The 880,877-nt window shown below is 43.4% G+C and overlaps 2 protein-coding genes, 1 non-coding gene and 1 pseudogene across 5 annotated transcripts; 2 read left to right on the forward strand and 2 right to left on the reverse strand.

Moving 5' to 3' along the window:
* The first annotated feature begins 151,012 nt into the window (after positions 1-151,012).
* On the forward strand, positions 151,013-689,985 carry LOC126419844 (cytospin-A). 3 transcript variants are annotated; one of them, XM_050087094.1, is made up of 17 exons: positions 151,013-151,347; positions 347,438-347,538; positions 462,944-463,207; positions 599,479-599,764; positions 628,256-628,414; positions 632,066-632,217; positions 637,959-638,199; positions 642,554-642,820; positions 642,941-643,129; positions 643,542-643,667; positions 643,782-643,925; positions 647,321-647,483; positions 664,225-664,443; positions 674,779-675,027; positions 685,739-685,882; positions 687,653-687,927; positions 688,014-689,985. In XM_050087094.1, exons 2-17 carry the CDS (start codon positions 347,444-347,446, stop codon positions 688,101-688,103), a joined length of 3,063 nt encoding a protein of 1,020 aa, XP_049943051.1. In that variant the 5' UTR covers positions 151,013-151,347; positions 347,438-347,443; the 3' UTR covers positions 688,104-689,985. The 3 variants fall into 3 exon arrangements, with proteins under 3 accessions (XP_049943051.1, XP_049943053.1, XP_049943052.1); XM_050087096.1 differs by having other exon boundaries at positions 664,225-664,440; XM_050087095.1 differs by having other exon boundaries at positions 664,228-664,443.
* Positions 170,005-170,122, reverse strand: LOC126420009 (5S ribosomal RNA; annotated as a pseudogene).
* On the reverse strand, positions 426,869-426,943 carry Trnap-cgg (transfer RNA proline (anticodon CGG)). Its single transcript has one exon. It is a non-coding gene; the product is annotated as a tRNA-Pro (tRNA).
* Positions 689,986-761,884: 71,899 nt separating the features above from the next.
* LOC126419226 (uncharacterized) lies at positions 761,885-879,342 on the forward strand. Its single transcript, XM_050086362.1, has 6 exons — positions 761,885-761,961; positions 803,638-803,842; positions 835,669-835,829; positions 853,856-854,122; positions 862,907-863,029; positions 879,226-879,342. Exons 2-6 carry the CDS (start codon positions 803,698-803,700, stop codon positions 879,334-879,336), a joined length of 807 nt encoding a protein of 268 aa, XP_049942319.1. The 5' UTR covers positions 761,885-761,961; positions 803,638-803,697; the 3' UTR covers positions 879,337-879,342.
* The last annotated feature ends 1,535 nt before the right edge of the window (positions 879,343-880,877 follow it).

The raw sequence follows: 880,877 nt of genomic DNA on the forward strand, positions 1-880,877 counted from the left end.
GGCCAAATGGTGACCTAAAACTGCGAAAGTTACAATGTGTCTGTCATGTGCAGAAACGAACAGGTACTAGACTGCGTAAAATCAGGCAGAACTCTTCTACCAAAAAAGCTTGAAGATGCGAGACCATTAGACTACGTTTGACTGGATGAGAAGCCACTACACAACGTGTGTTCAGCTGCTTGGTGTAAATACCGGACAAAGCTGAGGCAGCAGGATCCGAATGTAATTATAGAAACAGTCCCTGAAGCAGCTGGATCAGTAATAAAGCTAGTTATGTAGACATCTAGAACATTCACATCTTCTGAAACAGTGACTCAACATAAATTAGTCTTTCAATAATATTGTGTGGACCAGGGTGCCCAAAAACATTTGTGGGCTTGAAAACACTAAGTATTGAGGTCAATGATGCTTTGATCAGCTTCAGTGGCGGAAATACAGGCGGAATAAAGATTCTGAAGCAATTTGGAATAAAATCTGGCCCGTAATGCAGAAGGAATGGATGACAGTAATAAGCCTGACATAGAGTAGCAACTGAAGGAAATGAAAACAGTTATCACCTGGTCCGGATGGAATCCCAGTTCAGTTTTCCAGAGAGTACTCTACAGCGCTGGCCCCTTACTTAATTTGCATTTATATATCTCTCGCCCTGTACAAAGTCCCAAGCGACTGAAAAAAGGCGCGAGCGACTCCCCCAAAATTGCACACTATATCCCTAATATCGGTATGTTGCAGAATCCTATAACATATTCTCAGTTCGAATATAATTAATTTTTTTGAGACCGAGAAGCTTATGTCCACGAATCAGCATGGTTTTAGAAAGTATCGCTCGCGCGAAAATCAACTTGCGCTTTTTTCACGTGATACACTGCGAACCGTGCATCAAAGTCACCAGGTAGATTCCATCTTTCTAGATTCCCTGAAAGCGTTTGACACGGTGCCCCATTGCAGACTGTTAAGGAACAAGCATATGAGGTGAGTTCACAGATACGCCAATGGCTCGAAGACTTCTTAAGTAATAGAATCCAGTACGTTATTCTCGATGGCGAGTCTTCACCAGAGGCAAGGGTATCGTCAAGAGTACCCAAGGGAAGTGTGACAGGATAAATGATTTGGCGGACAGGGTGGGCACCAATCTGCGGTTGTTTGCTAACGATGCCGCGGTGTACGATAAGGTGTCGTAGTTGAGAGACAGTAGGAAGATAAGACAACTTAGACAATATTCCTAGTAGGTGTGATGAATGGCAGCTAGCTCTAAATGTAGAAGAACGTAAGTGAATGCGAATAGGAAGGGAAAATAAACCCGTAATTTTCGGATGCAGTATAACTGGCTCCTGGACCTAGTCAAGTCGTGTAAATATCTGGACATAACGTTGCAAAGCGATATGTGGAGGAACGAGCATGTGAGAACTGTGGTGGGGAAGGCAAATGATCGACTTCGGTTTGTTGGGAGAATCCTAGGGAAGAGTGGTTCACCTGTAAAGGAGACCGCGTAAAGGACGGTGGTGCGACCTATTCTTGAGTACTGCTCGAGTGTTTGGGATCCTTACCAGGTCGTATTGAAGGAAGACACCCAAGCAATTCAGAGGCGGGCTGCTAGATATCTTACTAGTAGGTTCGAAAGACACACAAGTGTTACGGATATGCTTCAGGAACTCAAATGGGAATCCCTGGAAGGAAGGCGATGTTCTTTCCGAGGAACACTACTGAGAAAATGTAGAGAACAAGCCTTTGAAGCTGACTGCAGAACCATTCTATTGCCGCGTGAGGAGCATCCGAGAAATTGGGGCTCATACAGAGGCATATAGACAATAGTTTTTCCCTCGTTCTGTTTGCGAATGGAACACGAAAGGAAATGACAAGTTGTGGTACAGGGTACCCTCTGCCACGCGACGTAAGGTGAATTGTGGGGTATCGACGTAGATGTAGAATCTTCAAAGAAGTGAATTGATAGCGAGGTCCCAGAGCAGATATTATGGTCAAAAATACAACAAAAGGAGCAAGACGGAGAATGAGACCGAATCTGGTTGATCCTGAGGAAGATAAAGATTACAGAGCTGGAGAGTTTTAGACTGTCTCTTCACCCAGTAGTGTCAACATTAAAGTGCGATTTCTGAAAAACTTCGTTATTTGCAAATGTTTACCATTAACTGCGAAATTACTTAAGCTAAAGTTGCGAAATTTTTGGCTCTTACTGACAGCGGTATTATGTTTTGTGGATCTTAAATAGTAGAGATAGCTGTCATAGTTTGTAGTATGAAGGCTTTCACGACCGGATGACATATCTTCTGGTAAACCTTGCGGGATGTAAGGTCGTGATCCATGAAACTCTTCAGCTCCTAACGTTTCGTCCAGTGCTTCGCTGGACATCTTCAGAGGGGTGTTTCTCCTCCGGTGAGTCGGCAAGACTCACCGGAGGAGAAACACCCCTCTGAAGATGTCCAGCGAAGCACTGGACGAAACGTTAGGAGCTGAAGAGTTTCATGGATCACGACCTTACATCCCGCAAGGTTTACCAGAAGATATGTCAAAGTTTGATCATAAAAATATTTTTTAAAGCTACATAAATTTTTAAGACACCCATAAAAATACTCATATGTTGACTCCTAACTAAGTTGTCGATTTGATAGTAGTCCAGTCAATGTGTAAGATAAGACTATATATCCTGGAAAAGTTTCGTTTTACTACCTTGGGTAATTGCTGAGGAAACTGCATATAAATATGTTAAATTTAACATTATCAAGATAGGACATCGGTACTGCTCTTCAATGTAGCTTAGTGAAGATTTGGAGAACTGAAGGCGGGCTAACCGCATCTCTTGAGTGTGTTTGCTCTGCGTTACGCGCGGCACGGTAGAAAGTCAGGCGTGCACAGGTGGATCGCGAAGGTCGCCTCCACGCCCCACTAGTACGTGGGCGGCCGCTCCTCACATCAGAACCACAGTCCATTGCCGAGCAGTGCTGCCCTGCCCTGCCAGACGGTGGCGGTTACTGTGAGACGACACAGTTCCGCATTAGACTACTCTAGTTGTAAGTAGGCTGTTTAGGTTTTTTTATTGGTAACGCCACCTCTGTATGAAAATCACTGGCTGTGCTGTGTGCAGTCTGTGGCTGCTTTGCATTGTTGTAATACTCGCCATTGTAGTGTTGGGCAGCGGCAACTGGATCTGAACAGCGCGTAGCGTTGGGCAGTTGGAGGTGAGCCGCCAGCAGTGGTGGATGTGGGGAGAGAGATGGCGGAGTTTTGAAATTTGTCATGAACTGCTATATTTATATATGATGATATCAAGGTAAATACATTGTTTGTTCTCTATTAATATCTTTCATTTGCTAACTATCCCTATCAGTAGTTAGTGCCTTCAGTGGTTTGAATCTTTTATTTAACTGGCAGTAGTGGCGCTCGCTGTATTGCAGTAGCTTGAGCAGCGAAGATTTTTGTGAGGTAAGTGATTTGTGAAAGGTATAGTTTAATGTTAGTCAGGGCCATTCTTTTGTAGGGAATTTTGAAAGTCAGATTGCGTTGCGCTAACAAAATATTGTGTGTCTGTTTAAGCACAGTCATGTATAATTGTTCAAAAGGGGACGTTTCATAGTTAGAAAGTTAGATTCCGACTATCGCTGATTTTTTTTTTTTTTTTTAAATTCCTCAATTTTGATCTGTTCAATGTCATAGGGTACACCATCTCTAAAACGATACGTATCCTAAGACTACAGATTTTTAAACGTTAAACGTAACAATCATTCGTCAGACACTTCAAAAATAAGTTAAGGATATACTGTGTGTCATAAGGCAGAAATAACTACAAAACTTAATGTGTTTTTAAACAGATGCTCTACATTCAGTAAGAGTGGTCAGTTGTATTTTTTAAAATTCACTGGCGTTGACATCGTGTATATCACAAAATACAGTCTTCTGAGCACATGCGTGAAACGATCTCCCTGCTTCTTGAAACATTTAGTGACTCAAAGACCATGATTATCTGAACTCCTCGCAGCATTCACATTTCAAAGAGCAAGACGGAAGCTATCTACCGCTTCTTCCACGTGTCATCGGTGGAGTAGAACAAACATTCTCCCCAAAGTGCCTCCGCGGAAGAAATCAGTTTGTGTTTAGGTCAGGCAAACGAGGAGACCGTAAAACAAAAGCTCTACCAACAATTCTTTTCACAACGACGGGCACTGCATAAATACCTTCGCACATTTCTTGAAAAGTATGCGGGTGTAGACACCATCATGTTGGCACCACAACCTCTGCGGAGCAATAGAAAATTTAAAAGAGAAACGTAAAAAGAAAAAGAAAATTAACTCTAGACCTGGAATGGAACACTCTAACAAGAGTATTCTAAAATGGTTCAAATGGCTCTGAGCACTATGAGACTTAACATCTGTGGTCATCAGTCCCCTAGAACTTAGAACTACTTAAACCTAACTAACCTAAGGACATCACACACATCCATGCCCGAGGCAGCATTCGAACCGGCTGGCAGTATTCTAACTCTGCCTACTGCAGCAACTGGGCAGTGCGGCTGCTAAGCATTGAATCAAGACACTTGTCGTACATGTCATTACAGTGTTGCCAGACAGCTTTTGCTTGCAGTCCATTTTTATAGTTACTATTCAAGCAATCGTTCTGTGGCTTCAGTGTTCGCGAATTTTTGTTCACCCTGTATACTGCAGGTATAATGATCAGCAAATAGTCCTGTTATAAGTTTGTAACATTGTACTTAGGTCTAGAAAGTACACTTTCCTGATCGGTCACCTGCCGAAAGCTCGTGGTTCGCGCGTTATCACATGACTAGCTTCCGTTTAATTGAAAGACGTAACAAGTGTTCGTAATGCTAATGAAATGCCAGATATTCCGGCAATATGTAGTAAAGAAGTCTAATCTGCCGACGCGAACGCTTCGTTGAGCATTCATCCCCAAACGTAACTCGGAAGAGGGCAACAGCCTCCAGTGACTAGATCAATGTGGCGAATGTCAAGATGGAAAATTTTTGTTCAGCGTTAGTGGCGAACCTCGCAGGAGAGCTTCTGTTAAGTTTGGAAGGTAGGAGACGAGGAACTGGCAGAAGTAAAGCTGTGAGGACGGGGCGTGAGTCGTGCTTGGGTAGCTCAGTTGGTAGAGCACTTGTCCGCGAAAGACAAAGGTCCCGAGTTCGAGTCTCGGTCCGGCACACAGTTTTAATCTACCAGGAAGTTTCATGTCTTTGTCATGTTTACAGCAGAACAACACACAATGAGTTCCTCGTAGAATCTAAATTTTTGGTCCATAACTGATTACATGGCCAATCGTACTTCTTGAGACATTTCTACAGAGATTTATAAACTCTGACGTCTGTTTGCAGTTCCTGTCAGTTACACTGTGTGCTGGGCCGGGACTGTAACTCGGAACCTTGCCTCTAGCCGGCAGTTTCCTTCCTCACGAAGGTATGCAGCCACCACTCACTATTCGACCCGTTTTCACGTCCACTCTTGACTGTTCACTGTTTTGCAGGGTGTATACGAGCCGGGACAACCGGGAGAACCGGGAAAAACCCGGGAATTTTTTCATCCGGGAGAAAACTGGGAAAACACCGGATTTTTTTAGAATTCCGGGAATATTTCATCGTTTTAGTTTTCTGTTAAATTTTTGTAATTTTAACTGGTAAGAACCGATACTCTAACAATGGATATTACTGTATCCCGCTTCTGCAGAATAATACTTCAACAATAAAATATAAACGAGAGAAAATAACGAAAGCCGGCCGTGGTGGCCGAGCGGTTCTAGGGGCTTCAGTCCGGAACCGCGCTTCTTCAACGGTCGCAGGTTCGAATCCTGCCTCGGGCATGGATGTTTGTGATGTCCTTACGTTAGTTAGGTTTAAGTAGTTCTAATTTCTAGGGGACAGATGACGTCAGATGTTAACTCCCATAGTGCTCAGAGCCATTTGAACCATTTTTGAAAAAAACTTAATTAACTTTAATTGCAGAGCAAATACGCCTTGTACAACGACGACACACAGTGCTCATGCAAGCGTGTGCCAACAGCAAAATGTGTCAAAGGCTTTAGGAAGACAGATGCAATGCTTCATAACAACAAATTGCCTCCGGTAAGCGTGAAGTCAACTGTTTACATTAGATTCGTTTTAGCAGTTACGAGCGGGCTCATGCACATGCGCAGTTGTGTCGCGTGTGAGGAGTAGATTCCCTCGATTCTGGCTACAGGAATGTGGCTGTTGGCTGTGCAAGCGGTCGCAGCAAGCAGCTAGATGCTACTGGGAAAAGATGGCGCCAAATTCATATTCTTGAGGGGGAAAAATGTGTTTCACAAAGCGCCTAGCATCCAGCGCACGTTGGTCTGTCGATTATTCGTATGATTTTGAAACCCCTTCCTTGTAAGTTTTTGAACATTTTTGAATACATTTTAAGTTGATTTCTGAAAGAATCATAAGTTGATCATTGAATGCGTGCGTAGTGCACATGATGTCTCTGTCAGGAGAATCCTCGTCGCATCTAGAAATAAACATTCCACAGGCAAAAGGGGACGGGGCTCTATGAGCTGAGCGGAGTAAAGCCGAACGGATGAATGCCAATCGCTGTCTCATTATGTGGTTGATTAGGTTTGCGAATGATCAGCGTTGTTATAATTACTAGCGAAATCCATAGATTCAGACAACCAGAATGGAAATAAGACTAACAGAAGTAACAGGTGAGTAAGATCACGTATTATCTTCTCGGTGAATCCAAGAAAATTAAATTTTGACAATTTTGGGCCAGATAGCTAAACTAGTAAAGACCAGTTGTCAGGGGCTTAAGTTCTATTCTGGAAGTAACGCGGAAAACGTGTTGTACGAATATGAAACAACGCCTAACCGGAGAATAATCGCAGGATAACTAAACCTGTGATTCTGCCAGGGTTAGTGAAGTTAACCGGCGAACAAATTTTGACAATGGCAGGAATAGCTACAGCATTGGTGATTGTTTGTTAGAACGAGGAAGGAGAAGAAAAGGGGACATCACACAAATTATGGAAGAATAAGACAATTCCAAATTTATATAAAAATTTCGTAATACTACTTTTCGACCTCATGCTGGTGCGTCTGAATGAAATGTGAAACTATTTCCTAACATAAAGCTTTTTGCTTGTAGTAGGGCTCATAGGCATTTGATATTGGTACTTCCTGAATTATATTCTGTCGAGCTATATAAAAATGACCATTTGTGCCAAAACAGTGTCGTTTATTAGATGTGTGTTACTAAATTGCTGCAATATTAGAAAGGCCTATTTTGTTTTATCTAGCAGACAGTGACAAAATAGACGTAATCAGATCGAGAAACCACACCAGTCTTGGGTATTATTCGTATTAACAGCTTCTTCAGTTTTAGACGACGACATTTCGATTTTTTCATGCAGCAAAATGTTTGATGGACTTTGATGAGGTAATAAATTCTTTCGCAGAAAGGAAAGCACGCCATGTAAAGCTGTAGCAAGATTACATAGAAAAAAATGCTAGGAGCTAATTGAAGAAATGTGTATTTATTGCTTGACTCTTAATTGGTTTTATGTATCCTATATTTAATTTTGTCACACAAAACAGCAAGTTATTAGCTAATAGACAATAAAGAGTGCAAATTTTCTGAAGAGTTCTTTTTATCCCGATTACAAATAATCCCATTCGCTATTAACTGCGAGTTTTTTTTAGAGGGGCAGGCTATCAAACCGGCTGACTGGGAGCAGGCGAGGCACCACAGGACACTTGAATTTCTACAGTCCTGCGTAGGTCTGATGGCATCCATTGCAAAATATACACGTTTCAGTTCCACAGAGCGAAATAAAGTGACGTCAGAGTGAAGAATGCTGTCTGAAGAGACGTGGCACTGCTCTTTGGCACACTTACGATCGAACGACACGTCTTACATTTCCTCGAACACACATGTTTTATGTTTCAGGCTTTTCAGAAAGATATGCGCTACAAGGTGAACATGTTTTTGAAAATTCGATTTTTTTTAATATTGACCCGGTTCGCAAATACCGTAGATCCGGGGATGATACGCAAGCAGTCTGGTATATAGTGGGTAGTTTTCACGTGACCGGTGTTTACATTTAGTGATTTTGCTGTTTCTCCCTCGTTTACTCTCACGTTAAATGAAAAAAAAAACGGATGTCTGTGGTCGGGAGCTATCAGGTGAATTAAAATACATTCACATAATTACAGAAGGCTAAAATATGTTATTAGTTTCAGATTTTATTTTATTTTATTTCTACCTTCCCTGACCGTGAAGTAATTTTTGTCTGTTTGCTAAAGAAATTTGGCTTTTATTAACCTTTTCCGCAGAGGCAGTATGTGTATTTGAAACGAAATATTTAATTCAACAGTACCGGTACTAGCTAGTTTCAACTGTTCGCTGCATTTCAAGTGCACGTTTTCATCTTCTAGCACGTATGGCATTATGCCATAATAAAGAACCAAACATGATGTAATACAGTACTGGTGCTCCAAGAAAATTTAAATCCCGAAAACCACACTGAAAAGCTTAATATCAGGTCGAAGTCTACTTCGTTCGGAATCTGGACATACGAATGTGCACTTTAAATGTGCACATTTTAGTATAGTTCACGAAATTCCGATGCTCTTGGGGTATCCTCTGTTGTCTTGTTTCTTTTATGACATAATGTATTATCTTTCAATGTTTTATACGTACGTACTTACGGGCTTCCTACGTCATGGTAGCTGCGCAAGCGCAGTGTCGCCTGTTATCTGCGCTCTCAGGCAACTGCTGAAACGAACCTATTTCTAACAAGTCGCGGGAAAATATTGTGAATGGTGGTTTGAAAGGCGTTACTTTGAAAGTAAATATCCTTTTACGCAAGTTGAACTATGTACGAGAATGTAGCATGACCTTCTTAAATCACAGAGCGTTTGACTCTCATTCAAAAATTAGCTCCAAGATGACGAGCCATTTCGAAGAATTTCGAACCCTGAAGATGAGACATTTGTCATTATTAAAAATTTTACTGGCATATCTTAAGGGTAACACGCGGAAAAAAGAACATTATATGCAAACGCTTAGCTTCTCTTGCACCTTTTTGACCTTAGAGACCAATATTATATGTCAAAGCTTTTCTTGTAACACTATGTACATATTTAAACTATTAACTTTCCCTGTTTGTGTATTCGCGCTACTTAACAATGATGTTGCTGTTAGATGACTACATAACGTGTCCTATGCTCTGAATATCTGCCGTCATCGGCTGGCGAGATCACGTGACATGAGCTTTAACTGGCTTACAGAAGCGCATCTCAATCTCGTTTTCAATGGAAATGGAAATGTCGTGTGGCTAGGGCCTCCCGTCGGGTAGACCGTTCGCCTGGTGCAGGTCTTTCGATTTGACGCCACTTCGGCGACCTGCGCGTCGATGGGGATGAAATGATGATGATTAGGACAACACAACACCCAGTCCCTGAGCGGAGAAAATCTCCGACCCAGCCGGGAATCGAACCCGGGCCCTTAGGATTGACAGTCTGTCACGCTGACCACTCAGCTACCGGGGCGGACTCGTTTTCAATGATTCGGAAAGTAACATGCGGTGTTTGGTGGAATTCCAATGTATATTTCATAATAAGAAAATACGCAGCGTGCATGTTGTTGCACATCAAAGATATTTCCAAAACGTGTCTTTTTTCTTGAATTTCGTTTTCTAAAGTGCCGGGAAATTCAACGCCCGTGTATAAAATGATAACCATTCAAAGGATTGATAAGTTTAGCATGGAAAATATTTCACTTAACACGGAAAGTGTTTTTTCACCCGGGAGAAAGTATATTTTTAACCGGGAAAAATCCGGGAATTTTTTTTCCTTGTCCACGTATACACCCTGTTTTAGTATTTCACCTATCCTGGCTTCCTTCTCGGCACATCTTAATATGTGGTTCATCTTCTTCGTCTCCGCATGCAACAACAGTGGCGTCAATTAGTCCCACTCGATGTAGATGTTCCTTTCTTAAAAAGAAACTTATTGAACTTCATACTTGCTTCATTTGTATGAAATAGATATTGTTTGCTTGGTATTCAATGAGCTGCCGGGGCAACACGCATTGTCTCTGTATGATGATTGGCTGTGTCGTCAGTTCCTCTACTCCATTCTTCTTGCCACGACATGCCCATCGTTAAGCCACCGTAGGAGACCAGTCTGTGCGGTACCTTTGGGTGATGTGGTATGCCGGAAGCTGCACTTTCTTAGGCAATTCGTCAGCGTCTTCGTTGATGCGAATGCAGCTGTGACCTTCGATCGAGTTTAATGACATTGATCGAAATTCATGACATATTTGAGCTGATTTTGCAGACCGATGAATTGCTGAGTAACTTGATAGACGTCAGGGTGTTTGCTGCTGTTGTTGCTGCTTCTGCAAAACGGGTTTTAAGGGTCGTGATTAGAAACTGAGACTCCGAACCGACAGCAAAACTATTTCCTTTGCGGTTTACTGCGTGCTTAACTGCTTCTAAAATGGCTAACACCTCTGCCTTGATGGCAGACACGTCTGTGGGTAATTTGCAGAATCATTGAGCTTATGATTCACGCTGTAATTGCAAATCCGGTTCCATTCGCATCGTCAACCCTAGTTCGTGCGTAATATTCCGGCGTCTTGTTGCGTGTTCTAGAATTTAGTATAATGCCTTCACAATATCTGAAGGGTTATTGCAAGTATCATTCAGTTTCTCGACAGTCATTTGTCTGCATCGCAGCTGATTAAATTCCCTAACACCGTAGAGATGGAGCGTACGCCACTCTCAATTGTTTTTTTTTTTTTCCTGTTTCGTAGTAATCTAAGACTTAACGATGTGGGCTTGAGCTGGGTTCGCACCCCAGCGCGCGCCCCCGGCCGGGATGCGTCACCTCCGGGATACTGGAGACGTGTGACGTCAGCGCGTCGAGTGACGCGAACACGAGCCGTCCGGGCCCCCTCGTTGGTCACGGCGAGGGCAAGGGGTGGGGTGGCGGGCAGAGGCAGGTCGGCTTCCGGAGCTCGGCACAAATGTCGTCGCTGTTGTCCTGTTTACACCGAGCGATCTCTCTCACGAGATAGGAGCAGCGTTACTAAATGATTAAAAAGCGGCACAGGTTTTCCCGCCTTATTCATCTACAGTCACTCTCCTATTGCATTCGCATATTTAGCGATGGGAAGACATTGTATATGCCCTGCGCGCCCTAATCCCCCTTACCTAATTCTCATGAACCATACACAAGACACAAGATGGTGACAGGACAGTGGTCGCAGTGTTTTCTTTGAATAAAAGTTCTCTAAATTTACCTAACTGGGTTTCGCAAGAGCTACGTTGCCTGTGTTCCAAAGATTCTCATTTTAAGTTCCCCGAGCGTTTCTGGTACATTTTCGTGCGGGTTGTGCATTTCTGAATTCCTTCGATGTCTGTCGTCATGCCTACTTCGTAAGGACTTCGAGCACTAGAACAGTACTTTAAAGTTGGTCACACCGTTGTTTTTCATGCGATTTCCTTCACAGATGTTTTGAGTTTTCCCAGAACACACGCAATAGTTGTCTTCATCTGTCATTCCTAATACTAACATTACACGTTCGTCTCGTTCCTTGTGACTTCTTAGTATTACTCCTACAGAGTTACATGATTTCATCTGTTTGTGGTATCCTCCACTGATCTTGTAACTAGGTATTATTCGGTTCCTTCTCTTCTATATGTTGTTGTTGTTGTTGTTGTTGTGGTCTTCAGTCATGATACTGATTTGATGCAGCTCTCCATGCTACTCTATCCTGTGCAAGCTTCTTCACCTCCCGGTACCTACTGCAACCTACATTCTTCTGTATCTGTTTAGTGTATTCATCTCTTGGTCTCCCTCTACGATTTTTGCCCTCCACGCTGCCCTCCAATACCAAATTGGTGATCCCTTGATGCCTCAGAACATATATAGGCATTCTTAAATTTACCCACATCTCAAGAGAGCCGCCATTCATTATGTGAAGTGGGAATTTCGTCAAAGTCTCTGCAACTCCTTAAACTTGAAATAAATTGCTCAGGTCGGTAGCAACGACTATTTGGACAGCACCTAACCTTGCGGCTGGTTGGTTTTTGAATGGTACCGTAACCACAGAGGGGAAAGAATGAGCCCGACGCTATAATGTATTACGAAATACACTGGAAGTGCGCCTGAAATTGCCTATATAATCATTTGTCTTATTTGGAGTTTAGTTTTGCACGACTGTACGTTATAACACAGTTTTTCTGCCGTAACGAGTCGCAGTTTTCAAAGATTATTAATATTATTACATTAATTTATTTGCGACGCGTTTGAAGCCACTGGTGCTCGTCATATGGCATATACAAATCACTCAAATATTTGTTACTAAAACGTTTCTCAGATTATGTCTAGTTAGTTGTCAGGGTATTGACAGGAATGGAAAAAGTCGGGTATATTTCTTACAAAAAAAAGACATTAGATTATATATATGTATAGTGTGTGTGTGTGTGTGTGTGTGTGTGTGTGTGTGTGTGTGTGTGTGTTTTAAGTTGTTTGCAGCTAATCAGGTAATGTCTTACATCGCTTCCCAACCTCTATATTTTACTCCCTTCCTGTCCCCCTGTTGGAGTTAACTGGAGTCGATAGCTTCCTTGACACTTTTCTGGTATTCACCTCCATACCCTCCTAGACCATCTACTTTTGTTAAAGATGGCCACACCATAGCGGTGTCCTCCTCAGTAGTTTCTATTATGTTCCACTTTATTTTACTCGTTAGTTCATTTTACTCGTGAGTTCATTTTACTCGTTAGTTCATTTTACTCGTTAGTTCATTTTACTCGTTAGTTCATTTTACTCGTTAGTTCATTTTACTCGTTAGTTCATTTTACTCGTTAGTTCATTTTACTCGTTAGTCGATTTTACTCGTTAGTCGATTTTACTCGTTAGTCGATTTTACTCGTTAGTCGATTTTACTCGTTAGTCGATTTTACTCGTTAGTCGATTTTACTCGTTAGTCGATTTTACTCGTTAGTCGATTTTACTCGTTAGTCGATTTTACTCGTTAGTCGATTTTACTCGTTAGTCGATTTTACTCGTTAGTTGATTTTACTCGTTAGTTGATTTTACTCGTTAGTCGATTTTACTCGTTAGTTGATTTTACTCGTTAGTTGATTTTACTCGTTAGTTGATTTTACTCGTTAGTTGATTTTACTCGTTAGTTGATTTTACTCGTTAGTTGATTTTACTCGTTAGTTGATTTTACTCGTTAGTTGATTTTACTCGTTAGTTGATTTTACTCGTTAGTTGATTTTACTCGTTAGTTGATTTTACTCGTTAGTTGATTTTACTCGTTAGTTGATTTTACGTGTGGTTTGATCCTGAGACTAAAGTAATTAGCCTTTAGTAAACCATTCAGTGACGAGCAGATTTTTATTTATTTATTTATTGCCAAATTATAGACCTGTTACCTGATGTTTAAAACAGGTCGTACATCTTACAATTTTCGTTTTTCATCTTTTTACAGTTTTCTTTCCTTTTGTTTTATCTACAACATTTACAAAGAATGATAATTTTCAAATTAACAATTTAAGGTTGAAATATAAATAAAATTTTGTTGTTTTTTTAAGAAGAATATAGAAAGAAGATAGGATAGATGAGAGATTTGTTAGTACCATCACTGAGTGTGACTGACGGTGAATTCCTCGGAATGGTTTCATCGAGCCGTTGACCGCCAGTCACACACACACACACACACACACACACACACACACACACACACACACACACACACACACACGGTTATTAGTAGAGAAATAATGTTGTTTATCCTATTTGTTACTAATCCTATGTATTAACTACTTCAGGTGCGCATCCATGTACAGCATTTGGTGTTTCCTTGGCTGGATTGCCAGCAATTTGCTTATTTACTGTCACAACTCAGCTTCCTCCTCCTGTTCCTCCTCATTGTCACTATTTTCGCTGTCACTGTGGGTATCGCTGTTCATCCTCTGGACATTTCTGTTACGCTGCACATATGCATGTCTGTGATGTCGTGTCCGCATATACTCTTCATGTGTTGTTTTTAAAATACTGTTTGTCAGTGCGTTTAATTGTGCCCATTGTTCTTCGTCTCTTATTGCTGTGTATATATCTATGTCTGTATCTGTGTAATCTAAGTGTAGTGTATGTCTATTGTTCGCGTATTGCCCGCAGAAAAAGGCAATGTGTTCTGGGGAACCTTCTTCCCCGTATGTGCATGTAGGTGTCTGCCTCAGACTCAAGCGGTTTAAGTGCGTGGGATAAGGTCCGTGCCCGGTTAAGAAATGTACCATATCGCGGCTGGGATCGATGTCTCATTCTCAACCGCTCCCTTATGTCAGGGAGGAAGTCGTACAGTCTACGTCCCTTATCACTTACATCCCACTCACCTTGCCATATATCCAAACAGATGGTAATTTTCGACACTCGGACCCATGCTTATAAATGGATATACATTGAACTATATGAAACGAATCCATCATATCTGAACGGGTTGCGTTAGGACGTTCAAACGGCACGGTTTGTCGCGGGGAATGATGGGAATTGGTATGCGCTGTATGGCTTGGTTTAGCGACGAAGCCCACTTCAATTTGAATGGGTTCGTCAATAAGCAAAATTGGCTCCTTTGGGCGACTGAGAATCCGCATTTCGCGATAGAGAAGTCTCTTCACACTCTACGGGTGACAGTGTGGTGTGAAGTATTCAGTCCCGGAATAATCGGTGCGATATTCCTTGATGGCACGGTGAGTACCGAAGTGTACGTGAAGGCTTTGGAAGATTTCATCCCATTATCCAAAGTGACCTTGATTTGGACAAGATGTGGTTCATGCAAGACGGAGCTCGACAACATCGAAGCAGGAGTGTGTTCGATGCCCTGGAGGAGCACTTTGGGAACCGTATTCTGGCCCTGAGGTACCCAGATGCCATTGGTATTGGGTCTCGATTGGCCGCTATATTCTCCTGATACGAAAACATGCGACTCCTCTTTGTGGTGCTGTATTAAAGAAAATAACCCCGAAAACATTGCTGAGTGCTGAGCTGAAAACAGCCATTCAGGAGGTGTTAACGTTCTGACAGTTCAACGGGTCATGCAGAATTTCGCTCGTCTGCGCCATATCATCGCCAATGACGGCAGGCATATCGAACATGTCATAACCTAATTCCAAATATCTGTAGCGACCTTTACACATTGTATGAAATGTGTGCACGCTGTAGTTTGTAACTAATTTACGTTTTTTCTATGTAGCTCAATAATTGTCACCCTGTAAATTCTAATTTCTTACATCATGTCTTTCTTTTGTTGCTGGTTGTATTTCTCCAAAGGAATAAATTTAATTTTCGAATGACACGTTTTCTTCGATGAGTAATGCATAAGAGACATGACTCTGTGCGCGAGTTCTCAGACAAGGTATAACGGATCACGGTGTACTTTAGACAATAGCGTGCCGTGTCCGAGTCGGCTATCTGGGATAACGAGCTGTAATGCACACTGGAACGTCTGGAGGTGTAGCCAGCCTACAGACAGGCGCGCTGACCGAGGCGTAGGACGGCGGTCTGTGTGCCTGGGCCCGGCTCGTGACGTCACCACAAGGCTAGGCTATCAAACAATTAGCGCCCGCAGGGACGTGGGAGGAGCGGCATGGAGCCCACGCGCGCTCGCTGCCGGAGGCTGGCCGGGACCACAACCACAACCACACCAGCTCTGCCGTGTCGGCCGCCACGGCTCACCGCGCTCCTCACGCCGGCGGGACGTTCGACGTGACGGCATACAGTGCCGGCATCACACTGCGACGACTGGCGGCACTCTGCAGCGGCCGTTGTCCACTTTATTTCGCCAACGGGCGCGCGTAAAATTCCCGCTTCAGCTCTGTTAAAACGCACATTTCCTCCATTGTCCATATTCTAGGCATGTTGTTCTGTCTCTGGCGTGCATTAATAAAACAATATCCGTAAAAATGTAATAAAACAAGAAGGAAAGATACATGTCAATTCAGTAACGACATCAGATAATAAGTTCCCAAAATCGAACAAGCTCACTCCTGATACAGAGTGCGTTTATATCTGCACATATCAAATACGACAGAAATTCTTTCTGTTAATTTGATAAGAAAGTTACACACTTTTTAGCAAACGCGAAGGTGGAAAAAATAGGATACAGCTGGACCTGAATCCTCCTAGTATCGAATCGAGCCTTACCACTCGGTAACGTTCGGTCCCTACTAACTATGCTACGCTTAGGCGCTGCCACTATCGACCTTGTATTGTATGTCGCGTCCCGGCACAGCCTCACTATACCAGAATGAAGTGCGAACTGCGTAGCGCAATCGGGACGTTAACGACAATGGGTTAGTTATAAATTGGTGTCAACCCTTATATCGGAGATGAGAGGGAGAGAATCTCCTTGGTATGAAGCAAATAAGTTTCCTGAAAAAAGGTTACAAAATTGGAACAGGCAGAAAAGATTGGTTAGTTTCTATAAAGTTTATTCTCACATATACTTACGTGAGGTGTTGGACTTTAAACCCCTTAGTAAGATTGTCTGTTTATTCGGACTTGCTACTGCAAAGCTAATTGCCGGTACATATAAGAAACAAGTACAAAGCAATCACTTGTTCGTGGTTAGCACTGAAACCTAAGTAACTGAGACAAAGACTGACAGCCTCCGTTCAACGCTATTCCAATGAACCTCTCAAAATCCTACTAGACTTGCGGTTCCTGAGTGTCCACCAGTCTATCACCGTCTTCTCGTAGTTGAAGTCTTCATCAGCTGTATCGGCTGCTATGGGCCTACCCGGCCCCGCTGGCGTCTCCCTGCGGAATCTCCAAACTGCCGACACTGGCTCTGAATCTGCATCTGAATCTCTACTTTTAGCTATTCCGCTGCCTGGGCTTTTATTTTGTTTCTCGTGTACTTGGGCGCACACGAGTTAATTTTGTTTCACACGACCCTTTCATTTCTAAGTGATCGGATTGCACAAGAATGCCTATGGTTCCACACGACACTCTCGTTTCTAATAGGTCGGCTTGCGCAAGAATGCCTTCGGTTCCACAAGACACGTTCGCTTCTAGCTGCACCCAACTTAATTTGGTTCCACACGAGTCTTTTCTGCACGTGACTGACACACTCTTGCTGTATTATCGTCTTCCATTACACAAGTCTGAGTCGTGCTGCTTCCTCTGGCAGAAAGTCAAACACTAAGTTATTTGATCAACAAGCCATACTTGGCAGACTCCGCCGCTTATCTTGTCCCTACGTCCTGGTGGACTATTTCTTAATGTCGGCTGGCTGTTTGCCTATGGAGCCTGGACTCTTATTATGGTCACAAAAACAAGAATAAAAATTAAAATTTTCTACGGTCACATCTATGTTGAGGTTCTCTAAAGGCTTTAATCTCTGATATGTTATTGACAGTTACAACAGATCCTAACAACACTGATGCTTTTTTCGTTGATGTTCAATTTGCTGTTCCATTGAAATGGCTTGCTTTCGTAACAGGCGAGTCTTAACACGAAAGTAACTAAATACGAAAATTCTTTAACCACCAATAACGACGCATCACCTGACATTAAGTATGCTGGTGATTAGAAACAACATACATTTGTAGGGTGTACAGTATAACATAAAATCCGCCGAATGTGGGCTTCTACTGAGCCCGACAATTAATACAAATTGGCGTGTAGCGTGTTCTGTTTGTGACGTAGGGAACGTTAGTGGCTCTCACTGACGTGCCTATAGCTTTTGAAAAGGGTGTGTCCATCACTGCATTTTCGGAAGGTAAACTAGATTTTGCACAGAACTTCGTTCACACCATAAAAAAGAGCTGTTATTTATCCTCAGTAAAATCAATCAGTTGGAAAATAAAAATCTCATAAGCACATTAGAAATCACATCAGATGTAAGTAAAGCTGCAGGTAAGCACTAATTAATCTAGGCATCTTCAAATAAACAGTATTTAATGTGTGTAATCAGGTACTCATGGATGATTTTAGATACAAATCTAAAATTGTGGATACTTATATATCAGTAAATTATATCATTGATTGTGTTATATAATAAAATATTACAATATTATTACAGTATTCTTTGTTTATATTTTAGTTTGTGACACTTGGGCATTTGGCTGCATCTCTAGGTCGTAAGTTACTGTAACGCAATAAAAAACAAAAATGACTTTAAAGCATTATATTTAGCCTTTTATGTCTTATTGAGAACTTATTTATAATTTATTCAGAATCTAGGTGCACTGCTAGATCACAATGAACAAGACAAGGCAGTAATTGTCATCCCCCATTTTATTTCTAATGTAAGTTTTTAGCGTCTTTAGGCTTTCTGGGGTCGCAGTAGACACTGGTAGCGTGGCCAAAATAATGCTTTTTTATGAAACGGGAATACTGTTCATTGCACTGATCAATAGTTTTTGTTGAAGTACCAGGTTTTTGCTGTACAGTTTTTCAATGGTGGTGCTATATCCGATATTCACTCAGAAACACTGTGCCTGAATTTTCACCCCACAAATATTCGTCCTACCTGTTAAAGACATTCTTTTGTGATGGAATCATTACTGCTTTTCTCAGGCAAAAGCATCTGAATCTCTTCGTTTCTTCATGTGGTTTAAAACGACCATCGAGTTCCGTAATCATATGTTCAATGAAAGGATAAAATAAGTTTCGGCGGTAATATATTTCGGCAGTTTCTCCTGGGACTTTGCTACGCTTGGTTTGCCTTCCAGTCATTCTTGGAACAACTATGTCACTTTATCTCATCTGTTTTGCCTGCTCTAAAAGGCTGAGAATTGACTTCCATTTCGAATATTTTGCAAAGTAGTTTTTATTGTTTTCACATAGCTGCAAGCATTTGTCAAGTCCACATTGACTTTTTGCATTACTTTGTTTAGGTTCGGTGTACGTCGAAAAACTTTGCTTATTATAACTTCTTCTTCATGTGCCGTCTCCTCTAAGAAGGTTGGCTGTCATCATGGCAATTTCTGATCTTGATTTGGCTGATCTAAGGAGTTCTGACGTTGAACAGTTGTACCAATTTTTTAAATTGTCAATCCAGGATGTCCGTCTTCTACCCCTCGTTCTCTTCCCACAAATTTTCCCTTCTAGTATTATTTGCAATATTTTGTAATTTACTCCCCTAATAACATGGCCTAAATATTGTAGCTTCCTTACTTTAATAGTTTTAATTAATTCTTTTTCCTTTTCCATTCTTCTTGGGACATCTTGATTAGTAATCCTCGACACCCAACTAATTCTAAGTATTCTTCTATATGCCCACATTTCAAAAGCTTCTAAACTGTTCATGTCCTTCTATTTCAATGTCCACGCTTCCATTCCGTATAATAATTTTGAGAATACATAGCATCTTAGCAACCTCATTTTTGTGTTTAAACAAATGTCTCTCGAACAGAATGCATTTTTCATCTTATTAAAGATACTTCTGGCCTGTCCTATTCTCGATTTAATTTCTTCTGAGCTTTCAATCTCCTCATTTACAATTGATCCGAGATATTTAAATTTACGTACTTGATCGACTCTTTCCCTATTGATTGTAAGATTTTCTTGTTGGTGTGTTTTAGATATCACCATGAACTTAGTCTTGCTTACGTTAAGAGTCAAGCCAAATTCTTCACTTTTTTCTGCGACTTTGTCAAGAAGTAATTGTAGATCTTTGAGGTTTCCAGCTAGTAGTGCAGTGTCATCAGCAAACCTAACATTGTTAATGTTTAGCCCATTCACTTTAATGCCAGCTATTTCATCTGATAGAGCTGCCTGGATTATGTCTTCTGAATACATATTAAACAATAAGGGTGAGAGAACGCAACCTTGTCTCACACCCCTCTTTATTTCTATATCATTCGATAACTCATTTTCTACCTTCACGGTTGCGGTTTGATTGTAGTAGAGGTTATATATAATGCGGATGTCTTTCTTATCAAGTGTTTTCTTTTCTAACAATTCTATGAGATGATCATGACGAACTTTGTCAAATGCTTTATTATAATCCAGGAAGCACACATATAGTGGCTGGTTAACCTCCATACATCGTTGCGCTAATATGTTAAAAGCAAACAATGCTTCTCTTGTACTGAGGGAACTTCTAAAACCGAATTGTGTTTCACTTATACCTTCTTCTACTTTTTTGTATATTCGTTGGTGTATAACTTTTAGAAATATCTTTAAGGTGTGACTCATTAAGCTTATTGTACGGTGATCATTACAAGTTTTGGCATTAGCCTTTTTGGGTAATGTAACAAAGGTAGATGTCAACCAATCCCTAGGAATAATTCCCGAATTATAAATATCATTAAACAATTGTACAAATATATCTATATGGTCTATTCCTATGAGTTTCAGGATGTCATTTGGTATCTTATCCGGTCCAGGGGCTTTTCCTGTCTTTGATTTGTTGATAACATGTAATATTTCTTCTTTCGATATGCTTGGTCCTCGTTCTCCGATCATGTTATCATAAAATTTTTGATCTTTTCTTGTATCTTCAAATAGTTCTTTGACATATTCTGTCCACCTGTCCAGTTTACCTTTAACATCAGGAATTATCTAACAATAAACTTGTACTTTTCTTTTTATTAAGTCCAGCTAAATCTTTAACTTTTTTGTGTAAGTTGAAACTATCATGTCTTGTTTCATAACTCTCAATTTCAGAGCATTGTTCCTTGTACCATTCTTCTTTTGCTCGCCATGTTTCTTTTCGTATTTCTGCATGTAATCTTTTATACTCACTTTCATCTCTATTTTTAAGTATTCTTCTTTGTTCCGTCAATTGTAATATCTTCTCTGTCATCCACTTCTTTTTCATGTTGTCGTGTTTGGTCGCCATTGTGTTTTTACATGCATTATTTAATGTGTCTTTTATAAGTTCCCATTTGCCATCAATGTCTTCTGTTTGATTATTCTTTATCCTAACTAATTCCTTATTAATCTCTTCAGAAGTCTTTTGTTTAGTCAAGGGGTCTCTTAGAATAGTTGTATTTATATAGTCCTTCTTTTGTTTGGCTTTCAGTTTCACATGGAACTTTGCTACTAAAAGGTTATGATCAGAAAATATATCAGCTCCTGGATATGTTTTCACACCATGAATAGAATTTTTGTACCTCTTGTTTATAAGTATGAAATCAATTTGATTTCTGCAAACTTCTTCATTACAGTCTCTTGGTGATTTCCAAGTATAAAGTCTTCGTTTAGGGAGTTTAAAAAATGTGTTTGTAATAGACAGATTGTTTTCCTGGCAAAATTGTGACAGCAAATCTCCTCTTTCATTTCTTGTTCCTAAACCAAAAGGTCCAATAAGATCACCTTCACTTCCTTCACCTATTTTGGCATTAAAATCTCCCATGATGATAATAATGTCTCTGCTTTTTGAGGTTCCTATTGCTTGTGTTAATTCTTCATAAAATTTTCCTATTTCTTCTTGGTCTTTGTCGGCTGTTGGAGCATAGATTTGGATTAAATTAATATTTGTTTGTTTCGTTTGTAAATGTAGACTGATTACTCTATCTGAGATTGGTAAAATGCTTTTGACAGATTTACTAGCATACTCATCTAAAATTATTCCTACCCCATTCCTGTGCTGGCTATCAGAATTTCCCGAGTAATATACTTTCATGTTGTCAATGGTCATTTCTCCTGAGTCAGGCCATCTTGTTTCACTTACACCCAAAATGTTAATTTTTAGGCGTTTCATTTCTTGTATAACATTATTTACTTTGCCTGGTTGGTATAATGATCTTACATTCCAAGTTGCTATTGTTGCATTATTTTTGTATTTACTTGCGGCATTGTTCAAGGCTCTCCCCCCCGGAGATCCGAGTGGGGGAGTTGAAACTCCGGATAATTTGACATTGAACCCTGCCATGATGAGTTTTCCTGGGGATATCCATTGGATCTTTAATGCTGTGGTTTCCCGTTGCCTTCAGCATCCTATGCCGTTGACCACCCTTGGTGATTCTTCCGTCTTTAGGAGTGATTTCTCACTCCAAGGACAAGAGGGTGCCCTTGCTCTACCAGCTCATCCGCCCTCTAGAAGGTCGTTGACTTAGTAGAGGGTTCTCCTTATCCCGGGAGAAACTCGGTCGCCAGAGCCTCGTTAGCGTAGCAGGGGATACCACGTGCCGGAGAGGTTGACATTTGTGTGGGAGAGGCTATTGGTGACGCATCCCACACCTTTATTATAACTAGCAACACAATAAACCGGCAATTTTCTAAGGTGGTCTGCTGTTTGTGCACTTGAGTGGGGACATCCCTGCTAGCACCGTCTTGAAGTGTCTCAAGTGTAGCGCGTACTACGGGAAGCATTTCTGCAAATCCCGCAGTTCACATGCTATTCGGTCCACCGCGTCTCACAGAGGGAGATAAGCGTCGAATGAGAAGTTATTTTGCAGTTCCATATCATAGGTATCTCGCATGAATGCGCTAGAAAACTAAATTGAGAATGTGCGCCACACAGTGTACGTATTGTGCTCTTGGTTATCGTTCTGAAATTGTTCTCAAACCTTGTAACCGGCCGCTCATCACTGTAGTGCCATCAATGCCTTGCCCAATAAACCTATCCATATCCACGTTAAAAGAGATCTGTTTTATCATTGTTGCCAGTGCTTGAGCTGAAACATCGTGTGCATAGATAAATTCAAGAATATGTTCCCTGATGATAGAGATTTCTGACTTTCCAGTTTCATAGTTTTTCAATCGTGACTAATCAAGAAAATGGACACGAAGCTCAAGCTAGATTGAATCACGACGCCCGAAAGTTTCACCGTTAATTGTTGACCAGAAGCTACATATTCGACTGACTTCAGTCCGTGGCGCACATAGCGATGTGATGGGAGGGTTGCGGGAGAGGTCCGGGGAAGGCAAATCCCAATTCAGGGCACAGCTGTCGTTTGCTGTACCGCAACTCAAGGTTTGTTGCTACCTAAACCAATTGCGGTGCGTGACTACTAACTTGAGGCAGGGGGGTTCACAAAGCGGATATTCGGGTAATATTAGTGTTGTCTGCGTAAGATAAAGGGCGGGGGAGGGGGGGGGGGAGATCAGGACACCCCTGAACCCTCCTCCTTCTTTATATATGTCCATGTTGCTTCTTATTGCTTCCATTTTACATGGTAAGTTGCCGAAATATCGCAGAATCTATTTTGTGTATGACGTGACAAAATGGCTCCTGAAATAACGGGAAGAGACGTGGCGCTCCACGGGTTTCGCGACGTCTGCGTTAGCCTAGTCGTCCCGTGTGACGAAGGCGTTGTTGTAAGAGTCCGTACGGAGGATGTTTCGCTACAGGAACTTGCCGGACTGCCCATCTTCGATTTTCTTCATATTTCAGCGACGCTGTCCGGATATGGATTTCCTAAAGCAGTACGATACAACTCACTCCGAAAAATCGACTGTGAAGATAAGGTGGTTTCGGATTGGTGTTAACTGCAAAGTTTTTAATATATTTGCAGGTAGCTACGTACATAGCGTAAAACGTCGGATTTCGTTGCGAAATTTGCACAGTATTTCATAAGCCAAATGAAAGACTTCTCGAGGAGCTGTGACCGAAGCCACCCATTTACGCAAATTACAAGACGAGAACAGTTCAATCTCCGCAAATAAGAAATTTTTTTCTGTCTAATACGAGTACTTAGCATTTTAGCGAATTGTAACTGTGCCTATTCGTATGACTGCAATGATCCGCTTACGTATATTGTCCACTCGCCTGTTTTACTTTCTCTAATGAAATCTGCGAGTGGCATACGTGGCCGGGAGTTCCCTTCTGGGAAGTTTGGCCATCTAGTGCAAGTCACGACGACACGAAATCTATCCCTCTCCCAAGCGGAGTAAATCCCCAACCGGTCGGGAATCGAAGGCGCCTTGCTAGCGAGTCAGCACGAGCTTTTGATTCTTTCCCTAACAACCAGTAAGTATAGGAAGCTGTAAAGACAAATATTGCTGAGCGACAGTGTTAAGTCACAGGTGGGGAAATAAACCGTGCATGAATCTGTTCCGAAACATTCTAATATGGTTGATCGGCGGTCAAGCAGTAGTCAGATGCGGTTTGGACACGAGTACTAGGCCATTACCAACATGCGCCGTGACAGCAGGGCTACAATGGATCGACCAAGGAGCGCCGGTGCACCAATGCTGCTATGAGGAAAAGTTACAAACTTGATGAACCGTCTGTCGTTGTACTGTGTAACTGTGACTGACTGACTGACGTAATGCTTTTATGTTGCGCCAGCAAGATCTTTTATTGAAATGTGATACTGTATATAATACAAGTAGAGGTGGTTAGGAAAAATGAGGCGCAGTGCCTGTGATGTTCGTCCAAAAACTGATTAAAAAAGTGTACCAGTTCTTCCTCCTCCCTGTTAGTAATTACAAGATGCGTCAATGATCATCGTGAAGTGTGATAACGGATTTAGGGCTTAACACTTTGCCGTCCGCACGTCTTGTACAAATGTATTCGCTCGGCGCCGGCAGCGCTAGTTCAGATTACTTGGCTTGTTGCCGGCCGTTCTTGACATTATCGGGAGATTATAAATTGTTAAGTTTTACTAATCTCGTCGTTAGTTTTCATAAGTTCACAACCCTGTTCGCCTACTTTCATAAAATTTAGAAGATATACATACGTAAATAAATACAAAATTTGTTTCTTATATTTATTTGCATTGTCTTTCCTACTTAGTACTTCGGTTCCGTATGATATGGAGAAAAACAGTCTCCAAGATGTAACGCACATAGCACATACATGGCAGTTGCTTCGTTATCGTCTATTCGTTTTGGAAATAAGTATTAGCTGGTGTTGCTTTATGTGACTGGAAAGTCTGTCAACCGAATCATGAGACTTACGCGATGTAGTGGCAACCACCAAGTTTTCCTCAGAAGCAGTTACATGGTTTTTTATCCACGAATCAGTCACTTTCAATAAAAAAACGTGAAATCGGAGACTCTTGTGGTCTGTATTGAAATATTACCATGTACGGAACGCATTAAATAATGCTAAATTCAACAGGTAAACGCAAACCTTCTTTGACCGTTTTATAGTTTTTCTATATATATATATATATATATATATATATATATATATATATATATATATATATATAGGGTAATAACTAAAATATTGGTCTGCCCGATCCACTACTTTCATGTATTTGTTGTAGTCTAATACATTTTCAGGTTTTTTTATTGTGTAATTGCTTTTTCTACATTTTCTTCGGCGTTATGTATTGTAGAGATCATTCGTATCGTTTTAGTTTTCGAAGCTCTCCATACCTGCGCGAGTGCATCACATTTCCTTTGATGACAAGCTTTAAACACATTGGCTTTTGCGCGCTTTAATTTTTCCGGAAATTCAATATTTTGCCGTATCGTTCCACAAACTCGATTTTTCTTTTCGAGCAACTTCTCTGCAAGTTCTACACAGTTACAGTAATTATCTATGTAGAGGTGGTGCCACTTTCCATAAGAAAGTGTCAATAGTTCCATCACTGTTACTGCTAAAGGCTGTCCAGCGCCGCTATATATCTTGAATGAGGAACTGTGTCCAGTACTCGAATCACACAGCATCCGAATGAGTATGCCATATTTCGTAATTTTCGACGGATTGTAAACTTTAAAATTCAACCGTTCACACCACGGTATCATTCCTTCATCGAGATGTTTTGACTTTAATTAAAGGTTTCTTTAAACTTTTTGGAAAAATAATCAATTACGAACTGCACTTTGAAAAGCTTGTCGGCATTATCCGGTTTATTGTTGTTGGCGGAAAAATGTAAAAATCATCTGTCTGAATCGGTTGCGGGACATCGTTTTGCGAAATATCGCTGTGTGTATCAACGGATTCGTTGACCAATAATCATCGATCCTTGCCTTTTTTACAATTCCCATAAGGATAGCAAGCTCAAACCATTTTCTAAGTTCGGGTCCCGTAACGTCGACAAATTTGACATTTTTTGTCCAGCTTCTTCTATTGCAATTTTGACTGTAGTATTTGATGGTTTCGTTGCTAATGTATTCAAACAGATGGTTCCCGTATACAATTCTATGATATCCTCGACGCTCTGTGTATCTTTGGGAAATAAGTTTGGACCGGGAGATCCTTCAAATTTATTATTGGTCCTCAGTAAAGCATAGTCTGTCTTCTTCGTCTGATTCATTCGAATCAGTTGGCAACCGTAGCTTTCGCCGAATTCTTAGTGGACGTATTTCACTATCTTCCGACGATTCTGCTTCACTTTCATTTTTTTTGTACTCAATGTCTTCTTCCCACTCGGCCAAGTCGTCGGAAACGTCAGACAAGACGTCCACGTATTCATCGTAACTAATCGCAACGTCTCTTGCGTCATCCACGGCAAAAGGGCACGTATTTGCTGACGTAACTTAGTGTTACCTAAACAAAACACCAACAGAATGCAAAACATACTAAAGTGCTGTTGCCGGCCACTGCGCGATACTATCACACGACACCACTGTGGTATCGCCGGCCGTTGACCGCTATTTCGCGCACGACACCACTGTGGTGTCACCGGACGGCATAGTGTTAGTAGTCAATAGAAATCTTGTTTCATATTAAGAACATTTCGTGAAATAGGGCGGAATTTTTATTCTCTGGGGTTTACATAAACTCTTAGGAATGTGAACTTAAGATCTAATGGGTGTGTAGGACAGAAATAGAGCCCACATATACTTACTTGGTGTAAAAGTAGCTCTAAACAAAAAAGAAAAACGAAGAATAAACATCAAACCATCGAAATCAGCTACTCGTCCAAGGAAGAAACAATGCACTTCACTGGTTGGTCCCTTATTCGGAGCATCTGGGATCTAGAGGTTCTTGAATTCGACTCTTGTACGGACGACCAGTTGTCAGTGTGAGCACAGGTGTGATTGGTTATTCTATAGTCCTACGGCATCTTGGCATTGTCTCTTCAGTTCGACTGGCTGTAGGCTCGCCTTATCTTCGATCTTCCTGAACTGGAAGAGTGCTTTCGTGCTTCGGCGTTGGTAAGGTCCGTGTTGGTTTGGCTCTTTCAATGAATGCCCTGAAAGTTTTTCGACTTTGCGGGATATCTATAGTATGGGCATTACGTCACAGTACTTGGTAGGGCCCAGTATAAGGAGGTTGCAGGGGAGCCCGTACGGCGTCTGTGCGCAACATGAACCCTGTGTGTTCCTCGTAGTTTTATTCCAGACTCTTCCCCTTCGTTACCAAATTGGTATCCTTCGATGCCTTTAGATGTATCCTGTAAATTGATCGTTCTTTGTAATCAATCTTGGCCATACATTTGTCTGCAGTTCGGTTCAGTAACTCATAATCAGATCCACCCATCTCATCTTCAGCGTTATTCTGTAACACAGTCTTTCGAAAGCTTCAGGTCCCTTCTTATCTGAAATGTTAAACAATGTAGAGTAACAATAACACGGCGTCTCACTTCCTTTTGAACCATTGCTTCTGAAACGTCCACTTTGAACAGTTATACACGACTGTGCTTAAACTGACACACAATATTTTGTTAGCGCAACGCAATCTGACTTTCAAAATTCCTTACAAAAGAATGGCCCTGACTAACATTAAACTATACCCTTCACAAATCACTTACCTCACAAAAATCTTCGCTGCTCAAGCTACTGCAATACAGCGAGCGCCACTACTGCCAGCTAAATAAAAGATTCAGACTATGGAAGGCACTAACTACTGATAGGGATAGTTAGCAAATGAAAGATATTAATAGAGAACAAACAATGTATTTACCTTGATATCATCATGTATAAATATACCAGTTCATGACAAATTACAAATCTCTGCCATCTCTCTCCCCACATCCACCACTGCTGGCGGCTCACCTCCAACTGCGCAACGCTACGCGCTGTTCACAGCCAGCTGCCTAACACTACAATGGCGAGTATTACAACAATGCAAAGCAGCCACAGACTGCACACAGCACAGCCAGTGATTTTCATACAGAGGTGGCGTTACCAATAAAAAAACCTAAACAGCCTACTTACATAGAGAAAACATAAACAGCCTACTTACACTTCCCTTTCATATCCCTCAGTTCTCGTTACTGCAGTCCGGTTTCTGTGCAGTTGATAAAACAGCAGAAGGAGAAAATTCCATCTTCTTTGCTGTAAATAGCGATTCGCCTTTCTTTACCTTCTCTTAAAGGCAAGTCGTAGTGCCAGTATTTCCTTAAGTGTTTCTGAATTTCTCCGGCACCCAAACTGAGTCTCCATGCTTCTGTAAATAAATCATATCAGTATTTTTCAAGAGTGTATTATTAAATGATGGATAGGTAGTATTTGCACACGTCAGCATCTGCCTTATTTGGTATTGTAATTACTATTCTCTTCATGAAGTCTTAGAGCATTTCGTCTATCTCCTAGTGTGATGAAGAGGGCGAAATAAATTGAGCTTGACGAATCTTGTATCGGAGGAGATTCACAAGACGCTTGAGCCAGAGGGAGAGGTACACGTGAGCTTTTGTACCGCACACGTGTCAGCCTTTGCGTCAGCGGGGAAGACAAGAAAAGCAAGCTTTCTGTGCGGGTGCTGAGACAGCGGGCAGGGAGGGCGCTGCGCCGTAGAGTGGTGGCAGCTTTACAGCCTGGGCGAGGGGTTGCCGGGTTACGAGGCGCTGGTGGATGGCCTTCCGCCCAGTGTCGGCACCACCCTAGCAGGTGCCCGGCTGGCCTCCACGTGGCGGGCCTCCGGGCAAACACGAGGCCGAGGGGCGCCATAGAGCAGGTCGTGAAAGCCTTCCAGCCGAAACCATTTCCGGCGCATATTAGGTCGTTCCCCTACCGTCAGCGCATCCAATTCCTTCGTTCTACGTTACATACGTTCTGCTATCTCAAGCTCATGGGGACCTTTCCGAATTGGAAGTTTTTGAAATAGGTGCAGTAATGTGCAAGTAAGAAGGCGGGTTCGTGATCCGTCTCGTTCGGAGAAATAAAAGGAGAGTACTTTCCTGCTTCGCCAATGTGCTGTCATATGGCACACGTTCAAGGCCTTGACTATAATTATAGCTGGCAGCACCGGGCCACCGTTTCTGCTTTTGACTAACTAGAGAACTTTTTATACTAGCAAAACTATCACTGTTGCTTCTTAACGTAGTAGCTAGCGTTTTTGATGAATGCCAGCTATGATAAACATTACAGTAGCAAAGTACATTAACCATAGGCCTACCTAACACAAAATGTCGTAGTATCATTGTGCGTCTTACACGAGCTACAGGCAATTACTAACAGACTTGAAAGACCCGTCCTTGCTGAAATGTCTTCAGAAACGTCATTAATATCTTCACAATTGCAGTACTTAAATTTCACAGCACTCTTCAAAAGTCTTGACAGCACACTTAGGTTCACAATAACATTTTCGTCGTTATTGCTGCTCAGAATACTACTAGGCTTGTTCTTATTACATTCAGAAAGCGAAAGTTTACATTTAGAAGCTCTGCCTACAGACACAGTTTCCGGGAGCGACTTTTGAAGCAACTCATGTGTATCATTCGGCGCACACGCGCGCGCGCATGAAATTCCGAAATCATGTATTATCAGATATTTGTTTACATTTGAACCATAGCCTTCTAGACATGCCTCTACTTTGGTTCCGGGAGTCAGTGCCTTCTAGAAAACACCTGTGTCAACGATCCGTACGTAACGACGGGAAAAACGGAAGAACAAAATAATGCAACACGTATTCTAACACACTTCAAACTGACATATGGGTGTGGCGCCTGTGCAATATTACGTTCAACCTCAATTTTAGAACAAACGGAAAATGAAAATGCCCATAAACCATACGTTTCTATAGACCAAGATATTTTTTCAAATTTTTGGTCATTTTCATGAGTATGTCCCCTTAATCGCAGTTATAAAGTTGATCACCTTAAAGTACCATCTCATTAACACTGACATGTTTTGGAAGTGGAATGTTACATTTCGTTCATAAATTCAGACTAACTTGTCGCTTCGATCTCCTTCCCTTGGTATTCTTCTTGACGGCCACACCATCTCCGTCTTAACCGTACTGGGTGAACCAAAACTCCGATAAACTTTCAGAGATAGTAACTGAATAAAAAGAAAATGGCTCTGAGCACTGTGGGACTTTTGAAGTCATCAGTCACTTAGAACTACTTAAACCTAACTAACCTAAGGACATCACACACATTCACTCCCAAGGCAGGATTCGAACCTGCGACTGTAGCGGTCCTGCGGTTCCAGACTGTAGCGCCTAGAACCGCTCGGCCACTTCTGCCGGCAGTAATTGGATCAAATTAAGTCTAGGAAACTTGGTTCTGACATGCATATCTTTAAAGCTATGAACACTTACGTTCGCTACTGTTGAAACACATCTCTTCTACTGAATAAGTGCTCATGGATCTTAAGGTATGCATGTTAAACCCATGTTTCCTAGACAACTTTCCATCGTTTTGATCCACACTGTCACCTCTGAAAATTTTGGTTAATCCTGTGTAGTATATTGAATAGTCAAAGGTTACGACAGATGTTAGGCAGTTATATTCCTTCTGGAATTGCACTTCAAAGATGAAATGTGATCACCGGAAAACGGCGAACAAAAGGCTTACGTAAAAATAGTACTTCTGCCGTCAGGACTACGAATTTTCTTCCTTAGTCGTGTAGTTAACAGCTTGTACAAAGGTGTTAAAATCTAGTCTTCGTAGATACGCTTATAAATGTTGGTCCTGCTTCGTACTGTTTTAGGAAAAGAGAACTACAAAGTCCAAGAAGATATAAATGAGTGTGTACGTACTGTACAACAATTTTATAAATACTTGTCGGAGAGGTCTCTGTGGGACACGTACAGCAAATGTAATTTCAATATACTCTTCTAGTTCTTAAGAATTGCATTTCGACAATTTGTTTTTCTCTGTTTTTCTATGTACAACTCAGATTACTTCATATGTAAATCATCAGTAGTTATAATAATGTGAACATCAAATGTAGAACTGTGGTACTCCATGAAGGCGATGAGGTAGGTTCCTCAAATTTAGGTTGTGATGTATTTATAGTCACAGAACTGAACACTATTTTCTGTGTGAGTTTTAATATCTGAGTTTTTGCGAGAAGTATTGAAATTTGTGTATTACGATATGTTGACATTAAATTTTATCTATACCCAAACATATTTCCCTGTGATTTGTTTCTTTACGGGAGTCTGTTTTCATGAAGTCTCCTGTGTAACTTCCTTAAGACGGAATGTGACTAATTCAACATTTCTCTGAGTATTTTTGTGAAAGTTACCAGCGCGTCTTTGGACTATGGTAGAGTGTATGATGTCATTTGCCTTTTACATGGCGTTTATTTCTTTCACACTGTCAAATTTATCTGTATTTTAAATCTTCCACCGTATTATACATCTAACGCTTTTATATTATAGGATCACAAGTAGCAGCTCTTGGTTAAGATTTCATTTCTTTTCAGTACTACTCATGACAAAATTCGATTTTATTTTCTCGTCCTGTACAGTACTGCACAAAATATCTGGGTCAACTGTTAGTAATCTGGCGCCGAGGCAAGCCTCTATAATGCGGTACACAATATCCACACCGTGAAATTGCTGGAACTCCCTGGAGCAGGAGTCACGGCGCCGTGCGAAGCGGCTTCCAGAAAAGGCAGGCAGCGTTCTGCGAAGCTGCAGATTCCGGCTTGGGCGCCGGCCAAGGCTGAGTCACGCCGTGGGCGTCGCTCGGCGCCGCCGCGCGGCGGACCTCCCAAACCACGAACTCCGGACTCGCACTTGCGCTTTGGAAATTACTGCCTTCCCTCCTCAGGCGGCGGCAGAGTGGTTGTCGAGGCGAGGGAGTCCATTATGCCACGGCCGCAAAATTGCGAGGCGTGTATTGTGCCGGAGTGCATCCTGTCACGGTCGCCAGATTGCGAGCTGTTTACGCTTTGAAATAGTCTCTTTAATTCCGATGGTGTCTCGGTACTGTAATAGGCTTTTGTTAACGCTGCCGGATCTCCATTGCAACTGGAATCTATTGTCTTCTTGTCTGTACTGTTGAACGTGCATGTTTCACCATACGAAGTTTTATTACAGTCAAATTACTTCAGAAGAGACTTCCGAACTCAGAAATATTAACATCGAACACAAATTTAAGTCTTCTACAGCAAAGCTTTTCTACTCAACTGCCAGTCTACGTTCAGGTTCTTCATTACTTGTGACGCACTGTTATTTTGATGCCCAAGTAATAAAAGCAGTGTACTTATTTTGCCGAATCATTTGCTGACGTAATCCCCTCAGCATCGCCTGGTTCGATTACCCATCATTTACTGTAGCTGACATTAATATGATAGTCTGTTTTAAAGATACTGTGCATTCCATTCAACTGCTGTTTAAAGTCCCTTGCCTTCTCTGACGTGTCATGATACACGGTTATAGTTCTAATAAATTTTCCTTCAGCTTGGATTGCCGGCCGGGGTGGCCGAGCGGTTCTAGGCGCTACAGTCTGGAACCGCGCGACCACTACGGTCGCAGGTTAGAATCCTGCCTCGGGCATGGATGTGTGTGATGTCCTTAGGTTAGTTAGGTTTAAGTAGTTACAAGTTCTAGGGGACTGATGACCTCAGATGTTAAATCCTATAGTGCTCAGAGCCATTTTTACTAGACAGCAGTGCCTGTGTTATTCCGAATTACGATGCAAAGGTGTTTCGCACATGAATGCATGTCCGAAGCAACAGGCACTGCGGCGACTGCAGCCATTATGAAGTACGTTAAATGTATTTGCAGTTGAGAATATGGACAACTATCAGTTGTACCATGGAATGACAATGAAAATACAGGAGTTTACATATTGAATGTAAGAGTAAAAGTTGTATATACACCTATGACGACATATGGATATTTTGGGTGTGGCCGTGTGTCTTGCCCGGATAGCCAAATGGTAAGGCGACAGATCCGGGCCGGAGTCCCGATCTGGCACAAATTTTCATTGTTATTCCATTATACAGCTGACTGCGGGTACATTTAATGAAGTGTCTTTTGCAGCTCTGTTCAGCTGTGGTGTCCGTTAACACATGCCACTGACCATTTCTAAATTAGGATAATTTTTAATAGCATTTCTAATCAACATTTAAGTAAACTCACCGGCAAAATAGTACTATTCATTGGATAAATAGTAAACTATTCATTGAATAAATAGAGAAGTATGATTAAATGTGAGGTGCTGATGCTGTAATCATCACTGTGTGATTGTGGCGGACACGATTTTCTGTCGAACAAGATGTAAAAGTTGTAATTAATCAAGGAAAAAACGGATATAGATACGTAAGTTTCAGAGGTGATACCTATACTGCACCGGCTATCATGAGAGACATCGTTTGCTGAAATTGCATGAACCGATTAAAATGTGTTAGTAACTTCAGCAGTTATAAAGATATTGAAATTATTATGTCGCTGGATGCGCCTCATTTTTCAGGGATCGCCGGCGTGCACAGGTTTACGTTAGCATTTGATTGTAAATTATTACATGAGGATCATTCAATAAGTAATGACCCATTTTTTTTTAAAAAAAAGGCATTAACATACATAGACGAAGGTCCTTATTGGTGCTTCACATTTGATGTGTGTTCTGTGCGCCGGTGAAGTTTCTAACAGTTCTGACATATGGCAGAGCCGTAATACAGCGTAAAAATGGCGTCTACATAGGACTCACGTTACAAGCAGCGTGCTGTTTCTGAATTCTTGTGTGCAGAGAAAGAAACCGTGGTGAACATCCATAAACGTACGTGTGCAGTGTACGATGATGTTGCAGTTGATAGGAGTAAAGTTGGCCGACGGTTAAAGAAAGTTACAGCTTCAGGAAATGCAGAAACAAAGCTCTATAATGAGCCAGGATCGGTACGTCCTGTCACAGCCACTGCTCCAGACAAGATGAATCGTGCAGATGCCATTATTCGTGCTGACCGACGCATCACAACTCCACAATTGGCTCTACAATTTTCGGCCAGCATTGGAAGTGCGTCTGCAATGATCGAGATTGTGGGATATTCAAAGAGGTGCTTACGATGGGTTCCACGAATACTAACAGCGGACTACAGTAGTGACATTCTCATTCGCACAAAAGAAGAAATTCAAGACAACCGCCTCTGCCGGAAAAGTCATGGTGACAGTCTTCTGGGATTGTGACGGCGTCATTCTCGTGGATGATGCCAAGAGGGTCAACCATCAATTCAGAGGCATACGTAAAGATTGAATAAACTCAAGAACCGTTTCCGACGTGTTCGATCGGACAAGAATCAAGCAGGAATCTTGCTCCAACATAATGCACGCGCCCCCCCCCCCCCCCCCCCCCTCCGCCACTACTCCGCTCCCGGGAACACACCGCCGCCAAATTGCATTGGACATCATTGCCTCATCCACCCTACAGTTCAGACCTGGCTCCCTCGGATTTTCATCGTAAGGCCTCTTAAATATTCTCTAGGGGAATACACTTTGAAGATGACGAGAGCGTCAGTCATGCAGTGAAAACATGGCTACGCCTACAGACGAGAGCTTCTACCAGCAGGAGTAAATGCTCTACCACAATATTGGCGTACGGCCATAGAACATGATAGAGACTACGTAGAAAAATAGGACATGCACAAGACATGTTGATGCCTGTTGCCACCAAATTCTGACGCCTAACAATAAATAAGTTTTGAGACAAAAAATGTGGGCCTTTACTTACTGAACGACCCTCGTAGATTCTCAGAGAGCTGTAAGAAGCCGTATTACAGTTTGTCTCAAAGCCCTCCATTGTGGGAAGACAGTCGGCCCTCGTAAGCGATCGACTGGTTGTCCAAAGTCCCCACACCGGGATTTTCCCCGTATCCGGCCCTTGGCTGACGCTCTTGCACGTGACTCGCCTGGAGCGGCCGCGGCGGCACTTGAGGCCGCACAGCTTGGCAAACGAATTCACCTTATCTTGGGTATTAATAACCGCTGCAGCTGTATTTAGTCCTTTAGTGACTGATTACTACCGGTTTCGTGGCACTGAAAGCTCCATCTTTAGGTGGTTTTTCATTCTGGCCCAAAATTATTTCGGGGTTGTTATTCCTTTTGAATCTAGAGATATATTCACCTGGAGTCGTGTCTTTAGTTTCACGAAACCTGTAGTGAACCAATAATAAAGAACTAAATACAGCTAAAGTAGTTATTAATACCCAAGATGATACTCATAGCGGTGGTTGCCCTATGTACTACGTTGCCTTGCAAATTCATCTTATTTGTAAGAGTTCTAGGCGACCGATTTGCTTGCCTGCATACGCGCGACGTTGCAAGATGACAATAATTGAAGTGTGGGTTGTGTGAAAAAAATGTTGCAGATGGTCTTTCGCTTCCTGTATTTTATCCTTAATAACTCGAGAACTTCAGAGGGTCGTTGTGGGTTTGGGGGATAGCATAGTATTTGTTAGTGATAAAGCATGTGCATAGTATTAGGAAGATCGTGTTGACGATTTACGACAAAGAGTTGACAGCTAAGGGGAGACAGGCGGTGCTGGTAGCGGCAGTGTGTTTGCCGTGGTAGCCGCAGCGGCGGCCGCATTCCGTCACGAGGCGGCGCCTGTGATTAGGGCGGCGTCTGCGGCCGTCGCGGCGCCACGCCGCCTGTCATTACGGCCGCCGCATCTGCCGTCTCCGCTGTTTTCTGCTCTGCACCCCACGTCACGCCGCGGCGCTGCGATTCTGCATTCTGCTACGCTCTGGGCACCCTGTAACCGTTACAGCGGACCTTGTCTCCCGTCCGTGAGTGATACACAAGACTGCTGCGTCAAACGAATTTCAACCCAGAGGTACGAAAGCTCACGTATTGTTCGAATTGATGGTCTATGCCGTAGTAAGAAGACTGGGGAAAATCGAAGGAAATAAAACACTTCGCAGCAGGTAGAAGTGCGTGACGGGCAAATGTTAAACTAGGACGAGTCACTCTGAAAAATGGTCAAGTTTGATCTTTCGGAAGCAGAACAGATAAACACTCTCTCTCTGTGTGTGTGTGTGTGTGTGTGTGTGTGTGTGAGAAAGAGAGAGAGAGAGAGAGAGAGAGAGAGAGAGAGAGAGAGAGAGAGAGAGAGATAGTAGCGCTGTAGAGCATATAAAATGCACGCTATGCACTCTTTGCATTGTCAGGTGCCTGACGAGCACCAGGGACCCGAGTCGTTGCCAGCACTACTTCTGTTTCTTTTCGTGCTGCCAACCTTCCTCTTCATCATTCAGAACTTTTACTATCTTCTTTCCTTCTTCTCTCTCAGAATAAACTGAAAAGTGTGGAAATAATGTAAGATACTGTGTATTGTTTGTGGACAAGTAAATGAATAATTAAATTGGGCTCACTAGAAAATGACCAAGAATAATGAAAATATAGTGAGTATTGTAAAGGAAAAATGTAATAGAAAAGTAATTGGAAAGAGAAATATGGATGTGAAAGGTAAGAATACTGGAAACAAGGTAAATGAATGCTGTAGTATGACTAAATGTAAAAATATTTTTTGAAAATAGGGATAATTATGATGTTGAAAAACTGTGTGTGTCAAAAACTAAGGAGATGAACCTGACTAATGTGTATAAGATAGATATGAGAGGTATGTGTCTAGTGCAATCAAAAGGGTTGACAGAAATCACTTGCAATAGGATATGAAATTATTGTCCTGATCTTGATGTATGTAATGACCTAACTGGGTGTGGAAAAGTAATGACAAATGAGTAGTAAAAATACTTTATCCTAACTTGATCCCTAATATGACATTTAAATTTTTCTGTATTAATGATGTGTATATGACCTGATTTTGTTTTGGTGTAAAGAATAATTTAATATTACCAGTGTCTAATTGCTGTTTCAAAGTTACAGGTTTTATGTTTTATGCCATTAATGCAAATTGTACCAAAGATGTGACAGAATGATGAAAAACTTGGAGATGATGATAATAAACTGCTCAAAAATATGTTGTTGGGCAGCAAAACAAGACAAAAGAATAAAAATTTTGTGATCCTGAAGTTGAGGGCTACCAAATATACTATGTGAGCAGTAGCCAAAAGACTTGCCATTGTGGGGCAAGAAGTTGATAAGTGGTCACGAACTGCCAAACCTAGAGGATGGGGCAGTGTGTCAATTTAAAAATGTGTTTTCTTTAGTGTTTTTAATCTAAATTGTGTTTTGTGCCTAAATGTTTATAGATAAAGACTGCCAAACCAATAGTGGGCAGAATGTGTAACATGGACTGCTAGTGCTGAGGCAAGCAGTGAAGTAAGTTAGGTTTATTGGTCAATGGGTTATGAACTGACTATTCTTACTGAAGGCAGTGAAAAAGTTATTGTAAAATATACATGCATTCTTATTCAAATGGATGTAGATGTTTTCATACTAGGCTTTTTGGAATAAGTTAAAGTTTTGGACTGCCCTGTTTTAAAACACAGCAGTGATGATTAAAGATAGGTTCTGAATATGTTAGTGTGTTTATGTGCAACAAACATTTTGGACTGCTATTAATGAAGAGCAGCCTTAAAGTTAATTATTTGGAAAAAACTTGCAAAGTTACTTTGGTATTTAAAGAGTCAGTTGGGAAAGGTTCTCATAACTGTTTGTGTAGATATTTGTGCACAAGTGAATGCAAACTGAAATTTTCAATATTTCATTAATTGCTGAACCTTGCAAAATGTACTATGATCATTAACATGCTTGTGTGTCTGTTAATATTTACTTTCTTTGAAAATATTGAAAGACAAATTTCTGTTTTGTTGAGTTAGAATGTTCTGTGCTGTTGTATATGTGTATTTTCTTTATTTTATTTGAAGGCTATTCTTCTAATAGGTAGATTAGTTTGTGTACTGTTTGTCTGTTTTTTGAACTGTGTGTGTATGAAATGAACATGCTTAGAGATATCTTGTGTTACGATGCAAAATTAGTTTCCTTACACCAGTCTGAAAATGAAAATTACTTTAGATGCTTTGTTTTGAAAATGTTTTTGGAAGAAGTGTGTGAATTTCTTAGTGTATGTACTGTATGTTTGTAATGTGTGTTTTTTTTTCTCCCAACTGAAGTTGGATGGTATAATTTTTTTTTGTAGCCAACACCACTTAGGTGTTATAGATGTTTCTTTGAAGTACCCTTTACAGGAAACTTCAACGAAACATGGGGCATGTGTAACACCATAGCTCTAATGCTGTGCTGATTTATTTTGCTTTTGTTTAATTTAATGTTACATTGCTGTGCTTCTGTAAATGTGTTTGATTGAATAGATAACACAAAATTGTATACTCCTTTCTTTGTACAAACTTTGACGTCATGTTTTGGTTCAATAAAAAGTAGTGTATCTGCAATTTATATTCTGTGTCCCATTTGGAGGGAACAAAACTTACTGTATATGATTGTAATTTTGTGTGAATAATTTTTGGTAGAAACGTCAATATGTGCAAATGTTCTGTTTTATTTAATGTATTTGATTACTGTTATGTAAACTGCTGATCCTCACTTAGGGTTCTTAGTTAGTTTGTATGTAAAAGTTGTTGTGGTTCCCCTTGGGAACGGAACTGTGTAGCGCGCGCAAAGTGTGGCTGGCCTATGTAGAAAAGGTGGAACTGATAGTCAGTCGGAGACGAGCTACCAAACCGTGTACTGCCATGTAAAAGATGCATATTGTGCTGGTTCCGAGAGAGGATTTTTCTGCTACTTTCCAATGCCTCGGATGGATGGATAAATAGCTGGAACTATTCTGGAATTTGTATCTATCATCGCCACCAAGAAATGACAGTCCAGCAATTCTGCCTGCAATTCCACCTACCAACATGCAGTTGCCACCACATTGCGCAATCATTGCAACGTAATACTATAAGGATGTACAGTGAAGGATCAGCTTAATGGATGTGCTAATGTGCTCAAATATAAGGTAATTTATATCTGAATTTATGTACCTACCTTGATTTTTCTCCTCATCATAACACCTCTCAGGTTCCTCTCCGTTTGAACTAAAGTGATATCCGAGTGTCCTTACTAAATGAAATTAAAGCCTAGAGTTTTGCTAGTTAATGCCTCTTGAACTTAGTAAAAAGAAAGTTAAAGTTAATGTGGCAAGAGAGTGAGGAGTGAGTTAAAGTAAATGTTATTTGCTGAAAATAATTTTCCTATTAAAACTGCTGTTTAAAGTGCTGTTGCTAACTTCAAAATTAAAAGTTCTTAAGACTGAGGCTTATAAAGCAAATGATCACATTGTTGTCTGTAGTAAATTCTAAAAGGTGAGTCAGTTTCTTGCAATTTGGTCAGCATTGTGTTTCGCTGTAGTAAAAGTGAGAAAGCTGCAGTTGTGAAACGTTATATACTCATGTTTGCTAAGTGTTTGTCTATCTTGTGTATTAGAAGTGCATATTAATAGTAATGTTATAAGCCTTTATGTAAGCCTGAAAGTAATAGGGTGTTTCGGTATCTCTTATAATTTTGCAAATAGTTTGTGCTGCTCCAGTTGTTAGCTTCAATCTTAAAACATGTGTGTGTGCCAGAGTTCATTGCACTCGCGTGTGGCCAAGTCTAGGTTGTGTTTGTCCGTTATAGTTACTTATACCTACTTTCTTAAACGAGAATGTTAATCATTCTCTTGCCAAGTTAGGCTGGCGACCGTTTCCTTTATACGTTAAACAGTGCAGATAGGCAAAAATCTTGTTTGTTACCGTTCGAATATTTACGTAATTCTGACTTTCATTTCCGATAAGCCACCTCAGTTAGGTACAACACGGTCAACATAACAAAATTCCTCTCAGAGGGTAACACTGCTCTGTTGCTTTGTACCATAGTTGCTTTTACAAAAAAGTTTTATGTCACAACCTGTTTCTAGCATTGAGGTTATGGTACAGTAGTAGCAGACAGGAGAGTTATACTCCGAAACACCACTTCCGCCACGAAAGGGCCAAAGACTTCCCCAACCAAAGCTGTGAGGGATGTCGACCAAATCACAGTTTCGCGAGGTCTCTGCAGCTCCATGAAACTGATTTCGTTCTTACAGCCAACCAGGAACATAACTCAGGCACTTACACTGCGCAATTCCTACTTCTGTTGACAGCATTCTTCTGCGAAGAGCTACATCATGCCAGGGTTTTTCAAAGTTAATTTCGATACGATTCTGGAAAACATGGACTATCTTTGGAAAAATCTCTCGCTCTTCATATTAGCATTGTATTCTGCTACAACAGGCGATTTAGGATTATGGGAAGACCAACCCATAATCTCAGAGTCTATGTCTGGCGCAGACAGTAGCCAGAGGACGAGTCGACGGGCGCGGCCATGGTAGATACACTAAATTTCACGATGATTTCCCTTTTCATCAGCTTCCTTGAACGTCACAGCTGTACCACCAGGCCTCTCGGCAGGCTGACATTTCACTGCACTATGCAGCCCTATTTAAAAGCCACCAGCATTTCGCTGGGCCATTACAACCCTAACGGCTGTGTTCTAACAGTGTCATTACATGATCTTAAGACAGTTCACGAGGTATGATGCTCTCTCGGCAAAAGGAGTCCAGAGCAGTCGACTGCAGGCGCGTGTGGGTGCAGCGAGCGGCGGCTGACAGGAAGCGACCAATTGAGTAGTTAGCCGCTGGTGGGGGTGGTGGCGGCTGCGTCTGTGGCAGCGCAGGAAGCTGCGGCAAATGTCAGCCGTTGGCCTTCACTGCTGCCGTGGCGCACCGCGCCGCCCGGGAAACTTCTGCCCGGCAACGCTCCTGTCTGGGATACTTCCACGTCAGTCGAACCACTGTGCTTGGTAATCGGGATATACCCGATAAATAGGACTTTATGGTAAAGGATGTCGAGGTAAAATATTGGCTGGAAACGGACAGACAAGACCAGACAGACATCTTAGGGGAGTGCATAATGAGGGGTGTAGTGTCAGTGATTCATTTGTCACTGTCACCGGCGATCACATGATGCTCTGAAGGCGTGTTGTGATACGTGATATTTATACGTCGGAAATGTTCTGGTTTCTCCACTTCGCACTATGCTTTCTAGCGTCCGCGGCTGTCCATTCACTGTCTCCTAGTGACAAAATGACAATATGTAAACTCAAATAGCAACAGTGAACTGCAGATGAAGTTGCTGTCGAGAAATAAACCAATATCAACCGGAATACCAACACGCAAAAGAAAAACGCTACCAACTTACACACCGACCTAATAATTCGCGTATACACTCTGAACGTTGCTACAATATTGTGTGCAGTTGTACAAGGTGTTGTATGTTGCTCGGCTCCCCCCGTCGGAGGTTAGTCATCCCTCGGGTGTGTGTGTGTTGTCCTTAGCGTAAGTTAGTTTGTTAGATTAAGTAGTGTGTAAGCCTAGAGACAGATGACCTCAGCAGTTTTGTTCCATAGGAACTTAATACGAATTTCTTTCTGTATGTTGCTAACATAAGGAAAAAAATGTTTCATTTCATAGATATGAATAAGGCAGTTAAAGACGATTTCATATGCTAATGGATTTTCAATCCATTAGATCAATAAAAAGAAGACTATCTTCTAAGATAATTCGTAGAGTCGGTATTGCCTTCCGTGTTTCCATTGCTTTTAAAAATCCATGTGCAACCATGAGTTACTACACTTCAGCACCTACCTCCTTTGGAATTGGATTTACTACGGTCTTCTTCAAGTCAAAGAGTATTTCGCGTGTCTCGTAGATCTTGCACACCAATTGAAATAATTTTGGCATGTCTGGCTCTCCCACGGATCTCACTGGTTTTGAGGGAATGTAATCTTCTCCAGGGACCATTTTTTTTTTCCACTGAAAGTTTTCAGTGTTGTGTGAATTTCTTCACGCATTGTCGTATATATCTCGTCATCTACTTCCTCTTCTATTTCTAGTATTTTTCTCAGGTTTTTCCCTGTATAGATTCTCTATACACGATGATTTTGCTAAGTGGAGCAGACTGCAGGAAATGGCCCCTGTCGGAAGAAGAAAATGTGTTCCGAGGGAGGTACACGGACTGATGGAAAGCACACCCAAAAATATATGAAGGTAGTGGGAATATTGTCGGTAACAGTGGCTTACATCCACCTCAAGAGGCCCATAACTTTCATGAGGGCGGCGCACTCTTGCATCGGTTCTGGGCTACATAGTGGACTGCTGTCGGCGACTAACATTGTCACGGATGTGTGTCGTGTCGTCTCGCTCTGGGAGACGATGGCCCTATATATCAATCACGAACAGGCTGACATGGTCTCCACGCAAGAATTTCTCTGCCCGGGGCTGGATGCTTGTACTCTCTTCGTCATTTCATCACCACCACCACCACCACCACCACCACCACCACCACTCGTGATAGTGGCTAGATTGGAACGTGTAAAAAAAAAAAGACTTCGTATGGGCGCTGATGGTCGCGCAGTTGAGCACCCCACAAACCAATCATCATCCACGTAGAAACAGGGAGATGGCAATGGGCGGGCGGCGGCCGGCGGCCGGATTTTAGTGGAAAAAGTATCTTCGCTGACAGCCAGGAACTTCCTGGCAGATTAAAATAGTGTGCCGGACATATCCAAGTATTTATTACAAATGGTACGAAAGATTAGCAGAATCGGCAACTTAAAGTGCCACGGTCAACCTGCCACATCGAGCAAGAGCCTAGTTTTTAACGATCTAATTGTGAACGACATAAGCAGTTTAGTCCACTTGGAAAAGGGTTCATTAGACTGAATAGTGAACATATCGTCCTCTACATTTATCTGATGTGTATTGTTTAGGCGCGTTAACGTATAACGCTAACAGTAGAACCAAATGTGGTCCACAAAGGCACTGAAGTACTCTGCGAGGATCAGTGATTAATATGAGTTCACTCTTCTGTTGTTACATGTTCATTTGGTCGGGGCAGTCTATATCACCTGTATTTTCGTGATATTTTTGTAATAATAGTTCAGAGTTGTGAACGCAATACATTCATAACTGATATATTTTCTTTTTATTTTAGGTAAGAAACTTTACTGCAGCGCTGTGGCCTTTGTTCGTGCCTGTGAGGAATTCAGAAGGTAATGTGAGGCGGCTTTCTAGTTTACAACAAACAGAACTGCACACCAATCACCTAAGATGATACACGAGACGCGTGTATCATAATCAACATATTATGAGGCTTCCATAACTGCACATGACTGCTGGTTTTGATAGTTCAGTATTGTGTGAAGCTCGCGCGTATTACAATGAGAGCCTCTAAACGTGGAATAAAAAAAATTACTTGTTTCACGGCCTGTCTCCCTCAACGAATATCGCGTTATTCCACGAAGCGTCAAAGTGAATGCTGGAAAATACAACGTAACATATCACTATGTGTGTTATATATAAGTGAAATCCACGTCTAAAAGCAGAGTGCAGATAGCTAGAATTACTACAGGAAGCTGGTCAGTAATTTCTCATCTCCACTGTTTCATGTATTATATATATTAACAATTTCTGTTGACTTCACTGACACTTTCAACGTTCATGCTTCGCAAAACAGAATATGAAGAAAAACACTATCGCGGTTTCCCTGACTGTTTAAAATTTATTTTCAATATTTACGTTTTGGGCTATGGTCTAGTGGTACTGACATAGACGTTATTGCGCATGCGATAGAGATATAAGCATTGGGCCAGCGGATGTAAAACTACCATAAAAATTATATGCTAATATTAACATTAACAACATAATAATAATAATAATAATAATAATAAAATCAGTGGCGCATAGTTATATTGGGCCGCAGTTTAACTAAGACGGATTGGGCAATCGCAAAGTTTCTGCCAGCCATTCTGTCCGTATCACACAGTGGAGAATAACTGAAAACAGTTCTTTCAGTAGCTATTTAAGACAGTTCTTATTGTGTCTCTTGATTATTAGTATTCGTGCAATGTGTGTTAATGTCCGTTGTGCCTAAGAGTCCAGTATCTCTGCATTGATTACGTACCGTTTTTTTGGTTTCCAGGCTGTGAAGGGTAGTCAGTTTTCTGCAGCTTCCAAATTCTGCGATGTTCTTTGAGTCTGGTGTGCAGTGATCTACATAGTCTTGTTGTGTCGTGTGAACTACGCTCTTTGCACCTGGTGTTACAGCCTGCACTCATGTCATTAGGTATTACCTGTAAATAAATTATTGCCCGTTGTCGCTTGTTTTATTCACTACCATTCGTTCGCAGATTTTCCTCCGTCTACAGGTACATCTATATAAGAATATGACGTTCACGACCTGTCTTTAGTACTGGCACGGAGCGAAGTGGAGCAGTGTTTAGTACAGTGGACTCACATTTAGGAGAACGAAGTTTCAAATTCCATTTCCGCCTTGCAGATTTAGGCTTTTCGTGGTTTCTATATATCACTTAAGGCAAATAACAGGATGGTTCTTCCGAAAGGCACTGCCGATTTCCTTCTCTAATCCGAGCTTGTACTCAGTGTCTAATAACATCGTTGTTGATGGGACATTCAAATGTAAACCTCCTTTCCTTCCTTCGTACTTGCTCATAGTAGGCCTAACACTATGTACAGTGACATTGATGTTCATCAAAATATCAGAACGTCATTCCAGAATGGTACTCTGTTGCCATCAGTCCTATTACGTTTACTAAACTACCGTTAAAATCTTGCGTGAGAAGTTTTTCATTTTAACAGTGTTGGATGACTGCTCGGACGGAAACCGGAAATATTTTGAAATATGGCAGAGACAGTGCGATCTGTACTGGAAGTTAGACGAACAGTCCTTCCTAAAATGAGCAACGACTAACATACTGTCTGGCTTCAGATGATCAGTACGATTCATTGACATCCGGAAGCAACCGTCTGGAGCTGTAGCTGGTTAGTCTACCCAATCGAATGTGTTGCAGGTATTCAGGTAACTAAAAATGGAAACGGCACATGGTAGCTTCCTGCCAAAATAAAGAAAATATACTCAATAGGCTACATCCACAACGTGTTGTTGCATTTGCAGGCTGCTTCTACATACCGGACAACTTCCGCGTACCTGAGTACATCTCGGCGAATAACTGGCTCACGTAACAGATAGTTCGCCTCTGAAGGAATGAATAGTATTTACCATCCCGTCGACACTTCCTTTCTCTATATACTTGGAACGATTTCTCCGCCTCTTTTTCATCCTGACAAAGTGGTATGTTCCTGGGTTGTTGTTCCCTCCATACCGCTTGTAGGTAAATTAAACAAAAGATCTTACCTTGCTCCTTGGGAATTCAGTTTCTTCCCTCGCGTTATTTAGTTGAATATTTTACTGTAGTTACTCTGGATGAGCGTTTTTTAAGCGTAGCCAACATCAGTTTAGTGAGCTTACCATAGCGTATGGCTCCTTTCAGCTTAAACCTCCTAACAGGAGCCATCTTTTTTGTTTCACCGTGTACCACAGGGTCATAACGACCCAAGTGATTTACATGGGCTATATTACCCGTGTTTAATTTATTTTGACTGACATAGAAACGTAAATTACTTAACTGAAAACAAGAAAATTACATGAGCAAGCACTTCTAAATGTTCGTTCCATCCTTTACCTTCCATAACATTTCGCTTCAAACAAAGCAACTCTTAGTCTTTGCAGACAAAAAAGAAAAATAGCTTCTGCACTTCCCTGAGGTTTCTTCCACAGAACATACGCAAAGGAGCGTCGTCCACGTTTTTGCCCTCTTCACACGTGTACTGAAAGAGGAGGGATTTTGCTGCGCCAACTTTTTTTTCTCTACTGGAGATGTTCCCAATTAAAGAAAAAATTGTGTTTTGTAGCCGGTTTCTTTCTTCCACTCAGGATTTAAGTCCAGTCAAACTGTGAAAGCCATCTAGTCACACTTTTGTGCTTCGGTCGACTAATATATCCTCGCTTAGTATAGTCAAGGTTTATAATAGGTTTTAATGCCTCACCTTTACTTACTTCCCTCTTTCAAATGCGTAGTACGCAGCAATGTCACTCTTAACCTTTTTGGGCTGTAGGGCACTACTGTGTCTGACTGCTGGAATCCGAATAGACTTGAAGCTGCAGTTCTTCCATTCCTACGAAAAATTCTGAAGGTAGTTCACGATGATTTTCTCTAATTGTTCCAAGCCTAGTCATCTGTTATAGTTCTGATTCCGTTGCCAACAGAAAACTTGTGAAGAAACTACGTGTTGTGATGTTTTTACCATTCCTGGAGAAATTTTGTAAATTTAAAAACTACTCCTTTTCCTTTGTTTATTTCTCTTGGCTGGTCTTAGACATTCCTTCTGTGCATCTGAAGGTTTGTGACTATGACTATAATATTATTGTTGTGCTGTCACATTAAGCCCATACCTTCCTGGTTTTGAGGAGATACACTGGCGAAACGGCCACCTACAACCAAAGGTTACCTGTTGTTATTTAACTGTAGTATGCGTTTCGTAAATACCGTCCAATTATTGACCCATGTTTCAAAACCATCCCTGATAAGACCCAATTTGTCAGGGCTGTTCTGTCGGCGCTGCTGTGCATGATTGAACGGAATACAGCGTGATATCTCTGTAAATCGGGTCCTAGCCATATAACTACCGAAAATATGTCGGCTGTGCTCTTCGCTCCATAAATGCACTACACCCTCAATGTGGCATTTGTACATTCGTGAAACTATAAGGCGCCGAAGAAAACACTCAAATTCTTCTCTCAGGATCTATACCATACCTTTTTTGGTAGTCCACTTCAAAATATACTGAAAATTCTGGACTTCATAAACAATTCATATGCTAACTGCTGGGTACATTACTTAAATTATGCCACGTTGAATCTGGGCGTCTTCAGTAGGTTCCGCGCCGGCCGCTGGTGGCCGAGCGGTTCTAGGCGCTTCAGTCTGGAACCGCGCGACCGCTACGGTCGCAGGTTCGAATCCTGCCTCGGGCATGGATGTGTGTGATGTCCTTAGGTTAGTTAGGTTTAAGTAGTTCTAACTTCTAGGGGACTGATGACCTGAGATGTGAAGTCCCATAGTGCTCAGAGCCATTTGAACCATTTTTTGAGTATGTTCCGCAATGGCTGCCTCCCTATAATCTAACATAATTTCCTTTCTCCGTCTTCCTTTTCCTTTTGTGAACCTGAAAACAACGGGGCTACTATTTTACGTGTTTACTTACATACTACTTTATATTATTATTATTATTATTATTATTATTATTATTATTACTATTACTGTTCTTGTAAACAGATGGTATTGAAATACTTCCTTGAAACCAATGATCTGAAATATCACCAACTTTATGACCAAAACTTTCTAAATCATCATCTTTATGATCATATTAATCGTCCTCATCAGAATCTCCACCTGGTTCACTGCCTTCACGAATAATCGCATTACTCCCACTGTCATCAGTTTGTATTTTACTTAACTACTCCTCTTCATTCAAAATTACTGGTATTTTAGGGATATTCAAATGCTTCCTACTCATAATGTAATTCGATGAAACGCTGAGGCAAAACACCAACATGTCAACACACACAAGGTGAGGCAAGAAACCCTGATGGTGGATGCAAGATATGCAGGAAATATTACTTTCATTGTTTCAGGTGTTTCATTTAATTAATACCTGTTTAACACAACAGCCGTCATTCTATTTTCATAATGTTAAAATCAAGAACCACGCAATTGCGATCATACTAACGCCAGTGACACTCGGAGCAAAAACCATTAATTTTAATGTGTCTTAAATATAAAACTGAAACAAACGCAGTTAGTTATAATTGACTCAGAGAGGGAGAGAAAGTGATATATTTTGAAAATGGTAGTTTGTAACACAAGGGAGGTATGTGTGGTATGCTTACGGGTCATTTTGACCCTAGTGGTATTAGGAAGTTTAAGTAGCAATGCAACTAACAATAAAATATTGATGGCTGCAATTAAATCAACAAAATGTAACTGAATTTCCTGGCATCTTGATACAAGCTTTTTTCTGTAAATCATTTTCAAGCGAAATTCTGTTCACATCTACTTAGATTTGATCCGACTGCGGCTTGCTCAGATGTTACATTTTCGTGAAGAGTGGTCTTACTCCGTTGTAAATTTACCTTTGTAATGGTTTGTAAAATGTACTGGGCAGTCCGATGTGGATTACTTAGTGGGTCATTGCTAGTTTTCCCTGGTTTTAGAATTGCTAGTGTTGTAGTGGTTTTACACGTTACACTAATCAGTTAGTAATTTTATGTTTGACGTATCTTAATCAACTGTACTACATGTCGCGGTTTGCTGTATTTGCCATATACTAAATACATTACTTCTGTACCTACGTTCAAGTGACTAATTGCTGTTGATACGTCCGCCTGATAACGAACGTATTCACATATGTTTTATTTGTTTTGTTTGTTTGGAACCGATCTAATGAAAGACATGGCCGTTTCCCGGGTGATGTGCATCGATCAGGGGTCCAACGCGCAATTATCCCAGTCGCCTGCGGTCGCTGTTTGCACAGCTTTGTGTTACTCGGCATACATGATTAGCGCACACTGCCGGGCTGGCGTTATGAGTTTGCAGGGGACCAAACGAGTATCATTCGAAGAGACTCCTCGTATTACCACTGCGTAGCATATCTCATCATCTCATTTTTACATCATATGCCTTGGCTGCCGTCCACTTTAATTACGCAGAGACCGGGTGAAGCAGAGGACTCCTACCAGTAAATACAGTAGCAAATCGTAATTCCGAATGCAAATTGGAAGTGACTTTTCATGCCTAGACATGGTAAATTTAGCGAATGTCGTTTCAAGGTTCCAGGGCCTAAGGGAGAAATCTCTTACAGTGACACCCTTGCTACAACGAAAACCCAAGTTACCAGCGGGTTCCTGTCGGAGCACAAAAAGAGAATATATTCTCTTTAGAAGACACAGACAAAGAGGTGAGGAACCAGCTGCGTCAGTATTCATTCCGCCTTCCTCAAAAAAGAATTTAGCATGCGAACATATTTGCGCTGTTTTAACACAGAACATTTTAAGTCTTTTACCAAGTCTCTCCGTAGTCAACCTTCATAACCAGCATCTCCATCTCACAACCTGCCTCTCTCTCTCTCTCTCTCTCTCTCTCTCTCTCTCTCTCTCTCTCTCTCACACACACACACACACACACACACACACACACACACACACACACACACACACACACACAGTTTTCCTTTATCTCCCGCTGATTTACAGCATATCCCACTGCAACTTTCTCCTCTCTTACACTGTCCCTTTTTGTCTTCCTTTCCCGCTGTTACTGTCACCCCTATACATTTGCAGCTTGGAAGCGGGGGAGGCGGTTCCAACTTACTTTTTCCCCTATACCCAGGTGCTTAAAATTTCTGTCCAACGTACGCCCTCTCCTACGTGTCAAAATTCGCCGCATGGGAGGGTCCAGACCCCTCTCCCTTCCTCCCAAAGCCATGGTCTACACTCAACCGTATTTTTAATTTCCACCGTCTCCTCTGCTTTCTGTTTCCACTGCTGTTGCTTCATCTCTTTCTCTTTCGCTGCCACTTCGTCTCTCCCACGCCTATCTTACTCTGCCACTGGCATTGTCTGTTACTCTCTTTCAGTACAAAAAAGCGCGACTATGTTCGCACGTCAAAATTTTTGGTGAGAAAGGCGGAGTGTAGACGAAGCAGCTTGTTCCTCACTTTTCTACCTGTTTTGTGCTCGCGCATGAAAATTTGTTGGCTGGTTCTCTTCTTTTCCGTGCTACAGCTGTCTGTGCTGCTTATATAAAAATAATTCTATAGGCACTAAACTTTTGACCATTCATGTTGTGGCTGTGCCCTCTTGTACTGTTTCGTGGTTCCTGGCTGGATGAGGAGAGGGTGTTGGTATAAGTGGGTGGCCGGTTTCCTTTCACTAAAACACACAATGCACGCGCGGTTAAAATACACTATATTACAGGAACCACTTAAGTACTTAACTTCAATGATGTCCAGTCTGAAACTCTGTGGTTAACAGCTGTCAAATAACATGTACTAATTCTTTAATCTTGTCCATGTCCATGTAACAAGTACATGCAATGACTAACATTCCCTCACAGCCAGCTTAGGTGCGAGGCAACGACTATCACTGCGGAAGAAAAGAGCACTGTGCGACGTACTGAGGTGCAATGCGAACTGATTCCCGCTGCAACGTGCGTGTTCTCAGGCACCTTGCCGCGGTTCGCGCCCCCCCCCCCCCCTCCCCCTCACCACCGAGGTTCAAAAATGGTTCAAATGGATCTGAGCACTATGGGACTTAACTGCTGAAGTCATCAGTCCCCTAGAACTTAGAACTAATTAAACCTAACTAACCTAAGGACATGACACACATCCATGCCCGAGGCAGGATTCGAACCTGCGACCGTAGCAGTCGCGCGGTTCCGGACTGAGCGCCACCGAGGTTCGAATCCTCCCTCGGACATGGGTGTGTTGTCCTTAGCGGAAGTTAAAGTTAGATTAAGCAGTGTGTCAGCTTAGGGACCAATGACCTCAGCGGTTTGGTCTCATACGATCTTACCGCAAATTTCCAAATCGGAATTCGACACCTGCATGTCCTTAGACACTTACGAACAACAAATAATTATGTATAATATAAGGTTGACACAAAATCGTTCGCTTTAAATTTTTTCTGCACGCTTATCTTAAGAGGAAAAATGTTACTGGAAATGTTTCGTGAATTTGCAGTCTTTCAATTTTTACATAATTTTTGGCAGTCATTTCAGATTTTTTTCAGTCATGTGTAGACCATTTTTAGGCAGTTTCATGTCATTGTAGTACCACTTCCGGCATATTTGTATAAGCGTGAAGTGCCCATTATACAGACACACCTCGTCATAAAGTTTTATTGGTGAAAAATGGCTGACTAAAAATATGGTTTGATGACACTACTGCGATGACACCAGAACTCTTCGCATGTGTTTACTACATAAATTAAAGTAAGATTTACGCCTCAGACTCTGATGAGCCAAAGCATCCTGACCACCTGCTCACTAGCTTGTTTATTCGTCTCTGGAATGAAGTAAATCACTGATTCTGCATATCAGAGATCCGACAATTTGTTGGCAAGTTTGTGGAAGTATGTGGCACTAGGTGTTTACGCTCAGGTCATGTAATTCTCGTAAATAACGGGCTGCTGAGTTGCGTACGCAGTGATGGGGTCCGACGACGACCCAGATTGGTTCCATAGGATTTACATTAGGCGAGACTTCAACGTGCGTTCACTGTAATGCTCACTGTAATGCAAACCACTGGAACACGGTTCTGGCTCATGGACACGGACAATTATACTGCCGAAAGGTGACATCGCCACCGGGGATGTTATCAAATATGAAGGGATGCAGGTGGTCCGCAGATATCAACGTGTCTCCGAGTATTACCATAGGCCCCATGCAAGCGCAGGAGAATGTCTTCCTTAGCATAATATTGCTCCTACCAGCCTGCGTCCACAGTGTTTCTGTAGACTACCATTGACCTAGTATAGCAAAAATGATTCACCAAAGAGCCGACCCGTTTCCATTGGTCTATGGCCGAATTCCGTTTGTGCCTTGCTCAGTGCAATCTTAACGGACGATGTTGTTTGGTCAACATGTGAAAACGTGGTGTGGTCTGCTGTGGAGTTCAATGTTCAACCATGTACGATGAATGGCGTGCTCCGAAACACTTCTGCGTGCACCAGCATTCTGCTCTTTCAGCAGAGATGCCACAGATCACCATCTGTCCTACTTCACACAGCAGACAAGCTTCGAAACCCCACTTTCTGTGAAGAGTCATGGACGTCCAACCATTTAGTGCCAAGTGGTAGTTCCACTGTCCTTCTGCATCTTTCCGTAAATACTCACGACAGTAGCACGTGAACATTCGACAAGCTTCATCGTTCTAGAGATACTCGTTCACAGGCTCTGCGTGGTAATAATCTGCCCTTTGTCAAAGGAATTTATCCCAATAGGTGTCCCCATTTAGAGCTCATGTCTTCGCTAGGATTATCCCTGTCTCCTCCACGCGGCATCCGATGTCAAGGTGGGCAGTGGTCATAATGTTTCGGCTTATCAGTGTACGTTATCTTTGAACCTCTGGATCTCGATATCAGATGATGATGCCGAAAAAAGTTTCGTAGCTCCCCCAGAATCTTCAGAATATACGGTAAGAACTTCGATCATCAGCCTTGAACAAAAATTATTAGAAGTGTCTATCCTCACACTTGGTACTTTCCGTACCGAAAAATGATTATTTTTTTCCTCAGTTTCTCAGGAACTGCCGGTGAGCATATAGTGCTTTCATAATACGCCTAAGGTCCATCCTAGACCACAATTCATGCAAACGAACTAACGGTATTTTAGATGTGTAGCTGTAGTGTAACTATTTTCCTCCCACATTGTCTTCAGGCATACGTATTTTGCTGTTGTGCGACAGCGTGAATGGGACAGTCCCAGTGTGGCTGGGCGCCTAACCGTACAATAACCCTGCGTTCGGTGTGCGGCGGCGGTGGGGTGAGTGGATTGCTGTAGCTTGTTGGGAGGGGGGGGGGGGCGTGAACCACGGAGGGGACGAAGCCTCTCCATCGTTTCTAGGTCCCAGGTTCAATACATACATAAAAGGTAAACTAACTTTTGCGAATGATTTTGCATTAATTTCACAATCTAACAAGTTGCTGAAATGAACCATCTTGGGGGAATAGACAATAGAACAGATCCTAGGATTTCAACTGAAAAAATCATGACTACAAAAGGCAGCAAAGTGGGTAAGTACATAAGTAAAATCCATCGAATTAATAAATTTAAATCCTTGGAGAAAAAAAGTAGCAGAATGTACCAGAAAATTTTGCAGTATATGCAGGACAGTAAAATGGAAAAAATAATTACTAAATCAAAATACATAAAACAAAGAGTGCATATCTAGCAACACAAATTAACACTCATTACTTTATAAGCATGTAATACATAAAAATGAAGTATAAGCCATTGAGAATATAAATTACTGGCATTTTCTCCACAGCTTCACTTGTATATGCGGTCAACATTCACAATGAATTCGCCTCCTCACAGTCTCCTCCATTTCCCCCCTCCCCTTCACTCTGTGCATCCCTTCTTCTATCCATCTCAACCTGCCGGTTTTTTGTTTTTTTTTGTTTTTTTTTTGTTTTTTTTTGGTTTTTTTTTCCTGACAGGTGTGGTGTCGTGTAAAGCTGGTTGCGTTGGTAGGCCTGTACTGTTCCTACATAACATGCCTGCCTTGTAGTAGGGCAGCTTATATTCCAGACGCCAGAATAAACCGTTTTTGGAATGTATCTCTGCTCCTATTGGAGCTAGGAGGTTATAAACCACACATACAGCTGCAATACTAAATATCGACATCCGATTTTATCACTGTGGTGTGTGGCACATTACCAGCTATGAAACAGCGTTGTGGTAAGTCAAATTATAGTGAAACCGGCAAGTAATATAATCTCTCACGTTATCAGTAAAAAAACGACTGCACGTCCTTGCTAATCCGCTTCGCCACTACGTCTGGACTTTAGAAAACCACCTCCCCCATCTTCGTGGCTACGACCATCATTACGTAGTTACCTTATTGAGGAGTGCACTATGCCACTGCCAGGGTCATTAGATTGCTGGACAGAGCCAATGGGGATGTGGATGAGGCGCGTCTTAGCTGATCACTCAGCATTGTAATCCATACAGCGAGCAACGCGATTTAATCTGAAACACGTAGAACCTGCAGTTCGCGGACCTACCTGCTGTTGAGCCGAAGATAGCTTAGGTTGACTGGTTTGACCCAGTATATCCGAGGTAGCCGCAGGTTCTAAGCCGTGATGCCAAGTCCTTGATGTATGGGGGATTGGATAAGGATGATTATTAGTCATATTGGTGTTTCATTTCCACCACGTTTGGCGAGTAAATACTGAGGGGGAATTTTTATTTGGGGCTCTCGACTGCAATCTCTTACTGACTCTGGGGGCATTTATAGGGCAGTTTACACGCAGTAATTGCAGTGCGGTCTGCCATGGAGCTCTTGCAGTTTGCTAAATAGAGCATTTTCATTAAAACTGAAAAACATTACACTGTTTATTACTAACATTAACTACAGTCGATAACACAAATTCTGACGCGTGTTTCCTAACATAATACTATTATTAGCAAGGCACACAGATATATATATATATATATATATATATATATATATATATATATATATTAATGTAAGACTACATAGCTGCGAGAGTGCGGATAGAACCAAATCCAGAAATGCCATACAAAGTTTTGTGTGTGTAATAAATTGTGATGAGTACCAAGCCTGAAAATTTAACACCATTATCTACACCTCACTTTGGAGAGAAGCTTAGAATATATATAAGTGAGGTGTAGATAATGGTGTTCAATTTTCAGGCTTGGTACTCATCACAATTTATTACACACACAAAACTTTGTATGGCATTTCTGGATTTGGTTCTATCCGCACTCTCGCAGCTATGTAGTCTTACATTACGATAGATCCACTGAAAGACTGCTATGTCTACGAAAATTGTTTTGGTCACCAGTTTTGAAGGTGCAATTTAAATACTTTATTTCAGCTTGTCTAGAAAAGTGCCAGCAGTAAATTTACTTTAACAGTTTTCAGGCAATAATTTTACTTGGAAACAAGATGGAAGCAGACTGAGATATTCTTATATGGCTTAATGGCTGCCATCTTTACCTTGAATAATTATGTGAAGTTAATACTCCAAATGGTTCAAATGGCTCTGAGCACTATGGGACTCAACTGCTGAGGTCATTAGTCCCCTAGAACTTAGAACTAGTTAAACCTAAGGACATCACAAACATCCATGCCCGAGGCAGGATTCGAACCTGCGACCGTAGCGGTCTTGCGGTTCCAGACTGCAGCGCCTTTAACCGCACGGCCACTTCGGCCGGCAGTTAATACTCCGATAAAGCAAATTTAAAGGTAAGAAATCTCATTAAATTGAACTTTACAGCGACATATCAAAGCGACCACATTTCCTCTCTTCAATTCGAAAGTAAACAATTATTATTGAAAGTTACTTTTATATGACACTGGAAGAGTGTCGTAACAACAATCACTACGATCTTTCGACGACACAGAGTGACACAAAATTTATATTTAACATAATGGACAGGGAACTTTGGATTAGTATGACTTTTGGACAACATGCTAACAAATTATTTTAACAAAACAATATTAGAAAGTTGCCAAACCGTGGGGCTGATTATAACATTCTAATACACTGCTATATAATGTTAATATGAAAATGACCTGCCTGGTTCGTTGCAGTGGAATTGGTGCTGAAGTTGGTGCTTGCTGTATTAAAATTTGGATTGGCTCGTCAAGTCTCCAGTGATGGAATTAATTAATAACTACCACCCACTTGCGGTAGCCAAATTAACTAGATGTATCACCGGATCCATATTCAATCATATAAAAGTAGTCGGATATTCTTGCTATCCGACACGAAATAAACTGGAGAAGAGTTCAGGAACTATAAACCACCGCCACATCAAACATTAAGCACTTCCACTCCGAATTGTCATTGCTCAAGGATCACATCGTTAGACATTGCACGTCACGATACGCGCACTGTCAAGACTGGACTCCCTTGCGGTGCTCGCACCAAGGTCATGCAAAAACTGTGAAATGCATTGAGCCAGTTGCTGGGGTTTTATGCCGTTCCATTCTGGTATGGATCGCGGTAAGAGAAATTGCTTAAACACGTCGGTGCGGGCTGTATGAATCTAGGCTTGTCTTATCGATCGCTGCGGAAGCGATACGAAGCCGGTTGTAGTCGTAATTCAAAGCCGATTCCTGAAACTTTGTAGTCAGGCTTTCACTATGTTGTATGTACCTTTCGTAAATGCCTTCCAGTTCAGTTTCTTCAAGATCTCTGTGACGCTCTGCCATTGGTCAAGCAAACCAGCCATCATATGTCTATTTGTTGTTAAGGGTTCCCATACACTCTCTAAGTGACATCTTTTGTACACTGATTGCATATCCATAATATTCTACAAATGAACAAAAGTCTGTCAGATGGTTTACATGTGACTCAGACTGTATAATTATATTATTTCATATTCCCATAAATTGTTACTTTGATATTTTTGTGATTCGATTGATGCAGAAATTATGACTGATATTTTAGTCATTGGATACTACGCCTTTTCTTTTCGTGACATGCAAAGATCTACGTTTGAGGATATTTAAACTAAATTACCCATGTTTGCACCACGTTCGAAGATGTGAAAAAAATATTTATTTTCAGACAGTACTTCATTATAGGTAGGTGCAACGTTTACGAAACAGAGGTGTTACAAATTAATATAGATAATGGACGGCAAAGGACACAACGTACTTCTCTGGGAAACACCTGAAGACAGTCCATGTATCGATGGCGCTCCGTCCGAGATAGCATGATGCATTTTCCCTACCAAGAAATCCACAGTTCAGTCGTAAATTTCGCCTGATATTTCATACGACCATGCTGTCGATGCTGATAATATCCAAAGCAATGTAAAAACCAACATTAAACATCCTACGATAGCTCCACCGGACAGATAAGAACAAAGTAACGAAACAGATGTTCTTGTATTTCTGGAAAAATCGAGGCAATTTGCGTAGTCAGTTAGTTAGTAGTATTTCATTATGTTATTACATTGTATTGTCGGTTCTTCGTATACTCTTAGGCGAAGAGCACTCAAGTGCCATTACCCAATTTCGTAGTAAGTACGCTCAATCAAGAAGTCAAAACAAGCAAACACGCACCTGTGCTTATCCGTAGATATTCCACCGTTTCTGAGAAACGACGGCCGAAGTTTTCGCCGTAATTTATATGCGTTTTAGCACGGGGACGCTAATCGAAGCGGTGGCACAGTGGCTAGCGTCGCGCCCCGTGTTCCAACACCCGGTTTTTAAATTTTATTTTATTTAGTTTGTCTACCTATGCTCGTAGAAGGTTCCTAAACAGATGTTTATCAAATTAAGGGATACGAGAGCGTTCGTTACATTAACTGTGAAATTGCAACTCGGTTTCACAATAAGTCATACATTTACAATGTAAAATGTGTGTGTTTGTTTGATTTGTTTTCAATGGCTACAGTCTTGTTAATTTCTCGTACTCCCTCATTCTTCCATCAGTTTTTACATTTTCAAAAATGGCTCTGAGCACTATGGGACTAAACATCTGAGGTCATCAGTCCCCTAGAACTTAGAACTACTTAAACGTAACTAACCTAAGGACATCACATACATCCATGCCCGAGGTAGGATTCGAACCTGCGACCGTAGCGGTCGCGCGGTTCCAGACACAAGCGCATAGAACCGCTCGGCCACGCCAGCCGGCTCTTACATTTTATTCTTACGTTTATTCTTCAGGAAAATTTAGTGCATTCCTATGTATGCTACACCCTAGAAACATTCGGAACATAGAAATCGCGAAGACCACAAACATCGCGCAAAGGCAAATTTACCGTAGCGACACTTCTTCGTACGAAAGGAACTTGGGACAGAAATGTCGTTACCAATTTTGAAGATTTCACGCATTGACAGTAATATCGTCGCAAGCTACGCATAACGGATCAATTTACCGAAAACTGGCGCTTGCGGTTGATTATGAATCAAGATACACTACAGGAATTTAACCGAAAACAGTTACATGTAATTTTATCACTCTTCTATTTTAGCAATTTGTTCACCAGTTAGACAGTTCGTAAGCGAATAAGGACAACGTTATTTCGACATACAGTGGGAAACATGGGTATGTAAATGGAAAACTGAGACACTAGCCATTGTGCCACTGCTTCAGGTGAATTTCATCATGCGCTAGAAGGCACATAGAGTACCTCGAAAACTTTCACTCTAGTTTTCGCAGAAACGGTCGAGCATCTACGGGTAAGTCGATACACGTGTTCGCTTATTTTGAACCCCCTTTCAGTGAGCGAAAATCCTGGGAAATCGGGTTATGGCACTTGCAGTCATCTCTTCATTAGACGCCCCCAAGCCTGGTCAAGAGACGAAGAACAGTAATCCAGCTGGCAGTAGATGCCGCAAACACCGGCCATTGGCTGATCTAAAGTGCAGACCTAGGATTGGACAGTACGAAGATATAGTAGTACGTGGGACGTGTACAGAGACAACTGGCCGCGCTACGCCGCGGCGCCTGGAGCTGGAGCCACGGCGTGTTGGCGGCCGGCCGCGTTCGCTTCTCGGTAACGGTGCGACCTTGTTCAAGGCCAGGCGGGCGACGCTGATTTACGGCTTGTTTTGCGAGGCGCGCCCGCGGCCACACTACGCCACGCCACACCTGTCCCCAAGGCGCTACTCAGCCTGCCGCGCCTGCGTGGTTCGGTGTCCCCACCTGTAACTGGCGTTCTGCTGTCACAGTACAAGCAGGGGCGACACGGGGGAAGCTACTGTTACTACATCACACACACACACACACACACACACACACACACACACACACACACACACACACATTCATTTTACATATACTCCCGTACGGTCCATGGCGGAGTGCCGGAGGGCGTACTATACCACTACTAGTCATTCATTTGACTGCAAATAGAGCGAGGGAAAAAACGACTGCCGGCCGGTGTGGCCGAGCGGTTCTAGGCGCTTCAGTCTGGAACCGCGCGATCGCTAAGGTCGCAGGTTCGAATCCTGCCTCGGTCATCGATGTGTGTGATGTCGTTAGGTTAGTTAGGTTCAAGTAGTTCTAAGTTCTAGGGGACTGATGACCTCAGACGTAAAGTCCCATAGTGCTCAGAGTTTTTTTTTTTTTTGAAAAAACGACTGTCCATGTGTCTCCTCACGGGCCCTTGTTTCACTGCCCGACAATACAGGGTCAAAATGCGACATACTACCTGCAGCTTAGGCAGATGGAGCAAATTGGTTGGTTCTTTTTGTATTCGATGTGGTCTGTGGTGGGCCTTAAGGTGCTTACTTAGGCACCATAAGTTCACACGCGAATTCAGAAAAAAATTTTACTATACTTTCGCCGTCGCCAGCTGACCAAAGCCCAGACGAGGATACCAAATGGCTGAAATTTTTACGATCAAGATTTCATAACAGCCTTCAAAATATGCGTGGTATTTTTATCCATTACCAAGTTATGGAGGTTCAAAGTTACACCACTCATTCACGTAAAATCCGTACTGATCTGCAGTATGTTTTCCGTTATTTCAGTTTCTCATAAGTAAACTATCTGAATTTTACTGACCTATATATTTCTTGAGTTACAAGCCCTGCTGGAGCTGGGAAAAGCCTGACTGCAAGAGGAGTACAACCTGCATCAATTTACCTTCCTTAGCACCTTAAAAATTTCTTTCCAAAAATTTTGGCATGCTAACATATTCACGCCTTTTTATGGTGTGTGAGAGATAAGGATAGGGATGACTTGAGCGGAATGAGTGAGAAAGGCCAACTTGGAGTGCATAGGTATGAGTGACTTACAGCGGTGGACTAGTGCGTGCGTGTGTGTGTGTGTGTGTGTGTGTGTGTGTGTGTGTGTGTGTGTGTGTGTGTTGTGCGCCTTGCGTTTTGTTGCGTTGCGTTGTTTACATCTAGGAGTGTCTGAGGTGAGTTGCATGTTAACAGAGCTCACAAACCAAACTTTTGGGAACATTTTCCAAGTTGGTGAGGAAGATAGAATGAGGCAGCTACAGTCCCACATTTCAGTCAGTCTTTTGAATGAACAGGGACATACTCGCATTTGTGTGCTCAGTTGGTCTTATATTCGTGGACTTAAGACGAAATGTACGTTGGTGAAAGTAGAATCGTTCTGTTATCAGCTGCAAATGCCGGTTCTCTAAGTTTTCATTATAGTGCTTCGTGAGAAGAGCGTTATCTTCCCTCCAGGGACTCCCAATTGAGCTCACGAGCTTCTCCGCATACTCCGTTGTTGATTGAAACTACCACTAACAAATCTAGTAACACACCTCTGAACGGCTTCGAAGATTTCCTTAAACCTGACCTGGTTGGGATCTCAAACACTCGAGCAGTATTCGAGAACGGGAAACGTAAGCTCTGTGCGCGATCTGGTTTACAGATAAGCTAGAATTTTCCCAATAAATCGAAGTCGACTATCTGGCTGGGACCTCAAGTGATCTTTCCAGTTCATGTCTGTCTGGAGCGTTAGGGCTAGATGGTTCATCAGCGTGACTGTGTCACGCGGTATACCCTAAAGCCGTCGGCACACCGACGGTATTGTCGAACGTCGACGTTGAGGATGCAGAGTTCAACGTGCTGCTCAACGCTCGAGCTGCCCAGAATGTTCTTCAAACCAATCGCGGAAAATTGTGGACCAGTGACATGGCGCATTGTTGTGAAGTCCATGAATGAATGGCTCCAAATGGTCTAAGTAGCCGTTCGTAACCATTTCCAGTCTGATCGGTTCAGTTATACCAGAGGGCCAAGTAATTCTATGTAAACACAGCCGACATCATGATTGAGCAACCACGAGCTTGGGCAGAGCCTTTTCGAGAACTTCTTCCATGGGGCTTCTCGCCATACTCGCATCCTACAATCAGCTCTTACCAGCTGACGTCGGGACTTACCTGACCAGGCCATGGGTTTCCAGTCGTCAAGGGTCCAACCAATATGTTCACGAGCCCAGGAGAGGCGCTGCACGCGATATTGTGCTGAAAGCAAAGGCACTCGGGTTGATCGTCTGCTGCCATAGCCCATTTACGCTAAATTTCGCCTCACTGCCCTAACGGATACATTCATTGTATGTCCTGTATTGTTTCTGCGCTTATTTCACGCAATGTTGCCGCTGATATCTCTGCGTAAACGCTGCTGCTGTCGGTCGTTAAGTGGAGGCCGTCGGACATTGCGTTGTTCAAGGTCAGAGGTAATGCCTGAAAAGTGGTATTCTCGGCAAGCTCTTGATGACGTGATGTCGAAATACTGAATTCCCTACGTATTTGCGAAATACAATGTCCCATGCATCTAGCTCCAACTACCATTCCATGTTCAAAATCTGTTAATTCCCGTCGTGCGACCATAATGACGCAGGAAACCTACTCACGCGAATGACTTGAGTACAAATAACGGCTCCGCCAATGCACTGCTGTGTTATATCTTCAGTGCGCGATACTATCGCCATATGTACATGGGCATTTTGATATTTCACGACTGTCATCTCAGTGTATATGTAGACAGATTTCTGTCTAGTTTTCTCTAGCATTCCCATACCACTTCCCGCGACAACTAAAACATTTATTAGAGTAGATCTTGCCTATGCTCCCCGCTGTATTGTTTCTGCATAGCTGTAGTCATGAATCCGCAGTTGCCGCTAACAATCAGTCGCTGAAATCTCCCGGGAAGATCGCGACCGTCGCGTCTTGCCTATCGGGCAGGCGTAGCTGCTGCCGCCGCCCATTTCCGTGCCGTCGTCCGGGACCGGACAGCGGACACTGATGTAATTTGCCGCCGCCACGGGGCACGTAGCTTGCAGCGGGGTTCGCTTTGTTCTCGCCCTCCCGTCGCTAATCGTTAATCACTAACGGCTCCACGATACGGCGAAATGGACATGTACATCGGTAAGATTCCTAGATTCACCAGCCCTATTCCCGAAATGTAGGGTGAAAACCTTACGAACAATTTATTTCGTGGATGAAGTTCATTTCCCCAGAACCTGGCTCTGCCTTCCCTACAACTACACTACTGGCCATTAAAATTGCTACACCACGAAGATGGTGTGATATGCAAATCATTAGCTTTTCAGAGCATTCACACAAGGTTGGCGGCAGTCGCGACACCTACAACGTGCTGACATGAGGAAAGTTTCCAACCGATTTCTCATACACAAACAGCAGTTGACCGGCGTTGCCTGGTGAAACGTTGTTGTGATGCCTCGTGTCAGGAGGATAAATGCGTACCATCACGTTTCCGACTTTGATAAAGGTCGGATTGTAGCCTGTCGCGATTGCGGTTTATCGTATCGCGACATTGCTGCTCGCGTTGGTCGAGATACAATGACTGTTAGCAGAATATGGAATCGGTGTGTTAAGGAGGGTCATAAGGAACGCCGTGCTGAATCCCAAGGACCTCGTATCACTAGCAGTCGAGATGACAGGCATCTTATCCGCATGGCTGTAACGGATCGTGCAGCCACGTCTCGATCCCTGAGTCAACAGATGGGGACGTTTGCAATACAACGAACAGTTCACTGACGTCAATACAACGAACAGTTCGATGACGTTTGCAGCAGCATGGACTATAAGCTCGGGGACCATGGCTGCGGTTATCGTTGACGCTGCATCACAGACAGGAGCGCCTGCAATGGTGTACTCAAAGACTAACCTGGGTGCACGAATGGCAAAACGTCATTTTTTTTTTCAGTTGAATCCAGGTTCTGTTTACAGCATCATGATGGTCGCATCCACGTTTGGCGACATCGCGATGAACGCACATGGGAAGCGTGTATTCGTCATCGCCATACTGGCGTATCACCCGGCGTGATGGTATGGGGTGCCATTGGTTACACGTCTCGGTCACCTCTTGTTCGCATTGACGGCACTTTGAACAGTGGACGTTACATTGCAGATGTGTTATGACCCGTGGCTCTACCCTTCTTTCGATCCTTGAGAAACACTACATTTCAGCAGGATAATGCACGACCCCATGTTGCAGGTCCTGTACGGGCCTTTCCGGATACAGAAAACGTTCGACTGCGGCCCTGGCCAACACATTCTCCAGATCTCTCACCAACTGAAAACGTCTGGTCAATGGTGGCAGAGCAACTGGCTCGTCACAATACGCCAGTCACTACTCGTGATGAACTGTGGTATCGTGCTGAAGCTGCATGGGCAGATGTACCTGTACAAGCCATCCAAGCTCTGTTTGACTCAATGCCCATGCGTATCAAGGCCGTTATTACGGCCAGAGGTGGTTGTTGTGGGTACTGATTTCTCAGGATCTATGCACCCAAATTAGGTTAAAATGTAATCACTCGTCAATTCTAGTATAATATATTTGTCCAATGAATACCCGTTTATCATCTGCATTTCTTCTCGGTGTAGCAATTTTAATGGCCAGTATTGTAGCTGTATTCGGTCGTCCGACTCGTGATCTCTCCGTACGGTTACTATCAGATATTTCACTGTTACTACAAACTCCAGTGGTTTAGTAACGACTTCTTTATACCTACATTTCTTCACGAACGTTTACATGAACCATAGAAGTTGCATATGCCGAAAATATAGTCTGGCAGTGTTGCTCGGAAAATTTTGCCGGCCACACGAATTGCAGCCACATTTTCGGGAACGTTGCAGGCCACTGTTGCCCGGCAGTGTTTTCAGCAATAAGTTGGCGTTCTACAGGTTTAGCGCGTAGTGGATGAAAGCGAGCATCTGCGCTGGTAGCTAAATGGTTGAGTCAGATTAAGTCGAAATGTTTTGAGTTCAGTTCCCCAGTCGGTCCTGTGAGTTTTTTTTGTCATCATGCTTTTCGGATCTAGCAACGTTTTGTAAAGGGGAGAAATAAACAATTGTACCGTAGTTCTTAGTCCAATTTAAATGATATGTCCCAATATAAAGGACTGGACATGTGAGTTCGAAAGTCTGGGGTGGCAAGGGTACGCTCACGTTCGCCCACACACACGCTCTATCTGGACGTGTGATAACCAAACAATCTTCACAGCAAACCAGATCATATGGTGTGTAGAAAAAATTACATATTTAGCTCCTGTTCTTAATATTCGCCGTTTTATAGGGCATATGAATATTGGAACATTGTTTTCGTCCTGGAAATAATTGCCGACGCTGTACAAATCTTTAGAAATTGTTATAGTTTGCAATTTTAAATTTAACTGCGGATATTAATTAATGAGTGAACACATTCGCTATGGCATGTAGTCTTAGTGACATTAGCGCACCTTAGTTCTTTAAACCCCTGCGGCTGCGGCATCAGTGTGAGGGTCTTGATAGCTTTAGGAATACGATGTGTCGAAGTAACTCCTACGAAGATGTAAAGCCACAAACTATGTTAAATTATCAGTTATTGATTGTTATTTAATAGTATGCCTCGTGTCCTCTTCTCCTCATACGTAGCCTCTACGGCAAGAATTCCGTGGATTCTTGAATCTGGAGTTTCAGGAGCTCGGATTCAGCTGATTTTTACAGCTGTTAGCGCATGTTTCTAGTGACACGGGCTCGACTTCTGTGCCAGCCGTTGTGGCCGAGTGGTTCTAGGCGCTTCAGTCTGGAACCGCGCGACCGCTACGGTCGTAGGTTCGAATCCTGCCTCTGGCATGGATACGTATGATACCTGTAGGTTGGTTAGGTTTAAGTAGTTCTACATCTAGGGGACTGATGACCTCAGATGTTGAGTCCCATAGCGCTCAGAGCCATTTAAACCATTTTCGACTTCTGTGTTACTAAAGCAAGTAATGTGTGTTACTTATGCTTCTTATGGTTAGGTATCGCCGGGCCATTAAATTACGAGAAAGTCCGAATAAATGTACGGAATAAGTAGATAAAACACTCGTAGTTTCTTCCTTCCTTTCCTCCTCCCACGCCACCCCTCCCCCTTCTCCTCCATGCAAAATTCCCCATCTCTAAAGCTTTCAGTACTCTCCGGTGCTTGTACTGACAGCGCGATATCACCCAGAGTAATTGCGTGCTCCTTGCATGGCATTGTGATACACTTGAAGTGCGCTGCCATGAGAAATTAGCAACGAGTGATCCAGTAAATGAACTACACTTAGCACAAATCTCGCCGGTTAACACTGGTGTTCATGAAGGCACCTCGACGTTCCCTAGATCTACGATAGAGTGCTGTTATGAGTAGAACTGTTCCTTCTGTATAATCACTGAAGGACCCGAAGCATCTTGCCCTTTGGAAGGCGTTCCCTCTTTACGTTTTTCCGAAATCATGTGCAGTATACCTGTTGTACTTCTCCAGCCGCACTAACCACAACAGTAAGTGACTGTAAGGATCTTTTCCCGAAAACACAGATGTATTTTATGGAAATTGACACCGACAGCACAATGCTACGAACTTAGAGATAAATGAACTTGATTGCGTGAACTGACTTAAAACTTCTTGAGGACTCCTGATAAATGTTCAGCGTGCATACTAGTCTCTCTCTCTCTCTCTCTCTCTCTCTCTCTCTCTCGAGGCGGGGAGGGAGTGATGGGGGGGGGGGGGGGCTCCTACCTATGGCCTGCCAGGTCAGGTTGGCGGCAGGCTGCGCAGCTCATCTACCGCGGGGCATCAGCAGGTAACCCCTGGCTGATGAAGACATGGCGGGGCACGTCGCATCACGTCACGCAGCGCCCTGGCACGGCGTGGCGCCTAATTGTAGCCCTGGCACAACTGCCGGCTCTAGCGGTACCGGTCCCGCCATCTGGAGTGCCACCGCTCCGCTCCGTGCAGGAACGTCACAAGCGCTGCCGCCGTACGTTTGTGGCTATCCACACTCAACTGCTCGATGGGTCGAAATGGCGAGATACGGCGCTCAATTACGTCTGTTGCACTGCATCAGCAGTGTCGCCGCGGTTGACCCTTATTTTTAGTGTTTCGCGGGACAGTGGAACGTGGAGTAGTTCGTGGTCGAGTACCTGAATTACCCATCGCTCCTACTCAAGAGATGCAGTCTCGGCTTCAGCGTTCCAAGTTTGTGATAGAGTATGCCGGATTTAAATCGAGCAATATGCTGTAGAGAGCACCAAATCTAGTTACCATTTCTCCAACCGGCACCACCCTCTCAAAGGGGAATTCACCTGGCCAGGCGCCCAGCACAGAGACCAACTGCAAGCTATTTGTTACACAGAATGAAACAAAAATACATTTAAAAATGGAGACAGGTTTGTAACAAGACAGGCCATATTAATATTAGGCCAAAATCTGTCGGTTTTGAATTTTTAATGTACGTACTCGTGTGAGCACGTATCATGAACTAGGGAATCGTGGATGAAAGAAGGGAGGACAAAAGCCACAATGATGAGATTAAAGCTGGCAGAATAGCCCACGCGATGAGATATATATATTATTCAGACGGTTTTTGAGAACAGCCTATTTTTCAAGAAACTTACACGGTCACCAACCACTTCAAAATTAGGATCATGAAGTGATATTACAAGCTTTTTTCTGTTTAAGGAACTCACGTAGGAGCAGGTGTATTTGTGGGAGAGTGGGGGGAGACTGCAACACTACTGCAAGGAGTAAACTGTATAACAACTTTTTTAGCGTCCGTACTCGTTCGTTGACGTACAGGTAGCAGGTACATCACAGCTGTATGTTACTGGACAGGACGTCGATGTATCGTTCACAAAAACGAAATCAATAACTCGGCTGAACACTGGAAAGCAGGCTAATATAGGAAGACTCCTTATCGCCCGAGAACAGTTGGCAAATGAACATTTTTGACTTAGGTCTCATGTCCTCGTCGAGTCACGTGCGTTTAGGGCCAGTGCTGTAACGAGATCCGTAGAAATAGCGCAGGGGGTTGCACAGTGGTCTTGCATTCTGGAGCACTGAGGTTCCAATTCCCGCTCACACGTCAAGATTTAGGTGCTTGGCTGTGTCCCTAATGACTAAATGTGATGTTTCCTTTGCCTCATTGTTGCCGTATCCGAGATTGTGCTCAGAGTATGTTGAGCTTGTCAACGGGATGTTAAATCTTAAACTTCGTTAGTTCCGTCACAGGAGGTAGAGGGTATGATTACGTAGAAGGGAGCACGAATTATGAATAGTGCTTTCCTTAGCTCTGGCGAAAGTAGGTGCACCGGTATACACTAAATGAATCTCGGAATAACACATATGGTTAAGTAAATAATTACGTACGTAGCTGTCGGCTACGTTAGCGTATGATGCAACTGTTCACTGCTGTTAAGCCTCTGACTTCCTAAGATGATGCTTAGGTGTTTCGGCTGGAGACAGCGGAAATACTGTGAACTGTCCGTCCAGCTCTTCGTGCACGCTGCTGCCTGCCAGTAATTTCTCGTCAATGTAGGAGACAGCTCTCCTGTTAAAATCTGAGCAGTCACGTCACACAGTAGCATCCGTGGTTGAACCGTTGTTGTCAAGGCAACTAGAAGCAATAGAAGCAATCCGACAGGCCCCGTTCAGGGGGGTCCCCTCTGCTATTGCCTAATGCGTCTGACGTCATGGGAACAATGGTCTACCGCCAGTGTTCAACACCAGCCTCGTGAATTGCTTTGTTAAGTGTTGACGTACGTTATTGAGTGTCGCTTAAATATGATTCTAAGAAGTTAACACTTACGTGTTATAATAACCACATTCAAAGACTTAACATTAAGAGTTAGAACATGTTAATGTCTTCATAAACAAGTACGGTAGATCAGGATGATGACGGAACCCACTGATGATTTTTATTCGTGCCAAGTTTTTTGTTTTTCCTGTTTCAGATTTTGTGTTCAGATACTTTCTTCTAATGATATTTCTAAAAGTGCGTTGTCATTTATCGACGTTTTCCGAAAGATGGGGAATTACAGCGCCCCGCTTTCCACACAAGCCCAGGTTCTTTCACTCCTCCGTGCGTTCATCCCCTCTACAACAACGGATCTTCCTCCTTTCAAAGCCTACCTGTTTCACAAAGAAACCCCTTTCCTCCTCAGAGGAATTCCATATACACAGGCAGCGCAGGCCGACCAACACAGATTGACCAGTGCCAACCTGAAAGGTCGTGCCGCACACGGCACAATGTGTCGTGAACACCAACCAGGATCGTGTGGCCACACGGCTGCCTGTGCTGGCCACAGTCAGTTTCTGAAGGCCGTGCATATCAACAAAAAACTTCCACATTAATTTTGAACCAAATTATTGTCCAAACAGTGAAATAGGTAAAATTTTCATGTGGAAATTCTCCCTACGTTTTGGAGCGACCTCGCTGTACGCATCGAAAGGTTACACTGATGCATATCATGAACAACAGTCCTGCCAAACAAACTGTCATCAGGTATGTTGGGCGACAACTCCTCTCGTTTGCCTCAGTTATTTATCGACAGCGCTTTCTGCAAGACCTTTGAACGAGGGCCATGCAGAAAGTAAGAGATCTCTTAGTCTATGGCGGCGATGGGTGGGACTACAACCGCCATCTTGGTGCCATAACGTTCCTACACTCAGTACGCATCCAGCGGTGGTAGCGTGTGGTCAGTGTGTGTGCTAATTTGCTTCGTGTGACGTGTTAAAATATGCGCTGCAATAGAAAATCTCTTCACTTGGGAGGCGCGTTCTGTGATTAGCTATTTGTTCACAAGACTCTGCAAACAATTGAAATTTGTCGCGATATTCGTGATGTGTACGGAAAATGAGTAATGAGTGAAAGCTGAGTGAGGCAATGGTCAATGATTTCAAAAATGAACGTACCAGTGTTCACGATGAGGACCGCAGTGTTTGGCGTAGCTTGACGAACTGGCGGCGGAAAATCAACGATTATGGAACTTCCGCAACAGTTCTCCCAGATTCCACAGAGTTAGGTGCATGAAATTGTGGCGGAGAAGCTTGGTCGTCACAAATTTTGTGCTAGGTGCGTTACCGAAATCCTGACGGAATCCAAAACAGAGACCGGCTGCAGCACTGACCTTCCTCGAAGATCACGAGAAAAAAATGGTAACAAAGTTATCGATCGTATCGTTATTGGAGATGAGACTTGTATCAAGCATGTCAATTGTGAAACAAAACACAGTCGATGGAATGGGGGACACACACGTAGTCCCAAGAAACCAAGGAAGTGTACCGTAGCATGCCATGTATCCAACATGATGATGGTACGACGACGAAAATCTCACTACTCCGGGCCCCAGTCAACAGATTGGGATCGTCGTCAGCATCGGATTCCGGGGGCTTACGGACATCATGAGAAGAACCGGAGCTTCTCAAACTCCCTCAAGACCAAACGCAAACACTACATCGGCACACTCGACGTGAACACAATGATGAAGACAGGAAAGATGAAACCTCACAAACACTCTCGAAAAATTTCAAATCATAATGAATACTGCAAGAAACACGATTCACAGACGAAGACCGTTTCAACACGGAGAGCTTTAGAATATACAAAGGAAAGCCATCGAGACAACTGAAAAACCCACGGCTTTTTGGCACAGGATTGGCAGTACACAGGTCCATCACGGACAGCATAATCGACTTTTCCTCACCAAGTGAAAGAATCAGCACCATCACAGTAAAATCAGCCAACAAATCCTACACAGTAATCAACGCACATGCACCGACTAATGACTACAACAGGGAAAACCCGGACGAAATTGATAACTTCTGGACGACAGTGGAAGAAACTATAAGGAAAATTCCTACACATAGTCCAAATAATACTGGGAGACTTCAGCGCTAAACTCTGAAAAGAAAAGGAAAACACACTCCACACAAGGAGACATACAAAAATGGAAAACACCTGATAGACTTCTGCAAAAGCCACGACCTCGCCATTATGTCAACAAAATTCAAGGAACCAACACCGAAACTTACCACATGGAAATTCCCTGTCGGAAAGCAAGAACTACAAATCGACCACGTAATAGTCTAGAGAGACTGACAACAAGAAATTTTGAACAGACACACACGTAAAGGGTACTTCGAATCAGACCACCACCATCTACTACAGATCAGGATTCGTCTCTTGCCCAAGAAAAAGCTCCAGAAGAACAAAATTGTTAGACCAGATCCAGAATACCTTACTTTAAACCAGACACAAATATTAGACACAATTAAAATGGAGAAAACGACAGACTGGACACAACTTTCAGGAAGAATCCGAGAGGCCACGAAACCAGCACAAGCGCCAAGCACAAGAAAACACCGTTGGTGGAACCACACATGACCAAGCTATTGACCAACGAATCAGTGCATGGAAAAAATTTAGTAACCATAAATCCCCACAGAATCTGATGAACTTCCTGAAAACACAGAAACAATGAAGCAAAATCATTCGCAGTGAAAAGACAGTATGATAAACGGCGACTGACGGAGATCGAATCGGACTTTCTCAAAGAACAATACAAGAAACTTCTATAGAACGTTCCGAGAAAATATGACTGGATATCAACCATCCAGGAGACGGGATGGAACCCTAGAAACCAATACAAAAAACAATTCTGACATTCTGGCAAAGTACTTCCAAAAACTTCTCAACACGGAAGAACTGATGACAGAAACGAGCACGTACAATTCAGATAGTGAACATCCAACTCAAAAAGAAGTTACAGAAATAATAAAGTTACTCAAGAATCGTAGAGCACCAGGAGAAGACGGCATCATAACGGAAATCTGGAAGTTAAAAGTCCCAGAACTCACCAAATACATCCACAGGATCTTGGAAGATATCTGGGAAACCATGAAAATTCTTCACCAGTGGAAAATTGCCCTGATACACCCACTACACGAAAAAAGGTGACAATACTGACCCGAACAACTACAGAGGAATATCCCTACTACCGGTACACAGAAGATCCTCTCTAAAGCTTTACTAAACAGGCTAGAATGCCTGACCGAGCACTTCATTGGGGAATACCAAGCAGGCTTACGTAAAGGTCGGTCTTGTGCAGAACAAATTTAGAACCTCAAAATGATTTTACAACACAAACAGAACCTGTTCATTACCTTTGTTGACTTCAAAAAGGCGTACGACTCTATCGACGACCGGAAAACTGTCTTCAAATTCTAGCTGAGTACAAAGTAGACAACAAAACACGGACTATCAAAGAGAAACCTTGACCAACACGACCTCCAAAGTAAAGTTCTGTGGGGAACTATCAGAGCCCTTTGAAATTCGCTCAGGTGTCCGACAAGGCGATGGACGTTCACCTCTCCTTTTCAATCTAGTGTTACATTAGGTAATAAAAGAACGGGAAATAATACAACAGGGGATAACCTCAAGAAACGTGCAGATTAAATGCCTGGCTTTTGCAGACTATTTGGCAATTGTCACGAAAGGTATAAACGAAACAAAAGAAGATATTGAAAAAAAAACACGAAATCGCTTCCAAAACTGGAGTACATATCTCTTATGAAAAGAGACAGTTTATGAGCACAAAGAAACTCTCATCTCTGAACACAAAGTACGGCACGATTTACAAAACACCATGAATCAGCGGACATAACAGACTCAAACGAAGAAAGAAATACTAAACTGGACAAGGCATACAAAGTAGTGTGGAATCGTTACAACAAGAAGTCTCTCACAAAAAGCCAAATTACGCCACTACGACACGATGGTGTTCCCTGAAGCACTGAATGCGGCAGAGACGACACTAATCCTAGAGCATACACGTATCAGGCAACTAGTAGAAGTAGAACGGAAAATACTTAGGAAAATGTCTGGCGCAACTAACAACAATGGAAGATGGATCAAGAAACATACAGAGGAACTATACAAACATACGGAGACAATGACAGAAAACATTAGAAATCGCAGACTACAATTCTGTTGACACCTATACAGAATGCCATCACACAGACTGACCAAACAGAAACCACTAGAAACAACAAATGGTTGGCAAAGGTAAAAAACGAACTGAACCAACTCAACATCACACCAGACACAATAAACGACAGAATAAAATTCAGAAACTCATTTAAAAAAGTAAACTACATGAGACACACTGTGCCAGCCATGTGGCCGAGCGGTTCTAGGCGCTTCAGTCCGGAACCGCGCAGCTGCTACGATCGCTGGTTCGAATCCTGCCGTGGGCATGGATGTGTGTGATGTCCTTAGATTAGTTAGGTTTAAGTAGTTCTAAGTTCTAGGGGACTGATGACCTCAGATGTTGAGTCCCATTGTGCTCAGAGCCATTTTTAAGATAGCTTGTCACAAACGAGCAGGCGTAAAATGGACCGAAGAACGCAAACAAGATCACAGCCAGAAGGTGAAAGAAATATGGGCAACCAAAAAGGCAACCAAGATGAAGCCGAAGACACGAAGCCGACAAGAAGCATGGATAGAGGACCGGAAACAGAAACACAGCAGGCGAATGAGGGGAAGTTTGGACAGCAAGGAAAGCAGCAAAAGGAATTGGCCATGTAGTTTAGTCTAACTGCACTCTTTTAAGGGCAAAACACCGATGATGATGATGATGATGATGATGATGATGATGATGATGATTGTACGTGATACGATGTGATGTAATGACCGCTGAAATGTCCGAACTGTTCCTCCAGTGTTGCTGAGTCCATTAAAAGCAGATTGAGACCAACGGTGTGCGAATGTGTGGGGTAACTGTGGACCACCAGCTGTCGAGGCCGGTGCACTCTGTGGCGTGCACCGTATCGGGGGCGAACGGCCGGAACTGCGTGGGGAAGCAGATTGCGAGCGCGGCGTGACACCCCGGCGGGTTTGTGGGTCAGCCGCGGCGGCTGGCAGCGCGGAATGCCGGCGTCTGCACGCCGCGCCACCCAGCTGGTAGCCGACGCCGCAGCTCCGGCCGCCGCCGAGTCGCTGCCTCTCGACTTTGCCGTCAACTCGGTTGAGAGGCGTGTTATGCACTGTCCTGTCACATTGTGACAACCTGTCAAAAGCATGCATTACCACTTCCGCGGCGCGGATCATTGCGAGATGTGCAGGAAGAGTGTCTGTGTGGTTCTGGAAGGTGCCGACAGGGATATCGAGTCATGCAGACTCAAGTGACGTCGCCAGCTGCACTAGGGTTCGGCGCGAACAGCCCGATCGACGTGGTCGCACACATTCTCGATTTGGTTTAAACCCGCGGAGTTCGGTGACAAGGAGAGAAAGGTAAAATGATTCTGATGCTCTTCGAACCTCGAACGTACGCTGCGAACTATGGTGACAAGATTCACTGTATAGATCTCAACGTGCCCAGGGAAAAGAGTGCATATAGGGGTCGCTATGGTCTTCAGTGATAGACCTATATTGTGTTGATACATGGAGCAAACGGAATTCATCTGGAAAGGCCACCTATCGTAACTTGGTGGACGCTCAGTTGTCGTATTCGGGTGCATTTCCAGCCTTCCTCTCCGATAAACAGCAGTTAGCATGGATGCATGAACCAGGCGCCCGTCGTGAAGGCTCATACGCAGCAACGTGAAGCGTCGTTGAGGAGACACTGTTGGTAGCACGTTAGTTCATTTGGGCCGTCAGGTGCATGTGGATTCGTCCTTGCACATCTCTCTCCGCAGCCGTTGTTCACCCGTGTCATCTGTGCCCCGTGCTGCACTACAGTTCCCTCGTCGCCGGTGTTGCATATCGCCATTTTGCAATGCGCGATATGCACTATGTGATCAAAAGTATCCGGATACCCCCAAAAACGTACGGTTTTTTTATATTAGATGCATTGTACTCCATTTCAGCGACCTCAGTACTCATTAGACATCGTGAGAGAGCAGAATGGGGCACTCTTCGAACGTGGTCAGGTGATTGGGTGTCACTTGTGTCATACGTCTGTACGCGGGATTTCCACACCCCTAAATATCCCTAGGTCCTCTGTTTGCGATGTGATAGTGAAGTGGAGGGACTCGTACAGCACAAAAGCGTACAGGCTCACCTCGTCTCCGCGCTGCTGCTACGGTCGCAGGTTCGAATGCTGCCTCGGGCATGGATGTGTGTGATACCATTAGGTTAGTTAGGTTAAACTAGTTCTAAGTCTAGGAGACTGATGGCCTCAGATCGTAAGTCCCATAGTGCTTAGAGCATTTTTTTTTTTACCTCGTCTGTTGACTGACAGAGTCCGCCGACAGTTGAAGAGGGCCGTAATGTGTAACAGGCAGACATCTATCCAGACCATCACACAGGAATGCAAACTGCATCAGGATCCACTGCAAGTACTACGACAGGCGGGAGGTGAGAAAACTTTCGAGCGGCTGTTCATAAGCCATACATCACGCCGGTAAATGCCGAACGACGCCTCGCTTGGTGTAAGGAGCGTAAACGTTGGACGATTGAACAGTGAAAAAACGTTGTGTGGAGTGACGAATCACGGTACACAATGTTGCGATCCGATGGCAGGGTGTGGGCATGGAGAATGCCCGGTGAACGTCATCTGCCAGCGTGTTCAGTGCCAACAGTAAAAGTCGAAGGCGGTGATGTTACGGTGTGATAGTGTTTTTCATGGAGGGGGCTTGCACCCCTTCTTGCTTTGCGTGACACTATCACAACACAGGCCTACATTCATGATTTAAGCATCTTCATGCTTCCCACTACTGAAGAGCAATTCGAGGATGGTGATAACATCTTTCAACAACATTGAGCACCTGTTCATAATGCACGGTCTGTGGCGGAGTGGTTACACGACAATAACATTCCTGTAATGGACTGGCCTGCACAGAATCCTGACCTGGATCCTAAAGAACACCTTTTTGATTTTCTGGAACACCGACGTCGTGCCAGGCCTCACCGACCGACATTGATACCTCTCCTCACTGCAGCACTCCGTGAAGAATGGGTTGCCATTCCCCAAGAAACCTTCCAGCACCTGACTGAACGTTTGCCTGCGAGCGTGGAAGTTATCATCAAGGCTAAGGGTGGGCCAAGACCGTATTGAATTCCAGCATTAGCGGTGGAGGGTGCCACGAACTTAATTTCAGCCAGGTGTCCGGATACTTTTGATCACATAGTGTACTTTAACTAAGGCGGCAAGCGAACAGTTTACAAACTTACGCGTGTTGGATCTGCTTCTATCTTTGGCTCGAAAGCCAATAATCGTTTTCGCATTGTGGAAAACTGTGAAAACCGTGCAGTCGTTGTCGCGTCTACTCGACGCGCTGTATATACCCTCCACTGCTATTGCTGGCACCTGCCGTCTGTGAGTGTTTATTCCACGTAGTCGTCGAGCACAGGTGCTGGTCACATCAGTGTGATGGAATGGTGTGTTACGTTGTTGTCGGAAGACCTATTCTCTTTGGGGCTTTAAAACTGAAGACGACCCTTTGTACCTTATTTACTCAGTATTTTCGACAAACATAACCGTTACGGGGCACTCGGTATTGAACTTAATTACCGGCGTAGCCATTACAAAAATACTACTTTCCTAATCTACCAACTTGAGAATATAACCTTACTCTTGATACCACCATTTGAGTTGGTTCTCTTTCCTGAATAAATTCTGCTCTTCTACATTATCTTGAATAGTCAAGGTGACTGTACTGCCAAAATAAGGAACAGCCGTCGTCTGAAGAGGTGCTTTCGTTGAGAAATCAAAGTAATACCATATTGAACTGCCACGCCTCGCGTAGGCTGTTGGGGGGCAGAGACAGCCATTTGCCGTAAGGCGGAAGGGTTTTGTGAAACGGAGTCTGTGGAATAGTAGTAGTGACCACTCCGCCCCGAGTCGGACACGAATTGGATACGGGAAAGAAAACATCACGAGTGACAACATTATTTGGTACTTCGTATCACTAACAACTTGGTTCCTCTGATGTTAAAAACTGCAGGTGTACGGGGACTATAGAGCCGGCAAGAAGAGCGGTAAAAAAGACAGGCGAGCAACGAGCTCAGAGTTCACTGAGGATAACGAATTACAGGAATATGAAAACCACCACCTCGGAACGGGCCGCATTGGGTACGAACTGCGTGCGCGGAAGAATACATGCGGGCAATGAAACGTTTCAGGTAGTAATGAAACTGTACTGGAATACCCAGTACTTGGTAACTACTAAATACGATAGGCAACAGCCTTAATCCTGCACGTGCCTCTGTATCTCTGCATACCTGTATCAACATACACCCATTTGAACCTGGTTACTGTAGTCAAAACGTGATCTTTCTTCACGATTTTTACAGTTCAAACTTTCCTACGTTACCACCACATTCACAATTTCTTGATGCCCCGGATTTGTTCTGTTGGGACAATTAAAGCCTTAGCATTTATTTTGTAGCAAATTAGTAAAAGCATCCTTAATGGTACAATGTGACTTCACGCACTAGGTTCAGCAAGGGCTCAGCAAAGCAGAGTGCGTTACATTTTGGTTTTGACGACCATGGGGGTAACATGAATCTTATTTGACCATTGCGTTCTATCTTTTTAGTGAGTTGAGTGTTAGACGTTGTTTTAAGCAGCAGGACACTTGGCCATCTATTCAAACATAATTATCTCCTTTTTCTCTTCTCTAAGTCCAGTTGTACGATGAAGCTCTCTCCTCTCTGATTTGAATAATCATTAACTTTTTATTTCTTGTCAGAGTTACCCATCTAATCTTGAGCATTGTTCTGTAGCACCATGTTTCAAAATCTTCTGTTCTTCTATGAACTGGCTATCGTCCTCGTTTCATTTCTGTATTACGCTACACTTCAGACAATTACTTTCAGCAAAGAATTCCTAGCAAGTAATTTTATATTTGATTTTATTTTTTTCTACTATTTTTTCCAATGAAAACATGTTTCTACTTCCAATCACTAATCGCATTAAAATGCGAGTAGTCATAATGTAAAATTAACGTCAAAGCAAAGCAAATACCGTCTTGTTTCTAGAGATTAAACTGTATATATAGTGTGTGTGTTTCATTTCACAAGGCATTTTGCATACCAGATTTTATTTTTCTGCAATATTAATAAATATAGAATGATTTTAATTTAAATTAATAATTGATTAACATATGTTAATAAATACGGAATTCAAATGAAATTTTAAAAATTTGTTACAAACGAGATCCAAACCGACGACTTCTAAGCTATGGCATTCAGCTACCAGCATCTATGTTAAAAAATTTCTTCTAGTTGACAGTGGTCGGAAATCATCTAATTTTCGAAGAGTTATTTAGGTTTTCTTTTTAATTGCGTTGCACTGCGTTAGGAAACTGATGGCCAGGCGCTGACGTTCAAATCGTATAAGCATGAGGCAAATCTGAGAGCGAGAGCAGTCGGTAATCTCATCTGGGCTGAAGAAATCAGAATAAAAACGGCCCTCACATTCCTTCGCTTTCTTTCCTTCCGAATATCCTGCAGAGAGCTTCGGCGTCTCTCCCATGACCCCCAGTGCACCTTAGCCGGTAGGCACTGACACTCCACGTTCCGCTGACCGTTATTTCAACCACGTGGGTTGGAGTCGGCGATCTCCACGTCGGGCGTCACCGCACCGGGGACAGTCTGGGATACGCAGGAAGATCGATAGTATTCCGTGTAGGACTTCCCTGCCGCTGAGGCAAGAGCGAGTAAAAATTCTGGCCTTAGATATAAATGCATGGTTTCCTGCAGCCTGTGTCAATCTGATTAAAATCCTTCTGCGTGTACTGTCGTATCATTTTACAAAATACTGAAAGATTTAAATACTATAATAAACTGACGTTTCGGCCGTGTTGCTGCGGCCATCTTTAGCTGAGGAATTGGTGAAAGTATTCCTTTTCTAATCATGTCACTAGACCACTGACGTTTATTAGATTTTATTTTTCAGAGGGAGGGGATAGGAAGCTGATGAGTTGCAGTCAACTTGGGGGGTTACACGGCGTGTCGGCAATCAGTGGCGCCCTACGAATCAACGAGCTTCTCGGAACGGGGACGGGAACGGCAGAGTTTTCCTACTGTTAGTAGCGGAGAAACGACGCCGGTTATGCGTCCCGGCCACGGCTGTGTCCGGTGAGTCGAGCTGCCCTGCGATCTCAGGCGCCCACTCGTCTGGGATTGCTGGCAGCCAGAGCGCCGGGAACCTGTAGCCGCCTTCCATGTTCTTGTCAGACAGCTTCAGGATTTTGAGTGCCTCTCCGATTTTGCGTGTTCACATGTAAGGCGGTCTTCCAATTCCACGTGCCTCCTGACACTCCCCAGTCCCAATGGTGCTCCGCTACTGCTGCTGAGTTGTGCTGCCCCAATCGATCATAGTGCTCATGCTCTACTAGATGGGTACTAACAAGCCTTTGGGTTTCCCCGAAGAAGGCGGCACTGCACTCTCGCTGCATCTGGTATCTATCTGCAGCGTTGATGTATGCTTAATGGACGGTACGAAATGCTAGATATTGCCCCCACTTTGGAAAACTGGTTTAATGCTTCTTCGAAGCACCTTCATTCCTCGACCACTGACGCTCTTGACGTAAAGTAACCACACCATGGGGACCATTTCTTTTTTCATTTTTTGTATGTGGCTTCCTACTGAATTCAGCAATTCTTGTTGTTACAGTGCCCTATCCGATGGCTCGGAAGGTGTTTTGCAACTCTCCAAAGTTTGATATTTTTACAACTGACGAGGTCGGCTCGAGCGATCAACGTATATAGGATGGAACAGCGTGTACGATCCAGTAGACCGTGTATCCCTGTTTCGAAGCTAACTGTGTAGATGGAGTTATACAGAGCTTAAGGCGCAGTTAGCGCAAGTGCATGCATAGGGTATCGGGTTCAATAATTGTTGCTCTCGACACTGAGACCATTCGCCCAGAAGCGCCGAATACTGAAGTTACGACCTGCAAATGGTCAGCTGAACGCTGCATGACCTGGGGAGATTCCTTTGCTGCCGCACGTGTGGTGTAGGTGATAAGGTGTAACATCTTGGTGGGTCTTCTACGAAGAGTTGAGGAGTCTGCTCAGTAGGGTCTCGAGGGCAGTTGGTTAATTGCAGGGTAATTACCACCTTCACCGTTCACGCTACGGACCGTGACGAGATAAAAGTGCGCTATGAAGGGGTTGGCGCGAGGGCCGGAGGCCATCACCTTGGCGGAGTTCAGTGACTTCACGTTGCAGTCGGGCGAGAATCGATTCCGCGGCAGTCGCAGCCAGTCTTGGGCGTGTCTGTCTGCCAATGGGCGGAGGGCCACTTTCTCCCGCTGGAGACCCGCTTTTTGTACTTTCCACGCCGTGGTGTTACGGCCGCTCGTCGGCCCAGCGGTTGCAAAGAGGTGTGCGTATTTTCATTTTGGCAGCACCCTCCATCACGTTTTGATTCCAGACAATTAACAAGCTTCCCAGTTAAATGACACAACAAATGGGTCAGACATACCCACGCACAGGGCCGTACCAAGGGGATGGCGAGATTGGTCTCCACCAACGCCGCAAGCATTGAGTAGCAAAAACTGTGCGGAAAAAATAAAGATGAAACATTTTAAAAATTAAACAAGACAAGTAAGCCATTTCTTACCCCCCCCCCTTGGGTTCATATCTTCTCACTATGAGGATGATTTCCTTGGGCGAACTACGTCGTTGTCACAGTATAGTTTCGTGAAAGTAGTCTCACAAAGAAGAGAGTACTACCGAACAGGAGTTAGCCACTAACTTGATTTATTTGGTAACTAGATATTACTAGCGGCTGCACTCATATATCAGTAGTTCCATGAAAGAGTTTCTAGGGGTTCCTCTGGCTCACTTCGTTATGGAAGTGACATTTTGCCACTAGAGTAACACATACCAACGGTTTCTTTCTTCCATTTCAGCGCTTCACGATGCCTACAGTTTTCATCCGTTCTCCTTATGATGCCTAATTGGTTATCAACTTAAATTAATGGCTCGTAATCTAGTGCAGTCTCACTGAAGTGTCCCACGCTCTACATGTAAATCCACGACGTCTCTCCCTTTGTCGTACACCGTTTAAATGACCCCTTCCTTCGTGAGTCTCCAAGCGTCTCGGAAGCTATAACAGATGCGCGACGCTCAGTGTCTAAAATTCTAAGAGCCTGTGGCTTCTAACGTCTCTCTCTCTCTCTCTCTCTCTCTCTCTCTCTCTCTCTCTCTCTCTCTCTCTCTCTCTCTTAAGGTCGCTTGACGTTTTGCAGCAGACCTGAGATTACGCACAGATTTTGTGGGTTCGACTAACTTTCGCAACTCGAAATCTGTTAGAGCTTTGCGCTAAATCAGGCTAAGCGGGGCATTTCGTAAAATAAATAATATTAATTTATGTTTCTTAAGGCTTTCCAGTGCTGTAGTTTTAAAAACGGTTGTCGGACATACCAGCAGATTTAATTATCGTATCTCCACACTATTTCACAGCAAAAACTGTACAGCTTCGCCAGGTGGTGCGGCAGGGCCAATTAAAATTTCACAAACCGCGTGCACGAGTAAACGATGCATTCGCGGCGTCACTGAATAATCTATAAACAATGAGTCGCCGCATGATTTGAAACACGGGCAACAAGAGCGGTGTACCTCCTTCCTGGTGGAATCACTGGAACTGATCGGCTGTCGGACCCCCTCCGTGTAATAATAGGTGCTACTTATGCATCGTTGTCTACATCTTTGGGCGGGTTTTGTGTCATCTCTGAACAGCCAAAGGAACTGTGTCTTCGGTACAAGATACACAGTCAACGTCTATCTTCCCGAGTTCTGGGAACCGGGGTGATTCAAAACTTTTCTTTGGTGTGGCTGCGTACTTACTTATATCGCTTTCCGGGAGCACGAACAACTCTGAAAAGTGAAAATGAAGGTGGGGTTGCCACTTCTTACATTGAGAGGAACACAAATTTAAAAAACCAAAAAATGCAGTGATCAGCAGTTCGGGGCTTATACTCCAGAAGGAGAAAGTCAGAGGATGTCGATAAACATCGTCAGAATACAGGGTGTTTCAAAAAGGACTATACAACTTTAAAAATTCATTTAAATTCGTAAAAACTGAAAGAAGATATAGAGCTGGGTGTAATGTTATTTTGTAGGTAAACACATCAAGGTTTTTGTACTTTAAAGTAAAGATGTTGTACGTAACTTCCGTTGGTTATCCTGCACACATCCCATCAGAGGTCAGTTCCTTCCCAAACTCGCTGTAGCATTGCAGGTGCAACTTCCTCAGTGGTTGCGGAAATTCTTGCTACAAAATTCAGGTAGAGAAGCCGGCACAGGAGGTACAAACACGATATCCTTGATGAATCCCCATAAAAAATCGAGTGGTGTCAGGTCTGGGGAACGTGGGGGCCATGCAATTGGCACGTTACGGCCAATCCATTGACCTGGAAACAGGTCACTGAGAAAATGCCGGACTTCAGCCAGGTAGTGGGGCTGTGCACCATCTTGCACGAAGTAAACATTTCGTTCTAGGTCATCCTCATCGATCTCTGGTATCAAAAATTGTTAAAACATATTCAGGTATTCTATCTCGTTGATTCTCTCACAGAAAAAAAAGGGGCCGTATACTTTGTTCTCCCTCAATGCAGAAAAAACGGTCAGTTTAGGGCTATCACGATCAAGTTGCGAGGTTCGATGTGGATTTTGACAGCCCCAGATCCTACAATTAAGTTTAATTCTCACTTCAGTGAAAAGTCGACTCATCAGAAAAGATGATTTTTGTCCAAGAAATGTTCATCATCATGTAATCCATGTAACATATCCGCACAGAAGTTCTTGAGAGCAATTTTATCAATGTCTTTTATTGCTTGTACGATCGTCAATCTGCCGGTTTCAGACGCAAACTGTTTCTCAACACACGCCAAACGGTCGTACGTGGGATATGCAGTTCACGAGATGTACGCCGTGTCGATTTCGTAGGACTGTTAACAAAACGTTGTCTCACTCGGTCAGCGACGTCCTCAGATGTGCTTGGACGACCAGATGATTTCCCATGTCTTACCGAGCATCGTGTTTATCACTCTTAAATTGTAGGCCTACTAGGAGTATCTATAGCTTACTTGGTACGGAAATTACGCTAAAATGCTGTCGCAGACTTCGATTCTTCAAACCAAAACACACAGCTAGTACGCATGGGTCCAGTGAAGGCAGCCATCTTTAACGCAATTGCCGCTAGCACCCCTTACGGCGCGATTCGGCATTAGCGAACTAAACGAGACAAGACTTCATGTAATTCCCTACAAATTGACACTACAATCACCTTTGTAAATACTATATGAATTAATTTATAACTCTTCAAAGCTGTAAAGTCCTTTTTGAAATACCCTTTATAACGGACCTCTCAACAGATACCCCTCCGTTGTGGTTGCATCTACGGTACGGCTATGCGTATCGTTGAGGCACGCAAGCCTCCACACCAACATACATTAGATAACGAAATTTATCGTAAATAACCTATCACATTAGAAGAAAAAATGACCTTCACTGCCCATTATTAAAGCTGTCAGTACCTCAGAAAGAAGTTAGATATGCAGCAACAAATACCATAGTACGTGTGACAAATCACTAAACAATTTTTAAATCTAACCTAAAATCATTTCTCCTGGATAACTGTTTCTATAACATGGACGAATTTCTGTTTAAAAACAGTCTGAGAAGAAAGCATAGTTTTTAAGATAGCTGCACGAGTAGGACGAAAAAAGAATTGTTCATCAGTGTTACTGCTAATCATGTATCGTGTATACTTGTAAACTGGTTAGTTTCCATCACTTCGATAAGAGTCGTTCAAATCTTTTGTGATACACGCAGTTAAATAACTTCAAAGCGTGCTCTAAGGAACGTCTAAATAGCAACTTACTCCAACATTGCTGCCTTTCAATCTTTATCCTAAGTCAACTGGCGCCTCGAGTGTTCCTTGCACCTGTAAATTAGTGACTTCCGACATTGCTGCGATATTGTACGAACAGTGGATGTCTCTTCATAACACCTATCAGTGTTCTTTAATGGCGCGCTGGTCTGATGTGACGCACTGTAACGAGCAGCTAGGTGTCTCCTCAATACACAAGGTTCTTTCCGTTGTGTCTACAACGTGCTCTTGTAAACTCTAGCAATAACGGATTATTTACTGATAACCACGTAAATGCGTTTAATTTTAGGAATTGCGTAACTGTGAGGAATTACTGCATAGTACTAACGACATGCGAAATTGAGTTAAAAATGTGGAAGTGCCATGCGCCTTGTTAAAATGTCTTATTGCTTGTCTGCATTGAGTTGGTTTCGTAATTTTAACACCGCTCTCCGTTACTGTGTGTGTGTGTGTGTGTGTGTGTGTGTGTGTGTGTGTGTGTGTAATGTGCCGGTAAGTGACTGGGAAAGCGAATAGCTGTGCTCCTTACGACCTTTTGACACTGCGGGTCAGGTGTAAGTTCTTGATACGCTGCGCCGGTTCGCCTGCCCGTTAGGCAACGCTTGACACTCCCGTGGCGCGCGGGCACCAAGCGTTCCCACAGTCAGGCTGTAGGCGGGCTGCACTCCTGGGCTTCAGTAGACCCGCGTTCCACACGTTACGTAAATATCCGCGGAGTACATTTTAATTTCAGATTATTTAGCATTTTAAATCCATACTAAAATAATTTTGCGGAGTCCGTTCTGTGTCATCGCGAATAGAAATATGGCGTGCGAGAACGAAAGCTGGCAAAAGGAGAGACGGGGGCGCTACAGAAATTGATGTGATTCGGTATTGCAGTGCATGTGTTACTCGATGCACTGCGGCGACCACAGCCGTTATGAAACACATCAAATAAATTGGCGTAGACACATGGTTGACGACATGCGGTAGTTCGGGTCTGGCCATGAGTCGTGCACGGATAGCCAAATGGTAGGCGACCTCTCCCGATAAGCGGGAAATGCGGGTTCGAGTCCCGGTCCTACATAAATTTTCATTGTCATTACATTCTGCTGCTGACGGTAGTCCTCATTCGCAACTGCAAATTCATTTGGTGTGCTACATGAATTGAGAAGAGCTAGCGTTACTAGAGCACATTGAGAATATCATTACATGACTAATATAATGGCTGGTGCATAAGACATGGTCTCATAGCTATAGAAGTACTACAAATTCTAGTTTTTATTACTGTTGATAAACAAGTATTTTTAATTGAGTGCATTAATGTATGTCTGTGTGAAAACGTCAACGGAATGTGAAACATTACTGTTCGTTCCTTTAACGTTTGTTATCATTCGTTTCATTTAAAAACCATCCACTTTACTATCCAATAAACGATAACACTAAATTACTGTTCTCCGTGCACAAGACAACTTGAGGACTGGAATAGGGAATCAGATGTTGAGGTACTCCAATCTGTCACTGCGCGGCACTGTTGTTTTTGATATTATTATTATTATTATTATTTATTATTATTATTATTATTATTACTGAAAACTTTGGTCGCAACAATTTCTGACAGCAGCAATTCACTCATCATTTTATATTTTTTATATTGTGGATGGCGTAAGATGTGTAATGAAATTTTCTAACAAATTAGAACACATTTAGTGGATAAAGTGCAGACTTAGTGTTCCCACTCCCACTCATGTACTGAACATACCATGACAATACACAAGTTTTACAACACAGAAGACAATTTCCTGGAACCATTTATTGCGACGGATAACAAATGATTGAGCTGTTAGTAACATTTTCATCTCGATAAGTGAGACAATCATCATTCCTAGCGATATACCTTGTAGTCCCGCCTCAAAGAAATTCATCGGATGAGACTGAAATTGCGTACGCCGTCTTCTCTTAGTAGGCACATTGCTAGATGGAACCTATTGGAACAACGTTAATACCATAGAATAAGCTGTCGGACGAATTCTTTCTGAATGCCTGTAAAATATGTTTCGACTTCATCTATGTGTGGGAGAGAAATGTCGAGCATCAACATTACACGTTCTCTGAGCATCCTGTGATTGATAGTGAACAGCTCGCTGCAGTTTTCAGAATGAGGGAATATGCGGAAAAAGGCTGTCAAGTTTCGTATATGTACCCTGTGTTGTCAATAATGACAGACGGCCGCACACTGCATTCTCCATCACGGATATTTCACCATCTTCAGTACTTTCTTTCTTCGTCACTCTTCTGACGCGTTTGATGCAGCCCGCTATGAATTCTTGTCCTGTCCGTATCATCACCTCAGAGTGGCTCTTACATCCAAAGTCCTCAGTTGTTTGCTAGATGTACTCAAATTTGTGTCTTACCCCATAGCTTTTGTCCTTGACAGCTCATTTTAAGTACCATGGAAGTTATCCCATGATTTTTTAACACACAGGATATCGTCCTGACCATTCTTCTGATAACTAGTTTTCAGGCACTCCTTTACTCACCGATTCTGCGGAGAACCTCATTCCTTACTAAATATGTCAACTTAATTTTCAGTATATGCCTTTTCCACATCATCCTGACCTATTTTTCTACAGACCATGATGCAGCCGCGCGCAGCGGCCGCGAGATTAGAGGCGCCATATCACGTATCGGTTACAATGTAGCAGAATTTCTTCACTTCTTCGCTCCAGTTTCGATAAATTTATCGCTAATTTCATTTCCGCTGATCATCATTATTTACCACTTCCTTCAGTTCATCCTCAGTCCATATTAGACTTCATTCCATTCAGCAGATCCTGTAATGCTTCTTCACTTTCGCTGAGAATAGCAATTTCATCAGCGAATCTCATCATTGATATCCTTTCCCCTGAATTTTTAATACCATTCCTGGATCTTTTACTTAATTCATTGCTTGTTCGATGCGCCGGTTAAACAATGGAAGGGAAATATTGCGTCCTTGCTTCATGGTTTTTATCCAAGCGTTTCATTCTTGGCATTACATTCTTACTGTTGCCTCTTTGTTCTTCTAAGTATTGTATATTAATCATCTTTCCCTGCGGAGTATACCTATAATTCTGAGAAGCTTTTAAAGATCTTGAACCACATGACGTGTTCTAACGATTATCTTAGGTCAACAAATATTAGAAAAGTGTTCTTTCTCGTAAGTCCTGCTTTCATAAGCAATCCGAAAGGGATAGAAGAGTGAGGAAACATAGGACTAGTATAGTGGAGTTAAGGATTCTAATCCCCTTCCGGCTATACAAGTTGGTTTTCCCTGGTTTCTCTAAGTAAAAAATGGGATGGTTTCTTTAAAAAGGACACTGAATAGTTTTTCTCCATTCTTTCCCAATAAGAACTTGAAGTTCTTCGCTAATCACCTCTTTGTCGACTGGATTTTAAGCCTCATTCGTCATTTTTTCAGTTATCAAGCTAACGTCAGAGGGGTCTCCGGTGGTTGAACCACAACTCCTTCTCACTGTTCTTGTCTAAATTTTCGCAAGTTACTCTGTTCAGCAATCTAGTACTGCCAAGTAAGTGCAATACGTCCCGCATCTATGTTCGGGAAAGTGTGGATGATCTCTAGTGTCGCTGATTTTAGAAAATACGTGAAAAATCATGCGATTACAAGAAGTAGCAATCTTGAAGAGGTTGTTTTATGAAATAAAATTTTTTTAAGATTAAGATTCATATAAAGTCACTATTGGTGTATTCCAAATAAATTATAATTTACATACTATGCCGATTGGAGCTCTCAGGATATGTTGTCATAGTCGCCACATATAATATACCTGAAAAAAAAAATCATCTCGAACGATAAACTGTTTTGAAAGACAGTAGTCTGATGGCAGTCGTTCAGAGCGGAAGCAGCTGCAAAGGGCCGTCACATTTATATCGGATTCCACTAGAAATAAACGTGGTTTGATACCATAATGTCCTGGCCTACTTTTTTGAGAATACTGTAATCGTATCAATAAACTTTCAAGGAAAGACAGCTCAGGAGCAACTGAAAACGTGATGGCAGCGGAGGGTGTTACTTTATCTTTTATGTACTGTACCCTTCTCTGAATGATTTCAGAAATCTGCACTATAAATTCGCTACTTCTTGCTCATTACGTCCAGCCCAAGATTTCTGCAAAGCTGACGCTGAATATCAATCGGCACAAAGTGTGCTTACACTCGAAAACGTTACAAACCTGTTCTCTGCCAGTTAATGTAACTCCACCTAGGGCTTTGGAGCATGGGACAGCGGCTGGTCGATTAAATTAATAATACTGTACCAACAGTCGTTATTTTGATACTGTTTTAGTAGGTAACCAGTTTCGGCGTTCCAATCACGTCATCTTCAGACCTGTCGTATGAATGACAAAAGTACCGCTCGGGCATGTCTTGTTGCCTCGTCTTACACATCTACGACTGGCACACGTGGTCTTGCGGTAGCGTTCTCGCTTCCCGCTCACGGTGTCCCGGATTCGATTCCCGACGGGGTCAGGGCTTTTTCCTCACTCGAGATGACTGGGTCTTATTGTGTCATCATCATTCATACCCATTACGGTCGCAGGAAGGCAATGGCAAACCACCTCCGCTAGGACCTTGCCTAATACGGCGGTGCGGGTCTCCCGCATCGTCCCCTACGCTCCTCGGAGTATGGACTCTCATCATCATCATCACTGGTACTTCATATTTAATGCGACATAACTGGCGCGACGAAATTGGTTGCCTAATAAAATAGTCAAAATATCGGTTGTTGATACAGTGTCATTACATTTCATCCTCTACCACGCGGCAGAATGAATCACATCGCTATCTTTAATGCTACAGCTGCGATACTGAGCAGGATCCGGCAGTACCAAGTGTCACATACGGTACATACATCCTGTATCGCTCACACATGAACAAAATTCTTCGTCGTTAGATGACACTGTAGTAAATTTAGTTGCTAGAAAACTGCTGCTCAACAATTTCTATGGTAATATAAGAAAGGGAGACGGAGCTGAAAGTGCTAAATGCTACAAACTACAGTAGAACCCCTCTAATCCGTCACCTTTTGGACCGGGACCACGGTCGGAACGTAAAAAAGGTCGGATAATCCGAAAAATCTAATATTTATTGGAAAAAATATAAAAGATATAAAGTACAAAAAATTAAACGATTTAAGAACTAAAAGACGTCTACAGTAATATAAAAAGATGTTTTTTACACAGTGTTACACAATATATTAACTAAAAAACGTCTACACACACTGTAATATGTATTGGTTTTAAAAGGAAAAACGACAAACAAATTATAGTACTGTACTTAAAAACGTATAAACAATATATATATACTGTAAACTAAAAAATGTTTATACCACTGTGTATATAAAAAAGGATTTTTATACAAAGAAATAAACTACTGTATGTATAAATGATTTGACTGTATGGATTGTTTTTACAGTAAAAACGAAAACAAATTACTTGGAAAAAAGTCAGTGATACATTTTTGTTTAGCAGATGTTATTCTAGATGTAGCTGCAGTGTCCCATTTTTTTATCCACAGAACGTCCATTGGAGTTGAAGTTTGATTCTGTTCGATGTATTGAAGGGCGATGTCAAAAGCGTTTTTTGCATTGTTGTGTGAAATCTGGGTGGGGGGTTCGTCTTCGCCGTCCGAGTCCTCATTCACAGTTTCCTGGCTAACAGCGGCAACAATCTGGTCGTCATTGAGTTCTCCAAAAGTGTCACAGGCTTTGTCACATTCGTTGATCCACTCTTCAACTTCATTGGCAGGGACGTTCGGCTCCAGAGTTTGTAGATCTTTAACGATTTCCAGTGTGTCGTTTTTCTCATCTTCGGTATGCTCATTTTCAGTGGCCAAAGCTTACGCCACGATTTACGGAGTGTGTCAGGTTTCAGTTCATCCCATGCTGCAGCGATTGTGTAGATAGCATCTTTGATGTTCAGGAATTTCATTGCCTCAAACAAGTTATGACCTCCTTCAGATTTTTCCAAGACTGAGCTGATATACTTTCTGCGATATCGCCTTTTTCACCATTCGATAACGTCCAGATCCATTGGTTGGATGAGTGTGGTCACATTAGGAGGCAGAAAGAGAGCTTTTAAGTCCCCTTTCACCAAATCTTCCTCGAATGGATGTGATGGTGCGTTATCCAAAAGCAGTAGAGCACGAACAGGCAGATTTTTTTTGCTTCAAGTCTTTTTCGACCGATGGCACAAACTCTTCGAAAAACTAGGATTTAAAAAGGTTGCAGTCCATCCAAGCAGATTTTTGATTGCGGTAATAAACCGGCAAGGAAGATAAGTTTATATTTTTGAATGCCCTTGGCTTCTTAGCTTTGCCAATGACGAACAAGGGGAGCTTGTGGGTACCATCTGCGTTACTACAAGGAATAACTGTTATTCTATCTTTCATAAGTTTCGTTCCTACCACGGATTCATTTGAAGCCGCGAGCGTTTTTGCTGGCAACATTTTAAAGTTCAGCCCTGTCTTGTCGATGTTATACACTTGGCAGGGTAACAGTTCATTTTCTTCTACAATTTCTTGAAACTTAACGGAAAACTCCTTAGCAGCTGCGGCATCGGCAGATAGTTTTTCACCGGAAATAGAAACAAATTGGACACCATGACGAGTTTTCCAACGATCAATCCAGCCTTCACTGGCAGTAAATTTACTTTCGGCTTCCAGTTTTTTGTACAAAACTATCGCTTTTTCTTTGAGAATTGGCCCGGATATTGGAGATCCTTTCCTTCTTTCTTCACAAAACCACATCCACAATGCGTTATCAAGCAGTTCAAGTTTAGGCTTTTTTAATGTTTTGCGATTCTTCAGAGTGTTTTCACCATCAGTCGTAACTGTATAGAATTCAATGTCTTCCCTATTCTTCCTCCAATCCTTAATTGTCGTAAAACCTACGTTCAGTTCCTTTGCAATTTTTTGGAGCGATTCTCCTTCGTCCAGTCTTTGTAGCACTGCTAATTTTTCATTTAGTGAAAGAGTTACGTGCTTACGTTTGAATCCAGACATGTTGAAAAACAGACAACTGTACACACAATGAATCTACAGTAATAAGTACTGTAGAGAACACGGAATAAAGCAAACGACGACGTTTTTTAATCCCAACAAAGGATAAAACTGCACAATAACGCACGGTATAAAAATATGCACAACGATAGACACAACAACAATGGCCCGACAGGCGTCCAGTCAGTGATAAGTCGGCACAGGCTCGCGAGCCTGAGCATGGTCGGACTAACCGGAGTGACGGACCATCCAAGGTCGGATTAGAGTGGTTCTACTGTACACACTAGTTATCGCCTCGCCACGCAAGCGACAGCACTGAGTGGATGTTTGGAGACGATAGTGTTGGGATGGCACAGTATGGTATGGCAGGGCACAACACCCACTCCCACGTGACATTTCAGTACCAGGAGGCTAGCCCAACAGGTGGCCCGCCGCCGCCGCCCCCCGCCCCCCTCTTCCTACTCCGTCACCCATCCACCGAAACGCCTATTCATTAGCCTAAGCTAATCTGACAAGGGAAGATCGTTTTATGTCTCGTTTAGTGAGGAGAAATATATACCAGCACGTGTCGGATTTAGACAGCGCGGAGATCAGAACATATAGAGACAGCAAGTTACCATTCCGTGATATTGCTGCTCGCGTTGGTCGGAACCCCACGACTTCCACACGAACACGTAATCGATGGGTTCAGCCGTGCCATACTGAACGCTGCGCAGAATCTCGGGGACACCATGCGATTGGTACCCGATAGGACGGGCACTTTATTCACTCGGTTGTGCAGGATCGTCAGCGACGTCACGTAACTAGAGTCGGGAATATGTTGTTTGCAGAAAAAAACAAAAAAAACAGCGCCGGGAGCACCACCAGCTGCGAGCACGACTACTATTATTGGACAAGTACAGGGGGGCACGCCGATAGTGGTGCGTACGACTATAACGCTCGACGCTTCAGTGGCACCATGTCATCTTTTCAGAGGAGTCGCTGTTATCCACACAGCATAACGATGGACACACTCGTGAGCTGAGGCTTCAAAAGGAAGGGATGTTACCAGCCAGACTGCTTTAATCATCGTCATACGTGCCCAGCACCTGGCGTATTGGTATGGGATATTACAGAGTACCCAATAAAATCACTAACTTGGTAGTTTGGGCACGTCTCTGACGTATTGAGGCACTTGGCAGCACTCTGTTACAGGCCTCCATGATGTCATCGGATAATGCGTTGCCCACAACACTCGCTAGAAGACATGGACAGAAAGTTCAAACAGCATGAGATTGCATGAGACCCGATTGCTCGCCTAGTTTGACCCGTTGCTGCCGCCAGATGTGGCAGTTCCGTTAACTCAATTTCGCAAATGGTCCACCTCCAAATCACCTACTATAGCATACACGCAAACAAGTAAAGTTTCGATGCTCCCTAGCCTTCCCGCTAGTAATCGGATAACGTGCCAGTTAATTTAGAAATGGACTCGAATATATTCTGACGACGCTTAAATAAGATCAAACAATTATTCTAGAATTTGTAAATCTGTGGTAAGTTCGTATAGGACCAAACTGCTGAGGTCATCGGTCCCTAGGCTTACACACTACTTAATCTACCATTGGCTAAGAACAACGCGCGCGCGAACTGGAACCTCCGACGGGGGGAACCGCGCGAACCGTGGTAAGGCGCCCCAGACCACGCGGCTACCCCGCGCGGCCAATTATGCTGCCTTCCTGAAGTGTTTACAGTGCCGTTTCCGATTTTTCCCATGTCCCCCATCATCTTGTCTTCTCCCCTATATCGTTTCACAGCTGGACTAGGTAATTTTCTTTTTGTAGAACCTTTTTTCCGTTTGATGTCAAAAGTTTGTGGGCTAAGTACGTTCACGGGATACGTTTAGCTTGTTTATACCTATGGTTTTCACGTAATTCAAAATACGTTTTGAAGAAAGTGGCAAGCAAAAGCGCAAAACACTACCATCAAATTATATATAGAAGTCGTCGAGCAGCTTAAGACAGATAATCGTCACTATCTTCTAAAGGCTATGCATTGTTGTTGCAACGACTCCGGTGTAATTTGTATTATCCTTCAAATTTCTTAATAATTTTGAGACTTGGTTACCTGCACTTCACTTCGCCTTGGTTCTCTTTCTCACGATATTTTATTTCCGTCCAACTGGTTCTTACTAGTCTTCACCAAAGCCACATCTCAGTATCACTTATACTAAGCGTTATATTCTGTTTTCAGCAGTGTTAAGTTTTCACGCCCTTACAGAAGCATGACCCAAATGAATTTCTTCGTAAATTGCTTTTTTGTCTTTTCCTTTCGAAATAACTCATTCGCAGGTACTAGCCTTTCTCACATAGAAAGCACGTTTTGATCGTTGGTAAGGTCTCCGAATCACAAAATTTGTCACTTTTTTTCTATTTTATACCTAAAAATCTTGTAACAGTTGCAATCGTTTTTTTATTTGCTGCCTGCTGTGAGATGCTACCAATTCGGACTAATTCGAGTGAGTCTCAGTCCGAATTGTTGAAAGCAAGAATTACAGAAATATTTTCTGAAGTTATGTCAAACTGTAATTCGGATTATAACACAGTGTTACAGTAACGGAACTGTAGTTCTTGAAATACTTCGCACTATATTCAATTTAAATACAGTTTTGACTGATCGCGGAGATGGAATATAAAACAACTCTTCATGATGGATTCGGCATGAAGGATTCATCGTCGTTGCGTGCTTGCTATCAAAATAAGGGGGGAGCAGATGGGAAAGAACAGGGTGCGGAATACATATTACAATGAACAACCTTGTCACGAATCATGTCGGGTACTGTAAGGTGGCGTTTCATTTCGCTAATTCAGAGTTACTTGAGTCTGAATTTGTGAGGGTTTATTATATCATAATTTTTTTACGTAACTTCACAGCGGCTGTAAATTTAAAAATTAAGTTATGCTTACGTTTCTCACTGTCATCTACTAACGAACATAAAACTCAAATTTAATGCGCGGAAAGGGCATTCCGTTGACTTTAACGACACATGTATTTTGCTTCGATAATTGTCATAGATTTTTCTATGGACAGTTCACTTATCTGATTGGGTGTCAGTTGTGTCATACGTCTCTACGCGAGATTTCCACACTCCTAGACATCCATGGGTCCACTGTGTCCAATATGATGAAGTGGAAACATGACGGGACACGTACAGCACAAAAGCGTACAGGCCGACCTCGTCTGTTGACTGACAGAGACCGCCGACAGTTGAAGAGGCTCGCAATGTATAATACGCAGACACCTATCGAGACCATCACACAGGAATTCCAAACAGCATTAGGATCCACTGCAAGTACTATGACAGTTAGGCGGGAGGTGAGAAAACTTGGATTTCATGGTCGAGCGGCTGCTCATAAGCCACACATCACGCCGGTAAATGCTAAACGACGCCTCGCTTGGTGTAAGGAGCGTAAACACTGGACGACTTAACAGTGGAAAAACGTGTGGAGTGACGAATAACGGCACACAATGTGGCAATCCAATGGCAGGGTGTAGGTATGGCGAATGCCCGGGGGCACATCAGCCAGCGTGTGCAGCGCCAACAGTAAAATTCGGAGGTGGTGGTGTTATGGTGTGGTCGTGTTTTTCATGGAGGGGACTTGCACCCCTTGTTGTTTTGCGTTGCACTATCACAGCACAGGCCTACATTAATGTTTTAAGCACCTTCTTGCTTCCCACTGTTGGAGAGCAATTCGGGGATGGCGATTTCATCTTTCAACACGATCGAGCACCTGTTCATAATGCATGGAGTGGTTACATGACAAAAACGTCACTGTAATGGAGTGGCCTGCCCTGCTCAGAGTCCCCACTTGAATGCTATAGAACACCTTTCGGATGTTTTGAATCGCCGATTTCGTGCCAGGCCTCACCGATCGGCTTCGATACCTCTTCTCAATACAGCACTCCGTTAAGAATGGGGTGCCATTCCCCAAGAAACCTATCTCGTGATGCAACGTATACCTGCGAGAGTGGAAGCTGTCATCAAGGCTAAGGGTGAGCGAACACCATATTGAATTCCAGCATTACCGATGGAGGGCGCCATGAACTTTCATTTTCAGCCAGGAATTCGGATACTTTTGATTACATAGTGTAAGTCAAGTAACAGGTGAAATTGCAACCACATTTGCCAGGACTGCAAGGAACGCAATCTCGCGCTACGCAGTGGCAAAGCGACTGTAGTGAGGTGGTCTCGTTGCCCACGACCAGCATGTAAAGTTCCGTTGACACTCGGATAGCTGCATGATAGTTTTCGATGGTGCCAAGAGGATAGGTTGTGGAACAACGATGATTGGGGTCGCGAGCTCTTCTGCGATGTGTGCTGATGCAGTCTGAGTAACGATTCTGGACATACGCTTATGTGGCGCGAAGTGGAACGCGTAATGCACTCAGGAACACTGTCGAACGTGATAATTTTATTGGTCCAGATGTTAGGGTGTGGGAGGCATAATGTTTCATCAGCGTACTGACCTCCAGATCTTTGAACACGGTACACTCAACGGTCACTGCTAATCTGACACTGTGTTCCTTCCCCATGGGGGTCTTGACGGATGTATTCGACCATGACTCTTTGTTATGAATGACAATGCTCGACGCACCGAACAGTGTAGATGTAGCAGCTTTTGGAAAGAGAGGATATTCGGCGAATGAACTGGCTTGCTCACTACCCAAAATTAACTCCGTTGGGGAGACGTAGTTTGGCATGCAGCTGCTCTGGTGGATTAATGGGAAAGTCTTCTTCCCGAACTTGGAGCTAGCATGGGAACACGTGGCAGACATACTTCGCCGTCCGTGGTGACCACACACCCTATTAAGAACCATGTCCCACCTTCTGTAACATCCCGGCAATAATCGTCACGGTGGCTGTAGTGTCACTCTTATCTTTGAATAAGTGTCATTTGCGTTCGTCTCACTGCATATTTCTTTGAGCCACCACGTATACTACACTGCAGCTGTTCTTTCTATCTGTGATCAAAATTTCATCGAACTATGTTACTTAGCAATGACATACCATCCGAAAGCTACTTTCGTCGTTAAGTTTTGCGCACCAGTGTATTTTGTAGGCACTGGGCGCTAAAGTGAAATGGTCAGGACGAAGCATCGGAGTGATGATATCGTGTATATAGTGAATCGCGGTTAAGAGGATATGTAGCTCCCGGAGCAGAAAGCGCAGATTGGCTCGTGGGAGGAATTGCGCGGGTTCGCGGTGGCGACCTTCGCGGCGCTAATTACCGTTGCGCAACGGGAAGTGGCGGTGGCGGCCGCTGGTCCTGCGGAGAGAAACTAGCCGTGTCGTGAGTCAGCGCCTGCAGCCCAGCCCAACTGAGCTCGGCTCGGCTCGCCAGTGGCTACCCGGAAGGCGTGCGCCGAAGAGGGACCTGTTTCCCTGTCCGTGTCCCTGCGCCGTGTCCCGCCCAGCCGATAGCTATCTGTCCCAGTGCGCCGCTGCCACTTTCTTGCTCGCCCGAGTCGCTACTTCTAGGTACTCTGACACCAGTGTGTCCAAACACCGTCACTCTAATAACGCCAGCCGTATCTCTGCAGCCACAACACACAGTTAGTGGTACCAGCACCGACAAAAGCAGTTCAACACTTTGAAGGGAGGGTCCGATGTAGATGCGAATCCATGCTTACCGTAATTTCACAACATTTCGCAGACAGGGCCGGGTTTTTAAGTGTTACTGTACTTCCTTAGGCGTAAAGGTATCTTCCTATTAGGTTTCTGATACAGATTAGAAAATTTCGTCAACTGAAAGTTTGTTTTGTTTCTAACCAAACATGTTTCTCCTGTGTATACTACGCATCATCAGGGGCCTGTAATATAAAGAAAATTACTTAATTATACATACATGTTGGGTGTATACTGATTCCTGGTAGCACTTCTAAATCATCTGTTTACAAATGTGTGGTTGTGAGTTATCAGGTACTTCAATTTTTCTGTTCTTTTTATGTATTACCGAATGTCATTGAAGTTACGGCTGTATTTCTTTATGATGTTACACATAGCTAGAGATGCGCAAAGTAACTTGGACTTAACGCCCTTTACTTGGCAAGTACTGACTCGTTACGCAGGATAGTTATTTAAAATAGGTTAGGCGTCTCTTAGCTGGACCAAAACTTAACGCTTTGGCTGCTGGGAGCGAGTATAAGGTACTCTACCGATCCCGTCGCTCTTAGTATTCCCTACGACAGACAAAAATTTCAGTGCACATATTGTGTCCGTTAAACACTGTAACTTATGCACGCTGTTACTGCCTAAACCATATTGTATGATAGCACAATTGTATATCATATGTTATTTTACCTCATTTCGATGTATTCAGTGTAGAGTGTAGACCAACGTACTAAGAATTAATTTTCTATTACTGCCCGTGGGTGAAGTACTGGCGAGCTTGAAACAACCACCGAAGATTGTAGTGAGCGGGTAATTAGACACATTTGAATTCTGTACCCTTAAGAAAACTGTATCAACAGTGGGTAAATTTCTGCCAGTATTGAAGAACAAGATAAACCAGGGTTTAAGTGCTACCTCCTTGACAAACGTATTAAACACCGTGGACCTGAAGTGAAAGAAGGTAGACAATAAGACACTTCCTTAACAAACGCGCAGACGTAGCGTCCTGGCGCCCTCATTTCTTAGCGCAAAAGATACACTATAGAGGAGCTGGCATCGAAACCTATTTAGATGAGACGTGGATAGAAAATAACCTCAGCTGTGGTAAATGCTGCGGAGCGAAGGAGTGACGGATGTTTAAGCATGCGGAAGAGTCTCCAGAACGTTCCATTATAGGAAGTGTATGTAAAAAAAAAAAAAAAAAAGTTGAACCCCATTGTTGGACTAAATCCACGCAAAGTGGCTATTAGTGGCAAAATGAATTCCGCAAACTTTCACAGATGATATGAGGTGGTGCATTCGTACCTTCCATCACGATCAATTATTGCGTTGGATAATGCGCCATACCAATGCAGGCAGGTCGAAAAATTGTCAAATATAACACCCAAGATTACGGTGATAGAGTGGTTACAGAATATCCGATGGTACCATAACATTTGGAAGTAGATTTATTTTCTCAAAACAGGCGCGCCAGAGACTCACTTGACCTCGACCAATGGACCACCGCTGAAGGTCATAAAGTTATCAGAGTGCCGCCTTACAACTGCGATCTGAATGGTGTTGAGTTTGCATGGGGCGAATTAAAAAAAAGAAAAAGAAAACTCAGAGCGGAGCATGACAGAATATATCTGCCGCAAATAAAATAAGAAAACCCCCACCAACGCTCCCTACCAGTAAGCCACCACCGAGAGCTGGGAAGCCTACTGCCGAAACGTGCACGGTTAGCAGGAAGATTACTACACTCATGCTCATAAATTAAGGGTAATGTTGATGCATGGTGAAACAACGCTCTGGAGGGCGGTTCGCGGGTTTAAATCACCTCGGGGTATGACCATGCGGTGCATTCGAGTGCGGTCGTCGCATGGTGGCGCTGGCAGCAATCCACATAGGCAGAGGTGTGTTGGTGCATGTCAGTGTGCGGTGCAGCGAGTAGGTGTGCAGACGTTTTCAGACGTGCTAATGGTGACAATGCATTGGAAATGGCTCAAAGAACACACATTGGTGACGTTATGAGGGGTAGAATATTAGGGCGACTGGAGGCTGGTCAAACACAGCATGTCGTAGCGCAGGCCCTCTGTGTGCCACAAAGTGTGATCTCAAGATTATGACAACGATTCCACCAGACAGGAAACGTGTCCAGGCGCTACAGTACGGGACGTATACAATGTACAACACCACAAGAAGACCGATATCTCACCACCAGTGCCCGCAGACGGCCACGGAGTACTGCAGGTAGCCTTGCTCGGGATCTTACCGCAGCCACTGGAACAGTTGTCTCCAGACACACAGTCTACAGACGACTGAACAGACATGGTTTATTCGCCCGGAGACGTGCAAGGTGCATTGCACTGACCCCTGGTTACAGGAGAGCCCGGTGTCAAGAACACAGTACATCGTCATTGGAACAGCGGTTCCAAGTTATGTTCACAGATGAGTCCAGGTATAGCCTGAACAGTGGTTCTCGCTGAGTTTTCATATGGCGTGAACCAGGAACCAGATACCAGCCGCTTAATGCCCTTCAAAGGGACCTGTATGGAGGTCGTAGATTGGTGTGGGGTGGGATTATGATTTGTGCACGAACACCCCTGCATGTCTTTGACAGAGGAACTGTAACAGCTCAGGTGTATCGGGACGTCATTTTGCACCAGCCCTCCTTTCCAGAGTGCAGTGGGTCGCATCTTCCTCCAGATAGATGATAACGCACTATCCCAGGGAGTTGCCATCGTGGAGGAGTACCTTGAAACAGAAGATATCAGGCGAATGGAGTGGCCTGCCTGTTCTCCAGACCTAAACCCCATCCAACACGTCTTCAAACCCCTAGGACACTTCAGGAGCTCCGACAGGCATTGGTGCAAGAAAGGTAGGCTATACCCCAGCAGCTGCTCGGTCACCTGATCCAGAGTATGCCAACCCGTTGTGCGGCCTGTGTATGTGTGCATGTTGATACTATCCGATCTTTATATCGGAGTATATGCGCAGGAAACAGTAGCGTTTTGTAGCACATGTGTTTCGGGACGGTTTTCTCAACTTATCACCAATACCGTGGACTTACAGATCTGTATCGTGTGTGTTCCCCATGTGTCTACGCTATTAGCGCCAGTTTTGTGTAATGCCACGCTGAGGAGCACCACATTCTGCAATTGTTCTTAATTTGAGGATGAGTGCAGGAGCACGACGGGACAGTGTGATGCGAATCGCCGTAAGGCATGCCCAGGCGGCAGCACCGCAGAATCCGAAGACTCCCGCAGAGATACGGCCACAGACGATGGTAGTGGAAGCCACGAATAGTTCCGTGGAATTTTACTGCTACCTATTACGAGGGAGGATCGGAAAGTAACGCACATTAATTTGGCTCCACTGATATTGCAGCTGGAATGTTGAAATTATCCGACGTTATAGTTTGAAATTTGGGCCACAAAGTATATTTTGTTTCCATGTGCATCTGTAGCGAGAACAGCCTGAATTACAAAACAAACATGGCGCTCATGGTATTGTCGTCAATTTGTGATGAGCCGTGAAATGTGGTTCGATCTTTGTGGGCCAAAGGTCATAAACCAAGTGAAATTCGTAGGAAAATGTGAGCCGTGTATGGGGACGACTCTGGGCCGTAGCAATGTCCCTAGTTGGTGTGCATTCTTCCAAGAGGGCCGTGTGAACCTTAGTGATTCGCCACGCTCCAGGACTCGGGTAACAGCTGAGAACCCACAGAACATCAGAGCCATGGGGGTAGCAATTTTGAACGACAGGCATTTGGAAATGTGAGCCGTATCGCAACAGTTCAACATCTCCTATGGTGCGGTGTACGATATTGCTCATCACATGCTGAAAATCCGTAAAGTTGGTGCTCGCTGGGTGCCTAAGAACCTGATTGACGATCACAAGGGCCAGCGAATGATAAGCCTGAATCACTTAACACGTTACGCTGCAGAAGGGCAGGACTTTCTGAAAGGAAACCTCACTGGTGACGAGTCGTGGGCGTACCACTACATACCCGAAACCAAGCAGGCCCCTATTGAAAGGAAATGCGCTGGTTCCCCAGTATGAAAGAAATTCAGAATGACTCAGTCTGCTAGGATAGCGCTTGTGACAGTGTTATGGAATACGCGTTGTTACTGGTGGGCTTTTCAGAACACAGGACCACTGTGAGCGCTGCAGCATACATTGAAACTGTGGTAAAGTTGCGTCGTGCCCTTCGTGACAAACGCTACAACGTTGATGATAACGTCTTCATGACATTGCTCGCCCCAATGTTGCTGCTCCTGTTCGTGATAAAATAGCCAGATTTCAGTGGGAGGTGCTCCAGCATCCACCGTACAGTCCGGATCTTGCACCGCCAGACTTTCATCTGTTTGGTGCCATGCAGAAATTCCTGGCCGGGCATTGCTTTGCGACAGATGTGGAAGTGAAATCAGCAGTCTGGATTTGGCTATACTCTAACCAAACGGACTTCCACGAACACGGCGTACTGAAACTGGAAGCAATATGGGAAAAATGTATTGAGAACGTTGGTGACTGTGTAGAAAATTTGGTTAAATATGTAAGTACATGCGTGATTTTTTGTTACCTATTAAACTTTCGGGTAATAAATTATTGTGCATTAACTTGGCGACCTTCCCTCGTACTTAGTAACACTTGACTTTCTTTTTCTTTCAAGTATTACTTACTTCATGGCTGTGAGATTCCGTTTACTTAGACATTTAGGTGATGCATACTGTCGTGTCACTTCTCCGATGCATTAACCGATTATATATTAGTATCTTCTGTGAGCTATAATCTGGCTGCTCTGGAAGGAGGGGGCAAGTCTTTTCCTAGCAGCCCGTGTGCTAAGAGCTAACTGCAAGCTTTCGCGCCCGGCAACTTCCGCCAGTGTCAGTTTAGCCGTCCATCCGCATCACATACACGCCAACTCACTCTTACCCAGGCTGCTGACTTTTAGTGAGCGACAGACTTAAAAATGAGGAGACAGTGGCCAGGTGCGCTCAACAGCGTGGGAGTAGAACTTCGAATGTTCGAAGATGCTGCTGCTTGGAAACGACATTGTGCGTAAACGCTTGTCACCCCGGATGGTGTGCTTCTCGGTTAATGTTTCCAGATCCATTTTGCAGAGTTAGCGACTAATCGTTTAAAAAACAATTGTTGAGAGATAGACGTAAAAGTGGGAACAGAGATAAGAAGGAGACTAAATTTTTCAGTCACTATATAAGTATTATTGTGAATGAAGTCAGTACACTGGTGCAACTACACTTACTGGAAAAATAAAGGTGCTTCTTAAAGTTTCTAGTTTGAAAAGTTGTCATAAAACTGCACTACTGTCGGTAAAAAGTGAAACAGAATCGGTGGTCTGCAACACGTCACGGTAAGAGAACGCATGGAACGGGAGAACTGCAATCAGTTATTTAAGTGGCAGAGAGGTAGCGTGCAAGTAGGTCCAACAACGTCCTCTTTTTGTGAGACTGGAGATGTCAGTGTTACGCAACGCTCAGTCGGTGCGGAGCTGTCATATGAAGTGAAGTGGAAAGTGTAACGAAGTGCCACGATGTCTCGCCGTCATCACAGGGTGAAATAATGGCACGTGAGTGCGTTCGAACGGGATAAAATGACTGATCTCCGGGACGCGGGTCTGTCGTTCCGTGACATTGCGACTCGTAGTAAAGGTCATGCTGCTTCACAAGTGACGCGTATATGGAACCAGTGGAGAGAAGAGGATCGTACACAGCGCCGACAGGGTACTGGACGACATAGTGTGACCACAGCGCGATATGACAGCCGTCTTGCCCGCTAGCCCGTAACGGACAGAACAGCTGGCGTGACGGTGGAGCACCGCAACGGACGTGGACATGTCTGGGTCGACGGTTAGATATCGTCTTCTCAGATTGGACTAATAGCAGGCATGCCATTGTGACTGCTTCCGTTGACCAGAGCCGACAAACGTCGCAGACTGCAATGACACGTGAACGCAGAGACCGGCGTGCTGTGGCAAAACATGGTGTTTTCGGACGAGTCTCGCTTCAGTTTGTCCTACAGTGACGGCTGCATACCCGTCCGACGCCGCCACGGTGAACGCAGTCGGGCAGACTACTATTGAGCGGTGTAGCGGACATAAGCCCAATGTGATGGTTTGGGGCGCTATTGCCTATAACGCAGGATCTCGCCTCCTATGCCTTGAGGGCAATCAGAACAACTACCGCTACATCAAGGAGGTTTTACAGCCCCAGGCACTGCCCCTCCTGCAGACCCTTCTACTTGCCGTGTGTTAGCACGACAACGCCTAGCCGCATGTGGCGAGGAATATGGAAGCCTTCTTACAAGAACGACTGGTACCAATACTTCCCTGGCCTGTCCGTTCTCCTGACAAATCGCGCATAGAATGTCTGGGATATTGCCCGTCGGCAACTTGTTCGTCCAAGTCGTCCTGAAGCCACAGTTGATGCTTTGTGAACGAGTTTGCAAACTGCGTGGCAGAGTATTCTACTGCAGCATATTCAGGCCCTCTTTGATTCCATGCCACGACGTCTAACCGCTTTGATTGCAGCACGTGGTGGCGCTATGCCGTACTGAATTTCCACAGCCAGAGTGCATGTAAAAGTCTGTAAATCTGATTATTTGTGTAGTGTCATGTCCCTAATCGGTGGAATAAATTTCGTTGTGATAACATCGCTCGCTCTTAAGTGTTTCATTTTCTCCAAACAGAATGTGATCTGACCCCTGAATGTGCCACACAGAGTATTTGCGAAACTCTTTGGACCACGGTAATTGGGTTTGTGTTTTGCAGCCCAGTAATTGTGACTGCTGGGTGCCATTTAACTAACAATAAATCAATTCGTGCATATCAGAGCCCTACGCTACAATGGTTTTCTCGTAGCAGACATCGCCTTGACTACATAGTGTGTAGTTGGAGAAGTTAATGTCTGTCTCCAAATGTATGGAAATGTAATTCATTGAAAAAAAAAAAAAGAGTTGTAAAGTACATGCTGGTTATCGTTCGATTTTATAACAAAGCAACAAGATAGTTACGTGCATCCTTGAAGGCGTGCAGTAAAAACAGTGTCAATATTTTACAGAAACATAAAACTGGATTTCCTAATAAATGTGACTCAGTCGCCTGCAAAAAATTCTTAATTAAAAAACGGGATTAAAGAATTAAATTCGAAGAAATATACATACAATAAAAAATGACGTGCTTGGCATTCCTTAATAATTATAATGAAAATTTGAAAACGGAAGACAGACCAATATTAAAACTTGTTAGTGCAGTTAATATACCTAAATAGCTTCTCTTCAAATTTTTTGTATCTTGTCTCGAAATAAGCACACATGCTGAAGCTTAGGTACACAGAACGAGGGAGCTGAGAACGTCAGTGAGCAGTGTGCAGGCGCCTTGAAAGCCCTTCCGCGTAATGTTTGTTACTGCAAACGAAAGTACGAAACTAACAAATCAGCGGGCAAGAGTGGGATCATAACCATTGAATTGGGAGTATTAATTCACATAATGTCCACCTAACCAGGTGAAGCCATTATTTTTCGTGTTTGGAGATAGCTTCCAGTCTAATCGTATCACATCTGTAAATGTTGGTTTCCTCTGAGGCTGCATTTATCTGGTTTTCATAGTCGAATTCCATACCAGTGTTTGGTACTTCCATATGACGTTATATGGTATCGTTTTCCTAAAATTGCGCTGTTCGCAGAACGTTGTTCCTAGCTTTAAGTTATAAAGTCTCTCGTCGGTAGGCTCAGTTCACTGACTAAGCGATGCTAAGCCGCTCTGATGTTAAGTCTTCAAGTTCTTGGCCTGCTGTTCCATTTCGATGGGTTTCTTCATGGAGTTTTTCGTTAGTGCGTTCTGCATCTTACTGGTGATACTTTCTCGCGAATTTGTTCCTAAGTTTTCGCACATAATCCAGCATAAGTCACATTAATTGGAGACTTGCCCGTAGGGCTATAGTCATAAAGTTCTATCGCGACTCAACTACGGATAACTCCGTAGTAATCCAGAAGTGCAAGCTATGAAGGTCGTTGAGCAATTCGATTTTATACATTTTATTCCTAATCTCCCATGTGTAAGATTTAGCGTAGCAGTTCTAAAAGAAATTTAAAAATCTGAGCCCGTAACAGCTACCAAATGAGATTCTGTGTATACTGTCGAAGGCCTTTATTTTTGGCCCCTGTGTACCTCTGAGGACGCTGAATTTCATTTGACGATGGCTATTACACGATCCAGTAACTGTGAGCACTGCCTGTGTTCGACGTCAGCGTGAAGTGACCACTCACAGACGGCACGTGGCAGCGCTACCAATGGAAGGTATGCAAAAGTTTGTCCGGGGGACGTGGAAACAGTGCAGTCGTTTTCGTAACAGAGCGATTTATCTGACGTCCAAAAGGGCATGATCATTGGTTTTCGGGCCAAGGGTAGAAGCATCTCGGAAGCGGCTAAGAATTTAAGCTGTTAACGCGCCGCCGTGGTTAAATTATACCGTCATGGAAAAACGGTGCTATCCAAAACCGGCACCGAGGCAGGTATGGTGCACGACGGACCATAGGCGGTAAAGATGACAAAGACTGAAGATCTATACGAGCGAATAGACGTGTAACTGTCGATCAACTGACCGGCCAGATGAACGAAGGTCCCTTCAGGTAACGTTACTGCGTTCGGATCTCCGCAGTAGACGCCTGTTACATGAACCCATGCTGAATGCTGTTAATTTACGCCTAAGATCTGGAATGTGCACGCCAATGTCGCAACTGAACGTCCAATGAGTGGAGCCAGGTTGCCTTCTTAGGTGAATCATGTTTTGTCCCGCATTGGTGTGAAACATCTGAAAAGAAACACCCTGCAACAATTATCGGAACGACCCTGGCCGCAGGAGGGGGCGTTGTGGTGTGGGGGATGTTTACGTGCCTTTCTCTGGGCGATCTCGTCATTCTGGAAGGCAGAATGGATGAACAAAAGTATGCATCTATCCTTAGGGACCATGTACACCCCTACATGCAATTTGTTTCTCCTCGTCACGTTGGCATCAACCAGCGGAACAGTGCAACGTGTCACAGCTCGCTGTTTATGATTTTGTCGTACTCCCTTGGCTTCCAAACTCCCCGGATTTTACTCAATGGAGAATCTGTGGGACCACATCGATCGGGCGGTTCGCACCATGGATCCTCAACTGCGGAACGTAGCGCAGATGGCCGCGGCTTTGGAGTCGGCACGGATCCAGATCCATGTCGGTACCTCCCAGAACATCACTGACACCATTCCTCCACATCTGGCAGTGGTCCGCGCTGCGAAAGGTGGTTACTCAGGTTTTTGACAGATGGTCACAGTAATGTAGCTGGACAGAGTATTTACAAGTCGTGTTTTAGGTTTAATATCGCCAGCAATTAGATACACAGACGTGAACACAAAATGGCGACGTACGTATGAAAGACTGGTGTAGTTCAGTGAAATAAATTACCGGGTCAGTGGCGGCACCGGTGTGTGAACCTGGAGGAACGCGGATACGTCTTTCTCCTTTACCCTTTCTGCCCCTTCCAGCGGGCTCTCTTTGAGTTACGGAGCCCCTCACTCACATATCACGGGCTCGTTCATCACTTCACATCACATTACTGCGCAGCGAAACCTGTCCCTCTCTTTTTTCAGTGAAATGAATGCCGCGCAGCTAAAGTGAACGGGTCAGAAGCGGATTCCATACCGCGCAACAGGCGCCCTCCCCCTTCCTCCCCCTCCTACACACACACACACACACACACACACACACACACACACACACACAGCAGGTAGCACACGGAACGTTTACGCTCTCCTGTAGACAGAAGCAGCTAAGGGCAGTATGCGTCTTTGTACATACGACTGATCGTTACTGAATTTCGTGGAGAGACGGTGAATGGCATTTTGTTCGCGCTGTCGATCGTGAGCGAGACGACGTACGCTTTAGGAATTTCAATAGTAGATCATTCCGTGATGAAGGACGCGCCTCCCGCAGCGTTTCCTAGTGGATTTGGATCACCATCACCATAATGGTTGAGCCGTGGCGATAGTCCTTTTAGATTGTCCCCTGCCTTCTGTAGTTGTACGTGTTATGGCGCCCCATTTCCCTCCGTGTATCGATCGACCCTCCTTGCGAAACATCATATCTGGCGGTGCAGCGAGGTGGTGGCGGCGGATCGGAGAGGGAGCCACGTGCCTAATCCTTAAAAATGTTCTTCTATAAAGAGCAATAACTGATCGTGGACCTCATCAAACTTTTGTTTGAAAGTGGAGCACAGAGACTTTCAACTGTTTTGTTTGCACTATCCATTTCCATTAAAACTGAAAATACTTGAAGTTCAAATGGTTCAAAGCACCATCTGACTTAACAACTGAGGTCATCAGTCCCCTAGAACTTAGAACTAGCTAAACCTAACTAACCTAAGGACATCACACACATCCATGCCCGAGGCAGGATTCGAACCTGCGACTGCAGCAGCAGCGCGGTTCCGGACTGAAGCCCCGAGAACCGCTCGGCCACAGCGGCAGGCATACTTTAAGTACTTTCTGTTGCTGGGAAACCTAACGATTTATCAATAGTTGTTGCTTAACTGCAATATAGCCTGCAGTCCGTTTCACCGCATCTGCAAGAACATCCGAGATTACAGAGACGTCGACATTGTTATTATAATCGCTTAGTAAATTCTCTTCGACGTTCACAGCTCCTGGGATTTCTTGTACTTACAATTCAACAACAACACGGAGCTCACTAGTAATGAAACTGCGGGGCTCACAATCTCAGTCGACGTCACACTGACAATATTCTGAGTTCATTACTTCAGTAACAACCCTGTTTCCAGATAAAGGAATACCACTCAAGTACCTGTCAATATAAGGAGACTCACTCTGTTCATTACTTCAAATGGAGTAGAATTATTATGAAGTATACAGGCTGTACATAAATTATTTATTTTACAAGAACCAAACATTGTACAGATATAATACATATGTCATTTTGAAGAGAAACCCTTGACAGTTTTTATATACCCTCACAGCGTCGTTCGGTAATATGCCAATAGCGCTAGTCGCAAACATGGCGAGTTCAGGTGCGGAGCGAGTTTTCTGTGTGTTAAACAAACACAAGTATGCTACAGCTGTTCAACGGATGTTCGGAACAAAGTACGGTAAGAAGCCACCAACAAGGAAGGCCCTTTACCACTGGCAGGAGTTGCTTGTACCCGGCAAAGAGAAGCGGACGTCCCAATGTGAGTGAAGTGAATGCGGAGTGCGTACGAGAGACATTCGTAAGGAATCCAAAGCAATCGGTGTGTCGTGCATCCCGTGAACTCAGAATGGCTCCAATGATTGTACGCAAAGGCCTGCGACAGAAGCTGTCTATGAAACCATTAAAACTGGAGCTAGTGCAGAAGCTCAATGACGACGACAAAGACAAGGGTTTTGAGTTTTGTTCGTAGTTGCAACAATTGAATGAGGATGCAGCACTCATGGTTCGCATATCGAATGTCTGTAAAACAAACTTTCAGAGATTCTCTTCATAATGCAATATGCATGACATCTGTATAATGTTTAGTTCTTGTGCAATAGATAATTGAGTGTTCACGGACTTCATATACACCCTGTACCTAATCCTCGTGCCCCAGGAAAAAAAATTCCAAGCAATCTTGATTAGGTCTGCATTTTAACATTTAGTTGACTTTCATACTTTTTAGGCTTTCGAAAAGACCGAAAAACGATATTACTCACGTAATGAACTCTTCTGGAAAGACAAACTGTCTGTTACCAGCTCGCACTGCCGAACGAATGTTTAGGAATCTTTCTGGTATATTATCCAGAATTCTGAGATTCATTCCAAAACCATATGAACATTCTTCTTTTGGAATTGTAGTGTTCAGACATCAAAGATTTCAGTAACGAGTTCAAAAAAATTAATTTCAATGGCTCTCATGAACACATTTCAAGGCTTCAGCTGTTAGTCGTGCGCTTCGGTAATGCGGTGCGTTGTGGTTACGCCACTTTCTTTGTGTAGCTCCCTTACTTATTATGAACTCACTAGGCAGCGTAATGAAAACTTCCTCTGTAACTTTAACACATTTGGCACGTCGAACAAACCCATGCATTCTGGTTATCGTCTGCTGGATTTACGAAATACGTACAGACACGCAATTCTTATATTTAACTGTGCAGTTAAAAAGATATTGTCACATCTTCTTTTAGTTGTAGAGCAGCACCACCCCAAGGAAATTCCATCATTTGAGAAAACAAAAAGTGAAAGCTACTGTAAAATGTGTCTTAATGTAAACTAACCGTCTGTTCGAAATCGATAACGATGCTATTTAAATAAATAAATTGCATTGTCAAAAGTGGCCATCGGCCTTGCCGCAGTGGTAACACCGGTTCCCGTCAGATCACCAAAGTGAAGCGCTGTTGGGCTGGGTGACCATCCGGTCTGGCGAGCGCTGTTGGCAAGCGGGGTGCTCTCAGCCATTGTGAGGCATACTGGGAGCTACTTGATAGAGAAGTAGCGGCTCCGGTCTCTGAAACTGACACACGGTCGGGTGAGCGGTGTGCTGAGCATGTCCCTCGATATCCGCATCCAGTGAAGACTGGGGTCTGAGGATGACACGTCGGCCGGTCGGTACTGTTGGGCCTTCAGGGCCAGTTCGTGAGGAGTTCAGTTTTTTTATTGTGAAAAGTGGCTAGTTGCCGTTGTCTTCTTTTTAAGTGAATTTATATTCATTTCATTAAAACCTCGCCGCCTATCACACCTTAGAGCAAGAATTGAAAGGAAAACAATGCGCGTTCCCGCTCGGCGATAACGACTTTGCTAACAGTGGTACCTGCACGTAAATCTTACAATAAAAGGCGTCCAATGAGTCCGTCGGTCGGTTTTGGCGCGTATCGGACATGTTAGTAGTGCCAAGCACCGGTTACGTCAGCATTTCCCCTCACGTGTCTCCGTACACCGCAACGACTAGTCTTGTAATTTAGGTTTTTGTTTATCATTTTCAGCAAGTAATTGTCGTTCAATTTCCCCCCCCCCCCCCCCCCCCCCAGTGCAGTCGGAGTTGTTATTTTGAGCCACGTATAATGGCTACACCCAATCAAAGAGAAAGATTGGACGTGATGAAAGCTCAAAGACTCTCACACGGTGGGAGTAAAATTGTCTTACTACAATTTCAAAAGAATAACTTCAAATATTTTCCGAAAATTGTGAAAAAAAATATAAAACAAAAATATCGCCACTAGATACTGCCGTTTTGACATTGTAATATCGGGCGAGAAATATCGCCGACAGATATCGATATTTTTTGTAAGAAGCATCGATGCATCGATATTTCATCAATAGTCCTTGTACAGACCGCTTTTTGGGTCTCTTGAACAGACAGTGAGCTGAGTATCACACAAACGTTGTTCACGGTACGCCTGCTGATGCCTATAGACGACATCTTCGATAACAAAATATATCGTAAATATTGTTTCTGGCCATACAATAGCGATTTTTGTATATCGGTTTTCAGGTTTTTCCGCAGTTTCGAACAATGTAACAAACAGAACGTAGCATACAATCGCCGGCCGGAGTGGCCGAGCGGTTCTGGGCGCTATAGTTTGGAGCCGCGCGACTGCTACGGTCGCAGGTTCGAATCCTGCCTCGGGCATGGATGTGTGTGATGTCCTTAGGTTAGTTAGGTTTAAGTACTTCTAAGTCCTAGGGGACTGATGACATCAGATGTTGAGTCCCATAGTGCTCAGAGCCATTTGAACCATTTGAAATCATCCAACCCTGTGAGAGGTTTTTGGCGTGTAAAGTTTTTTTTGGAGAGGAAAAGCATGGCCCTTGCACATGTTCGTTTTCGATTACACTTTCTTTGCTTACACACACACACACACACACACACACACACACACACACACACACACCACTTTTATGGGGGATCCCAAAATCTGATTTCGTAATCAGATTTCCCGGTGCTGCTTTTGGGTGATAACTTCAAAATCGATTCTGTAAATCTGTTTCTAGTTTCCGGTTTTTCAATTCCGCAATAGATTATCGCTCCCATGTAAACGCGACCGGTTTCGAAACTTGCTTGGGCTGTCAGTTCTCGTTTTTCAAAATTTTCGGATATTATGGACGGAGTGGCTTTCTGTACAATGGAGGATAAGTAGAAATATTAGACTGAAGGTGTTTACGGCCTCGTCTAATTGAAGCGAAATAGTGTTTGTGGTGACTAGATCAGAAGCTGTAACAACTGTTTTCCAGGCGCAGTATTTAAATGAGCTAGCAAATCCGCTTCGGACCGTGAAATTTAAACACGACAGAGAAAAACTGTTTCTGAAATTTGGTTTTCGTCTTTCGGAAGATGCGTCGCTTGTGAACGTAGTGACATGCATTGCACTGTTCTTACCAAGATCTGACATGCTTCTGCGCGTGTTTTGTGCGTATCTCGGAAAACATTACAAACCTTTTCTTGGCAGTTTCCCAGCGCTTCGAAAAAGTAATATACTTCATACGCAATGTCCTTAAACTGTCGCTTAATATTACTCAAATTCGACATGATGCACAATTTAAACGCAAACTCATCATTGGCAGTTTCCCAGCGCTTCGAAAAAGTAATATACTTCATACGCAATGTCCTTAAACTGTCGCTTAATATTACTCAAATTCGACATGATGCACAATTTAAACGCAAACTCATCAACTCACTCCCGCACTTTTGCTACAACAGCAGAAAGGATGGATGTTGCGATGGGAGAGGGGGAAAAAGCCATTATGAAGGGAGTTATCACGTGAGGATTGGAGTACTGGACGAATGTCCTTGAGCCGCCTGGCCAGCATGAAGAGAGTATAAAAGGAAATATATAGTACTGTGGTTGGCATCATCGTGCCACGATGAAGATTGTAAGTAGAAACTCCGAACGTTGCCTTCAGTCGTTGAACTGGAGTGATGCTGTCCTGTACTTTCCTTTCTCGTTTTAATCTCATCGTCTCTACGTACTGTAACCATCCGATGTAATATGATAGTCATAGTTTAGTCTTTGCCGTCTTAACTATTCTTCTGTACTGCTCCTTCCAGCGCAATATTAACTGTTCCTGGATGTCGTACAAGAACAACCAACTTGTTTCTCCATCTATTCTTCTTAGTGTTTCATTTCGTACCTAGTCTGTCCAATTACATTTTAGCGTTTTTTGATAGCACGGTATTTTAAGTAATTGATCTATAAGTTCTGTTTTTCGCTGATTTCTTACGGACCGCGTCGTTCCCAATTTCAATATTGAGCAGTTCGCTGTTCCCGTTTCTTCTACTGATCACCACCTTCGTCATCGTTTTATTTAACATTAAAGCGATATTCTGTATGAGGTATATTCTTCATTATAACTGCGTGTTAACTTAAAAGTCGAATGGCAAGCAATTTTATTGCAGTGCTGCAAAGAGCAGTGAAAGCTTCTTCTTCGTAATATAATTAGCACCGATTGTTTACAGACAATTACACTGAGTATGATTTACGAGAGATAAATTTTATGGTGATACACAAAAACGTACGAATGTGAATCATCCTTTATGAAAATGCAAATGCTTCAATATAAAAGATACGTAGCACTATTAAAGAGAAGCTGTTAGGCACTGGCACTGTGTAAGGTGGTGCAATGGTAGGACAATGGACTTACATTAGCGGGGACGCGGTTTAAATCCTCGTCTAGCCAGAGACAGTGAGATTTTCTTATATGAATCGGTGGTGTTTGTTCTTTCGGACATGTCCGAATGAAAACACACCACGCATTTATGCAATTGACTCGCCTCGTTGGGCAACCTGTCCACCTTATTCAGTGCAGATGAACGCTTACGTCTGACGTCCTGCGGGAATCTCGCAGTAGCGAGCATGGAGGACGGGGATATGGACTGGGGATAGGTGGCGCAACGTGTGAACGTGGGTCGGTGGCGAGGCGTGCCGGGATCGTCCGCGCAGTTACCGTAGTCAGTATGTGGGTGGCGCGGCGGTTAACGCAACTGCCCAGTAAGCAGTAGCTCGTGGGTTCGGATCCCGGCCCGGCACGCATTTTCGCTTGTCGCCGCTGGTTTTGCGTGAAGTCCCTATCCAGCTGACGTCAGCTGTTCCTTCCCCCTCCTTTCCCTTCTCTCCCTTCACATTCAACTTTCGTATATTGAGATTTTCCGTGGTTTTTCTAAGTCACTTAAGGCAGACGCTGTGATGATGCCTTGTAAGACTCCACGGCTGACTTTCCTGCGTTTCTAATGACCTCATCTTCGACGGAATGCTGGACTTAGTCTACACCCTGTAAGGAAGAAAGATCTAAGTAAAGAAATAATTGAAAACAGTGACTTGGAGCGGTATTTTTCGTCCAATATCATCCTACAATGTCTCCAACAAAGCCTTACCAGACAAATATGAGTGTCTGATTACGATATCTAGAAAGGAGATAAGAATAGCTGACGTCCTGCTATACATTTAAAGCTGTCGAAACAGTAGCCCCGTAGGACCGAGCAGCCTGGGACCCGAGAATCGACGAATAGCTCTCCGGTATGGGAGCACGTACGAACTCGGTCTCTCCAGAGGTGCAGGTCTTTCGCACCGGCTCGTATTTCAGTGGCCAGCATTGCTTACCGGGATCTGTTTACAACAGATCCGATACGTTACGATGTATGGCGGCCGCGGTTAGCAAATGGGCCAGCCAGCACTGAGCATGTCCACTGGAGAAAGCTGCGGCGGTCGGGATACGTGAACCGGAATTCCTGTGCTCACGTACTCAATTCAGTTTCTGCTGGCATACTAACCGCGACACAGGGTACGGTTACACACACTTACTGCGTACACCATAAGAATAAACATGATGTAAGCATTACACCACGTATTCTTCCGCGTTTGTTAGAATCTCCTTGGATTTCGTTTTACGTGGCGCGGAAGCCAAGCTATCTTAGAGTCCAATACGACACTAAGTATATTATTTATGCTCTGCGTCATGCGCACATATATTCAGCGATAATGCGGGATTGCAACTTCATCCGCGCAATTAACTCATACAGCGCTGGCCGGCCAGCCAGCTGGACAAACTAACCTACAGTGACGTTTAACATTTGCAGTCAAGACGAAAAAGAGACGAGCACTGAAACAATATAGATTCGAATGTCATTTAATTTTTGAACACAATGAGATAATATACAGCAAAATTTCGGCATTACGCTCGCTAGGTGACCATATGGAAAATATACCATGTTCTCCTTCTAAGTTAACACAGTTTTGGTGTTAAAAAAAAAAAGAGTAATGAAAATGGCTAAATTAAACACCGGGTAATATTTCTGCTTGAGCTATATGTGATGTAAAAGCGTATTGCAGGGATTTCACCATATTGAAGCCAATGAAGGTAAATAGTCTCCTGGTAATCTCAGAGCTCCTTCCATACCCGAATCCGAGAATACAATTCAGTACCAGAACTGTCACCTGCCACGTTGATAAGGAAGCGATCACTAACTGAATCCAGGAAGTCATTCAAGCGCCACACATTCCCGTATTCGTTAATCACGTGCTGTCCGCTTTCAGCAGTGACGTGTAACAGAACTTCATGTATTTACAATACGTCTGGCAGCTTAAATGTCGTACTATTTCGCGCAGCAAATTGCCTAACTTCACTCCAGATCAATCCTGTTGTGTGTAGATTGCAAAGGTACGCTAGCAACTTTAAAAATTCACCATTTTTACGGTGCGCTCGATGCCGTTTCCTGTGTTTCTACTACGCTTCTCACTTTGGTTTAAAACAATGAACGTACTCCAAATGAAATGTATTTCATTTTTATTCCAAAAATTTAATTTGTAATGTAATGTAATGGGTAGCTTTGAGGGATGAAGTAGTGAAGGCAGCAGAGGATCAAGTAGGTAAAAAGACGAGAGCTAGTAGAAATCCTTGGGTAACAGAAGAAATATTGAATTTAATTGATGAAAGGAGAAAATATAAAAATGCAGTAAGTGAAACAGGCAAAAAGGAATACAAACGTCTCAAAAATGAGATCGACAGGAAGTGCAAAATGGCTAAGCAGGGATGGCTAGAGGACAAATGTAAGGATGTAGAGGCCTATCTCACTAGGGGTAAGATAGATACCGCCTACAGGAAAATTAAAGAGACCTTTGGAGATAAGAGAACGACTTGTATGAATATCAAGAGCTCAGATGGAAACCCAGTTCTAAGCAAAGAAGGGAAAGCAGAAAGGTGGAAGGAGTATATAGAGGGTCTATACAAGGGCGATGTACTTGAGGACAATATTATGGAAATGGAAGAGGATGTAGATGAAGATGAAATGGGAGATATGATACTGCGTGAAGAGTTTGACAGAGCACTGAAAGACCTGAGTCGAAACAAGGCCCCCGGAGTAGACAATATTCCATTGGAACTACTGACGGCCGTGGGAGAGCCAGTCCTGACAAAACTCTACCATCTGGTGAGCAAGATGTATGAAACAGGCGAAATACCCTCAGACTTCAAGAAGAATATAATAATTCCAATCCCAAAGAAAGCAGATGTTGACAGATGTGAAAATTACCGAACTATCAGCTTAATAAGTCACAGCTGCAAAATACTAACACAAATTCTTTACAGACGAATGGAAAAACTAGTAGAAGCCAACCTCGGGGAAGATCAGTTTGGATTCCGTAGAAACACTGGAACACGTGAGGCAATACTGACCTTACGACTTATCTTAGAAGAAAGATTAAGGAAAGGCAAACCTACGTTTCTAGCATTTGTAGACTTAGAGAAAGCTTTTGACAATGTTGACTGGAATACTCTCTTTCAAATTCTAAAGGTGGCAGGGGTAAAATACAGGGAGCGAAAGGCTATTTACAATTTGTACAGAAACCAGATGGCAGTTATAAGAGTCGAGGGGCATGAAAGGGAAGCAGTGGTTGGGAAAGGAGTGAGACAGGGTTGTAGCCTCTCCCCGATGTTATTCAATCTGTATATTGAGCAAGCAGTAAAGGAAACAAAACAAAAATTCGGAGTAGGTATTAAAATTCATGGAGAAGAAATAAAAACTTTGAGGTTCGCCGATGACATTGTAATTCTGTCAGAGACAGCAAAGGACTTGGAAGAGCAGTTGAATGGAATGGACAGTGTCTTGAAAGGAGGATATAAGATGAACATCAACAAAAGCAAAACAAGGATAATGGAATGTAGTCTAATTAAGTCGGGTGATGCTGAGGGAATTAGATTAGGAAATGAGGCACTTAAAGTAGTAAAGGAGTTTTGCTATCTGGGGAGCAAAATAACTGATGATGGTCGAAGTAGAGAGGATATAAAATGTAGGCTGGCAATGGCAAGGAAAGCGTTTCTGAAGAAGAGAAATTTGTTAACATCAAGTATACATTTAAGTGTCAGGAAGTCATTTCTGAAAGTATTCGTATGGAGTGTAGCCATGTATGGAAGTGAAACATGGACGATAAATAGTTTGGACAAGAAGAGAATAGAAGCTTTCGAAATGTGGTGCTACAGAAGAATGCTGAAGATTAGATGGGTAGATCACATAACTAATGAGGAAGTATTGAATAGGATTGGGGAGAAGAGAAGTTTGTGGCACAACTTGACCAGAAGAAGGGATCGGTTGGTAGGACATGTTCTGAGGCATCAAGGGATCACCAATTTAGTATTGGAGGGCAGCGTGGAGGGTAAAAATCGTAGAGGGAGACCAAGAGATGAATACACTAAGCAGATTCAGAAGGATGTAGGTTGCAGTAGGTAGTGGGAGATGAAGAAGCTTGCACAGGATAGAGTAGCATGGAGAGCTGCATCAAACCAGTCTCAGGACTGAAGACCACAACAACAACAATGTTTTTCTAGTTCAAATCTTCCTTTATCTTATGTAAAATATATATAGTTGAGAATTATTACCTGTAATGAAACCCAGAATTTTGCGTGCGATATGTAATTAGAAACAATATTATGTGCATTTTTCATAAAAAAATGATTAAATGTAAGTTACTTAGGACATATTTGAGGAATTTTATGTTTAAATGATAAAGATATTAGAACTTAACAAAAAACTAGAAAAACAGAGGTTCTAACCCGCGATTCTCTGAATAACCGATTGCCATTCGTGAATGCTATCGATTGCACCATAAGTTTCGAGATAAATAATGGTTTAACTTTAGTAAACACAGTTTCTTGGAAAACTTAAAAGCCGATTTTCTCTGTAAACTTCTGAAAAATGTTAAAAACGATCTGTTTCTCGACAAAAATGGTTCAAATGGTTCTGAGCCCTATGGGACCAAACAGCTATGCTCATCAGTCCCCTAGAACTTAGAATTACTTAAACCTAACTAACCTAAGGGCAGCACACAACTCCCAGTCATCACGAGGCAGAGAAAATCCCTGACTCCGCCGTGAATCGAACCCGGGAACCCGGGGTTTCTCGACATTTTTAACGCAGTTCCACCTGCTTGTTTCGCTATGGAGCAGGAAACAGCGTCAGCCATTTTTCCAGTACCTGTTACCAGCACGATAATCAGAGCACAAAGCGTTTACAGACTGAGACTGTGCATTATTACTGAAATGCGAAATTCATAACTAAAGTATGATAAAGAATAAATCAGATGGCTGTCAATACATTACAATATCGTGAAGTTTCTTTTACAGTAACACAGCAGTAAGGTAGCTAATACAACAGTAGGACCTACTTCCAAGAGCGTAAAACCAGTGTACGTGTGCTACGGCTGCTGACGATTCATCGCGTTCATGCTTGTGTAGATCAGGTTAATTCTATGTGTACAGACGCTTCAAAATATATAAAAAGGCGCTTTTAATTAATGATATTTATAAATAACACACAAAAATTTACTTTGTAGTTTTTAAACACTTCTGTGTTCCAAGAAAATTAAGACAAACCGATACACTTCACAACTTTTCTACCGCTTGATGGCTGAGACCTGTACTTAGGAGAATAACTGGGAAAGGGAGGACGAATAGGCGCTTTGGGATGATTATTATTTGTAGAGCTTTTCGGTTCAATTGGAGTGGGGTACTGGGACAGATAAAACGTAGGACGGTTCGCAGGAAAACATTCTAGACTTTGGTTATCGGATGGGGATTTGTAGGAATCCACTTGATAGATTAGGGGTACACTACACGAAGGAAGCAGCTAGTCTGATAGCAGAACACTTGCGCAGTGCACATGAGGGTTTTTTAGGCTAGGCGGTAGTTAGAGGTGCTCCGATGAACACTAACCAGTCGATACGCAGCAAGGGATGTCAGATCGCGCTCAGAATAAAGAATCTTCGACTATTAAAACTTTATCAGTAAGCTTTAGGAGCGTTCGTAACAAAGATCCAGAATTTACTGCCCTCCAGGAAAGTTCTCGAGCTCATATTGTTCTTGGGAGTAAGAGCTGACCGAAACGCTGTGTGGAAAGCTCTGAGGTATTTAGCGAGTCGTGCCACGTATATCGGAAAGACAGATTAGAGGCCATACGAGAGGGAGTTTCCATCAGTGTTGACAAAAATGTCTCTCTTCAGGTCGAACTTGAATGTGGCAGTGAAGTTGTATGGTCGAGTATAACAGGCGTAGGTGAAGCCAAGCTAATGTTAAATGTTTTTATCGGCCACCCGATTCCACTGTGACAGTTTGAGACATTCAAACAATATCTACGGCCAATAGCGCGTACATACCTAGACATGTAACACTGGCTGGAAGCGACTTTAACTTGCCGAGTATTGACTAGGATGTTTATGGAGCCATTGTGTGGGGTACACACACAGTCATGCGAAATACTTTTGAACACGTTTTCTGAAAATCGCCTTGAGCAGCTAGTTCGGCAGCTCACATGCAATGGAAATACCTGAGACGTTGCAGCTAGAAATAGGCCGGACCTTATCGACAATGTCAGTATAGAAACGAGGATTAGCGAACATTATAGCAACTATGCTTACGAAAGTTAATAAATCAGCCAGAAAACTAGGCGAGTCTTTATGCTAGATAGAGCAGATAGTCATTAGCATTTCACGTAGAGTGAACTGACTCACTTACACCCAGTAAAATAGCTGTAGAGAGGTTTGGGCAAAGTTCGAGCAGACTGTAAATCGTGGTCCGGCGAGTTACCTGCCTAGTAAGTGGACAAAGGATGGAAAAGAACTACCATAGTATAATATGAAATTCGGAAGATGCTGAGGAAGCAGAAGCTGTTGAACTATCGGTTCGAAAGAGATTGCACAAATGACGACAAGCAAATGTTACTAGAGATACGTGCGTCTATGAAAAGCATACAACTACCACCACCGTCATACCTTAGCAAAATATGTGGCAGAGAACCCGAGAAAATTCTGGTCCAATGTAAAATTTCTAAGCGGGTCCATCGAGTCACTCATTGACGAGCCTCGTGTGGTAGTTGAAGATATCAAAACGAAAGCCGAAGTTTCAAAGTTTGCGTTCAAGAAATCGTTCACCCAGGAGAACCGTACGAAGACAGTCATTTGACCAGCAGACACACTGCCGTATGAACGACATAGTAATAAGCATCCGTGGCATACAGAAACAAGTTACAGATTTCGAAGCAAGTAAGTCACTAGGTCCGGATGGAATCCCGGCTCGGTTTTACTTCGAGTACTCTGCTGCATTGGCACCTTACGTAGCTTTCACCCACAACGGGACCCGGAAGCTACGGATATTCGTGCCATAACCCCTCAAGCAGAGGCAACAGGTGACCTTAGGGCGTAACTTGACTTCTTGGCCCCGGTGGGCACACAGTACATCGACAGCATTATTTATCAGTGGAATTGTAGCGGTTTCTTGCACCACCTGACTGAGCTGTGACATCTTTTAAACACTTTGCTGTCTTCTGCCATGCCCTTCAGGGGACTGTGTTTCCAGCAACATGGGATCCAGCCCTTTGTGAATACCGGGGATATTATAAGAATCCTGCTACCTATGACAGCGTGGCGCAGGGTTTGCACATATGTCTGTATAGCGATCATGTGCCTCTTAATACACCTTTGGAGGCTGTGGCTGTTTGGGTAACGGTATTTCAGGGTTTTGCGATCGGAAATGTTTACTTAGTTCCCGGTGAAGTGTCTCGAAACATTGTTTGCATTTTTTTCTCAGCTCCCCCTCTCCCCCTCCCCCCCCCACCACCACCACCTTTCCCAATCTTGGATGATTTCAACATCTATAACCCTTTGTGGGGTGGATCCAACATCAGTGGCCGCAGTAAAGACCTCGCAAACTTACTAGCACAAATTTATTTTGGCCTCTTGAATATTAATATCTCCACACATTTCAGTGTGGCGCACGGAACTTTCTCGGCCATTGACCTTGCTATTTGCGGCCCTTATCTTCTCTCAACCATCAACTGGAGAGTACACGATGATCTGTGTGGTGTTGACGGTTCCTCATCTTCCTGCCCTCTCCCTCAACGTCACTCCCGTAGACGCCTGCCCAGATGGGCTCTCGAGAATGTTGACAGGGGTGCTTTCGCCCTTGGCTCCCCACCGCATGGAGATATCGATAATTCAGTCCAGAATAAAACTACAGCCATTATTTCGGCAGATGATTTGGCGATCCCCTGATCTTCGGGTCCATCCTGATGGAAGACTGCCTTAGTTGTCATCAGAAATGGCAGAGGCCATTAGAGATAGTAAGTGGGTTCTCCAGCACCATAAGTGGTATCCTTCCAAGGAGCAGCTCCTTGCCTTTAAACGGCTCCGTATCCTGGTCCGCCACCTAATAAAACGGCGGAAACAATGTTGGGAACGGTACATTTCAACTATCGGACCACGTACTTCACCTTCGCAGGTTCGGGCAAAGATCAGACGTGTCTATAGATATCAGAAACCAACAGGTGTACCTGGTATTATCTTGAATGCACTGTCTATACTGAGCCAGACGTCGTCGCCCAACATTTTGCCCCGCATTATGCTCGAGCTTCTGCGTCTGAGAGCTACCAACCCACCTTTCGTGTCCTAAAACAGTTGGTGGAGCGAAATCAGTTGCCTTCAATTGTACGTCACTTGGAGCCATGTAATGCTCCATTCAGGGAGTGGGAATTAGTCAGTGTCCTGGTCAGGTGACTTGATACAGACCCAGGTCTGTATTGCATACATAACCAAATGATCAGGCATCTATCAGTGGATTGTCAACGTCATAACATTGCCATTTTTAACCGCCTCTGGAGTGACGGTGAGTTCCCATCGCAATATCGAAAAGTAATCGTCGTCCCAGAACTGAAACCATGTAAGCACCCTCTCGAGATGGACAGTTGGCGCCCAGTAAGTTTCACCAATACTCTCCGTAAGTTGCTTGAACGTGTGGTGAGCTGGCAGCTGTGTTGGCGTTTTCAATTTCAGGTTCTTCTGGCTCCATCCCAGGATGGTTTCCGCCAAGGCCGTCTCCCTACGAATAATCTGCTTTACCTGGACTCTGACATTTTGCCAGACATTTTATAGTTGTCTTACTCAACCTGCAAAACGCTTATAACAACACATGGTGACACCACATCCTTGCTACCTTACATAAGTGGCGTCTGAGGGTCCACTCCCGATGTTTATCCAGAACTTCTTGACGCACCACACAGTCCAGTTAGAGTTAGTGCTTCCCACAGTATCTTCCGCATCAGAGACTAGGGCCCTGCAGCAATCAATGGTCTAGCAGCAGCTATGGAGTCCTCAGTATCACCCTCCTTGAATGCTGACGCTTTCGTCTCTACTATCGCTCCGCTAGTGTGGGTGTCACGAAACGTCGACTGCAAGGTGCCATACGAAAGGCACAGACATGGGCTCTCACCCATGGCTAAGGGTTTTCAGCCGCCGTGACTTGCGTAATGCACTTCTGTCAACGTCCTACCATTTACCCACAACCAGAAATTTACCTTGACGACCAACTACTCAGTGTGGCGGAGAATTACCGCTTTTCAAGACTCGTCTTTGATTCTCGGCTAACGTGAACTCATAATCTTCGCAAGCTTAAGCGAAGTGCTGTCTACACCTTAATACACTTCGCTGCCTGAGTAACAGCAGTTGGGGTGCAGATCGCACCACCTTCCTGCAGCTTTACAAAGCCATGACACAATCTTGTCTTGGTTATGGGAGTCTGGCATATGGCTTGGCATCTCCTTAGCATTATGGATACTGGATCTGATACACCATTGCGGGATTCGACTTGCGACAGGAGTCCTTCAAAATACCCCTCTGAACAGCTTATTTATGGAGGCTGGACTCCCTACATTGTAGATCAGGCGCCAACAGCAGCTTGTAAATTTTGCTACCCATGTCGTACCTACCCTAAGCATCTGAACAATCATCTCCTCTTTCCAAACATGGAAATCGATCTCCTGCAATGGCGGCCCAAATCAGGGACTATGCTAGCAGTCCATGCTCAGTCCCTTCTCTGAACTCCAGTTCTTTCCTCTTACACCTCTCTTCTGAGCCCACTGACGTACATCACTGTGGTGAATTCTTCGGCTGTAGCTTTGTCTTAACCTGTCACAAGGTCTAAAAGGTTGTCATTTCAGAGGCCGTTCACCACCAATTTTTCTCCATCATTGGTTCATCCCAGAGTTCATAAATAGTTTTTACTGACCTGGTGGTTGCTGGTTACGTAGGCTTAGCTTATACTCAAACGGGACATACTGAACTGCACCCGTTGTCGGATGGCTGCAGTGTTTCAATTACGGAGTTGGTAGCCACCTCTCGTGCTCTTGAGCATATCCATTCCTGCACCAGTGGGTCCTTCCCATATGCAACGACTGCTTGAGCAATTTGCAAGTTCACGACCAGTGTTACTCTCACCATACTGTGGTCTGTACTATCCATAGTTTCCTGTATGCTGTAGAACAACGTGGACGCCCAGTGGCCTTCAGGAATTAACTCGCCAATAGCCTGGTGTAATTGGCTACCTGTAAACTCGCTCTCGAGATCGACATTCTGGAAACATCTCTGATCAGTATTACGCCGTCAAGTTTTAGGAACCTGGAATATGGAATGGCTCACTCTCTGCCAAACTAACTATGGGTGATAAAGAACAACATGAATCTGGAGGTCCGCCATGCAGGCCTCTCGCAAGCACTCGACTGTCCTTCGCCCGCTCCGCAACGGCTATACTTCTCTGGCTCCTGGTCATCTCCAGTATCGCGAGAACCCACCCCACTGTCGTGGCTCCCGTTTGACGCTGGTCCACATTTTGCTGAACTGTTCTAAACTAGCCACCCTGGCGGCGGACTCTAAATGTCCCTGACTCTCTACAGTTGGTGTCAGGAGACAATGCCCCAGCAGCTGATTTAGTTTTTCGTTTTATTCGTCAAGGGGGCTTTTATCAGACTCTTTAAGGGAGCGTCACTTAACCTAATCGTCTTACTGAGGGAATAGCAGAACACACTGTTGCCTCCTCAGCCCAGACCGGGCAGCAGCTGTCTGGGCTTGGTGAGCCATGACCTCACCCTATCTGCTCTCTTTACTCGTCTTTCCCCTCTCGCATGGTCTGTTGGACTTGTTCATCTTCTGTATCTCTGTTTTCTCTTGCCCTGTCAGTGTGTCTGGTCTTTACGAGGGAATTTTTTAGGGAAGTACCTCTGGTACATGGTGGATAGTAGGAGATGTATATTCTCTCATTCCACTCTACTTTGGGGGAATTGTGGTAGGACCACTGTTGTTATATGTATTCATAAATGATTTGGCGGTCGGTGTGGGCAGCGGTCTGCGTTTGTTCGTTTATGATGCTGTGGTATACGGTAACGTATCGAAGTTGAGTGACTGTAGGATGATAAAAAGATGACTTAAACAAAGTCTCTAGTTGGTGTGACGAGCAGCAGGTGGCCCTAAATGTGGGAAAATGTTAGTCAACGCGGATTAGTAAGAAACACAAACTGGTAATGTTAGGATGGAGCATTAAGAGTTTATTGCTTCACATAATCGCATCGCTTAAATACCCCCGCGTAACTTTGCAAAGCAATATGGAATGGAACGAGCATGTGAGGATTGTGGGAAGGGAGGAGGAGAATAATCAACTTCGGTTTATTGGGAAAATTTTAGAAAAGAGTGGTTTATCTGTAAAGGAGAAGACATCTATGATGATGCTGCTGCGGCTTACATACTGCTAGAGTGTTTGGGATCCGTATCAGGTCGCATTCGAGGAGCACATCGAAGCTATTCTGAGGTGGGCTGCTAGAATTCATAATGGTAGATCCGAACAAGAAGCTAGAAACCTCTGGAGGGAAGACGGCATCGTTCTTTTCGAGGAACACTGTTGAAAAAATTGGAGATCCAGCATTTGAAGCTGAATGCCGAATGATCCTACTGCCGCCACTATGCACTGCGCTTAAGGACCACGAAGATCATATAGGAGAAATTAAGGTTCATACAGAGGCATAAAGGTAGTCGTTCTTCCATGGAACGGGAAAGGAAATGACCAGCAGTGGTACAGGATACCCTCTGCCACGCATCGTACGGTGGTTTGAGGAGTATCTATGTAGATGTGGATGTGGATTTAATATGGGATACGGATACCTAGGATGGGGATCAAGGCAAGTGCGAGAGAGGGAAGAAAGGCAAGAGATAGGGAAGCGCAGAAGTCTGATAGGGTGGAGCGAGTTAAATCTGAACAGGAGGGGTGAACGTCAGGGTGGATTTCGTTTCGGTATGTTAAAATTGATCGGATAGAATATGGAAAGTGTGTTACGCACATTGCGTGTAGAATGTGTTAGTGAATTAGAGTTAAGGGGCGTCGTCATCATCATCATGATCAGTATAAAATACACGGAGGAGTTTAACACGTTCACGACACCGCTGAGAACTGTTTCTCGCTGTGGGGCTGCGCCCGTATTCATGAATTCCTGCTTCTGGCGGTCTATTCAAACGCCCTAGGCCACTACTTTAATATATTGAGCTTTTCTTTTCAAAGTCCGTTCTTTTAAAAGAACGACGAGTCACATAATATAATTTTGTACTAAATTAATCACAAATTATGTGATCTGCTTTCCTCACGTCAAAGGGTCACACACAATTGTATTCATAGCTGTCTGTTGCGGCTGGGTGATATTTCATACATCATAGACGGATGGATCGCTGGTAGCGTAATTAGTAGACTGGAGCAAGAGCCGCCGGTGGAACATGCCTCCCGATGGGAAGGTGAGCCACCGTCGGTATACGCCTGCGTGAACGTGTTAGTGTCGGCGAGGAGACGGGGAAAAGGATGAGCTAGGAGAGGGTAAGCGAATTCCAAAAGCTAGACGAAATGCATGGCGTTAAAGAATTTGGAGGGACTGATAGAATGTCAGTGGGACAGATATCCAGGCAGAGTTTGCCTAGGAGAGAAAAGGTCGAACCAAGGCATTTTTGGTGTGGAGGGTGGTGGAGAGATCCAATCCCCATTTTCACCTGGTCAGTAGTTTTATTGTGGGCATTCCATTGGTTGGTTAGTAGGTGGGGTTTTAGTATTCGTTTCTGACCAAAGGTTCGGCCGAGATAATATAGCGTGTTTATTAATTGGATAGGGTGGTCAAAATACAAGGTAAGCCATGAAGGCGGAAACTGTGGATTGTTCATCGTATAATTATTATATGTGTTCAGGAGGGATTAATCCGTAACATCTTAGTCTGTCATTTAGATACCATGTGTCGTCAGGCGCATTTTCTGTTTCCGAAGACACTTGCAGTTCAGTTTCTTCGATATGTGGGTGGAGTCTGTCCAAATAAATAACACTCCTCACGCCGTCTATGCGACTCGCAGTGTCAACGGGACGCTACGGTTCGTTTCCCGTTAAAAACAAAATGATTTTAAAAACTTAATTTTACTTTCCTATCCGATATCCGATAAAGCCGTCCTAAATTAGTCTAGTGCGTTATTTTGCTCTACAGCTACATGGTAATAGGGACCGAAAAACACTAAGAATAACCAGTACCCCAGCAGCGACTGAACAGCGCAGCTGCGTGGCGGTAGCACTTCAACGCGTACCAGGGCGGTGCTGTCGCAGCTTGAATACCAGTAATTCCGCGTGTTTTACCCCCCCCCCCCCCCCTGTTAATACATATTGATGAAACGTATATCGCACGAGACTAATTAGGGATCGCTCTATCGAATGGGTACATAAAATTGCGCTACAAAGATAGTTTCGTTTGTAACTGAAAACAAACCGATGGTTTCTGTCGACATTGAGCGTCGCATGAAAGACGTGACGAGTAGTACTTGCCTGGGCTGGCTCCAGCTACACGAAGAAAATGACAAGTACTTGTCCAAACAACAGAAAATGTGCCTGACGACTCTTAGGAGGGACACCCAATATATAGTTGCTGTACCGAACGAGAACGACGTTAGTCTCGTGAAAGATTTAAACAACACAGCTATCGTAGCGGCTTACGTACACTATGTGGTCAAAACTATCCGGACACGAGGCTGAAAAGGACTTACAAATTCGTTGCGCCTTGCATTGGTAATGCTGGAATTCAATGTGGTGTTCGCCCACCTTTAGCCTCGATGACAGCTTCCACTCTCGCATACATACGTTAAGTCAGGTGCTGGTCGGTTCTCTGGGGAATGGTAGCCCAGCCTCCACTGAGTGCTGCAATGGAGAGAGGTATCGAAGTTGGTCGGTGAGGCCTGGCACGAAGTTTGAGTCGGCGTTCCGAAACATCCCAAAGGTGTTCTACGGGATTAAGGTCAGGACCATGTGCAGGTCAGTCCATTAGAGGAATTTTGCTGTCGTGTAACCACTCCGCCACAGGCCGTGCATTATCAACAGGTGCTCGATCGTGTTGAAAGATGCATTCGCCATCCCCGAATTGCTCTTCAACAGTGGAAAGCAAGAAGGTGCTCAAAACATCAATGCCGGCCTGTGCTGTCATAGTACCACGCAAAACAAGCGGTGGAAGCCCCCTCCATGAAAAACACTACCACACCGCCTCCGAATTTTACTGTTGCCACTACACACGCTGACAGACGACGTTCACCGGGCATTCGCCATACCTACACCCTGCCATCGGATCTCCACATTGTGTACAGCGATTCGTCACTCCACACAACGTTTTTGCACTGTTCAATGGTCCAATGTTTACGCTCCTTACACCAAGCGAGTTGTCGTTTGGCATTTACCGGCGTAAAGTGTGGCCTATGAACAGTCGCTCGGAAGTTTTCTCACCTCCCACCTAACTGTCATAGTACTTGCAGTGGTCCTGATGCATTTTGGAATTCCTGTGTGATGGTCTGGATAGATGTCTGCCTATTACACATTACTTCCCTCTTCAACTGTCGGCGGTCTCTGTCAGACAACAGACGAGGTCGGCCTGTACGCTTTTATGCTGTACGTGTCCTTTCACATTTCCACTTCACTATCACATCGGAAACAGTGGAGCTAGGGATGTTCAGGAGTGTGGAAATCTCGAGTACAGACGTATGACACAAGTGAAACCCGATTACCGATTTGAAGTCGACGAGTCCTGCGCAGCGCCCTATTCTGCTCTCTCACGATGTGTAATGACTACTGAGGTCGCTGATACGGAGTACCTGGCAGTAGGTGGCAGCATAATGGCCGGCCGCTGTGGCCGAGTGGTTCTGGCGCTTCAGTCCGGAACCGCGCTGCTGCTACGGTCGCAGGTTCGAATCCTGCCTCGAGTATGGATGTGTGTGATGTCCTTAGGTTAGTTCGGTTTAAGTAGTTCTAAGTTCTAGCGGACTGAGGACCTTAGAAGTAAAGTCCCATAGTGCTTAGAGCCATTTGAACCATTTTTGGCAGCATAATGCAGCTAATACGAAAAAAGTTTGTTTTTGGCGGTGTCCGGATACTTTTGATCACATAGTGTTTAATTGCTGTATCGAATGGCAACGACGTTCCAGTCTCGTGGACACTTTAAAGAGCACTATTATCGTAGCGGCATACGTACGTAAACTCATGAGCTATCGCTTAGAACGTCGTTCTCGACGGGTTGATTTTACACCGCCCATTGCACAGTAAACAGCAGATCAAAGAGATAGCCACAGCCGTCACCACTGTCCAGTTGATGGAACCCATTGATGTAAACCGGGAACATGGTGGCTAATTACCTTTTCTGGGCGAGTTAAACGTTAGTATATGTGTCTCTTTCTCTTAAATAAAAACAGGTTCAGGCTTTCGTGACTTAATATACTAAGTCATTCGACAAAATTGGAGTCAGAATTTAAAATAGCTGTTGAAGAGTGATGCTTAAATAAATTTTCGCAAGCTGATCGGAGTTGTAAGCTGTTGTTATATAATATACATGATATTGCAAAAAACCTGGGCACCTATTTGTTACACTTTCACTATTCAGTTTTGTCAAATACTCCTACATCTGTAAGAACCTTATGCTACGTGTTTCTGTCTGTCTGTACAACACATTGTCCCGCGCTCTTCGCACGCGTGTATTTTTCCATTTCCATTCATACATCCCCCTTTGTTGCTTGTGTGCTATATTTGTATGGCTTTGTCGGTCACTGAAATAGTGTGGGCACAGTGGAATTACTGCTGTGTCATTATAGTGCGCTCTTTATATATGGTGTTAAAGTTACGGCCACGTCTAACATGTTAAAATTACTGGCGTCCGTCATAGTTTATTTTGCAGATCCTAGACCTTGAGAAGGGGGTCCGCCTTGCTGTTCGTGTGGCGCATCAAACTATTAAATGCATGCTTACTACAAACGCTGATACTTACTTTTTAGATACGTGCAAATCTGTCAGATTTTACCAATGCAGTACTGAAGCGTATTAAGTTCTCCTCGATATTTAATCTTATCTAGCTGGTATAATTGTAGCCGTGCTCTTTACCTTCTTAAAATACATCTGCGAACATTCTATTATACATCGATTCGGAAAGCTGTTTTGTTGTACTTATCACCAAAGTCCCACTTCTTGGTCAACCTTCTGTAATTTTTATGAAATGCTTACCATCCGATGTAGCAAGGAGTGAAAATACGTAATTTCATGGATGCTCTTGTGACGCGTCGAATTATGAAATAAGCAACAACATTCAGCTGAAGGCGTTTACCTGAAGTACGGGAGGAGTGAGTGTTTTGGAAAAGTCAGAAAACTGTTACAAAAGAGTGGTCACAGATACTACACTTACGTGTGTGTGTGTGTGTGTGTGTGTGTGTGTGTGTGTGTGTGTGTGTGTGTGTGGTGGAGTAGCAAAAAACGTCGTTCATCCATCAGATAAAGATACCGGGCAGTAACTATCACTTTCCCAAGTCCTTTAAAACCTACCGCCTGATAGCTCCTTATCTCTGCGAAGTTCATGAGAAAACCTCTTAAATCTAGACCTACCTCCGCTGGGCAGCGGTGATTGGTTGGCGACGCGGTTGCCTTGTAATTCATAGATCTTATCCTTGGCCGAACAAATGGCGGGAGGCGAAACGTGCCGCAGGGCCGTGCGAAAGCAGCTTTTGTTTCAGCGCGAGATTTTTCTTTCCTCGGCGTAGAAACAATAGAAGTCTCTATGCGGAAGTGCGGTCATGCGTACGAGCCGCGCGTGGGACAGATGCAGACGTTGATGACGGAAAGTGGACGACCACATCTATCCCGCTAGAACTCAGCTCACAATATTTCCTGTCAGTGAGGTGAAAAAGCCTCAGGCGCTACCGCTAATTGTCGGTGGGAGATAAAAGCGTTTTGCAGGGACGGAAGGTCGTGAGCCTGCCGCTAAGGTGGGAGCTGCCACGAATATCTCAGCGTCGTAATTACCTTGTTCACCTACTTACCATCCGTGAGACCGCTAAAATTGCGCATTATGCAAACATTTCGCAGAGCTTATTCAAAGGCTTGTCGTGCCGTAGCGTGTATTAGCCTCCTTAAAAAGAAACTAACAAAAGGCCAAGCGAAACGCATAAAAATTTCGTAGTAGGACTTGGAAAGAAGTTGAATTCGGTATGAGTGGAATCTGTCCGGCGATACACATGCAGCCCTGACAGGACGTTCGGGTCTGCAAAGGTATAAACGCATAGTTGGTACTCGAGACTCTCACTACAAAATCGGGTCGTCTAAAGTGGGAAACGTCAGAATGGGGATGGACAGGACAAATTTGTCGATACCGCTTTTAACAACACGTTATGGTGTCCATATCGCATCTTACATTTATTCACAGTGAAGAAATATCGGCTTCACCTACATACGTATGAGTCACAGAAAAATTTTTGTGCTCTTGATTATATGTATTTAACGAAGAGGTCGTGCTGAAAAAACAATGCTTCCAAATTTTTTATATGAAAGCTCTTGAAATTCTCTAATAAAATAAAGTTCATTAACATTCTACATCTTTATTCTTCATGAGCCGGCCGGTGTGGCCGTGCGGTTCTAAGCGCTTCAGTTTGGAACCGCGTGACCGCTACGGTCGCAGGTTCGAATCCTGCCTCGGGCATGGATGTGTGTGATGTCCTTAGGTTAGTTAGGTTTAAGTAGTTCTAAGTTCTAGGGGACTGATGACCTCAGTAGTTAAGTCCCATAGTGCTCAGAGCCATTTATTCTTCATGTCAACATATTTCTCAACGAAGTCACTCTGGCGTTCTGTAAAATGTTTGAATTTTTCTGACGGAGCCACGACGTCACCTCTGCTTGCACCGCTTCATCATTATCAAAGTGAAGTCCTCAAAGGTAATCTTAAAGTTCTGGAAACTGATACTGTGCGAAGTCAGGGCTGCGTGGAGGATGAGCTGTGGCAGTGAACGCAGGCATCGGATTCTTGCCGATGTCGCAGCGCGCCAATGTCACAGCGCTTGCATGTGGTCTAGCGTTGTTATGCTGAAGGAGAAGGTGCTGCATGTGTGAACGAACTCTTCGAATTTGTGCTTTCAGTTTTCTGAGGGACTACAGTACGCTGTTTTTCACGCACCGACACAAGACACTCGCAGTCCTACTCAGACAATAGATAGGCCTACACGTTGCAAAAGGTGGGGTAGAAGATTTTATTCTTTTAACTGCTCATGTGGTTTGAAATATTGGAAAACGAAGTTTTTGCCAACAAAATTTGCGTTGGCTAAATTTTCCGTGGTCAAAAAAAAAACACTAACAATTTCGGACTTCTATCAGTTTTCTTTAAAAAATACCCTTCTTTTCTACACTTAGCGCTTTGATGCCTATTTCCTTTTTAAAGGGGCACAAAATTGTCTCCAGATTTGATTAAAACAACATTTTTCTGCATCCAGTACCAGGAGTGCCAGGGTTCGTCGAAACATACCAGTTTTTCAGTTTTTGAGAATTTCTATTTCTGTTCATCTAGCAGAAGTATTATGTCATTTTGAGGAATTGAATATCTCACTCTGCGGTATTCTGTTTCTACATGTACAGTCGCGTGATTCCTGGCGATCCACTTACTGTGATTCATACATTTGTAATCGAAGTTAATCTCCAGGACATTATTTTCATTCCGGTCCTATGCGCATTTATAAAACTAAATAATTTACTCATTATCTTATGTATATATTAAACAACCTGCGAGAGGAAATTTAACAATTGCTAGCTGAAAAAAAATCGTAGAGGGAGACCAAGAGATGAATACACTAAGCAGATTCAGAAGGATGTAGGTTGCAGTAGGTACTGGGAGATGAAGAAGCTTGCACAGGATAGAGTAACATGGAGAGCTGCATCAAACCAGTCTCAGGACTGAAGACCACAACAACAACAGCTGAAAAAGGTAAACCAAAATAGGTGGCTAATGATACTTGTATAAAGAAAAGATGCAATACAAATGAAACAGAGGTAGCGTTATGATAATCAAAAAGATAGTAAGCTTTACTAACACTTCCTATTATCATCACTTCTGAATGCGTGACTATGTATTTCAACCTTTGGCGCACTTAAAGTGGATATGTGAGTCAATTGGGACGTTTTGATGAGCCGAGTTCCTCGGTGTGACAAGAAACACCTTGATCATTGGGATCAGGGTAGGTAGATACCGGCTCCCACATCGACCTGTTCTTCCAGAAGAGTGCCAGCCTGTTCCAGTTCGCTGACTTCGACGTCTGTGTCCTCAGTGTCCGTAACATTTGCTTCGTCACACTCGTGATATAACAATTCGGGCACGCTTTCACATTTGACTCCACGACCGTCGTTGCAAGTGGAAAAACATTTCAACCCTGCTTTTCTGCAGAAGCGCGCTCCGCCACAGCTCAAGTTACAGCAGCACGAAACAACGTGGAAGTACTGACCCAGGCGCTAGATTTTGGCTCATTACAACAGGGCTCGGTCTGTGGTTACTTGAGTCCAGCCCTATTCCTCAGGAGGTTACAGTTTTTCGTCGAACTGTAGGTTTTCTTGTAACTATGTAACGAATTACGTTACGCAGCATCTTTTGCGGGTGGCAACCTTGTAAGAGTAGGTTTCGCGAAAACCTGGCACTGCAAATCGTCTGGCGTCCGGGAAGAGCTAACACCTCCGCAATACAATGCGATAGTAAACTGTTCTCCGGCTGTTATTCTTTCTTCAAGAGTAGTGTGTGGCTTCTTGAACGTGCTAAGCGCTGAGTGCAGTGTGGAGAGTTGTGTGTCCGTTGGAACAACGCCACGCTCGGTCTAATAAATAGTTTGAGAAATATAAGAACATTTTGTTACTTAAAATTATTGTGTTGAGCCTGATACCAAACAGTTAAGTAGAAGTCTTGCAGCACCGTGAGGAACGTAAGGCCATCATCATTTCTGTACCGAGAAGATTGTTACACCCACGAACACATGAGACGAGACCCCATCACCAAGTTCAGCGCAAAGACTGCGGTTGCGTTTTAAAGTCCAAGGAGAACGTAGGTCCCCACTGGATGCGAATGTCCGGGCACAACCTTTTCTTTTCCTCAAACATTTTCCATTTTCCATTTGCGTTAGTGTTTCATCTGTAGGCAAGATAGTCTGTGTCGAAGCAATCCAAGCTACATGCTATATAATCAGCAGAAACAACATTCTTTCTATTTATTGGTTAATGTAACGTGACGAGATTAGAGCCATCAGGCCTTCTGGTACACATTTTACATTACATTCATTATGGTAAGCATGCTATGAATTACATCTAATATACAGCATTTTACAATATTTAGAAATATGGTTCAGAAGAAAAGAAAGAACAGTTTTCATAATTTCATGCCAGTACAGCAATAAAGACAAATTACTGGAAAGCAGACTCAGACCATGAGCGCTAATTGCAATTGACATAATGAATACAAGAGAAAGAGGCATGTGATAAAATACAACTAGTGAAGTAGGGAGAAGAAAATTGACTGACTGGGAAACGAGGAGGGAAAGAAGTAAAACTTGGAAAGGCGGAGGCATTTGCTTTTGTAAAAACGTTAAGAGGGTGACGGAAGGAACTACTTCAGTATTCCAATGTATAGTTTCTGCATAAACACCGCGGGTTTGTAACGCGACTACATAGATCTGAAGACGAAAGTGTGATCGAAACTAGTCGTACTGTGACAGTAATATGCAAACTGAGACGAAGAAGAATTTTTTTAAATTTCAATAGTTCCTGAATTATCTCGTAACAAATATAGTTCACAATCCACTGAAGCATGAACTTCAGTTCTTCTGTCCCGCAACGGGACTAGATACTAGAACAGATGGTTAAGTTGATACTACATTGTCTGTGATAAGGAAAGATGCACGTTACACGTACTCTCTGACGTTTTGGGCAGCTGACAGCGCCCAAAGCACAATCATTTTTTATTGTAGTTAATACCGTCCACTACCTGTGCCGAAAACAAAGCGAGATGGCGCCGTAGAACAACACTGGTCCCATTCCAGGCGACAGCAGCTAAAATCCCATCTGGCCATCCAGATCTACATATTCAGTGGTTTCTTTAATTCTCTTGCGGACGTACGCGGGTTCCTTTCCCAATTCTGACTCGATCCGAGCTTGTGCTGCTTTCTCATGATCTCGTCTTTGATGGAAAGTTAACTAATTATAATTCTTCTGTACTGAGAACTTTTTTATGGCACAGTATAAGACAGCGCTTTCTACGCGTTGAAAAGGGCAACGCATGATGGTATTTCCAGTAAAAAGTCCCGACAAAATAGATACGTGAACTCTGGTCTTGCTAGGCCATAGCGTAGCCGTAGCTCCGTTGTGTGTGGCAGTGGAGGAAAATCTGCTCCGTGCCAGCAGCCTCCGCAGTAAACATTTACGAAATTGGACTATTGTTCCTAAATATGTCACGCAATGTGCTGGTATGCTTTGTATACCGCTGTATTTGCCGCTTACAGAGAGAAGGAATCCTTGAAAATTTAAACTTTTAGATTACAAATGTGACCTCGGTCATCAAAGTGAAGTACATTGAACATGGGGGCAAAACACGTCATTCCTTCGTGCTGCAGCTTTTGCCCGAAAATTTGCTTGGATATCGTGAGCAATTAGAGGTATTCTGTAATAGCTAGTAGCTGAAGTAGCAGTCGGCTTTCTCGGTTTATTTTGATTCTTGGTATCCTTAAGGAACGTATCGATGGTATCGATGTTGGACAGTCACAGGAGACACTGAATCTCGTTAAAACAGTTGGGTGGTTGTTGTGTTTGGTGTTTTTCTTTTTTTCAGCACGAAGACCAGTTTGAAGCATATCTTAGTTGGTCTAGTGCTAGCCTCATCTCCGCATAAGTAGTACAACCCACACCCTCGTGAAACTGCTTGTAGACAAGTAACGAAATGGCTCTGTCAAGTTTTCTCGGCGAGATTAATGGTATGCTTTTGGTAGTTTAGCAGAGATATTGGTTCCATTTTAAGCAAAATACTTAGACGACCGACGTGGACGTTTTCTTCGGCTGCTGCGATGTGTTCTCAAGCATACTGGCCGCTTGTACGCCAGCCACACACGTTAGAGTCCTGGAGGTGATTACGCATAAGAACTCAGGTTGCACGACTTGGAGACGCTAATAGCGGTGATCGGAATACTGCACATAAAGTGGAATCACTAACTTGGCTGAAAACCCGAAAGCGGATATGGATACGGATGGTTCCTTTGATAGGGCTTGTTCCTTGTCTCATGGGCCTAGCTATTTCGCTATTGACAAGCTGTGTCCTTACTACACTTAACGCCACCCTAGTTTTTTCTTACTAGTTTCATTCTGCAGCATAACAGGTTTGATCTACATCATCTAACTATATAAAAAATACCTTGTTCAAAATAGAAAACGTTCTTTTGTTACATGTGGAAACTAATTAATAATTGAAGATTATAAAAATAGTACCAAAATTATTAGCTTTCGAAACACCGTCTCTTACAAACGACGTTTCGTCGAATTCCTGGGTAAGCAATTTTTCGACGGATCTTTGATACATAAGGGGCGATCAAAAAGTTTCCGTTTGAGGGCGTTGCTGCAGCGTACATGTAATGAAGCGTGACTGTGATGCGATATATAATCACCGATATGGAGGCATTCATGTCTTTCCGAAGTGCGCGCGTTAACTGAGGAAACATGAATTATGGCGACGTTATTACCAAATGCGTCCAAACAGCGCCAACATGCTGCTCTTCTTTTCTTGGCTACCGAAGGACGAACACCGGTAGACATCCATCGGAGAACGAAGAATGTATGTGAGGCAGCATGTCCCTCGAAAAAGACCGTTGTGGGACGGTGTGCCACGTTCTGTGTTAGTCTCGATTCGATCCAACACACCGGTCGACGCAGAAGTTCTGCCAACTGAAGTAGGAGACACTCTACTATCCGCCCTATTGTCCCTACCTCTCCCCAAGCGATTGCCACACTGCTGTCGGACGAGGCTGTGCAGCAGGCAGCTACGGACTTCTGTGCGGAGGAGGATTCAGTGTTTTACCAAACTGCTATCTTCAACGTGGTACGTCAGAGAGATGATGCACCTGAATGGCATACCGGTTCTGCACTGTTCGGCATTCGAACGGAAACTTCTTGATTGTCCCCTTACACATATACATACAAACTCAGCCAAGTCATCGTATGGTGCATGGCACAGGGCACCTTGTACCTCTACTTGTCATTCCCTTTCCTCTCTCACTCGCAAATTATTTATCCTGTTTTCGCTGTGCTTACGCCATATGCACATTTTCGCCATAGAATCGTTCAGCAGCCAGCTGCAAATGCGGGTTTTACAAAATTTCTGAATAATCCTTCACAAAAAGAACGTAGTCCTCCCACCAGGGATTCCCACTTCGGTAATACTCGCGTGTTGTTCAAACCTACCGGTAAGAAATTCAGCAATCCACTTATGAAGAGCTTTGATGTCTTCGTTTAATATGACCGTACGGGGATCCTGAACACTCGAACAACACTCAAGAACGGATCACGCTAGTGCTGTATACGCTTCTTTTTTTTGTAGAGGAGCTACACTTCACGGAAATTCTCCAAATAAGTAGATGTCGAATATTCGCCTCTCCTACTACCGACCTCGTTTGCTCGTTCCAGCTCATATCGGTTTGCAACGTTACGCGTACATATTTAATCTTAAGAGTCTGTGCAAGCAGCAAACAACTCATACTGTATTCCAACATTACAAGATTGTTTTTCCGACTCATCTGCATTAACTTACATAGTTCTACATTTAGAGCAAGGTGTCGTCCATCAAACAAAGCAGATACTTTGTCAAAATTATCCTGCTGTGACGCAACCACGATACTTCATCGTGTACTGCGGCATCATCACAAACGGTAACAGGCTGCTACTCGATCTATCCGTCAGATCATTTATGTATATAGAGAATACGAACGGTATTATCACACATCCCCATGGCATTCGTAGCGGTACCTTTCTCAATGAACAGTCCCTGTTTCAGAACCACGTAATAGTTCCTGTTAGTTCAAAGGTTTTTGAGCTACTCACATATCTGAGGACCTATAACGTATGCTCGGACCTTTGTTAAATCTGCAGTGATGCACTATGTCAAACGCTTTCCGGAGATCTAGGAATATGACTCGGCCTGTTGCCTTTCATCCATAATCGACAGAGAGCCGATAGAAGGGAAGGAGAGTTTCGCACAAGCGATGGTTTCTAAATCCATGCTTATTTGGGGACAAAAGCTTCTCTTCCTCAAGGAAATGTAATATAGTCATATTTAGCGTTTGCTCACGAACTCTGCAGATAACCTATGTTGAGGCTAATAGTCTGCAGTTCTGCGGGTCCGTTATTTTCCCATTCTCATACTGGAGTCATCAGCGGTTTCTTTTATGGCTTGGGACTTTGCGCCGAGCAGAGATTGGTGACAAACGAAAGCTAAGCAACGGGCCAGTGCTATAGGCTGCTTGTTGTAAAACCGAACTGGGATTCCTCCTGAACCTGTCGTCTTTGGTCAAAAGAAAATTCGCCTCAAGTTAAGATGAGTGGAAAGCACACTTGTTCCACTGAGAGAGAAATCTGAGGAATTCATACGTAATGTAGACGTCCATACGCTGCTGAGTAATATGGTAAACAATATAGGAGGTATAAGTTGACTCACACTTCCGTCACCGCTTCGTAGATAAACTTCGTAATTATAAACATCATGTGCTTTCCGTTTATAAAATGAATAGAATTTTCTGTCCATACGATTACGGGCACATGTTACACACTTGAGGCAGAACAGCATGACCAATACCCTCCGCGATATAAAATGCCGACGTTGTGGACACGTGACGCCGTTAAGGAAATATATAATTATGTAAATTGAAGGTGGATGGGGGAGAAAGAAAAGGAACTGATGGCATCGGCTGCATGGGGACTTGATGCGGAATCGAAGAGAGTGAGAACGTGTACCACACCTGGACGCGAGCCTGGGATCTCCTGCTTACTAGGCAGTTGCGCCGTCCGGACACAGCGTTCATCGCAAATGAACGGACTGTCTCGGCACGCTCATGGGTGCCAGTTCTGCGCCCACAAAACTCTACGGGAATAGCGTTACTTTCACATAGACAACCGACGCTCCATATCTCCGCAAACCTACCATGGACTTCGCGAATTCATGCCTCTCAGAGTCGCTGTTGTCTTGCGTTCTAAAGATGGATCAACAGGATATTACGGAGGCGGCATTAATGTTTGGGTCATCCCTGTATATTTCTGTAACATAAACGTCGAGAAATAGCCGAAGTTCTTCATGCACGCGCAGAGTATTCCAGTACTATTCTAATAGTGTTAAAGCGTTACGTCTTGTTTGCCTTCAAACTGTAGCAACCTTTACAACAAAATTATTTTGTACTGGAAGTAAGTTCATAGTGGATGCTAATTATTTGAATGCCACATTGTTGTTAAAGCACAATTTCTCTCGTGCATAAATGAAACTCAGAACAATTTAATAGCTTCCAATATATTCTCTGAACTTACTAGGTGGGTCATTTGTGGTATTGTGTTGTGGACTCTTCATTTTTGTCTTTTTTTCTGTATTACATAAGGCGTCAATGCTATAAAGAATACTACCCGTAGAAAGTAATAAATTCGTAATGCCTACATACTTTATTTTTGTTTGTTACAGGTGAGTAGGTGTCCGGTTTCACGCCCATGACCTTCCATCTGTCAGTCCTGCGGGAAGTCGTAAGTGGTAACTGCTATGTTGAAAACTATATTGCATGATTTTCTTATCGCCTTATCCCGCTTGCTATTCGTAAAATTGACAGACGACTGCTCCACCGCAGTGTCTACCTTATTTTATACAGTTTTTGCAGCAGTGTCAAATACGTCATGGGAAAAATGGAGCCAAGCTCGCGGTAATCAGAATTGAAAATCAATTGAAGATGTTAGTGGCATAAAACTAAAAACGCGTTTTGCGACCAAATTTCTAATAGACGAGTAAGTGACCCATGTAGTGTTCCTGTAGCACTTCCACCGGATGACGAGTCTCCGTTAACCTCAAAATTACTTAATTATCAAAAATTAAAAAAGACTTGTTGCATTTAATACCATAATAAATCGCCAATTTAAATAACAGTTGCAGTTCGCCATCGAGGATGGATATAGTGTCCTTAAAAGTCGTTTTCGGGATTTCCTCGTGGTCTTGCTTCCATCAACAATTGACTTCCTGAAAGTCGACAAAAATCGCCAGTGGTTCAGAAAACATCAGTACCGGCGCAACATAAGTGAATGGTATCATCCTGTCACGTAGCACGAGATGAAGGCATCCTTAGCTATGTTGAAGATCGCAGTACATTCGATTTTGCCTAAACACTTAGCTGTGGAAAAGATCTATCCCAGATCGATTCTGTACAATTTGAGCGATACTCAAAAACAGGCTGGCGTTATTTCGTGCAAGTGCGTGCTCAAACAATTCGATCCAGGAATTGCAAAACGTAACAGGAGACGAAAGTAGGTTACAATCATACCAGCCGGAAACAAAGCAACAGTCAACTGTTCGAATGCTCCAAGATTAGGTGAAATAAACGAAAGTGGTTCGTTCATGATTCACTTCTAAAAAAAAAATTGATTGCATGTTTCCGTTGTTCCACTGTACCTGATGCGATCATTGCATTAGAAGATATTATAACCGTTAATGCTATATGATATAAAACAATTTGTTTGCCCCAAGTCACAGATAACATCGACAAATAACCGGAAATGTCGCATCATGCTTAATCATGAGAACGCCAGCTGGCACATACGCATTACTTGACGGAGAAAAGCGTGGAAATAGTGTCTCATTGCAGGCATTCGCCTGATTTTTCGCCTAATGGTTTCTTTTTGAGTTCCTTTTCGTCAAAAGCTATACTCTGAGAAACAATGTAAGACGATGTCGTTTTAGAATGTACCAAACAGTACGTTGCTTCGTCGCGTAACTTCCTGTACCTTGGTATACGGTAGATACTGAGCGCACAGCAGCTGCTGCTTTTCATTTATCTTGCGACTGAGGCGGAGCTTACTTGCTTCATTATGACCCTCTGCTTCCTGCTCCAATAATAGTTTTGAAAGTGTTCAGTGTATGAAATGGGCGCCATGATGAAAAATTATTGAAACTGATCTCCATCTACGTGTGACCCGATTGTAATCGGAAAACACAATGTACAATAACTTTAGACTGTTTGAAAAACAAGAAAGAAAAGAAAAAATGCTTCTTCAGTTTTCATGTGTTTTCGTTGTCTCAAGATTATACCCTGTTAGTAATTATTTTCCTTAAATGTGTCTTTTGACTCATATTCATTAAACAGTCTTGGAAAATTTAGCATCAGCTATCAACGTGGTGCAGATCACCTTGCTCATGTCGATATCCGTCCACCACTGATGGGAGCTGTGAGTTTCACACTTAACTGTAAGCTCGTCAATAGTCCTGTAACTCTTCTTTTCGACTCTTCATTTCTGTCCCATTATTCAGTGCGAATTCCAGAGAGATGAGCAATACCGAAGCACGTGTTAGACGAAAGGACTTCTGTAATCGATTTCAGAATTCTTCTGATGAATACAAACGGTGCTCTGCGTTCTTTGCTAAAAGTTCGACGCAGACATCCCGTTTTAGACTGGTTGATGTACAACGCTAAATATTTTGACGGCATTTGGATGTATTCGTTTCTTATCTATCGTGTAATAGAACAACATCCGCTTGCTTTAGTGTGTCTTGTAAGAACATACAGCAATAGTTATGTATGGTTGTCGCAAGATTTTTCTTTTCATTTTTCCATTTCGTCATAAAATCGGTAATTTCAAGTTTCCACGACGAAGTTGTTTAAAAAAATACTCTGCATCTGAGGCAACATCCGCTCTACTTCGGTGTACGACCAGTTGTGACTGTGCAGTTAGAATGGACCGCTACTAGCGATGAGTTGCGCCCCAATCCCTCTCCGGGTGATTGTCTTTTGTTGTTTCCCTAAATCACTACACGTGAATGCCTCCGACGATTTCCTTCCAGATACTTCACCTAGTGGTGCAGAACTCCAATCTGTAATATCATCAACGCCGGCAGAATATTGAAATTTACTTATTTGGTGTGTTCGCGTCTGTACTAAACCGATAGTGTTTGGTATAATGTACGTAAGCCTATACGGAATGTGTCGCTGGAGAGCAGTTTTGTGACAGAGTAATAAGACAGTAGACTGTCGGTAATTTGATATTCAAGCGACCTAACGAAAAGGGCAAATGGTTTACATTTTACGAAATGGTAACTGATCAAGGTGGAAGCTAAGGCGAAAGAAGAGCACAGATTAAAAAAATAGCTTTAATAACCTTCATATTTCTTTCAAAAAAGTGGAAAAGCAGAAACGAACGACTAAAACTCAAACATGGCCTTACCTACTTCATTTTCAAACGAAAAGCACATACAAATTTCCAAGAATACATAAGAAAACGTCAGTTTAATTCATTTTATAATGCTCAACAGACGGAACAATGAACGCCCGTACTTGCTCGAAGTTACCTTAAAAAAGAAGCTGCTTCTTCCGCTTTTTCCGTTTCTTTTTTTTTAATTCATAGGTATGTTTTGTCCTTTAAGTTTTCTAACGCACTCCAATAAGCGTTCTTAAAGACCCAGGAACTCACCCTCCCGGATCTGCTTCCTCTCTCCGTATGAGATGTTTCCAGCAGTCTTATCGTTTTACCTCAGCTTTATCGACAAAATCGCGTAGATGACACAATCACGAAAATTTTCGATATTTTATTTTTTCCCTGTCTCCGCTTGAGTCATATTTTAGCTACTTTGAAATGTTCTTATAACTGATTTGTACACTATACTAAGTCACGAATTATTGACAGATCAAAGAAGGGTTGCGATGAGGTGAATGACGAAACTTTTATCCAACGATTCATGAAACAAAGTTACCAGTGTTAGATAGCCACTGACACTGACAGTGTGTTTGCGCCACGGTCTGTCATGTTAATCACTTCGATTTGTCAATTTCGTAGACCTATCGAGGAATTTTCAAGGGACTGGATAAACAGTTTGATACAGGAATTCTGTTCATCGAGGTTCGAATTAGACAAGAGTCGACTGTAGTTTCTCCTGTTTTGCTTTCGCTATATTTTATCCAATCTCTGTGACTTTACAACAGCACGACACTACACTGACGATGGGATTGTGTTCACTAGATTCTCGCCAAATGATAGGCGTGGCGGGGCACATAGTAGAATAGTGTCAGGGTAACGTAAAGGTGGGATACACGGCGCCTCAAGAAGCTTAACGTACGGGCTCGAGCAGTTCAGCGCGTGATATGTCGATTGTGTTAATTCTTGCTACAGCGCCAGCGCGTTACAGAATGGACCCAGCATGCTGGCCAAGATCCGCAAACGCCCTTTCCCTGACCTCAACAATGCGTGACCTGCGTGCTAGAATTCATAATCATTCGTACTTACTAGCTTTCCCCACTCACAAATATATTCGCTTATCTGTATGTGTGAGCGAGCGACACGGGGGAAAGGGGAAGAGGTCGACACATGTGTGACGCGTCATGAGTTATTTTACGGGATGACGGCTGCTCGGAATCGCACGTCGCTCCTTGCCACATTCGTTGTATGACTAGGGACATTTCGCTTATGCGGAGTAATAATAATCATTACGTACGCGATGCGGAATTCGCGTGATCCGGTTGCTAACGTAGAGTTCGTTGCCGAGTTCTTTCAACGGCCGGCAGGAGAGTTCCAGTGAGTGAGTGGGTATACATGACAGAGGATCCTGTACATGTTCCTTACCTTAGCGTGTGCTCTCGGAGGCACTCCTTGGCTGCGAAAGAATCTCTGCGTGCCTGCGGTATGTTACGGTAATCTGAGATGCGGAGCGAACCGCTTTGTTTGCTGTCTGGGGTTACGGTACTCGCCAACACAAAAACTAGTCCGGTACTTGAGTTATGAAACGACCAATAGTGTAGCAAGCAGCACAACGGATAACGGAATCGTTAGCGGTCATACTTGAACATACGATAGTTTTTTTCTTCTAGTAACTAACGTATGCTTCGGCCTTCCTTCAAAACACCACGCTGTTATTGAATCCAAGTTTGTGTCGTCTCATTAAGAGAACAAGTACCGTAATTGCTGTGGTAATGGATCCATAACGTTGAGACTCTCTGAAATACATTTTGTTAATTACGGTACTCATCTTCACTGTATATCAATTTCTTACTATTCTACCCAGATGCAAGTGCATTATCGGAGAGTGAACAGGGTCTAGTTCTCCAAGGTCGAACTGCGACAGGTTAACGAGAGCTAAGAGCTCGTTACACTAGCTTACGAGATTTCAACATTTCACTTGTGTTTTATGACTGCATGTAACGTACTTCGTACAGGCACGGCTCCAGTAGTACTTGTCGAGTCGGGTTCCCTTGGCTGCCAAGAAAAGTGCAGTACATTTCCTGGTACGATACCCACAATTTCAGTAAGAAATGTGGTTGGAGTGAACTATTGCATACGTGATATGATCTGAAGTCGATCTCTGACCGCCGAAAATTCTAATTTCTTACTGCGATCGTGTGGGTGTACTGGAAAATAAACTGTATTCCAAATAAACATCTGAACAATTACTGACGTCTCCGGTATGACTAAAATGCTGTTCCTTCCAAAATATGACGATCTAGTTAACTTTAAATAAGTCGTAAAGACGCCGGTCGACCCACAATACGTGTAGCTCAGTGGAGAAGTTACCACTATAATTTTTGACAGCTGATCATCGTAAGTATGAGGGTTGTTTCGAAAGTAAGTCCCTATCGGTCACGAAATGGAAACCACTGTGAAAATCAGAAATGTTTTATTTGGAACATTTATGTACACCTTCCAGCTAATTCTCTACATAGTTGCCGCTCCGACTTAAACATTTGTCGTAACGTTGTACCAACTTTCCAGTACGCTCGTCACAGAAGGCAGCCGCCTGCGCTTCCCGCCACTTCTCTAAGTTAGTCTGTAGCTCTTTGTCTGAGCCAGAATGTTGTCTTCATAGCCAGCGGTTCATGTGACCAGAGATGAGACTAAGGTGGAGCCAGTTATGGACTGTATTGTGAGAGATCACACACTTTCCATAGAAAACGCTGAAAGAGCATCCGCATTGTCCCTGCAGAGTGTGGCCGGGAATTGTGGTGAAGACACTGTTTTCTACGCATTTTTACGTGCTCAGTGTGCGACGAAAACTGAAATGAGCGATGTGATGAGACTGACGGGCATCTACAGACACTGCCCAACACATCCGTGCGAAACATCGGATTTTTCTCTGTGGTTTCCATTTCACTTTCGACCGGACCTTACTTTTCGAATAGTCCTCACTTACGTGCATGATGGCATTATGAAGGTTGAGCGATAATGCCGGAATGACAAATTAGTTTCACTGTTATTGTTTTCATCGATAGTACAGTTATTTACAAATTCAAAATATGCCTAAAAGACATACACAAGACTTTGTAAGTGCCAAACTGATTTTAAGGCCCGAAATTCGGCAATATTGATCATTCTTGACCACAAGGACAACAGTAGTTCATATCACTGTCTTACACAGACCCCTCTGATTGTTACCTATAATACATATTCTCCTTCCTGACGCTTGTGTTGAGATGTTTGGTGGTAAGTCCACTTGCTTGAAGAAAAAAAAAAGTTAATGTACGTGGTACTGGCTGTGGGGACGATGTACGTTCACATCGGAGACAGCCTGTTAAACCGATTGTGTTCACGCAGGTGTTAACATACCGGACATCCAACCTAGACGATGGGTCACAAATCTGTGTTCTACCACTCTCATAATGATTTTCCTGTAAGTCATTATAAACATAAACTGTTCGCCCAAGATCTCCGAGGCTGGATTCCATTCCTGGAGTATAAGCGACGTCAGCGCAGTAACTACGGTGGCAACTTGATCTAACAGATGTGCATTAGACCAGTCGAGAGCAAGCAGTGTTAAGTATGGTCGACTATAATATTATTTCACCTGGAAGTGAGGGCGTTTCAGTGGATTTCTCGTTAGTTTCTATCCTGATCGGTCACGAGGACACGGTGAACCACTTCACGCTGAGCCATCTAGAAACCATTCACAGTGTTAAGTTTTCCTAAGTTACCACTGTACTTGTTTACTGTAACATCACTTCTTGTTTCCGATAATGGCCACGGGAGCCCAAGTGCAATAATATCGTGGTCGGGTAGCAGTGCCTGGAGTGTGTAGTTGCTGTCACAAATCACAATGGAGCAAGATATCTAAATCAAGCTTTAGAAATTCTTGAAAACATTTTGAAGAACAGAAAAGTGTGTCCAAAGTTCGTCGCGCACACCTTGACTCAAAGAAAACGACGCGTGGTCGCCTTCCGCGAGATGTTCGAAGTGCAAAACTCGAAACGGGTCTTTTCTGGAAAGGTCATGACTGGTAACAAGACTTGGTGTCATCACTGCGAACTTACCAAAAGAAAAAAAAGCAGACATCCATATTCAGAATCAACACCTGGAAGATGTGACGCACAAGTTGAACAACATTGCAAAGGAGGACTTCCATAACAGTTTCACTTTATTGTGTGAACATTAAGTGCGTTATATTGAAGGGAGAGAAGTGACACAGATTACGTAGAACATCTGAAGCATTAAAGCAACAATCTTAACTTTCCTCTATTTTTTTATTCATCAGATCTCGTAACTTATTAGACGTGGTGGTGGTGGTGGTGGTGGTGGTGGTGGTGGTTCTTTTAAGATTATTATAGGTCAAATGTTGGAACACGTGAGGCAATACTGACCTTACGACTTATCTTAGAAGAAAGATTAAGGAAAGGCAAACCTACGTTTCTAGCATTCGTAGACTTAGAGAAAGCTTTTGACAATGTTGACTGGAATACTTTCTTTCAAATTCTAAAGATGGCAGGGGTAAAATACAGGGAGCTAAAGGCCATTTACAATTTGTACAGAAACCAGATTGCAGTTACAAGTCGAGGGGCATGAAAGGGAAGCAGTGGTTGGGAAGGAACTGAGACAGGGTTGTAGCCTCTCCCCGATGTTACTCAATCTGTATATTGAGCAAGCAGTAAAGGAAACAAAAGAAAAATTCGGAGTAGGTATTAAAATCCATGGAGAAGAAATAAAAACTTTGAGGTTCGCCGATGACATTGTAATTCTGTCAGAGACAGCAAAGGACTTGGAAGAGCAGTTGAACAGAATCGACAGTATTTTGAAAGGAGGGTATAAGATGAACATCAACAAAAGCAAAACGAGGATAATGGAATGTAGTCGAATTACGTCGGGTGATGGTGAGGGAATTAGATTAGGAAATGAGACACTTAAAGTAGTAAAGGAGTTTTGCTATTGAGGGAGTAAAATAACTGATGATCGTCGAAGTAGAGAGGATATGAAATGTAGGCTAACAATGGCAAGGAAAGCGTTTCTGAAGAAGAGAAATTTGTTAACATAGAGTATAGATTTGTCAGGAAGTCGTTTCTGAAAGTATTTGTATGAAGTGTAGCCATGTATGGAAGTGAAACATGGACAATAAATAGTTTGGACAAGAAGAGAATAGAAGCTTTCGAAATGTGGTGCTACAGAAGAATGTTGAAGGTTAGGTGGGTAGATCACGTAACTAATGAGGTATTGAATAGGAGTGGGGAGAAGAGAAGTTTGTGGCACAACTTGACTAGAAGAAGGGATCGGTTGGTAGGACATGTCCTGAGGCATCAAGGGATCACAAATTTAGCATTGGAGGGCAGCGTGGAGAGTAAAAATCGTAGAGGGAGACCAAGAGATGAATACACTTAGCAGATTCAGAAGGATGTAGGTTGCAGTAGGTACTGGGAGATGGAGCTTGCACAGGATGGATTAGCATGGAGAGCTGCATCACACCAGTCTCAGGACTGAAGACAACAACAACGACAACAACAACGACAACAACAACATAGGTCAAAGGAATATCGTACCATAAGTCAAACTGTCAACCCGGTGATGGTCTGAACGCTAGAGTGCTTTCCTACGCGTATCTTATTGGTGAGACTTTGCCTCCCTTCGACTTTTGACTTGTCGTATCTAGTTCGTTTATAGGAAGACGTACAGTTTAACCACGCTGCAGTTCGGCCCGTTTCACATTAACAAAAATTGCAGAGGTTAAAAGTGATAAGTGACACACAGACATCTGCTGATCGAATTTGAGATTGATCTTTCAAACCACCACGACTGCTTAAATGAGATAGTACGATGTCGTCTGACCGCTACACTCAAAACTTTTTCCCCGAGCTCATTTTCAGTCCGCATTTTCTCCTGAACTGTACGCATGATGCACTGAATGCCAAATACCGTATCTGTCTGTGATGTAATGCACGAAATATGTTCAGCAACGTGCCGCAATACAAGCTTCTTCGCTGAAAGACTATAAAAAGGTTGCGGAGCGTAACGGCGAGTGATAAAAGACAGCGATCAGCAATTGACCCTTTAAGTATCAGTTCCCAAAGCTCTCGCCGCTTCGGTCATGCCCAGACAGTTGGCTATTGATCAGAGAATTGACGCTTGATGTAGTGATGCGATTCGTCACCGCCAACGGTACTCGAACTACCCACCTTCTTATACAATATCAGCGCGGCGTCGCAAGTTGGTTTCACCCAGTTGCGGGAGCGGGTAGCATGTAAACATCGTTCGATTAGAAGGGTTTTAACAGATCTCATTCTTCCAATAAGACCATTGTACAGCAATAACGCCAGAGGAATAAGAACGAATAAAACTGATAGTATTGCTGAACAACAAAAAGGCAAGTCGTCGGACAAATGTGTGTTGTCGCCGACATTTTTACGTGCACATGATTGACAACTTCAATGTATGAGAGATGGGAAGGAGTTTCTTATAGTACGTCACAGTAGCCCAAAAGTCGTGTTGTTGAAAATTAATCATTTCATTCGAGGAAGAAGATCACGGAACGAAATTTTAGAATACTAGCTAAATCATGGAACCAGTGAAAGATGATATAGAAATAGTTAGTTAAACCAAACCTTTGGTTATCAATAATATCGTTAAAATAGAATTCACTGTTTCCATAGTCACAGGACCGATCATTGTTTTAGAATTTCCTTTGGAGCAATGCAGAGATGTTGGAGAGCGGAGCTACGTGGTAAGTTTTACTCCAATTTTAAGAAGTATTTGAAATACCATTGTAGCTTCACATAAACGAAAACGTAAGTTTGACAACCGACATAAAAAAAGGTAGTTCTTGCAGACTGGAAAGGTGTGGTCAGTCTTTCTCTGTGAAGGGAGTGAAGAAATCGGAATAAATAGGTGCCTGAATTTATTTCAACAACACAGTGCATGTCTATGGGTCCAACACGTTGTTCCATAACTAAACATTGAGACGGGTAAATAAGGTAAAAGATCTGTAACAGAGGTAGAACAAGCTTAAAGAAATAAATGGCGATGCTGATGATCGATGATGCGAGTGTTGAAGATACCGGTAGTGCTGGCGATGTTGGTAATGATGGTAATAGAGATGATTCCGAAAATACGGCGGCGGCGGCAGCAGTTTTATGGTTATGGATGCCCTCAATAATCGTGATAGCGATTGCAATATTGATTTCACAAGCTGTGACGTAGTCGTGAATAGGAAGTGATCCCGGAAGTACAGAATATTTCATTCCAGTAAGTGGTCACAAACAAGTGGTCGACTGAAGATTTCGGCCCATAATGACAAAAAAATGTTAAAATGTTTGTGAAATCTTATGGGACTTAACTGTTAAGGTCATTAGTACCTAAGCTTACACGCTACTTAACCTAAATTATCCTAAGGACAAACACACACACCCATGCCCGAGGGAGGACTCGAACCTCCGCCGGGACAGCCTCACAGTCCATGACTGCAGCGCCTTAGAAGCTCGGCTAATCTCGTGCGGCCCATAATTACAATCTTCAGACCTTGCGGGAAACGGGAAACAAGATACAATTCTGATAATTTATGTAAATTATCAAACGATGAGAAGTTACTTATTTAAAACACGAGCTTGAAAATGTGATAAAACATACTTCATAAAAGAAAAATCCATACATTACCCCAGTATGATTAAGCTGAAGTGTCATCCTCATAAGATCCTCATAAGTTAGCTCTGCATCATTGAACGGGTACGTCACTGCTGAGGCACAAAAAAAGTACTTTCGTGAAGTATACGCGTCAAGTGTGTGTACTGTACTCACTTTGGACAAATACGTATGTACAGTTAAGTAAAAAAACACGCAATTAAAGGAACTATTCTGCAACTAAAATGTGTTGTTACAGAATACCTACACGCTGCCTGAAAAGTGAAGCACTTCGCGAGTTGAGACTGTATGTGATGTCATTTCTTGTTCATAACCTTGTTGTTGTTTCAGTATTTACATTATTGAGTCAAATTTACTACTTCACTGTATGAGCGTAGTTATCAGTATGACGTTGCAGCTCCTGTGGCGTGGCTGCATTCACTGATACGGTTGAGAAGGATCTCACAAAGCCGTTTCATCCTCTCCTGAGGCTCACCATCGTTGTTAACGGTCCATAACACCCCGTATACTGGCACTGAGTTGATATCTGGGCTAATCCCACACACGTCCTATCTTGTGCTATCTGTACTTGACGAATCGTTTTGTCCCAAGTTCCCTCGACCACCGTCGGCCGTGACCTGAAGCAGTACCTGCTAGCTGCCCACACCACGATGCGAGCAGTAACACCGCTGTGCCTCTCCGAAACATTGGAAGAATGGGATGGCTAGCCGCCATACCCGCCGACGGTGGTAGTCGGGGGTAGTGCAGAACCGCGGCTCAACGCTGAACGCAATGCGCTGTTATTCTTCAACTCACTCTATGCTTCCCAGTCATGCCAACATTCCAAACTCAGCCGTTTGTGTCGTGGTGTTCAGGTCGGCCAACCCTTTGTGCGGTAATTCGATAGTCCGGCTGCTGCTGATCTGCGACTAGTGTGAAGCGCATTACCCGTACAATGTGCTTTTGATGCACAATACGGCTATCCTCCGCTGGCATGACCAGACATAGTTGGCCGGAACCATGGCGACGATACGTCAACCCTGAAGTTAGCATGTAGTGAAACATCAGGCCACTGTCAGATCCAAATACCCAGCAAATATAAATCTTGCACAATTAGACCAGCCAGCGAAATAGACTCTCCCAATGCGAGGCTCGTTTCAAAACCTATCTCACACTACTATGTGATACCACCGTATCCCGCAGTGATCACTCAAAATCTGACGCTGTTCATACCACTTACATATCCTACCAGGCCTGGTAACTACACCAAGTACGAACAAAAGTAATGGAATTTGGTGCACTTTTTACCTTTCACAGAGATTTGCAGCTCTAGTCTTTTACACTTCGTTAAATAAGATTGTGATCGGGTTAATCAGTAGAAAAAATGTACTTGAGAAGAAACTAAAACAATACGTACATCATATATGAACAAAAGAAAAAAAGCAGTTACAGTTAGTAATACGTCCAGTCACCCACAGCGTAGATAATTGCTTCACATCTGCGAAGCGTACGTGAAACAGTCTTCCGCGTATTCATGTGGAAGAAACCTCTACATGCGTCGAACTTTGCGTTGACAGGTGTTTCAAAGTGGAAATCATTTTACTTGCAACTTCCTTTTAATGTACGATCATACATTTTCGATAGGATTGACTTCAGGCAACTGTGAGGGCCAATCCAGTGCTTGCACGCGTTTCTCCTTTATCCAGTTCCTTTGAAGCCTGCTGCGGTACTTCGGATCATTGCCCTCCTGCGGTATCAAATCTTATGTTTTGTCGATGAACCAACATATGGCAATGGGCATCGAATATCTTAGATAAATTTTAACGTCTTCTGTGCATTTAATTCTCGGTAAACACATGCCAATTGCCGAAACGCAAGTTTGAGAAAGATCACCAAATATGCATTACGGACACTGCATGAAGGACAAAAATTCTCTGTTGGATTGCGAAAGAACAGCAGCTTTTACCACCTGTGTGTAACGCCGACCTCGATCATACTTGACGTACATAACTGACGATGGTGTGTTACCTGCAGAAAGTTGTATTGACACTGGACGACGCGTTGTTTCGTCTCACCTCTCCATTATTTCGTCACTTATTTAGAAAATATAAATTCTCTACTATCTTCATCTGGTTTTCCTATTGCTAACAGGTCTGAATGGACGTAAATCGATAGATCGGAAAGTTTTTGCTATCGTAGGCTGTAATTAGAGAGACAAATTCTGTCGTAGTATTTCTTGCGGATGATGCCATTAGTGGTAAACCAGGTGCTGACAGGTGTGAAAAGAGTCGAACTATCAGTTTAATGAGTCACGGTTGCAAAATACTTAAACAAATCTCTACAGACAAATGGAAAAACTGGTAAAGCCGACATCGGGGAAGATCAGTTTGGATTTCAGAGAAATGTAGGAACACGCGATGCAATACTGATCTACGATTTATCTCAGGAGATAGGTTGAGGAAAGGCAAATCTACGTTCATAGTATATGTAGACTTAGAGAAAGCTTTTGACAGCGTTGACTGGAATACTTTCTTTAAAATTCTGAAGGTGGAAGGGGTAAAATACAGGGAGTGATAGCTATTTACAGTTTGTACAGAAATCAGATGGCAGTTAGGACAGTCGAAGGTCACAAAAGGGCAGCATTGGTTGAGAAGGAATGAGCCAGGGTTGTATCCTATCCTCGATGTTGTTTAATCTGCATATTGAGCAAGCAGTAAAGGAAAGAAAAGAAAAATTTGGAATAGGAATTAAGGTCCATGGAGAAGAAATAAAAACTTTGAGGTTGTACGGGAAGGAAAAAAGGAATAAAAGTGAGATAGTGTTAATACTTTCATCCTTCTTTACCTCCTTTGCATTACTGCAGATGACGTGTCACTCAGCACATTTGTACTGTGCATGCAGTACACGTGAGGTGCCTAGTTGTCGCCACTGCCCTGTGTGGAATACAGAAGCTCTTGTACACTTCACTAACCTGCTGTCTTCATGATGATGTCCCCAGCGCAGAAAACAGCACGCAGGTCGTGGATTCTTTTTTTTTGAGGCTGAAATTAACTTCGCAAGGAACTGCTGCTACGAATAAACTATAACTCATTTGGGCTGCTACTCGCGTTTTTATTGATATAGACACGAGAAACTATTCTTGATCACAACGTATTGAACAAATCTTTCCACAGTCATTATATCTGGCTAAAATAACATGAAATACATCCTGCCACAGACAACATGTCTGTCTACTGGAACCATCGGAACTGGAGAATAAAATTGCATGAATCAAATACTAGTATTACAGACACCATGTCTGTACCTAGCGACGGTCGGAACTGTAGTAAATAAAATTGCATGAAAGAAATACTGCTATAACAGACAACATGTCTGTCCGCTGGAACGGTCAGAACTGGAGAGCCGGACTGCCCGAGACACTTGGCGCGCCAAGCCAGCAAGGCGTGACCCGAACGCCACCAAAGTGCATCGGCAGTAATATCGTCAGTCTTTTGTTTTAGTAATACTTTGATTTTAATAATTTTGAAATGACTGTTTGATAGCTGGCTGTTGAGAGATGTTTATTTTAAAAAAATGAAGTAATTTGGATGACAGGTTTAATTAATAATAGCAACTAAAGTTTAACGTTTAGGCGCCCTACCGCCGAACACAGCAGTCAATCACAGAGCAGCAGCATCATGCAGGCGGTCTTTCTCACGGGAATGGTGCCGAATCTAACATCTGTCACAGGTACCTCATCCAGCATTGCGTCATCTCTATGCTTCTTGCATCTCCACTGCCCTGGGAATAGCGTCCTGGAGCCTAATACGATGCTGAATAAGCCAGAAATATTACAGTTTGCCGATGACATACTAATTCTGTCTGACAGCAAAGGACTTGGAAGAGCAGTTGAGTGGAATGGACAGCGTCTTGAAAGGAGGATAGAAGACAAACGTCAACAAAAGCAAAATGATGATAAATGTAGTCGAATTAAATCAGGCGATGCTGAGAGAATCAGATTGCCATCACCTGGTGATGACAAAAGTTATTGAGCCTAAAACCAAGGCGCTATTTTACTCCAATTGGTAGAAGGCATGATGCTGCTGCTGCTGTTGCTGCGGTTGCTACAATATTCAAGGAGAGATGCCGGAGACAGTGTTTTGGCGGTCAGAGACGCGACCTCTCGGCAGATGAGTCATTGTGGCGTGGCATGGAGTTGCGCGGCGCGGCGCTGCGCTGTTTGTTATCGCGCGCGGCAGCCGGCGCTGGCTCGGCAGTGGGGGAGGCGGCGTGGCCCGGCCCCTGAGCGCGCCACGACCCGCCCGATGCAGCCGCGGCCGCAGCGTCAGCCGCTCCTCAGTTTAGCCGAGCGCCCGCCGCCGCTCTGCACGTGACGTGCCGGGAAGAGAACAGAGGCGCGGCATGCGGCGCTCCGCGACGCCTCCGCCTCCGGCAGCGGCCCGGCGGCCGGCCGGCGCCTCCCTGCCCGCTAAGCCACCTGCCGCGGGGACCGCCAGGCCGAGACCGGCTGCTAGTGCGGGACGCAAGCCGGCGACCGGTCCCGTCCGCGAAACGAACAGTAAGGCGGCGGCCGGTCCATCCTGTCCCAAGACGAGCGCCGATAAGCCGCCGACCGATCCACCCTGCAGGACCGCTGCAGGCGTCGCTAATAGGAAGCCGGCAGCTGGCGCGAGGCCTTCCGCGCCGCCGTCGCCGCCGTCGAGAGCCGCCGCGGTCAAGGCCGCTGCGGCACCTGTCGCTGCCGTGGGCGTGGCCCCTAAGGTACCTGCTGCGAGCGGTCGTCCACTGGCTGCGCAGGGGGCGTCCCCGTTCACAGTTGCTCGTGTCGTGTGCTGCATCAAATTTATTCAGTGACCTTGGCCAGTTATAAGCAGAGAGGGAAAGCGCTCACATCTCTGGCAACTGGCCGGGATAGTTTATTGTTCACGAAATCCTGTACATTCCTACTTGCGGCCGGCATAAAATGTTTATCGAAGTATGCCACGGTAATACCCTATCTGCTGGCTGTGGTGGTCTTAATTCCTTTTTTGTGATTTTTGCCTTTACGCGTTTCGTAATTGCACTATGACGTAGCTATTATTATAAACTCAGCAGTCTCGGATAATACAGCGAAAAATTTCAATTTTCAAGCGCAACTTACCACACTTCATTCCACCCAAGTGTCTGAATTACGTCTTGTCAGTTTACTCTGTCGAACGCATGATCGAAGTCAACAGCGACTAGTGCCCCACGCACTCGGCATGCCGCTGCTAATGCGATGATATCTCGGTAGTCACCTAGCGCCGTATGTGCGTTACTCTTCCCGCCGAGACGTGTTTGATCTCTGAGGAGTCTATCAGAAATTGAAGACCGCAGGCGACCACCAAGGATGCGTGCGAAAATCTTATAGCCGCAGTTCAAGAGAGTGAGTGGTCTATAATCTCCTGTCGCAGTTCAAGAGAGTGAGTGGTCTATAATCTCCTGTCGCCGGCCGAAGTGGCCGTGCGGTTAAAGGCGCTGTAGTCTGGAACCGCAAGACCGCTACGGTCGCAGGTTCGAATCCTGCCTCGGGCATGGATGTTTGTGATGTCCTTAGGTTAGTTAGGTTTAACTAGTTCTAAGTTCTAGGGGACTAATGACCTGAGCAGTTGAGTCCCATAGTGCTCAGAGCCACTTTATAATCTCCTGTCCTTCTGCCACCGTGTGGTTTGGGTATCGGGATGATGATACCCTCCGTGAGACCCTCCGCGTCTTCATTACACCTTCCTACCGTCGTCCATATTGTCAATAGTTCGCTATTGCTGTGTTTTAAATTCCACATACGCTACACTACACTCAAAAAGCCACCTTACATTGTGTTGCGGAGAGTATTTAAGATACCATCATCATTCACTTTTTCCCTGTTGCATTCGCGAATGATGCGTCGGAAGAATTTCTGTGGTTACGCTCTCATCTGAGCTCTCATTTCACAATTTTTTACCGTCTTGCAATATTTACGTGACACGTGTGCAAGAAAGTAATATGTTAACAAACCTTTTTTCCGCTATCAGAGATGAGACAGTAAGCTGTTCAGAACGGTACACAATCGCAGCGGGGATTTTCCACATGGTCGACGTACAACGAATTGGAATCACGTTCTGTGAATTGATACATGTTTTAGGAACGTAAAATAATGTTTATCTGAAAGTCAAAAATCCAACATGGCGTGCACATGGAGTGCCATCAAATCGTACTTGAATGTCAAAACAGGTGCTGCGGAAATAAAGCGCGTAAAGCGCATGGTTGCTGACCTACGTAAAGTGTTACCTAGTGTCCGAAAGTTACCAGGTGGTTCTGATCATTGTGGTTACATACCAGTTTCATTTCCCCGTACACTGGAGTGTCTGTGCAGTGAAAATCTCTTACTCAGAACGAATATTATTTGTTTTGTTCGAAATGTTAATTCGAAACGTCTCCATTGTTTCTCGTTCTTGGTTTTATGTGGTGCGTGCTAATCCAGAGCCGAGAGACGACTCCGTCAATTGCCTGTCAAGGTCTCAAGACTTGGCTGCGTAACGGATCATCTTATGCAGCCAAGTCAGCTGCTCGTTCTGCACAAAAGATTCGCGATATCAAAAACAAAACTATTCACGTTGTTAAAGACGTCAGGCGTAACTTGCACGTTATATATAGCTGTTACACTGATCATAACGGTTGTTTTTTCTCTAGCAAAATATAAGTCCCACTCGTTACATTAAAGGAATTTGCGGACAGCATCTAGACGTGGTATCTAATACAATGAGTAATAAGAGATTGTCGTCTTATTTTAGTCGATAGTTCGGTCGCTGTGCTAACACGTTCTACTAAACAGGTTGAAATTCACATGGAGTGCCAGCAAATCTTACTTGTAAATTCAACCATATGAAAACCGCAATAACGTAGCCGGCAACTTTTACTTCACATTAGCCATTCCTCTTTTTCTTTTTCAAAATTTGGTTGTTGTTTTCTCGAAAATATTTATTTGGCCAGCGGTACTGATTATATAACCATTACTGTGGTGATACAGGAGTTTTACTCAAAACGTGTCTGTGAAACGGAACTAAGGTCTATGCACCGATTAGTAAGATTTCTTTGAGATTAGGGCAGTTCCTTCTGGCCATTTAAAAGGCGTCCCTTGTTTTTCCACTTCCGGGGAAATAATTATCCACCTATCAAAGTAGTATCCTAATAGACGTTTACAGTAATTAACGAAACAACGAGAGCATCTGATGCGGTGTAGTTGCAACCATTGTATAATTAAAGGTTCCTCTAGTATAGCTACGATTGTACCGCCACACCAATTCCCATTGACTGCAAGGACAAACTTTGGGTAGTTCGTTCAAACCACACGAATCATCAGCTACTTCGCCTGCAAGCACTGTGGTCCAGCGTTCGTTAATCGTTGTCTGTTCTAATTACGACGCATTCTCGCAGTGCGAAAACATACGGTTTTATGCGATGACAGCTCATACTTCAGAGGTAGCTTACGAAATCTCTTTCCACTTAAAATTCCACTGTGTCAGAAGAGATAATACACAACAGGATTAAATACTTCTGTCCTCAGAGAAATATTTTGGAACGCAAACCGTACTTATGAATGCACCTGTGGCACTTTTTGATATATTGAGTTCTTAAGGTAAACTATATCGGAAGGTGGGATCATTCCTGTAGCAAGCTCATTGTCGCAATGTTGCGTTATTGGCGTGCAGTGTGCTTTGGCTTCTGCTTATCAGCACGCTGCAGGGCTGCGAGGCTATCGGTGGAAGTACGTCATGCTGCTCTTCGTTAACCTGATCTGGCTAGATAAAGCTCACACCGTGCGACAGAGTAGTCGCGCTTAAGTGGACCTTGTGTGCTGACAGAACATACGCTGTATTTGTACACTAGTGCCAATCTAATAATCTGCTCAGTTTCTACGTTCGAATAGCAGCAAGTTACAATCGAATAAGCAAGTTACAACCGAATAAGCAAGTTACAACCGACTGAACTGTTAACTGTTAACGAAATCTTTGGAGTTCTCATCTACGCGAAATCTTCGTACATCGACAAAACTACTAATGTAGCCATAAACTTGTACACTGTTTCTGGCAGAGAGAAAGATGTAGTGGGTTATAATGAGAATTAGAGCGAAACAGGGCATCTGTAGACAGGTAGTCGGTTGACAGTATTTGTGGTATTCTGTTGAATCGTCGTTCACTTGAATCTTCGTTCAGTTGATCACTTGCTAGGTCGAAGTAACGTGCATTTTCTGTCTTAATGTAATGCCGTACAATTGGTAACAGAACTAAGAGAATAATTAAACAATCTGCACCTAATCAAAACTGGACATATTTGCCACGGGGAGCTATCCACTATCCTTTTCTGTAGAAAAAAAAGTAGGAGTATGTATTTTCCATAAGTCGATTGCTGTTCTTATTGTTAGAAGCTGAGGTCTTTCGGGCAGTATTGTAGATCTTCAGATGGTTCAAATGGTCCTGAGCAGTATGGGACTTGACATCTGAGGTCATCAGTCCCCTAGACTTAGAACTACTTAAACCTAACGAACCTAAGGACATCACACACACCCATGCCCGAGGCAGCATTCTAACCTGCGGCCGTAGGAGTCGCGCGGATCCGGCTGAAGTGCCTGGAACCGCTCGGCCACCGCGGCCGGCCATAGATCTTCACACCTGTTAAATAGTGTAAAAGTAAATGACAGTTGTTTCCAGTCCGGTGTTTAGAATATTACAGAGCTAAAGAAATTCATACGTAATTAGAATAGTTTTCGTACATTCTTGTAACTAAGGAGTAACTAGTCTCAACGGAAATAAGAGTTTCATCGTTAATACGTGTAGAGGGCATTCGTTAACAATATAGGCTTTTACGCCTATCAAATTTACCTTAAAATTTTAATATAAACCGATAGCATACAATTATGGCTTCAGTATTTGACAATCAAACTGAGATTCCCGTTAAGAATGGCTACTCTGTAATATGAGAAATGATATGTAACATAACTTTAATATTGTAATTATATAGAAATTTTTTAGTTCCGTTACAAACGCAGGGTTACAACAAATTGACGTCTGTTTTTATTTTGTGTAATTGAGGAAGGACAAGCGACACTGCACGGAACCAGTCAGTTTGAAATAATAAAAACAGCTAGTGTCATTCCATTTAAAATTTTGGTATGTTCTTACATTTCGTATTAATTTACTGGATACTATGGAAGACACTTGTCCAGTAACATTTGAAACACTTCGGTTCTCTTTACCCTCTCAAATACTTTCTCGTCATCAATAAGAGCATTGTAAGGAGGTACATGAAATTCCTACAGTTTTTCTGTTAACTATATAGTGGGGAAAACACATAATGTGCACTATCTGCCGTTACGGCAAACGGTTGAGTGCATAATTGCTTTTGCTGTTAAATCAACTCTTCTCCGGAAGATCTTGATATATACTTCGTACACTGTGCGTAGCGAACTTAAGCTTCTGTAATTTGCACACTACTGGAATTTTCCACTCACCTCGTACACGTCTGAATTTCCACCAAGGTTTTCAAAAAAAATTAAAAATATTTCTTTATGTACAAATAAACAGTTCAGAAGTTTTATGATCATAACCTGGTACCTTTTTATTCCTCACTGTTCAATGAAGCTGTATTTATTTATTGTTATTGAATTTACGGAAATGTTAACGCCTATAGGATTGCTGTAATTGTCGCTAGAATTCGAAGTGCTGTTTCTCTGCAGTCATGAGGCTGTCCAGTCAGACGGCTGTAAACTGGCGTCTCGTGGCGGCCAGACCTCCCGCTGAGAACGGGGACGTGATGGAAGCCTGGCTGGAGCCGCCGCCGCCGCGGCAGGGCTCGCGCTGAATGGGCTGCGCGGTGTCGCTTGTCACAGACACTGTTTATCTGAAGTGTTACCTGCACGAAACAGCACAGGCACAGATTTCCTCCTGATTACCACGTTTCCTCGAAACTTAGTGGAAGCAGCAACACAATGACTTATGGTGTTACTACGAGAAACACAACAGCAAGAAAAAAAAGGGGGCCGGGCAATGAGGGAGGAAAGTTAAATCTGTTGCGTATTTTACATTTTTAGTTCGTTCTGAGGCTGTTATCCGTCTGTATGTGGAATAGCTTACACACGTCGCGGACAGACGGAAAATGGGTTGGTGCCTATCCAGAACGGCTTACAATAATCTGAAAATTGTTAGATCAACATGACAATTTCTTTCATAATTGTCGAGTCTCTCTGTCTGGATCAACGGGCAAAAAGGAAGGTCATAATTCTGTGACCATGTACAAGCCATTGCACTGGCGTCACTCTTGTCTCGGCTGCAGCGTAATTTTATTTGGCACAACTTTGTTGAGACTGCTAGATGTATGTAGTATGGTAACGGGTAGGGCCCGCCCGGTTGGCCGTGCGGTCTAACCCACGGCTTTCCGGGCGGGAAGGAGCGCCTGGTCCCCGGCACGAATCCGCCCGGCGGATTTGTGTCGAGGTCCGGTGACCGGCCAGTCTGTGCGTGGTTTTTAGGCGGTTTTCTATCTGCCTCTGCGAATGCGGGCTGGTTCCCCTTATTCCGCCTCAGTTACAATATGTCGGCGATTGCTGCGCAAACAAGTTCTCCACGTATGCGTACACCACCATTACTCTACCACGCAAACATAGGGGTTACACTCGTTTGGTGTGAGACGTTCCCTGTGGGGATCCACCGGAGCCCGAACCGCACAATAACCCTGGGCTCGGTGTGGGGCGGCGGAGGAGTGGACTGCCGTAGTCGTCGTGGGGTCGTGGGGATGTGGACTACTGCGGCTGTGGCGGGGACGGAGCCTCTCCGTCGTTTCTAGGTCCCCGGTTAACATACAATACAATACAATACAATACAATGATAACGGGTGTAACTAACTATGCAATAAATCAGCTGTTCGAAATAGCGAAGGTGACATAATATGTCTAAGTTAAATTTTTCGAGAAAAAAGTTATGGGATGATGGCTTGAGCTTGAATCACACGCAAAAACTTAATTTAAGCAAAGTTAAATAGAAAAGCTCTTCCTTTTCGTAATTTTATTCGTTATGAGAAAAGAAAGGTGAAATTTTTGTAAGTCTTACACCCTCGATTCAACGAAGTTAAATATTTTATAAACTGAATACTGATCAGACGAATGACTGGTATTCACTAGACAAATCTAGATATTACAGTGTAATGTATTATTTTGCGTATTTATTACAATATTAGTGCAGACAGAATAGTATCGCTTAATCTGCCAGCACTCTTAACGATACTAATGTTACGAAAGAAATTCAAACATCATTGATACTGCCAAATCGTACTTAAAGAAGCGGGCAGCCTTAATGGCTCCGCATCAGTAAGTCGACAGAAAGAGCTAGTGTCCCAAATGTCAGAGGCATTTACTGAATTTTGACAACAGATTTTACATGGTGACTCCAGAATGTTTTCTGTGCGCTTTGGGGTGGATATGGCCGCGAATGTGAACGGTAATGCCAAAGTGGGTTAGACTGAAAATTTTTTACGTTTTGCAACACAATTATTAAATGCTATCTAAAAAAGACCCACATCGCTCTTCATTTTCATTTGTCTTCTAAGAATATTCCAGATCACTTGAGAACATGCAAAATGAACATTCAAAAAATCTTGAAACTGTTAATATTTCACGCTCAAGGACTCTCGAACGCTAAAAAATACTTTTAAGTACTCATGAATCCAGTTAAGTACTTAACGACAATGCCCTGATATGAAATAAATTGCCTCCATTTATTCATTTCTATATGCGGTAGAAAGAACATTCGGAATATCTCGAAACATTCATAAATATTCGAGAACGGTAAAGAAAACTGGGCAATAATCTACAATACCCCGGAGTACTTTAGGATATCCGACACTATTTTACAACATTCGAGAATATTAGTTAGAATTCAAAAATACTCGTAAAATCTCTAACATTATAAATATCCAATTTTTTCCCCCTAGAAATACATACTGCTGCAGGGGTGGATTGCGGTGTTACGGCAGCACGGACGGACAAACCACAGTTATCATGCGTGTATATTGATTTTAACCATCTAAAACTTACTGTATTTCAGTATAAAAGGAAATAGCCTTCGTGTTCAAAACATTTATCGTGCAAATATGCCATAACAAAATTACCAGACTGTATGTGCATTCCCAAAGATGAACTGTCATGCTTCTTTGTCATGCAATTAAGCGTCAGCCTAATCTGACAATGGAGTACATAACCAGCTGTTTTCGATTTAAATATTAGGCTTGTAGAATCGGGACTGAAAGAAAGTTTACTATTTCTGTAGCCACTTTCTCTTGACATTCAAGTTCTAAGTAATTTTTATTCTCTCGTATACTGTTTTGTAGACTTAAATGGTAAACACTCCAGTATATCCATGTCTGCGTACCATAGGTGCACTTAATCATTCCTTGCACACGGATTGACCGCTGTATTACAGGAGATATATTTGCAGACACGGAGTAGATTTTCGTCTGATTCCAGGTAGCATTCTTGCTGACTTAATCTGATGTTCGGTGAAGCAGTGTCCTTAATGACATTATTCAGCTCGAAGGGGTTGCGATTTCTTCTACCCTCAGTAATTTGTTGACTATCTTTAACAACGCGACCTCTTTATCCACACCTCTCCATCGTAAGCTCAGTGACCGCGGTGGCCTTTGCTGGTGAGCCTTTGTTTACGAGCTTTTAAGCCCGCCTGACATTCTTCCCGGTCGCGAGATAACACATGTTGATCGATCGCAGGCGTGCGTGACTGCAATGCTCCTCGCGCTCACGGAAGGCTCTCGCCGAAATTACGAGCCCAGGAATAGCTTTCTGTGTAGGAGCTTGATCCTTATCGCTCTTCATTGTGCGCAGCAGAAATAAGCTGTGCAAACATTTCTGGTACACAGTCGGCGGCGCTCACCGGCAGCATTCCTGCCCTATCACCTGTGCGGTAGGGGAGAGCACGCAGGTTGGAATCTGTCACTCACTGTTGCCTGTCAGCACTTGCTACGCTTATCACTCACTGCTCTTCTGAGCGATATCTGTAGGCGCTTAGCGCCGCGTCACAGGCACAATCTCCCTCTTGTAAAATAGCAAGGTACTTGTTCTCAGTGGAGTGGTCCTTTATCCTGTGCAGGACGGATCAGATCTGAGCCAATATAAGCTTTTTATGGGCCAAGAAACTAGTCATATGTTGTGTCCTCCCTCCAAAACGACCCACAGTACACCCTGATCCAGAGCTCTGTTCAGACGACCAGTTCCTCGGTGTTGTAGCACAGTCTCGTTTCTTGGGCCTTATTTTTGAGATGGTTGCCCCACATTCGCCACCTAAGGACTACACGTATGCAGAAGCTTAATGTTCTGGCCCACAAATCTTTGGGTGCAGACCGTACCACTGTTCTCCACCTTTACCGTGCTCTGGTCTTGTCCAGACTAGATTATGGTAGTCAGGTTTATGGTTAAGCGTTTCCTTCCAATCTGCAAATACTTGACCCTCTTAACCACTGCGGGCTGTGTCTGGCGGTTGGTGCCTTTCGCATAGCCGCGTTGACAGTCTTCTCGCAGAAGCGGCGATTCCCCCTTCACACATACGACGGAACCAGCGCCTGGTTTCGTATGCAATCGCCATTCGCCAAGTCCCTGACCATCCCGTGTACGCAGTCCTTTATCAAACGAGGGGTGCCTTCCTCCTGACAACCGGCCACGGGTGGGATTGCTGGTTCGACTGCGTCTCACTTCCCTCTGTCGGGATCTCCATCTTCACTCACTACAATAAGTCCCGTGTACTTCCTATCTCCATTAGATGGTGCCTAGACTATGGATTAGGACAGGCCTGTTCCAGGGACCAAGGTCTCTATCGCCCCTACGGTTTTCCGTCGTCTTGTACGTGCCATCCTTGCAGAGTTTCAGGGTGCCACTATCTTCTACACTCATAGTTCTAAGACAATAGGTAATGTGATATACGCTTTCGCGTCTCCTACTGGCTTAGAATACCATTTATTGCCGGGATCATGTAGTTTGTTCACAGCAGAGGCTCTAGCCATCCACAGAGCCCTCCATTTCGTTTTTTAGGCGTCCCTCCACAGTGTATTAATTTGTACGGACTCAATGAGCAGCCTGCTGACTGTTGACCGATGATACTCTCGTCACCCTTTGGCCTCTGCTATCCATGACCACCTCTCCGCCCTACGCCGTACCGCCTGCTCCGTTGTCTTTCACTGGGTCCCAAGTCGTGTGGGCATCCCAGGGAATGAACTGGCTGACCTTTGGGCTAGAGAAGAAGTTATTTACTTACCACCATTCCCTTTCATGATTGCAGCTGTGGATATGCGGATCTACGTCAAATATCTTTGCTCAAAAGTGGAATGACATCTGGTGCGGACTGCCCACGGTAATGAACTGTGCACAATCAAGGAGTCTGGCGTTCTTCCTTTCGCCCCTCTCGGAAGTAGTCCACTGTTTTATGCCGTCTACACATTGGTCGTAGCAGGCTCACCCATCGTTTCCTCTTGCGTAACGAACCGCCCACACAATGTAGTATCCCACATATTGGTGGAATGTCCCCTTCTTTTGGCCCTTTCTGCTAATTTTGGTTTTCCAAATTCCTTAATTTTAATATCAGCAGGCGATTCACTGATGGTTGAACTGGTCCTCAGTTTCCCCCGTAAAGCGGTTTTTATTTGCAGATCTAAGGTTTTGCTTTACTCTTGGGACAGGGTGGTTGTGGTTGGGGCCTCTCTTCATGTCTTCTCTGTCTGGGACCCGATGACCACTCCCTAATGGAAAGACCGCTCTTTTTTCCCCGTTTTTGGATTTGCTCTCACCTTTCATGCCATTTACTGCGTGTGTTTTAACTTTATTATTGTATAATTGGACTCCCCTGCCTGGATCCGTCCACTTTTAGTGGATCCTCTTTCCTCCGTGATTAACTTCGGAATCGCGAGAGTGATGAGCTCGCTGTTTGGCCCCATAAACACTCTCAATCAATCAGTTGTATGGTGCGTCAGAACTAATAGTAAGTATCGTCCCTGACGGTCCTGTTATCCGCAAGGTCATACTATGATTGGACCATCGTCCGCAAATGCAACGAATGAACTCTGAGAGGATTAACATCTTCCCTTTGATTTAGTAAGTGACCACTTAAGTAAAATTATGTCATCCAAGTGACTGCCATTCTCTCGAACGCTTGATGATAGCCTCTCTCACAATGGTGATTTTTTTATCAGGACCTCCCGGATTTCCCTGGCGTATTTCCTGTTCTTCTGAAAGTTGTAACATGTTGTCGGGTCGTATTGCAATTTGAAAGTGTGCGATTAAAATGGCGACACACGTCACCTACCGCATCGCAACGCGGAAATGGCGGACCGTCCTGAATTTAGTGGCGTACACGCCGTCACCTTCCCACCACTGTCACTGGTTTAATAACTAATACAAAAACGTCCCTTTCGCGTATGTCACCGTATGAAGGGCTGTAGGTCTTCATATAATAATCCCTATGGCATTCATGTCGCTACTGGACTGTATCACTGAGCGTGCATCAGTTGCGACATTTTATAGCCAAAGCGAAGCTGTTCTCGTGAATTTTGTAGAACAGATATTGGAGAAAAGCTGTCAGAATATCTGCTGCAATGGTCATATATCGCCTATAGGGATCATCACAAGAAGACAACGGAGAGAAGGGTTCGTACAGTTGCATAGTCATTTTGGTCTCTCTGAACACGGAAATAAGTGAGAGGAAGTACACTGAGTCACGCACTGTACTTTTCTTACAGAATACACAATGTGTTCGTATTCGATGCCCAAACTGACATAGTACGACGGAGCCAACAACAGATACCTTCAGATAAGCAATGAGGTGTCGGAAACGCACACAGTGGGCACCAAGCATGCATAAGTACGCCCGTGGCGAAGGAGATAAGTGAGAAATACATTCTTCTAACATCGTTACACCGAAATTGATTTCAGGTCTTCAGTGTTGACACACTGACGCCTGTATCGAGCCAATAAACAGTCTTTAACGCTGTAGAGCCTGCGTGACGGTCGCAGTACGCAAATGGTGCGCTGTGTTAGTCGATCACATTATTAATGTCCTTCGGTCGGCTTGTCGTAAATTACCATGAAATGAGTAGAATAATCACATTTCCTCCCTCAATGCACCCGTCGCCGTCTTCCCATGTGGAACTGATGCTAATTTGTCCTCATCGGAGGCATCGGAAAAGCTTGCAAGTTAAAATGCCGATCATTTTGTTCTCCACAGCTGATTTATTTTTATTTTAATCAGGACCTATAACGTTAAAATAGGAAGACTTCATTTCAGAACTGCGTTCAAGAAATGGTGATAGATGGAGGAGACGGTATAATATTTGGCACTTCCAAGATATGTGGTCATCGGTTGTTTGGTTGAGTTGACGCGTTTGTGGAATCACAGTAGCTGGAAAGGGCTAAACAACCAGACCGTTTGTCCATCACATTACGAAATATTGTAACTTAAAGAACCTTGTCTGTCGAAGTAAGGCAGATTCCGTGGTCACTGGATAAAGATAAGACTGCAGGACACAAAGAACGTTGTTCGGTGATAACATGTACTAACAACCGTGCGAGTCCATGTTACAGGCTTACATATCATCGGAAATTTTTGGTACAGTGGCCCAGATATCAGGGGCGTTATCTGCGGAATCAAACAGGTTCGTGCGCGTTATAATGGTAGGAATGGTTGTACAATGAAATGCCTTAAGTCATCCAGTGTATATCCTGTCACGATAATTAGCAACTGGCATCAATGCTGAAACTTCCCCTTTGCATGTAAAGAATGACTGCTGGTAAAACTTTTACGTTACGCGATTTTGAAACTTCAGAGTGAAACTGAACGTACTGAGACTGTTTCCTCTTTACTTATTCTGATCGTTTCTAAACTGACACAGGTTCGAATCCTGCCTCGGGCATGGATGTTTGTGATGTCCTTAGGTTAGTTAGGTTTAACTAGTTCTAAGTTATAGGGGACTAATGACCTCAGCAGTTGAGTCCCATAGTGCTCCGAGCCATTTTTTAAACTGACACACGATATTTTAGCGCAACGCATTCTGACTTTTAATAATACCTACAAAAGAACAGCCCTGTCTAACAGTAATCTATACCTTTCATGAATCACTTACCTCACAAAAATCTTCGTTACTCTAACTACTGCAATACAGCGAGCGCCAATACTGCCAGCTAAATAGATTTCCTTTTTCTGACGGACGCACTTCCAGATCGTCCGCTCATATTAACATCTCAGAATTCTGGCACGTCTCTCCCCACATCCACCACTGGTGGCGGCTCACCTCCAACTGCCCAACGCTACGGTCTGTTCACATCCAACAGCCCAACAATACACTAACGAAAAACTTCAGAGTCCAACCAGCGACAAACTGCGCACAGCACGGTCAGCGATTTTAATACAGAGCCCTACGTGGCGTTACCATCATAAAAACCTAAACAGCCTACTTACAATGCTTATAGAAGTTCTCAGACGCGTATCCATAAAGTTTGCGAACGGGAAGGAGTGCTCTCCAATCATGCATGTTCTCAAGTTTGCTGGCGGTGCAGTGAACAAACGCTGATCCGTAATGTTTCCTCGGACATTGAGTGAACGGGTCGTCGGAATTTGTGGCAAGTGCCGGTTATATGTGGATACACGGTACTACGGAAGGCTGCAGAAGGGCTTCTCTAGTATTGGTAGAAAAGGATATGCAGAAACACTTCGGTCGCTGTCTCGCAAGAGAGATATGTGATGGCCCCATTCATAAGTTCTTCACAAAACGCCTTTCCCGATTTCGCTTGGAAGCTAGCGTCATTTGCGCCTAACATTTCCCACGGCAGTTGACGTCATGTTGCTGAACCAGACGATAAAATACAAATATCCTTGTTTGAAAGCACGAGTCTTGATATTATACCGCACCAGTTAATTCTCCTGGATCTTCGCAATAGTGGATCATCGCGATGCTTCTAAAGAGAAACGGCTTCAAATGCGAACGAATGACCTGTGTAAATTTCGGCTGCATCTTGAATGTTACGTAAAGCATGAAAGAAATTCAGAACAATTCTAAGTTCAAAATTGTTCAGTATATGAAGGTTTATTTACTGCAACTGTGTAATATTCATAATTCCAGTTGCTTTACTTTTCATTCTAATTAGATTTTCCTCTGAAATTCGGCCATCAGTATCACCTTCTGTTCTTGCTTTCGTGCTATAGTGTATTTATCGCCGTCTGTTGGTGACACTGCAGGTTGCACTTAATGTTGTTTCCGTATAAAATGGATTTTTACGAATCCAGATAATTAATTTCTGTTGATTAGTGTCACAGTTTTCTCACGTCCTCAGGCTTTGTTAAAGTGAACCATAGGTACACTGTTTTTTTTTACAAGCGTGTTCACACAGTTCTTTTCCATTCGGCATCCTAAAACCGAGTGGGAACGTGGCGCATTCTGTGGAACGTGAAACGTTTGTGACACACGCCTAAACATGTATCCACTTGTTACGGTAACGGAGCGCCCAGTGATCGCGAACATACTAGTTAAGCGGCGTTGCATTCTGTTGGATGTCATGTTTTAGTATTTGACGGCTAAGCTAAACGTTAACTGTTGGTGTGAGTGGTTACTGTGAGAGAAGGTGCTGTGCAAAGCTGTTTTTCAGCTGGTGCGAATGAGAGGTTGGGGGAGAGGAAGGGAGGCACATAAAGGAGAAACACTTTGCTTAGCCTGGAGAAACTCTGTCGATTCGGGGCCCTTTTTTTATTAAAAAAAGCATCCAATAATTTTGTCTGACTGGAATTCATTCCACGACAAATGTATTTAAGAATCCAGATGTAAAAAGCTTGTTAAGTGACAAAAGAAATATGCATGGGAGGCGGTGTCGTTTACGTCAGAAAAAATTACAGGTTTCTATTACAATCCTCTAATGTTCTTAGCATACATGAGAGTGAGGGCGTAGCAGTTAGACACTGAACATATATTTCAGGAAGCAGAGTACAAATACCCGTACCGCCATCCCTAAATCGCTCAAGGAGAATGACAGCAATATAACTGTCTATTTCTACATCCATACTTCGCATACATCTGTGAAGTGCACGGCGGAGCGTATTTACCAATGTACTATAATCACACCACTGAAAGAACGTCCTTACAGTTCACGCCCGTGGAGGGCATTGTATGGAGGTACACTCTAACGCCATTCCAAGCTCTGCAAAATGTAAATGTTGCCGTGGTGGTGGTGGTGGTGGGGGGTCCTGTTAACAAAACGTTTTAACAAAACGTTGTAAAGTGTCGTAATGTTAATTTCAAACCTATGTGATACGCTCTCCTGCACGAAACTGAGCAGGGGCACTACTTTGAAGAGAAAGTCTCGTTAGCTCGTATATAACTGGCGATGGTACGTCGAGGAGGAAAGGGCAACGGTGACCCTTACATACCTTTTGTCGAATGTCGTCGCATGAGTAACGACAGCTCTGAAAATTGTCAACCTTCGCGGATAAAATAACGAGGGAGACTGTGCTGTAGATTCACAAGAATCAACTTCTGCTTTTGCGACTTCAAGAAACACCTGAGTGCGCGTTGCTAAAACGACGGAACTCAGTAATTTTCGGGAAGACGTAATTCGGCGACATACGTGAATTGAAGAGCCAAAGAAACTGGTACACCTGCCTAAGATCGTCTAGGGCCCCCGCGAGGACGCAGAAGTGCCGCAAACACGACGTGGCATGGACTCCACTGATGTCTGACGTAGTGCAGGACTGTCCATAAATCCGTAAGAGTACGAGGGGGTGCAGATCCCTTCTGAACAGCGCGTTGTTAGGCATCCCAGATATGCTCAGTATTGTTCATGTCTAGGCAGTCTTGTCGCCAGTGGAAGTGATTAAACTCAGGAGAGTATACCTGGAGCCACTCTGTAGAAATTCTGGAGATGTGAGGTGTCGCACTGTCCTGCTGGAATTGCCCAAGTCTGTCGGAAAGCACTATAAACATGAATGGATGCAAGTGATCAGACAGAATGCATACGTACGTGTCACTTGTCAGTCGTATCTAGGCGTATCAAGGGTCCCGTATCACTCCAACTACACATGCCCCTTACCATTACAGAGCCCCCACCAGCAGGAACAGTCCCCTGCTGACATGCTGGGTCTATGGATTCATGAGGTTGTCTCCATACCCGTACAGTTCCATCCGCTCGATACAATTTGAAACTAGACCCATCCGACCAGGAACATTTTGCCAGTGATAAACAGTCCAATGTCGGTTTTGACGGGTCTAGGCGAGGCGTAAAGCTTTGTGTCTTGCAGTCAAGGATGCATGACTGGGTCTTCGGCTCAGAAAGCCCATATCGATGATGTTTCGTTGAATGGATCGCACGCTGTGACTTGATAGCCCAGCATTGAAATCTGGATCAATTTGCGGAAGGGCTGCACTTCTGGCACGCCGAACGATTCTCTTCAGCTGTCTTTGGTCTCTTTCTTGCAGGACCTTTTTCCGTCCGTAGCAATGTCCGAGATTTGGTGTTTTTAATGGATTCCTGATATTCACTGCACAATCATGAAACGGTCGTACGGAAAAATCCCCGATTCATCGCTACGTCGGAGATGCTGTGTCCCATCGCTCGTGCGCCGTCTATAACACTACGCTCAGACTCGCTTAAATCTTGGTAATCTGCCATTGTAGCAGCAGTAGCCGATCTAACAACTGCGCCAGACACCTGTTTTCTTATATAGGCGTTCTCGACAGCAGCGCCGTTCCCAGCCTGTTAACATCTCTGTATTTGAATACGCATGCCTATGCCAGTTTCTTAGGCGCTTCAGCGTATTTTGACTGTTACACGTGGAAAGAATATCCTACCCAGAAGTAGCTTCGTATGTAACCACGAGATAATAAATTGTTTTTCGGAGGAAAAGCCGTCCTTTGAGTGATATTGCGAATGGTAGGGTTTCGATGAAAAACGTTCTATGGAAGAAGAATTCTGCGTAATAATTTCCCTGGAAATGCTGTTTATTGGGGCAAGTACCTGACTTTGTTAGGTCGACGAAACATGGGTAAATACTTGCCATTGCAGACTGACTGCCAGGATTGATGACACTGCACGAGAATCAGTGGAAGGCTCATTGGAAAAGGCAGTTCGCTCATTTTTCTTATATGCCGGGATAATGTTAAATGTAAGCATGCAGATGTACATGCATTGTGTTGTACAGGCGCCGGATGTCAGTTTGTCGGGTGGAGTTCCATGCAATTTGCACTTGATCGATCAATACAAGGACGGTTAATAATGTCTGTCTGATGACGCTGTCGTTGTCGTTCGATGATGTCCCATACGTGCTCTGTTGGATACAGATCTGGTAATTGAGCGGCCAAAGCATCATGCTGACACTCTGTAGAGTTTGCTGGGTTACAACAGCAGTATGTGGGCAAACGGTATCTTGTTGGAAAACATCCGCTGGAATGCCGTTTAGGTATGGCTGCACAACAGATCGAATCAGCAGATTGACATACAGATTTGCAGTCAAGGTGCGTGGGGTAACCACGAGAGTGCTCCTCGCATCCCGGACGAGAGCTGTAGATGGGGGTCCAGTGTGTCTACCACACAGACAGGTTGACTGAAGGCCCTGAACTGGCCTATTCCTAACTGGCGCCGAGGCAGAACCAGCTTTCATCAGAAAACACAAGAGACGTCGACCCTGCCCTCCAGTGAGGTCTCGCTTGACACCATTGAAGTCGCAGATGGCGGTGGTTTGGGGCCGGTGGAATGCACGCTACAGAGCGTCTGTCTCGAAGCTGTCAGTGAAATAACCAATTTGGAATTGTGGTGACATCTGCTTCCCTCACGGTAGTACCACGTGACCGTCTGGAGCCTGGTCGTCTTGGGACCTTACATTACCTTACATTCTCGTGACCACCGCTGCCGGTACTCACGTACAGTTGCTACGTTTCTGCCAAATTTTTCTGCAGTATCTCAGAGGGACATCCATCTTCCAGTTGCCTATTACGCGACCTCGTTCAAACTCAGTGAAGTGTTAATAATGGCGCCTTTGATGCTTTAAAGGCATTCTTGACTAACATCGAGGGACCACGTTCAATCTCAGAGGTAACTGACGCTGACAACCGTTACAGAGTAATTTAAAGAAAACTTGATTTGCATCCTCATAGTGGGTTACTAGCGCCACTCTTTTACCATTGGCGCGAAAATTTGAATAGACTTGTTTCAGATGTAGAAACACGCTACCAACTTTCGTTTATGTCGCAGAACTTATTGGTGTTTGCAATTTTTTTTTTCGTTCGTGTAGTAATTGGATACTCCTGTGAAGTGCACAAGGAGAGTTAGGATCGATTTAATGCCCCCGTCATTTTAAAGTCACAGCGTTTGGCCAGTCTCAAATAATTGAATCGTCCACGGGGCATTACACACTAATCCTCCTTTCTTTCCCATAAGTGACGTCTTTAAGTGAAGACGGTTTACCACAAATGAGGACGTCGTTAAATAGTGCCGCTTCCACTGGAGTAAAGAACTTGCCTCGCTCTAAAGCATAAATGGATGATCGTAGCAGCTTGTTTGTTCTCAAGAAGTGTGAAGTAACAAAACTTGGGGGAAATCTGCGTAGTGTCCAGAATTCTCAGTCGACGATACAGTAAATGCATGGGGAACACAAGTTGCCCCAAAGGCGCTTCTGCCTTGTGTCATTGGGAGAGGTCTGTTTATCGGGTGATAACACGATGTCGGTAATTACCCACTCGACGCTCGCGAGAAATAAGGTCTCGTTAACTGCTTTCCCCGGCGGTGACGAAGATACCGCGGCGTTGCTTTCATACATAGCGTGAAGGAGTCAACTCATCGGCTCACGGCGCCATGAACGTAATTTTTACTTACAGTCTATAACGATCCTCCAGAACGAAGTTTCGTTTCGCGTTTCTGTGTGCTACACAGTGTTCACAGTTCAAAATTTAACGGAAAACAGAGTGAATGTAAAAAACTGGTAACAATAGTTACAGAGTACAGAAATTTAACATGCTCTTAGACTTCCGTATCTCAGACTGAAGCAGTTAATACTCTACAGACTGCACATCTCCGTAGAGGCTAGGGAACTGGTCTTATCGACTGGTTTACATAAATCATAGTGACAGGAAAGGCATCTGAATGTTGCTTCCTCCAAACGCTATTATACCAAGTCAAATGACGCAGTTGTTAAGGGTACTGCCTTGTAACTGGGAAGGAACAGGCAATTTTGATTTCGCTATTCTGTGGTTTACTTGAAGAATCACTGGATGCGGATATGGAGGGGCATGTGGTCAGAACACCGCTCACCCGGATGTGTCAGTTTCCGAGACGGGAGCCGGTACTTCTTAATCAAGTAGCTCCTCAGTTCGCCTCACAAGGGTTGAGTGCACCCTGTTTGCCAACAGCGCTCGGCAAACCAGATGGTCACCCATCCAAGTGCTAGCCCAGCCCGACAGCGCTTAACTTCTGCGATCTGACGGGAACTGGTGTTACCACAGCGGCAAGGCCGTTGGCATTCTACTGAGACAACTTAGCAAAATCTGCAGATCTTGCTTCAAATGGCTCTAAGCACTATGGGGCTTAACATTTGAGGTCATCAGTCCCCTAGACTTAGAACTACTTAAACCTAACTAACCTAAGGACATCACACACAGCCATGCCCGAGGTAGGATTCGAACATGGGACCGTAGCTGCTGCGCTGTTCCGGACTGAAGCGCCTAGAACCGCTCGGTCACAGCGGCCGGCTGTGTTCTTGGAGTACGTCTTGATAATTCCGTTGGTGTCAGACCAGTAATACACGGATTTGCGTGCAACTGCAAGGGGAGTAAGAGCGTGTTTCGAACATTTTCGTGATACAATAGTATGACTTTAGACATTTATAATGCAGATTATATTTCTGCTTTCAGTGCATATATTACAATAACTTGAATGATAGACCCTTTTGTAGATCTTTTTTCGTATGAATTACGCCAAAAGTGGAGAACATGAGTAATTTCGTGATTTTTGTTACAGTCTGTAAACTTCGTAATGAGCTCAGGCGCCCTAGGTCGGCTCGCTAGGTGTCGTTAGAAGTCAAATATACTTCGTGCCCTTGCTCACTGCTCCCAGTGCTTCCTCTCTACGGTGGATGGTATGAATGGTATTAGTCTCGAGCTATGCGCCACAGAAAGTGTTGCCAGCACTGTACGATGTGACGGAAACTGATTCATTAGCACTACCCATCGCTATCCAGGGGTCTGTGTGCTCCTAACCATCTACCCGCAAGCCAAGGAGCTGCGTTTGCAGAAACGTTTACAGACTATACGTCTTAGCTCAAAATGTAGCAGTAATCTCATTTTCATAATTTTTACGAATATTGTGACGAGTAAAATTAATTAAAAAGGTACTGGTAATCGATACTGCCTCGTATATGATGGAGGCTGGGAAAGCAATATGTAGCTGAAACAGTAAGTATAAATTAAACCATATATTCACTTTTTTCCTAGTGAAGATGTCTTGAAAGTTCCAGCCCGCATCTAGACACCTACCGCCAGATTCATCTTTGCGACCACAACACTTTTATCCAAATGTGGTACCTGGATAAATTCTGCCACTTTTGCTGTGATTATTTTGATCAAATCAAGTGGGTAAAAGACGGCAAATTCCCGCAAAGTTATTGAAGTTAGCATGTATTTTCTTGATTCTATTAAAAAGGGTTATGCTATTCAGTATAGTTTTCGTCCAGTTGTTTTCATTGTAATTATTGCAATTGCTGAATCAACTGACTTTATTCGGTTTTATGTCGTAGAAACTTTCGGAGGCATTGATGCGGCTTTCATTAAAGACAGTCCGTTGGCATTCAAGGAAACGGATTTTAGGAAAAACATGATTTACATCAAATGAAATCTTGCATATTTCCCTCCGGTAATAATGATACTTCCTCAGGTCAACCACGAGTAGAGCCCTTCACAACTTTTGAAGAGGTCCAGAAATATTTGGCATCAACTTACGAAGAAGTGGAAGTTGAAGGAAAATATAATCTTACCATATAACCAGATCAAATCCGGATTTTCAGTTTATAGAGTTCATAAAATTTATATTTATTGGCGAAAATGCAAAAGAACTTCTAGGTTGGCCTCACCTCATTCGAAATTTCTTCACTTAAGTATGCACGTGACATTTTATATGTACAAACTTGTTCTCTCAGATAAACGCATGAGCCCAAGTTAATAAAACTTGGAGAAGTTCGTTGTTGTGTACTGTTTTATAAGAAAATAGATACAAATATAGAATTAAATTTTGATTCCTCCCATTCTTCTTTTTGGTGCCTCATTGTGCATGTTTAGTGATACTGCACGAATGCATGTACGTTTTACGATCTGGTAGTGCATGAAAATCCGGCCCCTACTGAAGACAACTCTGAAGGCTCAGAATCATTCTGTTCGCTCGAAGAGCGTTAACGTGACTTTCTCCAGTGGCGCTGGTTAGTGTACTTGAGAAGTGCAAAGTTGCAGCATACCTCACATAGCGCGTTAAGTGGTAAGAAGGTGTGTCGTCCGAGCCACAGGTGGGGGGCGAACGAAGGGCGTATTACCTCTTACGGGATCATGCGTAGTACTGCACTTTGTGTTCAAAACAACCTCCCGACTGAAGGCACTTTCCTTTACTTGGCCGTGGCATAGCGCGTAATTTGGTCATGCTGTACACCGTAAACAGTAGCTGATACCGCAAGCATTTCTCTGTCGACATGCCTTTCGCAATTTTTTTAGTTCTGAACAAGCGCTGCTGGTTTCACACTCGGCTGTGTTCATTTAGGCGTATTCGTCATCCTTTCCTCCGAATCGCCTGCATCGACCATAGTACGTGACGTTTTCTTATAAGTTACTAGTCGCAGATTTTTACGTCTTTCATTCCTATTCTGACGGACACTAAAAACTCCAGGGTGTGAACCCACATTAATTAAAGGTATTCTTTTGTACAGACCGGTTACGTCGCAAATTTGTGAGCCTTCTCTACCTCCTTTCCATTTCCTTGTGCTTCAAACCTTTCACATTTTTTATGTTCGTATTCATGGATACGCTAGTGCTTTTTTCTTTTTTTTGCGCGCGCTAGTGTTTACCTATGTATGAAAACATTCTTTTTGTATTGTGTTAAGCGATTATATTCTTCAGAACTGTTGTCGGTCGATTTTGCATTAGTGAAACATTAGTTTCATTTTTATTCTTTCCTCGTTAATTACATGCCTGGCCTTAATCATTTACGTTTTTTCTGAACTATTTTTAAACGTCTTTATTATGATGGCCACCTACCCACTTACTCCATTAAGCGAACGATGTTCTTATTCATGGTGGTGGAGAACTGGTAAGAAGCCGGCCGTTGTGGCCGAGTGGTTCTATGCGCTTCAGTCCGGAACCGCGCTGCTGCTACGGTCGCAGGTTCGAATCCTGCCTCGGGCATGGATGTGTGTGATTTTAGGTTAGTTAGGTTTAAGTAGTTCTACGTCTAGGGGACTGATGACCTTCGATGTTAACTCCCATAGTGCTTAGAGCCATTTGAACTAGCGAGAACGAAATGCAGTTTTCCTATTAATTTTTCTGCGCTGCCATTAGAAGTAGTCAGTTCAGTACTATTAAAGGAAACGTAGTAGAATATTGATAGGAGCTTTCGCCAATCGAAGGTTTACATTCTGTCGTTATCGTATATGTCCTTAGAGGTCAGCCATAAATAAGGCGTGCATCATAAACAGTTAAAGACATCGACAAATGTTCATGCCTTACGTTATACGTGCTTTGCTGTATGATTAACATACAAAAACTTTTGATCCAGTTAAATAAAGGAAGCAATCACTTTCCTTTTTGTTGCTATTAAACGATTTCCTTTCACAGCAGAAACTAATGGTCCTTGGAGGAACTACTTCATAGATAGAACATCCGTGATTATCAGAAATATCAGTAGCTCTAAGAGATCGAAATCTGCCGATGTAGCGCATTTACGTCGCCGTTGCGCTGTTGTATAATATTCGACGTGAAACTTTTTGGAAACTTAAGTATGCTTCGACAAATGGCCTTTAGTGACTTCTTGACCTCAACGGAGCGATATAAGCTGCAAAAGATATTTTTTGATTGGTATTACAATGTTGTTCAGTGAAAATAATTGAAACTGCTAGTAGATCCGGATTCGAAAAAAGCGAATTACCTTCCTTGGGATATTTCACAAAGAATATAGAACGACTCCCATAGTTTCTGACATTATGACGCACTAACTTCCGCATGGTACGCTCGATTGTGTGTGTTGCCATGTCGCATCATAAGTCATCATTCAGGAGGGGGAGAGGGTGAAATTCCTCGCGTTGTATTTAGTGAAATTTCGGAGATGTTCGAGATAGAAACCAGAGTACGCCATATGAAGAACTCAATCACTCATTAACGCCATTCTTCAAACAGTTATCAGAACATGGGAAAAGGAAAGTCAAGGAATCCAAATTGACACAAAAATGTTCCGCATGAAATGTGTCATATCTGTGGACGATCTTGCAGTCCTCTCGCATGAAAAGATAAAAAACACGAAATACTGGTTTGCAGATTTCGTACGATAATACTCAGTAGACGGAAAGATCATCACATGACAATCACGCCTCTAATGGTAAATATTTAGGAGCAACTGTTCAACCATCAGTGATTATGTTAAAAGCCGATCAAGAAAGAATCAGACTTCATATAGCATTCATGCTCACGTGTGATCATTACAAAAAAAGGTTAGCATCCATTAACGGAAAAATTAAGGCACTGCACCAATCACAGTTCCAGAAACACTGTGGCCAGTGGAAACAACCGTTTGGCAGATGAATAAAAATTTAAAAAAATAGAGAAACAGGAAAACTGGATTAGAGCATCGACTGGAACATACGGAATCTGCAGCAAAGGTCCAACTGAAGTCAGGCTCTCCTTTTGGAGTAACACTCACTGCTCGACCACTCGCCTGCGCTGCGAGTAGACCCAGTTAGATCCAATTTGTCGCGCAACCTGTAAATTAATAGCCTGCTTCGTGGAAATGTATTGAATTCTCCTGTCCATTTGTGTCGAACCTGTTCGGCATTCTTCCTTATTGTGTAAGTATCCACTTCCGTTGATCGTCTCTTAAGTTACCATCCATGATTATCGAAATATTTGAAAAAAAAAAACCCGTATCGGAAGAAATAAAAATGTAGTATACCCACTGTATTTCTACTTCTTCCCCCCATTGTATGATTGGCATCTTCATTTCTGGCAAAGACACTTTTCTGGTTATCTTAAAGTAGGAAATACAGACAGTGTGATTCTCTGGCGTTTAGTGTTTCTGCTCATCTGTTCCTATAGCCAACTCGTCGACGATTTCCAGTATTCCCCAGCGCCCGACGCATATCCTGGGCGACAGCAGAGTTAATACAGTCTTTCATTTGGTTGGTTTCTTCATCAGAATAAAAGACTTGAGTGCTCTTTGTCCTGCTCCTAAGTTTAGACCTCTAAGGCATCATTGAAAAAGTCAGGAGATCGCACTACAGGCAGCGTAATTCGTGGCTGTAGCAAAGAAGTTACCTCCCCCACAACGACGACGCGACACTTCTGGGATTGTAATTTGACACTCAGAATCTACTGAAAGAGCAAGACACGAAGAACCAGTAATGGAAAACAGGTTTACAGGTTCCGACAACTGGTGCAATAAAGCACAGTGTTCGTAAGTTGTGGCTGAACAATTGAAACATAAAGAACAACACAATTGTACAGATTCTGCAGAATGGGAACAGGCCATTAGAACGAATGCAATCAAACCAACAATTCAGAGCGCAATGGAAGAATCGAAAAACACAGTTGTAAAGATGCTGATGGAACGATCGACTCTATAATAAGTTATTGCAAAAAGATCGCAGAGGCAGATTACAAAATGATTCATTGTGGCGCATATGGTATACTGTAACATATGCGCGAATTATCATCTGCAACTGGTAAATAACTGGTAGAAAGATAAACCCGAAAACAATGGCCAGAAATATACTGACACACTTGAGGCTTCCACGTTACCTCACACTGAAACACAGTACGCAACACGATACAATCGTGAAGGAAAAAGTGGGTGTAGATCGTCGACATTGTTATGTCAGACGACAGCAGAATCGACGGAAAAATAGTTGGAGAACCTTAAAAAATACAGAGACCTAAAAACAGAACCAGTGGTTCTCGCATAAACCAATAAGTGTTTCCAATAGGTCTTTGCATAGACTGTGCAGTGCTGAGAGCTTAGAGGACCCTTGAAAACCTTAGGCAAAACGTAATCTGCCCACTTCGCAAGGCTCTACTCGCAGTATCACTGGTAATGGTTATTTATGAAACCAAGGGTAGTACTGCTGTCTTTTACGTCAATAAATATCAAATTAATTTTGATATTCATTGTCTCCTGACTTGCATTTTCCCCTTGGAAAATTTGCCATTCAGTTGCGTCCCTATTTATCTGACAGAGTGAAACCGGAAATTTTGAAGCTTGGTTACAAATGACCACTTGCTGGTGATGCATAACACACTTACTGGTCACTGTCGTGTCGGAAATGTAATTTACAGTGTTGTGTAATTTAGTGAGAGAGAACTGTCCTTGCGTGATATCCTCTCTTTTTTGTTAGCGTTCAGCGCAGCTCAGTGGCGCATTTGCCAGTTTGCATTGTACCGAGAGCGCAGTGAGTTAACGCGTCCGTGGCGCCGACGCTTGCGAAACTCGAGAGGCCGTCGGGTCACGGCAGAGATTATTAATTTTTTTTTAACCGTTTGCGGGGCCGAGTAAAGGGTTGCAGTCCGCAACCAATTATTCCTGTGCCCGCTTCGCACCCATTAACCCCTTTATTGTTCAGATGGTATCGTCACTGCAGGCTTCGATTAAGCGTTTGTGATGCAGCTATTACGTATCGTAATGGGAGGTGGGTAGCGGGGATACGGCCCGGGAAACTCGTACTGCCCACAGTTCGTCGACGTTGTCGTCGGTGGTTCCTGTGCCTTGCAGCGTTTTAGATCGGCGGGTCTATTACGCACTTACGGCAAACATAAGTAGCGCTGCGGCTTATTTTAGCTGGAGATACCGATGAGACTCATTTTGCACGAGAGATAACGTTGTGACGTGGGAGCGCTGAGACAGAGGTTTGCTAACTTTATACTATGTCAGATTTCTAGAGGAGCGTCAGGAGTATTTTACTCAGGATAAAGCTCTCAGGACATTTTTAACAGAGAGCTGAACGTACTAGGGAAAGATAATGTGGCGGTTATCCGTTGCTTTCCAATCAGCCGTTAACTCGACCCGACCGCGCCTGCAAGTATCATCATAGATGCCGTTCCAGCATACTCGATTTCCGGCAAGTGTGAGTACTGGAGGGATTGTTACCGTCCCGCAGAATGAAGATTCTCTGTGTACTGTACTAACCCCAACAGAGGGCTGAAGCGTCCGCTCCATGAACCGTATTGGTGATAGTCTCACACGCCGCTAAAACCTTCATCACAACTTCGACAAGAGGCTCTTATGAGATCCGACACCTCCGTCATGGCTGTTGACGGGCTTCACAAAGAGTGATAGGTAATGCTGAAGGAGACTATTCTAGATCATTTGGATAGATCGAGTCAGGAACGAGGACTTCCTGAAACATGTCCAAGAGGAAAAAAGTGTAATAAGGAACATAACGAAGCGAGGAGTTGTAAATCATAATGCAATTTTAATACTGTTTATACGTTCGGGAACAATTATGTGTAAGTGGACTGTCGAGAATCGTGTCACGGTCTTTGAAAGCTCTGTTATGTCAATTGATGAAACGTTCGTGACCCCTCCATATTAGGGTTCACACTCGTCTTTAGTCGTAAATGAATAATATAGATTTATTCAGTTTTGCGTTCTCAGACAGACGTCCCATAGCTACATCTTACTAGCTCAGGCGGACCAAGTGCTGAGAAAGATAAACGTCGCTGTAAGAACCGTTCCGGGGAACAGAACTAGCATAGTGACTCCAGACTCTAACCTTGGCGCAATGGAGTACGGCCGTTCATGGGTTCAGCGTGATGAATTACCGCATGTTTGGAAAATAATGTATCATGTACTGACGAAATAAGGCTGATTCTAAATGTGTTGGTCACAAGAGCGTATTTCTGGTTGTTAGTTGACAGTAGTCCGTATCTTGGAAAACTGGTCCACGAGTCTTACACATTGCCAGAAGTGTCTCAAATACATATAACGATTGTTGTAATGTAAAATGCCAAAGTAGGTTCCCCAGCATTGAAGAGCAACTAAAGCAACAGCTTTTTCAGAGTTGAGATAGCGTACAGCGTTAGATTCTTGTTTGGCGATAGTGGCTCACAAGGATCGATTTACAGACTGCGACGTCGTAGGCCAGAGACGTCCCGCCCTCTCACCCACTCCCCAACTCGTTTTATTTTTACTTTTGATGTTTTTAGTTTTCAGACCTGTCTTCTTGCCCTAGAAACTTAAGATTCCACAATACAAAGAACGTGAGCAGTAATGGAATTAGTTAAAATTACACGTATCATGGACGCTGCACTTGCAAATTACGTCTCAGCTAACAGCTACCTGTCAGCTAACAGTTACTTTTCAGCTGTGGGAAAGACAACTATATCCGAGCAAAGGAAGGAACAAGCTCAATATAGTCATGTTTGACATCAAAGAGGTACGCAGACATACGCCGTACACATTTTCACCTTAGAACAAAGATCACCAAACCTATTTCACAATGGGCCGAATTCCTGACATATTGAGCGTGCGATGCATCGTCATCATTTCGTTCAACACAACGAAAGCTCCGAGGACAAAAGACGAGACACTAAGTTTAGTATTCCATGTTAATCATGGGTGAGTGGCGTGCAACGCCAAAATGAATCGAGCACAGCCAACAACATAACTATTTAATGATATAATTGCCAAATAAAGCGACTTCAGCAAATATGTAATTACATTGTACTAGTAGTGTGCACATCTCTCTCAATCTAAGCAGCAAAAGAAGTTAGTGAGCTTCGTGGAACTAACGTTTGTCTTTGTGCTATCATCAATGTTTGGTTTGGTATTGCTGCGTCCAGTCAAGAGAATTGTTTCAAAATGTTCATCAGTCACGTTCGATATACTGAGTTAATATATATTATGTTCGAAAATGTTTGCTCACAGATATAAGTTGTTCAAAACACTGATGTCAAATTACTTCAGTTTCGATACCTCAGCATCGGGTACGCAGAGGTAAAGCTCAACAAGTTTTCATTCTCTGTGCTTCTCTTACAACTCATCATTAAGGTGCAGATCGATGAGCTCCAACTGTAAATCAACTGGCACATCATCGAGGTCACAATCAAACCGATTCTGGAGCAGAAGTAGTCAAGATAATTTTTTCTTAAAGTCAAGGGTGACATCTTGAAGAAATGTAACACGTCACTGTTCTTCAAACAATGACAGCATCCTCCGAAATCCTCTGATTCTGTAGAGACCACAGACAATGTTTTCCTTTTCCTGAAACTTCTGGTTCCTTTCATTCATGCGGGTTGTGATGTCGACCAAAAGTTAAATCTACGACAGTCACGTAAAATCTGACAACTGTGGATCAGCTCTTAAATTTTTAAGTGAGAAGCATTCATTTCGTTGCGGAGCTTGTAAAAACGAAACAAATTCACCGCAACTGAGCCACCTCACTGCTGTGGGCTAAGGCAGGTCACATACTCAGAATAAAATTTCTTCAAGAAAAGAGCGAAACTGACGATGGCGGCGAGCATGTCCCCTAATGAAGTTAACAGCAGATACGACTGGTTTCAATATATATCCATGTCTTTCCCACAATGTGCTTGTGATGTGTGATGCATGTATGAAAAGAGCGCCTGTAATTTGCCACTTAAATGAGTCCTGATCACTGGAGACTATAATCTAACGCGAACAGCAGTCAGGAAGTACACGATGTGATCAAATGTATCCGGACACATACGTTCTTCATATTAGATGCATTGTGCTGCCACCTACTGCCAGGTGCTCCATATTAGCGACCTCAGTGTTCATTAGACATCGTGAGATAGCAGAATGGGACGCTCCGCAGAACTCACGCAACTTCGAACGTGGCCATATGATTTTCACTTGCGCCATACGTCTGTACGCGAGATCTCGACACTCCTGAACATCCCTAGGTCCACTGTTTCCAATGTGATAGTGAAGTGGAAACGTTAAGGGGCACGTACAACACAAATGCGTACAGGCTGACCTCGTCTGTTGACTGACAGAGACCGCCTTCAGCTGAAGAGAATCGTAATGTGTAATAGGCAGACATCTATCCAGACCATGAGACAGGAATTCCAAACTGCATCAGGATCCACTGCAAGTACTATGACAGTTAGGCGGGAGGTGAGAACTTTCGAGCGGCTGTTCATAAGCCACACATCACGCCGGTAAATACCAAACGACGCCTCGCTTGGTGTAAGGAGCGTAAACATTGGAGGATTGAACAGTGGAAAAACGTTGTGTGGAGTGACGAATCACGGTACACAATGTTGCGATTCGATGGCAGGGTGTGGGTATGGAGAATGCCCGGTGAACGTCATCTGGCAGCGTTTGTAGTGCCAACAGTGAAATTTGGATATGGTGGTATTCAGGTGTGGCCGTGTTTTTCATGGAGGGGGCTTGCATCCCTTGTTTTGCGTGGCACTATCACAGCACAGGCCTACACTAATGTTTTAAGCACCTTCTTGCTTCCCACTATTGATGAGCAATCGGGGGATGACGATTGTATCTTTCAACACGATCGAGCACCTGTTCATAATGCACGGCCTATGGCGAAGTGGTTACTCGACAATAACATTCCTGTAATGGACTGGCCTGCACAGAATCCTGACCTGAATCCTAAAGAACACCTTTTTGATGTTCTGGAACACCGACGTCGTGCCAGGCTTCACCGACCGACATCGATACCTCTCCTCAGTGCAGCACTCCGTGAAGGACGCGCTACCATTCCCCAAGAAACCTTCCAGCACCTGACTGAACGTATGCCTGCGAGAGAGGAAGCTGTCATCAAAGCTAAGAGTGGGCCAACACCATACTGAATTCCAGCATTACCGATGAAGGGCGCCATGAATTTGTAAGTCATTTTCAGCCAGGTGTCCGGATACTTTTGATCACATAGTGTATCTGCTCGGGTGAACATATAGTATTCTATACATAATACCTAAATTTAAATGTTCCACATCGTTTTGTGCTACATGCGTTTATCAAGCAAATTACAGTCCCGTCGGCGGGCTGGACGAATTGACGTCGCGTGCGGCATTAAGGACCGCGGGCCGAAGTCTGTTGATTCCTGCCTTAGAATAAATGCCAGACAGAGACGACCTATGCTGGTTATTTATACAAAGCAAAGAAAGTAAATTAATTTTAAACTAAAATAATGAACACAAAGTTAGAAAATTAGCATTATACTGAAAACTCATCGTTAGTTCCTTTTTGGCATATTCGGAAGTTTGTCATCAGAGTTAGTCCTGCTTCATTTCTCTGTCTGTTTGCAGCACAAATAATGCAATACGTCTTCTTCGGAAAGCATTAGTCCGCAGATAATTATTTTTTTATGGGCATTTACATCACAGAGTCCACACTTGCATATTTTGCAACCACACATTTTCGCACTCGCATTGCCACTTTTCTTGCCACCGTCTGTGTCCTCTACTTCCTCCTTTCCCTCTATTGAGGAAACGTAAAATTAATTTCCCAGAAATTTAACCTTTAAGATAGTAAAATGAGGTTAGCTAAATTTCATGACATTACAACTTAAATACACAGTACTGATCCGGACATTACCATTGACATTAGCAAGCAAAAGTCTTTGAGATATTCAGGAAAGTAACTTCTACAGACACATTAATACCTGTCAGTTCCCAGCAACCCTGTAAGACACAAAGGGGCTTAAGTTCCATTGTGCAGCGCCTATAGTCTGCACTACAGACCAAATCAGATTTTGAAAACGAATTACACATGATTAAAGAAATAGCATACAGTAATGATTATAGCCCTACCCTAATTGATAAGATACTCATTAAAAAGAAAAGAAGATAACAGCACTTTCGTAGCCTCTTCAGAAAGCAGTAAATCACATTGATGACAAATAGACCCCGTGCTATATGTTAGTGAGACTTCATAGGTACTTCACAGCAAACTAGATTCCAGGAAATATACCAGCTTTGTATGCTAGCAATTCACTTGCCCACATTCTAATCAACAGTAAAGACAAGATACCTACCTTTAGAACTGGCTGGAATTTATAGGATTTTCTGTAATCTGTGTCATGCATTATATGTAGGTTAATCAGGTAGCACTGTACATACTATACTGACTGAGCATGAACGGAGTTAGAGACTGAAAAAGAAAGATTACACCTTTGCTGAACATGCTCCGAATGAGTGTCGATCTTACGTTACTAAAAGTGATATTTCCAAATCGAATTTCTGTTTATCAATACATACCTCTAAATTCTGCTATCAGTAAATAACAATCAAAAAATACTGACTGAATCTTTAATGACCAAACACAGTTCAATTAATCGCTCTTCCTAAAGTAACAGCAACCAGTTAATGTTTTTATTACCATTAGATAATTTAATATTGTGGGGCGGCGGGTGGAATTATAGTTATTAATGTTGTTCCTATTTACACTGTTGTTTGCCGTTCTCAACACTGGCTCTCTAACTACAATATTGGCAACCAGAAAGTGATTAGCAAAACTTGAAGCCTGTAATTAGAATTCCTAGTGCCCACTTCATCTGAGACATAAATTTATAGCTACAGCTCTGAGGAATTAGGAGATTGTCTGGGACTCATAATAAAAAAAAAAACCATTCTCTCTAAAGTGTTCACTATATTCTGAAAGTCACAGACCAGAAAGGAATCCACACAATCCAACTACCAGAGCAGTTCAGAGTCTAATGCGCTGATGCAACTATAACTGTTCAAATTAAATGTTTAAGTGAATGCTCGCCATAATTTGATGATAATGTTCACCAAACGCCACGCTAAATAATGGTAGAATGTCTGTCCCGCGGCGGCACGTGAAAATACGACATATGCAAACTGAAGATAGTTCATTAAAGTCACCCCAGAATTAACACTTCACTCGAAAACGATTTCATGGTTACGTGTATCCCGAGTAACTTATTACGGCATCCGAGGCTGTTTATAGCAATGATACCGACGCGACTCCCGGCACAGGTGGTGGGCTAATCAGCGTCTGGAGAGAACTGGGGCCTTCCTCTCTCGCGCAGCGTTCATATATATAAGCCGCGGTGCGGACGGTTAAGGGAATGCCTGATCAAATCCGCTCTCCCGATGAGCCGCTGGGCTAGTAATGCACCACTTTAAGTTATCGAATAAATCATTGCTTCCTTTGCTGGTGGCCGATGAAGCTTTCAAATTAAATGTGCAATCAGCACACAGGTAAGTAATCATAATAAAAGTCTGACGTAGCTAAGTCAGCCGGCCGCGGTGGTCTCGTGGTTCAAGGCGCGCAGTCTGGAACCGTGCGACTGCTACGGTCGCAGGTTCGAATCCTGCCTCGGGCATAGATGTGCGTGATGTCCTTAGGTTAGTTAAGTTTAAGTAGTTCTAAGTTCTAGGGGACTGATGACCACTGCAGTTGAGTCCCATAGTGCTCAGAGCCATTTGAACCATTAGCTAAGTCAAATATTTTGGGTGAGAGAATTAATTTAATTACACTACACGCAGTAGACGAGCTCTGAACTTGCCCTTTGGAGATACGCTATCGCTATAGTTTTATAGTTATTCAGTTGAAACTTCTCACATCTTTATCATTATAGCGGATCTCCCTTCTACTTAAACATCCTAGCTTTATTTATTCGCCTACTTAATCTATCTTGCTTCCTTAATTTCTAAGACAAAAACCAGAAAATCATGAATTTCAACTAAAATTTTAATTTGTGAGATCCAGAATACTGTTTCTACTAAATTATTATGAAAAAGGAATCTAAATATAAATTTTTAAGTTTCTAGCTCTTTTCTGTTGCGCCAATGATTTTTACAGGAAAACGTCCAAATTTCGAAAATGGTTGAAGTTATTGAACGGATATTCAACCCATATTGATTTAGTATTACTCCTGACATGCTAGAAACGTTTCAGGTTATTTACTTGATTTTTAAAGTATTGCGCAACATTTATGACGTCAGAGCTAGTTACAGCGGACTGGCTGGCACACAATGGAAAGACTGATGTGAATTTTATACGGCGTGAGTAGGCTGCTTCCCTACGATGTGCTTGTTGAAAGTAGTATAATTGTTCTCATTCGCGATTCCATAGCCTCTCCTCCCGCACCCACTTTTTGGCCCGTTCATCCCATTCAACCGTTATTTTGACCATAGTCTGTCCTGATACTCACTTCTGAACTGTTTTTGCCCCGTACTTCCATGTACTCCTAATCTTAGAGTATAAAGTAATACAATGATTAGTTTGTTCGTAGCTTTTTGAATTTCAATACGCTTGTCTTGTTGTGTAGATACACTGATGAGCCAAAACATTAGGACACGTTCTTAATAGCTTGTTTGCCTGTCTTTGGAAAGAAAAAATCACTGATTTTGCGTATCAGGCATCTGACAGTTTGTTGGTTGTTCATGGAGGTATGTAGCATTAGAGGCCTACGCACAGGACATGTAATTCGTGTAAATAACGGGCCGCTGATTTGCGTATGTGGTGATAGCGTCCGATAGCGACCTAGATAGTTTCCATAGGATTTACATAAGGCGAATTTGGTCGCCGAGACATAAACGTGAGTTCACTATAATGCTCCTCAAACCACTGTAGTACATTCTGGCTCAGAGACACGGACAGTTACACTCCTGAAAGATGACATCGCCGTGTGGAAAGACATAAAGCATGAAGGGATACAAGTGGTTCGCAGCCGTCAATGTGTCCCCGAACAGTATCACAGGTCCCTTGCAAGCGCAGTAGAAGGTATCGCAAGATATAATACTGCTCCCGCCAGCCTACATCCGTGGGGCACTTCACATTTCGAGCCGCTGTTCATCTTGATGACGGCGTTTGCGGAGACGACCAACGACATAGTGTAGAAACAATGGGAGTCACCCGAAGAGCCGACACGTTTCCATTGATCGACGGTCGAATCACGATGGACTCGTGCCGACTGCAATCGTAACTGATGATATCATTGGGTCAGTGTGTGAATACGTAGGAATGCTCTTCTGCGGAGCGCCGGCCGGGGTGGCCGAGCGATTCTAGGCGCTGCGTCTGGAACCGCGCGACCGCTACGGTCGCAGGTTCGAATCCTGCCTCGGGCATGGATGTGTGTGATGTCCTTAGGTTAGTCAGGTTTAACTAGTTCTAGGGGACTGATGACCTCAGAAGTTAAGTCCCATAGTGCTCAGAGCCATTTCAACCATTTTTCTGCGGAGCTCAATGTTCAACACAGATGAACGGTGTGCTTCGAAACCATTGTGCGTGCACCAGCATAGTGCTCTTTCGGCAGAGATGCCACAGATCACCATCTACCCTACTTAACGGAACAGACAAATCTCCGCACCCCACGTTCTGTGACTAGTCGTAGATGCCCAACCATTTAGCGCCTAGTGGTAGTTCCACAGTTCGTCTACCCCTTTCCGTAGATCCTCACGACAGTACCACGTGAGCATTAGACCAGCTTCGCCGTTTTCGAGATACGTAAGTGTAGAACTTCACATACCTATGGAAAAAAAAAACACTTCGTACAGCTATAAACTCACGCTGTTGTTGTGTGGACTATCTGTTTAGTCTTACGTTACGAGGAAGGCGTAGAAAGCTGAAAGCTGGTTCACAACTAACTATGCAATATTAATGGGGTACATCAGTACTATGTTTCTAGGTGTTCCTCCAAGTACCGTCGGAATATTCCATAAATCACTAGAATTAAATTAGTGTCTCGAAATTACTCTTCACATCAGCCAGGTTGGCCAGTTTGTTTGAGTTGATAGCGACGTTTTGTTTCCGTTTTCCTTCTCGCATTCGTCGTTACCGAGAGTAGCAAGTTTGCGGCGTACTCGAGCTTCAGGAATGCTCTTTTGTTTCCCGCTCAAAGTGAGCCCCTATTTCTTCCCGGTTAAAATTTCACCGCACAGTTTCCCCCTTTAGCATAATCTGTAATTTTCTAACTGAAATACCTTCCAGCCAGTACTTAGCAGTCTGCCACATTCCACGGTAATTTTGGGGTCTCTCCCGCGCACAGGGAGCAGTCCTAGCTGGATATCACGCAGCGGGAGCGGCAGACAACTGGGCGCTGGAATGTGTCGTGACGTGACGCCGGTATGACGTGACGCGTCGCGTTGTGGCGCACGTGTCATCTGGCTTCCAGACGGCGGCGTTACGTAAAAGGCGCGAGCAGCGCTGGGAAGCCGTAGAGCGCCCTCCAGCGTTTAGGGGTCATCCGCCGCGCCGGCCTCCGTCGCCGTCTCCACACCACTGCTGCTCCGCAAGCCATTTCGCAGTGCTGCTCCGACAACTTCCTCGGCTGCGCTGCATCGGCACTCACTCTCTCTCTCTCTCTCTGTCTCTGTCTGTGTGTGTGTGTGTGTGTGTGTGTGTGTGTGTGTGTGTGTGTGTGTGTGTGTGTCGGCTCTCCGTTTGCCTGGCATAGTGCAGCAGCTTGACGTGGCGTGGACGCAACAAATCGTTCAGTCTCTAGGCAGAAATATTAAGCCCTACTGCCTCGGTAACAGTCTATAATTGCTTAACTGTTGCTGGTACTGGATTTTGTCCACACACTGACATCAAGATTATGTTCCATAAATGTTCGATGAGATGCATATCTAGTGATCTGGGTGGCCAAATCATTCGTCCGAATTGCCCAGAATATTATTCAAACCAATCACGAACAGTTGCGGACCACTGACATGGCAGTCATTTGGGAATATGAAGTCCCTCAATGGCTGCAAAGGGTCTCTAAGTAGCCAAACATAACTATTTCCAGTCAGTGATCGGTCCAGTGGGATTAGAGGACCCAACCCATTCCTTGTAAACACAGTCTACGCCGACATTAAGTCACCACCAGTTCGCACAGTGCCCTGTTGACGATTTGTGTCCATGGATTCGTGGGGTCTGGCCATACTCTAATTCCACCGTCAGCTTTTACCAACTGAAATCGGGACTCATCTGACCAGGCCACTGTTTTCCCGTCGTCTACCGTCCATCAGACATGATCAAGAGACCAACGGAGGCGCTGCAGGCAATGTCCCCAAAGAAGTGTTCCTGATAAATATCAACGACATAGGAAACAATCTGAGTACCCGTCTTAGATTATATGCAGATGATGCTGTTATTTACCGTCTTCTAAAGTCATCAGATGATCAAAACGACTTTGAAAATTATTTAGATAAGATATCTGTATGCTGCGAAAAGTGGCAATTGACGCTGAATAAAGAAAAGTGTGACGTTATTCACATGAGAACTAAAAGAAATCCGCTAAATTTCGCTTACGCGATAAGTCACACAAAACTGAAGGCTCTAAATTCAATTAAATACACTCCTGGAAATTGAAATAAGAACACCGTGAATTCATTGTCCCAGGAAGGGGAAACTTTATTTACACATTCCTGGGGTCAGATACATCACATGATCACACTGACAGAACCACAGGCACATAGACACAGGCAACAGAGCATGCACAATGTCGGCACTAGTACAGTGTATATCCACCTTTCGCAGCAATGCAGGCTGCTATTCTCCCATGGAGACGATCGTAGAGATGCTGGATGTAGTCCTGTGGAACGGCTTGCCATGCCATTTCCACCTGGCGCCTCAGTTGGACCAGCGTTCGTGCTGGACGTGCAGACCGCGTGAGACGACGCTTCATCCAGTCCCAAACATGCTCAATGGGGGACATATCCGGAGATCTTGCTGGCCAGGGTAGTTGAGTTACACCTTCTAGAGCACGTTGGGTGGCACGGGATACATGCGGACGTGCATTGTCCTGTTGGAACAGCAAGTTCCCTTGCCGGTTTAGGAATGGTAGAACGATGGGTTCGATGACGGTTTGTATGTACCGTGCACTATTCAGTGTCCCCTCGACGATCACCAGTGGTGTACGGCCAGTGTAGGAGATCGCTCCCCACACCATGATGCTGGGTGTTGGCCCTGTGTGCCTCGGTCGTATGCAGTCCTGATTGTGGCGCTCACCTGCACGGCGCCAAACACGCATACGACCATCATTGGCACCAAGGCAGAAGCGACTCTCATCGCTGAAGACGACACGTCTCCATTCGTCCCTCCATTCACGCCTGTCGCGACACCACTGGAGGCGGGCTGCACGATGTTGGGGCGTGAGCGGAAGACGGCCTAACGGTGTGCGGGACCGTAGCCCAGCTTCATGGAGACGGTTGCGAATGGTCCTCGCCGATACCCCAGGAGCAACAGTGTCCCTAATTTGCTGGGAAGTGGCGGTGCGGTCCCCTACGGCACTGCGTAGGATCCTACGGTCTTGGCGTGCATCCGTGCGTCGCTGCGGTCCGGTCCCAGGTCGACGGGCACGTGCACCTTCCGCCGACCACTGGCGACAACATCGATGTACTGTGGAGACCTCACGCCCCACGTGTTGAGCAATTCGGCGGTACGTCCACCCGGCCTCCCGCATGCCCACTATACGCCCTCGCTCAAAGTCCGTCAACTGCACATACGGTTCACGTCCACGCTGTCGCGGCATGCTACCAGTGTTAAAGACTGCGATGGAGCTCCGTATGCCACGGCAAACTGGCTGACACTGACGGCGGCGGTGCACAAATGCTGCGCAGCTAGCGCCATTCGACGGCCAACACCGCGGTTCCTGGTGTGTCCGCTGTGCCGTGCGTGTGATCATTGCTTGTACAGCCCTCTCGCAGTGTCCGGAGCAAGTATGGTGGGTCTGACACACCGGTGTCAATGTGTTCTTTTTTCCATTTCCAGGAGTGTACTTAGGGATTACAATTACAAATACCCTAAATTGGAATGATCATATAGATAATGTTGTGGGTAGAGCCCAAAGACTGAAATTCGTTGGCAGAACACTTCGAAGGTGCAACAGGTCTACTAAAGAAACTGCTTATACCACCCTTGTCTGCCCTGTTTTGGAGTATTGCTGTGCGGTGTGGGATCCGCATCAAATGGCACTGACGGATGACATCGAAAAAGTGCAAAGTTTTGTATTATCGCGAAATAGGGGAGATAGTGTCACAGACGTGATACGTGAATTGGAGTGGCAATCATTAAAACAAAGGCGTTTTTCGTTGCGACGGGATCTTGTCATGAAATTTCAGTCACCCGTTTTTTCCTCCGATTGTGAAAACATTCTGTTGGTACCCACCTACATAAGGAGAAATGATCATGGCCATAAAATAAGAGAAATCAGGGCTCGCACAGAAAAATTTAAGTGCTCGTTTTTCCCGCGCACCATTCGAGAGTGGAACGGTAGAGAGACAGTTGACAGCATGAAGGTTGTTCAGTGAACCCTCTGCCAGGCACTTGATTGTGGATAGCAGAGTACTCACATAGGTCTAGATGTCGTGTTGATAAGCCGGCCGCGGTGGCCGAGCGGTTCTAGGCGCTTCAGTCCGGAACCGCGCAACTGCTGCGGTCGCATGTTCGAATCCTGCCTCGGGCATGGATGTGTGGGATAACCTTAGGTTAGTTAGGTTTTAGTAGTTCTAAGTTCCAGGGGACTGATGACCTCAGATGTTAAGTCCCATAGTGCTCAGAGCCATTTGTCGTGTTGATAGCAAAGGCATTCGCGTCGGCCGTGTGCTACCATAGCTGATTAACGCCAGATTTCGCCGCACTGTCCTATCGTACGGTTAGGATAGTTCTGTGGTTGTTTCACTTAGTGTTGCTTGTCTGTTAGCACTGACAACTGTACGCAAACGCCGCTGCTCCCGGTCGTTAAGCGAAGGCCGTCGGTCACTGCTTGTCTGTGGTCTGAGGTAAATTTGGTATTCTCGGCACACTCTTCACACTATGCACCTCGGAATACTGAAATCCCTAACGATTTCCGAAACGGACCTACCATGCATCTAGCTCTGCCTACCATTCCGCGTTGAGTTTCTGTTAATTCCCGTTGTGCGACCATAATCACACGGAAACGTTTTCACACGACTCACCTGAGTACAAACGACAGCTGCGCCAATCCACTGCCCTTTTACACCTTGTTTTTACGCGATACTACCGCTATCTGTATACGTGAATATCGCAGTCACACGACTTTTAGAACCTCAGATAAACTGCAGAAACACGTCTGGCACATCTGTTATTAGATTCACCAGATCAGTAACAACAAAATAAATGGAAATCGTGCTTTACTTTAACCTCGTGTAGTTTTGCGATGGCTTCATATTAGGGAATCCGCTGAAATTCGGGCAATATGTTTTATTAGCCGTAACTCCGTAACTAAAAATTTGCGGAACTATGTTTATTTGGACTTTTTTCTTACGTTTTATTTGTAGAATAACGTATTATAATATTGCATATCCTCGGGACCACCATGTATTTCGACAATGTGAGGTGCCATTGATATCGGGATTTCACAGATTGGAATGGTAGTCAGGTGGCGCGGCTTCGCAGCCGATAGACAGTGTTTTATGAGTTTCTGATACGTATTTATTTACAGAATATAGAAATATTTAAGTGGGATAATGCCTATTGCCAGCACCGCAATGAAATTAGATTAAATAAGAAATTCAGTGGTGGTTGTTGCAGGAGTCTAGAGCAAGTAATTCACGAGATATCTTAGTTTGAACATTGTAAACGACGACAGTTGTTTGTTCAGTGTTGTAGAACAAACGAATGTGAACTTGACATGGATGCGTATGTGCAGCTCTACACAGTTGTTAACACGACTCCGAAGCTGTCGTGAAGTGGTACATTACTTGTGACGAACGAAAGACTAATAGTGTGTCTCCGTGGTGTCTGGCACGTAAAGAATCCATATATCCTCGAAGCCTGTCCTCAAAACGAGCACCAGCATCAATACAATCTTGGAGTCTGCCATGAAACCGTCGCTGCACACGTTCTGGCATTTCAGCGGAAATTGCAGCGCAGGCAGCAGTAATGCGCCGTTTCATATCGCCTGTAATTCTTTGAAGAGGTTGACGTCTACTGACATCCTCATTTAAACTACTTTTAGGATTTTACTGTCAGTAGGCATTGTCCCATTTAAAAATTTTTAACTGTTGTCAAAACTGCACTTCCATCAACGTCTCAGTCTGTTTATTGACTGCAAATAAGCTCCCCTGCCTACAATTCAATTCTGTAAAAAACAAATATCGATAGTGCCGGCTGGGTCTGAAACACGTGCGGTGCAAGTGTTAGGTGATTCACCCTGTGTAGTTGGCGCGAACGGATAAACAAGCCAACCGTTAAAACTACTTTGATATGTGGAAGAACTGTGCGAACGTGTCGCCCTGTAAAGAGCCTATTTCTGGCCGGATGTCAGACATTTCAGAAGTAAATAAGTTCGCGGATCGACGAGATACTGCGGGCGCCGCCGCAGCAGGTACGTAATGAGCAGTCTGGGCGGAGTTGACGCGACTCGATATTACAGGCTACACGCGAGCCGGAGCAGCTACATTAATATCCACGTAATGGGCATAGCGGCCGTGAGGTACGAGCACTGTCCCCCGTAGGTTGGGACAAGCTAGCAGTGCTTGTGGGGCGTGGGAAGCGAAGGCTACCAATTAACTGGCCGCTAACACGTCCTCTCGCTAACTGGCGCCATGAATATCTCGCACTCGTTAATGGAGCCAGCGCAGAAGCGCCACCGACGCCACTTGCCTGCACCTGCACTTAATTTGCGACCGCTCTGATTGAGCCACTGGCCAGTAGCCACGTCCAGGTATGACGTCCATCCTCAAGACTTGGCGTGGGCACTCGTGTCCTCCCCTCCCCCACCCTCTTTGCCCGCCTCTTCCGCACGACCGCTCGCAGCACCTCTCGTTCCTCCTACTTTCCTTTCCCTCCCCGCCCCTCCCATCCTCGCCCAGCACGAAGGATACAAGTTCCGTATCTGAGCAACGCCTTGTCTCGAGGCTATTTTACAAGCTGAAAGCACATGCTGCAGGCTTGGCGTCCCGAAGAAGTTGGTATTTGCATACTAGTAGTCGAAAGCCACGCGTAGGTACAGCTTGTTAGGTATAAACTCTGGCCGCGGTGGAAAGGTCCAACGAATGTTAGTTGTGAAATGCAAAGTATCTGATTGTAACGTGGCTATTCATACAGCTGCAGGAGGTTATGCGAAGATCTTAATGCAAATAGTGGTGGAAAAACTTATTCCGATATATTCTGTGTATACTGCATGACTTCTCACTCATTCTCGTCGACAGGCATTCTGTAATATTTTTCTTCTTTCCCAAGGAAAAAAAAAAAAAATCTCGACCAAACTAGACTCTTCGTACAAGTCTGGCGTTAGTATCATCAGCATGAAATACATTTTCAGCATGTTTTAAGAACATTGGTGGTTGGCCTCGCACCATATAGTAATCATCTTTCTACCACAAATTTCTTCGCTTAGATCTGGTGTCCTATCTGGCCATTTTTGCATTAATGGAAAGGAGGAGACACTGGTTCCAGTCCCAGGCAGCTAACCATTGTGGCGCCAAAATGTTGACTTTCGTGCCAGAGCACGACGAGTGTCTGTTTCGGGGGCGACTTAAAAATTATAGTGTCTATTTCAATCAGTTTCTAGATTATTTTATTTTCTTTCTTTTTATGCTCCTCCTTACTGGACAACTTCTGAAGCGATAAGGGTCGACATAAAGAGGCGCACTCATGCTGTTCACGTATATCGAGATACTTCATAATTCATTAAAAATGTCATTCGGCTAACATCGTGTTTGTCTTTAATTCAGTTTTTTCTCTGGCGATGGTTCTCGTTTTCTGGAGACTAAATCTACAGTACAGTCAAATGAATTTTGCAATGTATTCTCTGATAACACACAACACAGTTCACTGTCTCTGTGCGTGATAACGGTACTTCGATCGTTTCACTGATTTCTTCCCTTACCGAACACACACTGTTTAAGGGCGCTCATACTCGAGGGCAACGAATGGATTTCCAAAACCGTCCAGCTTTGGATGTTAATTTATGATAGTCTGTCATTTTATTTTCTTTAATTATAAATAATTCAATTTAGTCGTGGAAAGCTGGAAATAACAACGAATGAAAATAATTCACTTGATTGCCGCATTGTGTGGGGGTGGGGGTGTTGGTCGCTCAAAGGAAATGAAATTCCTGTGCAGATAAGTACATCTTCCAGTTTAATCTAATGTTTCCTTTCCCTTTTCGCGAATATTAAATGTGTCAGTAAAATCAGTTTCGCTAACAATTGGATGTGAGCCTGGGTAGAAATGTCGTTCTCACAACACAAATTCGATTAAGTTACTATTTCGCATATCTGACAGATTATGGAATAGAAATGCTTTTAAATAGAAATTAATGGATTGGACGATGCACCACCTCCAAGTACTTAACATGCCTCTCAAAACTGTGGAATACTTGGTCAAGATAGCTGTTTAATGAAGTATGTACTGCAATTCAGCGGATTTGAACGAAGTGTAGTTGGTATCAGCGTCAACAGATTGTTATTTTTTCTTGCAGCGTCGTAAAAACCTTGGCTGTGTTGGCAAATAGGTTAGGGACCGAGTTCTCTTGCGCACAATCCACCCCCGCTCCATCCTCCTCCTCTCGCCTCCCCTTCCCTTCTCCTACTTCTTGATAACCGGTTCATTCCAAATAGAAATACCATCCTTGCGCCCATGAATTCAGCATTTCCAGGATCATTACGAAAACTCACTAAATTCTGCCCCCGATGATGTGACGTATGTCGATTTTAAGAACGGAAAATCCACAACTCTATGATAATCTTTGTGATTTCAGGGAACTTTATTAGTAGCAACAGAGCTAGTGATGGTACACTCTTTAGGGATGCCAAACTGGTGCCGCCGTATCAGAATTAATCAGATATTAAAAAGCTTTTGAGGCTAGCAACGATATTCCTATAGCAATTAATTTGGACTAAAGTTATTTCATTAGTGATTTTGTTTTGCTAGAGCAGAGGTGGTGGTTGTTGTTGTTGTGGTCTTCAGTCCTGAGACGGGTTTGATGCAGTTCTCCATGCTACTTTATCCTGTGCAAGCTTCTTCATCTCCCAGTACCTACTGCAACCTACATCCTTCTCAATCTGCTTAGTGTATTCATCTCTTGGTCTCCCTCTACGATTTTTACCCTCCGCACTGCCCTCCAATACTAAATTGGTGATCCCTTGATGCCTCAGAACAAGTCCCACCAACCGATCCCTTCTTGTGGTCAAGTTGTGCCACAAACTTCTCTTCTCCCCAATCCTATTCAATACTTCCTCATTAGTTAGGTGATCTACCCATCTAATCTTCAGCATTCTTCTGTAGCACCACATTTCGAAAGCTTCTATTCTCTTCTTGTCCAAACTATTTATCGTCCATGTTTCACTTCCATACATGGCTACACTCCATACAAATACTTTCAGAAATGACTTCCTGACACTTAAATCTATACTCGATGTTAACAAATTTCTCTTCTTCAGAAACGCTTTCCTTGCTATTGCGAGTCTACATGTTATATCCTCTCTGCTTCGACCATCATCAGTTATTTTGCTCCCCAAATAGCAAAACTCCTTTAGTACCTTAAGTGTCTCATTTGGTAATCTAATTCCCTCAGCATCACCCGACGTAATTCGACTACATTCCATTATCCTCGTTTTGCTTTTGTTGATGTTCATCTTATATCCTCCTTTCAAGACACTGTCCATTCCATTCAACTGTTCTTCCAAGTCCTTTGCTGTCTCTGACAGAATTACAATGTCATCGGCGAACCTCAACATTTTTACTTCTTCTCCATGGATTTTAATACCTACTTCGAATTTTTCTTTTGTTTCCTTTACTGCTTGTTCAATATACAGATTGAACAACATCGGGGAGAGGCTACAACCCTGTCTCACTCCCTTCCCAACCACTGCTTCCCTTTCATGTCCCTCGGCTCTTATAACTGCCATCTGGTTTCTGTACAAATTGTAAATAGCCTTTCGGTCCCTGTATTTTACCCCGGTCACCTTTAGAATTTGAAAGAGAGTATTCCAGTCAACATTGTCAAAAGCTTTCTCTAAGTCTACAAATGCTAGAAACGTAGGTTTGCCTTTCCTTAATCTTTCTCCTAAGATAAGTCGTAAGGTCAGTATTGCCTCACGTGTTCCAGTGTTCCTACGGAATCCAAAATGATCTTCCCCGAGGTTGGCTTCTACTAGTTTTTCCATTCGTCTGTAAAGAATTCGTGTTAGTATTTTGCAGCTCACCAGATGGTAGAGTTTTGTCAGGACTGGCTCTCCCAGGGCCGTCAGTGGTTCCAATGGAATGTTGTCTACTCCGGGGGCCTTGTTTCGACTCAGGTCTTTCAGTGCTCTGTCAAACTCTTCACGCAGTATCGTATCTCCCATTTCATCTTCATCTACATCCTCTGCCGTTTCCATAATATTGTCCTCAAGTACATCGCCCATGTATAGACTCTCTATATACCCCTTCCACCTTTCTGCTTTCCCTTCTTTGCTTAGAACTGGGTTTCCATCTAAGCTCTTGATATTCATACAAGTCGTTCTGTTTTCTCCAAAGGTCTCTTTAATTTTCCTGTAGGCAGTATCTGTCTTACCCCTAGTGAGATAAGCCTCTACATCCTTACATTTGTCCTCTAGCCATCCCTGCTTAGCCAATTTGCACTTCCTGTCGATCTCATTTTTAAGACGTTTGTATTCCTTTTTGCCTGCTTCATTTACTGCATTTTTATATTTTCTCCTTTAATCAATTAAATTCAATATTTCTTCTGTTACCCAAGGATTTCTACTAGCCCTCGTCTTTTTACCTACTTGATCCTCTGCCGCCTTCACTACTTCATCCCTCAAAGCTACCCATTCTTCTTCTACTGTATTTCTTTCCCCCATTCCTGTCAATTGTTCCCTTATGCTCTCCCTGAAACTCTGTACAACCTCTGGTTCTTTCAGTTTATCCAGGTCTCATCTCCTTAAATTCCCACCTTTTTATAGTTTCTTCAGTTTTAATCTACAGGTCATAACCAATAGATTGTGGTCAGATTCCACATCTGCCCCTGGAAATGGCTTACAATTTAAAACCTGGTTGCTAAATCTCTGTCTTACCATTATATAATCTGATACCTTTTAGTATCTCCAGGGTTCTTCCATGTATACAACCTTCTTTCATGATTCTTAAACCAAGTGTTAGCTATGATTATGTTGTGCTCTGTGCAAAATTCTACCAGGCGGCTTCCTCTTTCATTTCTTAGCCCAAATCCATATTCACCTACTACGTTTCCTTCTCTCCCTTTTCCTACACTCGAATTCCAGTCACCCATGACTATTAAATTTTCGTCTCCCTTCACTATCTGAATAATTTCTTTTATTTCATCATACATTTCTTCAATTTCTTCGTCATCTGCAGAGCTAGTTGGCATATAAACTTGTACTACTGTAGTAGGTGTGGGCTTCGTATCTATCTTGGCCACAATAATGCGTTCACTATGCTGTTTGTAGTAGCTTACCCGCATTCCTATTTTCCTATTCGTTATTAAACCTACTCCTGCATTACCCCTAATTGATTTTGTGTTTATAACCCTGTATTCACCTAACCAAAAGTCTTGTTCCTCCTGTAAAGGCGCTACAGTCTGGAACCGCACAACCGCGACGGTCGCAGGTTCGAATCCTGCCTCGGGCATGGATGTGTGTGATGTCCTTAGGTTAGTTAGGTTTAAGTAGTTCTAAGTTCTAGGGGACTTATGACCACAGCAGTTGAGTCCCATAGTGCTCAGAGCCAATTGAACCAAAAATTGTTCCTCCTGCCACCGAACTTCACTAATTCCCACTATATCTAACTTTAACCTATCCATTTCCCTTTTTAAATTTTCTAACCTACCTGCCCGATTAAGGGATCTGACATTCCACGCTCCGATCTGTAGAACGCCAGTTTTCTTTCTCCTAATAACGACATCCTCTTGTAGTCCCCGCCCGGAGATCCGTATGGTGGACTATTTTACCTCCGGAATATTTTACCCAAGAGGATGCCATCATCATTTAATCATACAGTAAAGCTGCATGCCCTCGGGAAAAATTACGGCTGTAGTTTCCCCTTGCTTCCAGCCGTTCCCAGTACCAGCACAGCAAGGCCGTTTTGGTTAGTGTTACAAGGCCAGATCAGTCAATCATCGAGACTGTTGCCCTTGCAACTACTGAAAAGGCTGCTGCTCCTCTTCAGGAACCACACGTTTGTCTGGCCTCTCAACTGATACCCCTCCGTTGTGGTTGCACCTACGGTACGGCTATCTGTATCGCTGAGGCACGCAAGCCTCCCCACCAACGGCAAGGTCCATTGGTCATGGGCGGGGGAGGGGGGGGGGGGGGTAGAGGTGGTGTACCATATAAATAGTAATTATACCCCGGTATAGAAGCAAATGCCCACAATTTTTGCTGATCGTAATGCAATTAATTCAAAAGTTACTAATTTTCGCCTTGATGATGATTTCCGTTGTGAGTCCTTTGTACAAAGTTCGAATGATCCTTCGGCCACGAATACACCAGAGGAACGGTTCTGGCCGTTAAAAGAAGCCAGTGTCTGTCAGTCTAACGTAATAGAACATGCGTGCTGAAGGCCGTGCAAATGAGTACAGTTAAATTCTTCGAAACCCAAGTTTTTAAATGGCACACACAGCAAGAACTATGCCATTAAGAAGCGTTTCTGCAGCTGGTACAGTCAGTCTCCAGACCACGCGGTCCTACTCTTCAGGCGCCGAGATGAGACAGTTTATCTGAGTGCTACAGGCAGCAGGAGATGAATAAAACATAGTTGATTACAAATAGTTAATGATCTTGTTGCTCGCTTGTTAAGACCATCGGATCATCCGGAATTGCGATGGCAGCGTGTAATTACAATAGCATCCAGACCGCAGAAGCCTCCATACCGGCGCTGCGATAATCTACCACGTTCTACTGCCGTGTACCGTAAATAGACAAAATTTATATTGCTCTCCCTGTTTTATTTTTTCATTTTGTAAGAGTCCTTTGATTACTTAGGTTTGTGGTATTTTCTTGATTGATCGAGTGCCGTCTCCCGGTCCAGTAATACGTCTTGTGTCCAAGAACTGTTGCCATCTGTTCCAGTGCATTTCTACCTTGCTCACTCGTGTGAGCTTCACTGTTAATTTGTGGGTGTTTAGTGATAATATGCATACTTCAGTTGTTCAAATGGTTCAAATTGCTCTGAGCACTATGGGACTTAACATCTATGGTCATCAGTCCCCTAGAACTTAGAACTACTTAAACCTAACTAACCTAAGGACATCACACACATCCATGCCCGAGGCAGGATTCGAATCTGCGACCGTAGCGGTCACGCGGTTCCAGACTGAAGCGCCTAGAACCGCACGGCCACGCCGGCGGCGTACTTCAGTTGTGGTACACCTGATTTAGTCCACTGTGATCGTGAAGCCAAGTTCGAATCACACATGTAGTTAGACATAAATCCAATGCTTTAGGCACCAGCGAGACTATGTCAGGTAGGGGTGGCAGTTTCCAGACCGAACAACTGGGAACGCAGCTTAACCTTGTTGAAAAACGTATACATGATGATGAAGCTAAGAAAATAGGGATTAACGTACAAATGCTGGTTAAAATAGTGCGCTGCTCAAAACTTGACGTGATGGACGGCTGAAACGAAGACAGCAGCTGCATTCTACCATTTGGTTTATGACTGAGGCGGTGCAGTAGTTAAAATTCTGAGCTCGCATTCGTGAGGATGGGAATCTCAAATCAACGGTCGGTCAACGTGATATTGCTTTCCATTGTTTCCTTGGTTTCCTCAAATTAACGAAGCCAACAGAATAGTTCCTTTCCGTAAGTGGTGGATGACTTCGTACCCCAGTACGAACTAGTACTCCATCCCTGATTACCGAATGATAGATCGGACGTTAAATCGCAGTCTTCCTTTTATCATTTGGCTGGCATTTCTAAACTCAGGTATCATGATGGCACTGGATGACAAGCATTTCCAGTCCCGGTTATAGTGATAGAAGTGATTCTCTGCAACAGCATCTGACCAGGAAAGCGAGGACATCGGCGATGTGTAGTTGCTCATCGAGAGATCATGTATCAATATCAACTGTTAAATTGAAAAGTTAAGAACAGTATTTTATGTGGGTGTCGAAAAGTGGGGGATGCTAAATGTGGCAGCCCCTTCAATGCTTCTTCGGGGGAATATGTTTTGTAACGGCAACGGATTTTTCTACAAACTGTTAAATTTATGCCATTCAGTATGTAGGTGGTTGACAGTACCTTCTCGTCGAATGTAATGGTTATAAAATCGGAGCAATCTGGTAGACAAGGATGGAACAGGAAATGCGATAGCCGGCCGAAGTGGCCGTGCGGTTATAGGCGCTGCAGTCTGGAACCGCGAGGCCGCTACGGTCGCAGGTTCGAATCCTGCCTCGGGCATGGATGTGTGTGATGTCCTTAGGTTAGTTAGGTTTAACTATTTCTAAGTTCTAGGGGACTAATGACCTCAGCAGTTGAGTCCCATAGTGCTCAGAGCCATTTGAACCATTTTTTTGAAATGCGATATCGCCTTTCCGAAGGAATTGTGTACGTATTGGCACAGAGAGAAATAGAAAAACCACGGAAAACTTCAAACTAGACGGCCGAAAGGAATTTGGACGCCGTTCCTCCAACACGAGATTCGAGTGGCTGAAGCGAACCACCACCTCTGTTTTGCACAAGAGAAACTCAACGCTAAACTGCACAAGCATTCGTGCTAATATACTGCAAACTTCAACTGAGCATCTTACACTGTGCTGTTGTACAGCCTTTCTGGAACCTAAGATGTGACTAGGATGTAGCTGCGGGGCCCCCTGTTCTTGGTGCTGTTTCCACAGGAGCGTGGTTTTGAATCGATATCACGAGGATATTCGGGTTGGAACGTGTTGAGCAACAATTACATAAAACCTACGTCTCCCTAGTGTGTAGATGCTTGTTTTCTGATTTAGACTTGTGGAGTTACTTTCGTTATGCCAAGTGAGCGAACGCAACGACGATGAGGTTTTTTATTATTTTTTTATGGCAGTAAAACTCTGAAAAAGAAATAGCGACCTTGGGCTGTGTTGTTCCGTGTTTGGAACTGAGTCGTGGAGAAACTGTTACCGAGATGTGTACCATTGACTTCATTGTGAAGTCTTGTTGATCTCAGTACATATGCTTAGCAGCCAAGAGGAATCAACAAGAAAAGTTGGCACATGTAGGCAGGAAGGGGGAGGATATTTGGGGGTGGGGGGAGGGGGGGGGGGCGGTGGCGACAGAGCTCCGAAGTTCGCCTAGCTACCGCCATTGCTAAGGCACTATAGAAAAAAGCAACGCGTCGATACCCTAATATGCCTCTGCGACTCGATAGTGATTATGGACTTTCCCATTTTTGCGCAAGTAGATAGATGTCGTAAGGGTTTATAATGGATTCTGTAATGACTGCAGCGGGATCTATGTTAGAACGGGCCAAATATGATATTTGAGTTACGAAGTGGGAGCGAAACGACTTGTTCTGCGGCGACCGATTTCGCAATGGGGCCGATAGCGAACACCGTGGTATCCGCAGGAGAGCGCTTTCCGTTCGCAGTGTGGCGAGCGCGCGCTCTTGGCCAAGATTAACGAAGCCGGCGACCGATGTGTAATTGCAGGCCAACGAAGCGTGACCCGTCCATTAAGGCTTTTGAGGCGCGGGGACGCTTAGCGCGTACCGTCTGGTTCCCCTAGCAACGCCAGCTCGGCCGCGCTTTCCAGATCGCTATCTGCAGGCGTGTTCGACAGGATAGCAGACTGCGACCGACACGGAAATGTCGCTCAGGCGGCCGCGGGAGTTTTTTCTCGCCACCTACGCAGGCTCGAGTGAGAGGCGGCGGCGGCGGCGGCGGCTGCTGCTGCTGCTGCTGCTGCTGCTGGGGCTGCGGGCGGCGCGAGCACAGCGGGGGCCACTGTGGTGGCCGCGTCCGCGTCCACGTGCTCGCCGCGCCGCGAAGCGCCGGCCGGGGTAGATTTCCCAGATACGCGCTACGGCGGCGGGCTTCGCGAGCTGCGGCACGCAGTCTCGCAGAGCTCCGTGACGAGCCACGAGCGCGTATGCAGAGTGTTAGCTATGTAACTGCTCAGATCCAGGGAGAACATCTCCCCCGTGTCCCTAGTATCCCACCTACAAACTCGACAAGAGGTCGAATGGTGCATGGCGGAGGGTACCTTGTACTGGTCTCGTTCACTACCTTTACTATCGTATCACAAGTGGAACGAGGGTGTCTTTGCCTCAGTAGTTACCCTAATTTTTTTCTTTAGCTTTTCTTCCTGAGACGTACGTTGTTGACAGACTAGTTCTGCAGTCATGGCTCCCCAAACTTTATCAATTGTGTTTCGCAGGAGATCACCGTTTGAGTTCACCGAGCATTCCCTTAATAATCGCGTGTTCACCGAATCTACCGGTAATAAATCTACCAGCACTCATCGGAAATCCTTATGTCTTCTTTTAATCCGTCAAGAATATCTATGCTAATAATCTACATGCGGACACTATTATAGATCAGCTACATTTTCCTAAATTCTCCCAATAAACCGAAGTAGACGATTCACCTTATCTACTAACCGACTATAGGTGCTCGTTCCATTCTCTATCCCATTGCAGTCTTATGCTTAGGTATGTAACAGACGTGACTGTCCAGCAAATCACCACTAATTCCTTACTCTAACCTTACAGGTTTGCTTTTCCTATTCATGTGCATGAAATTACAATTTTCCACATTTAGAGCAAGATGTCATTCATGACAGCTAGAAATTCTGTCAGTCATCTTGTATCATTCTACGGTCACTCAACGACAACACCTTCCCATACACCACAGCAACATCAACTAAGAGCCGTAGATTGCCGCTCAACCTGTCCGTCAGATAATTCATATGTGTAGAGAGCAGAACTGGTCGTACCACAGTTCCCTGGGGCACTTCTGACAATACCCTCGTCTGTGATGAACACTCGCCGTCGAGGACAATAAACGGGTTTCTTTAGTGTGTTTCCGAACCATTCACAGATCGTGAAACCGATTCCATATGCCTTACCTTCGTTAAGTCTGTAGTGAGGCACCATGTAAACGCTTTCCATAAATCTACGATTATGGGAGCTGACCGTAGGATATCACGTGAGAAAAAGGCAAGCGGAGTTTCCGCATGAGCGATGCTTCCTAAACCTGCTGATTTGCGGACAGAAGCGTTACTCTCCCAAGGAAATTTATTATATTCGAACTCAGAATATGTTAAAGAATTCCTCAGTTAACCGACGTTAAGGATATTAGTCTGCAGTTTTGCGGGTCCATTCTTTTACCCTTCTTATATACAAAGTCGCCTGCACTTTTTTTCCAGTCACAAGGAACTTTGCACTGGTCGAGGGATTAGCGATAAGTGCAAGCTAAGTAAGGGACCAATGCCGTAAAGTACTTAGTGTGAAACCGAATAGATATGCCTACTGGACCTGGCCACTCACCTATTTTCAACCCTTCAAATTGCTTCTCTGAGCCATGAATGCATGTGTCTGTGTATTCCGTACGACTATTACGGGTAAGATAGCCTATGTGCCTCTTTACGCGCCCTGGTGTGTCCCGCCTTATCGTCATAATCATCATTGACAAAAGTGATGTACGTTGCTGGTAGCACAATGGTTACACTCTCTACGTCGTACACACCTGCTCTAAGTATGCGCAACTGACTGCCGCGAAAACCACTTCGCCTTTTTCCCCAAGAATTCTCATTCAATTTGTTATTCTCTGCAATGTGGTGTTCGCTTAGAGCATCAGTGAACACATTAAGTTTGACTACAGAGATCAGTCAGTGCTGAGATACATCGTTTATCGGCTATCCCGATTCGGCACTTTAGCTTTCCTCTATAGCCCTATGAAACAACCAACAATATACACACAAATCAAAAAAGTTTTGCATCACCTCGGTTCCGAGAGTTCCGGAACTTGTACAGATAATTGGAACAAAGATAAACGTTATTTCAGACCTTTTATTGCTCATGGAAACCACACATTGCATGTTGTAGCACCATACAGCGGTGGTCCAGATTGCTGTACACACCGGTACCTCTAACCCCCAGTAGCACGTCCTCTTGCATTGATACAGGCCTGTATTCGTCGTGGCACACTATCCACAAGTTCATCAAGGCAACGTTGGTTCAGATTGTCGTACTCCTCAACGGCGATTCGGCGTGGATCCCTCAGAATGGTTGGTGGGTCACGTCGTCCATAAACAGCCCTTTTCAATCTATCCCAGGCATGTTCGACCATGTATGGAGAACATGCTGGCCGCTCTAATCGAGCGATGTCGTTATCCTGAGGGAAGTCGTTCACAAGGTGTGCACGACCGGGGCGCTCACCAATATGCTGCCGATATGGTTGCACCATCGGTCGGAGGATGGCATTCGAGTATCGTACAGCTGTTACGGCGCCTTTCATGACCACTAGCGGCATACGTCGGCCCCACATAATTCCAACTCAAAATAGCAGGGAACCTCCACCTTGCTGCACTCTCTGGACAGTGTGTTTAAAGGCGTTCAGCCTTATCAGACTGCCTCCAAACACGTCCCCGACGATTGTCTGATTGAAGGCATATGCGACACTGATGAGTGAAGAGAACGTGATTCCAATCCTGAGTGGTCCATTCGGCATGTTTTTGGGCCCATCTGTACCGCGCTGCGTGATGTCGTGGTTGCAAAGGTGGACCTCGCGATGGACGTCGGGAGTGAAGTTCCGCATCATGCAGCACATTGTGCACAGTTTGAGTCTTAACACGACGTCCTGCGGCGTCACTAAAAGCATTATTCAACATGGTGGCGTTGCTGTCAGGCTTCCTCCGAGCCATAATCCTTAGTTAGCGGTCATCCACTGCAGTAGTAGCCCTTGGGCGGCCAGAGCGAGGCATGTCATCGACAGTTACTGTTTCTCTATATCTCCTCCATGTCCGAACAATATCACTTTGGTTCACTCAGAGACGCCTGGACACTTCCCTTGTTGAGGCGCAGTAGCTAGCACACTGGACTCGCATTCGGGAGGACGACGGTTCAATCCCGCGTCCGGCCATCCTGATTTAGGTTTTCCGTGATTTCCCTAAATCGCTCCAGGCAAATGCGGGGATGGTTCCTTTGAAAGGGCACAGCCGACTTCCTTCCCCATCCTTGCCTAATCCGATGAGACCGATGACCTTGCTGTCTGGTCTCCTCCCCTAAACAACACCAGTCCCTTGTTGAGGGCCCTCCCTGGCACAAAGTAACCAATGCCGACGCGGTCGAACCGCGATATTGACCGTCTAGGCATGGTTGAACTACAGTCAACAAGAGCCGTGTACTTCCTTACTGGTGCAATTCCTGAAACTGATCGTTAGCGTAGCGGTAGCGTTACCACCTACCACGCAGGGGGCCCGGGTTCGATTCCCGGCGGGGGACTGGGTATTGTAAGTTCATCATCATTTTCATCATCATTGACTCGTAAGTCGCCGATGTTGCGTCAACTAAAAAGGACTTGCAATACAGCGGTCGTACTCCCCCGAATGGGGCCTCCCGGCCAACAATGACATACGATCATTTCCATTTCCACATCTTTGGCGGGTTTAGTGACATTTCTGAACAGTAAAAGGGATTGGGTCTGTGATACAATATCCACAGTCTACGTCTATCTTCCCGAGTTCAGGGAACCGGGGAGATGCAAAACTTTTTTTTTTTACATGTGTGTATTTCCTAGCCGATGGCTCTGTCAGTAGAACTTGAGAAGCTACACGGTCCTATTGCATACTGATGCAGCTATGGTCTAAGAAGCAATATATTTATTTTTTGTTGTTTCATAGGGCTGTAGAAAGAATGTGAATGCCGAAATAGGGTTACCCAACAAACAATATGTGGACTCAGTACTGCATGTGTATTCATTCCCATTACACTTCCCTTAGCATATGTTACCCTTTCGTGTCATCTTATAGCGACATGTTAGCATCCTAGCAGTGCGTTTCGGAATTCGTTCCACGTCCGTTGTGACGCTGGAGCAACACTCCAGAATTCGTCTCACTGGCTTCTTGTGTTGGATTCACTATGCAGTCGCAGTTTAGCTTCCACTTTACAACAAATCACAAGTCTTCCATTCGCTTCTCTTAATACTGATTTTGTGTGATCGTCCCGCTTCATATCCCCTAAATACTCGTTCGACCTGACCGGCTCAAGACGTTCACCACTATTCGCGTAATCGGATGTAGCTGGGTTCTTTCTAACTGTTATAGGCAATATCTTAAATTTATGTATGGGCTGTTTAGGAAAGATTTCCTAGGTTGTGGCCCTAATCATAATTTTGTCAGAATGGGGGACCACCTCAAATTAATAACCCCCATTAATAACAAATTAAAACAAACCGTAACACCCTCTTTCACTCTTTTATAATATTGTTCTACAGTATAAATTTCTTCCAAAATACATTAATAGGATGAACATAAAATTCGTATGAGAATCGCTAGTTTACTTTCTCTAAGAAGTCATAAATGTTAACGTTTATATTACTCCACAAAAATGACATTGTTTTACGGGGTTTTGGTGATGATTCTTTTTTCGGATATTCTCTATATTACATCATCCAGATAAACTATTCACAGGTCTTGCACAAAAGACTCTTTAGCGCTGTACGTAAATTGAGAATTACTATTTCCAAAATTTTATGAAACTCGGACAAAACAACTTTTTTTTAGGCGTGACTGTATTACAGAACTAAATAAAATAATAGAATTGGGGAGACAAAAAATGTTTGGCCTAACTTGACCGAAAGAAGGGATCGGTTCATAGGAAACATTGCGAAGCGTGGAGGGATCGTAGAGGGAGACCAACAGATGAAGACAGTAAGTAGATTGAGGAGGACACCTGCTTATTGTACAAGTAAACTGAGCCTAATGTATCTGGGAAAACAATTAACGCCCTCATTAAGTTGCATACAGACAGTCTAATTTGCAGTACTTATTAGGAGATGATGACATTCGCACAGGAAAGAGTACCATGGAGGGCTGCATCAAACCAATCTTCGGACTGAAGACAACAACGGAACCTCGATAAATGGTCTTTTAATAGAACACCTTTTTTATAGATGCATGTTTGCTAAACAATATAAAAAATACAACTCTGTAATCATCACAAAATGGTGATTACGCTTACATCATCTTGAAACTGACAATTCAGTGTATTCCTCGTAAAGATTTCGGCACATGGACTGTGCTTTCGAACGTCAGAGTCGAGCTTTCAAAGTTCAACACGCCGCTGACCGATCAGAAACGGTGTGACGTGACGTGAGTATGCTTTTGTCTCAACATGGTGCACGCGGTCGCAGCGCGCTCCAGTGGCAGTTGTCCGTTCGAGTCCTCCCTTGCGCAAGGGCTTGTGTGTTGTTCGTAGCATAAGTTACTTTAAGTTAGTTTAAGTAGTGTGTAAGTCTAGGGACCGGTGACCTCGGCAGTTTGGTCCCCACACTGTTTACTAAATGTGTCGACGACTGGAAAACCGTGCCCTGGTCGGCTGAATCGCAATTTGATAACTGGTGGTAGGTTTAGTGTGTGACGCAGACTCCGACGAAGCCACGGACCCAAGTTGTCAACAAATCACTGTGCAAGCTGGTAGTGGCTACTTAATGATGTGGCCTGAATTTACATGGAATGGTCTAAAAGAACCGGTCATTGACTGGAAATAGTTTTGTTCTTGGACTTGGTTCCCGAACAACGGTTGAATTTTGATGGATTACAACGCGCGATGTCGGAACACTGAAGAAAATTTTAACGGATGATGAGACCTCCAGATCGCCCGAGATGAATCCCATCGAAAATCTGTGGGATATAATTGAGGGGTGAGATTGTGCACAAAACACTGTACAGGCAACACTTCTGCAATTATGGACGGCTATAGAGGCAGCATGGCTCAATATTTCTTCGAGAGACTTCCAACGACTTGTAGAGTCCATGCCACGTAGAGTTCCTGCATTACGCCGGGCAAAAAGAGTTCCGACACGATATTAGGAGGTACCTCATGACTTTGGACGCCTCAGTGTACAGTAACAGCCAACGGAAGGGCTATCGTATTTGAGTATTTGTCGTCTGTGAAGCTCGAATGATGCGGCTTGTGGAACGAATGTAGACAAGATATTTGAGCAGTTTGTTAGTGAGGTGTGTAGTGAATTTCGCATGTAGCGAATTAATCGACTTTGAACGTGGACTTATAATTGGTGCAGGATGCGTGTCACAGATTGTACAAGAATCCATGTTTTGCGATGTCAACAATGTCTTTGCGGGAATTTAAATATAGTTGAGACAGTGTTACCAACCACATAAATCCCCGCACAGGACGAGCACTGGTGGTTGAACGGACGTAAAGTCGTCTCCGCAGAGCCATACGGGGCTGCGGATGGTCTTCTAATAATGCTGAATGTGAGGCGCCAGGAACCCATTTATAGGAAGACTATGCGAAGAGAAATGCGCTACATAGTGCTGAGCAATCGACGAGCGACTCATGTTGCTTTGCCTTCGCGTGACTACTGGCCACTTACTGTACTGCAGTGTCTCGACTTGCTCCTCATATCTCCGTAACATTCTCCAGCAAACGCTTTCCCAACATACTGAGCGCCGAGGCACCTTTTGTCACACTCAGTCTAAATTTGCAGCAGTATTATCCTTAGCAGCGAAATGTATCATTGACGTGTTAATTCGGATCTCGCGGGCTCGAAAGCCGCTGTACCAGGTTGTTCGAAACTTTGTACAGAACATGGACATCGTGTTATTTGTCAGTACAGCGGCTGTGTAGAAGCAAAGCTCACCGGTGCACCTACAAAGGCGTGTTTAAGTAGCTCCGCAGCGCAACAACGGATGACGAGCTTCTGCATTTTTTGCTGCGGCTGGCCTTCGGGCGCTTCGCGTCTCCCAGTGGTGTCGTTGGGAGCAGCGCAGCAAGAACAATAAGGAAGAGTTGCGGCGTGCAGGTCTGCGGATCTTCCCTAGTCACCGGTGGCTCTGATGAGACCGGGGTTGCCAGAACAGCCGGCCGCTGGCGCGTGGAGGGGCTCATGGCTCGCTTGCAACTGATTTTATCTGTGGCCTGAAGTGAATTAGGCACCGTTGCCCCAACGAGCAGAGCATCATAAACCCAGTTGCGGCTCACTGGTCTTTGCTCTGTAAACGTAACAGAGGAGCCTATAGAGCGGTTTGCCGGGTCCAACGTTGCTATTGATGTTTTTAACGTAGTCAGTCTCTCGTGTAGCTAGGTACTCGTGACACGAAATTACTGTCTCTAGCGGTCGTACTGCCGCCACTGGTGTAATCAAAGGCAATGTGTAATTCGGGAAAGATTCGTTGTAAGGGACTATTATTTAATATATTTCATTCTTTCTTTCAGTGATTCCTTGGGTTCCGCCACAGCGTAATGTAGACAGGTTGCTGTTGCGACTGCCGCGCCGGCTAAATATGCTTAAGACGAGCTACTGGCGCCCATTTACGCTTTTTTTCTTTTTTAACAAACTGTAGTTAATTATTTTTCTGGAATGAGTGGTGAAACGTAACAGAAAAAGGAATAAGTTGTGAATTAGCTCGGTTAAGCAACCTGTAACATAGATCTTACCGAAATATGTAGGCCTACTGCATTAGTATATTAAAAAAAAAAAAAAGTTGTGGCGATGGAAAATAGATTTTTTTATGAGCTACAGCTTCCTTTTATCAGACAGGACTGAAGCTGCAATTGGAAAAAAAATCTCAAGAAAAAGAACTACTAAATCCTGTCATCCGTCTATCCCTACTTGTGATAATCCTCTCACCTCTGCATACCTCCCACATCCAGCGTCCCCTATAATTTGTTTTGGGTATTCTAGTAATCTTTGCTACAATTCTCCTTTTTTTTTTTTTTTTTTTCACGCTAATCGCTGCCATCTTAACTATCCATGGGAACTGTCACAAATTATATTTTTCTTCTGCGCCTGTTACGTGGTTCAAATGGCTCTGAGCATTATGTTACTTAACATCTGAGGTCGTCAGTCCCCTAGAACTTAGAACTACTTAAACCTAACTAACCTAAGGACATCACACACACCCATGCCCGAGGCAGGATTCGAACCTGCGACCGTAGCGGTCCCGCGGTTCCAGATTGTAGCGCCTAGAACCACTCGGCGACCTCGGCCGGCGCGCCTGTTACTACATTCTAAATAAAATTAAACTGAAAACCACAGTCAAAAAATTATATTTTCTCGCTGATTTTGTTTTCAATTGAAATCATGGTGTGTCGCTTACTGAATTTCTAATGCCACAACCAGTGTCTCAGTTGCCATGTTACACCACAGGTTCGGTGCTGTGGTGTACTGCTAGTGTGCGATAACGCTACCAGTCTCTCAATTGTCATAATACCAGATGTTCCGTGCTGTTGTGGCGTGATGTTACTCTAGCTGCTCCTCGTCCTGTGTTGATTGCTGTGACAGAATAACCTGTAGCGTAGTCTGTTTTCTAGCTTAGGCTGGAAGGTGATGGTCTGCTTAAAAGTTGGAGAAGACAATGAACGGAACGTGAGATAAATTTTGGTAACAGGTTGACCTGTATCGTGTCCCCATATTAAAGTTCGTACCATATTTTACACTCTCCCTTATAAAATATAAAACTGCATGCCACATTCAGATAAACGTATCGTTTAATACAGTGATCACCGAGGAGTACTTAGATGCGTACCATGTAGCTACATTGTTTATAAGGTACGAAAAATAATGTGCGATACTAACTCGTACCATGATGTCCAATCTCCCTGCCACATTATGAAAAGGACTCTGAATGTATTTTCCAGAGTTTGTCTAGTATCGAGATTGTAAGGCGCCTTCGTTTTTGAGCGTTGTCTATTGGCCGTAGTTCTCCTGGGAGTAGTGATTTGTACCTCAAGCAATAAGCTCTTGCTTTTCTTTCAGTGTTTCATGAGTTACAGTAGCTAGAAGATACAGGGTATTGGTTTTCTGTTCTAGAACTAGGTCGTATGCAGTCGCTTCTCGCTTCTCACCCCTCTACGAGTAGGCCTTACCTTCCACAGCTTACTACATCTGCTATTAGAAGACGTTGTTACCGTAGGAAATCTCCTGTAGGAATCAACATGAATTTCACAAGCAGAGAACTGCGAAACTCTCCTCGCTCTCGTCGTCTGAGATCCAACGAGACGGATTCCAACAGCTCCGAGTTATTTCTTGACGTTCGGAAGGAATTAGAAATAGCTCCGCGCTGTGGTTTGGTGAATGAAAGAAAACTTCTAATAAATTAGACGAGCTTTGTGGCAGGATTTGGGAGTTCCTGTCACAAAGAATGCGACATGCTGTTCTTAACGGACCAAAATCTACAGATACTGAAGTAACTTCGAGAGAACACCTTGATTGTGTTCTAGGGCTGTCACTGTTAACGCTATTCGTAAGTGATCTAACAGATGATCTCTGAAGATACTGTTGCCTGTTGGCAGTTGACGCCCTTTTGCGTAGGCTGGTTTCGACGGCAGAAAACTATAGCGAAGAATAGGAATATCTGCAGAGGATCGGGTGTTGGTGCAGTGACTGGCAGATGACACAGGAAGGTAAATAAGTATAACGTGTTGCGCTATAAGTAGGCGGAAAAGTCCATTGCTGCTAACAACTAGGTTGCTGATAAATCATTGGAAGCGGTTCTTTAACAGTCAGTCTGATTTGATAGCCAAGTTACGGTGATACTCAACAATCTCAAAGAGGAGTTGTACACCACAGAATGACTGATAATATTCAAAGATCTTGTGTTAAGAGTAGAGTGAAACGACATTACTTCTTACCGCAACTCTTGCTAAACGGCCACTACAAGGAAATCAGAAATGGTGCTCACATCTGTGTTTACGGGCCGTCACTCTACCATGCACCATTCGCAAATGAAACAAGGAAGTCAGGAAATGAAAGTGGAGACAGAAGCACGCTTCCGCCCCCACACGCAATAAGATGGATACATGTCGATGTAAGAAGTTTTATGTGCTTACTTATTTAGAATATGGCAGTATAAACTGAAGTGCAGCTATAACTCGTGAATCGTGTAATTTTAAAAGTAAGTAGATCTGAAACACTAGATCAACAAATTAATATCGTAGCTGACAATTCAGAAAAAACTTTATTTTCATGCTAAGCCCGTCTACTACAGCGTGTTAGAATGTGTTAGATGGTCTGGTGTTCATTGCCACAGTCCCATGTTCATTGCCACAGTCCCATTGAGAATACCAAGCCTTCCCCTATCGGTTGAGGCTTTCTGCATACCTGCCGTAGCCTGTGCAGAGTGTACGAGGTGCATTCAAGTTCTAAGGCCTCCGATTTTTTTTCTCCGGACTGGAAAGAGATAGAAACATGCGCATTGTTTTAAAATGAGACCGCGTTCATTATCAATACGTCCCAGAGATGGCAGCACCGTACGGCAGATGGAATTTTACCGCCAGCGGCGAGAATGAGAACTGTTTTAAATACTTAAAATGGCGACGTTTTCCTTACTTGAACAGCGTGCAATCATTCGTTTTCTGAATTTGCGTGGTGTGAAACCAATTGAAATTCATCGACAGTTGAAGGAGACATGTGGTGATGGAGTTATGGATGTGTCGAAAGTGCGTTCGTGGGTGCGACAGTTTAATGAAGGCAGAACATCGTGTGACAACAAACCGAAACAACCTCGGGCTCGCACAAGCCAGTCTGGCGACATGATCGAGAAAGTGGAGAGAATTGTTTTGGGGGATCGCCGAATGACTGTTGAACAGATCGCCTCCAGAGTTTGCATTTCTGTGGGTTCTGTGCACACAATCCTGCATGACGACCTCAAAATGCGAAAAATGTCATCCAGGTGGGTGCCACGAATGCTGACGGACGACCACATGGCTCCCCGTGTGGCATGTTGCCAAGCAATGTTGATGCGCAACGGCAGCATGAATGGGACTTTCTTTTCGTCGGTTGTGACAATGGATGAGACGTGAATGCCATTTTTCAATCCAGAAACAAAGCGCCGATCAGCTCAATGGAAGCACACCGATTCACCGCCACCAAAAAAATTTCGGGTAACCGCCAGTGCTGAAAAAAATGGTGTCCATGTTCTGGGACAGCGAGGGCGTAATCCTTAGCCATTGCGTTCCAAAGGGCACTATGGTAACAGGTGCATCCTACGAAAATGTTTTGAAGAACAAACTCCTTCCTGCACTGCAACAAAAACGTCCGGGAAGGGCTGCGTGTGTGCTGTTTCACAAAGACAACGCACACGCGCATCGAGCTAACGTTACGCAACAGTTTCTTAGTGATAACAACTTTGAAGTTATTCCTAATGCTCCCTACTCACCTGACCTGGCTCCTAGTGACTTTTGGCTTTTTCCAACAATGAAAGACACTCTCCGTGGCCGTACATTCACCAGCCGTGCTGCTATTGCCTCAGCGATTTTCCAGTGGTCAAAACAGACTCCTGAAGTGGACTTCGCCGCTGCCATGGAATCATGGCGTCAGCGTTGTGAAAAATGTGTACGTCTGCAATGCGATTACGTCGAGAAGTAACGCCAGTTTCATCGATTTCGGTGACTAGTTAATTAGAAAAAAAATCGGAGGCCTTAGAACTTGAATGCACCTCGTATTAATTGTCTTTCAAGCACCTCGTGGTAATTCGATGTCGGCTAGTTTTCCCACAGGTCTCATGAGGATGTGATGATGTTAACAGGCATTGCTATTTCACGTTTCTGACCACTTCTGCTCACGCTGAGAGCGACTGCTTGCAGCGATTCTACCAATACACAAAGGTGAGGGAATGGATTTTAATCGTCTTTAATTTTACACGAATTCTGCCTGTGACCATCTAACTACCGCACTTTCGAAGAATGTTAAGAGTATCACAAGTGTGTGTTATATGTTGGGGAAACATTAAAAAGTTTATCCTCCCGTTATACACGGTGATCTCTTATAATAAGCCTTCCTCCCTTTCTTAATTTATCTTATTATTCACATCGTCGACGGTACAAGTCTGGTAACAATAATCTCAGTATAGGTTACTAATGTACAGTAGACAGTGAATGGATTACGGTAGCTTTTATTTATTATTTATCTTCATCGCAGGTATGCAACAGGATATTAACACATCCTTCTAAATGTTGATACTTAGACATGCCTCCGTACATGTTAAGGTTCCTCCTAATGGCTTACTACTTTCTGTTCATGAAATTATTGTTAATAGCAACTGAGTAGGCAAATGCGTCCTGTCTGTTTCAGTAACGTACTAAAACATCTTGGTGCATTGTTGCCGTCTTTCGAAGAGGAAGACAAAAGAATGTAGTCGAGATAGGTACTGCATTATTATTATTATTTCCTTCACTTTCTCAGACGTTAAGTCCGGTTAAAAATGGAGTGACACGGACCTCGATCAAGCGTCACTTCCTTTTAACTGTACGGTATGTGTTATATTGCATTTAGGAACTTTCGGGTAATTGAACATGTATCAATAATTACGGATTTCTGTAGCTGTATATATATATGTTTGGATGTAGCTGTATTGCGTTGATGTACTGGTGGATATTGTGTGGTATGACTCCTGTAGTTGATAGTATAATTGGTATGATGTCAACTTTATCCTGATGCCACATGTCTTTGACTTCCTCAGCCAGTTGGTTGTATTTTTCAATTTTTTCTCCTGTTTTCTTTTGTATATTTGTTGTATTGGGTATAGATATTTCGATTAGTTGTGTTAATTTCTTCTTTTTATTGGTGAGTATGATGTCAGGTTTGTTATGTGGCGTTGTTTTATCTGTTATAATGGTTCTGTTCCAGTATAATTTGTATTCATCATTCTCCAGTACATTTTGTGGTGTATACTTGTATGTAGGAACGTGTTGTTTTAAAAGTTTATATTGTAAGGCAAGCTGTTGATGTATTATTTTTGCGACATTGTCATGTCTTCTGGGGTATTCTGTATTTGCTAGTATTGTACATCCGCTTGTGATGTGATCTACTGTTTCTATTTGTTGTTTACAAAGTCTGCATTTATCCGTTGTGGTATTGGGATCTTTAATAATATGCTTGCTGTAATACCTGGTGTTTATTGTTTGATCCTGTATTGCAATCATGAATCCTTCTGTCTCACTGTATATATTGCCTTTTCTTAGCCATGTGTTGGATGCGTCTTGATCGATGTGTGGCTGTGTTAGATGATACGGGTGCTTGCCATGTAGTGTTTTCTTTTTCCAATTTACTTTCTTCATGTCTGTTGATGTTATGTGATCTAAAGGGTTGTAGAAGTGGTTATGAAATTGCAGTGGTGTAGCCGATGTATTTATATGAGTGATTGCCTTGTGTATTTTCCTAGTTTCTGCTCGTTCTAGAAAGAATTTTCTTAAATTGTCTACCTGTCCATAATGTAGGTTTTTTATGTCGATAAATCCCCTTCCTCCTTCCTTTCTGCTTAATGTGAATCTTTCTGTTGCTGAATGTATGTGATGTATTCTATATTTGTGGGATTGTGATCGTGTAAGTGTATTGAGTGCTTCTAGGTCTGTGTTACTCCATTTCACTACTCCAAATGAGTAGGTCAATATTGGTATGGCATAGGTATTTATAGCTTTTGTCTTGTTTCTTGCTGTCAATTCTGTTTTCAGTATTTTTGTTAGTCTTTGTCTATATTTTTCTTTTAGTTCTTCTTTGATATTTGTATTATCTATTCCTATTTTTTGCCTGTATCCTAGATATTTATAGGCATCCGTTTTTTCCATCGCTTCTATGCAGTCGCTGTGGTTATCCAATATGTAATCTTCTTGTTTAGTATGTTTTCCCTTGACTATGCTATTTTTCTTACATTTGTCTGTTCCAAAAGCCATACTTATATCATTGCTGAATCCTTCTGTTATCTTTAGTAATTGGTTGAGTTGTTGATTTGTTGCTGCCAGTAGTTTTAGATCATCCATGTATAGCAAATGTGTGATTTTGTGTGGGTATGTTCCAGTAATATTGTATCCATAATTTGTATTATTTAGCATGTTGGATAGTGGGTTCAGAGCAAGGCAGAACCAGAAAGGACTTAATGAGTCTCCTTGGTATATTCCACGCTTAATCTGTATTGGCTTTGATGTGATATTATTTGAATTTGTTTGGATATTAAGTGTGGTTTTCCAATTTTTCATTACTATGTTTAGGAAGTGTATCATTTTAGGATCTACTTTGTATATTTCCAATATTTGTAGTAACCATGAGTGGGGTACACTATCAAAAGCTTTTTGGTAATCAATGTATGCGTAGTGTAGCGACCTTTGTTTAGTTTTAGCTTGATATGTCACCTCTGCATCTATTATTATTATTATTATTATTATTATTGCTGCTGCTGCTGCTGCTGCTATCCGACGGTCCAACAAATGACCACGTACCAATTTCGATTACTTATACGTTATCTCCTTTCCTTCCATTACTACTGCACCTGTTCATTACGTTTTTTCGTGCTTTCTTACGACCACTTCATGCCAGTTTAGTTTTTTCTCTCCTACCTTGAAATAAGTCGATATTCAAAACTTTTTTCGCTAAACGCATCTGTCAGTTATTTCCTCAGCTTTTATTTTTTCCTAAATTATTTAGTATTTCATGGGTCTAATTTGTTGACTTCTTATTCCACAAATATTTGAAGATCTTTTTAGTTAATCTGTTGCCTTACTCCGATTTAATGTCTGAAGAATACCAGCCTCCTTTTTCTCATTACTTCTGGTACGTTCCCTATGTTTCGATGAATTTGATTGTGACTTTATTTCCAACAGTGCGTAGTTTTTCCTCGTGGGCCTAATATTTTCCTAACGACTGTGTTCTAATGCCGTACTTTTGCGTTTGATTGGTTATTTCCATTAAAAGATTATTTTTGTGTCGTATCAGCTGTCACATTTTCAGGAAGTATAGCAAAGTCACCCACAAATGCGAAACTGTTTATTCCAACGTTTTTGTTTCCTCTTGCCAACCTTATTGTTGAAATTTCATATTCATTTAATGTTTCTTCCAAATTATCATTATTTTTTCTAGAACACATTTAAAAAGAATTGGTTATATACCGTCACCTTTTGTGCAGGTGTGTCTATTTCGAAGGGCTCAGATATTTTTCCTGTAAATTTCACTTTAGAGACTGTCTTTAAATGTTTCACGAATTAGATTTTCTAATTTAGAGTGTACACAAAATTCTCGGATTATTTTATCCATAGTTCGTGTGTCAGCGGAATCGTAGCCTTTTTTTAAATCAACAAACGTTACTAAATTACCTTTTGAATTCAGTAATCTGTAGCGCATTATTAACTTCAGGCTAAATATTTGGTCAGAACATGATCTGCCGTTCCTAAAACCACCTTTATATTCAGCGCTGTCCGGCGCAATTTCTTCCACGTGTGGCAAAATCTTGGAAAATATTTGACATACAGCTGGTAGCAAAGAACTTCCTTTGTATTCGTTAACGTCTTGTTTATTGCATTTCTTATGTACTAGATTTATCAAGGCTATCTTGCACTTTCCTGGAATCCTTTTTTGTGTTTTCCAGATTTCCTCATCGGTAATAATTACCTGTAGTCAACGTAATTGTAGGTTGTATATCCTCATTTCTAATAGCTTACTTAAAAACTGTTTTCATTCACTTCCAAAGTGGTTACCACTTTGGAAGTGAAAAATAGAGAGATATTACAGTGTGTGTGTGTGACTGTGCCCTTGGTGTTGCTGGTTTTATTCAAACACGATATTATTGCGCTTGGAAGTCATCTGAAACACTCGATGACTCTACAGTGACCAAGTACAGCGCTGACAAGAGAAAACGCATCACATTGTCACTGATTTCAGGTCGGTTGTGCACATACTGTCAGTCCCGATGACGCGCTGACTCCCGATAAACCGACCGGGACGCCCTCTCTCCCAGGTGCGATAATGTCGTGGTCGACTGGTTCATAGTTTAGTTTCCCCCTTGCATGTCCACATGGTAAATACACTACTGGCCATTAAAATTGCTACACCAAGAAGAAATGCAGATCATAAACGGGTATTCATTGAACAAATATATTATACTAGAACTGATATGTGATTACATTTTCACGCAATTTGGGTGCATAGATCCTGAGAAATCACTACCCAGAACAATCACCTCTGGCCGTAATAACGGCCTTGATACGCCTGGGCATTGCCCATGCAGCTTCAACACGATACCACACTTCATCAAGAGTAGTGACTGGCGTATGTGACGAGCCAGTTGCTCGGCCATCATTGACAAGACGGTTTCAACTGCTGAGAGATCTGAAGAATGTGCTGACCAGGGCAACAGTCGAGCATTTTCTGTATCCAGAAAGGCCCGTACAGGACCTGCAGCATGCGATCGTGCATTATCCTGCTGAAATGTAGGGTTTCGCAGGAATCGAATGGAGGGTAGAGCCATGGGTCGTAACACATCTGAAATGTAACGTCCACTGTTGAAAGTGCCGTCAATGCGTACAAGAGGTGACCTAGACGTGTAGCGAACGGCACCCCATACCATCACACCGGGTGATACGCCAGTATGTATGGCGATGTCGAATACACGCATCCAATGTGCGTTCACCGCGATGTCGCCAAACACGGATGCGACCATTATGCTGCTGTATACATTACCTGGATTCATGCGAAAAAAAGACGTTTTTCATTCGTGCACCCAGGTTCGTCGTTGAGTACACCATCGCAGGCGCTCCTGTCTCTGATACAGCGTCAAGGGTAAACGCAGCCATGGTCTCCGAGCTGATAGCCCATGCTGCTGCAAACGTCGTCGAACTGTTCGTGCAGATGGTTGTTGTCTTGCAAACGTCCCCATCTGTTGACTCAGGGATCGACACGTGGCTGCACGATCCGTTACAGCCATGCGGATAACATGCCTGTCATCTCGACTGCAAGTGATACGAGGCCGTTGGGATCGAGCACGGTGTTCCGTATTACCCTCCTGAACCCACCGATTCCATATTGTGCTAACAGTCCTTGCATCCGACCAACGCGAGCAGCAATGTCGGGATACGATAAACCGCAATCGCGACAGGCTACAATCCGACCTTTATCAAAGTCGGAAATGTGATGGTACGCATTTCTCCTCCTTACACGAGGCATCACAACAACGTTTCACCAGGCAACGCCGGTCAACTGCTGTTTGTGTATGAGAAATCGGTTGGAAACTTTCCTCATGTCAACAGTTTGTAGGTTTTGCCACCGTCGCCAACGTTGTATGAATGCTATGAAAAGCTAATCATTTGCATATCACAGCATCATCTTCCTGTCGGTTAAATTTCGCGTCTGTAGCACGTCATCTTCGTGGTGTAGCAATTTTAATGGCCCGTAGTGTAAAATGTAGAAAAAGTAAGTTTTCACTTCTGATCCCGGTACCGTAGAAACTTAAACAAAGCGGAAAGGTAGCTATGATAGTGTGGGGAAAAACCAAAATAGTCATGCTGTTCGCATCTTTAAGCAGCAGACTTCTGTTCCTGGTATCAAATGAAGATGTCTGTGAAACGCGTATACGAAATTTCAGCGTACTTTTGAAGGTGATCCGTCTGTAGTAGCGAAGTAATGACACTCGAAGTACGTTAAGCGCTACACGGACTAAAAGGCGCCGTCCCAAAATCACGTAACTTGGGCTACAGGAGGTTTTGCGGACAGAGTCCTCGTTCACAGGATCCTAATGCTCTCTCCGTAGGTGCCTGTACTCCATGACGGTGTCTGCCAGTTGCACGCTGCGTTCGTAGCAGCCAGCCAGCCAGCGCCCACTTCCGCCCCTCGCCCGCTGCTGTGGCGCCGGCTGCAGCCGCTTAGCTGCAATTAGTGCTCGGCTGCCAGCCCTCTAACCGCTCATTACCGCGGCTGCAAGCTGAGGCCTCTTAAAAACACCTCGCGCGCGATAGGTCCGCGCCGCCAAACGACGTGCGACTGGTTGCACTCAGCTGCACAAATTACTCCCCGTACACGTATAACTCTCAAGCTGAATTATTGTCGTTTGTACTGCGAGAGAATTCACGTTGCCGTCTCTCTTTTTACTTCTGAAATTCGGTTCACAAATGACGGCGTTTCGCGCAGGTCGTGACACGGATGGCGATGTGAAATGCCGGTTCCAAGCTGGGCCACGCACATACACGTCTTTGCACTTAAAGAATCAAGTATCATGTATGTCATGTCTGTCGCTTGCTCACGTGCGCTTTGTCGCGTACCACCATCAAATGGTTCAAATGGCTCTGAGCACTATGGGACTCAACTGCTGTGGTCATAAGTCCCCTAGAACTTAGAACTACTTAAACCTAACTAACCTAAGGACAGCACACAACACCCAGCCATCACGAGGCAGAGAAAATCTCTGACCCCGCCGGGAATCGAAACCGGGAACCCGGGCGTGGGAAGCGAGAACGCTACTGCACGGCCACGAGATGCGGGCGTACCACCATCAGCACAATAACTCGCAACAAATGTAACAGACATTTAACAAATAACTCGCTACGATCACCCGTAATGCTCGTGTTGGCTACGATCTCGACAGCAGATCGTTCGGAACACTGCCGAACGCTCATTGGCTGTCGGAGAATTCATGACATAGGTGCGCAGAGCGAAACTAAACTCGGCCGCCATCGCTCGTGATTCCATCTGCAGTATCGGTATTTCTTTTTGTGTCCACGGTATGAACACTAACCACCCTAGTCGACCCTGTGCAGTCCTGATCACTACCGCAACCAATTTAGAATTTTGTAATTAAGGCTTATTATACGACATACATAACCCTCTGTGTGCGCTGTCCGCGTCAGAGGCGAGTAGCAGTCACACAAGAAAGTTTTCGAGTCATAAAAGCTGCATTAGAGATATCTAGAAGATATAACGAATAAAAAAAAAGTCCCAGAGTAAAATTAATCAGTCAGAACAGGTTGTCAAGGGACGAAGCATAGAGATACGGCAGATCTAAGGCATACTACGACCTGTGAAGATCACGTAACGGTCTCTTAATTTTTACATCCCATTGCACTGACTAGCAAACATTTTATGGTGGAATCTTGTTCTTGGAACCGGAGCTAGACTTGCAGTAACAACCTACACTCGCCTTAGCAGCGACCCATATATCCCAACATTGAGTTTTGTTTTGTTGACGATTGGAACGATGCAGAATTAGCGCCTTCACAGGAGAATAGCAATTTTTCTCCGTTGGACTGAGCTATTACTGCTAGGATTGCTTGGAGCATTGCTGCTACTCAACGCAGTGCTTACTTGGTTTAATGTTTCCTAACGTTAAACGACGTTATTTAAAATTCTGCTTCTTCACTTAAGCTTTCCAAATATCGCAACTATAAGCTTCTGTGAGTTTCAATACCTTTGAAGCGAGTGAAGCAGCTCAGTTATAAAGACATTAGTTGTTCATCCATCCATAGTCATCTACAAATTGATAAGACGTTACTTTAACCGAAAAATGTTTTTTTTTTTTAAACAAATTCATACGTACTGCAGTATTATCTTTTACCCCATTCGTTTGTATCACGCCACCGGCCATTCCCACGCTATAAAACGTGACTCGGCACCTCATCACTTTTGATGATACGTTTACCTCAAGAAAGGTGACAGAGGCGAGAATTAACCAACTCAGGTACTCGTAATGCTATTTTACTCTAATAGTCATTAAACTATTGTTTTTCGTTAATGTTAATTCTTTACCATTTTCAAATAACAATTTTGTAGAATGAATTCGCTGTAGACGGCAAATTATTCTAAAATTATACACCCTTTTCAAAACGTTGTTTTCTGTTTTTGTTTGTTTACTCTTTGTAAAAGTAAGTTTAGTCTGGCCCGTGTTTCACGATCGTGAACGCTGCAGTTCTGAGGTAATTGCTGATTGTCTCCTTGTTGTTCATAACAGATTAGTAGATTTACACACATGGTGCAGGTAGAGTCCCCAGTTGTCTAACCAGATTTACACTGAAAGCTCCGTTACTGTTTTCAATTAATTCTATTAAACATTTTCTGTAATTCGAAGACACTGTCCGTTTATATGTATGGAAAAAAAACACAAACAGCTAAAGATGGAGCGCGTATGTGAATAATACACTAGTGGCCATTAAAATTGCTACACCACGAAGATGACATCCTACAGACGCGAAATTTAACCGACAGAAGAAGGTGCTGTGATATGCAAATGATTAGCTTTTCGGAGCATTCACACAAGGTTGGCGCCGGTGTTGACACCTATAACGTGCTGACATGAGGAAAGTTTCCAACCGATTTCTCATACACAAACAGCAGTTGTTCGGCGTTGCCTGGTGAAACGTTGTTGTGATGCCTCGTGTAAGGAGGAGAAATGCGTACCATCACGTTTCCGACTTTGATAAAGGTCGGATTGTAGCCTATCGCGATTGCGTTTTATCGTATCGCGACATTGCTGCTCGCGTTAGTCGAGATGCAATGACTGTTAGCAGAATATGGAATCGGTGGGTTCATGAGGTAATACGGAAGGCCTTGCTAGATCCCAACGGCCTCGTATCACTAGCAGTCGAGATGACAAGGATCTTATCTGCGTGGCTGTAACGGATCGTGCAGCCACGTCTCGATCCCTGAGTCGACAGATAGGGACGTTTGCAAGACGACAACCATCTGCACGAACAGTTTGCAGCGGCATGGGCTATGAGCTCGGAGACCGTGGCTGCGGTTACCCTTGACGTGGTATCACAGACAGGAGCGCCTGCGATGGTGTATTCAACGACGAACCTGGGTGCACGAATGGCAAAACTTCATTTTTTCGAATGAATCCAGGTTCTGTTTACAGCATCTTGATGGTCGCATCCGTGTTTGGCGACATCGCGGTGAACGGACATTGGAAGCGTGCATTCGTCATCGCCATACTGGCGTATCACCCGGCGTGATGGTATAGGGTGCCATTGGTTACACGTCTCGGTCACCTCGTGTTCACATTGACGGCACTTTCAACAGTGGACGTTACATTTCAGATGTGTTACGACCCGTGGCTCTACCCTTCATTCGATCCTTGCGAAACCCTACATTTCAGCAGGATAACGTACGGCCGCTGTTGCAGGTCCTTTATGGGCCTTTCTGGATACAGAAAATGTTCGACTGCTGCCCTGGCCAGCGCATTCTCTAGATCTCTCCCCAACTAAAAACGTCTGGTCGATGGTGGCCGAGCAACTGGCTCGTCACAATACGCCAGTCACTACTCTTGATGAACTGTGGTATCGTGTTGAAGTTGCATGGGCGGCAGCTGTACCTGTACACGCCATCCAAGCTCTGTTTGACTCAATGCCCAGGCGTATCAAGGCCGTTAATACGGCTAGAGGTGGTTGTTCTGGGTACTGATTTCTCAGGATCTATGCACCCAAATTGCGTGAAAATGTAATCACATGTCAGTTCTAGTATAATATATTTGTCCAATGAATGCCCGTTTATCATCTGCATTTCTTCTTGGTGTTGCAATTTGAATGGGAAGTTGTGTATCTAAATCTAACTATAATGCACTGTGTGATCTACACTGATGACGGGACTCTAATGACACAGCACGCTGATGACTTGTTCTGTGTGTGTGTGTGTGTGTGTGTGTGTGTGTGTGTGTGTGTGTGTGTTTCATTCCCCCTTGGGTAACAGTCGTCATTCCTACGTTGAAACTTGTATAGTTTCGTTGTTGGGGACTACAAACCTTGTTCTGCCGCAATCTTTTTTTGTTTCCTTACTTCACATACTTAGTGTGTCAGGTTAGTTATATCAGCGAGGTAACAGCCAGTTTCCTCTGCCATTCTTTTCAAAGTGATACTCGTCCGACTCGGATGATAAAGACAATGGCCAGAAGTGAAATTTCAACCAACCGTTCTTCTTTCTTTCTTTCAATCACTGAACAGTACAAAACTGCGAAAGCAATTGAAATGAAGGCAGTACAGCCGGAGTGCTTGGCGTAACTTAAGTCTCGTAACTGAATGTCGGCGCAGTTGTAAAACCAGCTGTAAACGCCCACGCAAGAACATGGCAATGCTCTGCTGATAACTGTCATTCAGTGTCGTTTCCGAAAGTCGTTTATTGGCGCGGCGATAGTTTTTAGTCCTCATTTCGTAGGCTGCACAACACGAAACTCCTTACTGTAAGGCGGCCGATGTGGCAGAGCGGTTCTAGGCGCTTCAGTCCGGAACCGCTCTGCTGCTACGGTCACAGGTTTGAATCCTGCCTCGGGCATGGATGTGTGTGATGTCCTTAGTTAGGTTTAAGTAGTTCTAAGTTATAGGGGACTGATGACCTGAGGTGTTAAGTCCCATAGTGCTCAGAGCCATTTGAACCATATGAATCCTTAATGTAAACATGGAACACTTTTGATAGGTTCAATGGGCTGAAAAATCCTGAATTACGTGTCAGTTTTATATGCCATCTAGGGAATGACATAACTTTTACATATCAAGTGCACATTCAGACATATTTTTACAGCATGATAGACAGGCTCTTAACATTTAAACAGCAGGGCAAAGGTACAGTGATGCTCAAGACGTTAGAGTCCTTGTGATCGGTGTATATCGTTATTTACGTCAGGACGAATCAGTAATCATGGCTGTGACTGTAACTTTTTTCCATAGCTTCGTCGGCTCTAATTAATTACTATATTCAATTTTCCAAAAGCAGAGTTGTTATAAAGAATTTTTATGGGGAGGGAGAGGGAGAGGAACGAGTCGCAGACGTATCAGAAATTCGACAAAAAACTAAAAACAGTCTGACTGTTGTTGAGACAAGAAGTCAACTCTTTCAAAAGAATAATAGAGGATGGCAAGTTCTGTGACGCGGATGAGACACTAAACAGTTACATTTGACCATCCAGAAGTGTCACACAACTAAGCACGAAACGTCTAGGGAAGCTGACGTAGCAATAGTAAAGTTTCTGACACTAAATATTTAAAACATTAATATGAGGACTGTTCAATAAAGAACGATCATAATTTTTTATGGTCATAATTTCTCGCACTAAAATTCAGTCGTATGATTTTCTGTTAGCTTAAATGTGCAACAGACTCGCCGTAGTAGTTACATTGTTGGGACTGTTGGTTTCCGCCTGTGAGAGGCAGGCAAGGTCAGAAATGTTCAATATCGCCTACCGCTGCAATCGGCGCAACACGCGGGGAACAATATGCGGCTTTGAAATTCTGCTCAAGTCTCAACAAATCTCCAGCAGAGGCATATGGAGAGTCTGTTCTTCGGTACAGCACTGCTCGAAGGTGGTTTAAAATGTTTAAAGAGGGGAGACAATCAATTTCCAAGGAAGGTGGATCCGGTGCTCCAGTTACTGCCTTTACGGAAGAAAACATCAACACTGTTGCTGTCATTATGAGAGGGAAAGAGAGAATCGACGAATCACCTTAAACTAACTTTCTGAAATACTGAACGTTTCATTGGGTGCCACTACATGTTGGTGACAGAAAAATCACACATGGCACGTGTCTGTGCGCGATGAGTTCCAAGACTGTTGATTCCCGAACAAAAGGACATTCGCGTGCAGGTCTGCATGCAGTTAAAGTTGATGTTAGAGGAAGATCCGGAGTTTCTTTCAAATGAAATCACTGCTGATGAAAATTCGCTACGTCATTTCGATCCTGGAGAGCAAAAAGCAAAGCTCAGTGTGGAAATCTCCTTCACCAACCCCCCAAAAAGCAGAAGTGGTTGCTTCTGCTAGGAAAGTTACGGTCATCTCATTCTTTGGTATTCTTGGAATGCTTTATCGTCATGTTGTACCTGCACACACATCAATAAGTGCACAAAACTACATGGATGTCCTGAAAACATTGTAAGTCCATATCAGGCGCAAAAGACCACATTTCCGTGAGGCAGGCTGGATGATGCACCACGATAATGCGCTGCCGCATATTGCCAATGTTGTTGATGAATATCTTGCAAAAATCAACGTGAAGTGCAGCCCTCACCCTCCCTATAGTCCGGATTTAGCCCCATGTGACTTTTCTGGGAACCAAGAGATGAATACGCTAAACAGATTCCGAAGGATGTAGGTTGCAGTAGGTACTGGGAGATGAAGCAGCTTGCACAGGACAGAGTAGCATGGAGAGCTGCATAAAACCAGTCTCTGTACTGAAGACAACAACAACAACAACAACAACAACTTGAAGAAACGCCTCCGTGGGTGGCATTATCAATCATCAGAAGCAATTGTGAAGGCTGCGGAGGCGATTTGAAGGACCCCTAAAAAAATGATTTCCGGCATGTATATGAAGAGCGACAGAAACGCTGGGACAGGTGCATCGCATTCATGGGAGGCTACTTTGAAGAGGACCATCAATACTATGAGGCTGAGTAAAGGTATGATGTCAAAAAAAATTATGATCATTCTTTATTGAACAGCCCGCGTAGCAGACTCGACCTACTTCACAATGCTCTCGTTTCCAGTATAGTGGATGAAGTTACTGAAATAGTATTGCTGCATTTGCATCAAACCGAGGCGCTGTTCGACCTAGTGTAATTAATTCATTGTCACAATTTGCACACAAAGATATGGACGTCCTTCTTCCCTTTCGAGTGGAGTAGGCTACATCCTGAAACTTAACATGACGAAATTAGAAGAAACACACAACACTTTTATGTTGTATATGATCTGATTATCAGTGGCATCGTGGCATGGTTTGACATGACCACTCACTGTCCTCAGGTAATGGGACACCAGTGGCCTAAAAATCGAAAGAAAGCTGCGTAACAGATTAACTCAGTCTAAACATAGTAAATGCCAACTGTTTGCCGCACTGGTAAAACTTGTTCCCGTCAGATCAGTAACGGTGGACCTTCCGAGCCTGTTAGGGCGGACTTCAGTTTTAAAGAAAGTAATTATCCAATTTTGTTTCCGACACTTACTTGCTAGTAGGACATGCAAAAGAAAGTGCTTGAGGTAGTGCGGTTATAAATATAGAATTCGACATAAACGGAAGAGTTAAGTTTTATGTACAATGTGTTTCAGGAGAGACAGTAAATATTTTAAGAGCTGATAGTGTACATTAATCGGAATAACATATTCCATACAACACACATCCAATTTGTTGTGTCTAGACAAGACAGCCTAGACACAATGAGAGGAAGCCGAAAGGCACGCGCTAAGTTAAAGCAGGAGGGCGTGAGGTCTGAAACAGGATACGTAAAGAATGCTATAAAGAAAAGTACGTAGCTTCTGGAATACTTAATTTTAATCCATCCTTGTGGTACATCTGGAGATTGTGGCGATACAAGTGAGACTCTTTAGATACATGCAATGTTACTAATGGCGCCTTGCTAGGTCGTAGCCATTGACTTAGCTGAAGGCTATTCTAACTATTGGCTCGGCTAATGAGCAATGCTTCGTCCATGTAGTCGCTAGCAAAGTCGTCCGTACAACTGGGGCGAGTGCTAGTCCGTATCTCGAGACCTGCCTTGTGGTGGCGCTCGGTCTGCGATCACACAGTGGCGACATGGGGGTCCGACATGTACTAATGGACCGCGGCCGATTTAAAGCTACCACCTAGCAAGTGTGGTGTCTGGCGGTGACACCACACAATTTCTGTTGGTTAGAGATGAAGCTGGAAATGGAAATGTCGTGTGGCTAGGGCCTCCCTTCGGGTAGACCGGTCGCCTGGTGCAAGTCTTTTGAGTTTACGCCACTTCGGCGACTTGTGTGTCGATGGGGATGAGATGATGATCAGAGACAACACAACACTCAGTCCCTGAGCGGAGAAAATCTCCGACCCGGGACCCTGGGCATGATAGTGCGTCGCGCTGACCACTCAGCTGTTGGCGCGGACAGAGATAGAGCTGTTAGAATATAATTCAAACAAATAGTAACTGGAGACGTTCAGCAACGTCAATTGGTAAGGTTCACAGTTGATTTTATAACTATCACCTCTATTTCAATCCGCTGATTAATGATCTTGAAAACGGCACGTGTTGCTCATCTGACAAGAGGACCGCGCCTATTCGTTATCATTGATTTTGTCCAGATTTTGGTTTGTGTAGTGCTCTGCCAGAAATGAAAATGACTGAAGTGGGAGCTACAGATGAACAAGAGTTTAGAAAAAAATCGAACTTTTAGAGCAGGTCTGGCGAAGCATGAACCATTCATGCTAGGATAGTTTCCAGACACACGTTGGCGCAGCGAAAAGAGCACAGAACCGAAATCCGAAGGTCGTCGGATCGAGTACCTATACACAAGGTTTTCCATTTTTAGTCTTTACGTTACTTACATTACAAGTAAACAGAGGTAATGCTCAATATGATGTATTTGATGCGATGAAACAATATGTGCAGAGCAGCAAATTTCTTCTGTTAGTTGACCTGTGGAGTGACAGATCCTCAGTTCTACGAGTTTCCGAGATAAATTATCGCCGACGTGCAGAATTAAAGTGGTGTTCTCCGGCCCGCGCTTTCCTAAATGCACTCCACTATTGCAAAACTGCGATTTCCTATTTTATCGTCAGCCAAAGAATTTAATCAAACTTAAAAACTGCTATTAACTCATCCAGACAGTAGAAGAAATCGCGTCTCGAGAAGACTACATCAAGATATGTTTCATTGAACATCGCCAGCTATTCTTTCCAATATTTGGCGAAATAATGTGTTACGCATGGGTTGCTGCCGAATCGTGCGATGAGAGAAGTTGGTTTGTGTGTAGTTACTTTAAAACAACCTGGTAATCGTAGAAATACTGCTTTTATCAAGTGTGCAATATGCCGGGAAGATAATTGCTTCCTCTGTTTTACGGTGAATATTACCCTAGAATGTGTAAATCGTAAAAAGTATGTAATTTTCTATACGAAGCTCGTGCGTGGGCCGTACAATACCTTCTTTGAAATTTGTCAACCCCAATTTGCTTTTGCCTTTCCTTTTATCATAATTTGAAATAGAATATATTTACCGTTATTTTGGTTTATTTGCAGTGTAAAATTAAAAGTTTCAGCATAGGGATTCGACTCCAAAACGCTCGGATTATCATTTTGTGCTCTTTCTGCAACGCCAACCGCTGTTTCGAAACGATGCTAACTAAATGGCTCATGCCTCACCCAACCCGTGCCAGAAATGCTGTTTTTCTAAGCCCGCGGTCCCTTTGTGAGGTCGTCTTGGCGTTATTCTATGGGGACAAAGTATTCATAATCCAAACGATCAATTCATCTCTTGTGTTCACTTTTTCTGTGTAGACATAGGCATTCAACCATCCCCACAGGAAAAACCTAGAGGGGTAAGCGAAGTCCGGGGAATATGGTGAAAAGGAAACGTGATAATTCCTGCCGTTACGTCATCTGTGAGAGTTTTAGATAACGTCACGCGAAGACTAGAATGCATAGTGTTTCCGTCGTGCTGGATGATCATACCCATCCCTGTTGCCTAAGACACCTCTTCCAACAATGATAGATGCTTGTTTTCAAGTGAGCCGAGATCATGATGCCTTGTAATATGGTATGGTAACGCAACATGCTCAGTCAACAGCTTATCATAACGTGCCACACATTTACAGGGAAGCTTTCTGTAAAATGTCTCCACGAAGTTACATGGATTTGCGTTGGACAACCGATGTGAGTCAGAATTGTATTGATACTGTCACCATTGAAAATGGTTTCATCACTAAATAGCATTGATGGGATTACTCACTGATTTGCAATTAGCCAGCGAGAAAATTCCGTTCTTCTGTTTGATCTGCTTCTCGAATGCGTGAAATCTGCTGTAAATGGTAAGGAGAGGCCGTGTATACGTTAAAGTCCGCCGTATTCCTTTTTTTGGAATACCAATAGATGCAGAATTCTTAGTGTGCTTCCTGAATGACTTATACCATCTGAATGTCTTGCCCTTCATCTACACTCAGTCCATTTGTTGGTTCATGTGAGATGCGACTGCTGGGTACTGCACCAGTCTCACGCAGTTCGGTATAAACACGGTAAACACCAGTAAACTTGGTACTCTGTAGTTAGGAAATTGTCTACAAGCTGCAGCACTGTTCTGCATTGCAAAACACACACACACAAATACCTTATCGGCATAGTCAGCATTAGCAAATAAATGCAGCATGCTTAAATGATACCGCAGAATTTGCAACGTAGATCAGTTGCAGTTAAAACATTAAAGTGGACTCAAGCACAGCTTCACAAATTGCACTTCAAAAAAATCTATAGACTCAAAGCAAGTGGTGTCTGAACACTCGTAAAGAAAACTTACCTGTGTAACCAGCTGTATGTCTGGAACCAAGGAAAGTTGGTCTTATGTTCATGGAATATTTTATTCGAATTGGTTGATTCTATCAGCTCCTAAAATATTTACTGCTTCTCATAATACATCATGTCCGCCTCCATAGCTGAGTGGTCAGCGTGGCAGAATTCCATGTGCGGGCCCCGGGTTCGATTCCCGGCTGGGTCGGAGATTTTCTCCGCTATGGGAGTGGGTCTTGTGTTGTCCTCATCATCGACACGCAAGTCGCCGAAGTTGTGTCAAATGAAAAGACTTGCACCAGGTGACCCATCCACCTTACGAGATGCCCTCGCCACACGTTGTTTCAAAATACATCATAGGCAATTCAGCGTATAGCGCTAACAGTAGAAGTGTAACCCAAGCCTGTGTCTAATGTGGTCAAAAAAGGTATTGATTAATACGGTTTGTGACTTTTGGTCGTACTTGTTAACGTGGTCTATAAATTTTTCACGAGTTGCACATTCTTGCTGTGTCTGTATTACATTCTGTTGGTGCAAACACGGGAAAGCACTCTTGAATCTGGTAGTGTGTGGTTAGGAAATTGTCTACAAGCTGTAGCAGTGTTTTGCATGTGAAACTGATAAATTTTCTTTCTCTTTCAGGTAAGAACTTCTACCGCATTGTTGTGTCCTCCACTCCTGCCTATGAGGAAGGTAAAGTAAGCCAGCTTTCTCGTTCATACATTGCCGATGAGGGTACGTGTGACTCCAACATCATAATAAAAAGTACGGGCGTTTTAGAATTCTACATGACATCTAGTTAGAATAGTCATTATTTTGTGACGTTCGCAAGTGTTGCAGACGGAGCGGGAAAAAAAGCCCCTATTGAGCGATATGGTGCAGTGGATAAGGAGTGAACTAAAATCCTGGAGGTTCGTAGCCTTCCTCGTGAGGCAGTTCCTTCATTAATGATCCCAATAACTCCTTCAGCAGTAATTTATTGTAGTTGCGATGCTGTCACTCAATGAACATAAAGCTTCTTATCAACATGGACAAGAAACACTGCGTGACGCCAGAAGGAGACTGTGTGCAGTGTGTTATTCCTTACTTGTACTTGCAAGGGGACCGCGTCTGTTGGTCATCACTAATTTCGTCCAAATTTACGGTAACTGCAGGTCTCGACCTGAAGAGAAAGTGATGGAAGTGAGAGCTACAGCAAAAAGTTGCCGCCTTGGTGCGGACCCATTTACATTATCGTGGTTTCTAGGAAGAGTAGATGACGATAATCCAAGGACCGTAGTTTGGAGTCCTTCATGGGAAATAAATTTTTCTTTATTTTCTTTTTCTATTACTTTCACTGCAAATAAACCGAAATAATACTCAATACATTGTACTTACTAATATTTTCGTTAAATCCATGAAACGGAAAGGAAAAGAAAAAGAAATTGGATTGCAAATTTACAAGAAAGGATTGTAGTTACAGCTGCAAATAACTCCCCAAGGAGGCAGTGTACTTAAAATGTCTCATCAGGCAGATAAGTAGAGAACTATCATTCTTCGACATCAATCGAAATACTCTTCTTTAACGTCACGTATAGTAAAATACGTAAACTCGTATGTTCTCTTTCCTGGTTTCCAATCCCAATAGACCTACACCGAACCCTGGAGCATAGTAGCACTAAAGCAATTTTCGTGAAACCACAGGATAGGAAAATTATTGCCAACAGTCCACTTGTGCCTACAGGAGAGCACAGATTGTTTTGGACCGTAGATTGAAAATGTGGTGGATGAGTACGCAACAAAATACACACAGAAGAGCCAAAGAAACTGGTACACCTGCCTAACACAGTGTAGGGCCCCCGCGAGCACGCAGATTGCTACAACACGACGTGAATTGGACTCTATTAATGAGTAAAGTAGTGCTGGAGGGAATTGAGACCATGAATCCTGCAAGGCTGTCCATAAATCCGAAAGCGTACGACGGGGTTGAGATCTCTTCTGAACAGAACATTGCAACGCATCCCAGATATGCTCAATAATGTTCATCTCTGGGGAGGTTGGTGGCCAGCGTAAGTGTTTAAACTCAGAAGAGTGTCTCTGGAACCACTCTGTAACAATTCAGGACGTGTGTAGTGTCGCATTGTCCTGCTGGCATTGCCCAAGTGCGTCGGAATGTACAATGGGCATGAGTGGATGCAGGTCATAAGACATGATGATTACGTACGTGTCACCTGCCAGAGTCGTATCTAGACGTTTCAGCGGTACCATATCACTTAAACTTCACACACCCTGCATCATTACGAAGCCTCCACCAGCTTGAACAGTCCCCTACTGACATGCAGGGTCCATGGGTCCTTGGATTCATGAGGTTGTCTCCATACCCGTACACGTCCATCCGCTCAATACATATCGACCAGGCGACATGTTTCCAGTCATCAATAGTCCATTGTGTGTTGACGGGCCCAGGCGAGGCGTGAAGCTTTGTGTCGTGCAGTCATCAAAGGGTACACGAGAGGGCCTTCGGCTCCGAAAGCCCATATCGATGTTGTTTCGTTGAATGATTCGCACGCTGACACTTGTTGATGGCCCAACATTGAAATCTGCAGCAATTTTTGGAAGGGTTGCACTTCTGTCACGTTGAAAGATTATCTTCAATCTTCTTTGGTCCCGTTCTTGCAGGACCTTTTTCCAACCGCAACGACGTCGGAGATTTGATGTTTTACCGGATTCATGATGTTCACTCATGAAATAGTCGCACGGGAAAACGCCACTTCATCGGTATCTCGGGGATGCTGTGTTCCATTGCTCGTGCGCCATAAAACTAGGTTGAAACTCATTTAAAACCTTGATAACCTGCCATTGTAGCAGCTGTAACCGATCTAACAACTGCGCCAAACACTCGTTGTCTTACGTAGGCGTTGCCGACCGCAGCGCCGTATTCTGCCTGTTCACGTATATCTGTATTTGAATACGCATGTCTCTACCAGTTTCTTCGGCGCTTCAGTGGAGGAAACTCGCCGTTACTCCATCAACATCTGGTAATCTTACATCATCCTGATATACAAAAAAGACTGTGATGAAGCCCCACGTGCAGGACAACAAATCTCCTGTTTTAATTGACTCGTGGTGAGGACAAACAAATGAACAATTATGCGACATTTTTCGAGATGGAGGAGGATTTCTATCATACAGTACTCAAGTAATTTCCTCGGAATTTGTTCCGCTAATCGATCCCTGCGATGTAAATTTTATAGTCATATGAAGAATTTGATCAAAAAGATTTTAAACTGCATTTGTTTCATCGAGAGAGAAGTAGAAATCTTACGAGAAGACTGCATCAAGATACATTCCATTGAACGTCACCAGCTGTTTTCGCCAATACTTGGACTGGTTTTCTGCCAAGCTGTGCGATAAGAGAGAACCTTTCATGAAACTAAACCAAGTTAATTTTTCTTCAGAAATTTTAAAACAACCAGGTAATTATAAAACTGCGGCCTTCACAACGTGCGCAAGATGCTGAGGAAATTTATTCATCCCCTGTTCAAGCTACGAATATCAATCCAGCATGTGTAAATCATCAATTTTCACTAATAATACTTTTTTCTATATACGAAGTTGTCGTGAACGCCGTACAACCCCTTCCTCGAAATTTATTTGCGATACTTCATTTTCCTCTGCCTTCTCTTTTCCTGCCTTTTATGAAAATATTAATAACACGTTCAGCATTTTTTCAGTTTATTTGCGGTGTAAGTAACTTACAAAAAGAAAATAAAAAGGAAATTGATTCATCCAGATGGACTCCAAAGCGCGACCCTCGGATTACCGTTCTGCACTATTTCCGATGTACCAACTGGTACCTGCAAGCTATGCTAACATTAATTGTTCAAGTCTTGTCCGATCCGCGCCAAAAATGCAATTTTTGTTTCCGCCATCTGGAACTCTTACTCCTGTCATTTTCATTTCTGGACAAGACGTGGATATATCACAGATATGGACTGAACGGCGAGTAGACTTGGTCGCCTTGATAGTTCTTCAGCACTAGGCACGTATATTCACTATTTCAGTGTTTATTTCTGATAGTAACTGGAGAAATCAGTGTCGCACATTCGCGTATTTTGTGTGTGCGTAGTCTCTTGTAGCAGGCAAATACCTTGAAGTGACAAGAAGTCATAATTCAGTATTAACCACTTTACTCTCAATACAATTCGGCGTCGTAATCAGCTGTCACTAAACGAAATAACATGCTACAAATGTCGCAGTCATTTTTCAGAAAATTGTAAAAACAAGAATCTTTCATTAATTTCAATAAAGACCACGCGAGGTGGTGCAGTAAGCGACACTTGCCTCGGATTCGTGAGGATGGCTGACCATCCAGATTTGGGTTCTTGCATCGCTTATTTCTGGGCCGTTAGTTTATACGAAAATTCCAGTTAGTGTCCCTCCAGTGAGAGCTTGTACTCGGTTTCCAATGACCTTGTGAATGTGAAAAACTTCTTTCCGTTTTATTAATCTCTCTTTGGGTCACATCTTTTCTAACATAGGTGGTTTCTGTAACAGCATTAGTATTACCACAAGGGCTGCTCAGAGTTCGCTTTAAGAATGACTGATTTTCTAATCACTAACTGGTAAATAAGCTGCACGTTAACTATAACAAGAGTGGCAATATAATTCGTGACCAGAAATTATATTCTTGTAGCTAGTGTTACATTTAAAACTATTTTTTTTTACATGTGTTAGCAGGTTTGTTATTCGTCTGTGAAATAGTAAGTTTTCTGGAAAAAAACTATTTCGCAGCAGATTAAAATTTGCTGTTATACCGGTCAGATATTTTACACTGTAGGGCAAATGAGAAGCCTTTTGTTGTTTAATATTGACTTTGAGCCACTGACAAATTCGATAAAGCGTAATAATTTTTTCTCTTAGTTTTGCAGCTATGGACGTACGTATCTTTCTTAAACTGCAGTGGCTCATGTAGGATGATTTTCTGTAGCCAATGTGCGTATTCTGAACGTGCGGTGAAAAAACCAGAAGAGTCATCGTCGCCCAGCCCCCCCCCCTCCCCCCCGTCCTCACGGTTCTTTCGTAAGTTCGTGCATGAGGCCCCAACCTATTGCGGCCCATTCTTCATACCCTGGCTGCATTTTCTTCCCCCTGCCCCCCCCCCCTTCTTCCCTGTCCCCGCTCCTTCCCCCACCCCGTGCCACCTCCTTCCCCCCCCCCCCCTCTCGGTGTTCTGATTTATGTCGATCTGGCGGTCCACCTGGTTTCGTGTATTTGGTTGCAATTTTGTTCCTTTTGCCTCTGCCCTTCTGGCGTTTTGGTCCCCACTTGAGGTCTGACATCCACTTCAGAATGTCCTGTTTCTAGTGTGAGCCATATAGGGAAGAACTTCCTCCCTGGCATCTACGGTGTGGATAGCTTCCCCCCCCCCCCTCCCTTTACTTCTCCCTTCCCCACTGTAGCCCCTTTCAACCCTGCTATTGCCGTTGTGGCAGAGCGGTTCTAGGCGCTTCAGTCTGTAACCGCGCTGCTGCTGCGGTCACAGGTTTGAATCCTGCCTCGGGCATGGCTGTGTGTGATGTCTTTAGGTTAGTTAGGTTTAAGTAGTTCTAAGTCTAGGGGACTGATGATGACCTCAGATGTTAAGTCCCATAGTGCTCAGAGCCATTTGAACCATTTGCCACCCCGTTATGTCGCCAGCGTGTGTAGCCAGTCCGTGTGGTGGGGCTGTTACATACCCCTATGGCTGAGCCCCCAGCGGATGTGCGGATCTACGTTAAATCTCCCTTTGCACAACAGTGGAATGCCATTTGGAGCGCTACTGCTCATATTAATAAACTCCGCACAATCAAGGAGTCTATTGCAGTTTGGCGCTCTTCTTTTTCGCTCCTCTCGGGAGGAGTCCACTGTTTTATGTTGTTTACGCATTGGTCATACCCCGGTCACCCATTGTTTCTTCCTACATAACGACCCTCCCCCACAATGTGGTTGTGGCGCCCGACTGACGATATCTCGACGATATCTCTCAAATTGGTGGCATGTCCCCTCCTTTCGGCCCTTCGTGTTAAATGTAGTCTTCCTGCTTCCTTAAATTTAAAATTAGCAGATGATCCATGGTTGGTTGACCTCGTCCTCCGTTTCCTCTGTGAAAGTGGTTTTTATTTCCAGATATAAGGTTCTCCTTTAATTTTGGAGCAGGGGCGAGTTGGTTGTGGTTGGGACTTCTTTTTCAGTCTTCACGGTGTGTGCCCCTTGACCGTCCCCCCTCCCCCATCTTTTCCCAGTTTTTAGATTTGGTCTCAGCTTTTATAATTTGACTCCCCTGACAGAAATCGTCCACTTGTAGCAGACCCTCTTTCTCGTGTAACTCGCTTTGGAATCGCCGGACCCATACCCCTCTCTATTAATCAATCAATCAATCATCGTCCCACCCACCCCCCGACCCCTCCGAAAAAGCTGTAAGACATTAAGGGGGAATTTGCAGGGTGTTAAGATGTTACGATGTTGATTTTTTTTTTCCCCTCTAAAACTAGTAACTATACACAGTAAACGTTGGAGAAACTATCACAGCTAGTTTTTCAGGTAGATTAATTACGCCACAACTGTTTTTGTAACAAATGGAGTCTTCAGTCGACTGAAAGTTCGCCAACAGTCTCCTTAACTGATTCTCACAAAATGGCAGAAACGTGCCGTTGCCATGACTCAGAAATATGTAATGGTGCTACATAACGGTAAACGGACATTTTGGATCACGACGAGCACGCTGTAAGACTTTTCCGACTGCTTGGTACAAGCACAGCCGTCAACACATGCAGGGTACATAACATCCTTCTGTGCTATACGTTATTCAGCTGAAGAACACGAAATGATCAAAATTGTACGAGGCTTACAAGGTGCTTAACTCCGGTGTTTGAGCAGTTCAATTACACGAATTTTCCATTCCAAGCTTTCACCTATATGTACTCTCAACATTTTTTGAAGCTCTACTGTCTTCATCTGCTTGACATCACCTAGCGGTCATGGGGGCCACCAGACGAGACCGTGTGCAGGACGCTTAACCCGGTAGCAGTTGGGCGCGCAGTGAGGGCACTTCCGTCGGTTTGCCGTGAGGTTTTTTTTTTTTTTTTTTTTTTTTTTTTTTTTTTTTTTTTCGGGATATTTCATGAGGTCACTCTGAACCACTTGACTGGATACCCGCAACTGAACTGAAAGCATTCACAATGCTATGCGTTTCCCTTCGTCGCAACTGTAACGGTTCACTGTAACGTCACTACGTGTTCGCGATAACGGCCACGGGAGGACAAGTGCAGTAATGTGGTGGTCCAGTAGTACTGACGTCCTGGTGCAAGTGTTCCAATTGGGCGCCTCTTCGGCGACTTGGGTGCTGACAGTCAAGCCGAGCCGCGCAGCGCTGTGACCGGCTTGCGCTGCGCTGCGCCGCTCCGCGCTTTGCTACGGCGCGATAAGCCCGCCCAGGCGCCCTTGGCTCGCGTCTGCCTGCTCGTCGCTGTCGCCAGCTATCAGCATTGCTAGGTTTTTCTGCGCTGGCGCCACGTCCACGTTTGTCCTCTGACCAAAACTCCCGCGTCACCAGTACGTACAGCGACGCCTCCGTCATTGCTGTCACCATGTCCTCAACTGTCGTCTAGAAATGAAAGTAGACAGTAAATCTTCTCCAGTCAACTACAGTCTCTGCATAGTGGAAAGCCATCTGGACCCGATGACACACATGTAAGATTCTGGAAACACAATGCGAAACAACTTGCTTCCCCCCTCCCCTCCCCTCCCCTCCCCCCCTAGCAGTGGCGTATTGTAGGTCGCTGGAACCTTGAAAGCGCTAACCAATTGGGCGGGGGGAGTGGGGGAGGAAGGGAGAGGAAAGTTAGTCCCGTTTTCAACAAGCCTCGTCGAACTGATGCAAATAATGACAGGCCTTCATGTAGTAGAGTTCTGGAACATCCTATAGGTTCACATATTATGAGGTTTATTCAGACCTAGATGTGTCTATAAAAAACTACATGGATTCTGTAAAGAGATTTTGCAAAACATTGCTTCCTCTGTTCGTCGATGGAATCGAGATCCTCTTCGTCATAGGCGCCCAGGTTGATGCCGTGACCCTTGACTTCTGGAAGGCATTCTTTGCAATACCGCACTGACGTTCAGTGCAAAAAGATATGAACTTAACGAGTATCAGGCGAGATTTGTAACTAGATCCGGAACTTCCTAGCACGTACGACTGAGTATCTTAATCTTAAACGGGATTAAATCGAAAGGTGTGAAGTTAATTTCTGGGGTACCCAATGCAGTAGTGTATAGAGCCATTACTGCTCAGTGTGCGTGTGTGAATATCTACTATTCCATCGCAAGTCCTTTCCAAGTTTTAGCGAAAGTGTACGGTGCGCCGTTTTGGCTATCAGTGAATCTTCTGTCAAGTTAGTGTTTTTTAAGTATTTTTAAGTGTGTTTTCAGTCCACATTTTTATCACTGACTGGCCCCGACAGTGGTATCTACTCCTGACGTCAATGGCGGGGAGAGCCACCGAAAGCTCTAGTGTTTTTTCGAAATGGCGCGGCTTGAAAACCGAGAAAAATTTATTAATTTGTGTTAAGCGACCGGCTTGTGGATACTGTCGGAAGCTCTGAGAGCTCTGTTGTTTAGACGGCGCTGTTGTCTGTAGGAACGTTTCAACCCCGGAAGGGGGAAGCAAAATGCAGAAACACCTACAGAGGATCGATGGCTGGTGCAGGGACAGGCAGCTGATCCTGAACGTAGGTAAATGTAATGTAATGTACTGCACGTAAATAATCTAAGAGAGAATCTGCTACGCGATTGCGCTATTGATGAAAAATCGCTGGAAACAAAAACAAACACAACAACCGTAAACTTAGCAGTAACCCTCTGGAGCGCTCTAAACAAAACATGAATATTGTAGGAAATGCAGGTGCCAGGCTTCATGGGCGTAGTAAGAGCTGCTCTTCAGAAGTGCGAAAAAATTTGATTTTACTGCAAGGATATAACGATTAATCTGCTGCATCGGAACCAGAGCACGAAAATAACATCGATAAGGTAGCTGGGGAGGCCAGGAGTATAAAAAGAATTAGACAACGATGTCCCCCATCTCCATCCTTAAAGTGTTCATTAAGAAATCTGTTTAGATCGTGATGGAAAAGATAAAGTGAATAAAAGCAAGAAACGAAAGAATATGTTACATCAGGTTTGTTGATGGCGTGGCGATAGTTGCACAATCCGAAAAAGAAACTATTAGAATGCTGCAAGTGCAATCATGCACTCCTAAATTACGTAAATTAAAAGTAAGCAAACCGAAAAACAGAAGTAATTGTAGTGAGGAAAATTGCGAGAGGAATTAAAACCAGTATAAAAATCGATGACGCCAAAACTGATCGTGGGAAACAATTTTGTTATCTCGGTAGTATAATCACAAGAGACAGAATGGAATTGAATGATTCCATTCGCAAAACAGGCATTTTAGCCAGCAGATGCATGAACATTGAGTATATAAAATTTTCTCGGTTTTCAAACAGCGTCATATCGAAAATACCCTCGAACTTTCGATGGCTATCTCTGCCTTCGTAGTAAGCGGTAAAACCCACTGACTGCCCGGGCTGGCACGGTTTTTCGCTTATATGGCCACCATCACAGTTTCTGGCATCAATCAGAGAGGGCCGAAGTGACGCGTGCGCGGAAAAGTGAGTTGTGCAGCTCGCAGGAGCTCCAGTCCGTCGCAGGACAAGTGACGTCATGTAGCGCGAGGGACCGGCGCCACGTTTGAAGCTGTCGCTCCCGCCTCCCTACAAGCGTCAAGCATCCGTCGTTCTTTCTTTCCATATCCAAAGTCCGACGCTCAGGTCCTACTAAGTGTGTACTCCGGTCTCAGTTAAAAATTTTTACTGCTTGTTCTAATCTCGGCCGCCTGCTTTACAGTGGAATCCCAATACGTTGACGCATGAAACAAGACACTCGGTTTTCTCAAATTGTATTTTGTGTCATTTCACCAGAGTTCAGCTATGGCCGACTTGTCAATCTCCCATTCTTAATATGCCATTTGTACTCAGTACAATGCTCCGTAAGTGTGCAGATTGTTTTACCTATGAGGGTCATTCGGAAAGTAAAGAAAACTATTTTATTTTATACGCGACTGTGTCACCCTCTCCATCCTTCCCTGCCGCCGACCGACCACGAGCCTTGGTACTTACCTGCTTCAGTTTGGCGGCAGCTACGATCCAATACGGTTGATTGAAAACTGTGTGAGGTGCGCAGTGTTACTGCTTTTTAAAAAGGTTAAAAGTCAGGCCCACAGAAATTAATAGACAGATAATTTTGGTTTACGGTAATGTAATGAACAAAGCGTCAGTTCGGAACTGGGGGTGAATGATATTTAATGGCGCACGGAAAAATGTTCAAGACGGAAGATCGCTCGGACAGGTCCTCAGTTGTGACTGACGGACTCAAACCAGGGATTGAAACAAAAATTCAAAGCGTGTTTCAGGTAGGCGACTGCACTCATTCTTTCCAGCCATTTCAAGAACTACGTTGTACAAGACTGTTAGTGCAGATCTAAGCTATTAAAAGTGTGTCAGGTGTGTTTCTCAAATTTTGTCAGACGAACACGAAACCGAACGAATGGCAACTACATTGACATTTCTCAGTGCTATGAAAATGAAGCTGATGAATTTTTTAATTAAATTGGCACCGATTATGAGACTTGGATATCACATCTGACACCAGAAAAAATGCGCCAGCCAGTGGGAAGGCATCATTCGCTATCCCAAAAAAATAAAAAATAAAATTTTGAGCACAACAAAGATTATGTCTGCGGTGTTTCGGGATCGCAAGGGTGTTCTGCTCATCGGCTACATGACTAGAGATGAGACCATAAATGCAGCGACCTACTGCCAGGCGCTTCAACGACTTCGGCGCGGAATGCCAACCAGTGGAATCATTCTCCTTCGCGATAGTGCACGTCCGCAGGCAGCGGGAGTGACATAGGACTTGCTTCAGCGGTTTCAGTGGGAAACGTCTCAACATCCACCGTGGAGTCCGGACTTAGCCTCAAGTGATTATCATTTATTCCCCAAATTGAAAGATTTTTCAAGTGGATGAGCTTAAAAAAGCCATTAGTTAGTGGTTCATCAACTTGGCGGCAACTGAGTATACAGAAGGCATAGAAAATTTGCTAAAACGGCACGATAAGTGCTAAATGTGAACGGTGATCACGTAGAAAAGTACCTTGAATATCGAATTGTATGTATAGTATAGTTTCGTTTAGTTATATTACATAAAGATTTCTGTAGGAAAAAGTTCTTCACTTTTCGAATGCCCCTCATACATAGATGCAGCCGCCTTCGCAAGGGACAGCATAAGCATGGTGCACACGAAGAGCTACGTTGTGTTTAACATGGCGTAGCATATCTCGTATCGTGGGGGCGAGCCAGAACATTGGTCTCTGCCCGTATCTGTGCAGCACGTGTACTACCTTTTTGCTCGTTGCCCCTTCAGCTCGGCAGGAAAGCAGTTAGTTTGGCCTCTTCTGCCGATTCACAAAGCGTCCTTCATCAGTGGCACCTGAAAGCGTTTGCAGTGTCTCGTTGTTGTCGGGCAGAGCGACTCACCGGAACCTGCCGTCACGTCCCACGGCTGACAGCAGACAAGGCCTGTGAGGGAACTCTAGAGCCAGGACGGGCTCTGGTTTCTCTGATTGTACCGTTAGCACCTGTGTGAGGTCGCGGCCGCCGGGGACGCAACACTGCAGATTTACATGTCGCGTCTGGAGGGGGCTAGGGCCGTGGGCGCGTCGCTCAGCTGGTGGAAGAGGCAGAACTTTAATCGCGCACACCTTACAAGAGAGAGGGTAGAGCGAAAGTTTCCTTCCTTGGCAGTGAAAGGTTACACCAAACTGTGACAGATAAGAATATCATTTGAAGCACATGAATTACTGAAACCAGGCACATTTATCTATCTTCCCACCAAGCCTCTGTCATCTGGTGGATTCACTTGCATTAAGAAGACCTAGACGATTTGTACGTAATGTTTCTAGCAAAGGCATGTGGCTGCTTCGAATGCGTAAACAGTAATGTCAGTATCTTTAGCTACTACGGGCTGCTTTTCGATTCGTATTTCCGTTGGTTGCCTGCGGTTCTTGTAGTCACTTACTGGACTCTGTAGTGCATTCTAGTCACAGATTTCGGCAGAAGTGTGAAAGGAAGGGAACATGAGAGCGGAACCGTCTCAGATGCAAATGCCGAAAACTAACGAGCTCTTCCCTTGCCATTTTTTTGTGTGGAGTTCGCCGCTTTTCGGAGGGAACTAAACAGTCAGAATACGTTACCCACATCGTTGCGCGATAACGCTGAAGTTGCGTGGTGCGCTGCAATGTATGCCGAAGTGGCATTGAGACTGATCGCTGTGACAAGTACTGAACGGATTGTATACGGAGATAAATTACAAGCCCGTCTTTCTCAAAGAACGACCAACATGGCGCAATAGTTTGCTATATTTCTCGTGAGCAGAAGTAGAATTGACGTTCCTCGATGTGCGTTACTCAATAACCTCCAATACAGCATAATAATACAGTATTTTGACGTTGTCGTTGTTTCGTTTACAGCGCTAAAGGAAGTTTAGAAGAATCTGCGGTCTCAAAATGGACAGCAAGCGCTTTCGTACAAACACTTACACAATAATAATTCTCTATGAAGGGAGAACTAAGCCAGCGAAGTACAAGAAAGGGTACACAGATCTTCCCGGTCCTTTGTTTCTTACGGGTTTCCACATCCGGAAATGACTGAATATTTATAGAAAGCTATGTCCATCATATTAAAGTAGCCAACCGCATATCGTGGATCTCAACATAACGCAGGTTTTGGCATGGTCACTCACTTGCCGCGCGCTTCATAGTCCCCTAAATTAAAAAGAAACTTGCAAGGTTATCAACGTAATAAGCATTTTGCTTACGAGCCGAATAAATACTTGCACAACTGTGCAAAAGTATCAATCATCGATGTTCAGCATAAACTCACTTCAAACGTTCCATATATGCAGTACGCAAATTCATCTGCTGATTGTAAATAAAACAAAATATCGTTGCTGGCACTTAGGCGCTGTTACGGCATTCCCTAGTAACTAAAATTGAATATGAACACCGAGCTAAGTGGTGCAGTGGTTAGCACACTGCACTCCCATTCGGGGGTGGGGGGGGGGGGGGGGGGGGAGGAGAGGCGGTTCAGATCCCCGCCCGACCATCCAGACGTGGGTTTTCCCTGGTTCCTCTGACTCGCTTATCCTTCCATAGACCACAGCCGATATACTTCACCAATTTGAGCTTGCGATACATCTACCTATGCCTGATCTCTCTCCTGTGGGACATAAGGCGCATTTTCTCTGGTATTTCGGCAGATATTTGGAATGTGTACCTGGAGTCAGTCCAAATCAATCCTGCTCTACACCTCTTTCACAAGACGCCCAGCATCGATGGAAAACGTCCGTTTGTTTCTCGTTAGAAAGAAAATGATTTATTAAGTGAAGTTTCTCGTGACTATTCGATAGAATGACTGTAGTAAAATATTCGTTTTGTCGATATGTTTTGACAGTGTCAGTAAAACACGAGGAATAACCAGTACTCCAGCAGCGAATGAGCAGCGAGTACTACCGCAGATCCCATGGAAGCCGAGGTGAATGACCCCCGTAACATAATACAGCTACCACCGACCTGGATCCGTGGCTCGCTGCATGTTTCGAGCAGTCATTCGCCTGGATCCGGACACGACCACCGATCTGATTAAACAATAAATGGAAATCATCCGAACAGGCGACACGATTCCATTTATCTGTGGTTCAATCCCGATGATCCCGTGTCCACTGTAATCATAATTGACGATACTGTCGCGTCAACATGGGAACACGTAGGGATCCTCTGCTGCAGAACATTATGTTCAACACTGCGTTGAACAGTGTGCTCCAAAACACTTTTCTGCGCCAGCACTGTACTCTGTTGTCAGACGTGTTGCAGATCGCCACCTGTCGTGCTTAAGAGTGTGACAAGGCCTCCGATCCCTACGTTCTTCAACCACTTTCCACAGGTGCTCGCGACGGTAGCAGGAGAGTAGCCCACCAGATTCGCCGTTTCCGAGATGCTCGCTCCCAGGCACGGGGCCACAATGTTCTGGCTTCTGTCAAAGTCGCTTAAGTCGGCGGATTTTCGCATTTGCGCCACTTATCGTCTCTAGAATGATTGCCCGTCCGTCTCTGTTCAGCTCATATACTTCTCTCGCCACAGCATGTGCCCTCTGCGATACTAGGCAAGCTACAGCCTCGCGGTGGGCGGTAGTCATAAGCTTTTCGCTAATCAGTGTATAGTACATGGATTAAAATACAAGATCGCTTAAATTCCTTTATTGAGTACTAGTTTCAGCTCACTGAGAAGCTGTCTTCAGATCTAAAACACAGAAAATTGCATAAAAGATGTGAACAACAGTATCATACATTTTGTATTTCAACTTCGATTCTATGATACACACCAATAAAAATTACTTAATGCAGTATGTATTAGCCAACATGCACTACACATCGTCATAATCTGTTGAGATGAATCGCTCTCATAGTCACGTATGCACCGAAAAATTTTATACATCTTTACAAAAATAAAGACATACAAAGTAGATTTGGTACGTGTATAAAGCTCCAGTGATACCTAAAGAAGGTCGTCACATTGATATAATTTGCAACATACATGTATCCAGGGCTGTTATGGCCACACTTGGTTACATGCAAGGAGACTGAAAGTGGTAAAAGTCATATAGTCCGTGCTCGGATGTGAATATGGTGCATCACTCACAACGCCAGTTGCAGAAACAAGGAAGTAGCTGTACTACGGTTGTCAGACAACTCGCCACGTATGTAGCGTTAGTGCTACACGTAAACGCTGTCTGATGACGCTACTAACAAACTAAGTTTTGCAAAGCCCTGCCTCTATAATAATGTAAAGAACAGTGACGTAACGAACTTTCTGCTAGATTTACGTTGCATGAAATTTAAGGAACTATGTTCAGTTTTCCACAATCTCTAGTAACCATATACCCAACGTAAACTGCTCGCTAACTAATACAAAACGAGGACATAATAAAAAGAAGGAAATTAATATGCTCAGACTTGAAAGCAGTGGAATATTTTAACATACATTAGGTATGTATACTGCCAATGATAAAAATATTATAAATGTCAGTAATCAAGGGAGTAATACTGTAACCCAAAGTCTAGCTGCCAATTACTATTAGCGTTTTAAATGGCTTTAATTACAAACCAGTAAATAGATAGAACCTAAGTCGTGCAATTGAATCATTAGCTGTTACTTTTAGACAGTTACAATGATTGAACTTCAAGAATAGAATCGTAGTACCTTGTACCTAGGTTTTTGCTATAGATTATATCGTCAAATACAACATACGATGAAAGTCAGAATACAACTTAGCTGATGTACCAATATGCATTATTTTGCTCATTTTGTAATATCTGTTCGTAAAGTCAGTCATATTCAAACCAACTTTCAGAGGACATGGACAGACCTATACACCAAATCAAGTTTAACGTCTAGGTGTTAGACACAATAAATAGATATCGGGTAAGATAACTGTTTCACTGCTTCATAACAGAAGCGAACGGCTGAAGTTTATAAATGTTGTAACCTGACCTGCAGGTGCAAAGTACAATCAGCATTGTATGTGGACGTTATTATGAAACCTAACACATATAATAGCAAAAACGAAAGTGGCATACTTACAGCGTTAGATATTAATTACAGTTGTAAGTAGCCTTTAGCTTACGTATGGTGCAGAACAAGGTATCGCCTGATTGTATGTGTAAAGGGACGAACTGAATGAAATATATTCGAACAGCAAGGTTCGAAGACCTAAGCCACAGATACAGACCAAATGTAGATGAAGATATAAGTGCTAGATACATGATAAAACATCGAGTGAAATGAAAATGTCAAATACCAACGTGAACTATTATTATTAGAGAATCTGATCACAAGACTACATCCACATCTACTCTTCGCAAGCCACCTTACGGTGATGAACATCTCGAGCACGACACATCGTGTGATTATTTAGGAGTAGTATTAAGAAGTGGTATGAAATTGGACTAACACTTAAAATCAGTATTAAGGACGACGAATGGAAGACTTGGATTTGTTGGAAGGGCTCTGGGAAAGTGCGGTGCATCTATTAAAGGGAACTGTAAACGAGGTGACAGTGGCAACAACTGTAGAATGTTGTTCCAGTACTTAAGTGGACGTGATAGACACCTAAGGAATTCGGAAATGCTTAACAAATTGTTACAGTGATACGAAAGTGTAACAGAAATGCTCGGGGAACCTGAATGGGAATTGTTGGAAGAATGTCGGCATCTTCCAGCAGGATAATTGTCCGTGTCACAAGGCAAAAATAGTACAGCAATGCTTTGAGGAGCGTGTTTTGGTCATCAAATTCGGCTTATCTGAATCCGATGAAATCCAACTGGGGTGCTGTCGGGCGCCAGTTTCGCGCCCACAGACCAACCGCCTGTCCGTAGCCATTGGTTCCAGAAACCTCTGGAAACCTAAGTACTTGTTGAATCCATGGCACGCAGAATCACAGCTGGTTTGCCTCCCAGAGGTGGACGAACACGCTAGATGGTCATAATGTTTTGGGTCATTAGTGTAGTTTTCGTTTATCTACATTTGAAGGGAGCTGCCAATCATTGCGTACATCGCAAATTTTATGGAAATTGTTTTGCATTTTCTTACGACCGTCCCAGCGATACTTCTCTGTGCAAAGCAGCTTGGTCAGTGAACAACGTCACACTGCTGCTGACGATCCTGTCTAACCTCCTCATCGACGGGACATTAAACGCAGATCTCGGTTGTCCGAATACGGAGGCGGCAGTGGTGACGTGTTAAAGCGGCGACTGCGTTCGGCGCAGCTGCGTCGCGGTACGCACTGTGCAGAGTGACGTGGGACGGCGGCGTGGGTTGGCGGGCGTTGCCAAACTCCGCCGGCAGGGTGGTCCCTGCCTGCCTTGCTGCCTGCGTCTCTCTCTCTCTCTCTCTCTCTCTCTCTCTCTCTCTCTCTCTCTCGGCTCATACATTATTTTGCATTTTTGAGCTGCGTAAGAAAGTGACATATGTACGGATTTACGGCTTAAGGAGGGAAATACGTGCAGAAGATGCGGAGGGAGAAAACGCTTAGTGTGTCGCGTTACTTTTTTACGTGCTTTCTATGCTTAATTACTCGTATTTTGTACTGCATGGCACGTAGCCACAGTCTTGTAAAAGATTTATTGCGCCATGCAGCTTTTCGTAGTGGATTCGACTTAGAGTGGAATGTTAAACTGGTGTCTCTTTTAATTTACTGGTTCTCTGTGTTACAACACCATTTTCGGTGAAGGGATAGTATAAGATCATAAAATCTAAAATTCGAGCCGAGCCGACGTGCCTTCTCTTGCACTTTGCGAAAGTCTCACACTAAAACCAGCCTGCCATGGAACAGAACTTCCACTGCTCCCGTACTCTGATTAAATTATTTTCTACATATATTCTTTGAAGATTTACTAATATTTGAGTTTGTTATTATGTTAATTAAATATTGCTATTATTACTTCAGTAAAACTGTATGTGGTACAATATTGCTGCAATTGGTTTAACAGTACAAATAATCTAGCAACGCTGTGCAAGTTCTAAGCTACATACGTTCGATATCTTACGAACACATTAAAACATAACTAAATGAACCTTGATATTGTTCGTGAAAATAAGTGTGCTTTTAGCTGTCACTTAGTTTTTCATCGTGCTGCTAGGTCAAATGTGATAGTCACTTTCTGGTATGAAAGTCTTCGTCCAATCAAAAGCGAGGAACCATATGAATTGGGAGCATATCTTACGCTGCTCATTGCCAAACACCAAACAGAATATATAATTATTGACTGAAATACAGCACCAACAGTGTCAGTGACTCATTATTTCTTGATCAGCAAAACGTTACAACACGTGATTTCTATCTGCATGAACGTTAACTATGTTTTTTATCCTTCATTTTAATAGTATTAAGTGTTCTCTTCCTTAGTATAAACCTTAGGTGGCAAACTTTTTGTGGATATTGTCCGATGTCTGATCGGAAAGTTTGGGAAGCACGGTTCTGATTTTTCATAAGGCCGAGTCAGCTTAAACTAGAACAGTATATAGCATAATCGCCTCGAATCTAACGGAACACATAAGCTATCGTGATCTGATTGCCATTAGTATCAAACTGTGGAAGTGGTCATTCATGTGTTCGAAACTTAACGGTTCAAGGCAGGAAACTAAATTAAAACATTTCCTAAAATAGGAAATGATCGCGGTGTCGGTTGACTAAACTGTCAGAATGACGCTGCAGTCTAACACTGCTACATCCCTAATGAAAGAGGATTGGGGCAACTTAGTTTTTTCCGAAATTTTTAAGAATCATCCAATAGCAGTAGTATGTAAGTGTTGAAAAGTTTCGTTATCACCTTAGTTACTACTGTCTGATTCGGGCCAACAGTATGTAATCACTCTTCGTAAGTTACTGGAATTTTCGGTTAAGTGCGGATTCTGATTCGTCTTTCGGTTTTAATTTTTTTAAGGCGGCGACAAGGTAGAGATTCATGTGCTGTTCCTGTTGTTCCTACAGAATGAAGAAAAATTGTCACATTCGGTGTACAGCTTCTCCTTGCTAAAGTGTTCGATTCTTTGAGTAAATCTTTTGTGTCGTATACGGGTAGCAGCCTAATCTGTTTGCCTGCTGTAATACAGACTAATATTATAGAGTCAAGGAACTTTATTTTGGAAGCAAAATTACGCATGACGAACAAAGCAAGGTCGATGTAAGACGCAGACTAGCACAGAAAAAAGAGGGCGTTTTTCTCAAAATAAAGTCTGCTGGTATGTATTGTTCGTCTACATGGGACCCTTACCAGTTGGGTCTGATTCAAGAGATTCAGAAGGTCCAAAGAAGAGCGGCAAGATTTGTGACTGTTACATTTAGCCATCGCGAGAATCTCATAGAAAGTTTGAAGTGGGACACTCTTGCAGATAGACGGCGCGCTAAACGGAATGGGCTGCTCACTAAATTCCGAAATCCGAGCATATGCAGAGCATATATTACTACCACCAACTTTCAAATCGCGCAATGATCACCATTCAAAGATTAAGGAAATTAGAGCTCTTACTGAGGCGTTCAGTCGTTTTTTCCCTCGCGCGAAAAGCGAGTGGAACAGAGGGGGTGGAAATACGACTTTGGCGCGAATTGTGCCCTCCGCCACACACCGCTTGGTGGCTAGCGGAGTATGTATGTAGGTGTAGATATGGTATCAAACAGAGCTTAATTTGAGGTAGCAATTTCTAGCAATGCGTGTTTGGAGAAGAGCACTATAGGTAAGTGAATCATGTTTTGTGGAAAAATCGGAGCAGAAGAGAATCAAACCATTTGAACTGCAGTTATATAAAAGCATATTAAAAATTTCGTAGACTTTGAAGATTGGAATGAGGAGGTTCTCCGCAGAATCGACGACGAAAGGAACATTACAAGGAGGGACAGGATGGTAGAACATGAGTTACGACATCAGTTAATAACTTCCATGGTACTAGACCCAACTGTAGATCGTAAAAACTGCAGAAGGCAGAATGTGGGCTATATCCAACAAATAAAAATAATTGAGAAAGTTGGCTGTAAGAGCTGCACTGAGATGAAGAGGTGGCTCAGAAGAGAGATTCGTGGCGGGCCGCATGAAAGAGAGAGAGAGAGAGAGAGAGAGAGAGAGAGAGAGAGAGAGAGAGAGAGAGAGAAGGGGGGGGGGAAATGCTGGTACGGTACGGTACGGTATGGCTCGTTCCTTACAGACACGACGTGGAGAGTAGCAGAGAGTATGCTAGCGCTGCGCAGCTGGGGAGAGCCGCACGCGCCGCTATTTCCGTCCGTGGGGCGCGGCTGCGGCCAGCTCTGGGGCCGTGCCTTACGGGAGTCCCCCACACTGGAGCTGCTTTTGTGATGCCCTACAACTGTCCAGCCACTCTCTGCAGAGCGCTACACGTACAGTTGCCTCGTCCAACAGGGCCCTGTAGAACTAAGTTACAGAACGGTGACACAGCGTTTTGTTCAAATATGCACCCTGTTACCGAACCTTGTTATGGTCTAAGCTCAGCGGACAAAATATTAGTTACTCCCATAAATAAGCATGTGGGTCGCTTTCGAGCTCTGTAGGCCGTCTGTAACTGGTATCAGGAACATAAGTGATCCTCTTCCACCACTCAACCTTCACACACGTAGAAACAGAGACGGGTGTCACGTCTGTCAGTGACAGTCTATTTGAAACCGGTCGTTGGATGGCTACTGTCACGAAATGTAGGTCCACCCCATCCCATTTCAGAGCAAATATTGCTATGGACATTTAGAGTGGAGTTCCTCGCATAAGGTCGTTGCTCACAGACACACATACTGGTACAACTGCACGTCTGCAATACACAAACTGGACAGTTGCAGAGTGGAGGCGTGTTGTGTCGTCCAAACAGTTGCAGTTTTTCTGCTTTCCAAATGATCCAAGGTCCAGAGTTCACCGGCGGCCCAGTGAGGCAGACCTACCACGGACTAGGACTGCTTATCAGGTTGCCATGAACGAAGAACCACGGTGTTTATTTTAGCATTCTCTGTACCAAGTGTTGTCCTTCCTTCTATATCTCAATAATGAAGATGCTTTGGACATTCTCGTCGTTCCAAAGTTACGATTGTGTTCGCAGAGCTCCTCGGATACCGTTCGTCATTTGATGAACTCTGAGGCACACTACCACATCTTACTCCCATTGAGAGCTATCTGAAATAGTAGATGAAATGCAGTAGTCAACGCCCCGCAGTTTGGTACCTCTGCGGTATATAATCTTCAATCAGTGACCTCGGATACAACACATGTAAGAAATTTGTGGACACCCTTCCTCGCCGAATTGAGGCCACTAGGAAGCCAACGTTACACGCTGTGTGTCTCCTGGAGGTGACTTTTTGTGTGGTATGCTTACATGTGTGTTCAGGCAGGATGCTGCGACGTATATTACATCGGCGCTTGATGACAATGGTAGGCCACAGAACAGCGCGTCCTCATCAACTCAGTTACTGATGATCAGATCAATCCTAAGATCTATCTGGATGACAATAGGATCAACGTGCAGACTACGTTATATTATTTATTTTCACGTATGTACTCCGCAGTCCAAAACACGGTATTTCGCAGATGGCACGCGGGAAGGAAGACGTTTGGCTCCCTTCAATATGGATCAGAATTCATGTTGTTTTCTGGTAATTATTGTAGGCATACGTTACAGATACTGGTGTCCTTCCTGATTCCTTTCCGACAGTAGACTGTCGGACTGCTTCTCACCGCAATGCTCATCGTCCCGTCATGCCACTTTGATCATTTCTAACACATGTGCTGCCTAAATAACCCTCTGGTGAATGGTTTGTATCTCTTCCGTTAGTTAAATTTGGCAAGGGTCCTACATTGGCTAGCTACACTGAAAGATTGTCCAAATGAGAATACTGAAAGCGACCACTCTCGTGCGTGAATTACGCTTCCTCAGAATTATTTCTATAAATTAGCGTGGCAATTGCCTTTTCCACGACTAGACTGGTTGGTCATTCTAGGCATAAATTCCCGCGCATTCGACAGCAAATTTTTCGTGTTCACAGTTCGACAACACGAGCCTCTCTGTCAATTTGAGTACAGTAGGCACATTGGTGTTGGAGACATTTTAGTGTTGCGATTCAATAACAACGTAGAAAGTGGTTCCGAATATTTACTGTAATACACACAGGCCATAGCAGAGTGGTTAGCGTCGCTGTCTTTGGTGCGGAAGGACGCGGGAGAGATTGGCGGTGGATTCTCAAATTTTTCTGATGCGGGAAAGTCTGGTACGGGGTCCAAATGAGTAGCTGCCTGGTTACATAAGCAGCGACATCGTCAGGATTTATCTAGTTGCAATAACGACTGAAGGAACTGTTAGTCGCATGTCCCCGTACAACACATCGCTCCTCGTAGGCAGCAGGGGTGTTTCTCTTTCGCGTAATGCTCCACAATATAACTTGTGCTTTGGTTAAAAGATAAATTCTCAGAGTAGGAATTAATAGTAAATGGCTTAAGGGGACATTGTACGTGAAATTCGTTGGAATTTAACGCGCTCACCAAGTGCCGCTCAACACCAATAACATCCTAGATGTCCATTGTGGGCCAAACCGGCAATGACTCTTACCATAAAAGGTGAATGCTTCAATAAACGCAAGTTCATCATAAGTAAATCACTAACATACTTCAACGGAATGTCATTTTTTTGCTCCTGAGTAGACTGGTTGCATTTTCATCAGGTCGACGAAGCAGGGCAAAAAGAGACGGATAACATTTCAGATGGTGGATTCCATACTGAAAAAAACATAGCAATTCCTGCAGGAGAAGCCTCGAAAGTAAATTTTTCAGTAAAGATGCATTGCGAAGATAGAGGGTGTCTTTAGAAGCTGAGGAAAGATCGTGAAGACTCAAGAATTTCAGTAAAAAGGTGGTCAGGTAAGTTTTTTAAGCAAGATCAGTAATTAGAATCCTGTTTTAATCAAGCTGTTCCCCTTTTTGAACGTGGAGTTGAAGAGTCGAAAATTCTCAGAAACGATGTGGAAGAGTACTAGATAAACAGAAAACTGGAAACATAACGCCACCAAGGTGCACTCAAAAAATACAGAAGAATGATCAAAATTTATTTATTTAAGAGATTAGATGCACTTTTTATATTTTGGCTTCTATTGTTCGAGTAGACTTAACCGATAAGTGAAGACATTTAATGCATCAGTTAACAAAAAAAAGTATTACGTATTTTCAACGACAAAATAAATGGAAAAAAAAGGAATGAAACTTAGCTAATGTGGTGTTTAAGATAAACGTTAACTAAATAGATGGTGGCTTTAGCGAAGGTAAAAACACCAACGAGAGAGTTCTAACATAGCTCTTGATCATGGAAGCAAAATTAAAGAAAAATCAAGATACCCTCATGGGACTTGTCGATCTAGAAGAAGCGTTCGACAGTGTGAAGTGATGCAAGTGTTCGAAATTCTGAGAAAAATACGAGGAAACTATAGGGAAAGCCAGGTGATACAAAACATGTGCAACAACCAAGAGACAGCAATAAGATTGGAAGACGAAGAACGAAGTGCTCGGATTAAGTAGGCTGCCAGAAAGGGATACTGTCTTTCGCCCCAACTGTTCAAACTATACATCGGTGATGCAATGACAGAAATAAAAGAAGCGTCCAAGAGTGAGATTAAAATTCAGGGTAAAAGAGTATCAATGATAAGACTTGGAGGGGTATTGGTATTCTCAGTGAAAGTGAAGAAAAATTACAGATCTATCGGGCTTAAAGGCCAGTCTAATGAGTACAGAATGTGGATTGGGAATAGGCGAAGGAAGGAACGTATGGAAAACATAGACAAGAGAAAGGAACAGGATGATAGGACATCTGCTACGATATAGGGGATAATCTACGGCCGTAGAGGGGGCAGTACAGGGGAAACACTATAGGGGAAGACAGAGATCGGAATACAGCTGGCAAATAATTGAGGACGTAGGATTCAAAGTGCTACTCTGAAATGAAAGCGTTGGCACGGAAAGGAAATCGTGGCGGGCCGCATCAAACCAGTCGGAAGAATGACGACTCAAACTTTATATCTGTATACTTTCAATACCGCTAGATGCTATAGTCTTTAATATATTCCATGAAACTTTCTGAGATAATCGCTTTTCGTGAGCAGCTGTTCCACCGGATGAACATCCAGATAAGATTCACCACCCACCCTCCAGCTTTACTTCCGCCAGTACTACTTCTCCAGTTTTCCAAACATCACAGAAGTTCTTCTCCTTTCCTTACGGGACCAGCATTCCTGGAAGAAGCATATCGTGGAGAAATGGCTTATCCCACAGCATAGCGCATTGTTTCCGGAATGAATTTTCATCCTGCATCGATTTGAGCGTAGAGATCCTGGATTTGAGTTCCGGTCTGGCATATAGCGTTAATCTGCCAGAAGGTTGAAAATCGCCGCACACTCGGCTACAAAGTGCTTAATGAAATAGGACAATAAAAATAAACGTACCTTAAGACCTCTTGCGGTTCCTTAACGTCACTGAACGTAAACGGCATGACCGTATAGCCGGGTGACGTGAAAGAACTACGAAAAGCTAAAACGCCTAATGCGACATCTAAAGCCAAGCGTCTGATGCAAAGGACGGATTTCTTCACCCCACAAATGCCACGTTCAGGAACCAGTGCTGGCCAGCGTAGTTAAACCTGTCAGGCGCCTTGAAATACGTGGCCTGAGACGGCAAGGGTTATTGTTGTTGCCTGTAAATAAGGCCGTTTATCCTACAAGCACTAGCTGTAACAACCGGCCGGAGCGGTAATGCCTGGACGCGGGGTGCGAAAAGGCGCCGCCGATCGTAAAAGAAGTGACACGTCGTTTTTTATAGGGCACGCCCGTGCTTTGTGCTAAAGTGCAGGCGAGCGCGGAGGATGGATTTGCATTTATTACGCTTCAGGAATCTGGGCCACTTCTCTGCTTGCAGGTGGTAGCAGTTGGCTGAAACAGCAACCATGCTGAAACAGTGACCAGAAGAAGCGATTATGACAATTTTTGGTTTGTGAGACGTTCAACTGCGCGGTCATCGGCGCCCGTACAATGTCCCAATCTTTACGGTCCAATTTTAGCCACGTTCACGGATGATGATGATGATGATGATGATGATGATGATGATGATGATGATGATGATGATGATGACCACACACCCAGTCCCTGGACAGAGAAATTCCCCAACCCAGCCGGGGATCCATAGGCAGCAACGCTAGCCACTAGACCACGAGCTGCGGACCAGAAGAAGCGAAGAGCCGTTATAAACATATCTTTGCCTTCTCTATCGCATACTTCGCATTCTCTAAAGCTCCCTCTAATACGAGGGGCATTCAGTAAGTAATGCAACACATTTTTTCCTGTTGGCAAGTTCGTTTTATTCAGGATCCAAAACCCCACACTTTTGGCTACAAAACCCTAGTTTTCAACATAATTTCCGTTCATTGCGACGGTCGTATGCCACCTTACTGGGAGGGCCTGTATGCTCGCATGATACCACTCACTGGTCGACGTACTGTTTCCCGCGGAGTGCATAATTCATTGGGCCAAACGGGTGGAAGTCGGAAGGTGCGTGATATGTGGGCTGTAGAGTGAATGAGGAAGACCGGTCGAATGAAATTTTGTGATCTGCTCTCGGGTGCACAGGCTTGTATGAGGCCTTGGGTTGCATTTTTATGGCGGCGAACACATTGTCAACACCTTCCAATTTTCTGGAGTCACAGCTCTGTGCGGCTGGCCGGCACGCTGGAGATCTGGTAGCTCTGCAGCAACCTTGCTGCGATGATGACTTAAGTCCCGTCCAACGACTTGCCGTGCTTTTGTTCACTGTCAGGTTCCCGTAGACTTCAAGTGCCTATGAATATCGGCGATACTCGGGTTTTCCGCGAAAGAGAAACTCAATGATATCGCTGTGCTTGGAACGCACCTCCTTTACAAACGCTACGGTAGCGCGACCACCTATTAAAAATTCATGAAACTATAAGGGCAGAAACGGGGATATTCCACCAAATCCCACGGCAAATTCCGCATTTTTTCAACCGTAACTGTCCGAGAACAAAAGTTATTCATTACCTATTGAATGGTACCATGGGGTTGTTCCCAGATGTCTTAACACATATGCTATCATCCTGATATTCTTATTGTTACTATTTCCTGTATATTCGCTGATTCTGCCTAGAGACTCCTCATTCTTTGCCTTATCAGTCCACCTAACTCCTATCATCCTTCTGTAGCATCACATCTCAAACGCTTCGATTCTCTTATTTCCAGTTTTCCCATAATCCATGATCCATTAACACCCAATACTGTGCTTCAAACGTACAGTGCTGAAATTTCTTCCTCAAATTAACGCCCGATGCTTCATACTAGGGGACTTCCTTTGGCCATGAACGCTCGGCTATTTAAGTCGTCCTTGCTTCGTCTTGTGTTGTTACGCTTCGAAGGTAGCAAAATCCCTCAATTTCGTCTACCTCGATTCTTTGCTATTATTATACTTAAACTATCATAATCATCAATAACTATCAGGGATATAAAAAGCGTTGGATGTGTAAAACTGTGGTCCGATGTGAGAGATCAGCTGAAGGATCCGGTTAGATAAATATAAAAGCGTGGGCTTCCATTTGAGTAAAATTCTTCTGGGTGGGATGCCGTCATAAAGTGATGGATATAGACTGATATCGACTCTTAACTTCCCAGCTTTCGGCACGTCTAGTTCAGTCTGCAGTCATTTACTGACAGTGGTTAAACGCAAAAGAAAGATGAGACGTTTGTGAAGCAGTTAGTTCGCGGTGATGTAGTTGAACTGAGTGTACGTAAAGTTGAGGAACGCATTTACACAATGCATTTTGAATGAACGAGGTGCAGAAAGGGCCGACCTACAGCGACGACAGCCAATGATTTATGAGCGTGTGGGCAGCGCCTAATATGGCGCCAAGGTAGTTGCGCAAACACCAGAAGGCAGTATCTGCGTTACGCTGTACGTACGGCCGGTGTGTTCTTGCGGATAGGTTGTTCTCATTCGAAGGCTTCTGCCGAAAACAAAGCATTGGCCTCCCGTTAGGCAAGAACCCGGAGATAACGTATCTACGTTGTTGTCTGATGCTGTATGCGACTGACGAAGACTTAGCGTGACTCACTGAAGTAAAAAGTTGGTTAAGTATAGAATTCCAGTGTATGCTGTGTTCATCATTTGTGGCGAATGAAATCTGTGAGCTGGACAGATTCTCGAACCTAGGTGCATCAGTTACACCACCCGTAACTGTAGGTGTGCGTGATCAGGCCAAGTCATCTACATTTATACTACGCAGACCCATTGTGAAGTGCGTGGCATAGGAAACGTCCCATTGTACCAAATACTACGGTTTTTCCCGTTCCATTCAAGTATGGAGAGCGGGAAGAATTACTGTTTAAATGCCTTCATGTGCGCTATAATTAATATACTCCTGTCCTCAAGATCTTCACGGGAGCGATACATACGGGGTTGTAGCTATTCCTTGAGTCACCATTTAAACCCAGTTCTTGAATCTTTGTTTGTAGGCTTTCTTGGGAAGGTTTACGTTCGTCTTCCAGTATGCCTATTCAGTTTCTACATTATCTGTGTGTCACACTCCCACGGATCAAACAACCATGTGACCATTCGTGCTGCCCTTCTCTGTATACGTTTAGTATCTCCTTTGTAGACAACTTGCATTTTCCCGTGGCTGAACCCATATGATCACCTTTCATATCCTTACCAAGTGTTGCATCGAGGTATTTGTGTAAGTTTACCGATTTCAATTGTGACCCACTGATACAGTCTTAGATTACTACGTTTCTTCGTTTTACTGAGTGCACAGTTTTACATTTCTGAATATTTAAAGCAAATTGCTAATGTTTGCACCACTTAGTCTTATCAAGATCTGACTGGATATTTATGCAGCTTCTTTCAGGCAGTGCTTCGCTATAGGTAACTGTCATCTACAAAAAGTCTGAGGTTACTATTAGTATTGTCCAAATAGTCATTAATATTAAAAATGTGCCGAAAGGCCCCAATAGACTTTACTGATGCACACCCGAAGTTACTTCTGCATCTGATCACTCTCCATCCGAGATAACCCGCTGCGTCCATATGATTCTAGTTTCGATAATAAGCGTAGATGTGGTAATGAGTCAAAAGCTTCTCCGGAATAGAAAAATACTTCATCTATCTAGCTGCCTTGGTAAATTTCTTTTAACATGTCACGTTATAAAAGTGCGAGCTGCGTTTCACACTATCGATGTTCTCGAAATTCATACTAGTTGACGTTGAGGTCGTCCTGTTCGAGACCCGTATTATATTTGAGCTAAGAATATGTTCTAAGATTCTACAACAAATCGATGTCAAGGATATTGGACTGCAGTTCTGAGGATCATTTCTACTTCCCTTCTTGTAGACTGGTGTGGCCTGTGCATTCTACCAGCTACTGGGCACAGTTTCGATCCAGAGGGTTCACACGATGGACCGTATTTAAAAGAGCGACCGCAAATTCAGTATAGAATCTGACAGAGTCCATCGGTTCCTGAAGCCTTGTTGATTTCTAACTATTTCAGCTGTTTCTCAACGCCACTGACAATTCCTTCTCTCATCTTTTCACTTGGTCGGGGATGAAATTGAGGGCGATTCTCCAGGATTTGGTAACTGAAGAAAACTCCACAAACCAAGATCGCTGCAAAGGCATTTGATTGGATGACCGGTACATTGCAGTTCGCCTCCCTAGTACCAATATCAAAAACGTACAGTGAGATGATAGTCATTGGCTAGCGAAATGATGGCTGCGATATTGATGGCAACAGTATCGCGTACACAAGGTATAATACGGCAGAGCATTGGTGGAGCTGTCATTTACACTCCGGTGATTCATATGAAGAGGTTTCCGATGTGGCTATGGCCGCACGACGCGAGTTGACAGATTCGAACACGGAATGGTACTTGGAGCTAGGCGCATGGGACATTCCATTTCGGAAACAGTTGTGGAATTCAGAATTTCGGTATCCACAGTGTCGAGAATGTTCTGAGAACACTTAATTTCAGGTATTATCTATCACCACGGAAAGCGCAGTGGCTTACGGCCTTAACTTAAACACCGAGAGCAGCACGTTTACCTAGTTTCGACGGTGCTAACAGACAAGCAACACCGCGAGAAATAACCGCAGAAATCAATATGGGACGTACAACGAACATATCCATTAGGACAGTGTAGCGAAATTCGGCGTTAATGGTCTGTAGTAGCAGACAAGCGACGTGAATGCCTTTGCTAACAGCACAACATCGCCTGTAGAAACTCTCCTGGGCTCCTGACCGTATCAGTTGGACACAAGACGACTGGGAAACCATAGCGTGATCAGATGAGTCCCAATTTCCGTTGGTAAGAGCTGATGGTAGGGTTAGTGTCTGGCGCAGAGCTCACGAAGCCACCGACCGACGTTGTCAACAAGGTACTGTGCAAGTTGGAGGTTGCTCCATAAATGGTGTGGGCTGTGTTAACATCAAATTGACGGGATCCTCTGATCCAACTGAACCCATCATTGACTGGAAATAACGTTCGGATACTTGGAGACCATTTGCAGCCATTTGTGGGCTTCATGTTCCCAAACACAGTGGATCTTGTATGGATGACAATGCGCCATTTAACCTGGCCACAATAATGTTGACGATTTGTTTGGACAACATTCTGGACAGTTCGATTGAATGACATGACCACTCACATTATCCGACATGAATCCCATCGAACATTTATGCGACATAGTCGACAGGTCAGTTCGAGCACAAAATCCTGCACCGACGGCTCTTTCGCAGTTATAGACGGCTATAGAGGCAGCATAGCTTAATATTTCTGCAGGGGACTTCAGACGGCTTGCGTGCATTACGCCGGCAAAGAAAATTCTGAAAACATAGTTAAGCATTTCTGCTTTTGTTTGCTGTACCCCCAGTTTGTTCCAGATTGACCCGCATTTGAGTGAAAGCTAACTTTGGTGTTACTAATAGCCTCCTCAAGGCAAATGTTGGAGATCCAGTCGTGCACTTTTAAGAAAGAAAATGGATTCTCAGAAATCGGAATGAATTTGTAAGGGAAGCACACGTTAATGCGTCGGGCAGATGTGAATTATCTTTCCGCCTATAAAGGGTGCCAAAAAATTACATATACAAATTATTAGTGTTTCGACGAGATAACAAAAAGCCTTTCTTATGTGAGAAAAATGTCAAAGGTGACACGTTGCACACACTACGACAGGACATCCACCGCTTAACACTGCCTGCTCACAAACTGACCGAATGCACATCCCCGTTAATCAGTACAAACAGGCACTGTAGTTACGTTGCTTATTCACCAGGAATAAAGTAAGACTGTTAACATTTGGGGCAGAAGTTGTATGAAGCGCGTGGTATCACTATGTGAATATACTCTTGACATACGCCCAAAGCTACTTTTACGCCTGAAAATCTCTCGACTTCAGACTTTTTTTTCCTGCATTGTGGATATTAAATTCTACCCTGCCTCATTTGTATGAACGGCAACGTGGAGCGGGCGAGGAGGGTTACTGCACTGTGGCAGACGTTGCACTGCTCTGGGAAGTGTATGGCCCTGCAGCCGGCGTCTGCTTTATTGGGGGCGGGACCCCGGCGACAGCCGCTGCTGTCGGTTATGAAGTGCAGGCCGGCCTGGCCGCAGCCGAGCGGAACCGCAGCGGCGACGTCCGCTCACAACCACCCGCGATTTGCTGTCCGTATTACTTCCCCCTGTCCGATAATGGCGGCGGCGGCGGCGGCGGCACGACTAATGGCCGCTGTTAGCCGGCAGTAATGTCCGCTATTGCGGGCACCGCATGCCCGTCCGTGGACACGGTCTGCAAGCTCTCGCAAGGAGACACGCCGCCAGCCTAGTGCCGTGCTCAGATTGGCGGCGCATCTACAGAACGGGCCAAATAAAACAGGCCCAGAAAATCTGCTATGTATATGAAGTACAGTGTGTGTGTGTGTGTGTTTGTCTGTGTGTGTGTGTGTGTGTGGCAAGTATCAACACTGTGTGGTTTATGATCTTCTAGCTCCAATAGGAGCACAGATACAAAGACAATGGTATTTCTTAAGCCCCCGCTATACAGTTCGCCGGCCGAGGTGGCCGAGCGGCTCTAGGCGTTACAGTCTGAAACCACGCGACCGCGACGTCGCAGGTTCGAATCCTGCCTCGGGCACGGATGTGTGTGTTGTCCTTAGGTTAGTTAGGTTTAAGTAGTTCTAAGTTCTAGGGGACTGATGACCTCAGACGTTAAGTCCCATAGTGCTCAGAGCCATTTGAACCATTTTCTTTAATTTTTTTAACGGTATTGAAGACTCTGACACCCTCATGACAAGTGTGTTATAGGAGAAGTATCGGACTGCTTCATCAGACTTTTGTGTGTGTGTTCTTGGGTAGGCGAAGCTTGTGATGGATAAAGGTTGTCATGGATGGAAAGAGGAAGCATGAGGGACGGATAGGGAAGGAAGGGGGCAGCTGGATATTGACAGAGGAACTAGACAGAGGAGATGGACTGAGAGAGGGGTAGGAGAAGATGTACCCAAAGAATGGGAACGAGCAGATGGACAGAGTTAGGGGGGAGGAGATGTTTGCAATGTCTGTGTTGAACGTGTATGCAAGTGAAGCCACGGAGATAAGGCGAAAATTTGCTGCGGATTTGACCCCTTTTAACGAAAACGACAGTTTTTATTCTCTACAGGGCCCATTTCGCGCCATTTTGCCACAAAGCTTTGCATAACAGGCTTTGCTGATCATTTTGGAACTTGCAGTCCTACACACTTGCACAAACAGTTCTGCATAAGTTTTCCATAACATGTGCTTCACATAACAGTGAGGACGCACTGCTTTATTGTGAACACCGCTTTGTATTTCATTCAATTGCTCACTAAGCACGTCTTCTCTTCTCCCTGCTCCTTTGTCATTCATGTGTAATGACACAGCGAAATACTCTAAACAGAACAAGTGGGAGATGAGCATGCACAGGTTTGCAGCAGCAACAGATTACTGCGTACAAATAACGGTTCCCAACATTTTCATCTGATGGGCAGATTACTTATTCATTAACCCTTTGAGTACCAGAGGTTTCTGCTTGAAGCCTTCATTTTGTTAATATTTTTTAAGTACCGGAACCAGTGCTTTTCGCATGAAATCGACGATGCTGTTGCATCTCTGGTGGTACACCTCGGTACTTCTACGAATCTGGTGCATTGTGTTAGTCCCCTACAGCCGGCGCGAAGATTGTGCTAAGTGATTATAGAAGATGGTGACATTTGATTTTATTTATAGCGATCATATGGAGATCATTAACAGTTAAAGTAAATATATTAAATTGCTATAACGTAAATTTGAGTTTTTGCTACAGCTTTTATGAGGAGTTTCAAAATCAAAGCAATGGAGTTGTATGTACCTTTGAGATAAATTATTTTATTTTTGGGACTATAATTTCTTTTAGGCATGAGATGTGATACTGTGTCCTGGAAAAATGCGAAATTTATATCCCATGAAGTTATGGGAGGATGAAAACAAAATGTTTCAGCGCTTCCAAAGTGAAACCACCCCCTAAGAACAATTGATAGTGTACTCTTCCTTTTTGCCACTTTCTTAACGGTCAGTTTTGCAAAAAAATTTAAATTAATTTTTTTTATTTTATTAAGAGTGAAAGAGTTAACAAGGGTCATTTTCCCGTCGGACTTGGGTTTTCCCGTCGGACTTGGGTATTCCCGTCTGACTTGGGTATTCCCGTCTGACTTGGGTATTCCCGTCTGACTTGGGTATTCCCGTCTGACTTGGGTATTCCCGTCTGACTTGGGTATTCCCGTCGGACTTGGGTATTCCCGTCGGACTTGGGTTTTCCCGTCGGACTTGGGTTTTCCCGTCGGACTTGGGTTTTCCCGTCGGACTTGGGTTTTCCCGTCGGACTTGGGTTTTCCCGTCGGACTTGGGTTTTCCCGTCGGACTTGGGTTTTCCCGTCGGACTTGGGTTTTCCCGTCGGACTTGGGTTTTCCCGTCAAGTTTTGTTTAGGCCTCCCTTCTGGAAGCTCCACCGGAAACCTGTAAATACAACTGCAAACATTTGCTATCTGGTCGCCGAGCATGTCACAGAGCAGTGTGTGCGGCCTCGTAAAAGAGTGTGTGTGTGTGTGTGTGTGTGTGTGTGTGTGTGTGTGTGTGTGTGTGTGTGTGTGTGTGTGTGTGTAGTTCTCTTTTGCTATGGAAAACTGAAAGAGTTAACAAGAGCATATGTTGTGAATGAATGTGAAGAGCTCAGCTGTTACCTAGTTTTGTTTCAAATAGGAGGGACGTAATCAGCAAGGGCGAGCTAGGTGGAGTGAGGTCTCGTATTAGAATATGGACACATCTGCTAACTGGAGCTGGTGTTCGATAACAACTAGGCTGACTTGGGGATGTCTTAAGCCAAATATTATTTTTTTTCGTGCAAAATTGTCATGTTTTTGCGTGTGTCCTTCTGCCTTTTAACTTGTTCCTCGTCAATTGGTGAAAGAAGGTACAGCAATCAGTTGCAACTTTGGTTTATTGTAGCAGATCAAGATTTCGATAACTGAGTGATCATCTTCAGTGCAGCAAACAAAGTGAACATATCAACCGTTATTTTGTATAGTCCTTCGTGGACTATACACATCCGAAGTTCAAGTTGCAGTCCAAAGCAACGGCTGAAATGTGTCAACTTTATTTGCTGCATCGGGAATTGTCACTCAGTGACAGAGGTCTAGATTTTGCAACAATAAACACAAGCTGCGACTGGGTGCCAGTACCTTCTATCGCCAAGTAAGGAAGGTCCAGGTGTAGTCAAATTTATTTATCGTGTTTGTTGCGTGGATGAGATACTATAAACTGATTAGAGGCTGTGTAGTGATTGTTTTCGGTGCTCGCTCTATTAATTGGTTCTGGAGCTTTTTGAGTGTGGTTCGATTGCACAGGACATTGATTAGGCGTACAAAAAAAATTATTCTAACGATGTCCCGCTGGTCAAAGCGAGGTTGCCGACAGTTTTTTTAGCCTGGTAGTGCATACGCAGCACTACCCAGAAATAATCCAGGCCAGACAACAAACGTTCCCGAGAAAGCCTTCGGTGCAATGGGTCGCGTAATTTCTCTAGCGGTTCTCTCTCTCTCTCTCTCTCTCTCTCTCTCTCTCTCTCTCTCTCTGTGTGTGTGTGTGTGTGTGTGTGTGTGTGTGTGTGTGTGTGTGTGTGTGTGTGTGTGTGTGTCATTACGAGAAAAAGCAGCTTTAAATCGTTAGTTTATTGTTTCCATTGATGCCCTGAATTGTTAGATATTCATCATAGTCTCCGTGACAAAGATATTTGACTAAGCGCTTGTAGGGGTATTATGCTGTTATCAGATTTTCTTTAACGGAGATCTTCGACGTCATAGTTCCTTCAGAGTGGCCGACGACAAATGCGTTATATTTACATTTGTGACAGGAGCAGAAGAAAAGAAAAAGGAAATGTACTTCGGTGAACTTGTTACAGGAACTGCAAGTCGAGGACGTAAAGTCTCATGAAAATTACTTCAGAATGGCTCTAAATACTGTGGGACTTAACATCTGAGGTCATCAGTCCCCTAGAAGGTAGAACTACTTAAACCTAACTAACCTAAGGACAGCACACACATCCATGCCCGAGGCAGGATTCGAACCTGCGACCGTAGCAGCCGCGTGGTTCCGGACTGAAGCGCGTAGGACCGCTCGGCCATCGTGGCCGGCACTTCAGAATGGACGAGAGTACATTTCAATATGTGCTCAGTCTAGTGACTCATCACATCAGCAATCAGAGCACTCACCACAGATATGCTATATCCGCAAAAGGATTTACCGTATCACTGCGATTTTTTGCGACAGGAGAAAGCTACTCCATTATAAAGTGCTTCACCTGACTCGTACATTTTCATCCGTTTAGTTCTAGATGCGACGTACCACGTAAATTTCGTAGCCATGTTGATAGTCATTACATGTGAGACAGCTGAAGGTGTGGTAGCACTCGAAGCAGTTACATTTCTTCTTGCACTAAACAGAAGAAGAGCGCATGTTTGATCATATCCAAGACGACGCGCTAAATTTCATCAAAGAAAGTTTGACCAAGGTGTAACTTCCACAAGGTTCGTCATTAGACTATCAATTTTTTTCACAAAGAAACTTTGTCAAAGAAAATTTGATAGTGTAATACCGGCCTTAATTTCCAAAACATGGCAAAAATTTCATTTTTCAACAGGGCAAAGTACACCGCATTGGCAACTACAATTTAGAGCATTTATTAACTACTGAAATCAAAAACTTCGTAAACCTTCCATAAGTTAGTCAGTAGTTACTAGCTTCATTCACAAAAAAGATAAACTTTTCTCAGCTTTGATGAAGCCGTTTCAAACATCCACTACGTTTAGATGCATGGTCAATCGTACGTTTAGATGCATAATCAATCGAAGTTCAGTACGTGAAAAACACTGTTTCACATACAGAGTGACAGTTACTGAACTACATGAAAAAAAAAATCGTAACTTCTGGACGGTTTGCATTAGGACGTTCAGACTGCACGGTTGGTTGCGGGGCATAATGGAAATTATTGTGCGCTGTATGGTTTGGTTTAGCTGCGAAGCCCACTTTCATTTGGGTAGGTTCGTCAGTAAGCAAAATTGGAGCATTTGGAGGGCTGAGAATCCGCGTTTCCCGATCAAGAAGTTTCTTCGTTCTCAACTGATGACTGTGTGGTGTTCAATGTCCAGTCACGGGATAATGTATACGATATTACTTGATGGCACGGTGACTTCCGAACGGTGCGTGAAGATTTTGGAAGATTATTTCATCCACATATTATCCAAAGTGACCCTGATTTCGATAAGATGTGGTTCATGAAAGGCGGACCTCGACTCCATCGAAGCAGGAGTGTGTCTGGAGGAGCACATCGGGGACCGCATTCTGGCTCTGTGGTACCCAGAGGCCACTGGCGTGAGCCTCGGTTGGCCGGATCTAAACACAAGCGACGTTTTTGTGGGGATATGTTAAAGACAAGGTGTGCAGCAATAACTCCAAAACCATTGCTGAACTGAAAACAGCCATTCAGAAAGTCATCTATTGCATCGATGTCCCGACACTTCAGCGGGTTATGCAGAATTTCGCTATTCGTCTGCGTTACATCATCACCAATGATGGCAGACATATCGAAAGTGTCATAACCTAAATACGAATATCTGCAGTGACGGTTACATGTTGAATAAAGTGTGTGCACGCTGTAGTTCGTAACTAATTCACGTTTTTTTCACATAGTTCAGTAATTGTCACCCTGTAAATCCACCCCACAGTGCGTGGTGGATGATACCTCGTAGCACCACTGGAATTTTTCTGCGCTATTCAGTTCGTGTATTCCTATATTCGTACTTATCTTAGTTAACTTATTCTTACGATCCCTACGCACGATGTACGATGGTGGCAGCAAAGATCGTTGCACAGTTTTCACCGAATACTCTCTCTGCATCCGCAGAAAAACTCCCTCCGTCTTCCAAAGATCTCGACGTAAATTCCCCGGCAATCTGAGTTACACATTCGTGTGCCCTCTTCCGTCCTATTTAGTACCTAACAGATCCTCTCTAGATTGTGTCATGTGATGCTTACTTGATGAGGTTTCCAAATAGTGGTACAATACTCTAGGACTGGTCTCTGTAGCATCATGTATGGTATGTGCCGTAGAGATTGACTGCACTTTCCCACAGCCTTGCAACAAATCGATCATACATTCGCTTTATCTGTTACAAATTTTAGTTGTTAAAGCCATTACACATCGCGTCCCTCAGTACTACTTTGCCGGCTCCGTGATACTTATCGTATATGTAACCCAGTTCAAAAAACATTTGCCATTGATTACACCAATTATAAATCTTTTGTAAATCGTTCTGCTTTTCCTTAGTATCGTCGAACGACTATACTTTCTTGTACCCAATAGCATCGCGAGCGCAGAACCTACTGCTGCTGACTCTTTCCGATAGTTCATTTGGATGTATTCAGAACACTGGAGGTACTATTACTGTGACATGGGGCACATACGATGTTACTTTCCCCTTCTGTTCAATATTCGCCGTGCGTTGTAGCGCACTTCGTTGTGCAGATTTTAAAAACTGAGTAAGTGGCATATGTGTGAAGACAATGCGAATGATTACATCTCGATTATTAGTCTATAGTCTGCCCCTGGTAGCTGAGTGGTCAGCGTGACGGAATATGATGCCCAACGGCCCGGGTTCAATTCCAGGTTGGGTCGGAGATTTTCTCCGCTCAGGGACTGAGTTTTGTCGTTATCATTATTTCATCCCCATCGACACGCAAGTCGGCGAAGTGGTGTCATCTCGAAAGACTTTCACCAGGCGAACGGTCTACCCGACGGGAGACCCTAGCCACACGGCATTTCCATTAGTCGATAAAGTTGAATTGTCTCGAAAGAATTTCACAAATGTAGGAAGACTGAATCTACTTGTTGATCTGCATGCATAAGGGACAGTTAAATGTAAAGCTACAGATGGGAAAATGTAAGACTCTTTCTCTTATTTGAAATGTAACTACTATAACTGCTAATACAGTTATGCCACTGAGAGACAAGACGGTCATTGTCTTCACGGAAAAATGGTAGTTGTTGAATGCAGGACCGTGGTTGTATCTACGCAAGTACCTCTTCGTTCTAAGCAAATCGAGGGCCACGAATAACTTCCTTCAGGACTCCAAAAATATCGAAATCGCACGGGGAGAGGTCAGGGCTGTATGAAGGATGTGTAAGGGCTTCCCAGCGTAACAACCTTGGCGACGTGGTGTCTGCATTTTGTCCACTACGCTGCAGAAGTTTCGCTGACTTACACGTCCTACATACAATCCCGACCTCTCCCCATGCGAGTCTATATTTTTGGAATCCTGAAGGAAGACATTTGTGGCCGTCGATTTGCTTCGGATGAAGAGGTACACTCATGGTTACAATCATGGTTCCTTAGGCAACCGAAGACATTATTTCCATGAAGGCATTGGCCATCTCTTTACTCGCAGCAAATGTATTAAGAGTTGCGGCGTTTAATTTTGAATTAAACTTTATTCCGTCTGTATTGCTTTCATCTGAGTGCTCTTGAACATAGTTGTAAAGCGTAATGAGTGAAAAGAGTGAGCTGTTTCTCACATGAGCAAATTTCTCAGAACCTGTTGCTTCTTGTAAAGCAGCTTATATTTTCTTTGTCTAGCAGTATTAAAAGTCCCAGTCTAGAAAATGCACCAACTTAACGCATCTTATCGACGTTAGAGATAAATGTAATTTCGTGGATCAGTCATTTTACCGTTTACAGCCCAAGACGTTCCCGATAAATATTAGCTATTCAGTATGAAGTCCATCTGGAATCCCGTCGGGGCATGGTGCAGTGTTCGATTGGACTTGTCTTAATTTTGTTTTTTAATACCTGGGGTCGCTTGTGTCAGTATCCTTTGTCAGTCTGTGCGCCGTTCGAATATGAGAACGACAGTACTCTCGTGCGTCATTAAATTTGTAAAATATGCTGGTTTTGAGTGCTGTCTTAAGTTGCTACAAGAAAAAAGCACCATTGTAAAAGTATTTTCCTTGTCACGAAATTTCATATTTAATTCTACGTGCCTTCGATGTTTATAAGTTTGACTAGAAAAAGATATATGTTCATCTGGCGAGAGGGCTCTTGAAAGCAACACTTACCTTCCTTTTTTAGGCATTAGGAGAGAGTAATAAAGTAGTGGTAGTAGAAGCAGCTGCTGATGATACAAGCTCGCCACCGACAGCTGCCGCCGTCGACGCGATGACAGCGGGCTGGTTAGAGCCGACGTGTTCAGGTGAAGTGGCAATACAGGTATTACTGCCAGTATTTCACTGCTTCCGTGTTACCTCTATTAACGCCAGCGAGTTAAGGGCGGTGCATTGATCTAACATTGCAGTGCGTTGTCGTCTCTACCTTAACGACCTGTCTTTCTCGTGGGAGAGTTCCGTACGCTTGTTGGCCAACAACAACACGTTTCGTGCACGCTGGTTCGATGGTAAGAAAGAGTAATGAACGAAAAGAAATATTTTTCGTGCGGTATTCTCCAGAGTGGTACACTACAAACTATTGTAATAAAAGTTCATTCATTTTCTATTGTTCACTATCCATTAAAGATAACATGCTGCGTTCTCCTCACCAAGAAAGCCTCAGCAGAGTCACAAATTTTGTTCCCTACCCCTTACAATCGTACCAAAGTTAATAATTTTTGGCGTTGTATCCAATCGAAGGCTTTTCAGAAGTGAAGAAATACTGCATCTACCCGATAGCCTTGATCCGTAGTTTCCATGATAAATTTACGTATATACTCTGAAAACCACTGTGAAGTGTGTGACAGAGGGTCCGCCCCATTTCTACCAGTTATTAGGGTTCATCTCCATTCCATCCACGTATTGAGCGCGAAAAGAATAATGGTTTAAATGCCTCTGTGTGCGCTGTAACTATTATAATCTTGTCTTAACAATCCCTAAGTGAATGATACGTAGGTGAGTTGTAGTACTTTCTAGAATCATCATTTAAATTCAGTTCTGGAACCTTTGTAAGTAGCCTTTGTCACGATAATTGACGTCAATCTTAGAGTGTCTGCCTGTTAAGTTTCTTCGGCATCTTTGACTTTCTCTCACGGGTCAAACAAACCTGTCACCATTCACGCCCCTCTTCTGTGTAAACGTTAAATATGCCCTGTCAGTCCTATGTGGTACGGGTCCCTCACACTTGAACAGTATTCCAGAATTGGTCGCTAGAATGATTTGTAAGCTATCTCCTTTGTAGACTGACTGCATTTTCCCAGTATTCTACTCATAAACTGAAATGTACTACCTGCCTTAACTACGACTGAGCCTTCGTGATCATTCCATTTCATGTCCCTGCAATGTGTTACATCCAGAAATGTGTAAGAGTTGGCAAGGTCAAATTGTGACTTGTGTGTTATGGAATACATCGTTTTTCATTTCGTGAAGTGCACAATTTTAATTTTATGGTCATTCAAAGTCATTGTAGTTTCGATAATAAGCGTAGATGTGGTACAGAGTTGAATGCTCTTCGGAAATCAAGAAATAGTGCATCTACTTCACTGCCCTGATCCAAAGTTTTCGATATGTTACGTGACAAAAGTGCGAGTTGTGTTTCCCGTCATAGATGTTTTCGGAATTCATGCTGGTTGACATGGAGGACGTCATTCTGTTAGAGATACCTCATTAGGTTTGTTCTACAATAAAGAATATCCTACAACAAATCGGTGGCAGCTATATTGGACGGTAGTTTCTACTACCTTTCTTGTAAACTAGTATGGCTTGTTATTTCTTCCAAGTACTGCGCACGGTTTTTTGTTCAGTGGATCTGCGATGGACTATTTAGGAGAGGAACTAACTCAGTCGCAGATTCAGTATACAGGGTGAGTGTTCCCACCGTATAGAAACTCCAGGGATTGGTCAATGAGAGGATACGCAACAAAAATGGTCTAATGAACTTCAGTCCGGAAATGCATGGCTTCCGTGCTAGAGACCATTCAATCATACTTCTTTTAAAGAGACTGCAGTCCAACACGCGCTGTACCATACAGCCACAATTAAAAGTATGCTTTGTTTCCTCCTAGAGTGTTCCACTGTTCCTCATACGTCATGCACTAGCGCCCTCTCTTGCCATAGTAATTGAAAATGTTTTTCCCATTCACTTCTCGTGCTGACTCACCTTGTTGTGGATGTGATATAACGTTTTATACACAATGGTTCCGTATTCGAATCGAGAGTTTGCCGACGTGGTGTTTATTTACGGAAAGGCAAATGGCAATGGGCTGCAGGCAACAACGCTGCGTCAGGAGACGTATCCCCGCCGGCAACCACCACAGCATTCAATGTTTTCAACAGCGTTTTACCGTTTATCTGAGACAGTTTCGTTTCAGGAAGCAGGAAATCGTGACGGACGTACACAAAATTTTCGGATACCAGACTTGGAGGAAAATGTGATTAACACTGTGGAAGGCGACCGCCGTGTCAGTAATTGTTACTACCCTTAACTCTTACAGTGTGTGCACGACTTGCTAGCGACAGATTTTCCACATCGCGATCAGTTTTGTCACATGGTTTCTTCACCAGGAACCGTAATTCAGGCATCTGCGTCATACATTGTACTCAGAGACGAGGCCGCCTTTACGCCGGGTGATATCTTCAACTTTTAAAACTGTCAAATGTGGGATAGTATGCAGACCCCACGTAGGAGGTGACAGCGAGTCATCAGCGTCGGTGAAGCCCGAATGCTTGGGTCGGGATAATTGGCGACCGTATTGCATGTGACCTAACAGGCCGGAACTATCGGCGTTTGTTCCGGGTGACTGCCTCCTCTGCTGGAGGAAGCGCCATTGATGATTCGAGGCGTTATGTGGCTGCTACATGTTGGTGCTCAAGCTCATTTCGCCGTTAACGTCTGGACGTATCTCAATCGTGCCTTCCCTGGTACATGGATCGGACAAGAGGTCCAGTTGCATGGCCTGCTTGTTCACCGGATCTCAACCCCCTGCGATTTCTGGTTATGGGGCCATCTCGAAGGAATCGTGTATGCAGAGCCAATTCCAGATGTCGAGGCACTGGAGCAGCGTATTCATGCTGCCTTTGACACTGTTGGGATATAGACTGGGCGATGTGAATGTGTGAGACAGAACATACTACGGCGCGTATGAGCGTGCGTTGAGGCACATGGAAATAGTTTTCGACACGTACTGTGACTATGGCTGCATGACACAATGGGTATTGTGCCGTAGTCTCTGTAACAATGTATGACTGAATAAATGGTCTCTAGCGTGGAAACCAAGCATTTCCGGAAATAGGTTCATTAGACCTTCTTTGTTCCGTATCTTCTCATCGATCAATCCCTAGTGTTTTTATACGATGGAAAAAATCGCCCTGTAGAATCTCATTGGGATTCCATCGGGCCCTGGTGCTTTATTCAGTTTCATCGATTCCAGCTGTTTCTCAACATTACTGCCAGTAATACTTCTTTTCAGTTGTACGAGGATTAAATTGGGTCATTTCTCTTGGGTTTTGGTCCTTTGAAGGAACCTTTGAAAATAGTTAAGCATCTCTGCTTTTGCTTTTCTACTCTTACTTTCAGTTCATACTAACTTCGGTGCCACTAAGAGTCTTTACGTGAAAGATCATTTGACAGTATTTTGCTGGAGTACTCATTGCACTCTTAACAGCCGAACATGTCTCAGTGAGTATCTCTCTTCTATGCTTTGTTTTACACCTGTTATGCAGAGGTCTGTTTCTTTAAACATTTTTACATATTCATGGATACTCTGCAAATCACATGTAAGTGCCTGGCAGAGGGTTCATCGAACCACCTTCACAATTCTCTATTATTCCAATCCCGTATAGCGCGCGGAAAGAATGAACACCTATATCTTGCCGTACGCGCTCTGATTTCCCTTATTTTATCTTCGTGATCGTTCCTCCCTATGTAAGTCGGTGTCAACAAAATATTTTCGTATTCGCAGGTGAAAGTTGGTGATTGGAATTTCGTGAGAAGATTCCGTCGTAACGAAAAACGCCTTTCTTTTAACGATTTCCAGCCCAAATCCTGTATCATTTCTGTGACTCTCTCTCCCATATTTCGCGACAATACAACACGCGCTGCCTTTCTTTGAACTTTTTCGATGTTCTCCGTCAGTCCTATCAGGTAAGGATCCCACGCCGCGCAGCAGTAATCGAAAAGAGGACGGACAAGCGTAGTGTAGGCAGTCTCGTCTCCTTAGTACGTCTGTAACATTTTCTAAGTGTCCTGCCAATAAAACACAGTCTTTGGTTAGTCTTCCCCACAACATTTTCTGTATATTCCTTCCAATTTAATTGGTAATTGTAATACCTAGGTATTTAGCTGAATTTACAGCTTTTAGATTAGACTGATTTATCGTGAAACCGAAGTTTGAGTTCCTTTTAGCGCTCATGTGGATGACCTCGCACTTATTATTTAGGATCAACTGCCTCTTTTCGCACCATTCAGATATCTTTTCTTGCAGTTTGTTTTGATCTTCTGACGACTTTATTAGTCGATAAATGGCAGCGTCATCTGCAAACAACCCAAGACGGCTGCTCAGGTTGTCTCCAAAATCTGGGGCCTATAACACTACCTTGGGGAACCCTAGAAATCACTTCTGTTTTACTCGATGACTTTCCGTCACTTACTACGAACTGTGACCTCTCCGACAGGAAATCGCAAATCCAGTTACATAAGTGAGACGATATTTTCTAAACCCATGCTGACTGTGTATCAATAGACCGTTTGCTTCGAGGTAATTCATTACATTCGAACTCAATATATGTTCTAAAATCCTGCTGCAAATCGACGTTAACAATATGGGCCTGTAATTTAGTGGATTACTCCTACCACCTTTCTTGGATATTGGTGTGACCTGTGCAAATTCCCAGTCTTTGGGTACGGATCTTTCGTCGAGCGAACGGTTGTATATGATTGTTAAGTATGGAGCTAATGCATGAGAATACTCCGAAAGGAACCTAATTGGTATACAGTCTCGACCAGAAGACTTGCTTTTATTAAGTGATTTAAGTTGCTTCAGTACTCCGAGAATATTTACTTCTACGTTGCTCATGTGGGCAGCTGTTCTTGATTTAATTCTGGAATATTTACTTCTTCTTTAGTGAAAGACTTTCGGAAGGCTGTGTTTGGTAACCCTGTTTTCACAACACTGTCGTCGATAGTATTTTCATTACTATCGCGCGAAGAAGACATTGATTGTGGCTCTGAGCTCTATGAGACTTAACTTCTGAGGTCATCAGTCCCCTAGAACTTAGAACTACTTAAACCTAACTAACCTAAGGACATCACCATGCCCGAGGCAGGATTCGAACCTGCGACCGTAGCGGTTGCGCAGTTCCAGACTGAAGCGCCTAGAACCGCTCGGCCACCCGGCCGGCATTGATTGTCTTGCCGCTAGCATACTTTACATACAACCAGAATCTCTTTGAATTTTCTCTCAGCTTTCGAGACAAAGTTTCGTTGTGGGAACTGTTATAGGCATCTCGCATTGAAGTCCGCACTAAATTTCGAGCGTCTGTAAAAGATCGCCAATCTTGGGGATTTTGCGTCTGTTTAAATTTGACATGTTTGTTTCGTTGTTTCTGCAGCAGTGTTCTAACCCGTTTTTTCTTTACCGCATGAGAAACGGGCAAGTCCGGTTTCGCCTGAACGATGTTTCCGGTATCCATGGTGGTTGGCATGGGGAAGTTCTTCTGTTGGATATACGGCGTTATGTTTTAGTTCAGAATATGTTCTAAGATGCTACAACAGACGGGTGTCAACGAAAGAAGGGGTCAGCTTTGCGGATCACTTGTGGTACCCATCTTCTATATATCTTCCTTCCAATGTCTGGACACAATTTTGTGTTAAAAGTTATCTACCTTCAAAAATAGGAGCTAGCGTTACGCTCATCCAACAAGTGTTTCCATTCCCCGGATAGGGAACAGCTGCAGAACGGGGATTAGCGGACACGCCGCGTAGGCAGTGACCGGTGAGTGCTGTTGCCGGTGCGGCCCACGTGGGCGGCAGGTGGTGCCATCGACGTGGCTGGCCGGCCGTCAGTGGGCCGCGCAGCGCCTGGCTGGCCGCCCACGCACCACATCCTGCCGCTCCGCGCCGCGCCGCTTCCTGCTACCGGCTGGGCCGGGCTGTCACAGCAGCGTCACGCCCTCTCCACAACAACACGCCGTTTCCGAAACTCTGACCTTTCGTGGGCTCGATAAACGGGTGCCGGTCGCCTCTTATATCACCGTGTTGCAAGCCCTCTTACCTGTAACACGAAAATTGTTCGACACAATATCGCTTGTAGTTGTCAGCAAATTTATTATTTGCGATTGCATTTACACAGTTGGTCACTTTCAAGCTTCTGGAAGCATAAAACATATCGTTATAAAGGGTATTTTAAAAAGTGTCACATTCCTGCAGGCGGTGGTATCGTATTTGTCAAAACTCAGAAGGCAACCATATCTACAACCATACTCCGCAAGCCACCCTACGATGCGTGGCGGAAGGTACTTTGAGTACGTCTATCGGTTCTTCCTTCTATTCCAGTCTCGTATTGTTCGTGGAAAGAAAGATTGTCGATGTGCCTCTGTGTGGGCTATAATCTCTCTGATTTTATACGTAGGAGGGAGCAATATACTGCTTGACTCCTCGGTGAAGGTATGTTCTCGAAACTTCAACAAAAGCCCGTACCGAGCTACTGAGCGTCTCTCCTGTAGAATCTTCCACTGGAGTTTATCTATCATCTCCGTAACGCTTTCGACTAAATGATCCTGCAACGAAGTGCGCTGCTCTCCGTTGGATCTTCTCTATCTTTTCTATCAACCCTATCTGGTACGGATCCCACACTGCTGAGCAGTATTCAAGCAGTGGGCGAACAAGCGTATTGTAACTTACTTCCTTTGTTCTCTTATTGCATTTGCTTAGGATTCTTCCAATGAATCTCAGTCTGGCATCTGCTTTACCGACGATCAACTTTATATGATTGTTCCATTTTAAATCACTCCTAATGCGTACTACCAGATAATTTATGGAATTAACTGCTTCCAGTTGATGACCTGCTATTTTGTAGCTAAATGATAAGGGATCTTTCTTTCTATGTATTCGCAGCACATTACACTTGTCTACATTGAGATTCAATTGCCATTCCCTGCACCATGCGTCAATTCGCTGCAGATCCTCCTGCATTTCAGTACAATTTTCCAATGTTACAACCTCTCGATATACCACAGCATCATCCGCAAAAAGCCTCAGTGTTCTTCCGATGTCATCCACAAGGTCATTTATGTATATTGTGAATAGCAACGGTCCTACGACACTCCCCTAGGTATGATAATATGTGCTGAAACCAATACTGTTTATCTGAATTTAAAAGCTTTATACATCTCTTGTCGGTTCACAACGGCCTTGCCGCAGTGGTAACACCGGTTCCTGTCACATCACTGAAGTTAAACGCTGTCGGGCTGGGCTATCACTTGGATGGGTAACCGTCCGGGTCTGCCGAGCGCTGTTGGCGACTGGGGAGCACTCAGCCTTCGTGAGACCCATTGAGGAGCTAGTGGCTACTGGATGGACAAGTAGTGGCTCCGGTCACGAAAACTGACAACTGCAGGGAGAGCGGTGTGCTCACCACATGCCCCTCCATGTACGCATCCAGTGACGACTGTCAGCTGACGATGACAAGGCGGTCTGTCGATACCGCTGGGCCTTCCAAGGCGTGTTCGGACAGAGTATTGGTTCACTACTAGTTTAGTGAATAAGGCACATCCTCAAGTCCCAAACAATTGACTTAAAGCCGATGCAAAAACACCTTTTGTTAACCTACTTGGACTAACTACACTCCTGGAAATGGAAAAAAGAACACATTGACACCGGTGTGTCAGACCCACCATACTTGCTCCGGACACTGCGAGAGGGCTGTACAAGCAATGATCACACGCACGGCACAGCGGACACACCAGGAACCGCGGTGTTGGCCGTCGAATGGCGCTAGCTGCGCAGCATTTGTGCACCGCCGCCGTCAGTGTCAGCCAGTTTGCCGTGGCATACGGAGCTCCATCGCAGTCTTTAACACTGGTAGCATGCCGCGACAGCGTGGACGTGAACCGTATGTGCAGTTGACGGACTTTGAGCGAGGGCGTATAGTGGGCATGCGGGAGGCCGGGTGGACGTACCGCCGAATTGCTCAACACGTGGGGCGTGAGGTCTCCACAGTACATCGATGTTGTCGCCAGTGGTCGGCGGAAGGTGCACGTGCCCGTCGACCTGGGACCGGACCGCAGCGACGCACGGATGCACGCCAAGACCGTAGGATCCTACGCAGTGCCGTAGGGGACCGCACCGCCACTTCCCAGCAAATTAGGGACACTGTTGCTCCTGGGGTATCGGCGAGGACCATTCGCAACCGTCTCCATGAAGCTGGGCTACGGTCCCGCACACCGTTAGGCCGTCTTCCGCTCACGCCCCAACATCGTGCAGCCCGCGTCCAGTGGTGTCGCGACAGGCGTGAATGGAGGGACGAATGGAGACGTGTCGTCTTCAGCGATGAGAGTCGCTTCTGCCTTGGTGCCAATGATGGTCGTATGCGTGTTTGGCGCCGTGCAGGTGAGCGCCACAATCAGGACTGCATACGACCGAGGCACACAGGGCCAACACCCGGCATCATGGTGTGGGGAGCGATCTCCTACACTGGCCGTACACCACTGGTGATCGTCGAGGGGACACTGAATAGTGCACGGTACATCCAAACCGTCATCGAACCCATCGTTCTACCATTCCTAGACCGGCAAGGGAACTTGCTGTTCCAACAGGACAATGCACGTCCGCATGTATCCCGTGCCACCCAACGTGCTCTAGAAGGTGTAAGTCAACTACCCTGGCCAGCAAGATCTCCGGATCTGTCCCCCATTGAGCATGTTTGGCACTGGATGAAGCGTCGTCTCACGCGGTCTGCACGTCCAGCACGAACGCTGGTCCAACTGAGGCGCCAGGTGGAATTGGCATGGCAAGCCGTTCCACAGGACTACATCCAGCATCTCTACGATCGTCTCCATGGGAGAATAGCAGCCTGCATTGCTGCGAAAGGGTGATATACACTGTACTAGTGCCGACATTGTGCATGCTCTGTTGCCTGTGTCTATGTGCCTGTGGTTCTGTCAGTGTGATCATGTGATGTATCTGACCCCAGGAATGTGTCAATAAAGTTTCCCCTTCCTGGGACAATGAATTCACGGTGTTCTTATTTCAATTTCCAGGAGTGTATATGACAAAATTTTAATTGCATTGTAAACAAGAGAGAGGCCACGGATCTTTATTTTTTTTCTTTTAACGTGAAGGGTTTCCTTCAATAAAGAATACATGTCTCATATCCTCGTGTGATCATATTTCTGCTTCTCAGCCTTCAATCAAAACAGTTAAATGAAGATTTTTCCCTTAGGAATAAAAGGGAATGAATACTGGAAATGAACAAGAGAGTGAATGTAGATGGCAGGGAGTGGAGAGTGTGCAGTTTTGAACGGAATGGATTGGTTGGAGCCTTACTTACGTACTTACTTATTTATTTATTTATTTTGTTACGATGGGTTAACTCAGAAATGATCTCATGATCTCTAAGAACGGAAGTCGGATGTATTCACCACTGGGGAGAGGACAAGTGGTGTGTGTGTGTGGGGGGGGGGGGGGGGGGGAAGGGGGGGGGCGTGGCTGCAAGGAAGGTGCGACGCTTCCATATAAGTGCGGCTGCATGCCAGGATTTTTGGTGGATGGGGAGTCCACTGCCAGCTGGATTGGATTTTGCAGGAGAAATAGTGCAGCTTTTCCAGGTATTTGAAGAGATGTAAGTGAGCATACTAATGAGATAATAAGTGCAGTCGCTTCTCAGAAATTGCGAAAGAGAAAATACTAGTCTCAGAAACAGTGTGTACAAACATGATTTACGAAAGAATAAACGTGTTCAAAATTACTCAAGTGTATTGCTATCTATGGAGGTTTGTGACAGTTTAAATTAATAAAGACGAGAAATTTGTTTCAGGATTCTCCCTGAGTTTACTGAACGGCACTTGACCCATCACCTGGTATTGAGCATTCGTTTGCTCTCATGGAAGTGAAACAGTAGTTCTTCCGTTGATCAGTGACGCTTTCCTAAGTATATTTATCGCCGATCCTCAGTACAGTCGCTACGCGTGACGAAACTCAGTTATCTGAGAGAGATAAGAGGATGTTTATAAGATGACGGTATTAAATGATCTTTTCACTGCGGTTGAAACTTACATAATTTGTTGTGGGTACTACTCGTTGATGAACAGATGCGAAGTGTTTGTTCAAATGGCTCTGAGCACTATGGGACTCAACTGCTGTGGTCATTAGTCCCCTAGAACTTAGAACTACTTAAACCTAACTAACCTAAGGACATCACACACACCCATGCCCGAGGCAGGATTCGAACCTGCGACCGTAGCAGCAGCGCGGCTCCGGACTGGAGCGCCTAGAACCGCACGGCCACCGCGGCCGGCGAAGTGTTAGTAATACACGGTGAGAACAAAATCACTGCACGACTGTTCGGAAGCTAATGAGGATAACGAAAACAAAGAAAGTGCTGTCACCAATCAAAATTAGGTGACTGCAATAATTTATTTTGTTGTTACCAGTTTGGAAGCTTAGCCGATGGGCAGACGGCTGCATAAGTTTTTTGTTGAAATCGTATAACATTTCTCAGGTACTGTGCATGATTCATGTACAGTAATACGAATTAAAACACTTATTTTGAACATTATAAAGAAGACAGACTGTTTCAGACATTACGTAACTTAAGATAGTTGACATGATGTATTTTGCACGAGGCGTATTCGAAAACCAAGCATCGTTCGATTGTAAAAATGATATATTAGTTATTGATGGTTTTGGTTTTCTGCAAATGATCTTCGTTTCCCACGTAATCGCCGTTCACCCCAAATCACTTCTGGTAACATTGCTTTAGCTTCTTCACGCCCTCAGAAAAGTAGTTCTCCGCTTGAGAATTGTACCAGTGGGAGATGACGGCATTGATTTCAAAGTTACCCTTAAACTGTTCTTCGTCAAGCAGTTGTTTCAGGTGTAGGAAGAGGCAGTAGTCGCTGGAAACGATGTCGGGGATGTTGGATCGGTGGTCTAAAAATTCCTAACCGAATATTACCTTCGATACGGGAGCGGAATGTTTCTCGGTGAGAATTTCCGGTACCCACTTGGTACGCAATATGCAATAGCCTAGCTTTTCCGAAACTCTTAAGTAAATACTGGTGCGGCCAATATGAGGAAATTAATGAGGCAGAGCATCAGTCTGTATGACTAGTTATTTGTCAACCTGCTGCACGATTTCATCGGTCAGGATATGAGCCTTCATCGTGCATATTCGTACGGCCACTTCAAACGTCTCAATCCCCCTCCACTCAGCAATAAAGCCCGTGAACTAGGGATAACTCCAGATTAATCTGACCAGCTGTAAATATTTGTGCACTCAGAGGACGCACTTCGCGATTAGTGAAGTGATTATTGCTTGCTTTCACCTGCAGTTAAATGACTGGGAAATCAATAAATTTAGCTAAGTAAACAATGAACAAATTCCACAGCCGTTGTGCAACGTTGAACAAAGTTTTCATCTGTCAACGTTGAAGTATAAGCAAACGAACTTTACTTTCAGGATACGCACCGCGTTATCGTTCAGCCTGCACACCTTCTTTACGTGAGAAACGGTAAATAACATGAAAGTGTATGCGTTTGTCAGAAAAGAGTCAGACTCCAAATATTTAAACAATTCATCTGACACATTTATGACTCATCCACCTGCAACAGACTCTAAAGCAGGGCTTCCCAACGTGTGGTCCGCGGACTCCTTAGGGGTCCGCCGGCTCTTTCTAGGGGGTCCGCGGCCACCCTTCACCAAATCGTGTAAAATAATGAGTAAAATTATTTAATAAAAATGTGAAAATAAAATTCATCACTTTTTTGTGTGAAAAACATGTGTACATTTACTTCAGGTCGTATTCCCAAGCAGCCTTTGCTGTTCCTAAGTGAGAACGCATACACAGTTTAGTGCCCGGAGAATGCGGCTTCTCTGATTGTTTCGCAACAATATGGGGGTCGTTTGTGCGCCGGCTCACGGCGGTAGATGCGCTGAAACCTTTTACGCATGCGCGGAGCGAGCTTCGTCGACCAATCACAGCGCTCGCTGGTACGTATGCGGCCCCAGGCATCATTAAAAGTTAAACTTGCTTTGTCAGTGCACTACCTATTTCATAAGTCGATGTTTAACCTTCAGGTTGTTTTCATTCATCTCTAAACCAATGACTACTTCGGGGGGAGGGGAGGGGGGAGGGAGGGAGGATCGTTGGGAACATGGAACTTGCATTAAAAAGCTTTCAGTTCCCATGGGTTTCGCTCTGAAATTTAAAGTTCCTGTGCTCTTGTCTGACTAGGGGTCCGCCATGGATTTTCGACTGAAGAAGGGGTCAACCTGCTGAAAAGTTTGGGAAGCCCTGCTCTGAAGAAATCTCTGCTTACGCGTCGCCATCCACACGCTATAAAGGTTGTAGACATTGACGCAGGCGGCCAGCATTCCTTATACCAGAAGGCCCAATCTCTGTGAAAGTGACTGCTGATGTGCTGGTATCTCGCGAAATAATTTTTTTATGGGCGAGATTCTGTCCTCACACTTGGGCCTACTGTTACGTCACGTTTCAGTGCGGAGGAAGCTAGTGATTTCGATGCGGTCTGTTCAGCCACATCATTGTCGTTTCGTCGCTTACGGCACTCCGCCCCACGAGGGGCCGCATCGCTCGCACCCCGCCGCCACCCACGCTCCTCGCATTAACCTCCATTCCGCCGCGGCCCGGGGCCCGCTGTTGCTGCTAAATATTTAGCAGCTCTTTCTGGCGGCGCGCGTTGGCGTGAAAACTGTTGCGGCGCAAGGCGTCGCCCAGCTCATCCCTGCTGGCGTCATCTCAGTAAGTACCAGGCGTTGTGATCTCACCAAACTAGCCACAGTTTGCAAATTGGCTAAAAAGTTTTAGCAGCGTTTAGCAGTTCACTGGAGGCAGAAAATGCAAGATAAGCAATAGATAAGATTTTGAATCGTCATGTACTAAAACTACCATACTGTATTCAGTAAATCGAATATATAATTTCTTGTCTCGCATAAGTGGAATGAAAGTGAACTAAAAGAATTATTCAAATAAAAATCTATTTTATGCCGCACGTTTTTAAAACCGACTTGAAAGTGTAAGGTAATTCTTCCAGCCCTATATACATTTCTAAATCCCATACAGATTGTCCTGTAAAATTCATGATTCTGAATTTTTAATAGCTACAGTATAGTTACGTAATTTATAACGAAAAACGTGGGGCGCATACAGTAGATAATAGTAGGGAGGTGAACTATTCATGCAGCAGTTACGTACTGCTTACGTCCCACATTAGTTGTTATAAATCGTGCAAGTATTTCGTTACATACAATACCTTAACAGTCAATAATTTTGCACGACTATCTGTATGATGCATAGAAATCTGCGTAGTTCTAGGAGAATTACTTTATAAATTTTAGTTAGATTTAAAAAAGTGTTATATAAAATTTTTTATTTAAATTTTTTATATTTGGTCTTACGTGTGTGTGTGTGTGTGTGTGTGTGTGTGTGTGTGTGTGTGTGTGTGTGTGAAATTTTTCAAACATTTTGATGAGATTACAATGGTGACATGTGGTAAATGTCTGGTTTATTTCAGTTTTTCTTCACCTGAGTCAATAAACATATTGCGTCCTCTTACGTACACCTTGTGAAAAGACAGCGACGGTAAAAATTGTGTTTCGAACCCACACAGTCGGTTACCAGCAATCTTTCTTCCCGCAAAAATTTTTTGACTCTTGCAGGAAAAGGGAGAAACAGTAGTGGTACACTCCCCCACACACCGGACAAGAAGGGGAAGTAATATTGCAGGCCGTCCATATCTGAGCTTTTGGGGGGGGGGGGGGGGGGGGAGTTGCAAGTATCTGCCTCATTGGGAAGTTAGCTTAAAATCAGTTGCAAAATTTGTACCGACACACACGCAAGAGAGCGAACTAATAAAAAGTGTTAATAAAGATGACACTGGAAACAATTTCAATAAAGAGACAGGGGCCCGCTGGAAAAAATAAAATAAAATACATTACAAAAACAAAACAAACGACGCACCACGAAATACTTATTCCAATGGGACGGAAATCGGTAAATGTGATGTACATGTACAGACAAACAAACGAATACAGTTTCAGAAAAACTGGATTGTTTATCCAAGAAAAATAGCTTCACGAACTGTGCATGTTAGTAACGTGTTCTTTCAGCTCCGGCCCGTATGCAAGCACTGCTCGACTTGGCCTTGTTTGATACAGGCTCTCAGTTATTGAACCATATGAAAAAACGCGAATTCGTTACAGACTACGGCGTGCGCACATTTTATTCAACATGTAAACGTCAGATAATTAGATTTAGGTTCGATATGCCCGCCATCATTTGCGATGTGACGCAAACGAATAGCGAAATTCTGCATGTCCCGCTAAAGTATCGGAATTTCGATGCTGTCGATGACCTCTTGAATTGCTGTTTTCAGTTCAGCAATGGTTTTTGGGTTACTGCTGTAACCTGTCTTCTAGTCCCATGAAAACCTGTCGCATGTGTTCAGATTCGGAGAATATGGCGGCCAATGGAGGCGCATGTCAGTGCCCTCTGGGTACGCAGAGCCAGAATGCGGTACCAAAAGTGCTCCTCCAGGACGTCAAACACTCTCTTGCTTCGATGGAGTCGAGCGCCGTCTTGCATGAATCACAAACCATCGGACCAGGGTCACTTTAGATAATGGGAATGAATCATCTTCCAAAATCTTCACGTACCGTTCGGTAGTCACTGTGCCACCAAGAAGTATCCGATTATTCCTTGACTGGATATTGCATGCCATAGAGTCAGCCGTTGAGCGTGAAGAGACTTCTCGATCGTGAAACGCGAACTCTGTCCCCGAAATGTGCCAATTTTGTTTATTGAGGAACTCATCCAAATGAAAGCGGGCTTCATCGCTAAACCAAACCATGCAGCACATACTAATTCCCACCACGCCCCGCGGAAAACCGTGCAGTTTGAACGTCCTAACGCAAACCGTTCAGAAGCTATACCGATATTATTTCATAGAGTTCATTAATTGCCACCGTCTAGAGTTCCTGGATGTCCACCGGAGGGATATTGTGCCAAATTCTGTCCAATTGGTGCGTTAGATCGTCAAAATCAATACTGCTCGAAACGTTCTCAGTTGGGGCGAGGTGCGGTGACCTTACTGGCAAAGGTAGGGTTTGGCAAGCATGCGAACAAGCAATAGAAAGTCTCGCCGTGTATGGGCGAGCATTATATTGATGAAATTTAAGCGCAGGATGGCTTGTAATGAAGGGCAACAAAACAGGTTAAAGAATTTCGTAAGGATGCGGCGAATAACAACTAAAGTGTTCCCGCTGTGAAAAGAAATGGCACCACCAGACGATCACTCCTGGATGTCGGACCGTATAGCGGGCGACGGTATGGTACCCCCTGCTGTCCGGGGTTTCTCCAGGCACGTCTTCACTGGGCCACGGGTCGAAGCGGTGCTCACCTCTGAAGACAATTTGACTCCAGTCAACACGATTCCAGGCCGAAGAACGTACAGACGCGCCCTGGACGGCGGTGGTATACCAACCTGACTGTCGCCCGCCACCAGCAACGAGGAGTTGGGGGCGCCAATTCTTTCGATAACAGGACTCCTTTGGTTGTCATCCGCGGCACGATATTGAACGCCCTGTTTTGTTGCCCTTCGAGGCCAGCCATCCTTGGCTTACATTTCAGCGAGATAATGCCCGCCCACCCACGACGAGAGTTTCTACTGCTTGTCTTCGTGCTTGCCTAACCATACGCTGCCCAGCAATGTCCCGTTCTCTCTCCCGAATTGGGAACTTAGGGAACATTATGGACAACCTCCTCGAATCATCTCAGGATTTGACGATATAACGTGCGAGTCGGGCAGAATTTGGCATGATATTCTTCAGGAGGACATCGGACAACTCTACTAACCAGTGCCGAGCTGAATAACTGCTTTCATAAGAGTCAGAGATGGATCATTCCATTATTGACTTGCTCGATGTGTGAAACTCTCTCTTGGATAAATCATCCAACTTTTATGAGATTGCAGTCTTTTTTTGTCTTTACATGTACGTTACATCCACCGATTTCCGTCCCATTCAGGTAATTCCTTCGTGGCGCGTCCTGTTTTTCCTCGAGTGTATTTAGACAGTCACTGCACGAACGCAGCCCAGCATGACGACGCTAGCTTCAATCCTGACGGCAGTATATTGCAAACAAAGCAGTGCTGCAGGCTGGCTGTTAAAGATGCTGTAATGGAGGTGGTGGTGGCGGTGGTTGATGTGTTTTTGAGTTGCGATCTTCATTCAAAAGACTGGTTCGGTGCAGTTTTCCTGCCTTGTCTGTCTTGTGCAACTGTCTCAAATCTCAGCCTAACTATTGCACCACCCATCCTTTTGTACCTGTTTACTATTTTCACAAGCTGCAACATAGCCGCTACATTCCAGGATGTGTAAAATTTTTCTTTTATTCCTCTTTGCTATCACACACATCGTTCTCAGACTATAGATTTTGTCCAGTTATTGTCTGGATGTTTTAACTGAATTTTATCATTAATTCAACCCAAACATTCACTGTAGCAGTAAACTTATTAGTACTGTACTTCATTAAAATTGATAGCAGGCTGCACGCTGTTATTACTATCAAATTATACAGTTAGTTAAGAGGGTTCCTCTAGAACAGAAGTGTGTCAACACAGCAAGAAATAATCGGTAGCATTTAGTAAGAGTACAACATTAGTAACAGTTTGATGTGTGGCATTTGGTGATCTATTCCTAATAAGTGAAGTCCAAACAGTTTTTCAGATATTGCTGATACATTGTATGATTGAAAGTAATCACGCAGAAGAACGTTTAATGGTCAAAGTTCTCCGGTACAAAACTTGCGAAACTTTGCGCTGTAGCTTAATTCAGGGACTGCACTAAGCTGGCTGCAGACACTGAACTGTTATCTAGCTACAGGATTGGAACTGTGTGTGTGTGTGTGTGTGTGTGTGTGTGTGTGTGTGTGTGTGTGTGTGTGTTTGTGTGTTCATAGTGCGTCATCTTCTCTACCTGTCAGTAGAAATGCTGTGTCCCATCGTTCGTGCGTCGACTATAACACCATGTTCAAACTCGCTTAAATGTTTACAACCCGCCATTGTAGCAGCAGTAACCGATCTAACAACTGCGTCAGACATTTGTCGTCATATATAGGCATTGCCGACCGCAGCGCCGTATTCTGCCTGTTTAAATATCTCTGTATTTGAATACGCATGCCATACCAGTTTCTTTGGTGCTTCAGTGTATAAATATGCAATTAAGTGCGAACGTGGAATGAGATAAAAATTATTCTGGGTTTATAAGGTGTTAGGTTTTTACATAACTGTGATAAAATTTGAGGATTGAGGACAACCGTGCCCAGCCATCTTGATTTACGACTTTCAATAATTTCTATTTCCGTGGAAAAAGTCATTGACAGTCTCTTTCCCCTATCCGTGTCAAGTCCTATCTTGGCCCGTCTCTCATTTTCTCATTCTCTCCCCCTCCCTCCTGTTATGAAGACAGCGTAGGGTGGACGATATCACATGTTGACGCCTGTACTTGTTTTCTCCAAGCGACCTGGTTGCTTCCTAGTGCAAACTTGTCGTTTTTGTAAATTAGTTTTATTTATATTGTTACTGAGAGCAAACCCACCGACTGGATGACCAAATCTACAAAGTGTATCTCAAAAATATATGGGTAATGAAACTTCCCGGCAGATTAAAACTTTGAGTTTTAATCTGCCAGGAGGTTTCATATCAGCGCACACTCGGCTGCAGAGTGAAAATCTCATTCTGGAAATATGGGTAATATAGTAAAATGTTTAGCACTCATGTATAAAAAGTCGTGATGATCCATAGGTTACAACTTGACTAAAAGAATGGATGTGTTGATAGGATATCTTCTGAGGCATCAAGAATTCGTATAATTGGTAAAACATAGAAGTGTTGTGTGATAAAAATTGTAGAGGCATACAAAGGGATGTGTACAGTAAGCAGATTCATATGGATGTAAGTTCCAATAGTTACGCAGAGACGACGAGGCTTGCACAGATGGACTAGTATGGAGAGTTGCATGAAAACAGTTTTCGGACTGACGTCGTCGTCGAAACAAGAACACCATAATACAGGATCAGTGGTGATATATTGCTAAGCTACAGACTTATAAACAAGCGAAGTTGAAATTCCCTCCAGATTACTAGTTACAGCAATCGTTTGTATGTTAGTTGCATGCAGCTCCCTTCACTTTTGTGACATTTCACGGTTTGGCAGACAGTGCGGTTGTAGTAAACATAATTTAGAGAGCCATAATTTTCGGCTCTGTTATTGCGTAACCTGCAGGTGCAAGCGCTTTCTGTTGTCGGAATAGTGGACTTTTATGTGCAAGCAGCTGTGCTACAACATTTACTAGAAATAATGAGCAGGGCATACGATAATTGCTTCCAATCGGCCGGTCTCCGTGTTCACCTGGGTGTCGCAACGTTATTGTGCTTTCTGGCAGCTATAAATTACCAGTATACAGTGATTAATGGCCCACATTCCCGACTTTAATTGCCGTAGACTTCCTGAGGATATGCTTCATCTCGGCTCCAGGCCCAAGACACTTCGGTGAAGACGTCGCACGCACGCCAGAATATACACGCGTTGTGTGTTGTCATGTGAACACTCAAGTTTCCCGTGCCTAGAGATGCAATGATCCCCAGTGTTTTTTGGATATAATCGTGGAAACAATAAGCGCAGGAGAGTATGGCGTTCGAAGCATGCTGTACTATTTACCCTATTTACCTTTGCTTCGATGGAGTGTAAAAGTGCTTTACATAACGACGATACATGCCGACAAATAGCCTTCCAGCAGCACACAGAGCGATTGGTGGATACTTAAGACACTGGTCTCCTACAGCAAAGTTGCAGGCTTCAATTACCTGTCCAGCTATGCAGTTCACGACTCTCCGTGATTTCCCTATTTCGATCCATGCAAATGACGGAACCGTTCCCTGGAAAAAGTCGCAGGCAATTTAATGTCTTGTCTCTTCGTAGATTCCGATTAGTCTCAAATGACCTCGTGGTTTACAGATCCTTGACTTTTAAATTTCCTGTCCCTTCTTTCAGTTAACTAGAAATCCATAACAATTTTGGTCATTAATCTTGCGGACCTAATTACAGTAAGCGATGAACAGTTCAAAGACGGAAGCTTTAACACTGTTGAGTGTAGAGTTCCGTATTTTCGTCCAACACCCATTCAGCATTTACCAAAATTCAGGGATCGTCTTATTAGGGGACCACACAGCAATCGGATTTTCGCGTTTCTTTTAAATATTTATGGCACAGGAAGTTCAGAACTCAAATGCTAATACCCTCTAAAATTCTCGAGAAAATGGACTAGAAATTTTCCGACGTCGTTTAATACGCGTATGTGCACTCATTCTTTCGACAGCCAGTATGGCTCTATGGTACAGTGCTCTCCCTGCCATGTGTAGGGTCTGTGTTCAATTCATGATAGATTCAAATTTTTAAATAAATATACATGTTCTAAGAGCGTTTGTGTGAGATTTAAAAACACAAAGGTGGAAAAATCAATTTTAATTTTTTAAACTTAAACAATCGTGATTAAAAATCTTTAATACAAGCTCGGGAAATAAGAATTTATATTTGGAATGAAAACTGGATTTTTCTGTGTCACACGTAATTAGAAACAAGAAGACGCGTATTTTTCGTAAAATGTCTTATACACGCTTTTAATTGCGCAAATATATACAGTTTTAATCTGCCAGGAAGTTTCAGAGCCACACTGCTTGTCGAAAAATCGTCCTTACTCTAGGCAAGTTTTGAAGTAGTGGGGTGATCGACATCAAGGTTCTAAATTTCAATTACCATCAGTATAAAAAAAATTACAAAATTCCAATTGCCATAATGGCAGGTAACGTTCTCCAGGCTGACTATCACAGAATATAAGCGTGATTCTTCAATCCAAATCCTCCGTTTCCAGTCGTCCACTGTCTACCGGCGTCGCCCTTCACACCACCTCAATTTTCGCTGACCATTGATTGTAGAAATGTATGGCTTATGAGGAGCTGCTCGAACATTGCACACCATCCCTGTTAACTCCCCACGCACAGTCATTGTGTTAACTGAACTTTCGGTAGCATTTTGAACTCACAAATGATTCCTTCCGCTGATTTCATGCTCTTTTGTTTTTGAACGGCCTTCCGCAAAGTCCTTGTCGGTCAATACATGAGGTACGCTGGTTTTGGTGTAGCTGTAGTTTCTGCTGCGCAATCAAATCACCAAAGGTCGACTTGTCTGGTCTATTTGACTCCCACGTGTCATCCAATGATTACAGTCGGGAAGGCGTTCGCAGTTCTGTTGCCAGGTTTCAGCTGTGAAGCACTGACGGCTGCAGGCGAAAACAGCAGTCGTCTACAGAGCTGTGACAACAATGAGGCGTTCCCATAGAGTCGTTAACAAAATCGCGTTAAGTTATTGGTTGAGATAACAAGCCCGCGAAGCTGCCGCGCCCAGCTCGGCGCAACTGTCAGTGATCAAGTTATGCCGAGTAAACTATAGTCCACGTTAGATGTCATTGACATCTTCTGACAAAGCCATTCTGCTGTTTCTACTCTGTACTGACAACACAATATCCCCCGCTTGCTTTTATACTGCCGGATCCGCCTCTTGTGACATGTGGTCAGTTAAGCTTTACATTGGGGTGACAGGATACTTGTGGTCCGATAGTGTATCTAGATCTCCTTCGGGGTAGGTGGATGACCGATGCGTTGGAAGAAATGGTAAAAAGGCATTGATACACTGCACAGCTAGAACATTATGACAATGGACCTACTATCGGTATAAACCCGTTCAGGCGATAGCAGCGTCACCTGGAGAGGAGTTACTGCTAGTCAGACAATCGCACGGTGCATGTAGTAACACTGAGCGTGCTGTCCGCGTGTGGAACGAGGAAGGCGCCCAATCTATTTGAGTTTGACCGGCAGATAAAGATGGTCTGGAGCTGTACGACTTTTCGGGTATTCGAGCAGTGTTGTGGCGAGTGTCTTCTATACGTGGCGAAACCAAGGTGAAACGACGTCCAGACGTCCTGGCGTTGGGCGGTCATCCCTCATTGCAGATGTCTGACGTCGTAGACTGGACAGCCTGGTAAAACAGGACAGGAGGTGAACTGTGGCGGAACTAATACCAGACTTCAATGGTGGGTAGAGTGCGAGTGTGTCTGAGCACACAGTGCACCTAACGATGAGCCTGCGCAGCCGATGACCCATGCATGTGCCATTGTTAACACCACGACTCTGGAAATTACGACTGAAATGGGCAAGTGACCATCGGAATTGGACGTTGACGCAGAGTGCGAGAGGGTTGAATGGAATCCCGATACCTTCATCATCATGCCGATGGGAGGGTGCGAATCCGTTGTCTTCTATGGCAATAGATACGTGACGTCTGTACCGTGGGACGGAGACAATCTGGCGGCGCTTCCATTACGCTCTGAGGAATATTCACGTGGGCATTTGTGGGCCCAGTGGAGCTCCTGCAAGGCACCGTGATGGTAAAGATGTACCATACGCTGGTTGCAGACGACGTACAGCCCCTCCTGACGATCATGGTTCCCGATGGCAGTGGTATTTTTCAACAAGATGATGTTCAAAAATGGTTCTGAGCACTATGCGACTTAACTTCTGAGGTCATCAGTCGCCTAGAACTTAGAACTAATTAAACCCAACTAACCTAAGGATATCACACACATCCATGCCCGAGGCAGGATTCGAACCTGCGACCGTAGCGGTCACGCGGTTCCAGACTGAAGCGCCTAGAAACGCACGGCCACACCGGCCGGCCAAGACGATGTGTCATATCGCAAAGCCATAGGTGTGATGGAGTGGTTCGAAGAACGTGGTGGCTAGGTCCAATTAATGTGCTGCCCCCACCAACTCGACAGGTCTGAACCCGATCGAACACATCTGAGACGTGATTGAACGTGGCGTTAAAGCTCATGGTGTCCCTCCCCGACATTTATGGGAATTAAATGACTTTGGTGTGCAGATGTGGTGCAAGCTCCCTCCAGCGACCTACCAAAGCCTTAGGGCTTTCATGGCACGACGAGTCGCCGCTGTTATCCGTGCCAAAGATGGACGTACTGACTATTAGGTAGGTGGTCCTTAATGCTCTGCCTACCATTCGCGTGAAATCTTTGTTTCGATGTTCACGAAATAAAATGGATGTATCATTTCGGTGTTTCAGTTAATATGACCTTATGATGACCTCAAAGATGCAACCCGGTAGCACAATAACGGCATTGACTTAGCTATCAGTTTGTCTTCGCACGTAACTGTCACGCTGAAGTAAATGAGACGCAGTCAGTAATGTTATCAAAGACAACACCCTCCCCACGGTGTTCTGCAGTCCTTAGGAAGAGGAAAGTTATCAGTGGACTGGCAGGCCGGCACGAGTGTGTGTGTGACGTTGACCAGCGGCTGTGGCGTGGGCGGCCGCCCAGGCACACGCCTAATTTCATTTCCAGCGGCCATAAATCATGTGGTTTGTTATTCATACGCGGCACGCCCTCGGCCGTATCGGCAGTCCCGAGGATGGCGTAATTACACGGGCGGCCGCGCGGGGCCGGCCGGCCCTTGATCACACGGCCAGCACAGCACAGCACAGGCTGTGCCCGACATGTCGCGTACGCCCACGCAGGCCGACCGCCGTGCCAGCTTCACGGGGACGTGGCGCTGGGCAGAGGCGGCCGGTGCACGCACAGCTCAATTACGTCACAGGTCTGACCCTGCACTCCGTCTCTCCGTTAACTATGCGTAGGCCTGCCATACGTCGTGGTTTCTCCGGATTTGTCCTCGTTTTGAGGGCGACCGGGGCATCCTTGGTTTTTTAATACACCTGTACAAGGTAAACCCCGACCTGTTTTTGCCTATTGATATGATTAGAAATAAATAATTTATTAAAATCTTTGTTAAAATTAGATAAATAAAGATTGGTCCTTAGGTAGCTCTGTTCGTTTTGTAGTATAAACACCAGCTTATCCTCCACAGACTGTGTGTGTCCCGGAAAATACACTCCAAGATAAAAAAAAGAAAAGCGACGCTCCACGAAACAATTGTTCGTTCATTTCGGTTCATCTGCGGACTTCAAAGTGCAGAACGGTAGAGCAAACAGACGAACACAGTGTTAAAGAGTACCCACTTGCAACACTCCACGGTGACGTGAGGACTTTAGCCAAAATGACTCAGTGCTCCGGACTGGTTGTCAAATTTGGGCGTTTCTATTTGAGTGTTGATACTCTGTTTCCCTTTAAAACCATTACATACACAGATTGCCATAAGGAGGCTAAGTAAAAATCCACTTCGAAAATTAAGTTACCAGTGAGAAAGTCATAACTATACACACACACACACACACACACACACACACACACACACACACACGTATAATTGACCCGCCAGGTTATCCGAGGGCACTGATGCGCTGCTTCCTGGACTCGGGTAGGTGCGCCGGCCCTGGATCAAATCCCCCCAGCGGATTAACGACGAGGGCCGGTGTGCCGGCCAGCCTGGATGTGGTTATTACGCGGTTTTCCACATCCCACTAGGTGAACACCAGGCTGGTCCCCATATCCGTCTCAGTTACACAACTCGCAGACATTTGAAAACGTTCACTCTGTTTTAGGGCTTACACTAGGCGCAGACAGCTGGGATATCCTACTTCCGTCCCGAGGGGTAGGGGGCGGCGACAGGAAGGGTATTCGGCTTCACTCTGACACTAACATCGCCACATCCATATTAAGGCCGACCCCGCTTTGAAATTGGACAAAGGTCCAACGAAAGTGATGAAGATATACTTGTATAATTCTCCATTGACCTACAGGCACTGCGCCCCATACCATTAAACTTTGACAGCTATTATACCATTAAACTTCCTAAAACCTGTAAGTATCAGCGATAACAGCTCTAGTCCTGTCCTGACGCAACTGTAGACACGTCAATACAGAAAGAAAATAATGCGACAGCTGACTGTATTATAGTGTCATATTTGTCTTCATTCTTGGGAAAACAATGAACATTAATTCAACTAGCGACCTTCCCCGGTTTCACATGGGTAGTGTCTACTATCTGATGACTTATCTGACGTAGCAGTAATAGATTAGCTTCTTCGTTCGGTAACTCTGTCCTCAAACGGATATCAACTGGATGGCCTCCATATCTCTGTGTTCTCAGGATTCTCCTTTGTTTCTTCCTCACTTCCCATATGTTAGCATTTAAACCACCTCCCTCCTCCCCCCCCCCCCCCCCTTCTTCTTCTTTTCCCTCAATGGTTCTCTGAAGTACTCAGTTCCTACGTAATATTTATTCCATCCAAGATGTTTTGCTCTTCTGTATGACCCTCATGTAGTTCCTCTTTTTTTCCTACTCTGTTCAACACCTCATTTCTCATTTGTCGTCCATTTCACTTTCTCTATTCTTATCCATAACCACATTTCAAAGCTTCCTGAATATTTTGTTCTTCCTGACAGTCAACGTTTCAGAACCAAAAGACAACACATTCTACACACAACTTTTGGCGAACCTCTTCGTAAGTGTAATCGAGTTGCTTATGGCTGTCAGTAAACTTTTCACTCTCTTGAAAGCTCTTTCCTGTAGAGATTCTGCGCCAAACTTTGTCCGTCAAGGCATCAAGCTTGCCAAATATCGTAATGGCAATCTCTTACAATACCATTCCATCTAGTGATTTATGTACCATTACGAACGACCTACAGAATGCAGCAACCAAAGGAGGGCGCATTCCTTTGTTACTGCGCATCAATACAGCATGCAGCAAACACCTGTTAACGCTGTCACTGTAAAAGTATTCACAGTTAGGCATAAGTGTAGCGCATACATTAGTTTTACTGCTGTAGTTGGCAACCTTCACTTATTTCTTGGAATCCAGATCAGAACTTCTTTTGGCCATCTTTCTGTCAATTGTACAAACCACCTTAACTTTTCTCATAACTATTTTACTTAAGTCTCCCATTCTAATCTGCGTCCTAATTCATTTATTTGCTTTCTTGCCTCTCCCAGTAATTTGCAACGGGCATCTGTTCATCAGTCAATGAGTCCTCATCAAATTTTGAATGGTCTCCGTGTTAAAAGACCGCGTCCCACTCTCATGAGTCAAAACTGTTAATACAGACTCTTTGTAAACATAGTCTCATACACGTTAAAAGCTTCATTTTCAAAATTTTCTTACTTCACTAGCAGAACTCAAGGTCACCTTCAGTTTTTTGTCAGCTGGCTTCGCTGTCAGTCCAGAGGTAGCAATCACTTGGCGCCGGTAATAAATTGTAACAATTTTTTTCAGATTTGGGAAACTGAGTTGTGTACTAAGACAATTTTCGGCAGATGAAGTAATGACTTCTGGAGTGATAGTCAAAGCATAATTTCTTGGACAGAGAAAAAGCAGCGCACTACATACTGATTTTCATACGTCGTAACTAGCATTTTCTAGTGGGCGATCTGTTGTTAGCACTATTATCTTAAGATTCGCCACGAGTTTCGGGTGTGAAAGTGAACTTCCCACTCTGAAAGGAATGAAAAAAAAAAGAATAATTTGATGAACTTGATACATGACTTCCGATGTGCAAAGGTGGATACCAAACCAAATTATGAAGCCATTGTTAGAAATAAGCAGAACCAAAGACTCCATTGACTTATTTTTTGGTTTAGTGAAAAACGTAAAAAATAAGTTTCCGTTAATTCAACATTAACGAAGTATTGCAAATAACTTGTCACTTTAATAATAGAAGTGTTAATTGTTTTACTGTCTAATGTTCAATTACGTCGCAAACTTTCAGGGTATTTGGGTGAGAACACTGTCCGGTCACGATAATGTGACCAGCCGCCAAAAACCTGAATAACCAACCTCAGCAGCGCAGATCGCTGCGAGACGTGCAGGAAGAGTGTCTGTGAGGTTCAGGAAGGTACCGACCGAGATATGGAGCCAAGCCGACTCCATTGCCACGACGAGCTGCGCTAGATTTCTCGGTTGAGGTTCCATGGCGCAAACAACCTGATCGAGATGGTCCCATAGATTCCCGATAGAGATCAAACCCGTAGAGTTCGGTGGCAAGAGGAGTACGGTTAACTCATCTGGGTGCTCTTCACTGCGACCTGTGTGACGTTGCATTGTCCTGCTGGTAAATGCCATGCTGCCGAGAAAAAAGAAACAGCGTGGGTGCATGACCCATGCGGCTGTGGGAAGGCCAGTTCGCTAAACACTTCTTGAGGAGAGATGATCCGCAAGGATATAAGCATACTTGGGTTGATCCAGTGTGCCTTCCAAAATATCACCCAAGGAATGTCCTCCGGCCTGCACCCTCCCGACGATTGTTGCAGGCTATCTGTCCGATGGAGCGTAAAACGTGATTCATGTCGAAAGGCCACGTGTCACCAGTCAGTGGACATCCATTTGCGGTATTGGCTTGCAAATTCCAGCAGTCAGTGTGGGTGCGTGAACAAGGGGCATGTCGCTGTGGTCCGTAAACAGCAATGTTCGCTAAACAGTCGCTGAGGAAGCACTGTTGGCAGCACATTGGTTCATGTGGCCGGTCAGCTGCTCAACAGTTGCACGTCTGTTGACCGGTACACATCTCTGCAGCCAATGATCGTTCTCTTTGGACGTCAGATGAATCTCTTCGTTTTCCGTGTCGCCTCTCACCCAACCCCGACGTGCTTTACATACGCTCGACGGCTAGTGCTGCCACGTGCTGCGTGTGATTGGTTATTGCACGTTGACGTGAACACAGGCAGTGGTAACATTAATGTGACCGGACCGTATATATGTGATAACGAAAATGGAATTTGCGAATTGCGTACTGATTACTATATAGGAATATACTAGTTCGTCTGCAACCCTACATAAACATCTGCAGGGTGAAACAGTGGTACGAGAACTCCGAACTACGAACTTGTGGATTGGGGGTTCTGGCGTCTTTCGTGATACCAACATTCCACATGAGGATTAAACGTGAAAGAGGAGACAAGAGTTCTAAATTCGTATACATTACTTGTTATGATAATGGAAGAAGTGTTGCGAGATAAGGATAACCGTACTTTCTTTTCACATTACTCGTTTTCTTCAACTTCTTTTGGTTGTAGAAAGTGGAACGACTGCAGACATGAAGAATTTTAAATCACGACCGATTTTTGAAGCAGCCTTCTAGGAAGCGTTTCTTGCGTCGCCGCTGCCAAAGTCGCCTCCTTGGAATTGCAAATGGTCCTCGAAACACAAGCGAGAATATTACGGAGAATGGATGTAGCTGTCCGCCATTGTTTGACACCGTGATGGTCAATGACAGCCATGCATGTGCGTCATGAATTTTTCATGCTACATTCTTTCGAAAGCACGCATTATCCGTGTCTAATTAGGAGCTGAGTGGGCCCGTCCACGTGCAGATTGTGAGAAAAGCATGTGGTAACTGTACTGTGGCGACGCCAGAATACGGTGTTGTGTGATAGATAGCGCAGGGTAAAATCAAGTCATTCGCTTCCATACGGAAATACACCGCCCGTCCAAAGCGTTCCGAGAATGATTTTATTCGTAACGAATAAGAGGCGTCAGCGCAGTAACCATCGCGCCAGCTTGAAATAATAACTGTAAACGACACACATGCATTCGACCAGTCAGTTGCGAGCAGCCAGCGTTAAGTAACGGAAAAGAGGCCGTAGTGTCTTGTCAAAAATCGCAATGCACAACTTCTGTAGATAAACTGTTAAAGATATTCTCCGGATACAGAAAATATAGTTCTTGTGAAACAACAACGAACTCTTCATAAACATGAATAATGAGCGCTTTCCACAGGGAGTCTCAAACTGATTTCATATTGCTAGATATCCTGAAGACTTCTGGCACCGTTCCTCACAAGCGAATTCCAATCAAATTGTGTGCCTACGGAGTATAGTTTCAGTTGTACGATTGCCTGCCAAGGTCACAGTTCGTAGTAACTGACGGAAAGTCATCCAATAAAACAGAAGTGAAGTCTGGCGTTCCCTGATGAATTGTTACGGGCCCTCTGGTTTTTTCTTTTTTTAATTCTATACAAACGATTTAGGAGGCAATCTGAGCACACTAGTTGCAGTTTTTGCAGATGAAGCGCTCGTTTACCGTCTAATAGCCATCAAATGATCAAAAACAGTGTCTAAATATCTGTATGGTGCGAAAAATGGTAACTGATTCTAAATAAAGAAAAGTGGGGAGCGTCCGCATGAGCACTGAAAAGAATCCGCTAAATTTTAGTTGAACTTTAAATATCTCAAGTCTAAAGGCTGTAAATTTAACTAATTACTTATGGATTACAATTACACACAATTTAAATCGGAAGGATCACACAGAAAATGTTGTGGGGAAAGCGAAGCGAAGTCGGGGTCCCTATACCAGTTAGGTCGTACCAAATTGCTAAACATACGTATACTTCTAGTGAGGAAACTAAATTTCTCACTGAAATGTCAGTCGCACAGCGGAACAGAGGTAAATGAGTAACTAACCATTCAGTAGAAACAATGTCATATCAACAAGTTACTACACCCTTTTCCAAATGGATCAGCCTTCTTAGTTTAAACTGCCTTTCAGCTAAGCCACGCTCCTAAAGCTGCACCTTTTTTACTTAGTTTGGGATATAGTAATAGTTTTTATTTCATGTAAGTTTACTGATGGCTAGTTACTTACGCGCAATTCCATTGAATTAAGGTGCGTAAAGAATACTGTAGTCAAATAATCTGGAATACGAGTTTAGATTTTATGGCACCGAGTCCACGTATTCTTGTTACCGCTCTACCCCAAGCTGTCGGCACAAGAGTTGGTTTTGATGTGCTTAGATATATTATGCCTGTAATCGAATTAAACAATATTTAATGGGTGTTTTGAAAAATATTGCATTATATTACCTGTCAACGTTAAAGATTTTTTAGTATTTGCTAAGACCGCCTAGTTTCTTCGGAATCCTTGTAAAACAAATAATAATAGTGAATCAGTATCACTTGCTGTACGTACATTAAAATTCAGTTTGACTAGTAGCATGCCATATCGATACGCTATTAATTACTCCGTACATGTGATGAATTTTTTGTGCACAGCTGCCTCCGTCGGAGGTTAGAGTCCTTCCAAGGCGGGTATGTGTGTGTGTGTATGTGTAGGTGTGTGTGTGTGTGTGTGTGTGTGTGTGTGTGTGTGTGTGTGTGTGTGCGTGTGTGTGTGTGGTTGTGTGTGTATGTGTGGTTGTGTGTGGTGGTGTGGGTGGTTGGGTGGGTGTTTTGTCCTTAGCGTATGTTAGTTTAACGTAGATTAAGTAGGGCGTAAGCCTAGGGACCGATGACCTCAACAGTTTGGTCCCATAGTAACTTACCACAAGTTGATTTTTTTTTCTTTTTTGTGCACATCGGTAAATAAGAAATTAGTCGGGTTCATTTATGCGAAAGTAGTCATCTCTCTGGCACTAACTGATGCATTTCAAACAGATCCGATGTGTCAATTAATTAAATTCACACCACCTTCGCTATTCGCGATACGTGACATTCCTTCATCGTTTTCTTGTACTGCGTACTGCTCATACACGCTGACAAGTCAAATTCTTATGATCACCGCTTTAATGGCATGTTGGTCCATCTTCGGGACACAATACAGTAACGGTTTTGCATGGCATGGATTCCATAAGTGTGCGTTAGGATCCCGGAGATAAGGACGCCAGTTTCGTACGTACCGGTCACGCAGTTGCCGTACATTACTGCCCCTGGTATGGGGGGCGCAGATATGGCGCTTAATAGAGCCCCAAATTTCTTTCTTTCGGATTAGATAGAGCGTATTTGGTGACCAGGACATCAACGTGGGTTCCCTTTCGTGCTCCTGCAAAATCTGTAGCACTATTCTAGTCCCGGGACACGCACAGTTACCTTGCTGGAAGCTGTCCTCGCCATCGGGGAACACATCAGGCATGAAGAGATGCAACTGTCGGCAATAATGTTCACTTAATCCACAGCTGTCATGGTGCCTTACGTTCCTAGCACGGGACACACGGAAGCCTATGTGAATCTCCCCCATGACATAAAGCTTCACTCACCGACGTGCGTCAAGGTGTGGTATGTGCTTTGCGGAGCTTTTAACGCAAATGAGGTGTCTCCGGCCCTACAATAGACTTAACGTAACAAACAGATCTGAATCATCCGAGTAGGTGAGACATTTCCATCGATTCAGGATCCAATATCGAAGATATTCTATTCACTGCGCACGTAATTGTTGATGTCGTTGTGGCAGCATTTGAACGCGGAGCACCATGTTCAACTCTGTGCGTTGAGCGTCTCCTCCGAAACACTTCTGCCTGCGCTAGAATTGTACTGTCATCGGATCTGCCGCGGATCGCCGCCTATCGTGCTTTACAGAGCTGGCAAGCTTTAGACTACAATGAAGTGTGATGAGGCATCGATATACAACACGTTTTCGCTTCTGGAATGAAATTTTCACACTGCAGCGGAGTGTACACTGATAAGAAATTTCTTGGCATATTAAAACTGTGTGCCTTAACGAGGCCCGAACTCGGGACCATTGCTTTTCGCAGGCAAGCGCTCTAACGACTGAGCTATCCAAGCACGACCCACGGCACGTCCTCACGTCTTTACTTTCGCCAGTACCTAGCCCCCTACGTTTCAAAGGTACTAATGACAAGCCACTAGTAGTGGCCTTGCTGTCAACTTCAAACATGAAAGGTACATGATCTTAGGACGATATATTCCTGGTGGTCCCAAGCACCGCGTATGGCAGTTCATTACAGGTGGCGATGTTCACGATAACAGGCTCTCATTCCGGTGCCGTTGGGACCTTTGTCAGCAAATGTGGGCCAGTGGAGACTGCTTGGTATTGCTTGATCACCCACAGCAGTCGTCTGCCGCTGGTGTTGGAAACCGTTGAGCGTCAAGCCGTTTGCTTGGTTTTGAAATATTCCTCCAAAAAAAGATCACACCAGGGAGTCATATCAAAGTGTTAAGTCCCTCTGGGTTGGTGGTAAGAAGCGATAAAGCTCACCTGGCGATTGGTCGTGTCAGCTGCCACCCATGCAGTTTCCAGTGTCTGGAGACGTTGCAACTACTGTTGCTGTTGGCAGAACTATGTGCGAGAAGTATGTGCGTACAATGGCTGTCCCACTGCCTGCTGCGGGTCTGTTCTTACGATAGTAGATGAAGTTGGCATCATGGACGCCTACCCTCGTTTTCAGGTGTGTTTGTCACCAGCCAGGCGGCAGTGGCGTGATCTTAGAGAGACTGACGGAACTCCACTTGCTGCTTGTGAACGGCATTGGCATTGGCATTGACATTTCACACGCAGCTGACCATTCCTCTGCTGTCAGTAGCCTAGTTGTGGCTGTGGCTGTTGCTGTTGACTTGTGGAAGCCTGGACTGTCTGCACTACTGCAGCCGTGATTTGTTGCAGAAGTTGCTTTAGCTCTGAACCAGGGCGAGGATCGCTGTCACGATTTGCAGCAGGTGAACTCGGTGGTCGAATGCGCGGCAGGGTGGGGGTGGGGGGGCTGTTACTGATAGCGTGACCGAAGACGCCGGTTGTTGACTATTGTGCTTTATTGTTACGTCGGCAGTGATTTCTTGTAAGCTCAGGCTCCTGGTGTGGTGGACGGGTAACTTGCTGTGCGCCGTGCCTGGTCCATTGCGGCCGGTCATTTGTTGTTTTGAAGTCTGTAACGTCGTCAGTTTAGTCTGCAACTGTTTCGTCTTCTTCCCGGACCTAACTGCAGCGAAGGGCATTGCAGAGAGCACTGCTGCATCAGACCTCTTCTTTGGAGGTATTATGGTAATGCCTCGTTTCCTTACTACGATACACTTGAAAGCTGTGCATCCTCTATAAACGGCAACACGAGCGCCACCGCAAGTTCATGCGGTTCGTTGTGTCGGTTCCTTTCTGGAAAGTGCAGTCTGCGCTGGGACATCGGCAAGCGTATTTAACACACGTGTCAGGTATGGCGCAGTGTTGGGCGACACGGCCTATCCCTCTGGCACCTGAAGCAATGGGGGAGCCACGTTTGGCGTGCAGGCCTTCCACCTACTCGATGAACATGATGTGTGTCTGCTTTTTGTTGAAGTAAAAGTTCGGGGCCACTGCAATGAGTACTAGTGCATCAGAGTTGGTCTTTGGCCGCTTCATTCGAGTGAAAGTCGCGATAGCGCATTTTACTTCAGCCAGGAAATTCTTGATGTCATGTTACGAGAATTTCAATGGAAACGAATGCGCGACCATCGACGAAGTTCTTGACGGAGTAGCTCGAGTTAATTACTTTCGAACTGCATCAAGAAAGGTGGTGGTTTCGGAGTTACAGCCGACGTTACAGTTCCTGTCGGCGCCGTCGAACTCTGAGGCATCCTCGGTAGCCAAGCGTCCTAAAGAATACGACGTCCGCAGCGACTGTGTTTGCTAGAGGCGACGAGATATACCGGCTCATTTAGGTGTTTTCTTAAGCCCTGTACATCAGTCTGAGTGTGTGTGTGTGTGTGTGTGTGTGTGTGTGTGTGTGTGTGTGCTGGTTGTGCAGTAGTGCGCCGGTGACTTAATCGTTTGCGCGAAGCCGGATTTGCGGAATGTGCAGTGCTGGATGTCCCGGATTTAGCCTGATTTTCTAGGGTTAACTGGGAGGTATGACTGTGCTGCGTAATCCGTCTCCGTCGCCGGGTCCATTATTCTCCCCTCGTTGCCCTCTCCCATAGCCTGATGGTAATGCGGCGGCCGATTGCAGTTTCCAACGGGCCTGAGACCGAATGTCGCCGACCGACGGATCCCAGAGTGTCTTAGGCCGAAGCAGTGTGTGCATCGCTGGCGTCTGCTGTGCTCGACATCTTACACTCAACTGTAACTGCTCAGTGGCTGTGTTTCTCCATTCGTCTGTGCTGCGGTTATACAGATTATACCGTTTTAATACATAAGGGGGGAATAAAACCGGATGGATGTGAGATACAGCAAAATGTTTTAGATAGAACTGTAGGTGGCAACGAGTGTCACGCATTGCAACTAATGACCATGATCTTGAACGTGATTTTTCAAGATGATTTTGAGGCGAAGGTGATCCTTTTTAAAATGGAACCCTAAAACCCAGGTAACAGGTTCAGGATAGGAAATGATCAAACATCAACACTTGGAAGGGAGACCTCACCAGATAGTTAGTCGTTTTCACCAAATTAATATTTATTTAACAAAAACATACTGACCAGTTAAATTACAGATTAATAACATGAAACCATCATCATTATAGTGACACATAAAGTGACAAACTATTGAGATTTACCAACATAAGCAATGGGAAACGGTATTCAATACACACGAAGCATTTTTGTTTATAACAGAAACAATTTGAAACGTAATTTACAAAGTTCATGAGTTAATCCCGCCAAACACCACAGCCTACAACACTGGCGGCAGTTGCTCAACCCAGATATAGCTCCCAGGAACAAGGCAACTGCTAAACGTTTGCTAGGTATGGCAGACGACGCGGCAAAGCGCTCCCACTTCAATAACTTAGGCCTTGGGCGTTGGGCAGGATACCGCCAAGGTAGCGGCCCAGAAGTCACGGCTGCAAACACCAAGGTAGACTCGCGTGTATCGCAATCAACATAATTCACACGCGAGGCGGCACCCTCAAACAATAACAGAATATACACCACAAATGATGACTCACCTTAGCAAGATAAATACAACTTGTAACCCTAGATAAAACAATCAAAGTCAAACTTAAATAAATAAACTAATATATATACACGCCTTCACAAGGCTTTCACTCAGATTAGGGGAAACTCGCTGAGATTGATACAGATACAATTAGAATGGATTTGTCGTACAGAACAGTTGCAGCTTAACCATTAAGCAAGGCAAAAAATATCACTCGGTAATAGCCCTACGTACTTCAATTATGACTAAAACACGTCAGCGTAGGTTAGAATGAATACACTTTACTAAATCACAATTAGATTTCAAATTGATACCCAGTACCTGGTTCAGTACCTTGACATTGCCACTGGGTACAGTGCCACTCACCGGTGTTACCGCTTAATTCATAACATCGCACCCCAAGAGGGTGCTCACAAGCGGTTTACCAATTAACATAATCACGTGGCATCAAAGACGACGCACTAAAAGCCATTGGCTACTCTGAAGCCAAGGCACACGTGGATTATCCTTCTTACCCTTCAAACAACGGGAGGCGGCTCCCGTCACCAGAGCTCTCCACCTTCTTTAGCGGCTGCCCAACATTCGACAAGTCACTCGGCGACTTGGCTGGGTGCACGCGTTGACTATCCCACTGGTGCCAAAGGTAAATAGGCCAACAAACCGAGTCGCCACGGCTCAAACACTAGTATTTGATTTAAGATTTAAAAAGAGCGGCAAATTTTAAGTATAAAATGATACATTATTCAAGGTCGTGGCTAGTTCAGTGAAGGTCAAATAAGCAAATACGTTTGTAATTCTTGTAGGCGTTAACTCTGAATAGAGGAGAGATACAACAAAATACAACGTTAGATGCAGGTTGGAAGGAGCTTAAGGGGTCACGCATATTACCAATAACCACGATTTTGTAGGTAATTATCGAAACTCATTCGAAGGTTGGGTTTTGTTTTATGGTAACTCCTATTTGTGACACATTTTAAAAGAGCAAACAGAATTTGATCTTTAAATTTTAATTGAAACGTTATTGTGGCATTTGCAAGACAGAACAAACAAAATATAAAACGTAGATAATTTAAAAGTCGCTGAAAGTCCTCTCGCCTCTCATTCATCTGGATACCCCTCCCAGTTTGTATCTAACATTATAGTTTGCTGTATCCCTCCTATACTCTAAATTAATCCCTACTAGAACAAAAACGTTTTTGCTTATTTTACCTTCAATAAACTATCCTTGACCTTGAATAATGTAACATTTTATACGTGAAATTTGCCGCTATTTTCAAATATTGAATCAAGTATTAAGGTTCCCATTTTAAAAAATCACTCGAACCTCCAAATCCACCTTGAAAATCACGTTTAAGGTCACGGCCGTTACTACTAAAGCGTGACACTCTTTGCCACCTACAACTTTTAGATGAAACATTTTGCTGTATCTCATCTCCATCCCAAATTATTCCCCATTATGGATTAAAAAGGTCCACACTGTATACTTTCCTTACTGCGCTACGTGTCTCAAACACCTCTAGGCGGAATTAAATATAGCAGTGAGGATCTGTCTCGCACGTTCCACATCGCACGTAGCAAAGAGTGTGTGGAATTTGACTGTGGCCATGATTGGGACGTCGCGTTCCTTAATGGTAGTTCCGAGGTCGGACGAAAGGTATGATTAAGAATGCGTTGAAAGTTCCATGTGTACAACCGGAAAAATCCAGGTTTGAGTTGAGGTTCAGACCGTTAAGCTGATTACACTCATTAAATCATTGCAAGAGCTGGTCTGCAGGTCACGAGGGAGGTATGCCTGCCTTCTCTCTCTCTCTCTCTCTCTCTCTCTCTCTCTCTCTCTCTCTCTGGGTGGTCAGAAAATGTCTGAAACGCTTGCTGTGATGTTGTAGGGCGGATTGTACTGAGACATAAATGTTAAGAAAAAAATTCGATACGTTGCGCCGTTTCATTGTTATTTAGCATAGAATTTAGCCAATCGGGGCGTCGCGCGCTCACATTCAAGCGGCCTGTCAGCGGCGGTGTTGCCCAACGAGTGCTTTGTCTCGTTAGCTGAAACTTGAATTTACGCGCGCGACGTTCTGATTGGCTAACTTCAGTGCTAAATAACTCTGAAACGGCGCAACGTATCGAATTTTTTTTTTCTTAACATTTATGTCTCAGTACAACTTTCCCTACAACATCACTACAAGTGTTTCAATATATATTTCTGTCAGGTCTTGGGTCTTTCTACTCGAAGCTAGTAACAAAGTCTTTGAACATATTCTTCTATTCAACCTGCACAAGCACCATAGTCTTCCAATGCGACATAAACGCCACAACCTGCACCGTGCGTACCCGTCACCACATGGCCACTAGTTTCGATGTAGGTTTTATTCGTAATATTCACCTCGTTAGATTTTGTTTCAGTGCGTTAAGCGAGTAAAATGAGAAGTCGTATTCTGCTGTCGTCTGCCCCCGCAAGGAAATGAAGATGAAGAGAAACGAAGGATCAGGGTTGTTTAGAGGTTCATTCAGTGTTGATCGGCCTGTTTAGACGTCATCTATTCTGTAGTTCTTGGACAAGCGTCGTAATTTTTTTTGCTGATTTTTCGACTGCTGTCATAAAACAAGTGGATACTGTGTACTCAGTTGGCTGTCTAATTTTGGGAGTGCAATGTTGTGACAACAAGGAAATGCCGGAAGCAGCAAGACTGCCGCACAGGTCAATCGTATCGTCCTCGGCTGCCCCGAGTCTCGGTGCAGTCTGGACGTAGCCCTGGCCGTTAGCTTTACGAGCGTCGCCCACCGCGCATTGTCCGTGGTCCGCGCCTAACGGGAGTGCCGCCACACCACGTTTTGCGGCTCTGCCAGACAGCCGGCAAGAACTATACTCCACTACATTCTGCTTCCTGGTGACCTGCCGGCCTAAATACGGAAACACCCTGCTTCTGCGCTTGTGCACCGCTCAGTCGTCCAGCGGTCGGCTTCTCTCTCTTCCTGGTCGGGTTTAGTCATGCTGCGATTCTGATTTTACGTCCAAGACGGTGAAACGAAGTGGCACCCGTGGCGCTACGCTAGTGTTAGCCACACGAAAGTCCCACAGATAAGCGGTGAAAAATTTCATAGCAAGCACATACTGACAGGTGAGAATACGGCCAAATCGTTGCTGCAAAATAGTTATAGAAGAATGGAAAAACTGACAAAGTTGACTTCAGGGAAGATGAGTTTGGATTGCGGAGAAATGTAGGAACACTCGAGACAATACTGACCGTGCAAACATACTGATTACAGCTTTTGTTGTATTGGAGAAAGCTTTAGATAATGTTGTCAAGAACACGCTCTTTAAAATTCTGTAGGTAGTAGGAGTAAAGCACGGGAAGCGGAAGGTTTTATATAACTTCCATCTATACGACAGTAGTAAGAGTCGAGGGGCATAAAAGGGAACAGTGGTTGTAACCTATCCTCCATGTTGTTGGATCTGTACATGCAGCAAACAGTAAAGAAAATCAAGGAGAAATTTGGAAGGGGAATTAAAGTTTAGAGAAGAAATAAAAACTTCACATTTTTCCGACGACATTGTAATTCTGTCAGAGACAGCAAAGGACTTGGAAGTGCAGTTGAACAGAATGGATATTAGCTGAAAGGAGGATACAAGACAAACATTAATCGAAGCAAAATAAAGGTAATAGAATGCAGTTCAATTAAATCAGACAATGCTGAGGGAATTAGATTAGGAAGTAAGACACTAGAAGTAGTAGATGAATTTTGCTGTTCGGGCAGTATAAAAAAAGAAAAAACTGGCGAGGGCTGAATTAGAGGGAATATAAAATGCAGACTGCCAACATCGTGGAAGTATTTTCTGAAGGCATGTGTCTGGACTGTAACCCACTACAGGAGTAAAACGTGGACAACGAGCAGTACAGAAAAGAATTGAATTGAAATTTTTGAAATGTCTTGCTACACAAAAATACTGAATATTAAATGGACAGATCGAATAACTAGCGACGAGGTACTGACTCATATTAGGGGAAAGAGAAGTGTAGGACACAGCTTGACTGAAAGAAGTTACCAGTTAGGACATATCGTCCGGCATCCAGAAATAGTGAATTTGATAATTGACAAAAGTATGATGGGAAAAATTGGGGAAAGAGAGATCAAGGCGTCAATAAACAGTAAACAGTTTCAAACGGATGCAGCTTGCAGTAGATCTTAAGCGATGAAAAGGCTTTCTGACGATAGACTAGCGCGGAGAGTGCTGGTACAGTGGCTCCCAGCCATTCTGAGACCAGTACCCCAGAGTGCAATCATGTATTAGCTGTTAGTCCGCCCCCCTTCCCACACTATCAACTATATCGCCTACCTAAATTTTAGAATGAAAAAGGATTTTCTTTGAACAAACGACGGACTAACCAATCAGTGAGACAATTGGTACTATTTATTTGTAACCACTTTTTCTTACAGAAAGACGAAACAGTCTTCAGTGCTCTCTACAACTCCTCCTCAGAAAATAATGCTGACTATCCACATTGAGGAAAGACAGTTCTATTTAAACATTAAACAGTCTTCTTCCTGCTGCCACTTGTTTCACTCAGACTTGCATCCCCATCTAACAACCCCCCCCCCCCTCCCCCCTTCCAGGGGGCTCACCGCTCTTTGACTGGTTCGTGCTTGGCGACCATGGGCCCCAGCCTTTGTAGCATCATTTCCCTTCCGTACTGCATGTCTGTCCTATTTGTTATTTTTCTTCCCCTCCCTCGAGGAACATGGCTGGGATTTTTTTGGGAATGTGTTCTGCATTTTCAATAGTCTTATGAACAGTCTCTCCACGGTCTTTCGTTCCGCTTTTCTTTCTTCATTCCCATTCTCCTATTCTTCCTCCGCTTCGTCGTTTGAGCTCAAACGGTCATCTTCTTTTGCTGACTCGTAGATCATCTTCAATGCTATCGCCATGTGATACCATCACCCAGCCGATCTCCATGTCGCCGATGCGCACCGCCAGCCGTTTTTGTGCCTTGAACTCCGCAGACCGACAGAAGGAGAATGCCCGATGCCTCTGTAGATTTCGTGGAGCAGGATCCTCCACCCTCTGCCGCCGGAAGCAGGTGTCTTCGAGGGCTAGCACTCGGCAGCCGCCGATGTGACACCCCTTTATTTTTTGTGCCAATACCCACTATGGGCATCTCGCTGCCGTTGTTAAGCTTGTTCGTTTTCATGATGCGCGGTGTGGGAGCTCTGTGTTAAGTCCGCGGTGTGTGCATCATGATTCTCCTGCAATGAAACGTTCGCGGCCGTAGTTCCAAAAAAAAAAAAAAAAAAAAAAAAAAAAAAAAAATACGGATGCTCGTGGAATTAGTGGAATTAAAGCGTCCTCCAGGAGACGAAATTGCGTCCTCACAACCGCTTTGACCTCCCGCATTATTTATCGGTCTGCTTTGACCTTCTCCCTGGGGATGGTATTCCATCTCATGGGGGAGTCATGCTGTTCACCCGGGATGACGTTCATAGTCAAACCATCTCCCTGACTACCCTGCTTCCTGCTATTGCAGTCTGCATTTTCCTTCACTTTGCGTCTTCCCTGTGTACCGTTTACATCTCTCTGTCATTCGGTGTCAGTGGGTCAGATTTCCTCCAGCTTATTGGGCAACTCCCTCACCCCTTACTGGTGCTCTGTGACTTTAATGCGCACCATTCCCTTTGGGGTCTTCCCAGAACCTGTCCGAGAGGAGCTCTCTTGGCTGACCTTCTCAATCAACTTAATCTCATGTGTCATAACACGGGAGGACTCACGTTCCTTTCAGACTCCAGGCACACCTTTGCACTGCCCGCCTTGTCCATCGTCTCGAGTGGTCCGTTCTCTCTGACACGTACTCGAGCGACCATTTCCCGTGTGCTATCCATTTGCTGATTCCTATCCCGCCTACGTGCACACCTAAATGGCAGCTTTGTAAGGCCTGCTAGAGGCATTACCCCTCCCTGGCGACCTTCGACGAACAACATTTCCCCAGTGCTGATGATCGGGTTGACTACATTCCTAACGTTATCCTTACCGCCACAGAGTTCTATTCTTGAACTTCATCTTTGCCTCACCGTGTCCCGGTCCCTTCGTTGACTGAGGCATGCCGCGACGCAATTCGCGTTGGGACGTGCTCTCCGCGTTTTTAGCTGTCACCCTACGATGGCAAACTGCATTCTTCGGAATAGGAGAAAACCTAGTTGGATTTCATTTACTAGTGCTTTTAACAGTTTCACTCCCTCTTCCGTCATGTGGGCTAACCTCCGATGGCTCTCGGGGGCCATAGTCCATTCCCCATTTTCCGGCGTGACCGTAAGAGATGATGTCCTAGTGGACCCTATTGCTATTTCACCTTGGGCAGTTGTTTTGCGGAGATTTCGAGCTCCACCCACTATCACCCTGCCTTCCTCCATCGAAAACGAGTGGAGGCGGCTCGGGTGATACCCTTCTCATCTCAGAATCGGGAATACTAGAATGTCGCCTTTGCGGTGAGGGAGCTAGATCATGCTCTCACTTCATCCTGGTTCTCCGCCCAAGGGCCACACGAAATTCACATTCAGATGTTGCTGAATCTTTATCTTGAAGGCAAGCTCTTTCTCCTTAATACGTACAACCACATCTGGGCAGAGGGCACGTTTCACAGACGCTGCTGTGAAGCCATTGTCATACTCATACCAAGCCCAGTAAGGATAAACACATTCCTTGTAGCTGCCGCCACATACCTGTCACCAGCTGGGTGTGCAAGGTGATGGAACGTAAGATTCATGCACGGCTGGTATAGTGGCTCGAGTCTCGCAATTTACTTATCACTGCACAACATGGATTTCGGGGGCGGCGTTCTACAGTTGACCATCTCGTCACTTTGTCGACCCATGTCATAAACGGTTTACTGCGTAAATACTAGACTGTGGCAGTGTTTTTCGATCTGGAGTGCTGGTATCATCTGTACTCTTTAAACGTGGGGATTCTGAGGTCATATGACCCCCTTTCCTCCAGGAATTTTTAAAAGACGGAGTTTTCAAGGTACCTGTGGGGACTGCCTTGTCGGACACCTTTATCCAGGAAAACGGTGTGCCTCACGGTACCGTCTTGAGCCTCGTCATCTTTCCCATCGCCATTAACCCTATTATGGCCTGTCTCCCGCCGGGCATCTCCGGCCCTCTTTTCGTTAACAATTTTGCCATTTGTTGCAGTTCTCTACGGACTTGTCTCCTTGAGCGGCGTCTTCAGCGTTGTGTCGAACGTCTTTAATCGTGGAGCATCGATAATAGCTTTCGGTTTTCCACTGACAAAACAGTTTGTAATTTATGGCAGCGCAAATAGTTTCTTCCACAGTCTTTACATCTCGGCCCTGTTGCTCTTCCATTCACTGAAACTATGAAATTCCTGGGGCTTGTGTTTGATTGAAAACTTTCTTGATCCTCCCACATTCTTACCTGGTCGCATGCTGTACCCGGTCCCACAGTGTCCTACGTATCCCCAGCGGTAGTTTCTAGAGATCGGATAAGACTATCCTCCTCTGTTTGTACCAGTCCCTCGTCAGTGTTAAACTAGACTATGGCTGTTTCGTTTATGCATCTGTTTGCCCACTGGTGCTTTTACATTAGCCCCCTTGAGTGTCTCTGTGCAGAAGCTGCCGAACTACCGCTATCGTATCGCCGTGATTTTCTCCTCAGCAGATACGCATGTCGTTCGTCTCCCATGTCTGGCCACCCGTCCTATGCCTCCTCCTCCGATGACTCCCTTGATAGCTAGTGTGGGGCGCATCCCTGTTATCCCTGTTCTGTTACCTCGTGGAGTTCGCTTCCGGCCATTGCTCCAGCAGCATAATTTCACGCTGTCTGCCACTTTCCCAATGGGTGTGAACCCTTCACCACCTTGGTTTCGTGCGCCAGCTCTTGTTCACCTTGGACTTCACTCGCTTTCTAAGGGCACTACTCCAGACTCGCTCTATCGCCGTAAGATTCTCGGCACTCGCACGGAACTTCACGGTAGTACCTTTGTGTACACAGATGGCTCTCGGACTGCCCGTGGTGCCGGGTGTGTCTTCATGGTTGGCACCGACGTTTTTTGGTATCGGCTTCCGGAAAACTCCTCAGTATTCACAGCGGAGCTCTTTGCACTGTATCAGGCATGCAGTACATCCGGCGACACAGGCTTTTGAATTGTCATTTGCTCCGACTCTCTGTGCCTTCAGAGCCCTGTGTGTTGTACACTTTCCATCCCTTAGTGCATCGGATCCAGGAAAGCTGTCACGTGCTCACTCTTGATGGAGCCACAGATGTTTATGTAGGTTCCTGGTGACGTCGGTCTGACAGCAGGTGGTGTTCCTTTGGCATCACCACTGGTCGTCCCTTCGCGGGAACAAGCTAAGAGTTTTTAAGCCTCTCCCGGCGCCTTGGACGACCTCCTCTCGGTTCTCTCGCTGTGAGGACATAATTTTGGCTGGGGTGCGTACTGGGCACTGTCTTTTTAGCCATCGCCATTTGTTACGTGGTAATCACCCCACCACTTTCTCATTGTCTAGGACCTTCGTTGTTTCTATGGAGTATTTTTAAAAATGCTTCTCCAAGTTCATGTTTTTAGCTGTCTTTCCTTCCGTCGATTGGGCTTAACGTGTAGTCGTTTGTAACGCCTTTTTTGTCGTAGTGTTCTGTGGTTGTGACATGGGCGCGTATGACCCAAGTTGCTTTTGCGCCACAAAACAAACATACATCCGCATCAGAAATCAGCTGAGTTAGAATCTACATCAACATCTACATTTATACTCCGCAAGCCACCCAACGGTGTGTGGCGGAGGGCACTTTACGTGCCACTGTCATTACCTCCCTTTCCTGTTCCACTCGCGTATGGTTCGCGGGAAGAGCGACTGCCGGAAAACCTCCGTGCGCGCTCGAATCTCTCTAATTTTACATTCGTGATCTCCTCGGGAGGTATAAGTAGGGGGAAGCAATATATTCGATACCTCATCCAGAAACGCACTCTCTCGAAACCTGGACAGCAAGCTACACCGCGATGCAGAGCGCCACTCTTGAAGAGTCTCCCACTTGAGTCTGCTAAACATCTCCGTAACGCTATCACGCTTACCAAATAACCCTGTGACGAAACGCGCCGCTCTTCTTTGGATCTTCTCTATCTTCTCTATCAACCCAACCTGGTACGGACTGATGAGCAATACTGAAGTATAGGCCGAACGAGTGTTTTGTAAGCCACCCCCTTTGTTGATGGACTACATTTTCTAAGGACCCTCCCAATGAATCTCAACCTGGCACCCGCCTTACCAACAATTAATTTTATGTGATCATTCCACTTCAAATCGTTCCGTATGCATACTCCCAGATATTTTACAGAAGTAACTGCTACCAGTGTTTGTTTGCTCTATACTTAATGTCTGCGAATCACTTGATTGCTGGATTTTTTGAACCTCTGAAATTACAGAAACTGGAAGACTGCCAACGCTTTGTACCGGACAGTTGCCAATAATAATAATAATAATAAAACAAATATGCAGAAGAAAACAGGAGAAAAAATTGAAAAATACATCCAACTGGCTGAGGAAGTCAAGGACATGTGGCATCAGGATAAAGTTGACATTATACCGATTATACTATCAACTACAGGAGTCACACCACACAATATCCACCAGTACATCAACGCAATACAGCTACATCCAAACTTATGTATACAACTACAGAAATCTGTAATTATTGATACTTGTTCAATTACCCGAAAGTTCCTAAATGCAGTGTATCATATACCGTACAGTTAAAAGGAAGTCACGCTTGATAAAGGTCCGCGTCACTTTCCATTTTTAACCAGACATAACGTCTGAGACAGGAAAGAGAAATAATAATGAGTACCTACAACTATGAGAAGGCTTTGTCATGAGGTGTGTGTGTGTGTGTGTGTGTGTGTGTGTGTGTGTGTGTGTGTTATATATATTTCAGTTTCACAGTTTAGGTCCGCCCGGATGGATGTGCGTGTTAAAACGCTGCTTTCGGGGCGGGGAGGTGCGCCGGCCCCTGATCGGTATGCGCGGCGGTTAACGACGAGAGTCGGTGTACCAGGATGCCTAGTTATGGTTTTTAGTCGGTTTCCCTGCTACCTTTAGATGGATAACGGACTGATAAGAAAGTATTGCTTGAGTTACACGAACCGTAAATGTTTAGAAAACTTTCCCTGAAATTACACACCACTAGCTGGAGTGCATATGTTCTGTCCTGGGGCTAACGGGTGGAGACGGGAAGGTTAATCGATCACCCTTTAAAGCAACCATGTCGCATCTTAAATAACTGTGCCGACCTTGGCCCGATGCGGGATAAAGGTACAAGAAAGCGATTGTCTCACTTTCAATGTTATTGATGCATGGTAGAAAATAAGTTTGTATGGTGTAGACTATTTGAGGCAGATGTTCGTACATTCATTTCACAAACTGTAACAACTGCCAGCGTGTTCCCTGTTACTGATAGTATTTTTAAAAACAGGTAACTATTGATAACTTACGAAAGCAGTATTACAGTCTCACGAAATAGTAATGATTGTTATATTTTAAAAATAATTTTCCTTTGTGATCGAAAGACAATTTAATCATTTTGTTTTTAGGTCTCAGAAAATTTCATTTTACCCGTCGGAGGATAACTACACCCCACCCCACCCCCCCCCGCCCCCCCCCCCCTCCAGCCCAGACTGGGAACTACTGTACTAGTGCATTTGCATTCCCCACTGTTGCCTTGTAATGTCCGATCTCTGCGTCATTGAAGTAAGGCTGACTCATGTTTTTCATTCTCTGTTTTCCCCTCACTGCTCACTGCTCTCGTTTCTTCTTGCCGAGTATTCTTCCACAAGATCGCACACGCGTCGGCTAGTTAAAGGATACACTTGCAGCGGCCTCGCTGCTGGAGTGTGCTGGCGTGTTGGCCGTACGCGGCAAAACCGCGGAAACCGCAGCCTGCTGCCGGTACAAGGGAGCGAACCCGAGACACAGGGCGGCTGCGTCACTGCCGTCTGGGCTTGCCTCTTCGGGGAAAAGAGCGGCACAAAACGGTAGCAGCGGCATGGAGCGATGGGGAGAGGGGAGGAGGGACGGCTGTAGCGCCGGCTGAGTCAATAGCACGTGCTGCCTCCGCGTTCGGGGAGAACTTCGCTCTCCGCTGTCCCAAACCTAACGGCGCGCTGTCTGGAACCAAAGTGACGCAGACTCCTCCTTGCAAAGACTGCACAAGGCAGAAGAGTTTCCTGTAAAAACAAACTGCTGCAAGGTCCCAAATACACCAATGAGTAAAAACATTACAATCTCTTGCTTAATAGCTTGTTGGTCCAGTTATGGAATGCAGCACAGCGGCGGTTCTGCGTCCCATGCATTCGACGAGTCTTTTGTAAGTTTCTCGAGGCGTGGCGCACCAGTCGTCCACGTACAGGTCACGCAGTTCACGCAAATTCAGGGCCGGTGGTTGTTGGGCAGGCACCTGATAGCGTGCCACTGCGTTCACAAAAAGCGATTCTGGTGGGAATGACATTGTGAGTTAACTTCCCTTCTCCTGGAAACACTATAGTGCAGTAGTCGCCAAAATATTTTGCGTAAGAGCCAATATTGATATTATAGGGCTACATCGCAGGCCGCTAGGAAAAGCCGAGAGGGAGGGAGTGGATAAAGTGGTCACTCAAACAGAAATTTCAGTCTTCACCAAACCATGGTGACTGATACAAGCTTACTACTTACACATTTCGATTCTACAGATTATAAGGTATTACACAATATATTTTTAAGTGAAAAACAAAAGAATATATTGGAACTACAAACATTTGGCTTCAAATGTGATTCATCGACCAAGCGGCCCGTTACCATCGACCAAGCGGCCCCTTTACCCTTGATCCGTGGTCCAGTCTCGATTATCTTGTGACAATTACAATCGTGATCGATGTTCTTGTTGGGTCAATATGGAAACATGTAGGGTCTCAGTGCTGGAAAGGGACATGCCCACTAATGTGCGCCGAACGGTGTGCTCCCAACCACTTGGGCCTGTAGCAGCGTTGTACTCCGTCGTCAGATCCGCCACAGACAGCTTCCTATCCCGCTTTAAAGAGAGGGCAAGTCTCAGAGCTCCACGTTAGTGCATTTCCTCATTTACATCCCGTATTGTCATTAGAATGACTTTCACTCGTCCCTGCTCCATCTAGCATACTTCTCTTACCACGTCACGTGCCGACAACGCGAGTAGGCAGCATTCAGTCTCTCTGTGGGCAGAGGTCGTAAAGTTTACACACATCACACATTGAGATCAGGAAAGAACCCACAATACTAAACTACAGGCGTTCGCTGGGAACCAGTTAACAAGATGAAAAATGTCAAAAGGAACACACAAATGTTTTTAAATATGTTAGTTGTAGTTCAAGTTGAAGTAGTTCCTGCGATATTGACTCCAAAATTAAATCAGTCTCCGTTTGATGCGATGCACGCAAAGGCAATCTTGCGTCCATGATCAACTTTCATTGAATCGAAGTACCACCTGTAGTCTGTCGTGTAGCAGTATGAGGGATTCTAACGGAAAAACAAATACGATGAACCCAGCCAGCAGAAATAGATGTCTACGTTGGACTTAAAGATACAGAAGAAATTGTCGCGTCTGAAATAAAGACAAGACCTACGAGGTGTTAAGAGAACGCTGTAAGGAAGTTAAGCACATCCAATAAATTAGTTGAATCATGTTGGGAGAATGGGCGAGGGTATTTTCCCAAATACAATGTATGACTTCAAAGCCGCTGGAAAACGTTGTACAGGAAGGCTGGTTGGTTAGTTGATTTGGGGGAGGGGACCAAACAGAGGTCATCGGTCCCATCGGATGAAGGGAGGATAGGGACGGAAATTTGCCGTGCCCTTTCAAAGGAACCGTCCCGGCATTTGCATGAAATATCTGGGAAATAAACGGAAAACCTAAATCAGGATACCCGGACGTGGGTTTGAACCTTTGTCCTCCCGAATGCAATGCAAGTCCACTGTGCTAACCACTGCGCCACCTGGTTCGGGTACAGAAAGACCAAAGCAAAGATGCATAAATCAGTTTTGACATCCATGAACATAAAACAGTCTTAACAAAACTAATCAATGATGAATAATGACAAATCCGATAATACTGTTAAACCGCGGCAGTGCGGGTAATTTTGTTTCGTGGCATGTTCTCATCCAAACTCTCAAATGGATATGACGTGTAGTCACTGGTTAGTAGCCTTCTCCTCAGTGTTTCTGGCGTTTGAAAGGCTTGGCAGCTGCGCTGATCAAAATTAACTATTACACAGTTTTAACCTGATCATTGAAGCACCGAAGTATAAACGTCCTCTGCTAGTCGGTTTGTGTCAGGATACACGAAGTAGTCGATGATATGGTAATGAAATAATTCCATCATATGATATTGGAACATTGCGTAATTATTTTTTCCATAATAGGTAATATTATCGACTGGAAATATTTTACTTCCGTGTAATGTTCCTATGTAATGTGTGATAGTTTCGTGTACTAATTTAATCACTAAATTGCGCACCTCAGTTTTTTCAATCGTTATCTGGGCAACATAACTCAGGACGCTGAAACTAATCGGCACGATTAATTATTATTAGCTCCATTCTCATAGGAACGAAAAGTCAGTGGTTACGAATGATCAGAATCCCCGTCAAGAAACTGCTGTAAAAATTTGGGCAGTGTACACACCAAAACTGTGCAAATGATCTTGCTACTGTTTTCACTAAGTGGAGATGGAAATGTAACAACTAACACAATTTTCACAAAACCTTGAAACTGATGACCAGGTACTGCAGCTTACGTTTTAAACTTCAACACACCCTGTATTTCTTTGACAGACAGTAGAACATGGCAACACGGATTGGGAAAGCCTAATCTACGATATGCTTAGCATTGCAACTTGAATACCTAACACTGCGACTTTCGGCGGGAGATAATGCGCACACACGTGTGTCTATATAGGCTAAATAATAAAGCAACCATGAAAACCATACAGAAATGCATTAAAATATGACAAACATACTGCAAAGTCACTGGTTATCCATCTGTTCCATAGCCGGCGGCCATAGTGGGAGATATCATGTTATGATGTAATACACTTAGGTCAGTCTGTAACACGAAAAATGTGGTTCAATAAATTCTTTCTCAGCACTCGATTGTTTCCAGTACCTTACGACTTTTTGTGAGGTATTTTTAAACTATGTTAATATATAAACTGAAAACTGGTAACGTTAATTGGCGGGTGCTTGATGCTGTTAATTGTGTTTCTGTCCAAAACGGGATGCATTTGAACGCAGAATCTCGTAAAATTTACATAATGGTAAACCACAACTATCGTCCCGTGTTACGGAAAGTGCTGGAACAATAGCTAGAGCCTATCCAAGTTCGCCAAGCAACGCGAAGACCACTTCCTCGCATGGTGAGTTGATAACAGGTTCTTGGGATTCTGATGGATTCTTAGAACAAAAATAAAGCGCAAGTGGGCCCCTATTTTGCTCCATTAGCAGATCGTTAGAAACACTAGTTTATTCCGTTAGTGGAACATTAGAATCCAACCAGTACACCCTAGATTTTTCAAAAAATCTAACTCTCGTGTATAAAACAGCTCCAAACGTCTGATTACTTTACAAAAGAGTAAATGACTTAAGTATTTGACGAAAAGCATATAAGCGAGAAAAAGTGAATAAAATGTTTAAAATTGTGTGTAAGTAGCTAAGTCGTCCCATTCTCAGATACTGGATAAATGTAGTGTGAGTAATCTGCGTGTCGTGAGTTACGTTGTCTTAACACACCTGTACAGTTTCTTACTGCAATACTTGCCGTAATATGTTAAACGTTTAACACATGTAAGATTATGCCTCCAAATGAGCAGATTATGAAAGTGCTGTAAATTTTTAAAATTGGTCAATAATTCAATGAAATACTGAAAATCAATTTTTTCTGGCCCTGGAAGCCGTTACGTAAGCAACTTGAATTTTCAACCTGGTCACATGAAACGGGTTAGCCATTTACTAATGTAGATTTCTGTCCCCGCTTTAATCGAAAACTACAAACGTTCGAGAGTGGCACACGCGAACTTGTTGTTTCATCACGTCAACACTTGAGCTTAGTCGGATCTACCTTCGTCAGTCCTCTTAATACTTAAGATGTAATTTATATTTCTCCCACCGCACTCCATAAACCTTACCTTTTGGATCTCATTTTTTTATTTTCGTATTGACCAACGAGGATCACATAACAACTAAAATTCTTTTCCTTTCTTTGTTCGCTGTTTTTCTAGTACTCCCCAAAGTTCTCCCCATATTTTTTTTTTTTTTCCTTTCGTCAGTGCATGTTGCTCCAGATTTCTTCACACTAATTCCTTGAAAGACTTCTAAAACTGTTATTATATGCTTAAAAATGTTTATTATTTTCGATTCCTTTACGTTGTTTATTTCTAGTTTTTTGCTTATTCCAGTACTCCAGGCTATTGTCAATTCCTTTCTCCAGAAATGCAGTTTACTTCTTTCGTTAGCTTGTTTAAAGTTACTCGGTAGAGGTGTCCAAAGAAGATTAACCCTCGCTTAGCCATTGCTTCTGATATTTTCTTTATATTTTTGTAAATCTGTGTACCTCTCAGTTTCGTACCATCTACAGTTGCTATCGCATCCATTATTTTGCTAATAATTTGTCTTCAAATTTTCTCACTTCTCTCCAACTTACAGGTCGTCGATAATCATTCACATGCGTATAATTTTGGTCCTACGGCTGTGATATATAGTGTTCTGGTTTAGTATAAACGGCAATCAAAAAGTTTATGAGATCGTTGCTAAGGCATATTTGCAACGTAGATACGGTCGCAGGTTCGAATCCTGCCTCGGGCATGGATGTGTGTGATGTCCTTAGGTTAGTTAGGTTTAAGTAGTTCTAAGTTCTAGGGGACTGATGACCACAGAAGTTAAGTCCCGTAGTGCTTAGAGCCATTTGAACCATTTTGCAACGTAGAGAGACTCTGATGGTGTATAAGCACCGACATGTAGGTAGGTGGTTAGTATGGCATTCATGTCTTTCCATCGTGCGTGCGTTAAATACGAAAACGTGAACTATGGCGACATTAATACGAAATGCGTCCAAACAGGATAACGTGCTGTTATTCTTTTATTGGCTTTCGAAGGACAAACACCGGTAGACATCCATTGGAGAATGAATGTGTATGGGACAGCTTTTCTATTGAAAACCACCGTTGCAGAATGGTGCATATCGCAAATGTCGCAGCGTTGAAGTTCGCCAACTCAAGTCGTAGACATTCGAGCACCCGTTCTATGTTCCTGATACCTGCTTGTGCGATTAATACGCCTTCGGTCCCTTAAAAAAGACCTTGAAGGGTCAACGCTTCCTGTAGGACGAGTAAGTGTAGCAGACAGTTCAGCACTCGTTAACGTAGCTGTGTTTTACCAAAGGGGTATCTCCAACTTGATGCTTCGCTGGGATGATTGCCTCAATGGTCACGGTTATTTGGCCTGATCGGCATACCAAGTTTAGACTTCACGGGCTTCGAACGGAAGTTGTTTCATCGCCACCTTATGTTTCTAGATACGCACTTCTTGTTGTAGATATTTTTTGTCAAAGTATATGCTTCTTACATTTGTCGCATATTTTTTCTAGTCCATTCAGCTTTATGGTTTTCCAAATTATTTAAATTTACTCGCTCACTTCATATCTCTTAGTTTCTATGTATTTAGATACATTTTTGTCATGAATATTGTTTTTTGTGCTGAAATTGAGAGATCTAGTGTATTCGCAATTCTTGGTAGAAGATTTGAGTAACTGCTTCTGTCCGATTTTCTGAAAGTGTGGCCAAGGCCACTGAGAGTCTGGACAGGGGTCGGGGCAAGATGTATGATTGGATCACATTTCTAAACATAGCAACCAAATTTTGTTATTTTAAAGAAGGTCTGACATGATATGATATAAACATAACTAACGACAGTGCGCGGTGCAAATATGTTCGAAAAGGCAGCGCACGAAAAAGCAATTTTTCAGGAGATCACACCTCGGGTTCTGTAGATCAGAGATAAGGGCTCAATTATTTTGCATAGCCCTGGGCCTATCGATCATTTCTGTACCTATCGGAAGAACTGTCATTCTGTAGCTATCGCGTAGTAGAAGATCAAAATTTAAACATTACATACTTTCTCCAGTCTAGGAAAACGGAGCAAATCAGTTCGTTCTTGAGCATTAGACCTGGTCTAAGGTGAACCTTAGACAGTTTATAGAAGCACCTTCTGTTCATGGGTGATTCCTGAAAAAAAATTGGAAGAAACCATTTTTGTGTACGAAAAGTGAAGATGGCTACTTCTATACTTTGTCACCTCAGTTCGTAGAAGTAGTTACTACACGTTCGTAAGATATTTTCGTGGGAAACTTTTTTCGATACATTATCAGTTACCAACATTCAGAGGTTCAGTGTTGTCGTACTTACGCAGTAAATTATGCACGTACTATCCGATCTGAGGTGCATATGTTGTGTTAACGGACGTTATGGACATAAAGAAACGGTTCTACGGTAGTCGTAAGGGTTCTGAGATCACCAAACTGTTTTTAGTCAGCATTTTTTCACCATTAAAACTTATTGACACTTTATCTGCGTATAACGGGCTTTTCACGCCTACACATATATGCCCAATACGATCGTACAGCGAGAATCTTAACATGTCTGAAAAGAACTCAAAATGAGTGCAAAAATATTTGACAACATCTTTACTCTTTTATAATACAAATTATAAGCCAGGCGTTTTCGATGAATAGATATCGCTACGCAACGTATTGAGAAAATATGTAAAGTAAACGATTTCGTGTTAATCTTATAAACAACTAAGTACTCATAATGTGTGTCGAAGTACATGAATAAACTGTCAAAACTTTACTGACGTGTAGAATTTATTTCGTATACACTGAGTACGCTGCTGTAACAAGAAAAAGAAGGGAACCGGTGGAAAAGTGCTCGTGTCGGATCACAAAAAAGGCAAATATGTTCCCTTGGGAAAGATTTTTTGATAGAAACCGGCATCGTCGCAAAGAATTTTGGAATGGGTACGTGTTTTCTGCTTTCTGTGCAGAAAGAAAGAGAGAGAGAGAGAGAGAGAGAGAGAGAGAGAGAGAGAGAGAGAGCGGTGGGTGACAGAAAGTGCCAGTGAAGGAGAAAGAGACGAATGGAGACAATAGCAATGACAGCTAAAGACAGAGGAGATGTTGATTCACAGTGAGAGATAGTGGCAGTAAAAGAGATAGGAGATACACAGAGATAATAGCAGTGAGAGAAACGTAGAGAAGAGACAGTGGAAATAAAAAAGAAGAATTGACACTCTAAATAGACTTGGTGGGAGGGGGCCTGGATCCTCCCAGACAGGCGAGCTTTAACATGTAGGTGTGGGGGAGGACGCATTTTGGACGAAATTTTAAATACGTGGACTTAGGAGGGAAAAAAAGAAAAAAAAGCTTCCTCCGCCCCTCCCCTCCCACCCTCCAAGAGTTTTTGTGCTGCCCAGGTATAGTGGAAACCGAGGCAGCGTCAAGGACGAAAGGAGACAGTGAGGAACGAGACACTGTCTTTGGAACATACCTAAGTCAGTGGGACAAAAATGAGACTGATGAGACTGTGAGGGAGAGACTCAGATAGTGACAGTAAGAGGGAGATGCTGTTGTCTGAAGACGTCGCGACAAACAGAGACTGGAGAAAAGGATTCAGAATGTTCTGTGTCAAGAGAGCGAATCGAATGTGTTCGCATACCGAAATCTTTTCTGAGAAAGGGAAAATTGGAAATTTGTGGTAAAGTCTTACGGGACGAAACTGCCGAGGTCAACGGACCCTAAGCTTACGCACTACTTAATTTAACTTAAACTGACATACGCTAAGGACACACACACACACACACACACACACACACACACACACACACACACACACACACACGCCCGAGGGAGTACGGACCTGAGAAATTTGGTCCCCTCTCTTCTGTCAGTGTTTTCAAGAGCAACATAGTCGCCTTGACGCAGTCCGTCAGGAGCGCTCTTCCGCTGGTTTATACTACGCTAGTATACGCTGCACGAGATACTGCTGGCAAACTTCGAGCGAATTAATAGTTGTTCATGGTGCAATAGGTTGAATCAGAGTGCGCTGTAGTAAACACACTTGTATCACAGAGCCACTATGGACAGTACTAACTTTGGCCGGTGTGGCCGTGCGGTTCTAGGCACTTCAGTCTGGAACCGCGTGACCGCTACGGTCTTCTTCTTAAGTTGCCAATCCTAAGATTGATTTGCAGCAGCTCTCCATTCAGTGCGATTGTCGGCCAGCCTCTTCAATTCCGTGAAACTTCCGCATCCTAGGTCCTGCATTATCTGGCTTATGTACTGTCTTCTAGGTCTGCCTCTTGCCCTTTCGCCCTCCACAAGGCCTTCCGTTATAGTGTGGAGAAGACTTTCATGTCTCAGAATGTGTCCCATCCATATATCTCTCCTCTTCTTGACCGTCTTCCAAAGAACTGGAACTTCCTCCGCTCTCTGCAGGACTTCTTCATTTGTCATCCTGGCCGTCCATGGAATTTTTAACATCCTTCGCAGACACCACATTTCGAATCCTTCAATCCTTCTTCTTTCGTCCTCTCCAAGTGTCCAGGTTTCGCTGCCGTAGAGAAGCACACTCCCAACAAAGGTCTTTATTAACCGCTTCCTTAACGACAGACTTACCATATTTGATGTGAGGAGTCCTTTCGTTTTATAGAATGCAATCTTTGCCTGATTTATTCTACTTATTACATCTTTCCTACTACGACCATCTGATGTTATTCTGCTTCCCAAGTAGACAAAATCTTGTATTTCTTTCAGCTTCTCTCCATTCAGCCTTATATTCGTAATTGCTTGATTATTTTGTTTGCTTGCAACTAAGATTTTTGTTTTTGACTTATTAATTTTCATGTTGTACCGTGTAGCAAGAGTGTTTTCCATTTCCTCCAACACTACTTGTAATTCTTCCTCATTTTCCGCTAGGACAGCAATGTCATCCGCAAAACGCAGCATATCAACTATTTTTCCCTGGATCCTGATTCCATTAGCTTGTCCTAACTTTTCTCTGACCTCGTCCATTGCTTTCTGTATGTACATATTAAAGAGGACAGGGGAGATTGCACATCCCTGTCTCACACCCTGTTTAATTTTTGCTTGTTGTTGATGTTCCCCACATCTCACTATTGCCACCTCTTCTTTGTATATGTTCCATATCGTTCTCCTGTCCTTGTACTTAGCTCCAGTTTCCCTCAATATCTGGAATAGTTTTTTCCATTCAACCTTATCAAAGGCTTTTTCGAGGTCAATAAATGCTATGTAGGTGTCCTTTCCTTTTTCCATTCTTTTTTCTATTATGAGCCTTAGGGCCATAATGGCTTCTCGCGTACCTCTCCCTCTTCTAAAGCCAAACTGGTCTTCTGTGAGCATGCGTTCCACGTTCCCTTCAATTCTTCTGAGGAGGATGGTCGTCAAAATTTTTGATGCATGTGATGTTAGGCTGAGGGTTCTGTATTGTGCACACGATTTTGCTGGCATTTTCTTTGGTAATGGAACAATAATACACTTTTTGAAGTCCTCAGGCAGCTCTCCAGTATCATATATTTGGCAGATTAATTTATACAATTTATCTTTTATTTCTGTTCCAGCTGCTTTGATGATTTCTGCAGGCAATGAGTCAATTCCTGGTGCTTTTCCGTGCTTAAGTGCCTGTAGTGCCTGATCAAATTCAGACCTTAGTATGCTGTCTCCTAGTTCATCTTTATCTACTTCGTCCTCACTTTCAATCATGTCATCTTGTACGTTGTCTCCATATAATTTCTCTAGGTATTCCTTCCACGTAAGTGCTATATCTTCATGATTATACACCATCTTATTATCCTCTCTTATTAGGGCATTACATCTAATCCTTTGTCCTCCTGAGAAGAAGCGTTTCACTGTTTTGTATGCTAATTCAAGGTTCCCTTTCTTCAGAACGTCTTCAACTTCTTTGCATCTGTCTTCAAGGAATCTTTCTTTTACTTGCTTCAACTTCCTGTTGATTTTGTTCCTAAGCACTCGGTATGCCGTTTTCCCTTCTTCCGTTTCATTATTTTTGAGCTTCCTTCTTTCCTCAAACATAAGTATTATTTCATCAGTTATCCACTCCTTCCTCTTTTCAGGTTTTTGTTTTCCAATTATCTCTTCAGCTGCTTTTATTAGGCCATCTCTCAAATTTTCCCAATGTTGTTCTACATTCTCTATAGGATGCTGTTGAATTAGATCCTTAGCCCTTTCTTGGAACTCCTTCTGCGTCTCACGGTTTCCAAGCTTCCCTATATCCGGTTTTCCATTTCCTATTTTCTTCCTTATGCATTTGAACTTGAGTCGGCATTCCGCAACAACCATGTTGTGATCACTCACAATATCTGGGCTTGCGTATGCTCTAGAGTCTTTTAGTTGATTTCTAAATCTATTTTTGACTAGAATGTAATCAATTTGGTATCGTTCTCTATCCCCTGGTGACTTCCAGGTGTATCTTCTACGGGGGTGATGTTGAAACCACGTGTTTGATATTATCAGTTGATTCCTGTTACAAAATTCTATAAGTCGGTCTCCTCTATCATTCCTTTTACCAAGGCCGTAGCGTCCAACAGCTGGCTGTACGGTCGCAGGTTCGAATCCTGCCTCGGGCATGGATGTGTGTGATGTCCTTAGCTTAGTTAGGTTTAAGTAGTTCTAAGTTCTAGGGGACTGATGACCATAGTGCTCAGAGCCACTAACTTCGGCTGCATGTTGGATGCAGTGTTATCCTGTATCACAGAACATACGAACATTCGAGGATGTTACACAGAGTGTGACATATCATTGCATTGTATTTAGAAAGTGGATGTCATCGAAGAAATACCGCGAAGTGTTCCGATACAGAGCAAAAGGTTTCTTACAGATGTATGAGAGTAACTGTTCCTAATTTCCTAATGGCGTAGACAACAACGTAAACATCACTGATCAATAATACAATGTCTACAAATGCTTCGTCTTCTACACAAAAGCCAGTGCTCACAACTCAGAGTTTACATGCTCTTGCTTCAGTTGTTGCTCTCACCACGAAAACGATTTACTGGCGTTAGTTTGTCGCTATTGGTCACAGAATATTTTCTATGAAATTTGTTTATTTAGTTTTGAGTTTTAAAATACGTAGCATTGTTTTTCTACGAATGTGGAGAGAGACAGGCTTCATAATTGCAGAACTGACACTGAAAGTTAAATGTGCTGCCACGAGCACGTAATTTTTTGCATTCAAATTTCTGATTTCCATACATATTTTCAATAGAATTACTATAGACTGCGGTAGCTACGAAATTAAATAGCGTTTTTTCCTTTGGAATTTTCATATATTTATGATAATTTCATAGAAAGAAAGCAGTTAGTAGCACACCTGTGTGATGTGCCCTTGCTAATATCATGCTCTAAATTTCCCACTCGTTCCCCAGTGAAGACTTTCCAGCACTTTCGTTAAAATGTAGTTTCCTTCACCTTAATGCAAGTTCAAAACGACTCATTACTGGACATTCGTTTGCTAAGGAGTATGTTTAATTTTACGCCCTCCGTTATTTCGGAAAAATAATAATAGCTATTTTGATACACCTTGTATAATGTTCTGTTACAGTCAAAATTATTTGGAATTTAGCAAGACAAAAGTCATAAACCGTGTCTCTAGTTCCCATCTGAGTCGAACTAACACACCAGTCGGATGGAAGGGTGTGCAAAGATTTGAATAGATTGAGAAAGAATATGGCGCCATAACGTTTTCATGGAGTAGCAAACTGAAATAATAGAAATGAACTGATCTGGAAAGTAGTGACGAAGACATTTATCAGGATCCCACACCACCACAGCTAGGGAACGAGACGATAGCTCAGCCGTGGTCTACACGGAAAGGGAGAGAACTGATACGATAGACAGACTTGCAAGTTAGGCATCACATGCTACTCAGTAATGAATTACTGTAAAACGTATGCGAGCTCCACTTAATTTTATTTTTTAAATTTAATTTTCTTTCACTTCAATTTGAAACGAAAGGCAAAGTATTACACTGATGTGTACATTGACGAAATGTCTGATGATGGTAACGCTGCGTTATGGAGTGTTCTGATGCCACTAGTTCCCTGGCGTGACCACACATTTCAGTAGATAGACGTCAGTGCACTCGCATGTAAAACGCTGTGAGTTGTGCAATGAGTAGCGTAGTACAAGCTACTTCACTGTGACACTATCAATGGTGCTTTGGGAGCCTTTTGTTCAGGAAATGTTCGGATCAGGTCACCAAAGTCTGGTTGCCTTGCCAAATTTCATTTAACTTGAGCCAGAGTGCTGAATGACGTCTCTGTTTCAGTTACAGACATGGATAGAGTATAAAAGATGCTCATAGCTGCATATACATAAGCTCGTGCATCTTATTCAAGAGTTCCAATCGTTCCAAAGTAATATATTCAAAGCTAGAAGTATGAATTGATCTTAAATAATTCATTTCTTATTCGAAACCTGTTGTGGCATCCTTATGGTATTCATTGATACATAACGTGCATGCTTCAGCGACCTGATATTTGACTATTTCCATAAAATCTAAATGTTTCATCTAAAATCTTTACTGTTTCATATCACGTTTTCAAGTTAGATACTAGACTGCCAGTAATGACATAAAATACATTTTTCGTGACAAAATATTGTGAATTCATATCTTCCCACTACATTCTTCGTTTCATCACAAAACGATTTCCTCTCCTTAGTGCGCACCTCTGGAAATTCAGGATCAATATTAACTGCACCGTCAACAACTTTCGATCAGGGAATATGACGTCTCAATTTTCGCGAAGATGTTTCAAGTCATGTAATAAGTTCTCAAAGTGTCTTACCTCAACGTCAGTGGTAGTATTTCGAGCTTGCAGTAATTTGCTTCTGTAGTCAGTTTGTACCAACTACTGCAGATAAACTGATGCCATAATTAAACGCTTCAATGATCTAGCATAACCCAAACCACCCAGTATCACGAACGTGTTTCAACTGATAAATTTAACTGACTAAGATTATCAACAGCAATGACAATCTTACCCGACTGAGCTGCAATTGGTATTGCAGAGTCAACTCGAGCACTCCAACGGGTGTGTCACACGGAATATAAAGAACTTCCAGCACACTGTTACACGATTGGCCACCGTTGTGGACTGCTACTGAACAGGTTGTAAAGAAGCCGAATCACTCCGGAAAAAGCATCTGTGTCATGACAGGTCTCAGCTGCTTGTACTCCACATAATGCTGTAACAAGCACACAGGGAAAGTTTTGCAAGAGGATATCACAGAATAAAGTGTGACTGAGCTCCTGTATAAGCCCCTCTAATATTTCTTCCTTAATTATAACCCTGTCTGCGGCATTCACTAATAGGAATTGAGTGTTTCACAAGTGTTGATCGAATTAAACTTGCACTAACAGCTCTCGTTTTCTGATTACAGTCTACGAATTCCGAAAACCATTTATTTCATACTTATCAATTTCCTTCTAGAAGTAAGTATAACGCAGAATGAAAATTGTTTGTTCAGTGTGATTTGAATTAGAAATTGCACCAAAAATAATTGAATAATACTTCTCATTTCCTCTCGGTTTCAACATAGCATTTATTTCTTCTTGAGAAGAAATAAATTCATTTTGAGTATCACTTGTAAAAGCTTTCCAGCTTCGTGTTTTACTAGAACTCGATCATAGTGACTCAAGAGCTCTAATATGCTGAGGAAGTATCCGTCATTTGGATCTCCAACTTTCAGAGCTGATCGTCCTAAGTTCAAGCTCCTTTGAGCAAGAAATGTCACATCAAGTCACGTGACAGTACCTATGTAACCTGACCATTGTACAGACGGACAAAAGAACATCATTACCTCTTTACTTCAGAGCATCAGCATGGCCAATACACCCGTTTCATGTAATTTCAGCTCATCACTTTTACGATTCTTCCAGGACGACTGTACAGAGATGGAAATTTGTATGCTGTGTCTACTCTTGGATGCAAAATATTTTCCGTGTACTCGTTTTTCTTGTATAATCACCTTGGGATGGAATCAGAAGTGCCTTATCTTCCAGTATCGTTGACAAACCTACCCGATTAGAACGATGTTTCGCAGCTGTTGGCGTGTATATTTGTTTGGAAATGTTTCGGTAGGATTTACAAAAACATTCAAAGCAAGCGCATTTTCTACTCCATCACAAGGTGGTTTTAGTGCACGGCGGCTAAAGAAAATATTGTGCATCCAAGATTAAACATGAAATACAATTGTGTGCAATTGGTCGGTATGACTCATAAAACAGAAGAACCGAAACGGAAAGGAAGAGTTAGACTGGTGCGGGGATAATGTTTTTTTACTTATTCTATGATACAAAATTTATTTTAGAATAGCTGTCTGATATTTGTCAACTGACATATTTCTGCCATAAATTTCCCAATATTGTTATTAGTGTTTACAATATATACTGGTCATGGATTTATTGTGTATGGTATTCAGAATCAGTAAGAGACGTATTTAATAGTGTATTTTGGTAAGCACATATTTCCTTTTGTCGCATCCGAAATATCGTCGTAGTCCCGATTTTGATTCTCGTCAATGAAACGTTACATTAGTCTCGTCGACTATCTTCATGGACTTTACGAATTAATGCTACAAAACAGATGTATGTTGATGTGTGCGGCTTTGCATTCCGTTAATGCACTGTGCTCCTAAATAAGGGTTCATGAATGGTAAACTCGCGAACGTGTTCCGAACTACCGAATGGACAATAGTTTTTTGGCACGCAGTAACGCCTACACTGCTCTTAACAAGATCGGTGAGAAGTGATTCAGCACGTGTGGAAGCCTAGAGTTTTCGGCGTGGTCGGAGACGTGCAGATCCAATTGCTCTATTAGTAGTCCGTCAAAGTATGCACAGAAATGGCCATCAGCAGAAGCGGAAGCCCCACACGTTACGGAAGTCACGTGGCGCCACTTGGGGCTTCCCCGGCTGTCCGGAATCGATACCCGCCACGTGGCGAAGATGCTGCTGCATCGCCATGTCCACACCGGCTGACTCAAATACCAGGTGCTGTGTTTGAGGAATCACTTCCTTCCACGAATACGGTTTCTGATCTCATTTTATAATGGTCAGCGAAAAAATAATACGCTCGTGCCTTTGCATCACGAGCCATGGCAGAATTCTGATGAAAGACAATACGAAAACAACGCAAAATACGAGTACATGCAACGACAAAGAGTCGGTTATTTCAGTGGTAACTCTTTACATTACGTGAGTTAAGTTCCGTGGTGGCCTTGGGGAAACATAATGTCATCAGCGTTTATTGTGTGCTTCAAAAGAAGCTGACGTGCGTAATTACATTTGATGAACATCTCCCCCCCCCCCCCCCCCAACAGAGTGTTAAAAATGTTGACACAAAGATACAATTTAACGCTATTCTTGATTTTTATATATAGCTAAAAAGCTCCATTATTAATGCATGTAGGTAATCTTCAGTTTGCTTTCGCTTATATTACTTCCAGTTTTTGTTTCAGTCGTGTCGTCATTGATAGTGTAATTCCATCTACTCACTCTACAGCATTTGTAACACTGTCGCCTTGGTGCAGATCTTCCCATTACTCACCTTCTAGTTGTTTAGGCTATATGTGATAGTATTCTCGGTTATGTTACGGGGGGTTTGTTGCTCCTTCTTATGGCTGAAATGCGTCAGGTAAGAATATGTGAAAACGTAAAGTTTCACCATGGTTACAAGTCTAGATGAAATTACAGGTTCCCTTATAACTGTCAGGATAAGTCTCATCAAAGATCGGTGGGAGGCAAGTTAACGGTACCTGCAATAGCAACATGCCTAACGAAGCTTTGCATTAAGACTTGGCTATCTGGTTGTACACATTTGTGGATAAAGTAAGATCGTCTGGTAGTTGCTGCCGCGTAATCTGAAGCAACATAAGCTGGTCCCTGTGAAACTTGCTGGCAGATTAAAACTGCGTACCGGACCGAGACTCGAACTCGGGAATTAAAGCTGTGAGGACGGGGCGTGAGACGTGCTTGGGTAGCTCAGTCTGCAGCCGACACGGTAGCTCAGCGTGTTCGGTCAGAGGGTTAACTACCCTCTGTATTAAAAAAAAAAAAGCACTGAGTAAACGGATCAACGAACAACCTGAACGGGTGTCATCGGACGTCGGCACTAAGCAAATTCAACGAACAATATAGAACAAAATGAGATCAACGACAAAAAAGTTGGTAGAGCACTTGCCCTCGAAGGCAAAGGTACAGAGTTAGATTCTCCGTCTGGCACACAGTTTTTATGTGCCAGGAAGTTTCATATTGGCACACACTCCGCTGCACAGTGAAAATTTCATTCTGGTCCCAGTGAGTTTGTGTAATAAACACTGAAGTGTGAGAAATTTCCCAGTTCTCTCGTGTTTAGATACTTTCGTATGTATTTACGACCAGTTATTTTGGGGTTTTTGATACTAATTTGCAGGGGAATTTTGGAACGTATGTTATATTTGAATGTTACGAAATATCTCTAAGAAATCTATCTAATTGACACATGAGGAGCACAGATTCCGATTCCTAAATTTTCATTCTTGTGAAGCACAACTGTCTCTTTATACACACGAAATAATTACTGCTATCGCAAGGGGATATCAGGTTGGTTCCATTGTTTCTAAATTTCCAGATGGCTTCACACAGCGTTGTTCCCAAGTGACTTGTAATGAAACTCTGCGTTCTCAATTGGGCGACTCGATTCGTGATTTCCTGTCAGGGAGTTCATAATTTGAAGTCATCGACGAGAAGTCATCTAGAGAAGCCGAAGTGATATCTGGAGTTTCCCAAAAAACTGTTACAATGTTTCGTTGTTCTTAATCTATATAAATCATTTAGGAGACAATTTGAGCTGTCGTCTTGCATTCTTCGGAGGTGGTGCTGTTATTTGACATCTCCTGAAATTGTCAGAAGACAAAAACGAATTAGACAAGACATCTGCTTGGTGCGAAAGTCACAATTGACACTTAAGAAATAGAACGAAAACTTGTATGAGGCCCTGCACATGAATACTTGGAACGTCCGTTAAATTTCGGTTACACAGATTCAAATGTTGTTAATTCAAGTAAACACGTAGGAATTACAATGAGAAACAAATTGGAAATATCGCGTAGCAAATATTATGGGGGTGGCGAACCAAAGAGTGCGTTTTACTGACAGAGCACTCAGAAGATGCAGCAGGTCTACCAAAGTGATTGCGTGCACTATGTTGGCCCGATCTCTGCCGGAGTACTGCTTCGTTGTATGGGATCCTTACCAGATAAGACTGAAGGAGGACATCGAAAAAGTTTGCAGAAAAATGAGAGGCTGTGACGTAAACGTGTTGGGGTAGCAATGATATGTGGTCGTTGGCATTATTGCCCGGCAGAGCCCGTTTGGCGGTGATTGGGCGCGTGGTGCAAGTCTGTTTGACACGACGTCGGTGATGTCTGATGGAGATGATAACCTCACAAGCACCCAGCCCCGAGTGAAGAAAATGTGCGCAGTGGCTGGGACACGAACCGAGGGCCCGTGATCTACATGCATGGATGCCAGCCACCAGACCACTAGTTGGCGATTATTAAAAAAAATGCTTGTTCATTGTGGTCAGGGCTTTTCACGAAATTTCACTCACCTGGTTTCTCGTCCCAATGCCACAATATTTCAGTGATTCCCACCTGCATTGGGAGAAATGACCATCGTACTAAAATAAGACACACATTCACACACTGCCGGCCGGTGTGGCCGTGCGGTTCTAAGCGCGTCAGTTTGGAACCGCGTGACCGCTACGGTCGCAGGTTCGATTCCTGCCTCGGGCATGGATCTGTGTGATGTCCTTAGGTTAGTTAGGTTTAAGTAGATCTAAGTTCTAGGGGACTGATGACCTCAGTAGTTAAGTCCCATAGTGCTCAGAGCCACATTCACACTGGAATATCTACGTATTCATTTGTCCTGCGTGATATTGCAGAGTGGGTCGTTAGGGGAATAGTCTGGCAGTCGGTTCATCGAACCACTTCCATAGACTTACGTGGAAACTACAGAGTTGTGATGTAGATGTAGAGTCCGCTTCATGTAACTCAGAACTTCAGGAAGCGGAGGAGCCTTACGAAAAGGAGAGATTAGAAATTGACTAAAACCGCATAAATCTACCCTCCGGGCCACAGTACTGTCCTGGCTTTAATCAGCAAGATGACAGTAACATCTCCCTCTAGCTTTTAAAGCAACTCTCTTTAAATGGTTGCAGATGTTACAGCAACAATGATTCTCAGCTCTGCTGTGCGTATCTAAATGAGCTTTTTTTTCTCGTTTGCACATGGAAGTGTCCTACGACTGTTCGGGAGCGTTTTTCCTTCTCTCTTGCCTCCTGATGAGCATCCCTCTGTTTTTGTGCCGTTTTCTCGGGAGAGTAACTCGTCGAGGAGCTGTGGCGCAGCTGTTTCTTACGCCCAGGGGACCATCTGCATGACATCCTGACTTACCCACGGTTGGTGCATGCCACCGTGGACGGATGTTTAATCTGCGGGTATTCTTAAAAAACCTGAAAACCAAGAAAGTCCACAAAGATAAACTTCAAAGAAATAAAAGCTTTGTAGAAAGAGCGGAAAGGCGCTTGCGTGCGCCCGATGTCATACGGATGTGATTTGTGACGGCAGGTGAAATGTCTGGTACGATGTACATAGTAATAGGGCGCCTAAAGGAAATAGAAAGTGCAAAATCATATCATCTACCACTGATGGCACAGAAAAAATTTGAATATGGCACAGTCTATTACTTGCAAGTCTTCGATGAAATTGTATTGTGGAGCGATGAGTCGTCTCGACACTCTCGATTATTACTCTTACTCGTGTCGTTTTTGTTCGGGAATCAAGGTGTGCGGACAAACTTTGCGCACACTTCTGCCTTCCTTACAACATTCTGGAAAATGTCTTCAACACTTGATTTAGAGATGCTGCACCATTGTGATTTGTGACACAACAGTCCATACGCGGTACGACCGCATGTCCAGTGCTTAGCAATTACTGCTCACAACTGACTGGTCCAGAACGCTTCTGTTGTTCACAGTTGTTAGTTCAAGCTGCCACCTTAGAGCGCTGACGTCACTTATGTACCAGGAATAAAATTAGTCTCCCAACTTCCTGGACGGACGGTGTAAGTTACCAGTTTACCTAGGATTTGTGTGCTTTGTGAGAGAATTTCACTAGATTTCAATAAAATCTATAACACCTCTTGAAAAACGCACCTTCATGTTTGCTAGTAGGACTGGAAATAATTTCCAGTGCGTTAGTTTATTCTGTTTTCTGTTAAATATGGTGATGACGTATTTTAATCGGGCAGACTCTCGTTGGTGAGTTTTTGTATGTCTAGCTGTTGCAGACATAGACTACTAAACGGGCGTCTTGTTGAACTACAGAAGGCCGGCCGGAGTGGCCGTGCGGTTCTAGGCGCTACAGTCTGGAACCGCGTGACCGCTACGGTCGCAGGTTCGAATCCTGCCTCGGGCATGGGTGTGTGTGATGTCCTTAGGTTAGTTAGGTTTAAGTAGTTGTAAGTTCTAGGGGACTGATGAACACAGCAGTTAAACCGAAGATTGCAATAATGTCTAAATCTGATAGTTGACAATCAGTGCATATGGCGATTTAACGCTTAAAACAGTGATCAGTGGACTTACAACTTTACATTTGCTTGGAGTTGATCAAATCGTCTAAGCCTTCATAAAGTATAGCATAAGTACTCGACAAATACGGATTTCATCAATGTTATGTGAACTAATTGATGGCTGCAGTCGATTCAAAGTGTCTGATCCTGAAGTTCCCATGTACTAAACGGTATTTGTAGCTACGTGGAATGTAGCTATTGATAAACCAAACATGACACCATATCTCAATATTTATTTCGTGAACAACTCATAAAAGATGGACATGTTTATGCACTGTTGCCAACTTTCATTTGGTTGAATTACAGAAAAATTAAAAATAGTTATTGCAAGGCCATGCGAACTACCACATCAACATGTCACTTTAAAGTGACGCTTGGCATCTACCACAAATGTATTTAAAAACATCGTCCTCCTCACCAGTTCAAAGGATGTGAAATCACAAAACGCCGTGTAAAATGTATATTGTAATAAAGTTCCCTCAAGGCAACCGCTGTTTCCAATTATAGTAATATTAACTTAGTTTCTCTGCTGCATATTAAACTTGGTTGAAGGTATATTAAGGTTGTAGCAACCATATCTGAGCCCAGTGTTATGTCCTCAAAATTGTTCTGTGTCTTAGCAATATAAAATAAGTGAAATATTTAAAAAGCCTGAGAATTTATAACATACCTTCAGGATATGTTAGTGCTGATTCCAAAACTACTCTTAGAACTTGCGAGTCTGGATTATTTCCGATGTTACAAGGATTTCATATTCTAATCTATATTTTAGCAATACGAATCCAGCAGATGCGCGTGGATTACAATATCGTATATGTAAAACACGACCTTTCGTCGTCCAGCATATAGTTAATAAATTTTACTTCTATAGTGAGTCTCAGAATTGAATCTGATTGTCACGCAACAGCTTTCTTCGTTCATTTGTGATACAATTCTGGAATCAGCTAGCAGTACTGTAGTACAGTCATAAATACGTCTTACGTATAAAAAATGGAATTCATTTCATTTTAAATGTAATCACGTTCAAAGAGTTCGTTGTTAGATGCCACGATCGACTTTCTTTGGATAGTAAATTAAGAAATTATATCACAATTTTCAGTGCGAAACCCTTCGAAAACTGGCTGAGGTGTGCAAATTGAACTCAGGAAAGGCAGAAGAGGTAAATAAATGAGTTAGAGCACAGACTGGGAAAATTAAATGGAGATGTTCGGGATGTGTAACCAGGAGAATGGAGGGTAGTGGGTCCTAGAAGTTCTTCCTTGGCTAAGGAAAGACTGAGGAAACGACTTAGCGGAATGTAAGAAGACGACGTTAGACAACATGTATTAGCCGAAGATCACAGTGGCTTGATGCGTGAATGTGTCTAAAGGCGGACTCACTTCACCACTGCATGACAAGTGGCTGATTGTTTACACATGATAGATACATGACAAGTAACAACTGTACTCAACTTCCTGTTGATTGCAGTATTTGAGTTTCACTTTGGGGTTCAACATAAAGCACTTCGGGTATCGGCGTCTGTAATCAAGAAAAAGGTCCAAAGGAGCAGCGTTATATATTCTAGCAAAAATTGTTTTATTCCCGATTAACTGGTTGAAAGATATGATGATTTGGACTTCCTCTCCGGGTTCACTTAGACTTCATTTAATAAACGAAACGCTATGCCCATTGTCCTCCAATACCTTCACATTGCAGTAACCTATCTGAGTGCGCAACCCCTGCAATCCCGTCGGGCGGCAATTTGTGAGACGTAGCTGTCGTGTGGGTTGTCTGCGTGGTGTGTGACACGCCAGCATTTGGTCGAATGGTGTATGCGTCTTTAAAATCTGTGTGGGTGTTAACGACAAGGGGGTCAGAATTAATGCGCTCATAGTGCATTTTATTAGAAACGTTTTTTCAAAAAAATCCACGGAGTTACAGGGAATACGAAGTAATGCCAGAGACTCTCCGGTCTGTAAACGAATTCCTATCTTACATTGCAGGACCAGTCTGTATTTTGTGGATGTGTTCTGAATTTCACCTTTACCAAAATTGATGCAGCACAGTGTGGTAATAGCTTGTTAACTACTGCAATATTGCGGTGTAATGGTGGTAAAGTTAAAACAGGTCCAAGACTTGAGACTTTTAATAGTAGGGATGTTATTGCCTATCGTACGTTACAGATTGGAGAGGTATATAACAGAGAAAAGTTAATGGTACAATGCGTAGGCCTATGATAATAGTGTAGTGAGATGATAATTCTTAACCTAATGTTTGACCTAGTCCGATTAGCGAGAGCCCAGTTTCTTTTTTTCTTCTGTAACCAACTGTCAAATAGGGATAAATTTCATCGGGGGCATCTATATTTGCTGATTTTTTAAATTTTCTAAAACAACGGCACATATAGTCCAGTCAAATAGCAGATATACCTTGCAAAAGGTGGGGTAGAAGAGTTTATTTTTTCAACTCGTTCATATGGTTGGAGAGATAAGAAAACCGAGTTTTGCCAACAAAATTTCGCTTGGGAATACTTTCTTGGAAAATTTCGGCCTTTTTTCAGTTTTTTCAAAATGTTTTTTTGCTCCTATCGCTTTAACGTCTACATTTTTTTAAAGAACACAAAATTCTGTACAAATTTGATTCTTGCCATTTTTTCTACTCCCAATATCTAAGGCGCTACAGCGCCTCAAAAAATACCAAATTTTCAAATTTTGAGCATAGTGCCAAGACACCTTATTTTTGAACACTATTTTTTCAGTTTCTGTTTGTGTAGTGTAAATACCTCATGTTACATGTTGGAATTTAACACCTCACTTTCAGGTATTCAATTTCTCTGTATGCAACATGAGGATTGCTGGGCACCCAACTATTGTGATTCTTACATCACTACCTGAAGTTCAATATGGGCCACCTCAGCCCTGGTATTTGTAAAACTATAAATATAAAAATACATCATTAACACACACACACACACAATAAATGGTCTCAGGAAACTGAACTATTATTAGCTGCAATAGGCAACCTAATTAGGTAATTATTCTTGTGTATGAAAGCCACACAGTGGAAATCAAAAATAAGTAGCTTTATTACAATTAAAATGCATTGTCAGCTACTAAAAAATGTTGACAGTTCTGGGTGTGTAATACTTGTAATATCGCACTTTAGCGCACTTGAGACAGATATGAGCATCACTTCCACCGTTTTGATGGGCGAGGTTCCTCAGTGTCACCAGAAATACCTCGAGTTACGGATTCAGGGCCTGTACATAGAGTTGATCCCAGATTGACCTCTTCTTTAAACAGCGAGTCAGCCTCAGGAAGTTAATTGATTTCGTCAGCGGTTTCCTCAACATCCTCCATAACATCTTCTTCACTGTCTTCATACAAAAATTTTGGCACGTTTTCACAGTTGAAACCAATACATTTCTTGCAAATTGAAGAACATTTCAAACCCGCTTTTCTGCAGGAGCACGCTCCGCCACAGTTCAGCTTGCATGAGCATGAAACAATGTGAAGAAGTGCTTCAGGTGCTGGATCTTGGCTCATTATAGCGGGTATTGGGACCGTGGTCACTGTGATTCCAGCCCCATTTCTCAGGTGGTTTCCAGTTTCCCATCCAACTTTGGACTTGTTGGTAAGTCCGCAACGAATGATGTTCAGCATCTTGTGTAGGTGGCAACCGTGCAAGATTCAGTTTGCTTTTTGTGACAGACTTGGCGAACAGCTGGTATCGCAAATGGTCTAGTGTGTGGGAACTGCTGACACCTCCACTATACAATGCGATAGTAACCTGTTCTGCTGTTATTATTTATTCACGGGTAGCATGCGGTTAATTGAATGTGCAAAGCGCTGAGGTTAGGTGTTCATTTTTCGTAACAATATTGCAGTACTTAATTTTTCCTTGACCAAAAAAAAGCGGATGTTGTATCACATCGCCGGCCGGAGTGGCCGCGCGGTTCTAGGCGCTACAGTCTGGAACCGACTGACCGCTACGGTCGCAGGTTCGAATCCTGCCTCGGGCATGGATGTGTGTGATGTCCATAGGTTAGTTAGGTTTAATTAGTTCTAAGTTCTAGGCGACTGATGACCTCAGAAGTGAAGTCGCATATTTTGAAAAAACTGAAAAAAGTCCGAAATTTTCGAAGTTTTTTGACTGCAGAAAGTTTTCCCAAGAGAAATTTTGTTGGCAAATCTTTCCAACCATATGAACGAGTTAAAAAAATAAACTCTTCTACCCCACCTTTTGCAAGGTACAGGTTTTTTTCTGACAGTTTCACTGGACTAATATGAAACGAACACTGAAAAAACAAGTAACTTTATTTCCCTTCGGAAGTATGGCATTTTCATGGTTTCGCAAGTCAAGCATTAATCGTGTACACGAAGAAACCAATGCAAGAACAATATGTTCTCAAGCTTGGTCTCCTAAAACCACTCTCTCTGTATGTGTAACTCCTTTGGAATGGTTCCTTCGTTCAGATATGATACATACATTTCGTCAGTATCACACAGTAGTATTCGTGTACTGCTAATGAACTGTAGAATATATGCGTAAAACACATCAGTCATTTAGATAGTTAAAGGCTTTTCACAGTTCATTCAGATAGTGGTACTTCGGTGAATACTGATAGGCTGGCAGTGATGTGGCAGTATCACTGGGAAACTTTGTTTACTTAACACTACTATTACTCATTTGTGGAGTGACTGTTTTTTCTCTCTTCTTTGAGGTTCTTCCTTGGGATTTCTTCCGTTCTACAGCAGTGTATTATCGCCTGCATTAATACCACGCGCAGTCATAAAGTTTTAATTATCAACTCCAAGAGATCAAGCTGAGACCATCAACCTTGGCGATGTTATTTCTTCTTTATATTTTCACTCTCCATGAGAGATGACTTGACGGGGCCGGAGGTGTCGGTTATAAAAGTCTAAATTTTGGGTGTTCAGGAAAAGATCCACCTACAAAATCACATCATTAGTCTGGAAGTGCGTGCCAAGCAATGCTTTCTTGATCTGAGGGGAGAGTGTGAAGTCTGGAGAGTATGAGAATCAGGTAAAATTTGGTAGTCCAGAGATGCAGCATGTGTTCCTTCGGCAAAGTTGGCTGGGATATTATCGTGCATCGAATACACCCCGTGGGACAGCTTCTCTCGACGCTTTGCCTTTGCCGTGCCTATCCCATCATGCGCCAGACACTTCTGCCTCCCGCACATCATCGGCGTCGAGTTGGTAGCTAGACTCCAGGCGCTGTTCCACGAGAGACAGTACGTGCCGACCGCTGAGAGCGCACCATGGGTTTGGCAGCACTACGGCCTATAAATACAAGTGCGACTTTTGACAAAGTAACCCCCAGCAGACACCTACTTCGCCGACAAGCAGTGCCCGCATCAGAGGCAATGGCGCTGCAGTCGGGACTCTAGATGACATCCGCGGGTCACGAGCGCACCAAGCACCGCTAAGGATGTTCAGATATCACCATAGTATCGATGACTATACAGATGAGTAGTAGTCAATTCGTACAGCGATACTACTCCAATGAGTACTCCAAAGAAAAGTATCGACACCTACTCCTATCGTATTTATTTATTTTTTTTATTTTTTTTCCCAAAAGGATTAGCACACGTGTACTAGGTATTATACTTGCTTCCTTATTTTATGTAGTCTTACAAATCACATTGAATACTATTCACGTTTTCGGAGGTTTCCCAAAAAGTACATGCAGCAATTTTTAGGAGACAGCTTACTTCTATTGTGAGTATAGTTGGCCCAGCTTTAGAAAATAAACTCTCACTAGGCACTTACCCTGCAACGGCGATAAGATATTCTTAGGCATATTTCTACAAAGGTAGAAAATGTCTTTCTGCCTTCCCATTCTGCAAATGGATTGCTCTTTAAAGATGTTGAAGGGTATGACAAATAGAGAGATACTTGCACACTTTGTTTCCATTTTTTTTCTGTGCTCGTGCGCTAGCTTTGCGTCATGTTTCCAAAAGTAGTATTCCTGTGCTACAATAGACGAAGCAGCATCAAAGTTGTTCATAAACCATACTTTCGAGGTGCTGTGTCGCATACTTTTAGAACGTGAGCTGCTGGTTTTTAAAACCGTGGGTCCAATAAAGAAGAAATTGCTACATGGTCAGTTTATTCTTCCTTCCTTCTGCTCTCTAAATAAAACACCGTCCGTACGTTGTTTGACATCTGCTGAGACTCTGAGTAAGAATGTAGAATTACTTTAATGTTATTAGAAAGAAAAGAAATTCAAGAAATTTTTAGCAGTGTTCTTAAGGGTTTCATGCACGGATTACGAATTTGTCGTAAATGCAGGAAATGCGTAAATTCTAAGTGTCACTATGGGTGTCGAAAAAGACGTTTCCCAGCGCTGTACTACTTAATTCTATTTTCCGTATATTATTTCCGCAAAGGACCTTGTAACTTCGAAAATCAAAATGATAGTTATTCCTAGCTAGATGGTGGTGGTGGTTAGTGTTTAACGTCCCGTCGACAACGAGGTCATTAGAAACGGAGCTCATGCTCGGGTTAGGGAAGGATTGGGAAGGAAATCGGCCGTGCCCTTTCAAAGGAACCATCCCGGCATTTGCCTGAAGCGATTTAGGAAAATCACGGAAAACCTAAATCAGGATGGTTGGAGACGGGATTGAACCGTCGTCCTCCCGAATGCGAGTCCAGTGTGCTAACCACTGCGCCACCTCGCTCGGTCCCTAGCTTAGACAGTGAATGATAAATTAAATAGCTGATCAAAAGTTAAAAGTTAATCCAAGAAATAAGCCTGTACAGGTACAACCATTTTCTATCAGAGGACGTCAATAGCGAATCAATAAAAGAAAGCTTTCTATTTATCAACCTTTATGAAGAAAAAACATATTTGTATCAACAATCGAGGCTCTTACAGTAACTTTAGCCGCTTAATCAGTTTTTTAATTAATTTAAAAGAAAGAAAAAAATACTTCTGCAGCGTTCACAAACATGTTTTGAGATCAAATCATGATCAGTTCAGTACACTGAAAAGAAAAAATAAACAATTTTCAATTTAAAAACACAGTACGTGCATGAAAGAATCAATTAAGCACTTACTTTCGTTCATCACAGTGAAGATCTACCTTTTTGGCAACGGAATGCATTTTGGATACGTATTTTTCACATTTAGAACGTGTTTTTGCAATTGTTGTGTCTTTCAGATGACATTTGTGGTGGCATCGTGACACCTTTGCCTTTCTTTGGCTGACTGCGTCCCGCTGTGACTTACACTGCAGATTCGTCGCCCCTGCTATAATTTTGAAAGTTTTTGCGAAGGAAGAACGTTGTCCATCGCAGTCTCCAAGCTCTCTAGAAAATTTCTGTAATTCATTTTCCTCTTTGATTTGATTTATGCCATGCCGAGTTGTTACATAAAATATCGATGCACCATGTTGCTACTGTATTTAGAACGGTTTGTCTAGAAAAATATCCAGATTGTCTTCCTGTTTCACGGTTTTCTTCGCGACCATCCTCTCTTCTTTCTGCTTCATCATCATCCTCCGTTCGCTTGTAGTTTCATGATCGGATATTTCTTCTCGGGCTTCCAGCCGCGTTGGGTGGTTAAAATCTCACGAGCTTTCTGCCGCGTCATTTGCTTCCTGTAACGGCTGGTTTTCTTTTATCATTTGAAGAAAACTACTGCAGATTCGCATCGAATGCTTGTCGAAGCTTTCGGCGAACATGCTCTTGGGAAAAAAGTGTTCCGAGTGGTTCAAAAAATTGAAAAGTTGTGAGTTTGACGTGAAAAACGACGAGAGCGAGAAACCACCGAAAAAGTTCGAAGACAAAGAATTGCTGGCGTTACTGGATGAAAATTATATTCAAAGTCAACAGTAACTTGATAAACATTTGAATGTGACGCAAAAAGCCGTTTCCCTTCGGTTGAAAGGTATGGGAAAGGCGCAGAAAATGGGAAAATGGGTTCCGCATGAACTGAATGAAAGACTGCAAGCAAATTGAATGACCACTTGTGAAATGCTGCTCGCCAGATACAAAAGAAAGTCCTTTCTCCATCGAATAATGGCAGATGAAGAAAAACGAATATATTTTGAAAATCCTAAGCGTCATAAATCATGGATGAATCCTGGCAAACCATCGACATCCGCTTTGGAAAGAGGACAACGCTTTGTGTTTGGTGGGATCAGAAGGGTGCTATCTATTATGAGCCACTAAAACCTAGCGAAACCGCTAACACAGACCGCCCTCATCAACAAATGATCGATTTAAAACTAGCATTACGTGAAAAACGACCGGTATGTGGAAAAACGCAACACAGTCCTATTGCTCCATGATACGCCCCATCACACACATAAAAACGGGTCAGGGAAATGATCGAGGCTTTTTCTCCAGACTTTTCTCCGCCCGATTATCATCTGTTTCCATCAGTGGGACACGCTCTCGCTGAACAACACTTCAATTCGTATGAAAATGCACGAAAATGGCTCGCTGACTGCTTCGTTTCAAAAGAACAACTGTTTCTTTGGTGCGACATTCATATCCTGACGGAGAGGTGGGAGAAATGTGTAAATAGCAGCGGAGATTATTTTGAATAAAATATTTATCAGTTTCAAAGAACAGAGGTGTAATTATTGCAACCAAATTCCGGTTTCATACTTCTACCTCTGGTAAAGATGGAAAAAAATGGTAGCGCTCGAAACTGGTAATAGCTGGCTGGCTCCAGTCTCGTTACTGTCATTTTTTTTTCGTTCAGTTGGAGTGTTTACTCCGTATGTATATAAAATTCGCTAATACAACTGTCATTTTTTGTGAAAAATTACTTCTAATTACATGTCGCACACAAAAATCCAGTTTTCATTGCAAATATAAATTTGAGTACCAACCTTCTACAAAAATTTCATAATAACGAATGTATAAATTTAAAAAGAAAAGAACGTAATAAATAATTTTTTTCCGTCCATGTATTTTACGGTTCACGGAAATGCTCTTAGAACAGGCACCGTTGATAAAAAATTTGTCTACCACGAATCGAAGCTAGCGTCCACCATGTGGCAGGCAAGCACTCTACAACACACATTGCTTGTCGAAAAATCGACTTTACTTTAGCGTATTAAAATTGGTTGGAAAATTTCAAACTGGAATCTCTCGAGAATTTTCGAGAGTTGTGTGAAACTGCTTTGGTAGTTTCATGTTTGAGTTCTGAACTCCGTGTACCACAAATATAAAAAAAAATTACAAATTCGATTGCTGTGTGGCCTTCCTGTTAGTACAGTTGGAGGCGATGGATTTGGAATAGATTTTGAGTGCTAATGACGGGGAAATGAGTTAAGAGTACGTACATTTGCCGTACTACGTTAGATTTGCACTTTGTCTAACAATAAGACGAGGGTACTAAACACATCACAAGTTCAGTTTGACAGGGACGGATGAAAGTGAGTGACCACTCCCGCATTCATCTTAATCTGCTCAGGGATATCATGGAAAAGCAAACTCTGGATGGTCAGACAAGGATTCGAAGCCCGCTTATTCGGAATTAGTCCAGTGTTAGTTTACCTTAGCTCGATCATAAACACAATTTTAAATTAATGGACGGCAGAAGAATTAGCAGTGTTTACAGATCTGTGTTTTCTGTATGCCTCATAAGATGAATGTCAGGGTGGCATTTAGAAAAGGGCACTGCCGATTTTCTTCGCCAATAGTTTTTGCAACGGAGCTTCGAATGAATCCTCTTCGATGAAATGTTAATCTTCAATATTTCTTGGTAATATTTTCACTAGACAGTAACGCTCACAAACATAAAAAAATTTTTAATCATACCGTTATTTGACGACGTTGATTGTTCTCTAAATACTTAGAGTAGCGCACGAACATGCGACTACAGTTCGACGCAGGTTGTCGATGTGTTAGATAATTTGTGTTTGTCGCCTGAAAACGTAGTGAACTACATAAATTAATCTACGAGATCTAATGAAACCGTCTAAATAGTTTATTTTGGTTACGTTTGAACCCTATTCATTTGAAAGGGGTCATGTACATACCTACAGAGGTGTACATAGCAGACCAAAATTATTTCAGGTTACTGATTCGATTCTCACTAGGCGCAACATCTTTGCTTTTAGTTTTATTTCATTCCTGTATTTGCAAGTATTATCGAATAGAGATGTTACATGAGAAATACTGAATAATAATTTTCAAATGAAAACCTGTTTTATTTTTAACTACTAACCTCATGAAAAGGAGAGGCTTCTTACTGTTCAATGTGTAGGGTGAGTCATATGAGACGTGACACCCCTCTTATTTCGTAATCGAAGTTTCCGACAAAGGACAGTACGCTATGGAGTCACGTACTGTGGTATGTAATATTTTAGGTTGGTGCATAAGTTCGTTGCGTTTTTCCGTATGTTCAGTAACCACAACAGCTACGCATATAATAAACAGAACAGATACTTCGGTCTTCAATAGTATATTCTCTTTCACTATTTACAACGGTCTGGAGTAACTTCTCGAATCCGTGATTGTAGAAATCACATGCTTTTCAGGCGAAGAAACTGTCTAGCCATGTTCGGAGTATATTTTCATCCCGAAAGGAAGTTCCTTGAAGTTAGCTCGGTAAAGAGCGGAACAGGTGAAAGTCTGAGGGCGCAATATCGGGTGAATAAGAAGGGTATGGAGTGACTTCCCAACCCAACTCCTGTATAGTGCTTTTTTGGCACTCTAGCAGAACGCAAGAGGGGTTATTGTGAAATAGCATCACTTCATGCAGTCGTCCTTGTCGTTGTTCTTCGACTGCGACTGCATAAATGTCAGCAGAGATGGTTACACCTCGGGGAAGCAATTCGTAGTGTCACACCGTCGCTGTCCTACCAGATGCATAACAATAACTTTTGTGGATGCGCACAGGTCTTTGTACGGGGAGTTGCTGCGTTGTTTGGGCTCAGCCTCTCCTTTATTTCCTTATGTTAGCATAAACACTCCGTTTTTCGTCACCAATAATGATGAAGCTTAGAAACGTGGAATGATAGCATTTAACCACATTTGCCTGTTATCGAGTACTCTGACGTGGGTCATTGTGAGTTAATACCTTTAAATGATCATCATCAAACCCCGAAGGACTTCCTGAACCTGGAGGGCCACTAACAACTTAAAGATCCTCCTCAAAACGAGAAAACCGTTTTCTTGCTGTCCTCTCTGCAACGGAATTATCCTAATACACGGATCAAATGTTTCTGGCTGACTTCGCTGCTGTCACCCATCTACTGAACTCGGACAGAAAAATATGTCGGAAATGTTCCGATTTCTCCACTTGCCACTCCGTTTTCTAGCATCCACATCCACCCGCTACCTCCAGATGATAAAATGACAATAAGTAAACTCAAAGAACAAGTTAACTACAGTAAAAAAATGAAAAATGACAATCGATAAATAAACCCACAGCAACCGGAATAGTAACATGCAAAAAAAAAAAAAAAAGCGCTACGAACATACGCACAAACCTAATAGAATCTGAATTCTTGTATCGATCGAGATATTGAAGCAGTTAATATATTTTAAAATTTCAACGGCATTCCCGCGGTGATAACACCGTTTCCCGTCAGATCACCGAAAGTAAGCGCTGTCGAGCTTGGCCATCATTTGCATGGATTACCGTCCGGGTGTGCCGAGAGCTGTTGGCAAGCGCGGTGCGCTCAGCCCTTGCGAGGCCAATTCAGGAGCTACTAGACTGAGAAGTAACGGCACCGGTCTCGAAAACTGACAAAGGGCGGGAGGGCGGTGTGCTGACCACATGCCCCTCCGTACGCGCATCCGGCGACGCCTAAGGACTGAGGATGACACGGCTGCCCGTCGGTACCGTTGAGTCTTCAAGGCCTGTTCGGACGGTGTTTGTTTGCGTGTTTTTTTTTAATGGAATGATATACTTTTTTAAATGCATCCGAAAGCAATTGAAAATACGAGTACAGTGGTATAATATTTGTTAATTCGCAGGTTCAAACTCTTCACAAAGGAATGCGAAATGTATTCTAAAATTGAAAAGCAAGTGGGCCGAAATCGGTTATTGCGTTGTAAATGCACTCACGCCGGACCACGCCTTTGTATGAAGCCTATCGATTGGTAACTTGTCGACACTCCAGAACCAGAAGAAACTGCATTGTCTATCGGCAGGTCATTTCAGCTTCAGCATTCTTTCAAGCAGGCGTATACACCAATGAGTAGAAGTTAGACACGCTAATTTTATACGGCAAATGTCAAATAAATCTTATCGAAATGGGAATGGAAACCTGCCTGAAGAAGCTATTTTTTCAACAAAAACCTGGAAGCATGTGCACATTTGATATAGTTTCCCTAAGAATCCTCTGATGGGCCAGAAGCTAGGACATGCCGTCGTTCCGTATACAAAACTCGTAGGTGAACCTGTATCTGTGTCATAGAGAAAATGAGATTTTATCTTAGTACAGTAGGTCTGTCTTGCAGCATATAACGACCGAACCTGACACGAAAGTTCTGCCTGGCGGCGTTTACACAAAATAGCAGGCTCTAGTCTCATTGCTTTCCAGTTTTAGTGCATTTCCCGGACCTTTTTTTTTGGAAAATTTTCAACGTTAATTTTAATTAGCGCAGTATCATTGAACAGTCTTTCCAAGAGCTATTGAATTCAGTAATGAAAAAGTATACTGTTCCATTAAAAAAAAAAATTCTTTCAATAGCTCGGTTGATACCAGAGTTCAGCGCATTATCCACACAAAACGTTACGTGCCCATCGTCACTGTGTGAACTGCGAAAAACGTCGTTTCGACATCTGGAACCGTTCAGGAAATATAAGGGATGTTACGTCTTACGTGACTCATATATTTCATATTCGGCATTTTTGTTGGGAATTTTTGTTTGCTCTGAATATGTAAGTTTTCATGTAAATAATAATTCAAAAGTAAAATGTCATTTTTACCAAAAAATTACGCTGCAGTATGTCTCAATTTGTGATCGGGTGAAACGAAGGCTATATACACAGCTACTGACACTTGTATAAGCATTCCAATTTTTATATACACAAAAGCGCTCGGAAATAATGGAAGTCAATCTCTTAAAGAGTTTTTAAGAAGCGCATCGTACACTAATTTTAGAAATTTGTCTGGGCAGTGATCGTATAATTCCTGCATGAAGAAAATTGGGGGAGGGGCAGTCGGTAAGATCGCCTGCAGTGTAGCCGTGTATGCTGCCAGCAGTACATTGTAGGCTGTCTGGTTGTCGTATCGAAGATGTCGGAAAAAAGAGCCCGTGGCACTGCTTAAAGGGTCCTTACAGGCTCAGTAAAAGTTTAACAATATCGACGCTAGCTCAGTATATTAAAGTAGATTTTATTGCGCAATACACAGCGGTTCTTGCCGAAACGGAGAGAAATTAAAGTCGCTTCGAATTTCCGAAAGAAGCGGGAAAAAGTAAATGATTAAATACCAGGAAGTGAGGTGGAAGACGCCGATGAAAGCATCGTAGAGTACTTCGAAAAACAGAACTCGTGATTGATCAGGAAAAACGAATAGCTCGTTGTCCTAAATAGCCGAAGAAAGTGGAAATCAAAGTGTCATGACAATTAGCTTAGGTTACATTTTATTTATAGCAGTTCTCAGAATTGTCTCGCTCAGCTCAGATCTCCAATGACCATAAACATTTATTTTTCTTACAACAATTGCCACAGCACAGACATCAGATGATGTAAGCTTGCAATCAGTAAGTAATTGTTTTATTTGGTTTCCGGTAGCTGTCTCATTAGATAGATATCATACGGCACATGTACGCGATAAATTTGACAGGTCACTTCTTTAATTTGTAATTAGTTGTTGTTGTTGTGATATATGAATCCATGTTGTTGTGAATGAGCCGCTAGTGCGTTAAAATGTTCACTGGAAGCTACTGTGACTTCTTTTGCCCGTTCCGCATAATTTCTGCTTATGTTTCGTAAGGAAGCCAACTCAGTTGCAATACACGCGAGGTCCATATCACCGAGCATAGACATGTTCGCCACGAAGGCAGATGCGTAGGAGGCGACTCTGCTCCTTCATACTGAGCGGCTGCCAAGTGGAAAAATGAGTTCAAATTTGGTCAGAAGCGTGCCGCTACCACAGAAATTACTGCAAAAATGCATAACAAGGTCATGGAGGATTGCCGGCGGGAAGTGCGTGAATTTGCTGAAGCTGTAGGGATGTCATCTGAACGGATATATCACATTTTAACAGTGGAATTCGATACGAGAAAATTATCTGCTAGATGAGTGTCGCGACTTAACGCAGGATCAGGAACGCATCGGAATGGAAGTATCTGAACAGTGCCTTACACTTTTTCAGAACGACCAACAAGGTTTTTCGCCGGTTTGTGACCACAGATGAATCTTCAGTCCACTACTGTACCCAAGACAGAAAAAATGTCACAACCATCAAAGAAAGCAAAGGCAATACGATCGGCCGGAAGACTCGTGGCGCTAGTTTTCTGAAAGAAGAAAAGTACTCCGCCGATAGATTGTCTTCCTACTTGACATACATTTACAGTACTACTCTAACCTAGACCAACTGCAGCAAAAGATGAGCCAAAAAAAGACGATGTTTGGCAAAGGAGAACGCCACATTTCACCAAATGCGCGCCCGCACACGTGTCGTTGCCACGGCAGAAATAAGTGAACCAAGATAAGAATTGTTGCCGCTCCCGCCTTAACTCGCCTGCTTACGCTCAGTCAGACCTCGTCTCTTCCCAACCTCAAAACTTCCCCCGCTGGACGGAAATTCCCTTCAAACGAATAAATGACAGCCCAAGTTACCGGTTATTTTGCAAGTCTGGAGGAATCTGATTTTCGAAATGTGAACAAGGCATTGGAGCGTAGCTAGAACAAGCGCCTTCATGTACTAGAGACTACACTGAAAAATAGTTTTACTGGGGTAATTTCTTTATATTTGATTCCGAGAAGGGTCCAGGGTTCGATTCCTGGCCTGGTTGGGGCTTTCTGTGCCCGGGGAGCGAGTCTTTGTGTTGTCGTCGTCATCATCATCATCATCATCATCATATCATCATCATCATCATTCGTGACAGTGACTAGACTGGATTGTGTAAAAAAATTGGACACTGTAAAAATTGGGTCTTTCTACGGGCGCTGATGACCGCGCAGTTGAGCGCCCCAGAAACCAAACAACATTATTCCGAGAACTTTCCAAACTACCCTCGCATGAACTACTCAGGCACAGACATGATACAGGATGGAGTGGCGTTTCGCTATTTGTCATCCAAGCTCAGTTCGACTCGATACCAAGCAGGCTTAGGCTCATTGTTGCTGCCAGAGGTGGCTGTTTTCGGACTAATTTTCGCACTCTGTTTTACCTGCAAATTCAGGGATGCGTTGATACTAACTAAGCATACATCATTATTTTTGAAACACTGTAGCTCTTTGTAAATAAATAAATAAATAAATAAAACAGAGTAAGTGCCCTACTGAGAGTACAAACTCAGTTCTGCGGTTCGATTTCCGGTTGAGCCGAGCATTTGTATTCAGTGTTGTGGCAGTGTTGACTTTCCAAGAGATTACGACATGGAGAAGGTAATGATTGCGCCACTGTGTCACATCGCTCGCCACGTGTTAACTGGCGTGTTTTGGCTTTTGCAGGGTCCGATGCCGAGCCCGCCCCGCAAGAGGTCCCGCGTGCAGACGCCCTCGCCCGTTCCTCAGGTGGTGACCAGTACGCCATCTAGCTCTGCCAGGGAAAGGTAAGCAACAACTACTACTCTCTGACAGTATCTTACCGCCTGTCTGCTGCTTAGTGAAGTATGCATTACCCTTAGCTGTATTTCGCAGATCGACACCAACGTGCTTACCTCACATAGAATTCGTGCACCAAATTATTTCGTCGTTTCTGCACATACATCTGTACTCTGCAAGGCAGTGCTAGGTTTCTGGCGTAAGATACTTGTGTTCCCATTGTCTGCTAGCCGCTTCCCTCGTCCTTTCATGAATGGCGCATGGGAAGAATTAAACATTGTGGCGGTCTGCTGTCGGGGAGTGATTTATTGATTGGTCGTGTACTATCTCATTTGGTGCCTTCCCCATTCTGTACGCCAACGAATAATAATAAAATAAATGTCAAGTGAATTCTCTTTTGTTAAACTTGGCCCTGACTAAAATGCTTTGCATCAGTCTCTGTGGACATCAGTGTGGTGCCTACAGTCGAATAGTAAAAATGTCAGTTACCTAAAAACAATCATTAACTCAAAAGAGTAACCACCTTGCGCAGTTCGCGATTACTTCTCAGTAAAAGCTACTGCTTCAGAGTGTATTACCACAAATTAAAGTCATAGATCTGACTGAACAGTCACTTCAAACTACGCAAAAAAACTAATAAATTGCTCTAACGCATTTTAACTATACATGTCCATAATACACACATCAAAAAAAGTGTTGCATCATCCCGGTTCCCAGAACTCCGGAAGATAGACGTTGACTGTGGATATTGTATCACAGACACAGTCCCTTTGACTGTTCAGAGACGTCACTACACCCGCCCAAATATGTAAACAACAATGCATAAGCAGTGCCTGTTAAACGGAGGGAGCTCGACAGCCGATCAGTTCCAGTAATTCAACCGAGGAGGAGATACATGGCTCGTGTTGTCTGTAGTTCAACCATGCCTAGACCGTCAATACCGCGGTTCAGTCGCGTCCGCATTGTTACTTTGTGCCAGGAAGGCCTCTCAGCAAGGGAAGTGTCCAGGCGTCTCGGAGTGAACAAAAGCTGTGTTATTCCGACATGGAGGGAGTGGAGAGAGAGAGAGAGAGAGAGAGAGAGAGAGAGAGAGAGAGAGAGAGAGAGAGAGAGAGAGAGAGACTGTCGATGACATGCCTCGCTCAGGCCGCCCCAGGCTACTACTGCAGTGGATGACCTCTACCTATGGATTATGACTCTGAGAAACACTGACAGCAACACCACCATGTTCAACAATGCTTTTCGTGCAGCCACAGGACGTCATCTTACGACTCAAACTGTGCGCAATAGGATGCATGATACACAACTTCATTCCTGACGTCCATGGCGAGATCTATATTTGCAACCATGACACCATGCAGCGCGGTACAGATGGGCCCAACAACATGCCGAATGGACCGCTCAGGACTGTCATCACGTTCTCTTCACTGATCAGTGTCGCATATGCCTTCAACTAGACAATCGTCGCAGACGTGTTTGGAGGCAATCCGGTCACGCTGAACGCCTTAGACACACTGTCTAGCGAGTGCAGCAAGGTGAAGGTTCCCTGCTGATTTGGTGTGACATTATATGGGGCCGACGTACGCCGCTAGTGGTCATGGAAGGTGCCGTAACGGCTGTACGATATGTGAATGTCATCTTCTGACCGATGGTGCAACCATATCGGCAGCATACTGGCGAGACATGAACCCTATCGAACATGTCTGGGATGGATTGAAAAGGGCTGTCAATGGACGATGTGACCCACCAACCACTCTGAGGGATCTACGCCGAATCGCCGTTGAGGAGTGGGACAATCTGGACCAACAGTACCTTGATGAACTTGTGGATAGTATACCATGACAAATATAGGCATGCATCAATGCAAGAGGACGTGCTACTGGGTATTAGAGGTACCGGTGTGTACAGCAATCTGGGCCACCACCTGTGAATGTGTCGCTGTATAGTGGTACAACATGCAGTGTGTGGTTTTCATGAGTAGTAAAAAGGGCAGAAATAATGTTTATGTTGATCTCTATTTCAATTTTCTGTACAGATTCCGGAACTCTCGAAACCGAGGTGATGCAAAACTTCTTTGATTTGTGTACAAAACAAATACTGTGCTCCATGAATGTCAGTTCAGTCAAAACTGGCGTGGTACAAAAGGAGTGATCCACATCAGTGTGTGAAGAATAAAATACTGCGATCGAATGTAGATAATTATATGAATGCGTGGTGTATGGTCTTTCGGAAATGTCCGAAAGGATTGACACCACGCATTCATATAACTGATTTGCCTCGATGGACAATGGATTCACCTTCTTCAGTGCGGGTGCACACGTACGTCCGACCTCCTGCGGGAATCTGAGTAGCGAGCATGGAGGAAATGGACAGGGTTTACGGATAGGTGCCGCTCGGTGGGAGTTTGGGTCTGCCGTGAGGCGTGCCGAGGTACTCCGCGCAGTTGAGATAATACTGTGTTTCGGATGGCGCAGCGTTTAAGGCACCTGCTTAGTAAGTAGGATATCCCAAATTCGAATCCTGGTCCGGTTCCCATTTTCCCTCGTCGCCGCTAATACCGTTTAATGTCTCGATGCAGCTGACATCAGTAATCTCCTTTTCTTTCCTCCCCTCCCTCCACCTTAAATTTATATAGAATGTACATAAAAAATAAATTTATGTTCTTAGTTTGGCAGCAGTGACCTCCCAATGTTCTTTTTGGTTGATAAAATCCCTTGTGTGTACGATGTACTCCAGGATTAAAATAATGTAGTCCCGGTCGTTCTAGTTGGTCACAACCTCCGTATCAGCTGTAATTTCCCACATTTTCTCGTTGTGTTCATTTCACGGATCGTACGTGGGAGGAAGTAATAGGTTGCACTCTTCTCGCAAGGTACTGTCTTGGAGTTTCTCTAGCAAACCTCGCCGTCACCCACAAAGCCTGTGTTGTTAAGACTGCCACTGGAGTTTGTTGAGCATCACTTGCTAAACTATTCTGTGACTTTATGCGCCGCTTTTCATCAAATGTTCTGTTAACTCTACTGCGTGAAGTTCCCAGACTGATAAACAATACTCAAGATTTGGTCGAACCAGTCTTCTGTAAGCCTCGTCTTTCGTGGACGAACTGTTTCCCTAAGACTCCTGCTATGAGTCTCAGCCTGGATTCTGCTTTCCCAACAGTTTCTTTCATGTACTCATTCCACTTTGGGTCGCTCCAGATGGCTAGTGCTAGCTGCTTTACGACATTTATTATTTTCATTGATTTAAGCCGGCCGAATAGTCAAACCCGTTAACGCGCCGTTTCAGGCATAGGCAGAGGTGAGCTTGCTCTGGATCGATTCCGCGTCACGGTTTAACGAAGAGTGCTGGTATGCCGATGTAACGTATGCTTCCTTTCTGGCAGATAATAAAGTGCGAAAAATAATTAAATCGACCAGAAACTATACAATGCATGAATAAATGCTTGCCTCGACAAAGATAAATTACAGGTGGGATGGCACGATGTGGTCACTGTTATGACATAGAGACAACCTTGTAAATAGAACAACCACAGCTATGAGTAATCATAATGGATGTTAATAAACCGCTGCGTTTAGCCCTTTATTTTTAGATCACTACCGGTTTCGTGGCAAAGGCACGTCTTCAGGTTAACATACACGGAAGAGAAAAAGAAAGATAGACCTGGCTAATATCGTGTACGGCCCCCACGAGCACGCAGAAATACCGCAACACGACGTGGCATGGATTCGACCAGTGCGTAAAGTAGTGCTGGAGGGAATTTACACCATGGATCCTCCAGGGCTGTCCATAAATCCGTAAGAGTACGAGGGGGTGGAGATCTCTTCTGAACAGCACGTTGCAAGGCATCCCATATATGCTCAATAATTTTCGCGTGTGGTAAGTTTGATGGCCAGTGGAAGTGTTTAAAATCAGAAGAGTGTAGAAGCCACTCTATAGCAATTCTGGACGTCTGGAATGTCGTATTGTCCTGCTGGAATTGCCCAAGTCCATCGTAATGAACAATGGACATGGATGGGTGCAGGTGATCAGACAGAATGTTTACGTACGTGTCAACTGTCAAGTTGTATCTAGACGTATCAGGGGTCCCATATCACTCCAACTGCACAGGACCCATACCATTACAGAGCCTCCACCAGCTTGAACAGTCCACTACTGACACGCAGGGTCCATAGATTCGTGAGGTTGCTTCCATACCTCTGTACGTCCATCCGCTCGATACAATTTGAAACGAGACTCGTCCGACCAGGCAACATGTTTCCAGTCATCAACAGTCCAATGTCAGTGTTGATGGGCCCAGGCGAGGCGTAAAGCTTTGTGTCATGCAGTCATTAAGGGTAGACGTGTGGGCCTTCGGCTCCGGAAGCCCATATCGATGATGTTTCGTAGAATGATTCACACACACTGACACTTGTTGATGGCCAAGCAATGAAATCCGTAGCGATTTTCGGAAGAGTTGCACGTCTGTCTCGTTGAACGAATCCCTTCAGTCGTCGTTGATCCTGTTCTTGCAGGATCTTTTTCCGGAGATTTGATGATTCACCGGATTCGTGATAGTCATGGTACACTCATGAAATGGTCGCACGGGAAAATCCCCACTTCATCGCTGCTTCGGAGATGCTGTATCCCATCGCTCGTGCACCGACTATAACACCACCATCAAACTCAAATGTTGATAATCTGCCGTTGAAGCAGCAGTAATCGATCTAACAACAGCCGCAGACACTTGTCTCATATAGGCATTACCGACCGCAGCGCCATATTCTGCCTGTTTACATATCACCGTATTTGAAAACGCATGACTGTACCAGTTTCTTTGGCGTTTCAGTGTATAGCTAAAACATTAGACACAAAAAGCGTGGGAACAAAGTTCCAACGTTCATCGTCCGTCAGAACAAAACACAGCTAAAAGACCGTATGTCATGGAATAAAACAGTCGGAATCCGATGCGATGAGAGGATCCAACCACCGTATCAGAATCCAGTTGTTTTATTCCATGACATACCGCATTTTAGCTGTGGTTTGTTCTGACGGATCGACTTTGAAGACAGGAAACTACTGCCGTGACATCGAATATAAAAGTTTTAAAGTTCATTGACATAGTGATCGGTAACTTGACTGTGTAGCGCAAAAGTGTAATGGTCGTTGAAGTCGCTGGTTGGACTCTCGCTAGTAGCAACTATTTTTTTTCTACTTTTGTTAAAGATCCATATTTACTAAAAATAAAAATTTTACGCAATAATTCTTGAAGTGAATCATGTTGTTTTAATAGAATTATTTTTGTATTTTTCGTTATTAATCGAATGAAAAGGCGAAAATTAATGAAATACTTTGTTTCTATAGATTGAACAGTATTACTGATGTATATATTTTCCATTTATCAACAAGTCATTTCGTATGTTTGTATTAAATTTTAATTCGTTTTCAAAGGAACATTTCATGCTAGGCATTCAGCGACCGACAACAATGTCAGTAGGATTGAATTTTTTTTTTTTTACTTAAAATTGCTCGAAAATCTACTAAACTTAAAAGGCGAGTTCTTGGAACTTCTTTCTTTGAGAGTTTCGTATTGGTTCAGGTATTTATGTCCGGACACTGACATTCAAATCCTAAGGTATGAAAACAATCTTTGGGCCAGTCAAGTCTCTACCTCAGATATTATAGAAGACGGAATTTGTGTAAAATTGAATATAAATATGGAAGACTGTACCCAGTATCCAGTTCTCGCGGCTTTTTTCAGGCTTCTCCTCAGGATGAAATGCAAAATTAATGACAAAGAAAAAGTCTGTCAAAGCTGACTGGTCGCTGTTTACTGCACTGATATTCAAGCAAATCGTCTTTATCCGTTGCTTGCCCACACTATTGTTCATGGTATCATGTTGGAAATTCTGGCGAAAATTTAGTCAGTCGTAGAAAAAGACAAAGTTAAGTATGAGCACCGAATCTCCGTTCCGCCATTGCTAGCGAGACTCGGTACACACGAGACTTGATGTCCATATAGTCCTGCCCCGTGGCGGCCGGAGGTGGAACTTCGTGTCGCGTGCTGCTATCTCGCGGCAACAAACTGCACTGCCGGTCTCTCGCCGCAGTACTGCCATCGCGTAGGTAACGGGGAAACTAATATCCAAATAACATTTTGTTAGTCTCTAGTGGTGTTCTTATTTAAGATTTTTTTTGTAGTAACCGCAACAACTAAACTGCCAAAACTTACCTACTGTCAGCTAAAATTACAATGAATCACTTGGCATCAAATGAATAACACGATGTTGAGAGCAACTACAAAAACTCAAGGTGTTCGCAGGCTGCTTTATGATTCTTGAGGGGATTTTTGTTCTGCTGCAACTACAAAAATGCGTGATGTCTTTCACCAGTCGCGTTTTACTTTATTGAAGTAAAGCATCATCAGCAGTCTGTAATTAACTTATTTACATATTGGTTTGCTTTTAGATCGAAAAAAAAGTTCGTTAAGATTAAGTTGATTTGTACTTACGGCGATTGCCGGATGATTTCTCGGTTACATCGGGAAATGCCGTCTGCTATCACATCGTCGTTTTTCTGCGTTAGATACAGATAATTTTGGTCTATCTTTTAGTTGTGTTGCAGCACTATGCAATGTATTTCTTAAGCACATTTACATATTGATAGATTGCGGCCGTTACGTATTTTTCAATAAACTACGGGAGCTTCATTTTCTCACTCAATGAGGTACCGAATCTTGTGCAAATGGGGCACATTTTATGCTGTTACATGAATAGTACAATCTCGTATTCGGTATGAAGCATAATAAAGGATAATTTCTAATTAGTAGTTGACAATGAAACTCGTAGCTTGCAGTTTTCTTCCAATACAGTTACTTCACCTATTGTACACCACCCAGTAAATGGTCAAACTGAAATTCGTATGTTCAAATCCCAGCTATTTCCATCTTTTGTAATCAATGAACTTCCATCAACGTTTTATCAACGTGCTCTTTAAGAGCCTGGTTACTTTTCGTAGTGGATACAGCAAAGTATAATTCGGAAGGCAGCTGACAGGGTAACGTCGATAAGAAGGTGCTCCAACCAGTGTTTGTCAGAACAGAGAATGAAAATACCATGGCAGAATTACTTAATTACGTAAAAAAATTCTTGCGTACTCTAAAAAAATTATATGAAGTACCAAATAAGCTCTCTGAGTAATACAGAAATTGTGCAAGCATTTGTCGTAATGTAAAGTTCGTTAGAAGCGCTAATACGTGGATTTTGAGAGGTCAGGACACTGTAGTTTTTCTTCTTGACTTTAAATTTCTCAGAAGCATGTCGAATTTACATTCAAAAAAATATAGCCATGCTAACTCCAGTGTAAAATATACTATGGAATATTTTCCAAAACGTTATGCGAATATTAGAAAAACTCATCTGACCTAATTAAGATGGCAAAGGTGTTACGTATTGCAACCTGATAGTCTTGGATTCGTAATTTTCTATGTTTGAAAAGCACAAAATAACCGAATCTCAGTCCTTTATATACCTCATCAAAGGCTACGTGTTTAATTTGTTACCCCTCTTCTATAGTTCCAGATTTATCGGGTATTTAACATTCTCGTTTCCTTTCATCTGTAGCCAGTTGATCATCGCTGCTGACGTACTGTCATAGGCTTCTTTTCATCTAGTAGGACCGAGCAAAGAACTTATTTGGCCCATTCTCCCAAATAAAATTCACTCCCCGTGAATGGAAGTTTCTGAAACACATTTAACCAAACAGACGACGTACGGCAACTGCGCAGTAAATAAGTAGAATTCGCCAGGTAGGGACAGAGTAAACTCAGTGAAATATTTGCTAATAAGTACTGGGGTTCCCAACATTAGCAGAATAGCAAGGCACGAAAAGTTTTGTAAATATTTACCAAATGATTGCTTCAAGTTGTAAAGCTAAATTTGCCGTGTCAATGACAGATTAATCAAATCTAAGATGTACAATACTACAGACATGAACGGCTTTCTCAATTCTTTTTGAGGTAGACGTGATTTTAAGTTAAAAAGTAACACATATTCTAAAGTGAGATAACATATTTCTCGAGACAACGAAAAATATGGGACTGAACAACATCCTTACAGTGCACAGAGATTCCATTCTGTGTGTTGTCGGCAAAATAGCGTACTGGTACTGCAAATTTGCTGGGAGTAGATCCGTATCTCAACTAAAGGTAGTGACAGCACGAGTGGAAACACTGTTTCCACTATTAAGTTTTACTGCTTAAACAGAAAAATGCTGGGTGTTCAAGGAGAGTCAAAATGTGTGTGTGAATTTTTAAGTGAGCAAATTGCTGACGTGATCGGTCCCTAGACTTAAACACTACTTAAACTAACTTTTGCTAGGTACAACACAAACACCCATGCCCGAGGGAGGACTCGAACCTCCGACGGGAGGGACCGCGCAGTCAGTGACATGGCGCCCATGGAGAGTCGGGAGGAATTTTAGAAGAGCAAAGGCAGTAAAACCAATTGTAAAATCACCATATGGGCCAATTTCTGAAGCCAATCTAGTTAGTTTCCGTCCCCAAAACTTTTAAGAAATATACTCCATATCTCACACTGAATGACGATACTCCATGATAAACACACATCATTTTGCACGATGTGTTATTTCGGATAAGAAAGCATGTGAAATTTGCGTTGTAGATGTATGCTGCCTTCTGAAGGTGAACTCAATGATTCTCCTTAATCAGTTTAGATTTTGAACATAATTTTTGCCATTGTTTAATTCTCAATTAATCATGGCAGACATGACAGAGTTTGGAGCGAACGTGGATAACATCCTGTTGAGCGTAAATGAAATTATTCGTTGATCCATTACATGAAGTTCACATGTCCCATGTGTACTAATTGATGCACGTGTTGTCACACGGCAGTTGGCTTACACTATAAATTACTAGATATACCCACACAACAAATATTTTTTGGAGTGTTCCCCATCAAAACTTCTGCCAGTCGCTGACACTCCAAAGTGATTTTGCATTTGATGATTGTTATACCAATTAGGTCGTACCTCACATGTATCTACACAATGACTGTAGCCATTGTGAAGAAACATGACCTGCATAAAGCATAAGAAATACTGAATACAGAAAGGAGATAGTTTTGAACATTTTTATTGCTTGTGTCCATGAGTCCTCCACCTCCTCCTTAGCATGCAATTTTTTTGTACTGTAGACCTGCTAGTAGCAACCTACGGAATATTTAGTTCATTTTTGAGGAAGATGGTCTTGTCATGAGTCGTTGAATGTATATATATTCGTCGTCGTCGTCTGTAAAACAATTACGTACGCAGGTTTTCAGAGTCTATTTTGAGAAGGCCACTGCAGATGTGAAAGAAGCTAGTTGTGAAGCTGCTTTTGCCGTAACCCGTTCGATTTTGTTTTCAAAGAGTCCTAAGACTGATTTGATCATGCTCTCTAGTCCGTCTTTTCTGTTCATCCTTGCGCTAATACCACACACTTTTGAAACTGCTTACTGCATTAAAGCCTTTGTCTTCCTTAAGCTTTCGTACCACACGCTTGCCTCCAATTGCCTGACTGACTACCTCCAAATAGTCACGGTGCCATCAAGGAATATCGCACCTATTATTCCGTGACTGAACATTGGACACCACACGTTCACCAGTTGAGGGTGATGAGACTTGTCAATCATGAAATGCGGATTCTCAGCCCCCCAAATGCGTCAATTTTGCTTATTGACGAACTCATCGAAATGAAAATGGGCTTCGTCGCTAAACCAAACCATACAGCGCACACTAATTTTCATAATGCCCCGCAGCCAACCGTGCAATTTAAACGTCCTAACGACAACCGTTCAGAAGTAACGGCGAATTTATTTTATATAGTTTAATAATTGTCACCCTGTATATTCTACGACAATTTCGCAATTTGCAAATAACAATACACACCCATAGTTGTTCTCTTTTGTTGACTCCTAGTGATCACGATTACATGACAGAAAGCCCTGACGAAGCTACGACTTCGAAATGTAAAAATACTGTGGAGCACAGTAGATTGTTTTTGTCATTAGGCTGCCCATTTATTTCACTGTCTCGCCTTATCAAGAACAGCCACTTTGGCTACCAGGAAATACAGCACGCAAGTACTGATCAAATTGTGTGTGTTTCTAAGCACGCCTGGACCACTCACGTTGCTTTAATTCAAAGAGCGAAAGTGTGGCGACTGGAAAAGAACAAAGATGCTGTTACACACAGAACTGTTTTTAACCAGGAGTAACTGCGGAAAACAGTCTCTCTCTCTCTCTCTCTCTCTCTCTCTCTCTCTCTCTCTCTCTCTCTCTCACTCACACACACACACACACACACACACACACACACACACACACACGGCTTACTAGAGAAAGTTTGTTTCAGTAAGTTTTTCAGAAATAAGAACGTCGGATGAGCCCGTTCCTGTCACATTCCCGCGCGGCGCGGCACGGCTGTGTTGACACACATGCGGGCCGGAAGTGTGGAACAGCTGTCACTGGCTCGCACCTCTCGGCACGTCGTGTCACCACGTCGCTGGCGGGGGTGGCGAGCCACACACACACACACACACACACACACACACACACACAGGCTGTCGGGCCCGGTTGCCACACGCGGGTGCCGTGTACCGCTGCCTATCTGCGCGCACGTGGCCCAGTTTCCCAATGCACGTGCCCCACGCTACCGCAACTGCACCGTTGCAGTGGCCTATTTTCTCGGTCACGATCTGACCGAACGCAACTAGCGACCAACCGTTGCACCAAAGACAGGCGAGAATGCAATAAATGTTGATTCTGGAATTATTTCCTGCCTGCTATGAATCGACGACTGTATGTTCATTTCAACATTCTCGGTCCACACTTCTAGATCTTCACGATGAAAATGTTAGTGTACGCACCGGTGGCCTAATGTTCAGCACTAGATGACACTCAGCAAAGCATTAGAATTAAATATTGCAAGAGTTTCACCTCGCCTGTCACAATGACACCATGCGTAATTCCGTTTGCCGCAGTCGATTTCTTACCTTTTCGGTATTTAGTAAAGCGTTCCATCTGACATTATAATTTCTTCTTCTATTCTTACAGGTAGAAATACAGAGTATTGCACCTTGAAATCCTTGACTGTACATTTACTTAAAGATATTACCCCTACAATGAACGCATTGCAGCTTCAGTAACTAGGTGAGATCACGGGGCAAAATATTAATGCCCCCCCTACCCGCAGAAAAAAGAAAATAGCAGACTGGTCGCTTTCGACCTGGAAAGGTGACACAATTGCAAAGAGGAGCACCGAGCGAGGTGGCGCAGTGGTTAGCACACTGGACTCGCATTCGGGAGGACGACGGTTCAATCCCGTCTCCAGCCATCTTGATTTAGGTTTTCCGTGATTTCCCTAAATCGTTTCAGGCAAATGCCGGGAAGGTTCCTTTGAAAGGGCACGGCCGATTTCCTTCCCAACCTTCCCTAACCCGAGCTTGCGCTCCGTCTCTAATGGCCTCGTTGTCGACGGGACGTTAAACACTAACCACCACCACCACCACCACCACCAAAGAGGAGCTATCCTACTCGGTAGTGCTCACAGCAACACTGAATTCAGTTGTCCACTTCTTTTATTGACAGACTGTCCAGCGTGTCTGCAAGTACTAGTGTACGACTAGCAACAGTGTAACATACAGGAAGAAGAGTGGTCGTGAAAACAACCTAAACGACAGGGGCTCGAGACGCGTGTCACGCTTAAACGACAAACCCGACACCAGTAGTGTGTAATGTCTCTTGCAGCGATCTCTCCGCGATATTTTCAGAAATTTTATAAATTATATAACTCAGTACATATCTCGAAATATCTCTTCTTAATTTACCGATTCTGAAACTTTAATATACAATGATTATCAATGCAAAGTAGTTTCAAGCCCTATTATTCCTTGGAGCGTGCATTCACTCCATTGAATAGCTTCTCTGCTATCTATGTTTTCTCTTATGAAAAGAAGGATTCAGATCTTGCCGATTAGCCGTGAAAGAACGAAGATGTATATGTATGTATTGTTGAACTAGTCGCCATCTTGATGAGATTATGTATGAGAAGGAATTTAATACAGGAACTAAACTAAAAGTGTGTTCGCGTATTCTTTAACTGATTATTATTGACAGTGTCTGCTTACTACGCTGTGTTGCGCGGGATCCGTGGTGCGTCTGATTTACACTGGACGAACGTGCCGTTTTGTACGCTCAAGATATCCAGTTTATTACTTTCAATAAATGGGCTAACACGGTCTTATCTGCAGATATCCGGTCTTCTCCATGTGATCACCGAAAGTTAATAATTATTGCAAATGTTTTCAGGAGATGGACTGACAATTTTCGTCGCACCGAGACTTCGAAATTGCTTCACTGCCTTATGGAATTGAAGTTAAGTTCACTTTAATCAGGATGTTGTTGTTCTGGCGAGTCATTCCTCCTGTGTACAGACTCCTTGAGCAGCCTACAAGCTATCGATCAGAGCTACCCTTGCCATACTTCGGTAGGGTTCATTCAGGAGTCCATCTATGCCCTGGTACGGTCCCGTAGTTCGGTGGTGTTTGTTTGGACCTCAGGACACGTCGGAATCCCAGGCAACGAACCTGACGACAGGCTGGCCAGCCGGCCGCGGTGGTCTCGCGGTTCTAGGCGCGCAGTCCGGAACCGCGCGATTGCTAGGTCGCAGGTTCGAATCCTGCCTCGGGCATGGGTGTGTGTGATGTCCTTAGGTTAGTTAGGTTTAAGTAGTTCAAAGTTCTAGGGGACTAATGACCACAGCTGTTAAGTCCCATAGTGCTCAGAGCCATCTGAACAGGCTGGCCAAACAGGATACGCGGAAACCACTTCTGGAGATGGGCATCTCCGAAACTGACCTGCGTTTTAGTCTTACGCAGCAGGGTTTTTCGGCTTTGGGAGACGGAATGGCATAACAGTAAGCACAACAAACTACGTGTCATAAGGAGATTACGAATGTGTGGAAGTCTTCCATGCGGTCGTCTCGCAGATAATCAGTTGTCCTCTATCGGCTCCGTATTGGCCATACGTGGCTAACGCACGGTTACCTCCTCCGTCGCGAGGACCCACCTCGGTGTCGCTGTGGCTCACAAATGACGGTCGTCCACCTCTTGCCGAATTGCCCACTTTTTGCCGCCCTGTGGCGGACTTTTAACTTTCCCAGCACCCTACTTTCGGTGTTGGATGACAATGCCTCAACAGCAGCTTTAGTTTTAAGTTTTATTCGTGAGGGTGGGTTATATCATTTGATCTAAGTTTTAGCGCATGTTCTTTGTCCCTTTGTGTCCTCCACCCTAGTGCTCTTAGGGTGGAGGTTTTAATGTGTTGCACAGTGGCTGGCTTCTTTTTATTCTCATGGTCAGCCAGCGATGGTAATCTGCTCTCTTGTTTTGGTCTCTTCTACATGTTTCTTGAGTGTCTCTGTGGTTTTCTTGTCCGGTTTTGTCCATTTTAGTGTTTGTTGCCCTTATGTCATTCTTGTGGTTTACTCCTTTCTTCCAGCTGTGTTTTGTATGTCTCGACTATTTTGCTCCCACCCTTCAGGAATTATTTTAATCGGAACGAGGGACCGATGACCTAGCAGTTTAATCCCCCCTCCCCCTCTTTTAAACCAACCAACCAGTCTTCTACCTCAATTAAATTTCCGTTTGCCTTAAACATTTGTTTAATTTCTTTTCTCGTCGTACATTCTTTCAATTATTTAATCATTAGCGGAACTATGTCTTACAGACTAGCACTACTGTGGTTGGTGTTGTCTTCGTGTTATCTTGGCCACGATAATGGCTTCACAATGCCGCTCGTAGTAGCTTACCGGCATTCTTATTTTCTTAGTCATTATTAGACCTACTCCTGCATTACGCCTATTTTATATTGTATTTATAAAGCTGTATTCACTTGAGGAGAAGGACTGTTCATCCCGCCACCGAACTTCACTAATAAATAGCCACTACACGTAACTTCAACTTACCCATTTCCCATTTTAAATTTTCTAACCCACCTACACGATTAAGGGACCCTACATTCGGCGCTCCAATCTGTAGAACGCCTGTTCTCTTTTTCCTGTTGACATCCGTCTGCGTAGTCCCCGCCCCGAGATTTGAATAACTGACTATTTTATCTCCGAAATATTTTACACAAGAGGATGCCATCATCATTTAACCCACTGTACACATTAATGTCCTTGAAAATAGTAATGGCCTTAGTTTTCCTTTGCTTTCAGCTGAGCCCATTAACAGCGCAGGAATTGTATGCTGACTGATGTTAAAAGGTCAGATTAGTTAATTATCCAGATTATTGTCCCTGCAACTACTGAAGAGGCTGCTTGTCCCTTTTCAGGAACTACATATTTGCCTGGCCTCTCTTCAGATAGTCCGCCGTTGTCTTTACACGTACGGTACAGCTGTACAGCTATCTGTTTCGTTCAGGCACGCAAGGCGCCCCACCTTGGTTACGTCTATGGTTCATGGAGCACACCAGCTGTGCCTGTCAGTGAATGCAGCTTTATCTCATCCAGATCTCGGGCCAACCTTGCAAAATGAAATTAACTCCGTGGACATTTGGATTACGTCTATGGTTCATGGAGCACACCAGCTGTGCCTGTCAGTGAATGCAGCTTTATCTCGTCCAGATCTCGGGCCAACCTTGCAAAATGAAATTAACTCCGTGGACATTTGGATTCGGGTACGTCGCAAAAGTCCGTTTCTCGGTACGGTGAATACGTCTGCATGTAGCCAGTGGGGCAGACAACACCAACATGGGCAGTACCTGGCAGGTGACTGGAGAAGTGTAGTATGGCTCGATGAGTCCACGAAATCATCCACATTTTAATCCCATGGAAAAATGTCTGGGAGTACTTGGAACAACTAGTGAAAATCAGCAGACGTCTTCGCAATGTGACAGCTCTGCGGCATATAATTACCAATCGATGGCTTGTGCTTCATATAGCGTACCTGAAGAAACTTGTGGAATCTCATCCTCGCCGAAATGAGGCCATTTTGAAGACTAGAGGCGCTGTTAAATGGTATTAGCATGATTCTTTCTGTGAGTGAAACCATTTACGATGTTTTAACCGTGTACTGCGTTAGACATGTGAAAATAGTATTTCGCTTAATGACAGGAGATTGTCTTTTGTGACAATCTTATCAGCAGGCTAGTACGAGGGTAAGTCAAATGAAAACTTTAAATTTTTTAAAATATTATTTATTTTCAGAAGTGGTACAAAGCTGTATCATTTTTCAACATAATCTCCTCCATGCTCAATGCAAGTACTCCAGCGCTTACAAAGTGCATAAATTCCTTTAGAAAAAAATTCTTTTGTTTGTCCGCGCAACCACTCATGCACCGCGTGGCGTACCTCTTCATCAGAACGGAATTTCTTTCTTCCCATTGCGTTTTTGAGTGGTCCAGACATATGGAAATCAGTTGGGTGCAAGGTAACTGTTGTACGGGCAGTGTGGGGCCTTGCATTGTCATGTTGCAAAAGGACACCTGCTGACAGCAATCCACGTCGCTTTGATTTGACTGCAGGCCGCAGATTATTTTTTTTTATTTTTTTTAATTTTTTTTTTAAGGAGGTTCATGCACGTAATGCTCCATCCACGTAATGCTCCAAAATGAGGCCTGTTTCCTCCCAAAAGAGTGTCAGCATAACCTTCCCTGCTAATGGTTCTGTTCGAAACTTCTTTGGTTTTGGTGATGAGGAATGGCGCCATTCCTTGCTCGCCCTCTTCGTTTCCGATTGGTGGAAGTGAACCCAGTTTTCGTCCCCATTAACGAGTCTCACTAGGAAGCCATCACCTTCTCGTTCAAAACGCCGAAGTTCTTCACAAGCATCAACATGTCGTTCTCTCATTTCAGGAGTCAGCTGCCGTGGCACCCATCTTGCAGACACTTTGTGAAACTGGAGCACATCATGCACAATGTGGTGTGCTGACCCATGACTAATTTGTAAACATGCTGCAATGACATTCAGTGTCACTCGGCGGTTTTCCTTCACGATGACTTCAATTGTTGCAGTGTTCTGTGGAGTCAAAACACTGACCTGGACAAGGAGCATCTTCCACTCAAGTCACACCATTTGCTAACTTCCTACTCCACTCGTGGACTTGCTGCTGTGACAAACATGCATCACCGTACTGAACCTTCATTCGTCGATGAATTTCAATAGGTTTCACACCTTCACTACCCAAAAACCGAATAACAGAACGCTGTTCTTCCCTGGTGCAAGTCGCAAGTGTGGCGGCCATCTTTATATTGATACTGCGACGGCGTGTGTGTGTGTGTGTGTGTGTGTGTGTGTGTGTGTGTGTGTGTGTGCGCGCGCGCGCATCTGCACTATGCTGCCACCTACAGGCCATTCTGCAGGCTGTTTGTAGCACGCTTGCCAACTTACAGGATAACGGCGCGAAATTTCGATTTGTTATTAAAAATTTAAGGTTTTCATTTGACTCACCCTCGTAGTAAACGTAACTTGGTTATCTGAACAGATACTTCGTGTGTTTAAATTTTTGGTGATTACTCGTACAGATCCCTTACATAACACAGCATGGTACAAATCAGCCACGTAACAATTGTGTACAGACAAGAGTCTGGAGCTATGTTTTGTTGCAGTAATATGTTGAGCGTGTACTTACTGGATCGCAGTGTCTCTTTTTTATTTTTACTTTTTTCCAAGTAGATTTTCTAAAAGAAAAACATAGAGATTTGATGATAGCTGACATCTAGCTGGAAATGAGTTATGTGGAGTCTGACACGTTTATTTTTGGCTAGTAAGTCATAGTTGTTTGGAAAAATTGATGTAATTGGAATAGACTGGGCAAACAAAAGAGTGTTTTTATCCATGGATTGAGAATGACAGTACAGAAATAGATATGAATGGCACTAGTAAAGAAGCTAGGACAAAGTGTCGGACAAGACAGTCCTCCCTCTCCATTAATGTGCTTTAAGTGTAGAAAGTAGAATACAGACAACGAAAAGAGGCACCCTAGTAGCCCTACGACATTCTGAAAGGGACATGAACTATATTTTCAGTTGGTGGCTTTCCAGGGTATCAGACAAAAATTTTGACATAAACAAGACTAAAATAGTGGTGACACACAAATCGTACAATGAGGGAAAACTTTGATAGGCAATAAGGCAATGAAATACTGATGCAAATAAATGAATTTTACTACTTGGGAATTACAGTAACAGATAACAAAAAGTATAATGGATATTAAAAGAAGAACTGTAATGACAAAACAAGTCTCAAATAAATTAATGACACTAACTACCAGTGGGCATTGATGTAAATCAATGTGGAAAGTTCAAAATTTATGCCAGACAGGGATCCAAACCTGGGTCTTCAGCTTCCTAGGCAGATGCACTGACCACTGCGCCATCCAGACACGGTGGTCGTTGCGACTGCACGGATTACTCTATAGCATGCCTTCCGTCAGACGCAAATTCCCAGCTTATCCACACCCTAGTAATGTAGTGTCTGAAAGAACAGACATCACATATACAATTAGGGTGAAGACGGCCAATGATCACTTCAGTGTGGGGTACAAACCACGCTCGAACTCTTACCGGAATCGTTATTTACACAGATGGATCCCAGCAGGGGAATGCTCTTAGTTCTTCTGTGGTTTTCCCTGATAGGGTTTCTAAGTGCGTCTTCCAGAACAATTTACAAATTATGATGCGGAGTTATATGGCATTCTAATGGCACTAGAGAGAGTTCACAGACATCACCGTACGAGTTTTCTTGTCTGTTCAGACTCTCTTAGTGCACTGCAAGCGCTTCACCAAATGTATCCGGTAGACCCACTGATTCAGCTCATCCATGACTGCTTAGAGCGGCTCTAACGCCGTGGCAAGGGGGGTGATCTTTTTCCGGGTACCTGGCCACGTTGGGATACAGGTTAACGACATGGCTGATAAAGCTGCCAAGGAAGCATGTTGGGATGTTGCTGTCCATCAATGTCCCATCCCGTTGCAAGCCATTATCTCATTTTCTGACAGATGCATCATGCGTCAGTGGGAGACTGAATGGTTGCAGGTGTCGGACAACAAACTGCGGTCACTCAAACCGACCACAAAAGCTAAAAAGCTTGGAGGACTTGGTGTCAGCCTCGCCGCTGGAAGGAGGTTTTGCTTACCAGATTGCGCATCGGGCATAGCCCTTTCACACATGGATTCCTCCTCCGGGGGGAGGATCGACCTTTCTGTGAAGTTTGTGGTGTGCCACTTTCAGTTCAGCATATTGTGGCTACGTGTGTCCGGTATACTGATAATAGGGCAGGCCTTGGCCTCACTGGAGATCTGCCGACTGTCCTCGCAGATACCGATACCAGTGTTAACAGAGTGGTGAAATTTTGTGAACTATCAGGCCTCATCCCTAAACTGGTGCGAAAGAGCGGCAGACTTTAGTACGTTATAAACTGCTCTGCATGTGGGGACAGCCTTCGTCCCCACCAATGAGATTTACTGTTGATTTTTCGTCAGGGCGCTGATGACCGTGATGTCGAGCGCTCCCTTAACCCAACTCATCATCTTACCAAAATCAACGGAATACTGCGAGTAATGAGGATAATGGGCAAGGGTGCAACATCAGTAGTGGGTGGAAAAGCTAAGAATTTGGGTCTGGCGGGAGGCGTGCCAGGGTAGTCCATGAGTTGTGGTGACCACTGTGTCTGGGTGGCGCAGTTGTCAGCTCATCTGTCTAGTAAGCAAGAGATCCAGGTTCGAATCCTAGTCGGGCACAAATTTTCGCCTTTCCCCATTGATTTAAATCAATGGTCACTGGCATTTAATGTCATTAATTCCGTTGTCTCCTGACTCAGAGTGGTATGGGAACGAAGTCTTTCGCGACGGCACTTATATGTAAAACATTCTCGGTATTCTTGCCGCGTCAGTTCGGGATAAAATCTCAAGCTTTCGACGATAGATATTTTATCCCGAATTGACGCGGCAAGAAAACCGAGAATGTTTTACATACTGATTCACAGTGACTGCAGGTCTTCAGAAAGATAACCACATTAAAACAAAAAGCAAAAGTGAAATTGATAAAGATATCTAAATGGAGCAGTTCAAGCTATAGCTGTCAAGTGCGCACTCTGTGGAAACACGAATAGAAAAATGACATGCAGTATAGCTGTGGCTAGCGAACAGAATCGCAGAAACATCAAGGGTCAAAAAATAGTGTAATCGAGAAATATTAAAAGAAATGAATGGGGAAAAAATATGTTAATGTGATAAGCGATGAAAAATTAAATTCGCCTCCTATTTTTGCATAACTTCAATAAAAATATGTTAAAAAGTAAAACCATGGGGAAAAAGTAGGGGCGGGTTTAGAACATGAATTTTTGAAAGCCTTAAATCACTGGAATGAGCTGCAGCAACTACAACCAAATAGAAGGGGTGACGAGGGACAGTAAAGGAAGTCGGTATCAACAAGGCGTTGCCGTAAGTGTCCGATGAAGAGGCCACGGCTGTAGATTATCACCTCTTAAAGAAAGATAATCAGTTCCCGTCGATGTTACTAAGACAGCGTCACACGTAGTGGACCGGCGAAACAAGTGTTTCAGAGACGTCGATTTAGACAGTCAGGACGCGTGTGGGGACTGTCCGGCCAGATGCGCGCCGTCAGCCGGTATTAATAGGCGTGACACGCAGTGTCGCCGCGTCTTTGACGGATGCCCTGCCGCGCTGCGTCTCGCTCGTCACTGCGGGCGCGCGGCGGGCTGCACTGCGTGCGGGCAGTTCCCACCGCACCCGCTCCTCAGCGCAGAGACGAACACTACAAAAAGTACCGAACGCAGCAACACCGAAAGACACGGATGTTTTCACTGGCTGCGTCTCAACAAGAAACGGAACTGTCTCGGCCGTTGGTACTCGCCTGCGAAGTTATCCGTTGCACTGACGATCGTGTGGGAAATTGGCAAATACACATACATACTCTTACGTCCAGTAGATAGTACCATCTCGTCCCAAAGACAATGATTGAACCACTAGGGATTCTACAACTCACAATATGAATATTCGTAAAAATTGCAGCTGTTAAATCTCGACAAACGTCGAAAGAGGGTTTCGTTAGTTCCAGTAAACTACGAGGGTCGTTCAATAAGTAACGCCCCACATTTATTTAATAAGCCATTAATATACATAGACAAACGTCAGTTTAATAAGTCACGGCTGCAAAATACTAACGCGAATTCTTTACAGACGAATGGAAAAACTGGTAGAAGCCGACCTCAGGGAAGATCAGTTTGGACTCCGTAGAAATATTGGAACACGTGAGACAATACTGACCCTACGACTTACATTACAAGCTAGATTAAGAAAAGGCAAACCTACGTTTCTAGCATTTGTAGACTCAGAAAAAGCTTTTGACAATGTTGACTGGAATACGCTCTTTCAAATTCTAAAGGTGGCAGGGGTAAAATACGGGGAGCGAAAGGCTATTTGCAATTTGTACAGGAACCAGATGGCGGTTATAAGAGTCGAGGGGCATGAAAGGGAATCATCTGTTGGGAAGGGAGTGAGACAGGGTTGTAGACTCTCCCCGATGCTATACAATCTGTATATTGAGCAAGCAGTAAAGGAAACAAAAGAAAAATTTGGAGTAGGTATTAAAATCCAGAGAGAAGAAATAAAAACTTTGAGGTTCGCCTATGACATTGTAATTCTGTCAGAGACAGCAAAGGACTTGGAAGAGCAGTTGAATAGAATGGACAGTGTCTTGAGAGGAGTATATAAGGTGAACATCAACAAAAGCAAAACGAGGATAATGGAATGTAGTCGAATTAAGTCGGGTGATGCTGAGGGAATTAGATTAGGAAATGAGACACTTAAGGTAGTACAGGAGTTTTGCTATTTGGGGAGCAAAATAACTGATGATGGTCGAAGTAGAGAGGATATAAAATGTAGACTGGCAATGGCAAGGAAAGCGTTTCTGAAGAGAAATTTGCTAACATCGGGTATAGATTTGAGTGTCAGGAAGTCGTTTCTGAAAGTATTTGTATGGAGAATGTATGTATGTATGTAAGTGAAACATGGACGATAAATAGTTTGGACAAGAAGATGGGTAGATCACATAACTAATGAGGAGGTACTGAATAGAATTGGGGAGAAGAGGAGTTTGTGGCACAACTTGGCAACAAGAAGGGACTGGTTGGTAGGACATGTTCTAAGGCATCAAGGGATGACCAATCTAGTGTTGGAGGGCAGCGTGGAGGGTAAAAATCGTAGAGGCAGACCAAGAGATGAATACACTAAACAGATTCAGAAGGATGTAGTTTGCAGTAGGTACTGGGAGATGAAGAAGCTCGCACAGGATAGAGTAGCATGGAGAGCTGCATAAAACCAGTCTCATGACTGAAGACCACAACAGACAAAAGTCCTTCCTCGTGCTTCACATTTGGTGTTTGTTCTGTGCGCCGGTGAAGTTTCGAACCGTTCTTGCAGATGGCAGAGCCGTCGTACAGCGTCAAAATGGCGTCGACATACGACTCCCGTTACAAGCAGCGTGCTGTTACTCAGTTCTTGTGTGCAGAAAAAGAAACCGTGGTGAAGATCCATAAACGTTTATGTGCAGTGTATGGCGATTCTGCAGTTGATAGGAGTAGCACGATGGGTAAAGAAAGTTACAGCCTCCGGAAATGAAGAAATAGAGCTCCATGGTGAGCCATACTCGGGACGTCCTGTCACAGCCACTCCTCCAGACTTGGTGAATCGTGCGGATGTCATTATGCGTGCCGACCGGCGCATCACAACTCGATAATTGGTTATACAGTTGTCGGTCAGCATTGGAAGTGCGTCTGTGATGATTGAGACTCTCGGACATTCGAAGAGGTGCTTACGATGGGTTCTACCGACGTGGCCGAGCGGTTCTAGGCGCTTCAGTCTGGAACCGCGCTGCTGCTACGGTCGCAGGTTCGAATCCTGCCTCGGGCATAGATGTGTGTGATGTCCTTAGGTTGGTTAGTTTCAAGTAGTTCTACGTCTAGGGGACTGATGACCTGAGACGTTACGTCCCATAGTGCTCAGAGCCATTTGATGGGTTCCACGAATACTAACAGCGTACCATAAGATTCAAAGAAAGGCCATTTCATCTCAATTGTTGGAGCGTTTTGAGACAGACGAAGAGACCTTTCTGTCACGGATCGTTACGAGGGTCGAAATCTGTGTGCACCACTTTGCGCCGGAAACAAAAAGTCAGTCCATGGAGTAGCATCATCCTCATTCGCCACAAAAGAAGAAATTCAAGACAACCCGCTCTGCCGGAAAAGTCATGGTGACAGTTTTCTGAGACTGTGACGGCGTCGTTCTTGTGGATGTGATACAAACAGGATCAACCATCAGTTCAGAGGCATACGTGGAGAATTATAAAACTCGAGAACCGTTTCCGACATGTTCGATCGGACAAGAATCCAGCAGGAATCTTCCTCCAACATAATGCACGCCCACGCACAACGCCCCTCGGGAACACATCGCCAAATTGCGCTGGACATCACTGCCTCTTCCGCCCCACAGTTCAGACAGGCACCCTCGGATCTCCATCTCTTAGGGCCGCTTATAGGTGTTGTACGGGGAACGGATTGCGAAGATGACGATGGTGTCAGTCATGCAGTGGAAACATAGCTACGCCTACAGAACGGGAGCTTTTACCAGCAGGAGAATACATACTCTTCCACTATGTCGGCGTAGGGCCGTAGAACGTGATAGAGACTACGCAGAAAAATAGGACATGGACAAGACATGTTGATGAATATTGTCACCAAATTCTGACTTAAAAATGAATATGTTCTGAGAAAAAACATGTGGGCCATTACTTATTGAAAGACCCTCGTAACAAATAAAGTAGTATTTAGCGCGAGAACTTTAAACCGTTTTAAACGAGCGACTTAGTGGTCAAAACATATTACTCGAAGTGCTTGAGCCTTTCGTACCAACAGTCAACAATGTCGCGAGTGTTAATATGATGTCAGTGATCTATAGATTATGCCGAGTGTTGTGTTCTAAATTTTCGAGTATGCTGAACACTGAGCATAAAATAGGGGAGAGTAGTGGCGTCTGCTAACGACGGAAATTAGCCTATTCTGGCCGAACTCACTCATCTTAAGAAATGGATTTCGTGCTTTTGTGTCTCCTTAAAGTTCTTAGCTTTGTCTTTGTGACGCGTTGAAAAAGCTCCACGAGGTGCTGATATTCTTCCTACTGGGCTACCACTACGAGAGAGATGAAATATCTGTACGCAAAATGGTATCTACGTTTTCCAGAGAAAAAACCTACTCTATGCATAAGTAATAACTTAAATAGACAAGCGTGATAAAATTAAAATTATTTCGACAGCGTAAAGTCACTTACTGACGAGAAAATAATGTTCTATGTTACTTAGCACTTAATCAGAAAACAAGACGTACAGCATAAAGTAAGATAGCGCTAATTACAGGGTGGTTATAATTAAACTTTCGCTACTTGAGCTAATGTAGACGGAAAACTGTTTACCGTATGGGTGCCCAGTTGTATAGCAGTGATGATCAGACAGTACACGACAGGATATGCGTTGTTGGTCGTGTTAGTGTTCTGACTCGACCGTAGACACCGGTACGGCTGCGGCGGCTTAGGATGAAACCGTAGCACCAGTGTGCGGTACGGTAGCCGAAAGTTAAAGTGAATCTAGACAAGACGGACAGGATTTTACTCGTAAAGCTGTTTTATCAAAATAGTAGGAGTAGTGCTGCTACTCCTCGCGAGTCGACGCATTCGAGGAGTACGGAGAGATCCCCTTTCCGCACCGGGATTGAAGAATATGATCTGGAAGTTACAATTAACTGGCGATTTGGGAAGTGCTCCTCGTAGAAGCCGACGGCCTGTTGCGCCACAAATTGTACAAGTAGTTATTGATGCCATGCCTGAGAATGCTGTGCACAGTGTGCGATTTTCAAGCAGTGCGCGACCAATGTCACGACAGCTGAACATTCTGTATTCCACTGTTCCAAAATTGCTGTGAACGACTGTGAAATGGTATCCGTGCAAATTTGACAGTACTCACCAACTTTTGCCACGTGACACAGACATTCGACTATACCTTGCTTAAATGTTTCTTGCAAAGGTTGAAGACATTCGGACTTCGACTATTTTATAGAGTACTGAAGTACACTTCACGCTCACTGGGGCAGCGAACACTCAAAATTGTCTCATTTGGGATCACCACCACCAACAATCGTTCATAAAGTTCTCATGCATAGTGCGTCACTGTGTGGTGTTGCTTCACGGCACAGTTCATGATTGGTTCACTTTTCTCTGACGAACTCGGACACAAAGTATATACAGTGTGAACCGCACACGGTACTGTGATGTGCTTCGCCAACTTGTGATTCCTGTTCCACGAGAGAGGGATACTTCGGAGTCGATTGTTTTGATACACGTTGGAGCTCCACCTCACATTCTTCGTGGTGTCACTCAATTTCTCCGTAACACATTTGGAGAAAATCGATCGTTTCACCCAGATCATCAGATCTGAACACGTGTGATTTCTGGTTGCGGGATTAACTGAAGGAGAGGTTTTATGAACGCGACACTAACACACGTAAGAGGTTGAAGATAATCGGAACAAGGGAGTGACTAACATCCCACCCGAAATGTTTTGCGCAGCAGTAGAGAAATTTTGTAGTGTGGTTCCAGCCTGTCGTGGATGCAGACATTGACCAACGTTTATATCCTGAAACAAAAAAAGTAGTACTCAATTAACAAATGTTAACGCCTCCTTACCCATGTGGAAATCGGAATGTTTCTTTCAACGGTATACTCGTTGTGCCTGATCCACGTTCGATGTGTTTGCAAGTATATATTTTCTCGAGCACATAAACGTATACATTTTGAATGTACGCACGACACTTTTCCTACCCTTCCAGAGTTATGGACTGTAGAGAATTAACCACACCTATGACAAGGACATCCACTATGAATTTTTCTTTATTGTTAATAAACCGTAATATCGTTACATTTTGTTACTATATTTCTATCTTTCCGCAAAAGGAATAGTTTTTCATAAGCACATTTTCACCTTTCTGGTGCCACGCTGCCAGCAGACAGCTCTCACATGCAGAATTTTGGGGCTGATGTGTAAACGAAAATGACAACCACAAACGTACAAGACTCAGTACAGAAATGAAACACCAGGGACGCTGTAATAAATTCACTTTACTCGAGTAGTGAATTGAGAGAGGAAAGCCGATTGTTTAAAACGGGCTTTTACGTGAGCCGTGCAACGTCCGCTTAGTACACAGAGGCGTTACTTGGAGAAGTATACATTTCATCCAAGTTTTCTTCTAAGCAAACTAACGTACCACGCTAAGTCTGCGATTTATTGATGGTAAAATACGTGAACATCTAGACCCCCACAAATCACCTTACGGTGTGCAGCGGTGAGGACCAATGTTGGTGTACCAATGTTATTAGCCGCTGCCCACCCTCCGCCCTCCCCCTCTCCCTCCATTCTTTCCTCTCTCCCGTTTCCTGTTTCATTGCCGAATGGTGCGCAGGAAGAACGAATGTCGCGAAGACTCCTTGTGAGCTCTAATTTTTCCGATTTTCAAGTCGTGGTCATTTAAAGAGATGTACATTCCAAACATTCAGTCAACTCCGCATTGAACGTACGCCTTCGGTACTCTCATTGTAAATTTCTCCATAAGGTAGAAGTTTCCTCTATTTGTGTCTGCGACTGTACAGTGCAGTTTGTTGGACACCTCCGCAACTCCATTGCACTTTCGAAACGAACACATATGGTGGAACGCAACGCTCTTCGATGGATCTGGTTTTTTTAATCCTACCTGCTAAGGTTCTTAGACTAACAAAAGTGTTAGAGAATTTGTCGAACGAGTCTTCCGTAAGCTACTTTAATGTAAGAGTTAAATTTCCCTACCGATTCTTCCAGTAAGTCTCAGAAGGCATCTCCTTTTCATACAACTATTTTATGTTCATATGGCTCTGAGCACTATGGGACTTAACATCTGAGGTCATCAGCCCCCTAGAACTACTTAAACCTAACCAACCTAAAGACAGCACACACATCCATGCCCGAGGCTGGATTCGAACCTGCGACGGTAGCAGCAGCGCGGTTCCAGACTGAAGCGCGCAGAACCGCTCGGCCACATCGGCCGGCTGTATTTTATGTGATTATTTCGCTCTTCGCGGTTTCTTCATATATTTTACGACTGTTACTGTTTGCAATCATTTATCCCCAATAGAACAAACGAATATTAATTGGTCTTTTCGCTTTTATACGAAGTACGTTAATTTTATTCACACTGAGAATCAGGCACTAGTCCTCAGAAGCCTGCGTCGATAATCTGCAAAGTTTCTTGCATATTCAACAGCATTGCATAATTGCATACCACGGCAGTTTCCTGGTGTTAGGGTTATGTGGTATAGAACAGCATTATCCGCGAAGAGGCCCACACAGCTCCCGCGACATACCTTTCGAATTCAACCCTTCACCAACGACTTGGAACTTCACCTGGTAGGAAGACCATTATTTATCCAGCTGCTTCAAGGAATGTCAGCAGTTATCGCTGAAACAGTTTTCGGTTAAATCGGTGTCTTTTTTTTCCAACGCCAATTTAAACGAACTATTAAAAGCGACCAAAATAATGGTTTATTCCTATTAGTTCCTGTAATAAATGTAGAAACAGAACGAAAATTGAAAACTTTTGACTGCTCTCAGTTTCAAAATACATAAAATCGAAATACTCGTATTAAATTAAATAGCCAAATAAAATAAAACTTGGTCCGTCCACCGTTCGCTGTTTTTCTCGAAAAGTGATAAATGATTGACTTCTACAAAAGATTACCAGTATTCTCCAAATGATTCTGGATTTTTGAAACCCTGCTCCAAAATCATGTTGTAATCGGGGAGTGCTAAAGGGTGAAATCTGAGGTTGAAGAACTCATTCGTTTTCATTTGTCTGTTTTCAGTGGCAACAAGAAGATAAATGCATGTTTTGTTGACAGAAGCAGCAGATCAGCAGCTTTCTATTTTTATTGTGCACTATGAATGAACTGTTAAGCTTTACATTTTCTCCTTATATTGTGCCACAAGTTTGTTGTGGCTTCGTCTGATTTTAATCTTTTAAAGGAAAAGGAGCATAGTACTTCATTGATATCGCACTTCCTAAAATTACTTCCAGACAAGGGATGTTGCCATTTTGTAATACAATTGATACCGTATGATGGGAGTGAGTAACCACTATACAAACCAGACGGGACAAGTCTTAAAAACATTTACACGCAGACAATCTAACAGACCACTCTACATAGTTACAGTACTGTCGTAGCAATGCTGTATTAATTTGTATGCCATGTGCTTCTTGCTCGTTTCTGTCGGCATTATTATTAAAATAGCACTGCTTGCTTTTTCATGTTCTATAGTGACGCAATATTTCAAAGCAATGCAAATTTTACGAATAAAAAATACTCGTTCTTTAAAAAAGGTTTATTTAAACACGAAAAAATATAGCACTGCTGTAATGTCTAATTGATTAATGGGTTTTTTACCTGGATATTAGTAAATAATAGGAACACGTGTTATAACAGAGATCAACAAATACCGGTTTCTCAAAACTAAAATAGTTACCAGTTTTAACCGCTCGGTTTTCCCCATCCCTAGTTGGTTCCGTAAGCTCGTATTTCGGTCACTAAAAGAAAGTGCGGAGATGAGTAGAATACCTTCCGGAAGTTCAGGAACACGGGATCAATCTGCAAACTATGAGCACAGAGCTATGTTATTATTCTGAATTGATTGTACTACTTCGTAATGTCGTTTCTGATGTATCCCTCCTGTCCTTACACGAAGTATGACTGCTTTGTATGTCGTAAGTCCCAACACACAAAATTCTCGGCAATATGCGACTTTTATACTGTCGCTGCAACACAGCGCGATGAACGCCACAAGGATTAATCGGGAAACAGTTGTTTATTCACACGCGTATGTAACTCAATGTTTCTTCCGAATGCCATTAATTCAAGATACAGTCTTAGTCTTCGGGAGGAAGTGTTGCCTACGGACTACTGTATCCGTCTACAGTGCACGGAGCGAGCTGACGTGGTTGCGACCTTTCGACTGGAAGACTTTGGAGTAATGGCCGGACATTCCAGGTTTGGCTCTCGCGCTACTTTCGCCTCCTTGAAGGTTCGTGGACCACGCGGCCGTCTCTCAAGCTGTGAACGCTGGTCGGTTCACAGCTCCAGTTGCATCGAGCCACTCGTAAGAAAATGTTGCACTTTCCGGCATTGACGGCGGCGTGAAAGACGCTGCTCACGGCACGTCCTGGTTTCTACGTCTACATGGATACTCTGCAAATCACATTCAAGTGCCTGGCAGAGGGTTCATCGAACCACCTTCACAATTCTCTACTATTCCAATCTCGTATACTGCGCGGAAAGAATGAACACCTATATCTTCCCGTATGAGCTCTAATTTCCCTTATTTTATCGTGGTGATCGTTCCGCCCTATGTAGCTCGGTGTCGACAAAACATTTTCTCATTCGGAGGAGAAAGTTGGTGATTGGAATTTCGTGAGGATTCCGTCGCAACGAAAAACGCCTTCCTTTTAATGGTTTCCACCCCAAATCCTGTATCATTTCTGTGACACTCTCTTCCATATTTCGCAATAATACAAAACGTGCTGCCTTTCTTTGATATTTTTCGACATACTCAGTCAATCCTACCTGGTAAGGATCCCACATCGCGCAGCAGTATTCTAAAAGAGGACGGACAAGCGTAGTGTAGACAGTCTCCTTAGTAAGTCTATTACATTTTCTAAGTGTCCTGTCAATAAAACACAGCCTTTGGTTAGCCTTCCCCGCAACATTTTCTGTATGTTCTTTCCAATTTAAGTTGTTCGTAATTCTGATACCTAGGTATTTAGTTCAATTTACGACTTTTAGATTGGACTTACTTATCGTGTACCCGAAGTTTGAGTTCCTTTTAGCACTCAAGTAGATGACCTCACACTTTTCGTTATTTAGGGTCAACTGCCACTTTTCGCACCATTCAGATATCTTTTCTAAATCGTTTTGCAGTTTTTGGTCTTCTGATGACTTCATTAATCGATAAACGACGGTGTCATCTGCAAACAACGTAAGACGGCTGCTCTGATTATCTCCCAAACAGTTTATACAGATAAGGAACAGCAAACGGCTTGTAACACTATCTTACGGAACGGCAGAAATCACTTCTGTTTTACTCGATGACTTTCCGTCAATTACTACGAACTGTGACCTCTGACAGGAAATCGAAAATCCAGTCACATAACTGAGACGATATTCCATAAGCACGCAATTTTACTACCAGGCACTTGTGTGGTACAGTGTCAAAAGCCTTCCGGAAATCCAGGAATACGGAATCGATCTGAAATCCCTTGTCAATACCACTCAGCACTTCATGTGAATAAAGGCTAGTTGTGTTTCAGAGGAACGATGTTTTCTAAACCCATGTTGACTGTGTGTCGATAGACCGTTTCGTTCGAGGTAATTGATGATGTTCGAACACAATACATGTCCTAACACCCTGCTGCATATCGACGTTAACGATATGGGCCTGTAATTTAGTGGATTACTCCTACTACCTTTCTTGAACATTGGTGTGACCTGTGCAACTTCCCAGTCTTTGGGTACGGATCTTTCGTCGAGCGAACGGTTATATATGATTGTTAAGTATAGAGCTAATGCCTCAGCATACTCCGAGAGGAAAATAATTGGTATAGTCTGGACCAGAAGAGTTGATTTTATTAAGTGATTTGAGTTGCTTCACTACTCCTAGGATATTTACTTCTACGTTACTCATGTTGGCAGATGTTATCGATTCGAATTCTGGAATATTTACTTTGTTTTCTTTTGTGAACGCATTTTGGAAGGCTGTGTTTAGTAGCAATGCTTTGGCAGCACCGTCTTTGATGGTATCTCCATTGTTATCGCGCAGAGAAGGCATTCTCTCATCGCGTGAAGTCCACAGCGTGAAGCAGGTCTGGTAGTCACGGTAGCCTGTCTACGTTTTTCGCTGACTTCAAACTTTACCTTTTTCATATTCTCTTGAGAATCCTCTCAGATCGTAGAGGTTTCGAATGCTACCGCGGTATCCTCAATATTGAGAAGGGGATAAATGATCTGACGTACAGGGTGAGCAGCAGTCCGCGGCTGTTTGGTGGTGATAATATCGTGTACTGTAAGTTCAAGTCGTGTAGTGACTGTAGATACAAGATGACTTATATAAAATTTCTACTTGTTGTGATGCCTAGCAGCTAACTCTAAATACAGAAAAATGTAAGTTAATATAGATGGGAAAAACACTCCCGTGCTGTTCGAATACAGCATTAGGAGTGTGCTTTTTGAGACTGTCTCATCGACTAAATATTTAGGCGTAACCTTGCAAAGCAATTTGAAACGGAACGAGCATGTGTGGGTTGCAGTAGGGAAGGCGAATGGTAAACTTCGGTGTACTGGGAGAATATTAGGGAAGTGTGGTTCATCTGTAAAGGAGACCACGTGTAGAACGCTAGTGCCACTCATTCTTGAGTACTGTTCCAGTGTGCGGGATCCTCGTTTGGTCAATTATGGGGAGTCATCGAAGAAATCCAGAAATGGGCTGCTAGATTTGTTGCCGGTAGGTTAGGTCAGAAAGCAAGTATTAAGGAGATGCTTCTGTAGCTCAGAAGGGAATTCTTGGAGGGAAGGCGAAGTTCTTTTCGAGGACCACTGTCGAGAAAATTTAGAGAATTTGAACCTGACTGCAGAACGAGTCTACTGCCGCCAAAATACATTTCGCGCAAGTACCACGAAGATAAGAGAAACTCGGACTTTTGCGGAGGCATAAAGACAATCGTTTTTCCCTCGCTCTATTCGTGAGTGGAAGAAGAAACGAAACGACTAGTGGTGGTACAGGATAGCCTTCGGTGGCTTACGAATTATGTATGTAGATGCAGATAGAGGGGGCAAACGCCAGCCTTACGTCTCTTTGTACCGTATGATTCAGGAAAGGATTTAGATTGATGCAACTCTATTTAGTTGTTTCATATCCCTTAATAGGTTAATGCTGGTACCAAATATAAGTTGATTTAGCTGTCCATTTTGTAGTTACGTTTCTGTGGCTGCTAAACGTGCGAGGTCGAAATACTTGTTCATCACTGCAAACTCTGGAGGCGGACGCTCGCTCTAGATCTCTTAGAACAGGCGATAATGCTTTGCAGTTGCTCGCTTATGTAAAAATTCTGAAGATTTACAGTAAGTTTATAGAGGGCCACCCGTTCCTATTATATTAACATACAACCCACACAGAACATAAATTAAAGGTAAATTGTAAGTTAGCCACTACTTGAAAAACGTCTGCGCTATCATCTCTGAATTTCTCAGGGATGTATTGTCTCCAACGCTTTCGTTGCAGTTGCCGGGGTACTACCAATGTCGTCCTCCGTATAGACGTTGCGACCAGACAATCCTGTTTCATACAGTACAGAGGTACCAGTCGGCCAGGAAAATAAAATGCAGACAGCGGAATCGCCTTTCTGTGTACAGCAAGGAATGAGAGCTGTCTTGCACTCGTTTCTTACTTTCTTGCGGATATCTGATGTATCATCGGAACGTGTCGCTAGCAGAGCACTCGCCTCTGGTAGTAAAAGGTAGTACTGTGGAAGTGGGGTTGTTGGACTGATAGGGTGTAATCATTCATGAATAAAGAGCTATTGTATGATACCCATCCGTCTAAGTTTGAATTATTGAACAATAAAGTGTTCTAAGTAGTATCTGAAGTGTGTGCACTCTCACTCGCTTCCTACAAACGTCTGCTCTCTGTTGCTGCATCACCTCCGCTAAATATCCTAAGAGGCTTTCTCCTTCTCACCCCGTTATAAGGAAATTAGCAGATGTCAGCCCACCGTGTCGTCAACGTCCTGATGCAACACACAGGCCACACATTCATTCAAAGCTGGTGAGACGCGACGTGATGCAATGTCCCGCGGCTGTGTCACGGGCGCTGTGCGTGGTGAGTATGATCGTGGGTCTGCTACCTTGCTGCCTCCAGACCTGCCTGTGAAGGGCTCGATCTCCGGCAGGTGCCACAGCTCCATATCGCTGTTGGAGACTTTTACTACATAAAGGAACTGTGGTGGACCACCGCCTTGTTGCAAAATGTCTCCACTGTTGGTGTAATCCTCACATAAGCCATTGTTGCAGCATACCCAGGTACACAAAACCAGTCACAATTTTGACCACAAAGAAAAATGGTCAAACTTTTGAAGAGGAGACAATACAGAGACATCAGTTTTAGGTGAATAAGGAATGTGTTCGATAACCGCGTGTTGATGGCCTGTGCCGCAAATGCGCATCTTCTGACGGTTCTCCTTCCTGATATTTGGTACGAAATCGTCGCAGAACCGTCACAACTCCACCACATTTGGCGAAGTCAGAAGACACAAAACTCCCACATCGCTCCGTTATACGTAATGTTCCGCAATACCTGGCACCCAATAGCGCACTGTGCAACTACACCACAGCTCGTATTGCGAATCGAAACTTTAAAGGATGCTCCATCGACTGATGCGTATCATTTTTCTGCATATTTTTTAGTTTCCTCTCAGTCGTCTTTTGAAACCCCGCAGCTACTTGTGAATAAACCCATAGTAGTAAATTTCTGTACAGTTTCCCTCTAACGTCTCCTCCCCATCCACTTATCCCCTTCCGCTCACCCCTCCTCGACGAAGTCGTTCAACGACCTGATATTGGACTACTGTTGGACCACCAGATCCAGTTTGTCAGTAGGTTACGTGTTCAGAGGAAGAGCTTTATACCTGACCCGAGCTGAAGGTGTTCCTGAGGCAGTGAAAGCCTGTGGGGGCGCCATTTGATGGAGTGTGGGAGGCGAGGCGGTGGGTGCAGCACCACGCTGGGTGTGGGAGACACACACATATGCAGGCAGGCAGACAGACAGACAGCGCGGGGCCCCGGGGCATCGTTCGTTATTCCGGGCCGGCGCGGCGCGCTTCCGCCGTTTGTGTCGCCGTCCGCCGCCTTGCCCACGTGATTTACCGCCAGACGCCTCCAGCCGTGGCCGTGTCGTCACAGCGACGTAGCGGCGCACTTTCAGCAGCCAGCCACCACCAGCTCTCCAATTCGCCCAACCCTACACCGTGCATTCCTCTCGGAAATCGTAACGCCGCGTAATATACCCTGTGCATCCCTTCACCATAGAGTCCATAGTATAGCGCTCTCCTGGGAGTGAAGTGCATAGTTACATTACAACGTTTGTTAACTAAAAGTGCCAATGCGCATGCCAACAGACCCTGCAGTCGCGCTGCAATCAGGCAGGAGTCCCTGTGTAAGATGCCTAGGAATGAGTTATACACGCGACGATCGTATACGGACTCGAGCAGGACGTTAGTAGGCACAGAATGCCAGGTAGACGTGTCAGGCATTTCTCTCAGTCAGTCCAGTTGGAGAAGGGCCTAATCATCGGCCGGAAACCGCAGGCTGGTCGACACGCCGTGCGTCTCATCAGCTCGATCGTTCGGAGTGTTTCGTTAGGAGATGTTGGGAGCAATTGACACTTGCAACGTACCCGGTCTGGAACGAGCACAAATACGACGAGGCGAGTATATCGACGGATCGTGCGGCAAGCGATCGAGGATCCTACACTAACTCGCTCCACGATGCAAGCAGACATCGAGTGCTAGCTGTCCACGAACTATTTCCAGACGCCTTGCAGACGCAAATTTGCAATCCAGGCACCCGTGTCGTGTATTGCCGTTAACAACCAGACATCGGCGACTATGTCTACAGTGGTGCCAAGCCAGAACTACATGGACTGTCACACATTGTCAAAACGTGATGTTTGAGATTCGTTTTACACATGGATGATAGCCGCATACGGGTGCAGAGACAACCTGGTGAATGGAAAATTCCATCCAAGCTGTCGCGTGTCACACCGCCCGCACAGCCAGCGTAATGCTCTCAGGGGCCATATCCTACGATAGCCGACCCCCTCTAATTGCGGTGCGTCGAACCTTAACGGACCAGCATTTTGTTGATGACGTTCTTCAACCCCATGTGGGTCCTTTCCTATGTGGTCTGCCGCGGGCAATTTTCCGGCACGATAATGCTCGTCCCCATACAGCTCGAGTTGCCCACGGCTTCCCAAGTCATTCATGTTCCAACTCTTCCACGGCCAACCTGCTCGGTACCGGATCATGTTGCGGCATGTATTGCAGCGAAAGGTGGTGATATTGATGTTACACTGCACTCACTGTATTTATTTACATGTTTCGACGTTGCGATCTGGTGAATATCTCATCTGTATCGTTATGTTTAGTTAAGTTCCACGTCGATCCGATGCTCTCCTACTCCTGCGGTATTTTCAGTATCCCTGAGTGTGTACAGTCCAAATTTTACGAAGACAGACAGACACTAATTATCTAGACATCTCGTCGACAACTGCAACGTAACACTGTGGTGTTAACCGATTTCCATAGGACAAATTGACACAAGTTTTGATATTAACGAAATTTTGATCCGGTGACGATCTGTTCCCAACATAAGTCTTCCTGTTGCAGACAAATTAATAAGACCGTGAAACTACTAAATACGGCATGAGAATATGTATCCTACTGGCTACTGTAATTGTTGCAGATATATAATTTAAGGGCCGACACTGAGATAAATTAACGAAGGCGAGATGCGAAGAATAGTTACGTCAGTATTGTGTACAGCATATTAACGTGTTACCACTGGATAGTAGGCCATCGCCGTCGGCGATTGCATCTTCCAGCAAGATAACAAATGGCTCTGAGCACTATGGGACTTAACTTCTGAGGTCATCAGTCCCCTAGAACTTAGAACTACTTAAACCTACCTAACCTAAAGACATCACACACATATCCATGCCCGAGGCAGGATTCGAACCTGCGACCGTAGCGGTCGCGCGGTTCCAAACTGAAGCGCCTAGAACCGCTCGGCCACTCCGGCCGGCTAGCAAGATAACAGTTCGTGTCGCAAGGGCGTACTTGTTTTAGAGTCGTTTGATGAGCATGGCAGTGAGCTCAACATTGTCTTGTCCATTAAATTAGCCTGATGAGGACTCAAGGTAATAGGGCGCTATTGGGCGCTAGTTCAGCGTCCACAAACATCCGCCCCGTAATTTACGAGAATTGAGTGGCCTGTCCATAAAGTCTGGTGTCACGTTCCTCCAGAAATTTACCAAGGACCTAGTGAATCCATGCCACAGCGAACCGCTCCTATATTGCGTTCCTAAGGTACAGCAACACTGTTAACCAAATAGTCATGTTTCGGCTCATCACTGTAAAGCTCAGATGTTAAAAATGGTTTATCGAATAACCATACAAGAATTCTAAATTCTATGAAATCTTTCCTCTGCATTTTGTGTCACAAAGACTCTAACTTATATGCCAGTTATTGGCCTGAACATAACTTGTAACGTGCCGGCCGGGGTGGCCGAGCGGTTCTAGGCGCTACTGTCTGGAGCCGCGCGACCGCTACGGTTGCAGGTTCGAATCCTGCCTCGGGCATGGATGTGTATTCAAATGGTTCAAATGGCTCTCAGCACTATGGGACTTAACATCTGTGGCCATCAGTCCCCTAGAAGTTAGAACTACTTAAACCTAACTAACCTAAGGACATCACACACATCCATGCCCGAGGCAGGATTCGAACCTGCGACCGTAGCAGTCGCGCGGTTCCGGACTGAGCGCCTAGAACCGCTAGACCACCGCGCCCGGCATGGATGTGTGTGATGTCCTTATATTAGTTAGGATTAAGTAGTTCTAAGTTCTAGGGGACTGATGACCTCAGAAGTTAAGTCTCATAGTACTCAGAACCATTTAACTTGTAACGTCATATGCTCACTGCGTGCGCTGCCCAAGACACCGTTGGGAGAAGCGCACACAGATGCAAAGTTCTGCACGGAGCTCCCTTTCCTCCTCTTCTGCTATAAATTCGCGTTCTAGCATTTTGGCAAGCTCGAATATTGGAATACGTCAGTACCAGCTGTATGCGCAGCACTGAAGTTATCGTAAGTGCCTAGCTTCATTTCCTGCAACCAACGACAGAGCGAAGCAGAAAGCTTCCAACAAAAGCAATGACGTTCCCGAAAATAAGTGGCCTTACCTTTAACTATACGTAAAGATTCTTTTTTCTCTCTGCAGATAAAATCAGTGCTGAAACGGAGCTTCCGTTCCTGATTTGAAACAAATTTCAAACTCTATCGCTGAAGCAGCTACATATTGTCTGAAGATAAGCTACATATTCAACATTTATTCTCTGCAAACCACTGTGAAGTGGATAGTAGAGGGCACTTGCTATTGGGAGACATATCTGGTCTTCTTCCCGTTTTTATTCGCTCACGGAGCGCGCGAAGAATGATAGTTTGAATGCCTTTGTGCGGGTTGTAAATTAGTCTTAACAGTCCGTACGGGAGCGTTACGTAGGAGGCTGTAATATACTTCCAACTGCCTCTCTCAACAGTTTTCCCTGGAACTTTTCCAGTAGGCTTTGACTGGATCGTTGGCGTCTATCGTCTTGCGACACTCATGTTTTGTTTAGTACCCCCTAGTTGTCATATTTGGACCGAGTCATACACACTTGAGCTGTATTCGCACGAATGTCCTGTACGGAATTTTCTTTGTAGATTGATAGAATTTCTCTAGTATTCTACCAGTCAACAGCAATCTAACACGTACTTTACCTACGACTGAGCCCATGTGGTTGTTTCTTAAAGGTTGTTACACCCAGGCATTTGTATGCACTGATCTATTCCGACTGCTACTCACGATACTACAGTTTCCCTTTACTATCTTTTTATGTTTTGTAAAGTGCAAAATTTTACATTTTTGAACATTTGAAGCTAGTTGCCAGTTTTTACACCCTTTTGAAATCTTACCAAGATCTGATTAAATATGTGGCTAATTTTTTTGAGATGGGATTTTGTTGCTGTTCACTGAATCATCTGCAAAAAGGCTTGGACTGGTGTTAAATTGTCTTAGAGATCATTAACAGTAAACAGGAAGACCCAAAGCCCCAATACAGTTAATAGGTGCGTACCTGAAGTTAGTTCCGCATTTGTAGACGAGTCTCCATCCAAGACAAGATGCTTCATCTTCTCTGCGACGTAGTTCTCAATCCAATCACAATTTTTTTTGTACCTCATATTACGTACTTAAAATTGGTAAGCGTTGGTGTGCCACTGAGTCAAATACTTTTGAGAGGTCGAGATGTACTGCATCTACCTGACGGCCTAGATTCGCACTATTAGGAAGTCATAGTAAGAAAAGCGATCATTGCCTTTTCCATGAATAATTTTTGTGGTACGGTTGTGGTGGAGGAGGTCATTCTGCTCGGCACAGATGTTCCATCGGGGCCCTGGCGCTTAGTTCAATTTTAACAATTTCAGCTGCATCTTAGCTCCACAACGCCACTGACTGTAAGTTCTGTCTCACTTAACTTTGCAGTGTTGCGAGATTTGAACTGCGGCAGTAAACCTGGAGTTCTGTTTTAAACGAACGTTTGGAAACAAAGTGCAACACTTTTGCTTCCCTGCCGTCTATTTCAGTTCCTGTGTCACACGTGAGTGTCACAACACTATAGCTTTGGTGCCAATGATAGCCTTTCCATCATCGTCATTAGTGTTCTGCTCGAAGGCAGGTTTTAACCTGGTACTGTCCTGTCTTCTGCCGCCATCATAAAGTCTGCATAATTTCCACTTCCCTTTATGTCGTGTATCATCTTGTATTTCTTTCTTCCTCTAAACCTCTTCCCACAGACTAGTCCTTCCAAATCGTCTGTTAGCAAGCACTCTCTTCTCATCGAATGTCCATCCAGTTCTTCTTCCTTTCTCTTCCAACCCCTGGCAGCCTTCTCCTCTAAACAACCCTTTCATTACTCACTCTTCCCATCCAGTTTATCCTCTCCATTCTCCTCCACATCCACTTCTCTACTGGTTCTAGCCTCTTTTTCATTCTCTCGTCTTATTGTCCATGCCTCTGCACCATAGACACTCCAAACAAAACACTTGCCAACCCTTTTCTTCAGTCCTTATCACATAATGATCTCCTCTTTCTACTGAATGCCTCCTTCACTGTGGTGACAAGGATTTCATTTTTGGTTCTGTGAAGTCTGTCGGTAAGTTTCTGCTGTACGTGAAACAACGTGATTCGCATCGTCCATTGAGTGCCGGTAAGCGTTTCTCCATTGCGAGCGCGCGTTAAATGATACAGGAGTGTTTGCTGAAGTAGAGCGGTTGGACGGCTTGACCCTGTGTGAGCTGGATGGCTTATCAGGTCCGGCATTACGGGTCAGCGGCTGGGGCGGCACTGCTCCCAGAGGCTGCCGCCATGCTGTCCGCTCACGTGCGGCGTCTTGTGTTCCACTTGGACGACGTTCTGTCGTATGGCCTCGATTCTCTTCAGTCTACCTCGAACCCCAACCAAGTACGAGACGCCACTATTAACATACTCATCGTAAACAGCGGGTAGGCTATATAAAAACAGGAAAATCTCCCAGGGTTCACAACCAATTGAAGATAGAATGGCGAGCCCATTTGACTCTCCTGTAGGTTCATTTCATTGCGTTTCAACATTCTCTCAACAAAGAGCCTCCAATGCAGCAAAGTTTGTATCTGTACGTAAATATTAAATATATTTTATCACCTACGAATTTTTCTCCACGCACTCTTTCGGCTCTCTGTTCTCAAAGACTGCGCCGATACCAAAGTAGTTTATTATTACCAGGGAGACGAGTTTTTTAATCAGCACCACCATTGTCTCACAAAAACACATGATTACTCTGCAATTCACAATTAAGTGCCTGGCAGTGGGTTCATCGAACGAACTTCGAACTATATCTCTACCGTTTCACTCTCAATCGACGCGCGGGGTGAACGAACACTTCAGTCTTTCCGTGTGGGCTTTTATTTTATTATGATAATCATTTCTCGCTATGTAGATGGGCGTGAACAAAATATTTTCACACTCGGAGATAAATGTCGGTGATCGAAATTTCATGAGAAGGTCCTGGCGCAACGAAAAATATGTATTAATGATTCCCTCGTACCATATCTGTGGCACTCTCTCATCTATTTCACGATGACACAAAACGAGGTGCTCTTGTTTCAGCTTTTTAGATGTTCGCCATCAATTCCATACCGCGCAGCGGTACTCCGGAAGAGGACTTACAAACGAAGTGTCCAAATGGCTCTGAGCACTATGGGACTTAACTTCTGAGGTCATCAGTCCCCTAGAACTTAGAACTATTTAAACCTAACTAACCTAAGGACATCACACACATCCATGCCCGAGGCAAGATTGGAACCTGCGACCGTAGCGGTCGCGTGCTTCCAGACTGTAGCGCCTAGAACCACTCGGCCACTCGGGCCGGCGAAACGTAGTGTAGGTAGTCGCTTTAGTAAACATGTTGCATCTTCTATAAATCTTCTGCCAGTAAGCTGCAGTCTGTGGTTCGCTGTCCCTACAACCTTATCTATGCGATCGTTCCAATTTCAGCCACTCACAATTGTAATCCCTAAGTAATCAGTCTTCGGATTTGTGTGATTTATCGCGTAACCGCAATCTAGCGGATCCCTTATAATACTCATGTGGGTGACTTCACACTTCTAATTATTTAAAGTCAGTCAGACCATTGTCAATGAGCTCAAAGAAATGTGAATGAACCAAAGGTAAGTTAGAGATAGCATCCCTGTCTTCTGTACGTTATTCATCAAGAATGTTCGTGTTCCCAGAAACTGAGCCACAGAGCACCGAAGTATAAATAATGTATTTATAATATTCCCTGTCCCATGTATCAGGGGGGCAGTGTTAAATGATTACATTAATTTATGACACTACAGCAGAACTAAAGAATTTCCAGTTTATCGACGAATGATGATAACAAAAAGATAATTATGAATGGAGTCATATGATAAAATGCCCTTATAACTTACAGTACAAAGAGGCGCTGCGGAAGAAACATTCCTTTCTCCCCCTTGGTAATATCCGAACAGGAAAGGGAAATAAAGAACAGAGCTTTCTGCAGCTTCAAGTTGAGTATGTTCCTGTCTAGTCGTTTGGAGTGATCCAGTACCTCCACTTGCCCCCGATAACGTAGTAATAAATACATTGACAGTGCGTTCGTATAAGGCGTTTTTAAGCTCTCAGCTTATAGAAAATTGTTTTCTGTTCGCGTTTCATCCTTTCCATGATTAGAAACAGTCAGACAATCAGAGAGAGTGAGTGTGTGTGTGTGTGTGTGTGTGTGTGTGTGTGTGTGTGTGTGTGTGTGTGTGTGTACTGTTAAGGGTTTCACGACCAGGACCGAGTGAGGTGACGCAGTGGTTAGCACACTGCACTCGCATTGGGGAGGACGATGGTCCAGCCCCGCGGCCGGCCATTCTGATTTAGGTTTTCCGTGATTTCCCTAAATCGCTCCAGGCAAATGCCGGGATGGTTCCTCTGAAAGGGCACGGCAGACTTCCTTCCCTGTCCTTCCCTAATCCAATGAGACTGATGAGCTCGCTACCTGATCTCATCCCCCAAACAACCCAACCCCAACCTATGACCAGGAAATTATATTTTCGTAGTATAATTTTCCCCATGAAATCATTCTATGAGGCGGCGGGTGGAGATGGGTTTGCAATCGACGCACACAGAAGATACATAAAATGATTCTTTTTCCAATGAAAATAGCCTTAGATGAAGAAATTTGTCCAACAGAGAATTGTCACGCGAGAACGGAGTCGATTATCGGTCAAGAGGCTGCCGCAACAATTATCTACTGCAAGATATTAATGCTCCTTTCCAAATTGCTACCTGAAGAACATACATTACGCCAGAATTATTTTCTAGTTGCTTCGAAGGGTTGAGCCTGGATGGAAATCTAGTGGATCAGAGCACATACTTCTTGGCTGTGGTACATGAGGGCGGCGGTGGTGGTGCATTATGACGCCAAGCCAAGTTTCGTAAAGGATATTAAGTTTGGACTCATTAGGTATTACTGCGATTGCCGTGGTCAGAGAATGAATTACATTTTATCATCGTTTGTTGCGATGTTTAACCTCGATGAAGATGAAATCGTATTTCGTCTTTATGACCAGAGCTACAGTTAAGTTTGACAATGCTACGCGGAAAGAAACCTATAGCGTCCGTAGAAAAAAAACTTTATCAGGATTTACCGGAGCTACTAAAGGAAACTACAGAAGTCTTAAATGAAGGATTTGGCTTCTCGGTTGTCGAAAATTAAAGTCTGATGTCCTAATTCACGACGAATTCTTTCATTCTACAAATTCGATTTTGTGTATACGATGGTAGTCATTAATGTTTTTGCGGTGTTCATATTTTTGTTTGTTTGCATGTAAGTGTCTGCAGCCCTGGCACACATTGAAGTCACCACACCATATTATCGTACCACAGCATGAGAGAAGCCACAACAAAATGAGTTTGCATCAACACAAAACACCAACTTCTTAGAAGAAATAAAACTCTATATACACACACGCAAATATCTTCACGAACATACCTACTTAAAACGTAAAAATTGTCTTGATGACTTCAGTGAAATTATAGACCACGATGTGCGCCCCAATAGCTGAACGGTCAGCGCGTTGGAATACCACGCACGGGGGTCCGGGTTCGATTCCCGGCTGGGGAGGGGGATTTTCTCCCCTCAGGGACTGAGTGTGGTGCTGCCCTCATCATTTAATTCCCACTGTCGACGTGTAAGTCACCTACTGTGGCGTCGCACTCAACAAGACCTGCACTTGGAGGTCGAACTTCCCGACTGGGAACTCCCGGCCACTGACGCCATACGATCATTTCCATAGAACACGATAACGGATGGAACAAATTTACAGGCAAAGACATCACCAGCGAACATTGGAAAACAATTTACTACTGCCACACACAGTTCCATAGAGAAGTCAACTACACTGCTGGCCACCGTAAATGCAACACCAAGAAAGACAAGAGGTAGCACAACAAAATTTATCTTGTAGATAACATGTTGACCAAGTATCAAATGACTACGTTTACAGACGTCTGTGACATGTGGTTCCTGCCAGAATCAGTAGCCAGAGTAGCCGCCATTGTTGGAGATTACCGCTGCCAGACATCTCGGCATTGAGTCAAAGAGACGTTGGATGTGTTCCTGAGGTACAGCAGCCCAAGCAGCTTCCACACGTTGCCAAAGATCATCTGGTGTGGCAGCTGGGGATGTAATCTGGGTCACTCGTTGAGCAACCATGGACCACATGTTTTCTATCGGCGAAAGATCCGGAGAGCGAGCCGGCCAGGGAAGCAATTCAATCTGGTTATTGACGAAGAACCTTTGGACAATGCGTGCCACGTGTGGTCGCGCGTTATCCTGTTGAAATATGGCTGTGGCCGAGCCCTGAAGGTAAGGAAGGACAACTGGCTCCAGCACCTCGGATATGTAGTGCCGGCTATTTAAAGTACCGGCAATGCGTACTAGAGGCGTGCGAGAGTAATATCCAATACCGCCCCATACCATAATACCCGGTGCAAGACCAGTGTGGCGGTGCATTATGCAGCTGTCCAGCATCCTCTCTCCACGGTGTCTCCACACTCGAATCCGACCATAGTGGTGCTGCAGACAGAAGCGTGCCTCGTCAGTAAAGACAACGTCATTCCATTCTGCCGTCCACATCCGTCTGTCATCACACCATTTGCGACGGAGACGTCTGTGGTTCTGCGTCAATGGTAGACGAAGCAATGGACGTCTTGCGGACAGACCACTCTGCTGTAAACGGCGTCGAATGGTACGCGCAGACACTGGATGATGCGTTACAGACGCAATGTGCTGTGCTATGGTTCGGGATGTCACTGAGCGATCCGTCACTGCCATGCGCACAATTTGCCTATCAGCACGTGCAGTGGTGCACCGAGGTGAATGCGATCGACCACGTCGGTCCGTCGTACCCTCCTGCATCCAACGGTCACATATCCGCATTACAGTTGTTTGGTTTCGTCCAACACGACTAGCGATTTCTCTGTATGATAATCCGCAATCTCGGTAAGCCACTATCCTTCCTCTGTCGAACTCGGATACTTGATCAAAAGATGTTCGCTGTTGTCTACGATGCATAACTGATCGTCTTGTGAAACAACCACAAGGTAAACACACGTGCCGAACGTACACTCGTCGAAATCGCCAAGCCTTAAATGGCGCTATGAGGTGGCGCCACAGGCGCGCGTGATGTGCGTCTGCGCTGAAATTCTAATCAGTTGCGTATCTCATCGCTGCAAACCCATGGTGTAAATTTCACTTGATTCGGATGCTTCCTTCAGGGTGTTGCATTTACGGTGGCCAGCAGTGTATGTAACTATAAAAGATGGTTCACTTAGCTGTCAACTGAAGCTATCGAACTTACGGAAAATATTACAAGGTCTTAGCGAATATTGCTCAGCAAGAAATTGTGCTGATGAGAATTACATATGTAGCGAAAAAAATTTTGTCTGCGCTACACCTAAGATAGTCACAAACACAAGTTACATGTTAGATAGAAACAGCGTTAGCGGTATATTACGAAAGAAGTACTATAAGTCCATATGTTTGCAGATGGCTTGATTATGGCCATGGAGGCCAAATAAGCTTATAGCATCAGAAATAATAAAAGGTCTTTGAATATAGCAGCGCTTTGGTTTACTGTACAAATAATGTCCCTACAAGATACAGAGCAAATAGCGATATTAGGCCGTCTGCTGTGACCAGTGACTTACTGAGCATGGGATATGTGACATACTACGTTAACAGCGTGGCGACTTAAACATCATATAATTAGCGAAAAGATTATGAGAATTTACCACTTATCGAAAAAAGTACGTCTAATAGCAACTTTACGGTCAATCATACATGAATGAGAGAAATATTTCTTGGTAATAAGACGAATGGAATATCTTAAAAACAAATCGTATAGCTGTAATTAACACAACGCACAGGACGAACTAAAAGGTTATTTATCATAAATGAATCCTAACTAGTATTGGAAATCTTAAGAGAAACTCCCACCGCACTCCCTTCAGATTTGGTGGTAAGATGGCCCAGTGCATATCCCGTCAAAAACTGAACACAGATCAAGTATGAAAACAAGAAGAAGGTGTACTGAACTGTGAGAAAAGAAGCAAAATAGAAACAGTGAACGGTCCAAGCTCAAGACGTGCAACATCAGCCGAATTGTACAGTCAGGGTATCCTAGTTGTGTGGTCACAGTGTTGGACTGCGAAGGTGGCGATTCGTGTTCAAATCACCCACATGGCCATTTTTGTTTCGAAAAATTATAAACTGTCCGTCCGGTCATTGACGCATGATTGTGCGGTGGTGTAACGTCCGTTTGCAACAGCGAGGTGGAATGAAGGGACCTCCAGAAGTACACAAGTTCTATATGTTACGACCCTTTCTGTTCCGGTTTGGACGTTCTGCTCTTTAATACATTTGTTGTAACATACAGTAGAAAATGGTTCAAATGGCTCTGAGCACTATGGGACTCAACATCTGTGGTCATCAGTCCCCTAGAACTTAGAACCACTTAAACCTAACTAACCTAAGGACATCACACACATCCATGCCCGAGGCAGGATTCGAACCTGCGACCGTAGCGGTCACGCGGTTCCAGACTGACGCGCCTAGAACCGCACGGCCACACCGGCCGGCCACACAGTAGACCCGTTTATTTGTTGTTTTCATTTCTGTGAGAGATCATATGCGGTGACTCGCCAGTTCTCACTACTCACCACATTTACTTGCGACGGTAATATATTCTTACCAGTGTATAGTATAACCACTGCTAAGACTACAGAAGGAGAATAGACACGTCAGTGACCGGTCAGAAAGTTCAAAATTTTGTGAAAAAAAAGGGGACACGAGGGAGATTTGAACTCTGATCTTCCGCTTCATAGCCCAACACGGCCATCACACAACCACGACGCCATGCTTGTGGCAGATAGCTCGATGATGATGATGATGATGATGATGATGATGTCCCATACTCCGAGGAGCGTACGGAACGATGCAGACCCGCACCGCCGTATTAGGCAAGGTCCTAACGGAGGTGATTTGCCATTACCTTCCTCCGACCGTAATGATGATGATGATGACTACGCCACACCACCTAATCATCTCGAGGCAGGGAAAATCCCCTGACCCCGCTGGGAATCGAACCCGGGACCCCGTGCGCGGGAAGCTAGAACGCTACTGCAAAGCCACAAGCTACGTACTATGAGTTAGAGGGCAGTGTTTGTTTACAAGCACGGTTGACTGTCCAGACATTACAGTGGCGCGCAAAACTAATAACAGTTTTGATATAGGACAGCTCTGATTCTTCATAACACTAAAGGCAAATAACTTCTATAGACAAACTGCTGCAGTGCTCAACATGAGTAAGAGTACTGTGGCAGGATATCGTCAGACGATTCAAAAATGAGGACCATGTAGACTCTCTATCTCAAAAGGTCCAACTAAAGAAGTTGGGTGGACGTGACAAGAGGAATCTGATACGAAAAATAAGAGTGTATATTCAGTGCACCCAAATTAGCAAGCAGGCTAGCTTCTAAACGAGGCTGGAAGGAATTTACACCTTCAAACGATTCGCAGACCATTGAAGAATAGTGGCTAGAGTGGAAGGGTGGCTAGGAGAAAACTGTATGTGAATGAACAGAATCGAAAGACGAAACTGGACTTTGCTAAAAAGTTTATTACAAAGGAAGAAACATAGTGGAACGACATCATTCTTACCTACGAAAGTAAATTTAACATTTTCATGTTGGATGGGCAAAGGGTGGAATGGCGGGAGAAGAAAGAAGACTGTAAAGTCACATATGTCAAGGCGACTGTAAAGCATGGAGACGGCACGGTTCTTGTCTGCGGCTGTATCTCCACATTTGTTGCGGGCGAATTAGTGTCCATCGGCAATATTATCGACAAATGTCTGTCTGAACATATTAAAAAATAATTTGCATGAAAGTGCTGAATAATGGGGATATAAAACACGTCCATGTTTCACCAGGACAATGACCCGAAACGTAAGGCCCACAACGTGTAGGAATATTTGTTGTAAAACTGCCCGAAAGTCTTACAAACACCATCTGCAGCATGAGACTCCAACACTATTGCGAATGTGTGGCGAGAAATAGAGCGACGTACCAGAAACACTGCAATATCTCCCAAAGAAACTTTGAATCGTCGGTTGAAAGAACAATGGGACGGTCTGCGTACTGGCTGTTTAAAAAAGATCAAAAATGGTTCAAATGGCTCTGAGCACTATGGGACTTAACATCTATGGTCATCAGTCCCGTAGAACTTAGAACTACTTAAACCTAACTAACCTAAGGACGTCACACAACACCCAGTCATCACGAGGCAGAGAAAATCCCTGACCCCGCCGGGAATCGAACCCGGGAACCCGGGCGTGGGAAGCGAGAATGCTATCGCACGACCACGAGCTGCGGACTTAAAAAAGATCACTAGCAGTATACCGCAGTATTTGAAAGAAGTGATACAACAGAATGGCACCCGACAAGACGCTGAAACACCCATTTCACACAACAATTTGACTTGAAACGATTAGTTCTGAAAAGTGTCGGAATGTTAAATTAACGTGAAAATAGGACAGAGTTCTATTTAAATCGTACTATTAAAGAACTTTTATATGGTATATTAATAAAGTTTATGCTACTATTTAGAAGACAAATAACGTAATATAATACCTGTTTTGTGTTAAGAATAAAGTTATGATGCTACAAAGTAAAACCCTCATAGTGTGCAAATATTAACATTAATCACTGTTTGATAAAATAGGCACTGCAGCCATAGTGGGAGACACGGTAAGCAGTATGAATTAAAAACATAGCCCAAAGAAAACGAATGCTAAATCTGCTAAAGAGAAGAGACAGTGTTTTGCTTCCCGTACAAAGCAGGGCTTCAAGATATAATTTCTTTCGATACCAACGAATGTATGACAACAACCAGCGATATGAACAAATGTAATTAAAAATGCGTTTCAAAAAGTGACGTCACAAGCAACTGGTTAATGGTTTCAAATTTCTCTTGACTGGAAGCGACTGTGGCCACTCCCATCCTGCAGCTTGCAGCTCGAAGCGAAGCTACTTTCGGGGCGGGCTGTAGTTCTGGCGGCCGCTGCCGCTTCTACGGGTCAACACGCTGACGACGACGGCGGGCGGCCCTGCCAGTGTGTTGTGTTGTGTTGTGTCTGCCGCTGCAGTCGGCCGAGCCACTTGGCCCTGCTGCCGGGTGCAAATATTTGGCTGCCCTGCTGGCCCCGAGTGTTATAACTCCGAATGCAGCTGTCGGCCGGCTCAGCTCGCAGCGGCGCAGTGAAAAACGAAAGCTGTAAGAGGATGGAGGCGTAGCCAGTGGCTGGGTCGTAGCGGCACAGAGCGTGGGGGCGGGAGGAGGGGAACCCTGCCGTCTTGTTTAGCAGAGGGAGGGCCAAAACAGTGCGGATACTGCGCGGCTAATGATGGACAGTGTACCTGGATGAACGTAACAAAGTGACTGACAGTTTATCAAGGAAGAGGCAGATGATGTCCTTTGTCCGTTCTCAGTTTCGCGCAGGCGCAGTATGGCTGCTGTAGCAGCAGCAGCAGCGTGGTTCCGCCCTGAGTACCCCCCTGTACGTCAGTATGTTCCTCACTAACGTGTGGTATTGAGTTTGCTTTGCAGAATCGTCATAATCTTGTCACTTTCCTAAGCTACTTCGGTCAGCTTCGCACATTCCAGAAAATATTATGATGATGATGATGATGATGATTGGTTTTTGGGGCGCTCAACGCCGTGGTCATCAGCGTCCGTATTAAGTCCCAATTTTTACACAACCCAATTCCAGAAAAGAAACACTCGTAAAGAAACCAAGCATGTAAGAACGAATCACAACAAATGTGTTCCTCAGCCGATAAGTAAACGGCAGTTTGGTAGTTTGATGTAGAATTTTTGGGTATAAGGACTGCTAGTTAATAAAGACTTTTTTCCCTTCAGGCGATCCAAACACATCCCAGCAGGTCTGTGCCGTCATCAGTAGGTTTTCTTTATTAAAATCTGGGGAAATGTGGACGTATTTTGAGTGATAACTTATCTATGAAAATTAGACGTAAACAATAGTTTTTGTTTTTTGTCATTACCTTAATTACACACTGTACGCTTCTGCAGGACCATTTGTACATTACCGCCGGCCGGAGTGGCCGAGCGGTTCTAGGCGCTACAATCTGGAACCGCGCGACCGCTAAGGTCGCAGGTTCGAATCCTGCCTCGGACCTGGATGTGTGTGGTTTAAGTAGTTCTAAGTTCTAGGGGGCTGATGACCTCAGAAGTTAAGTCCCATAGTGCTCAAAGCCATTTGAGCCATTTGTACATTACCAAGAACTGGCAGCGTATCGTCTGCAGCCAAACGATGTTACTGTGAATTTGGTTGGCAAGTTAAAACGTAGCTTTATATTTAAACGTAATTTTGCTGTGCCAAGCTATTACGCTCACATATTTGCTGTTACTTAAGTTTCGCTTTGGCAGGTCCTTTTTTTTTTTTTTTTTTTTTTTTTGCGCTCCCATGACTTACTGGAAAGCGTACAGAAGTACTACGCTTATTTTGCAAAATTTTGTTTATAATGAACACTTCGTTTCGCCAAAACACAGCGTAAATGATGTATTCCGTGTCCTGCCGCAATTCAGCTCGGTACCTGCAGCAGTTAGAACGTGCGCAGAGGATACTGCGTCCTAGATTTGTCTGGCTGATGTCTGATTGCTTCAGAACAGAGCCTTTCAGTGAAGCCGACGGCTACGATTTATTTTCCCTTATTGATAATTGACTTCGCCACCTTCAGACAGAAAGAAGTTTGCCCTACTGTCCGCTGCAAGGCGGAACTTTTTTTTTTTTTTTTTTCCTCGCCGCAACAGCTGTCGGAGTGGGAGAAAAATTTAACTTCTCCCTATAGCTCTAGCATGGACGTGTTTCCTTACAACAAAATGAGTTTTGTTTCCAACAGTATGTCAGTTCCTTGCCAACACTACAGCACTGGTATACCATTTCTCGGACTTAAAACTCAACTAAAGCTTGTTTACAACGGTCCGCAGCTCGTGGTCGTGCGGTAGCGTTCTCGCTTCCCATGTCGGGTTCTCGGGTGCGATTCCCGGCGGGTTCAGGGATTTTCTCTGCCTCGTGATGACTGGGTGTTGTGTGCTGTCCTTGGGTTGTTAGGTTTAAGTAGTTCTAAGTTCTAGGGGACTGATAACCATAGATGTTAAGTCCCATAGTGCTCAGAGCCCCATTTGAACCATTTTTGTTTACAACGCCCTGAAAGATGGGGGGGGGGGGGGGGCGGCATGAGGGAAGCAGTCTCCACCCATCAGCTCAGAGCATCAGCGGAGTGTGAAACTGTGTGTGTGTGTGCGATTTCGTCGCACATTGCTGAGATAAGTTCTTACTGGTTTTACACAGCACGGTACACAATTATTGTATTGTTAGATCGCCAGTCTTGGCCGATGCTGGACACAAAACATTAACAAGCCGAAGTGGACCGACTTCGGTCGACCCTAAACTAGCGACTTCTGGTTCATGACATTATGAACAAATATTACAAACACGGAGGAAATTCTACACAAGGATCACTGAGTGAATCGTTTTACATCCTACGGAAGCTCGGAGCTGTGAAGGTAAAACTGTCCTGAATTGGTTTAGTTTGAACACATCAGTACATTACTGTACATGGTCCGGCTGGAGGTGGTTTGCCCTTCCCTTCGCGTCCTCTATTGAGCAAGCTGGCGCAGTGATAGGGCCGAATTCGCAGTAGAGAGGACGGCTGTTGAAATGCTCGTGCGGCCATCCAGATACAAATGTCGGAATGTTTCCTCTGAAGAGGACAGGGCCGATTTACGCCAAGTCCAGTTAGAGCTCCGTCTCTAACGACTTCTTCGTCGACTGGAAGTTACACCCCCATCTTCCTTCGATCTGTGAAAGAACTCACCCAGCCGACTATAGGGCGATCTACCAGTTAATGTGGACTCTGGCTCATGGTGGCGTTATTCACACTTCCCATCACTGAGGTGAAAGAAGGTGACGGAATGAACCAGCTAAAGATCAGAGCCTAGACCTTTGAATTTGTAGGCTGTATGGTTCAGATGACTGTTTTCAGAACATTTTACTTGTGACGACGAAGAAGAAGAAGAAGAATAAGAATAGGAAGGGGGGAACGATGCGTCGTCCCCGTAAATAGGCGACTGCAGTACGTGATGCGTTGCGTGCGAACACACACACTTTTATCCTACCGATTATTTGCCATCGACATGAAGTGTAAATTTCATTATCAGACGAGCAATCGTAAGTGGTACTTTGCATGGTCTAGCCACTGCTTCTCCACGTACTGTGCTACAAGCAATTGCAATACAATGTACCGAAACGATTCGTTACTGTCTACTATTGTAATAAAGTATAGTGAGAATGTGAGGCCTGGTAGGGATGAGGGATGACAGCTGTACTTTGTTCGTCGCAATACGGAAGCCAACATTTCGCTATTTCTCCACGTTATTTGTTACTTGATTTGGCTCCTCCTTGCCGCGGAATGCGAACCACGTCCTGTCAAGTGCTATGGCCCACGGTTGTAATGGTACGTGTATGTTGCAGTCTCGCTGGTCGCACTTCGCGGTCCTGTAGTGTCCAGTGTCCAGTCTGGTTTTGGTTGTCCACACTTTCTACTTGTTAACATAACTCTTTCCCCCGTACTTGCACGTCCCTGTCGACGCGACGGCTCGGCCGGCATAAAGACGCGTGCCTGTATGACCTGAGATCTCTAGACTACTCGTACAAAAATGTGGCGGCAGCCTGGCTCAGCCGACAGTGTATTCAGACTACGATGGCAGCGTGGTGTTCCTCGTTGGGCTAACCCCATCTGAAGTACGAGGTGCATTCAAGTTCTAAGGCCTCCGATTTTTTTTCTAATTAACTACTTACCCGAAACCGATGAAACTGGCGTTACTTCTCGACGTAATCGCCCTGCAGACGTACACATTTTTCACAACGCTGACGCCATGATTCCATGGCAGCGGCGAAGGCTTCTTTAGGAGTCTGTTTTGACCACTGGAAAATCGCTGAGGCAATAGCAGCACGGCTGGTGAATGTGCGGCCACGGAGAGTGTCTTTCATTGTTGGAAAAAGCCAAAAGTCACTAGGAGCCAGGTCAGGTGGGTAGGGAGCATGAGGAATCACTTCAAAGTTGTTATCACGAAGAAACTGTTGCGTAACGTTAGCTCGATGTGCGGGTGCGTTGTCTTGGTGAAACAGCACACGCGCATCCCTTCCCGGACGTTTTTGTTGCAGTGCAGGAAGGAATTTGTTCTTCAAAACATTTTCGTAGGATGCACCTGTTACCGTAGTGCCCTTTGGAACGCAATGGCTAAGGATTACGCCCTCGCTGTCCCAGAACATGGACATCATCATTTTTTCCGCACTGGCGGTTACCCGAAATTTTTTTGGTGGCGGTGAATCTGTGTGCTTCCATTGAGCTGACTGGCGCTTTGTTTCTGGATTGAAAAATGGCATCCACGTCTCATCCATTGTCACAACCGACGAAAAGAAAGTCCCATTCGTGCTGTCGTTGCGCGTCAACATTGCTTGGCAACATGCCACACGGGCAGCCGTGTGGTCGTCCGTCAGCATTCGTGGCACCCACCTGGATGACACTTTTCGCATTTTCAGGTCGTCATGCAGGATTGTGTGCACAGAAATGCCAACTCTGGAGGCGATCTGTTCAACAGTCATTCGGCGATCCCCCAAAACAATTCTCTCCACTTTCTCGATCATGTCGTCAGACCGGCTTGTGCGAGCCCGAGGTTGTTTCGGTTTGTAATCACACGATCTTCTGCCTTGATTAAACTGTCGCACCGACGATCGCGCTTTCGACACATCCATAACTCCATTACCACATGTCTCCTTCAACTGTCGATGAATTTCAATTGGTTTCACACCACGCAAATTCAGAAAACGAATGACTGCACGCTGTTCAAGTAAGGAAAACGTCGCCATGTTAAGTATTTAAAACAGTTCTCATTCTCGCCGCTGGCGGTAAAAATTCCATCTGCCGTACGGTGCTGCCATCTCTGGGACGTATTGACAATGAGCGCAGCCTCATTTTAAAACAACGGGCATGTTTCTATCTCTTTCCAGTCCGGAGAAAAAAAATCGGAGGCCTTAGAACTTGAATGCACCTCGTAACCTTGAGCTACGCTACGTTGTTCTCCGCTCCGATAGCGCTGCGCCAAGTTAGGATTAGGCTTCAGCTGCAGCGTGAGCGTATTTTAACAGTCGAAAAAGAAAACTGAGACTCCGATAAACCCAGCCGCACGGTGGCGACGGATTGTTTTTTTGTAAATGGTTCTCAATAACGTTCATATAGTACGCTTCCCGCCTCTTTCGAGGAGGCACTTGTTTCGCCGAGGAACACGAAAGAACATACGAATAAAAAGTCGACGACTGGCGGAGCAGAGAACGATGAAGAACTGAAACAAAAACGCTGTGTGTCAAACATTTACCACGACAGTTCGCAAGGAGACGGCGCGAATTTCAATGCTTCAGTGTGCGTTTTATACTATTTGCGCTAGGTCAACAAGAAAACACCTGCAGTAGGTCCTCTCTCAGGTAGCGTAATGGCACCCGTTGGATGTTCACTGCAGTAGACGACCATCCGCTGAGCGTAGTGTAAACAAAGTATAGCGCTCAGAAGTTTTATGACCTTTAAAAATATGGAGGTGGCGACTTGGAAAAAACTGCATAAATGTGGTTCCTGATGTTTAAAGTACATTAAAATTTCTCTAACAGACGTATACGATATACGTGATACCGTGAAACAGTCGACTGCGGGCTTTTACTTCCACTGCAATATAATTTCGTTTTCTATTACTTTCCGTTGCACATTTTCTTAGATATCTGCTTCATGACCAGCTGTAATTTTTTGTGGTCTTCAATCCGAAGACTGGTTTGATGCGTCTCTCCATGCTGGTCAGTTCCATACAGACCTCTTCACCTCCGTAAAACTGTGGCAATCCACACATTTTGAACCTGATTAGCCTTGGTCTCCATCGACAATTCCCCAACCCCCCACCCAGGAGACTTTATTCCATTTCCTGGATGAGGATTCATTGTTAATTTTAATTTTAATTTTAATAACCAACAGCCTCAGTTACACCGTTTGCTGTTGATAATTAAAATTAATATTTACACAGTTGCTGATAGGGCCGCGAAATGTTGAAAATATTTAGGATTCATTGTCGTTAGGTATGTGCCCTGTCAAATGACTCCTCCTTTAACAAAGTTTCCCTCTATTAGATTCAGTGCTTTTTCATTAGGAGTTTGATCAACCCATCTAATTTTCAGTAGTGTTCTGTGGTAACAAACGCCCTTCTTTCAGAAATGCTTCCCTTTGCTACAGACAATCCGCATTTTATGTCGTTTGCACAATGGCACTAGTTAATTTGCTGCCCAAAACCGCAGAATCCTTTTAGTAGCTTATTTCCAGCTCGAATTCCCCCAGCTTCATTCGACTACATTCAATTACTCTTCTTTTCCTTTTGTTTCTGTCTGTTTTATGATCTCTTCTCAATACGCTACCCATTCCGCTCAACTGCGTTTCCAAAACCTTTGCCGTGTCTGACAATACTACACTCCAAAGTTTTTTTCCTCCTCCCTTAATTCTAATCTCTCTCCAAATTACTGCAGTATTTAAATAAAATTAAGCGCTCGAAGCTAGAAGCAGTGTTGTAGTTAGGCGCGAACTTTGATCATAAGTTTTTGCTGTAATACGTTCAGAAAAATACATCATATACTCTCTCTCATATACTCTCTCGTAATTCGTGGCCTTTACTTGCCTGATGATAGCACATTTCCTCGGTGCATTAAAACACAACAAATCTCTACAAAGCACTCTAAGTAGCGTTTGGAGACGATCAAAAAGATGTCTAAAAGACGTCTAATTACCGTTGCAGTAGAGTACGGTTGTGATAAGAGTGTACAGTGTCCGTTGTTCAGCTGAACCGACTCTGCATAGTTTGGTTCAGTTCCTTTTTTAATTTTTGGCGGAATAATCGCGTCAACTCTCCATGACGTGGATTACTCTTTGCCCTATACGACACATGAAATAAGAGATAATTCCACGTTGCACGAGACTCACCATAACGATATTCAGCAACAAGAACTAAAATCTGAAATGTTTGTTTTGTAACTTTTTCGATAAAGAGTTGTTCTCTTCTACTCGTTATTTTTCACAAGACACACTTACCTAGTAAACATTTATTCACACAGAATTGGTGACCGTTGGACAGAGGCTGTTCTGGTGCAGCCACACTATTAGCGTGACTGTGAGTAAAGAGAACAAACTATAAAAGTACTCTCACTGCCATTGCGTCACTCACTGCTCCCCTCTGTTGGTCAGGATACCACTGCACACTGATTCATATGTGACCCATGCGTTCGTACTACTGATCTTAAAATAACCACACTGTACATGCTATCATGCAATAGATCCACTCGTAGGCACGGATTACATTCGGATACACAAGTGTTTAGAGACGAAAGGGCATGGCACTCACTGCTAGTTGAATTTGATGGACAGGCATTAAATGTGGTGGTCGGTATGACCACACACTAGTTCAAACTTGATAAGAACATAATTGGAAAACCTGAGCTTTATAGATGCAATAAGTTCTCCTATTCTAAATACTTGTAATTATTCTGCAGGGTCTGAGAACGGTCAGTTCGCGGTGCGCAATGCAGTCGTAATTCTCAGTAATAAAATCGTGGTCTTTCTTCTAAATTTTCGCTGCCATCGCCTGAAATACAGCTCAATTCGGCACTACTGTTCAAAGGCGGTTTACACGATTCGTAATTTTATCTTCTTCAGAAAGACGATATTGCCTGTATAGAAATCATTTCACAATTGGAAACAAAAGTGCCGCAGACAGCCGCGTATTTGTAACATCTCCTGAAGTGCATGAAAGAGCAATATATGGCAGCGTGACGATATAGTCTCGACAAATGACGATCACAGATCAAAGGAACCACCGTGCCATATTCTGTGAAAGCACAGAAAAACCTGGCAGTGAACAGAGCACACAAGCTCTCTGTTATAGGACGATTTCTGATATCCTGCGCGGACGGGATTTTTAAAACTTGCAGACGGCGCGACAGGTCGCAGCTGTGTGTGTGTGTGTGTGTGTGTGTGTGTGTGTGTGTGTGTGTGTGTTAACGATCGCTGTGTGGAATAAGCGCAATTGGTGTCGTATATGGTGACAAAGGGACAGTCGTCAGCTCAACGAGCTTAAATGTCTGGTCACAGAGAAGAGACGTGATGGCCTCTGCCACTTTCCCAGAGGTCAGTGGAGAGCAGACCTACTTGCAGCACGGTGTATGCTCAACAGGACACAATAGGCTGTTGAGAGAGCGCCTCGCGCGTCCTGAATAATAACCAATAAAAGATGTCTATGTTAGCGTGGCGGATAAGCTGGTAAGTTTCGTATCTGTTGCGTCCGTCTTAAAGCACTGAACGGAGTAAGATAGGTATGCTACGAAGTACGCAAGTGTAGACCGTTCTGCAACCGCTGAAGAAAAAAATTGATGGTATGGATACGATATTGAAGAGTTAAGAGTCTGACAGGCACATAATATTCATGCTAAGTAGACATTTTCCAAGAGCTCCAGAGGATAGGATTATGAATAAGGCAATAAACTTAACGTCTTCTGCCCTAAATGTTTCAGTATTCTTGCTCGGCGACACGCGGTTTTGCATTTGCAATGGGTGTCACACTAAAAATCTAAAGTCTTCCCTGTCAGTCATTTGTCAATCATAAGATTTGTCACTTACGGCTTCTTTCACGTGTGGCAATGTTCTTAACATGAGAAAAATGTCAAGTTAAAACCGTTCTTCAGAGTCCACAGTAGCTGACTGGATGTGTCAGTTCCAAGCTCGGAAGAAGGCAAGGGTATACCATTCCAATACTACAATACCTAGCGTAGCGTGAATCAAAGTTAGAATACGCTTATACAGTTCATGTTGTGACCTGATCGTGGTAGTAGTTATATGCAGTAAATAAGCATTTACCTCTGCCACAACATCGTTTATTCATTTCGTCATCAATCTGGGATCGTTAATCCTACATCTTCAGACATTCTGTTCGCGTTCGCGTGTGCTCTGTTTACAACGCGCTGAAAGCTCTTCGCAGCAACCTGACAGTTATCATGGTCTGCAACACGGTATCAGGAAGGAAACATCCAGAAGATGTAGTAAATCATCAGCACCAACACCTCATCGTCTACACCATAGTCAATAATTACATCATAGGCACAGTGATTGACAAAAATGGATCACAGGCTACCACATGTTGAGTAGACTGAAGCAGATGCATCGTCCCAGATAGGCTATTTCTATTACGGGTTTGGAGATTACAGCGCGGCCAGTCCGACGAAGCTCTAGAAATAAAGTACTAATTAATATTATCATGTGCAGCCAACGGCGTATTTGTTCTCAGAGATTCAGAATATTAGTGCTATCTAGAGTGGAAAAACTCCCGCATTGAGAATAAGTAACACATCAAGAGAGTGAAAGATTGTAGATACTCTGCTAAATCATCGATAAAAAGTTGAAAGTATATGCAGACGTGCAAGTCAATTGCAAGTAAAGCATCAAACTCCTGAACAAAACAACACGAACTGATTAAGAAATTAAGCGCATCAATGTCATAGCGCGATCTTTAGTACTGCCGGTTGTGGGTCAACGGGCTCAGTGAAGAAGATTATGAAAACAGAACAGCGCGCGCGCGCACGGGGCGTTCCAGAAGCGCATAAACTGTGAAATGAGGACAGCTGTAGCTTTTATGAAGGCCCGTTTTCTTCGGTTGCGAATCGCAAAAATGGCCTCCAGTGGGCAGTATTTCTCCTCAAGTTGGACAATATTTCCAACATAGGTACTATACGTTCGAACACTTCGTGAAAGCATTGTTACGCAGTTTCTCGAGACGTGATGGGACGCCTTTGCAGTTACATGATACAGATTGTTGAGGGCGTGCAAGAGCTACAAACCACAAATCGGTTTCGAATTAACCCAATACATCATCAGACCGCTTTCAGGCTTTCGTCAAAACACGTTATGTTGGTTTATAGGTGAGTTGCCCTACCATAAACAGTAATTCACAGCTACGAACGTGTGATAAAAATGGTTGTCCTACGGACTTGTCTTGCATGAAACTTACGTCAGATATCCACATGTAAGATTTATTTTTATACGTTTTCTCCAACGATATATATTCGTGTAGTTTTTAGTATTTTCGCACTCAAACTCGTTGATTTTCATTATTAAGATGGGCCTCAAAACAATTTACTAATCCACACCATGTGTTTTGACTGATTTAAAACACACAAAAACAACTACGGGGTTGTTACAAAGTACATGAGTGTCAAAGATGCTGCTGTGCAAGGATACGTTACAAACTTACGGCATTTCGGGAAAGGAAACATACATTAGTGTCATAATAAATTCGAAATGTATTTTATACTAAATGCTGGGCGTCAAATACAGAGAAATAAATGGAAACTTGGTAAATTACAGCGTTACAAACTTACTTTATAAGTTGGTAGAGGAACAGAAACGTTGAAAAAGGATTTAAAAACCTCGTGTGCTCTTTGAACAGTGCTGACAACAGTACATTAAAATTTCGTAATGTTTAGTGTCATGTACATACAGTTTCGTAAGCGTCGAAACACTTGATGCGAATAAGCAATTTGTTTTGTGTTCAGAGAAAGTCCTTAATAAGTACAACCAACGGGCGTTTGAAAATACAAAAACTGCATGAATGTGTTTCGTTGCGGGAATGCTGTAAAAAAATAAATTCCAGGCGGACATTTGCTGTACGTTGCAGTACAACACACGTCTGTAGCGCAACCATGTGTATTACTCGTTCAAATGGCTCGAAGCACAATGGGACTTAACATCTGAGGTCAGTAGTCCCTTTGACGTAGAACTACTTAAACTTGACTAACCTAAGGACATCACACACATCCATGCCCGAGGCAGGATTCGAACCTGCGACCGCAGCAGCCGCGTGGTTCCGGACTGAAGCGCCTAGAACCGCTCGACCACAGCTGCCGGCTTACACGTTTGTAAATGTGAACTGTTTATCCTAGGGGAACTCACCAATAATCCAACGTAACATGTTTCGACGAAATTAGGAGAGCTGTCTGATGATGAACTGTATAAATTCGAAACTGGTAACGGTTCTTTTTGAATAAAGTAACCCACAACGAAATTATGGCTGGACGCTGTTGACGCCACCAACAATGTGCAATAAGTTCATTTCTCATGTTTATTGATACACAATCTTGTTCAAACAATACGCTATGCTAACTCTTAGATACAATATGTCCTCTCATTTCGTACCTTCCATGTCAAGGATAGCTTGTAACGTAATTTTTAGTGGTTATGTGTAGCCCTCTAACAGAAGTTTCTTATTTACATGTCATTACAAGTGGAAACGTAAATTGTCACAGATTTTCAATATAGATTTCGAACAGTTGCTGCCCTACACTTAAGAGTATGTATCTCATACATAGGGAGTTTGTACGGGTTTGTGTGACGAAGATACCTTTTCCTCTGCGCAGCATCTCAAAAGTAGCAAAACTTGTAATGAAACGACTAGGACTCTCGTGATCCTGTTCAGTAAGTTGCTGTTATCTTAAGGAACGTGAGCGTACCAGGAAATGAGCGAGAAGTTCCACATTTCATTCTCTAAGCGAGTCATCAAAACGCTAATGAAAGTTCTGCTGCCTTGTTGTTATCCTAATAAGGTTTGTGAAATGTTCACAAGCAAAGCTCACTTCGGTTGCTCGAGTACTGTTCCAGTATACTTATACGGCATTATGTGTTTGTTCATCGTGGCCTACATTAAATAACGTAAGTTCTGTTATCATAAAGAGAAAATGCACTTCAATTTTTCATCATTTGTTGCGGATGAACTGCTAAGCTGATTTTTCAGAGATACAGTATCTCTGTGATATCTTTTCCGTGTAGTATTCTTTGACATGTAACTTGATCAAGTTTGTTTTTAACATTGCGGAGAATAGTCTCATTTGGAATAATTTAAAATTATTGTAAGTCTCTGAGTTTGAGCGACACTCAGTTCATGTAAGTAGCTAGACCATACATATGTATTTCTAACGTATTTATTTTACATGTTCTTGTGCAAAAGCGCTTGCAAATTTCTTCGCACTCACAACGATATTTTATTTATTTGCCAATTTAGAGATATAGCAAATTACGCGTAGATTTACTTGTTAAAAAAAAAAGATCTGTACTTACTTACTGTCCGAATTGAAAATACGTAGGCAAAATAAGACACGAAAGCTTCGGGTGTCACGAAGATTTTGCGCGAAGCTGCACTTTACTTCGGAAAGTAGGTTGCTGCTGTTGACCTCTATCTATATTTAGAAGATACGGCATTGCGTGTAATTGAGATTGCTCGTGCAAAACGATAACGCATACATATTAAGTTTGATAAGCACGAGTGACGCGTAGCTGTCACTCAAATTGTGTAAATACTAATGTATGTACTTCAACTGCCCCCCATGAACATCTCACAATATCGCAATAAACTCCCTGTAAAACAGTTAACATCTCGCGGAAAATGTAAATGCGACAAAAGACGACTTGCAAAATATTATAGTATCCCCTCTCCACAGGGGCGTGTGTGTTTCTTTTGGGAACTTCCGCCAATCTTAATCAGATGGAATTGATTCTGGAAATAAACTAGACGATTTGTTTCCCATTACATATATTTCTGACAATAGAGTGAGCTAGCGCTATTTCTTGTTTTCTGTGTGTGTGCTTGTGAGTAAGGGGGGAGGGAGGGTGAAAAAGTTGCGTGGAAAAATGTAATAAAATTGATTTATTTTACTGCCTTACACAAAATTTGCTTGAAACTTGTTTCACCAGTGCCACGGGCACTAAGTTCACAGCTCATCAATGATTTTGCGGTGTCTGTGTGCTTCCGCGTTTACTTAGTACACAATGAAGCGTCTTCGCTTCATAGTAAAAATCATAAACCGTTTCACCAGGAGATAATGTTTCTTTAACGCGAAAGTTAAACACTTAATAATTATCTTTGTATTACTTTGAATTTGCTTTACGATTATTCTTTCAGACATAAAATTCAAAGTGTCTGTTATCTAAAGTAACCTTGTCGCTCACCTGTGAGAATCTGAAAAAAAAGACCTGTTATTTTTACAGAATCTTACAATAATCAAAACTGAGGTTGAATGCTGTTAACAAAACAGTGTGTTCTTCTGACCTCTGCTTTGAAAAACATGTAACGGATTTTCTTGACGTGATTATTGTGTGTGCATATAGTACAGGATGGACAGACAATTTAATCCAATCTCTGAACCAGCGTGTGTCGGGGTGTAAATATTGTCGTAAGGACTGGGCAGCATTCTCGTCACGCTCTTTTGTGTGTCACGTTTCCTGTGCGACAAATGCCGACGTGGCTCGTACCGTGTTCGGCTTACAACAGTGTTGTGGGAGCACTGACATATACAGCTCACATCTTATATACACTTGACCGATTAACGTAAGATTTTTACACGATGTTCTAATAAACATTCGGACGGTTGTTGGCAGTAATTTTTTTTAACGATAATGTCCAGGTTTGGTGTTACAACCGCTTGCGAGAAAGAAAATTTTGGGCTGAGCCATGCTGTAAAATCGTGCGTTTTTGTTTTCTGGAACTACTATAGCAGGGCATGTAAACTGTTAGACAATACTGATTCTCCCATAGGTATTCTCTCTCCTTACATGTAATTTTGAACAACAATTGCTTTGTTTTCTTCCTCGTCGCCGGTTTTAAACAAAGCAGGAAACTTGGATTTAAGGTTCATCGGCTTATTTTTAGAATATTATTGCGGAATCTGAATCGTCTGAAACTTTACAATCGCAATTACTCTTAGATTCAAACGGTGCGCTCACTGAAGCTACTAACCTTAAAGATCCAGCAGATTGAGAGATCTCTCGCATACCAATGGTCCTAACACGTTTACCTATTCGTTTCAAATTACTTCAGTTTCCAATCAGTGTTACCTTTCCGATAACAAACAAGGCTTAAAGGTCAAAGGAAGGGGAGAAGATTAGATGGACAGTGATGGTGAGAGGGCGGGAGAGAGAGAGAGAGAGAGAGAGAGAGAGAGAGAGAGAGAGAGAGAGAGAGAGGGAAAAGAGTTTAGGATGAATACCAATTCCCCCACATATTTAGCAACTGCAAAATATTGCCGGGTTTGCTAGTGCTAAACTTTCAAAACGCTTTAGAAATAACACCACTGGTTAGAATGACGCCAAATTGCAACCAACGGAATATTATAGGAGGAGGACGAGAACATATGGCAAAGGAAAAAAAATAGCGTGAAAATTGATCAGTAGATGGCGCTGTATGTGTCAGAATTCATAAATGAAAACACTTGTCATGCGTACGACCCATTGAAATTAGTATAAACACGCTGATACACGGCTTTTCCTCCTTAGGCATCTGAGATATACGCCACGACTCTCAATGCAGGATTGCGCTCTGCTTGTAAAGCTGTATTACAAGAATGATGACTGTGCATACGTCGTCTGTAGAAGTTCCGGACACTGAAGGGTTTGAAAACAGGCGTTAGTCTGATGACTACCTTGGCTCTGGAGAAAATGATTCGGTAATTCGAAAAGACGGGTTCTTTTGGTGTGCAACTTGGTAGAGGGAGGAAACGAATTGACGTCTGTGGAAGCAGTGGCCACAGCAACGCAGGAGGCAGCTAGAGGTGATGTGCAAACGAGTAGTGCATGGAGAATTGGCCGAACATCGGACATACCCGTGAGCACGGTGCGTAAAATTCTAAGAAATATCCTCCTCTGCTATCCATTCAAAATTACCCATGTGCACGTTTGCTTCCTGTTGACTTGCTAGCAAGAGAGACCTTCACTTTAGAATTTCTTGCTCACGTGGAAGTGGACAATGGATGACCGTGGAAGATTTTGTGGACAGACGAAGCCCACTTCTCTCTGAAGGATATGTCAATATATACAGAATTGTCCAATATGAGCAACGGAAGATCCACGTGCAAATCAACCAGTATCACTTAGCCGTGAAAAGGGCACTGTGTGGTGCGAGTTAGCGGTATCATTTATCATAGGGCCATATTTTTTTCGATCGGCCGCGATAGTTGAGTGGTCAGCGCGGCGGTCTGTCACGCCAAGGGGTCCGGGATCGATTCCCGGCTGGGTGTTGTGTTGTTCTCATCACATCATCACCAGTGGGAGGCAACGGGAAACCACCACTGGAATCACTTCCCTAAACGCTCATGCGGTGGACCCCTCTGACGAGGCTTCCCCCATGTCAAGACCTGCCGTAAAGCAGAACAAAAAGTTAAGTATATTTTTTTCGAAGAGACAGGTGCTTCCGGTCTTGTTACCTGTACCGTCACTGGTAAGCGCTATGAGTGTCTTTTGCGCAACCACGCCATTCTAGCTCTCCAACTGTTTGGATGGGATCATTTTTATACAAGACGGCGCACATCCGCACATTTCCAATCCAGTTAAGCAGCTGCTGAAGCGCCATTTTGGAAATTTTAGAATTATCAGCCGCCATTTCCCTACAGCGTGGCCGTCCGATAACCTGATCTTAAACCGTGTGGCTTCTGGCTGTGGCGCTATTTGAAAGATGTTGTGTTCAGTGTTCCGACTGCAAACTTAGCTACATTGAAGGCACACATTGCGCAACATATTCTGAACATGACCCCGGAAACACTTCGATCAGTTGTGGAACATGATGTTTCTCGATTTCAACTTCTTGAAAACGATGGACAATATATTGAACATGTTTTGCACCAGTCACATGGAAATTCATAATCCGTTTTGATTTGGAATTATGCTTTCTATGCGGTTTATGGCCTCAGGACATTTAAAAACCGATTTTTTCCATCCGATGTGATATGACCTTGACGTGCTGGATGGGCTTAGGTAGCTAGCAGTATCACTCACATCTCTACACCTATGTACACAGAGTAGTAGTTTGTTGAACGCCAAACGCACACCCTAAGCATTGTTATATGGTTCATTTGTAGTTGACCACTATTAAATTATGATGCTTACAGCGCCATCTATTGCTACATTTTGTAACTAGTTTTTTTTCTGCCATAGGTTTCCCCCCCTTCTCCGATAATATTCCGTTGCAATTTGACGTCATTCTGACCAGTGGTGTTATTTCTACAGAGGTTTGAAAGTTCAATTATAATCACCCCGCATACACTTCTCGGTAATAAAATCCAAAATTACGCAATATGCTGATCAAAATTTTCGTATGATTAGATAATTATTGGTGTGTGCCTGTGGAACTTCCGAGGCTCGTTCAGGTGGAGGAGTTAATTGAGTGTTATTGGCGAATGACATTCGCACGTGCTAAGAAACCAGTATCTAAGGCAAGTTGAATTATCTGAAAAAATAGCAGTCACATTAACATGAAACAATACACACTAAAGATAAATGTGACTACAGGAAAGCATCGTCATTATACGATCGTAATTAATTGCAGTAAGAGCAATTTCCAGTTAGCGTGAAGAATGGCAGCTATCTTAAAATGCAAACAAATGCAAGGTAACGCTAGTAACAAAAAGAAAAACCAGATAGTTAGCATACGGAGCATGTCACATCCTATAAAAATATACAAGGTAAACATAACCGAAACCGACAAACTACAGGGTCAGATTCCTGACTGAAAATGGGCGAAAAAAGTTCCTATGATCATGTGTCTGGAAATGCATTGTTTCCACGGTAGATGGCGCTGACAATTGAAAGTTCCTTTGACCACGCGCCGTGTGTGTGTGTGTGTGTGTGTGTGTGTGTGTGTGTGTGTGTGTGTGTGTGTGTCCAAGCAGATGGAAACTGTGAGAGGAAGCACGGCTATACCAAAACAAGTACCCTCCATGCACGTTCGTCTTTCAGAAAGGATCCACGATCACACAGACGCCCAAAAAGGGTAGAAATGTTGTGTGACGGGGTTGGTGCTTGTGAGGGTACTTGTTTTGGTATAACCGTGCTGCCTCTCGACCGTTTACATCTGCTTGGCCGTACACAAACACCATTTCTCTCGTTCCCGGTATGAATACCATTCTGCTGCTTGCATTACGCTGCGTCAGTCTCACAGCTGCAACACACATGGAGCACACGGCACCCGGTCAGACGAACTTCCATATACGTCAGCGTCATCTGTTGGGGCAACGATGCATTTCCGGACACACGTTCATAGAATCTTCCTCCCCCCCCCCCCCCCCCCCCCCCACTTACAGTCAGGAATCCATCTCTGCAGTTTGTCGGTTGTATTAACGTTAACTCTGTTAAAAAGGGCGATATGAAGTGAGACGAGCAACCAAAATTAGTATCAGGAAAGACGAATGGACGACTTCGTTCTGTAAAATGCGATGTGCCAGAAAGCGAACAGTTTTGAAGTCATTAATGCGAGCAATTCTGGAGTATTGTTCCATCGTTAGGAGTCGTTATTGAGTAGGTGTCACAAGAGGCATCGAACGATTTCAGAAACGCGCTGCTAATGCAACAAGTTGGTGTTGCCCAGAGGGAAGTGTAACAGAAATGCTCGTGGAACTTAAATTGCAATGCTTGGAAGAATGACAGCGTAGTTTGTGCGAAACACTGTAGAATAAATTTGGCGAGCGTGCATCTGAAGAAGACCAGACGACCATTATCTTGGCGTCATCGTGTACCTGGCGCGGGGATAAAGAGAATAAGAAACCAGAGATTTGGACACGTGCAGAGGCTTAAGACTCATTTTCTCCTTGCCAATTACGCAATTGTAACAGTGTACCACATTCGTAATACTGATTCGAATGCAACTTGCAATGGCTTACGGAGAAAATCCGAGGACGTAAATACTGGGAAAAAGTAAGAAATTGTGGCTTCCGTTGCTTCGATTCGTCGATTATTGGTTGCAGGTTTCCAATTTAAAGTTCTTCGTACAGCTGGCTATTACGGGTAGACGAGGGCGCGTTGAAAAGTATCGCCTCCGATTTTTTGATGCGAAAACTCTTAACGCTTGTGAAAAAACAAACGTTATTAATATTCTACAGCTTTTTTCCTCATGTCTACGTACTTATTTCTCATGTCTACATACTTATTTCTCAACATCGCTACCCTGGCGACGAACATATTCTCCCAAGGAGAGACCAGTTTGTTGATATCGTGATTAGAACGTATGATTTTGTTGATGAAACCACGTCTCACCTCTTCTTCATCGCTATCAAAGTAAAGGTGTTGTATAAGTTTCGGAAACAGATGTAAATAGAATGGGGCCATGTCGCGGCTGTATTAAGGATGATGGATGGCAGTGAACTCAAGGCTTCGAATTACTACTGATGTCGCTGCGTTCGTGTGTGGTCCGCCATTGTCACGCTGAAGGAGAGAATGCTCAGTGTGTGAATGAACTCTTCGAATTCGAAACTCGGATTATAGCACGTGTTTCCCACGCGTCGACGCAGTTGCGTTACACGCTACAGTTCGGAGCCTTCTAGCGAGAGGGCGGCAAATATATAGACGTGAAGGATAAGCAGTAGAATGTTAATTTAACCAAGTTTTGTATGAAACTGTATTTGCTCAGAGCACCTTGACTGCTCCACTGTGTAACCCGGCGTACAGAGCTGAGAAACAGGGTTGTGTAGTAATAAAGGTGTGGCACTGTCACGTAGGAGTCTAGCGACCATTCCAGTATATATGCATAGGTTAAGCTGGCTAGGTCGCATAAGTAGTCATACAGCAGGTGAATAATGTCTTTATTCATCACAACGTAGGCATGACACGTTTCGGATCGCAGTGAGTTGTGTAGTGCTACTGTGACAGCCGTTTTAAGGGTCGGCGGGGTAGGCGCTAGGATTCCGCGACCACAAGGGGAAAGCGGCTATGAACTGGCGGTGCGGTGCGACGCGACCTACTTGCAGGTCCCGGCTGGCTCTGCCGCTGTTCGCTGCTGGACTGTTGTTCTGTCGCTATTCTTCCATTTTCCAAAATTTCACTGAGGTGACTCGATATAGTTGTCAGGAACTTGAACTGCGTTTTAGTCATCAGCTGTACAAATTATACTTTAGGCTTTTAACTATTTCGGTCGTAGGGTCTATCATGACAGGAAAAGACTAGCGATTTTTCAGATGGTAAGCAATTCGTCTTTTCCCTTAGATGAGTTGAAAGTCCTCAAAGTTTATAGAAGTTTACTTAACCGTATGTAGTAACCACTACTCTAAAAAGCATAAAATTGGGCTCAGAATAGTTCATCTACATCTACATGATTACTCTCCAATTCACATTTAAGTGCTTGGCAGAGGGTTCATCGAACCACAATCATACTATCTCTCTACCATTCCGCTCCCGAACAGCGTGCGGGAAAAACGAACACCTAAAAATGGCTCTGAGCACTGTGGTACTTAACATCTATGGTTATCAGTCCCCTAGAACTTAGAACTACTTAAACCTAACTAACCTAAGGACAACACACAACACCCAGCCATCACGAGGCAGAGAAAATCCCTAACCCCGCCGGGAATCGAACCGGGGAACCCGGGCGCGGGAAGCGAGAACGCTACCGCTCGACCACGAGATGCGGGCAACGAACACCTAAACCTTTCTGTTTAGATCTGATTTCTCTTATTTTATTTTGATGATCATTCCTACCTATGTAGGTTGGGCTCAACAAAATATTTTCGCATTCGGAAGAGAAAGTTGGTGACTGAAATTTCGTAAATAGATCTCGCCGCGACGAAAAACGTTTTTGCTTTAACGACTTCCATCCCAACTCGCGTAACATATCTGCCACACTCTCTCCCCTATTACGTGATAATACAAAACGAGCTGCCCTTTTTTTGCACCCTTTCGATGTCCTCCGTCAATCCCACCTGGTAAGGATCCCACACCGCGCAACAATATTCTAACAGAGGACGAACGAGTGTAGTGTAAGCTGTCTCCTTAGTGGACTTGTTGCATCTTCTAAGTGTCCTGCCAATGAAACGCAACCTTTGGCTCGCCTTCCCCACAACATTATCTATGTGGTCTTTCCAACTGAAGTTGTTCGTAATTTTAACACCCAGGTACTTAGTTGAATTGACAGCCTTGAGAATTGTACTATTTATCGAGTAATCGAATTCCAACGGATTTCTTTTGGAACTCATGTGGATCACCTCACACTTTTCGTTATTTAGCGTCAACTGCCACCTGCCACTCCATACAGCAATCTTTTCTAAATCGCTTTGCAACTGATACTGGTCTTCGGATGACCTTACTAGACGGTTCGTAACCGAGTATGAAGGGAATAGTGGAATATAAGTTACATCGAATGTTACACGATGTGCTTTTCGTTGTATTCTTCGAAGTTTTTATCTACGCTTTTGTTCGTTGACGTTATCTGTTTGAGACATTCATGACGCTATTTCTTTCAGACTCGATTATGAATTCTTGTAAGCCCAGGCATATCCCACCCATCGGGTACGGAGAATCTTGGCGGTATGGTGGCAGCGAACCGTCAGCGCCGGTTCAGCCTCAGTGTGTTGCACGGGCATTATTGGCGACCAGGCATCCTTCGGCAATGCCACATTTCCTGCACTTTCAGCGTGCCTTCCTCCCCTATTCGAAGACGTCCCTTTGCTGGTACCAAGAGTGAGGTGCTACTACACTGTGGTGAAATCTTCTATCTCCACCTTCAGGTGGCTGTACCTCCCTGGGAACGCACTCACATGTCCGTACTACCTATTTTGCTCCTTATCCTTCCAGGCATCGTCTGATGCACTTTCTCCATTTATTAAAATGAACCTGTATAATTTGTATAAAAGCAGAGTAAGAGTTCCAGACAACCCTAGTCTTATCTGTTGCCAGAATGCGACCACCCCTGCCTGTCTATAAGTAATCCATCCTTTCTTGGCATATTAATTTTGTTTTAGTATTCACAAAAAATTGCTTGTATCGTTGCACATACAGCACTAAAACACGTAATTGACTTAGTGACGGACGGTCTACTTAGCCTTCGGTGTCACCCCCCATCCTGCTTCAATCGGCGCTTTGAAAGGGCCGCTTCTGGATGTCGGTAAACTTGAAAGTCTGTGAGAGACATTGCAAAACAAAACAAAATATTTTTAATAAACTTATCCATATAGGTCAATGGCTTAGAATTTTCCTTTACTACCCGCCTAGAAAACGCGCATTGTGGTAGGAGGAGGAAGGGGAGGGGGAGTGCGTAGTGATGACTAATCAGTTATTACAGTACTCATTTTGAATAGTTGGATTGTTTAGGAAACTACCGAATGAATAATACATTCCTATTCCTGCACACAGAATGTTTGTCGGACATTGATTGTACACGAGTCTTTGCCACTTCCAGAGTTGGAATACCAATATACCAATTCGCCACCTCTGCAGAATTTAGGTTAGTTGTCAATGACTTTGTGGTCGATGTTTCAACGAGAAGGGAGAAAAGCACCAGCTTGGCAGTCCATCAAATGTTCACTGTTTTGCCTGTTTTGTACGTACGTGAAGAGCCTTGCCAAGAGTGCCTTGTGTTCAGTCTCACTCCAACGCAGTCTAGCAATCACTTATTTTATGGCAGTGTTTTGTAATAGTGTTTTGCAACCATGGAAGACTTTTATTCCAACACAACTAGTGGGAGCCCTTCGTGTCACCAGTCTAGGCCTCATGGAGCCGCAACGTAACGGGATGGTAGTTGGTCTCGTGAAGCCATTTTTTTCTTTGTTAAGCGACTTTGGAACACCAACTATTCCTAATATAGTACTTCGCAAATGTGTGTCCTAACAAGTTTCAGTGTATACACACATTTGATATTCGGAACAAATTAACAAAAGCATGTGAAACGTCGTTTACACAGAGCCGTGTATTTCCGTTTGCGACAGACGTTCGTCAGCGTATCGCGTCGTCAACTGACGAAGTCACATCAAACGAAGCGTCTTGATAAGTAATTGGCGCTAATAGATCCCGTAACATTTATCAGTCAGGATCAGCAGGACTGTAAAATTATGAGCTGACGTAGCTATTGTGAGAGAGAGTATTTTAAGGAATTCTGCGAGAAATTTCCACTTAACAGGTATCTTAAAATGTGTATATATGTAGCAAAGTAATAAAAACAGGTAGTATCTAGTTTCTACATTAATGGTTTGATATGGGACGATCACGTATGAGTATTACGTAAGGCGAATGGAAGTCCTACATTTGTTGGAAGGGTTCTGAAAAATGCAATGAATCTGTAAAGGAAATCGCATATCAATCGCTACTGTGACCAACTCTATAGTACTGTTCCAGTGGAGTCCGTATATAAATGCCCAGGAAACTTCAGTTAGAATCCTTGGATGACAGACAAAGTTCCACGAAACCTGGTTGGGTAAATTCAGAGAACTTGTAACTGAAGGAAACTGCTGGACTTTCATGCTGTCACCACTGTATTCTTGCGTATGGACCACGAGAAAAAGATCAGAGAGACTACGCCACGGACATAGGCTCATACGGTGTGTCCCAGTATGAGTGCTCAATATTCGGGGCTGTGACAGTAAAAATCATTCGAAGCAAAAAGTCTAGTAAAAGTGGAGTCTAAAATGCGTATGTCAAGAGCTTGTTCGGTAGAAGTGAAGTGTTTCACAGTAGCGAAGATGCTCAGCTCTTACGGTATGCACTTTCGAGACCACGTTCACTAGAATTTTTGGCTTCGAATGATCGTTCGTGTCATATCCCTAAATACTGACCTACTCCTCCTGGAACACTCTGTACGTTGTGCGTGTAGATTCGCTCGTATGGGATGAAGGTCCATCCCACATTATTGACTTAGTTTTCTCTTGCAGTCAGGTACTCTTGGAATCATAGACACGTATTCTGCATCCTTTTTATTTCTGGCATCTCTGTTATTTTGCTGCTCAAACAGCAAAATACGTCTATTACTCTCAACTTCCCATTTGGTAATCATAAGCCTCAGCTTCACGTACACTCCATTATCCTTTTCCAACATTCCTTGTCGTTCATATTGTAACTTTTTTTCAGGACCATTCAGTTGATACTGAAAGTTCTTTTCCGTCCCTAACAGAATTACAGTCTCGTCTGGAAGCCTACTTGATATTTTTTCCCCCTCTTTTAATTTCTATGCACTGAGTATACTGTAATAAACATTCGTAACGATACGCGGAACTGGTTATCATACACAGTAAGTGCCGATAAAAGCATTTCAATTTTTCGGGGTTCGGTAATGTTCAAACGTACATACTATCTTCATTTGTGTCTTTACTACCGCTTGTGTATTGTGTATAGGTATCTCCGCGTGAACGCCACTGAAATAGACAGCTGATAAACCGATTTACAAGTTGGTGGCGCCCTCTATCGGTAATGCTGCACTTCGTTTCCACTCTCGTAGACATACGTTCAATCAGGTGCTGGAAGGTGTCTTGGGAATGACACTCCTCTCTTCACGAAGTGCTGCACTGAGGGGAGAAAAAAATGGCTCTGAGCACTATGGGACTCAACTTCTGTGGTCATCAGTCCCCTAGAACTTACAACTACTTAAACCTAACTAACCTAAGGACATCACACACATCCATGCCCGAGGCAGGATTCGAACCTGCGACCGTAGCAGTCGCGCGGTTCCGGACTGAGCGCCTAGAACCGCTAGACCACCGCGGCCGGCGCACTGAGGAAAGGTATCGATGTCCGTCGGCGAGGCCTGGCACGAAGTCGGCGTCCCAGAGGTGATCTGTAGGATTCAGGTAACGACTCCGTGCAGCCCAGTCCATTCAAGGGATGTTACTGCCGTGTAACCACTCCGCCACAGGCCGTGCATTATAAACAGGTGCTCGATCGTGTTGAAAGATGCAGTCGCCATCCCCGAATTTCTCTTCAACAGTGGAAAGCAAGAAGGTGCTTAAAACGTCAATGTAGGCCTGTGCTATGATATTTCCACGCAAAACAACAAGGGGTGCAAGCCCCCTCCATGAAAAACACGTCCACACCGTAACACCACCACCCCGAATTTTACTCTTGGCACTACACACGCTGGCAGATGACGTTCACCGGGCATCCACCATACCCACACCCTGCCTTTGGGTCGCCATATTGTGTACCGCGGTTCGTCACTCCACACAACGTTTTACTAATGTTCAATCGTCCAATGCTTACGCTCCTTACACCAAGCGAGGCGTCGTTTGGCATTTACCGGCGTGATGTGTGGCTTATGAGCAGCCGCTCGACCATGAAATCCAAGTTTTCTCATCCCCCGCCTAACTGCCATAGTACTTGCAGTGGGTCCTGATACAGTTTGGAATTCCTGTGTGGTGGTCTGGATAGATGTCTGCCTATTACCCATTACGACCCTCTTCAACTATAGGCGGTCTCTGTCAGCCAACAGACGAGGTCGGCCTGTACGCTACTGTTCTGTACGTGTCCCTTCACGTTTCCACTTCACTATCACATCGGTAACATTGGATCGAGGGATGTTTAGGTGTGTGTAAATCCCGCGTACAGACGTACGACACAAGTGACACCCAATCTGACCACGTTCGAAGTCCGTGAGTTCCGCGGAGCGCCCCATCCTGCTCTCTCCCGATTTCTAATGACTACGCTGGCCGCTGTGATCGAGCCGTTGTAGGCGCTTAAATCCGGATCCGCGCTGCTGCTACGGTCGCAGGTTCGAATCCTGCCTCGGGCACGGATGTGTGTGATGTCCTTAGGTTAGTTAGGTTTAAGTAGTTCTAAGTTCTAGGGGACTGATGACCATAGATGTTAAGTCCCATAGTGCTCAGAGCCATTTGAACCATTTGAAATTTTCAGTTGTTGCAGGTCGACTTGTGTTTCTTATATCCAATTATTCTTCAATTTGCTTGCATTAACAACGTTAAAAATTTCTTTTTGAGTCTATTTTCATCTATCCTACATTAGTGTGCATAGAACTGTAGACGTCTTTTCCTAAATTTATTTACAGTTCTGTCTGTCTGTTCATAGGCTTCCCAAATGGTTCAAATGGCTCTGAGCACTATGGGACTTAACTTCTGAGGTCACCAGACCCCTAGAACTTTAAACTACTTGAACCTAACCAACCTAAGGACATCATATACATCCATGCCCGAGGCAGGATTCGAATCTGCGACCGTAGCGGTCGCGCGGTTGCAGGCTGTAGCGCCTAGAACCGCTCGGTCACCCAAGCCGGCCATAGCTTTCCCTTTACAGGATGTGTGACACAGATTCATCCGAAGACCAGTATCAGTTGCAAAGCGATTTAGAAAAGATTGCTGTATGGTGTGGCAGGTGGCAGTTGACGCTAAATAACGAAAAGTGTGAGGTGATCCACATGAGTTCCAAAAGAAATCCGTTGGAATTCGATTACTCGATAAACAGTACAATTTTCAAGGCTGTCAATTCAACTAAGTACCTGGGTGTTAAAATTACGAACAACTTCAGTTTGAAAGACCACATAGATAATATTGTGGGGAAGGCGAGCCAAAGGTTGCGTTTCATTGGCAGGACACTAAGAAGACGCAACAAGTCCACTAAAGAGAGAGCTTACACTACACTCGTTCGTCCTCTGTTAGAATATTGCTGCGCGGTGTGGGATCCTTACCAGGTGGGATTGACGGAGGACATCGAAAGGGTGCAAAAAAGGGCAGCTCGTTTTGTATTATCACGTAATAGGGGAGAGAGTGTGGCAGATATGATACGCGAGTTGGGATGGAAGTCATTAAAGCGAAGACGTTTTTCGTCGCGGCGAGATCTATTTACAAAATTTCAGTCACCAACTTTCTCTTCCGAATGCGAAAATATAATAAAGTAAGAGAAATCAGAGCCCGAACAGAAAGGTTTCGGTGTTCGTTTTTCCCGCACGCTGTTCGGGAGTGGAATGGTAGAGAGATAGTATGATTGTGGTTCGACGAACCCTCTGCCAAGCACTTAAATGTGAATTGCAGAGTAGTCATGTAGATGTAGATTGTCTCGGGGGACAGCGCCTCAGATTTTTCTCAGAATTTTCCTGTCTTGTTTCTCTATGTTGTGTGTCATGAATTTTTGTCATTTTTCTGTGGTTTCTGCCGCATACAGGGCTTCCGGTAAAGAACAGTGTTGTAGTGCCGTAGTTTTGCATTACGAGATATTGCTCTTTTATTGTAGTGCTCCAAATTTGTACTCATTTTCAGTGTGAATATTCTTTCTTTGTTGGAGACTGTGTCCAGTCATGTGGGTAGATGGTTTGTCCTAAGTACTTGATGTGAGTGACCGGTGAGATTTTTCCATGCTGTGCTTTCAGTGGAAGTTTTCCAGTTGATTTGGTGTCCTGAACTGAGATTTTTCGTAGGAAATTTGGGGTCCGGTTTTACGGGAGATTTCATGTAATTTATCAAGCGCTAGTTTGGCTTTATCCTTGTTGTTTGTTATACAGCAGTGTCATCAGCAAAGTGACTTTTTCCTTCTTTTTTTCCAATTTGACCACGTTATGATACGCGTTGCCCATCATCTGATTAGTTTTGCCAGTACGATGTTCAACAGGAGTGGCGATAAGCCGTCTTCTTGTTAGACTTTGTGAAAATACACATAAGAGAGAGAGAGAGAGAGAGAGAGAGAGAGAGAGAGAGAGATGGGTAGCTAGCTGGCTCCGCTTTGGAGACTGCAGCAGCTGTGCAGCCATTAAATAGGTCACACACACACACACACACACACACACACACACGTTACGATAGGAACTTAACGAACAAAAGAGTTCGTGGCTGCTTGCGGCGGACACCTGGCGCCGTTGTGCAAGGAGACACCTGTGCCTCCGTTCCGCCCTGCTGTGTCCTGTTACGCCTGCCCGCAACTCGATAGGGCGCGCAAGTGTGTCAGCATCGCCGTTTGTCCCGGTCAGGTGCCCGCCTAATTCCAGAATCAGACGCTAAGTGAAGTAAAAGGACGCCAGGCGTATCCTCATTCTGCCAGTCTCCAATTTAAATATCCTGTCCCGCTGCAGAGGCCTGGACACGACAGAGGCCTGGTTGCTCGCTGCACGTGACCTGTTGTTTCAGCAGCCATCAGATGCTCGTCACACGGTCAGGCTGTGAGGAGTATCGCGAGCTACTGTTCATGTGTGCAGGAGGCTTACCAAGGACTGTTTTGTATCGTGAAATGAAATAACGAGATACGCAGTGTTGTTTTGGTTGTTGCGGTCTTCAGTCCGAAGACTGTTGGGAAGTAGCTCCCCCGCCATTCTGTCCTGAACAAGCCTCTTCAGCGCTGCAGAACTACCGCAACCTACTTCCATTTGTACCTGCCCACCATATTCAAGCCTCGGCGTGCCTCTGTAAGTTTAGCAACCCCCAGCCCCCCTACCCCGCCCACTTCTTCTCTCTCTCTCTCTCTCTCTCTCTCTCTCTCTCTCTCTCTCTCTAATTTCCATAACCTAACTGATGCTTCCTTGACGCTGCAGGATGTAATCTACCAAGCGATTCTTTACATTTTTTCCTTCCGTTAGATTCAGTGTCGCCTCATAAGTTACTGGATCTACCACTTACACCTCAGCATTCTTCTACGGCACTACGTTTCAAGAGCTTCCACATTCTTTTTCTCTGAATTGGCTTTCATCCAAGTTTCACTTCCGCACAACGCTACACTCCAGATAAACACCTTCCTATCACTGAAATTTACACTGGTCAGGCAAAACATTATGACCACCTACTTACTAGCTTGCCTGTCTTTCGAACGAAATATATCACCGATTCTGCGTATCAGGGATCCGAAAGTTTGTTGGTAGGTTTGTGGTGGTTTGTGGCGTTATGTCTTCGCACAGGTATGTAATTCATGTAAATAACGGGCCGCTGATATGCTTATTCGGCGATGGCGCCCGATACCGATCCAGATGGGTTCCATAGGATTTACATCAGCCGAATTTGGTCGCCGAGACATCAACGTGAGTTCACTATGGTGCTTCTCAAACCACTGCAGCACGGTTCTGGCCCCGAGACACGAACAATTATACTGCTGAAAGATGACATCGCCGTCGGGGAAGACATAGAGCATGAAGGGGGGAGGGGGTGCTGGTAGTTCGCAGATGTCAGCGTGTCTTCGATTGCTACTACTGGTCCCATGCAAGCGCAGGAGGAGGCCTCCCATAGCATGATAGTGCTCCCACCAGCCTGCGTCCGTAGCGCGCACGTTTCGAGCCACCGTTCACTTTGATGATGGCGTTTGTGGAGACGACCAGCGACCTAGTGTAGCAAAAATGTGATTCCTCCGAAGAGGCCACTCGTTTCCATTGATCGGCGGTCGAATCCCGATGGTCCCTTTCCCGCGCAATCGTGACTGACGACGTCGTTGTGTCCACATGCGAACACACAGGGATGATCCGTTGCGGAGCTCCATGTTCAACAGTATACGATGAACGGTGTGTTCCGAAACGCTTGTATGTGCACCAGTATTCTGCTCTTTCGGCATATATGCAACAGATCACCATCTATCCTACTTTACAGGGCAGGCAAACCTTCGAACCCCACCTTCTGTGAAGAGCCGTGGATGTCCAGTTATTTAGCGCGTAGTGGTACTTTAACTGTCGTACCTCTCTCCGTAGACGCTCACGACTGTAGCAGGTATACATTCGACCACCTTCGCCGTTTTCGAGATAGTTGTTCACAGGCTCTGCGTAATAAAACTCTACCCACTGTCAGTCTCTTATCTCAACTGAGTTCCCTAAATCACTCCAGGCAAATGTCGGGATGGTTCCTCCGAAAGGGCACGGCCGACTTCCTTCCCCATCCTTCCCTAATCCGATGAGACCGATGACCACGCTGTCTGGTCTCCTTTTCCAAACAACCAACCAACCATCTTATCTCAACAGATTTCGTCATTTGCAGCCCATATCTTCGCTAGGATGATTCCCTGTCCGTGTCTAATCAACACCGACTCAAAGGAAGGCCTCGGCGCTTGTTCTTGACGTCACGTCAGCTAGGCACGGCTAACGCCAGGTCTGTTGCAGGCATACTCATAATGGTGGTGTCTCCCTCTCTGACTCAGGAAAATGTGAAACTTTGGCGATAGTTGACCAACACACATTTTTCTGGGAGATTTCTGCAATCAATTAATTGTGCAATTCATTACACTTCTTAACAAATAGTGTACTCCTGAACTTAAATTTCAATCTGTTTTAAGGATTGACATACAAAAACAACGTCATGGTCCAGCAGCAACAGAATTCGTACTCCTTTACTTTATTTGTAAATCTGAGGAAGTTACGTTTGTACTGGGTTTGCTTTTACAAGAAACTGTAAACATATTGGTGCTCTCCTTTAGGTATCTTGGTTGACTATGGGGTGAAGAGCACTGAATGTTAATGAAATATCTTGGGATTGTACACGTTGGGGGAGGGGGTGGGGGACAGAAGAAGAGGCAAAAGAGAGATACTTGATTTATCAAATAAAATTTATCTTATAAAGTTTCTCCTTTCAATTGCAAGAGGGGAATATTTATCTTTTCTAATGTGCATGTTTAAAAAAGTTTAAGCTCAGCAGTATTTTCGATGTATGAAGCTATTTTGTTTCCTATTTTGAATTCCTTTCGTTGAAAACGACTGTAATCTAATGACTGGCAACAGTTGGACATTTACACATGTAAATTAGTTCACATTTCCAGTGACGATGTCAAACGAAAACAAATAAATAAATAAATAAAAGAAACGATTTCATTGTAAGAGGGTTGGGGTAAGTTTCGATAGCAAAATGGATCAAGTAAATATAGTTACTTGAATGTAAAATTTCCGAAGCGTGCAATGGGACAAAGCGTCTTTTCATATTGATCTACGTTTGTTTCGACAGGATTTGTAGCTTTACGATAGTAAGAAAATCTTTCATCTAAATAAAACTGCAGAATCCAAAACAATACCAAACATTTTGTCCAAAAATAAGAGATTTATAGTGATAAGCACGCCGAGGCGTTTCTGCCTGCAACAGACCTGGCGTTCGCCGTGCCTAGCTGACGTGACGTCACCAACAAGCGCCGAGGCCTTCCTTTGAGTCGGTGTTGGTCTGGTCCGCTTAAATGCTTTTGTTACCGCGTAACGTGCCCGCAACGCTACCCGGCGACACCCAACGTCGCGGTGGACAGTGGCCGCAATGTTCTGGCTTACCAGCGTATATTAGGTGTTAAGAAGCTTTTCTTTCCCTTCAGATATGCTTTCCTGCTGTTGCCACTTCCCGTTTTATGTCCGCTCTACCTACGCCATGATCACATAGTTTGCTGCCAAAGTATCTAAACTAATGTACTTTTAGTGTCTCATTTCCTAATTTCATTCCCCCACCATCACCACATTTAATTCGACTACCTTTCATTTCCCTTGCTTTACCTTTGTTCGTAGTCACTTTGTAACTTATATGATGACATTATTCAGTCAATTTAGACGGCAGCAACGAATTCAAAGATGAGCTGTTTGAGAAGGGGCACAGGGCTGTAGCGTTTTCCGCATGGTATTGAAGCTGTTGCACCGAGCAAGCTGTAAAGGTAACCCAGGAGATATCTGAAAAGGGAATTAAAGTGCAGCGCGAAGAAATTAAAACAAATATAAGATACTGGGAGAATTAAGAAATGAGAAACTATAAACAAGTTGAATCAGCACGTAAAACTTGCACCCCAAATATATGCACAAATAGAAAGTGCATTTGATGTTCACTTATCCAGGAATAGATTGGTAGTCAGGGCCTCGTATTCTTAGCCAGTCAACATATTGTATAATACTTAATGTGGTGTCACCGCCAGACACCATACTTGCTAGGTGGTAGCCTTTAAATCGGCCACGGTCCGTTAGTATACGTCGGACCCGCGTGTCGCCACTATCAGTGATTGAAGACCGAGCGCCGCCACACGGCAGGTCTAGAGAGACTTCCTAGCACTCGCCCCAGTTGTTCAACCGACTTTGCTAGCGATGGTTCACTGACAAAATACGCTCTCATTTGCCGAGACGATAGTTAGCATAGCCTTCAGCTACGTCATTTGGTACGACCTAGCAAGGCGCCATGTGCAGTTACTATTGATATTGTGAATAATGTACAGTCAAGAGCGACGTTCACCAGTTATGGATTAAAGTTAAGTATTCCACCAGCTACGTCCGGTTTTCTAAATTCTAATTTCCTTGCCCTGTTCCAGACCTCACGCCAGCCTGCGTGAGCTAAAACGCGTGCCTTTCGGCTTCCTCTAGTAACCCGGTGTTGGCTCTCCTGCCAATCCACAACGCTTAGAAAGTGTATTTTTTTGTAGAAATATACAATTTTAAGTGGAACAGTACCTGTTGAGATTAACAGACTAAAATTAGGCTAAATTAGAATGTCAGTGGTGTTTGCTGAAGACTTCTTGGACAGTCGTTTACGAGATATCGTATTTTGAAAAGTTTCTGCACCGACACTTGTACAATACCTTTGGTAGCACACAATAAAGAACTACGCAAGTGCATACACTAATTACGTGAATTCTGACCAGTGATGAGACAGCTTACCATCACAAGTTGTATTCAAAATGACTACCCCCAGCAGCAGCATACCCTTCCAGTTCTGGTAAGGAACCACTGCTAACATTTCAGCGGAGATGCCTGAGCAGGCTGCAGTAATACGTTGCTGCGTAACATCGGGTGTAGTTGATCTACCCTTGTAGACAGCGTCTTTCAGCTGTACCTACAGAAAAAATTCTACAGGCGTCAAATCCGAGGAACGGGCTGGCCAAAGTAAAAGTTCTCTGCGTCCAAGCGTACGACGTGGAAACAATTCGTGTAGACATGGTATAGTCCTTCGTGCACTGTGGACTGGAGAGGCACCATGTTAGTGCGACAGGTTCCTCTTGGTCCGCAGAGAATCGTCTTCCAGCATTCTTCTGTTACGTTGTCTAGGTGTTATCCTATCACGTAACTGGTTGAGGAGATTGACAAGTAATTGCCGAAATGGTTGACGTCTGTTGGGTTATCTTGCCGCACATATCGTACAAGAACGAACTGCATTCTTCTTATACTCTCCATCACCATGAGCATGTTGTTTTTTTCTGCGTTAGTAAATCCATGTTCACTCACGACCTACTGCGTGGACTGTCACACACTAATTGACAAAGAAGTCGCAATGCACTCAAGGAACACACATGTACACCGTAAGCAAAAATAACAACATCGTAGGCAGATTGAGGTTTTCACTCTGCAGCGGAGTGTGCGCTGATATGAACCTTCCTGGCAGATTAAAACTGTGCCGGACCGAGATTCGAACTCGGGACCTTTGCCTTCCGCGGGCAAGTGCTCTACCAACTGAGCTACCCAAGCACGACTCACGTCTTGTCCTCAGTGCTTTACTTCCGCCAGTACCTCGTCTCCTACCTTCCAAACTTTACAGAAGCTCTCCTGCGAACCACGCAAGACTAGCACTCCTGAAATACGATATTGCGGAGACATGGCTTAGCCACAGCGCACACTCCGCTGCAAAGTGAAAATCTCATTCTGGAAATATCCCCTAGGCTGTGCCAGGAAGTTTCAACAACATCGTACTTAGCAACTACGCGGGTTGAATGGCAAAGCAATTGGCGGTGTACAAACTTTTCAAAACAGTATATCTCGTAAACGACTCGCACTAGGATCCTGCAACAAACACCACTGACATTCTAATTTACCCTACTTTTAGTCTGTTAATGTGAAAAGGCATTGTTCCATTTAAAAAGTGTGTGTTTGAACAAGACATAAACTTCCTAAGTATTATTACACTCTGTTGATTGGCTAAAAATACGAGCCACTGACTAGAAATCTGTTTTCTGAAAACCGCACATCAACAACATTTTCCACTTCCACAATATTTTCGGTGCAAGTTTTAGCTGATTCATCCTGTGTAATATGGGAGTTTAGCTATTCAGGTAGCAAAATAAGTGACGAAGGCCGGAGACGAGAAGATATTGAAATGCAGACCGTCAATAAAGACATATCTAAAAAAAAGTAATTTCTTAACATCGAATATAATTTTAAGTGTTGGGGAGTCCTTTTTCTGAACTTGGTTGTCTGGAGTGTAACCGTGTACGGAAGTGGAACTTTGACAAGAATCAACGCACGCAAGAAGAGAATAGCTTGTAAACTATGATGCCATTGAAGATTGCTGAAGATTATATGCGTAGGTCGAGTAACTAGTAAGGAGGAATAGGGGAGAAAAGAAATTTATTGTACGTTACTAAAAGAAGGGATCGGTTGATAGGATGCACCCTGAGGGAACAGGGAACATTGAATTTGGCAATTGGGGAAAGAGCTTGGTATAAAAATTCTAGGAGGAGGCAGCCTTTACTACAGTAAGCAGGTTCAGACGGGTGGAGGTTGCAGTTCTGATAAAGGTGTCATTTCTGCTTCTCCAATACCTTCCATGCTGCATTTTTCGAACTGTGCATTTCACGGGAATTTATTTTGTTTCTTTGTTTATTTGCGCGAGCAAGATGTTTTCAAGAAATCTGGTCATCCCTCTGTATCTTGAACGGCACAGTATCTCACAAGTTTTTATCCATGGTAGTACATTTCTTCTTCTTACTATGACTCATGTTGCGTGACTTTCTTCTGTACTTTCATTTCCGGGCATTTAAAGTCCACTGACACTACTAATGGTTGAACCTTGTAAACAAAGGTACATTTCAATTAAGTTATGTGTGCCAGAATTTTTAAAAAAGTGGAAGTGACGAAGGTTGACGAATTCATTTAATATTTTTCTGCATTTAACATACTGCAAACAGCTGAATGTAGCAGCTATCAATCAGCGAAAAAGTGCAGAAGAATTTTTGAAAATAATAGACTTGGAAATGAGAGAGGCGACAACGCGTTGATTACGGTAGAAGAAATCCAGTACGTTACGGATCCTTGAAAGAGGCTCAGCGAAACGAGTTATCCGACATATCTTTGGCTCTGTTCTTAACGCCCACTAGAGCTGCATTCCGAGATAAAATCACTTAATCTCTTAACACTGTTTGCAAGCACACGCAAACTAACGGGATTGTATTGGCGGGACAAGAGACTCTTGTGTCTTGTCAAGTTGCGGTAGACAGGACCGCCGTGCTGGCTGGGGTGGGCTAGTTGGAGTGGGCGAGCGCTCCCACGAGTTTCAGCCTGTCAGAAATGTATCAGTCCGCCAAATACGTGTACATAGAATAATTTCAGTTCTGCGGGTATCTGGCGGTATAGCATCACGTAAGGACCTATTTGCTAGACAGCGGCTGCTGCGTTTCTGTACTCCGGAGGACAGGTCGGTCTCTTAAGTTACGTTGTGCAAGACGCGACAGTTGGCTGCGACTGCGACGCTGCCCCCTCCTCTTTTCCCACCCTGGCAGACGGCGACACGGCCGCAACACGACAGGAGTCGTCGCTGTTTCCCAAGCTCCGGTCGGCGGCGGCGGATTCAAATACATAAGAAAAATAAGAATTCCGATTTTCTTGCTGTAAAAAATACTGTATGTTAATGCAACAAAGTTACATCGGCTCCCAGAGTTAGTTTTTCGATACAGATTCTCCTTTTACTTTAAAAAATTGAAAAGTATCCCTTCCGGTTTTGCGTGTTTTTTTCGCTGTATATTACTTCTCTATCAATTGTGAGGAAAGTAAAAGGCACAAAAAATTGATGTTTGCGTATCTTACAGTTTCACATCACAGCTTGATAATGAGGTGTCTATTTTTCCGATATTCGTCACAGTTAAGCCGATACTTAATTTACAAGCGACCTACTGCATAAAATTTGAATTGTGTACAGTGAAAAATGTGGTCGCTGGCTACTTTACGTATGGTTCACGTTAGGTCATACATCGTTGCCGATGAAAAGAAGCTAACATATCGAAATTATTTTTAAAGTTGAGATCAGAATGATATCGATCTCCGTTTCCGAGTTTTGGGCTCATATATCTACGGGAGCGTCGCGACTAGCCGCCAGTTCTGTCGACGCGCAACGAGAATCGTGTGGTCATCACACGATAGAGAATGCATTTGTTTTGTTTCGCTGACACATTTGGACCTAATGAAACCATTTTATGTCATATATTTCTCCGGTATGAGTTAGTAATATTTCTCCATATGCTCTTGACAATTTCATTTAAAATGCCACGAAATGTAGGTTTCTTAAAGCCAAGTGATCAAGCAGAACCCATTTTCTTGGTTTTGCTGAGGCTGTTCCAAGCTTTCATTCTCGTTTATTTCTCTGATACGAGTCCCGAATATTCCTCCATCTGTTTTTGCACATTTCACCTAAAATTCCAATGAAAGATAAGTTTATTAACAATAAGCGCAATATAGCGTCATTGCATTGTTTCAAGTTCTTGACAACAAGATAGGGTTACACCTTAAACATCTCTAGAATTTTCATTCTGAACGTCTACAGTATACACTGGCAGAAATGTGGAAGAAATAATGTCCGTGCTTGTTCACAAAATTTCCCAAAATTATACTTGTCAGTTTCTCCCATGCAGAAACTTTTGGAACAAGCTAAGGCAACTTTCATAGCCGACGGACTCTTTATTCCCATCCAAATGAACTTCCATATTCTTATATTCTGACAGCATACATCGTTATGGATGACATGAACATTTAATCTTGCCAAGCTGCACTCAAAAGATGACTCCAGGATTTATAAAAGACGAATTTCAATTGTGAACTGTGTCGGCCAGAAGGGCCTTGTAAAACAGTAGTGCACTTTTGGCACAAGTTTTTTGAGCACCATCTTCTGCCAATGAATTGAAATGAATGTGAGAAATTACTTATTGCAGCATACTGTTTGCGCAATCTGTTGTGAAACGCCTTCCTCAAAAACGAACATCTATTGATTACAGAAAGCTGTACAACAATCTGATGGTGGTTTTTCACAACTAGAAGGTATCATCAAGACACCAATCTACCGTTTACTTTCAAAGTGAAGGTATTGTAAAATGTAACTTTCTCATTGTGCTTTACATTGTTCATTTTATAATGTACTTGCCGTTTTCAGTTTTTATCGTCACAAAAAAGAGTAATGCGAAAATTGACCTTCAAGTTCATTTTCATCATTCTACATGTGCATGGATTATACTGATTTTCATAACAGGCCTGAAAAATTTGCATTAATGGGAAAATATTATATATTTCACTCACCTGCCAGTTTCAACTGTGCACCAATTTCTTCCCAAATTCTGTCTCTGAACATAGTGTCTCTATATTTAGGGTTCTTCAAATCGTAAAGGCAAGGATGTTGCGAGACCAGCTCACAGAGCATCACATCCTGTGAGTGGCTCATTTCGGTTTTCCTTGACTGGCTCGACATCTTTCTGGCAGCCGTACGTCTTTCCAGTTTCAACTGTGCACCAATTTCTTCCCAAATTCTGTCTCTGAACATAGTGTCTCTATATTTAGGGTTCTTCAAATCGTAAAGGCAAGGATGTTGCGAGACCAGCTCACAGAGCATCACATCCTGTGAGTGGCTCATTTCGGTTTTCCTTGACTGGCTCGACATCTTTCTGGCAGCCGTACGTCTTTCCAGTTTCAACTGTGCACCAATTTCTTCCCAAATTCTGTCTCTGAACATAGTGTCTCTATATTTAGGGTTCTTCAAATCGTAAAGGCAAGGATGTTGCGAGACCAGCTCACAGAGCATCACATCCTGTGAGTGGCTCATTTCAGTTTTCCTTGACTGGCTCGACATCTTTCTGGCAGCCGTACGTCTTTGTGTCGTCCGACTTCCGTCGCAACACTGCTCACTGGTGCAGTGCTGCGGCAGCTGCCGCAACAGTCGCGCGTCGCATCCCAAACTCGAACTGCGCATGCGCCAGCAGGCAACTTCTGACGTCACGTAGCGACCCGTCGTTGTCCAAGACGCGACGCACACTAGCGACTGCGACGGGTCGCTACGTGACGTCAGAAGTTGTCCGCTGGCGCATGCGCAGTTCGAGTTTGGGATGCGACGCGCGACTGTTGCGGCAGCTGTCGCAGCACTGCACCAGTGAGCAGTGTTGCACCGGAAGTCGCACGACACAAAGACGTACGGCTGCGAGAAAGATGTCGAGCCAGTCAAGGAAAACTGAAATGAGCCACTCACAGGATGTGATGCTCTGTGAGTTGGTCTCGCAACAGCCTTGCCTTTACGATTTGAAGAACCCTAAATATAGAGACACTATGTTCAGAGACAGAATTTGGGAAGAAATTGGTGCACAGTTGAAACTGGCAGGTGAGTGAAATATATAATATTTTCCCATTAATGCAAATTTTTCAGGCCTGTTATGAAAATCAGTATAATCCATGCAGATGTAGAATTAGAATGATGAAAATGAACTTGAAGGTCAATTTTCGCATTACTCTTTTTTGTGACGATAAAAATTGAAAACGGCAAATACATTATAAAATGAACAATCTAAAGTACAACGAGAAAGTTACATTTTACAATACCTTCACTTTGAAAGTAAACGGTAGATTGGTGTCTTGATGATACCTTCTAGTTGTGAAAAACCACCACCAGATTGTTGTACAGCTTTCTGTAATCAATAGATGTTCGTTTTTGAGGAAGGCGTTTCTCAACAGATTGCGCAAACAGTATGCTGCAATAAGTAATTTGTCACATTCACTTCAATTCATTGGTAGAAGATGGTGCTCAAGAAACTTGTGCCAAAAGTGCACTACTGTTTTACAAGGCCCTTCTGGTCTGACACAGTCCACAATTGAAATTCGTCTATTGTAAATCCTGGAGTCATCTTTTGAGTGCAGCTTGGCAAGATTAAATGTTGATGTCATCCATAACGATGTATGCTGTCAGAATACAAGAATATGGAAGTTCATTTCGATGGGAATAAAGATTCAGTCGGCTATGAAAGTTGCCTTAGCTTGTTCCGAAAGTTTCTGCATGGGAGAAACTGACAAGTATAATTTGGGGAAATTTTGTGAACAAGCATGGACATTATTTCTTCCACATTTCTGCCAGTGTATACTGTAGACGTTCAGAATCAAAATTCTAGAGATGTTTAAGGTGTAACCCTATCTTGTTGTCAAGAACTTGAAACAATGCAATGAAGCTAGCGTGCGCTTATTGTTAATAAACTTATCTTTCATTGGAATTTTAGGTGAAATGTGCAAAAACGGATGGAGGAATATTCGGGACTCGTATCAGAGAAATAAACGAGAAAGAAAGCTTGGAACAGGTTCAGATGCCTCAGCAAAACCAAGAAAATGGGTTATGCTTGATCACTTGGCTTTAAGAAACCTACGTTTCGTGGCATTTTAAATGAAATTGTCAAGAGCATATGGAGAAATATTAGTAACTCATACCGGAGGAATATGACATAAAATGGTTTCATTAGGTCCAAATGTGTCAGCGAAACAAAACAAATGCATTCTCTATCGTGTGATGACCACACGATTCTCGTTGCGCGTCGACAGAACTGGTGGCTAGTCGCGACGCTCCCGGAGATATATGAGCCCAAAACTCGGAAATGGAGATCGATATCAATCTGATCTCAACTTAAAAAATAATTTCGATATGTTAGCTTCTTTTCATCGGCAACGATGTATGACCTAACGTGAACCATACGTAAAGTAGCCAGCGACCACATTTTTCACTGTACACAATTCAAATTTTATGCAGTAGGTTACTTGTAAATTAAGTATCGGGATAACTGTGACGAATATCGGAAAAATAGACACCTCATTATCAAGCTGTGATGTGAAACTGTAAGATACGCAAACATCAATTTTTTGTGCCTTTTACTTTCCTCACAATTGATAGAGAAGTAATATACAGCGAAAAAAACACGCAAAACCGGAAGGGATACTTTTCAATTTTTTAAAGTAAAAGGAGAATCTGTATCGAAAAACTAACTCTGGGAGCCGATGTAACTTTGTTGCATTAACATACAGTATTTTTTACAGCAAGAAAATCGGAATTCTTATTTTTCTTATGTATTTGAATCCGCCGCCGCCGACCGGAGCTTGGGAAACGGCGACGACTCCAGTCGTGTTGCGGCCGTGTCGCCGTCTGCCAGGGTGGGAAAAGAGGAGGGAGCAGCGTCGCAGTCGCAGCCAACTGTCGCGTCTTGCACAACGTAACTTTAGTGCTAGTCTTAAAGGAAGGCTGTCGCTAATGCGTGCTTGGGGAGTACCCCTACGACCCATAGCAAACCAGACGGACGGTCAGCTCAGCTGAAGCAGTGAAAAGTGAACAGCGTCGATGTGTGAACTTAACCACAACCATCAACAATGAGATTAAATAATATCTTCGGAAGAGAAACACTTTAAACAAGATCTAACAAGAAGACCACGTAACAAGCATACGCAGAAGTGCCATGTTATCTTTTGTATTTAGACGAGGCGAGATTGAAAATGTTATACCAGAGGGAGCTAGTAATGAAAATAACATTGTGCCAACCAAGGTAACTCCAATACATGAGCCTTTTGAAGAAGTTACACAAATCAGCAGTAGTGTTTATCTATTACACATACGATAAACTACGTAAAGCGTTGTCTTCTACAGCAGAATGTCATTCAAATTCGAACCGACAATGTGTAGCTCATTTACTGTGAGCATAACAAACAAATTGTACATAATCCTGTTACTGGTGCTGGAAGCTCTTGTTCATGTCTTTTTTTCAGTCCTAAACAATTCAATTCGGGATTTAAACTCCGCCTTCTGGAAAACACAGTGTTTCTTTTTATATTTATCGAAACACGTTTCGACGCCTATGTATCATCTTATTTTTATACAAATAGTATATAATTTTCATGGTTTTTAGGGTTCTGTGTCTGTCTGTAACCTTTATAGGATCGCTTTGGTGTCTGTCCGTCCCAGTGTTAAGAACCAATTTTCTCAGCAACGTGTAGACTTACCAGATTCAAATTTATGTCAAGTCTGTGGTTCCTTGCCAGTTGAAAAATCTTAAGCTTCTAAGCCAATGCACTCAAAATATTCGGTCATTTATGACACACATTTTGTAGTCGAAAATTTACTCAACGCCTGTAGGGTACTTCCCGTTGACCTAGAACTATGAAATGGGGGAAGAAGCAATATTTCACACTACAAATAAAGTAAATAATCTGAAATTTTGTAAATTGTAATTATATCACATAAAAAATGTCTTTTGCCTTACGAACATACACTGCATTCATCGCCCGTTTACATATGATCGGGTTATGGGGAGGACCTACTGCAGAGATTTTTACGGTCTTGGAATTCCAGCGATCAATATCTTGCCAGTATCGATATCGATAACAACAAAGATCTTTTAGCTTTATGGCTTTTTTAGGCTTGAAAACATATCATCTGCAAAATAGTTCCAACAACTTGTTCAGAGAGTTACTAATTTGGAAATACTTTTTCGGAGAGTAGTTGTGGCTTACGTCCTGTGCTTCTATTCTCCGTCCTTCTGTACATCTGTGGTGTTTTTCCTTTTCTTATGTTGTAATTAAAGGCACTGTTTTTCGTATCTTTGCACTTCACGTTTACCTAATATCACAGGTTTTCAGAAGAAAAAAAAGATATAGGCCAAAATTTGTCGCCACAGTACAGAAAAATCAACATCATCTGCAGATAAATTTAATAGAACTAAAAACTATAAATTAACTTCTATTTCATATCAGTCTGTTTATGTAGGCCAAACGGGTAAAAGTTCTAAAGCTAGATGTTCAAAGAACTCCAGCGTCTTAAAAAGTTAAAGTGCAAACTCGACTTTGGCAAAACATGTCACCGAGGAAAAGAACCACCCAAGTAATATTGAAAGAGGTCTGAAGTTCCTTGCAGAAAGCAGTAGACTGTAGTATAAACTTACACTAGAACTACCATATATAAAAAGCACGGTAGTACAAGGAAAGTATGATCAGAACGAATATACAACGTTATCAACAAAACAGTGTTTGCAACACTTCATGAATTATAAAAAGCCACTTGTTCCCGTCAAAGATGAGATCATTAGAGACCGAGCACAAGGTCGGACTGGGAAATGATGGCGAAGGATTCCGGGCCACCTTCTTTTCGAAGAAACGTTTCCGACAATTGTCGCACTTAATTTCGGGAAACCATAGAAAATTTAGTCCGAATGCCCGGACGAAGATCTGAATCGCTTTTCGCCTAAATGCGAGTCCACTCTTAAAAAAAAAAAAAAAAGATTGCGCCATTTGGCTCCGTGCAAGCGCTGGCGACCTCAGCTACAGAACTAAAACTAAACTCCTCCCGAACATGCCATGAAGGCCCAACGGTACCGACCGGTCGCCGTGTCATCCTCAGCCCACAGGCGTCACTGGTTGCCGATAGGGAGGGGTATGTGGTCAGCACACCGCTCTCGCGGCCGTATGTCAGGTTCCGAGACCGGAGCCGCTGCTTCTCAATCAAGTAGCTCCTCAGTTTGCCTCACAAGGGCGGAGTGCACCCTGCTTGCCAACAGCGCTCGGCAGACCGGATGGTCGCCCAGACCGACAGCGCTTAACTTCGGTGATCTGACTGGAACCGGTGTGACTGGCCTCAGCTACAGAAACAGAATTAAAAAGAAAAGAAAAACAACATGTCTGCCAGCTCCGCTGGTGTTGAGGGGTAGTCGCTTCCTGCACGCCGATGTCTTCTGAAAGATTAGCAGCAACAGGTGGCCGACTGCGCAATAGCCGTCCGAATGTGGGTGAAGGCTAGTGAAGCGAACGCAGTCCTCTGGGTCCGGTGACAGCGGCCTCCCAGTTAGGAACGATCAGATTCGCTGCTGGCTGGCTGTGCTGTTCTGCTCCGCTGGTGCGTGTGAGGGAGAACGGTGTCGTGCCACAGCGGCTACACACCAACTGGGGCACGTCACAGTATAGCTGGCGTGCTCCAAGGCTATCGTGCAACCAGTCGTCGCTAAAGACTGTCAACCGTATAGGCTTACCAGTAATAGTCAGTTAAAAATGTGAAAATAACAGGTGTTTTGTGAAATGATTTTCGTAAAAATAAAAAATGAAATAGATTGCAGAAACATTTCATGCACCTATGCTCAGTCATGTACAGAAGACGAGGTGCATCGAATGTTTCTCTAACCTATTTTATTTCTTATTTTTAGACAAATCGTTTCACAAAACATTTGACCTGTTTATTAAAATTGTTTTCATTTTCAAGTTTTATTCAGAGTTCGAAATATATTTAAATACCGACTGGTATTCTATAATTATTAAGAGTCCAGTTATCAACAGAAGGCTAACATGTTTTGATTAGTGTCGTAAATTCATATTTTTATTTTTAAATATGAAAGAAAGAATTCCACAATTACTACACCAATGAAATCTCTTTTGTGCGCAAAAAATCTCGGCGTTGGAGGGTTTAACTGGTAGACTCTCCATTTACGTAGCTAGAAGCTCGCTTGTGAAATATTTCTATTTTCTTCATATCACCAATCTTTCGTAATTATCCTGATTTCTTTCAAACAATTAAACCTTTATTTTCAAAACAAGTCCTGAAGCTGATCAGCCGGCCGGTGTGGCCGTGCGGTTCCAGGCGCTTCAGTCTGGAACCGCGTGACCGCTACGGTCGCAGGTCCGAATCTGCCTCCGGCATGGATGTGTGTGATGTCCTTAGGTTAGTTAGGTGTAAGTAGTTCTAAGTTCTAGGGGACTGATGACCACAGCAGTTAAGTCCCATAGAGCTCAGAGCCATTTTTTGCAGAAGCTGATCAATTTTGTACCCCGTTTGTCCATTTCTTCGTTTCGCTGTGAAAATTCGAACAAAAATTCATTCTGTAATTACTAGGTAGTCTTCTTCTCATTGCGCTCAAACATTTGACGAAATATGCGATCGGGTATCCGGTAATGAATTTGTGGGTTACGCATATTTTTGTTAGTAATAAAGACACTCCTAGTTTCCCATTTTCGTCAGACGCGTTTTTCACCAATGCAGATTGAGAACTTCGTCTCTAAATGAAGGCGATAAACTGTAGCAGTCTTAACGCTCGCAAAAATTACGTCATAATCGTTGAGAATGGAGTTGTAGCTCCGAAACGTGTTCGACTAAGACAAGATACTAAAATATGAATAACAAAAATATTCACTAACTGCTATTGGTATCAGGTAGGCAGTAAGGCAAGGAGATTGAGTCGAGCTTCTGATTTTCAATTATATACTTCAGGAAGTGATACGCAAGTCGCGAAACGGAATGAGAGACGAAGATTGACTTACATGCATGCCTCAAAGAACCCACTGTTGACGATCCACAGCTCTACGAAATACCTCGAAATTAATTCGCGGACAGCGATTTCCTTGACATCAGCTATGCTACGTATAGATCTGAACCCGAATCTCCTGCTTATCACGAACGGTAGCCTTAACCATTTTGGCTTCTCAAACACGTTCCCTAGACCGACCCAAACTTCCATATGCCCCACTTCCTAAATCCTTGTAGTTGGGTTCACTAAGTTCATCACCTAATACTTGCAACATTACTTGATTCCCGCAACAGGGACAATGAGGCAACGAGGACAACTGTAGGCTCGTAGATCTATACCTAGTACAACTGATGTCAAAGAATTCGCAGCCAGCAAATTTATTTCGACGAGACAAAGGTGTTAAAATGGGGTTATGCTTGGCTATAGAAACATGAACTTGACACTTCACTATCTGGCCTGTGCACCTGACCACGCATTTTTTTCCAGAATAGCTACACACTTGCAGAAAAAAAACATTGAACTTAGGTTTAAGCAACAATGGCAGGACTCCAGAGCCCCTACCCAGAGAATTTAATTTATCACAAACATTAAAACGTCAGAAGGCACGGAAATCAAACGGACGGATAAGTTTTAACTATCGAAGAGAGTGAATAGAGCCAAACACTTTCGATTGAGAAGCATTTGCATCATGTATCAAAAAAATGGAAACGCCATACCAACTAACCCAAAATGTCTAAAGAAAAAAATAAGTATCATTTGAAACCAGGATGCAACTTTAATGCACAGTGTTATGACTGAAAGCCCTATATGCGGCAGAACACCTTGCAATGAATAGAAAAGGTCTGATAGATAAATTTGAAATAATAGTAAATCAAATCTGAAAGAAAATCAAAGACCCGATCAAAGAAAATTATGAATTCAGGCGACGATTCAACGATTAACTATATGGGCATGACGAAAAAGTCAGACACCATCGTAAAGGGAGGATAGTCTTCTATGCTTCCTCGCCCGTGTGTAATCCTACAACATTGAGTAAGCAGATCGTCCGTTATTTTCTCAAGAAGGCAACCAAAAACGTGCGGCTCACTGAAATAGAAATAGAGCTTGAAGAATGGGGATAACATTGGAGGATATCCATGAGCGCATTCCGCTCAAGAAGAAACTCAAAGAGCAACTTGGTTTACAAGAAAAAACAAAACGAGAATCTAGCAAAACATGGACTGAAGCAGGGAAGGAACAGCGCAGAGACGAATGCAGTAATACTGCGGTAAAGTTAAGGCATAAGGAAGAGGAAAAGCACAGCTCTAATAGTATGCCCCAGAGATGGCCGATTCGAGGAGGTGGAGGAGGAAGAGAATTCCTAAAGTAAGTTAGCGTCACGGATATCCCCTGAGGATGTGACTGTTAATTAAGTAATTTGTTTTCTGTGTCCCGTAATCTTAGACATAAATGGAGAAAGGCGAGGGAGAAGAGGACGTCAGTCATACCTTCGTAGCGGAATATAATATTTTATTGACTCTAACTCGTCGGTAACGCAGTATGCTTGGCGCTAAACTGTAGAGATCAGATTTCGTTCAGAAGCTTTTGAGCCCTTTGATTTCCAAAGGAAACAACAGGTCGCGGAAGCTTTTGAGCCCTTTGATTTCCAAAGGAAACAACAGGTCGCGTGACTGCAGGGCATTTTGTGCTGCTGCAGGTGCGCGCTGAAGTCACATAAATAAAACAGGAGGCTACACAATAAAAGCAGGGGTAGCTATCAACAGAAATGCCCGGGACCATTAAGCTCGCACGGCGAGATACGCGCTTTATCTACAATCAGGAACGTGGCCACAGAACGCGGAACGCGGAGGCGAGAAGAGAGACGTCTGTTACAGAACATGTGCTTGATAAATTACGTGCTGTGAAACTGTGAGGTCACGAGATCGAATTCGGGTCGGACCACGGAGTTTACCTTTAACCTAGCCTTCACCTCTCGTTGACTGGAAGATTCGTCAGTAACGACAATTCGTTCGGATTCCACATTTAACCGACGACAACGCCCCGGTAGGGTTACTGGACTATGTTAGGGACACTGAAGTCGACGAAGTGACGTCAAGTTGGAAGACTTGCACCAAGCTGTGAGCCACACAAAATTATTACAACGGGAACAATACCTCCCCCTCTCCCCCACTTTCAAGTCGCATAGTTGCTACTTTCTTACTCTGGCGGGTTTTCTTTTGTTGGGAAAGGCACTGTTTAACTATCGTTACCAATCGAGGCAAAGCACCGAGGTAGGCAAACTTATCTTTTCGTCTGATTTTCGCATTTGAAAGCAGCCTACCACGCCGTACGTTCATAAGTCACTACAATGCACATGCAGACTAACTGAAACGACCTCCGTAATGAAACGCACGGTGAACCACTGATTAAATTTTCTTGTAGATTTTCAGCTCCCTTGTGTTTCGTAATGGTTCTTTTATCAGCGTCATTCGTCAAAATACAACGAAAACTTTAATCCCATTAATTTCATCACGTTATGCTGCGCTTAGCATTCCTCTTCAAACAGTATGCCCATGATTAGGTCCAAATAGTTCAAATGACTCTGAGCACTATGGGACTTAACATCTGAGGTCATCAGTCCCCTAGAACTTAGAACTACTTAAACCTAACTAACATAAGGACAGCACACACATCCATGCCCGATGCAGGATTCGAACCTGTGACCGTAGCGGTCGCGCGGTTCCAGACTGAAGCGCCTAGAACCGCTCGGCCTCACCGGCCGGCTGTCCATGATTAAGGGTAAGCAAGAAATTAGACTACAGGAAGAGAACTACTACAGTCTTCAAATTAACATTTTTGAAAGAGAAATGTTTGTACCCATGATATTCATTCCCTCCCCTAATTCATGCACATATTGAGAGACGGAAAAATGACTGCCTATCTTACCATATACGCACCATAATTTCATTTTATTATCATCCAATTGCAATATATGTGATAGCCACGCCGTCTTTTTGGAATACGGATTATTTTAATTTACCCAGTAACGTTTCACGAGATCTGCGTCTCTATTACAGGGTTCGGAATTCCCGGAGGATTTTCTGTCAAATTTCGAGTGGGCTACAACGACCTGTTCCGATCTTAGCAATACGCCTCCAGTATCGCGCGATGACCCTAGTCATGTGTACTTAATAAGGACTCCAAACTATGGAACAGTACGGTAGTGTCCGTCGGCTGTAGTCTGTACGGCGAAAGAAAAGCACTGACCATCGGCACAATGGGTTAGTTGTCTTGCTGCAACCAACCACGTTCTGCGATCTTGTATGTCTCTCTTAGTGATCGCAACTCCGTAAATGACATTGGTCCAGCCACCACAGTTTTGTTGTTCTTGGCTGAAGTCTAGCAACAGTGCTACAACCTGTAAGTGTAGCGTCTTCTCTACGGTTTTCTTGTTGGTGCGCAGCACTGACCCAGAATCCTTCCAAGTCTTCCATTCACCTTCCTCAATGCTGATTCTGCGCGATTGTCCCGTTTAAAATAGCTTCTTAGTATTACTATTCAATAGGTTTATGACATGACGTCTCAACATGTTCATCACGAACGTTGTAATTGGACGCGGTTGGTAACTGAATTTGAGGACTCCAGATACTGAGCTCAAGCGTAATGTGATATATCGAATAGAATAACCCACTCTATGACAACCAGCATCGATTCCAAAAATATAGATAATGTGAAACGCAACTCGCGCTTTCGTCACACGAGATCCTAAAAGCCATTGATCAAGGCAGTCAGGATACAGTCTTTCTTGTTTTCCAAAAAGCGTTTGACTAAGTATTACATCTACCCTATTTATCAAAAGCACGATCGTACTGGAGTATGAAGCGATGTTAGTAAATTCAGGCATGCCCCAGGTAAGTATGTTGCAACGCTTGCTGTTCGTAGTGTATAGTCATGACCAAGCAGACAACGGTAACAGTGTTGGCAGACTCCCCGCAGATGATATCTATAATAAAGTACTGCTCGAAATTTTATGCAGAGAATGTTTGTGCAACTTTTTCAAAGTGGTGCAAAGAGTAGCAGCTTGCTTTAAATGTTCAGAAATGTAAAATTGTGCACTTCAAAAACACAGAGATGTAGTACAATATGACTATGATATTGACATATCACATTTCGAATCGGCTAACCCATAAGAATACCTTGCTGTAACACTATGTAGGGATATAAAACGGAACGAGTACCATAGTTTCAGTCGCAGGTAAAGCAAGTGGCATACTTGAGTTTGTTGGTAGAATACTAGGAAAGTGCAATCAGTCTTTAAAGGACACTGTTCACAAAACACTTCTGACACATGCTAGAATATTGCCAAAATGTGTGGGAGCCGTACCAGACGGAAATAACAGGGGATGTTGAACATAAACAGAGAAGAGTAGCACGAACGGTCACAGATTCGTTTGACCCATGAGACCTTGCGACGGAGTTGGTGAAGAAACTGAATTACCAGACGCTTTAAGATACATTCAAATTATCAGAGAAAGTCTGCTTAGAAAGTGTGAAGAGCCAACCCTACTACACACATCAAATAAGCTTCACACCACCCCGATTCCAAGAAATGCTGAAGATAGACGTTCATTGTGGATATTGTATAACAGACGCAGTCCCTTTGACTGCTCAGAGATGCCACTAAACCCACCCAATGATGTAAACAACCACGCACGAACAGCGCCTCTTCGACGGAGGGGTCCGACAGCCGTTCAGTTCGTTATTCCACCAGGAAGATAGTACACGGCTCGTGTTGTCTGTAGTTAAACCATGCCTAGACGGTCAATACTGCGGTTCGATCGCGTCTGCATTGTTACTTTGTGCCAGGAAGGGCTCTCAACAACGGAAATGTCCAGACATCTCGGAGTGAACCAAGGCGATGTTGTTCGGACATGGAGGAGATAGAGAGAGATAGGAACTGTCGATGACATGCCTCGTACAGGCCGCCCAAAAGCCACTACTGCAGTGGATGACCACTAACTACGGATAATGGCTCTGAGGAACCCTGACATCAACGCCATCATGTTGAATAATGCTTTTCGTGCAGCCACAGGACGTCGTGTTAAGACTCAAACTGTGCGCAATAGACTACATGATGCACAACTTCACTCCCGACGTCCATGGCGAGGTCCATCTTTGCAACCACGACACTATGTAGCGCGGAACAGATGGACCCAACAACAAGCCGAATGGACCACTCTGGATTGGCATCACGTTCTTTTCATCGACGAGTGTCGCATATGCCTTCAACCAGATAATCGTAAGGGACGTGTTTGGAGGCAACCTGGCCAAGCTGAACGCCTTAGACACACTGTCCATCAAGTACAGCAAGGTGGAGGTTCCCTGCCATTTTGGGGTGGCATTACGTAGGGCTGAAGTACGCCGCTGGTGGTCATGGTAGGCGCCCTGTCGGCTGTACGACACGTGAATGCCACCCTCCGATCGATAGTGCAGCCATATCGGCAGCATATTGGCGAGGCATTCGTCTCCATAGACGACAATTCGTGCCCCCCGAGACATGAACCCTATCGAACATGCCTGGGATGGATCGAAAAGGGCTGTTCATCGACGACGTGACCCACCAACCACTCTGAGGGATATACGCCGAATCGCCGTTGAGGAGTGGGACAATCTGGACCAACAGTGCCTTGATGAACTTGTGGATAGCATGCCACGACGTATACAGGCATGCATCAAGGCAAGAGGACATACTACAGGCTATTAGAGATACCGTTGTGTACAGCAATCTGTACCATCACCTCTGAAGGTCTCGCTGTATGGTGGTTCAAAATGCAGTGTGTGGTTTTCATGAGCAATAAAAAGGGCGAAAATGTTTTTTATGTTTATCTCCATTCCAATTTTCTGTACAGGTTCCGGAACTCTAGGAACCGAGGTGATGCAAAACTTTTTTCGATTGTGTACAATCTTTTAGGTATCTCTCACACAAAGATAAAAAGAAAAACAAGATTAGACTAGTTACAGGGAGCACGGGGTTGTTTAAGCATTCATTTTCCCCTTGCTCCATACATGGATGGTAAACCGTGATGACTGGCACAACGGTGCACACTCTCTGCCGTGCAGTTCACAGTGGTTTGCAGAGTATGGATGTACACTACTGGCCATTAAAATTGCTACACCAAGAAGAAAGGCAGATGATAAACGCGTATTCATTGGATAAATATGTTATACTAGAATTAACATGTGATAAATTTTCATGTAATTTGGGTGCATAGATCCTGAGAAATCAGTACCCAGAACAACCACCTCTGGCCGTAATAACGGCCTTGATACGCCTGGGCATTGCATCAAACAGAGCTTGGATGGCGTGTACAGGTACAGCTGCCCATGCAGCTTCAACACCTTACCACAGTTCATCAAGATTGGTGACTGGCGTATTGTGACGAGCCGGTTGCTCGGCCACCATTGACCAGACGTTTTCAATTGGTGAGAGATCTGGAGAATGTGCTGGCCAGGGCAGCAGTCGAACATTTTCTGTATCCAGAAAGGCCCGTACAGGACCTGCAACATGCGGTCGTGCATTATCCTGCTCAAATGTAGGGTTTCGCAGGGATCGAATGAAGGGTAGAGCCACGGGTCGTAACACATTTAAAATGTAACGTCCACTGTTCAAAGTGCCGTCAATGCGAACAAGAGGAGACAGAGACGTGTAACCGATGGCACCCGATACCATCACGGCGGGTGATACGCCAGTATGGCGATGACGAATACACGCTTCCAATGCGCGTTCACCGCGATATCGCCAAACACGGATGCGACCATCATGACGCTGTAAAAAGAACCTGGATTCATCCGAAAAAATGACGTTTTGCCATTCGTGCACCCAGGTTCGTCGTTGAGTACACCATCGCAGGCGCTCCTGTCTGTGATGCAGCGTCAAGGGTAACCGCAGCCATGGTCTCCGAGCTGACAGTCCATGCTGCTGCAAACGTCGTCGAACTGTTCGTGCAGATGGTTGCTGTCTTGCAAACGTCCCCATCTGTTGACTCAGGGATCGAGACGTGACTGCACGATCCGTTACAGCCATGCGGATAAGATCCTTGTCATCTCGACTGCTAGTGATACGCGGCCGTTGGGATCCAGCACGGCGTTTCGTATTAGCCTCCTGAACCCACCGATTCCATATTCTGCTAACAGTCATTGGATCTCGACCAACGCGAGCAGCAATGTCGCGATACGATAAACCGCAATCGCGATGGGCTACAATCCGAACTTTATCAAAGTCGGAAACGTGATGGTACGCATTTCTCCTCCTTACACGAGGCATCACAACAACGTTTCGCCAGGCAACGCCGGTCAACTGCTGTTTGTGTATGAGAAATCGGTTGGAAACTTTCCTCATGTCAGCACATTGTAGGTGTCGCCACGGGCGCCAACCTTGTGTGAATGCTCTGAAAAGCTAATCATTTGCATATCACAGCATCTTCTTCCTGTCGTTTAAATTCCGCGTCTGTGGCACGTCATCTTGGTGGAGTAGCAATTTTAATGGCCAGTAGTGTAGATGGTGGACGCAATGTAGTCCCGCGAATTTCGATGTTGCGGTCGTGTGGCAAGAGTGTCGGTGGCCGAAGGTAATTGGGCGACGTTGTTGTAATTACGCTGATGGTTGCTGTGGTTGGGAGGACAGACAGTGTGTGTTCCGACGAGGGCGAGAGTAGAGTAGAGCAGAGCAGAGCGGGCGCGGACTGCTCGGGGGCGTGGGCCACGGCTGCCGCGTGTGCTCCCGTCTGCACGCAGCCGGGCAAGGTCGTCTGGAAGGCTGCGGGCCGCGCCATCCCATCTCGCCCTGGCTCGTTGCTCCTCCTCCTCCGCCGCCGCTGCTCTGCACGGCGTTGCCAAACTCGCGCCCGCCTGCCCCTTCCCATCGCGGCGCTTCAGTGGCACCCATCTCCTGCGGTCTCTTTCCATATACTACTTTGGCCTTAATAGGCGTCGATCCAAACGGTCATAAATCAGTATTCCTCTACCCCAGTACCAAATATTTGTAAAAGCTTCTGTATTGTTACACACACTGCCTGACAAGATGTAGCACATAGAAGAAATGGTCGCATGACAGTGTAACGTCTTCCACGTGCACACCGTCGGCGGTTACGTGAATTAAAAGAGCCTCAAATCTCTGACATGTAGTGTTATCAGCACACTCCATAGGGTGTACAAAGGCCATGAACTTAGTCAGATGTTGAGTGATCACTGTAAAGAACACAGAGATGCCGTGTACCGTGTGAGACAGCGCTATTAGCACCTGCAGCAGTTTCGAAGAGGTATTACTTGATCAGCTGGTCGAATCGAGCAACTCTGGGGGCAAACGGATGTGACAGTGGCTCGACGCTGGTCTGCATGGGCAGGCATACTCAAAGTTCCAGTCGATTACCGTATTGTGAACCGAGCACATCGTAACCTGCTCCTGCCATCCCAGAACAAGTAACGGACTTCCTGAAACACTGAGTCAGCCCGCACCATTGATCGGAGACCAGCAGCAGTCGGACTAGGGAGTAACCGTCCCGCACATACACTGCCGTTAACACCACAACACTTAACGACTACGTTTGTAGTGGTGCCGTCACCTGGCAGCACGAACTGCCGATGAATGGGCCGCATTCTGTTCAACGATGAATCGCAGTTTTGCCATACCCCAAATAACGGTCGTCTTGGCGACTACATGGGAGAGGTTCCAGTCTTCGAATGTTTTGGAGCGGAGCAACGGTGTTACTCCTGTCCTCGTGGTATGGGGAGCCACCGTGTATGACTTGAGGTCGCGGCTTATAGTGAATGAGGAAAGTCTGAGAGCAAAATGGTATGTTACGGACGTCCTGCGTCCTCTTGAGTTATGTCTGATGCGACAGTATCGTTTACCATTTTTGAACGAGACAATACTTGCCACACATGCCACGTGTCTCTGTGAAATGACTGTGTGATCTTGAGGCGCTATTGTGGCAAGAAGGATAACCAGATCTTTCCCCTACAGAGTATGGGTGGGACCACCTCCGATGTCAACTCTGTCCCAGTGCCCGTGTCTGGGATGTCAAGCATCAGTTACAGCAGTTGTGCGCCATCTTGCTTCAGGAGAGGCTACAACGGATTTTTGATATATTTCCCAACTGACCTTGTGTACACATGCAGGCCAGGAGGCCGAAGTGGCCGTGCAGTTAAAGGCGCTGCAGTCTGGAACCGCAAGACCGCTACGGTCGCAGGTTCGAATCCTGCCTCGGGCATGGATGTTTGTGATGTCCTTAGGTTAGTTAGGTTTAACTAGTTCTAAGTTCTAGGGGACTAATGACCTCAGCAGTTGAGTCCCATAGTGCTCAGAGCCATTTGAACCATTTTTTTAGGCCAGGAGGAGAACAACGTCGTACCGATAAGTGGCCTCATACTGCCAACTTGTTTCTGACTTTGACCACGTTATGCATTCACCGAAATACTTTTCTGAGTGCTTCAATTTATTTTTCAGGTAGTGTATATGAGTTTTCGTATTAGGACTATCTACGTATACTGAAGTTAAAATCTTTTGGGATATTCGGCCTCGCCGGCCGCGGTGGTCTTGCGGTTCTAGGCGCGCAGTCCGGGACCGCGCGACTGCTACGGTCGCAGGTTCGAATGGATGTGTGTGATGTCCTTAGGTTAGTTAGGTTTAAGTAGTTCTAAGTTCTAGGGGACTGATGACCACAGCTGTTAAGTCCCATAGTGCTCAGAGCCATTTGAACCATACTCGGCCTCGTCATTTTTCCTCTAAAACGATCGACGTTTCGACGCCTCTGCTGGGATCTTCCTCACGATATTCCGGTGTCCACTACTGCCAAAACACAGAGACGAGTGTCGCATCCTCTTATAAAGGGGAGTTTTCACGCGTTCGTGCTGGAGAACTGGTAGTATCGGTTAAAATTTTAACGGCCTAATAACCTAAAAGATATTAACTTCAGTGACAACGGCCACGAAAGCCTGCAGACTTACATCTGCGTATACGTCTGGTTACATGCTGCTGTCAGGACTTACTTAAAGAGAAATGGAGAAACTTTGTACAGTCCGACCAGTACGCATTAAACCTCAGGAGCAGACAGAAGAGACTGTAAACTCGTGCTTTTGTCAGCGGTTCTCTTGGGAGATTGGCTGCTCTTCAAGGAACAACGAAAGAGATGTCTTCCGTGCTCTGGCCTGGATACAAGCTATGCTGAGTTTCCTAAAAGAGGGATATAAAACTCGTCGCGCTTGTGTGTGTGTGTGTGTGTGTGTGTGTGTGTGTGTGTGTGTGTGTGTGTGTGTGTGAATGCGGAAAATAATACACTGGTTAGTCACGTCGCACTGTTAAAGATAGATACGATAAGCACAGAGGAGATGGCATGAATTACGGAGAGATCTTCCCGTCCGCCTACATGTACGGGAATTCCGTCATTAAAGAAACAGTTGAAATAGCTATAGATAAAAATTAACGAAGACGCAGGTTTTGAACTCGGCAAAGCCCGGGAACTACCATCGGCGGCACTAAGTAACTGTCGGCCGCAGACAAATGAATTCATCGAGATAACACCGATGGGGGATCGAAGCCAGCAGGCATTCTGTGCGGTCCGCGGCTAGCTGCTGTACACTCCGTCTCCACGCATGCCGAATCTGCGGTTCACTTCTCCAATAGACGGCTCTATATGTCAACGTTCGTTGCGCTTGCTCTGTACGCCTACGCTTTTCTAACGAACCAGCGTATACGTTTATACAAATTTGCAAGCCATGACTCCGCCTCATAGAAATATTGTACAGTTTAAACAGTAGTATCAGATGCTATTCTCGATAACCTATCGAGATTTGACAATGTTGATTGGAATACGTTCTTCGATATTCTTAAGATGCCAAGAATGAAAATATAGGGAGCGAAAGGTTATCTTCAACTGCAGACTGCAGTTACCAGAGACGGAGGACATGAAAAGAGGAACATTAGTTGAGATGATAGACTGTGCTGTAACCTATCACCGATGTTGTTCAATCTGTACGTGTAGTGAAATATGATGGAAACAAAGGAGTAATTCGCATAGCGAACTAGAGTTCAGGAAGAAGAAACAAAAGCCGAGGTTACACGATGGCTTTCTAATTTTGTCAGAGACGACTTGGAAGGGCAGTAGAACGCAGTGGATAGTGTCTTCAAAAAGATCATATTGTGAACACTGATCAAAGTAAAACAACGGTAACAGACTGTGGTCGAATTCAATCAGACGCTGCAGGGGGAACTGGATTAGGAAATGATAATAAAACGTAGTAGTATTTTGCTATTTGGACAGTAAAATCAGTGATGACAGTGGAAGGGGAGAGGATATAAAATGCAGAGCGATAGTAGGAAGAAAAGCGTTTCTGAAAGAAAGGAATTTGTTACCACGGAATATAAATTTGTGTTAGATAATCTTTCCTGGAGATATTCGTCTGGGGCGTACTGTTGGACGGAAGAGAAACGTGGACAACAAGCAGTTGAGACAGGAAGATAATAGAAACTTCCGAAATCTGGTGCTCAAGATTGGTTAGATGGATGGACAAATAAGACATGGTTGCGAATCGAAATGAGGTGTTACAGACATTTATGTGGTTTGTTCTTTTTGGAGGGGGGGGGGGGGGGGAGAGAGGAGACCAGACAGCGAGGTCATCGGTCTCATTGGATTAGGGAAGGACGGGGAAGGAAGTCGGCCGTGCCCTTTCAAAGGAACCATCCCGGCATTTGCCTGGAACGATTTAGGGAAATCACGGAAAACCTAAATCAGGATGGCCGGACGCGGGATTGAACCGTCGTCCTCCCGAATGCGAGTCCAGTGTCTAACCACTGCAGCACCTGGCTCTGGTATTTATGTGGTACAGAAGAACTAAACAGAGGGAACCGGTGAGAGGACGCATTCTGAGGCTTTACGGTACCTAAGGAAATTACGGGAGTGGGAGAGGGTGAAGAAAGAGGTGTAAATTGTAGAAGACGACGAGGTTTACCTACAGTACGCAACTAGAAAAAGGTGTAGGTTGTAGTCATTGTCGAGAGATCAACAGGCCTGTACAGGATAGAGTACCGTGGAGAGGTGCGTCAAACGAAATGAGTCTTCAGACGAAAGATCTCAAGACAGTAACTTAAATATCTTTCAGCTATCTTGCAGAGAATAAAATGGTATACAAGCTACCTCCCCACTCTCCTAGTCTGGCCTCTTATTATAGCAAGGGAAGCGATGTCCAGCTAGATTTCTCTGGCCACTGATAAAGGCTCGCCCGGAAGGTGGGGATGGGAGGGTTCCAGGACTGGATGCGAGGCAGCGCGCGCCGTGTTGAGGAAGGCGCCGCCGCCGGCCCAGTGGGCCTCATTAAGATAAGCCGCGGCTCGCGGCGCTCGTTATCGGTGAGTTAGTGCCGCGTCGCAGGCGAACCGCGGCTTTATGGCACGGCAGGCCCGCCTAATGAAAACCAGCGCCGTGTCAGCCGGCGTGCTTTCTGTCCACGCACGTACACTGCAGGCGGCGATCGCCAGGTCGCTGACCGCACCCGCGGCAAAATCGCTGCACTGCAGGCCGCGCCACTTCCTGCATCTCCCAACTTCGCTCTTACGGGGTCCGTAATTTTATTATACAGGGTGTCTCAAAAGAAACTTTGATGTGTCAGAAAAATAGAGGTAGAGTTCTATCGACAATTTTTTTTATTTATTATTGAAATACGCAGTTCAGGAATATACTTCTTAAAAATAATGCCTTTTAAATGCAATCCAGCATGCCTAAGGCCCTCATCTGAACGATGAAAATAATTTTGCATGATGGCTCGGAATGTGGACACTGGGATGGCTGCCACTTCGCTGTGAAAATTTTCTTTCGGTTGCTCAAGAGAAGTCGGGTTGTTGACATACACTTCAGACTCGACACAATCCGATAAGATAAGTCCTTGGGGGTCAAATCAGGACTGCGTGTGGGCCAAATTAAGTCACCCCTCCTGGATATCAGTTTGCCTGGGGAAAATTTCACGAACTCTCCGTATAGACCCATTGGACATGTGTGCTGTGTCTTCGTCTTGCTGAAACCATGTTCTTTGGTTATAACCAGGAAAGTTTTACAAGTCAGGCAGCAAAAAGGCATTTAACATCGTCACATAACGTTCCAAACTCACTGTTACTGCACGACCGCAAATCTTCATCGAGCCGACTTCGCAGTACGTATGTTAACTTTTGGGGAATGAACGGGTTTCTCATGCTTCTGTTCAGGATTCGTTGCTCTCCAGTAGCGGCAATTTTGCTTATTGGATTGACAATTCAGATGAAAATATGCCTCGTCAGATAACAAGATATTGTTAAATGAAGAGCACTCAGACACACCAGTAACAAACTGCAACCGAAGTCTGGCATCTTGAGGCTGTAATTTTTGCACCAATTGAATTTTGTAAGGGTGCAGTTAAATATGATTGGGGAGAAGAGAAGTTTGTGGCACAACTTGACTAGAAGAAGGGATCGGTTGGTAGGGCATGTTTTGAGGCATCAAGGGATCACAAATTTAGCATTGGAGGGCAGCGTGGAGGGTAAAAATCGTAGAGGGAGACCAAGAGATGAATACACTAAGCAGATTCAGAAGGATGTAGGTTGCAGTAGGTACTGGGAGATGAAGAAGCTTGCACAGGATAGAGTAGCATGAAGAGCTGCATCAAACCAGTCTCAGGACTGAAGACAACAACAACAACAACAACAAGGGTGCAGTTTAAGATCTTTTAGCGGAATTTGGTGCAGTGATGGAATTGGTTCAAATGGCTGTGAGCACTATGGGACTTAACTTCTAAAGTCATCAGTCCCCTAGAACTTAAAACTACTTAAACCTAACTAACATAAGGACGTCACACACATCCATGCCCGAGGCAGGATTCGAACCTGCGACCGTAGCGGTTGCGCGGTTCCAGACTGTAGCGCCTAGAACCGCTCGGCCACCCCGGCCGGCGGTGCAGTGATGATCTACGCACATTTAAAGAACCTGCACCCTTACGAATGGAAAAGTTAGCATCGTCACGAACACGCCGATTTATACTCTCCACGGATTTGTCCGTTCTTTATTAGCTTGGTCGCCCGGATTTCCGTTTGGACAATGCTGAAACGGTCTCCTCAAACGTTTTGATCCATTTTCGGGTAAGGGTAACACTTGGAGCATCATTTACATTATGCAGTCCATTATCACTGCAAAATTTACTCTGTGCTACAGTCACCGAATCACCGTTTTTGTAAAACTCTCGCACACAGAACGCGCGGTCATCTCCCGGAAAGCGCCCCATATCAACTGAATTCGTAAAGGCCAAACAAGCGATGAACGTACCACCCACTCTCCTGCCATTTGTCGCGCATGCGCAGAGACCTCTTCAAAATAGACACCCTGTATAATGATCGATGTCGAGAGAATATAAAACACAGATCGGAAGTAGTGAGAAAAGCATTTATGAATACGGAATCGTGTTTAACGCCGAATGCAAAATTTCGAGGACTATTCCGAAAGTAAGGTCCGATCGGTCGCGAAATGGAAACCACTGTGAGAATTAAAAAAATGTTTTATTTGCTACAGTTAGCAAAAACTTCCAGCTACTTCTCTACACAGTCGCCGCTCCGACGTACACTTTGCCCTAGCTGTGTACCACCTTTCCAGTACCCCCGTCATAGAAGGCAGCCGCCTGTGCTTCCTGCCAATTCTCTACGCTTGTCTACAGCTCGTTGACCGTACAAAAAGTCGTCTCCAAAGCCAGAGGTTCACGCGAGCAGATATGAAACGTAGGGGCATCCAGTTACGGGCTGTATTGTGGGTGACCAAACACTTCCTATCGAAAACGCTGCAGGAGCATCTTCATTGCCCCTGCAGAGTGCGGCAGAGAGTTGCCATGCAGGAGGACACCCATGACAGCTATGTTACATGGGTTGCTTGACATCAGTCGAAGTCTCTCACTTGGCCCTCATACTTTGCGGGAGACACTGTTTAGCTAGGCATCTTTATGTGCTCATTGTGCGGTCAGAACTGGAGAGAGCGAAGCGAAGCGAAGTGACGTGATCGACGGGCATACTAGAGACACTGTCCAACACATCTGTGCAAAGCTTTATGGGATTTTCACTTCCGCTCGATCGGACCTTACTTTCCGAATAGCCCTCGTATGTTTAGAAAGTTTTTCTGAAGGTATTTGTGTGAAACATAGCCTTACACGGAAATGAAACGTGGATTATAAATAGCAAACACACGGAGAGAATAGCTTTCGAACAGTGGTGCTGTAGAAGAATCCTGATGACAATATGGGTACATGTAATAACTAATGCTTTCGCTGCTGTGGGTACGTGTACACGTCTTGCTACGCCGTTCCCCAGGTGCTGTGGACGCCGCTTGGGTTTCACTGCAGTGCTATGGACTTCATCATGCGTCCTGAGCTGGTGACCCCTGACTGTTGCGGACAAGTTACTTCCACGTTTCGACGAATAAAAAAAGTTTCGAGTACTTATCGGAAAGCTTATGAGAGTCATTACGTGTTATCATTTGCAAAGAAAAACTCGGTTCAGTATCATGAATCGTTCATGGAATATGACGTTTGTTAGGACCCCGTGTTTCGCGATGCGCAGGGACGTGAATGGGCGCGTCACGCGCCACCGCCTATCCGATGTAAAACCCAATAAGTCGTAAACAAAATGTGACGTCGCTCTGCTCTCAGTTTTAGATAAAATTTCGGTATTTTTTTCTATATTTCGTATCCTGCAAGGTATGAGCTAAAATCAACCATTCGCAATTCGTATTTACCTTTGCAAACTCTTTAAAATTTCGTGCAGTGTTTTACTTAATTTGATGCTGCGCAGAATGTATGGCAGATAATGAAAACAAATTCAGTTCTTTATCGAGTGATGATATCAGACTGGAAGATATCCAAAAATCTAATTGTTTCGCCCAATAGTTTCCGAAAAATCGGATAATAAGTATGGTCACAACGCCGTCTCTCAGCACAGGTATGAGCGTTTGGCGAACAGTACAGCCAAAACAAAGACCCCCCGCAGCACGGAATGCAGAGAGCACGTTTGTAGGAGCGACAGGGTTTGTGAGGAAGTACTGAACAAACTGGGGAAAAAAATTGTGGCACAACTTAACTAAAAAGAAGCAATCGGTCAAAGGGATACATCCTGAGGCATACAGACATCGTAATTAGCAATTGAAGGAAGACGTGTCTGAGGTTAAAACTGTATAGCGTGACCAGGGCTTGAGTGCAATATAAGTAAATTCATACGGTTGTGGGGGTTGTAGGTAACAGGAACTCAAAACTAAAAACCGTAGTATCATGTGACTATAATATCAATGAGTCGCTGTTGGAATCGGCCAACTCATACAAATTTCTGGGTTTAAGACTTCGTATGGATGTGAAATGGAATTATCACGAAGGTTCAGTCGTGAGTAAAGCAAGTGGCGGACTTCAGTTTATTAGTAGAATACTGGGAAAGCGCAGTCAGTCTACAAAGGAGATTGCTTACAAGTCACTCGTGCGGCCCGTACCAAATAGGACTAACAGGGAACATTAAACGTTTACATATAAGGGCAGCACGAATTGTCACAGGTTTGTTTAATCCGTGGGAGAGTGTAACAGATACTGAAGGATCTCAACTACCAGACTCCTGAAGATAGACCTAAACTATCCCGAGAAAGTCTATTAACAAAGTTTCAACAACAGCCTTTAAATGATGATTCTTGGAATATAGTACAATCCCCTACGTATCTCTCACAAAGGGATCGTGAGGCTGAGATGATAATGATTAATGCACGCACAGAAGCATTCAGTCAATCTCTCTTCCCGCGCTCCATACGTGACTGGAACGGGAAGAGACCCTAATAACTGGTACAGTGGGACGTACCCTCTGCCATGCACCTCTAGGTGGTTTGCAGAGTATAGATGTAGATGTAAACTATGCAAAGATAAAAAGACTTTCACAGGATATAGTCACGTAAAGAACTCCCACAGACTAGTCTTTGGGCTAAAAACAAGAATAAAAAATACTACAAATTCTCGTATTAACCAATATATTTAAGCAAGTATGTTTGAAAAAGAAAACAACAAGATACTTCATAACGACAGACTATATCTCTTGGAAAGACGAGAATAGTGGTACAACGCACGTTAATGTTCGCGTTGAAACTTTCCGCAAAATATTCGAGGAATGAGCTAAAATTGGAAGAAAAACCGACTAGGATCGTGTATTGGGCTGCAAACGCTGCCAAGTAGATATCTCGGACTAGGTTTGGTCTCGTAGCTGGATGAATAAAGTAGGGCCAAGAAGAAATACGTTTTAGGGGGTTAGCAGCGTAGAGCTATGTTCTTCCTGCATATAAACCGAGAGCTTGCCATGACAGCTCTACTCGGCGGAGTTTACATCTCTGTAGCCATTTCGGCTGCGTTGCCTTTTTGCTTCATAACATTTTTCGAATTTTTTGCGAACATTTAAAGCCAACTTCAACGTGCGTTATATCACTGTATTCGGATTTTCAAGGGCTACAAACATCATTCCATTTAAAAAACAATTTTCTTCAGTATTTAAGGTGATAAGAGCTAAGAGGATTAAATTTGCAACAGAATTATGCGCATTTCTGCATATTATCACCTATATAAACGTCCTATCGGTATGTTGAACCGTTTAGGAAATAAGAGGTGCAAGTTTTAAATGTTCACCTGTATATGCTTTAGTGCCCTAATAAATTGGATTAGTAGAAAATGTCTAGCGTGTGTTGGAAACTGGTCATTTTATGGTGTACCTGTTTGGTCTATAAATAACATAAGATAGCTGTAGAAGTCTCTTCGGAGCACATGTCCATTTTGCCCGAATGCTGAAGGGTGTAACTTCAGGTGCTGGAAGACAGTGTGTCTCCCCAGAGTCTAGAGACTGTAGTGTAACGACGTAAGTTTTGAATAAATGATTTTCTTTTGACATATGACCATGTGCAGACTTCGTCACCTACGTCAGTTACAAAACACTTCAAAATTATTTAAAATAATTTTAAAGTTGTCTCTGAATGAATGGTTCTTGAACGAAACTGTAATTAAAACATCATCATTTGAGTCGTATGCGCAGAATTACGTCACTCAGTCCAATTGGTTTGCGCAAACTTTTTTTCATTTTAGATGTCGTTTGTTTCTTCTCAGAAATTATATTAATGCAAGTTACCTGCTTTAATAAATATTAAAACCACATTGAATAAACTTTTAAGACTCAAACTCGAGATGAACGTTGTCAAAAACTAATAATCTTGTCAAATAAATCAGTGATACTTCTTCCTTAATATAATTCTTCATAAATAAATTCTCAGAACACGTATTTAAACTTTTGTAGTATACACTAGTTTATTATCTTCATATATACTACATATAGACGTGAACATGAGCCTTGACAAAATAGGACTGAACATTTACAACATGAGTAAACTTTCTATGACGTCATTGTTGTAGAAACATTACAAATTCTAATTTTTTCACTTTTTAGAAGCACGACGCAACAGCTCGGTTTCAGGATCTTCTGTTGCTCTTCGGCTGTCGACCCGCGACGTATAGCTTTGAAGATGCTGTCCCCGTTCGTTGCGCCGCCCTCTCCGTACATGAAACATAAAATAAATACAAAACTTCAGATGATTCACAACCATTACAAATATTACAAAATACATAAACAAAACACTAAATGAAACTTATATTCACCTGCAAACTGGGCTGACACTGGTGGATGGGTGATGCTTCAATTTCGCGTCCCACTACAAGACATAGCTTTCCATTTTCATTCTAGACATAAAAAAGTGGACATGTCAGTCTGTGACACGCGCGAGTGTAAAGGTACATCAAAATATTCACCCCATTATATAATAAAACGCATGATATCGGAATTAAAGATTTGCAGCAGGATAACATATAACTCTAAATGCGATGTTGCGACATGTTCCTCGGACAGAATTACAGGCAGGACGAAAACAAGATGGGCCGAAGAGCGAATAAGGTTCCCAAGTGCGAGTGAAACAATACTGAACAAACATTAGGACCGGGGAAAAGGCAAAATTAATTATTATTATTATTATTATTATTATTATTATTATATTCCATCTGCATCCTCTTCTTTTATCCAATCACCCAGCTCTTTGTGTGTAGCTGCGTTAATCCTGCTCTTGCTAATCACTGATTCTGACGACATCCTGCGCGACTGCTACGGTCGAATCCTGCCTCGGGCATGGATGTGTGTAATGTCCTTAGAACTACTTAAACCTAACTAACCTAAGTTCTAGGGGACTGATGACCTCAGACGTTGAGTCCCATAGTGCTCAGAGCCATTTGAACCATTTTTTACATCAATCCGGGGTGTGCTGCAGTGGCTAAATGGGTGTCAGACTAAAAGTCCAGTTTCCAAACCTCACTCGATGCTAAGAATTTTCCATTTATCGCCGCTTCTTTCATCATTGTCAATGATTTGTTATGGGAAAAATGCCAAGCTGCATCCATGTTAGTCTTCCTCTTTAGTTAATTTGCCCCCTTTTAACTGAATGGGTAATGCAGTTAAAAGGTTGGAGGTAAACTGCGGTATACTACCTACAATAGGATCATGCATCGTCGAGCTATGTGGTGTTCTCAGTCATAAAGGAGATCACGTTTTGTACAAACACTCGTCAGCACTTGTTCGGTGTTCGTCGTTACGCTCATCAACAATCGAGCGTGACGTGTCGCCAGTAGTGTCCCTTCAGTCCCAATGGCGTTTGACTCACTGGTAAACAAAATTCTCACTGGCTGCAGCCGACGTTCTGGGTCCAGGTTTGTGTGTTTGACACATGTGGTACTTCGTGGCTTGTTATTAAACGCATATTGGAACATTTTTAATATGTTCCGTGTTAGATATCTGGCAGTTCACCGACCTTATTCGAAGCAAATTGTACAGCGCATTTCGCCCTTTTGCCAACTTCAAGTACGAATGATGGTGGCATGTTGACTAAATGGCATTTCGCAAGACAGTATGCCGAAAGTTGTTGTTCTGGTTTTTAGGAAGAAAAAATTGTAGTTCAGTCTCAAAGGAAATAAACATTACAGAAGCTTATGGCGTCTTTGAGCAACATAGTTCGCAGTTCGTAGGGGTTTCTTTAGAAATACGCCTGTGCCAAATAAAAGTATGGCTGGAGGTTCTTTCGATTATTGGCGGCTTGGGTGCAGTCGCAGAGGACGAACGAGTCAAGTGAATGCAACAGAGTAAACGAAATACAGCTATGACTGTGTAAATATGCGTTAAGGCAAACCCATATTTTTAGAGGCGACTCTTGCTTACACCAACTTCAATAAATCGAATTTCGCAATAAATCGAACTGCTCGTCAAGTTCGTTAACATAACCTCCATAAATCGAAGAAATCCTGTGTGTTTTGTCGAAGCCACTACTGTGGCAGGTCGCAGCGTAGAGTCAGCGGACAACATTCGGTAATTCGAATTATTGCGTCAGTTGTTCAGATAATTGTTTCGTCATTCAACTCTTTGTGGCACTCCTTTTGCTCACGAACGCATAACTTACCACAGTTCATAAATAAGTTGTAAAAATGACTTGAAAGAAGTAAATGCGTTAGACTTCCGAAGAAAAGAAACGAGTTATTGAACCCCTGGTGGTGGAAAAACAGGATGCAGCGGAAGGTTTCGGGATTCAGTCATCCACGCTGTCCACAATCACGAAGCTGAACGGTAAGACTGCTGAAATGTATCATAAGGAGGGAGGGACAAAGAGGACCGGCTAACTGAGTCTCCTCCTCTTGAAGAACGCTTATTTCAATGGCCTAGTCAACGTGGAGGTCAAACTCACATGTCGGAGGTTATGTACCTGAAAAAACAGCTTCAGTGATTTGCTGTTAGTTCGGGCACTGAAGGGTTTGCAGCAAGTGGGGGAATGGCGCACTAAATTCATAAAGACAAAATCTCGTTTTTAAGAGGATTTGTCGTAAGCACTCCCATTTTGTACACACCGAATGTTTAGCATGGTAAAATTAATGAAAGTGCAGTTTTCCTACATATTCGCGGAATATAGTGTGTGCATTTCGATTGAAATAGTGTGTGCATTTCGATTGAAATATTAAAATAAAAAATAATGAAACTGGTAAAACTTTATTCTGAGTTCTAGTTATTAATTTCTGCCTTCGTGAAGAAATTAGTATGTTATTGAAACTACGTACACTCTGGTTCCACTTTTTCCTGATTTCATCTTAATCAAACTCGCGTTAAATCGAAATCCGTTATTCGAAATGCTTGTTAAGTTCCTTGAACTTACAATTGTTTCAGTCGAGGGTGTAGTGTTGACAACATGTGAGGTAACATGCTTTCAGTTTGCGATTAAAACATGACTACTTCCAAGCGAAGGTGTTTCACAGGAGTACAATATATAGAGAAAAACAGGATAACGCTGACAAATTGCACAGCATATAAGAGGTCAGTCGCGCGCCTTGATGTTTGCTCTCCTGTGCGCATTCCACTGGCAGCTAACAGCTCTTAAGATACCCCCTCCACGACCTAACGGCCTGCTGACGTGCCTACGCCTTTCGCATCATGCAGAGTTCTCTTCGGGGATAAATACTTAAAAGGTTTACGATCTCTGTTCCTTTTAACCGGAAAGCCCTAAAACTTACCTGCAGTGTGCTGCAGGATGCTGTAGGATGGAGGTAAAGTGTCGAACGTCCAATCAACATAGAGTACGCAAGAGGACTACACTAGCATTCACTGGGTTACTTACGGATGCGGAGGAGGCAGACACAGTTTTACTGTATTTAGATAGAACTATGCTGCGTAGGGACACCAGTTTTCATCCTGTAGCTTCTTCTTACACACACACACACACACACACACACACACACACACACTCTCTCTCTCTCTCTCTCTCTCTCTCTCTCTCTCTCTCTCTCTCTCTCTAATATATACACTCCTGGAAATGGAAAAAAGAACACATTGACACCGGTGTGTCAGACCCACCATACTTGCTCCGGACACTGCGAGAGGGCTGTACAAGCAATGATCACACGCACGGCACAGCGGACACACCAGGAACCGCGGTGTTGGCCGTCGAATGGCGCTAGCTGCGCAGCATTTGTGCACCGCCGCCGTCAGTGTCAGCCAGTTTGCCGTGGCATACGGAGCTCCATCGCAGTCTTTAACACTGGTAGCATGCCGCGACAGCGTGGACGTGAACCGTATGTGCAGTTGACGGACTTTGAGCGAGGGCGTATAGTGGGCATGCGGGAGGCCGGGTGGACGTACCGCCGAGTTGCTCAACACGTGGGGCGTGAGGTCTCCACAGTACATCGATGTTGTCGCCAGTGGTCAGCGGAAGGTGCACGTGCCCGTCGACCTGGGACCGGACCGCAGCGACGCACGGATGCACGCCAAGACCGTAGGATCCCACGCAGTGCCGTAGGGGACCGCACCGCCACTTCCCAGAAAATTAGGGACACTGTTGCTCCTGGGGTATCGGCGAGGACCATTCGCAACCGTCTCCATGAAGCTGGGCTACGGTCCCGCACACCGTTAGGCCGTCTTCCGCTCACGCCCCAACATCGTGCAGCCCGCCTCCAGTGGTGTCGCGACAGGCGTGAATGGAGGGACGAATGGAGACGTATCGTCTTCAGCGATGAGAGTCGCTTCTGCCTTGGTGCCAATGATGGTCGTATGCGTGTTTGGCGCCGTGCAGGTGAGCGCCACAATCAGGACTGCATACGACCGAGGCACACAGGGCCAACACCCGGCGTCATGGTGTGGGGAGCGATCTCCTACACTGGCCGTACACCACTGGTGATCGTCGAGGGGACACTGAATAGTGCACTGTACATCCAAACCGTCATCGAACCCATCGTTCTACCATTCCTAGACCGGCAAGGGAACTTGCTGTTCCAACAGGACAATGCACGTCCGCATGTATCCCGTGCCACCCAACGTGCTCTAGAAGGTGTAAGTCAACTACCCTGGCCAGCAAGATCTCCGGATCTGTCCCCCATTGAGCATGTTTGGGACTGGATGAAGCGTCGTCTCACGCGGTCTGCACGTCCAGCACGAACGCTGGTCCAACTGAGGCGCCAGGTGGAAATGGCATGGTAAGCCGTTCCACAGGACTACACCCAGCATCTCTACGATCGTCTCCATGGGAGAATAGCAGCCTGCATTGCTGCGAAAGGTGGATATACACTGTACTAGTGCCGACATTGTGCATGCTCTGTTGCCTGTGTCTATGTGCCTGTGGTTCTGTCAGTGTGATCATGTGATGTATCTGACCCCAGGAATGTGTCAATAAAGTTTCCCCTTCCTGGGACAATGAATTCACGGTGTTCTTATTTCAATTTCCAGGAGTGTATATATATCTCTGGCACTTACATAGTTCCTCAAGGCCATCTTTAATGATTCACCAAACGAGCGATCAAGCCCAGTATTATTTGGAAAAAGTCCACACAATACCTTAATTACTATGGTATGGCATCTCCGTCTCACCTTTTTGGGATGAGATCACGTGACTGCTGGTACTCCCTCGAGTTGTAGCCCTTGTCCTTGGGTAGCCCTTGTAGATACTGATCCTATCTACGAGAACCACGAGACTCGATATTTTATCTCCGAGTTCGGCTTGCTAAATCTGCGATTTCCTCTGTCGCTGTTCGTCTGGTAAGTCATGTGTTGACCCACCCGAGAAAAATGGTTACCCCACCATTTTCACTCCATCTCACATTGCCAATTGCCGCTGTAGTTTCAACATGTGCACGCGTTTGTTACGAACAGATGACGCAAGCTGTTGACAGCACGCCTATCTTGCATGCAGCAGCACTTCCGAGTTGATGTACTCGACTACGATGTCAGTTTCTTATTGTTGATGCTGTATTAATGATTTTATATAATTTCTGCGATTACATAGTTAAAATTACAGTATCATGAAGCCGCCACGCAGCTAACGTGAAAGTGGCAACAGTAGTACTTACAACTACTTCGATATGGAAATGATTGGCATTTCAGCGCGTTTGCATATAGTAGATGGGCGAATCGTCACCACCGTTCTGCATGGAAGGAAATATTCTGCAGTGGGTTTCTCATTCAGAAACTGCATTGGAATCTTGTTGGTTGATTTTATGAGAAGTTAGTGTTATGCATCGCCTAAAGAGTAGAAACGTCTACTTGCACCTGGTTGATTTCGACAGCTGCAGGACTGTGGTTGAGATTATCGCATTGGTCAAGATGCTATGTCTGCCATGCTAATATGGCTCCACGTGTGTACCGCCTGGGAGTACAAATGTATTGTTCGCAAAGCCTGTGCGGGATCGTCCAGCTACATCATGCCCCTGAGTTAGTGAATGCAGTTCTTTACACCTAGAAAAGTACACACATGGGCAGTGCGACGACTCCCAGAGCACCATAAACCGTTAGAAATACGGTCATGGGTTGTGGTTTCCCTTGACGCAGTAGCAGATAGCAACTCCCCGACAATTCTACGTCCAGCAATAACACTGGACGCTTGGTGGACCCTTGTCGCCTCTTCAGACAAAACTGGTTCAGCGTCCAGCATCACAATGGCCGTAACAGTGTTGGATAGTCAGACGAGATGGCACTTCACTAGATTCCATTTGTCATCGCCGTGTGGACCCAATACTAGGCGTGATGGAATGTGGTGCCATTGGGGGTACACAACAGGATCACCTCTTGTTTGCATAGACTACTTTGGGCTTGTGGCTGTGCCTTATTTTCCAGTGTTCTGAGACCTTACCTTTCAGAAAGATAACGCAAGACCGCATTGTTATCCGTGCTCCTCTGACGTAATTCGTTACAGAGGTTATTCGACTGTTGACCTGGACGGTACATCCTCCAGATGTCTCATACATTGATAGCATCAGGAGAGTCTCGCACACCAGAGCTCGACAGCCACTAAGATTGATGAACTCTGCTGTAGGGCTGAAGATGCATATCTGCTGTTGGGGCTCAGTTCGACTTATTGTCGAGATACGTTGTTGCAGATCTATGTGCAACATTTTGTGTGCAGTATTCTCCCAAATAACCTACACATTCATTAATGTATTCTTGCTAGTATACTGTATTGAAACAGCAGGTAATTCTTGGTTGTTCGCTATCCTTGCCAGTGCCTAGCAGTGTACATTGTGTTCGATATATGGGAGGCGGTGAATAGAGACGTTAATCAGACGATTGGTCACGATTTGTGCAGGAAACGGGTGATCGCGAGTCTGACGCGAGGTGGTGTCCAGCCAGTGCGCAGCAAGCCGGCTGGCGGCAGTCAGGACACCGCGAAGAAGCAGAAGCAGCAGCAGCAGCCGCCGCCTCGGCGGCACCAGCTGGTCCCGGCGTCTCCCGCCGTCCCAGTGCGGAACCTACGCCCGAGGGATCTGCCGCCTAATACAAGGAAGAAGCCGCCAGTTCCTACCGCCGTCGCCTCCAGGAACAACCTCCGCGGCCGCACGCCCACGCCCAGGTCAGTACGCAATGCACACGCACGTTCTTTAACTGCCAGTTTCAGAAAAATGATTATAATCCTAACTGGTTCAGCCGCACATTGGCTGTCTTCAGCGTCTACAAATGAGAAAACTACAGGAAAATCTCTTGTCTTTTTCTTGCAAATAAAAATCAAACTAATGATAGGAGACCTTACAAACTGGACCTCTTCTTCTTTAATCATTCTTAGAGAATTTGGGGGTCTTCCTAAAGTAGTACAACACAGTCTGTTACACATACAAAGGGAGCAGTGGTGGGGGGATGAGAGAGAGAGAGAGAGAGAGAGAGAGAGAGAGAGAGAGGTATCCTCCCAAACCCCTAGATGGGTTGCAGCCGAATTTGTCACAGGGTCACAACCTCCTAGCTCCAATACGAGCAGAGATATGGGTACAAACTTTTTTCCAGTCCCTGCCATATAGTCTGTCATGCACTACAGATGTCGCATGTGGGAATAGTACCAACTATCTTATAGACGGGTTTGCAGGATGGCGTGCAAATCAGGGGCAAGAGTTGGCTCTCTAGCCCCCTGACATGTAGGCTACACTGCATGACAGATATGTTGCGTAGTATCAGCCTGCTTTCTGAATCTATTTTGCAGGGGCTACACTTGGGCATGGGCATGGTTTGGGGAAAGCTGAGACAGATAGAGGACGACATGGAAAGAGAGAGGGTGCAGTAGGCGATGGACACAGACAGGTGGAGAGGATGAGGTGATAAATAAAATAGAAAAATTCGTCTTTGAAGGTAGAAGATTCTCGACTGCTGTTAAGCACAGTACATTACAAGGTTATTAATTGTCCAGCAATGACACGCTCTTCATTTAGTAAATGGACTTATTTACAGTAATAAAAGTACACACACATGGGCAGTGCAGTTTGTATTTACTCCTACACTCCGTATCTTTTTATCAAATCACAATTTTTATGAAAATAATTTATTTATCCTATCAGGTACTGATTGCAAGAAAGTAAATTAAAATTTGATGGATATGTGAAACCCCTACTGTGAAAAGATAGTTACACAGATAGATAATACTGTTCAGTATCTAGAAATTAAAAGGTATTATTTCGATTTGTTATTCGGTGTTCTTGTATCAAATTTTAATTTGTCAATACTCGCATTTTCATGCAGTTAGTAATTAAAAGTAGAAGGATGTTATCTATGAGGGTAAGTCACTAACTATCTGCAACAAATTTTTATAGTTTCTTATAGCTCGTCACCCTACTTGTACATGGTCCTCCATTGCACATTCTTTCCGAGACCCACGGGGGGGGGGGGGGGGGGGGAGAGCTGATTGGAGTTGATCAGAGCTGAATAGATGGCCCTCTTCAAGTGCACCCATTTCCAGTGATAACTCGTTTCAGAAACATCTCACCTTCGTTAGCATGACGGTGCACTGAGTGCTGATAGCTTTTCACAAGGTTACATTGTGCTCTTTATAGGGTTGTTTTGGAGTCCATGTCGCCAGACTGGGTGATAAGTGAGCCTGTTATGCACGATTACATATGCAGAACCATGCAGAATCTGTATATATAATATGTCATACTATTAGGGATCACTCGTCCGCTATTCAGAATCATGGCACTGACTCGTTTAGTATTGGCATTAGTTATGGCTGCTCTGCACTCTCTATATTGTTCAAGCTCGTTCGACCACATTTGACCTATTCAGTCCACTGGTAAACACTTTGCTGTGATAAAAGATTGTTCCCATATTGTACTGAAAGTCTTCAATGAAGCTATGAATTACTGCCCCCACGCGCCCCCCGCACCCTTCTGCCCCCACGCGCCCCCCGCACCCTTCTGCCCCCACACGGCCCCCACTCCCTTCTGCCCCCACGCGCCCCCCGCTCCCTTCTGCCCCCACGCGCCCACCGCTCCCTTCTGCCACCACGCGCCCCCCGCGCTCCCTTCTGCCCCCACGCGCCCCACGCGCTCCCTTCTGCCCCCACGCGCCCCCCGCTCCCTTCTGCCCCCACGCGCCCCCTTCTCTGATTACAGACTTCTGTTGTTCTATGGTGCAAACATTGAATCTGCCAGCAGTTATATATATTAACTTAAAAATAATAAAGCGGTCTGAAATCTTATAATGTTAGGAGAATTTTCCGAATTTTTTTGGAGAACTGTGTCTTACTACTGTAGGAATTTTATGTCCAATAACTGATGTTCACATTCTGTTAGGTTGAAAAAAGTGTAGTTAATGAAACAAAAATCAGTTCCACTCTCGAATGACCAGTGGGAAAAAGAACACCTATGTATTTCTGTACAGGCTGTGCTTTTCTTGTTTTATTACGAAGATCGTTTCTGTATATGTAAGCGAGAGTCAACAAAACATTTTCGCATTCGGAGAAAGGCGGTGATTCAACTTTTCTGACAATATCTCGCAGAAACGAAAACGCCTCTCTTTTAACCATTGCTACTCGAGCTCGTGTATATTAACCGTGACATTATCTTCCCAATTTCGCGCTAGTACAAAACGATCTGTCCTTCTTTGAACTTTTTCGATGTCAGCCATCCATCCATCCATCCATCCATCCATCCATCCATCCTGTCTGGTAAGGATCCCAAACCGCACAGCAGTACTCCAGCAGATGTCGGACAAACGTAGTGCAAGCAATCTCTTTAGTGGATCTGATTCGACTTCTGAGTGTTCTGCCAATAAAACAAGCTTCCTGGTTCACTTTCACTACAAAATTTTCTGTGTGATGATTCTTATTTTAGTTGCTTGAAATTGTGATATCTAGCTATTTAGTTGAATCTGCAACCTTCAATTTGTGTGAATAACATGTAATGATCACCAACATAAATTTAGATAATACTATAGTGTCAGTAATAAAATGAAATGTTAGTTGTTGTTGTTCTTCTATAATGATATCTACTGATAGTCACAAGGCATCACAGCTATAATGGGCAATATGATTTTCCATTGATGAGTAGATTTATGATAGAATAATTCATAATATACACTACTGGCCATTAAAATTGCTACACCACGAAGAAGATGCTGTGATACGCAAATGATTAGCTTTTCAGAACTTTCACACAACGTTGCGCCGGTGGCGACACCTACAACGTGCTGACATGAGCAAAGTTTCCAACCGATTTCTCATACACAAACAGCAGTTGACCGGCGCTGCCGGGTGAAACGTAGTTGTGATGCCTCGTGTAAGTAGGAGAAATCCGTACCATCACGTTTCCGACTTTGATAAAGGTCGGATTACAGCCTATCGCAATTGCGGTTTATCGTATCGCGACATTGCTGCTCGCGTTGGTCGATATCCAATGACAGTTAGCAGAATATGAAATCGGTGGGTTCAGGAGGCTAATACGGAACGAAATGCTGGATCGCAACGGCTTCGTATCACTAGCAGTCGAGATGACAGACATCTTGCCCGCATGGCTGTAACGGATCGTGCAGCCACGTCTCGATCCCTGAGTCAACAGATGGAGACGTTTGCAGGACAACAACCATCTGCACGAACAGTTCGCCGACATTTGCAGCAGCATGGACTATCAGCTCGGAGACAATGGCTGCGGTTACCCTTGACGCTGCATCACAGACAAGAGCGCCTGTTTTATCGATTGTGTACTCAACGACGAACCTGGGTGCACGAATGGCAAAACTTCTTTTTTTCGCATGAATCCAGGTTATGTATACAGCATCATGATGGTCGCATCCGTGTTTGGCGACATCGCGGTGAACGCACATTAGAAGCGTGTCTTAGTCATCGCCATACTGGGGTATCACCCGGCGTGGTAGTATGGGGTGCCATTGGTTACACGTCCTGGTCACCTCTTGTTCGCATTGATGGCACTTTGAACAGTGGACGTTACTTTTCAGATGTGTTACGACCGGTTGCTCTACCCTTCATTCGATCCCTGCGAAACTCTACATTTCAGCAGGATAACGCACGGCCGCATGTTGCAGGTCCTGTGTGGGCCTTTCTGGATACAGAAAATGTTCGACTGCTGCCCTGGCCAGCACATTTTCCAGATCTCACCAACTGAAAACGTCTAGTCAATGGTGGCCGAGCAACTGGCTCGTCACAATACGCCAGTCACTACTCTTGATGAACTGTGGTATCGTGTTGAAGCTGCATGAGCAGCTGTACCTGTACACGCCATCCAAGCTCTGTTTGATGCAATGCCCAGGCGTATCAAGGCCGTTAATACGGTCAGAGGTGCTTGTTCTGGGTACTGATTTCTCAGGACCTATGCACCCAAACTGCGTAAAAATGTAATCACATTTCAGTTCTAGTATAATATATTTGTCCAATGAATACCCGTTTATCGTCTGCATTTCTTCTTGGTGTAGCAATTGTAATGACCAGTAGTGTATTTCATCATTACCTATGATAAGTACACTGACCAGCCAGAACATTATTACCACCGACCTTCTATCGATATAAACCCGCCCAGGCGATAAGTCCCCTGGCGAGGAATGACTTTTAGTGAGACACACGCACGGCACATTCAGTATCAGTGAGCCTACCGTCCATATGTAGAATGGGGATTGCGCACGATGTATGAGAGCAGATCGTGATGGGCCGGAGGCTTGACACGAGCATTTCGGAAACTGCACGACTTGTCGGGTGTTTAGGAGTGCTGTGGAGAGCGTCTTCAACACGTGGCGAAACAAACGTGGAACCACGTCCTGACTTCGTGGGCTGGGAGGCCACCCCTCATTACACATGTCGGACGTCGTAGGCTGGGCAGACCGGTGAAACAGGACAGGCGGCGAACTGTGGCAGAATTAACATATTTTTAATCAAAAATGGTTCAAATGGCTCTGAGCACTATGCGACTTAACTTCTGAGGTCATCAGTCGCCTAGAACTTAGAACTACTTAAACCTAACTAACCCAAGGACATCACTCACATCCATGCCCGAGGCAGGATTCGAACCTGCGGCCGGAGCGGTCTCTCGGCTCCAGACTGTAGCGCCTAGAACTGCTCGGCCACTCCGGCCGGCTAACACATTTTTAATGCTGGGTAGAGTACAAGTGTGTCTGAACACTCCTAACGGCGGACCCCAGCAGCCGGCCACGACATCGGCAACCGCGACTGATCATCGGCAACCGCGACTGATCATCGGCACTGGACGCTGGCGGAGTGAGCATTGCGTGGTCTTATGAATCCGATACCTTCTTCATCATGTCTCTGGGAGGGCTCGTATCCGTCGTCTTCCAGAGGAACAGCCCCTTGCCACCAATACTGCGGGACGGAGACAAGCTGGCGGCGGGCTATTATACTTTGGGAACTAGAGATGGGCAAACTCGTTCATTCTTGGGAAGTAGTTCACTGCTGATCGTTCTTTTTTGGGAATCGTTCATTTTTTACTCGTTCACAGTCCATTTGTGCTTGGTATATGTTTCTTATGAAAAACTGAAAACTAGTAGTGTACGTAACTGAAGGATGAAGGGCACCAAGAGGGGTCACTTGCCTCCCTCCCTGGAGTTTTTATTCATTACAGAATTTTGGAAGTAATTTCTGTGATTCTGCAGAACCTCTCGTTTAGCCAGCTGTAGCGTTGTGTGGCTGGTCGCAGGAAAATAATGTAGGTGGTGTACGGAAAATCGGCCCCGAGTACAGACTGCCCACCAATTACGGACGGTGTGTTGCCAGTTACGAGCAGATACAACAAACAGACAAACATGTAATAATTTGGCAGAGAAGAAATAACAAGCTAATGGAAGCAACAATTGCGAAGCAATCGATGTCGATGTGTAGAGAGCTGGAGAAGAGAACATGAAAAACTCACGCCACGCGCATGGGCTATAGCTCATGTAGTCATGTAAACCTGTTGGTGGCTGTTTCCCAACTTAATAGACCACAAGTGTCTTGTATAAAATTCTTCGATTCGACTTCCACTACATAGCTATGGTACGTTGTAAACAATAATCGTTTACACCCTACATATACTTCACGTTGTCTCTGGGTTCGTAGGCGAAGTAGAGACTTTACGGAAGCGTAAAATAAAATGTGGTTTTCTCATCACACTTGCGTCACACGCTTAGTAAAAACTGGGTTTTTATGTTGCATTTTTAAAGTTAATATACCAATAATAATGATAATTAAGTTCGCAGTAATAAAGTTTCTGGTTCGAAAGCTCCTTCTGAACAAATGTTTTTGAGATAATAAGTAAATACGATTTTATGGCAGTCTAAGTCTCTTCAAATGGAGAGGCACCGCTTTTCCTACTGAGCCAAAATGAGCCACAACCCACTTTTTTTTTCTTTTTTTTTTTTTCAAAGAAACCAAACTAGCAGGTAATGCAAATTGGAAACAACCAAACTTAAAAATAGTTAGAGCCTTTCTAAATGTAATGTTTTGTATATGAAAGACACACGAAAATCGTTTTATATGAATTTCTTACACTTAAAATTAAGCAAATTATTGAAACTTAGTTGCTAAATCAAGTCGATGAAACCAAAAAATATATGAATAAAAAAAACTTGCCTTGTTATAAGTATGTCTTCTGCTGTTTATCGATATAATGAAGTGAGCTGATATACCCTTTTGTTACCTGAAAAGACGTACCTATACATACAACGTAATTTTTATGTAATTTACGTAACTATAAAATACTTTTTTGATTACCGGTCGTGGACGCTGAATAGCCAGAACCAAGAGCAAGAAGACTTTGGAACACATGTAAAATGGGCGAGCGCAGTGAACGAAACGAGCATCTGGATACTGACGTAACTAGAAGCAGTCGGCAGTGGAACTGAAACAGGTGGTCATGCGAAGAACGACGAGTGCGGCCGAGGGAGACTGAGACGAGCACGCGACCGAGGCTGGAACGAGTCGCCGCGACCGAAGTGAACTATGAACCGATCGTTCCTTGGAATTCGTTCCTGGGTCCTTTCGTTCATCTTGGTGAACTGTTCCTTTGCACCCGTTCGTTGGCGAACTACCCATCTCTACTGGGAACATTCACGGGCAAGGTGTATCGTACACTGGTTGCAGACCACGTACACCTCTCCATGACAATCGTGTTTCCCGACGGCAGTGGCACTTTCCCAACAAGACATGCCACAAGGCCATGAGTCTGATGGAGTATATCGAGAAACACAACGGCGAGTTCCAATTCATGTGCTGCCTCCCCACCCCCCTCAACTAGCCAGGTCTGAACCTGACCTAACACATCTGAGATGTGCTTGAACATAGCGTCAGACCTCATCACTCCTCCTGCCCGAAATTTACCGGAATTAAGTGACTAGTGTGTGTGTGTGTGTGTGTGTGTGTGTGTGTGTGTGTGTGTGTGCGCAGATGTGGCGCCAGCTCCCTCCAGCGACCTACAAAAGTATCAATGGTCCCATGCTACGACATATCGCCGCTGTTGCATGTGCCAAAGGTGGACATACCGACTATTAGGTAGGCGGTCATAATATTCTGGCTGATCAGTGTGTATTGCCTTGATATTTGTTGACACATGATGGTCTGTGTTACAGAAGCAGATAGTCACTACAAATATTATTCAGTAAGCAGCTTAGGCTGGTAATCGTGACGTCTTTAAATATATAAGGGATGTGGGGCACTATCTATACAGGGTATTACAAAAAGGTACGGCCAAACTTTCAGGGAACATTCCTCACATACAAATAAAGAAAAGATTTTATGTGGATAAGTGTCCGGAAACGCTTAATTTCCATGTTAGAGCTCATTTTAGTTTCTTCAGTATGTACCGTACTTCCTCGATTCACCGCCATGATTTCATACGGCATACTCTACCTGCGCTGCTAGAACATGTGCCTTTACAAGTACGACACAACATATGGTTCATGCACGATGGAGTTCCTGCACATTTCAGTCGAAGTGTTCGTACGCTTCTCAACAACAGATTCGGTGACCGATGGATTGGTAGAGGCGGACCAATTCCATGGCCTCCACGCTCTCCTGACCTCAACCCTCTTGACTTTCATTTATGGGGGCATTTGAAAGCTCTTGTCTACGCAACCCCGGTACCAAATGTAGAGACTCTTCGTGCTCGTATTGTGGACGGCTGTGGTACAATACGCCATTCTCCAGGGCTGCATCAGGGATTCCATGCGACGGAGGGTGGATGCATGTATCCTCGCTAACGGAGGACATTTTGAACATTTCCTATAACAAAGTGTTTGAAGTCACGCTGGTACGTTCTGTTGCTGTGTGTTTCCATTCCATGATTAATGTGATTTGAAGAGACATAATAAAATGAGCTCTAACATGGAAAGTAAGCGTTTGCGGACACATGTCCACATAACATATTTTCTTTCTTTCTGTGTGAGGAATGTTTCCTGAAAGTTTGGCCGTACCTTCTTCTAACACCCTGTATAATATTTTCTCTTTCTTAATCGATTCGCGTCCACCTGTACTGCGGTATAAATTGTGAGATCGCAGGAGATTAACTTGATGTATCAAAGAGAGCGAAATGCTGAAAACAAAAAAAAAAAAAAAAAAAAAAGCTATCGTAAGTTTCCTTAAGTTGAACTGGCACCCGCTGGATAACTGAACTCCTGATAGTGTAAGGTGATATGAATCTGTCGCTGTATTGTGGAAGGTTATAATAGCGGATAAGGACGATCACGTAGGGCAAATAATTTAACCTCAGCATGATGTGATCGTGGTTGCTGTCGGTGTCACGTCCTGTGAGAAGGAGAGCCGTGAGTTTACGACCTCCGCGACCTTTGCCAGCAAGGCGACGCGTTCCGGCTTTCCTTAGCCAGTTTGGAAGCCACTGACCCTGGCGAACGCAGTTCGTTGCCCGGCTGGGCTGTCTGGGCGCTGCGTTTCCTTTTTGTTTTTACCTCAGGTAAAAAGACGTCAGCGTCTGGCCCGCGTTGTCCGTGTCGGCTCTTCGGCTGATTGGTCCATTGCAGCGTTCTGAGGAGAGGGTCGCGTAAGCGTTGTTGTCAACGTTGGCACTGCTTCACCACTTGATTTGAACCCTCGCCAAGGGTTCAGATACGTTGAACGAATAGTAACACTACGTTATTACTTAAGTTACATGAGTTGCTTAAGACAGTGTATTGTATGATGGTCGTACCTCTATTACTTCGTAAAAGACGTGGCCGTTAAGAACGTTGTCCATATGTTCATCGTTACTTCCATTGTTCGAGGTTACCCACTTCTCTTATCGAACTTGATAAAAAAGAGTTACTGCCAGCCTCGTAGCACATACACATTAAACGCACGCGCACACACACAGAGAGAAAGATAGATCGATCGATAGATAGATAGAGAGAGAAAGAGAGAGAGAGGGAGAGGGAGAGGGAGAGAGCCCGTGGCAGAGTAGGCATCCCTTATCTTCTGAGGCTTCAGCACGTGGCTAATCTTTTAACGAACATCGTGCCCAAACTGTTGGTCATTGTGGTCGTATGGCTGACTACATGAATTATGGAAACTTCAGAGTGCAGCTACAAAGTAAATGAGACTATTCATGAAGGGTTCATATTCAAAAGCTTCTGCGCGGGGGAAAATAGTCGACTGACGAGAGTGGCACTACTGCTTATGACCAACCTAACTGCGTCTTTTGCAGCAGGTTCTGAAAGAACGGCTTTGCTATGTTAGGTTGACGGGTGCTGGCGCCCTTTATGCCGCCACATTCACATTGCAGGTGTTGCCCCGTACATCACGATGTGTCCTTTCCTACAACGGCTCCGAGGGAAAACACCTTGGCGACAGTTTGTAACTCGTTAATTCTATGAATTACATAATATGAAATAAATGATGACTAACTGAAACCCTCAGCTGCCGACAGGTGTTGTTGACATACCTCGATATGGACAGCTGAAAATGTGTGCCCCGACCGGGACTCGAACCCGGGATCTCCTGCTTACATGGCAGACGCTGTATCCATCTGAGCCACCTTCGTCTGTGCGAATGCGCACAGGTTGCCCAAACTCTTACGGGAATCGCCAAAGCGTGCGCGAGTAATGAGTGGATGGGCAAATGTCTATAAAGTACATTACATATGTAGAATTGAGGACAGTTGGGAATGTGAGTCTCACGGGAAGCGTGGAAGGGATAAGTCCCTGCAGTCGCGCTATTCATCTGTGTCCTCGGTGACTCAGATGGATAGAGTGTCTGCCATGTAAGCAGGAGATTCCCGGTTCGAGTCCCGGTCGGGGCACACATTTTCAGCTGTCCACATCGAGGTATATCAACAACACCTGTCGGCAGCTGAGGGTTTCAGTTAGTCATCATTTATTTCAGGGAAAAGCTGCACGGTCGTCAACAGTATTCCGTTCTTTCGAGAACATTACTGTCTTCATATATACATAATATGAATTACATAGGCGTCAAAATTTGGGAAAAATACCTCCATATCTGAGGAACATAATTGCGTTATACCGGGTGGTAATGATTAAACTTTCTGTATTTAACACGTTATTATACGGAAAGTAAGTACCGTATGAGTACCCAACTCGGTAGCATTAACGTCCAGAGAATGGGGTGCATTATTTCCATGCGTCACAGCGCCACCATCGAGTTCCAGATATGTCACAAGGCTCCTTGATCAGTCTTCGTGATTCATAGTGTGACACACCTGCAACCGACCAGTCTCAGTGCACTTTTTGGAGTGTCAACGTGAGCGTGGACAAAAGGAGCAGGACATTATTGGTGGATCTCTATTATCAAAACAACAGTAATGCTGCAGCTGCACTTCGAGAATACCGCCGGCTGAAAAGATTACGGAAGGGTCCTCTTTCTCCACCTGCAATGCGGAGCATGATGAAGAGGCACCACAGATAGTTAATGAAATCGCTGTTCCTATGGCAGACAACGCTGGACGCAATTCCCCGTCGTCAGGCAGTGCGCTTGCTGCGCCACGACAGTTGAACATCCCGTGATCCACCGTACAGAAGGTGATTCGAACCACTCTTAACCAGTATCCGTACTTGTTGCACCACAGGACGCACAAGGATGTGTTGACTTCGCTCTCCACTTTCTCGCAAGGATTGAAGTTGACGAGGGCTGGCCCTGGACCATTGTGTGGACAGACGAAATTCATTTTTCTCTGACGGGTGAGGTGAACACACAGAATTGCCGAGTGTGGGGATTTTCACCTCCAGTCACTTTCCATGAAGTTGCTGTGAACGTGTCACCGCAGCTACGATCATCATTGGAACATTCTTTTTTGAACAGGTTGGCACTCAAGAATCAAAAGACTTGCAGTGTGACTGGCCAGCGTTACTCTGATGTGCTTCGCCAGCATTACATAACACCCCCCCCCCCCTCTAAAGGAGGGAGACGCATTGAATTCAACAGTTTTCATGCAAGATGGGGCCCTCACCGCACATCGCTCGTGAAATTTACCTGCTTCTTCGAAACACGTTTGGAAACGATCAAATTATTAGCGGATCGTTTCCAAACGCTTGGCCGAAAAGGATCACCTGGTCTCACTCCCTGTGATTTCTGGATGTGGGGCTACCTGATGGTCGGGGTTTACCAGGGCAACATTTACATACGTGCTGATCTGAAGCGCAGCATATTGCAAATTTGTGGTAAGTTCCTATGGGCCCCAACTACTGAGGTCATCGGTCCCTAGGCGTACGCACTACTTAATCTAATTTAAACTAACTTACGCTAAGGACAACGCACACGCACCCATACCCGAGGGAGGACTCGAACCTCGGAATGAAGGGAGCCGCGTGAACCGTGACAAGGCGCCTCAGCAAACAGCGCAGACGCGCAGCATATCAAGAGAGATAACCAGCATACCTACGGACATGATTCGGTTTGCTGTGCAGAATGCAATCCTTTGCTTTCAGACTCTCATGGACACTGATGGGCGCCATATTAAGCCCGTTTTTTAGCAGTAATGGTGCCGGTATATAATGGTATGATGTACCGTAGCAGCATATCAAAAGTGTTCCAGGTAAATTAATTCTGCATTATTTCTCTTCCCCATGTCTTTGGCATTAATGTTACCAAGTTTGGTACTCGTACGCTTATTAGTTTCCGTGTTAAAAGGTGTTAAATAGGGAAAGTTTAATTATAACCACCCGGGACACCTCTCGGTTGCCCTCTAGAACACCCACAAAATTAATATTTAATTTTTGGTACCGGTGCTTCTAACTAATGAGGTTTTATAATCAATACTGGGCTTCAGTTAATTTTACTTAATTTTTATATAGTCCTTGGTTCCTATGCGGGTGTTACACGACCCAGAAAGGAACTCCCACTGGACCAACCTCTGCAGGATCAAGCCGAGATATTGTTGGCCGAAAGGTAAACTTACTGGACACCGAAAAACACGTCCTCTGGAAATTTTCATGTAATTTACTTATTTATTTATTGCTGAAGGTACAGCCAGGGTGAGATTTGCAATCTCAGCCGTCCTTCACACAAGTTTTTTGTGTTGAAACCATCGTATGTGACTGCAATGGGCGAGCATTCAAGGCGAACCCTTTGCTTGCACAGTGATCTGGATTTCATCTGTGCAAGCAAACAGGATGAGAGGCAGGGTTAAGTCAGTGGCACCAGATAACCTCGTAGCTGCTAATTGACGAGTGATAGCCTGACGGAGCGACGCTGTTGCTGCACTTCACAACGAAATGTTCGACCCATCTTTATCTTCGCACGTTACTTTAATTTCCGCGTCATCAGAAACCACAGATATGTGAATTGTTCCGAGTACTCTTATCAAATCGCCGACCGCTTGTAAATGTCGATATACGCCTAAAGCAGGCAGTGATCTAGCACCAGTTACGATTTAAATAGATCGTTGGACGGGAGTTACATTCCGGATCGTTAACCATCATACGTAACCACAACACCGTCACGTCGGCAGGCATATTGCATTGGCCGCACGGTCACTGTCTTATTAGATGCTGCTTGCTGCCTTTATATCAGTTCTTAGGCGCCCTCGAAGGAAAAAAAAATCCTCATGTTATTGACTGAACGTTTCGTTATGTTCATTTTGAAATACTGATATCTAGAGTCACGACTCTTCTATTGCTTCGTTACAATTTCGGTATACATCTATGCACACTGCAACAACTCTCACTTTGCGCACTTTTACAACATGCGGAAAACGCCTACTTTATTTGTAGAAAATAGCTGTGGAAACACCTGCAATGACAACGGAGTTACTCGCACGTCTCATCCGAAGTAACATATCAGAAATAAATCTCTGAATTGTAGTTGTCCGAAGGGGTGTGTGTGTGTGTGTGTGTGTCGGGTTGGGGGGGGGGGGGGGGGGAGGGGCTTCCTCTAACCTTACCTTGCGATATACTAGATTTTCTTTAATTCATCTAATTTGATTTGCGGTCAGAACCTACAAGGCTTAAGGATCAGTGAGTTTTCTATCTTGGTGGATGTTCTCCAGTACCTGTTTAAAATGGACTTCTAAAAAATGCAGGGAGGAAACAGCGCTTTCCAAAAGGGTGCTGTTACTGGGAGTAGAATATGGTCAGTGAACGCTTGCATTGTGTCCGTGAGCCGACTGGCTGACCGCCCCCAATTTCTTAACTTTTTTTGGGGGGGTGGGGGGCGGGGGGTGGGGGGGGGGGGGGGGTTGGCAACTTGCAGGGTTGAGGAGCTGGTTAGCAGATCCCACATTCTTTGGAGGAAAATCGAATGGTTCTGAGCCATAGGATGTGTTTGAAAGTGTCCAAATTTTGGAAGTAGGACGTTAGTAATACATGGAGATCAACAAAGCATATTCTTCCATTGTAGTGTTAAATTTGTGTGGCGGATGACTACGAAAATGGAACAGACAGAGGTGTTCAAAGGTGAAGCGGACACACGCGTATTACTCTTCCATATCACTATAGGGACCTCCATTCGTAACCTTCCCATTCAACGGAGGATTCACCGTAAATCGTCACGTGTGGTTCTGGTAGACATTATAGAGCTGATAACCAATAATACACCATGAACTCTATTTCATTTCTCAAGCAAGTTAAAGAGTGATGGAAATTTCTTCTACCAAATTGACCAGGGTTTGTAAGAGTATTCACCTGAAATGGCTTAGAGACATAACAAAATAAGCAGATAAAGAGATCTGTTCATTTGTTGATCTTCATCTTTCAATGAGATTCATCACTATTTAATTCAAGAAACAAATTGCAAAACTGTAGTATGAGGAGGGTCAATAATCCTCTGAAACTGAGGGTAAAATCTTTCAGGTTTTTAGGCAACGTCACAGTCTTAAATTTCTTTTCACATTTGATGTTTCATGCCCTCTGCTGGCATTTCTTAATTTATCGCCAGATCCGATATATTTTCATAATCAGATTCGATATGATTTTATAACCAGAGCTTAAGACCTGTAAACAGCTGCACACAGTTTTTATCTCGTAACATGCAAAATCATACGAGGACGACATACTTTCAGAACATTGTCACTCGCCTTTTCCTCGCAAGTGTTTTACGCGTATTTATACAGTATTTGAGTTACCCGAGTAACATTTGTTGCACGATATTGACCTCTACCTGCCACACGAAGATTTGAGCAAGACTCTACAATGAAACATGTGAGCATGGTAGAGATGTTTTTAGCAGTTGTCAGAGCGATCTGGATCTATCGGTCATGGATAGGGAGAAACTACGCTGCTATTAGAATATAAGCGAATGGCAGTCGTATCTAAGAAAGCGCTCGCCCTGTTAGTGGAAAATAACTGAATGGCAACAGATCACTCGAGAGGATCTCCACGGCGAGGGCGGCTTCTTTTTTGTGTGGGAGGCGTCGCATTTCCGGATGACACAGTGGCCTTCCCTACAGTGTTTATAGCGAGGGCGCGCCAACAACGGCGTCTTTGTCAAGGGCCGTACAGTGGTGCCATTATCTGGCTCTAACCCTGGGCGGTCCTGAGAATCGAAGCGAAGAGGTTCAGAGAACACGTTATTTTATGCTCCGGAGTTTCCTGTTTTCACGGAGACAGCATATGCCGGGAAAGTATGCAGTTTTGCGATCTTGTAACAGGGGGAACGGAGGTACGTTGTTAGAAATAAACTGATGTATACTGACATTGTCACCTGACTCCTGATGGTGTATGTTCACCAGGAATAGATTGCGTGTCCTAGGACATCTTAATCGCCGGTCTTAAAAAGTAGAAACAAACAAAATAATTGCCGCTGAAGAAGTAAGTCTCAAGCGCATCTGAATATTACACTTCTTGCTTGCTTGTCAGGGCACATGCCTAGATGGCTATGTAAACATTCGGCAGCAGAGTGTAATAAAACTAGCACTCGAGCACAACGTACACTTCGCTTCCTCGCAAAACCATTTTCCAATAGCCGTATGAAGTGCTCGGCAGAAAGTGTTGAGTTACAAGTGGGTAACTGTTGTGCGCAGCTAGTGTTTCACACTGCCAAAGGTCTGGGCATCAGTTGTATACGCCAGGGCTCCCCAGGCGTGGGAAGCGCCGTTGTAACCGCACCTGCTGGCCAGCCCACCTGCCGCACGCAGGAAGAGGGGTCTTCATACCGAGCAGGTACCATCGCTCTCCCACAGTCTCACTTTCAGCACCAGGCGCCGTAAAAGATTTTTAGACATCAACACTGGTTGTTTCGTCATTGTGCGCCTTTTTCTTTTCTCGTGAGCATGATAGTGATCCCATAACAAGTCGAGCTTTAGTTCCGTTAAGCTGTCCTCAACCGTAAGGGCGGTTTCAACATCACAGTGCTTTATCTAGGCATGGACTTCCTGGAGGTATTACGCCCTTTCCTTCTTCCACCTTCAAAATTTCAGAAACTCTGTTTATTTCTAACTCCTGGTACGTGTGAGATAGGCCATGACACACTGTAAGTACCTCGGTACTGCGGTGTCCAAAGAGTACATAATACACAGCGCGAACTCTCCGGTGAGATCGCGTGCTGCGTCTTCGCTGGTAAAAACACGGTCATGACTGCGTTTCACGTGCACAGTCTAGCGGTAGTCTTGATTTGAGCTGCCAATCCGGACTTCTTAACGAAAGAGGAGAAACAATCTGCTTCGTTCCTGGTTAGAGTCTTTCATTTACCGCTTTTCTTAGCTCTTTGCCAAGTACATCAACTGGAATCGAAGTTCTTGAGGAATTGTCAAGAGACACAGTTGCCACGAATCTCAAAGGTACTCAACATTTCGAGTCTCGCAGAAAATCGAATTTAAAGTATGAAGTACTAAGATATGACAGTGTTTTGCCCGAAAACTATCATAGTGATTGTTTCTTCTTTCGTCCTTGTAGGCAATGATGCATTACGTTGTTGAAAAAACTCGTACGTGTGCATACGTTATGTGAGCACTGCTATCCTAGGAATTATGTAGCATATTATCTAAGAATCGTCGTACGTAAGACTATATCTGTAAAAATCCCTTTGGTTTTGTGTAATGGGAACTAAATTACGCTGTTTGTGAACTAAGACGATGGAGAGGCTGATGACCTGTGTAAAAGCGGTTTGAAACACTTGCCTAGTCTGCAGAGAGAAGTCAAAGGAGAAGATGTGGCAAGGAAATATTTAAATACAGTATACTTTAATGTGAGCAGTATGCTACGACTAGGAAAGATAATAGCACTTTTTTATGAACTGATTAACAAAGTAAATAAATGATTAAGGCAAAGAGGGGGAAAAAGTCACTGTGTAAAAGTTTGTTTGTCCTGTGGTAATCATATTAGGCATTTTGGATTGGGAAAGAGGATGCTGTGTACTAGAAATTCCTTCGCAGTAATGTGACAGTAACGGATAGCATTTATTCCCAACAACTCAGATTCTTGCCACAACAATTGAAGGAAAACATCGAGACATCTGAGAATGTCTTGAGGGCTGTTGGAACACAACAACACTGTCCCAGACGACCATAACATCTACATCTACGCGATTACTCTGCGAGTCACAATAAACTGCTTGGCAGAGAGTTCAGTGAACCACCTTCAAGCTGTCTCTCTAGCGTTCCACTCTCGAACGGCACGCGGGAAAAACGAGCACTTAAATATTTCTGTACGAGCCCTGATTTCTCTTATTTTATTGTGATGATCATTTCTCCTTATGTAGGTGGATGCCAACAGAATATTTTCGCAATCGGAGGAGAAAACTGGTGATTTAAATTTCACATAAGGAAAAAGCCGCCCAGGAACTAGACTCGACGATTCCACGTTCTCCCAACCTTGCTCTTCCTGTCTGATTTCCCTCGTCCTTCCATCCGCCCCCGCCACATTGCCTGAGAGAGAGAGAGAGAGAGAGAGAGAGAGAGAGTGAGAGTGAGAGTATTTTCGAAGAAGTTGCGTCTGCCGGGAATGATACGTTACCATGAAAAAAATTGTAATTATGTTTGTTACATAAAATCAGTACTTCTGACACACTGTGTGAACGTGCCTCTTTTTCTTCGTTTTTGCCCTTCTCGTGTCTGAGTGAGTAGTTCGCGGCCTGCGGTACTTGAAAGTCAATACAACTGTGGCCTTATTCTAGAATCTCGTAGCCCCCCATAGTGTTATGTAAGCTACGAGAGGCATCGAGAAAATAAGAATACAACAATTGTTAGAAATCGAAAAATGAATAATTTTAATTGAATCTGATGTGGTACGTGGCAAAATTGAAACCAATGCATTGTTGAAGCCAGCTTTTGTATACTCTCATCGTATACCGTCCACTCCATCTCTTCAAAGCCAATTTGTTAAGTCTCAAACATCACCTCATCGTTCGAAAAGCGCTGTCTAACCACGAATTTCTCCGATTTACTGCAGAGGTGATAATCAGAGGGTGCCAGGCCAGAGCAGTAGGGTGGATGAGTCACATTGTCCCATCCAAACGACACGAGCAGATGACGAGTAAGCAGGGCGGTATGGGGTCTGGCGTGTCATGATGGAGTCAGCATTCCCCTCCTCCTGTCTTTGATTTTTTCCTCAACTTATATTGAGTCTCACAGTATTCAGCAGCATTGATTGTGGTCCCTTTTAGCACGTAATAGACCAACATGAGCCCTTTCCAGTCCCAGAATACGGAAGCCATGATTTTCCTCTCTGAAGATTGAACTTTCAACTTTTTGGAGAATGGAGAATGGGTACAGCGGCGCTGCAGAGACTGACTTTTTGACTTGAGAGTATAATGACACACACACATATTTCGCCCTCAGTTGCAATAGACTCGCGAGAGGATTCATCCGTAGTTTTAAAACGTATAAGAAATTCACGTGTTCCCATTGGCGATATTCTCGGCGCTGCTGGTCAACATTTTCGGCACCCACCGTGCACATAGCTTCTTAAACCAAAGTCTTTTTGATAAGATTTCACCTAGGAGACTTCGTGAAACTTGTGGAAAGCTTTCTCTCAGGGAGTGAATAGTCACATGACGATCACAGCGAACTTTTCTTCAACCTGCTGCATAAGCTATTCTGAAACAACGTGGTCTTCCACTTCTTTCTTCGTCGTGGTTGTCGGGACGACCTTGCTTAAACAACCTAATCCACCTGTAACATTCTGACGAGTCATTATCTTGGGTCCATAAGTTTCCATAAGTTGGCGGTGGGTGCTGGCCGCCGATTCTTTAGCCAAATTGGGGAACCGAATGACAGTCTCTCACACCTACTGTAGGTGGAGCAAAGGGAGAGCGCACTAGATAACGTATTATGCTGCTGTGACATAATTTCGTAACTTATTGCGGCGCTCAAGGTGTCATTCGACCCTTACGAACCTCTCTAAACGTCGTCGGTACCAACTCTGAAAAAAAAATCAATGCATTGCATAGCCCTTGCATTTTTAATCTCTGGATGGTTTTAGAAGAATAATTCGAACTACTTTCTCAACAGTATGAAAGTTGTTCAGTTAGTGAACTTGGTCTCGAAGTGCATCACGAGATTGTTTGAAATAGTGGTATGAAATGTGACTTTTCTATGGCTAACAAAACATTGTTTGAGATGAATTCGTTAAGCCCAGAAGAGTACTGAAGAATGGTGGTATTACAGGAGGGAGTGCCTCCGGTAGTGTAAAACGGAACAAGGCTGTGGGAAGACAGGAGGCCGAAATCTGTTTCCAGGCAGAGATGGCGTAGTGTGACGTCACACCCGTTGCGGATGCGGTGTGCGGCGGAAGTTGCCAGCAAGCGTGACATTCTCGCGGTTCCTTGTAGCGCGAAGGCGTCTGGATGCGGCGTAACGTTACACCACATGACAGAACCACCATTCCACACAGTACAGTACGAGGCAGATTCGGGTTTTACGTTCCATCGACAACGCGGTGATCAGGGACGGAGCATAAACTTAGATTGGGGAAGGAAATGGGCAGTGTTCTTTTTAAGGAAATCTACCTTAGTCTATTTAGAAGACTCGAAGAAACAAAAATCTGGGTGGCCAAGTGGGGATCTGAACCGCCGTCGTCCCGAATAGCATGAGGAAGCGGATCACAGATTTGCTATTGCTGCAAACTCGTTCTGTCGTTAATATGTATGTCATTAGCAGATCTGCCACGTCGACGTAGCGACAAGTGTTTTAAGAGAAGTATGTCAAACGCGGAGGTATGCTGTTAGTGACAGCTTCGATGTTGCGACCATGGGGGCATTGAGTAAATCAAAAGAAATAAAACAACTAACCGTTGCTCTTGAGGATGATTAAAACGTGTAGAGTTGGTATTAAACGAGAAATGTGCAGCAAATCCTGGTGGAACAGTTTGTGATTACGCAAGTCTGTAGTTCCAAAGAACAGCGGAATAATCAGTTTATTTTCAGACACAAGTAACATTGTAGTAACGTGTCAGTCTCATGTAATAAAATTGTCTGGAAAGCTAGAGAACATGATGTAGCCTAGTACAAATATGAAATTGCTGTTTAACCGTACCCTCAGTAAATGTGTAATGTGCACTGACAAACAGCTGTCCCATTCAAACTACTCATCATAGGATGCTATTCCAGAGAAAATATTGTTAACATACTTACGCCCTCTTATAATTTCAACTGGGTTTCTCCTGCACCATCTAGCTAATGAGTTTTCGCTGTCTTTCCGGAAACGGCATATACAATATGTGAAAAATAATTATTCACAACTTACAACATTGGTCGGGTTGACGTCGAGACGATTGTTCTGATACTGGACACGTGTGGTCCAGTAAAGTGACTTAGACAAAATTTCTAGTTGGTGTGACGAATGACAGCTAGCTCTAAATGTAGAAAAATGTAATGCGGGTAAGTAGGAAAAACAAACCCGTAATGTTAGGATACGGCATTAATAGGGTCCTGCTTGACACAGTCACGTCGTTTAATATCTGGACGTAACGTAGCAAAACGATAAAATGGAACGAGCGGTGTGAGGATTGTGGTAGGGAAGACCTATTCTTGAGTACTGCTAGAGTTTTTGGGATCCCTAACAGGTCGGGTTAAAGGAAAGCATCGAAGCAGTTCAGAGGCGGGCTGCTTCATTTGTTACCGGTAGATTCCATCAGCGTGCAAGTGTTACGGATATGATTCAGCAGCACAGGCGGGAATCCCTGGAGGGAAAGTGACATTCATTTCGAAGGAAGCTGCTGAGAGAGTTTAGAGAACCGGCGTTTAAAGCTGTCAGCAGAACGACTCTACTGCCGCCAACATACATTTCGCGTAGGGACCACGGAGACGGCGTACGAGAAATTAGGGGTCATACGGAGGCATATAGACAGTCGGTTTTCACTCGCTGTATTTGGAAGTGGAAGAGGAAAGGAAATGACTGGTAGCGGTACAGGGTACCTCCGCCACGTGCAATAAGGTGGATTGCGGAGTTTCGATGGAGATGTAGGAACAGCGTCAAATTGGACTACAAAAGTCCCCAAGTCACAGAGTGTGTGCGTCGCTCTTTATTCTCACAGTTTCTAAATGTAAAATTAATGTCTGTAAAATTTACCTCGAAGTGTTGTGAATTCTAACAAGATAAAATTAATAGTTTGATCGTTTGGTTTCTGGTCTTTCCACCATGAAACTGCTGTAAGTGTTAAGTTTAGATCAATAGCATCTACAGATTTCGTTTTTTTCTTTCATTGCTCTCACGAAACGGCCGGCGAAGCAAGGGTGCGAGAGGATACTAAAAAAAAAAAACCTTAGCGTGGCGTCCATACAAAGTAGCTTAGATGACTTTCATAGGCCACTTTGAGATTTTTTTTTCCATCTTTACAGACTGCAAGTGTCCTGTACCAAATTGTTCGTACTGGCTTCCCCTTTGCGACTGTGTGGTACGTCGTACTTTGTAAACAGTTATCGTTTACAATAGATAGAACCTTAACAGGTTACGGCGCATCCTTCACGAATGAGTCTCTTGGTAAAAAATAAGTGCACGGTACGGTTGGAGTTGGAAAAGTGTGACTACCGTGACGCTATGTACCGTTAGAGAGCGCGGACGTTCTATCTTCCATCTCCTTCCCGTGTACCTCGAGGAGTTTATCTTGCGTATTCACGTGGCAAAGTTTCGTCACTGTATTTTTCCAAGGATCCTAATATTTATGAGGAAATGCTCTCTTTTCCACGTACCTTACTTTGACTATTGTGTTTCGGTGGTCTATCGATTTGTTATCTTTGCATCATATTTTGCTGCTCGTCTTGAACTACTTCGTCTGCACTTCCCGTAATATTGTCTGGAAGTTCTCGCTACAAAGCTGCTCAATAAATTCCTTGCACCTTTGGTATACGACATTGCCGTATGACCGTTTTTGCATATGTTTTCTCCTAAGGCTTTTGCCATAGTTAGTAAATAATTAACAAATAGTAAATAAATAACATAAATCAGACTAAGATTAAATTAGTATCGCTCATTGACCCAATTTTTGACAGAACTGAACACATTCTTTCGTATATTTTTTGACGTTAAGAGGAATGGTTCCTTTTAAAACCATTAACTGCGCAACGTCTTCTGAATGCGCTAAGGGTTTGAAAATGGGTTTAGGGACACTGAGTACGCGTTAATTACGTAAACGCGTGACCGGGGCTCCACTTGCAGCTGGATATGGAGTGTGCCGGTGTCAGCAGCGGCGGACGCCCGCACCTGGAGTCCAGCGCGGCGCTGTGCCGCGAGGCGAGGTTGCGCAACGAGTCCAGCCGTCCAGCTGTCCTGGTGGTCCGCTGCCGCAGCCTCCAGTGCTAGCGAGAGGTGCCTCGCGCCGGTCCCCTCTCCTTGGAGTGTCTCAACAGTTCCGTCACTTCTACAAAGGCATCTGACGTAGCGGTACAACTGCGGCTGCGCACCGCTGTTCTGAGCCAGCCCAGTGCTGTGTGCAACACACTCCAAGGCCGCTGTAAACAGTCAAACAATTTGTCGAACTTTGTTTGTTTGTCAAATTACTTGGCAGTGTGTAGCTTTGTTTTGTATGCTGGAGACAAATTTTGATTGACGGCTTATTTGACAAGATGTCGGATGATGATCGTGCCGATGTCTCGCCGTGCATTTTCTTCTGCAAGCGTTTCTCTCATTGTGTCGTTACTTTCCATAATTGTGTGAACCATGATCAAAATAGTATCTGGATAAAAACAGAAGACCTCAGTCAAATTTCAAAATAGTGAACTACATTTTCCACAACCGCATATTAAGCAGGAAGACGTTAAGAGGAATTAAAAACAAAACTAAGTCCTCCAGTTCTTTCACGGACGATGTGTGTTTTTTCACGTTGTCGTACTTGCATGAAGTTGCAAGAAACTGCTTCGGGGGATTGATATTTTGAGTTCTTAACTTCATTTACCACAAATATAAGATATTTATCTTTCAATTTCAACTATTGGTTCAAATGGTTCTGAGCACTATGCAACTTAACTTCTGAGGTCATCAGTCGCGTAGAACTTAGAACTAATTAAACCTAACTAACGTAAGGACATGACACACATCCATGCCCAAGGCAGGATTCGAACCTGCGACCGTAGCGGTCGCTCGGTTCCAGACTGTAGCGCCTAGAACCGCACGGCCACTCCGGCCGGCTAATTTCAACTATTCCCTGGAGCAAGGATTTTTATTTTTTTTACACACACAATGCTAAAGACAGTGCAAGGAATGTTTTGTTCGCATCGGTAGCCATTCCCACTAGTGTCAAAATACTTCGCGTAAGCGTGACATGTGATTCAGAAGTGAGGTTAAAATTGACAAAGTTTCTTGTTGCGCTAGAGAGCTTGTTTGACAACCGCCTGAATGAGAAACAGAAAATTTGACAAATGACTTTGATCTTTTACAGCAGATTGGATTTCCCTGTCTTGCTCAGCAGTGCTAGTCCTCGACTAGATGTTCGTACCAGTTTATTGAAACTTAACTTGCTACATGAAATTATCACATTTGTCATTAAACACATTCCGTTGTAATACATTATTTCCTAGACTGAGGGAGGAAATACCCGGAGGACATACCGTCTTGCAAGGAGGCAGCACGGCAGTGGGATTTTTGTAATTCTTTTTTTATATTTGTGGTAAATGAAGTTAAGAACTCAAAATATCAATCCCCCGAAGCAGTTTCTTGCAACTTTCGAAAATTCGCGAGAAAACGAAAGTTTTTCGGGGTGTCGTTAATTCCGTAACTCACGTTTCTCACATTCTACGTTACGAAGGGCCCCGTGGCCCTGTGGTAGTGCTCACTTGCGTTGTGGGTGGCTCAGGTTCGGTTCCTGGCCAATACACCTTTTGAAATAAAGGTGCATGTTCTACGTGAAGCGTATAAAACCGAAAAATAAATAACGGTAGCGCTCGAGACTGAAATCGCTGGTTCGAGTTTTGTTTCTGTCTTTTTTCCCCCCGTTCAGTTCCAATACCTACGTCATTTAAATGTAAAATTCATGAAATACATTCTCATGATCACACACCCGACTGGCATTTTTTATGAAAAATGCACATCATATTATTTCTAATTACATTTCCAGCACAAACATTGTTTTCATTACGAATATGAGTTATTTAGTACTGATCTTTTATAAAAGATTTTTAGTAAAGACATTAAATTTTAAAAAAGACATCACAAATAATTTGTTCTTTTTTACGTATTTGTGCCTCCGGGAAATGCTGCTAGAATACGCACCTTTGTTTGAAAATTTTCAGTGGCTAGGAATCGAAGCCAGGCGGCCCACACGGCAAGAGAGCGTTTTACCTCAAAAGCCACACAGCCACCGACAAATCAACCTTGAGTTAGGGAATTAAAGACGCTCAGAAAACTTAAAAGTCTATTTTCTCGGTAATTTTTTGAGAGTTGCCTTGAGAACTGATATTTTAGTTCTGACCTTCATGTACCATAAATATAAAAAAATACAAAAAATCCGATTTCGGTGTGGTTCCTTGTTAGTTTAATTAAAAAGGGAGGGGTTTTAAGTTTCTTTTCTATCGGACACCCGTAGACGGCCGCACATGGAGAACACGACCTGGCCTATTAGCAACGCAAGGGACGAAGTGCGACGGAGTTTCCTGGCGCCCTATCAGCCAGAAGTAGGCCCGCCTAAAGTATGCCGTAGGGGAGACGTATAATACGTGCTGAATGTTGAAGTAGGAGCATGCTAGGTTCGTTTAGGGGTTAAAGAATATCCCCAGACTTAAGTTACTCCTCCAGCGCCTTTAACAGTACTGGAGAAGTTTTGGGAGGAGACAGCACATTAAAGAGAAATGCTGTTAGCAGGAGAAGAGGATGGTCACTGGCACACGTGCATTGTGCTCACAATAAAAGTGACAGTTGAGCTTGGAACGTACACGGTGACTGACTGGTAAAGTGTTCCATATCAAATACTGGACCTGTTACCTATGTGGGTATGTTGGTCGATGGAAGGAACGGACTGCGCAAGGATTAATTAAAATTAATAACAGTTGTTTCCGTAGGAACTTTGTCCTGATGCAGTAGAGACGTTCGTCCCAGTCGCTTCGAACTATTGCCTTGGTCAGTCTTCGTGGAAATTTTTGCGGAGTTGCAAGGAACCAGTTTCGAGGTGATGTACTGGCTGTCAGCGGTGCCCGTTGTCCAGTCCAGTAATTTAATCTCGGCGTCTTTCTGAATGCAGGTAGTTTTGCATAGGACGGTTTGTGTCAGAAACCGTTCATCGCTAGGTGGCTGTGGATTCTGGTGGGGGCGCGAAGACTTTTTGCGACAACTGTACCCACATGCGATTTTTCGCTTTTTAATTGTAAAGCGTGAACCAAATATAGACTTCTGATGATGTAAGGCATCCCTGATTTAATGTTCGATTTCATAGTCATTCCCTTCATACTCCTTTACCTTTCTGCCAAACAACTAATACTTAACAAAGCACACCTCACGAATTAATCGCAGTCATCTGCACCAAACAGTAATGTGTAAGGTATAAATTGACGAAACTTCACCAGAGATGGTGCGTAACATGGGAGAGTAACTCATGTTCCATTTGGTTCGCTGAACAATGCTGTGAGTTACCCAGACACTAAACGCTGCACCGACTATACATTATTATTATTATTTATTAGCCTTTTTTCTGTTGATGGCTTGTTAAGTTACACATAACGCTTCCCTACCGAGCGTTGTGAACAGGTGGTTTAGATATTAGACTCCCACTTAGGTGGAAGAGGCTGATTCACTACTAGGTTTTGTACGATCTCTCGTAAATCACTTACGGCGAATGTCGGCATGATTATTTGGAATAGATCACTGGGACAGTGCTCTATCTAATGATCTGGGTGCTTGACTTAAGGTCATCCTTCCTCCTTCCCTCCGTTAGTCGTCCCATGGAAGCAAGACTTCCTTATCTCCACTGCGGTCTAGAGTTCTTTATTCCTTTCTGACTTGTCTCATACATGGTCCATCGGTGAGATACCTGATCAGTGCAGCTGCTTGTATCACACTCAAGGGATATGGGCAAAGTGATGTGTTATGATGACATACAGATGCATGAGTAAGCCAGTGGCTGTGGTCGTGCTTAGGAAAACACCACACACGCCCCCACGATTCCTGGACGGAGCAGGAACCACTTTCACGTAGCGGGCACTTACTTCCGCATCAGGCGATGATCCATCTTCGGCCGGTATCCGGCGCGTAGGACTGTTGCGGTATAGCCGTTGTAAGGATGTGCGTCCTATCGCTCGCTGACGGGGAAGTGTCCTTACTGCCTACACGTGGTGAGAAGTTGACGAGTAAGTCGTGTGTCAGGCATTGTTCGGTTAACGCAGTGACGATCATCAGATACTCGCCGGAGAAAATTTTTGCGTGGAATTTTTTGTTTTCCGTCTTGTGGCTGGTTTCATGCGGCCCGCCACGAATTCCTTTTCTGTGCCAACCTCTTCATCTCAGAGTAGCTCTTACAGACGACGTCCTCAGTTATTTGCTACCATGGAGGTTTTGCCCTGATGTCTTAAGCTAGGTCCCATCAAAGTGTCCCTTCTTCTTGTCAGTGTTTTCAACATATTTTTCTCCTCGTCGCTTCTAAGGAGAATCTCCTCATTCCTTGTCTTTTCAGTCCACGCGATGTCCACCATCCTTGAACAGCACCGCGTCTCAGAGCCTTCGGTTCACTTCTTTTCCACTTTTCCCACAATCCGTAATTCACTTGCATGCAACGCTGTACTCCTACCCTACATTCTCAGAAACTTCATGAAATGAAGGGCTTTGTGTCATGCTAGTATACTTCTTTTGTCCCGGGATGCTCTCTTTGCCAGTGCTAATCTGCATTTTATTGCCTCCTTTTACTTTCAGGGTCGTAAAACTCCCGGTTCTCAATTACTATCTTAAGTTTATCGCTAACCATATTTATGCTACTCCTCATTACTCAGACATTGTTCGGTTTACTCTCAAACCGTATTCTCTACTCACTAAACTGTTCACTCCATTCAACGGGTCTTGTAATTCTTCACTTCCCTAGACGGTAGCACGCGATCAGCGAACCTTATCATTCAGATCTCCTTGTATTTAGCTCTCACCCCTGAAACTTTCATTTATATCGAGCATTGCTTCTTTGGTGAGAGGCCTCATTACAGGTCTTTCTCAGATGTCTGAACATCTTACACGATTTTAATTGTTGAACGCTTTTTCTAGGTCGACGGCTCTTATGAACAGGTCTTGATTTTCCTTAAGTCTTGCTCCCATTTTCAATAGCTACGTTAGAAATGCCTCTGTGGTATCTTCATCTTTCTTAAAGCCAAATCGATCGACGTGTAATAGACCCCCATTTGCATGAAATAGTTGAATGGAAGTACTGGAAGAAACATTTCATCCATGTTTCGAATACTCTGGTCCCAGAAAAAGAATTTATACGGTGGGCAGGCCAAGGCAACACAAGGCGAGGAAAATGAAAAGGCTTCTGTTAGCCTAAACTTAATTCACTTCATTAGAATAAAAACACGTGTATTTCAATTTATCACTACAGTATTCGTATTCAAGCCTTACGCTGATACGGTCTTACCAGTGTAAAATGGTGTGGTGTTTGATTTCTTTTGAAACCACCAGGAGAGAATCTCAAGTCGTGTAGGACCGTACGTAGCGCGATAATTCTACGCTATGTAGGCCCTCAGAGTAATTCGTACATATATAAACAAATATTCAGACATGCGATTTATCGTGCAGAAACAGCTGGCTCCATAAGTTTCCACACACACACACACACACATACACACACACACGTCGTGATACCAAAGAGCAAGCGGGATTTCAACCTTCTTGATTGAGCCAGTAGTTAACAGTAGTCAAAGTTCGAACATTGCTTTCTCCAAATAAAAACTTTTTATGCTGCTGGATAATCGCTTTTTGTCTGTTTGAAAGACAGAAAGCAGTTCAGATGGTTTACGAGCAACCTTTCATAAGAACTGATTTGTCTAGGGAAAGCAGACGATCCACTTCATGACTCGCGATAATGAAGCAGATGTGTACGGAGACAGTCTGAAATGAGCGATTTCGTGTTGAAGCCGCCGCTGTCTTCGTTGGCCAAAATATGGTATCCGAAGAGTCACCATATTTTTTGGAAGCGAGCGTAATATTGTCCCTTTTTCGTTGAATGTACATGGGATAGATGCCAGACGACACCCTGATATAGATTATCGTCGTCAACAAGTAGTGGTCCGTCACTGCAATATTGTGTGTGTGTGTGTGTGTGTGTGTGTGTGTGTGTGTGTGTGTGTGTGTGTCCAGCAACTCCATTTATCGCCGTGAGCACAACTCTAGAATTACCACAACGGGTCCATTTCATTTAAAAATTCGCGGTGACCCTGTTCTGGCTTGGGGCTGAATACTTGGTGTCTTTCTGTTAACAATTAAAGAAATTCCGAACTTAGAGTGCTTGAATATGTGAAGTCAACATGCGTAATCGATCCACACGATACCTCGCTGTACGAGACCAAATTGTTTATCACAGTCTGCAGACCTCTGTTGATAGATCAGTTTTTTATTCAGGGATCAGCGTTGTGAATAGTGTATATGTCGTATGTGGCATTTGGTACTGGTAACGCAATATCTCAGTTAAGAGTCGCATAACGCAAGATGCCACTTAGGATTTATGCAACGTGGGTACCTCCACAGATGACTGCGATCAGCCTTTACTCCGTTCGAGGCATGTAAGCCCAACTCTCACCGGCAGATTTGTAGCGGGCTTATCATGAGGTGGTGCCGTTGGTGACGTGGGCCCTCGCTCCGGAGCTGATGGCGGAGTTCGCGGAAGCGGCGAGCGGCGCTCGGCGGATGCTGAGTCAGTCGCGCCCACCGGGGCTCTCCGCAGGCGACGTGGCCGGCCGGGGTCGTCCGCAGCCGACTATAATAGCCACCAAACCCTGGCATTACATACGACAAAAATATGGAAACACCACAAACTCAACAATTACCATTCCTAATGGGATGTAGGAAAACCGTTGGCATTCAGGACAGCTTCCAGTCATCTCGGAATCAGTAAGTGTAGGTCCTCAATGGTTTTCAACGGAATCTTACACCATTCTTACTGCAAAATAGTGGCAAGTACAGGCAACGATAAAGGAGGTGGATAGAGATCACTCTTTGTTTATGCATAAACACTATCCACCATCCCCGTTTGGTCGCTGGCACCTTTTACACTAGCCCGGTTGAGAGTTTGTATGCTGAAGCTGCTGAACTACCACTGTCCTACCGCCGTGACTTTCTCCTCAGCAGGTATACATGCCGGTTTGGCTGACATGCGTGGCCACCCATACCATGCCGCCTCCTTTGATGGTTCCTCTGATTGTCAGTATGGGGCGCGTCCCTCTTCTCTGTTACCTCTTGGAGTCCGCTTTCGGCACTTGACACGCTGGCTTAACTACACACTACCTGCAACTTCCCCGGTAGGTGTGGACCTTTCACCATCTTGGCTTCGTGAAGTGGCCACTATTAACCTTGGCCTTCATTCGCTTCCTAAGGACACTACTCCAGCCTCGCTCTATCTCCTTCAGTTTCATGACCTTCGCATGGAATTTAGCGACAGTAGCTTTGTATACACTGTTGGCTCTCGGATTCACCGTGGGGTCGGCTGTGCCTTCGTCATTGGCAGCCTTGTCTTTCGATACCGGCTTCCGAAACACTGCTCAGTATTTGCAGCCGAGCTCTTCGCCCTGCATCAGGCCGCGGAGTACATCCGGCCACACAGCCTTTTTAATCGTGTCCTCTGCTCAGACTCACTCAGCGCCATTCAAAGTCTATGTGCGCTGTACACCGCCCATTCCTTAGTGCAGCGGGTCAAGGAAAACCGTGGAGCCGTGGTGATGTGTGTGTGTGTGTGTGTGTGTGTGTGTGTGTGTGTGTGTGTGTGTGTTCCTGGTCATGTCGGTCTGCCAGGAAACGAGGCTGCTGACGCTGCTGCCAAGGCTGCGGTCCTCGTACCTCAGCCTACTAGTTCCTATATTCCCTCCGATGATCTCTGTGTTGCCGTCTGTCAGAACGTGGTGTCCCTTTGGCATCGCCATTGGTCCTCACTTCATGGGAATAGGCTCCAGATTATTAAGTCTATTCCAGCGGCTTGGACGACCTCCTGTCGGCCCTCCCACCGGGAGGAGGTCTTTTTAACTAGGTTGTGTATTGGGCACTGCGTTTTCAGCCACTGTCATTTGATAAGTGGCGCTGCTCCGGCACTTTGTATACATTGGGCCCAAGTTTTAACTTCCGCAACTTCCTGACTGAATAACCATTTTCTAACCGTTTGCGTTGCCAGTTGGGTTTGCCGTCTGAGTTAGCGGCCGTTTTAGCAAATGACGCGCGGGCTGTCGCCGGGGTTTTACTCTTTATCCGTCAAAGCAATATGGCGAAGGCCATTTAATTTTTAGTTTTGGACCTCCGTTACTGTATGGTGTCTTTCGTAGCCCCTTCTCCACGTCCCTGCTTTTAGCTGTTTTCTCTTATGTCAATTGGGGTTGACGTCTAGTCGTTTTGAACTCCTCCCTGCCTTCGTGTTCTATAGTTTTGACTTAGGCGCGTTTGACCCCAGTTGTTATCGCGCCCTAAAAGAAAACAAAACCTTTCCTGCACGATGCGAGTTGTGTGAACAGGAACCGTGTCGTGTTGGAACACGGCATTACTAATGGGGAACAAACAGTCTACCATGAGACTGATCTGATCAGCCAAAATGGTGACATAATACTCAGCAGTAACGCGACTTTGCAGAGCGTGTTTCACTTTTTGGGGGTAACTCGGCCAGAAGTTACAAACAGTGTGAAACAAGACTTGTCCGACCAAATGACTTTCCTCCATTGCTCCATAGTCTAGGTTTTATGACTTCGGCAACACGTTTACGGGCATTTTCCTCACTGATGAACAGTTTGGGAATTACAGCTCGCCGTGCAATACCCTGCTTATGGAGCTTCCTCCGTATTCTTTTGATGCCGACGGGGCTCGCGAGTGCGAGACTCAGTTCTGCTGTGACTTCTGCAGCTGCCGTCTTCTAATTTTTCGTCATTATTTTCTTCAAGAACCGCCCATCGCGATCACTCTGCACACACGTTGATCAGGAATGGCATGGCTGAACGCTCGTGCCCTGTCCCGCTGTTGCTTGTACGGCACTACGTTACGCGTGAGCAAGGTGCAGGCTAGGCGTGGAGAGGACAAAGTGGGCACGTGAGCCGGTTAGGGCCGGCGGTGTAGTGCTGTGCGCTCACGCCTCTTTCAGCTGGAGGTCGCTGCGTCGGCAAGGCCGTTGCTCTGTTGGGAAATGCGCTGCCGCCGCCGCCGCATGCAGAATATGCCGTTGGCGGCTCGCCTGGCGCGGTCGGCGGTCGCTGACTCGGCCGGAAGGAAGAATACAGCCATCTGCGCTGGAACAGTGCTGTGTTTGGAACTGGCCATTTTGGATATGGAATTGGCCTGTCTTCCTGCGTCGTGAAAACCTATTCACCGAGGTGGTTGTAAGGGAGAGGATATGTAGAGTCTTTAAATACGTGTCATTTCTTCCTGAAACAGCCGCTATTGTTTACTCTGTTTATTAGGCTAGAAATTGAAGCGGTTTTATACTCGGACTAGTCTTCATAAGGCAGTAAACATCTTACTAAATATGATTGGGAGTTTCCTGCTATTTTTAGAATTAGTGATTGCCTAAAATAAGGAAGGATATCAGGAAAATCAGTTATTTTACACAACAAAAAGAACAACGAACTCAAACAACGTACATCTCTTAAAGGATAAAATGGGTTTTTTCTAGATGGAAAATCTTATTACTGAACAACCGACATCTGCCATCGAACTTTTTTTACTGCTCGACATAAATAGTAACTTGAACTTCGAAGTACGCTCACCTAGAATTGTGCACACTCAATTCGTGCTGTACTAAGACGATGCCTTCCAAAGACGAAACAGTGACCGATAACGTCTGTCACATACGCAAATATTTCAAAAGGAAATTTACGAAATTTGTGGGAAGATCACATTATGGGGCGCCATCCTTCGTTTCCTGCTAGTAGTTGGACTTACGCTGTAAATAACAAGTAATAATCTCGTGTTCCACAGGGACTATTGCGACTTTTTCTGTTTTGGACATCTTTTGTATCAGATATCTTCTGTCTATCCCATGGAGATGAATTAAAAGTGTAGTGTGGTGGTGGTGGTGGTGGTGGTGGTGGTGGTGAGAAAACGGAGTGGGTGAATCCTGGTGCTACTACTAGCGTAGTCTAACAGTGTCGCATGCCCTCACTCTACGAGATATTTCGGAGAAGTTCGCTGTTCAGTCCAGGGATTGAGCTTAGAGCCTGTTTATCACGAGCTCTACGCCACAGTCTCTCTTCTCCTTTGGATCAAATACCGACTGTTAGTGTTGTAAGTACTACATTGCTGTTGGGGGCGCATCCACTGGACGCCGTTTCGTGGGGACCCAGTTTTGTGCTGGGAGAGCTAAGTAGTCGCTGAAGGAAGGAGGAGGAGGAGGTCGTGGTGGTGGTGGTGGTGGAGGAATAGATTTGAAGGGTAGTAAAATAGGAAGGAGGGGACTCTTAAGGGAATCTGATTCCATATCAAGCAAAGACCTACTTTACACCTGCTTTACGCTGATAAAGGCGAAGTAATGAGAAGGATTGAATGAGATAATTAGAGGTCGGTAGGAGGGGGAGGGGTGAAGGACGCAAAGTCAAAGTTCGCCCTGGCCGCTACTTGATCTAGTTACGCCAGTGGTGATGGTGAAAACGTTTCCACCCTCGAGATTCCAACCGGCTGCGCCAGATTCAGTCGCGCACCACACAAGCACACAAGTATTTTTTCGCGCCCTAGGGGTACGAGCGGCTGTAGCGACGGCACACCAGGTGAGAAGAGAGCTCCGCAGCAGGAATGTCGACAGAGCGAGCTGTGTTTGCTGCGACAGCAGCTGCCGCGCCAGGGCGACAGTGAAAGCGGCGGAAGTGTCTGCGGACGTGCTGCTTTCTTGGCCGGCTGCCCGCTCGCTCTGCAGTTCGTTCCCTCCCCCCCCCCCCCTCCCCCCCCCCCACCCCGCCCCCGCCTCGTGGCACCGCTGAGGCGCTGTCGTGGGAATCACTGTGCGGGCGGTCGCTTGCTTTCCGTTCCTTTGCTTTCCTTTTCCGACACAGCTGTTCTCGCTCCTGACAACGAGCAACCACTTTCATGTCAGCTCCACGTAGCTGCAAACGTGCCTCGAGACAGGCAGTAAATGGACAAAATCAGAATGTTTCAATGACCTGTGCCCGCGCTAAAGCGATCGAGATTGCTCATTTCTGAAGCGTTCTCACAAGTGAGGTGTACATGAAGCCCCTTTTACGCGAGCGACTTTTTTGTCCCAATGGACTAATAGTGGCAACTGAGGGTTCTGCAGCGCCCGTACTGAGCCTCGCCTGTCACGGGTGGGCGTTTCCGTTTACACGCCAGCGCCAAAATTGCGTGTGTAGTGATAACTGTTGGGGGTCCTGTGTGGCACTTACCGATGAAAGCGAGATTATGCGAGACCACCCTATATACGAAAAAATCATAATGTAGTATGAGAATGAAGGTCAAAGCAATAAGAATTCAGTGAAGTCTAGAGTATAGTGGGCGTTTCTGACAAAGTTCTTATGGTAATTTGTCCGCGCTCTGGAGAACGGAAGGGACAGTGTAGTGTTCTCTAAACGTTTCAACACAGGTTAATTGTTGTCTTTAGCAACTGTAAGGAAAGTCTTCTTACGACCACACGCGTTTCACTTTATTTTAAAGCATATTCAAGTGATCACTGTAACAGAACGCTTTTTGTCTCTTAAATTTTTGTTTGCAATGTTCATTAACGGTTCACATGCTTTACATGTTTTTATTCTTTTCGTTGATTCCAAATTTTTGTTGTTCATTGCATTTTCCTCGTTTTCCACGTGTAGGTGTTAAGTTTTTGCACACAGTACTTTCACTGCACTGAACACACTTCCATTTTCGTGTTGGGAAGTACCACTGTCCTCTCGCCATTTTGCGCGTTTTGGTTTGCTATTACGGAGTGCGTTAGTGTTTTTTTTTTTGTTCTGATAGTGGTGGAAGCATCTCCTATCGCTCTCTCTGTGTTTGTTTTCCGACTAGGGAAAAGAGAGAGAGAGAGAGAGAGAGAGAGAGAGAGAGAGAGAGAGAGAGATTGCATTTTTATTTTTTATTACGTTACTGGGGGTGATAATCTTCGTTTGGGTGTTTGCGAAGGGAACTAACATGTCCTATCTACTGTCGGTGTAAGTTACTGTTTTAGTATGCTACAGTGGTGAATGATCTAGGGAGAGGATGTTGCCTCGCTTGTTATATTACTTTGTGTGTCCACGGTGGTTATTCATCAACAGTATGTTTTATTAGTTTCAGGAGCATCTTGTTGCTGATGTTAGTTTGGCCATTTATTGTGTGTTTCTTTTCTATTATTGCTTTTTGAATTTGGATGTCTCGTTTCTATATAGGTGTAGGCGCTATTTCTTGTTCCTGAATCTGACTATTTCCATGTCCTTTTCTGTTGTGGTAGGGTGGTGGCTTTCTTGGTTCAGGTGTGCTTCAAATGTTGAATGTCTGGTACCATATTTCCATGCCTCTTTCGTGGTCCTTAAATGTTTTTTAAAACGTTCCGCTTGTCTGTCCTAGGTGTTGAATTCATTTCACAGAATAGAATCGCAAAACTAAAGTCAGACTCAACAGAAAGGTTCCACACAAAAAGTAAAAATGTACTAAAAACAGTTGAACACACAGTGGGTGACAGACAAAAAAGCCGCGAAGAGTGGCCGTGCTGTTTGAGGCGCCATGTCACGGCTTGCGCGGCCCCTCCCGCCGGAGGTTCGAGTCCTCCCTCGGCCATGTGTGTGTGTGTGTGTGTGTGTGTGTGTGTGTGTGTGTGTGTGTGTGTGCGTGTGTTCAGTTTGGTCCCTTAGGAATACACACACACACACACACACACACACACACACACACACACACACACACACACAGTATAAAATACAAAATGACGAAACAGTTAAAAACTCCGATGAACTAATAAATCACGTAAAAACACTTATTTATTCCAGATGCAGCTACTTTGATCGCATTTGATGTAGGAAACGTGCGCAATCCCAGTCAAAGAAACAATCAAGGTAATGGAACAACACTAGATCCTTAAAATTAGTTACCACAAGAACACACAACAGAGATAAGTACACTCCTGCGCCTCATTACTGACCACAATGACTTAGAATTCAACAAAGATATCTACCTACAAGAAGGCGGCGTGCCAATGCAATCCCTAGTTTCAGAAAAGTTATAAACATCTTCATGACAAAGTAGTATTATTTTCCAAAAAACAGTACCTGCAGAACACAATATACTGTATTAGGGGACACAAGGATGACATCCTCTGCTTGGTAGATGAATCAGAAAATGAAATAGAACTAATAATGCAGAGATACACACATTACACAAAAACATATAGTTGATCTCAGAGATGGAACACAGAAACCAAATAAATTTCCGAGATAGAAATCACAAAGAAAAATAAACAACACTCATTCAGCATATACAAGAAAAACACAACAAACAATATTACATCAGTCATCTAACCATCCACAGGGCCAAGAAGAATTTGCCCTCATACATATGATCCGTAGATTAAACAAAGCACCACTTGACAAGCATAACTATAATGAGTTGCACGTAATTATTCACGCAGCAAAAAGTGATGGACACCAAGGATCTCTAGTAACAAAACTGAACAAAAAATCCACACAAACATAAAAATAAAATAAAAAACACCACACACATCCAGAGACTCTCCACCACCACCACCACCACCACCACCACCACCACCACCACCACCAATGCAACTACACAACGAGACAACAACATTGCAACTCAACAGACAAGCTAGGGCACAGTCACTTAAGGAAACAGTGACACACAGAATTGGTAAAATCCTCAAGAAATAAGGAATAAAAATAATACATCAAAGCAATATTTAATACAGGAATGTCTAATAAAGGAAAATAGTTTTGCGTATACCAACTATCTAGCATTTAGCAACTCCAGTGCAACAGTTGTGACACCGATACTTAAAGCAGACACAGAACTTCTGGAATAAGGTACAAGGATCACGAAAGAGGCATGGAAATACGGTACCAGCCATTCAACATTTGTAAACACATTAAAAATTTTTGCATCACTCCAGTTCCCAGAACTCCTGAAGATAGACGTTGACAGACACAGTCCCTTTGTTCAGAGATGTCACTAAACCCACCCAAAGATTTAAACAACCATGCATGAGCAGTGCCTATTAGACGGAGGGGATCCAATAGCCGATCATTTCTGGTCACTCCACCAGGAAGGAGGTACACGGCTCGTTTGTCTGTAGTTCAACCATGCCTAGACGGTCAGTACCGAGGTTCGATCGCGTGTGCATTGTTACTTTGTGCCAGGAAGGGCTCTCAGCAAGGGAAGTGTCCAGGCGTCTCGGAGTGAACCAAAGCGATGTTGTTCGGACGTGGAGGAGATACTGAGGGACAGGAAATGTCAATGACATGCCTTGCTCAGGCCGCCCAAGGGCTACTACTGCAGTGGATGACCGATACCTACGGATTATGGCTCGGAGGAACCCTGACAGCAACGCCACCATGTTGAATAATGCTTTTCGTGCAGCCACAGGACGTTGTGTTACGACTCAAACTGTGCGCAAAAAGCTGCATGATGCGCAACTTCCCTCCCGACGTCCATGGCGAGTTCCATCAATGCAACCATGACAGCATGCAGCGCGGTACAGACGGGCCCAACAACATCAAGAATGGACCGCTCATGATTGGCATCACGCTCTCGTCACCGATGAGTGTCGCATGTGCCTTCAATCAGACGATCGTCAGAGACGTGTTTGGAGCAACCCGGTCAGGCTGAACGCCTTAGACACACGGTCCAACGAGTGCAGCAAGGTGGAGGTTCCCTGCTGTTTCGGGGTGGCATTACGTGGGGCCGACGTACGCCGAAGGTGGTCATGGAAGGCGCCGTAACGGCTGTGCGATAGGTGAATGCCATCCTCCGACCGATAGTGCAACGATATCGGCAGCATATTGGCGAGGCATTCGTCTTCATGGACGACAATTCGCGCCCCCATCGTGCCCATCTTGTGAATGACTTCCTTCAGGATAACGACATCGCTCGACTAGACTGGCCAGCATTTTCTCCAGACATCAATCCTATTGAACATGCCTGGGATAGATTGAAAAGGGCTGTTAATGGACGACGTGATCCACCAACCACTCGGAGGGATCTGCGCCGAATCGCCGTTGAGGAGTGGGACAACCTGCACCAAAAGTGCCTTGGTGAACTCGTGGATAGTATGCCACGACGAATACAGGCATGCATCAGTGCAAGAGGACGTGCTACTAGGTATTAGAGGTACCGGTGTGTACAGCAGTCTGGACCACCACTTCTAAAGGTATCACTGTATGGTGGTACAACATGCAATGTGTGGCTTTCATGTGCAATAAAAAGGGTAGAAATGTTGTTTATGTTGATCTCTCTTCCAATTTTCTGTACAGGTTCCGGAACTCTCGGAACCGAAGTGTTGCAAAACTTTTATTGGTGTGTGAAACACCTCAGGCAAACAAGCCATCACTCTACCACAATAGAAAAGGACATGAAAATAATCAGATTCAGGAACAAGAAACATCACCTACACCTATATATAAGAAATATTTCTCTGACTCTTGATCATACTTCTCTGCAACAAGTCTGATATTACTTCTGTGTCCGTCGATGACTGTCCTTGCTGTTCCCCCCCCCCCCCCCCCCTCCCTCTCTCCCCCCTGGCCAGCAAAGAAATCCTCGCTCCAGACTCAAATTCTGACAGATACCACGTGTGATAGTACTTTCGTTAATAAACGTTGGAGTGTTACCCATAGACCTCCAGAAGCCAACAAACACTAATCACTGAGCGTTCTGGTCGTGGACGGAGACAGGATTGATACTTCCTGCTATGGCATTGGATGCGGTGGCCGTAGTGCATTGTCGTTCATGGTGTCTGTCAGACGCCACGAGCGGCCATATGGAGCAGCGGCTTTTCTACAACGACTGACTGCTGCTGTTGTTTTTTTCCCTGTATTTTTTTCTGGGAAAACCCGACCAGCGCTTCACTGTGCTCGGGAGAAGCAGCTGCTGACTAAGCACCAGGGGGCGCTGTTCGTCATTGCACGCCCCAGTTTGAAGTTTTAGGCCGTCAGGCTCAAGAGCGTTAAGGGCCAGCGGAAGGTCGGCTGCTGATGTGCTTTGTGTGAACGCACGGACCTCCATTGAACATTTCCCCTCGTTTGTCAAGCTTTTACGCGTTCTTCAGACCACTATATCATATTGCCTGCCGATTCTGTCGAGTCCTGTGTCGCGGAGCCTGTTTACTTGCCAGGTTGCAGCCTTTTGGGCGCCTCTCATAATGCGCATAGTGCTGGCCACCCGGCATCGTTTAAATTTCTCGGTATGGTTTGTAGAAGGTGAAGAGGGCTGGTCCTACTTTTGATAAAGCTCCATGCGTTTCCTTGGATGATCGTGATTTTCGGGCGTATCACGACTGTAGAATTTATTTTCGAAATATGCTTCTCGATATTCTAGAACCAGTTTGGACCCAGAAACATACGGTTTGGACACTTACACCATATAATTTCGTACATAGTTTTTAGTGCAGCCTTTGCGTTCTCCTGTTTTCTGCTTACTGATCGCCTCGCTTTCTTACTAACAGTTAAAAAAGTATGTTGTATTAAAACACCAGTTAATATGTACGTTGTTTCTATACTCTATAAGTGTTCTGGAACACATATAAGAGATCAAATTACTACTGAAAATTGGTCAGGACATTTAGTACATGTTTTGGTGCAGCAACGCAGTATCACGTTAAAGAGTATCTGAAGAGGTGGTTTTTAACTGCAGTCGTCTCTCGATAATTTATAGTTCAAGGGAGCTCAGAATAAGTTAATTCAGAGATAGATTTAACGAAAGTTTGATTGACCAAGATGGAATTAAGAAATTGTCGAAGTAAAGATACCCGATACAAACACGGTTAAAAAAGCCTCAATGACCTCCAGCGTGCTTGGGAGGCACATTTTCTACTTTGATTTATGTCCAAAATGCGGGTACACCATACTCTATTCTCGTTGAGGACGTACATCCGCAACGTCGCTAATCGCTAGGTCACCTGTTCTGAAGTCTATATCTAAAAGATTACGCTGCAATTCACAGTTAACTGCCTCCCATAGGGTTCATCGAAGCTCCTCCCAGGTATTTCTCTACCGTTCCACTCTCGAACGGTGCACGGGAGAAATGAGCACTAAATTTTTTATGTGTGAGCTCATTGTATTGTGATGATCATTTCTCCATATGTAAATGGACGCCAACAGAATATTTTCGCAATCGGATGAGAAAGTTTGGCGACTGAAATTTCACGAGAAGATCCCGCCGCAACGAAAAGCATTTTTATGTCATTGACCCAATTCGCGTATCATGTACGTAGCACTGACTTCCCTATTTCGCGATAATACAAGACGAGCTGCCCTTCTTTGAACTTTCTCGATGTCCTCCGTCAGTCCCATCCGATGCGGATCCCACGCTGCACAGCAATACCCTAGAAGAAGATCGTACAAATCAGAGATGGAATCCATATTTGTTCTTTGTCTTCTTCCATGACTTATTCGATTTATCGGTGTTCGAATTAGCAAGATCGACTGTATCTCCATCACGTCAACTGCTCCAAGCCACTTAAAACGTAGGTTTTATTATCAAAAATTAACTTTATTTCCTAACTCCAAACCACATGTCAGTCGAGAATTACATTCACAAGACGATCGTGACCGATTGGAATTCCCGGCTGGTGGCTAAAAATAAATTCAGTTGGAGACAGGAACAGCAGCAGAACGTCAACGCAGATTCTGACGCGTTTCCAGGAGTTACACTCCAGGCGGAAATGCTTGGCATGGTTATTTGGAGCAGAGTTACACGTGTTCCCTTCCTCAGTGCTCCAGACAATGGAGTTCGGTTACAGTGGTCGAGCAGACTATAGTAATGATCCGTAGATGACTAACTACGTTGTCTAATGAAATGAATCACATTTGTGCCCGTATGCTAAAGGTGTGTTGGCAATTGGAGGCGGTTGCGCGGTGTTGTGTAACTGTTGTAGTTGGTTTGAAATGAAGAGTTTCATCGCTGTTCTGTCCTTTGACCGTCGCCTTAGCGAGGACCGTGAAATTATCAGAGTTGAACAGGGTAACAGTTTTGGCATTCACAACTTTCAAAGTTACTGTTTCCCTTGGTGAAAGTTTCGGATCTTCTAAACATTTGGAACAGGATGTGAAGTCTCCGGATTTTAACTTCTCACAATCAGACTACCTTTGACAGCTTAGAACGAAGTGCCAAATATCAGGAACTTCATTCAGGCTACCTAACTGCTGCATTTCTCGCGCGTGAAGTGCTCATCCTAATGTTTCCCACAATTGTAATCTTGTTCCGTCAACGTCACAGCGAATCACAGTTTTTTTACACCGTTTATCAAAATAGTCAACGTTACTAGTACGAACTGTTGTTAATCAGCTGATCCTGATCAACTCCCAGTACTTCATATTGGTGAAACAGTTTTTAATAACTGTCGCTAGTCACTTTTAACCTGAGACATATGTAGTATCACAACTGTGGCACTACTGCAAACAGACTGCACTCAGTTAAATTGAAAGATCCGACAGCTGGACTGGAAACAATCTGTGATACCTTAAATAGGCTCTTCGCAACATTACCGAAATGTCAATGAAGACAGCAGTCTCCAGACACGAGTTTATAGATGTGAAAGCTAGAAAGTAGCACCACAGTGAAACACAGATTCACTGGAAACAAATGCGGCTTCTTCCGACTAATAAACGTGGACAGTTCATTTCTTCTAAGAGCACGTGGCCCATCTAAAACGTAGCTCCCCGATCTTAAACGAAAGTACCTCGGGGAAACAGAGATGCTGCCAGAATGAGATTTCCACTCTGCAGTGGAGTGTGCACTGATATGAAACTTCCTGGCAGATTAAAACTGTGTGCCGGACCGAGACTCGAACTCGGGACCTTTGCCTTTCGCGGGCAAGTGCTCTACCGTCTGAACTCCCCAAGCACGACTTCACGACCCGTCCTCACAGCTTCAGTTCTGCCAGTACCTCGTCTCCTACCTACCAAACTTCACAGAAGCTCTTCAACAGAGATGCTGTCATGAAATCATGAGCGCTTGCGAGAAAATAATTTCCGTTTGTGAAAATATGAACTGCGTCTGGAATAAGCATCTTCCCGCGAAGAATTCCCATTTTAACAAGTTCTGAGCAACTTCCGGAATTCGTTAAACGTACAGTGTTCTTGACTGATCAGTGCAATAGCTGCACCATAACTTGTTGGTAACCAGTTGGTGCTGTCATTAGCTCAGTTCTCTCCAGAGCTAACCACGGTCCTGACCCTTAGAGGAATATTTAAAGTTTCACTTATCACCTCAAAAAATGAATGTAACACGTGGTTTGTTTCCAAGTCTACAGTCCTGTTGCACGATGAAATCACCTGAGTGTAATATTGCACGGTAATTCGTTTTTGGCAGTATAGGGGAAAACAGACTGGAATATAACCGACAAATAGGCTGCATGTGATCCTCTGAGAGGAAGAGGCTGGGACAGAAGAGCGAGTCGTGGCTGGCCGCAACAAACCATTCCCAAAAAAAAGCTGCTTCTGCCGGTGTCTCTGTCCCAGATCTCTGCGTTGCATGAAGAACTGCTTTCCAGCAGCCTCATTGGCACGCTTTCCACACGTTGTGGAACTGAATTCCAGTTACACTTCACACTGAATGCATTGCGGAATGAGCCCGTTTCTGAACTCATATTTAATGACAATCTCTTACGCAGAGAATAACCCCGGATGACAGAAAAAGAATCCAGATCACTCCTGTTAACAGAAAGGTTAAGGCATCTGATGCACAGAGCAACAATACTATCGCTGACGCCCACCTGTAGCAGGACCCAATCTGTGACGTACCTGAAGGAAAAAAAAATCGTGTCATCACCATCCAATGGTTTACGAAAAATCATTAATATACGTTTGAACTTAAAAAACATTACAGATGATTTTATTGGAACATATTGCCAATGTACATGATCGAGAGGCAAAAACACCGAATGATAAATTTTTACGTAGGTATTTACCTCCACTCAGTTCTGCCTGGGTTTTCAGTTTCTAACGTAACTTGATAACCATACAAATGTTTCCATTTGATGGTCATAGTTCTCTTTCTCTACGCTCTAAAATGTAATAGAACTTCTGTATCTTGAACATTTCGTGCTCACAAACGTTGACACAGGATGGCACTGCACTTTAACTGTTACAAAGTTAAACTGCCTTGGACTAAAAAATACTAAAACCTGATTGGCGGGCTCCGCCGCTGACATAAGTAACGTACATTAATTGAAGTACTTTGAATTATTGTTAGTGCTTAAACATGGTTAAATTTACAATAAAAATTATGCTTTTTACGTACGTTTCAGTATTGGCAAAACTTTTCCAAAAAATGGAAATTCTCTTCGCATAAACTGAGACACTGTTAAATATGATTTTCTGTAAAAAATTTTATTAGTTATATTAAAAATGAGTTTCAGAAACCATTAATTTATTTTCCAAATATGAAATGATTTTTATGACTAACATTTTATCTGAATTTAATTTTCTAATGAATGTTACGTATTTAACACTTCCAGAGTAAACAATTTGGAAATGCGATTTCAGGAATTGGTGTCAAAGCGATCTTTCGAAATTTTTGTGTGAAAGTAGATTCACTTAAAATAATGATCTGAAAGCGGGAAACAAGCTCGTTTGACCTTCAAAAGTAACTGTTCTTGTCTTCAGTCCTGAGACTGGTTTGATGCAGCTCTCCATGCTACTCTATCCTGTGCAAGCTTCTTCATCTCCCAGTACTTACTGCAACCTACATCCTTCTGAATCTGCTTAGTGTATTCATCTCTTGGTCTCCCTCTACGATTTTTACCCTTCACACTGCCCTCCAATGCTAAATTTGTGATCCCTTGATGCCTCAGAACATGTCCTACCAACCGGTCCCTTCTTGTTGTCAAGTTGTGCCACAAACTCCTCCCCAATTCTATTCAGTACCTCCTCATTAGTTATGTGATCCACCCATCTAATTTTCAGCATTCTTCTGTAGCACCACATTTCGAAAACTTCTATTCTCTTCTTGTCCAAACTATTAATCGTCCATGTTTCACTTACATACATACATACATACTCCATACAAATACTTTCAGAAACGACTTCCTCACACTCAAATCTATACCCGATGTTAGCAAATTTCTCTTCAGAAACGCTTTCCTTGCCATTGCCAGTCTACATTTTATATCCTCTCTACTTCGACCATCATCAGTTATTTTGCTCCCCAAATAGCAAAACTCCTTTACTACTTTAAGTGTCTCGTTTCCTAATCTAATTCCCTCAGCATCACCCGACTTAGACTACATTCCATTATCGTCGTTTTGCTTTTATTGATGTTCATCTTATATCCTCCTTTCAAGACACTGTCCATTCCATTCAACTGCTCTTCCAAGTCCTTTGCTGTCTCTGACAGAATTACAATGTCATCGGCGAACCTCAACGTTTTTATTTCTTCTCCATGGACTTTAATACCTACTCCGAATTTTTCTTTTGTTTCCTTTACTGCTTGCTCAATACACAGATTGAATAACGTCGGGGACAGGCTACAACCCTGTCTCACTCCCTTCCTAACCACTGCTTCCCTTTCATACCCCTCGACTCTTATAACTGCCATTTGGTTTCTGTACAAATTGTAAATAGCTTTTCGCTCCCTGTATTTTACCCCTGCCACCTTTAGAATTTGAAAGAGAGTATTCCATTCAACATTGTCAAAAGCTTTCTCTAAGTCTACAAATGCCAGAAATGTAGGTTTGCCTTTCCTTAATCTAGCTTCTAAGATAAGCCTTAGGGTCAGTATTGCCTCACGTGTTCCAACATTTCTGCGGAATCCAAACTGATCTTCCCCGAGGTAGGCTTCTACCAGTTATTCCATTCGTCTGTAAAGAATTCGCGTTAGTATTTTGCAGCTGTGACTTATTAAATTGATAGTTCAGTAATTTTCACATCTGTCAACACCTGCTTTCTGTAACTATAAGTAACTATAAACTTAAATTAAACTGAAATGAACGATGATCATAATAGCAGTCATCTATAAAATAAAAGTGTTACGTAAGCGACCCGTGTTTCGGTATGCTCATCAGACCTGGCATCGATAACAGCATAATATTATTTCCTGCTTTGCTACGTTGCAACTTCTCTCAAAGAATCGATACGGTTTCAGGGAGGGAAAAAAAAGCCTTATTGTGAACCACAGCTAGCCTTATTCACGCAGATTGTTTCACAAGCGGTGTTCGAGAAAGGCTGTACGACCTTATTGCTACCACAATAGTCTTATATCGTGAGAATAAGATAGATAGAGATCAGGCCGCAAACAGAGGCGTATAGAATAGAAAGGGAGAGAAATAGTTAATACTGGCACAGAGTACCCTCCGCCACGCACTGTACTATGTAGATACAGATGCCTGCGGCTTTTGGCCCAGCGAGTGCAGCCGCACGCTACGCTGAGACGCTATCCTTGCTGTATGCATAACAAACAAGCGCAAGAACTGCATCCTACTGGCCTCCTTTCGTGAAACTTTCAGTTTACGTCACATCTATTTTCGCTGTCTTCTCATATATGGGCGTATACTGTGGACGCCAACAGCAGTCACCTCTGGCCTGAGTGGCCGAGCGGTTCTAGGCGCTTCAGTCTGGAACCGCGTGACCGCTATGGTCGCAGGTTCGAATCCTAAATCGGGCATGGATGAGTGTGATGTCCTTAGGTTAGTTAGGTTTAAGTAGTTCTAAGTTCTAGGGGACTGATGACCTCAGATGTTAAGTCCCATAGTGCTCAGAGCCATTTTAGCCAACAGCAGTCACCAGCAATTATCCTAGTTAGTGCCATGGATTCCGTCAATTATAAAGGCCTACACTTCACTGAAGCATTATTATTATTATTTTACCGGTTGAAATTTTCGACGACTGTTTTATATATTTCCGATAGTAAAATTCAGTCGTCAAGTGCATGTTTATTTTTAATACACTTGCCGATTTATTTTTAATACACTTTACCCGACAAGTTGTCATATTCAGAAACTTAGTATTGTTTTAGCAGACGTCAGTATATACTTCGTAGAAGCATAACGTCATGATGTGTTCAAAAATGTACATATTGTTTGGTAGTAGTGTAAACACAGGTTGACAATTCGCAGTAACTGGATCACATCTATGTATTTGTCAAGTTGTGGTCTTATTATTATTATTATTACTATTATTGCTGTGGTTAGACTTTATATTTGTAGATTTTGTATTACGCTAGGAGGAGGAACTGAGTAAGCCGTACAATACCTACCATCATTCAGCAGATTTCTTGGTTTCACTGAGTACAGCTAACGTACTTATTTCGTAAATTTCATTTATGTTCTATTGCTGGTATACCTGAAAATAACTGCATTAAAATTGGAGCGCGTATGTGCGTTGTAGCTTCAGATGAGCTATTGTAGTGGAACTGGATTTGAGCGACTAAATAAGTGCCGGCCGAAGTGGCCGTGCGGTTAAAGGCGCTGCAGTCTGGAACCGCAAGGCCGCTACGGTCGCAGGTTCGAATCCTGCCTCGGGCATGGATGTTTGTGTTGTCCTTAGGTTAGTTAGGTTTAACTAGTTCTAAGTTCTAGGGGACTAATGACCTCAGCAGTTGAGTCCCATAGTGCTCAGAGCCATTTGAACCATTTTTTTTGACTAAATAAGTTATTTCTTGAGCTTGGAGGAGGAAGTAAAATCTGACACACAGAGACGATGTACCATTAGGAAACTGTAGGGAGTCATTTAGTTCGACTCTCTCTTTATCATGTACGAAATTAATGAACCACAAACATGGAATGGCAGACAATCCAGTAAATGTTCTTTTTGTTTCCCATGAGACCACTCAGTCGTAGTGATAAAGAAAAGGCAGACTGCGTGCGACGTTGAAACAAAGCAGGAAACGCACAGAACCGCGGACAGGCGCACTGCTGTTGCTGATGTCTGTCCTGCTTGAATGGGGAGATACTGGCGCCTGCACACGTTTCCCTTGTGATAAGTCTGATTGATGAATGCGTGGCTTTGGACCTTTTCCCTGCTCTCCTTTGCACCTGCGTGAAATAGCTACGTGCACCTGTATTTAACGGAAAATTGCACAGGTGCTAAAGCACCTTAACGTTCTTCCTCGTAGACCGCCTCGTAAACATCATCCCAGGCTAGGGAACCAAACAAGCAGGCGAGGGGTGTGAGCCACCCTGAGAAGTGGCGTGAGCCGTGACTGACTGGGAGAGACCTTGCAGCAGCTGGCTCCCGCTGCGGCGGTCGTGCGAGGCACATCAGTCACATGCCCCATGCCAGGGGTGCATGTGAACGTGGGCGCACGGTTTCCAGGAGCTGCCATCCGAGTTTGCCTGGCCTACCCTGACCGACTTCCAGGAGCGAGCTTTTCGCTAACCGTGGCTGTTTCTCTCTCTTTGCTCCACGGAAACCACAGGCCGCAGAATCCCCAGAACCTGCCGACCCTGTGGGTTCCTTCTTCAACAGCACGCTGTGAATAAGCTCGCGCCATGGCGGACAAACCTAATGCTAATATTAACAGTCGGTCAACATTTACCTACGCCTAACTCTATGCGCCGTAAGCCACCTCGAGGTTTGTGGCGGAGGGTACTACTTTTGCCACTATAATTTCTCCCCTTCTTTGTCTGTGGGAAGAAAGACTGCCGAGAAATCTTCGTAAGAGCTCTGATTTCACTTTCTCGGCATGGACATTTCTTGAGATATGTGGAAGGACTCTTCACAACTCTTTTTGGCGTAACGTTCTCTTGCTGACTAAACGATTCCTTGACGAAAGGTCCCGTATTTCGTTGGCTGTGTAAAGTGATCACATCTCTCCGGATGCGGAATGACACTACACAGTCTGAATGTTAACGAGAGCTAATTATCCAGAATGTGACTGATGGGGAACACTTCTCATCACTTAGTGCAAGTTACTCGACTAGTTCTTGGTTCAAATGGCTCTGAGCACTGTGGGACTTAACATCTATGGTCATCAGTCCCCTAGAACTTAGAACTACTTAAACCTAACTAACCTAAAGACAGCACACAACACCCAGTCATCACGAGGCAGAGAAAATCCCTGACCCCGCCGGGAATCGAACCCGGGAACGACGACTAGTTCTTGTTTTCTGTTTCTATTAAAACAGTCCGCCACATTTTCGTGTCGGTAATTGCATTGGAATGTGGTGATCCTAGCGAAGCAGAGCTAACTAGAGAGGGCGATTCGGCGCGCTACTAGTTCGGCTCTTGATGGGGATATCCGTTCTGATGCACCGTCCTCATCTTGCGAGAAAACTCAGCCGAAGTGCGATGATTGCGACGCCGCATTGTAGGCGAGCGCTCCTGAGAGCAGTCCACAATTTTCCTGAGGGCGTCTATTCTACTTTGACAAACGGCTTTGCCGCAGTGCTAAACATGGTTCCCGACAGATTACCGAAGTGGAGCGCTGTCGGGCTGGGTGGTACTTGGATGGGTGACCATCCAGTCTGCCCAGCGCTGTTGGCAAGCGGGATGCACTCAGCCCTTGTGAGGCAAATTTGCGAGGTGCCGGGGCTAGCAGTGTATTTAACACTAAATTCTTCTCGAATCTTCATATGGAAATGATGCTCTAAGCCCCCCCCTTTTCTAACTCCGACTTTTGCTGTTGCACATGGATTAAGAAGAAACGTGAACTGACTGTAATCGACCCTGCAAGTGGAGTAGAAGAGAGTTTGGCACCTGCAATAATTTAATTGGATAGAAATTAAGGAAAGTTTCATTAATGTAGTGAGAAATGAAAGGATTGCTCTACCGATTAACAGAATGAAAGTTCTGTCCAAAATAACAATTTGATTTATTGTAACTAAACTCAAAATAATAAACAAAACACACGAAACATTTACAATACATCAAATTGGATACTCAAATAAATGCTGTGAAGGTGAAGTTGTACATAAACTAGATTGTTACATTTATGACAAAGTGGTATGTGGAGCTAATTCCTTGCAATTCAAATCTTAAGAGAAACACCCAGCCAACCCAACATTAATTGCTGCTACAGTAGTGATAACTCGGACAATGAACACCCAAGACAGAACAAAGTTAGAAAAGACGAACAGGCGCGCTCTGCTGAGCTCTGATTATCACCTAGGAAAATCCCTAATCTGCCGGTGCTGCGGACATACATTACCAAGCTGTCTTCTTAACTGCAAGAAAACGATCTGGCGTACCGGAGGCGATATCTGGTTGCTTCGACGTCCCGTCGTGGTGATGATAATGTCGCGAGTATAGCCCGAAACAACTTCTCCTGGTCTGGTTGTTCCAGACTAAAGACTTCCTAGCAACACAAATACGCTTCTGAGGGAGACGGAGAAGGCTCGCTACACAATCACGGACGATAGAGTGAGTGATTTTAACAAGAGAAGTTACACAGTAGCTCCGGTACAGTCAACTTTAGCCAAAACTGCTCGAGACGGACAACATAGGCCGCTTGTACGCAGAACGCTCAATTGCCAACTGCACTCGGAAAGTTACGTTGAAGTCGAAACTTCAGCAACTTCGTCAAACAGTTACAATTAAATGAAAGTATACTAGACAGCCAACAGAGGGCAGGCTGTCCAGAGCAGCGAGAGCTCAGTCTTGTAACCTACTCCGACCGAAAGGCGAGAGCCGACTCTCTCAAGAGCACCCGTACAAGCCGAACACAGAACATTGCCGCCCCCACGACAGTGGTCGTGGTTAAACGTTCCAATCAGCAACTCGAAAACCGGCGGAAAATTCCCCTCTATTGCCGACGCAGTACTATTCCACCAATGGAGATACTTGGCATCAATTTCTGCGCCGATTTTGCTACGTCACAGAGCTATTCCCTGAGCAAGCCAATCACAGTTACGATTTTGCAGAAAACGAATTTGTCCGCCAAGACTGCCTGGGAACACAAGTCATTCCCACGCCTCGCTGGTAGCCTGCCAGAAAATGTTTTCACTAAGTTTCTGCGAAGTAATGGAATCTCTAGCCCAGCCGCTCCGTCAGGCCCCTGTGGGCGTGTCGCCGCCGCTCTTACGACAATGTCGGCGTCTGGTAACCATCCAATCGACTCCCTCACACCTGTCGGCTTAACCCTTTCAAGATCAGCAGAACCCGCCTGTCACCGGACCACACGGGTGACGAGAGATGCTGCGTGGGAATTCCGCGTGTGAAGGAATAGCGACTTTCACCGCATGCAATTAGAGAGGAAAATCGAATTACTCAGAGTAAGAGAAATATGAGAGGGGGCTCATGCCACCTCTCAAACTGAGGAACTGCTTGATTGAGAAGTAGGGACTCCGGGCTCGTAAACTGCCATATGGCCGGGAGAGCGGTGTGCTGACTACATGCCCCCTCCGTATTCGTATCCAGTGATGCCTGTCGGCTGAAGATGACACGGCGGCCGGTCGGTGCCGTTGGGCCTTCATCGCCTATTCCAGCCGAGTTTTTCCTTTGGCTCCTCTACTTCAGGTACCAGCAGACGAAGTGTAACGCAGTTCTTGAATTTTTGTTCTTTTGTCTAATATCCGCTTAGAGTACTGGGAAGAAATTCGTAGCTTGGTCCCGACTTTCGTTCATGCAAACAACCCTTCATTTTCTAAATCTTTAAAGTGTTGTTAGCGAGGTCTGCGCACCTTTCATACCATTTTATGTATTTATTTTATTTATTTGTTTCTATGTATGTAATTCTCCGGCCAAGCACTATATGATACTGTGCGGTAGTGACGCGCTGTCGGCGTCGCTAACCCAAAACGAGAACATACAGGTGTTTCATTAAGGACCAGAGAAGACCAAGATTTGACGAATGCCAAGATCAAAATAGGGAATCAGCAGGTACATGGAATATCAGAGAAGTAAGATAGTTAACTGTAGTCATTGACGAAGGATTGCAAAGCTTGCATTGAAATTTGGAGGAATCAAAAGGAAGTGCCAAAACATGATCCACGTCATCGTAGCCGAAACCACTGCAGTCTTCAGTAAACACATAAGGTATCCACGCACATTTCTCCTGCCTTGTGTGCACCGTCTATCTGTCAAACGATGAAGAACAACAGTTTGTAAACCAAAAAGAAAATACACGTGAATACGCTACCATTTTCATAGATAAGGGACCTTGTTCGAGCTGAACACTTCATAATGCATTAAAAATCCGATACTATTTTTGGAACGAAGAAGTAAAATAAATAAATCCTAAGTTTAGAAACGTCACCTTTATTTGATAATTTTATGACTGTGATGTCCAATACGAACAAATTGCTGAGAGAGTTACGACGAGGAAGGTAGTCACTTGCAAAATGCCCCTCCCCCACCACACACGGAAAACACCTTCTGCAGAATGTGACATAAAATGACTATCGGGAGAGCGATCATCATAGACATAATTTTTATTTAATTGTCTTCATCGTACAGCTTTTTGAGTAGAATTATTGATTTCGGCTATGCGATAACCAACTTCAGACTTTACAAAAAAAGTGAAAGAAAGTAAATTGCTTGCTTCTACATTAAGAGTTTAGAAACAAATGACGAAGTTTCTGTTATAACACAATACACCTTCAATTCTCCTGCACTGCAACAAGGTCGAAACATGTAAAAATAACGAGTCAAAACTGCCTTGCATGTTTCAATTAGTTTCTTATAGGACAGAAAGCAATCTTAGATGTCGCTGAAGCATGCATAACATTCAAATAAATTTACAAAGTAATTAAAAGGAAATTCATTTAATAGCACGGTTCTTTAAAATTTGAATTGGATACAAGAAATAAAGATTTATTGTTTCTAAATGAAAGAGGACGAATACGTTCTACACATCGTTAAACATTAAAAAAGTAATCTTACTTTACTGTGTACATCTAACAATATTTTAAACAAATGTACTTTTAATGAATGTCATTTTATTTACTTTGTATTTTTATTTGAGCGTTATGCACGCATCTACGCCCTCTAGGACCATTTTGCGTCCTTATGTACAGGGTGTAACGGGTATAAATCCAGGTATTTCTATTGGTAACTGAGCACGGTGTACTAAACAACATTACATCAGTATTTACATAATATGCAGAATAACAGTAGCTATTACAAGTCTTGTGTTTTTAGGTTGTTTAGTATCTCCAAGTACTTGTGCCAGGGGCAAGCCATTGATGCTTATTTGCCCTGAGAAGCAGCTCAGGATGAAGTGCGGACGTGTAGACGCAAAAAAGTTAGTCTGGCCTGACAGATGTAGTCTACTTAGTCATGTAGTTATAGCCGTGCAGAAAACATCAGGTCGTAAAGTTTGTGACGTGTTTGTGGGAAGACTGTTCGACGCAGAGGAAAAAGCAACGAACACACTGGTGTGTGTACATATGAATGTACCACATACGAAGACATCTACACCTACATACGTTAGACCCTGTATAATTGGTTGAAGTATCCACGGCAGGTTTGGCTCGTGTCAGTTTTACATGTTATGACTTGCGGTGCAGAAGAATGAGAGGTATATTGTGTTTTTCATCTGCCATTTGTTTTTAATCTCTCAGTTTAGTAGCTAGTAATGTAATTTCTTTTATTTCTGTTGTAGACTCGGGCGATAAGTACTTCATAGCGGAAACCGGTAGTTCTATTCAAAAGCTGTGCGATCAAGACAGTTGAAGGGAAACTATACACCCACTCAAGCTTACACCTTTTCAGAATAGTTCTACCCCTCCCGCCCAACATCACCACATACAAGTGTGTACTGCTGCGGACCCGCTCTTCAGCGTCAGTGCTATGAACGACTTACATTTACACTGATTTGCGTAATCTCGTCTGGCCTAGGGTTACGGCCTTTGCACCAAGCAAGTTACAGCCTTTTGAACCGCATTTCTTGTTACTGGTTGCTAAAGAGAAGAGAGTTTTGAGGACTGTATCGCCGCTTGCGGTGCGTGGTGTGCGGGTGTCCGCCTGTGCGCGCCTAATCACATGCGAGTTGCTCCGCACGCAGCTGCGAGCAGCGCCCAGAGGGCTGCTACTGCCTGCCTGCCTGCCTGCTTGCTCACGGCGCCTCGCGAGGGAGACCGGTTTGGCAGAGCGCCCTGCTTACCCCATACACTTCTTTTGTACAGTGGCTGGCTGTGTGCACGAGACACCACCTGACGGAGCTACAGGGCTACATAAGCCAGATGAGGCGTGTTCCTTACTCGGTTAGTGTCTTCGTATCTGTTAAGGCTGTTGTTGTATAAGGTGGTGGTAGTGTGGCTAGCGAATGTACACTTGGGCAGAAATAACGCGGTAAGTCTTACTTTGTTTATGTTAACTCTTTGAGCACGCGCTATCATCGGCATTGCATTTTGCCTTAGCTTATTCGCGGTGGCTCAATAAGGAGTCGAGGAGACTGGCATTAAATCCCCGCCCGGCCATAATCTTGATTTAGGTTTTTCCGTAGTGTCCTTAAATCGCTTCAAACAAAAGCCGGATGATTCCCCTTTTGAAAGGGACACGGCGATTCTTCCCGCAATGCAATTTGTGCACCGCCTCTAATACATTTCCAACAGAAAATTTTACCGCGATTAATTTCTCCCACGCCCCATTCCTTTCGTATTGTTTCTTATAAGTCCCAGTGTAATCTATCTTTTTCTTCGTTTCTTGCACATCGCCATCGCCATCACCTCCAGCGCCATCATCATCATCATCATCATCATCATCATCATCATCAACAACAACAACAACAACAATGACGACGACGCCGACCACAACATAGGTTAATTGTTCCTACTTGTCTACGATATATGATTTAATTAACTCCATAGCTCACATAAATTCCAACTATTTCAGTCGTTAATAAAATACTGTTGTTCCATTAATACGGTCTGGCACATCCGTTGATGAGAAACTTTATCACAGAGAACTCACAGCCTCTTGAGCCCATTTCAGCAGCAGCGTGAACTAGAAAGTAGTGGTAATGAAGTACGCGGTAAAGCGAGGTAAACCGTCGATTTACTGTTACGTTTCTGGAAAAAGTCCAGATCACCAACAGTAGCAGAAGCTATCGCGTGTGACTTCGATATTAGCAGGATATGTCTTAGTAGAGCTAATTAAAGGCCTCGATTGCTAGTCTTTTCCAGAATTGGGCTTCCCACTTCCACAAGTAGTTCTCAGTGGGGACAGATTAGAATTTAGCGCCCCGTTGACGACGATGTCGTTAGAGACGGTCCACAAATCTCGGAAACCATGTATCTTTGTGACTAGACATGGTTTTGAACCATCATCCCTCCCCTAATGTGAGGCAGTGTGCCTAGCACTCGGATGCTTCACTTGACAAAGACGTGTAAACAGAGCGCCGTAGTACTGTTATTCGTTGCACTACTCGCTCAAACTACCTGGCAGACCCAAATGTTAAAGAAGAGATGCTATTGATACGTTATAGTGGTAGTTTGGTGTTGTAGTTGTTGTGGTTGTGGTCTTCAGTTCTGAGACTGGTTTGATGCAGCTCTCCATGCTAATCTATCCTGTGCAAGCTTCTTCATCTCCTAGTACCTACTGTAGCCTACATCCTTCTGAATTTGCTTAGTGTATTCATCTCTTGGTCTCCCTCTACGATTTTTACCCTCCACGCTGCCCTCCAGTACTAAATTGGTGATCCCTTGATGCCTCAGAACATGTCCTACCAACCGATCCCTTCTTGTTGTCAAGTTGTGCCACAAACTCCTCTTCTCTCCAATTCTATCCAATACCTCCTCATTAGCTACGTGATCTACCCATCTAATCTTCAGCATTTTTAGGGGAATATAATGCGATGCGGAAGCCTGAATCGCTACTGTTTCAAAGGTAACGCCTCAATGGGCACCGGGCGTTATGAAGTTTTAAAATGTCGGAAGCTGACGCACAGAAAACAATAAGATGTTAGTGTCGCAGTTGGCTTCTGGAGTCGTCCTACGGCGAAGGACACGGCAGAACAAGGTCGGTATGTTTGTTGCCACGTTGTCGTCTGGCAGCCTCCACCTTGTTACGCTTTAGGTAGCTGCTTGTTTTTCAAACACCACCGTGTTCGCTCGTCCCTGAAAGATGCGCGTGTTGCGGATCTCTGTTTGCGTATTCGCGCTTAGCGACCTAGTGTTTGTTTACGCAGCTGCGAGCTTGTTATACGACGCACTGAGAGCTGTAGCGTCCCAGGGCAATCACATCGCGCTTGCTAGTTGCCGCTGTCTCCGTGTTGAGTGCAACTAGCTAATATTTGACGACACGTTTTGCATCGACCAATAGACATGGGGTACAACCAGTCTTTACTCCCCCTACGGTTTAGCGTTGCACACACAGTTACAAAGGCGCCAGTAGAAGTGGTCTTCTGAACACTGTACTCGCAACACCGTGAAGAAATCGTCCTCGAAACTTGCAACTCACGCCACGAACAACGATAAATGATTCATTGATGGGGTAGTCAGAAAAACAGTTGTATAATAAGTTTCCAGAAGATTTAAATTAGTTTGCGGATAAACTGCATATTTTCAAGCAAAAAAAAGATATTTTCTTGGCAAACTCCTAATATCCGACAAACACGTCAGGTACATTTTATTGTGGTTTCTAATACTATTACTGTAACATAGAAAAGTGAATGAAATTCATGAAATGTTGTTGTTATAATGGGGACTTAAGATCATTATTTGATTTTGAGGTGGTTTTTTTTTTTTTTTTTATTTTTTATTTTTTTTTTTTTACGTATGATTCTAGACGAATTCTGGGATAGTTTATTACAGTAGGCATCGGTGGTTGCATTAATAATCTGAAATTATGTCACGCAAGTACAGCGATAATTAATTTATTATTTGTGATGGTGGTGGTGGTGGTACCATGGAGGGACATGTTTGATGTAGTGGTAATGTTCCCATTGTCCTGGAGACTCAGAAGTGTAATAAAAGAACACGGCTGCAAACACACACAGAGAAACCAAACTTGCAGCCTAAAACTCTAGTGGTGCTAATCCATTTAGGAGGAACATGTTATTAGTCATGCAGTTGCTGTTGCGTTTGTAGTTTAAGTTGTTTAACCCTGTCTAACGGCGATGAGCAGTGAACTTCAGACTGTCATACCGACGTAGTCTAGCAGTACTCACTCTCTGAAATTTGCTTCTTTTATTTTTTTCCTTATTTCTCCAAGGGCTCTAAGCACAACTGACGATTTTGTAAAAGGAATGGAGAGGGATTTTCCGTAGTTTTAACATAGCGTGCTACTCGTAAGTGTGCCTGTGTCTTAAGCGTGTGTTATTTTTAATATAGATTATATTCATTAGTGTTCTCCATAACGTCACGAATTTCGGAAATCATCTCGTCAGGCGTTCATAAATTAGAGCAGCGACTACAGAGTACAGTTAATTATTACGAGAAAGCTTTTGACAATGTTGACTGGAATACTCTCTTTAAAATTCTGAAGGTGGCAGGAGTAAAATACAGGGAGCGAAAGGCTATTTAAAATTTGAACACAAACTAGATGGCAGTTATAAGAGTCGAGGGACGTGAAAGGGAAGCAGTGTTTGGGAAGGGAGTGAGACAGGGTTGTAGCTTTTCTCCGATGTTATTCAATCTATATATTGAGCAAGCAGAAAAGGAAACAAAAGAAAAATTCGGAGTATGTATTAAAATCCATGGAGAAGGAAAAAAAAATTGAGGTTCGCCGATGACATTGTAATTCTGTCAGAGACAGCAAAGGACCTGGAACAGCAGCTGAACGGAATGGACAGTGTCTTGAAAGGAGGATATAAGATGAACACCAATAAAAGCAAAACGAAGATAATGGAATGTAGCCGAATTAAATCGGGTGATGCTGTGGGAATTAGATTAGGAAATGAGACGCTTAAAGTAGTAAAGGAGTTTTGCTATTTGGGGAGCAAAATAACTGATGTTGGTCGAAGTAGAGAGGATATAAAATGTAGACTGAAAATGGCAAGGAAAGCGTTTCTGCAGAAGAGAACTTTGTTAACATCGAGCATGGATTTAAGTGTCAGGAAGTCGTTTCTGAAAGTATTTGTATGGAGTTAGCCATGTATGGAAGTGAAACGTGGACGATAAATAGTGTAGACAAGAAGAGAATAGAAGCTTTCGAAATGTGATGCTACAGAAGAATGCTGAAGATTAGATGAGTAGATCACATTACCAATGATGAGGTATTGAATAGAGTTAGGGAGAAGAGAAATTTGTGGCACACCTTGACTAGAAGAAGGGATTGGTTGGTAGGACATGTTCTGAGGCATCGGGAGATCACCAATTTAGTATTGGAGGGCAGCGTGGAGGGTAAAAATCGTAGAGGAAGACAAAGAGATGAATACACTAAGCAGATTAAGAAGGATGTAGGTTACAGTATGTACTGGAAGACGAAGAAACTTGCACAGGGTAGAGTAGCATGGAGAGCTGCATCAAACCAGTCTCTGGACTGAAGAGAAGTACAACAACGAGCCAGCCGGGATGGTCGAGCGGTTCTAGGCGGTATAGTCTGGAACCGCGCGACCAATACGGTGGCAGGTTCAAATCCTGCCTCGGGTATGGATGTATGTGATGTCCTTAGGTTAGTCAGGTTTAATTCGTTCTAAGTTTTTGGGGACTGATGGTCAGAAGTTAAGTCCTATAGTGCTCAGAGCCGTTTTTACAACAACAACAACAACAACAATTTTAACTCTGCTGCACGGTCTGGCCGTGTGGTTTCAGGCGCTATGTCACGGATTGCGCGTCCCCTCCCGCCGGCATGCCCCCTCGGGCATGGCCGTGTGTGTGTATTGTTCGTAGCATAAGTTAGTTTAAGTAGTGGCTGAGACTAGGGACAGATGACCTCAGCAGTTCGGCCCCTTAGGAATTCACACCCACATATGAACATTGTAACTCTGCGGTTTCCTGGATGCCAAGATTGACTACTTTTATGTTACTTGAAGAGAACATGTTGGGGGTTAATCAAATAAATCTAAAATCATTACTAATTGTAAGAGCTAATTGTTTTCCCGCTTGTATGGTAATGAATGAGAGAAACTTTCCCGAAACATTTGATGCGTTTAAAAATTATTACCTTTCAAATATTCCGTTTGAATGTACAGAATGAAAAAAAGTACGTGCGAATGTTCTTACAAAAGACCAAAAGACGACGTACACACACACACACACACACACACACACACACACACACACACACACTTAAGTGTATTCATAAACTCCTTTCCAAAGCTGAATGGCAGATACATTATCGTTTTCCTTTATTTCTTTATCGATAGTCACATTAAAATTTATGAAAGCCGAAATCCCACATAACTGTCACAGTTATCACGTGCCCTTTGCTTTCGACTGATTTGTGAGTACAGTTATTGCATGCTTCTTGCTGGTCATTTACGGAATCGTAGCAATCAAATCCTGTTTTTGTTTATTACTTCAGTGAGGATTAAGCTTCCGGATGTCGCAGATTTGATATCTCTCAGAAGTTTCCGCGTCTTCAGTATCCTTATCTTACATGAGGATTCTGTGCGTAACTGTGTGATCTTTTGACCATTGCACAGTTCTAATGTTCTGAATCAGATAATCGTGGTAGCCTTGGAATGATCAGAGTTTTTCATATTTGATTTCGTCAGCAACTACCTGAATAGTGAAGAAATTACAGCTATCGAGATAACTAGGCAAAAGTGCTTAGAAAGCCGTAGCTTTGTCCACAGTTTTACGTAGTTAGCTCAGTACTAAAGCCATATGGACTGCCACTCTCCTGTCTAAAGACAGCCACTAAATGAAAATAAACAATATGCAATGTCATTGTGTTGGTGTATTCTGTACAATTCATTCTATAATGAAATATACCGTGCAATTTAAGAACTTGAATTAGCGCTGGACTGACAGCGAAGCAACTCTTATCTATACGATTCTTACGCTAGAAAACTGGGTAACAAACAGGTAAAGTGTACATGGCATCTTGTTTATGGCCTCACAGAAGTGTCTCTTTGGTAACACACGAGGACATTCGTACCTAATATTCAGTATGACGTGGAACATCACTTAGGAAATCGGATTAGAAAGGTGCAGTGTGCTTGTAGCATTTTCTTACAGTTAAGCATTCGATTATAATGTGAGAAGTGTGCTGTCCATTACTACTGTTCAGCCGAGATGTAACGACACTTCCAAACTGACCATTTCTTGTAACAAGTGTGGCGCGGGGAAAGACATTCAATCCCGTGAGGTTCAGTAGCACCGGACTGTATTGTGCATATTTTGGGTGTGAATGAAGCGATGAATCGTTGCTTTGACTAATCACGGTTGTATATGGGGATGTGGGTGAACGAGAAGGGTCGTATCACAATCTCAGTATTAGAAAAAATGCAAATTTGACTTCATAATTAAAACGTAGTGCGCTCTTGATATTTCGAAAGCCAGTGTAGTATTGAGCTGAGAGGAATGTACTGTATATGCGAGCAGTGAGAAGTGACAGTGGAACAGTCATGTTTTGTATACTGATTCTGGGACTTTAGCATTAATTTAACTGCTGTATGATAATTAATTGGAACCCTTAGCTAGCGACAGGCGTTGTTTATATACCTCGATGGGGACAGCTGAAAATGTGTGCCTTGACCGGGATCTCCTGCTTACATGGCAGACGCTCTATCCATCTGAGCCACAAAGGACACAGATGAATAGCGCGACTGCCCTTGCACGTTTCCCGTGAGACCCACATTCCCAACCGTCCACAATCGACATACGTAATGTACCTAATAGACATTTGCCCATCCACTCATTACTCGCGCACACTAAGGTGACGATTCCCGTAAGAGGTCGGGCAACCTGTGCGCATTCGCACAGACGAAGGTTAATGGCTGGGTAGCCTTTAACTATATAAATGAAGATAGTAACTGTTCTCGAAAGAACAGGGTTTCAATTGATTATAATTTAATCTAGAGATGCTGCACGATCATCAATGGTATCTGTTTTTTCGCGAACAGTTACTGTCTTAATATATATAACTGCTGCATGTTCTGGAGTTTCTATGTTACTTACAAGAGCGCTCGCCGTTCAGAAATGACTTTGTTCGGTTTTGTGTACGTCTCAGAGAATAGTGACCGACAAAATGCAAGGTAGCTGTCTGTGTCACTGGCTGATTACCTCGCAGTTTAATATACTACAGATAGAACAACATGCTAGCATGTGGAAAAGGGAAGAAACGTGCGATTTTCGTGAACGTCCGTTTTCGTAGACAGCATGGCTGGCTTACAGCTGCGGGAGGAGAGCGCTGCGGTCGCGAATTACGTAGAGGAGCACGTGACGTGTTATGTACCAGCTGGTTTCCGAGCGTGCTTCGACCACTTTAGAAACCACGTCTGGCGCGTCCCCTGTGGGGTCGGCTTTAGGCGCTGTACGCACCAGGGCTCCCGGCGCTCTCCTCGCCGTGGCGTCCCACGCGGCTGTTTACCGTGGCCTGCGTCAGCGCTGATAGCGTGGTTATCAGCGCCGCACGGGCCGCCCAGGCGCCGCCCCTGACCACGCGGCGGGTCTGTGGCTCGCGTGCTTTCATGTCGCCGGCACAAGTACGATACGGACCTTCTGCAAAATTTTGTTGTCGGGCTGGTGCTGCACGCCACGCTATTCTTGTACCGTACCATTTTCGGACGTCGTATATTTGCTCATTCCCGTGGCTGCTTTGTGCGCCAGGGAATGAGCTCTTCCCCGGCTTAGAGGTAACAGGCAGGTCCCCTTAAATGCATAAAGGTCTGGGCATACGAGCCCAGATATAGGTCCATTGATTTCCCCGTGATGGCCATAGTTTTCAGCCATTCATTTCAGAAAAACTTGCAGAAGTTCTCACAGAAAGCGGCACGTTACAGACACACTGCAAGTCGGTGCAGGAAATGGCCAATGTGTAACACCCCACCCGTTGCTTGTCCGATTTTTGCATGTGTTCGCCCCTGACAAACAACTTACAGAGAAATTGGGAGTGGAACTGTACGCAAAAATGGATAACGCTAGATTTAAATGTGGCCCTGTCACCCCTAATGAATCTGCGGTGGTAGTGTTTACGATAACTCACACCTATTTTTACTTCCAAACACGAACGATCACGAACACTTAGGGTATTCAATGACATCAAACACATACACAAAAATAAAATAAAGCAGAAGGGTGAATTCAGGATCAACTACTGAAAGTAAAGGCTCTACTGAATCACATTAATTGTATTATAACACTCAGATCAATGCTGAATAAAACACAATGAACAATTTACAAATTATCCTCCTAACTGGCATTGGCAGTAACTGTGTTGAAATCGGTCTAAAACGCGATATCTTACAACATATATACGAAGAACCACTACAGTCCAAAGTACCGTGAAACCTCTGTGGAAACAGCAATTGCAATTGATCCAACTATTTAACGTTACTCCTAACACAGACCGAAGCGAGAGCGATCTCACCGTAATATTCCTGTTGTAGCGGCGGTCTCCGACGGCGACGGCGCGGCCGTGCGATTGGCGTGTGGCGTCTCTGAAAGTACAATACTACAGTATTCAAACACCAGACTGCTGTCTGTAAACTTCTCTAATTGCGACAATGTTTCCGTCAGCAATGAGCTGGCGCGGCTAACGTCCTCTCAGAACGAAAGACCAAGAGGGGAGACGACTTGGCTAGCCCAGCACCGAAGACCTCTACCGAGAGTCCAGCAACATCGCTCTTCACCTTTGTTTTCTCACCTCAACTTTTACCGAGCGAATCACATCACTAGAAGCTCTCAAAATACCCAGTTTGCCAGTGCCGACCAATGTGCGGCCTGGGGATAGAACTTTTCCACAATTCTTTTATTTCTACAAAATTTCACAAGTAAACTCCGCTCTCTCCGGCTGGGAAGAACCACAGCTGTGGGCAATAACACGTTTACTGGAAGTTTTCTCTCGAGAGACTACTCTAGATTTTCCTGGCAAGATTCCTCGTCGTAGCGAAACAGATTCTTGCGTTGAAAGGTTGTTATTCGCAACTCCTGGCCTGCCCCACTTGAGTTACTCGAAGGCGTAAAATTAGTGGGACATAGGCGAGAGCACGCACAGGAAATCTCGTCCAGCTATCCACTGCTCTGTTTTGGTAAACACTTGAACACCAGCAGCCGCGCGTCCCTCAGAAGTTGGCGGCCGCTGTGGCCTCTCTAAACGGATTACAGAAATGCACCAGTTCACCATTCATACCGTCAGGCTGTAGCCTTCGGCGGCTGGGCGGGGATGTAGCCGAGCTCTGTCTCGCGTACTGCCTTTCCGCAAAATCTTATAATTACAAAATCGCGGAATTCTCGCGTGCCGATGCGTTTCCATATAGATTTCTTACACCGTAGTTTGGAGTATTACTCCAACAAAACCTAAAGTGTCATTTTAAATGGACTCATGTAAGGTGCAAGGCCGTTGCCACCTTACAAACGAAAATGTCTCCGTTCTGCTGCCTCTGGATCACGGGGTCCCGGGTCTGATACCCGGCCGGGTCGGTGATTTTCTCTGCCCGGGATCTGGGTGTTTGTCGTTTTATTATCATCATCACCATCATCAACCGTGACAGAGGCTCGACTGGACTGTGGAAAAAAAATTGGACTGTGTAAAAATTGGGACTTAGTACGGGCGCTGACGACCGCGCAGTTGAGCGCCCCACAAATCAAACATCGTCGTCTCCGTTCTGCTTCTTGTTCTGACAGCCCAGAATGGTTAAATTTGAAATAGCTTCGTGGAGCGGTCTGGAGCTCGCGAAATGGAGGAATCTGCCGGCAGTCCTCGTTGGGTATAGAATTCGTTTTCCATGTGGGGCGGATGTCATGTTTCCCTAGCGTACTTCAGTTGGGAAAAGGTAAGTCCTCGAGTTCTCTCCTACCCACACGGAAATTTATGAGACTACGTAAGAGGCATGGATATCGAGTTGATTCATTCTGGTTTTCTAGGCACAGAGACGACAAATCAGATTGTGGACCGAAGTAACTAATTGGATGGTGGTGTTTAGTGAAAGAGTCGGGCTTTGGAAACGTTTTTATTGAAGCAGATACGTTATATTTATTTGCTGGGAAATGCAAGTATTGGTGTTACCGTGTGATCCATCTCCTGTCGACTTCAAACTATATTCTTGTTCTGTTGTTGGGGAGGCTATCGGTGGGGGTTATTGGGACCTAGTTGGAGGCGAGGTATGGGCTGTCAGTGGTGCACATTTTCCAATCCACTAGTCGGATCGCGGAATGTACTTAAAAGTCGTCGGATTGCTATACGGTTTGTAAGGATTGAAATTGACCTGATGAGAAGTTAACCATGCCTCGCGAATCAATGAGGGTGCGACCCTCATTTAGACGGATCTGGTAGTGTAGCAGACCAGAGAATTAATCCTGGTCCGCCAGTGAACCTTCACGTTTAAATTTGTGGATCAGTACGTCGCGTAATTTGTCTGTAGAGGAACATCTCAGCCTGTCCGCTGCAAGTCTTTTGATCTCTGCACAGCTGCTGCGACCTACATCACCATCCAAAATTCTTACCTCACACTCATCGCTCCACTATGAAATTCACTATTCCTTGACGCCTCACAGTGCGTCATGCCAACCTCTCTCTTCATTTAGTGAAACTGAGCTAGACTTTTTTTTTATCCCCAATTCGAACCTCCTCGTTTAGTGATGAGCTGCGATCCTACCCCACTCTCTTATAAGCTACTAACCTACCTCTTCGTCCTTCGACTCTTTCAAACTACAGTTTAATTTCTGCAAAAGCTGTAAATAACTCTTCGATCCTTGCATTCTGTCGCGCATCACTTCACAAGTTACATTTAAAAAAATAAAAAGTTATAATTATCTGCAAGGTTAGTTTCCCACGGCCGTTCACTAAAACCTTGTCATAATGTAGCCGCTCCATCACGTTACTTATAAAACCAACGTTTTGATCACTGCAACAGACGCCCGAAACATTGATTTTATATATGCGTAACGACGCGGGCGCATCCTCGCAAACGTTTTAATGAAGGTCCGCATTATGTCGGCCTTAAATATAAGAATGGTTACTACGTCCGATAATTCCGGTCCTATTACCCTTTCAGAGAGATGTTCTCACCATTTGAATATGGTCACGTTCAGAAGCCTGTACAATAAAGCACCGTCCTCAGTCACAAATCTCGGACGGTGGTATTTCGCATATTGCTAGCCCAATTCCGAAGTTTCAGCGTTAAAAAAAGTTGCACAAACAGAGCTGGTCATGGATTTTATCACAATTTTAGATACGACAGGGTGCAATGAACTCGGCGCTGAACACCTTTTAAATTGTGTAGTATAATTTTAGATAAATATTGCTACGTTGTCCATGTGGGATTAGGTGACGGAAGGAATTTTTAGTAGACAACGATAAACTAAGAGAATTCCTAATGGTATTATGACAGACGAGATGACACTCTGCCAACTCAACATCTGTTCAAACTTGTTTATCTCATTGTGTGTCATACGGAACATTTGTATAGCTCGAGAGTGCCAGGCTAAGAGGTCCGCGACTCGTCGCCTGTTGGTCTTCGCATATTTTCTTTCACCTCTGCTAATGATATGTCAATACAAAAAATGCAAAGCTGTCCCGTGGTTCGGAGTCCATGTTAACCTGTTGGTGCATCTGTAACTGGCGGAGGGAGATAAGAATATTCCACCTCTAATAGGACCAGCAGTACCATGCTCGGAAACCGCTGTAGACTCAGACCAACCTAAGGATATCGTACTTCTGCTTCATGGAGGGGGATTGAGGTATTTTGCTACTTGACAAATCATTCTTGAAAAAAGACTTCTAGGAAGGGGCTAGTGCTACTAATGTTTGGTGCGTTAAGCAAACGATTCGACTGGAGTGAACATATCTGCTCCCTGTCTTACAAATGAAAGAAAAGATAAAGAGGTGAGTCTTTGTGTAGGGTCTATTTGACGTCAAGGCCATTAGAAACATAGCACTGCCGCTAGTGGGAGGAGGACAGAGAGAGAACTGATCGAGGCTTCTTTAATGAACCCTTCACAGCATTAATATAGGGGACACGGGGAAAGCGTAAATTTGGATGAAACAGCTCGTTGTGGAAACGGCATAACCTGCTCAGTGAATCTTTAGTAGAGGACATGGGTTTCATGCTGTCATTATGTCTCCTAAAGTTTACTGTATCCAAAATGAAACTGTGACTGAAACTAGTCCTCTGCTAAAGACAGTATTCGCTAAACAGCTTATGGTGCTTCCGCCATGGCGGAGATTTGCGTTATAAAGTTTGGCAAACAAAAGGAATACGGCTATCATGGAGTGAAACTTTAAATTAAGCACGTAGCAAGTTACATTTGCGGGAAAGAGCATAATTCTGGAGCTGGCATGCAGCGTCCTGTCTTAACTGCCGCCGACCAAGGTACCATTTGGCTTGCATAAGGTTTGCTTTATTTACGGCTGAACAGGCGTTCCACATCATACATCTGTGGAAATCAGCATTAATTTATAAATCTGTCTAGCTCGGGCTTGGTAATTCCAATACCACCAACATTTTCTCCGCCGTCTCCCCGTCGCACTTGTGCTCCAGGTTCCTTGGTGTAGTGAGCTACATACAGTTGTGGACCAAGGTTGGTAGAAATTGGTCCAGGCGTTAGAAAGCTACCCTCCTATGTCACCACGTTCCCATCCCGACCACAGAAAAGGGTGTTATTTATGAGCTGTATCGCTTAGTAATTTTTACAAATTATACGTGAGAGAAGACTGATTGTAGCTACTCGCTGTGAGATCTAGACCATTAGAATTCCTAAGTGCTCGCCGTCTGCGGGAAAATGCCGCACGAATCCAAATTTAGAGCGTTGCAACAATCGTTCCGTGACGTCTCTTCTGCTAAGTAGTTAGTAAGCACCAGTTAATAGCTACTCAATTAGCATACAGTACTTGCTCCGTGACATTGCCCTACAACAGTCTCGAGATGTACTATCGCTACTGTACATCACTTAATAGCGGCCAGGCACTACTGGAAATTGCAAACCGCCGACAAGTGAATACGCGGAAGCGATTGGCAGCGATAAATCCTAGAAAGTGACTCACCTGAATTCCTGTGCCAGCTGTGACGAAATTTTCAATAGAAGATTACGTTGCGCCAATCCACGTAATGGATACCTCCGCGACGTGGAAGTAAACAGCGCCATACGGGGCTACTGATGACGTGAGCAGCATCTGTGCCGCATGAGTATGCAGATGTTTGGTGTTCAACGCATATTGGCTGACATAAATGGGGTAGGGCCCTTGGAAACGACGAATAAAGCTGGTTGCGACGCACTAGCAAGCGTCGACTTTAAGTAGTGATGAATTTTCTGCCTGAGTGTTGTCATGTAAATGACTCTACCTGTGTTACGAAGATGCTGAGTATGTTCAGGCCGGACGACTCAAAAGAAAAATAGCGTCCTTGCGTTAGTGATTCGGACTAGTTCCACATTAACGTTTCTGCTAGTGACAAGTAAAGCCAAAACAGAGTAATTGAATTATTTTACGTTAACCCTCATTCGTGTCCGTTCTCTCCAGTCGAGGTTAGGTAGGTTACGTCAAACGCATCTACCTACCTAGGGAAGTGACACGTAATTAAGAGGAGGGAGGAACTAACATTCGAGAGAAAAGGAACTCAAATAGCTGACTAGCGATACAGCTATAGGCATTCCGTGGTCTGCTTCTCATTTGAAGTAAATGCTGCGCTGGATCCCTAGAACTCGTTTATCTTCGTAGAGTCCAAACCTGGTCCGCGTCTAATGATCACGACGTCGATATGACAGAATTAGCGACATTATAAAGAAATGAGAGAGCTAGAGAGATTTAGAAATACATAAAAATGGCTGGGGGGAGAGAGCGAGCTCTTGAAAAAATTCGTTTAATGAAGCAGTGATCGAATTTCCGTAATCTTCACTTATTTGTAGACACAATCACTTTTTTATGAAATAGGCGACCTTCAGATACTACAAAAAATAATAAAAAATTCATATTAAGACCTCGAAGCAAGTAATCAGAGTTAAAGTAGGTCTACTTCTGAGCTAAGTAAAGTTTTTTTTTTAAAATACATGCGAATCATGCCTGAGAGCGGCATTTAGCGAACAAATGTTAATGCGCTGTAAGGTAGGGATACAACAAAGTGTACTTCTTCCCTTGCTATTTGTACTGTATGCGTGCATCATCTACACTGGAAGCACCAGAAACTGGTATAGAAACGCGTATTCAAATACAGAGATATGTAAACAGGCAGAATACGGCGCTGCGATCGGCAACGCCCGTATAAGAGAAGTGTCTGGTGCAGCTGTTCGATCGGTTACTGCTGCTACAACGGTAGGTTATTAAGATTTATGTGAGTTGGAACGTGATGGTATAGTCGGCGCACGAGCGACGGGACACAGCATCTCCGAGGTAGCGATGAAGCGGGGATTTTCCATTACAACCATTTCACGAGTGTACCGTGAATACCAGGAATCCGCTAAAACATCAAGACTCCAACATCGCTGCGGCCGGAAAAAGATGCTCCAAAAGATGGTTCAACGCCGCAGAAGTGTAATCCTTTCGTGAATTTCTGCAGATTTCAGTGCAGGGCCATCAACAAGTGTCAGAGTCGCGTTCCGTCAACAAGTGTCAGAGTCGCGTTTCAAATAGTATCGATCGGATGGATGTGTACGGGTATGGAGACAACCTCATGAATGCATGTCAGCAGGGGACGTTTCATGCTGGTGGAGGCTCTGTAATGGTATGAGGCGTGTCCAGTTTGAGTGATATGCGATCCCTGATACGTCTACATAAGACTCAGACAGGTGACACGTACGTAAGCATCCTGTCTGATCACCTGCATCTATTCATGTTCATCGTGCATTCCGAAGGACTTGGGCAATTCCAGGCAGGACAGTGCGACACTCCACACGTCTAGAATTGCTACAGAGTGGCTCAAGGAACACTCTTCTGAGTTTAAACACTTCCGCTGGCCACCAAACTCCCCAGACATGAACATTATTGAGCATGTGTGGGATGCCTTGCAACGTGCAGTTCAGAAGAGATCTCCACCCCCTCGTGCTTTTACGGATTTATTGACAGCTCTGCAGGACTCAGTGTCAGTTCCCTCCAGCACTACTGCAGACATTAGTCGAGTCCATGCCACGTCGTGTTGCGGCACTTCCGCATGCTCGCGGGGGCCCTACACGATATTAGGCAGGTGTACCAGTTTCTTTGGGTCTTCAGTGTATAAGACTATCTCAGCTTTTGACAACTGTAAAGTATGACAATTATTAGAACATCATTTCAGTAAATTATATGTAAAATGTAACAATATCTTACCGATCGTTAAATCGGTAAAACCATATTTTAAACGGAGAAAGGTTACTATAGTAAAAGAAGCAAAGGAGTCCTTATGGTGCAAATTTCCGACGCCTGATGACGCTGTAATTGTGACTTCAACATATTGTAATGTTTATGACGATCTGTTCAGTGAGGTAGTCGCTTCGGCGTACATACATGCTTCAGCTGTTGATGGTGCCACCAGGCGACAAAGTGCTCCACTGCGCCGTGCGGACTGCGTCTTCACTTCCTAGCATTCGCCCAGCAAATGAAAAGAGAGCCGGAAGAGAAAGTGTCACCGAGTTGTAGCCAGAAGTACAGCGCCATCAGCCGTAGGAAACGTGCACCATAAGCTTGTAAGTGTATTGGAGATTATAATAGCTTTGAATGGCTCTAACCTCTGACGATTATTCCAGTATTGGAAGAAGATGAGTTAGGCAGAGAAATACGCCTTGGACCACGACCTAATGTCCACAAACCAAATGTCATCAAAATTTCTCGCGTTTCTACTGGGAAGAGCCAGTGGGAAAAATGCAACATCTAAATCTTTCAGTGGGAGCTCTGATTTCTCTTAGTTTATTACGACGTTCATTTCTCCCTGTGTAGGTGGAAGTCAATAAAATAGTGTGCCATTCAGAGGAGACAATTGGTGATCGAAATTTCGTGATACGATCTTGCCCCAATGGAAGACACCATTGTTTTAAGTTATTCATAATTGTCATCTCTAGGTATGTTGCTGAATTTAACAACCTTTCAGTTTTTGTGATTTATCGTGTAACCGAAATTTATCGCACTCCTGTGCGGGACGTCACACTTTATTTTGATCAGGCTCTATTACCACTTTTCGAACCTCGTTGCTTGATCCATTTTACATTTAGTTTTGATCTTGTGATGACTTCACTGGACGGTAACCGACAGCATCACGTGCTGGCAGTCTAAGAGGAATGCTCAGATGGTCTCCAAATTCATTTATTTGATAGACGAATATCAGCAGAGATGTTACCAAAGTTCTCTGGGGTACCAGAGACGTCGCTTATATTTCAGTCGATGACTTCCCGTCAGTTCCTACGACCTGTGGCGTTTCCGACAAGAAGTCACGAATCCAGTCGCACAACTGAGACGATAGTGCATGGTCATGCGATGTGATTAGAAGCCACTTGTGAGTAATGGTGTCACAAAGGCTTCCGCTAATCAATGCAAATAATAATAAAACTGTAAAACTGTCGCTTCTGTCTGTCTGTCTGTCTGTCTGTCTGGACACACTGATCTCCCAAACTATCAGACAAATTTTCATGGGTTTTCATAGGTAACCTGAGCGTGGTTTGGGGGCAACATATAGGCTTTATTGCATCAGAGTCAGAACTCTGAAAAACAGATACCGTTATTTAAAATTTTATCTAAAATCGTCTACACGGCTTAGCAGTTCGGGTGTTCAATCATAAGTGACAAATGTACTTACGAGAGTTTAAGCGGTGAAATGTTACCTGTAGAAAGACAAACCAACACTGAATTTACTTGGTCAGGATATATGGATTTATTGATTTTGCTTTGTACATTAAAAATTTAACAACGCTTTGCTGCTTTCGATAGGTTATGTTTATATTCTTCGCTAGGAAAAACGAATTTACTATGTTTGCTTAGCGATTTGAGTGCTTTCTCATTGCCGGACGGAGTCGCCGAGCGGTTCTAGGAGCTACAGTCTGGTCGCAGGTTCGAATCCTGCCTCTGGCATAGATGTGTGTGATGTCCTTAGGTTAGTTGGGTTTAAGTAGTTCTAAGTTCTAGGGGACTGACGACCTCAGAAGTTAAGTGCCATAGTGCTCAGAGCCATTTGAACCACTTTTTTTTTTTTTTTTTTTTTTTTTTTTTTTTTTTTTTTTTTTTTTTTTTTTGCTCATTACATTTTGAATTAGTTTTGCATACGAATAAAAGTGTATAGAAAACGGTAGAGTCTTTCTGAATACACCAGAAAGGCTAAAAGACAGAGGAGTACGCAGTCTTCGGAGTATTGTGAAGATAGTGAGACGAGGCATGCTGTGACTCGAGAACACCTAGCTTTAACTCCTTCTGAAAGCGAGGCGCGATGCAAGTCTGATCGAGAGCATCATGTACTGTCTGGCTCCTCAGAACCTTTCACCCATAGAAGCTTCAAGGTACGTCTCTGCAACGTAATGTCGCGAAAATCTTGACGGGAATTGGCGCAGGTGAGCGAGTTTTTATACCCCGAATCCCGGTTATTGCTAAAAATTAGCCATTTCCCATTTAAACATGTACAATCCCCAGTGAGCTTACGTTATGCATGATGATAGGTAAAGCACGACGACAGACTGTGTTGCTGGCATAGACCTTGGTGTCAGTTGCTTTCGCACGGCCGGACGGCTTCCTTTACGTGGCTTTCTCCTATGTTAGTGAATCGGACATGCTCTTCGTTCATGATCCCGATAATACATGAAACGTTATATACAAAGAAGCTTTATAAGTGAAAAATGAATTCCACGTGTACAGAGTCTCGGGCACAGCTGTAAATAAATTCTCTGGCAATTTCGCGTTTTACGTGTAGAACGGAATAAACTTGTTCTCCACTGTCGACAGCACTCGTTACTTCACGTGAACAGAAAGCCGCTTGGATTTCACAGAGAAGTTAGTTTCTGAATATGTGTTGGTTCTGTAACAATAGATCGTTCTCTTGGCCTTATTGCATGATGTTGGAACATGGTATTTATATTACTAAACGGCTAAGTCGATGAGCCGGTCGCGGTTGCATCTTGTCTAGGTAAAGGGTTCCAGGGGCGGGGCAATAAAAATTTGATTTTCTCTATTTCATATAATTATTGACCAAATTTAAAGATAAAAACTTCAGCGTCACACACAGTTAGATTCTTCGAAGATTCGGGGTTGGGATGACGAGGGGGAAGGGGAAGGTTTAGGAGTGTGATCTGAAATGCTGCCACAAATTGGACGCGAAGAGTAGTGGTGTATGACTCAGCAGATCGGTGTGACGCGAGGGAATTTTTTTGTGCTATAGTGAGCAGCGGGCTGGTGACAGGAGGCGGCTGACAGGACACAGGCAGGCCGGCTGCCGCGGTCCGTTTAAGGGTCGCGTTTGCAATGCGCGCCGGCAGTGGCGGCGCTCTGGGCGAATGCCAAGCAGGCGGCGCGGCGCTGCGCTGCGTGGCTTTGCGTGCTCAGACCGTATATGGCCGGGGCGTGACCGGTCGCTACTGCCCCTGCCCCTCCCCGCTAAGGGCAGCGCTCTGGCCTGTAGCACCACCACTCCCTGCACTTTGTCTCGCTACTGTGCCCACTGGCCTGGGTCACAAAAGGAGGTGTGTCAGTCTTCTTACAAACCAGCGGAATTCGGCAGATGCAAGTGAACTGGGCAAAACTCACAAGAACCTTTTCAAATATTGGGCTATAGTAGAATCTTGAAGGTCAGATGGAAAAAATCTGATGACTAATAAACATTTTGAATTTCTATACGTAGCAGGCATAAAAATACAAGAAACGAGAGGCTGCTTAATAGTTGGACAGAAAGCGTGACAGGGAAGTAGTAGTGCAAAATCGGGAAAAGAAAAGACACTTCTGGTGCAGTTTGATGAAAAGGACTCGGTTGATGGGACACATGGTCAGACATCAAGAGATCACAAATTTAATGCTGGAGGGAAGTGTGTATGTGGTGGGGCGGTAAAAATCATAGAGCGAGAGAGCGAGACGTAGAGACGAATCCCGCAAGACCACAACATCACTTTTTTTTAGAAAGTATTTTGTAAACGTATTTTCCAACATGTCATTTCCTAGCGGCGCATGTGTGCTACCAGCGTTTGTCCTGATGCCAGGAGCTGGTAGGTCAACCTTTCCGAAATCCTGCTAAATGGTTTGTGCCGGGAGTCTACATGGCGGGCTTCCTCAAGACGGCCGAAGTTCGGAACAGCCTTCGGAGAAAAAGTTCTTAATCTCCTGTCCGGACACAGCACTTTACGGAAGCGCAACAATAGGAAATGGGCAACGACAGTGCCTTCATTTCAGCTTCTGATTCGGATGGGCTGGAACGTCTGAACGTTAAATACGGTCTGGAGCTCCCGAAACCGAAGAGCCGCCTGACAGCTCTCGTGGAGTTGAGGTGGCAACTCGTGGGCCCTCAGGAGCGGTGTTTGTGCTTTAAAATAGGCAGCATTTCGGAAGTCATATTAAGTGATCGTTTGTCATCGGTGAGGTTGTGCTTCCAGTTCGGAAATCCTGTAATTCATTCGGAATTGTAGTCGCTTGTGCGGATTAGTGAGCGTCGAATTGTCCGATAAAAAAGTGCCTTGAGAGCAGAGCGTGGAGCGATTAGCTAGCTGGAGGGGACGGACTTGGCTCGGATTAATTGATACCGATAAATTTCATATGGTTTTGCCCAAATTTGAGTGTGATGTTTTTGCGTGACGATTCCCCTGTTGACTTTGCTCTATATTCTTAAATCGTTATGGTCATTATCGGCGGGACTTACAGGTGACCACATGGGGTGAGTGCATAAACTGTAAGCAGCCAACATATTCCAGTTCAGTGTCCGTATTTCGGAATCTTTCGTGAAAGTACGAGACATGTTCAGAAAACAAGTGTGCTGTGACCATAACGCACCGCTCTTTTTTCTTTTTTTTTCTTTTTCTCTTTCTTCAGGGTTGCCAACACTGAGTGGTAGACGGGGAGGGGAGGGGGGGGGGGGGGAGGAGAAGTAGCTCATCTGATCAGAGCGAGATTGCAAGAACGTGACAGTACGTAAACTCACGCTGTAGTGCCTAGGTACGTGAAAGATATCGGTAAGAGGGAATAACAACTACCGAAATTTGTTCGTGATTCAAAACCGTTTCAGACGAATGTGAACAGACAGTGTGTGTTTGAGTGGTGTAGGGAGTTCAGTGGAGGCAGAACAAATGTCCATGACGAACTGAGAAGTGGAAGACCTATTTTGATTGTTGAGTTGGTACAAAAAAATAGAGTAAATTTTTCGTGAAGACCACCGATTCCTGCGATGTTTCGCCAACTCTCCAGAACTCTTATACGAGACATTCACACAAACGCTGATATGTCGGAAACTGTGTGCAAAATGGGTCTCAATACAACTGACAGAGCAGCACAAGAAAAATCGCGTCTGTAGCGCCGCCGAGTTTCTTGAGCGACTTGAATTGGCGGAACTGGAAGGCGAGGATTTTCTGAGCTCTATTGTGACTGGAAGTGCAACGTGAATGACTCATTACACTCCTGAGACAAAAGACTGTCATCACAATGGTGTCATGCCAATTCCCCCTATTCTAAATAATTCAAAACCACAATTTCGGGCCGAAAAAAAGCATGACCGTAGTGTTTTGGGACTGAAAAGACGTCAATTTGGTCTGATTTCTGCCTCAGGGAGAAACCATCAATGCACAACGATATTGAGAGACCTTAAAGAAGCTCAAAAGAAGCATTCAAAACAAAAAGAGGGGAATGATGACGAGAGGAGTATGCTTGTTGCTCGTCCTCACACGCCCTTAGCCACCAAGGCGATCATTGACTCTTTTCGGTTGGGTTGTTTTGATCCACCCCCAGTATTTCCTTGACTTGGCGCCTTCAGATTATCATTTTTTCATCTCTCTGAAGGCATACATCAGTGGAATAAAGTTTTCATCCTACGAGCAGGCGCAGAAAGAGGGGACAGAGGTGGCGGAAAAGTTCTTCCGGGAGTTCATAAATTCTTGGGCCACGGCTCTCCTCGTGCATTGAACAGGACGGCGACTATGTCGGAAAATAGTCAACAAGCGTGTTTACAATATCTTGTAATTTTTTTCAGATGCGCTATTAGATGGGTAGATCACATAACTAATGAGGAAGTATTGAATAGGATTGGGGAGAAAAGAAGTTTGTGGCACAACTTGACCAGAAGAAGGGATCGGTTGGTAGGACATGTTCTGAGGCATCAAGGGATCACCAATTTAGTATTGGAGGGCAGCGTGGAGAGTAAAAATCGTAGAGGGAGACCAAGAGATGAATACACTAAGCAGATTCAGAAGGATGTAGGTTGCAGTAGGTACTGGGAGATGAAAAAGCTTGCACAGGATAGAGTAGCATGGAGAGCTGCATCAAACCAGTCTCGGGACTGAAGACCACAACAACAACAACAACATAAAAATCTAGTACACTTTCCGAACATGACACATCGGTAGACACTTACAGGGCTTTTAGTTACTGAATTTTGTATTGTGGAGTTTAATCCTGTCTCGCGGGTGATAACGAGGCTGGGAATCCTTATTAATACTTTATTTAACGTGCGCAGCACTGCAGAGAATTGATCCGGGTTCGCTGGTAAACGTTAACAACTAAATCCGCGGAGCGGTAGGTCGCATAATTCATTTCGCGCGCCGCACGTGAGCAAGACCACGTGGATTCGAACCATGCCGCGAGTGGGAGTTCGCGCGATGCTGCGGAAGCCCCGAGGTACGGACGAAAGGGACGTTTCTTTTTGTCAGGAGCGCTGATTTCTACTGAAGTTAAATGTTGACGATACGCAGTTGAGGCAAAAAGAGAATAGAAACTTTTGAAATGTGGTGGCTAGATAACTAAAATGCGGAGGTACTGAATCGAATTGTCGAATACAGACATTTGTGGGACAGGTGGACCAAAAGAAGGGACCGATTGATAGGACACAATATCAGGCATGAAAGAAACGTCACTTTGGTAAAGGAGGGAAGTATGGGAAATGCAATATGGTTGACGACAACTAGCGGGATGAAATATATGTACAGTGGAACTGTTACGCACAGATGGGAGAGATGTGCGCAAGATAGAGCATGGACAGCCCTGCTTCAAATAACTTTCTAACGACGAGGAAAACAAGTGAGTACAGTTTCGGCTACTGCATTCCGGAGCTAGATTTTTTTTAGAGGGGATTGGGGGGGTGGGGGTAGCTAAATTCACAGGAAAAGGTAGCATTCCGTCAACCATGAGATCATTAAAGATCGAGCGCTTGTTCGGTTAGCCCAAGGATGAGGGATGGGAAAGGATGTCAGCTGTGTTCTTTGGAGTGGAAGCATTCCAGCTTCGTCCTAATCTATACGAGGGCGCAGTGGAAAATCTATATCTGGAATGCCGGTCGCGTTTGGAACTCGGTTTCTCCCGAACGCAGGTGCCGTATTTGAGTCACTGCGCGCCTGCGCTCGGTTAAGGCATTCCGTGGTTGTACTAACATACCGATTCTGTTGAATAGGCAGCGTATGTGTCGCGTATGAGGAATGCCTTAACATTGTGAAACCTTCCTTCGTCTCGTCCCTGAGAAAAATAAAAGCTGCGTCGTGTGAAGTCTTGAAGAGCCACCGCGGCCGTAGCCTAGGTGCTTCTGGCGCGCCAGACCAATTGCGAGACTTCCTGCTCCGAAGACTCGCAGGAAAACTGTATTGCCATACGGAGGTGAATCTTTCGCTCTTCTGCACGTTTTATAATGATAGTAATTTGTTGCTTGTCTCGCTTTGACCTGCGGGGCAGGGTTACATGTTCTGTGCTCCAAAGCCAATGGCTAATGGCAAGTAGCTAATGGTTCCACTATCTGATAAGAGACATCCGCACACCCAGCACGTGCACTCTAGAAAACAGGGAAAACTAATGGGAATTCCACGATCACGCACGAGAACCTACATCGGAATTTTTGTAACCGTATTGGAAAAACAGCGTTGTCGATCTCTAACGGTCATTACCTACCACCTTCAGAAATTGTAAACACTTTGGAAAACCATATCTGCCAGAGAAAATGGCTGTTGGTCTACGCCTGATTCTGCGAGTTACCAGTAGCTCTCGAAAAGCATTTAAACGATGGGGTCTTTCAGCATATCAGCATGAGGAGCAGAACGCATGCAGTCTTCCGCACGTGTCTCTAGGACGTTTAATAAGTTTATTCTCATTGGTTGCTGGCAAAAAATCACTTGCCAAACTACCATACTCCGAACACAAACCACTTTAGACGGATTGGATGATGACTAAACTCATCAGCTCAATTCCGCTGGATGCAGTCTCGTGATAAGAGGACTGCGCTTTTTGGCCGGGAACGATCCGTTACAGTTTATATCATGCGGTAAGTGGTGGTCGTTTTTTAATACGGTAAGTATCTTCACACTTAACTGTCAGGCGAGTAATATTGCGTGTAGCTTTAACAGCCAGTCCTATTCGATTTTTATGAAGCGTTAATCTTAGATCTGAGCTACCGAAGCACGACTCACGCCCCGTCCTCACAGCTTTACTTCTGCCAGTATCTCGTCTCCTACCTTCCAAACTTTACAGAAGCTCTCCTGCGAAACTTGCAGAACTTGCACTCCTGAAAGAAAGGATACCGCGGAGACATGGCTTAGCCACAGCCTGGGGGATGTTTCCAGAATGAGATTTTCACTCTGCAGCGGAGTGTGCGCTGATATGAAACTTCCTGGCAGATTAAAACTGTGTGCCCGACCGAGACTCGAACTCGGGACCTTTGACTTTCGCGGGCAAGTGCTCTACCAACTGACCTACCCAAGCACGACTCACGGCCGGTCCTCACAGCTTTCAGGTGAGCTTCTGTAAAGTTTGGAAGGTAGGAGACGAGATACTGGCAGAAGTAGAGCTGTGAGGACCGGCCGTGAGTCGTGCTTCGGTAGCTCAGATGGTAGAGCACTTGCCCGCGAAAGGCAAAGGTCCCGAGTTCGAGTCTCGGTCGGGCACACAGTTTTAATCTGCCAGGAAGTTTCATATCAGCGCACACTCCGCTGCAGAGTGAAAATCTCATTCCGTTAATCTTAGAGTTACCATGCATGAAGGCTCTGGACTGTGCGGCTGGTCCCGGCGGAGGTTCGAGTCCTCCATCGGGCGTGTGTGTGTGTGTGTGTGTGTGTGTGTGTGCGTGTGTGTGTGTGTGTGTGTGTTTGTCCTTAGGATAATTTAGGTTAAGTAGTGTGTAAGCTTAGGGACTGATGACCTTAGCAGTTCAGTCCCATAACATTAAAAAAAAGGCTCTGATTGGTTTACCTTTTAAATCGCATATATCTGGAAATCACACATTCTATAGTAAGAAATGGAGTGTGTTTGCTGTCTATTGATTCAATATTCTTCGTGTAGATCGCCAGGGCAACCAATTACATGTGCAACACTGCTTCCTGTGTAGCAGAGTTCACATTGACGGTACAACTCGGGAGATATTGCTCTGTGAAGTGAATGTTGTTCGTATATCGCAACGCTAGGAAAAGTAGTGTCGAATCACAGAAAATGGCTTTGATTTCAGACTCGATAATGCAGAGCTTTGAATATGTCTTGAAAATTTGCCCCAGACAACCTGCTTAGCGAGAGTAGACACTTCAACCACAGGGCTACATGATCACCTCTCCAAGTCCTTTTCCTCGTCACTCATATTTTCTGCTATTATTTTCGAACGTGATCCCAGGTTCTACCAGAGGAGGCTTGGGAGTAACATCATCGGGGAATGGAACTGGAGGTGCACTGTGGTTTATCATGTGGTAGTGGTTTATACCAACTAAATCACATTCACTAAAATGACTCGATGAAATGGACAAAACATCAGTGAAATGTAGTGACACGAACAGAATCATTGAAATCTGATGATTTGATCCATTAGAAGCAGTTTGTGAAATCCTGTGATAGTAAAAGCAAAGGGTTTGTTTACAAAAGACTTCTCTGCTGCCGGCCGCGGTGGTGTAGCGGTTCTAGGCGCTCAGTCCGGAACCGCGCGACTGCTACGGTCGCAGGTTCGAATCCTGCCTCATCCTGCCTCGGGCATGGATTTGTGTGATGTCCTTAGGTTAGTTAGGTTTAAGTAGTTCTAAGTTCTAGGGGACTGATGACCACAAATGTTAAGTCCCATAGTGCTCAGAGCCATTTGAACCATTTGACTTCTCTGCTACCAATCACGATTATGTTTCATTTATATTTTGCACGATGCGTTTCGGGAAATGATTCCCATTCTCAAGTGCATTTTTCTCTGTATGCTACGCCATTTATTTGTGATGTTTTTGATATACGGCGTTCTGCATGTTTTTGTTGACTTTACTGCAATTTTTAGTTGATTATCGATCTTTATGCGACTAAACAGGCTGATCCAGTTGCAGCTGCCAATGTCGTTTTATGCAGCCGGCACTACGTCTGAGTCAGGAACGGTATCCAGGAAGGCGACTGTCACGTAATCGATGTAAGCTCTCTTTGAGAGATTTGGGCGCGTGTTAGCAAACGAAATCGTACTGAAGAAAAAAATGTAATTGAGGATTGAACATAAGTTATACAATATTTTTGGAACCAGAAATGCCTTACTTCTGCCATACTTACCATATCCAAGCGTCTCTGATCTTCATTTGTGTAATTAGCGATCTAGTCATACAGGTTTTGGACGTCTCCATAAGTTTATTCCATTTACAGTACTTGATCTTGTGTAAATGGTTCACAAACCTTAAGTTATAAAATGTTTCAAAATTGTAAACAACGAAATTAACAGCAGATGCCAAAATGGGGAGTGTGGAAGTAAGACGTTTCCTGTGTACAACACAATAAAAAGATTAATATATGACTTGCCGCGTCATTATTCTAAAGTAGTTTCATAAATAAAATATGTACAATAAGGTGTCTTTGTGTATGGTTCAAATGGCTCTGAGCACTATGCGACTTAACTTCTGAGGTCATCAGTCGCCTAGAACTTAGAACTAATTAAACCTAACTAACCTAAGGACATCACACACATCCATGCCCGAGGCAGGATTCGAACCTGCGACCGTAGCGGTCGCTCGGTTCCAGACTGTAGCGCCTAGAACCGCACGGCCACTCCGGCCGGCGTCTTTGTGTAATTTAGCAGTTTACCAGTTACTATTTTGACAATTTGCTTCACATCTCCAGAGCCAAATGGCCAACAATATTATTCTGTCGTGGGGTTGCATAAAACATCATCGTTGGGGGCAGCTGGATCACCCTGAACATTAATCTTTTTATTAGCGAAATGTTTCATATAGAGCGTGGCATTATGCAGAGCTGAGACATGGGCAGTGAGGAAAGAGGAAGGAGGAAGAATAAAAGCATTTTAGATGGAGGATGGAAGGGCTAAAATGGGTATACAAAGCGAGAAATGAAATGTTGAGAAAAGGGGGGAAGAAAGAGAAATTTTAAAGTTAATCAGGAAGACGAGACACAGTTGGCTTGGATACTGTATAAGAGAAGATTGTTTACTGATAGATGCTATGGAAGGAACAGTTACAGGAGGAGGAGGAGAGGAGGAGGAAGAAGAAGAAGAAGAAGAAGAAGAAGAGGCTGAACAAAATACCATATGGCGGATAGTATAAGGATAGGAAACAATTATGAAAAAAAACTGGTAGGTTAGGAAATGATATAACTGCATGTGGAGACCTGTCCAAGGGCAGAACACCGATAATAGTGGGTTATATATCGGAAAGTTGTTACTTCCACACTCCCATTTTAATATCTCCTGTTAATATCATTGTTTCCTATGATGAAACACAGTTTATAAGGCAATTTTTCTGAACCATTAACGAAGGACAGAGTACTATGAATGGAATAAATTTACAGAGCCATCCAAAACCTGTGTAACTAGACCGCTAATTACACAAAGAAAGACTGGAGACAATTGGATAAGCTGACAGAAGTTAAGTACATATTGATCCAAAAAACTGTGTAACTTATGCCCAATCTTCACTCGTATTTTCCGCAGTAAGATTCCGTTTGCCAACAGTAGCCCAAAGCTCTGAGAGGGAACTTTCATAGATTACGTGGCTATCGCCTCTCTATGCCGTTGCTGATTCAGACGTGTTGTGGGTTGCATAAAACAACTTCAGTAGGGGCAGCTGAATCACCCTGTGCAGCTACTTCATTCAAACTTCGCCACTTCTACTTGTGGTTTTCTTGTGGTTCATTTGTGCAGAATCTCGAACTATTGAACACAACACACAATTTTCTGTCCATAGTATAAAAACACTTCCTTCCGTAGGTGTAGCAGTCATGAGCTTCGCCACGCAAGGGGGGTAGATTTGACTGTCGGCAGGTTGACGTTTACCATATTTAGTCACTCTGGGATTACATTTCAGCTAATCAAATTCAGCTGGTGTAGAGCTTTCAGCTAGCACTCCATACTAATGCTTGAATTTAAACTCGTCGTGTCGAAATGCAGGCTATGCCGCCAACGTTGAGTTGAAATTCGGAGCTGTAGCAGCTAAAAAACTGGAGACATTTTGTACATTTATCACATACCCGTGATACGGAAACAGGAAGCCCTACGTCTGCTTAAGGCAGGAGTGGACTTGCCTACAGCCGGCCGAGTGGGTGGCCTCCTTTAAGCCTCCGTCCCTTCTCGGATTCTAGCCGGAGCGACCATGCCGTCGCGTTAATGACCACCAAAGCGGGTCGCCCTTCGGTTTCTGACTGCGGAGGGGAGGCAGGCCGGGTACAAAGAAAGCCAACTTTCCTCGCCAGCCGTCTGCAGACTAGCATGCCGGGAGAAAGCAGGGGCTGGGAACGGGAAGCGCTACTGCAGGCCCCGGCTGTCCGGCCCCCAGCTCTAACGGCCCGGCTAGCAGCTGGGAGATGCTCAGGTGTTTTGTCTGACACGACGTCACTGGATGTCTCCAACACAAAGGCTGCTGCAGCACAGCTGTGGAGGGCGTCTAAGGAACACGTTTCTTTATCCGATGGTCTACTAAGATTCAGACGTACTGAGAGTTCAAGGGATCAGCAAATGACAATACTGAGACGAACACTTACAGGAAAGAAAGACAGCTTTCGTGGCGCTATCGCCGTACAGGGTATTCATTGCCAGTATTTGAGATGGATGTTCACGATCACCGCCCTCACGACCATTAATGCCTGATTTCAATAACAGCAGCTGGTAAAGGTGGTCCTTTTTGGAGAACATGAGGTCGTCATTTGCCAGTTGACGTGTTGGGCTATTTACAAGGTTCTCTTCCAATGACACGCAGAGAAAATCTCTTTCGCATCTTCTAAACATAGCAAGGTCTGTTCTCATCGCCGAAGTAGACACACGAGCCAAGATAGCTTCTAGAAACACCGATCATGTAAAAGGCAACTCGGACTGCTCTCACATGGTATCGTGAAAGCCATGGATCAAAACCGTCACACAGATGCAGCATTTTTTTGACTTCCGAAAAGTATTTGCCTCAGGAGCTTCTAAACGGAAGTGGAGTCTTACAGGATGTCAAGCATAACTTGTATAATTATATTGAGGATTTTTTGGTAGGAAGGAACGCAGCATGAATCCTCGATAGCTTCAGAAGTAACTTCCATTGTGTCCTAGGGTAATGTCTTGCGACGCTTGCTGTTCCTGTACTACGTCAATGATTATGCATACAACAGTAACCTCAGACTTTTCGCAGACGATGCTGCCATATACAGGGTGTTCGGAAATTTCCGTTACAAACTTCTAGAGCGTGTAGAGACGATGATTTTAATTCAAAAGTGTAACGCCTCCAGGGAAAGAGAAAAGTGTCAGAGTTGCTTGCCCTGGTATGCGAGACAGTAGAGCTGATAACGTTTACTAATATGGACACTTGTGGTGTCGTAGACAAAGTTTAATTTACGAGACTCCTGTAGAGGCAGAGGAAGATCTGTCACGAGTTCTGGCCGCTGCGATAGACATTGGAGTGTCACCAGGTGGGATGGAGGGTGAGTACCAAAGCATGCTTCGTACGTACAATGCCTGTAACATGGTTGACGGTCGCCACATCGAGCCGTTGTAATGCGTCATTACTGTTCTGTAGGTGCAGAATGCTGGGTTCTTTTTTGTTGTGGAATAATGTAAACACAAATGTGTTTAAATGATGAATGGATGTTTCTTTAAGTTTCCTTTCGAATTGTTACCCAATAATTGTTCTGCGTCACGCCTAATTCAACTGCTCAAGCAGATGTGGATGAGTTAAACATCTGAATTGAAACCGTTATAGAATGGAAACGGCACGCTTCCAGACATTGGTTCCTACTCAAAACGTTATGTACTCACGCCCCATCTACAAGTCCTAGAAGTGTGTAAAGGGAACGAAGCGCTATTTGAAAAAAGCTTCACAAATATTCGATCGCCTCTTTGTTCATATTTCAAAGCGGTGCACATATTGGCATCTTACTTCAAAATGTCAGAAATGTAAAACTGTCTATAGTTCACAAAACGAAGACATGTAGTATTCTAAAATATCAATTAGTCACAACAATCGCCGGCCGGAGTGACCGTGCGGTTCTAGGCGCTACAGTCTGGAGCCGAGCGACCGCTACGGTCGCAGGTTCGAAACCTGCCTCGGGCATGGATGTGTGTGATGTCCTTAGGTTAGTTAGGTTTAAGTAGTTCTAAGTTCTAGGCGACTGATGACCTCAGAAGTTAAGTCGCATAATGCTCAGAGCCAGTCACAACAATCAGCTGATATAAAACCTGGCGTGACAACTTGTTGTGATATGAAAAGGAGTGGTCAGATTGATTCAGACGTCGGTAAACCGGGTGGAAGACTTCGGTACACTGTTAGAATACTAAGACAGTGCAGTCAGTTTTGCAAAGAAGACTGCGTACAAAACACGTGTCCTATAATACAGCGCAAGTGGAGGGAATTTATACCCGATGGCCCTGGAAAGCGAAGAGTAACACGTATGGTCGCGGATTTGTTTGACCCTTGGGTGAGTGTCACACAGATGCTGAAAAAACTGAACTGGCTTAAAATAAAATGGATGTTAATAAATAATAGTAATTTATTGAATGATTAGTCCGCCCGTTTAAGTGAATGGTCAGAGCGTCTGACTACCATGCAGCGGACTTGGTTCCGATTCCCGACCGGGTCGGAGAACTTCTCTACTAGGGGACTGCGTATTGTGTTGTCTCCATCATCGACAAGCAAATCGCCCACTGTGGCGTCAATTCAAAAGACTTACAGCTCGGCGGCCCAACTTCCGCAGGTGGAGACTCACGGCTATCAATGCCGTACGATCTTTCCATTGACTTATTAGTAGGATAAGAGTTGTGGAATGTACTGAAGTATCTCAGATTATGGCGAGGACCTTCTATCGGAACTACTTGCCATCTACTACTGACAAATGGTTGATGCGCTGGACTCGTGTCCCTTCGGAAAATGCTTTAAATACGCGTCCAGGTATCCTTTCCTTATCTGTATTACCATTAGTTTCCGCCGAATCGCATCATAAAAGTCCGTGGATGGTTTCTGCAACAAAGTACTCGGCCGATTCTCACTACTCATCCCTTTCCCTTCCTCCCAACAATTTACTTAATGTAACGCTCCGGCCCCTATGATATCCATGCCGACGAGACAGTAATACTGTGCTGACGCGAAATACCCTTCGGTTTTTGAAGGTGGAGTCATGGAGTCTTACTGTGTTCTCCCCATCCCTACAAATACAGGGAATGGTAGGAAAACAGGCCAGTTTGAATATAGCGTAACAGGCCTAGGATTCTATTGTGAAACATTTTCAGTCACAAAAACGAAACTCTGGGTTTGCCATTTCGCGTACTGTTCATGTTTTGAAAATGTCGTCTTCTATGTGGTCAGCAGTGTTACGTTGACACTCATAGTTCGCGGTGTAAACCGTTCACGGCACGTTCAAGCATCTGTATTGGAATGTTTGATTTATGCGGGAATGAAGTCTTTCAGTTCCGCAATTGTGTAGACGTCTACCATACACCCTGTGTTTCAGGAACCCCAAAGGACGTAATCACAGACTGGTAAGTCGCAATATCTGCGAGGCCAAAAAAGTCCCCATTCCGAAAGTGATGTGGCTACCGAACACCCTTTTTGCTGCCATTTTGAGCACAGTGAGACGTAACATTATCTTGCTGAAACCAATACTCATTTGCAGAAAACAGTTCGAGTTGAGGTGCGAGGAATGTCACCCACGGCAGCATACCGCTGAGATGTGACTGTGATTGTTGGATCATGTTCATCCTCAAAAAAGGAAAGGGCAATTATGCCCATTGAAGAGGTAGTTTACTACACAATGGCTATCTGAGTGTGAAGGGGTATTGATGAAGTTGGTGACGATTATCCTCGCACCAGTAACGGCGGTGGTATTTGTTTGACATAACCAATTAGTTGAAAATGTGGGTCGCGACTCATCCATAGCAAATTTAAGAAGCCTTCAGTGTCCCTAGTTTTGATCAAGTCAGTCATTCACTTTCCAATATCACTTTCATTTAACAGCTGCACAACATGCATTACGGCTGTAACTTCAAATCATTCCGTAACATTCTGTGCACACAACGACTAGACTTCGCCACTACTGCCGCAATTTGTCCCTCACAACGTTTTGGTCTGTTCGTCACAACATTTTATACCTGCTCTATTCGTTCCTGTAAGCGACGACTGCTGGCGATTTCAGCTTAACTGCAGTTCCTTTTGTTTCAAAGATTTTAACTCAATACATGTACCGGTGGTACAGTATCATTGCGTCTAAAGTTGAAACAGCGACAGTATTCCCGTCTAGCAGCAGCAACATGGTCTCCATTTTTATAAATGGCCTTAAGAACCGCTGCAGCGCTCCATCTCAGCACATGGCGCACCTACCTGAAACATATAACAAACGTTCAGGGTTCCCAGTACTACCCTTCCACTTTTAGAGACTAATTAAATCAGCCCGTTTTTCTGCCGCACCCTGTGTAACATGGCGTCGCGCCCACCTTTAGCGTACAACAGATGCCTTCAATTTCGATAGTAATAATAATGCAATATGTTTTAGCATAAGTTCCAAGAAGCTGTAAACCAAAGAAATGCATCATTTGAAAGGCATTCTTCCGAAAATTTGACAAGCACATATGTCGTGCAATTGATTTAAGAGCAGCAGTAGCAATACTCTCTCGTAACTTGGACACTGTCATAATTCCCACGATATAAAATCGGAATTTGCATTCATCAGAATCAGTATTTAGCTTAGCACTAAGATTAAAAAACACCGGTCTGTACACTGCGTATGCGAGAGCATGAATAATGGGAACGGTATTAGTCTGTCGTTTCCGCCTACGTTTGGGAACTCAGTGTGTAATTTGTTGTTGTTGAGTTCCTTGACATTTTCGAGACAGTTTAGTATTCGTGCTAGTTTAGTCTCAGAAAGTTGGCTGTGAAATTTGGAACTTGTCTTACTTTAAATAAGGTTCTTCTAAAATAACCGAAGGAGGTGGCTCTGATGTCAGAGCCATGGACTCGCATTCTGCGTGACGACGGTTGAAATGCGCGTCCGGGCATCTGGATTTACGTTTTCAGCTATTTCCCTAAAACGCTCCAGGCTGATTCCCTTGGAAAGGGCACGGTAGATTTCCTTCCACACTCTTGAAACAGTCAGAGCGTGTGCTCCGATTCTAATGATACTGATGTCGACGGGACGTTAAAGCCTAGTCTTGTTGCTTTTACTACCAAAATACTTCGGGTGGGTCTTGATCCCCTTCAGACCTCCACTCCAGCCCCTTTTATTTTTATTTATCCGCGTCTATGTCTGTGACCTTACTTCCCACCTTTCTTGTTTCACCTACGAGGCGCTCCACGCTCTTAAGCGTTTCTCTTATCTCGGTGAAGCTGACTGAGATGTTAACACAGTAATGTTGTCACAGTGCGTTATCAACGCCGAATTATCGCTTGGGTGCAGTGCCTGACAGCGCTAAGCCACCACTGCCAGCACACACGTTGCGTTGTTGCGTCATTTCTTGGAGATGCGCGTCACTGCTGTAGCATGGACGGGAAAAACTAGCGGCCCACCGTGAACTGCTGGCCAACCTTTTCGGAAGAAGACGGACGAAATTTAACATCAGGGAGGCTGAACTCTGTTTTTAATCTTCTGATGAATATGAGGAGTGGACAGATTGTGGAATTTTAAGAAACTCGCAGTAAATTGAAACGATAAAGTGGATTGCGGATGTGAAAGAGTACCTAATGCAACCAGACTTGATGTAACAGACAGATTTCTTTGGCAGAAAATTCACGAATGAACAGCTGACTCGACATGGAAACCCAAAAAGACCGGAACAACTCGGTTTGACGAGCGGACGAGAGCCCATTGTCAGAAAATGAAAGTAATGTGGACACAACGGAAAGCTAAAACAAAACTTTGAAAAATACCCCTCTGATATTGCGGTGGTGATGGTGAGGTTCGAAGTTTTACCGTACTGTTCGTAACTGGAAGTTTTGCATACGTTCCTAAAGCTTTCCAGAAAACAGTGTGTTGACAATGGATTCAGATTGCAACTGAAACGCACCGAGTCCACTAACAAGGAACAATATTCCCGGTGAATGCGAATATGGCCAACATGTTGGAGTACTCGTACGAGTGGGTGCAACAAGAAGTAGCCAGTGATTTTAAATTGGCTTGTTTCAGGAAACAGGGTTGGGATATGGCCCAGTATCTTGCTGAGCGATGCAAGCCATAGTCTGGATTTTATTCCGTATTTACAAAGGCGATGTAGAGAGTGAATATGAACCTGTAATTACCTATTCCATTCTAGGCAAGGAATGTAACGCTCATCCACAATTTAGTGGTGAAACAAAGTTCTGTTTCATCGCTATCACAACTACTGCAGTACCAAGACACATTGTGCTTGAAGGCACGCTTCCTGTGTGGTGCTGTCTTGCGCCTTCCCTCCTACATCCCACAAACAGTTTTGTTACCTCGTATCTTCATTTACACTCTGCCGTTCCTGTACGTTGTTCTTTGTATGCCTAGTGGTAGTACCTCATCGAGTGAGTTGGTGCAGTGTTTAACACAGTGGAGTCACAATCGAGAGAATTGTCGTTAAAGTGGACGTTAGGCCAAGCAGAATAAGATTTTCTGTGGTTCATCTAAATATTGTCGTGTGAGAGAACGCTGATATGATCGCTTTAACTGGGCCACGGCCGATTTATTTCCTAGACCCTGAACAACAGAGGTACTGCTCAGGCACTAAAGATGCAGTAGTGTTTCCTTTCCTGGCTATCTTACTTTTACGGAAAAATGACGATTTTACAGTATCTACTTGTGGGAATGCAGACGGCTACCTGGAGTGTACAAACATTTTTTTGTTTTGATTTTTTGCTACACAGATACTACCTCTTCAGTGGTAATGTATAATTTTGAGTGCACAGTTTGGAACACAGTTTGGAACACAAGTTACCTGTTCAACTCGTGCATTAGGTGTAATACTGTCTAAGCAAGAAGCCATGTAAACGGATCTGGCCTGTTTTGAGTTTTCGAAGAGGTAAAGTGGGGAAAAAAACTTGATGCCAATCACCATAGCAACCACTTACGATTTACATGAGACGATGCACAAAAATAACCAACGCAGCTTAGCGCCATTGTGAGCCCACGACCGTGGCCTGTGAACCGGCACGTTCCCCTGATGGAGCACGAGCTGCCCTCACGACTTCAACAACACGTACCGACGTGTCTCCAGCGCACGCACCGTAGGGACATTAGGTGTGAGCGTGTGCACACTTTGTTTTCCAGATAAGGTTCCATTCTTCACTCACTCGGCTACCTTTCTTTCTGCCATTTACTTCTTTTTCTCTATCGAGAGCTAAGCGTTGGACCAAACATTCAAAGGTCTCGCTGGCATGTGACGCGATATTAACCTCTGGCAATACTTGTCATGTAAGTGAATAAATCAAGGTGCAGCGTGTTTCGAATCTACCGTGTAGCCGAAATTAACGTGAACCGCTGCTCAGGTCCGCTGGACACAAGCGAATGCCGCCTCCGATACGACCTTGCCTGCCACGGCACTGTTGCCTTCGTCTTAAAAGCACTGTAACTTTAATTTCTGTAACTGATGCAGTGTATGTGAATTGGAGCAATACTGAAGTGTCACAACCATCGAAAGTACCCAATTCTGATTGTCTCTGATGTCTTCGAATTCTGTGAGGCAGTAATTCTGACCTTTCCTCCAACGCCTATAGTTGTTAATTAAACCGAAAATTCCTCTTGTGGCTCCTGCCTCAAGTTGCAGTAACCATTTCTTCGCTTGAGCTGTTACTTATAAAATATCTCAGCTCATGGAGTGTGATGGAAATGAGAATTAGTTGAAAGTACTCATTGGTGTTGATCAACAACTATTTATTTCCAAACTGGACACGTAGCCTACAGTTATTAACGGACCTACTGAGATAAATGCTTTCAGTCACAATCCATACTTTCACTTCGTAGTAATATTGTACCTTAAGCTTTCAGCTTCATCTTTTTTTTTATTTTTCCCTTTTTATTTTTTAGCAAATGTGCTGAAAGTTAATACAGAAGGCAAAAGTCAAAAGTTGGCCAAGTAAGCCAACGTGTCAAATGTACCTTATTAGCATGGACAATAGACGCAGAGGGAAGCACCAAAAGATGGAGCCGTAGGATTCGAACGGCGTAGTGTAGAGAAAACAAAACAGTGCGGTTCAATGGCGACGGTGTTTCATAGTAAATTTTAATTATAGAATACAGTGACAAACCAATCAGTGCAAAGGGAAAGATTAATGTAGTCGTAAGTTGGTAATTTAGAGCTTCAAGTAACATAACGGAAAGAGAGAGCATATTTTCTGAACATGTCGGAATAGTCACAAAACAAGATCGACACCGACTACGGCTAGGCAATAGTAAATACCCCAGCCAGATGAAGCCGTTTGAAACAGTGTCTGAAACGTTTGTCTAGAAAAGACTACACCTCTACATATCTGGAAGAGGTTTTTTAATGATACAAGACACTGGTAGTTAAAATGATATTTATGGTACTTGTTGCTACCACACGACCTTCGGTAGCGACGTAGCCTGCTGTGTGCTGTGGTAAAACAGGTCCTCCAGGGGTCGTGCCCATTCTTAATAATACTGTGCGCGGGGGCCTGTTATGCTGTGGTGGCTGCTGATGGTCTGTAACTTGTCTCCCCGTTGCATCTCAGCTGTACTGTGTACGTTTCAGATTCTGAGATCAAATCGAAATTCATCCACCTGAGCCGTTATACAGGGCGCCTCTCCTAAGAGACATCTGACTCATTTCTCTCGTGTTTCGGCAGATATTTACGATTTCGTTTTTGTGATGTGTTGCTGGTGTCAGCCTGAACATATACTGCTCATCAGGTATTTCATGCGACACCCATTGTCGACAGGAAGTGTCGGTCTGTTTTCTGTTTCAACCCCAGTGATTTTTAAAGCGGAATATTTCTCGGCCATTCGACAGAGCGGTTCCAAGTTAGTCTAGTGCGACGTTCGTTTCATCGATATGCATGAACAGGGACGGTAAAACATGAAGAATAGCCCCAGTACTCCAGCAGCGACTGAGCAGCGCCGCGCCATGGCGGTGGGAGTCATCAGTGCTTGAGTACTGGCTATTCTTCATGTTTTACCGTCCCTGTTCATGCATATCGATGAAACGAACGTCGCACTAGACTAACTTGGAACCGCTCTGTCGAATGGCCGAGAAATATTCCGCTTTAAAAATCACTGTGGTTGAAACAGAAAACAGACCGACACTTCCTGTCGACAATGGGTGTCGCATGAAATACCTGATGAGCAGTATATGTTCAGGCTGACACCAGCAACACATCACAAAAACGAAATCGTAAATATCTGCCGAAACACGAGAGAAAATGCGGAAACACACACTGTATTTGGCATCATAATCGTTAAGAGCCAGTCTTGACAAAATGCATCTTCAAACACTCAATGGAGGTTTTGGCGTTATCAGAATTTTCAGATTGCAAACGAAGAAGTGAAGACCTTCGTGTTCATCCACCATGAGTCCCACCCACACCACCACCACCACCACCACCACCACCACCACCACAGCCTCCTTTCCATCATATTGGTGAATTAAAGACGGAGTACTTCTCTCCTTCAAAGTTGTCTATGACACTCCCACACAACAGAGACCCAGATAGCGTCTTCGTGACGTTACCCTATATACGAGTACATCACACAGCTACCACACTTCATAAATCATACAGAGAAAATATGAATCTAAAAAAATGATTTTCGTCAGCTTATAATCACTGGGAATACTCTTTCCTCGTAGCAGCAGTAAAATTCCAGTTCATTGGGGCAAATCTTTCCGATCCTTTATGGTGCTAGCTCAGCTACCCTCATTCAGTTCCCTCTGCAGCTCGATTATCATTATCTTTTGGCGACAGGTGCAGTCGTGTGAGAGAGATACTGCACCTTTGTCAAATCTGTACGGCAGTCTCCCCCCCCCCCCCCCCATATCTTGTCACTACCAGCGATACCCCAGACAGAACACGCTCCTCAGTCCCGAGTTCCCCAGACAGCAAGGCGCGGAATGCACCCACTTCTTGTACGCGTAAGTAAACCGGAGCGGCGCGAGAGCTGTGAAAACCGGTCCAGCAAACAAACCCGACTCGTCTCCAGCGCTGGAAGTTCCTCCGTCTGGACACGGCGTCTGCTCACAGGAGGGGGGGGGGGGGGGGGGGAGGGAGGGAGGGGGGAGAGAGAGAGAGAGAGAGAGAGAGAGAGAGAGAGAGAGAGAGAGAGAGAGAGAGAGAGAGACCAGGCCAAAAATTACACCCTCATTAGCTTCTGGAGCAGCGCCGTTCTCCTCCTCAATCATGCTACTGCGATTCAGGCCGACTCTACGAACAGGCGAACAGGCTCCTCGGACCCGCACTGTTTTTTAGCATGACGTGTGACTGCATCAGTTAATAGACACAATTCAGTGAATACTTAGCTAACAGTAGTTTCTTAGTATGTTTTTCCTGCAACGCCAGCACTTCAATCACACTGTTTTAATATTTTCCTCAGCGAATTCAGTTATCCCACATTTTCACATTTTCTTAATTACGTAAACTTGCTTAACCGAAAGCTGTTTCACATATATTTCGCAAACACTGTAGATGTAAATGTCGATTGCAGCGTGTTTCACATATTTGACAAGTACTGTGCATACATTGATGATGAGTGGAGATAGTGAGAAGTCTCCTACAACACGGAGTATTGTGTTAATGGAAATTACTTCCCTCATTTCATCAAGGAGACGGCATCAGGTCTTGAAGAGAGAAAATACCAGAATGCAAAACTTGCACGGTTTCAGTTTCATCGCTTCTTTCCTCCAAACTTTATACTTCCATGATCACGTGTTAATGTATCAGTTGCTTTGCCCTTCTTTCTCATATATTGTTTATTGCTAACATGATTTTTTAAAAAAAACTCGCAGATGGAACACAGTGAAAGATAATGACAAACTTCTCACTGGTTATCAGAGTGAATTTTCAATTTATAATAGAGTGTACATTGATTTAAAACTTCTTGGCAGATCAAAAATATGTCCCAGACTGCGACTCGAATTGGGACGTTTGCCTTTCGCATGCAAGTACTCTACCAACAGAGCTATTCGAGTACGACTCATGACCTGTCCTCACAGATTTACTCCACGAGTCACGCTTGGATAGCTCTGTCGGTAGAGTACTCCATGAAAGGCAAAGGTCCCAGATTCGAGTCCCGGCCTCGCACGTTTTTTAATCTGCCAGAAAGATTTCTCGCCAGAGAAGAAACAAATTGCACTTTAGTTTACTATCTTTTCAGAGTCGATTGTCATTCAGCGCTGAAAGAAAGACTTTTCGAGTTCATTTTGTTCAATTACTGAGCTGCTAAAATTGAACAGATCAGGATTTTTCAGGCCATATTGTGCAGGAACAGAAATATTACATTTTGAAATATACATATACGTATTAATAAAGATTTCTAGCTATTATGTGACAAGTTTGACTATATACATTGACTTCAGCTGTATACGTGTATTTTCACGAGCTATGCAGTGGCTTCCACAAATAACATCGTTCCCTCAGGAAAAAATACAGTTGATTCAGCATTTCGTCAGATAACATATTGATCACTATTACCTACACAGGAAAATACTGGCTTCCCTTCCGTGCCGCAACGTCTGGGTGTTTTCAGCTCTTCGTGGCATATTCAGCTATCATTTTTACGTATGATTGTCTTATATGTTGTATTCATTATTTGTTGCCGAGTTTTACATTCTGCCAAATCAGCAAGGCAGAGATTATTTTCTGAAACTGAGTGTATTATGGAAGTTTGGCATGGTGACTGTGTGGGAGTAAGTTACGAATGAAGAAATACGGAATTAGATCATGTCCAGATGCTAAATTTTTTGACGGTTAATGTAATTTCCACCGCTGTTAATATGTTTAAGTGAAAATGCTGTCGTACCGTAGTTTTCTTCAAATTAAGGGTACTTTTTGAGAAGCTGCACTGGAGAAAACTGAATGTTGCCGTCCTTGAGGTAGCCCCACAACCAGAAATCACAGGGAGTGAGATCAGGTGATCGTGCTGGTCCAGCGTTTGGAAACGATCGGCTAACAATTAGATCGCTTCCAAATGTGTTTCGGAGAAAAGTAGGTAAACCTCACGAGCGCCGTGCGGTGGGGCCCCATCTTGCATGGAAACTGTTGAGCGCAGTGCGTGTCTCTCCTGTAGGGCAAGTATGACATGCTGGCGAAGCACATAGCAGTTGCGCTGGTCAGTCACATTGCTCGTGTTTGTCCTTGAGCGCCAACCTGTTAAAAAAAAATGGTTCAAATGACTCTGAGCACTATGGGACTTAACATCTATGGCCATCAGTCCCGTAGAACTTAGAACTACTTAAACCTAACTAACCTAAGGACAGCACACAACACCCAGTCATCACGAGGCAGAGAAAATCCCTGACCCCGCCGGGAATCGAACCCGGGAACCCGAGCGTCCTGTTCAAAAAAGAACGGGCCAATGATGAACGTACATGTGAAGCCAGACCATACGGTGACACGTTCACCACACAGAGGAACTTCAAGCACAGTGACTGGAGGCGAAGATCTCCACACTCCACAATTCTGTGTGTTCATCTCATCCGTCAGAGAAAAATGAACTTCGCCTGTCCATACGATGGTCCAGGGCCAGCCCTCGTCAACTTCAGTTCTTGCGAGGAAGTGGAGAGCGTAGTCAACACGTCCTTGTGCGTCCTGTGGTGCAAGCTGCTGTTCGATATGGATCTTGTACGGATACTATTTGAGAATGGTTCGAAGCACCTTCCGCACAGTGGACCAGGGATGTCAGCTGTCGTGGCACAGCACGCGCACTGCCTGACGATCGGGAATTGCGCGCAGCGTTGTCTGCCATGGCAACAGCGATTTCATCAACCACCTGTGGTGCCTCCGGACGTCGGTCTCTTCCCGTAGCGACGCCCAGTTCTCCATTTGAGTCGAAAGACTTCATCATGCTCCGCACTGCAGGTGGAGAAAGAGGACCCTTCAGTAATCTTTTCAGCCGGCGATATTCTGGAAGTGCAGCTGCAGCATTACTGTTGTTTTCATAATAGAGATTCACCAATAATGTCCTGCTCCGTTTGTTTACGCTCATGTTGACACGCCAAAAAGTGCACTGCGACTGGTCAGCTTTGTGAGACTATATGAATCACGATGACTGATCAACGTACCTTGTGACCATAGTTAGAACTTCATGGTGGCGCTGTGGCGCATGGAAATCATGCACCCCATGCTCTGGATGTTAATGCTACCAAGTTTGGTACTTATACGGTACTTAGTTTCCGTGTAATAACGTGCTAAATACAGAAAGTTTAACTATTACCACCCGGTATAACGCAGTTATGTTCCTCAGATATGGAGGTATTTTTCCCAAATTTTTACGCCCATGTAATTCATAGAATTAAATAGGTGTCTTCCCTCGGAGCCGTTGTAGGAAAGGGCAGATCGTGATGTACAGGGATACACCTACAATGTGAATATGGCGGTAAAAAGGGCTCCAGCACCCGTAAACCTAACATAGCGAAGCGGTTCTTTCAGAACCTGCTGCAAGAGATCCAGTTAAGTTGGTGATAAGCACTAGTGCCACTCTCGTCAGTCGACTATTTTCCCCTGCGCAGAAGCTTTTGAATATGAGCCCTTCATAAATAGCCTCATTTACTTCGTAGCTGCTCTCTGAAGTTTCTATAATTCATGTATTCAGCCATACGATCACAATGACCAATAGTTATGGCGCGATGCTCGTTATAAGATTAGCCGCGCGCTGAAGCCTCAGAAGGTAAGGTATGCCTGCCCTGCCACGGGCAATATCTCTCACTCCCTCCCTCCCTCCCTCCCTCCCCCCCCCCCACTTCTGCGCGAGCGCGCGCGCCTGTGTGTGTGTGTGTGTGTGTGTGTGTGTGTGTGTGTGTGTGTGTGAGAGAGAGAGAGATGTGTTTTCTTTTGACTACTTTGCCAAATCAACTATTCCTTCAAACCTCAAGATGTGTAATTTCTCAGCATTACAACGCCTCGCTGAAAATTTAGTGCAACTTTTTACATTCGACAATTTTAGCGAACACGCAGAAATAATTTCCGAAATTTGTGGTAAGTTCTGTGGGTCCAAACTGCTGTGGTCATCGGTCACTAGGCGTACGCACTAGTTAATCTAATTTAACCTAACTTACGCTAAGGACAACAAACACACCCATGCTCAAGGGAGGACTCGAACCTCCAACGGGGGAAGCCGCGCGAATCGTGACTAGGCGTCCTAGACCGCGTGGCACGTAGAAAATATACGAAAATGCTGGCTTCGTGTTGGGTATTTTTGAAGTACTCGACTGGAGATAACGAGTAAGAAATTTGTTTAAATGCTACTTCAAGATTATGTTGCCACTCGGTGGTTTTTATCGCATGGAAAATGTTGTTCGTTGCGCCACTATAGAAGAGGTGTGACTTTGTCGTGTTGATACTGTGGTCCGTCTCGGATGATGCAGCACGACTAAGTAGTGGCGCTTAAATGTCGGCGCCAGGCTGTTTAACAGGCGTCGCTGTACGTCAAGCAGACGGTCGCCCGCTGCGCCGGGCTTGCGTCACGACAAGGCGGTTTCTGCCGCCACTTAACACTCGCTCCGCACAGCAGCGCAGCTCCCTTCACTTCTCCGTGACGCGTTCCATTTGGAAACACTTGGGATGGCTGCAGCCTCGTGCGCCAGAGGACGACTTTCTCAAGCTCAATTGCACGATGAACGACCCAATCTTTTTGCTTGAGACTGTACCTGTGTAGCAAACTGACCAGTACGCATGGAAGTTTCTTCTATCTCGGTGCGCCCATGGCCTGTTTGCTTGGCAGATATTTAACACTCGTTCGCTCATCAGACTTACTCAAATCAGTTGCGTTGCTTCTCGTTAACTGTAGTGTTGAAACTAATCACGGGAGGCTTTGCATGAAACAGTCGGACTCTCAAGAGTTCAGAGAAGTTTCTTATCTCTTCATTTATACCTGGTGTCAGACATCAGTCTCAAGCGTGTTAGTCGTTATTTAGAACTTCATTTATAATGAATCATCAAAGACTGTCTACATTCCTTTGATGAAGAGGACAAAACATCAGTTATTTATATTTCTCAAGTGGCATAAAGGAAGAAACGCGAAAGAGGGCTATTGTGATTATTCTTCGTGATGTGAGTGCGGTCTAAAACTCATCTATTCAATGTTCTGATTATCCTAGTAGCTCTTCCACAGCGACCATTGGAAGCATGGACAACAAAATCCTCGAGGTTGTGTTGGATGTCCAACGAAGACAAAATTTCCCAAATGAAATGCCACTCCATATCGTAGACAGGAAATTCATCAGATAGGTAGTTCTGTAAGTGGGTAGTTCGTTGAGTAGGAGGGTAAAGGATGCTCCAGTTCCCAGTGTTAGGTACGTAACTGGAAGACACCTAGCATTTGAAATGATGTTTGGGTTAGGCATATACAGATGGGACATGGAGAACAGCCCTCACGTGACTGAACAGGAATATACTTTTTAAGTGGGTAGGCAGTTCTGTGTGGCCATTACCACTCTCTCTTCCGCGACACCCTCATCAGCACAGAGTAGCACTCAGAGGTCATGTCCTCGATAACTAGTTAGATATATTACAGTCTCTTTCATCTACATATTTTTCCCTATGTAGCTTCTTCTAGTAACACGGAAGTGATTCCTTGATGTGTTGCCGCAATGGCGTATCAGCCTGTCCCTTCTTCTAATCTATATTTTCACATATTCGTCAACGATAATGCAGACGATCTTTTATTTCATATCAGTCCACTTTAGGAAAAAGTTGCAATATCCAGAAATAATTGCCGAAAAGGATGCGGGCTAGGAGATTGTGTAGAACAGTGTAGCAGCAATAAGTACCGAAAAGATGGCGTACATCGTGCCCGTGCCGAAACTGTGAAAAACCTTCAAGCGAGAGGAACAGTGAACGCTGATAGACGATGTTTCGGCTATATACAGACCTTCCGTTTTGATTACTGTGTTGTAATGTTTTGTTTCTCCATTCCACGAGAGGGACTTCCTGTTACATGTGATTTTGGTGAGTTGGAAGGCCAGTTCTGCTTCGTTTCTTCAAGGTTCCATTTCCTTCTTCTCGAAGGCACGCCAACCTATCCATTCTCAAAAGATTATTGAATTATTGGACTACCTCTGTTTTTTGCACTCCCAGTTTAAAATGTTATGGTGTCTTTTTATGTCTTGGTCTTTTCGAAGGAGATTTTGACACTTTTTTTTTTTTTTTTTTTTTTTTGCTACTTTTTGAAGTTCAGTGGCCGTTGTTTGGCTTCTTCCCAGGTCTCGGCTAGTAGGCCGTACTGTCTTCAAAGGCTAGAAAATTAACTTTGATGCCTTGGTTTTTTTGTTTCTAGTCGGATTCCACTATGAATCTTCGTGTTCCCCTCTCTGGCTACCTTTTCTAGGTCGCAGTTGGGAGAATCCACTTCCTTGCCGTAGACTAGTATTTATCTGAAAATCGTCAGTTGTTCCAAATTTTTATTATTATTATTAATATTATTATTTCGTGTGGCTCAAAGACCTGGTGCAAGTCTTTCAGTTGAACGCCATTTACGTGACTTGCCTATTTACCCCAGTAATCCTACCGGGGAAAGGGGACATGGAGTTTAACATGGAATCCGACGCACGTGTCGTTCCTGGTGGATTTTCACACGGCTAAGAGATGAAGACTGCATTAAATGCAGACTGAAAAGTTTCAGTGATTCCATCGTGATTCATTGAAGACCTGCATCTATATATACCGCTGTGTGAGGTATCTGACGCCAATGTCCATCCGTCGTAGTGTTCGTTCAGAAACTGACTTACTTGAGTCTGCGTTCAGTGACCGCCGCTATTCCAGTTGGGTTTTTCAGTAACAAGGTGTAGCACTCGTTTCCGGCTCCTGTCTGTAGGGACCTTTTGCTACGATTGATCGTACGACTTAACGGTACACGTTGGTCAATCCCCGTTACACTGGCAACTTCGTTCACGGTGTGGTCATGGACACGTCTACACACGATAGCTCCTTCGTGCCGTTCTGTCACGTCTCTGCGTCGAACCACCTCGCTGCGATGATTCCGTACAATTTAATGGCACTTAAGCACCACTTCACTGCCGTGATTTAAATCAGCAGTAGTGTGGCGCATGACAGCCTGATTCCAGTTCTGCACCATTCGTAGCGCTCAAGAGCGATCACAGTGATCTTTTAAGGGGTTGACTAGAATTTTCCCCGAAGCGCTTAGCTTTGTGAAAGTAACAGCGTGGGATATGTCGGCTGAAGTGGCCCCTTGTGTCTGTGTCGCGCCGCCCTGCCACGCCGAGTCGGCTGCGCGCGCCTGCGCGGCTGCGGCGACGTTGCGTCCGTCAGGACAAGTGTTATGCTAATGGGGCACTCGGGCGCTGTGATTAGCGTAGGAGGCTGCGGCTGGGATGACGCTGTGACCTCCTTGTGTGGACTGCTCCGGGTACAGACGTCCGAGCAGACGCCGCCCAGTTTTATGTACTCGCCTTTACTTCCAGGCCGCCAGCGTGGGATTCGGTTTCACGGCTGCAAGGTCATCTTTCTCGGTCTATAATTGGCCCGTCCTAGCCTGAGATGGGGTAAGCACGGACAACTAGCTCATCTTGGCAGTTTCTCGAATTTTACCATTAAAGTTAACGGGCTTTTCTGTTGCATTTCCGTACTACTTAGCATTTGGTGCGACGTACACCTGTGTCATCCCTTAGGTCTTTGCTACGCGAGACGCTTAAGAGATGAGGACAGCAACAGAGCAGATACGTAGTATGATTTGTAGTTCTGTTAGGTAGTATTAAGTTGTTGAAAGGAATAGAAGCAAACTTACTAACACGGATGCTTTATTATGAAGATGCACCAGAATAGCTGCTTATAACGCCAGATATAAAGAACACACAAGAAGCAGCGAGAATGGTCAGTCGAGCTTCTTTCCAAATTTAAGAAATCAAAACCACACTGCTGATACCACCTAAAATACACTCCAAATCCTCCACAGAACAACAATGAACATTCTTGAAGAATTGAAAAATCTATATACACACGAGAAAATAGTCACAAGAAATATTAAACGAGCATACAGAATTTAGGCAAATACTATCTCAAATATGTTATTGTGCTTTTAGAAAACGAAAGTAGATAATTCTAAAATAACCTATGCAACAACCAAAGTTAATAGAGACCAAATTTAGTGAATATAACATCACTGTTCATCTGTATAATTTTTGTAAACATAAAACGTCGCAAAACTCCCAAACTACTGTCAAGCTATAATTAAAGTATTATTTTCAATATATTAACGTCATTTACCATCTAATTAAAACATTGACAGTTACAAGACAGTTAGCTAACGACCTAATATAGACATCACATAATTCTAGACGTGAGTGCAATATAGTTAGTTAAATACAAATGCCGTTCACATCTATACGCGTTCTTCACGGGGAACTTGACAATGCTAATAAATGCCGAAACACTCTGTCGTTAATAAAGATTAATGGTTGCTTTATTTTCATACGTTCATTAAGTTAATTGTTCTGTATATATCTCTTCTGTTGGAATTCCTCGAACGCTTCACTTTACGAGTTTACGAGTTCAGACCACAGGAAGATATTTAAAAAATGGAAAGAAACGCGTTGGAGACTAGTCTGCTACTAAAATGAAGAGAGCCGGAGAGACATAAAAGATGACAATCGTAATGCTGAACTTACAGTTGCATACAACTAGCTAAGTAAATGATGGCAAGGGGAGACCTCAGAGAAAAATGTTCTCTCTCGGTATTGTTCTTATTAAACAATTATCTGAAAAGTCATGTAAGTCATAATGTTAATTATTGAATGTTGGTCTCGTGATTTTGAGCCGAAAAGAAAGACATACTGTTAGAACTGAGCGTCAAAAAGATGGGGTAAGCAATCCATTTGTCATTGATACTTGCCTAATTCATCTGTTGGCATTCTTATCTACTATTCTGTCCCACGGTGGTGGTAACGATAACGATGATGTTGAAAATACGAGTTGTCCAGTGTTGTAATAATAATTTTCGTGTGAATCAACGGCCTGGTGCAAGTCGTTCAACTGAACGCCATTTCGGCGACTTGAGTGATAGAATTCCTCTTTCCTTCAAACAAGGGGTTAGTCGTTAATTATTTGATTACTGATGAGAAGAGAAAGCGAAATTACCTTAATGATGTGAGATAGAAAAAGAAATCGGCATAATCGTTGGTCGCTGAATGGCTGCTAACAGTGTGATGTCCGTCGGTGAATCCATATTCCAATGTCCGGATGGGCTTTGTAAGGCAATGCTTCTTTATACAATATAGGACTTCGTGCGACGAATGTAGAAAGAATGCAGGCTGTGTTATTGACCACCCGGTATGCACTTAGGGCTGCTGTGATGGCGGTCTGTCAATGGTATCACCGTATTACTAGCACAGTCCACCTTAAATCGTGGCTTTCCTTCATAAAAGCTGTAAAAAGATTGAGATAAGTCTTAGGACAAGGAATCGCCATGTTGTTGTTGTGGTCTTCAGTCCTGAGACTGGTTTGATGCAGCTCTCCATGCTACTCTATCCTGTGCAAGCTTCTTCATCTCCCAGTACCTACTGCAACCTATATCCTTCTGAATCTGTTTAGTGTATTCATCTCTTGGTCTCCCTCTACGATTTTTACCCTCCACGCTGCCCTCCAATACTAAATTGGTGATCCCTTGATGCCTCAGAACATGTCCTACCAACCGATCCCTTCTTCTAGTTAAGTTGTGCCACAAACTTCTCTTCTCCGCAATCCTATTCAATACCTCCTCATCGCCCTATACTGAACGAAAAGACATTTCTTCTAAGATGGTGTTACTATTTAAAGAAATAAAAAACCAAAATATCACCGTCTTGTAATAGTCGTCGTGCTAGAAGGAGCGCGAAAACGAATCTTAACGTCATTGAAAGGTGAAGGTTAGGGTAGAGGCAGATTGAAGTATTGTGGTCCGAAAAAAGAATTATTTCACCTCCAAGATATAAACAGACTCATCGGTTGAGCGCTCCTGCGAATTAACGATCAATCTCGCGGAGGAGGTAGTACCAGATACGGCTACAAGTTGAATATGTCATTAGTCGTAGTATGTCGTCCTTGCAGTGCTCGTGAAACAACTACAGCCTCTCATAGCTTGTAGTCTTTTTTTCCGATCAGCAGTAATAGTTCTGACTCTAAATGTGAGCTCTTTACCCAGTGGGCTTCAAACGGACTATCTGAGGCAGAGTTGATGGGCGGTCACATTACACCAGCAAGTGCTTGAATGAGACAAGCTACGTTTAAAATTGCTAAGCTCTTGTGTAATAGCAGCTGGATCGGTAGTAACCTTGCTTGGTGTACGTCAAAATTACCGAGTATTCCCCTCCACTCTTCTCTCCACCCTCCCTCTCTCGAGCGCGTGCGTGTTTTCGCAGTCGTCCGTGCGGTACAATATTTGTTAGGTGCGAAGTCTTTGGAGAGCACATTGCACTTGCGTCGCCTGACAGGAAGTCGAAGTCGTAAATGACGTCGGTCGTCAGCAGCTGCCTTATAAGCAGGTCAATTAGCGAGCTTGCTTCTCCTGTATGGGCTGCTTACGCGAGCGGTTAGCACCGCGACGCAAACGGAGACCCGAGGTCACGCGATGAGGGCATTCGCACCGTGGATTGCCCCGCTTTTAAGGAGTCAGCTGTATGCGAATGGACACACAAGCCGTAGCAGCTGCCAACCAAAACTCGTCAGACGACAAAAGGTCTTACTGAAGATTAGTTACTCCCACAGTAATCATGATAATAGCACAGAATTTTTTTCCAATGCAAATGAAACTGTTAGCGACCATCCCCATAAATCTTTAGTTCATTTACGGGACCAAACTCGTGTCCAGACCTCCGAAGGTCGCCATGAATGTGAAGGTGAGACAACCGAAGACCTGAGCAATAGTGCTTATATTGAAATGTTTCCAGCTGAATCCCAGAAAAAATTTCTACGATCCGTAAGCTGATAAATATTCAGGCGATAAGAGTCATGACTAGAGCAAAATAGTTAAGCGTTTAGTATTTTCAGCACGTTTAAAGTCTTTACGTTTGTATTTTCATAAATTGGTTATAGATTAATCGAGACCACCGACTCTTGCAGCCTAAAGTATGACTGCACGGCTTACCAGGAAAATGTCTGTGAAAAAGTTAGTGAAGAAAAGCACTTTAAAGTGCACATACTCCGTAACACCGTCAAAGACAGCAGCAGCGCGAAGAGAAGTTCTGAAAATAACAGCTGACAAACGCTGTTGCTTGACCAAAGAGGTCCAATCATTCTTCAAAGAACTTGCGTGGATGGTGTCCCGTTGGAGAAGTTTAAGAACCCATGCTTCAGACAGTTCTTGGAGAAGTACACAATACGTCCAGCTCCAGATGAGTCTACTTTGAGAATTAACCAATTAACCCTCAACAAAATGCGACTTAGTGTTGCTGACCAAAATCTCTGGGTGCCCATAGATGTGGGTAGGCGTTATGTTGCACATGTTGTAACTGGCGTTGTAAAAGTTAACGGCTCTGGCGAAACGTTGCTCCTAACTTGTGAAGCTCTCGAGCATGGATACTTGTATTATCGTATCTGTTCTCTCTCCAGAGTAAACGGTTCTACAGTTGCCATTTTGTTCGACAACCCTGTGAAGCTACTGTGGCCGGATAGTGTGCACAAACACAACGTTATACTGCTAGTAACAATGGTGTTTCATACATGGCTAAAGCAGCCAAGGGGCTACAGATTCTCTTACCCTGTACAATGTACATCACTTGCCTTGCACAAGCGGTACACAGAGTTACAGGAGAGGTGCTATCAAATTACGTTGATGTGGACAAATTAATTTCCTGTGGCAAGAAAATCTATGTGAAAGCTCTGGTACGGCTACAGAAATTACAGACACAAACACCTTCACTGCCCCTACCCCCCTCAATCTGTTCTTGCACGACGGAGTTCTTGGCTTAATGTTGCTGTGGCTTATAGCACGAACTACGCCAAAATAAAAACAGGCTTTTGTAAGCATGACAGCAATGAATAAAGTGCTAACAAAACTGTGGCAAAGGTCTTTACAGATACTTTGGCTGGAAACTTGTCATGCATCAACGCCAACATTTCAGTGCTATGAAAAGCCAACACACGACTGGAAGCCGCCGGCATTCAACTGTATGAAGCCGTGGATATTGTGCAACATGTGCAGAGGAAGTTGGCTCGAGCTCGTGGTCATTTGGCTAACAGACGGTACAACAAATTGCAAAATATCCTCCAGCGGAATCCTGGTTACTCTAAAGTGTCAAAGTTAGTGACAGTCTTTCTGGGTTTGCCACACTATTTGAAGACAATGACCCAAAGCTGGCCTGCAGTGATTTCGCAGCCTTCAAATAAACTCTTGTGACGTACTGTGGTACGGAGAAGAGTTTTACCAGATATAAAACTATCCTCACTGACAATTGAGAACCTGAAAACGCACCCTGTGATACAGTGCAACTGTGCAGAAACTGAAGAATGACAAGACATGGTAACCAATTTGGAATACTTTAAACAATTGGTGAGCAGTAGTGAAAACGTGGTTTCATTGTTTGAATGCTTTCATTTATTTCGTGTTTCTTTCACACACATGCAGACATTCCAAAAATAAGTACTAGTTAGTTTCAAACTGTGCGAAACTGTATTTGAAATGGTTCAGAAGTGAATAATGTAGTTGATGGTATATAAAAATTCAACAAGAACGTTTATTTAAAAACTTACATAATGTCAAATTTTATATTTTAAGTTCATATGCAGGTTTTAGGTCATAAGTTGTTGCATAATTCGATGGTTTTTAGGTCATTAGAATCCGTACCCTAGCCCATCTGAACGTTAAACAAGCGAGACTCCCTCTGCTCCATTGCAGCCACATGCCTGAGCCCCAAGTCTGTGCAGCAGTAAGAGGGTCGTGAAGTACTGTTTTGGCACTGAAAACGTACATTGTTCAATGTTTCAAAGTTTCTGGTTTCTGACCTGCACCTGGTGCCATCGATCTGTTTGCTTTGAAAAGTTTTATGTTGCGATTCAGAAATGCTGTGTAAATAAATGAAACGAGTGAGAGTTTCATAAAGAAGTAGCGTAGACCTATTCTTTCACTTCCTAACTGCTGGGCTTTATTTTCTTTAGATTTTAAATTTGGCACAGTTGCAGTGAAGTAAATTTGCAGAAGATGCTCTATTCTTCGACGTGATTGCCTTGATTAAATTGTTAATTAACTGTTAATTGTTGATTAACTTGTTTTAACAATAATTCTTCAGTTGCCTAGATTTGTGATGTTGATTTTAAGCTGTATTTATAGTCGCAGATTGAGTGCACAACTGTGTGAGTTCGGCACATACGTGATGAAATTACTTGCCTATTTTTCGCGTGGAATATGTTATCGAACAAGATCCCAAAACATCTAGGGCATGTATGTCCACCCCCACCCCCTCCCTCCTCTCCCGTTGCTTTCAACACACGGCTGTACAATACTTGAACTCGGGCGTTGGCAGTTGCGGTGAGGTGGAGCGAAAGTCCAAAGTCTGTACATTCTGGAAGTTACAACAGCGTACAATCAGAATTGTGGCCCAAGTTTTCATGGTAAAGAGGTTAGTCGGAGCTGGTAACTTTTTAATGTACATTCTTCTCCGTAAACTGTGAGATGAAACTGGTGATTCCTTGTCAGATGCCTGTGCCCGCAAAATACACATCCGACGATGATGGAATGTTCTATTGTTTGTTCGGTTACGGTTACGGTGGTCAACTAGGGATACCCTTAAGATACCAGAAAGCTTCTGCTTTTTCAGTATAAGGCGGCGATTTTTCCTTTATTAGAGCATGTACTCAGGCGTAGCCGTGACAGTGGCGAATCCATTTAGTTATTTGGGACCGCGTTTCACATGCCACAACTTGGGCATCTTCCAGTAACGTCCACCTTGTATCATTAGTGTTTCACACAAATGAGTTCGGTATTGGCCGCTTCGTTCACACACACACACACACACACACACACACACACACACACACAAACACAAACACACCACGCTTGGAAATACTTCATTTTTTATTATTTTCTGTCTAATCTCCCTCAATTTATAGGGCTGTGGTTGGATAAGAAGAAGTGGCAACTCTGCCGTAACATGAAGGACGTGCATCCAATGGCATGCATACTGTCTGTATTTGATAGCAGAAAGCCAGTTGAAGTAGTGCAGTGAGCGTGAACGGCTGTGTTTGAGTCAGTTGCAGTGTGTACTGTCTGAAAGTGCGGGAAGCCAATTAAAGCGCCCGAACTGTATGTTTAGGAAACCAAATAATGTGCATGGGTCAAGATTGAAGTGGAACGTGGTTGGATCGCACATCGTTTTCAGTGACTGCTTGAGGCGTGTCGTGATGCAGCATTGCCATACTGTACGATGGCGTTGCCATACTGTACGATGGCGAGGTAGGTGAAGGTGTTTCGAAATGGCAGGGATGTCATTCAAGACAGGATGTATTCGGGACGTCCTCCCTGGACAGCATGACAGTTGAGCTCCTCGCTGTATGTGGATCGGTGATGGACTGCATTCCATCATCCTTCATACCACACTGTGAACCCCGTGCAAGAGCTCCTGCGTATGTGGGGGTGGGAGATACTGGAGCATCCGCCTTATTCACCCGATGTGAGCCTGTGCCGTTACGGCCTATTCGCCAAAATGAAGGAAACTCTCAGCAGCATTCTCTACAACACAATAGACGACCTCGTCCATGTTACAGGGCGGTCTTTGCGAGACACCGACAGAGATGGACGCGCTGGCAATGAACGACGCCTTCCATTTGCGTGGGGGAAGCTGATCGAGATAAGAGTGATATTGACGGCTTCGTATACTGTGAACGTCTGACAGTCTCGTATGAATTAACACCGTTTTGCCACTCCTTTTTATTCAACCCAAGTATATATCTAATAGTAGTCTAAGTTAATAGAGGGTTATTCGACGAGAACACTGGATGGGAATGTCGAGCAGAGCACCTTTTATAGCGGTGCTATAACTTTTGTTCCGGTTAGGTACGTCTACCATCTCGTGTGGTTTTTTTTTTTTTTTCCTCTCCTTTTTCCTACAGGCAGTTTAAGCTGGAGGGAACGACTTGGCTGCGTGGCAGGCTTCACGCCTCGGCGAGCGTTTTGTTTCGCGGCGGGGCGCCTGTTTTTACGCTTCCTGGGGTTCAGCTCTGTTTCGTAAACGGCCCACGTCCCTGGGCTTGAAAGGCCTCGATCTAGCTGCCGTCCTGGCTGCTCCTCATTTGCATGTGAAATGCGTGACCCATTTCGCTATTTACATTTAGGTAATGGTCATTGGCTGAGCTTGTCGTCGCAACGCTAGAAATTTCCATGCCTCGGAGACGTAAAATTCCTACGGAGAAATGATAAAACGAAATGTCGTGTAACTAGGGCCTCCCGTCGGGTAGACCGTTCGCCGGGTGCAAGTCTTTCCATTTGACGCCACTTCGGCGACTTGCGCGTCGATGGGGATGAAACGACGATGATTAGGACAACACAACACCCAGTCCCTGAGCGGAGAAAATCTTCGACCCAGCCGGGAATCTAACCCGGGCCCTTAGGATTGACATTCTGTGGCGCTGACCACTCAGCTACCGGGGGCGGACGGAGGAATGATGAACAGGTATCTGTCTCCGGTTCTAGAGAGTTTTCCGCAGTACACTGATGGCCCACTGCCATTGTCGCAGTTCACTCTCTTGACCTTGATGGGACAGAGGCAAGTAAGGTTTATTTTCTGTGACCAGTTACCCAGTGGGTTTTCAGTACTCAAAGCGATAGAACGTCTCTAGTTCACTGACGGGAAAGTGAATGGAGGCTGCTTCTACAGGTACTAGAACCACTGGCCCCTTATTTCTTCATGGTAACTTTCTAGGGGTTACAGGTTTACGCTTCATGAAAGAGGGAGTAGCCAAGAAGCAAATCTACCGGCTGAGATTTATATTACAAGGAGCCCTTTCCGATCGACACCTGCCCTGTGTGTTCTTGGTTTTCGGTAATTTCCTTCGGTCAGGCGAATTTCGTGGCTAGTCCTTGAAAAACATCGCGACCGATTCTCTTCTCCCATGCCGCCCTAAATATGTTGGTTGCTTCATAAGTAATAAAATTTGTATTGACATCATGAAATAACATAAACATCAACGGAGCCGGGGGAAGATAGTAAATTACGGAAGTTAACTGATCGCAAGTCGTTTCTTAATACGTGAGAGAATAACTAAACAGTGACACATACTTGTGCGAAGGATTTCTTGTTCGCTGTTGACTACACTAGTATCCTAACGCTGAGATTGTGTATTGTTCTTTACATCACTGTATATCTTTCTTACCAATACGTTACATGTTGTTATTACTGTTGGTTCTCCAAACTACAGCGTAACCATATGTAACAAAATTTAATGGCGCCCGTAGTTGGTTGCTGCAAACATGTTTGAAACTTTGCGAGGTCCGTCGACAAAAGTAAACAACCAGAATTTTGTGCACGAAATTATCGCCAACTAACTAAGAATGTAATTTGAAACTGTTAGCAGTCCCCCCTTTTTTTTCTCGACATTATTTGGTTTAATATACTTTCATGTCCACTGACTTTTTATAGGACAGTAAATTTTGTAAGATGGCTCACAGAATGACCATTGTTCTGATTTGTTCCCAACAGTGAGCTATTTCTTTATCGAATATTTCTAGAATCGCGCCTTAAATTCAGCTACCCCTTCGTCCATCCTCCTCCTTTCGTTATTTTAACACGATTATGCTCTTGCCCTGTGTGGCATCGAAGTACGTACCCTCGTATCAAATTTTCGGTTGAGATGGAGAGACAAAGTTGCCTTCTTATTGACAATTTTGCTTTAACACAGACTGAAAGAGCCGCTCGTAATACGGCAAGGCGACACATACTGAATCTTCTCATCGGACGGAATTTATCTCGTCGCGTTAAATATGTTGATTAGAATGAATGGGCGATTTGTCAGCACAGTCTTACACATAAGCATAGAATTATGTTTAAAGTTGTCCCGTGCAGCGACCTACTGAGATACTTTTATCAAGGAACCTCTAACGATCAGACTATGAAACAGTTACTACGACAGCGATAGAGGTTAGTGGGAGCCGGCACTCGGTGCTGAGAGATATGCGCAGAGTAGTGGGCATTACTTGCGCTCCTTCTTCGCAGGTACCTGCCAAATTTCTGGTAGCATAGCCAAACTCCTTAGGCGACTGCGTAAATTCTCTATGACTCATATTGCGTGTCAGTTTTAGATACGACTGGTTACAACCCTCTCAGTTAAGGCAAGTCAACTCACGTCGACGACGTCGTAGGATGACACAAAAAACTGATGTTAGTGCTCAAGCCTGATGCAGCAAGAAAACTGGAAAAATATTAAAGTGCGTTGTCTTCAGAAACTGCGATCCTGGATTCAGAGAAATACGAAGTTTCGCTCGGAATATAGTTGGGTGGAAGTGATCTTGGAACAAGTAAAATCTTCTAGGTACTTAACGACATGTAGTGACAAAAAAATGAAGTTTTGTGGAGGAAAATAAGAAGTAGAGCATCTAGAGATAGAAGATCTTTTGAAAAGATGAAAGATTTGTTGGCAGGAAAAACACTTCCTGCAGAGTGATAGAAGTACGAATGATTTTTTTTTTTTTTTCCTCTCTCTAGAGAGTGAACAACAGATCGTCAAAAAGAAAGAAGAAAAACTTTTGTAATTCTGGAATGTGTTGTAATTCTGGAATGTGGGCGAGGGACAGGGAGGGGAGGCGTGGTAGTGCTGAATGACTTTAAAAATGAACGTAGTTGCCAACAGATAAGGACAGAGGAACGCGGAGGGATTCCAGTCGACGCGTGTCGCAGATGTGCCGAATACTAGCGGAAAGCGCCTTCACAGCAGCACGTGCCACAAAAACCACCAGTCACGGAATGAGCTTAAACATCTTGCGGTTTTAGCTGTAATTGAGTATGTACATATTATTTCCCTTCAGCATTATTGAAGATTCGTTTGTCATACTGATGAGATAATAGAAACATTAACGCAGACTGAAACATACTTTCCTCATTCATTTTACGGAATCTAAATTAACAATAGGCGACGTTCTGAAAATGTGATTTGTGGTGGGGAGCGAAGGTGCTAGGGCAAAGAAGTTGGTTTCAATGAATGGTTTCACTGTCATAGTGATAGCACCCCTGTAAAAACAGTTTTACATACATGTACCAGGGGTAGTCATAAAATTTTAGCAGTTACCTAGGAAAACTGGTTACGTGCTTTTCGTTTCTTTTTCTGGTTTATGTCTATATAGCTACACACTGAAATCTCCGCAGTATGAGGCTAGGGGAACCAAGACAAAAGGCACACAGCATTGAAAAAGTGCCGTGTCGTGTGTCAGTAAGTTTACTGCATTTGAAGAGGAACAACGCTGCAGCAACCCTTGTTGAATTGGTGCATATGACACAGTGGCGCAGAAACTTCAGTTTTGGTCAGGCAAGTCCGAATGGCGAAAAACTACAGTGGCAGACCTTACCTGTGTGGAGAACTGGGAATCGTAAGAGAGGTTGAGGGCGTAGAGTTCAAAGAAGGGCGTTCACAGTCGAATCGATGATGAAAAAAATTCAGTCGTAGACAAGTTTTCAACCTTTTGCACGATCATGACAAAGGTCGCAGCCCGCGTGTTTTTCCACGACTGCCCTTACGCGTGAAAAATGTTCGCCGAAACGACGTAGCAGCAGAAATTTTGGAGTTTTGTTAAGACAGTCGAGATGACTTCTTGACTTACTTAGCTGCCTAATCAACACAATGGACGAATACTGGGTGTGTGGCTATGACTGTAAGATAAAGGAGAAAAACAGCCAGTGGAAACACGTGTATTTACCAACGCCGAAAAAGGACAGGTTCCAACCAATATAAGGCAAGCTGATGCTGAGTGTTTTTTAAGACTGTCATGTTGTGGCCCTAACAGATTACGCTCATAAAGAACAAGTCGTCACTAGAGGACGCCACTGAAATCGTTCGATCTTACGGGACACAGTCAACACGATAACTCCCCAGCTCATTCTACGCAGGACACAGTCACACTGTCACACTGTCACACATCCTAGGTTTTTGGGCCATCAAATTGTGCCATCACCTCCCGTGTTCTCGTGACATGGCGCCCATTGACGTTTTCTGTTCTAGGATTGAGAAAAGATTTCATGACACATTTGTAGAACGATGACGAGGTGGTTTTCGATGTGAGACGATCCTGAAAACCCAAAATACGGAGTTCTACAGTAAAAAAAAAAAAGAAAGGTTCAAATGTGTGTGAAATCTTATGGGACTTAACTGCGAAGGTCATCAGTCCTTAAGCTGACACACTACTTACGATAAATTATGCTAAGGACAAACAAACACAAACACACACACACACACACACACACACACACACACACACACACACACATCCATGCCCGAGGGAGGACTCGAACCTCCGCCGGGACCAGCCGCACAGTCCATGACTGCGGCGCCTGAGACCGCGCGGCGTTCTACAATCGAAGCCCCTGCCAAGTCATGCACCGTTGAGAAAAATGTGCCGCATTGAAGGACGAATATGTAGAGAATGCTAACACAATCACGAAGTTTCATAATGACCGCAGCTTGATTTTTTTTACGATGTGATAATTAATATGTACTTCCTGATTAGCCCTTGTTTAAAAATAAGGCTTCCTCACATTCCAAGTCACATACCATTTTATGTGCTGTTACGGTTCCTATATTTTCATCGTTATGTCATTCCTCGTGTTTCCTTTAGTCTGATTTTTTTTTCCCCACTCTTAGATTCGTAGCCGTTCTGGAACAGTCATTTGTTGGAGTTCCATCATACAAAAATTTCTGTTCAACTTTCAACTTTGCTCTTTGAATGTATAGTTATTTCCTATTTAGACAGTGACTGCCCTAATATTGCTTTTGGGTGGGAGGATGAGTGGCTGGAAGTGACTGACAATAAGCTCCGTATAGTCAAGCCCACAACGCGTGTGTGGTGTACTTCCTTTCAGCCCCATCGACGGGACGAGGTTCTCCTCACTCGGCTTCGAATAGGCCACAGCCCTATGACGCACGGCTTCCTGCTCCGGCGAGAGGACCCTCCAATGTGTGGTGCTTGCGGCGTACAGGTCACTGTGCGCCACGTTTTATTGGATTGCGCTTTATTTTCTGACCAGCGGGCCGCTGCTGACTTGCCAGCGGATTTGCCATCTCTTTTAGGCAACACTCGGACGAATGTGGTTAAAGTTTTAAAATTCTGTGCCATGTCAAATGTTTTTTACAAAGATTTTAGCGAGAGGATCTTAATTTGCTCACTGTGTGACAAGCTTGCCCATATTTTATGTAAATGGCCAGCCAATGACAATTTACTGTGGTATTTTTGTTGCTACGTTTTCCATTTCCTTACGTTCCACTTTCTTATGTATCATTTTCTTTCTTTTCCTGCTTTCTTTGCGTGTGTGCTTCAGTTTTATTAGGTCTGTCCACATTCGTTCCCTTTAATGTGTGTCAGGGCGCTGATGACCTCGACGTTGAGCGCCCATTAGCCCCAATACACACACACACACACACACACACACACACACACACACACACACACACACCACACACTATTGCTTTTGTTAACGTGTTTCTATGAAAACTCTATATTCGAAGAGACGCTTCAGTTTGTGACATTACAGTGTTGGATATTGCGCCAGGAAGAGTTTCCTCATACCGGCAACGCAGTGCGCGGTGCGAGCACATGTGGACCGCCTACGGATTAGATAAGGCGCGGCGTGTGCCGGAAATCAATGTTCGCCTAGGGCGGCCGCGCGATAGCAGGCTGTGTGCTTTGGCTGGCGCCACGACACGCCGGCACTTCCCGTAAGAGCAGCCCGATCCTCGGCGCGTCCCCTGACCTAATACACTTCCATAATTCCAGAACCGGGATTCCTTTCCGTAGCGATAGAGACTATAAAACGACATAGTCACACACACACACACACACACACACACACACATATATATATATATATATATTCCCGTCTTTTCGGTTGCCTGATGTTGAGGGGCTGGTCATACTGACCTCACGCCATGTGAAGTCCAACTTCCTGTGCACGACTGGGAGACCTCCGGCAACGTGGTCCCGCGCTTTCACTCATTTCTGCATAGTTACTAACATGTTATTCTATCTGTCCCGCCCTTGAGTTTTGCAAATCAAGTGGTTCAAATGACTCTGAGCGCTATGCGACTTAACTTCTGAGGTCATCAGTCGCCTAGAACTTAGAACTACTTAAACCTAACTAACCTAAGGACATCACTCACATCCATGCCCGAGGCAGGATTCGAACCTGCGACCATAGCGGTCGCGCGGTTCCAGACTGTAGCGCCTAGAACCGCGCGGCCATTCCGGCCGGCTAAGTTTTGCAGACAAGTGTATTTCACTATTAGATTTCGTTGAGGACACAGACTGTCACGAATGTGTTTTCTCTTGGCGTATAGCAGCGCCCTGCAGGAAGAGCTAAAGCATAATTCAACATTGCTTGAGGAACGCCCTTTTCTAGTTCCCAGCATTGCTCTTCCCAATCTTAGAAGAAAACTTAATTAATGAATAGCCCCATAAGAACTCTGTTCTAGAAAGCTCTATCTGGTCTGCTTGGTGGTATAGATGGTGCATTCCGGAGGGAATACAGTTGGAATATTAGCCAATAAGGGGCGGATTTATCACCAACCTTTCAGTGCCTCCCTCGACTTTGCGGAAGACCTCATGTACCATACGATTTCCTTGCAGCGCCTGTGTGCTCGTTAGGTGGCTATTGTGCCCAAAGCCGGTATATGGCGGAGGTAGGTGATGGGCTGATCTTTCTCTAACACTTCTGGATGGGTTGCGCCCGGAGGCTAAACGGCTGGCGTGAAGGTCATTAGTCGGTGATCAGTGAAATCGTTCTCAGTGAAGAAAGTTTCGAAAGTCTCCAGAAGTGCATTCCCATTCGTGGGAACAGGCTTGCTCAGTTGCCCAGTTCCAAGGCGGTAGGTAGCTGCAGTACATAGGGCGTACACGTGCTGAGTAGCAACAGACTGCGCAGTAGAGCGCGGAGCAACTAGTTAGCAGGTAGTGTTGTCTAATGATCAGGATGGACCTGTCGATGTTTAATAAAATACCGTAAAACTGTGATCTGTGCTGACCTTCTCCCTTTCAAATTAGAACTGTTCAGCAGTTCTGTTTACAGAGGAGATGTTTTGGTTGGTTGCACTGCAGTGGCTGTAGAGGGCTAATTTTCGAATCCAGGCGTCGGATCTGAGTTTAGACCGTACATGATAGAGACCGTGCATGACGTCATTATACCGAATCAAACATCTCGAACAGTTAGTTGGCTAGTGGCGACATGCATTTGCAGGCAACTTCTGGAATACTCAATTTTCAGTTTATTTTTTATCGTGATTGTAGTATTTTTAGTAAAAGTTTCTTCATTATAGTGGTGAAATCTTGTGCAGTGTTCGGTTGCGACGAAAGATATATAGAGGGAAGTAATATTTCATTCCACAGGTAAAATTGTTTCGAAACAAAATATTGCGAATACGTTTTTCGAAATAAAGTGAATTTACAGGCTGATGCTAAGGCTTGTATCGTTACCAAGCAGATGCGATTGATCTGTTTGAGTGTGTTTGTGTCTAAATATTACGAACTGAATGATAAGAGTCATTGCATACCTATCTCGTAAAAATGCGATGGTTCTCCGATCTAAAAGTCGATGATCGATGAATATTTTGAGACGACAGAATGTTAATATCTAGCTCACTGCAAGAATTAGGTCTGTAGTCAACGTTATCTGATACGTTAAGTTTTCTATCTTGATGTTATTCCAGTATATCGACCGGATTAATCAGACGTCATAAAACGTAAACGCTTATTTTGTCTAAATAGCGGACATTATTGGTTGAAACGAAAGCCATGTCTTGTAAAAGCATAATACATGTAAAACATTCCACACATTATTTTGATAAATCGTCAGAAAAGTAAATGCTTCCTGCCAGACTGATATTTTGTCGTCTTTTATAGTAGAATCAGTGGATTGAATGACTGACAGTGCAAACAAATTCAGCAATTCACTGAAGAACTATTATTCCATCACTTTTAAAAAAGCTGTCAATACAGTGTTTCAAACTGTTTTTTACCGTCTCACCCGGTCAAATATAAAAACTAAAACCATCGCAATAATATCAGAAATTTCGAAGAAACTGGGTAAAATTCACTACTGCATGTGTGTTACAGATACTAAAGGTTGTTGAACTCTTGAAATCATTGTTCGATTTCAGACAGACATGAGAAAAACTGGAAGTGTCGTTACCACTTCGCTTAGTGCTTAGTGACAGATACTCGGCTCTTTGTCCTCCGTCTCGTGCCTTAAATGTTTGTTTCGAAGTCTAAGATGACAGAGATAGGGATGTGCACGGTCTACGTGTACCTGTGGTCTAACGATCTGAGACACTTCCGAAAGTAGTTGGATTCCTGCTGAAAAAAATGCCTCTGAGCACTATGGGACTCAACTGCTGAGGTCATTAGTCCCCTAGAACTTAGAACTAGTTAAACCTAACTGACCTAAGGACATCACAAACATCCATGCCCGAGGCAGGATTCGAACCTGCGACCGTAGCGGTCTTGCGGTTCCAGACTACAGCGCCTTTAACCGCACGGCCACTTCGGCCGGCTAATTTTAAAGATGCGATGTCTGGCTCTGCTACAAAATGCTTTCAGAGCGCAACGAACACTGTACGAGATTATTTGATAGACTACTCAGTCGGCAGTGCTGGACAACGCGAATGCCAGTCTTCCCTAATTTAAGCATTAAAAATTGTACTATCAGATTGAAAATTCAACTTGTTTTTGTTGCTGCGCACGGAAAGAAATGCTGTAGAATGCACGAGTTATACAAGATTATTCGGTAAATACCTTTCTAGAGATTATTAAAAACAGTTCAAGTACTTGTGTTTCATTTTCTTCTCCTGTGGTTTCAAGGTGTCAAAATCGCAGTTGTATACTTAATTTCATTACAAGCTTCAATCATTTAAAATTTGTTTCACAGACAGCTGTAGAACAGTGCCACATTACTGGCCTACTGTGTACTTCCGCCATGTAACTGTATATATCGAGTACAGTCACTGTTTTCTCTATCACTACAGGCAACTATTACGAAACTGTACAGTAATGTAAAACAGTGGGCAGTAGGCAGAAACCATCCAGCCGCTGACTTGACGATACCTATCTGTACTGCGCACAGTGGCTGGCGGCGAGCTGCTCCCAGCCTACCGTCTAGAAGGCACCCGTCTGGCTGGACGACTGCCGCAGTGAGTCCAAGACGAAGCTGTGCGTCTCTGGCGTGAAAGAACGCGTCAAGGTTCAGTGTAGAGCGAATCGCTTCACCTCTCTGCATCTGGATCCTCGCCATCCCCCAACTCCTCCCTTTCGCCACCCGTTACAAAAGAGCACGAAGTGTATCAAAGACGGCTTGCAAGTACTAATAACTGCGTGATATTGTCAAAGCACGAACAGCAAGTTGGATGCCATGCAAGTTATCGGACATTTTAGGGAACAACGCGCTGGCTATCGACCGCGATTTACATTAATTATATACATTTAATCTTTAGTTCAGGACCTCCATGGTGTATTTTATAGACCTTTCTCCACGTCCTTGTTTTTAGCTGTCTTTTCTTCCGTCGATTGGGATTAAAGTGTAGTCGATTTTAACTCCTCTCTGTGCCTACACTTCTGACATGGGCGCGCATGACCCTAGTTGTTCTTGCAACCTAAAACAAAACAAAACAGAACAAGTTGGTTGCCTGTTCGTACGAGACAAGCTACCTCGCATAACTCAGAACAAAGTAAACGTGCGCCCGCCCCAGCGTGTCCTGAACGCTGCTCAAGGACTCTACATTCGTAACTACCGAAAGCAACGTTTTCCTAGGAGTACAAATTTTGTGCCACGCGAACTGGGTAAGTGCTGTACTTCAAGCAAAGTGTTGCTGTACTGTACAGTATTTTTGATTGCGTGGGAGAAAACAACACGAAACTTCTGGATTTGCTGATGGACGATGAAGGAGAGGTTTACTTGTACCAGACCTATGCGAAACTCAGAAAAACAGTCAAGCATATATTTTTGATGCAGCGTCGATTAACAGTTTATGTTCCTTGCTACTGATATGCACTTGTTGCTTTTTAGCGCGCTTTATAGGCACTTTTCATCCGAACTTTAGCTTACTTCCAGCAATCGCTTCGCTAGAACGCAGCACACAACGCGTTAGACTCGTCCAGAAACAGTTTGCCCGTCACGCCTAAAGTAATGCACTGTCGCGTTACGTATTGCGCTCTGTCGTGTAACACCTTCACTATTTCGCCACTGTCGAGGAGGGGCGACGGACTACGCCCGGCACATTACGTACGACGCGGCGCAAAATTTCTGCTCCTACGAAAACCCGTTTAGCCTGCCCGCCGTCTATGTGGGTGATTCGCTGTGGAACTAAGTCAACTAACCTTTTCCTCGACGGTTGTAAAAACACTTAAAGAAAGCAATTTGCGAAGGAAGGTACGCAGAGGCGCCGGCCTTCGAGTAGATCTGCAGAGGATTGCACTGTTAGGCTAGGCGCACACTGGCGATTTTCCGTCGTGCGATTTATTTGTCGCAAGAATGAAACACAGTGGCTCGAATAGGAGCGCGCGCACGTGCGACAAAAAAGTAGCGGCGATTTAAAAGACGCAACCGGCCCTATTTCACGCGCGACGCGATTGTCGCAGGTGTGGAATGATTCTCAGGCACTGGCATGGGTCCGCGCGCACTAGCGACGCGATTTCTCAGTCAGTCGCTCTCGCTCTGTGTTGCATACACACAATTTCAGTGCGCCAACAGTATGTCTGATAACGGGAGTTGCGCTACGGATGACATTGGAAGTTGTGTTGTCGATTCAGAAAGACTTATTGCAGAAGTAGAAAAGCGACCAGCTCTCTACAACAGGAAATTAAAAGAATACAGTGATCGCAATTTGAAAGAGGAACTATGGGGAGAAGTATGCTGCAGCCTAATTCGGAACTGGACTGAACTGCCTGGACCAGAAAAGACTAACAAAGGTATTTCATGGTTCACTTATTTTATTCATTCATGTAGACATCACAGTTACAATTTAAATTTTTTCATATTGCCAAGATACTGATCTTTGTGGAGTCACAAAGTAGTTTGCAAAATAATCCCGTATCTGCATACCGCACGCATCAGCTCTTATTCCTACAGGCTCACAGCCTTGCAGAAGGCATTCATACGATTCGTCCCCAGTTCGTACACCATCATTTCGTCTTACGAAATTATGCAGAATACAACATGCTTTTATGATTATGTCTGAAAAACCAACATCCACAGCCATAGGTCGATGAAATATTCTCCATTTGTTAGCCAAAATTTCCAAAGTACATTCCACAATTCTACGAGCACGACAATGTCTATAATTAAAAACACGCTGTTTCATTGTCAAGTTTTTCTTCGAGTACGGCTGCAGAATCTGTCTAGACAGTGCAAATGCTTCATCTCCTACAAAATTAAAAGTTTGAGGCTCTCCTTCCTCATCATGTGGTAATTTTTGAGGGTTTGGAATGTTTAACTGATTAGATTTCAGTTTTTGATAGAAGTTGGATATCTTGAACACATTAGAATCCCCATTGGCTCCGTACGAGCCCACGCCTATCACACTGAAACAACAGTCACCGTCCACTACGGCCAAAAGTATTGTCGAAAAATAATTATTGTAATTATAAAACTCTGAGCCACTGTCAGCAGGCCTCTTCAGTCTCACATGTTTCCCGTCCACAGCACCAATGCAATTTGGAAAGTCAGTTCTGTCTAAAAACTGTTTGGCAATAATCTTCCAATCATCTTCAGTTTTTTCTGCCATATGAATAGGCTGTAGACATTGCCACAACTGCTCGCATGTATCCTTAAGAATTTCTCTGATTGTAGTGGCTCCTAGTAGATATTCGTAGTGTAATGAGCGAAAGCTATTTCCAGTTGCAACGTATCTGGAAAAAATAATATTCAGTAACAGCATTAATATTTATTCGTAGAAGTATTAAGGTAAATACTTACAATAAATTATATTCAGTGATAATTTCATTTATGACACGTAAAGAAATTCAAAGGAAGTGGAAAAATCTGAAGGACTGCTTCGCAAGAGAACTAGCATCACAGAAAAAAATCTTCGTCTGGCGAGGCTGCAAGAAAACGGAGGAAATATCTATACTTCGATGCAATGTTATTTCTGCTCCCTCAAATGGAAGACAGACCGACCACCAGCAACATCGAAATTATGCCCAGTAGCACAGGAAACAAGGAAGTAGTTTCTCCCCCCAGTTTGTATTCGCAAAACAACAACGATACTGTACAGAGCACAAAAGTACGACATCCTACGAAAAGAGGAGCCAAGAAGGTTACGTCCTACGAGGAATCTCTATTAAATATATTAAAAGACAGACAAAAAGAAGAAGTTAACGAGGATAAGAATTTTATATTAATGCTTGTCCCCATGCTGGCAAGGTTAAACGAAGAACAGAAACATTACGCGAAAATAGAAATACTGAATGTGATGAGGAATGCCAGATATTATCACCTTTCACCGATTTTTCCACAGGATCCGAACATGTGTTATGACACAACTCAAGCGACTTATAACACCACTCAAGAAACTTATTCTCCACCATCTTCATTCGTTCAACTGTATTCTTCAAATGTCCTAAATGAAACGGAACCTCCACAAAATTTGTTCGTGTGCTCGTCTGCTGACAAACGCAACGAGACCACAGAAACCTCTATGTGCAACATGGTTTTGCAGTTTTCTCATGAAACAAGTTCGTCAGTTTCGACTTGCAGTAGTGATTTTCTTGATGTATCTGATCAGTAATGTAAAATGGCAACAACAATTGGTGAATGAAATGATTCTCTTGATGTATCTAATCAATAATGTAAAAGGACAATAAAAACTGTTGAATGAAATAATGTATGCTCACCTCAAAGTCACTGATAAGCGCTCCTCAGGTGGTATAAACTTCCTCCATGTCGTATCTTGTTTTCTTATATTCGGTCCTACTGTCTGAAGCAGTGTATCAAAACTATTCTTACTCATTCGATAGTATTGAAAGAATTTATTTGGGTGATTTTGTAACTCTTCGTGTAATTTGTAAAACTGCCCTTTCACTAGTCTTTGACTTATAATCGGATGCACCCAGTAACGACATTTGCGCTGTTTGGTCGCTCTTCTTCGTAGTAAAAGCGCCACCAAACAAGCTGTTTCGATGAAATCCATGCTGGTACTGAGAGTAGTTGCGATTTTCCTGCCGCTGTGTGCGCACCGCAATGTACTTCCGCGACAGCGATTGGTAAGTCGCGCCGACTGAAAAATCGCCTGTGCGCGCCTAGCCTTACTTCTGTCGACAGCGACAGGGCAGCGACCGCCGTCTCCTGGGAAGCTGCTCGCGGTTCGTTAGCCGCGGCGGCCCGAGTTGCAACATGGAAGGTGAGCAGCGTTGACGGCGGCAGCGGTCGGAGCCACTAGGCGGAAGTGTCGGCTAGGAAGAAGTCAGGCACCGTGCTAAAACCGTGTAGCTTTTATAATACCCTCACTTAAGCGAGGAAGAGATTTCAAAAATTACTTCAGGTATGCAGTATGTAGCAGAAGCAGTTTATTGATGATTACATCCCGTAGATCTACCAATCGCGAGGATGCAGATTACTTCTTTTCATCCGCTGTTCCAGATAGTCCCAGACATTTTCTGTGAGATTAAGATCGGCTAATGTAACGAGGCAGTCGAGGAGCGAGGGGGTGTCTGAATGTTGGCCAAAGCAGGGACGTATGCTTGCTATCCTGTCAACACTGCTGTGCACATCTAGGGAAATAAGAATCTCCACAGCAAACTCATCGTGAACACGCAGAAGAAAGGAGAATACTTCGTCACAAAGAATGTCGCATAAACATCACGGTTCGTTTTCATGGTAACCTGAATGCGGGCGGGTGCAAAATGTGTTACGAAAAAACCCTCAGAACTATACAAAACTACTTCCGAGCTGAACTACACCCTCCACATACTGCAGGTTAAACGCCTCATTGAGCCGCATGTCCAAACATGGCTTTCATCATTTAATGATAGACAAACTCGTGACACTTCGCACGACGCTACATGCCTCCAGTTAGCTACTGTCCACTTTCCGTGGTGTTTGGCCCATTGAAGACATAAAACTTCACGTGTCGCAGTGAATAATAGCTTTTTGCTAGATATCTGACTCCAGTAGTCCACTGCATTCGCTGTCTGTAGCCATGTCTGCTCGGAACCTGTTGACACGAACCTGCATTCATTCACACCAGCAATACTTGTCAGTTCGTCGTTGACAAGTTGTGACACTCCTCCCCTCTCCCTGTTTGCCACGGATTTTTTACGGCCGCTGTTCTTTGTTCGTCTTAAATGCCCACGAGTTGTATACCATTCCTTGTTGATTCATTTGACAATTCGCGTTGATACATCAACAAATTGGGCAACTTCATTCACGGTGTGATTATGGTCACCTCGAACCACGACAGTTCCTTTCTGCCATTCTGTTAAGTTTCGACGTCGGTCTACTTTACTGCACTGAGTTCACACAAACTATTGACATATCAGACAGCATTTCACTGATCAGGAGGTCATGTAACTTTCCATCGCTGGCGTACGTATTCGCCAGCCTCACTATAAGCCAAGAGACGGGGCTAAATTAGGCACCCTTCAATTAGCCATAGTAAGTACTATACAGTAATCAAACTACATTGAGAAACTCTACGAAATCCAACCATTGGTATCGAAAACGTACGCCGTTACCAGCCACTACACCTCCTCCGACATGATCCGCACAACTTCCAAGGATAATGTCCACAAAGAGAGAACGGGGTAGTGCATCAAAGCTGCGTTAAGCCAAGAGTCAGACGACAACACTTTAATTTTCTGCTTATACCATTGCAATTTATTGGCTGTAATGAACCCTCACCGATATAGTACTAATTTGAACATCACCTCGAACTAGCTAATGACTCCACGATAAATTACATGCCTCTTCCTATCAACCTCGTGCGCGCACAGTTCGCTACAAAAATCGGAAAGAACAGCTTAGCAATGTTACGCCCGTGAACGAGTACACTACTCGCAATTCTTGCAAGTCTTTCATGCTGGAACAAATACTTTGTCGATAAATGTAGATCACTAACTTCCAAACTAAGAAATCGACACCAATATGGAAACGACACTTTCACTCCAGAGGTTCTACCGCTCTTACGCCACCAGATTTTGCGAGCCCCTTGTTCTGCCGCAGACGTTTAATCATTCAGGCCTGAGAAGCAGAAAGGACTGCTTTTAACTCACATGCAGACAATGTCATCTGTGGGAGAATGTGCTGATTCTTGCCACGACTTATGACAATATTGATGATACTGCTGGGAGCAAGGGAGGAGACATGAAGTCAACTGAAGAGCAAACCAAACGCTATGTTCTATTCTAAGCGATCCCGACCTCTACAGTCAGCATGTATTATCAGACTCGCCTACAGCACACTTTATACGCCGATTAGGGTAACTCAAATTGAACGTCTGCTTTAAAAGGGTGGGGAAGGGGATTGTAACGGAAACTTCACCATAGTCAGCAGCCCGGACCGCCGTGCCATCTAGACGTCGCCGGCTGTGGAGCCAGATCAAAGGGAAACGTAAAATCACTGCCCTATAAACATTAGACTCAGATCCTAGTCCTATAGAAAGTCCTCCCCCCTTTCTCTCTGCAAAATGTTACTGTCGGTCTCCGGTGTATACTTACTGGTGAGTATATTTTTTTCCGTCAATCTTAGAGCTCAAAAACAGGCAAAGCAACCATAATTAATGTCGTGTAATAAGTGATGTGGTCCGAGCGAGCAGACAACTCTGCTTCGCACCTACGTTGCATGGATACAATCACTTTCTTTGAGCTCTAGGCCTTCCCTGAAAAAAAGAGATACTGAGCAGTTGCCGAAACTGCTGGTCGAGATGAAATATGCCTCAACGAGCCTTGTAAGTGAATACCAGAAACGTTTAAGGGAAGTCAGCCGAGCACGCTGGCAGGGTGTTGGTGTGATAAACCCATGTTGTAGTATACCTTCCGCCAAATGCATGTCTCTGAGACTAAAATTGTCATCGATCAGAAGGGAAGAATCTGTAAAGCTGTCCCACGTGACTGCTACGGTTGCAGGTTCGAATCCTGTCTCGGGCATGGATGTGTGTGATGTCCTTAGATTAGTTAGGTTTAAGTAGTTCTAAGTCTAGAGGACTGATGACCTCATGTGTTAAGTCCCATAGTGCTCAGAGCTTTTTTTTTCCGTACTGCAGGACGAATACCGTGTTGATCTCGTCAGTATACCTTATTGCCCACATAATCGGCCAGTCGTGTTGTTAAGGGTGCAAGCGTCTCAATTTCCAAATAACTACCGCAGCCTACATCCAGTTGAACCTGCCTGTTGTGTTCAGTCCTTGGTCTCCTGCTACAGAATTTATCCCCCCCCCCCCCCCCCCCCCACACACACACACACACATACACATTTTAATGATGTTTCTGAATGTGTCCTATCAACCTAACCCTTCTTTCACTAAAGTAAAGCCATAAATGTATTAGCTCAAATTAATCTCAGTGCTTCCTCGCTAATGCTCGGTCGGTCCATATAATCTTAATCATTCTCCTGGAGCACTACATTTCGAAAGATTCTGTCCGTTTCTTTTTTATTTGTGTACAAGGCTGCACTCTAGACCAATGCCGTCAAAAAGCACATCCTAACATTTAACCTGATATTAGATGTTAACTAACATCTCTCTTTCATAAATACTTTGCTTGCATTGTACAGGGTGATTCAAAAAGAATACCACAACTTTAGGAATTTAAAACTCTGCAACGACAAAAGGCAGAGCTAAGCACTATCTGTCGGCGAATTAAGGGAGCTATAAAGTTTCATTTAGTTGTACATTTGTTCGCTTGAGGCGCTGTTGACTAGGCGTCAGCGTCAGTTGATGCTATGATGACGACCGCTCAACAGAAAGCTTTTTGTGTTATTGAGTGCGGCAGAAGTGAATCGACGACAGTTGTTCAGCGTGCATTTCGAACGAAGTATGGTGTTAAACCTCCTGATAGGTGGTGTATTAAACGTTGGTATAAACAGTTTACAGAGAATGGGTGTTTGTGCAAAGGGAAAAGTTCTGGACGGCCGAGAACGAGTGATGAAAATGTAGCACGCATCCAGCAATCATTTGTTCGCAGCCCAGGAAAATCGACTCGCAGAGCTAGCAGAGAGCTGCAAATTCCACAATCAACTGTATGGAGAGTCCACATTGGCACTTATCTGTCCGTAACTACCTGAACGTCAACTACCCGAGGCGAAGGATCGGCCGCCAGGCAGCCCGTGACAGAGCACTTCATCACTGGCCTCCAAGAAGCCCTGATCTTACCCCCTGCGATTTTTTCTTATGGGGGTATGTTAAGGATATGGTGTTTCGGCCACCTCTCCCAGCCACCATTGATGATTTGAAACGAGAAATAACAGCAGCTATCCAAACTGTTACGCCTGATATGCTACAGAGAGTGTGGAACGAGTTGGAGTATCGGGTTGATACTGCTCGAGTGTCTGGAGGGGGCCATATTGAACATCTCTGAACTTGTTTTTGAGTGAAAAAAAAAACCTTTTTAAATACTCTTTGTAATGATGTATAACAGAAGGTTATATTATGTTTCTTTCATTAAATACACATTTTTAAAGTTGTGGTATTCTTTTTGAATCACCCTGTATATTACTCTCTACTTCGGCCTGCCCAAATAACGTACTCATACTGCTTTTAGCGTCTCATTTCCTAATTTGTCGCTGAGTATCGCCTGATTCAATTCAACTAAATTCAGTTACCCGTGGTTCACCTCTGTTGTTCACCTTATAACTTCTTTTCGAAAAACATTATCTGTTTCGTTCAACTGATCTTCCCAGTTCTTTGCCGTCTATGACAAAATTACAGTGTCACAAGTTTTTCTTGACTCTCTTTACTGCTTACTCGTTGTACATCGTGAACAGCATCGGAAACAGGCTCTCTACCTTCCTCCTCAACTAGTGTACCTTGCGTGTTCAAAACATAGGTTATCGGTAATTTCTTGAAGAATTACTTTTCTAGTATCCTTTGACATCAACTCATGTTTCGATTTCCATTCGTGATTAGTGCATCTGGTACATTCATACCTGGTGAGGTTTTCAAACTCTTAATTATTATGTTCAGGAATGGCAGGAAATAAAGTAGCTTATCAAGAAGAAAAGTAGCATGAAATGGGAGTTTCTGTACGGTACCCGGGCCGGCCGAAGTGGCCATGCGGTTCTAGGCGCTGCAGTCTGGAGCCGCGAGACCGCTACGGTCGCAGGTTCGAATCCTGCCTCGGGCATGGATGTGCGTGATGTCCTTAGGTTAGTTAGGTTTAACTAGTTCTAAGTTCTAGGGGACTAATGACCTCAGAAGTTGAGTCCCATAGTGCTCAGAGCCATTTGAACCATTTTTTTGTACGGTACCCGACGCTAGGTTATCAAACCACTGTGTGCTATCAAATTGATGTGACGAGCGTTTCTCTGGGCGCGGCGCAATGAGGCCGTTGAACTTGGAAACTGGGTTGGAAGTCTGCGGCGGGTAATTTAATCAAGCAGGCGATGGCAGGGTTATTAACGCGGCTCAGCTTCAGGCTTACACGAAACGATTTGAATGAAACGAACTCCCGTCGGCGAGCTGCGTGGAGGTCATGTCTGACTCGGCGAAGTGACTGCAATAGGGACGTTGGGTGCTGGGAGAGAGAGAGAGAGAGAGAGAGAGAGAGAGAGAGAGAGAGAGAGAGAGAGAGAGAGAGAGAGAGAGAGGGGGGGGGGGAGAGTTTGTCACTGGCGTGCCTACTGAAATAATCTGGTGTTACAAAATATCTTGCCGGACGAAAGGAGAATGTGGTGAGCTTAAGGCTATGTTTTAGTGAAACCCAGAAGCCTTTTATTTCTACACGAGGGTGGTTTGATAATTCTGGCAAATTTCGATGATAGAATAGAACGGTTTTGTTTAGCTTTCACGGTTGATAAGCTGTAGCGTACAGTTCACTGTTGTCAAAGTCTTAATTGATCAGTATGTCAGCTGCGACTGAAAATTGAGAAAACCGTGTTTCGTGGTGTTATTAAAATTTTTCATTTCATTTGTTGGGCTGCCGCACAAATCAGAACAGAAACTGATGAAGTTCACGCTGACTGCACCATCATTGGAAACTATTTATTCGATTAATGAACTTAAACTAGATTGGACAAGCACTGAAGACGAAGCGCGCTCCAGTCGCCCAGTTGAGGTCACAACAAAGGAAAATAGTGGCAGAACCCATGATGTGGTAATGAGAGACCGCCAGATGGAAATTCGTGATATTGCTGAGACTGTACGCATCTCAACAGAGCGAGTGCATTATATCCTACACGGATAATAGACTTTGAAAAGCTGTCTGCGAAGTGGGTGCCGCTATTGCTAGTAGGCGACCAAAACTGTATCCGTCACAACACAATGTCTGGCGTTGTTTAATCGCAATCTGCAATACTTTTTGCGCCGATTTGTGACTTGATGAAACCTGGTACCATCATTACATGGACCGATGACCTAAGCAGTTTGATCTGTTAGGAATTCACACACACATCATTACACGCCTGCCAAACGGTACTCAAAACGACGGCCAAAGTGCATCGAGGAAACAATTTTGGATTCCCAAGGAATTATCCTCATAGATTGCTTGGAAAATTGCGCTTTGAATTGTTTGCTCGACCACCCTATTCAACAAACTTGGCAGCCCCAGATTCTCCAGCTTGAACCTTAGCTAGTTTGAAAGAACATACCTTCCTATGGGATGAAAAAGCTGGAGGATCTACATCTACATACATACTCCGCAATCCACCATACGGTGCGTGGCGGAGGTACTTCGTACCACAACTAGCATCTTCTCTCCCTGTTCCACTCCCAAACAGAACTAGGGAAAGCCCGCATCTCGTGGTCGTGCGGTAGCGTTCTCGCTTCCCACGCCCGGGTTCCCGGGTTCGATTCCCGGCGGGGTCAGGGATTTTCTCTGCCTCGTGATGGCTGGGTGTTGTGTGCTGTCCTTAGGTTAGTTAGGTTTAAGTAGTTCTAAGTTCTAGGGGACTGATGACCATAGATGTTAAGTCCCATAGTGCTCAGAGCCATTTTTGAGAACTAGGGAAAAATGACTGCCTATATGCCTCTGTACGAGCCCTAATCTCTCTTATCTTTGTGGTCTTTCCGCGAAATGTAAGTTGGCGGCAGTAAAATTGTACCAAATGTATATCCTTCAGAGGAGGTTATGTCTTGAAGTAAGGGGTGTTGTTTACGAAACAAACATTTTTTCTTGTTTTTATTTTATCTACCAGACTTATCAAACCACCCTTGTACTTAAATTCTACAGTAAAGCGCGCTAGAGGGTACTTAACGTGATTCCACATGGTAGTGTTCTTTTGTATTCCAATCGCGGCTGGAGTACGAGAAGAATAGAGTGCTTAAATGCCTCTGTGCGCGTCGTTATTAGTCTAGCCTTCTCTTTACGGGAGGCGGCTGAAGAATACCTCTACTCTTCCCAAACTTAGAAACAATTTATTGTCGCGAAAGACTAGTTACTATCTGCAAGCATCTGCTAGTTGTAGATTTTTAGTATTTGCGTGACGCCTTGGTTTCGAGTTCTACAAACCTGTGATCATACGTGCCGCCCTCCTTTGTAGACATCAAGCATCCCCGTGAGTCCTGTTTGGATTGGCTACCACACACTTGCCGGCCACGGTGGCCGAGCGGTTCTAGGCGCTTCAGTCCGGAACTGTGCGACTGCTACGGTCGCAGGTTCGAATCCTGCCTCGGGTATGGATGTGTGTGATGTCCTTAGGTTAGTTAGGTTTAAGTAGTTCTAAGTTCTAGGGGACTGATGACCTCCGATGTTAAGTCCCATAGTGCTCAGAGCCTGCACCAAACTTTCATTAGCTACCGAAGGACGGCCCACTCCGTTGTTCATCATGCACATTTGTGCGGCCATCTATAAATGCTCTCACCCACTTTCTTACTGTTCCATCACTCATAATGTTTTCTCCGTAAACTGCACAGATCTCACTATGAATACCGATCGCTTTTAGGTCTTTAGCACTAAGACTTAACAGCCCGTACTTCACAGTCGGCGGGACTGAAAATTATCGGAGGCATTATAAACACTCAGTACACAGCGTAAACAAGGAAGAATCAGATTGTAATGGCGTCAGTGCGTAGATTAAGTTACATTCTTTCATGTAAAAATAAAATTGAGATATATTAGCACGTCTTTTTAATTTCAAAACCGTACTTACTCAAAAAACACTCCTCGTATCATTACAAACTGTCACATACAGATATTTTTTGAGGCGAGTGATTCCAGTGGTGGCTGATTGATGTTGTGGTATAATTATAGCTACGTTTCTGTGTCATGGAATGTGCAGTTTCATATTTATCATGATTTAAAGAGGCTTGCCTGCCATTGGGCACAGTATTTTTTTCAAGGGATCTGTAGTTAAATTATGATAAAAATCGGAGCTAACAGCTGTAAGTATTGAGTATAATCATCTATTGAGCCTGTTTCTCCAGCGTTACTAACATCAGTATCTTTGCCAGTGATGTTCCTTGAGTGTATTTGCTCTTGTTTTAGTTATGTGGTAACAGAACTTGCCTTGCGTATTCGGTCATTTTTATATCTTTGTGGTGTTGTGCGCAAACTCGTGACCATTGCAGTTTTTCTGCCGCACTGTGTGTTTTTTTTCGCTCAGCCCCAGGGTTTTTTAGGTACCTGTTGCATTCTTGTTACACATTGGCAGTGCGAGCACTGAAAAACGATGTCCGTGGTCTGCCTGTGCCTGTCGTTTTGTTAGATTCCCCTACCTATCGCTCCCTTTGTCACCACCTTCAAGGTCGGCGCAGCAGTAATCGAAATCCCCACAGGAGAGGTTCGGAGCACTTCGTCGCTACCCGTCGGCTGTTTTTCTCAGCTGCTGTCGCAGTGGCCGGGTAACCATAGCGACCGCCACGCTGTGGAGCTGAGCAATTACCGGCGTGACAGGTTGTCCTTTCAGACTGTTTGCAGGAAGATATGCCGTCGCCACGTTGCTTACGGTTTCTGCTGTTGTCGTTATACGTTCCAGACTCTACAAAACGCTGTGGAGTGCATGGTACATGCAGTACTTCCCACTGCACAAGGCATTCGGGCTTTTTTTCCCCTTCTACTTACTTATGGAGGTCAGGTTGATCAGTAATGTCACCAGTGAGTCGCATTCCATGGAGAGCACTCTCTGGGATGCGGAAAGAAGTCAGATGTACATTTTATTTCAGTGCAACATCGTGAAATCAAATCACTGTATTGGGGCACTAATTCTAATTATAAACTAGCCTAGATCATAAAAGTCTTTGTGAAGATAGTCTTCAGTGCAGTAGGAGGAGTTGCCTAACAGATAGCTCTTTAATTTAGCCGCGGAGATAGGGTGTGTAGTGCCAGTTTCATCTATATAGTGTGAGTTCAAATTATTTCAATTTATTTATCATTGAGGTGATACCTTCTGTTCTTACACTGCACGGCAGAGCGATGGTTACTTTTTATTGTAGCAGCATGCTAGAGAAAAAACATATATGACAGTTAATACATTAAGTTGTGCTGAATATTTCAAACTATGTTGGAAAGGTAGAAAATTTTAGTGATTGGGGAGAAATCACGAAGTCCCACAGGGTTCAATTCTGAGTCCACTCATGTTACAAATGAGAATGACCTTCCCCGTAACATTCAACTAGCATAATTGACACTTTCTGCAGATAATACTAGTTTTGTAATAAATCGTATTAGAAACAAAAGCAATAGAAGACAATGTTGTTTTTCAAAGAATTACTAAGTAGTTCTCTGAAAATGGACTTTCATGATTTTGACAAAAAAAAAAAAAACAAAAAAAAAACACCGTTGTGTTCAGTTGTGCACAAGTGTCATACCAACAGTTGATGTAGCACATGAACAAGTCAAGAAATATGGTAGAATACTCCAAATTTTTGGGTGTACATACTGATGAAGACTTGAACCGGAAGAACCACGCGAGACTGCGTTTCAAATTCTTAAGTTCAACTACTTATGCTCTTCATATAATTGCTAGCCTTTGAAACAAACTAATCAACCTTCTTACATTTTGTGTATTTCCATCCAATAAACTTTTGGAATAATTTTCTGGGCAACTCATCACTTAGGAAGTATTCATTGCACAAAATCTAGCAGTAAGAAATGTGCTCATCCGCAATCTTGATACAGGTACCTCTTCGAGGAGTTAGGCATTTTAACTGCAACATCGCAACACATACATTCGTTAAAGAAATTAGTCATACATAACCCTCAGTTTGAGAAGAATACTGATGTCCACACCTACAACACCAGCGGATAAAATGACCTTCGTTATCCAGTGTCTCATAAAGATCAGTATGCAGCGACAAAAATTTTTGTTCATTTGTCGAATAACTTAAAATTTCCCACAGGCAATTTTTCGTGGAAGTCTCCTCCTATTCCATTGGCGAACGTCTACTAAATAAAAAGTTAAAAAGCTAAAAATAATCTAAGTGTAGATGACTGAGTAAGGCTAAAAGTAATGTGTTCATTAGGGTTAACACTAATCATGTACACCGAACCTATGAAGTGACTGGTTCCACATCATTTCGAAAAAAGAGTTGTTTAGGAGTTATGGAACATGTAAGTAACTAATCTGTAACAAATGTATGCTTTGAAAGGGCCATGACGGGAAACGAACTTGTTCATCAGTATGCATTCTTCTTTGGAAATTATTGGCAAAAAATACTTCCACCTTCAGTCACAAAAATTATTTTGAAATTAGATTCTGCTCAATGACATTTTGGACCTGTTAATATTTCTTCAGTTTCTCTGGTTTTTACAATTTCCTAAAGTCACTGTGATTGAACAGAGAACACATATAGACGCTGTAAAAACCAGAACACGCTTAAAAAATCTATCCTTAGGATTCGAAATGACATCATGCATACTTAACCCTGGAAGAGTACACAAGGGTCACTGCGTTGTTTTGTTAAAGTACGTGCGCTACCGTACATACACAGCCCACACTGCCACCAATATAAATTCAGCGGTGAGTGAGACTTACTGTAGAATAGACTTTCGAAGTTTTGAGACATGGTTTTGTAATTAATTTGAAAGAAATAGTTTTTGAAGGGTCACTGTGACCTTGGAGTACACATTGTCTAACTGTCCTATCGTGAAAATGTCGCGTAGAAATGATAATTTACTAACAGAGGATGTTGTATGAGCAGCATTGTTAGAAGAAACAGTTGCGAGGGTGACTTTCCTGGTCAAAGTCATTTTGAAGGTGATTCTCCTGCGGCAGTTCTGGACATTGCCGAAACTAATCAGTCTGCCGAATCTTCCGACAGCGATGAAGAAAATACAGTCCGCCACAGTGAGAATAGTTATCGTTGGAGCAAATGTCCCTAACAGAAGAGGCCGGCCAATTGCCTATAACATTGAAATCCATATGCAGAGAGAGTGGAAAAAATGAATGAATGATTTTATGTATGATTGAGAACACTTTAAACTATCCGTGTAATATGTGCGTTTCATTAAATGAATAGCATTTTCATCTCATTAAACTGCAAATAAAGTCTTTAGATCGGATCACTTTCAAGTTTCGCCATTGAAGAGCTTCCATGGCAGTTTTTACTCAGTCTCGAATTTTGGATGCATGATTAAGAATATTCGATGAAAAAGTACATGACAGAAGTGAAATAAAATGCGATTAGCTTATGAAGTCCAATTTCATTATAAAAGTTCTATTTTCATACAATTTCTCCAACAAGTAATTGAGAGTCACTGTGACCCTGGTGTGCACTTCGTGAGACAATTTCAGAGGTGTACAGAACTAGCATTAAAATAGGCACTTTAGCGAATGAAGGCTGTATTGTTAGATACAATTTGTGTGGACTGTAGCACCACTGACGTTGAAAAGAAACTGAGATCTCTGCTAACAGTGGTGTCCTCGTTGAGGCGCAACTGAATGCATACACGTCAGTGAGCGTGGGTGCGGCGGGGTGATCGGCAGCTGCATATCTCCTCGCGTCATTCTTCAGTAAAGTTTTGGCATTGCTGTACGAGAGGTTGTGGGAGTTGACAATCAAGATCCTTTCATATACTTACATGCTACCTGCATAATTGAACTGTCTTTACGCAATCCTACAACCGAAGCTTCGCGAACTGCAGGAACTGTTTGGGATATAGCTGGCTTTGAAACATGGAATAAATATGTAAGGCTTTGGAAGGAATATCCAGTTAACAAAAACTGCACAAATACAGCAAATCTTTGCTTCACAGGAATTGATTTTCTGAAATTTGTGTCTTTCTTTGAAACAAATAGCTCTGTCATATTTGTTAGAATTTAAAATCAGACGGCAGCATACTAGTGAATTTCAGAAAACCAGCGGCGTATTCCAAATTCAGCTCTCGAAGTATGTTATTCTCTCCTCGTTTTCTGTAGTGCTTTTACGTCCACCGACGACTGAGTCTTTCTCTTCGCCTGCTTGTATTGCGGAGTATTATTAATGGAGTCCCCACTACAGCAAATTCATCGTCATCATCAAACGTAACATAGCATGGCATAGAATATCAATAAATGTTGTTGTTGTGGTCTTCAGTCCTGAGACTGGTTTTTTTCAGTCCTGAGACTGGTTTGATTCAGCTCTCCATGCTAATCTATCCTGTGCAAGCTTCTTAATCTCCCAGTACCTACCGAAACCTACATCCTTCTGAATCTGCTTGGTGTATTCATCTCTTGGTCTCCCTCTACGATTTTTACCCTCCACGCTGCCCTCCAATGTTAAATTTGTGATCCCTTGATGCCTCAGAACATGTCCTACCAACCGGTCCCTTCTTCTTGTCAAGTTGTGCCACAAACTCCTCTTCTCCCCAATTCTATCCAATACCTCCTCATTAGTTATGTGATCTACCCATCTAATCTTCAGCATTCTTCTGTAGCACCACATTTCGAAAGCTTCTATTCTCTTCTTGTCCAAACTATTTATCGTCCATGTTTCACTTCCATACATGGCTACACTCCATACAAATACTTTCACAAACGACTTCCTGACACTTAAATCAATACTCGATGTTAACAAATTTCTCTTCTTCAGAAACGCTTTCCTTGCCATTGCCAGTCAACATTTTATATCCTCTCTACTTCGACCATCAACAGTTATTTTGCTCCCCAAGTAGCAAAACTCCTTTACTACTTTAAGCGTCTCATTTCCTAATCTAATTCCCTCAGCATCACCCGACTTAATTTGACTACAATCCATTATCCTCGTTTTGCTTTTGTTGATGTTCATCTTATATCCTCCTTTCAAGACACTGTCCATTCCGTTCAACTGCTCTTCCAAATCCTTTGCTGTCTCTGACAGAATTACAATGTCATCGGCGAACCTCAAATTTTTATTTCTTCTCCGTGGATTTTAATACCTACTCCAAATTTTTCTTTTGTTTCCTTTACTGCTTGCTCAATATACAGATTGAATAACATCGGGGAGAGGCTACAACCCTGTCTCACTCCTTTCCCAATATTTGTACGTCGGCTTGCCGCAGCAGGCGATGTGAACAGACAGAGATAGGTTCGTCGATAATGTAGACAATGTTGCAAACACGCACGTTTTCCAGATCCACTGCCCACAGCTCGTGGTCGTGCGGTAGTGTTCTCGCTTCCCACGCCCGGGTTCCCGGGTTCGATTCCCGGCGGGGTCAGGGATTTTCTCTGCCTCGTGATGGCTGGGTGTTGTGTGATGTCCTTAGGTTAGTTAGGTTTAAGTAGTTCTAAGTTCTAGGGGACTGATGACCACAGATGTTAAGTCCCATAGTGCTCAGAGCCATTTGAACCATTTTTGAACCAGATCCACTGTAAATGCGGCTTTATGTTAATCGTAATTCCGGGCTCTGGGTCCTTAATGGGGCGATACCACAGAAGGAAGCTTGTTAACCACATCAGCAGTATTTGCGGCTTCCTGTTCGCCCTTACAGGTAAATATTTGAACTTAGCACTATGTTGTCGCTACTCGCTCCACGTCACTTGAACAGAAAATGATAAGCGCGATTGCCCTCGGCCAACAAATGATTCATCCCCTCCGTTGGCTTTGAAATGGGATTACTGGACTATTATTCATTTCTTCTGGACGCTATGTAAAATCTTAAACTGACATCATTTTGAAGCCTAGATCTAGCTTTCCTGTATGCTGATGTGCAACCAGTGTTAGTATAGTTAATTGTATGTCTTCATTGTATTACAAAACTCGGGGCTCAATCTGGGAATTCTCCTAAGAGATACACGCGGTGTATTCCTAAATTTCCATTGTAGATTTACAATGCATGTAAGATGTTAAACAGAAACGACGTTCGAAAACTAATATACCGCTTCCGTGCTGCCGGAGTACGTTGAAAAAAACTTGTTCTGCCATCTCTTGCCTATTCTGGATAGTAGTGTAATTGTGGCTGCGGCAGTCACCACATCTGAATTACAGTGGTGTCCAAAATTAAGCAACAAACCGCTATTTAACCGTGCTGTGTACAATTCACGATATAGTCATACAAACTGTCAACAGATGGCCATAGGATCGTGTCCTTCACGGAAGATGGCAATGTGGTCAACGGAAAACCACGCCAACGATGACACCAGGGCACGTATCGAACCGAGTAGTGTTTGCCGGGTAGTTCCACGTCCACAATCGCTGCGTCCACAGTCACAGTTTGTGCAATATGGCACAGAGAAAACGCTTTCCAGACTTTTCTGCGATGGAGAGCAATAGGGAGAATGGCAGCAGGACAGTCGCAAAATTCATGTGGCCCCATGGCTTAACGTGAATCGTTCTGTTGTTTCTCCGATGTGGCGACAGTTTATAGAGATCGAAACTGTATCCCGAAGACCAGCGCAGGGCCGACCACGTGAGACATCAGTAACAGTGGACCGTTATTTGGCTGTAAGGGCACGACCGTACTGCCTTAGTGCTGCGCAGCTACTGGCATCTGACCTCGCAGCATCTACTGGACGTATTTTTTCGATGCAAACGGTGTGCAGAAGGCTTCAGCAGAGTGGTCTTTACTGTCGGAGACCTGCTCTATGTGTACCTCTGACACATCTTCACAGAACCTGGACAGTCGAACAGTGGCCCAATGTTCTTTTCACAGGAGAGCGATTCTCGACGGATTCGCATCTGAAGGGAATGTGGAACACGATTTCGAGACCTGAACATTATGAAAGACACAGATATCGAGGAGAATCGCCAATGTTATGGGTAGGGATTATGTTGACCAATCCAACACCTCTTCATGAAATTGTACGAGTCAATCGGAAAGGTTTAATGGCTGTCAGGTATCGTGAAGAGGTCTTGGGACCTCGTGTACGATTGTTGCGAGGTACTGTGCGTCCAGATTTGATATTGCTCGACCTCATAGAGGACCAGTGGTTGATGTTTTCATGGAGACGAAAGATACTGTACGCATGGCTTAGCGTGGCGTGCTCGCTCTCCCGATTTGAATCCCATAGAGCTTGTCTGGGATGCACTAGGGTGACGGGATGCATCACGCCAGCATTTGCATCCATTCTGCAATACTTGAGAGCTACTCTGCAGGAAGAGTGGACGTAATTGCCTCAACATGACATTGATGACTTTATTCACACCATGCGCCGTCGTTGTCAGACATCTATTGCTGCCAGAGGTGGTCAGACCCCCTAGTGAGCACGTTAACCAGTTGTCGGAATGTGTGTGCAAATCTGTTAAAGTTGTAAAAAACGAAGAACATTTTCGACTACTGTTCTGCGTGTTGCAGTTTACGTTCTGTATTCTTTACATTGTTTCTACTTTACAATCACCTGTTTATACTGTTTTGTGGCAAAATAAACACAACTTTGCAAAACTTCCGTTTGTTGCTTTAATTTTGGGTATCAGTGTACTAAACTGCTAACCGGGGTTACGGTTGTGGTTGCCGGTTCTTTCACAGCTACGGGAGCTGTGATAGAGGTATGAATCAAAATGCCTTTAGTTACATTTTTTCGTGTGTCATTAATTCGTACGATGCATTTCGGACTCTGAGGTCGATCGTCAGGTACAAATAGTAATACAAAATTTACATTTGTTCTTGGGTGAGGTGGAACGCATGTTTCTTTCCTGAGAATGTTAGATGTTAGGTTTTGTATTTCGTGAATCAGGTGCGGAAAATATGTGAGAAACAGTGGAAAAAGCAATGGAAAACTTACCAAGTAAAGTAGGAAGAAAATTTTTAAAGTCAGCTTACGTTGGTTTATTCGTTCCGTCATCGCACATCGCATCGCATCACATAAGTTTACATGTTAGTTTACACATTTTAGAAACACTTCATTCAACTTGCTTGGAAAATGAGTTACTACACACCATATGCTAGAAACCAAACGCATCATGAACAGGATAGGAATGATAATTTAATAATACTGTAATGTAACGGAATAGGAAAAATTTAATGATACTACACAATGCAGCCAATGGTAAGACCCTAAATCTATTAGAACAACTGCAAATATACCTCCATAAAATCAAAAATGAACACAGATTTCATTAGCCACAGTTACTTACTAATTTTATAGACCTTAAAATTTATTCCTTGCATATGTCCACTTCGTAATACATTTCTAGCATTACTTGATAAACTTCATCTATGATCAAACGTTAAATTATATATGAGAAGTGTTTTTAAAGTGCATTAACAAATGCTCGCCTTGAGTGACGTGATGTGCGATGACAGAAAGAATGAACCAAGGTATGGTGACATTAAAAGGTTAAAAATGTTCTTCCTTGTTTGTACGGTCAAGTTTTTAACTTTTTTATTCCACTGTTTCTCACATTTTTCCGCACACTATTCATGAAATACAAAATGTAAAATTTAACAGCAATATGCAGGAATATGCATTTCACCTAACTCTATACCAAATGTAAATTATGTATTACACGAATTGCATCTAATGATCCGAAATGCATCGCATAACTTCATAAAACACGAAAAAGTTGTGACTGAAGGCATTTTTATTTTAACTTCCTGTGTTCTGAATACAGTCACGTTCACAGCTGCAAAATATGGATGAAATGAAAATATTTCATTTATGTTTACTGAGTTGTGGGAGGTTCAGCAAATAAGAGCAGATCGAAGCGTCGTCCCACCGTTTCCATCATTCTCTGTGTTCTACCTTTCCGTATATTGTGCGTGTCCTTAATCTTTAATGTTCTTTGATAAATATCCCCGCTTATTTTGTCCAGCAGGTATTCTATCCCGGCGATACCTCCATGACTAAACAGCACCATTCCGGGCGCAGTACCTCGTGTAATATGAAACAGATCTAGCCTGTCGCGATTTGTCACTGCCAGTCTCATCGTTCTTTTGCTTGAAGAGTGAGCTGTACCCTTTATTTGCCGATTTCTTTTCCGACAGGTGTGTGCATGTGTTTCAGCCGGTAGGTCGGCGTCCAGAGGCATCTCGGACGGGGCAGTGAACGCACGCAGGTGTCCTTGCGAAGGTCGGCCGGGCCGCCGCGCCGTTTTGAAGCGTGGGCGACAGACCGGAGGACGCAGTAGAGAGACGGTCCCGTCTGGTAGCTCGCGATCCGACCGCCGCGCCGGTGAGACGTAGTGCCTCTTGCGCGTGCGCGTGGCAACGCCGCGCAGCCCAGCCTGGCATTGAAATGATAACGGTCAGCACAGGCAGAGCCCCGCGTCCCGCCCCTCCCCCTACCAATGCCGTGGGTACCCCCACTCTGTAGCTACCGCGCTCTCTCTCTCTCTTCACCACCTCGTCTCTCCTGACTCCAGTCTCGTATGAGCAGTCCGCGGCGAAAGTTGACTGCTGTGTTTTGCGGGTGTGCGCGGTGCTCTCCGTGTTCGTTATGGACTGAGCAGTGTTCCGTGTTTCGTCAGTAACAGACGCGCATGGCCGAATAGCGGAGGAAAAGTGTACGTGTTTATGTGGAGAGATCTGCGTGTCTACTGGTAGGATCTGACAGTAAGAATTGACAGTGTTCCTCCAAAGCTGTTGCGGAGAGGAGAACAGCGATCAAGCGTTTGGACTGACAGGTGATCGATTTGAAAGATTTCGTTGTACCCGCCAAGTGACTGCCGCTCTCAGTCTGTCTTTACGAGGCATCATTACTGATATCAGGAGTTAGTTGCGTGGTACAAACAGTATCCGGATCTTGTGTCGGCATTTAGTAATGTGAAGCTCTCTCTTATGGACACCTTGACATTCCGCTTGGATTGGTTTCAGTGATGCTGGGGCAGTCGAATGATGCGCGCTCCGGGAATTGGGAGTTGTTATTCGAAGAGATAGGGTCGCGTAAACGAGTTGGAATACTTCGCGCATCCAAGGTGTCGTTCTGTCCCCGCTATGTGCATGACAGTTTTTAATGTGCTGACGTGACTGTGTGGTCATACATAAAAAAGAGTAACATTCTTGTGTTTTAATACAACTCGATTTAAGTTTTCTCTGTGCTCAGACACCACGGAGGAGTTGTGCGCGTGTTCGGTTTTGTTACTGTGTGAGCCCGTGAGCGTCGGGGTTTCCTTGTTCCTTGTGTGTTTGGGCTGTGCTATTATGATGAAGCTGAAATCGCTGTTTCGCGGCAGACACGCGGCGTCTTCGGCCGGGGGCGGCGCGGGCGGCGGCGCCGGGCCCAAGGGCGGCGCAGCGGCCGAGCACTCGGGGCCCAGCATGGTGGACGTCGAGGGTGGCTCTCTGGCCCTGCAGCAGCAGCAGCAACAACAACAACAGCAGCAACAGCTACAACAGCAGCAGCAGCAGCTGGCCGCGCAGTACCAACAGGTGGTCAGCGAGAAGGCGCGCTTGGAGGCGCGCCTCGCGGTTCTGCTCGACGCCGAGCACGAGGTCCATACTCTCAGGGAGAGGCTCCAGGTACGCCGATAACGCTGTCTTGCAGGGCAGAATACTACTACCAGCTGTCTAGCATTGTGTGCGGACCAAAAGCGCGCTTGAGCCACGATAAGAGGAAAGTGCGCTGAGCGCATGCGCAACAGGTGTAGCGTAGACCTTGAGGTAAACATGAGCCGTCTCATTGTTGACGTGTTCAGAACGCCAATGTTGGTAACTCTGGCTGTAGCGTCGGTGCGAGCTAAGGTTGCCAACTTCTACAATACCCCAATTACGAACACCAATCGTAACTCCACATTTTTACCCCGATGGTTATAATTTTATTTAGGGAAGGGTTTGTGCTGTGTACTAAACAGAAAGTTTACCGTAATCGGTGTACAGTAGTTAGTGAATTAGGCACTCAACGTGTAAATACTGCAGAGCTCTTACTAAACAGTTCAAAATTTAGACATTAAACACAAACATACGAGGGAATTCAATAATTATACAGACAAATTGATGTAAGCAAAACAGTGTTTGTACAAAATAAATATTTTACTAGTTCACTACATAATCCCAACTAATATTAGTACGCTTGTCCCAATGATGAACTAGTTTTTTGTCTTATATGCGTGATGCAAAGAAGTCGTAACTTTTCATGGAGCTACTTTCTTACAAATTCTTTCACCCCGTCGTTGTTGCTGAACTACTTTCTACGTAGTGCTTCCTTCAGTAGACCAAACAACCGAAAATCCGAAGGAGCCAAATCTGGACTGCTGGGAGGATGAGTTGGTTGTCTCCCAACCCATTTTTTTTTCAATGGTATCTTGAGCCAACTGGGATGTGGGCCAGCAATGTCGTATCTCCGCCTTTTCTATGAGATCCGCGATGTTTTCATTGCTGGCTCCACTTGATCAGAGAGTCTGAGTAGTACGTACTGTACTGTACACCGATCCTCCAAAAAACCACTAAATACATCTTGGGCATTCCAAAAGGACGATCAACATTTTCCCGCTGATGATTGAGTTCTGAATTTCTTTTGGATAGGTGTGCTGGCGTGCTTCCATTCCATGCTTTGTCTTTTGGAAACTGGTTCAAAATAGTGGATCCAAGTTTCATTACACGTCAAAATCTTGTTGTATGAAAAGCGTTCTTTCAAGTCTGTCCACACTCTGACTCTTCTTTGCTAGTGGTGTTCCGTTAACTCCTTCGGGACCCACGTTATACTTGAGCTTGTTACTGATAACGTTTTGACTTGTTCCAACATTTGCGGCAAATGTTATATGCTCTATGTTCAACTGTAACATACCGGTCTTTTTGAATAACCCCGTCAGTGCGAGCTTCAGGCGAAGGAGCTGACGCTTCAACTGCCCGGACAGAACGTGCTCATTAGTCACTGAGGTTCGACCGTTTTTGAACCGCTCTGCCCACTGAACAAAAATTTCCTTGGTTCCTACAACTTCTGCCATACAAAATTATTCAAGAAAAGATAGTAGACGGTTCTTCATCTTCTGAAAACAATAGAAGTATCACTGAATTTTGTTCAGCTAATGCGGCGACTAGAATCGAACACGCCATCGTCAAATGCAGTAATGAGGTTACGAGCAAAACAATTTTTACCCGAATCAGCTGTTCTAAGGGCATCCCAGTGATGCCAACGTAAAGTCGTGTACAACTCCTACAAACTGTTACATTTCTACATTAATTTGTCTACAGAATTATTGACTATCCTTCGTATTAGATCATTCCATCGTGAGACTAATCTCTAATAAAATCGTGTTTGCTTTAGGCAGAAAGTTTTTCTCATTTTTAGAGTTTCCAGAAATTCCTGACTACTGTAACTATAATTCAAGTTTATCTGAACTTCTCATTTTAAAAGCTACAAGAAACTTAGGTTTCTTACAGCACACCTTTGAACGGAGTCCACTTCTGTGTCGTTATTGACAAAAGAAGAAAAGAAACGCAACAATCGTGACAGCTGACAGTTGATGGCTATTGCAGACGCGTAATTTTTGTTGGTTCGGAGGTGTAATTGGAATTAGATAATCTGAAGGAAACTACTTAAAAAACAAACAAAGACGAAAGACGAAGGAATTATGTGAATGGGACGGAAACAGGTAGATGCGATGGACATACCCAATTTCAGAAAAATTGGGTGATTTATTGGAGTGAAATGGCTTCACAAATTGGGCAAGCGAAAAATGTGTTGGTCCAACTCTGATCCTTATGAAAGTAGTTACTCTGATCCTTATGCAAGCAGTTATTCGGCCTGGCATGAATTGATAGGGATGTTGGATGTCCTCTTGACGAATACGGTGCCGAATTCTGTCCAACTGGCGCGTTTCATCATCAGAATCTCGTGAAGGTTGGAGGGCCGTGTTCATAATGCTCCAGACGTTCTTAATTGGGGAGATACATTCAGTGTGGGCGGGCTGAAATGTAAGCCCAGAATGTCTTGCCGTGAAGGGCAACAAAACGGGGTATAGGATATCATCGACGTACCGCTGTGCTGTAAGCGTGTCTTCAATGACAACCAAAGGGTTTCTGCTGTGAAAAAGCAGCGCTGGCTACAGGGCCGTACGGTGAGCGACAGTCAGATTGGTATCCCACCGCTGTCCGGGGCGTCTCCAGACACATTTTCGCTGGTCATCAGGGATCAGTTCTACTCCAGTCAATGGAGACGCCTCGGACAGCTGACTGTCTCCCGCTGTACGGCCCGACAACCAGGAGTGATAATGTGGGGTGCTATTTCTTTTCATAGCAGGAACCCTTTGGTTGTCATCCACAGCACCCTCACGGCATTGCGGGATGACGGTCTTCTACGCTCGTTTTGTTAGCCTTCGGGATTACATTTCAGCAAGATAATGTCCGCCCACACTCAGCGAGAGTTTCTACTGCGTGTATTCCTGCTTGCCAAACCCTACCTTGGCCAGCGAGGTCGCTGGATTGCACCCTAGTTGAGGAAGTCTGGAGCATTGTGAGTAGAGCTCGCCAACCAGCTCGGGACTTTAACAAAGTAACGCGCCAGTCGGACAGAACTGGGCACTATATCCTTCATGAGTACACCCAACAATTCCATCAGTCGATGCCAAGGCGAACAACTGCTATCTTAATGACCAGAGGTGGAGCACGCGTTGTTGACTTGCTCAATTGATGGAGTTCTTTCTCTTAAATAAACCACAAAGTTTTCCTGAAATTGGATTGGGTTGTTGTAGGGGAGGAGAGCAGACAGCGAGGTCATCGGTCTCATCGTATTAGGGAAGGATGGGGAAGGAAGTCGGCCGTGCCCTTTCAAAGGAACCATCCTGGCATTTGCCTGGAGTGATTTAGAGAAATCACGGAAAACTTTTCTGAAATTATAATCATTTGTTTGTCTGTACATGCACATAACATATAACGATTTCCGTCATATTCACACAATTCCTACGTGGCGCGTCGTGTCCTTCTTCTTCTGCTTGTACGTAGACACAGTTGTTAAGTTTCTTTGACAAATAACTTACGCTACAACTGCAAATTCAATGAAAACGCATTTTCTGATAAAAGTAGTGGGATGGCTAAAATGGTTCAAATGGCTCTGAGCACTATGGGACTTAACATCTGTGGTCATCAGTCCCCTAGAACTTCGAACTACTTAAACCTAATTAACCTAATTAACCTGCCCGAGGCAGGATTCGAACCTGCGACTGTAGCGGTCACGCGGTTCCAGACTGAAGCGCCTAGAACCGCACGGCCACACCGGCCGGCTAGTGGGATGTAACGTATCACGATAACCGATAAATGTGATAAGACAACTTCATACATCATTATATTGATCAGCAACATATCGGCCCAACTCTGATGCAATTTCGGCAAATGAATACACGGACAAGAGTAACTTATCGGGAAAATATTGAATATGGGATTTTGCTGTCCCATACAATGTCGATACACCATAATGTTTTAAACGCTCATCTACGGGGTATCTCTAACCATATGTGACGTTTAGCAGCCCTACTGTCAGTTGACAGTGCCCACAAGCTGGTTGTCCTTCCGGCACGAGGTAGGACTAAACGCGCACTCCTTGTCACCATTCGCAGGAAGGTGCGGCCAGACAAGGGAATCCCTTCATAAAGACTCTGGTGGCGTGAGCAGGGCCGGTTTCCAAGCGACACAAGCCGTCGCCTAGGGCGCCAAGTGGAGAGCGGCGCCAGAGGTTTAGCAGCTGTACAAGACTCATCCCAATTAGTAGCGGCCACTTGGAGTGCTACACTGAGAGGGCGGCCAAGTGCAAAATTAGTGTACAGTGCGTATCACAGTTAGTAGTGGAAAATGAGACGGGTGAAAGTGTAAGAAGGGAAAAGGGAGGGAGATATAAATGTTATTTCCAAAGTACCCCAAGGAAATGTGATAGGATCGTTACTGCTTACAATATACATACACCAAAAAAAGCTTTGCATCACCTCGGTTTCGAGAGTTCCGGAACATGTACAGAATATTGAAATAGAGATCAAAATAAACAGCATTTCCGCGCTTTTTATTGCTCACGAAAACCGCACATTGCATGTTGTACCACCACACAGCGAGACCTTCAGAGGTGGCGGTTCAGATTGCTGTACACACGGGTACCTCTAATAACCAGTAGCACGTCCTCTTGTATTGATTATGCCAGTATTCGTCGTGCCATACTATCCAAGTTCATCAAGGCACTGTTGGTCCAGATTGTCTCACTCCCTTCGGCGTAGATCTCTCAGAGTGGTTGGTCAGTCACATCGTCCATAAATAGCCCTTTTCAATCTATGCCAGGCATGTTCGATAGGGTTGATGTCTGGAGAACATGCTGGCCATTCTAGTCGAGCGATGTGGCAACGGCCTTGCCACAGTGGATACACCGGTTCCCGCGAGATCACCGACGTTAAGCGCTGTCGGGCGTGGCCTGCACTTGAATGGGTGACCATCCAGCCGCCATGCGCTGTTGCCATTTTTCGGGGTGCACTCAGCCTCGCGATGCCAATTGAGGAGCTACTTGACCGAATAGTAGCGGCTCCGGTCAAAGAAAACCATCATAACGACTGGGAGAGCGGTGTGCTGACCACACGCCCCTCCTATCCGCATCCTCAACTGAGGATGATACGGCGGTTGGATGGTCCCGATGGGCCACTTGTGGCCTGAAGACGGAGTGCATTCTAGTCGAGCGATGTGGTTACCCTGAAAGAAGTCATTCACAAGATGTGCACGATGGGGGCGCGAATTGTCGTCCATGAAGATGAATGCCTCGCCAATATGCTGCCGATACAGTTGCACTATCACTCGGAGGATGGCATTCACGTATCGTACAGCCATTACGGCTCCTTCCATGACCACCAGCGGCTTACGTCGCCCCACATAATGCCATCCCAAACACCTGCACCTTGCTGCACTCTCTGGACAGTGTGTCCGAGGCGTTCAATCTGACTGGATTGCCTCCAAACAAGTCTCCGACGATTGTCTGGTTGAAGGCATATGCGATGCTCATCGGTGAAGAGAACGTGATGCAAATCCTGAGCGGTCCATTCGGCATGTTGTGGGGCCCGTCTGTACCACGCTGCATGCTGTCATGGTTGCAAAGATGGACGTTGCCATGGACGCCGGGAGGGAAGTTGCGCATCATGCAGCCTATTGCGCACAGTTTGAGTCTTAACACGGCGTCCTGTGGCTGCACTAAAATAATTATTCAACATGCTGGCGCTGCTGTCAGGGTCCCTCCGAGCCCCATAACCCGTAGGTAGTGATCATCCACTGCCGTTAGTAGTCCTTGGACGGCCTGAGCGTGGCATGTCATAGACAGTTCCTGTCTCTGTGTATCTCCTCCATGTCCGAACAACATCGCTTTGGTTCACTCCGAGACGCCTGGACACTTCCCTTGCTGAGAGCCCTTCCTGGCACAAAGTAACAATGCGGACGCGATCAAACCGCGGTATTGACCATCTAGGCATGGTTGAACTACAGACAACAGCATCCGTGTACCTCCTTCCCGGTGGAATGACGAACTGATCGTGTAGTCCGTGCGATAACGTAACAGAGATGCTCTACAAACTCGAGTCGCAGATGCTACAAGAATGGCGTTGTGCGACACGGAGAGCTTTACTATTTGAATTTCGATAGATTACTTTACGGCAAGAGTCAGACAACAGGTTACTTCCTCCCACATACATCTCATGAAACGACCAAGTCGAGGAAATTCGAGAAATTAGACCTAATATAGATACCTATTGACGAGTTAGACCTATTGATAACAATTTTTTTTTTCAATGTCCCATACGCGAGTGGAACAGGGGAAAAGAGGGGGGGGGGGACCAGTTTTTGACACCAGAAATATCCTGCACCACTCAACGTAAGATGGCTTCGGAGTATTGCTGTATATGTAGAGAGGGGATGCGGCAAATGACTAGTAGGTTGTGTGGAGAATTCTTCAGTAACCGGCATTGAGCGTGAGAAGCGGCGTGGATGGAGTAAACTTCACCTCCCGTGTAGAGCAGCCATATCTTATCCGAGGAGTAACCGCAACCTTTTGATTATTACCTCGAGAAAACCAAGCTGCCAACATGAAGCGTGGTGACAGAGTAATCCTATACATTATAATCTCCGTTCAATGCGACAGTTTCCCCAACGATTAATAATTTGACAGAAAAGGTTGTATAAGTCTGCATTTTGACTGTTACGGAAACGTGCCCTCTTGGAAATCACCTCGGTGTCGTTCCGGATGTCCATGGCATGCAAGGATTTCTTCATCCCAGGAGAGAGGAAGAAGTCACTGCATGCGGAGAATACGGGGATGAGGCAAAATTTGAAAGCGAGTGTTAGTGTTTCCTGTGCAGGATAAGTTGGGGAGTTGCAGTGTGGCAGAAGCAACCACTGTGGACAGCTATTACGTATTAGTGCGACAAAAAAATCACTACCTTGCCCGATGAGGGTCCCCATGTTTGCACCGATTGCATCGCTTCTTTGTCTCGAGGTTATAATGATGAACCGAACGCTTGTCAGTGTTGACCAGGCGGCTAAAGAAGGCAACTGGATTGAGCGAATCTAGCTCAACATCTCCGCTGCTAGCGTTGTTCGCTGAGCGCTTTCAGTGATTGAGAAGAATTATGTGCCAAGCGAGCGGCGAAATTCGTCATTTTTAAAACGTCGTGTAAGATGTTTGCGAACTGATTAACGACTGATATTTACTTTTCTCAGAACCGCCGCGATAGTGAAACGCAGGTCTTTAGATTCCAGGTTCTTTCCAGAGAGACGGTCGGAGACTCCATTCTTGACTATTTTGACTACACTGGAGGCATTTATCACCCTACCATTGTGTCATATGATGGTACATTGTTTCAGACACCTGCAGCAAATGAGCATAAGTATTTTTGCAGCGTTGTTCTCCTTCAAAGACAGAAAACAAATTACCGTGCTGCTCATCAGTAATTGAAGTGAATTATTGGAATGCGACTCCATAACATTTCATGTCGGGAATCTTAAGATGTGTTTAATAATGACACTAATGACAAAAAAATTCCCCTGATACCTTTTTAATGTGCAATCCGAAACACTGTCAAGCTTCGCATTTTTCGCACGCAAAGATCATAGCCATAGGTGAAATGAACGAAAAAGGCATAAGTGGCCGAATCAGTTTCCAGACTAAAATTTACCCAGTCAGTCATCAAAAAATCACAATAATATCGGCAAGACACATTTTTTGTTCATCGTTACTGCTGCTATTCAGACACGCCTTCAAAATTTTAAGTATGGAATAAAAATAAAGTGCAACTGACGATCACATAAGGGAATCATAAGTGATGCATGTAGTGAAGTAACATCTTCCTCTTCTTTTTTTAGCCAACAGTTTGAAAGTAGTGTCAAAAGAAGTCAGCAGTTGCTAGTCCCACATTACAGTATAGTTCGGCAATCAAAGTAAGTAGCTATAGGATATAACCTTCAGTAGCTCAGTATCTTCAGACATGAAATAATTTAAGACTGTGGAATCGATAGTTCTAAACTAAATGTGCAGATCATAAATCACCTGTAACGTAGTCAGTAACGTTTTATACAATTCTCCGCAAAGAAAATATTCCAATTCAGTCAAGGACGATGACGGATTCTTAATTCTTTTGCCAGTACAGAACGTAGTGTCAAAATATGGTCCAAATGGCTCTGAGCACTATGAGACTTAACTTCTGAGGTCATCAGTCCCCTAGAACTTAGAACTACTTAAACCTAACTAACCTAAGGACATCACACACATCCATGCCCGAGGCAGGATTCGAACCTTAGACCGTAGCGGTCGCGCGGTTCGACTCTAGCGCCTAGAACCGCTCGGTCGCTACGCCCGGCGAACGTAGTGTCATATTAATACTGCAGTCAGTCTGTTTTGAAGACGAGAAAAGACTTCACATCTCAAGATGCACTCCTGCACTGACGGCCATGCAATGGACACGATACATAAAATGGTTGCATGTACCCCACTATAGCCGCAGCCACGAACGATGGCGGTTCGTGCCACGGACGGAGACACTGTTGTCGGTTCCAAGCGATGGTTGCGGTTAGCGCATGCGCGTGCAGGAAGCGTATATACTGCAGTTTATGTTACTTGTTTGATTGTGCTGAGCTTGTCGCTTATCACAATCGTCAACCGTGCCAGCTCGCAACAAATGGAATAAAAATTCGCTAAGTAACTCGAGACGATGACGTTTAATGCTCGCATTGGCTACGACATTCATAGCAGAGCCCTCGGAACACGACTGAACGGCCATTGGCAGTGGGAGAATGTGTGACGTAGATGCACGGAACAAGGCTGAACTTGACCGCCACCCATCCTGACTCCAACTACAGTTAATTTCCCTTCCAGTGTCGCTCTAGGACTCATGCGTAGGAAGATAGCATACTGGATTGTATGCAGCCCTTGGTTTCTCTATTCACGATCCCGTCTTGCAGTTGGGAACTGTGTCAGACTAGAACTGTCGAGCCAATATTCAAGTTACCATTTCTAACAATCCTACCACAACAAAGGTCAAAATTTAATAACGATTGTTGTGTTGCTCACGCTGCTAAATACTGCATTTTCGGGCAACAGCTAAGTTATTATGCGGCAGGTGTAATTAGAGCACAGTTAATAAAGTCATTTCATGTAATAATGAATAAACTAGGCACTCATCTTTTCGTGTTTCCAACGCTGGTCTCGTTGTAAAATCATGGCTCAATCGTCGAGAATCTAGGTGGTGATGATTCCAAACTCGGATGCAAAAAGGCCTAGGTTTTATTCTGCTATATTCAAAAGTTTTGTAGATGCGCTTCACAAGATTACACCTTTCAAAGTTAGCACAATGGTGGTGTAAAAAAAAATAATCAGCACTCCGAATTTAAGTTACACTTCTTTTTTGTTGCTTTTGTTGCGATAGCACGTAACACACAAAACATCACTTCACAATACAAAACATACTTGAAAACATCTTCCTCACTGTTAAAGTTCACATTTTATAAGCAGACTACAATACGCGTCTTTCCAACATGACGTCCAAAACTTGACTTTTTCAAGGTCCGACACTCTAACAACGAACTAATAATCGCTTACGCGCCCAAAAATCAGAGTTACAAGTACGTCAAAGATCATAGTGACATAAGAAAGAATACACATAAGAATAATATCATTGCAACATAAACATATCGATGTATCAAAGTACCTCTACATTAATGAAATCAAATCTGAATGTTGTCTCAGAAGTTTGTCAACTACTTTACAGAAACACAGTAAAATATTGCTGGTATCGAGAGGTTCAGGTGAGGTACCATAATGGTTACGTAATTCAAGTACCATTACACATTGCACGATAGCCAAGGCTTTTATTCTTTTTGTCCCACTGGGAGCTCTTTGTGCCGGCCGCGGTGGTCTCGCGGTTGAGGCGCTCAGTCCGGAACCGCGCGACTGCTGCGGTCGCAGGTTCGAATCCTGCCTTGGGCATGGATGTGTGTGATGTCCTTAGGTTAGTTAGGTTTAAGTAGTTCTAACTTCTAGGGGACTGATGACCACAGATGTTAAGTCCCATAGTGCTCAGGACCATTTGAACCATTTTTGAGCTCTTTGTAGTCACTTAGTTTGCAAAAGGTTAGATAATAGCAGTCCAACCAAGAATATTTTGGGTTTGCTGTTTGAGCTGTCACTGCGTTCTGTAGACTCGTCATAAGCTTAACAATCACTCATGTGACAGTGGTCTTTTTACTAATCCTAAAGTCGTATTAATGCTTCTGTCAGATAGTAAGTTTAGCTGTTTTTCCCCCAAAAGCCGTTTATTTTGGTAAACTGCTTCTTTCTTAATCAGAAATATTTTGTCTGGAGGTTATCCTTATGGCGAAGTTCCACAATGGTTCTTATACACTACTGGCCATTAAAATTGCTACACCAAAAAGAAATGCAGATGATAAACGGGTATCCATTGGACAAATATATTATACTAGAACTGAAATGTGATTACATTTTCACGCAATTTGGGTGCATAGATCCTGAGAAATCAGTACCCAGACAAACCACCTCTGGCCGTAATAACGGCCTTGATACGCCTGGGCATTGAGTCAAACAGAGCTTGGATGGCGTGTACAGGAACAGCTGCCCATGGAGCTTCAACACCGTACCACAGTTCATCAAGAGTAGTGACTGTCGTATTGAGGCGAGCCAGTTGCTCGGCCACCATTGACCAGACATTTTCAGTTGGTGAGAGATCTGGAGAATGTGCTGGCCAGGGCAGCAGTCGAACATTTTCTGTATCCAGAAATGCCCGTGCAGGACCTACAACATGCGGTCGTGCATTATCCTGCTCAAATGTAGGGTTTCGCAGGGATCGAATGAAGGGTAGAGCCACGGGTCGTAACACATCTGAAATGTAACGTCCACTGTTCAAAGTGCCTTCAATGCGAACAAGAGGTGACCGAGACGTGTAACCAATGGCACCCCATATCATCGCGCCGGATGATACCCCAGTATGGCGATGACAAATACACGCTTACAATGTGCGTTCACCGCGATGTCGGCAAACATGGATGCGACAATCATGATGCTGTAAACAGAACCTGGAGTCATCCTAAAAAATGACGCTTTGCCATTCGTGCACCCAGGTTCGTCGTTGAGTACACCATCGCAGGCGCTCCTGTCTGTGATGCAGCGTCAAGGGTAACAGCAGCCACGGTCTCCGAGCTGATAGTCCATGCTGCTGCAAATGTCATCGAACTGTTCGTGCAGATGGTTGTTGTCTTGCAAACGTCCCCATATGTTACCTGAGGGATCGAGACCTGGCTGCACGATCCGTTACAGCCATGCGGATAAGATGCCTGTCATCTCGACTGCTAGTGATACGAGGCAGTTGGGATCCAGCACGGCGTTCCGTATTACGCTCCTGAACCCATCGATTCCATATTCTGCTAACAGTGATTGGATCTCGACCAACGCGAGCAGCAGTGTCGCGATACGATGAAACGGAATCGCGATAGGCTACAATCCGACCTTTATCAGAGTCGGAAACGTGATGGTACGCCTTTCTCCTCCTTACACGAGGAATCACAACAATGTTTAACCAGTCAACGCCGGTCAACTGCTGTTTGTGCATGATATTAGTTGGAAACTTTCCGCGTGTCAGCACGTTGTAGGTGTCGCTACCGGCGCCAACCTTGTGTGAATGCTCTGAAAAGCTAATCATTTGCATATCACAGCATCTTCTTCCTGTCGTTTAAATTTCGCGTCTGTAGCACGTCATCTTCGTGGTGTATCAATTTTAATGGTCACTAGTGTATGTTACTTAAACTAAAAAATTCCAGGTATCGTGCCACAAGCCCCACTGAGGTTATACGTTATGGGTATTGTGTAGCATCGTGACTGTTACAACGGGGGGGGGGGGGGGGGGGTCGATCAAAAGTTTCTGTTTGAGAGCATTGCTGTAACCTATATGCAACGTAGCGCGATTCGGTGCGGGTATATTCAGCACTGACATGTAGGCAATGGATTAGTATGGCATTCATGTCTTTCCGACATGCGTGCGGTAAATGACGTAACGTGAACTATGGCGAAGTTATTACCAAAGCCATCCAAACATGATCAGCGTGGTTTTGTTCTTTTCTTGGCTACCGAATGACAAACACCGGTAGACATCCATCGGAGAATAAAGATGTGTATGGGGGCAGCACGTCTATCGAAAACCAAAGTTGTGGAATGGTACGCAACAAGGGCTGCTGCTGCTTCATGATAACGCACGTTCCCATATAGCAAATGTCGTAACGCAGAAGATAGCCAGCTCAAGTGTGAGACGCTCGAGCAGCCACCCCTTGATCACTCCTCGTGCAATCATCACGCCTTCAGTCCCTTAAGAAGGCTTCGAAGGGTCGACAGTTCCTGTCGGACGAGGATGTGCAGCAGGCAGATGTGGACTTCCACACGCAGCAGGACACCGTGTTTTACCATTCTGGTATCTTAAACTTGCTGCGTCTGTGGTATGATTGCCTTAATGCTCACGGCGATTTTGCCTGATTGGCATACGGATTCTCGGCTTTACGGCCTTCGACCGGAAACTTTTTTATCGCCCTCTATAGAGTAATAGAATTTGAGATCAGTCCTTAATGAAATATTTATGTCCATTAACTAAATTTCGAGCCTTCTCGGGCCCACCTTCAGAAGAGACTTGAAGTCAGATGGTTCAGATGGCTCTGAGCACTATGGGACTTAACTTCTGAGGTCATCAGTCCCCTAGCACTTAGAACTACTTAAACCTAACTAACCTACGGACATCACACGCTTCAATGCGCGAGGCAGGATTGGAACCTGCGACCGTAGCGGTTACGCGGTTCCAGACTGTAGCGCCTAGAACTGCTCGGCCACTCCGGCCGGCACTTGAAGTAACCTTTTTTTTTTTTCCCAGAAGTTAGAAACTCATGTTACTTGCTTTATACTGGTTACTGGATGTTTCCTCTTGCGTCGGTATGGACGGTATTAGTGTTACATAATCTGGCAGCGTCCATTTTCGTCGCCTATCGACCAAGGAACGAAGCACTGTTTACACGACAAACGTAAGAGACACGTAGCTCCATCACTTCAGTAATAAAAAACGAGCGACGTTTCTCAGACACAACGAAAAAGCCTCTTTTGCACAAGACAGCCCATGTAACAACAAACTCCCCAAGAATGAAGCTACGTTCTATTTTGCAGCAAGCACCTAAATTGTATGTAAAGCATGAAGCGCTCTCATGAACTGCAGCTGTGGGACTGGGTACAATAGCAGATTCCCTCCAGTGGATGTGGAACTACAGTTACAAATAGGCGCATCAACTAAGTGGACGCTGATAGTTCTCATTCCCAGAAATACTGTAAGCACTGACATAACATAGACAGACAGGGCGTTTAATAATGACTCAGAACACTTCCGCTTATAGTACGAGGAGGGAAAAGAATAATGTAATGAAACTACTACGAGAAAAAGCTTTGGGAGTGTTTTAATCCAGTGTGTTGCCAGTGGAAGTGTTTCGTACTTCACAACTATATAAGCCTTTATGGGTGTGCCTACAAGGTACTCTATTTAACGTGGTCTAGTAACAGTAGTGGCAGATATAACAAGAATTTATGGGTGTACAAAATAAATGTTTTTTGACGTAGCGACTTCTGGGGAAAGGAGATTTAAGAAGACTGCACCAGCTAAGAATACTGGGAAATGAGGAAGATCTGGTTGGAAAGAAGGATGTGCAAAGATAACGAGTGCGTACAGAAACAGTGGTAATCGTTATTGTTGCCTTAGTAGCTATGTCATCAGCTGTTTTCTCAAGCTGGAGATGGTATTCAATTCTTTAATACACTCCTGGAAATTGAAATAAGAACACCGTGAATTCATTGTCCCAGGAAGGGGAAACTTTATTGACACATTCCTGGGGTCAGATACATCACATGATCACACTGACAGAACCACAGGCACATAGACACAGGCAACAGAGCATGCACAATGTCGGCACTAGTACAGTGTATATCCACCTTTCGCAGCAATGCAGGCTGCTATTCTCCCATGGAGACGATCGTAGAGATGCTGGATGTAGTCCTGTGGAACGGCTTGCCATGCCATTTCCACCTGGCGCCTCAGTTGGACCAGCGTTCGTGCTGGACGTGCAGACCGCGTGAGACGACGCTTCATCCAGTCCCAAACATGCTCAATGGGGGACAGATCCGGAGATCTTGCTGGCCAGGGTAGTTGACTCACACCTTCTAGAGCACGTTGGGTGGCACGGGATACATGCGGACGTGCATTGTCCTGTTGGAACAGCAAGTTCCCTTGCCGGTCTAGGAATGGTAGAACGATGGGTTCGATGACGGTTTGGATGTACCGTGCACTATTCAGTGTCCCCTCGACGATCACCAGTGGTGTACGGCCAGTGTAGGAGATCGCTCCCCACACCATGATGCCGGGTGTTGGCCCTGTGTGCCTCGGTCGTATGCAGTCCTGATTGTGGCGCTCACCTGCACGGCGCCAAACACGCATACGACCATCATTGGCACCAAGGCAGAAGCGACTCTCATCGCTGAAGACGACACGTCTCCATTCGTCCCTCCATTCACGCCTGTCGCGACACCACTGGAGGCGGGCTGCACGATGTTGGGGCGTGAGCGGAAGACGGCCTAACGGTGTGCGGGACCGTAGCCCAGCTTCATGGAGACGGTTGCGAATGGTCCTCGCCGATACCCCAGGAGCAACAGTGTCCCTAATTTGCTGGGAAGTGGCGGTGCGGTCCCCTGCGGCACTGCGTAGGATCCTACGGTCTTGGCGTGCATCCGTGCGTCGCTGCGGTCCGGTCCCAGGTCGACGGGCACGTGCACCTTCCGCCGACCACTGGCGACAACATCGATGTACTGTGGAGACCTCACGCCCCACGTGTTGAGCAATTCGGCGGTACGTCCACCCGGCCTCCCGCATGCCCACTATACGCCCTCGCTCAAAGTCCGTCAACTGCACATACGGTTCACGTCCACGCTGTCGCAGCATGCTACCAGTGTTAAAGACTGCGATGGAGCTCCGTATGCCACGGCAAACTGGCTGACACTGACGGCGGCGGTGCACAAATGCTGCGCAGCTAGCGCCATTCGACGGCCAACACCGTGGTTCCTGGTGTGTCCGCTGTGCCGTGCGTGTGATCATTGCTTGTACAGCCCTCTGGCAGTGTCCGGAGCAAGTATGGTGGGTCTGACACACCGGTGTCAATGTGTTCTTTTTTCCATTTCCAGGAGTGTATAATACTGGAGATTATTCCAGAGTCGGGTGCCTGCTGCTGGAAGGGCTTCCAGAAAACGGATGAACGATGGAGTGGGACAGAAAAGATTTCGGCACGATGGGAACTGTGTTTCTGCCATGTTTTTCAGACAAGGGCGTTAAGGTCGAGGGGAGACATGGGAGACAGTGTACGTTAAGACAATAGAGAAGACAGTGAGTACTGTGCACGCAGCATCGATAGCTGTGCATATGGTGGTGAAATATGATCAAAGAGTCGAACATCACAGATGCAACGTGCACAGGCCTGAGGAAAGCTTTCGAGGATACCATCACTGTAATCAATAATAGGAAGTCTAAGTGCTTGTAGTAGTTCATTTTTTATGTCAAGAGGGGAGAACTTTTTATGTTTGTGTAGGGCATGGAGAGATGCTGGTACCTTCTTGCACATTGCAATTGTGTGCTTAGTCCAATTTAGATATTTGTATATTATTACTTGTAGAGTGGAGGAGAAAAGTTGATATTTGCCCCCATTTAGGGTTAAAGTTGGTAGCGATTCCCAATAATTCGGCTAATGAGACTAGGATGACAAACAGGTACTGTTTGGGTTTTGGACAGGATGAGTTTTAACCCTATATCCTGCACCTATTTTGTTAGTGCACACAGATCGGTATTGAGATTCTCGACAGCTGCCTTTATGTTCATATAATGGGGTCATCAGAGTACATGTAGTATTTGCAGTAGGTCAAAACTAACAACAGAACATTGACATACCATGGAAAATGTATAGGGTTTAATACCGATTTCCGATGCTATCTGCCTCCATTGTGACTATATGGTGCCGAACATGACGCATTGCTGTCGTGGCGTCTGGTACCAGCGAAACCGTTGCACTGCAATTGGCGAGAAATTTAGGCTGCTACGTTTTGCAAGCAAAATGTCGAATTCGACTGTCTCAAAGCCTTTGCTAAAGTCGAAGCAGCACATGATAGTCGCCTCATTTGCATCTATGGCAAGCCTCAGACCATCTGTTACCTTTAGTAAAGCGAGGTTGTGCTGCGACGTTTAAGGGAACGTGATTGGTATTCGGGTAGTAGGTCTTTTGTGGTTAGGTATTGTGTTAGCTGGTCGCGAACTATACAATCGAAGGCCTTGGATAGTGCATTTTCACCTGGCATTACATTACTCTTCATTTTAAAATTTCTTCACCTTGTGGCGCCACAACGAACAAAGATCTGAACACTCGATGACTATTACAGTGTTGTTTAGCCGCTACTGTTGGCAGCAAGTGGTCACATAACCCTAGAGACCCGAAATCTTCCGACGCCTACGTATTCAAAACTATTGTAGGGAGCCATAGCTCAACGAACAAGAAAAAAATTGAACTTCACACACATTTATATACCAGAATTCTATATCACATGAAATTGTGTTTCAGTGCATACACTATCTCATCAAAAGTATCCGGATACTCTCGTGTAAACGGAATTGACCACTAGATGTCATGAGAGCCGGATCCACCTGTACAAAAATAGGCTCTGAGTATTGTATTGTCAGTAGAGAAGCAGTAACGGCAGAATGGGTCGATCAGGAGGAGGAGATGATGATGATGATGATGATGATGATGATGATGATGATGATGATGATGATTGGTTTGTGGGGCGCTCAACAGTGCGGTCATCATCGCTCGTACAAAGTCCCATTTTTTTTACACAGTACAGTCAAGCCACTGCCACGGATGATGATGATGATGATGATGATGATGATGATGATGATGATGATGATGATGATGATGATGATGATGATGAGGAGGAGGAGGAGGAGGAGGACAACACAAACACCCGGGACCCCTTGATCCAGAGATAGCCACTAGGCCACGAATTGCCGACTCGATCAGGAGAGCTCTGTCATTTGGAACGTGGACTAGTCACGGAATGTTACGTGAGTAACAAACCCACCAGGCACATTTCAGCCCTTCCAAAGCTGCTCAGTAAGATTGTGAAATGGAAACACGAAGGAACAGCCACAACTGAACCAAGACGAGCCACACCTCACGTACAGACGGACAGGGGCCGTCGAGCATTGCGGAAGGTGGTTGTAAAAAATCGCTTGAAATCCGCGGAAGCGATCATTCGTGAATTTTAAAGTGCTGCCAGCATTCCACCTAGGGCAACGACCGTGCGTAGGGCGTTAGAAGAAAGGGTTACGATGTCGAGCAGCTCCTCATAAGTCACACATTTCTGTAATCAGTGCTTAAGTTTGTGTCAACATCCGTCCGAAAAGTTCGGAGACTAATTTCTTTCCTGACTTACAAGCGACGTCAGCGCAGTAGCTACGGTGGCAACTTGAACTAACACTTCTAAAACAGATGGGATTCGACCAGTCAGTTTCCGGCGGCAGTGTAAGCAGTGGATATTCAACCGTCGTGTGTCTATAATTCGTGTCTTAAACGGCAATGGAACAACATAACTAAGTCAGGTGTTCAACACGCTCTCCATAAGATTCTGAACAAAGAGAAATTTGTGTGTAAAGTTAGTCCGACACACCTTAACTCCCGAACAAAAACGGTGAAGCGTGGAAGCCTACTGCGGCATGAACGACATGCTGAGCGTGGACAATTCTTTTCTGGAAAAAAGTCACGGTTGACGAGACTTCGTGTTACCAATATGAATCTACCGCAAAACTATAAAGTGCATAAATTCACACGGGATCTGAACACAAATCAGCGAAATGAAACAGTATTCGATGACTATTACAGTGTCATAACACGCAGTGTTCCGTTTGATGACATTCGCCAATCTGAGACCAGTCCTTTCCCCACACGAAATGGCGCGCGAGTTCGACTACATCTTAGATGAGAACTTTTCCAACGGTTTTCGCACTTAAAATCACCGCCTTAACATGTCTCTCTTTTTCTGTTAACGCTTTCTCGAAGCCTTTTGCACTGACGTTGCAAAGAACGACTCCACTGTACAGTGTATGACTGGTAGCGAGTGATTTTGGATGCTAAATCACGCTATACCCTATGGCCATCGAATGGGAGGGTTTGAGGGTTTTGGTTTGGCAGTTGGTTAGGGAATGTTACTGCGCCATTTGTAATGCTAACAGTGAAGCACGGAGGAGGTTGAGGAGGTTGTGTTACATATGGCGGTGATAGAGGTGAAGGTGTGCTCTCCTTATTGCGCTTGAGAAAACGCCAAATGCTGAAAGGTATGAGCACATTTTACATCGTTGTGTACTGCATACAGCAGAGGAACAGTCCGGAGGCAGTTACTGTTCATAACAGCATGACAATGCAGCCTGTCGCAATGCGGCATCTGCGAGGCAATGGTTAGTGGTCAGTAACAGTTCTGCCCACAGTCCTGTCCTCAACACCACTGGAATGCTTTCGGGAAGAGTTAACATCGCTACCTCTCATAGTTTCGGCTGGCCAAGTGAAATGAAACAATGTTCGATGAGTATTAATGTGTTACAGCACGCTGTGCTTCATTGAACGATTTTATCAAAATAGAGTAAATTACGACTCGGCAACTGCAATTGAAATCTTTACCTACCATTTTGTATATGACTCCGAAGATATGTTAGTTTTACACATCTTGTGCGTCAGTATAGAACAACATATTAAGGTTTTTCGAGAGGCATGTGAACCACACGGAAATGATTTTTTGTTCTGTATCACCGTGCTCAAGATCTGTTTAAGGGAGAAACCTATTTGTGAGATTGTGAGGTAATTTGCCACCTGCCTCAAATGGTTACGAAGCTTTCGTTGGCAGCATTTTCAGTGTCTAGAATGTCAGCAATAACAGACGTTGGATGTTACACCTCCTGCTGCGTTGCATTCCCCTACTTAGCTGAGAAAATGGGCCAAATCTTGCAATGCTGTGGAGTAACTTCTATTGGAATGTGAAAAGATGTCCTCAAAACTCGACACTCAAGATGGTGTCACTTTCGACAATTTTACATGTCATTAATTATAAGAGACTGGAAGAATGGCTTCGTGATCTAATCCTGGGCAGTTGTATAAGATTGGCTCATTATGAACAGTGCGAAATGATAGACTTCTGGCTAGGCAGATGCTATGTAACTCCTCCTACCCTCAAGTTTCCAATAATGTAATTTTGTATTGATCGCTACATCGTTTTATGCACGTTTCCTTGAAAGTGGCCATCTCCTGTATGCAATAATGAAAAAGTCATCGGAGGCAATACTTGGTCGTTCCACCATATCTTCTATATCTGGAACTAGAGTGAGAGAGCGCACTGTACCCGCATTACGGTTCACGCCAGTTGAAGTCCTAGTCCAGCCTCCCAGATTTAGATTTCTCGAAATCGCTCAAAACAAATCGGTTGTTGACGGATCTTCGTTTGAAGAAGACACGAATTCGTTACAAAATCAGAGGTTGTGCCGTCCCTGATGACTTCGTCGTCGACTGGACGTTAAAACCCAGTCTTCCTTAAATACATCACAGTAGTCATTGTTTCGAAGATGCCGATTGGTGACACAGACCAGCTACTCGGACCCTTCCTCGTGTTGCTTTACGCTCTTGGCTTCGCTTTTGTGAAAAGACGGAGCAAAGAACACAAAAGAACAATGGAGTTGTATTGAGCAGGAGCTGATCTAAAATTTGTGACGGGCTCTCCAGATTTAGCCTTTACTAAATCGTTTCAGGCAGATGTGACGCTGCTGCAAAGAAGAAATTGTCGCTAGTGCTCCCTATACGAGTCGGTCAGAAACAATGTGGAAAGCTGTAAGACGGTTGCAGAGGAGGTTGTGCTGAGAAATAATTGTTAAGAAAGAATGCGTTACGTTTCGCCGATTCACTGTTACTTAGCATTGAAGTTGGCCAATCAGGTCGTCACGCGCGACAGTTGAAGCAGCCTGCCAGAGGCGGTGTTGCTGAACGTGTGATTCGTTTGTTTTCCTCAATCCGAAAAAGAGAGCGTTACAAAAATTAAACCGTTGACTGTAACAGGTATTGAACACGAGCCAACGGCTTAGGGTCCTGTGCTCTACCATCTACGCTATGAGAACAACTAGCATAACTGGCACCCGATTGTGTCGCAGATTTGTGTCTGCTAGTCATTCGACCATCTCCGAAAATTGTATTAACGCAGTCGAGCTTTGTCGGAAGTGTTCGATCAGCTGCGAATGTACACGGAAAGAGGTTCGATGGGACAAAGATGGTGGCAGTCGTGACAAGGGCATCCACATCAGTGAACGTAGTGGTACTATGGCGCGTCATCGGTATTCTTTCGACGAATGCGGAGATACGCATTTAGCATACGGCGCTGCGGGTCAAATTGCACAAGAGACCGCACAATATACAACGCGCGATTTCCGAACCGCGTTATTCCATGTGCGAATTAGTTTGTAGCGGCTGATAGACGAGTGAAGAAGACCGGAAGTTTTGTTGTAAACGAAGTTCACTTAACGTCAAAGTTTCGGAGCGTTCAGTTTGAAGAAAAGGTTCTTGATACCGTTCTTGCAAATCCTACCACCAGCTTTAGGGCCATTAGCAATAATTCGTCGGGAGTAAGAAATGTTAATCCGATGCTCTTAGATTGTGCCTAAATACAGTAGACGTATCGGTTCGTTGCGACAGGTTTCGTACGCTTTAGTATTGGAAGACCTACACGACAAGAACATATTTCCCTATAACCTACAGGAAATAGAGGGTTTGATAAAAAAAAAGGGCTATCCTTATCGGAATCGGTATTCCCTGTAGTACTTAGGCCTAAATCAATACATCGAAATTCCAGATTTCTAAAGGAGGGTGCCGTGAAAAGACGAGGCATGTTTCACTAGAAAAGGCCCATTCAGTTCTCGAAACGGCGTCATTTGGAACAACGAAAATACGCATGGCAATTATGTGAAGTTTGGCGTGAATATTTAGGCAGGTTTGCTGAATCCCGTCGTACTTAAACGGACGGACGTATTTAGCAGTTTATGTGAACGTCCTTCCATTGCATTGAGAAGATGATCCTCTGGTGGTCCGTCATGCAACATGATACCAACATGACGGCGCACCGCCACACTACGCTGTTCGTTTGCCAGATCTTACCGCTTTAAATTTTTATCTGTGGAGAGGTATGAAGAAAATCGTCCACGAGACTCCAGTAGGCACCGTAGAAGAGCTTCTTGCGAGGATAATTTTAGCCTTTGATGAAATCAGGAAAACTGTTGATTTCGGAAAACCTGCGGACTGCGTAACGCAGCGTTTGCAATTCGTGCATTCAGATTAGAGGGCGACGCTTTGCGCAGTTGTGAATAGTTACTGTTACTTTTCGTCCTTGATTATTTTGTTGTTACATGAACGACTTGAGGAAATGTATTTATTGCTTCATCATTATCATTATTTTTTCCCCTCCCTTTGTTACGTTTCTGGCTGTTGCCTAACAAGGAGAGGTACGTAATGGTGGCATCCGTGTTTTCAAACAATCGGAATTTAGCTTGATACGCTAGTGCGTTAAACAGAAGTATACTACATAAATGGTCGCCTTAACATAGTGGAATGGGATACCGTTAACATACATAAGGTTGGTCGCGTGTTTTGACATTGTCTATTTTTAAATCTCTGTCGAAATTACTTAGATGATAATGTTTGTTCAGTTTTGTGGCTTAAATATAATTTTTTTATTTCTATTCCTCTGTCACATCATTGAATCATCATATGAACTTTTTTATTTGCTCTCACTATTATTTCCTATCATTCTTTTTTCATTAGCGAGCTTTGTTCATATGATTTTTGATTATTTTCGCTTATAAACGTCGATTTCATTTCGCCCTTGTTACTGCATTCGTTATTTCTGTTCCTCTTTGTAGTTGAATTTCGGTTTTACTTATGATCCCTCCTTTCGTTTACCTCTTCATTTGCGTCATTTTTTCCATAGTACAACAAGAATGCGTTTTAAATGCGTGTGTGACCATTACCATCCACAGCATCCACCTCTTGTAACGAAAAGTACAGTTTTGACGCCATTGCACAATCAGTATAAATTAATTCGTATTTTGGTTTTTAATCGCTAGATCGACAATTTCAAACGTTTCGGTATTATGATAGACAAATGAAAATAATCCAAATCACGTGCATAAAGATTCTAATAGGTAAAACAATGTTAGGAAGAAAATATGAAGACAAAGGAAACGTTTCTACGACGATTAACATGACGTTGCAAAGAAGTAGAAATAAAAAGCCTTACATTTAAAACAATTAATTGCACTTACGCAATGGTCAAAGTTATTTCGGCAACGAGTAAAAAATAAAAATTCCGAACCACTTGACGAGATTCAAAACAATAACCTTCTGCAGGTTACGATTGCCCATTAAAAAATTCACACACAACCCCACTCCCTGCAGTACTATTATTTTTAAGGCACTAGGGTATCACACGGAATTCCGGAGCTTTTTTTCCGACCATTGCTCCCAAACGAGGCTCCACCGGGGTGAATGGCTGCGGGTATTTTCCAAAATCGGGAAAAAATAGGGGCTTACCGGGTTGTCTGGACAAAGAAAACGGTCCCGATGTATTGGGACGTACGGCAACCCTAACCGCACCATCAACTCTTAAGCCAGTATAGCCCAATAGCAGACGTAACGTCGTCGAAGTCCGGTTCCAGATTAGCGATGTACACTTGTCTAGAAAATCCTTCATACACCAGTACCTTTCCGCCTATCTTGTGTAATCGAACTCCAAATCAGAGCCAGAGCGAAGGCGCCCAGGTCACGCACCCCGGCTTCCATACCGTAGTTACGCCGCTCCTCAAAAGGATTTTTTCTTTTTTTTACGTGCAAAACTGAATACTGAAGGAGAAATAAAGATTGCAAGCAAAAAACGTGCGCTCGGTCATATTACCAGACTTTCCTCAGCCTTAAAACATCTTTTCTGGAGTGCTTTTGGCTTGTGGGCTCGTAAGCACTGAGTGTAATGGATTAGATGTAACTCGGGATCCGTCATTTCTTCGATAGTGCGTGACTTAATCATGCACACTGTGCTTTTCCATTCTTTCTAAATATGTGTATATATAGCTGGGTATATTTTTTTAAACAAGCAGACCACCAAATGTTATCTGCCAAAGAACTGGTTATATCAGACAAGGGAAAATCCAGGATGGAATAATGAAAATATTATCGAATGGATGGGTTGCTACTCAACTTATAGAGGAGATTATGAGTCGCAGACGGACACAACAAAAAGACTTCTAAACGTGTGCTTTCGGCCAAAAGACCTTCTGAAGCTCATCTGTCTATTTCAGAAGAAGGCCTTTTGGCCTAAAGCTCACGTGTTTAACTGTCATTCTGTTGTGCCTGTTTGCGACTCAGCATCTCCTATGTATGGTAAGTAGTAATCTATGCTTTCCATAACATTGTCAAAAAACTGGTTATATTATTTAACATGGAGACGAAGCGAAAATAACATACAAAAAGTATTCATTTGGTATGTGTTCGTTCCGTTAATAGTACGCGCATGTGTGTAGCCACACCATTCGATGCAAGACGAAAATTACAGCACACAATGAGTCTCCGATTGTACGAGTGAATAGGTCAAAAAAAGTCAGGAAATGTATTTTCAAAATTAACATTAAATAACGCATTTCTTTCGTGTGTGACTACAGAGACGTTGGGAATTAACAGAGGTTGCGACACATCATAGTAATTAATTATAGTAGAAGGAAATTTAAGGAAGCGTCGCCCAGGGTGACTCACAGGGTTCTTGCTACATCTTGAAGAAATTTACAGAAAGCTTCCAGACGAGAGCTCTTGAGGTCAAAAGACCTTGCTACAGTGTGTGAGATTCAGTTTACACAGCAGACCATTATGAAGAGACCACAAGAAGCTACATCTAAGGCTTTTTTGCATTTTGTTCGTTATTGATCGTTGTGTTTGGTCGTTGCGCACGTCGCAACTCATCCTGTTCAAGTTCGGTGGTTGATCCTTCCACTCAGTTTTTTTAGTACAGAGGCCAACCGGCTCTCTGACCGAACACGCTGAGCTACCGTGCCGGCTGTAAGGCTAGAGCGCATTTGTAGGAAAAACAAAAAGCTTCGACTGCAATTCATCCAAACCAGCATAATGTTTCGAAAAATGTGCTCATAAGGGATGAAAACAAATAGAGCACATCAGAATCAAAATATTCGAATTTGTGTAAGTAATCACATAGGAGGGAACGTCAAAACTTGTCAAAGGTGAATCGTGGGAGAGGGAGAGTCACAGAATTTGTATACGCCAACGGGACGTTGGAAAAAAGCCGCTTTGTGGTGTTCTAAATGCACGAAACAATGCCTTAAAACTGAGCAGACGTTTGGAATTGAACTCTTTATTTGGATAACAATTAAAAAATTAGGCATATAAGCCCCAACAATGATTGCCTTGCAGTGCTCCTCGCCAGTTAACGAACTCCACCACGGTCACCAAACAGCAATGCAGCAGAAAATTGGTCTTCACTAGTGAAGAACAAAATCTCAAAATGCTTACCACGAATTGGGGAAACCGTTTGGGTAGAGGTATTTCCTGAAGTTACCGAATCTTCGGATTCGATGCCTAGAAGACTACGAGCCCACAAGAGAAGCTAAATGCTTTTCAACGTATTAGAAGCTGAGCAAAGCTAGGTAGCTTAGTTGTATAAATACTTTGCGCACAAGCTTTTTTTCTTTTATTATTTAGTTTGCTATTAAAATCGTTTCAGACTTTTACTATTTCGAAATTATATGTTCCTGTGATTGGTAAAATGCAACACGCATTCAACTAAGCAGAAAACTTTAAGAATACTGTTAAGACCACTGTAAATATTTTATCTGAAATTTCAGTGTTTTCATACTTCGTTAGTTTCTTAATACACAGACATAGATTGATTTCATTCTACCAGATGAGGGATGAAAATGACGTAATTCTAAATTCAAACCAGGGACACACCACAATTAGTGGACATTTTGCCAGCTATTAAATTGTTAGTTATGGCATTTGCCAACTTATGTTCTGAAGTTTTCTTTCCTGTTTTCAATTGTAATTGTTCCAAAATTGTCATTCGAACAAGATAGTTTTTTTATTTTGTCACACTGTGAAAACAGAACTGTGTTTTACACAGCCTGGCATTTGAAGATACACGTGCGACTGAAACCAGAAACGACAACACGTCACAAAAGTTGAGGCAGGAATGGTTATGTGGAGATAGTCTTCGTAAAACATGATAGCTTTTAGTGCGAGTTCACATTTCATTTCAAGAATTTGACGTGTAACAAACAAGCTGATCGTATGCGTAGAGCCACTCATTGGTAACCATTTTTATTATTGACACAACGAGTAGCATTTACAGATTATCCAAAAAGTTTTTGCAGATTACAGTCTCATCTCGTTTGGTAGATGCGCTCAAGCAGTTCTCACTTCCATCATTTTTAAACTGATGGCCTACAGCTATAATATACTTGAAGATCTGGCCTCTAGCGCAGTTTGAATGAACACGTAGAGAATAAATCTATACACATTCGAAATCGATCATAGTAAATATACACAATTCCACATGTGGTTGGTGCCAGAGACGAGAACTAGGCAATGAATGGATCAAGTTGTTTCACCCAGGGCTTGTGATTCACGTTTAGTGATAATCTCTGTGAACGTCTGCACAATACCATGCAAAGTCTGACAGACGGCAAATAAACTTGAAAAATTAATTGCAAATCGTTTTTTGTAATGCACTAATGGTGTTAACGCAGGCGAATTTGTAATTGAAACGGATTTTATGTCCAGTAGTACAGATAACTATGTTCACTTAACCTTCCAATTTTGACTGACTGACAACAATACTACAAAGAGTGATATGTTCATTTTTGTCAGATACTTAAGACACATTGCTATGTAGTTAGTATTTATAATTAAATAACCAATGTACAGCAATATATGCAAGGTTTGTGATACGTATGATAGGTGTACATTCATTTTGCAAATTTTTTTGCTATAGCAGTAGGCAACTAAATGTGAGAAGATTTTCTCATTTTGAGACATTAAAAGTTAATGCAGTAATGTGCTACATATTGCTGCACTGATGCCAATACAATGTCTTATTTTCAGTTGTTGCAGCTGTTATTTCTGTTTTTTCCTATTACAGTTTTTTCCCCACGTACCAACATAAAGAATGTCTTCTCAAGTAATGGGAAGTGCTTCTGATGGTGCTCTTTTCATCTTAGGCAGAGAAATGATCATCATTTTGTCTTGATTCTCCACTCCTTTCTCCACTCCTTTCTCCACTTCTCTCTCCATTAGCAGATTCATGGTAGCCTCTGGTAGATGCCTGCAGGCTTCCTCAAAGCGAGTCACTGTTACTTCCCCCTCATTCTTGTCAAAGCTCACTAGTAGTCTGTATCTAATGATTTGGGCTGTCATTTGGAATTCAAACTTGCTTGTCTCAACTATGACATGTTTTACTGGAATATTTTGTAGGATTTACCTATTATCACTGTAACCTTGTGACCACCAGAATTAATATTTTATAATGTGGTTCTAGAAGAGAGTATAAACAGATCGATTTCCAATGGAAGGTTTTGGTATAGTCCTGTCGTATGCCATTTATTGTCAAAGATTCTGGTATGATACACCCCTTTATGAGGAACTGAAATTCATCTCAACAACGATTGCATCATACATAATCATAGCTGTTGTTGCAAAGAGTTCTTTTCATCACTTGGTTGATGTGTATAGTTAAAATTTTGGGGTGATTTGCTAACCTTTGTGATGCCTTTTAATTTAAATACAGTTTTTTTTATTGGAATTAACAAATTTAATGAATGGCTATGTAATTAGTAAACACAGCTGGTTGACTTCAAAGGACTGCAAGTAATCTACAGTTTTTAAGATAGCCGATCTTTCTGTTTGATGCTGTATTTACAGAGAGGAAAAAAACCTGGACTGATCACAATAGGTATCTGCAAAATGTAATGTCTCTTGCCTTATTTGTTCATATTATGATTAGTGCTGTTGATGCTTTTTTTATGATGTAGAAATATTTGTGCGGTAGGCTCTTACTGATGACCATTCATGTGAATGGATTGTTTGGGATGTAGCCATGTAAATAACATTAGTCGCAGCAGAGTAGTTGTTACGTGGCTGCTATCACAAGTGACATAGATCATGATGGTATAAGAAATGAAAGGCACAAAGGGAAAAAAGGGGATGATGAAGGGTGGATGTATGGAGGCTGGTTTTCTACTTTGGCAACATGGGTGTGACACATGGGGGTGGTGGTTGGACAAATAAGAAACCGAGCGAGGTGGCACAGTGATTGACACAGTGGATCCGCATTCGGGAGGACGATGGTTCAATCCCGCATCCTGCAATCCGGATTTAGGTTTTCCGTGGTTTCCCTAAATCGGTTCAGGCAAATGTGGGGATGGTTCCTTTGAAAGGGCACAGCCAACTTCATTCCCTAATCCAATGAGACCGATGACCTCGCTGTTTGGTCTCCTCCACCAAATCAACCAACCAGCCAACGAATAAGAAAGGTAAGGACAAGGACAAGGGTAGGGTGTGGTGTGGGGAGGATATCCCTCATTTCGTGACACAGTGAACGAATGAGAAGCACGTGATTTAGTTTTGTGGTGGTTTGTGCTGCTAAGTTGACAGAGGGCTGCATCGTTTTGATATACATCCATCCCTTTTCAGGCACCTAATGATGAGCAATAAGGGAACTCCTTTCCTCCTTATCATTAATTACCATGCAACTAATGCACAGAGTCTTACACCGATGTGACTGCAAACAAACTTGCCAGTGGGATGACTGATTGCCATAAAACAATAACAAAGGGAGGACTAGTACAGCCATTTGCAATGGATTTTATTTGAAATAAGCTGTGCTGATCCATGATATTTACTTGTCTGGAACCCCAGCCTCTCATTCCCTCTCCACCTTGTTCTGCTGTGATTCATCTCTCCTAGTTCCCTTCGTTATCTGTGTCACCATATCTGCTACTTTCTTCTTATACTGTATTAATTTTTCTATGGCTCTCCTACTCTTCTCCCCTGCCTTATGCATTCATGTATGATTGTTTCTGACTTCCCACATGCAGCTACATATTTGTCACTGGCAACATTTTTCCACACCTCCTAAGGTCCCACCACTTACCAGAGCGAAATTCCTTTTTGACCCAGAGTAGCTGTATCACTTAGGGACAACATTGGCTCTAACAATGGTATAGGTCAAATCTGAGGAACTAGTTTCACTTAGCATACTCGTCATTCACAAGTTAGTAGGTTAAAAGACTTTTCAGTTGCCAACGTTCTGTTATTTATAAGAATCGAAATTTTCATCATGTAATTATTCATTATTTTCAGGAACAGCATTCCACAATGGAGCAGTTGAGAGCAGAAAACGTGTCCTTGCAAGCAAAGCTCCTGAGTGTTGCACACTCACCTCTCTCAGACTCTGAGAAGCAACAGCTACTCCTTGGAGCTCGACAGCATAGTTCTGCGCCTGCATCTATGGTTGCCAGTGTGAGTATAAAAAAGTTTTCGCTTTCCATTTGTAGAGGGTTTTTTAGGCTGGGTTCACATTATATTCCATGTATTCTAAAACTTGTGCTGTGGCTTTTGTATTGGGTTCAGGGTACTGTTATCATCCTGTAAGAATAATTGGGAGTTTTCTGATCAACGTCGCATAAACATGTTTCTTAGCTGCTCTCCAGAATGATGCAGTATATATCAGGTTGGTGATTTTTTTGCCAAACCTAGAATTCTTGAGGAATTAAATTTTACCTGGAAAAATCGTGGAAATTTCCGAGAATTTCAGGAGTTTCATAAATGAAAATACCAATCTAGATGGCACTACTATATCCCTCTCATGCTGAGCCAGTAATGTTGCTGTTTAGTAGTAGACATATTATGACACATGTTCGAGCAATGCCATATACTTCAGTTGACATGAGTTCATCCCTGACAGTTGCAGTTGATTGGATGCAGCATCTTCGCATACCTACCTCAAACAATAACAAAAGTGATTTTCTAAACATCTCCACGGCAGTGCTTAAGAGTTGTCGAGAGACCTGTAGTCGGCTACTACCTGCAGCCATTAGCACTTTGTGGTTGAAAACCAGCAACAGTGCTGCGAGCTGTGAAGGATCTTCTGATGCCATTTCGTCAGTAGGTACCTTACAAATACACTTGACAAAACAATTTCACCGAGGGAGGCAAGGTGAGGTTAGTGTGGCCATGAATTAACAACTTCAGCAAGCAGTGATACAGTTACCCACTTGCCTCACGTTGCAGTTTCCCCTAATAATGTCCGTTGCAGTATCATGCTGTGAACTGATAAAGTGTAGCATCTATAAGATTGTAAGTAGCTACCGTTAATATGTGCAAAAATTAGATGCAATCATGGTGTATTTGCAGTTAATAAACACTGTAAACTGTACAGTAATATACTTCAGATACTAATAGACGTATTTCATTTGGAACTGGAAAACGATTAAGCTCCTAGCCAAAATAAGATGTTGGCTGATTTGCACCTAAGTATCAGTTGACTGGCGTGGTGCACTGCAAAATCCGTGACACTGTTACTATTCCATTTTTTCTTGTATGCTCTCAGATGTGACTCTCCCCATATCTATTTAACAAAACTGGAAGAGACTTACCCTGATACTTTTATATAAAAACTACTGTTGTTGTTAGTATTTGTAATTAACAATTTGAAATCCACTCATTGAGAAGGCACCAAACATATAATAGCACAATTTATTGATTTCAAGAAAATGTTTGATTTGGTAGACAGAGAAACAATAGATAAAATCATTTGAGAATTTGGTGTTAAAGCAAAATTAGCAAACATAATTTGTGAACACATACAGTATGTAAAGTTAAATTTATGGAAGAAGTATCTCAATCTATAACAAGAAATGCATATGTAGAAAAAGAAAAGTAAAACACTATTCCACAGCAGTATCACCAGATTGCTTATATGGATGTGAATATGTAACAGTGAACTATAAGCTGAACAGAGTAGAGGTATTTACCGTGTGGATTATTAGAAAAATAACAGATGCAATAGAAACTCCAAATGGTTGGAAAATGAGTAGTAACGAGAAACACTCTAAAATATAGAGAAAATATTGTAAGTAATGAGTAAAAGAAGATAATCTTTATTGGACATCTCTACCAAATGAATCAGAAGAGAAACCCCCCCCCCCCCCCAAAAGTATTTTTGGAAGAAGAAATTGACAGTAGCATGGATTACAGAAATAAGTAAATGACGAGAAAGAAACATCAAAGAGTCATAGATAAGTCAGAAACCGTTTTAAGAATAAAATACTAAATTTAGAAGCCTTTCTATGCAGAAGAAATAAGAAATTGGGAGCAACATGGCCAGAAGAAATGAAAAGACAGCATGAGGAGAAAATTAGGGAGTACTGTGAAAATAGTAAACAAGAAAAAAGAACAAATTGAAGTTGTTCCATGATCATACTTCATTTGTATGAAAGAAAAAAATTGTACAAGGTTCATATGTTTCTTAGAAGTACTTGAAAAAAACTGTGCGATGAAAGCCCTCATAAGTGCTTATTTTATCCTTTGATTTAATTATGGTGCTTATAAATCCTTATTTTTGTCTTGGCAATTAAATTCAGACTTAAAAATTAACACAAAGTTAAAAAGTTGACAAAAAGACTGCATGCGTAGGTCAAAGACCAAAGCAGTTAAGAGGGCCACTCAAGCTGCATGACATTTAGGGTGAGAGGGATAAGGCTATCCCCACCTCAGGCATAGAGAATAGAGCGGGGGTACGACTTCACACATTACTGGCAACAGACATCGTTTGCTGTATGTAAACTCAATACTGCAGTGCCGATAGTTGGAGATGCTGTACGTTGGCAACAATGGCAAGGGCTGTGGAAACCTTAACTAAATAGTACGCCTGTGAGAAGATAACATCTGTGGCAAAGTATTGATTTGCAATTTTTTATTCTTGACCTCACTACGGCATTGAGCACAACTATTGTCAGTAAAGAAAAGGTGCTTAAAAGTCCTTAATTTTTATTTTGTAAATTCAGTACGAATTCTGAATAATACATACCAAAAAGACTAAGTTTCAAGGTTTATTTTTCATATTTACTTAAGTTCTTTCATACATTACAACTATCATAAAAAGGGTGAGGTGAGTTATTGAGCGATTTCACATATAATTGTGTTTTGTATGGTAAAGCCTGGAGTATTCTGGTATGCAGAGAGGTATGTTGCAATCAGGCCAATACTTATTTGTTTCTTTCCTGCTTGTTTTGGCAACAAGTTTTTTTCCCCCCCAAAGAACCCCGGAAGCCCTTGTTTGGATGGTGCTTTGTGACACAAGATTCATCTGATGAATACAGACAGATAAGACAGAACTCAGTATTAATTATTGCATCAGTATCTGTAGCTACAATATTAGCGATGAAAAAATTGTAGCATATTGCTGCTTACATGAATATGAATCTCCTTCAGACTGTTCCCACTCAGATAAAATGTCCCTTTGATCCAGAACCATTGAATTTTTCTTCGAGAGCTTCTAAAATTTCTTTCTCACTCAACAAATGTGACACATTCGTAGCGAGATTAAAGCAGTCTGAAAAAACCTATCGTGTACACGTGTGAAACTCTGCTTTGGCAGTAATTGTGGTAAATGGCTCAGGAGCACAGAAACAAAGGATTCCCATGTTATGAAGGGTAGTGAAAGCTATAATCACCACCCTGAAAAAATTAATTTAGTAACTAATTTCCCCGTGACGCAGTACAGTAGTGGTCTGTAAGAAGTGTCAAGTCCAAAATGGCTCAACATACCAGTGAATATGCAAGAGCCTAAGCTTTCAGGTATCACTTGCGCTGTCCTCCGACAAACCAGCAAACTGAAGGCTGTGGCGAGTTCGTGACATCATGATGCAAATAAATTTCGAGGGGGAGCAGTTACTGCATGATAATGGCTCTTGAGCCACACCTTGCCAGGCCTGTTTTACGTGTACCAAGAGACCAGGATTATTTAGAAGTGATCATATTTTAATTATCCATGAACACACTGGCCTTCTTCTTCTTCTTCTTCTTCTTCTTCTTCTTCTTCTTCTTCAAGCATTTCATGTAATGAGAAGACAAGATCAGCACTGTCTTTAATTTGATATTCCCTTTTAGGACCTACAACTACCAGTGGAGGATACAGCAGATACAACAATACCTGAAACATCCATTCCATCATGGGACAGGCAGTCAGCTTCCAGTGCCAGCCAACTGTCTGTTGCATGTTTACAGGATCGTATCCAGCAAATGGAAGAGACTCACTATAGGTATGCGTAATTAAAGTTTTAATTCAGTAGTGAGTTAGGGTTCATTAACAGAGAGTAGTAATTCAGAGAAGTGTCTGCTTATTAAGAATGAAATTCCTGATGATTTTTGTAAGTAATGGAAAGCAAGTGACCACATGCTACTAAAAAAGTTAATTTTTTTTAAACTTACTGGCAGATTAAAACTGTGTGCCCGACCGAGACTCGAACTCGGGACCTTGCCTGCGAAACCCAAAGGTCCCGAGTTCGAGTCTCGGTTGGGCACACAGTTTTAATCTGCCAGGAAGTTTCATATCAGCGCACACTCCACTGCAGAGTGAAAATCTCATTCTTAATTTTTTTTATTTGCATAACGGAAATTTTCTGCCTAGAAAGTTTGTGTAGCAGGGTTTTTTTCCCATGAATGTGTGTACTGTATGCTATTTCAGTCACTTTTAGATTTTTACAAATGTTCTTACGTAACTAAAAATAAAGTCTCCTGAAAGTCTGTCTGTAGACTAGCCTGTAGGCGTTTAGCAGAGTTTGAGAGAGGTAACTATTAGCTATCTAGTACCCTTTGCATAAATGTCGTGGTTCAAAAGTTAACCTTTGTTGAACAATCATGTGGAAAGGTATTAATTCATAATAAATTTAGTATACACTGTGCATGATCTTGGATAAGACAGAGACTGTGAGGAAATCACCTGTAACTTTTTCAAAAGTTTCCCCTTAATCAATATGGAGAAATCACAGACAATATAAATGAAATTGTCAGAGATTTGAAGCCCAGTCTTCCCAAATTAAAGTTCCAGAAAATATATGAAACATTTACAATAATTTGTTGTAGATTTTTAAAGTACGCAATTGTTAGAAACTTAGGAAAAATAAACATTTAGAAAGATGATGTCAGCAGTGGACACCTTTTAATAATGTCATAGCCAAACACAATCTCAATCTTATGACTGATCACTTTGAGCATCACAGATTGTCTCCAAAAACATCCGCACTGAACAGTGTGCTGAAACACCTTACTTAGGCACAAATTATGTTCCTATCTCAGTGCTGGATTCATTGTTTATTTATGTGTCCGTCACAGTTCCTTTTAAATTTTAATGGTGTCTAATTTCAAATGCCTGCACTCATTTTCAAACAATTTTCTGCATCTGTAATCTTTGACTTTTACATAGTTCCAGTGGAACATTCAGAAGTCTTACATAGTTTGAAGAAGCTTTTTGAATGTGCCGTTTATATTGGGTTAGTCAAGCATTAGAGATGCAGGTAAGGGGATGAAAAGAATGGAAGCGTTCCAAACTAGTCGACATTAAAAATTATATGCAGCTATGACAGAAAATCCCCCCCACATGAACCATGAACCTTCCCATTGGTGGGGAGGCTTGCGTGCCTCAGCGATACAGATAGCCATACCATAGGTAGGTGTAACCATAACGAAGGAGTATTTGTTGAAAGGCCAGACAAATGTGTGGTTCCTGGAGAGCTGCAGCAGCCTTTTCAGTAGGTGCAGGGGCATCAGTCTGGATGATTGACTGATTTCGCCTTGTAACATCAACCCCTTGCTGTGCTGGTACTGCGAAGTGCAAGAAGCAAGAGGAAACTACAGCCATAATTTTTCCCAAGGGCATGCAGCTTTACTGTATGGTTAAATGATAATGGCGTCCTCTGGGGTAAAATATTCCGGAGGTGAAATAGTCCCCATCTTGATCTCCGGGCGGGGACTACTCAGGAGGATGTCATTACTGGGAGAAAGAAAACTGGTGTTCTACGGATCAGAGCGCAGACTGTCGGGTCCTTTAATCGGGTAGGTAGTTCTGAAAATTTAACAAGCGAATGGATAGGTTAAAGTTAGATGTAGTGGGAATTAGTGAAGTTAGGTGGCAGGAGGAACAAGACTTCTGGTCAGGGGAATACAGGGTTATAAATACAAAATCAGATAGGGGTAATGCAGGAGTAGGTTTAATAATGAATAAAAAAATAGGAATGTGGGTGAGCTACTACAAACAGCGTAGTGAACACATTTATTGTAGCCAAGATAGACATGAATCCCATGCATGTTACCATAGTTCAAGTTTATATGCCAACTAGCTCCGCAGATGATGAAGAGATTGAAGAAATATTTGATGAGATAAAAGAAATTATTCAGACGGTTAAGGGAGCCGAAAATTTAATAGTCATGGGGGTCTGAAATTCGATAGTAGAAAAGGAAGAGAAGGAAAAGTATTAGGTGAATATGAAATGCGGGTAAGGAATGAAAGATGAAGCTGCCTGGAAGAATTTTGCACAGAGCGTAACTTAATCATAGATAACACTTGGTTTAAGAATCATGAAAGACGGTTATGTATGCAGAAGAGACCTGGAGGCACTGGAAGGTTTCAGATAGATTATATAATGGTAAAACAGAGATTTAGGAAGCAGGTTTTAAATTGTTTTTCCAGGGGCAGATGTTGACTTTGACCACAATCTATTGGATATGAACTGTAAATTAAAACTGAAGAAATTGCAAAAAGGTGGGAATTTAAGGAGATGGGACCTGGATAAACTGAAAGAAACAGAGGTTGTTGGTAGTTTCAGGGAGAGTATTAGGGAAATGATGAAATAAATACAGTAGAAGAGATGAAATAGTGAAGGCAGCAGAGGATCAAGTAGGTAAAAAAAAAGAGGGCTAGTAGAAATCATTGGGGAACAGAAGATATACTAAATTTAATTGATGAAAGGAGAAAATATAAAAATACAGCAAATGAAATAGGCAAAAAGGAATACAAACGTCTCAAAAATGAGATGGACAGGAAGTGCAAAATGGCTAAGCAGGGGTGGCTAAGGGACAAGTGTAAGGATGTAGAGGCATATATCACTAGAGGTAAGACAGACACTGCCTACCTTTGGAGAAGAGAGCACTTGTATGAATATCAAGATTTCAGGTCTAAGTAAAGAAGGGAAATCAGAAAGGCCGAAGGAGTATATAGAGGGTTTATACGAGGGCAATGTACTTGAAGGCAGTACAATGGAAATGGAAGAGGACGTAGATGATGATTATGAAATGGGAGATATGATACTGCGTGAAGAATTTGACAGAGCACTGAAAGACCTAAGCTGAAACAATGCTCTGGGAACAGACAACATTCAATTTGAGCTACTGATAGCCTTGGGAGAGCCAGCCATGGCAGAACTCTTCCATCTGGTGAGCAAGATGTTTGAGACAGACGAAATACCTTCAGGCTTCAAGAAGAACATAATAATTACCATCCCAAAGAAAGCAGGGGTGGACAGGTGTGAAAATAACCGAGTTATCAGTTTAATAACTCACGCTTGCAAAATACTAACACGAATTCTATACAGAGGAATGGAAAAACTGGTAGAAGCCGACCTCGGGGAAGATTACTTTGGATTCCCTAGAAATGTTCGAACATGTGAGGCAATACTGACCCTACGATGTATCTTAGATGATAGATTAAGAAAAGGCAAACCTACCTTTCTAGAATTTGTAGACTTAGAGAAAGCTTTTGACAATGTTGACTGGAATACTCTTTTTCAAATTTTGAAGGTGGCAGGGGTAAAATACAGGGAGCAAAAGGCTATTTACAATTTGTACAGAAACCAAATGGCAGTTATAAGAGTCGAGGGACATGAAAGGGAAGCAGTGGTTGGGAAGGGAGTGAGACAGGGTTGTAGCCTCTCTCCGGTGTTATTCAATCTGTATATTGAGCAAGCAGTGAAGGAAACAAAAGAAAAATTTGGAGTATGTATTAAAGGACAGCAAAGGATGTGGAAGAGCAGTTGAACAGAATGGATAGTGTCTTGAAAGGATAATATAAGACGAACATCAACAGAAGCAAAATGAGGATAATGGAATGTAGTTGAATTAAATCAGGTGATGCTGAGGGAATTAGATTAGGAAATGAGACACTTAAAGTAATAAAGGAGTTTTGCTATTTGGGGAGCAAAATAACTGATGATGGTCGAAGTAGAGAGGATATAAAATGTAGACTGGCAATGACAAGGAAAGCGTTTCTGAAAGAGAGAAACTTGTTAACATTGAGTATAGATTTAAGTGTCAGGAAATTGTTTCTGAAAGTATTTATATGGAGTGTAGCCCCATATGGAAGTGAAACATGGACAATAAATAGTTAGACAAGAAGAGAATAGAAGCTTTTTGAACATGGTGCTACAGAAGAGTGCTGAAGATTAGATGGGTAGATCACGTAACTAATGAGTGAGGAGATGTCTGAGCCCCCCCCCCCCCCCCCCCCCCCCCCAATCTGTCTTGCAACTGGTTAGATGTGGCTCACCATGAATTCCTCTCCTGTGCTGACCTCTTCAACTCAGAGTGCCACTTGCAACGTATGTTCTCAATTATTTGCTGGATGTATTCCAATCTCTGTCTTTCTCTACAGAGCCCTCTAGTACCATGGAAGTCATTCCCTCATCTCTTAACATATGTCCTATCATCCTGTTCCTTCTCCTTATCAGTGTTTCCCCACATATTCCTATCCTCTCTGATTCTGCGCAGAACCGCCTCATTCCTTACCTTATCAGTCCACCTAATTTTCAACATTTGTCTGTTGCACCACATCTCAAGTGCTTCAATTCTCTTGTGTTCCGGTTTTCCCACTGTCCATGTCTCACTACCGTATAGTACTGTGCTCTAGACGTACAGTCTCATAAATTTCTTCCTCAAATTAAGACCTATGTTTGATACTAGAAGACTTCTCTTGGCCAGGAAAGCCATTTTTTGCCATTGCTAGTATGCTCTTGATGTCCTTGCTCTGTCCATCATTGGTTATTTTACAGCATAGGTAGCAGAATTTCTTAAGTTCTACTAATTCTCATTACCTTCGTCTTTCTCTGATTTGCTCTCAATCCACTCTGTACCCATTAGACTGTCGATTCTGTTCAACAGATCATGTAATTCTTCTTCACTTTTGCTCAGGATAGCAATGTCATCAGCGAATCGTATCATTGATATCCTTTCACCTTGAATTTTAATTCTTTTATTTCCATCATTGCTTTGTCGATATACAGATTGAACAGTAGGGGTGAAAGACTGCATACTTGTCTTACACCCTTTTTAATACAAGCACTTCGTTCTTGGTCGTTCACTCTTATTATTCCCTCTTGGCTGTTGTACATATTGTATATGGCCCATCTCTCCCTATAGCGTACCCCTACTTTTCTCAGAATTTTGCACATCTTGCACCATTTTACATTGTAAAATGCTTTTTGCAGGTAGGCAAATGCTATGAACATGTCTTGATTTTTCTTTAGTCTTGCTACCATTATTAACCACAACATCAGAATTGCCTGTCTCGTGCCCTTACATTTCCAAAATACAAACTGATTGTCATCTAGTGCATCCTCGATTTTTCTTTTCCATTCTTCTGTACATTATTCTTGTAAGCAATTTGAATGCATGAGCTGTTAAGCTGATTGTGCGGTAATTCTCGCACTTGTCAGCTCTTGCCGTTTTCGGAAAAGTGTGAAACAGCCATCGCAGAGGGGACCATCATTGAACCCTCTCTGCGTAATTGTTAGGCGTGCACTGATGTATAACACTTGAAATAATGCAAAAGTTAATTTGTGGTTAAGTTTACAGAGACATATTTTGTGCACAGGTATAACTTCAGTACCTTTTAGTGCTCTGAAATCACTGGTAATTGAAAAGTATTAACTTTAATATGAATAATTAATGTGACATCTATGATGGTTGGAAATGGTGAGCACTTCATATTATTTGAATGTATGTACTGTTTCAGCACCAATGAAGAGCTGCAGGCAACTCTTCAGGAGCTTTCTGACTTGCAATCTCAGCTTCAGGAGCTGCAGGCTGAGAATGAACGTCTGGTTGAAGATAAGCACATTCTTGTGGAATATCTGTGCCAGCAGTCAGAAAAGTTGGAAGACAGCCGGAGTCAAGCTGAAGCTTTGCAGGGAATGCTGCTGCGGGGTGGGCCCGGTGAAGTTGTCCATGATGACAGATTATTAGACCTCCTCAAAGTAAGAGAACATCATTCTGTTTGCATCTGATGATCAATATTGCGATGAAATGTTTATTAGTTTTAGGAGAATATCTGTTCACTTGGAGCGATTTTAAGTGGTTTGCAAACCAGAAATAATACCTGCTACCATTTGTGATCAGAGGGGTGCTGCAGTGGGGACTAGATGTGTTGAAAAATGAATGGAGTGGTAAATGAGGGTTGTACTTTCATGTTGTTCACTGTGAACTACGTAAAATTTGCAGTTCAGTGGGATTATCAAACTAAAGGTTTACAGCATCATTTAAAAGTTAATACTGTAAGCACCCATTTTTTCGGTAGTAAACTGTTAGTCTCATAAACAAAGTTCGAAATATTTGTTATCATTTATTACTTCTGACAAAGTGGAGCTTAATGCAGAGAAAATGCACATGAATCTGCTTATCTGCATGTCTTGTCACTTACAACATAAAAAAAGAATTTTGTTTCTGATGGGGGCCATATACATATTGAAAGGCTAGAACTATGGGAACTAAACTGGTACTGAAATTCGGTCTCTTCGTCTGCAGGGTGCACACATTTTAGTCCTAATGTGATAATTTGCCTCCCCCATGGGCTTTCCCAACTGCCATGATACCCATTTTAGAGTTATGCTATTTTGAAAATTTTCCAAACTGTGTGAGTTATAGAATTATATAAATAACTTACAGCACATGTATACTGGCATTTTCTGAATATGGTTTTAAAAGTAGTTTACCAGTTATTTATTTCCAAGCCTTATTTTCCCATTTGGGCTCTCTGAATTTTGGTTCCTATTTGGGGCTCAAGGCAGGTTCTGCATAAAACGGCATTTCATTTCTATTTTCTCCCCAGGCACAATGAATTGCTATAAAACGCTTTCAACAAGACAAATTGAGGAAATTGTAAATAACACCAATTTCATGGCTTCTTATGGTGATGAGGGTAAAGTAAATGAGACTACTGGCATCCAGATACTGTAGATGAAATGTCTGACTGATGATACCAACTAAAATATATTGGAAGGTAGTCTTTCAGCTGGCACACTAGATACCTTCGAGGTACACACTAGTGAAGAAAGGAAGGATGAGAAAAATGCAGGCCATCCCAAAAAGAAAATGAGAGATAATACCATTTCTATTTGGACTGTGCAAGATGTGACTTACAATAAAATATTTCCCAATATAATAGGAACTGAACAGAACAAATACGTTTTGATAGTAACATTAACAGGAAAGTCTGCTGTTGAGTACTTTGAAGAATTTTGTGACAAAAGTGTCTGACATGCTACACAGAAGAATAATCACAGCTTTGAGTTATCCAAGGAATGCTTAAAAAGTTCTTATGTATACTGCTCTTCACTGGATGTTGCTCCTCCAGAGGAATAGTTACGTTGGAATTGAGGTGAAGACTTTGGTATAAAACTTGTAAGACAGTGTACAAGCCACGGCAGATACCTAGAAATCCAGCACCACCTTCACTAAATGACAATACACAGCTGAACAGAATCACAACTGACAAAAGGGGGTAAACTTTTCAAAATTCGTCCTTTGGTGGACTGTTGCACAAAATTTCATGAAATTCTGAATTTTTTTTTGTTATGTATATAGCCTGAGCATTGATAAGCAGATGTTTCAACATTATGTATATCATTATCCAAAACAATTCATTCGTGAGAAACCAGTGAGATTCGGTTTCCAACAGCAGGCCATGTGCTGTTCCCGAAGCGGTTAGTGTTGTTGTATGTCAGCCTATGAAGGAAAATCTAAAGACTCAAGCAATGTTTTGGTTTTATGACTTGGCGGATCAGTTGTACTGACCATGGCTTTTGTTCTGCAATCTCCTAAATTTCTCAAAATTTATTTTGTCAACTTTTCATGAGTTTCGGTTTGGTAAAAGAGCTCTCTTAAATGAGGATAAGGGCAACTGAAAATGTCTGAATGAATTGAATGAATAAACTTTCCATAGAAAGAGAGAGCAGTGTGAAAAAGGAACAGATAGGAAATTATGGCTATAGATTTGACAAGAACACAGAGATAATTGCAGTAATGTGGAAAGATAACTGTTGTGTTTAAACTCTTGACAAACCATAAGAGAAAGCATTCAGTAAGCCAAATAAAGAGGTGGAGCAAAGCTGAGAATCAAGAAGTATAAGTTACACAGCCAGGAATTATGGAAGAGTACAAGCATGGGAGGCATGGACAAATTGGACTAGAATGTGCAGAAGTATTATGTGAGAATTCAAAGTAAGAAATTGTACTTCCCATTGTTCACCAACACAAAAGCTGTAGCATTGGTCAGCACCTACATCATCTACTGCTTCGCAAATGAAAATATTCCACTGCTCCAGTTCAGAAGGTTGGTGGCAAGGGAATATCTTTCTCAGCCATCTGACGCCTCTGATCCCAAAAGGGCAGGATGTCCATCAACACTAAAAGGCATCCACTTCAAGTGTTCCAGTTGAATTCCAGGCTTCTGGGACCAGACACATAATTGAATGCGCAAAATTTCCCCAAGCAAAGAAAATATGGAATTCACAATAAGCTCACAGGAAAGTAGTACTTTGTGTGCAATAAGTGGCTCAGTAAACAGTAAAGGAAACAAAAGAAAAATTTGGAGTAGGGATTTAAATCCATGGAGAAGAAATGAAAACTTTGAGGTTCGCCGATGACATTGTAATTCTGTCAGAGACAGCAAAGGACTTGGAAGAACAGTTGAATGGAATGGGCAGTGTCTTGAAAGGAGGGTATAAGATGAACATCAACAAAAGCAAAACGAGGGTAACGGAATGTAGTCGAATTAAATCGGGTTAATGCTGAGGGTATTAGATTAGGAAATGAGACACTTAAAGTAGTAAATGAGTTTTGCTATTTGGGGAACAAAATAACTGATGATGGTTGAAGTAGAGAGGATATAAAATGTAGACTGGCAATGGCAAGGAAAACTTTCCTGAAGAAGAGAAATTTGTTAACATCTTATATAGATTTAAGTGTCAGGAAGTCGTTTCTGAAAGTATTTGTATGGAGTGTAGCCATGTATGGAAGTGAAACGTGGATGATAAGTAGTTTGGACAAGAAGAGAATAGAAGCTTTCGAAATGTAGTGCTACAGAAGAATGCTGAAGATTAGATGGGGAGATCGCATGACTAATGAGGAGGTATTGAATAGGATTGGGGAGAAGAGAAGTTTTAGTGTTGGAGGGCAGCATGGAGGGTAAAAATCGTAGAGGGAGACCAAGAGATGAAGGATGTAGGTTGCAGTAGGTACTGGAAGATGATGAATAGCATGGAGAGCTGCATCAAACCAGTCTCAGGACTGAAGACTACAACAACAACATGGCAAAAAAAAAAGTGTTAAAAGTGGCATGCTGTGATTCCCATTTGGAGATCAATTAAATTATAGCATTTGTTTGAAGTTTTATTTCATTTTTCTTCTTTCTAGTCTCTATATCAGTCAAGTAACCCAGAAATAAATGCAGATTGAAGAAAACAATTTGGCAGTTAATGGTTTAATGCTGCCTAATACACACAAGCCACACTCTTTATTACGCCCTCAGTTGTTGACCCCACAGGCTTGTCTTCTCTTTGCTTTCATATTATAATGTAAGTCAAACCTGCATTAATTTTACAGTAGTTTGCAACACTGTTTACCTTGTGTGGTTCTGTTTGTGAACAAAGCCTGTCACATTACAGGAGAAAAAAAATTATCAAAGGATATTTCTCATGTAACAATTATGTTGGTTCGTTGAAACTAATCTTTTTCACCATCTGCTTCACTGCCATAAACTAATTCTCTACTCAGATACCAGCTTCGATAAACTTCTAAAAGTAGTTGTTACTTCCTGAGCATAACATTTATGTTCCCATAAGTAATCTGATTGTAACATTTCCCAGTTTTGTGTTTCTTTAAACACTTTCTTTATGTGATTGTCATTGCATTCCCTCCACTTTTTTCTGGACCTTCATTTCCTGTGTCTACTTTATTTCACATACTTTTAATTTTTCCCATATTTCTACAAATACCATTTATCCCTGGCCTCTGTTTGATCCTCAAATTCTGGTTGTAACCATGTAATCATCCAGAAGTTTTCTGCAGAAACTGAAAATTATCTTCATTATTTTTATTAACTTCTTGAAATCCATTTCTTATTGGTATTATTAATATCTTTGATCTGTAGTTTGTGGGTATTTTTCTCCAGAAAAAAATTGCAGTCCTAGTTCTTTCTTTTTAAATGGAAAATATGAACAACTTGCTGACTAGTCTCTCAGTTGGTAGTTAAAGACCCTTTAGTGTGGAAGTCAATGCTAAAAAGATGCAGTGTTGTGACACAATTTATTTAACAAACTGTTTCATTCCTAGATTGCCCAGGAGAAACGAGATTGCCTCTTAGTTAAACAGCAGGAATTAACTACTCAAGTGGCAGAGCTACGCCAAGCTACCAATGTTGCCCAGGAGGAGGCAGCTCAGTCACGAGAGTCAGCGCGTAAGCTAGAGGCAACATTAGAGGCCGTGCAAGCAGAACGACACACATTGGAGCGCGAATTAGCAGAGGTTCGACAGGAAAGCTCATCACGTCTTATTGAATTGCAGAGACTCACCACACTGTTAGAAAATGCACGAGCGAAGGTATGTAATTGTTTCAAGATGAATATATGTAAGAAAATGAGAAAGACTTGTTAATGGAAATTTAAATGATTGATAATACCTTGAATGGATGCACTGTCTGATAACATTATCTTTCTATAGATTGAGGAGTTAGAGACAGCTCGTGAGTTGGAAGACAAATCTGATGTTGAAGAAATGTTGGACAATGTCAGGAAAGAGAAGGATACACTAGAGAGCCAAGTAGCGACAATGCAGGAACAAGTGTTACGTGGCCAGTGTGAAATCACTAGGTTGGAGGAACAATTGATGCACTTGCAGGAGGAGTGCAAGGTTGGTACTGATACAGGAAAACAATTTTGAAGGACAGTGCAAATTGACACTCTTGACTCAGTACTTTCAGTATCATTATTCAATCATAATTTTTGTAAATGGTAACATTGTTTGGCTATTGCCACAAATTGTTTTGATTTGAATTAAATTGATTTTCATAAACATTAGAAGCCATTAATATGTTTCGGGCTTATGCTAAGCAGTCATTGAGAGTGCTGAAGATAACCACTGGGTTGTATATTGCACACAGTCATTTTTACAGCAAAAGATATTAGATGCAATGAGACATACATAATTTGAGTACACGTGAAAGTTTTTTTAACAACAATGTTTCATATTTTAATTTACCATGTATTGACCTGTGGTATTGTACACCATAGAAATAGTTGAACTAGTTATGATTCACTTTCAGGTAACTCGTAATAATGCAAAGTCAGCACTTTCTGATTTGGAATACAAATTTGAAAGTCTTAAACAAGAAAAACAACAACTGTCAACAGAAGTGCAGGTCTTGCAGAAATCTCTTTCTGATATTAAGGTATTGTTATGATAATCTTATCTTCTTCTTTACATTTATCACTTTCCAAAAATTTCATTTTCTTTAATTTATGTAACTGTTATTGCAATTTAAATAATATTCATTGTCTTCTAGATGCAATGTCAGTGCTACCTAGATGATAAAGAGCAACTACAGGCAGTTTTAGCAGACTGTCAAAAACACTTGAGTGAAGCTGAACAAAAGTTGACTGAACAGGAAAAGAGTCTTGAAGAAGAAAGGAGGTTACGGCAGCAAGAGGTAATGTGTGTAGATTATGGACTTAACAGTATTATCTCATAACTACAGCACAAGATTTAAACAGTTGGCCATCCTTTTCAGTAAATTATATGTTTTGTTATTCTCATCTAGTAAAGGTTGGATTATAATTTCTAAACATTTTTGGAAGGTGACTATCAACAGCCGTCAAGAAATATATAAAATGCATGTTTGACCATCAGCTGCTTTTATTTTAAACCCAAATAGCGATGGTTTTCAGTCACAGACCATCTTCATGGATTAGGGTTAACACAGTTTAAGCCACATAATGACATCTGTCGTTACCTAAATAATGATCATGTCTCGTGTGTAGAGCATGTCAAGAATTCCAGTACACAACACAGAACTTCTAGGAGCAAACATAGTAATAATAATCATAAACAGAGCATTACTGAAGAGAAGATAAAAAGTCAGTATCGCTCTGTTTACACTTCTTATTACTATGTTTGCTTCTAAAAGTTCTGTGTTGTGTACTGGAATTCATGACATGCTCTACACATGATATGTGGCCATTATTTAAGAAGTGACAGATGCGATGTAGTGGCTTAAATTGTTTTAACCCTAATCTGTGACGATGGTATGTGACTGAAACTGGTGGATATTTGAGTTTAAATAAAAGCAGCTGATGGTCAAACATGCATTTTACACATTATAATTTCACACTTTGAGGGACGAAGTAGCGAAGGCAGCAGAGGATCAAGTAGGTAAAAAGACGAGGGCTAGTAGAAATCCTTGGGTAACAGAAGAAATATTGAATTTAATTGATGAAAGGAGAAAATATAAAAATGCAGTAAATGAAGCAGGCAAAAAGGAATACAAACGTCTCAAAAATGATTTTGACAGGAAGTGCAAAATGGCTAAGCAGGGATGGCTAGAGGACAAATGTAAGGATGTAGAGGCCTATCTCACTAGGGGTAAGATAGATACCGCCTACAGGAAAATTAAAGAGACCTTTGGAGATAAGAGAACGACTTGTATGAATATCAAGAGCTCGGATGGAAACCCAGTTCTAAGCAAAGAAGGGAAAGCAGAAAGGTGGAAGGAGTATATAGAGGGTCTATACAAGGGCGATGTACTTGGGGACAATATTATGGAAATGGAAGAGGATGTAGATGAAGATGAAATAGGAGATATGATACTGCGTGAAGAGTTTGACAGAGCACTGAAAGACCTGAGTCGAAACAAGGCCCCAGGAGTAGACAACATTTCATTGGAACTACTGACGGCCTTGGGAGAGCCAGTCCTGACAAAACTCTACCATCTGTTGAGCAAGATGTATGAAACAGGTGAAATACCCTCAGACTTCAAGAAGAATATAATAATTCCAATCCCAAAGAAAGCAGGTGTTGACAGATGTGAAAATTACCGAACTATTAGTTTAATAAGTCACAGCTGCAAAATACTAACACGAATTCTTTACAGACGAATGGAGAAACTAGTAGAAGCCAACCTCGGGGAAGATCAGTTTGGATTCCGTAGAAACACTGGAACACGTGAGGCAATACTTACCTTACGACTTATCTTAGAAGAAAGATTAAGGAAAGGCAAACCTACGTTTCTAGCATTTGTAGACTTAGAGAAAGCTTTCGACAATGTTGACTGGAATACTCTCTTTCAAATTCTAAAGGTGGCAGGGGTAAAATACAGGGAGCGAAAGGCTATTTACAATTTGTACAGAAACCAGATGGCAGTTATAAGAGCCGAGGGACATGAAAGGGAAGCAGTGGTTGGGAAGGGAGTGAGACAGGGTTGTAGCCTCTCCCCGATGTTGTTCAATCTGTATATTGAGCAAGCAGTAAAGGAAACAAAAGAAAAATTCGGAGTAGGTATTAAAATTCATGGAGAAGAGAGAAAAACTTTGAGGTTCGCCGATAACATTGTAATTCTGTCTGAGACAGCAAAGGACTTGGAAGAGCAGTTGAATGGAATGGACAGTGTCTTGAAAGGAGGATACAAGATGAACATCAACAAAAGCAAAACAAGGATAATGGAATGTAGTCTAATTAAGTTGGGTGATGCTGAGGGAATTAGATTAGGAAATGAGGCACTTAAAGTAATAAAGGAGTTTTGCTATTTGGGGAGCAAAATAACTGATGATGGTCGAAGTAGAGAGGATATAAAATGTAGGCTGGCAATGGGAAGGAAAGCGTTTCTGAAGAAGAGAAATTTGTTAACATCCAGTGTTGATTTAAGTGTCGGGAAGTCATTTCTGAAAGTATTTGTATGGAGTGTAGCCATGTATGGAAGTGAAACATGGACGATAAATAGTTTGGACGAGAAGAGAATAGAAGCTTTCGAAATGTGGTGCTACAGAAGAATGCTGAAGATTAGATGGGTAGATCACATGGCTAATGGGGGAGTATTGAATAGGATTGGGGAGAAGAGAAGTTTGTGGCACAACTTGACCAGAAGAAGGGATCGGTTGGTAGGACATGTTCTGAGGCATCAAGGGATCACCAATTTAGTATTGGAGGGCAGCGTGGAGGGTAAAAATCGTAGAGGCAGACCAAGAGATGAATACACTAAGCAGATTCGGAAGGATGTAGGCTGCAGTAGGTACTGGGAGATGAAAAAGCTTGCACAGGATAGAGTAGCATGGAGAGCTGCATCAAACCAGTCTCAGGACTGAAGACCACAACAACAACAACAATTTCACACAAATTGTAGTATAACACAGTTAAATTGTAGTGATCAGTGAGGTGATCCAGAAACGTGCTTGTAAGTTTCTTTCGAGTCGACCTACATAATTGTAAATAGAGCATTCAACTTGTAAAAAAAAATTGATATGGTGCAAGAAAGCTAACATAGTTGTTCTTGATGTGTACCTTCCTCCATTAAAATTTGGGAGTGCAGTTTCAGGAACTTTCTTTTTCTTCTTCTTCTTCTAATATATCGGTTGGGTGTCTCAGCCCTTAATTCTATAAAAGAGTATGCAACTTGACTGAGTATGCAACATAGACTGAACTATGGGCTGAACTGGGGCTCAAGCCTCAAACCTGACATTTTACAGACAATCCTCATACCACTCAGTTGGTAAGAGCATTGCCTTGTCAAAGGCAAGATTGCTTATTCAATACAGTGTGTGGCACGCTGTTCTAAACAGTCCGCAAGTTTCAAAACAATACTCAGTCCACTGAAGAGTGAGAGAGTCACTCCGCAAATATCATGCTCATTGTTCTCTTCATTTCCTCATTGCTACTGCTTGTATATGAAATGGAGCATTTATAAATTAATTACTTGTTGCCATGTGAAAATTCCATACTTCTTTTTATAACTGTGTGATTGCAGGCTTCATCATTGGTGATATGTTCTCATGTTGTTAGCCGAGTTACTGGGTCTTGTTAATGATTTCATAAAGGAGAAATTTTTCCTTGCAGAGTGAAGAATGGCAGCAGTTTCAGACTGATCTCTTAACAACAGTTAGAGTTGCGAATGACTTTAAGACTGAAGCAAGTGAGGAGCTGAAGAAGCTGTTGGTGGAAAACAAAAACTTGAGGGATAAGGTGCGAAACATAGAAGCACAGCTGGAGAAGTACAAAGGTAATGTGAACCACAGTAGGAACAAGAGCTATTTGTATTGACTGCTAACACAGAAAATTATCAGTACAGTATTTCTTTGATGCAACTGCTTGACATATTTAGTTGCATTGATGAAATATTGTGGGATTTACACAGTACGATCCTGTGACAAACCTGAGAAGTGTATGTGCTTACACATCGTATATCTTGCCTACGGGAGTCACCATTAACGTCAAAGATCATCCACACTTCTTCACTATTACTAATAATGCCACATTTCATTTAGTAGTCAGTGGCTCCTTTTTTCTCCCACAACAGGATTCTCTTTGGCTCCACTGCCTTGAAATGCAATTCATTTTCTGTGTCTTCAGTTTTGTTTTGGTTCACATCTGCTTTCATTGCTGAATTCGCTTTGTGTGTTACTAACACTGCCGTTGCATATTAATGCTACCCTGCAATAAATTACTTCTAAACCATGAGAAAAATACTATAAACAAAGTTCCCTTGTCTGTTATTTACATGTAGCACTCTGAAGATACTTACCCTTGAAGTATGCAGGAAAGAATGAGTGGGAATGCCAGCTGTATGCTGTAGTAGTGTATTACACATTTTGTTAATTGAAGTTTGTCTTGGCATTTACATTTCTTATATCTGTTGTTGACTATTTTCCTGTTAGGTACAATAATATGAGATTGGAAGGTAGAGAGGAGAACAGGTGATCTTTTGTATTTCTAACGCCATGTATATTAACAATAAAATACTTTTCTAGTTAATAATTGTTTCTATTTATGTTAGAGAGATTACAACATATTGAGAGGCTAGCTGACATGTCAGGAGCTTCAGAAACACTGGACTGGTATTCATTACAGAACTCCCCAGGGGACTTGCCACTCTTTCATGAGTACAAGCTTGGTAACCATGGGGCCCCAGCCGTTGCAACATTGATTCCTCTTTCTGAGCTGCAAACCTACACTTCGACTATCCCTTACCTCCTCTGTGTTTCCATTGGATGATTCTTTTGGTGTAGACCCTGCTTGGACTTTGTTCATAATTTTGGTCTTGATTTCTAGTTTCACGGTACTATCTTCATCTTGCGCACCTGTTCAGAGTGGGTGGCACTGTTGCGGATAGTTTGCACATGAAACGACTTGAACTTCCACCGGCTTGTGGTTACACGGTCCCAAAAATCGTTTCAAATGGCAAGGCCTTGTACGATGCAAGAAAATACAATCCTAGTGCATTCCCTTCCCTTGCCACACTGTGAGAGGCATGCAGGACTAGATGACAAGGAGCAAAATCCTCCCTCCAATTCCTGGTCTGTACCTGGATCGACGAGGGCACCTTTCTGGTTACAAAGTCTTTATTTTTTTATGGAAAACATTGAAGACAAGTACGGGATGTTGCAGCCATCTCTAAGATGAAGAGCTGTTCCTTCCTCATTAAAATACCATCTCCTGCCCAGTCACAGGTGCTGCTTTGTTGTGAAAAGTTGAGTGACATCCCTGTGACCGTCACTCCCCACAAGTGTCTCAATAGGGTCCAGGGCATCATCTTTCACTGTGACCTCCTCCTGCAATCTGACAATGAACTGCAGGCCAACTTTAGAGTGACAGGGTGTGCACTTCATCCATTGTGTCCATAGGGGATCAAGGGAAAACGGAGTTGCTATCAGGGCCGTCATCTTGGGTTTGGAGGGTGATGCTTGAGAAGGTCAAGGTGTGACATGAAACACAATGTTCCTCCTCCTAAGAGGAGCTTCAGGTTTATGAAGTTAGGACATATGTTTCTCCATTGTACTGCTACGTCTAACTGTAGGGATGTAGTCGTCCACTGCACACAAATGTTCTTTGTGTCCCTCCCCCCATGTGTGTAAACTGTGGCAAGCTGCGCTCTCCCTGCTCACCCGATGACTCTATTTTCAAGTGTGAGAAGAAAATCAGGCGTGTAAGACACTGAACATGCTCACATATCAAGAGGCCAGAAAAAAGTAGAAGTTTCTTAAACCCAGACCAATTACAGTCTTACGCTACAGCTGTAATGTCATTGCCTTCTCTGTCGATGGTGCCTGTTGCGTCTCTTACAGTAGGCACCTTGCATTGATACCTGTATCCTGGGCAGTTTGGGATCCCTTCTGGTGCTTCCACTGCACCCAGTTCAGGAACATTGGCTCCCAGTCTGCCAGGAACACTGGTCCCCATCCATCACTTGGAGGCATCTCATCCTCCTCTGGCTTCTCTAGCTAGGAAGAGGTCCCTTGGGCTTCCTTCCACAGTTCCTGCTGGTCCACAGCTAGATGCCAGCTGGTGGCTGAAGGAACCACAGGCTGCTGGCCATTGAACTCCTCATTGTTCCTCTGTCCCTGAAACCAATTTAGGGAGATCTTCTCCATCCTCATCTTGTAAGAAATGCCGATGGCCACCACATCACTGGACTCTGCATGTTCTCCTTTTCTGTCCAAGGTGGAGATCCTTGTGGCACCTGAAGTACCAGATCTCCGCTGCAAGTTGCTGGGGAACCTATGTCAGTGAATCCTTTGACGTCTCAACTGATGGCAGTACATGACCTTTAATTGTAACCAGCACCCCATAAGTAGCTTCATGCCCCCACAGTATTCAGATACCCTGAGACCAGTAGAATAATAATGTGTTTTTTCACCATTGCCTGAGCTACAGCAGCTTTTAAGCACATATCCTGCATTCTGTACTGCCATCCAGGAAACAGTTTAGTGGTTCTACCTGCCTTATTTCTTCGTTTGTTGTCTATGGTGTCGACGTACTGCGTTGCTGCTCAGGCTGAAAAATGAAGTTTGTACTTTGGACACTGACTACTGTAAATAGCTTAGCAGACAAGTACACATTTGCATTTCACCATAGTTTACTTTCACTTTTTACAACCAACCATATAAACATTTAATATGGTCAGTGCCCTATTGTTTAGCTTCCATAAGCCTCATTAATAGTTTGCAGGTGAACATCCATATATTGCTACAATAGTTTACTGTTAGTCATGTATCTGCAGTAAAAGCCTAACCACACAGTTCAGTCTTTCAAATAAATTGAACATTCACTTTCAGTGCTTGTTACTTGTTACTTGTACTACGAGGGTTAAGCCAAATTATTTGTTTGAATCATGAAATTAACAAATATAAGTACACGAACAATACTTTGGACAAAACTGTTAATTACTTTGGAATTAATTAAGAGCCAGCTCTGCTAAAATGTTTTTGAATAGAGCTAAACAGATCCTTTAAAAATACTAGTAGTTGCTCCTCCAAATGTTTATAATTAGTACAGAATTTATATTTGTTTAGAAGTCAACAGAAGAATTTAAGTTATGAAACAATTACTGATTTCACCCTGTAACAAAAGATATTAACTAGGTATAGTTGAAATAAATTAGAAAATCAATTAGATTCATAAAACTAAGCACAAAATTAGATCTCGTGTTATATTCTTTAAAACTGAGGGCCAACCTTTCTTTTTATGAAATACAGATTATGTTAATAGTAATGAGTTCAAATTGAAAAAAAAAAAAAAAAAAAAAACGAATTTAAGGAGGCAGGTGGAAAAGCAAGTGGGGGAAGTAAAATTATTCCAGCTTGCTTCGTCACAATGGTCTCCAGCAACTGGAAGACCTGTCCTTCATGTCTACCGAGGTTATTTTGAGAATCGTACCAATTATGGTTATAAGAGGGGTTTGTATGTGTGTGCTGGACACTGTATGCTGTGACCTTGTGCCTCTTGTTACACTGTTGGAAGCTTTGGCCGTTTGGGTACGGACACGGGCACAACAGGATTTTACCATCTGTAAACGATCATTGGCCTTGGTAAAGACATCGAAACTTTAAAGGCACAGCTCGATCTTTGACTCTTGAACTCTGGTGCCCCCACACACTTCAGCGTGGCATACACAACTTATTTGGCCATTGATCTCTTCTTTAGCAGTTCTGGTCTTCTACCGTGTGTTCAGTGGAGGGTCCATGATGACCTGTGTGATAATGAACACTTCCTGATCTTCTTCCCTCCCTCAGCGTTACTCCCCTGGACCCTTGCCCAGGTGGGTTCTTCATAATTCTGACTGGGACAAGTTCACCTCTCCTGTCTACCTTAACTCCAATCGCAATTGGGATCCCGCCATTGGAAGATGATACCCTGGTGGACCCCAGAGATCACTGCAGCCATTAGGCACCATAGGTAGACTCTTTTGGCACTCATCACTGTTACACCTTGTTGCCTTTAAATGGCTCTATGACTGCATTCACTACCTCATAAAATGACAAGAGCAAGAATCCTGGGAATGGTACATTTCCGCCATTGGATCACATACCTCTCCAACACAGGTATACCTAGATTCGCCATGTGTACTGATCCAAACACTGTTGCCGAACAGATTTGTGAGCATTATGCTCGCGCATCTGCGTCTCATAACCCCCACCCCACCTTTCAGCTCATAAAACAACTCGTGGAATGAATGCGCTTATCTTCTGTTGCCCACCACATGGGGCCATATGATGCTCCATTCAATGGATGGGCTCTCAGTTGATTATAAGCGTCACATCCTTGTCCACTTCAGTCGGATCTGGAACGAGGGTCGTTTCCTATCTGAGTGAAGAGAAAGCATGTTGGTTCTGGTACTGCAACCAGTTAAGAACTGCCTTTAGATGGGCAGTTATCACCCAGTCAACATACCGACTTCCTCTGTAAGTTGCTTGAATGTGTGGTGAGCAAGCCGCTGTGATGCTCCTTGAGTCTCGGGGCCTTTTGGCTGCATCTCAAGGTTGTTTTTGCAAAGGCCACTCCACTGCTGATAATTTGTTTCACCTGGAGTCCACCATCCAGATGACCTTTGCACGTCATCAGCACCACATCACTGTCTTTTTTGACCTACAGAAGACTTAAGGTCTGACATAGTGTCACCACATCCTTAGTCCATTACATGTGTGGGATCTCTGAGGTCCACTCCCAGTTTTTGTCATGAACTTCCTGTCGCATCATACACTCCAAGTACACCCCCCCCCCCCTCCCCATATTCAAGAGAATGGTGTCCTGTAGGGCTCTGTAATCAGAATCTCTCTCTCTCAGGTGGCTATCAGTGGTCTATTGGTGACTGTGTGGTCTTCATATCACCCTCCTTATATGCCGACAATGTTTGCTTTTATTATTGCTCCTTTAACAGGTTGTTGCTAAGTGTTGCCTACAGGATGCCATACGAAAGGTGCAGTTATGGGCTCTCATCCATGGATTTTGGTTTTCAGCCACCAAGACTCAAGTCATGCACTTCAGTCACTGTTATACTGCCCACCCACATCCAGGCTTTATCTAGTCAGTCAGTTACTTCTTGTAGTTGAGATGCACTGCTTTCTGGGACTATTCTTCGATTCAGAGCTGACATGGTTTCCCCACCTTCATCAACTTAAGCGAAAGTGCTGGTGACAGCTCAATGCAGTTCGCTGCACTAGTAACACTGTCTGGGATGCAGATCGCTCTACCCTTCCACTGCTCTACAAAGCCCTGATTCAGTCCCATTTTAACTATGAGAGTCTTGCATATGGTTCTGCATTACCCTCAACATTGGGAATACTGGACCCCGTTGGCTATTGTGGAGTCAAACTTGCAACAGGAACCTTCTGAACTAGCCCTGTGAACAGCCTACTAGTCGACGTTGGAATCTCTCCATTACCTATCAGGTACCAACAACAGCTGCTGAATTATACTATACATGTTCGTAGCTTCCTTGAACATCCCAGCTACCATGTCTCATTCCCTGGAAGGGAGCTCTATCTCCTACAGCAATAACGGAGAACTGGGATACAATTGCTGCATGCCTCCATTGTATCTGTTCGGAACTGCAATTTCCTCCACTGTCACCTCTGCTCACGGAGACATCGCATCTGCTCCCGTGGCTTTTGCCCCTACTCCGGATTTGTCTCGAAATCTCCTTCCGTTCAAAAGGTCCTTTGACCCCACAATTTTTAGCCGCCTGTTCTTGGGTTGTGATTGAGAAGTGTCTTGGTTTGGAAGTGGTATTCACATATGGCTCAACAGTCAACAGATCAACAGGCTGTGCATACACATGTACATTACAGTGAACTCCACTCTCTACCAGACAGCTGCAGTGTCTTCACTGCTAAATTGATGGCCATTAAATGAGCACCGAGCCATGTCTGTTTTTGCACTGGCAAAAGTATCTTAATCTGTAGTGACTCCCTTAGCAGCCTTCAGGCTGTAGACCAATGCGGCTCTCATCACACACAGGTTACGACTATCCAGGATCTTGTCTCTGACTTCCATTAAGTGGTGTGGCCAGTCATTTTCGGTTGGACCGCCGGTCATTTTGGGGTTTCAGGAAATGAACGAGCTGACTGGTTGGCCAAGCTGGCCATGAGGATGCTGATTCTGGAAGTTGGGGTCCCAGAACTGGATCTTTGGTCGTTCATGCGCCATGGATTGTTGAAGTCTGGAACTCGGATTGATCTGTCCTGATGGTCCCAAACAAACTGAGAACATTTAAGGAGACCACAACCACATGGCAAACTTAATGTGTCTCACAGGGAATCCGCTGTCCTCTGTAGGCTCGGTATTGGTTACACTCGGCTGACATATGGCTACATTCTCAGACGTGAGGATTCCTCTCATCGCCAAACCAGAACCCTCCTGACGGTGGCCCTCTTACTCTTAGATCGCTTAGGTTGGCTACTTGAGCTTTGAGAGTTTTCAAATAAAAAACAATCAGAGACATTAAAAGATACTACTTTTGAACATGCCATTGTGAAATGTAATAAATTAAAACAACAAATAAGTTTAAAAATTTTAAATTGTTAAAAAAGAAATGGTTAAATGTTAGTATGTGATTCTGAGGCACTCTTTCAGTGATCATTGAAAAAATAGTAACATACACAAAAACCTAACAAAGTAAGACGAGAATGATAAAATAACTATGGAAAAACCAAATGAATGACTGAAAAAAAAAAAAAAAAAAAAATGAAGCAAGTAATCAGCACCCTCTGTTGCTGTAGCCACTAGAATGCAGTGTAGGTGAGAAATGGTTGGAAGAATGTAACAGCCAGAAGGCCTTTCATGCAAAGAACAGGAGGAGGAGGAGGAGGAGGAGGAGGAGGAGGAAACATTGGACCAGTCAGTTAATAAGATTATATAGTCAAATAGGCGTACAAACAAAGGAGGAACAGTTGAACACGAGGGTAATACAGTCAATGCAAGAAAATAAGCAAATACGTAAAGCATGGTAATTCGGTAACAAGAAGGCAATTTATTCATAAGTGAGGTGTCCAACGATTAACTCTTGCAATACCAAAGGGGGGCGGGGGTGATACTTTATGCTCACCCTTTGAAAGAATTGTAACCTAGTCAGTTTCTTTATATTTTAAAATTTTGAAAAAAAAAATTATTAGTTTTAATGAATTCTTCTATCAGATTCCATATATGTTTGAAATTTTTCAGTTAAACTTCATCAAAAAATTTAAATCTTAGTAGTAAATGCCATTTTCCCTAGTGGAAGTTGTATTCAATATTTCCAGTTTCAGGCCTGCCTTACATGTCACAGTCTCTATAAAACGTGTATTGAGAGGAAAAGTCAATGACAATGAAGGAAATGTGCATTTTCTTATATTTATTTGTGGGGTCATAAACTACATTGCTATCACTAAGTGTGCGTTAAAAGCTATTTTCAGGTGCTGGACACTGATCACACGTCAATACCTCTTTCAAAAGTACATTGTTAATATAATTCAACAACAGTTAACTTTTTATTTGCTCAGTGTTATTGGGTGGGGTGGGCATAAAGTAGGTTATTGTAAGACATAGTCGAACAAAGCAAAATAGCAGTACTTACAGCATCGCTTTGACCATTGAGCACACTTCGTGGCACCTGTTTTTTGGCTTTATAAATTTGAAGCTCTTCTGATAAATTGAGAGCATTGCCTTCTTCCACCCTGCGGAGAATACACATTCTGTGAATGCTCCCTATATTATGGCGGGTTTCTGATAAATGCAGTCCCAAGGTAGGTTGTTCCTTAAACCCTTTGTAACAAGAGCAGCTAGTTTGGCTGATATAATACTTGACCACAATTAATTCTGTATACCCCAGAGCTTCCAAATTTATAGTAAGCACTTCCGGCTAATGTTTTACATAAAGTCTTCCATAAATCTCTAACCACAGGCGATTTTTCCGATTTTTTTTCCCAGACAAAATTGTGAGATATTTTTATTTGGCAGTTAGAATAATTATAAGGGTTTAACTGTAGGAATGAAGCAAAACACCCAAAAACTTAATTTACAGTTGATTTTTAATTGATATTTAATGTAAATAATGTGGGAAATGTGGAAACTTACTGATGAATTTTTTGAGGGATATGTCTTAAAGCAAGGTTCCGTGCACAAGCTTGGGAGTATGAGTACAAAATTACCACATATTACTATTTAGGGATGTAACTGTCATTGCTGAATTTATTGCAAACAAATCAGATTCGTTGGTATTCAGATACAGTAAAACATTAAAGTAGTATGCTTCAGATGCTGCTTCTGTGTAATGACACGTTTGCACTTTTCTTACATGACAAACAAGCTGTAGAGAAGTGTAGCTTGGAGGTCATCCACAACTTGCTTAATTTTGTAAATGTGTGTCCTTACATTTTCAGGTCTGTATTCAGTAATCTTAAAGATAATTTCTTTCTGGACGGAAAGGTTTTCCGTTTCAAAATCAGTGTGACAATTTAAGAGAATTACCCAAGTGTTAACAGTCCATTTAGTTGTTACAGGAGGATATATTACTGCTAAACTATATATATTTTATGTTAATCTATAATGTTAAATAAATTTATGAAAAAAGGAAACAAGATTAAGCATCAATCTAATTCAAGTTGTACTAAACTACTGCAACCTATTCCTAATATCTAAAACCCATAAGAGAAAGACTTCCTGAACAGAACTTGAAAGAAAGTGTAGTAATGTAATGATGATTACAAATTATGTTTTTATTTATAGTAAAATATGTAATTGAAATTAAAAACATTTTAATTTTAATGTAAATTGTAGGTGAATGCAATACCTTAGAAGAGAAAGTAATTGATCGGGAATTGCTGCTGAGAAAACTGTCTGGCGAAGATGTCACAGATGGGTCTCGAAGGGCAAAATTGCAAAGAGGAAGGCCACTAGTTTCTCAACGTCCATATAAAATTAAAGAAAGAGCTGAAAGCTTACCAGATTTAATGATAGTCCATGACATGTCTCATGGAGCACACACCTTCCCTGATGTTTCAACAGCAGGTCAGTCAGATGTCGCACCAAGAGAGAGTCAGGAGTTAGAAGAAAACAGTGCCGATTGTTTTAATGAGGTGCAAAATAAACTTGTGACAACAAACAACAATAAAGATTATCTGCGGTTGTATTACGATAAAATGCCTGATATTAATGAAGGCGAGGTGGAAAACATTGCAGATTCTGAAAATAAGCCCACTACGCAATTAAATTCTGTGAATACTACAGCTATAGCTGAAACATGTAACAAAAAGTTGGTGAACTTTCACAATCGAGCCAGACTGTCAGACATAATTGTTTATAGGCCTGTGGAAATGATGAATAGAGGTGAAAATAAGTATATTGAACAAACTCAGAAAAACAAAATTTTGGTGCAGACTTCAGATCAAAATGAAAATTGGAAGGATCATCTGGATGGTTTCTCAGGAATTTTCAGTAACAAAACACCACACACATTATATGAAAATGGGAAAGCCTTACTCCAAGAGAGTGTGGCACCTTCTCAATTATCAGGAAGTGGAAATGGAAATTTATGTGGCAATTGTAGTCCAGCTGAAGCAGAAGATCTGTCTGGCACTATCTGCTGCTCTTGTTGGGATTTGCAGAGTGAACAGGAAAATAACCAGAAAGGAAAGTCTGTACACTCATGCATGGAAAAACACTGTGATAAAAATGCAACTTTAGTAGACAAAAATGAGAAAATAACATTCAAGCTTAAAAAAATATTTCCATCTTCAAATAAGAAACAAAACCTGGAAACCTTGCACAAAGTGAAACCTGAAACGAGAAATGTTAATCATAGGAAGCAGAATTTGTCCCCACGTGTGACAAAAAAAAGGATTAAGTTTCCTGACAATGACACTTCAAGATTTAAAAACATAATTCATAAAGCGTTTGCATGTCCAGACAACAAAGAGAGAGCCACTGTGGCATCCAATGCATCTGATAGTGATTGTTGCTCAGTAGACTCATTCACAGTATCATCTACAGATAAACTGTCTCATCGCTCCATAGGAAACAGACATACTTTGGATCTTGCAGATATTGATACTAACAATGAAACTCAGATTTTTGATATACACTGGAGATTCTCAGATGTGAAAGCAAGTGACTCGTTCCTCTCAAAAATAGCCAAGTTTGAAAGTTTACAGAGACCTACTGCATCACTTTGCGACTTGCCACAAATGGGAGTTGTGTTAAGGGCCAAAGACAGCAGTAAACCACAGAGTCCAACACAGCGATGGTCCAGCCCAAGCAGTTCTCTCGTATGTTGTAAGTTTTGCATCAAACCACAAGCATCTCTGTGTCACTTTGCAGTGTCTTCTGCTATGTGTGACTGTTTCAGTGTGCAAAAGGATCTCCTTTCTTCAGCATGCGATTTGGTATGCTTTCCCTTCCAGGCTTGGCTGTTTGCACAACAGTGTCGGTTTGTCTGTTCTTGTTATTCTATGACGTATGCTACGGAACATAAGCACTCCTGCATCCATTATGTGGCTTTAGCAGAAAGTCAGTCACAGATGAACAAATGGTGAAATGTGTTCTATGAAAATGGAGTTTAGTTAAGTTACAACAGATTAGATAGGTGTCCTACATTGTAGCTACAGGTCAATAAAGATGTCACTCTACATTCCTGAATTGTTGTAATTAGTGCTGCCTACAGAGTGAGAGAAAGTGATTGAGTGTGCGCGTGCATGCTTGAGTGCTTGCGTTTGGGGGGTGGGGAGATTGTTTTGAAATGGTAGATGGAGCTTTTGCACCGTTTCATTAGGAGCCTCTGAATGGTTCTTCTGAGACATATGTTTCACTTTAGGTACTTCTGACAGAATAAAGATACTTAGAATCTATTTTCACTTCACTGAATAATACATGCGCTTGCACAACGTTGGCATATGGGCATAGAACGTGATGGAGACTACATAGAAAAATAGGACATGGACAAGACATGTTGATGTATATTGTCACCAAATTCTGTCTCTTAACAATAAATCTGTTATGAAGGAAAAAAAAGTGGGGCATTACTTATTGAATGACCTTCATAGGTTTAGTTCAGTCTTCTTTTTTCGGGCATTCTCCATGTTGTTGTGCATGAAGAATATTTACAAATTAATAATGCTACAACATTAAATATTTTGTGAGCACCATAAAGTAAATGAAGTTAAGATTATCTCCCATTATTCCTAATATATGCAGACTTTGATTCCACTGTTCTCCATTCAAATCTTCAGAAGTGCGATACTCGATTTCTAGAGTATCTACTATCTATGTGAAGTATTTTCCTGTTGAGAGGATCATAAAATTTTGAGTGGTGCATATTCAACCCAGAATGAGAACATGGGAAAACATGATTTTAAATACCTAATTTCTTCCCAGACACAAAAATTACATGTGTGATAATAATCATGGATATAGTAATTTTGCCAGGAGAATCTGAAAATCCAAATAAATTCATCTTACTTGCTCCCTTGTATGACACACAAAGTTTATCAGAACACTTGGTGTCAGGTCATCCCATTACTTCTCGTCAAATGAGTGCCTTATCTCCTTCCTCAGCGTCTCTTATGATAGCCCCGTACGTAATTGGAGGAACCACACTAAGTGAAACTGATAAATTACTCGCTGGTTAACCTGGTCCTCTGGCTAACCCCAGTTGTAATCTAGCACATTAAGAAGGTGAGTAACACAGCAGTGATATTGTGACCTTTCCTGTGAGGGACATGCATATAAGATGGAAAATTGAGTATTGTCCCTTCACGGGCAGAGCAGAATCACATAGTTGAGTCATGAGAATGAACTGGTACTCTCTTCACACTTTCGCTCTGCCTTTCATCTCTGTAGTCTTCAGATTGAGAGAGATGTCTGTGAGTTAGGGCGAGTTAACGTTACCTGTGTCAGCAGTGAGTGTCTAATGCAATCTAGCAGCGCCATAACACAATAGTTGCAGCAGCATTGTTGAACCTGTTTTTAGTTTTGCAGTTTTCTGAGAGCTGATGTTTGTATGACAGCAATAATGGGTATCCATTTTTAACTTTGAGCTGGCAGATCATTGTGTTAGTTGTTGCAGATCATTGTGTTAGTTGTTAACAAAACAGTGATAAGGTATGTTCTTCACCAGTTGGATTTATTTTGTATGCAAGAGGGGTGGTGATCACTTCTTCTTTTGTGTTGAAATTTGCTCTCATCATGAAGGCACCGAGTACTATTGTGTGTCATCACTTGCTTGTTCACAGATGTGAGAAAGAAAATACGCAGGCCTTCATCAGGGCTGATCCTGTGAACTAGTATACGAGAAAACCGTCATTTGACTGTGTATTATTATATTTATCTTTTGTACTGTTCAGATTCTGGCTTTTAAACTGTTGTCAGGTACAATGCTAAAAGTTGTTTGATCATTGTTAAGTTATGTTTGTTAAGGCAGTTAAGTTCTTTTACAGTTAAATCTTAAAGATGTGTGTTAACCTTATTTGACAGTTAAATTTTAAAGACATGGGTTAGCCTTGTTTACTTGCTTTTGACAGCCTTAACAGATATGACTTAATAATGGTCTTACAACTTTTAGCGTTGTACTTGACGATGACATAAAAGCCAAAATCTGGACAGTGCAAAAGATAAACATAAGAATACACAGTCAAACGGTGGTTTACCTTTTTAAAAAGTATTGCATGACTGTGGCTCAATGTCATTAAAAAAAATTTAGTATACGGGACTTGAATGTAAAACAATACTAATTGAGTGAAGTTCTGAATGAGGGTGCAGTAGTTGCATTGTTCTGCAGTGTATTGTCTAGTGCCGTTCTTATTCTTCTTGATATTTCAAATAATGTTCTAAGTGTCATGCTGTTAAGCTTGAGTTTTTTGTCCTTATTTTTTCAGGCTTTATGTGTTTATGATTCTCACTGCCTGCTTTGCATTCACTGGGAAACCTGTGTGTTTGCAATTTTTGATGAGTTTTCTTATTTAAAATATTTTATGTTGTATGTAAGAGGTGTTTTTCCAGTCTTGTATGTAATACATCGCTTTCTTAGCAGATGCAGGTTATGGAAGTCTTTGATGGCATTGCTGAATAAGTCTCATTAATTGAGATGCAACTCTTTAGATTGAGAATTAAAACTCACTGGATGCACCTTGGAACCTAAGAGGGTATGATGGTGTTCATAACTCAGCTTTGATACTGCTGGTTTCAGTGCATTAACAAGGGGAAGCTCTCAGACTCGGCCAGCTGCTCATGTTTGGCAAATCACTTGTGTGTACCATCTGAGATGAAAGACTCGAAGATGTTTTGGATCAACTTGTGCTTCCCATTTCTGAGAAAATTACCCCTAAAATTTATGATGCGCAACTGTCTCATAATTGATGGGATCGATAGATAATTGGAAAATTAAGCACTTTTTGTCAACATATATGGCTTCTGAAAAATGCATATTGTCATGGAAATTGAGCAAAGAAACTTTTTCGACTTCCATTTATGTACCCAAAAGGTACGCGCTGTTACATGAAAACATAGCTGGCATAGTGACCAAGGTATCTCGCTCAGTAGCAGAGAACTTGTGTAAGATTCCTAGTTGCAGTCTGCATTTTAAAATCGTACTTTTCTGATAACAAGTTTTGTACGGTATTGGAATCCTGGGGTGAACAGACTAACACCATCATGTGTTAAATCATGTGTATAGATGTTGGTGGTCAACTGACTTGCACGGTAGAAGTAATACTGCCAAATTGCAAGCCTGTGTGCTAGTTAAAAACTTTATTTAGAGGCTTCAAAATTAGTCTGCTTCTGGAAACCCAGCAGGAATTGCACAGTCGAGCTGATGCAATAATGATTCACAGCATAATTCATGATTAACTTTTAGCAGCAATTGTTCAGACAATGTATCATGTGTGGTATTCATCCAGATTAATTCCTGATAAAGAAATGTTTTAAATGTAAACAAAGTGTGTTCTCACAGTCTTCTGATGGAACAATGTAGTTACATAAAGATTGCATTCGTTAGATATGCTTGGTGTCCTGAGTATATTGCTTCGAATGTTTATATGACAAGTACCATCCATCTAGTTTGAAGGAAATTGAAGACATATAACAGAGCCAGTGGAAGAATCGTTATAAAGTGACCAGGATTAAATTTTTAGTTCTTTATTAATCCAAGTTATTTCAGAAATTGATTTGCCAAAAATAGTTGTTACAGTCTATTGATTTACTAGCCTTATTAACTCTCCTATGCCTACCAGTTTCAGAATGGGGGGAGGGGTGTATGTGTTTGTGGAGAGGGTGGGAGGAAGGGGAAGGGTCTGTAGAGTGCAACTGGGTATAGAACACAGGTTCCCCACTCCGCAGACAGTTTGCTTGGTCACTACACCACCAGTGCTTTTCATTTAGCAGCCTTTATGTTATGGGTACATAGGCAGCAGTCAGAAAAGTGTTTTTCCTCGATTTCTAGGAAAATATGCATTTGTGGACTCCATGTATGTTGATGAAAATTGTATGTTTTCCAATATCTATCAATCGCATCAATTTTTAGTCGATTGTGTATCATAAACTTCAGGGGTGGTTTTCTCAAAAACGAAGGAGAGTGAGGGGGTGTTAAGCCAAAGCACAGGGTGATACACCCTGATAAATCCAGGAAAAACTTGGGAATTTTTTCATCTGGGAAAAACCCAGGATTTTTTATTTAATTTTGTTTTATATACTTCTGGGAGTTTCTCATCGATTTAGTTCTCAGTGAAATTTTTGCAATTTTGACTGGTAAGAATTGATACTCTTATAAAGAATTTTATTTAAGTTTGCTACTCCAGAATAGTAGTGCAGCAATAAAACATAAATGAGAGAATGATACCAAAATAAAACTTCAGTTTGGAAAAAAAGTGCCATGTACAACAACAAAACACTGTGAACACACTAGCATCTGTTGACAGCAAAATGCGTCGAAGACAATGCAATACTTCTTAACAGGAGACTGCTTTCGATGTGGAGCCCACAAGATTGTGGACCTCCCTTCGATGAGTCTGATGTTTCAACTGTTTACATTTCTAACACATCACAGGAAAATTTTGTGAATGGTGGCTTTGGAAGTGATATTTTCAAAGTAAGTTTCATTTTACGCAAGATGAATTACGTTAAGTGTGAGAATGTGTAAAAAATTTCTTAAATCTCATTCAAAACTCAAGTCTTCAAGGACCAACAACTTAGAAAAATATTGGGCCCAGAAAACCAGCCACTTATGGCATTATTTAAAATTTTAGTAGAAGATGTGTGTGTGATGCATCCTGTAGGGTAACACAGGCTAAAAAGGATCAAGCGTCAAGGTTAGTTTTTCATATTCAATTTAGTTCTTTAGCAATTTCACACATAACTGACTTTTCCACGTAAAAGTTCAAGTGCTAGACTGAACATGTATTCAGCCAGGTAACCCATAAAATGTTCGGTGCACAGCAGTGAAATTTATAATTGTGGATGTCAGAAATATCCAGATGCTGCGATTTAAGCTGTGGTCTAACCACATCCTCGGAAAGAAATGGCGAAACATTTTTGACGGCCTGTATTATATATGGGAGCTTAGCTTTTCTTGTAGCTACACTGTGTCTAGATTACATTAAATCGGTAACTTTTCCTATCTGTGTGATCACACTGCTTAACAGTGTTTTTGTATTGGCTGACTAAATCACATGTGTATCTGCTGTCATTGATGGATGAAAAAAAAGTTCTGAGGTTCGATGGAAGGACCGATAAATTTTGCAGCTCTGAGGGAAAGTATACTGTCACTTAACATGAAGAAAATATACTTTCACATGGTGTATAGTGTATTTTCACCAGAGGGAAAGCGAATTTTTAACTGGGAATTCCCCCTCCCCCCCCCCCCCCCCCCCCTCCCTCTGCATATACACCCTGAAATACCTTAGAGTATTTCTTTCTAGGTTGCACTCAGGTGACATGCCAAATATGACCTGAATTGGTTGGTCTTGGCTGAGACCATCTCCTAGTCAGTAATGATATCCCACATTTTTACTGAAAAGAGAAATATTGAATGATGTGTCTGTTTAGTTGAGAACAGTGGTTTGTGGCTGTAACTTTTTCTGCGTTATCAAAATTCTAATCCCAAGGAAAATAAAAAGAATCGTGTGTATTGTATGGAGCATTCATAATTTTGGCACTGCTATCTATGTTTAAACATTAGCTTGAGATAAATATTTGCGCAAACAATGGCATATTGTTGAATGCATTATCAACTTGAGAACATTGTGTTCAGTTTTGTATATATTAGGTTAGCTCTTGTCCACACTAAAATTTTCAGTGAGTGACCTTTTAATTTTTTTCAGGAAGAGAGGCAGAACATAGGGTCATTAGTATGTGTGTTCTGTGTGTATTGCATTTTCAACAATTCATAATGGCTTTAAATGGCTTTCTTGTGCATATTAAGTTGAGTGATTGCATTAATTACAAAATTATCTCTTGTCTTTATTATTCTGAAATTTGTGCATTTCATATTGTGTGGATTACAGCAGCCACGCCAAAACCACCGACTTCAGCTACACTGGGAATTAGAGTGCCTACTTCAGCCATGCAAGAAACTGGCTGTCCAACATCTACTGTGACAAATAGTGTTCCACAGGAGATAACATTGAGAGGCAGGGAAATTGGAGTTTCCCGACAAGATAGCCAGATTTCTGTCAAATCTCTGATAGAGAGCATCGAGAATGCAACCAAACAGGCAAAAGGTGGTAAGATAACAATATTTTACACTCCCATTGCTGTAAGCCTTTCATTGTTTTGTAGTGGTTCAGAAATGCACTTATTGTTAAACATCAGTAGAAAGACTATGATGTATTAGTGGTATAGAATTACATTGCGGTTTCTAGTAGGACAGTGCAGCCTAAAATGGGCTCAATTCCGTATGGGACAGTCTGATTTCAGGTTTGAAGTGCCAATGTCAGGATGATTTCGTCAAGGTGACCTAATTCATATCCAAGCTAACTCTTGAGTTCAGTCACCTTGACTTTAATTAGTCATTAAACTCCAAATTTTATTCCATATTTCTTCACATGATTTTCTTCTACTTGCCTGTGACATGAACTTCCTTCCAATAAATCACACATTTCTTCGTGTGTGTGTTTTACTTGTTTTCCTTATTCATTTGTATCAAATACTAATGCTGTTGTAGTTATTGCAATAAATATGAAGTGAATGAAATGCACTGAAATAAAATGAGTGAATTAATTGGATTGTCATCAGTAAAGATGCAAGAACATGAAATGGGTGATTTCATCTTAAATCGTACAGATTACGTCAACTCGTGGTCATGAATTTCTCTGGAAAAAATATATATTACACTTTATATCATGTGTGTTAAGAAATGAAGTATTTTCATGTTATCTTAATTTTTGTAAATGGTATGGCCTTTTGAAAAATGTATATTTTGCAACTAACTCTTAAAACAGTAGAGAACAACAAAAATTATGTAACTAATAAACCAAAAGTACTGGAGGCCTGGCAGATATTTTGCGTTAAAGCACCCTCTTAGTGCGTTAAATTTAGTTGACACCTACACATTTATGGGCTTCCTTTAACTTACAAATTTAAGACGAAAATACGAAATTGCAGTTAATTTTTCCAGTTTTTTTTAAATTTGGAAAGTCACAGAACGCTATCTGTTCTGTCATTTTGCCAGAGACTACAGATGTAATGAGGAAATACAGTAGTGAGAGAGTGAGGTGTGTGAACTGTGAAAAAAGACACAAGAAGGTGGTATTTAAGAAAAGTGAAAAACGCTTCACAGTAGTTGGAAATCTGTCAGAGGTATTGCACAAATTTCTTCTTCCTCAAGTAATGGTATTAGCATCACATTCATTATGCAGGAATTTCTACATTCACTATGAAAAGAAATTTAGTGACAACCCACCTGAATATGAAACTGAAGAAGACATTGGAGATGTTTATATTCCTGGGTGTATGAGAAGTTATAGATGTGTTGAATGTTAGTATTTCTGCTGTAGCCCCTACTATGCCCTTCCTTAAATGTCCAAGAAAACTAAGAAGCACAAGAAGAAAACAGTACGTAAAAAGAAAAGTGGAAGAAATTGACACAAGTTTTACACAAGCAACAGCTTCAAAAGTTTGTGAAGTGTATAATGTAGATGTACTTGGTGCCGAACCTGAAAATAGTGGTATGTGCACAAAATGTGATTTGTGGTTCTAAAACCTAATTATTGCTATCTTGACTGCCAACTATACTGAGAAGGTACAGTTACTGAAGTAGATACCAGGTAGCTACTCTAATCAGCAGATACAGAAATACATACACACTTCCTTACATTATTTGATGTCAAAGGCTCATAAAATAAAGAACGAGAAAGGTATTTGAGATTGCCCAGATTCTTACTGTGGGCATCTGTTGCAAGATGATATGCTTACTGTTGCTCTGGGATATTACCGAAGTAGTGACAAAGATTGCAGCAGGCAAAGCCCTAACCAGGCTGATGTTACCTCTGTTGGTGAAAATGGTGAAAAAGCTAAAAAGGTAAAAAGATATGAGACAAGATCAATAAGAGAAGCATGTCTCCTAACGAAAAACGAGAAACCCAGTTTAAAAATTGGTCTCGCAAAGCTCTACTCTTTACGACCAAAGTGGGTAAAATGCCAGCCAGTGAAGGAAGTATGCACATGTATTTATCACAGTAATAGTATACAGAGATGGACCTGATGCTTCTGTGTATATGTCAAGAGCTGCATGATAAATGTTGATTGCAGGAGTGTGCAATGTGTCCTGGTACTGTTGAAGCACTACACCTTCAGGATATTGACAGTGATGTAACCTATGCATTGTTGGAGGGCAGAGGGTTGGTGAAGAAGACAGTAGAGCCAGAGAAGTTTGTTACAGAGATTAGGCATTGTGTCATGAAAGGAATAGCTCACCATCACATCCGGAGGATTCAGAGACAGGCTTTATCAGAAGTAAAATCGCCCACATCCCAGAATACTACCACACTAGTTCTTCATTTCAACTTTACTGACAACTGATCTTTGCAGAACGAATTTCAAACTTACCACTGGCACACATTATAGGTATCAATATTTACATGTGTTTCTCACTTCCTTGGAACATCATACTGTTTTGCTATTGTCAGTGACGATCTCATTTGTGACAGTGCACATGCATGCTACTCCATCAGCATGATAACTGATGACATTGCTTCTAGAGGCCATGCATTTCCTAAACTTGTGTGTGTGACTGATGATGCATCATCTCATTTAAAAAAGTCGCTTTCAGCTTTATGAGCTTGATCAACACTGTAGGTCTCTGTGAACATCTTGCAATAAAATGTAATTTCCAGCATGAAGCTGTTGATGCTATAAGAGATGCTACTGTATTTGTGCACAGCACCTGTCACCTGTCACCCTACCTAAAACCTCTTTCCTCATTACCTTAGCCAGCTTCATCCTGACTCACAACTTCTTCACTTTCGAAGGCCAAACATACCAAGAATTAAAGGGAACAGCCATGGGTACCAGGATGGCCCCCTCGTACACCAACCTATTTATGGGTCGCTTAGAGGAAGCCTTCTGAGTTACCCAGGCCTGCCAACCCAAAGTTTGGTACAGATTTATTGATGACATCTTCATGATCTGGACTAACAGTGAAGAAGAACTCCAGAATTTCCTCTCCAACCTCAACTCCTTTGGTTCCATCAGATTCACCTGGTCCTATTCCAAATCCCATGCCACTTTCCTTGACGTTGACCTCCATCTGTCCAACGGCCAGCTTCACACGTCCGTCCACATCAAACCCACCAACAAGCAACAGTACCTCCATTATGACAGCTGCCACCCATTCCATATCAAATGGTCCCTTCCCTACAGCCTAGGTCTTCGTGGCAAACGAATCTGCTCCAGTCCTGAATCCCTGAACCATTACACCAACAACCTGAAAACAGCTTTCGCATCCCGCAACTACCCTCCCGACCTGGTACAGAAGCAAATAACCAGAGCCACTTCCTCATCCCCTCAAACCCAGAACCTCCCACAGAACAACCCCAAAACTGGCCCACTTGTGACAGGATACTTTCCGGTACTGGATCAGACTCTGAACGTGGCTCTCCAGCAGGGATACGACTTCCTCAAATCCTGCCATGAAATGAGATCCATCCTTCATGAAATCCTCCCCACTCCACCAAGAGTGTCTTTCTGCCATCCACCTAACCTTCGTAACCTCTTGGTTCATCCCTATGAAATCCCCAAACCACCTTCTCTACCCTCTGGCTCCTACCCTTGTAACCGCCCCTAGTGTAAAACCTGTCCCATGCACCCTCTCACCACCACCTACTCCAGTCCTGTAACCTGGAGGGTGTACACGATCAAAGGCAGAGCCACATGTGAAAGCATCTACGTGATTTACTAACTGACCTGCCTACACTGTGAAGCTTTCTATGTGGGAATGACCAGCAACAAACTGTCCATTCACATAAACGGACACAGGCAGACAGTGTTTGTTGGTAATGAGGATCACCCTGTGGCTAAACATGCCTTGGTGCACGGCCAGCACATCTTGGCTCAATGTTACACCGTCCGGGTTATCTGGATACTTCCCACTAACACCAGCCTATCAGAACTCCAGAGATGGGAACTTGCCCTTAAATATATCCTCTCTTCCCGCTACCCACCAGGCCTCAACCTCCGCTAATTTCAAGTTGCCGCCACTCACACCTCACCTGTCATTCAACAACATCTTTGCCTCGGTACTTCCGCCTCGACTGACATCTCTGCCCAAACTCTTTGCCTTTACATATGTCTTCTTGTGTCTGTACATGTGCGGATGGATATGTGTGTGTGTGTGTGTGTGTGTGTGTGTGTGTGTGTGTGTGTGTGTGTGTGTGCGCGCGCCTGTCCTTTTTTCTCACTAAGGTAAGTCTTTCCGCTCCCGGGATTGGAATGACTCCTTACCCTCTCCCTTAAAACCCACATCCTTTTGTCTATCCCTCTCCTTCCCTCTTTCCTGATGAAGCAACCATGGGTTGAGAAAGCTTGAATTTTGTGTGTGTGTTTGTTAGTGTCTCTATCAACATACCAACGCTTTCGTTTGGTAAGTTAAATCATCTTTGTTTTTAGGCATATCAGCATTAGTAACACACATGAAAGTCTTTAATTCTAAATGGAAGTACATTAAGGGAATTCTGTTTAAGAAAGGGAGAAGAGTGGTCTGCTATGAAGCCTGTGGTAGGAATTCAATCGAGCCGCTACCAGGTTGCATCCCAGAGTGGCACATCCTTTGCAAGAATGGTTGTCCATGAAATGCAGCCTGTTACTGTGCGTGAAATCCAGAGACCACAGTATACATTGTAGTGAGCCACTTCATTTCTTGTGTGTACAACAACCAGTGGTGGGTGGGACAGGTAATAAGTGTCTCTCATGAGCTGCAAGATACAATTCTCCCCCTCATGCTCCTGCAAATGGTTATCATGAAAAGATCAGTGTGCAGTTCTCATTTCCCAAGTAATGCTCTTGCTGGATCATCCTTGTCTGTGTGCAAATTCAGCTCGGCTATACAAATTCAATGATAGGGTTTATACGCTCTGGTGGGAAAAACCCGGAATTTTTTTCATCTGGGAGAAAACTGGGAAAACCTTGGGAATTTTTTACAGTCCAGAAATTTTTCATTGTTTTAGTCTTCAATTAAATTTTTGTAATTTTGACTGGTAAGAATTGATAAACAGCAAAATCTGTAAAAGGTTTATAACAAAAGACTGTGGAATACTTCATAACAAACTGTTGCCGACAACCGTGAAATCACAACTGTTTACATTAAGTTCATTTGAGCAGTTGCCTGTGGGCATACATGGATGCCCAGTTGAGTTTCGTATGGACAGTACATTTTCCTGCCTCAAGTTACTTGAAGTGTGGCTGTTAGCTGTATCAGTAGTAGCAACAAGCAGTCAGGTGCTACCTATTAAAAAATTTTCTGGCACACCCAACCTGCCAGATTCACACATGCGCATAGTAGTCAGGGTTGCAGTGGGGAGAGGGTTAGTCTCCACGTAAGAAGTGTTTACGGTTGGTTTACATGTCTCACATCAAATGAAAACAAAACTGTTTTCTGTGGTTGCGTGCTGCCAAGTGAATGGCAATGGACGCCTAAAGTCCACATCATGTTGGACGGCGGCCCAGTTTTCATCAGTTCTGCACATCCCCCTTGATTAGCCACTAGCAGCCAATAATATTCATTATCTTTCCCGAGTGGGCAGCAGCGAGTTACAGCTAGACAGCAAGAATCTCGCTCCTACATGCTGCACTGTTGCTGTACTTCGCGACAACCAACTTATTCATTCAGCTGTCAGTTTTTTGTATTCTCTTTTTTTCTTGTAGCAGTAGATGTGTGGAATGTGTATCAGTAAATGTTTAAGTGCAATAACGAAAAAAAGTTATGCGCTTCACAAGCAGGCAAGGGGGATTATTTACTGCATTTATAACTTCTTCAAACAGGAACTTGAAAGCAATGACATTTGAAGACACAAGAACGGACTCCAGAACAATGTGGTGTCAGCAAGAAAACCGTAAAGAGAATTCTAAACAAAAGTGTCAGAGCTGTAGGAACCGTAGGAAAAGTTGGTTTCATGTTGCCTGTAAAGCATCGAAATCACAAGAAACCTAAACACAAATAGATCATTTCAACTACAATGTTTTAAAGTGCCCCATGTGAACGATGAATGCCCGACCTCACAAAAAGATGGTACAGTTATGCAGGAGAAAATCAGCTACAATGGTAAGCACTTCATCGATGTAAAGAATTTTAAAAGACGTTGGTTCATGATATGCTAAGAAGAACATTTTTAGTTCAAAGAAGTGGCGAAGGTGCAGCACAAACTACATCCCATATGAAGATTCACAATACAAGAGGATGATGTACTTAAACAGTGTGTTACCTTGATGAAACAGGTCAATTAGAATCACTCCAGGAAGATCTGCTGGAAAATAAGTGATGTACTGGCAATTCTAAAGTTTTCATAGGAATAGGTTGTCGGATAATTATTCTGCATGCTGACACTCCTTCTGGTTTTGTTTCCGAGGGTAAACTTGTATTTACATGTAAGAAATACAGCAGTGACTATCATTTGGAAATGAATGCTGTCAGTTTTGTGACATGATTCACAATTCTTGTCATACTTTGCTTCAAAGTTGGGGGGAGGGAATGAAGTCTTTTCAGCAGTGCAGTATTGAGTGTTACATTGTAGGCAATTTTAGTTGATGGAAAGTCATAAAGAAGGCCATGACAGAATACAATAACAGTTTGTATCATCATAAAAAGAAAAATTTGTATACATATACTACATCTCATTTCTGTTATAAAATGCTGTTAAACAAAATTATGAATTGTTTTTGCCACTCATGATGTTGCAAAGTAATTATTTTGATTCAGAAATACAAATTTTGCATGAAATTTACTTAAAATCAGCGATAAATCTAAATATTTAAGTGTCCATGATTTTTTGACATTGAGAGTAGATTAAGATCTACCTAAAAATTTTCTCACATTTTTGTGCAGACAAGCATTGCTCACTGTGATTTACATTCCCTAAGTACAATGACCAACTCATGTACCATGAAATTCTTAGAACATTTTATTGAAAATAATTTCTAAATAAGAAAAAAATCCAGGTTCTTTTACTTTTATGTACAAATATTTTGACAGTTCAAAAATGTCATCAATTAATGTTATAGCTGACAATTTCAGTCCTTCCACTTTATTATTTCTCAAGACAGTTAACATCCTGTGACTACTCATATTTTCAAAATATAATTTTGAAATTTGCAAAAGGTTACAAATTTATTTACTGCAAATAAATTCAGATCTCTATCACTTTTGGTATGTTCATAACAATTTTTGAGTTTTTCCTTTTGTTACGATATTTTCACAAGTACTCTCATTTAGAGAGGTCTGTAGTGTTTGAACAAATCAAAAAATCAAAATATTGCAGTTTTGGAGAGGTATAATGGGAACTTCAACACACAGTTTCTTCAGCAAACTCTGAAATACTGATGATGTGACAAATTCACTATTGACCTGTATGGTATGAGATGAAGTCTCCCAAATGTTATCAGTAGAAGTGGTTTACACATGATAACGTGCAATGTGTAGTTGATTGCACGTGCAGGCCTGGCCCAAACTTCCATTGTCATTGATGTTTCCACCTATTACAGCAAAATATTTGTTACATAGCAGTTTCAACATATTTGAATGCCTTACACGAATATAATTTCATGTCAGTATATCTTCATTGATTTCACGCCTGTCACTGCATTTCGTTTAATACATTTAAATCATTTCATATACGTACTTTCAAACAATGGAAAATCGGGATGGAATGTAACAATTATGAAAAGGAAAGTTGCTACTCACCATATAGTGGAGATTCTGAGTTGCAGATAGGCACAACAAAAAGACACTCACAATTGTAGCTTTTGGCGATTAAGGGCTTCGCCAACAGTAGACAGATGCACCACCACCCCTCGCCCCCCCCCCTCCACACACACACACACACACACACACACACACACACACACACACGCGGGGCAACACAACTAGGCACACAACTGCAGTCTAGGGCAACTGGCAGTGTGGTTTCAGTTGCCTAAGACTGCAGGTGTGTGTGTGTGTGTGTGTGTGTGTGTGTGTGTGTGTGTGTGTGTGTGTGTGTGTTGTCAACGGCCTTAAGAGCTGAAAGCAATAATTGTGAGTCTTTTTGTTGTGCCTATCTGTGACTCAGCAGCTCTGCTATATGGTGAGTAGCAACTTTCCTCCCATATATATGTTGTTTGTGGCAGGGTGAACCTCATCCTCTACAGTCTATGTTCATCCAGTGATGTTGGTCTCAGATACCACATGGTAGGCTCTCTGGTGGTATAGTTGAGAAATTGTAGATGGAAAAATCAGTGACAATGACATTTCTGGTTTGAGACAAATTTTTAGTTGTTACTGCATAGAAGTCGGGCATCAGTCAGTTAATATGAAAGTTATTTGCTGATATGAAATCATACCTGAAAAACATTCACGTTAAATTTACAGTTATCATGTTGTATAAATGTACGAATGTATTGTGTGTTTTATTACTGAATTGGTTGTGTCGTTATATGTGTAAAGTAAGGAATAAGTTGGCACAATGTGTAGCATCTCCTTGTTTGTTGAACTACTTTCCCAACACCCACTCAGGGTTGCCACAAGTTCTGGAAATCGGGGAATATTGGGGAATCTAAAACGTGTCAGGGAAATTCTCAGCTTGCAGTCAGTGCTGCCACTACTTCTTGTTGCTAGCCTAGCAGCTGCTGATGGGAGACAGGGAAACATGAGGAGTGGTTTGTCTGGATCTGATTATCAGCAGCTGGAGACAGCGGTCGTGTGTGCGTTAGTTATCTGTGAGTGAGTATGTGAATGTGTGTATGCTCTCATTTTATGACAAAGGCTATGACCAAAGTTTTAGTTGTGAGAGTGTGATTGTCTTTTGTATGTGCCTGTCTGTGGCTCAGTAATCATCTTTACGGTGATATGCTGCCTATCCTCATTAGTATTCATTCTCAGATTATTTGTGCAAGTTATCTGTTGCATGGATTAACACTGTGGTCTCATTTCATAGACATGGTGTCCATGACACGTGAACAGCTGGCCACATGAGTAAACTTTCAAAACTGCAGGCCACTTTTTTGGGTATGTAATAGATCAGGCCTGCTGTACTGAAGCCCATTATTTCCCACTAATTTGGAGCCTCTGTCTATCGCATCTAGTCTCACCAATCTGCCCACAGCCTAGGTATGTTTATGTGTGGCGTAATGCAGTGAATTTTTGTGGTTTATTCATGAAACCAGGGCTGCTGTGTTCCTTGGCAGGCCAGAGGCCATGGGTAATGGCTTTCAGGAATTGCGAGAGTCACACCACAAGTACATTGTACAGTGTGGTGTTTTATAGATATTTTATTTATTCTAGTTTGTTTTAGCACTTTGAAAGTAGTTTTTGTAGTAGAAAGTATGGGCGATAAGAAGAAGAAAATTGTACCAGTCACTGGCACTTTGTACACTACGTACTCACGTATTTCTTGAAAGAAAAACTACACAGTACCTGTAAAATAATAGACATAACACAGTGGTTAAAAATGGACGACAACGAACATAGTCTAACCAACATTTTATTGGCGGTCACCTATAGTGTTTGTTTACACAACTCTTACCTGCCTTATACACTTCTTTCAAGGGGCCTACTTTTTTTTTCTAAGGCTATTCCTGGAATCAGTGAAGGTATTTTAAATCTGTCTTGCAACTCCAACAAAATGCGTATTTTTGTCACAAAATGTGTTTTGTTTTATTGAAAAAATTAATATCAGTGGTCTTACTGAAACATATATACCATTTGATTTGCTTTCTCCATTTAAAAACAGTTCATTACAAAATATGTTGATATTAGTACTTCAGATTTTTGCTCACACATTCAGAAATAAAAGAGTCCTTACATTTTTTGTCAAGTTATGTCTTTACGTATCCTTGTGATCTCAAAATTTGTCAGGGAAAAATGCTAAAATTTAACTGGTAATCAGGGAATCTCACTTGGGGAAACTTGTGACAACCCTGCCACTCTGCGTACGTTAATTGATATTTTTCTCCTCTACTTCAAGATTAATCGTTGCTGTGTCATTCACCTTGAGATAAAAATTCTCCACTTTGTTTCTCTAAAAATAATTCATTATTTGTGACAAATACTTAATGTATAATATTTGTGTGTGTGTGTGTGTGTGTGTGTGTGTAAAGACGTCTATGAGAAAATCAAACTGGGCCAGACAAAATCAACATTTGTCCATAATTTTCCAAGCCCTAGTGCAAAGAACCACTTCTTTGTCCTGGGTCAATTCTATTGGTCTGCTAATATTCTTATGGAGTCAGTGTCTGTCTGAGGACTAATAGCAAAGTGTAGATGTTGCTGCTACATTTTACCAGTTGTACCACATTTAAAGCAGTCATGTCATGTATAGCTACTGCAGTTGCATGTTTTTTTCTTTTTAATGTAAAACTGATGAATTTCTCAGGTCCACGAAGCCGAAGTAGTTCGACATCCAGTCTAAGCAGCATAACAAGTGAAGTGAGGACTGCAACATCGACAGGCAATCCAAGTATGCCACAGACACCAAACTTCACTCGTAGGCATAATTCTGAAACAGATGCTGTGTTTTCTGTGAAGACGCCTCTTCGGGACCAACAACAGAGCAATAACCAAACTGTTGGAAACAATACAAACAATATGAAGGCTTCACAGAATAGGAGAAATCTAATCACTGGTGGGTAGCAGACCAACACTTTCAAGTTGTTATTTTTAGGTTATACTTGAAATGTGACTTGCTCATAAATTTCATTTCTGAAACTGCAGCATAAATACATTCCATACAGAAAATTGTAATTAATTTCCTCGAGAGCAATTTGTAGATGTGAATGTGTGTGGCTTTTTATCAGAACGTGTCTTTAAGTCTCTTAGGAAACTGTACTACCACACAGTGCGGGTGCTAGCATGTCCCCCACTGAGGCATGGGGGAATAGCAGATACACAGTTTCAAAACACTGCACTGAGAAAATACAATTGTACACATGGCGTGCTTGTGTTTTGTGAGAGATAATGTATTGCTTATCAGAATGTTTGCAGTGTTTTGTCCTTGCAACCCATTATTGTAAACTGTGTTGTTCATCATGTAAACTCACTGAAACAGTAAAGTAACGTCTTTCTGTTTCTATCCTTCACACGACTCTTATGCTCTGAGGTTATGTATCGCTGGTGTTGATTTCTTGCCATACAGTTGCCATGCAATAGTATGTGTAATACAGTTAACTCTAAACATTTTTTCTTTTTAGACAACACTTAGTTTAAAAGTGAAACTTGGTCATAAAGCAGAAGAAGAAGAAGAAGAAGAAGAAGAAGGAGGAGGAGGAGAAGGATTGACAGTTTCAGTTGCAGATGTGGTCAGAACCAACTGCAATGTATTTGTCCATGACATTGCCCCCACAAGAGGGCTTCCATCGTCTGAAACTTTTTGATTCAGAGCCCAATGATTCTGCAATATTGTGGCAATCTTACGATAGGAACGAGTGCATGCCCCCCCCCCCCCCCCACACACACACACACACACATTAGCTTTCTTCACCTCTTATTTCGCTATTTTGTTACTGTCTCCCCACCCCGATGTGGTTCTTGGCCCCTTCGTGCTTGTGCGCGTGTGGGTGTGTGCGTGCACATGCAAGCATGGGACCCCGAGTCATTGCAGTACTATTTCTATTCTGTACTGCAGTTCCTGACACCTCTAATTCCCCCACAAATTGTATCCTTGCCTGATCTTACAGCTTTTCACCTAATTCTTATCTCGGCATTCTCTTATGATCACTTACGTTGTTTCCTAGATATAACCTTATATTTAATCCTAACCAGGTTTGATATTTATTCTTTTCCAAATTTCAGCAAGTACAAATTGTGCAAGCAATGGCACTCAACATGGATCATGGGTATCTGTCTGGAAGTATTCAACCTGACACCCGGTTCTAGGAGAACTATGAGCCAGCCCCAGAAACTACTGTGGTAGCCAGCCTGTTGTGGTGTGGTCACCATGAAACTGCACAGTTGTAGCCCCCTGACAGTGCAAGTATCTGTACCATAAATGTTCCAAAGGGACCACTAAGTAGGTGCCCATCTCTATTGGGGCACTGGGTATCTGTGCAGCACTCACAATGACTTGTGGTTGTTGCCATGTCTGGGTGATTACAGTGGGGTGAACCACCTCCTCCCGCCCCCCCCCCCTCCCGCCCCCCTCCCTGCCCTCCGGTGAGAGAGAGTGTCACCAGACCAGTCTCCCATGTAGTGACTCAAACTGGCAGTTAGAAGACTGTGACAGTATCTTCTAGCTGGAACTCTCAATTTGATGCTCATCAGCATAACCCCAAACTGTTCGTAGCTGTGCCGTGGGAGTAGGGATTACAGTGTCAACATGGAGAACCCATCTCATTACAGCACGTAGTCTGTGCTACGACAGTGAGACATTACTAATGACCAAGCTTCAGTTCTTCATTAAATGAAATACAGGTATAAACAAGGTGGTGACAGCATTTCAAAAGACAAGCACAGTACAGTTTTGAGACTTACTTTTGTCGACTTCTCTGGGCAATATTCCAGTCGCCCATGTGTACCATTTACAAGAAGGAACAGACAGTCCAAGAATACAACACCAAAAAAAGTATAAATGTTTTCACTCTGTTGTATGAAGACCAGTTTAATGGCAACCGTAGAGAGAAAAAAGAATCTTCTTGCCTATCCGTATAACTTCAACCACTCATCACACTGCACTGCAACCCCCTTTGGTGTGAGATAGTGACAGTTTTATCATATCTTCCCTTAGCAATATTGTGCAGCCTGTAATCACATCTTCGGTTGGTGGAGCATTTGTCTTCTCAAGTGTTGCCTGTAGATGGATCATTTCGAAGGAACCCTCGTCCCAGAACCATGCAGACCCTGAGTCAGACATCAGTGCAGGTTGTAGTGTTGCTAGCACATCTTCTGTTTCCAATCATAAATCAAAGAAATCTTCGCAGAGCTTGAAAACCTCCTTAAGATCAAAAGACAAGTTGACGAAGAAATCACTGGCCATCTCTCCGAACTGCAACAATTACTGTGGTTGTATCCTGCAACTTGTATCACCCTGTGAGATATGCATCTTTCTGTTAACCACTATCCTTAGACAAATTCCTACCATGCATAATGTAGGAACCATGCCAGCCTTAGGGGATGTCCAAAGAGGTCTGTGTGATTGTTCACACAGGTAGTGGTAACGAATGTCCCTCCAATCATGCTTGAAAGTGGTGGCTGGCGGAATGAAACTAACATTGTATCACTATTGTTAGAGAGGGTGAAGACCTATCAATGGTGCTGGGTCATCTAATCGTGGGGTCTTTCGTTTACCTACCAGAGTGGTTGCCATGAAGATGCTCCATTACTGGTCACTTGGTCAGATTGTAAGCAGCTTGCTTATACTAGTAAGTGCTGCCATATTTGTACATGTTTCTTTGACTTTCACAAAGTATATGCACCACCTGGCACTCCACATCTTGGAGGAGAATGGTGTACCCCACTGCACTGTGCTCAGTGCCCCCTTTTCCTTATAGCTACGAGCTGACTTGTGGATTCCATGAGGCTGATTTGATATTTCGGCTATCCATTTCTTTGTATTTGACTTTATCTGATACAGCTCTGAATCTGTGACCCTCACAAGCATCAACTTCATGGAGTCATAAAAATGGCCTGGTCATTGCTTTCATTTTTCCTCCACTAAAACACAATCCCACTTTTTGTGGCAACTTTCCTGTAACAAACTGTTATGGCTACCCTGTAAACATAGGCTCAACTATAGTTGCATGTATAAATTGAATGTACTCGAATTCCTCTGTTGTACATATTGGGACGTGAATCACCCCACGCTATTACTCGAACTTATTGTTCTAGTTTTACCACGACAGGTCTGTAGTTCAGCAGCACCATCACCATTGTGACTGTTAGACCAAGCTCCTATTGTGGGGTTACTGATTGAATTCTGTAGACAGTATTACGGTGAAGTTTGAGCTAGTTTCCTTGTGGTTGTGGCATCACCATCACTCAACTATGTTTTCACTGTCTGCCTGTTCCTTCACCTGTCCTAATATGTTGGATTCTTTTTTTGCTCAGGAACCCAGACCCCTACATTCAGCCTAGTGCAGGACTCATAAACTGGGCTGGAAAACATCACTGGATGTCTGTCTTTTCCTCCATTTAACTGTATCATATCATTTCGCATGCGCCTCCCTGATATGTACCTAGACTGCATGTCCCACAGCCCTAAAAGCTTAACCTGTTTCCCATTATCCATCGTTGTTTCCTTATCAGTGAGTACGTAGATGCCAAAGTCATTTATACCCATAACTCTAATGACACAAATGGCTGTTAACTAAAAATACAACCACAACGGAAGGATCGAATACATTTTCATGTTTATCTTACTTTGTTGTGGTGCTACTGGAGTGGGGATGGGATGGTTGAGGAGTTTGTCTCCCAGTGCTGAACCTGAGGGGTTCCTGGACTGCCTGCCCTATCTGCCAGCTCTGTATTTTTTGTTTTGCTTCATTTCAGTAGAGTCGTTGCCTTTCTTATGTTTACTATGCTTTCAGATCCTTCCCCTTCTACTTTCCACCAGTCTGGAGTGGTGGTGTTTATTACATCACTGTTTCATCCGTGCCACAGTTTGGATGGGTATCGGGCATGGAGTTCTGTCTTGCCACCCGATGAGTGCCGAGGGCCCCTGTTTGCTCCCAAGCTTAAAAGTTGACCTGAACTGACATTCACCCATTATTGCTCCAAATATCTAGATTGTACCATTACAACACACTATGGCAGTGTGACCAGTTGGACTTGACCTATAGCCAGCGACACTGCACTTTGGGGTTTGTGTATGTCATTTGCCACCACCAGTGCGGTCTTCTTCACAGATGATTTCTCTCCATTTCACATTGAGAATTCTTCCTGAGATAAGTCAGACATGATCACTGAGGGAACTACAGACTACTCATTATTCAAATTATGTGTCATAATTGTGAACTATTTTTATTTTAGAAGGAAACCACACTCTAAATCCACTCCTGTTGATGACACACCTAGAGAGTTGTCCAAAATGACATATCACTAACATTGAATAGAATTTAATTAAAATGAAAATTGCAACTTGTGCAAAAGATTATGAAGTGATAAAGTTCACCTGCTGGTCAATTTTACCACAGCTTGTAAGCATTCTGATACTGAGATATAAACTGCTGTATTGCAGGGTTCTGCCCGCAGTCATTTCAGTAGTTTAGCTGAATGCGATGTTGAATGTGCGGCTTCAACAACTGTTCTATTTTTCTCGTTCAGCTACACCATTTTGTTCAGGGTTGCATTGTGGAGCAATCAGTAATTCTGTTCCTTTATTCATAAACAGTCAGTGAATTTCTTCATGTTAAATTCTTTGCGTCATTGTATCTAAATTGTTCAAAGTTATATCTGTCTGTTTGAGCTTAATTTATGAACTCTTTAAGTGCATCAGAATGTTCCGAAAAGAAAGTTCATCAAAAATTTACTGAAATTGCCTTCAAAACAGTCATAATATTGAGTGTGTCTAAACGACGCTCTCTTCATTGCTCCTTTAACATATGTGGTGTTTTATTTGTCAGCAACTGTATATAGGTTAACTTATACTTGAAAGTATTGTTGGGTTTGCTGCTGGATACTAAAATCAACTCTATTCAATATTTCGGCAGTCCAGTTGTTCGCCATCTTCAGAAGAACGCTGCTTCTGCTGCTGAGTCCCGCTGAGTCACATCAGGTTACCTTGTAATTTAAATGGTATTCTTTGCATCTTTTCTGATGTATATCTCTTCAAAAATTCATCGTTACAGCCTTTTATATTTCTATAAAGTTTCTTCAGTATGTTCTTTAAGCTTTTTATAATTTGACAGCCGAATCTTTTGTCATAAATTTGCAGTGGTTTGGAGGGAGTCAGACAATTCACTTCATTATAATTTGTTGGACCAACAACAAGCATGTTCACTCACTTGCATAAAAGGTATTAAAATTGTCCATTCCATAACTGCACTATTCATTTATTTATCTAATTTCACTATCAGCCGTATGAAACCCTTGTGGATTTCTTGCCGTGTCAGTTCAGGGTAAAACCTCGCGCTTTCAACAATTATCTACATCGTCTTCATCAGGAGCAACTTGACTCAAAACTGCTGTTGTGGTGGCCATATATAGCCCAAAGAATATTTATAATTAATCAGTAATTACATCGTGCTGTTGCAGGGGATGTCAACGTCTGCATAGATTGTGCCACCATTCCTGCTGGTAGCGTACGAGGGGGGGGGGGAGCGGAATAACATTGTCGTGGGTGGAGCTCGTGTAGTACAAGTTTCTGAGTTCAGTGCTACCTGTGTTCTTGACTTGGCTTGATCTGTTTATCTGCAGTGATTGTTTTTGCTAGGGCTGTTTTGTTCTCGTTTTGTTTTTTATTGTGGCAAGTTTAAGTAAACAACGTGCAGCTGCGAAATTTTGTTTTCTACTTGGTGAAAATGCTGCTGAAACTGCTCTAATGTCGATAGTGCCTTACCAAGATGATACTACACGACAAACTCAAGTTTACAGGTAGTTTGCTCGATTTAAAAATGGCAACATGTTGATCAATGACAAACCTTGTTCTGGACCTCCATCAACTGCACAAATCGACGAAAATATTGAAAAAATTCAAGAGCTGGTGCTTTCAGACCGAAGACAGACAATTGATTAATTGTCAGAGGTTAATGGGTTATCTTGGAGCTCAGTTCAGCGAATTTGTTGCAGACTCTAAAACACACCTGCACCCACAGCCATCTCTGTTCGACAGTTTTTGGCTAAAAACGGCGTGGCTCTGGTGCCCCACGCGCATTACGTGCCTGACATGTCTCCGTGCAGCTTTGTCTTATTTGCATGCATAAAAAGGGCATGAAAGGACACTAATATGACAATTTTGAAGTAGTAAAGAAATAAGAGGGAGGAGCTGTTGGCCCTTTTTAAAGATGACTACAAAAAACGTTTCAAACAGTGGAAGCCCTGGTGGGACAAATGTGGTGGTTGTAATGGAGAGTATTTTGAACAGGATAAGATTGTTATGTAAACAGTTTGAAAATATATAGCTCTCAGAGATTCTGGGCATCTGTGAACCACATGATGTAACATTCTCATTATTTTTTTCCTCTCCTAATTTTCAATCTTTCAGCATTTCTTTATTCCTTCTCCGTGTTACTACTACTTTGTTTTTCTTTTTTGTTCATGAAATCCCATTGTTTACATTGTGAGTTGGAGAGTGGGACAGATAGGTGCAGTTGGAGGTTAGTCAGAGGGCGGGGGGAGAGAGCAGGGGGTTAGCGGAAAAGGAGAGAAGTAAAAAGACCGTGTGCGTTGGTGGAATAGAGGGCTGTGTGTAGTGCTGGAATGGGCTAGATGGGTAAAGATGACGACTAATTGAGGTTGAGACCAGGAGGGTTATGGGAACGTAGGATATATTGCAGGGAGAGTTCCCACCTGTACAATTCAGAAAACCTGGTGTTGGTGGGAAGGATCCGTATGACACTGTCTGTGAAGCACGCATTGAAATGAAGGCTATCCTGTTTGGCAGTGTCTTCAGCAACAGGGTGGTCCATTTGTTTCTTGGCCAGTTTGTTGGTGGCCAATAATGTGAACAGACAGCTTCTTAGTTATCGCGCCCAAGTAGAATGCAGCACAATGATGGCAGCTTAGCTTTCAGATCACATGACTGGTTTCATAGGTAGCCCTTGCCTTCGATGAGGTAGGTGATATTTGTGACAGGACAGGAGCAGGTGGTGGTGGCGGCGGTGGGAGGATATACAGGGAAGGTCTTGCATGTAGGTCTATTACAGGGTTGTGTGCCATGAGGCAGTGAGTTGGAAGCAGGGGCTGTGTAGGGATGGTGAGGCATATTTTGTGGGTTCAGTGGGTGGTGGAATACCACTGCGGGAGGAATGGGAAAGATAGTGGGTTATTTCAGGGCATGATGAGAGGTAGTAGAAACCCTGGTGGTGATTGTAATTCAGTTGCTCCAGTCGTGAGTGGTAGCGACTCACAAGAGGAGTGTTCCTATGTGGCCGGAGGATGAGAGGCACAGTAAATCTGTTTTTGTACAAGGTTGGGAGGGTAATTACCATTTGTAAAGGCTTAAGTGAGACCCTCGGTATATTTCGAGAAGGTCTGCTTGTCACTACAGACATGACAGCCAAGGGTGGCTAGGCCGTATGGAAGGTATTTCTTGGTATGGATGGGTGGCAGCTGTCGAAGTGGAGGTATTGCTTGTGGTTTGTAGGTTCAATTTGGACAGAGGTGCCGATGTAGCCACCTTCGAGGTGGAGGTAAACATCGAGGAAGGTGGCTTGATGCGTTGAGTAAGACCAGGTGAAGCGAATGGGAGAGAAGGTGTTGACGTTCTGAAGGACTGTTGATAAGGTGCCTTCATCCTTGATCCAGATCACATAGGTTTCATCAGTGAATCTGAACCCGGTGGGAGTTTCCAATTTGGGGTGTTTAGGAAGGATTCCTCTAGTTGGCACACAAATCGATTGGCTTAGGTTGGTGTCATGTGGGTGCCCCTAGCTGTACCCTGGATTTTTTTGTGGGTAGTGCCTTCAAAGGAGAAGTAATTGTCGGTGAGGATAGGATTAGGAAGGAGGGGTTTGGTTCGGAATCAGTTGGGTGTTCAATAGCAGTATGGTCATGGGCTTTAGGGCTGTTAGTGTGAAGGGAGATGGCATGAATAGTGATGAGCAGGGCACCATGTGGTAAAGGGACAGGAACTGTGGAGAGGTGGAGGAAATGGTTGGTATCTTATATATAGGTTGTGAGTAATGGGCTGAAGATGTTGATCTATGAGAGCAAAGATTCTCTCAGTGGGGGCACAGTAACAGGCCACAATGGGGCACTTGTGTGGTTGGGTTTGGGTTTCAGGAAGCATGTGGAAGGTAGGAGAGTGGTGAGTGGTATGGGTGACTAGAGAGGTGAACTTCGGAGAGAGGTTCTGGGGTGGGCCTAAGGATTTGAGGAGAGTCTGGAGATACTGCTGGATTTCTGGAATTCGGTCATTGTGGCATGGTTTGTGGGTGGATGAACCTGACAGCTGGCGGAGTTCTTCTGCCAGATGATACGTGTGGTTCAAAACAACAGTAGTGGAGCCTTTGTCAGCAGGTAGGATTATAGGGTTGGTATCAGTTTTTAGGTGGTGGGTTGTGTATCTTTCTGTGGATGTACGGTTAGTCTGCATGTTCAGGGATTTGGGGAATGATAGTGAGGCAAAGTTCGAGGTTAAGAATTCTGGTAAGTTAACGGGAGTTGATTTGTGGCTGTGGGGGGGTGGGGGGAGGATCGCTGTTGGGTGGAGGAGTGAACAGAGTCGGGTAGGGTTCATCATTGGTTTTGGTTGAGCTTGATTGGTAGGGTTGATGGAGAAAACTTGTTTCCACTGTAGGGACCGGGAGGAGGAGAGAAGGTCTTCAGCAAGTCCTATGTGATTTAATTTGAGGGTGGGTCAAAAGGTGAGGCCTTCGGAAAGGGCTAATACTTCTGTGGGGCTAAAGCTTTTGGAGGAAAGGTTCATGCTTGTTTTTGGGGTCTGTTTAGGTCGTGGATTTTATGTGGTGGTGGGAGGGAGGGTGGGTAAATGTAGTGGGTTGTGAGACAGGGTTTGTTGGCTAGGAGGGGATGTGTGGGAGGTTTGGAGGTGGTTGTACAGGCTGTGGAAGTGGTAGTCCAATGTGGGAGTAGGAAGTGAGCAGGTTGGAGAGTTTTTTGAGGTAGCGTAGTTCATGTTGCTCTAGTTCCTGGAGGGCAAGAGTTTGTGTGTATTATGGGATCCAGGAATTTGGGATTGCATAGCAGGAGAATTTGGCAGATGGAGAGAAGATATTGCAAGGAGATTTGGACTTGATTGATACAGTTTTGCAGGATTATGTTGATTGGGGGGGGGGGGGGGGGGGGCTAAGGGTTGGTGGAATCCAAACAGATGGAGGTCGTAGTGGAAGGGAGTGTGGCAGCCAGAGATGGTTAATTTGATGGTAAGGCCATTTGGGTGGATTCCATGAGCCAAACACAACGCAGGAACACTATGAGGGACTGGGTTCTGGCTGGGAATAAGGGAACGTCTCTGTACTTTCCTTTTTACTTCTCTCCTTCTCCGCTAATCCTCCGCCCTCTTCACCACCCTCCATCTAACCTCCTGACTGCACCTAGCTGTCCCACTCTCCACCTCACTCATGTACGATCCCAGCAGCACTTTACCATCCCGCCACTCCTACCCTGCTACCATTCCCCCTCCCCACCCCAGCCTCCTCCTTACCCCCAGCTGGTTGCCTCTCCTGCAATGCCCTGCAGTTCACAGTCTGGCTCCAGCTGCCAGAGACTGTGGTCATGTGTGTGCGAGTTGCATTTGCATGAGTGTGTGCGTGTGTGTATGATGTCTACTTTTGACAAAGGCCGTGTTGGCCGAAAGCTAATTGTGTGACGGTATTTTTGTTGTGCCTTTCTGCGACTCGGCATCTTCTCTGTATGGTGGGTGCTGATATACTTCTTTACCAGTGTACATAAAATTAGACCATTTAAAACATTTTGTTTTTGTATTCATTAATTCATCGTTTAGATCTAAAAGTAACATATATATGCTTCTGTTGTGTTGCACTTGATAGGTAAAAAGGTTTCAGTTAATGAATTTAAATCTTGTGTGCTGCTGTGTTCAAATTGTATGTGTAATTAGACCCATATTCCTACAGCTATACTGTGTGTCAATATAAGTTAAACAAGTGGTTTACTTAATGTAATTGGTTTCAGGCATGCTAATTTTGCCTGATTCTTTGCCATTCTGCGTACACTGCCTTTTATTCATTTTTTTGGGTCTTGTGGCAACACCACACATTCACGCATACTATTAATGATATTCATTTTAGAATTGCCATTGGTACCCATGTGCTTGTGGAATTTTCCATTGGGACTCATTTCAACAAAACAACTTCTTCCATGAACACAGCAGATTGATTTAATTTTCTTTAAAATTAGGTTTTGTTTGTTTTTATGTGGTCTGGGCCCTGACTTGTTATAAAATATTAAATTTCACCAGCAGTTTTATTTAATAACAGTGTACTTGAGATATGAAAATTTCTGTAAGAAACAAATTACAAAGTGCTTTTGTAAAACTCAAGATTGTTTCAGAATACAGTGGAATAGCAGGTTGTTTACAGTGTCTCTCAACAAGTTTCTTTTATTACAACACAAATTGTTGTGTTATATTTTATGATCTGTTGTAGAACGTGTATTATACAGAAGGGGATTTTGTTACAGTTTGTTATATTTGTACTCAGCAAAATATTATACTGTTTCGCAATTCATTTATTTATTTTTTTACTTTTCTTTTTTATGTTTAGACAACACAAACAGCAAAGCAAATCTCTACAATGACAGCTTAAAGAATAACAAACCATTGGGAGATGTGGTACAAGCTAATCCAGTGTCAATCCTGGCCAACAAAACAATGGATTTTGTGAGGAAAAACAGTTGCAGTGACTTAAGTACGTTGGTTTAACATTTTGTGTGTTAAATGCTAGTGCTCAATGTGAACAGGATAAAGGGTACCTCATTTTTAAAGATTTGTTACTTTGTAACAACTAGCAGAAAGTAGTTAAAAAGCCTTATTTTGTTTTAGTAAAATTACTTTTTAGTGATAAAAAATAAGCTGTTGTGATAAATAGGAGAATAACAGCCATGAATGGGCAAAAACTTCTACCTTACGTAGCCATATTTCCAGTTGTCTAGATCTTTCACTACTCATTTATCATCTATTAATGAGCTAGAATGAGAGTTTCACTCTGCAGCGGAGTGTGCGCTGATATGAAACTTCCTGGCAGATTAAAACTGTGTGCTGATATGAGCTGATATGCTGCTTCTTCTCTTGCATGGTGGTTATTAAACACAGTTCGTGGTGTCAGATAGAGGTTGCTTTAGGACCATTACTGCTTAGAGTGAAGCAGTGACTGTTATGGAACATTTTTGTGATGCAGAAGAGGCTCATAATGCTAATGAAACAGGCGTCTCCTCAATCAGCCGCCAAGCCAATATCCAGGGAATCAAAAATAATACCTGTTTGCTGCACTTATATATAATAGAAACTGTGCCAATTGTTAACCAGGACTACCAAATGTTTAAGAATAAAAAGTCTGTTCACATTTATGATACACATTCCAGTGAAAACATTAATTTTACGAGCCAAAAATTGACAAGGAACCTAGTGGGGATAAGACGTATGGGCACTGCGCTCTACGATGAATGAGCACTATCACTTTGTGTAAATGCTAGTACATTTAGGAATAAAATTAAGAACAATTTCCTTAGATACTCCTTTTATTTAGCTGATGAATATCACAAGACCAATGTGTATTAACAGGTTGAATGCTTGTTATTGTAGTTTTTATTACTTTGAATGTTACACTGTTACTAAATGGCAGTGTACAAGCCTGCCACCCAAGTTGCACAATTGTTGTTGGTTTGTGGTATATTATTTTATCATTCTACCTTATTTCATACCTTACCATATTTCGATGCCAAATTTTTGTATTTCCATGTACATGTCTTGTCCTTCATCTTCTTTACATTGTACAAAATATTTAAGTTTAACAAACTTTTGGTTAGCGACTTTCTTTTACAAATTAATTTCATACAGTGTAGTTAAACAGTCCGCTGCATACAGTAAGGAGAGTTAGTAATTATTTAATTTCTGAGACACTGTCAATGTCATGCATTACTTCCTAAATGAACTCTGGAAATCGAAATTGGTAGAAAAAGGGGGATGAGAATAAAACTTACCTGATAACAGGTTAAGTGTGAATACAGGAGAAAGGTGATACGGTAAGAGAATAAAATTTTGTAAAATGAATTGTTTTAGAATGTGAAGTAAGAAAATTTCTTGGAAATGAGTTATTATTTTTTTGTTCTATAGTGGAGTACAGTCTTGGGTGCATACCTGAGCCACATTAAACTTGTGTCCAGATCTTCACACTAATTTCCCTGATGTCATGAATCTTTTACAGATAAATTGATCGATACAGTTGTGTGTGGGTAGAGGGGGCCACTTAACCTTGTTGAGATAATCACTCTTGTAAAGCAAAGGCAATCAATGAAACAATTGACCTGCCTAGTAATTAGTACTGTGCAGTGTGCAGTAGAAATGTTGTTCTTGAGACTTGAGTCTTTCTATACCATGTATACATTTTAAATGTCACATGGCAGCAACCATTAACTTTAGTAGCTTTTTGTAAGTTTTACATTAGCAATTTATTTTACAGGTGAAAGAAAAGATCCTCTTTCAGCATTAACAAAAAATGGTGGCTCGAAGCGCAACGCTCTCCTGAAGTGGTGCCAGAATAAGACAGTTGGCTATAAAAACATTGACATCACGAATTTTAGCAGTTCATGGAATGATGGGCTAGCATTTTGTGCTATCCTTCATTCATACTTACCGGATAAGGTGCCTTACGACACATTGAATCCAAGTGAAAAAAGGAGAAATTTTTGTATAGCATTCGCAGCAGCTGAATCTGTTGGCATTCCTACAACATTGGTTAGTTGTGGAATATTTATTTATTTGCTGCCATATACTTCCACATATTATAATTATGAAATAATGCATGTACTTCTTTTTTTCAGAATCTGTCCGAAATGATTCAGCTGGAACGACCAGACTGGCAGCAAATAATGGCATATGTTACTGCCATTTATAAGCATTTTGAGACGTGAAATTAACTGAAATGCATCTTTTTATTGTTGTTCAGTGTTCTACAAAAGGAGATGTTTTAATTCATGATTTTATATATGAAGGCTTAAGAAGCATATGTTCTGTTTTTGTCTGTTGTATTAATGAATGTTTTGGACAAATTGAGAGATGTGACATTATCTGGTTTGAATGAGGTGTTTCAGAAATTTGCTTCTTGTGAAATATTGAGAGAACAGAGTGACTAGTGACTATTAATTGATGCTAATGTATTGTCCAAAGGTAACAAACAAGTAATTATTCACATTCCAACTGATTAATGCAGCTCAGAACAGTATCTTTATATGTCAAATGCCTTCCCCCTCCCCAGAAATAAGGGAGCTCTGGGCTTGAACTTGGATGTACAAAAGTGAGATTATTTCTCCTGTAGTGCTCCATAATTAATGAAACTACTCTCTGATGATAGTGAACAAGTAGCTTAAAAAGCAGCAGTTAAGACATTCTTAGTAGATCTGTTCTATTTGGTGAGTCTTATTAGAGAACACTCAGCATCACTGTTTTACTTAGTTTATTTATTGTGTACATTGGATGAGTGCAGCTGCTGATTGAAATAGATACAATATATTTTTAAGAACTGACTGTGTGTGTGTGTGTGTGTGAAAACCAGTGAGGTTTTAGTAATAGTAGCATAATATGACAGTAGAATCTTCATACATTCAAAAGCAGCTATATTTATATTATCTAGTCATAAAATTACTGCATTTTATAAATGACGTATATTATTGATGTCATTTTAACAGCAAGTGGTTTTTAAACTGTTTCCATAGATATGTATGTAAATAATGTATTGTTGGATGTATTGATTTAAGGAAATGAACTGATAAGAACTATTCAAAGAACTGGGAATTCTGTAAATTTTCAGAAAGGCAATAACATAGGTGAAAATGATATTAAATCTGCTTCTGTGAGTAACATCATTTTTATTACTGAAGTGGAATATTATATCATTCTAAAACTGTTCCATATTTGTGTGTGCATCAGATTGGTGGCAACTTATCAGCCATTCTCTCAGAGCATTTTGTACATTTTGTAGTGATTTGTAAGTGATGTACAATGAATGACTGATCAGTGTTCGGTTGATCATCTGTCTCATTCATGTAATTTTTATATACGAAAAATTATTTTGAAGGACTATCTTGTAAAGTATCAGAACTTCATTTGTTTATCTTGAGGGCTAGAAGGAGTTTATGTAACATGCTTCCATTTATCTGTGGACATACATTGTTCACTTTGATAAGAAGGAAACCATTGCAGTAGTGTACTAACTGAGAAATGATTCTCCACTCTGCGTTGTTTTGCAGTTTCTTTGAGTTTCATAATAGGCATTAACGTGTGTTGAAAATGCTGTTCAATACTGTACACTTTATTTACTTCTGCTTGTAGGTAGTTTCTGCACATTTTGTGGCTTTTCAGTGAATGGAGCTTAAGCAATAATATGTACAAGCAGTGCTTTAATATGCTACAGGTTGTATATGGTAGGTGGAAGCAGCTTGCTCTTCTAAAACTGCCTGTAGTATTTCTTTTATTCCAGAGCTAAACAGATTTTTTTTTCCTGTTTGTAATGCTGCCTTGGATCTTTCATAATCCAATCTAAAGGAGCTGATAACTGCTCCCTTGCCCTCAAGAATGCCCGAGATGGATCACATATGGAAAATGAAAAGGTTTAAATATGTTTTAGCTGTTCGATTTTCAAAGATTTGTTGCGAGTTCCTAAACTACAGAAAGATATTTTATAGTAGTCTGTTTGTAATACATGTATTAAATTGTAAATATACTTGTTAGTCATATGTATTATGCACAAATAAACATATACTGTAACAGTCATGATACATAAACTGTTAAATGTGACTTCAATATTCCTTATCATGGAAATACTCTTAACAACTTGCACTGCGGCTGTATAGATTACCATGTGGGTGGTTATGTTCATTCTTCTCTAATTCTGCTGCTGCTACAAAACCACACGTCCAAGTAAGGCAGTTAAATGTAGAAAAGGCAGATCAAAACCAGATAAATCCCCCTAGATGCTAAGGCTCACACATTAGAACTCAACTTGTAGTTAGCGCATGGCAAATGAGATTCATATTCACGAGAAGTTATTTGTGGGGTCACAGGATTACACCCAAAGATATCAGAAATACAGGAGTGTGTGTGATGTAACATTAAATTAGATTGTGCTGCTTCTGTAAGTACGAGGAATGTAATAATTGATAGTAGAGAAAAAGAAAATAATCTGATGGAAAATATGGAAAGGAATGAGTGAGTAACACACACACACACACACACACACACACACACACACACACACACACACACACTCTGTGTGTGTGTGTGTGTGTGTGTGTGTGTGTGTGTGTTTCATAATGATTATAACAAGGAAAGAAAAATTAAAGACAAAAGAGAGGATGCATCCATCCATCCATCCCATCCATCCATCCATCCATCCATAATGTCTGACCCACCTCACATGATGAACCTTCACCTGCATTCCACCCATGTCAGTTTTCGCTACAAATTGTGATAAGTGCAGTATACAAATTACACACTTGTGTGCCTCTCTCAGCTTGGAGCCTCAAGTGGTGATTTGTATTGCTTGGTACCTAAACTGGCCCTGGTTACATTTCGATCTGTGGAATCAGCTGATGGAAACTAACTCTGTATACTGTATTATAATCAGCTGTTACTATCTCGTAGTGCACCCTTGGTCTAAGGGTAGTGTCTTTGATTAGTGATCAAAACGTCCTCGATCCCAGGTTTGAAACCCATCACCACTTAAATTTTGAATAAAAATCATCAGCAGTGGTGGCTGAAGACTTCCAGCATAAGAAGTCACTGTTCTTCAGTCAACGGCTTTGTCAAAGAAGGCGGAAGAGTGGACAAAGATTCAAGGCCCTCTCTTGTCCTTGGGGTGGAAAACTGCCCCTAAAGGCAGAAGAATCGGCAATGATCAATGGCATAAGGATGAAGAAGGCAGTGGAAACCAGTGCATTAAACACACACAACATGTATACACAGGAAATGTGGCCTGTAATTGAAGAAGTGTTGTGATGATCCCTCCATTGGCAAAAGATACCAGGTTTGTTCCCCCCATTTGGAACTCTGGGAGGGGCCTGACAAGAGGGAAGTGACCATGAGAAAATGATTGAATAAACAATGAAAGGATAATGTTCTGTGAGTCGGGGCATAGAATATCAAAAGTCTGAATGTGGTAGGGGAGCTAGAAAATCTGAAAAGGGAAATGCTAAGGGTCAAACTTGGCTATAGCTGGGGCTCAGTGAAGCGAAATGGGAAGAAAGTAAGGATTTCTGGTCAGATGAGTATAGAGAAATATCAACAGCAGCAGAAAATGGTACAATGGAAGTAAGATTTACTACAAATAGGAAGGTAGGGCAGAGAGTGAGTTACTGTGAACAGTTAAGTGACAAGGTTTTTCTCGTCAAAATCTGCAGCAAACCAACAACATCAACAACAACAACAACAACAACAACGGTAGTTAAAGTATAAATGCCGATGTAGCAAGCCGAAGCCGAAGATGAAGAAAGAGAGAGAGAGAAAATGTATGAGGACATTGAAAGGGTAATTCAGTATGTAAAGGGGAATAAAAATCTAATAGTCATGAGGGGCTGGAATGCAGTTGTAGGGGAGGGAGTAGAAGACAGGGTTACAGGAGAATATGGGCTTGGTGCTAGGAATGGGAGAGGAGAAAGACTATTGAGTTCTGCAATAATAATACTGAATATTGTCTTCGAGAATCGCAAGAGAATGTATACTTGGAAAAGGCCAGGAGACACAGGAAGATTTCAATTATGTTACATCATGGTCAGACAGAGCCTCCGAAATCTGATATTGGATTGTAAGGCATACCCAGGAACAGATAAAGACAGATCACAATTTAGTAGTGATGAAGAGTAGGCTGAAGTGCAAAGAAAAGGGATATGGAAGTACCAAGCTGTTTTGCTTAACTGCCAGTATGGACATTGTAGGACAAAACCTCGGGCCGCATAGGTGATGGGGGTTATAGTAGCCATTCAAATAGAAATTCAGTTTTTCCCAAACCATGGTTACCACTTACACATTTTGAATCTACATATTGTAAGGTATCACACCAAATATTTTTAAGTGAAAAAGAAAAATTACGTGCATTTTTCCGAAGATTTACCTAGTGACCAGTTTTCCATACCTCGTCAGGTATTGTGGCCTGTGCCTTTGTAACAGGATTGCAGGTTTGCATTTCAGATTTTCTAGGGGTCTTCACACACTACTGTCTGAAGGCATACCAAGCGACTGCAGCAGACCATTTACTATTGGACTTCCATACTAGGCCAAATATAACACAACAGAGACGATTTTTTAATAATATAACTTAATTCAAAATTGTCATAAAGGGCAAGAGAGGTGGATGATAGCTTTCTGGTTAAAACAGATTAGAAGTCAGTTTTATTTGTTGTATTCTGGATTTTTCTTGGAAGTAACTAACTCTCATTAGGTGAACACCTTGGCCACCTTACCCAACGAGTAATGTGGCCATTTTTCCCAATTGGGTGCCCTGTTGCACTATTGATCCACAGAAGAACTAAAATAAATAACAAGGAACTACATTTATAGGCCAAACATCAATGTTGTAAAAAAGCACTACTATAAATGAGTTATATCAGATGATTCAAATAAAAAAAAAAGAAAATAAAAGCAAGCTCCTGCTATCAGTCTCATGCACAACAATGGTGATTTGTGTTAGAACTAGTCTGCTCACTTCTCCGCCAGCCAGCAGAGCTGTTCAGCGCAAAAATTATGCAATGGCCACTCCTCCCATCCTGGCCACTTTGCTCAATATACCCCTACCGATCACTATTAGTTTGTAGCCTACAAAAATTAATATGTTTCTGAGACAATAATTGCAGTAGGAGATGTGATGATAAATGATTACAAACTCTTTTAAATGACATTTTTCTCTTACTCATTCCACTGTGTTGCAACAGTCTTAATTTGATTAAATACTACTTGCTGCAAACATGTACCACATTTGAAGATGCACATTCACGAGTCCGTTACTTCTGTTTGACATTTATACCATGGCAGCTGATTGGTGCTAGATGTGCACACTCCTTGAGTTGTCAGCATTGGGAGACGAACAATGGAATGTTTCCTCCTCTCGCTTCCGTTAACCCTGCAATGACCACACTACATACCACTCTGCCCCCAACGTAAGCCGCAAAATTTACTTAGCTCATGCTGGATTCACCAAGGTCAACTGAAATTAAAATATTACTGTTTCTCTAAGTATTTTTGTATGTTATTGGACAAGAAAAATACTCTTTTTAAGAAGCTGTTACGGTTAGTTGACGTTTTGTGTTTGGCTGTTAGTTGCTTGATGCATTATATTACAAAATACGGCTGAGAATTGTTAGCCGCATGAATATTCATGTGGACCACAGTTTGAAGACCACTACTATAGGTACTCCAATAATGAGTATTTCATAGTGTGACGATGTTCCCTGCTTTCCTTTTTTGTTTGTTGTCCTCGGTGTTGACGTACTAGCTGAAAAAATAGGGGGTGGAAGCGCAACTACTGTGTACTGTAAATGCTGTAGCAGACAGATGCACAGTTGCGTTTCACAGTCTTCTACTTTCACTGTTCATAACCCCCAACATTACACAGTTACATGGCCAGTACACTACTGTTTAACTTTCAATAAGCCTCATTAATAGGTTGCAGGTGAACATTCACATACTGCTGCAATAGTTTACTATTGAACATCTACGAGCAGTAAAAGCCTAACCACAAAGTTCACAGTTCTTGAAGAATAGAAAGGTACGTACAGAGCAGACTCTGACACTGTCATTGTTTTAACACTTGGCGTAATTGTGTAACAGTTACTTCACAGTTAAGTTGAAGCATTGTTGTTCTACCCAACACAGGTTTCTCATCTGAAACTCTGCCGTGGGCCGACTGTCTCGGAACCAAAAATCGGGCTCTTATGCAATGAAACTGCACATTGTTGGAAGTTAAATTTACAGAAATTACAATTAAAACTTAATTCATTAAATTAACTGAATACATCGAAAAATTGGTTCTTTAACAGTTTCTTCTACTACAAGATTTAGCCTGAATTATTTGCTTATATCATGAAATTAGCAAATATAAGTACACAAACAATACTTTGGATAAAACTGTTACTTACTTTGGTAATATGTTTTCGAATAGATCCAAATAGATCCTTTAAGAATACTATTAGTTGTTCCTCCAAACGTTCATAATTAAGCAGAATTTATATTTGTTTATAATTCAGCAATAGAATTTCAGTTACGAAACAATTACTGATTTCACCCTACAACAAGATACTAACTACGTATAATTGAAATACATTAGAAAATCAATTACGTACGTAAAACTAAGCACAAATATATCTAAAAACAAAGATGATGTGACTTACCAAATGAAAGTGCTGGCAGGTCGACAGACACACAAACAAACACAAACATACACACAAAATTCAAGCTTTCGCAACAAACTGTTGCTTCATCAGGAAAGAGGGAAGGAGAGGGAAAGACGAAAGGATGTCTTTCCCTCTCCTTCCCTCTTTCCTGATGAGGCAACAGTTTGTTGCGAAAGCTTGAATTTTGTGTGTATGTTTGTGTTTGTTTGTGTGTCTGTCGACCTGCCAGCACTTTCATTTGGTAAGTCACATCATCTTTGTTTTTAGATATATATTTCCTACGTGGAATGTTTCCCTCTATTATAACCAAACTAAGCACAAAATTAGATCTGGTGTTATATTCTTTAAAACTGAGAGCGAACCTTTCTGTTTTATGAAAATGGAGATTATACTCGCGTATGTTAATAGTAATTAGTCAAAAATGAAGAAAAAAAAAAAAAAATTAAGGAAACAAGAGGGGAAGTAAAATTATCCCAACTTGCTTCATCACTGCAGGCAGTTTGGTTGAAGAGAAATCAACATATCTAAAAAGGGCAATTGTAGAACTTCCAAAGAAAAACTTATGTACAAAGAAGGTGACTGTTAAGAATCCATAGGTAACAGAAGAAATACTTCAATTGATCGATGAAAGAAGGAAGTACAAAAGTACAAGTCACTTGGGAATGAAATAATCAGAAGTGCAAGGAAGCTAAGGCAAAATGGCTGCATGAAAAATGTAAAGAAGTAGAAAGAAAGAAATGATTGTCGGAAAGACTGACTCAGCATATAGAAAAGACAAAAGAACCTTTGGTAAAATCGAAGTGAAGGGTGGTAACATCGAGATTGCAACGAGAATTCCACAGTTAAATGCAGAGGAGAATGTGGATAGGTGGAAAGACTACATTGAAGGCCTCTGGGAGGGGGAAAACTAATCTGATGATGGGATAAAGGAAGGAACAGGAAGAGATAGGAGATCCAGTATTAGAATCGGAATTTAAGAGGGCTTAAGGGCAAATAAGGCACAAGGGACAGATAACATTACCCCAAAATTTTTAAAATCCTTCGTGAAAGTTGCAACAAAACACAATTCTGAAGAATTCAAGAGCTGACAAGCGCGAGAATTATCACACAATTAGCTTAATAGCTCATGCTTTCAATTTATTTACAAGAATAATAATGGAAGAATGGGAAAGGAAATTGACGATGTGTTAGAGGACAATCGATTTGACTTTAGGAACAGTAAAGGCACCCAATTGTCAGTTCTGACATTTTTGTTTGTTAATGGAAGCAAGATTAAAGAAAAATAAAGACACATTCTGCTCGATGTATACATCAAAGAACCTACGACTGAAAGAAGGAAAAAGTTCAAGAGCAGAATTAAAATTAAAGGTGAAACGATATCAATGACAAAATTTGCTGATGACATATGCTGCCCTCGATGAAAGTGACGAAGAATTACAAGACTTGCTGAATGAAATGAACAGTGTAATAAGTACAGAAATTGGATTGAGAGTAAATAAAGAAAAACAAAAGTAATGAGAAGTAGCAGAAATGAGAACAGCAAGAAACTTAACATCACGATTGGTGATCACTAAGTAGACTACCTAGGCAGCAAAATAAGCCTAAGAATGGAGCGAGGAGGACATAAACAGCAGACTAGCACTGAAAAAAAAGAGCGATCATGGCCAAGAGACATGTGCTGATATCGCACATAGGCGTTAATTTGGGGAAGACATTTCTGAGAATTTACTTTTGGGGCATGGCATTGTATGATGGTGAACCATGGATTGTGGGAAATCTGGCCCAGAAGAAAATTGAAGTGTTTCAGGTGCTGTGCTACAGAGTAATGTAAAAAGAGGTAGACTGATAAGGTATGCAATGAGGAGGTTCTTCGCAGAATTGACGAGAAAAGGCAGCCTGATTGAAGATGGGGAGCCAGAAACATAGTTTAATACATCTTATTGTCCAGCATGAAAGAGGTAGATAATATTCATTTAGCATTTTCTACCTCGAAGGCTCCTTCTTCTTATCCTTTTGCGTCAGACCAGTGAGCAAATTGGTTAATGTTGTTGTTGGACAGCGGGTGACCAAACAACTTATTAAAATCTTAACAAAAAATATTAAATAACCTGTTGAAGCCTTGTTGGTATGAAATATCTCAGGAGTGCTGAAACCTTCAGGACAGGGATAGGAAACAGAAGACAACTTTAGGAGCAGGTCAGGCTGCAACACAATGGTGTGGAAGTGGACTGCCCCTGAGCACGTTGATACATTTTTATTTAAGAACTCTTTTATGTTACACAAGCATGAATGCCACACAATCCAGTGAGATACTCGTTAACTCTGGGCTTAAGCCCATTTCTACAATGCTGGCAGCTTACAAATGTGCAGCAAAATATGTGGCGAATTTGGAGTTATTGTATTAACAAATTCTGTAACAAACTTTTAATAATTGAATCCTTAAAAACCAAAATCCTTAATGAAACTTAAGTTAATCCAAAACATTTATCATCACAAACTTAAAATTATTAGCAAATACTGTTAAATTTGAAACTGCTCCATGGAGTGAGTGTAGCTCCCATCTGAAATGAACACAGACCTTGGGCACTGCTCCTTTTGGAAAAATTATTTGTAAGTATACAAAATTGACACGGATAGACAAAATTAATATATGAGCACAAGCCCTATTAGCAAAATACTAACAACCTAGAAATTGGTCACTGGAGTGCTGTAGTGCCCAAGTGAACTTAACCAGACCTGAGGCCCTGGTCCTCTGAAATTGTTTATATAGTTAAATATACCAATCCAGAAAACACATACTTAATGAACCTTACCTTTTTTAAAATCCTGCAACCATTTAACTACTAAAGTTGACTGTTTCTATCTGCTTGGCCGTACACAAACGCCATCACTGCTTGTTCCTGACATAAATACTGGACCATTTTGCTTCTTACATACGCTGCATCAATCACAGCAAGGAACACATGACACATGGTCAGAGGAACTGTCATTCATCAGTGCCATCTACCATGGCAATGATGCTTTTCCAGATGAATGGGGCTTTTTTCCTCCATTTCCAGTCAGCACTCTGTCCCTGCAGTTTGTTGGTTTTATTCAAGGTCACCTTGTATAATAAACAACTATGGGGGTGCCACTCTTATTTTAAAACATACAATTCCAAGCAAACTAGGTGTCAGGCACTGCCCTATTTTAAGAAAAATAACCATAGCAGGTGGAAAGTACCAAATATGTTGAGCTGCTATTGGTTATGTTAAACAAGTAATTCACGGGCAAGTAATGAATTCTAAAGTGTGTCATCCAGGGAGAACTTGCCAGCATCCAAACAGACTTAACAAAAATGAGTGAAGCACAATGGTAGGAAACTCGGGGCAGTCAAACCTTGTTACAGCATAGGCTTTATCAACCCATCACTGAGTACATACATACATAACTTGGTAGGAGCAGTGCTGCAACTGGGCAAGGGATTAGAGCACTTCTATGATAAGTTTCCACAGAAATAATGGATTAAAAGGATCCCATTGGTAAGACTGGGTCTTCCAGCCTCCTTCAGACAACCTAATACCTTTCTCATATGTCTGAGATGTTCTTCAAAGCTCATGCTATAGAATGCCATGTTATCCAGGTGCATAGTACGTAGGTGATGTGATTGATATCACTGAGGGTCAACACCCAGATATCTTGCATGACTGAAAAAAGAGGGTTTGGTAGCTTAATAAACTGAATCCACATATTTACCTGTCTACTGGCCACACTACGTCCCTGACTCTCATGTACTCCACTCCCTTTGGGTAAGCTAAGAAGGGAAAATATGTGTGACACACACACACACACACACACACACACACACACAAAAATTGTTAATCATATCCTCTAAAAATGGCCTACATATAGTAATTGAGTTAAAAATTGTGTCTTAAGGCCTTTGGTACTCATCTGTGAACTCTTGTTGATTGTGGTGTACACACACTAAGTGAGAAATAAATGTAGAATTACTATTATTTCGGAAGACAAACCAACAGTTTATTTTTTTTTAAAGGGGTGGGGTGGGGGGCATGTGCATCTTCTCTTATGTTGCTGGACAGGTTACTCTATTGTGGAATGCGTATAGGACAAGAGAATTTAGTGTTGAGTGTTTGTGATTTAAAGAGAGATTCGATGTAGTTTGGAGTCCAGTTTCTCATAAGTTTAGTAGATGCAGAAATTTTATAAATTAAAATAAACTTTGTGGGTTTGTGGTGAAGCATATTGGAATATTTTTACTTCCCCCCCCCCCCCCCCCCCTCCCGGGGCAGGGGGTTATAATAGGTGTGAGGTATTCCTGCCTGTCATAAGAGGCAACTAACAGGAGTCTCACTCATTTCAGCCTTTATGTGATGGCCCCCTGCAGGGTTTTTGACCTCCATTTTTCGAAAGTTTCCCGAAGAGTGAGCCAACTGGGTAATGGCGCGTTACATGGTGCATAGTGTCCATCGTGTGCTGGACTTCTTGCATCCTTTGTCGGCATGGATCTGCTCTTCCGCTTGTTCTCCAGCTGTCTGATGAGGTCACCCTCCTGGGTGTGTTTTCCTCCATCCTCTGTGCAGTATTGCTTTCTGCGCTGTCGGCGATAATGGAATTCTTACTCTGTTTGTGCCTGATATCCTGCATGGTAGCCAGTCGGTCGGAGTGGGTGGCATCAGGGCAAATGACCTGCCATGAAGTGTAGTACATCATCTCTTGCTGGTGGTCAAACACCAGCAGTCTCTAAGTGATCAAGGTCTTAACTTCAACGCTAAGAAATACTATCCCAATATCCCAAATCGTTCCCCCATTGCCCCCCCCCCCTCATCCCCCTGGCCACACCATGGGAAGAACGCCAGGCTACGGATGGCAGTGAAGCATACTCGTATGTACAAAAGTTGATGGGAAATTTTTTTGTCAATGAAATCTCAGTTTTTTTTGTGGAGCATTAAGAGGGCAAGTTTGGGGATGTGGAGGGCTTGTCCAAAATGTGGTCAGGGTCGGTCTTGATCAAAACAGCAACCTCTGCCCAGTCACGGGCGACACTCGCCTGTGACAAGCTGGTGGGATGTTTCTGTTTCAGTCACTCCCCATAAGAGCTGGTCCAGGGTGTTATATTTCACATGGACATTTGATTGCAATCTGACGATGAGCTGCGATCCAATTTAGAGCGGCAAGGTGTCTGTTTCGTCCGGCACGTCCACCAGGGTCCGAGGGATAATCAGATTGCCACCAGTGCCTTCATCTTGGCCTTTGAGTGTGACATATTACCCAAGAAGTTCAAGGTGATGGTCTACCGCTGTGACGTAAAGACTTATATCCCTCCCCCAATGCGGTGTTTTAAGTGCTAGAAGTTCGGCCGTATGTCTTTCCGCTGTACTTCCATTGTCACCTGTCAGGATAGTCGACATCCTTCACATCCCAATACTCCCTGTGCCCCGCCTCCCATCTGTGTCAACTGAGGAGGGCACCATTCGCCTTGCTCACTATGCTGCAGGATTCTCTAGAAAGAAAGAAAAATAATGGACTAGAAGACCCTGGACCGACTGACCTACACTGAAGCTAAGAGAAAATATGATGGGGTACATCCTGTGTATATGACGTCAACCTACGCCGCCGCTGTGACAACAGTTCTACCATCTTCCATTCCGCCGCGTACAGCTCCCAGAGCTGACAGACTCCACCTGCCCCTTGATGGTGGGGGGCACTTCCCTCCCTGTCACCCCTGCAAAACCTACTTCAGTAGCAACACCCCTCCCTCCCCAACCAATGGGGAAGTCAGTCCCCACTTCTCAGCCGGAGAAGCATAAGTCTTCTCAGCCGGAGAAGCATAAGTCTTCTTCAGCTCCTCTCACCAGGAATGGATCCCTTGGGACACTCCCTTCCCAGGTTCCTACCAGTGGCAAAGCTGACACCTGCCAGTGGCTGAAGCAGCCACAGGTAGCTGGTCATAGGGCTTATCCTCCTCAGTCGCTGAGACTGAATCAGTGAAGGCCTCCCAGCCAGACAAACCTAAGGCACAGTGAGAGAAACCTAAAATGAAAAAGATCTCCCAGAACAAAGGCACTGCAGTGGCACCCACACCACCATTACCTACAAGCTCTGTGTCTGAGGATGACATGCAGATTCTGGCGTCCACTGATGACTTAGATCATACTGGGCCCTTGGACACAATGGATGTCGGTCGCACAGGTACTCATCTGGTGGCAGCAAGTGACCCTGAGGCATAGACTGCCTCATTGAGTGTTTCATGCCTTCCCAGTCTCAAGATCACATAATCCTCCAGTGGAATTACGGCTGTTTTTTCCACCTCCTGGCTGAGCTATGGCAACTCTTAAGCTTTACACCTGCTTTCTGTATTGCCTTCCAGGAAACCTGGTTCCTGGCAATGCAGACCCCTGCCCTCCGCAGCTATAAGGGATATTGAAGGAACTGTAGTGACTATAATAGTGTGTCAGGTGGAGTTGGTATCTATGTCCCGAACTCAGTATGTAGTGAACCTGTGCCCCTTGAAACCCTCTTGAAGCTGTGGCAGTCAGGATAAGGACGACATAGGAAATAACTGCCTGCAATGTATGTCTTCCTCCAGATAGTGCAGTACCCCTGAACGTATTGGCTGCACCGATTGATCAACTCCCTAAACCTTTCCCATCTTTGGGAGACCTTTAACTCGCATAACCCCTTGTGGGGTGGCGCCATGCTTACCGACCGAGGTAGGGAGATCGAAAATTTACTATCACAACTTGACCTCTGCCTCTTAAATACAGGTGCCCCCACACATTTCAGCATGGTACATGGCACATATTCGGCCATTGATCTCTCGGTTTGCAGTCCTGGTCTGCTCCCATCTACCTACTGGAGAGCACATGATGACCTGTGTGGTAGTGACCACTTTCCCATCTTCCTGTCACTCCCCCGGCATCACGCCCAAGAACACCCACCCAGATGAGCTTTAAACAAAGCAGACTGGGAAACCTCCTCCTCTGCTGTCACTGCTGTATCTCCCCCACATGGTGCCATCGATGTTGTTGAGCAGGCCACTACACGATCGTTTCTGCAGCAGAAAACGCGATCCGTCGTTCTTTAGGGTGCATCCAGTGAAAGATAGTCCCTTTGTGGTCACCAGAAATTGCGTTGGCAAGCTCTACAGTGACATATGCGGCACCCTTCCCTTGAGCACCTAATAGCCTTTAAGCAAATCTGTGCCCACATATGCCAAATTATAAAAGAAGAAAACAGGAGTGTTGGGAGAGGTACGTGTCGACGATTGGGTGCCATATGTCGCCTTCCCGAGTCTGGACAAAGACCAGACATGTTTTTGGGCATCAGACCCTAAAAGGTGTACCTGGCATTAACATCAATGGAGCATTATCTAGCGATGCACACGTGATTGCTGAGCACTATGCTCGAGCGTCTATGTTGCACCCTCAAACGGCGGATGGAAAGGAAAGTCCTCTCATTCACTACACACCACAGTGAATCGTATAATGCCCTATTTACAGAGTGGGAGCTCCTCAGCGCCCTTGCACATTGCCCCAACACAGCTCCTGGGCCGAATCGGATCCACAGTCAGATGATTAAACATCTCTCGTCTGACTACAAGTGACATCTCCTCGTCATCTTCAACCAGATCTGGTGTGATGTCGTCTTTCCATCACAATGGCGGGAGAACAACATCATTCTGGTCCTGAAATCCAGTCAAAACCTGCTTGACGTGTAAAGCTACTGGCCCATCAACCTCACCAACTTCCTTTGTAAGCTGCTGGAACATATGGTGTGTCGACATTTGAGTTGGGTCATGGAGTCACGTGACCTACTGGCTCCATGTCAGGGCAGCTTCTACCAGGGTTGCTCTACCACTTTGTTTCTATATATAAAACAAAGAAGATGTGACTTACCAAACGAAAGCGCTGGCACGTCGATAGACACACAAACATACACACAAAATTCAAGCTTTCGCAACAAACTGTTGCCTCATCAGATATATATATATATATATATATATATATAAACAAAGATGATTGTGACTTACCAAACGAAAGCGCTGGCAGGTTAATAGACACACAAACATACACACAAAATTCTAGCTTTCGCAACAAACTGTTGCCTCATCAGGAAAGAGGGAAGGAGAGGGAAAGACGAAAGGATGTGGGTTTTAAGGGAGAGGGTAAGGAGTCATTCCAATCCCGGGAGGGGAAAGACTTACCTTAGGGGGTAAAAAGGATAGGTATACACTCGCACACACACACACACACATATCCATCCACACATATACAGACACAAGCAGACATATTTAAAGACAAAGAGTTTGGGCAGAGATGTCAGTCGAGGCAGAAGTGCAGAGGCAAAGATGTTGTTGAATGACAGGTGAGGTATGAGCGGCGGCAACTTGAAATTAGCGGAGGTTGAGGCCTGGCGGGTAACGAGAAGAGAGGATATACTGAAGGGCAAGTTCCCATCTCCGGAGTTCTGACAGGTTGGTGTTAGTGGGAAGTATCCAGATAACCCGGACGGTGTAACCCTGTGCCAAGATGTGCTGGCCGTGCACCAAGGCATGTTTAGCCACAGGGTGATCCTCATTACCAACAAACATTGTCTGCCAGTGTCCATTCATGTGAATGGACAGTTTGTTGCTGGTCATTCCCACATAAAAAGCTTCACAGTGTAGGCAGATCAGTTGGTAAATCACGTAAGTGCTTTCACACGTGGCTCTGCCCTTGATCGTGTACACCTTCCGGGTTACAGGACTGGAGTAGGTGGTGGTGGGAGGGTGCATGGGACAGGTTTTACACCGGGGGCGGTTACAAGGGTAGGAGCCAGAGGGTAGGGTAGGTGGTTTGGGGATTTCATAGGTATGAACTAAGAGGTTACGAAGGTTAGGTGGACGGCGGAGAGACACTCTTGGTGGAGTGGGGAGGATTTCATGAAGGATGGATCTCATTTCAGGGCAGGATTTGAGGAAGTCGTATCCCTGCTGGAGAGCCACATTCAGAGTCTGATCCAGTACCGGGAAGTATCCTGTCACAAGTGGGGCACTTTTGGGGTTCTTCTGTGGGAGGTTCTGGGTTTAAGGGGATGAGGAAGTGGCTCTGGTTATTTGCTTCTGTACCAGGTCGGGAGGGTAGTTGCGGGATGCGAAAGCTGTTTTCAGGTTGTTGGTGTAATGCTTCAGGGATTCCGGACTGGAGCAGATTCGTTTGCCACGAAGACCTAGGCTGTAGGGAAGGGACCGTTTGATGTGGAATGGGTGGCAGCTGTCGTAATGGAGGTACTGCTGCTTGTTGGTGGGTTTGATGTGGACGGACGTGTGAAGCTGGCCATTGGACAGGTGAAGGTCAACATCAAGGAAAGTGGCATGGGATTTGGAGTAGGACCAGGTGAATCTGATGGAACCAAAGGAGTTGAGGTTGGAGAGGAAATTCTGGAGTTCTTCTTCACTGTGAGTCCAGATCATGAAGATGTCATCAATAAATCTGTACCAAACTTTGGGTTGGCAGGCCTGGGTAACCAAGAAGGCTTCCTCTAAGCGACCCATGAATAGGTTGGCGTACGAAGGGGCCATCCTGGTACCCATGGCTGTTCCCTTTAATTGTTGGTATGTCTGGCCTTCAAAAGTGAAGAAGTTGTGGGTCAGGATGAAGCTGGCTAAGGTAATGAGGAAAGAGGTTTTAGGTAGGGTGGCAGGTGATCGGCGTGAAAGGAAGTGCTCCATCGCAGTGAGGCCCTGGACGTGCGGGATATTTGTGTATAAGGAAGTGGCATCAATGGTTACAAGGATGGTTTCTGGGGGTAACGGATTGGGTAAGGATTCCAGGCGTCCGAGAAAGTGGTTGGTGTCTTTGATGAAGGATGGGAGACTGCACGTAATGGGTTGAAGGTGTTGATCTACGTAGGCAGAGATACGTTCTGTGGGGGCTTGGTAACCAGCTACAATGGGGCGGCCAGGATGATTGGGTTTGTGAATTTTAGGAAGAAAGTAGAAGGTAGGGGTGCGGGGTATCGGTGGGGTCAGGAGGTTGATGGAGTCAGGTGAAAGGTTTTGTAGGGGGCCTAAGGTTCTGAGGATTCCTTGAAGCTCCGCCTGGACATCAGGAATGGGATTACCTTGGCAAACTTTGTATGTGGTGTTGTCTGAAAGCTGACGCAGTCCCTCAGCCACACACTCCCGACGATCAAGTACCACAGTCGTGGAACCCTTGTCCGCCGGAAGAGTGATGATGGACCGGTCAGCCTTCAGATCACGGATAGCCTGGGCTTCAGCAGCGGTGATGTTGGGAGTAGGATTAAGGTTTTTTAAGAATGATTGAGAGGCAAGGCTGGAAGTCAGAAATTCGTGGAGAGTACGGGTGTAGGACAGTAAATCTTTAACGAGGCCCCACTCCCAGATTCAACCAAACAGCCCTCATCAAAGATTTACTGTCCTACACCCGTACTCTCTGCTGGAAGTATCACTTTGCCATGAAGAAAAATGATCCTAATCCTACCCCTAATGATCCAACTCCCCAAGACACTATCCAAATTGTACCCTGCCTGGAACAGTTCCGTCCTCCGTCACAGCGGGACCCACCTCCTCTTCCTCAAAATCACCCTCTCCAAACCTTCCAGGAATTTCTGACTTCCAGCCTTGCATCTCAATCCTTCTTAAAAAAACCTTAATCCTACACCCAACATCACCACTGCTGAAGCCCAGGCTATCCGTGATCTGAAGGCTGACCGGTCCATCATCATTCTTCCGGCGGACAAGGGTTCCACGACTGTGGTACTTGATCGTCGGGAGTGTGTGGCTGAGGGACTGCGTCAGCTTTCAGACAACACCACATACAAAGTTTGCCAAGGTAATCCCATTCCTGATGTCCAGGCGGAGCTTCAAGGAATCCTCAGAACCTTAGGCCCCCTACAAAACCTTTCACCTGACTCCATCAACCTCCTGACCCCACCGACACCCCGCACCCCTACCTTCTACTTTCTTCCTAAAATTCACAAACCCAATCATCCTGGCCGCCCCATTGTAGCTGGTTACCAAGCCCCCACAGAACGTATCTCTGCCTACGTAGATCAACACCTTCAACCCATTACGTGCAGTCTCCCATCCTTCATCAAAGACACCAACCACTTTCTCGGACGCCTGGAATCCTTACCCAATCCGTTACCCCCAGAAACCATCCTTGTAACCATTGATGCCACTTCCTTATACACAAATATCCCGCACGTCCAGGGCCTCGCTGCGATGGAGCACTTCCTTTCACGCCGATCACCTGCCACCCTACCTAAAACCTCTTTCCTCATTACCTTAGCCAGCTTCATCCTGACCCACAACTTCTTCACTTTTGAAGGCCAGACATACCAACAATTAAAGGGAACAGCCATGGGTACCAGGAAGGCCCCTTCGTACGCCAACCTATTCATGGGTCGCTTAGAGGAAGCCATCTTGGTTACCCAGGCCTGCCAACCCAAAGTTTGGTACAGATTTATTGATGACATCTTCATGATCTGGACTCACAGTGAAGAAGAACTCCAGAATTTCCTCTCCAACCTCAACTCCTTTGGTTCCATCAGATTCACCTGGTCCTACTCCAAATCCCATGCCACTTTCCTTGCTGTTGACCTCCACCTGTCCAATGGCCAGCTTCGCACGTCCGTCCACATCAAACCCACCAACAAGCAGCAGTACCTCCATTACGACAGCTGCCACCCATTCCACATCAAACGGTCCCTTCCCTACAGCCTAGGTCTTTGTGGCAAACGAATCTGCTCCAGTCCGGAATCCCTGAAGCATTACACCAACAACCTGACAACAGCTTTCGCATCCCGCAACTACCCTCCCGACCTGGTACAGAAGCAAATAACCAGAGCCACTTCCTCATCCTCTCAAACCCAGAACCTCCCACAGAAGAACCACAAAAGTGCCCCACTTGTGACAGGATACTTTCTGGGACTGGATCTGATTCTGAATGTGGCTCTCCAGCAGGGATACGACTTCCTCAAATCCTGCCCAGAAATGAGATCCATCCTTCATGAAATCCTCCCCACTCCACCAAGAGTGTCTTTCCGCCATCCACCTAACCTTCATAACCTCTTAGTTCATCCCTATGAAATCCCCAAACCACCTTCCCTACCCTCTGGCTCCTACCCTTGTAACCGCCCCCGGTGTAAAACCTGTCCCATGCACCCTCCCACCACCACCTACTCCAGTCCTGTAACCCGGAAGGTGTACACGATCAAAGGCAGAGCCACGTGTGAAAGCACCCACGTGATCTACCAACTGACCTGCCTACACTGTGACGCATTCTATGTGGGAATGACCAGCAACAAACTGTCCATTCGCATGAATGGACACAGGCAGACAGTGTTTGTTGGTAATGAGGATCACCCTGTGGCTAAACATGCCTTGGTGCACGGCCACCACATCTTGGCACAGTGTTACACCGTCCGGGTTATCTGGATACTTCCCACTAACACCAACCTATCCGAACTCCGGAGATGGGAACTTGCTCTTCAATATATCCTCTCTTCCCGTTATCCACCAGGCCTCAATCTCCGCTAATTTCAAGTTGCCGCCACTCATACCTCACCTGTCATTCAACAACATCTTCGCCTCTGCACTTCTCCCTCGACTGACATCTCTGCCCAAACTCTTTGTCTTTAAATACGTCTGCTTGTGTCTGTATATGTGTGGATGGATATGTGTGTGTGTGCGAGTGTATACCCGTCCTTTTTTCCCTCTAAGGTAAGTCTTTCCGCTCCCGGGATTGGAATAACTCCTTACCCTCTCCCTTAAAACCCACATCCTTTCGTCTTTCCCTCTCCTTCCCTCTTTCCTGATGAGGCAACAGTATGTTGCAAAAGCTTGAATTTTGTGTGTATGTTTGTGTGTCTGTCGACCTGCCAGCACTTTCATTTGGTAAGTCACATCATCTTTGTTTTTAGATATATATTTCCTACGTGGAATGTGTGTGTGTGTGTGTGTGTGTGTGTGTGTATATATATATATATATATATATATATATATATATATATATATATATATAAAAAACAAGCGAAAGCGCTGGCAGGTCGATAGATACACAAACTAACCTTTCCTCCAAACCTCTCTCCCAATTCGAAACCTCTGTCCTATCCAAAGGCCTCACCTTCAGCCCCACTCCCAGATTCAACCAAACAGCCCTCATCAAAGATTTACTGTCCTACACTTGTACTCTCTGCATTGTTTGTGTATCTATCGACCTGCCAGCGCTTTCGTATGGTAAGTCACATCATCTTTGTTTTTAAATACACTCCTGGAAATTGAAATAAGAACACCGTGAATTCATTGTCCCAGGAAGGGGAAACTTTATTGACACAATCCTGGGGTCAGATACATCACATGATCACACTGACAGAACCACAGGCACATAGACACAGGCAACAGAGCATGCACAATGTCGGCACTAGTACAGTGTATATCCACCTTTCGCAGCAATGCAGGCTGCTATTCTCCCATGGAGACGATCGTAGAGATGCTGGATGTAGTCCTGCGGAACGGCTTGCCATGCCATTGCCACCTGGCGCCTCAGTTGGACCAGCGTTCGTGCTGGACGTGCAGACCGCGTGAGACGACGCTTCATCCAGTCCCAAACATGCTCAATGGGGGACAGATCCGGAGATCTTGCTGGCCAGGGTAGTTGACTTACACCTTCTAGAGCACGTTGGGTGGCACGGGATACATGCGGACGTGCATTGTCCTGTTGGAACAGCAAGTTCCCTTGCCGGTCTAGGAATGGTAGAACGATGGGTTTGATGACGGTTTGGATATACCGTGCACTATTCAGTGTCCCCTCGACGATCACCAGTGGTGTACGGCCAGTGTAGGAGATCGCTCCCCACACCATGATGCCGGGTATTGGCCCTGTGTGCCTCGGTCGTATGCAGTCCTGATTGTGGCGCTCACCTGCACGGCGCCAAACACGCATACGACCATCATTGGCACCAAGGCAGAAGCGACTCTCATCGCTGAAGACGACACGTCTCCATTCGTCCCTCCATTCACGCCTGTCGCGACACCACTGGAGACGGGCTGCACGATGTTGGGGCGTGAGCGGAAGACGGCCTAACGGTGTGCAGGACCGTAGCCCAGCTTCATGGAGACGGTTGCGAATGGTCCTCGCCGATACCCCAGGAGCAACAGTGTCCCTAATTTGCTGGGAATTGGCGGTGCGGTCCCCTACGGCACTGCGTGGGATCCTACGGTCTTGGCGTGCATCCGTGCGTCGCTGCGGTCCGGTCCCAGGTCGACGGGCACGTGCACCTTCCGCCGACCACTGGCGACAACATCGATGTACTGTGGAGCTCTCACGCCCCACGTGTTGAGCAATTCGGCGGTACGTCCACCCGGCCTCCCGCATGCCCACTATACGCCCTCGCTCAAAGTCCGTCAACTGCACATACGGTTCACGTCCACGCTGTCGCGGCATGCTCCCAGTGTTAAAGACTGCGATGGAGCTCCGTATGCCACGGCAAACTGGCTGACACTGACGGCGGCGGTGCACAAATGCTGCGCAGCTAGCGCCATTCGACGGCCAACACCGCGGTTCCTGGTGTGTCCGCTGTGCCGTGCGTGTGATCATTGCTTGTACAGCCCTCTCGCAGTGTCCGGAGCAAGTATGGTGGGTCTGACACACCGGTGTCAATGTGTTCTTTTTTCCATTTCCAGGAGTGTATATTTTTCCCGCATGGAATGTTTCCCTCTATTATACAGGGTGTTACAAAAAGGTACGGCCAAGCTTTCAGGAAACATTCCTCACACACAAATAAAGAAAAGATGTTATGTGGACATGTGTCCGGAAACACTTAATTTCCATGTTAGAGCTCATTTTAGTTTCGTCAGTATGTTCTGTACTTCCTCAATTTACCGCCATTTGGCCCAATTGAAGGAAGGTAATGTTGACTTCGTTGCTTGTGTTGACATGCGACTCATTGCTCTACAGTACTAGCATAAAGCTCATCAGTACGTAGCATTAACAGGTTTGTGTTCATTACGAACGTGGTTTTGCAGTCAGTGCAATGTTTACAAATGCGGAGTTGGCAGATGCCCATTTGATGTATGGATTAGCACGGGGCAATAGCCGTGGTGCGGTACGTTTGTATCGAGACAGATTTCCAGAACGAAGGTGTCCCGACAGGAAGACGTTCGAAGCAATTGATTGCCGTCTTAGGGAACACGGAACATTTCGGCCTATGACTCGCGACTGGGGAAGACCTAGAACGACGAGGACACCTGCAATGGACGAGGCAGTTCTTCGTGCAGTTGACGATAACCCTAATGTCAGCATCAGAGAAGTTGCTGCTGTACAAGGTAACGTTGACCACATCACTGTATGGAGAGTGCTACGGGAGAACCAGTTGTTTCCGTACCATGTACAGCGTGTGCAGGCACTATCAGCACCTGATTGACCTCCACGGGTACACTTCTGCGAATGGTTCATCCAACAATGTGTCAATCCTCATTTCAGTGCAAATGTTCTCTTTACGGACGAGGCTTCATTCCAACTTGATCAAATTGGAAATTTTCACTATCAACATGTGTGGGCTGACGAGAATCCGCACGCAATTGTGCAATCACGTCATCAAGACAAATTTCCTGTGAACGTTTGGGCAGGCATTGTTGGTGATGTCTTGATTGGGCCCCATGTTCTTCCACCAACGCTTAATGGAGCACGTTACCATGACTTCATACGGGATACTCTACCTGTGCTGCTAGAACATGTGCCTTTACAACTATGACACCACATGTGGTTCATGCACGATGGAGCTCCTGCACATTTCAGTCAAAGTGTTCGTACGCTTCTCAACAGATTCGGTGACTGATAGATTGGTAGAGGCGGACCAATTCCATGGCCTCCACGGTCTCCTGACCTCAACCCTCTTGACTTTCATTTATGGGGGCATTTGAAAGCTCTTGTCTACGCAACCCCGGTACCAAATGTAGAGACTCTTCGTGCTCGTATTGTGGACGGCTGTGATACAATACGCCATTCTCCAGGGGTGCATCAGCGCATCAAGGATTCCATGTGACGGGGGGTGGATGCATGTATCCTCGCTAACGGAGGACGTTTTGAACATTTCCTGTAACAAAGTGTTTGAAGTCACACTGGTACGTTCTGTTGCTGTGTGTTTCCATTCCATGATTAATGTGATTTGAAGAGAAGTAATAAAATGAGCTCTAACATGGAAAGTAAGTGTTTACGGACACATGTCCACATAACATATTTTCTTTCTTTGTGTGTGTGGAATGTTTCCTGATAGTTTGGCCGTACCTTTTTGTAACACCCTGTATATCTAAAAACAAAGATGATGTGACTTACCAAACGAAAGCAATGGCAGGTCGATAGACACACAAACAAACACAAACATACACACAAAATTCTAGCTTTCGCAACCAACGGTTGCTTCATCAGGAAAGAGGGAAGGAGAGGGAAAGACGAAAGGATGTGGGTTTTAAGGGAGAAGGTAAGGAGTCATTCCAATCCCGGGAGCAGAAAGACTTACCTTAGGGGAAAATAAGGTGTGGTATACACTCGCATACACACACATATCCATCCCCACATACACAGACACAAGCAGACACAGTGATTGAGAAGTTGCAGTTTTCACATTAACATCTTTATAATCTGTGGCTATTATGTGCCGTAGAACCTTAATAACACACTTTTAGAGTAAGAATTAACATTTATTGCAGCACTGGACAGAGCAGACACAGAAATGGATGTCGAACATGGTGCAAGTGAACAAAGATAGAAAACCAAGCCAAAGAAAGTAATCAAAGAAGTGTCACTTTGTGTGAGATGCCACAAACCTTTGGCGGCAATTTCAGCCACACTTAACAACTAAAAGTTGCATTTAAGTATTATAATATTCAACATCATATGCCAACCATTGGCTGACCTCTGTACTTCATTCTAAGAACTTTGTGTCACACATTATGATTGCATAACCTACGCACGGTCAAAGAAATGAACCAAGAGGGTAATTTGCCATGAAAAAATTTTTACACTTGGTGTTCTGCCTGGCAGCAGCACTGATATGTTTGGCTAGAGTGTGATGGGCGGTATGAGACCTTCCTAACTTCCCCTCCCACCCCACTGCAAAAATTAAAAATTAAATGCAAATTTTTATTGTTGATGGTGTTGTTTAAGAGTGCAGCTACTTTTGAAATAAATGGCAATGGACAATCTAAAGAGATTTTTCTTGGAAATGGCTCGGTGCACAGGCATGAAATTCTACTGCACATTTGTTGTGGGAAATCGACTATAAAAATAATGATGTAGTCTGTGGAAAAATCGTATTGATTCCGTAGGGGCAAGTGATATTGATAAGTGGACATAGATGGCAGTGATATGTTTCAGTGTGTTTCATTTTTATATATGTTTGATTTGTTCTATTGTTCTGGCATTCACTCTCGATATGTTTCAGCACTGACTTGCCATTTTTGTAATTTGTCCTTTAGTGTAAATATATTAAATTATCCTGCAAGTGTGTAGCTTATTCTTTCTCACCACCAGTTCAGTTCTCTTAAGGTTCAAAGTGGTGACACTGTCAAAGAATTATCATCATGATTAACAATACTGACAGCCCTACAATCAAGTTGGAGCCACAGCAGCAACTTCAAAATGCAGCTCAACAGGACACTACAGTAGAGGCAATCTCTTGAAATGAACCTACAGTCTGTACAGTTCAAGGTAGGAACTTCCGAAATGTTAAACATCTCTCTTTCTGGGCGAAATGACCACATGTATGGTTCAGGCAGGCAGAGAGCATATTTTTGCAACCTGACATCCTAGCTTTTCTTGACAGGCTTCATTCATTGTGTGGTGGTACATTTGTAGGAGGCACAAATTAAGCAACTGGAAGACTTGTAAAGTTCACAGGGTTATGAGATTCTAAAGCAAATTTATCAAAGATTATTATTTAATCCTGTAGTGCAGGTTGCATAAACTATTATAGGAGATGCCAACTGGTGACATACCACCAAAACAAATGTTGGAACAGCTAAAATTGCTAGCTGGCAATGATTTGTCGCCTAAGGCTACCCTTCAGTCATTATGGCTTAGGTGGCTACCACCAATAATCAGCACTCTCTTAGCAGCACACATCGAATTACCCTTGATAGTCTTGGCCGACAAAGCTGAGATGATGGCCATATATTCAGAGCATAAAGGTTGTAACACTATCAAACAGACTAGCATGGCTGTAGGCCTCAATCTGAGCATTACCAGTGAAGGTGGGAAAAGCTGCTCTGACTCAGGTATAGTGTCATGCTACGCCCCTAAGCAAAGTAGGACAACTGACAGAATGTGTGAAGCGATTATAAGCCACTGTGGCAGGTGTGAAAACAAAAGTAAACACAGATAAACAAAAACCATAAATTCAGACTTCATGGTATTGGCTCCATCAGCATTTTGGCAGAAATGCATGACAATGCATCAGTCCGTGCAATTTTACAAACTACTTTGATGATGACCCCAGAGGGGGTCGACAAAAAAAATCACCCTACTACTTCTTTGTCTCCTGCGCCTATTGGGCCATGGCTATGGTCTATTGTTACCATACATAGGCAATGTGGAACATATCTGGGTATGTCATACAAGAAGATTTCTGTTGCCTCACCATTCGATGAGTATCAGCCAACAGGTCACATATCTCTGACATATAACAGCACACATGGGACTGTTTTTATGCTGGTGGAAGGCATTGACTACTATGCAACTCAGAGGCCTATGGGAAGACAGAAGACATTTATGGAGGGATTCGAAAACTGTAGTTTTGAGGAGCTGCAGCTGGCAGATAGAAGGCAACTGACTAAACAGATTAACCTCATGTGCACAATCGAGAAGCAATTTCACCAGTTATTAGTGAGGGACAACATGTCCAAAACAAAGTTTTTGGTAGAACATATTCTGATAGAAGTGTGTTACTGGCTGGAAGTTTTACAAGCAGCAGTTCAAAGGTTTCTATAACTCAATTTCAGAATTGAGATCATGGGAAGAAAAGTTTTGACACTCCATCTTGGGCTACAACACACATTCACATGGCCATTTCTCATGGTGAATGTGATGGAACTGATTTTGGGAGCTGATTTTTTGCAATTTTTCTGATTGGTTCCAGATTTGTTTCTAAACGACTCCTAGAAGTGGCTCAGTTGGCACTAGTTTCCAGTAGTTGCGATGCGATACTGCAAGTATTTCCAGATTGCAGAAGTCAGGAAACTGGGAATGGCTTGCAAGCATGACATGGACACTGCATTCAGACTTCACCTGGTCTTCCAGTAAGAGCCCGACCAAGCAGGCTTACGCCAGAAATGTTTGCTGCACCTAAGGACGACAAAGACAGACAGGTTATTGAAGGAATTGTGTCTCCGTCAGATAGTCAGTGGGTCTCACATATCAATGCAGTCAAAAAAAGTACAGAAATTGATGCATGTGTAGGGACTGTGGAGTCCTGAATTCATATAAATTCTTATACTATTCCTGATAAGTATCCGTTACCTCAGGTGGCAGACTACAACAATTTCATAGCAGGGACAAGAGTTGTCAACTTCTGCAAGGCATATGCACCAATTTTGCTCACAAAGGACAACAGGAAGAAGGCTGCTATCACAACTCCCTTTGGTTTGTTCTGTTTCAACTTTATGCCCTCTGGTCTTAAAAATGCCACACAAAAATGGCAAAGATTTATTCACCAGTTTCCCAGAGGTGTTCCATTCCTGTTTTGTTGCAAGGACGACATTTTTGTCTTCTCCAACAATATGGAGCAACACAAGGAGTACCTACAAACCCTTTTTCAGAGGCTCAAGGACTTTGGAGTGGTAATCACCAAAGATGATTGCATTTTTGGGAATGAGAGCTTACAGTTTCTTGGGTTCATACCGAGCGAGGTGGCGCAGTGGTTAGCACACTGGACTCGCATTCGGGAGGACGACGGTTCAATCCCGTCTCCGGCCATCCTGATTTAGGTTTTCCGTGATTTCCCTAAATCGCTTCAGGCAAATGCCGGGATGGTTCCTTTGAAAGGGCACGGCCGATTTCCTTCCCCATCCTTCCCTCACCCGAGCTTGCGCTCCGTCTCTAATGACCTCGTTGTCGACGGGACGTTAAACACTAATCTCCTCCTCCTCCTTGGGTTCATTATTTCTGCAAAAGGTCTATCTCCAAACCCCAAAAGTGTACAACTCATCCACGACTTCCCAGTTCAAGGTACAATTAATTTCTACTGACTCCATCTTCCACAGGCAGCTGAAAAACAGGCTCCTTTGACTGCATGTCTAAAGTGTAAGTGAACCTCAGGGAACAAGAAGGTACTGTGGAACGAGAATCTACAGCAGGTCCATAAGGATGTTGAGGATGCTAAGGTGGAGGTTGTGCTATTACATCATCCTATTCATGATTCCAAACTGGCAATCTTGGTCAACATCAGGCAGGAGGCAGTTGGTGTGATATTGCAACAGAAGATCAATGGCGATTGGCATGCCTTGTCATTGTTTTCCTGCCTCTTGATGGAAACACAGTGCAAATGGAGCAATATAGACAGACAGTGAATTACCAGCCATTCATGCAGGAGTTAAATTCTTGTGGCATTCTTTCCCAAATGACAGACTTAGAATTGCCCCTTTGATGTCACATGGCAGACATCATAACACAGTACTCCACAGATGTTAGACACATAAGTGGCATGAATTATGTTGGGGCTGATTATTTATCATGAAGGAGCACCAGTGTCAAGGCAGACTGCTGGGAGAAAATAGCAGTTGATCAAGAGGAAGACTCTGAATTGGCTTAGTTGTTGGCTAATCAGTCTCATGGTTTGGTGTTTGATAAAGTGGAAGTAAAAGAGATGGGACTTACCTTATGATGTGATACATCACAAGGTAGGTTACATCCTTACATTCCACTGAGACACAGGAAGAGATTTTTTGCACCTTTCATAATTTAGCACACCCAGGAATGAGGGCTTCAAATAAATTGCTGACACAATATGTCATATGGCCTGGAATTAGAAAGGATTCCCCCACTGGGCTCAATGTTGTTAACAGTGTCAGAAGAGTAAGATCCATTTTATGTACTTACATTTTGGTTTGGTGGGACCTCTTCTTTGTTCTGAAAATTATAGCTACATTTTAACGGTGGTGGATCGGTTTGCTTGTTGGCTAGAAGCATTTTTCCAGTATTTCAGCAGACACTGTGGATATGACACTATTGGCACACTGGTTTTCTCACTGTATTGTACCACAAGTGATCATTTCTGACCATTGAAGATACTTTGAGGCTTGTCTGTTTCAAGAGCTGCTACAGATATGCACTGCAGTCGTGTTCAAACAACTAGTTGCCACCCAGCAAGCAACGCATTAGTTGAAAGATTTCATCAATCTCTGAAGACTGCATTAATGGCATGTGGCTCTCAGTGGATGAAAGCTTTGTCTTTGATGTTGTTAGGCCTTTGATCAGTGGTGAAGGAAAATCTAGGTGTTCACCAGTAGTGTTGGTGTTTGGCTAGAAAGTGTGCCTACCTGCTCATATGCTGACTGACAAGTGTATAATCCTGCCGTCTGAGGAACAAATGTCCAATTTTGGTAAACAATTAAAAGAGAGAATGTCATGGCTCAATATGTATCCTCCACAACATCATGGCAACAAAGCAGTTTTTGTACACAAGGATCTGACCACATTAGTTGTAGAACTACTGTAGAATATCACAAGTAAGTGTCGACTATGGTAGTTTTTGTAGGCAATAAAAGTCATACCCACATTACCTAACATATAGGTATGACTACCAGGCATCACCTCATATCAATAACTTTGTTTATGAATGTGATCATTGTATTGCTATATTGTCCTAGAAACTGGAAGTGGTGAACTGTCTAGAAACTGAGAGAGGATGTAGAAAGGGCTCCATGACCTAGGAACATTTTTGTTCTATGTAGTCATCCTCCTACCTGTTACTTAAAAATAAGCAGTATTTGTAGCAGAATTGAAGTTCAGTTCAGGTTTTATTCAAAAATTGTTTTGTATTGTGTAGCAGAGTTCAGTAAAAATACAAATGGTAATATAGATTTATCAAATAGAGTAGAGAACGCAATTTCCATTTCAAACATTGCTTCAATACTTCATTAAACTCATATAAAACAAATTTCTGTTACTCATAAACAACTTTCACATGTATCAATACATACAGGAAACTCTTGCCTTTGATCATGATGAAGAACATTCTAATTAGTACAAAATAACAATAATAATTATATAGCTTTTTATGTTTGTGCACGTAAACTGTACTTGTGTCAAAAGTAATTCCTCTTTTTAATATAAAAGTGCAGAAGTTTTGGAATCAACTAATTTTTATTACTTGTGTAATACAATTTATATACTGTAATGACATAAAATACACAATGGGCTAACACTGAATGATGTGCAGTTCTAATTATGAGAGAAACAACCACCAATCAACCAATCAAACAAATAAGGAGAAGTCATTGGCTCCCAGTTCCTTTCTTAGATATTCATTTATGTTTCTTTACCTACCATTTACTACGTCATTTATCCGCTGTACCAAAACTAATGAATCATAATGTTGGTAGAGCACAACTCTAATGGAAGGCAATGACTCATTTTGTTGGATGTGCTACTGACTCTAATGCTAGCTTTATATTTGCAACTGTGTGGATTTCATAAATGTTTAGAATTGTAAATAAACGGTTTGCAAAATAAAGCCTCATCACATTGTTGACAGCAAGAAATATTACAGTCATGGAATATTGAGTTTTAGAATGAATGATCTAAGATCTCATTTTGCTGTGTCGTCTAATATTTTCAAAGGATTAAATACCTGTCACCTTCATTGAAATGACTGATAAGATCCAGAAGTCATTCTTGGAGAGGGAATAGGTTTGATCACATAAGATGATGTTAATGTTTATTTTCAATGCAACAAAATGATGCTTATGATAATAACAGTGATAATCGGACTTCGTAGAGAACATGAGAGTGCAGGCTTGACTTGTAGAAATGAAAATGTATAAACAATAATGCACTGATGGTGTGAAACTGTTGTGTCACCAAACCAACCAATCCCAATGAATTTGACAGACTGGAACATGTTTTATACAAGATCAGTAAAAAGGATCAAGTACATGGCTAAACAATGAAAACATAGTTAAACTTATATCAGTTATTATTCAGGCAAGAGTGCAGACTGTAACAGATAGGTGACCTTACAGTTTGGTGGTCAGAATGAGAGAGAGAAAGTGAGTGGTAACAAGAAGGAGAATTTTCGTATTTTGCATTTCTTAACAAATAACAGTAGGCCTACACACTTGTAAATAGGAGAAAAGATATTAATTAATTACATAGAGAGAAATTCTGTTTCAATCTCATGATTCTATATCTGACATAGTTAAATATATTGATTCTGTACACATCCCCCTGAATGACAAGAAAATGTCCGTTACATTTTGCAGGTGTCATCACAGCAGTTTGGGGCTCAATGTTTGATAAAGTCTAATAATATTAGTGATTACAGAGCTGCAGTCAGTTGAATACATGGTAGCTTTTCTAGATAACGTTGGGTGCCAATCTCGCGTCCGTCGGCCATCGTAATTTAATATATATATTATTATTGTTGTTATTATTTTTTAATTCTTGCCGACTTACGTGGTGGGCCTTAATAAAAATGATATTTCATTTAATTTTGATTTTACGATTAAATGCTTTCCTTAAGTTCTCCATTTTAGCAATATTAATCTTAAATTATCTGTTACATTAATGAATGTTAGACTCGCTGAATCTTAAAACATGAGCATATAAGTTGTACAATGTAATAAACTTTTCATATTAATTTCCTCGGCTAGTCAGTTCACTTTAAAGCAAGAAATCTTTAGTTATTAATTAAAATTGCGGCCCACACACGCGCGAGAGTATTTTTCTTACCTCCGTTAACCATTGTATCATTGTCAGAGTCCTGGCTCTGGGTCTCGGCTATGGTACTGAAAATAAGAATCTTAAAGCTAAGTAATTTCTGCAATGTCGGGCGGCTGTGGAGAAAAATTAATATTATGTTAATAGCGGGCGAGTTTTCCGCTTCCGCTAATTTTTCATAAGTTAATATCGCCACGTAATGGCGTCGTTGGCTGCATCGGCCGCTGCGATTGTTGAACTGTAAATTATTTGAATGCAGGTTAATTCAAGGAAGGCGGACATGAAATCGGGATCACCTCTTACAAATTAAAAGTGCACAATAATATTAAATCAGTATATTATATGCTTAACTCATACAAATATGCTTACATTTGCCAGCACTCACAAGATGTCCCTCTATACACATTCAAGACAAAAGAGGAAGAGAAGACGACTAAAAAATTAACAAAAGAGCGTATCTTGTCGTCTCTTTAGATCATTTTGTCATAAATTATTTCTTTGCATTTGAAACTTGGACAGAGAGATTGTTACTTTACGGCTACATGATAAAAATATATTATTCAATTTATAAATACTGTTTTTTAAGTCTTTTCGTAATATAGCACTGGGGACGCTATAGGCTCGATGCTTGATAAAGTCTAATAATATTAGTGATTACAGAGCTGCAGTCAGTTGAATACATGGTAGCTTTTCTAGATAACTGATTTGTTTTGGATAAACAATGATTCATGATAATCAGTTATGGCTGACTATTGTGAAATAATTGATTTGCTTTGTGTTGACCTTCAGGCAAGCCTTTTGATTCTAACATATTGCTTAATGTTTTGGTAACAAAATATTAGACTTCATGACTTAATATTGGAGTTTGGAATTACTGGTGTGCTCAAGACTATTATGGTGAGTATTTGTCCACGGACTTGCAGGCTATGTCCATTTCCTAAACCAGAGCAGAATGTCATGTCCACCATTTTACTTGTTGATTAGTACTCTTGCATTGCGAACAAGTGGTGGAAGAAAGACCATCTAAAGGTATTACGCCGTTTGAACATTCAAATAGTGCAATAACAGTAAATGCACATGTGAATCCACATTTGGTAAAAGATAAAACACCATGACATGTATCCAGGATTGACAGTACAGAACTGTAAAATAAGGCACACAAACATGACAAAATGTAACACAGGCTACACCATGACTCAAACCACGCAACTGACTGCAGACCACCTAATGGTAGGTGGAATACTGTGGGTAAGACATCACATTGCACTGCTGACACATTTGATGGAGTGCCAATGTGCCAATGCAATGACTGTGCTAATATTCACAACCAAGTGTCGTACAGCCCTTCGTATAAACACATGCTTATTTTGGAAAGTATGCATATCTGCGCTGATATTTAGTGATCCGATTTTTCTTGTTTTTACGAGTACTATCACCTCTCAAAGTATTCAACACTTTTGTATGACTTCATAATTATTTTTCTTTCCATTGTTTCTCACAGACAACATTGCAAGAACAACATATAGTACAATATGTAGGATAAGTGCTCTGAAACAATGCATACAATTTGTGTTTTACAGAAGCGAGTGTCAGAAATCAGGAGGAGGTGTTGAAGATGGTGATGGCTGCATGATTTTGTTGATGATGATGAGGTCCAATGGACTAGACCATGGTGTAGGCAACGTTGTTAGTCATCTTGGTAATCAGGATCTGGACAGAGGTTGATGACAGGACAGCAGAAAAGTCATGCCATCATAGTTCAGGGTTGTACCTCATGACACTGTCAGACAGCTCATTGTCACTAGCTTACACACAACAGTTTTACAACAGAATCACTACTACCTAATGTACAACCTTCATCAGCTGTATTGAAAGAAAGTTCTTTGCCAACATACAAATAATTTTTTACAAATAAAACTGACACATTAAACAGATCTGAATTAGCATGGAGGGGGGGGGGGGGCATCTTTTTGTATAACTCCCAAAGAATCATTCAATGTTTAGCACAGGGTGACTTAAACTGCCAATGCGGGTGATGAATGAGTTCATAGAGCCAGAATCACTTTTCTAATTAATGTCCACAACAAGCACTACATACGTGTCACTGCAGAGCAGTTTCATAGTGTTTTAAATATACAGTTTAAATTAATAATGGTGGTGCACCAAGTATACACAATGACAGTCAGGTCAACTGCCTGGTATGCAAATTGGTTTCCCATGCCACTGGGTTGCTGTGCTGGTTGCAATTCAACCAAATGAGTTTCTTAATGCAAGTGAATGTGTGTGTGAAATGGTCCCACATCACAACAAGAAAACTTCACCATGTTGCACTACACCAGAAGTGGACAGCAAATTGCTGAATTCATCTCAGTAAATGCAAGAATCTTCATAGACCTTCCATCAGAATTTTTAGCCAAACACACGGCTAGTTTTACTGTGTCATAACTTTTCATGATGTACGTTCATCACTGTTCTATATGTTCGTCTTGTACTCACTAAGACAATATCCATCTTAGAAAGTGAAACCGTTATATTGCACGCTATCTGTACATATTACTTACATGTGATTTCATGGTCTTGTCCTGGATCTCAGTTGTCTCGAGGATAGCAAATTACAGATAAAAATGTTTATAGAAGTAATCACATACTTTCTGTAGGAATTATATCTATACTCCATTACAGAGATGAATTTGCTCTCAATAAAATAGTTTTCTTTCACTACCCCGGTCTGATTTTGTAAAACCTGAACATTCTCAATGAACCAACATTTGTGTAGTCTAAAACAACATTGTCTGTATGTAGAACAAAATCAACCTTTGTGTATGATTGTGGATACAGTGCACTTTGTGGTTAGAGTGGCTGCTGAGTTTTTTAGCATAGAGGATATCTCATTACACAATGCATTGTGCCTGGATCACATTTCATTATGCTTTTGTCATATTTGGATGACATTTCAGTAGTATACAGGGTGGAGAAAAATAGTGTCACAAAATTTTAACTCTGGATAGCTGATGCCAATAGAAACCAAAATTAATAATGTTTTGTAGGACGACAATGCACAATTTTTAAACAATGGAGGCTTGGCGCCACATGTTCCAATTGGCCATGGGATTGCACTGTTGCCAGATGCTCTGGACAATGCATGACTGTGAATGCTTTGCCTGCTGGAGATCACAATGTATCCGTGGTGGACCGCACACTTGGTGCTTGCACACCAGCCTTCCACTCTGGGGGCCTGGGGATGAATCTGCCGAGATCCTGACACATCCATTGTAGTTTCATGATTAGGTTCAGCTCTACCATCAGGAGTTACATGCTGACATTTTAATTTACAGAACTCTCTACAGTTTCACACCTCAGATTTGTGGTAAGTCAAGCCTGTGCAAAAACATGAATGCCTGCCCAGTTAAGTCTATTAGCCTTTAACTGTTTTGGGGAATGCTCTGGTAGTGTGACTAATAGTCACTGACTACTGCTTCCCACTTTCATAAGAGCTGTGCTTGCACCCTTTTCTATGGGCAGATACTGTGTAAATACCTTTTTATCCCTTCAATACGAGTGTCCCTCTATTCATCCTCTACATAAAAAAAGTTCAAGTCATTCCTTCTGTGAATTCATCTAACTTAGGTGTAGGCCATCATTTCCAAGGGTCCACCTATGCTTCAATTCTTCAGCATCTATACCCCATCTTCAGTCCATAACAGCATACACAGCATCTTACCCTTATCTTTACACATCCTGGTGATGAAGTTTCCCGTAACAGCTTGGCTCTATCTGGTTACTCCAACGTATGTTTCCTGACTACTCCTCTCCAATGTCTACTTATGCTTCTTGCAATATTGTAAATTTCCTCCCCATAAATACCATTTGTTAATTATTGATCACATGCAAGTTACTCACTATCATTTAATTAAATGGTTTATTGTTCTTTATTATCACAGTGACCACACTCCACCAGCACTAAATATCCTGCAGATATGCAGTTTGATGGGAAATAACTCTATTCTTCACTTCTTGAGATACATACTTACAGTATCTATTGAAAGGCTCTTCTCAAGTTCAATTGAGAATAACTCTAAGTTTGCTCTTATGGTGTATTTACTCTTCTCCATAATTATAAGATAAGAAACATCTACTTAATTTCACAACTGTCCTTCAGTTGTGCTATAAGGTTTGTAGTAAAGGAATAAAAGTAGCCTTTTTACTAAATTTCAAATCATTTATTCGCCAGCACTCTCTTTTCAGGTATAGCTTGAGTATCCTGTACTACTTTTGCTCATCATCTGTTAAGCACTTCTTTAATGCTCTCTTCCTCCCTCCCTCCTGCCCTCCCTTCCCCCCTCCTTTCTCTCTCTCTATCTATTTCTCTCTCTCTCTCTCTCTCTCTCTCTCTCTCCCTCCCTCCCTCTCCAGAGATAATAGCATGCTAAACTATGACAGCCCAATAATTATTTCTCCAAACTATATCTGTTTTTTTTCTGATTTACATCAGCACATCATACTATCCTTCAGTTACAGAATAATTTCCAGTTCCTCAGTGAAAAATATGATAGCACAGTGTAAGATAGAATTTTGTGTATCACTGGCTAGTGGAAGAAGAAGAAACTGCTCCAGGGAAAATGAAACGTGAAATACTGAAACAGTTAACTTGGACACCTGATGGATAACAAACAGCCAAATCTACAAAGATCACAGATTAATCTGCAGGTTTGAATTTATTTAACATGGCAATATTGGATAACTCCTCCTCTTGATCCATCTCAGTCTTTCCTCCAGTTCTCTGGCTGACAATGTGAGGCATACTATATCCATAATGATTTACAATGCCCTCTAGATTAACTACTATGACCTCTTCCCAGGTTGGGAGAAAAGATATACCTTAAGTCTTTACTTCTGTCTTTCTCTATAGCTGATATAATTATCTTGAGAGGTTCAGCATCTTTATTGATGTTTAAGATAACTCTGATTTATTGTTCCATCTCCAATTCACATTTTTAATTAGATTACATGTTTTGAGTACTCTTCTGTTTTTCTCAGTAGACAAGACGGGATGCTGATGCACCTACTTGGATCTGAAGATGATTCAGAGCGATTGAAACATGTAATATAGTTAATGATGTGCAACTGAGAGTGAACAATAAATGAGAATTATCTTAAATTCTATCTTTCTGTTAAGTAGTACCCTTCTTTCTAGTAATTACAAGGCATCTAGGTAACATAAAATGCCTGATACAGCACAGAGTTAACTGATAATAAACTTTGTTGCTTTAATTAATGTAAATATAATGTAAGATTAGCCTCAGGCAATCCATAAGGCACACATTCTTATTTCCACAAACTTCAAAACACAAACACACATCAGTGTCACTACATGTATTCACACCATCTCCAGATATGCTACTTTCAAAGCTCGTATCAGTGTTATTGTAATTTTTATATCTTAAATGTTTTTCAGAAATGATTGCCTTTCGCTGTAGACTTTTATAAGCTTACTGGGATACAGAGATTATTTTTGGTGTTTCTCTGTATTTCCCACAAAAGTAAGTGTAGTGCTGATAGACTCCTCTTTTTCCTGTACTTTTTGTTCAGCTGAGCCCTCCAAACTAGTTGAAGTGTTTGGGGTGATAATTACTTCACCAAATTCTTTACATTGTTCACACACGTCTGCTCAGCCCCATGGACCTGAGATTTGATTAATTAATGTTTAAGTTCATCATGCACCACTTTAGACTGTTCATCCACTTTGTTTCCTACTAGGTTACACTGTTTATCTATTTCTGTCTGTACCTTTGTAGGCAACTTTAAAGTTGAGATTTTATCTACTTTTGCAGTTATATACCAACTGCCTTGCTGCAGTAGTAACACCAGTTCCCACCAGATCACCACAGTTAAGCACTGTCTGGCATGGAAAGCACTTGGATGGGTGACTGTCCGGTCTGCTGAGCTTTGTTAGTAAGCCGGGTGCATTCAGCCTTTGTGAGGCAAGGTGAGGGGCTACTTGACTGAAAAGTAGTGGCTCCAGTCATGAAAACTTACAACGGCTGGGACAGCAGTGTGCTGACCACATGCCCCTCCATATCTGCATCCAAAGATGCCTATTGGTTGAGGATGACATGGCGGTCTGTCAGTACTGTTGGGCCTTCCGAGGCCTGTTCAGATAGAGTTTAGTTTTTATTTGCAGTTATATTCTCCTTCTGTGTTTTTAAATCTGTAACACTATTAAACAAATTAGACAGTGCTTCTCCTTGGGTTTCAATTGTATTTGACAATCCATCTGTGGTGGCTTTAAGACTATTAGATAACTCTTCTCCAAAGTATTTTACGCTATTAGACAACTCATCCAATTTTTTTAATTACTCTGTTTGGTTCTTCATGACAACCATTATTTCCTCCATTTTGTGGGTAGTAACTAGTATACAATATAGATAACAATATATTTACTTAGTAATACTGAAATACTGTGAGTCTGTTTTGATATTAAAGCACAAAATGTGTGAAATGTATTTCTACAACACTTCACAGACTGAATTTCTAAACAAAAAATCTCAGCCTGTGGCTGTTTATTGTTGGCCTAATTGGGTGCACTGGTCTCGGTGATGTAGAGATGAGCATCTGTGTACTCGCAGGCTGACCAGCCGCTACACTGCGAAGAGGAGCAGCACTGTTATCCTGCTAGTTGTCTGCCACAGGAATGCCCTCTGAGATCGTTGTTGCATCTGTAGTCTTGAAGACACAATGCAGATTTCATCCGAGTCGTCTGTGACATTTTCTCCACACACATGCCAAAGGTTATTTAAGCACATGAACATCTATCACTGTGACCCCTTTATTATGGTCAACTGTTATTCTTTTTTCAACTTTTGACACTACTTTGCACTCCTTCAGTTTTAACACAAAATAAACTTATTTCTTCTTGATTAATCAAATTAGTTCAGGCAACACTGCTGCATGAATGCTCCCTTCTTTCTGCACTACTAATTCACTTACTGCACTAAGATGCTGAAATGAAGTGTAACCTTGTAGCTGGTTGGCTGTGGTGTGGTACACTTCATGTAAGATCTTTCACCCTGATGCATGTGTGTCAGCTTTACCTCTTACCTAACTTCCTGTTGCTGTTCTTGAAGCTGATTACTTTCGTGGTCCTGCTATGCAGTGCCACGAGACCATGATCTCTGACTTCACCCTCTGCAGTAGAGGTAGGTGCTGTAGAGAGCTTCAATCTGTTGGTTGGTTGGTTGATTTGGGACGGGGGATCAAACAGCAAGTTCATCAGTCCCATCAGATTTGGGAAGGCTGGGGAGCTAAGTCGGCACCACAGGAACCATCCTAAGATTTGCCTGAAGTGATTTAGGGAAATCATGGAAAAACTAAATCAGGAATGCCAGATGCAGCCTTGAACCATCGTCCTCCTGAATGCAAGTCCATTGTGCTAACCTCTGCACCAGCTTGCTCAGTGCTTCAATCTGTCCAAGCTACTAAATCACATAGACTACTTTTCAATAATTCTTTTCTATCATAACAGGAACATTTCCACTGTACATTTGCTTTTATGGTGGTGAGTGATGCAGATCAGTCATAAGTTGTAGCTTCCGGTATAGCTTATGAATAAACTTGTTTCTTCAACTGTTTGGCAATTTACATTCTTGCCAGTTCTTCCTTTTCTCTGAAGGTAACACTCACTTCATAAGACTTTGCAATATCGAGACTCGCAGGAACTGCTATGAACTTTGTAGCACGGAAGAATAATATGTTATGGTGCCTCATTTCACTCATAGGAATTTAAGCTGTCCTCTTAGGTTCCTACCTAACCACGCACTCAGAAATCGCCCAAAATTTATTACATACTTTGTTCTCTAATGAGATGGAATTAAAAATAGCATTGAATACTGCAGAACATAATTGTATTAAATTCATAAGAAAATCCCAGAACATAATTGTATTACATTCATTAGAAAATCCCAGAATGTGTAAACAATGCGAAGATGAAAAAAACTGCATGTAGTGGGATGCGAAACTACATCCTTCGACTCCATAAATGACATTATCCATTTGCTAGCACTTCATCATGTAGTATTAGTTTTCTGTCATGGGTATCATAGTATGTAGCTTATACTGTTGATTTGCATGTTTATGATAAATTTTCAATGTGCCATTTCTTGAAATGGCATACTGCAAGTTATAATGCAAGTGTGCCTCAGGCTTAATTTGTAAATTGTTTATGATAACAACTCACTCTTGAGAGAGCACTCTTATATGGAAGCATTAAGCACTGATAAATCATAATGTGAAATTTAATTATAAGAATAATGATAATAAATAGTACCAAAAATAATCTGTTTTTATAAATCTCCGATACATCTACATCTACATCTACATCCATACTCCGCAAGCCACCTGACGGTGTGTGGCGGATGGTACCCTGAGTACCTCTATCGGTTCTCCCTTCTATTCCAGTCTCGTATTGTTTGTGGAAAGAAGGATTGTTGGTACGCTTCTGTGTGGGCTCTAATCTCTCTGATTTTATCCTCATGGTCTCTTCGTGAGATATACATAGGAGGGAGCAATATACTGCTTGACTCTTCGGTGAAGGTATGTTCTCGAAACTTTAACAAAAGCCCGTACCGAGCTATTGAGCGTCTCTCCTGCAGAGTCTTCCACTGGAATTTATCTATCATCTCTGTAACGCTTTCACGATTACTAAATGATCCTGTAACAAAGTGCACTGTTCTCCGTTGGATCTTCTCTATCTCTTCTATCATCCCTATCTGGTTGTGTATGAAGTCTTATGGAGGCCCTTATCGAACACTAATGAAAGTTGATAGTAGTTCCTCCAGTTACCGATATCGAGCATTCTTGCAGAGTTTTGTGAAATAAATATTATCCTTTCTTTGAAACTTCCAAGGCACCATCGAGCCACAATGCCAAAACATAAACGAGCCTCCCCAGCAGGTACAGACGTGCAACTGCCACCGCACCTTGTCAACGTCCAGAGATAGCAGCTTTTGCGCACCATCTGCTCGTATGTTAAACCAAAATGCTCACAGCGGGATGTTCCGCACTTAAAAACTCAGACTAGTTTGAAAGAATGTATGAATAAAATTTAAACACCACCACCCATGAGGGTTAAACTAAAACAGCAGATAGTAAAACAAAACTTAAGTAAATCCTGAGCACCAAATAAATTACACATAACCAGCACAAATAATATGCATAAATTACCATCAGAGCTCAAACTGGACTGTTAGGAATTAGACAAGCTGTTCTTAACAACTGACATAAACAGTTTTAGCAACGTAAGTTAGCTAAGTTGGAGCTGGTAAACCCTTTAAATAGTATCAAGATTAGCTCAAACCTAAAACTAAGTAACATTCATAGTTTAGAGAACCCAACAGCACAGTGGATAGCTCCGAATAACTGTTTGTATAGTCTACACACTAGTGCACTGACAATACAAGTTCAGTGTACACTGGCGACTAATGCTTATTAATCTCACAATGCCCGTGAATACTGTAGCCACAAACAGCAGAGTTCCAAGGTCATCTTCCACCAGATGTGAGGTACACACTCCTCAGGCATATACGTGGTGGAATAGAGAAGCACACACCCACATTGCATGGGGTAGCTGCACGGTCTGAGGCACCTTGTCATGTTCTGTGCAACTTTCCCATCGGAGGTTTGAGTCCTCATTCAGGCATGGGTGTGTGTGTGTTGTCCATAGCGTTTTAAGTTAGATTAAGTAGTGTGTAGGCTTGGGAACTGATGACCTCAGCAGTTTGGTCCCATAAGACCTTACCACAAAAATTCCAATTTTCCACGCACCCACTCAAACTCATATCCAACTTCAGTAAACAGTCATGGCATCATGTGCCACATGATTGACAGCACTTCTCCCTTGATGGCCAACCCGCAGTTGTTGGTGATAAACGACTGAGAGGAGCCTTATGTGCCAAGCTACAAAGTCAAGTCGACATGGTGGAGAGCATTCGTGCCTCCTGGTGGTACGTGAAGGAGGTGTTTTCTAAGATACACACAGGCAAAGAGTTTATACTATGTTTTGGAGCTCATATCGAAGGACTACCTGGGTCAGTAATGGCCTCCCTTTTTTTAGTCATTGACTCATCAGTCTTCTGACTGATTTGATGTGGCCCACCACGAATTCTCCTCTTGCTCTGCCCTCATCTTGGAGCAGCACTCGCACTCTATGTCATCAATTATTGTTGGATGTATTCAAATCTCTACCTTTCCCTGCAGTTCTTAGCCCCTACAGTGCCATCTTGTACCATCGAGATAATTTCCTGATGACTTAATACGTGTGCTATCAACCTGTCCCTTACTCTTGTCAGTGTTTTCTATATATTTCTTCTTTCGCCGATCTTATCAGTCCATCTGGTCTTCGGCATTGTTCTGTAGCACCACGTCCCAGACGCTTCGATTCTTTTCTATTCCTGTTTCTACACTGTACGTGATTCACGACCATACAGTGCAGTGCTTCAAACACACATTCTCAGAAATTTCCTTCTCAAATTACGGCCAATGTTTGATACTATTAGACTCGCCTGTGCTAGTCTCATTTTTATGTCGTCCTTGTTTCGCCTGTCATGGGTAATTTTGGTTCCAAAGTAGCAGAATTCCTTAACGTCGTCTACGTCGTGATCCCCGATTTTGATGTTAAGTTTCTCGCTGTTCTCGTTTTTGCTACATATCATTACCTTAGTCTTCTTACAGTTTACTCTCATTCCATATTATTTATTCATTAGTCTGTTCATTTCATCCAACAGATCGTATAATTCTTCTTCACTTTCACTCAAGATAGCAATCTCATCAGCGACTGTCATCGCTGATGTGCTTTCACCCTGAATTTTAATCTCACCCTTGAACTTCTCTTTTATTTCCATCATTGCTCCTTTGATTGTCGACTGAACAGTAGGTGTGAAAGACTGCATCCCTGTATTACCCCTTTTAATCCGAGCACTTCAGTCTTAGTCTTCCAGTCTTATTGTTCCCTCTTGGTTCTTACATTCGTACATATTGTATATCACCCGTCTTTCCCTATAGCTAACTCCTATTATTCTCAGGATTTTGAACAGCTTGCACCATTTTACTTTGTCAAAAGGTTTTCCTAGGTCGACGAATGCTATGAACGTGTCTTGATTTTTCTTCAACCTTATTTCTATTATCAAGCGAAACGTGGGAAATGCATCTCCAGTGCCTTTATCTTCCCTAAAGCCAAACTGATCGTCATGTAACTGATCCTCAATTTTATTTTCCGTTCTTCTGTATATTAATAATGTCAGCAGCGTTGATGAATGAACTATTAAGCTGGTCGCGCGATAGTTTTCGCACTTTCCCTGCCTATATTTGAAATTTTGATATGTCGCCAGTCGCATAAATTCTACATAGAAACTTGGATAGTCATTTGGTTGTCACTTCTATCAATAATTTTAGAAATTCCGGTGGACCATTTTCTATCTCTTCTGCCTTATTTGATTTCAAGTCTTTCAGAGCTGTTTTAAATTCTGACTCAAATACTGGATCCCCTATATCTTCCATATCGACTCCAGTTTCTTTTCCTAACACGTCATCAGACAAGTTCTCCACCTCATAGAGGTCTCGAGTGTAATCTCTCCACTTGCCCGCTCTCTCTCCTGCGTTTAATGGTGGAATTACCATCGCACTCTGAATGTTACTACCCTTGCTTCTAATTTCACCGAAGGTTTTTTGACTTTTCTGTATGCTGAGTCAGTCCTCCCGACGATCGTTCTTTTCCGATTTTCTCCTTGGTTGCCCTGCATTTGCTATCTGCTATTCATTCCTAAGGGATTTATATTGCTGCATTCCTGTCTTTTCCCGAAGAGTTTCGTACTTCGTCCTTTCGTCGATAAACTGAATTAATGGCCTAAGATGGCCTAAGAACCCCGTATAACATTGCACAGAGATTTAGTGGGTGTTGCGCTTACTTTGAGGAAAACTTGCTCTTACAAGAAGCGTGGAGCGTCCGACCAGGCGACAACATTCCGTTGATCCAGGGTCCAATATCGGTGAGCCTGTGCCCTCTGCTGTCTTGATGATGATGTGTCAACTTGGGGACACGTAGAAATCATCCGCTGCTGAGCTCCGTGTCCAAGTGTGCCCTGAACGCTGTGCTCCGAAACACCTGTGCCTACACGAGCATTGTACTCTGTCATCGGATCTGTTACAGATCGCCACCTATTCTGCTGTAAAGAATCAGCAGCTCTCCGACCTCCATGTTCTGTAATGGGGCGTGGACGTCCAACACCTTGTCGTCTATTCGGAGTTTCACCGGTCTTATACCACTTTCCATCTATTCTCACGACAATAACATGCAAACAACCGACCAGCTTTCCTGCTTTCGAAATGCTGCTTTCCAGACGCCGGTCCATAACAGGGCGGCATTTATCAGATCGCTTACGTCAGTCGATTTCCCCATTTACGACCCGCTTCGTCGTTAGAATTATCATCCATTCGTCGTCGGTCCGCTTACATATAGGCTGGCACAGATGAAACCAGCCCATGTATGTACTCTCATGCTCACAAATTAAGGATAATGCTGATACATGGTGAAACAACGATCTGATGGACGGCGTGCGAGTTTAAATCGCCTCGGGATATGACCATGCTGTGCGGTCGTCGCTCGCTGGCGCTGGCAGCAGTCCACATACGCAGAGATGTGTTGGTGCATGTTGGAGTGCGGCGCAGCGAGAAAGTGTGCAGACGTTTTCAGACGTGCTAATGGTGACTCTGTGTTGAAAATGGCTCAAAGAACACATATTGATGACGTTATGGGGGGTAGAATACTAGGGCGACTGGAGGCTGGTCAAACACAGCAGCTCGTAGCATGGGCCCTCCGTGTGCCACAAAGTGAGATCTCAAGATTATGGCAACGATTCCAGCAGACAGGGAACGTGTCTAGGCACTACAGTACGGGACATCCACAGTGTACAACACCACAAGAAGACCGATATCTCACCAACAGTGCCCGCAGACGGCCACGGAGTACTGCAGGTAGCCTTGCTCGGGACCTTACCGCAGCCACTGGAACAGTTGTTTCCAGGCACACAGTCTACAGACGACTGAACAGACATAGTTTATTAGCCCGGAGACCTGTTCCACTGACCCCTGGTCCCAGGAGACCCCGTAATGCCTGATGTCAAGAACACATAACATGGTAATCGGAACAGTGGTCCCAGGTTATGTTCATGGACGAGTCCACGTATAGTCTGTAGAGTGATTCTCGCCGGATTTTCATCTGGCGTGAACCAGGAACCAGATACCAACCCCTTAATGTCCTTGAAAGGGACCTGTATGAAGGTCGTGGTTTCATGGTGTGGGGTGGGATTGTGATGGGTGTACGTACACCCCTGCATGTCTTTGACAGATGAACTGTAACAGACAAGGTGTATCGGGACATCTTTTTGCACCAGTATGTCCGCCTTTTCAAGGGTGCAGTTCGTCGCACCTTCCTCCTGATGGATGATAACAAACGGCCCCACCGAGCTGCCATCGTGGAGGAGTACCTTGAAACAGAAGATATCAGGCGAATGGAGTGGCCTGCCTGTTCTCCAGACCTAAACCCCATCTAGCAGATCTGGGGTGCTCTTGGTCGATGTATCGCTCCACATTTTCAAATCCCTACGACACTTCAGGAGCTCCGACAGGCACTGGTGCAAGAATGGGAGGCTGTACCCGAGCAGCTCCACGACAAACTGATCCAGGGTATGCCAACCCATTGTGCAGCCTGTGTACGTGTGCATGGTGATTATATCCCATATTGATGTTCGGGTACATGTGCAGGAAACAGTGGCGTTTTGTAGCACGTGTGTTTCGGGACAGTTTTCTCAACTTATCACCAATACCGTAGGCATACAGATCTGTGTCGTGTGTGTTCCATATGTGCCTGTGCTATTAGCGCCAGTTTTGTGTAGTGCCACGTTGTGTGGCACCACATTCTGCAATTACCCTTAATTAATGAGCATGAGTGTGTAAAGGAAATGCAGTGAAATTACAGAACTGAAGAGCTGTAATGGACTTACCATTTATTTACAATGGAAACTACAGTGAAGGAAACATATGTAGAAGATGCTGAAAGCGACCCCGTGCAACATCAGTACAGGGGTGTCCACGTCTAAGCATATTCGGATACATCCGGCATAAAGTTTGGATATCGATTAATGTTTTCTGATAGTTCATCCTCAGTGAAGACACCATGGATTCGTTCCAGGGTACCTTAGACGTGTGGCATGTTGCTCGCTGAAAGAAGCAGAATTGTCTTTTATTTTTAGTGGGCTGAGCACGAAGTGCATCAATTTCCATATATAAAACCGTGTTGGGGGCAGTGTCAAAAAATATCGGTCCACTGGTGCACGTTCCTGTTGCACCGCATCAAACACCGTTTTTTCATCATGGGTGGCTGCTGACACACAATGTTGTTCTCCGTTATCCAAAACCTCGTGTACTGTGAATTTACATGACTGGAAACATAAAACCACGCTTCATCACTCATGAAGTAACACAAAGGGTCTAACAAACCATCGCTGATGTTATTCAAAAGCCACGTGCAGTAATCTACACATTTCTCTCATTCTCCAGTAATTGTTGCAAAACTTTCACACGATACGGTTTCAGATTAAGACTTTTCGATACTCGCTGGCAAGTTCTACTTACATGTGCCTGTTGGACCTATTTCGTGTAGACTTCTTTGGGCTTTTACTAATTCTTAGGTGAATGTCTACAACTTCTGGTGTCCGAACTGAAGAATCTCTTTGCTGTTTTACATTTAGCGCAGATCCGCAGGTGTGCCAATTTTTATGCAGAATCTGTATCGTTTTCTTTGCTGGTAGTCCTCTATCCGGATACTTGACTCTGAAAATTTCACGCGTTTCCTTGATCGAACCTGTTTTCACATATGGTTCCACAATTTCAATTCTTTGTTCTATCGAGAAACTCATTTTGTGATCTCAAAGAGAAACGTCTAACCTCATTGATGAAATGAACTGAAATGCTGGCAGAAGAATTCTGACAGTCGATTACTGCATAAAACTGGCCATTGTTGTAGTTGTTTACTCTATTTCAGAAGTCGAAATATTGAATTCACATTCAAAGTGGAGATGGGGTACTTTTAACTGCGCCACCATGTGTTTTGTTTCATCAGCATATATGGATAAGGTTGGTTGGTTGGTAGGTTTGTGGGGCTTGAAGGGACCAGACTACAAAGGCCATCAGTCCCTATGGATAAGGCATTAGATATTTCATTACTCCTTCACTTTGGCATATAATTTGACAGTCATACATTAAATTTTCTTTTCAGAAGTCTGGACCAACATCCACTGACGGTACTCAACTATGGCATGGTTTATGAATTACCTTCAACATGTAATCAGAAATGCAATGTGCCCAAGCCAAATGCTAGTGGCTCCCTGCCCCATATTTGTGCACTTTTTCCTTCAAATATTTGGAGCATCGGTAATGGACACATATTTCTTAACACTCTCAGACGTTATTGGTCCCTTCTGTATTCTGGCTACTGTATGTAATGATTGTGATCACTTGACTGAAGTTGAGACAATACGTACAGGCGGCTGTCACGAAATTGCACACCTCGATGTCACACCCGCTCTCTGCGGCCTGGAGGGCCAAGCACTGTGATTCGCCTGCCTCATAGGTTTGGTGCCGCATGTAAGTACACTGTTAACAGTGCAGGTAAACGCCAGCTGAATGTTCTGTGTTTGTGTGCGATATCGCTTGTTCACGTGTGGCTTTTGTCTTCGGTGGAACGTGTGATGCCATGGCTAATGGCGAGATATAATTTTTTCCTTTCTTTTACTGCCTTGTACTTCACAGATATATGAGGGCATTTCGAAAAGTAAAGATACAATGGCTTGCAGTCCTTAAATAGAACATTTATTTAAAAAAACGTCAGTTACATCTTATTAACTGGATTATTTATTATTTTTCCACATAATCACCCCCGTTATCCAAACATTTGTTAAGTCGGTGCACAAGCTTTTGTATCCCACAGTCATACAAGGTTGCTGCCTGTTGTCGGAACCACATTTCAATTTCATCTTTGATCTCTTCATCGTCATGGAATGATTTTCCACCAAGATGTGACTTCAGGTAATGGAAGACATGGAAGTCGGCGGGCGCAAGGTCTGGGATGTGTAGTGGATGGTCCAGTATGTCCCATTTGAATTGTTTGAGTAGTGCTTTGGTTACTAGCGCTGTATGAGGCCGAGAGTTGTCATGAAGCAAGCAGACTCCACTTGTCAGCATTCCCCTGCATTTATTTTGAATTGCCCTCGAAGACTTTCAAAGTCTGGCAATATGCAGCAGCATTAATTGTCGTTCCAGGAGGCATAAATTCCAACAGAAGAATGCCTTGTCTGTCCCAAAAAACAGAAGCCATGATTTTCTTCGCTGAAATCGACGTTCTGCATTTCTTGGCTTTTGGTGAATTCGAATGGCGCCATTGCATTGATTGTTACTTGGATTCAGGTGTATGGTGATAAACCCATGTTTCATCACCTGTCACAATGTGATCAAGGAACTCATCACCTGCTTCAGCATAGCGTGTGAGGATGTCGAGTACAAAGCCCATCCTTTTCTTTTTGTGTTCTTCCGTTAACAGTTTTGGAACCCATTGCACACACAACTTCCTGTACCCTAACTTGACAGTCACAATGTCATAAAGAGTTGTCATTGACACGTCCGGTATGATCTGATGCAATTCTTTCAATGTGAGACGTCTACTCACACGAATTGCATCCTCCGTTCTCCGAAGAAGGGCATCACAGATCACACAGATGGCCGACCCGATCTTTGTTCGTCATGAACATCGGTCCTACCTTCAGAGAAATGACGACACCATTTCGTTACATTTTGTCTATTCATAATGTTCCCATAAACAGAAACAATTTCTTTGTGAGTATCCGCTGGTCGCTGACATTTTGCATGAAGAAAACGTATGATGGAGCACATTTCACATTTGGCGTGATTCTGAATCGGCGCAGCCATTTTAAACACGAGCTACTCCAACCAGAAGCAACGTTCAACTGCCGAACGACCGCAAGGAGAAAGCTAACGGTTCAACGTTAACACCAGTGTTGCCAACTTGCTCGCCAAAACTCTTCTGTTCCTCTGGCGTACGGTGTATCTTTACTTTCCGAAATACCCTCGTATTTCTGATGACGTAGAATATTTTCCATTTGGTTGTGTAGTGTAGAACACGAAGTGTGACTATGTTTAGTATTCTGTTTTCTATAGAAGTTCCTCCTGTAAAGACTTAGATTTTTTTATGGTGATCTTTCAAATAGTTTTATTAAATGTATTGTCTGAAACGGAATGCAGTAGGCAGAAGTGTTATAAGAACTGTGGAGCGAGAGAGGTATCGATAGTTGTCGGGTCAAGCTGTGCGTCAGGCAGTCACGGATGGCGCGTGAGTGTGGCCGTACGGAAGCAAGTACTGTGTGTAGTAATGGAGTACGTTTAACGCGATATTAATACCGCACTTTCGTGTGTTAGACTCGATTTGAAATTTGACTTTATGATGGACATTCTAAACGGACATTGTATTAGGCGAATGCTGTTGGTTTTTGCAGAATTATGCTTGTGGCAGTGACAATGCACTAGTGAACAAACAGTATTGTCGTCGGTTGAGAACTGAAGTGCATTACATAAACTCTGAATTCAATATTGCTAATTTTTCTTGACAACGAAATATGGCGTATGCTAAAACGCTAACAGCCAATGTGGAAACTGTGAACTGTATTGCGATGTAAGTGACTGTTTTCGCAGTAACTGTGTTATCATGAGCCATTAGTATTAACAGCAGGTGGACTGTCTAACTATGCAGTTGGCAAATTATAGCAAATGGAATGTTAATTTAAACATGATGTATGGACTGTGACAAACTGTTGTGTGTGGAAGTTGCAGCTGAACTAATATGAACTTCAAGTGCTGCATAAACATAATTTGTTCCAGCCTACGACAAGCGGATGCTACCCAACTTATTACCACCATCAGCTGAAACAGGATGTAAGGAAAGAGGATATATTAAGTCCAAGAACACGACTCAGGGAACTTACAGGATTCATACAATTAACTTCAAACTGCTGCTATTGCCGTCGCCTCATCACACCGACCCAAAACAGATAAGATTCAAAACAATCCTCCCTTCGAGGAACTCACAATTGTAACCAATTTAATTTCTTTCTGCTTTGTAACAGACTAGCTCTTAACGTTTCTCTCCATAGATAAAAGTTGTATATTGTAAAGACTGCTCACCTTCAGTGATTGTCGACCGCACCACTAACAGTAGTTATTGCCATGATATATTTGTTTTTCTTTTCAGTATATTTGTACTAGTCATTGCATGCATTATGTGTGTCTTTAGGAGGGATGTGCTTCGACGTGTTTATACAGTCGTTTAGGCACGAGAATTTGTGTGTTGTACTGTGAAATGTTGCCAGACATGTAAGTTCAAGCATCTGCCATAAAAGTTATTTACACCGACTAATTACAAAGAAATACCTTACTCGCCATTGGTTCAAGTTAACGAATTAGAGGGAACTTCGAATCTAACAGCCGTCAAATTGTGCGATCTTTGTTTACATGCCACTTAACGTCATATTTCTATTCATTCGTGTTTAGATGCAATTTTATCTGGGTTTAAGTGTTACTGGTAAGCAAAATTACAATATACTGTGTGTCCTTATTTATCGAATTAGCTTCAGAGCGTTTCACTGTTTTCACTATCAGAGGATTTTATTATCAGATTATCAAAATTTTGACAGGTTTAGGAGACTTCTCGTATATACCTTAGCTTTTTAAGTGGCGCTCTGCGTGTCGGGAAATGATTTATTGAGTGGTCATATACACTGAAGAGCCAGAGAAACTGATACACCTGCCTAATATCATGTAGGGTCCTCGCGAGCATGCAGAAGCAAAGCAACACGACACAGCATGGACTCAACTAATGTCTAAAGTCATCGTAGAAGGAACTGACGCCATGAATCCTGCAGAGCTGTCCAGAAACCTGTAAGAGTACGAGGGGCTGGAGATCTCTTCTGATCAGCAAGTCACAAGGCATCCCAAATATGCTCAATGACGTTCATGACCGGGGAGTTTAGCGGCCACGGAAGTTTTTAAACTCAGAAGCGTGTCCCTGGAGCCACTCTGTAGCGATTCTGGATATGTAGTGCGTCGCATTGCCCTGCTGGAATTGCTCAAGTCCGTCGGATTGCACTATGGACATGAAAGGATGCAGATGCTCAGGCAGAAGGCTTACATACATGTCACCTGTCAGAATCATATCTAGATGTATCAAGGGTCCCACGTCACTCCAGCTGCACATGCCCCGCACCATTGCAGAGCCTCCACCAGCCTGCTATGGAGGGTCGATGGTTTCAAGAGGTTGTCTCCAAATCTATACAGGTCCATCTGCTGAATAAAATTTGAAACGAGACTCGTCCGATCAGGCAACATGTTTCCAGTCATCAACAGTCCAATGTCGGTGTTGACATCAGAGATTTGATGTTTTACTGGATTCCTAACGTTTTGAGGATAGTAAGGGGAGGGTTTAGTTCCGGTAAGGCGATGGAAGGCTGACCAGAACTTGGACGAGTTGATAGGTAGGGTAGCATTTAAATGGGTGCGTGTCTGTCGCCAGTCCCGGCGTTTCTTAGCCGCGAGCAAAATACGAATGTGTCGCTGGAGTTGCCGGTGGCGTCGTAGTGTGTCCGGGTCATGCATGTGGAGGAAGGCACAGTAGAGACAGCGGGATTCACGAAGGAGGACGGCCTGTGGGGGTAAGGTAGGATGGTGGGGGTGGATGGCGACAGTAGGGACGTGGGCCTCCACGGCCTCAGACAAGGTCTGCTGCAGAAAGGAGGCGGCATGGGTTACATCATCAGGGTGGTGGTAGGTGAAGGGGTGGCTATCGACCTGGGTGGAGAGGGTATCCCGGTAGGCATTCCAGTTGGCACGGGAATAGTCATGGATGTACTTAGGGGGAGGGTCAATACGAGGTTCGTCCGCAGCTCATGGTCGTGCGGTAGCGTTCTCGCTTCCCACGCCCAGGTTCCCGGGTTCGATTCCCAGTGGGGTCAGGGATTTTCTGTGCTTCGTGATGACTGGGTGTTGTGTGATGTCCTTAGGTTAGTTAGGTTTAAGTAGTTCTAAGTTCTAGGGGACTGATGACCATAGATGTTAAGTCCCACAGTGCTCAGAGCCAATACGAGGTTCGGGACGGGGGCTATGACCGTCTGAAACGGTGAGGAGGACAGGGAGATGTTCGCTACCAATAGGCTCCAGGGCATCCACCGTTATGCGGCCAAGGAGGTTGGGGGAGGAGAGGATAACATCGAGAGTGGAGTTGGATTCGGGATGGGTGTGCTGGGGGATGGGGATGAGGTCGCCTTGAAGGGAGGAGAGGAACCGATGCCACCGCCGTAACTGGGCGGCGGAATGACTATGGATGTTGAGGTCGGCGGTGATCACGTAGGAGGAGAAGGTACGGTCAATGTGGGAGAGGAAGTCGAAGGGAATAGGGGCGTTAAGGCGTACATAGATGGTGGCGCAGGTAATGGTAAGGCCAGGGAAGAAGAGACTGAGGATCTGGTGTTCGGTGGGGTCGGGAAGGAGAGGTTGGAGCCGAACAGGGATCTGGCGGTGGTGACCAATGGCAACTCCGCCACGCGCAATTAGGAGGGGATTATCAGAACGGTGAAGGAGGTAGGGCGAAGTGTGGACGGTGTGGTGGGGTTTGAGGAAGGTTTCATTGAGGAGGAAGGCATCCATGTGGTGGGTGGCAAGGGTGTGCAGGAAGAGGTTCTTGTTGGCGGGAAGGGAGCGGATGTTGTTGAAAAGGATACGGTGCTGTCACGCCATGACAGGGATAATGGTCCATTTTAACACGGTTAATGTATCACGAAGCAAATACCCTTCCACACTGGCGGAATGTTACGTGATACCACGTACTTATATGATTGTGACTATTAGAGCGGCATCTATCACAAAGTGAAAAATGTGGTCCAACTAAAACATTCATATTTCTTCACGTACTACACGAATATGTAATAAAAATGGGTGTTCCTATTTAAAAAAACGCAGTTGATATCCGTTTGACCTACGGCAGCGCCATCTAGCGGGCCAACCATAGCGCCATCTGGTTTCCCCCTTCAAACTAGACGAGTTTCGTTCTTTGTAATTTTTTTCGTTTGATGCTTATTTCGTGAGATATTTGGCCCGGTCACTATCAATGGACCACCCTGCACATGTATGATGAAAGTTAAAGAATGTTTAAAAATAATGAATTTTTATAAAATATGTATGGTTGTAAAGAAAGATTTGTACATTGAAATCCGGTTAATGCTTAGGGAACTTGTAAAGTATAAAAGCTGTAGGGAACGCCCTCCGCTACGGAAGTGGCTTGGCGCATAGTAAAAGGTGGTTTTGCCAGTCGATCTGGGCGGCTACTTGGTGGGAACGCTACGCAGTCAGTGGCTAGCAGTTGCACGGTAAACAATGAGGGTGCCAAGGAAGGCATTTGGAAGCCGATTTATATGGAAATTTGCCTCGGGTGTGGTTTCGGCTGTTGCATGGTGCTCTTGGTATTAGAGAATGGTTCTAAAACCATAAAAATCCGTCGCCAAGAAGAAATTGTAAAGAGCATTCAACATCAAGAGTGTGAGACCAGTTAGCCGCCCCGTTGCTTGCACCACTACTGCACCACTGCTCTGACAAGTTCATGAACACAGATATGTATTATAGCATGGACCAGTATATTTGTGTGAGTGTTTTTCAATAATACTTCAAGTGCTATAAACCTGTGTTTGAACCTTAAAGTTATCGTAAGCATGAACCCATGCAGGATCCCATTCTAAATGTGCAGAAACCGAGTATCCTGTTTCTAACTAAATAGTGACTTGTTGCCATATTAAATGTGATAAAGTTCAGTGCCATAGGGTGTGAATGTTGCTATCTAAAATACCTGCTTCACAGGTGGTGAAAAAAGCACATAAATTGAGCTATTATGAAACTAATTTAGCATTGATTGGCACTATGAACTATTTGTGAGGTTAATTCAGGTTTGTGTTTGAGTAATTTAATTTAAAGGATAAAAATATAAATTATTTCAAGTGGATTTAGGAATCAATAGTAGTGAATTGCGCTTTGGTTTTGAAATAATCACAGAGTTGCCTGGAGAGACAGTATCAGTTTATGGGTCCTTTGTAGTTTTTCTCATATTAGACAGATCATTGGGATGTTTGTTGTTACTAAAGAAATCTGATGCATTCCCATAAATGAGGGTATAAAAAGTGGCTATGTAGTATTATTCAATTTCAGTTGTGGTATTTATATGTTAGTTAAGTCAGAACTCTTTTCATGCCCAACTTCAGTCCAGTGTTTCATACAGTAACATCGCAGTGCTGTGGTGATTAATGATTGCAGTAGTAGCTATTATTATTAAGAGGGAAGTACCATTTATCTTCCTATGATTACTGATTTGAGTAAATGGTAACTACTGCTACCTACAACTTAGTTCGCCCTGTAGTCGTGTGTATACAGTGCACTATTCAAAGGGAGTGTCACTTTAGCTACTGATATTCAATTTCCATGAACATAATATTCCAAATTATTATGCCTAATTAGGCTGGCGACCGTTTGTTGTTTCATTTGTATGCACTTCTCTACTTATATTAACCCCAAAGTAAAGCCTGTTAAGTTTCCTACTGATTGCCATATATACGAAATTACTATTCGATACCCTCTGTCCATTAGGCAAACACACGGTCAAAACACTAAAAATCCTCCCAGATGGTAACGCAGTCTGTGAGCACAGCGTTATACTTGGCGCAAGCTTGCAAGAAAGGTGTTATAACTTTGGATAATGGGGATGAAATCATCTTCCAAAACCTTTTCGTACCATTCGATAGTCACCGTGCCATCAAGGAATATCGCACAAATTATTCCGTAGCTCGACATTGCACACCACACAGTCAACCATCGAGGGTGAAGAGGCTTCTCGATCGCGGAATGCGGATTCTCAGTCCCCCAAATGCGCCAATTTTTCGTATTGACGAACCCATCCAAATGAAAGTGGGCTTCGTCGCTAAACCAAACCATAATGCACCTACTAATTCCCATCATGCCCTGCGGCCAACAGTGCAGTTTGAACGACCTAACGCAAACCGTTCAGAAGTTTGTTTCATGTAGTTCAATAACTCTGACCCTGGAGTATACTTGCAAGAGCAATAAGGTGGCCATTTTGTACTCGCTGAAAACACCTCCATTCTGTAACATCAGCTCCTCTACACTTCACTGTTGGCACTACACGAAATGGTAGGTAACGTACTCCAGGCTTTTGCCAGATCCAAACCCTTCCGTCGGGTGACCATGGCGTGTAGCATGTTTCATCGCTCCAAATCACTCGTTTTCAGTCATCCAGTGTCCAGTTGCCTCGCTCTGTACGCCACCTCATCTATCGCTTACCATCACTTTAAAAAAGCACTCCATCGACAGGCCACGAGTGGCCTACCGGGACCTTCCGACCGCCGTGTCATCCTCAGTGGAGTTTGCGGATAGGAGGGGCCTGAGGTCAGCACACCGCACTCCCGGTCGTAAGATGGTGTTCTTGACCGAAGCTTCTATTATTCGGTCGAGTAGCTCCTCAGTTGGCATCACGAGGCTGAGTGCACCCCGAAAAATTGCAACAGCGCATGGCAGCCCGGATGGTCACCACAGCACTTAACTTCGGTGATCTCACGGGAACCGGTGTATCCACTGCGGCAAGGCCGTTGCCTGTCGCTTACCATGGACTACATAAATTTGTGGCTTATGAGGATCTGCTCGACCATTCTACTCCATTCTTTGTAACTCCATACGAAGAGTCATTGTGCTGGATGGACTGCTGGTACCACTTCGGAACTCATGACCGGTTCCTTCTGCTGATCTCATGCGATTTTCTTACGACGACTCTCCGCAATGCTTGACGACCCCGCCAATCGGTACATCAGCTCTGCCTGGTCTTGTTTGGCTGTGGCTGTTCATTCACTTGTCTTCTTCACAACCGTTCCACCAACAGTTGGCTTGAGCAGCGTCAGAAGGGAAGAAATGTCCCTGTTGGGTCTGTTACTCATGTGTAATCCAGTGACTAGTCCACTTTCATAGTCAGTGAGATTTTCTGATCGACTCATTCTGTTGTTAACGTTCCTCTGCTGACAACACATTACTACCCACCTTCTTTTATGCTGGTGAGTCCACCTCTTGTGACATCAAGTGGTCATTTCCACATAATGTAGCGGTGACTGGTTGTTCTGGACGCATCTTCAGTGGAGGTCAGAGCCATGACGCCCAGCGAAGAAATCATGCAGTTTTCTTATGGGTCACTGACAGAAACATTTCAGACATACCGCTGCTCAGTCGTGCAGAATGTAAGCGCTAGAGACTGTTGAGAGCCATTCGATGAAATCTGAATGTGATTCAAAGCAGCATAGAGTGTTTATGCTTTTCCAGTTCATCTGTTTCACACTCTCCTGTAGCGTGTGTGCAAGGGTATGTGACATTGACACATACGTGAATAAAACAGTTAACGGCCTCTTTGATAGCCCAAATTTCACAACATCATCAGTACCACCAGTGTACCATTGTTCAAAGCTTTAAAAATGCATTTGTACAGAGACAACCACAGTGAACATCCAATGAAGCTTTGCACAGATGTGTTGGGCAGTGTCTCTAGTATTACCGTCGTTCGCATTACGTCACTCTTTTGTGTTCTGAGAGCACAGTGACCATATAAAGATGCCTAGAAAATAGCGTCTCCTTCCAAGTACACTACTGGCCATTAAAATTGCCACACCACGAAGATGACGTGCTACAGACGCGAAAATTAATCGACAGGAAGAAGATGCTGTGATATGCAAATGATTAGCTTTTCAGAACATTCACACAAGGTTGGCGCCGGTGGCGACACCTACAGCGTGCTGACATGAGGAAAGTTTCCGACCGATTTCTCATACACAAACAGCAGTTGACCGGCGTTTCCTGGTTAAACGTTATTGTGATGCCTCGTGTAAGGAGGAGAATGCATACCATCACGTTTCCGACTTTGATAAAGGTCGGATTGTAGCCTATCGCGACTGCGGTTTATTGCATCGCGACATTGCTGCTCGCGTTGGTCGAGATCCAATGACTGTTGGCAGAATATGGAATCGGTAGGTTCAGGAGGGTAATACAGAACGCCATGCTGGATCCCAACGGCCTCGTATCACTAGCAGTCGATATGACAGGCATCTTATCTGCATGGCACGTCTCAATCCCTGAGTCAACAGATGGGGACGCTTGCAATACAACAACCATCTGCACGAACAGTTCGACGACGTTTGCAGCAGGATGAACTATCAGCTCGGAGACCATGGCTGTGGTTACCCTTGATGCTGCATCACTGACAGGAGCGCCTGAGATGGTGTACTCAACGACGAACGTGGGTGCGCGAATGGCAAAACGTCATTTTTTCGGATGAATCCAGGCTCTGTATACAGCATCATGATGGTCGCATCCGTGTTTGGCGACATCGTGGTGAACGCATATTGGAAGTATTTATTCGTCATCACCCAGCGTTATGGTATGGGGGGCCATTGGTTACACGTCTCGGTCACCTCTTGTTCGCATTGACGGCACTTTGAACAGTGGACGTTACATTTAAGATGTGTTACGACCCATGGCTCTACCCTTCATTCGATCCCTGCGAAATCCTACATTTCAGCAGGATAATGCACAACCGCATGTTGCAGGTCCTGTACGAGACTTTCTGGATACAGAAAATGTATGACTGCTGCCCTGGCCAACACATTCTCCAGATCTCTCACCAACCGAAAACAATCACTACTCTTGATGAACTGTGGTATTGTGTTGAAGGTGCATGGACAGCTGTACTTGTACACGCCATCCAAGCTCTGTTTGACTCAATCCCAGGCGTATCAAGGCCGTTATTATGGCCAGAGGTGGTTGTTCTGGGTACTGATTTCTCAGGATCTATGCACCCGAATTGCGTGAGAATGTAATCACATGTCAGTTCTAGTATAATATATTTGTCCAATGAATACCCGTTTATCATCTGCATTTCTTCTTGGTGTAGCAATTTTAATGGCCAGTAGTGTATGAGGGCATGGGGAGAGATTTCTCCTGACGCTATGCAGCACACATAACACAACTGTCATGTGTTTGCTTCTGGAGGACAGTTCTTGGCTGCACTCTGCAGGGGCAATGAAGATGCTCCTGCGGCGTCTTTGGTTTGGAAGTGCTTGATCACTCATAATACAGCCCATAATTTGCTCCCCCTGAGTTACACCTCTGCTTACATAAACCGCTGGCTATGAGGAAAACATTTTTGGCACAGACAACGAGCTGCACACCAGTGCAGAGAATTGGGAGCAAGTACATGGGGCTGCCTTCTATGACGAGGGTATTGGAAAGTTGCTACAACGCTACGACAAATGTCTAAGACAGAACAGTGACTATGTAGAGAAGTACCTGGAAGGTGTAGCTAGGTGTTGTAGACAAAATATTTTTAATTTTCGCAGTGGCATCCATTTCGTGACTGATCGGACCTTACTTTCCGAATAGCCCTCGTAAGTGGTGCAATACAGCTGCTCTAACACCTGCTTGCAGGTATGTGGAATCTGATAGGTGTCGAAGGAGTTGCATGCCTGCGGGCACCTACGAATTGGTCAAGGATTGTCTCTCTGCAGTAGCATTTTTAAAGTACATAACAAAGTTGCATGGGTGGCACTGAAGGTGTTTCCGAACTGGATGGTCTTAGAGGCCTCCTTTATCATTTTATTTACGCACATGTCAATATCACCACCTCCCCCCCCCCTCCCCACAGGAGGGCGTGAAGCAGGAGGCCTGAAAAAGTATAAAGACCTTTTGCTGCTTCGGTTTACATTCAGATTTCGCCAAATGATTTTGAAAGGTCGCTAGTGGTTCTACCCTGTACACCAGAGCAAAACTTGCAGTCGCACTGACTCCACTGCGATACGACCACATTAGTGGGGTTGCTGTTCCTCATTGTCCTTAGAGAAGGGTTGAATCGTCCGTTGGGTGGTGGGTGTGGGTGTGGAGGCGGGGGGGGGGGGGGGGGATCAGCAGTGTCAAAGGTTGTCAAGAACGTTGTCCTGTTGCTGATCACACTGCGCACAGTCATTCTCGACAACGAAATGTGTGAAAATCAACCCCAAGGAAAGGAGTGGTTTCATTGACGTCTTTCATGCCACCCCGTAAGGCCTTCTCGTGTCTATTCTGAGCGTCGGTGCGTCTGAAATTTTCCTCGTCCACTCCTAAGTGTAGGCGCCCCGGTGGTCCCGGTCGCCTATGGTGGACTGGAAGCCAAGTGGCGACCTCTCCAGTTGACAGGATGCTAGGAAATGACTGTGGACGCGTCAGAAACGCCAAAGAAACATTATTAATTCATGACACCTTTATTCCCGCCGAGTACAATGTGGCCCGCATAACACAGGCTGGCTGAGCTTGGTGATATCAATGACCTTCCCCGAGTCCTCGCTGACTCGGAGCGATGACACCAGCTCCAGGCCGCACCAGTCTTGCTAGCGCAGCGCCGCGTGCTGTGACGTAGCGCCGGAATGCCCTCACTTCGGCCGCGCGTGGCTGGCAGCGCCCAGTCGGCTGGCCGGCCCGGCGGTGGACAGCAGGCCGCTGCGCGTAGGAGGCTCCGCGTTGGAGTCCCGACGCTGTCAGCACGAGAGGCGTTCTCGTAGTGCGGAGTGTAATCTATCCCACCCCGTCTTCTTCCCTGTTCCTCCTGGTGGCTCATCCGCGGTGGACGGGCGGAACGGGCTGCAGTTCCCCAGCGTCGTCCGCTCACCAGGTTGTGATGGCGGATGCACAGGGCCTAGGCCCCGCACGATCTCGACGACGGCTCACTGATGTGGTCAGCATTGGCGGCGAGCGAATCTGCCGCGATGTCTGCTAATCCTGGGTTGATGATTGACAGCAGCAGCAGAGAGGACCAGAGCTGGTACTGTCCCCTCACATCTGCTGCTGGATGGGCCGCCCTTACTGCAACATGTCCTTAATAAAGATTAACATGCTCGTTTGTAATGAACGTATTCGTTCCACTTATACTGCTGATTTATCTGTCATACTCACCCCTTAGGTGTTCTTGTGACAGAGTTACGTGTTGTTACGGCAGACTTACGAGAAGTTGTGAAATGCAGTACAGCTCTGTCTTACACTCCACGAAAGTCTCCGTCTAACACAAACCCGCGTGCTAAGCAATTCTCTCTCGCCTGTTGTGTGTAACCAGGCCACTGCCCCTGCGTGACGAGACATTCTGATACATGTGCAATCCTCTTACCTCTTGGCTAACCTACTGCCTCTGGCTCTCGGCATACGCAACGAAACTTTGACAATATTCCACGTTTCCAACTCTTTACTATTCTGCGACACTGCATAAGGAAAGCACGTGATTTTACGCTGGGCGTCGCATCTCTGACTTCCAACTCAGAGGAGTCAAAAGAAAGACTGCTACGAGCTTCCCACCTTGTGACACGTCCACAGTGACGTTGGGCACAATTGTGGTAAATATTGGCGCCAATGTGACATCATTAACCCACCTTACACCAGCTCCTGAGCTGTGACCTTTTTTCGCATGTGTTGATATCTTACTGTAGGAAACGTCGCCGAGCCCGAGGGCGAATTTGCATGATGCCACGCTTTTGCACCATTACAGAGGAATTTTATATGCACTTTTGAGCGAAATTTAAAATTTCTGCGTCGCAGTGGGGGAAAATGACGATGTTTCAGAAAACTGGTCCTTTAATTCTTCTGCGCATTGTATAAATAGTCACTTGGTTGTGTCTTTTCACAACGGACCTGTTGCAAATACACTTCTCGAGTTTGCCACCGGATAATGGTGAGCAAATCGCACAGTATTTCATCGATACAATTGTTCGATATCTTCAGGTGGTGGTAGTTGCTGTTGTCATTGCTGCAAAACGCGACTGATGCTAACCGCGCGATAGTCTATAAATTTATTAAGGCATCGAAATTTATCAGGCCACTAGCAGGAAATACGCATGCGCGGGAAGGTTCTCACACCTGGATGAAAGCGGCCCTCATAGTGCCCCATGCCGGGAGACGCATTAAGGCCTTCTGTGCGTGCACTGTGGGAGTCGTGTGAAGTTAGCACCTCTTTTTCGAGAAATATACATTTTTTTCACAGTTCTTGTTAGATGTGCCATAGTTCTAGAGTTCTTTCCACAAAATTTCAATAGTTCTGCAAAATGTAACGAAGAAAACAACAATACTCGAAAAAATTTTCGTATCGAAAACATTTTCTGCCAATTTCCGCAAAATGTAAATAAGTACAAGAGTTCTGAGCACAGTTCTGAACAGAGCTCCAAGAGTTCTTTTGAAAATCCAAGTAACATTTTTTTGTGCAGCTAATAGTTTACGAGATAATTGCAATTTAAGAGAAAATCTTTTCACTTACTGTGAAGTTGGCACCCTTTTTTTCACAAATGTATACTTTTTTCAGATTTCTTGATAGATATGCCATAGTTCTAGAGTTCTTTGTACAAAATTTCAATAGTTCTGAAGAATTTAGCGACGAAAACAATATTCGAAAAAATTTTCGTATCGAAAACATTCTTCGTCAATTTTCGCAAATTGTAAACAAGTACAACAGTTCTGAGCACAGTTCTGAACAGAACTCCAAGAGTTCTATCGAAAACCCAAGTAACATTTTTTTGTGCAGCTAATAGTTTACGAGATAATTGCAATTTAAGGAGAAAATCTTTTCACTTACTGTGAAGTTAGCACCCTTTTTTTCACAAATGTATACTTTTTTCAGATTTCTTGATAGATATGCCATAGTTCTAGAGTTCTTTGTACAAAATTTCAATAGTTCTGCAGAATTTAGCGACGAAAACAATATTCGAAAAAATTTTCGTATCGAAAACATTCTTCGTCAATTTTCGCAAATTGTAAATAAGTACAACAGTTCTGAGCACAGTTCTGAACAGAACTCCAAGAGTTCTATCGAAAACCCAACTAACATTTTTTTGTGCAGCTAATAGTTTACGAGATAATTGCAATTTAAGGAAAAAATCTTTTCACTTACTGTGAAGTTGTCACCCTTTTTTTCACAAATGTATATTTTTTTCAGATTTCTTGATAGATATGCCATAGTTCTAGAGTTCTTTGTACAAAATTTCAATAGTTCTGCAGAATTTACCGACGAAAGCAACATTCGAAAAAATTTTCGTATCGAAAACATTCTTCGTCAATTTTCGCAAATTGTAAATAAGTACAACAGTTCTGAGCACAGGTCTGAACAGAACTCCAAGAGTTCTATCGAAAACCCAAGTAACATTTTTTTGTGCAGCTAATAGTTTACGAGATAATTGCAATTTAAGGAGAAAATCTTTTCACTTACTGTGAAGTTGGCACCCTTTTTTTCAGAAATGTATATTTCTTTCACAGTTCTTGACAGGTATGCCATAGTTCTAGAGTTCTTTGTACAAAATTTCAATAGTTCTGCAGAATTTAGCGAAGAAAACAACAATACTCGAAAAATTTTTTCTATCGAAAACATTTTTTGTCAATTTTCGCAAAAATTAAACTTGTACAACAGTTCTGAGGACAGTTCCGAACAGAACCCCAAGAGCTCTATCGAAAATCGTAATAACATTTTTCTATGGCGATAATAGTTTGTGATAAATTGATTTAATGTGGGACACACTTTCTCTACAGAAAATATAAATATATTCGTACAACAGTTCTGATGACAGTTCTGGACACCACGTGAAGAGTTCTATCGAAATTCCTAGTAGAATTTTTTAGTGCAGTTAATAGTTTAAGAGGTAATTGCAACTTAATTAAGAACCCCATAAGAGCTTCTACTGTCAAGCTGGCACCCTTTTTTCAGAAATATATATATTTTTCAGAGTTCTTGATAGATAAGTCATAGTTCTAGAGTTCTCTGTACAAAATTTCAATAGTTATGCAGAATTTAGCGAAGAAAACAACATTGTATAACAAAGCTGATTCAGGAACTCTTTCCTTCTGATACAGTTCTTACTGTTGCCACAATAAATCACTTGTGCATAGATTCCAACTGTACTGATCATTACAAAAATACAACCATTGACCAGCGGCGCACATTTCTTGCAGCGTTGTACAAAGCATTCGGCTTATCCGCTGTGAAAATACCACACTTAACGCTATTTTAAAATTTACGGTGGATGGCTTCCGTTTATCTACAATGTCAGCATCTATCGAATTATCTTCATGCAAACGTGATGCCTGGATCACTCACTTCCCCTTTTTAGGTACGGAGGAAACTAGAGTTCAGTCTTGTGGAAGCCAAAAAAGAAAATGTGGGCAGCCCTTCTTTTACTGATAGCAAACTCTAGAGAAATCTCCACGCTTGTCTTTCTTCATCATGCCAACAAAAGAAAAATTCTCCCTTCATAGCTCTATTATCATTCCAGTACTAGTAAACCAGTTGTCCGCTTTCACATTTCGACCTGACTGATATATAGATTTACACAGTCACAGAACAACATCAAAATGTTTATTGCTCAGTTGGTAAATCCTTCTGGTTGCAACACAGCGTATATTTCCAAACTGTACAGGTAAAATACTTAAGAATCCACACTTAAGAATCCATACTCGTTTGTTTTGATTGATACATATTGGCAAAAACTGTACCTTCCACAGAATCCCTCCAGCTTCTTGTCTACTGTAACATTTTCTCCAAGGATGTAAGATTTGTGGTAGTTGCGTACAAACGCAGTAAATATTTCCCGAATAGCTGTTAGCTTGTCTAATTGTCTCCTTTCATCAGGAATAGCGCGACTGTAAAATCTAAGGCTCTCCAGAATAAATTTGAAACGTTTTATGTTCATTTGGAAGGTGAAATTTTTCAATGCCATCACCATCAGTTCCACACAGATCTTCCAGGCTTTATCTGTTACTTTTGTTAACAACAATTAAAAACAAGAGACTGATGAAGGCTTTCAATTCAATATCATCTATTGATTTTACCCCTCTCTCACGCTGAAATGAGGCTTTGATGCTCTCAAAATTCTGATTGGAATACAAAACTACAATAGACAAATATCGTTATCTATGAGGTAATTACAGCATCACAAATGCTGCTTTGGCTGCACCTATTGGTACAGGTAGATTTCGAATAATATTATGCTCTTCGAACAATATGCTTTGGATTTCTTCAACATTATCTAGTACTTCCCACTTACAATAATAAAATTCCTATAAAATAACGCAACCAGGCACAGTGTATTAATCTGAAATTTGACGTTCAGACAGCGGACACTGACTATTAAACAGTTCAAACAGAATTTAAGTGCAGTTTACATTCTGGATTAGCTTTGTACTACTTACTACGTTGATAAACAAATAAATTAATCGCTGAAATGAAATTCGAAAGGGCACAGTGGATAAAAACGAACAATCGGCTCATATCTCATCAAAAGAGCCTTAGCGTCGATACTGAATCATACATCATTGAAAGGCACACATGAAGTGTATATTTTTAGAATCAGGAAGAACCAGATGAATTTTATTACGTAAAACAGTAATTGTTTTGAGCTCTCATGACATCCAGGACCCACTAACAGCTAAAAATATACCCAGGACCCTCATGGATGAAAGTTATGTGGCAACATCACCAGCCGCTAGGATACATAAAAACATGTGCTGTGTGTAACGAATAAATTTGAAATTGCTGTCGTTAATATTGTTGCAAACATTTGTTCTAGTTAGAAAGGAAGTATGGAAGTTTGATGAGTTACACTACAGCGAGAGTTAAAAGTCTTTACAATGTATAGAAATGTAAGTATATTTACTGAATATATCGTACAAACGAACTAAGTAGTATGTTTAAATCCTAATTCAATACATGACTGATAGAGGTGTTATAATGTTGAGGGGATACAGTATTAAAGTTAATAATGAGTTCGAAATTTGTAAATAAGAACCTCGTTTATTTGGTCCTCAGTAATCCGGATTTCCGGTTTATCCGAATTCATATTTTGTGTCCCTTGGTATTTTTCCCTTTTTTTCTTATAACACGAAGATGTGTAGTCGGTGAGGTACATAGGCTGCTTATCACTAGGCCGGTAATTTAGTCTAGTACTGAGTGATAAGGAACTCGGAGTGTGTGAATGACATTGTTTCTCAAGTATTGTACATTAATATAATGGTGCATTGATGCCCATCAAGTACGTTGCATAGTAACCACGCCAACAGCACTCCACCACAGCTCATTGTACCTCTGGTGCGATTCTCGACAGGTGTGACACCATCTGGTTAGTGGCGCGTGTGAATGTATCTGTTCTCTCAGCCATCTGTTTGTTTTGCACTGACGAGCCTTCTCTCCTTGAATCATCTAAGCGTGCACATCCCACGCTTCCACCTACAGTTACTACAGTCAGTCTTAAGAAGGCGTACTGGCATTTGTATAGTGCTGAACATTTAGACTTTTTGTATTTAGTAGAATATACATCCGGGTTTTCGATTTTCGGTTTTCCAAAATAAAAGTGAGAATTTACGATCGTCCTCATAGCTGTACTTCCAGCAATACCTCATCTCCTGCGTTCCCAATTTCGTAGAAGTTGTCCTACGAAAATTGCAGAAGCACTCTTGGACGAAAGGATATTGTGACGATATTCTTTCGTCACAGCCTGGGGTTAGAGACCCGGTCCGGCACACAGTTTTTATCTGCCAGTAAGTTTCACATCGGCGCACACCCACTGCAGAGTGAACACACAATCTATTTCATAATCTACTGGCACCATAAAAATGTTATGAGGGTTTTTAAAAGAACTCTTTCGGTGCTATCCAGAACTGTCAGCAAAAGGGTTGTGCCAATTTATTATAATGTAGACCAAGTGGGTCTCTCGAAAATGCTATTATCTCATTAACTGTTATCCCCACAAAAAATGTTATTACAGTTGTCGGTAGAACTCTTAGGGTCGTATTAAGAAATGCCATCAGATCTTTTGTACGAATTTATTACTTTTACATGACAAAAGTGAGTCCCACATTAATTATCTCATATAATGTCATCGTCACAAATAATGTTATTATAGTTTTTGGTAGAACTCTGTGGGTGATATTCAGAACTGTCATCAGAACTATTCTACGAATTTTGCTATATTAGATAAAGTGAGTATCAGATTAAAACAAATATTGTATAAACTATTATCGCCACAAAAATGTTCTTATCATTTTCAATGCAACTCTTCCGGTGCTATCCAGAACTGCCAACAGAACTGTTATACAAATTTATTTTTTCCAAACTGACAAATAATTTTTTACCATACCAAAATTTTGCCGAGTTACTGTTTTCTTCCCGAAATTCTGTAGAACATTCGTGTTTTGAGCAGGGAAATCTAGAAGTATTGCATATATATCAAGAACTGTGAAAAAAATTTATATTTATCGTAAAAGGGGTTCAAACTTCACGGGAAATGCTCATAAGCATTCCTTAATAAAGGCAGTTACTACGTAAACAATTACCTGCACAGAATATGTTACTAGTATTTTCGATAGAACTCTTACAATGCTATCCAGAGCTGGCATCAGAGCATAAGACAGACATAATTTTTTTTTTGAGTAAGTGTGCCCCACAATTAATCAATTACCATACAAACCATTATAACCACAAAAAATGTTATTATGATAATCGATAGAAGTCTTGAGGTGTTAACCAGAACTGTTCATTAAACTGTTGAACGAATTTATTTTTTCTGTGGAGAAAGTGGGTCTAACATCAAAGCAGTTACCGTATAAACTATCATCGCCACAAAAAGATATTATTAGGATTTTCGATAGAGCTCTTGGTGTTCTGTTCAGAACTGTTGTACGAATTTACTTTTTGCGAAAATTGACAAAGAATGTATCGATACGAAAAATTTTTGGAGTATTGTTGTTTTTTTCGCTAAATTCTGCAGGACTATTCAAATTTTGTACAAATAACTCTAGAACTATGACATTTCTATCAAGAACTCTGAAAAAATATATATTTCTGAAGAAAAGGATTCCAACTTCACAGTAAGTGAAGAGGTTCCCTCCTTAAATTGCAATTATCTCGTAACGTGTTAGCTGCACAAAAAATTGTAATTAGGATATTCGATAGAACTATTGGGGTTCTCTTCAGAACTGCCCTCAGAACTGTTGTCCGAATTTACTTTTTGCGAAAATTAATAACCAATGTTTGCTATAAGAAATTTTTTTCGAGTATTGTTTTCTTCGTTACATTCTGCAGAACTATTCAAATTTTGTACAAAGAACTCTAGAACTATGGCATACCTGTCAAGAACTGAGAAAGAAATATACATTTCTGAAAAAAAGGGTGCCAACTTCACAGTAAGTAAAAAGATTTTCTTCTTAAATTGCAATTATCTCGTAAGTTGTTAGCTGCACAAAAAAATGTTACTTGGGTTTTCGATAGAACTCTTGGAGTTCTGTTCAGAACTGTGCTCAGAACTGTTGTACTTATTTATAATTTGGGAAAATTGACGAAGAATGTTTTCGATACGAAAATTTTTTCGAATATTGTTTTCGTCGCTAAATTCTGCAGAACTATTGAAATTTTGTACAAAGAACTCTAGAACTACGGCATATCTATCAAGAAATTTGAAAAAAGTATACATTTGTGAAAAAAAGGGTGCCAACTTCACAGTAAGTGAAAAGATTTTCTCCTTACATTGCAATTATCTCGTAAACTATTAGCTGCACAAAAAAATGTTAGTTGGGTTTTCGATAGAACTCTTGGAGTTCTGTTCAGAACTGTGCTCAGAACTGTTGTACTTATTTACAATTTGGGAAAATTGACGAAGAATGTTTTCGATACGAAAATTTTTTCGAATATTGTTTTCGTCGGTAAATTCTGCAGAACTATTGAAATTTTGTACAAAGAACTCTAGAACTATGGCATACCTGTCAAGAACTGTGAAATAAATATACATTTCTGAAAAAAAGGGTGCCAACTTCACAGTAAGTGAAAAGATTTTCTCCTTAAATTGCAATTATCTCGTAAACTATTAGCTGCACAAAAAAATGTTACTTGGGTTTTCGAAAGAACTCTTGGAGCTCTGTTCAGAACTGTGCTCAGAACTCTTGTACTTATTTACATTTTGCGGAAACTGCCAAAGAACATTTTCTATACGAAAATTTTTTCGAGTATTGTTGTTTCCGTCACTAAATTCTGCTGAACTATTGAAATTTTGTACAGAGAACTCTAGAACTATGACTTATCTATCAAGAGCTCTGAAAAAAATATATATTTCTGAAAAAAAGGGTGCCAGCTTCACAGTAGGAGCTCTTATGGAATTCTTAATTAAGTTGCAATTACCTCTTAAACTATTACCTGCACAAAAAAATTTCACTAGGATTTTCGATAGAACTCTTCACGTGGTGTCCAGAACTGTCATCAGAACTGTTGTACGAATATATTTATATTTTCCGTAAAGAAAGTGTGTCCCATATTAAATCAATTTATCTCAAACCATTATTCGCCAAAGAAAAATGTTGTTGGGATTTTCGATAGAGCTCTTGGGGTTCTGTTCAGAACTGTCCTCAGAACTGTTGTACAAGTTTAATTTTTGCGAAAATTGACAAAAAATATTTTCGATAGAAAAATTTTTCGAATATTGTTGTTTTCTTCGCTAAATTCTGCAGAACTATTGAAATTTTGTACAAAGAACTCTAGAACTATGCCATATCTATCAAGAACTCTGAAAAAAATATATATTTCTGAATAAAAGGGTGCCAACTTCACAGTAAGTTAAAAGATTTTCTCATTAAAATGCAATTATCTCGTAAACTATTAGCTGCACAAAAAAATGTTACTTGGATTTTCGAAAAAACTCTTGGAGCTCTGTTCAGAACTGTGCTCAGAACTCTTGTACTTATTTACATTTTGCGGAAACTGCCAAAGAACATTTTCGATACGAAAATTTTTTCGAGTATTGTTGTTTTGGTCGCTAAATTCTGCAGAACTATTGAAATTTTGTACAAAGAACTCTAGAACTATGCTACATCTATCAAGAACTGTGAAAAAAATGTATATTTCTCGAAAAAGGGGTGCTAACGTCACACGACTCACTGTGGGCAACGACTGTGTTGCTGTCCTGTGGTCAGAAGCTGAGTTAAATCTCTCCAATGCGCTACGTTCGGTCATGAAATGGTAGTACTGTTTCTCCCGTTTTAATTTAATGGCAGCCAGCATTGGATTCCAGGCGGCTCGTAATTGAAAATCTGCATACCTATTGATAAGATTGTCCGCCGTACGGATATGTATCACCGCCGTAAAAAACGCTGTCCAAGTATGATGAAGCTGAGGATAAAACGTCAGTTTTCTTGTGAAACATGCGACGCACCGTGTTCAGGCGATGCTCCGCTACCGCTGATTTATCAGATTGAGTAGGCGTGTATGATGATCATGTCCAACACAGCTATTCGATATATCTGCTCTAAGATTTCGCGCTACGTTTCCTAAGGCCAATATTATCTTCGACGGAACACAACAAATTTCTCAATTTTGCTGATGGACGAGAAACACACTTTCTGACGTGTCTCTTGATGATTCTTGAAGACGTGCCCCCAAAACAAGCCAAGAACGTCGTTGTAGTGGGTGCCTCCGCATCTTCATTTACATCCCTGCATTGAATTTGCTTAGAACAGAATGCAAAGCGTATTTGTTTTTCAGAATAACGGTTATATTGGAAACCGTTCTTGGGTGTTGTAGCTCACTAAACAACCTCTCGGTGCCTGATACTACGTATGCTTTATGTACCAGAGAACTTAATACACCACCGCGTTGAGCAGGATGATGACAGCTTGTGGCCTGCAAGTATAGCTTTTGTGCTTTTGGTTTGTCATGGACACTATCTCCCAGTGTACCGTACACACTTTTTTCTAATGGTGACATCATCACTTCCATGGTGAATTAAATATTCCGGCGGAGCGAGTTCAGTTGCTGGAGAAACATAGATAGTATCTTTATTCTGTGGGGCCACAAACGTATCATCGACATATAGCCAAAACCAGGAAGATTGGGGACTTCTCGCCTGTAGTGCTTTTTGCACAGTGTCTTCCATAAAATAGTTAGTCACCATGGGAGACAAAGGACTTCCCATGGCGACTGTGTCAAGTTGTTCAAAATTCTAACTATTAAGTGAGATGTACGTTGAGGTAAGGACATGTCAAAACAGTGACACAATGTCTTTGTCAAACTTGCTGCTGATCAGCTCATATAGGCCTAAGTCCTGCAGAGTTACTTTCGTAAATAAATACACAACGTCAAAGCTAACCAAAATATCCGGCGGTTGTAGCTTAACCCTAGGACGCCTAAGGGGGGGGGGGGGGGGTTCGTTGAACCCACAATTTTTTTATGTCCCCTGCTTTTGCCCAAGTAACTTTCGTACTACATATTCCCTTTGAGTCACTGTTTGTTGGCTATTTTATGAAATGTTAGTGTCAATATATTTTATAGAAAATTCCTGCTTTGAAAGAAAAAATAAATAAACTTATTATGGGTCCAACAAGCCCCTCCCCCCCCCCCCCCTTAGGCTTCCACGCTAAAGAAAATTTCCCTTAGTAGGATTTCGTATTTCTCATCTCTACAACAATGCAAGTTAGTTTCTTGTTGGTTGGTATTCTTGATATTCACAACGATCGGTTTACTTTCAGAGGAAGTGATTGTTGATGTCAGTCAACTGTTATTCATCTTGTAAACTTGCAGTGAGTTAGTGCAGTTCCCAACATCTAGGCCTCCAGTAACTTTGATGTCCTACACAGCAAAAACGAAACCAAGTAAGAACTTACTGATGTTTGGCAACAGTGCACCGAGATAAAGGCACTGTTGGAGGAGAGAAGAATAAAACCGAGATAAATGCATATTATAATTCCACTAAAGGTGGAATTGATGCCATTGATCAAATGGCGCGTATGTACACCTGCAAGAGGGGAACAAAGAGATGGCCTCTATCTGTATTTTACTCTCTCATCGACATTTGTACTATCAATGCAACCACCATATACATCCAGCAACATCCAAGATGGAATGAAAAGAAACACAACGAACAGAAACTTTATCTTCTGTAAGCTGGGATGGAACTAGTGAAATTGCAGTTAGAAGAAAGAAGTGCCAATGCAAGAGGGTTATCTAACCAAATTGTTCAATCAATGGAGACTATTCTACAAAAGAAAATCAAAGAAGTGACAACAGAAGCACGTCAGCCTCCTGCAGGGAAAGGTCGATGCCATATTTGTGTAAGAAAAGCTAAAACAAAGAAGCAGAAGTACAACAATCTAAGTAAACCAAAACAGTATTGTGGACAGTGTCATAAACACGTGTGTACACACATTCAGAAAAACTTGTGAAGTGTGTCTCTTGCCTTCAAGTTGAGGACTCAGAGTAGTCTATTGTATATGAACACATCTGTATTTTGTATTGCAATATGTCAATTTTTTATTCACTCAATCCAATATTTATAACAATTAACAACATTTATAAACCGATGCCTTAATTAAAATACATAAACCATTTTGAAAGTTGTAATTTTTCGCCAGTAAACTTATTAAATACCTGTGGGCTCGCCGAACCCCCCCCTCCCCCCCCTTAGGCCACCAAGTTAGAAAAAAAGGCTTTGGCATCCTAGGGTTAAGTGTCTTCAAGCGACCTATGAAGTCCTCTGAATTCGGGATGCGATGCTCGCATTTGTCTACGAGAAGCTCCAGTAGTGAAGTAAGATATTTAGCCAGGAAATAGATAGGAGCTCCAATGTCGCTCACTATTGGGCGAAGAGGAGTCCCATCCTTGCGCATCTTCGGTAAGCTGTACGGTCTTGGGGGAACTGCAGCCTTTTGGCGGAAGCACTGTATGACTTTAGTCAGAAGAGAACTCTTCTTGAGAAGATCTGAATTATTTCTCATAACCTTCCGTTAGATCCTCTCCGAGCTTGCGATATGCACGATCATCGAGCGAAGCCTTTGTCTTTCTGTTCTATACAGCTGTGAGAGAAGGGCGGTGGCAACAGCATCTACCAACATCTAAAGATGTCGAACAGTTGCTTGTATGAAATATTGTGGTGTTTGTACAGTATCATCTGGCGTTAAACCCAAGAAGTGTATCTGTGGTCAGTTGATTATTTTCAGTTGTTTGTTAATGAACAATTATAGTCAGTTTTCTGCGAGACCAACCTTGAACATGCTTGAACAAAGAAAAGTTGAATGACCTTATAATTCGGCAGTTATTATAGAAACTAAGCCCTCTGTCTTCATAACTGCTCAGTCTTCTTCCCAAGATAATTTCATATCGAAATAAACTAAAAGTTCTTCATTAAACGAAATAAACAATAAGGTCCGCCGCACACTGATACGAACGCCATGACGCGCGGAAGCACGAGCAAAACGCCTTCCTAACGATGGAGCAGCGCAGACCATCCCTCGCTCGTACTTCGGTTGTCTCAGCACGGGCAGGAGCACCGGGCGGTTTGGCATCGGCTGATCGCCAAGTGTTGCGTTTGTAACATTGTGTGTGAGGCTCGTTTGGCTTACGAATAAAAACACAGGACACAGACATAAGAAAAGCATTGGTTCATATGTCTATATCTCCTTATTCCTACTTATAATCATTCTTCGCGCTTACGTCACTAGCTTCCTAAGGGCCTTAGTAGTGCGTTCTCTGTTTCATTGTTAAAAAGTCGTACAGGCCGGACTTGTATTTGGCTGGGCAAAACCGTAAAAAGCCGAACGTAACAGGCTAAAGCCTGACACTTGTCAGCCCTAGTTGAAAGATGAACCGACACCAACAAAAGAATTACGTTTGATCAGCATTTTAAAATCTTTTAGAATAAGTGGAACCGTTATCAACGTCCAATTCGTCGTAGAACCCCTGGTTTCTTGCTAAACTATGTTTTAATACAACATTCTATAAATGAAGAATGAACTCTCAAACTGCGATTATGCTTCCACATCAGCTGTAGAATATTTCAGAACAATGAAAATTTGTGCCAGACCGGGGATGGTAGTGGAGTGCCCCTCCAGAGAGGTCTAGCAAAGTACTTATTTTCGAGTCAGAGCTTTCCCGTTGGATTCTCTCCTTAACACTGACTACGAGAACGACCGCCACTCCGTTTAGTAAAGAGACTGGTCTTTGCAGCAACCATTGCTGGCTGACAGAGTTTGAATTTCTGTGAATCAGGATGTCTCTCGCTCTTCCGTTTCTAGCACACGATGGCTAACCAGCCCCCCCTCCCCCACCCCTACTCTAAAGGAGACAGCGGTTCCTCACGGCAAGAACCAATGGCTGACGCCTCAGGATCGTCGCTTTCGGTTCTGAACGCAGCTGTGGTAAGCATGATAAGCATGACATTCTTCAGAACATGTTTGCAACATCTTTGCATTTTGATTGGAGAGAATAGGTAATCGTTTTGATTAGGAAACTGCTTCATTTATTTCATCAAGTGCTCTGATCCGTTTAAATACGATGTACTCTAAATTTGTGAGCATAACGATGCTGATATTAATTTAGTACCTCGGTGTAAGCAGACTGGCGATTTCAAGTAATGAGTTCAAGTTTCCATCCGCTCAGCGAGAGTTATAACCTTTAGTGATTAGCTCGTAATCTTGAAATGAGTTGCTTGTTTACTTATCGAGATTTGAGTTTTGTTCCCTTGTTGCAGCATTTGGGACTGTTTCAAGGCTCGACCGCCATGTGTCTACAAAGCGAATGTACCGCAAGCATAGCTAATGAGTGGGATGAATAATTCTATGCAGAATGAACCCCAATTTATATAACGATTTTCAAATATCATAGAAGTTACAGAAATTATTAAATTTGGTGAGAAAGCTTTGACTTCGACTCAAGCCTCTCTGTACCATGACCTCTTGCTCCTATGTTATTCAGTCGTAGTGGAGGAAGTTTTATTCCTTTCTGTTACTGCATTGCGTGTGTCAGTTTTAATAGTAATGTGGGATTATTCTCGTTTGCCGCGTGGATTCGTAACTTTCATGTCATTACCTATGAGACCATCTCCGCTGGTACACTTTTTTTTTTAATGTTATGGGATTTAACTGCTAAGGTCATCAGTCCCTAAGCTTACACACTACTTAACCTAAATTATCCTAAGGACAAACACAAACACCCATGCCCGAGGGAGGACTCGAACCTCCGCCGGGACCAACCGCACAGTTCATGACTGCAGCGCCCTAGACCGCTCGGCTAATCCCGCGCGGCGCTGGTACTCTCTTATAACTTAATTTAATCCTATCTTCTAAAAATTAAGAAGTAAATAAATTTTATTGCTAATCAAATGTTATGTCACGTATTCCACATGAGTAATAAATTCACAATCTTAATTAGAACAGCCTTTCAAATGTTTGCTCTCGCCCTGTACTGAAACGTCCTCTAAATATCCCCCAAACGTCAAGTCAGATAATGACTGAAACTTCATCTTGAGGTCTCTCGAACCATATAGCTCCATTTCATTAAGGTACCTATGCCCAGGTTTCTGGCAGGCTCCCCTAAGAGCCTCTGCAATGATGTTCGAGTTTAGGGGAAATGAGGTGTGAGTGAGAATTTGGATTGAGGAGGGAGGCGTGATAGGATAGTCTGTGCAGTTGAGCACAGCCACTGCGCCAGGGTGGTCTAGTGGTTAGCGCATCTGCTTACCGAGCGGGAGACCTGGGTTGGAATCCTAGCTTTGGCACAAATTTTCATTCGTCGCTTCAGGCTGCGTATATACATCATAGATGTTTGAGACTTCTAAAGGTCTCCGGAACCATATAGCTTCATTCGATTAATGATAGTTGCGCAACATTTGGTAATTAATATTCGCTATCGATAACTTGTGAAGTCGGTCATCTTTGGTTTTGTGGTGACGCCAGCTGTTTACGGTGTGTGTATGTGTGTTTTTCTTTGTCTCTCTACATACGCCGTATTATTGTTCGTGGCTAGCGCAGCTCCACCTATCGAAGGTTTAAATTTCCCTGCATAGAGCTCTGCCGTTGCACTTTGCCTGGAAAGTGACAGGGTGTTCACCTGTCGAAATATCAACTGTTGTCGAAGACGTCACCTGGCTGCATTCCTGTAAGTTGTTTGTACTTTCGTTATGCTTAGCAATAGTCCGTGCACTTCATTGGCGAAGACCGACCGTATGCGGTTAACCTTGCGAGGTAACGAAATATGTAACATCACACCGCGTGACACACGGCCGGAGAAGTGTATCGAATTCTGTCCAGATAGACGCCACTCTGCAAGAAAACCACGAACGCACACCGGTTGCATGACTCCCGGGGTAAGGCTAAGATGCTGGGTAGAAATCTCTGCGGCCTCCTCAGGTTCAGTCATAGAGCTACTTCGTGCTGTTCCTCATCTGGTAAGTCAGTCGCGCCACTGCAGCGCTCCATATCACTGCTTTGTCGCTTCCAATTTGTCGGAGCTCTTTTGGACTTGTTCTGTGTATTTTGACAGCATACGGGGTGAAAAGTATTTAAACCGACAAACTCTGGGAGGTTTGTAGGGGACATCAAAACAAATATTTTTCCCTAATGTCGTTTTTTCCTATGAGGAGTATTTAAACCAGTAGAGGAAGATTTCTCTGGCGGCGAATTAATTAAACCAACAAACACTTTTCCATTTTTTATGACCAAGAGACAACACATTAACACAACCCAATTTCAATTACAGTAGATTTTCAAAAATGCCTCCATTGACACGTAAACAGAGGTTACACCGTCGGATCATGTTTTGTCTGACACGGGCAAAAACCCCAGGAGTATCCTGAATTGTTCCTGCTGCTGCTACTATCCGGGCAACCAGATCCTCTTCTGATGTGTCTTCAATAATGATATTGAAGTGAAATGTATTGGAAACATGAAATTTCCCATGAAAGTAAACAACATACAGGTGGTAAGTGATGTTCTTAAGAACATCTATCTTCTGTTTAATAGTTCTGAGGCTCCTGTAGTTAACATTTTGTCTTTAATTGACCAGTTATTGCAAAATTTATTAGAAAAGTTGCCAGTAAACAAAACTAAAATTACATTTTTGAAGGAACAGATTTCATTTTTGAAGTGCAGAAGTTCAACTCAATTTAGGTATGATACTAATTATGATAATGTGGTCATTAGTACATTCTATAAGCCCACATGCTTACGAATTTTTGAGGAACACTGACAATTTTTCTATGCCTAATCCTAACACCCTTTCAAGGCTTTGTAGTAAACTCTCAACAAATCCTGTCATTGAGCAACAGGGTCATCAGTTTATGAGATACATCACAAATAAAGTAGGTACTTTGTCCTCAGATGATAAAACTGTGCTCCTGTTGATGGATGAAATTCATCTGAAGTCTCAGCTTGATTACAAAGCTGGAAATGTTGTAGGATGTGCCTTTAACACTGAAAAATTTTTGTGTGCAATCAGCACCTATGTTTTTATGGTTCAGAGCATGGAATCACCTTACAAGGATGTGGTATCTATTCTGCCAGTTCATACTATTCAGGGTGATGTTCTGTTCTCTTACATTAAAGCAGTCATTGTTAAATTAGAAGCAGTTGGATTTGAGGTGGTTGGTATAGTAGCAGACAATAATGCAATTAATAAGAAAGCAATGTCTAAGTTTTCTACTCCTCCAGATGAGAAAATAAAGTATGATCACCCTGTACAGTCTTCTCCAAATCGCCCATTGTATTATTTTGGGGACACTGTCCATATTTTCATATTTTCAAGTGTATCCGCAATAACTGGTTTAACCAAAAGGAGCAGATCTTGTGTTTTCCTGACTTCAGTGACAGTTAGAAGGGAGGTTTGTCTTCTGTTGGAGCACTGAAAGAATTGCACTTGATAGAAAAAAGATGAACTATTGCAATATGACAGTTCCTTAACTTTGAAGTCTCTATTTCCTAACTCAATTGAGCGCCAAAATGTCAAGTTAGTGTTGCGTATTTTCAGTGATACTACAGTTGTTGCTTTGGACACATTTGGTTCAAAGAAAGCAATTAGCAACTGGGAAAGTACTGCAACATTCATAAAAATAATAAATCGTTGGTGGGATATTGTAAATGTAAAAACATTACTCAAGGGACAGAGGTTAAGAAATATTTTCCAAGAACCTGTGACTAGTAAATCCCATCACATACAAGAATTCTTACAGTGCTTCATCTCATGGTTATGTTCTTGGGAAGAGTGTAGTGATGAAAGAAAACTTACTCGAGAGACACACAGCGCTTTGAAACACACAACTGCTGCTTTGATCGACTTCAGTGACTACTGGCTTTCTGAGAAAAACAGATCATATTTGCTGTTACGAAAAGTACAGACAGACAGTTTAGAAGACAGGTTCGGCAAATACCGCCAGCTATGTGGAGGAAATTATCATGTTCTTCTAAGACAAGTTTTTGAAACTGAACAAAAACTAAGGGCACAGTCTGTGTTTTCCCTTGTGCTTCGGTCGAAAGTCGTTGGGGATGTTGTTATTAAGACCACTGATATTTTTTCTACTCATACTGCAATTCAGGGATTAAAAGAAACATCAATACCAGAATTTTTAAATGTAGCAGTAGATGAAAATGATGTTGATGGAATAGATGAGAATACTTGGCCACTGTTGCATTACATAGCAGGTTACTGCTCACACCAGGCTACTAAAAAAACCGTTGTGAATATTGTAAGGTATTCCTTACTATAGATGAAATGAAGCAGGGTGGTGATGATTTGATTATGGTAAAAGACAGAGGAGGGTTGACATATCCTGCAGATGATGTAGTAGTGTGTGTGACATATGTCTATTTAACTCTACAGAAAATTCTGAAAGACCAGGAAATTTTATTTTTAGAACAGGCAAATCAGAGAAATGTACTTGTGAAGGTAGCATCCCACAACATTCCCAGCAATCTTTTTTTATGGGTTTCACTGTAAAAATACACACACAATTGATTCAGTCATGAATTGCATACTGTTTTGCTGTGCCAATATTTTGCTAAACAATTACACCAAGAGGAGAAATGATGAAACTACTGTTAAAAAACTAACTGTGTACAAAAGATTGAAAAAATGTTAAATTATACTGTTTGAGGCTTGGGAAGATGATATGAAATAAATGTTTATTTCTATTTTCTGTTTTTATTTTATGCACAGTATCCCATACATCTTGTTGGTAAATGTTATGTATTGGACGCCTTATGCTCTCTTTGATATGGTGCAGCCGTAAACATGAGGCTTTGCTACAGATTAATTTGTTACCGCAAATTCTCTGTGAAACCCCAATCTCATAGAATTAGGGGAATAGTCTTTTCTGTTCATCAGTAAATATATAATTAATGCTGCTCCTGCTCGGTGGTTGACAAGTTTTTGTATATATTTTTGTCCAGTCAGTAAATTAATTATTCTCACAAGGAGAACAATTCGTTGCTAGTATTAGCATGTTAGTCTGCCATCATCATAAGTAAAAATTAATCTGCAGAACAGGTCCAGTCTGTCAATACAACCAATATTTTGGGGAGGAGGGGGGGGGGGGGAGAGGACAATACATAACTTAAGCCATTCTTCATTTGAGAGAAATTGATAATGTTCTTGGAGTTTGGAATAGCAGTGCTTTTCTTCCTCTGGGACAACATTAAATTGTGAATAGTAAAAGAATTTAGTCGTCATTTAGCTATTGCAGCAAGAGACAGTCAAATCACAAATGTTTAAAAAGTATACAGCATGTATACAAAAATTACTTTACACAAATTAAAAAACAATGTTACAACAGATTTTCCATAAAGTAAAATATGCAAGCTAAAACGATTAGTGTAGTACATCTTAAATTGAAATCATTAAGGAAATTATGGTACACACACCGAGCAGTTAGCACTGTGATATTTACACTCAAACATTCAAGTGAGTATGGAGGATTTACCGATAACCAACTGTGCTACTTGTGCTTGAATAAATCAAATAAAGCTTCTACCCATTCTAGAGGCAGTTTGTTAAACAGCTTCATACTCACTACATTGCTGTTCTATGATTTAGATAATCTGCAAAAAGGTATGTGAAGATGCCTACTATTTCTAGTTCTGGCATTACTGAAGATTGGGATACCACTCATCTGCTTTCACAAATGGCCCTATAGATGACGTTTTAAATTTTTACAACGCTGTAATACCCATTGCCAATGATCAGTGTATCAAATGACAAGTATTTTAATTAAAATATGGGGATCAGTATGTGGATAGGTGAATATAAATGGATCAGTTTGTACAGTAAAAAGTAATATCAGGTTCTTAAGATATGTCATTGCATGAAGCTGATGGGTGGTGTCCCATTCTTCAGTTAAACCCCAGTTCCATGGGAGTGTAAATCCTGCCTAAGCTGGTATTCTGTTAAGTTAGTCTTTGTATACAGTAGAATAGTGTAAATGTGCAAGTTTATAACAGTTAATATTTTCAAGCTGATAAACAATGGCTTACAGTGGGCAAGTTTGTCAGAGTTTGTAATAATTCTAATGTGTGGTTCCCATGTCAATTTATAATACCTAATAACTTAACATTACCTAGTCTTCTACTGGCAAATCTCTTAAACTAAGTAGTATGTAGAAGGTTCAGTGAAGTTTGCACAAGTTTCTGTACAGTAATATTTTCTTTAGTATAAAACTGTAGATGACTGCCAAATGAGGTATCTGTCATACGAAACTAGAATTTGACACAGATACAAGTCTCAGAGTACCTGCTTCGATTCATTGTCAGTCTTTCCAATTACGGTACCTCATTTTCAATTAAATTGTGCAAGGCGACTTACACGGTGAAAATAGTACTGTCAGAGTTATGGAACCAGAAATTCGCATTTTCAAAACGCGAGTGACGGAACTTACGAAAAGTATTTTCACCTTTGGAGCTATAGTTTGCGAAATTTGAACAATTTAATTGCCCAGTGAGAAGGATTAGCGTTTGTTTACAGATTTATGTATAAAACACTATGAGTACTCTACCAGGAAACTGTTTAATATTTTCATATACGTGGCGCAGAGTCTAACAAGCCGCTCGGTATTTCAGACCCCTAGTCGTGACGTCACGAGTCGCGCTGTGAGGCCTTGTTCCTAGGTGGCGTTGGTCTGGCTCGGAGCTGTCCTTGAAGTAACCGATTTGTAACAGTGCTGCCAACTGCTGCTGCAGATGCAATACGATGCGCCAGAGTCATTCACCGAACACAGTGGTCTTCGCTCCCAATAGTGCCACGTGGCCATTAGGATCACGGTCTTCTTGCGAGCGTACATTCTCGCGACCACCGCTGCCAGAAATCCTATGCAGTGGCTACATTCCTACCAAGATTTTTTGCAATGTTACAGAAGGAACATCCAGCTTTTCCTAGCCCTGTTACACGTCTCCTTCAAACTCACTGAGGTGTTGATAATGTCGTCTTTGTCGCCTTAAAGGCATTCTTGATTAACATTGAAAGGTGGCTACACTGAGCCACAGCGCCAGAGATTGCGCCAAAGATTATTATTCCGCCGTCTCCACTGGTGCAGTAGTAGTTCAGAGGATGTCGAGGGCAGTACTAGTTCAGAAGATGTCGAGTGCAGTTGTTGTTCTGTTGGGCGAGAGAGTAGATGCTGTTCGGTTGGTGTAATGCATAGATGGAAGATGTTGCAATTATCACAGTGTATTTCTCGTCAATATATATTGAGGTAAAAAAAGTATTACAGATTTCTTTAATGATAATGCATCTTTGTCACAAGTTCAGTCAACAAAGCATGTGGCTCGTGTTCATGTATTAGACTTATAATTCTGGTTTCTATGTGCAATTATAGTATTTCTGTTTTTTTTCAATTAGTTCATTGTAAATGGTGTTTGAAATATCTCGTCGTATTGAGGAAGAACCGAGCCAGATACATGTACGTTGAGTCACACTACCACACACAGAACAGTTACACTTGTGCTTTGTTGTTTCGTAGCTTTTATAGTTGCAGGGGACTTAATTAATCAATTGTGTTAACGGAAATTCCTTGTCATTCTTTATTTTTATATTTTATGCAGTCAGATTGCGTGTTAATACTAGTCAGGGCCAACCGGTTACGAGACTTCGTAACCGGTCACACAGCTACTAAAATTATTGCATTTATCATTTCTTTTTAATTAAGCCCCCACGCAACATCACCTCACCTCGTCCAATCTCAAAGGTAACTAACGCAACTACCTCCACTCTTATGCTGCTGGTGCGAAACAGTAATAGATATCACCTTTCAACTGAAGAAACACGTCTACCAATATCTTTTATGTCGCACAACACCTTCTTGGTTCTGCTATTTTTTCCCGTCAGTATATTAAGTCAGATATCATAGATAAAATGGCCCTTGAATTAAACGCGTCTGACAAAAGATTAGCCACCTCCACGAGAGATCATGCTAATACCGAATAGCAGCGCCACTAGCTCGATGATGGTCCCACGTCGGCGAGGAACAGAGTCCAAAAGTTTCTTCCGATACACATCATCCAGCTGAAGCCTCTCTTGATAACTAGATCCTATAGAACTACCAAACTGCGAGGATGTTGACTGCTACGTGGGATCCACTGCTCCAAATTGTCCCAGGCGTTTTCCAAATAGCCCTCATCTCTGATATCGGGTGCTTTAGTGGGTCTCGCGTCCGTCGGCCATCGTAATTTAATATATTATTATTGTTATTATTATTTTTTGATTGTTGCCGTCTTACGTGGTGGGCCTTAATTAAAAATGATATTTCATTTAATCTTGATTTACGATTAGATGCTTTCCTGAAGTTCTCCTTTTTAACAATATTAATCTCAAATTATTTGTTACGTTAATGAATGTTAGACTCACAGAATCTTGAAACATGAGCATACAAGTTGAACATTGGAATAAACTTTTCATATTAATTTCCTCGGCTAGTCAGTTCACTTTAAAGCAAAAGATCTTTAGTTATTAATTACAATTGCGGCCCACACACGCGCGAGAGCATTTTTTCTTACCTCCGTTAACCATTGCCACGTAGTCGGAGTCCTGGCTCTGGCTGTCGGCTACGGTACTGAAAATAAGAATCTTAAAGCTACGTATTTTCTGCAACGTCGGGCGGCTGTGGAGAAAAATTAATATTATGTAAATAGCGGGCGAGTTTTTCGCGCCCGCTAATTTTCCGTAAGTTAATATCGCCACGTAATGGCGTCGTTTGCTGCATCGGCCGCTGCGGTTGTTAAACTTACTTGAATGCAGGTTAATTCAAGGAAGGCGGACATGAAATCGGGATCACCTCTTACAAATTAAAAGTGCACAATAATATTAAATGAATATATTATATCCTTAACTCATACAAATATGCTTACATTTGCCAGCACTCGCAAGATGTCCGTCTATACACAATCAAGACAAGAGAAGAAGTGAAGACGACTAAAAAATTAACAAAAGAGCGTATCTTGTCACCTCTTTAGATCATTTTGTCATAAATTATTTCTTTGCAATCGAAACTTACATAGAGAAATTATTATTGTACGGCTTCATGATAAAAATATATTATTCAATTTTTAAATGTCTCTTCTTTATAAATACTGTTTTTTAAGTCTTTTCGTAATATAGCACTGGGGACGCTATATGGGTCAGACGAAATGCGACGATGTGTTCTTTAGTTATCCCTGTGCCACCTGGGAAGACGGGGGAGTTCACAGCATACCGGTACTCACATGAACATAGTCACATAAATATCGTGATCATATTCACTATAAGCATTTTTTGGTCGCCACGACTTTCTTCAGTTCGATAGAATTGTGGTGTTAGCGCTGTTCACCCCTCACTATTTGTTCGTGGTGCAAAAAAAGGTCACAGATCCAGTGGGTGTTCGTTCAGGAAAGAAAGCCTAGCTGTCTATTGTCACAAGCCTTTCAAAATGAATGGGAATGATAGAAGAGAAAGATAAGAATTCTCAATATCTGTTATGTCATACCCAGTCACATAATCAGTGGGAACTGCAGATTTGCTAGGGAACGACATTACAACACCATGCAGAAAGAATTTCAAGATTTAGTTGACCATAAAAGAGCAAAAATTACAGCGTACGACAGGTGGGATTTACTACTCTGTACACCAAGAACCACTCTGTGCTAAATTTGCAGGCGTGAAGAATGTGATAAAATTGGTGGTACGCTTAGTAAATTTTCTAAAGCCGCACGCATTATTCCACTGTCAGCTGCATTAGTTTTCGATGGAACTGACCGAACATTATGGAAACGTTATACTGTATATTACTGCAAAGTACATTGGTTAGTCCGCAGCTCGTGGTCGTGCGGTAGCGTTCTCGCTTCCCACGCCCGGGTTCCCGGGTTCGATTCCCGGCGGGGTCAGGGATTTTCTCTGCCTCGTGATGACTGGGTGTTGTGTGATGTCGTTAGGTTAGTTAGATTTAAGTAGTTCTAAGTTCTAGGGGACTGATGACCATAGATGTTAAGTCCCATAGTGCTCAGAGCCATTTGAACCATTTACATTGGTTAAGTCAAGGACATGCCTGGAACGATTTTTCTATTTAAAAGCTGCTATTTTTATGAAGGAAAAAGGAGAACAGGAACGAAAATTACATCCGGAGCCGGCTGCAGACCTCGCATTTTAAGTGAACTTGAGAGCACGCTGCCTACAGAAAGACAGTGCAAGGTGATAAACAACGTATTTCTGGCTTGATGGGGATGCATTTATAAAGAAAACAGCATTGTGGGAGGGACAAATTCAGACAAGAAGCGCCGTTCATTTCCCTAAGCTCTGGAGAATTCATTGTGGCCTTGAAATAATTACAAGTAAAGTTCTATAAACGTTTTGAGGACACTGCCAGTCTTACACCTGTCTTCAAGACCGTTTGCCGTTTCATTTGCAGATGGAACTGACTGATCTGCAATGTACGATGGGCGTTCAATAAGTGACGCAACACGCTTTTTTCTAGGCCAGTTTCAGCTGAAAAAATGCAGAATATTCCTGCTTCAGACCCTAGTTTTATGACTTTCGATAGGTGGTGGCGCTTTACGTAGCAGAGAGCCGCCATTTTCTTTTGACAAAAAATCAGAGCATCTCAGATGGCACTTGCAGAATGTCTACGGAGACCTGGCAGTGAACAAAAGCACGCCGAGTCGTTGGTCGAAGCGTCTGTCAACACTGTAAAGTCGGGAAAACCTGTCCGATTCCCCACGTCCGGTAGGTCGCACAAAGCTGTGACTCCTGCAATGTTGGACCGTACGGACAGTCTCACTCGAGGTGATCGACAGATCACATTCAAATACCTCGGTGCACAACTGGACGTATCTGTTGGCAGTGCTGACACACTTATCCACCAACAGGGGTGCTCAAAGGAGTGTGTCCGCTGGGTTGCTCGCCACCTAACGGAAAACCTTAAAGAGCAACGGAAGACCATCTGTGCGGAATTGGAAATTTGTGGTAAGGTCTTATGGGACCAGACTGCCGAGGTCATCGGTCCCTAAGCTTACACACTATCTAATCTAACTTAAACTAACTTACGCTAAGGACGACACACACCCATGCCCGAGGGAGACGACTCGAGCCTCCGACGTGGGGGAGCCGCGTGTACCGTGGCAAGACGCCCTAGACCGAGCAGCTACTCCGAGCGGCCTGTGCGAAATTGTTTGTACTTCAGGAGGCTAATCGTGAAAATTTTTTGTCGTACACCGTCACAAGTTGTGAAACATTGATTCATCACTTTGAGCCGGAAACAAAACCACAATCCATGAAATGACGCCACACTACCTCTCATCCGAAGAAAAAGTTCAGAACCGCAAACTCATCGACGTTCTTCTGGGACTGTGAGCGGATTATTCTGTTTGATGATGATGATGTTTGGTTTGTGGGGCGCTCAACTGGATTATTCTGTTTGATGGCCTTCCTCAGAGTGCAACGATCAATCTGAAGCATATTGTTCTACCCTCAGAAAATGAAGAAACAACTTGAGCATGCTTGTCGCCACAGAAATACAAACGAACTTCTTTTCCATAACAACGCAAGACCCCACACAAGCCTGTGTACCTGAGAGGAGCTCACAAAACTTGTTCCTCACCCACCATGCAGCCCGGAGTTCGTACCCTCCAATCTCCATCTGTTTGCCCCAATGAAGGAAGCACTCCGCGGGAAGCAGTGCCTGGGCGATGGGGAGGTTTTTAATGCAGCCAGCGGTTGGCTCCGACATCGACCAGTGGAGTGGTGCCATTCAGGTATGCAGGTCCTCCCCAGTAAGATGGCGTAAGGCCGTTGCACTGAACGGAGCTTATACGGAAAAATAGGGTTTTGTAGCCAGAAGAGTGGGGAATAATATGGCGTATTGGAATACTGAATAAAACCAACCTGCTTTCAGAAAAAATTGTTGAGTTACTTACCGAACGCCCCTCGTAATTCGTGTTTAAAAGACAAAATCTTTTGCGTTAAAGCTGCCCAAGGAGTCTACTTTATTTTCCTCGGAAAGAGTTTCCACGTGCCTGTAATGAGGTTGCAAACGAAATAAATTTTTTTGATCAAGATGTCCGTGTATAAGGCTTTTTTGCTTATGAAACTGAATAAGTCAGGATTACATAGCAAACTGAGAGCGAAAATCTGTTAAATTCTCTGCATCTGTCTGAATACCGTCAGTTTGCACCAGTTAAAAGCCATGTCTTCAGCACACCAAGAATAATTAAATAGTACTGAAAAATTTTATTTTGTTTGCGATCTATGTTGTTGAGGAATATGAAATCTATTCATATGCAGTGTGACTGCACTAGCATTTAAACGGAGTGCTTTTGCAGTTTCCCCCACTTTCTCCTTCTCACCACTCTGTGTGTAGTCAGTTTCCCAGATATTGGCGCCACTTCTTTTCACTTGAGCAGCTCCCCAATTGGACATCAAGAAGCTGGATCACAGACGCTGACTCCATAGGATTATATTATGCTTTGTAAACTCACAAAATTTAAAATACAGTCAGTAATGGTTAAAACAAATAATTATTACGGTAGTAAGCAGGTTAACTGAAAAGGAATGGTGTGAATTATGATATTGTTAAGGTGCTGCGGGCACACTTAGAGTTTGTCCATTCGGGTAAAGTCTGGCGCCGGGTGGCCAGCGCTGCGGCCGCGGCGACATCAAAAGGTCTGGAGCAGAAGATCCTGGAACCCTCCGCCTCGCGTGGCCTTGACGCTTCGAGACATTAGGTTGCCGCTGCTATATAAAGCCCACCCTGCTGTCACAGTCATTCAGTGTGGATAGTTTCGTTCAGTGCATGCTGCAGACGTGTTTAGTTCAAAAATGGTTCAAATGGCTCTGAGCACTATGGGACTCAACTTCTCAGGTCATTAGTCCCCTAGAACTTAGAACTACTTAAACCTAACTAACCTAAGGACATCACACACATCCATGCCCAAGGCAGGATTCGAACCTGCGACCGTAGCGGTCTCGCGGTTCCAGACTGCAGCGCCTAGAACCGCACGGCCACTTCGGCCGGCAGACGTGTTTAGTGTTCCGACTTTAGTGTCTAGTGGACCATTTTATATGACTATATTTTATTTGTTTACTTTAGTCACTTAGTGCATTGTGAATTAAGCTTGCAGTGGATAAATGTGTTACCAAAAAGGCGCGCTTGGAAGTGGATACTGCAAGTCAACCTCCAACAATCATTGTGTCGTCAATTGCTTCATCGTCTTCAGGCGGGAACCGTTCACAGCCGAAACCTGGACAATCTGGTAAGGTTGACTAAATATACATGGCTAGAATATGAAGCATCTACCGAAAAAGTTTTTTGAAAAGCCAGCAAAGAGACAGATGCTAGAAATCTATTACAATTTTCTTCAAAAAAAAAAAAAAAAAAAAAAAAAAAAAAAAAAAAAAAAAAAGGGAGATGCATTTACTTCCGTAGGGTTATCTAACTGGAGAAAGGCTTTGGAAAAATTCCATCTTCATGAAAGTACGTTTACGCATAAAGAAGGTGTTCTGAAACTAAATTGTATCACTAACCAAAGTGTGGCCTTGCATGTGAATGAACAGCTAGATAGGGATATGAAGAAAGGCCATTTAGCTCTTGAGATAATTTTTACTACCGTGCAATTTCTACGCGAACAAGGACTAGCAATTAGAGGGCACGGAGATGTAAACTCAATTTTTTTACAATTGTTGGAATTCCGAAAGAATGACATACATGAGTTTAAAGATTGGTTGGGCATTCAGGGTATAAGTGGACATCCCACGATATTCAAAACGAGATCATTGATCTACTAGGAAAGTCTGTGTTGAGAAAGGTATTGGCTTCAATCAAGAAGAGTGAACATTTTTCTATTACAGTTAACGAAGCAAGTAATTCATCGATTCATGAACAAGTGTCATTTTGTATTCGTACTGTCAATGATTCCTTAATCATCAATGAAGACTTTATTGGCTTATACGAGACCCTTTGCCAGGCTTGATGGACTGTGCGAGCTTCTAATATCTCGAGAATACTGAAAAACTCTGAAGAACTAGAGTTTTTTTGAAACATTTTCTGCAGAGGACAAAACAGAGGTAGGTTACAAATGTGCGGGCTAGTTAAGTCAATGTTACAGTTCAAGACTTATTTCTTTTTACATCGTTATTGCCATACAGTGAACCCAGTAGAGGATGTTAATGAAAAAATTCAATGCCCTCATCTAAGTGTTGCTGATCTGAAAAAAAGTATATGAGGGCTTGATTTGTATATTGAATGGAAGGCGTGATAGTTTTGAACACTTTTGGGAATTGTGTTTAAAAGGAATCGAAGTATAACAAAGAAGTATGAAAACAACGAAGCCAGCTCACCACAAACTTTCAAAACTCCAAAGGAATACTACAAAGCTATTTACATTGAAGTTTGTGAAACAGTGCAATCTAGCATTACTGAGCGGTTTGCTTCAACTGGACTCACATAGGTAAAGGTAGTTGAACGAGAGTGGCTGCTTTTAGTAAACAGAGGTGAAACAAATTTGGAAAAATCAACTGAGTTTTTCATAAATGACCTAGACACTGAGAGACTGTGCTTACACTTGAATATGTTAGCTAATATCGCTAGTAAAAAACAACTGGTCTTAAAAAACATGCATGATGTAAGAAAGTACATCACACCAGAGCCTGCAGTTGGAGAAATGTTATGTGAATTAGTGAAGTGCATTAAGCTTCTCCAAGTAGTTTCAATCACAACAGCAACAGCAGAACGGTCATTTAGCATCCTTAGACGTCTGTAGTCATATCTTCGATCAACAATAGGACAGAAGCCATTGAACAACTTGGCTGTTTTTCATGCCAACTGAAATGTTTTGGATGAATTGGATATCCGACCAGTCTTCAACAACTTCATATTCAGTAATCCAGTCAGACAGTCAACATTTGCATCTTTCTAAAGACACTCTAGCCCTAATAATGACATTTAGAGCAATATTAAAAATCTTTGTAGAATAGAAAATTAAATACATATGTAAGGTGGCAGATTAAACTAAGGTCAATTTTGCACCTTACATGTGAGTTTTTATACATCGTAATGGGAAGGTGAATATGACACCTAAATTAATTTGGCGAAAATGAGCAGATTTGCCTGTAAGTATGTAATGCAAAGGGGTGACACTCAATTGATGGTATTAACACACCGATCCTATATACTGCATGTCAATGTGCAAGAGGTGAAGCAAACAGCTAGAGGAAATGTTTTGTTTGGAAGCAGGTGCAAGCAGGAGCAAAGGGCGCATCACGGGCAGTACAACGGAAAGCTCTTAGGGGGCGTCCCATGGCGAGAGTCTACGAACGGGCGCCAGGTGACTCATGCAGGAGAGCAAGTCGTGGGCCACCGGACTGGGACGGAAAGAAGCTTTAGAAAACTGCGTTTCGGAATTTCCAAATGGATACGAACAAACCAGTGACGCAGTTGATCATGTGAACAGCACATGGTATGCTTATGCTGTACACATGTAACTTTTAGGCGTCTGGAGTGGGCACAAAATGTCCGATTGGCGGAAACGAAATGGGAAGGAGTAAAGTGCCGAGATTTCGACGCAGTTTAATGGTAGGGCCTTTGCGATTGGTAGAGAGAGTTTCCACAAAATAAGAAGAACGCTCCCATTGGTCGGAAAAAGCCATGACGTGGAGCACAAAAGGACCCAGGTGGGAGACAGTTTTGCTACGAGAAAGACAAGATCAAAATTTTCGAGGACACTCTCCTCTAAACTGGCGCTAAGTGCAGAATGGGGCACATAACGCTCTGTACGACGCAGAGGAGATGTTTTTGTGAACACTGCGTTCACTGCGGCTGACAGTCAGCTAGATATTAGCTGTAGCCTCGTTGAGCTCCAACTGTGGAGAAACGAACCAGCCACTTAGTTAATTGTTCTTGCGAGAACTGAGAGGGCATTGTAATATGCTGCTGCTCCAGCCATGCATGTGCATATCGCCATGTTCCAAGACATGAGTGCATGTTTTCTCACCTCACAAGAAACATAGGAGAGTTTGGTTCAAATGGCTCTGAGCACAATGGGTCTTAACTTCTGAGGTCATCAGTCCCCTAGAACTTAGAACTACATAAACCTAACTACCCTAAGGACATCACACACATCCGTGCTCGAAGCAGGATTCGAACCTGCGACCGTAGCGGTCGCGCGGTTCCAGACTGTAGCGCCTAGAACCGCTCGGCCAGTAGGAGAGTTTCTGCTGATAAAATCAGCAAAGGTTTTGATTAGCCTTTATAATTTCAGAGGACAAGAGCAGTCATGCAGACGACAGCTCATTGCAGCTAAGGCAAAAACCACGAGCAGAGGCGTAGCTCGTTGGTTCACCAGCTTGCGACCACTGTGAACACGAGCAACCTTGGGTAATCTTTTGCTCAGCTTGTCACAAAACTAACCATCCTCCATAGACTTGATTGTCATCCTAAATAGTACCGAACTTAAAAGGGGAGGCCACGACGTCTGGAACGCGGATTTACTGTAAACTTCGTACACTCGTAGTAATCCACGAGGACAGCAAAATGTGTAAGCAGTAGCGCGTACTTCTCAAGCGTTACTGAGAAAATCGCAAGATAACTTCGGTCGATATATATATGCGTGGCCAGTTTAACTATAAAGCGGGAGCAGCCGAGTGGTGCCGGCACGGTAGCTCAGCGCAGTTCGGCACTAGCGGCCGTGCGAAGCGGAGGTTCGATACTTCCGCCTGTGCGGCGTGTGCGCCTGTTTGTTTACTTGTGGACTTAGTCTGCGCGCGGGCTAGTAAAAACGCTCATGGCGAACAAGTACAGGAAAACTACATTACGATTCAATTTCTGCAAAGACTACGAACGACCAAAGGCTTTAGCAGTGGAACGATTCATACGAGAGGAAGTCAAGATACCGCCAAACGATATTGTCGGAATTCACCTGTCCATCATTAGTCCCACAGTGTATGTTAAAATGGTAAATGACGCGGCGTGTGAAAGAATTCTACAGGCGACAAAAGCACGTCTCCGATTTTGCCATAGTGACGGGAATGTCGGCACGGTAACTGTAGAACATGCTGGTCTCGGTGTACGGACAATACGTGTTTTTGAGCTGCCATTTGAGCTTCCGGCTGACGAAGTTATCGAGACTTTTAAGCCATACGGCACTGTACATGGTCACACGGCAGAACGCTGGACACAATTCGCCACGTACCCCGTTCTTAACGGAGTGCGACAGATCACTATTGATCTTCAGAAGCATGTGCCATCCTATCTGACAATTGGTGGTTGTCGGCCGTGGTGATTTACGATGGTCAACCACGTACGTGTTCTGGCTGTGGCCAGGAGGGACACCTCAGGTCGAACTGTATGCAACGGCGGATTACGCAACTGCCTTCAGATGTGCGGGAGCCGTCGCCGGCGATGACAGTACTACCGATCACCTATGCCAAAGCCCTCACTGCGTTCGCTGATGACCGAAAGGACACAGCCCCGGTGGAAGATCAAGATGGCACTCTCTGAAACCTTGTAGCAGACGTCGGAATGACAGAGGATGCTGCTCCATCGAGCATACAATCTACGGCGACAACATCAGATGAGACCGAACTCCCACCAAGCACACCGATAGTACACGAAGCAGTTCCAACCACTAAGGATGCTGTTCCGTCTGGAAAGCACTCTGTGACGACAACATCAGTTTCGACCGAACTCCCGCCAAGTACAACGATGGGACTCGAAACACTTCCAGTTCCTACGGATGCTTTTCTGTCGGGCAGCCGTGATTCCCTACAATCGGAGGACACGGAAGGAAGATCACGCAAACAACGTTCGCCCGAAAAGGAGAAAACGACGGCGTCGCACGACATCTCCTCGGGATGACTCCCCTTGCTCCGACGACGATGTGCCTGTGGACCAAGACGACACAACAGCCTCTACGAAACAGGATGAGGCAATGGAAACTGTTCGATCAGACCCTCAGCGGTCTGTCACATTGACGGTACCGGGACGTGGTGATGCTGAATAGGAATGACAGCCAGTTGGCTCTCCAGACGCAGATGCTGTGGATCTGGAACCGAGTGACCGCTACAGTCGCAGGTTCGAATCATGCCTCGGGCATGGATGTGTGTGATGTCCTTAGGTTAGTTAGGTTTAACTAGTTCTAAGTTCTAGGGGACTGATGACCTCAGAAGTTAAGTCCCATAGTGCTCAGAGCCATTTGAACCAACCAGATGCTGTGGCTATGGACACGAATATATCACTGCCTAAAAAGATGTGGTATGACGATATTGAGGAGGCGCCGGACTTCATAGAGAGGCAGCCGGCACTCACGAAGACGGCCTAATAATTGCTGAAGGTGAAGGAAGAGGGGCGAGAGACCGTCTTCTAACTCAGCCCCCAGCGCCGATGCAGGGAGATGTTGTTGCGCCTCGACAGAGTGGGATTCAACGCCATGCGAACCGTATTACGACATTAAATATAAATGATGTGCGTTCACCGGCCAAAATACACCTACTGAAGGAAACGATTTGGGCATCTGATGTGGAAATTGCTTTGCTGCAAAAGTCCACATAGCTGCACTCCCATACATCGCAGGCTACCAATCCTATTCGTCACATGGAGATCAGAATGGGAGTGGGGTGGCAGTTTACGTGCGAAATGGCTTCCCAGTGGAAAACGTGTGTTATCTTCCGTCGGCCAGGGGAATGCTTTCACGACGTTTGGGACACGCATCATCAATCTTTTATGCACTGTCGGGCAATAATCGGCGGCGGGAAAGGGCGCGATTTTATGCAGAAGACATTGCCCCACTATTCCATGGACGTTATGAATGTGTAATAATTGGTGGAGATTTCAACTGTGTTCTCAGCCAGAAAGACCAATGGCCGCAAGCAAACATCAGCCAGGAATTGCGAATCATTGTCAACGACCTTGTACTTAGTGACACGTGGAATTACATCATGGAGATGCACCGGGATACACCTATGTGACAAGTCATTCGGCGAGCAGATTAGATAGCATTTATATCTCACGGGCTCATGCAAATGATGTCCAGGACGCGCAAGGCTGGCCATTGGCATTTTCCGATCACAGCGCTTACATCTGTTCAGTGCTTCTTCCCGTTACAGAGGTGTGGAACAGTAAGGCCCCATGGAAACTAAACATACAACATCTACTGATCCTGAATGCCGTCAACGGATTCTTGAGACATGGACGATGTGCGAGCGAAGGGTTGGAAGGTATGCGACGATGCTTGATTGGTGGCTGACTTGTGCTAAACCGGCGTTTCGCCGTACGTTCATCTCATATAGCAGGGAGATGGCAGAATGGCGCCGCCGTACGACCGACTTTTATTTTGCACCACTGCGCGACCTGGATGATGGTCCGCCGGGACAGGACATCTTGATCGAACACAAAAGGATAAAAGCTAAACTAGTGGCTTTAGCTCGGAAACATCTTCAGGGAACCATGGTGCGCGCCAGATGTCACGATACGATAAGGCACGAGATTCCTTCCATGCACCACGTCGTGAATGAACGAAATCACCGACGACGCGTTTTGGTATGGGAATTAATTGCCCGCGAAGACAGAAGAGTGACGCGTCAAGCGGACATTGTCTCTGCATTCGTCGACCATTACCAACACATCTATCGGGAAGAAGCAGCCCCTGTCGATGACCTCGACCGTATAGCCACGCACGTCTCCCGCACACTGACGGTGGAAGCCGCGGGAACCTTCCTGGAAGACATTAGCTGTGAGAAGTACATGATGCGATCGCACAAGGCGCGTTGAATCGGTCCCCAGGCACTGATGGGCTTCCTGCTGAATTTTATCGAGAATTTCGCAACGAAATGGCACCGCGATGGACGGAAATGTACAACGAGATGTTAAATTCCGATGCGCCTATTCCACCGGCTTTTATGGAAGGCCTCTTGGTGCCAGTACATAAACCGAAGCCAGGAATTACGGTCACACATTATCGCCCCATCACCCTGCTTAATGCCGACTATAAGATCTTTGCACGGTTGCTAGCGTCCCGATGTCGTATGTTAATTCGTAGCGTTCTCTCTCCAGAACAGACGACACCGGGTGGATCGGTGAATGTGCAAACAGCTAGTGGCGAATGCCGTGATGTGATAGCGCTGGCGGAGGAGTGCCGGCTTAAAGCGGCGTTGGTGGCGGTTGATTTTAACAGTGCTTTTGATAAGGTGCGCCACAACTATCTGTACGCTGTACTGGAACAAATGGGATTTCCAGACCGTTTTACTGGTCTCATTAGAAGGATTTATGGGGGCGCACAATCCTTGGTACAGGTTAATGGGCGTATAGCAGGGCCCATTCAAATTCGACGATCCATTCGCCGGGGCTGCCCTCTTTCGATGCTGCTGTTCGCGATAGCGTTGGAACCATTAATTGGGATGTTAACAAATTCTCTTTCTGGGTTGGAACTACGGGGCTACACCTTCAAATGTGCCTATGCGGACGACCTCCTGCTGCTCGTTCGTTTTGAGGAAGAGGTGAAGACGGTCCTTGAACTGTTGTTGGACCACAGTGCGACGGCGGGTAGTGCAGTGAACATGAACAAATCGGCAGCAATGCCTGTTGGAAGGGGCCTTACGCCGGAAGAAATCAGTCCGTTTCCTTATGTGCAACGATTCCGCTATCTCTGCATAGACTTTACCTCATCTGTAAAACATACTGCGGCAGTTAACTACCGACGTATTTTACAGACAACGCGTACCATGGTCCGACAACATCTCCTTCGGCGCCTTGATCCTTTGCAGCGAGTCGAGTATCTGAACACTTATGTGGTTTCTCGAATGGTGCATATTTCGCAGATCCTGCCCCTACCACTCACGCTCGGACGTCGACTTCAATCAGCACTAGGCTATTTTGTGATGATTGGATCGCCCCTCAAGGTGCGATACGAAACGCTCACTCTCCCTACGGACAAGGGAGGACTCGGACTTACGAATGTTCACTGCCGAGCGACGGCGCTCCTTCTAGCCACGATGTACAAGCAATGGCGTAGCGGACATGATTCCCTTACATCCCGCCTACTGGATCTCCTGGTTCCATCGTCCCTCACACCTCCGGTAGCGGTGGGCAACATTACGCCACATTTTGCGCTTGTATCAACATTTATCGTGGAACTTAGTTACATGAGAGACGAGCTTCCGCGCACGAGACCGCCATGCGCGAAGGATTTTTATGTTTGGCTGCTACGACGGATAAGTCGTAATGTCATTGAATTCAAACACCCCAGGTTGCATTGGCCGAAGATTTGGAGACATGTGCACCAAAAATTCCTTCCTACCTTCGTTCGGGCACTGTGGTTCTCTGTCGCCTGTGGCAAGTTCAACACCAACCGACGGCTCCATGCAATTGTACTAGTGGACACTCCACTATGCCCGAAATGTCGCCAAGTGTATGACGACCATCACCGCTTAACTTGTATCGCGGTGGAGGACGTCTGGCTCCTAGGAAGACAGATGGTGGCTTGCTACCTCCGTGTGACCCCGCAACATATTACACCTGCTCCCTTCTTACATCCGGAGAGTGACTACTTTCCGGCGACTAAATCACAGTCGATCATCTGGGTCAAAGGTTGGACGGTCGCGTTCCTCTATGGGGATGCTGCCAAGTCGCGACTTGACTTTAGGTTCATAGATGGTCACACTATCGGAAAACCTTTGCCAACTATCTTCAGGCAGTCTTCCTCGACCCCCCACGCAGTTGGGAGGTGCCGGGTGCAGTCGGGTGTGCACATTTGACAGCTGATAATGAACCTCACGCTTCTCTCACCACTCAATATGTAATGCACATACTATAACATGAAATGATCTGCATGTTCCTTTCAACAGAGTGATCTTTATTGAAAAGAAAGAAGTAAAGAATAAAAAACAAAAAAAAGCGTGTTCAGCCAGAGCGTTAGCTTTCCTTTCTAATAAAAAAAACTGAGCGAACAGATGAACGAAAAAACTGAACGGGCATCATCGGACGTCCGCCATGAACAAATTCAGCGAACAATATAGAACAATTTTTTTTTTTAAAGTGGCTGGCGTTCAAGCCGCTAGATCGCTGGATCGAGTTCCGTTCGTCAATTTTTTTTATTTTCAACACAGTCATTTTCTTCACTATTTATATTACAATTGATATAATGGGGAAAATACGTGTAATCGGATGGACTTTTATTAAATTTACAATGTTATTTGGCAGTCTACTAATTTTTATTATCACAAATAATATAATATTCATAACTATCGACTAGTAAACGACCAAACGCATAAAGTGACACTGAAAATGTATGCTTGTCCGTGTCTTCAAAACTGTTCGTATTTAATCGAAAGAGAACGAGAAATTGCTTCTTGGAAGACGCTATTAAAATACACTCGATACTGCGTAACCACTTATCAGCCCAGATTTTTAAGGAAATACTGCGTTATGTATGGTTTGCTTCCAAACTATCGTCTGAAGGAGAAGTTTTTGAAAATGTTAACGAGGTTTGTTTTTCCACGGAAAATGTCAAAAGACGTTACGTATGCGGAAACATAGCATTTATTCAATGCAGCTGGTGCTGTTTAACTTAATGTTTTCCATGTTTTTACGAAAAATACCATCCTGCAACTTGTACTCATAAAGCCGAAAGCGACGATTAATTGTTCATCTTTCGAAAGCCGTCTGTGCCGGTCAAAACTTGGAGGTAACAAGTCGTTTCGGGCTCCTTCCAGGTATAAGGGATTTCTCAAATCACGGGCAAGCATACATTTTCAGTATCACGTTATGCGTTTGGCCGTTTACTAGTCGATAGTTATGAATATTACATTTTCTGATAGTAAAAATTAGTAGACTGCCAAATCACATTGTAAATTTAATAAAAGTTCATCCGATTAGACGTATTTTCCCCATTATATCCATTTTAATACAAATAATAAAGAAAATGGCTGTACTAAAATAAAAAAAAGCTGACGAACGGAGCTCGATCCAGCGATTCAGCGGATTGAACGCCAACCACTTAAAAAAAATTATTCTACACTCCCGGAAATGGAAAAAAGAACACATTGACACCGGTGTGTCAGACCCACCATACTTGCTCCGGACACTTGCGAGAGGGCTGTACAAGCAATGATCACACGCACGGCACAGCGGACACACCAGGAACCGCGGTGTTGGCCGTCGAATGGCGCTAGCTGCGCAGCATTTGTGCACCGCCGCCGTCAGTGTCAGCCAGTTTGCCGTTGCATACGGAGCTCCATCGCAGTCTTTAACACTGGTAGCATGCCGCGACAGCGTGGACGTGAACCGTATGTGCAGTTGACGGACTTTGAGCGAGGGCGTATAGTGGGCATGCGGGAGGCCGGGTGGACGTACCGCCGAATTCCTCAACACGTGGGGCATGAGGTCTCCACAGTACATCGATGTTGTCGCCAGTGGTCGGCGGAAGGTGCACGTGCCCGTCGACCTGGGACCGGACCGCAGCGACGCACGGATGCACGCCAAGACCGTAGGATCCTACGCAGTGCCGTAGGGGACCGCACCGCCACTTCCCAGCAAATTAGGGACACTGTTGCTCCTGGGGTATCGGCGAGGACCATTCGCAACCGTCTCCATGAAGCTGGGCTACGGTCCCGCACACCGTTAGGCCGTCTTCCGCTCACGCCCCAACATCGTGCAGCCCGCCTCCAGTGGTGTCGCGACAGGCGTGAATGGAGGGACGAATGGAGACGTGTCGTCTTCAGCGATGAGAGTCGCTTCTGCCTTGGTGCCAACGATGGTCGTATGCATGTTTGGCGCCGTGCAGGTGAGCACCACAATCAGGACTGCATACGACCGAGGCACACAGGGCCAACACACGGCATCATGGTGTGGGGAGCGATCTCCTACACTGGCCGTACACCACGGATGATCGTCGAGGGGACACTGAATAGTGCACGGTACATCCAAACCGTCATCGAACCCATCGTTCTACCATTCCTAGACCGGCAAGGGAACTTGCTGTTCCAACAGGACAATGCACGTCCGCATGTATCCCGTGCCACCCAACGTGCTCTAGAAGGTGTAAGTCAACTACCCTGGCCAGCAAGATCTCCGGATCTGTCCCCCATTGAGCATGTTTGGGACTGGATGAAGCGTCGTCTCACGCGGTCTGCACGTCCAGCACGAACGCTGGTCCAACTGAGGCGCCAGGTGGAAATGGCATGGCAAGCCGTTCCACAGGACTACATCCAGCATCTCTACGATCGTCTCCATGGGAGAATAGCAGCCTGCATTGCTGCGAAAGGTGGATATACACTGTACTAGTGCCGACATTGTGCATGCTCTGTTGCCTGTGTCTATGTGCCTGTGGTTCTGTCAGTGTGATCATGTGATGTATCTGACCCCAGGAATGTGTCAATAAAGTTTCCCCTTCCTGGGACAATGAATTCACGGTGTTCTTATTTCAATTTCCAGGAGTGTATATTATTCGCTCAATTTGTTCAGGACGGACGTCCGATGATACCCGTACAGTTTGTTCGCTCAGTTTTTTTATTATAAAGGGTAACTAACCCTCTGACCGAACACGCTGAGCTACCGTGCCGTCACCACTCGGCTGCAGCCGCTTCATGGTTAAAATGGCCACGCACAGATATATATTTGACCACCGAAATTATCTTGCGAGTTTCTCAGTAACGCTTGAGAAGTACGCGCTACTGCTTACACATTTTGCTGTCCTCATGGATTACTACGAGTGTACGAAGTTCACAGTAAATCCGCGTTCCAAAGGTCGTGGCCTCCCCTTGTTAGAACTGGAATCGTATATTGGCCAACTTCATGATGTAATAGTAAGAATAATGTTGTAAAGAAAATTGTAATTAAAATTTGATATTGTTGTGTTTAGAGTTATTTCACTTACTCAGGACGAGATGCGTTAGCTTGACAACTGTCCTAACATTGTCACGTTGCAAACTGTGCAAGAAATGTCAGCACTAAATAAACAATTTTTTTACGAGAAAAAGAGTGAAGTGTCAGACGTACGTAATGTCAAATTTTCAGTTTGAAATATTAGTACTAGTTTAGTACTGAATTAGTGTATTAATTTAGTACTGTATTAGTTATTTTCAGATACTCAAATATTTTTAGGGTGTTAGACCCAATTAAAACCCGCATTTTACGTACTTTCTGACTGAAAGTTTTAGGCAACCTGCATTAACTTTATTAATTGTATTAAAGCATTTAATTTGAGATATTGTTTGTATTTAATGAACCCTGAGCCTTATTCAAAGTAAGCTTAAATTAGCTATTTCACTTTTTAATCAAAGTGCTATTACTGTGCAACAGCAATATTTTATGTTTCATTCAGATGACTGTTTAGGATTTATTTAAATATACTTTCAGTCTTTTCAGAGCTATATCACTGATCATATGACTCTAAAATTCTTAAAAAACTTAAAAACTCGCTATTTTTCATCTAAAATTTAGAAAATTTCCTGGGGCAAGACCCCCTGTATGCCCTCCCCCCCCCCCCCCCCCAATATTTTGTATAAGTCGGCGCCCCTGGGGTGGATACACACTCTTCCAGTCCTCTCATCAAAGACAGTCCCATGATAGTACTGTGAATCGAACCTGGTTCCTCGGCAAAGCAGTCAGACACGCTGGCCACTTAGCTACGGAGTCGGCCTTATCTACTGTCTATCAGCTTAAAAAGTCCATTACAGCGAGCGAGCAGGATATGGTGGCGGTGTGCAGTGGCTGGTTTTCGCCTGAAACGCTGGGCGTTCATTCGTTTGTTTGGAAGGGGAGGCTGCCAGTGTCTGCTCACTTTCAGGCACTTGTTGACGTGCTGCGATGAAAGAATCGAGACACACGCCATGAAAGATTTTACAGAAACCATTTGGTAAAAAAAAAATCATTTTTGCATTACTTGTAGCTTTATATAGTGATCAAAAATATATACGGACACCCCCAAAAACATGCGTTTTTTATATTAGGTACATTGTGCTGCCACCTATTGGCATGTACTCCATATCAGCGACCTAAGTAGTTAATAGACATCGTGAGAGAGCAGAATTGGGTGTTCCGCGGAACTCATGTACTTCGAATGTGGTCAGGTGACTGGGTGTCACTTGTAAGCGGGTTTCCACATGCCTATGCATCCCTAGGTCCACCATTTCCAATGTGATAGTGAAGTGGAAACGTGAAGGGACACACACAGCGTAAAAGCTTACAGGCCAACTCCGTCTGTTGACTAACAGACATCGCCGACAGTTGAAGTAGGTCATAATGTGTAATAGGCAGACATTTATCCAGACCATCACACAGGAATTTCAAACTGCATCAGGATCGACTGGAAGCACTACGACAGTTTGGCAGAAGGTGAGAAAGCTTGGATTTCATGGTCGAGCAGCTGCTCATAAGCCACACACCACGCCGGTAAATGCCAAACGACGCCTCGCTTTGTGTAAAGAGATTAAACAATGGACGATTGAACAGTGGAAAAAAAGTTGCGTGGAGTGACAAATCACAGTACACAATGTGGCGATCCGCTGGCAGGGTGTGGGTATGGCGAATGCCCGGTGAATGTCATTTGCTAGCATGTGTAGTGCCAACAGTAAAATTCGGAGGCGGTGGTGTTATGGTGTGGTCATGTATTTCATGGAGGGGGCTTATACCCATTGTTGTTTTGCGTGGCACTCTCACAGCACAGGCCTACATTGAGGTTTCAAGCACCTTCTTGCTTTCCACTGTCGAAGAGCAATTCGGTGAGGGCGACTGGCGGAGTGGTTACACGACAATAACATCCGTGTAATGGACTGGCCTGCACAGAGTCCTGACCTGAATCCTATAGAACGCCGACTTGTGGAAGCTGTTATCAAGGCTAAGGGTGGGCCAACACCATATTGAATTCCAGCATTATCGATGGAGGGCGCCACGAACGTGTAAGTCATTTTCAGCCAGTGCCCGGATACTTTTGATCAAATAGTGTATGTCAACTTCATGATAACAGGTTCATCACTTCGTTAATGATCACAGTTGCTGTGATTTGCATTTAAGTAAGACACTGTGGGATATTCGAAAAGGTTTTCAATGAAAAATAGCAGTCAGTATGATTTTGCGTTTGGTGCATATTACATAATATGTTCCTACGTATTCTAACAACCCTACCACAACAAAGGTGAAAAATTAATTATGATTGTAGTGTTGCTCACGGTGCTAAATATTGCATTTTCGAGCAACAGCAAAGTTATATTATGTCGCAGGTGTCATTAGAGCACAGTTAATAAAGTCATCTCTTGAAATAATGGATAAACTAGGCACTCAGCTTTTCGTGTTTCCCACGCTGGTCTCGTTGTGAACTCATGACTCAATCGTCGAAAATCTAGGTAGTGATGATTCCAAGCTCGGATGCAAAGAGGCCTAGGTGTTATTCTGCGATATTCAAAAGTTTTGTAGATGTGTTTCATAAACCATTTTTGAAGATTAAACTTTTGCAAGTTAGGACAATGGTAATGTAAAAAAGTAATCAGCACTCCAAAATTAAGTTACACTTCTTTTTTATTACTTTTGTTGCAATATCACGTAACTCGTTCCAAAACACTACTTCACGATAAAAAACATACTTGATAATGTCTTCCTCACTGTTAAAGTTCACATTTCATAAACTGACTACAATTTGCGTCTTTTTAACATGACGACCAAAGCTTGACTCTCCAATAACCGCTTACACGCCCAAAAATCAGAGTTACAAGTACGTCAATTATCATAGTGTCAAAAGAAAGAATACACATAAGAATAACATCATTGCAATATATACATGTCGATGTATCGAAGTACCTCTACATTAATGAAATCAAGTCTGAATGTTGTCACAGAAATATGTTAACTATTTTACAGAAACACAGTAGAATATTGCTGGTATCGAGTGGTTGAGGTGAGGTGCCGTAATGGTTACGTAATTCAAGTACCATTACAGTATGAAATTTAGATAAGATACTGAATTTGTCTTGAGACGTACGTGGCGGTCTCTATGTCACCAAACTCAGGAAAACTGGTATGATGTAGCACACCCGTTTGCGATCAAGCGCGCGAGCAATAAAGCGAAAGTGAAATATCAACAACGTTCCTTATATTTCATAAGTGGTTGAAGATATCGAAATGAGATTTTGGCAAATGATGGCACAAAAACGTGAGTGTATTCCGCCATTTGGTTTTTATGCAAAACTTCATTATCTATCATGTTATTCAACTAACTACGGACTTTTTTGATGAAGTAATGTTATCTTTAAGGGCGATACATACCTGGTGAAACGAGAAATGTTGTGGGTTTTGGAATAATAAGTGAAGATATTAAACGATTTTTTGTGTACTGCGGATGGGCTTTTTTATAAGCTATTTACCTTACTTTTCCACAGTTCCTCACTCAATAAACTTAATAAACCACCATTTCAGGATTCTCTCACAACTGCCCACCTGCATAATATGGTAGTGAGGTGAGGCTGTGTAAACTCCACTGTGTTTTGGCAAAAGAAGCAAATTTTAACATGGGAGCAAGAGAACTGTAGGCTTTACTCAAAATTCATCTCTCATGACGCTTTTCTGAAATTTTCAAATGGTTAAAAATCCAGGCGAAACTATATCCTTGCTTTTATTGCACTTTCAGCGTTATTCGTTCTAGATACTAAACAAAGCAGAGGTGACAGAAGATCTTTTTGATTGGTGACCATGCAAGTATGGGTATGGAGGTGCTCCACTTAATAATTACAAAAAATGGAAGCATAGGCTTCAGTTTACAGTGGCACTTCTCCTCCAGCTTTCAGCATTTCCCCTACAGCGCCTCACCGAAAACCCCAACAGTACCACTCTCCCTATGCGTTCCCTACCAATTGCCTTTCTAGAGTTCACACAGAATAACATGGCCGGGTAGATGTGCAGTTGGTAGGGTACATGTGTGGAGAGTGGTAGTGGGGGTTACGGGCAGGCGCTATAGGGTCTGAAGTCTGCGCTCACATTTTTTTTGTAAATGTTAAGTGCAGTCTTTTCACACCCAAAAACATGTCTCCTCTGCTTTGCTTCGTATCTAAAAAGAATTCAGCTGAAAATGCAGCGATTTATTGTCGCCTGGCTTACTAAACGTTTGTAACTTTCAGAGAAACGTCGTGAGGCGCGAAATTTGAGCAAAACCTACATTCCTCTTCTTGCCATGTTAAAATTTGCTTCTTTTGCCAAAACACAGCGGTATTTACAGTGTCACCTCACTAACGTCTTGTGCAGACACAACTGCGAGAGAATTCTGAAACAGTGGTTTATTAAGTGAGGAAAATTAAGGACAGCAGCTTATGAAAAAGCACATACTCAGTACAAAATAAACGTGTAGTGTCTTCATTTATGTTGTTCCAAAATACACAGCATTTCTTGTGTGGTATCGATAGCAGCGATGCCAGGCGTAGGTGCAAGTTCATAAGTTGGCACTACGGGACACCGACGACAGTGCCATCTAGCCGGCGCTGTGGAGCTCTACGAGCGTCGCTCCGGATTCAGCACATTTGATTACGAGCAGACGGCCTAGAAACATCACTTCAACCTCAGAGGGTGTTGGCTTGCTATTCAGACTTTGTACCACTTACGACGGGTCTAAGGCTACGCACCTCAATGCAAAGTTATGTATTCATCTTCTTGCTAAAGTAATGGTGATTTTAAATCACACTGCAGTACTGAGAGATTTTCACCTTTTCCTGCTCTTACTCGCTTTCGTCATTCGGCCTACCCTTCAGTTTTCAGGAGCAGACCCACGCGCCGCCTTCCAGGCGGGATACAAAATCTTGTTTCACCAGCTATCTATGGCCTTCGAAAATCACATTCCTTCATCGAAAAAGTCTGTAGTTAGTGGAATAACACGGAAGCTAATAAAGTTTTGCGTAATAACCATATGGCAAAATACTATCCTCAATGCGTACTACCATTTACCAAAACCTCGTTTCGATATCTCAAACCGTTTATGAAATAAGAGGAATGTTTGAATATTTCTCTCAGACTTTATCGCTGACCCAGCACGATCGCAAATGAGTGTGCTACATCAGGTCAATTTCTCGAGATTAGTGACGGATACAGACCTGCGCCCAAGTCTAGAGAAAAATTCAATATGTTACCTAATTCCATGGGCAGCCACATCTTATATAATATACACCAAACGCAAGATCATGGCAACCCCTATTTTTCACTGCAAAGTTTTTCGAATTTCGCGCAGTGTCTTCCTCCCATGTAAATATCACAATAACCATTAACGAAATGATATGCATGTGATCATGAAGCTAACATATAAAACTACAAGTAACGCAAAAATGAATTTTTTGCCGAATAGTTTCCGTAAAATAATTTGAGAAAGATTGCAGATCGTGTGCTTCGATTTTGTCATCGCCGACCGGCCGAAAGGTGGCAAACGCAGTCGCCCTCACCTTCTGTACAAACGAATGAACTCGCCCAGCACTTTGTACGAGAACTGGTCACTGTGCATCGGCCACCGTATTCTGCGTGGACTCTACCAGTGTAAGTAAGTGTATTTAGCTCTGTAGAATTCGAATGTTTATATTTGCCATCAAACCTATATTCAGGGATCTTGCAAACGAAAACTTATTGAAGAAATGTCTTCATGACGGTATTCAAAACCTAAATGAAAGTTTTTTCCATTGTGTATGGGAAAGATTGCCAAAAATCATTTTTGTGGGAAGAAATGCACTTGCTATTGGTGCTATGATGCAGTTTCATGTGTGCAAAGCAGGAAATATGTTTTAGAGAAAGTGGGAACTAAGCCTGGAGTGAACTGCATCAAAGCTTTGTATGCGATAGACAAAGAACGTGTAGTGAAAGCAAATAAATCATTTTTGGAGGTGATAAAATCAAAAAGAGTGCATCATGAGAATGTGAATAGGAAGAAAACTGATTTAGAAAATGAAAAAGGACCTGTTTATGGTGCTGGACAGTTCTAAAGGAAAGCCAAATACTCGCACAAGCAGAATCTTTAACGGCCATTTTCCGCAAAACACACGCCGGCCGGTGTGGCCGTGCGGTTAAAGGCGCTTCAGTCTGGAACCGCGTGACCGCTACGGTCGCAGGTTCGAATCCTGCCTCGGGCATGGATGTGTGTGATGTCCTTAGGTTAGTTAGGTTTAAGTAGTTCTAAGTTCTAGGGGACTGATGACCACAGAAGTTAAGTCCCATAGTGCTCAGAGCCATTTGAACCATTTGAACCGCAAAACACAAATTTCTGTTCTTAGGTACATGTTACATCCAAACTAAAAATCCTGTTACTTTCAAACTTGGTATGCTTATTAAAAACAAACTCCTTAAAGCAAAACTCCAGAAATTTCCAAATCTATTAAAAATAGTGGTAAAAATTGAGACAATAAACTATAAAATTTGAGTTTTTTCTAAACATGAAGTTCAAACTGTAACAGCTCATTCATTTTTTCATAAGTTAAATAAATTATTGAGTTTCATATACCTGTAAGAATGGTTTGTATGCTGTGCAAAATTCGTCGAAGAATCTCTCTTACTTCCGAAGAAAAGTGTACCTATAGCAACAAATGCAGCCAATAGTAAGTGAAAAAAAATGGTGAAATTTCACATGTAAAAAAATTAATTTTGTTATGTTTTTGAATTTCCACTGCTTTGAGTATGAATCCTGAATTCTTCCTGGTCATGCTGACGAAGTTTTATGAATTTATTTGTGAAAGTACAGACAATGGAAATTAAAATGACCTGTGGTGCCTCTCCTGTTCCAAGTCAGTCCGTTTGACGTCCTGCCCCCCCCCCCCCCCCCCCCCCACTCTTAATGACGTCGGCCCTCTCCTCAGACGTTTGCCTCGGCGATACTTTTTCATTGCAGCACAGCAGTAACTGCTCCGTTCACATAAAACAGTTTCGCTAACAGCACATGGTCTCTCTTCTCGATTGTCATACTGTTCACTCACGCTATGTTGTCAGATGACAGCGTGGATGTTATAGAATCATACAAACGGTGTACAGCGCCAGATGTGCACCTGGTGACCAAAATTTGAAATAATTTTTGTCCAACGTAAATCGGTGTCACATTAACGCTTTAGCACGTCTACCAAGTTTCGCTGCCATTACATCCCACACTGAGCCTTCGTGAGTAGCGGCACGTTAATTATATAACCACCCGATTTAATACAATATGGTTTAGAGTTTAGCTTTTGCTCTCAGAACAGTTGCACAAACTCTTGATATTATGGAGATAAGATTTTTGTAGTGTTTTTGCAGATATTACAGTCCAACATGTCGCTAAATTATTCCGTAGATCTTCAATATCAGACGATCTCAGTTTTCTGACCTCCCTGTCAAATTTATCCCATATGAGTTCTGTGGGATTTAAGTGAGCTGACCGACTTGGCCAAATTATATTCTTCAATTCCTCACATTTCTGTTTTCTACTGACATACCCTCCGCACAATTTAGAAGCACGTTCGTCATCATTGTCCTGCTGCAGAACTACGCCACGACCAGTAAGTCTCTTGCCACATGGAACTGCATTGTTGATCAATATTCTGTGATATCCTTCCTTCTTTAACACTTGCCGGCCGGGCGGCCGAGCGGTTCTAGGCGCTACAGTCTGGAACCGCGCGACCGCTGCGGTCGCAGGTTCGAATCCTGTCTCGGGCATGGATGTGTGTGCTGTCCTTAGGTTAGTTAGGTTTAAATAGTTCTAAGTTCTAGGGGACTGATGACCTCAGAAGTTAAGTCCCATAGTACTCAGAGCCCTTTGAACCATTTGAACTTTAACACTCCACTATTTCTCACTATGTTACTGGCGTTATCACTCACAAATCATTTATACACCATGGTCGAGCCTTAACCATGCTTAACCGTTGACGTCACACACTGTCTCTTCCTATGTTCTCCTCGAAGTCAACGAACAAACATTCGACGATGGCTTCCATGTGTTTCAAACTTAGATCCGTCCGTAAATAACATCTTGGAACACTGCTGCACGCTCCAGCTTTTATGTTGTTGTGCTCGTTGCAATGTTTTTAATTTATTTTGTTTGGGTATTAAAGGTTTTCTCTTGAGACAGAGATTGGAGCTTCTCACATACTATTTACCTCCTCGCGAACTTCAGGCGCAGTACGATTCCTCTGACGTTTACTCTGAACACATATGAACTGATCTTCCCTGTACGATGTTACTCTGGGTCTTTCAGATCGCGAAACACTTGCAATGGCACCTGCTGTATTGGAAATGCTGTGTTGCTAGGGCCTCCCGTCGGGTAGACCGTTCGCCTGGTGCAAGTCTTTGGAGTTGACGCCACTTCGGCGACTGGAGTGTCGATGGGGATGAAATGATGATGATAAGGACAACGCAACACCCAGTCCCTGAGCGGAGAAAATGTCCGACCCAGCCGGGAATCGAACCCCGGCCGTTAGGTATGGCATTCCGTCGCGCTGAACACTCAGCTACCAGGGGTGGACACCTGTTGTATTGAACAGCTGACCTGTAGATTGGTCTACGCCAGTTTTCGTCGTATTTGTTCTACTAGAATAGTCTTCTTGGTGCAGGGCTACAATTAAAGCACATTTCTCAGTTCCAGTTTCCTGCTTCCTTCCCACTGGGAGGTGAAGTGTTACGAGGCAGATCAGGTATACAAACACTCAGCTAGATGCAAGCAATGTGATGTGAAATAATCTGAACTGATAGCTACGCAGGCAGCTGAAGGAATGAGCCCTATTAGAATGGAACCGTCTTATGTAAAGACACGTCTGTCTTTATAGTGTATAGAGCATGCATAAGTGTAAAACTGTATAATCACAAAACTTTGCTAAACATTTTTTCCAACCGAATCAGCACGTGTATCCAGGCCAGAGAGGCTGCTACGTCACAGTAATAACTGGGTTCATACTGCTATGTTCTTTGCAAATTTGACACTATTTTGTAATCGCAGGAATAACGTCACGTATCCTATCAATCGCTGAACTGCCATATCGTTTCCGCCTCCCCTTTTCCGTGTATCGCTTTTTCTGTCAGGCAATGCGTCTTCGCATCAAAAAATGCGTTTCTGTCAAAAGTGATGCACAAAACCTGACTGTGGACTCTCGAATTGATTGGCCAAAAGCTATTTGCACGTCTAAATTGTGCTGTAGCTGTACAAAACTCACGAAACAGGCAACACTAATATTTGACGTTTCCTTTTATACCAAAATGAGGCTATTCACAAAAACGAACGTGATCGGCCCTTTAGCTGAACAAAACACATGTTGGCCAGAATGGATGCTAATCAGGCAAGCAGTGACAGTTGACATAAACATGCATTCTTGCAAGGGAAACTCCCCATCGCAGCCCACTCAGCTGTAGTGGTAAAACGGCCCACTGGATAGCCCGTCAAAAACTGAACACAAATCAAGCATGGAAACAAGAAAAAAGTGTACTTGAACTGTGAAAAAAGAAGCAAAAGAGTAACAGTGAACGATCCCAGCTCAAGATGTGTAACATCGAGTGACTGCAAGAATCGTGGCGTCGTGGTTGTGTGGACACGGTGTTAGATCTTTCTCGTGCCTTTTATTTCACAAAATTGTAATGTTATTTTTCTTCCGGTCATTGACGTGCCTGTTCTACTTCTGTAGTCTCGGGAATGGTCTTATTACACATTGGTTACAGAAGATGAGTCATGTGGTAAGAATATATCACTATCGCAAGTAAATCTGGTGAATAGTGACAGTAGACGAGACTCCGATACACCTCTCATAGAAATGGAAACCACAAATAAAAGGATGTGAACTATATTACAACAAAAGAAATCAAGAGTCAAAACTTCCAAAACTGAGCGCAAGATTTGTAACATGTGGTACTACTTGTGTGGAACGAATGGAAGGTACGCACGATTGGAGGTCCCTTCCTTACACTTTGCTGTTGCGAACGATTGCATCAAGATCCAAACACAATCTGAATACAGCGAACAATGACCGGACGGACAGTTCACAATTTTGTGGAAAAAAGAAATTGGGACACGAGTGTGATTTGAACAAAGGTCTCCCCCTTCGTAGTCCATCGACGTGACCACTTAACCACAATGCTATGTCTAGTCGCATTCGCTCGATGTTACACATCTTGAGCTTGAACTTTTCACTGTTACTATTTTGTTTCTTTTTTCACAGTTTCGTACACCTTCTTCCTGTTTTGATGCTTGATCTGTGTTCAGTTTTTGACAGACTATTCACTGGACCATCTTACCTCTAAATCTGAGTAGAATGCGATGGGGAGTTTCCCTTGTTAGCTACTGTTCCATAAGTGCCTGCTGGTGGAACAATCAAGTGTTGCAATGTTATTACCACGTCCCACCTTATGCCTAAGATATGACTGTGAACTTTGAAATTAAGCGCCACAATGCTAAACCGTCTCTAAGTACATAAAAACATCAACATTTCGGTGTTAAGCCTGCTTGAGACTATGTTATTGGTGATACATAATCGAACTTCCATTACTGAAGTTTTTAAAAGTTTTTCAGTAATGTTTCACCTAACCAAGCACCATTTTTCAGAGAAAATAGACAGAATAGCCTTTTTAAAATAGAAAAATAAAATTGATATTTCTGCCTGCCTAAATTAGCTTTATTTGCTGGCAGAAATGTTAAAGGAGAAATGGGAGACTGATTTTCTTAAGAATAAGCCACTGGCAAAACATGTTCTCTGTCGGTAAAGATATTTCTATGGCATTCTCGGTATGTGAAATGGTTCCATTATACAACTTCAATTATTGGGAAATGGAAACCAGTGACATACTAACATAAATGTCAATATGGGGTTAGGAGAGTACATTATTAATCAGCTTACACATAGAAAATAGCAACCGTAAATTAATAATTTACCAGAAAATCTCCTTTACTGATACATTTATGCCAGCTCCCTCTCAACATCCAACAGACTACAAAGTTGTAGCATTCCAGTACATGAGCCACCGTCTCCTTTATATCCCCATATCCCAAGAAAACATTGACCAGGAACTTAATACAATAAAACCAGTAGTTACAAATAATTAATTTGAATTCAACATTATTTACAACACACTCAATAAAAAAGAAGAAGGAATATATAAGAAGCAAGCCACATCTCTATTGCATCCAGAGATCAACATAGACAGATGAAATGGTGTAGTTTTTTTTATACGTAAAATTTCCAGTAGCACACGCAACATTTTAAAGGTGAAGGGTTCAAAAATGGCTCTGACCACTGTGGGACTTAACTTCTTAGGTCATCAGTCCCCTAGAACTTAGAACTATTTAAACCTAAGGACATCACACACATCCATGTCCGAGGCAGGATTCGAACCTGCGACCGTAGCGGTCGCGCGGTTCCATACTGTAGCGCCTAAAGGTGAAGGGTTTCACTATGTTTCTCTATGTCCCACAGTCATTAGGTAGATGAGTCTTCACTTCAAGAGACAAGCAACTGGCCATAATGAAAAGTGAAGTTTATAAGATCAACTAGAAAGTGTGTCAGTCCTGCTGTATTCGATAAACCGAGAAGACAATCTATACTAGACACCGAGAACACCACAGAAGCTGGACATTGCTTACACTGAAACCACAATTACATAATCGATGTAGAAGTCTTGACATAGAGAGGAAGGGTGTTAGTCTCACTCAATCAGAAATATTAGAAATTAAAAAAAAAAAAAAAACAGATGGGTGTAGCCTAGGGTGTCCATTTCATTTTCATTAAAATGGGTCATTATGATAAGTTTAGGAACAAATCTGGAACAGTTAAGGAAGGAAATGGGATACAAATTGTACTGACAAAATTTAATGAACATAGAAATTTACCTTTGTATCATGTATGCACTCATGTGATCACAAAAGACGTTTTATAGTTATTCTGCTGCGCTGTCACTGTACTTTACACTTTTATGTATTTTATCAAAAACTGCGTTTTTGGTTGAACATTCATACGATATTTCTTCGTCTTGACATGATTCACAATTTCAGACTTTCCTCCATGTCCAAATGCAAAGTTGGATTTGCATAATGCACATCTACAGTTTCTTCATAGCAAGTGATAAAAGCAAACTCACTTTTTGTACCGTTAATAAAATTACACTTCCTTTTTGACATCAGGAAACAGTGAACATGAATTGATGCTACCAACACCGCAAAACTTTAACAGTAAATAAACAAAGTTCGTAGAGTAAGTGGCACTTGCAAACGTATATATTTCCACTAGACTTAGTACATTGCAAATCAAACATTCGGTAACGTAAAATACTTAAGCCTAGTGGAATGACAGAAAAGTGGGAAATTTGATCGTCCTCCAAGAAAACTTTCGACACAGGACATTTTCAAAAGTTATGGACTGTGCTGGGAAAAACGGGACGAATGGGCAACTCTAGTGTAGCTCCACATTTACCATTTAATGAGCAAACCCAGTTCAGTTGTTCACGCCTTCATCCATAAGTAGCTAATGACTCAAATTCCCATTCCTGTGCCAACATCTCAGCTCCAACGTATGTTTATTACTAGATATTGTAAAAGATGTCGTAACGAAAGTTGTAGAAAACGAATGTAACTTCGTCAAAATTTGCAATACAGGTATTTTTTATAGCTCAAGGATTAATAGATTAAGAAGTTGATGTACATGTTCACCTGCTGGAAGCCCTAGAAATTAACAAATATCTGGCTCACAGTCCAGATCTAATCCGAAATGACCAGACACAGCTCAACACTTCTCCTCTCCTAAACTTCATATAATCATCTCTGTTGTTCATTACTTCCCACACTGTCTGTTCCTACGTTTTCCCATTTTCCTGTACTCATTAAGTTCTTTTGTTTTATTGAAGTTGTCTATGTATTCCATATAGACCATAGTTTAAATTGTAAGACTTTCTTTTAACTGGTACTTGTATTACTGTCCATGTTTAACACCTCTTGTAGTTGTCTCACAAATATTGTTTATATTCTACTTGGTTCATTTATTTAAGGCAAACTGTTACATAGCTAAAGTTTTGAATATAATCTCAATGTTAAAATGCAGTACCACCACACTCTCAAAGATTGCATTTACTGTATGTTCCCTCAAACTCCTCCAGTTTCCTGCATTTATTTATTTCTGTTTATCTTATTGAAGTTGCTGAAGTTCTGTAGTTACATTGATAATTGTTTCTTCTTTTAATTGGTTTGTGTATCACTCTACATGTTTTATACCTCCTGATGTATCCTTGTCAAGTACAAATTTTATTTTATTTTACTGGTTTTGTCTATTAATAAAAACTGTTATGTAGGCATGCTGCTCCTATTTTGTGTTAAAGTTTTTCCTGTCTACTCCATTTTTATTTATTTTTCTGTTAATTTTTTACTTTTTCATTGCATTACCACAACATTGTCAAAGATGTTACTTACTGTATGTTTCTGCTTCAGTCTAGATGTGTTACTTCTCTTCCAATGTTGTTTGCAAACATCGTAACTTCTTTGGTGACAGTACTCAGTAAATATCTGAAGATGGCCTTGTAAGCAGAAAACCGATTAACACAATAAAAGTAATATTGTAGAACAAAAGCGAAGAGGTGCTTTTCATTTATTATTTATCTTTTCTTGGTCGCAATCTTTGGGATCACTTGTTTAATAGAAAATGAAATTATAACCTGAAAGCTAGGTCATACACTAACAATACAGTTTATGAAACTAGGGGAGAGAAGCGATTCATTTAGTTGTTTAATTACTTTTGATATTGAAAATACCTGCTGTTATGTTTCACTGGTGTCCTATATAATGACGACACATTTTCTGATGCTTTATCGTGCTAAACTGTACTAAAACCGATGCGTTCTGATGAGATCATTAATGCATTACATCATTCAAACTACATAATTTCATAATACAAAATGATAACTTCGTATTGCATGACATATGAAATGTTTATATACAACATAACATGATGAAAAACAATGATAGAATAAGCTTACGCACTGGGATCAATATCTCTAAAATACGACCTCTGTGCCAAATTATATTACTTATTAAACCACACGAAGGATGGATACAATAATATGCAAGTATAATTACAAATCTCTGATTTCGGACAAAAAATCGATCATGTACCAAAATCAAGTTATTTAGAAAATATTTAAGATTTCGTATAGTAAACACACATGCTGCTACCACTGTAAGTTTGTTCTGCAACATTTAAAAATATGCATGGACGGGATGAGAGCACTACTAAAAAAACTTACAAGATAAGCTGCATTTGTGGACAAGCTTTGTTCGATCTATGTATAATGCATTAGAGAAACCAAAATACATAAATACACATGGGCTCTACTGCTGATCTTACAGCTTAAAGTGTGCTCATCGAAGAGAATAGTTTGATCTTTGTGCTAAAGTACATATGCATTCACACAGGGAAAACTACATGTCATTTCGATGAAATTGCGTACAGAACACTAGTAATACGGAGTTATATAGGTAAGAAATTAGGGTTGCTGTGTGTTTAACTACTTTTCAAAGTGAGCCAAACAATATACGCTGACTCTATGATATGGTAATAACTTTATGTTGCAATATTAAATGTTTGTCGCTTTCTGCTGACACTGTTAACTTATGCTCTCACATAGTGCAGATTACATGACACTCCACCCTACATACATACTTTTGTTATAGCAAAATTGTAACAAACTGCGCTAGGTTAGAACACAGTTGTAATAAATTTCTTCAGACAGCACTATATTGCAACAAAACTGTAGCGAATTACTCTTACTAAAAAATTCTGTCATAGAAAAATTGTAATAAATTTCACCATACATCATGTTACACCAAAATCGCAAGAAATGCTCTATTCATCACATTGATGCAGCAAAGTGGCAACAGATTACCTATGTTCTAGCAAAATTTTAAGAAACCACTCTATAAATCTTCATGTTACCACAAAATTGTAACAAACTGCTCCAAGCTGCATCAAAATTGTAACAGTGTCCACACATTGTTATGTTACAGAAAAAATTCAATGAACTGCCCTTTTTATAGCAAATTTATAATAAATTTCTCCATACACCCTGATGTTGCAATAAAATTCTAACAGGCTGCCCCATAAATCATGTTACAGCTAAATTGTAACCAATTACACCATTTATTGGCATGTTACATGTTGAAACGTCCCCTTAGAAAAATTAAGGAATTACTGTGCTGATAAACCTCTTACTGAACGTTCTCAGACATTACTCTCTTTACTTATTCTGGTCAACACTAAACTGACACTCAATATTTTTAGCGCAACGCAATCTGACTTTTAATAATCCCTACAAAAGAATGGCCCTGACTAACAATAACCTATACCTTTCACAAATCACTTACCTCACAAAAATCTTCGTTACTCGAACTACTGCAATACAGCGAGCGCCACTACTGCCAGCTAAATAAAAGATTCAAACCACTGAAGGCACTAGCTACTGATGGACATAGTTAGCAAATGAAAGATTTTGATAGAGAAAAATCAGTGTATTTACCTTAATAGTGTTCAAAAGTCATAATATATATAGCAGCTCATGACATCCAGTCTTACAAATGTACTGTCTCTGATGGACACACGTCCAGATCATTCGCTCTCAAAATTCCACCATCTCTCTCCCCACATCAACCACTGCTGGCGGCTCACCTCCAACTGCGCAACGCTACGAACTGCTAATAGCCAACAGCCCAACACTACAATAGCGAATATTACAACAATGCCACCCAGCCACAGACTGCACACAGCACAGCCCGTGATTTTCATACAGAGCGCTACGTGGCGTTACCAATATAAAAACCTAAACAGCCTACTTACAATGTTGCATTGGCCTGTGCATTGCTTTGTTACAGAAAAAGTGCGCGTATGGGGCCAGGAGAGTGAAACACAAGAAACCATCAAAAAGTTTCCGTTGGAAGGCTATACAATCCAGAATAGGTATGCCAATTAGACAAAATAGCTCTGAGCATTGAGACAATCGTCCCAAAGACGCACCAGGTTGAAGATAACCGTTTGGCGAAAGACCGTGTACTGCCGCATCAGGAAACTCGTAACTGCCTGCTACACATCCTCGACCGACAGGAATCATTGACTCTTCAAGGGCCTTCTTAGGGGACTGCAGGAGTGATTCGCGCATGGGGAGAGATCATGACTATCGGGCGAGTGTCCGAATGTATCCCACTTGACTCTGTAATTGATGAGGCTTGCCTCCCAGATCGACCAGCGTCTCGTGTCGAATCGCGCACCACCCCAGACATGCTGCTCTATACATATTCTTCATTCCCCGATGTTTGTCCTTCAGCAGGAAAGAAAAGGATAACAGCTCGTTGGTTCTGTTTCGGCCTATCTGGTAAGAGCGTCGCCATAGTTCACTCTCCCAGATTTACTTCGCGCATATTGGAAAGGCATGAATGTCACATTTATCAGTTGCCTACATGTCGGTCCTTACATACCCATAACTGAGTCGTGCTACGTCGCATATACACTACTGGCCATTAAAATTGCTACACCAAGAAGAAATGCAGATGATAGACGGGTATTCATTGGACAAATATATTATACTAGAACTGACATGTGATTACATTTTCACGCAATTTGGGTTCATAGATCCTGAGAAATCAGTACCCACAACAACCACCTCTGGCCGTAATAACGGCCTTGATACGCCTAGGCATTGACTCAAACAGAGCTTGGATGGCGTGTACAGGTACAGCTGCCCGTGTGGCTTCAACACGATACCACAGTTCAGCAAGAGTAGTGACTGGTGTGTTGTGACGAGCCAGTTGCTCGGCCACCATTGACCAGACGTTTTCAATTGGTGAGAGATCTGGAGAATGTGCTGGCCAGGACAGCAGTCGAACATTTTCTGATCCAGAAAGGCCCGTACAGGACCTGCAACATGCGGTCGTGCATTATCTTGCTGAAATGGAGAGTTTCGCAGGGATCGAATGAAGGGTAGAGCCAGGGTCGTAACACATCTGATAAGTAACGACCACTGTTCGAAGTGCCGTCAATGCGAACAAGAGGTGACCGAGACGTGTAACCGATGGCACCACATACCATCACGCCGAGTGATATGCCAGTATGGCGATGACGAATACGCGCGTCCAATGTGCATTCACCGCGATGTCGCCAAACACGGATGCGACCATCATGATGCTGTACACAGAACCTGGATTCAGCCGAAAAAATGACGTTTTGCCATTCGTGCACCCAGGTTCGTCATCGAGGTCACTATCGCAGGCGCTCCTGTCTGTGATGCAGCCTCAAGGGTAACCGCAACCGTGGTCTCCGAGCTGATAGTTCATGCTGCTGCAAACGTCGTCGAACTGTTCGTACAGATGGTTGTTGTCTTGCAAGCGTCCCCATCTGTTGACTCAGGGATCGAGACGCGGCTGCACGATCCGTTACAGTCATGCGGATAAAATGCCTGTCATTTCGACTGCTAGTGATACGAGGCCGTTGGGATCCAGGACGGCGTTCCATATTATCCTCCTGAACCCACCGATTCCATATTCCGCTAACAGTCATTGGATCTCGACCAACGCGAGCAACAATGTCGCGATACAATAAACCGCAATCGCGATAGACTACAATCCGACCTTTATCAAAGTCGGAAACGTGACGGTACGCATTTCTCCTCCTTACACGAGGCATCACAACAACGTTTCACAAGGAAACGCCGGTCAACTGCTGTTTGTGTATGAGAAATCGGTTGGAAACTTTCTGCATGTCAGCACGTTGTAGGTGTCGCCACCGGCGCCAACCTTGTGTGAATACTCTGAAGAGCTGATCATTTGCATATGACAGCATCTTCTTCCTGTCGGTTAAATTTCGCGTCTGTAGCACGTCATCTTCGTGGTGTTGCAATTTTAATGGCGAGTGGTGTACATTTCAGCAACGACCTCAAACAAAAATATTTTGATGGCCCTTGTAGCAACAAACATCTGGGAATTCTGACATTGCCCTCACAGTATATATTTTCTTTAATGACGTTTGTTGTTAGCAATATTAGCCTATTCCCAAGAGTTAGCAGCTTTCACTCAGTTAATACTAGGCAGAAATCAAATCTGCATGTAGAATGCACTTCATTGACTCTTGTGCAGAAAGGAGTGCAGTATTCTGCTGCATCCATTTTCAATAAGCTACCACAAGAGCTCCAAAATCTTAGCAGTACCCCAAACTCTTTTAAGTCTAAACTGAAGAGTTTCCTCATGGCTCACTGCTTCTATTCTGTCGAGGAGCTCCTGGAAGAGCTAAAAAATTAAGCAAATTCCAGTGTTACATTGTTGATTTTCTTCATTTAAACTTACGACTTGTCACCTGAATATGTTTTTTTATATTTCATTTTATCTGTTTCTAATATCGTGTTATAATTTCATGTATTGTCTCGTTCCATGACCATGGAGACTGCTCCTTAATTTGGTCCCACGGAACAATAAATAAATAAATAAATAAATAAAAGAAGAAACGTGAGGCAAAAGGGTCAGTAGTGACACCAGCACCCACAGCACACGTGTGTCATACCTACCATGTGTTTTGGTATCCGATACAGAAAGTGAGGTAGAACGCAGGGATGTAGAGGGAGTGATAAAGCTATGAGGGAATGGGGTGGAGAGGGGAGCAGGGATGCATCTTTGATGTTTGATCATAAGTTGATGATTGTGTGCCGTTGCAGTGTGTGTGACGATGCTGCGTCGGCTGGCATTGCTGTTTATGCTGGAGCTGACGGCCTGGGATGTGGCGTCAGACGGTGAGCCACCGGTGCAGAAGTGCTGCGGCCAGCAGCAGGTCCTGGACGCCGGACACGTGTGTCGCAGACGTCAGCTGGGACGACGGAGGCGACCCCTGGTGGTGGCTTCCCAAGAACTCTGTCAGTCTCAGTGAGTCCTGCTGCTGCCCACTGCCGCATGTTGTCCAGCTCTTCAAATCGCCGTGGATGCTGCATAAACTATGAAATTATAGGTTTTTCCAAAAATATTCATCCCATTTCATCAATGGGTATATTTCAATATACCCATATGACTATAAAGTTTTTGTATTCAATGGAACCACCCAATTCTTTAAGGGCACCGCCACCTCAAGGAGTCGAGAATGAGAGTTTCACTTTGCAGCGGAGTGTGTGCTGATAAGAAACTTCCTGGCAGATTAAAACTGTGTACCGGACCGAGACTCGAACTCGGGACCTTTGCCTTTCGCAGGCAAGTGTTCTACCATCTGAGCTACCGAAGCACGACTCACGCCCCGTCTCACAGCTTCACTTCTGCCAGTATCTCGTCTCGTACCTTCCAAACTTTACAGAAGCTCTCCTGCGAACCTTGCAGAACTAGACTCCTGAAAGAAAGGATATTGCGGAGACATGGCTTAGCCACAGCCTGGGGGATGTTTCCAGAATGAGATTTTCACTCTGCAGCGGAGTGTGCGCAGGGCGTGAGTCGTGCTTGGGTAGCTCAGATGGTAGAGCACTTGCCTGCGAAAGGCTAAGGTCCCGAGTTCGAGTCTCGGTCCGGCAGTTTTAATCTGCCAGGAAGTTTCACCTCAAGGAGTGTTTCAGAATTTATTATGAAACCCTCGCTATCCTTTACAATGCCATGCTCTACACGATTTACTTTCCAGAGCCGTGGAAAGCATTTACAGTCCTCCACTTTCTAAAAAATACATTACTGCATCCTCACGGATCTCACACTACCGACCCGTCCACCTCACGTCAGTCTTCACGAGGAACCTTGATAACATCCTCATGCAACTAATCCATCAACGTCTTTTAACATTCATAAGAGACCACAGTATTTACTGTGGCTTTCGTACCAGCTATTGGATTAACGACCACCTTCCAACTATTAATTAAATAAAAGTCCGCCATATTAGTCTCCCTTGATATCCAATAAACTTTTTCGCCAGAAATGCTGTTCTGGACTGCTCTTCAACGAGAAACGTTTGCATTCCTAGTTAACTATACACACTTTATAGCATGCTCCCTTCACAACCGTCTTACATGTGTTACACACATGGTTCCACAACTTTCACCCTACCGCCAGCGTGACTCAAGGCACTGTCATGTTCCCCGTCCATTACACCCTGCACAACGTAGACGCTCCCAGATCAGTCCCTCCCCTCACGAATCTCATTCAGTATGCTGACGTCATCGCTTGCCTGGCTCCCTTCATACCTTCCAGTTTGTCCATAACCCATTCAACATCACTTTAAGCTTCTGATCGTGTGCAGTAATATGCGGAAAGTGCAAGTAAGTCCACAGAAAAGCCAACCCACCATAAACCTACTGCAATGCCCTGCTCATCGAGCTAACCCCGGTGAGAGTGCCCCTGACAGTAGGCAGGCCAAAATTACTAATCGCTGCAAGTTCCTATTTTGGTATCTACTTCTAAATCCTACAAACTACTAACTAACCTACGTCAAGTGCGGTGCTGTCATAATCGGGGTGAGAGTCGTACAGATTTACAACCCTGTATCTGCCACAAACCCATCTCTCTCACTAACACAGTTAAGTATTTAAGACCAACCATTGCCAGCAAACTAATATGAACTGCACATCTCCTTACATACCATACAATGGCTGAAAATGATAAACCGACTCATACAGTTATAGTTGGTGGTGACTTTGTCCTCGAAATGTTGGCGAAAATACATGTTTAAATCCGGATGTACGAGTAAAACCTCATGCGAAATTGTGCTAAGCGCATCCTCAAAAAATTATTTCGAACATTTAGTTCATGAGCCCACGCGAATAGTAAACAGTTGTGAAAACACACTTGACCTCTTAGCAACAAATAATTCTTAACTGATAGTGAGCATCAAAACGGATACAGGGATTAGTGAACACAGCGTTGTCGTAGCGAGACTCAACATTGCAACCCCCAAATCCTCCAAAATAAACGAAAAATATACCGCATCAAAAAGGCAGATAAAAATTCACTTGACGCCCTTCTGAGAGACAATCTCCACTTCTTCTAAATTAACAATGTAAGTGTAGATCAGATGTGACTTGAATTCAAAGAAATACACTCCTGGAAATTGAAATAAGAACACCGTGAATTCATTGTCCCAGGAAGGGGAAACTTTATTGACACATTCCTGGGGTCAGATACATCACATGATCACACTGACTGAACCACAGGCACATAGACACAGGCAACAGAGCATGCACAATGTCGGCACTAGTACAGTGTATATCCACCTTTCGCAGCAATGCAGGCTGCTATTCTCCCATGGAGACGATCGTAGAGATGCTGGATGTAGTCCTGTGGAACGGCTTGCCATGCCATTTCCACCTGGCGCCTCAGTTGGACCAGCGTTCGTGCTGGACGTGCAGACCGCGTGAGACGACGCTTCATCCAGTCCCAAACATGCTCAATGGGGGACAGATCCGGAGATCTTGCTGGCCAGGGTAGTTGACTTACACCTTCTAGAGCACGTTGGGTGGCACGGGATACATGCGGACGTGCATTGTCCTGTTGGAACAGCAAGTTCCCTTGCCGGTCTAGGAATGGTAGAACGATGGGTTCGATGACGGTTTGGATGTACCGTGCACTATTCAGTGTCCCCTCGACGATCACCCGTGGTGTACGGCCAGTGTAGGAGATCGCTCCCCACACCATGATGCCGTGTGCTGGCCCTGTGTGCCTCGGTCGTATGCAGTCCTGATTGTGGCGCTCACCTGCACGGCGCCAAACATGCATACGACCATCATTGGCACCAAGGCAGAAGCGACTCTCATCGCTGAAGACGACACGTCTCCATTCGTCCCTCCATTCACGCCTGTCGCGACACCACTGGAGGCGGGCTGCACGATGTTGGGGCGTGAGCGGAAGACGGCCTAACGGTGTGCGGGACCGTAGCCCAGCTTCATGGAGACGGTTGCGAATGGTCCTCGCCGATACCCCAGGAGCAACAGTGTCCCTAATTTGCTGGGAAGTGGCGGTGCGGTCCCCTACGGCACTGCGTAGGATCCTACGGTCTTGGCGTGCATCCGTGCGTCGCTGCGGTCCGGTCCCAGGTCGACGGGCACGTGCACCTTCCGCCGACCACTGGCGACAACATCGATGTACTGTGGAGACCTCACGCCCCACGTGTTGAGCAATTCGGCGGTACGTCCACCCGGCCTCCCGCATGCCCACTATACGCCCTCACTCAAAGTCCGTCAACTGCACATACGGTTCACGTTCACGCTGTCGCGGCATGCTACCAGTGTTAAAGACTGCGATGGAGCTCCGTATACCACGGCAAACTGGCTGACACTGACGGCGGCGGTGCACAAATGCTGCGCAGCTAGCGCCATTCGACGGCCAACACCGCGGTTCCTGGTGTGTCCGCTGTGCCGTGCGTGTGATCATTGCTTGTACAGCCCTCTCGCAGTGTCCGGAGCAAGTATGGTGGGTCTGACACACCGGTGTCAATGTGTTCTTTTTTCCATTTCCAGGAGTGTAGTATCGGCAATAGTTGCGACACTTATACCAAATAAATTAACAAACGACGGTGTTGATACCACTTGGTACACAAAGCGGGTCAGAATAGTGTTGCAGAAACAACGAAAAAAGAATGCCAAGTTTAAACGAACGAAAAATCTCCAAGATTGGCGATCTTTTACGGAAACTCAAAATTTAGCGTGGACTTCAATGCGAGATGCTTATAATAATTTCTACAACGAAACTTTGTCTCGAAACCTGGCAGAAAATCCGAAGAGAATCTGGTCATAGGTAAAGTATGCTAGCGGCAAGACACAATCAGTGCTTTCTCAGCGCGATGCTATGGATATACTATGACAACAGTGCTGCCAAAGCAGATTTACTGAACACAGCCTTTCGGAATTGCTGCACCAGAGAAGATGAAGTAAATGCTCCAGAATTCTAATCACGAACAGCTGCTAACATGAATAACGTAGAGGTAGTTATCCTCGGAGTACTGAAGCAACTTCGAGAGTATGCTGATGCAATAGCTCCACACTTAACAATCACACACAACAGCTCTCTCGACTGAAGATCCATACCCCAAAGACTACAAAGTTGCACGCAAACATTCAAAAACGGTAGTAGGAGTAATTCACTAAGTCACAGGCCCCTATCATTAACGTCGATATGCAGCAAGATTTTGGAAGATAAATTGTGTTAGAACATTATGAATTACCTCGACGAGAACGGTCTATTGACACACAGTCAATCTGGATTTTGAAAACATCGTTTTTGTGAAACACAAGGTGTTGAGCGCTTTTGACAAGGGATTACAAACTGATTCTGTATTTCTAGATTTTCAGAAGGCTTTTGACGCCGTACCACACAAGCGGCTTGAAGCGAAGTTGCGTGATTGTGGAATGTGGTCTCAGTTATGTGACGGGATTCGTGATTTCCTGTCAGAGAGGTCACAGTTCGTAGTAATCGACAGGAAGTCGTCGATTAAAAAAGAAGTGATTTCTGGCGTTCCCCAAGGTAGTGTTATAGGTCCTCTGCTGTTCCTCACCTACATAAACGATGTAGGAAACAATTTGAGCAGCCGTCTTTGCAGATTTATCGTCGAGGAAGTCATCAGAAAGTTTAAAAAAATGTTTTACGGCTTAGGGAAGATATCTGTGTGGTACGAAAATTGGCAATTGAAAAATGTGAGGTCATCCATAAAGGAAGTATTTTAAACATCGATTACACGATAAATAAGTCAAATCTAAAGCCGCAAATCCAACTAAACTTCCAGGAATTACAGTTACGAAAAACTTAAACTAGAAACAACACATAGAAAATGTTATGGGGAAAGCAGACCAAAGGACGCATTTCATTGGGAGAATGCTAAAAAATGTAACAGATCTACTAAAGAGAGTGCCTAGATTACGCTTGTTCCGTGCTCTTTTGGAGTACTGCTGCGCGATCTGGGATCCTTACCAGATAGGATAAACGGAATACATCGAGAAAGTTCAGAGAAGAGCAGCACGTTTTGTATTATCGTGAAATAGAAGAGAGAGTGTCCCTGACAATGATAAACGATTTCGGGTGGACATAATTAAAACAATGGCGTTTTTATTTGCGGCGGAATATTCTCGCGAAATTTCAATCAAAAACTTTATCCTCCAAATGCGGAAATATTTTGTTGACGCTCACCTACATGGGTCGAAACGATTATCACAATAAAAAAAAGGGAAATCAGAGCTCGCAGGGAAAGATATAGGTGTTTGTTTTTCCCGCGTGCTCTTCGAGATTGGAATAATAGGGAATTACTGCGAAGGTAGTTCATTGAATACTCCGCCAGGCACTTAAGTGTGATTTGCAAAGTAGCCATGCAAATGTAGACGAACTAATAACAGGACGTTCCTGGGGTATTATATTTCTCTACCATTACGCTCAGCTATAAACCCCTCTTCCATCACATCCCACCTAATGCCAACATTTCCTGGATCTCTACCTCAGCTAAATGCTGGAAATCTTTTGAAATCTTAGAATGACAAACACTCTCTGTCGCCCTTCGCATCTCCCAACCCACCTTAACTAACATCCTAGGAAACTGTAGCCCATATTACATTTCTCATTAATGACAAGTACGTTGAATACATCTTTCCGGTCTGCGTTTTGCAAATACATCTTCAAGATCTCAGCTCCTTTTCCACTTATTACTACAAGTAATTACACAATGGGTTTGCAAACTTAATATGTTTATATAAATGTTATCAATAGCAGCATTGCTGTTTTCCATACCTCTGAATGTAAAAGGTACGAAGGAGAGTTATAGTCTATGAGCTGAGCCTTAAAGAGCAGCTGTAGATTAAAACTGCATTAGGCTACAGTGTACACGTTTCTACCCCACTAACTGCGTGATTTGGCCGGAGTTGGCTATGACTAAGCAGCTCGTGTATGTGTAGAATGTGTGCAATATAGCCACCTTGCAAGTCCCCTAGACCTGCGATTCTCAACCTTTATTTTTCTTTGGTAGTAAAGCTCGCTCCAAAGTTACGCGACACCACTGCGTGTGATTTTTTTCATGTGTTGCTGTTGTGGTCGTCAGTCCTGAGACTGGTTTGATGCAGCTCTCCATGCTACTCTATCCTGTGCAAGTTTCTTCATCTCCCAGTAGCTACCTCAACCTACATCCTTCTGAATCTGCTTAGAATATTCATCTCTTGGTCTCCCTCTGCGATTTTTACCCTCCACGCTGCCCTCGAATAATAAATTGGTGATCCCTTGATGCCTCAGAAAATGTCCTACCAACCGATCCCTTCTTCTAGTCAAGTTGTGCCACAAACTCCTCTTCTTCCCAATTCTGTTCAATACCTCCTCATTAGTTATGTGATGTACCCATCTAATCTTCAGCATTCTTCTGTAGCACCACATTTCAAAAGCTTGTATTCTCTTCTTGTCCAAACTATTTACCGTCCATGTTTCACTTCCATACATGGCTACACTCCATACAAATACTTTCAGAAATGACTTCCTGACACTTAAATCTATACTCAATGTTAACAAATTTTTCTTCTTCAGAAACGTTTTCCTTGCCATTGCCAGTCTACATTTTATATCCTCTCTACTTCGACCATCATCAGTTATCTTGCACCCCAAATAGCAAAACTGCTTTACTACTTTAAGTGTCTCATTTCCAAATCTAATTCCCTCAGCATCACCCGACCTAATTCGACTACATTCCATTATCCTCGTTTTGCTTTTGTTGATGTTCATCTTATATCCTCCTTTCAAGACACTATCCATTCCGTTCAACTGCTCTTCCAAGTCCTTTGCTGTCTCTGACAGAATTACAATGTCATCGGCGAACCTCAAAGTTTTTATTTCTTCTTCATGGATTTTAATACGTACTCCGAATTTTTCTTTTGTTCCCTTTACTGCTTGCTGAATATACAGATTGAATAACATCGGGGAGACGCTACAACCCTGTCTCACTCCCTTCCCAACCACTGCTTCCCTCGACTCTTATAACTGCCATCTGGTTTCTGTACAAATTGTAAATAGCCTTTCGCTCCCTGTATTTTACCCCTGCCACCTTCAGAATTTGAAAGAGAGTATTCCACTCAACATTGTCAAAAGCTTTCTCTAAGTTTGCAAATGCTAGAAACGTAGGTTTGCCTATCTTTAATCTATTTTCTAAGATTAGTCGTAGGGTCAGTATTGCCTCACGTGTTCCAATATTTCTACGGAATCCAAACTGATCATCCCCGAGGTCGGCTTCTACCAGTGTTTCCATTCGTCTGTAAAGAATTTGCGTTAGTATTTTGCAGCTGTGACTTGTTGAACTGATAGTTCAATAATTCTCACATCTGTCAGCACCTGCTTTCTATGGGATTGCAATTATTATATTCTTCTTGAAGTCTGAGGGTATTTCGGCTGTCTCATACATCTTGCTCACCAGATGGTAGTGGTTTCTCAGGACTGGCTCTCCCAAGGACGTCAGTAGTTCTAGTGGAATGTTGTCTACTTCCGGGGCCTTGTTTCGACTCAGGTCTTTCAGTGCTCTGTCAAACTCTTCATGCAGTATCATATCCCCCGTTTCATCTTCATCTACAGAGTCTTCCATTTCCATAATATTGTCCTCAAGTGCATCACCCTTGTATAGACCCTCTATATACTCCTTCCTTTCCCTTCTTTGCTTAGAACTGGGTTTCCATCTGAGCTCTTGATAGTCTTACAAGTGGTTCTCTTTCCTCCAAAGGTCTCTTTAATTTTCCTTTAGGCAATATCTATCTTACCCCTAGTGAGATATGCCTCTACAGCCTTACATTTGTCCTCTAGCCATCCCTGCTTAGCCATTTTGAACTTCCTGTCGATCTCATTTTTGAGACGTTTGTATTCCTTTTTGCCTGCTTCATTTACTGCGTTTTTATATTTTCGTCTTACATCAATTAAATTCAATATTTCTTCTGTTACCCAAGGATTTCTACTAGCCCTCGTCTTTTTACCTACCTGATCCTCTGCTAGCTTCACTACTTCATCCCTCAAAGTTACCCCATTCTTCTTCTACTGTATTTCTTTCCCCCATTCCTGTCAACTGTTCCCTTATGCTCTCCCTGAAACTCGGTACACCCTCTGGTTTAGTCAGTTTATCCAGGTCCCATCTCCTTAAATTCCCACCTTTTTGCAGTTTCTTCAGTTTTAATCTACAGTTCATAACCAACAGATTGTGGCCAGAGTCCACATCTGCCCCTGGAAATGTCTTACAATTTAAAACCTGGTTCCTAGATCTCGTCTTAGCATTATATAATCTATCTGATACCTTCTAGTATCTCCAGGCTTCTTCCATGTATACAACCTTCTTTTATGATTCTTGAACCAAGTGTTAGTTATGATTAGGTTATGCTCTGTGCAAAATTCTACCAGCCAGCTTTCTCTTTTATTTCTTACCCCCAATCCATATTCACCCACTACGTTTCCTTCCCTCCCTTTTCCTACTATCGAATTCCAGTCACCCATGACTATTAAATTTTCGTCTCCCTTCACTATCTGAATAATTTCTTTTATCTCATCATACATAGATGAAAAAAACAAACATATAAAGTACACACAGTAGATTTTTTTAAATCATGCAACTACTATGAGAAAAAAATTTACAAATTTATTATGGAAGACTCTTCAACAGGAAATTTTGAACATGAACATAAGACATGTAATAAAACAAACTTATTAAGCAGGAACATAAGTAACTGCAGTCATATACAGCACATATTGTGTTAATGTAAGAACACTACGACATTCACACGTCAGAAACTGATTAGGTAGTAACACATGAACACAATGCAAACTTATGAATCTCAAACAGGAGATAAAAAATAAATGTTAACATTAGAACTACAAAAAGTCATAAAACTAGTGAGATACTTGTCCCTAAGGTTTCTTGCAAAGTAGATCTATGCGTGTAAAAAATCATGACAAACGCACTCTCATCTCGTCTTCCACATGAAGGAGGCGACACCAGTAGCCACATTTTGTTGTCATCAGTGTAGAGAATCAGACTCGCACAAAATAGGGCTTTGTGAAGGACAGTAAAGGAAATACTGCTTTATTAGCAATTTCCGGATTTTCACTATCGGTTGAGGTCCATAAAACATCGACAGCATTTTCTTTCAATTTCGATCTGAGGACTATATCCAATGATACTTTCTATAAGTTGGCCTTTTGCGGAGTTGTTTAATTCTGCTTTCGATACATTTTCCTCATCAGGTGGAATCAACAACTGCCAGCCATAGTCGAGATCGAGGCAATGAATTTGGATATCCACTTCTGTATTCAGGTCACTTGATGAGGTAAAACAGCTGGAAAAGCTGCTATGTCATTCTCTTCTATGGCCAAAATCCAAATGCCGAGTTTATTCGAAAATGAGCTGGTTTTGTCACTTGATGATATGGTCGTTAGTAGGGAGACAATACTGTTTTCAGAACACATTGTGGGTTGCCTATATCAGGGGCACATATACATTCAGGGGCAAACCTGTTGTTCTCTTTTGATTGGGAGGTCCGTAACCTATTGTTCTTCTAAGAGGATTATGACCCCCTGAGGATAACCCATCCTTTCCATTGACAGGTACTTAGCCTATTGTTGCCCCACCCATACCCCTCCTCCTCCTCCTCCTCCTCCCCCTCCTCCCACCCCATCCCTCTGGGAACCCTCCTCATCGATGCAAGCACACTTTTTATATCTATTTGATAGACTAATTAATTAAATAGATCAGTTAATTGACCCGCTCTGGCAAACTCTCCAGCCCTACACTCCCTTTCCCCACCTGGAAATTGGCAGGAAAAAGACTCAACTGATTGACCACTTGGGTGGAAGTCGACTGCAGTGTATGGAATATTGTTTAAACAATTTAGGAAATGAGTGGAATGTTATTCATTTAAACAATTTATGAGATACAAGGTAGTGTATGGAATAAAGTTTATTTATTTACTTAAAGAATTTGCCAGGAAATCGATCACAGTGTGTGGAATATTGTTTAAACAATTTAGACAATGTTTGAAATATTGTTTATTTGAACAGTTTACGAGATACAAGGCGATGTTTGGAATGTAGTTTATGTATTTAGTTAAAGAATTTGTCGGGAAATTGACTGGAGTGTATGGAATACTGTTTACTTAAACAATTTACAGGATGCAAGATGGTGTAGGGAATGAAGTTTGATTAAAAAATTTGTCAGGAAATCGATTGCAGTATTGAATATTTAAACAATTTTGGCGCTTTTTTTACTGTGATAGTGCATGGAAACGTTGAGTAGGTTTAGTTTATAATTGCAGTCAGAGTCAGGGACGTTAAGGCTCTTATTATTTGTCTTCCTCACCTTTCGAAACACATTGGTGTTTGAGGAGAGATGGGAAAACCAGAACAATTACATATCTAAAATTTCATGACGTATTTTGAAACCCACCGTCACTTTCTGCATATGGACAAATTAATAGAATCTCAGAGACAAACTATTTTGTACACATCGAGAAACATACAGTAGTCACACTGCACTGATAGCTAAACCGTGCAAAAGTGGTCTACAGATCATGAATGGAATAAAGCGCAGTATAGTAGCCACTGTTTGGGGTCTCCTGTGAGTGCGTCCTTTGTCAGGGCACCACTGCGAAAGTCAAACTGCCCAATGCCCTAATTAAAGATCAGGTTACGAAATACCACTGACCACAGACTACATATCAGGCTCCTTTGATCCTGCAGCCCCCAAGCAGAGCATCAAGTAGCAGGTGGTGGCATTCAGCTGATCAGGAAATAACAGACTCACTTCCTGTCATTGTTTCTTGCTTCTACAGAATTGTATTCTTAGGGAACCCAGGCCCACAGGCTCATACACGCTTGGGATGGTCAGCGGACAGATATTTTGCTATTGTTGACTGGTCAGCTTTTCTGGAAATTCTTGAAAACACATCTCAGAATGTTGTTCAGCCTCCTGGTATTCACCCCAGAGACATTTAAGTGCCCATTCCTCCTGAGGAAGACAGCACAGCTTTTGCGACTCTGCAATCTTTAACAGCTGTCCAGCAAGGCGACCAGAGGCTCCTCGCCTTGGAGAGGTACAGCTCTGACATGCTGGTGAAGGTTCGCGACCTGCTGGCGGTAGGGGCAGCTGTTCACATGTGACCTGGTGGTGGTGGCTGGGTCGGAGGCAGAGGCATCAGAGGGGGCGGGGGGGCCGGAGGGCGGAGAGGTGAATGAAACATCCTACTGCCCCCATTGACTGACAGGTCTCAGCAGGAATAGTTTGAGAGCAATATACCAGAATTCTAAGTGACTTACTTTCACTAGCATGACAAGGTAACCGACAGACATAAAGTAATTAACGTTGGATGTCTGTAACTATTTGACGATGGTTACGAATATGATTCGTGAGCTGCAACGGTAATCAGGCGTTTTTTCGTTGTGGTGAGGCCTCTTGACGAAAATTCAGTCTCCCACCTCTACAAGAAGAGACAGCCATCATAATGAAATCATCTGTATTACCCAATTTCTAAAGCGATGTGTAGTATTGAACTAATATTTACAGCTCCTCTGTCCTGACATTTGGCTACGTTAAGAGACTTTGTATGTCACGACGGATCTGGATTTGACTACGTGAAGAGAGCTAGAAAGTGAGAAGGCATCATGTGACAGAAATAGAGCATGCTCTCAGCACTCCATCATCAGCCAAATATGAGTTTAATATTCTAGTCCTGTATGCAGGATGTAATAGATACTGAGCTGATAAGAACAGACTTTTTTTTACCTGATGAGAAAATTCTTAGGGGAAATACAGGCTTTGCCATAATGTTATACAGGATTTTCAAACTAAGAATCAGCATGTAACATTACTTTAGCGATGTGATAACACATGTATGCTCCGATTTCTTCCGTCCTCTTCTTTTGTTCTTTATTATATTTTCATTCCCCATCCCAATATGGACAGAGGAGGGTTTTCAGCGGCACAGTCCGGCACTCTTCAGCCACATGACAGTACAAATAAAATGATGAAATGAGACACATAAAAGGCGATAAAAAAGGGGGCAGAAGAACATAATAAGGGGAGACAGTGGAGGTTAAAATAGACACATGCAAGGAGACATTCATTGTGGGACAGTTAAAAAAATCCACATAAAGATAAAAAACACAGTTGGCGATTTGCAGAGCACATAAAATACGCTGAAGTCACATGCAAAAGTTAAAAGTTGGCCACAGCAGTAAAACACATCAGAACGATGACACTATAAAACCACTGCATGAAAAGGAGCACACACGATGAAGAATAAATACTGCTGGGAGGGACCAGCTGAGGGAGGACAGGCCTGAGGAAAATCAAGGAGAGGAGGGGGTAGTGGGGGAGGGGGGGCTGGAGGGGGTAGGATGAGGATAAAGGGAGACAGGGGTACAGGGGATGCACTAAGGAGCAGGAGAGAGGGTGGGTGGGAGAGGAAGAGGGAAGGCAAGTCAGGAGGAGAGACGCAGAAGGGATGCACAGGAAAGGGAGAGGATGTAAGAGGGAGGAAAAAACCGCTCAGGGGAAGGGAATGGGAGGAGAGAGGGAGCCCTTAGGAGGGGGAAGGGGGAAGGAGCGGTTAGAGTTGGTAGGAGGGGTAGATATCAGGTCGAAATTCATAATTCGTGAGAGGTAGGTACTGGAAGGTATGTTGGTGGAGGGTGTGGAGATAGAGAGAGAATAGGGCACAATGGTAAAGGTACGGCAATGGGATGGGAGTAGAGAGGATAGGGGACACCAGGGGGTTTGGTGGATCGAGCCTGTGGGTGATGTACAGGGTGTCAATATGTTCAAGGAAAAGGAGAATATGTGGGAAGAGGATGAGGTCATAGAGGATCTGTGTGACAGATGGGAGGTGGATATGGAAGGTGAGGTGAAGTGCATGTCATTGAAGGATTTGGAGGGTTTTATAGAATCTGGGTGGGGCAGAAATCAAGGTGACACTAGCATAACAAATGATGGGACGGATCAAGGATTTGTAGGTGTTAAGGATGGTGGAAGGATGCAGTCCCCATGTCTGGCCAGACAGGAGTTTTAGGAGACAGAGCCTTTTGTGGGCTTTGTGTTGGATTTTAAGGAGATGGGAGTCCAGGTGAGAGGATGGTCAAGGGTGAGGTCAAGGTATTTCAGAGTAGGTGAATAGTACGATCATACATGGTAAGGTAGCCGGAAGGAGGGGTTGGTATGACCTATAATGACTGACTGAGTCTTGGAAGAGTTGGTGCAAAGGGACTACTGGTTGCACCAGGTGGTGAACTTGTCGAGGTGGTTTTGAAAGGTACATTGGGACCATTCAAGGGTGGTATAGAGGGCCAGGAAGGTGGTGTCATCAGCAAATTGGAGGAGGTGAAGAGGTTTTGGCTGTTTGGGCATATGTGCATGATACAAGAGACGGAGGCTTGGGGCATGCTGGTGGTAGGATACAAAGTACAGGTGTTGGTACTGTGGATGTGAAATAAGAGGGACGACGAGAGAGGAAGCAAGCAATGAGATGAACTAAATTGATGGAGTTTAAAGAACAGCCTGGGATGCTATATACTGACAGAGGCGTTCTGGAGGTCGAGGGCAACAAAGATAGTGGAGCGATGGGAGTTAAGCTGGAGGTAAAGAAGATTGGTAAGGTTAGGGAACTGGTCAACTGAGAAGCAGGGCCAAAAGCCACATTGGGTAAGGAGGTGGTGCTCGTTAAGGTAGTGGTAAATACAGCAGGAGAGATGGACTCTTAAGACCTTACTGAACAGGCAGGTGAGGCAGATGGGAAGATAGGAAGAGGTATCAGAGGGGGGTTTCTTGGGTTTAGGGAACAGAAGGACGTGGGAAGTCTTCCACAGGTCGGGGTAAAGGACAGCCAGGAAGGGGGAAAATCCTTGAGGTGGTGCTAGGTTACACCATAGTGACAAGGGGCAGTGTTTCATTTGGAGCAGAGAATGAGTTTGATGTTATGTGCAGTATTGGGAGTGTTTATGTCTGAGGGGTAACTGATCCAAGTTCTAGAAACTGGGGTCGAGTTGTGGGATGGATGTATTGGAGCATTCAAAGTCTGTGGCGAAGAGTAGTAATCGTCGAGAATGGGGGAGGTGGTAAGTAAAATGGTTACACTTACTGAGATTGTCAGGAAAGGGGCCTTTGTTGTGGAGAAAGGGATAATGCAGGGTGGGATGGTTACCAGTGTGGCAGTGGAAGGCAGACCAGAATCTGGAGGAGTTGACAGGGAGGGCAAAGTTGAGTCATGTACATGTCGTGCACCAGGTCCGCCATTTCTTTGCTGTTAAGAGGTTGCGGATGTGTCGTTGTAATTGCTGGTGACAGAGGACTGTATCCCAGTCACGGGTGTGCAGGAATGAGTGGTAGAGCCTGTGGGATCCACAGAGAAGAAGGACGGCCTGTGGAGGAAGAGTAGGGCGGTGAGGTTAGATAAATTTGATAGGAATTTGGGCCTCCACAGCGTCAGTGATGATCTTCTGGAGGAAAGACGCGGCATGAGCAATGTCAGTGGGATTGTGAAATATAAGTGGATGGCTTTCGATCTGTGAGGCAACGGATTCCCAGCAGGCATCCCACAGTGGTAGTCGTGGATGGACTTCAGAAGGGCAAATACCCCTCTTAGACAGGATGGATTGGATTTTTTTAAAGTGGAGGGTCTATCTCGGCGCAGAACTACAGTTGTAACTCTATGTACAAGCCACAGCTGCTTGTCTCACAGCATGCTAGGAGTTAGTGAAGCTCATCCACGGCCAGTGCAGGCATGATCATGAGGGCTCAACTGACCGTAAGCCATGGCTTAGCCTGTCGCGATGGCTCTGGCTGGTCAGCTCTTCAGGTACAGTCAGTAAATGGTGCTGGACTACACTGAAGATGACTGGCCAGTTTTTTTGTCTTGAGATGCCTTGTTCAAGTAAGATAATGAGCACTATACATGCAAAAATTCGTACATTGTATTTCCACATTACTGTTGGCTAGCATACAACTTGTATGGTATAAGTGTATTTCATTCCTGAGTGCGGTTGCTACATGATCCCTGTATATAGGGAGCATGGATTTATGACTGTGGGTCACTGTGCTAATAGTATTACCCATTCTTATGTCCCTTCTAGCAGCAACTATTTGCTTGTAGATTGGCAGGAGGCTACTCTTTTGCACTTCAATGATAGTTTGCTGCCCTATTATTATTATTATTATTATTATTATTATTCCCATATAGGACTATTTGCTAGACTAACAGCGCAAATATCCTCTCTACATCCAGCAGTTACTGATGAGAGTGGCTAGAGCGACTCTCTAGCACTTGATCAATGTGCGATTACACCTCCATAACTCCTATGCTTTACAGCTGGGTGAAAAAATTTAATTTTGCCCCTCATTTTTGAATTTACCGACAATTTCTGAATTTACTGTGAACAGGTGTAGGGGACTTAGACAGCACAAGTATTCTAGGTCGGCCATATTGGACTGTGATGTAGTAGTTAGACTGTGCCAGTATTAGAAATGTGATATAATGAAGAGAGTACCCGGTAACCTACATCCTTCCACATCAGCGATAAACAAGTTCAGTTTATACAAATAATAAATATTTTGTTATTACTTTTATTATTATTACGTATTATAATACCACTACAATATGCTCTGTAATGCAATGAAATTAGCATTTGAATTTACAGCAGAATTCGAATTTATTTCCAGGTGTGAGAGGGAAGGGGAAGTGAATTCAGCAGTTTAATTAATTAGTCAATTAATTTGATATAAAAATGCATAGAACCTTTCTTTTACCTTGCAAACTTCAAAGGCAAAGGTTCCAGGTTCAAGTCCTGGACTGGCACACAGGTTTGATCTCTGAGAGAAAAGGGCTGAGTATTTCCTAGAGAGGGAGGGGATAGTTAAGTGATTAATTTAATTATATACTCAATTAATTTGATATCAATTTGATGTCGAACTATGGCAGTAAACAAAGGTCAATTTGCGTATCTCTAATAAACTAAGAAAATTGTGCGAAGGAAAGGACACTTCTACTAACCTCTAACTCTCAAATAAACTAAGAAAATTGTGCGAAGGAAAGGACACTTCTACTAACTCAGAGATTGGCAGCCCTGCAGCCAAGCGACTAGCGCGAGGTTTGGTGTTCTCGTAAAGATAAGTTATTTTAGATTATAAAACACATAGATTAGTACTGATTACGTGGTAAATAAGTGTATTAGTGTGCCGTTTAAGTGTACCATTAAAGGTTTCATTTCTCATTACGTAATATAGCAGAAAACGCGAAAAGACCGTACAGTCGTATTTTATGTTTACGTTCTGCTGCAGCAAATCTATAGAATTTCGTTTAGTTGTTCCTTGCTCTCTCCAGCAATTTAACTTAGCGTACCTCTTCATTATTTAACTAGCATTTCCGGAAAGTAGCGTAAAGTTTAACTTGTTGTTTCAGAAACTTTGCACTTTTGTTTTTGTTTACACACAGTTGCGTATAGGCCAAATTTGTGTAACCATATTTTCGTGTTTATCTGTAATTTAACTGACTTATTCTTAATAAATTATTACGTTTATCATGAGTGAAAAGTGCTTGACTTGCCGTAGAATTGTTAGGTCGGGGCTTTGGTGTGATGGGTGCTGTAGTTTTTTCCATGTGGGTGACTGTAGTGGCGTGGGAATAGGGGAAGTAAATGAGACTCATCAGTGGTTTTGTAGGATTTGTAGTAGAGATAGGAAGATACTGGAACAGGAGGGGAAAATTGCTGCCCTTCAGGCTGAGTTAGACAAGGCCAGGGGAGATCTTGACAGGTTAAGGAGGGAGAAGGGTAAAGAGAGGTGGGAAGTGGCAACAGGCAACAGGAGGAACAGGCCTAGAACTTTGTCTGACAGCTTTATGGTGAATGTGGAAAATAGATTTGACCTGTTGCTTCAGTTAGAAGCTGGTGAGCCTCAAGCAGTTACAGGTGTAGACAGGGCACAACAAACTTTTAGCAGCAAATTGAAAAGTAAGAATGTAGGGAAATCAGTAAAGAGAAAGAAAGTGTTGTTGTTAGGTAGTTCCCATGGAAGAGGTGTTGGCCAACTCTTGCAGGATGAACTAGGATCAGAATACCAGGTCACCAATTTTTTTAAACCTAGTGCTGGTCTGTAGCAGGTGACAGAGGATTTAGGATCACTTTGCAAAGATTTCACTAAGGAAGACACCGTGGTTATAGTGGGTGGGGCAGGTAACAGTATTGACAGAGATCCAGGGTACAGCATAGAGTGTGACCTGGCGAAGATTGCATCAGCATCGAGGCATACCAGTGTTGAGTTTGTATCTGTTCTTGGGCGCCATGACCGACCTCATTTGAACTCTTCTGTCAAGAGAGTTAATTTGGAGCTGGAACGGCTGCTCATGTCGGGTGCGGGGTCACACATTGGTGTGGTTCATGTTGATTCTGTCAGTAGGTGGGATTATACTAGGCATGGCCTTCACCTCGACAGGAAGGGGAAGGGTAAATTGGCTGGGGAAATAGCAGGAAAGTTAAAGGGGGGAGGCACTGTCATGAGTGGTAAAATACCAGTGGTTATAGGATTCAGAAAAGACCCTTTTTTAGGGTAGGGAGGACAGAAAGAAAACAAATTTTAAGAGAGGTTAGAACTGAGACAAACCTTCAGTTTGAGAAAGAAATCAAAAAACATAATTCCAGCTTATTACATCAACATAAACAGCCATTGGTTAAGAATTTTCAACTGTCAGCAGATATTTTAACTCCATCCAATTTTAAGTCAGTCAATGTGAAATGTCAGCTATCTTTATTGCATCAAAATATTCGAGGACTGAGAAATAAAATTAATGAATTAACTATCTGCATAGATGAATTAGAGTCTTCAAACCCAGCTGACATAATCTGCCTCTCTGAACATCATGTGACCACTGGTATAGAACTTTTAAGTGTTACAGGGTTTAGGTTAGCATCTCACTATTGTAGATCAGAAATGGAGAAAGGAGGAGTTGCCACATTCATCAGGAACTGTCATAAATTTAAGAACATAGACATTCATAAATTTTGCCTAGAACAGCATATGGAAGCATGTGCAACAGAATTAGATTTTCACAAAAAATCTTTCATAATATTAAGTGTATATCGAGCACCTGCAGGTAACTTTAATCTGTTTGTAAACCACCTTGAAGCTGTACTGGCCCATTTAACAACCAAAAACAAAGAAATAGTGGTTGCTGGTGATTTCAATGTAGATTTCCTTAAAGACTCTCCCAATAAGAACCTATTTGAGTTAGTAACACTATCATTCAACTTAATTCCCACAGTAAAGTTCCCCACTAGGATAACCACTTGCTCACAAACAGCCATTGATAATATCTTTATAGAAAAGTCAAATGAACAAAATTATATTACAAAACCAATAGTCAATGGCCTCTCAGACCATGACATGCAGTTCCTTCTGTTAAATGTTAATACTGAACAGGATATAAAATCTGTTAAATCTGAGCTCAAGAGGGTAATCAGTAAGCCAAAAATTGATTATTTTAGGACACTCCTCAGAGACATTCACTGGACTGATGTTTACAGTGCTCATGGCATGAATGAAAAATATAACATTTTTGCTAATAAAGTGCTTACCTTATTTGAACACTGCTTTCCCCCAAAACTTACCAAGGTTAGAGCAAAGTCTACAAAGAAGCCATGGATTACTCGAGGAATAGGGGTATCTTGTAAAACAAAAAGAAAACTGTATCTGTCAATCCGAAACATTTCCAATGTTGATGCTATAGCACATTATAAGAAATACTGCAAAATATTAAAGACTGTAATACGGATGTCAAAGCAAATATATTACAAGGAAAAGATAGTCATATCAGATAACAAAATAAAGACAATATGGGATATAGTGAAGGAGGAGACCGGTAGAACCAGACATGAAGAGGAACAAATAGCATTAAGAGTAAATGATGCATTGGTGACAGATGTGTATAGTGTTGCAGAACTTTTTAACAAACATTTTATAACTGTTACTGAAAAGATGGGGTTGTCAGGTTCGGTAGATGCTGCTATGGATTACCTTAGACCAGACATTTCAAGTAACTTCCATAATATGAATTTGACCCTCACTACCCCAACAGAAATAATGTCCATCATAAAATCTTTAAAATCAAAAACATCTAGTGGGTATGATGAAATATCAACAAAGTTAATTAAAGAATGTGATTCTGAGCTAAGTAACATATTAAGCTATCTGTGTAACCAGTCGTTTATCAGTGGAATATTTCCCGAATGGCTGAAATATGCTGAAGTTAAGCCACTGTTTAAGAAGGGAGATAAAGAAATAGCATCAAATTTCCGTCCAATTTCACTGTTGCCAGCATTCTCAAAAATTTTCGAAAAAGTAATGTACAGTCGTCTTTATAACCATCTTATCTCAAATAACATACTGTCAAAGTCACAGTTTGGATTTCTAAAAGGTTCTGATGTTGAGAAGGCTATCTACACTTACAGTGAAAATGTACTTAATTCATTAGACAAAAAATTGCAGGCAACTGGTATATTTTGTGATCTGTCAAAGGCATTTGACTGTGTAAATCACAATATCCTTTTAAGTAAACTAGAATATTATAGTGTAACAGGAAATGCTGCAAAATGGTTCAAATCTTATATCTCTGGCAGGAAACAAAGGGTGTTATTAGGAAAGAGACATGTATCAAGCTATCAGGCATCATCCAACTGGGAACTAATTACATGTGGGGTCCCACAAGGTTCCATTTTGGGGCCCTTACTTTTTCTTGTGTATATCAATGACCTTTCATCAGTAACATTACCAGATGCCAAGTTTGTTTTGTTTGCTGATGATACAAACATTGCAATAAATAGCAAATCAAGTGTAGTCTTAGAAAGATCAACCAATAAAATATTTGTAGACATTAATCACTGGTTCCTAGCCAATTCTTTGTCACTAAACTTTGAAAAAACACACTACATGCAGTTCAGAACTTGTAAGGGGTGTCCCAAGAGTATATGTCTATCATATGATGACAAGAAGATAGAAGAAGTGGACGGTGTTAAATTCTTGGGATTACAGCTTGATAATAAATTCAACTGGGAGGAGCACACCACAGAACTGCTGAAGCGTCTTAACAAATCTCTGTTTGCAATGCGAATTTTGTCAGACATAGGGGATATAAAAATGAAAAAGCTGGCATACTATGCTTACTTTCATTCCATAATGTCATATGGGATTATTTTCTGGGGTAATTCATCAAGCCAAGCTAAAGTTTTCCGGGCACAAAAACGTGCAGTAAGAATTATATGTGGTGTGAACTCAAGAACATCCTGCAGAAGCCTGTTTAGGGAACTAGGGATACTAACTACAGCTTCCCAATATATTTATTCCTTAATGAAATTTGTCATTAAAAATATATCACTTTTTCAAACCAACAGCTCAATTCATGGAATCAATACTAGAAATAAGAATAATCTTCACAAGGATTTAAAGTCACTTAGTCTTGTACAAAAAGGTGTGCATTATTCAGGAACACACATTTTCAATAACTTGCCAGCAGCCATAAAAAGCTTAACAACCAATGAAATTCAGTTTAAGAGAAGCCTAAAGGATTTATTGGTGGCCAACTCCTTCTACTCCATTGATGAATTTCTGAGGAAAACCAACTGATTTGTATATAAGTACAACATAACTTCTGCACAATTTCAGTGCAGTAATGTGTTCACTGAAAATTTGTGTGTGTGTGTGTGTGTGTGTGTGTGTAAGTATAATCTAACTTCTGCACCATTTCAGTGCAGTAATGTGTTCATTGTAAATAAGTATTACAGTAGTTGTATTACATGTTTCTTACCTTATAAATAAATATAAAACTTTTTTATTTTAAATTCAGTGCAATAGTATTTGTAAAATGACTCTTAGTGTTCATTAAAAAATGACGATCATTCCACTTGGGACCTGTGGAATGGTACATTAGCTTATTTGTTTTAGTTTAAATATTTGTCATGTATTGTTGTTTTTCTGACATGTTCCACATCCTGGAGGACCTCCTCACTACGGATCAATTGGAATGAAAGTAAATCTAATCTAATCTAATCAGTAACCCAACTGTCACCTCCTCCTAAGGATTTGTGGAAAAAGGACTTGGACATAAGTCTTTATTCAATCATGTTCATGCAGTACGGCCATCTAGGGTGTTCACCACGAGATCTGGACTCCAACTGACTTAGTACACATGGCCACCACCAGAGGGCACTCTCATCTGTGACGTAAACCAAGATGGCGGCAAACAGTGTGTTCACCAAGAGCTCCATACTCCAACTGACTTAGTATACAGCGCTACCGCCAGAGGGCGCTACTGTGACGTCAGCTGATGACGCAAGTACCGCAATCCAATTTGGAGGCAAACAGTGTGTTCACCATGAGGCATAGTACATATTGACAACACCAGAGAGCGCTACCACGAACTTGGAATGAATTTATGCGAGTGCCACACCCACCTGGACTTGGAAGGAAATAGTTGAAGTCTCCACCACGATCCTCAACTGACCACCACGCCCTCTTACCAACCCATGTTGTCAGGCTAATGTACACTAACGTGCACTAACATACACTAACGTGTAGTAACGTGTAGTAAAGTGTACTAACATGGACTAACATGCACGAACGTGTACTAACATACACAGTGCATGATATCATCCAAGATGGTGGGGGGGGGGGGGGGGGGAATGGTGGGAAAACGACTCTGCCTATGATGGACATAAGTTTTTATTTTGCAAGAAATGTCTCCACCATGAGATCTAGACTCCAACTAACCTAGTACACATTACTGCCACCGGAGGGTAGTGTCATCCCTCCTGTGATCTAATCCCAGTTTGTGGTCTGTAGGGGGCAAATGGTGCGAGAATGACTCAAGCTGTGCTGGGCTGCTGGGAAGAGTAAGGAAGGGGTGCCCTCTATTTATTTTGGAACATTTTATATAGGGATGGAATATATTTATCACACTGACACAAAACACTCGCCCTGATGTGCTTGGGTTCACAATACACAGTCTGTAGACATGCAAACAACTCCTAATTTACAGAAATAATTTCAGTCCAGACTTGCAAACTGCTCTTAAGTAATGCAGCACAGTGATGTGTAGACGCACTCAGTACTCATAAACTGTCAAAATAATGCAAAGCGCAGCCTACAGACCCATGTACAAAATAATGCAATCAACACCACAAACACCATCCGCCATCCCCTGTCCATTAGAGTGCACAGGAGGTTAGCGGCAACTCCCGCCAAGTGACGTGGCCATCAGCTGTCAAACCACACACAGACGCCCATTAAGGTCCTGCACACATGAGGTGGTGGCACCCATTTCATACTTGACACCAAAGAAATTCCTATCCACATAAGTGTTGACCTATACAGAGGTGCTGGCACGACCGGCCAGGGAAGCGCGCACTGTCTCAGTCGCGAGTTGCCGCCGAACGCAGGTGAAAGTTGCATCTACTTTTAGGTGTGCAGCCACTGTTATACTGACCTTACAGATCTCCAATGCACAGCTACCGTATGCGGGACACCTGTGTGGGCAGCACATGTATTTACGGTTGATGACAGAGTAGCTAAAACCTTCGCAAACCCATCTAATCCATCAGGAATACTTGGATGGCTGCACGCTGCGCTATAATGGGGAGTATTGCGAAATTTCTTTATCTGTGCTAGGGCCCCACTGCAGCTTTGCATCATTGCGTCAGCATCGGTGCCTAGGTGACTTCTGTATTGGATGAAGTTATTTGAGCTTTTGTAGCTCGTAATTTTTCTCTGTTTGCGGGTAGAGTATAATGATGATAGCATGTTGGGCTGACTGATTTGAAGGGGCACGGATCAGCTTTGGGGTGTAGCAACTGTATCTAGTTTGGAGACGTACCACATTTCGCGCATTTCCACCAAATGGTCAAAACACGGTCCTGTTGCAGTAACTCAGGTCGTTCTGTTTCTACATGGTTTGCAGGAGGTGATGGATATGTCTTTATATGACTTATGCTCAGTTCCAACTTAAATTGGAATAATCACATGCGGAAAGTGGTAGAAATGGGAGCGGTTGCAAGATGCGTTGGGGGTGACTAAAACCACTTTGGAATTTTACTGTAGCAACTAGGTTTGGGAAAGGTGACTTGTTTCGAGATATGAGAGTGCCAGAAATAAGACTGAGTAGTGGTTGTAATCATTAAAGGAATTGTCAGTAGGATCCAACACAGGTATGTGCTTGAATGGAATGACCCATCCCAAATCATGGACATGATTTTTAGCAAATAGCGTTACACTAGAGATCTGAGAAACTAGTGTACATTTTCTTATGACCTCAATTGGCACATCATCTACTACTACTGTTGGTGTTCCTTCTCAATCAGTCATCGCTTATAACTCAGTGGATATATCACGGAACCTCTGATAGGGTCTTGAGACAGAATGCACTACAAATACTACAGAATTATTGGTTTGAGGGAGTGGTTCAAATGGTTCAAATGGCTCTGAGCACTATGGGACTCAACTGCTGAGGTCATTAGTCCCCTAGAACTTAGAACTAGTTAAACCTAACTAACCTAAGGACATCACAAACATCCATGCCCGAGGCAGGATTCGAACCTGCGACCGTAGCGGTCTTGCGGTTCCAGACTGCAGCGCCTTTAACCGCACGGCCACTTCGGCCGGCCTGAGGGAGTGGCAAATACTACTTACATACTACGTTCCTTCGCCAAATCACTTTCAAAATGTGGTAAATTTAACAAGAGGTTGCATCGTGGGCTATGTGTTGGTCTGATAATACAGATTGCTATGAGCACCATCACAGTATTTGTCGAGAAAATACCACCTCATTCAGAGGTAATGTCATACCTCGATTCGTAAAGCAGGTATTGCTTTTAACATGGATACTTGTGTGCACTTGTAGAACCAAGATCGCTTTGACAGTAACATGCAGTAGTTGTTGCGATCGGGATTTTTTAACATCTGGCCGATTACGTCTCTCTTTCTACGACACAATGGTAGCACTCACAGGAAGAAATCTAAGAGACATGCACACCCATCGTTGATTTTTGGTCAGTATTATTTCGTATCGTAGGCAATCATCTATTGACGAAGTATTATACTTAGTAGTAGGGGATGCGTGATATATTCACATTTGATCATCAGGTATATAAAGTATGTGTTTGTGTAAGGGAAATAACTATGTCCAGTCGTAAGGAAGGTACATATATTTCCCTTTCCAGAGCCATAGCCTTCAGCAGGGTGTATTTCCGATACTTCGCTCATTGTCGAATGCCGTTCAATTAAGGTCGCAATTATAACATTTAATTGTAAGTATAATTGCAAAAAATATATGTGACTGGTTTTCTAGAATGATTCTGTTATGCATGGTCTGTGGTGGGAATGATTCACGTTTCCCGTTAACGGCAGCATCCGTCTGAATGCAAAGGCCTGTTGACGTCTAGGAATATATCTGAGTTAACTTTACCATCCTCTAGACGACTGAATAGTGAATTAATACTTAGTATGTGTTGGACAGCTTTCGTGATCAAGTGGAAATTTGAGAATGAATATGGAGGTGCGTTTGCGTTGGATTGTTATTCCCTCCCATGTAAATTGTTCGGTTGACTGCTTCTGCACATTTCGCGCCTTTATTTAGTTGAGAGAAGATCGATTGTGGAGTGTGCATCTAGCAGGTGAAAGAGATGTATGCTTGTTCTCTAGACATGAGAAACACCTTAGTTGCCTTGTAAATTATATGGATGATTTGGAATCTGCTACATCAGCGAGATCGGTATTCGCGGGTGGAAATATCATTTTTCATCTGTTTGTTTCTAGTTACTCAGTGGTCTAGAGCACACTCCTCCTTGCTAAAGTTTCGAGTTTGTACAGAAACAATTTCCAGTCTATATCTTCGGAATTATGTTGCGTGAGCGATCGGGAGGCTACTGCTGTGTGCTTGATATCGAGAAGTACCGCGAAAATGATATAATATTATGGTAAGCTAAGCGAGAATACTTGTGTTCTTGTATTCAAGCTCCTGTCATCAATGGGAGAGCAGTGTAATTGAATAGGAGTATTTCTGTATTTGACGATATGTATGGCACTTTGCGAGGTTTAGTTGTCGCTGCAATATGGCGATCAGCGTCAAATAGTCTCATCTGTAGAAAGAAAGAAAATTCAGACGGTGCTTCCCTAGGACTGAGACGCATCGTGACATATAGCTGGTGCTGGTGTGAGCGTAGGTATACCATAATTTTTTCGGGTGCTGTACAGATATAAAAGATAACTACACTGTTGTGTAAAATGTGTCTATATTGCATTGTAAAGTTACTGTGGCTTATTTGTTTAAAATGTGTATATATTGCATTGTAAAGTTACTGTGGTTTATTTGTTTAAAATGTGTATATATTGCATTGTAAAGTTACTGTGGTTTATGTTGTGGTATGACTAAAGAAGATTACTCTGTGTCCTATCGTGATGTACATATACACTCCTGGAAATTGAAATAAGAACACCGTGAATTCATTGTCCCAGGAAGGGGAAACTTTATTGACACATTCCTGGGGTCAGATACATCACATGATCACACTGACAGAACCACAGGCACATAGACACAGGCAACAGAGCATGCACAATGTCGGCACTAGTACAGTGTATATCCACCTTCCGCAGCAATGCAGGCTGCTATTCTCCCATGGAGACGATCGTAGAGATGCTGGATGTAGTCCTGTGGAACGGCTTGCCATGCCATTTCCACCTGGCGCCTCAGTTGGACCAGCGTTCGTGCTGGACGTGTAGACCGCGTGAGACGACGCTTCATCCAGTCCCAAACATGCTCAATGGGGGACAGATCCGGAGATCTTGCTGGCCAGGGTGGTTGACTTACACCTTCTAGAGCACGTTGGGTGGCACGGGATACATGCGGACGTGCATTGTCCTGTTGGAACAGCAAGTTCCCTTGCCGGTCTAGGAATGGTAGAACTATGGGTTCGATGACGGTTTGGATGTACCGTGCACTATTCAGTGTCCCCTCGACGATCACCAGTGGTGTACGGCCAGTGTAGGAGATCGCTCTCCACACCATGATGCCGGGTGTTGGCCCTGTGTGCCTCGGTCGTATGCAGTCCTGATTGTGGCGCTCACCTGCACGGCGCCAAACACGCATACGACCATCATTGGCACCAAGGCAGAAGCGACTCTCATCGCTGAAGACGACACGTCTCCATTCGTCCCTCCATTCACGCCTGTCGCGACACCACTGGAGACGGGCTGCACGATGTTGGGGCGTGAGCGGAAGACGGCCTAACAATGTGCGGGACCGTAGCCCAGCTTCATGGAGACGGTTGCGAATGGTCCTCGCCGATACCCCAGGAGCAACAGTGTCCCTAATTTGCTGGGAAGTGGCGGTGCGGTCCCCTACGGCACTGCGTAGGATCCTACGGTCTTGGCGTGCATCCGTGCGTTGCTGCGGTCCGGTCCCAGGTCGATGGGCACGTGCACCTTCCGCCGACCACTGGCGACAACATCGATGTACTGTGGAGACCTCACGCCCCACGTGTTGAGCAATTCGGCGGTACGTCCACCCGGCCTCCCGCATGCCCACTATACGCCCTCGCTCAAAGTCCGTCAACTGCACATACGGTTCACGTCCACGCTGTCGCAGCATGCTACCAGTGTTAAAGACTGCGATGGAGCACCGTATGCCACGGCAAACTGGCTGACACTGACGGCGGCGGTGCACAAATGCTGCGCAGCTAGCGCCATTCGACGGCCAACACCGCGGTTCCTGGTGTGTCCGCTGTGCCGTGCGTGTGATCATTGCTTGTACAGCCCTCTCGCAGTGTCCGGAGCAAGTATGGTGGGTCTGACACACCGGTGTCAATGTGTTCTTTTTTCCATTTGCAGGAGTGTAGATTCAGCACATCGATAACCGTGAGAGATTTTTTTTTACATGGAAAATTATGTGCACTATAGATACTGAGATTGATTCCAGAAGCACAGCCATCAAGAGGAGACATTACCTGTACATGGATCGGTGTCAGACTGTAGCAGCAATCGTAACATTAACTGCAGTTACACTAGTAAATATGTTCCTGGCTTCCAATATCCTTTTGAGTCTCGAATGTATTTGACGATCTACAGACAAATTTAGGGGTTTAACTGTCAATGTACCTTAGCGATCTGTGCAAAATAATTTTACCACTGAAAGTCTCATCTGCAGAAAAAAAGTTGGATGGTGCTTCGATACTGACGACAACAGTAATTCAGGGGGTATATTCGATAAGAGCCGATCATAATGCTCGATATAGGCGCCTCTACATAGCAGTGAGAACATTTGCGTATGTTGAGAGCAGGGAGGGTAACACGTGATGGTGTGGGTAGTACGTTAGGTCCACGAGGAAGACTGCATTCGACGTTATTCTGCGTTGTTTTCGTAAACAGGTTCTGTTAGGGCAGGAATTTTCGTTCATACAGGCTGAGACATCAAGAAAGCGAGCAAAACTATTTCTGGGACACTATACAATTTTCGCGAGGTCAACTCAGTTATTGTTTTGTACATAGTCACATGACATGAGTATAAGTTTGAGAACATTGTTAGATGTGTTTGCGAAGGTTTGTAATTCCTCTGAAATCAATGGTAAAGACACATGATGCCTGTAAGTGTCTCGCAAATGGGGGCCATGCCTTCGAGTTCTATGTCAGTATAACAGTGGCTGTATACCTGAAAATAAGATGCATCTTTCACCTGCATTTGGCGGTGGCTCGCAACAGTGACAGCACGCGCTTCCCTGGCCAGTCATGCCAGGACCTGTGTCTAGGTGAACGCATTTGCAAAGGAATTTCTCTGGTCTCAGGTATAAAAGGGGCGCCACTGCCTCATGTGTGCGGGACATTAACAGGCGTCTGTGTGTGGTTTGACAGCTGGCAGCTGCATCACTTGGCGGGGGTTGCCACTAACCTCCTGTGCACTTTAGTGGCCGGGGGTGGCGGACGGTGCTTGTGGGTGTTGATTGCACTATTTTGCGCATGGGTCTGTTTGCTGTGTTTGCGTTGTTTGGACAGTTTACGAGTACTGAGTGTGTCTGCACATCACTGTGCTGCATTATTTAGGAGCAGTTTGCAGATCTGTACTGAAATTATTCCTGTAAATTAGGAGTTGTTTGTGTGTCTACAGACTGTGTATTGTGACACCAAGCACATCAGGGCGAGTGTTTTGTGTCAGTGTGATAAATATACTCCATCCTTAAATAAAATGTTCCAAACCAATAGAGGGCACTACTTCCTTACTCTACCCAGCAGCCCAGCAGAGCTTGAGTCATTCTCGCACCATTTGCCCCCTACAGACGACAAACTGGGATTAGATCACAGGAAGGATGACACTACCCTCCGGTGGCAGTAATATGTACTAGGTCAGTTGGAGTCTAGATCTCGTGGTGGAGACATTTCTTGTAAAATAAAAACTTGTGTCCATCATAGGCAGAGTCATTTTCCCGCCATTTCCCTCCACCATCTTGGATGACATCATGCACTGTGTATGTTAGTACTCATTAATGCATGTTAGTCCATGTTAGTGCACGTTAGTACACTTTAGTACACGTTACTACACGTTAGTGCATGTTAGTGCACATTAGTGTACATTAGCCTGACAACATGGTTTGGTAAGGGGACATGGTGGTCGGTTGAGGATCGTGGTGAAGACTTAAACTATTTCCTTGCAAGGCCAGGTGGGTGTGGCAGTCGCAAAAATTCATTCCTAGTGCATGGTAGCTAAAAAATGGTTCGAATGGCTCTGAGCACTATGGGACTTAACATCTATGGGCATCAGTCCCCTAGAACTTAGAACTACTTAAACCTAACTAACCTAAGGACATCACACAACACCCAGTCATCACAAGGCAGAGAAAATTCCTGACCCCTGCATGGTAGCGCTCTATGATGTTGTCAATATGTACTAGACCTCATGGTGAACACACTGTTTGCCACCAGCTTGGATTACAGTATTTGCATTATCAGCTGAGGTCACAGTAGCACCCTCTGGCGTTAGCGCTGTGTACTAAGCCAGTTGGAGTCTGGAGCTCTTGTTGAACACACTTTTTGCCGCCATCTTGGATAATGTCACAGATGAGAGCACCCTCTGGTGGTGGCCATGTGTACTAAGTCAGTTGGAGTCCGGATCTTGTTGTGAACACCCTAGATGGCCGTACTGCATGAACATGATTAAATAAAGACTTATGTCCAACTTACTTTTCCCACGAATCCTTAGGAGGAGGTGACGGTTGGGTAACTGAGGTCAGTACAAGTGTCCTTTCTTTCGCACCATGTTCTTAGCTTAGTAGAGATATGCGAATTGACGTTTGTTGACTGCCATAATTCAAACATGGCGCCAGTTCATAGGAAGAAGTGGCGGTCAGGTGACTTAGGTTGTTGGTTGTAGCCCATGTGACCTATCTTCCCGCAGTTTTCTTAGCTTAGTAGAGATAACCATGGTGTGATGCAGTATCCTGTTGGAATTTGAACTTCCCACCATTTTTCTGGGGGAGGTGGCTGGTGGGAGAGTGAGGTTAGTGCAAGTGTCGATTCTTTCCCACAATTTTCTTAGCTTAGTAGAGAGACGTGAATTGACCTTTTTTTACTGCATAAGTTCAAACTTGGCGCCATCCATAGTAAGAAGTGGCAGTTGGGTGACTTAGGTTAGTGGAGGGGTAGTCCAAGTGGCCTATCTTCCCGCAATTTTCTTAGCTTAGTAGAGATAACTGTGGTGTATGCATTATCCTGTTGGAATTTGAGCTTCCTCCCATTTTTTCTGGGAGAGTGGATTAAGTTAGTGGAGGTAGCCCAACTGACCTTTCTCCCACCAAAATTCAAACTTACCACCAAAAGCCATCTTGAATGACATCATGGCCATCATCTTGGATGACGTCATGCACTGTTGCCAAGTCTACACTCCGCCATATTGGATGACGTCGTCACCGCCAACGTTGATACGTCTGGGAACAATGGAAAGTGGGGCAGAACACAGGTTGTCCCAACACCCGTGGCGTGTAAAGCTACAGCAAGATTAGAGAGAACAAAATGCTGGGACCTAAGGTTGAAGAAATGTGTGCTGTCTCGCTTGTCTCTTGTATTGAGTCTTTTTATGTTACCTATATTTAATTTTGTGCTACACAAAAGATAAAGTTATTAACTAATAGGCAATAAAGAGTGCAAATTTTCTGAAGAGTTATTATTCTCCTGGTTTCAGATAATCCCCCTCTCCCCCAGTATTAATTGTGAGTTTTTCTAAGGGGGGTAGGACGTCAATCGGGCCGACTGGGAGCAGGAGAGGCACCACAAGACATTTAAATTTCCGCTGCCTGGAATGTAGATTTGATGGCTCCCATTACGAAATATACACGTTTGAATTACACAGAGTGAAATACAGTGACACGTGATAGAAGAACGCTGTCTGAAGAGGTGTGGCACAGCTCTTTGGCACACTTATGACCAAATGAGATGTTTTAGATTCCTCGAACATATATGTTTTACATATCAAAATCTTCAGAAAGATGTGCACTACAAAATGAAAGTATTTTTGAAAAATCAAGTTTTTTTAAAATTTTTGACATCCTACCTCAAACGCACGAAGGGGGGGGGGGACACCATCAAGTTTTTGCCCGCAATATCGTAGATCTCGGGGTTGGCAGTACCTGAGGGCAAAAGTTGATCTGAAGGTGTTTCATTTAATTTTTCATTTCATTTCTTGCATACTTAAGAACTTGTTACCCAGTATTTTCAAACAGATCACACATTTTACATTTTCATCACATAATAACATAAGTGTTTCATATTACAAGCAAATATTATATACACCAAAGAAAATCAAAGTAATAATAATAGGTACAAAGAAAATTAGGCAAAATATGAAGTGCAGATTTGTGAAAGTAAATGGAGTGTGTTAAGTAAAATTGTTACTAATTTAGAAGAGGATAAAAGAAAGATAGGAAAGGATATATAAGATGGCTGCCCGCCGTTCTTAAGGATCGGTAGGGAAAGCCTCGGAATTTCATCGAGCCTTTGCCTTTTTATTTTCCATTAAAAGTTTTGTATGTAATTTGACTGTATATTAAGGATAGTTATTTACTGTTATGTATACTGAACAGTGTTTATTTATGGCATTGTATTGTTTTAAGTGCCAGGCAACAAAAGTCAGTGACTGTTTATAGACTATCATGAACTACATTTCATAAGTAATTATTATAATAGTTATTACTGTCAGTTCTGAGGGGCTCATCATGAAGGCAGATCTCGGAATGGGGTCATCGAGTTATTCATTTTTGTTCAATATTTTCTTTGTTTGTAAATTTGCATGTAGTAGTTTTTGTATGCATTTCTATCGCTAATATTTCCTTACATAATTATATAGGTTTGTAGCTACGTTTGTGTTATGTGTTACCTAGTGTTACCTCTGCTTCATCTTATGCTACATGATGTTCACTTTCTATATCACGACTACTGTCATTTAACATGTTGGTTATGTTTAGTATGGGTACGGGTCCATGTGGCTTTGCTCTTGTGTGTTCTTCTTCTAAAATTCTCGAAATACTGTTCAATGTTCTCTCTTGGTTTGCCTGCTGGTCTGAATGCCTGAGGGAGTTGTATGTGCAGTCTAGTGTCGTCTTGCCTGTGTATGTAAGGTGCAGTGTGGTACTACATATTCGGGATAGCTAATTTTTATCCAATGCAAGTGTGTTAGATAAGGACTATGTCCAATTAAGAAATGTATCATTCCGAATATGTCTGTGCATTGTTGCAGACCACTCGCCGACTGATACGGAAGCTGTGACGCAGGCACTGTCCAGCTTGAGAGCAGTGTACAACACGACGGCACCCTGTGGCCAAGAGTCGCGCCTTGAGCTGGTCAACTTGCCGGGAGAAGACATGGACGAGTTCCGCTTGCACATTGGACGTCAACAAGTAAGTGGCAGCAGCAGACTGATTTTAAAATACAATTATACAGACGGAGTTCGATATAGGGAATTTAAAAAAGTGGAAGAGCTAGTACAGGGTTCGGACAAAATATGGAAACACCAAAAACACAATATATTACTATTCTAATACAGTGGAAGAAAGTCGTTGGCATTTAAGGGGGAACGTTGATGAAAAACACACACTATTTTAAAAATGCACCACATCCACAGTTTTGGAGAAATGGCAATGAAATTTTGTACTACGCTTTACATGAAAGTAACACATTTACATATAAAATCCTTTGATTATACATGTTCAACTTTTTTAAATGAAATTTGAAGTTTTATTTTCAAAAAATAGTGTATGTTCCTTTTTCTCAGGAAGTATTCCAAAGATTTCTACAATACTTTCTCTGTTTCATCTCTTTATATGTTGTAAGCTCCTCTTATGAGGTTTTTGGAATTTTCATAATTTTTTATTTATAATTCCACAAGTACACGTTTAACTTCATGCAAAATTCCAAGTACTTTGCCCCATATCTCAGCTTGCAATCAGAATTTGAAAATTTGCTCTTGAGACAACGTTTATTAGGTTTACAGAAATATGTGTACAAAATTTCGTAATTCTAACATTTATAGAATCTGAGAAAAAGTTACATAAACATTAAAAAAGAAACTTTTCAGGAAATGCAATTTAAAGTTCAACCTAACTTTTTCCCTTATGTCACTTTTTCAGAATGCACCACATTTGTACTCTGGGTCGTCTTTCCCTTCAAGGCGTCTCTTCTGGTTTCTTGTTGTCTGTCTTCTTTCCTTTACCAGGTTTACAACTGACTTTTCAGCTGCAGAGACGCGCTGTAAATCTATTTTTCTCAGAATGTCTTGAGGAAAATTCCTATCTTTAAGCCCAGTCTTTCTAGTACCTTCATCGTCCCGATGTTCTCATTATTAAATACAATAACTTCATCATAAGTTCCGATCCTGACAACTGTAGCAGATGCAAATGTGTTTTTAGGGCATCGTTTCCATATGAGTGAATTTAGAGACTCATTTGGATACTGGGTTTCGCTAAGAACACACTTTTTGAGAAGTGCAGGATCGGCCAAAGATGATCTATAAAACCAAAGAGTATGTATCACGGCCTTCTAGATGTATCCTGCACATGTTTGGTTGAAAGTAATACACAGAATCGTTGTTCACTGAGCTGGTATTGAAGTGCTGTTTCAAAACGTGGGCATGGCACGGAGGCCGCGTCACACTTTTAATTAATTTTCAGGCACTTCCGATGCGATTTTAAAATTGAAACTTTGGGAACTTATTGTCCATGAGTTGTACTAACAAAAAATAAATCGAAAATTGACATTTTTGGTCAGCTTTATCAGTGTCTCCACTTAACACGTTTCCCAGTCGTCTCCAAAAGTATAAATGCAGGTCCTGTATGGATTTCAAGCCAATCTTACAGCATGCCTCCTGCAAAATAGTGACACGTTCAGGAAACGACAAGGGAGGGGGATAGCTGTCACGCACCCTTTCTCCAAAGCATACCACAGAGGCTCAATAATATTGAGATATGGTGACTGTGGTGGCCAGGCGATACGTCAGAAGCTCTGCTACCCGTTAGCACTCACATTCTGGACCATAAACATTATGTACGACTGGATCAGTAGAAGCAGTGGGACAAAGTCGGTTCTGGCGCAGTTCTGATATCAAATTAATTGTTTGTTGTTGTTGTTGTTGTGGTCTTCAGTCCTGAGACTGGTTTGATGCAGCTCTCCATGCTACTCTATCCTGTGCAAGCTTCTTCATCTCCCAGTACCTACTGCAACCTACATCCTTCTGAATCTGCTTAGTGTATTCATGTCTTGGTCTCCCTCTAGAGTTATTACCCTCCATGCTGCCGTCCAATGCTAAATTTGTGATCCCTTGATGCCTCAGAACATGTCCTACCAACCGGTCCCTTCTTCTTGTCAAGTTGTGCCACAAACTCCTCTTCTCCCCAGTTCTATTCAATACCTCCTCATTAGTTATGTGACCTACCCATCTAATCTTCAGCATTCTTCTGTAGCACCACATTTCGAAAGCTTCTATTCTCTTCTTGACTAAACTATTTATCGTCCATGTTTCACTTCCATACATGGCTACACTCCATACAAATACTTCCAGAAATGACTTCCGGACACTTAAATCTATACTCGATGTTAACAAATTTCTCTTCTTCACAACGCTTTCCTTGCCATTGCCAGTCTACATTTTATATCCTCTTTACTTCGACTGTCATCAGTTATTTTGCTCCCCAAATAACAAAACTCCTTTACTACTTTAAGTGTCTCATTTCCTAATCTAATACCCTCAGCATCACCTGACTTAATTCGACTACATTCCATTATCCTCTTCTACATGGATTTTAATACCTACTCCAAATTTTTCTTTTGTTTCCTTTACTACTTGCTCAATATACAGATTGAATAGCATCGGGAAGAGGCTACAACCCTGTCTCACTCCCTTCCCAACCACTGCTTCCCTTTCATGCCCCTCGACTCTTCTAACTGCCATCTGGTTTCTGTACAAATTGTAAATAGCATTTCGCTCCCTGTATTTTACCCCTGTCACCTTTTGAATTTGAAATAGTGTATTCCAGTCAACATTGTCAAAAGCTTTATATAAGTCTACAAATACTAGAAACGTAGGTTTGCCTTTCCTTAATCTTTCTTCTAAGATAAGTCGTAAGGTCAGTATTGCCTCACGTGTTCCAACATTTCTACAGAATCCAAACTGATCTTCCCTGAGGTCGTCTTCTACCAGTTTTTCAATTCGTCTGTAAAGAATTCGCTTTAGTATTTTGCAGCTGTGACTTATTAAACTGATAGTTCGGTAATTTTCACATCTGTCAACACATGCTTTCTTTGGGATTGGAATTATTATATTCTTCTTGAAGTCTGAAGGAATTTCGCCTGTCTCATACATCTTGCTCACCAGATGGTAGAGTTTTGTCAAATTAATTATGCAAATTGTTTAAATTGATCAAATAATTGCCCCTTAACCCCTGATGACATGATGCGTTTTCCCCGGCCAGCACGTGTCCATTTGCCCACCACTCCTCTGAGAAATCCCCCTCACTCCTGTGATGTCACTTACTCCTCACGCCCCTCCCCCCGCCCTTGGAAGTGGCAGGAATACTCGCTCAGCCTGTGTTGGGATATCGGACTGGGAAGAACATACAATGGTAGGCTAATATAGTGTGTATAAGGCATAATTTAAATAGTTTGTTTAAGAATATTGTTCATTTATTTCTGAAATCACAATACCCCTCGAAATTGATGCTGGCGTTTAAACAATTTAGATGATGTGGGGAATATTGTTTATATATGTCTAAAATCACAATATACCTCGAAATTAACACTAGTATAGGAATATTGTTATTGTTCATTTACATTGCAGAATACTGTTTAAACAATTGGGCAATGTAAAACAATTGTAGTACCGTTTTTTATTCTAATAGAGAAAGGAATCACATAATTACACTGTCACAGATCTTGCTAAGCATATCTGAAAAACTTTCTCATCCACACTCCATCCACCAGAGTCGTGGTCGCTGGAAGGAGCCCAGCACTGGGCTAGGGGCAGTGGCCAGTGTCCAAGATGCGGCAAGCACAGGGCTGTGCTAGGAACTTTCTGTTGTCCAGGAAATACTACAGCCTTCCTCCTCCCTGGGGTACTTTCTATCTTTGTGACACACCGACCATGCCACGTGAAGCTGGCAGTAGACCAGAAACCATGCTGCCTTCCTTTCTGGGACACTTTGCTTGCTTTTCTGGGAAATACCCCACCCTCTCTTTGTGGCAAACTTCGTTTGCTTTTTGCAAGAAAACACTGCTGTCTTCCCCCTTGGCACACTTTCTTTGTGGTTCATCGTGGGAAATACCCCAGCCTCACCCTAAGGCATACCGCCACATGCAATAACTCCTTCCAGTGGAAATGCCTGACTGGGAATCGACCAGAAATCTTGCTAAGGTCAATAAATTGATTGGCTAATTAACTTACAGTCACGCGATCGTGATGTAGGGCATATAAGATGGATGCGGTAGTTCACCAGTCCCAGTTGCAGTCAGTCTCTGGAAGAAGAAGGAGAAGCATGAAGCATCAACAGCTGCAGTCAAGATTCTCATCTGCCTCTCCATCACAGAAGAAATCTAAAAATAAGTACTCATTACATTTGGTTGCTACTATTACCTCATGCAGCAGTTCCTCCTCAGCCTCATCTCTGTCAAGTTTCCTTTCTTTATTCAACTCCATGTCATTGGCCTGGGAATGCTTATTGTTCCTTTTTTTCTCCTTCTTTGTTCAGTGGCCTCTCGTGTGTAGAGACTGGCAGTGACATCCAGTGTATCTGGACCAGCAGCGGCCACCATCGACTCGTCTTGACCTGCAATGAACTCTGGTTTGTCAGGACCAGCAGTGGGAGCACCACCATGGGATCCTGTACCACACCTGGCTATCTCGTTGGATCAGGTCAACGGGCTGCCATTATATATCCCACTCATTGATCTGTGTAGATTAGACGCGCTCCTGCCGTCGTAGCGGAAGGAGCTCTCAGCCGGTGATGGCCGGTGCAACGGTAGCTATTGGGGTTTAGGCCTCGCTGACCGCTCTGCTCTACAGAGAGTTCCCTTCGAGGCGCCAGTAGCGCTCGGTGGATCGGCGGAAGGTTGAGCTTGCTCCCTTTCGTCGAAAAGCCGCGTAGCTCGCGGAGAAGCTCTATTGTCGTCAAGAGTGACTGACTCACAGTAACCCGTAACTTCGGTTACAAACCTAGCGAGACTCTCTCGTTCTGTGTTAGGGTTGATCAGTGCCAGGGGCCCGTTCACGTCGGACCACCCCGCGTACTGTAGGCCACTTCTCTTCCTCCGCACCTCCTTTAGGTGCCGCGCCACTGCACCAACGGCGCACGGTAGGCCGTAGGGCATTCCCCCTCTTCTGTAGGACCTACTATTAGCCTTTTCTTTTCAGAAAAAGCATAATTGTCGTGCCCACCCATACCAAATGAAGCTCCTGCAAACACACGATGGCAGATTCCGCCGGTGTTTCCCCCGCCCTAACCCGCAGCAAGGCTGCAGCTAAAGAGGCGCGAGAGTCGGCTGTTCCCGTCGACGTCAGCGTCCCGCTTGCCGCCGTTGAGGAGGTGTTGGCCGAAAAGGACCGGCAGATCGCTGCGCAAGCGCAGGAACTGCTGAGCCAGCGTCGATTGATAACCAACCTCTGCGGCACAAGTGAGTCCCCCACGTGGACAAGTACACTGCACATAACATTACATTCACCTGCATCTGGTGACTCATGCACCACTTTCCCACTGCGGCAACCGACTCCAACGGCGGAACCGGCAGCCGCAGATGCGGACACAGGACAACACTACACTGGGCCCTGGCAGGTGGAGGGCCCACGACGCAAACAAAGAAACACCACGCAAACAAGCGAGCAACCACACTCGCAAGGTAGCCGAAAGGCGCTGCTACCTACACCAAAACCCGCGCTTCCGGTTAGGAACACCAATACAACAACAAACACGACCCGACCTGCGGTCAGCAACACCACACAAGTACCAACCGCAGCTACGCCCACACAACAGAAGACTGGTTTTCCCCCAGTCGTAATCCAGAACTACGGGGACCTCAGCGTCCTCAACACAACATTCGCGGAAAGGCACTCACCTTGCACGCTACACACGAAGTACTCTGGGGATAGGGCCTCACTGTACGTATCAACTAACAGTGAATAAAAGGATCTCCTTATCTTCCTCAAAGAAAAGGAAATCGAGCACTATACGTACAGGACCGCCGAAGAACGGACACAGCAGTACGTGGTAAAGGGAGTGGACCCCAACACCCCAAACAACACAGTACAAGCGGCGCTTAACTTCCTTGGATTCGACTGCAAAAGTGCTTCCAGGATGACAGGCTTCCGCTCCCACCACCGTCTACCTCACTACCTGGTCGAGGTGGCCGACACGGCCGCCTCCCGCGGCCTTCTGCAGATAAAAAGCCTTCTGCGGATGGACGTAAGGGTAGAAACCTACGAACCGCCACAAGTCCCCCAACAATGTAACAACTGCCAGCGGTTCGGTCATTCGGGCCTCCGCTGCGGCCTGGCACCCCGTTGCCGCGGATGCGCTGGCAAACACGCTTCCAACGCATGCACACTAATACACGAAAACATACGCCGTTGCGCCAACTGTGGCCAAGCCCATGCGGCCAACTACAGGGGCTGCAACGTATACAGAGAGGCGCAGAGGCGCAAAAACCAACAGTCGAAGCCACCCAACGTCATAACACGACCAAGGCCCGCACCAAACCCTGTCAGGAACGGTGTGTCGTTCGCCATGGCTACACGCCCTGGAGGAGCAGTGCAGGCCGCGGAACCTCTGCGCCCAGCACACACACCTATCACAACCGCTGCGACAGCAACACAATCGTCTCAGCCAACACACGACACTGCACCCACACCGGTACCAACACCAGCCCCCAGAAACAACACGACCCCACCCCCTGTAGCCACTGCCTGCGAACCTACACATGACACACAAGAAAACACACTAACACAGGGAACCCCAGAACCAAAAACCCAGAGAAGGCGTAGGCGAACACGTGGAAACAGAAACGGGAACACACGCGCACCACAACAGAATACCCAGCGACAACAAAACAATGCCACACAGACACACAGTCAGCAAGCCAGCAACACCAGCACACACACTACTCCTCCCCCCACCACATCTAATACACAGGCACCTCAAAATGTTCCACATAACAACAACACAAGCGCCAGCCCATCCATAACGCCAACACCCGGACCAGCGGCCGCTAACACCACAACTGAGCCACAGGCCGACACACACAACGCCAACACAACATCTGGGGGTTGATTGGAAACACTATTCCCCCGTCACACGACCACCCAGATCCTTCACAAGATCTGGGCGGCCGTCGCCACACTCATCACACAGCTCACGGCTGCCCAACCCGGGCAGTACTGGGCTGCCATACAAACAGCGTTCACCACACTGTTCCCACTCATACATGGATAACACACCACCCCCCGCCCCCATCGCAAACAACCAGACGCTGACACAGATCCTGTTCTGGAATGCAGACGGGATCAATAACAAAAGGGCGGAATTCGCCGCGTTCATGGAGCGTAAGGGTATCCTTATCGCACTGCTGAGCGAAACTAAGCTCAAACCACGCAACCAACTAAACTTGACCGGCTACTGCGTCTATCGTACCGACCGACCGGACGGCTCCGGTCACGGCGGAACAGCCATCATCATACACAAAGACATAGAACACACAAACATAGTGCTCCCTGAACTCGAAAAACTAGAGGCAACCGCCGTCAGGGTCATGTTCAACGGAGCCTACACTACACTGGTGTCAGTATACAACAGCCCTAAAAACATCAAAACACGCGACATCAGCACAATACTCAACATATCACCGCGCGTAATAGCCGCTGGAGATCTTAACGCAAAACACCCGGACTGGAACTCACGAATACGAAACTCCAACGCCAAGAAACTATACGAACACGCACTAGGACGAAACTACATCACACTAGCGCCGACCGAACCGACGCACATTCCCTACCGGAGGGGACACAGGCCAGACGTGTTAGACATGGCCCTCATCAAGGGCATAACAACGACACTCAACGTTGCCGTTGAAAACGATCTGCCCTCAAATCACCAACCCGTTATACTGTACATTGAAGAAACACTGCAGAACATGGAACAACGCAGGATGTTAGACTACAGGCGCGCGAATTGGACCCAGTTCAAGGAAACGCTTGACAGTCGCATCCCACCAACCCATGCGATTAACGAGACAGCCCAAATTGACGAGGCAGTCGAAACCCTCACCGGCGCCGTCCAGGACGCAATAGCCGACACCATACCAATCCGCACGCCACAACAACACAGTGCTGCCCTGCCCCAGGATATCCTGGGCCTAATCTCAATGAGGAACCGCCTCAGGAGACACTGGCAGCGTACCAGGCGCCAGCACTCCAAACGGCACATTAACAGGCTCCAGGGTATAATCCGGGAAAAAATACAAACATTCAAGACACAACAGTGGGACCAGAAACTCGAAGGGCTAGACACCACGCGGCCTGGCGTGTGGCAGCTAGCCCGACACTTCACCAGGGAGAAGCTGTACACCCCCACGTTACAAGGGCCAGACGGACCAGCATATTCTGCGGAAGAAAAAGCGGAACTGATGGCCCTCACACTCGCAGCATCATTCACACCGAACCTGGATCCCTCAGACCCAGCATTCACACTTGATACAGACCAGGAGGTCACACGCATCTTGGCCCAACCAGCGCGCAACAACATCCGACCAGCTAGTACAGCAGAAATCAAATGGGCCATCATGCATACCACCGCTAGGAAGGCCCCTGGTCACGATGGGATTCAAAACCGTGTCCTCCAGGAGTTCACGGAAAAAGCTGTAGACTACCTAGCACACATTACGGATGCCATACTCAAACACCAACACTTCCCCGCCTTTTGGAAGACGGCCAAGGTCCTGATGTTCAGGAAGCCGGGGAAAGACCACTCCCTCCCACAAAATTACCGACCCATCAGTCTGCTGAGCGCGCTCAGCAAGATCGTTGAGAAGGTAATATTAAAACGACTCACCAGGCACTGCATCACAAACGACACCCTGAGACCGGAGCAATTCGGTTTCAGGAATCACCACTCAACAACACAACAACTCCTCCGCGTCGTTGAATACATAACACACGGATACAACACAAGCAAGGCAACTGGGGCGGTGTTCCTGGACATCGAAAAGGCTTTCGATCGTCTATGGCACAACGGCCTAATACGCAAACTTAGCGACGCAGGGTTCCCCGACGGGCTCGTACGTCTCATACACTCATATCTCACGGACAGGAGTTTCAACACCGACGTGCAGGGCAAACAATGGACACGACATGGTATACAGGCAGGAGTACCCCAAGGAAGTATCCTAGGGCCCTTACTGTTTAACCTCTACATCAACGACCTCCCAGCTACACATAACACGACGGTAGCAATCTACGCGGATGACACTGCCATCCTTGCGCAAGATTGGAAGCCGTCTAACATTAACTCACGACTACAGACCGCACTCAGAACGGCGGAGCCTTGGCTGGTGAAATGGCGTGTTAGAGTAAACGTCGACAAGTGCGAGGCCGTTCTGTTCACTAGAAGACCGAAGCAACTGCGCAAACATCAGCACTGCAACCCAATAACACTACACACACGCCCAATACGTTTCCGCGAGAAGGTCAAATACCTCGGTGTCTGGCTGGACAGAAAACTACTCTGGGGGGACCACATTCAACACGTGACCAACAAAGCTAACGCGAGGCTCAAACAACTCTACCCTATGCTTAACAGGCGTAGCACACTAAACAGGAGGGTGTCTAGGTCCATGTACATGACACTTATTAGACCCCTGATGACGTACGCAGCCCCTGTCTGGGGATACGCTGCGCCAACTCGCCTGCGCCGTCTGCAGCTCATACAGAACAAAGTACTCAAAATCATAAGCAACGCTCCACGCTACACGCGCATCGCGGACCTTCACCGGGAATACCGGCTAGATACTATCTTGCAGGTATTCCAAAAACTCTCCACACGACTGTACAATAACACGAGACACTCGCGCAACCCGTTTATCCTTTCTCTGGGTAACTACGACCACAACCATAGATGGAAGCATAACAGACCAAAGACATTACTGGCTAGGAACTGACCATCTATGGTCTATAGAACGCTAACACGACAGTACTGGCGAGCCCCTGCAACACAGTTATTACTGGAAACCCAGATGTGCGACTAGACGAAAAACAGGCAACCGCAGGGAAACCGTACTGTACACAGCACGCAAACCAGCCACACACACCCCCCTACACAGTCCGTGAGCCGATCTATGACCGATCGCCCACTAATCCACAACGACCTTGAACTGTTGCAGGGACGCAGCAACTGCAGCAAGCGCCGCAACAAGCTCCAACAACGACAAAGGTAACGATGCACGATACCTCGAACTAACACAACCACACCTTGCATGCACTGTCGCAGATAGCAAGCCGCTACTGCCCTTACTACCCGTCCTACTGTCGCAGAGGTTTTTTTCCCTTGGCGCTGGCCTTGGCACTTTTTTTCCTCTGCTCTTACAACCGCTACCCTTCGATCGCTTTCGACCACTTCTATCTCCTGATGGACCATGTTAATGAGTAGTCTTACCCAGACGCATGGATAACATCACAGCCTGTATCCTGTGACGCCTGATTCAAAACTAACATGCATACGGAGGTGACAGTAGAACTTTTGTGTTGGTCACCACGTTGGTGCGGGCGTGGAGGGGCCCCATCCTTAGGTAAAATGTGTAGATTAGATTAGATTAGTGTTTCGTTCGTGTAATGCAGACACTCAGATAAGTCCCCAGTTCTCAGAAGAACTGTGCTGGGGGTCCTCCACTCCAAGGTGCAGGTCAGTATTGATCTCTGACATACGCACCATCGCAGAACATTCTGGTGTTACTGCAGGGAAGAGTGTTGATGTGGTGTATGAGAACCTGCTGATTGCTCCCAGTGCTGTACTCCTTTTCACTTCAACTTATATTTAACAGCCAGTGGTTCAGTGCGCTTAAATATTGGGTTAGAAGCATCAGTGGACAGTAACTGGCGTATGTAAGAGATTGAAAATGCACCGAGAACTGTTAAAGTGCAGTTTACAGAATCGGAAATGGATGAACTGTGTTGTGCACTGCATCAACCAACAAATGATATCTGATTATTCTCCATCTCCTGATATTTACTGTGCTGGTTTTACTCTAACATCATTGTACGATGACGTGACACTCATGGTGAGATTCGGAGATCGCTCCATTTATCTGCAACACTCCACCATCACAGACTTTTTCGGCCTGTGGACAATGCTATCTCTTGTGCTAGAAAGACTGAACTGTGGGCTGTTGTGTGTTCAAGCTGTGTGTAAAGACATCGTGAACTATCTCTGTACGTATAGTGTGCATACATTTGGATCAGTGGTGTGAAAAGAAGAAGCTAAAGGAACACCCATCAGTTTGAGAGAAATACGAGGGTTGGAACTTTAATAGTACCAACTATTTATTTACAGCTCGTACAAAATAGATATGTGTTTCAAAGTTTTACTGACCTGCGAAGTAGTCACCAGCATTGTGTATAACCCGTTGCCAGCGATGTGGAAGTCGTAGGATACTCTTAGCAGAGCCAGTTGTGTTGACAGTTCGAGCGGCGCGGTCTATTGCCCGACGAATTCGTAGTAGTTCTGAAGCGAATGCCGTGAAGTGTTTCCTTCAGTTTACAAATCGTGTTGAACTTACGAGGGCTTAAGTCAGGGGAGTGCAGTAGGTGGTAAAGCAGTTAGCAGTCCCATCAGTCAAACAAATCAGTAACAGCTTGCACTGTACGTGCTTGGGTACTGTCCTGCAGAAAGTGTCATCAATTCTGTCTCTAAGCTGGTCGTAGGTTGTGTTCCAAAAATGAACAGCATAGAGAAAGAAGTGATGACACTTCTTGCAGGACATGACCATCATTTTGCAAGACAGTGGTCAAGCACGTACAGTGCAAACTGTTACTGATTTGTTAAGGTCTTATGGGACCAAACTCCTGAGGTCATCGGTCCCTAAATCTACGCACTACTTAATCCAGCTTAAACTAACTTACGCTAAGGACAACACACACACCCATGCCCGAGGGAGGACTCGAACCTGTGACAGGGGGAGCCGCGCAGACTGTGACAAGGCGCCTACCCCGCCCGGCTCACCTGAAATGGAGTAGACAACTGCCGGCCGCTGTGGCCGAGTGGTTCTAGGCGCGTCAGTCTGGAACCGCGCGACCGCTACGGTCGCAGGTTCGAATCCTGCCTTGGCCCTGGATGTGTGTGATGTCCTTAGGTTAGTTAGGTTTAAGTATTTCTAAGTTCTAGGGGACTGATGACCTCAGATGTTGAGTCCCATAGTGCTCAGAGCCATTTGAACCATTTGATTTCCTTTCAAATTGTATCGAGCAGATGGAAGTGTACGGGTTTGAAGACAACCTCATGAATCCATAGACCCTGTATATCAGCTGGGGACTGTTCAAGCCGGTGGAGGCTCTGTAATGGTGTGGGGCGTGTGGAGTTAGAGTAATACGTGACTCCTGATACGTCTAGATACGACCCTTGACAGGTGGCACGGATGTAAGCATCCTGTCCGATCACCTGCATCCATTCATGTCCATTGCGCATTGCGTCAGATTTGGGCAATTCCAGCAGTACAATGCGACGTCCAGAAACACTCTTATGAGTTTAAACACTTCCGCTGGCCACCCAGCGCCCCAGACATGAACATTATTGAGCATATCTGGGGTGCCTTGCAACCTGTTGCTCAGAAGAGATCTCCATCCCCTCGTACTCTTACGGATTTATGGACAGCCCTGCAGGATTCACGGTGTCAGTTCCCTCCAGCACTGCTTCAGAAATTATTCAAGTTCATGCCACGCCGTGCTGCGGCACTCCTGCGTGCTCGCGGGGGCCTTACACGATATTAGGCAGGTGAAACTGTTGTGGACTGACAAGACAGCCAGTCCACAGTGACGGGTAACCGAAAGGCAAGCGCTTAAGCTCACGCAGGCTGGCGTGAGGTCTGGAACAGGATACGTAATGAATGCTATAAAGAAAAGTACGTAGCTGCTGGAATACTTAACTTTAATCCACAATTGGTGAACATTGGTCTTGTTACTGTACATGCTTCATTAGATACATAGCAAAGGATAAATGTCGCCTTTTTAGGTCGTAGCAATTGACTTAGCTGAAGGCTATGCTAACTATCGTCTCGGCAAATGAGAGCGTAACTCTCAGTGAACCTTTCCTAGCAACGTCAGCTGTACAACTGGGGCGAGTGCTAGTAAGTCTCTCTAGACCTGCCGTGTGGCGGCGCTCGGTCTGCAATCACTGATAGTGGCGACACGCGGGTCCGACGTATACTAATGGACCGCGACCGATTTAAAAGGCTACCACCTAGCAAGTGTGGTGTCTGGCTGTGACACCACAGAAACAGTTTGAAACTTCCTGGCAGATTAAAACTGTGTGCCGGACCGAGACTCGAACTTGGGACCTTTGCCTTTTGCGGCCCAGGACGGGGCGTGAGTCATGCTTGCGTAGCTCAGATGGTAGAGCACTTGCCCGCGAAAGGCAAAGGTCCCGAGTTCGAGTCTCGGTCCGGCACACAGTTTTAATCTGCCCGGATGTTTCATATCAGCGCACACCTCGCTCATTCTGTGAACCAGTTTCTTTGGCTCTTTAGTGCAATAAACACAACAGATACACGTAACAGAGACTTTAATCATCAATATTATTTCTCCTTCACTATTGACAACAGTCTGCCAATGGTGCAGTAACTTTTCGGCTCAATGACTGTAGAAATCACGAATGTTTGAGGCGACGAACTCGTCGTGCCATGTTCGGAGCGCTTTTTCATCCGGATGGGAAGTCCCTTGAATATTGTTCGACAAAGAGCGGAAAACAGGAATATCTGGGGGTGCAAGATTAGGTGAATAAGGGAGTTTTGTTTGCTTGTTGGTTTGTAACAAGTTTCATTACAACTTTTTGTATTGCTACATTTGTGTGTGTAGTGTAATATGCCTGCTCTATGATGCTGAAGACGATGATGATGATCATGGTGATAATCACGATGACGACGAGGAAAGGGAGACGGTGAAATCTGGTCCCGGCACGTAGCCCACTCTCGTGCGTAGTATGACGGGTCCACCAAGCTTAAGGTCCGCAACCCACGGACGGATCACTGTCAACAGTGCCACGTGCTCTCACTTCACGTGACGCTGCGGAGAGGTTTGGTATTTCAACCAGGACAATGGAGCAAAATTTGGTGATCAGGAACTCTACGCCACCCACTCTGCTGCCCTTGCCGGCGAAATACCGGCAGTGAAAATTTTCCACCGCCCGGGTTCGAACCGACTTATCTCCGGGTCGAGCGCCATCGCGTCAGCGACCTCGGACACGAAGGCGGGCAATAAGGTGGATGTGGAATGACTTCCCAACCCAACTCCTGTATAGTGTTTTTTGTCAGCCCAGCAGAACACTGGCGGCCGTTATCGTGGAGAAGCGTCACTTCATGTAGTCTTTCTGGTCGTTGTTCTTGGATTACGTCTGCCAGGCGTCTGAATTGTTGACAATAAATGTCACCAGTGATGGTTACACCTCGGGGAAGCAATTCGTAGCACATCACACCGTCGCTGTTCCACCAGATACGTAACATTATCTTTCGTGGACCACACAGGCTTTTCTGTGGTGAGTCGCTGCTTTGTTTGGAATAACAGTTTCTTTCTTCTCGTTATGTTATCACAAAGACACCACTCCTCGTCAGCAATAACGATACAGGACAGTAATGGCCGGTGCTGTTCACGAGCCAATTGATGACGAGCGAGCAGAAAGGCACATTTGGGCACCCATTGATTTTTGTGATTTGGATTTAGAGCATGCAGTCATGCGGTACCCATTGAAACATTCCCGTCTCCTCTATATCTCTTTTGTTACGAAACCTTCCCTCCTACAATAACCTATGAAACCTTCCCTTAAGATTTTTATCTCTTGCTTAATAATAACAAATGAAATCTTCCCTTTGAAATTAATTAAAAAAATGGCTCTGAGCACTATGGGACTCAACTTCTGAGGTCATTAGTCCCCTAGAACTTAGAACTAGTTAAACCTAACTAACCTAAGGACATCACACACATCCATGCCCGAGGCAGGATTTGAACCTGCGACCGTAGCGGTCTCGCGGTTCCAGACTGCAGCGCCTAGAACCGGCCACTTCGGCCGGCTGAAATTAATTCTCTTTCTCAATCTTCGCATACAAATTTAAATGCTGCTTATCAACAGTGATTTTCTGATTATTTCGACGAAACATAGAATGTGTCGTCGTCGTGGCCCTCAGTCGTTACCTCCAATAACCCAAAACAGTTCCTTACCTGTTTTACTGTTACTGGATCGCCATCTGACTGTTACATCGAACTGCGACATGAATATACTTACTCTGTTTTACTGTACTTTACTAGCTGCTGGTGGGCTGTCATAATAAGTGGCTGTATTTATTACCAAAAGCTGACGTTATTCTTTAATAGCAAAGCTGACGTTTCTCTTTAATTAATTTGACTGAAGTTACGTAATTTATAGTTAAACTTTTTCTTGACAACAATAAAATTTTGCAAAGCTTTAGGTTGATGGTTTTTGGGATGGATTATAATCAGTATTGCAATATTGCTGGTAAAAATTAATTATATTCTGAATGAAATAGTTTTACAAACGTTCGAATGGGACTTACTTTTTACAATAATGTTACAACTAGCATTGCGGAAACGTACCTTCAGTAGCCTTGAGTTTCTCAAAAAAATAATTCAATAATATTAGTTCCTCTTATGATAATTGTTAGCTGATGTCTCTGTACATCCGTTTATAATCTCTTGTAAATCATAGCTGGTGGCTGGCAGGCACACCGCTCCTCTCAACCTCTCGCTTCAGACCTGCTACCGACTCGCTTCACTTCTCGCTTACTACTGACTTCCTACGAACGCTAAAGTGCGGTCTCTCCCGCCAATAATGCTTTCTGGGGCGGACAGTCCCTGCTACCATTACAAAATGTATCAATGCGCGGTCTTTCCCGCTCTTTTCTTAAAATGTATCCATACGCGGTCTCTCCCGCTCTTTTTAAAATTTAATTCTTTTGTGCAGACATTCCCTGCTATCACAATTATTTCCAACATGACAAATATTAATTATTCCTTCGTAATGCTATTAATAAAATATGAACATCTTTCATAAATTGTGGTTTGACAATAGACAATAGAAATATACACGTCTTACACCATACACCCGATTTTTGAACCTTCCCCATTGCATCCAAATGTCACGTGATTGTGGAATGATCACATTTCATCCTATTTGCCAGTTCAAGAATGCACTGATGCGGATCATTGTGGATTAATGTATTTAAACGATCTTCATCAAACCCCGAATTTCTTCCTGAAAGTAGATAGTCTTTAATATACAAAAGATCCTGCTTGAAACGAGAACACCATTTTCCCGCCGTGCGCTGTCCAACGGCATTATCCCCATACAAGGCGCAAATGTTTCTGGTTGCCTCAGCTGCCGTCACCCCTCTACTAAGCAGAAGAATACGTCGGAAATGTTACGATTTGTCCGCTTGACACTCCAGCTTCTAGCTTCCACAGCTCCACTAAGTATGTCCAGATAACAAAATGACAATATGAAAATATATATAATAATTAATAATATAATATAGTAGTATAATAATAATTTAATATATAATAAAGTAATTAATAATAATTAATATAATAATAATAAAGAATAATATAATAATTAATAATTAATCATTCCAATCCCAAAGAAAGCAGGGGTTGACAGATGTGAAAATTACCGAACTATCAGTTTAACAAGCCACGGGTGCAAAATACTAACACGAATTCCAAACAGACGAATGGAAAAACTGGTAGAAGCCGACCTCGGGGAAGATCGGTTTTGATTCCGTAGAAATGCTGGAACACTTGAAGCAATACTGATCCTACGAGTTATCTTAGAAAATAGATTAAGGAAAGGCAAACCTATGTTTCTAGCATTCTTAGACTTAGAGAAAGCTTTTGACAATGTTGACTGGGATACTCTCTTTCAAATTCTGAAGGTGGCAGGGGTAAAATACAGGGAGTGAAAGGCTATTTACAATCTGTACAGAAACCAGATGGCAGTTAGAAGAGTCGAGGGGCATGAAACGGAAGCAGTGGTTGGGAAGGGAGTGAGACAGGGTTGTAGCCTACCCCCGATGTTATTTAATCTGTATATTGAACAAGCAGTAACGAAAACCAAAGAATATTTCGGAGTAGGAATTAAAATCCACGGAGAAGAAATTAAAACTTCGAGGTTTGCCGATGAGACTGTAATTCTGTCAGAGACAGCAAAGGACCTGGAAGAGCAGCTTAACGGAATGGATAGTGTCTTGAAAAAAGGATTTAAGATGAACATCAACAAAAGCAAAAGGAATGTAGTCGAATTAAGTCAGGTGATGCTGAGGGAATCAGATTAGGAAATGAGACACTGAAAGTAGTAAAGGAGTTTTGCTATTTGGGGAGCAAAATAACTGATGATGGCCGAAGTAGAGAGGATATAAAATGTAGACTGGCAATGGCAAGGAAGGCATTTCTGAAGAAGAGAAATTTGTTAACATCGAGTATAGATTTAAGTGTCAGGAAGTCGTCTCTGAAAGTATTTATATGGAGTGTAGCCATGTATGGAAGTGAAATATGTACGGTATGTAGTTTGGACAAGAAGAGAATAGAAGCTTTCGAAATGTGGTGCTACATAAGAATGCTGAAGATTAGATGGGTAGATCACATAACTAATGAGGAGATATTGAATAGAATTGGGGAGAAGAGCAGTTTGTGGCACAACTTGACTAGAAGAAGGGATCGGTTGGTAGGACATGTTCTGAGGCATCAAGGGATCACCAATTTAGTATTGGAGGGCAGCGTGGAGGATAAAAACCGTAGAGGGAGACCAAGAGATGAATTCACTAAACAGATTCAGAAGGATGTAGGCTGCAGTAAGTGCTGGTAGATGAAGAAGCTTGCACAGGATGGAGTAGCATGGAGAGCTGCAGCAAACCAGTCTCTGGACTGAAGACCACAACAACAACAACAACAACAACAACAATATGAAAATTCAATTCAAATAGCAACAGTGAACTACAAATAAAAAATAACAATCGATAGATAAACTGAAATACCAACATGCAAAACAAAAACACTATGAACATATCCACCAACCTAATACATTTACTCGTTCTACATCTTTAAAAACTCGATTCGTTCCATATCACCTTCTCGCTTTATAGGGTGCACGCAGCACTATGAAAGAATGATCGAATGATTGCGCAGGTACACCTGGAGTTGCTGGTGTCGGACTTGTCCCCAGAGGGCGCGCTATTGCCGGCGCACTCCTTCTGTGTGGACGGCGTGCGCGTGGGCAGCGAGCTGCTGCTCGTCGCCTTCGCCTGCGTCTGCACAGGGCCGGCGCCATGTGTGCGCAAGTGTTGCAGGGACTACCAGGCCTACGACCTCACCGGCGGCGGCGGCTGCGTCTTCGTCACGGAAGAGGAAGAGTACCGCGACCCCAGTACCGGTCACCGGCGGCCAGCGCCAATGGTCAGTCTCTCTGGTAGTCCTTTTGTGACGCCACACCCTCGAAGGATGGCGATGGAATCGTAAAACAACCGTTGACTACCGTAGACTATCACAAGTAAGCGTAGACTACCGTAGGTTTCCTTGTAGCTTTGGACTATTAAGATTTAACCGCATTGCCTGTACGTTAGGTGTGTTGCATACCTATTGGGCGTTACCTAATTTCGATCGCTTTATTTGCTAGGCGATCAGTTTCTTGTCAGATTCCCCTGCATGGGCAGCTGTACCTGTACACGCCGTCCAAGCTCTGTTTGACTCAATGCCCAGGCGTATCGAGGCCGTTATTACGGCCAGAGGTGGTTGTTCTGGGTACTGATTTCTCAGGATCTATGCACCCAAACTGCATGAAAATGTGATCACATGTCAGTTCTAGTATAATATATTTGTCCAATGGTTCAAATGGTTCAAATGGCTCTGAGCACTATGGCCATCAGTCCCCTAGAACTTAGAACTACTTAAACCTAACTAACCTAAGGACATCACACAACACCCAGTCATCACAAGGCAGAGAAAATCCCTGACCCCGCAGGGAATCGAACCCGGGAACCCGGGCATTTGTCCAATGAATACCCGTTTATCATCTGCATTTGGTATTCGTGTAGCAATTTTAATGGCCAGTAGTGTAATTCGCTCGAATGGTTCAGAATGCTCTTCAAGCCAATCGCGAACAGTTGTGATATTCCCCAGTGTCATCCATACGTGAATGGCTGCAAATGGCCTCCAAGCAGCCAAACATAACCATTTCCACTCAATTATCGATTCATCTGGACCAGAGGACCTACAATCAGCTCTTACCAACTGAAATCGGGACATCTCATAAGGCCACGAGCTGTTAGCAAAGGCATCCGCGTGGGTCGTCTGCTGCCGTAGCCCTTTAACGCCAGATTTCGCTGCACTGCCCTAACGGACACGGTCGTCATACGTCCCACAAATCTTCCTGCGGGTTATTTCACGCAGTATCGCTTGTCTGTTAGCGCTGACAAGGGGACACGAACGCCGCGACTCTCGGTCGTTAAGCGACGGTTCAAATGGTTCAAACGGCTCTGAGTATTATGGGACTCAACATCTGGGGTCATCAGTCCCCTAGAGGGTTGGGGTTGTTGGGGGAAGAGACCAAACTGCGAGGTCATCGGTCTCATCGGATTGGTGAAGGACGGGGTAGGAAGTCGGCCGTGCCCTTTCAAAGGAACCATCCCGGCATTTGCGTGGAGCGATTTAGGGAAATCACGGAAAACAGGAATGAGAATGGCCGGACGCGGGATTGAACTGTCGTCCTCCCGAATGCGAGTCCAGTGTGCTAACCACTGTCAGTCCCCTAGAACTTAGAACTACTTAAACCTAACTAATCTAAGGACATCACACACATACATGCCCGAGGCAGGACTCGAACCTGCGACTGTAGCAGCTGCGCGGTTCCGGACTGAAGCGCCTAGAACCGCTCGGCACCGCGGCCGGCTAAACGACGGCCGTCGGTTGCCGCGTTGTCGTTGGTGAGATTTGGTATTCTCGGAACAGTCTTGGATCTCGGAATTCTCTAATGATTTCCGAAAGTCGGAAACCTTTCCACATGAATCCGCCAAAGCAATGCTCTTTTATACCTTGTGTACGCGTTACTACCGCCATCTGCATACGTGCAGATCAGTATCCCGTGACCTTTGTCACCTCTCTGTAAAGCGTTCAAACCATGAGTCACATTATTAAATCAGCTTAAAAGCTACTACTGTTCATAAATTCTCAGAGTGATCTAAAAATGAAAGTGCTGCAGAACATAGTTAGTTCAAAATTACAGAATTTAATGTATGTACTACGCATTTCTTTGTGTGCAAATAGGTATTAAAAGTATTCCCAAACTACAGAAACTGTTTTGGTCAGTGATCGATTAATTTTCATTAAAGATATTACTTTGTTTATTAAGCTGTACAGTTGATAAACGTTGCAATGTAGACACTGTTATTATTTTTTTCATGCTTGACAACGGGGAAATTTATAGATGAGATGAGACTGAAGTTGCAAACATGTACTCGCCTAATTCCAGTGTTAAGAGTTTACGTTTTATTTCCCCATTCTAAACGTAGAAAAATGTATTACCCTGGAATTTGCCGTTATGCGACTACGTCCTATTCAAATCGTTCAAATGGCTCTGAGCACTATGGGACTTAACGTCTAGGGTCATCAGTCCCCTAGAACATAGAACTACTTAAATCTAACTAGCCTAAGGACATCACACACATCCATGCCCGAGGCAGGATTCGAACCTGCGACCGTAGCGGTCGCGCGGTTCCAGACTTTAGCGCCTAGAACCGCTCGGCCACGCCGGCCGGCCTATATCCTATTCATAGTGCGTAATGAATATAGGTACGAACCCCGATTACAGCTTTATGTTCTCTTTTTAATACATTGTCGGACAAAAATAGATTACCCTCAAGGACAACGTCATTTTATTGACGAGTGAGGTGACAAGTAGTTCATCATTGTAGGAGTACATGATAACAAATTAAGACAAAATAAAACACACATGCCACAGTAAATGATGCTCAAATGGTCGCATCAACACAGTGTACCCCCGTATGGCGGCAACGCGGGCATCTGTTCTCGTGTGCAAACGATCACAAAACTTGCAGAATGGTATCCTGCGATAAGTTATCTCAATAATGATATTTACACTCTGCAGCGGAGTGTGCACTGATATGAAACTTCCTGGCACATTAAAACTGTGTGCCGGACCGAGACTCCAACTTGGGACCTTTGCCTTTCGAGGGCAAGTGCTCTACCATCTGAGCTACCCAAACACCCGTCCTCACAGCTTCACTTCTGCCAGTATCTCGTCTCCTACCTTCCAGACTTTACAGAAGCTCTCCTGCGAACCTTGAAGAACTAGCACTCCTGAAAGAAAGGATATTGCGGAGACATGGGTTAGCCACAGTTTTAATCTGCCAGGAAGTTTCATATCAGCGCACACCCCGCTGCAGAGTGAAAATCTCATTCTGGAAACATCACCTAGGCTGTGGCTAAGCTATGTCTCCGCAATATCCTTTCTAAAAATATTCAAATGTGTGTGAAATCTTATGGGACTTAACTGCTAAGGTCATCAGTCCCTAAGCTTACACACTACTTAAGCTAAATTATCCTAAGGACAAACACACACACCCATGCCCGATGGAGGACTCGAACCTCCGCCGGGACCAAATATCCTTTATTTCAGGACTGCTAGTTCTGCAAGGTTCGCAGGAGAGCTTCTGTAAAGTTTGGAATGTAGGAGACGAGGTACTGGCAGAAGTAAAGCTGTGAGGACAGGCGTGAGTCGTGTTAGGGTAGACAGATGGTAAAGCACTTGTCCACGAAAGGCAAAGGTCCCGAGTTCGAGTCTCGGTCCGGCACACAGTTTTAATCTGCGAGGAAGTTTCAATTATCTCAATCATCTTGCTCCTTTTGCTGCATTCGGGAGTAGTGCTCGAAAACCTCGGAGAAAGAGTACGTTCCTGCCCTAATTTCCCATACGGGTTTAATTGGCGAGACATCTAGAGTTGCTGGCCAGTTTAGTTGTTGAACACTGCTAAGGGAAGGCTGTGTCGAGGGATCCGTATTTGCACGTGCATTGTCCTGCTGAAAAAGCACATCACCTTCCTGTCGAAGCAATGGCAGTTGCACAGGGATAATAGCGTGTGGAATGTAGTGGCCTCCAGCTCTATGAAGGATAGAATGGGAGCTGTGTGTCGTGGGCGAATACACTGCGCAATATGTAGGTCACCAGGTCTACGCTATGCACATGTACGTTCATCACTCGCATACAGAAAAAATCATACCTCATCACTGAAGGCAATCGAGCGCCATTCCGCTCTCCAGTGAATCCTTTCACGACAACACAGTAGCCATTCCTGGCAGTAAATGGAAATGAGTGTTTGGCGCCATTGGCCGTTAGGTCCCTTACGGGGCAGGTCCTGCCGCCTTCGTGCAGGTCTTATTAAATTCGACGCCACATTGGGCGACCTGCGCGCCGGGTGGGGCTGAAATAATGATGAAGACAACAAAACACACAGTCCCTGAGAGGAGAAAATCCCCAACCCAGCCGGGAATTGAACCCGGGCCCGTAGGACGGCAATCCGTCACGCTGACCACTCAGCTACCGTTTTCTTCTTTTTTTTTTGAACCTCATTTTGTTCGTTTTTTTCGTTCGTTGCATTTGCTTGGGGTGGACGTCGCGAGACACCCGTTTAAGTTCGTCCTTGATTAATTAACTCAGTTTTTTTATTTATTTTTTTATTACAGAGAGCAGCTAGCCCTCTGACCGAACACGCTGAGCTACCGTGCCAAAAGAGAATTTTTGGCACTGTAGGATCTTTAAATATATATTACGTTCCCAGAATCAGATTTTCACTCTGCAGCGGAGTGTGCTCTGATATGAAACTTCCTGGCAGATTAAAAGTATGTGCCGACCGAGAATCGAACTCGGGACCTTTGCCTTTCGCGGGCAAGTATTCTACCAACTGAGCTACCCAAGCACTCGTTTTGATCGCTTTTGTTCGTTGCATTTGCTCGGGGCGGACGTCGTAAGACATCCGTTTAAGTTCGTTGTTGATCGGTTAACTCAGTTTTTTTTTAATTATTACAGAGGGCAGCTAACCCTCTGACCAAACACGCTAAGCTACCGTGCCGGCAATCGAGGCGGACGTGGTTATAGTGTCAGTGGTAGCCTGATCAGAGGCACAGCCTACTGCAATAAGACGGTTACCAATGGTCCACGATGACACAGCGGGCGCAACATGCGTCCGGATTTCGTCCCTGGACGACATTCGAACGGCTACCGCTGCTCATTGCGTGAATCTTAACGTACACTAATGTGACCAAAAGTATCTGGACACCCCCAAAAACATACGTTTTTCATATTAGGTGCATTGTGATGTGCCACGTACTGCCAGGTACTCCATATCAGCGACCTCAGTAGTCATTAGACATCGTGAGAGAGGAGAATGGGGAGCTCCGCGGAACTCAAGGCCTTCGACCGTGGTCGGGTGATTGGGTGTTACTTGTGTCATACGTCTGTACGCGAGATTTCCAAACTCCTAAAGGCATCTACGTCCACTATTTCCGATGTGATAGTGAAGTGGAAACGTAAAGGGACACGTACAGCACACAAGCGTATAAGCCGACCTCGTCTCTTGTCTGACAGAGACCGCCGACAGTTGAAGACGGTCGCAATGTGTAACAAGCAGACATCTATCCAGACCATCACACAGGAACTCAAGACTGCATCAGGATCGACTGCAGATACTATGACAGTTAGGTGGGAGGTGAGAAAACTTGGATTTCATGGTCGAGCGGCTGCTCATAAGTCACACATCACGCCAGTAAATGCCAAACGACGCCTCGCATGGTCTAAGGAGCGTAATCAGTGGACGATTGAACAGTGGAGAAACATTGTGTGGAGTGACGAATCACGGTACACATTGTGGGGATCCGATGGCAGGGTGAATGTCATCTGCAAGTGCGTGTATTTCAACTGTTCAACTGTTTGTGAAATCTTATGGGACTTAACTGCTAAGGTCATCAGTCCCTAAGCTTACACACTACTAAATTATCCTAAGGACAAACACACACACCCATGCCCGAGGGAGGACTCGAACCTCCGCCGGGATCAGTCGCACAGTCTATGACTGTAGCGCCTAAGACCACTCGGCTAATCCCGCGCGGCAGTGCGTGTAGTGCCAACAGTAAAATTCGGGGCGGTGGTGTCACGGTGTGGTCGTATTTTTCATGGAGGGGGCTTGCGCCCCTTGTTGTTTTGCGTGGCACTATCACAGCACAGGCCTACGTTGATGTTTTATGCACCTTCTTGCTTCCCACCGTTGAAGAGTAGTTCGGGGATGACGATTGCATCTTTCAACACTATCGAGCACCTGTGTATAATGCACGGCCTGTGGTGGAGAGGTTGCACGACAATAACGTACCTGTGATGGACTGGCCTGCACAGAATCCCGACCTGAATTCTATAGAACAATAGAACACATTTGGAATGTTTTGAAACGCCGCTTTCGTGCCAGGCCTCGCCGACTGACATCGACACCTCTCCTCAGTGCAGCACCCCGTGCAGAATGGACTGCCATTCCCCAAGAAACCTTCCTGCACCTGATTGAACGTATGCCTGCGAGAGTGGAAGCTGTCATCAAGGCTAAGGGTAAGCCAAAACCATACTGAATTCCAGCATTAGTGATGGAGGGCGCTACGAACTTGTAAGTCATTTTCCGCCAGGTGTCCAGATACTTTTGATCACATGGTGTACGTCGGCACTACGTTGAAATCTGGAATCTGGTCTACAAGTGTTCCAAAGACCACTGTTAAAAGCAACGACGTACCACCGATGCATTGTGGCCAACATGTGCAACAATTCGTCGGTATGTCAGTCCAGCTTCTCGCAGGTCCACACTATTTGACCCCATTCAGAAAGCTATTCAAGACGAGTACATACTCATTGGTGTGGCATGGTTGTCCGTAGAATGATTGTTGCAAACACTGCTCACATCTAAACTCAGCACAGGAACTGCCTGCAGAGTCAAAACAGATGGTGCATAGGTAGGCCTCCTGAGCTCCATCTGACCGTCGACTGCTGTGACAAAAATGTTCAAATGGCTCTGAGCACTATGGGACTTAACTTCTGAGGCCATCAGTCCCCTAGAATTTAGAACTACTTAAACCTAACTAACCTAAGGACATCACACACACAATGCCCGAAGCACGATTCGAACCTGCGACCGTAGCGGTCGCGCGGTTCCGGACTGAAGCGCCTAGAACCGCTCGGCCACTCCGGCCGGCGATTGCTGTGACAAATGAATCACTAACACTATAGTCCCTTAGCGTACACACAGAAGTGCGCCTATAAAATAACGGGACTGTGGCTGTCACAAAGTACACTACCAATAGCTGTGAAGATTGAAGCCTCCTCAGCAGGATGCGGCTCTTCTGGTGTCCGTAGACAAATCAGTGTGGCCGGGGACTTCGTTTGTGTGAGAGCTGTCTTCTTGTTTGCCGGTTGAATGAGAAGTGTAATAACAGAGCAACGAATTATCTTGAAGTTTCACATGACATCTCTAAAAAGTGCTTCTGAAACTTATCCTTTACTAAAAGAAGTGTATAGGGAGGATTATTTATCACGTACGCGAGTTTGTGAGTGATTCAAGCGTTTCCATTACGACCGAAAAGATGTTGAAAATGACTCACGCCTGCGACGCCCTGCAACATCAAAAACGGACGAAAAGATCGTAAAAATAGGTAATCTGATTCGATCTGGCCGTCGTTTGTTACTCGATTGAATGCTGAAACTGTAGGAATTGACAAATAATGCGTAATGCAGATTTTACATAACCCATTTAACATGAGAAAAGAGTGCGAAATTGATGCCCAAAATTTTCACTATTAAACAAAAGAATCTCGTGAAAACGTTTCTACTGATACTTTGTACACCACTGAAAACGATACTAACTTTTTGGAAAGAGTGATAACATATGACGAATCTTGGCTTTTTTCACTTATAATCCACGAAACTAAGCGCCATTCCATGCGCTGGAAGAGCCAAACTTCACGGAGAGTGAAAAAAAGCTCGAATGAGAAAATCGAGACTAAAGCGACGACCATTGTTTTTGCAATATTCGTGGAGCTGTGCATGTTCACTTGCTTCCGGAACGTAAGACCGTTAATCAAAATTACTAGCCTGAGGTTCTTGCTCAACTCTGTGAGAATAAAAGAAAAAAAAACGCGAATTGTAGAAGAACAAGTCAGAGGTTCAGCAAGAAGGCAATGCACCAGATCAGACAGCACTGTCTGTTGAGAGGTTTCTGGCGTAGTACAACATCCCATTGTTAGACTACCTATCTTAGCACCATGTGTCTTTTATCTGTCCACCAAGGTCAAATCTTCATTAAAAATAACAAGACTGCAGCCCCTTGACTCACAGAGGAAAACTTCCAGCACTTTTTCTATCAATGGAAAATTCACATGGAGCGTTGTAATGATAGACGAGTGGAATATATTGAGGGTGGCATTAACTAAATATGTATGTTTTCGAAACGAAGTGTTTAGTTCTTTTGTGTCATAGCCACACCTCGTGTTGTTCCCTGGTGCCACTTAATACAGTCCTCGAGGACATTGCGTTTTTTTTCGGGCAGTGTACAGTTTTACTGTCCGACTGGCTCAAATGGCTCTGAGCACTATGGGACTCAACTGCTGAGGTCATTAGTCCCCTAGAACTTAGAACTAGTTAAACCTAACTAACCTAAGGACATCACAAACATCCATGCCCGAGGCAGGATTCGAACCTGCGACCGTAGCGGTCTTGCGGTTCCAGACTGCAGCGCCTTTAACCGCACGGCCACTTCGGCCGGCTTACTGTCCGACTGCTTTAATTGTTTAGACACACGCTCACGTTGACTTTATCCTGGAAAAGCGATAAAGCTTAGCCACGTGGAGTGGCCGCGCGGTTAGAGGCGCCATGTCACTGACCGCGCTGCTTCTCCCGCCGGAGGTTCGAGTCCTCTCTCGGGCATGGGTGTGTGTGTTGTTCTTAGTATAAGTTAGTTTAAGTAGTGTGTAAGTCTAGGGACCGACGACCTCAGCAGTTTCGCCCCTTAGGAATTCACACACATCTGAACATTTTTGATAACGCTTATTAATTTGCATTTAGCGAAAGGAGTGTTATAAGCTTTGCGTCAAATGCTATTGTTGCCGAATGACTGACCTGCAGATGTCTTGTGTCTGTAGGATCCTGAGGCGAGTAGATCGTACTTCCTGCTACGCAACCGCAAGCCCAACTGCACCGTGCGGTCACACCGTCTGCAGGGCAACACGGACGACTTCCGTCTCCGGGAAGACGGACATCTCCTGGTGAGGAAACCAGTCTGCCGCGCACACGTTTTATCCTTTTATTTGGTCACAAAGTACAACGTAACTTTCTTCTTATTTATGGCCCCTTGCGCTGAAGGAGGAGGATGAGCTGTCTAAGAGCATCTTGTTGCTCCTTTATGTCTATTTAATATTTTTATATTTTGTTAAAATTCATGTTCAGTGGATTTTTGCATAATATTACAGCCAAACAACGATTCAAAATTTTAGTTCTGTTGCAGTTACAATGATAGGTTGTACAGCTGCAGCTGATTCTTCCTATTGATATGTATATGTTTGTTCTTTCCTGTGCTTTCATGGCGACTGCATTTGTTATCAGTATCGGTGTATTCTACTTTATAGTGTTTTCTGTTGTGCAGCTCCACCGTGTGTTTGTTAAATCTAATATGTATATAAATGAATTTAATACTTCAAACTAAAATATCTGTGTACTTTGTTGCTCAATGATTATCTGTTGTTGTGGTCTTCAGTCCAGAGACTGGTTTGATGCAGCTCTCCATGCTACTCTATCCTGTGCAAGCTTCCTCATCTACCAGTAGCTACTGCAACCTACATCCTTCTGAATCTGCTTAGTGTATTCATCTCTTGGTTTCCCTCTACGGTTTTTACCCTCCACGCTGCCCTCTAATGCTAAATTGGTGATCCCTTGATGCCTCAGAACATGTCCTACCAACCGAACCCTTCTTCTAGTCAGGTTGTGCCACAAGCTCCTCTTCTCCCCAATTCTATTCAATACCTCCTCATTAGTTATGTGATCTACCCATCTAATCTTCAGCACTCTTCTCTAACACCACATTTCGAAAGCTTCTATTCTCTTCTTGTCTAAACTATTGATCGTCCACGTTTCACTTCCATACATGGCCACACTCCACACAAATACTTCCAGAAACGACTTCGTGACACTTAAATCTATACTCGATGTTAACAAATTTCTCTTCTTCAGAAACGCTTTCCTTTCCATTGCCAGTCTACATTTTATATCCTCTCTACTTCGAGCATCATCAGTTATTTTGCTCCCCAAAGAGCAAAACTCCTTTACTACTTAAAGCGCCTCATTTCCTAATCTAATACCCTCAGCATTACCCGATTTAATTCGACTAGATTCTATTATCCTAGTTTTGCTTTTGTTGATGTTCATCTCATATCCTCCTTTCGAGACACTGTCCATTCCGTTCAGCTGCCCTTCCAGGACCTTCGCTGTCTCTGACAGAATTACAATGTCATTCGCAAACCTCGATGATTTTATTTCTTCTCCATGGATTTTAATTCTTCTCCGAATTTTTCTTTTGTTTCCTTCACTGCTTGCTCAGTATACAGATTGAATAACATCGGGAAGAGGCTACAACCGTGTCCCACTCCCCAACCACTGCTTCCCTTTCATGAACCTCGACTCTTATAACTGCCATCTGGTTTCTGTACAGATTGTAAATAGCCTTTCGCTCCCTGTATTTTACCCCTGCCACCTTCAAATTTTGAAAGAGAGTATTCCAGTCAACATTGTCAAAAGCTTTGTCTAAGTCTACAAATGCTAGAAACGTAGATTTCTCTTTCTTTAATCCATTTTCCAAGATAAGTCGTAGGGTCAGTATTGCCTCACGAGTTCCAACATTTCTACAGAATCTAAAGGGATTGGAATTATTATATTCTTCTTGAAGTCTGAGGGTATTTCGCCTGTCTCATACATCTTGCTCACCAGATGGTAGAGTTTTGTCATGACATGCTCTCCCAAGGCCGTCAGTAGTTCTAATGGAATGTTGTATACTCCCGGGGCCTTGTTTCGACTCAGGTCTTTCAGTGCTCTGTCAAACTCTTCACGCAGTATCATATCTCCCATTTCATCTTCATCTACATCCTCTTCTATTTCCACAATATTGTCCTCAAGTACATCACACTTGTATAGACAATCTATATACTCCTTCCACCTTTCTGCTTTCCCTTCTTTGCTTAGAACTGGGTTCCGATCTGAGCTCTTGATATTCATACAAGTGGTTCTCTTTTCTCCAAAGGTCTCAGTATCTATCTTTTCTCCAAAGGTCTCAGTATCTATCTTACCCCTAGTGAGATATGCCTCTACATCCTTACATGGCTACATTTTGCACTTCCTGTCGATCCCATTTTTGAGACGTTTGTATTCCTTTTTGCCTGCTTCATTTACTGCATTTTTATATTTTCTCCTTTCATCAATTAAATTCAATATTTTTCTATTACGCAAGGATTCTACTAGCCTTTGTCTGTTAATTACTTGATCTTCTGCTGTCTTCACTATGTCATCCCTCAAAGCTACCCATTCTTCTTTACTGTATTTATTTCCCCCATTCCTGTCAATCGTTCATTAATGTTCTCCCTGAAACTCTCTACAACCTCTGGTTCTGTCAGTTTATACAAATCCCATCTCCTGAATTCCCACCTTTTTGCAGTTTCTTAAGTTTTAAGTGATTAGTTTTAAATGACAATTAGATGAGTTTTAAATGACAGTTAGATAATTATGATTATCTAATTGTCATGAATCACGTATGTGTTGAATTGTCTAAATATGAGTAATGCTGCTGTCGCCGTTTGACTGTTATTCAATTTCCTTCTGGTTACAGTATTTCATTTTCGACTTTGTGGCATTTTTCAGATGATTACTTAATGTTCTTTAGAAATAAATGAAAAGTGGCTGTGAGAGTAGGGTGCGTGCATAAAATATACTGTATAATGGAACATGATTAAAAATTACTGCTTAAATAATCAAGAAAGAAATTTTGAAAGAATAATTGAAAGAAAGTGGAAAGTACTCATTATCTGAGTGAACTTTAACTGGCATTAATATCAGCAGATCTTCAATATTCAATACATATATTCAGCATTTAACTTTATGTACTTCTTTTTCTTGTTACTAAGGGTTTGGTAGGACAATACTGGTTCCTGATCGCCCCTCCTCTGCTCACGCAAATTCTTCTTGTTTGCTTTGATCCTCTTGATGCAGAATTCTCGGCGCGGGCGAAATGATGAACAGAATATGCACGTACGAATAAACTTTGCTTTCCTAATAACTTTCTATAACCCATCTTTAATGTACGGTTGGAACACACATTTTTTAACAGTATTAACTCGACGGAACTCGTAATACGTCCGCCCGCTATAACTTATGAAGACAAAAGTGAAGATTAATGAATTGAAGAGCGTATCTCTCCTTGTTTTGTTTTTATGTCTATATTATCTACTCGATTCTTTACATAAATAACATTGTTCGTCACACTATATGTAAAAAGAAAACATCATATTCATTCTTTGACCACACATTTATGTGGTACTGGTACTTGATTGCACGAACTGAAGGTATAATGTAGATTGTCTGTAGGTGTTGTCAACATGCAGTGTAACGAATTTGAAAATGGAAGTAATTTGAAAAAGGCTACAAAGCTGAAACTGTTGTAGTGTATCCAGGAGGAAATAAAATAAGTCGAGTGGAGAAAATGTTGTCATTTAAGAAATTTGTTACAATAATTTATTTATTTTTTGTAATATGTGTGAGATATTTGTGCTTTGGCATTGTTATGGGTCATTGCGCGTCAAGTTGATGCATATATTCTACGGTGGATGAAGGGAGTTTATGGAGGGGGGAGGGGGAGAGGTGGTTTCTTATCTAAGTATATAGATATGGTTTAGTGATCTCTTAGGGATCTAATTATAAATGACAGTTCAGGGAAACGTGTCGTTGTTCTTAATGCGATGGTTATAGTTAGATAATAGTATTTTTTTGGGTTTGCTGAGGGCTGGTTGACTTACGCTAAGTTTGACTACCATATCCGATGTCAGCAAGCACGTCCAACACCTTGGTAATGGTTTTTCTAACTTCAGTTGTGGAATGTAGTCCGTGTTAGCCTGTGTGGCTTGTCACTGGGTGTTACAGAGACTAACGGATGACAAAAAGTCTTTGTAAAAGTGTGCAACCATGATGCATTTATACATAAAATTTTTGTGTCTTGATTTCTTCTAATTACGCATTTCGGTAGACTGCCATCATAAGATCAATAACTTAACCAAGTAGTATCATGTACTATGTGACGAAATACTTTGTACTGGCTGTCTCAGTTACTGATCTAATGACGACAGTCTGCCGAAATAAACAAATGAAGTGTGATCTATATAGGAAAATATAAGGTTACTTCAGAGATCTTGAAAGGCAGTCATCTTCATGCGGTATATAAGTATAGCATAAATATTCTGCTGCTGATCCAATACTGATTTTGTACAGAGTTGTAAAGGTCCTCTTAACGTATTTTGCGACTATTAGAGTCGAGTATGGGAACTTTACAGAGAAAATATGCTTACTAAACGAAACTGAGCATGAGCCTAATACGAACACGTCTCTTATACTTACAAATATTTAAGTTCCTCAGTGACCGTCACGTTGAAATAACAACGTTATAAATCGATAATACTTCGTTTATTATCCTTTAAGCATGTAGTAGACTCTCTAACAATGCCTAGGTTCATCCACTGTTGTGTTAAAAGTTAAGCCCATCTCACTCTCATGCTGAAGTAACCATTGCTGTTAGCATTTCCACATTAATTTAACAGGTTATCAATTTTCCATATGCCGTTTCGTTTCTGTTCAGATATCGATAGGTCCTGCCAACGGAAGTTACTAACAACTACGCTGTTGTTCCTTCCACAAATTTCGTAAATAATTCCGCGCATGTAATAAAATGTTTTCGGGTTTCCAACCGCGTCAAGTACATCGAACTAACAGTGCGCACTGTGGAACAACGCAGGAAAGAACACGAGAGGTATTATCGCCTACGCTATCCAGAAAAATCTGTGTTAGCTGAGCATGCGTTAGGAAACGATCACCACATAAAATTTGACGATACCTCTGTCGTGGCTCGCATTAACGGCATTAATAAAGGAAGCTATTGAAATAAAAATTAACGCAAACACCCTGAATAGAGACGGTGGCTTGCAGCTCAGTGCTGCGTGGGATCCAGCGATCGCGCGGTTGAAGAGGGCACATCGAACGCCGACTCAAAACATGCCCATATATGGCAATGTCACGGGCACCAGTGACGTCACAGACGGCAGGTAGCGTATATGAGGGCGCACCAACAGCCCACTGCCAGTCATAACACTTGACAATGGCCAAGGAGTGCTTGGCCGAAAGCTCGTGTGGTTTTAAGCAATTGACGCAGTTTGATACCCGAGAACATTTTATTCAATGTTATCGCAGCGAGACTGTGCATTCAAACATAAATTCTGCGCGTGTTTCTGCGAATAAACCGGATCACAAAAATACTTTTACCCTACGAACCGACGTCATGCTTCCCACTTAATTAAGGAGTGCTTGGCGGAAAGCTCGTGTGGTTTTAAGCAATTGACGCAGTTGGAAACCCGAGAACATCTTATTCAATGTTATCGCCGCGAGACTGTGCATTCAAACATAAATTCCGCGCGTGTTTCTGCGAATAAACCGGATCACAAAAATACTTTTACCCTACGAACCGACGTCATGCTTCCCACTTACAATCATACTTTCTATCAAATTCTTCGCACTAGAAGTGCATGAAGTGGCTGCACGCGGCCGCTTCCCACGTAACGGCTCTCTACCCACATACGCTCTTTCTTTATTTTTCATTAAAAAACAACGACGCGTCTTGAAGAACTTTTCCGAGTGGGAAGGAAATCAGTAGATGTGATACACATGCCAGCCGCTGTGGCCGAGCGGTTCTAGGCGCTTCAGTCCGGAATCGCGCTGCTGCTACGGTCGCAGGTTCGAATCCTGCCTCCGGCATGGATGTGTGTGATGTCCTTAGGTTAGTTGGGTTTAAGTAATTCTAAGTCTAGGGGACTGATGACCTCAGATGTTAAGTCCCATACTGCTTAGAGCCATTTGAACCATTTTGATACACATGTGCAGACAAACAAATGCTTCAAACTTCAGAAAAAAATGGGCGATTTGTTCACAAGGAAGAACTTCACAAATTGAGCAGTAAATAACTCGTTGGTCCACCTGTGCCGCTTATGTAAGCAGTTATTTAGCTTGGCACTGACTGACAGAGCTGTTGGATCTCCTTCTGAGGGATATCGTGCCGAATTCTATCCAATTGGCGCGCCATATGGTCAAAATCCAGTGCTGGTTGGAGGTCCCTCTGCAGGTCCCTCAAGTGGGGAGAGATCCGGCGACCTTGCTGGCCCAGCTAGGGTTTGGCAAGTACGAGGACAAGCAGTAGAAACTCTCGGCGCCTGCAGGAGGGCATTATTTCGGTGAAATGTGAGCCCAGGATGGCTTGCCATAAGGGGCAAGGAAACAGGGCTGTGCTGTAACAGTGCCCCAGGTGACAGCCAAAGGAGTCGTACTATGGAATGATATGGCACCCCAGAGCGCCACTCCTGCCTGTCGCGCCGTATAGCGGGCGACAACCGGCTGGTATCCCACTGCTATCTGGGGCGTCTCCAGAGATTTATTCGCTGGTTATTGGGGCTCAGTTCAAAGCGGATCTCATCATTGACAGTCCTACTCCACTCAATGAGATTCCAGGCCGACGACGTGTACGGGGACGAACCAGACAGCGGTGTGATACCAGCCCGTCGTCCACTATATGGCGCGACAACCAAGGGTGATGGTCCGGGGAGCCATTTCTTTGTATAGGGTTGTCGTCCGCGCCACCTTTGCAGCACAGCCATACATTGAGGAAATTCTGCACCTCGTATTGTTGTCCTTCATGGCAGGCTATCCTCGGGTTGCACGTCACCGAGCTAATGCCCGCCTGCACTCGACGAGAGTTTCTACTGCCTTTCTTCGTGCTTGCCAAATCCTACCTTGGCCAGCAAAGTCGCCGGATATTTCCTCAATTGAAAATGTTTGGAGCATTAATGGCAGAGCCCTCCAGCCAACTGAACAGAATTTGGCACGATATCCCTCAGAAGCACATCCAACATGTAAGGTAACGGGGGATAATATGGAGCTCTTTCAAGTAGTTTGTAATTTAAATTTAAAGCACAGAAGCAGAAATATATTGGGCCGGTGTACTTCAATCAAAATGTTTCGTAGTAGAATTAAATTATAAAGATGTTTAGAACAACTGCAAAGTAAGTCATTAATTTATTATGAAGACACGATTCAGTTTCGATCTTTTTCATGCCAGACAAGTATTTGTATGTCTCACATTGCGTGCAAAGACGTCATTAAATGAAGGGAGAGAGTGAAACGGTGCCAAAACATGGCATTATTTCTAATTATGTAAATCTGATAGCATGCCATAAATTAGTTCTGATTTTAATTTTCCGTGCTAAAGAATAAAATTATGTGTTAAATGCAGAGTGAAAATAGTGTAATGCAAAATGGACATGAAAATACTTGTTTTGTGTTTTGATGAGCGTCGTAGTTACATTGCATAGTGTTTTTTTTAATTACAAGAATTATAAAATTATCTGGTGATAAATGTGTGTAAAATTATATGATGTATTTAAGTTTAAGTATTTAAATCTTATAAAAATTGTAAACGAATTGTGGCCATCTTTGGGAATTATTTTGATTAATTTAGTGTCACGTGACCCGACTAGGGACTGGGTATATGAGCAGGAAAATGAGGTCTCTGTCCGTTGCCCGTTGTGGTGGTAAGTTCGGAGCCGCAAAGTGCCGGAGTGTAAGCATGGACGCCGGTGTATGCGAATAAACTGTGAAGGAACAACGTGGAAGTGTGTGGGTGCGAGACAGTAAACCATGTGTACGAATTGCACCGATTATTATTTGTCCAGATCGGATTTATTTGTGAAGTTAAAAATGCATGGCCACAAACTTAGAAGTGTTTCTTTTGTAAATAAATAAATTTCAATCTGAACTTGTATTGTGTACCTCATTTTCGCAAGGTTGTGGTATAGACTTTTGTCTGGAGTGCCTTAACATGCGGATGTGAAGCGTGGACTCTGGGAAAGGCAGAGAAAAAGAGATTGGAGGCAATGGAAATGTGTATATGGAGAAGAATGACAAAAACAAGCTGAGTAATGAACAGATCTTAATAGAAGTGAATGAGAACAGAACGCTGCTAAATTATACAGGAAGAAGAAAATAAAAAATGATAGGGCACATAATGAGACACAACCAGTTCCTAAAGAATTTATTTGAAGGGGAACGTATTTTAACAACATCAAAGAAGATATGGGGATAAAATCGAGTGAAGATTTGAAGAGGATGACAATGGAGAGAGGGACGTGGCTAAATCGACGTTAATTTATGATGATGAGGTGGTATAGACAATTGTGTACTCAATTCACTGCTGTTCAAAGGCTAGCCAATGTGACTCAGTAGTATTAGGGCCGCATATGCAACCGTTCACTACCAACCCCCTCTGCAGATGAGCCACATGTAAAAATAGGTAATGAACGTGCCCGAGTACAGTTGCAAACAACTTTCTGTATCAATGTCGAGCCGAATAACTGCCCACGTAAGGGCCAGAGGTGGACCAATGCGGTACTGACTTGCTCAATTTGTGAAGCTCTTTCTTCTAAGTAAACCATCCAATTTTTTTGAAACAGAAATAATTTGTTTGTCCGTACGTATAAATCACATCTATCGGTTTCCGTCCCATTCGGATAATTCCTTCGTGGTACGTCACTCGGCTTCGAAATTACCACAAACCAGTGACGTATAAGGAGTACGATTTATCACGTCATAACACCAAAGATAGCAGTACTCCTTACGTAGTGTAACATAATTAACAGCGGAAACGGAGGTATGAAAACCTGTAAGCGTATTGTCATATCGCTGGTTTAGTTGCAGAGCATCTTTGCGGGCAGTGCTTTTGCAGAGTCGAGCACGGGACACGGGACTGTTGTGTTGTGGGTAGCTCTGTATGTGAAATGCATTGTTAGTATACAAGTTCAAGTGTTGCTACATGTTCTATTACGGTAAAGTGATGAAATATTCAGAGGAAAGTGCGTAATGATGTAGTTAAAAATGAGCAGTGCCGCCGATAACGTATTTGTGTATCCTCTGGTTGCATGTCGCACCGTATGTCAATCATCTGCGCCGTGTTCGACCTCTCAGTATGAACTAATGCCGATCAGCAATATAGTTTACCACGAAAGAGATCATTCAAATGCCAGTGTCTTGAAGCGAACGTGAGAACGTGCGTTCGTCATCGCTTTTTTCGCATCATCAACAATCAGCCGCGCACGCTCGTACAAGTGAGAACTGAGAACTGAAAATTTAATTTTATGAACAGTGTGATATTATTACTAGTGTCAAGGAGAACTGGTACCAAATATCTGTGTATGTGTGACGAGCGTAAGAACTTTCGTTCGATCATTCGGCTTCCGCATCTTTAACAATCACCCGCGTCGCATCGGTCACGCGTACGCTCTTCCAAGTGATATTGTGGACAGAAATCATCAAGAATGTTAGCTGTGATAAGCAGTTATGACTTAGAATGTAAACAGTGCAACCTGTGATTTCTTATCGTCTCAGAATACAGATGTTCATACCTGACGTAGGACTGTTGTGTTTGACGTTGAGTGGCTCCCCTAGCCGGCCGCGGTGGCCGTGCGGTTCTAGGCGCTCCAGTCCGGAGCCGCGCTGTTGCTACGGTCGCAGGTTCGAATCCTGCCTCGGGCATGGGTGTATGTGATGTCCTTAGGTTAGTTAGGTTTAAATAGTTCTAAGTTCTAGGGGACTGATGACCACAGCAGTTGAGTCCCATAGTGCTCAGAGCCATTTGAACCATTTTTTGGCTCCCCTAACCTGCTTGCATATTTAGAACATAGTTTCAGGCAGGTCCGTCAGCAGTGTGGAGCAAAGCAATACGACCGCCGCTGGATTATCAAGTACGTAGTGTGGACAGGGCGCACGGTCAAGAAGCAGCAAGCAAATATACCAATTATGGGACCCCCGCCATTTCACCCCCGGGCGTGTTACAAGCCTTCGCGGGTTTGCTAACTAAAACTTTGCGAAATATTGGGAATCTGTGGTTACCAGCCGCTAGTGACCTCCTTCGTTGTCAACTTCATTGTGCTTTACCCGCTGCGGTACTCTAGGTGATATTGTTTACGAAATGAACAACATCAAGGAGTGGAGTTGTTATCAGACGGTACATACAGGATGGACAGGGTGCGTACAGTGCACTGCTGCTCTCATTACACCAGAGACTGCGGGGAGTACTGTACAAGTTTCTCTCGGAACTTGGACCATGAACAGCTCTTCAAGTGTGTGTTCAATCCGCACTGATGTACGGAGACTTTTCATCGCATTTCTCTATATTCGCACCCATTGCAACAAGTTAAATGTCTTAATGACTTGTACTTTTGTCTTAAAATGACCTTTTGTCAGCGGGTCCAATAACAGGCTGTAGTCAGTCAGTAACCCGCTGGTTGCTACAGACGTGCTCTTTACATTCCACGCTGAGGCTGCTTTTGTCGTGGCTGTACAGCTCGCCAAATGCTAGTGCCTGTGCTGGAAGACGGCGTTCTGGTCGATACGAAATCGGGACGGATGACCTCGCTGCTTGGTCCCCTCTCCCTGATCAACCAACCGATACGAAATATTTATTATCAGATTCTTCTAAAACTATTCAAATTTTAAAAAGTTCTCAGAGTTAAAAACACCTTGCGTAAACATTGCGTATGGTAGATTTTAGCTCATACATTACAGTGAATGAAATATCAACAGTATGACGACAAAATGTAACAAACGTGAAATTAGAATGAAGAGTACTAAATGCCTGGATGTCCAAATAATTAACAAGGAAGATAAGAGTAATGCTAACTACGTTCTGTATATAAGAAAAGATTACATAACACGTTTAACATTCAGAACTTGCATCTGAATGTTTTCCCTATCTGTTTACGAATTACGTTAGCCCTTTAGAAGAAAACCGAGCGAGGTGGCGCAGTGGTTAGCACACTGGATTCGCATTCGGGAGGGTGACGGTTCCAACGTGTCTCCGGTCACCCTGATTTGGGTTTCTTGTGATTTTCCTAAATCGCTGAAGTCAAACGCCGGGCTGGTTCCTCTGTAAGGGCACGGCCGATTTCCTTCCCCATCTTCCCCTAATCCGAGCTTGTGCTCCGCCTCTAATGACCTCGTTGTCGACGGGACGTTAAACACTAATCTCCTCTTCCTCCTCCTCCTTCTTCAAAAGAAAAATCATATTTCTTTAAAGGTCTCAGAAGATAAAACAGTTGGAAATACTAACAACAAGGGGAGACTTCTAAGTTGTCAGTTTTAAATATTTCCGGAACCATGTAAAATACATATCCGCCCAAAAGTATTTTAAAAAAGTGTTCACGGAAAGATGTGTAGTCTCTTGTTTTAGCAATATTAATTACATTTAGTTTTACTAAGTAATTTTTTTTTTCAAATGGTAATAAAGTAATTTGTACCACATGGGTTGTAGATCTGAAAGAGACGAATTCACCCCCAGAACTTCACGTTTACTCACTCAGCTTCACTATTCTTCCACACTTTGCTCCTTTCAGCTGATTATTGTGTAGTTGATGACACTGAAAGACACTACTAGCTGTATCTCCTAATAGATGTCAGGTGCAATAGGTATATCCCAACATGGTTAATAGTTGGATACCGTCAAGGTTCTGGTCAACAACGTCTGAACCGCCATACTGAGGGATCGCAGCATTGTGCACCAGGCACTGTGTAATCCGTTCACATCTAAGCCTGCCATACGATGACAGGTAATGGACTCCCTGAAGCAACCTGTGCTAACCCACAGCATTGGCCGAAGGCTAACAGCAGTCGGAGCAGGGAATAGCCGTTCCACACGTAGGCTGCCGTAAACACCACAACGCAAGCGACTGCGTTTGGAGTGCTGCCGTGTCTGGGCACGTGAACTGCTGATGAATGGCGTCGCAGTGTGATGAACGATGAATCGAGGTTCTGCACTGTCCCCAGTGGCCAACGTCGAAGGGTATGTCAGCTGCCTGGGTTGGGTTGGGTTGTTTGGGGAAGGAGACCAGACAGCGAGGTCATCGATCTCATCGGATTAGGGAAGGATGCGGAAGGAAGTCGGCCGTGCCCTTGCAAAGAAACCATCCCAGCATTTGCCTGGAGCGATTTAGGGAAATCACGGAAAACCTAAATCAGGATGGCCGGACGCGGGATTGAACCGTCGTCCTCCCGAATGCGAGTCCAGTGTGCTAGCCACTGCGCCACCTCGTTCGGTTCAGCTGCCTGAGAAGGAGCTCCATTCTTGCAGTGTTTTGGAGTGGCAGAGAGATGTTCCTGCTGGGATCATGGTCTGGGGAGCCATCGTATATGACTTTAGGTTATAACCCTCCTACCTCTTCGGCTAAATAGGCTTTTCTATTTGACCGTGTACCTAAAGTCCCTAATCTGTGGGGAAAAGGCATCTACTCCGAAGAATAATGCAAAACCGAGAGAAGTAGATGAATTTATAACCGAATCGCCACTGTTCGGTATTATAGCAATGACGATTAGAAACAAAGTTCGGTTAACTTTATATATTTTTATTACGTAAACTAGTTTTTAATTAACAGTAGTTAGCGGATAATTTGGAAAAAAGTTATTTCAGAGTTTTCGTTAATGAAAAGAGCCAACGGTAGCCAGTTCCTCGCCGGAAAAAGAATAACTAAATTTAAACTGAACTTTATACACGTAACCAATCTTAGGTAAGAATAGTTATTGGCGTCATGACGTAGGAACAGTGCGTTAGGTATTCAAGTACTTCAAGTACTTCATACCACACGTCACAGTAGTCAAATAGTAATCCAATAGCAAACGCATACAACATATGAGTAATACTAACTGTCGCAATTGTAGCAAGCACAAAGACTGTTTGAATTTGCTCATTGGTAAGGACTGTCATTTACCTAGCAGTTACTCTGATATTTCTTTGTAATATAATTCATAAATTATGCCACAAGCTATAAATTAGAACTGTGCTTTGACAATGAAATTCAGTGTCCAAGTTACGTAAAGTTTTACTAACATTTTTTTTATTATCAAAGTTACTTTATTTTTAGCAGGTGAATTAATACTGACTTTTGCATCATTCTATTTCTGACATTATTCATACTATAGCCAAAGATTTCATTATTACGTAGTTGTCCAAAAGTTGTAAAAATTACGTTTTCATAATCTAATAAATTAATGTTTACTTCATTTTCAGTTCATTTTCTGATTATCTCGGTTCGTACAAAGGGATACGATGGATACTACTTGGATAACGACCTAGGAAAATTATTTACGTCACAATATGCACGAAAACAATATTATTTAAGCAATAAAATTCCAACTAAGCTGGTCAGCCTTTACACTTCCAGTTTTAAAAAGTGTAGATCTTACTTCACTTTATGACGCCGTTGGTTTGTCAAGTGGCTTCACTTAGCGGTAAAATAGAGCACAGATTGATCTTCTTTCCATACCATAGCCAATAACGAGGACCGACAGTACTTTTGATGTTATGTGAATTACTCTTGCTGCATTTGTGCTGTCTCCATTAAATCCCATGCACATAGCTTAAACGTATGAAACATCCGCCAAAACAACCATTTCGGTTTTCACTGTTCCAAACTTCGGGAACAGACTTTTTATATCTGCACTTTTGCACAGCCACACCGGCGTATACACACAAACATCGACACTAATCGTCTCTTCGCGACTCGGAACTGCTACTTTTTGGCACGCTCGCACGCCCGGCGATAATGCATTTTCAATTTATTACACTCTTTGACAATATGTTTTCCATGAATAGGCTAGCATGTCAACTTAAATGTTAAAATTCCATGCGTATTCTCTTTCTTAAACAACAAATTGCATTTGTACTTGACAAAATATTTACAAGAATAATATCAGCACAACTAATAAGACAAACTTCGTAAAACACATAGAAAATGTATGATCATCCACAGAGTTGTGGTGTTACAAGGTCACAGGTGGTACCTGCTGAGGGAGCTGTGACGGTACTTCAGTATGTCAAGGACATCAGCCTTCTCGTGTGTAGCCTGCGGTAGTATCGTGGTGCAGTTTTTCGACACGGCAATGTTCTTCCACATGTGACACGTGTCTGCATGAACTATCAGCGTGATATTGAGATACTCCAGTGCCGCTAGGTCCTAGATATGTCCCCGACAGAACGTGTATCGGGCGAGCTCAGAAGTCAGTTCCATCCCAGAGCCAGTATCCAGGTTGGTTGGTTAATTTGGGGGAGGTAACCAAACAGCGAGGTAATCGGTCCCATCGTATTAGTGAAGGATGGGGAAGGAAGTCGGCCGTGCCCTGTCACAGGAACCATCCCGGCATTTACCTCAAGCTATTTAGGGAAATCAGGGAAAATCTAAATCAGGATGGCCGGACGCGGGAAAAATGTTCAAATGTGTGTGAAATCTTATGGGACTTAACTGCTAAGGTCATCAGTCCCTAAGCTTACACACTACTTAACCTAAATTATCCTAAGGACAAACACAGACACCCATGACCGAGGGAGGACTCGAACCTCCGCCGGGACCAGACACACAGTCAATGACTGCAACGCCTTTGACCGCTCGGGTAACCGGACGCGGGTTTGAACCGTCGTCCTCCCGAATGCGAGTTCAGTGTGCTAACCACTGCGCCACCTCGCTCGGTCAGTATCCAGGATATCAAGGACCAGCTACAACGGTTGAGCGCCAGCTTGCCTTGGGAAACGACACGATGGCCTTATCACACCCTTACCAACTGAATCAGAGTATGCATCCAGGCCAGAGGCAGTTCAATGTCATAATGATAAGAGGCCCCAGACAACCAAGTTCTTTGTAAATCTGACTCAATGTTTTAATCACTGGATTAATATGAAGTTTTATGTAGTTTTCTGCTCTCCTTCTCGGTGCTTCATTTTTATTGTGAGCCAGTATATTTGCAGAGTCTTTTCTGAGGTATTTAGAGAATTAGTTTTTTTACGGGAAGAGCTTGCAACATATCTTTCCTAGCTATACCTGTGGGATCGTCGTCCTGGTTACTGAGGAAGCCAGACATGCTTTCGAGAGTCGAGTAAAAACCGGGCACTGTCCAGTCTGGAGATGATAGGTGTGTCTTCCCGTAATTAATCTAATTGTAAATGGTTTGTAGAGCCTCGTATGCAGACCAGTGACTTCCTTACTACGACAGGTGTTTCGAACACCTGTTAGAAATAAATCTGTGAGAAGTGCAGTGTTTACACACGAAAAAAGGAAACAGAAACTGCAGAAAAAAATCCCTGACGTCTCTTAGGCGTAGTTGTTACTGACGCAGTACGAAATACGATAAGACACGCCGCAGTAAAGATCGTAAGACACGACATTATCCGTGCGACACTCACGTTCGCACAGCAGTGATGCGACAAGCAACAAGACACAGCAGGCGGCAACAGCCTCACGTGTGGCACTTCGCAGCCGGCCTTTACGCGGACAACATTCAAATGTTTCACGTATTTTCTTCAGCCTGGAAAGAAGTATGGCTCTCCTCCAAACGTTAAAAACAGTTTCGATATGTTAGCTACGTTTGGTATGCGGCACTGTCTGACCTAAAGTGTGTCAAATGTAAACGAGCCAGCAACTGCATTTTTTTGCTGCAAACTTTTCAAAATAGGCCCTATGTTCTGCTTATTTTCGAAGTATCCAGTAAGTGTGGGCAATAGCTATGATATCGTACTATAAGATGCAAAAAAGAAGTATTTTTTACCAAATAATTTCCTCAAAAGCGAATGAGAAAGCATATATAGCAGAGAACATAGTGTTTAATTTTTTATGCGAAAAGTAAAAAATTTACTGAGGAAATAATAATGGAGATGGATGTAGCATTGCATCATCTACATAAAACAGTTGTTTATCAAACACATCAAATGACTTGAAATTTCTCTCCTAATGTACAGTAAGATATAATTGCATGGCGCAACCGCCACTCCGTGTTGCGCTGTGACGTATTACAGAGGACTGTATTGGTACTGTATTGCTGCCGTCCCAGTTTGAACAAGTCATGTTACTTCAACTACGTTTCTACACTCTCCACTAATGCGGGTTGCTTTTGTACGGTATCGCAAATCGCATTGCATTTCATATTACATATAGTATCGCCCCAGTGAGAACTGTGTGTTAGGAAAGACACCCAATATACAGCAAATGGAAATGAAGGAAGTTGTCTATTATGCATGCGCTGCTGGTGGGACGTTAAATGTGTTGCAAAGTTAAGTTTATACGCTGTATTGTGACAGGTACCTGGTGGGGCGTGGCTACCGCCGGAGGAGTTTTGTGGAGACCATGTGCTAGGCAATGCCTCTATTACCGTGGTTTTGACGTGCCTGCAATCAGCCAGCGCACCGTAGGTACATGGAGTACCTGATTTGATGGAATGGCCAGCCGGAGTCCACGTTCCATCCTCCGCAGGATATCCATCACTCATCCACAGTGATCTAAAGTACAAGAGGTAGCAAATTAAGTTGGTCTAAATCAAATATATTATAATTTAGTATTTGATCAATCATCATATCGATATTGGGATTTCTCTGGCGGTTATCACAGTACAAGGTCTTGCAAAAATGGTGTAAGACATGGAAGGTAAATATAAAAAAAGTAACTTTTCTTCATACTCAAATAAGAAACAAGTGTGGCCGCAGAAGATTCAACCTTGCAATCCCCTATCACTGAGAAGAGCTGTCCGTTACCTTCAAAACATCACTGCAAGGACGTGAGAGGATGAGAAACAATATAGGAAAAGAAAAAAATCAACTTTCAGGTTTCCTGAGTGAAGTTTCCAAGTCTCTGAGTTTGCAGACGAGTAACTGTTATTATTTTTTTCTTTCAAGGTATTTCGACAGCGCCCCTAGTTGCCGTCGTCGGATGCTGAGAAAATACACACATCAAAAGAAGTTTTGCATCACCTCGGTTCAGAGAGTTCCGGCACCTGTACAGAAAATTGGAATAGAGATCAACGTAAACAACATTTCTACCCTTTTTATTGCACATGAAAACCACACATTGCATGTTGTATCACCATACAGCGAGAACTTAAGTGGTGGTGGTCTAGACTGCAGTACACACCGGTACCTCTAATACCTAGTAGAACGTAATCTTGCATTGATGCATAACTGTATTCATCGTGGCATACTATCCACAAGATCATCAAGGCGCTGCTGGTCCAGATTGTCCCACTCCTCCACGGCGATTCGGCGTAAATCCCTCAGAGTGGTTGGTGGGTCACATCGTCCATAAACAGCCCTTTTCAATCTATCCCAGGCACGTTCGATAGGGTTCATGTCTGGAGAACATGCTGGTCACTCTAGTCGAGCGATGCGTTATCCTGAGGGAAGCCATTCACAAGATGTGCACGAGGGGGGCGCGAATTGTCGTCCATGAAGACGAGTGCCACGCCAATATGGTGCCGATATGGTCGCACTATCGGCCGGAGGATGGCATTCGCGTATTGTACAGCCGTTACGGCGCCTTCCATGACCACCGGCGGCGTACGTCGGCCCCACATAACGCCACCCCAAAACAGCTGGGAACCTCCAACTTGCTGCACTCGTTGGGCAGTATGTCTAAGACATTCAGCCTGACCGGAGTCTAGTTGAAGGAATATGTGACACTCATCAGTGAAGAGAACGTGAAGCCAATTCTGAGCGTTCTAATCGGCATGTTGCTGTGCATCTGTTTTGCGCTGCATGGTGTCGTGGTTGCAAAGACGGATCTCGCCATGGACGTCGGGAGTGAAGTTGTGCATCATGCAGCCTTTTGCGCACAGTTTGAGTCGTAAAACGACGTCCTGTGGCTGCACGAAAAGCATTATTTAGCATGATGGCGTAGCTGTCAGGGTTCCTCTGAGCCATAATCAGTAGGTAGCGGTCATCCACTGGAGCAGTAGCCCTCG

Source organism: Schistocerca serialis, chromosome 9 (genome assembly GCF_023864345.2).
Source record: "Schistocerca serialis cubense isolate TAMUIC-IGC-003099 chromosome 9, iqSchSeri2.2, whole genome shotgun sequence".
Lineage (NCBI taxonomy): Eukaryota > Metazoa > Arthropoda > Insecta > Orthoptera > Acrididae > Schistocerca > Schistocerca serialis.

Excerpts from the sequence above, each read along its gene's own strand:
- LOC126419844 (XM_050087094.1), top strand. The coding sequence starts at position 347,444 with ATGCCGAGCCCGCCCCGCAAGAGGTCCCGCGTGCAGACGCCCTCGCCC. Across the intron at positions 638,200-642,553 it reads GATTATTAGACCTCCTCAAA|ATTGCCCAGGAGAAACGAGA; the intron begins GTAAGAGAACAT and ends TTTCATTCCTAG. Across the intron at positions 687,928-688,013 it reads TTGGCATTCCTACAACATTG|AATCTGTCCGAAATGATTCA; the intron begins GTTAGTTGTGGA and ends TCTTTTTTTCAG.
- LOC126419226 (XM_050086362.1), top strand. The coding sequence starts at position 803,698 with ATGTGGCGTCAGACGGTGAGCCACCGGTGCAGAAGTGCTGCGGCCAGC. Across the intron at positions 835,830-853,855 it reads TGCACATTGGACGTCAACAA|GTACACCTGGAGTTGCTGGT; the intron begins GTAAGTGGCAGC and ends ATGATTGCGCAG. Across the intron at positions 854,123-862,906 it reads ACCGGCGGCCAGCGCCAATG|GATCCTGAGGCGAGTAGATC; the intron begins GTCAGTCTCTCT and ends TTGTGTCTGTAG.